General features: G+C 43.2%; 1 long non-coding RNA gene, 1 other non-coding gene and 5 pseudogenes across 2 annotated transcripts; 3 read left to right on the top strand and 4 right to left on the bottom strand.

Annotated features, from left to right (window-relative positions):
• Positions 1–264,136: 264,136 nt before the first annotated feature.
• LOC124774967 lies at positions 264,137–1,070,038 on the bottom strand. Its single transcript, XR_007015578.1, has 3 exons — positions 1,069,943–1,070,038; positions 528,765–528,788; positions 264,137–264,233 (listed from the first exon to the last, which is right to left on the bottom strand). It is a non-coding gene; the product is annotated as an uncharacterized LOC124774967 (long non-coding RNA).
• Positions 356,959–357,076, top strand: LOC124778885 (annotated as a pseudogene).
• Positions 454,985–455,102, top strand: LOC124778630 (annotated as a pseudogene).
• Positions 618,787–618,904, bottom strand: LOC124778551 (annotated as a pseudogene).
• LOC124778154 lies at positions 962,530–962,636 on the bottom strand. The gene has a single exon (XR_007015866.1). It is a non-coding gene; the product is annotated as a U6 spliceosomal RNA (small nuclear RNA).
• A 27,292-nt stretch (positions 1,070,039–1,097,330) lies between the features above and the next one.
• Positions 1,097,331–1,097,448, bottom strand: LOC124778892 (annotated as a pseudogene).
• Positions 1,097,449–1,150,997: 53,549 nt separating this feature from the next.
• On the top strand, positions 1,150,998–1,151,115 carry LOC124778307 (annotated as a pseudogene).
• The last annotated feature ends 2,318 nt before the right edge of the window (positions 1,151,116–1,153,433 follow it).

Here is a 1,153,433-nt window from a genome sequence, read left to right as displayed (position 1 = left end):
CATACAGGTGGTTCTCTTTTCTGCAAAGGTCTCTTTAATTTTCCTGTAGGCAATATGTATCTTATCCCTTGTGATACGTGCTTCTACATCCTTAAATGTTTTCCAGCCATCTCTGCTTAGCCATTTTGCACTTACTCTCGATCTCATTTTTGAGACGTTTGTGTTCCTTTTCACCTGCTTCATTTACTGCATTTTTATGTTTTCTCCTTTCATTAGTTACATTCAATATATCTTCTGTTCCCCTTTGATTTCTACTAGCCCTGGTCTTCCTATCTACCTGATCCTCTGCTGACTTCACTACTTCATCTCTCAAAGATGTCCGCACCCAGTAGCTGAGTGGTCAGCGCGACGGAATGTCAATCCTAAGGGCCCGGGCTCGATTCCCTGCTCTGTAGAAGATTTTCTCTGTTCAGGGACTGGGTTTTGTGTTGTCTTAATCATCATCATTTCATCCCCATCGACGTGCAGGTCGCCGAAGTGGCGTCAACTCGAAAGACTTGCACTCGGCGAACGGTCTACCCGACGGGAGGCCATAGCCACACGGCATTAAAAAATCAATCTCCCAAAGATAGCCATTTTTCTTCTACTATATTCCTTTCCCGTGTTCTTGTCAATCGTTCCCTAATACTCACCCTCTCTCTCTCTCTTTCTCTCTCTCTCTCTCTCTCTCTCTCTCTCTCTCTCTCTCTCTCTCTCTCTCTAAGGTTCGAATCCTGCCTCTGGCATGGATGTGTGTGATGTCCTTAGGTTAGTTAGGTTTAAGTAGTTCTAAGTCTAGGGGACTGATGACCTCAGGTGTTTAAGTCCCATAGTGCTCAGAGCCTTTAGAACCATCTCTCTCTTAGATTAGATTAGATTAGTTTTTCGTTCCATAGATTCGTGTTGAGGAGATCTTCGTGGCTGTGGAACATGTCAATTTTTTTTAAAGCTGAAATAACAACACTAATAGTATGAATATATACAATACATCATTTGTTTCTATTAAAAAATTTGTCATTGGAGTAGAAGGAGTTGGCCACTAGTAAGTCTTTCAGGCTCCTTTTAAACTGATCTTTATTTGTAGCTAAATTTTTTATGTTTGCTGGCAAATTATTGAAGATGAGTGTTCCTGAGTAGTGGACCCCTTTTTGAACTAAAGTAAGTGCTTTTAAGTCCTTGTGCAGATCATTTTTGTTCCTGGAATTTTATGTATAAACTGAGCTTTTTGTTGGAAAAAGAAGTATATTATTTAGGACAAATTTCATGAACGAGTAAATATACTTAGAGGCAGTAGTTAGTATACCCAGTTTTTTGAAAAGGTTTCTATAGGACGTCCGTGAATTTACTCCACAAATAATACGTATCACACACTTTTGGACTCAGAAAACTTTTGTGTGACTTGAAGAGTTACCCCAAAATATTATACCATATGACATTATGGAATGAAAGTAGGCAAGTATGCAAGCTTTTTCATTTTTATGTCGCCTATGTCTGCTAACTCTCGAATTGCAAATACAGATTTGTTAAGGCGTTTCTGCAGTTCTGTGGTATGCTCCTCCCAACTCAATTTATTATCAAGTTGTAATTCCAGGAATTTAAGACTGTCAACCTCTTCTATGTGCTCTTCTTCATACTTTATGCATATGCTGGATGGAAACCTCTTACAGGTTATGAACTGCATATAGTGAGTCTTTTCGAAGTTTAATGTCAGTGAGTTGGCTTTAAACCATTTATTAATATCCATGAAAATATCATTAGCAGATCTTTCTAGAACTACACTCGACATACGATTTATTGCAATACTTGTGTGATCTGCAAACAAAACTAACTCTACTTCTGGCAGTGTAACTGATGAGAGATCATTAATGTACACAAGAAAAAGCAATGGTCCTAAGATGGATCCTTGTGGGACACCACATGTGCTTCCCATTCTGGTGATGACTGATGACTCAATTCACTAGTCCCTTGCACTGACACCCTTTATTTCCTGTTAGCGAGGTATGACTTGAACCATTTTGCAGCACTGCCTGTGACACCATAGAATTCTAATTTGTTTAAAAGGATGTTGTGGTTCACACAATCGAATGCCTTTGGTTCTTTCAGTTTATCCAGGTCCCATTTCCTTAAATTCCTACCTGTTTGGAGTTTTTTCAGTTCTCAGCGTATACGGAATGTTCAAGAAGCCTTAATCTTGTCAGGTTAACAAATAAACAAATAAATCTTTGGGGTAGCATCTACTGAAAATTAAGCCAGCTAATAAATGTTTGGGGAACATGCCTGTAAGACAGAAAGGGCACGGATGGAAAAATAGAGTTATTGTTAGGACGGAGAAGGTCAGCTTTGAAGCACCGCGGAAATGAGCTGTAAATGTGAGGGGCAGGCATTAGTAATTTTACGGGGCGTGCTTGACGCGGGGACGGTTGTGTGCGGCGCGGTGCGGCCGCCTGTGATCCCGCGCGAAAAGGCAGCTTCGAGGAGAGCGTTCGGTGGTCGAGGCGCGGTCGTGTGTCGGCCGCCGTGGGGAGGCTCGTTAGGCCGGCATTCCTGCGGCCGCCTCCCACCTGGAGGCCGGAGTCTGGAGCCGCCCTCTAATTCCCGGCCACCTGTAGCTGGAGCTGGAGCCGCAGCCAGCGCCGCGGCCTGCTTAGTCACACCGGCAAACACACCACACGACGCCCACCACAAAAACACCGAGGTCAACACGGCAGCCGCGTCTCGGATACATATATTTACCTCCCTGCTCGTCTGAGCGCGTAACTAAATTAGATAAACCTTCCTAGCACCATGTAGAGTTCGCTTCCACACCAAAGTTTATAAACAAGAGTCGCCTTTGCGGCCGAGGTCGCTATGGCCGGCATTACACTATCAAACTGTCAAATAAAATTCGATAGTGTAATAAGGAGCGCTGACAAAATTAGGCCTCGGACAAATTGACTTTCATCAAATTTAGCGACTCGCCGACAGTCTAACAAATAAAGTCACTCAGTTATATGGATGTGTGGTGTCTGTTCTTTCGGGCATGTCCGAAAGAATAGACACCACCCATTCATATAACCGACTGAATTCTTCATTGTGTGACTATATTGCCCGTGGTTGCTTTACGATTCTTGAGGATATTTTTGTTCTGTCGTTGTAACTACGAAAATGCTCGATTTTTTTCACCAGACCCGTTTCGCTTCATTGAGGTAAAGCACCATCGGTGGTCTGTAACTAAGTTATTTACATTTTGATTTGCTTTTAGATCGAAAAACAGTCCGTTAAGATTATGTTGCTTTGTACTTACGGTGATTTTAGCTTGATTTATCGCTTACATCGGGAAATACCGTCTGCTAGCACATCGTTATTTTTCTGCCTTAGACACTGATAATTTTGGCCTAATTTTTAGTTGCTCTTCAGCACTATGCACTTCTTATCTTTTTCACAACACATTTTTATGCACACCACTGTATTCTGTTTATTTTTGCATTTCTAAGTATGTGTCGTGGTTTGTGTTTTGTAGTGGTGCCAACATAACCTTTCCACTATTTTGTCTTTGACCTTCAACTATTTTTCTTATTGTTAGATTATTGTATGTGTGTAATTCTATTTAATTATGTTTCTGTGTATTTATATAGTATGTAAGAGGAGAGAAGGAATACTGATAGAGGAATTTTTTTGTGTAGGGGAGTGAGCAACCCTGACGACTGGACGTAAGTGTATAGCATTGTGATGGAGTGTGAGTTAGAGGAGAAGGTGAGAAGCAAGAAGTGAAATGAAATTGTGATGGGGTGGGGGGAGGGGTGCAGGGGGTGTTGTGGCAGAGTGGGAGTGTGTGAACGATGATAAAGGCTCTTTTCTTTTTCATGAAATTTCGTCAGTTGTTTTATACAGAGTCTGGTTTACAATATTTATTTGGTCACTGAACAACTGTTTATTTTGTATTAATGTTTTCTGTATGTGGAAATTTTCTTGGAAAAGGTGATGTCTGTCTATACTGTTTTTTATAATATTCATATCACACCATAGACCAAGCAATACAGAAAAAGATATGAATATCACAAAACTCAGTGTAGACAGTCAGCTACTCCCTTTCCAAGAAAATTTCCACATACAAAAAGCATTAATACAAAATATAGAGTTGTTCAGTGACCAAATAAATATTGCAAAATATCTTTACGTTACAAGATAATCGTAGGGAAAATGTCCTGTGAATGCCGGCCGGAGTGGCCGAGCGGTTCTAGGAGCTTCAGTCTGGAACCGCGTGACCGCTACGGTCGCAGGTTAGAACTACTTAAACCTGATTAACCTAAGGACATAACACACATCCATACCCGAGGCAGGATTCGAACCTGCTACCGTAGCGGTCGCGCGGTTCCAGACTGAAGCGCCTAGAACCGCTCGGCCACCAGTAAGGTCTTATGGGACCAAACTGCTGAGGTCATCGGTCCCTAAGCTTACACTCTAATTAATCTTAATTAATCTAACTTACTCACACTAGGGACAACACACAGACTCATGCCCGAGGGAGGACTTGAACCTCCGACGGGGGGTGGAGGGGGGGGGGGGGGGAGTCGCGCGAACCGTGACAAGGCGCCCAAGACCGCTCGGCTACACCACGCAGCAAGAAAAACGAGATAGAGTGTCGCGACTGTTAGACTATGCCTCACCTTAGATTTGATCAAAGAAAGTGTTCGTGTTCTGTTTACTGGAAAGAGAAATGTAACCCATGGAGCGCTAGCGTCGCTGCAGCTGTTTGATGTTTATCAGCATGACTTCGAAATATACGAGGTGCGTCGCATCTGCAACGAAATTGATGGAAATGCACGAGATAGGCTGTATAACTTACGGAATAAGAAGTGAGAGCTATAAAAAAATTGCGGAGGCTATTAGCTCTGAAGTACTGCCAGAATGTACTCCCGAAGATGTAAAGGAGAAACTCAACAACTTTAGTAGAAATAAAAATATTTCTTAATGGCTGTTGTATGTACTAAGCAGTTGTTTGCCTTGGAGAGGAACTCCACCTTATGCAAGACACCTTTGTAGTTTTGTTTTTGTCTAGCCATGTTTCAACCTCTTTTGTGCTACCTTCAATGGGCTTATTTGTTTATTGTCCTGTTACTGCTGTTAACCTTTAAAAAACTTTTGGTACAAAGTATTTACATTTGTAAAATGAGCGATTATTGTTAAATAGTTTACACTGGTTTGCGTACAGTACAGAGTTGAGACATCTACTGCAAAGTTGAAGTAGTCTATGTTGTTTACTTACGGTATGTCCAATGATTATAGTTTTGCAGTATATTTGGAAATGAGGTGAACGCATGCATTTGTTTATATACGTCACGTGATGCTATTGGATGTTTATGCTGGTAGCTTTAGGTCTACTACGCAGTCTGCAGCTTGACATCTGCAAACAGCAAAACGTTATCTTATTTTCCTGTTTGTTATGCACTTCCGACACAGAATCACTAGGTACCATGTTATTTAGCGTTGTTATTTATAGTTTTTGACGTTGTGCTGTTTTCACTTTGTTTGTGTCGAGCTAGCACGCTTATTTCTTTCACTTTTGCCTGCAGCATTCGCAGGATTATTTATTTGCCTTCAGATGTTCCGCCTTCAGTGCTTTATAAATAGCTTTTCACGTTTCTGGTATTATTTTCGCCGATGTACACTGGGGTGTTCGAGTGCTAAAGTGTGAACTGGAGCTGCTTTTCCTGCTCCAAGAAATCACACTGTGACGGTAAGTAGGTCTTTTGCGGATATAAGATTTCTGAGCAGAGTGTTGTGATTCGTAATATGATGAACCACTTTCTTGAGCATATACTGAAGTGTACTCTCATCCATTCGCAAGTAATTTTCATACGACTTTACGTCCTCGGCTTGGAGCTCCCGTAATACATTCTGTTAGCATCTCGCCGTGAAACTCACGGCTTCACCCACGTACGTTTCCTTTTTCTATTCTTCTGCTTCTCTTCCAAATGTAAATACAATGCAGTTATACACGAAACTACAGAACACAGTAACTGGTCTTCGTCGGCCATTCGGAATGAACAATGACGTCAGAGATTTTTGTCAAAGAAAAAAAAATTGATGACAAGGTAATAGCCCTGTTTTACTACGTCAGATACCTTTGTCAAAGAAAATATAATGAATGTTTGATCATAACAGTGCAGTTATACACGCAACTACAGAACTCAGTAACTGGTCTTAGTCGGCCATTCGGAATGAACAATGACGTCAGAGATTTTTGTCATCATCATAATCATCATCATTTAAGACTGATTATGCCTTTCAGCGTTCAGTCTGGAGCATAGTCTCCCTTACAAAATTCCTCCATGATCCCCTATTCAGTGCTAACATTGGTGCCTCTTCTGATGTTAAGCCTATTACTTCAAAATCATTCTTAACCGAATCCAGGTACCTTCTCCTTGGTCTGCCCCGACTCCTCCTACCCTCTACTGCTGAACCCATGAGTCTCTTGGGTAACCTTGCTTCTCCCATGCGTGTAATATGACCCCACCATCTAAGCCTGTTCGCCCTGACTGCTATATCTATAGAGTTCATTCTCAGTTTTTCTTTGATTTCCTCATTGTGCACACCCTCCTGCCATTGTTCCCATCTACTAGTACCTGCAACCATCCTAGCTACTTTCAAATCCGTAACCTCAACCTTATTGATAAGGTAACCTGAATCCACCCAGCTTTCGCTCCCATACAACAAAGTTGGTCGAAAGATTGAACGGTCCACGGATAACTTAGTCTTGGTACTGACTTCTTTCTTGCAGAAGAGAGTAGATGCTGAGCGCTCACTGCATTAGCTTTGCTACACCTCGCTTCCAGTTCTTTCACTATGTTGCCGTCCTGTGAGAATATGCATCCTAAGTACTTGAAACCGTCCACCTGTTCTAACTTTGTTCCTCCTATTTAGCACTCAATCCGTTTATATCTCTTTCCCACTAACATTACTTTTGTTTTGGAGATGCTAATCTCCATCCCATAGTCCTTACATTTCTGATCTAGCTCTGAAATATTACTTTGCAAACTTACAATCGAATCTGCCATCACAACTAAGTCATCCGCATATGCGAGACTGCTTATTTTGTGTTCACCTATCTTAATCTCACCCAGCCAATCTATTGTTTTCAACATATGATCCATAAATAATATGAACAACAGTGGAGACAGGTTGCAGCCTTGTCTTACCCCTGAAACTACTCTGAACCATGGACTCAATTTACCGTCAACTCTCACTGCTGCCTGACTATCTATGTAAAGACCTTTAATTGCTTGCAAAAGTGTGCCTCCTATTCCATAATCACGTAGAACAGACAATAACTTCCTCCTAGGATTCCGGTCATATGCCTTTTCTAGATCTATAAAACATAGATACAATTCCCTGTTCCACTCGTAACACTTCTCCATTATTTGCCGTAAGCTAAAGATCTGGTCCTGACAACCTCTAAGAGGCCTAAACCCACACTGATTTTCATCCAATTTGTCCTAGACAAAAAATTGATGACAAGGTAATAGCCCTGTTTTACTACGTCAGATACCTTTGTCAAAGAAAATATAATGAATGTTTGATCATATTCCTTTGTCAAAGGTAATAAACAGTGTAATACCAGCCTAATGCACATCTGTGGTGCTCGACTCGGAGGTAAGCCGGTTCGAACCCTGTTGGTGGATGAAATTTTCACTGCCAGCACTGGGACAGGAAGGGGAGGAAGGATGGTGTTGGTGGTGATGGTAGTATGTGGTGGTGTGAAGTTCCTGGTCAATAGTTTTGGTACTAATGTCTTGGATTAAATACCAATCCTCTCCGCAGTGTCTCATGAAGTGAGAACATATGACATTGTAGATGGGATCCGTCCGTCGCATGGGGACGTTTAGCTACGTACCGGAGCTGAGTTTCACCCTCTCTCTTCTCTCATCTTATGTACAATTAGTTCAGAAATCCGGCATCACCCATGTATTTATTTACGAAGGCTTACCCAAAGAAACGGAATTATTTTTTAAAAGCTGTGTACTTTAAAATTGCTTACAAAACAGCCTAGTCTCCATCAAAATACTCTCCATTACAACTAATACATTTGTCCCACCGGTGCTTCCACTTTTCGCAACATTTTTCGTAGTCATTTTTGGAAAAGACAGTCAACTCCTTCCTCGTTTTTTTCTTAACTTCTTCAACGTTATCAAATCGGTATCCTTTCATGCTGCTTTTCATGCATGGAAATAAGAAAAAGTCGCTTGGAGCCAGGTCAGGCGAGTAAGGTGCGTGGGGTAGCGGAACCATGCCATTTTTAGCAAAAAACGGTCTAACAGAGATGGCTGTGCGTGCAGATGTGTTGTAGTGGTGGACGAACCAGGCTCCTGTCTGCATTTATAGACCAAGTACCTTCAAGGAAGACGTAGAATTTGAATAGGTCATCGGCGTCATGTAACCGATTCCATGATCCGTTAATCCAAAACGCTTGTGCCATCCCGAGGATTGTAACTGTCTCAGGCTGCTACGTATTCTGTTTTACAAGGTGGTCAATGTCCCTTTTCTTCAATGAGGTGTGGACACCTAACGCCTTCACGACCGTTAGCAATATCACGGTCATTCGTCTACTTTCGAAAGACACTAAACAAAACAGCAAACAGTATCTGATGGCTGTTGCCGTTTTATAATGCTCCCGTAAAGCCAGAAAAGCATAACAATTTTCCTTAGTCAGAGCCACATAAAACAGCAAATTTTTCCATTCTCGGCACAGTAATTATGCTGAATGATTTTCTTGCAGGTCTGGCGTTGTTATATACTCATCGTACCGCATTGCACTCCTCCCTACACCACCTATACGAAGTCTTTTCGATGGTAGAACTTTGGACTTCATGTCCTTAATAGCCCTTCGTCATCCTACACACCAAAAATTTCTATAAATAATTACGACGATCTGATAGAAATCCGTGAATTTCGTATTATCGTCTTGGAAAATACTATTGGCTCACATTTGTCCATATTAGTAGAGTTTCAGAATGAAATGAAATGGAATCAGAGACAAATATTCTAAGTAACGATGGGACATTTCATTTCATAAACGTTACTGACTGATTGATGTCCCTTTCAGTTTCAACCAGTAGCCTCAGACGATGAGGATTTTGGAGGGGCGTGGATGGAAGTAAGCTGTTTTTGCAGTGTAAAGTTTAGTAGCTAGTCATCATGAGAACCAAGATTCTGTCATTGCTCAGGAATTGTAAAACGTTACTTTGAAACGTCACCTAAAAGCGACACTCTCAGAAACGTTGGGGTAGCGTGTATTTTAAACAAAATTATAGAAAGATACATGGGATACGTATTGCCGATTACTATAATGTTCGTTAGAACCAGGACAACAATACAGTATACGGACGGTTTCCTCGGAAATGCACCACAACAAAGCCGCAGTGGCTATATAAGGAGACGCGCTGCACCCGAAATTCAGACCACTTCAGCAGCAAGAGAAGGCAACACGGGGCGACAGCCACTTTATACGGCGAGAACTTCACAGCAAGAGGGGGCAACACGGGGCAACGGCCACTTTACAGGGCGAGAGCTTCTCACGTAAGTATAGGTAAGTACGTCTCTCCGCAGGTGCGTCGGCGAATACTCGTCTGCGACTCTTCCCTTCTGTGGCTCTTCGCAATTGCGACACTACGCGCCTGCGAGTCTACGCGCCCGCACGACTGCACGCTGCCTGCGGCTGAATATATTACTCTTGCGCCTGCGACTCTACACGCCTGCGACTCTACACATCTGCACGACTACACGCTGGCTGTAGCTGCACATCTCACTCCTGCGCGTCTGGGACTGCGCTTCTGTGACTCCTACCTGTCTGGCGCTACATATCTGACTTTGTGTGTCTAGGATTACACATGTGGAAGTGCTTCGTGTCCGTAACCTCCACATCCGCGTCAACTCGGTTGGGACTGTACACTGCGCGACGCTTCGCATCGACGAGTCTACGCTTCGCATCGACGAGTCTACGCTGCACGTCCACGAGACTAAGCTATTCTGCGCATCCGCTACTCTACGCTACACGTCCAGAAGTCTACGAGTTTTCGATTTGTCTCGGTCGAGTTAAGCTCTGGCTTAGCCCGTCACTTGTCCGCCTAGGACGGGCCACGCATCTGTGACTACGCATCTGTGACTCCGTGTTACACATCGGCGACTCTACGCTACGCGTCGGCCACACTACGCAGCGGTGACTCTGCCCCTCCACCCACGCTACGCGGCTGCCACGCATCGCTGACTCTTGAGGACGGCGCCTCTGCACGACAGCTTGTCGTGGTCCCTCAGTTCCGACCAGGGTTTTCGGGAGGTTTCCCTTGGTTGTAAGGCGAATGCCGGAACTGTTTACCCCCTCCCATCGATATAGAGATAATTCAATGTAAAGAAGAAATTGAGAAATAAACGCAATAAACTCACTTTGTCTTTTCTTTAATGGATCTGACACGAATAAGTTGGGTAATAAATGACCACAGTTTACTGTGACTGAGACACGAAGCTACATCTGATCACTTTGGTACACGTAGAGAGAGATCAGTGGATGTCATACAGACGGATGTCACACGGACGAAAGCTAACATTTATAGTCGATGTACAAAATTCTAGTACAAAGACTGAAACAATTTTCTATGTCCTTGGCAAATACTGGCTGTTTTGTACACAGCACTGAGATACATACATCGTTGCCTGATGCCCCCTTAGCTTTTTAGTTTATTCAGCGAAACATTTTCATGCTATTCTACTGCTCAGATTTCATCGAATAGTTCAGTGTTATCTGAGGACAGGCTGTTTATTGCTGTACCTGAGAGTTTTCAGCCTTCAGAGCCAGTTAATGTTTCTTGTACTGTGATTCTTACAGAAATTAAACGAACATCTGTGTTTACATTGACATGTAGTACACCTGTGTATTCGGTAGAGCTTAATGATGTGACTAACAGCATTGAGCCTTTGCAAACAAATTTGGGGCGGTTAAAAAAACGGACTGTCCGATTAGCCACCTAAGTGGAATACCACCGCAACGCCTCTTTATTCGTTAAGTTTCGGCGAAGCCTGTTTTACAGGGTTACGCCAGCGAATTCTGCATAGACGGGGTCTCCTCTTACATTCACTTAACAGCAGAAAACACGTACTGCGGCGTGTGAGATGTATTCAGTGCCGCGCGGGATTAGCCGAGCGGTCTAAGGCGCTGCAGTCATGGACTGTGCGGCTGGTCCCGGCGAAGGTTCGAGTCCTCCCTCGGGCATGGGCGTGTGTGTTTGTCCTTAGGGTAATTTAGGTTAAGTAGTGTGTAAGCTTAGGGACTGATGATCTTAGCAGTTAAGTCCCATAAGGTTTCACATACATTTGAACATTTGAACATATATTCAGTACGACTGTGTCAAAATTTGTTCAATGTCGGTACCAATATTGAAATGTACAATGTTTTCAATTACAGAATCCCTTGCTTGTACAGTGCATAGTGAAAAACGTGTCAATGAGACAAGGATATTATCCTATCTCGAATCTAGATTTAGCGTCATATGAACGACCATTGCATTTATATGAAAGAAGCCTGAGTTCTGAAACGTAGGACTTTTAGAGCTGATTTGCGATTACCACCGCTGATAACTAACACACAAAATCTGAATTACGAAAACATGCAGCACCTCACTAATTTGGGGACTGATGACCTTCGCTGTTTAGTCCCCCTTAAACATCCCAACAACCACCACCACCACCTCACTAATTATAAAGAGATGGTGCCACAACGATCACTTATATTACGTCGATGTGGTTACGACGATTTCCGACACGAAGATAAATACGGCTGTGCGACATCTGATCGAGATTTATCCTCAAACAAGACACACTATGGCCATCAGCATACAACCGATCTCTAATTTCTGTTTGAAGTGAATTAATCAAGCTCAATTTTTTTTCAGTTCGTCTTCTTTATTGGTCGGTCCTCAGCCATTGATCTGTGTGCTCGAACCAACCTCCAATATTCCATTCGAATTTTACTGTGGAGAAATATCTACCTAACGGAGCTCTCTTAAAGGCGAGAAAACTTTACCTTTCTTGACGGGGGGCCCGGATTCGATTCCTGGCTGGGTTGGATGTTTTCTGCTTTCAGGGACTGGGTGTTTGAGTCGTCTTCATCATCCTCCTTTCATCCTTATCGGCGTGCAAGTCGCCGAAGTGGCGTCACCTCAAAAGACTTGTACCAGGCGATCAGGTCAATCCGCCGGAAGGCCCTCGCCACACGACATTTCATTTTCACTTACCTTCCGGATTTCGCCAGACATTAATGAAACAGTCGCAATTTCAAATACAACAAGATTAAAAACAAGTGACTTAGTCAAATTTTACACAGTGACTTGCACAGTTCGCAACAACTATACATCAAGCACCAATACGTGGGAGACCTCATCTTATAGTAGATCACTACAGTATTAATAATATTACACTTCCTTTATTTGGAAAAAAAGAAAAGTAGAAGAATTGGGAATGTGATCAAATCTAATTTCATGAGCAGGTCTATAGTACCAAAGGTTCGTATTTTTTTTTATATACCTAATAGATTTTTGCTAGGTTCGTGTACTGACAAAAACTAAAATAATATTGTCTCCCTAATAAAAACGGTGTATTCCTAGCAACTGATCTGGTACACTGTAATGCGTGAATGAACACTCGGTCTCTCACATTTTTTTAAAATTTCATATCTAGGAATGCTATGAGCATAATACGCTGATACTCCAGTATGCAAACGCAATTTCATTTATTTTACCAAGCATATTTCGCAGTGCATGGCAGGGATGTTAGCAACTTTGTCCTTTTCCAAAGCGAGGAATAAATACACAATGTGATCAAAAGTATCCGGACACCTGGCTGAAAATGACTTACAAGTTCGTGGCGCCCTCCATCGATAATGCTGGAATTCAATATGGGAAGCAAGAAAGTGCTTAAAACATCAATGTAGACGTGTGCTGTGATAGTGCCACGCAAAACAACAAGGGGTGCAAGCCCCCTCCATGAAAAACACTACCACACCTTAACACCACCGCCTCCGAATTTTACTGTTGGTGCAACACACGCTGGCAGATAACGTTCACCAGGCATTCGCCATACCCACAACCTGCCATCGGACCGCCACATTGTGTATCGTGATTCGTCACACCACACAACATTTTTACACTGTTCAATTGTCCAATGTTTACGCTCCTTACACCGAGCGAGGTGTCGTTTGGCATTTACCGGCGTGCTATGTGGCTTGGCTTATAAGCAGCTGTTCGACCATGAAATCCAAGTTATCTCACCTCGCACCTAACTGTCATAGTACTTGCAGTGGATCCTGATGCAATTTGAAATTCTTGTGTGATGGTCTGGATAGATGTCTGCCTATTACACATTACGACGCTTTTGTGCTGTACGTGTCTCTTCACGTTCCCACGTCACTATCACATCGGAAACAGTGGACCTAGGAATGATTAGGAGTGTGGAAATCCCGCGTACAGACGTATGACACAAGTGACATCCAATCACCTGACCACGTTCGAAGTCTGTGAGTTCCGCGGAGCGTCCCATTCTGCTCTCTCACCATGCCTAATGACTACTGATGTCGCTGATATGGAGTACCTGGCGGTAGATGGCAGTACAATGCACCTAATATGAGAAATGTATATTTGTGGGGGTGTCCGGATAGTTTTGATCACATAGTGTATCTACACGACTCGGCACCCGCAATAATCTGTCTTATTGTATCAGCATAACCTCTGTTTGAGATACGACACAGTCAGTAGTTAGTGTTGTTCGACTACAAGTTCGCAAAATTCATCTAACAGAATTCCGCGATAGCATCGTATTTTGACCTCCACAGATCCTGTTTAGTTTCCAGAATGAGATTTTCACTCTGCAGCGGAGTGTGCGCTGATATGAAACTTCCTGGCAGATTACAACTGTGTGGCGGACCGAGACTCGAACTCGGGACCTTTGTATTTCGCGGGCAAGTGCTCTACCAAATGAGCTACCCAAGCACAACTCATGCCCCGTCCTCACAGCTTTACTTCCGCCAGTACCTCGTCTCCTCCCAAACTTTACAGCAGCTCTTCTGCGAGCCTTGCAGGACTAACACTCCTGAAAGAAAGGATATTGCGGAGACATGGGTTAGCCACAGCCTGGGGGATGTTTCCAGAATGAGATTTTCACTTTGCAGCGGAGTGTGCGCTGATATGAAACTTCCTGGCAGATTAAGACTGTGTGGTGGATCGAGACTCGAACTCGGGACCTTTGCCTTTCGCGGGCAAGTGGTAGAGCACATGCCCGCGAAAGGCAAAGGTCCCGAGTTCGAGTCTCGGTCCGCCACACAGTTTTAATCTTCCAGGAAGTTTCATCCTGTTTAGTTTACAGGGCAATTCTGTTGCGTTTTCATTTGGTCTGTACTGACTTGATACGGCGCTAACAGCTTGTTTTCCGAAGTCTGTTGCCACGCCTACTTGATAAGGACTCGAGACAAAGGACCGGTTCAAATGGTTCAAATGGCTCTGAGCACTATGGGACTCAACTGCTGAGGTCATTAGTCCCCTAGAACTTAGAACTAGTTAAACCTAACTAACCTAAGGACATCACAAACATCCATGCCCGAGGCAGGATTCGAACCTGCGACCGTAGCGGTCTCGCGGTTCCAGACTGCAGCGCCTTTAACCGCACGGCCACTTCGGCCGGCAAAGGACCGGTACTCTTGAAGTGGTTGCACCAGTCTTTCGTATCCGGCTTCAATTAAGGATGCAACGCTTCTCCCAAAATCCTTCCATTAAATGTACGCATCCTAGTCGCCTTTACTACCACTGATTTCGCATATTCCTAATATTAAAAGGTACTTAAACAGCGAGTCCAGTTCCAAACGTTGACGGATCGTGTAACCGGATACTTTGTTAAGAGCACCATGCGAAAAAAAGTGACTTCAGTGCAGCAGAAAGAAATAGTCTAAAACGATCTCCATTCCCTTACAATCATCCTCTGACAATGCATTCTTCCCTGCTGGCTATAATTAAAATGCTTCTGCTCACAGAGGTCCAGTCTGGGTTATAATTGCCGCGTGACAGCGAAACGTGGTAAATATTGTAATGCGTTAATGCTGAACCGATTTATGCTGAAAAAAAGTTCTAATTTTGGCCACCAGGTGCAAATCTGACGCTTTCAATGCAAGAAAAAACAGGAATGTTTCTATATGTAACGCATTAGGAACGGGACACGAGCAGAAAGGTCAAACAAGCGAGAGACCCATAATACGAGGGATATCCACAAAGTACATTACGTTTTGGAATTAAAAATAAATAAAGTATTGGAAATTTTTTTTATTATATACAGATGAAAGCCACACTGAAATACTACTTTTCTACATAGTTGCCATTTAAATTAAGGCACTTATCGTAGCGATGGACGAGCTTGGAAATTCCTTCGTCGTAAAATTCGTTCGCCTGCGCCTTCAACCGCGTGGTTAATCAGTAACCCGGTAAAAATACGATTTTTGTGGATTTCCTGGAAGGAGGCACTACAATAAACTCTCAAAGGTATTGCCAAACTCTGCACAACCTCAGAAGAGCAATACAAAAGAAGCGCAGGGGAAAGTTGGTATCAAAGATCTTGCTGATTCGCGACAACGCCGGGGCCCACACGGCAAATGCCACTCGTGAAGCTCTCGAATCTTTTAAGTGGGAGTTGTTTCCTCATCCGCCGTACAGTCCCGACCTGGCACCGAGCGACTTCCACTTATTCCCAGCAATGAAGAAGTGGTTGGCTATGGAGCGTTTTGATGACGACGCACAGCTTCAAGAAGAGGTAACCACGTGGTTGAAGGCGCAGGCGGCCGAATTTTACGACGAAGGAATTTCCAAGCTCGTCCATCGCTGCGATAAGTGCCTTAATTTGAATGGCAACTATGTAGAAAAGTAGTATTTCAGTGTGGCTTTCATCTGTATATAATAAAAAAAAATTTCCAATACTTTATTTATTTTTAATTCCAAAACGTAATGTACTTTGTGGATAGCCCTCGTATTGAACGACGTGCAAAAGAGCTCCTGGCAGCAGTTCCGGTGGGATCTGGACAACGTGTTTCTGTATAATGGCTTTCAAATCAGACAAAGACCGAACGTGTCCCTGGTAAACGCTTTCTTTTAGATGTCCCTAGAGCCAGAAGCCACATGGATTAAGATCAGGTGGTCTTGCAGGCCATGCATCATCCTCCGGTGATAACACATTTGTGGAAGGTTGTATAAGCAGATCTTTCACTCAGCTAGCGACATGAGGTGTTGCCCAGTCCTGCATCGAGGCAACGGTTTCTACACCGTGCCAGTTGCTCTTCCCCAAAGCACGAATCACATGCTACATAAGATGGCCTCGATAACGTGCCGAAGCCGGCCGGAGTGGCCGAGCGGTTCTAGGCGCTACAGTCTGGAACCGCGAGGCCGCTACGGCCGCAAGTTCGAATCCTGCCTCGGGCATGGTTGTGTGTGATGTCCTTAGCTTTAAGTAGTTCTAAGTTCTAGAGGCATTTGAACCATTTGAACGTGCCGAAGTCACAGTTCATCTCAAAGGCCCTCTGGTTGTATTCTCTGCAGGGAAGGACTGAGCAGAATTAAGGTGCTTGTGAACCCACACCAATCAGTCACACACGGCGAGTGCATCAGCGATTCGTAGACAACACGCGGTTCAACAGTACCCAAAATTCAGCAGTTATGTGTACTCACTACACCCTGTATTGTAAAATGTGCCTCTTCTCTCCGAAAGCTATTGTCCGGCCACATGTCACTTCGATCCGTGCCAGAAACCGAAGAGCAAATTCAGAACATTGCTGCGGATCATTAGGTTTCAGTTGCTGCACGGTCTCGATTTGTACGGCTACTGTTGTCAAATAGACTGCAGAACTTTTCCTACGTTGACCATGGAACGGATATGTGTTGGACACTGCATTAGGACTAGCACTACCTGGGGCACGTGCTGCTTGGGCAATTATAGCAGCAGAAACCTCGCCAAAGACTTCCACCGGGATAGGCTGGCTTACTCTTCCAGGTACCACACCAAATTCACGAGTGTTTTCGAATTTTATTATCATCTTCTTTGAACCACTTAATGGCATCGGGGCTCTCGTCAGACCTGTCAGTTGGGGAACTCTCTCAATGCAGCACTGTAATTCCTGCCGTTCACATAAAACAGTTTTGCTAACAGTACACCATCTCTGTTCCCGGTAGTCGTACGCTTAACTCACGTTACGACTTGTCGTATGAAAGCGTGGATGTCACACCGTCATACAAACAAGTGTACATCACCATATTTACATCTGCTGGTAAAAACTGGAACTAACTTTTTCCGGCTTAAATGGGTTCCGCATTAATGCAATAGCGTATCTACCAAGTTTCGCTGCCATACGATAATTACAGCCCACATTGGACATCAGTGAGTAGCGGGTCTTTCATTAAATTACCAGGTATTTTTATACGATGCGTTCCGAGGGGCGTAAGACTTTGTTAAAGGTTAAAAACCATTGTTCAATCAGGGCTGTCGCGAAAAATTTGAAGTGTATTACTGTTTACAGCAGGTCTAATTGAGCTGTTACGCCAATGTTGAGTGATGCAGATAGGTAGATAGATGCACATGAAAGGTATTTCGGTGCAACCTGTAAGGTAATGAGATCGTGGGCTGTGCATGGGGTAAACACATAGGCAGCTCTAGGTATGGCGCCAGTCTGGCGGGGATAATTTCTGGCTGACGTGAGACCAGGGTGGCGCATTCCAGAGGCGTTTTTTCGAAACAGCCATTGCTGCGCGGTCAGGCAATGAATGTCTCCTCCTGGCTACCCATCTAGGAGGGGAAGATGCTCAGGCAGGCAGCGTAACTGTGGCACCGGACAATCGTGTGAAATCGCGAGTTCTAAAATTGTAATTGATTAGCAAAGTGAGCGAACTGGTTTAATAAATAAAAAGAAAAAATAAGACAGGACACATAAAGACTCCTAATGAAGGGAGATGTACATCTCAAGCTAAAAATAATTTGATCACTAAAAATAATGAAATACTATTGCATTGCGACAAGGGAAAGATGCCTCGCTTGCGGAGCGTATATAGTGATCGTGCATTGTCTCAGTAAGAAATGAGACAGACGCCAGCCTGTGATATGACTTCACTGTTAGCTGCATGTCGATGGACGACGAACGAATCCGAGGGACTGCACAATATGTACCGTGGAATAACAGTGGCTGTCAAAAGAGCGAGTAGGCTAACTGTGCAAGTATATATATTTAGCTATAGAAATATACACATTAAAACAAGTTTTGCATCACCTCGGTTCCGAGAGTTCCGGAACCTGTACAGAAAATTGGAATAGAAATCAACATAAACATCACTGCCACCCTTTTTATTGCTCTTGAAAACCACACATTGCGTTTTGTACCACCCTATAGTGAGCCCTTCAGAGATGGTGGTCCAGACTGCTGTACACATCGGTTCCTCTAATATACACTAGCACGTCCTCTTGCATTGATGCATGCCTTTATTCGTCGTGGCATACTATCCACAAGTTCATCAAGGAACTGTTGGTCCAGGTAGTCCCACTCCTCGACGATGGTTCAAATGGCTCTGAGCACTATGGAACTTAACATCTGAGGTCATCAGTCCCCTAGAACCTAGAACTACTTAAACCTAACTAACCTAAGGACATCACACACATCCATGCCCGAGGCAAGATTCGAACCTGCGGCCGTAGCGGTCTCGCGGTTCCAGACTGAAGCACCTAGAACCGCTCGGCCACCAGCGGCCGGCTCGGCGTGTTGTTGGGCCCATCTGTACCGCACTGCATGGTGTTGTGGTTGCAAAGATGGACCTCGCCATGGACGTCGAGAGTGCAACCTATTGCGCACAGTTTGAGTCGTAACACGACGACCTGTGGGTGCACGAAAAGCATTATTCAACATGGTGGCTTTGCTGTCAGGGTTCCTCCGAGCCATAATCCGTGGGTAGCGGCCATCCACTACAGTAGTTGCCCTTGGGCGGCCTGAGCGAGGCATGTCATCGACAGTTCCTGTATCTCTGTATCTCCTCCATGTCCGAACAACATCGCTTGGTTCATTCCGAGACACCTGGACACTTCCCTTGTTGAGGGCCCTTCCTGGCACAAAGTAACAATGCGGACACGATCGAACCGCCGTATTGACCGCATGGTTGAACTACAGACAACACGAGTCGTGTACCTCCTTCCTGGCGGAATGACTGGAACTGATCGGCTGTCGGACCCCCTCCGTCTAATAGGCGCTGCTGATGCATGGTTGTTTACATCTTTGGGCGGTTTTGTATCATCTCTGAACAGTCAGAGGGACTGTGTCTGTGATACAAATCCTCAGTCAACGTGTATCATCAGGAGTGTGTAGCATGTAAAAATGTGACTGTCTCACGATAATCGTAGCCAGAAATTTCCGTTGGTGTAATATACTCATAAAGCACTGAAAATGCATTTTGTTTTACTGTGCATCATTATACAATCGGTATAGTAACAAGTCTAGAGAAGTGCCGCTTCACTGTTTGGACTTTCGGTCTTGGATACGAAAGACACCCGAATATGCTTTCATTCTTCTCTAGGTCATAAGCCCTAGTGACGGCCCTTTTGTTCAGAAGTTAATTTGTTTTTATAAGGCTGTTATAATTGAAGTACAACTAATCTGAGCTGGAAAAAAATTAGTTCCACTTTTGGCCACTAGTTGCAAATCTGGCGCTGTACAACATATCGTCAACATCTCAGGTGCTCGTATTGAGCATATTGTGCAAGCGGCGGTTAATAATAAATTCAACATTATGCCTTCCTCACTTATTTGACCCTTTCTGCTCACTTTAATTTCCTAATCCATTACCTATGGAAACATTCTCCATGTCTATCTTGCATTCACAGCGCGAGATTTGCACTTGGAGACCGAAACTGGAACTATTTTCTCCAGTGTAAATCGGATCCGCATTAACGCGATACATCTATCAAATTTCGCTGCCATACGATAATTACAGCCCACATTGAATTTCTGTGAGTAGCTGCACTTTAATTATAGCTACTCGGTATTATATTTTAGCTTCACCAGATGAATTGCAACTGGGACATAACTATTTCGCACGCTGACAAGATCTGGATAGTTTTTCAGGGAAGGAAAGGAGCTCTGATTGTGGGGGCGAGTACCTGTTACAACCATCTAGGGAAGATAGTAACGCGACAAATCGATTTCAGTATACATTTTGGCTCAAGCACTTGAATTCGCTTGTAACGGGGAGCGCTAAGACGTAATATAACATGTATGCCATTGTTAACAGTGTTAAGGATAGAGTAATTGGTAACAGAAAAGGTTACGTTGCTTGCGGCGCTCCTGCTGATGCACAACTGAACTAAGCATCTTTTACTTCCGATGTACCCACACTGCATACTGTTAACAACAGCATACACTTTATAGCCATGTTGAAGAAAATCACAAATGAAGGCGGTTGATTTATAACATGAGCGGTTTAGAGCCTAAGCCTATCTTCGGGTGATTACATTCAGTTCTGCATTTGGACGTTCAGTGTTTGAATTCATTGTTATAAAAGGCAAGTAACGCGTTGTTGACAAATGAGATGTAAATGATATTGTTGGAAACGACAAAATGATAAGAGCTGAAAGTAAAGATGAACTAAAATGTACATACACCACAATGAATTTTCACTTTCCAGCAGAGTGTGTGCTTATATGAAACTTCCTGGCAGATGAAAACTGTGCACTGAGCTTGTCTCGAACCTTTTGCGAGTGAGTGCTATCCCATCTGAGCTCCCTCTGCCTACGTGCTCACATATACACTGAGGTGACAAAAGCCATGTAATACCGGCATAGCGTAGCAGCTGACATTGCATGCACTCAATAAGTCGTAGGAAGTCCCGTGCAAAAATATTGAGCCATGCTGCCTCTATAGCTGTCGGTAATTGCGGAAGTGTTGCCAGTGCAGGATTTTGTGCATGAACTGACCTCTCGATTACGTCCCATAAATGTTCGATGGAATTCATATCAGGCGATGTGTGTCGCCAAATGATTCGCTCGAATTTTCCAGAATGTTTTTTAAACCAATCGCTAAAACTTGTAGCAGTTCAGTTGGACCAGAGAACTCATCACATTCCATGCAAACATAGTGCACACCATTATGGAGCTGTCACCAACGTGTACAGTGTCTTGTTGTCAATTTGGATCCATGGTTCGTGGGGTCTGCGCCACACCAAACCGTACCATCAGCTCTTACCAACTGAAATCGGACTCATCTGACCAGGTGACTGTTTTCCAGTCGTCTAGGATCCAACCGATATTGTCGGAAGCCCAGGAGAGGGACTGCTGTCAGCAAACGCACTCACATTGTTCCTCTGCTGATAAGGGAACCTCGCCATCGCACCCCCCTCAGATTTAGTTTTAAGTTGGCACAGTGGATAGGCCTTGAAAAACTGAACACAGATCAATCGAGAAAACAAGAAGAAGTTGTGTGGAACTATGAAAAAAGTAAGCAAAACATACAAGCTGAGTAGTCCATGTGCAATATAGGCAACATCAAGGAGAATGTGAGCTCAGGAGCACCGTGGTCGTGTGGTTAGCGTGAGCCGCTGCGGAACTAGGCGTCTTTGGTTCAAGTCTTCCCTCGGGTGAGTATTTTACTTTCTTTATTTTCGCAAAGTTATGATCTGTCCGTTTGTTCTCTGACGTCTCTGTTCACTGTAATAAGTTTAGCGCCTGTGTTTTGCGACCGCACCGCAAAACCTTGCGATTGTTATTGAAGTCGCGAGCTATTTTTGCTGGATTCATATTGCCCACGGAATACATCTCACGTATTTAATGCACTCTCGTCCAAAGTAGTGAGCAGTCAACTGCCAGCCAGGGAGCCTCGTTAGCAGGAATACTCTCTCTTCCGTGCACTGTAGTCGACTGACGTAGTGTGTTTCGATGTTTGTTTAGGTGTGGCGTCCCCATACTACGGCGCAGTTACCTCGCATCGGACGGACGGACGGACGGACAGGTAATAATTGTCTGAAAATAAAAAAATTAACTTTCCAGTCGATGGATGACTTGAACCAAGGACCTCTCGTTCCGCAGCCGCTCACGCTAACCATGGGACCATGGCGCTCTAGAGCTCCCGCTGTCCTTGATGTTGCATGTCTTGCGCGTTGACTACGCATTTTGTATATTTTGCTTATTTTTTTCATAGTTCCACACAACTTCTTCCTGTTTTCTCGATTGATCTGGATTCAGTTTTTCAAGGCCTATCCACTGTGCCAACTTAAAACTAAATCTGAGGGGGGTGCGATGGGGAGGTTCCCTTGTGAGTATCCTATTATTGCCTTATTTCGCCTCAGTGTTCTACCAGATACGTTCGTCGTATGTCCCACATTGACGTCTGCGGTTATTCCACGTAGTGCTGCTCGTCTGTTAGCACTGACACGCAAACAACGCTGCTCTCGGTCGTTAAGTGAAGGCCGTCGGTCATTGCGTTGTCTGCACTGAAATTTGGTATTCTGAGCACTCTGTTGACAGTCTGGATCTGGGAACACTGAATTCGCTAACGATTTATGAAATGGAATGTCCCATGCGTCTGCCATTAACTACCGTTCCACCTTCAATGTCTGTTGATTTCTGTCGTGCAGCCATCACGTCGGAAACCTTTTCACATGAATCACCTAAGTGCAAATGACATCTCCGCCAATGTGCTGCCCTTTTATACCTTGCGTGCTTGATACTACTGCCATCTGTATATGTGCGCATCCCTATCCGATGACTTTTGTCACGTCAGTATATAAGTTAAGCAACTTCTCAGCTGCAACGTTAGTTCCAAAAGACAGTACGCGTATACAGCTTATACTGCGACGTTCGTCCCCTGGTGTACTTTTCCATGCGCTCCGATGTAAATGGTTATTCGAAGTCACTAATTGTGTGCCCTGACGAATGACATGGCACTGTTAGCGAATGAACATTCGCTTGTGTTCGCTTCGGTCATGAGGGGATTTAATAGAAAGAAAAATTCTTTCCTTCCCCTCTGATTCCCCAGAAACACCCTCGCAAGTGTACCACCGTCTGACTGGCACCTTCCGCATCCTAGGGCAGGGTTCTGCGCAGTTGATACACCGAAACACTGTCGTAGCGTGAAGACTACGGCGCCGCCTTCCGAAAACAAACCGCCTCGCGCGGCGCGTCGGCGCGGTTTCCAGTATTTACGGCCTTGTCGGTAGTTTTGTGCCTGCCTGCCGCCCGCTATTGTGTGGGAGGCGGGGGCGGTCGTGTGTCGGCGCAGCCGCTGCCGCTGGCGCCCCTACCTGCCGGAGGCGGCCGGGCCGCCGTGTTCTTCACGGCTCCCGCCTCCGAGGCGCAAAAAACCGCCTAAGTATACTCCAGAAAGAAACTAATTTCATCCTGTTAGCAGGCGCATTTCGGCGCTTATAAAGCGCGCCGCGGCCAGAAGTGCTGCGTCAGGCGAGTATGTTACGCTGGTTAGGTTAGTGACACAAGGCCGGAGCGGGGGCCGTCCGTCCCACCCACACGCCTGCAACACACACAACACATTATGGACGGCTGCTGCTCGTAAGCGGGATTTGATAACACCGCGATTCTGGGAACCACCACCCATTCCATGCAGGCCTGAACTGTGCGTTTGACTACATTTCTTAATATGACATTTTAATTTGAATCTTTCAAGTCAGCTGCTAATAGTCGCATTACATTCGTACAATAGGCCTATTTCAACGGTTTTGCCAAGTACCCCTGCGAATATTACAGTTGAGACATTTGTACATGGAATTACACTACTGGCCATTAAAATTGCTACACCATTAAGATGACGTGCTACAGACGCGAAATTTAACCGACAGGAAGAAGATGCTGTGATATGCAAATGATTAGCTTTTAAGAGCATTCACACAAGGTTGGCGCCGGTGGCGACACCTACAACGTGCTGACACGAGGAAAGTTTCCAACCGATTTCTCATACACAAACAGCAGTTGACCGACGTTGCCTGGTGAAACGTTGTTGTGATGCCTCGTGTAAGGAGGAGAAACGCGTACCATCACTTTTCCGACTTTGATAAAGGTCGGATTGTAGCCTATCGCGATTGCGGTTTATCGTATCGCGACATTACTGCTCGTGTTGGTCGAGATCCAATGACTGTTAGCAGAATATGGAATCGGAGGGTTCAGGAGGCTAATACGGAACGCCGAGCTGGATCCCAACGGCCTCGTATCACTAGCAGTCGAGATGACGGGCATCTTATCGGCATGGCTGTAACGGATCGTGCAGTCACGTCTCGATCCCTGAGTCAACAGATGGGGACGTTTGCAACACAACAACCATCTGCACGAACAGTTCGACGACGTTTGCAGCAGCACGGACTATCAGCTCGGAGACCATGGCTGCGGTTACCCTTGACGCTGCATCACAGACAGGAGTGCCTGCGATGGTGTACTCAACGACGAACCTGGGTGCACGAATGGCAAAACGTCATTTTTTCGGATGAATCCAGGTTCTGTTTACAGCATCATGATGGTCGCATCCGTGTTTGGCGACATCGCTGTGAACGCACATTGGAAGCGTGTATTCGTCAACGCCATACTGGAGTATCACCCGGAGCGATGGTATGGGGTGCCATTGGTTACACGTCTCGGTCACCTTTTGCTCCCATTGACGGCACTTTGAACAGTGGACGTTACATTTCAGATGTGTTATGACCCGTGGCTCTACCCTTTAGTCGATCCCTGCGAAACCCTACATATCAGCAGGATAATGCACGACCGCATGTTGCAGGTCCTGTACGGGCCTTTCTGGATACAGAATATATTCGACTGCTGCCCTGGCCAGCACATTCTCCATATTTTTCACCAATTGAAAACGTCTGGTCAATGGTGGCCGAGCAACTGGCTCGTCACAATACGCCAGTCACTACTCTTGATGAACTGTGGTATCGTGTTGAAGCTGCATGGGCAGTTGTACCTGTACACGCCATCCAAGCTCTGTTTGACTCAATGCCCAGTCGTATCAAGGCCGTTATTACGGCCAGAGGTGGTTGTTATCGGTACTGATTTCTCAGGATCTATGCACCCAAATTGGGTGAAAATGTTACCGCATGTCAATTCTAGTATAATGTATTTGTCCAATGAATACCCGTTTATCATCTGCATTTATTCTTGGTATAGCAATTTCAATGGCCAGTAGTGTAATGTGCACGCGTACTTACGTGTAGACGTACATATTGCATCACTGATTAATCCATTTGTCAATTGTCGATGTTTTTATGGCTAGTTGAATGATGCTGTATGTTTACAAATTGGTTATAGCTAGTTAGCGGTATTGTTTGTGCTGCGGATAATTTAGTTCAAATGGTTCAAATGGCTCTGAGCACTACGGGACTCAACTGCTTAGGTCATTAGTCCCCTAGAACTTAGAACTAGTTAAACCTAACTAACCTAAGGACATCACAAACATCCATGCCCGAGGCAGGATTCGAACCTGCGACCGTAGCGGTCTTGCGGTTCCAGACTGCAGCGCCTTTAACCGCACGGCCACTTCGGCCGGCGATAATTTAGTTGTCTGTGTATTCTTTGGTTGCTAATTTTATATCCGATGTCACGTTCCAGAACGTCAATAAAATTTTCTAGGTAGCTTTAATGTTTGAAACCGGTCTGTTCGTTTAATATGGCGGGCGCTTAATTTTTCGCACCTATATAAATTTTTAATTCTTCAGGCATGTTCTTGACGTGTCCTTTTGGTGTTATATGTAGAATTTGAAGCACAGTTTCGATTTTGTTGACTTCAGGATTTTGACGCACAAGGAGACTCGACTGATTGCTGTCACTATCTCTAGATCTCTAGTACTTTCTCTAAATCTGATGTTAAAATTTCGTCTTGTTTGTCCAATGCAACATCAAATTTAGTGAGCACACTAGAGGCACTGATAGTCAAAAGTCGAGTTTCTTTGTGCATTTAAAAATCCGAAACTCTAAAGTCAGCAAAATTGAAACTGCTCTTCAGATCTTCCGTATACTAAAAGGCTCACCACGAACATGCTCAAAGAAATGGAAATTTGTGTAAATATGAATAATTATCCGCAGGACATATTAAACGGACTGACCGACTTCAAACATAAATATTACCTAGACAATTTTTTGACATTGTGCAACATGAGAAACCATAAAAAAATAAACAACCAAAGATAACAAACTCAAGCAATACCGCTGACTATCTATAACCACTCTGTAAACATACTGCATCATTAAGAACTGTCAACTCCCCGTAAAAACAACAGCATTTGCCAAAAGGATTTATTAGTGATGCAGTATTTACGTTTCGCCTAGCTAGCCGTAAGGGTACATGTATGCTTAACTCCATATACAAACAGATTTGATGACTGGGTGTTGTGTGATGTCCTTAGGTTAATTAGGTTTAAGTAGTTCTAAGTTCTGGGGAACGATGACCATAGCTGTTAAGTCCCATAGTGCTCAGAACCATTTGAACCATTTGAACAAACAGATTGAAAATAAATGAAATTTACTAACTGCAATGTTCGCAGGTGTCTTGGCAGTACTGCCGAAATATTGGTTTAAAATGTAATATTACGAAACGTTTCTTGCCGCGGGCCCAACTACGTATATATGTGTATAAATATTTTTTTTTTTTAAAAAAAGCTTAAGTTTATCCACGTTGTATGGAAGTGGTTAAAGTCAGCGATTTTCCCATAAATTTATGAAATACTTTCTACTGCTTCAGTCACTTTTTTACCAATACTTATTAGCACCACACATTTTGGCAGGATGCTGTCGTCAACAGGTGTTTTACAGTTACGTGTCATTAATATGAAGTGTGATGAGAATTATTTGCTGGGTGTGCCAGTGAGGGTACGTGCTAAAATATAGTCATGCACGGAAAGATTAACTTCTTTCAGCACAAATCTTAAGTGAGGCGTAAGTTTAAATCTTTTCATTTAATGACTTTACTCATATTTTTACTGGAAACGCAGTTATCTGACATACAGAACACTGTAACAAACACATCATCATCACAACACTTTCGCATTGAGAAGTCCTCATTTCTAGGACTCTGAACTGCTGAGACAAACATATTTCAGTTGCTAAGATACTACAAACAATGAAAATCGTTTTATATAAGCGTATTTACATCATGGCACATATTAAATATTATGTTTAGTTGGTGTTTTTTGGTTATTCAATATGTTAGATAATTTTTTACTCTCTCCCTTTATACGTGGTGTTCCAAGAGAAATGATCAATACTCAGGGATATGAGAGAAACCATCATTCGGAGCAAAAATATCTACTAAACATGGACTCTAAACTGCATACCTTAAAAGCTATGAACACTTGTTCATCTTCGACAGTGTGAAAGAAGTCTCGTCTACTGCAAGCTCTTTGCTTTTCATTTTTTGGGAGCAGCTATTGTGACCGAAGAAAAAAATTGGCGGGCTAAATGTGGGCTCTAGTATGCACTTCTTGATAGCTATGAGCACTTGTTCACTAGAGGAGATATGTGTCGCAGTAGCGAAAATGAACAAGTGCTCATAGCTCTTAAGGTAACAAAGAGCTTGCAGCAGAAGAGATTTATTCTGCAGCATCGAAGATGAAGTAGTGCTCATAATTCTTAAAGCATGCCTTCTAGAGCCCTTGTTTACTAGACATTTTTGCTAGTAATAAATAAAATAGATGGTACTGCTTTTACTTCGTTTATCTGTCTTTCGATCTTGTTACTACTTTCTAGGTCATAGCCACATTTTGAAGCGATCATTTCAGCCGTCAGCCAAGCTGACAGAGTGGGATGCTTCATCACTAAACCTAAACTTCTCCCGAATAGGTAATGAAGGCTCAACGGTACCGACCGGCCGCCGTGTCATCCTCAAACACATGGGTCAGTTGATGGGGGTATGGAGGGGCGTGTAGTCAGCACACCGCTCTCCCTGCCGTATGTCAGTTCACGAGACCGGAGCCGCTACTTCTCAATCAAGTAGCTCCTCAGTTTGCCTCATTAGGGCTGAGTGCACACCGCGTGCCAACAGCGCTCGGCAGACCGGATGGTCACCCAACCAAGTGCTATTTCAACCCTACTGCGCTTAACTTCGGTGATCTGACGGCAACCGGTGTTTCCATTGCGGCAAGACAGTTGGCACGCTTCATCACTGCTCATCGACAAATAAATTAAAAAATTCAGTGAAGCTGTGGGACACCCGTTTCCAAAACATACAATTCTCAATTGATGTCGCGAGCTAACGCCGTTGTTAATAGGCAGCTTCAGATTCGCGGTGTACGGAACTCGTTAGCAAATTGCTCCTGACCGCCCGATGTGCAAAGTAGTCGACGACGACCGCTCGTTAGGATCGATCTGAGCAGCCCGCGGAGGGCTTCAGATCTGATACGTCACCCGGAGGTCGCAGGCAGTTAATCCCTCCATTACCCCCCTGGTCGAACGTAAATTCCGGACTGCGCCGGCGCGACCGAGTCGTGGCGGTGATGAATGTTTACACGGCCGGGTCTTTAATTGCGGGCCGGCGATAACGAAGCCCCCTGCACTATCTCGGCGACGCGCACGCCTCCGCCGGCCTCTTGTGTGGCCCGCGCTGCGCAGCTCGGCACGGCGCGTGTTGCCGCTGATGAAGACGTCGCCGTCGCAGTCGCCGTGCGGCTGACAAATCGCCGGCACGCTATGTCAAGGCCGCACCGCTGCTCTGTGTGGTCCGCGTCCCCCCCACCACCGGTGCGCGGCCCCCCCCCCCCCCACCAGCACCACCGCCGCGCCGCTAACGACTCCCGCCCCTCCGCTGCTCTCCCACCCCTCCGGCAGGTGTGGCGGCGAGGTGGCGCTACCTGCCGTTGCCTCGCGCCCTCCCGCCAGCTACACGCCGCCCGGCAAAGCCGATGACTAAACACCACAACAGAACGTGGAGAGGACGTCAGATATAGAAATTCTGTGTTAGTAGAGTGGGTTTTTCCAGTGATGATAATACAAACGTTTTTTGATAAGTATGTCCTGCAGCGAACAAATAAAACAGTGAAAATGGAAAACGTCCAAAGCACCAAATTTGATAATTATCAACAACAAAAAAGAGTATCTCTGTTTGTACGTAACTGGTTTGTATACAGAAAACTGATAAAGGATTCTGATAACAAACAATTTGGCTACGCTCACATGACGGGTCTCTGAAGCGTTTTCAACTCGGATTTGCATCCAGTAATCTGGTATACAACCGATCATATGGGCGCGCGTTGAGGCGAGTAAATGCGGCGTTAATGTAGAAAATGTCCAGACGCAGACGACCGCGCTTTCACGCGGTGATACCAAGTTAGATGGCGTCCTCGTGCTGTTCAGTTGATAGCACCTTACCGTCATGACTAGACGACTTTTCTGTGTTTCTTTAAAGTCAGTACCGCCATTAGACTGTCTTTTATTTGCAGTGTTGCATTTACACGATCATGATTTCGGCTTTAAAGTGCCATTATCAAGTGTTTTAATATTATACAGTGCATAAGATGGCATACTGTCGTATTTAAAATACACTACACTTGGGTCAAGATGGTATACTCAGTGATAAAACAAAGCAGTAGGCTTTTACCAGAAATATTGACCCTTAGACAATGTGTCTAATAGTGTATTTTAAATACGACAGTATGTCATCATAGGCACTGTATAACATTAAAACACTTGATAATGGCACTTTAAAGCCGAAATCATGATAGTGTAAATGTAACACTGTAAATAAAAAACAGTCTAATGGCGGTAGTGATTTTAAAGAAATGTATTATGACTTTGGCCCCACGTTATGAAAATAAATTATAAAATTTTCTGTGTATTTCAGTTATTTTTCTCTGTTGGACGTTGCGAAAAATGAGTGAGACTGAAAATCAGAATACTGACGTCGAGCTACTATTTTTGAAGTTTACTGCCGAAATTCCATTTTTTGCTTTTGATTTAATGTGAGGGAAATGACTCAAGGAAAAAAATGTAGGTAAGAAAAACTTAGTCGTGAACAAGTACTCTTCCGTTTATGTCGAACAGTTTGCATTTTGAAGTCTACCTTAATTGATAAAGTTGTTCGTAAATTTAACCCGAACGATATTCACTGATGAAGTGGGTCACCCCTTGAGGGTAGCATTTATACTTTTGAGATTTCCTTCTAAGATGTCTTCGTATTTAAACCCATCTCTCATCCCAACATTTGTAGTATAATCGCTACTACAGTGTGTTCGACACCATCCACACTGACGTTTTATGGGCGATGTGGTATTGTCTACTTACTACATGCCATGCCAAAAGCACACTCAACATACCAATGTGCTAAAGTTAGCCAATAGTTAATTTTTTTTTCATTAGTCAGCAACTTCCCGGCGCAGGGTTCAAATGATTCAAATGGCTCTAAGCACTATGGGACTTAACATATGAGGTCATTAGTCCCCTAGACTTAGAACTACTTAAACCTCACTTAACCTAAGGACATCACACACATAGATACCCGAGACAGGATTCGAACCTGCGGCCATAGCAGCAGCGCGGTTCCGGACTGAAGCGTCTAGAACCGTTCGGTCACAACGGCCACCCGGCGTAGGGTCTCATTAAATTTTCCGTCAGCCTAAATGCTTCATCATCTACGACCACGTAAGGAAGGGCCATGTCGTGGTTTTCGGTTAAAGGTCTTGGTTCCGGTAGATTCTGAGATTTTCCAGTGAGTTTTGCATGCAGAACGGAATCTCTAAAACTTCGTGAGTCGCTGTCTTTTCCATAAGCTCGAATGTCTACCCAGATAGAGAGATAGCAAAAATCACACAGCACCAACATAACAAAATATAAAAGTTTATACGTATGAGGAACTCGAATGTTTTGTATTTTGTTTATGACGTCTTTTATTAATGCAATGCGGAAACATTGCTTGCCGTTGACCAGTCTGGTGTGACACTTGAAGATAGCAAAACGAAAGCCGAAATCTTAATTTTCACGTTCAAGAAATCGTTCACACAGGAGAATCAATACAAACATACCATCGGATAGACTCCCGTATGGACCCTTACAGTACAGTGGTACGCTCATTATTATTACAGCACACCGGTACGTCGACGACACTCTACGCCCGTTTTGTTGCCCTAGGCATACATTTCAGCAAGATATTGGCCGCCCGCACACGGCGAGAGTTTCTACTGCTTGTTTTCGCGCTTGGCAGATCCCACCTTGGACAGCAAGGTCACCGGATCTCTCTCCAATTGAGAACGTATGGAGAATACTGGGCGGGTCCCTCCAACTGGCTCGGGATTTTGACTATCTAACACGTCAACTGGACAGGATTTGGCACCAGACCCCTCGGGGGGACATCCAACAACTCTATCAATCTAAGCCAAGGCGAATAACCGCTTATACAACGGTCATAGATGGACCAACGCGTTATTGACTTGCTCAGTTTGTGAAGCGCTTTTTCTTGAATACAACACCCAATTCTTGTGAAACTGTAATGATTTGTTTGTCTTTATCCCTACATCATATCCACTCATTTCCACCCCGTTTGGATAATTGCTTTGTGGTGCGTCGTTATTTTGTTGTTCGGCGCCATCTGTCGTGTTGCCAACAGATTTTACTCTAAGATTGTTAAAAGGCAACGTAACAACACCGGTGCACCGTTGGAAACATCAACGGCGTTTGTCTGGTGTGTTGAAGTTGGTTTGGCTCTAAGCACTATGGGACTTAATATCTCAGATCATCAGTCCCCTAGACTTAGATCTACTTAAACCTAACTAACCTAAGGACATCACACACATCCATGTCCGAGGCAGGATTCGAACCAGCGACCGTAGCAGCAGCGCGGTTCCGGACTGAAGCGCCTAGAACCTCTCGGCCACTGCGGCCGGGGAAGTTGGTTTGTTCTTTTCTTCTTAACGACTCGGTTAAGCAGTCTCCTAGCGGCGTTGCGATCCCAGCTGTATAAGGATTTTCTTTCTGGTAACTGCTTGTTCCCTGGACTGTTTGCCTACTAGAATAATGTAGAAAAACCAGCTAGGATCAGATCTTACGGAGAGAGGACGACAAGTGCCATAACCCGATTTCCCATAAACTTCGCGGAGAGGAAGAAGGCGTCAAAACAAGCGAACACGTGTCTCGACTTATCCGTAGATACTCGACAGTTTCTGAGAAAGTGTCTAGTGGTTCTAGGCGCGCAGTCCGGAACCGCGGGACTGCTACGGTCGCAGGTTCGAATCCTGCCTCGGGCATGGATGTGTGTGATGTCCTTAGGTTAGTTCGGTTTAAGTAGTTCTAAGTTCTAGGGGACTGATGACCACAGAAGTTAAGTCCCATAGTGCTCAGAACCATTTGAACCGTTTTTCTGAGAAAGTGACCTTAAAAGTGTTCGAGGTAGTGTACGTGTCTTCTAGCAAGTAAACACCTGAAACGATAGCGCAGTGATACAATGGCCAGCGGGGCAACCTCACATTTTTACATCCCGTGTTCGAAATCCGATTACCATTCTTATTTTTGTTTTTCATTCATCTGAGTATGCCCTTATTACATTTACATATACATGGATAAGATGGATAATTCTGTATTACTCGAATCTCGAACAGCGCGAGGAAAAAACGAACACCTTTATATTTTCGGGCGAGCTCTGTTTTCCCTTATTTTAATATGATGATCGGATTTCCCTATGTAGGTCGGCGTCAACAAAATATTTTAGAATTTTGAGGAGAAACTTTCTGATTGAAACGTCGTGGGAAGATTCCGCCGCAACGAAAAACGCCCTTGTTTTAATGATGTCCGTCCCAAATCCTATATCATTTCAGTGACGCTCTCCCTCCTATTTCGCGATAGTACAAAACGTGCTCCCGTTCTTTAAAGTTTATCGATATACTCCGTTAATCGTGTCTGGTAAGGATCCCACACCGCGCAGCATTACTCTAAAAGAGGACGGACAAGCGTAGTGTACGCAGTCTCTTTAGTAGATCTGATACATTTTGTAAGTGTCCTGCCAATAAAATGCAGTCTTTGGTTTGCCTTTCCCACATTTTCTATGTGTTCTTTCCAATTTAAGGTGTTAGTAATTGTGATTCCTAGGTATTTAGCTTAATTTACGGCCTTTAGATGTGACTGATTTATCGTGTAACCGAAGTTTAACGGACTCCTTTTAGCACTCTTGCGGATGACTTCACACTTTTCGTTATCTAGGTTCAGTTGCGAATTTTTGTAACACACAGATATCTTTTCCGAATCGTATTCCATTGTGTATTGAAATAACATTGTCTTTCGTCTTCCTTATTCGTCTGCTAATTGTGTGTCTTGTGAGTGAATAATAAACAAATAAATCAATGAGAAAATTATATGAAATTGTTTTTGGTCTAATTCCTGTCGCTTATTTTGATTCATAATCAATCTCAAATTCCAGTTTCCCGTAAAATGATACGTTATTCGCGGTTTTCTGAGAAATTATTGCCAACGCGAGAAATCTTCACTAGTATTCTTTCGCGAATGAGATTCATTCGATGGAATAGCACTGTGACAAACCTGACTTCGCGCTACGCTCGTGATGTTCGGAATCTGTATGTTTCGAATGTTTCTACTCTCAGTATGATTCAAGGAAATTCATCAAGAATAAACGTAAGAATAAAATATAAGCATTAATAGAAGTTCTGATATAAGAACGAAATATAAGAATACGAGAATTTAAAAAGGATTGTTACTCCTGAAAATATCATGCACACATACTATAATAATAAAAGTATGACATTTTTTCTGAAGTCTGGTTAAATAATTTGATAATTAATGTAACGCCCTTGCCGGCTGCTGTGGCCGAGCGGTTCTAGGTGCTTCAGTCCGGAACCGCGCTGCTGCTACGGCCGCAGATTCGAATCCTGCCTCGGGCATGGATGTGTGTGATGTCCTTAGGTTAGTTAGGTTTAAGTAGTTCTAAGTCTAGGGGACTGATGACCTCAGATGTTGAGTCCCATAGTGCTTAGAGACTTTTTTTTGTAACGCCCTTGTATTTCCTAACTTGATAACAACATGAGTGTAGTAACCTTCTACGGGCATGCGTTTATAATTGAAAAATAAAATAAATAAAACCAATAATCGATTTTAGAACACGGAGCACAAAAAGGAGTCGCCGTGACTATAGCCGCTGGGCGACAGTTTCGGCTGATAATATAGCGCGCTAAAAAGGCATCTGAAGCTCGGTAAAGTATCTACGGACAAGATGATACACGTGTTGGCTTATTCCGACTCCTCCCCGACTCAGCGAAGTTTCTGGGAAATCGGGTTATGACGCTGTCCGTGTTCTCATCGTTAGCTATACCTACGGAATACGCGGGGGGGGGGGGGGGGGGGGGGGCGTCCTAGAAGCAAGTTAATCCTGTAGACCGTACTACGTCAGTGCAAAAAGTTTCGAGATTGGATCAGTAGAAAGTAGACAAAGGTTAAGATAGTGGTCGTAATGCTTCACCTGGTCTACGTAGTCTCTCCCCACGTGCGTACAACGCACAAAACTTCTGTGGTCTGTTGTTCAACTCGAGCATAGTATTAGCTTGAATGCCGCTTATGTCGTCAAAGCGTTGACCCTTCATCTGAATTTCTGCACCTTGCCATTTTGTGCTAGGTTCCTATTGATGACACCAAGTCTTGTCATCCTTGATGAAAAGGGAATGTTATCCGCGGTCTGCATTTCAGTCAAGTCGCGGCAGGCGTTCGGGGATCAAAGTGAAAGGGTCAGACTTCGCACAGACTTTTCTCTTCTGGAGAATGTCGTGAACACTTGATGTAGGGATCTGTTCCACTTGCAATCTGTGGCAAAAAAACTCTGACACGCTGCAGTCGCACGTCCGCTGCTTAACACCGCCTGCTCACAACTGACTGGTCGAATACATACCTGTTGTTTAAGGTTGTTAGTTCAAGCTGTCACAGTAGTTAATGCGCTGACATCGCTTATCCGCCAGAACAAAGGCATTCTTGAAACTTTTTGGACGGCTGGTGTATTACTGTAGACTGACGTTATCAAAATCCTCTGCTTGATCAAGTAACTTTCTTATTATAACATCAGGTGTTTATTCTACATTTACTCCTTTAACAATTTTTTTATAAGATTAACAGCTGTGTAATTTTACAACCTATTTTACTCTTGTCATTTGTATTTGCGCCTTTGATTTTTTTTAATTGTCCAATTCCACGTTGACTTCATGTATCTATATATTTTTTAAAAGTGTTATTCCAGCAACTGAAATAGCTAGATTAATATTGATTAAATTTGTTACAAGAAGAGCTGTTGCAAGTCTTTTGTATATAAAGCAGTTGGACACAAGAATACAGTTATTACAAATTACAAACGCTTGTCAAGCAATTTCTACTTGTTGTTATAATAAATATCAAATGGTAGCTGTCTTCGTAATGTACGTTCAGTATTTCGCGTAGTGGTCAACTAAATTTAATAGATATCTTATCCCATATAAGACCACAAGCAATATGATGTCAACTGAAATTAGTTTTCGTTGAAGTACAGATCACATAATGGGAATGAAAAATGACAAAGTATGAAAAACATAGTGTGGTGATAATTTACAATTAAGAAGGAACTCAGGACAAACGAAGATAAAAGGCGGTAGGTAAATACATGATTAGGAAAATATGGCACCCTGTGTTTACAACAGTTACTTGAAAGGACGGGGAGAGCTGTCGCCGTGGTTGCGATAATAGACGTGCATGAGAAAAAAAGTGCATTCAAATCAGCATCCGATTATCCAGGGTTAGAGTCCTGTGGATTTCCTAAATCATCTCTGACGAACGACACCACCATTCCCGAAAGAGTCCACAGGCGATTTCCTTCTCTGAACCTCTCTAAGTGAACCAGCGCCACGTCTCAATGTCGATGAGACTTAAAATACAACCTCCCTTTTTTCCGAAACTGAATCATCCAGAGAAATGACCAGAACTTTCTGAGTAGTTTCCAGTGATCCTTTGGCCGACCAGGCTCAAGTACCAGATATAAAACGATTTCCCTAGTTGTTAACCGTTAGCTGCCCGACGTGAAAGCCTAGCCTTGAAATACGCCGGCGGGAGTGGCCGTGCGGTTCTGGGCGCTACAGTCTGGAGCCGAGCGACCGCTACGGTCGCGGGTTCGAATCCTGCCTCGGGCATGGATGTGTGTGATGTCCTTAGGTTAGTTAGGTTTAATTAGTTCTAAGTTCTAGGCGGCTGATGACCTCCGAAGTTAAGTCGCATAGTGCTCAGAGCCATTTGAACCATTTGAACCATGAAATATCCTGAAATCCATGAAGTTCCCATCTTCCTGTTCTCTAAATCAACCCTATGTGTTCGTAATAGACTTACCAGACCTTGGACGGGTGGGGCAAAACATCTATTCTGCACTTATCCACATAGATGGATAAGTTTGGAGAGGTTTGTTACAAGTGGTTGGAGCGAAGACAATGAGTACTAAACTTTCCCAGATAGCCAACGTCCAGACCACTTAACCGGCCATCAAGCGACACCTTACTATGGTTATATGGATGCTATTACTTCAAGGGACATCAATAATTTCCAGCGCATGACACGTCTGGTTTGTGCTATTAACTTAAAACCTGCAGTTGACCGTACAATAAATGAAATGCGTTGTAGCTACGCTGCACAGGCAGTGGCAAAAGCAGCAAACTTTCTACACTTTACAGAGACTCGAAATCCCATGACCAGATATTATGATTTGATACTTTCTATTGACGCACAAAGACTTTTTATTCAGGTTTGATGCAGTTCTCCAACTTCTCTTACATTATGCTAATCATTTGACTTCGAAATTGCCCCCTTCACTGCAAATTTCCACCAACAAGTAACTATTCTGGATGTCGTAGAAGGCGTTCCACAAACCTTTCACTTCTCCTGGCTATTATCTTCCATATTCTTCCCTCACCTATTCTTGTTAGGACATTTTCTTTTACTGTGTTATCTGTGACTTAATTTCAACAGTCTTCCACGAAATCTCTGGTTCTCAGCTGAAAAGTGGCGCTGTGTTGCCACAACGTTTCAGCTGGTTTCGACACCTATATCTACACCTACACCCATACTCCGCGAGCCACCTGACGGTGTGTGGCGGAGGGTACTTTGAGTGCCTCTGTCGGTTCTCCCTTCTATTCCAGTCTCGTATTGTTCGTGGAAAGATGGATTGTCGGAATGCCTCTGTGTGGGCTCTAATGTCTCTGATTTTATCCTCATGGTCTCTTCGCGAGATATATGTAGGAGGGAGCTATATGCTGCTTGACTCCTCGGGAAGGTATGTTCTCGAAACTTCAACAAAAGCCCGTACCGAGCTACTGAGCGTCTCTCCTGCAGAGTCTTCCACTGGAGTTTATCTATCATCTCCGTAATGCTTTCGCGATTACTTAATGATCCTGTAACGGAGTGCGCAGCTCTCCGTTGGATCTTCTCTATCTCTTCTATCAACCCTATCTGGTACGGATACCACAATGGTGAGCAATATTCAAGCAGTGGGCGAACAAATTACTGTAACCTACTTCCTTTGCTTTCGGATTGCATCTCCTTAGGATTCTTCCAATGAATATCAGTCTGGCATCTACTTTACCGACGATCAACTTTATATGATTCATTCCATTTTAAATCACTCCCAATACCTACTCCCAGATCATTTATGGAATTAACTGCTTCCGGTTGCTGACCTGATATAGTGTAGCTGTTCTATGTATTCGCAGCACATTACAATTGGCTACATTGAGATTCAATTGGCATTCCCTGCACCATGCGTCAATTCGTTGCAGATCGTCCTGCATTTCAGTACAATTTTTCATTGTTACAACCTCTCGATATTCTACAGCACCATCCGCAATAAGCCTCAGTGAACTTCCGATGTCATCCACAAGGTTATTTATGTATATCGTGAATAGCAACGGTCCTACGACACTCCCCTGCGGCACACCTGAAATCACTCTTACATCGGAAGACCTCTCTCCATTGAGAACGACATGCTGCGTTCTGTTATCTAGGTACTCTTCAATTCAATCACATAATTGGTCTGATAGTCCATATGCTCTTACTTTGTTCATTAAACGACTGTGGGGAACTGTATCGAACGCCTTGCGGAAGTCAAGAAACACGGCATCTACCTGGGAACCGTTATCTTCAGTGGAAGCGTCGAGTACACTTTTTTTCGTTCCTTTATGGCACATGGACCACAGACTCCTCTGTCGATGGTGGCGGTGGGGTCGGGGGACGGATGGATTGAAAGGAAGAGGGAGGGAGCTGGCCGTCTAGTCCAGGTGCTTCCCGTCTATTCCGCCTGCTGCATCAGAACGTTGCTAACGCCACGTCCCTTGCAGCGTTCAGTTGGAGACCTCGGTCCTGGTTGACAAGATACTTAGGTACTTGTATTTTCACTGCCTACGTGATGATTGTCTCCCAGAACCTGTTGGCGCCGCACAGCAGCATTTTCAGAAGAAGAAGAAGATTTTGTCCGTCGTTGACGCTGCTCTCGATTTCACAGAGGCGAACACTCCTCACATACTCTGAACAGTACTGTAATATAAACTATATCTGGAAAGTAACTAGCAGGTGTTAATATGGGGTGTGTCCACCATTCTCCTTTATGACATCTTGAACTCTGTTGGGGACATGTACAGTAAGATATCTGAATGTCTGTGGAGGAACGGAAGCCCACTCTTCCTCAAGAGCGAAACTAGAGAAGGTAGTGTTTGCCGCAAGGGTCTATAGCGAAATGGACGTTGTAGCTGATCCCAAAGTGCTCTAGTAGGTTCAGGACAGTTCATTTCAGGACTGTTATTGTCCACAATCCATTGACTCACAGATGCTGCATTATGAGAGAGTGCATTGTTGTGCTAATACAGGGTGTTTCAAAAATGACCGGTATATTTGAAACGGCAATAAAAACTAAACGAGCAGCGATAGAAATACACCGTTTGTTGCAATATGCTTATGACAACAGTACATTTTCAGGCGGACAAACTTTCGAAATTACAGTAGTTACAATTTTCAACAACAGATGGCGCTGCAAGTGATGTGAAAGATATAGAAGACAACGCAGTCTGTGGGTGCGCCCTTCTGTACGTCGTCTTTCTGCTGTAAGCGTGTGCTGTTCACAACGTGCAAGTGTGCTGTAGACAACATGGTTTATTCCTTAGAACAGAGGATTTTTCTGCTGTTGGAATTCCACCGCCTAGAACACAGTGTTGTTGCCACAAGACGAAGTTTTCAACGGAGGTTTAATGTAACCTTCTCTTCTTCTTCTTCGGTTATCAACCCACAGGTTGGTTGGCAGCAGCACGCCATTCCGTTCTTTTGTCAACTTTCTTCTTCATATCTGCATAGGTCTGGCACCCGATGTCATTTATTACTTGTTGAATGTAGCTTAATCTAGGTCGTCCTCGGCGAGTTCTTCCTTCAATGATTCCTTCTAATATTCTCTTAATGAAATTGTTATGCCGTAAAATGTGACCTATGAAGGTTATTCTTCTTTTCTGTATATTTCGCCAAAGAGATCTGTTTTCTTTCACTCTTCTGAGGACATCTTCGTTTGTAGCCTTGTCTCGCCAGCTGATTTTTTCCATTCTCCGGTAGCACCACATTTCGAATGCCTCTAATCTTCTCTTTTCTTCTTTTCCACTAGTCCAAGTTTCACATCCGTAAAGGGCTGTACTCCACACATAGGTTTTCATGACTCTCTTTCTTACGTCTAAACTAACATTTCTACTCGTCAGTAAGTTTCTTTTTCCATTGAATGCTATTTTGGCAAGTTGTATTCTGTTTTTAATGTCACTTTTGCTCCTTCCATCTGCTGTTATTTTGCTACCTAAGTAGTTAAATTCTGTAACCTGCCCTAGTTTCTCTCCCTTTATTGTTATTCGTATGGGTTCATTGTAGTTCAGGGCGCCACTCACCATCACTTTAGTCTTTTTCTTATTTATTTTCATTCCATACTGTTCTTTTAAGGTGTTTTCCATTTCATTGAGTGCGGCTTCTAAATCTTCTTTCCTTTCTGTAATTATGGCGATATCATCTGCATATCGCAACATATCTATTTTCATTCCGTTAATTTTTATTCCTACTTCAATATTCTCTCTTATTTTGTCTATTGCTTCTTGGATATATGCGTTGAAAATTACTGGAGATAGTGGGCATCCCTGTCTCACTCCTTTCCTTATTCTTGCTGTTTCTTCTTTGTTTTCCTTCTTAACTAAGGCTGTTTCATTTTGGTATATTTTAAAGATTATCCTTCTATCATTGTATTTCAGACCAGCCTTCTTCAGAATTCTAAACATTTCTGGCCATACAACATTGTCAAATGCCTTTTCGAGGTCTACGAAGGCTATAAATACTTGTTTGTTTTTGGAAATTTGTTTCTCAATTATTAGTCTTAAAGATAAGATTGCTTCCCTCGTCCCTACACCGCTTCTAAAACCGAATTGGTCTTCACTTAGAGTGCTATTCAATTGGTTTTCAACTCTTTTCAAAATTATTCTTATTAGAATTTTTGATGCGTGTGAAAGAAGACTGAGTGTTCGATGGTTTTCACAGTCCATAGTAGATGCTTTCTTAGGTATGGGGAATATGATGCATTTTTGATAGTCTTCAGGAACTTCACCTGTTTTGTATATTTTCTGTATGAGTTGCAGTAATGTAGCTTTCATTTTGTCTCCTGATTTCTTAATTAGTTCAGAAGGTATATCATCAACACCTGCCGCTTTCTTATCTGGTAGTTCTTTTAGTGCTTTTTCAAATTCATCTTTCAGAATTGTGTCCCCTAGTTCTTCTTTCTCTACTTCTTCGCTTAATTCTATCATATTATCTGTTAGAGGGTCTCCTTGATATAGCTCTTCAATGTATTCTTGCCATCTCTTCAGCGTGTCATATCCAAATAGTACCTTGCCCTCTTTGTTCTTTATAGTTCCTGAAGATTTTACTTTCCGTTTAGCAAAGTTTTGTTTTATTGTTCTGTAGGCCAAGTCAGTTTTTCCTTTAACCATGTTTTCCTCCACCTCTTTACAAATGCTGTTGAGGTAATTTTCTTTTGCTTTCCTAGATTCTCTGTTTATTTGGTTTCTAAGCTTTCTATATTTGTTTTCGCTTTGCTCGTCAGAGGCATTTTTGTATAGTCTTCTTTCTTCCATTAGACAAATTATTTCAGGTGTTATCCACTCTTTCCTGTTTACAGGTTTGGCTTTCCCAATAAATTCTTCTGCTGCTTTATGTATGCCTTCTTTGATTTGTTTCCACTCCTCGTTAGTACTCCCGGGAATAATGTTTGATGCCATCTCATCAGTTTTCCGTGCATAAGGGATCACTAGTTCTTCAGACTTTAGGTTATCTCTGTTCCATACTTTGTTCGTTTTTCTCTCTAATCGCTTGAGTTTGAGTAAGCATTTCATCATTACAAGGTAACCAAAGGACCGAAAAGCGATACAATAAAGGATCTGTTTGAAAAATTTCAACGGACTGGGAATGTGACGGATGAACGTGCTGGAAAGGTAGGGCGACCGCGTACGGCAACCACAGAGGGCAACGCGCAGCTAGTGCAGCAGGTGATCCAACAGCGGCCTCGGGTTTCCGTTCGCCATGTTGCAGCTGCGGTCCCAATGACGCCAACGTCCACGTATCGTCTCATGCGCCAGAGTTTACACCTCTATCCATACAAAATTCAAACGCGGCAACCCCTCAGCGCCGCTACCATTGCTGCACGAGAGACATTCGCTAACGATATAGTGCACAGGATTGATGACGGCGATATGCATGTGGGCAGCATTTGGTTTACTGACGAAGCTTATTTTTACCTGGACGGCTTCGTCAATAAACAGAACTGGCGCATGAGGGGAACCGAAAAGCCCCATGTTGCAGTCCCATCGTCCCTGCATCCTCAAAAAGTACTGGTCTGGGCCGCCATTTCTTCCAAAGGAATCATTGCCCATTTTTCAGATCCGAAACGATTACTGCATCACGCTATCTGGACATTCTTCGTGAATTTGTGGCGGTACAAACTGCCTTAGACGACACTGCGAACACCTCGTGGTTTATGCAAGATGGTGCCCGGCCACATCGTACGGCCGACGTCTTTAATTTCCTGAATGAATATTTCGATGATCGTGTGATTGCTTTGGGCTATCCGAAACATACAGGAGGCGGCGTGGATTGGCCTCCCTATTCGCCAGACATGAACCCCTGTGACTTCTTTCTGTGGGGACACTTGAAAGACCAGGTGTACCGCCAGAATCCAGAAACAATTGAACAGCTGAAGCAGTACATCTCATCTGCATGTGAAGCCATTCCGCCAGACACGTTGTCAAAGGTTTCGGGTAATTTCATTCAGAGACTACGCCATACTATTGCTACGCATGGTGGATATGTGGAAAATATCGTACTATAGAGTTTCCCAGACCGCAGCGCCATCTGTTGTTGACAATTGTAACTACCGTAATTTCGAAAGTTTGTCTGCCTGAAAATGTACTGTTGTCCCTAGCATATTGCAACAAACGGTGTATTTCCATCGCTGCTCGTTTAGTTTTTATTACCGTTTCAAATATACCGGTCATTTTTGAAACACCCTGTATAAACACTCAGCGTCCTCTAGTGTAGGCAGCACTCCTTAGCGTAACATCACCTCCTCCATGCTTCGCATCCGCAGCTCTTGGTCTCGCTGTCGCGTTCTCGCTTCCCGAGCACAGAGTCTTGGGTTCGATTCCCGGCGGGGTCAGGGATTTTCAAAAATAGTTCAAATGGCTCTAAGCACTATGGGACTTAACATCTGAGGTCATCAGTCCCCTAGACTTAGAACTACTTAAATCTAACTATCCTAAGGACATCACACACATCCATGCCCGAGACAGGATTCGAACCTGCGACCGTAGCAGCAGCGCGGTTCCGGACTGAAGCGCCTAGAGCCGCTCTGTCACAGCGGCCGGCTCAGTGATTTTCACCAGCCTCGAGATGACTGGGTGTTTGTGTTGTCCTCATCGTTTCATCATCATTCATGAATGTGGCGAGATTGGACTGAGCAAAGGTTGGGAATTTGTTCGGGCGCTGATAACCGCGCAGTTGAGCGCCCCACAATCCAAACATCATCATCATCATATCATCATCATCATCATCATCATCCATGCTTCGCTGTTTAGTGAACGCAGCATGCCGTATCGGTTCGCCATACTTCCGCCAAGCGGTCGGTAGAATGTTTGTGATCACAGTTCTTTGATGTTGTCTTTATCGTTACATACGACTAACAGACCATCTATGTCTTGACTTCAGCACAACTCGGCAACCTTGAAGATGTTCAAAGAAACAAAACCGGATGTAAAACAATTAGATACACAGAAAATTTTTATCTTAAGTAGCCATCAGTCACTTTGTTATTCTGGCACAGGTTGGGATACAAATAATAGAGACGGTGGTGCTTTATGTCGTTTCTAATCACATTTCAAGCAAATTCGTGGCACGATTATAGCCCTTTGTTGTGTGAAAGCGGTTGTTAGTGCAGCGAAAACTGTGATGTGTCACTCTGGTATCTTCCCCTAAACTCTGAACAGGATGCGACGCACGGAGGATGACACTCTCCTGAAGCTAGTCAGTCACTCTCGTCCCGTGTTTGAAACTGTTCTTCCGGTGTCCTTCTTACACCAGTCTGCATGCTGCTCATCAGCGTCTGTCCTCGCCTCGTTAGGACGAGTTTGCATTATGGGAGAGGCGGAAATCTCTGCTCGCGCGCCAGTCTCCGCATGATCGACAGCTCTCTGCTGGGCACACTGCGGGGACGCTACAGCCAGACACACTAAAACTCTGTGCTCACACTCCATGGCCGCATACGTAAAACAGCTATTACACTGACGAAAAAAAATCGCAAGAAGAAGGAGTTGTGCGACACAAACGAAAGTTCGTAGGCATGTTTCTATATCTGTAAGAAGATGTCTATTCCGATTTCACGCCAGCCGCATAAAAGTGGCGCTAGCAAACAGAGGCTGTAACGGTCGTGAGCGTTAGATCCCTTTGAGATTGGACGTGGTGAGTTGTTAATCAAGAAAACCTTTAAGGCGACAATGATGCCATTGTAGGCACGTCACTGTGTTTGAACGATGACTTGTAATAGGGCTACGAGAAGCTGGAAGTTTCTTCTGTCATACAGTAAATATTTCTGGCAGAGGTAGTCACGATGTAAGGGGCAATATTTGTGATTTACTTATTCTAGGGTTGAAGACAACTGTGTAAGTTGAAATGACATGTTTAATGTCGCAATATTAGCACAAAAATACACGCTAAAACAAAAAAATACACGCTAGGATTGAAGACAACTGTGCAAGTTGAAATGACATGTTTAATGTCGCAATATTAGCACAAAAATACACGCTTTTACACAGTTTTCAATGTGACAACAAAAAAAACAGTTGTCAGGGTAATGCTTCTCGTCAACATCAAAACGTGAAATAATCCTAAACACAAAAATATTAAATATTAACTCTCAGAAGGTTAAATTATCCTAAACATGACAATATTAAAATTTAACTAGAAGTTTCCTTACAAAATTGTTCATACACTTACGTTATGATGTTGGTCAGTACTACGAAAATAGTCCGATTCCGATTGAAAGTTCGGTACTATTTTTAGGATGACAATCAAATGTATTGTGGATGGTTATTCTGTGACAAATTGAGTATAAGATTACCCATGGTCGCACGAGTTGACGGTGGACGCAAGCTGGTGAACCAAGAAGTTTACGCCTCTGAACTCGGTATTTGCCTTAAGCTGCGATGAGCTGTCGTCTGCTAGGAAGGTCTCTTCCGCTGAAATTCCTATAAAACTAATTACACCTCTGCTGAATTTTCCATCAGAAACTTTCTCTATGTTATGCGAGAGAACATGTACTCATCCCTAGTCTCGCAAGAGCAATTAAGTAATTGGCCAGTTAGTTTCTCCACAGTTGGAGGTAAACGATGCTACAGCTAATTTCTAGCTGGATATCAGCCGCTGTGAAGGCAGTGTTCACACAAATTACTCCTCTGCGTCGCACAGAGCATTATGCGCTCCATTTTGCACTTAACGCCAGTTCAGAGAAGATTCCCCGAAAATTTCCGTCTTGTCTTACCCATAGCCGAACTGTCTCCCCACCTGGGTTCTTTCGTTCTTCATGTCACAGCTTTTTTCGACCAATAGGAGCGTTCCTCTCATTTTGTGGAAACTCACTCTACCAGTCGCAAGGTCCCTACCATTAAATTGCGTCGAAACTTTGGCTCTTCTCTCCTTCCTAGCGCGTTTCCGCCAATCGGACGTTTTGTGTCCATTCCAGGCGCCTAGATGAGTACTTTGACTCTCTCATGTGTGTACCACTCACTGGACACGTGATCGAAAATGCGTCACTGGTCTTGTTTCGTATCCATTTGGAATTCCGAAACACAGTTTTTAAAAACCTTTTTTTTTTTCCTGTCCTCCCTCAGATGGGCTGCTATACTCGCTCTCCCCATCTGAGTCACCTGGTCGGTCGTTGACTTTCCGCCTGGGACACCCCTTTAAGTGGTTTCTGTGGTACCCTCTGTAGCACGGCCTTGCCTCTGCCGTCGTACCTCTGAATTCCAAACTAAAACGCCTCTCGCTGCTGTTTTCACATTCTGCTCAAACATGCATTATAGGAACTGTGTGTCAGTTACCATCAATTGAGTGTCATCCCTTTTTGCATTACATACTGACAGGTAAATTTGTTCGTTACTTCCAAATTAATTTAGGTGTCATATTCACCTTCCCATTGCGATGTATAAAGCTCTCATGTAAGGTGCAAATCTGACCTTCATTTATTCTGCCACCTTGCAACGAGAATGTACGATTGCAAGCAGAGCAGGCTCCAGACAGCCACGTCGTGCTATAGACAGGGAAGGCAATCAAGTTCGGTGTATGGATCTGTAACATCATACTGCATATGCAGCAGCAATCTGAACAGCAGCTGGCAAAACAATGATACAACGGATTGATCAGTCACTTTAAGGATAGCTCTGAGCGAGACCCCTGTGGTGTGCATTCCACGGACCGCAAACCACCGACATTTGCGACTTCAGTGGTGTCAAGCGAGAGCTTATAGAGAGCAGGGTGGAGGTATGTTGTATTTTCTGATGAAAGCTAGTTCTACCTCGGTGCCAGTGAAAGTCGTGTGTTGGCTAGAAGGAAGCCAGTTGAGGGCCTGCAACCAACATGTCTGCATCCCAGACACACTGGACTGACACCTGGAGTTAGGATCTGGAATGCGATTGCATGTGACACTGGGAGCACTCTCGTGGTTATACCACGCACCCTGACTGCAAATTTGTCCATACATAAGCTTAGGGACCGATGACCTCAGCAGTTTGGTCCCATAAGACCTCACCACAAAATTCATTTTTTTTGTACGTACGTCTGATGATTCAACCTGTTGTGCTCCCACTGATGAACAGCATTCAAGGGGTTGTTTTCCGATAGGATAACGCCCGAATAGATGCCGATGTTGTAACCCAACATGCTCTAAAGGGTGTGTACTAGCTCCTTGCTCTGCTCGACCACCAAATCTGTCTCCAATCAAGCACATATGGGATATCATAGGATGACAACTCCAGCGTCATCCAGAAACAGCATTTACCGTCCGTCTACTGATTGTGACCGACAAAGTGCAAGAGACATGGAATTCCATCCCACAAACTGACATCCAGAACCTGCATGACACAATGCATGCACGTTTCCATATTTGCATTCAACAGTCTGGCGATTACACCGGTTATCGTTGTACCCAGCATTTTACATTTGCAATTCCTTATCTCGTGCTCACATTAACCCCTGATCTTGCAATGTTAATCACTCAAATGTGCTACCTAGACAAACGTATTCATGAAATTTCGTGATCTTACGCTAATTATTTTTTGGTGTTGCGATTTTTCGTTCCGTCAGTGTAGTTCATAAAAGCACTCCACAAGTGCCGAGAATTCTTCCGGGTTGTGTGGCCGTGGTCCATGGAACTCTTCTATCCCTGATGTTTTGTCCAAAGCTATGTTGGACATCTTCGGAGGTGCCCCTGGTGGTGCTGAGTCTCATCGGCAAGAGCGCCTCTGAAGATGTCCAACATAGCTACGGACAAAACGTCAGGGATAGAAGAGTTCCATGGACCACGGCCATACAACCCGGACGAATTCTGGGCAGCTGAAACATCTGGTCGTGAAAGCCTTCATTGTATGATTCTACAAGTGGCCCGTCGGGAGCATCCGACCGCCGTGTCATCCTCGGCTGAGGATGCGGATACGAGAGGGGTGTGGTCAGCATACCGCTCTCCCGGTCGTTATGATGGTTTTCTTTGACCGGAGCAGCTACTGTTCAGTCGAGTAGCTCCTCAATTGGTGCCACGAGGTTGAGTGCACTACGAAAAATAGCCACAGCGCATGGCGTCCCGGACGGTCACCCATCCAAGTGCCGGCCACGCCCAACAGCGCTTAACTTCCGTGTTCTAAAGGAAACCGGTGTATATCCACTGCGGCAAGGCCACTGCCTCAATGTAGTTCATACAAGCGTATAATATCTGATGACAGTACCTGGACATACCTGTATAATGCGGAAACGACCGCTAGATGTCACAAGAGATGGAAGTACCGGTATGAAAGGAATCAGGGAGTATTGTGTCGTCAGTAGAAAACCAGTAACTCTAGAAAGAATTGGCCAGGAGAGCTGAATAACTTCGAACGTAGACCAGTCAGTGTGCGTCAGATGAGTAACGAAACCATCAGGGACATTTCTACACATCTAAAGTGGCGCTAGTCGACTGTTGGTGATGTGATTATGAGCTGGAAACAATCGCAAGTTTAACTAAGACCAAGCGGCGTCATGTTCTAACGGACAGGGACCGTCGAGCACTGTGGAGGATGGCTGCAAAAATCGCTTGAAGTCAGTAGAAGAAATGACACGTCAGTTCCACAGTTCTACTAGAAGTCCAACTAGCACAGTGACTGAGGATTAGGAGTTAAAAGAATGGGATACACTGACAAGGCAGCTCCTCATAATCCACACATGCCTCTAGTCAATGCTAAACGACGCCTGAGGTGATGTAAAGAGCGAAGCCACTGGAGAGTGGGTGACTGGAAGCGAGTGGTTTGTTGTGGTGTATGCTACGACCTGTCCCTTCCGATGGAAGGGTTTGGGTTTGGCAAATACCTCGAGACAGTTAGCTGCTATCGTCTGTAGTGTGAATAGTGAAGTGTGGAAGATGGGGGTCTCCTTACTGCGCTTAAGAAAATGCTAAATGCAGCGGGATGTGTACACATTTTACAACATTGTATGCTGCGTACAGTGGAGGAAGAGTTTGGTGACGATGACTGTATCAGCATGACCAGGCACCTTGTTATAAAACAGTATCTGTAAGGCAATGCTCTGTAAACAATAATATTCCTGAAATGAGCTGGCCTGAACCCACTTGAACATCTACGAGATCACTTTGCTGCAGACAGCGTCGACCGTTATCTTCTCTGGTTTCGGCTCTTGAGGAAGAATGGCCTGCCATCTCTCCACCTACATCTTACTGAAAGAGTCCCCAGCAGAGCTCGGATCGTAATAAAGGACAAGGGTGGACACGCTCCGTATTAATATCCCCTAACAGGTGTCGGATACTTCTGAACAGATCGTGTATACATATTTAATCGACTAAACGTCTGTTTTTGATCACCAACTTTCGTAAGTACGGAAAGGATTTGCTTCTTTCAGCGTCTTACCTTTCTACTGTATTTTGACGGAACCTTTACGTTTGCTGTGTCTCATCACTTTGTTCGTTCATCAACCCACACTTCTTTTCTAATCTTATAATTCTCTCTATCATAAGTTTTAGTTCTTCGATTGACTCAGTCAATATTACTTGATGATCTGTATTTATCTTTTCTTCTCTTATTGTTATACCTCTTGCTAATTCTATGCCAGTTTCTCAGCATAATTGCTGAAAAGCTTTGGTGGCAATTGGCATTCTTGTCCAGCACCGGTTCCAATATGAGTCATTTCTTTCGCAGATATAACATAGACAGAAATTCGTGGGGTGCTGCACGAGGGCTCATTGGGATGAAGATAGGGTGGAAGGGGTGCTGTTGAAGAACATTGGAGTAGGTGTACGGGAGGCGAGGAGAGGGTATTGCAACATAAATAGTTTAATCAGTTCTTTATTGCAATTTCATTCCTCATGTTGGTCTGGCTGGCTGTTGCAATGCAGCTGTTCTTCAGCTTACAGGTGTTTAAACACAGAAGTGGTATTGCAAAATATTGAGGTTCAAATGGTTCAAATGGCTCTAAGCACTATGGGACCTAACATCTGAGGTCATCAGTCCCCGAGACTTACAACTACTTAAACCTAACTAACCTAAGGACATCACAGAGATCAATGCCCGAGTCAGGATTCGAACCTGCGACCGTAGCAGCAGCGCGTTCCGGACTGAAGCGCCTAGAACGGCTCGGCCGCAAGGGCTGGCCAAAATATTGAGAGGTGATAAAAGATGATCAGTAAATACTGAGTGATGCTCATTCTGCGGAACTGACTATGTATGGTGGGCAGCTTGGTGGTGATGAATTACTGAAGATGATGCTTATGTTGATGACCGTTCTTGCTTGATTACCAGTAGGTGAAGGATAGCGTAGGAAACTGACACTGAAGTTATAGAAACTGAGAAAAGTTTTTTTAGGTGTGGTTTGTAACAGTTGTGATGGTGAGAAGGATCTAGCCATGTTTGGCTGTGGAAGGGGGATTTGCAGTTAGGTGCAATGGATTTGGATGTGCTGCAGAAGCATGAGTGGCAAAATAGGAAACGAGAGTGGAAATGGTTTAGGGAATATAGGGCAGTCGCATTTAAGTGGAAAACTGAGTAGACTGCCAGCGTGATTTGAAGGGGCATACGGGAATTCCCAAATGATTGGATATTTTGAGGCCAGTGGTAATGAAGCGAATGACGTCTTCAGCGGTGGGAACAAGACGGAGGGAGTTGTTCAGGTAGTGTGTCAATATGAAACATGGGGAGGGTAAATTCAGTTTGGTGTGGGAAATGGAGGGGGAGTCGGCTTTGCTTTCGTAGTAGTTGGGATGGGAATGGCTGAAGGGGGGATAAATAGCCTAGTTACAAGACCGTTAGAGGATCTCGTTTCAGTAAATTGCATCTTTGATTTTAGTATCAAGAATCTCGTTACAGTGAAGCCCCGATGTTGTAGCTATAGCTTGGTAGAATTACTTCCTAATTTTACCTGAGTTTTGCTTTTTGCGGAAGTCGAAATGCCTTGGCATGGTACAGAACGAGAGGTGCCGTGGACAGAAACCTTGGTTGGGTTGCGGGGCGGAAGTGGCGGCATCTGTTGGCGGCAGCTGGCAGCCACCCCAGCTGTGCGACCGTTGTTACGCCCAGACAGACGCGTTCCGATGGTGCTGCACCCTGCGAGCTACTGGCGTCACCATCAGACGTACCTTTTCCTCCTGCTTCCGCCTTGTCCTGTCAGCCCTATGAGCTCACAAACTTTTCACTTCCCACTTTTTCCTGCTCTGTAAAGTAGGATAGGTGGCGATCCGTGGCTGGGCTCACGAGACAGTACAGTGCTGTTGGGCAGCCGAATTACACGATGTTTTAGGTGGATTCCATGTTAGTGCACTTGTCGCTTCGTCGAGGGGAACAGTCAACATGGCACGTGACAGTAATATTATATTCTAAGTCACATATCTTAACGTATATGATAGCGGGCAGATCTTTGAAGCACGGCCCATCTACATACGCTGATGAGCTAAGACATTAAGACCATTGCCCACCGCAGGATTTAACGTCCACTAATGACATTGCGGGCTCGTGACTCTGTAAAAAAAGTACACTGCTGTGTAAAATTTAAGGACGAAACGGCCAAGTAACATAGGTCGATGAAACTAGGACCGTACATAGAAAGAATTGCTACAACATAGTACAGAAAGTAATTGAAAGAAATACGCAATGAGACGAATAGAAATTTCACTTTTGTTCAAAAGCAACAATTACACTGCGCGTAGCCTCATACTACGAGAGGCGGGAACACGTAACTCACACTGGAGCATTGTCGAACATGATCGTTTTCGTGATCCAGATGTTACGAGGTAAAGAGGCATAATGTTGCATAGGTACACTGACCTCCATATCTTTTAACACTGTGCACTCACCGTTCAACGTTATTGTGACGTTCTACTCTTTCCGCAAGTATTTCTTTTCAGGGGTCCATTTCACCCTGACTTCATTGTTACGGGTGAGAATTTGCGACCACATCGAACAGCGCAGGTGGAGGAACTCTTAGAACGAGAAGATGTTCGGGGAATGGAATGGCCTGGCAGTTCCCCTGACTTAAATTCCATTAAGCACGTGTGGGATGCGTTGGGGAGGCATGAACATGCACCAACGATCATCCAAGAGTTGTCAACAGCGCTGATGGCCAGCAGAGGAGAACGTTGCAGATCATGCATTGTCGTCCCTGGTGAGCAAACATCCTCTTAAGAACCATGTCCAGGGGACCATAATCAACTTCTATGACTTCAACGTAATTATTATCTATGGATAAATCACTTCTGTTTGTATCATTGCGGCCGGCCGTTGTGGCCGAGCGGTTCTAGGCGCTTCAGTCTGGAACCGCGCTGCTGCTACGGTCGCAGGTTCGAATCCTGCCTCGGGCGTGGACGTGTGTGCTGTACTTAGGTTAGTTAGGTTTAAATAGTTCTAAGTCTAGGGGACTGATGACTTCAGCTTTAATTCCCATAGTGCTCAGAGCCATTTGAAACATTTATCACTGACAACAGATATTTGAAGGTGTAAGTTTATATCTCCCTAAGACACTGTAAATTACTGACTCAACCACCACTGCAATTTTCTTCGACAGAATTTAGCAGCAGAAATGAAAACCTGGTAGAAATTGTCGTTGGGAAGGATGAATTAGGTTTTCGGGGAAGTGTTGAACACATTAGGAAATATTTGCCCGAAGTACCTTAGAAGAGAGACTAAAGAATGGAAAACCCACGTTAGTAGCATTTGTAGATGTAAGGAAAGCCTTTAGTAATGTTGACCTGAATTCCCGCTTTGAAATACTGAAGGTTCAGGGGACAAAATACAGGGAGAGAAAGGTTACTTATAACTTGTATAGACACCAGAATGCAGTTGTAAGAGTCGAGGCGCATGAAATGGAAGCAGTCGTTGAGAAGGGAGTGAGAGACGTTTGTGGCTTAACCCAGATATTATTCAATCAGAAAATTAAGCAAGGAGTAAAAGAAACTAAAGAAATTTGTAAAGGGAATTATAGTTCACAGAGAAGAAATGAAATGATGACACTGTAATTCTGTCAGTGACAGCAAAGAAATCAGAAGTGCCGTTGAGCGGAATGGATAATGCCCTGTTAAGCAGTTATAACACGAACATCAACAAAAGTAAAACAAAGGTAATCGCAGGCGCGGCTCGTAATTAAAGGCTCTGAGGCGGAGCCGCCCCAAAATATATGTTAAAGTAAATTTCGCAAGAACATATTACAAAATTTAAATTATCAGGAAGAATTTCGCACATTTCCCACTCCGATTAAAATAACGACGGTCAACGTTTTTGGAACTGTTTGTATCGATAGATGTTTTCGGAACGGTTAGTAGTGTTTAGGCTGCGCCTTGGAACGTCCGTAAGCTGCATGTAGTAGCGGTTTGGGGGCGTGGCTTCTACATAGTACCGCTCTTTATGGGCGACCCGAAGGCTCAGGGCTTGCAGCCTAAGGGTGTCATACCAACCACCACACGTTTTTCACGTTCCACTATCTATGTAATAAAGGAATGCAGAGTGGCCGAAACTTCGCTATCCAATCTCTGTCTCTGCACATCTCTACTACGCTTCGATGCGTCATTAATCGACGTTTTGTATTATTGTTTTGATAATGTTTTACATTGTTGTTTTGTTTCTACCATTGGCTATTTTATCCACATTTAGAATAAGTTTGCAAATATCCCGCCAGAGTGCACTAGACTACCTTAACTACAGGCTCTCTAACCGTAACAGCAGTACTGCCATCTAGCGAGAGTTTCATAAGTGATTAGAGGACAAAGCGCGCGAAATTTGTCCCGTGACTTTACTTTCCTTGCTTGCTGATGCTGACTGGTTTTGTTGATATCGTGTGATATTAGCAAGTTTCTTTTTCGGAGTGTATTTTGCAAGATTTTAGTGAGTTTTACTTGCTTGTGAAACCAGCGCAATACGAATTCAGTGTGCAATTCAATAGGTAAAAACTTGGAACACGGCCATAGGATGCAAGTGAAAGAATTTTGTGCACCCAGACCCGATCTAACGATCAATCAAGAACAGAAACAGTGCAAATCTAGGCAAGGATACAACTGCAGTTTTAATAGAGCAATGTACGATGCAGCCGAGTGGTTGTATGGTTGTGAAGTGAAAAATGCATTTTTCTGTTTCACCTGTCTTCGTACAAATAGTACTGACAGTGCCTGGACTGAAACTGGTATCACTGACTTAAAGAATTTTCACGCAAAGGGGAAAAAACATAATTCCAGCGAAAAACATTTAACTTCGAGCTTTGGAGGTAAACTACAATAAACGCCTTAAATTTAGAACTGAAAACACCAAAAATATTAAGCAGCCGCAAAGTTAACATTCATCGCATTAAAGATCTCTCCGAAACGCGTCTTTTCATATGATTTGCTGCAAAGTGTCAGAAAATGTAATGATGACGTATAAAAGCACTAACCAAAGATTTTAACTCGAAATTAGCCTCTAATGATATTTAATAAATACCTGATTATAGAAGACACAGTACGTAAAATTATGGGTAGAGAGTGATCTGCCCACCCCCCTCCCCCAGAATTCTTAGTTGTTTATGTCAGACTAATCTGTAACGTAACCAGAGGTCTATATTGGCTCCGATTGATAAATGCCGCAGCCTTCCCCAGTATAGGAACCACGAGCCGCGCCTGGGTAATCGTATGCAGCAGTCGAATTAAATCAGGCAATGCTGAGGGATTATGATTAGGAACTGAGACGCTGGAAGCAGTTTTGCTTTTTGGGCAACAAAATAACTTACAATTGTCGAAGTAGAGAGGATATTGAGCCGTGTTGGTTTGGTACTCACCAGGAAAGTACTTGGGCTCGAACAAACACAAATACACCAAAATTGTGTGAGAAATAATGTAAAGGTCTCTTATTGCACTAGTGATACTCCCGCATCTGCAAAACTCTGCAGTCGTCCGTTAGAGGCCTATGCGTATGCCATGCCGCATTGCACACTGACCTGCCGGTGCGCCAGTCGGGACCAGTAGGGACGGTGCAGTGTGCCTCTGAAGTTGCGTTTTGTGACATTATTTGTGTATTGAAGCGTCAGATGACTCGGCGATTGGTAATCAGTCCTGCTAATGTATTGCGATTGGTTGAGATGAAGTTACGAAGAACCCTTCTTCGTGAAGATGGTATTGGTGTAGAAGACGAATCATTTGCATGTTTTCTGGTATCTATTATAGTGCAGAAATATGAGCATAAGTTAGAAACAGATACTGTTGTAACACTAACACATAATGATGATGATAGGGATGATAATGACGAACAACTCATTGCAAACGGTAGTGCTACGGCAAGTGCGGGAAGAGGCGATGGAAGCAGTGACAGTGAATACCAACCGTCTCCCAAGAAGAAGGTTAAAGTTGCAAGTATCATCACGGCGTTTGATGACAACACACTGCAGAACATGTACGATGATTATTACGTAAGAGGTTTCGACACATACGACAAGCTTCTGAAAAGATACCCTAAACTGAAGTCTAAAAGCAATATTAAAAACATACTGGATTAGGTGGCAAAGAAAAGAGAAGGAAATACAGTTTTCAAAGGAAATCGTACACTGCTGTTCAAGACCATCAAGGAGCGTGTAATGGCGAAATTCGATGAAGCGCGAGAATGCGGTTCCGTCGTTCATTATTGGCATTTACAACATTGGGCATTGGACGTAGCCAGAAATCTCGGGTGTACAAACTTTACAGCTTCAATAGGATTTATTACTAATTTGAAAAAGGAGTTTAGGATAACATCACGCCGTATCACTATGCTCCAAGCACGAAAAGATAAGGATGACGAAGAAGAACTGACTGAAAGAGCTCAAACGTTTGTTGCTGACGTCAATGAGCATATCACGAGAGAAAACATCGATATTAGTTCTGTATGGAACTGTGATCAGAGTCAGTTTAGCTATGAACTTTCTTGTGACAGAACACTATCCATGAAAGGGGAGAGAAACACTGTCGCGATGTCGCAATCAGTTAACTGTGCAGCACACACTTACACGATCGATGTTGCTATATCAATGGACGGACGATTGGCAGACAAACTCTATATTAGCTTCCAAGAATCCAGTGGAAAGTGTGGACTCCGCGTGTCAAGGGAAATAGAAACGCGGTGCCCTCCAAATGTCGTCGTCGTTGCAAGTGTGAGTGGGAAGATGACGAAACAACATCTGATGACGTTTTTTCTGTCAGTTTTGAATCCACATTTGTTGAAAAAGTCATTAGTACTTTGTGTCTCCTGGTCTGGACATAAGGATGAACGAGTACTACTGGAAGCATCTGGCGGAAAACATGTAGATTTAAAAATCATTCCGCCTAAAACTACAAAATATGCACAACCTCTGGATGTGTATTTCTTCAGGCAATATAAAATGTATGCCAAGAGAATAACAGACTTGATTAAACTACGTTCCAGTAATATACAGCCGAAACTGCACGACAGATTCTTTATCATGAATATGCATTCTGTCATTTACAATCAGTTATCTGCGGGAGTACACAGTCCAATGCTTCGTTACGCGTGGCAGAACGCTGGCTACGATATTGGTGAACCAGTGAACAACTTCAAAAGTGTCTTGCATTTCTTCACTGTGCGTTTTGCAGTCATTCGTATTGCTCGGAGCATTTTAGTGACATTCCGCATTTACATTTATAGTTAAGATTGCTGCATTGCGTATGGCGTCTACAATTACATCTACAGTGATATCTAGAGCATGACTGCAGAGTTTTGCAGAAAAACTGTAGAGAGGCCACAGCGGCGTAAATAAAGTTCAAACGGGTGTAAGCTGTAGTAGCTGTGAAATTGAAGGCAAGAACAACAAATCTCTACAATAGTCTTCTAATTTAACTGAAGCACTTCGGGCTGCTTAGAACTTAATATGAGAGTGTGATATTTGTCAAATTGCTTTAACTGGAAATAGGAGGTCATATTAAATGCTAATAAACACAATGTCATTAAATTGATAAATTGATTGAAATGATAATTGACTCACGGAAGTACTGAATTCGAAACGCTACAGACCTGAAACATTTCCATTAAAAACTGATCCAACATGAATTCAAGTCAATAAATTTAGACAACAAACTCAATTTTACCCTCCCGTCAACTTGAAACAATAGACTATAATTGCAACTCCATAACTGAACGCTGATATCTGTATACAGAAGCTGACACGTTAAATGAATTTTGTGATTACATTATTCTCTTCAAGAGCGGACCTGTTCAGTGTGAAACTCATTACCTTAAATAACATTGGACATTGTGGAAGGTTTATTACGAAATTGATAGAGATCAGCGAGTCAATTTCGATTATATTTGAACGACACATTATTCATTATTAAATAAGCACACTGATAAGTGACTGACGTGCACTTGGTGTTTACAGAGAGAAATTAGAATTCGGTAATACTGCCAGTAAAATTAGTACTTCCTACTTCTTATTGTTTTGTTGTGGAGGAGGAGGGAGAGACAGTCATCAGTCTTCCGACTAGGTTGTTGTGGCTCGCCGCGAATTTCTCTCCTCTTAATCTCAGAGTCCTGCCCCCATGAACCATGGACCTTGCCGTTGGTGGGGAGGCTTGCGTGCCTCAGCGATACAGGTAGCCGTACCGTAGGTGCAACCACAACGGAGGGGTATCTGCTGAGAGGCCAGACAAACGTGTGGTTCCTGAAGAGGGGCAGCAGCCTTTTCAGTAGTTGCAGGGGCAACAGTCTGGATGATTGACTGATCTGGCCTAGCAACACTAACCAAAACGGCCTTGCTGTGCTGGTACTGCGAACGGCTGAAAGCAAGGGAAAACTACGGCCGTAATTTTTCCCGCGGGCATGCAGCTTTACTGTATGATTAAATGATGATGGCGTCCTCTTGGGTAAAATATTCCGGAGGTAAAATAGTCCCCCATTCGGATCTCCGGGCGGGGACTACTCAAGAGGATGTCGTTATCAGGAGAAAGAAAACTGGCGTTCTACGGATCGGAGCGTGGAATGTCAGATCACTTAATCGGGCAGGTAGGTTATAAAATTTAAATAAAGGGAAATGGATAGGTTAAAGTTAGATATAGTGGGAATTAGTGAAGTTCGGTGGCAGGAGGAACTAGACTTCTGGTCAGGTGACTACAGGGTTATAAACACAAAATCAAATAGGGGTAATGCAGGAGTAGGTTTAATAATGAATAGGAAAATAGGAATGCGGGTAAGCTACTACAAACAGCATAGTGAACGCATTATTGTGGCCAAGATAGATACGAAGCCCACACCTACTACAGTAGTACAAGTTTATATGCCAACTAGCTCTGCAGAGGATGAAAAAATTGATGAAATGTATGATGAGATAAAAGAAAATATTCAGGTAGTGAAGGGAGGCGAAAATTTAATAGTCATGGGTTACTGGAATTCGAGACCAGGAAAAGGGAGAGAAGGAAACATAGTGGGCGAATATGGATTGGGGGAGAGAAATGAAAGAGGAAGCCGTCTGGTAGAATTTTGCATAGAGCATAACTTTATCATAGCTAACACTTGGTTCAAGAATCACAAACGAGGGTTGTATACATGGAAGAATCCTGGAGATACTAGAAGGTATCAGATAGATTATATAATGGTAAGACAGAGATTTAGAAACCAGGTTTTAAATTGTAAGACATTTCCAGGGGCAGATGTGGACTCTCACCACAATCTATTGGTTATGAACTGTAGATTAAAACTGAAGAAACTGCAAAAACGTGGCAATTTAAGGAGATGGGACCTGGATAAACTGAAAGAACCAGAGGTTGTACTGAGTTTCAGGGAGAGCATAAGGGAACAATTGACAGGAATGGGGGAAAGAAATACAATAGAAGAAGAATGGGTAGATTTGAGGAATGAAATAGTGAAGGCAGCATAGGATCAAGTAGGTAAAAAGACGAGGGCTAGTAGAAATCCTTGGGTAACAGAAGAGATACTGAATTTAATTGATGAAAGGGGAAATATAAAAACAAAGTAAGTGAAGCAGGCAAAAAGGAATACAAACGTCTCAAAAATGAGATCAACAGGAAGTGAAAAATGGCTAAGCAGGGATGGCTAGAGGACAAATGTAAGGATGTAGAGGCTTGTCTCACGAGGGGTAAGATAGATACTGCCTACAGGAAAATTAAAGAGACCTTTGGAGAAAAGAGAGCCACTTGTATGAATATCAAGAGCTCAGATGGAAACCCAGTTCTAAGCAAAGAAGGGAAAGCAGAAAGGTGGAAGGAGTATATAGAGGGTCTATACAAGGGCGGTGTACTTGAGGACAATATTATGGAAAAGGAAGAGGATGTAGATGAAGATGAAATGGGAGATACGATACTGCGTGAAGAGTTTGACAGAGCACTGAAAGACCTGAGTCGAAACAAGGCCCCCGGTAATAGACAACATTCCATTGGAACTACTGACGGCCTTGGGAGAGCCAGTCCTGACAAAACTCTACAATCTGGTGAGCAAGATGTATGAGACAGGCGAAATACCATCAGACTTCAAGCAGAATATAATAATTCCAATCCCAAAGAAAGCAGGTGTTGACAGATGTGAAAATTACCGAACAATCAGTTTGATAAGCCACAGCTGCAAAATACTAACACGAATTTTTTACAGACGAATGGAAAAACTAGTAGAAGCCGACCTCGGGGAAGATCAGTTTGGATTCCGTAGAAATACCGGAACGCGTGAGGCGATACTGACCTTACGACTTATCTTAGAAGAAAGAATAAGGAAAGGCAAACCTACGTTTATAGCACTTGTAGACTTAGAGAAAGCTTTTGACAATGTTGACTGGAATACTCTCTTTCATATTCTAAAGGTGGCTGGGGTAAAATACAGGGAGCGAAAGGCTATTTACAATTTGTACAGAAACCAGACGGCAGTTATAAGAGTCGAGGGACATGAAAGGTATGCAGTGGTTGGGAAGGGAGTAAGACAGGGCTGTAGCCTCTCCCCGATGTTATTTAATCTGTATATTGAGCAAGCAGTAAAGGAAACAAAAGAAAAATTCGGAGTAGGTATTAAAATCCATGGAGAAGAAATAAAAACTTTGAGGTTCGCCGATGACATTGTAATTCTGTCAGAGACAGCAAAGTTCTTGGAAGAGCAGTTGAAGGGAATGTACAGTGTCTTGAAAGGAGGATATAAGATGAACATCAACAAAAGCAAAACGAGGATAATGGAATGTAGTCGGATTAAGTCGGGTGATGCTGAGGGAATTAAATTAGGAAATGAGACACTTAAAGTAGTAAAGGAGTTTTGCTATTTGGGGAGCAAAATAACTGATGATGGTCGAAGTAGAGAGGATATAAAATGTAGACTGGCAATGGCAAGGAAATGATTACTGAAGAAGAGAAATTTGTTAACATCGAGTATAGATTTAAGTGTCAGGAAGTCATTTCTGAAAGTATTTGTATGGAGTGTAGCCATGTATGGAAGTGAAACATGGACGATAAATAGTTTGGACAAGAAGAGAATAGAAGCTTTCGAAATGTGGTGCTACAGAAGAATGCTGAAGATTAGATGGGTAGATCACATAACTAATGAGGAAGTATTAAATAGGATTGGGGAGAAGAGAAGTTTGTGGCACAACTTGACCAGAAGAAGGGATCGGTTGGTAGGACATGTTCCGAGGCATCAAGGGATCACCAATTTAGCATTGGAGGGCAGCGTGGAGGGTAAAAATCGTAGAGGGAGACCAAGAGATGAATACACTAAGCAGATTCAGAAGGATGTATGTTGCAGTAGGTATTGGGAGATGAAGAAGCTTGCACAGGATAGAGTAGCATGGAGAGCTGCATCAAACTAGTCTCAGGACTGTTGACCACAACAACAACAACAACAATCTCAGAGTAGTAAATGGATCCAACATATTCAATTATTTGTTTTATACCTACCAGTCTCCGTCAGTGCAATTTTTGACATCTATGGATTTTTCTAGTACAATGGACGTTATTCCGTTCTGTCATTCTGAACGTTCTTCTAGTCTGCGTCGAGAATTTCCTCATTTCTTATAAATCAACTGAATTTCCAGCATTTCAGACTCTTTGATTCTCCTTTCTGTACAGTCCATGATTCACTCCCATGGAACGTTGTGCTCAACTGATAACTTCTCAGATGTACACTATGTGATCAAAAGTATCCGGACACCCCCAAAAACATACTATTTTCATATTAGGTGCATTGTGCTGCCACCTACTGCCAGTTACTTCGTATCAGTGACCTCAGTAGTCATTACACATCGTGAGAGAGCAGAATGGGTCGCTCCGCGGAACACATGGACTTCGAACGTGGTCAGGCGATTGGGTGTCACTTGTGTCACACGTCTGTACGCGGGATTTCCACTTTCCTAAGCATCCCTAGGTCCAATGTTTCCTATAGTGAAGTGGAAACATGAAGGGACACGTACAGCACAAAAGCGTACAGGCCGACCTCGTCTGTTGACTGACAAAGACCGACAGTTAAAGAGGGTCGTAATGTGTAAGAGGCAGACATCTATACAGACCATCGCACAGGAATTACAAATTGCATCAGGATCCACTGCAAGTACTATGACAGATTGGTGGGAGGTGAGAAAACTTGGAATTCATGGTCGAGCGGCTGCTTATAAACCACACATCACGCCAGTAAAAGCCAAACGGCGCCTCTCTTGGTGTAATGAGCCTAAACATGGGACGATTGAACAGTGGAAAAACGTTGTGTAGAGTGAAGAATCACGGTACGCAATGTGGCAATCCGATGGCAGGGTGTGGGCATGGCGAATGCCCGGTGAACGTTATCTGCCAGCGTGTGTAGTGCCAACAGTAAAGTTCGGAGGCGGTGGTGGTATAGTGTGGTCGTATTTTTCGTGAAGGGGACTTGCACCCGTTGTTGTTTTGCATGGCACTATCACAGCACACGCCTACATTGATGTTTGCTTCCCACTGTTGAAGAGTAATTCGGGGATGCGATTGCACCTTTCAACATGATCGAGCACATGTTCACAATGCACGGCCTAGGGCGGAGTGGTTACACGACAATAACATCCCTGTAATGGTCTGGCCTGCACAGTCCTGACCTGAATCCTATCGAACACCGACCGACATCAATATCTCCCCTCCGTGCAGCACTGCGTGAAGAATGGGCTGCCATTCCCCAAGAAACCTTCCAGCACCTGACTGAACGTATGCCTGCGTGAGTGGAAGCCGTCCTATAGGCTAAGGGTGGGCCAAAATCATATTGAATTCCAGCATTACCGATGGAGGGCGCCAAGTCATTTTCAGCCAAGAGTCCCTTATACTTTTGATTACGCAGTGTATCTTCACCAAATTAAGGCATATATTTGAGAGAAGCAGAGTTAATTTGGTCAGGAATGCTCTGTTTGCCTTTGCTCGACTCCTTCCTACATCCCTCTTTCTTCGTCCGTGATGTGGTACTTTTTTCACAAGCTTCATCATTCCTTAACTTCGTCTACTTCATGGTCTCCAGTTTTGATGTAAAGCGTACCGCTAATGTCATTTCTGCCACTCTTCATTACTTTTATCTTTCTTTCGTTTACTCTTAGTTTACAGTATTTACTCATTAGGATAGGGGCCTCAGGCCCTCCTTAGTGCTAGCATTTGCCTCAAGTTCTTCCATGCCTGTTCTTCCTTCTCGGTCCTTGTAAGTATTCTATATTGTCCGCGTTTCCTTGTATTTTATGCCTACTCTTCTGACAATGTCAAACATTTTGCATCACTTTGCGTTATCTTAAGCTTTTTGATGATCGACTTACCCTCTGAAAGTGTCCTGATTTTTCTTAAGTTTTCTCCTCCAGTATCAAGAACAACGCAGGACTACCCCGCCTGTGCACTGAGTTTTCCTAAAGGCAAGGTGATCGTCAACTAACAAATCTTCAATTTCCATTTCCATCCTTCTCATCAGCAACTTGAATGCGTAATGTCTGAAGTTGATCGTGCGATAGTTCTCGTGTTTACCCGCCCATGTTACCCGTGGATGATATTCTTCCGATAATTCGAACCTTTGTCTCTGGTCTCCTATGCGCTACATCCTAACTTGAATAATCGTTTGGTAGCCACTTCTTCTAATCATTTTAGAAAGTTCGAAAGAATGATATCCATCCCTTCTTCGTCATTCAAAGCTCTGTCAGACTCTGACTCGTATAATACACCACGTTTTTTTCAAGCTTCTGACTGGTTTGGTGCGACCTGCCGCGAAGTCCTCTCCCGTGTCATCCTTTCCATCTCAGAGTAGCACTTGCAACCTACGCCCTGGATTATTTGTTGGATGTATTCCAATATCTGTGTTCCTCTACATCTTTCATCCTCTACAGCTCCCTCGACTACCATAGAAGTTATTCCCCGATGTCTTAATAAATGGCCTATCATCTTCTCCCTTCTTGCTGTCAGTGTTTCCCAAACATTCCTTTCCTCGCCGATTCTACTGGGAACCTCCTTATTGGCTTCCTTATAAGTTCACCTAATTTTCAACATTCTTCTGTAGCACCACATTCCAAACGCTTCGATTCTCTTCTGCCCCGGGTTTCCACCGCACGTGTTTCGCTACCATACAATACTGTTCTCCAAACGTACTTTCTCAGAAATTTCTTCGTTAAATTATGACCTATGTTTGATATTAGTAGATTTCTCGTGGCCAGGTGTGCCCTTTTTCCCAGTGCTAGTCTGCTTTTTATATCATATTTGCTCCGACTATCATTGGTTACTTTGCAATCTAGATCAGAATTCCTTAATTTCATCTACTTCGTGATCCCCAATTCTGTTGCTAAGTTTCACGCTGTTCTCATTTCTGCTACTTCAACATACATACATACATTAATCCTTGTTCCATAGATCATGAATACGACATTTCGTAATGATGTGAAACGTGTCACTTTAACATAAATTTGCTTTATACAAAATAATTAATATATTTTTTTTACAGTTACTACTTCGTATCTAAGAATTTATCTATTGAGTACGAGTAGAATGAGTTGTCTTTGTGAAATTCTTTCAATTTGCTTTCAAATGTTGGTTGGTTTTCATATGAACAAATATTTTTGTGGCAATATAATTCACCCCTTTGTGTGCAAAAGTGAGATTTAATGCAGAATAGTGAATATCATCCTTTCTTCTAATGATGTAGTTATGCACTTCGCTGTTATTTTTGAATTGGGATGGGTTATTAATGACAAATTTCATAACTGAATATATGTACTGCGAAGGTACCATGAATATCTCGAATTCTTTAAATAAATGTCTGCAAGGTGATCTTGGGTGAGCTCCAACTATCATTCTGATTACACGTTTTTGTGCAATGAATACTTTCTCTCTTAATGACGAATCGCCCCAAAATATGATGCCACATGAAAGCAGTGAATCAAAATAGGCATAGTAAGCTAATTTACTGATATGCTTATCACCAAAATTTGCAATAACCCTAATAGCATAAGTAACTGAACCTAACCGTTTCAGCAGATCATCGATGGGTTTCTTCCAGTTCAGTTTCTCAGCAATGCACACACCCAGAAATTTAGAGTATCCTCCCTTAGCAACAGATTTCTGTTCATAGACTATATTAATCAATGGTGTTATGCCATTTACTGTACAGAATTTTATAAACTGTGTTTTCTCAAAATTTAGTGAGAGTCCATTTGCAGAGGACCACTTAATAATTTTCTGAAAGACGTTATTTACAATTTCCTCAGCTGATTCTTGCTTCTTGGGTGTGATTACTATACTTGTATCATCATCAAAAAGAACTAGCTTTCTATCTTCATGAATATAGAGTGACAGGTCATTAATATAAATTAAGAACAATAAGGGACCCAAGACTGAACCATGTGGGACACCATTCTTGAAACCTCCCAGTTAGACAAACTTGCTGTTTTTTTTCAGACTATCTGTACAGTTACTTTCAACCTTCTGCGTTCTTCCAGTTAAGTAAGAACCAAACCATTTGTGCACAGTCCCACTCATACCACAATACTTAAGTCTATCTAAAAAAATTAATGATTCACATAATCAACAGCCTCTGAGAGATCAGATAATATCCCAGTGGGTGATGTTCCGTTATTCAATGCATTTAATATTTGATCACTGAAAGCACAGATAGCATTTTCTGTTGAAAAGTCTTTCTAAAAACCAAACTGACATTTTGTTAATACTTTATTTTTTCAAATAATGTGATGCTACTCTTGAATACACTACTTTTTCAAGAATTTTGGATAAAGCTGTCAGAAGTGAGATTGGGCAGCAGTTGTTAGCATCAGACCTATCCCCCTTTTTATGCAGTGGTTTAACAATAGTGTATTTCAGTCTGTCTGGAGAAATGCCCTGTTTCAGTGAGCTACTACACATGTGGCTGAGCATCCTACTTTTGTTGGGAACATGCTTTTAGTGCTCTGTTGGGAAAGCTATCAATTCCATGTTAGCTTTTACATTTGAGTGAATTTATTATTCTCCTAATTTCAGTAGAAGAGATGGGTTGAATTTCAATTTTATCAAATTGCAATAGGTACTGCCTCTTCCATATACTGCCTTGCATTTTCTAACGAATAACTGGATCCTATTGTCTCTACAACAGTTAAAAATGATTATTATAAATGTTTTCTACTTCTGACTTCTTGTTAACAAACTTTTCATTGTGTTTAATAGAAATACAGTCAGTTGCCCTGTTTCCCTTTTAACAATATTCCAAATTGTTTTAATTTTATTATCAGATATGCTAATCTCAGACATAATGCACGTACTTGTGGACTTTTTAATAACTTTTCTGGGTACAGTACAGTAGTTTTTATAATGTTTCACTGTTTCAGGATCATTGCTCCTCCTCACTATAAGATACATTTCCCTTTTCTGTTTACAAGATATTTTTATATATTTTATATTTTATTATATTTATATATTAGTAAGCCATGGCTTTTTACATGGTTGCTTACAATTATATTTCACAGTTTTCTTACGGAAAATATTTTCAAATATACTCACAAAGGTATCATGAAACAGGTTAAATTTTAAATTAGCATCATGTTCCCTGTACACGTCATCCCAATCTAACTGTTGCAAGCTTCCCCTAAAATTATGAATTGTTAAATCGTTAACTGAACACACTATTTTGGAGGACTGTTTTGCATTACAGTATGGAGTTCATCATATACTGTAACTAGCTGTGCAGCATGATCAGACAGTCTATTCTTAACTAACCATTCTTAACAGAAAAATTTATAACGCTCTATGCAAACATTATCTATCAGTGTGCTGCTTTGCTGTACCACCCTAGTACGAAGATCAATAAGTGATGTCAAATTGAAATAACCAAGTAATATTTCAAGGTCAAGCTTTCTATAGGACTCTTCTAGAAAATCTACATTGAAGTCCTCACAAACAATAATTTTCAAAAATAGTTGAAAATTTCCCAATGTGGACCTATACATGGCTACAATTATAAAAGTGCCTTTATTTAGTTTAAGTTCACATACACATGCTTCTATATGTTGCTCTAAGCAAAAATTTTTAGTTTCCAAATTTTTCACACTATGAAAGATTTTAACATATATGGCAACTCCTTCTCTCTCTGTAGTGTCTCTACTTACAAGTGCTGAAAGCTTATATTCACCTGTTGTTGTTGTTGTTGTGGTCTTCAGTCCTGAGACTGGTTTGATGCAGCTCTCCATGCTACTCTATCCTGTGCAAGCTTCTTCATCTCCCAGTACCTACTGCAACCTACATCCTTCTGAATCTGCTTAGTGTATTCATCTCTTGGTCTCCCTCTACGATTTTTACCCTCCACGCTGCCCTCCAATACTAAATTGGTGATCCCTTGATGCCTCAGAACATGTCCTACCAACCGATCCCTTCTTCTGGTCAAGTTGTGCCACAAACTTCTCTTCTCCCCAATCCTATTTAATACTTCCTCATTAGTTATGTGATCTACCCATCCAATCTTCAGCATTCTTTTGTAGCACCACATTTCGAAAGCTTCTATTCTCTTCTTGTCCAAACTATTTATCGTCCATGTTTCACTTCCATACATGGCTACACTCCATACAAATACTTTCAGAAATGACTTCCTGACACTTAAATCTATACTCGATGTTAACAAATTTCTCTTTTTCAGAAATGCTTTCCTTGCCATTGCCAGTCTACATTTTATATACTCTCTACTTCGACCATCATCAGTTATTTTTCTCCCCAAATAGCAAAACTACTTTAAGTGTCTCATTTCCTAATCTAATTCCCTCAGCATCACCCGACTTAATTCGAGTACATTCCATTATACACCTACATTGTTTGTGTGTGTTGTCCTTAGCGTAAGTTAGTTCAAGTACTGTGTAAGCTTAGGGGCCGACCGGGGTGGCCAAGCGGTTTAAGGCGCTACAGTCTGGAACCGCGAGACCGCTACGGTCGCAGGTTCGAATCCTGCCTCGGGCATGTATGTGTGTGATGTCCTTAGGTTAGTTAGGTTTAAGTAGTTCTAAGTTCTAGGGGACTGATGACCTTAGAAGTTAAGTCCCATAGTGCTCAGAGCCATTTGAACCATTTTTTAAGCATAGTACATCTATTCCATCCCGATTTTCTAAATCTTATAAATAGACAAGAAGCTCATCTAGTTTGTTTTTTAATCCCCTCATATTCTAATGTAATATATTAACATTAGTTTTCATTGTGCTTCTATGTGAATATTGTGACATACCAACATTATTTTTCACTGTACTGTTATGAGGATCTTGTAATATTTTCACATCTCTAGTACCTGCCTGTATGATCTTCTCATTAAGCTTAATTTCAATCAATGTAGGATGACTGGACACTGATCTTAGCCTAAAAAAGTACTCCCATCAGTTTTTGTGCCCCCCCCTTAAAGATTTTGCTACCACCCCGGTCAGTTTACCCTTCCCTTTCCTATTGAGATGCAGGCCATGTCTTGTGAAGTCCCACCTACCAATACCATCAACAGGAACCAAACCTATGCCTGACAAATTAGCCACCCGAAGCAGCTGGTTTAGCTCCATATTGACCTTCCTGACACAGCTGTTCAATTGAGGCCGATCATATTGCATGAAAGCAGGAACCAAGCCAACATTTGTATGGTTCGTTGCAGATGCTATTTTTACCAGTTCACACTCAATATTGTAGCCCTGATCCCTAACGATACTGTTTCCCGCTCCACCCACTAATACAACATGATCGTGCTATGTAAAACCCTTCTACAATGATCCTACATCCTCTATCACTGGGCTAAGATATGCACTGGCCTTAAAAATACTTGTGACTTGGTACCTGTCACATAGTTTTCCTGCAAGATCTGGCCCATACCTCTTCCATGGCTACTACCTAACAACAGAACGTTCCTCTTACTTTCTACTTTTCTTACAACAGTTGGTTTCCTGATGAAAGTCTGCTGAGTACTGACCACATTTACATCTACTTGAGCCTCTTCCTTAGTTGACTGAGGTAGCAAGGCAAATCTGTTGTTTGTACCGATGATGAAACTGTCTGATACTGTTCTCTTTCTGTGACCGCTGTTCCTTGCTACCACGTCCCACCTGTCTTCACCCTCCTCCCCCCTTAACCTCGTCAGTTCCTCCCTAGCACTATCCAGTTCAGTCTGAAGGGCTCTAATCTTCCCTTCCTGTTCCGCTATTTTCCTATCCCTTGAACATAATCTGCAATACCATGGAAGAGACCGATGTACTTCCCCGATTCCCATGCCTCTACATTCACCCCAATGTAACCATCTGCCAGAACAGCTGCACAGAAGCCCAAAACTGACTTTCCTACGGCAGCTCAAACACATTTCGCTCATGGTTGTTGACAATAATTTTACGAAATTTATCTAGGCAATAACAGTAATATTCTATTAACTATAGATCACAAGAGTCACTAAAGTTATATGGAACAGTAATATACGTATATACTTTTAATATAGTAACGTAATGCAGTTAAACTAACGTTAAAAGTCAAAACTTCTATACCCGAAAAATCAGGCCTAAGATCGTGTATGCGCGACACGTACTTTACGCGTTTTGAAAGGAAATAAAAGATAGAACTTAAAACCTTTAATTCCCAGCGTAGATACTGCACCACTAAATACATGTGTAATGAAAACAACCTAAATTCTTCACTTAATACTAAAAGAAATTTCTTAAATTTGTATGTAAACCAACGTCTAAAGTACGTGGAAACCGGCCCTTAGGTCATGCTTATTTTTTTTTATTTTTATTTTTTTTTTCGTGAAATACTTTGATTACCTACTACTCCCAATACATTTTCTGTACTCATTATATTGTCCATTCCATTCAACACATTCTGTAATTTTTCTTCACTTTCACTGAGGATAGCAGTGTCTTCACCGAATGTTATCATTGACATCCTTTGACCTTGAATTTGAATTCCACTGTTGAACATCTCTTTTATTTCCGTCACTGGTTCTTCGATGTACAGAGTGGAGCGAAACAGTAGGAGCGAAAGACTACACGGTTTTTAATCCGAGCACTTAGTTCTTGCTCTTCCAGTGCAATCGTTTCCTCTTGGTTCTCGTGCATGTTCTACACTACACATCTTTCCCTATAGCTTGTAACTCTGTTGTCGATATTACCTGTAACTGTCTTATCTAACTTCTTTGTTTGCTTTTACTTCATGTGACTTCTTTATAACCATGATCTTTGATGTAATACTTATGTACGCCTACGTCTACATCTACACGGATACTCTGCAAATCACAATTAAGTGCCTGGCAGAGGGTTCTTCGAACCACCTTCACAATAATTCTCTATTATTCCAATCTCAAACAGCGCGCGGAGAAAACGAGCACCTATATCTTTCCGCGCGAGCTCTGATTTCCCTTATTTTATCGCGATGATCGTTTCCCCCTATGCAGGTCGGCGTCAACCAATATTTTCACTTTCGGAGGAGAATTTTGGTGATTGAAATTTCTTGAGAAGATTCCGCCGCAACGAAAAACGTCTTTCTTTTAATGATGTCCACCTCAAATCATGTATTATGTTAATGAAACTCTTTCCCTATTTCGGAATAATACAAGACATGCATCTCTTCTTTGAACTTTCTCTATGTACTCCGTCAGTCCTATCTGGTAAGGATCCCTGACCGCGCAGCAGGACTCCAAAAGAGGACGGATAAGTGTGTGCTGGCAGTCTCTTTAGTAGATCTGTTACATTTTCTGTGTCCTGCCAATATAACGGTCTTCGGTTTGCCTTCCCCACAAAATAATCTATGTGTTCTTTCCAATCTGAGTTGTTTGTAAGTGTAATTCGTAGTGGCCGTGCGGTTAAGGGCGCTGCAGTCTGGAACCGCAGGACCGCTACGGTCGCAGGTTCGAATCCTGCCTCGGGCATGGATGTTTGTGATGTCCTTAGGTTAGTTAGGTTTAACTAGTTCTAAGTTCTAGGGGACTAATGACCTCAGCAGTTGAGTCCCATAGTGCTCAGAGCCATTTGAACCATTTTGTAATTCGTAGTTATTTAGTTGAATTTACGGCCTTTATATTTGACTGATTTATTGCGTTACCGAAGTTTAACGGATTCCTTTTAGCACTCATGGAGATGTTCTCACAATTTTTATTATTTAGGGACAGTTGCCAATTTTCGCACCATACAGATATCTTTTCTAAAGCGTTTTACAAGTTGTTTTGATTTTCTGGTGAGTTTACTAGACGACAAACAACTGCAGCTTCTGCAAACAACCAAAGACGTCTGTCCTACATACGAGTATATAGATAAAGAGCAAGAGAATGTGTGTAACAATATCTTGGGGAACGCAAGACATAACTTCTGATTTACTCGACGACTTTACGTCAATTACTACGGACTGTGATCTCTGTGACAGGAAATCACGAATCCTGTCACGTAAGTGAGACAATACTCCATAAGCAAGAAATTTCACTGCAAACCGCTTGTGTGATACAGTGTCGAAAGCCTTCTGGAAAGCTAGAGATACGGAATCAATTTGTTATCCCTTGCCAGTAGCACTCGACACTTCGTGTTTCAAAAGAACGATGCTTTCTAAATCCGCGTTGACTGTATTTCAATAGATCCTTCTCTTCGAGGTAATTCATAAAGTTCGAACTAAACATTTGTTCCAAAATCCTGCTGCATATCGACGTTAATGATGTGGGCCTGTAATGTAGTGGATTTCTTTAATGCTTTATGTGGTGTCACCGCCAGACACCACACTTGTTAGGTGGTAGCCTTTAAATCGGCCGCGGTCCGTTTGTATACGTCGGTCCCGCGTGTCGCCACTGTCAGTGATTGCAGACCGAGCGCCGCCACACGGCAGGTCTAGAGACACTTCCTAGCACTCACCCCAGTTGTACAGCCGACTTTGCTAGCGATGGTTCACTGACAAATTACGCTCTCATTTGCCGAGACGATAGTTAGCATAGCCTTCAGCTGCGTCATTTGCTACGACCTAGTAAGGCGTCATTATCATTTGCTATTTATCTTGTGATGCATGTTCCGTCAGACCGATGTTCACCAATTATGGATTAAAGTTAAGTATTCCAGAAGCTACGTACTTTTTTTACTAGACTCAACTCCTTTAACTGTTCCAGACCTCACGCCAGGTTGCGTGAGCTTAAACGCGTGCCTTTCGGCTTCCTCTCATAGTGACTTGGCTGTCTTGCCAAGTCACAACACTTTACTCATTATTTACGACGGTTTTTGCAATTTCAATTAATCTGTGGATGTAATTTCAAAAGTGATATTCTGTGAAAAAAATGGAAATATTAAAACTATATTCGTAATACTTGTGATGCATAGGGCATGTAAGTTTTTAATCATTTAAAACATGGAGGGAAGCCTATTTGTAACTTGAACATAAAAATATATATATATTGTTTCTCCAGTCAGTTGGTAGTTCATGGTTGGAGACACAACATCGTTGTTTCGGGTAATCTGCGAAAATCAGTTCATACTGTTAGCCACTGATGAATCGAGTATACGATTGGAGGCAGCCTCATTAGCGCCAGTGAAGGCCTGAAGGTGGTATACCGAAGCACCGGAACTGGTAGCCATATAATAAATAACATCGTAAGGACGGCTGTACGTGTTCCATTTTATAACATAAGTGAACGGCCGAGGTCCCTCAAATTTCCAGTCAGGGGGATGGTCATTCAAAAACATTTACCGGCCGGAGTGGGCGAGCGGTTAAAGGCGCTACAGTCTGGAACCGCACGACCGCTACGGTCGCAGGTTCGAATCCTGCCTCGGGCATGGATGTGTGTGATGTCCTTAGGTTAGTTAGGTTTAAGTAGTTCTAAGTTATAGGGGACTTATGACCACAGCAGTTGAGTCCCATAGTGCTCAGAGCCATTTGAACCATTTGAACCAAAAACATTTAGTAGACAATGTTCCGATAAGGAACCCACTTCTGAAAACGAACAATTTGGATACAAAATAAGTTTGGAGGCCAGATCACTTTCATATCTCTCGCTTCAGACAACACACGAAAGATGAGAAGAGGGCGCCGTCATCAGTACCTTTTGTAATTATGACATCACATACCATTTTAGTCAGAATACAACAACGGCTGCGAGGAACTGGTGCGTTGGCAGCTAGGAGGCTTGAATGTGGTGCTCCAAGGACGTGCCGCGTTCCCAACTCTGTGAAGAGGACGTCCTTCGTAACGTCTAAGGGAACCCGACGGTGAGGACTCCAAACACTGATCTTGCCACGAACTGTAGAGAGCACAGGTCGGAGCTCATTGTCTCCACTGTGTGCGTACCGAGAAGCGAGACGTTTCTATGTGGTTCGATCTTCGATTGTATTTTGTATCTGAACGGCACATTTCCAGACATAGGTTCCTCATTAAAAGCTGGCCGCTGTGACCGAGCGGTTCTAGGCGCTTCAGTCCGGAACCGTGCTGCTGCTGCGGTCGGAGGTTCGAATCCTGCCTCGGGCGTGAATATGTGTGATGTCCTTAGGTTAGTTAGGTTTAAGTAGTTCTAAGTCTAGGGGACTGATGACCTCAGATGTTAAGTCCCATAGTGCTCAGAGGCATTTGAACCATTTGAACCTCATTAAAACTTTATCTACCAAATACCTTTTACAACCCCACGATCACCTGTAATAAGAATTGTGAACCACGCTGTAAGTCATGAAAGGTAATGATTCCATGGAACTCTATTACGGTACATCCGAAATTAATTTTTCATCTGAAAATTTCTCTCTTTTAGGAATGCTTCCTTCTGTTTGCTAGGAACTCTTCAACCCATCCACAAAATTGTGTCCGATATTCCATTCGCTCGTATACTAATCAACCAAAGAATTATGACCAGTGCCCACCGCGCCGCTGCATGCTACCAGGCGGGCATGTCACGAGGTAAAAAGTACGTAAGCGGTGCATACACGGTCGGGGTATCACCCTAGCGAAGATATGAGCTGTAAATGGGGAAATCCACTGAAATAAGAGACTTTGACAAAGGGCAGATTATTATTATGCAGAGCCTGTGAATGAGTATCTCCAAAACCGCTGGTCGAATGTTCACGTGCTGCAATGAGCATCAACGGAAAGCGGTTGAAGAACAGTCAAACCACCACTAGGCACTAAGTGATTGGACGTCCACGACTCTTCACAGAACGTTGTGTTCAGAGGCTTGTCTGCTATGTAAAGTAGGATAGACGGTGGTCTGTGGCATCTCTGCCGAAAGAGCACAGTGCTCGCAAACGCACAGGTGTTTCAGAGCACACCGTTCATCGTTGAAAATGGAGCTCCGCAGCAGACCACCCCTACGTGTTCACGTGTCCATCCAACGACATAATCAATTACGATTGAAGTGGGCACGGGCGGGACCGTTGGGACTCGGCCGTCGATCAGTGGAAATGTGTCGGCTCTTCGGGAGAATCACGTTTTTGCTACACTAGGTCCATTCTCGTCTCCACAATTGCCGTCTTCGAGGTGAACGGCGGGCCGAAACACACAGCGCGCCTCGGTCGCAGGCTAGTGGGAACAGTATTGTGCTATGGGAGACATTTTCCTGTGCTTCCGTGGGACCTGTGGTAGTAACCGAAAACACTTTGACAGTTGCGACCACTTGCATCCCTTCATGCTTGATGTCTTACCTGACAGCGGAGTGTCTCTCGGAGACAAAACCGTGCTACAGTGTCAGCGGTGCTGCAGCTCGCGTTGGTGCTGTTGTAGGTTTCCGTCGTCTGTTGGAGGCCAGACTGTATCGTTTAGTTGACATGGTTGCGGTTCTTTGTATTCTTCTTGCGTTGACTAGCGCCACTTGGTTTCGCAAGCGTTGTCTGTCCACTAGCGGCAGCAGCGGCATTATCGATATGTAGCAACTGTGGCCCTACCTTTGGGGGACGTAGTTGTTCTTCCGGGTCTCGTGAGTGAGCAGTTCGGTTGGGGACTCCGGAGGAGCCAAGAGGGAAGTGCGGGAACACGCCGGGACCACTGGCGGCATGCATGCACTGCCGGATGGAAGGGCTGTTCAAATGGTTCAAATGGCTCCGAGCACTATGGTCATCAGTCCCCTAGAACTTAGAACTACTTAAACCTAACTAACCTAAGGACGTCACACAACACCCAGCCATCACGAGGCAGAGAAAATCCCTGACCCCGCCGGGAATCGAACCCGGGAACCCGGGCGTGGGAAGCGAGAACGCTACCGCACGACCACGAGATGCGGGCGGAAGGGCTGTGGTTGCGAGGGTACACGACCTAGTCGTCAACCGGATCCAACAAGCTTTGAGTTGAGGGGATTTTAATCCTAGCAGTGAAACCTCCACCAATGTGAATCTCGCGATTATCCGGTGACTTTTGTTCGTGTTTCTGCTCGCAGTGTCGCCGAGACGAAGAGCAGCGAGTGCAGTGCTTGGGGAAGGCGGATCTAACTAGCGTTCCTCGACTTCTTGTTACTAATTGCTGCATTCTATGTGTTACTATCTGTTAAGTTCATCCAGCGGTATATTTCCTGTTTGGTGGCCGCTAACGCCCCAGTGACCTGCCCTGGAGGTTAGGGTATGTAACGCAGTGTACGTTTCTTCGCCTTGCTGCTGCTGTCCGACAAGGCGTGTAGATTTGACAGTTTCCTTGATTTGTAGGTCGATTGGTGTTTCTTCTACTACGGTAATAGTGCTTCCTTTCTCCTTTCGGACGCTCTAAGCGCACCGTTCTGAGGACTTAGTGGTGTCTGCCGGTTCCGGCTTTGGCGTGGTGTTCCATCGTTGCATTGGTTATCGGGCGTTAGGTAGCTTCAGCAGATTATCATTAGTCATTCGTTAGACTGCCACTAGTCTGAGTTACCATCTTGTGAAGTGAATACAATTCTTGGCTGCCTTTCTCATCGCTCGCGAAAGTGTTTTTGGCCTGACCTACTCAGAGGTCGATTCCTGGAGCACCGTCGGTGACTAGCCCTTGTGTTTTGTTATTGTGTTATTGTTTTTTTATTGTATTACCAAGTTACCATCATTTGTCTCACCTGTTTGGTGGTCATTTGCTTGTCCTTTAGAATTAACCTTCTTATTATCTTTGCTGTTTTATTGTATGTTTCTAAATTTTTTAAAGTATAATTGCCGTTCTTGGCGTTACAGCAAGTTTAAACGGTTGTGCTACCAAGTTTACCATCATTTTGTCTCACCTGTTTTTGATCAGTTGCTTGTCTTTTAAATTATTTTTTGCTATTGCCTTGCTGTTGACAGTATGTTTGTTAAATTTTTTTAAAATAATTGCCTTTCTTGGCGTTAAAGGCCTTCAGCCGTGACTGTCGCTACTTGTCTTAAAATTCTAATGTGGCAATTGTATTTTAGCAGTTAACCTTTAAGACCTTGGTGATTTCTTTTCAGTATTTTAATAACTGTTGTTTTTAAGTTGCAACAAGTTAAACAATTCTTAACTTATTGCCATTAAGGCCTTCAGCCGTGAAACAGTTCTTAGTTTTGTGCCATTAAAGCCTGCAGCCGTGAGTGTCGTTACTTGTCTTAAAATTTTAATTTTGTAATTGTATTTCTGCACCGAGCTTTAAGACCTTGATCACTTGTCTTTTATATTTTAATAACTGTAATTGTAAGTTGCAGCAAGTTTAATCAATTCTTAAATTATTGACATTATTTTAATTTGTTGCTGATCTTAAATAAATTGTGTGTGATTAAAAGATTAGCCAGCCAATAGTAATTGATTACGGCTCCGTCCACAATCGTAACCGAATCCTGCCTCCCTTGACTACCAGGTCTCACAATGGTTTGAGGAGCATTATAATGAACTCACATTGATGTCTCGGCGACCAAATTCGCCTGATGTAAATCCTATGGAACCAATCCAGGTCTCTAACGGACGCCATCCCCTCGTACGCAAATCAGCGGCCCGTTATTCACGCGAATTACATGACCTACACGTGGACATCTAAGGCCACATTCCTCCACAAACCTACCAACAAACTGTCGGACCCCTGATACGCAGAATCAGTGATGTATTTCGTTCCAAAGACAGACAGACGAGCTATTAAGCAGGTGGTCATAATGTTTTGGCTCATCAGTGTATTTTATTTATCTGGAAACAAGACGATGTTCTTTTCGCGAGACACTGCACGAAAAGCTTAGAAAATCGGAATTTACGGTAGACTGCAGAACTTATTACGTAATCGAAGATGGAAGGGGGAGGGGCAAGGAAAGGAAAGGGAAGGAACTGGTGATATCACCTGCATCGTGACTTGGTGCAGAATCAGCGGCGAAGGTGAAAATGTATGTCGGGCCGGGCCTCGAACCCGGTGTCCCCTGCTTAGCAGACAGTTGCGGTAACCACTGCGCCAACGTTTATCTCAAACTCGTGGATCACCTCGACACGTTCCTCGGCGACCCACATACCTGCCTAGCGCCACTATCCGCAGTTCTCGTCCATGTTCCCCATGCTCGATAATTTTACGTCCTCGCTATGGATCGAACGAAATGCGCATTGCCTATAAAGGCGAATCTGTGATTTGAATGCGTGCTGTCGGCTCTCTCGGGCATTTCCGAAAGAACACACAACACGCATTCATATCGCAGGCTGCAGAACAATTCTACTGCCGCCAAGCACGAGGTGCATCCAGAAAGTAAGTTCAGATCCCGTCGAGAGATGGCATGTAGTCGGAGAGGAATGCGCATGCGCAGGTTAGAGAGGAGGTATGTGGGTATAATGCAGTACAGTTTCACTCTTGTGACGGCAATGGCTGCCGCACAGTGCTGGGTTAAAATGGCTGCTCTGATACTGTTGATACTGTCTCTCGCAAACTGCGAGGGTCGAGCGTCGTCCGATTATTGCCCGCTCAGAAGTAATCTGCAGCAGGAATCTATCACTAATTGTGCCACGTATATGGATACGGTAATTTGAGCGAGTATGGTCAGACGATGGTCAGGAAATCCGATGAAGGACGAACCAGTATTCACATAGAAGATGGTCGACCGTCCCTGGTGACACCAGAATTGATGGAATCTGTGCGGCAAGCAGTTTTGCAAAAGTGGCGCTTCACAATTTCAGAAGTCTCTCGTCGATTCCTTCAGATGCCTCGCTCGTCGTCGCACGAAGTTGTCGCTCAGTGGCTTGGTTTTCATGAGGTCTGTGCAAGATGGGTGCCAAGGCAAATGAGCACAAAACGAGACATCTGGCCGCAACACTGATATTCCTACAGTGTTACGCACGGAATGATGATGAGTCTCTCAGCCATTTGTCGCTGGGGATGAAACATTGATGTCACATGCCATACCAGAAACAAATCAATAATTCGTGCATTGGCGGCATAGCGGTTCACCTCCGAAGATCAGATTCAAGCAGACAGTCTATGAAAAAAAAAAAAAAAAAAAAAAAAAAAAAAAAAAAAAAAAAAGGCGAAAATGGTAAAATGGTCTGTCTTCCTTCTGCGGTCCACGTGGTGTTTTTCCTGTGCGGGTTTACCACTAGGGGGGACCGTAAATACTGATCGGTATTGTCACACATTGAAAAATATAAGGAGGGAGAACCAGAACTAGAGACTTGGAATGTTGAGAAGAGGCATTACGCTTATGCGTGACAATGCAAGACGTCTTACAACCATCGCCATACGAAATTTGTCGAATCAGTATAGATGGGGAATCTTTGACCATCCACCCTAGCAGCACATCTCATGAAATATTCTCTGGCTGGAAACCGTTTCCACAACGAGGGTGAGGTGCAGACTGAAGCGATTTCGTGTTTCGTGGCTCCGGGCGTTGGCGGCTGACTGCTATACGGTGTTTTCCGTAAGAGCGGGCTAAAATTTAACGGGACATAGAGGTGGGGAACCTGGAGTCGGAGACGCCTGCTTAAGGAGATAATATCACATTATTGTGTAATTTTTTACTAACGGCCAGCACCCTTAATGCAAGCGTGACATCGGTGAACAAGATTCTAACGCACCCTGACAAATATTCCTGGTGTGTTTCGAATCACATCACAAAACTGGCAACTAATTCCACTCCATATCCACTGGGGTCTCATTCACAAGTGACTTTAGATATCGCCTTAGGAAATAATCAAGGCGATTCAGGTCAGGTGATGTCGCAGGCCTCCTCTTCAAAATAGGGCGTACGGATGGTCCGCATGTTTGCCAGGTCCCTCGTCTCTTCTTTCCAGTGAACCAGTCTCCCGCATTCGCCGATCGAGAGAAATAAACACTCGTCGTGATGGATAATGCCTGTTAGGAAATCGTTCCCTGTACAGCCTTTCAGCGCCAAGAGCATTGCAATGTAATTACCCATAAACAAGGTGCACGTCAGTGAGTTCTGCGAAACTGTAGCGGAACTGCTCCAACGTATCGTACTGTACGTCTCTGAATGGCACGGAGTAATGAACGGGTCTGTCGTTGATTCATAGCACATTCTGTCATGGGGCAATGTAAATACTGTACAACAAAGCCACCTTATGGACAAGTGGACAAGGAAAATAAACAAAACCTGCGCCATGACTTCTTAGTAATCAGGTTCACACATGGTTCACATGACTCTGAGCACTATGGGACTTAACTTCTGAGGTCATCAGTCACCTAGTACTTAGAACTACTTAAACCTAACTAACCTAAGGACATCACACACATCCATGTCCAAGGCAGGATTCGAACCTGCGACCGTAGCGGTCACGCGGTTCCAGACTGTAGCGCCTAGAACCGCTCGGGCACACCACAGGTTCCCTACCTCAAACTTTTCATTGGTGCAATCTCTATGCCCCCTTACATTTTTACGCGCTCTTACGGAAACACTCTGTGTATGAGCATGCAACTGATGGTGCACCATTACGATAAATTCCTCAGAAATGGTGGTGACTATGTTGAGAAGCAGCCAGCGATTTTATGTAAATATTCCAATAAATATTTCTTAGTGATGTTTATGTTTTCTTTATCGGTCATCGGAACTTACTTTCTGGATGCACCTTCTACGTGTCGAATAACAACCACGAAGACAAGAGAAATTAGCGCTCGTACGGGGGCACAAAGCAGTTGTTTTTTCATCGTTCCATTTGCAAGTGAAACCGAAAACGGACTTACTAATTGTGCTGGAATGCACCCCCGCCATGCATTGTGTGGTGGCTTGCGGAGTATGTACAATACCGGCCATTAAAATTGCTACACCAAGAGGAAATGCAGATGATAAACGGGTATTCATTATACTAGAACTGACATGTGATTACATTTTCACGCAATTTGGGTGCACAGATCCTGAGAAATCAGAACCCAGAAGAACAACGGCCTTGATACGCCTGGGCATTGAGTCAAACAGAGCTTGGATGGCGTGTACAGGTACAGCTGCCCATGCAACTTCAACACTATACCACAGTTCATCAAGAGTAGTAACTGGCGTATTGTGACGAGCCAGTTGCTTGGCCACCATTGACCAGACTTTTTCAATTGGTGAGAGATCTGGAGAATGTGCTGGCCAGAGCAGCAGTCGAACGTTTTCTGTATACAGAAACGCCCGTACAGGACCTGCAAGATGCGGTCGTGCATTATCTTGCTGAAATGTAGGGTTTCGCAGGGATCGAATGAAGGGTACAGCCACGGGTCGTAACACATCTGAAATGTAACGTCCACTGTTCAAAGGGTCGTCAATGCGAACAAGAGGTTGCCGAGACGTGTAAACAATGGCACCCCATACCATCACACCGGGTGATACGCCAGTATGGCGATGACGAATATACGGTTCCAATGTACGTTCACCGCGATGTCGCCAAACACGGATGCGACCATCATGATGCTGTAAACAGAACCTGAATTCATTCGAAAAAATAACGTTTTGCCTTTCGTGCGCCCAGGTTCGTCGTTGAGTTCACCATCGCTGCTGCTCCTGTCTGTGATGCAGCGTCAAGGGTAACCACAGCCATGGTCTCCGAGCTGATAGTCCATGCTGCTGCAAACGTCGTCGAACTGTTCTTGCAGATGGTTGTAGTCTTGCAGACGTCCCCATCTGTGTAGCAATTTTAATGGCCAGTAGTGTATATGTAGATGTATATGTATACTAGGGGGCAGTGCGGAACAATATCGAACCCCTCCAAGAAGTCAAGGAACACAGCGTGAACCTGGGCACCGGTATCTACTACCTTTTGGGTCTTGTGGACGAACAGAGAGCGCGCCATTTCTTCAAGATCGCAGTTCGTGTAACACACGTTGATCCTGCAGAGGACACTCTGAAATTTGGTAGTTCTTGAGTTACGATAGTTTGTGGGTAATGGTTTCGTATTTGTGGTTTCTGAAATTTTTCCGGCATCAAGAATATTCCATGAAGATTCGGGATTGGAGCCGGATAATGTTGAATTCCTTCCACGATGTTTGGGGCTGGCAGCCATTCAGCCACCTCGAGTTAAATAGTTTGCTCTGCAGATTGCTAGTTCACATCGATAACTTTATACCAAAAGTTGGTGCGGAAAGGTCGGCACTACGTGAGCGACCTCTGTCGAGTTTCACGCACTCTTCGAAAATTGCTCCATCTGTGGTGTGCAGGCGCATGTGTAATGGTGATACTGCATGCGCGCTCTCTGTCAGAATGTGGGCTCGCGGAATTGAAATTCAGATGTCAAATAAACACATACAGACCTGTATTTACAGGTGTATAGCTGCCACCACCCATCACAAACTATGGGGCCGGCCGGAGTGGCCGAGCGGTTCTAGGCGCTACAGTCTGGAACCGCGCGACCACGACGGTCGCAAGTTCGAATCCTGTCTCGGGCATGGATGTGTGTGATGTCCTTGGGTTAGTTAGGTTTAAGTAGTTCTAAGTTATAGGGGACTGATGACTTCAGAAGTTAAGTCCCGTAGTGTTCAGAGCCATTTTTGAACAAACTAGGGGGGAGACCTTCGAAAGTTGATGCACCGGGCACTTGTTGTGTCTGATGGAGACAGCTTTGCAAATTAGGTGGAACACCAACAATCTGTGTTGAAAAATAATGGACTTTCTGCAAAACACATCTGCATAGCGTTAAGGAGGAAGAAACGTGATTACCCACAAAATCAACAGGAGAAGGACCGGTTCAGTCCCAGAGCGTTCCTCCCATATGGCGGCAATATTTTTTCGAAGTTACACTCAATCTCAAGGAAACATCAGGTCTCCTACAAAGAATTGTGCTCTTCTCGGTTCGGCAAAGGACGATCCGGGATGGCGGATGGCTGGGTTCTACAGAATGCCTTGCCAGTGTGTCAAAGCCTACATCGGTGAGACAACGCACACAGTGCGTGAAAGGTGCTCTGAACATGATCACCACACTCTCTTTTCACAGCCCAGTAAGTCGGCCACAGCCGAGCATCGTATCTCCACATGACATTCTAAGAATTACGCTGCACGAAAATCTTGCGTTCGATGACATATTTCTGGGAATCAGTTATTAAGGAGTCGGTGGAAATACGTTTGACGGAAGAGCTTATTAATCGTGTTAGCGGGTTTCATCTGAATAAGGTGTGGGAAGAACGCCAACTTTTGTAATAACAGTCTTTTTAATTATCATCCTGCTGACTGGATGAAGCCCGCCAGGAATTCCTCTCCCGTGCCAACATTTTCATATCAGAGCATCAGCGACAGCTTACGTCCTCAATTATCCGCTGGATGTATTCCGATCTCTGTCTTTCTCTACAGTGTTTTCCCTCTACAGTTTCCTCTGGTCCCCGGCCCAAGTGGCCGTGCGGTTAAAGGCGCTGCAGTCTGGAACCGCAGGACCGCTACGGTCGCAGGTTCGAATCCTGCCTCGGGCATGGATGTTTGTGATGTCCTTAGGTTAGTTAGGTTTAACTAGTTCTAAGTTCTAGGGGACTAATGACCTCAGCAGTTGAGTCCCATAGTGCTCAGAGCCATTTTTTCCTCTGGTACTATGGAAGTTACTCCCTGATGTTTGACCGAAGTCCTATCATACAGTCTCTTCTTCTTGTCGGTGTTTTCCATATGTTCCTTTCCTCCGAGAATCTGCGGAGAACCCTGACATTCTTTACCTTATCAGTCCAACTAATTTTCAACATTCTTCTGTAGCACCGCGTCTCAAAGCTTTAGATTCTCTTCAGTCCCTGTTTTCGCACAATCCATGTCTCACTACCTTACAATACTGTGCTCCAAGTGTACATTCTCAGAAATTTTTTCCTCAAATTAACACTTATGCTTGACGCTAGTAGACGTGTCTTGGCGAGACATGCCCTTTTTTGCCAGTGCTAGCCTCGTTTTTGTTCCGGCGTATCGACAAGCGCGGGCACGAAGACGCAGATCGCAGGAGCAAAGAAGGCGGTGAGACGACGTCAGTCAATAGTTCGCTGACTAGGACTGCACCACGACAGGAGCGGCCTCTAGCCGAAGAGAACATAAGCGCTGCTCCTGCCAGCCTCGACCGGTCAGTATTGGGACAGTATTCAAAATGGCTCTGAGCACTATGGGACTTAACATCTATGGTCATCAGTCCCCTAGAACTTAGAACTACTTAAACCTAACTAACCTAAGGACAGCACACAACACCCAGTCATCACGAGGCAGAGAAAATCCCTGACCCCGCCGGGAATCGAAACCGGGAACCCGGGCGTGGGAAGCGAGAACGCTACCGCACGACCACGAGATGCGGGCGGGACAGTATTCGCTCAGTACTAGGAGAGTACTACGACAGCAGTGACATGTGATCCGTATCAATTCGTACATGGGCCTTGTATACAGCAAATGACTTGGATTGTTTGCATGTCGCCCATCGCTTGCTACACCGTTGTAAATTTAAAGTTAAGAATTGTCAAATGGTTCATATGGCTCTGAGCACTATGGGACTTAACATCGGTGGTCATCAGTACCGTAGAACTTAGAACTACATAAACCTAACTAACCTAAGGACATCACACACATCCATGCCCGAGGAACGATTCGAACCTGCGATCGTAGCAGTCGCGCGGTTCCAGACTGAAGTGCCTAGAACCGCGCGGCCACACCGGCCGGCCTTAAATATTGTCAATCTTCTTATTTGTAATAAAAATATTAATGTGATTGTGCTTGAATTGTTGTATAGCATTCCGAGAACGCAGCATTCTTTATGCACCCTATACGAGACGAGCGGGCAAGAGCTCATAGTTTTTATGTTCTTTTTGCACTGTTCGTCATGGGTTATTTTGCTGACAAGGTAGAAGAATTCCATAGCTTCGTCTGCTTTGTGATCACCAATTCTGATGTTAAGTTTCTAGCTCTTATCACTTCTGCTGCTTCTCATTACTTTTGTCTTTCTTCGAATTACTCTCTGTCCATATTCCGAACCCATTATATTGTTCATTTCATTGAGCATATCTGTAATTTTTCTAACTACGGTGAATTTTATTAAACTGACATGTGAATTTTAACTTCGTGAGCCCGCCGACAGTGAGCGCTTGTGTACTATCACCGTAATGCATGGGCCTTCGCGCCATAAATGAGCAATATTCGAGTAGGGCGCGATACTCTGCAGAGGTCGCTCATCTAGGGCTGCCTATGCGCTTGCGTCTCCACGTCAGTTTTTTGCATAATGTTATCGAGACTTTTGGAGAAAAGAGAACCACTTGTATGAATATCAAGAGCTTAGATGGAAACCCAGTTCTAAGCAATGAAGGGAAAGCAGAAAGGTGGAAGGAGTATATAGAGAGTCTATACAAGGGCGACGTGCTTGAGGGCAATATTATGGAAATGGAAGAGGATGTAGATGAAGATGAAATGGGAGATATGACACTGCGTGAAGAATTTGACAGAGCACTGAAAGACCTGAGTCGAAACACGGCCCGGGAGTAGACAGCATTCCATTAGAGCTACTGATAGCCTTGGGAGAGCCAGTCCTGACAAAACTCTACCATCTGGTGAGCAAAATGTATGAGACAGGCGAAATACCCTCAGACTTCAAGAAGAATATAATACTTCCAATCCCAAAGAAAGTAGGTGTTGACAGATGTGAAAATTACCGAACTATCAGTTTAATAAGCCACAGCTGCAAAATACTAACGCGAATTCTTTGCAGACAAATGGAAAAACTGGTAGAAGCCGACCTCGGGGAAGATGAGTTTGGATTCCGTAGAAATATTGGAACACGTGAGGCAATATTGACCCTACGGCTTATCTTAGAAGAAAGATTAAGGAAAGGCAAACCTACGTTTCTAGTCTGTAGACTTAGAGAAAGCTTTTGACAGTGTTGACTGGAACACTCTGTTTCAAATTCTGAAGGTGGCAGGGGTAAAAATACAGGAAGCGAAAGGCTATTTACAATTTGTACAGAAAGCAGATGGCAGTTATAAGAGTCGAGGGACATGAAAGGGAAGCAGTGGTTGGGAAGGGAGTGAGACAGGGTTGTAGCCTCTCCCCGATGTTATTCAGTCTGTATATTGAGCAAGCAGTAAAGGTAACAAAGGAAAAATTCGGAGTAGGTATTAAAAACCATGGAGAAGAAATAAAAACTTTGAGGTTCGCCTTTGACATTGAAATTCTGTCAGAGACCGGAAAGGACTTGGAAGAGCAGTTGAACGGAATGGACAGTGTCTTGAAAGGAGGATATAAGATGAACATCAACAAAAGCAAAACGAGGATAATGGAATGTAGTAGAGTTAACTCGGGTGATGCTGAGGGAATTAGATTAGGAAATGAGACACTTAAAGTAGTAAAGGAGTTTTGCTATCTGGGTAGCAAAATAACTGATGATGGTCGAAGTAGAGAGGATATAAAATGTAGACTGGGAATGGCAAGGAAAGCGTTTCTGAAGAAGAGATATTTGTTAACGTCGAGTATAGATTTAAGTGTCTGGAAGTCGTTTCTAAAAGTATTTGTATGGAGTGTAGCCATGTATGGAAGTGAAACATGGAAGATAAATAGTTTGGACAAGAAGGGAATAGAAGCTTTGGAAATGTGGTGCTACAGAAGAACGCTGAAGATTAGATGGGTAGATCACATAAATATTGAGGAGGTATTGAACAGAATTGGGGAGAAGAGGAGTTTGTGGCACAACTTGACTAGAAGAAGGGATCGGTTGGTAGGATATGTTCTGAGGCATCAATGGATCACCAATTTAGTATTGTAGGGCAGCGTGGAGGGTAAAAATGGTAGAGGTAGACCAAGAGATGAACACACTAAGGAGATTCAGAAGAATGTAGGTTGCAGTAGGTATTAGGAGATGAAGCAGCTTGCACAGGATAGAGTAGCATGGAGAGATGCTGCAAACCAATCTCAGGACTGAAGACCACAACAACAACAACAACAACAACATGAACTGGCAATCTCCAGTGCTAAACACTCACCCCAAGATGGCTGGATGGTTGTAAGCCGAAACATCGAGGCAAGAAGTCATCACTATCTGGCTGGAATCCCAAGACTTCACGGAATAGTTTCGTATTTGTCGCGGTGTGAGTGCGCCGCTCGTATATAGCTGTTTGCGCCCAGCGCGTTAGTACAGTAATGGTATCGAGGGGAGGCTTTGGCAGACATTAACATTCCGCCCGGCTGAGGCGCGTACAAAGCGGTCCCGTCGCAGCCCGGCCCAGGCGGGGGGAGGTGTCACCGGCACGGAACGGCATTCCAGCTGGAATTCCAGCGCGAGGACGCTAGTACGACCCCCCCTTCCCTCCCCCCCTCTCTGTCCCTGATTAATTAGGGAGCGTGTCGGGCGTGGCGAGAGGAGCCAGCCAGAGTCAGAGCGCGCGAATGCCGCCGCCCGATAGGATCGCCCCGGGCGCCGGGTCCTGGGCGCCGACACCGCCTGTGTCTGCCGGGGGTGCTGGGGGAGGCGTCTGCCCGGCACCTCTGCGGTAGGCCGTCCGCTTCAGCTCTGTCCACCACGAGACACCTCGTCAGTCACAGCCGCAGAGGGTTTAACCCGAGGCATTCGTGGCATTAACACCAATGTCGTCAGAGCTCGAGTGCTGCGCGCATACAGAGACGCGACGGGGCTGTCAGCTCGCGGTTGCGGAACCTAGAGAGCTGATGCAGAAAGCAAGTACTGGAAATGGAAATGCCGTGTGGCTAGGGCCTCCCGTCGGGTAGACCGTTCGCCTGGTGCAAGTCTTTCGATTTGGCGCCACTTCGGCGACTTGCGTGTCGATGGGGATGGAATGATGATGATGAGGACAACACAACACCCAGTCCCTGAGCGGAGAAAATCTCCGACCCAGCCGGGAATCGAACCCGGGCCGTTAGGTATGACATTCCGTCGCGCTGACCACTCAGCTACCAGGGGCGGACAGCAAGTGTCTCTCGCGCAGTCTGAGTGTACGATGGTTGCGTATGCGCAGTTACGTCCTTCAGCTTTAGAACATATAAGTGCAGCCGTTTTATTTGATTACGTTAATGTCTGAAGTCGCTATTTCTCGACAGTCATGTTTAAAGCAATCGATCGGGCTGCCAGCTGTGAAATAAGAGACGTTTTCAAGTACTTGAATGCACTGCTAAATTCTGTAAATTGAAAGTGGAAGGGGGAGAAAGGAAAGGAAAGGGAAGCAGATAATGATACGAGGGTCACTCCAAAAGATATGCGCACTATCCACCATTTGATATGCAGCTCATGTATTGGCCGTGTTTGCAATTAAAACTTGTTGAATGTGAGGTCCGCCAGTTATGCAAAACACCGTTTTTCTCAGTACCAAAACATGTTTCGGCACCACTGTGCCATCATCAATGGGTTCTCCTTTTTCATATTTATTCTGCAATGTCAACATTTCGTTAAATGATTATAAAATTATGTGCATTTTTACTTCAAACAACAGATCATTTCTTTTTGTAAATACCTTTACATTTGGTGTGCATGAACTTTCTGGATCACTTTTGTGCTAATTACTACAGTTAGTTCGTCATCTGCACCCGAAAAATGTTGATGAGAATGTTTTTTGCTGGGAGTTAACCTATCTTCTAGAATGTAATTTAGTTTTTCGCCATGTTTTCGCGCCTATTTTCGTATTTACTTACGTTTTCGTGTGGCAAGCGCTTCCATTCTCCAGATCGCTCTGAGATGTTGTGATGCATACGTAACTATAACAAGTATTTTCCACAAATAATGTAGTAAAATATTTTTTCACTACACCAGAACACAGTGTGAAAGTGGTTTGTTATGTGTCCCAGCCCAGTCAGTGTTCATTTGTTCACCAGAGAGTTCGGCGCCAAATTTGGATTTTGTTAGAATTTTATCTTTGTGTGTGTGTGTGTGTGTGTGTGTGTGTGTGTGTGTGTGTGTGTGTTCAGATTTAGGTTATGACACGTTCGATACGCCTGCCTTTATTGGCGATGAAGTGGCGCAGGCGAATAGCGACATTCTGCATGACCCGCTGAAGTGTCGGAACAGCGATGCTGTCGACGACTTCCTGAATGGCTGTTTTCGGCTCAGCAATGGTTTTGGGGTTATTGATATACACTTTGTCTTTAATACAGCCCCACAAAAAGGGAATGGCGTGAGTTCAGATCCGGAGAATATGGCGGCCAATCGAGGCCCATGCCAGTGCCCTCTGGGTAGCCCAGAGCCAGAATGTCCCAAAGAGCTGCTCCAGGACATCACACACTCTCCTGCTTCGACGGGGGCCAAGCTCCCTCTTGAATGAACCACATCGTGTCGAAATCATTTTTGCTTTGTATGATGGGGATGAAATCATCTTCCAAAAGCTTCGGTAGTCACGGAATATGACACCGATTATTGCGTGAATGGACATTGCACGCCACACATTTGAGAGTGAAGAGACTTATCGATCGCGAAATGCGGATTCTGAGTCCCGCAAATGCGCCAATTTTGCTTATTGACGAACCCGTCCAAGTGGAAGTGGGCTTCGTCAGGAACCAAACCGTACAGCGCGTGCTAATTTCCACTATGCCCCGTGACCGGCCATGCAGTTTGAACGTCCTAACGCAAACCGTTCAGAAGTTATGATGATTTTATTTCATGTATTTCAGTAATTGTCACCCTTTATGGATGCGTGGTGTCAGTTTACATGCCGTGTATCACAGCTGCGGGTGCCTGTTCTTCCGGATATGATATTATTAGTTCCTTCCGTTTCGTTTCCTATCCACCCCCCTCACCTTCAATTTACATAGTATGTCACACACCTGTGGATTTCATTCATATAATCGAGAAATACTCGACCTTGTTAAATTTGTCCTCAGGTAAGTGAAACGGATAGAACGCGATGAGTGAAGGTATGGTGCGAAAGTGGGTTAGGAAGTTTAATGAAAGAAGGGAAAATATTCAGACGAGGAGCGCAGAGGACTCCCGGCTCTGCACCGACGAAGAAGTACGGGTAAGATTTCTGCTTTGTCAATGCATTTTCAAAACATTTTACGATCTTTATTATACGAAACTGTGACTGATCATTTGCACTACAAAAAATTGTCCGTGATGGTTGCCGAAAACACTAACTGACGTTCAAAAACAGAAAAAAAACGTGAGAGCAGCGTTGGAGTTTGTTGCGTTATGCGGAAGAAGGAACTGATTTTATGAAACCGACTGTTGAAGGTTATGAAACATGGATTTTTTTACCAGACACCTGAAACGAAACGACAGTCACTCGAATGGTTGCACATTGGTTCACAGAAACCGAAGAAAGCAAAGCCGTCTCTTTCTTCAAGGCAAATCATGCGCCTCGTGTTTTGAGACTGTCAAGGAATTTTGTTAGTGAACTGAATGGAACGAAGCGCCACAGTCAATGCCACAAGTCACTGTGAGACATTGAAGAAGTTACGGCGCGTGATATGGAACAAAAGATGTGGACTACTGACCTCTGGTACTTTGTTCCTACATGACAACGCGAGACTGTATACTGCTTGTCTAACGACGAGGCTGCTTGATCCATTCACTGGTAAGAATTCTCTCACCCTAGTTACAATCCTGAAACAGATCCATTCGACTTCAATTCCTTTTCTGATCTCAAGAAATGTGTTGCTGGCCAGCACTTTGCAAGTGATGATGAGGTCAATGGTAAACGTCCAAAATTGGTTCACGTCGCAAGCGTACGACTACTAGAATAAGTGCCAAAATGGTGAATGTATCGAAAAGTAGCTTTGTAGATTTTTCTGTATTAAAATACAAATGATACCAAATGGCTTATCTTTTTTAATACCCAAACGACACTTACTTTCTGGACCGGCTCTGTACACGAAATTTTGGGGATGTAACCGCTGTTTAGGTACTGACATAGGGGAATTAAACACAGATTATGGCGATTACTTGATCCAATGTCAAAAATACGATTCTTCTATCACGTAGCACAAGCGAAGAACATTCAGAAGGAAAAACTAGAAATCTGTATGTCAACGGCAATGCCCCACTGACTGACTAACTGACTGACTGGATCACTGACTCACCATCGTCCAGCCCAAATCGCTGAGGATAGAAATCTGAAATTTGGAGTAGGTGTGGATCTTATACTGTAGGTGTCGTTTAAGGAGGGATATTTCGACATTCGAGCCATAAGGGGGTGAAATAGGGCGATGAATTTTTTTTCTATTTTTTTTTGAAAAATGTAGCTATTTACGCAATTTTGAAGCTAGACCTACGAAAATTGGTATTTGGTTTTTCGATCAGAAGTAAAGAAATACATGTTCCTGCATTTTTGGGAAGTTAATCCTATGAGGGTAAAATAGAGGGTGAAGCTTTTCTTGAAAATGTATCATTATTAAAGAACTACTAAAGTATTTTTAAAATTACATCAATGAACATTAGTATTTGACTTCTCAGTTACAAAAATACATGTTTCAATGCTTTTGGAAACTGATCCCGTAAGGGGGTGACAGAGGATGATATTTTTACGAAAATATTTTATTATGGAAGCATTTTGAAGCCAAATTCATGAAAATTTAGATTTGGCTTCTCAATTAGAAATAAAAAATACGTGTTTCACCGTTTTTGGAAATTCAGCCCATAAGGGGTGAAACAGGTGGTTAAACTTTTTATGAAAATTTTCGTTGGGAAAGCTTTTTTAAGGCTAAATCTTTGAAAATTGGTGTCTGGCTTCTCTGTTAGAGATGAGAAAGTACGTGTTTCACTGTTTTTGGAAATTCAACCTCTAGGGGCGTGAAATAGGGTCAAACTGATTCACTGACTCTTCATCGCCCAGCTCAAACCACTAACAATAGAAACTTCAAGTTTGGAAAGTGTGTGGACCATATACTGTAGGTATCGTTTAAGAAGCCCAAACGCTAAGGATAGAAACTTGGAGTTTGGAAAGGGTGTGGACCTTCTACTGTAGACATCCTTTAAGATGGGACTGTCCGATATTCCACTCATAAAGGGGTGAAATAGGGGATGAAAGTATTTTCGAAAGTTGGTAGTTATTAAGGGAATTTTGAAGCTAGAAATACGAAAATTTGTATTTGGTTTCTAAGTCAGGCATTAATAAGTGTTTTTGGATTTTTGGAAATTCAGTCACTAAGGGAGTAAAATAGTGGGTGAAAGTTTTTTCGAAAATAAATAATTACCAAAGAACTAGTAGAGGATTTTTAAGGCTACATCTATGACAATTGGTTTTTGACATCTCGGTTGGGAATTAAAAAAAAAATACGTGTTTCGGTGTTTCTGGAAATTCTGCCCCTAAGAGAGTGCAATAGGGGATGTAACTTTTTACGAAAATATTTCACTACATTAAAAAAGATAGCAGCTAAATTTACAAAAATTGGTATTTCACGTCTCGCTTACATATAAACAAATATTTGTAAGGGGATGAAAGTTGCTATAGAAATATCTCCACAAAACGTAAAATACGTGATTAACAAAAATTTTGGACTCCAGCCACCACAATCCTTTTTTTGTCATAAGTACATTCGGAAAAGACGATGCTTATGTGGCCTTCCTTAGCATAAACCTACATGGCGTGAAAATCTTAGAAGGTGTTGCATTTGGTGAACAACATAAAAATTCGATTAAATAAAAAAAAAATCTCTGCAGGCCATACAGCCTACGCGAGCGAAGCGGCGGGCTCTAAATTAGTCAGGATATATTTGGAAAATTTAAGTAACCTTCAGTCTATTATTGTTCACAAGGTGATTGTTCTTTATTCTAGAATATTTGAGAGGGGAAATATTTCTCAAAATTAAACATGTTTCTGAAGCGCTTTCCTTCACATTTTTAGCTCAAGTGTACAGTATTTGATCGAAAGTATCCGGACAGAACTATGTGATGCGGAACTGACCTCTAGATGCCACGAGAGGCTAATCCACCATTATAAAAGGAGGCGGGAAATATTGTGTTTCCAGTAGGGAATCAGTAACAGCAGACAGAGTCGGTCGGGAGAGCTCAGCGACTTGAAATGTGGAGCAGTCTATAAATGACATAAAATAATTGTACGATTTTGCGATCATTATAATTATTTAATGTAATTGGTTCAAATGGTTCAAATGGCTCTGAGCACTATGCGACTTAACTTCTGAGGTCATCAGTCGCCTAGAACTTAGAACTAATTAAACCTAACTAACCTAAGGACATCACACACATCCATGCCCGAGGCAGGATTCGAACCTGCTACCGTAGCGGTCACACGGTTCCAGACTGAAGCGCCTTTAACCGCACGGCCACACCGGCCGGCCATTTAATGTAATTCTCATTTGAATTATCTCGTATTGAGAAATCAGAAGGAGCGATCTGTTTTACTTGGTAGAATCATTCTAATGCCAAGATAGCATAAATGTTTCTTTATTTAGAACTACGGGTTTCGATAGACTTTGCTTTCAGGTTTTCAAAAATTTTTGTTATAAACTACGTTCATTTTGAGTTGGAACCTCATGGCAAGTCGTCATGTTACTGAATAATATGTTTGTCATAAGTGTTTTATTTATGACAAACTTTGAAGGCTATTGAAAGGTCAATAGCTGGACAGTTTAATAAACAACAGTTGATTGGAGGTCCCAATGTGTTTAGAGGTCGCGCGGTTCCAGACGGTAGCGCCTAGAACCGCTTGGCCACTCCGGCCGGCCTATTTATTTTCGACTACCGGTTTCGACAAACCTTGCTGTCATCTTCAGGTCTTCAAAAATTTTTGTTGTAAAACGTGTTCATTTTGAGTTGCAATCTCACGCCAAGTTGTCATGTTAACGAATAATTCGATTACCAATCTTGGCCCATACAAAAATATACTCATCGGCATTCAATTTTTTCTTCCTTCGGATAGTCAAAGTAAATGGCATACTAGGAACAACTGTACCATAAGGCTGTTTAGCCAAAAGTCCTGTTGTCTCTGCTATACTCCATGTCTTCCATGTTAAAATATTTCCGTCTGGTAAGGCTTCAAGGCCACCATAATCTGCATGGTTCCCCCATACAACAGCCAGGGTTAGCCATGTACTACCTCCAAAAACTGCCTGTACATCACATGTAAAGCTCAAATGTAAATGGATGTGTGTGATGTCCTTAGGTTAGTTAGGTTTAAGTAGTTCTAAGTTCTAGGGGACTGATGACCTCAGATGTTAAGTCCCATAGTTCTCAGAGCCATTTGAACCATTTTTTGAAAATAAATAAATATTTATGCGATCTTGGTTTTACAACGTTTTTACCAAGTAATTCTCGTTCGTCTTAGTTTTTAAAATATTTTTTACAAAAATTTTCACCTTAGCGCCTTGTGCTTAAGCCATCATCAGAATTCGTCAGAGAACAAAGAAACAAATTAGTGGTTCTGTACACAGGGACAATTTTGTACATGTTGTTGTTGTTGTTGTTGTTGTTGTTGTTGTGGTCTTCAGTCCGACGAGGTCTACGATGCAACTCTTCACGCTAATCTGTCTTGATCAAGATTCTTCATCTGCGAATAACTACTGCAACTTACAAAATTTTATTCCATCCGACCCTGGGTCTCTCTCTCTGCAATTTTTACATCCCTCTTACTTCCATTCAGTTACCTAACTGATGAGTCCCAGTCGACGGATCCATTCTATTAGTCAAATTAATGTCGTGAATTTCTTTTCTCGCCATTTCAGTTCAGTACTTCTCATTAGTAATCCTACCACTCACCACATCCTCAGCATTCGTCTGTAGCACAACACTTGAAAAGCTTCTATTCTCTTCTTGTCTGAACTGTTTGTCGACCACCACGTTTATTGCACCACATACTTCGATTCCCAATTCTTTTCCGGTTTTCCCACAGTCCATGTTTCACTATTAAGCAATACATTGCCAGTAAGTTCTTCTTCAGATTAAGACCAGTGTTTGATACCATTAGATTTCTTCGGTCCTCTTTGTCTGTGCTTCGTTCACCATGTATTATTTTGCTTGTAACGTCGCATAAGGAATTAACTTGGTCTACTTTGTTGTCACCTATTTTGATGTTAAGTTTATCATTACCCTTCATTAGGATGTTCGTTCCTCCCTTTCGCTCCGATTAGCAAACCCTCAGCGGACATTACCATTGTTATCTTTTCACCCTGAATTTAAATCTTCCTTCTGAAGATTTATTTTATAGACTGAAGGGTAGGGACGAAAAACTACAACCCTGTCTTATTACACTTTCGAATCCGAGAACTTTATTATTGATCCTCGATTTTCAATTTTCCCTCTTGGTTCTTGTTCCTAGTGTATGTTACCTGACTTTCCCTATAACTTACAAATATTTTCTTTACAGTATCGAACATCCTGCACCATTTCCAAACATGAAACAGAGTGACAGTCCGCAAGAGCAGTTTAGAGTCACGTCCATCGCCGTAAATTCTTTTTAGCTTTTCTTGACTGACAACATTGTTCCCTGTCCCCTTGACCAAGGAGCGGGTTTGTGGTAGTTTTAAGGTAAGTTCAAATGGCTCTGAGCACTATGGGACTTAACTTCTGAGGTTATCAGTTCCCTAGAACTGAGAACTACTTAAACTCAGCTAACCTAAGGACATCACACACATCCATGCCCGAGGTAGGATTCGAACCTGCTACCGTAACGGTTGCGCGGTTCCAGACTGCAGCGCCTAGAACCGCTCGGCCACCCCGGCCGTCTTTAAGGTAAGTAAACGTAGAGTTTGCGCAAGTTCGAAATAAACCGCGCCGCCATGACGGAAAAGATTGTGAGACTTTCAAGTGGCTAAACGAAGATACGTCTCAAATGAACACCAACAGCCGGTGTTCCATGTAGATCGGAACCTCAAAGGAGATCAATATGAGCTCTATCAGAACTTATCACAACTGTATATCTGGGACAAAGTAGGCAGTAACATCTGTAAACATTTTGTGATGTGCAACTAGGAATTTCCGACTGCATACAAATTATTGTTTATCTTTTAATCTCAAGCGCATTGGTGTTAATAAATTACCATCTTTTCACAGAGCGTAAAAGTGTCACAGCAGTCCTAATTTTGCCGTGATCATCATGAAATACGTCTGTTCTTTAAAATATGTTCCAGATGGATATGGTAGAAAGACCTGCACGTGGGTTAAGTGATATTTATTACATGAGGAAAATGGATTAATCTTCGAAGCGCTCTGTGTATAGCAGAGCACTGACAGGGGTGACTAGATGCAGAGTTTTCTCTTGCTAATAGAACACTCTGGTTTAACGAGAAATACATAGCAGTTTCACGACTGCCACGTAAAAAAGGATTAGCGTGAAACAAATGGCACTTCCACTGGACAACGTTAGCCGTTTTTCTGACTGTATGCTCTGATTTTTGGGGTCCTACATGTCGTGGTGTCCCTGCTCAGGCTGTTGATTGTAGTAATGTTACAAGAAATCTTTAATGCGTTCTTCATTCATCATAGATTTTCATCCATTGCTCGATGGTTGGAAAAAAATTAATGTCCGTTCCTCCCAAATGGGGGCGCACTGCTTCAGCCACAGTCACGTTCCGCAGTGATACACACAACCCGTGCACTGATATCCAGACACCCTCACCAGTTCGTCATCTACGTCGCTTCTAAGTAAAGCACCCCAACGAAGAAATTACTCTCTTCCGTTAGATCATGTGACTACATACCCCTTTCACTTCAAATCTTGTACCTACTTCTCAGTAACATTTATTCATCATTCTCTCCCTTCTCGTTATTCGCTCTGCTTGACTAAAGTGTGTGTGTGTGTGTGTGTGTGTGTGTGTGTGTGTGTGTGTGTGTGTGTGAGAGAGAGAGAGAGAGAGAGAGAGAGAGAGAGAACTGTCAATACAGTTTATTTCACTGCAATTGCCGAAGTCGCTGAGGCCGTCGGTCACAAGGGTGGGCATAAAAAAACCTGTTGCATAAAGGTGTGGCATTAAACTGAGGACTTCGGCGTGGTTTCTGATTGTCAGGAACTGTTCCGCATGACCTATCCCTCACGGCCAAATACTGGAGGGGAAAATTAATCCCACTTGTGGGATTCGAAATGATTACTTCAAAGTCGAGACTCCATCGAGGGTAAGGGAATTAACAATCTCGACTACAGGGGGTACTGGTTTTGCTGTGGCTGTGATTCGGTCTTAAGTCGGAAGATACAGATGCCGTTAGGTACGATAGTATACTTGAACCATATCTTTTAGAATGCTTTAAAAGCATGCCGGTTTAAAATGAATTTGGATCCAACTAAGACTACTACCGTGTTTCACCAGTTACCTTGCACAGAATGATGGTAAATCCCGCAGAAGAGACAGTATATTAAGAAGTACTCTGTGTTGTAGGACTGGGACCGCTGGAGTACGAAACTTTAAACAGCGGATGTAAGTAAGGTTTCTTGATAAATGGAAGCAATATTTCTGTCAAAATAAATTGCGGCGTCTGGAACCTTCAAACTTAGCACAATCAATTCAGGCGAGCGTTTCTGTCTTAACAGATTGGACGTGGCCAAACTCTTACGAACGATCCCTCGGAGAACATTTAGCATTTCTACTTCCTCGCACGACGAATTTGGCTGGAACACCTTACATCTACGAGAGAATGCATTCACTCAAGAGAATAATGTTCATAAACTACTGAAGTTCATTCTCTACAGTTCGTCTTTCTTCGCAAATCGAACACCGGTGTCTCGAAGCAGTAAAGGAATTGAGCAAAATAATGAAACATTTATCTTTTATAGATTTAATTTCGTAATGAGATACGACATGATCTCTAAAGTTTGCAATACTCACAGCAAAAATTTCGAAAATGCAACGTGGTCCATGGACTGCTGTACTAAAGGTGCTGAGATAGTAAAGTGTACAAGCCTATTCACACTCTATTAGCCCACTAGCCACCGTTAGTTGTGAAGGAAATCGTACTTCTTGTAGCACTGTAATACACGTGAAAGCGTGGGGAAACAATTATTTTTTTTCATCTCCTGTTGTCCTACATTTTTTCACTCAGCTTCATTTATTAATGATTGATTTACATGCTACAAACACCTTCATCTTCAGGAACCATGCAAGCATGCACATTGCAGTTTCAATCTGAGGTCTGGTGATAGGGAGAGAGACAAAATCGTTTTCGTCTAGCAACTATAGTAACGGACTTGCGTCGACGGACCTTTAAAGCATAATTTTTGTTCCACTTCTGTTTATTATTCTTGGCACCTTTTCTCCTCTTCCAGAAACTCTTCGTTATCTCACCGAAGTTTATGCTTCATTCTTCAGCACATATGATGACGATTCTGAAATAAAATTTGTCTTAGTCACAACGTTTCTCGTGATCTCTATTTTTTGAAAGTCTTTCCAAGGAGCCAGTTACTTTTAATTTTGTTCTCAGAGAGAAAGATTTAGAACTGCTTAGACCATCCTAAGGTTTTTCATTCTGGTAATGTGATCAAGTGTCTCTTCCTGAAACTGACGAAGTTTCACTTGTTTTAGTGCAGTTTGTAGGACTGTTGTCATCCAGATTAGTTTTGTTCCCAGATTCTGCTGAAATGTTGTCCTATTAGTTCTCTATTTCCGTTTTTATATACATTTAATTATAGGCTGTATTAATACATAACGAAGGAGAATGGTAGATTAGTGACAGTGATTGATTATGTCTGATCAGTGCTGTAATAACTTTGTTTAATGATTATCATTCTCTCTGTGTCATAAGAGAATACGATAATAATAACATATAATATAATTTTCTTACCCGCCCTGATAGTCGGTCTCCTTAGCACGCCGTTTCTGGCATTCGCAGATGCACTTCGGCTCCGGACCGAATCCGCCCTGCGGAGTAGTACCGACAAGCACCGGTGTGCAGCCCAGTCTTGATGTGGTTTTTAGGCGGTTTCCCATGTCTGACCAAGTGGATACACTGCTGGTACCCACGCCCCGCCTCATTTACACGATTCGCAAACATGTCGAACACTTTTTCTCAGTTTAACGTGGATAACACTATACGCAGACAGATGCGGTAAACAAATTAGCTCCCAGGAGGAAAGGGGTGCGAGATGAAGAGCGTCGGGCCACCATCTGCCACTAACATTGCCAGTCGAATAATTAACCTGCCACTACTTGAAGATATGGGAAAAACCAGGCATAAGATATAATTTACTAGGTCATTCATACCATCTTTCAATGCTAGACCTGAAGATAGTCTTTATCCATAGTCGTTACAAAAAGAAACTGAGATCTAGATGAGGTTTCCTCATTTATGGATGCCTCCTCATATTGTGTCGGATCCCCCGTCGCCCGGCGTAGCGCAGCAGTACGACATGGCATGGACTCAAAAAGTAGTTAACAGACCGCTGCAGAAATATTGCGTCAGGCTGCCCCTATAGCCCTCCATAATTAAGAAAGTGTTGTCAGGGTAGGATTTTGGGCACGAACTGCCCCCTCGATTATGTCGCATAAAGGGTCGATAGGATTCATGCCGGGCGATCTGGCGTTCTTCAAACCAAACGCGAACCATGACATGATGCAATGTCAGCCATAAATATTCCATCGTCGTTTGGGAATATTAAGTCTACACTTTGTGATCAAAAGTATCCAGACACCCCCAAAAGCAAACGTTTTTCGTATTAGGTGCATTGTGTTGCCACCTACTGCCAGGTACTCCATATCAGCCACCTCAGTAGTCATTAGACATCGTGAGAGAGCAGAATGGCGCGCTCCGCGGAACTCACGGACTTCGAACGTGGTCAGGTGATTGGATGTCACTTGTGTCATACGTCTGTACGCGAGATTTCTACACTCCTAAAAATCCCTAGGTCCTCTGTTTCCGATGTGATAGTGAAGTGGAAACATGAAGGGACACGTACAGGACAAAAGCGTACAGGTCGACCTCGTCTGTTCACTTAAAGAGACCGCCAACAGTTGAAGAGGATTGTCACGTGTAATAGGCAGACATCTATCCAAACCGTCACACAGGAATTCAAATTGTGCCACAGGATCCACCGCAAGTACTATGACAGTTAGGCGGGAGGTGAGAAAACTTGGAATTCATGGTCAAGTGGCTGCTCATAAGCCACACACCACACCGGTATATGCCAAACGACGCCTCGTTTGGTGTAAGGAGCGTAAACAGTGGACGATTGAACAGTGGAGAAACGTTGTGTGGAGTGACAAATCACGGTACACAATGCGGCGATCCTATGGCAGGGTGTGGGCATGGCGAATGCCCGGTGAAAGTCATCTGCCGGCGTGTGTAGTGCCACCAGTAAAATTCGGAGGCGGTGGTGGTATGGGGTGCTCGTGTTTTTCATGAAGGGGGCTGGCTCCCCTTGTTGTTTTGCGTGGCTCTGTCACAGCACAGGCCTACATTGATCTTTTAAGCACCTCCATGCTTCCCACTGTTGAAGAGGAATTCGGGGATGGCGATTGCATCTTTCAACACGATCGTGTACCTGTTCATAATGCACGGCCTGTAATGGACTGTCCTGCACAGAGTCCTGACCTGAATGCTATAGAACACATTTTGGGTGTTTTGGAACGCCGACTTCGTGCCAGGCCTCACCGACCGACATTGATACTACTCCTCAGCGCAACACTCCGTGCCATTCCCGAAGAAACCTTCCAGCACATGATTGAGCGTATGCCTGGGAGACTGGAAGCTGTCATCCAGGCTAAGTGTGGGCCAACACCATATTGAATTCCAGAATTACCGATGGAGGGCGCCACGAACTTGTAAGTCATTTTCAGCCAGGTGTCCGGATACTTTAGATCACATAGTATATACTGCGCAAGCCACTAGACCGTTGGTGGCGTAGGGTACTTCCCATCTACATTACCAGTGTACTGCCTTCTTCCATTCGCTTATTGAAAGGGAGGAAAATGACTGTCTATATTCTTCTGTATGCAAACTAGTATCTCTTATCTTCTAACTCTTAACCCCCGCGCGACGTATACCACGGTGGCAGAATCACAGTCGCGCTGTTTTCTTCAAATACATGTTCTCTAGATTTATGCAACAGAATTTTGGGAGAATTACACAAGATTTCTTCCAGTCATATCCGGTATGTTCCCCGAATATTTCTGTTTCAATTTCGTATGCCATATACCGATCTATTACGATCCTAGCAGCGAATGTTTGAATTCGACATTTATTGTCATGTTTCTTGATAACGACACCATAGACCAATAGAACTGCCATTTAAAACGACAGCTTTAATGCTATTATCATGCTCTGCCAGGCACCGACGATGAATTCAGTTAATGTTGACATAACTGGTTGGACTAGTGTCCTTTACAGTTGCACTGACGTTTCTCAGAAACCTTCCAACAAATGTTCTATTAGCCTTCCCTAATACTAATCTTCAAGCGATAGTCCCATTTCATATCGTTTCAGTATTTCCCGTAAATACTTAAACGATGTGAGTGTTAAAGTTTTTCGCTATCGCGCCTGTATTACTACAGTGAAGAGCCAAAGAAACTGGTACATCTGCCTAATATCGTGTAGGGCCCCTGTGAGCACGCAGAAGTTCCGTACCTAAAGACTGGAAAGTTGCTCAAGTCACACCAATACCCAAAAAGGGAAATAGGAGTAATCCGCTGAATTACAGGCCCATATCCCTAACGTCGATTTGCAGTAGGGTTTTGGAACATAATCTGTATTCGAACATTATAAAGTACCTCGAAGAAAACGATTTACTGACACATAGCACGGATTCAGAAAACATCGTTCTTGTGGAATACAACTAGCTCTTTATACTCATGAAGTAATGAATACTATCGACAGGGGATGTAAAATTAACTCCATATTTTTAGATTTTCAGAAGGCTTTCGACACCGTTCCTCACAAGCGTCTTCTAACCAAACTGGGTGCCTATGGAATATCACCTCAGTTGTGCGACTATATTCGTGATTACCTGTCAGAAAGTCACAGTTCGTAGTAATAAACGGAAAGTCATTGAGTAAAACAGAAGTAATATCCGGCGTTCCCAAACGAAGTGTTATAGGCTCTCTGCTGTTCCTGGTCTGTATATTAACGACATTGGAGACAATCTGAGTAGCCGTCTTAGATTGTTTACAGATGATGCTGTCATTTACCGTCTTGTAAAGTCATCAGATGATGAAAACGACTTGCAAAATGATTTAAATAAGATATCTGTATGGTGTGAAAAGTGGCAATTGACCCTGAATAAAGGAAAATGTGAAGTTATTTACATGAGTACTAAAAGAAATCCGCTAAATTTCGATTACGCGATAAGTCACACAAATCTGAAGGCTGTAAATTCAACTAAATACTTACGGATTACAATTACAAATAACCTAAATAGGAACGATCACGTAGATATTATTGTGGGTAGGGGCAAACCAAAGACTGCGATTCATTGGCAGAACACTTAGAAGGTGCAACAGATCTACTAAAGAGACTGTTTACACTACACTTGTCCGCCCTGTTCTGGGGTATTGCTGTGCCTTGTGGGAACCGTATCAGGTGAAACTGACGGATGACATCGAAAAAGTTCAAAGACGGGCGGCTCGTTTTGTATTATCGCGAAATAGGGGAGATAGTGCCACAGACATGCTACGTAAATTGGAGTGGCAATCATTAAAACAAAGGCGTTTTCCGTTGCGACGGGATCTTCTCATGAAATTTCATTCACCAGTTTTCTCCTCCGATTGCGAAAACATTCTGTTGGCACCCACTTACATAGGGAGAAATGATCATCACGATAAAATAAGAGAAATCAGGGCTCGCACAGAAATATCTAAGTGCTCGTTTTTCCCATGCGCCGTTCGAGAGTGGAACGTTAGAGAGACAGCTTGCAGGTGGTTCATTGAACTCTCCGTCAGGCACTTAATTGTGAATAGCAGAATAATCACGTAGATGTAGAAGTGCTGTAACACAACGTAGCATGGACTCGACTAATGTCTCAAGTAGTGCTGAAGGGAACTGACTCCATGAATCCTGCAGGGCTGTCCGTAAATCCGTAAGAGTAAACGTTGCAGCTCTTCCCAGATATCCTCAATAATGTTCATGTCTGGGGAGTTTGGTGGCCAGCAGAAGTGTTTAAACTCAGAAGAGTGTTACTGGAACGACTCTGTAGCAGTTCTGAACGTGTAGGGTGTCGCATTGTCCTGTTAGAATTGCCCAAGTCCGTCGGAATGCACAGTGGACATGAACGGATATAGGTGATCAGACAGGATGCTTACGTACCTGTCATCTGTCAAGAGTCGTATCTAGAGGTCTGAGGTGTCCCATATCACTCCAACTGCACACGCCCCACACCATTACAGAGCCTCCAACAGCTCGAACAGTACCCTGCTGACGTGGAGGGTCCACGGATTCACAAAGTTGTTTCCATGCGCGTACACATCCATCCGTTCGATACAATTTGAAACGAGACTGGTCCGACCGGGCAACACGTTTCCAGTCATCAACAGTTCAATGTCGGTGTTGACCGTAAAGCTTTGTGTCGTGCGGTCATCAATGGTAAACATCTACATCTACATCTACATTTATACTCCGCAAGCCACCCAACGGTGTGAGTCGGAGGGCACTTTACGTGCCACTGTCATTACCTCCCTCTCCTGTTCCAGTCGCGTATGGTTCGCGGGAAGAACGACTGTCTGAAAGCCTCCGTGCGCGCTCTAATCTCTCTAATTTTACATTCGTGATCTCGTGATCTCCTCGGGAGGTATAAGTAGGGGGAAGCAATATATTCGATACCTCATCCAGAAACGCACCCTCTCGAAACCTGGCGAGCAAGCTACACCACGATGCAGAGCGCCTCTCTTGCAGAGTCTGCCACTTGAGTTTATTAAACATCTCCGTAACGCTATCACGATTACCAAATAACCCTGTGACGAAACGCACCGCTCTTCTTTGGATCTTCTCTATCTCCTCCGTCAAACCGATCTGGTACGGATCCCACACTGATGAGCAATACTCAAGTATAGGTCGAACGAGTGTTTTGTAAGCCACCTCCTTTGTTGATGGACTACATTTTCTAAGCACTCTCCCAATGAATTTTAACCTGGTACCCGCCTTACCAACAATTAATTTTATATAATCATTCCACTTCAAATCGTTCCGCACGCATACTCCCAGATATTTTACAGAAGTAACTGCTACCAGTGTTTGTTCCGCTATCATATAATCATACAATAAAGGATCCTTCTTTCTATGTATTCGCAATACATTACATTTGTCTATGTTAAGGGACAGTTGCCACTCCCTGCACCAAGTGCCTATCCGCTGCAGATCTTCCTGCATTTCGCTACAATTTTCTAATGCTGCAACTTCTCTGTATACTACAGCATCATCCGCGAAAAGCCGCGTGGAACTTCCGACACTATCTACTAGGTCATTTATATATATTGTGAAAAGCAATGGTCCCATAACACTCCCCTGTGGCACGCCAGAGGTTACTTTAACGTCTGTAGACGTCTCTCCATTGTGAACAACATGCTGTGTTCTGTCTGCTAAGAACTTTTCAATCCAGCCACACAGCTGGTCTGATATTCCGTAGGCTCTTACTTTGTTTATCAGGCGACAGTGCGGAACTGTATCGAACGCCTTCCGGAAGTCAAGAAAAATAGCATCTACCTGGGAGCCTGTATCTAATATTTTCTGGGTCTCATGAACAAATAAAGCGAGTTGGGTCTCACACGATCGCTGTTTCCGGAATCCATGTTGATTCCTACATAGTAGATTCTGGGTTTCCAAAAACGATATGATACTCGAGCAAAAAACATGTTCTAAAATTCTACAACAGATCGACGTCAGAGATATAGGTCTATAGTTGTGCGCATCTGCTCGACGACCCTTCTTGAAGACTGGGACTACCTGTGCTCTTTTCCAATCATTTGGAACCCTCCGTTCCTCTAGAGACTTACGGTACACGGCTGTTAGAATCGAATTGGTATCCCGTCAGGTCCAGTGGACTTTCCTCTATTGATTGATTCCAGTTGCTTTTCTATTCCTTGGACACTTATTTCGATGTCAGCCATTTTTTCGTTTGTGCGAGGATTTAGAGAAGGAACTGCAGTGCGGTCTTCCTCTGTAAAACAGCTTTGGAAAAAGGTGTTTAGTATTTCAGCTTTACGCGTGTCATCCTCTGTTTCAATGCCATCATCATCCCGTAGTGTCTGGATATGCTGTTTCGAGCCACTTACTGATTTAACGTAAGACCAGAACTTCCTAGGATTTTCTGTCAAGTCGGTACATAGAATTTTACTTTAGAATTCACTGAACGCTTCACGCATAGCCCTCCTTACGCTAACTTTGACATCGTTTAGCTTCTGTTTGTCTGAGAGGTTTTGGCTGCGTTTAAACTTGGAGTGGACCTTCGGCTCCGAAAGCCCATATCGATGATGTTTCGTTGAATGTTTCTGACACTGACACTTGTTAGTGGTCCAGTATTGAAATATGCAGCAATTTGCAGAAGGGTTGCACTTCTGTCACGTTGAACGATTCTCTTCAGTCGACATGGGTCCCGTTCTTGCAGCATCTTTTTCCGGCCGCAGATTTGTTATTTTACCGGATTCCTGATATTCTCGGTACACTCGTGAAATGGTCGTACAGGAAAATCCCCACTTCATCGCTACCTCGGAGATGCTATGTCCCACCGCTCGAGCGCCGACTATAACACCACGTTCAGACTCAGATAAATCTTGTTATCCTACCATTGCAGCAGCAGTAACCGATCTAACAACTGCGCCACATACTTGTTGTCTTGTATAGGCGTTGCCGATCGCAGCGCCGTATTCTGCCTGTTTACGTGTCTCTGTATTTGAATACGCGTGCCTGTACCAGTTTCTTTGGCGCTTCAATGTAATTCCCAATTACAGCTTTGCAAATGAACAGTACCGATAGCAGAGCCACTTTATCCAAATGGTGCAGAATTAAATTTATGTTAGCCGAAGTTTATTAAAAACCTGGCTAGGACACAGACTTCGTCGGATTACAGATTGGAGAAACCCGTGCTTAGATCACTGCTGTAGAAAGCAGTCCATTCGAGCGCGCACTCGCATTGTCCAGGAAACCTCGTGGCCGACTGGCTTTGGGAACCCTTCCGGAGGTCAGCAACTCCTCCGTGCCGGATCCTGTTGTTCGGCAGATGTCAACATTCCTATGACGCACGGACTGGTCACGATTCGCTAATCCCGCCCCCACTCCGCCAAGTAAACGCGCTCGACTTCACCCATTCAGCAGGCCTGTTAGGGATCTCTTATACGTCTGGACAATGCTCGCGACCATAAAAGCCTTTCAGACACTCGCTAGTGGCACAATGAAGTGTTCTGACAATGAACCGCAGTATGCTATTTGATTTCGATAGAAATAAATTTATGTGCCATTCAACCTCATATGTTCCTTATTTTCTTTCGTCTGGTATCATCTGCTCAGTGAAGCGAGAAAGCTGCGTTGAAATACCTGTCGCGTTCCATGTACGTCTGTGACTAGGCCAAACGATGCGAACATCGCTACCTTTTATTATTTACCCCATTGAGTGTGGGAAACGTCCCAAAAACCAATGCTGGAATGTCATATTGCGTGTCTACTGAATCGTGAATCTGAACTGATGCAGATCACACCAGATTCCTCTGAACAGTTGCTGTACGAAAGGCGAAATGATGGCCCTGATATCGTATTGTGAAGGAGTGGGATTCGAATTCCAGTTTCCACTCACCATCATTTCTGATTTCCGTGGTTCACTTCAATAATGCCAGTGCCAGTTTTTTCCCAAGTTATTTTCAAAGTGAGTTGTGTCCTGCTCTCCATTCTTCAGCTGCATCTTAATCCCATTTATCTTGAGCACGCCAAACAGGTTTTTCTCCAGAAGTAAAGTAAAAATATATCAAGCAAATGTTGTTTATCTACTAGGGCATTAACTAACACGATTGCCTTTTTTGTAACTTTGTTCGTTACCTAGATATGGACAGCAGTCGGTCTTTCTTGAATGGAACTCTTACATTTTTCATTCTGTAATCGAGATCTGTTCAAAAACGTATGACAGTATACCATTCACATACACATGACGTAATCAAAAACGTAACACAAAATTGAAACTTCCTGGCAGATTAAAACTGTGGGCCGGACCGAGATTCGAACTCGGATCCCGAGTTCGAGTCTCGGTCCAGGACACAGTTATAATCTACCAGGAAGTTTCATATCAGCGCACACTTCGCTGCAGAGTGAAAATCTCATTCTGGATCACAAAATTGACTTTGAGTCTCCTGTACTTCACTCTGCGCAGGCACCAGGGGTAAACGTAACTTACCCACTTCCTGGAGATGAAAATAAATAAATGCAAGCACAAGTAAAGCTTTAGTTGAAGAACTCTGCATAGAGTTAATCCGGACAAGGCCTCATCTTCGCGACAGCGAAGTTACTGTTCTCGCTTCTGTTGCAATGGATCAACATTTGAGTTCATGACAGCTTGAAAAGGACGCTGGAATTCCTAAAACCAGTGTACGTAGAATTGTAACACGCGACCACTTCCATACTTATCACGTACATCAAACAAGAATCGCGTGGGAATGATTTCTAGAATCGCGTACAATTCTGTCAGTGGGTACATCAGTAAATCCTCGTCAACTAGAACTTCTGCTCCTACTTCTTTTTTCTTCTCAAGCAAAGGACAGGTAAACACGAAAAACCCGCGCTGTTGGTCCAGCGAAAACCTACGGTGGCTTAGACAGGTGGAACACACAACGTCAGTAGAGAATTAATGTTTGATTTGGGGTGCTTGGTGCAACAATTATATTGGCCATTATTTCGTCAACGCTACTCAAATGGCAGGGCATATGCCAATTTTCTCACTCGAATTCATGTGCGCCTTCTGGATGCAGTCCCGCTAAGAACAAGAATACTTACGTGACATCAACAGGATGGATTGCACGTCGTGCCCTGACCGAAGGTACCCTACCAGTTGGATTCGTCGTGGAGGACCAATAGATTGGCCAGCTCGCTTTCCTGTCGGGGAATTTTCTCTGGGGATGCATAAGAGAGGTCTATCGCCAAATTTAACAGTTCCACAGAACATTCAGCGTCATAGACCGTCTGCTAGTAATTCAGTAGACAACATTGTAGGTAGTGACAGATTCTTTCATAAAAAGCGTGGATCACCCATATGAGCAGCTTTTAATGTTCTTCCTCTTTTTGTACACACAATGGATCGCAGTATTACAAAATTGCATTAAAGATACCAGTTTCTGTTTCTTATTAAGTTGAATGTTTTGTTTACGTGAATATGTGATACGTTTTTGAACAGGTATTCAGGAGAGGATGTGAAATACTGAATAAAAACTATCTGGTGCTACTTACGGAAGACGTATTGCTGTAAACATTTTCGAAACCAACAAAGTTTCATTATTTTGCTTCTGAAGGTGGTTAGGATAAGACATCCTATGTAATCTACAAGCCATTGTACAGCAAGTGATGGAGGGTATTACGTACAGTATTAACAAGTTTCTGTTTCCATCCGCAAATTCGTCAAGGAAAAACTGGCTGCTCGTATACTCCTGTATTTATCCTACACTTATCATCATTACGTCTCTGCGATATATACCATGGCGGAGGGCATTGGTTATCTAAATTCTTAATATATTTGAATTGTTTATCCCGAGATTCTGTTCTGTCGAACATGCCTAGGGTGAAGAGAAGAGCCTAATGAAAGTGAAAATGGATGGTGTTAGCGTTGTATGTTTCCCGTCCGTCATCGGATTTTGGAGTTTCAGTACGTTCGAGGGGGGGGGGGGGGGCACTTTTTTCACCTGCTCATTGCAAAGAAGCAACGTAGGAAAGGATTTGATGTGGTGGGCATCCGCAACTGAGTACCAAATTTGGCTTTCCATGTTGACTGTCCCAACCGCCATGCTTATATTATTGTTTATAAGTGAGAATAATGGCCTTCTGCAGTTTTCTCATTTTTCGGTAATTCCTACTTTGTCTTTACCTCTTGTCTCTACACTCGTTAGCACCTGAGGATGGAGCGGTCTGAAACCGATCGTGCAGTTAATCATTATTCTCAAGGCAAATAAATGTGGATTCTTAGTTTACGAGTGGAAGGAAGAAAAGTTCAGAAGTGGGCTTAAAATTCAAGGCGAAATGATAGCACCGATAATATGAGCTGATGACAAAGCTTCTCTGCGTGAAACTGAGTATTACAGCACCTGTAGAACAGAATGAAGAGTCTTTTGATCATGGAATGTGGATTGACAACCTCCCATTTTTATTGTTCTGATTCTAGGCCAAAAAATACGTACGTTTTACTCAAACGATTGCTTTCATTCGTGGTAGATGGCTCTGTAATCGACAAATATCGAGTGTGCATGCTTTTGCGATAAAAAACTGACTCATTTGACTCTACATTTCATTTACCATGTAAATACAAATCTTTTTACTCTAACTTATGATATTTATGTTCGAAATTTACTTATTTGTTGTAAATTTGGTTGCACAGCACAATATGGTTAGCCATTTCAATGTGTGGTTAGAAACTAGGCATAGTGTGACCTAAGAACAGCGACGTGGATGTACTAATTTTCTGTTCCAATTGGGATTCTTGATATTGGTGAGTCCTCTTGCCTCTCGCCATTGGGGTGCTTGATTCCGATGAGACTCCTTGCCTGTCACTATAGGGCGATTGACTTCAGTCAGTATCCCTGACAGGTGCGCCCCTTGCTGTCACTTCGTGGACATTTTACCTTTCCTTGCCTCTCACTATAGGGTGATTGACTTCAGTCAGTATCCCTGGCAGGTGCACCCCTTGCTGTCACTTCGTAGACATTTTACCTTAATACAGTGGTTGTGATTTGTTTATTCCGTGGGTAGCTGCGTAGCGGCCAGCGTGTGAGTTGCAGCGGTTGGGTGGAAATACCCACCGAAATAGTGTTTCTGATGGCGGGGTTCAGGGGCGGCCACCAATATCAAGCATTCCGATGGTTTGGGAATTCACTACAATCAACTTTGTAGGGAACAGGAAACTACATCACCATACAAGTAGCTTATTTGCCAGAAGTATCACTGTCTAGCCGTATCATTTATATTGAACAATCACATTAGCAACTGTCAAGTAACGTGTGAACATCAGTATCAAACGTTAGGACACAAAGGTTTACATGAAATGTAGACTCAAACGCGTTTGTTATTAATTACAAAAACAGACGCACTTGATATCTGTTGCCTACAACGTAATCTACCGCGAATGTGAAACAATGTTGTGAGTAAACTGTACGTATTTTATGGTGTAGAATCCGAATACGCAATAAAAGCGGGGGACTCCCATTTGAAAATACAAAGTTGGTCGCCGTGCGGGGTAGCCGCGCGGTTTAGGCGTCTTGTTGCGGTCCGCGCGGCTTCCCCCGTCGGAGGTTCGAGTCCTCCCTCAGACATGGGTGTGTTTGTGTGTGTGTGTGTGTCGTCCTTAGCGTAAGTTAGTGTAAGTTAGATTAAACAGTGTGTAAGCTTAGGGACCGATGACCTCAGCAGTTTGGTCCCGTAAGACCTTACCACAAATTTCCAATTTTCCAACAAAGTTGATCCCCTCCATGCAGGAAGGGTGGTTAGGAGGTGGCCAGTTGTACCACAGACAGATATCCCCTTTACTAGTAGTAACTTTTCACCTTGAACATGCGTCGTTTTCAATATATTTCGTTATCTGAAGTTAAAACAAGCTCCCTGTATAAAACAAATAATTGAGAAAATTGGATGTAAATACTGCTCTGAGATGAGGCAGGTCGCTTCAAACCAGTCACAAGAGTGGAAGAAAAATCAATAAACGTGCTTTCATTTAAACTTTCATTTAAAGGAAAAGCCTTAGCGAGCTGTGAAATAATTAAATGTGTAGAATTTTCACTGACAGCGACCAAAACTAAACGTGATTTGTTTCCACACACACACACACACACACACACACACACACACACACACACACGGGGGTACATAACATCACTGTATTTCATAGAAATACTTCTTGAATAGACTTACCTTTCACATCCTTCATGGAAACAGATGGACTGGTCTTTGTTGTCATATGAAGTTAATTTAATTGCAGACTCACCTGGAAAGAGCAGAAAAGTAATGCGATTTTGTAAAAATAATGCATCATCTAATAGCTGTCTATTACAAACAACATACAAAGAAGCCCTGCAATAGACAAGAAAGGAGTAAATGTTAAAATTAATGGAAGTAACAACGCACTGATCATGTTAGCCAGTAAAATAGTATCAAACCAACATATAGAACACTACCAGATTAAATAATAACTTATTCATCCCCCCTCCCCGACCCCAAGGACACTTCTATAAAAAAGTGTTCCCTTGCCTCAAAATTCGCATCCCCCCTCCCACTCTTCTTCCTGTGCCCCGGACATCTGCCACCACAAACGGTAAAACACGCACCTACACCGCAATCAAGCGAATGTCAAACTGCACACAGACACTACAACGCAAACAAAAGTCCACTGACAAACGCAGAGCGGCATTGGCAACACTATAAATAGTAAACACACTCAACCAATAAACGTTTTCATCGAAACAATAAGTGGAAATGAAGCGTTAGGTAAACATTGGTCTTCCTGGTGTACGCAGGACAACGAGGTCCAATTCCAGGGCGACATACACTCCTGGAAATTGAAATAAGAACACCGTGAATTCATTGTCCCAGGAAGGGGAAACTTTATTGACACATTCCTGGGGTCAGATACATCACATGATCACACTGACAGAACCACAGGCACAGAGACACAGGCAACAGAGCATGCACAATGTCGGCACTAGTACAGTGTATATCCACCTTTCGCAGCAATGCAGGCTGCTATTCTCCCATGGAGACGATCTTAGAGATGCTGGATGTAGTCCTGTGGAACGGCTTGCCATGCCATTTCCACCTGGCGCCTCAGTTGGACCAGCGTTCGTGCTGGACGTGCAGACCGCGTGAGACGACGCTTCATCCAGTCCCGAACATGCTCAATGGGGGACAGATCCGGAGATCTTGCTGGCCAGGGTAGTTGACTTACACCTTCTAGAGCGCGTTGGGTGGCACGGGATACATGCGGACGTGCATTGTCCTGTTGGAACAGCAAGTTCCCTTGCCGGTCTAGGAATGGTAGAACGGCGGGTTCGATGACGGTTTGGATGTACCGTGCACTATTCAGTGTCCCCTCGACGATCACCAGTGGTGTACGGCCAGTGTAGGAGATCGCTCCCCACACCATGATGCCGGGTGTTGGCCCTGTGTGCGTCGGTCGTATGCAGTCCTGATTGTGGCGCTCACCTGCACGGCGCCAAACACGCATACGACCATCATTGGCACCAAGGCAGAAGCGACTCTCATCGCTGAAGACGACACGTCTCCATTCGTCCCTCCATTCACGCATGTCGCGACACCACTGGAGGCGGGCTGCACGATGTTGGGGCGTGAGCGGAAGACGGCCTAACGGTGTGCGGGACCGTAGCCCAGCTTCATGGAGACGGTTGCGAATGGTCCTCGCCGATACCCCAGGAGCAACAGTGTCCCTAATTTGCTGGGAAGTGGCGGTGCGGTCCCCTACGGCACTGCGTATGATCCTAGGGTCTTGGCGTGCATCCGTGCGTCGCTGCGGTCCGGTCCCAGGTCGACGGGCACGTGCACCTTCCGCCGACCACTGGCGACAACATCGATGTACTGTGGAGACCTCACGCCCCACGTGTTGAGCAATTTGGCGGTACGTCCACCCGGCCTCCCGCATGCCCACTATACGCCCTCGCTCAAAGTCCGTCAACTGCACATACGGTTCACGTCCACGCTGTCGCGGCATGCTACCAGTGTTAAAGACTGCGATGGAGCTCCGTATGCCACGGCAAACTGGCTGACACTGACGGCGGCGGTGCACAAATGCTGCGCAGCTAGCGCCATTCGACGGCCAACACCGCGGTTCCTGGTGTGTCCGCTGTGCCGTGCGTGTGATCATTGCTTGTACAGCCCTCTCGCAGTGTACGGAGCAAGTATGGTGGGTCTGACACACCGGTGTCAATGTGTTCTCTTTTCCATTTCCAGGAGTGTACATGTGATAACAAGATCCCCAAAAATCGTACATAAATCCAACCAGTAATTTAATCTTAATAAATCTGCGCTGTAAAATACTGTTTCTTAACAATATGAGAGTAACTAAAAAGCTGTAATATATTACTGTATCTGTAAACATTATACAACACAGTTACTATATGCAAATAACAAACATGTGTTACAGGCAAATAAAATAAAACGAAATGCGTATGGCATAAAAGCAAACAGCCTTTTATTTGATTCTTCTTGTTGTTGCGGGGGTCCTACAGCTGTCCCCGCTTGTCGCATCTCTGTCACCAGACGCCTTGGTCTCGCCATTCTTCATCATCCTCTTCTATTCTTCTCCTCTCCATCGCTTTTTGGATACCATTTAGCCACAAATTTCGTTGTCTTCCTCTTCTTCTCTTTCTGTGACGTTACCATCGAAGTACTCACTTGGGCCGTCTGCCTTTTGATATGAGCAAACCACTCTGTGTTTCTTCTGTTATGTCCGTAACACCAAAATTGCGTAATTTCTCTTATTTCCTCATTTCTTGTTAGGTCAACAGGGGAAATTTTACAAGCTCCTCTCAAGTGATCCATTTCTAACACTCTTTTTATTTCTTTTTGTGATTCCCTAGAATTCACTACCATAACATGTAATTGCTTCGACGATGGATTTGTATAAATGCATTTTAACTTTTCAACTCATTTTTGACGACGAAAGTACAGGATTTAATTTTTAGACAGGCGCCCTTCCCTGCCTGATCCGTTATTAGATATCTCTGTCACATCTTTCAACAAGTGATAGGATACTACCCAGGCACTTAAATCTTTTACATATCTTAATTAGATGTCCACCAATGTTCAAGATACTTCCTTCTTCTCCGTAACATACACTCCTGGAAATTGAAATAAGAACACCGTGAATTCATTGTCCCAGGAAGGGGAAACTTTATTGACACATTCCTGGGGTCAGATACATCACATGATCACATTGACAGAACCACAGGCACATAGACACAGGCAACAGAGCATGCACAATGTCGGCACTAGTACAGTGTATATCCACCTTTCGCAGCAATGCAGGCTGCTATTCTCCCATGGAGACGATCGTAGAGATGCTGGATGTAGTCCTGTGGAACGGCTTGCCATGCCATTTCCACCTGGCGCCTCAGTTGGACCAGCGTTCGTGCTGGACGTGCAGACCGCGTGAGACGACGCTTCATCCAGTCCCAAACATGCTCAATGGGGGCAGATCCGGAGATCTTGCTGGCCAGGGTAGTTGACTTACACCTTCTAGAGCACGTTGGGTGGCACGGGATACATGCGGACGTGCGTTGTCCTGTTGGAGCAGCAAGTTCCCTTGCCGGTCTAGGAATGGTAGAACGATGGGTTCGATGACGGTTTGGATGTACCGTGCACTATTCAGTGTCCCCTCGACGATCACCAGTGGTGTACGGCCAGTGTAGGAGATCGCTCCCCACACCATTATGCCGGGTGTTGGCCCTGTGTGCCTCGGTCGTATGCAGTCCTGATTGTGGCTCTCACCTGCACTGCGCCAAACACGCATACGACCATCATTGGCACCAAGGCAGAAGCGACTCTCATCGCTGAAGACGACACGTCTCCATTCGTCCCTCCATTCACGCCTGTCGCGACACCACTGGAGGCGGGCTGCACGATGTTGGGGCGTGAGCGGAAGACGGCCTAACGGTGTGCGGGACCGTAGCCCAGCTTCATGGAGACGGTTGCGAATGGTCCTCGCCGATACCCCAGGAGCAACAGTGTCCCTAATTTGCTGGGAAGTGGCGGTGCGGTCCCCTACGGCACTGCGTAGGATCCTACGGTCTTGGCGTGCATCCGTGCGTCGCTGCGGTCCGGTCCCAGGTCGACGGGCACGTGCACCTTCCGCCGACCACTGGCGACAACATCGATGTACTGTGGAGACCTCACGCCCCACGTGTTGAGCAATTCGGCGGTACGTCCACCCGGCCTCCCGCATGCCCACTATACGCCCTCGCTCAAAGTCCGTCAACTGCACATACGGTTCACGTCCACGCTGTCGCGGCATGCTACCAGTGTTAAAGACTGCGATGGAGCTCCGTATGCCACGGCAAACTGGCTGACACTGACGACGGCGGTGCACAAATGCTGCGCAGCTAGCGCCATTCGACGGCCAACACCGCGGTTCCTGGTGTGTCCGCTGTGCCGTGCGTGTGATCATTGCTTGTACAGCCCTCTTGCAGTGTCCGGAGCAAGTATGGTGGGTCTGACACACCGGTGTCAATGTGTTCTTTTTTCCATTTCCAGGAGTGTAGATATTCCGTCTTCTTAAAATAAATTTTCAAATTCCACTTTTTATACTCATCCACCAACTTCGGAAGCAAGTAACATATATCTTCTTCATCATTTGCTGCAACGACCCGACCGTCAACATAGAAAAATTTGTACGTACACTGGACCCCTACACCAATCTCATTGGCCATGCAATTTCTACACAATAGATACAGTAACGTCTGTACATACATCTTAAATGGTGTGAGAGACAGGCAGCAACCTCGCTTCAGAGCTTTAGTTATTTTGAAGGCATCTGTAGAAATTTTCTTGTCCGCATTCTGCCGACATGTAGTCGTTTATGAGACTTCTTACACAAACTTTTGGCAATTCCTCTGACTTCAGCATGTAAAAAGATAGTAATAATGATGATAACATAGAAACAAAACTGACGATTAAAACAGCAGTTTCAAAATAAGACAGCTCAGTAATTTGCCAAAATAACTTGTCTTGTGAGTCACTTCAAAGCTGGTGACCCCTCACCTATAACGATTTCACTGGTACAGCAGTCCAAAGAGTCCGCTTTGCCCGCGTCGGCCTGGAGCCCATTGCTCCATCAGAGATGAGCTTCAGTGCAGCCCTCTGCTACGAGGGGGAGAATCGGATTGTTGCAAAAGTACTTCAAGCCTTCCCAGAACATCAGTTACTGTCAAATGAAATCACACACACTATCAGTTTCGTCTTATTGCTTTCAGAATGTTGGAAATTCAGACTGTCATCTGTTAAATAATAGCTATTCTCTTTTCTCTCCAAACAACTGTGTTTATTTTATTTTTTTGCTGTCGCTTTCGTAGAAACAGCGCTTCATCTTTCCGTATTTACCCCTTTAGCTTGTATTTATTGCAAATCTGTCGTTCAGCGCGAAGTCCCAAGCGACTGGAAAATGCACATGTTCCTTAAAAGAACGGATCTGCGAAGTTACGGATCAATATCCATAACGTCGGTTTGCTGCTGAATTCTTAAGCACATTCTAAGTTTGAATATAACAGATTTGTTTGAGAGAAAAAACCTTCGTTCCAGAAATAAACAGTGATTTACATAGCATCTCTCGGGCGAAACACAGCCTGTCTTTTTCTCGCACCATGTCCTCAAACCAAGGATAAATGGCTGCAGGCAGATTCTGTATGTTCGGGGAGCGTTCGTCACAGTTCCCTACTGCAGGCATACCGAAGGTCTACGTCGTGCGGAGCAGGTTCTCAGATATGTTAGTGACTCGAAGACATTTTAAGTAACAGAAACCAGACGGTTTGTAGTAGACGGCGGGCGTACATCAAACACACGTGAGTTCTCCAGGGAAATGTGCCAGGACTGCTGTAGTTCTCTACATACAAAAACGATCTGCCGAATGAAGTGGCGACAATTTGCAGATTTTGTAGAATACCTCGAAATCGAGAAAAATACTCTTCTTCCCCATACATATTTAAGTCATCTGTCAGTATATACGGGGTGTTCAAAAAGTCTCTGCGCAGTGCCGTATGATTGTTAGCCGCGCGTGCCGTATGCCGCAGTGAATATACCGAAATGAAACTCAGTGAAATACAAGTTATTAATGTTTCCTAACACAAGTTGTAACATTTCCTCTGTAACAGAAGCATTGAAAGTGGATATTGCAGTTTTCAACTCATCGATGGGTTTTGGACGGTTTTTATAGACAGTTGCTTTCCTGGACCCCAGAAGAAAAAGTCAGGTGGTGTTATGTCAGGCGATCGTGGTGGTTAAAGTCACTGTGAAATTATGCGATGACCAAAAACATCAGCAAGCAGTGACATTGAAACGCAAGCTGTATGCGCGGTTGCACCATCTTGTTGAAAATAACCGTTCAGTATTTCACTTAACACAAGTTATCCTATGAATGGGTACCGAATATCACTGCAGCATCGTTGTGCGTTTATTGTTTCATTGAAAAATATGGGACCCACAATCCGACGTCTAGAAATTGCAATCCAAACTCCTATTTTCACAGAATGAAGTGGTTCCTCATGAATACCCAATGGATTTGCAATACTCCACATACGAGAATTTTGCGAGTTCATGAAACCACGCCTCATCAGTGAAACAGGTTGCATTAAGAACATCCCTTCCATTTTGTTGAACGAAATTTTTGAATCATTGACAATAATGCAGTCTCTTGCCATGATCAGTATTTTACAGTTCTTGCACGACTGTCACTTTGTATGGGAAAAGCTCTAATTTTTTCCTTGCAGCTGTGTGGGCCGTTCCGACACTAACATCGATTTCCTGGGCGAGTCTTCTTACTGACATGTTCGACTCAGGGACATTTTATCGGAAATATCGAGTAGTTTATCGTCAGACAAAACGCTAGGGCGACCACTTCTATGTGCATCTGTCACTGAACACGTACTTCGAAATTTGTTAATCAAATCTCGCACAGTATCGCGATGTGGGAGTGTTGTCTGCGGGAAAACTGAATTAAATGGTTGACGAACTGAAACTGTGTATTTACCGCCAGCTTTGAACACTTGTTCGACTAAAAACACACGTTCTTCAATGGTTAGCATTTGAACAGTGACAAAAACGAAACAAACGAACTAAACTTAAATGTTCACGTCAACACGTAACGACACAAACCAACGATACTACTGACGCTGGCTGAGATAAAGGAAACAGTGGAATGTTGGGAGAGTCCACTTAAAGGGAAGTAACCCAGGCAGGCGCGGTTAACGATCATACGGCACTGCGGAGGGACTTTATGAACACCCCGTATTTACACCACCAACGTCAGACTGGATGCTGCAGCTGCCCTGTGGAAAATAACAATTTTCCTTGGCAACTAGGGAAGAAGAATGAGCATACTTGAAGAAATAGGCATTTATTTTCTCAATAACATCTGTAATTCTCTCTTTGTTGTTGTTGAGGTCTTCAGCCCTGAGACTGGTTTGATGCAGCTCTCCATGCTTCTCTATCCTGTGCAAGCTTCTTCATCTCCCAGTACCTACTGCAACCTACATCCTTCTGAATCTGCTTAGTGTATTCATCTCTTGGTCTCCCTCTACTATTTTTACTCTCTATGCTGCCCTCCAATACTAAATTGGTGATCCCTTGATGCCTCAGAACATGTCCTACCGACCGATCCCTTCTTCTGGTCAAGTTGTGCCACAAACTCCTCTTCTCCCCAATCCTATTCAATACTTCCTCATTAGTTATGTGATCTACCCATCTAATCTTCAGCATTCTTCTGTAGTACCACATTTCGAAAGCTTCTATTCTCTTCTTGTCCAAACTATTTATCGTCCATGTTTCACTTCCATACATGGCTACACTCCATACAAATACTTTCAGAAATGACTTCCTGACACTTAAATCTATACTCGATGTTAACAAATTTCTATTCTTCAGAAATGCTTTCCTTGCCATTGCCAGTCTACATTTTATATCCTCTCTACTTCGACCATCATCAGTTATTTTGCTCCCCAAATAGCAAAACTCCTTTACTACTGTAAGTTTCTCATTTCCTAATCTAATTCCCTCAGCATCACCCGACTTAATTCGACTACATTCCATTATCCTCGTTTTGCTTTTGTTGATGTTCATCTTACATCCTCAAGCACAGTCCATTCCATTCAACTGTTCTTCCAAGTCCTTTGCTGTCTCTGACAGAATTACAATGTCATCGGCGAACCTCAAAGTTTTTATTTCTTCTCCATGGATTTTAATACCTACTCTGAATTTTGCTTTTGTTTCCTTTAATGCTTGCTCAATATACAGATTGAATAACATCGGGGAGAGGCTACAACCCTGTCTTACTCCCTTCCCAACCACTGCTTCCCTTTCATGTCCCTCGACTGTTATAACTGCCATCTGGTTTCTGTACAAATTGTAAATAGCCTTTCGCTCCCTGTATTTTACCCCTGCCACCTTTAGAATTTGAAAGAGAGTATTCCAGTCAACATTGTCAAAAGCTTTCTCTAAGTCTACAAATGCTAGAAACGTAGATTTGCCTTTCGTTAATCTTTCTTCTAAGATAAGTCGTATGGTCAGTATTGCCTCACGTGTTCCAGTATTTCTACGGAATCCAAACTGATCTCTTTATTGTTTATGAATGTCATTCAAGAAAATGGTTCAAATGGCTCTGAGCACTATGAGACTAAACAGCTATGGTCATCAGTCCCCTAGAACTTAGAACTACTTAAACCTAACTAACCTAAGGACATCACACAACACCCAGTCATCACGAGGCAGAGAAAATCCCTGACCGCGCCGGGAATATGAATGTCATTCCACCTGTGAGAAAGTAGTACGTAATATTAATACTGTATAGAATGTACTATGTTATTTCTACTTTTATAGAATACAACTCCTGAATTGTAGTACCTAAATAAAATTATTATGTTGCAGAGGGCAACTGCAGCAACCAATTTGCTGTCAATGCTGTAACTGTGTACTGACTGGAGACTCAAATATGTATTAGACTAACGGAAGATGGGTTAAGGACCGAAATGCGTATCAGTTGAAATAAAAATACATAACCAAGTGCCTGGTTGCTGTATTTCTCAAAATTTAATTAGATTATAGCGTTTATTCTTCATAACAAAAGAAAACTACTTGGTGTCAATGTTCTCTTTATAACGAACTGTAACAGTTGATGGGAACGTTTATCTCTACAATGTATTCTGTTTCTGTGGTGCACAATGACTCCAGTTTGGTGAGCCATTAAATAGTTTTAGTAGTAATGTGGTTTTCAGGCACAAATCAAGATGCAGCTATCACAGAACTTGGTTGGGTGAGGAACTATTGTACAGGGCGGGTTTTTTCGCCGAAATCACATCTATTTATGCGGCAGACAGTTCACTCCATTTCCACTCGGATGCGGCGGCAGGGGCAAGGAGAGACGGGGTGGGAACTGTTGTTATTGATATCTCGCAGGATTTCTCGGCGCCGTGCCCTCGGCAGGGAGGCAGCAGTCGCCATGGCAACCGCCCAGACGTCGCGACGCCCGGCGCCGGCGTCCGGTGCGGCGCCGACTCCGCTTGGGGGCGACCGCGCACTGCCTTCCGAGGGCTGCGAAGTGTAGGGGATGTGGCCCGCCGTCAGTGACTTAGCAACGGCGGGAGTGTCGGCAAACATGGCAAGTGGTACTGCAGCAGTGCTAGCGCGGGCAAGTCTGGACTGGCGCAGCTGGCTACTCAATCATGTACACGTCTTTTCTATCTGCAGCCTGCACCCATTTAAAAAGGTTACTACATTTAAGCCTTAGCGACCTTCTAAGAATTTTAACTCTCAGACTTCCCTCCATACTTTTATGTATCTTTTATTGTACTTAGAGCTAAACTGTGCACACTCCCACTCTGATGTTAAAAGTTCTCCATTGAGGCAACTAGTTAATAGATTGTCTAGTGCCGCGCGGGATTAGCCGAGCGGTTTAAGGAGCTGCAGTGATGGACTGTGCGGCTGGTCCCGGCGGAGGTTCGAGTCCTCCCTCGGGCATGGGTGTGTGTGTTTGTCCTTAGGATAATTCAGGTTAAGTAGTGTGTAAGCTTAGGGAATGATGACCTTAGTAGTTAAGTCCCATAAGATTTCACACACATCTGAAAATTTTTAGGTTATCTAGTACCTCTTATACCTCTGTAAGTGCAGAGGGAAGATCTACAGATATGCGTCCTGGCCGAGAAACTGGCTGCGAAGATAAATCGATTTATCATAGCATCTTCATGTCAGTGCAGCGCATACGACCAACATCTTCAATTATTTGTCGGATACATTTCCGTACCTGTCTTTACCTATACGTTTAACCACGACGGCTCTGTATATATTAAAGTGGTAGATGCATCCTACGTTCTCAGTTATTTGCTGGGTGTATTTCAGTCTCTGTGTTCCTCTACAGTTTCTCCCTCTTCAGCTCCATCTAGTACCTGATCACTTCGTAGATGTCCTCTCATCCCGTCCCCTCTTCTCAATCGCTTTGATTGTCTTCTGTCCCGGTTTTCCCACTGTCCATGATTCACAACGATGTTCTGCTCGAAACGTACATTCTCAGAAATTTCTTCCTCAAATTAAGGTCTGTATTTAATACCAATAGACGCCTCTTCTTTTGCAGTTTTCATAGAGCTCGAAATTTACTTTCATACAATGCTGTGTTCCAAATATACATTCTCAGAGAGTTCTTCCTCAAATTAAAGCCAACTGGTATTATTTTCGTCACTCCTGAACGCTGATATTCTTTCACGCTAAATTTTTATATCTTTTCTGAATCTTTCTTTTATTTCCGTCATTGCTTCTTAGATGTATGGTTCAACTCTACGGGCAAAAGACAATCAGAGTATTTCCTTCTTGGTCTTCAATTATCATTGTTCTCATTTTGTTCTTGTAACTTACATCTGTTTTCGTGATTGTCTGGAACTTCTTGCACAAATTCCACATTGTGGAACGCTGTCATATGAACGTGCCTTGATTTTTGTTAAATGTTGGTTATCAAACACGTGATTGATTTACCTTTCGTAAAGCCAAACTGATCGTCATCTAACGTCCTCAAGTTTCTATTCCTTCCTTCTGACTATTATTCTAGTCAGAAACTCGGACATAGGAGCTATTAAGATGACTGTACGATAGTTCTCACACCTGTCTGCCCCTGCTATCTTCGGGATTGTGTGAATGACAGTTATCTGAAAGTATGAAAGTTTGTTTTATATCTTCCTCCATTATCAAAGTAATTATTCATTGATACCTTACTATGTTCCCAAGCAACCTATCCTTTCATTTACTCAAATTGCGCTAAAGCGCACTCATTTCTAGTTCGACTCATACACTCTGCATTAGTTAGTCGATCTGCACATCTAATCATCAGCATTGTTATCTAGCATCACATGTCAAAAGCATCTCTTCCCTCCTTGTCTGTACTGTTTGTTGTGCATGTTAAAAAAATTACCAGGGTGTGAGCATACAAGGTGTGGCGGCAGAGTAAGGAGGCAGTTTCCCGCCACAGAGCACGTGGCTGGCGGTTGCTATGGGACCGTGGCGAGCGCCTAGTGTGTACGCGGCCTTGGAAAAACCCGAGTGGACGCTTGGCAGGGGCGTGTATGGCCGTATTTGCGCGCTTGGAGAAATTTATATGCCAGAGAAAAATGGATGAAAACAGAACTAAGAGTGACACGGAGGTGCGAGTTGGCACAAATCGACAGAAAAATGTGTAAAGCTAAATTATGTAGACGCGCCACAGAAATATATAATAGTTTAAAAGTTAATGTGAATGTATGCTTTCCCGGCGTATGCAGCTGGCGAAGAGTTCTCGGGCTTCCAGCCGGGTGGCGGTGTCTTCAAACTGCGACGTTTCGACGAGTGACATACTCATCATCTTCTGGCGAAGTGCCGAGACTTTGCGGATGCCGGTCCCTTCACCCGGCTGGAAGCCCGAGAACTCTTCGCCAGTTTAAAAGTTATTGTTGTCTCAAAAATTGTAAATTTATGGAAGTTCAAAAGCTAATATCGCGGCAATGCTTTGGCCGATTAATATGAACAAAGTGCATCGAACAGTCATAGCTGATTTAACATAGTGTGTACTATTTTTGAATGAGACGTCAGAATATGGGATTAGACTGGGAGAAACTGTATTTTTGTTAACAAATTTAAAGAGACGAAACTAGCGGCAGCATTCTAAAGTTTAAAGAGGTAGATGAGATATTAAGTATGTATTTTTATTTGTTTATTTATATTTAGTATCAAAAATCCGGGAAAAGCAATATCGCGCCACAAGAACTATATTTGTGAAAAAACGATGGCAGATAGAAAAAAAAACTGGATTTTAAATTGTTATTGCCCGAGAAATTTCCATATTTTTCAATGTATCATATGTGTTTTTGTGTTTAGTTTTAGCATACTCGCAATTAATTTTGTGAAACATTGTTTCGAGTTAGGCAGTCGTTCCGAGGATGCATAGGGCGGCCATCTTTGAGGACAGGGGAGTTGAGTTTGAGCGACGCTGAGAGCCGGACGTGCTGCCAAGCTGGCGGTAGTAATGGGTTGGTAGCCACCTTCGAGGACAAGTATATATGCAGCGGCGTTCGAAAGCGATCAAGTGGAGCGCAATACAGTGGCTTAGGACAGCACACAAGAGTTTATTTGAAACTTCCTGGCAGATTAAAACTGTGTGCCGGACCGAGACTCGAACTCGGGACCTTTGCCTTTCGCGGGCAAGTGCTCTACCATCTGAGCTACCCAAGCACGACGTACGCCCCGTCCTCACAACTTTACTTCTGCCTATACTTCGTCTTCTACCTTCCAAACTTTACAGAAGCTCTCCTGCGAAAGGTAGGAGATGAGGTACTGGCAGAAGTAAAGCCGTGAGGACGGGGTGTGAGTTGTGCTTGGGTAGCTCAGATGGTAGAGCACTTGCCCACGAAAAGCAAAGGTCCCGAGTTCGACTCTCGGTCCGGCACGCAGTTTTAATCTGCCAGGAAGTTTCATATCAGCGCACACTCCGCTGTAGAATGAAAATCTAATTCAAGAGTGTATTTTGTGAATTGTGAGCGGACTGTCGAGTGTCGTGACCGCGACATATGAATTTTATAGTGAACTGTTGTAGTATCAGTTATTAACGGCCTCCCTTACGTAAAAGCCCCTCAGACTCCATTTTAAGTGTTTAGTGAATATATTGAAGAAAAATAAACAACTTGTTCAAATTAAAAATCAACTTGAGCGACGCAGTATTTTAAATTTCACCGCAATACCTGCCTGCGTTGTTTTGTTATATTTTATTTCACTTAAAAATTGAGTTTACGACAGGTGTGAGCTGGCACCTTATGACGAAAAAACGAGCCAAACATTGAGACCAGCCACATCTCTGGGCCACTCAATTAAGCTGAGTGTAACAAATATCTATATTTTCGTGCCATAACACGTGGGGGCTCGAGCCAAACTATTCAAACTGCAATGTGTGGCGCCCAGTACTGTCGTAAAGGGAATTCCATATTGATTTACACTTTATTTATGGCCGTCAAGGAAGGTGCGTCATTTGGCGCATCAGTACAACTGCAAGTATGTAGTGCTTTGGGCTATCCAAAGGAGGCAAGAAAAGCACTGAATCCCTGCACAGTACAACCTCTTTTCAAAGCTGCTGTTACTACGCGAGCGGACAACATGTAGTGTGATCATGAAAGATAGAACTGGACAAAGAGGTTTCTGTGGAAGAAGGGTGTAAACATCGCGGATATTCACAAGCGATTCGTGGCAGCGTGTGAGAAGAGAGTGCACCTTCACGAAAAACCATGTACGACTGACAGCGTAGATGAAAAAAAAAAAGACCGTACGTCAACAGAGAAACGAATCAGTTCTGGAAGGAAAGCGACTGTGGTAACACTAGTCAACATTTCGAGAGCGGGAAATTGCATTCAAGAGAAGAGGCGGCTACTTCACTTGACACAATGACTCTGCTCACCTCAAGTTTGAGTTAGGTGTCCACCAGGTTGATTCCCACATCCCTGAAGGCAGCATAAACACAACACCGTAATAACGTATGCCGTGATCTTCAACCAGGATCCAGAAAGTTTCATGTCCAATCTCGTGATTGGTGAAGAGACTTGGCTTTGCTACCTTGAGCAGGAAACCGAAGCCCCTGTCTACTGCATTTAGTATCTCATTTTCTGATCCACTTTCCCCAGCATCAACTGCCTTAATCTGACTACATCGCTGTTTTACTGTTCAAGACTTTCCGTTTCGTTCAGCTGGTCTGGAAGCCTTTGGCGTCTCTGACAGAATTTAAATGTCATTGGCAAAATTGAGTGTTTTCTTTCTTCTACATAAACTTTGATTTCTTTCCCAGATATCTCCGTAGTTTACTTTACTGTCTGTACATTGTTCAGCAACCGTTATGTTATATTCAGGATTTCTAAGTTCCTCTTTACAAAAGCACGGTGGAGCTAAAGATTTGAGCAATAACCAATTCCGGAAACGGATCTTTTCCATACATGAGTATGTGACCATCTCTGGCACCAATACAGGCCTGACAGCGAAGTGACGTGCTGTGAATGATGTCATCAGTCTCTTGTTGAGGCAATAACGACCATCCTTCCTGCAGAGCTGCTCAGATGTCTTGGAGAGTGGTTGCTGGATGCTGACGTGATGCAGCCCATCTCCCTACCTCATCCCAGACATCCTATGTCGGATTAAAATCGGGAGAGCATTATCGTCCATTAGTACGAAGTCCGGGCCCACATCACATCACAACAACCGCGGATGAGGTCCCAAGATCTCGCGGCACCTGAGAGCAGTTAAATCTTGCTGATTCACCCGTACAATTTCACGAAGAGGTGTTCGAGTAGTCAACATAGCCTCTACCCACACCATTAGGGATCCTCCTCGATTTCGGTCTCTTTCCACAATGTTTGTGTCCCGAAATCGTGTTCCTCGTGCCCTCCAGATGGGAATCCGTAGAGAATCAGACCAAATCGGGGCTCATCTGTGAAAAGAGCATTGGACCACCGTTCGACTGTGCAGGTGGTATGTTGGGAGATCCACTCTAGACGTTCCCTTTTGTGAAGACACATCAGAGATAACAGACAGCAGGTCTCCGACAGCAAAGGCCGCTCTACTGAAGCCTTCTGTACGCCGTTTGCCTCGATACAACACATCCAGCGGATGCTGCGACGCCAGACGCCAGTTGCACTGCAGCACTAAGGTGAAACCGTCGTGCATTTACAGTCAAGTAATGGTCCACTGCCGGCCGATGTGGCCGAGCCGTTCTGGGCGCTTCAGTCTGGAATCGCGCGACCGCTACGGTCGCAGGTTCGAATCCTGCCTCGTGCATGGATGTGTGTGATGTCCTTAGGTTAGTTAGGTTTAGGTAGTTCTAAGTTCTAGGGGACTGATGACCTCAGATGTTAAGTCCCACAGTGCTCAGAGCCATTTGATTTAATGGTCCACTCTTTCTGATGCCATACGTGGTCGGCCCTGGCCTGATCTGTGGGATACAGTATCGGTCTCTATAAACCGTCGCTTCATCCGAGAAACAACAGAACGATTCACATTGATCCATCGGCCCACATCAGTTTGCGACTGTCCTGCTTCCATTCTTCCTATGGCCCTCCACAGCAGATAGTCTGGAGCCGTCTTCTCTGTGCCGTACTGCACCGTCTGTGAATGCGTACACAGTGATTGTGGAGGTGGGGCTACCCTGCAAACATTACCCCGCTTGATATGTGCCCTGACGTCATTACTGGCGTGGTTGTCCATTGATGGAAGTGCCATCTTCAGTGGAGGACACGATGGTAATGACATCTGTTGACAGTTTGTATGAGTACATCGTGAATTAGACACAGGATGGGGATGTAGCAGTTTCTTGCTTTAATTTCAAAAATGGCTCTCAGCACTATGGCACTCAACTGCTGTGGTCATAAGTCCCCTAGAACTTAGAACTACTTAAACCTAACTAACCTAAGGACATCACACACATCCATCCCCGAGGCAGGATTCGAACCTGCGACCGTAGCGGTCGTGCGATTCCAGACTGTACCGCCTTTAACCGCTCGGCCACTCCGGCCGGCTCCTTTAATTTTACACTTGTGTATAAATGGCTCTGAGCACTATGGGACTTAACATCTGAGGTCATCAGTCCCCTAGAACTTGGAACTACTTAAACCTAACTAACCTAAGGACATCACACACATCCATGCCCGAGGCAGGATTCGAACCTGCGGCCGTAGCGGTCGCGCGGTTCCAGACTGAAGCCCTGATAACCGCTCGGCCACAGCGGCCGGCGAAATCGAGGAGGATCCCTAATGGTGTGGGCAGGGATTATGTTGACCACTCGAACACCTCTTCATGAAATCAGCAAGATTTAACTGCTCTGAGGTGCCGTGAGATCTTGTGACCTCATGCGCGGTTGTTGCGGCGTGATGTGGGCCCAGACGTCGTACTGATGGACGATAATAATCGAACTCATAGAGCATGTGGTTGATGCTTTTTGGCCTGCTCGCTCTCCCGATTTTAATCCGACATTGCATGTCTGGGATGAGGTAGGGAGATGGGCTGCATCACGTCAGCATCCACCAACCAGAACCCAAGACTTGTGAGCAGCTGTGCAGGAAGGATGGTCGTTAGTGCCTCAACAAGAGACTGCTGACATCATTCACAGCATGTCACCTCGCTGGCAGGCCTGTATTGGTGCCAGAGGTTGTCACTCCTCATACCGAGCACATTAACAAGTTGTCAGAATGTATGTGCAAATACGCTGAGTTGAAAAAAAATTTTTTTTTTGTCCACTGTTGTGCATGTTGCAGTAGATTACCTCCAGTACTCTTTACACTGTTTCTACTTTACTGTCACCTGTTTATGTTTTTTTTTGGCAAAATAAACGCAACCTTGCAAAATTCCCGTTTGTTGCTTTAATTTAGGACACTTTGTTTTGAACCTTTTCTTACTTTGCAGACGAAAGATGTAACCTCCCCCTCACTTACCGACCTTAATGACTGTGAAAAATTAAACCGCGTGTACCTAATGGGAATTTGGGAAAAGCAATCGTCACCGAAGTTAATCTGTCGGTATAGTGGGAGGAAAGGGTTACATCTAAATGAAAGGAAAAATGCAAATGAAACCGGTGGAAACTTATTTTGAAAAGGGGTAAAGTTAATAAAGAAAGTAAATGTGCGGCCGTTACGTTAACAATTAACTAGCGGTAATTAGATATTTGAGATTTGGGGGAAATTACGGTCGCCAGTCCTATGGACAATTACTATAGATACCTAAAAAATAAAGGTTATTACACATATAATTAGCACTAGAAGCGTGGCAACTGAAGGTTGACACGTGTAGTGTGAAAACTGAAAGTTTGTCAGAAGTAATAAATTTCGCTACACTCTGACTTAATATAGCAAAAGAATTAATAAAACCGGAAAATTGAAAGTTAATTTAGTGACTGAAATTAATAGTGAGCTTTATTTCTGAAACACATCGAAATTCAGTAAAATACGGTTAGTCTTGGGCTACCTCAACAATCATTTCAAAAGCTACTTGAATCTACGCAATTTAGAAATAAGAGATTTAACTTTGAACTTGAATTAAATGATTCTGAACAATTAACAATAGTAAAATTTAGTACGTACCAAGCCGAGCTTCAGTCACAGGTAAGCTAAAATATGGTAACAAAACTCGCACTCTTAATTTGTACTTGCGTAATTTAAATACTGTAGCCAGCTATGAATACCTTAACTGAACTTTGAAATTAAAGCAGTGGAATCGAATGATGCTGGCGTTTGAATTTCAACGACACTCGGGTTCATTCCGGAAAAGGAAGGGACCCTACTTGGCAATGCAATTGGGACAATGAGCAACAAAGGTTCATGCTACGTTGCTGTAATTTTGTGATTTGAACAGTTTTAAAAGCTGAGGTCTGCCATGCAGTTCTAAAACTTTACGTGCTTCCAGTCTTCCTTGTTGGTTGATTGAAGGTTTGAAGCCGTCGATCGAGGAGGTGGCGACAGTCACTCATTGTCGGCCGTCGCTGTTGCAGAAGCTGGATGTTGGCGCACCTCCTTCTCGACACGGTCACCAGGCGAAACGGGCTCTTGATGTGCACCAGCTAATGCTCCCCGTCCGCGACACCGTGTCAGAAACTATCATAGCAAGTCGAGCGCAATTACATGCTGCCAAACCCCGAAAGCGCGGCAACTCGCGGGAGCGTCACACAACACACCTGCTCCACTGCCTTCCTGCAGCCAGACTCCCCCTGCTCAGCACGCGCTCCACGCGCCAGAGTTAACACTACCAAAGATCCTAAACACTTTGGTTCTCCACACGACCTATCGATGTATTCGTTCGACAGCAGAGTTTTCCCTAGGCAAGACCCAGCGTAAAATACAAATAATATTTACAAAACAAACCAATTATACATCGACATAGATGCATAAATATATATACAAATAGTAAAACAATTACAATATATCGCCCGGGTTCCCGGGTTCGATTCCCGGCGGGGTCAGGGATTTTCTCTGCCTCGTGATGGCTGGGTGTTGTGTGCTGTCCTTAGGTTAGTTAGGTTTAATTAGTTCTAAGTTCTAGGGGACTGATGACCACAGATGTTAAGTCCCATAGTGCTCAGGGCCATTTGAACCATTTGAATTACAATATATAAAGGCACAGAAATGTCATTCAGGTAACAAAATAAGGAAAAAATTTATAGTACAATAGATGGAAATAGGAGGATATGCATTTCCGGCGTTACAAAGACAACATTGCTCCTGCCTCTCTGTATGACTACGCCGCTTTTCCGCATCTTTACTCGTGTGGTCACTGACAGAATTCTTGTCAGTGAACTTCTGCTTAGTTCCCTTTCACAAATGATTAACTTCTTGCTCGCAGGTTTTTTTCGAATTACTTGACATACACATTGTAAACGTTGTCATACAAATGCGTGTGGAACACAATAACATCAGCTTTATATGCCTTGTGGAACGTCACGACTGACTCTGACTGACGCGCTGTGATTTCGAACGGCGCGGCAGAGAACTCCCGGAATGAAATCTGCCACTCGTGTGACAATTGTTTCAAAACATGCACACGTGTGAAACATTCTGTTCAGTTCAGAGAGGCCATAAAGATTGGCGGGCACTTTAATATTCTCCGTTATAATAATGTACATTCTCTGAATTAAAAAGCTGATGTGAGATTTTCATTCCCCCTCCCCACGTAGTTAATATACGTCACCAGTAGACATAGGTCTCGCTTTCACTCCCTTTTTAGCGAGCTCAGTTCGCGTTCCAGGATAATTCTTTGTGGAGTACCGTCGTAACTCCACCAAGTAACGGAGCGTAGGACTACTGATATTTTTAAAAAGTTCGGGAATCCGATATATCGATTTTTTAAAAAGCCTCATGTCAGCCACCGATATATAGATGCATCGACGAAAGGAGCATCGACGCACTAGCCTATAAAAATATAGGCTGCACATTGTAAATACACTGCCGGTTTTAGAGCTGTATATTTAAGTACTGGTTTATTATTAAATATTCTGCACACTAACAAGCTAGCGGCCTTCTTATCTCCCGTAGAGCAAGAACTGAAAGGAAAATTATGCATGTTCAGGCTTGGCAATAACCACATTGCTAACAATGGTAACTGGATGTAAGTGGCACAATAAAAGTTGTCCGATGGGTCTGTCGTTCGGTTTCATCACACACCGGGTCGAGTTCCCTATTTTTTCAGTTCTGCAAGCTCGCCGGTTACGTCAGCATTTATCCTCCCACGTACCTGCCCACTGCAAACACCAAAATTGTTTTTTGACGCAACTGATGTGCTATTTCTTCACAAGGAAATCTTGTTATTCCATTCGCACCTGTGGATACAATCGGACTTCTTCTTTGTGCCACTTATACTTCCTTCACAAAGTGAAAGCGGAAGGTATTACAATTACGAACAATTTAAATTGGAAGGAACACACAGAAAATGTTGTGGGGAAGGCTAACCAAAGACGGCGTTTTATTGGCAGGACACTTAGAAAATGTAACAGACCTACTAAGGAGACTGCCTACACTACGCTTGTCCGTCCACCGTGCAACAGTATTCTAATACTGTTGCACGGTGTGAGATCCTTACCAGATATGACTGACTGAGTACATCGAAAAAGTTCAAAGAAAGGCAGCACGTTTTGTATTATCGCGAAATATGGGAGAGAGTGTCACAGAAATGATACAGAATTTGGGATGGACATCATTAAAAGAATGGCCGATTTCGTTGCGACGAAATCTTCTCACGAAATTCTAATCACCAAATTTCTCCTCCGAAAGCGAAAATATTTTGTTGACACCGACTTACATAGGCAGGAACGGTCACCCAGATAAAATAAGGGAAATCAGAGCTCGTACGGAAAGATATAGGTGTTTATTCTTCTCGCCCGCTATACGAGACTGGAATAATAGAGAATTGTGAAGGTGGTTCGACGAACCCTCTGCCAGGCACTTAAATGTGATTTGCTGAGTATCCATGTGGATGTACATGTAGAAAGACTGAAGGTGTTGAAAGCTCAAAAAGTAGTAACACTCCTTCACACAGTGAAAGTAATATTATGTTCTACGACAATTTAAAAAGAACAATTTCAAATATTTACCCGAAATTGCTAAGGAAATTTAATATAAAGTAATAAAATGGGCACTTGATACTGCCGTTTGATATATCGGAGGGGAAGGCATCGCCGACAAATTTCGACATTTTTTTGGAGAATATGTCGATATCTCATAAAGAATTCCACAATGGACTGTAGGATTGACTTTCAGGCTCGCTGTTTCCCGTTGAACGTCAACTGTGCAGACAATCGCGGAGAACAGACTCGGCATTCCGCGGCGCGCTACGTCACGGCTGGCTCCGCGGGCGCGCCTCGCGCAGGCGCAGACGGCCTGTCGTGCGCTCGTACACACAGACAGGTCCATCGCCCGGCCTACTCGCCAGTGCCGGCACGCACTCTCGCGCGCCTCGCCGCGCCTCGTGACGTCACAGCGAGTGGCGCTCCCAGCGGTGAGTCACGGCCCGCATCCGGCTGCGCCGCTATCTGCCGGCCGCGGTTCGTGACCCGGCGACGCCTTATCGGGAACTCGCGCTGCCTGTCCCCCTGTTCTCGAGCGTATTCAGACAAGTACTAGCCAGTGCTTAAAGTACGAAAGCCGGCCGCTGTGGCCGAGCGGTTCTACGCGGTTCAGTCCGGAACCGCGCTGCTGCTACGGTCGCAGGTTCGAATCCTGCCTCGGACATGGATGTCTGTGATGTCCATAGGTTAGTTAGGTTTAAGTAGTTCTAAGCCTAGGGGACTGATGACCTCAGATGTTAAGTCCCATAGTGCTTAGAGCCATTTGAACGATTTGAAGTACGAAGAATCGACTAGCCATAGCATACGAAGGGCATTCAATAAGTAATGCATAACATTTTTTTCTCTGCCAGTTTCGGTTGAAAGAAGGTGGAATTCTTGTGCGACATCGTGGGATATTTCCGCTCCACCTCCTATAGCTTCACGGAGTTCCGATAGCCTTCAAAATGGCATCTGTAAAGGAGCTGCACTCGAAGCAGAGGGCCGTCATTGAGTTTCTTGTGGCGGAAAACCAAACCACCTCAGATGTTCGTAGGAGTTTATAGCATATAGACGGAGACCTGGCAGTAAAGAAAGGCACGGGAGTCTTTAAGCGAGGCATCTGTCATAATTGCAACATGGCCGCGCAAACCTCATCGGTCTCCAGTGTTCCGGCCGGCTGCACACAGCTGTGACTCTTGCAATACTGGAACGTGAGGACACTCTCACTCGAGGTGCCCAACGGATCACAATCAAAAGCCTCGCTGCACAACCGGAAGGCTCTTTCCGTAGTACTGAAACACTCGTCAAACAGTTGGGGTATTCAAAGGCGTGTACCCTCTCGGTTTCCTCGCCGCCTAACAGGAGACCAAAAAGAGAAGCCAAGGACGACCTGTACGGAATCTTTTGCGCGTTACGGGAGTGATTGTGACAATTTTTTGTCGAATGTTGTGACGGGCGAACCGGTAGCAAAACGGCAACCCACAGAGTGTCACCACAACAACTTTCCTGCGAAGAAGTAGTTAAAGCTGCACCGTTAGTCGATAATGTCATGCCGACGATCTTCTAAGACTCTGAAGGGGCTATTATGTTTCGTGATCTCCCTCATGGTGCACCGATCAACGTGGAAGTGTATTGCAGCGGCCTTCTTCTGGATCTGCTCAGCCGAAACCTTGGTTATTCTCCAGCGGCAGTAGTATTATACATTATGACGCGGTTTCATATCCAGAAACCTTTAATGTCGACTGACTCTGGCCGCGTAAGCCAACCCAGTTATATTCAGAGTGTTCGTTGCAGCAAAAATGCAAACGAACTTTTCCTTCTCCTTGACATGGTCTCATATAAGTTTACGCATCCGAGAGAAGCTCACAAAATTTAATTGGACTTTTGTTCCTCATCCACCCTACAGTCCGGATCTTGCACCTTCCGACTTCCATTTGTTTGGCCCAATGAAGGATGTTGTTGATGCAATAAGACATTGGCTCCGACTTCGGCCAGTAGAGTGGTACAGTTGGGCATATATGCTCTCTCAGTATGGTGAAGTAAGGCCGTCGTATTAAACAGAGATTATGCTCAAAAATAGAGTTTTGTAGCCAGTAGAGAGAGTAATATGATGGTTTGGAATCCTAGATAAAACTAATATTATTTCAGAAAAAAAAGTGTTGCATTACATATTGAACATTCCTAGTACGTTATCTCCTACCAATGACCGAGCGAGGTGGCGCAGTGGTTAGCACACTGGACTCGTATTCGGGAGGACGACGGTTCAATCCCGTCTCCGGCCATCCTGATTTAGGTTTTCCGTGATTTCCCTAAATCGTTTCAGGCAAATGCCGGGATGGTTCCTTTGAAAGGGCACGGCCGATTTCCTTCCCAATCCTTCCCTAACCCGAGCTTGCGCTCCGTCTCTAATGACCTCGTTGTCGACGGGACGTTAAACACTAACCACCACCACCATCCTACCAATGCAAACAGCGTAACATCTATATCCTCTACAGTTACAAAACCACACTCCGCAAGCCTCCTTAATGTGCTTGGAATGCTCGGTGTGAGGTCGAACTACCTGTAGTGGCCGGCCGAAGTGGCCGTGCGGTTAAAGGCGCTGCAGTCTGGAACCGCAAGACCGCTACGGTCGCAGGTTCGAATCCTGCCTCGGGCATGGATGTTTGTGATGTCCTTAGGTTAGTTAGTTTCTAAGTTCTAGGGGACTAATGACCTCAGCAGTTAAGTCCCATAGTGCTCAGAGCCATTTGAACCATTTTTTTTTTACCTGTAGTGTCTTTTCGGGAGAAGCGGTGAGCAAAACTTGATGACCACTTTTCACCACGGGACTGTCGTCTGGGGGCGTTGCGGGCAGCGGAACGGCAAGGGAAGTACATAAGGGGAGCAGAGAGGTATAGCGAATTACTGGTCGTTTCAACGCCAATTAGATCTTACTAGCGAATGGCGCCGAGAGAATGAAGTGAAACTGAAGTCAGAGAAGACAACTGCGCTATGCTCGAGCAAGAAAAGGCCTCTATTACATGACGACTACTAAATTGGAACATCTTTTGCTTCTGCGCAGGCCAATCCCTGGGGTAAAAATAGATCAACATTTTTTCTTGCACGAAGATGTACAAGAACTTCGGACAACAAACTCCGGCGCTAGCAAAGAAAATCAACCCCCTTTTCCGGAGTAGTGAGCTAAAAGTACCAAACTTAGCTTACACAAAAATAAAGTACTATCAGAGATACTCATGGTAGTACTATTTGGGGCTTAACTAATGAAACTCATCCCAACGAAATACAAGCAGTCCGAAATGAACGTGTTAGATGGCCATCTGTGTAGCCTTTCGCGACCAGGTATTAACTTCACTTAAAACTTCCAGGCTGACAAGTCGATGCCAATATGTAAACCTGTCTCCTGTCGAGACATCCTCGGAAGAGGAGCGGCGAACTGCAATCAGAACTCGAGGGACCGCCGCTTATGTAAGCAGAATAGCTGGCACCACAGTCAACCCGGCTATGAGAAAATCTATGGTACTGCCAACATGCTCGATTGAAAGTAATCGATCGTCATTATGACGGTGCATAGTTTACATTTTATCCAATTTGATACCAACTTCTTTACTACTGAAATTATTGCAGTGTTTATAAACATGATCCTCTCTATACAAGCGCACAGGATAATGCGACGTGGGTGGGAGATCCTATAGAATTCACTATGGGCCTCAAAGGAATATATGGCTTATAGGCTAGGCTGGAACGCTTCTGGTTTTCAAAGTAGCTTCTTATCGAGTTAGCTAGACATGTAGCCCCACTGTTGGAATCCTATGTTTGGGGAACTGAGAGCTATAATAAAAATTCAGCTCATTTCATTGAGAAATTAAAAAAGGTGGTGGCCCTAGCTATATTCTTGTCAGTCTTGACGATGTGCCGTTATTTACGATGATTCAAGTGGACGAAGTTATTTCGTGTATAGCGGATATTTTTCGACCTGAGATAGTGGCGTTACTCAGAAATTGCCTCAACAAAACCTATTTCCAATACAACAACGATTTTTATGAACAGAATGACGCGGTTGGTTCTGGGCTGTCCTCTTAGTCCAGCTGTGGCCAATTTGTTTAGGAAGACTTTTGAATAACGGGCGCTGCAGACTGCCAGTAAAAGAGCAGCTAAGTGGTACCGCTATATTGATGATACTTACGTAGTATGGACACATGGCGCAGAAGAATTGAATGCTTTTTGGTACATCTTAACAGTATCGCCCAAAAAACCAAATTTGTCATGGAGATGGAGAGAAAGAGCAACTTAATTTTCTGGTTATGTCTGTCATCAAACGAGTGGACGGGACGTTGGCCTATATAGATGTATAGAAAAGCCACGTATACTGATCGTTCATAAATATCCTTACTACAATCCCTGAAAAAAAAGAGGTGTTATAAGAATGTTGGTGGATAGGGCCAACAAAATTTGTGAGACCTTTTGTTTATAAAAAGACCTATAACAACCTGTAATAACAAAGAGATAGATCGAGCTCTTCGCCATAGGGAGAGAATGGGTGTCAACGAGGAACAAAGGCCCCCCATCGGGAAGTTTTTGTTCGTATTACTACTAAGATTATAGGTCTAATGGCGGAAGTGCTGGGCAAGTATGCAGTTGAAATTATTTTCAGATCCACTAGGAAGATAACAGATACACACCATTCCTTGGAAACACTTGTGTATATAAAGTTCCTTGTAGTAGTGGTTGTGGATTAGTAAATATTGGTACCACGAAAAGGACCGCATTCGCAGTCGAGCAGCCGACCCGAGCCGACCGCTGCTCTTTGCATATGCCCCAGCTGCCCGAGGATAGCTCTTCGGAGTGGTCGCAAATGAGCAAGGGCGTAACTGCCGTTCGTGGACATCTACTGACGCTCTCAAGCGCTCAGCGGGTAACGGTCGACCACTCGTAACATCCGCAACTCTCGTTGTAAACTTCCCCGGCGGGACCCTCCCGTCCTTTGTTAGGGACTTCGAAGGCAGTACCAGGGGCCCGTTCAAGTCGGTCATTCCCGCGTGCTGCAAGACTTCTTTCCTCCTCCCGCGCTTCCTTCTAGCGCCGCGCATTGCACTCTGCGCAACAAAATACAGCAAAGACGACATTCAGAAAAAGGGAGCCCACACACTCAAGAGGCAACCGCATAGTGCTGTTGCCAACTCCGCCAACCTCAACTAGTAACACAACAACACAGGAAACAACACAAACAACCATGCGACTGCATCACACCCAAATACATGCAAAGCTACGTAGAACCCAAAACTATCCCTAGCTGGCTTGCCCCCAGTCATTGTACACAACTACAGAGACTTTAATCTCCCAAACAAAGAATTTACCAAGAAAACACAACCCCACAACGTATTATTCAAAACTCAATGGAGAGCATGCCGCATTGTACGTGGAGAACAAATATTATGCGAATCTATTGAACATTCTGAAAGAAAGAAAACTGGAACACTTCACGTACATAACCGTGCTGGAAGACACGTGATCAATGGGGCAGATGCTCGAACCCCGACCGAAGCAGTACTCAACGAACTCACTGCCCTAGGCCGGAAATGCCAACTATGATGTGGCCCATGCGGTCAGTTACAGGGGGCGCATTACCTGCAAGGAGGCTCTTTCTCTTTTTTTTTTTTTTTTTTTTTTTTTTGACCTCATTTCGTTCTATATTGTTCGTTGTGTATGTTCGGGGCGGACGTCCCATGACACCCGTTCAGGTTGTTCGTTGAGCTGTTCATTCAGTTTGTTTATTACAGACGGCAGTTAACCCTCTGACCGAACACGCTGAGCTACCGTGCCGGCTATAACTGAGTGCCGGACCGAGATTCGAACTCGGGACCTTTGCCTTTCGCGGGCAAGTGCTCTACCACCTTTTTTTTTTTTTTTAATCTCATTTTGTTCGCTTTTGTTCGTTGCATCTGCTCGGGGCGGACGTCGTAAGACATCCGTTGAAGTTCGTTGTTGATCGATTAACTCAGTTTTTTTTATTACAGAGGGCAGCTAACCCTCCGACCGAACACGCTGAGCTACCGTGCCGGCTGTCTCATTTTGTTCGCTTTCGTTCGTTGCATTTGCTCGGGGCCGACGCCGTAAGACATCCGTTTAAGTTCGTTGTTGATCGATTAACTCAGTTTTTTTATGACAGAGGGCAGTTAACCCTCTGACCGAACACGCTGAGCTACCGTGCCGGCAACCCCATTGGAATGGTAGTTGGGACCCCCAGCAAATCGGGGCTGACATAGCAACCTCACTGGTGTGTCACACAGAAAACTCCCCCAGCAACAGAAACACAAAAAGGTCAGACAGGACACCCCACACCACACCCACGTCGGCTACACCAAGCGACACGAACAACAACACGGCCCTAGCCCCCGAGACCAAGAATTGCAACCCACCACAAGCCACAGAAAATGCACCCACACACGGATAGTCGCAGCCACAGAGAAGTTAGAGGAGGTACAACAACCGGAACAAAGGGAACACGACTACACCACAACAAGAACACGGACAACAAGACACCAGTACGCAGATACACAACTCAGACACCAACCCAACGGTCCACTGTACACACCCAGTCAACACAGAGACCATACAAGCGCCCCCGACCAGCGGCCGCCAACGCTATGGATAACCTACATCAACACAACACCCTGAAGAATAATGGAGACATTATTCCTCGGACTCACGACCACCGAAATAGTCATGAAGATTATGGAGTGTGTCTCATAACTCTTCACGCAGTTCCTGTGGGGCTCGCTCATCTGCAAACTGCTATCACCCCACTGTTTACACCAATTCATAGATAACACACCACACCAGCCCCATACCAGCCCCATAACCCAAACGTTAACACAAACTCGCAGAGCCTGTTTTGGAATGCCAACGAGATCTTACCCAAGAGAACCGAAGTGGCTGCGTTCATGAAGCGTAAGGGAGTCCGAATCGCTCTTATGAACGAGATACTGCTTACGCCTCACAAACAGCTAAACATCCCAGGCTACTGTGTCTGTCGTACATCATACATAAGACATAGAACACACTGATATCGAGCTCCCTGCACTTCAGAGGTGTCGGCCGTCAAGGTCAAGTTCAGCGGAGCTAACACCTCACTTTTATCGCTAAACAACCCACCTGAGAACGCAGTAACAGGCGATATCAGCACAGCTCTCAACATAGCACGCGGTTAATCGCCGCTGGAGACTTGAACGCAAAACACTCCTACTGGAATTAATGAACACGTACATCGAACGGTAAGAAAATATATGAACTTTCACCATGCTGAAACTGCATTGTACTAGGGCCGGATGTCCCACGTACATGCCCGCGCAGGCCCGGTGGTGTTAGACGTAGCCCTCATCAAGGGCACCACATGCACAGTCAGCCTTACGGTTGAAAACGATCTGTACTCAGACATCATACCCGTAATACTTCACACGGAGCAAATACTGCAGGACACTGAACCAAGCAGCATACTGAACTACAAGCGTGCGAATTGGACTCTGTTCAAGGAAACGTTTGGTAGTCGTGTTCCTGACACTCACAAAATTAACAACAGGCAACAAACTGCTGAGACGGTGGATGTTCTTACTACTGCTGTCCAAGACGCCATTGAGTTAGTAGGCGTCACTGACTCAAGTGTAGTATCGACTATCCCTCTGGAAGCACCATTGCCAATATCTATGAGGAAGAGCTGGTATCTGTGGGTTGTGTCCTTAGAAGGTCTTTGCTTGCCGATATATATACGGGATTCGCTGGGCCGAGAGGGGGGCACGAAGTCTGCGGATTGGCGGTAGCATCGCAACAAGTGATGGTCACGAGGTCCGAGGGGCCGAAGCCACGAGTGCGCAAGGAGGGCCTGCGCAGAGCAAACATACCGGAGAACCTCACCGGGGTCAGCGTCGACTACAAGCAGCAGGCCGACATCCCGTCTGTTAGTTAGCAACATTCGTGTCGGACGACCGCTCGTGGTCTGGCTGCCCTCTTCTAACTGGCTTTCATCGGCACCACTCAGTAACCACTACTACGCACCGTGGATCCATGGAACTGCTTGCTGATGAAGGAGAGTAACATTCTGTAATTTTAGTGGTGATTTCTTTCATTGTCTACTTGCCCTTCTTATTATTTTCTGGCTTGTACCCGAACCTCAGACTTTTACTCGGTGGGCTCTTTGTTCGTAGATATAGGCAGTAGTACTATACTAAGACACCAGTTGTTTGACAGATTTGTCCCGCTATTATATGGCCTTTCTTTTCTGGTTTGTACCCGATCATTAATGTTCTAATTAATCAGCTCTTAGTCGTAAATACAGGCGGTACAATTGTACTAAGGCACAGGTTGCCGTTAAACAAAAGAGGGACCTCGTGGTTAGATTTAGCTGTTAACAGGTACAGTTCTCTGATTTTCACTGCATCTCTCAGTCATTAGTTATAGTCTGAACAACCTGTTGTACTAAGCTGTTCGTTTCTGTTTTTGAAAGACCGAATCGTTATTGGTTTATTTTTGCTGGATCTTGTGGTTCCTCCGAGTGAGTTCTCTTGTAATAAGTGTTCACAAGTAATATTTTAAGACTTTCCTTCAGAGCGGTCTTAATAACTGACAGTCAGTTCAACTTTGAAAATATTAACAGCCAACTGTCACCAGGACTTTAGTCAAAATAAAATTGTCGCAAGGGACGGGTTGGGATCCAGTCGCACCTTGGTTGCCTATTGTTTCCTGATCCGTTTAACCTTTAAGCACAGGTGCGCATCTTAACCCCGAACCTTTCGACATACAGCTTTCAAATTGAAAGTTAAGTCATCTGTTTTGAGTAATTGAATCACACTTATCATCAATGGTGCTTATATAGTTTTCATGTGTTGCAGAAGGGCATTTAATAAGACAGACTGTGTCCAAATGGTTTAAATGACTCTGAGCTCTAAGGGACCTAACATCTGAGGTCATCAGTCCACTAGAACTTAGAGCTACTTAAACCTAACTAACCTAAGGACATCACACACATCCATGCCCGAGGTAGGATTCGAACCTGCGACCGCAGCGGTCGCGCGGTTCCAGACTGAAGCGCCTAGAACCGCTCGGCCACCCAGGCCGGCAGATTATGCCCAGCAGGGTTGTAAACACCACTGTTTCACCCGATAACGGGCTGGCTGCAGGTACGGCCGTCTTGTAATCATTTTCATATTGTTTGCTGTTTTGCAATACAGCGCTTCAGATTTCTTTTGAAAAGATTAAAAGCTTATTAAACTCATGGTTTAAGGTTAAAAAAATTTTCTAATTTGTTCATTTTGTTAAAAAATATAAAGGTTAAATGCTTCGATTATCCGTAAAACACAGTTTATACATTGTTAAATAAACAGGTTGTGTGAAAAGAAAGTTATATAGGTGGGTCCTCCCTTCCATGTTTTCCTTAATCCAGTAAGTACCACGTATCACGTATTACTACCCCTACTGGTCACGTCAGGCCCTAACGAAATGTAATGGACCCGAACGTGGCAAGAATAATAGTTGGTACTAATCTATTGGACCATTAGAGGAGGGTGCACCGGAAACAGGTTCGGAATGTGGTAGATGCGGTGGTGCCAAACAATTCGTGTCGACGATGTACAAAAGGCGTCTTTGAAAGTTGACCAATTCAGAACAACTGTATTTCAGTTCCTGTGTTTGTAGTATGTAAGTGTTTGTAGAAGACCCACTGTAGTCGCTGTGTGACGATTAAGACGCCAGCTACCACGCAGAGTACATTTAGCAAATAAGCACGAACACGCCTCGACCCAGTATCAAACCCAAAACGCTGCCTACTGCACCAACTCCACAGACCTAATACAGCGTTCTAACAAAGGTAGTTACCGTACATGTGACTACTGTGTTGCCAGGCTGCCAATCTTTAACGTTCATTTACGGTCGGAAATATGCGCAGGATGAAATTTAGTGAGAGACATTGTTGCGTTGCTAGTATGTGGAAATCCGACATGTACTACGGGGCGTGATGGAAGGCAGTGACGTATCAGCGGCGTAGAACACCAGCCAAGGATAAGAGGGAGCAGAGAGAGAGAGAGAGAAATTGGCAACCAACACAATTACTGCGAAGTAGGTCAGTGTCGACATACACACCCACACACACACACACACACACACCGAGAGAGAAAGAGAGAGAGAGAGAGAGAGAGAAGGTGGCAATCAACACAATTACTGCGAAGCAGGTCAGTGTCAACAAGAGTGTCCCACTGCTGATTCTGTAAGATAAAGTTTGAACTAAAATAAAAAAAAAAAAAAAAAAAATAGCAAAGAAGGCCTCCGAGCAACTTCCAAACATGACAGCACTAAATACCAATTGACACAGTGGAACATTAGCGAACAACATTTAAATATTGCAAAAAAAATCTGCCTATTTTCATCCACTACGAAACTAGCAAAAGGAAAAGAAAAGTGTTGATAAAGAGATTGCTTCCAGAAGCCAACGAAGAAATCAGAGAAGACATTCAGGTACAAGGATTCAAACATCGCACTCCTGTTGATTTTATGAGGCAACTGGTAGAGCTTAATAGTAATGACATCAACATAATTAAACAGCTATACTGGAATCTGAAGGCAAAAAAAAAAAAAAAAAAAAAAAAAAAAAAAAAAAAAAAAAAAAAAAAAATAGAAGATCAAGTTTCAAATGAAGAGTGCTGAAGGATGTCTGATAGTAACACAATTTGTCTCTTTCTTCAAACTATACTCTGAAGCAATATTTTTAAATGCCAAGCTTAATAATAACTAACGATGAACGGTCAATGATTAAATAATATCCTCTGCAACGATAAAACTGTAATGCTTGCTGGCAAAATAGCAAATATAGTTCCTTCTCGACAGGATTAACTTGGCCTTTAAAGAGTTTGGACTTACCGTAAACTACCTAAATCGAAACCTATCACCATCAGCAAGAAGAGGGTAGACGAAGGGATCTTTGGAACATAGGTGTGGCATGATATTCAAAGCTTCGGTCAAGTACAACGAACAGCCGTTACTGTTACTCGTGGACTTCCAGTACAATAAGTATAATGTTGTATGGGCCCATAAGGAACATGAAATATGCTTTAATCTGACCAGTTTTCACCTTACGCCCTGTAATGATGGTCTACGATCGAAATCGGTATACATAATAATAAACAGCTGATGCTTAATAAAGCATTTTCTCAATTACTTGAGAGTGTAACCAAAACAAATATGGAGCAAGATGAAGAGGTAGAAACTAGAACTGGCGCTGCACGGCGAACATTTCGTAAACTGAAACATTTGTTCTCGAATATTTCCCGTTTTTAATGTCTGAAGTTGCTCCTTAAAATTTTGTATACATTTACATCTACATAGATATTCCGCAAGCTACCGTACGATGCGTCGTGGAAGGTACCCTGAACCACAACTTGTCATACTCGCAAACAGAGCGACGGAAAAACGACTATCTATATTCTTCGGTATCAGCCCTAATTTCTCGTATCGTAGCTTCGTAGTCCTTACGCGCAATGTATGTTGGTGGTAATAGGATCGTTCTGCAGTCAGCTTTAAATGACGGTTCCCTAGACTTTCTCAATTTGGCTATTGAGGTTCTGGACGGGTTAAATAAAATGTTGCGAACGCTAGGCGTTTTCTATGATTTAACGAAGGCTTTTGACTGTGTTGACCACAAAATATTACTGCAGAAGTTGGACCATTATGGAGTAAGGGGAGTAGCTTACAATTGGTTCGCCTCTTACTTTAGGAACAGAAAGCAGAGGGCAATTCTCCGCAATATTGAGAGTGGTAGTGATGTTCAGTCCCAATGGGGCACTGTTAAGTGGGGCGTTCCCCAAGGGTCGGTGCTGGGGACGCTGCTGTTTCTTATTTATATAAATGATACGCCTTCTAGTATTACAGGTTATTCAAAAATATGTCTGCTTGCTGATGACACCAGCTTGGTAGTGAAGGATCTTGTGTGTAATATTGAAACAGTATCAAATAATGTAGTTCATGAAATAAGTTCGTGGCTTGTGGAAAATAATTTGATGCTAAATCACAGTAAGACTCAGTTTTTACAGTTTTTAACTCACAATTAAACAAGAACCGATATTTTGATCAGACAGAATGGGCATATTTTAAGCGAGACGGAACAGTTCAAGTTCCTAGGCGTTCGGATAGATAGTAAGCTGTTGTGGAAAGCCCATGATCAGGATCTTGTTCAGAAACTAAATGATGCTTTATTTACCATTAGAACAGTATCCGAACATGAAAAGTGGTCTACTTCGCGTATTTTCATACACTGTTGTGGAAAGCCCATGTTCAGAATCTTGTTCAGAAACTAAATGCTGCTTTATTTACCATTAGAACAGTATCCGAACACGGAAAGTAGTCTACTTCGCATATTTTCATACGCTTATGTCGTATGGCACTATTTTTGGGGTAATTCTTCTGATTCAAAAAGGGTATTTTTGGCTCAAAAACGGGCTATCCGAGATATATGCGGTGTAAGTTCGAGAACCTCTTGTCGACCCCTATTCAATAGTCTGGGAATTCTGACATTGCCCTCACAGTATATATTTCCTTTAATGTCGTTTGTTGTTAACAATATTAGCTTATTCCCAAGAGTTAGCAGCTTTCACTCTGTTAATACTAGGCAGAAATCATGCATGTGGAATGCACTTCCTTGATTCTTGTGCAGAAAGGAGTGCAGTATTCTGCTCTATCCATTTTCAATAAGCTACCACAAAAAGTCAAAAATCTTAACAGTAGCCCAAATACTTCTATTCTCTCGAGGAGCTCCTGGAAGAGCTGACAAATTAAGCAAATTCCAGTGTTACATTGTTGATTTTCTTTATTTAAACTTACGACTTGTCGCCTGAACATATTTCATTTTATCTGTTTCTACTATCGTGTTATAATTTCATGTATTGACTCGTTCCATGACCATGGAGACTGCTCCTTAATTTGGTCCCACGGAACAATAAACAAATAAATAAATAAAAATAAATACTGTTTATCAAAAAGAACGTCGCCTTCCCTCCAGGGATTCCCATTTGAGCTCCCGAAGCATCTCCGTAACACTTACGTGTTGTTCGAATCTACAGGTAACAGCCCGTCTCTGAATTGCTTCAATGTCTTCCTTCAATCCGACCTGGTACGGATCCCAAACACTCGAACAGTACTCAAGAATAGGTCGCACCAGCGTCCTATATGCGGCCTCCTTTACGGGTGAACCACGATTTCCTAAAATTCTCCCAATAAACCGAAGTTGACCATTCGCCTTCCCTACCACAGTTCTCACATGCTCGTTCCATTTCGCAAGGCTTTGCAACGTTACGCTCAGATATTTAAAGGGCTAGAGTGCTTCAAGCAGGACACTAGTAATACGGCATCAGAACGTTACAGGTTTCTTTCTCCTACTCATCCGCATTAACTTCAATTGTTCTTCATTTAGACTAGCTGTCATTCATCACTAGAAATTTTGTCTAAGTCATATTGTGTCACTCAACTTCGTCACCTTACCGTACACCACAGTATTATCAGCAAACAACCGCAGATTGCTGCCTATCCTGTCCGCTAAATCATTTATGTATAAAGAGAACATCATCACTCGTATCACACGTACCTGTGGCACCTCTGATGAAACCCTAATGACTAATCTTTCGTCATTTTCACCTCAAGCAGCGGGAAGTATTAGGATTATTAAGCTGAAATTCATTACATTTTTACGATGTACCTAAGATATAGCAGTGCACCTCAAAGCACAATTTAACGTATTTACAACTGCGTTCCACAACGCTCAGAAACGCCTTCCCTTGCGTGCCATTAGTCAGCACATAATGAGCAAACTGTGTGAAAACAAACTTCTCGCTTTACAGAGCAAATTGTGTAAGCGGCTGTATAGCAAACAATGAAAATCAACAAGCGGGCAGGAAGCCATTAATTTTTGTCTGTCGCACGCTGATTCTGCTGACGATTTCACGTCATAAACCATCCAGTTTGTTTTGTTGTGGTGTGTTAACGAATAAATATGACCCGTGTTTATCTATTTCACCAATAACTGCCGACAGTAATTTGCACGCACATTCATGCAACGTATGCAGAACATTCTGAAAAAAAGAAGCCTTCGTGTATTTATTTTTACCCAGCTTTGCATTACTGGCAAAAGAAAATCTAAAGGGAAAACAACTGCAGCGTGTAACGAATTTTACTGGTCATTCGTTGAACGACAGCTACATGTCCATTTTTGTTACAATATCTGTTTATCAGCGTGGACGATACTGCAAGCATGTCAGTACGCTCCAGACATAAGAACTGTGGTTCTGGATTTTTTGTTGGCTTTCGCGAAGTGCCTAAACAGCCATCTCAGTACGATACGGATGCAAGGGGAAAACAACCGCCAGTCTCCGTCTAGAGAAAACCTCCGACGAAACCGGGAAGCTAACCCGGGACCTTTCCCTCAGCAATCTGCCACGCTGACCGAGGCTTAATGCTCTAGATCTTGTCCTCAAACTTCTAAAAACGTTAACTAGTGGTTAACCTCAAAAAATTTGAAAATTATGGTCTAAAATAGAGAGACATCTACGTCTAAATACTACGCTCAGAGAACCAGGTTACAGTGCATCTAATCTACATCTAAATTCCTCAAATCAGTCTGAAGTCCATGGTAAAGGGTAAGGCGCGTTGTCCCATTTGGTCATTTGCGTATGGAGCACAGGATTGCCCAAGTGCCTCTTTGCACGCTGTAATTAATCTGATCTCGTCTTCGCAGTAAGGGACTGTAGTATATTCGTAGATTCCTCACTTACTGCTAGATATTGAAACTTTTGAAGTGGATTTCCGCTTGACGCTTTACTTTGAACTTGAAGCGCCTGTCAGATCAACGTTTATCTACCCTTCCTAAAGCCGTTTATCCGTCTAGCAGAATATTTCGCCGGCCGGTGTGGCCGTGCGGTTAAAGGCGCTTCAGTCTGGAACCGCGTGACCGCTACGGTCGCAGGTTCGAATCCTGCCTCGGGCATGGATGTGTGTGATGTCCTTAGGTTAGTTAGGTTTAATTAGTTCTAAGTTCTAGGCGACTGATGACCTCCGACGTTAAGTCGCATAGTGCTCCGAGCCATTTGAACCAAGAATATTTCACAATTAGTGCTGGTCTCCGTGTTACTATTTTAGAGTATGTTCTATGTCCCATGTGTAGTTCTGTCTGCTTTCTTGTAAATAGGGATCACATTAGCTAAATTCTAGTCATCTGGAATTTTGCCATTTGACCAGCATCTATCAATATACTGTACTTGAAAAACCTGGATTTGGTGAGGGAGATGCGTACGTATTTAGTGAGTTCTGAATTAACTCCATTACTGCCTGTGGTTCTTCTAATTTTCGTTTTACACTTTCCAACTTCTAAATCCTTTATTTCTATTCTACGAACTGTTGTCTCTTCATCTTCTTTGCGCCTATCATTTTCTTCCACATGACAGGGTCTCCTGTTGTCTAAAATTTGTTGTAGTAGTTCAGCCACGGTGTCTTACTTATCACTTCTAATCTTGCATAATTTTTTAAGTATTTTTGTTCGTCGTCATTTTATAAATAAATTCGTGTCTGTCATGTACATCATTTTCCACTTCCGAAATGAATCGGTTTCACTATTAATTTTCCAACATAGTTCTTTACCTTCCTTTACATTCCTCTTTATTTACAGCTGACCTGTTCTGTAATCACTTCAAATATGCCCCTTTTTTAATCTTCGTCCATCTATCTACAGGATGATGCGAACTTTCAGGGATGATGGAGAAGGGTAAATGTATTGAGTTAAGAGTCCCTGGTTCAGAAACGACTGAATCGAAAGTCATAAGTGAAAATCGTTCTGATACATTTGACAATGGACACCTTCTGCTGCAAGTTCTTTGCTTTCCATATTTTGGGAGGAGGTAGTATGGACCAAAACAAGAAAAAAATGTTTAGTAAACATGGGCTATGGACTGCTTACCTTAAGGCCTATGAGCACTTGTTCATTAGAGGAAGAGGAAGCGGAGATTAGTGAGTAACGTCCCGTCGACAACGAGGTCATTAGAGACGGAGCACAAGCTCGGATGTAGAAGGAAAGCGGCCGTGCCCTTTAGAACTATTGCCTTAAGCGAATTAGGGAAATCACGGAAAACGTGAATCGGTATGGCTGGAGACGGTCTGGACCGTAGTCCTCCCGAATGTGAACCACTGCGCTACCTCGCTGGCTTTGTTCATTAGAAGAGATGAGCTCCACACTAGCAAACACGAACATGTGCTCATAGTTCTTAAGTTATGAACTTTTCAGCCCATGTTTACTAACCAATTTTTTCTTGTTTTGGTCCATAGTACCTACTCCCAAAATATGGAAAGCAAAGAGGCTGCAGTAGAAGACGTCCACTGTCAGAGGCATCAGAACAATTTTCGATTTTCACTTTCGATTCGTCGTTTTTTGACCCGGATCCCTTACCCCAGATTGATGCATTTAGCCTTCTCTATCATCCTTAAAATTTTGTAACATCATCAAGGAATCAACCTGCATATCATCGTTGTAGAAGTTCTCTTTTATTTTCTCTTTCACTTCAATGTCCTAGAGCACCAGCAGCTGCCTGTTCTATTACAGTTATACTATTTTTCCACTACTTCTCTAGATTTTGTCTTGCTCCTATTCTGTCACACAATTTATTAAGTCCCTGCTCGTAAAGATACCTGCTATCACTTTCCTATAGCAAATGTTGTCGCATTGCAAACCTTGTTCTTCGTCCATCTCGTTTTAATCCGTATCAGTGCCGTTAACATGCAATGGTCAGTATTGAATTCAGCACCCCATATACTTTCACAAATGTAAATAATACAGCAGTTTTCTGATTTGCCAAAAAAATAATCACTTCACAACTGCTTCTTTCTTTCAGCCCACGCTGTTCTGTGAATCATCTTATGTCGGAAAAATATATACATTATTCAGAAGCCGTTAAAACATGACAAGTCTCACAGTAAGCTGCCACTCCAATTTAAGACGTTCTTTCCGTATTGTGAATTGGGACATTTGCAGCTCTAGGATTCTTTTCTTCTGTAAGTGTGACTGGCTTTAGTTGTCACTAACTGATAACAATTTTGTGCATCTTGTGCACATTTAAAAGAAGTTGTTAAGTTTTTAGCCATTTTAAGATGCCGTAAAGATCTGGAAATATTTGAGTAGTTTTTTTCAGAGAGTCCTATACTATATCGTTTCTAGTGACTAGAAATTATACCTTTATGCCAACGTAAGTAAAAGAAAGGAGTGGTTGAGCATAAACAAAGATGCAGGTACCCGTGCAAACACCTGCACATCCACAGAAGATAATGTTATGCAGCTAGTGGAATAGCGATGTTGTGGTGTTCTACGAATTGCTTCCTCGAGGTGTATCCACTACTGCTGACATTTACTGTCAACAACAGAGATTTCTTGCAGACGCAGTCCAAGAACAATGACCAGGAAGACTATGTGAAGTGATGCTACTCCAGACCAACAAGAAACACTACACAGCAATTGTTTCGGAGAACATTCTGCAGTTATTCGTCTGATCTTGCGCCCTCTAATTTCTTCTATCAAAAATCCTCAAGAAACTTCCTTTGCGGATGAACATGCACTCCGAACATTGCTCCACGAATTGTTCACCTCAAAATCACGCGATTACTGCAGTCGCGGAATCGAAAAGCTACCCCAGCGTTAGCAGGTTGCTGTAAATAGTGAAGGAGAATTTATTATTGGTGACTAAAGTCTCCGTTATTTGTACCTGTTATGCTTATAAACTTGTGGACACCACTATGAACTTAAGCACCAACCCAATACATTACTTCAGTCCCTCTGCATACATTAAGATAATTACATTTATTCTCATAAACGTTTGGGTAGTTATATAATGTAGGTAGTATAAATATTAACTGTAAGGTGGCGTGGTCTCCTGATCTTCATTTATTACATATTCCATCCACACAATCGTATTCTGCACATCAAGACACTTCATGAGAACCCAAACTCAATAAGGTAGCGTCAGTTTTGTATGAATTCATGTAAGCGATATGCAAATCAAATAAATAAATCGCAAGTGTGCACCGAGGTTGAAAAAGTCGAGGCTGGCGTACACAACATGATGGGCACAGGAATTTTCGTTCTGAAGAGGAAACCAGCCCGCTGGGAAGACTGTCCCTTCAGAGGGCTGGGTCAACAACATACCTACTTCGGCTGAAGCAACCACCCAGAGAGAAGACAGCTTTTGCCGGAGTGAAGGGATTCCGGTTCATTGTGTGGTAGCGCCCAGAAGATGCATGTTTTCACGGACAGACTGCATAGTTACGGAGTTCTCATAGGTCGACAGTATAAGCCTATCAGGGATGCTACAGATTTCAGCATTGGTGGACTTAAACGAAACGTCATTCTCCTGTTTAAAAGAGCAACTCCAATTGGCGGAATATTTATGACGCAAAGAGTCAGAGGAGTGAGGGAACACAGTGAATGGTATACCCTTTCAACTTTTCCAGAAAAAGGGGCTGTTCCGTTGTCACTCTTGGTGTGGGAACACGTAACGAGAGCGAGTGCGCTCGTACGTGTACGCAAAGAGCGAGGAACAAAGTCTCTCCTCAGTACTTCACTGGGAGAGCACCTCTGTCGTTAGCAAATCGGAGTGAAACTGTATATTGAGTCGCTCGTGATTAAGCGTTGTTCACTGTGTTGGCCGCCACACTTATTGTGCGGTGTGAACATGGACAGAGTACTAGTTAAACGCCTGCGAGCGAATATTGAGTGGCATCTCGGTGGACTGGTTATCTGACTGGTGTACCACGCCAATAGTAGGGGCGGATAGGAGACCTTGACTTCATCAAGGCTTAGGGGGAGTTTGATTGGCGAACGTCAGTCTAGATAGAACGAGATAGTTGTGTTATTTGTCAGCAGCGAGTGACGCAGGCAGCAGTCATTGGAGCTCTTGGTATTGTGCGCTACAGTGTATGCGAGCCCCAGCTGTCATCCCTAACAGTACACTCCACTTCATTTCTCACGCGACAGCCTTGACTGTACCTAGAAAAGTTATTCAAGTTGTGTAGGTGCGGCTCTCAGCCATTCTACCGAGTAAATAACATTCTTAAAGAAAAGGGAGAAAAGAACCTTTCCATACTTTGTAAAATAATAGCATTCCTATCCATAAGAGGCAATCTACTGTTCCAAAAAGAACCCGGAAATTTATTATTTTTTTTTATAAGAAAAAGTTTTACTTGATTTCTCAGAATTTTTTTGTAATAAATAATATTTTTCGCTGGTTTAACGTTTTTCTTACACTACCTAGCAATACTCCCGTACCCAAGCATTCCACTGGTTCCGTTAGAATATACAGAATATTTTTGTGTCTTTTCCTTACAGCGGACGACTCCAGAAGATATTTGTTGCTGAATGTTTTTCAAGCAGTTCTTGTTGGTACATTAGGAGCGTCTGACTGACTTCTGTAGTAGTGTGAGGTGGAAATTGTTTCTTGCAGGAGCCAAAGCGTACTTGTTGGATCAATCCATTGCGCAACTTGACAAAATAAAACCCACACACTCACATAGTTTTCCTCGGATATAAGTCTTCCAAATTTACCGAACAGGGTTTCGTGAAAACAATGTTGCCGTTCTTACAAATATTATCATCTAAACTGATGAAGCATCTCGGTTACGCGTATAGGTTGTACTGACCTTTTACGATATTAACAGCGGGTCTCTGAATTTGTTACATGTCTGCTGTTCATTGGAATTTTCAACATTCAACTCCAACGGCAGAAAATATTCCAAGCTATAAGGTAATTGATATACGTAATTAAAGAAAGCGAACTGAATAAAGAAAGCGAATTAGAAGCACAATAAAAATACTTGTCTTCTAGTTCTGTTAAGATCGAACATCATTGTTCTTATGTAACCTGAGACTTTCGCAGTGAATATGCTGCATGTGATGTCATAGTCAGTCCATACCACTCAGGAACTATCGTTTCGTGTACAGAGGTTGGCACTGGAGGATCTGCTGTTGTCCCACAGCGACAGCGAACGGCGCCTCCCGACCGCCGGCCGTTCAGTGCAACGCCCGTTGAAACTAAGACGCCACGGATCACGTGGATAAAAGGCTACCCGAGTGTAGCTCTTGCCGAGTGCTTGCCCAACTGGTCGAGTAGCTCCAGTTACCAGCAGTCAGGGATCGCCACAGTGCAGTCGAACATAGTAGTACATCAGAACTGGCTTTAAGACTTTCGTTTATTTCTGTACTGTAAACAGTTAAAGTGTTTAACTTATCCCAGTTTTGTCAAGGACTTGCACACTTAGGTGACAGAAGTCATGGGACAGCGACGTGTACAAGTTACACACATAAAAAAAAAGTTTTGCATCACGTCGGTTCCGACAGTTCTGTAACCTGTACCAAAGTTGGAATAGAGATCAACATAAACATCATTTCCGCCCTTTTCATTGCTCATGAAAACCACATGTTGTACCACCATACAGCAAGACCTGCAGAGATGGTGGTCCAGATTACTGTACACACCAATACCTCTAATACCCAGTAGCACTTCGTCTTCCATTGTCAAGGACTTGCACACTTAGGTGACAGAAGTCATGGGACAGCGACGTGTACAAGGTACACACATAAAAAAAAAGTTTTGCATCACGTCGGTTCCGACAGTTCTGTAACCTGTACCAAAGTTGGAATAGAGATCAACATAAACATCATTTCCGCCCTTTTCATTGCTCATGAAAACCACATGTTGTACCACCATACAGCAAGACCTGCAGAGATGGTGGTCCAGATTACTGTACACACCAATACCTCTAATACCCAGTAGCACTTCGTCTTCCATTGTCAAGGACTTGCACACTTAGGTGACAGAAGTCATGGGACAGCGACGTGTACAAGGTACACACATAAAAAAAAAGTTTTGCATCACGTCGGTTCCGACAGTTCTGTAACCTGTACCAAAGTTGGAATAGAGATCAACATAAACATCATTTCCGCCCTTTTCATTGCTCATGAAAACCACATGTTGTACCACCATACAGCAAGACCTGCAGAGAGGGTGGTCCAAATTACTGTACACACCAATATCTCTAATACCCAGTAGCACTTCGTCTTCCATTGTATTCGTCGTGGCATACTACCCACAAGTCCATCAAGGCACTGTTGGTAAAGATTGTTCCACTCCTCAACGGCGATTCGGCGTAGATTTCTCAGAGTGGTTGATGGGTCACGTCGTCCATAAACAGCTCTTTCAATCTATCCCAGGCATGTTCGATAGGGTTCATGTCTGGAGAACATGCTGGCCACTCTAGTCGAGCGATGTCGTTATCCTGAAGGAAGTCATTCACGAGATGTGCACTGTGCACGATGTGGACGCGAATTGTCGTCCGTAAAGACGAATGTCTCGCCAATATGCTGCCGATATGGTTGCACTATCCTTCAAATGATGGCATTCACATATCGTACAACCGTTACTGTGCCTTCTTTAACGACCAGCGGCGTACGTCGGCCCCACATAACGCCACCCCTAAACAGCAGGGAACCTCCAACTTGCTGCACTCACTGGATAGTGTGTCTAAGGCGTTCAGCCTGACCGGGTTGCCTCCAAACATGTCTTTGACGATTATGTGGTTGAAGGCATATGCGACACTTACCGGTGAAGAGAACGTGATGCCAATCCTGAGCGGTCCATTCGGTATGTTGTTGGGCGCATCTGTACCGCGCTGCATTGTGTCGTGGTTTGCAAAGAAGGACCTCGCCGTGGACGTCATATGCGCATTATGCTGCCTATTGCGCACAATTTGAGTTGTAACACGCGTCCTGTTGCTGCACGAAAAGCATTATCCAATATGGTGGCGTTGCTGTCAGGGTTCCTCCGAGCCATAATCCGTAGGTAGCGGTCATCCACTACAGTAATAGCCCTTGGACGGCCTGAGCGAGGCATGTCATCGACAGTTCTTGTCTCTCTGTACCTCCTCCATGTCCGAACAACATCGCTTTGGTTCACTCCGAAACGCCTGGACACTTCCCTTCCTGAGAGCCCTTCCTGGCACAAAGTAAGAATACGGACGCGATCGAACCACGGTATTGACCGTCTAGGCTTGGTTGAACTACAGACAACACGAGCCGTGTACCTCCTTCCTGGTGGAGTGACTGGAACTGATTGGCTGTCGGACCCCCTCTGCCTAATAGACGCTGCTCATGCAAGGTTTTTTACATCTTTGGGCGGGTCTAGTGACTTCTATGAACAGTCAATGGGACTGTATCTGTGATAAAATATTCACAAATGGCTCTGAGCACTATGGGACTTAACATCTGAGGTCATCAGTCCCATAGAACTACTTAAACCTAGCTAACCTAAGGACATCACACACAACCATGCCCGAGGCAGGACTCGAACCTGCGACCGTAGTGGTCGCACGGTTCCAGACTGAAGCGCCTAGAACCGCTCGGCCACAATATCCACAGTCAATGTCTATCTTCATGAGTTAAGGGAACCGGGGTGATACCAACCTTTTTTTGATGTGTGTATAAAGTGGCAGTGAATTGGCAGAATTGTCATTTGTATTTAGGTCTTTCATGCGAAATGTTTCTGACGTGATTATGCCCGCACGACGGGAACTGACATACGCTGAACGCGGAATGGTAGTTGGAGCGAGATGTATGGGGCATTCCATTTCGGAAATCGTTAGGTAATTCAGTATTCTGAGATCCACAGTGTCAAGAATGTTCCGAAAATATCGAATTTCGGGCTTTACCTATCACCACAGACTAAGCAATGGTCCACTTAACGACCGAGACCAGCAGCGTTTGCGTGGAGTTGTCAGTGGTAGTAGAAAAGCAACCCTGCGTGAAGTAATCGAAGAAATCAATGCTGGGCGTACGACGAACGCATCCGTTAGAACAGTGCTGCGAAACTAGGCGTTAATGGGCAACGGCAGTAAACGACCGAGGCGAGTACCTTTGCTAATAGCACATCGCCTGCAGCACCTCTCCTGCTTTCTTGACGATGTCGGTTGGACCCTAGACGTCTGGATAACCGTTACCTGATCATATGGTTCCCGATTTCAGTTGGTAAGAGCTGATGGTAGGGTTCGAGTGTGGCGCAGACCCAACGATGCCATGGACCCAAGTCCTTGGCAATGTGCAAGCTGGTGGCGGCTGCATAATGGCGTGGGATGTTTACGTTGCATGGAACTGATCATTGGCTGGAAATGGTTATGTTCAGGTACTTGGAGACCATTTGCAGCCCTTCATGGACTTCATGTTCCGAAACAACGATGGAATTTTTATGGATGACGATGCGCCTTGTCATCGGGCCGCAATGGTTCTCGAATGATTTGAAGAAAGTTCTGGATAATTCGAGCGATTGATTTGGCCATTCAGATCGTCCGATGTGAATCCCATCGAACATTTATGGGACATAATCGAGAGGTCACTTTTTGCACATCATCCTGTAGCGGCATCACGTTGCAATTATGGAACGCTATAGAGGCAGCATGGGTCAATGTTTCTGCAAGGAACTTCCAGCGACTAGTTGAGTCCATGCCAAGTTGAGTTCCTGCACTACGCCGGGTAAAATGATGTCCGACATGATATTAAGAAGTGTCCTATGACTTCTATCACCTCCGTGAATATGGAGTTGAAAAGGACCTTCTGTTGCAAAGTTGAGTATCATACATTTCCCTCAGAGCTTGTGTTCTCTCGTTCTTTTGATGCCTCAGAACCCACGCCCCGTCTCGATGGGACAAGAGTACTTTTCGGTGACGAGATTTCACTTGGTCACTTCACCGATATCATGGTTGTCGGTTGTACTGCCGGTTCCGATCGTAGAAAGTCCACGATATGTCGGCGGACAACCTTTACGCCATCATGAGTCGGTGCTGACGGAATGAAGTGTCCGCAGGGGAGCTTAGTAATGCCTCTCAAGCCTTAATCAGATGGAAGCTAGGATCCCTGTTGTTTAAATTACCAATTACACGATTTTCAATTGTTTCATTGAAATTACAGCCCAAAAATTTATAGTTAATAGCTACGGCATTCGTTACTGGTAATTCATTTTATGTTCAATTTCAATACAATGTTCTGCTATTGCATACTTGTGGGCTTGCACAAATTGGGTGCGGTGGTCACGTCCTGTACATCCGTCTTAAATAGTGCGTATCGTTTGTCCAGTATAAGTTTTTCCGCATTCACAGCGAACTTGGTACACGCTGGCGTTTTTGAGTTCCATGTTGTCTTTCACTATCCCTAATAAAGCTCGCCGGCCGGTGTGGCCGAGCGGTTCTAGGCGCTTCAGTCCGGAACCGCGCGACCGCTACGGTCGCAGGTTCGAATCCTGCCTCGGACATGGGTGTGTGTGATGTCCTTAGGTTAGTTAGGTTTAAGTAGTTATAAGTTCTAGGGGACTGATGACCTCAGGTGTTAAGTCCCACAGTGCTCAGAGCCATTTGAACCTAATAAAGCTCATATTTTGGCTGGGAAGAGAAAAACTGGCGTTCTGTGGTGTTGTCGCAGTAGTCTGTCAATTTCTGACCATATATTGCCAGAAAAAGGTATGAAATCGGTCTTCTTATCCTCTTCTTGTTCCGTGTCTTCATGTTCCTTGTAATTCCCTGAGCTCTTGAGTCTCAGAGCCGGCGTTGTCTGTTGATTGCTGTACCCATTCTGTACCCATTCTCGTGGGAAACGGGTTCCAGGAGCCGCAATTATGTCGTCAGAGTTTTGTTAGTCTGTGTTCGCCTGCTTAGCTGAGTGGTTACGTGCTGGCCTCCCATGCAGCTGGCCCGGTTTCGATTCCCAGCCGGGTTGGAGATTTTCTCCTTCCGTGGACTGGGTGTTGTGTTGTCCCCATCATCATTTAATCCTCATCACCGGCACACAAGTAGCCCAGTTTGGCGTCGACTGAAATAAGATTTACACTTGGCGGCCGAAGTTCCCGGGATGGGGCCTTCCGTTCAACAATGTCCCATGCTCATTTCCATTTTTTTGGTAGTCTAGGACGGTGTAATGCATCGAATTATACAGACACTGTTAAATACAGACACTGCACTAATATATTTCATGACAAATCCAAGGCAATCTCACGAAGAAAATGAAAAAGTCTCTCTCTGTGGGGAAATCACATAATTGTGCGAGCAAGATGGGGAGCAGAGACTTGGAAGTATGGAGATTTGAGTCCGTCCTGGAAGCGTGCTTAGATAGCCGATGTGGTTAATCATACAGGATACTTTTCCGGCTCAATATTATGTAAAAATCAACACCTACTTCTTTCAGCCACTGTTAATAATGTATATGTTTTACAGATTTTTTTTGATGGTATTAGGTTATGCAGCACACATTCTGAACAAATTAGAAGAATTTTGAATATTTTTGAACCTGCATATAGTTGTTAAAAAATTACGAAGAAATTGATGCAATCTTTTTTCCAAAATACTTCCTCAAAGTGAGGTACCATTTCATCGAATGTTATACATTTGAAGGAGACCAAATTTTTACCAGATATGCATGATATGATGGTTTAGACATTAAACTTATTTAATTCCAAATGTTATATATGTTACAACGATAAAAATATCACATCTTACATTTTAATTTTTATAATTTTTTTCCTAATAAAAATGTTATTTTTTCTATAATTTAGTTGATTATGGGGTAAAGCTTAGGTCTACTACATAAGTATGGACTATTGCAAGTTACACAAAAAAATTAGAGCAATGCTTTATAAACTTTAGGAAATATTTGTACCTGAATTCTGAAATATACAACTTGTGGGAAATTGCGAATGAAGATATGAGTCCAATTAAACTGTGCCTCAGAACATTCCTGAAGCATAGTCTTCATCCTGCAGCATTTCTTCATCTTCAAGCTTTCTCTTAGCATTCCTCTTAGCACTTCTTGCTTCTTTGGTAACTTGAAGAGCGAATCTTTCAGCTTCATGCACTCGTTGTCTGTCACACACAAGTAGTTGATCTGCCATATTAGAGCCACATTTCATGCCTAAATTTCTCAGGATTTCCAATGTTCCTATCGCTCCATCATTGAAACATATCACTGCATCTAGTACACCAACTTTTAATGTATATAGTCCTACAAAAACATTCATGGGTTATCTATCCCATATGCAATGGTTGAAACTTTCATTTGTATTCTGCGTTCCCCATGAAGACATTTACTAAGCAAAACAGGGTCACTCAGGTCTCTAAAAATTGGTTTTATTTCATTCATAACGAGCTCAGGAAGAGAACGCTTTCTTTTGCTTTTTGATAACCACATCAAGAAGCTGCTCCTTTAGGGCAAAGTCCGTGAACAGGGTGGTCATGTGTGGACCACTTATGAAAGTAGGTGGCCCACACAGCTTTTCTCATTGCTGTAACAACATTCAGAGGTGCAGTTCGTCTAATGGCCAGCCCATAATAACTCTGAAGAAGGTCTGTTTTAGTTTCTGTCAGTCTACCTCGGCCAGACAGAGAGTTTCCATCAGATAGAAACTTTCCTTTCATTTCTCTTCGTAGCTTCTTCAATCTTGCACCCATCCTCTTTTACACATGTGCACTACATTCCAGTTTTATACTAAGATATCACCATAAACATTGAACATTAATTTTATTGAAAACTTTAGAGCTCGCATCGCCTAGGTACTTCGTATATCTAACGTTATAAACGAGCACTGACCTCTGAAATATTTTTAGAGCTCCATCATATTCCCTACCTCCACTGTAAGCATCATACACTCCTGGAAATGGAAAAAAGAACACATTGACACCGGTGTGTCAGACCCACGATACTTGCTCCGGACACTGCGAGAGGGCTGTACAAGCAATGATCACACGCACGGCACAGCGGACACACCAGGAACCGCGGTGTTGGCCGTCGAATGGCGCTAGCTGCGCAGCATTTGTGCACCGCCGCCGTCAGTGTCAGCCAGTTTGCCGTGGCATACGGAGCTCCATCGCAGTCTTTAACACTGGTAGCATGCCGCGACAGCGTGGACGTGAACCGTATGTGCAGTTGACGGACTTTGAGCGAGGGCGTATAGTGGGCATGCGGGAGGCCGGGTGGACGTACCGCCGAATTGCTCAACACGTGGGGCGTGAGGTCTCCACAGTACATCGATGTTGTCGCCAGTGGTCGGCGGAAGGTGCACGTGCCCGTCGACCTGGGACCGGACCGCAGCGACGCACGGATGCACGCCAAGACCGTAGGATTCTACGCAGTGCCGTTGGGGACCGCACCGCCACTTCCCAGCAAATTAGGGACACTGTTGCTCCTGGGCTATCGGCGAGGACCATTCGCAACCGTCTCCATGAAGCTGGGCTACGGTCCCGCACACCGTTAGGCCGTCTTCCGCTCACGCCCCAACATCGTGCAGCCCGCCTCCAGTGGTGTCGCGACAGGCGTGAATGGAGGGACGAATGGAGACGTGTCATCTTCAGCGATGAGAGTCGCTTCTGCCTTGGTGCCAATGATGGTCGTATGCGTGTTTGGCGCCGTGCAGGTGAGCGCCACAATCAGGACTGCATACGACCGAGGCACACAGGGCCAACACCCGGCATCATGGTGTGGGGAGCTATCTCCTACATTGGCCGTACACCACTGGTGATCGTCGAGGGGACACTGAATAGTGCACGGTACATCCAAACCGTCATCGAACCCATCGTTCTACCATTCCTAGACCGGCAAGGGAACTTGCTGTTCCAACAGGACAATGCACGTCCGCATGTATCCCGTGCCACCCAACGTGCTCTAGAAGGTGTAAGTCAACTACCCTGGCCAGCAAGATCTCCGGATCTGTCCCCCATTGAGCATGTTTGGGACTGGATGAAGCGTCGTCTCACGCGGTCTGCATGTCCAGCACGAACGCTGGTCCAACTGAGGCGCCAGGTGGAAATGGCATGGCAAGCCGTTCCACAGGACTACATCCAGCATCTCTACGATCGTCTCCATGGGAGAATAGCAGCCTGCATTGCTGCGAAAGGTGGATATACACTGTACTAGTGCCGACATTGTGCATGCTCTGTTGCCTGTGTCTATGTGCCTGTGGTTCTGTCAGTGTGATCATGTGATGTATCTGACCCCAGGAATGTGTCAATAAAGTTTCCCCTTCCTGGGACAATGAATTCACGGTGTTCTTATTTCAATTTCCAGGAGTGTAATTCTTAGAACACAGATGTTCAATATGTTCTTCAGTGTTACCATGGCAGGTGTGGCAGTATCCACATAAGCACTCAACATCAACAACTTTTCCGTTCTCCAGAGAAGTAGCACTTACAACACCATTCAAGGAACGATGTCCTGACGTTGCCATGTCCCGTCAAGTGCAACAGCAATGTCCCTGGTTCTACTAATATTTACAGGTTTTTTTTACTGCACGTTTCATAGATGCTTTAGACATAACCGTCAAGGCACCTAAAAGTGTTTTATGTACTTTCTGAACCTACTGGGAGGAGGAGGAAGGTCCATCAAACCGCAAAACGCTTGAGCAGCCTTTTTTCCATTTCCTATTGTACGCAATGCATACACTAACTTCAAATTCACATCATATGAATTATGCACAATGTTCAAAGTCATTTTCGAGGCAGATTTATTGCAGATCTGTACATAACAACTAATTTTGACGCTAAACGCTTCCTGCTACTTTGTTGTTGAGTTATTTCCAATCAGCCTACACCATCACATTGTTTACATTTCACCACTTCCTTCATCAAAGAAGATAAGATACCCACATCAACAACAACAAATCCACTGCAAACAGCGTCATTATTAACAAAAAATGCCATGTTGGAGTTTCTTCCCTGAAGAACTGATACACAGGTTACTTTCAACAGTGTGGCATGTTTTATTTGCGAACTGGTTACCACGGAATTTCCTTTTATTGAATTTCTTGACGTGCAGCATAGATCGTATTTATTGCACACTAAAGGATATATACTTCCACAAATATATGTAGCACTTGGCCAATAAACATTCAGTAACACGTGAACAAACAGCTTCAGCGAAACAAAAGTAAATACTAGCAAATATAGCCATTTACACACACTGGAAACCTGCACTGTTACCAACATATACAATGTATCATACGTATAATCGCTGGAAACAGAAATTTCACAGTTCTTTTCGAAATAATACTGGTTTCTATAACAGAAATAAAAGGTGGGTGTGGCGGCATACATGACCGTAACTTTAAAATTTGGTTTATGTAGGTCATTTTTCACTTGAAACCCTATAATCTATATATCTATGTAATCAGGAAAGACTATAGAGTTTAAAAAAGTCATGAAAAGTTCCTATTTTTCCATCATTTATAAGTAACCTGTATCCTTAAGGCAACCGCTCTCAACAAGCGGGAAATAGGAGTTCGATTCCCGGTCCGCCACGGATTTTCGTATGTTTACATGTACTGTATATCTCTTCGTAATTCAATACGGCTATCGACCGCCAGCGGTATCTTTTCGTTCGGATATGCATCCATGACTGAAGGAACGTTACATCGAACTGTGAAGACATTGTTAAATAGAGGCACTGCACTAATGTAGTCAGGGCATTGTCCCGGCGAGTGTCTCAGGACCTATCTGCAATCATTGTCATGAAGAGACAAAGTGAAAATATACATGCGATGTTAGTCAAAGTTCGCTGGATTTAGGCCTATACCAGTGTTCAAAGACATATCATTGCAAGTGGACGTACAACTATATTGCGACACACAGTCTTCATTCTCCAGTTAAGTGTTGTAAAACGTCTAGCGACGTTAACGTGACCACCACCTATGTTCGAAGTAAACGTGCAATAACCTTTCACGTATGCCAGGTGGCAGCACTAGCAGTGGAGGGTACCTAAAGCTTTTAGGGCGGACGCGGAAGACAGTGCAGTGGTTGTGATGCGGAGAGATTTATCTGAAGTTCAAAAGAGCATGATCACTGACACAGGTTGAAGCATTTACGAAACGGCTAAGTTTGTAAACTGTTTGCGTGCCGCCATTGTTAAAGAATATCGTGTATGTCAACATGGCGCTATCCAAAACCACGTGCCATAGATGATTGAGCGAACGGCGACTGCAATGATTTGTACGGGCGAATAGACGTGCAACTGTTGAACAGCTTACCGCCCAGATAAACCAAGGCGCTACCAACAGCGTCTCCTCAACGACGATTCAGCGAGCGCTGCTGTATATGGGATCAGCAACAGGCGCCTGGTTCATGCACCCACACTGGCTGTTGTTCATCAGCAACAAAACAGGAATTTGCACGCCAGTACCACAGCTGGATGCTCGATGTCCACTTAATGGTGTGAGGAGGCTTTTTCATATAAATCACGTTTTCATCTGCGTGAAACGTCTGAAGCGAACATCTTGCATCAACTGTCGGAAGGGCCCAGACCAGAGGATGGAGCGTCATTGCCTGGGGAATTTCTCCGTGGCATTCCCTGAGTGAACCCGTCATTTTGGAAGACAGTTTGGATCAAAACAAGTAGAACTGTCGTTTCTGACCATGTCCCCCAATAGTCACAGTTTGTTTTCCCTCGATACGATATGTACAAACAGAAGAACGCAACGTGTCACACAGCTCGCAGTGAATGTGGGCGGTGCGAAGAGCACCAGGTTTGCCATATCCCTGGAGACCAAATGCACCGGATTTAAACACAGTCGACAATCTGTGGGACCATATCGTCTGGCTGTTCGTACCGTGGATCCTCAACAGAGAGATCTAGCGAAGCTGGCCACGGCACTGGAGTCGGCATGGCTCCACATCCCTGTCGGTACCTTCCAGAACCGCACTGACTCTCTTCCTGCATGTCTTGCGCTGTAAAAATTGTTATTCAGGCTTTTGGCAGATGGTCACATTAATGTGAGTCTTGTAACTGCGACCGGAACGGTAGCGGGTAGCGGTGTTGCCGAGAACGAAAGCGTGGCGGGGCCAAACGGGAGCAGCCCGCGAACAAACAAAATGAATGGGGAAGGACGACCGAACAAGACCTAATGAACAACAACATGCAAATAGCAATGGGGTCACAAGCGAAACCTCACGAATCCACAACATCCGAAACCAAGTAAACAAGCTGTGCGTATGCGAGATATTGATAGACTAACGCGAATATCAGACTGCCTGCTGAGCCTTTTTTACCTTTTTTTCCTTTATTGTGATTTCATTCCCCTGCCCCATATGGGCAGGGGAGGGCTGTCAGTGGCACAATCCGCCACTCTTCAGCCGAGTGACATGACAACTAAGACAAGAATAAAATGTTACATATAAGGCGATAAAAAAGGGGGACATAAAAAAGAGTAATGGGAGATAATGGAGGTAAAAATACACTGACATGGAGACATTCATGGAGGGACAATTAAAAAAGTCGACATAAAGTAAAAAAAACACAGTTGGCGATTCTTAAAACACAGACACTGGAAGCACACGCACAGGTTAAAAGTCGGCCACAGTATTAAAAACACTCCAGAACAACACACTTAAAACCCAGTTGTAGCACACACAGTGAATAATAAAACTGCCAGGTGTGACCTGCCGAGGGAGAGGCCGGAGAGGATGGAAAAGGAGGGGAGAGCAAGGGGCAGCAGGGGAGGTGGTGGGATGAAGAGAGTAGAGGCGTCAGCTGGTATACAAAGAGGCAGGAGACTGGTGGGGCAGGAGCTGAAGAGGGAAGACAAGGTAGGAAGGAGTGCAGAGACACTGAAGACGAGCACAAGAGAGGGAGGGGGAGTAGGAGGGGGAAGCCGCTCAGGAGAAGGGAGGGGGAGGAGACGGAGCCCTGAGGAGGAGGCAGGAAGATGGGGTTAGAGTTGGTAGGAAGGATAGATGTCAGGTCGAAGCTCATCATCCGGGAGGGGTAGATGGTGGAAGTTACATTGGGAAAGGAATCAGAGGGTTGGGAGATGGAGAGAGGGTGGGACACAACGGTAAAGGCGCGGCAACGAGCTGGGGCTGGAGAGGAAGGGAGACACCAGGGGGTGAGGGGGATCCGTGCGGCGGGCAATATATAGTGTGCGGGTGTGTTCAGGGAAAAGGAGAAGGTAGGGGAAGGGGATGATGTCATAGACGATGTGCATGGGGGACGGAAGGCGGATGCGGAAGGCGAGGCGGAGTGGATGGGGTTCGAGGATTTGGAGGGATTTATAGAACCTGGGAGGGGCGGAAATCCAAGCCACGCAGGCGTAACAGAGGATGGCGCGGATCAAGGATTTGTAGGTGTGAAGGATGGTGGAAGGATGCAGACCCCATGTCCGGCTGGACAGGAGTTTCAGGAGGCGGATTCTGTTGTGAGCTTTGTGTTGGATGGTAAGGAGATGTGGAGTCCAGGTGAGGTGGCGGTCGAGTGTGAGGCCAAGGTATTTGAGGGTAGGAGTGTTGTGGATAGGACGGCCATAAATGGTGAGGTAGAAATCATGGAGGCGGAAGGAGCGGGTGGTGCGGCCTATGATGATCACCTGGGTCTTCTGCTGAGCGAGAGGGAGGCGCTTAAATACGTGATAGAATACGTTGCTATTGGCTGCTGGGACCACGTGCTCCACCGTGGCGCCCTCACATTATACCTCTAGTGGTTATCGAGGTCCATGCTGTCTGGCGCGGATTCGAAACCCGCGGCGCTCGGTACCAGAGTGAGTGTAACAAATCACTGTATGTTGATGCTAATCTATGTTTCCGTTATTTTGTACCGTAGCTGTTGCCTAACCCTATTCGTCCATGTGGCACATCTGCACAGTTGCTGGTTGCAAGCAACTCACAAAGCAGCGGCTACTTCGGTGGTAAGAGTTTCTCTCCCTGGCACATTTATATGCTGGAAACCAAGTGCTTTTAGTGAATACAACAGTTGTCATTTCGTGTATGAATTATTTTGTTTTATAAACTACTCCGAACCGCAGTTGCGAGATGCGGAGAGGTAGCAATATATTCGTAAATATTGCTTTGCGTATAAAATGATATCAAACTTTTAGGCTCATTTTAGCGTAATGTGTATGTAGTTTGGCTTCCCATTGTGCATGGTGTTTCAGGAGAAACAGTAAATATTTCCGAAGGTTAATGAACTGTTTAAAAACTTGTGTGGTATAAATCTTCTAAGGAATTTTAGGGTCCGAAGGTAGCTGCTAATCCTAAATTATTATGGAATCAGGGTATAACCGGTTTAGCGAGACTGAATCACATCTTCACTTTAAATTTTGTTGAATTGCTTTAAGGTATTAAACCAGTACGATGCCCCAATGGTCTATAAGGTACATCTCCTGGCACCAACGAATACAGTGGATGTTGAAAGATTTGAAATTTTTTTTACTATGTATAGATTAAGCTGCGGTTGCCCACAGAGAAATCTTAGATTTAAGAATGTGGTTGGATTACATTCCAACAGCTCTACCTCTATACCAACAAAAATTGGACACACGTTATGCAAACTATTTGTTCGAATTAATATGAACTAATTCGAATTAATATAGACTACTTCGAAAAAAAATTCCCTATAATATCCATTTTTGTTGGTACAGAGATAGAGCTGTTAGGATGTAACCCAAAAAAATACACAATATGTTAAGCAAAAGCAAATGATTGTTCAAAGCCGACTATCATAAATTCCACCTCTGACGTTAATGTACATTCAAATTCTCTTGAAACCTCCACACGTTGCTATTCCGCGGTCGTCTTTGCTTTAAGGGGACAGGACTGTTCATAACCCGAACGATCGCTCATCTTTTATGTTTACTTTGTCTATTTGGAACGTCGCCTGTGTACCATCGCTAGAGGCAGAAATCGAAACTGGTAAGATTATGCGACTCTGATGTGCAAATAACGTGAAGATTACTACCGATTCATCTTACGGGGAATGTTAGGTTTTAGATGATGAGCCAAATGTCACCTATTGATTGGAATATGCAGGGGCCTCGCCATCATGGAAGAACTCACTCATGCTTACTGAAGTGTTGGCAGAAGAGCCAACACCGTGTTGCTATAGGAGGCCGAAATGCACGCTTTTAAGCTCACGCAGATTGGCGTGAGGTCTGGTACAAGGTAAAGTAATTAACAGTAGCAAATAAAGTACGAAGATCTTGGAATACTTAACTTTAATCCATAATTGGAGAACATCGCTCTTGACGGTACATGTTTTATAATTTCAATATTAACTGGTAATGGCGCCTTGCTAGGTCGTAGCAAATGACGTAGCTGAAGGCTATGCTAACTATCCTCTCGGCAAATGAGAGCGTAATTGTCAGTGTAGCATCGCTAACAAAGTCGGCTGTACAGCTGGGGCGACTGTTAGGAAGTCTCTCTAGACCTGCCGTGTGGTGGCGCTCGGTCTGCAATCACTGACAGTGGCGACACACGGGTCCGACGTATACTAACGGACCGCGGCCGATTTAAAGGCTACCACCTAGCAAGTGTGGTGTCTGGCGGTGACACCACACTTACAGTCAGAGAAACGTCTTTCACTGATATCAGAAGCTCGTTTTCAAGAAAATTTAGAGAACAAGCCCCTGTAAGACAATGTAGTAACGTAACAAGCCCAGTCAACTGATGTCTGTAATACCACACCACAAATATCTTGAAAATATGTCTCCCCAAAGAAATACGGATTTTTGTCGGACCGCAGGCCTGGGTTACGAGCGTTAGTGATACCATATTTGCCGTTGAATATAGAAACTATCTATTTCACAGTTGCAACTGCGGTCTTTAGGACTAAGTGGTACTGCAAAAGCTAGAAGAATACAAATAAAAAGGCATAGAGTGTATACGCAGAGTTGAACGTACATACCATATAGATAATAGACATTACAAAAAATGGTGAACGTAAACACACCACTTATAAAGGCATTACTTGCATTTTGCTTGAGTGCGTGTCAGGTTTTAAAATTCTTCGAAATGTATAGATGTCGTCATCGAAAGTTAAGCCTTTTCACTGCAGAAATACAGTAAGATTAAGCGAATGCGAAGCTCTCTAGATCGTGAAAATGTAAATTAAGTGAACTGTTACCGATGTTAACGTCCTCCATATAAATCGCTATAAATCAGTGTTCTAAACACACTAAAATACATCCACGAGTTACTGTACGTGCACTTATCACAGGTAGCTCATTCCAACGATAACTATTGTAAGCGTCATATTACAACATCATTATACACCTCTTGACAACATATAGCTCTCTTATTGATGAAATCGTGGTAAGGTCCAAGAGGACAGGATAGGAAAATTTCTTTATAACAGAGTGGCGTAAAAATACGTTGCTATCTCTTCTAAAGGTCACATACTGCCTCGTTTTCTCATACAGAACATGGCAACTGTAATGTTCATATTAGTTTTTTTGCATATACATCGCAACTGATGAAACAACATAGATGGTTCGCCCATGAAACAGCCGACAAATTGAGAAAACACGTAACAAGACGTCACCTCGTAAACGCATGATTTTCCTCTCTACGAAGCTCAAATAGAGGAAATAATTATGTAAAAACTTATGTACGTGTAATAATACAAGTCGAAAGTGCTTCAAAGCTATAGAAAAAAATGTAACATTAATTATACAGTATTATGACGCGTTGCTAAAATATATTAGATAAGACAAGATACACTCTGAAGATAAAAGGAAATGCAGAGGATAAATGAATTTACAAAAATAAATTGCATGGGAGAGCTCGCGATTCTCCCTCGTTATCATGTATAAAAGTTGCAATACAATGGGAAACATCGGGGACACTTTTAAGACTTGTCACATAGCATTTATAAAGATCTGGTAAAATACAAGACAGAATCTGAAATTAAATAAAATGAAGATGAAAAAATAACAAATAAAAAGTGGTAGCGCATATGTTTCCTCCTTGTTACTAATCAAATCATCACCTAGAAGGCTATATGTTGTCAACAGATGTTAAATAATGCAGTGATATGAAGCTTACTATTGTTGGCACTGGAATGAGCCATTTCTGATAAGTGCACAGACAGTCTGACTTGCAGATGTATTTTCGCTCCAACATCTTCAGTTCACATGTGGACAGTGTCTTAGAACAAGGATTAATCGCGATTTATGTGAAGAATTTTAACATTGGTAACGCTTAACATAATTTACATCATTTCACGATGTGGAGAGCTTCGCACTTGTTGATGTTACTGTACTTCTGCAGTGAAAAGGCTTAGTTTCCTACGAGTTTAAAGCCTAATATGTGCTGAAGCAAAATGTAAGTGATGTGTTATTTTCAGCTTCTTTGTAATGTCTATTGTCTATATGGCATGTCTGTGTAACTCTGCAAGTACACTCTTTGCTTTATTATTTGTATTCTTCTAGATTTTGCTGTAGCACTTGATAATGGCCGAAAGACCGAAACTGCAGTTGTGAAATAAATAATTTCTACAGTAAAGGGCGAATGTGATGGCATTTTAAAATAATTCGACATGACGGTGAACACCGACCATGAGCAGGTAATCTGTTATTGATACCATCACGAGTGAAAGTGGATTCATAAGTAAACTGTGTTAATGAGATTAACTCGGCGATTTGCTAGTAGCCAACGACAAAATTCCGATCGTAAAACATTTTCCCCTTCTCGAATGTGTTGAAACAGCTGTCGATAACAAGGATAGAGACCATGCATATGTAATGCTCTCCATAATCTTATATGTGGAAACATTTACGTTTAGAAACTTCACTTGCTTGTTGAAGCATTATGTTCTACCAGTTGAACAACATCTACAACTTCATCCACACTCTTTCCATCGGCACTTTCAAGAGACATATGACTGTTGGGCGCTGCACCAGACACACAGTTTAGCGAAGACACTAGTGAACGCTCTTGAATCTGTTACTGTGGTGTTAGGAAATCGTCTGCGGTATTCCCCACAAGCAGCAGCAGCATTTCCATTACAATACCCGTGTACAAACAACATATTGGCATATTTTACAATACTAAGAGGCGTGCCATGCTTAAGGGGCTCCGGAACGCCCTATACTTGCAATGTTAAAATAGCGCTTATAAATTACATCTTACATCACAAAGTATTTGAGGTAGGAAGTTGAACTTTTTACAGATTATTTATTGGAATATGGGCTACAACTTAACCCAGGGATTTCACAAAATTTTAGTTCAGTTATTAAAGATGATTTTTTTTTCAATTGTAATGAAAATTCACATTTTTTTGCAATTTTTTATTTATATATTCAAAAATATACAGTTTTTTGGAAAAAGACTGTGTTAAATTATGCAGAAGGTACTGTGTAACATTTACTGAAAGTTTGAAACAAATATGTTTGGAAGATCCTTAGAAAACATGTAATTAGTATGAGAAAATAAAAGTTTTGGGAATCGAGCGACAAAGATTGGTAAAACTTTTTAGTGCATTCCAGGTCCATAGGATGGATTATCTTCATCCTCTGCAAACTCCTCCTCCAGCTTCCTCTTGTTCCTCCTCCTGTTTACTCTTGCTTGTATTTCTAGACTCTTTACAGCCCTGTCTGCAGCCCGAAGGCGTTCCTTGTCTAAAGCAAGCATCGCCCGTTGTTGTGTTCGTAGATTTTGCTACCATTTTCTTCAGTTGCAGTTACTGCAACACTGTTCCAAAAGGTGGTCATGTGTGAACACTTATCACATTTCAGTTGTATTTCACTGGCAAGTCCTACGTGCTTTATTATGGAGACTTCCAGACCAACTTCACTACAATGAATACATCTTACACAGTTTGAAAAAATTCCTTTGAGAACCGACATATCAAATATTTCATTCACATCCGATTCGCCCATAAAACATTCATAGTTTTCACTCATTGAACCAAGCTTCTTCTGTTAAGTATTTTCTTTCCCACTTTGACTGCTATGGGCAGGTGTACTTGAGAGGTTAGGTTCACTCACTTAGTTATCGTCTTTATTGTTTACAGTAATAACACATACCTTTGGCTTTCCAACATTTCTCCTTTTCTTAAAAGCCTTCAGAGGATTTATAATAACTTTACTTTTACTCATTATTATACTTCAACAAAACAGAGACTCAAGAAACAGAATTAATTACGAATATTTTCGAGATAACGACAGAGTAAATAAACATGAAACAATCGACAATCACACCAGTGATATATATTGAACCATCACAGGTTAGCCACAACTCATACTTTATCTCACATCACTAAAATGTACCTGATGAACACGGACGTTAATAATAACACCATTTGACAGGAGTTTAACAGCGCCACAGTGGGTCACGCCCATGTAGAACACATTTCAAAAAAAATTTAAAAATAGTTGTAGTCTTCGGAATTGAATAAATTATATATCTATTAAAAGGTAATAGTCTGTAGATTCAGAAAACGCAAAAAAGTAAAAATTGAACTTTTCATGATTTTTGAGCCTTTCCGGAGCCCCTTAAACGATACAGTAGCATTGGCCAAGAAATAGCAATGAACAAAACTGAAAAATTCAAACACGTTAACTCAAGTACTATTTCAAACGCCAGCTCATAAAATACAGAAAAAGATAAAAATAAAAATAAAAAACAAATAAATAAATAAAATAAAATAAAATAACTAGCAATCAATAAAGAAGCCCATAGAAGCTGTAGTACCAACACGCAAAATTAAAACCTCTCTCTACAACCAGCTATATATCTATATTCAATAAAAGAACTGAACGTGATAAACGGGATGTTTTCGAGATTGCAGAGAATCTTGCAATCGGTCCGCTATATGCAGTTCGCCGTAGGGTGGCGAGCGTGTAGCGCCGAAGCTTAAGGGAGGAAGGTGTGGACCGGTGGGGAAGACTGTGGTCGGGCAAATGAATGTGATGGTCTGCCACCGAGGGGCTGAGTTTACGGCAGGGATGCAGTGGTGTGGTGCCGAAATATACTTCACAACTTGTAGCAGACACCAGTGGAAGTCGAGCAATGATATGATGCTTTATTAAGCCGTCGTGTACGCCACAGGCTTACATGGAGAGACTCTCTGGGTGAACGAAGTTCCTCGTTAAAGCGGGTTAAGTTGGCTCTTGTAACTGCACTGGGCAGTGACCATTTTGTGGCTCGCTAAAGTGGATTACGATCCATGTTATGCGCCTTTAGCATGACATGAGTGAACATCTGCAAGTCTGCAACATTTTGTCCATGGCCTGTGCTTCGTTTGTGTGGTGTGCGTACTATAAGACCTTCGGTACACACACTATAGAAATGCCACTTGCACCCTTAGAGTAGCAGATTGACGGTGACCAACTTCAAACAAAATTTGATTAATTTTCACACACATTTATTAAAATAATAAAAAGGCATAGATATTTCGTAACTTGAGTCTGGATGCTGTTTACAATGGACAATCTGAAGTTCCTTTGGTCTTGGTACGTTAATCTTATTCTCACATATCTCTGATACTTGACATAATATCTCTACATTTGTCTTCATGGCTATGTACAGGAATATGACAATCTTATTAGGCGCAGACTGAAACTTGACTATAGACTAATGCAGACTAGCTAATCGGAGGTCTGTACACTCGTTATAATACCTCGCGCGTTCAGGTATCACTGCGCGAGTGTGATCCTCGAGGAGAAAAGGTTCTATGTTAGCAGCAATCTCATTGGCTGCGTTACATATTAATACGCGGATCGGCGGAAGCAGAATTGGACCGTCTCTACGACAGCGCCATCTCGTTGTGTGGAGACGGACGAGCGCTGCGCCTGCGCTGTTGTGCTTAGCGGGGCGCGCTCTAGTGGGAAAGTTGTGTACGCGCTGACTACGCGGAACTATGTACACAACAGTTTGCTTACTGCCTTTTGCTCTGCTCCTAACAGCACTGAGCTTTATTCGAATTTGGTTCGTCAATGTGGTGGTTGCTTTTCAAAAAACATATGTTTTGTTTTCGTATACGTGTTAAAGTTCCTTTTAAAGCTTTTATGTGCTTTCCATTTTATTGGGTTATCTTTAGAAGTCCGAGTTCCTCGGAACACTTTCTTGTTTAATTACGTTAAATTTTGCAATCATTGTCCCATTATCTTATCACAGCAATCATTCACTAACTGTTTATTATTGGATGGCTATTGTTATAGGGTACTGCGTTTTTCAAGTGACGTAACTCCTCAGTAATTTTGCGGTGTCATTAACTGACGCTGTGTGTGTTTTATTAAAAGTTGGGTTTTAAATTTGTCTTGTTTATGACATTTTATTAATTACAGTTATTGCCATTGTGTCGCACAACCCCGAACACGGGGTGAGTTGTAGACTTATGAAATAATTATGTTTGTTGTTACATGTATGCTCGTCTCTTGTTTTAAAAGTTTCCTGTACCATCCTGTAATAGGAGTGTTCATGATAGAGCAGGTGGTCGCTATTGGCATAATGGGGGCTTAGGGTCGTTTTGTGCCCGTTTGTAACAGCCATTGCAATTAACAATGTTTTCTGGTTACAGCTATTTATTTGACGTAAAAGATTGTAATATAGTACTGTGAATTTAAAGTTATAGCGCCGGCCGCTGTGGCCGAGCGTTTCTAGGCGCTTCAGTCCAGAACTGCGCTGCTGCTACGGTCACAGGTTCGAATCCTGCCTCGGGCATGGATGTGTGTGATGTCTTTAGTTTGGTTAGGTTTAAGTAGTTCTAAGTCTATGGGACTGATGACGTCAGATGTTAAGTCCCATAGTGCACAGAGCCATTTTTAAAATTATAGCCTCTAGGGTATGTCCTATGCGCTTCCGAGTTTCAACGTAATTTTGTCCTGTGTCTTGTGTTCATGGTTCTCATGTTCTGTTTTGTTAATGAAAAAGGACAGTTAAGTTTTATTCGAATTGCTACTTACTACATTACATTTGCTGTTCTTCCTGAAACAGCCTAGCCGCCCGGGCTGGCCGAGCGGTGCTAGGCGCTTCAGTCTGGAGCCGCGCGACTGCTACGGTCGCAGGTTCGAATCCTGCCTCGGGCATCGATGTGTGTGATGTCCTTAGGTTAGTTAGGTTTAAGTAGTTCTAAGTTCTAGGGGACTGATGACCTCAGATGTTGAGTCCCATAGTGCTCAGACCCATTTGAACCATTTTTTTTAACAGCGTATAGATGCGCGGGGTCCGTTCCTTAGAAAGGCAGGTGGTGGTGGGCCTATGGAGAGCGTAATATTGGCCCCCACAGATGCGCCGCCTATGTGTCAGAGCTGTGACTGATGACCCGGTCAGGTGAAGCGACGCAGCATGTCAGCCGCCTAATGTGATTACAGCTGTGCAGCAAACGGCAGGGCCCAGAGGCAATCGAGGCGGACTTTACCGCTGAGCAAAGGGCACTCTGCTGTCCGGTCACGTAGGTGTGGCGCGTTGGGCTAATGAGTGGCGTTATATAACGTCCCACGTAACTTTACTGACACAGGATGTTACGGTGTGAGCTGGCGAGGGTGGGAGAGCCCAATTAAAAGGCTTACTGCTGAACAAGAACACATTACACTGCAGTAAACAGGTCATTTCATATGTTATCTCAGAAACGTTTTTAGAGTGGTGTGTACTTGTGGTGCGCATTTTCGCAATCGTCACGCTACTTCCATACCGCCAAATTGAAGCGTTCTCACTGCTAGCAGGAAGGAGTTATGAGACGAACAGCTACACAGCGTTTCAAAACATTGGTGAAGTCACCACCAGCCATTTACATCGAAAGCTTCTTCTAGACTTTTCCATCCTTACCGAGTTCAGCTGCGCACTGAATTGACCAAACTCATGGGATACCCCTAATACTGTGTCGGATCTCCTTTGTCCTGGCGCAGTCCCCTGCAGAAATATTGGGCCATGCTTGCACGAACCAACCTATTAATTATGTCCCACAAATTTTTGATGAGATTCATGTCTGGCGATCTGAGTCGCCAAATATTCGCTCAAATCCTCCAGATTGTTCTTCAAACCAATGGCGAACAGTTGCGGTTCGGTGACATGACGCATCGTTGTTTGGTAACATAAACTCCATCGTCTCCAAGTGATCGAACGTCAGTCAATGATCGGTTCAGTTGGTGCAGAGGACGCAGTCCATTCCATATAAACACAGCCCACACCATTATGGAGCCACAGCCAGCATGCAAAGCTTCATGTTGACAACTTGGGTCAATGGCTTCCTACGGTCCGCGCCGCTCTAGAAACCCTACCATCAGTTCTTACCACCTGAATTAGGCACTCATCTGACCAGGCCACGGTTTTCCAGTCGACTCGGGTGTAACCGATCGCATCGCGAGTCCAGGAGAGCAGCTGCAGGCGATTTCGTGCTGTTAGCGAAGGCACTCGCGTCGGTCGTCTGCTGCCCATTAACGACAAATTTCGCCGCACTGTCCTAACGGATAATTTCGTCGTACGTCCCACATCGATTTCTGCGATTATTACATGCAGTGTTGCTTGTCTGTTAGCAACGGCTACGCAAACGCCGCTGCTCTCGGTCATTACGTGGAGGCCGTGGTGGAAGGTAATGCCTGAAATTTGGTAGTTTTTGTACACTCTTGGTATTGTCGATCTTGAAATATTGAAATCCCTAACGATTTAATGGAATGTTCCGTGCGCCTTGCTCGAACTGCCACTCCACGTTCAAAGTTTGTTGATTCATATCGTACTGCCATAACACGCCGGAAACCCTTTCATACGAGGGGCGTTTGGAAAGTCCGTGCAAAGACCGAGAGATGGCACCACCACCGCATATCGAGGTCATTTTTAGTTAGCAGCATCTCTGGAGAGAGAGAGAGTTTCAGCCATATTGGTCTATTTCTTTGTGTTTGGCATTCGTGTGAATCAACGAAGTCGAGTGATTGTCAAAAAATGGACGAAAAAGAATTTCGAGTGGTGACTAAACATTACTTTATGAAAGGCAAAACATTTCAGCAGACTAAAGAGAAGCTTGATAAACATTACGGTGACTCTGCATCTTCGATTAGAACAATTTATAAGTGGTTTCCAAATTTTCCGAGTGGCCATATGGGCACAAGTGATGCTGAACGTTCTGGACACCCTGTGGAGGTTACGACTCCTGAAATCATTGATAAAATCCATGATATGCCGATGGATGACAGAAGAGTTAAGCTGCGTGAGATTGCTAGTGCTGTGGGCATCTCGAATGAAAGGTTACATAATATTTTGCATAAACATTTGGACTTGAGAAAGCTATCCACAAGATGGGTTCCGCGATTGCTCACACTTGACCAAAAACGGAATCGTGTGAAGTGTTGAAAGGATAGTTTGCAGCTGTTCAGGAAGAATCCGCACGACTTGGAGCGTCGTTTCGTCTCTGTGGATGAAACGTGGATACATTACTATACTTCTGAGACCAAACAACAATCTAAACAAAGGGTTACCAAGAGAGAATCTGCACCAAAAAAGCCGAAGACCATTCCTTCGGTCGGAAAGGTTGTGGCGACTGTCTTTTGGGATTCGCAAGGCATAATCCTCATCGACTGTCCGGAAAAGGGCAAAACTAATACATGTGCATATTATTCATCGTTATTGGATCGTTTGAAAACCGAGCTGCAAGAAAAACGCCGGCGACTGGACCGCAGAAAAGTCCTTTTCCATGACGACAATGCACTAGCACACACCTCAGCGGTTGTGGTCGCCAAATTAATGGATATAGGATTCCAAATCGGTTCACATCCTCCTATTCTCCAGTCTTGGCTCCCTCGGACTACATTTGTCATCCAATTTGAAGAAATGGCTGGCAGGACAAAGATTTTATTCAAACAAGGAGGTGATTGCAGCAACTAATAGCTATTTTGCAGAATTGGATAATTCCTATTATTCGGAAGGGATCAACAAATTAGAACGGCGTTGGACGAAGTGTATAGGATAAGTCTAAAATGAGACTATGTCGAAAAATTAAAAAATAAGGTTTATCCCAAACACGTAAGTAGTTTTTATTTTTGCACGGACTTTTCAAACACCCCTCGTATGAATCCCCTGGGTACAAATTACATATCCGCAAGTAAACTGCCCATTTATATCTTGTGTACGTGCTACTAACGTCATCTATATATTTACATATCGCTATCTCATCACTTTTGTCACCTCACTGTATCTACATCTACCTAAATACTCCCAAGTCACCATAAAGCACTAGCCTCTATACTTCGGCAAGAGCCCCAATTCCGCTTATCTTCGCGAAATTCGCGGCGCTTAACGCGAGATGTCCGTTGGTTTTAGTAGAATCGTTCCTATATATTTCACAAATACTGGTTCCGAAAACATTCTCAACAGTCTCTCGCGATAATTTACGTCTTCTTTCCTTCAGGGGGTTCCCAATTCACTTCACGGAGCATTTCCATAATATTACTCTGTTGATAGACCTTCTAATAACAAATGCACTAGCATGGCTCTGAACTACTTCGAAGCCTTCCTTTAATCCGATCTAGAGCGAATCCTAAACACTCGAACAGTACTCAAGAAAGTGTGGCACAAGTGTTCCGTACGCGGTCACATTGATAGATGAGCTACACATCCCCAGAATCCTCCCAATAAAGCGAAGTCGACCATTCGCCTTCTCTAGAAACGACCTTACTTGCACGTTCCATTTTGTGTCGCTTTGCCACGTTACGTCTGTATATTTAAACGACGTAAATGTGTCAGGCAGCACACCACTGACATGTATTCCAACATTACAAGATTTGTTTTTCCTACTCATCTTCATAAACTCGTGCCGCAGTCGCGTGAACGACACACATGGCTGACAGCAACAATGCAGCAAAACATACGACTTTCACGTGATCGGCAGAGGAGCGTAATACACTCTTCTGGACAGTTTCGTTTATTGAAGTTAGTTTTACAATCAAACAGGTGCTTGAAAGGAGCAGTGAGTTCACGGGCAAATTCAGGTACTCATTTAAAATAAAATGCCGAGAAAATGTTTCATGCACCTTAAGATAGGCCACCCATCTTACATTAGCTGTGCTAAAGTGTAGGGTGTCCATAATTAAAGTCCTAGTTTAAAAACGCTGTAGAAAGAGACTAACTGCTCAGAATGACGTCAAATTTTAACAGCATATTCTTGACGCAGGGAGAAAAGCTATGGATGGAAACTAACCAATACATGGTGTTGCATGAGTCAGAATATGCACACCAACAGACGCGCGGCACACGGTTATTCCTCTGTTTGCGTCCGAGACACCCAGCTTGACAGTCTCCATCAAGGACTGTACGCTGCTGATAAAGCTTTTGTACAAGAACGGTTACCATGCGCCAGTAACCCTGCGGATGTTTCGGAGTAAGAGAGAAGGCATTGGGCCGATGTCTGCCAAGGGTCTGGAGAAAATGATTACAAAATTTGGAAATACAGGTTCTTTTAAAGCGCAGTTTGGCGGAGCGAGGAAAGCAGTTAAAGCGGTGTCTCACCGAGCGAGGGGGCGCAGTGGTTAGCACAGTGGACTCGCATTCGGGAGGACGACGGTTCAAACCCGCGTCCGGCCATCCAGATTTAGGGTTTCCATGATTTCCCTAAATCGTGTCTGGCAAATGCCGGAATAGTTCCTTTGGAAGGGCACGCCCAATTTCTTCCCTAATCCGATGGGACCGATGACCTCCCTGTTCGGTTCCAACCAACCAACCGCGACGTCTATCGAATATATGGCCACAGCATTCAAGTAGAGGAGCGGTGGTGTGGGACCATGCATGCAGCAGGGGGAATTGCCAGAACGTTGAACATGCCAGCGAGCACGGTGGATGAAGTACTATAAACATCCCGCATTGGTTCAAATGGCTCTGAGCACTATGAGACTTAACATCTGAAGTCAGCAGTCCCCTAGAACTTAAACCTAACTAACCTAAGGACATCACACACATCCATGCCCGAGGCAGGATTTGAACCTGCGACCGTAGCGGTCTCGCGATTCCAGACTGAAGCGCCTAGAACAGCTCGGCCACACTCCTGCATTGGTATCCATATAAAATTACCCATGTTCAGAAGTTGCTTCCTGCTGACCTGCCAGCAAGACAAACATTCGGTGTGGAATTCCTTGCTCGCATGAAAGTGAACAACGAATGACCATGGAACATGGTGTGGATATGTTAAACCCAGTTCCATCTCCTAGGACATGTCAATATGCAGAATTGAAGTATACGAGCAACCAAAAATTCGCACGCACATCAACCGGTACCTTTCAGCATAGGTGACTGTGTGATGCGGGTTGACGGCATCGTTGAAATTAGGGCCGTATTCCTTCGAGAAGATGAGTCCTGCGGGTTCTGTTACATGTATCGTCAAGGGTAAACGCTAAGAAAATCGTCAGCGTACCAACGTCATTCCAACCCTCCAACAAATGGTTCAAATGGCTCTGAGCACTATGGGACTTAGCATCTGAGGTCATCAGTCCCCTAGAACTGAGAATACTTAAACCTAACTAACCTAAGGACATCGCACACATCCATGTGCGACGCAGGATTCGAACCTGCGACTGTAGCGGTCGCGCGGTTCCAGGCTGAACCCCTAGAACGGCTCGGCCACAGCGGCCGGCCAACCCTCCAACAGCGTGGATGTGTGGCTAGGAACATTTTTATGCCACGACGGGGCACTCGTCGGCACATTACACAGCCAGTGAAGCGGCAGCTACAGAGATATTTCGGAAATGCTAGAATTATCATTATTCATTTCTCTATAGCCTGGCCGTCCAGATCGCCTGATCTTAATCCGTGCGACTTCTGGCTGGGGGTCATGTGAAACAGTTGTGTTCAGTGCTCCAATTATGAACTTATTTGAACTGAAAGTACCCATTGCGCAACGCATTCTGAACGTGATCCCCAAGACACTCCGATCTGTTGTGAAACGTGCTGTTTCTCGATTTCAACTTGTAGAAGAAAATGGTGGACATCTTACTGAACATATCTAGCGCCAGTCTCGCGACAATCAGAAACCAAAGTAATTTTGCTTATTATGCGGTTTTTGCCCCTGTTGTTGTTGTTGTAGTCTTCAGCCCTGAGACTGGTTTGATGCAGCTCTCCATGCTACTCTATCCTGTGCAAGCTTCTTCATCTCCCAGTACCTACTGCAGCCTACATCCTTCTGAATCTGCTTAGTGTATTCATCTCTTGGTCTCCCTCTTCGATTTTTACCCTCCACGCTGCCCTCAAATACTAAATTGGTGATCCCTCGACGTCTTAGAACATGCCATACCAACCGATCCTTTCTTCTAGTCAAGTTGCGTCACAAGCTCCTCTTCTCCCCAATTCTATTCAATACCTCCTCATTAGTTATGTGATCTACCCATCTAATCTTCAGCATTCTTCTGTAGCACCACATTTCGGAAGCTTCTATTCTCTTCTTGTCCAAACTATTTATCATCCACGTTTCACTTTGCTTTCCTTGATGTTCATTTTATACCCTCCTTTCAAGACACTGTCCATTCCGTTCAACTGCTCTTCCAAGTCCTTTGTTGTCTCTAACAAAATTACAATGTCGTCGGCGAACCTCAAAGTTTTTATTTCTTCTCCAAGGATTTTAACACCTACTCCGAACTTTTCTTTTGTTTCCTTTACTGCTTGCTCAATATACATATTGAATAACATCGGGGATAGGCTACAAACCTGTCTCACTTCCCTCCCAACCACTGCTTTCCTTTCATGCCCCCCGACTGTTATAACTGCCATCTGATTTCTATACAAATTGTAAATAGCCTTTCGCTCCCTGTATTTTACCCCTGCCACCTTCAGAATTTGAAAGAGGGCATTCCAATCAACATTGTCAAAAGCTTTCTCTAAGTCTACAAATGCTAGAAACGTAGGTTTGCCTTTCCTTAATCTTTCTTCTAAGATAAGTCGTAGGGTCAAGTATTGCCTCACGTGTTCCATTCGTCTGTAAAGAATTCGCGTTAGTATTTTGCAGCTGTGACTTATTAAACTGATAGTTCGGTAATTTTCACATCTGTCAACACCTGCTTTCTTTGGGATTGGAATTATTATATTCTTCTTGAAGTCTGAGGGTATTTCGCCTGTCTCATACATCTTGGTCACCAGTTGGTAGAGTTTAGGCAGGACTGGCTCTCCCAAGGCTGTCAGTAGTTCTAATGGAATGTTGTCTATTCCGGGAGCCTTGTTTCGACTCAGGTCTTTCAGTGCTCTGTCAAACTCTGCACGCAGTATCGTATCTCCCGTTTCATCTTCATCTACATCCTCTTCCATTTCCATAATATTGTCTTCAACTTTTGCCCCTAGGATAATTAAAAACTAATGTCTTTTGTTTTTTATGAGGTTTTTGGCCTCAGAACAATTAAAAACCGATTTTTCCCACCCCATGTTGTACGACGTTTCCGTGGGGGTGGGCTTTCCTAACTAATAGTGCCACGTCTCTTGACTGCCGAGCTTGTACAGCCATGTACATTAAACAGCACGGATGGTGTAATGTGCAAGTCAAACCATAACCGTCGTTAGCGATTCATCTGCCATTTGTAGCCGACCCCATTTACGTTAAGACGCTTACAGCGCCAGTTATTGGTAAAATTTTCGTAAAATGGTTTTCTGTTCCACGACGTTTTCCCCTGCGTCAATAATAGCTGCTCAAGTTTGGCGTAATTTTGACCAGTGTTTCTCTTTGTACGGCGTTTTGAAATTGGAACTTTAATGATGGACAAACCGTATTTCACACACATTAAGATGGACAACGCAACTTACATCATCCACCCCGGTTGCGGGCAATGTAATTGGGGTTAACTATCTTAAGGCGCATGTCATTTTTTCCGGGTCAATTATAGTTTGCACATCCTGTGTAAAGAATTTTAGTCGCCTGTGCATTAAAGAAAAAGTATTTGTATGTGAGATCTTAGAGGATATGATCACCAAACGGTTTAAAACATGCTCCTAACATTTGTACAAACATTACCAGCGTTGTCAGTTTATGGCGTGTTTTCCAAACCGCTAGCGGGTGTCCCAGCGAACAGCTTGACTGTGAGAACAGAGACGCTGTGTAACTCCCCGCCAATCGCAGCCTTCGCGAGAGAAAATGACAACGGCCCCTGAGTGGCTCCGGTCCCAGAGTCCTCTTCCTGCCGCCCCTTATAACTTGCAGACTCCCAACTTTCCCCTCTGCCCGCACTTTTATGCAAAAGTTCGGTCGACTGAGAGAGATCGCCTCATGTGCTGTAAAACACCAGGGAGGGGAAGAAAACGTCCGTCTCCGAGCGGAAGAAAGACGGAGAGAGAGAAAGAGTGAAAGATGGGGAGGAGAGGACGAGAGATATTTCCCGTGATACGGAACGCAGGTTTTAAAGGAGCACTGCGTGAAAGCAGGCTGTTTGGCGACCCACAACCGAATTTACTTTCGACTCGTGACTTCACTTTATCTGCCACTCTGCGACGGTAGAACCAACCCGTTTCTCCAGAGTGCACTTCCTCGAGGAGGCTTTCCTAGAAGTTAGTCGTTAAAGTGGGGCCTGTGCCTCATTGCCTAATCATTAGCTGAAAACCGAATTTTTGTAACTCGCTATTGTGACGGTCCCTAATGAAAGAGGACGGGTCTACAATTTTCTCAATTTCTGGGTTCACGATCATTCTCCTATTTTCCTATCGCTATACAGATAATATTCGTTCAAAGTTTCTAAAGTCGTCTGAAGGTAGTTGAAACCGAAGAACTACTCAAGTTAGATCGTACACTCCACGAGATTTGAGACTTGAGACATAACACTGACTTCCAGAAAAATATCCTCTGCACAGTGCCGAAGACGGCAATGGCACTTAAGTGCGAGAACTATTACACAATCAACTTAATAGCTCGTCCGTCTCAGTTGCTGACAAGAACAATATACAGAAGAACAGAGAAGAAAATTGCGGATCTTTTAGGTAACGATTAGTTTGTCTTTCGAAAAGTAAAAGCACCAGATAGGCGGTTCTGATACTGCGAGTGGTAACAAAACTTAATAAAGCTCTATAAATGTTCCCAGGATTTTCCAGTAAAATGGTGCAAGTCGTAAGAAATGCCCAGGGAAATTGGTGTACAGTCGGATTATTTACAAGAACCGAGGGAGTAAAAGGAGAATGCAAGATGAAGAACGAAGCCTTCCGATTTGAGAGGGTCTAGGAAGGAGATGAATTCTTTCGTCCCTAATGCACTCTTTAAATCAAAGGAGTAGTGACGGAAATAAATGAAGAGTTCCGGGGTGGAATTAAAATTCAATCAGAGTGAAGGCTATCAATGACGAGATTCGTTAATTGCATTGCCGTACTCAGTGAAAGCGGAGAAGAATTGCAAGACCTATTAAATGGAATGAATACTCTAATAAAGGCGCACTACAGACTGAATATAAAGACACGAAATTAATGAGAAGTAGCGGCATGAATTCCGCAAACAGGGAACTTGCGAGAGACACCTATCTCTGTTTTTCCATGAAAATCAGAGCGCCGTAGATAAGCGCCTAGGTTGGCGGTGTGTTTCTCGATTTCGAGAAGGCACTCGATGCAGTGTGCACTCTCGTTTAATGAGCTCGTTTCCGAGCTTAACGACAATCGGACCAGTTGTGGAACTATACTCAGGAACTGCATATTTTAGTCTTAACGGGACGAAATCTGCACATGTAAAAATCATTTCTGAAGTACCACAAGCGAGTGTTATGAACTAGTGGATAACTTTGGAAGCTCCATGAGGCTTTGGGGTGACGATGATGGCTTCAGGGTGATCGCAACACCAGAAAACCAAAGTGAAATGCTTGAGAACCTGCGTACTATCGAAGATTTTATCTTGCACTGGTCGTTAGTTCCAATGTAAATAAATGTAACGGGTTGCACGTAAGTGAAGAGATCTTTAACTGTTCGATTGCACTATAGATCAAATTTCACTGGAAACAGCGACAACAGTAAAATACCTGGCAATAACTGTCTGGAGCGACTTAAAGTGGATTGATAACATAAAAACAATAGTGAAATCGGATTGCAGATTCAGATTTATTGGAAGAAATTAAGAAAACGTAATCTGTCCACGAAAGAAGCAGCTTCCAAACAAAAACAAAAAAAAAACAAATTGTTCTGCCGTATCTTGAGTACTGTTCATCTGTCTGGGACCATTACCGTGGTGGATTAATTGAAGAGATACAACGAAGAGCAACATGTTTCGTCACGGTATCGAGTAGTTGGCGCCGACGCATTACGAAGATTCTAAGCAAACTACAGCGGCTACAAGAGAGAAACTGTGTATCATGGAGAGGTTTACTGAGAGCGTACGTTCCTCCCGCATATGTATCACGAAATGACCATGACCATAAAATCAGAGAAATAATGGCCGCTTGGTTTATTTCCACTCAGAATTCTGGAGTAGAGGGGAAAAGGATAACGGTACCAGATGTTCCCTGTACCAAACGGTGTGAGGTTGATTGCGGAGTACCTATCAACATTTGGAGCACAGAATTGAATGGAAGTGAATCGTTACTTTGGAGAAACGGGAAAAGAAGGAAATCTATGGGTATGATTTGTGGTGCTACAGAAGTATGTGGAACATTGTGTGCACTGATACGATAATAAAAGAGAAGATTCTCTGGAGAATGTGCAAGGAGAGAACATATTGCAAAAATTGACAAGAAGAAGGGACAGGGTGATAATGTCTTAAGACATTAAGGAATAACTTGCACAGTACTTGAAGGAGTTGTAGGAGCTCTCGCCCTGTCCCTGAAGGCTCAAGGAAAGTAAAAAAAGTGGTTCAAATGGCTCTGAGCACTATGGGACTTAAATATCTGAGGTCATCAGTCCCCTAGAACTTAGAACTACTTAAACCTAACTAACCTAAAGACATCACACACATCCATGCCCGTAGCGGTCGCGCTGCTCCGGACTGAAGTGCCTAGAACCGCTCGGCCACTCCGGCCAGCTCAAGGAAAGTCGTCTTCTGCCTTACGGCGGCATTCGGATGCGGTGTGGAGGGACATGTGCTCAGCAGACCCTTCTTCCGACCGCTTTGCTGACTTACCAGACCGTCGACTTCTCATTCATGTATTTCCTCAGTTGGCATCAGGAGGCTGAGTGCACCCCGTACCTGTCCTCCCACCAGGGAAAAATACTTTGCAGTGTCGGGAATAGAAGCTGGATCTTCTGCATGACAGCCATCTACGCTCACAACTGACTTTTTTCTTTTTTCTAGGCCAGAGGCTTGGTGGTCTAAAGCCTGGACCGCCTGTTTTTCCTTCAAGTTCATCACATTCTTGAATATACCTTATCCGATAAAAAAGGAGATTGCATTGAACTGTGCTGTGACACGTTTCTGCTCGCATTCCTTGTACTCTGTGGTGAGGGAGCTCTGATTACCTGTACTATGGGTTCTACGTATTCAAGACGCATCGTCTGTTGTACTGTCCTCTATTCTCTGCCCATTTTCATGCTGGGTCTCTACCTCAATTCGGTCAAGGTCTCGATCTGCCATTGCTAACCTTTACGAATCCCTTATTTTCTGTTATAAAAGCAATTCACGCGCCCTACTTCGCGTCAACATGCGCTCATACGATCTCACGCGTTTCATAAAGTTTTTGCACACACGACTTGACAATCAATTCACTTACTTCTTGGGTCAGAACCAACTTGTCAACGATGTATCCGCCACCTGTGCGCTTGCATTGAGGAGTAAACTTAATTCTAACAATATTGAAATTCATAACTTAATTATGCTATTGTCTCTGCTACAATGTCTCACTTTCTATTGAATACTTTCTTACTATCTATCGCTGCAGCTACTGTTTTCGACTATGTATAACTTTAAGAAAAAAAATTTTATTACGAAAATTTTTCAGCAGGATATTTTTTTGACCTAGTTAGGCATGTGGTCGACCTTCAATCATGGTATTTTACCATGATTGGCTGGGTCGCCATTTTCTAACATTCTGCGTGGTGTCTGTTTGTTCTATATCGTGTCTCCCTACCACTTTCGCGCAACGACGCTCTGAGCGTGTTTTTTAGGGAATTGACTAGTTTGAACCTGGGACCTGTTGCTGGTAAGGAGACGCCAGACCACACATGACGTGTAGAGTTCAGAAATTTAGTGGTAGGGGTTCAAGGCTTTCCTATTTTCAGTTAGCTGGTAAAATAACGTCGAAAAAGCAGTTAAGTTTACCATTGGAAATTTTATTCTACTCACAAAACATTGTTTATAAATTGCACTATTGATAAAAGGAAATGTTTTAATACAGGATGATAAAAACCAACTGCGTTCAACAAAAATGTGAACGAATATTCCCTGAATGGGTTTCCAAGTTCTACAATGGATCAAAGGATGACCTATACCATATCACATCTATAATCTAGGTTTAACTTAAGTTTCACAAGAGAGAAAACTATCAAAATGGTCTACAGTGATCCTCAATTATCTTTAATTACTTATCTAACATATCGTAAATTACAGTGGCTGATGTGGCTTCTCAATAACTATATAACAGAAAAATCATCGCGTTTCAGATTTTTACTTCAAGTGGCAAATGTGAACGCCATGAGCTTTAGTTGACGATCGACACTAGTATTACGCAAAAAGGGGGTGTAACAGATGAGACTTCTGCAGTTCTGAGTGAAGCTTTATGTGCTGTTATGTGGCATCGTGTGCGTTCATTACCTTGTCGGTGTTCGTCAGGGGGCGGCGGGTAGCACAGCTCCGCTCACCTCGCCATCTCGGAAGCAGCTCTCCCCTAACTTCTCCTTACTACAATTTACCGAAGTTGGTTTAAGAAAACTATCTGGTTGTGTTTTCATCACACCAATCAGGGTCTCAATTTTAACCTTAAGATCCGCCTACAAAAATTCTGTCTATCCAATGAGAAACATTATACTTTTCATGGTGGGGCAATGTTTTTAAAGTTTGCAACGTAACAGAGACGCTAAAACTTGCAGTTGGGGTGGCCCTTTTTGTGTTATCGTAAGATCTATACTGTTCTTCTGGAGGGCTCTAGCTTTTAACATGGGCTGGGGGGTGGTCCCAGCGGTTAGCTGGCGACGTGGGTGTCCGTCCCTTATCGTAGGGCCTTCCAGCTTAACACGGTTCTGCTCTCGGCTTCTGTTCTCGTTTCTCCCCTCGGAACTGCGTCTGTCTCATGGTGGGAAGGTATGACATGCATTTAGGCATTCTTGAGTTAGTCTGTGGTATTCCATTTGCTCACTCGTTACTCGTATTACTTTGGTTAATTTAATGTCACAATTTATTCGGAGCTATGTGACATACTACTGGACTTGCTTATCATGTCAGGGTTTTCATGGAAGGTGTTGGATTTGCCTGACACCTTACAAGAAGTATTTCTGTTAATGCCAAATTAAGACATTACAAAACAGTCGTCTTACCAGAAGCCTTGTAGGCCTCAGAAACGACTAATCACGCTAAGAACGAAAATCAAGGAAATGGAAAAGCAAGAGAAGAAAATTCTGAGAAAGATCTATGGGCCAATTCAGAGAGAGTGGAGCTGGATAAAAAGACCGATAAAAGAGGTGTACAAACAGACAGAGACAATTACGGACAACATCGGAAATACACTCCTGGAAATGGAAAAAAGAACACATTGACACCGGTGTGTCAGACCCACCATACTTGCTCCGGACACTGCGAGAGGGCTGTACAAGCAATGATCACACGCACGGCACAGTGGACACATCAGGAACCGCGGTGTTGGCCGTCGAATGGCGCTAGCTGCGCAGCATTTGTGCACCGCCGCCGTCAGTGTCAGCCAGTTTGCCGTGGCATACGGAGCTCCATCGCAGTCTTTAACACTGGTAGCATGCCGCGACAGCGTGGACGTGAACCGTATGTGCAGTTGACGGACTTTGAGCGAGGGCGTATAGTGGGCATGCGGGAGGCCGGGTGGACGTACCGCCGAATTGCTCAACACGTGGGGCGTGAGGTCTCCACAGTACATCGATGTTGTCGCCAGTGTTCGGCGGAAGGTGCACGTGCCCGTCGACCTGGGACCGGACCGCAGCGACGCACGGATGCACGCCAAGACCGTAGGATCCTACGCAGTGCCGTAGGGGACCGCACCGCCACTTCCCAGCAAATTAGGGACACTGTTGCTCCTGGGGTATCGGCGAGGACCATTCGCAACCGTCTCCATGAATCTGGGCTACGGTCCCGCACACCGTTAGGCCGTCTTCCGCTCACGCCCCAACATCGTGCAGCCCGCCTCCAGTGGTGTCGCGACAGGCGTGAATGGAGGGACGAATGGAGACGTGTCGTCTTCAGCGATGAGAGTCGCTTCTGCCTTGGTGCCAATGATGGTCGTATGCGTGTTTGGCGCCGTGCAGGTGAGCGCCACAATCAGGACTGCATACGACCGAGGCACACAGGGCCAACACCCGGCATCATGGTGTGGGGAGCGATCTCCTACACTGGCCGTACACCACTGGTGATCGTCGAGGGGACACTGAATAGTGCACGGTACATCCAAACCGTCATCGAACCCATCGTTCTACCATTCCTAGACCGGCAAGGGAACTTGCTGTTCCAACAGGACAATGCACGTCCGCATGTATCCCGTGCCACCCAACGTGCTCTAGAAGGTGTAAGTCAACTACCCTGGCCAGCAAGATCTCCGGATCTGTCCCCCATTGAGCATGTTTGGGACTGGATGAAGTGTCGTCTCACGCGGTCTGCACGTCCAGCACGAACGCTGGTCCAACTGAGGCGCCAGGTGGAAATGGCATGGCAAGCCGTTCCACAGGACTACAGCCAGCATCTCTACGATCGTCTCCATGGGAGAATAGCAGCCTGCATTGCTGCGAAAGGTGGATATACACTGTACTAGTGCCGACATTGTGCATGCTCTGTTGCCTGTGTCTATGTGCCTGTGGTTCTGTCAGTGTGATCATGTGACGTATCTGACCCCAGGAATGTGTCAATAAAGTTTCCCCTTCCTGGGACAATGAATTCACGGTGTTCTTATTTCAATTTCCAGGAGTGTAGAAGGGCTAAATTCTATGGGCACATTTATAGATGAACGAAAATAGGCTGATCAAAAAGATTTTTAACATTGTGATGAGTAATACGATGAAAACTAACTGGCAAAGGAAACCAAGGAAACTCTAGAAACTAAATATCTCCACAAAAGAAATAAAAAACAGAGAAAAGTACAGAGAAAAAATCAGGAAGCAGAAATTCTATGAAACATCGAAAGAGAAGAAACCAGGAAAGAAGTGGACAGAAGAGAGGAAGAAGAGACACAGTGAATATATGAGAGTTCTTGGGAAGAGAAAAGAAAGAGACAAAAAAAGTGCCATGAAAATTGATTGTGTTTTAACGCTCTCCTAAACGGGGAATTAACGATAATAATAATAATAATAATAAAAACTTTTTATTAATTAATTTATTTTTTTGTTAAGCCATTTCCGTCACACCAGACTACTCAGCTATGGAGGCTGACCTACGGAGCTGTAGGGCGTAAAAGCAGTAGGGCTGATTGAAGTAAATCCAACAAATAATTGAGGCCATTGGGTGTAAATGAGGCTCTGGGATGAAAAGGTTGTCACAGAAGAATTCATGGCTGGGACACGCCCGATAAAAAAGGAGCTGTTTCTGAGTTGCTCACCGATGTACTGTTGCAGTTCTTAAAAAGCGTCCAGACTACTTCTTCTTCTTCTTCTGAGGCTCTACAGTTCAATGTGAACCTTGGCCACTTCAACAATTCCCCGTCACTTACGACTCTTCAACGCTCGAGCTTCCCATCCTCTACACACTGTTTTGTGCAGGTGCTCCATGACTCCATCTATTCATTCTCGGTCGATACCTGAATTTCAAAATGATATCCTTTTAGTTGTTTCCATATCACTTACCCGTAAAACGTGTCATGCCCATCTCAGTCTGGCTGATTTCAAAAAAATTTGATCAAGTGAATATCCACAACTGAGGAACGTATTTATAGAATAAAAACCGATGTAGTTGCCAATAACTTCTTAATTTATTCCACGACCGCTTTCGAAGTGTAAAGCTCCGTCTTCAGGTGACACCAAATAAGTAATAGGAACATAAATGTGCGACGGTCAGGCTGGTCAGTCATGGGTGACCACACCCATGTTAAACAAATCCACAGGAGCGTAGGACCAGCAACCACAGCATCCACCTGCACAGTTCTAGACGGAAGTGACTATTCCTTGAGAGTACTTCTTGAGGACTTTCTCGCCAGTCGTATATTTTTTTTTCTGTTGGTTGATATTCAGTCCCATATTTCTAGTGGCCTGCTCAAGTGCTACGAATGTGTCCTCCAGCGCCCTCTGAGTTCTTCCAGCTATATCTACGTCATCGGTCATTTCCGTATCGTGTTGTCCAGGCGGGCGCTGTTACTGTTGGTCCTACGCTCCCACGCATTTGTTTGACGTGGGTGTGAACCCCGAAGACTGACTGGCCCCACCGCTACACATTTAGGTTCCCATTATACGTTTGGTGGCACCTGAAGATGAAGCTTTAAGCTTCGAAACTGGTCTCGGAATAAATTAAGCAACCATAGGCAACTGAAGTGGACTTTTATTCTACAAACTGTCCAGTGTTCACTATTATTCTAATAGGAGGAGCTTTCTATATATATTGTACAGCTCATGATTGTAGCTTTCCACCATCTTCCTCTATCACACATTGGGTCAATGACTCTTGGAAGTACTTTTCTCCCAGAGGTATCTAGTATCTAGTATCCTTTCATGTTTATGACAAAATTTCCGAGGCGTACGTAAGCCGAGTCTCGTAAGTGTGAATAAATCATTGCTCTAGTGATACGAGTTAAGACCGTTGAGGAAGATAGTTTTTTCAGTATTCGAAGGGATTTGGGGATTGCAGCCAGTCGTCTTCAGGTGCGCCATCGAAGACTGACGAAGACGTTCTCTGCTCCACCTTATGTAGCGCGTGCGTCAGATTCACTGTAACAAAAGGACCACACCGCCCGGCGGCAGCGCCTTTGATGGTGGAACTGTGAGGATCGGCTGTCTTCGGCGCTGCCGCTCGCCTGGAAAATTGGAGTATGGTCGCATCTTCATCTGGAGCAAATCTCGGAGATGACGGGATTTCACACATTAACCTGCTAGTGGCCGCTGTCATGGTTCATCACATTTTCCGCTGTGCGTATTTCAGCGGATTCTTTTGTTATGGAGTCTCAAAAAGATGTTGCTTTGCCCAAAATTGTTTTGTCATTGCAAACTTGGCTCTGAGCCCTAAGGGACTTAACTTCTGAGGTCATAAGTCCCATAGAACTTAGAACTACTTGAACCTAACTAACCTAAGGACATCACACATATCCATGCCCGAGGCAGGATTCGAACCTGCGGCAGTAGCGGTCGCGCGGTTCCAAACTGTAGCGCCTAGAACCGCTCGGCCATCCCAAGCGGCCATTACAAACTTGCTGGATTGCAGAAGGCGAGTGCAACGATTATGTTCCGTCAAACGTTCTTTCATTGTGAATGTCGTTTGTCCTATATAGGCCATACCATGCTTGCAAGGTATTTTGTAAATTCCCGCCTTCCGCAATAATAAATATCCTTCACCTATCCCCGAAGGTCTGAAATCTTAGATGGTGGGCGGAAAATCCCTTTCTCCTGAAAACTTCTAAGGATCCTTACTATTTTTAAGAAAAATTTCCAACGAAGGGAAGAAAAGCTAGAGACTTCGCTGGCGCTTTCTCCTCTTCATCCACTTCCCGGTTCTTTTAGCTGAGAATGCCCTGTTGATCTGCTGCGTAGAATATCCATTGTCTCTAAACACTGTTCTTAAATGCGCAAGCTCTTTAGGTAAACTATCAACATCCGACACTGTGTACGCGAGTTTTGAGCACACTTATGGTTTGTGACAGCTGATGGCAACTTGAAGAGTGAAAGCACAAATCAGTATGAATGGACTTACGATAAACAGAAAGTCCCAGAGTTTTTTCGGTATAAAGTAGGTTCCGTTGGCAGCTATTAATCTCCGTTTAATTTCGTAAGACCCGCCTCCGTGGTGGAGATCGCTGCCACACTCCTGTGCGGTGGCACTAGGTTAGGAGGTACCCCGGTTCGAATTCTGATGGAAGGCGATATTTTCGCTGCCATTATTTGGCCGGGAAGGGGAGGACACGTGGTGAGGTGAAGTTCCTGTTCACCACTCTTTGTGCCAATGTCCTGGGTTAAATTCTAAACCCCTCCGCTATGTCTCATGAAGCGAGGGCATCTGACTCTCTTGATGGTTATCCGCCCATCGGATGGGTATGTTGAGCTCGGCGGCCCCCGTGGTGCTACTCGCAAGTAGGCTATGTGCTAGCTCCATAACGACACCAGCCCAAAACTGCACTGTGCAAACAATCATCACAGTCATACACACAACACAGGTACACATTTGACCATTCATAACAGGTTGGAGGAAGGCACTGACAAACCACCTCCACTAGGAGCTTGTAGGATTACAGGATCTGCTTACCTATGCTCATATCCAGAATACAGCACTATTTATTTATTAATTTCTCCCTGGGTGTCAACTGAATAGGTGACTTTCGATCTCAGGTATTTACACTGCTCAAGTCTCGCAGAAGTAGAATCGCCCATTGCTGTTGAGGGTGGCATGTCCTCCTTAAGTAATTTCCCAGCAACCGTATATTTTGTTTTCTACTGAATGATATTCAGTCTGATATGCCTACTGACCTACTCAACTCCTACGAACGTCTCCTCCGTTACCTTCTGAGTTTTTGCAACTATATTTATGTCACATATTACCTACATATTGTCGGTGGAACAACGATCAATGCAATACTGGATAAGTACGTGTTTTAATCAATTTTCCCTACTAGCTACCAGTTTCGATAGCCAGTACAGTGCCGTACAGTGGGGACTATTTAGTTATGAAATTTCGTGCCTTATAGTTTTATGCTATTTTTAGATGTCTTTTACATTGCGACATTTTGAAAAGATTCAAAAAGGAAAAAATAAATTAAATAAACTCTGTTCATAAGGGACACTCTTACCACTGCTGGTAGCAATTTACGTCTATGTAATGCTCAACATTTACCTTTCCTTTTAGTATTTGACACACCTGCTTGCACAGGGGTAAGAGTCTATCTACACTTTTTATGGTTCGCCATATACTATACGTTTGCCGTCGTAGAGGGTAATATTCCCGCAAATTGCTCTTCCACTACTGTGCTAACTATGTAATCGAATTATTTAATCATAGGATGGCCTGAAGATGGTTCAATGTACCGAATCCGTTAACCAGTCGGCAAAGTAAATAAACTGTGACTACAGACTAAAACATACAATTTTGCAGTATATACAGGGTGGTCCATTGATAGTGACTGGGCCAAATATCTCACGAAATAAGCATCTAACGAAAAAACTACAAAGAACGAAACTCGTCTAGCTTGAAGGAGGAAACCAAATGGCGCTATGGTTGGCCCGCTAGATGGCACTGCCATAGGTCAAACGGATATCAACTGCGTTTTTTAAATAGGAACCCCCATTTTTATTACATATTCGTGTAGTACGTAAAGAAATATGAATGTTTTAATTGGACCACTTTTTTCGCTTTGTGGTAGATGGCAGCGCCATCTAGCGGGCCAATCATAGCGCCATCTGGTTTCCCCCTTCAAGCTAGACAAGTTTCGTTCTTTGTAGTTCTTTCGTTTGACGCTTACTTCATGAGTTATTTGGCCCGGTCACGATGAATGGACCACCCTGTATGTGTCGTCAGCAAATGTGAGCATTCAGCAGGTTTTCGTGCCTCACAATCTATTCCAAGTCAACAACAAAAATGAGACACTCCAGCGCATCTCCTCGCCTTCAACCATTTTGTATATCTAATGGACCAAAGACAATTCCTCCCGTTCTGACTTATTTTCTCACAAGTCTTAACAATTTTGCAGGAGTTTCTAGTGTAAGTAGGCTGTTTAGGTTTTTATGTTGGTAACGTCACGTAGCGCGCGCTGTATGAAAATCACTGACTGTCCTGTGTGCAGTCTGGGGCTGGTTTACATTTTTGGAATTTGCTATTGTTGTGTTGGGCAGTTGGGTGTTAACAGCGCGTAGCGTTGTGCAGTTGGAGCTGAGCCGCCAGCAGTGGTGGATGTTGGGAGAGAGATGGCAGAATTTTAAGAGCGGACGATCTGGACGTGTGTCCGCCAGAAAGAGTAAATTTGTAATACTGGATATCATGAACTGATATATATATATATTCTATATATATATATATATATATATATATATATATATATATATATATATTATTCTAATATATATATATATATTATGACTTTTGAACATTATTAAGGTAAATACATTGTTTGATAGAGAACGAACAAAACAGTGGGTCTGCATCTTTGATGGCCCACCAATACCATTATTTCTACAAGGACTGCGGTGGGTCTGCACCTCTGGTGGCCCACCAATACCGTAATCTCTAACAGGACTACAGTGGATCTGCTCTGTGATGACCTACCTACCAATATTCTTCAAAACTTCGGCTGACTCTGCTGTGGGTTTGCTCTGTTGTGGACCATTACCTGTCTGCATGTCTGCATTGTCTTTCCGTTGGAAGGACAACACTACTTCTTCAAGACTGCATGGAAATCCACTACTTCCGTGTGTATTTTCTTTTACTGCTCAAACAATGCAATTTTACTGTGATGAATGATCAGGACTGTCTTTATGGACTGTGAGAAAATTTTAGCTTTTAACCAACATTGTATCAATAAGTGTGTGCATTCGATTTCTTTGTTACTCTAATTATGAAAAATTTCTTCAAATCTTTATTGGCCACTGCCCAAAACAATTTGTAAAATTTTTTTGTGGGGAGCGTGGGGGCTATGTAAGTAGGCTGTTTAGGTTTTTATGTTGGTAACGCCACGTAGCGCTCTGTATGAAAATCACTGACTGTGCTGTGTGCACTCTGTGGCTGGTTTGCTTTGCTTGAATTTGCTGTTGTAGTGTTGGGCAGTTGGCTGTTAACAGCGCGTAGCGTTGCGCAGTTGGAGGTGAGCCGCCAGCAGTGGAGGATGTGGGGAGAGAGATGGCAGAATTTTAAGAGCGGACGATCTGGACGTGTGTCAGCACATTTGTAATACTGGATATCATGAACTGATATATATATATATATATATATATATATATATATATATATATATATATATATATATAATGACTTTTGAACATTATTAAGGTAAATGCATTGTTTGTTCTCTATCAAAATCTTTCATTTGCTGACTATGCCTATCAGTAGTTAGTGCCTTCAGTAGTTAGAATCTTTTATATAGCTGGCAGTATTGGCGCTCGCTGTATTGTAGTAGTTCGAGTAACGAAGATTTTTGTGACGTAAATGATTCATGAAAGATATAGGTTATTGTCAGTCAGGGTCATTCTTTTGTAGGGATTATTGAAAGTGAGATTGCGTTTCGCCAAAAATACTGTGTGTCAATTTAGTGTTGATCAGAATAAGTAAAGAGAGAAATGTCTGAGTACGTTCAGTTCTGCTCAGCTGTTTGAAAATCAAATAATGTAAGGGTTTATCAGCACAATTATTCACTAATTTTTCTAAGGGGACGTTTCACTAGTTCAAAGAACGGTACATGTGCTCACCATCTGTGCCATTATATGCTGATTTGCATTTGATGAAAATGGTGATGTGTGGCAATGTCGAGTTCAGTTGTCTTTTCTAAAATTTGCCTTAGGTTGAAGATCTGATTATAGATTTCCCTGGGAGAGATGCAAATTGGTACGAGCCAATCTCTCCCTTAGCGTATAGGCAAACGAAAAAAAAGTCGCCTTAGCCCGCAGATAGTCGCTGGGATCGGCATTCCACTTGGCATTCCGAGCCGCAGCAGCGGTGCGCGTGAGTCATATCGTCATAGGCGGGCGGTGACTGCGGTCTGTAGCGGCCGGGAGCGGCGGCCGACGCGTGGAATGCGGTTCCATCTCGCAGCCTGTTACTTTGCAACTGAGTACCATGGAGTTGCGTCTAGCTGCTTACAACGGTATCCTCCTGTGACTCACGGAGACACACGCCCTACAATAGGAGGGGCCGATGTTGGCCACTGCTACCTTGTCACAGCCGGTGTACCAGGTTGTTATAATTACAGTGAAACTACTACGGACGTCCAGTGTGGGCTGCTGTTTTCGTATGGCAGCGGAACCTTGCCTCATATTCTAATGCGTTAATGCGAAACGGATTTACGCAGGAAAAATTAGTTCCAATTCTGGTCGCCGGGTGCAAATCTGGCGCTATGCACTACTTGCATATAGAGAGCCTGTATACAGAGAGAGTGGCCATAGGTGAAGTTGGCCGTGATTGGTTGACTAGCTTTGGCAGAAAAATGGCGCCAAACGTCTCTCGCGCTTCCTATGTTCGCCGTGCTTTTGAATTGAATTGAAGTTCAGAGGACTTTTGAAAACAATTAAAAGGTATTTGAATTATTGAGAGACTTGTTATGCGTGCATGTTCGATTTAGTTGTATATCGTTTTTAGTACGTAATTAGCGTTTGCGATCTTAAATACGAGTTGAAATAATGAAGCATTTTGTGATGAAGTCGGTAGGCCTACATGTTTGAAGTAAACACGTTAGTAATTGTACAGTATTGATTTTGACATCTGTAATTCGTTCTGAAGACGTTCGTAAACGATGCCAGGTTGTGCTGCATTTGGTTGTTCCAATAGAGGCGAAGGTGGATTTTGCATGTTAGCATTTCCACGCAATGAAGAAAGACGAAAGCAGTGGGCAGTCGCAGTCAACAGGGCTGACATAAATCAAACAGGAGCCTTGTGGAAACCAACCAAATACTATTATCTATGCGAAGTAAGTAGTTTTTGCGTTTTACTACATATAAAAAACTTGCAATATACATAGTTAAATTTGAAACAGACCTGTAAATTGGCTGTGTGAAAATTATTACAACACATTATTCTTATAAACAAAGGCATTTAACGAATGATTTCGCCATATGGTCTTGTGCTTTTGATTCGGTGAGTGTGTACTCCACTACTGCACTACTGGCCATTCAAAAGTCCCGCCCGCGGTTTGACAGAAAAATGGCCGCCGTATCGTCCGGTTGGCCACTCTATACAGGCTCTCTACTTCTATAACGGCACGACATCCACGCCGTCATTTGACAAGCGATAACGTGAGGAAGACTTGTGTCATGACGTGCTAGAAGAGGGAACAGGAGTCAATACAGAAGAGATAGCGGATCCAGTATTCGAATCAGAATTTAAAAGAGCTCTGGTGGGCTTCAGATCGAATAATTTCTAAAATTAGTGGTGGAAGTGGCAACAAAACATCTACATCTGCGTGATTACTCTGCTATTCACAATAAAGTGCGTGGCAGAGGGTTCAATGAACCACCTTCAAGCTGTCTCTCTACCGTTCCACTCTCGAACGGCTCGCGGATCCCACACCTCACAGCAATACTCCAGAGTAGGGCGGACAAGCGTGGTGTAAGCAGTCTCTTTATTAGACCTGTTACAGCTTCTAAGTGATATGCCAATGAATCGCAGTCTTTGGTTTGCTCTACCCACAATATTATCTATGTGATTGTTCCAATTTAGGGTATTGGCTCTGAGCACTATGGGACTTAACATCTATGGTCATCAGTCCCCTAGAACTTAGAACTACTTAAACCTAACTAACATAAGGACATCACACAACACCCAGCCATCACGAGGCAGAGAAAATCCCTGACCCCGCCGGGAATCGAACCCGGGAACCCGGGCGTGGGAAGCAAGAACGCTACCGCACGACCACGAGATACGGGCTATTTGTAATTGTAATACCTAAGTATTTAGCTGAATTTACAGCCTTCAGATTTGTGTGACTTATCACGTAATCGGAATTTAGCTGATTTCTTTCAGTACTCATGTGAATAACTTCACACTTTTCCTTATTCAGGGTCAATTGCCACTTTTCGCACCATACAGATAAAGCTTTCTTATCTAAAACGACTATTCACGTTGGTGTGCAAAATGTACAAGTCCGGCGATATACCATCTGGCTTTCGAGAAAATATAATCCTCAGAACTCCGAAGATTGCAAGGGCCGACAAGTGCGAGAATTATCGCACGATCATCTTAACAGCAGTTTCATCCAAGTTGCTGACCAGAATAATACACAGAAAAATGGAAAAGGAAATTGAGGACCTGTTAGATGACAGGTAAAGGCACCAGAGAGGTAGTTCTGGCGTAGTTCATAATGGAAGCAAGACTGAAGAAAAATTAAAACCCTCTCATAGGATTTGACCACCAGCAAAAAGCATTCGACAATAATGTCAGATAGTGCAATGTGTTCGAAATTCTTAGAAATTATAGGGGTAACGTATAGGGAGTGACGATAATGTACAATATGTACGGTAGCCAAGAGGAAACAATAAGATTGGAAGACCAAGAATGAAGTGCTCGGATTAAAAAGGTTGTAAGACAGGGGTGTAGTCTTTCGTTCCTACCGTTCAATCTGTACATCGAAGAAGCAATGACGGAAACAAAACTACGGTTCAAGAGTGGGATTAAAATTCAAGGCAAACGGAGATCAATGGTACGATTCACGCTGGTGATATTCCTATACTGAGTGAAAGTGAAGAAGAATTACAGGATTTGATGAATGGCAAGAACAGCCTAATGAGTACAGAGTGTGGACTGACAGTAAATCGTAGAAATACGAAAGTAACGAGAAGTAGCAGAAATGAGAACACCGAGAAACTTAACATCATATTTGGAATTCTGCTAGCTAAGTAACAAGCAATCGATATTGGACGGGACAATGAGGACAAGAAGCAGACTTGCACTGACAAAACGGACATTCCTGGTCAAGAGAAGTGATAACAAACATAGGGTTTTATTAGTGTAAGAAATTTACGAAAAGTACTTCTGGAACACAGCATTGTATGTTACTGAAACATGGTGTATGGGAAATCTAGAACATAAGAGAATCGAAGCAATTGAGATGTGGCGTCACAGAAGAACCTTCAAAATTAGGTGGACTGATAAGGCAAGGAATTAGAAGGTTCTCTGGAGAATCTGCGACGAAAGGAATATATGGAAAACACTGAAAAGAAGAAGTGACAGGATAGTAGGACGTCTGTTAACACATCACGGAATTACTTCCATGGTATTAGAGGGAGCTGTAGTGGACGTAGGTTGTAACTGCTACTCTGAGATGGAAAGATTGGCACAGAAGGGGAATTTTTAGCAGGCTCTATCAAACCAGTCAGAAGATGATGACTTAAAAAAAAGTGACTGATCAGTATGGCCATCGAGAAAGGAGACCGTGCGCTGTTAGTGAATCTGTTTTCTGTGAACGGCAGCAATTACAGTGCTGCACCGGGAGAGCATCGCCGGCTGAAAGGTATGAGGAGAGCTCCGGAGTTATTAAATGGTTTAAAGACGATGATAATAAAATTTGAAAACAAGGGTGAGTTCGGTGAGGCGCCTGGAAGAGCAAAGAGTCCTTTCGCCGCGGATGTTATTGACGAGGTTGCTGTTGCTGTAACTGGCTATGCAGCACGTGCCCCGGGTAATGCTAGTGGCCGTGCAGTGTCACGAGAGCTGTCCACCAGATGCTCAACAGTACGGATAGTTTTATGACTTTACATAGACACCCGTATAAGATCGAGAGGGTGCAGAAATTGATACCTCACGATTCGCAGCAACGTTCTGAACTTGCTCTTCGGTTTCTGGCACGGATCGAAGTTGATGATATGGGGCCGGGCAATATTTTATGGAGTGGAAATTATGTAAGCGGTGGTTAATAACAGAATGAACACTAAGCCTTACTCACTTGATTGACCTTTTCTGCCTAATCCGTTACATATGGAAATATTTTAATTCGTCTTTCTTGCATTCACTGTGCGCCTGGTGGTCAAAATTACAACTAATTTTTCCAGCGTAAATACGTTTCAAATTGACTTACTAGCATGTCTACCAAGTTTAGCTTCCATACGATAATTACGGCCCACACTCTACATCTGTTAATTACTGAACTTTCGTTATGACCGCTCGGTACATAATGAACCCTGACTTCAGTGGCCACCTGGCACACGCCTACACAAGTATGCGATACGTAACTGTTTGCTGGCTGATCGTGTGCTTCCGCGTGCTCAATGGAGTTACTGTTTTCATGTTAGTCGTTCCGATTCCCGATGTCCATTACGCCCAATAATACCCTTTCACTTTTGAGATATTCCGAGAAATGCACTTTCAGCGTGGCCGGCGGGATCTAAATTGAGTGCTGGGCCCCAAGCCTTGTTTAAATTGCAGCCTCGGTGCCTGTCTGTTAGATATTTTGATAATTTTATTTCTACAGACCCCTTAATTATGCCGTCACACAAACTTTGCGTTTTTACCACAATATTGGTCTCATCGCATTTAATTTCATGATTACAATCGAGGCACTGATAAGCGACAGCTGATTTGCTCGGGGTTTCGCCAGGCTTGACGCTGATGTCCCTTGCATGTCTCATCCACTACTGTAATTGTCTTAGCTTCCCTTAATCTCAGCAACTTTCTGTAGAAGACTTGCAGCACGAGACCACATGCGGATATGGCAATTCCGAGATGTCAATACGAATAGGCAAGACAACAGAAAAGAGAAATTCTTAGTAAATAGTATAGTAGTGTTATTCATCCGTAGGTCACTCTCACAAGGATTCTATATGTATCTTGCCGTTATAATTCAAGAACAACAAAAATAATGTTATTCGTTTATGCCTGCGTTTATATACTTATAAATCTAATATGCAAGGGTGGGACAGGCAGTTGCCCGTGGCCTTATAGTAGGAAGCATCCTGGCATTTGTCTGAAGCAGGTTAGAGTCACTACGGATTGTCTGACGAAGATTGCAGCCTCCTCTCTCCCGAATACAAGAATAGTCGGTTTAAAAGGGTGTTACTGCATTCGGTTTCTCCCCACTGTACTATATTGTTTTTCGAAGAAGTTCTTCACACTGTACACACTACATACACAAAATGTTTCATAATGTAGCGCTACCCAGACAGCTGACTTTAGGACATTTATTTATTTATTTGAGTCATCAGTCTGCAGACTGAGATGCAACTGCAACCTACGTCCTCCATTATTTTCTGGATGTATTCCAAGCTTTGCCTTCCTCTACAGTTCTTACCCTCTACAACTCCTTCCAGAACCATGGAGGTTATTCCCTGATGTCTCAATAAATGTCCGTTCTTCTTGTCTATGTGTTCCATATATTTCTTTCCTTGTCGAGTTTGTGGAGAACCTCCTCACTTCTTACCTCAGCATTCCACCTAATTTTCAAAAATCTTCTATAGCACCACGTCTCAAACGCTTCTATTTTCTTCTGTTCTGGTTTATCCACAGTTCATGTTTCACTACCATATAATGCTATGCTCCAAGCCTACATTCTCAGAAATTTATTCTTCAATTTAAGGCCTATGTTTGATACTGGACTTGTCTTGGCCAGGAATGCACTTTTTGTCATAGCTCGCTTTTAAAGTCATCCTTGCTCCGTGGTTATTTTGCTGCCTAGGTAGCAGAATTTCTAACAGTGCCCTATTTACAGTGGACAGGAGAAGATCCTAAAGAAGATCCCAGCAGAGGGGCTGAAACTTCGATTGTTTGAAGAAATATGACGCTGCCTAACAGTACAAAAGTTTTTAAGTTCAGTATACCTCGGATTTCTTAACTTCGTCTTCATCGTGATCACCAATTCTGATGTTTAGTTTCTCGCTGTTCTCATTTCTATGACGACTAATTACTTTCGTCTGCCTTCGATTTACAGTCAATACATGTTCTGTACTCATTAAACCGTTCATTCTACTCAGTAGATTCCGAAATCTTCTTGACTTTCAATGAGCACAACAATGTTATAAGTGAATCTTACCATTGGAATCCTTTCATGCTGAATTTTGACCATTACCATAGCAACGATATTATATTTCACTTCGTATGCCGCAGCTTCCCATTGCTAATCAAAAATAAGAGTCAGCACCCATCTGTAATGAGTGAGATTTCGAGCTCGGAAAGAGGATAAAGTGTTAGTATTATCCATGGAATAGCTTAGGAGTAAGGTTCATCATAATAGAAAAAATAGGAAGGAATGTGTCCAACTACTGAGGAAAAAAGCGGAGGACGATACACATGTACAGATTATAATAAATTATTGTTGTTGTGGTATCCAGTCAGAAATCTTGTTTGATTTAAATCTCCGCGCTAGTGCACACTGCGAAAGCCTCTTAATCTCTCCATAACTACTGCCGACTGGTTTCTGATGTGATTATGGCCGCACGATGTGAATTAACCGCGGAATGGTAGTTGGAGTTAGGCGCATGGCACATTCCATTTCGGAAATCGTTAGGGGATTCAGTATTCCGAGATCCACAATGTCAAGAATGCCCGGAGAATAACAAATTTCAGGCATTACGTCTCACCACGGACAACGCAGTGGCCAGCGGCTTTCACTTAACGAGCGAGAGCAGCGGCATTTGCGTAGAGTTGTCAGTGATAACAGACAAGCAACACTGCGTGAAATTACCGCAGAAAACAACGAGGAATGTATCTGTTAGGACAGTCCGGCGACATCTGGAGCTAACAGGCTATGGCAGCAGACGACCAACGAGAATGCTTTTACTAACAGCCTCTCCTGGTCTAGTGGCCCCTTCGGTAAGACCCTAGACGTCTGGAAAACCGTGACCTGATCAGACGAGTCCCGATTTCATTTCGTGAGAGCTAACGGTAAAGTTCGAGTGTGGTGCACAACCTACGAAGCCTGGACCAAAGTTGTCAACAAGGCACTGTGCAAGCTGGTGGTGGCTCCTTAGTGGTTTGGTCTGTGTTTACATGGAATGAACTAGATCTGTTCCAACTGAACAGATCATTGAGTGGAAACGGTTATGTTCGGCTTCTTCGAGGCTATTTACAGCCATTAGTGGACTTCACGTCCCAGATAACGGTGGAATTGTTATGGATGACTGTGAAAAGTGGGACTTAAAGCAAGCAGGAAAGGTGTGGACGGGGCCTAATCAGTTACCGTTGGTTGAACAGTAAACACATAAACTTTATTTTAGGAAATAATTTTTTAAAAACTATCATTTAAAAAATATTGACTGTAACACAAGCTACACTGACGCTTATTAAAAAGGAATTCAAAATTATTTGTCAGCTGAAGGTCATAAGCAATACTTCAGAACAATTAGCGGCTAAAGACCTAAATACAAGTGAGGAAGACAACTACATCTTGAAAATACCAAAATAATTTTTAAAACAATCATTAAAAAAATTGACTGTAACACAAACTACACTGACAGCTGAAGGCCTTATTAAGAAATAATTAAAATTATTTGTCGGCTGCAAGCCACAAGCAATACTACAAACGATTAACGGCTGATGGCCTGAATTACAAATCAGGAAGACAATTACACGTTGAAAATATTAAATCCTAAAATTACTGACTGTGACATAAGCTACACTGAAGGCTGAAGGCCTTATTAAGAAAGAATTCAAAATTATGTGTCGGTTGAAGGCCACAAGCAATAGGAATAATTTAAACAAAATATTATTTTTAAACAATTGACACAATCAGACCAATTAAGAAAGGGGGTGAGCCACAGACAGTGCTCTAAGGATCGACCTGAGGAAAGTCCCTACAGCTGCGTAAGCGGTGAGACAGGCAGCCAAGAGTTATGCTCACCTGACAGGATGGCAACTCAAACTAGGGACAGTTTAAACGCCTGTCAATCCTCTTACCAAATCCACCTAACGTGTGGTAACCAGTACAACGATGGAATAATTCAAGCGAGGGCGAAGTGACAGACAGCACTGCGTCTTCAGAATCCAGTGTTTAAAACATCTTAAGGCAGAAGTAACCACTACAACCAAGGCAGTCAAAGGAAACCATAACCCACATTGCAATCAAGGAGGCTGTCGAACTACACGTCATGCTGGACAGCATCGGCAAGACGAGGAAAAGTACACTGCCGCAAAAATACGCTAACCACCAGGGCAGATAATTGGGGCGTTAGCGGCCACTAGGCAGTAAAATAACGCTGGTTGCACTTCACCAAATAATAATATAAAATTCAAAACTAATAACAGGCATTAGAAGACGGCTAATAGATCCTACCAACTCGACTCGCTCCACTTGCTGTTATTCATCTCACGGCGACCCTCGAGCAGCAACGCATGAACAGACGGCGTGATCACAAAATAGTGGAGGTCTCACCAATGGGTCAATGTTCACTCAACGTGCTGGGTCCGGTGGACAACGAGGTTGTGGCCCTCGCAACCACAGCCCATCGACCCGGCAGTGCCTGCGTGCTGCCGGCGGTCCCGGCATGTCTTCGCACTGCCGGACCTATCTGCTGCCCCGTCCGAACCGAACTACCGACACACCCGACCCGGAAAATCCTTCATGTCCTTCCAAAGATAGTATGGGTACTAGATATCGATAAACGCTGTTGCCACCACTCACGGACAGATTACGCAAGCAAACGTAGTGGAACCAGTAAACAAAAGAAGAAAACGAGACGCCACTATCCCTATTACATGATGCCAACCTACCAACGCGAGCCGCACACGGCTCAGACTGTACGTCATGTCACTGGGCCACGACAGTTTGCGATTGGTTCTAAGAACATTCTGGAAAATTCGAGTGACCCATTTGGCCACCCTTCGAACATTTTTACCACATAATCGATAAGTCAGTTCGTGCAAAAAGTCCTGCACCGGTCACACTTTTTCAGTTATGAACGGTTGTTGAGGCAGCATGGCTCAGCATTTCTGCAGGGGACTACTAACGACTTGTTGAATCCATGCCACGTCGAGATGCTGCACGACGCCAGATAAAATGAGGTCCGACACGATGTTAGGAGGCATCCCATGACTTTTGTTGCCTCATTGTAAGCGGGATAGGCGGTTAAATATCACATTTGGTCGGTAGTCTGTAGGAACGTCATCCGTGCAGCAACTCCCTAAGCAATGGATTCCAGTTACATACTACGACAGATTTTATGTATTGCTGATTAGTGTATGACATTATTACATGTACTCATTATTTTTGCGTGTGTATTTGTAGATCGCTTATCGATGTTAGTACACAGATTTGTAGGGACTCTGGCTTTGTTACTTTAACGAACAATAGATTTATGAGCAGAAAAACTGGCATCACTTTTGACATATTGATCGTGTTACCCAAGAGTACACCTGAGGCTGAGTATCCGAGACACATGCGGCAGTAGTCGATTTCAGCCAACAGTGTCTGCTGAAGTTCCGATTCCTCGCCTTTGTGCTGTCCTGGGTCAACTACTTTGAGTGAAGACACCATATCAGTACAACTTACCGATTTTACGATCTTTTCCGACTCGGCGGCCGGCCGCTGTGGCCGAGCAGTTCTAGCCGCTTCAGTCCGGAACCGCGCTGCTGCTAGGGTCGCAGTTTCGAATACTGCCTCGGGCATGGATGTGTGTGATGTCCTTAGGTTAGTAAGGTTTAAGTAGTTCTAAGTCTCGGGGACTGATGACCACAGATATTAAGTCCCATAGTGCTTAGACCCATTTCAACCGTTTGAACCGACTCGGCGACATACAACTGCGACCACACTCGGACTGCAGTTTAGCTCGAATGGTGCCAGTACCATGGTCACAGTTGTAACATTTGAGGGGGGGGGGAGGGAGGGGGAATACATGTTCTAAGGGTCTTGTTTACTCACACATTAAGTTTAAAGCAGCAGATTGTCTTAGCACTTTTGCCAAAAATAGCCTTTACCATTTTTCTGAAACGCATTGTAATACAAAATTTATACAATTAAAAATTTAATGTTGGAACCCATAATAACACACTAATATGATTTGTCCACTGCCTCTGAACTTTCGTCTCAACGCTTTAGTGCCGTAGGACTTTAAGAATGGTATATCATAAGGGGCTTCTATTAGCAATTCCCTGCAGCAGTTCTTCCGAAAAGAAGCGTGCATCGGTTCTTGGCAGCCTTAAATCCAGGGGCCGATTTTTCTTCAGTAGAAATTAGCGTGCGGATAGGCATTCGTTACCAAAATAATCCCTTCTTATGTAGGTTGAAGACCTACTTCGCAATATAGCCTTTCTCTGTCACAATTTCTTTAAATCTCTTTTTAAATTTCTCGGTTCCAACTTCCTCTACCGCAGCTGCCTCTCCTGCCATTTTAATAGTGTGAAAGCCAAAACGGTGCTTTAAGCGATCAGACCCACCTGAGCCAACCGATATAGTCCTCTTCTTTCGGTAAATCTGAATACGAGCTCTTGGCATTAACTTAAATTGCAGAAGAAGAAAGGAAAAGAAAATCGAGGAAGTATTAGATGACGATCAGTTTGCCTTTAGGAAAGGTAAAGGAACCAGAGAGGCCATTCTGACGTCGCGGCTGATAATGGAAGCAAGACTAAATAAAAAATCAAGGTTTTGTCAACCCGGATAAAGCTTTCGATAATGTCAAGTGATGCACGATGTGCGAAATTCTGAGAGAAATAAGGGTAAGGTATAGGGAAAGACGGGTGATACACAACATATACAAGAGCCAAGAGGTAACAATAAGAGTGGAAGACCAAGAACGAAGTGCTCGGATTAAAAGGTGTGTAGAACAAGGATGTAGTCTTTCGCCCCTACTATTCAATCTATACATCGAAGAAGTAATGGGGGGAAATCAAAGAAAGATTCAAGAGTGAAATAAAAATTCAAAGCGAAAGGATATCAATGATAAGATTACGTGATTACTGTGCTATCCTCAGTGAAAGTGAAGAAGAATTACAGGATCTGTTGAATGGAATGTACAGTCTAATGAGTACAGAATATGGATTGAGAGTAAAACAAAGAAAGACGAAAGTAATGAGAAGTAGCAGAAATGAGAACAGCGAGAAATTCAACATCGGAATTGATAGTCACGAAATAGATGACGGTGGGGAATTCTGCTAGCTAGGCAGCAAAATAACCAGTGACGGACGGAGCAAGATGTACATAAAAATCAGACTAGCACTGGCAAAAAGTGCATTCCCGGCCAAGAGAAGTCTGCTAGTATCAAACGTAGGCGTTAATATGAGAAAGAATTTCTGAGAATGTGCGTTTGGAGCACAGCATTATATGATAGTGAAGCATGGACTGTGGGAAACTGGAAAAGAAGAGAATCGAAGCATTTGCGATGTTGTGTTACAGAACAATGCTGAAGATTGTTTGGACTGATAAGATGCATGTAACGGCTCTAGGTGAGCCGCTACATGGCTTGACACAACAGGTTTATACTCTAAACACGCCGGAGTGCCCTTCCGACACTCAGGGAAGGTCAGTGTAATATTTATTATTCGGAATTATGATTAATATGAGTAATTATTTTAATAGTATTACTCTTAGTAATGTCTGCAAGTGTGAAAGTCGTCTGCTGATGTATGCGCGGGCAGTCTGCTGTGTGTTCTATCACTGTGTAGATACAGTTTAGCCAACCCTTGTATTGAGTAGAGTGCGATTGCACTGGACCAGAGGGACGTAAGCTCCCCGCGCGTTAGCAGGTCGCGTCAGGTTGACAAATAGCCGCTGTGCGGACTCTTTGAGCCCTTCAGGCCACCGTGTGTGGACCCCGGACGAGGAAAGACGATTAGGCATTCCCTGCTTAGACTCTGGCGAGTACGGACGCCCTGCGTGATTGCTCTTACAGTTAGCGAATGTTGAGGCATTCATGCTCACGTTGAACTTTCCAGCTTCCGTGCTAATGAAACACACTATGGTGTTTAGCAGCTAATTTCAAACCTGTCTTTGTTCACTGCACTTGGGGTAGCGAAGAAGCGCTCATCGCCAAGTAATGGTTAGTTTTACTTAAACTGGTATTTTACGGTGTGAATGTGAAGTATGTGTGTAAAGTGTATTTATTGTAAATTTTGTTTGTTGAATGTTAATTGTGGAGAGAACTGATAACACATGGTCATCCAACCTACTTGCTTTTATTGTTAGTGAGAAGCTTCAGCTCGACATAATCACTTCTCATGTTCGTGGTTAGCACACTGGACTCGCATTCGGGAGGACGACGGTTAAATCCCGCGTCCGGTCATCCTGTTTTAGATTTTCCGTGATTTCCCTAAATCGCTCCAGGCAAATGCCGGGTTGGTTCCTTTGAAAGGGCATGGCCGGCTTCCTTCCCCGTCCTTCCCTAATCCCATGAGACCGATGACCTCGCTGTCTAGTCTCTTCCCCCAAAAAACCCAACCCAACATCTCATGTTCGAGCTGAACCTTCTAGTTAAATTCACGCGAGTGATTTGATAATCTTCTTTCGTGTTAACAGGAAAACCTAGGAGATTTATCTTACGTGTATGAACGGGACTTGTTCCTGAACCGGCGACTGTCAGAACCATGTGCCCCCTCCCAAGTGCAGTTCAATCTGGTGTGGGAAGTGTCTTCTATTTTCTTATTGTATGAATGTGTAGTGTGAATGCTAGTGAGTATGTAATTCAATGAACCGGCCGTGGTGGCCGAGCTGTTCTAGGCGCTTCAATCTGGAACCGCTACGGTCGCAGGTTCGAATTCTGCCTCGAGCATGGATGAGTGTGATGTCCTTAGGTTAGTTAGGCTTAGGTAGTTCTAAGTTCTAGGGGACTGACGACCTCAGATGTTAAGTCCCATAGTGCTCAGAGTCATTGAACCACTTGTAATTCAATGATTTTGAGATTATAAGCAGACTTTTGTCTTCAAGTTAAGAAAAGCCATTGGAATATTATGTACCACGTGTTGGTTACATGACTGGCAGGTTGTATAAAATTGCTTTTTTTATTCTGTACTACTTATGGTGGGCCAGCATTCCATAGAATCACACTATTCAGTAAAGTGAGTGATTAATGGGTATTGTCATGTTTTCTAGGAAATAAATATTGTTGTTATATAAAATCCTTAACTTGGTTTCCTCAGCAACACCATATTTCCCTTATCATTTCAATTAAGTTATTCAAACTTTAATCTATTTTTCAGTAAAGTGCTAGTGCAACTAATTATGTTTATATGATCCATACATGGGTGTATTTTCATTCTTTATTAATACTCTGTAAGATGATATTACAGCCCAATTAAATAATTAATTCTCCTTTCAACTTAAAGTGCACCATCAAGTAGAAATTTTGTGTACTGACGTTTGCTCATGGAAACTGTCGTAGACGACTTTCACAAAAGGCACAGGTGCCATTTTCAAATTGAGGTTTTGCAGAAAGCAAGTATCATGCACTAGTATCAAACATAAACGTTAATCTGAGAAAGAAATTTCTGAGAATGTACGTTTGGAGCATAGCATTATATGGCAGCGAACCATTGACTGTGGGGAAGGAAAAGAAGAGAATCGAAGCATTTGAGACGTGGTGTTGCAGAACAATGTTACAAATTAGGGGACTGATAACGTAAGGAACGAGGTGGTTCTTCGGTGAACCGGCGAAGAAAGGAATATAGTGAAAACACTGACAAGATAAAGGGACAAGATGATATTACTCTTAGTACCTGTCTAGACATCACGGAATAACTTCCATGTACCAGAGGGAGCTTCAGAGAGTGAAAACTGTACAGGAAGACAGACTAGAATACGTCCAGCAAATAATTCAGGATGTAGGTTGTAAGTACAGCTCTGAGATGAAAAGGTTGGCACAAGAGAGGGATTCGTGGCAGATAAAAGAAAACATACTACTTTGCAGGCTGTATTGTGCTTTATTGAAGTCGTGCTGTTAGCTAATTTAGGCCGTGAGTCATTATCAAGTGCATTTGCTATGTGGTGTGTTACATACTGCGTTCATCACATTCTTTTGTCACATTCAAAATACCTGAAGTCGTACTCCATCGTAACATACTCTAATGCTGCAGCTCCAGAGGGAGACATAGTCACTCTAAACACATTAGCACGGTCGAATAATGAATAATGAGCAGTTTTTAGGATAGATTCCACATTGTCACTAACAAATCCCACAGTGGATTCAGCAAGTCTCAAAGCACTTTCAATGTCAACAATACGCACGTATTTCCCATAGCGATCCAAACTTTCGTCTTTGTTTTTAATGAATACGAGCTTCGTAAAGACTTCTTTCCCTCGACAGGCACACTTCCTTTCCTTTTACCCGATATTTTTAACACAGACGCTGTCAAGAGCATCTACACAGCTCTATTGGCTTGAACAGATGAGTCATGCAAACACGGCAGATGCTCCATGGGATGAACTAGCGCGTTACCGTATTTTACGGGCTATAAGACATGCCTTAATTTTTAAACGATTTTAAAAAGTAACATTTTTACCATTTTTATTATTACATTGCAAAACCAGACTAAAAAACATACGAGCGTTAATTGCAGTGGCAATTTCATGGTGTCCTCCAATCCATTTCAATACGTCATCTTCTAGTTTTGCCCATTTCGCATTCAGTCCTCTATTTGTATATCTTGTCTTCCTCATTTTTTTCAGTTCTTCTTTACTAGCGTGCCAACCGCGATTGGTTTTTTATGTTGGTGGAGAGCCAAAATGCCGCTCAGATGCTATGTTTCCGTGTTATTCTGCATATGCTATTACTTTCAATTTATAGCCAGCAGCATGTGATAATCTTTTATTTTATTCCATTACGAACGTACCTACTAACAAAAATATTGTACTGTTACCGATAACACAAATCGCTTGGAGTTCAAGTTAACTGACACCGTAGACTGCAAAAACGCATCGTAGACTAGATGGGTTTGAGATGACGGAGATGAGAGGGACAGTGTTAGCAAGGCTGTAAATATCCGCAGCTCGTGGTCTAGGGCTAGCGCTGCTGCCTCTGGATCACGGGGAGTCGGGTTCGATTCCCGCCTGCGTCGGTGATTTTCTCTGCCCGGGGACTGGGTGTTGTGTTGGCCTCATCATTTCATTATCATCATTTGTGAGAGCGGCTAGACTGGATTGTGAAAAGAAAAGGGATTGTGTACAAACTGGGACTTTGAACCTTCGTTGATGACCGCGCAGTTGAGGCCCCACAAACCAAAACATCATCATCAAACAAGGTTGTGAATGCTCGCAAATCATGTTCGTCGCATCGGTGCACTGCTACTACCAGTTGATTCCAATGTTGCTAGACAGAGATACACTGAATCGTCAAAGGAACTGGTATAGGAATGCGTATTCAAATACAAAGGTATTTAAACAGGTAGACTATGGCGCTACAGTAGGCAACGCCTGTATAAGACAATAAGTCTGGTACAGGTGTTAGATCAGATACTGATGCTAAAACGGTAGGTTATCGAGATTTAAGTGAGTTTGAAAGTGGTGTTACAGTTGGCGCAAGAGCGATAGGACACAGCATTTCCAACGTAGCGATGAAGTGGGGATTTTCCTGTAAGACCATTTCACGAGTGTACCGTGAATATCAGGAATCTGGTAAAACATCAAATCTCCGACATCATTACGGCCGGAAAAAGGTTTTTGCAAGAGCGGGACCAACGACTGAAGAGAATCGTTCAACGTGCAATCCTTCCGCTGCAGATTTCAGTGTTGGGGCATCAAAAAGTGTCAGCGTGCGAACCATTCAACGAAACATCATCGATATGAGCTTTCGGAGCGGAAGTTTCACTCGTGTACCCTTGATGACTGCATGACAAAAATCTTTACGCCTGGACTGAAGCCGTCAACACCGACATTGGACTGTTGATGACTGGAAAGGTGTTGCCTGGTCGGACGAATCTCGTTTCAAATTGTATCGAGCGGATGGATGTGTACGGGTATGGAGACAATCTCATCAATCCATGGATCCTGCATGTTAGCAGGGGTCAGTTCAAGCTGGTGCACACTCCGTAATGACGTGGGATGTGTGCGGTTGGAGTGGTATGGGACCCCTGATACGTCTAGATACGACTCTGACAGGTGACAGATACGTATCATGTCTGATCACCTGCATCGACTTATGTCCATTATGCATTCGGACGGACTTGGGCAATTCCAACAGGACATTGCAACACCCCACACGTCCAGAATTGCTACAGAGTGGCTCCAGGAACACTCTTCTGAGTTTAAACATTTGCGCTGGCCACCTAACTCCCCAGGCATGGGCATTATTGAGCATATCTGGGATGCCTTGCAAAGTGCTATTGAGATGGCATCTGCAACCCCTCCCCCCCTCCCCCATACTCTTACGGATTTATGGATAGCAATGCAGGATTCATGGTGTCAGTTCCGTCCAGCAATACTTCAGACATCAGTCTAGTCCACGCCGCCGGCCGGAGTGGCCTTGCGGTTCTAGGCGCTACAGACTGGAACCGCGAGACCGCTACGGTCGCAGGTTCGTATCCTGCCTCGGGCATGGATGTGTGTGATGTCCTTAGGTTAGTTAGGTTTAAGTAGTTCTAAGTTCTAGGGGACTGATGGGCTGAGTAGTTAAGTCTCACAGTGCTCAGAGCCATCAAGTCCACGCCACGTCGTGTTGCTGCACTTCTGCGTGGTCTCGGCGGCCCTACACGATATTAGGCAGGTATACCACTTTCTTTGGCTCTTCATTGTATGTTCCCCACAGCATCGAATATATGTCGATTTTTAAGACTGGCGGTAATTTTAAATCAAACACTGAACATTTTTTTATTAATTTCAAGTACAGGACGCACCTGAATTATGGAGGCAATTATTCGAAGGAAAGGTGCGTCTTATAGTGCGTAAAATACGGTCCTACTTCCGCGTCCTGTTAACACCTGGCAGCACTGGACTTCTAAATAAAATCGCATATATGCGAAGACGCGGATAACTAATCCGCTTGTAACGGGATCTACCTGTATCTCGTCGTTTAAATTAAAACCTTCCCGATGTAGCTTTTGTCTGCCTACCAAACACAGCGTCCTGTCTTTATGAGGACTTTTGGGGAATCAAAACGTCGTGACACTGCAGTTCGAGGTTCTGAAGCGAGATAAAGCTGTCACGCGGTTATTGCAGTTCATTAGCGAGCGCAGCACGGACTGCACCTAGCCGCGCGGTAACCAGCGCAGCGCCACTTTGGGGAAGGTGACACAACTCGTCGCGACTCTGCCACGCTCAGCTAGGCCGCTACGTAATCGGGTTTCCGCCCCTCTGACTCGCCTGCTCGCCCCCTAACCTCACCCCACTCGCGACGGCGGCGCCCAAGACCGACCGCCCCCGTTGTCGCTCTGTCGCTTGGCCGGCGCCTTAATTATTTTCGGCCCGCTCGGCGCCGGCTGTCGGCTCCCTTTGTCTCCCCGTTCTCTTTCCGCACATCCTCAGCCTTTGTGCTCCGCAGCCAACTTGGATGCACGCAGCCGCTATATTCTGCCACAGCGGAGGAGGGGGGGGGGGGGGGCTAAATTTATTTTCCTTCCATAAAGTGCCGAGGGCGTCTCTGCAGTCGGAAATTGGTCTGCACAACCGCCGTGTAAAGACCAGTAGAATGGGTGGAGGGTGCGGGTGGCGGAGCGGAGACAAATCAAAGCACTCCGGATAGAAGGAAAAGCCATCGACATTGGCGCCGACACAAGGGAAGTCTCCCATCACATGGAGTGCACTCCGAACCTTTTATCTTTTCCTTCACAAATTAAAGTATTTCCAGTGAGCGAGTATTGGCGGACATTCAGTTAAAGGACATGAGTGTACAGTGCACACAAAATAAATTGTCCTCTATCCGCACAGCAGGCGTAGCAGGTGAGCAGAGCTGTGGTGTTTTTGTTGAATTTGGTGGCGGTGGTGGCAGGGGGGGGGGGGAAGGGGGGAGAATGGGGGGCTCCGTTGTGGCCGCGCGGGATTAGCCGACCGGTCTAAGGCGCTGCAGTCATGGACTGTGCGGCTGGTCCCGGCGGAGGTTCGAGTCCTCCCTCGGGCATGGGTGTGTGTGTTTGTTCTCAGGGTAATTTAAGTTAAGTAGTGTGTAAGCTTAGGGACTGATGACCTTAGCAGTTAAGGCCCATAATATTTCTCACACACACACACACACACACACACACACACGCTCCGTTGTGAATAGCCACAGCGTCGCAAGGGAGGTGCACATCGACAACTGAAGAGCTCAAGCCTATATACACTCCTGGAAATTGAAATAAGAACACCGTGAATTCATTGTCCCAGGAAGGGGAAACTTTATTGACACATTCCTGGGTTCAGATACATCACATGATCACACTGACAGAACCACAGGCACATAGACACAGGCAACAGAGCATGCACAATGTCGGCACTAGTACAGTGTATATCCACCTTTCGCAGCAATGCAGGCTGCTGTTCTCCCATGGAGACGATCGTAGAGATGCTGGATGTAGTCCTGTGGAACGGCTTGCCATGCCATTTCCACCTGGCGCCTCAGTTGGACCAGCGTTCGTGCTGGACGTGCAGACCGCGTGAGACGACGCTTCATCCAGTCCCAAACATGCTCAATGGGGGACAGATCCGGAGATCTTGCTGGCCAGGGTAGTTGACTTACACCTTCTAGAGCACGTTGGGTGGCACGGGATACATGCGGACGTGCATTGTCCTGTTGGAACAGCAAGTTCCCTTGCCGGTCTAGGAATGGTAGAACGATGCGTTCGATGACGGTTTGGATGTACCGTGCACTATTCAGTGGCCCCTCGACGATCACCAGTGGTGTACGGCCAGTGTAGGAGATCGCTCCCCACACCATGATGCTGGGTGTTGGCCCTGTGTGCCTCGGTCGTATGCAGTCCTGATTGTGGCGCTCACCTGCACGGCGCCAAACACGCATACGACCATCATTGGCACCAAGGCAGAAGCGACTCTCATCGCTGAAGACGACACGTCTCCATTCGTCCCTCCATTCACGCCTGTCGCGACACCACTGGAGGCGGGCTGCACGATGTTGGGGCGTGAGCGGAAGACGGCCTAACGGTGTGCGGGACCGTAGCCCAGCTTCATGGAGACGGTTGCGAATGGTCCTCGCCGATACCCCAGAAGCAACAGTGTCCCTAATTTGCTGGGAAGTGGCGGTGCGGTCCCCTACGGCACTGCGTAGGATCCTACGGTCTTGGCGTGCATCCGTGCGTCGCTGCGGTCCGGTCCCAGGTCGACGGGCACGTGCACCTTCCGCCGACCACTGGCGACAACATCGATGTACTGTGGAGACCTCACGCCCCACGTGTTGAGCAATTCGGCGGTACGTCCACCCGGCCTCCCGCATGCCCACTATACGCCCTCGCTCAAAGTCCGTCAACTGCACATACGGTTCACGTCCACGCTGTCGCGGCATGCTACCAGTGTTAAAGACTGCGATGGAGCTCCGTATGCCACGGCAAACTGGCTGACACTGACGGCGGCGGTGCACAAATGCTGCGCAGCTAGCGCCATTCGACGGCCAACACCGCGGTTCCTGGTGTGTCCGCTGTGCCGTGCGTGTGATCATTGCTTGTACAGCCCTCTCGCAGTGTCCGGAGCAAGTATGGTGGGTCTGACACACCGGTGTCAATGTGTTCTTTTTTCCATTTCCAGGAGTGTATATATACTGTTTCTTGTGAGACGTTCCCGACTGGTTTGATGCGGCCCATCACGTATTCCCCTCCTGTGCCAACCTTGTTGTCTCAGAGTAGCATTTGCAGCCTACGTCCTCAATAATTTGCTGTATGTATCATAGTCTCTGTCTTCCTCTACATTTTTATCCTCTACATGTCCCTCTAGTACCATGGAAATTATTCCCTGACGTCTTAACGGAAGTCCTATCGTCCTATCCCTTCTTCTTGTCAGTGTTTTCCACATATTCCTATAGTCGTCGATTCTGTGGAGAACCTCCTCATTCCATTCCTTAACAGTCTACCTAATTTTCAGCATTATTCTGTAACACCGCACGTCAAATGCTTTGATCCCTCAAAAAAATGGTTCAAATGGCTCTGAGCACTATGGGACTTAACTTCTGAGGTGATCAGTCCCCTAGAACTTAGAACTACTTAAACCTAACTAACCTAAGGACATCACACACATCCATGCCCGAGGCAGGATTCGAACCTGCGACCGTAGCGGTCGCGCGGCTCCAGACTGTAGCGCCTAGAACCGCTCGGCCACACCGGCCGGCTTTGATCCCTCCTGATCTGTTTTCCCTATAGTCTGTGTTTCACTACCATACAACGTTGTGCTCCAAACATACATTCTCAGAAATTTCTTTCTCAAATTAAGGCCTATGTTTGATACCAGCAGACTTCTCTTGGCCAGGAATGCTCTTTTTGCGAGTGCTAGTCTGCATTTGGTGTCCTCCTTGCTCTGTCCATCAATGATTATTTTGCTGTCTAAGTAGTAGAATTCCTTAACTTCGTGTACTTCTTGGTATCCAGTTTTGATCTTGAGTTTCTTGCTATTCTCGTTCCTGATACATCTCATTCGCCTTGACTCTTCCCGGTTTACTGTCAGCCCATATTCTATACTCATAACGCTGTTGAACCCATCCAATAGATCCTTCAATCTTCGTAAGATTTGCTGGTCGAGGTAGAGAGGATATAAAATGCAGACTGGCTATTTCAAGGAAAGCGTTTCTGAGGAAAAGAAATCTGTTGTTGTTGTGGGCTTCAGTCCAGAGACTGGTTTCATGCAGCCCTCCATGTTACTCTATCATGTGCAAGCTTCTTCATTTCGAAGTACCTACTGCAACATAGATCCTTCTGAATCTGCTTATCGTATTCATCTCCTGATCTCCCTCTACGATTTTTACTGTCCACGCTGCCCTCCAATACTAAATTGGTGATTCCGTGATGCCTCAGAACATGTCCTATCAACCGATCCCTTCCTCTAGACAAGTTGTGCCACAAATTTCTCTTCTTCCCAATTCTATTCAGTACCTCCTCATTAGTTACGTGATCTACCAGTCTGATCTTAAGCATTCTTCTGTTGCACCACATTTCGAAAGCTTCTATTCTCTTGTTGTCTAAACTATTAATCGTCCATGTTTCACTTCCATACAGGGCTACACTTCATACGAATACTTTCATAAAAGACTCGTCCATGTTTCACTTCCATACAGGGCTACACTTCGTACGAATACTTTCATAAAAGACTTCCTGACACATAAGTCTACACTCGATGTTAACAGATTTCTCTTCTTCAGAAACGCTTTCCTTGCCATGGTCAGTCTACATTTTATATCCTCTCTACTTCGACCATCATCAGTTATTTTGCTCCCCAAATAGAACTCATCCACTACTTAAAGTGTCTCATTTGCTAATCTAATTCCCACAGCATCACCTGATTTAATGCGACTACATTCCATTATCCTCGTTTTTATTTTGTTGATGTTCATCTTATATCCTCCTTTCAAGACACTGTCCATTCCTTTCAACTGCTCTTTCCTCTGCTGTCTCCGACAGAATTACAATGTCATCGGCAAACCTCAAAGTTTTTATTTCTTCTCCATGGATTTTAATTCCTACTCCAAATTTTTCTTTTGTTTCCTTTATTGCTTGCTCAGTATACAGACTGAATAACATCGAGGATAGGCTACAACCCTTCCCAACCACTGATTCTCTTCAATGCCTCTCGACTCGTATAGCTGCCATCTGGTTTCTGTACAATTTGTAAATAGCCTTTCGCTCCCTGTATTTTACCCCTGCCGCCTTCAGAATTTGAAAGAGAGTATTCCACTCAACATTGTCAAAAGCTTTCTCTACAGCTACGTTCACACTTAGGGATATGTCGTGGAGATTCGCGCCCGGCACAAGTCGCGGAGAAAAGTTTCTCAGCACATGTATCTCGCAACTTGGTTCAAGGACAAGTGCCCGGCACAAGTAGCAAACGTGAGCTTCCTCTCTCGCGACGTGTAGCCAGTCAGTTTCACGGAACATGGCATCCGACGCAGAACTTCTGTTTCTTTGCGCTGGCGCTGTGAATGTAATAGTGAATACGGAGAATAAACGGAGAAAGGAACGTAGGTGGTGGGTGCGTAACTTTCTCAATAAACGGGGTAGTCATGGAGCTTACACTTCTCTGATACTTGGCAAACTTCAAGACAGACAGGGCTTCAAAAATTTTGTCCGTATGTCTGCGACGGACTTTGAAGTATTACTAACTATGAAGGCACAGTACTACTCACTGAAGGATACAAATTTTCGAGACGCTGTAACCCCTGCTGAACAACTTGCCGTTACATTATGCTTTTTAGCTACTGGAGATTCGTACAGGTCCTTAATGTACGTGCATTGGATTTCCAAATCCAAAATCAGTGAAACAATACCAAAAGTGTGTGAAGCTATTATAAAGGCACTTCAAAGAGAAATTGAGGTCAGAACTTATTTTTATTGATTATTTAGAACAAAATACCACTGGAGCTAACACACAGATGTAGACATTTAACTGTTTTCTTTTAAAATAAAAACGTTTTCTGTTTCCGTTTGCTGCCCCTCATGAACGTCTATTGGCATTAAGTTTATTTCCGTAATTTCACTCTGTTCAAATTCTTCTAGTTCTTCGAGTTTTGCTTCGAAAATTAAGTTCTGTATTTTCTTCTGCAGAATGGTAAGACGCTTTTTATTACGAAATTCACGTAGTTCACATTCAATATATTTTGAAAATGACGTCAAGTTATCTTTTTTTTTCGTGAGGTGGTGTTCAGTTGTCCTCTTTAAAACTTCAAGTGCAGCATCGGCAGACGAATTATTTTTAATCATTTTCGCTTTCTTCCGCGGTGGAATTTGGGATGGCTGCCAATGTGTACTACAAGTAAAACGAGTACTCGCAGTACTCATACTTTGTATTTCTTCCAGTTGTGAGTCATCGTCTTCTCTTACTTCTTCTGATGTACCCTAAAAAATGGAAAAAATGATCAGAATATTTGTTTACTTTTTTCAGGTACCTCAAACGGAAGCACAATGGAAGAAAATTGCACGAGAATTTGAGTTTCGCTGGAATTTCCCTCACTACATAGGGGCTTTAGATGGAAAACATGTTCGAACTGTTAACACTGCTCATGCTGGAAGCACTTATTACAACTATAAAGACACTTTCAGCATTGTGTTAATGGCATTAGTGGATGCCGATTACTAGTTTCTTTATGCAGATGTGGGAGTGCAAGAACGTATTTGGATGGAGGTGTATTTAACCGAACAACTTTTAACAAACCCCTTCAAGCAGGCGAGTTGCTCATACCAGAACCAGAACTTCTGTCTGGAAGAGAAGTGTCCACCCCCAACGTAATTGTTGCTGACGATGCCTTTGCACTACAAGAACACATGATGAAACCCTTTCCAGGTAATCATAACAAAGGCAGAAAAGAAAGGGTATATAATTACAGACTCTGTACAGCTCGAAGAGTCATCGAAAATGTCTTTATGATACTGTCGTCTGTTTTTCGTGTTCTACGAAAACCTATTCATCTTGATCCCCATAAAGCAACTGTTGTGGTTTTGTGTTGCATTTATCTTCACAAGTTCCTAAGAAGAAATCGAGAAGCTCCCCTAATTTATTCACCACCAGGCAGTTTCGATTCTGAAAACCTAGAAACAGGGACTGTAGAACCTGGGAGATGGAGAGACCATCCACCACTTACATCGCTATCAATAATGGGCAGAAATGTTGCCGAAGACGCAAAAATGAGTTTGCAGCATATTTTGTCACCGCTGAAGGACAAATGGAGCGGCAACATTTGTTTGCTTAGTCTCGAAGCTAGTTCAGTGATTGTTCATCGAAAATACTTTTTTTCAGGCACTACAGCAAAGAACACATTCACATTCATCAGTGTTACGTAAATAAAAGTTTGTGATAAAAAATCATGAGAAATAAATATGCTCTTACTTACGCCAAACGTGGATAAACTCTTTCTTGGTGTGTTTATGTCCTTCATGAATGGCAGTGTATTGTAGGCGTACCACTTAGATATGTAAACAGTTTCTCTGCCCGATCCTGATGGCTTTGTCGTTGATTTAGTATATTCCCGGAGGAACTGATATTTTTAATTATGGAGTTTACTGTCCACCTCTTTCTCAGAAACGCCGAATAAACAGGCTAACTGTTGAATTTCGTCCCGTTTGGTGTTGCGATTTTTATAATCGGGGATGATGGATCCCGCATGGAGCGCCTCTCACGAAATTCTTCAGTTAGTTTCATTGTGTTGTTCTTCGTCCACTCCCTCTTCGCAAACGGAAGCAAGATAGGACGAGATTACAGGTTATAACACTAACTGCTACGTAACGTACACAGCTGATCATGTGTACCCGAGATGAACACCACGCGTCTGCCTGTGAACTGCGCATGTGCAGTAGAAAATATATCTGTGATTTGTGCCGTGTTATCGCTCGGCGAACGGAGACAGGCACATGTGCCGGAACAGAGTATTTATCGGAATTCAATCGTCGAAATTGCAGGTAAAAGTCGCAGAAACTTGCTACTTGTGCCACACCTCATCAGGTACATGTGCCGGGAACGAATCTCCGCGACAAATCCCTCAATGAGATCGTAGTTTAAGTCTGCAAATGCTAGAAACTTAGGTTTGCCATTCTTTAATCTATCTTCTAATATTCACGTGTTCCATTATTTCTACGGAATCCAAACTGATCTCTCCCGAGGTCGGCCTCTACCAGTTTTTCCCATTCGTCTGTAAAGAATTCGTGTTAGTATTTTGCACCCATGACGTATTAAACTGATAGTTTGGTAATTTTCACACCAGTCAACACCTGCTTTCTTTGGGATTGGAATTATTATATTTTTCTTGAAGTCTGAAGGTATTTCGGCTGTCTGATACATGTTGTTCACCAGATGGAAGAGTTTTGTCATGACTGGCTCTCGCAATGTTATCGGTAGCTCTAACAAAATGTTGTCTATTCCCGGGGCCTTGTTTCGACTTAGTGCTTTGTCAGACTCTTCACGCAATGTCTACGTGCACTTTCATTTCTATAATATTGCTCTCAAGTACATCGGCCTTGTGTAAACACTCTATACACTCCTTCCACCTTTCTGCTTTCCCTTCTTTGGTTAGAACTGGTTTCCCATCTGAGTTGATATTCATACAGGTGGTTCTCTTTCTCCAAAGGTCTCTTTAATTTTCCTGTAGGCAGTATCTATCTTACCTCTAGTGATATATTCCTCTGCATCCTTAAATTTGTCCTCTAACCATCCCTGCATAGCCATTTTGCACTTCCTGTCGATTTTATTTTTGAGACGTGAGAAAAAATTGAGTATAGATTAAAGTGTCAGGAAGACTTTTCTGAATGTTTTTGTATGGAGTGTAGCTATATGTGGAAGTGGAACATGGACGATAAATAGTTTAAACAAGAAGAGAACAGAAGCTTTCGAAATGTGGTGCTACAGAAGAATGCTGAAGATTAGATGGGTAGAGGTACCGAACAGAATTAGGGAGAAGAGGAATTTGTGGCGCTACCTGACTAAAAGAAGGGATCGGTTGGTAGGACAAATCCTGAGGCATCAAGGGATCACCAAATTTAGGATTGGAGGGAAGCGTGGAGCGTAAAAATCGTAGAGATGAACACAATAAGCAGATTCAGAAGGATGTAGGTTGTAGTAGTTACTCAGAGAAGGAGAAGATTGCACAGGCTAGAGTAGCATGGAGAGCTGCGCCAAACCAGTCTCTGGACTGACGACCACAACAACAACTAGAACAACAAGATTTACTGAAGATAGCAATGTCAACAGCGAATCTTATTAATGATATCTTTTCACCTTGAATTTTAATCCTACTCTTGAACGCTTCTTTTATTTTCGTCGAGGCATCATCGATGTATAGATCAAACAGAAGGGGCGAAGGATTGCATTCCATTCTTACAACATTTTTAATACTATCACTTCGTTCTTTGTCTTCCAGTCTTATTGTTCCCTTTTGGTACTTGTACATGTTGAATATCTTGTTACCTATAGCTTATTCTTATTTTTCTCAGAATTTCGAACATCTTGTACCATGTTACGCTGTTGAACCATTTTTGTAGATCAATGAATGTTCTTCAACCTTACTTCCATTACTAAGCACAACGTGTGAACTGACTGTCTTGCCTTTACTTTTCCTAAAGCCAAGATGGTCGTTATCTAACAGATCCCCAGTTTTATTTTCAATTCTTCCGTACTTATTCTTGTCAGCAGCTTGGATGTATGAACTGTTAAGTTGATTGTGTGATACTTTTCAAACTGACCTGCTCTTGATATCTTTGGAATTGTGTGGATAATATTTTTTTTCCGAAAGTCAGATGGTTCGTCGCCAGTCTCGTAGATTTTAAACACCAACTTCAGTAGTCGTTCGGTTGGCACTTTCCCCAATTATTTAATAAATTCCGATGGAATGTTATCTATTTCTTCTTCCTTATTTTATCTCAAGTCTCCCAGAGCTCTCTTAAATTCTAATACCCTACGTCATTCCTATAGCTTCCTAATTCTTTTTCTAACATGTCTTCAGACAAGTCTTCGCTCTAATAGAGGCCTTCAGTGCACTCTTTCCACTTATCTGCTTTGCATTTAACAATAGAATTCCCATTGTTATCATACTTGCTCTTAATTCCACCGAATGTTGTTTTGACTTTTTTATATGGTGAATTACAGAGGCCAGGTAACTTCAACCACGCACAGGCGCCACTTGCAGGCACCAGTAGCACTAAATATGATGAGCAACTGCAGCGTTCACAAATCGAATGTCAGGATGTATGTAGAGTTTTCAGATAGACGTCAGGCATTTTACGTTTCTGATTCAAGCATATTTATTAGCAATCTCGAACCTAATATATACTCAGTTAGTGGATGCACGATTGTTTGTTTCTGTAGTTCTTTCTTTCGTCTCTGATTAACGTTTGGCAATCACTGTGCGATTTCCGCGAATTTAATCGTTCGCCCAGATGCTTACCTGACTTTAAACATATTCACCTCAACCTCATTACCTAACCTTTCCCATGATTTTGTTACTGTAATTCCGTTGTAATTTGTACTAATATTTAACGAATGTTACGAATCCATGTCCTTGTGCACTTGGGTTTCACCTGAAGTCCACAGAGTTTTATAGTGGCCGTTGTTTCATTCAGTACTTTGATGGAACTCCCTATTTTAACATGCTGTGCTTAGAGCACCAATGTTTTGCGCGTGTTAAAGCCACCGCTGTTTAATAAAGTAAAGTCATTAAGTTATCCGTTGCGCAACACCTGTAATTAAATTTCCTTTATTCTATGGGGAGCGAGCTGTCACCCAGTACAGCTCTTTGTGACATCCAAGGGGGTATGACGAGGCTCAGCAGTAATCCAACAATCTTTCGGAGCGACTCGTGTCACGAGTGAGATGGCGTTGGTAGATTGGTCCCAGGAGCAGTGAATACCAATGTGAACAATGTGTGTATCGGTACATGCGTCGATGGCGTCGCCAGAGTGACAGGTGGACAATGGAGGCCCGGCTGGTGGTGACGCAACAGCGCGAGGGTCGAGGACCCGCAGATTGGCGGCTCTCCACACGGGCCGGCGCGGAGTTGGTTCCCACCGAAGTCCGCAGTCCTCCGCGGGCGAACAATGGCCTCCAGGCAGTCGCAGGCGCCGACTTTCACATGACGGTTCGTAGGGGCGGCTCGTATTGTCTGGAATAAGAGCTCCGCGGCTAACGGAAGCGAGCGGTTGCTAGAGCGGAGAGGGCGGGCTTTGGGAAGCGAGCAACGCTCTCCTAGTCTCACGGTCTTGCCGACACTTATGGCAGCGCTGGAGAAGTCCTTACTCGGAGGGGAGGAAGGTGTGTCAAATAATGTGCACAGGTCTGGCGAAAACACGCTTTCTTTAGCGGAATTTCTTCGCTTGAAATTCTACAAGATACAGCTTGTTGAGGGACTTAACTGTTGGGTAATACAAGGTGAGCAGTAAGTCAGTTACCATTTGCAAGTGCACTAATTCACTGAATAACGTAGGTAGAGAGATAAAAATTGGTACACATGACAGAAATTACTTTTCTTTTTTAATTGAAACCAGAAACGAATGAAAAAGCGGCCAACAGATGGAGCTTGACAGCAATTCGTCAGTGACACCGCGTGAGAATTGTGTATACAATAAGCTGTACTGAGAGCAGTAATCAGACCATCTCTAGCCTGTCGGAAAAACACCTACTGGAAAGTAGGAATTTTATGCAGGATGGAGCTCCACCCAATATTGCTATCAGGGTTGCCAGGTTTGTTGTTGCCAGGTTTTTTCTGAACAAAATCGGGATTTTTGTTTAACAAAACCTAGTCAAAATACACATAGGCTAAAATATAAAACACAATATAACAAAGCACTGTGTTTTACCTTATTGATATTTTTGCACACTTTTCAACCTTCTTAGTAGGATCTTCCCTACTTCCCCGTCGAGAAAACAAAAAAACTGCGGACACGTAGATGACTTAATCATCTTCACCATTAATTTAGCTACTAATGTAGTCATTGGCAAAGGGTTACTCCCAGCCCGCCAAATGCTCCTCATCAGGCTGAAAATTCGTTCTGGAGCAGCTCTGAAATGAGGTATGGAAAACACGAGACAGACAACAGGTTTCTCAACGACGAAACAATTTCATGTACTTATCATCAGACTTCAACTTAAAAAAGTTCTCATCTTCTTCCTTGAGGAAGGTGTTTAACTCTAAACATTCTTCGAACTTCAAATCCTCGTCTACATAAAGACCATATCGATAAGTCGCTTTTATGAATTCTGATACTGAAAACTCTATCTTGAAGCTCAAATTGTTAGTTAAGACAGTCTGTACCACGCTGCAAGTAATTTTTTGAATGTTTCCACGTTTACTGACTTCAAGACGACCGAGGATGCCATACAGGAAGAAAACTGCACAACCCTGCTTACTTGTTCTTGGAGAAAATGACTAAGCAATGCCATTATCGAATTGTGGCTCGCTACTCGAAAGCAACAACTGTTGAGTCAGGTTTGCCAATTAAGCACTCTAACTCTAAAAGCAAATTTTAAATTTAAGTAACTTTTACTAGACGGTCCCTCAATGTTAAACCTATAATTTATTGTGCAGACATTTATATGTTGCGTAACATTGTCCATTTATGTTCAATTGCGATTTTTACCTATCTCGACAAAGTTCAATCAGGAGTCGGGTTTTCAACTGGAAATTCGGGACAATCCCGACTCAAACGGGTTATTTGGCAGCCCTAATTGCTACACATGCGCACATCGTTTGTGAGGATCGTGTGCCAAGCTGCCACATCTGTCACGCTTGGCCTCCCAGGTGTGGTTGTAGGTTATCTGAATTCGCAAGTCTATGGCGATCTTCCGACTTCGTAAGAGATGCTGAAAGACTATATCTGACGGCAGTTTCCCACCATACCTACTGATATGCTGTACAGTCCTGTTCACAACATTGTCCCTCGACTACAGGTATTCTCGATGAATGACGGCCGACACGTTGAGCATCATCTTTGCTAAGAATCAATTGTTAACGTAATTATTGCTTTTGTATCATATGACGCCCCGTTTTTTGGTTATTTTGTGTACTTTTCTTGGTTTCAGTTAAAGTAAATGTCATTTCAAGCATGCATATCAATCTACCTACATTATTCTGTGAAGTATTGAATTTTCAAACGTTAATAGAGTTTTGCGTCATCTTGCATGTGCTCTTCTGCTTCGATATTTTAATTAGGGCTGTTCAAAAAGGAATGACACAATTTATTACGATAATAATTTCTCACGATAGAATTTAGTCTTATGGTAGCCTGTGTCTTAAACGTGTAACACACACGCCGTAATAGTTTCATTGTTGACACTGCTGGCTATCGCCACTTGAGAGTTGGGCAACTGGAGACGTATTGAGCACAGCCTACCACAACAATGGAGGTGACGATCGATGAGGAATATGCGGCTTCGAAATTCTGCTTTCATCTCACCAAATATTTAGTGGAGGCTAATGCAATGTTATAGGAGGCCTATGGAGAGTCTGTTCTTCCCTGCAGCACAGCTCGAAGATGGTGTCAATTGTTTAAGGAGGGATGAGGCTGGGTTTCAACGGAAGGTGGTCCCGACACTCCAGTTACATTAACACCGCTGCTGTAATTGTGACAGAGGATTGACAAATAATCTTACAAATACTTTGTGAAATACTGAAAACTTGTTGCAGTTGGTGATCGAATGAGACGGTTGGTTCTGAGACTTCTGAATCCGGAATAGAAGAACATGAGCGTACATGTCTGCTCGTAGTTGAAGTTAGTGATAGAGGAAGATCCGTAGTTTCTTTGAAAAGTAATCTGAGAGCAAACAGCAAAACTCCGTTGGAAATCTCCTTTATGACCAACCCCAAAAAAAAGCAAAAATGTCATTACCCTCACAGGGTGATGACATTTTGCATCACTCTGCTGTCATAAAGACCTTTTTTCGTGAAGTCTGGTCACAGGTCGTATGTATACACATCTGCTCGTGCGACAGATTGTGTTGTGTGGTAGTGTTGGCTTTGATAACGCGCTGTTGTGCGACTTTTGACACCTGATAAACGTACTATACACATCGAGTGTATCCACAACCTCCGTCAATTGCTAACGGTACACTGTTTCATGTATTATCCGAGTGTCTATATATTCGGACAGTCTTTATGGCTGCTGCCAGCTTTAACATCCCTACAACTACAATTATATTCCGAAAACCAATTTCCAATGAGCGGCGGAGGACACTTTTGGTACCACAATCTCTCCACCCCTATTTTTGCCTGGTCCATTCACGCATGGTGCGTCGGATGAGAAACTTTCAATATGTCTGCTCTTTTCATCTTGGCGTCATTTTGCTATACATATTTCGAAGGAAGTAATATGTTGCATGAATCTTCTCAAATTTTCAGAATTTCAGCAGTAAAACTGTGGTTCACGTCTCTCTTGTAGCTGCGGCCGCAGTTTGTCGAGCATTTTCACAAAGCTTACTAAACTCTCGAGCTTATTAAACAATACCGTGAGATAAAACTACGCTTCCCGGCTGTTTCTTTAATACTTTGATGCAACTCGACAAGATTTCCTCTACTGTGCCAATCTCTTCATTTCAGAGTAATACTTGTACCCAGTATCAGCAACTGTTTGCTACATGTATCCCAATCTCTGTTCCCCTACGGTTTCTAACCTCTGCAGCTCCTTTGGTTATTCACTACGGTCTCTCAATTTCTACCTTCTTCTTGTTAGTGTTTTCTATATGTTTCTCTCGATTTTGGGGAGATCCTAATTTCTTATCAGTTCACGTCTGATTTTTGGTTTTGATAAACATTGTCCGCACCAGATGCGCCGTGCTGCGCTATGCATGAAAAGACCGGTGTGCTCTGATTATTTTACAATTGTAGTTGATTTTATAAATTCGGCGAGTGTTTGGTGTTGTATATTGTATTACTTTAGTGAATCTTTCGCCAATCTATGTACCTACGTAACTGATTATAAGTTAATTTATGTGTCACTGTAGATTTTGTTGTCTTGTCTGTTCAACGTGCGAGTAAGATGTTGTAGTGGCTGGTGAGCTAGTAATGTTGATTCAGAATTATTTCAGCGCCCTTTGTAAAGCTAGTTTTGGTGGGGTGTAGCAATGTTTCTTATGAATGACATGCAAATAAGGTTAACATGTCTACTGTATGTTCATTGGTACCCCTTGGTGAAGCAATGTTTCTTATGAATGACATGCAAATAAGGTTAAGTTGTCTATGTTCATTGGTACCCCTTTGACTGTGGAATGAATAATTATTTTTTTCAAATTTACATTATTTTATCAGAAGTTGGCTAATTGGGAAGAGAGGGCTCAAGTGCTTGACTAGTTTGTTTATACATACGCTATGTCATTGAAAGTTTTTTGAAATAAATCAAAGTTCTTAATTAAGATGCTCGCTTACACTATTCCCAAGCAAACTCCACCCCCAACCAGGTCCTGCAGGCAACGATTTATACTGTATCCACTGAAAGGTACTATAACAAATAGTGTAGATAAACATTAATTTATCTCTTTCGTTGTTTATGCCTAATAAATTACGCTTACTTACATTTGATCTCAACTGCCAGCCACTGCACCAGCAGTTCTTCCAGTATTTCCTAGGATATTTCTTGTTTTTTTTCAGTTATTATTGGTTTTTCCGTCTCGAGCTTACTGCAATTTAATTAAAGAGAATTTTTACAGCAGATGCGTTTTGCTTTCATTTATAAAGCATCTTCCGTGATTATTGGTGTTTCTCTACATATTCTCCAAACCATTGCTTCTTCCATACCTGCTAGGAGCGTCTGATGTATAAAGAGTTCGTTTCACGTATACACATGGCAATTTCTGCCAGTCTGTAGTATTTCTTGCTCTGCATTTTGGTTTCATAAGCTTTGCCTTGGTAAATCGAACTGTAGTTGTGTGTGCTTCTGCCGCGCGGGATTAGCCGAACGGTCTTAGGCGCTGCAGTCATGGACTGTGCGGCTGGTCCCGGCGGAGGTTCGAGTCCTCCCTCGGGCATGGGTGTGTGTGTGTGTGTGTGTGTGTGTTTGTCCTTAGGATAATTTAGGTTTAGTAGTGTGTAAGGTTAGGGACTGATGACCTTAGCAGTTAAGTCCCATAAGATTTCACACACATTTGAACTTTTTTTTGTGTGTTTCTCACTCATTCTGTGCAATGTGACAAACACACATAATTACAGTCTGATTTACAAAGGCACAGTATAAAAACTAAAATGCAGAGCAAGATATACTGCAGAGTGACAAAAACTGGCAAGCGTAAACGTGAAATGAAGTCTTTGGAGATCATCCGCTGCCAGCAAGGAAGGAAGAAGCAGTGATTTGAAGAATATGTGGAGAAACACCAATAACCACGGACGATGCTTTGCAAATATAAGCGAAACGCGCCTGGTGTACAAATTCACTTCAATTAAATTGCAGTAATCTCAAGACGAAAAACCAATAATAACTAATTTTAAAAGCTACTGCGGAAGATGGCCATGCAAACAAACATGTTGTTTATTGTTTTGTTTATCTATTAATGGCTATTGGATATTACCCATACGTCCAATCTGGGAATGATTTTTAACATTCAAGTGTGTAACAGCCTGTACATATTGAAACGCTAGATGTAACAACAGTTACAGTTTTGCCTGAAATTAAGCCAATGATTTAAAAAAAAACTAAAATAATGTTTGATTACACAAAGCATACTTATTCGTTTACTAAGAGCTCGTTGATAATGCATTGCCTGTATATATCACACGCTGCAATAGTATCGTGGTTTCTTAATATTTTCTGTTGCCGCTAAAGAAGAGGTGGTTAACGTCTTCCTCGCTGTAGCTTTCTCATGAGGAAAATGGGATCACGTTGCGATGGAAATGCTTTCGAAACCTCCTGTGATTGCACCGAAATCGTGTCACTGTCACAATAAGGTTTATGCTGTATTTGCCATTTTGGTACCAAGCACGTGATGGGAGATTATATACTTAGGATGCATAGTGTCTCCTTTGAATTACGGTATGTACGAGATCGTCGGGCGAAACTTTATCGCACTTCACTAAACTAGTGTACACAGCTTCCTTGCCCAAAGCATCTACTTTTGATTTCCCTTTATTCCGCAGTGCGGCTTCAGCCAGAACATAATGGTAGTCTCATTTGGGCGAGAAGCTCAGTTTCTTTTGTTTAGACCCATCTGTGTAAATCTGTCTTGAGGACAGCCATTTTGCTCAGCTGTCAGATGAAATTTTGTGATTCATTGTACCTTCGGATTATGGAATGTGCATCTTAAGGTTCACAGTCACTAAGATGTTACTGTAAGACGTACTGAAGTAATTAAAATTTGGGTGAGCAGCCTCGCTACAGTCTGTGCCGTCTCCTGGAAAACCTTCCAAAAAAATTACGGTAACCACAAGTGAACTGTGTAAACAAAGAACAAAACTATGCTTTTTAAGTTTGTAAATGTGCTATCAATGATGGAATATTATTTTGGAAATAGAACAACTCTTCACCTTTAGGTCTTTTTAACATAAAAATACTAAATATAGCAAAGGCGATGACTGTATCATGTCATGCAATTTCTATGTAATCGCTTGATAAAGACTTGGATGAATAAATTGATCACACTGGTGCCAGCTCCCAAACCTACTAAACGCTTTTGTACGAGGTTGCTCCTTAACTCACTATTTTGTTAATGGTACTAAGTTTTTTTCAAATTCCTTGTAATATCATTACATATCTCTCTTCCATGTGAATTTATATATCGCTATTCTTTGGTCTTAATGGCGCGTTGACAGCAATTACGTGAAATATAGTTAATAACATGATTTTCGGACTTCACCCACAAGATAACAGAAAGAAATACTTTAAATATATTTGCTATTTGGAAAAATATTTTTTGCAGAAAAGTATTCATTAAATATACACGACGAACGAAAAGATAATAAATAATAATAGGAGTCTCAGTCTTGCATATGAGTAAATCACTGACTGGTAAAAAATCTTGTTTTCACTGCCGTAAATTTTATTCAGATCCCAATTAACAGAATAAGAGGTCAGTGTTTAACAAAAAATTTACGTAACACTGACAATAATAGTGCAGCTAAGTAGGTGATTATATCATTTGTCTCTCGTTTCTTGGCTGACAGAGACCGCTCACAGTTAAAGAGGATCGTGATGTGTAACAGGTAGACAACTATTCGGACGATCACACAGGAATTACAAATTGTAAGTGGATCCACTGCAAGTGGGAGGTGAGAAAACTTGGATTTCATGGTCGATCGCCTGTTCATAAGCCACACATCACGTCAATAAATGCCAAACGACGCCTCGCTTGGTGTAAGGAGCGTAAACATTGGACGACGGACAGTGGAAAAACGTTGTATGGAGTGACGAATCACGGTACACAGTGTGGCGATCCGATGGCAGGGTCCACTGCCCTCACCGACCAACATCGGCACCTCTCATCAATGCACCATTCCGTGAAGAATTCCCCAAGAAACCTTCCAGCATTTGATTGAACGTATGCCTGCAAGAGTGGAAGCTGTCATCAAAGCTAAGGATGGGCCAACACCAATTGAATTCCAGCATTACCGATGGAGGGCGCCACGAACTTGTAAGTACACTACTGGCCATTAAAATTGCTACACCACGAAGATGACGTGCTACAGGCGCGAAATTTAACCGACAGGAAGAAGATGCTGTGATATGCAAATGATTAGCTTTTCAGAGCATTCACACAAGACTGGCGTCGGTGGCGACACCTACAACGTGCTGACATTAGGAAAGTTTCCAACCGATTTCTCATACACAAACAGCAGATGACCGGCGTTGCCTGGTGAAACGCTGCTGTGATGCCTCGTGCAAGGAGGAGAAATGCGTACCATCACGTTTTCGTCTTTGATAAATGTCGGATTGTAGCCAATCGCGATTGCGGTTTATCGTATCACGACATTGCTGCTCGCGTTGGTCGAGATCCAATGACTGTTAGCAGAATATGTAATCGGTGGGTTCAGGAGGGTAATACGGAACGCCGTGCTGGATCCCAACGGCCTCGTATCACTAGCAGTCGAGATGACAGGCATCTTATCCGCAAGGCTGTAACGGAACGTGCAGCCACGTCTCGATCCCTGAATCAACAGATGGGGACGTTTGCAAGACAACAACCATCTACACGAATAGTTCGACGACGTTTGCAGCAGAATGGACTATCAGCTCGGATATCATGGCTGCGGTTACCCTTGACGCTGCATCACAGACAGGAGCGCCTGCGATGGTGTACCCGACGTCGAACCTGGGTGCACGAATGGCAAAACGTCATTTTTTCGGATGAATCCAGGTTCTGTTTACAGCATCATGATGGTTGCATCCGTGTTTGGCGACATCGCGGTGAACGCACATTGGAAGCGTGTATTCGTCATCGCCGTACTGGCGTATCACCCGGCGTGATGGTATGGGGTGAAATTGGTTACACGTCTCGGTCACCTCTTCTTCGCATTGACGGCACTTTGAACAGTGGACGTTACATTTAGATGTGTTACGACCCGTGGCTCTACCCTTCATTCCATCCCTGCGAAACCCTACATTTCAGCAGGATAATGCACGACCGCTTGTTGCAGGTGCCGTACGGGCCTTTCCGGACACAGAAAATGGTCGACTGCTGCCCTGGCCAGCACATTCTCCAGATCTCTCACCAATTGAAAACTTCTGGTCAATGGTGGCCGAGCAAATGGCTCGTCACAATACGCCAGTCACTACTCTTGATGATCTGTGGTATCGTGTTGAAGCTGCATGGGCAGCTGTACCTGTACACGCCATCCAAGCTCTGTTTGACTCCATGCCCAGGCGTATCAAGCCGTTATTACGGCCAGAGGTGGTTGTTCTGGGTACTGATTTCTCAGGATCTGTGCACCCAAATTGCGTGTAAATGTAATCACATGTCAGTTCTAGTATAATATCTTTGTCCAATGAATATCCGTTTATCATCTGCATTTCTTCTTGGTGTAGCAATTTTAATGGCCAGTAATGTAATAATAGGGGCACTCGATATTGCCATTCGATATCGGTATATCGGAGTGAATGGTATCACTGACAAATTCCTACATTTTAATGGCCAATAGTGTAATTTTCAGCCTGGTGTCCGGATATTTTTGATCACATAGTGTAACTCTTGTGGCGGTGTGTCAGTTGTGATATAATTTCATTATCAGTTATCGATTAGTGTGTAAAGTCGTTTGCGACACCTAACAAGAATCCCTTTGATCCTTATGTAAATTTATATCAGTTCCTGTTTTTCTTTACATAAGACATATTTATAACAAGAGACCAACATTGATTATTGTGTGGTGATTTCATAGATACAACACAGTCCTTCTGAAATAATATTTTAGGATTTCTGTAGGAAATCCAAATTTCGATCTTGAAAGCTGTTTATCACCCCATACTTCGCTACAATGAAATAGGGCTGTATAACATCTAAAAACCGTATAGGCTAACAGGTTTCATGGGGAACCTCGTTATTTTGTTAATTTCAAAATTGTATAACGTATCAACAGAGGACGCTGTTATGCAATTTTAAAATTAAAATAAACGACAGTTTTGAAAGGTAATATATATATTCATCAGATGCTAGATCACGTTTTACGCAAACGCATCAGGTGAACTAATAATATCAAATACAAAAAATAATATTAAAGTCTCCTTAAGTTCTGAAATATTACTAACTAGTAAAATTTAAGACGAGTTTTGCAGTCTGTACGAAAATTTTTTTAAGATGACACACTTGAGGCCTACAATTAAATTGTCATTCTTTTTACATTTCGCAAAAATTTCATTTATTTTATTTTGTTAAGATGGCAGGCAGGTTTCATGGAAACAATAGTGGACTCAGTTCTGGTTGCTACCACATTAATACCCATTTCAGCAAATTTAATATGCAACAGAAAAACTCTTTAAGTGAATACTGCTATAAATTAAACTGGCGCTAGCCTTCAGGCAGCTTAATTCTGCTATAAATACTTCGTTTCGTGACCTCACAACTCCTAAAGTGGTGAGGAGAGGGATGTCTTTAAAAACATTTTAGGGAGACGACGGGAGTCACTTCACAGTGAATTTGTGTAACGGTATGTCGTGTGGACTAGTAGTACATTTAATATCTGTGAATGGTACCCAAATGTCGGTTGGCAACAGTGCTTAAACATGTCCGATGTGATGTGTTGCTCACATCGACACGGTGAAAATAGTGATCAAAGTTTACAAAAGTTTATTGACCAAGGAAAGAAACGTTGACTTCGACAATAATAACAAAATGACAATTACAGTATCTTACAAGGCTGAAGACTCGACAATATGGTGATCCCAGTGTCTGACAAAGTTACACTATTAGGATCTTCACAGACAAAAGCACTTCTATGGAAAAGATTCAAAGGACGATGAAGCAGTCCTGAATACTACTAGCATAGGAAGAGAAGAGTCTATCCTGGCTATAGTCTGATTGCTAAACAAGGACAGATGCTGAATACAGCGTGGCGTCGGTCCGTACGATGGACTTTGAGAGCTTCCTAAGGCGATGGAATGAGTCGCACCCGACCGGAGGCTAGGACAGACTATTGAAATCGGAAGAACTCACCTGTGCAGCTTCTTTTTCCCTTTATTGTGATTTGGACACCTTATACAAAGGCGGGCTGGCAGCGGATTACATCTACTCCGCTCTTCAGCCACAAGAATAAAATAATTGAAAAAAGGAGACAGAAAAGTAACAAATCGGAGGTTAAAAAACAGGAGATACAATAAATACAAAAACATGAAGCCGTTCACACTCGACGAAAACACACAAAAACACTGTCGGCACTGCACACAAACACTGACGAACGAGATGGTACAGGTGAACGAGGAGTGTGGCGGCGAAAAACACTAAATCACAATCACGACTGCACAGGTACTAAACTGATGGCGATGACCTCCGGCGCGCGAATGTCCACTTAGCGTATGCGAGTCCGGGAACCTGCCAAGAGGGGAGGAAGGTGGTGAAGGAGGGAGGGAGGAGAGCAGAGATGCCAATGGCAGGGGAGTTGGGGGGGGGGAGGAATGAAGGTAGAAGGGGGTGCGGAAGCCCGGGGGAGGAGGGGGGAGAAAGGGAGGATGGAGGGGAGGATGGAGGGAAGGGGGAGAGAAGGGAGAGAGGGTGCCCTAAGGAAAGGACACTGGAAGTGGGAGAGGAGGATCAAAGTTGATAGGAGGGGTAGATGGAGGGGAGGAGGGCATCATCAGGGAGGGGGAGCCGGCGGAAGCCACCTTGGGAGAGGGTAAGGAGAGTGGAGAGGTGGAGAGCAGGTGGGACGTGGAAATACAGGCACGGCTGTGGACGGGGGCGGGAGAGGATGGGAGAGACCAGCGGGTGAGGAGGATAGAGTTTACGGGAGGTGTAGAGGATCCGTATCCATTCGAGGAAAAGTAGGAGGTGGGGGAACGGAATAAGGTCGTACAGGATCCACGTGAGGGAGGGGAGACGGATGCGACAGGCGGGGCGAAGAGCATGGCGTTCTAGGATCTGAAGGGATTTGTAAAAGGTAGGGGAAGCGGAGATCCAGGCAGGGTGGACGTAGCATAGGATAGGACGAATGAGGGATTCATAGGTATGGAGGATGGTGAAGGGGTCCAGACCCCATGTATGGTCGGAAAGGAGCTTGAGGAGACAGAGTCGGGAGCTTGCCTTGGCTTGGATCGTCCGGAGGTGGGGGGTCCAGGAGAGGCGACGGTCGAGGGTGACGCCAAGGTACTTAAGGGTGGGGGTGAGGGCGATAGGACGGCCGTAGATGATGATATAGAAGGTGGAAGGAAGGGGTGGTTTTGCCTACAATGATCGCCTGGGTGTTGGAAGGTTTGACGTTAAGCAACCACTGGTTGCACCAAGCGTGAACCGGCCAAGATGGGATTGGAGAAGGTGTTGGGAGCGCTGCAGGGTGGGGGGGAGGGCAAGGAAGGCGGTGTCATCGGTGTACTGGAGAAGGTGGATGGACCTGTGCAGTTCTGGTGCCGAGCTTTATAGCGTCTGGCGCCGGACAACTATCGGCATTATCTTCGGGTCACGTGAGAGGTGGACGCGAATAGGCCCTTCGGAAGTGGCGGCCCCTGGTAGCGCCGCCTGGTATCCGTCCGTTACTGCGACTGGGCGAGTTTGCGACGCTGAGGTGTGCAGGGGCGATGTAGGCTGCACGTGTGCGCGAGGTGCCCGAAGGGTTGCCCATCGCATTTGCGAAGATCTCCGGTGTAGCACAACGTCAGTGAGCGTCTTTTGTTTATGAAATAAATGAAGGAATGTTGTCACTTATCAGTATTTACATAAAACATAAAAACAAAAAAAAGTGTAGCATTCGTAGGGGGAGGAGGAAATGAAATGAAGCTTCACAGGTTGAGAGGGTATGTGGTGTTATTTCAGTGATTACAAAATAGAATGAAATTTACAAAGAAACTGCCAGTACGAACCCACGTATCATTATAACGTTGCACCCACTCTAGACAGGTTGAATGCACTGATCGGTTGCGAAGGGTGTCACAAAGACGTTGAAGCAGTCTGTTCCTCTTCTCTGGATCACTGGTGCACAAGTGCTCTAACTGGTCATTGGTATCCTGGTTACTGTGACTGGGACGGAGTTGACGTTCAAGCTGGTCCCTCACATCCTATAGGCAACTGATCTGAGAATTCTGCAGGCCACAATAGTACCTTAATAGCACACAGACAGTTCATAGGGACCAGTGTGACTATAGACAAACATTTTTTTGGAAAATGTCACCACGATACTGTTGCATAAGACGTAAGGCATGAGGACGTAGTTTAACAACCCAATTACAGAAACCCTAACAAACGACCCGTTGTTGTAAAAGAAGTAGGAAAATTAGTCATCCTGACAGTGAAGGCAGCTAATGACGACAAATTTGACACTTGTGATAATTTGATCAACAGGAAGGTCATCTGAATAATAATATTTATTATGAAACAGAGACTGAATGAAAGAAGCTGGTAAGATACACAACAAAAACAAGAAAGAATTGCAAAATAATTAATAACGAAGGTTAAAGCCCAGATGGTAAATTGACCAAAGATAACATTTACCATAGAAAGGAGTTGTTGCCGTATCGAAAAGGAGTTCGATGTGACTACAATGTAGCTCGGAAATGGAAGTGTTAGATTCAGTAGCTATCTAGTCGCTCTCTAGTACTATTGCGATAGTAGCATGCGTGTAAGCGCTACTAAATTGTTTTAAGCTAATCTGAAGTTAGAAAGTTTTGCGATATAGACTGAAGTATTATTCAGAAGTCATACTGAAGCAAACTCATCTTTACCGTTAGCAAGATAACGGGATGCGGAGATTAGCGACTAAGTTAAATTGTGTGAGATTTGTGATGGGAATTACCCTTCGTGGTACTGAATAAGCACGAACATTCAAGGCATTGAAAAAGAAAGATCGCCGATAGAAAAACAATTGCTAGTCTCGAGTAGGTAACATAGAAACGTCAACACGAAGAACGTACAATTGCGCCGAGTTGTCAGAAGTTGTCGTCAACGACAGGATTACTGATGCAAACGGAAGCAATTCGCTTAGTGAGAAATCGGTGTGCGTGCTCAGTGTGGGGACAATTAATTACAAGGAACAATAAAATTGGATTCAAACTTTAATTATTCGTGTCGCCTACATAATTGAATAGACATTATCAGGTGAATTAGTGAAAATTAATTGACTATTAGAATATTATGAAGTGAAAAGTGAATTCATGATTATTTAACAGTGAACATTCATCGATTTGTCCCAAGTATGATGCATTCTGAACATTGCTTAAGTACATGTTATCTCTGGTATTACGTCGTGTAGGTATTGAATACGCGACGAAGCGACATCTTGACGACGGAATAACTATTTATCAGCGTAATATACACGCAATTCCATAATGTGCCCACGACTTGAGAGATGGATTGAAGATTCACGACTTTATATTATTAATATTGAACATCCATTATCTAACCAGGCATAATAAAAAGAAGAACTACAGTTAGCCAGTTCGCGCAAGCTGAGGAGTGGGTCGCGGACTCACAACAAAAGAAAACTGGTAGTCATAATTTCAGGTCAAGAGAGTCATCGCATCATCGAGTGGAGCAATTGCAGCGTTTAATCAGTGAAGAGGCAAGAGCGGCTTACACATTCCGACGCGGTGCTCTATCGAAATATTGACATTAATCACGAAAGACGGTATCTGAAATATGACCAAACCACGCGAGAAGTTTATGTTATTCTGGTAGTTACAGGGTGGCGTTGTCGTGAGCGACGGACACCGTTCCACGTCATACCGACTGGGACAACCATCACCTCCTCCGAGTCGTGTCAACTCTAAGGAGACCCCGACGCCACAGTAGGGCGTCCATGACGCAGCGTTGTGCCGTCGGAGTTCCCTCAGTCACTACCAGCCGTGATCTGAAGTCACACCCGATGGCTCACCACACTATGACGCCAGGAGCAACAACACAGCTGTACCTCTCCAAAATACTGGATGAATGGGACTACTCCGCAGGAAGCCAGCATACTCACCGACGATGGTCATCTGTGGTAGTCCGGAACCGCGACTCATCATGCGATCAGAATGCGACGTAATTTATCAGAAGTCCACGCTTACCAGTAACTCACATCAGCGTACGTATGGGACGATAGTTCCCTAGTCCGGCTGGTGCTTGTCTTTGGTCAGTGTGTCAGGATTACACATAATGTTGCAAAGAGTCCTTTAAAAGTCGTCTGGAGGTAGACGGAGATGTGAAGGGGTGACGATGTGCTTGGTGGGCAATACGAAAGACCTCCCTTGTGGTGTTCGGAAATGGACGACCGTAACATGACTCTCACGTTCTCCTGCAGTCCAACACTGGGTCATTTTCACAGCCAAATGCTCCATAAATCTGGATACTGCAAGACTCGACCAGCCGGCCAAATGGGGACCCACAAGCAGGCCTCTCTCAGTCTCTCTCAGATGCTGATAAATCTTTATCATACGAATAATATCCGTGTTCTTTCCAATGATCATTCAATGTGGGCTCGACTTTTATCGAATTCAGGCAAGTGGCTGGCGATAAATACAGGCCCGAGAGCACATCTGACTGAAGTCAGCACGTAGTTTTGAAAGATTCCAAGCTCTCGTGGTTTGTCCCCTTCTTTATCCGTGGGTGCGGAACGCAACTGCGAGCAGCTCCAACATCATCCCTGTGCTCCGACTGCCTGCACGAGACAAGTCAAGCACGTGGTAATGTATTCACAGCTCTGGCGCAAGAGTCTAATTAATTTGACACCTCCGAAATTATGCTGACACCTGGTCGCCATACACAGCCACAGCTTGCATGTGTGATCTGAATCTTGGGCTCTCATTCCCGATCGATATTGTTTGTAACAGTCGGGGGTATGAAGTTTGTAGGACTCTGTAACGTGAAAGTTGATCCACTCCTGTAAGCGAATCCACCCAATATCTCAGCTCTGGTGCAAGAGTCTAATTAATTTGACACCTCCGAAATTATGCTGCCACCTGGTCGCCATACACAGCCACAGCTTGCATGTGTGATCTGAATCAAGGGCTCTCATTCCCGGTCGATATTGTTCGTAACAGTCGGGGGTATGAAGTCTGTAGGACTCTGTAACGTGAAAGTTGATCCACTCCTGTAAGCGAATCCACCCAATATCTCATTACCCAAGTTACATTGTTCTTATACACTGAAACGCCAAAGAAACTGGGATATGAATGCATATTCAAACACAGAGCTATGCAAACAGGCAGTATACGGCGCTGCGGTCGGCAACGCCTATATGAGACAACAAGTGTCTGGTGCAGTTGTTAGATCGGTTACGGCTGCTACAATGGCAGTTTATCAAGATGTAAGTGAGTTTGCACGTGGTGTTGTAGTCGGCGCACGAACGAAGGGACACAGCGCCTCCGAGGTAGTGATGAAGTGGGGATTTTTCCGTACTACCATTTCACCAGTGTACTTCAATATCAGAAATCCCGTAAAACATCAAATTTCCGACATCGCTGCTGCCGGAAATAGATCCTTTAAGAATGGGGCTAACGACGACTGAAGAGAATTGTTCAACCTGACAGAAGGGCAGCCCATCCGCAAATTGCTGCAGATTTCAATGCTAGGCCATCAAAAAGTGTCAGCGTGCGAACCATTCAACGAAACATCGTCGATATGGGCTTTCCGAGCAGAAGGCCCACTCGTGTACCCTTGATGATTGCACGACACAAATCTTTTTGCCTCGCCTGGGCCCATCAGTACCGACATTGGGGAGCTGACAAAGGGAAACATGTTGCCAGGTTGGACGACGTGACGGTACGTCACATAAATATTGACATTTTTATCGGCTGTAAGCAGTGAGCAATATTGTGAAGTGTTAAGGTGAACTAAAAATTATTTGTAAACACTTAAAGTATTTTATGAACATAATTAGTATAAAAGATGCAGTTAATGTCCTTGAAAAAAACTGATATGCAGCGATAATTTAAAAGTAGTATCTTTATTTAAAACATGTCTATGAAAATAAAAATATATCGCTATGAGACGCGATTGTACGGCGGGGGAGGACGGACGTCCTTTATGGTACACACACTGTTTTGTTTCGCGATACGGAAGGCAGCCATTGAGCGGCTACACGTATTTTATCTAAGTTATTCTGTATTCTGCTAAAATAAACTAATTATTGTTATCACGAAATGAATTTCTTTGTAATAGTTGTCACCTCAAATGGTTGCGGCCGCTAATTATTTTTAATAAGCATTTTCTTCAGTAATTTGCGCTGTGGGAAGCTCTTCTTCCGATGCAGCGTCTGGTCGGCCATTACGCGCCGAAGTATTAATTTATTTTTCAAAGTGTTAACAGTAACTGTAAATGCGAGAGATTTCGTTGTGTAAGAACCTTTCTAAATTGCAACAGATAATTAATTTAACGTTAAAGTTCATTCTTTAAATTATACGGATTCCATGAGTTCAGTAAGTTTTATCTTGGCCGCTGCACGCCAATAATCGAAATTCTCTCGAGCCTTGCTTTGCAATCAATAAATAGAAATTAAGAAAATTACATTCAATTCAGTTAACGGCAACTATATTTTAGTCATCACGTTCAAAATCTAAAGTTGGTACATGAATGACAGCGGCCCTTCAAGAACCCGTTTCATATTTACTTTTGCACATAAGTGAATGTGATAAGAAAAGATAATATCCCCGAGAGAAAGAATCATGCTGATAAATTAAAAATAAAATATATACAACGAGTATCGTTTCAAATTGTATCCAGCGGATGGACATGTACGGGTACGGAGACAACCTCATGGATCCATGGACCCTTTATGTCAGCAGGGAACTTTTAAAGCTGGTGGAAGCTCTGTAACGGTGTTAGGCGTGTGCAGTTGGAGTGATATGGGACTTCTGATACGTCTAGATTCGACTCTGACAGGTGACATGTGCGTAAGCATCCTGTCTGATCACTTGCATCCATTCATGTCCACTGTGCATTACGACGGGCAATTCCAGCAGGACAGTGCGACACTTCACACTTCCAAAATTACTACAGAGTGGCTCCAGGAACACTCGTCTTAGTTTAAGCACTTCCGCTGGCCACCAAACTCTCCAGACATGAATGTTATTGAGCATATCTGGGATGACTTGCAATGTACTGTTCAAAAGACATCCTCGTACTCTTACGGATTTATGGACAGCCTTGCAGGATTCCTGGTATTAATTCCCTTTAGCAGTGCTCCAGTCATTACTCGAGTCCACGCCACATCGTGTTGGGGTACTTCTGCGTGCTCGCGGGGGCTCTACACGATATTAAGCAGGTGTACCAGTTTGTTTGGCTCTTTTTTAAGTGTGTATATTCCATTCAATATTTGTGTCTGGTAATGCTTTAGGAATTCTCGCAATAAATCAATTTGTGGTACCAAAATCTTTGCATTATATAGTGGTTGAATTTCACTTTTATTATCAAGGCCTTTACGAGATACGAGTGACCAGCTATTAAATTATCACAAACAGAATTATGTCGAAGACGCAACTCTTAAATTGATCACAAATATCGCCATATCATAATTTCCTCCACAAATTTTTTGCTGCTTGATAGGAACTGTGGTAGGTAAAGGGGGAATTGAGTGTATTAGCCTAATTAACACGGATCTCTTTAATGAATTTGGGTGACATGACCACCTGTCAACCTCGGCATCTCGCAGTGTTCGTGGTCAACGATAAATACCCATCTAATCCCTTTGGTCAAATCTTTGACACTGTATTAGATAAGATTTTAGCAAAGATCTTTGATAAAAGTTAAAACGAGAACCTAGCTTCGATCATAGTTCGCCATTGTATTAGTGTCGCTTCGATTGCTTTAGTGCATTTAAGCTGTGAAATGACGAAGTGTATTTGCTGCGTGGCTACCACCACGGTGATCACTGCAGAGTACGAAGTACACGAAATTCTTGAAAACACAAAACACGCTATGCGGCCACCGTAATAAGCAGTTTGAATCATAGAAATAAATAGCTTCAGCAATCAGTAGATGATGTTAGCTTGCATATAAACAGGAAGGAAAGACATGGTGATGTAAAAAGCCAAGAGTGTTCTAATTGTACATAAGTGAAACAAATGTATTCATTTGTAAAATATTTCATATCAGCGCACACTCCGCTGCAGAGTGAAAACTCATTCTGTATTCATTTGTAGTCTAAACAACCTAACTTTGCGTGTAATGGTACACTATGGGATTCGAATACTATATTGCAAGCTGGAATAGCTTTCGCCTGTTGCTAATGATCTTAACCCACCCACACCACGATCTTTAGCAAAAACAGCGTTCATGATTTAAATGATGAAACACTGCAATACTTACATATTTTTCCATTATTTGCACTATGCTTTGAGAGAATTTATTCTCATGACGAAGTACAAATATTTACATAGGTATTTTATGTTATGTTTCGTAAAATCAGGCAAACTAAATCTGTCCTACTGAAGTAAACTATAAAAATGCAACTGCAGGCAAGGGAGGCAGAGCAACATACATACAAACACTACATAAAATACCTGTCTAAATATTTCCTCTTGATAAAGAGAACAAATTCTGGAAAGACGTATTAAACAAAAAAAATTGTAACTAGTGCACCGTGAACGACAGAGTTGCAGGGTTCCAAAAAAACATCTGTTATGATGATTGAAACTAAGGAATGGCATTTTTTTTAAATGAGTATCGGGTACGCAAATATGAGAGGCAACTTTCAAGAAAGGAAAACTGAAATCTTTGTTCGCCCATTGTCACATAATTTTTTGTTGTTCTTTATGTCCTCACAGTGTAAATCACGAATTAGGATGTGCTCATTAATGAGTAATGGACGAAAAAATACAGAATTTTGTGTGGTACTCTACAGCGTTAAGAAGCTTACGTGCTGTAGAGTGGTTGCATGGTGTAACGTAGAGGCTAACAGCTATGTATGCAGGAGGTTGTAGTTTCGAATCTCGTTAGGTACAGTAACTATTTTCCATTTTAAATCTTTGTCGAAATGATTTTGATCATCATTTTTATTCAATTAATTAAATTAAATGTAAATTTTTAATTCAATTCTTCGTCACACAGTTTTCAGTTCAATGCCTTTCATTTTTCTTTCTATCATTCTTTCTCCACTTGAAATCTTTGTTCATACCTCTTTAATTAATTTGATATATTAATTTCGGGTTACTTTCTTTAGTTTAATCAGCCGGTTTTGTCATCCACATTATTGCATTCATTATATGTATTTCTCATTTTGCTTGAATTTCGTTTTACTTCTAAACCCGTCTTTCATGCAAATTTTCATCTGTGTTATTTTGTCCATAGAGCAATAGGTATTCCGGTTATGTTTTAAATGTCCGTGTGACGATTCGGTGCAAAAAAATTGCGCATCTGAAAGCAAAAATATAAGTTTCAAATGGTTCAAATGGCTCTAAGCACTATGGGACATAACATCTGTGGTCATCAGTCCCCTAGACTTAGAACTAAAACCTAACAAACCTAAGGACATCACACACATCCATTCCCTAGGCAGGTTTCGAACCTGCGACCGTAGCAGCAGCGCGTTTCCGGACTGAAGCGCCTACAACCGCTCGGCCACAGCGCCCGGCTACACGTTTCACACCACTGTACAATTACAAATAGAACATTTCATCTTTTGTTTTTTAAATTATAGATCGCAATTTTCAAATAATTGAATATAATAATAGATAAATATAATTAAATTCACATTCACAAAAATTCCGACTGACAATGGAATGACGTAAGGAAAAAAATAAACAAATGAAAAAGTTCGTACGGTGATTAAAATGAAGTGACAGAGGAATAGAAACAATAAATTACATTTAAACGTAGTAATTGAATAAAAATAGTGATCGAGGTAATTTCAATAAAGATACAAAAGAAAAGGAAAAAGCTTACTGCATCTTACGAGATTAGAATCCACAACCTTCTACAAGCGAAGTTGTTCGTTGCATTAATTCGGGGTGGACGTCCCAAGACACCGGTTGAAGTTCATCGTTGCTCCATTCACTCAGTTTTTTTTTAAATTTTTTATTATTATTATTTTTTATTGCAGAAGGCAGCTAACGCTCTGACCGAACACGTTGAGCTACAGTGTCGGCATTTCATAAGGCCACTCAGCCGGACTATGTAAATCAACTTTTTTAAAGCTATTTGAGTACCACACAAAAATCTGATTTTTTTTATTCGGCAGTTGCTCGCAAACGAGGGCCCACCAGTGTGTGATACATGGGATTGTCAGCTACGTCACCGTGTAGATAGTTTCAAAAAGTCGATCGCACCGCTGGGGACGTCTCCTTGTCAGGGACAGGTGACGTCACACAGCGCACTAGGGCGCGCAGCAGCCTTTGTGCAGAGGGAGTAACGACACGGAGGTGGCGCTCGCCCGCGTTCTCCAGACGGCCCCCGCCAGGTGCGTGGGCGAGCGTGCGGCGTGCGGCACGCGCCACGCGCCCTGCCTCCTTGTCTTGCGCGACACGAGCTCCGCCGGAAGCCGCCGCCGCCGCCTGGCGTCGCCCGTCTGCCGCCCAAACCCTGGCACGCGAGCTCCCACACATTCCTGCCTCACACTGCAACCGTCCACCGACAGTTCCTGGCAGCGTTGAGCGGTGGCTTGCAGTTCAAGAGTAAACCGCTGGTCCCCCTGTTAGTGGCTGCGTAAGTCTACATCTACATCTACATATACATCCATACTCCGCAAGCCACCTGACGGTGTGTGGCGGAGGGTACCTTGAGTACCTCTATCGGTTCTCCCTTCTATTCCAGTCTCGTATTGTTCGTGGAAAGAAGGATTGTCGGTATGCCTCTGTGTGGGCTCTAATCTCTCTGATTTTATCCTCATGGTCTCTTCGCGAGATATACGTAGGAAGGAGCAATATACTGCTTGACTCCTCGCTAAAGGCATGTTCTCGAAACTTCAACAAAAGCCCGTACCAAGCTACTGAGCGTCTCTCTTGCAGAGTCTTCCACTGGAGTTTATCATCTCCGTAACGCTTTCGCGATTACTAAATGATCCTGTAACGGACCGCGCTGCTCTCCGTTGGATCTTCTCTATCTCTTCTATCAAACCTATCTGGTATGGATCCCACACTGCTGAGCAGTATTCAAGCAGTGGGCGAACAAGTGTACTGGAACCTACTTCCTTTGCTTTCGGATTGCATTTCCTTAGGATTCTTCCAATGAATCTCAGTCTGGCATCTCCTTTACCGACGATCAACTTTATATGATCATTCCATTTTAAATTACTCCTAATGCGTACTCCCAGATAATTTATGGAACTAACTGCTTCCAGTTGCTGACCTGCTATATTGTAGCGAAATGTTAAGGGATCTTTCTTTCTATGTATTCGCAGCACATTACACTTGTCTACATTGAGATTCAATTGCCATTCCCTGCATCATGCGTCAATTCGCTGCAGATCCTCCTGCATTTCAGTTCAATTTTCCATTGTTACAACCTCTCGATATACCACAGCATCATTCGCAAAAAGCCTCAGTGAACTTCCGATGTCATCCACAAGGATATTTATGTATATTGTGAATAGCAACGGTCCTACGACACTCCCCTGTGGCACACCTGAAATCACTCTTACTTCGGAAGACTTCTCTCCATTGAGAATGAAATGTGCGTTCTGTTATCTAGGAACTCTTCAATCCCATCACACAATTGGTTTGATAGTCCATATGACCTTACTTCGTTCATTTCAAACGTCGAAAGAGAATGTCTCGTCTATCGTCTCGGAGCATCCGCTCCGTCTGGCGGCCAGAGGCTATGCACCCTCAACTCGTCGGCACACCGACTGTGCATTGGAGTGTAGAGTTTGTGACGTCATAGCGAGGAAAAACTAAGCTGGGGCCTCTTTACGAACTTGCAGAGCAATATCTAGCATGTCAGATACCCTGAACGTGCGTTTCAGCGTACGCCAATGAGAAGGAAGAACGTACTTCCGTCACATGCGCACCATCTCTCGTCAGTACTAGGTCGCTGCAAGCCATATTGGCTTTCGGATGAAGCCCATAGATATATGCATGCCGTTCCTAAGCATCAGAAAACTGAGGATCTCTCAAAAACCTCTCATTAGATGTATGATTTGTCAAAATAACATGACGGAAAACGCCAAATTGGTGGATAAAATATTATTCTAACTCGTGTATTATGAAAGCATAACATTTTAATGGAACATTGAGGACCATCAAAACCTCGTTGTTCTTGGTAAAATTTGTTATAATTAAGTGACAGTCAGTGAGATGTCTACGATTAAAGCTTCCAGGAGATGGTAAGATTTGAAGTATGGCAGTAAATCGGTCAATGGCGGTGTAGCGTAATGAGCAGAGACGCATAACTGTAAGGAACTACTCACCTACGATATTATTGCACTTGGCTGTTATCGGAAACGCGCAGTGACTTTATAGTAAACTAGTGCACTGATCAGCCAGAACATTATGACCATGGAGGTACTATTCACACGAGCATTTCTGAAAGTGCACAACTTGTCGGGTGTTCGAGGAGTGCTGTGGCGAGCGTCATCACGTGGCGAAACCAAGGTTGAACAACCTCCAGACATCGTGGGGTTGGGCGGCCAGCCCTGTTTTCAGATCATGGACATCGTAGGCTGGGCAGACCGGCAAAACAGGACAGGTGGCGAACTATGCCGGAAGTAAAATCAGACTTTAATCATGAGCAGAGCACAAGTGTGTCTGAACAGCCGACGACCTATGCATGCGCCAATGTTAACACCACATGGGCAACTATCACTGAAATAGTCACGTGACCATCGCTGATGGATGTTGGCGCATGGTCTGATGAATCCCGATACATTTTTCGTCATGCCGATGGGAGGGCGCGAATGAGTCGTATTCCAGGCGAACAACTCCTACACACCTTTACTGCGAGACGGACACAAGCTGGGGGTGGTTCCACTATGCTCTGGGGACCGTTAACGTGGGCATCCATGGGTCCATGGAAGCTCATGCAAGGCACCATTACGGTCAAGGTGTATGGTACTCGTAGACTACGTACATCCCTTCATGACGATCACGTTCCCCCACGGCAGTGGCATTCTTCAGCAAGATCATGCGCTCTGTCACAAGGCCAGGATTGTGACGGAATGGTTCGAGAAACAAAGTGGCGAGTTCCAGCTGATGTGCTGGACCCACAACTCGCCAGATCTGAATCCGATCAAACACATCTGGGATGTGATTGAACATGGCGTCAGGGCTCATCTCCCCCTCCCCGGAATTTACAGGTATTACGTGACTTGTGTGTGCAGATGTGATGCCAAGCCACCAGAGATCGGCCAAGGCCATATTGCTTCCATGACATGTCGCGTCACTGCTGTCATCCATGCATATGGTGAACATACCGATTGCTAGATAGGCGGTCATAATCTTCTCGCTGATCGGTGTACACTGGTGACAAAGGAAAACGCTTACCAATGTTAGTGCTTTCAACTCAGTTGTGCATACCCCTATCACTGCCGGTTATACGCTAATTCACAATAACGCCACCGAAAGGACCGAAACTCCCTCACTCCCAAGCGCAACACTATTGTGGTCGACTAATATCAGCTGATGTGTTGCTGGTTCGAATCTCACTGGATCCAAACATTTTTTACTAAGATTCACGTTATAGAACTGTTGACGGCGTAGAATCGTTCGGACGTCAGCTTCAGATGACGCTTTTCTAAATGTTCTCAATATTCTTTCTCGAAAAGAACGTCGCATTCCCCTACGGATTTCCATTCGAGTTCTCGAAGCATCTCTGTAACACTTGTGAATTGCGGATTGTTTGAAGCTCCCCGTAACAAATCTAGCAGCCCGCTTTTGAATTGCTATGATGTCTTCCTTCACTCCGACCTAGTACGTAACCCAAACACTCGAGCACTAATCAAGATTAGGTCGCATCACCGTTCTACATGCGACCTTTTTTACATCTTGGTCCCCCCTCCCCCCCTGTGCACTCTCCACTCTCCCCTTCCCCCAACCTACCCTATCGGCGGGAATTTCGAATGTTGGAGGGAATTTTTTTGTGCCAGGGCCATGCCGACGTCCCACCCCACCCTCCACCCGGGAATTGGCGTGAAATTAAAATTAGCGGTACCCTTTCCGAGATTCGAACACTGGTCCTCCCGGGCAGAAAGCCCAAGTGCACCCCCCCCCCCCCCAACACAATTAAACCAACATAGGCATTTGTCATTGACGGGAAATTAAAAACGTTGGTGCTCTTTCTGGGACTCTGATTCTATTGGATGGAAAGCCCAAGTGCACTCCCCCCCCCCCCCCCCCCCCTCAACCCATGGATACTGTCCAGATGCAGGAGAGGAAGGTTAGGTTAGTATACTTTATTTATTTTGGTCGGGTAACTGATGCAATGATCAGTCCTAGTTACGTAATTAATCAAAAAGGTTGGGCATAATTACACAAGCATATGCATACACAAGGACAGCATAAAATCGCGATGCAATTCAAAAACTGATGACGCCATACAACTGATGTTATCCTTTTGGGGAAAAATTCGCAATACCATTCGAAACTAGTGACAGACACACTCAGACTTTACCCTGCACCTTCAAGCTGGCAGGAAAAAGGCAGGGGTTTAAGGTACTATCTTTATACTTTTTGGTGGGAAATATGTTCAACTGTCGAGATGCTGGGGTTGGACAGAGAGGAGTTTGAAAAGGTGTATTATCTGTAAGCATACAGTATCTATTACTGTTTGACTTCGGAGTTCACTACAGATGCCAACTCAAAAATCATCCCGCAGCCCACGTAATTGTAGCCAATACAAGCTGTCACAACTAATGGAAAAAATGCATCACAGTTATAATTACACTTTGAAATTGTCGTAAAAAAAACAGTACTCGTAATGAACAGGTCATAATGCAGCACGTGTACTGGGGAAAACAGTCGTCCTAAAAGACTGCAAAGGGGGCAGTAGTTAAATGTGCATTCTCCACGATGTACAATCACAAACTGCTGAAAACCGAGGCCCTCTCACCTTTCCTCATGCCTCCCCTCCCCCCTAACTCCCTCCATCCACCTATGGGGAGGACACATGCTTCTTCAAACCGCCAGATGCTCTGCAGTGCGTCTCGCAGCCCCACAACTACCGCTCTATGGCCTCTGGCCGCACCAGGCATTCCGCAACCCACTGTGGTCGCAGTGCCTTCAGTACAAAGTCCAACGCTGGCATCCCTCAGAACGAAACTGTGATAAATGACTGCTATCCCGACCGAGGGAGAGCCGCGGTCTCCTAGTGAACTCGCCCACAGAAGCCCGCCATTCTGCGCTAGACTATTGAACATCAAAAAAATGGTTCAAATGGCTCTGAGCACTATGGGACTTAACAGCTATGGTCATCAGTCCCCTAGAACTTAGAACTACTTAAACCTGACTAACCTAAGCACAACACACAACACCCAGTCATCACGAGGCAGGGAAAATCCCTGACCCCGCCGGGAATCGAACCCGGGAACCCGGGCGTGGGAAGCGAGAACGCTACCGCACGACCACGAGATGCAGACTATTGAACATCAATACGACTCCTATAATAAAGCAACTATTAAGAAAGAAAAATATAATCGTGATGGTAATAAATGTCCTATTTCCACGAATATAGGCAAAGTCCATTTTCTTTTAGTTTTATGAGCAAGATTGGTATATTTTATATGTTCAACTGAAAGATACAATTTGCATCTCATTATTTTGTGACGTCCAACTAAGTGCACCGCCACCGATCACAAATGATCAGCAGTGACATGTCCACCATGTGTAAAATCAGGAAAAAACTTCAAATATTTTGCTGCGAAAATTACCAATCTCCACAGAATGTCATTGTTATCTTGAAACCATCATCAGAGTAAAGAAAAAACTCCGAAGAAAAAACATTTATACTAAATAATTTCTTTCAGGTTGGTTCAAATGGCTCTGAGCACTATGGGACTTAACATCTGTGGCCATCAGTCCCCTAGAACTTAGAACTACTTAAACCTAACTAACCTAAGGACATCACACACATCCATGCCAGAGGCAGGATTCGAACCTGCGACCGTAGTAGTCGCGCGGTTCCGGACTGAGAGCCGGAACCGCTAGACCACCGCGGCCGGCAATTTCTTTCAGCTTCTTGAACAAATTACATGACCTGAGAGCGTCTCTCACGTTCAGTGTCTATCTTTCATCCCACTGGCTCACATGTCGGAAAAAAACACATTCATTTTACGTTCGACAGCGAGAAGCTATAATTCAAGAGGATGTAGTTGTTTTGTACACTATGACAGGTCCCATTTTACCAATGCGATGCTGTGTCATACTAGCATTTACGAAACAAATCGCGAGAACTTGCTCGTCCTGTGTAGGTGGGAGATTGAAATTTCGTTAACCGATACCGCCACAAAGAAAGAAAAGAAACACCTGTCAAGAATCTTTCTGTGGTGCCCTAGCCATCTCTTCCACCGGCCAGGCGGAATGTCCATGATATCAATTTGATTGGATAATTAATTAAATTGATCATGAGAGTCAGTCTGCATGGCTATTAATCTTTTTTCAGTAGTCGGATTACAGTCAACGGGTAGGTCAAATGGGAATCGGTGGAGGGAAGACGATGTTCTTTTCGAAGAACACTATTGAGAACAGACATTTGAAATTGACTGCAGAGGGATTCTACAGCCCACACCGTACATTTCGCATAAGGACTGCACAATTAAAAACACGATCGTAGCGTCTATGTTACCATCCCCCTGCACAAAAAGCAGTCTTGAGTCTACAGACACACACACGAGTCGCTGATAGCATTAGGTGTCGGGTAGAAATGCTATCTGCGATTTGGAATCAAGTCTATCCATTCTACCCTGTACTTTGGTTGGATCCTGTAGAGACGTCTTTTAATGATTATAGCCACTGGTGAATCTTATTCGTGCCACTGTCATATCTCGAAACGAGTCGCCTTTTTCGAACATATCTGTTAAGGATCCCATACAGCAAAAAACTCCAGCACTATTTTTTAGACAGTCCCTCTGCATCTTGCTCGTGATGGAAGCCGCTTTCACAGACAGGTGTAAAGTTTCATCACCTGCACTGCAGGATGACAATATCCAACAGAGTATCAATCACAGATCACATATGGACTTTGGAGATCTCTATGTGTTCTGTTCAGTCGGGCAACTGCTTTGTTCACTTCTCTTTGGGAAACGGGAGGTACTAAGGCATCATCTTCTGGAGCGACTGGGATATCTTCATTAGGAGACTTCGTGACATTCGCTTCGGAACTGTTCCAGAGATTCGACAGGCAGTAAACGGCTCCATTCGCACCATCAATAGAACAGGTTCTGTTAACGGTACACTACGCCTTCCACATCGCTGGCAACGGATTCTACACAACGCCGGTGATTACTTTGAAAGACAGTAACAGGTGCAAACATGTAATTCTTTTGTATCGGTTGTGAATAAATAGTTGCCACTATTTAAGTTCCAACCCTCGTAACTTCACATCAGTCTCGTTGAAGTTCTGAGAACTTGCTCCGATTACAATAGTACAGTTACACACTTGTTTTTCAGGTATATAAAATTGCTAAATAAAATATCCATAGCACCAATAATGAGCACAGGAGCACAAAGAAGTACATAAGTAAAGACGATGCGTCAATGACAACACAGGAAGACGCAGTCTGTACTCCTTGTTGGTGCTATGGATATTTTATTTAGCAAGTTTTATATATTTAACGAACTAGTGTGGAAATGTATCATTGTAACTAGAACATGTTATCAGTATATCGATGAGACTGACGTGTAATTGTATTTCTGAGAGACCTGAGACAGCTACTTACAGTCGAAACTGGTCGTGAAATAAACTGTTTCACATCAAAATATCTAGTATTACAAATCACAACATTATACTCGCCCTATAACACGTGTAAACTTTAATAAGGGTCAGGTGCTCTGGAAGGTACTCCGGAATTAAAAGAAATGTCGACAATGCAGCAGAGTGTTTTGCACAGACTGGTTCATAGTAAGCTTTAACAACAGTAATCGTCCGTTAATGTAAGACTAGACGGCAACATTAACTGTGATTATTCAAATAACATATTAGTTTGCCTTTAAATTGTGCGTAATAACTTCAAGTGTATGCCTACTCATAGTGTGCATGAGTCAGTTTTATTGCGGCGTAAGAATAACACTAACGATATTTGTGGGAAAAACGACGTCACATGCCGTAATTAGGCACTGGTCGTAACATTATCATAGTGATAATCGGTTGGGCAACACGATACTGTTTGGTGAACTAACATTACGCCAGAACTATACCTAGTAAATAGTGTGTGAGTACCTGCCGAGTGACAGCCAGTTCGCTTACACATTGCTGTGCGATGTTCTCACGGGTAACCGGACTATTGGTGCAAACTTTCGTACCGAGGAGAAAAAAGAAAAAAGTCATATAGAAGAATATTACTCCCTATTGTAGCTCAAGTGGTTATAATGGATGAGGGAAATCGGGGAACGGGACAAAAAGGTTGTCTGTCAACCTCTGTGACGTCGTATTTGGTAGCTGTCAGGTGCGGCGTGATGGATGTTGAAGGAATGCCGCAGCCACGTTGTTTACGTCTGGGGAAGCGATATATCAAACTCCCATCCAGGCCGCGTAATGTGTCTCGGTGGCTCCAAATACACCCCGTCGGTTTAACTGCCATTACAATGAGATTAGGACGCGGTGCACACAATGCAGTTCTTACTGTTTCTATAGGGTTGTTTATGGAACAGAAGATTCGTGAGTCAAGATAGCGTTGGTATGTCATATATCGGGAACATTAGTAAGTCACCTAGGGCTCGAGAGTGCGATTGTTCATGAAAAAATCCAGCTACTTGTGGGCCTTGTAAACAAAAGTTGATTCGTAGTCGAAAACTACACGATTGCATTACTGTCGCCATAAAAAATGAATTGAGTCATTGCGTTTCTTGGTTCACCTAACGCAACTAAACGAAAGACTGTTTTTATTGTGAAATAAGCATTTCGCTTCTTTTTATTTGTAAGGGATCTTCAGTGGCCTGTAATACAGTATGTTTCAGTACACAAATTTGTGTTACATATAATTACCGATTTGTTACAACATTGCAGTTTTCTTTTGTTGTTAGCCGAGAAACAAGTTCCGTAGCACAAGCTTCATCATATTAAATTAATAGTTTCATAGCTCCAGCGTGCTGGGTATAAGTAGGCCAGCAACTCATTTTAGGGTGTGATGCAAAAGAGACAGCCAGAATTGCAACTAAAATGGATGTTTTTTAGTCGGTGACCAGTTTTGGGCTACGTCCATTCTCAAACCAACCAATGTTTTCCAAGTAAACCAACCGTCCAAAATAGCAGTAAACAAAGTGTGTACATATGTGTACAGTTACAACTTATGTACATTGAGACCATGAACATGTATATCCATATTTCGATTTTAATTGCAGCTCTGACTGCTTCTTTTTGAATCACACAATTAATATTTATCTCGACCGGTGATTTGCGATCTTCTTAGTGCATATATGCCGCCGCGAAACTGAACTAACGTGATTTGCGTAACCAGGATTAACGGCGTTTAACGAATATATTTCGACTTAACACTTAACTTTAAGTGATTACTGTGTTTTGATTTGATTTGTTTACTCTACTCAGTGTTGTCAACTGTCGCTTTGTGCCTTTTGTTCGTTATTTGTTTGTGTTGTGGTTTCTGCAGTTGTTTACTATTCTTTTGTTTGTCGTGTGTGTGTGTGTATTTTTTGTCTTCGTTTGTTACATATCTCTGTTAGTGTCTTAGTAGCTAACATGATGAGTTGTTACTTATATTTACTAGGCCGTTTATTACTTTCTTGTTCATTGCAAGAGCTCTTTGTATGTGATCACTTCCCTGTGATATATGGAGCTTTCTGTTGTGATTTCTCACCCTAACAATTTACATGTCCTGTTCCACATTAGATGGTTCATGTCCATTCTTTGTAGGTATTCAGCAGATGCAGAATGGCTGGTTTCTGATTTACAGCTTTTTACGTATTGTTTATATCTAGTTTTGAAATTTCTTTCTGTCATATCTAGAGACACTGATTTGCAGTCTTGACATTGTAACTGGTGTGCACCAGCTCCTTGATATCTGTCTGGATTTTATGTTGGTTAATTTCATCAACTGAGTTAAGCCCCTCCGTCTCGGTGAAGGGGATATTATGGTTAGTTCTGACGTGGTTTCCCTATTCGCGTGAGCATCCACCACAGACTACAGGGGTTCGCGGCCCCTCCCGCCTGGCATGGGTATGTGTGTGTGTTGTTCTTAGCATAAGTTAGTTTCAGTTTCGAGAGTGTGTAAGTCTATGGACCGATGACCTCAGTAGTTTGGTCCCATAGGAATTCACACACATTTTGTCCCTGCTCTTTGACGCCACCACCGCAGATTTATTTAAAAATATCCTGACGACATTGTATTTTTTACAAGCCGGAGAATATTTAATCCAGACGGATGGCGTGGTGGTGGAGAGCCCATTAGCTCCAGTTGTAGCCAACCTCTTTATTTAGTATTTTTAGGACATCGCCTTGAATACGGCTCCTGCTTATCCTAGTTGTCTTTAACGCTTCGTCGACGGTACCTTCGTCACATGGCCTCATGGACATGAAAAGTTTAAAGAGTCCCTGGAAATCAACATCCACGACCACATAAAGTCCACGATGGAAGTAGAGGAGGACGGTTCCGTGCCGTTCCTGGACGTCCTTATCCGCCGTAAGTCCAACGGGTGTCACGCTCGTAGTGTTTACGACAAGCGGATCGGTGTCTGCATGCCACCAGCTACCACCATCCAGCGCAAAGACAGTCAGTTCCGATGACCTTGGCACAACTAGTTCAAACCGTCTCAGAACTGAGCCATTTACGTAATGTTTTCAAGGAAAACGGTTACAATAGCAGACAAATTTCGCAAGCAGTTTCACTTTGGCCACGAACGCAGAAGGTGTCTGAAGAAGACACGAGGGAGATTGAGTTTCCACCGTTTTGTGGCACCATAACGGGGATGATTAGCCAGCTCCTGAATAAATATAAAATCGACACAGTCTTCAGGTCTCCATCAAAGATCCGGCAACTCATGAAGCCTCTGAAAGACGGTGTAGGCCTCAGAACACAAAATACCGTGTGGGTGTGGGCAGTTTCATGTCAGCCAGACTGTCCGCACTATTGAAGAGCGCCGCATAGAACATGCAAGATGTTTCCGCCCCCCGAAAAATCAACTGTTGCGGAGCATGCAATGGCTAACGGACGCCGAATTGCGTTCGACAATACTTCTGTTGTCAACTTCTGGGACAGTATAATAAATGAAGCAATAGAAATGAAAATATTGGACAATATCCTCAAAAAAGATAATGGATTGCAGCTGAGTACGGCCTGGCATCCTGTAATTGGGTAGATGAAGCGGGCGAGGCGGTCGCACAACCAAAACATTGTCATATATGGTGCGGGGCTGGGCACCTGCTACGTCACTAGCAGCGGCGCTGCTGTGTAAGCACGGCAGAGGCAGCCACACGACAGTCAACCACTTGACGATGGCAGAGGAGATCTCTGCCGAAAGTTAGCGTCTGAAACCAGAGAATATTTTATCAATCGACATCGCTACGAGAACAAGCATTTTCTGTCAGTGTTTGTAAATGTGATTGGATTTGGTTTCTGGTTCTGTATGTTATGTGTAGGCTGCGCCTTGTTTCTTGAATATATTTGCTGTTTTGTTTGTTTGTGTTTGTATGTTAAAACGTGCCACTTGTTTTTGTTAAAATAAAAACAGCATTTCATTTACTTGCATTAAGCGAAATGCATCCCAAGAATGTAGACCAATTAAGGAATGGCGGAAAAAAACAAAATTAAATAAAAAAATAAATAAAAAAGATGATTCTGCATTTCCTACACCGACGACTCGATGTCAATGTAAAGCACTTTGAGTGTGTCTCGTGGTAATAAAACTTACTTTGACTAACGCTCTCGTAGTCCAGTTAAACGAGTGTTCTGTGAAAATCTTTTACTAAAACGGTCGTAGTTCGCACAAGATTAGATGCTACAAGACATTCATACGCTTACAGGTTGAAACGCGTCAGATATTAGCGCGCCGGTAGGTTCCATGAATCTGTACAGATTGAGTGCACTACAAATGATAAAAACAAAAGAGATCGAAATAGCCACAGGAATAACTGGTATTATGTGGACTAGGAGGCATGTTTTCCCATTCTTCTTCCTTTATCAACATAGTAATCGTAGTTGAGATCCTCCCTGAACTATCTTTTAAAGTCCGTCTGGTAGTTTTATTTAGAAGCTACCGGTGTGTCTCTGGTTCTGTGTTTCGCGCACGCAGTTGCTGCGCAGGGAAGTTTGAGAGGCGTCGTTGGAGCTTACAAGGGGTGCCCACGACGTTGGGATCACAGATTTACTTCAAACTTTGTACACCTATAATAGGCCATTGAAGCAACATAATGTACAAATAGTAAGGTGCGCTACTCTGAGAATTCCAGGAAAATCGCAAGAGAAGTTTTATGCGTCTGTTATGTGGCTTATACGAGTACATCTGTACGTAGATACCAGACGTTCGAATTCATGGTGGTCAAATGGTTAGCGTTCCAGCTTTGTAAGACTAAAGTGAATGATGCGACGGTTCGACTCCCCCTCATGCATAATATTTCTAGTACGAGTGTAAATTCTGTGATATTTAAAAAGACACTGTTCGTTCTTGCTACATTAGCTACGCAGATAAACTACCAAATGGAGCCTGCCACTGTGTTTGCAGCTCGAAATGTCGATGCACAAAGTAGTTCCGGATATCTTACCAGACTGCATGTATAAGGGACGACAGGCATACAATCTCAGGAAAACTCTGTGCGTTTCTTCATTCGTAGATAGTTATAAATATGTTCGTTCTAATAATTAAATTTAATAAAAAACAGTAAGTAATTACATAACATGAAATTCACTAAAACTTCATGCAAATACATGTGGTTTTTTTAAAAGTATTACCTCTCAAATACCATATAAAGTAAGTAATATGACCAGTGATATATATAGATTAATAATACAGTTTGAGCGGGAGCCGAACCGTCGTCTCACACTCGTTCGTCTTACGAAACACGAACGCTAACCACTTCTTGGTTTTTTGCATTTTGTTCGTAATTGTTCATCGTATTTGTTTGTAGCAGACGTCAGGTGATATCTGGTGAAGTTCGTTGTTGATCCCTTCACTCAGTATTTTTTTCTTCCTATTACATTTCGTCCTATTGCATTTTGTTCGTAATTGTTCATCGTATTAGTTTGTAGCAGACGTCAGGTGATATCTGGTGAAGTTCGTTGTTGATCCCTTCACTCAGTATTTTTTTCTTCCTATTACAGAGGCCAGCCAGAGCTCTGACCGAACACGCTGAGCTATAGTGCCGGTGCCACTGGACCACCACGAAAGTCTGGCACCTACGCGCAGATAGATAAGCCACATAATAGACGCGTAAAACTTTTCTTGCGATTTTCTTGGAATTGGCAGACTGTACCTTAATGCTTGCACATTATTTTCTCTTTAAGATGCTACAGACGTGTTTTGCCTTTTTTTTTTTTTTTAAATGGCGAGTAGGGAGGTTATAACAAAACGTTCGCCACTAGAACCAGTGTAGAGGGAAAGCTACACTGAAGTGCCAAAGAAACTGGTATAGGCATGCATATTCAAATTGAGAGATATGTAAAAAGGCAAGAGACGGTGCTGCGGCCGGCAACGTCTATATAAGACAACAAGAATCTGGCGCAGGTGTTGCATCGGTCACTGCTGCTACAATGGTAGGTTATAAAGATTTAAGGTAGTATGAACGCGGTGTTATAGTCGGCGAACGAGTGATGGGACACAGCATCTCCGAGGTAGCGATGAACTGGGGATTTTCCCGTACAACCGTTTCACGAGTGTACCGTGAATATCAGGACTCCGGTAAAACATCAGATCTCCGACATCGCTGCAACCGGAGAAAGATCCTGCAAGAATGGGGCCAACGACGACTGAAGAGAATCGTTCAATGTGAAAGAAGTGTAACCCTCCCGCAAACTGCTGCAGATTTCAATGCTGGGACATCAACAAGTGTCATCGTGAGAACCATTCAACGAAACATCCTCGATATGGGCTTTTGTGGCCGACACAAAGCTTTACATCTCCCTGAAGCCGTCATCACCAACATTGGACTGTTGATAACTGGAAACACGTTCCTTGGTCGGACGAGTTTCGTTTCAAATTGTATCGAGCGGATGGACATGTGCAGATGTGGAGATAAACTCATGAAGCTATGGATCCTGCATGTCAGTAGGGGACTGTTCAAGCTGGTGGAGGCTCTGTAATAGTGAGGGACGTGTGCAATTGGAGTGATATGGGATCCCTGATACGTCTAGGTACGACTCTAACAGGTGACACGTACGTAAGCATGCTGTCTGATCACCTGCATCCATTCATGTCCATCGCGCATTCCGACGGACTTGGGCAATTCCAGCAGGACAATGCTACGCCCCACACGTCCAGAATTGCTGCAGAGTGGCTCCGGGAACACTCCTGTGAGTTTAAACACTTCCGCTGGCCACCAAACTTCCCAGAATTGAGCGTTATTGGGCATATCTGGGATGCCTTGTAGCGTGCTGTTCAGGAGAGATCTCCACCTCCTCGTACTCTTACGGATTTATAGACAGCCCTGCAGGATTCATGGTGTCATTTCCCTCCAGCACTACTTCAGACATTAGTCGAGTCCACGCCACGTTGTGTTGCAGCACTTCTGCGTGCTCGCGGGGGCCCTACACGATATTAGGCAGTTTCTTTGGCTCTTTATTGTATACCTATCTTTATAGGAATTCAATGCAGATGTTCAGACTATGAGCTGCAGGATTTGTTTCGTTTGGAGTGTTAGTGTTATGACTTGCCGTTAGGCGCCGGGGCTGGTACGGCGACGTACGGAGTGATCCCCTCTCTGCGCAAGAGAGGTGTTTTGATGCATGATGAAGCTCCACCTCATATTGCTCGCGAGGACACATGGTTACTCCGTAACACGTTTGGAAAAAATCGTACGATTGGCGGATGGTGCCAAATGTCGAGTCCACCAAGATCTTCAGATTTGAAACCGTGTGATTTGTGGCTCTGGGGTTACCTGAAGTACATTGTGTATTAACAGGACACCATCAGACCTTGGGGGTTGAAGATGTGCATAGCAAGGGAGGTAACCAACGTCGCATCTGAAATATATTAGTCAGGATTAGAGCAATCTCCTGGGCGGTTCCTGTCGTGGACACAGCTAGTCGTTACATTGAGCAACGATTATAGCCTGGAACGTAAACATGGTATGTAGTTAACAAATGTTACCTGCTGATGTGGAAATTAAAATGTGTTTCTTCCAATGGTATATTCGTTATTTCTCATCTTTACAAATATTTCCCTAAGTTCCATTTTCCTACGATCAGTCGCTTTTGATGTGGGCCCTCTCAAATACACTCCGTCCGAACAGGACTCGGAAGGTCCAACGGTGTCGACCGACGGCCGTGTCATCCTCAGCCATAAGGCTTTCACCAGGTACTGATATGGAGGAGCCTGTGTTCAGGACGCCGCTCTCCAAGCTGCTAATTCTCAATCAAGTAACTCCTTAATTGACGTGACAAGGGCTGAGTGCACCCACTCCCCCCCCCCCCCCACCCCCCACTTAACGCGGTGATCTGAAGGCGTTACCACTGAGGCGAGGCCGTTGGAGCCTCTCAGTTAACAAAAGCTTAATTATAACCATCATCTAGACTGTTGATTTAATTGTTCAGTTTTGTGATACTTTCTTTGTGTAATTAACCACGTGAGGTATGGGCCAGATGGGTTATTTACCGACTATGTATTTTCATAGAGGCTCCATTCTTTTAAAATACACTGACGGAAGAAAAGTCGCAACACCAAGAAGGAGTTGTGCGGCGTAGACTAAAGTTGATAGGCGTGTTTGTTCATCTTGTAATGAGCCTAGTGTTTTTAAAAACCGTTCGCACCTCGTGTGGAAAGTATCCATGCGTGACTGACAAATTTTTACTACTGTTACGAATTTTTATAGTCTACGGAATAGTCACACACACTATCAGCTCATTTTTATAAAATTTTGTTATTTTAACTAAACAGATGATAGTACCACATTCAAAACTAACACACAGAGATCATTGAAGGGTATACAAAAGGAAATGAACCACAACCAATCGCTTCTATTTAAGACAAAGAAATTCGGCTCGTACCATAGTGCTGTTCCTAATGGATAACCACAGACTGCTATAGTAACTTTATACAAAGGAAACGCGGTGCGATGTATCCACAATCTTACTAAATTGTCTATGAAATCTTTCAAAAAGGATGTGAAACAGGAAGAACTGCTCGTTGTGCTGATTAATTACGTTTGAATACCCGAAGTATTATTCAAAAGAGTAGCTGAGGGCCAGTTTTGTTACTACCACATGCTGCACATGGTCAACTAGATTTACAGAAATGTATAATTCCACAATAATTTTAATAATAAAAAAATTAAATCGAAACATTAGTTACAAGAGAAACTTCCGAACTGTGTTACTAACGCCATAGTATTGACTGATGGGTCAAACAATTTTACGAGCACGTGGTACTGGTACCACAAAGCACACACCACGTGGCTAGAACATAAAGAAAAATTAGTAATTTGAAAAATTTTATCGAGAGGAAAGATTACAGTCATACGCACATTCCCACTAAAGACGGATGATCTTACAGTTACGCCTCATCACCACGTGCTTCCATTTTCCTTTATTCGACTGGGGACAAAGCCACCACCGCAATACATTCTGAAACTAACACTGAAATTGCATTGCGTCGCGATTTAAAATAATATGAAAACATTTTCGATGTAGACCTGTAACAAAGGTGATTCATTTTTCAGTTAGGCTGAACTTAAGAATTCCATTGTCCATCGGAATCACCAGACACGTGCTTACCCGGAGATCTTACCACTTCAGAAACTGGCCGCAGACTGAGTAGTGTGGGCCCCTTCCGAGGGTGTCCCACAGATAGAATAGGAAGTGACCAGAGAGGCAGTTTCCTGTACCAACTTGACAAGGGACGGACAGGACCACACCAAGGAGACAAACCTCTTTGCCTTAGAAATCGTAGCTACCTACTCAGTCGTTGGTCCTATTGTTCTCTAGCTTCTCTGCTACCACCGAGCATACAACTACAAGTACACTCACTCATCCATCCTTTCACACCCGAAGGGAACGAGACGACAATATCTTAAGACATCATATACACTATGTAAACGAGGTGGCTGTGGGTTCCATATGAAACTGTATGATACGAATTACGTATAAAAATGTATTTGAAAGTGATGCATGACAAGTTATTCGTGTTTATCTGTCAATATAACATATTCCACTGCTCAGTCTCCTCCCAGATAAATTTAGAAATACCACAGTAAATTTAGAGGTGGAATGAAAGTATGACGTAAACAACAGTAGATCGAGGACACTTGCATGAAAGGAATCTAACAGAGACCTTTCAATCTGAAACATGGTGTCTATTCGAATTTCGGTCCAATTACGTAAGAGAGGCGCTAGTAGCACCACTGTGAGGATGCAAAAACGTTTGCTTTTAACACGCGGTGTAACGGTCGTGAGCGTTAGTTACCTTTGGGAATGGGTGTAGTGAGTTAACGTTAGACAAGAATGAGTTTAAGGCAACGAAGGCGCCATCATCACCACCTCACTGAGTTTGAACGAGCTCGTGTAACAGGGAGGGCTACGATACTGCAGACAGATCTGGCAGGAATTTAGTCTCTGTAACTCATTGTTGGAAGCTGTCACGAGAATGTACGGTTGCAAGAAGACCGGACTACGGACGGCCACGTGGCACTACCGAGAGGGAAGATCGCCGTGGTCGGCGTACGGCTCTAGCGCTCCGTAATACATCTGCAGGAGCAATCTGAGCAGCAGTTGGCACCACAGTAACACAACGAGCTTACTTCAAGGAAAGCTCCGAGCCTGACGCCCTATAGTGTCCATTCCACTGACCTCAAACCACCGCCATTTGCGATTTCAGTGGTATCAAGTTAGAGCCAAACTGATCGTTATCTAACAGATCCACAGATTTCTTTTCCATTCTTCTGTGTATTATTCTTGTAAGCAAGTTGGATGCATGAGCTGATTGTGCGATAATTCCCGCACTTCATATATCGTGTTAAATTCTATCCGATTGGCGTGTTAGATTGTCAAAATCCCGAGATATTTGGACGGCCCTGTAAGTAATGTTCCAAACATTCTCAATGGAGGAGAGATCTGGCGACCTTGCTGGCCAAGATAGGGTTTTGCAACCACGAATTCTGGCAGGAGAAACTCTCGCCGTGTGCGGGCGGGCTTTACCTTACTGAAATGTAAGCCCAGGATGGTTCGCGACGAAGGGCAACTAACCGAGGCATAGATTACCGTCGCAGCTGTGCTCTAAAGCTGCGGCGCATGACAATCGAAGGAGTCTTGCTAGGAAATGAAATGGCGGTCATGACTATCTCTCCTGGCTGTCGGGCTGTACAACGGAGCCGGCCAGTGTGGTCGAGCGGTTCTAGGCTCTTCAGTCTGGAACTGCGCGACCACTACGTTCGCAGGTTCGAATCCTGCCTCGGGCATGGACGTGTGTGATGTCCTTTGGTTAGTTAGGTTTAAGGAGTTCTACGTTCTAGGGGACTGATGACCATAGATGTTAAGTCCCATAGTGCTCAGAGCCATTTTTTGTACAACGGACGACAGTCAGGTTCTTATCCGACCATTGTCCGGGGTGTCTCCACACAACTTTTAGCTGGTCGTCGGGGCTCGATTCAAAGCAGGACTCGTGTATGAAGATGATTCAACTCCAGTCAGTATGTGCCCGATACTACTGGAAAGGGTTTGTTGGTATACAGAGGTCAATAGTAGTAATCGTGAGATGAGTTCCCTTTCTGTGAGCCATCTCTTAATGCTTCTTGTGGTCAATGAATAACGAGTTGCACATCGGATCGATAATAATGGTGAATCCGGTGCCCTGAGTGCCTTTCTGACGTTTGCTCTGCCCTTACGTTCTGTCGTCTCTCTAACAAGGGGAGGCCACGACGTTTGGAACGCGGATTTACTTCAAACTTCGTACACACCTAGTACTCTATTAGGACAACAAAATGTGTAAGCAGTAGCGCTTGCTTCTCAAGCGTTATTGAGAAAATCTCAAGATAATTTCGGTCGTCAGATATATACCTGTGCGTGGCCGTTTTTACCAGGAAGCGGCGGCAGCCGAGTGGGTAGCGTTCAAGCGCCGTAATCGCTGGATCGAGTACCGTTCCTCACTTTTTTTATATTTAACACAGTCATTTTCTTTACTATTCATATTACAATTGATATAATGGGAAAACACGTGTAATCGGAAGAACTTTTATTAAAGTTACAATGTTATTTGGCAGTAAACAAATTTTTACTATCACAAATAATATAATATTCTTAACTATCGACTAGGAAACGACCAAACGCATGAAGTGATACTGAAAATGTATGCTTATCCGTGATTTGAGAAATCCTTTATACCTGGAAGGAGCCCGAAACTACTTGTTACCTCCAAGTTTTGACCGGCACAGACGGCTTTCGAAAGATGTACAATTAATCGTCGCTTTCGACATTACGAGTACAATGGCAGGATGGTATTTTTCGTAAAAACATGGAAAACATAAAGTTAAACGGCACCGGCTGCATTGAATAAATGGTGTTTCCGCATACGCAAGGTCTTTTGAGATTTTCCATGGAAAAACAAACCTCGTTAACATTTTCAAAAACCTCTCTTTCAGCAGATAATTTTGAAGCAAATCATGCATAACTCAGCATTTCCTTAAATATCGGGGCTGATAATTGATCATGCAGTATCGAGTGTATTTTACTAGCGTCTTCACGAGAAGCAATTTCTCGTTCTTTTTTTGATTAAATGGGAACAATTTTGAAGACACGGACAAGCAAACATTTTCAGTATCACTTTATGCATTTGGCCGTTTACTAGTCAATAGTTATGAATATTAAATTATCTGTGATAATAAAAATTTGTAGACTGTCAAATAACATTGTAAATTTAATAAAAGTTCACCTGATTACACGTATTTTTCCCATTATATCAATTATAATATGAATAGTAAAGAAAATGACTGTGTTAGAAATAAAAAAAACTGACGAACTCGACTCGATCCAGCGATTACGGCTTGAACGCTACCCACTCGGCTGCCGCCGCTTCCTGGTAAAAACGGCCACGCACAGGTATATATTTGACGACCGAAATCATCTTGCAATTTTCTCAATAACGCTTGAGAAGTACGCGCTACTGGTTACACATTTTGTTGTCCTAATGGAGTACTAGGTGTGTACGAAGTTTGCAGTAAATCCGCGTTCCAAACGTAGTGGCCTCCCCTTGTACGTCGAGCAATTCCTTTTTAACGCTGTTTTCGGCCATGGTTCAGGTCATCATAGTTGAATAGCGGCATCGCTCCTATTCAAACGCCGATTGCTTCAACCGGCTTCTATGAGCCCAACTATTCTGAAATCTGCGCACATTGTTCACGCACCTGTCGGCGAGGGTTAGTCACTGTCCAACTGAGTATATGAAATGAAATTCGCAAAGACTTTATGTCCTGGTATCGATAAGTCCCTTTCTACTATCCTTGTCAGCTGCGCGGTGGAACTGCGCTGCAGAGTCACACATTCATCCATTGGCCACCAAAGTGTACAATTTTGCATTTGCCATCGATAGTTATAAAAATATCTGTTTGTCACATATTTTCGTAACTCCTTCCTGGTACATTGTTTTTTATTAATATCTTAAATTGTATCTTTATATTCGAAGTCAACGATGGGGTTATGTCTATTTGTGCTGAAACAGTGCAGTTTTTGTCTGTGTGTGTGTGTGTGTGTGTGTGCAATACCTGTGTTCCAGCAATGTCGCGCAATTGAATACCTCATCAAATTCTTATGCGTCGACCTTTCCTCGACGGACTGTGATTTTGTCACTGTGTCCCGCCATTGATTTAATTGTAAGGTATGACTCTTTACATAGGTGTTGTGATATGAATTTAAGTTCTTATGTAAGCTATATAAGAGTATAGAGTGATGGATTTCTATGCAATAAATGCCATAATAATTTCCGCTGTTCCTTTGTTACTTCTTAAGACGCGCAGGTCGCCGAAGTGGCGTCAAATCGAAAGACCTGCACCAAGCGAACGGTCTACCCGATGGGATACCCTAGCCATTTCCATTTCCATTTTACCCAATTCCTAGCACGGCGGCCCTAAAATAAACGCTAATCACTGTTTCTGCTACGCTCGAGTTCATGCCATAGTAGTTATTTGACCTCGTCGGTTTAGGAATTAAATAGAATCAGAATGCTGAAATATATACGTTACGGACAATGAAGCACACACGGGAAATGTCTTTCATGGCTGGTTGCTAACAACGTTGTTGACTTTCTAAGCGCAATAAAGTGAATTCAAATGAATTAACGAAATCTGAAGTACGAGGGGGTAGTTATTTAAAACAACGTTGTCCAGCAATTTCATATTCTTCCAAGTCTCCTTGGTTAATGTGTTACAAAGCTCTTCTTCAACGACATTACATGGAGCGGCTTCAAGAAACGAAAAGCCGGTGTAATTATAAGGAAAAGCCACCATAATATGCAAGGGCGTGCTGAAGAGTAATGCCTTGGAATTTCTTATGTGAAAACTCTTCGAAATAAAACAAACGTTATTAACAGTCTACATCTTTATTCTTCATGTCTATATATCTGCTTCTCAGCATAGTCACCCTCGCGACGAACACATTTCTCCCAACGAGAAACAGCTTTCTTGATATCGTCACTGTAGAATGTTTTCTGACGGAGCCATAACCTTACCTCTTGTTGCACCGCTTCATCACCATCAAAAAGAAGTCGTCGAAAGGGTTATTTAAGTTTCTGAAACGTACGAAAATCTGACGGGTGTCAAATCGGGACTGTGTGTAGGATGATCGATGACAATGAACTCAAGGCGTCGGATTGTTGAAGGTGGCGCAGCGCTTTTATGATGTCTGGCATTGTCATGCTGAAGAAGGAGGTGCCTCACCTGTGGACGAACTCTTCGAATTCGAAAATCGATTAAAGCACGCCGTTTCTCACGCACCGACATAATTACATAACATACCGCTAAGTTACGTGCTACAATTCGGAGCTCGCTAGAGCAGAGGACTGCAAAATGTGGACATGAAGAGTAAAGATGTAGAACGTTAATGAAGCTTGTTTTATTTAAAAAGCCTTAAGAGTTTTTACGTAAAAAATTCGGAGGCATTACTTTTCAGCACGCCCTCGTATGTATGAAGTTCAAATGGTTCAAATGGCTCTGAGCACTATGGGACTTAACAGCTGTGGTCATCAGTCCCCTAGAACTTAGAACTACTTAAACCTAACCAACCTAAGGACATCACACACACCCATGCCCGTGGCTGGACTCGAACCTGCGACCGTAGCGGTCGCGCGGTTCCACACTGTAGCGCCTAGAACCGCTACGCCAACCCGGGCGGCATGTATGAAGTAAGTTTTAAATTAGTGCTATACAACTATACTTTTAGTTTAAAATAAACTACGTTCTACAAAAACTTTGTACGAGTATACATTAGCTAGCTTAGCGCCCACTGCTTCACCCCCACAGGCTGTATGGTCTGCAGTGTTGTTCACAAACTGTAACACATTATAAACTTTTCACGCCGATTAAGGTCATAGAAGCATGCTGTTTTCCAATGTATTTCTAATGAGAAAAGCGATTCTGGTAGCTATAGTCCAAGGTTTTTGTTAATCATGCCTTTTGAGCTCTCGTGGTGATGCTTACATAAAAACTTGTATCCCCTAACACATATTTCCTTGCACCTAACCTACAAATGGAAACCAATTTTCATAGATTTAGCTTTACATTTTTTATTATAACGAAATATTCATCCCCCTATTTCAGTCCCTTAAGGGTTGAATTTCGAAAAACAGTGAAAGGCGTACTTTTTAATCTGTAACAAAGAAGCGAAATGTCAGTTTTAAAGAGTTTAGCTTTAAAAATGCCTTAACAACGAAATATTTTCATAAAATATTTCACCCTCTATTTGACCACCTTAGGGGGTCGAATAAAAAAGAGTGAAACACGCATTTTTTATTTGTAATCTAAAAGTCAACTACCCATTTTTGTAAATGTAGCTTTACAAATATTTTGATGGTTCTTTAATAATGATTTATTTAATAAAAACTTCCATCCACTATTTCACCTCTATAGGGGTTAAATTTCCAAAAATTATTTTGACCGAGAAACCAAATACCAATTTTTCTAGGTGTAGCTTCAAAATTGCTTTAGACATATTTTCAAGAAACATTTCATCCCCTATTTCACCCTGTTAGGGATAGAACATAGAAAAATCCGTTCTTGAACGACGCGGAACATTATAAGATAAACACCCTCCACAAATTTTAAGTTTCTACCCTTAGTGGTTTGGGCTAGGCGATGACGAATCAGTGAGTCAGTCGGTTACCACAATGCCATATAATATACAGCGATTATTCAGGGCGCTTGTAAAAATCTGTCGTTGTTTTAGGTACGCCTACGGATATATTGAGGCATAAGTTTTCCAGCTCAGAAATCAGCCTCTGGATTGAAAAATTATTGTAGCTGGAAGAAACACTGGAGTCGTCCAAAGGAAGAGACATAACTGTAAGAGAAGGAGCTCCGGCTAACAGTATATCAGCATTTCAGCCCCTCTGATAGGCCGATGCATAGTAGGGTAGCAGTGGTGTCACCCTCTGTAGGCCATGCGGGAGATACGCTTTATCCGTGTGTCGTCTTGGCAGGCAACGCCTGCGGGGCAGGCAATCCACATAACACTTCTGTACCGCTTGGAGCCTCTGTGCCCCGTCGGATACAGCAGATACACAAATAGCGGTATATGATTTTTAAAAATCTCTACATCCACAGAAACGCTTGACTCATCTACACCGACTCCTCAATGAATGAAGAACAGTGTGGCTTTGTTTACTGGGATTTAACGGCAATAAGAAAGTCAAGCTGCCTGCGGAATTAATGATGTGACTGCTGGACATTTGGCTGCACTTGGCAGAAACAGCGTGACAGCACGGTTGGGGGTACTCACCACGTTGACGAAGTCCTGGAAGGTGATGGCGCTAGTCTTGCGCTCCAGCGCCCTCTCCAGCAGGATGTCCCGCTTGTGCGCGTCCACCTCGGCGGCGAACTCCGGCTGGTTGAGCACCTCCACGAAGTCGTCCCACGGGATCTCGCCGAAGCCCTCGGGGTCGTACTGCCGAACAAACCAAATGCACGCAAATTACAGACAGCATACTCACGTGGTGATTTAACTGTAACACCAATCAGCTTAAGATTTAGCTGGTGCACGTCGGTACGTGCATCACTGAAGACGAGACCGATCCCAATTAGTCCCGAGAGCTTGGAATACCTGAGAATGTACTCCCTTTGCCCAAATTCTTTCGGCCTCCTGTTTGATCTGCGGTACTGAACCTGCGAGGTCAAGTGGAAAGAGAAGACGTCACCAAGTGGGGAGTGCAAACGTCAAACGCTCTAAGTGCCGTTTCTTTTCAAAATGCGTTTTCAGTGCTCTTGTGTTCTCGGTATTATGTTGCATAACCCTAGACGTTCACAAAGTGTCAAATCAGAAACTCTTCTTTGACAAGAACAGGATATAGGAAGGTGACCCTTTCAGTGGGTCAGACTTAAATGCAGGAGTCTGATATGGAAATGTTGTTAATTATGTAACATATCATTTATTTTATCCAAATAAGTACACAGGCGTACAATTATCTTTCAAAATTTTCACAAATAACGTGAAACTTCTATAAATCTTAAAAACACTTAAAACCACCCTATGTGGTTTCGTAAAGTAAATCTTTACAATCGAGAAAACAAAGGTAAAACAACAGAAATTTTAAATACCCTTATTTAGTTCCCGTGATAAGGCTCATAACTTTCAGTAATACATTAAACAAACGCAGCGTAGTAATTTGTGCGCCAAACAGAAGTTTCAAACATCAGTTAACTAGAAGGGCTAACGACACAGACTATATAACCAATACCAGTTTTCGTCATCAAATTCACAATAAAATTTAACACGTAATTAAAATTTAAAATGAACTGTCACGATAATCTAATTTCATTGCTTGACTATAGCGGGACAATATGAAATACTTATATTCCAAGCTGCAAGCATGATATAAGTCAAAAACCAAAAATTCAACTCATTCATACGTCAAACTATCCTCTCGACTGAGTGTGAAAAACAGTCACATGACATCATGAGAAACTTAAACTAGAAGAACTTGGTATTAACGAATATAATTATTTTCTTCGCCCTCCAGGACATGCCGCTTGTACAGTAGTGTTCTGGAGCTGCCCTGATGGAGAATCAACGCGGAAACTGCTTCACGGCCGATACCTTGCACGCCATCGCAGAACGCAAACCGAGCCCAATCCTTCTCAGTCGCTGTTTAAGACCAGTGTTGCATAAAACCCGATGTATAAACAGAGAAAGATCCAATTAATAATATGCCTATTAAGGATCCCCCGACCGCTGCGGAACCGACTTCTGGGCATGGAAACTTGCTAAGATGAGCACGACTTCAGTTAGGATTGAAATGTCGACAACGTCTTTCGTTAACTGGAAATCTAAAAAAATGGTTCAAATGGCTCTGAGCACTATGAGGTCATCAGTCTCCTAGAACTTAGAACTACCTAAACCTAACTAACCTAAGGACATCACACACATGCATGCCCGAGGCAGGATTCGAACCTGCGACCGTAGCGGTCACGCGGTTCCAGACTGTAGCGCCTAGAATCGCTCGGCCACAACGGCCGGCGGAAATATCAAGCCGTGACATATATTAACCCAACTACCTTAACACTTTGCTGTCCGCACGTCTCGCACAAATCTATTCGCTTGGCGCCGGCAGCGCTAATTCGGATTACTTGGCTTGTCGCCGGCCGCTTGTCACCTTTCCGTTGATGACAAGCTTCAAACACATTGACTTTTGCGCGCTTTAATTTTCCCGGAAATCCTCTATTTTGCCGTGTCGTTCCACAAACTCGAATTTTCTTTTCAAGTAACTTCTCTGCAAGTTCTACACTGTTATAATCATTATCCATGTAGATGCGATGCCACTTTCCATAAGAAGGTATCAATAGTTCCATCACTGTTTCTGCTTAAGGTTGTCCATCGCCGGAATATATCTTGAATGAGGAAATGTATCCCGTACTCGAATCACACAGCATCCGAATGAGGAGGCCATATTTCGTAATTTTTGACGGACTGTAAACTTTATAAAATTTAACTGTCCACGCCACGGTAACATTCCTTCATCAATTGAGATTTTTGACTTAGATTAAACGTTTGCTTAAACTTTTTGGAAAAATAATCAATTAGGAATTGCACTTTGGAAAGACGGTCGGCATTATCCGGTTTATTGTTGTTGTCGGAAAAATGTAAAAATGATAACATTTGTCTGAATCGTTTGCGGGACATTGTTTTGCTAAATATCGGTGTGTCTACCAACGGATTCATTGACCAATAATCATCGATCCTTGCCTTTTTTACAGTTCCCATAAGGATAACAAGCCCAAACCATTTTCTAAGTTCGGGTCCCGTAGCGTCGACAAATTTGGCATTTTTAAAAATTCAGTTTCCTTCTGTTGCAATTTTGATTGTAATTCTTGGTGGTTTCGTTGCTAATATATCCAAATAGATCGTTCCAAATATATAATTCTACGATATCCACGGCGCTCTGTGTATCTTTGGGAATATGTGTGGACCCGGAGATCCTTAAAATTTGTTATTGGTTCACAGTTAATTATTGTCTGTCTTCTTCGTCTGATTCATCCGAATCAGTTGGCAACAGTGGCGTTCGCCGAATTCTTCTTGGACGTATTTCACTATTTTCCGAAGTTCTGCTTCACTTTATTTTTTTGCTATCCAATGTCTTCTTCCCAATCGGCCAAGTCGTCCGGAACGTCAGACAAGACGTCGCGCATTCATCGTAAGTAATCGTATCGTCTCTTTCGTCTGCCATAATGAAAGTGCACAAGTACTTATAAAAACAAAAAACTTGTTGACGTGTGTAACTTATTGTTAGCTAAACAAAACACCAACAGAATGCAAAAGATACTAAAGTGCTGTCACCGGCCACTGCGCGGTACTATGCTCACAACACCAATGTGGTGTCGCCGGCCACCGAGCGATGCTATGCAGACGACACCACTGTGGTGTCGCCGGCCGTTGACCGCTATTTCGCGCACGACAACCCTCTGGTGTCGCCAGTCGGCAAAGTGTTAGCTAAGCCCGCGAACGTTAAGGAACAAAATTCATTTCCTCAGCAGACGCGCGTGGGCACCAGATAATTCCATCAAGTGGTCAAATCCCGCCACAATTTAAACGACACGTCCGCTCACCTGAAAAGGAAGTTCAGACATCAACTCGATCACAGCAGCTTGCGGTTTACCTCTGCCAGACAGCAACATTTCCACAGGCTGGCCTATCAGTCGAGTGTATTCTGCTGCCCTGGCGCTGTACAGATGTCACCTTTACAATTGCCACGGTGCTGAAAGTCCTCACCGTTCTCGACCAGCTTGCTCTCTCCTTCGCTCCGAGATCTCCAAGAAAGACCTCAACTCAGCGATTCGCCTACTTAAAAGCCCGCCGCTCGCGAACCTCCTCTGAGCCGAGCGCATACTCTTTGGACCCACGACAAGCTCACAGAAAAATCGAAGCGGGCGTATCAAAATCATAGAGAAAATGTTTCAATAATTATTAGATAACGCATGGTCTTTGTGCCAAGCAGTCAGTCTCTACATAGTTCCAAGGGCCGATCTCCGTTTCGCCTGGGATGGTTTGAAGGGAAACATAAATATTTCTTGAGTGTTCGCAACTTTTGCAGCTGCGACTGAGACAAAAACGAACTGAGGAAGGCCTATGCCCCGCAAGAATGACACAAGATTCTTGAGTCAGCTAAAGCTATCCACCCATTCCACGTAAATTCAATGCATACAACTGACTTCTTTGATTTTAAAAATATTGGTGTCAGCGCGGGCGTGTAAGATCTCCAACTGCAACACGATCATACTCATCCATATCAAATAACTGTTAGAAATTCTTATGCTGAAACAGAAGAATGGAAAAATATCAAAGACCATGGCTCATGTGTAACATGACTTGATCTGAAAGACCAGCCGTGTTTATCAGTTCCAAAACGGAAACACCTGTACGATGTTGCCATTTATTCATCAACAGCAATGGGTGTTCTGGAACAAAATGTGTTTCATTCGATCTGAAGAATGGAGTTGTATATTAAACAGATGTTTTGCTTGAAATTAATTTTGTTATTGCCTTATAAAAACTTTAAAAGATATGTTAAATGACTTTTGGTGGCTGCAGTTACTGGTTAAAATGTTAATGTTGTATTTCTGTATTTGTGTTATCAGAAATAAAACATGGTGCCTCAGTATTAATGGCATTTGAAACAAAGACTCTCTTATTGGCTCTTAGAACCAGCTAGTTGCCTCGATAGTACCCAGAATGTTCTTAATAAATTCCTTATTTCTTATTTGTCTCATTATTTCATACAGTAATGATGTAAGCACCACAATTCTCTCGAATCAGAAGCCCTCCTCAATTATTTGGATACAAATAAGTTAAGAACAAAAAGAGATACATTGTTTGTTGATTCTCAAATATTAGATCTGGCAGTTATTAAGTTTGATGCTGTGCTTGGCGACCACTCATAAAGAGCTGATAGGAAATTTTCCACACCCTTGGAGTATTTCACGAATAGAGCTTTCGCAGAGCTAGGTAGAGAATGGCGTGCAATACAATAGAATGGATGTTGAAGGATGGTTAGGGTCCAGAGATGTCGAGGCAGGATCAGATGTGCCCAAGGTGTTGAACTAGTAATCCTATCGCCAATTCAGCACTTTTTTTGGGCCACGAGATGGTATCCCTTAGGGAAATGGCAGCAAGGGACGGGAAAGGTCACCAGATGCGCTCTGTGTGTATGCCTGGGGCCTCATTCAACGTGTTGAAGAGGGTATGCCGGCGGCCATTGAGGGAACAGGGAGCAACCAGCTGCAGATTGTGGAGCCCGTTGGAATAAATGGTGCCAGTCGTCTGGGCTCCGATGTCATACTTGGGTCATTCCAGCAACAGGCGGAGAAAGTTGAGAAGACCAGCCTTGAGCGTGGAGTTTCAACGAAGCTCACAGTTTGCAGCGTTGTCCCCAGAACTGAGCGTGGCCCTTTGGTTCTGGGCCGAGTGGAAGAACTGAACCAGGATGCTAGGCTGTGAATTCGTGGACTTGCGCCATGGGATTGAGAACTGTAGGGTCCCACTAAATGGGTCAGGTGTGCACTGCACGTCAGAGGCTGCTACTCAGGTAGCTGACTGTGTGTGGAGTGCACACAAGGTTTTTTTTTTTTTTTTTTTGACATTAGGTGACTCTCCATCCAATCCAGATAACGACAGGTGTAGGAAACCCGGAGGTACCAGTGTAATCTCGAAAGAAATGCCTATAACAGGTGAGAGTATTAAAACCCTAATGGTAACTGACGAAGCATTAGCAACGAAGTGCCAAAGTTTGAAGCACTCCTGAAAAGCAATGAAGCTTACGTAACATTGGATACAGAAAGCTGGCAGAAACCCGAAATTGATGTCAGTGGGACTTTCGGGGAAAATCTGAGTGTATATCGAAAGGATAAGCAAATCGGAAACGTAGGTGGTGTATTTGTCGCAGTAGACAAGACACTCAAATCCACCGAGGTAGAAATTGAAACTGCACGTGAGACTGTTTGGGCAAGACCTAGTGTCAGGGGTGAATATAGTATGATAATTAGATTCTTCTATCACCCATCACACTCACTTCCTGATGTAACCGAAAACTACGTAGAAAACCTCAGTTCACTTGTACATAAGTTCCCCAGTCATTCGGTAATAACCGGTGGAGACTTCAGTCACCCAACAATTAACTCGGGTTGGCTGGCTCTGAGCACTATGCGACTTAACTTCTGAGGTTATCAGTCGCCTAGAACTTAGAACTAATTAAACCTAACCAACCTAAGGACATCACACACATCCATGCCCGAGGCAGGATTCGAACCTGCGACCGTAGCGGTCGCTCGGCTCCAGACTGTAGCGCCTAGAACCGCACGGCCACTCCGGACGGCAATTAACTCGGGAAATTTCAGTTTCGTTAGTGATGGCTTTGATACGACATCCTGTGAAACTTTACTAAATGCCTTCTCTGAAAACTACCTATAACTTATAGCTAGGAGCCCACCTCATCTTGAAAAGATATTGGATCTAATGTCAACAAATAGACCTGACCTCTCTGAGGATGTCCGCATCGATACTAGTATCAGTGACCACAACGTGATTGTTGCTACAGGGATTCCCAAAGTACAAAGGACAAGTAAAAGAAGCAGAAAGATATTTATGTTCAGCAAATGAGACAGGAACTGAGATTGAGGGTAACAAAGCAAAAGCTGAAATGCTTAACTCCGTTTTCAAATGTTCCTTTATAAAAGAAAACCGCGGAGAATTGCCCCAATTTAATCCTCGTGCCCCAGAAAAGGTGAACGAAATAACTATCAGTGTCAGTGGTGTTGATAAACAGGTGAAATCGTTAACGTTAAACAAAGCTCCAGGGCCCGATACTGAATTTGCTGCTGAGTTACCTCCTTCTCTAACTATAATCTATTGTAGATTCTACGAACAAAAAACCGTGCCCTGTTCTTGGAAAAAAGCAAAGGTCACACCCGTCTGCGAGAAGGATAGTAGGAATGATCCACAGAACTACCGTCCAGTATCCTCGACACTGATTTGTTGTAGATTCGTGCTCTCGAACTACACTACTGCCCATTAAAATTGCTACACTGTGAAGATGACGTGCTACAGACGCGAAATTTCACCGCCGGGAAGAAGATGCTGTGATATGCAAATGATTAGCTTTCCAGAGCATTCACACAAGTTTGGCGCCGGTGTCGACTTCTACAACGTGCTCACATGAGGAAAGTTTTCAACTGGTTTCTCATGCACAAACAGCAGTTGACCGACGTTGCCTGGTGAAACGTTGTTGTGATGCCTCGTGTAAGGAGGAGAAATGCATACCATCACGTTTTCGACTTTGATAAAGGTCGGATTGTAGCCTACAGCGATTGCGGTTTATCGTATCGCGACATTGCTGCTCGCGTTGGTCGAGATCCAATGACTGTTAGCAGAATATGGAATCGGTGGCTTCAGAAGGGTAATACGGAACCCCGTGCCGCATCCCAACGGCCTCCTATCACTAGCAGTCGAGATGACAGGCATCTTATCCGCATGGCTGTAACGGATCGTGCAGCCACGTCTCGATCCCTGAGTCAACAGATGGGGACGTTTGCAAGACAACAACCATCTGCACGAACAGTTCGACGACGTTTGCAGCAGCATGGACTATCACCTCGGACACCATGGCTGCGGTTACCCTTGACGCTGCATCACAGACAGGAGCGCCTGCGATGGTGTACTCAACGACGAACGTGGGTGCACGAATGGCAAAAGTCATTTTTTCGGATGAATCCAGGTTCTGTTTACAGCATCATGATGGTCGCATCCATGTTTGGCGACATCGCGGTGAACGCACGTTGGAAGCGTGTGTTCGTCATCGCCATACTGGCGTATCACCCGGCATGATGGTATGGGGTGCCATTGCTTACACGTCTCGGTCACCTCTTGTTCGCATTGACGGCACTTTGAACGGTGGGCGTTACATTTCAAATGTGTTACAGCCAGTGGCTCTACGCTTCATTCGATCCCTGGGAAACCCTACATTTCAGCAGGATGATGCACGACCGCATGTTGCAGGGCCTGTACGGGCCTTTCTGTATACAGAAATGTTCGACTGCTGCCCTGGCCAGCACATTCTCCAGATCTCTCACCAATTGAAAACGTCTGGTCAATGGTGGCCGAGCAACTGGCTCGTCACAATACGCCAGTCACTACTCTTGATGAACTGTGGTATCGTGTTGAAGCTGCATGGGCAGCTGTACCTGTACACACCATCCACGCTTTGTTTGACTCAATGCCCAGGCGTATCAAGGCCGTTATTACGGCCAGAGATGGTTGTTCTGGGTACTGATTTCTCAGGATCTATGCACCCAAATTGGGTGAAAATGTAATCACATGTCAGTTCTAGTATAATATATTTGTCCAATGAATACCCGTTTATCATCTGCATTTATTCTTGGTGTAGCGATTTTAATGGCCAGTAGTGTACTTGCAAGACGCCGCTATCCAGCTTTGATCTGTCAGTTGTGTGGATCTTGTCCTTTCATTGAAACAGACAGGTTCGAAAACTGACACGTCAGTTTGTGTTTTTACTTTGCATTAAGAACTTATCTTTGTTAACGACACCGCTGTCCATCTTTCAATTTTAAGTTGCCGTGGATGTCATTATCGTCTGGAACCTGTCCGGTTCGAACGGTGGGTCGTATTTTCGAGTTTTTTAATTCATATAACGATGCTGTCTTAGTACTTCACACTCTTATCATTATTGTATTGTGGAAATTGCATTAGTGATATAGCATTGTTCAAACTATTTCTGGCTGTATGATGTTCATCTTTTAATGTTTTTGTTTTACACTAACAACTTACGTTTGCACATCGAGCTATTTTTATTGTTCTACTGTAGAAATTGCAATTATGTTCACATGATAGTTACGAATACCGTTGGCTGTATGGTCTTTGCTGCACAAAGCCAAAATAAGCAGGTAAAATGTAGATCAAATAGGAGGCGTACCAGCAGCCCATCATCGGTCATTCCACTTGACAGTGGCCAAGGAGTACTTGGACGGAAACTCCTGCCGTTTTAACCACTTAACGCGGCTTGGAGCCTGATAATTTTTAATTCAACGTTGCCGCTGCGATACTCTGCGTCCTTTGAACTCCAATGCAAAACATTTAATTTGTGCTGTAATACACACACATCAAAAATTGTTTTGCATCTCCCTGGTTCCCAGAACTCCTGAAGACAGACGTAGATTGTGGACATTTTATCACCGACACAGTCCCTTTGACTGTTCAGAGATGTCACTAAACCCGTCCAAAGATGTAAACAACGACGCCTGAGCAGCGCCTATTAGATTGAGAGGGTCCGACAGCCGTTCAGTTCCAGTCATTCCACCAGGAAGGAGATGCACGGCTCGTGTGTCTTTAGTTCCATCGTGCCTAGACGGTCAATACCGCGGTTCGATCACGTCCGCATTGTTACTTTGTGCCAGGAAGGGCTCTCGACAAGGGAAGTGTCCAGGCGTCTCAGAGTGAACCAAAGCGATGTTGTTCGGACATGGAGGAGATGCAGAGAGAGAGGAACTGTCAATGACATGCCTCGCTCAGACCGCCCAAGGGCTACTACTGCAGAGGATGACCACTGCCTACGGATTATGGCCCGGAGGAACCTTGACAGCAACGCCACCATGTTGAATAATGCTTTCCGTGCAGCCACAGGACGTCGTGTTAAGACTCAAACTGTAGGCTGAATGATGCGCAACTTCACTCTCGACGTCCATGGCGAGGTCCATCTTTGCAGCGCGTTACAGATGCGCCCAATAACATCCCGAATGGACCACTCAGGATTGGCATCTTCTCCTCAGCGATGAGTGTCACATATGCCTTCTGCCAGACAATCGTCACAGACGTGTTTGGAGGCAACCCGGTCAAGCTGAACGCCTTAGACACACTGTCCAGCGAGTGCAGCAAGGTGGAGGTCCCGTGTTGTTTTGGGGTGGCATTATGTGGGGCCGACGTAAGACGTTGGTGGTCATGGAGGTCGTCCTAACGGCTGTACGAAACTTAAATGCCATCCTCCGACCATATCGGCAGCATATTGGCGAGGCATTCGTCTTCATGGACGAGAATTCGCGCTCCCATCGTGCACATGTTGTGAATGATTTCCTTCAGGATAACGACATCGCTCGACTAGAGTGGCCAGCATGTTCTCCAGACATGAACCCTATCGGATATGCCTGGGATAGACTGAAAAGAGCTGTTTATGGACGACGTGACTCGCCAACCATTCTGAGGGATCTTCGCCGAATCGCCGTTGAGGACGTGCCACTGGGTATTAGAGGTACTGGTGTGTAGAGCAACCTGAACCACCACCTCTGCAGGTCTCGCTGCGTGGTAGAACAACACGCAATGTGTGATTTTCATGAGCAATAAAAGGGGCCGAAATGATGTTTATGTTGATCTCTGTTCCAGTTTTCTGTACAGGTTCCGGAACTCTCGGAACCGAGGTGATGCAAAACTTTTTTTGATGTGTGTATTAGCAACAGAATAGCAACCCATGAGAAATGCGATGATCTTCAAAATTGCAACAACGTTTCGTTCATGATGTACGTCTCCGCTGTACAGGGAGCGTTTATTCACTCAACAATAACGAGTTTATTAAAGACGGTGCGCTTTCTCAGATTTGGAGACGGGATGAAGAGGGAAACCACCACTGTCCGCTTCGAAGAAATTTTGTTAGGGAAGCCAATGAAAACTTTAACATGGATGACTGAACTGGAAACTGTATCCTCATCATCCCGAACAAGAGTAGTAGTCGATTAAAATGTCAGAACCCACATTCAGTGTAGCACACCATAAATCGAATTTGTGGATTCATATTTTTTTCGTTTTTGAAAGCCCTCAGTCTTATGTTTTAATATGGCTCTCCAGAATTCCTCCCCTTTGTCATCTTGTTCATGTCAGGGTAGCACTTGCTCCCAGAGTCCTCATTTATTAGATATTCTGCAGTCTCTGTCTTCCCCTATATATTGTACGCTCTACAGTTCCCCTTAGTACCAGGTGATGTGTGCACATCGATCTAGCGATTACCGATCCGACCTGGCGTAAAGTTTGCCTATACAGCGTTCGCCTGAGGCGAGGCACGGAGAGAGAGAGTGAACTCGGAGCCGCTAGGAGGCGTGAGTCGCGCATGGACTGTGTTTGGAGGCACGCTGAGCGGCAGTATAAGCTGGCAACTAGTGATGGGCTAAACTGCGATTTTCCGATATCAGTGATTTCTGTGAATGCTACTTTTCAGTATCTGTTATTCTTAACTGTGATTTGTCGCAGTTAACAGTCGCAGTTAAGGAACCGAGGCCGTGTATCCCTCCGCCACTGCTATTTCTGCGATTTCTGCTACTTCCGCGATTTCTGTGATTTCTGCTACTTCTGCGACTTCTGCGATTTCTGCGATTTCTGCGACTTCTGCTACTTCTGTGACTCCTGCGATTTCTGCGACTTACCACCGTATGAAAAAGTTACATCTGTCCACACAGAAAATTGCATCTCAACAAACCTGTCATTGGTAAGTATGTTTTACGTTTGTTCTTCCGTTGGCTTTAATTTTGTATTGAAAAAACAACTGTGAAAATGTTAATAGTGTAATTAATATGTAAGTAGCCATACAGTAGCGTAATAGTTCGTGTTTGTAAAATGAATTCTAACATATTGTTATGTTCACAGGTACGCGAACTACATTTTAGTCACTCAGTAAAGTGATAACTCAAAATATCATTGTCAACAGATCTGGAGAAATTGCCACTGCGTCTTTAGGCCATTTTCGTCAGGCGAGAGGTTAGTTTCTAAGTGTTTCGATGGACTTAATTACTTCAGTGAGATCGTTCTTGCAAATGTGAAATATACCCCATTGAGTGGCTTTCATTAGAGCAAATTTTAGCAATCTACTCTGTCAATTATATTACTTGTAATTAGTGACAGCAAAAATTGTTTAATAATCCTTGTGATTTTGCAGACACAGTTCTGACTCTGATTACTGGTTGCTGTACGTATCTATCCACATCAAGGCTGTTGAGAGAGACTCGTGAAAATTCAAGACAGCTCTTAGAAGATTTTGCAGTTTAAAAGTGACATAATTGTGAAATAAGTGTGCAGATGAGTGATTAAACTGTGTTTTATTGAAGTTGTTGTGCGATTTTAAAGGAATAATAAATGTTAAATACAGTGAGTGAATAATGAAAATCTCATTTTCCACATGTTTAAGCCGTCCTATACCCGTAATTTTCCGCCACTTATTTACTGGTAAACACTAGTTGGAGAGTGACATGCCGCCCCCCCCCCTCCCCCCGTCTCCACAATCTTGGTGTGACACTGACCTGTAACATATCGCAAAGTCTACAATATGCATTTTGAGGCTGTTGATATGAAAGTGGGAAGTACAGATCTTCCATTTAAATCAGGAATAGCTTAAGTGCATTACTTGAAAGTAACACAGGAAGAGCTTACTTATGTAGGTGGTAGTAGTGTCGGCAAAAAGTTCTTGTGTGTGAAGTTGCCATGTGGAACACCAGGTGTAAAACTTTTATCCCGAGTCTTGAACTGTGTCGGAACAAAAGTGAGGCATTCATATGACCCAATAATACTGTTTTCATTTCACTACACATATACAGATGTCTGAGTTTCTCTGTGTTAACATTGCAAAGTCCTGTAGGCATGTGGAGTATTAAGCAACACTGTCATATTGGAAGCAGAATCAAACACATTTGTTACGTTACTCGATATTTTCGGGAGAAAAAGGCAATGTTGCTTCTTATTAATATAATACTTCCAGAGTCACAGCTGTGTTTGACCAACCATAACTGATGCTGAATGTGCATGTCGTCATATAATGTGAAGGGCTTATTTCAATAGTGGTACAAGTCCATTACCTCCACTTTTCTGTCTATAATGCTTCTGAAATTAATGATCCAAACAAACATAAATAAAGTTTCATCTCTAGCAAGAAGCCATATGCTTGAATATTTCTGCTATCTCAACTGCAGATTTTTCAGCGCTCATTTAACTTTACGACTCTGTATCTCAAAATGAACAAAAATGGACTTGTACCACTAATGAAATAAGTCCTTCATATGCACACACAGCACACCGATCTCGTGAGGCACAAGGCTCTCATAACGAAGTACGTACGTCGGTCAACAGATGGCACTAGGAAAAGAATGTTAACTACGCTTTTTAGTTGCTACTTGCGACTCTTAGTTGCGATTTGTCACAGAAATCGCAGTTTCTCGGTAGCGAATAGCGTAGTACGTACTTTGCTCTACAGATGGCACTGCTAACTGCGCTTTTTAGTTGCTACTTGCGACTCTTAGTTGCGACTTGTCACGGAAATCGCAGTTAGACTCGATATCGTATCGCAGAGATAGACGTAGTACGAACTTTCGCCAGCCGATAGCACTGTTAACTGCGCTTTTTAGTTGCTACTTGCGACTCTTAGTTGCGACTTGTCACGGAAATCGCAGTTGGACTCGATAGCGTACCGCAGAGATGGACGCAGTACGAACTTTGGCCAACAGATGGCACTGTTAACTGCGCTTTTTAGTTGCTACTTGCGACTCCTAGTCGCGACTTGTCACGGAAATCGCAGTTGGACTCGACTGCGAATCGCAGAAACGAGCGTAGTACAAACTTTGGCCAACAGATGCCACTGTTAACCGCGCTTTTTAGTTGCTACTTGCGACTCTTAGTTGCGACTTGTCACTGAAATCGCAGAAAGCAGTGCTAAATTCAACCAATAGATGGCTCACGTCTTTGAATGTGAAATACTACTTGTGACTGCTAACTGTGACTGAAATCGCAGTTAGATTCTGTAAAGTTGTTATTGTGATATCTGCGACTTCTCAGTCACTGTGATTTGTAACAGATACGCGATTTCCTGCCCACCACTACTGGCAACGCGTGGAACTGAGACTGTTGATACTTAGTTGGTGATTCTGACCTTCATTGGTTGACGGTACTTTGAATGGATAGCCTTGTTTCTGCTGACGACGGCATTGGAACCATTGATAGTTTTTTTCTTGGATGTGAAAAATTTCAGCCCATGAACTATGGTAACACCGTGATTTAATGTATTGCTGCCTCTTGTTGTCTCATTCGAAATTCTCGTCAGCCACTTCAATCTGTGCTATGGGTATTGCCAACTGCCTGAACGATTTCTTTAGTAGCGAAATGCCCGTTTTTTGATGGTTTATCAAGTGTGGTTAATATTTTTTTTAATTTTATGTACTGGACCAACTGGTAGCTTGAAGTTCTCCAGGCCATACTTTAAATTATCATTATTGTCTGGCCTGTATTCCCTGAAGCACATGTGAACGTGTTTATGAGGCTTGTTTAATTAACACCATCTGTTTGAGAAGCTTGTCTTGTTACTTTGTGTTCTCTCCCGTGTGTACAACGACCTGCCTGAGGAGACGGGCGAGCTGGATCTGTTCATTGTTGGAGAGTAAAAGCGCTCGTACCAAGAGCGGCAGTTCACGTGAAATGAAAGGAAAACTGTGTAATCCTGCTCTAAGTATACGTCTCTAATTATAACCATGATCTCTTGATGCATTTGTACTTGCGTGAGTGGTGGTTTAATTTTAAAACCACGAATTTGTTTAATGTTGTTTAATGATCCTGTGTTGAACTATTGCAGAAGTTAAAACTAAAGTCATTTACTTGTCAGCTTGAATTTGTTTTAGAGATGTATTTAATTATAAGAACGTTTTTATGAGAAACTTTGTCTCATTGGTAGATGCCGGCTTAGGTTAAGACCAAAGGTTATATTCTGGTCTAGTTATTTTTCTAGTTGAAGTACCAGGCTTATTGGATTCTGATTGCTTTGGTAGTGGTTGTTAAATATTACTGTTTGGTAAAATATATTTTAGCTTTTTTATTGTTTTAATAGCTTGCCTAAAAGTTTAATGCAAGTCTGGAAGAGCAATGATGATGTATGTATATTTTTTTGTATAAGTACCAAGCAATGAAACCTGCTCAGAGAGTTAAATTGTAATAAAGTCGATCATGTTTGAGACTTATGGCCTAGTCCTTTCATTAGCTGAACCTTTCCTGTGCTAGCGTAAAGTTGCGCTACACCAGGGAAGCTACTCCCTGATGTTTTAACACATGACTTATCATCTTGTCCCTTCTTCTTGTCATGTTTTCCATATGTTCCCGTTCTCGCCTAATTCCTTATGTTATACATCTGCCTAATTTACATAATACTTCTATAGTACCACATCTCGTATGCTTCGATTCTCATCTGTTCATACTTTCCCACAGGCCATGTTAAACTACCATACAATGTTGAGCTCCAAAGTTACATTCTCGGGCCGCACGGGATTAGCTGAGCGGTCTCAGGCGCTGCAGTCATGGACTGTGCGGCTGGTCCCGGCGGAGATTCGAGTCCTCCCTCGAGCATGGGTGTGTGTGTTTGTCCTTAGGATAATTTAGGTTAAGTAGTGTGTAATCTTAGGGACTGATGACCTTAGCAGTTAAGTCCCACAAGATTTCACACACATTTGAACTTTTTTTTTTTACATTCTCGGAAATTTCTTCCTCAGATTAGGGCCTATGTTTAATACTAGTAGACTTCCTTGGCTATGAATGCTCTCTTTGCCTGGTTAATCTGCATTATATTCCCTCTTTGCTTCATCATGCGTTATTTTCTGTCCAGCGCATTATAATTCCTTAATTTTCTCTACTTTGTGGTCCCATAGTTTTGATGTTCAGTTCATCGCTAATCTTATTTCGGCTACTTCTTATTACTTTCCACTTTCTTCGGCTAATTCTTAAACGTATTCTGTACTCGTTACCGTTCATTCCAGTCAACAAGTAATAATAAATATTCGTCACTTTCACTGAGGATAGCAATGTTATCAACCAATCTTGATATTAGTGTAATGTGAAGCATTTGATGGATACAGTAAATTATAGGTCCGAAAGGTCACTTGTGCTATCAGGTTTTATCTGTGCTATGTAAATATTGATAAATAAAACATATTTTCACACCTCAGGAGTTCTTTAGGGAACAACTGATAGAGGTCGCCCATTACTGACGTCAGACATCTTATTCATTGTTACCAACCTCCATTTGCTTGGCTTTCATAAGAATTAAAATGAATATTGGTCTACGTGAAGTGCCACAATATCAGCTCAATCTCAAGTGACGCTTGACGTATACGCAAAATGTACTTTGAGACATCTTTGTTCCCACCAATTTAAGGAAAATGATGTCACAAACAAAGTATAAAAATGTATTTAATAAGAGAAATAAGCTGCGTGTGGGCTGCTTCTATTTTCATTGACATTAGCGTTAACTTACGTCTTTCGATTGCATATTAAATTTGTTTGACCGCACATTAATGTGGTACCGACCATACTTGAGTTCACTATTATTCCCTCATACTTGTCAGCAATATTAGCTAAATAAAATAAGTGAAACTTTTACGAAATTTAAAACGACTAAGAATATGCAAACTGTCTCATCTTAAAGGAATGTTTGTGCTGGTTCCAAAACTGCTCATAGTTCTTCCAGGCGTGTGGTATTTCCGTTTAATACTGCATATTTAAGTAATATCAGTTGATCTGATGCACTTGAATAAAGTCGTATGTGTAAAGTATGACATTTTGACCTGCAGAATCTTCTAAGTAAATGTTATGTTTGGAGTCAGTTATTTAACTTAATATGAATTTTACACGACGGCATATTTGAAACAATCTTTGATTTAGCCAAATGAGTTGACTCCTCATGAAATTTCTTATCCCACTGTGATTTTTTGTTACTATCGATCATCAGTTTATGGAAGTAAAATATGTAATGATGAATTAAACTGGCTTCAAAATTCAAGATGTGTATTTCTTACAGAAATCCTAAAGTAGTATTCCACAATGATTCTACTGTATCAGTGGCGCAATTAACAATATTTCACTGTTGTCATAAATGTGTCTTAGATATAAAAAAATGAACTGAAATTAGATAAACTTTTGATTAGGGTCAAAGAGTTTCTTATTGTCTTAATAGAATTTGCTTCGATAATCGATTATGTAATTATATCAGAGAATCTGGCGTGCTGAACACTGCGCCGCTAGCAGTATCAGTATTTGCGATGATCTGTCCATACCTGTCTCTTAAGGAGCCAGGGAATGTGACGACATGGTCTTTTATCCTGTTATTAAGTTTCCTGCACGAGATAAGAATTGCAGGCAAAAGAGCAGTCGCATTTACTTATGAACATTTGTAAAATTTGTTCGTACTTTATCCCAAATTAACCCTATATTTGCTCCTACGGAATTAGATTGGATCACGTACTCTTTAGTATTCGGGTGCCGACGATTTGGCGAACAGCTTCGCGGGAGAAACGCCGTGAGAAGAAGCGATCGAGACACACTCTGGCGGAAGACTCTGAACTCCAACGATTTCGCCTTCGCAGCGGAGTCGTCATCTTCCGGCAGTTGGCGGAACTACGTCGTCTGAGACCGCGGCGCCCGCCGGTTTCCCCACGGCGGTAATGTGTTTAGCTGCGGAAGCTGTTGTTCTGCTCGTCACAATTCCCATTCATACTCGAAGCTACTTCGCGTTTAGCGTGCTCTCTCTCATCATTAGAGATCCATACATTTACTCCGGTTTTGTGCTATTCTTATTGCATCTAATTAGTCTCTAATGACCCTAATTCCTTTCTCACTACCTTGTTTCACCTAGTTTTTAGTACAGAAGCCATAGAATTGTTCGAGGGAGGAATAAACGTGCAGCAAAGACTAAATGGCATATTAAAGGGATTTCATCTTCATCTACGTAGATAATTTGCAAGCCACCGTACGGTGCGTGACCTTGGGTACCACTACCAGTCATTACCTTTCCTGTTCCACTCTCAATTACATCTACATCTACATCTACATTTATACCCCGCAAGCCACCCAACGGTGTGTGGCGGAGGGCACTTTACGTGCCACTGTCATTACCTCCCTTTTCTGTTCCAGTCGCGTATGGTTCGCGGGAAGAACGACTGTCTGAAAGCCTCCGTGAGCGCCCGAATCTCTAATTTTACATTCGTGATCTCCTCGGGAGGTATAAGTAGGGGGAAGCAATATATTCGATACCTCATCCAGAAACGCACCCTCTCGAAACCTGGGGAGCAAGCTACACCGCGATGCAGAGCGCCTCTCTTGCAGAGTCTGCCACTTGAGTTTGCTTAACATCTCCGTAACGCTATCACGGTTACCAAATAACCCTGTGACGAAACGCGCCGCTCTTCTTTGGATCTTCTCTATCTCCCCCGTCAACCCAATCTGGTACGGATCCCACACTGATGAGAAATACTCAAGTATAGGTCGAACGAGTGTTTTGTAAGCCACCTCCTTTTTTGATGGACTGTATTTTCTGAGGACTCTCCCAATGAATCCACTTCAAATCGTTCCGCACGCATACTCCCAGGTATTTTACAGAAGTAACTGCTACCAGTGTTTGTTGCGCTGTCATATAATCATACAATAAAGGATCTTTCTTTCTATGTATTCGCAATACATTACATTGGTTCATGTTAAGGGTCAGTTGCCACTCCCTGCACCAAGTGCCTATCCGCTGCAGATCTTCCTGCATTTCGCTACAATTTTCTAATGCTGCAACTTCTCTCTATACTACAGCATCATCCGCGAAAAGCCGCATGGAACTTCCGACACTATCTACTAGGTCATTTATATATATTGTGAAAAGCAGTGGTCCCATAGCACTCCCCTGTGGCACGCCAGAGGTTACTTTAACGTCTGTAGACGTCTCTCCATTGAGAACAACATTCTGTGTTCTGTTTGCTAAAAACTCTTCAATCCAGCCACACAGCTGGTCTGATATTCCGTAGGCTCTTTGTTTATCAGGCGACAGTGCGGAACTGTATCGAACGCCTTCCGGAAGTCAAGGAAAATAGCATCTACCTGGGAGCCTGTATCTAATATTTTCTGGGTCTCATGAACAAATAAAGCGAGTTGGGTCTCACACGATCGCTGTTTCCGGAATCCATGTTGATTCCTACAGAGTAGATTCTGGGTTTCCAAAAACGACATGATACTCGAGCAAAAAACATGTTCTAAAATTCTACAACAGATCGACGTCAGAGATATAGGTCTATAGTTTTGCGCATCTGTTCGACGACCCTTCTTGAAGACTGGGACTACCTGTGCTCTTTTCCAATCATTTGGAACCTTCCATTCCTCTAGAGACTTGCGGTACACGGCTGTTAGAAGGGGGGCAAGTTCTTTCGCGTACTCTGTGTAGAATCGAATTGGTATCCCGTCAGGTCCAGTGGACTTTCCTCTGTTGAGTGATTCCAGTTGCTTTTCTATTCCTTGGACACTTATTTAGATGTCAGCTATTTTTTCGTTTGTGCGAGGATTTAGAGAAGGAACTGCAGTGCGGTCTTCCTCTGTGAAACAGCTTTGGAAAAAGGTGTTTAGTATTTCAGCTTTATGCGTGTCATCCTCTGTTTCAACGCCATCATCATCCCGGAGTGTCTGGATATGCTGTTTCGAGCCACTTACTGGTTTAACGTAAGACCAGAACTTCCTAGGATTTTCTGTCAAGTCGGTACATAGAATTTTACTTTCGAATTCACTGAACGCTTCACGCATAGCCCCCCTTACGCTAACTTTGACATCGTTTAGCTTCTGTTTGTCTGAGAGGTTTTGTCTGCGTTTGAACTTGGAGTGAAGCTCACTTTGCTTTCGCAGTAGTTTCCTAACTTTGTTGTTGAAGCACGGTGGGTTTTTCCCGTCCCTCACAGTTTTACTCGGCACGTACCTGTCTAAAACGCATTTTACGGTTGCCTTGAACTTTTTCCATAAACACTCAACATTGTCAGTGTCGGAACAGAATTTTTCGTTTTGATCTGTTAGGTAGTCTGAAATCTGCCTTTTATTACTCTTGCTAAACAGATAAACCTTCCTCCCTTTTTTTATATTCCTATTAACTTCCATATTCAGGGATGCTGCAACGGCCTTATGATCACTGATTCCCTGTTCTGCACTTACAGAGTCGAAAAGTTCGGGTCTGCTTGTTATCAGTAGGTCTAAGATGTTATCTCCACGAGTCGGTTCTCCGTTTAATTGCTCAAGGTAATTTTCGGATAGTGCCCTCAGTATAATGTCACTCGATGCTCTGTCCCTACCACCCGACCTAAACATCTGAGTGTTCCAGTCTATATCTGGTAAATTGAAATCTCCACCTAATACTACAACATGCTGAGAAATTTTATGTGAAATGTATTCCAAATTTTCTCTCAGTTGTTCTGCCACTAATGCTGCTGAGTCGGCAGGTCGGTAAAAGGAGCCAACTATTAACCTAGCTCGGTTGTTGAGTGTAACCGCCACCCATAATAATTCACAGGAACTATCCACTTCTACTTCACTACAGGATAAACTACTACTAACAGCGACAAGCACGCCACCACCGGTTGCATGCAATCTATCCTTTCTAATTACCGTCTGTGCCTTTGTAAAAATTTCGGCAGAATTTATCTCTGGCTTCTGCCAGCTTTCTGTACCTATAACGATTTCAGCTTCGGTGCTTTCTATCAGCGCTTGAAGTTCTGGTACTTTACCAATGCAGCTTCGACAGTTTACAATTACAATACCGATTGTAATTGTAAGGGAAAGACGACTGTCGATTTGCCTCCATAAGACCCTAATTTTTCGCATCGTATCTTCGTGGTCCTTAAGCGCAGCGTTTGTCGAAGGCAGTAGAATCATTCTGCAGTCAGCTTCAAATGTCGGTTCTCTAAATTTTCTCAGCAGAATTTCTCGAAAAGAATGTCGGCTTCCCTTCAGGAAGTCCCAATTGAGTTCCCGAAGCATCTCTGTAGCACTTACGTGTTGTTCGAACCTACGGGTAACAAATCTAGAAGCCCACCTCTGAACTGCTTCGATGTCTTCCTTCAAACCGACCTGGTACGGATCCCAAACACTGGAGCAGTACTCAAGAATAGGTCGCACCCGCGTCCTATATGCGATCTCCTTTACATGTGAACCAAACTTTCCTAAAATTCTCCCAATAAACAGAAGTCGACCATTCTCCTTCCGTACCACGGTTCTCACATGCTCTTTCCATTTCATATCGCTTTGCAGCGTTACGCCCAGATATTTAAACGACTCGAGTGTGTCAAGTAGGACACTATTAATGCTGTATCGGAACATTGCAAGTGCGGTCTTCCTACTTATTAGCATTAACTTACATTGTTCCACATTCAGAGCTAGCTGCCATTCATCACACCAACTAGAAATTTTGTGTAAGACATTCTGTATCTTCCTGTACTCACTCAACTTCGACACCTTACCGTGCACCGCAGCTTCGTCAGCCAAGAACGGCAGATTGCTGCCCATCTTGTTGGCCAAATCATTTATGAACAAAGAGAACAACGGTCCTATTACACTTCCCTGCGCCACTCCTGACGATACCCTTCACTCTGATGAACACTAGCCATCGAGGACAACACAGTGAGTTCTATTACTTAAGAAGTCCTCGAGTCACTCACATATCTGTGAACCTATTCCATATGCTCGTAACTTCGTTAACAGCCTGCAATGGGGCACCGTGTCAAATGTTTTCCGGAAGTCTAGAAATTGGAATCTGTGTGTTGCCCTTCATCCATAGTTCGCAGTATGTCATTTCCAGTTATTGGCGTTTTGGTAAAGAAACCAATATGCAGAATGCGATAAAACAACAGTCTTGGTTGCAGAATTGGTTTTATTGCTTTATTTATTCATGAAGCCCGCTGGTCTGATGCAGCACATCTTCACATTGATCAGCATAATGTAGGTAAATGGGCGTTGGTTGCCACGATTAGAGCATCGGCAAAAGTAGGCTGCCTTCCTCATACATAGCAAAATAAATCGAAGGAAATAAGTGCTCTTGGCGGCCGGGGTGGCCAAGCGGTTCTAGGCGCTACAGTCTGGAACCGCGCAACCGCTACGGTGGCAGCCTCGGGCATGGATGTGTGTGATGTCCTTAGGTTAGTTAGGTTTAAGTAGTTCTAAGTTCTAGGGGACTGATTACCTTAGGAGTCCCATAGTGCTCAGAGCCATTTGAACCATTTTTGAAATAAGTGCTCAAGTCATGTGTTAAAAACTTGCGGTTCCGTTTAGCATAGACCAGTGGATACGAGTGGCTGGAGGCACCATTCTTCGTCTTACATCCAACGAATTTACCACGTGATGGACTGTGTGCAAGCCTGATCCCACTTTGAATATACTGGTGTATGCTACACGGACCTGCACGGTTTTAACATATGACGTGAACACATACTTCGATTTATTGTGCTATATATGAGGAGGGCAGTCTATTATTGACGATGGCCTAATCGTGGCGCCCGAAACCCATTTACCAACGCTATGCTGGATAATCTGAAGATGCAACGTCGTAGCCGAAACGTGCGTCATAAATAAATAAAGAAATAAAACCAGTTCTGCAACCAAGACTGTTGTTTCCACCACAAATAGCAGGCTGTTGCCAAAAGGAACAGAATTTACACAGTAGTGCGTGCATATTACAGCAGCGTCTGCTTTATGGCGTGATGATCGGGAAGAATAAGAAACCGTGTCAACAGTTATGAAACTAAGTTTGGTACCAGATAACTGATAGTAGTATATGGAAACTACTGATTTTTTTTGTATGCTGTAATAAACTACTGAGAGGGCTAGGCACTAATCAATTTTAGGCGTACAACATTGTGACAGATTTTTCCTGACGTTTACACTTATATACTTTTTCCTGTCTTTTTCATTAGTTAAAATGATATGTGTAACGCATAATATGTTGATTTGTACGTAGTCTATGTAACTGTTATACATGCTATACTTACATATTTTCTGTTGTATGAGTCTTGTGGCTGGAGAGAATAGCATGTGTGTAAAAGCAGTGGAACGGACAGTCGAAAGAAGTTGGAATGAACAGAGAGAAAGTGAGTTTTTTCTGGACATAGAATGAATGAAAATGAGAATTTGAACAAGGACCAAGATTGAAAAATGTGTATAGACGTGGCGTAAAGGAAATGTGATTCCAAGTGATTAAATATGATGAGATTCTGCAAGTGATTTATAAGCGTAGAGCTTAGAGCTCTAAATGACAGGAGACTGTGGGTTTTTACTGAATTACGGCGAGGATTTGTTGATTACTGAACAACACATTTGTGAAGTCGTACTACATCAATTACTTTATGTGTCTCTTTCACCTTGGCTGTATTTTGATCACAGACGTTTATAGTATACAGTCAGTAGATTTCGGCGATGTGTCATTTCATGTGTTTACCAATCAGCTCGTAATTTTACACAGTTTGGAGTGTCGAATAAACCCCATGAAAGCAATGTTCTATGCCACTCGTAAGAAAACCGCGTGATTTCAAAGCTGTGCCTCGCGCTTCTAACCTCCATCACAGAGCTGTCAAGCGAAGGTGCGAAATCTGGGTAAAAGAGGATGCGACGACTCCCCATAGAGTGACAAGTCCCCGGTAACGTTGGGCAGAATTGTGGTGAGGTTTGGTGCCAATATGACGTCATTAACCCACCATACGCGTCACATGAACTTCTCAGCTGCGGCCTTTTTTCGGCTCCTTGGTGTTAGAAGAGTCATCGAGTCCGATACTGACGTCGCAGTGCGTCACGCTTTTTACCATTACAGAAGATGGTTGTACGCAAGTTTGAATCAAGTTTCAAAAATAAACATCGCGAAGGTTGGGATTACAGTGTTTCGAAAAAGTGATCCTTTAATTCTGTTGCACCTAGCGTTCCGCAACTATACTGCCCCAGCAGCATGCGCGGTTGCCTACCGCTCAGTGATTTAGCAGCGCAGGTGCCGTTGTGTGTTAATGAAAACTGAACGTCTGGTGAGCGTGTTGAATGGACTGGTACTGCAACAGTGAACGGGGAGAGAAGTCCGCAGGTAGGTCATTTGGATACTTGGATCCGAAAGCCCCAGCCACTTAATGAATGAAAGAGAATCTGACGTAGTACCGACAGCACTGGTATGACCGTGTGAACAATACGAGGTTCGAATCCCCAGCATGTTCAAGCTATCATAGTACGTTACGCGTGACGCTATCATATGTATATATTTATAAAAATCAGTGTACGTATGTATGTCCCGCATCTCCTCCTAAATCAGTGGACCAATTTGAAACAAACTTTGTACGCATATCACTATAGGGAAAGAAGCACTGTCGGAGTAAGAACCTTCCATAGATGTGGGATTGAAAAGGGAGTGACGTAGAAGCATAGAGCAGGGATGCCTGCAGGAATTTCAACCAATCAGAGATGGTGCACACCTGCACTCACGCTGAACACCGTCTCTGCTTATCGTGGAGCAACTGTTAAGCTCGAGCTGATAATTATCAGGTGATGTTGGCCATGACTACAGTCAGTCTATTGGTAAAAGATTGTTTTTGTGTTTCAACATATGTAAACTTTGTTAGTCTGATGTGTAAAAAATATAATGTGATTACAAACTAGTAAATTTTATTCTGTATGAGAAACCCATTCGTAATTTGCATGTGTTAGGAAAAATAATTTTATATGTAGATTCTAGAAATATTGTTCGTTGCACAAGGCTGACGGGCTGTTTCAAGACAACAGAGTATTAAACGCAGATTTCCAAGGAGAAAACATACGGGCTTGGTGCAGAGATGTGGTAACATGACGGGCCTGGTACATTAGTCATGATGTCTGAGCTATTATCGTGATTTAGCTGGAATGCGGGTGTTTCACTAAATATAGCTTGGACCGCACAGCAAGATTATAATTACAAGAGCACAAATAATTTTTTTCAAAGTTGCAAATGTAAGCAAGTGTTGATATGGTATGTGGGCAACATCATTGCGAATCTGAGTTTTGGAAGCTGTACAGCAGCGGGGAACTGTAATATGAACTGCAAGTTTTGATCATTAAGGGCAATACAGTTCTGCTACTTCAAAACACTTTCTCCTAATAAATGTTGTTTCTGGGAAATAAACCTTGTCTTGTCATTTTGTTGCCATTAACGCAGAACGTTTCAGTGTACCTACGAAAACGGATGATATTTGATGTTTTAATTTAGACTATAGGACAGTGAACCCTAGGCTACCGTAGACTAAGTAAGCGTGGACGACGGTAATTTTCCTAGTAGCTGCGGCCAGTTGAGATCGTCGTAACTGCGTTACCTGTACATTGTGTTGCACACGTACTGGGCGTCAGGTCATCCCTCTATTTGCGTGTGCGACTAGTGTCTTACTAGATTCTGCCAGAAACCAGAAGCGGTGAACAGTTTATAAACTGAGTGGGGATACATAAAGTGCTGTGTAACCCGTGTATCCTACGGAAAATCTTTCTGTAACATAGTTGTTCTCCTGTTGCTTACTCATAAATAAAAAGTATTTACTGAAAAGTTGTAATCGTCAATGTTTAATGCAAGTTTTATTCGAAAATTGTCATTTTGCAATCGATTTGTATTAAAAATAAAAAAATAAAATACAGATTTGTCACATGGAGCTCGAAAACGCAGTTTCCTAAAAAAGAGGTAAAATTTAAAGAACACAAAACAAAAACATATCATACATCGCTTCAATACTTCGTCGAGCTGATATAAAATGTGTTTCTGATATTCATAAGCAATTTTCCTACTTATCATTAATAACAGGAAACTCATGCCTTCGATCATGAAGAAGAACGTCCTATTGATTACAAAATAACAACAATAATAAATTTTTTATGTTTGTATTTGTAAACTGTACTTGCTTCAGAGTAATTTCTTTTGTTACATAAAAGCGCAAAAGTTACAATATTGACTAATTATTATTTATAAAATGAAATTAATGTTTTTAAGGATATAAAATACACAACGGAATAATACTGAACGATATGCGGCTCTAATTATGTACAAACAAACAAACGAAAAACAAAGAGCAGTCACCGGCTCCCAGTTTCTCTCTCATACATTCATTAATGTCTCTTTTTCTACCAGTGCTACCAATAATACCGATAATCATACCATTTACTGCGTCATTTATGTAGTGTACCAAAACTACTGAAACGTAGTTTTGCTAGAGCGTAATGTGATACTGTGTGAAAAAGAGAGTGCTACAAAAGACAGGTACTGTTTTTCTTTCGAATTATCACTGTTTTGAACCCAATGAAATAGAACTTAAATATTAGTGCAGTTAATATACTCATAAGTGATTTAGTAGGAATGTGCTATTAACTTTTCGTGTCTGAGATCAAAAGACAATTCCATGATAAAAATATTTCACACATTTATGTTTGTTTAATGCTTAAGATGGAGCTGCTCAGTACATATTACACAAAGTTCACTCGTCTTACAAAGTGTTGGACTTGATCGTCATAACCAGTGGAATGCATTCAGTGAAAAAAACATAACTAGGCAAACCAGTTGTTTACTAGTCCGTTAACAGTTTCATGCAACGTAATTTTACATCACTAAATCTTTTTCATTTTTGTATTCTGTTAAACTTTGTCAGAACGTATCGAACAGTAAATGATCGTTGTTTTATGGGAAACTTCAAACCATCCATTATTCTTTTGACTTGGTGGGTATAGGTTTTATTGATGGTACAGTCTGAAGGCTGCTTCCAGTTCAGGGTATTTCCACATTATGTATCTTTGTTGTGTGAGTGCTTAAGAGGTACTATCAATGCTACACAACACACTTAAAAGTATACGCTTATGGCCGTTCATAAACTAAATTCTACTTTCACCGTCCTGACATGGTCTTAATTTTACCCGGTTTTTAGTTATTATTTGAGTTATAATGAAAATGATACCTAATTTTCAAATCTCTTTGATTTTACTAAATTCTGCAGAAGCTATAAGAATTTGGTAGTATTACAGTGAGTTGGAGTTAATTTTCGATTAAAGGTCTGACAGAAATTAATAGTGATAAGTAAATAATTAATAACAAGTTCTATTATTAATCACGTGATGTAATATGGCTGTAAGTATTTAACAGTAATTCATAATACCTTTGATGTAGCTAAATGGCATAGACAAATTTAGTACCGGATTTGAAGCTTCGTTCCTCCTGTTTAACAGTACAGCTGATTACACTTTCGAATCGTCGTTACTGGCCATTGTACCACCGGGACATTATTAATTATGTACACGCCGTTGCAGGCATCAAATTTGTGACTGTGCTTGTGAAACCACTGTAAGAGGAGCGAGAGAGTGATTAATTCCTTTTCAACAGGTTTCGTATTGTCTGTCTGTTTCCACAAGATTAATCACGGTAATATGTGTTGTGAAATGGCCTAGTTATTTGTTATCGTGATCAACTGCAATGACAAAAGCGTCATCTGGAAGTGCGTGGGAAATTATTTACAGTGTTCCATTATTACCAAATTTACTTCAGATTATTTTTGTGTTCGTTCACAATGTTTTTTTTCATTTTTTTTAATTGTTCCGTCGTGAATTCCACTGTGAGGTTTGAAAGACACAAGCCGGCCGTTGAATCACGTCGCCGACCATTACTCTTTCTATCTGATGATTTTAACATGCCTAAGACTAGTTTCTACAATCATACTGCAAAGTGCACGGTTTATTAAAGCACAATTTTCCTGAATATAACGCTTGGTCTGACGTATGTGTCCCACTGTAAGCCGTGTGTAGATAACGTTTAGTAAAGTCTAATTCACACGTCTGTCCCGTTGCAAACTGTTGCGTTTTTCAGAGTAACATTCGCTGGTTTTCGAAATTTCTCTGTATGCCAATGGGTATTACTCGCTAATATTCTAGTATATTCCCTGTATTTCAAGTTGGGTGTAGACTTCTAGAGTGAACTAGCAGCTCACTGTACGTATAAGCACGTCTTACAAGCTATATGAATCACATAAAGGATCTAAAAATACTTTGCATCAGAGGCCGCAACATAAAAATAGTCGTTGTTAAGAGAGACTATGTAAAATAAGACTACAGCTTATCAAAAGGCCATGGAAATATCATTTATTCTTTTGCTGTTTACTGATTACGTCAGTTAAACTTTTTGGCTGCGTGCCGGACCGAGACCCGAAGGCGAGACGTTTGCTCTTCGCGTGTAAGTACTCTATCGACAGAGCTACCCAAGCACGACTCAAGACCAGTCCTCACAGCTGCACTCCCACCAGTTCCTCATCTCCCACCACGCAAACTTCACAGAAGTTCTCCAGCGAAACTTGCGGGTCTAGTACTCTTGGAATAAAGTGGGATTGTTAATTATGGATCAGTAATTCAATTGCTAAAAACAAAACGGTTATAGAATCACTTTGTTGTCCGCCTATCTGTCATACTGTTAAAAAATCCTTTTTCACAGGAACAGATAGACACATCGAGTTCTGTTACATTCTGAGGTCTACGCTCCCTTGGCGGTGTAATCAATGGGTAACTCACGGCAATCAAAAGATACGGGCATTTATGTCGCATATTTTGATATTCGAAAACTCACTCATCAAAACATATAGGGCACTTCCTGTTGACATAAAATTATGAAATTTGGCAAGAAGCAAGGTTTCAAAATACAACTAATTGAAAAAAATCAGAAAAATATTAATATTTAATTTTTTTTGCTGACTTGCTATCCGCCTATCTGGCGGTGTGTAAGATCCATTTTCTTAGGAACGGGTAGACGTATCAGGCTACAATTTGTCACTTACTAGCTTCTATGATTCCTTGACCATGTAAAAATATTAAGTCACTACAATTAAAAGATACGGCCATTTACGTCATATGTTTTGAAAATCGTGAACTCACTCATTGAAATATAGGATACTTGTCGTTGACCTAGAACCATGAAATTTGACAAGAAGCAAAAATGTAACAGTACAAGTGTACTGTTTCTCCTGGGTGGACATGAATGTGAAATGTATAGATTACATGTTTTTACGGTAAGTATTGTATGAGTAACTTGCGAGTTTTACCAAGGAACAATATATTATGCTACAATGTATGCATAATCCATCGAATTCAGATTCTGTTTTTGAACTCTGACCTCTTTTGTCGTTACTATTCTTCTACTTGGCTTATGATCTGGACGCAAACCGTTAGGAGCGTTTAACGAAGGTTTATCTTGCTGTATCACCTAATGTAAGTTATTAACAAAACTGAAAATAGAGTTGTTTGTGACTTAAAATTTGTGTCCGTGTTGGAATCATTTGTAATCCTAAACCTTGCTTGTATAGAGTACACATGGGCCTTGACAGAAATTCTTCATTATTAGGCGCCATCTTAAAAATAATTACCAACTTTCTTTCAGCCCATAGTCGAGACGTCCCGCCGGTTAGAAAACTAAACCTTTCTTTCAGATTCTGCGAGCCTGGCGGCCACTGCAAATAATTTAATAAGATTCACTTTCAGATTTTCTCAAAGTTGCGAGATAAGATCCCAGGCAGGAAGGCCTGATCACAGGATTCTAGTTCTCGTATAAGATTTCGTTTGCAAAAGCCACGATTGTTATCTTATATTGGGAATCAAGACGAAACCACGACTTTGAGTTACGGAATTTACGAGTATTGTTGTACAGTGAACGGACTGGTGAAATATTCTCTGATGCTATCTATAAGCACATGACTTTTAACTGGACGTCGACTAGGCATATATTGAGGAATATCTGTGGTGTTTTGATAGTTAAACAAATGAATATTTACAATTTCGTAACCCTTGAGAACTGAGCTAGTTTACTGAGTACCTACACGCGTCGGGCTAAATTAAGCAACATATCACACTGTTAATGATATTCCTGCATTAGTTATTTCTCTTTTATGCCGAGCCATTGCATTTATGTGTGTTTCTTTTTTATGTAAGTCACGGCTCATATTCGTTCTGTTACATTACACTGATATTAAAGAAAAAGAGTTACACAAGTATTTTTATTTTATTACATTATACAAGGAAAGGAAAATAATCCGAAAATGGTTAATTTGTAGTTACATCACACGAAAAAGTATTTGTTTTGTCATTGATATACGACTTCAAACTTAAAATTAAACCATTCTCGGAAATCTTGGAGTTCCTGGGGCCAATATCTTGTCAGTCGTAATGCCGATAACAGGCAAAATCGTCGGATTCTCGACTCCAAGGATGGATGAACTGCCCACATACATAATTAAGTTTGTAGGAAACCCTGAGAGCGCGACTCATACTTGCACCTGCAGTTTTTTGTTTTGTTTTGTTTTTTGAGTCGTCACTCTTCTGACTCGTTTGATGCTGCCTGCCACGAATTCTTTTCGTATGACATCTTTGTAGCACTTCCAGTCCTCGCTAATTCTTTGGAGAACCTCATTTCTCATCAGTCAACGCAAGTTTCGATATCGTGTCACAGCACCACATCTGAAACGTTTCGATCCCCTTCTTTTCCGATATTCCCACAGCCCAAGATTCACTTCCGTACAATGCTTTGCTCCCTACTCACGTTCTCAGAAAACGGTTTCTCAAATAAAGCCCGATGACTGACACTGACCGGAAATGTCTTCTTTGTCTGTGCTAGTCTGCTTTTTATGCTCCTTCGTCTGTCAAGCACTACTTTCCTTCCAAGATATCAGAATTACTTCGCTGCGTCTGCTTCGTAGTCCCAGTTTTGATGTTAAGTTTACCTCCAATCTCATTTCTGCTACTCTCATTACTGTCGTTCTTTTCTTTCGGTTTACTTTCAGCCCATCGTGTGTGCTCGGTACACTGTCATTTCATTCAACACGTCCTGCATTTCTACCTCAATTTCACTGCGGAAAGTAATGTCATGGGCAAATTTTGTCAGTAATATCCTTTCACCCTGAAATTTTATCCCACTCAATTGTTTTTTTATTTCCGTCATTACTTCCTATGTAGGGATTGAACAACGGGGGCGAAAGACATCGTCCCTGCCTTGTACCCTTTCTAATCGGCACTCTTCGTTCTAGGTCGTCCATTCTTATTTTACCTTCTTGGTTCTTGTGCATATCGTACATCACTCATCTTTAGCTATAGCTTATATGTATTTTTGTTAGAATTCAAAGCGCCTTGAACAATTTTACACAGTAGCACACAGTTTCTACGCCAACATAGCCTATTAATTGTTAGTTCTCAACCACTGTCTTACTTCTAAGAGGAAAATTAAACAGAAAAACAATAACAAAATGTTATTCACACTTGGGAAATTAACTTATTGAATCCTTGTTCAACCATTTGTTGAGTATTACTTGTCAGCCTGAGATTACGATTAAGACGAAAGAGAGAGAGAGAGAGGGAGAGAGAGAGAGAGAGAGAGAGAGAGAGAGAGAGAGAGAGAAGGTAAAAAAAGGAGTTACACGACACTGGTTCAGTTTGCGGGTGCGAAAACGTTACGGAGATGCACATCAAACTCCGAGAGCAAACGTTTCAAAAACTCAGCCAACATATTACTTCTTCACACATACATGTCGCAAAATGTTAACATCGGGAAAATCAGAGAAATTAGAACACATACGACGGATTACGGTCAGTCATTCTTCCCAGGCCTCATTCGCGAGTGGAACTGAAAGGGGTAAATTACAGTGGTACTAGAAATACCCTCTGCCCCACACCGTTAGGTAGATGCAAATGTAGTAGTCTACACAGATGGTGTAATTATTTGTAAAGTCGTGGCATATTGCGTAGTGTGTGAAAGGAACTGCACTAACATTATGTTACTTCACACTAAAATGCTGCACGCATCGTACGCTCGCAACTGTAATTAATATACAGGGTATCCCTGGAGGAATGGTCAATATTCACTGATATGATAGAATCACTTCCTTGAAGCCAAAAGCTTCATATGGACAAACGCTCTATTCCGAATAATTTCCGAGATAGAACACATTTAATGTCACTTTTATAAGAATTTCTTGAAGAGGACGATAAGCAGTAAAACGAAAACTGTGGCCTCTAGCAAAACCGTGTTGCAGTACAAAATTAAATAAAATTAAATCTCCTGCAAAAGAATATCCGTGCATTTTTCCCTAGGAATAATAGTTTGCGCGAAGAGAGCGAGAAAATAACGGAAATCTCACTCCACGCACCTGCGCTGTAGCTTAGGTAGTTTTCTAGGCCAATTTGAGGCAGTTTCTGACTTGGTGGACCGCAAACGTCCTATATCAAAGTGTTCGTCTTGACTTTCTCTACACTGCGGTACGTCGTAAGCAATGACAGTCATCTGAGAAACACAGAAAATAAATAACAACGCACATTAAAGGTGTTCCACGCCAGAAATAATTCGGAATAGGGCATATATCATACGACGTTTTCTACTTCAAATTATCGTTCCTGTCATATTCCTGAATAACATCGGTTACTCCTGCTACACACGCTATTGATGAGGCGTGACATGATCACCTTCCACGACTGCAGCGATTTAATGTTATTCGTAGAAACTGAAAAAGTTTTTGATCTCGTATTTCTTTGTTTCATTAAGTTACTGGTTTCCGTCATTAACATTATCATCAGACAGATCTGTCTCGTTAAACATAGTAAAAGAAGAAAAATAGCATTTTCTACCTCTTTTACCAACTTTAAGGAGACAGGTCAATCTGATGATGATAGTAATGATAGATTTCGGTAACTGCATTAAATAAAGAAATTTGCGATGAAAGACTGTTGTATTTTCTACGGATCCTACAATTAACAAAAACAGACTTTCGTTCACGACACAGAAGCTACACGCAATTGACAGCGCCAGCATTAGGCTAAAGGTTTCAAAATTGTCTGTGCTGTGGTTTGTCGGTACAACATAACAGGGTAAACAGAACAAATAGATGGCTACCGCATAAAATTAAAGACAGTGTATGTAGGCATGATTTAAAATACGAAACAGATTTATATTTCAGCAAGATAACGCCCATCCGCACACGATGAGTGTTTCTACTACTTGTCTTTGTGCTTGCCAAACCCTACCGTGGCCAGCAAAGTCACCGGGTCTCCTCTTATTTGAGAACGTTTGGAGCATTCTCGACAGGGCCCGCCTACTAGCTTGGAATTCTGACGATCTTAAGCGCCAATTGGACATAGTTTGGCGCGATAGCCTAAAGGAGGACGTCCAAAAACTGTTATCTATCAAAGCCACGCCGAATAATTGCTTGCGTAAGTGCTACAAGTGGCTCAACGGGTTATTGACTTGCTCCATTTGTGAAGCTGTTTTTCTTGAATAAATCAGCCAATTTTCCTGAAACTGTAATCATTTGTATGTCTACACATGTGCATCACATCTTCTTTTTATTTTTTTACTGTGTATTGCATGAGCTCAAAACGCAAAATGAGATGCGGCAGTCGCGACTGCACTTATTTCATTTAATTATACGTTTGTAGACCACAACACGTTACAGATTTGCAGACGCTTTTCGACAAATGACCATGAAATAGACCGATACATATTATCTCTTCAGTGTTGTCGTAAAAACCATAAGCACAGCTTTGCGAAGAATATTTTGTGACCCCAAACCTGCCTGGTTGCGGGCAACACATGTAGTGCATCAATAGTGCAGGCTGCATACATGGTAGGCTTAGTCTGTTACTTGGCAGAAAAATTTCGACATACTCTCTTCGGAGTATGAAGTTCTCTCCTCCTCCCTCCCCCCCCCCTCTCTCTCTCTCTCTCTCTCTCTCACACACACACACACACACACACACAACACACGCACACGTACACACATACACACACACACACACGCACACACACACACACAAACACACACACACAATTTGCTTAATCTTGTGAATTTTATACTTATTTCTTCTGGAAGATATATCTGAAGAGAGATGGATTAATAAAGTAGAAATCACATTTAATCAGGACAGTAGACCTACCCACAAAATGGCTTCGACCAAGAGGAAACGGATTCAATGTACGTATTGTTGGAACATCCACCATATCCACCAAACCGGACTGCCTCTGGTTTCCACTTAGCGATAAAACATTTGCGGCTTTCCTCGTCATATCAGACTAGTTTTTACATACATACCAAAATAAATTTGATATACTTTACAAGTGCAGGAATCTACACCTGTAAAGCAGTTATAAATGCTTTTCATTGTCGAATGTATATTAGGCTTTGAGCGCAAGAGTATTTATATTCTCTTTGATTGCTACATTCGGTCCGTTATGATCATCTTCAGATCGGTCTGTAAAAATAAAATGATGCAACAATGTAATTTGTTTTTCTTTAAAGACTGGAAGGGCAGGAAAGTATGAAACATATATGTATTCTGAGGTTGCCGTTCTTGGATAATTTTTTATGCTTCTTGCACCATTTTATCAGTACATATCGATCTGAAGATGACAGTAATTGTCGAAGCTAGTAATAAAGTAAAATATTTTAAGAATTATGCTAATCAAAGACTGATGCAAATTTTACAATTTCATATACTGTATCTCTGTACTCTTCATTGCGACCTTGTCACATTTCATCAAAATAGTTTTTATTATTGTTTATAATCGCTTGCGTAGTCCACGGTTATAGATTCATAGGTTCAGTATTTCAAAATTATTTGGCTGGAATTTATTGGTTGTACCTCATTAATGAAACGAAACAGCGTCACATACCCCGTTGTTGTTTTTCCTTCATAAACAAACAAACGTCTCTTATTTTTGCTTTCATTTCAGCTGAACCAACCAGCATCACAAGGTGCCTACTAAAAGTTGCAAAAAACCTTCTGAGTCACGGCATGCGTTTTGTATTTGATCTTAGCTCTCACTTTTTTCTACCTGAAGAGCTGCTACTCGAAAACACCACTAACTCCGTCACAATTTGCTTGTACAAACTAAAAACTTTTCAATGGCATATTATTTATCTGAAAACGAGGTTGGAACACAAATAAATCACAACGCTATCACTTTTGGTATAGTATCAATAATTAGTCGATTGGAGTGGATTCTCAAGATCACTATGTGCGCAACATTGAAAAAAATTAAGAGCAACGTTATTTTCAGCCTTCAGTCTTCTGACTGGTTTTAATGCGGCCGGCCACGAATTCCTCTCCTGTGATAAGCTCTTCATCTCACAGTAGCACTTGCAACCTACCTCCTCAGTTATTTGCTGGATGTATTCCATTCTTTGTCTTTGTCTACAGTTTTCACCCTCTACAGTACCATGGAAGTTTTTTGTGATATCTTAACAGATGTCCTCCTTCTTGTCATTGTTTTCCATATATTCCTATCCTCGTCTATTCTGCGGAGGACCTCCTCATTCCGTACCTTATAAGTCCACCTAATTTTCAACATTCTTCTGTAGCACCATATCTATAATCCTTCTAATCTCTTTCCCCACAGTCCATGTTTCACTACCGTACAACGCTGTACTCCAAACGTACATTCTCTGAATTTTTTTCCTCAAATTAAGACCTATAGTACACTTCCCTTAGCCAGGAGGCCCCTTTTTGCCAATTGTTAAGATGACTGTGCGATAATTCTCGCACTTAGTGGGCTCTTGACATCTTCGGAGTTGCGTGGGTGATATTTTTCCGAAAAACCTCATACGTGCTGCCCACCAACGTGAATAGTCGTTTCGTTGGCACTCCTCCCAATGATTTTAGAAATTCGAATGGAATGTTATCCATCTCTTCTGCCTTACTCGATCTTAATTTTTCCAAAGCCCTTTTAAATTTCGATCCTAGTACTGGATCCCCTATCTCTTCTATATCGACTCATGTTTTTTCAACACGTCACGAGACCAATCTTCCCCCTGATAGAAGTCTTCAATGTACTCTTTCCTGATATCCGCTCCCTCCTCAGCATTTAACAGTGCAATTCCCATTGCATTCTTAACTTTACCACCCTTGTATTTAATTTCACCGAGAGATAACCTGACTGTTCAGTATGTTGAGCCAGTCGTTCCAGCTATCATTACTTTTTTATTAACGTCAAAATCATCATAAAAATATATTGCTTCATGTAATTTAGCTTACATTATGTACATAATGGCTGCTTATGGCTTAAAATTTCCACTCTACTGCATATTTATGAAGTAATTACTGTTTTAATCGGGCTTTGTTATTTGTTTTCAGATTAATTTTGTTTTCAGATTAATTTAAATTGTACCTTTTGACTCCATTGACTGCTTTCACCGGAGGTTGACACCTTATATTGTCCACAAAAGTACAGTCACTCCGATATTTCATGTATAAAAATAATGCAGTACTATGCAAATCTACATGTGTCGTGTGAAATGGATCGGTTTAAAGTAGTGCCACAGAATAAAGTGAGGTACCTTGATACATTTCTCAGACCTCCACTTCTAGCCAGCCCTATAGTAGAAATATAATATATTTTCTTATTCAGCTTTTAAACGATGGTATTCACTTTCCATGTCCTGTCGTCTTTTTCTCAAATTTCAAAAATTACTCCTCAAATTTAGGTTTTTACTAATGTGAAAACATATCCCAAGGTATCACAAGGTCACGTATCTAGGAACAAATATTTGGATGGAACGTAAAAGCACTGCAATCGAGAAAATCTTGTCAATACTGTATTTAATAGTCTATCTGTTATATTATTACTCCACCATGCACCAATAATCGGCAAATGAAATCATATTGACCAGAAGTGTTATCAGAAACCAGATGCAAGTTAAATGCATTTTGAAGCAGAGGCTACTGAAAACTAACAGAAATTTCCATTTTTAAGGTAAGCAAAATTGTTAGGACATTAAAGGAACTCAGTTCATTTGCATGTACCACAGGCTGACAAAAGACCTTATGTTTCATGTTACAAAAGGGTGCACGACCGGCAAAGAGGGGTGGTTCAAATGGTTCAAATGGCTCTGAGCACTATGGGCCTTAACATCTGAGGTCATCAGTCCCCTAGAACTTAGAACTACTTAAACCTAACTAACCTAAGGACATCACACACATCCATGCCTGAGGCAGGATTCGTACCTGCGCCTAGAACCGCTCGGCCACTCCGGCGGGAAAAGAGGGGGGGGGGGGGGGCGTAGGATTATGGCTTAACCATTTACATTTTAAATAAATAGTTCAAAAAGTATGTAGCATTTTACTGTACTTGACGAACTAACAGCATATACCAAATAGCTTCAATACCAGCGCCATTCGGAAAGCAAGGGAGAATCGGTCGCGAAATAGAAATCACAGTGAAAATCAAAAGTGTTTTATTTGCAACAGTTTTACCTTCCAGCTACTAAGACATCTGTCGTAACGTTGTACCAATTTTCCAATACCCTCGTCATAGTAGGCAGCCTCCTCTGCTTTCCGACAATTTTCTACGCTGGACTACAGCTCGTTGCCGGCGCCAAAATTTATCTTCATAATCAGTGGTTCAACTGAGAAGAAATGAAAATGAAAGGGAGCCGAGTCCGGGATGTACGTTGGGTTATCAAACACTTCGTACCGAAAACACTGCAGGAGGATTCTCATTGCCCCTGCAGGGTGCGGCCGAGATTTGTCATGATGAAGGAAATGCATGACAGTTATGTTATGTGGCTTGTATGACATCAGGCGAAATCCCTCACCATGCCCTCACACATAGTGGGAGACATTTTCTAGGCATCTTTATATGCTCACTGTATGCTCAGAACTAAAAATAGCGACGTAAACGCAATTGACAGACATACTAGGGGCACTGCCCAACACAACTGTGCAAAGTTTCATCTGGTTTTCACTGTGGTTTCCATTTCGCGACCGATCGCTCCTTACTTGCTGAAAAGCCCTCGTATGTGCACAGTACGCGACAGGATGACGCGAAACAAGAGGGCTGGGGAAGTATATGCGCTTTTTGCTGCTTCTGATCACGTTTAAATTTCGTCGAATAGTTTTGAATGGCCGCTAGTGGCCACAGCTTGTACACCACAGCAGTAATTGTGGTCGCACTACGCTCCAGAGGGGTGCAATCACGTTTAACGGGGATGCAATTACGCAAGGTACTTAGAGAAGGGTTGAGACTACAAGGGTGTCAGCAGTGTCAAACGTTTCCAACAACGTCTTGCTGTATGAGATTTTCACTTTGCTGCGGAGTGTGCGCTGATATGAAACTTCCTGGCAGATTAAAACTGCATGCCGGACCGAGACTCGAACTTGGGACCTTTGCCTTTCGCGGGCAAGTACTCTACCATCTGAGCTACCCAAGCACGCACACACTCCGCTGCAGAGTGAAAATCTCATTCTGGAAACATCCCCCAGGCTGTGGCTAAGCCATGTCTCCGCAATATCCTTTCTTTCAGGAGTGCTAGTTCTGCAAGGTTCGCAGGAGAGCTTCTGTAAAGTTTGGAAGATAGGAGACGGGGTACTGGCAGAAGTAAAGCTGTGAGGACGGGGCGTGAGTCGTGCTTGGGTAGCTGAGTTGGTAGAGCACTTGCCCACGAAAGGCAAAGGTCCCGAGTTCGAGTTTCGGTCCGGCACACAGTTTTAATCTGCCAGGAAGTTTCACGTCTTGCTGTTGCTCGTCGCACTGCGAACTGTCGTTTTTGATCGCGAAATGAGTGGGAAGCAACGCCTCTAGGAAAGGGGTGGTTTCACTGACGCCCTTTATGCCACTCACTGAGGCCATTTCGTGCCGATTCTGAGCAGCGGTGTGTCTGAAATGTTTACCTCGGCCACGAACAAACCCTTGTGATTTCAACGCTGGTTATCACGGTTCTCACCTCCATTGCACAAGCTCAGAATAAGGGCTGAAATGTGGGTAAGAAAGGGTGTGACGACCTCCCCATCGCTTGACACGTCCACGGTGGCACTAGGCAGAACTGAAATTTGGTGTCAATGTGATATCGTTAATCCACCTTACACGTCACAAGAACTTCTGAGCTGTGACCTTTCTTTCGCTTCTGTCGACACTGCGGGCTTTCAAATAACTACGCATCCTCCGACTCAACGTTGCAGTATTAAGAGTTTTGGCTGGTTTCGTTCTCTAGGGGCTGGGATACGTAGCTGCCGCATTACAAGCCAAATACTGCTGATTCAACAGTTTGCAATATGAATAGACACATGAATCGAATGGTCGAAGTTCCTATCACTCGGCAGTTGCCAATTTTGAACGTAACATTGACGTTTACAGATGAAAGATTGAAATTAAATAAAATCTGCAGGTACTATCTCAAAGACTTTAAATGATGAGTACGATAGTAGAAGTACTTTTGAGAATGCGGTATATTTCTGAAAAACACTTATTGGTGTCGATGGTCCAGCAATTAAATAAAATATAAGCTGAATAAGAGGGAAGCAATAGATTCGTACTTCTGTAAAGTTTGGAAGATAGGAGACGGGGTACTGGCAGAAGTAAAGCTGTGAGGACGGGGCGTGAGTCGTGCTTGGGTAGCTGAGTTGGTAGAGCACTTGCCCACGAAAGGCAAAGGTCCCGAGTTCGAGTTTCGGTCCGGCACACAGTTTTAATCTGCCAGGAAGTTTCACGTCTTGCTGTTGCTCGTCGCACTGCGAACTGTCGTTTTTGATCGCGAAATGAGTGGGAAGCAACGCCTCTAGGAAAGGGGTGGTTTTACTGACGCCCTTTATGCCACTCACTGAGGCCATTTCGTGCCGATTCTGAGCAGCGGTGTGTCTGAAATGTTTACCTCGGCCACGAACAAACCCTTGTGATTTCAACGCTGGTTATCACGGTTCTCACCTCCATTGCACAAGCTCAGAATAAGGGTTGAAATGTGGGTAAGAAAGGGTGTGACGACCTCCCCATCGCTTGACACGTCCACGGTGGCACTAGGCAGAACTGAAATTTGGTGTCAATGTGATATCGTTAATCCACCTTACACGTCACAAGAACTTCTGAGCTGTGACCTTTCTTTCGCTTCTGTCGACACTGCGGGCTTTCAAATAACTACGCATCCTCCGACTCAACGTTGCAGTATTAAGAGTTTTGGCTGGTTTCGTTCTCTAGGGGCTGGGATACGTAGCTGCCGCATTACAAGCCAAATACTGCTGATTCAACAGTTTGCAATATGAATAGACACATGAATCGAATGGTCGAAGTTCCTATCACTCGGCAGTTGCCAATTTTGAACGTAACATTGACGTTTACAGATGAAAGATTGAAATTAAATAAAATCTGCAGGTACTATCTCAAAGACTTTAAATGATGAGTACGATAGTAGAAGTACTTTTGAGAATGCGGTATATTTCTGAAAAACACTTATTGGTGTCGATGGTCCAGCAATTAAATAAAATATAAGCTGAATAAGAGGGAAGCAATAGATTCGTACTGCACGTAATTAGTTATGGACAACAACATAGCTCGCGAGATATTCACTTCTAAACGTACACTACGTCTTTACTGTAGAAACCTCGGAAATCTCACAAGTCCACAAGTCCGCACTCCCAAGTATTTCTATCTCTCGCGACCACGCGCAAACCGCTCCACACTCCAAGACTCTCCCGCGACCGTACGTCGCGTCTTCACGTCCGGCACCTCCTCCACTGCCCTGTACCGTACTCTCAGCACCCTCCACCCTAACCCCTTCCATCCAGTCTCCGCATTCACGAGCGCTGTGATTGGCTAGAGCGCTCGCGCCATGTCTTCATGCCAACGCACCCATATTCGAAATACTGGATTTACATTTAAATAACCTGAAATTAAATAAATATTCCTACGGCTGGACCATAAACACGCTCTAAAACACATTATTAGATACATAAACAAATTAAATAAACATATATCATAGGCCAATATCATAATGTCTCTGTGCTTTCTAAAACACGGTAAATATTTAACCAAATACTTCATGAATCGTATGTATCGGATATAAACAAAGACATAGATGAATAAATATATTTATAAGCATGCTGCTACCGTTTTTCGTGTAACTGTACTTATGGCCTGACGTGATAGATAGTAATCGGGCACTTTGACCTCCAATAACTTATGTACTATTCAAGTTTCATGCCTGTAATTCATACCAGTTTAGGTTTGCACTAATATCTTTCTAAAGACAGGGCGATCGACAAAATGAGGTGAAGCGTTTAGATTTTGGTAATTCGTTGCTGGGTGTTACTTGTATAATTTATCGCCAGATATTAAACTTTAAACTAATAAAGATATTGGAAATATGATTACACCTTCAGAATCGTCGTGCTGGTAATGGTAATGTACATGTTTCTTTTTGAGGATCATGATTCATCTGGCTACTATTAATTTCTATACCGACTGTGAAATGTCTGCCATTATGGTTTTACAAAGTCCGCCATCTTTGGCACTCCCGGCACAGACATCTCCTTCACCGACACAAAGCACCGTCCTTGTCACAGCGGAATTCCCAGCCACGCTGCTGGACCATTCGCTGGGGCTACCCCTCCTGTCCGGCTAACGTTCGGGACCACATGTTTGCTACCGTGCCCCGCCTTTGACGAGCGTCCTATGCGGCCGCCCCAACTCCGAACATATATTTCCAGGGCGACACAACTCGCCCCTTACCTCACAACACTTTACTCTCCGAAGCGTCGTCGTCGAGATTGAGAGTGACGTCACAGGACGCCACCCTTTTCCAGACACAGGCACAGAAGAATGTTGAATATTGAGTGGACTGTTAAAGTAAGGAATGAGGAGGTTCTGCGCAGAATCAGAGAGAAAAGGATTATATGGAAAACACTGACGAGAACAAGGGACAGGATTGTAGGTCGTCTGTTAAGACGTCATGGAATAACTTCTATAAAGTAGATGGAGCTGTACGGGGCAGAGGAAGAAAGAGATTGGAATTCATGCAGCAAATAATTGAGGACGTAGGTTGCAAGTGCTACTCTGAGATGAAGAGGTTGGCACAGTAGAGAAATTCGTGGAAGTCGCATCAAACCAGTCGCAAGACTGATGACAAAAGAAAAGAAAAGAAGAATTGCATCGCTACACTGAGAACATTTACTTCTAAGTTATGTTGACAGCTGTTATTGATCCGAATTATGGAGCATTTGCTGCATATTCTTTGCTGAAAACATTTCGGAAAATAGTATTTAGTAATTTGGCTTTAGTTTCGCTGTCGTCGGTAACATCGCCATTGTGCTATCGCGCAGTGAAAGTATAGATTGTGTCATGGAGCTGATATAGCATTATAGCTTTCCTGATCGTACAGAACTGAACGATTAATGCGCTCCCAGAGCTGTTTTTCTCCTCGTGGAACTAACCTGAAAATACCCCTCTCCTCGGGTCGTGGTTCGCCGTCGTGCTAAATGGAGGAGCAGACAGCGCTGCACGCTGCTAGGAGGAGCTCCGGTTCATATTTCCCCGTCGCCGTCTTTTGGAGCGCCGGGGTGTTGTGAACGGTCCAGAGCTGGCGATATATAACTGTCGACGCTCTCGCTGCGAGACTAGTGGTCGTAAAATGTGTGGCCGCCTCTGGTCGTGCTACCGCAGGCACCCACGCTATCGAATCTTGCGAGGAAGCAGAGCGCAACCGAACTGGCGAACTAGTCTTCCCACCAAAAATACAGCGACCTGTTGTATGGAAATCAGCTTGACCTTTAAAAAAGGCAACAGCGATGCGCTTGTCAATAGAATTATGCTTAAATCTTAAGAAGAATCAAGACAATTTGAAAATCGTTTTGGAATGGGCGGCTTTCACGAGTCTTAGAATTGCTCCAGGCCCGGTGTAAGTCACTTGTTTGACTTCTTTCCGCTAGAGCGAGGTATCGTTGCCAAATCGAGATAACACAGCCCTGTCTTACCGAGGGCAGAGCACTGATTTTCTTAGGCTGATAAGAACGTTGTAAGTAGGCTGTTTAGGTTTTTATATTGGTAATGTCACGTGTATGAAAATCGCTGACTGCGCTGTGTGCAGTCTGTGGCTGGTTGGACTCATTGTTGGAATATTTGCTTGTGTGATGTTGGGCAGTTGGATGTGAACAGCGCGCAGCGTTGTACAGTTGGAGGTGAGCTGCCAGCAGTGGTGGATGTGGGGAGAGAGATGCCAGAGTTCTGAGCGGACGATCTGGACGTGTGTCCGTCAAAAAAAGGAAATTTGTAAGATTGGATGTCATGTAATGACTTTTGAACGCTGTTGAGGTAAATACATTGTTTGTTCTCTATCAAAATCTTTCATTTGCTAACTACGTCTATTAGTATTTAGTACCTTCAGTAGTTAGAGTCTTTTATTTAGCTGGCAGCTGGCAGTATTGGCGCTCGCTGTATTTCAGTAGTTCGAGTAACGAAGATATTTGTGAGGTAAGTGATTCATGAAAGGTATAAGTTATTGTTAGTCAGGGTCATTCTTTTGTACGGATTATTGAAAGTCAGATTGCGTGGAGCTGTCAGTTTAGTGATGATCAGAATAAGTAAAGAGAAAACTGTCTGAGTACGTTGAGTTTTGCTCAGCTGTTTGAAAATAAAATAATGTGAGAGTTTTTCCAGCACTGTCATTCTTAATTTTGCAAAGGGGACGTTTCAACGCTAGGTGGTAGGATTTGGTTATATATCACCACAACCATTTTACAGATAATAAATAGACCAACATTGCCTGGATGACAATCTTTTATTACCGGCTACCGATTTCAATCTTCTCCGCAGCTTATCTTGAGGTCTGGCGCGGCAGAGTGCAGTTTTATCAACGGTTGGGTAAAACGGTAATTAACAGTTGTGATTCAGACAATGCGTCCACGCCCTTACCAGGCAGCGTTTGTCCTTGTGCTGAAAGTTTATGTTGTCGTATCTCCTAAATTATGTGTCGTACAATAATATAATTTTATAGGTAATTTAGCGGCACATGCCGATACTGTCTGCCAAATGTGTTGCGAATGGAGTTCGTAGCAACGAAGTAATAAATTTTAAGTCATGCCAACTGCGGCAGTTTTTCGAAATCTCACTGTTTATGACGTCATATGTTCTGAACTGTGCGTCGTACAATGATACAATACTGTAAGTACATTCAACGTCATATGTGCACGATGCGACAGTTTTTGAGGCATCGCATTGTTTATGACGTCGTATCTCCTGGACTATATGTCTCACAATGATACAATTTTGCACTTACATTCAGTGGTATATACGCGTACTGTCTGTGAGATGTGTTGCGAATAAAGTTAGCTGTAAAGAATCAGTAATTTATAGAGTCATGCCTAATGCGGTACTTTTACTGCTAGAACAGCGAAAAACTAATAAGCGATAAACATTTGTTCTTTCATCAATTTGTAGAGATTGTCAGCGAGAAAAATTTCATAAAGGTTTGAAATTCTGTGGAAAGTGTTTTGAAAGTCACTGAGTGCTCTCATTCACAAAAATGGTTCAAGTGGCTCTGAGCACTATGGGACTTAACATCTGAGGTCATCAGTCCCCTAGAACGTAGAACTACTTAAACCTAACTCACCTAAGGACATCACACACATCCATGCCCGACGCAGGATTCGAACCTGCGACCGTAGCGGTCGCGCGGTTCCAGACTGAAGCGCCTAGAACCGCTCGGCCACTCCGGCCGGCTCTTATTCACAAATAGTGAAACGACGTAATTGGAGATGGGGCAGAAGCTGTAATTATGGATGGATGCCATTCTGGCATTTGACTGAAGCGGTTTAATGAAATCACGGAAAATCTAAATCAGGATGGCCGGACGCGGATTTGAACCGTCGTCCTACCGAATACGAGCCCAGTTGGTAACTACTGCGCCATCTCACTCGGTTCCTGACGGCGAGGTAATGCTGCAACATGGATACCTGTTATCTGTGTAACAAGACCAGAATCGTGTTACAGTGGTTAGTGGGGTATGATTGTGAAGTCATGCTCGTGTCTTGGCCATCAAATTCGCCTAACCTGAACCGGATGGTACGTATCTGGAACGGTTCGGGCGCCAGTTCCGAGCGCACGAAATACCGATGCTAATGTAAGGAAATTGAATGACTTGTGGATAGATATCTGGAGCCACATGTTCCTGCCAAGGGACCGAGGACTGTCTAAATCAGGCCACGCTGTCGTGTTGCACACATACACTCTATTAAGAAGGTGGTCATGATGTTATGGCTGACTGGTGCACGTGGCCTTGTGTATATGTATGTATGTATCTACGTATGCACATATTTATGTACGCACGCACAATTACGATTTCAGGATTTGCGTTCAGGAATATCTTCGGGCCATGTAACTACTATAATAGATTACCACTTTCTTTTGTATCGACCTGACTGTTGGTAACATACGTAAAATTTGAAATATAGCCACTGCTTCCAATAAAATCATAAACTGAAGCTATATGGAAATGAAACAGAAACTGAGCGCATTCGATGTGGCGTTCACCTGTTGCCCTTCATACAGCTAAATGATATTCTTGTTCTTCCCACACGCGGCTAAGGACATTTGGTGTAACAGAGTGACTAGCGGCTGTGATTCTCTGTTTTAAATCATTAGAATCGCTGATACGTTCACTGCACTCGTGTTGCTTCCCATAACCCACATGTAAAAGTTTAATGGCGTTACGTCCGAGGACCGTCGTCGCCGTGACGCAAACCAACCCATCCTAGCCACCATTTTGACATTTTGTACCCAGAAATTTCCGAAAGTTGTCAGCGTGTTGTGGAGGAGCGCCGTCTTGTTCAGAGGTGACATCATCTGGAAATTGTAGCACTGCTTGCAACTGCTACAAATCAAGATAGTTGTTCGTCATCACAGTCTGCACAGCAAAGAAATACGGCCCTATAAGTTTATGATGCACCAGGTCACACCACACGTTCACCATAAGGTTATTCCGAGGAAAATGAGCACAGACATGGAATGAAGCCTCATCGCTAAACACAAAGTTCTTCATGAATCGTTCATTATAGTAGATCTTATTAAGCACATCTATTGACAAACTCGAATCGTTTGGGTCTATCAGTCGGTTTAATAGCGTGCAATAACTGCAATTTGTAACCCGAAAACCGAAGGCGTTTCTCTAAAACATTAACAACTGTAGTCTTTTTTAGGCCTCATTCACGAGCACACGCATACAACGATTTTTTGGGGTTCTTCGGTAGCTGTTCCATATAGTTTCTACACACTAGTCACTTAACGAAGGCCCACCAGAACAGTGCCTGTCCAACAAACTGCTTATGTCTATCAACTACTTATCCCACAGACTAACGATGCTTCTATGTGGTGGCTCTTCGTTGTACACGCGACGACATTCACTTTCAAAATTGATAACGGATTCTAATTTAGCAGGCCACAGAACACATTGAACTTTCGTCTGAACCGTCCACATCATGGACGTCGTGGCCTGATCCGCTGCTCCCACACGGTTCGTTGTGTTGCACCTGTGCGAGCACGTCAGTGAACATCATACTATTGAAACTCTTTGTGATTCTGTCCAATAGAGAGCAAGTTTCAACCTATCGTTTAGTTTCTGTTAGCCACAACAAACCTTCACAGTTGCACCATGATCTCACGGACGCACTGTATGTTTTCGTACCTGCTGGCGAAGCGAACACCTAAACATGTGACTTCATAAAAAATGCACCAAACTTATGCAAGAGTTGTCAGTAAGTCACCGCACACGTGATATAAAACTGTTCAACCAAAACAGGTTTGTTATTAAAAAACTTTATTAGTAAAACATTTAGTGAAAATTAGTTCTCACGCATAATACGTACACGACGATACACGATTTGTGCGTAAAAAGCAATGTCCTGACTGACTCACTGACTGCAGAGTGGCTCACCATCGCCAGCCAAACCGCTAAATCTTATACAGTAGGGAGATTTTTCGAAATTTCTAGCCTAAGGGGGTGAATAGGGGATGAAGGATATTTTGAAAAACGTCGCTATTAAGGCAGTTTTGAAGCTAGACCTACGAAAATTGGTATTTGGTTTCTCGATCAGAAATAAGGAAATACGTGTTTCGCATTATTGGAAATTTAACGCTATGGGAGTGCAATAGTTGCTACAGGATATTTGGAAAATATATCATTAGCTACATCTATGAACTTTGCTATTCGACTTCTCGTTTACAAATAAAAAAATGTGTTTCAGTGTTTTTGGAAAATGAACCCCTAAGGGGTCAAATAGGAAACGACACCTTTTTATTAAAATATTTTATTATGAAAACATTTTTAAAGTTGAATCTATGAAAATTTGAATGGAGCTTCTCAGAAATAAAAAATACGTGTTTTACTGTTTCTGGAAATTCAACCCCTAAGTGTGTGAAACTGGGATGAAATTTTTTATGGAAGTATTTCATAATGCAAGCTTTTTTGAAGATAAATCTTTGAAAAATTTGTATTTGGCTTCTTTGTTAGAAATAAAGCATACGCATATCATTGGTTGTGGAATTTCATCCCCTAATGGGGTGAAATAGGGGTGAAATTATTCTTAAAGCTAAATACTTGAAAATTTGTCTTTAGCTTCTCGGTTAGAGACGAATAAATACGTGATTTTGGAAATTCAACCCCTAACTGTGTAAAACTGGGTCAGAGTGATTCACTGACTCATCATCGCCCAGCCAAACTGCTAAGGATAGAAACTTGAAGTTTGGAGGAGGGTGTGGATCTTATACTATAGGCATTGTTTAAGAAGTGATTGTCGGAAGAAAAAGGGATGAAAGCGGTTTTGGAAATATGTCGCTATTAAGGGAATTCTGAAGCTAAAGCTACGAAAACTGGTATTTGGGTTTCTCAGTAATAAAATAAAAAATATGATTGTCAGCACTTTTGGAAATTCACCCACAGGGATGAAATACTGTGTGAAAAGTTTATTTTTTAATAAATAATTACTAGAGAACAACTAAAGGATTTTAAGGTCACATCTATGACAATTGGTATTTGACTTCTTGGTTATAAATTAAAAAATACGTATTTCAGTGATTCTGGAAGTTCGACACCTAAGGGAAGATAGAAGAAGGGGGGGGGGGGGGGGGGGACAGAGGATGAAAAGTTTTTAAGAAAATATTTCGTTATATTAAACATATTTTAAAGCTAAACTTCTCGGCTAGATATAAAAGTAACGTTTTTTAGGGGATGAAAATAGCTATACGTATCTCCACAAGAACGCAAAGGGCACGATTAACAAAAACTTTGGACTCCAGCTACTAGAATAGTTTTTTTGGTCACAAGTACATTCGGAAAACACCATGCTTATATGACCTTAATTAGCGTCAAAAGATTTGAAGGTATTAAAAAAATAATAATTCGATTAAACAAAACAAAACAGAAATATCTGCAGCCCATACAGTCTACGCTAGCGAAGCAGTGGGCGCTAAGTTAGTTTTTATATATAATTTGCTGACAGTGCCATATAATTCCGATTTCCTGTCCGTGAGAAACAACTCCTGTAACGAGTGACATCTTTACTTCCATCCTTGCCTCTTCCACATCTACATCTATACCCAGGGAGACACTTTATGGTATGTGGTGGAGGTTACTTTGTGCAGCACTATCCTTTCCCCTCCACCCCTGTTGCATTAGCTTTAATTTCTCTCATTTTACAGTTGTGGCTATCTCTCTAAAAGCCTGTGGACGGACGTAAGAAGTATAAATAAGTGATTCCATGTCCCAGTAGAGTGACAACAAATTTCATGAGTGGAAACGGTGTCAGCTGTCTTGTAACTGGTTTGATGCGGCGCACCACTAATTCCCCACATTTTCAACATCTCAGGCTACTATATGCTCCTAGCGTTTCCATTTATTTTTTTGGGTATACGAATATTCCAATCTCTGTTTCCCCTAAAGTACCGTGGAGACATTCACTGATGCCTTTTTCTTTCAATGTTTTCCACATCGTCGCCGATACTGCGGAGAACTTCATCGCTCATCAGAGCACCAAATTTTCGACTGCCTTTTATAGCACCACCTCTCAACGATTCGATTCCTTTACTTTCTATTTTCCGTTATTTGCTGACTTTGCTTCATACGCATATTCCCAAAAATTTCTTCTTCCTTCTCTTTTCCTTCTCCCAATGCTTCAAGGTTTACGTAATATGGCTATCCGACTACACACCTTTAAGACCATCTTTTACTCGGCGAGGCAACGTCTCTTTTTCCTTTCTAAAATTAGTGTCGACGTTTGACACTAGTAGACTTCTTTTGACCAGGGGTGCACTTTACCCTCTTTGCTTGTGCTAGTCTGTTTCTTATGTCCTCCTTACTTCATCCATCATGTGTTATTTTCATTATACAAGGTAGCAAAAACTACTTAGTTTCTCTTACTGCGTTTCGATGTTAAGTTTATCGGTAATTTAATTTCTGATACTTCTCATTACTTTATCTTTTTTCGGTTTTAAACTCAGTCTAAAGTGTTTGCTCGTTAGTCTCTTCCATTCCATTCAACAGTTACTCGAGTTTATCCTCTCTTACCCTCAAGATAGCATCGTCATCAGCGATTCTCATCGTTTACATCCTTCAGTCACAATTTAAGCTACCACATCCCTGTTTTACACCCTTTGTAATCCGAAAGCCTCGTTTTGGGTCTTCCATTCTTAATGTTCCTCGTGTTTCTTGTTCATATTTTATATTAGCCGCCTTTGCCTACAGTTTACGCTTATTTTCCTGAGAATATCGAACACCTTGCCTCATTCTACATTGTCGGGCGATTTCTCTATGTCGATAAATCGTAGGAAAGTTGGTGGCAGCCCTCCTATCTCACTTGTTGCAGGTGTTCATGTAAAGTGAAATTGTTCATGTGAAGTAAAATTGACTTCACGAAGTGCATGTGATGCGGTGAAATACGATCTGGTCTTTTTTACTAATGATAGGAGATGGCAAGTTCAAGCAAAGCAGAAGTAAAAAGAGAAAAGTTATACGTGAGAAACACAGTTGAATACTGAATCCGCGCATGAAGCTGTTAGCCACATACAATACAACACACAGGGGTGGTAAACCGCATCTTATAGGTCCGTTTAGAGCAAGGACAAATTTCTTTCGTCTCTTACCTACTAACATATGTGTGTTAAATGAAATTTTCACAGTTACGTGGTCTCGACAGCAGGAAATGTGGGAGTACCTGTATCAGTTTTGACTTACCTTATTTGCTGAAAATCGTTTATAAAACAAGAAATTCTAATAGGGAATGTATGTGCATCAAGTATGTTGTCTACTCTGGGGGCCTTGTTTCGACTCAGGTCTTTCAGTGCTCTGTCAAACTCTTCACGCAGTATCATATCTCCCATTTTTATCTTCATCTACATCCTCTTCCATTTCCATAATATTGTCCTCAAGTACATCGCCCTTGTATAGACTCTCTATATACTCCTTCCACCTTTCTGCTTTCCCTTCTTTGCTTAGAACCGGGTTTCCATTTGAGCTCTTGATATTCATGCAAGTGGTTCTCTTTTCTCCGAAGGTCTCTTTAATTTTCCTGTAGGGCAGTGTCTATCTTATCCCTCGTGAGATAAGCCTCTACATCCTTACATTTGTCCTCTAGCCATCGCTGCTTAGCCATTTCGCACTTCCTGTCGATCTCATTTTTGAGACGTTTGTATTCCTTTTTGCCTGCTTCATTTACCGCATTTTTATATTTTCTCCTTTCATCAATTAAATTCAATATTTCTTCTGTTACCCAAGGATTTCTACTAGCCCTTGTCTTTTTACCTACTCGATCCTCTGCTGCCTTCGCTACTTCATCCCTCAAAGCTACCCATTCTTCTTCTACTGTATTTCTTTCCCCCATTCCTGTCAATTGTTCCCTTATGCTCTCCCTGAAACTCTGTACAACCTCTGGTTCTTTCAGTTTATCCAGGCCCCATCACCTTAAATTCCCACCTTTTTGCAGTTTCTTCAGTTTTAATCTACAGGTCATAACCAATAGATTGTGGTCAGTGTCCACATCTGCTCCTGGAAATGTCTTACAATTTAAAACATGGTTCCTAAATCTCTGTCTTACCATTATATAATCTATCTGATACCTTTTAGTATCTCCAGGGTTCTTCCATGTATACAACCTTCTTTCATGATTCTTAAACCAAGTGGATCATTATCTCCTCAAATACCTCCTTGGTACTCCTGACGACTCAATACCAGCCGTGTCGTGTAAAATTTGCAGCGGATTCTTTTCTCACTATTTCAACCTCAGTGAGCGTAAACGTCTTGTTTTTTGCCCAATTACTTTTCACCTAGGTTAAAACGCTCTCAGTCGGATTTAAATGAGTATGGTACGGAGGAAGCTTGATGAAACTATGCCCTTTACCGTTAGCCAGTTCGTCGACCCGGGTAGTGCGAAATTTTGGCTTGTACTGCAGTGCAAATTGCATTAAATGTTGTCTCCATAGTCAGCGGTTCATGTGAGCAGAGATGAAACTCAGAGGAAGACAATTAGGGGCTATATTGTGGGTAATCATTTCCAATAGAGGACGGTGCAGGAGCATCTTCATTGCCCCTGCAGAATGCGGCAGAGAATTGTCTTGAAGAAGAAAACGCATGACAGTTATGTAATGTTGGCTGCATAGCTTCAGGCAAAATTTCTCACCAGGCCCTCGTACTTGGCGGGAGACACTATTGATCTAGATATCTTTATATGCTCCTTGTGTGTTCAGCACTAAAAAGAACGACGTAACGCGATCGATGGGCATACTAGAGACACTGCCCAACACACCTGTGCAAAACTTCATCGGATTTTCACTGTGGGTTCCATTTCGCGAGCGATCGTTCCTTATTTTCCGAATAACCTTCGTACATAGTAGGTTCAACTTTATCTCATGGAATATTTCTTTGTGCCCAGATTAAAATATCCTCTTTCCTACACTGCATTGTCGGAGCTTTATGCATCGCCACAGAGTGGTATGGAGTTTTGTCCACTACTACTGTCGAATTTCGAGGAATGTTTGCAGTAGAGCGTTATCTTCTCAGCCGATGAACGTGTTCTTGGACGGCAATTCTGGTATTCAGATGTACTGCACTTTTGTTCATGCAAAGCCAATACAAAACACTTGTTCACAATACTTGACGACTACAGAGCACTTCAACGCTAGAACCGCTGGCGCCGTGGACGGGAAATCCGGCTCGTCATTGGTTTTACCGGGACAACGGCGTCACATCCCCCCCCCCCCCCCCCGGTCAAAAGTCGCAGATAATTTCAAACGCACTATGGGGTAGTCCGTGCAGTTGCGATGAACGCTGTGTGCGGACAACTTCTGTCTCCACCCACGTTCTGACTTGTGTTCAGGAAGGAAACCACGTATCTTATAGGCTGGGAGAGGCCTCTCCTTTCGTTGCTTCTTTTGTAAAGACTTTAAAAAATGAATGGAATAAAAATAAAAAAGGATCAGGATAGTGCAGTAGGTAAAGCGATGAGTTAAAAAAATGGAAAAAAATAATGGCTTAGTAATCAGGGCATCTTCCTAGTACGTAGGATTCCCGGATTTGAAACCTCATCCGACACAAATTTTCAGCTTTCCCCATTGATTTAAATCAATGCCCACTCGCAGCCAATGTTTGTTATTTTTTTGTGTCTTAAATCATAGTGGCTGATGGGTCAAAATGGCCTCTTTATTTCGGACATATAAACAGGAATTTCTGGATAGAAGACACAGAAAAAAAGTAACACAGCAATTGTAGATCGTCAATAGAAGATGCGATTACAGTATCGTGAAACCGGTCGTGTATGATCCTTTGATAAGGAATATCAACATCTAACACGGTTACCGGAAGTTCTTTTAGAAGAATATAACAAAACTTGAAAAATTACTTAATTCCTTTAAGACGCGGAAAGTCACAATCTTCTTCCTGCGTAATGTTCCTCTTAAATCTGTTCTTCCACAGTCGCTAATTGGTGACACCAGAAGATCTTGCAGGTGATCCCAGGAGACGGGTGCAAACATTGATTGTGTAATAAAAAACTGTGTAATAAAAAATTGAAGCGGAACATAACGCGATCTAACAACCAAGGTTATTGTAACTTCGGTGACAACGAACGCGAAAACTTCCTGATTCATTTTCGGTTCTTGGATATAAAAAACGTCACAGAACCGAGAAAGGCGAGTTGGGTGGGTTTCGGCTTCGTACTTCCAGTTGCAGCACCGCTTATTTGTTCCCGCGCCGTATCTATCTTTTCCGCCCGAGCTCACCCCAAAAGTTCCGATCTCTTGACGCCTTTGTTACTCGTCTAATTGTCTCCCAAGGTGTTATCTTTCTCGTTCTTCTCTCCTCACTTCTGGAGTTAATTTCAAGTTAATACAGAGAAACAGCTCCTTAATGATCGTCAGAACCTTTTAAAAGCACTGTCTGGGAGTCTTCAAGGACGCGAAGGGTAGTTATCAAGTTTGAGACGTAACACCGAAAATATAGGAACGTAGTTAATGTTCTATTATTTTTGTTGGTACATGTTAGCAGTAATGGAACACTTTGAAATCACTACGCTACAGCAATGTAGCATGCCGATATATGTACCACAACAGAATGGCTCAGACGATCCACTTTTTATCAGTAGGTTGTGGCATCTTGTTTTGGCTCATTTGTCGGCATGCTACAGTTTCAGCGGCGCGGTGATTTCAATGTGTGCCACCAGTGCAGACATGTTGTTTTTGTTGTTGAGATCTTCACTCCGAAGACGGGTTTGATTCTAGATCGCCATGCTACTCTATCCTGTGCAAGTTTCTTCACGTCCGAGAACTACTTGCAACCAGCATCTTTCTGAATCCTCTTGCTGTGAATACTCACCTCCTGGTCTCCCTCTACGATTTTTACGATCGTCCTCCACCCCACAGACACACTTCCCTCCAGTACTTAACTCCTGATCCCATGATGTCTTAGAATGTCTCCTATCAACCGATCCGTTCTTCTACTCAGATTGTACCACAAATTTCTTTTATACCCCATTTTCTTCGGTACCGGTACCTTATTAGTTACATGTTCTGTCCACTTAATCTTCTGCATTATTCTGCAGACATGTCCTTGTTAACAAACGAAAAGTTAATTACGTTACTTATTTTTGTGCGGAGGAAAGGGTGCAAATTAAAACTTTACGACTACGCCACGTACGAAATGCTAGGTCGTCGTGGATGCATTGTTACTCTTAATCTACACTACTGGCCATTAAAATTGCTACACCAACAAGAAATGCAGATGATAAACGGGTATTCATTGGACAAATATATTATACTAGAACTGACATGTGATTACATTTTCACGCAATTTGGGTGCATAGATACTGAGAAATCCGTACGCAGAACAACCACTTCTAGCCGTAATAACGGCGTTGATACGCCTGGGCATTGAGTCAAACAGAGCTTGGATGGCGTGTACAGGTACAGCTGCCCATGCAGCTTCAACATGATCCCACAGTTCGTCAAGAGTAGTGACTGGCTTATTGTGACGAGCCAGTTGCTCGACATTTTCAATTGGTGAGAGATCTGGAGAGTGTGCTGGCCAGGGCAGCAGTAAAACATTTTCTGTATCCAGAATCACCCGTATAGGGTCTGCAACATGCGGTCGTGCATTATCCTGCTGAAATGTAGGGTTTCGCAGGAATCGAATTAAGGGTAGAGCCACGGGTCATAACACATCTGAAATGTAACGTCCACTGTTCAAAGTACCGTCAGTGCGAACAAGAGGTGACCGAGACGTGTTACCAGTGGCACCCCATACCATCACGCCGGGTGATACGCTAGTATGGTGATGATGAATACACGCTTCCAATGTGCGTCCACCGCGATGTCACGAAACGCGGATGCGGCCGTCACGATGCTGTAAACAGAACCTGGATTCATCCAAAAAAATGTCGTTTTGCCATTCGTGCACCCAGGTTTGTTGTTGAGTACACCATCGCAGGCGCTCCTGTCTGTGATGCAGCGTCAAGGGTAACCGTAGAAGTGGTCTCCGAGCTGATAGTCCATGCTGCTGCAAACGTCGTCGAACTGTTCGTGCAGATGGTTGTTGTCTTGCAAACGTCCCCACCTGTTGACTTAGGGATCGAGACGTGGCTGCACGATCCGTTACAGCCATGCGGCTAAGATGCCTGTCATATCGACTGCTAGTGATACGAGGCCGTTGGGATCCAGCACGGCGTTCCGTATTACCCTCCTGAACCCACGGATTCCATATTCTGCTAACAGTCATTGGATCTCGACCAACGCGAGCAGCAATGTCGCAATACGATAAACCGCAATCGCGATAGGATACAATCCGACCTTTATCAAAGTCGGAAACGTGATGGTACGCATTTCTCCTCCTTACACGAGGCATCACAACAACGTTTCACCAGGCAACGCCGGTCGACTGCTATTTGTGTATGAGAAGTCGGTTGGAAACTTTCCTGATGTCAGCACGTTGTAGGTGTCGCCAACGGCGCCAACCTTGTGTGAATGCTCTGGAAAGCTAATCATTTGCATATCAGAGCATCTTCTTCCTGTCGGTTAAATTTCGCGTCTGTAGCACGTCATCTTCGCGGTGTAGCAATTTTAATGGCCAGTAGTGTATAAAGTAGTTTGGCGCACAAAGCACATTACAGGGCGTTTGGAAATTCCCGTTACAGACTTCTAGGTCTCGTAGAGGGGAGTGAGTACATAATATTTTGAGAAGGGAAGTATGTCCGGAAACGTCATCCAACGACGCAACAGAGCGTCAAATATGTAGGCACCATCGTCTGTAAATGTGTGTATAAACATAGTGATTCCGTGATGATGTTACAGACATGGTGGAATACGTGTACCTGCCCGCATCTCGTGGTCGTGCGGTAGCGTCCTCGCTTCCCACGCCCGGGTTCCCGGGTTCGATTCCCGGCGGGGTCAGGGATTTTCTCTGCCTCGTGATGGCTGGGTGTTGTGTGCTGTCCTTAGGTTAGTTAGGTTTAAGTAGTTCTAAGTTCTAGGGGACTTATGACCACAGCAGTTGAGTCCCATAGTGCTCAGAGCCATTTGAACCATTTTTTGAATACGTGTACCGGTAGTATTGTAGCTAAAATGAAGGGTGTGTGAGCTGGTGCGCTGCTGGCGCTAGTCTCCATAGATTCTCATCATGAACGTCTGAGTCGATTTGCGATGCCTGCTCGGCTTCGTACCTTTGGCGGATGGCTATTTAACTGCGGCACGCGCGCCCTCTGGGTCTTCAGTTCGGGTATCAGCTGTCAGCGACAGTCAAATGTGGCGCGGTGCCTGTATGCACTGCGGCGAGTGGCAGAGTCGGTTCGACGAAGGAGCGTGGGCCGTGTCTTTAGCCGTTGGAATGCAGATCTGCTGCCGACGGTGATTGGAACAGATTTCCTTCGTGTGTTTTGCATGTGATTCAAAGCCAGTGAACCGGATTCGTCGAAGTGTTCATCGGTGGTTCTGTTCATGTTAACCGAATACCCCTGTGCAGTGAAGACTATCTTGGCTGTTTCAGTTACCTTTGATCTTGCTGCCTGATATGTTGACGTCGTTTAAGGGAGTGCTAGTGACGCACAACCAATAGACATGAAGCCGTGTTTAATGCATACCAAGTAGTGCGTAAGAAGAGTTCATAAGCAAAAATGTTCAAATGTGTGTGAAATCTTATGGGACTTAACTGCTAAGGTCATCAGTCCCTACGCTTACACACTACTTAACCTAAATTATCCTAAGGATACACACACCCATGCCCGAGGGAGGACTCGAACCTCCGCCGGGACCAGCGGCACAACGCCCCAGACAGCTCGGCTAATCTCGCGCGGCGTTCAGAAGCGGGCCGAAATATTTTCCCTAATTCGTTTTCTATTTTATCATTTTATTTGTTGTTTTAGAGGTTGTCTAATCAAATCTTAAGAGCCACTGTCACGTATGTTAAGTCTGCTTAAGGTTCATTTGTGCCGCGTAGAATTAAAGGTTTATTGGTAACTATATCGGTTAATATCCTTGTGTATCTGTTGCGTCAGAATGTTGTCTGCCGCTGATGTGTTTATGTTTCAGATAATTGGCGGTCGTCGACGTGAGCAAGCTCCGATTGGGGTATCACGGTGGGAGAGTGAAAATTAAGGACCTGGATCGGTGTCTAAGGTTACGTTGTTAACGTGCGGCACTTCCATCTTGCCGGTGGAGCGTTGTGGTTTTCCGCAAGCTTACTTGTAGATCAAAGTTGAGTATATTTTTATTTCACCTTCTGGTCACTGCATCTGCTGTACCTGTTAGAACCTTTCGGTTCTGAGCTTATTGGACTTAAGTGGATTAATGTTATTAGCTGGGTCCTGAGTCACATGAAAACCACTTTCTATGTTAGTCAAAGCATGTTTGAGATTTCATTAATTGTGGTTTTATGGCTATTGTTTTAATTAATGAAAGTTGGCTAAGCTAATTTTGAAAGATCTGTATTTGTTGGACTTAATGCATCCCCTTAGTTGTGTAAGTAGTATTAGACCTTTGATGAGAATTATATGAAAAACAGTTTCAATGTAAGTTATAAAGCTTATGAGGTTAATTATGGCAGTTATATTTGATTAATAATGAATATTGTTTTATTTAATGAAAGATGGTTAAGCAAATTTTGAAAGATCTGAATTTGTTGGACTTAATGCATTCTTTAGATGTTGGAATTAGTCAGAGTTTTGATGTGAGTCATGTGAAAAACTGTTCCATCTAAGTCATGAAGTTTGTGTGATTTAGTTCACTCAGTCATATTTGATTAATGATGCTTTAATGAACATTGTTTTAATTAATGAAATTTGGTTGAGACAATTTTGAAAAATATGTGTTGCTACTGTTAATGTGATAAGAGCAATATGGTTGTAATAAAGAAGTGTGTGGTAACTACAAACTGGTTATGTGTTTAATTTCGATGTGCCTCAAGTCTCCATATATCAGTATGGAACTTTCAAATGTGGTACCATAGATCAAAACAAGAAAAAATGTCTGGTAAACATGTGCCCTAAAATCCATGCTTGAGGTGCTATGAACGCTTGTCAGCTTCGCTAGTGTGAAACACACATCCTCTGTTGAACACGTGCTCATAGCTCTTGAGGTATACATTTTAGAGCCGATGTTAACTGGACTTTTTTTGTTTTGGTCCACATTACAGCATCTGAAAGTTGCATACTCTATAATCTTAGGAACAACAGAACCGGTACATGTATTCCTCTGTCAGAGCTATCAGAGCGGTTTCGCTTATACGTTTAGACTCGTTCGTTTTCGGTAGAGGTAGAACTCGCTGCACGAACCTCGAGTACAGATGGCCATTCAGACGGCCAGGTAGACTTCCTAGCAATCAGGCTCGTCCTTTTTTCCTTGCACAAATAAAAATAAAGGATGTAGCTGTAAATAAACAGTACAGTACGTGTAAACTTGTACGCATGTTAGTTGTAAATAAGCTGGAAAACAGTAAAGCAATACAAACGGATAGACAAATTTACTTCCATATATTCTTAAGTCCTACCTGAAATTGTTCAGTGGATTAGATTAGATTAGATTAGTTCTTCGTTCCATAGATCCGTGCTGAGGAGATCATCGTGGATGTGGAACATGTCAATTTTTTTTAAGCTGAAATAACAATACTAATAGTATGAATATATACAATACATCATTTGCTTCTACTAAAAAATTCGTCACTAGAGTAGAAGGAGTTGACCACTAGTAAGTCTTTCAGGCTCCTTTTAAACTGATCTTTATTTGTAACTAAATTTTTTATGTTTGGTGGCAAATTATTGAAGTTGAGTGTTCCTGAGTAGTGGACCCCTTTTTGAACTAAAGTAAGTGCTTTTAAGTCCTCGTGCACATCATTTTTGTTCCTGGTATTGTATGTATGAACTGAGCTATTTGTTGGAAAAAGAGATATAATATTTAGGACAAATTTCATTAAAGAGTAAATATACTGAGAGGCAGTAGTTAGTGTACCCAGTTCTTTGAAGAGGTCTCTACAGGACGTTCGTGAATTTACTCCACAAATAATACGCATTACACGCTCTTGGACTCTGAAAACTTTTGTTTGACTTGAAGAGTTACCCCAAAATATTATACCATATGTCATTATGGAATGAAAGTAGGCGAAGTATGCAAGCTTTTCCATTTTTATGTCGCCTATGTCTGCTAACATTCGAATTGCAAATACAGATTTGTTAAGGCGTTTCTGCAGTTCTGTGGTATGCTCCTCCCAACTGGATTTATTGTCAAGTTGTAATCCCAGGAATTTAAGACTGTCAACCTCTTCTATCTGCTCTTCTTCATACTTTATGCATATGCTGGGTGGAAAACTCTTACAGGTTCTGAATTGCATATAGTGAGTCTTTTTGAAGTTTAATGTCAGTGCGTTGGATTTAAACCATTTATTAATATCTATGAAAATATCACTAGTAGATCTTTCTAGAACTACACTCAACATACTATTTATTGCAATACTTGTGTCATCTGCAAGCAAAACGAACTCTGCTTCTGGCAGTATAACTGTTAAGAGATCATTAATGTACACAAAAAAAAACAATGGCCCTAAGATGGATCCTTGTGGGACACCACACGTAATTTCTTCCCATTCTGATGATGACTGATGACTTTTTCACTAGTCCCTTGCATTCTCTATGTTGTGTAACATTTCCTCACGCTCTTACGGAAACACCCAGTATACCCTTCAATGGTATCGCTGCCGCTTGCTGTCTGTGAGTGGTTACTAACGAGACGTCTAACACAGGCGATGGTCAGATTAATTAAACTGAACCATGTACGTGGAATGGCTGTCTCAGAGAGATATCGAAGATCGTCTTTTCATGGCTGACGCCGAAGAAAGGAATTACTGTTGCATGTTGCATGCGCCCTGTACCGAATATCGTCTCACGCTTGCGGTTAAGGCGTGATGTGCTGCCATGTGCTTCCCACACACTCCTCTATGACAGACCGCTCCCACATCGTCTCGACATCAGAATCATGCGCCGCATCTTGCCACAACACTCAGACTTCATGCACAGTACCTCTTGAAACGCGGGTTTCGGCCAGCCAGCTCATTTCACACTATTCCTATCTATCCGGTACTGTTCGTCAGCATAAAATTAGGCAAATAACGGCAAATAATCGTACAATCAATTATTCTCCCCAAACTACAGCAGTGCATGGAACGGAAAGAAACCTTAATACGCGATGATTTGTAAGTTCCTCTGGTTTTACGGAAGATGACTGTGCGAAAACTAAAGGACGTAACAGAAAAAAGAGACATGTCACTAGTTAGAACATCTATCCAAAGTTCGATTCGTAATACGCACCGTGCGTACTTGCAGAGCACAGCACGAGATGGCAACCGTGTCAGAACATATATAGAGAGCTTATACAGTGTGTCCCAAAAAATACCGAGAATTTTAAGGACATGTTCCTTACACCAAGCAAGAAAACAAGTCTACTAAATATGGGCTGTAAAATGCATATCTTAAGCGAACTGTCATTTTATTAAACAATGACTGCAAAATACTAACAAGAATTTTTTATAGAAGCATGGAAAACCCGGTAGAAGCCGATCTCAGGGGAGATCACTTGGGATTCGAGAGAAATGTAGAGAAGCGTGAGGCAACACTGACGCTATAGCTTATCTTAGAAGGCAGGCAGACTTAAAGAAAGCTGTTGACAGTGTTGACTGTCTTTGAAATTCCGACGATCCCAGGGGTAAAATCCAGGGAGCAAAAGGCTATTCACAATTTGTAGAGAAAGCAGGCGGCACTTACATGAAAGGGAAGCAGTGGTTGAGAAGGGAATGACACAGGGCTGTAGCCCATCTCCGATGTTATTCAGTTTGTGCGTTGAACAACCAGTAAAGAAATCCAAACAAAAATCTGGAGTAGGAATTGAAGTTCAAGGAGAAGAAATACAAACTTTGACATTCGTCGATGACGTAATTCTATCAGAGATAGCTAAGGTCTTGGAACAGCAGTTCAAAGGAGTGGTCAGCTTCTTGGAAGGAGGATGTAAGATGAACACCAACAAAACCAAAAAAAGAAAAGGCTAATGGAATATTGTCGAAATAAGTCAGGTGATGTCAAGGGAATTAGATTAGGAAACGAGACACGTAAAGTAGTAAATGAGTTTTTCTCTTTGGGCAACAAAATAACTGATGATGGCCGAAGAAGAGAGCGTATAAAATGTAAGCTGGCAATGGCAAGGAAAGGACTTCTGAAAAAGAGAAATTTGTTAACATTGAATATTGATAAAACTGATAGGAAGTCTTTTCCGAAGGTATTCGTATGGAGTGTAGCCATGTATGGAAATGGAACCTGGACGATAAACATTTTAGACGAGAAGAAAATAGAAGCTTTTGAAAGTGGTGCTACAGAAGATCGTTGAAGATTAGATGGTAGATCACGTAACTAATGAGAAAGTACTGAAGAGATGGAGAGGCAAGTAATTTGTGGCACCACTTGAGGAAAAGAAGGGATCGGGTGATAGGACACATTCTGAGACATTAAGGGGTCACTAATTGTCTGTTGGAGGGAAGTGTGTGTGTGTGTCGGGGGGGGGGGGAGGGGGTTGGGGGGAGGGGGAGGTAGAAATCGTAGAGGACGATTATAGATGAATAAAGTTAGTAGATTCAGAAAAATGGGTGTTGCAGTAGTTATTCGGAGATGAGGAGGCTCGCGCAGGATGGAGAAGCACGGAGAGCTGCATCAAACCCGTCTTTGAAGACCACAGCAACAAGAGCTGAGCACTTGTTCATCTTAGATACTATGTAATACACCTTTTCTACTTCAAGTTCTTTGCTTCCCATATTTTGGGAGGAGGTAGTATTGACAATGCCTCTCCAGCTCATTCACCTGCAGAGTTGCAGCTGTCAGTTGATTCCTTCAGCAGGGCGTACGAACGATTTGGTCTCTCCATCAATATTCCAAAGACAAAGGTGATGGCGCAGCCAACTCCTGGCTCCTCCGTTCCTGATTTCAGCATCTCCATCTATGATACACTCTTGGAACAAGTGGACCATTTCCTCTACCTGGGAAGCATACTGTCATCCAACTGCTCATCTGGAAAAGATGTGGAGAATAGATTACGTGCTGCACATGTAGCATTTGGTCGTCTTACAAAGCGTGTCTTCCTGAATAAAGACCTAACACTGTACACCAAACTGATGGTGTACAAAGCTGTAGTCATTTCCACCCTGCTATATGGTTGCGAAACCTGGACGTTATATCGCTGCGATCTGAAGAAACTAGAACGCTTCAACCAACAGAAGCTAAGATATATCATGAACCTGAAATGGGATGACTTCATATCCAACACGGCTGTTCTAGAGAAAGCAAAAATGCATAGCATGGAAGCTCTTATCATTGGGCATCAACTCAGATGGGTCGGACATGTCCAGCGGATGAAAAATGACAGACTTCCACGCCAAATGCTGTACAGCGAAGTGAGCACAGGTAAAAGGCCACGAAGTGCCCCTCTCAAACGTTATAAGGATCAGTACAAGAAAAATCTGAAAAACTTGAACATCGATCCGAGTAACTGGTCCACAATAGCAGAAGACCGAAGTCGCTGGCACTCAGTTACCTCAAATGCTCTTCAAAACTTTGAGCTGGAACGTCGAAGAATGGAGAATGACAAACGCCAGAGACGTAAACTCCTCCAGGCTCAGCCACGTCCTCCACCTTCCATCAGCTGTAATGTCTGTGGCCGCCTGTTCCACGCTAGGATTGGATTGCTAAGCCATCAACGACACTTCCACGCCTGAACCGTGACAAAGGAAATCTCAGGAGAGAAATGAAAACTCGGATACGAGTATCAGCCGACGACGACGACGAGTATTGAACAAACCAAGAAAAAAAGTCCTGTAAACATGAGATCTAAAATGCATTATATATATATACAGGGTGAGTCACCTAACGTTACCGCTGGATATATTTCGTAAAACACATCAAATACCGACGAATCGATTCCACAGACCGAACGTGAGGAGAGGGGCTAGTGTAATTGGTTAATACAAACCATAAAAAAATGCACGGAAGTATGTTTTTTAACACAAACCTACGTTTTTTTAAATGGAGCCGCGTTGGTTTTGTTAGCACATCTGAACATATAAACAAATACGTAATGAGTGCCGTTTGTTGCATTGTAAAATGTTAATTACATCCGGAGATATTGTAACCTAAAGTTGACGCTTGAGTACCACTCCTCCGCTGTTCGATCGTGTGTGTCGGAGAGCACCGAATTACGTAGGGATCCAAAGGGAACGGTGATGGACCTTAGGTACAGGAGAGACTCGAACAGCACATTACGTCCACATGCTAACACCTTTTTATTGGTCTTTTTCACTGACGCACATGTACGTTACCATGAGGGGTGAGGTACACGTTCGACGGGCATTTCATAGGACGTGGAGGACGCATAAATTGGCCAAGTTTAGTGGTGACGTATTTATTCAGTTAGAATATTTTTATCAACTTCTAGTTTTACAATTATGATCCGATTTTATTCTGTCGAATCACTCTCGTTACAATAACAGTTTGCTGTCCCAGTTATCGCTCTTTACACACTACTCAATTTAATTATCCCTCTTAATTGACGCCACTCTGTATGTTGGGGGTTACGTAATCAACTAAATTATTTTTCAAATCTGACAAAGTGGTACGTCAATATTGATAAATTTAAACGATTTTCAATTATCAGAAATTACATCAGCTGTACGTTTCTGACGAAGCACGGATAGATTAATACAGTAAAATAAAGTGTGTTTTAGATACGTGAGTTCCTTCCATGTTAATATAATTTAATATTATCTATTACGGATGTGAGATGACGGCTGTTAAGTTTTTACTCTAATAACTGGTAGCATTCAATCGTATTTATGTTTTACAGACAGGTCAACAACGCGTTTCTAGAGGCAGTGCTATAATCATCATGTTGTAGAACTTAGGTCAAGAATTTAAAACATGGAAAAAGCTAGCAATTACGACATTCATGTGATAAAATAGTCCAATGTGGTTTTTTTCTATTTTACCTTATAACACTGTTGGTGGATTTTTTAGTATTTTACTTCTATGAGCTAGCTTTGCAACCTCATGATGGGGCACTGCCTCTCGAAATGTGTTGTTGAGCTGTGCGTAGGACAGGAATACGTTTCAATGTACATGTATCTTTAGTCGGATTTTGGTAGAATAGTTAATATTAAACAAGCACACATTCGTAGGCACTGCACGATCATTCATTAATCTATTAGCTCCCGCTTATCAGGACATCATCAGATGGCACACTTCCGAGTGTGCTAGTTTGTGAACTTTCCACTCATTGATTTCCAATAACTACTAACTACACAAAATGGTGTCATACCCACGGATATAGGAGGGTGAAAACTCTTTTTGTTAAAAGCTATGCTAACGATTTTTCAGTTAGCAGGATTTATCCTGCGAATGATAATGTAAAACCTCAGTATAGATACAGCAAGGGTCAGTGAAGTGAAATGGACAGAAGATAAGAATTTCTGATCAGATTAATGTAGGGTAATATCAAGAGCGGGGAATAGGATTCAACACGAAAATAGGGCAGAGAGTAATCTACTGTGAACAATTCAATCATAGTTTTATTCTCATCAGATTAGACAACAAAACAATGCCGACGACGATAGTTCAGGTATACATTCCGGCGTCAGAAGCAGAAGACGAAGAGATAGAGAAAATGTATGAGGATGGTGAACGGATAAGTCAGTAGTAAAGGGAGACACAAACCATGGGAGATTAGAACGCGGTTGTAGGGGAAAGAATAGAAGAAAGATTTACAGGGGAACACGGGCTAGGCAGCAGGTTGAGAGAGAAGGAAGACATAGTAACAGCGATTACTTTGTTCAAGAATTACAAAAGGAGAAGGTAATGTGGAAAAGACCTGGAGACAAGGGAAGATTCCAATCGGGTTAGATCATGGCCAGAGATTCCGAAACCTGATACTAGTTTGAAAGGTATACCCAGGAGCAGATCTAGACCCAGATCATAATTTAGTAAAGATGAAGTAGACTGAAATTTTAGAGAATCGATACTGAAGTCCTGAAGAATGATGACATGCATTTGAAGTTCGCTAAGGATATGGATACGGCGATAAGGGATATCACAGTATGCAACACCATAGCTCTAATGCTCTACTGATTTATTTTGCGTTTTGTTATATTTAATGTTACATCGGTGAGCTTCTGTAAATGTTGTTTGATTGAATCAATAACACAAAATTGTATACGCCTTGCTTTGTAAAAAGTGTTGTGGTTTGTGGTTCTCCTCGGGAACGGAAGCATGCAGCGCGCGCAAATAGTGGTTGGCCTAGGTAGAAAAGATGTCACCAAGAGTCAGTCGGGGACGAGCTACCAAACAATCAACTGCTCATGTAAAAGTTGTATATTGTGCTGGTGCCGAGAGATGCTTTCCGTGCCGCTCTCCAATGCCTCGGATGGATGGATAAAGAGCTGGAACTATTCTGGAATTGATATCTATCATCGCCACCAAGAAATGACAGAGTCCAGCAATTCTACCTGCAAATCCACCTATCAACATGCAATCGCCACCACATTGCGCAATCACTGAAAAGGAACCAAGGAATAGTAGAAATGTATTGTGAAGGATCAGCTCATTGGATGTTTTAGTGTACGTAAATATAAGGTAACATATACTCGAACTTTTATACCTACCTTGATTTTTTTATCCCTGGTCACACAACCACTTAGGGTCCTTCACATGTCAAAAATGCGTACCGAGTGTCCATATTGTGAAAATAGGAAAGTCCAGTGTTTTACTAATTAATGCCGCTTGAACACAGTAAAAAGAAAGTTAAAGTTTATGTAGCAAAACTGAGTAATACAGTAAATGATGCTTGTTGAAAATAATTTTTCTATTAAAACTGCTTACCAGTATTTAGTTGCCAACTTCTAAAGTGAATGTTCTCAAAGCTGTGGCTTATAAAGTTTTGCTTGGTAAATGATCACATTATTGCCTGTTGTAAATCGCAAAAGGTGAGTCAGTATCTTTACAAATATGTCAATTTTGTGTCTGACTAGTAAAAGTTGAAAACTGCGATTGTGGAAAGTTATACTCAAGCTTGCTAAGCACTTGTTTCTCTTGTGCGCTGAAAGTGCATATTAACAGTGTAATAGGATCCGTAGTTTATCCTTTATGCTCTTGATAAATAACAATTAATAGAAAGACCAATATCTATGAAAACAGTAGCCGGTCGGGGTGGCCGAGCGGTTCTAGGCGCTACAGTCTGGAGCCGCGCGACCGCTACGGTCGCAGGTTCGAATCCTGCCTCGGGCATGGATGTGTGTGATATCCTTAGTTTAGTTAGGTTTAAGTAGTTCTAAGTTCTAGGGGACTGATGACCTTAGAAGTTAAGTCCCATAGTGCTCAGAGCCCTTTTTTTTATGAAGACAGTAACTTCTTTTATTCAAAAGACAGTGAGAAGTAATCCGTTAGTGAATTCCATTTAATTTTCATTCTAAATAAAAAGGTATTTAGATGAGAGAGAATTAATCTATGACCAGTTTATAATTTTGTAGTGAAATACATTTACAATTTTATGTCAGTTAAGAAAATGTTTGAAAAGTAATATTGAACTTATGCCCAATTTACGATCCTGCAGTGAATATTAATAGTAATATTATTGAGACCACTCAGATTGACTAAGTCCTCAAGGTAATAGTGTGTTTTGTTATCTGTTATATTTATGTAAATAGTTTGTTCTGCTCTAGCTGTTAGTTCTAACCTTAACGTTTACGTATGCAGGTGTCAGAGTTCATTGCACTCGCGTGTGGCAAAGTGTAGGTTGTGTTTGTCCGTTAAAGTTACTAATAACTGTTTTGTTGAACAAGAATGTTAATCATTCTCACACCTAATTAGGCTGGCGACCGTTTTCCTTATTCTTCGAACAGTGTAGATAGGTAAAATATTGTTTGTTACTGTTTAAATATTTACGTAATTCTGACTTTCACTTCCGATAAGCCACCTCCGTTAGGTACAGCACGGTCAACATAACAAAATTCCTCTTAGAGGGTAACACTGCTCTGTTGCTTTATACCATAATTGCTTTAACAAGATAGATTTATTTCACGAGCTGCCTCCAACTTTAAGGTTATGGTATAGCAGTAACGGACAGAAGTGTTATAAGTAGGGAGTTCAGTTGAAGAGGACTCAACTTCTATAAAATGGGCAATCAAGGATGTTGGACGGTCAGAAATAGGTACAAGGAAGGTAAATCCGAGGAAAGCTCGGGTAACAGAAGAAATACTTCAATTAATCGACGAAAGGAGGAAGTACAAAAATATTAAGAGAATACAGGGAGGGATACAGCATTATAAATCAGAAATTAAATAAATGGGAAGCGCAGGGCTGCCAAAGCAAAATAGCCGCAGGAAAAAAGTGAAGAAATCGAAAAATAAATGACAGTCAAAAGGATTGACTCAGCATGTAGAAAAGTCAAAACAGCCATCTGTGAAATTAGAAGCAAAGCCAGTAACAGTATTGGGAATTCGGCCGTTAAGTGCCGAAGAGAGCGGATGGGTGGAAACAGATTTTTCCGGCTCTCGAGGACCAATGGGTTGCCATTCCTCCATACCTTACGAAAGTGTCCCCAGCAAAGTTCAAGCCATCAAAAAGAGGCAAGGTGGACACATCCCTTATTAACTTCCGGAAAGATCTGATCAGATAGTGTATTCACGAAGAAAGGGATAGGACCCAGGACATAACCCTACGACGCCATCCATCAGTGTAATTTGTAAACATAGAGACTGAAGGAACTGTCAACGCTGGTCATATCTTTTCACAAACACTCTTAAACTTTTGCAATGGGTCTAATTTTATCGTGGAATGTAGTAGAGAACATGTTATCTACGTAGAACAGCTTCGTGTAACGCGATGTACGTAAACTTCTTTGGAGAACGTAGAGGGGCGCTGGGGAACGGGGCTGGGGCAGCCGCGCGCTGTGTCCAGCAGAGAGGCTATTCAGGTAGCCATTACAGGATAAATGGCCGGCCAGATTGCCTGCGCGCCGCATTGTACGCACACGAAGCAGCTCCCAGAACGCACCGCGCGCCACCCACGCGTACAGCACGTGTAGCCTGGTGGCTGGCGGCTCCTCTTCTAGAGGACGGCGATAGCACAACACAGCGGGGTAGGGCAGGGGCAGATAATGTGGGGCTGAGAAGCCGCCAGGGAAGGCCTCATCCCGGACAAATACGACCTGCATGTTCGCGTTATCTTCTCCAGAAATTTCTCATTTACTTCTACAGCGTAATTAAAAAAAAAAAAAAAAAAAACTCTCACCTTTTCTCGTGCGGAGAATATTCTGTTCATTGTTCATTCTCTAGCTGTAACATTGCGTTATACGTGATGAGGGCCACCATTACAAACTTCAGTCATAAAGGATTAAAAAGAGGCATGTTGAAAATAACTCTACCAAAGTTAGTCAGTAATTTGGTACCTGATTTGATCCTAGGTGAGCATCATTAAGCAGATGAGTAACATAGATCGAAGTGGAATTAATACTGTAACGAACTTCCATCATAAGTGACTTTTTTGTTCTCTTTTTTTAAAAAGTCTTGTTGAACATGCGAACAGCTGCTATTATTTGAGATCGTAGTTTACTGCGACAACGTCGTTATATAAGACATTCTCGGTTTACTTGTCGAGTGAAATTCACTTAAAGTCTCGGGCTTTCGACCACATCCATGTTTCTCTTCAGGGATAAGCGACTGTCATTACTGCTATTGTGGTGAGCATTTATAGCACGGAGAGGGCTTGCCACTGGTCGGGGTGCGTCAATCTCTCGTGCTAGCGAGCGGCCTAAAGCGCTGCAGTCATGGACTGGGCGGCTGGTCCCAGCGAAGGTTCGAGTCCTCCCTCGGGCATGGGTGTGTGTGTGTTTGTCCTTAGGATAATTTAGGTTAAGTAGTGTGTAAGCTTAGGGGCTGATGACCTTAGCAGTTAGGTCCCATAGGATTTCACACACATTTTTTTTTCTCGTGCTAACAGAGATTTTGTCTATGTGAAGAGTGGAAATCGAAAAGTAAGTACAAAATCTCACATTTTCGCAGGTGCCCAGCGACTGTATCCATTGCATATAGTAAAAGGTACAGCAATCAGTTGTAAAGAATGTTTATTGCACACCTAGATTTCGGTCACTGCGTGGCCACCTTCAGTGCAGTAAATGTAAATTAAAACGTTAAAACCACTTGTACATGCACGTAGTCCCAACTGGACTATTCATGTCAGAGGCTGTTTTAACTCACATTTACATCTACATCTACATCTGTCATTACCTCCCTTTCCTGTTCCAGTCGCGTATGGTTCGCGGGAAGAACGACTGCCGGAAAGCCTCCGTGCGCGCTCGAATCTCTCTAATTTTACATTCGTGATGTCCTCGGGAGGTATAAGTAGGGAGAAGCAATATATTCGATACCTCATCCAGAAACGCACCCTCTCGAAACCTGGACAGGAAGCTACACCACGATGCAGAGCGCCTCTCTTGCAGAGTCTGCCACTTGAGTTTGCTAAACATCTCCGTAACGCTGTCACGAGTACCAAATAACCCTGTGACGAAACGCGCCGCTCTTCTTTGGATCTTCTCTATCTCCTCTGTCAACCCAACCTGGTACGGATCCCACACTGATGAGCAATACTCAAGTATAGGTCGAACGAGTGTTTTGTAAGCCTTCTCCTTTGTTAAGTACTACATTTTCTACGCGTTCTCCCAATGAATCTCAACCTGGCACCCGCCTTACCAACAATTAATTTTATATGATCATTCCACTTCAAATCGTTCCGTACGCATACTCCCAGATATTTTACAGAAGTAACTGCTACCAGCGTTTGTTCAGCTATCATATAATCACACAATAAAGGATCCTTCTTTCGATGTATTCGCAATACATTACATTTGTCTATGCTAAGGGTCAGTTGCCACTCCCTGCACCAAGTGCACTGACGAAGCCACGCAATGACCGAAATCTAGATAAGCAATAAACATCATTTGTGACTGACTGCTGGACCCTTTACTACTTGAAATCTCACATTTGTCAGGCAAACAAAAAGAACTTTTCTTGTACATTACTTTTTTTTTATCCAAAACAATTTAGAAGATATTGCAATATCACAGAACTATGCTGCCCATCCTATCACTGCGAAACATACTGAGACACATTAGAAAATAAATAATTTATTCAAAACGTTCTATGGGCCGTGCCAGCAAATTGAATGTTTCTAAGCACCAATAAGAAACTTCTTTTTTTAAATTGGGATTAACACAGAGCTGCTACGTTTCATTTGTCATAATACTGATACAGAAATACAGTAGTAATATTTTCACTAGTACAACTGTAGTCAACAAAGTCCATTTCTCATTTGTTGTAAACTTTGTTACAAGAGAATTCAAGAAAAAGTCTCCCAGCATCGTATTTTGTTTCTTACACTACTCCATTCTTGCGATGAGATGTTGCAATGTTTCCTGTGAAATACCCCGTTCTATTGAGGATGAAATGACAAATTCATCACTAGGTCTTACTGTTTTGCAACTGATAAACACGACTGGTCTTTCAGAGGAAGTACAGCGTCGCATACATGAGCCGTGGTCTATCCTCTTGACATTTTACCATTCTTCTAATTCTGAGTAAGAATCTTCAATAGATATTTGAGATGGATGAGTATGAGACACTTTGCTCGTACTGCATTTGTGAAGTCAGTTGTATGCATTAGAGTTACGTGGAATGGGTACGTTGCTTTACCTGACTCGAGTATCTAGCGTAAATATTGCCGAGCAAATGCCTTGCTTACATTTCTTCGTTTCTGTATGATCATAAAAACTATGTCGCAGCTCAAAAAAGGTGTTCCCATTCACTAAAAACTTTTGTGTCATCTCTTTAAACCAGACTAAATGGAGGACTCCATGACGCATGGTACATGAAACTCCAGAGGGAAACACTGCTTGGTACAAAGACCATTCGCCATCTAGTACTGAATGTCCGAAACGATTTGTCCGTGATTTGACATTTGGATCAGGTCTAGAGTACTGAGAACACAACGGCACTGAAAACGCGTTTTGTGGAACAATGACACGTAGAACGTTGTGCATTTCCACTATCCACATGGCGCCTAAGCTCTGGAGCTGTTCATCGACTGCATTAATAGTATGCATCCGAACATCTGGTTCGCTGTCGAGGCAGAGACAGAAGGAAAGCTGCGTTCTTTAAACGTTTTGGTTGCACGAGAATAGGCAGGGCTGTTCGGGAAGTCTGTATACCACACACTGATTTATACGAGGGGCATTCAACAAGTAATACAATACTTTTTTTCTCCGAAAATTTCGGTTGAAGAAAGAGGAGTTTATTGTGGGACCTCGTGGAGTACATCCGCTTCAGCCCCCGAAGTTTCAAATTCCGATAGGTGCAGGTGCTACACTGTACGTAGCCTTGAGAATTGCGTCTTTATAAAAGACATCATATTTACGCCTGTGACTGTAACACTTTCTTTATTTCAGGATTACAATTTCGACCTTATGCCATCCGTGAAGACTATACCGGTAAGATTCTCTACTCTTTTAAAAATTTAAAGTTATTATGTTCACTTTTTTGACGCTTTGACAGTTGGTTCTACGTTGTTTAGCTATCAGATTAGTTATTTTCTTTGAATGCTTTGTTCTAATTGGTTCTCTAACATAATGAATATTATCATTTAAAATCCTTATTAGATAGTCGAATTGCAACGGAGATACACTCCCAGCTAACTGTAAATGTGCTAAGTATAACCTTTGACCTATCCACTTTTTTCGTTTAAAACTGGCTCTAATTTGTTCTTTGAGCCACACTTTTTTACATACCTTTTTAGCTCGTTTTGCTTCCGTGTAGGTAGCTTTAATTTTCACGTTGATGTATTTTGGAATAACTTCATTATTCTTGCACAGTTTGTTAAACTTTATACATTCTGTTCTCTTTAGCAGTTTTATCTTCGTTCGGTGGTAATTCAGCAACATCCTGTGTGCCTGGCTAGGCAAGCAGTTTATTAACTTTTTATAGCATTCAAAGAAAATAACTAATCTGATAGCTAAACAACGTAGAACCAACTGTCAAAGCGTCGAAAAAAGTGAATACAGTAACTTTAAATTTTTTAAAAGAGTCGAGAATCTTACTGGTATAGTCTTCACAGATGGCCTAAGGCCGAAATTGCAATCGTGAAATAAAGTGTTACAGTCACTGGCGTAAATATGATGTCTTTTATAAAGTTCTACATGACTGTGGATCGCAAGTATAAAAAGCTGATAGAACTGTGTCTGTAACGGAGTTGCGTTCGAAGCACAGAACTGTCATTGAGTTTCTTTTTGTGGAAACCAAGAGCAGTGTAGATATTCATAGACGCTTGGAGAATGTCTACGGCGACCTGGGAGTGAACAAAAGCAAGATGAGTCGTTGAGCGAGGCGTCTCTCATCATCCCAACAAAGTAGCGCAAACCCGTCCTATCTCCCGTGTGACAGCCGGTCGCACACAGCCTGCTATATTGGGACGTGCGGACACTCTGAATCGAGGTGATCGACGAATCACAGTGAAATATCTTTCAGCTCAACTGGATGTTTCTGTTGGTAGTGCTGACACCGTCGTCAACCGGTTGTGGTACTCGGAGGTCTGTGCCAGCCGCCCCAGAAGACAATAAAGAGCAACGAAGAACCATGTTTGCGGAATTACTTGCGAGTTATGAGGCTGATCGTAACAAGTTCTTGTCAAACATCATCACGGGCGATGAAACATGTGTTCATCATGTCGAACCGGAAAGTAAACGGTAGTCCATGGAGTGGCGCCACATCACCACTCCTGCGAAGAAAAAGTTCAAAACCTCATCCACAGCCAGAAAATTCATGGCGACAGTCGTCTGGGATTCTGAAAAGGTTATTCTGTTTGATGTCTCCGTCACGGTGCAAGAATAAACTGTGGAATGTATTATGCTGCCCTCAGGAAATTGAAGAAACTACAGTGTTCGTAGCCACAAAAATGCAAACAAACTTCTCCCTCCACATGACAACGCAAGGCCTCACACACGTCTGCACACCAGAGACCTCAGAAAACTTCATTATGCAGTTCCTTCTCATCCAGCCTACAGCCGAGATCTCGCACCATCCGATTTCAGTCTGTTTCGCCCAATGAAGCATGCACTCCCTGGGAAGCAGTAGTTGTTTGATGGGGAGGTTACTGATGCACAAAGACGGCCGGCCGCTGTGACCGAGCGGTTCTAGGCGCTTCAGTTTGGAACCGCGCTGCTGATACGGTCGCAGGTTCGACTCCTGCCTCGGGCACGGTTGTGTGTGATGTCCTTAGGTTAGTTATGTTTAATTAGTTCTCAGTCTAGGGGACTGATGACTTCAGATGTTAAGTCCCATAGCGCTTAGAGCCATTTGAACCCATTTTGACCCACAAAGACGTTGGCTCCTAAGTCGATCAATAGAGTGATACCATGTGGGCATACAGGCCCTCTCACTAAAATGCCCGTAAGGCCATCGCACTGAAAAGAGGTTTTGTTGAGAAATAGGATTTTGCAGCGGATTTTGTAAAAAGTGGGGAATAATATATTGCATTGTAACTCTGAACGAAACCAACCTATTTCAGGAACAAAGTGTGTTGCCCTTGTATCTCAGTTCACCACACCAAAAGAGGGCGCTTTTAAGTAGATTAATATACAGGGTGTCCCGTATGTCTTGACCACCCTAAATAACTGTTTGTCCAGATGCAAATTACAAAATGATTCAAGAAAATGTTCTTTAGCCGTCAGGGGGACATCAATCAGCATCATTGCCTTCGTTGTAGCTTTGTATTTTTCGAAGGTATTCATTTCCTCTCCTAAAGACCTATACAAAAATGTATCACAGTGTACCAGTCACTGAAACACAACGTTATCAATTACACAACACAACATTGACGTTGACGCTCCCAGTGTTTAGTGGAGGTACTCGGGGTAATGGAACACATCCACGTGCTGACGTTGACAGAGGACATATGTAAACATAAGTAGAATGCACACCCGTCATTCCGTCAACCATGGTCAGTTGAAGCGATGTGTGAGTGGAATGTACACTAACGAAGAGAAGGTAGGAATGCTAGTCATCTATGGGGAATGTAATTAGCAGAACAGTAATCGCAATACAGTTTTCTTATGTACGGGTACACTTAGTACAGTAGTTTAGTCCTTTTAAATACTGTTGTGTATAATAAGCATACAGTAAAGGCTGTTCTTCTTACAAACTGCATTGACATAACGTTTCTTTTATTGTTATTATCATTGTTGTTGTTGTTGTTGTTGTTGACGGCAGGCGAAATGCTACACAGGCAGCGGAACTGTGCAGAGAGCGATATCCTGACAAGAACCCACCTTCCCGAAGGATTCTTTCTTTATTTATTTTTATTATTTATTTATTTATTTATTGTACCGTGGGACCAAATTAAGGAGAAGTCTCCATGGTCATGGAACGAGTCAATACATGAAATTAAAACACGATATTAGAAACAGATAAAATGAAATATAAAAAAACATATTCAGGTGACAAGTCGTAAGTTTAAATGAAGAAAATCAACAATGTAACACTGGAATTTGCTTAATTTTTTAGCTCTTCTAGGAGCTCCTCGACAGAATAGAAGGAGTGATCCATGAGGAAACTCTTCAGTTTGGACTTAAAAGAATTTGGGCTACTGCTAAGATTTCTGAGTTCTTGTGGTAGCTTATTGAAAATGGATGCAGCAGAATACTGCACTCCTTTCTGCACAAGAGTCAAGGAAGTGCATTCTTATGCAGATTTGATTTCTGCCTAGTATTAACTGAGTGAAAGCTGCTAACTCTTGGGAATAGGCTAATATTGCTAACAACAAACGACATTAAAGAAAATATATACTGTGAGGGCAATGTCAGAATTCCCAGATTTTTGAATAGGGTTCGACAAGAGGTTCTGGAACTTACACCACATATAGCTCGAACAGCCCGTTTTTGAGCCAAAAATACCCTTTTTGAATCAGAAGAATTACCCCAAAAAATAATACCATACGACATAAGCGTATGAAAATATGCGAAGTAGACTACTTTTCGTGTTGAAGTGTCACTTATTTCAGATAGTGTTCTAATGGTAAATAAAGCAGCACTTAATTTCTGAACAAGATCATGGACATGGGCTTTCCACAACAGCTTACTATCTATCCGTACACCTAGGACCTTGAACTGTTCTGTCTCGCTTATAATATGCCTATTCTGTCTGGTCAAAATATCGGTTCTTGTTGAATTGTGAGTTAGAAACTGTAAAAACTGAGTCTTACTGTGATTTAGCATCAAATTATTTTCCACAAGCCACGAACTTATTTCATGAACTACATTATTTGTTACTGTTTCAATATTACACACAAGATCCTTCACTATCAAGCTGGTGTCATCAGCAAACAGAAATATTTTTGAATCACCTGTAATACTAAAAGGCATATCATTTATATAAATAAGAAACAGCAGTGGCCCCAGCACCGACCCTTGTGGAACGCCCCATTTAATAGTGCCCCATTGGGACTGAACATCACTACCACTCTCAATATTGCGGAGAATTACCCTCTGCTTTCTGTTCTTAAAGTAAGAGGCGAACCAATTGTAAGCTACTCCCCTTACTCCATAATGGTCCAACTTCTGCAGTAATATTTTGTGGTCAACACAGTCAAAAGCCTTCGTTAAATCAAAGAAAACACCTAGCGTTCGGAACCTTCTATTTAATCCGTCCAAAACCTCACAGAGAAAAGAGAATATAGCATTTTCAGTTGTTAAACCATTTCTAAAACCAAACTGAACATTTGACAGCAAATTATGTGAATTTAAATGCTCCAGTAACCTTGTATATACAACCTTCTCGATAACTTTAGCAAACGCCGATGGCATAGAAATAGGTCTATAATTGTCAACATTATTAATGACTCCCTTTTTATAAAGTGGCTTCACTACCGCGTACTTTAATCGGTCAGGAAACCGACCACTCCTAAAGGAAAAGTTACAGATATGGCTGAGAACTGGGCTAACATACATGGAACAATACTTCAGTATTCTGCTAGATACCCCGTCATATCCATGAGAGTTCTTGATCTTTAGTGATTTAATTATTAACTCAATTTCCCTCTTGTCAGTATCATGGAGGAGCATTTCAGGTAACAGTCTCGGAAAACTTTTTTCTAAGAGCGCTATATGATTCCCTGTTGGGACTATGTTTCTATTTAGTTCACCTGCTATATTCAGAAAGTGATTATTAAATACTGTACATATATGCGACTTATCAGTAACACGGACATTCCCACTATGCACTGATTCTATATCCTCGATCTGTCTCTGCAGACCAGCAACTTCCTTTACGACTGACCATATGGTTTTAATTTTATCCTGAGACTTAGCTATTCTATCTGCATACCACATACTTTTTGCCTTCCTAATAACATTTTTAAGCACCTTACAATACTGTTTGTAATGGGCTGCTGCATTTAGATTTTGACTGTTTCTAACGTTTTGATATAATTGCCACTTTGTTGTACAAGTTCCCTCTAGTCAGCCACCCAGGCTGCCTGTTTGTGCTAGTACCCTGTTTTAAACGTTCTAAAGAAAAGCAACTTTCAAAGAGCATGAGAAAAATCTTGAGAAAAGCATTATACTTATCGTCTACTGTATCAGCACTATGAACATCTTCCCGCTCTTGTTCCTTTATAAGGTTTACAAAGGTCTCTGCAGCAACTGGATCAGCTTTCCTGAAGAGCTGATGACTATATTTAACACGTGTTGCAGCACAAAAATCTTTTAAAGTTAAAATTTGTGCATCATGATCTGAAAGGCCATTCACCTTTTTGCTAACAGAATGCCCTTCTAGTAATGAGGAATGAACAAAAATGTTGTCTATGGTTGTTCTACTGTTCCCTTGCACTCTAGTTGGAAAGAATACGGTTTGCATAAGATTATATGAATTAAAGAGGTCTACCAGCATCCTCTTCCTTGCACAATCACTTATACAGCATTCTCGTCATGTTACGACGCTTCAGAAAACGGGAGGTTTCAACCCACGACAACGGAGTCGTCGTAGCACTCGCACAGACGAAGCTGCCGAAGTTACTGTTCTCGCTTCCGTTGCTATGAATCCACATGTGAGCACAGGACAGCTTGAACACGAGATTGGCATTCCTAAAACCAGTGTACATCGTATTCTTACACGTCACCGGTTCCATCCTTACCATGTACACCTACATGAAGAATTGCATGGGAATGATTTCCAGAATCGTGTACAGTTATGTCAGTGAGCACAGCACCAAATCCTCGCCAACCCGAACTACCTCTCCAATGTTCTATTTACCGATGAATGTTCCTTCTCAAACAAACGACAGGTAAATACAAGGAACATGCATTATTGGTATTAAGTTTTCCAAGGAAAGTCTTTCATTCCACCGTTTAATTAGGTGGTAAAGTTGGTGATAACGTGGGGGAAGGGGGGGAGGCAGACAGCAAGGGGGGGGGGGGAGGGGGGTTTGGAGGGCTGGGGTACTAGCTGATGCATAATTGCGCTCAGAGGTAATGGTCTAAGAAAGGTTTGGAGCCATTGGCTTACCGCAAACACATATTTAAATAAACAACTCTAAGCTATTACTTGATGTATATTTTACCACAAAAAAGCATTTTGCCGTTGTTGCAATGCCTGAAGTTTTTAGAACATTTCTTTATCACACATTACTATACCCGACGACACACAATTAAGTTCCATTTAATAATCTGATTTTTTTTTCACTTAAATTCGGAGTCATACTGCAGTTTGTTTCATAGTAAAATGTGAAATACGATATTGGTGCGTATAAAAATCCACTTTATAAACGTAGCAGAGGGAAAGTAATTCAGGACACTCTTGTCATACAATTCAGACTGCTGCCTCACAGCTTCAACTAATCTTTCGTCATGCATTACAGAATTTTAAAATTTAACAAAATAAATATCGAAAGGAAACAATTAGTAATAATTAACAAAAACAACGAGTAACAAAGACTTAGAACAACAAATGGTATCAACTACGAGAAGCACGACGAAAAGAAGAATGGAGATGAGCGCGTGGCTGTGTATCGGGAGGAAATAAGCGTCAGGTTCAGGTCACGTGATCAACGTATGATGACGTCAGCCGCCAAAACTTTCTTCCCAAGAAACCATGACGTGACGTGACGGCCAATGTGGATGCCGTCTATTAATATGCGTTGTGGAATGTTTTGACGGGACGTGACGGCCAATGTGAATTGACCTTTGTTTGGTCTCGGATAGCAGGTGGAGATGCGAAGGGGTTACGATGTGCTCGGTGCACAGTACTGCGGTCCTCCCTTTAGGTGGTCAGACGTAGCCGACCTGAACCCGTTCCAGTTCAGTGCAGCTTAGGCCCACTGTCACATATGAATGTCCCACAAATCTGGATACTGCACGATTCGGCCAGCTGAACAAATCGAGACTCGTTAAGACGTCCCTTTCAAAATCAGTTGCTGACAATGTAGTCCGAATCGTGTACCCGGCCTTTACGTGTCCGTCACTTCGACCACTCAACATCTGACGCTATTACGCTCCTAATATGCCATAGCTGTCTTGGACCAACACTAAATACGAATAAAATTATACCCTCTTGGGCCGGCTGCAGTGACCGAGAGGTTCTAGGCGCTACAGTCTGGAACCGCGCGACCGCTACGGTCGCAGGTTCGAATCCTGCCTCGGCCATGGATGTGTGTGATGTCCTTAGGGTAGTTAGGTTTAAGTAGTTCAAAGTTCTAAGGGACTGATGACCTCAGAAGTTAAGTCCCATAGTGCTCAGAGCCATTTGAACCATACGCTCTTGTTTTGACTGCCACAGAATTGCACGTACATTTACACGGATACTTTGCAGATCATGCGCCTGGAAGGGGGTTCCTCGAACCACCTTCACAATAATTCTCTAGTATTTCACTCTCGAACAGCGCGACGATAAAACGAACACTTATATATTTCTGTGACAGCTATGATTTCCCTTATTTTATTATGATGGTCGTTTCTCCTTATGTAGGTCGGTGTCAAAAAAATGTTTTCGCTATCGGAGGATAAAGTTGCTGACTGAAATTTCGTGAGAAGATTCCGCCGCAACGAAAACCGCCTTCGTTTTGATGATGTCCATCCCAAATCCTGTATCATGTCACTGATACTCTCTCCCCTATTCCACGATAATACGAAACGTGCTGCTCTTCTTTGAACTTTCTCGACGTGCTCCGTCAGTCCTATCTTGTAAGGATGCCAGACCTCGCGGTAGTACTCCAGAAGAGGACAGACAAGCGTAGTGTAGGCAGTCCCTTCAGTAGATCCGTTACATTTCCTGTTCTTCCGATAAAACGCAGTCTTTGGTTTGCCTTCCTCACAACATTTTCTACGTGTTCTTTCCAATTTAAGTTGTTCGTAACCGTAATTCCTAGGTATTTACTGGAATTTACGGGCTTTAGACTTGTTTGATTTATCGTGTAACCGAAGTTCAACGGATTCGTCTTAGCACTCATGTGGATGACCTAACACTTTCTATTATTTAGCGTCAGTTGCTGATTTTCGCACCATAGAGATATCTCATCTAATTCGTTTTGCAGTTTTTTGTGATCTTCTCATTTCTTTACTAGACAATAAACGACAGAATCATCTGTAAACAGCTAAGACGGTTGCTCAGATTGTCTCCTAAATCTTTTATATAGGTAAGGAACACAAGAAGGCCTATAACGCTACCTTGGTGTACGCCAGATATCACTTCTTTTTTTAACTGGTTGAATTTCCTTCAGTTGCTGCTAACTGTGACATCTCTGACAGGAAATCACTAATCCAGTCACATAACTGAGACGATATTCCATAAGTACGCAATTTCACTACAAGCCACTTGTGTGCCACGCTGTCAGAAGCCTTCTGGAAATCTAAAAATACGGAATAAATCTGAAATCCCTTGTCATTAGCACTTAACACTTCGTGTGAGTAAAGAGCCAGCTGTGTTTCAAAAGAACGATGTTTCCTAAATCCGTGTTGACTGTGTCTCAATAGACAATTCTCTTCGAGGTAATTCGTAATGTTCGAACACAATATATGTCCCAAAATCCTGGTACATATCGACATTAATGGGCCTGTAATTTGGTGCATTACTCATTTTGCTTTTCTTGAATATTGGTGTGACCTGTGCAACTTTCCAGTCATTGGGTACGGATCTTTCATCTAGCGAGATGCTGCATACGATTGTTAAGTATGGAGATACTCTGAAAGGAACCTAATGGTGTGCAGTCTGGACCAGAACACTTGCTTTTATTAAGTGATTTAAGTTGCTTCACTACTCAGGGTATATCTACACCTAAGTTACTCAAGTTGGCAGCTGTTCTTGATTCGACTTCTGGAATACTCAATTCGTCTTTGGTGAAAGAATTTCTGAAGGCTGTGTTTAGTAACTCTGCTTTAGCAACACTGTCGTCGATAGTAGTTGTATTTCCATTGGTGTCGTGCAAAGAAGACATTGATTGTGTCTTGCTGTTAGCATACTTCACAAACACCAGAATTTTCTGCCAGATTTCGAGATAAAGTGGAAATTATTATAAGCATCTTGAAGTGAAGTCAGCGCTAAATTTCGAGCCTCTGTAAGAGATCGCAGATCTTGGGGATTTTACTTTCGTTTAAATTTGGAATGCTTTTTTTTTCGTTGTTTCTGCAACAGTCTTATGACCCGTTTTGTGTTCCAATGGTGATCAGTTCAGTCATACCCCGCTTACATACCAGCTGATAGTGCGTACGAGTAGGACGTTAAATCCTCATCCGATCATGACTTATGGGTGCTTAACTTTGTTTGTCAGGGTGTGCAGTATATTTTTCATTCATCTCAAGGTCAAAGTATTAGGACAAAGTGAAATATTCTAGAACAGAAATGGAAACATTTTCACCTTCACATAAAGAAAGGAGTCTGTTGAATAGGAATTGCCAAGCTTGACTTTACGCGTGGTGGAGAGGGTTGGGAAAGACGAGGGACCGGGGCAAAATTAAGGAGAATTCCGTGTATCAATTAGTTCCTAGGCGCTCACCACACTTTACTAGCGGCAGTTAATTTAGAATGTAATGGATTTGCGTATACTGCAATTACAATTCTCACCTGTCATCTACTATGATGGACTGCAATATGCCATTGCATCGACGATATTAGAATCAGGCGCTATGTAACCGGAAAACAGAAGATGAAAATTATGTAAGCGGAAAATCCGACGGTGGGTAGAAAAAGTGCCAACGACGTCTGCTTAAAACAACATAATACGGCGATCTCATTGATAGAGAATCGCTAGTAAGTTTACAGGTGATGGGATGAGAAAGTATGACTACGAAGTATACGAAACGAAGGAATGCTGCTAGTTTGGATGGAAAATAACAACTGATGGATGAAGAAAGGAGGACACTGTCATAAGGAAAGAGGGTCAAACATCAGCGTTAATTTACGGAAAGTAGTTACTGAGAATGTACTTTTGGAGAGCAGAATTGTTTGTAAGGGAATCACGGACCGTGTAAAAACCTGAAAATAAGAGATTGGAAGCGTTTACGAAGTTGTACTAGAGTAGCATGTTGAAAATTAGGTGTACTGATAAGAAATGAGGAGGTTCTCCGCAGATTCTGAGAGGAGAGGAACAGTTGGAAATCACTGACATGGGGACAGGACTGGGTAAAAGAACATCGAGAAACTTCCATGGCACGTGAGTGTACTGTGGTGTCTAAAGACGGTAGGGGAAGACGAAGATTGAAATATACCTAATAAATAATTTAGGACGTTGCGTGAAGTGCTATTCTGAGATGAAGAGGTTGGCACATAGGGGAATTCTTGGAAAGCCTCATCAGAAGAGCGATGATCAAAAAGAAAAAAAAAATTCATTTGGAAAAATGCGTGATGAACACAGCACGGTTTCGGTCACAGACCATCTTCGCAGAGGAAAAAATATCTTTGCCTTTGAGCTGCGCGGGGTAGCCGTGTGGTCTTGGGCGCCTTGCCACGGTTCGCACGGCTGCCCCCATCGGAGGTTCGAGTCCACCCTCGGGTATGGGTGTGTGTGTTATCCTTACCGTAAGTTAGTTTAAGTAGTGTGTAAATCTAGGGACCGATGAGCTCAACAGTTTGGTCCCATACGAATTTACCACAAATTTCCAATTTTCTTTGCCTTTGTAAAAGATATTTTTCCACTATGAAGGACGTATATGACCGAAGTCGGTCGTGAATAAATAATTTACAAGACATCACTTAGTTCATCGTGTATTCTCTGTTAACGAGGTTTCTAGTACAGTGGTTTCCATATTACTTAGTTTAAACTAGAGTCGTACACGCAGTTTAGCATTTTCCCACTGACAAGTTTTTCAGTTCTGATTTCCAGCTACACGGCGCCCGTTTTTGATTTCGTCGACCTAAAAATAACGTTCTATGCTCTGTATTGCTATGGTAAATGAGCCAACTTTTTATCGCTGCTCTGCAAGCCGTTGATTTGTTTTCTAGTTCTTGATGGCAGTTATGATAATTAACTGTGGTTGTTACGGGTACAAATTCGTGTTGGCCTATTATTTCCCCTCCTACTCCTTTCCTTCAAGTATAGAAGAACCAAAATCAGAACAGTTTTGAAGGTTCTCACCTGTTTCTATGTTCTGCGCCTGCAGGGATGAAATAGTATTCCACTGGCTCAATAGGTTCTTGAGCCATGTCAAAAACACCACGCCTCGCTATCATCAGTAAAGATTTTATATATAATTATGTTAGTACAGTACGGTATAATGCAACTGAAAAATCGAACGTGTGAAGCGGTATTTGTAAAATAACAGCCACTGAAAATTCCGCGTTCACTAGAACTGATTAGAATACTAAAGTATACAGAATCTATTAAATCTATCTATCTGCAATTTCACTTCAGCAAATGTGAAAACTGGTTGGATCATTATAATAAGAGAGAGTGATAATTTGGTTTCTCAATCACAGTCTACGGTTGGTTGTGGCTTCTTGTCAATGCTGAGGTATGAATAATTCTCAAATAAATTTCTAGACTCTTTCAGTTGCGGCCATGTAGCTCCAAGATGTGTCACAATATATTACCTGTAATTCATGAATAGTGTGATGCAAATCAAGTACAACACAGGCAAGTAAACTACATTTTCATCTACACTTCACACTCACAACTAAGAAGTTCTTGGCAGAGGGTGCCTCCCATTGTACCAAGCATTAGGTCTCTTCACGTTACACTCGCCTATGGTCTGGAGTGTGGGAAAAGATTCCTTAAATGGCTCTTGGCATCAAACTTAATATTTATTCCACTTAGTACCTGGAAAGAAGCGCTGTGGGTTAAGGACCACCTACTTTTCAAACGGATGAGGGTGAAACGGAAGCGGTAAAAAACTATACTGATCCACTGAGAATGGCAGCACTTCATGATTTGCAGCAGACTTTAGACATAATTTCCAACCTTTACGAAACATTTTCTCTCTGGCAACAACAGAAAACGATGAACGGAAGAAAGTTTATCGCTGCTGCATTTTCCCTGTTCATCCAGCAAAACTGCTGCACCAAGCGTGACATTTTAATTTAGAACGTCTTTAGTACTAACTCTAGTAGAAACGCAATTTGCAGACAGTTTCCCCATATATCAATGAATGTACCTTCAAAATTATATCATTCTACAACACATAGTACCGGAGATATAACGCCATAAACACTAAGATACGTGAAAAACTGGGTTTTCTTAAAACGAAGTGCAAATTACCCAGGCTATACTCATCCAGTATTTGATAATGAGACGACTTAATGACTTCTAACGAACGTGGGTTGGTGCACAAGTGCCGGCCGATGTGGCTGAGTGGTTGTAGGTGCTTCAGTTCGGAACAGCGCTGCTGCTACGGTCGCAGGTTCGAATCCTGCCTCGGGCATGGATGTGTGTGATGCCCTTAGTTTAGTTAGGTTTCAGTAAATCTACGTCTAGGGGACCGATGACCTCAGATGTTAAGTCCCATAGTGTTTAGAGCCGTTTGAACCATTTTTTTGGTGCATAAGTTCTTGGAGTTTTTGATTTGCATGTTGGTATTGCGGTTGCTGTGGGTTTATTTATCGATTTTCATTATTTATTTATACTTCGCTGTTACTATACGAGTTTACATAGTGTCATTTTGTAATTTGGAGATAATGAGTTAGGCTGTGGGTGGTAGAAAATGGAGTACCAAGAGGAGAAAAAGGAACATTTCCGACATATTCTTCTTTTTCATTCTTGAGAGTTTTTTGTTCTGTCCTTGCAACTACAAAAATGCATGTCATTTTCAGCAGGCACGTTTCGCTTTACTGAGGTAAACATCATCAGTGGCCTGTAAATAAGTTATTTACATTTTGGTTTGCTTTAAGATCGAGAAACAGTTTTTTGAGAATATGTTGGTTTGTACTTACGGTGATTTCCACTTTATTTCTTACCTACATCCGGAAATGCCTTCTGCCAGCACATCGTTGTTGCTTTCCTTCTTCAGAAATTGGTAGCTGTAATCTAATTTTTAGTTTTTCTGCAGAACTACGCATTTTTTATGTTTTACTCTGCACATTCTTTCGCACACCACTATTTTCTGTTTGTTATTATACTTCTAAGTATGTACTGTGATTTGTGTTTTGTAGTGCTGCCAAGTTAACATTGCCACTAGTTTGCCTCTGCTTTTTGGGGGGGGGGGGGGGGGCGAGGGGGGTCCAGAGGGAGAAGCCATGATGGGTAGACATAAGTGAATAATAGTCTGATGGAGTGTGAGCTGGAGGAGGTGAGGAGCAAGAAGTAAAATGAAATTGGGAGGGGGGGGGGGGTTTCCGTGGGAGAGTGAGAGAGGCTGATGAATAGAAAAGGCTCTTTTCTTTCTCATGTAATTTCATCAGTTATTTTATATGTCTGGTTTACAATATTTATTTTTTTATTGAGCAACTGTTTATTTTGTGTTAATGCTGTGTTTGTATGGAAATTTTCTTTGAAAGGGAGGATATGTCTTTCATTAGTGATTCCTATGATGTTCATATCTTTTCAATATTGATTGGTTTGTGGTGTTCTTGTTTTAGATGATTTGCAAATACTGAATTGTTTGTACCGTATTTAAATGCAAATCATGGCTTCTCCCTCCCCCACCCAAAAAAATCAGAGACAAACTACTGGCGATTTTATGTTGACAACACTACAAAACACAAACCACAATACATACTTAGAAGTATAAAAACAAGACAGAAAACAGTGGTGTGCAAAAAAATGTGCTGGTTGAAACATAAAAAATCCATTATTCTGCAGAGCAACTAAAAATTAGATTACAACTATGAATGTCTGAAGAAGGAAAACATCAACGATGTGCTAACAGACGGCATTTCCCGATGTAGCCGAGAAATCAACCGAAAATCACCGTAAGTAAAAACCAACACATTGTTTACAGACTACTGATGCTTTATCTCAATAATGCGAAACACGTATGGTGAAAAAAAGGTGCATTTTTTGTAGCTGCAACGACAGAACGCAACTACCCTCAAGAACTGTCAAGCAACTATGGACAATATGGCACCACAAATGAGGAACATTCTTTTCAAGTTCAGTACAGGGGTGACAGTAGCGGAGACAGCCAGAAACATTTGCGCCATGTGTGAGGGTAATGCCTTGGACAGGGCACGGCAAGAAAATCGTTTCCTCGTTTAAAGGAGGATAGTTTTGACATTAGTGACTGTTCACGTTCAGGAAGACCTTCGGGGTTTGATGAACATCATTTAAACCCATTAACCGACAATGCTCCAAGTTATTACACTCGTGAACTGTCAAATGTGATGAACAGTGGTCATTCAACCATCGTGTGACATTTACATGCAATGGGGAACGTTCAAAAACCGGGTCTGTGGGTACCACATGCTCTGAGGCAAAATCACAAAAGTCAGAGGCTGGCCATACGTGTACTTCTGTTTGCTCGTCATCAAATGGCACGTGAACAACACTGACCATTTCTGTTCTATATGTGTACTGGTGACAAGAAATTGTGACTTTGTGCCAACATAAGGAAAAAGAAAGCTCAAACACAGGAGTAATTCGCTGTACAAAGACCTGCGAGCATCCACAAAAGACAATGTTATGTATCTGCTGGAACAGACGGTTTGGTGTCCTACGAATTGCTTCTCCGACGTGTAACCATCACTGCCGACGTTTATTGTCAATAACTGAGACGTTTTGCATACGCAGCCTAAGAACAACGAGCAGGAAGACTGCCTGAAGTGTTGCTACTAAATGACAGCGCGGGTCCTAATTGTGCTACACTGACAAAAGGCACTATACAACAGTTTGGCTGGAAATTATTCCTCACCCATCTTATCCAACTAATCTTGCATCCTCATATTTTCACCTTTTCCACTATCGAACAACCTGAAAGAAACTTCCTTTCCGGATGAAAATTCCTTCCGAACATGGTTCAACGATTTCTCAGCGGAATCGGAAAGTTACCCCAGCGTTGTCCGACTTTTGTAAATAGTGAAGGTGAATATATTATTGATGACTAAATATTCTATCATATTTATCTGTTGTGATTATTAAACTTATGGAAAAACGCTATGAGCTTATTCATTAACCCATAATATCAAACCTTTTCTTAACTTTTTCTCGGATACATGCAGCTGTCACGTATTAAACACGATAACTAATTTGTAAGTAGACGTGAAATATGGAATTGTTTTTTAGAGGGTGGTTCGAGTCTTTAAAGAATCGAGGATTTATTCGTTACGTACTGTCTGGAAAGCAGCACTTGCATCTTAAAGGGTTGGAAATGAAAAGCGGGTCACATTGAAGCATAGCTCGTAACGAAATTTGTCATAAGCATGATTTATGATTGGTATAAAAAATACTGTGGGATAAGATTCCTCACTGCCTGTGGGAAAGGGGCTGTGAATGAGAAGTTGTGACGACCTGTTGGTATTTAATTCCTGCATTTAGTTGATTTAGAGTGCTTTTAAAAGTATGAAGTGCAATTCGACTCTTATTTGTGCTGTTCACTTTGCCGACCAGGTCACGAGAATGACCACTGTGGGGAGCCAATAATTTGGACAACGTATTTCGATACCTAACATAAAGCCACACAGCTGAGTATCGCAGACAGATTCCCCACCTTCCTCCCCTCCCTCCCATGCCCCCCCCCCTTTCTGGAGTTCAAATGTTCAAATGTGTGTGAAATCTTATGGGACTTAAGTGCTAAGGTCATCAGTCCCTAAGCTTACACACCACTTAACCTAAATTATCCCAAGGACAAACACACACAAACCCATGCCCGAGGGAGGACTCGAACCTCCGCCGGGACCAGCCGCACAGCCCATGACTGTAGCGCCCTAGACCGCTCGGCTAATCCCGCGCGGCCCCTCTGGAGTCGTATTGTATGAAACATCATGTGTTCAACAACTCCTAAGCCCCAGGATCGACTTCAACAAGACTTGGTACGTGTATTACTTAGTACACGGAATGAGGTCCTGTGGAAGTAAACAGCTATCAACCTTCCATTGGGGTGGGGTGGTGGTGATAAAGAGGTGATGGACAGAGAAGGGAGAGAGGAAAAAGTCGGTAGGGAGAGGGAGGAATGAGGAATGGAAGGACAAGGACAGAGAGAGGGGGAGGAGGCGATGGGCAGAAAGAGGGTTAGATGGACCGTGGGAGTAAGGAGGCGGGTGGGGGGGGGGGGTGGAGCTGGACAGAGAGAGGAGAAGATGGAATGATAGAATGAAATAAGTAAATACCCGAACCACGTCGGATTTCCCAGCTGGTAGTCTTATATTCTTTACTGAAAGTGGGTTTCTGCTTTGAAATTTTTTGATTTTCCACTGAGGGATGTAGCTGTAACTGAGGCGATGTCGCAATATACACCCCTTTTGGAAAAAAAACTGTCAGCAGGTACAAGGAAGTTAGTATGAATTGCCACTGATACCAACGTCTGTTCGGAAACTCTCGTTTTCATATGATGCTACTTGGATGAAATCATACAGCAGAATTGTCACTGTGATAACAGCTTGCATTTATAATCAGAGGCCGAGAGAAAGCCTTCTTCTCATAATGAAGAGACGAGGGGTAGGAGGACGCACGCACCTCTCCCGGTTAATTCTTAAACGGTATTTCTTTTTTTGTTTTTTTTCGGTTTTTAAGTCCTCTCTGTGTCACTCCCTCGGTATGGCTCTGCCACCGTCATTCGCTCCATCCCGTCTTCCAGGATCGAGGATGAGTTCAGTTCGAGGCGTGGGTGATGCACACCAGGCAGTGGGGCTGAAACGCGTCAGGTTCAGCAAGGACGACGATGTCGCTAGCTGCAGCGTGTATGTCACAAACTGCCTGTGCGACAGGGGCCGCACGTCGGTAGCTATCTCTGTGTTACTTAATGGATTCATCGGTCAATGAAGCACAGACTGTTCATGCATTCTTAACACCTGCGGAGGCAATGGCGAACTCGTCCCACATGCAGGCCAGTATGTGGTGGTGGAGGGGGTGGTGGAGGGAGAAGCCATGATCTGCATTTAAATATGGGACAAATCAATCAATATTTGCAGATCATCTAAAACAAGAACACCATAAACTATGCAATACTGAAAAAGATATGAACATCATTGGAATCACTAAAGAAAGACATCTCCTCCCTTTAAGAAAATTTCCATACACACACACAGCATTAACACAAACAGTCGCTCAATGACCAAATAAATACTGTAAACCAGATATATAAAATAATTGATGAAATTACATGAGAAAGAAAAGAGCTTTTTCCACCCTTCACCCTGCAGAAGTAACTACCCCACGACATTGGTTTGGATTGCGCACACTTGATCACTTGATTTCCAATCCCTACAAATTTTTACGTCCAGGTATTAGCATGAGGTATTAGCATGTGTACCAACTGCGACTCACCTCGTAGACACTGAACCCTACTCTCTGGTCAGATTCGCACTGGTACAAGTGACAGTAATAGTTTATCTAATAATTTATTACTTCAAGATTGCGTAATATCTACAGTTTCGCATTACCGGTTTCGGAAATTTATTGACATCCTCGGATGTAGTTAATATAAATTGGCTAAGTGCGAGTAGGACTTGTGCACTGAGGGTCCCGTACAAACCTAATTATTACATCCTGGGAATAGAGAATCTCAACTATTTTCCTTGTTATCAATACCGATACTGGCAAAATATTGGTCCCGGGAATTCCAAGACCGTGTCAAAATTTCTACAGTAGTTCCACAGACTAATCCAAATATACAAAAAGAAGCGAGTTGGGAACTTCAGTTTATATGTATAGACAGAGAAAATTTACTGAAATGTTTTATTTACTTTCTAAAACATGATTACAAATTACATTTTATGTCTGTATGGAGTAATGTTCCGTCTGTTATGCTTTTGACGTTCAAATGGCAAAATTTATTTTTATGTGATATAATTACAATTTAACAAGTTTCATATTTTTTACTTTACTTGTACTCACCTAGCTTCTTGCCTAATTCCATGATTTTAGGTCAACGGGTGGTACCCTGTAGATTTTGATGGCAGAGTTTGCGAGTATCAAAATATATGACGTAAATGATCGAATCTTTCGACTGCATGACCTGGAAACCTAAATTTTCTTACACCACCAAGTCATCATAGATTTCAGTATGTGGCATAAATTTGAACATGATACACCAACCTCTTCCAGAGAAAAAGGGGTCTTAAGAGACCGATAGACAGAGAGACCGAAAAAAATGAAAAAAAAAGTTTTTTCACGTGATACACTCGTAATTAAAAATTAATGATTTTCGGATTTTTCCCCTTACTTTTACGTGATACCTTGCTTACTGCCAAATTTCATGGTTGTAGGTCAAGTGGAAGTGAGTTTTCGAGTATTAAAATACGTGATATAAATGGCCGTATCTTTTTATTGCTTTGACTTAGAAGCTTACAGTTTTTACACGAAGGGACCATAGACCTTAATACGTAATATAAATATGCACTTAATACGTCTACCCGTTCCTGAGAAGAAGGGTTCTTAACAGTCGGCCACAGAGACAGACAGAGCGATCCTACAAGGCAGTGGTCGTCAAACTGCGGTGCGAATAAAATGTTCATGCGGCCCGCGGGTTTCCGCTTTCCTGCTCACTGACAAACAGAAACTCGTCAAAAGGCAGTAATATTTTCATATGTTCTTAACTGTAATTGAGAATGGTGAATTGGGCCTGAGCTAAATAAGGTTTGTCGCTTACCTCAGGTTATAGGGATAAGTAGGATGGCCACTGTGGAGCTAGAGAATGTGAGCGGGACGATATTTTATTGTATGCCTTCTAGTATAGCTCACGGGTGTACGCGAATGGTACCGATAAGCTACTATGGTGTAAATTTTGACACAGAAGCAACAAGGATTCTTGAACGCGCATTATAGAGACCGTCAGTTTCAAATGCGGTACAAATCTGTAGCAAGCAATATGAAATTACACTACTGGCCATTAAAATTGCTACACCACGAAGATGACGTGCTACAGACGCGAAATTTAACCGACAGGAAGACGAAGCTGTGATGTGCAAATGATTAGCTTTTCAGACCACTCACACAAGGCTGGCGTCGGTGGCGACACCTACAACGTGCTGACATGAGGAAAGTTTCCAACCGATTTCTCATACACAAACAGCAGTTGACCGACGTTGCCTGGTGAAACGTTGTTGTGATGCCTCGTGTAAGGAGGAGAAATGCGTTCCATCACGTTTCCGACTTTGATAAAGGTCGGATTGTAGCCTATCGCGATTGCGGTTTATCGTATCGCGACATAACTGCTCGCGTTGGTCGAGATCCAATAACTGTTAGCAGAATATGGAATCGGTGGGTTCAGGAGGGTAATAGGGAACGCCGTGCTGGATCCCAACGGCCTTGTATCACTAGCACTCGAGATGACAGGCATCTTATCCGCATGGCTGTAACGGATCGTGCCGCCACGTCTCGATCCCTGAATCAACAGATGGGGACGTTTGCAAAGACAACAACCATCTGCACGAACAGTTCGACGACGTTTGCAGCAGCATGGACTATCAGCTCGGAGACCAGTGCTGCGGTTACCCTTGACGCTGCATCACAGACGGGAGCGCCTGCGATGGTGTACTCAACGACGAACCTGGGTGCACGAATGGCAAACCGTCATTTTTTCGGATGAGTCCAGGTTCTGTTTACAGAATCATGATGGTCGCATCCGTATTTGGCGACATCGCGGTGAACGCACATTGGAAGCGTGCATTCGCCATCGCCATACTGGCATATCAATCGGCGTGATGGTATGGGGTGCCATTGGTTACACGTCTCGGTCACCTCTTGTTCGCATTGACAGCACTTTGAACAGTGGACGTTACATTTCAGATGTGTTACGCCCCGTGCCTCTACCCTTCATTCGATCCCCGCGAGTCGGCCGGGGTGGCCGAGTGGTTCTAGGCGCTACAGTCTGGAACCGTGCGACCGCTACGGTCGCAGGTTCGAATCCTGCCTCAGGCATGGATGTGTGTGATGTCCTTAGGTTAGTTAGGTTTAAGTAGTTCGAAGTTCTAGGGGACACTTAAACCATTTTTTGATCCCCGCGAAACCCTACATTTCAGCAGGATAATGCACGACCGCATGTTGCAGGCTCTGTTCAAATGGCTCTGAGCACTATGGGACGTAACTGCTGAGGTCATCAGTCCCCTAGAACTTAGAACTACTTAAACCTAACTAACCTAAGGACATCACACACATCCATGCCCGAGGCAGGATTCGAACCTGCGACTGTAGCGGTCGCACCGTTCCAGACTCTAGCGCCTAGAACCACTCGGCCACACCGGCCGGCGCAGGTCCTGTACGGGCCTTTCTGGATTCAAATAATGTTCGACTGCTGCGCTGGCCAGCACATTCTCCAAATCTCTCACCAATTGAATACGTCTGGTCAATGGTGGCCGAGCAACTGGCTCGTCACAATACGCCAGTCACTACTCTTGATGAACAGTGGTATTGTGTTGAAGCTGCATGGGCACCTTACCTGTACACGCCATCCAAGCTCTGTTTGACTCAATGCCCAGGCGTATCAAGGCCTGGGTACTGGTTTCTCAGGATCTATGCCCCCAAATTGCGCGAAAATGTAATAAAAAATGTCTCTGAGCACTATGGGACTTAACTTCTTAGGTCATCACTCCCCTAGAACTTAGAACTACTTAAACCTAACTAACCTAAGGACATCACACACATCCATGGCCGAGGCAGAATGCTAACCTGCGACCGTAGCGAAAATGTAATCACGTGTCAGTTCTAGTGTAATATATTTGTCCAATGAATACCCGTTTATCATCTGCATTTCTTCTTGGTGTAGCAATCGTAATGGCCAGTAGTGTAAATGAAGACTATTGTAATAAATTTGGACAACATTGCCTATGTATTGCAGCATTCTGGTGCAATATTTCGATTACAATCAACGGTCGAGATCGCAATAATATTTGTTTATTTAGCGGTTTCGGCTTATGTAAAAGCCATCTTCAGAGATTTTGGCTCCCTATGGCCTGGTGCTGGCGGCTCGTCGTACTCCGAAACCTACCAACCGCGAGCACCAGGCCATAGGGAGCCAAAAATTCTGAAGATGGCTTTTACATAAGCCGAAACCGCTAAATAAACAAATATTATTGCGATCTCGACTGTTGATTGTAACCTAACTATTATGTCACAATGAACAGAAGAAAAATGGCATTCAAAACATTTAGTAAACACTTTTGGTCATGTGTCATGCTGGATAATGCCGTTGAATGTGAGGACAGTTACAGTTATTAATCATTTAATCAGCCACTCACAATGAAAACACAACAATACTTCGTTAGGCAATTACGGTGTCACAACTTTGTGGTCGCTGGCAGTGGCAACAATCTGAAACAGAGGACAATATTTGACACGAAGTGTTCGGAATGGGGCCGCAGTTTAATGCCGACTTTTAACGATCAGTACGTTGGGAACAGTGGCCAACTTATCGTGCCCTTACTGAAGCTGGTCTGATGGGGACTCATAACGTACTAATTTATGTAGAGTCCCAATTAATAACAGTATCGGTATACATACGCTCCGAGGTGCCACCCCACACTGTCGGTATTAGTTCTTGAGCAAAAACGTTTGTCGACCACTGCTACAAGGCTACCGTTTTTGCAGTCTGAGACACGTAGCCCTAAAAAAATCAAGCTATGCACTCTGACCACGTCAATAAATTATACATCATGTCGTCACATGGATTGTCTCTTTTACAATGTGACAGAATGACATATAATTTGTTGTCGTACAGTATAGAACTTCATGACGTTCGGAGATTTTTTTATTTTTTTATATCTCACGACGAAGTTGATTGTAGATTGAATCCATCTGAAGACGGTAATTAACTGCCAAAACTGGTAACGTGAAACTGTAGTTATTAGGCGCTCTTGGCTTAATAAATAAGGACGTTCACTTTCGTTTGGAAATACATCAGTTCTTAAAAAATGATAAATGCAACGGCTTTGCCGCATTGGATTCACCGGTTCCCGTCAGATCACCGAAGTTAAGCGCTGTCGGGCGTGGCCGGCACTTGGATGGGTGACCATCCGGGCCACCATGCGCTGTTGCGATTTTTCTGTGTTCACTCAGCCTCTTGATGCTAACTGAAGAGCTACTCGACCGAATAGTAGCGGCTCCGGTCAAAGAAAACCATCATAACATCTGGGAGAGCGGTGTGCTGACCACAGGCCCCTCCTATCCGCATCCTCAACTGAGGATGACACGGCAGCCTGATGGTCCCGGTGGGCCACATGTGGCCTGATGACGGAGTGCTGAAAAATGATAGTTACAGAGCAAACATACAAGTTTTGTTGTACATCTCTAAATTATGAGCATTCTGCTCCCTGTATTCTGCAAAATTACTAATGAGATTTTGCTTTGCCTACCACAGTGCTAAGTTAACTGCGTAATGTTTAAGTTATGCGCAACTGCAGCAATTTGCTGATGATTTTTGTGCGAAAACTTCATTCACTAATCTGTTCTGCAGGACGTATCATCTGTTAGACGCTATTAAAGCGGAAGTAGCAACGTTTCACTTGGTCAGTTTTCCAGTAAGCCGTTAATTTATTAGCTTTACATCACTAGGAATACGAATTAACTTCCCCAAGTTTATTTTGCGCAGGACGAATTTAATACTAGCTCCACTAATCTCTACAGCTGTGTTAGCCATTGAGCGGTTCCCCTACACACTGGGAACCAGACAGTTTGAGGTTCCCGTTTAATTTACCTGAACGAGGAAAGTCGGAATTAATAAGCCTTATTACGCCCTACCTGGTACGTCAGACTGCAGACGCAATCTCGCCGACTGCTCTTTCGGTTTCACAAGTTAAATTTGTTCTCGGCTTCCTGGGTCCCCATAGAGTTGTGTGTATTCCTGGCAGCTTTATGACGCAAATTGGCAACGGAGCACGGGAGCGCTACGAAAAATTTCTTTTGTTTAAGCTCGCCGTCCCCGCAGAGGTCCTTGACGACAACTGAATCTATTTCAATTTACTCTTGCTTTTCTGTGACTTAGTTTGTCTCTGTTTGCTTCTGAATTGCCATTTCTTAGATTTGGTCTGTTGCGCTCTGGAGAAAAAGGACTGCAAAGCATACACTTTCTAACGACATAGTATACCAAGAGTACAGGTCCGTGATGTGAAACTTTCATTGCAATTCGTGTAAAAATGATAGTAATAGAAGATTTGATTTCAAGAACATACATATTTAGTTATTTTCACCCTCAATATACTCCCCTCCGCTATCCCTACAACGCCCCATGTGAATTTTTCTTTGATGAAAGGAGAGCTGGAAGGCTTCTTCTGTGAGCTCCTTGACGACACCTATCATTTTTTCTTTTGCTCCTTCAACGGACTGAAATCTTGTTCCTTTTAATGCAGATTTGACCTTGGGGGCTATATGGACGTCACATGGTGCTATGTTAGGCGAATAAGGTGGTCCAACACTGGGATGCTGTACTTCACTAGAAACCTTTGAACAGACATTTTACAGCCAGTGCATTGTCTTGACACAGAACCAGTTACTTGTTCGTCCATAATTTGGGTCGTTTTTCTTCTCATTTTCTCACGGAGCTGAGCAGGAACCTCTAGGTATTAATGACTTCAAGATATTAATGTTGGCTAACAGTCTGACCTTCAGGAACCCAATGAACATACACAATTCCATGAGTATAGAAAAATCAGTCATCATCGCTTTGTATACTGATTTGCTCATTCGAGTTTTCTAGCTCTCAGTGAAGTTAGGCCCTTCCATTGCATGTATTGGCGGTTACTTTCTGGATCGTTAGTGAAGATTCGTCACTCTTTCCAAGAATTTAGGATCATTTACAATGGTATTTCCCACTTTTCTCTTCTTTATTTGATTATGTAAAATTTGGCTTATGCATTCTTTGTCGGTTCCTACAATTTCAGCTATCTGTCAAATACCCAACCGACTGTCAGATCGAATCAGACTTTTTCGATATTTTCATACGTTTCCGATGTTGAAGAGCGCCCTGGCCGTGAGTCGTTCATAACGTCTCCTCGGGGATCTAACTCGCGTACGTGACAAAACAGTGTTCACTATAAACCTCTTTCACTAACAGTTAGGTTTCAGTAGCGCTGTTACGAATTTCATGTGAGGCATCAAGAAAATTCATTGTCGATTATTACACTTACCATTTTTCCAGCAGAGTAAAATAACAGCTCTTACACAGACCACACCGATTTATCTACAGATGCCAGATGCCGCATTCGACTTCACAATTACGGTCGATCATCTTTGGCGCATGTGTACTTACTCTGTGACAGCATCAGCCCCGTTATAATACAGTCACACATTGTATATTTAATTAAATGCATCACTTCTGAAAGTTTACTCTGTGGTATAAGACCTGTGTCTGCCCTGAAAACGTCATTTTTGTTTTATTTTTCAAATATGCAACGGCTATACTCGTATTTTTTGCATGATCTAACCTGGCTGCAAATATAAATGTTATTATGAGACTCAGCGACATGCGGTATTTACTCTTAACACTGAATCCCCTTATCTTTCTGTTAAAAAGTGTGTTCATGATCCGTTTTCGATAGTATGTTTGAAGGGGTGGTTTCCAGAGCACGTCATATATGTTCCATGTTACCTGCATCATCGAAGCGAACCTCAGTTGAGTGCGTCGTTGCTTTCATGGTGTCGCTTTGTAGAGTGACGGCTAAAGTAAAGAAGAAAAGCACAATTTGTCATTTCGAGTTGTAGATATTGTTCAGTTTGAGTTTTCGGCACCAGGTGTTGATATTAGAAACTATTACCGATTACACAAGCTTGATTAATCGTGTTAGACATGTTGTCGAACCCTGACATCACTACTTTAATAGTTTCATTACTTTATTTGGAATCCCCACTCCTCTCTTTCACTCGCGACAAATGTTAATGTAATCAACACTTTGTACGCACTCGCGCATCATTGTTTGTGTTCCCTTCGCTGCTACCGACTGACTAACAACGAATTAGCATCCCTTTCCCAGGTTGCGTCAAGCTGCATCGCATGTTGTGATCATGTGGACAGCACGCGGGAGTCGACAGTAAGAAAAATGCGCCTTTAACGTGATCGTCAGATAATTGCATACTCGTCTTGACGATTCCTAGTCTTTGCAGTACTTTTGTAATCAAACAGTTACATCAAACGAGCACTGAGACCAAGGATGACTTATATTTTCATTTATATTTAAGGGGAGCCGGAACGATGACAATGACAAAATTAACGTTTTTTTTCATTATTATTTGGAGTTTTATGAATAAAACAAATCAAGTTTCACCCTTCTAAGTGAATTCTAAGTGCCCTTTTTATCGCTGCAAAGTTGACGCTCCGCTTAAATGGTTGTAGCGACTTCGTGTGTCACCTCTGACGGCTCCGCTCGCTGGCTGCAAGCAGGGTATCTTAGCGGAATTAGACAGTGTTTTGTTTTACAAGGTTGTATGGCTTTATCTCTGTGACAAGTGACTGTTCATATCGGTAAACATAAACGCTATACCGTGTGTGTTGACTCGTGGAGTTTGCTTTGTGCTGATTAGCTGTTCAATTTTGAGTATTTGACGAATTTTGCTCGTACCTGTTTTACGTATTTGGTTTGTTGATATCAATATGCCTCGTTTCAGCAATCGAGTGTTTAAGAGAAGGTACAATGAGTGGAAGAGGAAATCTTTTGTTGTTTCGAAGGGAGATGCTGCTCAGACTGCTTCAACGACTACTCCAAATGAATGCGATAGAACTTCTTCCAGCAAGAAACTTTGTGACAGCCAAGAAATATTTGAAAACTATGAAAGTGACAGTAATGATGTGAATGAAATAATTAACATTTTCTTGCTCTCTGATATTTTGAAACATAATGTATTTTGCTAAGTTTGCAAAGAAAGAGGACTTGAATTGAAAATAGCTTCAGACATTGGTTTGGCATGTAAAATGTTATTGAAGTGTAACAAATGTGCTGCAGGAGCTTCGTTTTCTAATTCTAACAGTATTCCTCGTAGCGGTAATAGTGGAAAGAAGGTGTATGATATAAATGTTAGGCTACTGTATGGCTTGCGTTGCCTTGGCAAGGGCAGTGCTGCAAGGATAATGTTATGTGGAATTATGAACTTGCTAAAACCACCAACCAAGTTTGGATTTTATAATGAGTTGGTGGGATCTTCTGCTGTATTGCTCAAGTAACAATGAAGAAAGCAGTAGAAGAAGCTGTGACAGGTAATGGGAATTTTAGAGATTTAACTATTGCTTTAGATGGATCAAGGCAACGTAGTGTTCATAAATCTCTAAATGGAGTTGTGACAGCTACCAGTGGAGACAGTTGCAAAGTAATTGATGTTGTTGTTCTCTCAAAACATTGTAGATGTAAGGGCAATACCAAGGACGAACAAAGTGAAAATTGTGAAGCAAATTTTCACAACACGAGTGGAGCGATGTAAGTAGAGAGAGTGAAAGAAATTTTTTCCAGATCACAGGAGTGGTATAATGTACGATACACTAACTATCTAGGAGATGGTGATTCTAAGGGATGTAAAGCTGTAGAGGAACTGAAACCTTATGGCAATGAAATTAACATTAAAAAACAAGAGAACATTGGACATGTGCAGAAGCGCATGGGAGCCGCTTGGGCAAACAAAAACAGACATTAGGATCCCAGAAGCTTATTGATGGTAAGACCATTGGAGGAAGAGGAAGACTGACAGATGAAGCAATTGATTGAATGCAGAGGTATTATGGGTGTGCAATTAGGCAAAATACAAGAAGCATTGACCATATGAGGAGAGCAGTATGGGCATTATTTTTTCATACTGCATCAACAAATGGATCACAACATGCACTGTGCCCCACAGGTGATGACCCATGGCGTAAGTACCAATCAGGAAAGGAATATGCCCATATAAACAGTTCGCCAAATGCTCTAATTGATGTAATTAAGTCCATATTCAGAGATTTATCACAGCGAAGTTTATTGGAAAAGTGTTTACATGGGAAAACACAAAATCCAAAAGAAAGTGTAAATAATTTAATTTGCAGTGGCAACATACAACGAAGGAAACATCAAATGTGATGTGCTGAAACGTTTAGGTTTCCGACCAGGATACAACACCATTTCCACAATGCGCCTAATTGATGAAGAAAGACCAAGAGGTGCAGGAAGAAGAGACAAAAGCCTACAATATGCAGCAAAAGGGAAGAAAAGACCAGTGAAAAGGAAACTTAACAGTGGAAAAAGAAGAAGATGCTGGTAATACATCATATGGGACAGGAATGTATTAAAAAACTTTAGAAGCCATTTCCCGTAACTTTAAAATTTTCATCTTTGAGGAACATTTTCTCAAAAACTGCAAACAGTATAACAATGAAATTCATACACAATATTTCCTTCATTTTTATAACAAATTGTATAAAATATTGTACAATTCAAGAGTTATAGAAGAAAAAGTGCAAAATTATAGAGAAAAAAAGCATCCGTAAGGTGTTTTACTTCCATCCTAGTGTAAAGCTCATTTTAAAGGATCTTCCTGTTATCGACACGCCTTAAGCGGGGAGAGTTGATCGAAAACACACTCTTGTTTAATAACGTGAAATTTGCAATCATTGGCCCATTACCTTATCACAGAAACGTTCACAAATTGTTGTCTATTGTACGGTTATTTCTAGAGAGTGTATTACCTATACAACTAAGTAACTGCTGAGTAATTTTGTGGCTCCGTTAAATGACGCCATGTATATTTTATTTGAAGGTGGATTTTAAAGTTCTCTTATTTATGAAAATATTTTATTAATTATAGTTATTGCCATTGTGTTATAATCTTGAGCTCGGGAGTGATGTGGCCCTGTGAAATCTTTATCTTTGTTGTTACATGTTCGTTTGACTCTTGTCTTAGAAGTTTCCTGTACCGACCTGTAATCAGAGTATTCATGACGCGGCAGGAGGCCGATGTTGGTATAATGAGATGCGTCTGGGTGTGCTCTGTTGTGTAAAACCTCGTCGTCAGTTTTGTAAACCCTCGTCGCCTGTTTTGATGCTACTGTTGTGGAGGCCGAATTGCCACTAGTACACAGCTAAGGCAATTTCTCCCTGCGCTATCACACAGCTATACCCCAGAGTCAGGTAACGGGATATGAGAACGAAGGCTCTACAACGCTCCAACAAATTAGTAACAAAGTCACAGAAATGAGCTAAAATGTTTACTTATCTTCGTGACTAGTTGAATAATGATGTCAGCAACACTGCTTGTAATACACACATCAAAAGAAGTTTTGCATCACCTCGGTCTCTATAGTTCCGGAAGCTGTACAGAAGACAAAATACCTGTAATTACTGGAGTCAGAGGGACACATTTTTTTAGGTTAGAGTCAGGTTACAGACACAGAGTATTGAAAGAGATTAAAACAGAACAGTGCCATAATGTCTGTAGCAGTATCCAGAGAAATAAAATTTGCGTGTTTCATCAGAACATTGGAGAATTGAAAAATAAGGTACATGAGCTTCTTGTATGCCTAGAAAATGGGGTAAATTCTTTTCCGTGTCTCTGAATACCATATAACTGCAGGGATGGAGAAGTTAAATTTAAGGGATTACAGATTAGCATCTTATTCATGTAGAGTCAACATGGAAAAAGGAGGAATTGCCACTTGTATAAAAACTGGACACAAAGTCAAAAATATGGAAACATATAGTTTTTGTGTAGATCAGATCCTTGAAGCAAGTGCTTGTGAGTTGCTACTGCAATATACTTCTATAATAATTGTAACAATCTGCAGATTCCCTCAAGGCAACTTTCAGCTACTCATGAAAAATCTAGAGGCATTACTGAGCTACGTGTCAGACAAAAAGAAGCAGTTAGTGGTTTGTGGTAATTTTAATGTAGATTTCTTAAAAGACAAGGATAGGAAAAATGAGCTAGAATCTTTGTTTGGTTGTTTCAATCTAGTATCTGTTGTAAATTTTCCAACTCGTGTGCAGCAGGATACACAGTTAATGGAAATAACACATATAGCACCTTACAGGCTTCAGGGAGGTTCATACAAGGCAGGGAGGCTTATTGATGCGAACAGCGTACATAGTTTTAAGAGCAGCCTAAAAGAGGTAGAATGGGATGAAGTTTACTCAGAAAATGATGCTGATGCCAAATTCAGTTTATTCCAGCGTAAATTTGTCTCAATATGAGACTGGCTTTCCTGAAACGTTATCCAAAAATTACAAAGTCAAGTAAGCCATGTATTACTAACGGAATTAAGATATCGTGTAAGAGGAAGAGGGAAATATATAGACAGGCCAGAATAAGTCAGGATCCGACGTCACTTGCTTACTACAAAAGATACTGTAATATTTTACGGAAAGTCATTAAGAAGTCGAGAAGTTTAGGTGTTCTGACGGAAGACGGGGCAGCCTGACAGTGCACATCATACCATAGCAATAAAGCTAAATGATGACCTTGTCACTCATTTGCGATAGTTCACAAGTTGCAAGTATTTTTAACGATCACTTTCTGAATGTAGCAGCAAAAATAGAGTTAAAGGGTTCAGGTGAAGAAGCAAAAAAAATGTTAAAAATGTCATTCCCAGGACTTTTAGGCCTTTAGAAATAGCAGCAACATCCCCCACTGAAATTAAGGAGTTATGCTGAAAAACAATAGCTCATGTGGTGTTGATGGAGTCTCTAACAGAATTTTGAAATGTTGTTCTAATTTAATAAGTGGAGTCCTTAGTGATATATGTAAGGCTTCGCTGGCACAGGGAATTTTTCCAGACAGATTGAAATACGCAATTGTCAGATCTCTTCATAAGAAAGGAGACAAGAGTGACTTAAATAATTATAGACAAATTTCATTGCTGATTTCATTTCCTAAAATATTCGAAGAAGTTATGTATTCAAGCGTAGTCTCACATTTAAGTGAAAATAATGTACTCAACATGTCACAGTTCGGATTCCGGAAGGGTTACTCGACTGAATGCTATCTACACATTTACCCATCAAACAGTTCAAGCCCTAAACAACAAATTATCGCCATTTGGTATTTTTTGTGATCTTTCCAAGGCATCTGACTGTGTGGATCATGTCACACAGCTGGTTTGAATCATACTTAACGAACAGAAAGCTAGGTACCTAGTTTGCACTTGTATGTGATGGACACACTTAACATTTATAATGTCGTCTCTCTTGGACGCCTGTGTGCTGCTCACGACAATTTTGTAAGGCCTGCGTGTTATAGGCAACTATTAATATCACCATTGTTTGCCTTGATGTTGTAACCTGTATGTATTCTAAGATCCGATGATGGCGGCTTTAGTTTCGCCGAAACCGGTAATCATGGACTAAAAAGAATTCCTGCGATCTTGGCTACCAGTTTATTGTTCTACATGCTTTAAAAGTTTTCACATAAAAAATCGAGGTATTACTTTCAGGACGACCTCACATATTAATATTAAAAATGGATTGAAAACAGTCTCGACCGAAATAAAACACTTATTCACATTGGTTACCCGTTTCCGTCAGAATGTGAGAATCTTCAGACCCTTTATACTGAAATATAACAAAGAATCGATTTAGAGGAATATCAGATAAAAACAGTAACTTATAAAATGCATGATACACAACGAATATTGCAAGAAGAAGCTATACCCATGATGGTAGGCGATGGCGGTAAAGGGAGAAAGTGTTCTAACTGCACGAACGTCGACTGCCAAGAAGAGCGTCGTAGTTATTGCTTATGCACCGGATGCTCCAGCAATTGCATATCGAATTACGTCTGAGATACCCAATTTGGCACTCAGGACATAAAACAGTTGCTACAATAACGTACATATAGAATAGTTACACGATAGCTAACAACGAATGAAGAAATAGGAACATTACATTACGCAAAAGAAGTGCTATAGACACTATTTCGTCAATATGTGATAAAAATATATATAAAGGAGATAAACAATCATAATAGGTGGGGATTAATCTAAAACTCGTAGATCGTTTGCCAGCAAAGATTATGGTTAAGCGACACCAATGGTTGTAAAGGGGACGGCGTTGTCGCATCGACATGCGCCATGCAGCAGAAGACGATTTCAGAGTTGCGACGGCGACTGGATGTTAAATATGTACTGTCATGCAGGCCGACATGTAGAAATGCATGCCGGGTATTGCAGACTGCTCCTAGATCGTAGGAGTGACCATCAAGACAACGAGTAAAGTTGGGTACGCAGTACCTAAAGCACGGAAAAATAAGTTACATCAAAGGAAACTACGGCACATAATCTTATTGACCCATCGAATAGTCAAAAAAAAAAAAAAGACGAGCATAAGAAATAGATGTTTGAAAGATACTGTGAACATCGGATCCGTCTATGTAGCCTCAAACGTAAAACAAAAGAATGAACAGTCAAAAGTTAAAAGACACTGTGAATAGAGTTGTTTAAGTCACAAAAAATCAATAAATTAACAATAAACATAAAGCTAAAATAGAGAAATAAAAACGAACAGGAGTGAAATAGCGTTCTTTAGATAACACAGAGCAAGATGATCATATTACAGCAAGGGAGGTATTACAGAGCAACTGCCAAAAACAAAACTGGGCCTATTAAAGTAGTTATGAACAAAAAACAAAAAGCGAAGGCAGCCCAGTGTTAAGAATAAAGTGAACATCAGTTTTGTCAGCCATGAAAACATTACATAGAATGGATAAAAGAGCAATAGGAAGAACGGGCGTAGTCTATAGCAAGTCTTCAAAAGAGCATAGAAATATTTTTCTCTGAGATCTAATCGCTCGTTGGGTATGGAAGACGCTTTATTTCCGCTGTGAGCATAAATTTCTATCTCTTCCAACGTGTCAAGTAACAATTCTTCAGGTGCACTGTGAAGAGCGCATAAGTTATTCGTTATGGATCCTTCCGAGTGACTGTGATGTATCAGGTGTTGGCCAAATACTGTTTTATTACCAGACGTACGTGAAGTGTGTTTCCTATGACTACTTAGATGGGCCTGAGAAGTATTGCGTGGTACTGACGTGACTCATATTACCGTACACCTGACACTATGTACCCCTATTTTATGGAGTTTCATGGAATATTCATGACTGTAAACAACGATGTTTACAATATCTTTTAAATATCGATTTCTTATGCATGAAATATCAATTTCTTAGCCACTATCTTTGCTGGCATACGATCTACGAATTTTCGATCAATCCCCACAGATAGCTATATGTGTTCTCACAACCGATTATGGTTGGTTATTTCTTTTATATGTATCTTTTCACACACTGACAAAATGCTGTCTTTAGCAGTTATTTTACATGCTATAATGTTCCTATTTCTTCATTTGTTGTTAGCTATCGGGTAGCTATTCTATACATATACCTTATATACCTTATTTTATGTCCTGTGTGGCAGTCTGGACATCACTGACGTGATTCGGTATGCAATGGGCGGAGCATCGCGTATTTAAGCAACAAAACGTTGTTCTCCTTAGCAGTTGACGTTCGTGCAGTCGTAACACTTTCTCCGTTCACCGCCTACCACCATGGGCATAATTTCTTCTTTTGATATTTGTTATGTACCATGTATTTTATATGTTACTGCTAGTATCAGGCATCCCTCTAAATCAATTCTTTGTTCACACTTTAGTATAGCCGGCCGCTGGTGGCCGAGCGGTTCTAGGCGCTTCAGTCTGGAACCGCGCGACCGATACGATCGCAGGTTCGAATCCTGCCTCAGGCATGGATGTGTGTGATGTCCTTAGGTTAGCTATGTTTAAGTAGTTCTAAGTTCTAGGGGACTGATGACCTCAAATGTTATGCCCCATAGTGCTGAGAGCCATTTGAACCATTTTTTTGAACCTTAGTATAAAGGGTCTGAAGATAGCCACATTGTGACCGAAACAGGGAACCATTCTAAATAAAAGTTTTATTATGGTTCAGACTATTTCTAATCCTTTTTAAAGTACTTTTAGCCAGACGGCTGTTTGTCCACGCGAAATGTTCTAAAAAATTACTACTCTCGTATATGATGAAACACAGCTGATAAAGATATAGTAGATATAGTAGGAATTAGTGAAGTTCGGTGGCAGGAGGAACAAGACTTTTGGTCAGGCGAATACAGGATTATAAATACAAAATCAAGACGGGGGAATGCAGTAATAGGTTTAATAATGAATAAAAAAATAGGAGTGCGGGTAAGCTACTACAAAAAGCATAGTGAACGCATTATTGTGGCCAAGATAGACACGAAGCCCACGCCTGCCACAGTAGTAAAAGTTTATATGCAAACTAGCACTGCAGATGACGAAGAAATTTAAGAAATGTATGATGAAATAAAAGAAATTATTCAGATAGTGAAGGGAGACGAAAATTTAATGGTCATGGGTGACTGGAATTCGGTAGTAGGAAAAGGAAGAGAAGGAAACGTAGTAGGTGAATATGGATTGGGGGGAAGAAATGAAAGAGGAACCCGTCTGGTAGAATTTTGCATAGAGCACAACTTAATGATAGCTAACACTTGGTTCAAGAATCATAAAAGAAGGTTGTATACATGGAAGAAGCCTGGAGATGCTGACAGGTTTCAGATGGATTATATAATGGTAAGACAGAGATTTAGGAACCAGGTTTTAAATTGTAAGACGTTTCCAGGGGCAGATGTGGACTCTGACCACAATCTATTGGTTATGAACTGCAGATTAAAACTGAAGAAACTGCAAAAAGGTGGTAATTTAAGGAGATGGGACCTGGATAAACTGAAAGAACCAGAGGTTGTACAGAGTTTCAGGGAGAGCATAAGGGAATAATTGACAGGAATGGGGGACAGAAATACAGTAGAAGAAGAATGGGTAGCTTTGAGGGATGAAGTAGTGAAGGCAGCAGAGGATAAAGTAGGTAAAAAGACGAGGGCTAGTAGAAATCCTTGGGTAACAGAAGAAATATTGAACTTAATTGATCAAAGGAAAAAAATATAAAAATGCAGTAAATGAAGCTAGATCAAAGGAGAAAATATAAAAATGCAGTAAATTAAGCAGGCAAAAAGGAATACAAACGTCTCAAAAATGAGATCGACAGGAAGTGCAAAATCGCTAAGCAGGGATGGCTAGAGGACAAATGTAAGGATGTAGAGGCTTGTCTCACCAGGGGTAAGATAGATACTGCCTACAGGAAAATTAAAGAGACCTTTGGAGAAAAGAGAACCACTTGTATGAATATCAAGAGCTCAGATGGAAACCCAGTTCTAAGCAAAGAAGGGAAAGCAGAAAGGTGGAAGGAGTATATAGAGGGTCTATACAAGGGCGATGTACTTGAGGACAATATTATGGAAATGGAAGAGGATGTAGATGAAGATGAAATGGGAGATACGATACTGCGTGAAGAGTTTGACAGAGCACTGAGAGACCTGAGTCGCAACAAGGCCCCGGGAGAAGACAACATTCCATTAGAACTACTGACAGCCTTGGGAGAGCCAGTCCTGACAAACCTCTACCATGTGGTGAGCAAGATATATGAGACAGGTGAAATACCCTCAGACTTCAGGATGAATATAATAATTCCAATCCCATAGAAAGCAGATGTTGACAGATGTTAAAATTACCGAACTATCAGTTTAATATTATTTACGGCTGCAAAATACTAACACGAATTCTTTACAGACGAATGGAAAAACTAGTAGAAGCCGACCTTGGGGAAGATCAGTTTGGATACCGTAGAAATATAGGAACACGTGAGGCAATATCGACCCTACGACTTATCTTAGAAGCTAGATTAAGGAAAGGCAAACCTACGTTTCTAGCATTTGTGGACTTAGAGAAAGCTTTTGACAATGTTGACTGGAATACTCTCTTTCAAATTCTGAAGGTGGTAGGGGTAAAATACAGGGCGCGAAAGGCTATTTACAACTTGTACAGAAACCAGATGGCAGTTATAAGAGTCGAGGGACATGAAAGGGAAGCAGTGATTGGGAAGGGAGTGAGACAGGGTTGTAGCCTCTGCCCGATGTTATTCAATCTGTATATTGAGCAAGCAGTGAAGGAAACAAAAGAAAAATCCGGAGTAGGTATTAAAATCCATGGAGAAGAAATAAAAACTTTGTGGTTTGCCGATGACATTGTAATTCCGTCAGAGACAGCAAAGGACTTGGAAGAGCAGTTGAACGGAATGGATAGTGTCTTGAAAGGAGGATATAAGATGAACATCAACAAAAGTAAAACGAGGATAATGGAATGTAGTCGAATTAAGTCGTGTGATGCTGAGGGAATTAGATTAGAAAATGAGACACTTAAAGTAGTAAAGGAGTTTTGCTATTTGGGGAGCAAAATAACTGATGATGGTCGAAGTAGAGAGAATATAAAATGTAGACTGGCAATGGCAAGGAAAGCGTTTCTGAAGAAGAGAAATTTGTTAACATCGAGTATAGATTTAAATGTCAGGAAGTCGTTTCTGAAAGTATTTGTATGGAGTGTAGCTATGTATGGAAGTGAAACATGGACGATGAATAGTTTGGACAAGAAGAGAATAGAAGCTTTTGAATGTGGTGCTACAGAAGAATGCTGAAGATTAGATGGGTAGATCACATAACTAATGAGGAGGTATTGAATAGGATTGGGGAGAAGAGAAATTTGTGGCACAACTTGGCTAGTAGAAGGGATCGGTTGGTAGGACATGTTCTGAGGCATCAAGGGATCACCAGTTTAGTATTGGAGGGCAGCGTGGAGGGTAAAAATCGTAGAGGGAGACCAAGAGATGAATACACTAAGCAGATTCAGAAGGATGTAGGTTGCAGTAGTTACTGGGAGATGAAGCAGCTTGCACAGGATAGAGTAGCATGGAGAGCTGCATCAAACCAGTCCCAGGATTGAAGACCACCACACAGCTGATGAAGGAGATTAATAAATTTAGGAGCAATATGAGTTTCAAATACGTTTTTACATCGATTAAGGAATAATCATACCAGTCATTTCGATATACGTTCGCTTCAAAGAAAGACATAACACAAGAACAGATTTTTCTCTTTAATCAGCCTGTACATCACGTACTACTTCCCTCTCTCAGCCTCCCCCTGCCCCCCCCCCCCCCCCCCCTAGCGCAATGGCAGACGAGAGAACCGAACTGATTGTTTTTGTTCGAGTTCCACGTAGCCCTACCCGACGCTTATATAGACGTACTTGAACTGTGCATAGACGAATGAGTTCCTGTGAGCACACGACACTGTGGTGCATTATGCTTACTATCTGAGTCCCCATCTTATTCTGTTACTCGCTCCTGTGAACGGGAACGCATTATGCAGGTCTTGGGGTCACTCTCGTCCATCTAGAACAGTTTTTACTGAAGGCGATGTTGGCCTGATATATTCGACGATGCTCTTTGGCTACACTGACTAAAGGATTCTTCTAAGAAATACCAAATTAAGATAACCTGAAGATGCCTAAATCAGGCTGAACGCATAGTTGAAAACTAAAAAACTAAAATTGCAACCAAGACTGTTTTTAACGAAATACTGTCAAGCACTGGTTTGCTGTATGCCACGTATGGATTGGAAGAATTTTTAAAGCTTTGTGTTATATTGTTATCTAAATTAAGCGCGAGCTCCCATTCAATGCCATTTGCCCCTGAGTTGCTGTTGTCTTTCTCTATTATTCGCTAGTCGCCTAGTTCGAAGAAAACGCCTCTACAAGGACCTAGGGACAGACATGGCGTAGGCGGAGCAGAATCACTCAGTCCCGCCGCAGTCGTACTGCCGCTCTTTATTTTTCCTTTTTCTGTGTGCCTTTTATTTCTGGGAGCGGTCGCGACTGTCAGCAGCGCTGGATCCACGCTCTGCACAACGCCTACGTCAGCACAGACGGGCTGGCGTGCGCCATTTCGAGGGCTGCCCCGCGAAGCAAAAGGCGAGCTGCATTCGTGAAACACGGCGAGGTCAGGTCGCCCGTCTGTTCAAGTCTTCGTGAGGCTTGTGTGGCAGCGGCGAGTCGGCTACCGTCTTGTGTCGGTGGACGAGGACGCCGCCTACAGACAGTCAAATGCAGCCAACCGACGATCGTTGAGTGATCTTACATAAGGGACTCAAATGTCTCCAATGATTTTCATCCCCTCGATGGGCTTCACAAACAACTTAGACTTTTGAAGGACACCATTTTCACTTTAGTCTGTTAAAACTACACTACTAGACATTAAAATTGCTACACCAACAAGAAATGCAGATGATAAACGGTTTTTCATTGGACAAATATATTATACCAGAACTGACATCTATTTACATTTTCATGCAATTTGGGTGCATAGATCCTGAGAAATCAGTACCCACAACAACCACCTCTGGCCGAAATAACGGCCTTGATACCCTTGGGCATTGAGTCAAACGGAGCTTGGATGGCGTGTACAGGTACAGCTCCCCATGCAGCTTCATCACGATACCACAGTTCATCAAGAGTAGTGACTGGCGTATTGTGACGAGCCAGTTGCTCGGCCACCATTAACCAGACGGTTTCAATTGGTGAGAGATCTGGAGAATGTGCTGACCAGGGCAGCAGTCGAACATTTTCTGTATCCAGAAAGGGCCATACAGGACCTACAACATGCGGTCGTGCGTTATCCTACTGAAATGTAGGGTTTCGCAGGGATCGAATGAAGCGTAGAGCCACGGGTCGTAACACATCTGAAATATAACGTCCACTGTTCAAAGTGCCATCAACGCGAACAAGAGGTGACCGAGACGTGTAACAAATGACACCCCATACCATCACGCCGGGTGATACGCCAGTATGGCGATAACGAATTCACGCTTCCAATGTGCATTCACCGCGATGTCGCCAAACACCGATGCGACCATCATGATGCTGTAAACAGAACCTGGATTCATCCGAAAAAATGACGTTTTGCCATTCGAGCACCCAGGTTGAGTACACCATCGCAGGTTCTCCTGTCTGTGAAGCAGCGTCAGGGGTAACCACAGCCATGGTCTCCGAGCTGATAGTCCATGCTGCTGCAAACGTCGTCGAACTGTTCGTGCAGATGGTTGTTGTCTTGCAAACGTCCCCATCTGTTGACTCAGGGATCAAGACGTGGCTGCACGATCCGTTACAGCCATGCAGATAAGATGCCTGTCATCTCGACTGCTAGTGATTCGAGGACGTTGGGATCCAGCACAGCGTTCCGTATTACCCTCCTGAACCCACCAATTCCATATTCTGCTAACAGTGATTGGATTTCGACCAACGCGAGCAGCAATGTCGCGATACGATAAACCGCAATCGCGACAGGCTATAATCCGACCTTTCCCTAAGTCGGAAACGTGATGGTACGTATTTCTCCTCCGTCGACGTGGCATCACAACAACGTTTCACCAGGCAACGCCGGTCGACTGCTGTTTGTGTATGAGAAACCGGTTGGAAACTTTTTTCATGTCAGCACGTTGTAGCCACCTGCGCCAACCTTGTGTGAATGCTCTGAAAAGCTAATCATTTGCAGACCACAGCATCTTCTTCCTGTCGGTTAAATTTCGCGTCTGTAGCACGTCATCTTCGTGGTGTAGCAATTTTAATGGCCAGTGGTGTATTTATTGCTGTAGCCTATTGACAGTTTCGACCTTTGACCATTTACAAGTGAAAATTGCGGGAATTTCATGCGCTAACACATATCAAAATTTAAAAATATCAGACTCTGTATTGCGCGACCGGTCGGGTTGTAGGGGAATGAGTATGTGATGTGAATGACGAAAAAAAGTACAATCTCTCTCATCAACTCGCCGAAAATCAAAGTTCTAAATTGTTCACAAGTTTTATATCAGCTCGGATTTCCCACGTGCTACTGCACGAAAAGATTTATCTACACGTTACGCAGCACAAACAGTTGAATGGGCGCCAGTAAATGTGGCTGGACTTACGTGTTCAGTTACGTTTCTTCTATGGGACGCCTATTCACAATCGTCGCAATGCACCCCATGTTCCACAAAAGTATTTAATGTAAATGCAGAGAGGATTTGCTATGCAAAAATCACGTATGCACTCACGTATTTTTTTAAAGTTTCACACGTTTGAGTTTATTTCTGACAAGAACACAGAAAAAAATCGAAAGTCACAGGTCACAATAAATTAATTTCAGAGCCTGATCGAATTACTTAATATCTTGGAGGCGGATGAATAAACCACGATTAATTTTGTGAGTTATCTTTACAAAACCATTAAATTTCCACAGTATATCAAACTATAAATTCCACAATGGCTACCCACTGAAACCTTATTAGTGCGGCTTGCATCACACACAACTCGTAAAGTAACAAGTTCGTCACACTCCGAAAAATATCTATGTCCGAAAGTACGATCTCTGAATAATTCACACATGCGAACTTTAGGCTATTTCACCGCTCCTCATATGAAACTTTATCGTAACACCGACTGACACAGTCTGAGCACCCCGAACGGCGACCGAACGTGGACTCCCCATTCCAAATTGCCGGTGTTCACCCAGGAAACCTCGGTCAAGCACCACTGAAGTCAGCCGGACGCGGTGGTCTAGCGGTTCTGGCGCTGCAGTCCGGAACCGCGGGACTGCTACGGTCGCAGGTTCGAATCCTGCCTCGGCATGTGTGTGTGTGATGTCCTTAGGTTAGTTAGGTTTAAGTAGTTCTAAGTTCTAGGGGACTTATGACCTAAGATGTTGAGTCCCATAGTGCTCAGAGCCATTTTTTAACCACTGAAGTCAGTTGAATTACTAAAAGGCAAAATTGCTAAAATACTTAATTTTAACCATTGATGCATACATGATACATCAAATCACATGGAAATTTTCGAAGAAATATTATGCTGTTGTCAGTTACCTTCATCTACCATAGTTTATTTTATAAACAATAATTTTTATGGTTTTCCTCCGTTTTCGGTATTTTAAGTGAAAATATCAACAAAAAATTTAAAATCTACATTAAGAAAATATTAAGTGATTTCCCATGTATCTAAAGTTTACAGTACTGCCGCTATTTGTAATGTTTCTCTTTTTGTTTGGTAAGATAAGCTGTTTTTAACTGCACGAAATCCACTTTTCGTACTATCATTTAAACAGGTGAAAAATTTCAGTATATCTACTATCACAGTCAGATACAGTTCTACTTGTATCCGTAGACACCTCGTGTGTTGAAATCGGATAACGCGTTGCCGAGACATTTACTTTTACCGTTCAGGAATTATTTATAACATTTAGCTCACAATGCGGATATCGAAGGCGCGTCTTTACATACTTCCGCTTCAGATGAGCCTACTGGATATGGTTCAATATTTTTTAATTATGAGGTAAGGTCTAATTTTGCACTGGACGCGAGAAGCGGCCACGAAAAATAAGCACCCTTTGTGTTGCCCAGCGGACCCGTTTTCTCGGTCACGCGGTCGCCTTAGAGGCCGGTGTAAGTCCTGAGAGCCGGCCGCTGTGGTCTAGCGGTTCTAGGCGCTCAGTCCGGAACCGCGCGACTGCTACAGTCGCAGGTTCGAATCCTGCCTCGGGCATGGATGTGTGTGATGTCCTTAGGTTAGTTAGGTTTAAGTAGTTCTAAGTTCTTGGTGACTGATGACCACAGATGTTAAGTCCCATAGTGCTCAGAGCCATTTGAACCATTTGAGCCAACAAGGACGAATTATAAGTCGACACAAACACAGAGAAGCCAGAAGCGCTCGTAAGACCAAATGCACGTCGTTCGCTACGACGACCGACCGAACGACCAACCAACGGTCGTCCCCACTCAAGTCAGGCACGGGAAATATCCCAGTATAAAACGTCGACTGACAACTTATTGTCATGAGGTCACTTCGACGGACGCAAACACATAGAGGTGAAAGTTGCACTACTCGAATACCACGGTCCATTCAACTAAAACTCTCTGAATCCGGTCCTTGACGTGGTCGTGCACTCTCGCGACCACATTCTTCCGTCGGGCAGTGCATGTGTGTCGCCAGCGGTCGGGCGAGTACTGGCTGCTCGGACCTCACTGCTGCTCCGTCCCAGCTCGCTCGACACACGACGACCCGGAAATACTAGAGACCACTGCAAAGAGGATACCACAGTACGCGTTATCGATAAGCGCTGCTGCTGCCACTCACGGACAGACACGGCGAGCAAATGTAGTGGCTCCAGTTTAACACACTAAGAAAAGAGACGCCACTATCGCAATTACAAGATGCCAAGCTATGAACGGCATGAACGCGAGCCGCACGCGGCTCAATCCACATACGGAACTAAATTCATTTACAGAATTATATCATGGTACCACACATAATTCAAGATATGTGACGTAATAACAACTGAGATGCGTGAAAAATTGCCGATGGTTGGTAAATTTTAAATTTATTACTTGTGTGCTACTAATTCTGTTCGGAATACATTTTGCAGACGATATCCACATATAAAGCTGAATGTACCTGCTAAATTATATCACTGTATGACACGTACACCAGGAGATATGACGTCATAAACTCTGAGATGCGTATGAAACTGCATCATGCATGACGTTTAAATTTCTTACTTCTACTGCTTACTACGAACTCTTTTCGCAACACATTTTCGAGACAGTATTCACATGTACCAGTGACTGTTCCTACACAAATATATCGTTATACTACACACAGTTGGAGAAATCTAACGTCATAAGTACTGAGATGCATGAATAACTTCCACATCATTCAAGAAGTTTAAACACATATATTCTTTACTATTAAGACACTGCTCAACTTGAGTCAAGCATATCACTGACACCTGGCAGCGTTTTTGACAGCTTTCAACTGCGAATCGCAAACGGGTGTGGGCAAAAACAATAGCCGTCTATAGAGTTGCGAAGAGGCGTTGCCACAGAGATGTTTACAAAAATATGTGGTAGACATGAAAAGCAGATGCGTCCAGCGTACAGAAACTATCCGGCATCATCTCACACCGAGTATACTGTAGGAATATAAAATAAGGTTTCGTTTCTTATAGAAAATTGGCAAAATGCGGGCTAGTGGATAAATGTAAGTCCCATACGGTTTTCAAGGGACCTTATATCATACTTCTTGCAAAATAGAAACAAGTTCAGATAACGATGATGGACGTGGATAGCGATTGTAGTGGTTAATCCACCCTAATCAGCCAATTGCTGTTGAACGGGAGGGCCGGGCCGCATAAGCAACATTCACAGTTTAGAACAACAACACTTTTATTAACTTTTCTTTGGTAAAATAAAATTTTATCTTTAAAATTCAAAATCCTTACAAGCACGGGCAACAGCCTTATTCAAACAACAACATTAATCTTTAAACAAGCATTAAGTGACTCGCAAGTTAATTAAATTCTGTACACAGTAGAGCTCCTAAAAGGAGACTACAATAAAGAGATAAACTTTAACCAATAATGGATATCACAAAATTTTTCAACACAAAACAAAATACCAGCAGATACGCCGCTTCGTGACACATTTTCAAAACAGGCGACGTCACATAGGCACGGGCAAATTCAAGTAGCAGAAGGGGGGGGGGGGAGGGGGCCACTGGACCCAGACCAGAGGCGGCTAGACCCAGAACCCGCAGCAAGCGGGCGAGCTGGACAGGGTGCCGCACACAGTACACTATAACAAACAAATCTTTTATGAAATCCTTTACAGATCCAAATCAGGGCCGCACGACTCGATTAGGGTAATGTGGTCGAGTACAGTTCCCACACTATAAGCCAGGTTCGGTTTTGAAAACGTGTCAAACACACCACAACCTCTGCGTCGTGCCCCGGCCTGCTCAACCACACTCCCCCTGATTGCCCAGCGCCGCGCGGCTCCCCGGTTGGCCGGCCGCGGTGGTCTCGTGGTTCTAGGCGCGCAGTCCGGAACCGCGCGACTGCTACGGTCGCAGGTTCGAATCCTGCCTCGGGCATGGATGTGTGTGATGTCCTTAGGTTAGTTAGGTTTAAGTAGTTCTAAGATCTAGGGGACTGAAGACCACAGCTGTTAAGTCCCATAGTGCTCAGAGCCAGAGAGCTCCCCGGTTGTCCCTCTCTAGAGCTATACGCCCGTCGCAGACAAAAGCCACGTCAAACGGCCGAGCCCAAAGATCACACCATGCCGACCCGATCGATCAATCGATACGAGCCGGCACGGCTCAACGATCACACACTTTTTTTCTCCAAGATAGAACATGAAGGCACAGATATATTGAGATCTGGTGACTGTGGTGTCACAAAACCAGTCCCGGGAGATGCGAGCTGGATGTACAGCTGCCCTGTCGTCCGGGACCATCAACATTGGGGGACAACTACTGTACCGTGGGATGCACTTAATCAGCCAAAATGGTCTCGTAATCGTTGGTAGTAATGAGACATTACGGAGCAACTAATGGGTTCATGGAATACCGCGATATGGCTGCCCAAATAATCATCGAACCCGCACCATGCTTCACTCTTGGGTCATAAACTCGGCCAGAAGTTGGAAACAGTGTGAAACAAGACTCATACGACCAAATGACTTTCTTCCACTGCTGCACAGTCCTGGTTTTATGGATTCGGCCTGGTAATGAGCAAATGCATTCTGGTGAGTTAGGAATTCCAGCACGCTTTGCAATTCCCAACTTATTTAGCTTCCTTCGTGTTCTTTTGTTGATGGCAAGGTTCGCAAGTGCAATGACTTTCGCAGCTGACGCCCTCAATTTCTGTCACAATCCTCTTCAATGACCGCCTGTCACGAGTATTGAACACATACTTTCGTGCACGTTCTGACTTAGCGGGAGATATTCTTCCGCCTTCCCTGTACGTGGCATAAACAATATTCGATCATTTCTCGGGAGATGGCACAAAACACAATAGCCTCTGGGGAGTCTCTACGACACGTGACGGCTGTAAATCTCATGCTGTTACGTTTTGGCGGTTCACTTTTCCACTTAACATAGCCACATCGCTGAATCTAAACGTCAAGCCAAATCATAATCTTCCATATCCAAATGCAAACTGAATTCACAAACTTCTACTCGCTCTTGTTTATCAGCATCATAAAGGACTTGTACGAGGGTAACCCCAAAAGTAAGGTCTCCTATTTTTGTATAAGTACATAGACCTGTTTCTTTCTACAATTATTTACATCAGTTTACAGCTTGAACATTTAGCTATTTTTCGACACAATCACCATTTCTGTCGATGCATTTTTGTAGACGCTGTGGCAGTTTTTGTATGCCCATGTCATACCAGCTCGCCGCCATGCTGTTCAGAAAGTTATGAACCACTTCTTTCACCTCGTCGTCGGAGCTGAATCGCTTTCCGGGAAAATGTTCTTTTAACCTAGGGAACAGGTGATAGTCCCTGGGCGCCAAGTCAGAACTATAAGGTGGGTGGGTGATTGTGTTCCACTGAAACTGTTGCAGGAGTGCAACGGTTTGCCAAGCGATGTGTGGGGGAGAGTTGTCATGGAGAATGTGTACGCCCTTGCTCAACATTGCCCGTTTGAGTTTTTTCAGAGTCTCACAGTGCCTGTCAGCGTTAATTGTGGTCCCAGCGATTCAGCTCCGACGACGAGGTGAAAGAAGAGGTTCATAACTTTCTGAACAGCATGGCGGCGAGCTGGTATGACATGGGCATAAAAAGACTGCCACAGCGTCTACAAAAATGCATCGACAGAAATAGTGGTTATGATGAAAAATAGAGAAATGTTCAAGCTGCAAACTGATGTGAACCATTGTAGAAATAAATAGGTCTATGTACTTATAAAAAAGTGGGAGACCTTACTATTGGGATTACCCTCGTAGCCACTGAATCCTGTGTGGCTAGAAACATAAACGTCGCCGCAAAACACGCAGACAACCACGTGGGGAATGGATAATAGTCGGCTCGCACGGCGAGCATACTTCAATGGACAATGTGCAGAACAGCTGTCTTGGAGAATCCCTCTGGTTTCCTTAAAGGGAGAGCAACTTGCCCCTTCATAAATGGAGAAAACCAGAAATCTCCCTCTGCCTATTGATTTCCCCAGGGGCGTTTCTTCTTCTTTCTCTGCATACGCAAAAAAATCTCTTTTTCACCATATATTTCAATCCCGTCATCGTTCTCTTCAGAGGCAACATGACTTGGTGCCCACATGATTTGAGAGAAAATCGTCGTGTAATACACAACAAAGTACGCCACAGTAGCGATGTCGTTCCCTAGAATATGTTATATCAGGGTTCATCTTACGTGTCGACCCTGTAGGTGGACTGCCTTTTCTTTGGTATGTGTTTACCATCTGAAACAGGAGAATTAGTGTTTCACATTTTTGAACTTGGTAAATAACATGCCAGCAGAATAGACCCATCACATTTCGGTCAAAACAGCACCACGAGTGAATCTGTATTTTTCATGTTGACCACACTGCACTACGAAGAAAATGAGGGAATGAAGCACTGCCATGAGAAACATACAGTACAAAATACGTAACCGTTAAACTGGAAATTAAACTTTCCGCAGCTTAAGTTGTACAACAGAAAAGTTTACTTTAACGAAAATGCCCGAAAGAGTACCAACCTAGTTTCAGAAAGTATTTTTACCCGGGAGAACAAAGATTTGTGTAGCACAAGCAAGCGTTCCGTGTTAACCACAAGCTGCAACATTCGAGGCCGGCCGCGGTGGTCTCGCGGTTCTAGGCGCGCAGTCCGGAACCACGCGACTGCTACGGTCGCAGGTTCGAATCCTGCCTCGGGTATGGATGTGTGTGATGTCCTTAGGTTAGTTAGGTTTAAGTAGTTCTAAGTTCTAGGGGACTGATGACCACAGCTGTTAAGTCCCATAGTGCTCAGAGCCATTTTGCAACATTCGACATGAACGAAAATTAAAGGGTAGCGTAACAAAGCAAACACACTATGGTAAAAACTTATTTTTTCGTCAGAAAGAATCCCTATATCGAAATAACCTTGAGTTACCCAAGTTCCATAACAGTTTCTATATGTAAAGGTTAATGTTATTTCAAACCGCTTGTTGTAACTTTCTCTCAACAATGCATGGCCTTAATGATATTTGCGAACTCAAAACACATCTTTCGACCTCCAAAAATATATAGAGAGTTACTTTTTATGTTATTCAGAAGTTATGTTTACGTTTATTCGTTTGGCAGTAATAATCAACTTTCTGACATTCATTTTTTTCCTCGAGGTCTGTGGTTAACTTTTCACAAAACGACCCTTTTTCTGAAACGCAGTTTGGGGCGCCGTCGCTCGTGACTGGAAGCAACTCTGTAACTCGCACACAGACCACCGCTCCAGCAGGACTTGGAGCTTAATGTTTTAACGAGTTGTCTGATGCGGCAGTCTAAATTTCCGGACATGAAGTTACCAGAATGACATTACAGTGATGATGTAGCATAATCGAATTTTCTCTCCTTCCACATTTAACCGTTTACCATATTACGGTAAGTAATAGTAATTTTTATTATAAGCACACTTTCTAAGGAATTACAAAGCTACTCTGTTTATAATGTGAGCGAAGATAAATATGGTAAACAACGGCTAGCAGTAAATTTTGTTTAGTCTCTGTATGGCTAGTAGTGTGGGTCTCTCTCTCTCTATTTATGTCTCTTTTGTTTGGTAACTGGATCTTTCTTACAACTAGATATGATTCTTTTAACACCAACCGCGGCAACACCTTAGACATATGAAGGGATCATTGGGATGATGATGTAAGTCAGTCTTGCTCATTTTGAGAAATTGAACGTACTGGGAATCATTGTGCGAGAAATTCAGGAAAGCCTAATAGCGGTATGTATAGGGATATTGACCCTAATAAACGACAACACGAATTCAGTATTGTCATAATAATATTATCACTGTAATTATTATAAATTTTATTATAAATTCTATGAATTCCACTTTGAACTGAAAATTTCACTTTGTATTAACAATACTTGAGCATAATTAAGTGTAGTAATATTAAAATTATCAAAGTAATTATTATAAATGCATGAATTTCCCTTTGAACTGACAATTTCACTTTGATTTAACAATAATTGAGCATAATTAAGTGTAGTAATATTATCATCATAATTGTGTATAAACTGTACGAATTTCAGTTTGAATCAAAACAAAAATGCAAACACCACCATTGTCCTCAAAAGTTGCTTTCAGAGAATGAAAAACATAAACACACACACACACACACACACACACACACACACACACACACACACACACACACACCACATGGTGAATATGAAGGATGGATTGTAACACGTTCAACAACTCCTTTTTCTTCAAACTACTCATTGGTCGTATTTCACCGCTACTGGTTCATTTTTTATACTGTTGAGTTGGATTGGAGTCCTTTCTTTCCTTTTTGTATTTACGACGTGAAAAATTCAATATTAGCATTCAAAGTCGTAATGTATTTCCGTAGGTTCAGATCGTCTGCACTGCAACCACTGAACTTGTAGCCGAGTTACTGGGCATCTGAATTCATTAGTTTTGCGCTCAACTACTGCGTTCTCCAAAGCTAACGTTGGTAAAAATTCTTCTTCTTTCATCTGTGCTGCTGTAGACGGCTGCTTTCTTCGTGACTAAGCAATGACTTTATACCAGTCTGACAGTGTGTAGATAGTTCTTCCTTTTACCTGGAACTCCCGGAGTGAAAATCAGCACCGTTTGCCAAATATGAGTGCCCACTTGTCATTAAACTATGGCCAAGAACATATATTTAACGTAGTAGATTTCTCACACGTTTCAAACAGGACGGTGCGATTTTAAAATTTGTGTTTTATCCAGTGCAGGCATTAATGCACATTGTTACGTGTTTTCTTGTACTAGCCACTTCTTTTAAGTGTTTCACTATATATGATGAAATTTCTTGTGATCCTCTCGGAGTTATAGTTTCGTCCCATACATACATGAGTCAGTTCTGACTGCTGAAAGCAGAGCAGTGATCCCCTTCAATTGACAAATAAAGTTCTGATCTCGTGACAGCCAGACTATAACAATATAAACAGCGTTTATAATATGCTACTGAACACTTTAACTTTGAAACGCTACGAACTTTTGCACCAACCTAATATCATGATTTCTTATATGTGTAGCATATGCAAATGAACAGAAAACATCAACGACTTATTCCGCCTACAAATAAGAGCATAATTCCTGAATCGTCTAAATAATCTTACTAAATATGGGACTACTGCACCACTAAATAAGAGTGTACAATATGACACATTTTCACGTAAAAAGGGAGGGAGATTTTATGTAAGAAAACTGTATTCAGTCCTTTACTCTGAGATATTTGTTAACGAGAAAGCTGGTATAAATATCCCTAGAACATACATCACACTCATGTTTAAATATGAAACCTAGATCGTTGTCTGTGAGTAAGTAGGAATGTCGCAGTAAAAGTATTTTAAATACTCACTTGAAAGAAATAAACACACAATAAGATTTAAATAAACGCCCGTAAAAAGTCACCACTTTTAGCGATGTAGTGTTTCTCACACAGTTACTCATTCGAATGATATTTAAAGCTGGTTAGTCAAAATAACAGTTCAAAATGGTTCATATGGCTCTGAGCACTATGGGACTTAATATCTGAGGTCATCAGTCCCCTAGAACGTAGAACTATTTAAACCTAACTAACCTAAGGACATAACACACATCCATACCCGAGGCAGGAGATTCGAACCAGAGACCGTAGCGGTCGCGCGGTTCCAGACTGAAGCGCCTAGAACTGCTCGGCCACACCGGCCGGCAAAATGACAGTAGAACAAAATTAATTAATATTTCTCTGAGAAGAAGAACTCCTTGCTAGTCACTGAATCAGGCAAGATATGAATGTAATTAATCTGTTTTTTGCGTTAATTGGTGTTCAGAAAATTCCTCTTTTTTATTGTGTCTTTTTTTGAGATATATTAACTACGTGTTCTATTTCTTCAGGTGTTCTGGTTCTTCGACGTTTTCCGATGCATAAAAGAAAAATTTTCCGAGTCGTTGAAAGGTTCTGGTGGCTTCAACACAGATTAATGTCAAGTGAAAATCTGTGGTTCCAGAGACCATTTTATGTCTCCAACAAGTATGATGTATGTACGCAGACTGAAGCGACGAATGAAAATTTGTGTCAAGGCAGGGCTACAAACATGTATCTCCTGCTCACTAAGCTGATGCACTAACCACTACACCACCTGGACATAGTGGGTTTGCACAACTGTGCGGACTACCCTAGCACGTCTCTCTCCTACATGCAATGTTGTTCAGGTTTAGGGGCAATACCAAAATGCTTTTGTACAAGTTTTCATTCATCACTTCAGTCTGCATATATCTGTCACAAATTAATCAACTGCAGATTCTTTATTTTTGCAAAGATAACTCTTTTATTTCGTTTTCTGTAATATACTGGGCTTTAGGGATATAGACCGCCAGGTAGCCGAGAGCGCTAATGCGATGCTTCCTGGACTCGGGTAGGCGCACCGGCCCCGGATCGAATCCACCCGGCGGATTAACGACGAGGGCCGGTTTCCGGCCAGCCTGCATGTAGTTTTTAGACTGTTTCCCACATCCCCCTAGGTCAGGGGCGGGCAAACGTTGCACGCGGCTCGTGAGCGCACAGCGCTGCACGTGAGCTGCTCGCGTGCAATCGTGGCGACAGCCGGCAGGTTGCGGCAGTGTAGTACAAGGCTAAGCCGCGGACGTTGATGCGAAGTGACCACTACGTAGTGAACGTTGTATTTCAATAACCGGAAAATGCAGAGAGAATCAAGGAAACGGAGACGTGGAGATTTGATACCTTTTAAAAAGTAATGGGAGAATCATTTTTTCTTTGTGCAAAAACGTGAAAATTCGAAATGTTTAATATGTGGCAGTATTCTCGCTGATCAGCGGAAGTTTAGTATTGAAGGCCATTATAATAAATTTCACAAGGACGAGTACAATTTATTGTCGGATTCTGAGCGGATGGGGAAATTGACCGAGCTTAAGAAGGGCGCCCTGACGATATTAGATGCATCTGTCCTAGTTGCCGTTGTCACGAGAGATCTGCGATTTTCTTTCGTCATGTCTCTCATCTAACTGATTTAACATTTTATGGAGCACTGTTTTCAATTTTTCAGGACGAGAACTATAATACCCCAGCGGTACGTGCAAGCTATAAAATTGCGCTTAATATAGTGAGAGCTGGAAAACCATTCGCTGAATTAATAAGTCTCGGTTTAAGAGCAAACATAAGTGATGAAAATTTACGAAACTGTTTGTGTTTGTCTGTATGTAGAAATTTTGTTCCAGATATTAAACGTATTGTAAACTCCACCTGTGATAATTAAATAAAACGTATCGTAGTTAATAGGTACTCTTTCAAACCATGATTTATTTCAAGCACTCCTGCTAATCTTATTCCGTCATTCAATAAAGCAGGCTAGAAAAACAAAACGCATTACAGAAGAAGGAGTGGACAGAAGGTATGGTGGGGAGGTGAGATAAGCGGGTGTCCAGCTTGCCCCTGTGTGCACGCAGAACACCTATTAACTGCACGCGTGCAAGTGCACCGCACACGTGCAGGATTCCTGCCCGCCCCTGCCCTAGGTCAATACCGGGCTGGTCCTCACTTTCCGCCTCAGTTACACGACTCGCAGACATCTGAAACACGTCCGCACTATTTCCTGAATTACACTTGACGCAGACAGTTGGGGTACACTGATTCCATCCCAAGGGGGAGGGGGGTGGGGAAGGAGGGTACGTTGTGGCTGCAGCAAGGGCCATCAAGGGCGTCCGGAAGAAGACTGAGTGTTAGGGATATAAGTGCAACTATTGTGACCGTTAGTATCTTATTATCTACCAACCTCAGTGGGTTAGCTGTTTTTCTATGTGTCTAACAGTCTTGCCTCAAACATGTCACATAATTCACTACCTGATGTTCTCTGCACGGTCGTAACTGCGCCAGTACGTGGACGAAACTTATCAATATAGAGTAACTATTTTGTGTCCATGCATCCACAGTTCATCAGCCGACCTGCTGCCCAGGGCAAAATAAACCTTAGTAGCTTGCTCTTGCCACATATACTTAGAACACAAACCAACCTAAAAACATACTATTCGCAATAGCTACTATTATTAGACCGAAAATGAAGTAAATACTAGTGTAAGTTATTCAGAGCATTGTCCTCAGTCACCCATAAAATATCTGCAGTTACACCTGTAATACCCCATAGATAACATTAACTCTCTATTTTTCTTTTCATGCACAACTTCATATACAGTTCCTGTTTAACTTTTGTGTGCCTTCACCCTAAGACTGCAAGTAATGAACAACTAATTTTCCAATTGTAATTACTAGTCTAACAGCGAAAAAATACAGAAATAAAAATTGGTCGTCAGCGATATTTATTTTTCAGTCTTTTTTCATTGCCTGTTAGAATCGTTAAACGAAAGACTGACATTTTTATGATTATATCAGTATTTTATTTTTTAAAAATGTCTGTTTGGTGGACAAAAAACACCAAAACGAGCTCAATTGCACGTTAAATAAGTGCGTCTTTGATTCATCAGCAAAACGTCTTCGGTCCGGGTTCGAATCCCGCCGCTGCTTAAATTTTGATTAATATCATCATTGGCGGCCGAATACTTCCGGCATAAGAAGTTACCCTCATTATGCCAACGGCCTTGTCAAAGAGGGCGGAGGAGCGAACAGAGGTTCAGGTCACTTTCTTGTCCTAGGGGTGGGAAACTGCCCCTGAAGGCGGAAGAATCAGCAAAGATCAACGGCATGAGGATGCAGAAGGCAATGGAAACCACTGCATTAAAGACATGTAACGTGTATCCACAGGACATGTGGCCTGTAATTGAAGAAGTGTCATGATGATCTCTCCTTTAGCAAAAGATTCTGGAATAGTCCCCCATTCGGATCTCCGGGAGGGGACTGCCAAGGGGGTGGTTACCATGAGAAAAAGAAACGAAATCAATTCTACTTGTCGGAACGTGGAATGGAAATTTGTCGTAAGGTCTTACAGGACCAAACTGCTAAGGTCATCGGTTCACATGCTTACGCACTACTTAATCTAACACCCAGCCATGGCCAAGGGAGGACTCGAACCTCCGACGGGGGAGCCGCGGGGGCCGTGATAAGACGCCCTCAGACGGCGCGGCTACCCCGCGCGGCTGGCGTGGAATGTCAGAAGCTTCAAAGTGTTAGGGAAACTAGAAAATCTGAAAAGGGAAATGCAAAGGCTCAATAAAGATATAGTAGTGGTCAGTGAAGTGAAGTGGAAAAAAGACAAGGAGTTCTGGTCAGATGAGTATCGGGTAATATCAACAGCAGCAGAAAATGGTATAACAGGAGTAGGATTCGTTATGAATTGGAAGGTAGGGCAGAGGGTGTGTTACTGTGAACAGTTCAGTGACCGGGTTGTTCTAATCAGAATCGACAGCAGACCAACACCGACAACGATAGTTCAGCAGGTATACACGCCGACGTCGCAAGCTGAAGATGAACAGATAGAGAAAGTGTATGAGGATATTGAAAGGGTAATGCAGTATGTAAAGGGGGACGAAAATCTAATAGTCATGGGCGACTGGAATGCAGTTGTAGGGGAAGGAGTAGAAGAAAAGGTTACAGGAGAATATGGGCTTGGGACAAGGAATGAAAGAGGAGAAAGACTAATTGAGTTCTGTAACAAGTTTCAGCTAGTAATAGCGAATACCCTGTTCAAGAATCACAAGAGGAGGAGGTATACTTGGAAAAGGCCGAGAGATACGGGAAGATTTCAATTAGATTACATCATGGTCAGACAGAGATTCCGAAATCAGATACTGGATTGTAAGGTGTACCCAGGAGCAGATATAGACTCAGATCACAATATAGTAGTGATGAAGAGTAGGCTGAAGTTCAAGACATTAGTCAAGAAGAATCAATACGCAAAGAAGTGGGATACGGAAGTACTAAGGAATGACGAGATACGTTTGAAGTTCTCTAACGCTATAGATACAGCAATAAGGAACAGCGCAGTAGGCAGTACAGTTGAAGAGGAATGGACATCTCTAAAAAGGGCCATCACAGAAGTTGGGAAGGAAAACATAGGTACAAAGAAGGTAGCTGCGAAGAAACCATGGGTAACAGAAGAAATACATCAGTTGATTGATGAAAGGAGGAAGTACAAACATGTTCCGGGAAAATCAGGAATACAGAAATACAAGTCGCTGAGGAATGAAATAAATAGGAAGTGCAGGGAAGCTAAGACGAAATGGCTGCAGGAAAAATGTGAAGACATCGAAAAAGATATGATTGTCGGAAGGACAGACTCAGCATACAGGAAAGTCAAAACAACCTTTGGTGACATTAAAAGCAACGGTGGTAACAATAAGAGTGCAACGGAAGTTCCACTGTTAAATGCAGAGGAGAGAGCAGATAGGTGGAAAGAATATATTGGAAGCCTATATGAGGGTGAAGATTTGTCTGATGTGATAGAAGAAGAAACAGGAGTCGATTTAGAAGAGATAGGGGATCCAGTATTAGAACCGGAATTTAAAAGAGCTTTGGAGGACTTACGGTCAAATAAGGCAGAAGGGATAGATAACATTCCATCAGAATTTCTAAAATCTTTGGGGGAAGTGGTAACGAAACGACTATTCACGTTGGTGTGTAGAATGTACGCGTATTAGTCTGGCGAAATACCATCTGACTTTCGAAAAAACATCATCCACACAATTCAGAAGACGGCAAGAGCTGACAAGTGCGGGAATTATCGCACAGTCAGCTTAATAGCTCATGCGTCCAAGTTGCTGACAAGAATAATGTACAGAAGAATGGAAAAGAAAATTTAGTATGCGACAGATGACGATCAATGGCTTTAGGAAAGGTAAAGGCACGAGAGAGGCAATTCTGACGTTGCGGTTAATAATGGAAGCAAGATTAACGAAACAAGACACATTCATAGGATTTGTCGATCAGGAAAAAGCGTTCGACAATGTAAAATTCTGCAAGATGTTCGAAATTTTGAGAAAAATAGGGATGAGCTACAGGGAGAGAGGGGGCATATACAATATGTACAACAGCCAAGAGGGAATAATAAGACGACCAAGAACGAAGTGCTCATATTAAAAAGAGTGTAAGACAAAGACGTAGTCTTTCGCCCCTACTGTTCAATCTGTATATCGAGGAGGCAATGATGGAAATAAAAGAAAGGTTCAGGTGTGGAATTAAAATTCAAGGTGAAAGGATATCAATGATACGATTCGCTGATGACATTGCTATCCTGAGTGGAAGTGAAGAAGAATTACATGATCTGCTAAATGGAATAAACAGTCCAATGAGTACAGAATATGGATTGAGAGTAAATCGAAGAAAGACGAAGGTAATGAGAAGTAGTAGAAATGAGAACAGCGAGAAACGTAATATCAGGATCGATGGTCACGAAGTAGATGAAGTTAAGGTATTCTGCTACCTAGGCAGTAAAATGACGAGTGACGCACGGAGCAAGGAGGACATGAAAAGCAGACTAGCAATGACAAAAAGGGCATTCCTTGCTAAGCGAATGTCAAATACCGGTCTTAATTTGAGGACGAAATTTCTGAGTACGTACGTCTGGAGTACAGCAGCGTATGATTGAAACATGGCCTGCGGGAAAACCGGAACAGAAGAGAATCGAAGCATTTGAGATGTGGTGTTACAGACGAATGTTGAAAATTAGGTGGACTGATAAGGAATGAGGAGGTTCTGTGCAAAATCGGAGAGGAAAGGAATATGTGGAAAACACTGATAAGGAGAAGGGACAGTATGATGGGACATCTGTTAAGACATGGGGGAATGACTTCCATGTTACTAGAGGAAGCTGTAGAAGGCAAAAACTGTAGAGGAACACAGAGATTGGAATACATCCACCAGATAACTGAGGACGTAGATTGCAAATGCTACTCTGAGATGAAGAGGTTAGCACAGGAGAGGAATTTGTGACAGGCTGTATCAAACCAGTCAGAAGACTGATGGGAAAAAAAAATCACGTAAGCAAATGCCTGGATCTAAAACGTGACACCAAGGTCTGGAAGATACAAGAGGGTATACTTGATATTCATGATGATGAGGTCTCATACTCCGAGGACCATAGGGGACGATGCGAGAGACCCGCACCGCCGTACTAGGCAAGGTCCTAGCAGAGGTGGTTTCCCATTGCCCTCTTCCGACCGTAATGGGGATGAATGATGATGATGAAGGCGACATAACAACACCCGGTCATCACGAGGGAGGAAAAATCCCTGACCCCGCCGGGAATCGAACCCCGAAGACTCGATGTGAGGACGTCATATTCAGCTCTTTTGGAATCCCCTAATGTTATTTTAGCAGGATAAAGGCAGGAAACAAGGTAAAGAAAATTACTTTATAGTGATGACTGAGGACAACGTGTGGAATAGTATTTACTTCATTTGCAGACTACTAGTCATATGTTTTTAGGTTGGCTAGTATGTGTTACTTATTTTTTTATTTACACGTCAAGTTCAGTAGGACCAAATTGAGGAGAAAATCTCCAAGGTCATGGAACGTGTCAGTACATGAAATTACAACATAAAAATAATAACAGATAAAAGTAAATGTTTATGAACCCGAAAAAAGTCAGTCCATAAGTTTAAGTAAACGCATTCAACAATACAACAAGAATCAGCCTAATTTTTCAAGGAACTCCTCGACAGAACAGAAGGAGTGACCCGTGAGGAAACTCTTCAGTCTCGATTTGAAAGCGCGTGGATTGCTGATAAGATTTTTGAATTCGAATGGTTGCTTATTGGAAATGGATGCAGCAGTATACTGCACACGTTTTTGCACAAGAGTTAAGGAAGGCCGATCCAAATGCAGGTTTGATTTCTGCCGAGTATTAACCGAGAAAGCTGCTTATTCTTGGGAATAAGCTAATATTGGTAACAAGCAACGACAATAAGGTATATATATATATTGAGAGGCCATTGTCAAAATAACGAGACTCGTGAACAGGGGTCGACAAGAGGTTCGTGAACTTACACCACTTATTGCCCGAACCGCCCGTTTCTGAGCCAAAAATATCCTTTTAGAATGGGAAGAGTTACCCCAAAATATAATACCATACGACATAATTGAATTAAAATAAGCAAAGTAGACTAATTTTCGTGTCGAACGATCACTCACTTCTGATACCGTTCAAATAGTAAAAATGGTAGACGAGAATATAGCATTTGTAGTTGTTAAACGTCTTCTAAAGGCGAACTGTACACTTGATAGCAAATCGTGTGATACAAAATGATCAATTATCCTTATATACACAGCCTTTTCAATAAATTTTGCAAACACTGACGGCATAGAAATAGGTCTAAAATTATCTACATTATCCCTTTCTCCCTTTTTAAAAAGCGGCTTTACTACTGAGTGGACTACTTTAATCGCTCGGGAAACTGACCATCCCTAAAGGAAAAATTACAAATATGGGTAAATACTGGGCTAACATGTGCAGCACAGTAGTTTAATATTCTGCTAGACACTCCATCATAACCATGAGAGTCCTTAGTCTTCAGTGATTTAATTATTGACTCAATCTCGCTCTTGTCTGTATCACAGAGGAGTGTTTCAGACACCAATCTCGGAAAGGCATTTGCCTAGAAAGTTATATGACTTCCTGTAGAAACTAAATTTTTATTTAATTCACCAGCAATGCTCAGAAAATGAATGTTAAATACTGTACATATATCTGATTTATTAGTAACAGAAATATTTTTACTGCGAACTGACTTTATATCGTCGACCTTGTGTTGCTGACCAGACACTTCCTTCACAACTGACCATATGGTTTTAATTTTATCCTGTGAATTATTTATTCTATTTGCATACCACATACTCTTTGCCTTACTGATAACATTTTTAAGCACCTTACAATACTGTTTTAATGGGCTACTGTAGGTTGATTGTGACTACTTCTAACATTTTGATACGATTCCCGCTTTGTTCTACAAGATATCCTTATCCCACTAGTCAGCCACCCGGGCTACCTATTACTGCTAGTACCCCGTTTAGAACGTTTTAATGGAAAGCAGCTCTCAAAGAACATGAGAAATGTGTTAAGGAAAGCATTGTATTTATCACCTATGTTATCGGCACATGTACGTCATTAAAGTCTATTTTTCTCCGAGCAGCAAGTCAGGTATTGACGTGTGGTTGCATGGAGGCAAATGGATAGTACACTGACAGGTGTAATCCATTTGGCGATGCAGTTGGCGGCTGCACAGAAAACATCAGATAGTAAATTAAGTGATAGGAAGAAGACTGTTAGACATAGGGAAAAAAACTACTTACACACGAAAGTTGGTAGATATTAAGGTTCCTATACCCCTGCATATAGACGAACCAAATATTACGATCACTGGCCGCCAAGAGATAGAATACTGTCTGATGGATGGTTCAAATGGTTCAAATGGCTCTGAGCACTATGGGACTCAACTGCTGAGGTCATTAGTCCCCTAGAACTTAGAACTAGTTAAACCTAACTAACCTAAGGACATCACAAACATCCATGCCCGAGGCAGGAGTCGAACCTGCGACCGTAGCGGTCTTGCGGTTCCAGACTGCAGCGCCTTTAACCGCACGGCCACTTCGGCCGGCACTGTCTGATGGAGCTGCGGCCACAAGACGCTTTAAGGAAACTATATAAATGGAGCAGAGACGAATGGAAAACATTCTAGCTATTATAGTGGACGCGAACAGGAAACTCCACTGAATAACCCTTTGACAAGGGGTTTATTGTTATGACTCAGCACCTCCGTGCAAGAATCACATAAATGGGAAAACTGGTCGGCTGTTCGTCAGCTGTTGTCGTGAGTTGATGGGCAGTGAAAACACGAGTAGGGAAGAATGAGTTGGGACGTCCATGCTACATCACAGAACATGGAGATTGGAGGCTTGCTCGCTTTGCAAAGCAGGACGGCCAGCGATCTGTGGCAGATATGACTGCAGGACACATCGCTGGCACAGGCAGCACACCGTTCACTGCACGTCACTCTACATTTCACTCCGCAGCAGATAACCCACAACTGTTACCACGTTGACGTGACGTCATCCTCTGTTACGACGGCACAGGGTCAATGAGTTTTGATCGTGTATTGCAGTATGTTTCTTTCATCTTAACTGCAGATATCTACAGCAGCCAAAAGTCACAATAAATAAAGAAATTTATAAGCGATGTGGATGGTTTTATAGAAAAAATATCCACAGTGGTGTGGACTCATGCAGGAAATTCACTTCCTTTATTAATAATATTTTTCGGTCACCAGTGTCTACAGTCTGTAACGGGTATAAGTGCAGGTACTTTTACATGTGGTGCCTTACTTTGTACACACACACACACACACACACACACACACACCAGTGTCGTAGTTCTTTTTTTCTCTGCGTCGAAGAGTCTTCCCCCACACACAACACAGAGTTTACTATTTGATGTTTTCTGCAAGGCTGTAACTGCACCACTAAGTGGACTACGACTATCGGTATAGACTAACTATTTTGTGTCCACACTTTAACACCTGGCCTGCTGCCCACCGGAAAGTAAACATTAACGGCTTGCTCTCGCCACAAATACTTTGCGGTACTTCCCAATCGAGAAATTTGGAAATTTGTGGTAAGTTCCTGTGGGAGAAAACTGCTGAAGTCATCGGTCCCTTGGCTTACACACTGCTTAATCTAACTTAAAGTAACTTACGCGAAGGACAACACACACACCCATGCCCGAGGTAGAACTCGAACCTGCGATGGGGGGAGGCACGCAAACCGTGGCAAGGCGTCTGAGACCGCACGGCTACCACCACCATTCTGTGGTAGCAGTGCACCTAGAATGCCTTCGTGAGGAACACCTCGCTCAGCGGCGAGACAGGGGAGCCGCGGCTCCAGGGATTGGCTGCCCCAGGGAGTTTCCGGTCACCGCGGCTGACGTGCCCAATATTAGAAGCGCGTCCGTTTGTTATTCTGTCCGCAGCGCCCGCTCCGAGCGGAACTTGTCCGCCGCGGGACGTTGGCAGCACTGAAATGTCAGCGACGGCGGCGCCAGCGGCGGTTGAAGCCGGAACTGTGTCGCGTCCGCTCGGCCGGCGTTCCAAACTTCTCCCGCATGCTGAGTCTCTGGCCGACGTTTGTCTGCGGTTTCCGTCATCGTACAGGAATCTATACGTACAGGGTCTTTTAAAATTCTAGCATTGAACGTGCAGTTCATTTACTTCACCCTTCTATAACCTTCTTTCCTTTTGGAATTCTCGTCATTCAGTATTCTAATTGCAGATGAACAAGCGTAGTGAATTCTTCCTGAAAAGTGTGTTTTTTAAAATATCAAATGAGAGACGGCTGACGTTTACAGTGGGAGACCAAAATGGATTTCGAAAGAAAAATCTTCTGTAAACTACATTCTCATTAACACTGAAATGACCGAAAAAGCAACAAAGTTAAATCTTCCAACACACTGTTCATTACTGACACCAAAAAAATCGATAGGGTTAATAGAGACGTCCGATATTTTATCAGTGTGAAACACAATGACACTTCTTTCAACCTGTAACTGCCAATGTTAATCTCAAGCAATACTGTCCTTCCAGTTTGTGAGTTAACGAGTATTTTGCTCTCATTTAAGTATGTGGCCGAAAGAGTCAGCCCTCAGGAATTGTGAAACGAACCCTGTCGTCCAGGACCGTGTGCTACAAAGAGCGCAGATTCGCCACGAGATGGGGACATTCACAGACGTCGATTGTGCTGAATGAGGCCTACACACTGTAGTGTGCGAATGAGAAGCCACGCCGTAGGGAAACCCCATAGAAACTGTTTGTGTCCAAGGAGGTGTAGCAGTGTTAAATATGGCGGACCTAAGATCGGCCATTAAGGGAAACATTTATGAAAACTATTTCATTCTATAGTAATTCAGGGATTTATGAAAACTATTTCATTCTATAGTAATTCAGGGAATGAAGCCACAGAAATTCTAATCTACCATCCTTCATAAATTTTCATGGTGATGCCAATAAAACTTGAATATTGATCATATCTATAATAGTTTAGGATTTACTGTTAAAGTGAAATCAACAAGTTTTGTAACAAAGACCTGAATGCTAAAATCTGAACGCTTTGGTCGGTCTTAACGATCAACATTTCATATAGAAGCGCATCATTAAAATGAGAAATGTTCTAAATATTAACTCTGTAACTTTATTTGCTTAAAAGATACAGTGAATTTAAATTATCAGTATTTTCAGTTAAGCATCAGATCAACATTTCCTCCAAACAAAACACTTTGAACGATGACAGCATGACACCTTATTGAATCATTAGGTATTGGAATATTTATTGTTAAGTTCAGTGTATAACAATTACTTTTGTTATTTATTTATTTATCAGAAAGTACATTGGTGCAAGGCATTCAAAAGTTAAGGAGGATATTGTATCGGTTTTATATAAAAGAATTTAACGTTTATTATGCAATGGATATTACTGTTACTTTATTTATATAGTGAAATGGGTCAAGCTTTGATTATTTAAATATTTCAAAATGTAAAAAATGTAGGATAAGCTGTAGTCAATCAGATGGACGGCTTCAGGAAAGGGAACCGCTCTAAGTTGAGCGAGGATATTCGGCGCGCGGGAAACGCGGCCGGATACGGGCAGAGGGACATTGCTGGTCTAGACACCAAAGGGACAGTTCGGATTGAGACGCGAAAGCTGACAGTTGGTCTTTAGGTAGCTAGGAAGTGAAACGACTTGGAAAACTTCGCGTTTTGTTGCATCGTGGGACTTGTCTCTGAGCGGTGAGCAGCCGCGCGCTTGGTGTGAACTCGAATTTTTCGAGTAGTTAACGAGGTGGAGTATTGGACTTGTAATTCGCTATGGCATTGTGAATGATCGAATTGTGTCAAATGGATATGTGCTCGAATGTAACAGCAATTCTAAATACGACCACTTTCGCTATTAGTTTGCTTTCTGAATAAATATTATTCTAACCAAATCGCAACTGTGCGGCCTACATCATTTATTATTATTATTGTTATTATTATATAGTATTCTGCCTAGTGGCAGGTCCATGTCTTCGTACGAAGAATTTCTGATTCCAATGTTCCCTGTCTTCAGCTTCTTCCTTCAGTCTGTGGTATCTCATTCCATCTTTCATGTCGTCCAGATGTTGAATTCTTCTTCTTCCTCGTCCTGCGTTTCCTCTGAGTTTCCCTTCAATGACATCATGTATGAGTTCCTCGTGTCTAAGTACATGTCCAATCCAGTTGGCCTTTCTCTGAAGAATTGTACGCAGAATACTTCTCTCCTACTTTTCGCAGTACATCGTGATTTTTTATGCGATCTGTCCACTTGATCTTTTCCATTCTCCTCCAGCACCACATTTCATAGCTCTCCAAGTATTTTTTCTCTTTCTTTCTCATGGTCCATGTCTCTGCTCCATACAGTGCAATGCTCCAAATGTAGCACTTTATCAGTTTTTTTCTCAATGCCAAACTCAAATTGCTGGTCAGCAGAGTCCTCTTCTTGTTGAAAGCAGCGTTGTCCGTGGCGATTCTTGCTCGGATTTCGTTGGTGCAGTGGGCATCCTTTGTGATAAAACTTCTCAGGTACTTGAACAGATTCGCATTTTCCAGTTCCCGGTTGTCAACAGTTATCTTCAAGTGTTTCTCACGTTTTGATATGCGCATCACTTGATTTTTCGATCTTGATTTCCATGCCGTATTTTCTTCCCGTTTCCACCAAATCGTTCATCATGTGTTGCAGCTGTCTCTGATTTTTGGCGAGCACTACCAGATCGTCTGCATACTTGATGGTGTTGATGAGCTGTCCTCCTACTTTGAAGTTTCCGCATCCTTTCAAGTATTTATGGGTAGTTAACTTGGTTCCCGATATTATTATTATTGATACTCTATGTTATATTAACTTTGTTTCATACAGTTTCGCAAACTTGCCGTCAGTCAGACAATTTAACCAAAGAGTAACAAGTTTCTAATTTAGAGCGTGTAACGCGACATGTGCGGTTCAACCCCTAGACGAGTTTGAGCCAAGACATTTCGAAGAAGAGGAATCGCTTGTGAGTCCGAACATCTTTCTGATTTTCGCTCGCTAGTTGTTATTGTACAAGCATCAAGTATCCTTATATATAAAAAGCTTAATCAGTTCACTTATATCAAACACATGCGCTGTTTCCATATATTATTTATTGAGACATTCGTCGATACAGAGGTTCCTCTGCAAGATGACAATACCCGTACAGTTGGAACTTATTACAATGAGTGTTGTACAAATAATCAACACTGTCTTTTCATGATCCTTTTCCGGGTAAGCCGATCTCGTATATTCTCTTCTTCCATACCAAATGTAAACTTTTTTCCATGAAGGCATCGATCGTTTTATCTCACAGTGGGGGAAACGTACCAACAGTTATGGTGATTACTTTTAAAATAACAAACTGTTTACTTAGTTTTCTTTCCATCTGTCACGTTTTCGTAAGCGTGCTCCTTATTTATTGGTGGTGTAGGAGTTGTGACAATTTTGACCCCGACTCGTGGATCAAAGCAATGCTGGTGGCCATTACGTAGATTTTTTTGAGTGTTGCTGCGCAGATATTAATCTCGGTGCTTAGGTTGCTGTATAAGGTCGTGCAAGAGGCATGTGACAATAACAAGTAAAATTGAGAGCATTACTTATGGTCTCTGATAAGTGTGTGACCTGCAATGAAACTTAAGCGACTTTCTAACATTTATGCCCTGTTGGGTTATTAACATTACATACTGTGCATTTGCGGTTGCGGTTTCTCTTAAACATCGTAATGCTTTCAGTGTTACAAAGTTGGGTAAGTTTGACGAATAATGTTATTTTCTTTACATTCAACTGTTCCGTGGCATAAGGTGTGATCATACATTGTTTGTTTTTCGTTATTACTCGATCTTTTAGCAACTTTTTATATACTTTTATGTTTCTATTCCATATTTTTATTTCGTTGATGTGACGATGCTTAATGTCATATGTGAAAGCATATACTGCTTGCACCAGATATTTCGTATATCAAATGTTCCATCTTTGTAGTGGCACTATTTACGTAATAGAGATTGTCCTACCCATTCCTGATAGTTCCCCTTATCACCTTGTCCGCTTGGGTGCGTACTTGATTTACTAATTAATGTCATTTTTTTGCTTTCGTATTTTATCTCTTTGTATGATTTCTGAACTTTAATTTGCTTGTTGTTGCCCCCAGTATATCGCTACCCCCCCCCCCCCCCCCCCCATTCATCTACCGTCATTCTTTCACCCCTTTCACCGGTGGCCCTAGAATGAACGACTTGATGCACACTACCCTTTTCAGTACACAGTAAGAGTTATTATACACAGTTTAGCGTATAGGCATTTTGTCTGTTCCTATTCATTAACAAATTAACAGTACTAACTTGTTATCAAGTTGTTCATCTATTTCTGTGGACGCTAGTAACGCCACTGCAGCCATACAGCCACGCTCTTTGGTGGCACATTTTGGTATCTAGAATTTGTAAAGGCGATTATCCATCAGTTGAGCATTGATCGTGAAGATGTCAGCATGTGATGCCACAGTTTGTATGAAGGTAATTTGTTTGGTGTGAGTACTTACTTTACTTGGAATATTTTTGCAATCCCTTCAGTATATTTTATGTTAATGAAATTTGTAAATTCTGCTCATGAGTTCGTATTTCGTTTGGCAGATACGCTGTAGATGAGCTGCGCCCCAAATACGCATTTCTAATTTTTTGAGCAACAAGTGACCAGTTGATTTTAAGCGATCCATTTAGCAGTGATTTAAATAGTGCTCCTAATTCATTTGTGTCTTAATAAAATCACTATTTTTTGTAAGAAATAATCTTGGTTTTATTTTTAAGTAATTTCAGTGTCTCCACTTTACAATATCTTCAACACAGAACTTCTGACGCTATGAGCCAGATCATTTATGTAGGGTGACTTTTCAACGCATCTGAAACGTTGCAGATAACTTGCAGACAATAGCTGCTCTTCTATGTGTTTTTGTTTCTAGAACGGTTTAGTTAGCAAATTAACGTCAAAGTTTTTCGCTTGTAGGAACGCTTGTATGTGGAGCCGGCTGTATGTTGGAATAAGCAGGCTCTCGGCAGAGTTGCGGGCTCATATTAACGATAGGCTGTGGTTTCGCATAATTTGCAAACAGTTCTGCCACCCAAACCAAAAGAGCAGTGAATGTTGGGCTCCATAAGGTTCCCTTTCTGTGCAGCTACCGTGGAATATAAAACTATAAAGAATGTAGCAACCAGTCGCGAAAACCTAATTTATTTGTCTTGTTGCAAATCGATTTCGACTGATATCAGTCATCGTCGGTGCTAAAACAAATACAAAAGACAGGGCATAAACAATAACTGCTTTAACAAACGAAGAAACTGACAATAAAACATTTGTTTTAGCACCGATGATGACTGATATCAGTCGATATCGATTTGCAACATGATAAATAAATTATGTTTCCGCGACTGGTTTCGACATTCCTTATAATTTCAAAAGAGCAGTGTTCGCAGAGCTACGACCGTTTCTCACTTGGTCCACCGGTGAAACATTTGCGGCGAATATGCTTAATTTTCACCATAGGCTCCTAACCTTTCTTGCACTACCGCCCAAATTTCGAAAAAAAATTTGACCACCTCCTTTTCGGAAAAAGCTGCACAGAACCCTGTTCTTGAACTCAATAATCTAACTCGAAACTTTCCAGCTTTTTCGGGTCACAGCACATGTATCTCGACGGGCTGTGGACGGTGTTTCTCTTGGTTGATGGGTATTATATGCACTGCTAGAAAAAAAAAGTGGAGCGCTCAGAAGATGAGGAGGAAACGGAATGTACTTCAGAGCTTCACGAACTGAGAGGGCATATGATGTTTCAGTGATTACAAAATCGTGTCAAATTTACGGAGAACTTGGCAGTATGAGTCCACTCATCAGTATGATATTGCATGCACTAATTCTGTTGGAAAGCGCGTGATGCAGCCTTTGCATCTCCCCCTGAGGCAAGCTGGCCCACACAGTTGTAGCTGGTCCTTTGTATCCTGGATACTAACAATGGGGTGGACTTGATTTCTGAGCTGGTTCTGCATATGTTCTATCGGGGATGGATCTAGGGACCCTGCAGGCAGCTGGAGTATCTCAGCTTCACGCAGACTGCTTATAGAGACAGGTAACACTTGTGGATGAGCATCGTCCTACTGAAAAATGGCACCACGACAACGTCGCTTGAGAGGTAGCAAATGAGGATGCAAGATGTCTGTGATGTACCATTGAGTATCCTCAAACACTGCCAGCTTTGACCTGAATCATATGATGGCTCCTCACACCATGATGCTTGGAGTAACAACACAGGCCTCTCTCAGACATAGAATGGGACCTCATCGACGACGGTCATCTGGGCTAGAGCAGGAGCGCGGTTCATCACTGAACACAGTGCGACGCCATTCATCAGGAGTCCTTGCTACCGGGTCACGGCACCATTAGAAACGCAGCCGTTTGTGTAGTGTTAATGGCGGCGTATGGGGCGTGGAGGGGGGGGGGGGAAATTCCCAAATTCCCTAGTGTGGATGCTGCTAGTCTCCAACCAGTGGTGTGGGATGACAGAGAATGTCGTAGGGAGTCCATTACGTGTTCCCGAATGGCAGGTTCCAGATGTGGAGTAGGTGCGCTTGGTGCACAACACGGCGATCTCCCCTTTGTGTTGGTCACATGTGGTCGACCGGAACCTTGACGATCAGTGTCTGCCCTCACGTTCCTATACAGTCCAACACAGGGCCACTGTCACATACGAATGCTCCACAAAATTTGGTTCTGAACTTTCTATGAGCCGGCCGAATTTTGACCTACAACAGATTCATTTAGAACTCTGTAAGGTGCTGATAACGCTATCCCACACGAGTACGCGGTATCTCAGTCTACTTCACGGAGATCTCTCAATATCCACCGCTGTTCACCCCCCTTATGTTCCTGGCCACAGTTGGCAACAAGACTAAACACGAACTGCACTAATGAACTTTGGTGGCCCTTCTACCTGACACAGAGAATACTAACACTAATCATTTACATACCCGCCGATGGTGTCTACGTGTACGAAGTTACACTATCCTACCATGTCTTCTGGAGCGCTCTACTTTTTTGTTGAGGCAGTTTATTTTATCCTGTACATTTATCTACGAATTGGAAAGCCATTTCAGCGCTTTTATTTTGATGTGGCTAAATTGGTGAGGTGTCAATGGTCTTGTCGCAGTGTTAACACTGGTTCCAGCCAGATCATCGAAGTTAACCACAGTCAGGCTTGGCTAGCCCTTGGATGGGTCACCGTCTGGGTCTGCCGAGTGGTGTTGGCAAGCGGGGTGCACTCAGCACTTTGAGGCCAATTGAGGAGCTACTTGATTGAGAAGTAGCGACACCGGTCACGAAAACTGACAATGGCCACAAGAGTGGTGCGCTGACTACATGCCCCTCTCTATCCACATCTGCTGATGTCTAAGGGCTGAGGATGACACGGCGGCCGGTCAGTACTGTTGGGCCTTCAAGGCCCATTCGAACGGTATTTGTTTTTAATTTGGTAGACTACACCATCACCTTAGTGGTCGCTTCCTAGGGAAAACTGGTAATAAGCTGCACACAGTTAGCAACAGACAATGAATAAATGAGTTGAAGTAGTTTCAGTAGTTAGAATAAGTCCGCAAATGGTTTTTTAAGCACTGGTTCCCTGCCTGTAGATCGTCACGGGAATAATGTGTGCGTTTGAGTTTTGCAGTGAACTACGTCATTCACGCCGTATTTATTTCACCTGGAGTTATTTTTGCCTTTAAGCCCTCATTTACATCTAACAGGCAAGCTTAGGGAGTTGACATCGCAATGTGCACAGTACATGAACTGTATCAAATAACAGCAATGAACATATGATAATGTCTTAATGTCAGTCATATTAACATTACGTGCAATATTTCGCTCGTCCATCTTCTATGGGAAGTGGGATAACGGCTGATCGGTATTTGAGGATTGACAGTAACTCCTTCAGCTGTGTGTTAACTTCCTTTATTCAGTGCAACTGGTGTCGATGATAGAATAGACCATAGGGAGGCCCAGCGTACATAAATGTGACGACAACATTAGTCATCCAAGAAATACAAAAAAACATTGTTATTATAAATGCTTCAAAATACTCTTTCCTTAATAAATAATATGACAGCTCAAATCAGTTAAGCACATTATGAATTAAACGAAGAAAATCATACACAAACCGTAATTTGTTCCATGTAGTAACCAAATTAATTGTATACCCTTAACGGCTACAAATAACAAAAATTCTGAGAACAAAATTAGCTGTAAATCTCAAAGGGCTACAAAATAGGTCTGTTGCTTAAAAAGAGTAGGTAGTCATTGAGTAAGTCAATCTTCAAGAGTATGTGCCAACAGTACTTGTGACTTCAAAGTGACTAAAAAACAGGACTGTTGCTCTCTGAAAGCAGAAAATCATATACATTTAGTACATCAGCCACCATGAACATGCACAAAGTATCTCACCCTCAATACACGCACCGTGGCAGTCATAAGTTAATCCAAAAATGCACTGATTGTCTACGGATTTCCATTATCTGCGTCTGATATAGGTACAGGTGGTAAAATGATTCTTGGAAACAAGCACGAAAATATAACCCCAACATCAACGTGGCATGTGAAACTCTTAAAGGCTGGCCTCCAGTCCATAGCAAACCATACACATTCTCTGTTCAACACTGCAATGAAGCTTGCAGTCACCAACAAACAGGATCACAAAACAAAGTACCTTTCTAAAAAAACCTTACAATATTATCGGTAAGACCTGACGAATACTGACATTTTCCTCACAAGAAATGCAGACAGTCAGTGCATTTTTGGATGAACTTCGTTGCGGTACTTCTATCGATGGTGAGATATTTTGTACATATTCGTGTTTAACTAACTAATGTACTCAATATATACGATATGCTACTCTCACCGGCCAATATTCCTGTTTTGTAGCCATTTTAACTTCACAGTTACTGTTAATACATATTCTAGAAGGTAGATTTAGTCAATAATTGGCTACTCTTATTAAGCAACTGGCATGTTTTGAAGCCGTTTGAAGTTTGCAGTTAATTTTATTACTGAACAGAACAAGTTACGATTTATGTACGATTTTCTTCGAGTCGTTCATAATGTCCTTAAGTGATTCGAGGTAACATGTTGCTTATTGGGCAAAAGTATTTGGCAACATTTATTGTAACTTTTTTTCGTGTTATTTGAATGACTAATGTTGTTGTCACATGGACGTACATGGGGCCTGCAGACGGTCTAATGTATCAATGCAACAGGCTGCATTCAATAAATAACGTTAATGTCATTAATGAAGTGGAAGGCTGGTATTATATTACAGAAATACTTGTTAACATCGTTGTCATCTGATCACAATATTTGTTTCTCTGTTTCTCTCAGTCAATGTGCCCTGAACCGAGAAAAACAATATTCTTGGTAATACGCCTTACACTGAATGTTTTTGATAGGAAGAAGCTGGTGCATGGCGGGAAGTTACAGCGATGACTACAGGTAAGGATTTAGTCTTCTACTGAATTCAGTGTGGTTTTGGCTCGGTCTCAGTTTACTGTATAGTTTAATCCAGATGGATTGGAGGAGATGGAGAAAGATGTACTGTTATGCGGCCCGTATCTGATTTTTTACTACAAGTAAATGATAAGCATTTTGAGAGGGGACGCACTGAGGACATCAGTTTCCATTACTTAAAATCTAACAAGGAATCCTTTGAGTGCGAAGTCGCAAAGGGCCAGTGCTGTTTGCGGCATTCGATGCCCCACAAATTGTCAACCACGCAACACAATATTGGCTGCGTAAGACAACAGGGGACTGGTCTAGAGGTATACAATGGTGAGCACAGCATGAGGCTAGGGAGCGTATTTGAACTGCTTAGCCGACGAGTAATTCATAACAGGCCTACAAAAATGGTTCAAATGGCTCTGAGCACTATGGGAATTAACATATGAGGTCATCAGTCCCCTAGAACTTAGAACTACTTAAACCTAACTAACCTAAGGACATCACACACATCCATGCCCGTGGCAGGATTCGAACCTGCGACCGTAGCGGTCGCGCGGTTCCAGACTGCAGCGCCTAGAACCGCTCGGCCACCTCGGTCGGCCACCAGTCCTACAGTCTACAAAGCAGAGCAACGGAAAGGATAAACAAAACAAACATTGCATTATATCTAGAACAACAGTTGCCAAAGTTGACGTTTCGTCAGAAAGGAGCCCAAGGAATTTCGCAGAGTGAGAAAGAAGTGGCAGATGAAATATTAGCGTTTCTGTAAGGTGAGTCAATGAAGGAATTTATTTTCAACTCAGTTGGGATTTGAAGATCTGGAAATCTGAGGTACCAAGAGAGTTGTATGAGGATCAGCTAACATAAATACCTTGACGCATTCTAATACAATAACGCCAACTGTTGATCTGGATGGTAAATTGGCTGAAAAGATTTTTACTGTGGTGCGAGACATTGGACGTGCTCTGTTCCCTACAATTCTTTCTCGTGTGCTTTAATCTTGCAAGAGAATATTTTCGTCACAGCATGCAAGGGTGGGATAATGAGTGTAAGAGAACTACAACTATGGTATGATCACTGCCTTTGGCCAATAGCTGGTCAAAATAACTTGCTTTTGCTTGATTCCTGATCTTCGTATAGAAATAGTTCTCCTTTTGAGCAAGCGATCCCTCCTGAGGAGTGTGTGACGTTTGCAAGTCAACCATAGGACGAATTCAGCCTCTAGATGCTTGTTTTCCGTGCCTATAAAACATATTATCGCACTATTACTGCTACGCCTTAAAGAATAGCCAGGTTCATGATAAGCTCCACGACGGACTGTTTAGCTATCGGTTACATAGCACCACCCCGTTCCACCAATATGATTCTTTTGGGTTGGGTTGTTTTTGGGGAAGGAGACCAGACAGCGAGGTCATCGGTCTCATCGGATTAGGCAAGGACGAGGAAGGAAGTCGGCCGTGCCCTTTGAAAGGAACCATCCCGGCATTTGCCTGGGGCGATTTAGGAAAATCACGGAAGACCTAAATCAGGATGGCCGGACGCGGGATTGAACCGTCGTCCTCCCGAATGCGAGTCCAGTGTCTTACCACTGCGCCACCTCGCTCGGTTCTATGATTCTGTGTGCAGTCATTAAGGGTGGGTACGTAGGTGAACGTCCTGCGTGGTTTGTAATTCCCTGCCGGCCGGTGTGGCCGCGCGGTTAAAGGCGCTTCAGTCTGGAACCGCGTGAACGCCACGGTCGCAGGTTCGAATCCTGCCTCGGGCATGGATGTGTATGATGTCCTTAGGTTAGTTAGATTTAATTAGTTCTAGGTTCTAGGCGACTGATGACCTCAGAAGTTAAGTCGCATAGTGCTCAGAGCCATTTGAACCATTGTAATTCCCTAGGAGTTCGCCTTCGATCTTGGTGGTGCGAACCTATGCGGTCACTGTGGCGCGCCATTTTTCATTCAGTGCTCATGGTCCAAGTTAATTGTTTGTTTTTAATATTTCTTGAACGTCGACGATGTCCATTGTGTGAAGTGTATGTAACACATACATCCCACAGAACTTTGTTGTCTGTACTTTACGGACACTCATTTTCTGTCGCCGTACTGATGCTCATGATGAGTCATTAGCAGCTAATATTTTTCCCGTCACAATTGTTCACACAACAAATTCAGATGAGCTTTACTAAAGATCGAAGTTTTGACCACGCACTCAAGGGTTTCCTTGTAAGTATTCCAGAAAATACAAGTTTAGAGCAGTCACTAATTGTGCCTCCAGCTTCCTGTAGAAAAAAAAATTTAACTTTGCGTTGAAACTGATATTTGTTTACTTGTGGAGACTGTGAATTCGTGCCCATTTTGTGAACCCCTGACACATGTGCGTTCTTGACCAACTGCATTTTTCACATTTTCTTTCATTTAGATAGTATATGAGTTAGCAGATTTAGATGGGATATGCTGTATAATACTCCCTTCTCAGACGCTCGAAGCAACTTTTTCGTCTGAAGATTTTTCTCCATTAAGAATGGGAGCAACTCGTGGTGTTGTGGTTGTCGTGCTGTCCCTCGATGACAGGGTCCTCGGTACGATTCTTGGCCGGATCGAGGATTTCCTCCGCTCGGGCCTGTATATATGTATTGTTCTCATCAACGTCGACGCTCCGGTCTCCGAAGTGGCGTCAAATAAAAAGTCTTGCACCAGGAACAGGCGGCCGAAATCCCCAGAACGAGATCCCCGGCCAAATATAGCATACGCACATTTCGTTTCCGTTAAAAATGACAGACATGCTGTATTCTGCTTGAACGGAACAGTTCAGTGACAACGCTGATGTGTTATTTCGTACACTCGCATTTCATTCATTAGTACCAGGTTCTCATTGAAATGAACAAAAAACAGCCCCAAGTATGGAATTGTTTTTGAGGCAGTGAAAAGACATACAAAAGATTTGTTTGGTGGTTATGCTTGATGATACTTTCAACTTCATTTTAGATTTTCAATACAAAACAGTCGATACTATGAAAGGGTACAGTACAGCCCGACATTGAAAATAGGTACAACATACTTCATTAATTTTGTCAGAACAACACATTTTTTTCTAATAATAACTCAATTTCAATTAATACAGCGAAGCCGGATACCAGTGTGGGAAAGAATGACAATTTATTTATTTAATTGATCACATGTGCACTCCCACAAAATAAATCCCTACATCCAGTTTGGTGAGATCTGTGAAATGAATGAATGTATGGTCGTCTGCTAACCGCAGATAGTGAATGTGAATATATGATCATCTTTGAGACGATCCTTTAGCCACCTTTGGTGGAACCAAAGAGATGAAACTTAGCGGATTTTTGCGCGCCTGAAATGTGGCTGACCAATACGGTAGCATGGTCTTCCCCCACCTCGACAGAGGTGCGAGATGACCTGAAGAACGGCCATTTTTCAGCACTCTGCCACTGGATCTTGTGCTGTTAAGACCTGTCTTAGTTGTGCTCCGTAAAGACAAAAGAGTGGAGACATGGTATGCATGTAGAATATTTAAGAGTAGTTTGAAATAATAATTTCTCTATTTCAGGAACTTTTGTGGGGAGAATTAAATGTCAGGCAGGTAATATTAATGGTATCGTAGTAATCTTCAGAAGTGACCAACGGTCACAATGGAACCACGTATAGCAATAAGTTGAAATACTTCCGTGTACTTAAGTTAAGCTGAATTACTAGCGTGTGTACAATAAGTTGAAATATTTAAGAAATAGCGTGTGTACCATAAGTTGAAATATTTAAGAAATGGCGTGTGCAGGACTTGAAATTAGAGACGAGTACTTCCACGTGGTGAGTACTGTGTGAGTCTCAATCTGTGTATGAGACAAAGGATAAAGAGAAGTACTCGTCCATGGTATCAATTGAGGACGCGCGTGTGTGATGAATATGTTCTTAATATTACTTTGCGTGATATGATTCCGTGTGACGCTAGATTCAAACTCTGAGAGAGAAGCAAGGTGAGTCGGCCGTCTATCCAGCAACGCCACTTGGCTTGCATTGCACAGGAAGACGTGCATATATCTCCAGAGTTCGTAGTAGGAAAGTAGAATTACAAAGTGGGGCAGTGTCGTGTGAAACTGGGATAAATACTAATTGAAGTGGGAAAGCTGAAAGTGATAGTGTTGTGACTATTTATTGTATTGTATTCCATGTTGTAGTGTGGTGTATGTCATGTAATTTGGGTATGTGTGGTTTGCATGGGAGAAGAGCAAGGTAGTTTCAAAAGATTAGTGGGTTATGCTTGTTCCTTCTGTACCGCTCGATCTGGAGGAAAGTTTCGTGATGATGATTGTGGGAGTCGAAGTGTGAGATATAATAAAAGATCCACCATCCTATCCAGAAAGTGTACTGTAGCGTTAAATAAGGTAGAGAATCACCAATGTAAAGCCATGCTCAATGGGCGGAATTTCTCATGTGTTATTGTTGTAGGTTATAGAATTTGTGTGTTTAGGTTATAGAACTTATCGGAATAAATAAGATAGTGAAAAGAAAAAGATTGGTGGACTTTTCCTTCGAATTATATGTTGTCATGATGTCCCGAATTTATAATGTGTGAGCCATTCATATTCAGTGCGGTGGCCACGTGTTGATACAAGCCGTTAAATAAAAGACAAAAAGAAAATGTGGTATTGCCAGTGCGTAGTGAACAGTCAAAGTTCTGTAAATTACTGATAGTCAGATGTGCGTTTCCGTTGCGTATTATTCATACAGGAGGATAATTTGTAGCTTAATTGAGAGTATGAGAGTTCATGTTACTCGATAAATAAGAATGAATCCACTCGCTTGGCAGACCACTCATCTTGCAGGCCTGACTGCTTGATGCCACAGTTTGAGCAAGGCATGTGGGTGCCTCTCAACTACATTAATTTATGGGAGCTTATATCTAACCACACTGAAGTAAACTTCGATATATGTTTTCTTTTTTCACTCTTTACGGTTTTACAAAGAATAGTCAGTATTAACAAATTTCATATATCATAGGTATAAGCTCCCAGGAAAAGTGTTTACTTTTCGGGGGTCAAGGGCAGCAGTTAATAGGTTGAATCGTTTTTATTTTATGCTGCACGCAGTTTCGAAAAATGGTATTGTAATGTAGTACCAGGTAAATGTAAACTGATGTCTCTGAATACAAATGTGAAGTTACATTTTGAAAATACTGAATGGATAATCCAATGTGAGGGACCATGTTATTTATTGACCAGTTGTGACCAAAATTTGACCAAAAACAGTATTTTCATTACTTATGATTAGTCTGCAGTTCCAGAAACGTCTGTCAACCCTTCCTGTAACTCGACTTGTTCCTGGAGAGCAATTTTCTCGTTCATCTTGGAGAGAAAAGCCGATGTGCCTGAGCTGAATGAGCGGCGTTCGGTAGCCTGCACACGTTTTTCGTAAGCTTAGTCGGCGAAAATATTTGCATGCATACTGCAGTATAAATCTTTCGAATACGGACTGTAGAAACTTTTGTTACGAATGGATTAAAAAACGACGTCCTCCCAACATTCTATGCACATATACCTTTCAAAAAATGTAATAAAAATTGAATTTTCGGCCATTTTGAATGAGAATCTGGCCGTAAGAGATTGCAACTGTATCGAATGCCTCCCAGAACTTTTATATGCATTAATGGTTCAGTTTGCATAAAAACTACATGATGTTAACACAAATCTGAAGTTAGATTTTCAAAATTCACAATGGCTAATACAATATGGCGGACCATAAATTATCTTAGTACCTATAAATTAACACAGCATCAACTTGGGTCAACATCTAGGCCTAAAGTAGTGTCGGTCTGTTCTAAGCTCGTCGTTCAGACGGAAATGACCTACGCATTTTTTGGGAGACAAGGAACACTTCGTTCCTCCAGCGATCTAAGGCATACTGTTACTAGAAGAGGAGCACGTTCTTTCACATATTCCATCTGGAATTGCGTGAGTATCCCACCGGGTCCAATCGCCTATCCTATTGGACCATTTCAGTTTATGTTCTATTAACCGGTCACACCATTTTGGCTTTCGTGCGACGGTTAGAAGCAGAAACCGTGATACGATTTTCTCAGTGAATCACAGTGTAAAAAATGATCGTATTCCGTTTCTCGATGGCATGTCTGACGTTTTCAGTTAATCTGAGTAATGCAGCTGCTACACTAATGGTGTCTGAGGAGTCTCATTGACATTTATCACTTATTTTGTAAGTTTTAAGGTAGTTCGTGAACTGTGCATGTAGAACTTACTCTGAATATTTAGACACTGACGGTAATGTGCTGACAGACCTGTAGACACACGGATTTAAAAATCAGAGGAAAAGAATATGAAATACAGTTGTCTTATAAGTACTAAATTTATGGTTTAAACTAGATAGCCACTTGCAAGCAGTGAAGGTACGCCAAACTTTTTGTTGCGCAGAACTGTAAATGGAGATCGTGTATCTGGCGAAGCAAATTTTCTTGGTTCGTGGTAGGATCGTATTTATCTCAGCGACGGGGCTTGTTTCACATGTTACGGCTAACGTACGAGTCCGTATTTCAAGCGTGGCGCTGTTACCGCATTCTTTTGCATCCCGCCTTGAATGCGGAGGTAATTTATCACACGCCGTGTTTCATACACACTTATATATATTTCACCGCCGTGTGCTGTAGACGTTTTAGACCTCTCGCAGGCTATTATAATACTCTTGGAAAGAGAACAAACAATGTTGGTATTCTCCTCTTCTTGTAGGTTACATCATGATCCCGATGATGTTTGCAGGTGCGTGTTTGTGGTAAGTACGAAGCAAATCGTATTCGGACTATCACAAACTGCTGGCTAATCAGCCTGACTGATTTCGGGCCGCAACTGTGAACACAACGCTAAATTATGTCAGTCAGAAATGAAGAAAACGTCGTGTATTCAGACTATCACAAACTGCTGGCTAATCAGCCTGACTGATTTCGGGCCGTAACTGTGAACACGACGCTAAATTATGTCAGTCAGAAATGAAGAAAACGTCGTGTAATCTTGTAACCACACAATTAGTTTCTTTGAAGCTACTCAACTTGGTCCACATTTGGAGACAACGAAGTTGTTGGAGGCAAACCTATAACTGGATGCCTTAGTCGAATAAGGTTGGAGAACAAATTTCACTGATTAAACAACAAGTTTACCTTCACCAGACGCTGTTTATTTACATCCACAACGCGTTACTTGTGGTACTGTGTCCTGTGGTCACAGGCTCCTTTCTCTGTTGTAGCAGATCACATGTAGACTGTCATGAGAGTTACCCCATGTCGTAACACAATAGCCACATATGTCATACTAACACATGGAAATACACCTGATGAGGGTTTAAGCCTTCGAAACGCGTCGTGGATATAAATAAATAGTGGCTAGTAACAGAAAACTTGTTCTTTACTTCGAGATCTATGAGAGTCACGGAAAAACCTAACATGAAGTGTTCGAGTTTCAAAAAGAAAACTTCAGACGAGCAGTCGTAAAGTTTTAATTATTAACTCGAAAACTGAAGTTACGGTCTTTTTTTTTCGCTTTGCAGCTACATGTCTGAAATCCCAGAACACATCGAAATCCCTCTCTGCAGTGCTGTACACTTGACTACAGTAACCGAAACAAAGTGGTGCAATTCATTTATGAAGTGGAATTTCGTACGGTAATACGCTTTGTGTAGGAATTTTTATCTCGAATATCGCTGACGCCAGTAGTCAAAATGGTTCAAATGGCTCTGAGCACTATGGGACTTAACTTCTGAGGTCATCAGTTCCCTAGAACTACTAAAACCCAACTAACCTAAGGACATCACAAACATCCATGCCCGAGGCAGGATTCGAACCTGCGACCGTAGCGGTCGCGCGGTTCCAGCTGTAGCGCCTAGAACCGCTCGGCCACCCCGGCCGGCGCCAATAGTCACTTGACGACCAAAACAAGGCGGCAGATAGGGAAGAGCGTCACCACAATTTACTAGTTAGTAACCCTGAAGAGGACCACTGCAAAGACGGTCGGACCGTCGGTGATAATAGTTTAATTTTATTCAAAATGGCTCGGGCCTTAGTAGCCAACGAATTTAACTCTTAGGCATGTTTTCTCAGATTCTGAAGCTGTAGTGAAACTACATGGTACGTGTGTTGACTTCGGGTGTCCGAGGCAGATTATGTTCGTACAACACTATATCTTTGAATCTTGCCGCTAAAGACATTGTAACGGAACTGAAATGATGGTGGGCTGACAGTAATTTGGAGCCCGCGCGTCGGAAACGGGCGCGCTGGTGTGAGACTGCCAGGGAGTGCACCCTGATGCCATCTATTGGCGAAACTGGGAATTAGCGCTGTCTCAGACAATGCGCTAAGCTCTCGGAGTCAAATGTATTCTTTTTCTTGGTAATTATAAGTTATTAGTGTATGATTTAATGTTATAAGGCGCTAGTAGTAAATTATTATGACTGGTATGAACTCCAGGGTAATAAATATAAATATTCTTAAATACTAAATGATTTCGGTGAAAAGGTGGTAGGGGAACGCCCCCACTCTTGGTGATACGAGCGTAGCTAGAGGTAGCTGGAGACACAGGGACTGAACAATGCAATGGCCTGGAGAGTGTTGACGTGACAGGACGTGCGTAACTGTGCTCACACAAAAGTGATTGTGCAACAGCGAAGAGGCGAATATCGTCGCCGTTTGTGGAGTAGAACGCGACGAATGGTTGTCGAAGCCGTCTCTATGCCACTGGGGCTGATTGTAAGAGTTCCTGCGCCCAGATTTTATGGCGGACGTGCAGTAGCTTATACGAGTGCTACAGCTCGTAGTTCCAGCCACCATTGAGGGCATGAGGCGTGAAGAGCTGCGTTAGCCACATGCATCTCACCACCAGCACCGACACGGCTACCCAAGGCAAGACTGCTTGCAATTGTTAAGTCGAACTTTGTATACATGTAAAAGGAGAATACCAGTTTTCTTTTGTGCAAGTGCAGAGGACAGAATATAGTAATGAGTAAAATTATGACGCATGTTGTTCATTGTAAAGTGTAGTAACCTGAAACATAGTGTAGTGAAATCAGACTGAGGCCACCATCGCCTCTTTCATTTACAATTCTTTTGGTTGTAGAATACTTTAGCGTTTAAGAATGTAGAAAAGAGCAATGGTCACACCAGAATGAGTCGCCTATTTATAGTTACTTAAATTTTTCTGAGTAACCTTTCAAGTAAGGTCACTTAACTAATTCTATAGCAATTGTCCAAAGAGTAATATCCCAAAATCATTAAATAAGTTGAAGGGTAGAAGTTTGTTAAATTAAGTTGCTTAAATTGTCTTGGTGGTAATTACCAAGCCAACTCACAGAAATTGAGAGAGTATTTGCTTTGTAGAATCACCTAGAATGATCAGAAATAGTAATATTCAGAATTAAGTTTAAAATTCAACTCAAGCCGTTTCACTTTGAAACGAGCCAAAAAATTTATTTATTCTTTTGCTCCTTCAGAGCTGGCGACCGTAGTTATAAGTATTTTCAGGAGGATTCGACGGTAAGTCTGCTGCTCTCGTCGTGCTGATAGGATTATCTACTGCTGCTAGCAGTGGTGATTGGATACATAAGCTCACTACCAAGTTAAGTGGGTCAGGTAGGCAGTGTTACCGTGTGAACTGTAGGGCACTGTAGGCCGTGGATCGAACCCGTTCAATCATCACAGCTCTTTGAGAAATAGTCCGGTTAGGAGTGTACTAATCCAATAGGTAAATACTGGCGAGTAACGGTCAAAAATGTATACGCAAGTGAATTTAGCAAGGTCCATGTAGCACCTAGTTAATGTGGTGTAATGGCGAGGGTAGGAGTGGAGTAAAAGTGAGCTGAGCTTGTGGCAGCTGTGCTGTCTTCAAAGATTAATAACGCCAGAATTCACTACTAACTCTTACCATTAGGGCTGAGCTATTTACGGTTAAAATACGTAGCAGTAAGCGCAAAGGCGTGACAGCTACAAGTCCGTATTGGCTTTATACACACGGAAGTAGGAAGCGGGTCATTCTGTCAGTGGAGGGGTTAAAACAACGGAGTCACTTGAGAACATACCCCATTTACTGATGGAAAGATTCGGCGGTTCGGTCCCATGTGGCGACCGTGACAGGACTTACCAAGTTTGTAGAATAATGGCTGCAATAAAAGTGTTTTATATAAACTTGTAGTTTCAAGAAAATTTTAAATTTTAAATTCTGTTGTAGACAAATATACCACAATTGGTAAGTTCAAGACGACAACCTGCAAAGCAGCAAAAGAAAGTCCAATAGTAGGGGTTAAACAAGTAATACTTGGTTTAATAAACATTTCTATTAGGCACGAAATACAGCAGCATAAGATGGAGTCGAATAGTAACAAGCAAGACGAAAACATTACAAGGTCAGACCCAGAATTAGGGACCATAGATACTGTTGTAGGGTTGGAAAATCCTATAGATGAATCCACACCCACACAACAGGAGGAACGGGAAGTGAAACCAAAGGTAGTGAAAAGTGAACCCAAGGTATCTGTGGATGCAAGTCACAAGGGAGAGGATATGGAATTAACAAGTTTGTTAAATAGTATGATGGCGCAAATTCGACAAGGGAATGCTAGTTTGAAAGCAGAAATGGCTAGTCATATATCCCAACTGGATGAAAACCTATCTGGTAAAATAAAAGCCAATTTAGATATTTTGAATACGCAAAGCCAACGTATCACAGAGGTAAACAAATCAGTAAATAGCATTAGGGCTGAAATAACAAATGTTCAGAGAAAAGTCACTGAAATAGAGAAAAGATTTGATACCGAAATTCAGAAAATAGAGAAATCAGTGGAACCTTTGGTTAGTGAAAAATTAGAACCGATAATTGAAAGTAAATTACAGGTGATAGTACCAGTTGTAAAGAAAGAGATTGTTAAAGAAACGGCAGCTGATATTGAAACACTGCGCAATACCATGTTGAGTTTTGATGCATGTGTGCAGGAGCAGGAAAATACACTGCGTAATGAGATAAATTTGTTAAGTCAGCAAGTTCAGAATCAGACGTTTCTTAACTGTAGTGGTATCCCATTGGTAATGCAAAAATCGGAAATACTGAGTAGGGAGGAAAAATACGATCCTCAAAAGAAACAAGGTGGATGGCATCCAATGGATTTTATAAAAAATTGTGAACGTGTCTTACCAACAGACATGCCGGATAAAGAAAAAATTAATTTAGTAATAGACGCTTTAGCAGGTCATGCTAAACGTTGGGGATTGAATTTGGATATCGACAATTTGAAGTTTACAGACTTCAAAGAAAAGTTCCTTGAGGAATTCTGGGGCACACAACAGAGGGATAGGTTGTGGAGAGAATTCGTTGTCGCCAGAATGCCAGAACATGGGCGTGGGCTCATGAAAGAATACTGTGAAGGATGGTTCAAGCGTTTGGAGTATCTTAAAGATCGTAGATCAGAATCGGAGATAGTGTGGGAGTTGTGGAAAAAGCTACCTGACGATTCAAAGCGTTATGTAGGAGGCACTCATCGAACATTCGATGAATTTTTAGAAAAAATCGAGAATGAAGATAGGTGGCGTGAAACTAGAGAGTTTCGAGGTTTCAGAAATCAGAATGGAATAGTAAAAGGTGGTAGGAATGAACCGCAAATTAACATGATGAGAGGAAGAGGTCGAGGAGGTAACTCTCAGCGAGGGAGAGGACACTATCAGGGAAACGGGATGCATTATCAAAATCAGGAAAACTAAATACCGCGCAGGTCAAGGGCCTAACGCGCGCGGAAAGAAAGAAATGGCCCAAATATAGGGAAGATCGGAGTAGTCAGTACTATAGTAGGATAGTACGTCGTTCGCCTGAAGAGCAGTTACATAAACGAAACTTTGCGAAGTATAATGCAGGGATACAAACAGAGGAGAGAGAGCAGGGAGGAATTATTAAAGGAAATGAAGTAGGAAAAGAATATCGGTCGGATGTGAAGGCTCACGTGAATGAAATAAGTACAATTCGAGGTCAGAGTGACGAATTGATGAAGGAAGAGTCAGAGAAGGCGTTGTTTGTCGGTAGGGATGGCAACTGTGCAGAGAGGCAGGGGCAAGGTAGGAGTGATGTGACTTATGGTAAAAGGTTCGTACGAATAGTTGACGAATCGCATCGAGAAGTAATTAAAGAGGAAAGGGTGGATAAGAAAAAGGGGCATAGTGCAGAGACGCATGCCGATTCAGAAATTACCTCGTATGCAGAATATGTACATCAGCTCAAAAGCCAGCCAGCACAATTAGAAAGATCTTCCACTGAAGTGATTAGTTTGGACCCGAATATGACAGTGTTAGAGAGCCATACCGATTATGATGTGTACCTAGTGACAGCGAGAGTACATGACTGTGATGAAGATTCTTTTAGAGAAATTAGAGAAAGTGTATCTAACCAAGAGAAAGAGTGTTGTGATCCCTGTAGTACTGAAGCAAATGAGTTGAGTGAGACTGGAATTCCATTAGTAGGGGAAAATAATGAAAGTAAGAGTGGCGAATGCACTATCCAACAAAGGGAAAGTAGAGAAATGGATTATAATTTGCGAGAATTATTTGAATCCGAAGAAGGTAATATTTCTAAGGAGGAGGAATTATCGTCAGAATCATCAGAAAGCATCCAGGGAGAAAAAGAAGTAGAGGAAGTTTCCGATTCCGCAACCGAGAGTTCAGGCATGACAGATTCGAATGAGAACGAGATGGCATTAAAGAGCCTAGACGAAGGACTATTGGAAAAAGTGGTGAAAGAATTTAGGATGAAAAGGAGAAAGAAACCTCCAGATGGAATGGTCAGTATAAAAACCGGAAAAATAATATGGCAAGACTTGGCGGTGGAAAAGGATTTATTATGGGAAGATAAAGAAAGTATGAAAGAGGACAATAGGATGCAAACAATCCTGCCCATTAATGTATGTGGGTACGATTTATATGTATTGTTGGATACGGGTGCTCAAATAAGTGCTATTTCGCACGCATTTTTTGAGATGACCAAAGTAACAGGTGTTAAAGTGATAGAGGCGACAGGGAAATGTAGTAAACCTGTTAAACATCAAGTGATGATGGAATTTAAGATAAAAAACAAGCTATTTTCGAATTAATTTTTAGTAGTTCCAGAGCTCAGTGCCGAGATAATTTTAGGCATTGACTGGTTAATAAAACAGAAAGTAATTATAGATTGTGACAAAGGGATAATTGTTTGTAAAGTTGATAGTGCGGTATTAGAAATACCATTTGAATCATCTAGAGTAATGGAAGAGAACCAGCTGAGATGGGTAGAATTTAGAGATGATCATGATTCAGGAATAGGTCAAAAATTCGATTGGTGTCTGGTGAGGCAGATAGTTGAAGATGGAAACAAGGAGACACTCCTTCGAAATGTAGTGGATAAAACGGAAGGACTATCTGATGCCCAAAGGGAGGATCTATGGCAAATTTTGAAAGAAAATCAGGAAGTATTTTCGGACAAACCGGGACGAGTGATAAATTATGAGTACTGCATGGAGGTAGAGGAGCATGAACCTTTCTTTAAACCACCATATAATGTACCCGTGTCTAAGAAAGAAGCAGTTCAAAAAGAAATAGATAAAATGGTTTTATGTGGGGTCATTGAACGGAGTTCTAGCCCATATAATAACCCACTGGTGATAGTAGGTAAGAAGGATGGAAGTGTACGAATAGTGATAGATGCTCGTACTCTGAATAAAGTAGTGAAGAGGGAGTTGGATCGTCCAGAGAACATAGATAATTTATTGCAGAAGTTTAATGGTGTAAAGTACATGACTAGTTTAGACCTAACTGCAGGATACTGGCAAATCCCATTAAGTGAGGAGTCTAGGAAGTACACGGCATTTTTATTCAATGGCAAATGCTACCATTTCACAGTGGTACCATTTGGCCTAAATACTTCCGTTTCAGTGTTCATTCGGGCTTTAGACAAAATTTTAGGGAGTGAACTTAGTTCGCTAATCACGGTTTATGTAGATGATCTGTTAATTGCTACAAGGACATGGGAAGAGCACATGGAGTTATGCGACAGGGTGTTCAAAGCTTTAATTAAAGGAGGAATGACCCTGAAGCTGAAAAAATGCGAGTTTGTGAAGAAAGAAATAAAGTTTTTAGGTCACATAGTAACACCAGAGGGAATTGGAAAGGATCCCGATAAAGTCAAAGCAATAAGAAATTGTCCGGCTCCCAAGAATAAAAAACAACTAAAGTCGTTTATAGGACTTTGTTCCTTTTATCGTAAGTATGTGGATGATCAGGTGTTCAATAGCCCACATCTGAACAACCTACTTAAGAAGAACAGTGTGTATATGTGGACTGAGGAATGTGAAACAGCATTCAACCGGCTAAAAGACAATTTGGCTAAAAACATAAAGTTATGGCACCCTGACCTGTGTGAACCATTCCACATGGCAACAGATAGTTCAGATTATGGATTGGGAGTATCCATATTTCAGGAGGTAATGATAGATGGGGAAAAAACTCATAGACAAATAGCATTTGCGAGTAGAACCATGTCTAAGTACGAAAGAAACTATACGGTTTCAGAGAAGGAGGCTTTAGCTATAGTATGGGGTTTTAGGAAATTTCAACTTTTCTTATGGGGCATAAGACTGTGGCCCATACAGACCACAAAGCTTTAATATTTTTGAAGGACTGCAGATTGTTACATAACAGGTTGACCAGATGGGCGCTGTTTCTACAACAATTTGATATAGAGATCGAGTATGTTAAAGGGAAAGAACATGCAGTACCGGATGCTTTGTCGAGATTGCCGGAAGGATGTGAGACACTAGAAAGTCTAAAGAATAGGGAAGATGTTTTTGAGGTGAATTACTTCAAAAAAGCGGAAGGGAGAGAAAAAATTAGGGAAATATGTCGGAATATGCGAAGATATCAAAGTGATGATGATGCACTCAAGTCGGTAAAGGTCAAGTTTGAAAATCCGGACGCAACTAACATAAGGGCTTCATATAAAATACACAAAGGTGTACTGTATCTTCAAAGATTAAATAATCCAGGGAAGTGGAGAGTATGTTGGCCGGAACAACACACTGAAGTGCTGATAGATTATGTTCACTTGGCATATGGCCATTGTGGTGCACGGAAGTGTACCGATAAGTTAGATGAATGCATTACCTTTAACAACATGGCACGAAGGGTAGCACAGAGGATAAGATCTTGTGATCTATGCCAAAAGGCGAAAGTAACAAATGCAACTAATCAAGGGCCCATGCAATCAATATAATGGAAATGTCGTGTGGCTAGGGCCTCCTGTCGGGTAGACCGTTCGCCTGGTGCAGGTCTTTCGATTTGACGCCACTTCGGCGACCTGCGCGTCGATGGGGATGAAATGATGATGATTAGGACAACACAACACCCAGTCCCTGAGTGGAGAAAATCTCCGACCCAGCCGGGAATCGAACCCGGGCCCTTAGGATTGACAGTCTGTCACGCTGACCATTCAGCTACCGGGGCGGACATGCAATCAATAAAACCTGATGAAGTATTAGAAATAGTAGCAGTAGATATCTTTGGACCATTACCGAAAACCATGGGGGGTTTTGTGTACATATTTGTAGCAGTTGAACTTTTCTCAAAGTATATAAAGCTATATCCCTTGAGAAAAGCTACTGCCAGAGCTGTGTATGATAAAATGGTGTGTGATTATTTTGTGAAAGTAGGGAAGCCAAAGAGAATACTATCAGATAATGGTGTTCAGTTTTGCTCAAAAATGTGGAAGGATGGGATAACTGAGAAACAGGTAGAAGTGGTACATATCTCAGCTTATCACCCATCAATCAATCCGGCAGAAAGATATATGCGTGAGATAGGTCGGTTATTTAGGACGTACTGCCATAGCAACCACAAGAAGTGGGGCATGTATGTGAGTGAATTCGAAGAAATCATGAATTCATTAACAAACGAGAGCACTGGATTTACTCCAGAAGAAATCCTGAAAAAGACGAGAAGTAAAAGTCTAGTAGAAGACCTACTAGAATTTCCAGATAGAGTTGAATTAGATTATGATAGTAAAAAGAACTTAGTAAAAGACAAGATGAGAAAACAAGCAGATGCGAGAATTCGTCGTCATGACGAAAAAGTAAGGAATCCTAAATTCAAAATAGGTGATCTCGTTCTTGTAAAAACACATGAAAAGTCAAGTGAAATTAATAACGAGATCAGCAAATTTAAATATATATATAATGGACCATTTAAAATAGTGTCCATACCCAATGTGAATGCTTATTATTTAGAGTACCCATTAACAGGCAAACGCCTGGGAGTAAGAAACATAGTGGATCTCAAAAGGTATGAACCACGAATTCTACCAGATTGAAAATAAATATATAAATAAATATTAAAGTAAACCAATATGTAAATAGTTTTGTTTCTTTTGTTCTATGTGAAAGGTAAATGTTCACTAAAATATGTTGCAGTATTCTAATGAAACTTCTAGTTTAAGTAGAGACTAAACAGACTGGGAAAGACTGAGCTTCTAAGAAAGCCTTAATAGATGTGTAAATAAGTGTTGTGGAAGAGGTAGAAAAGTGAGGAGGTAAAGTGAAAAGGACGGGCTATAAAGTAATAGGCGCATAACGTGTATTTTACTTGCCTGAGATAAAAGAAGTGTATTTAAAATTTTTGTAAAAAATATGTTTAAAGTGTACTGTGTTTGGATGTAAGAAAATTGTAAAGAATATATGTAAATCATTTATGTAATGTTTAGCAGGAAAGAGAGAAAGAATTGGTGTTTAATTTTAAATAAGTAATATAAGTACCGAGGTGTATCAGTAAGAAAGGGAAAACCCTTGGTAAAAAGCTTAACGAAAATTTCAGATTCATTATAGGAGAGACTTCTTATTGAATTATCACTGTTAGATACTTCAATAAGAAGTGGGGCATGTGTAATGGAACTGAAATGATGGTGGGCTGACAGTAATTTGGAGCCCGCGCGTCGGAAACGGGCGCGCTGGTGTGAGACTGCCAGGGAGTGCACCCTGATGCCATCTATTGGCGAAACTGGGAATTAGCGCTGTCTCAGACAATGCGCTAAGCTCTCGGAGTCAAATGTATTCTTTTTCTTGGTAATTATAAGTTATTAGTGTATGATTTAATGTTATAAGGCGCTAGTAGTAAATTATTATGACTGGTATGAACTCCAGGGTAATAAATATAAATATTCTTAAATACTAAATGATTTCGGTGAAAAGGTGGTAGGGGAACGCCCCCACTCTTGGTGATACGAGCGTAGCTAGAGGTAGCTGGAGACACAGGGACTGAACAATGCAATGGCCTGGAGAGTGTTGACGTGACAGGACGTGCGTAACTGTGCTCACGCAAAAGTGATTGTGCAACAGCGAAGAGGCGAATATCGTCGCCGTTTGTGGAGTAGAACGCGACGAATGGTTGTCGAAGCCGTCTCTATGCCACTGGGGCTGATTGTAAGAGTTCCTGCGCCCAGATTTTATGGCGGACGTGCAGTAGCTTATACGAGTGCTACAGCTCGTAGTTCCAGCCGCCATTGAGGGCATGAGGCGTGAAGAGCTGCGTTAGCCACATGCATCTCACCACCAGCACCGACACGTCTACCCAAGGCAAGACTGCTTGCAATTGTTAAGTCGAACTTTGTATACATGTAAAAGGAGAATACCAGTTTTCTTTTGTGCAAGTGCAGAGGACAGAATATAGTAATGAGTAAAATTACGACGCATGTTGTTCATTGTAAAGTGTAGTAACCTGAAACATAGTGTAGTGAAATCAGACTGAGGCCACCATCGCCTCTTTCATTTACAATTCTATTGGTTGTAGAATACTTTAGCGTTTAAGAATGTAGAAAAGAGCAATGGTCACACCAGAATGAGTCGCCTATTTATAGTTACTTAAATTTTTCTGAGTAACCTTTCACGTAAAGTCACTTAACTAATTCTATAGCAATTGTCCAAAGAGTAATATCCCAAAATCATTAAATAAGTTGAAGGGTAGAAGTTTGTTAAATTAAGTTGCTTAAATTGTCTTGGTGGTAATTACCAAGCCAACTCACAGAAATTGAGAGAGTATTTGCTTTGTAGAATCACCTAGAATGATCAGAAATAGTAATATTCAGAATTAAGTTTAAAATTCAACTCAAGCCGTTTCACTTTGAAACGAGCCAAAAAATTTATTTATTCTTTTGCTCCTTCAGAGCTGGCGACCGTAGTTATAAGTATTTTCAGGAGGATTCGACGGTAAGTCTGCTGCTCTCGTCGTGCTGATAGGATTATCTACTGCTGCTAGCAGTGGTGATTGGATACATAAGCTCACTACCAAGTTAAGTGGGTCAGGTAGGCAGTGTTACCGTGTGAACTGTAGGGCACTGTAGGCCGTGGATCGAACCCGTTCAATCATCACAGCTCTTTGAGAAATAGTCCGGTTAGGAGTGTACTAATCCAATAGGTAAATACTGGCGAGTAACGGTCAAAAATGTATACGCAAGTGAATTTAGCAAGGTCCATGTAGCACCTAGTTAATGTGGTGTAATGGCGAGGGTAGGAGTGGAGTAAAAGTGAGCTGAGCTTGTGGCAGCTGTGCTGTCTTCAAAGATTAATAACGCCAGAATTCACTACTAACTCTTACCATTAGGGCTGAGCTATTTACGGTTAAAATACGTAGCAGTAAGCGCAAAGGCGTGACAGCTACAAGTCCGTATTGGCTTTATACACACGGAAGTAGGAAGCGGGTCATTCTGTCAGTGGAGGGGTTAAAACAACGGAGTCACTTGAGAACATACCCCATTTACTGATGGAAAGATTCGGCGGTTCGGTCCCAACATGATTGTTTAGTTGTCCTGCAGCAGATAGCATAAGCACAGAAGAGTTCCAAAATTGCATCTGATATCGAGTGGTATATGTAACAGATATATGTCACTAAATTGTTCACTGGTGGAAAAATTTCGCCAATTGAAATCCGTCAATAATGGTGAAAAGGTTGTGCACAACACTAACGCCTCTTTCGAACACGATCAGCCCACATAAAGAACAGCGACTCCATCAACTCACCCGTGAAGTAATATTGATCATGGTTAGCACCACAGCGGACACTAATGTTGATGATAAACTAAACCACGATCGCTGCATTATTACACATTTATTGTGTCACGATCGTTTTCGTTCGTAGAACATGATCAGGTTGCCGAGATGATCGGAGAGACGCGACCGAGGAATTGTGTTGACAGCTGAATGTCGGCTGTAATGCCGTAGACAAGATGGTAAGCAGCTTTGGTTACCGTACTGTGTGTGCGACATGGGTTTTGCAGACGATTAAATAAGACGAGAAAGATGTCGGGACTCTAGAGCAATACGAGCTTAAATCCAAAAGAGAGATCATGAAGTGGCAGCATGTGAATTCTACAACAAAGAAGTAGTTTCAGACAGCTGTCTGCAGGCAAAGCGCTACGTACCGTGCTCTTCGACAGTGCGAGCTAACATCGCAAAGATGTTCGGGCTCACATGCTGTTCCCCTTCGTCAAAATGTCTTGGCTCAAACTTGTCTAGGAGTTGCACCACGCCGGCCGGTGTGACCGAGCGGTTCTAGGCGCTTCAGTCTGGAACAGCGAGACCGCTACGGTCGCAATTTCGAATCCTGCCTCGGGCATGAATGTGTGTGATGTCCTTAGGTTAGTTACGGTTAAGTAGTTCTAAGTTCTAGTGGACTGATGACCTCAGATGTTAAGTCCCATAGTGCTCAGAGCCATTTGAACCATTTTTTGGTTGAACCGCACGTGTCGCATTACACGCCCTAAATTAGACACTTGTGACCCTTTGGTTAAATTGTCTGGCTAATGGCAAGTTTGCGAAATACAAAGTTAATATACCACATGATAACAGTAACAATAATATCGGGAACAAAATTAACTACCCACAAATGATGTAGGCCACACAGTTGCGATTTGGTTAGAATAATGTTTATTCAGAAAGCAAACTAATAGTGGAAGTGGTCGTATTTAGAATTACTATTACACTCGAGCGCATATGCTTGTGACACAGTTCGATCATGCACAATCTCATCGTGGATTACAAGTTCGATACGCTAAATCGTTAGCTATGCGAAAAGTTGAGAGTTCACACCATGCGCGCTGCTGCTCACCGCTCAGAGACTACGTCTCACGATACCACACAACGCGAAATTTTCTAAGTCGTTTCTCTTCCTAGCTGGCTAAAGACCGACTGTCCTCTTTCGCTTCTCAATCAGAACTGCATCCTTTGGTGTCTCCAGGCGAACTGTCCGCTTTCGTGTCTCCATCCGAACTGTCCCTTTGGTGTCTCGACCAGAACTGCTCTCTGCCCATCTCCGACCGCGTTTCCCACGCCCACAACATCTTCGCTAAACTGACTAGCGCAGTTCCCATCCCTGAATCCGTCCATCTGATTGGCCACAGCTTATTCTACATTACTTTACATTTTAACAAATTTAAATAATCAAAGTCTGACCATTTTAACGTTCGAAATAAAGTAACAATAATATCCATTACATAATAAACGTTAAATCCTTTTACAATAAATCTATACAGTTTCCTTCTTAACTTTGATTGTCACGGCCAGTAGCCTTGCACCAATGTGTTTTCTGATAAATAAAGAACAAAAGTAACTATTATGCACTATACAACAACTATTCTATTACCTAATGATTCAATAAGATATCATGCTGTCATCGTTCAATGTGTTTTGTGTGGAGAAAATGATGTTGTAATGCTTAACTGAAAATACTGATAATTTAAATGTATTACATATCCTTTACAGAAATAAAGTTACAGATTTGATATTTATAAACGTTTGTCATTTTAATGTTGCGCTTCTATATGTAATGTCGATCGTTAAGATCGACCAAAACGTTCACATTTTAGCATTCACGACTTTGTTACGAAGCTTGTTAATTTCACTTTAACAGTAAATGCTAAACTATTATAGATATGATTAATATTCAAGTTTTATTGGGTTCACTATGAAAATTTATGGAGGATGGCATATTACAATTATTGTGGCTTGATTCCCTGCATTACTACAGAATTAAATAGTTTTCATAAATGTTTCCCTTTATGGTCGATCTTAGGTCCGCCATGTTTAACACTGCTACGTCTCCTCGGCCAAAAACCGATTCTACTTGGTTTCACTATGACGTAGGTTCTCATCTGCCTCACTCGCACACTACAGAGCTTAGGTCTCAATAACAATAGACGCCTGTGAATTTCCCCATCTAGTGGTGAATCTGCTCCCTTTGTGGCATCCGGTCCTGGACGACAGGGTTCGTTTCACAATTCCTGTAGGCTGACTCTTTCGGCCATGTATTTAAATGAGAGCGCAATGCTTGTCAACTCACAACAAACAGGGTGTGGATGTTTAGGATGTATTGGAACTTACCCACCTGTCAGTTCATAACGCAGTATGTTGACACCGATTATGCTGAGAAAAGGCACTGCAGTCTGGAACCGCAAGACCGCTACGGTCGCAGGTTCGAATCCTGCCTCGGGCATGGATGTTTGTGATGTCCTTAGGTTAGTTAGGTTTAACTAGTTCTAAGTTCTAGGGGACTAATGACCTCAGCAGTTGAGTCCCATAGTGCTCAGAGCTATTTGAACCATTTTGCTGAGAAAAATCTGAATTTCCAGTCAGACCAGAGAAATCTGCAGATTTACCTTTGGGGCTATAGAAGACGATGCCGTCACAGGTGTAAGACGGTGGTTAGGCTCAGATGGCTCATATTTTTACGAGCGCGCATGTCCGATCGAGCATCAAAATCACGAAAATTGCCACTTTCGACGGAAGACTTAAGTGCTCTGAATACGATGGGAACTTAGCGGTATTAGCGCACAGCCATAATTAACTCTTCCCTACACTGTTTAAGAGCAGGTCTGCGGTGTCTTGCTGAAAGTCTCTGAAATTTCAACAAATGAGGACCAGGTCAAAAATATTGATTTAGCAGGCACGCTGGATCGTCTATACTACAATAAAAGTTTATTGTGTCAAATAAAAATTCAAGTAATTACGCGTTCGTTTTGAGTCAACGGAGCAGGAGAGGTGGACAGCAAAGCAGACACGATTCATTCTGTTGTAAACCGAAACCACTTCAAATGTCGGTCTAACAGGTTAATCAACGAGCCGTTAATTATTCCCCAATAACATCAAATGTCCCTATGTCCCTATAGCTTCTATGCAGATCATTAATGCAGACAATACGTAGCTTAAGCTGCTACTCAACACTCCACTGCAACTCCGCCAAACTGAACCACCGGCCATTTCTATCACAGAACGGAGCTCCCACGACAGCTGACACTCCCCCCCCCCTCCCCCCACTGGCCACCATTGTCTTGCCCCCTAGCCTCCTATTCTTATACGGACACACCTCCCTGGCCTCTGACATTGCAGATAGACTTCAGAATGTGCCTTACGAGTAAGATATAAATAATTTAAGCCGGCTGTTGTGACCGAGCGGTTCTAGGCGCTTTAGTCTGGAACCGCGCGACCGCTACCGTCGCAGGTTCGAATCCTGCCTCGGGCATGGATGTGTGTGATGTCCCTAGGTTAGTTAAGTTTAAGTAGTTCTAAGTTCTAGGGGACTGATGACATCAGATGTTAAGTCCCATAGTGCTCAGAGCCAAATTATTTAAATGTTTCATGTTTCGTTGTTGTAATATATGGCATTGCATGTGTTCTAATGAAACAAGAAAATTAAGCCTAAGTGATTGATTCTACGATAATTGGTACCCTTATACATACTATTAATTACTGTTCTTAAATGTCATAATTTATTATGGAAAAGAAACGTACATAAATGAAAAGATACTAATAAGTGACAACTTGCCTGTTGGCTTCTGTCTAGGGGTTTTCAGCCGACGTTTGTTTGGTAATTTTTCTGTCGTTTCGCCATTACTAGTGGCTGGCTTTGTCAGATCTTCACCCTCCATTGCTGGTGGAGGATTGGAATCGAGCTCGCGACCGCAGACTGTATGCACCTGGCGTGCCAACGTGCAAGGGCTTTCCCTTTGTCATTACCGCTGGGGTTCTCCTCTTGCTACTTGTAACGGTCGTTCACTGCAGCACCGCAATCCAGGATCCGTTCACCCACAAGCTTTCTTGTTTATTTTGAAGTTATTGTTGTATTTGTTGATTTTTACAGTTTCCTTGAACAAGCGGGTGTGATAGCTCTTCTTTACAGCAAGAACATTGGTGTCGGCGAATTTATTATGTGGTCTGTCTCACAAAGCGCGTGCTTCGCATCGACCTATTTCTCCACTTGTCCCAGCCTGCAATGCTGCTTATGTGGTGTCACCGCCAGACACCACACTTGCTAGGTGGTAGCCTTTAAATCGGCAGGTCTAATCTAGAGAGACTCCCTAGCACTCGGCCGGCCGGGGTGGCCAAGCGGTTAAAGGCGCTACAGTCTGGAACCGCGAGACCGCTACGGTCGCAGGTTCGAATCCTGCCTCGGGCATGGATGTTTGTGATGTCCTTAGGTTAGTTAGGTTTAACTAGTTCTAAGTTCTAGGGGACTAATGACCTCAGCAGTTGAGTCCCACAGTGCTCAGAGCCATTTTGAACCTAGCACTCGCCCCAGTTGTACAGCCGACTTTGCTAGCGATGGTTCACTGACTACATACGCTCTCATTTGCCGAGACGACAGTTTAGTATAGCCTTCAGCTACGTCATTTGCTACGACCTAGCAAGGCGCCATATTCAGTTACTAACAGATAATATTGTGACTCACGTACCGTCAAGAGCGACGTTCATCATTAATGGGTTAAAGTTAAGTATCAAACTAGCTACGTCCGCTTTCTGAAATCTAATTCCATGTCATGTTGCAGACCTCACATCAGTATAGTTCTTCCCTCCTCACGCCAGCCTGCGTGAGCTAAAACGCGTGCATTTCGGCCTCCAGTTGTAACACGGTGTTGGCTCTTTCGCCAACACTACAGCTTATATTGCTGATCTTGATGTTGATTAATCGTCCAGTCATTCCAACAGAGACTTTTCACATGGACATGGTATAAGGTCCCGACCCTGCAAGTGGATGCCTTTTCTCCTTTTGACTAACCTCTTTCGCGTAAATCTCACCACGAGATACGTTGACGGAAAAAAAAAAACGCAAGACAAAGAAAGATGCGCCACTCGCGTAAGATTGGTGCTAGTAGCACGACTAGGAGGATGCAAATCAGGTTTGCTTTAAATAAACGCTGTAATAGTCGCGGGCGTTAGTTACCTTTGACATGGGACGTGATGAGCTGATATTAGTCAAGAATACGTTTAAGGTGACAAAGCCGCCTTTATAAACATCTCACTTAGTTTGAAAGAGGTCGTGGAACAGGGCTACGAGGAGCTGGATGTCCCTTCTGCGATAATGCGGAAAGACTTGGCAGGAATGTGGCCACTGACTGTACATTCGCAAGAAGACCAGCCTCTGGACGGCAACTGAGAGAGAAGATCACCTTGTTCGGCTTATGGCTCTGTCGCATCGTACTGCTTCTGCAGCAGCTATTTGAGCAGCAGTAGGCACCATAGTGGCACAACGAACTGTTACAAATTAAATGAATAACGTAGACGTAAATATCCTCGGACTAGTGAAGCAACTTAATTCACTTATTTTTATTAAGTCTTCTGGTCCAGACTGTATACCAATTAGGTTCCTTTCAGATTATGCTGATGCATTAGCTTCATACTTAACAATCATATACAACCGTTCGCTCGACGAAAGATCCGTACCCAAAGACTGGAAAGATGCACAGGTCACACCAGGTCACACAAGAAAGGTAGTAAAGAGCAATCCACTAAATTACAGGCCCATATCATTAACGTCGATATTCAGCAGGACTTTAGGACATATTTTGTGTTAAAAAAAATGATTCAAATGGCTCTGAGTACTATGGGACTTAACTTCTGAGATCATCAGTCCCCTAGAACTAAGAACTACTTAAACCTAACTAACCTAAGGACATCACACACATCGATGCCCGAGGCAGCATTCGATCCTTCGACCGTAGCGGTCGCGCGGTTTCAGACTGTAGCGCCTAGAACCGCTCGGCCACCACGGCCAGCCATATTTTGTGTTCGAACATTATGAATTACCTCGAAGAAAACGGTCTATTGACACACAGTTAACACTGGGTTAGAAAACATCTTTCTTGTGAAACACAACTAGATCTTTATTCCCTTGAAGTGTTGATTGCTATTGACAAGGGATTTCAGATCGATTCCGTATTTCTGGATTCCCGGAAGGCTTCTGACACTGCATCACACAAGCGGCTTGTAATGAAATTGCGTGCTTATGGAATATCGTCTCAGTTATGTGACTGGATTTGTGATTTCCTGTCAAAGAGGTCACAGTTCGTAGTAACTGACGGAAAGTCATCGAGTAAAACGGAAGTGTTTTCTAGCGTTGCCCAAGGTAATGTTATAGGCCCTTTGCTGTTCCTTACCGATATAAACGATTTGGGAGACAATGTGAGCAGCCGTCTTCGGTTGTTTGCAGATGACGCTGTAGTTTATCGAGTAATAAAGTCATCAGAAAATCAAAACAAATTGCAAAACGATTTTGAAAAGATATCTGAATGGTGCGAAGGTTGGCAGTTGACCCTAAATAACCAAAAGTGTGAGGTCATCCACATGATTGCTAAAAGAAATCCGCTAAGATTTGGTTACACGATAAATCAATCAACTAAATATCTGGGAATTACAATTACGAACAACTTAAATTTGAAGGGACACACAGAAAATGTTGTGGGGAAGGCTAACCAAAGACTGCGTTTTATTGGTAGGACACTTAGAAAATGAAACAAATCTACTAAGGAGACTGCCTCTTTTAGAATACTGCTGCTCGGTGTGGTATCCTTACCAGATAGGACTTGCGGAGTACATCGAAAAAGTCCAATGAAGGGCAGCGCGTTTTTTACTATCGCGAAATATGGGAGAGAGTGTCACTGAAATGATACAGGATTTGGGCTTGACATCATTAAAAGGCGTTTTTCTTTTCACGAAATTCCAATCACCGACTTTCTCCTCCGAATGCGAAAATATTTTGTTGACACCGACCTATATACGGGGCAATGATCACCACGACAAAATAAGGGAAATCAGAGCTCGTACGGAAAGACATGGGTGTTCGTTCTTTCTGCGTAATATACGAGATTGGAATAACAGAGAATTGTGAAGGCGGTTCGATGAACCCTCTGCCAGGCTTTTAAATGTGATTTGCAGAGTATCCATGTAGATGTAGTTACTTCAAGGGTAGCTCCGCGCCAGATTCCATGTAGCACGCATAGCACTGACACCCAGTCACCGCCATTTGCGACTTCAGTTGGTCAAGCGAGAGCTCTTTGGAGGGCAGAGTGGAAGTCTATTGTGTTTTCTGATGAAAGCTGGTTCTGCTTCGTCGGTGCCAATGATGATCGTGTGTTAGCTAGAAGGAGGCCAGTTGAGGACCTGCAACCAAACTCTGCGTGCAACACGTTGGTCCTACACTTGGAGTGCTGGTCTCGGGTGCGATTTCTTATGACAGCAGGAGCGCTCTCGTGAATGTCTCACGCAGTCAGAGTGCGAATTTATACGTCAGTCTGGTGATTCGAGCTGTTGTGCTGCCATTCATGAACAGCAATTCCGAGGGGTGTTTTCCAACAGGATAACGCTCGCGCACACTCCCCTGTTGTAACAGTTTGTCGACATGTTGTCATGGCTTGTTCGATCTCCAGATCTGTCTCCAATTGAGAACATATGGGACATCATCACACGAGAAGTACAGCGTCATCCACGAACAGCATTAACCCTCCATGTATTGACCGACCAAGTGCAACAGGCATGGAACTCCATACCACAAACTGACACCCAACACCTGTACAAGAAGGTGCATGCACGTTTGCATGATTGCATACATCATGTTGGCTGTTACACCGGTTGTGATGCGTCAGCGTTTCACATTTGCAATGACTTATCTCATGCTGACATTGACATATGATCTTGCAATGTTAATCACTTAAATACAGGGTGGTCAGAAAGTGTGTGAAATGCTTGTAGGGATGTTACAGGGCACGTTGTACTGAGACATAAATGTCAAGAAAGAAAGTCGATACGTTGCTCCGTTTCCGAATTATTTAGCATAGAATTTAGCCAATCGGGGCGTCGCGCGCTCGCATTCAAGCGGCCTGCCAGGGGCGGTGTTGCCCAACGAGTGCTCTGTCTCATTAGCTGAAACTTGAATTTACGCGCGCGACGATATGATTGGCTAACTTCAATGCTAAATAACGCGGAAACGACGGAACATATCGAATTTCTTTCTTAACATTTATGTCTCAGTACAACCTGCCCCGTAACATCCCTACAAGCATTTCACACATTTTTTGACCACCCTGTATATTACCTAGAAAAATGTATTCCCCAAATTTCGTTACCATACATTAATTATTTTTGGTGCTGGGATTTTTTTCCGTCAGTGTATTTCATGTGGAATGGCACCTTCTACGAACAATTGATAGGCATCGCCACGGGTGGTCAACTCAGTGCAGTGGTGGCCAACTTCTTCGAGGAACATTTCGAAGCATAGGCACTCTGCTCCTTGTAAACGTAAGGTGTGGTACCGATGCGTCGACGATACCTTCGTTGTGTGGAGCCATGGTGAGGAACAGCTCGGTGACTTCTAGAAAAGAACCAACAGCGAACCTTTTTTGATGTGCTGGACATGAGGGACGGTGAAAATCAGAGTTACAGCGTCTGTCGAGAACCGACACACAAAGACCGATAACTGAAGAAACTACAAAATCTCCACCCCAAACTAGAAAAGAGGCATACGCTCGTAACGCGAGGAAGACGAATATGTGAGCCGCAGCATCTCAGATGCGAGGTGCAACACCCGGAAAGCGTTCTCAGAACCAATTACACAAGACATATTACAGAACCAAACAATCGGCGATGTTACACATCGGTAAAAGAAACGCCGAGTACGGCCTCTCTGCCATGCATTCCGAAAGTGACGGACAGAACCTTCCGTATATTGCGTGAATCAAAGAGTGTCACATCGCCACGGGAGAGAAGGGACAAACCTGCAATGTCTGAAATATATAGTATACCACGTACATGTGGTAAAGTGTCTGTTGGACTGACTGGACGATCAATCGAGACCCGTATCACAGATGTGAAAATTAACGAACTATCAGTTTAATAAGTCACAGCTGCAAAATACTAAAGCGCATTCTTTACAGACGAACGGAAAAACTGGTAGAAGCCGACCTCGGGGAAGATCAGTTTGGATTCCGTAGAAATGTTGGAACACGTATTGACCCTACAACTTATCTTAGAAGAAAGATTAAGGAAAGGCAAACCTACTTTTATAGCATTTGTAGACTTAGAAAAAGCTTTTGACAATGTTGACTGGAATACCCTCTTTCAGATTCTGAGGGTGGCAGGGGTAAAATACAGGGAGCGAAAGGCTATTTACAATTTGTACAGAAACCAGATGGCAGTTATAAGAGTCGAGGGGTATGAAAGGGAAGCAGTGGTTGGGAAGGGAGTGAGACAGGGTTGTAGCCTATCCCCGATGTTATTCAATCTGTATATTGAGCAAGCAGTGAAGGAAACAAAAGAAAAGTTCGGAGTAGGTATTAAAATCCATGGAGAAGAAATAAAAACTTTGAGGTTCTCCGATGACATTGTAATTCTATCAGAGACAGCAAAGGACTTGGAAGAGCAGTTGAACGGAATGGATAGTGTCTTGAAAGGAGGATATAAGATGAACATCAACAAAAGCAAAACGAGGATAATGGAATGTAGTCGGGTGATGCTGAGGGAATTAGATTAGGAAATGAGACACTTAAAGTAGTAAAGGAGTTTTGTTACTTGGGGAGCAAAATAACTGATGACGGTCGAAGTAGAGAGGATATAAAATATAGTCTGGCAATGGCAAGGAAAGCGTTTCTGAAGAAGAAAAATTTGTTAACATCGAGTATAGATTTAAATGTCAGGAAATCGTTTCTGAAAGTATTTGTATGGAGTGTAGCCATGTATGGAAGTGAAACGTGGACGATAAATAGTTTTGAGAAGAAGAGAATAGAAGCTTTCGAAATGTGGTGCTAAGAAGAATGCTGAAGATTAGATGCGTACATCACATAACTAATGAGAAGGTATTGAATAGAATTGGGGAGAAGACGAGCTTGTGGCACAACTTGACTAGAAGAAGGGATCGGTTGGTAGGACATGTTCTGAGACATCGAGGGATCACCAATTTAGTATTGGAGGGCAGCGTGGAGGGTAAAAATCGTAGAGGGAGACCAAGAGATGAATACACTAAGCAGATTCAGAAGGATGTAGGCTGCAGTAGGTACTGGGAGATGAAGAAGCTTGCACAGGATAGAGTAGCATGGAGAGCTGCATCAAACCAGTCACAGGACTGAAGACCACAACAACAACATCACCGAACTTAAGTGCCATTGCAGGCTGGGACAGGTGGGGAAATCGGCCTTAGAGGAGGACATAACAAAATTGACCGACTCCGGTTCTTGCTATAGAGAAGAGCTATCACATCCAATTGTCCAGGGAAGCAATAGAAGACACAGACGTGACAATAGCTTCAACAATGAAGAAGAAAGTCTCAAGGCGAGAGGCTCTTATTTTCGTGCTGCAGCGAACGACAGTTGCAGGTAGCGAGGAGAGAACTGCAGCGGGAACGACCACGGAAAAGCCATTCGACGTAGGCGAGCAGGCACATACAATGATCAACCGGCACATTATGATCACCAACGTACTATCGATATAAACCTGTTCAGGCGATAGCAGCGTCACCTGGCGATGAATGACTGCTGGTCAGGCACACGCACGGTTCATGTATTATCAGTGACCGTGATGTCCGTGTCTAGGATGAGAAAGAGTGAAGATCTATCTGAGTTTGACCGAGGACAGATTGTGATGGCACGGAGGCTCGACACCAGCATTTCAGACACTTCACGACTTGCCGGGTGTTCGAGGAATACCGTGGTGAATGATTTCAACAAGTGGCGAAACCAGGGTGAAATCACGTCCAGTCGTCATAGGGATGGGCGGTCACCTCTCGTTGCAGATGTCGGACGTTGTAGGCTGGGCAGACTGGTAAAACAGGAGACGCGTCGAACTGTGGTGGCACTAACGTCAGACTTCAACGCGGGGCCGAGTATAAGTGCGTCTGAGCACATAGTGCACCGAACACTCCCAACGACGGGCCTCCACAGTCGACGGCCCATGCATGTGCCAATGTTAACACCACGACCTCGGCAGCTACGACTGACATGGGCTCATGACTAGGCAACGGACGTTGGCTCAGTGGCAGAGCGATGCATGGTCTGATAGATCCCAATACCTTCTTCATTTTGCCGAAGGGAGGGCGCGGATCCGCGTCCTTCCTGGGGCACAGCTTCTTGACAACTGCACTGCGGGACGCAGACAAGCTGGCCGGCGGGTCCATTACGCTCTGCGGAACATTCACGAGAGCGTCCGTGGGTCCAGCAGAGCTCGTGCAAGGCACCATGAAGCCCAAGGACTGGCTGCAGACCCCGTGCATCCCTTCATGACGTTTACGTTTCCGGACGGCAGTGGCCTTTTTCAGCAAGATAATGCGCCATGTAACAAGGCTAGGAGTGTGATGGAGTGGTTAGAGGCACACAGTGGCGATTTCTAGTTTATGTGCTGGCCCCCAGCTCGCCAGATCTGAGCCCGATCGAACACATCTGGGATGTGACTTAACTTGGCGTCAGAGCTCATCCGCCCCCTTCCCGGAACTTACCTGAAATAGGTGAAATGTGTGTACAGATGTGGTGCCAACTCCTTCCAACGACCTAACAAGGCCTCACTGCTTCCACGCCACGACTCGTCGCCGCTGTTATCCATGTCAAAGGTGGACATACCGGCTATTGCGTATGTGATAATAATGTTCTGACTGGTCAGTGTATAATCTGCGGTTACGAGCTCGTCTACAACCCACCATGAGCAGTGGAGGGTGAAGCTATGACAATGCCAGCCACTCGTGCTGGCGAAACGTCACAAAAATTATCAAACAATCGTGGGGCGAGGAACCCGCGACAGAAGCCAACAGCAATTTAGCAACTAGTGACCACGAAGGTCTTAACAATTTTATTCTAATAAAAATTCGATATTCTTCCGAAGGAAAATTGTCGGGATGTCCTGCAACATTTGATGTTATTTACATTTCCATCTGTTTAGATGGCCAAATGGTTCAAATGGCTCTCAGCACTATGGAACTTAACATCGGAGGTCATCATTCCCCTAGAACTTAGAACTACTTAAACATAACTAACCTAAGGACATCACACACATCCATGCCCGAGGCAGTATTCGAACCTGCGACTGGAGCGGTTGCGCGGTTCCAGACTGAAGGGCCTAGAACCGCTCGGCCACACCGGCCGGCCATCTGATTAGAAAGCGAAGTATGAAATAAATATTTGGCCCTTTACTTTTGAATTTGTGGCGACTTCGGATGTGCGTTTAGGCAGCAAGCGACACGACAGCTTAAATTGCTGCGAATGAAACGAGCAGCAATAAAATTCATATTTTTCCTTCACAAACATTTCGCTGTTTATTTCCTAGTATACGTAGAGGTAACGCAAAGACAAATACTCCACATGTTATAACCAATGGCACTTCGGGCAGGTACAGTTCTGCTGGTAACGACAGGTGTAACCCGGAACCTTGGACTCGGAACCCAGAACCCGGAACCTGGAACCTGATACCAGTTCAGGTTGCTTATCCTACCACTTTAGTAGAAGTAAAAATTTTATTTATAATATTCTGCGTAATTACTGACTGGACTTAAAAATTTAAAATGTTGTCGTAATCGTCTTATTAATCCCATGTTAAAATTTTGACATAGTAAGACAAATATTAAAGTTAGAAATTCTGTTTGTCTTGACGCAGCGTAACTGAGGCCGGGAAGATACACGGGCTTTATTCACTCAGTATTTGAGAGCTTCCAACAAACTTTTCACACAATTTCAGACTTTTAAGAAACTTTTTGTCTCTAACGTCCCACAAAAGGATGAAAGGAAAGAAGTTTATCGCTTACTACATTTTCGCCTATATCGCAGAAGAACTTCACTGTCAAACATGACGATTTAATTTATTGCTTTTCTATTAGTCATTCCATTCGCTGCACAGTTCGCACACAGAGTCTACATACGTCATTGAATATACCTGTTAAATTACAACATTGTACGACAAGTAGTTCAAGAGACACCACATCATAAACATTGAGATGCGAGAAAAACTTGTTTTTGTTTAAAATTAAGCGGAAATTATCTGTACTATATTCATTCAGCTTGTCATAATGATAGCACATATAGGCTTCTAACAAACTTTAAACATAATTACAAACATTTTCTAATGTTTTCACTCGCTTACACGCTTAACGTCAATTATTGAACACACTAACTCATTTGTAAAGTAATCAGGCAATTAAAGTTGTTTTATAGAAAAGTATTCGATTCTTTAAAGAATAGGGTGTTAGTTGTATTCTCCTAATTTGTCTATTTAATTGTATCACAATTAATCATCAATTTACCTACATAAATATGTGTCACCTGAATCCTCGGATCTTATACACTACTGGCCATTAAATTTGCTACACCACGAAGATGACGTGCTACAGACGTGAAATTTAACCGATTGGAAGAAGATGCTGTGATATGCAAATGATTAGATTTTCAGAGCACTCACACAAGGTTGGCGCCGGTGACGACACCTACAACGTGCTGACATGAGGTAAGTTTCCAGCCGATTTCTCATACACAAACAGCAGTTGATCGGCGTTGCCTGGTGAAACGTTGTTGTGATGCCTCGTGTAAGGAGGAGAAATGCGTACCATCACCAAACGTAAAAGTTTAGGAGAACTTGTCAGTTCTGAAACAAAACGACGAACACAAAAAGAACGGCGAAGAAACGAAACAGACGAAAAGCACGAAGCACGTTTAAGTTCCCAACGAACGAAATGAGCACCGTGTGAAGCAGAGAAACCGAAGAACAAGGAAATGAAGCAACTGAAGAATCAAGAATTTTTTGGGACAGAATCTTATAATAAAAGACTGTGAACTCAAGCCATCCATAGAAATGTCACCCTACAAGAAGCGTGGACGAGGACAAGTAAACAGTAGAACCTAAAAAAACGAACCATTCCACTACTACCGGACGAAAGAATATAACACAGACACCTGCCTTAATCGGAAAAATGGATAATATTTACCAATTTTGCAACGGAAAAAATTCAGGAGAGAAACAGCAGAATTCCTTTGGAGAAATTGAAAAATTCGATTACCATCACTGAAAGCACCACCGCAGGAATTTTTACGTTACATGGCCGGGGGCACTCCAGAATTAATACGCTTTATTCAAAATATAAAAGCGTACAACGCCTGCTTCCAAATGACTTCTTTCGGTGTCACTTCAATCAACACAAATCGAGATGAAATTGATTACGTTTTTTCCATCCAAGGACAAATCTGTCATAATATGGGATCATTATTACGACTACTCACCACGGACCAAAAATTTCTGCAAGTACACTCCTGGAAATGGAAAAAAGAACACATTGACACCGGTGTGTCAGACCCACCATACTTGCTCCGGACACTGCGAGAGGGCTGTGCAAGCAATGATCACACGCACGGCACAGCGGACACACCAGGAACCGCTGTGTTGGCCGTCGAATGGCGCTAGCTGCGCAGCATTTGTGCACCGCCGCCGTCAGTGTCAGCCAGTTTGCCGTGGCATACGGAGCTCCATCGCAGTCTTTAACACTGGTAGCATGCCGCGACAGCGTTGACGTGAACCGTATGTGCAGTTGACGGACTTTGAGCGAGGGCGTATAGTGGGCATGTGGGAGGCCGGGTGGACGTACCGCCGAATTGCTCAACACGTGGGGCGTGAGGTCTCCACAGTACATCGATGTTGTCGCTAGTGGTCGGCGGAAGGTGCACGTGCCCGTCGACCTGAGACCGGACAGCAGCGACGCACGGATGCACGGCAAGACCGCAGGATCCTACGCAGTGCCGTAGGGGACCGCACCGCCACTTCCCAGCAAATTTGGGACACTGTTGCTCCTGGGGTATCGGCGAGGACCATTCGCAACCGTCTCCATGAAGCTGGGCTACGGTCCAGCACACCGTTCGGCCGTCTTCCGCTCACGCCCCAACATCGTGCAGCCCGCCTCCATTGGTGTCGCGACAGGCGTGAATGGAGGGACGAATGGAGACGTGTCGTCTTCAGCGATGAGAGTCGCTTCTGCCTTGGTGCCAATGATGGTCGTATGCGTGTTTGGCGCCGTGCAGGTGAGCGCCACAATCAGGACTGCATACGACCGATGCACACAGGGCCAACACCCGGCATCATGGTGTGGGGAGCGATCTCCTACACTGGCCGTACACCACTGGTGATCGTCGAGGGGACACTGAATAGTGCACGGTACATCCAAACCGTCATCGAACCCATCGTTCTACCATTCCTAGACCGGCAAGAGCACTTGCTGTTCCAACAGGACAATGCACGTCCACATGTATCCCGTGCCACCCAACGTGCTCTAGAAGGTGTAAGCCAACTACCCTGGCCAGCAAGATCTCCGGATCTGTCCCCCATTGAGCATGTTTAGGACTGGATGAAGCGTCGTCTCACGCGGTCTGCACGTCCAGCACGAACGCTGGTCCAACTGAGGCGCCAGGTGGAAATGGCATGGCAAGCCGTTCCACAGGACTACATCCAGCATCTCTACGATCGTCTCCATGGGAGAATAGCAGCCTGCTTTGCTGCGAAAGGTGGATATACACTGTACTAGTGCCGACATTGTGCATGCTCTGTTGCCTGTGTCTATGTGCCTGTGGTTCTGTCAGTGTGATCATGTGATGTATCTGACCCCAGGAATGTGTCAATAAAGTTTCCCCTTCCTGGGACAATGAATTCACGGTGTTCTTATTTCAATTTCCAGGAGTGTATATTTGATCGGATATGAAGAAAGAGAAACTGATCAATGATGCAGAAATATCAGTGGATTGAGACGGGAAGTAGGCCAAGGTGTACAGAGGATCTTGCACAAATACAATCGGCAATTACAAAATTTAATATATTGCGACATCAATCCCAAAGACATCTGTTTCTCTCACCGTCAGCTATAGTACTTTACTCTCGAGTAGGTAATTCGAAAAATTTGTACGAATGTACCTTGGATACAAAATGAAAAATACTGTTTATAAACAAATATTGTAAATAATTAGAATATGTTTTCAATAAATTTTTTACCTCTTATATTTTAAAGTATATCCTTTTATTCCAACTGCCACACCATTTCATATCAACTCACTAAGACAAGCCGGGTGCCCGAGCTAGTTGGTTAATATGCGAAAGAAAGGGTACAGCGGAAATCTTTCTATATTTAAGTCTGTTATTTTTCTCCCTGTGTCTGCTGCAGTTTCCATGAAAATAAACGGGTGGCATCAGTTTCGGAATGACTGTCGTATAACCTGTCGGGGAACGCCAGGAAAGAGTCTGCAGTGCTCCACGCAATGGATTTGTCTCCAGTGACGCATGTCTGGAAGGTACTGCTCTCTATTGGCTTTGAGGGCAAGCGAATTCGCCGACTCGTTGGCTTCGAAGCCGTAGCAAGGCCTTAATCCCCTTTCTCGGTTACATGCCACCGAGTCGGACCTTCCATTCATGTCGCTGGCTTTCTCGTCCGAGGGAGCTTGAACCGTGTTGGCCGAGACGTTCCTCCGCACCCGAGGAGGATAACTCGCCTTTCTGTCGTTATTACTTCTACTGCTTTTTCACTCTCCAGCTCTCAGCTGCTAGTGGTAAAGAACTCCGCTGCCTAGCTGTAGGGCTTTAAGCAGAATTTCAAAGAGTAAGAATTCTCTCTAGTTATTATTCACCTTCGAAAGATATGATGGTGCTTAGATGGTATTGTTAGACTTGAGGCACGTTATTGTAAGTGGATGGCGACCTGATGTGAGCAGGCTTTCCCCTCTGGGTTTCTTCTTTCGAAGAAAAGGAACACTCCTGGACGGGTGAGATACCTGTGAAATTCTATGGAGATATTGCAAAAGAATTCGCACTGAACGTCTAGAAACAGTTTGTTGTACGTTACTGGAGAACGAATAGTACCATCCGAAAGGAAAAAAGAAGTGTAAGTCATTACAGATGTTAAGATGGATCATCAGAGAGCTACACCTAACTGAGCAGTTCGGGAGATGTAATGATAAGCACCAAAATGGGAGTACTGAAGTTTTCAGTTGATCTACAAATATAAATACTTTTATTCTAACATCTGTTTTGTTCTGGATGCCTTTAAAACATCTATATGCTTCCATACGCCCATAAAAAGACGAGAAACAGACTACAATATATGAAATAATCAAAAATAAACATATTACTGTAGTGGAGATATTATTATGTTGCTCTAAACACAAAATATGATAGATAATCGTATGAATACATTAACTCAGAGTAACTAGAAGACTTAACTGTATAGCTCGATGCTTGAAGGTACTTTCTCATCATAGATACGTCCATTGTCCAGACGTTGGTTTTAGTGACAATAAAATCTACGACAAACAAGAGGTATGTAGTCTAAGAGGGACGGAACGTCAGAAATTTTCTTCTTTTCGATGAGTCTGACTGCGTCGTATTTTAATCGAAGAGCAAGAACTGGGTTTAGCCTCCGATGTTCCCTGAAATTTACTTTGCAACAGATGTCATGACATAGTGTCTCTCAAATAAAAAAAGATGATGGATATTGATCCTTTAGGTTGGCAGCCAGAGGCATTCTGAGCGTCAGAGTCACTAATCTCCCAGAATGTTATGAATGTTTGCCTGACACTGCTTTAAGGTTTTCTCAAAACATTTAAGAACACTGCGGCAGTTAGGCCTTACAACCTTTTTATCTACATTTTTCCCAGAACGAAATACACATCCTTAGCCTGTATTTCACATCTTCTGCTTAAACACCCGTCGTGGAGAGCTTCTCAACCTCTTCCGAGGAGATCTCTTTGCCTATTCCTCTGCTGCTTCATGAAAGGCCAACTCCTAGTCCTTCGCAGGTTACCTGAATAGTAACAAAGATTATTACTATTATTATGTAATGTGTGTGAAATCTTATGGGACTTAACTGCTAAGGTCATCAGTCCCTAAGCGTACACACTACTTAATCTAAATTATCCTAAAGACAAACACACACACCCATGCCCGAGGGAGGACTCGAATCTCTGCCGGGACCAGCCGCACAGTCCATGACAGCAGCGCCTTAGACCGCTCGGCTTATATTATTATTGTTATAATAATTATTATTATTGTACTACTACTACTACTACTACTAATAATAATAATTATTATTATTATTGTACTAATTATTATTATTATTATTATTATTATTGTACTAATACAAATGAAGAAATGTGCGTATATGAAGCCTTCAACAGCAGCTGTTGAATAATAGTCTCATATTTCATGCATTTCGGGAACATAATGGTATGCACAAGCACTTACCATTATGTTCGTGAAACACATTAAGTACAACGTATTTGGAAAATTACATACCTCTGAGTCATCTGAGTCATTGTGAATGTGTTCAGAATCCTGGTCGGAGATATCTGGATTACTAAGAACATCGCCGTTTTCGTAACTCGACAAATGTGGTAATCGGTAAACGAACACGGGTCCCTCCAAGCAGCAGCCATTTTACCTCTCGCTTTCCTTACACGTGGCAGTGGCATCCACTGACAAACGCCAGTTTACCACGAAAGCATCACCCTGACATTTGTTGACTGAAATTACAAGTTTTTGTTGGTGTGTTATATTCTGCTAGTCATATGTAGCGCCTATTGCCCTATAACTCAAAATAAATGGCAGTGGCGCTTGCCGTTGTGTTCCCTCGATCCTCTCAATTACGGGTCTACGAGCTAGCCGCAATGGCTTCGCAAGGATAGCGCTGATTATTGAGGGCAGGACGTTTAGTCTGGCGTTGTGTAGTATGAAACATACAAACTGTCCTCGTGAGGCAGTCTATTTGTCATATCCTTATAAGGATCCGGACAATTATTCCTGAGATTAGTTTTCACATACAGACAGAAAAACAGCGCAGAGGACTTTAATTCTAGTTCACTATATATAAAAATTAATTCAGGGCAGAATGCACTCCCATATATGGGAAAGAAGTTCAATGTTACAATAAAGTAGACCAGTGAGTGTTCCAAGATTTGAAGGTAAGTATTCACATCCAACATTGAGGTACTTCCCATCTTAACTCCAGGACCAGGAAACGACCATGTTCAACATCGCTCTTCTGAATGAATAACGCGTTCCCGTATTTCTGTATATTTCTTTTGAGTCATCTGTTTCCTGATTGGTTTGATGCAGCCTGCCATGCAGTCCTCTCCTGTGCCTATCTCTTCATGTCAGAGTAGCACTTGCAACCTACTTCCTCAATTATTTGCTGGATGTATTCCAATCTTCGTCTTCCTCTACTGTTTTTACCCTCCACTGCTTCCTCTAATACCATGGAAGTTATTCCCTGATGTCTTTACATATGTCCTATAATCCTATACCTTCTTCTTGTCAGTGTTTTCCACATATTCCTTTCCTCTCTGATTCTGCGCAGCACCTTCCCTTAACACTCCACCTAATTTTCAACGTTTGTCTGTAGCATCACATCTCTAATTCTTAGATTCTGTTCTGTTTTTTTTTTTTCCCCAGTCCATGTTTCACTACCATACAATGCTGTACTCCAGACGTACATCCTCAGAAATTTCTTCCTCAAATTAAGGCCTATGTTTCATGCTAGTAGACCTCTCTTGGCCAGGAATGCCCTTTCCGCCAGTACTAGCCTGGTTTTGATGGCCTCCTTGCTCCGTCCGTCATTGGTATATTGTTTCCTAGGTAGTAGAATTCCTTAACTTCATCTACTTCGTGACCATCAATCCTCATGTTAAGTTTCTCGCTGTTCTCATTTCTGCTAGTTCTCATTACTTTCGTCTTTCTTCGGTTTACTCTCAGTCTGTATTCTGTACTCATTTGACTCTTAATTTCATTCAGCAGATCGTGTAATTCTTCTTCACTTCCACTCAGGACAGCAATCATTGATATCCTTTCGCCTTGAATTGTAATCCCGTTCCTCAATCTTTCTTTTATTCCCATGATTACCTCTTCGTTATACAGATTGAATAGTAGGGGGGGAAAGACTACATTCCTGTCTTACAGCCTTTTTAATCCGAGGACTTCGTTCTTGGTCGCCCACTCTTATTATTCCCTCTTGGCTGTTTTACATATTGTAAATTACCCGTCTCTCCCTATAGCTTACCCCTACTTTTCTCAGAATTTCGAAGAACTTGCACCATCTTACATTGTCGAACGCTTTTCCAGGTCGACAAATCCTATGAACGTGCTTGACTTTTCTTTAGTCTTGCTTCCATTATCAACCGCAACGTCAAAATTGCCTCTCTAGAGCGTTTACACTTCCTAAATCCAAACAGACCGTCAGCTAACAAATCCTCAATTTGCTTTTCCACTGTTTTGCACATTATTCTTGTCAGCAACTTGGATGCATGAGCTGTTAAGTTGATTGTGGGATAATTCTCGCACTTGTCAGCTCCTGGTCTTCTAAATTATGTGGATGATATTTTTCCGAAAGTCAGATGGTATGTCGGCAGACTCACACATTCTACACACCAATATGAACAGACGTGTTGGTGCCAATAACCCCCCCCCCTCTCCCCCAATGATTTTAAATACTGTACTGCCGGCCGCGGTGGTCTAGCGGTTCTGGCGCTGCGGTCCGGAACCGCGGGACTACTACGGTCGCAGGTTCGAATCCTGCCTCGGGCATGGGTGTGTGTGATGTCCTTAGGTTAGTTAGGTTTAAGTAGTTCTAAGTTCTAGGGGACTTATGACCTAAGATGTTGAGTCCCATAGTGTTCAGAGCCATTTGAACCATTTGAACCAAATACTGTAATGGAATATTATCTATCCTTTCTGCCTTATTTGATGTTAAGTCCTCCAAAGCTCTCTTAAATCCTAATACTGGACCCCCGTTCTCTTCTAAATTGAGTCCTGTTTCTTCTTCTATCATACCAGATATATCTTCTCCACCATAGAGGCCTTCAATGTACGCCGGCCGAAGTGGCCGTGCGGTTAAAGGCGCTGCAGTCTGGAACCGCAAGACCGCTACGGTCGCAGGTTCGAATCCTGCCTCGGGCATGGATGTTTGTGATGTCCTTAGGTTAGTTAGGTTTAACTAGTTCTAAGTTCTAGGGGACTAATGACCTCAGCAGTTGAGTCCCATAGTGCTCAGAGCCATTTTTGAACCTTCAATGTACTCTTTCCACCTATCCGCTGTCTCCATTGCATTTAACAGTGGAACTCCCGTTGCAGTTTTAATATTACCACCCTTTTTCTTTCATTTCACCGAAAGATGTTTTGACTTACCCGTATGCTGAGTTAGTCCTTCCGACAATCGTTTCATTTTCGATTTCCTCAGATTTTTCATGCTGCCAATTCGTCTTAGCTTATCTGCACTCCCCCTGTATTTCATTCCTCAGCATCTTGTATTTCTGTATTCCTGAATTTCCTTTAACACTTTTGTACTTCTTTCATTCATCGATCAATTGAAGTATTTTTTCTGTTACCCATGATTCCTTCGTAATAACCTTCTTTGTACCTATGTTTTTCATACCAAATTTTTAGAGATGTTCATTCCTCTTTAACTGTACATCCTACGGATCTACCCCTTGTAGCTGTATCTATAGCCTCAGAGAACTTCAAGCCTCTCCCCTCCTTTCTCAGCACTTCCGTACCACGTTTCTTTGCGTATAGATTCTTCCTCACTAATCACATAAATTTCAGCCTACGCTTCATCCCTAACACATTGTGACCTGAGTCTATATCTGCTCCTGGGTGCGCCTTACAATCCAGTATATGATTTCTGAATCTCTGTCTGGCCACGAAGTAATCTAACTGAAATATTGCCGTATCATCCGGCCTTTTCCAAGTATACCTCCTCGTCTTGTGGTTCTTGAACAGAGTGTTCGCTATTACCAGTTGAAATTTATTACAGAACTCATTTAGTCTCTCTCCGCTCTCATTCCATGTCGCATGCTTATATTCTCCTGTAACCTCCTCTTCTACGCCTTCCCATATACCTGCGTTCCAGTCCCCTATCACTGTTAAGTTTTCATATTCATTTACGTACTGTACTACCCTTTCAATATCCTCATATCCTTTCTCTATCTCTTCATGTTCAGCTTGTACGTCGGCATGAATACATGACCTATCATTGTCCGTGTTGGTCTGCTGTCTATTCTGATAACAAAAATCCTATGATTGAATGTCCACAGTAATACACTCTCTGCCCTGCCTTCCTATTCATAACGAATCTTACTCCGGTTATATCATTTTCTATTGCTTTTCATATTACCCTATATTCGTGCGAACAGAAATTTCTTCGGCCGGGCACTGTGGCCGAGAGGTTCTAGGCGCTTCAGTCAGGAACCGCGCTGCTGCTACGGTCGCAGGTTATCTTAGTTAGGTTTAAGTAGTTCTAAGTCTAGAGGACTGAAGACTTCAGTTGTTAAGTCGCACAGTGCTTAGAGTCATTTGAACCATTTGAAATTTCTTCCTCAAATTGAAGCCTATGTTTGATACTAGCAGACTTCTCTTGGCCAGGAAAACCCTTTCTGCCAGTGTTAGTTTGCTTTTGTCGTCCTCCTTGCTCTGTCAGTCATGGGTTATTTTCCTGCTTTGATATCAGAATTCTCTAACTTCATCGACTTCGTGACCATCAATCCTGATGATAAATTCCTCACTTTTCTCGTTTCTACTATTTCTCATTACTTTCTTCTTTCTGTGACGGTAGCAGTGAAGGGATCGATGACGGGATGTGTCAGGGTGGGTGCAAAGTATTGACAAAATTAATGTTTGGGATAGAATGTCAAGATGCAAAGGAGAGGCTAGTATTATAAGTAAGAAATTAAACAAATACAACAACGACGTCAAAATTCGACAAAATGTCTAACACGATTGGCAAGATTGCGATATTTGTGCTAGTTTTACCTACTAACAGTTGGCGACGAAAGCAAAGCATAGTTACCAATAATAATTTACAACTTAAAATGAGTACTTGTAGGTTTCTTTTTTAATGTAATCCTCTTCCCACAAAACGTCACTATGAAATGAGCGACCCACGCAAGCACTTCTTGCCACCATTGTGGCGAAACAGGCGCTGTGTCATTTGTGAGATACAGAGACGAGCGAGTGTGCTGGGACTTACCCCAGTTCACTGCTAGTAGCGGCACGTCATCATAACGTGCCTTTGCGTAGCGTACAAAGTAATGCGTCAAAAGGCGGTTATTACGCAGTGCTACAACCTCGGATTCCTTCACAGCCGTGGTTCATGAGGACACATCTGGACCGATCCACGATTTCTACCATCATAAGACTCCGCTTCAATCATCCGTCTTTCCCACAGCATCTACATCGGATCAACGTTTACAGTTCACCAGCATGTGAGTGTGATCCTGAGTCGGAAGCTGATGTCAACCACATCTTATTTATGTGCCCCAAATTTGACCGTGAACGGTTGGTCTTTTTGAAGATATTGCTGAGTATGGGCTACCATCTTCCTCAATCAGCTTCTTCTCTTTTGTGTACTAAAGACGTTCGTCTATATAAAGTGATCGTTAACTTCATCAAGAGTACTGGTCACAATCTGTAGGTTTTAATGGTGTACGTCAATTATAAATATGTCTTGCTGATGAAGATATTTCAGAATTGGTGTGAATTGTAAGCCAAGACACTTTTAATTATTTTTCAATTCAATTCAATTTCTAAAACATTAAGTACAAAACTGTAACAGTTAAGCTTTTTATTCTTGTAAATATGCATTTCTGTATTTGTTTATTCAATTATGTGTACATTGTCACTGTGTTGCCGATGGCTAAATTGAGTACACACTCAAAGGCCAAATAAAAAAAAAGTAATGTGCGATAGTCTAAAAATGAAATTAAAAACGGAAAAAACTTTTCTTAACTTTGTCAGTATATGCTTCAGTGTATTAATGATAAACTTGTTAAATCTCAGCATGATAGGATGAACACGTTTCGCTAAATACATTGTTTTTAGAAAAAAATAAGTGGCGCTAAATAAGGCAGCTAAAAATATAAAAATTATTCCGCATTTGCAAATGTAAGTCACAATCAAAAGTGACCAGCCTCAACTTGATCGCAGCAATATTTTGAGCAAAATTGCGTTTTGACGAAAAATTGAAGGCGTTAAATATTAGACTAAATTCGTGTGTAGCCTCAGGCTGATATAAAAACTACTTCAAACACTTTTCAAGTAATTTACCAAAAACTAAATTCGGAACAGAAATATTCTTAAAAGATTAAGTATCATTTGTTCTTATAAAGGAAAGTTATAATTATAGAACTTCAATACGTTCATTAGATAATATTGCTGTATCAAGTTTCAAGACGTTAGTGTGAATAACAATCAATACAAGAACTCTTAAAGAAGTAGTTCAGAGGTCGTGTTCTACTGTTGGTTCCATTACAAGAATTCTAGGCAGCTATGTTTAAGTGCAACCGAGCTGAAACATTTTCAGTAACTGATGCCAACTTAGTTTCATTCATATAAAATTTATGAAAATTATAAATTTATGCCCAACAGAGTTATTAAATGATACGTGTCCGACAAAGCAGACATTGAGATGCTGCTGGCTGTGCCTAGAGCGGTTGGCAGCAGATGTCCCATTCAGCCGTCCGCTGCCCTCCTATATAAATAGGACCAGAGAGGCAGAGGGGAGACAATTCGCACTGAGCTATCACTCAGTCTTCGTCAGTCAAAAAATGGTTCAAATGGCTCTGAGCACTATGGGACTGCAGAGGTCATCAGTCCCCTAGAACTTAGAACTACTTAAACCTAACTAACCTAAGGACATCACACGCATCCATGCCCGAGGCACGATTCGAACCTGCGACCGTAGCGGTCGGGCGGCTCCAGACTGAAGCGTCTAGAACCGCTCGGCCACCTCTGCCGGCCCTTCGTCAGCCAAACGCCGTCATACGTACTGCCTCGGATCACTTCAGAGCTACGCATCTTCAAACGTGTTCGGTAAAAGTAGCAAGTGAGCTTGCGAGGACTGTACACCATCCTGGATCACTTAGATTTCACGGAAGTAACAGTTTGTGTACCGCCATAATGTTGACAAAACCGCTTGGCAAGTGGTTAGATTATTTTTCACTTTTGTGGCGAGCAATTAACAGTAATGATTAAAAGTTGGGACGACAGAACTTACTGTATAGGTCGCCTCTGAACTGCTAATAGTGCTGTTTATGACAGGGACATTATTATTATTATTATTATTATCAGAATCAACTGGTTCAAATGGCTCTGAGCACTATGGGACTTAACATCTGAGGTCATCAGTCACCTAGAACTTAGAACTACTTAAACCTAACTAACCTAAGGACAACACACCCATCCATGCCCGAGGCAGGATTCGAACCTGGGACCGTAGCGGTCTGGCGGTTCCAAGACTGAAGCGCCTAGAACCGCTCGGCCACACCGGCCGGCTATTATCAGGAATATCGTTAGCTCCATCGCTTTCTGGCTGTCCGCAAAAATATTTTTCAGGCTCTTGAAAATACGGCGACGAATATTCATGTAATTATAATCCACCCACCGCCCCACACCACGCAGCAGTAAAACAGAGCACATTACTCGTATGCTCCCGAAACCATCTCTTCAAGTTTAGAAGACTGATCACGACACACTTTTTAACACAAATTATGAGATTCAGTGCTCCAGATTAAATTCTGCATGACGCCGATTTTCTTGATGATATTTACGTTCTTTGTCAGATTAGGTCATACATAAACAGAGCCATCGCGAAAGCAGTACAAAAAAAATTAATAGGTATAAAAATTACTAGACAGTTCTTATACCTACACAGTAATCATTCAAAAGTGATGCATATTGCAGAACAGCAGTCGTAATACAGCGTAAAAATGAAAAAGCAATATGAGTCGATTACATTGACCTGAAAGTCGTAGTTTCTTTTATTTCGGGTGGTGTGTTTTTGTCACGCCTAACACACCGTTGCACAGCTACGTGAACCGTGTGGCGAGCGGTTTCCTTCACTCCCCTTCGATATTCGCCAGCGCAATATGATCTTATCCCCTCCCGGGCCGGGACAGTTTGCGTACTGGTGGCGAGCCATTTATCACGTTTATCACGGAGTAATCAATTAGAGGGACCGCCGCGACCGGAATAAGCGATGCGGCTGTGCTCGGGGAGCCGATGGATTTACGCGGAGGCCAGAATATCTCCAGCGAGGTGAGGCGGGACGTGACGCTGGAAGCGTTAAACACATTCCCCGCTCGCCGCAGCCCGCTAATGCAGCGCCGTCGTGAATGGAAAGCGGGACAGCGCTTCAAATGCTCGCGTTTCTCTCACCAGAGGCACGATTCCTGTTTTCTGCATGTGAGATTTTATTTACAAAACGTGGCTGGCGCTTCTCGAGATGGCGCGAGATGATGAGATTAACTGGAAATATGGTATGATGAAAGACTTGAGATGCCGATGTTGAATCTCAGCTGCGATTCTTTTGTTCTCCCGACAGTCGGCATTACGCCGAGCTGGGGTTTCAGTATTCGAATTGACAGCAGAAACAGACAACAGGTGGAAGCCAAAGACCGAGGAAAAACGAACAGATCTAGTGAAATGTTGCATATGTTATCGCAGAAGAATAACAAGTGAGTAACCGTTACAGCTCACAAGTTAAGAACAGAAATCAGCGAGAAGTAGTCTTGCTACAGGTCAAGACAAAACAACAGTTAAAGAGAAAACAAATTACAGACATTATGTGACTGGTCTAACCTCTGAATTAAGAGAGAGTGCGCCGAGAGGTACGGTGCACTGTTGGTATTCACTGAGGTGACAAAAGTCATGGAATCTCGACGTGGCATGGTCTCAACAAATTGTTGGAAATCCCCTGCATAAATATTAAGCCATGATGCTTCTACAGCCATACGAATTGCGATGGCGTTCCCGGTGCAGGAATCTGTCGATACATATAATTGATCCTGGGCGGCGAACGGCCATTGCCATACTCCAACTTATGAAGGGAATTTATACTGAGAGAGGTCTGAGTGTGCTGCAGTGAGGGAATCTAAATTTTTCCGATTGTATTACGGAACTAAGGATACAGTATAAGTTACTATTCTTTATACCATGTGTGTTAATTTGTGAATCGTCATATTGATTTCTGAAGTGTTTTGAGCTAGTGAATGTTTCGTGTATTCCGATTACTAAATGTACTTAGTATTCATGTATATTTGATGATTATTTAGTTTCGGAATTTTGCTACCATTCTTGCAACGCTCTCAGCTCTACTTTATTGCCTTTGATAAGGGTATTTCTGTCCGTGTTTTAATTGAATACCATAGGACCACTTCGCATTTCTTTGAGATGTCCTTTCATGAATAAACATTAATCAACATAATTTTCTGTCGTCTACATCAATTCCAGACTTTACAAAAGAAGGCTTTTTATTAAATTATTTATTTACCTTTTGATTTATGTGTATTTTATTAACTCGAAATTCTAGCCAGTCCACAGACTATTTGAGTGCAGGATCACAGCTGCAGGAGATTATTTAGAGGGAATTAGCTGTGGGGCACGGAAGCTGATGTGCGCGGCTCAACCCTATGACCTACATCAAGCTATCCTTTTTAAACAGAGACGTGCATAGCCCAAGTACCTAAAGAACGACTTAATCAAATAAAGAGGCAGCTGGTTTGCTCGCATGGAATGCTATTTAGGAAGAGCAACTACTGAGCAGTGACCATTAGGCACTGTCGCACCCATAGGCCAAGACTCACTTTCATGCAATGCTCTGTTCCAGACGTACAATCTCAGAATTGTTTCCCTCAAATTAACCCCCCGATACTATTTTTCTGCCGTGTATGCCTTTTTGTACCTATTGTAGGACGTCGTGGTCTCCTGACCTTCGTTCCTTACATATTCCGCCCTCACAATCATATTCCGCACATCAAGACGCTTCATTCGAACCCAAACTCGATAAGATAAAGTCAATGTTGTATGAATACAAGTAAACGATATGCAAATAACAAGTGTGCACTGGGGTTGAAATACTCGAGGCTGGCGTAAACACATACATTCCAAACACGACGGTGGAGATGGAGATGCCGTGTGGCTAGGGCCTGCCGTCGGGTAGACCGTTCGCCTGGTACAAGTCTTTCTAGTTGACGCCACTTCGGCGGCTTGCGTGTCGATGGGGATGAAATGATGATGAAAGACACACAACACCCAGTCATCACGAGGCAGAGAAAAACCCTGGCCCCGCAGGGAATCGAACCTGGGACCCCGTGTGCAGGAAGCGGGAACACTACCACAAGACCACGAGCTGCGGACAACACGACGGTCACAGGAGCTTTTAGTTTGAGAGAGGCAGACCACACACTGGGTGGCCGGTCCCTTCAGAGGACGAGTCAACCTCGGCCACCAGTGGAGCAGACAGCATGTACCTAAGTGAAAGGGGGAACGACCCCGTGTTTGGCTTAAAAGCAAATTCCGCTACATTGTGTGGGAGCGTCCAACCTACGCATTCTTCACACATAGCACACAGTTTCAGAGATTTTCACAGGGAGACAGCAAACGCCAAACGCCGATAATACAGATTTCCGGAGTGGTCGCCGTAAACGAAACGTCATTCACCCATTTTAGAAGAGCAATGCTGATTGGCAGACAATATTTCTGACACCTTGAGCTGAAGGAGTAATGGAAGAGACCGAAAGATATATCCCCTTCACGTCTGGCATGGAGAGGCGCTGTTCCGTAGTCGCTCTTGGAACGAGGAACAAGTCTCTCCTCAGTACTTCACTGGGAGAGCACCCCTGTCGAGAGCAAATCGAAGTGCGACTCTCTATTGAGTCCTTGTGATTAAGTGTTGATCACTGTGTTGGCCGACACGCTTATTGTGAGGTGTGAACAGACAGAAACGCCTGCGAGCGAATTTTGAGTGGCATTGTGGTGGACCGGTTATCTGACCAGTGTACCACACCAATAGTTAGACTAGGGGCGAATAGGGTTCCTTGACTTCATCAAGGCGCAGGGAGAGTTTGACTGGTGAAGGTCAATCCAGATAGAACGAGAGTTATCTTATTTGTCAGCAGCGAGCGGCGCAGGCAGCAGTCTTCGCAGCTTACGGTATTGTGCGCTACACCTATTGCGAGCCCCATATTTCCTCCACAACAGTACACTTCACTGCATTTCACACGCAACAGCCTCGACCGGAGCTAGCAACATTCTAACGGATAGTTATTCAAGTTGAGTAGGCGCGGCTCTCAGCCATTCTGCCAAGTTAATAACAATCTTAAACTTAGTATAGAAATTTCATTAGCGAATCCTATCCATGAGAGGTAACTACACATTCCGAGAAGAACCAGGATATAACTTATTCAATTCATAACTAAAAGTGCCAGTGTGATTTTTCAGAATTTTTGCAAAATAAATAATAATTTTCGTTAGTTTCATATTTTTCTTACACTAACTAGCACTACTCCAGTACCCAAGTATCCCACTAGTTACGTAAGAAATTTTGTGAATTTTTGTGTCATCTTACAGCGGACGACTCCAGAAGATATTTATCGCTGAAAGTTTTTCAGGCATTTCTCTTTAGAACGTTAGGAGCGTCTGTCTGACTTCTGTAGTAGTGTGGGGGTGGAAATTGCATCTTGCAGGAGCCACAGGGAAAAGGGTACATCTCAGATTAATCCGTTGCGCAGAATAACAGAATCTCAGATCAACCCCACACTCACACTATGCTAGTTTGCTTTTTATATCCTTCTTGCTTCTTCCGTCAAGTGTTGTTTAGCTTCCAAGTCCCCGAAATTGTGATGGTAAGATTCTTAATAATCTCATTTTTGCTACTTTAGTCTTTCTTGGATCTATTCTTAATCGATATTCTGAGCTCAGTAGACTGTTCATTCAGTAGGTCCTGTAATTCCTGGGCAGCAACGCCAGCAGCGAATTTCATCATTGATATCCTTCCACTCCTGAACCTTCGATGTACAAATTGAACGTAGGGGAATAAAACTACATCCCTGTCGCTCACCTTTTTTAATCCAAGCACTGCGTTCTTGGTCTACTAGTCTTATTTCTCCCTCTTGGTTCTTGTTCATTCCGTATATTTCCCACCTTTTCCTATAGCTTAAACCTATTTTTCTAAGCATTTTGAACAATTTGCATTATTTTATATTATCGAACACTTTTTATGGTTCGGCAGTTCATATGAACGTGTCTTTGTTTTTCGTAAGTCTTGCTTCCAGTATCGTGCGGAACGTAAAAGTCGCTCTAGCACCTTTATCTTCCCTAAAGTCAAACCGATAGTGAACTACAAGGTTCTTAATTTTATTTCCAATTCATCTCTATTTTCTTTTCTTTCAGTGTCTTGTATGCATAAGGTGTTCAAGCAGATTCTGCATTAATTCTCGGAGTTACCCATCCTTGGCATATTCTGAATTGTCTGGTTAATCTATTTTCCTAAAAAAAGTAGCTACAGTCATTCTGGACAGCCCTGTATACAGAATATTTGTGATCAAATGCTTACAAATTGGTTCAAATGGCTCTGAGCACTATGGGACTCAACATCTGTGGTCATCAGTCCCCTAGAACTTAGAACTACTTGAACCTAACTAACCTAAGGACATCACACACATCCATGCCCGAGGCAGGATTCGAACCTGCAACCGCAGCAGTCGCGCGGTTCCGGACTGAGCGCCAAGAACCGCGAGACCACCGCGGTCGGCAAAATGCTTACACAACTTCAAATATTGAATCATTGTACCTTTCATTGTGGCCATGAACCATTTAATTAAATAACTAGCTGACATAAACGGCATTGCCTGGGTATTCATTTTGCCACTTTGCTATGAACGGAAACAGAGAATGAACTGTCCTTATGATGAAGTATCGAAAAAATTCATTTCCGTCTATTCACGGAAACACCTTTGAAAATATGAAACAGTCGGAAAAGATAGATGCACAATGTGCAAATGTGTAAATACAGTATCCAAATTAAGAAACATGATCAGTGTCTGTGTTATGAGCACAGCTGTTTCGTGTCTACAACGTGAGTTTATAAGCGCTTTCAGATGTCAGGGATTTTCTCAAGTTGACTCGATTATAGCACTGTTTTAGTAGTAAAGAATACGTAAGACTTCATACATGATGCGGCAATTTCTCTCGTATCTCACTGTTATGTGTTGTACAGTGATATGTTTGTCTAGTGACATTCGTCAGCAGTTGTGAATACGGTCAACGAAATATGTTGCGAATAGATTTAGTAGCAATAAAAGCGATAAATTAAAACGTATGCATAATGTTGTATTTTTTCACACATCTCAGTGTTTATGACTCCATACCTCCTGATCTATATGCCATACAGTGATATAATTTTGTAGGTAAATTCAGCGGCAAATGTGAATACTGTCTGCCAAATTTGTTACGAATAAAGTTGGTGAAAAAGAAGTAATAGATTTAAACGTCGTACAAAATGCGACAATTTTTAAGTATCTCAGTGTTTATGAGTCATAACTCCTAAACCATGTTTGGTACCGTTTCTACTTTTGTTGGTGCATTTAGCGGCACATGTGGATACTACCTGAGAAATTCGTTGCGAATACAGTTAGTGGCACAGAAGTAATACATTGAAACGTCTTGCGTTTTTTCACACACCCGATCTCATATCTCTTGAACTATGTCCACCTACTCAGCCGGATGGTAACGTGCTTGCTCACCATGTAGCGGTCTCTGTTTCGTTTCCCGGCTGGGTGTTGTGGACTGGGTGTTCTGTTCTCCTCATCGTCACCATCTAATCATCACCGACGAACTAGTCGCCCAGGATGGCGTCACGTGAAATACGACTTGCACCCGGCGGGCGAACTTCCCTGGACCGGACCTCCCGGTCAACAACGACAACCGATCATTTCATTTGATTTCCTGAACTATGATAGACAGGTAGTTCTCACCCCAGAGCCGTTGTTGCCTCACAGTAAGGGATATGTATACGAGGTTTGGTTGAATTCGGTGCTACACACACACACACACACACACACACACACACACACACACACACACACACAATTATTCATTTTTATAATGTGTGTCAGTTAACTAATGGAGGTCAAATAAGAGAAAAGTCTGAAGGACATACAAACAAAAAAAAAACGTCAGAATTTGTGTGAGAGAGGCTTAAACACAGGTAAATTCGAGATGGTACGTCCGAAAATAAATAAAAATTATTCCGTTCCCTTATGACAGGGCGCTACAGGAACCAATTTCGAATTATTTTATAATAAAAACAGTCTCGGTTGTGAAATTGTTTAATAACAATGACGCTTTTCCCCTTTTGGCAACGGCCTTGCCGCAGTGGATACACCGGTTCCCGTGAGATCACCGAAGTTAAGCGCTGTCGGGCGTGGCCGGCACTTGGATGGGTGACCATCCAGGCCACCATGCGCTGTTGCCGTTTTTCGGGGTACACCTAGCCTCGTGATGCCAATTGAGGGGCTACTCGACCGAATAGTAGCGGCTTCGGTCAACAATACCATCATAAGGACTGGGAGAGCGGTGTGCTGACCCCACGCCCCTCCTATCCGCATCCACCACTGAGGATGACACGGCGGTAGGATGGTCCCCGTAGGCCACTCGTGGCCTGAAGGCGGAGTGCTTTTCCCCTTTGGGGCATCCTCAGATTGTGTAAAAGCAGCTGGGTTATATATCCAGCTACTTTTATACAATCTGCACAATCTGATGCTGCCCCATAGGGTGAAACGCGTCATTGATATTAAATAATTAGGCAGCGAGAACTCTTTTTAATCTGAAATGAAACGTATGTAAATACGTTTACGTCTGCAGAAGACCAGAAGAACAGCAAGAGGAACAGAAAGCCAAGTGGAACAAACATGCACGAATTATTTTATCTGTCCGACAGGTGACGGGTAAGCGAAAACGCGGCACAGAGGCCGAGCGGAACAGAAAGGTCATCGGCCACGGGCCGCCTTTGTGAAACATGTCCGTTGTTACCGGGATGGGGAGAGAGAGCCACTTTCGCGGGCGGCAGACCTGAAGCGGCGTTCTCTGCTGGACCGAACCGCACACTAGCCGCTACAAAGGGCAGCACAGAGGACTTCCACAGATATTCAGAGACGTAAAATTCGCGTCGAAACGATAATTCTTCTCCCCATGACGTAGAACAGTGAGATATCTTAATTGGCGCAATACTTCGCCGTTAAAACAACAGCTGCAGCAAAATACACTACTGGCCATTAAAATTGCTACACCAACAAGATATGCAGATGATAAACGGGTATTCATTAGACAAATATATTATACTAGAATTGACATGTGATTACATTTTCACGCAATTTGGGTTGATAGATCCTGAGAAATCGGTACCCAGAACAACCACCTCTGGCCGTAACAACGGCCTTGATACGCCTGGGCATTGAGTCAAACAGGGCTTGGATGGCGTGTACAGGTACAGCTGCCCATGCAGCTTCAACACGATACCACAGTTCATCAAGACTAATGACTGGCGTATTGTGACGAACCAGTTGCTCGGCCACCATTGACCATACGTTTTCAATTGGTGAGAGATCTGGAGATGGTGCTGGCCAGGACAGCAGTAGAACATTTTCTGTATCCACAAAGGCCCCCACAGGACCTACAACATGCGGTCGTGCATTATCCTGCTGAAATGTAGGGTTTCGCAGGGATCGAATTAAGGGTAGATCCACGGGTCATAAAGCATCTGAAATGTAACGTCCACTGTTCAAAGTGCCGTCAATGCGAACAAGAGGTGACCGACACATGTAACCAATGACACACCATACCACCATGCCGGGTGATATGACAGTATGGCGATGACGAATATACGCTTCCAATGTGCGTTCACCGCGATGTCGCCAAACACGGATACGACCATCATGATGCTGTAAACAGAACCTAGATTCATCCGCAAAAATGACGTTTTGCCATTCGTGCACCCAGGTTGAGTACACCATCGCAGGCGCTCCTGTCTTGTGAAGCAGCGTCAGGGGTAACCACAGCCATGGTCTCCGAGCTGATAGTCCATGCCGCTGCAAACGTCGTCGAACTGTTCGTGCAGATGGTTGTTGTCATGCAAACGTCCCCATCTGTTGACTCAGGGATCGAGACGTGGCTGCACGATCCGTTACAGCCATGCGGAAAAGATGCCTGTCATCTCGGCTGCAAGTGATACGAGGCCGTTGGGATCCAGCACGGCGTTCCGTATTGCCATCCTGAAGCCACCGATTCCATATTCTGCTAACAGTCATTGGATCTCGACCAACGCGAACAGTAATGTCACGATGCGATAAACCGCGATCGCGATAGGCTACAATCTGACCTTTATCAAAGTCGGAAACCTGACGGTGCGCATTTCTCCCCCTTACACGTTCACCAGGAAACTTTCGTCATGTCAGCACGTTGTAGGTGTCACTACCGGCACCAAGCTTGTGTGAATGCTCTGAAAAGCTAATCATTTGCATATCACAGCAGCTTCTTCCTGTCGGTTAAATTTCACGTCTGTAGCACGTCATTTTGGTGGTGTAGCAATTTTAATGGCCAGTGGTGTAGTTTGAAGAAATAGTTCTCGGATAAGACCTCGAATATCCTTGTGAAATACTCATAATTTTGTATGTCAATACCTACGCAACTGACTAACACCTTCAGGTGTGAGGAACCACTTCTGAGCCACGTGGAGTGGCCGCGCGGTCTTGAGCGCCATGTCACGGATTTCTCGGCCCCTCCCGCCGGAAGTTCGAGTCTTTCCTCGGGCATGTGTGTGTGTGTGTGTGTGTGTATGTGTGTGTGTGTGTGTGTGTGTGTGTGTGTGTGTGTGTGTGTGTGTGCGTGCGTGTGTGTGTGTGTTGTTCTTAGCGTAAGTTAGTTTAAGTTACTTTAAGTAGTGTGTAAGTCTAGGGACCGATGACCTCAGCAGTTTGGTCCCTTAGCAATTCATACACATACAAATACCATTTCTGAGCTGTGACGTCACTTTTTCGTGTATTTATTGCCTTTCGAGAAGTGCCCATACAGCCATCTCATGATGAAAGTGCCATTTATGACAATACGAACCTAAGGACAGCATAACAGCCAGTCCTCGAGCGGAGAAAATCTCGGTTTGGAAACTGAACCCGCGCCCCTTAGCTTAGTAATTGGCCGCGCTGGTCTGTCCACCTCGACAGCTGAGTGACACCGGCACGGTAGCTCAGCGTGTTCGATGAGGAGGCGGACTGCTCTGAAGCCAAACACATATATCGTCTGCACGAGAGGTGTACAAAATGGAAGAATGCTGATTACATCTACTTGTGCAATGCGTGTTACTTCTGTCTTGTACAACTGTCAAGGGTAAAGTAAAATCATGATTCGCGCAAGAAGACAACAGATACGTTAGCGACCGGACGGAAAATCCATAATTTTGTGGAAAAAATAAAAAAAATAATATTAATAATAAAACACCCGGGCACGAGAGAAATCTGAACATGAATCTCCCGCTTTGTAGTCCAACACTGTGACCACATAACCATGACGCCGTGGCTCTTCCAATTCACTTGATGTTGCGCATCTTAGGCTTCGACCGTTCGCTATTTCTGTTTCGCTTCTCTTTTCGCAGTTCGGTACAACTTCTCCCCGTTGTCATTTTTGATCTGTGTTCAGTTTTTTACTGGCTATCCACTGGACCATATTACCACTAAATCTGACGGCGGTGGAATGGGGGAGGTTCTTTGTTTGTAGAGCTGCGGATTTCCATCGATTTCTTACTCTGTTCCAGTTCGAATACGTCGACGACAGAATATTGGTACTCTTGTAGCTCATATTATGTCCCGTGTTCTGACAATGCTCGGCCGCTTCAGAATCCTCTGGTTGGTCCAAGCGTGCGACAAGTTTGTTCAGTGTATGACTTGTGTAGCTATAAGAAATCTTATACATTCCGAGCCTTCCCTCTGACAATTAGGAAATCTTATTTCGGCAGCGTGTTCTTCATACTTGTGTCGGTCAGTGAGTCGTTCAGTTATACCGATGAAATACTATGTGGATTTCAGCACGATATCCGACGTTTGCCCGAGAACCATTTCTGCAACTAGTCCGTCGGGACAGTCTCAAGCAACACAAACTAGTTTGATCTTGATAAACCCGATGCACGTAGCGAATGTGCTTGAAATGTGAAAATATTTCAAAAATAAAAATTTTACTGCAAAAGTAATAGACCAACTCATAGAACGTAGATATTTAATTCAGTTTAATTATATGCATGTTTCTTGGATCATACTAGCGATCTCTGGCAATGGCACGGATAGTCAGATTTACGTTCAGACATTCTTCTATAGTGCAGAAGGAGTTGTTTAGCAGATGAGGTTGCAGTTTGAGTTATATGTTAATCTTACTATATTTATTTCCTTACGTTGCTGGATCAGTGGTCAGAGATTTTTATGGTTGAGTATTTCACTCCTTTCTGTCGCACACTAAGGTTGAGTGAGGATAGTGTAAGGCATTTCTCCTTCTACACTCATGCTCATAAATTAAGGATAATTGCAGAATGTGGTGCCACACAACGTTGCACTACACAATGCGGGCGCTAATAGCATAGGCACATAGGGAACGCACACGACACAGATCTGTAAGTCCACGGTCTTGGTGATAAGTTGAGAAAACCGTCCCGAAACGAATGTGATACCAAACGCCACTGTTTCTGCGCATGTACCCCAACATCAATATGGGATATGATCACCATGCACACGTACACAGGCCGCACAACGGGTCAGCATACTCTGGATCAGGTGGTCGAGCAGCTGCTGGGGTATAGCCTCCCATTCTTGCACCAGTGCCTGTCAGAGCTCCTGAAGTGTCTGAGGGGTTTGAAGACGTGCAGTGATACGTCGACCGAGAGCATCCCAGACGTGCTCGATGGAGTTTAGGTCTGGAGAACAGGCAGGCCACTCCATTCGCCTGACATCTTCTGTTTCAAGTTACACCTTTACGATGGCAGCTCGGTGGGGCCGCGCGTTATCATCCATCAGGAGGAAGGTGAGACCCACTGCACCCCTGAAAAGGCGGACATACTAGTGCAAAATGACGTCCCGATACACTTGACCTGTTACAGTTCCTCTGTCAAAGACATGCAGGAGTGTACGTGCACAAATAATAACCCCCCCCCCCCCCCATATACACCATCAAGCCACGACCTCCATACAGGTCCCTTTCAAGGACATTAAGGAGTTGGTATTTGGTTCCTGGTTCACGCCAGATGAAAACCCGGCGAGAATCACTGTTCAGACTACACCTGGAACTGCCTGTGAACATAACCTGGGACCACTGTTCCAATGACCATGTACTGTGTTGTTGACACCAGGCTTTACGGGCTCTCCTGTGACCAGGGATCAGTGGAATGCACCTTGCAGGTCTCCGGGCGAATAAACCATGTCTGTTCAGTCTTCTGTAGACTGTGTGTCTGGAGACAACTGTTCCAATGGCTGCGGCAAGGTCCCAAGCAAGGCTACCTGCGGTACTCCGTGGCCGTCTGCGGGCACTGATGGTGAGATATCGGTCTTCTTTTGGTGTTGTACATTGTAAACGTCCTATACTGTAGCACCTGGACACGTTTCCTGTCTGCTGGAATCGTTGCCATAATCTTGGGATCACACTTTGTGGCACACGGAGGGCCCGTGCAACGACCTGGTGTGTTTGAACAGCCGCCAGTCGCCCTAGTACTCTACTCCTCATAACGTCATCAGTGTGTGTTCTTTGAGCCATTTTCAACACACAGTCACAATTAGCACGTCTGAAAACGTCTGCGCACTTATTCGCTGCACCGTACTCTGACATGCACAAACACACCTCTGCGTATGTGGACTATTGCCAGCGCCACCGTGCGACGACCGCAGGTCAAATGCACCGCATGGTCATACCCCGAGGTGATTTAAACCCACAAACCATCCACAAGCGCGTTGTTTCACCATGTATCAGCATTATCCTTAATTTATGAGCATGAGTGTAGTTTTATCTTTATGAATTTACTGCGCTTTGAGAACTGTGATTGATTCTTGATAATGAACTTGAAGTTGTAAATATAAATATACTGTGACGTTTCTGTAACTGTGCCCACCTGTTTAAAGGATTATGTACAAGAGGTTCTACACTGGACGCCACACTAAAATCACTATTACACGGTATTGTGCAATACATACTTTCTTCCTATACGGCTAGTTTCTCCAGGATATGATGCTACAAGACGTTTATGAATGAACATAGGAAACAAAAGTAAAGGTTTTAATACTTCTTTATCCGAAACCCAGAAGTTACAGAGTCTTATCAATATAAACATCTAAATACTTACAACAATCTGGTCCTTTCTTCTTCTTCTTCTTTCGTTTTGGCCATCTTAGGACCACGTTAATTCGCTTCAGCTTCGCTTCTTATGATCTTTCTTCTTTCCCAGTATCCTTTAATTCTCATACTTTGCAACCTTCTCCGTTCTTCGGTCCAAGATGATTCTATTCTGGGATCTCGTTCTGTTCTAGAAAGCTTTAAAGGCCTGAATTTTTTATTTAAAAATCTCCCTATTGTATACCTCTGGTTCTCGTATTTTCATTTCTTCCAGATCTCTGTATCTCTTGGACCCATCGTACTTTGGTTTTCTTGTTCCTCAGAAACTGTGCAATTCACCGTGTTAACCTTTCCTGGTCCATTCTGAGGATATGTCCGAAGACCATGCACCTTCTTTTTCTGAAGACGTCAGAAATTTTTTCTATCTTGGTATACAGTTCCTAGTTAGCTCGGTTTCTAAGCTGACCATCTTCTGTTCTTCGAGGTCCTAATGTTCTCCTGAGAATCTTTCGTTCTATCAGTTCTAGCCTCTTGATCACTCTGGTTATTGCTAAGTTGAGAGTTTCTGCTGCATATAGAGATTGAGGGCGGATCACTGTTTGGTAGTGTTTAAATTTTGCATTTAACGAAATATTCTTCTTAATGTAGGTGTTGATAGTTAGTTTATATGCTAAGTTCATTTTGTTTATTCGTGCTCCCATTGCTTCTTTTTCGGTCAGTCCAATGACTATCCTTTCTTCAAAGTATCTGAATCCCTCCACCTTCTGAATTTTCCCTCCTTCTATTGCCATCCATCTAGGAGCTGTCGAGATGTTTGTCATATATTGTGTCTTCTCGATAGAAATCTGTAGGCCTGCTTTAGGTGCCTGTCTCTGCAGTTCTGTGGTTTGGTTAACTGTCTCTTCTAGTGATTCGGACACTGTCATCTGCGAATGCTAGACAACCCACACGTACTCCTTTATTCTTACACCCCAGGCGTATTCCACCCAGTCCTTTCATTCCTTGTCGCCACACTCTGATCACCTTATCGAGGACACAGTTAAAGAGCAAAGGGGAGAGTCTGTCTCCCTATGTCACCCCGGTTTTACTATTAAAGGCCTCCGACAGCTTACCTCCGAACTTGATCTTGGATGTTGTGTTGCTTAGGGTCTCTTTAACCAGTTCACTGGATTTTCTATCCAAACTCATCTCCCCTAAAATTTGGAACAGTGTGTGTCTGCCTAAGAATCTATGAGTCTATGAATATAAGCACGAACTTTTTGCTCCACTGTTTTTGATAAGTGATTGTCAGTTTTAGATTCAGGATCTGTTCTGCGCATGGTCTCCCCTTTCTGAAGCCACCTTGATACTGTTCAATCTGTGGGTTTAGTTGTTCTTCCACTCTTTTTAGCATTGCTTTTGAGAATACCTTATAGGTCACAGGTATTAAAGAAATTCCCATGTGGTTCCTAGGTTCCGTCTTATCGATTTTCCTGTGTATAGGAAGTATTAGTGCCTATGTCCAATCTTCTGGAAGCAGCTCTTCTTTCCAGATTTTTACTATAATTTGTATTAGTTCTATGATCACATTCTCGTTCGCATACTTTAAAGAGTTCTGCAATGATCCCAGCTTCCCCGGGTGCTTTGTTATTTTTCAAGGCTCCTATAACGTTCTTAACACTTCTATAGTTGGTGGTCCCGAGTCTGGATTTGGTTCTTTCTCATTGTAATTGAATGTCTCGGATGGCACTTCACAATTCAGGAGGTCTTCAAAGTATTCCGCCAAGATCTGACTGTTTTACATGTCTCCATTCACTGTCTTTCCTTCTTTATTCTTAAAGCTGAGGTTTGGAGAATCATATTTACTTAAGTTGGTCTTGAATGTCCTATAGAAGTCTCGCATGTTGTTCTTCCGGAAGTCGTCTTCTATTTGAGCTAAACGTTCTTTCAAATATTTCCTCTTGAGATTTCTGATAGTTTTAGCAGTGGTTTTCTTTACTTCTTGGAAATTCTTTAGATTTTCTGGTGTTTTATCAGAGCACCAATCAACCCACACTTTTCGACGCTTTTCGATTGCTTTATCTCCTACCTTCCACCATGCACGTTTCTTCCTCTTCTCCAGGCGAACTGTTTGCCCTGCGCTGTCAATCAGTGCATCATTCAACTGTTCCCAACCTTGATAGTTCTTCTAATTTAAGCTCGCCTTAAAATCTTTGCTAGTTCTAAATTTCTCTGTATCGTACTTCACAATACGGTTATTGTTTTTAGTCTGATGGGCTCTTGGTAGAATTTTTATTTTTATTTTGGATAGAAAGTGATGTGAGTCTAAGTTTGCGCCCCTGAGGACTTTGAAATTTTGGTTTCCTTCTCTGCATGTCTTGATATCGCTAAATGATCAAGCTGAAACTCTCCTAGATACCCATGTTTTCTGTTTTCTTGGAAGGCGTTTAAACGTCGTTGATTTCATTATCAGGTCAAAGGTCTTATAAATTTCCACTAGTCGTTTGCCATTCTGATTAGTCCTGTTGTGGGCTGGATAGTTCTCAGTTACGTTACTGAACTTCCTCTCTTTCCCTAGCTGAGCATTGAAGTCTGCAAGTATTATGATAACATTCTTAGGTGGAATCTTGGATAGTGTTTCCTCCAGGTCTTCCCAAAATTCTACTACTTTCTCTGGGTCGGTTATATTAGTCTCATTTGTGGGAGCATGTACATTGACCATTGTATAAATCCTATTTGCTCACCTAAAGGTAAGTTTGGAAAACCTACGGTTTCTGGAGCTGAAGTCAGTGATGGCTCCCAGAATTTGTTTATTGAGTATAAAGCCTATGCTCAGTTGAGGTACATTCTTCATTACTCTCTTGCCAGGTTTTCCCGTAATTGATTTACCCTCATGCATAACTTCGAATAGTAAAGTCAAGCTTTGTGCAGTACAGTATATTGTTTTGTACAAGTCCATTTGCAAGGAATCAAGTACTAACTTTTAAGATTTTTTCCTTGCTGTAGGCGTTGCAGTTTCTCCATTATGCGTGCTAACACTTATATCGTCAGCAAAGAGATTTTAGCTTCTCGGATATATGATGGAACATCATTTACATATGACAAGGACAAGTGTGGATCCAGTGTCAATCCTTGTGTTATACCTGTAGTGATTATTCCCCACTTTACAGATGTTATTTCATTGTGTATATTCCCTTGTTCCCTTAACGGGACATTCTGTATTTTTAATCAGGTATGATGAGATACAGCTACCGGTAAAATCTCCGCACTATAATATTTGAGCTTCTCTAAGAGAACACACTGTACTCAAATGCTTTTAGCAAGTCACAAAAATTACTAGTTGACATTATTTCCTCATTGATAAGACGCGATCAAAAAGTTTGCGTCTGATGTTGTTGCTGCAGCGTACATGCAACGCAGCGCATTTCCGATGCGGGTATATGAGCATCGACATGTATGCAAGGTATTAGTGTGGCATTCGTGTCTTTCCGGCGTGCGTGCAGTAAATTCGGGATCGTGAACTGTGGCAACGTTATTACCAAAGGCGTCCAAACAGGACCAGCGTTTCGTTATTCCTCCCTTGGGTGGCCGACCGGGGTGGCCGAGAGGCTCTAGACGCTACAGTCTGGAACCGCGTGACCACTACGGTCGCAGTTCGAATCCTACATAGGGGCATGGATGTGTGCGATGTCCTTAGGTTAGTTAGGTTTAAGTAGTTCTAAGTTCTAGGGAACTGCTGACCTAAGAAGTTACGTCCCATAGTGCTCAGAGCCATTTGATCGATTTTTTCTCTTGGGTGTCGAAGAGCAAACATCGTTAGACTTCCATCGGAGACTGGATAATGTGTTCGGGGCAGTATGTCTATCCAAAACCACAGTTGTGGAATGGTGTGCCAAGTTCAGTGGTGCTTGAGATTCGACACAAAGCGCCAGTCAATCTTGGAGGCCAGCCTCATCCATTACGCCCACTTCGGTAGGAGACACTCGAGCACCCGCCTTATAGACTCGATCCCTCCCTATATGGTTATGATTTTTTCGGTCCTTTCAGAAAGGCCTTCAAGGGTGGACGCTTCCTGTCGGACGAGATGTGTAGTAGGCAGTTCCGGACTTCTTCACGGAACGGGACACAGCGTTTTACCAAACGAGTATCTTCCACCTGGCGCGTCGGTAGGACGATTGCCTCATTGCTCGCATTCACACCAGCAGACGAGGTTCTGGGCGTCCATGCAGCACAGACACCCGCGAGGATCGTCGTATTGTAAGGGTAGCGGAAGTAGGTGGTACAGCTACCGCAGCACAGATAAGAGGGCTTGTGAACCCAGACGTGTCAACACGAACTATTGCGAACCGGTTAGTGGCAGTGGGAATACTGGCACGCACACGCCACAACATCGACGTGCACGGCTCAACTGATGCCCTCAGAGGATAACTTGGAAGATGGAACGGGACCCCGTAGTCTTCAGCGATGAAAGCAGATCTTCTCTGCACACCAGTCATGGTCGTTTTTCGAACGACGTAGATCTGATTAGCGCTGACTCGCAGAGTGCATTCCTCCAAGATATACCGGCCGCAACCAAGTCCTTACGGTCTGGGCTGCAATAAGCTACAGCTCTCGTTCACCATTGGGATTTCTGGAGGGGACGTTAACACGCTCTCGGTAAGTCCAGAATGTTGTTAGAACCGTTCTTTTGTCGTTCTTGCACCAGGAGGGTGATGTGTTGCTCTAGTAGGATAATGCTCGCCGACACACAGGCCGTGAAACTCAACGTGCTCTGCAAGACGTTCAGCAAGTTCCCTGGCATCTCCAAACTTGTCTCCAATCGAGCACGCGATGGATTTGAGTCGTGCGGCTCGTCAACCGACAACTCTTACAGAACAACGTGAACAGGTCGAGCAGTCGTGGCAAAACATATTCCAGGACAGTATTCGTCATTTGTACGATCAACTCGATGCAAGAATCAGTGTCTTAATTGCCGACCGTGGGGGCTAAGCCACATACTACTATGGGTGTTTCAGCATGGATTAGTGCTTCGTAGCCGGCCAGAGTGGCCGTGCGGTTCTAGGCGCTACAGTGCTACGGTCGCAGGTTCGAATCCTGCCTCGGGCATGGATGTGTGTGATATCCTTAGGTTAGTTAGGTTTAGGTAGTTCTGAGTTCTAGGTGACTGATGACCTCAGAAGTTAAGTCCCACAGTGCTCAGAGCCATTTGAACCAAGTACCTCGTACCTCAGATATGATTGTGCTGTTGATCTGTAGATGTAAACATTTCATGTACTCCACATACAATGTTGCATCAATACATATTGAGTGAATTGGAAACCTCTAAAAGGGTGTAATAATTCTTTTTCCGGCAGTGTATGTAGCACAGCTTCGTAAAGAAGTGAATTATGGACAGAGAGAAAATTAGAAAAAAAAATTGTGAAAGAATCTGAAATGTGTTGTTACACGAATGTGCTGAAAATTAATTCGACTAATAAGAAGTAAGAAAGTTTTCTGCAGGATAGGCGAGGAAAGGAATATCTATGGCAAACATGTAAAAGAAAGTATAAAGTCATACGGTATGTGTTAAGACACCAGGGAAGGAACCGTGCCAAGCACAAACTGTAGGGACAGCGGGGCATTGGAATATATTCTACAAATATGAAGAGACGGCACGCCGCATATAACCATTCAACAGAAAATGATGATCCCCATTCTTCTTTCCCGAAAATAAGGCCTTGCACTGTATCCCCGCAGTTTATCATCATTGTATTTTTATAAATATTTTGTGGAAAACGAACTGGTCATTTGGCCTATGGTGTGTGTGTGTGTGTGTGTGTGTGTGTGTGTGTGTGTGTGTGTGTGTGTGTAACATACGCCTCTCACTTCTATCTTGAAAGTCCGTTTCCTTTCTCTGGCTCGTCTTAAGTGACAAATGGCTTGTCCCAATGGGAGCTGCCATGTGCGCTAACACGGCTCTGCCTTAAAGTCCTAAAGAAAAACACTTACCCAGCTTACTCTATCTCTGTTTTATACGAACAGAAGCCCGTATATTGTGACCAAAGTGATCACAATATGATTTGAGGTAGGTCATAACTAGATATTCGATGTCAAACCTACAATTACGGATAAAGGGATGCATGCTTAAGCTTAGGGCCCGTGTACCATCATGTGTCATTTCCTGTTGTTACCTCACTGACATAAATACCTATGAAACAGGTAGGTCTTTGGCAATCACAATTTCACTTAATTTCAATACAGATTGAGTAAGATATCAGATATCAATAATAGAGCAATAAAACAGATAGGCCTTGATTAACAAGAGTTTCAGCTAATCCAAATTATGAAATAACTCTTAGTTTAATTAAAAAGGGGACACGCAGGCCTTCCACATTCGAAAGATTAATCATGTGATAATACATATGCAATTTAATAAATAATATCCAAACTTGGCTTTTGGCTTCATATGTTTCCACTTTAAAACACTCAAGGAGAAGTGAATTCTAGTTTCAATCAATTCATTCTCGTCGACGAGAACTACCCCAAAATAACAATTTACATCACATCTAATAGATAACGAACCTCTGGTCACCAATCACCACAGGACAACAACGCATAATTACCAGTGCACAATGCACGACTTTAACAGTAGACAATTACGTGCTCTACTACCTGTACGCCAAATCATCTCGCGCAGAAGAGCTTAAACAGCTTAGCACGCCTTAAGATAGATGCATTCTGAAGTAAGCTTGCTTAACAGCGCTAAATCTGAATAGACGCCACTTATGCTAGGTGCGTACTCAGTACACTATCCTAAGGGAGCGTGGTGCACTCACATCTAACTTACAATTGGGGGGCAGTGAAGGGGCAGCCCTATTGGGCTCAAGAAAATTTCTTACACTCGTGCTTTAAATTAAATTAAACACAACACTGGCAAACAGTATCAAAAGGCCACGCCAATTGCTCTTTATCAAAATACAAATCATCAGTTCTTTGCTCACGCTGAATGTGGCAAACACGCTTCCTTGCATAATTCACAGCGATACATATGGCTCGTAATTCTTTCACTGGCACTACCGCTATTAGCGCAACCCTCCGCTTTTATCGTCGTGGGGCTGGAAAAACAAGTCTGAACAAGGATATCAAATACAATCTTCCACGACCAACTCACATGCATAAAATCACTAATGACGTTCCGCCATAGGCGTGTAAAACGTTACTGTAGCACACTTATAGCAATGAACACACACACACAGAGAGAGAGAGAGAGAGAGAGAGAGAGAGTGAGAGAGAGAGAGGGAGAATGAACGACCTACGGCTTGCTATTGGTCTTAAGCCAGCGCAGAGTAACAACAATACCATGCGACAACTCAGGAACAACTGACGTGGGAGGAACTCTGTGCTATGACGTGGCATCAGACACAGACAACACTGACCTTGTTGCGTGCCTGTTGATGGTGCACAACATCCAGCACACAAAGTCCGTTGTTAATCTGCATCGTCTCCTGACCAGGTGCTTCCACAAAATTGGTCTTGATCGCTGCACATGCAATAGCATCTCTTTTCACTTTAAGATGATTTCTCTAACTAATATTGAATACTCGCCAAAGCAGCAAGGCCAAGGAGCTTGCAGTAACATCAGCGATGCAACAAAGTACAAACTGCATGCCACTCACAGTTTTGCCGACCGGAGTGTGTTTGCGGAAAACTACCACGAACTGTGACAACACTGCACTAAAAAGTTAATAGCAGACTTGAGGTGCACCACCATATCAATTATATCAACATAAATGTGTGGTCTCCATGGATCCATACATCAATGACACGCATAATGTTTTAACATGCTCCGATGAAAAGGACAGTTCAACAAATCGTGCGGAATCCACAGTACAAAAGCTGCAGAGCAACCATTACTACCTGCCTGTCCAGGCTACGCACGAAGACGGCGCTCGAATTCAGCCACGGATTCAAATACGGCCAGCAACCACTCGCCGGACTCCGTGCCCAAACACTTGCTCTAGTGCTCTCCGGGTGGACCTCTCACAGCGTCCTCCTCTCTCCGTTACCACTCTCCAACTCGCCACTCCAAACACGCCCCGACCCCGTCAACAAGCTCGAGCAAAGATCTTAGTGGCCTCAAACCAGAGGGACATCACACGACGTATTGAGCAAATAGCGCCGGGAATTGGAAAGGCGACGCCAGATACACAGCCACGGCCAACGATGTAACTTTTGTTGATACTCCTTTTGGAAGCAATTGTTATTCTGGAAGGTTTATAGTTAAAGAAGTATCATACACAGTTGGTTAAGATTCAGGAGCTGGAGGCTGTACATATCTGGAAGATGAAGGTGGGAAGGCCAAAACAGTGCACCCACATGTATTTTTAATTAAACAGGTTCCTTGGGACCATGCGTGCCAAAGCTACTTCGTCAAGGAAGTAGTCAGTAGACAGCTTACAAATTGTTGATTTGAAAATTTACAAAAAAGGTATTAAAGAATTATCTTTCATTTTGATGAAATGTGTGCGTCAACTGATATACTGCTGTTGTGAAGAACAACTATTTCTTATTTTGAAATTGATTCCAAACAACTTTATTTGACGATATTCATTTGTTACGATCGATTTCTAATGGTGGCTTCATCATCAGGCACATTTCGTGACAATCAAATTTCTGCACGCCTGCAAGGTATTTATATATGTAATTATGGACCACTTTCACGTACATCTTCACTTTAAATGTCAAAGTCAACTAAAAGGCCAAATTGAAGACTGATTATCATGGATAGTTATGTACAACATAACCTGGACATACACACAGTGAGGTGATTTCATGAAGATGTTACAAATTCTCGGCAGTGATGGAGAAGGGTAAATGTATAAATCTGAAGTAAGGTACCTTGGTCCAGAAACGACTAAATCGAAAGTTATAAGCGAAACTCTTTCTGATACCTCTGACAGTGGAATACAACTACCGATACTGTTGTTGCTAGGATATTAAGGTAGGTAATTTTCAGAGGTGATGGTGTGGACCAAAACAGGAAAAAATGTCTAGTAAAAATGTTACGTAAAAGGCATACCGTACGAGCTATGAGTGCTTGTTCATCTTCGATACTCTGAAACACATCTTTCCTATTGCAACCCTTTTTAGGTATCATATTTTTGATCGAAGTAGTGTGGACCAAAACAAGAAAAGAAATATACAGTAAATGTGAGCTCTAAAACACATACCGTAAGAGCTGCGGGTCCTTGTTCTGTAAGATAGATGTGTTTCAGAGCAGTGTAGATGAACAAGTGCTCACAGCTCTTAAGGTGTGCATTTTAAAGCCCACGTTTACTGGAATTTTTTTCTTGTTTTGGTCCATACTACAACCTCTGAAAGTTGGCTGCCCTAAAGTCTTAGCAACAGCGATACCGGTATGTGTGTTCCACAGTCACAGGCATTAGAAGGATTTTCGCTTGTAACTTCCAATTCGGTCGTTTCTGGACGAGAGTCCTTGCCTCAAATTAATACGTTACTTTTCTCAATCACCCATGAAAGTTTGTAACATGATAACGGAATCACCGTGAATATGTGCAGAGCCAACTCCAGATGTGTATCACTTCCATCATAATCAGTGCTCGCCTTAGCAATATGGTTGATGTTGCCAGTTGAGGCGAAGCTGTATGTGTTAGTCTTCCATAATAATGCAGATAAATGCTTTGCAGGTGTGCAGGTTATGGTATGTGCCTGATGGTGAAGTCATTACAGGTTTGAAATCGTTGGTAATAAATAAAAATCACGAAATACAGTTGTCTGGAATTTGTTTCCTAATAAACAGTAGAAGTAGTTATTCCAAGCAACGATTAAAGAACTAATAAAACTCAAAAACTAGAAAGTATGTGAATAAATAACACATTGCAGAAAAAAGTTCTCAACTTCTGCTAGAGGAATATAATAAGTGCGTCACAAGGAAATCTTTGAACTTGGATGTGAATACTTGGGGTTTATCACTCAACTTTTTTAGGTTCCTCTGGAAGCCTATTGAAAACGAAACCAGCTAACAGTTCAATCGTTTATATACAGCGCTTAAGGGAGTGTTATCTCTGAATGAATGTTGCAGTTTCTTCTGAACGGTCAATATTGGAAACAACAAATCGCATGATGGGAGTACGTGTGGGGATGGCAGAATTAGAATTGTGAGAGAACTGAAAAATGCGGAATTCGCGATCTGACACCGCAGATTAGAACAACCACTCGTTTCTGCGTTAAGAATGTTCTTGATAAGAACACAAAATAGCTCCAAAATACAACGTCCGAGACAACAAAGTGAAAAGATGCAAAGTAAACATGAGTTCGTGTTTATGTCAGAGACAGTGGGGGACCATTGTTATAGTGAAGTAAATCATCAAAACGTATGAATATTTCCTCAATACAGAATGGAATTAAAGACACTAGCCGCCAGTGGGCACAGATTTACATTAATGGGCAAAGTTGAAAATTTGTGCCTGACTGGAATTCGAACCCGTGACTCTTGCTTACTAGGCAGACGCACTGACCACTACACCATTCGGGAACAGTAGTCAACAGAACTGCACAGACTATGCTAGGACACCTCCCATCAGAACCCGTTACTCACCTTTCCCACACGCTAATGATGTAGTGCCCCCTGACCATTATCTTCATTGCTCGCAGTATTTCGCCGGTGTGCATGTGCACTGAAGGGATCATCGGCCGCAGTCGTCTGAATTAGTTACCCAGTGACATAAATCAATGCCTATGGGCAGCTAAAGTCTGTAATTCCTTTGTGTCTTGTTTCATAGAGGCTGCGCGATCAAAATGGTGTCTATTCTTCGGACAGGTCCGAAAGAACAAATACCAAATAGACATGGTGTCCCAAAAAAAACACCGACAACCTTTAGGGACAGGTTCCTCATACAGAAATAAGTAAAAAATATCTAGTAAACACAGCCTGTGAAATGCATACCTTATCAGGTACTAGCACTTGTTCATCTTCGACACTATGAAACAGATGTCTTCTGCTGCAAGCCCTTTGCTTCTCACAATTTGGGAGGAGGATATACTGGCCAAAACAAGAAAAACATCTAGTAAACAAAGGGTCGAAAGTGCATACTTTAAGAGCTATAAGCACTTATTCATCGTCGCTTGTGTGCCCTTGTCTCCTACTTGTAATGGTTTTTTATTTACGTGACCATTACGCCTCTCCAACCCCAGTTCTCGATACCAGTAATATCGTACTACTTTTCTGCGAAGTAACAGACGTATTTTTGTGACAATATTCACATTTGGTTTTATTAATGTATAGGTACTCCGATGTATCGATATATTACAGTGATATAATTCTTGTGTGTATTCATAATCTTTGACTTACTTGTAACCGTTTTGGCGTGAATGCGCACAGAGCAGTCTTTGTTTCACTTTGCAAAAGTTAAGTTGTTATTTCGCTTTGTAAAAGAACAGTCAAGTCTTGTGTTTGGTTAAAGTGGAAATTAAATATATGAAGACTGATACAAAACTGTTTTCTTGATGATGTGACAATTAAGAAGAAGTATATGTGAATTTACAAGAAGTTTAATAAAAATGTGGATCGTGAACACCAAGTCAAAAATGATTTCTATCATACCATTGTTCTGATCTGGGATTGTTTGATCATTAAGAGTTTCCTGAAAAACGCTTTTGTTAGGTCTTCAAATATTGCTAAAATACAGATCTGGACCTTCTTGCAGTCAAATTGGAATCACCCTAGAATCAACAAGATGAGCCATAACAACTTCGACGAAATCTATGTGAGAATCCATTCAAGATAAGCGCCAACATAAATGAATTTCTTACAGTGACTTCATTATTTCCATTCTGACGATACCATCCACAGCTAATAACTGTGTTGTTGCCCGATAAAGCGAACATAAGCTGCCTGAGCAACATTATTAATTTGATTTCTATCCTACTTTGCAAGTGGTCGTATTGTGAGATACTGAACAAGTGCTCATAGGTCTTACGTTACGCATTTTAGAGCCCATGTTCAATAGATGTTTTTTTCTTATTTTGGTCCATACTACTAGCAGTAGAAGAGATGTGACCCATAGAATCGAAGATGAAAAAGTGCACATATCTCTTGAACTTACACACCTTAGAAGCCTTGTTTACTAGGAATTTTTTCTTATTTCGGTGTTCTTTCAGTTTCTAAGGGGGCTAACGCCCTTCCCCCCCCCCCCCCCCCCAACTCCCTCTAATAAACTTCGTGCAGTCAAGCAGACTCCCACTACTTTCGTTCTTCCCTCTGCCTCTTACGACTAGAATCTACCAACATTTGCCATCTTCATATCGGCCATACTAGGTTGACTCATTGTTTTCTGCTCCGCAATGAATCTCCCCACTCTCCACTTGGTATTTGGACAGACCTTCTCACGGTTTGCTGGACTGCCCTCTTTTCTTTTTTACGTTTCGCACCTTACATCCACCCACCTTCCTCGTCCCTGGCTTGGTTACGTCTTTCTTTATATTCGAGAAAGTGGTTTGTTCAAATGGTTCAAATGGGACTTATCATCTGAAGTCATCATTCCCCTAGACTTAGAACTACTTAAACCTTACTATCCTAAGGACATCACACACATCCATGCCCGAGGCAGGATTCGAATCTGCAACCGTAGCAGCCGCACGGCTCCGGACTGAAGCGCCTAGAACCGCTCGAACACAGCGGCCGGCAAAGTGGTTTGTCCTCCCAGGTATAAGTACCTGTATTTCTCTCAGGAATTGGAGTTCCTCGCTTAGCGTTGACGCTGGTTATGGACGTCTTGGCCTTTTCACCATACCGGGTAGGTTTCCACCCCCTTTTCCCTAAGTTTCCTCTGGTCTTTTGTGCCGTTTTGTTTCCTCTTTTCTTGTGTTTCTTCCCCTTATGTTGCTCCCGTTATGTCGTGGCGTGGCATAGTCTGGGAATCAGGAATGTTGGGTGGCGGTGCTGATACCGCAAAGCTAGTAGCGTCTCTGGGGCATCTCTAGCCGTCACCCCCCCCCCCTCCCCCACCCCCTCCTCTTCTTTACTCTTCATGCTGCCCCGGATGATGTTCCTTTTTCCTTTCTTTCGCCCGTACTTGACTGTACTGTACGGTTTGTGTTTTTTCTTCCTGGTTTCTGCCACCTTTCGTCATGGGACCAACGTCCTCGATGTTTGCTCCCCTCCCAAATCAAAAAACCAACCAGTTCTTAAATATCAGCTACAGATCCGCCAATAAAAGTCTCGTTTATTAGTAAATGGCGAAGATAACGAAAGAAACCTTTTACAGGTATGTGAACTAAGTTTTAATAACTAAGACTTCCACTCGAGTGCACTTGCGCAGTAGGTACTCAGGCGTGAAGCCCGCCCGCGGTGCAGTCGCAGCGGGCGGCGTGCCGAGTCGCTGCAGCCGTTAACGCCAGCGGCCGCGCACAATAGCACGATGCTGCGCCAACTTTAATTATTTTCCGCCTCCGGGGGGCGGCAGCCGCGGGGCGGTACGGTGTGGCGGGGGCGGCGGAGCGCGGCGCCGGGGGCTAATGCGCTAATTCATTGGCGGGGCGCGCGCTTCTTGCGGCGCGGGCCAACTTAGCGCCAACTCAATCTGCGGTGCAACACGGGCGCGCCTCAAAGGGGGCGGCCAATCTGCCGCCGGCGTCCCCCACTCCCTCCACTCCACTCTCCTCTCTCCCCCCTTCGCCACTCTGTATACCTGCTGAGAGCGCCGCCCGCGAAAGCAGTCACATTTATAAGCCGCCGGAGCGCCTCGCGCCGACAAAAAGGTCCCGCAGCTATTTGCGTTCTTCTCCTCCCAGCTGGAATCTGGTTCTCTGCGTTCATCAAAGGATACGGTCCCGCGACTTCGTTCCGGTTGCCATCAGCAAGTAAAACGGTTGCTTATCCCGGAACCATACTTCTCAGTCTTCCCTCTTATCATCTGGAGTTCGTTCCTTTTTTCTTTCCTTCCTTCTCGTACGAGCACGATTCAACTGTTCGATAAATGCTTCTCGGTTTTCTTGCCGCATCAGCTTTGTTTGTGTGTTCTGGGTTTCAACGAGGCTCTACTCTGTCGCTGTCATCACGAGCTAACCCTCCTCTACTATCGTGGTTTCAGATCACACATATACTACTAATGGTTCAAATGGCTCTGAGCACTATGGGACTTAACATCTATGCTCATCAGTCCCCTGCAACTTAGAACTACTTAAACCTAACTAACCTAAGGACATCACACAACACCCAGTCATCACAAGGCAGAGAAAATCCCAGACCCCGTCGGGAATCGAACCCGGGAACCCGGGCGCGGGAAGCGAGAACGCTACCGCACGACCACGAGCTGCGTACATATGCTACTGCTGGGTCGGATCAGACCTAGGCGTATATTGAGCCATGTGTTAACCCTTTCGTGAGCCGTGGGAAACATGCTTCCCACTACAATGAACTCGCTCATAGTCCCGTGGGATTCACAGTTCCCACCTCTGTACGGTGCTACCACCTAGTGAACAGTATAGGGTACTACTTCCAATCGGAAGTTCCCTCCGTTTTTGCTGTTCCTTCGCGCAGAGGCATTGTATGGCTGAGTGTTGCTCTGTATAAGAGCCTTTCAGTGCTGTTTGCGTGACTTTTTGTGATTTTTTTCCTCAAAGCTATAGCATTTACCCAAATTTATGAAGGAAAACGTAAAATTGGAACGAGGAGAATTCCAGTTTGAAATTAAAGAAACCATTTCTGTAGTAAAATGGATGGATAACCGTCCGGTCACTTTCCTGTCCTCAATTCATGACCCATGAGAAACAGCCACAGTGACAAGGAAAAACAAGGATGGTACTAGTACAGAGATTTCTTGTCCTGAAGAAATACAACAAAATAATGGGTGGTGTCGATAAGTTTGATCAATTACGAGAAAGGTATGCTACTGGCAGACGTTCTGTAAAATGGTGGCACAGAATACTTTATTTCCTGGTGGACGTTGCTGCAGTGAACAGTTTTATCCTGTGGAAAATAAGTAAAAGAGAAAGTGGACAGCATGATCAGCCCACATACCGGAACCATCTAACCAGACAATTGATCACTGGCTTCTCATCCCAAAAAAGGCGTGGACAAAAACCTGTCCTTCTGGCAAAAAGGGGTAAAGTACCTGACGATTTTCGTCATGTGGCTGTAGGGGAGGATCAACCCATTTTAGGAGAAACCTACTGGACGTGCCGTCATTGTAATACCAAAGCTGCGGAAAAGAGCACTCGCTGTGTTTGTACATATTGTCAAATACCACCTTGCATAAACCCATGTTTCAGAATATTTCATGGCAAGCAATTATGAACAATCATTGTAACAAGAGAAGTAAATTTATCAAATAAATATGGCATATATTGAAAAAGTTGTTATTGTCGTATAACTCCAAGGAGCGGCAGTGGGAAGAATACTTCCCACCTTGTTGTGTGACCTCACTTCCACAGTTGGAGCAAATTTGATATTCTGTATGATAAATATACCTATCCGTTAACTAGTATCTGCTCTCCATTCATTAAAAAAAACCTGCTCAATGATTTTGCCCACGTAAGAGTTAAACAAAAGAGCCTATATAGCATGTGGAAAATGGATACCAATGCAAACTAATTAGAGAGGAACGTAATCAAATATAAGTGTTATTTACGTATAAGTGGTGACCTCAGCCTGGTAAATTCAGTCGTCACAGCTTCAGATAGTCTGGTAAATTCAGCCCTAACCGTTGCAGAGCCGACCGCAGTGGCCGAGCGGTTCTAGGTGCTTCAGTCTGAAACTGCGTGAGTGCTACGGTTGCAGGTTCGAATCCTGCCTCGGGCATGGATGTGTGTGATGTCCTTAACTTAGGTTTAAGTAGTTCTAAGTTCTAGGGGACTGATGACCTCAGCTGTTAAGTCCCATAGTGCTCAGGGCCATTTGAACCATTTGAACAGTTGCAAACTGAAAATACCCATACATCGACATGCTACTAAACAAAATACACGATTCTAACGTCACATAATAAACCATAGAATTCAACAAACATAACAAAAAAAAACTTACCAGAAAAGACAAGAAAATAATTATAAACATTCTTCATCGTAGATCGAGGAACAGTCGGGGCAATTTTATGTTCCCCCCACATCTATTTCCCACAGGAAGTACAATACAAATTTATTTTCTTGTAGATGATGCAGAAGTCGTATCGTCTCCGTTTTTTGGTCGTACTGGCGGCCGAAGGAGTAGCAGTTCTTGTCAGCTTTTTATCCAGTTGTTCTCCTATATTCGCTCTCAAATACCTCTTCTCCATCCACGGAGAAGGAAACGCAGCGGCTAAGTTTTTGAAAAACGTCGAACGGATTGTATTGGGATATGGCTCCATGTTCATGTTCCGTGTGTAAAGAACCAGACTGGTTACCCGAGCGATATCGAAGATACCATGAAAGGAGTGCATCGGCCAGAGATTACTTTTTCTCTTCGTGGATGAAGAATGGCACAATTTGTCTAACACGTCGGCCCCTCCTTTAGTCATGTTGTAAAATCGAATTATTTCTGCTAATTTCGGGACTCTGTCTACCAACCCATCGAAATGCGTTGATGATACCAGGACGACGTTTTTATTTTTCCTGGGAGTGTATACTACGAGCGTTATAAGCAAATCTTGAGGTCGAGACAGGGGCGTTGGCTAATAACAATGAAGGCATCTGGAGCTTGCTTTTTCGCAGAGTACCGACGTACGTTAGTCTTTTTTTTCAGCCTGATCTGTCGATGAAACCAATTATCAGCGGTGATATTCGGGCCACTGCCACTAAATGGTTCGGTAATTTTCACAACATATTGCGTTGGTAAGGACAAATCATCCTTTTTTGGTTTCTTTACCCACGTACGGTATTCCGCCACAGAAATGAAATCATTTCGCTTCAATAAGCGATATTATTTTTAGGCCGTACCTATTCGATTTGGACGAGAGAAAGGACAGTGTCCACGGAACCCTAGTAGAGTCTCATCGACGGTAACGAATTGCTTGAGAGCAAAACATCGGGAGCAGTTGGAGTTGAAGAGATCCCAAGTCTCCCGAAAGGCAGCATACTTGTCCTTTTGTTTACGTTCTTCTCTTGTGTTTTTTTTCGTCAAAGCGGCAATGTTACAGAAGGACTGGAATCGTGAGAGAGACATAGCGGAGCGAAAAATCGGAGGCCCGTACATTTTCGAAAACATTTCACCTGTATTCAACGTCAATTTTTAAAGCGCCGCTTATAAACACGAGGCCGATTAACGCTCTAAGTTCAACGTCATTCGTGTGGCCAGTAAACGAATATTCTTTATTGTAATTGCAGCGTACGCGATCTATCTCTTCACATGTGTGCATGACAACTGTATGTATCATTTCATCAGTGATGAAAAGTGAAATCAACTCCAGGATATCAGTTTTTCCAACACCCTCTCCTCTTGGTCCAGGGTTCCCTTTGAGGATCCTTAGAGGCGGACCTCTGGCGAACATAGAACGAATAGGTTTGTTCGTTCAAATACTTTCTCCATCTTTTCCGAACTCAAACTGACGGTCGGCTGCATTACATTCGTGTTCGTCGACTGCTTTCGATATCACCATCCACATCAAAGTCATCTGAAACCTGTTCGTTGGGCAGGTTTTTCATCTTCATTTTCAGATGCGACTTCATTGTCTTTTCAGACGCAACATTGTCAAAGTCGTCATCTTCAAGGCATTGCTTTCGGAAGTCTCCCAAGATCTCTTCAGGGGTGGAAAAAATTGTGCTGAATGCCATTTTTCTGAAATCATAAATGAACGACTTTACAGTAGATATTACAGAAACGAACAAAAATCCAGTAAGGACGTAACAACTGTCGAACGCAAATACATTATAGATCATACGCAACACAGTGGGGTGACATCCGGCCTGATATGTTTGTACTGCTACTGGCTTAGATACGACCATAGAGGGGATAAGTGAAGAAGTGTACGTTCGTTATTGATGTGATTGGGTCAACAGCTTCCCCACGACTGACGAGGAGGTGCCCTTGGACGGCAGCTTGGAGTGCTCTCAAGGTTAGCCGTGGTGAGAAATATAACTTTGAACTGGGTGGCGTACGACCAACCGTGGTAGAGGAGGGTTAACTATCCTACACAGTGGTCAAAATAAAATACTGTTAGGCAAAATATTTTATACACCTTACGACAGGCAACCCAACTCGCATCATCCAGACATGGGGCAGATGATGTAAGTCGGGGTTGCCATCCTTACGGAGCATGAAATATTTTCCCGTACAGTGTTTTATTTTGACCACAGACCGTGTGGTAACTTCGTGTGCAGTTACGAATTATGTCACAGGGACGCTAAGAAATCACGGAACATTCATACACTGCTGAAAAAAATTGCTGAATCGGCAAGTACTGTGTTCAGTGGCATCAGTGTATAACACGTCCATACTGAGGGGCTGTAGTCTTCGTGATCCATTTGTCACGATCATCGGTGATAAATGAAGCTCAGGAGCAGTTTTGACTCTTCGAGGAATAATTGTGCTGAATTTTGAGATGAACAGTGTTACGGTATTCATTCTAGGGTACGACCATGCCCTACCAACTGGTACGTACTTCTGCTGCACATGTTGACCACAATGTATTCGTGGTGTATCGATGCTTTCAATGGTGGTCTGTAATACATTCCCATAGGTTTTGGAGGTCCGCCTTCTGCGATCAGTTGTGGAAGACCGAACATCATCCAGACTGAGTGAGGTGCCGCAAAGTTTAGCTAGCTGAACTCACATTCAGGAGAATGGCGGTTCAAACCCGCGATCTGATTTAGGTTTTCTGTGATTTTCCTAAAGAACTTCAGGAAAATGCTGGGACAGTTCCTTTGAAAGGGCGCGGTCGACTTCCCTACCCATCCTTCCCTAATCCGACGGGATCGTTGGCCCCACTGTTTGGTTCCCCCCACCTCAGCCAACCAACCAACCAACATCATCCAGTCACGAAATCCGGGCACACGTTGCAGCTACTGTGTCATCAGGGACCCTTGGGAAGCGTCTCTGCGTCAAGCTACCACTGACACCACAACACTGTGAAGCACAGCTACTCCAGTATCGTGATAGAGTCGATTTGAGGGTGGAACGGTGCTCTGTTGTCTTCACTGATGAGAGCAGGTACTGCCTTTATACGAGTGGTGGACGTACACGTGTATGGCGTACTTCTAGTGAGCAGCCGGGTCCAGAGTGAATTCCCCACTACACACAGATCCCATCGCAGGTCTCGTGGTGTGTTGCAGAGTAAAGTATCCAGTGCCCGATATACTGCACACGCTGTCATCGACGTGCTGCTGCCATATCTTCGACATGAATGCGTTGTTCTTTTCCCGACATGAATGCGTCGTTCTTTTCCAGGAGGAGAATGAACGTCCACATACGGCTGGTGGTGTAGAACAACTGCCCTGCCTAGCTAGATGACCATACCTGTCGCCAATTAAACACGAATGGGATGCGGTGAAGCAGAAACTTACTCGATCTCCAGGGCCTGCAATAGCCATCGACGAACAAAAGGCGCAAGAAGCTTGGGACATTCTATCGTAGGCACCTTTAAGATCTATTTGTAAAAAAAAAAAAAAGTCTTCTCTTGGCGCACTGAATTTTATTCTCCCAGTCGGATTTCGCTTTTTTTTTCACTTCATCATCAGTGGGTTCTAAAGTGATGCAGTTATAATAAACTTTTGTTTTGACATCTATTATTCGAAGGTTATAATATAGTTCACTTCTCGCTGCAGCAAGAGAAGGCGTTCTTTACTTACAAATAAATAAATAAATAAATAAATCTGTGCTTTCTGCGGAGGATGGCCAAGCAAAAAAGCTTTATGATCTTTTGCATGCGAGAATACACGCCTGCGTTGAAGATGGAGGGGGGGTTCACTGTGTATTGACGTGACTGTTCGGGAGCCCTTTACTGTGACATGTGTGATTTATTTGGTGTGAATCTGTTATCATATACTTCTACAAAGATGAGCTATCTATCACCTCACTTGTCAATAAAACGACCTCGTCCTTGAAGGTGTTGCACTTTTTTCGACAGTGTATGTTACCATAAATTGTATCGACATCTGTGATGAACTTCCAAGAGGCTACTCCAGGCGGGTGTAAAATGAATGTGCGCAACGGAAAATACTGAACGCGAAAATCAAGATTTGGCCCTGTCTGGCTATCCCTTGAATCAGATCTTAGGATCTCTTACTTGTGATATTATTTGCTCCTTCTTGCTCTTTAACAGACAAATTACAGCCTAAACATAAATGAATGATTAAGGGACCTAGTAACTACTAAACGATAAATGTTGTTGCTGCTTATACATTTATTATAGATTACAACTCCTTTGTATTACAAATGTTTATATTTCCTAATACTACTAATCAATTGTCTAAATCTACCCCTTTTTATGGCTATGCGATTTAATATAAATAACATGAGATGACAGACATCATTTAGGTACCAAATACTAGAAGACACTACTTTCAAGGATGATTTACAATGATGGGCAACCTCAGGGGAAATAAAACTTACGTGATCACAGCTGTTTAGCCTTATAGCCCTAATAAGCCGAAGCAGTTGCCAATATCTCGAACATGTCTGAGACGATGAAAGAACTCCAGCCACAAAATAAAATCTTTCAGACACTAGAGTGGCAGAAGGCGGTCCTCTTCACTAGTATACTCTAATACTGTCTTCTCCTAACTGTGGTCTACAGACACGAAACATGAACTCCCAGCCACAAGGACGGAATTCAGATAACGTCTCTACATGAGTATAGACAGAAGTAGTGCTCTCAAACGCTGCGTACTCAACGACGACTCCATACCCAGAGGCGAAGTCCTGAATCGCAACAGTACAGTGCCTAACCGTTCTAACTATAAAATCTCCTGAGATCAAAGACAGCAAGTCCGTCTATACCAACAAAAGCTGATACTGAGCAACCGTCAAACAAGGGCGTTCTAAACGGAAGACCTATTTCTCTCACTGCTGGCTTCCCAGCAAAGCTCGACTCACCTCCCTCGTAACTGCAGAAGGCGAATCATATTTTCGAATATTCTACAGATTCTTCTGAACGCCGACCAACCATATTTTAGTCTTTTGTCGTCCAGCGCAGGAAGTTTTCGAGGAAATACCTATCCTCTTTAATTATGAATACATACAATGTACGCTTCTCAGCGTAAAAATCCTGAGAAATAGCCCAGCCTGCGTATTAACGCTTCCTCGTTCCTCTCTGCTGCATCCAGGATTTTCAGAGTTTCCAAAGTATTGTTCGGTTATCCTTCCGGCCCCGCTACAATACAGGCCAGTCGCCGCTGTATTGTCCACAGCTCGTGGTCGTGCGGTAGCGTTCTCGCTTCCCACGCCCGGGTTCCCGGGTTTGATTCCCGGCGGGGTCAGGGATTTTCTCTGCCTCGTGATGACTGGGTGTTGTGTGATGTCCGTAGGTTAGTTAGGTTTAAGTAGTTCTACGTTCTAGGGGACTGATGACCATAAATGTTTAGTCCCATAGTGCTCAGAGCCATTTGAACCATTTTTGAACCGCCGCTGTATTGTGCTTCAGCGCTCAGGTGCCCCGACCGTTCGTCTTGGCTACTTCCTGTGTCAAGCAGGACCAACACACCTGTGCGGGCTTTTCTACCCAGGACTTGATTTACGCCTGCAGTTTCATTTCCACTTCCGTTCCAACCTCTACTAGTGCAGACAACCAATGAGTGCTTGTAAGGTGCGAAATTATAGCCACCTTACAAAATAACACGAGAAGTGATCCTGTTTGCATTAGATCGTAGATAAATTACCTTATGTCTCCGTAACCTTACAGGGTGGAGCACCGTTTCCTTGCATCACTAAAGGCATTTCTGCCCTTCTGTTTAGAGCTGTTGTAAATTATGATCTCAAAGTTTTCTTGGGTGACCACATACCAGTCGAAGTTAGAAGCATTAAGCGCTGAATGGAGGCACCATTATCCTCTGCTGCGTACCTTGATAGTGGAAACATCCCTATACTTGTCAGCTATAGCTGTCAATAACACAGCGAATACCTTAGACAACAGGAAAACGTAGATGTTCTGTGGTAAGCTCCGTTAAGGATTTTTTAAATTTTTTTGAGTGGGAGTGGGGGGGTGGAGTGGGGTGGGGGGTGGACTGGACCAAATATATTGAAAGTAAAACAAATCGGTCTTGTGTGGAATCATACCATATAGTACACACAGTATAAAACGTACAATACAGTAAATGAATAATTAATTGATTGAAAGTATGGCTTGGTAAAAAAGGTATGCTTGGTAAAAGTTAAAATCTAAAGACGCTGTCATTCCACAGGATACTTTCAGAATGTAATGCTTATTACTTCCTATGTAGTGGTATTTTAGTTATACGTTTTGGGGCTCATTATATGACGTCATTACAAAGTTGTCTAGGGATGCTATCAGCATCGTTTTAAATGATTGGTCTTTTGAGGGTAATTGTGTGTGTGGTTATTGTAAAACTGTAATCATGTGGCTTACCTCCTGATTGCGTATTCACTTTAATACTGGGGTTTTCGTACTGTTCAGTAAAAACTGGTTATTTGTGACATGTTGTTACGCACATCTCTCCAGCCCAGCACCACTATTCCCTCTACCCTCACAAATACGGTAAGTAGCCAACTCTATAACTTATCTTTAACTGGAATGTAATGAAAATGTGTGAATAAATTTTTATAAAAATTAAACGAATTTTGAACTAAATCTGTGTATAAATAAAGAATCACAATCATACTACTCATAAATGTATTTCTCCACATATATCGAAATTTCGATAAATCGATATTTTACCTACGATGAATCGTGAGAAAAATGGAAATGTCGTGTGGCTAGGGCGTCCCGTCGGGTAGACCGTTCGCCTGGTGCAGGTCTTTCGATTTGACGCCACTTCGGCGACCTGCGCGTCGATGGGGATGAAATGATGATGATTAGGACAACACAACACCCAGTCCCCGAGCGGAGAAAATCTCCGACCCAGCCGGGAATCGAACCCGGGCCCTTGGGATTGACAGTCTGTCACGCTGACCACTCAGTTACCGGGGCGGACGAATCGTGAGAAACTACATCACTCAATTTATCAATAAACTGACTTATCGATACATCAGAAAATACAGATACTCTGCATGTCAACCAGGTTAAAATCGCGAAACATAATAAAACTTTTGAAGAAACATCTGATGTCGCACAAATATTGAGATGTAATCATAACAATAGTACATAAAAAAGGTACTGCGAAATGTTGCTATGGAGCTTTATTTAATTGACGAACCTGCAATTCAAGGATCTGAAGCACCATCCACTTGGAGGTGAGTCTAGTAACTTACCGAAACAGAATATGCCTGCAAAAGCCTATGTTTATGTCAGTGACAGATCACCTTTTTTTTTTTAACTCTGAAGTCTTAAGTTTCAAAACCGATATTTTTCATTTGCAAACTTCTTTACTTGTAAGCGTCCACATACTAGAATCTGACCAAACACAATGCAAATTTTCCCTTTAGGAGGAAACATGAATTTCTCAGCAAAACTGATGAACGTAGTCTAGCGAGAGCACAAAGCACCCACAAAAGACATGCTTCACTGGCTGTTGCAGAAATTACGCATATTCTCGTGTAAATTGAGCAAGTCGCACGTAGGACTATATATTTAAATTAAAATGTTATAATAATAAAATGTTGTTTGATTTTACAGCATAGATGTAATTGACACGAACGTTATCGTAAAACAAGCTATAGTGTCAAGAAAGTATTTTTTTATAGAGAGTTGCTAGAAAAAATTATAATAGAGTGGGGTACGCATGCCTGGCGGGCATGGGTGATAACACATCGATGTTCCTAAAAGCGGATCGATGAACAAACAAATGCTGCTCTCACATAACACGGGGAGAGTTTACGTGTTGCATGTGGGGTAAAATTGTGCACTGCGTAATCCTCTAATCTCTCAAGAGAAAAGGTTCAAAAGAATCTGCTTGTGAACCACAATATCGACGGAAAGGACAGAAGAGCAAGAAGTCAGAAATAGTATCAAATATTATCCGGGACTCCATTTAACAAAGGTCTCGAACATGGTTTGGGGAATGAGAGAGAAAGAAACACAAAGAGGAAAACTGTGATTCTGGTTAAAAAAAAAAAAGACAACAAATCTACAGAATTTGTATCGTTCAGCAATAATAAGAAACGTAATAATCCACTAACAGAATACTGGATTTACTAACTAAAGTACGGGGAGCAGGGCATCAATCATACTCTTGTTCTTTTATGTTCGATGTACATCAATTGTGACCTCTGTTATAAAACAGCATTTTCTCTAATTGGAATCTTTTCGTCTGATTTCGTATTTTTTATTGTTTTGTCCATAAGTCACAGAATTGTTCATTAAATCAAATTTTATACTAACAGTAACTGTCATATGCTAAGACACACGTACATAATACTACTGTATACTCAAAATTAAATAAAAAACAAAAAATGAATAGCATGTATATCTTTTTAATTTTAATAATAATGTACACATTTAACCCACTAGAAACGCGCTCTTGCCTCACGGTGCACCTTTTTATTTATTTATTTTTTTTTTCAAAGAGCGCGTTGCAGACTAAATTTGGTGTACCCTTTTCGAATTATATAACAGCCAAAAGTCAAACGAAATGTCAGTTAAAAAGTTGCTGTAATTCATCAGATTCCCTTCAGTATAACGCTAATTAAACCTCAAGTGCGCAAAATTGCTCCATGAGTGTTCATGTTTCAGAAATATGCTTTCCGGATTTTAATAAAAAATGTATCTTCTTTTTTTTTATTTCCATTGTGGACGCGATGTTCACCCAGTCGTGATGAGCGTGGGTACCTAACGTAAAACGCGTTTTTAATTCTGCTGTATTTTTATTCAACTCATTTTTAGATTAAGGCAGCAGGAACAGTCAACTTACTGAGACGTACAGCTTGTACGAGACAGATGAGGATCTTTGTGCCGAATACGTCTGATATGCAAATGAATGATTTTCAGATCATGGTAATGCGTTGTTTCCGTAAACTAAATGAAATTTGATAAACGTTCCGACACTTTGAACCACTGATTTACATGAATCGTAAATATGTAACAAGAAAAGGGTAACACTGCATCAGTAGCTTTTACGTTGGCAAGGATCTTATCAACACTGTGTTGAATCTGCACTGTATCTTTATTCCAAACTGATTTCTGATTCACTCTTCAGCAGGAGTGTGTAGAGATGCGGGGCAGAGTAACCGCGGCACGTACAAAACACATGCGTATTCTTACATTGTATTTAACTCACTCACACTCGCAAACTATCCAATGTCCATAGATGGAACTGGCATCAATGTGTTGTGGAAGAGTTATACTGTGTTTTCATTTTAGTTTTATTTGTGATAACAGATTTTTCAGGTAATATATCTGACGTTAATGGAAACGGATTTTGCTGTGATATTTCCGAATTCTCGACAAGGGGGAAACTTTTTTGGTAACTAAGATAAGTGACATACTGTACAAGCGAAATCTGATAAACGGTACTTTCATTTATTCCAAATTGAAACTTCGTAAGAAATCTCTGACAGGAGATACTTTTGATTAAATGTGCTAATGCTACACTGACGCTTGGAGCCTCATCCGTTTGGTTTCATTAGGAGGAACAGATCGATATGTTTATAATTAATCTACTATTACGTTTTATGATCAGAAACCACTATATCCTCTGTCTTTATCAACAGCTTAGGCCAAAGATACACTGAGGAGACAAAAGTCGTGGGGTTGGCGATATAAAAATAGACAGTGCACATGTACAGATGGCGGTAGTATCGTGTACACAAGGTATAAAAGGGCAGTGCCTCGACGGAGCTGTCATTTGTACTCAGGTTATTCATGTGAAAAGGTTTTTGAACGTGATCATCGAAGCACCATGGAAATTAAAAGACTCTGAACGCGAAATGAATGGCAGCTAGCTCTAAATGCGGATAAATGTACGTTAATGCGGATGGGTAGTAAGAACAAACCTGTAATGTTCGGATACAGTATTACCAGTGTCCTGCTTGAAATAGTAAAGTTTAAATATCTGGGTGTAACGTTGCAAAGCTGTATGAAATGAAACGTGTATGTGAGAAATGTGATAGGAGTGGGGCGGGGGAGGGGGGGGGCGAATGTTCGTCTTCGGTTTGTTGGGAGAATTTTGGGAAAGTGTTGACATTTAAAGAAGAACGCATATCGGACGCTGGCGCGACTTATTCTTCAATATTGCTCGAGTGTTTGGGATACGTACCTAGTCGGATGAAGGAGGACATCGAAGCAATTCAGAAGTGGGCTGCTAGATTTGTTTCCGGTAGGTTCGATCATCAAGGAGGTGTTACGGAGACGCTTCGGGAACTCAAATGGGAATTCCAGAAGGGAAGGGGACGTTCTGTTCGAGGAACACTATTGAGAAACTTTAGAGAATCGGCATTTGGAGCTGACTGCCGAACGATTCTACTGTCGCCAACACATATTGCGCTTAAGAACCGAGAAGATGAAGATACGTGAAATTAGGGCTCGTACGGAGCCATACAGACAGTCGTTTTCTCGTGGCTCTATTTGCGAGTGGAACAGGGGAGGGAATGACTACTAGTGGTACTCGTAACTTTCCGTCACGCACTGGACGGTGCCTTGCAGAGTATCTATATGGATGTACACTACTGGCCATTAAAATTGCTACACCAAGAAGATGACGTGCTACAGACGACAAATTCAACCGACAGGAAGAAGACGCTGTCACAGTTTGACGACGTTTGCAGCAACATGGACTATCAGCTCGGAGACCATGGCTGCGGTTACCCTTGACCCTGCATCACAGACAGGAGCGCCTGCGATGGTGTACTCAACGACTAACCTGGGTGCACGAACGGCAAAACGTCATTTTTTCGGATGAATCCAGGTTTCTGTTTACAGCATCATGATGGTCCCATCCGTGTTTGGCTAAATCGCGGTGAACGCACATTGGAAGCGTGTATTCGTCGTTGCCATACTGGCGTATCACCCGGCGTGATGGTATGGGGTGCCATTGGTTACACGTCTCGGTCACCTCTTGTTCGCATTGACGGCACTTTGAACAGTGGACGTTACATTTCAGATGTGTTACGACCCGTGGCTCTACCCTTCATTCGATCCCTGCGAAAACCTACATTTCAGGAGGATAATGCACGACCACATGTTGCAGGTCCTGTACGGGCCTTTCTGGGTACAGAAAATGTTCGACTGCTGCCCTGGCCAGCACATTCTCCAGATCTCTCACCAATTGAAAACGTATGGTCAATGGTGGCCGAGCAACTGGCTCGTCACAATACGCCAGTCACTACTCTTGATGAACTGTGGTATCGTGTTGAAGCTGCATGGGCAGCTGTACCTGTACACGCCATCCAAGCTCTGTTTCACTCAATGCCCAGGCGTACCAAGGCCGTTATTACGGCCAGAGGTGGTTGTTCTGGATACTGATTTCTCAGGATCTATGCACCCAAATTGCGTGAAAATGTAATCAGATGGCAGTTCTAGTATAATATATTTGTCCAGTGAACACCCGTTTATCATCTGCATTTGTTCTTGGTGTAGCAATTTTAATGGCCAATAGTGTAGATGTAAATTGTAGTTGGAGCTAGGCGCATGGGATATTCCATTTCGGAAATGTTTTGGAAATTCAATATTCCGAGATGACTGTATGAAGAGTGTGATGACAGTACCTTTTACCACGGGCAACGCTGTAGCCGACAGCGTTCACTTAACGACAGAGAGCAGCGGCGTTTGCGTAGATTTGTTAGTTCTCACTGAAAAGTGACACCGTGTGAAATAACTGTAGAAATTAATGTGGGACGTACGATGAACATATCCGTTAAGGCAGAGAGGCGAAATTTAGAGTTAGTGAGCTATGGCAGCTGACGACCGACGTGAGTGCCTTTGCTAATAGTACGACACCGCCAGCTGCGCCTCTCCTGCGCTTGTGACCATCGGTTGGACCCTAGACGACTGGTACTCCGTATCCTGGGCAGATGAGTCCCTATTTCAGTTGGTAAGAGCTGATGACAGGGTTCGAGTGAGGCGCAGACGCCACGAAGCCATGGACCCAAGTTGTCAACAAGGCACTATCCAAGCTGGTGCTGGCTCCGAAAGGTGTGAGCTGTTTTTACATGGGACGGACTGGGCCCTACGGTCCTACTGAACCGATGATTGGCTGGAAATGGTTGTCTTCGGCTACTTGGACACCATTTGCAGGCTTTCAAGTACTTCATGTTCCCCCAACGACGACGGAATTTTTATGGATGACAGTTCCCGATTTCACCGGGCCCAGTTGCTCGGGATTGGTATGAAGATTATTCCGGATAATTTGAGCGAATAATGTGGCCACCTACATTACCCGACATAAATCCCACCGAAAATTTATGAGACATAATCGACAGCCTTGGGAGAGCCAGTCCTGACAAAACTCTACCATCTGGTGACCAAGATGTATGAGACAGGCGAAATACCCCCAGACTTCAAGAAGAATATACTAATTCCAATCGCAAAGCAAGCAAGTGTTGACAGATGTGAAAATTACCGAACTATCAGTTTAATAAGTCACAGCTGCAAAATACTAACGCGAATTCCTTACAGACGAATGGAAAAACTGATAGAAACCGACCTCGGGGAAGATCAGTTTGGATTCCGTAGAAATGTTGGAACACGTGAGGCAATACTGACCCTACGACTTATCTTAGAAGAAAGATTAAGGAAAGACAAACATACGTCCCTAGCATTTGTAGACTTAGATAAAGCTTTTGACAATGTTGACTGGAATACTCTCTTTCAAATTCTGAAGGTGGCAGAGGTAAAATACAGGGAGCGAAAGGCTATTTACAATTTGTACAGAAACCAGATGACAGTTATAAGAGTCGAGGGGTATGAAAGGGAAGTAGTGGTTGGGAAGGGAGTGAGACAGCGTTGTAGCCTATCCCCGATGTTATTCAATCTGTATATTGAGCAAGCAGTAAAGGAAACAAAAGAAAAATTTGGAGTAGCAATTAAAATCTATGGAGAAGAAATAAAAACTTTGAGGTTCGCCGATGACATTGTAATTCTGTCAGAGACAGCAAAGGACTTGGAAGAGCAGCTGAGCGGAATGGACAGTGTCTTGAAAGGAGGGTATAAGATGAACATCAACAAAAGCAAAACGAGGATAATGGAATGTAGTCGAATTAAGTCGTGTGATGCTGAGGGAATTAGATTAGGAAATGAGACACTTAAGTATTAAAGGAGTATTGCTATTTGGGGAGCAAAATAACTGATGATGGTCGAAGTAGAGAGGATATAAAATGTAGTCTGGAAATGGCAAGGAAAGCGTTTCTGAAGAAGGAAAATTTGTTAACATCGAGTATAGATTTAAGTGTCAGGAAGTCGTTTCTGAAAGTATTTGTATGTAGTGTGGCCATGTATGGAAGTGAAACGTGGACGATAAATAGTTTAGACAAAAGAGAATAGAAGCTTTCGAAATATGGTGCTACAGAAGAATGCTGAAGATTAGATGGGTAGATCACATAACTAATGAGGAGGTATTGAATAGAATTGGGGAGAAGAGGAGGTTGTGGCACAACTTGACTAGAAGAAGGGAATGTTTGGTAGGACATGTTCTGAGACATCGAGGGATCACCAATTTAGCATTGGAGGGCAGCGTGGAGGGTAAAAATCGTAGAGGGAGACCAAGAGATTAATACACTAAGCAGATTCAGAAGGATGTAGGCTGCAGTAGGTACTGGGAGATGAAGAAGCTTGCACAGGATAGAGTAGCATGGAGAGCTGCATCAGACCAGTCTCAGGACTGAAGACCACAACAACAATCGACAGGGCTGTTCGTGCAAAAGATCCTGCATCGGCAACACTTTTGCAACTATTGACGGCTCAGTATTTCTCCTGAGGGACTTCCAACGACTTGTTGATCGATATCAAGTCGAGCTGTTGTACTACACCGAGAAAAAGGAGCCCCGACACGATATTAGGACACCTCAACGTACGTCCGTACAGCTCAGGTTGTATGGAATGGTTGATAACGATGTACGATTGTACACATCTGTTGAGGCTTTCGTGGTCGTTGGCGTACTGCCTGTCGGCTTTGGTTTCGAGATCTTCAGGCAACGTTTGTTCCGTGATTTTTTCTGATGTTTCGCCAGCACGAATGTCTGCCATTTCCTTTCCATACGTGGTGACGGACTGTAGCCGAGACCCGGCCGGAAATTATATGTTCCCGTCGCGCGAACACCTAAGGACCTTTCCCGTTCGTTACCGTTGTGGTTCTCCCCATGTTATCTATATTTGTCGTTCGCTGCCGGACTGGAATCCAGGACCCGCTGGCCTCGAGGCGTTCTTCTTTTCAGTTGAAAATATAGTCATGTTTGTGTATTTCTACGGCTTCCCTGAACAACCGGATGCAGTAGTTCTTCTCCACCGTGAGAACTATCCCATTTTATTACATGTGTCAGCCTCATATGAGGCGTACTCCGACATGGTCGATTTTTTCCACACGTTTCAATCTGCAATAACATTCAATGATCTTGGTGCTGAGAGATCATTCGGTCATTCAGAGATAGGTCTTTCCATGGTAATAATTCAAGAGCTCACTCGAAGTGTAAATGGTTGAGTATACATACTTGACCTCTTAGAAACAAATAATCCTCACCATATAAGGAGCATCACGACAGACGCAAGGATTAGTGAGCACAAGGTCGTTGTAGCTAAACTGAATACCGTAACATCCAACGTACAAAAAATAAAAGCGAAATACACCTGTTTAAAAAAGCAGATAAAAATTCGCTTGACACATTCCTAAGAGACTCTCCACTCCTTCCAGTTTGGCTATGTAAGCGTAAACCAGATGTTGTTAAATTCAGAGAAATGGTATCGACGGCAATTGAGAGTTATATACCAAATAAAATAGTTCTGATCCCTCATGGTAGACAAAACAAGTCAAAACATTATTGCATAAGCAACGAAAAAGGCATGCCAAATTTAAAAGAACGCAAAATTCTCAAGATAGGCGAAGTTTTACAGAGGCTCTACATTTAGAACGAATTTCAATGCAAGATGGCTTTAATAGTTGCCACAACGAAACTCTGTCTTGAAATCTGGCAGAAAACCCAAAGAGATTCTGGTCGTATGTAAAGTTCACCAGCGGCAAGACGCAATCAATTCATTCATTCCGTGACAACAATGGCGATATTTCTGACGACAATGCCACTAAAGCAGAGTTGCTAAACACGGTTTTCCGAAACACCTTCAAAAAAGAAGACGAAGAAAATACTCCAGAATTCGAAGCAAGAACAACTGCCAACTTGGGTAGCTTAGAAGTTGATATCCTTCGTGTAGTGAAGCAGCTTAAAACACTTAAGAACGGCAAGGCTTCCGGTCCAGGTTGTATAGCAGTCTTCTTTCTTTCAGAGTATCCTGATATAATAACCGAGCGTGGTGGTGCAGTGGTTGGCACACTGGACTCGCATTCGGAAGTACGACGGTTCAAACGCGCGTCAGGCCATCCCGATTTCGGTTTTACGTAGTTTCCTTAAATCGCTCCAGAAAAATTCCAGCATAGTTCCTGTTGTGTACATAGTTCCGCGTAGTCAGCGCGTACACAACTTTCCCACTAGAGCGCGCCCCACTAAGCACAACAGCGCAGGCGCAGCGCTCGTCCGTCTCCGCACTACGAGATGGCGCTGTCTTAGAGACGGACCATATTCTGCTTCCGCCGATCCGCGTATTAATATGTAACGCAGCCAATGAAATTGCTGCTAACGTAGAACCTTTTCTCCTCGCGGATCACACTCGTGCAGTGATACTTGAACGCGCCAGGTATTATAACGACTGTACAGATCTCCGATTAGTCAGTCTGCATTAGTCTGTAGTCAAGTTTCAGTCTGCGCCTAATAAGATTATCATATTCCTGTACATAGCCATGAAGATAAATGAATAGACACTTTGTCAAGTATCAGAGATATGTGAGAATAAGATTAACGTACCAAGACCAAAGGAATTTCAGATTGTCCATTGTAAACAGCATCCAGAATCAAGTTATGTAATATCTATGCCTTTTTATTATTTTAATAAATGTGTGTGAAAATTAATCAAGTTCTGTTTAAAGTTGGCCACCGTCAATCTGCTACTCTAAGCGTGTAAGTGGCATTTCTATCGTCTGACCTAACGGCAGAAGATAAACACGCAACGATAAGGCCACGAGACATATTGCTGACACTCGCTTACTTCATTAGAGCGACAAGTCAAATAATCTAATGGTGTGTGTACCTAGGTCTTACAGTACGCACACCACAGTTCCTTTGAAAAGGCACGGCAGGTTTCCTTCCCCATCCTTGGCACAATCCGAGCTTGTGCTCCGTGTGTAACGACCTCGGTGTCGACGAACCGTTAAACCCATTCTTCCTTCCTTCTGGTACAATAGTTCCATACTTAGTTATCATATACAAGCACACCCTCTTATAAGGATCCGTACCTAATGGCGAAAAGTTGCACAGGTCACATCAATACCCAATAGAGTAATCAGCTGACTTAAAGACCCATACCACAAACAACGATTTGCAGTAGAATTTTTAAACATATACTGTGCTCGAACATTATGAATCACATCGAAGAAAACTATTTATTGACAAACAGCCGGCATGGATTCAGAAATTATCGTTCTCGTGAAACACAACTAGCGCTTTATTTTCAGGAAGTAATGAGTGCTATCGACAGGGGACATCAAAGTAATTCCATATTTTTACATTTCCATAAGAATTTTGACACCGTTCCTCACAAGCGACTTCTAATTAAACTGCGTTCTTACGGAGTATCGTGTCATTTGTGTGGCTGGATTCATGATTTGCTCCCAGAATGGTCACAGTTCGTAATACGAGGGTTGTCCAGAAAGTAAGATCCGATCGGCCGCGAAATGGAAACCACAGTGGAAACCAGAAACCTTTTATTCGCAACAGTTAGGTACACTTTCCACCTACTTCTCTACATAGTCGCCGCTCCAACTTCGAGTTTTGTCGTAGTGTTGTATCAACTTGCCAATATCCTCGTCATAGAAAGCAGCTGCCTGTGCTTTCGGCCAGTTATCTTCACTGGTCTGCAGCTCGTTGTCTGTGGAAAAATTTTGTCTTCATTGCCAGTGGTTCTTGTGAACAGAGATGAGACTCAGGGGGAGCCAATTACGGATTGTATTGTAAACGGTGCAGGAGCGACTACATTGCCCCTGCAGTATGCGGCCGAGAATTGGCATGAAGAAGAAACTGCTCAACAGTTGTGTTATGTGGGCTGCATGACACAGGCGAAATCTCTAACCAGGCCCTCATACTTGGCGGGAGGCGCTATTCCCTACGAAACTTTACGTGCTCACTGATCACGACACGATCGACGTGCATACTAGAGACACTGCCCAACCAATATGTGCAAAGTTTTACCGGATTTTCCCAGTGGTTTCCATTTCGCATCCGATCGAAACTTTCTTTCTGGACAACCCTCGTAATTGAACGGTAGCCATCGAGTAAAACAGAAGTAACATTTGGAGTTCCCTAAGTGAGTGTTATAGGCCCTCTGTTGCTCTTGATCTACGTAAACGGTAGAGGAGAGAGTCTGAGCAGTCCTCTCAGATTGTTTGCAGATGAATCTGTCTTTTACCGTGATGTAAAGTCATCAGATGATCAAAATATTTTAGGTAGCTGTATGGGCTAGAAGTGACAATTGACGCTAAATAATGAAAAATGTGATGTCATCGACACGAACACTTAAAAGAATCCTCTAGTTTCGGTTACACTAAAAATTGCACAAATCTAATTGCACTAACCACAACTAAATACTTAGGGATTACAATTACGAATAACTTAAACTGCAACCGTAACATAGATAACGTTGTGCGGAAGCACTTATTGGCAGAACACTTAGAATATGTAACAGGTCTGTGAAAGAAACCGCTTGCACTAAGCTTGTCTACACTCTTCTGGAGCATTGCTGCGCCCTGTTGGATCCGCATCAGAGTTCAAAGAAGGCAGCTCGTTTTGTATTATCACGAAATAGGGGAGAGAGTGCCACTGATATGATACACTAATTGGGGTGGCAGTTATTAAAACACAGGCGTTTTCCACTACGGGAGGACCTTCTCATAAAGTTTCAATCACCGACTATCACCTCAGCGTGTGAATATATTTTGTTGGCGCCCACCTAAATACGGGGGAATGATCATCACTAGAAAATAAGAGACATCAAAGCCCGCATGGAAATATATAAGTATTCGTTTTTCCCGTGTGACATTCGAGAGTGGAACGATGGATAAATACCTTAAAGGTGTGTCGATGAATCCTCTGTCAGGCACTCACTTGTGAATTGCAGAGTAATCATGTATATGTAGATGGTGACATTGCGAGAGAGTCCATTTAGTCCTTTTTCCGAAGTGAGGCGGACTTGGTGAGTTTGTGAATAGTCCTTAGGCCGTGTCTGCGCAATATACGGCTGATTTCGTCTGTCACCCTGGAGATGAGTCCCAGAAAGGACGTACTGCACATTTCTTCTTGACAATTCGTCTTGGCGCCGATTGTGGTGGCCGCGCGGTTCTAGGCGCTGCCGTCCGGAACCGCGGGACAGCTACGGTCGCAGGTTCGAATCCTGCCTCGGGCATGGATGCGTGTGATGTCCTTAGGTTAGTTAGGTTTAAGTAGTTCTAAGTTCTAGGGGACTGATGACCTAAGATGTTAAGTCCCATAGTGCTCAGAGCCATTTGAACCAAGCCATTCATTTCTGGCTCGAATAATTTTTTGAAAGTGTGTGTGTGTGTGTGTGTGTGTGTGTGTGTCACTTTTCGGTACACGCTATGGTACACGTTGTCACCATTCCTCGTAGGCAGCATATCTAGAAATGATAGCTTTTGATCACTTTCTACCTCCATAGTAGATTTAATGTTGCTATGGAGACTGTTCAGATTTCTTAGGATGTAACTGACTTGATCACTATAGCTCCACACAACGACGGTGTTGTCAACGCATCAGTACCACATCAAGATTTGCAACGTGCCAAGTCCAGCACATGTCTTTCGTAACACTCCATGAAGAAACTGGCCTCCATCGGACTAAGTGGATTACCTATGGCGATGCCTTCTAGCTGTTTGTAGAAATCACCACCCATATAAAGTACTTCGTCGTCGGTACATACATGAAACAGCTGGTGTTGCCTTGTGGAAAAATGGAATCAGCATGTTCCAGAGAGCCACTAAGTGGTACTTTGACAAAGAAAGAAAGTACAGGCTGACCAGGAAGTCGTTTGGTCCAAATTTCAGTTTCTTCAGCTTATAAGTGAAATTTACCGAGTCCTTTGTGCATGTGTTGGTCTTTCCCGCGTGCAGCTGAAGTAGAGAAGTGTTTGACTAGCTTTTACGTTGAGCCAGGAATGCTTGTGATCGGTGTTAACGTTGGACCATGTTTATAGCGTTTTGTAAGACCTACAGTCGGGATGGAAGGGCTTCTGTCTTACGCAGGTCCCTCTGTGCATCTGCTCAGAGAGAAACACTGATTCATAAGTTCGCATACCAAGTCATACCAAGTGATCTGCTGCATCAGATCAACGTTCGGTTTTCAGAATGTTGTCGAATGTACTACGTCGTGTTTATTCTGCACATGATCTTTGAGCTTCAGTACGATGGTCACATTTCCTTTGTCGGCAGCCAGAACCAGTATGATCTCGTAAGCATTAATGATTTTCATTCCAAATACGTGTAAATCTCCGAAAGGTGAGTTACATCTAATATCAATGTCTACCTGCGCAGAGTTGTTTCATCTCCGCTGCAAGTAAACGTACCAAAAGAGAGCCAAACAGCAGTCTGTGATCCTAGTTTTGATTTACATTTTGAACGTTTTCGTGTCTATTTTTATTGAATTATTAAATATTTACGAGGATCAATGTCGTTCACGAGGTGCTAAACCGAATGCCGCGGTTATTGAAAATACATGAAAGATAGGAACTTGAACCCAGATATTCTGCTTAGCACCGTCTGTTACGTTAACGACTTCTATTCCTCTGACCTTCCCTTATAGCGTTTCTTTTCGCTCCCTGTGGTTGCCTTCACAGCCCAGCTTTTCCACTACTGGATTATTCACATTAGATGAAGATGAAATTATTGCAGTTTAACATGAAACTGCACTGAGGTGACAAAGTCACGGGACAGCGATATGCATGTATACAGATCGCAGTACAACCGCATGCACAATGCATCAAAGGGCAGTGCCTTGAGGAAGCTGTCATTTTTACTCGGGTGATTCATGTGAAAAGATTTCCGAAATGATATCGCCGCATGAAAGGAATTAACAGACATTGCACGCGGAATGGTAGCTGCAGCAGGCATTAGCTATCACCACGGACAAGCAGTGGCCGATGGCCTTCACTTAACGGTAGAAAGCAGCGACGTTTGCATAGGGTGGTCAGTGCTAACAGATAAGCAAAACTGCAAAAAAATAACCGCAGAAATCAATGTGGGACGTACGACGAACGTATTCGTTAGGAAAGTGCGGAGAAATTTGGCGTTACAGGACATGGCAGCAGACGACTGGCGCAAGTGCTTTTGCTAACAGCACGACGTAGCCTGCAGCTCCTCTCCTGAACTCGTGACCATATCGGTTGGACGCAAGACGACCGCAGTTGTTCGCGAGTGGTTTGAAGAACATTCTGGATAATTCACCTGCATGCATGTCCGAAGGAACTTCGAACCGTAATTCAGAATAACAGAGGCACTGAAATACCGTAGTTGTGTACTCAGTCTCACGAATGTGTAGGCCGGAGTCACATCGCCCTTGCCTAGCGGAAATTTTTGTTGGTTTGTTCCCTGGCGGCTGTGTTCCCTGCTCGCGCCATGATGTCTGTCGAGTCTCCCGAGAACATTCCTCGTCGGAGTATCGTTCGTTTCAGTTTTGACAAGAGTACGCATCACGTGCAATCAGGTTCTCTAGAAATCTACGACTGATCGTTTGATATTATTTGAGCTACATCCGATCAGGTAGATACTGATCGTTTTGATTCTGATTAGTATGCATTTTTTGTGAAGTTTCAAGATCCCTTGCAAGCAGACAGGCTTCTCTCTCTGATTGTTTCTTAGCTGATGTTTACACATCGTGTTGAGTCCAGTCCTTCTTGCAAATCGGCGATCATGTATTTTCTGATTGGAGTTTGCAATTTTGCACCCGAAGTGGACGATTCATTTCTTAAGGTGGCGTTGCTTCCTTTTGGAATCGTTCGGCATATCTGGCAGGAAGGCTGGTCTGCTCAACATCGCTTGCAATGTTGCAGTGGTATCCGAACTACAGGAATGTGTGTTCAAAAGAATGTTTCTTCACATCTGAAAGGTTGTGGTTATCGGATTCATGTTACATATGCAGCAAGAGAAGTAAACTGCTTCCTTTGTAACGAACGTGGCCGTCTCAGATTCAGTTGCGTGTTACGGCTTTAAAGTCGTCCTCTGAAAAACGTCGTCCCTTGACATTAGCTGGATTAGTGTCTCCGCAATCTGCTGTTAGTACTTCTCCAGCCTTAGGGGACGCTGTGGAGACATTCTTCCCCCCCCCCCTCCCCTCCCCCATCCTCTCCGTTAGTGGCACGTTCACACCCCTGTGCCGTTAGGGCCCCGGCGCCGGTAACACAACTTGCCGGTGGACTCAGGATAGAGAAGATTTTGAAGTCACCACTCTCCAGTTTCGCCACTCCGAGAAGGTGCTTCTTCCAGTGGTGATGCTCTGAACACTGACGATAATTACCTTCCTTGTTTCGCCAGGGATGACAAGGCTGATTTTGCTGACGTTGTAATGAATGTTGAATCTGCGTCGTCTCCTCCACCCTTAGGAACGTCTGTTCCGATGGGTTCCAATGATTTAACGAGACGTGGTCTGTAGTCCTGCCTTTGCAGTGTTCTAATGAAAGGCTATCCTTTCCCCAGTCTGATACGGTGGAGCAACAGGTTACTGCATATTCTCTTCCGGATAGCCAGATGATGCAGCCAGCTGCAGATGCTGCATTGCCTGTCTCTTCATCGGTCCTGGTTATGTTTCTCGCATTCCTGTGAGTGGAGTGGGCTGATACGTGGGACTTAGGGAAAGCAGGAGGAGGTGTGAACTGGGCCTAATCAGTTACCGTTGGTTGCACAGTAAATACATAGACTTTATTTAAGGAAATTGTTTATTAAAAACAATAATTTAAAAAAAAATGGCTGTAACACAAGTTACACTGACGGCTGAAGGCCTTATTAAGAAAGAATTCAAAATTATTTGTCGGCTGAAGGCCACGAGCAATACTTCAGAACAATTAACGGCTGAAGGCCTGAATCACAAATGAGGAAGACAATTACACGTTAAAGATACCAAACTAATTTCTTAAAAAATGGTTCAAATGGCTCTGAGCACTATGGGACTCAACTGATGTGGTCATCAGTCCCCTAGAACTTAGAACTACTTAAACCTAACTAACCTAAGGACATCACAAACATCCATGCCCGAGGCAGGATTCGAACCTGCGACCGTAGCAGTCGCACGGTCCCGGACTGCGCGCCTAGAACCGCGAGACCACCGCGGCCGGCAATTTCTTAAACAATCATTAAAAAACAAACTGTAACATAAGCTACAATGACGGCTGAAGGCCTTATTAAGAAAGAATTCAAATTATTTGTCGGCTGAAGGCCAAAAGCAATAGAAATAATTTAAACAAAATATTATTTTTAAACAACTGACACCATCAAACCAAATAAAGAAGGGAGTGACCCACAGACAGAGCTCCAAGGATTGGCCTGAGAAACTCCCTACAGCTGCGTAAGTGGTGAGACAGGCAGCTAAAAGTTATGCTCACCTAACAGGATGGCAACTCAAACTAGGGACAGTTTAAACGCCGATCAATCATGTAACCAACTCCACCTAACGTGTGGTAACCAGTATAACGATGGAATAATTCAAGCAAGGGCGAAGTGACAGACAGCACTGCGTCTTCAGAATCCGGTGTTTAAAACATCGAAAGGCAGAAGGAACCACTACAACCAAGGTAGACGAAAGAAACCACAATGCACACAGTAATCAAGGAGGCTGTGGAACTACAAGTCATGCCGGACAGCATCGGCAAGACGAGGAAAAGTACACTGCCGCAAAAATATTATAAAAAATGCTTAAAATGGCTCTGAGCACTATGGGACTTAACTTCTGAGGTCATCAGTCCCCTAGAACTTAGAACTACTTAAACCTAACTAACCTAAATACATCACACACATCCATGCCCGAAGCAGGATTCGAACCTGCGACCGTAATGGTCGCGCGGTTCCAGACTGCAGCGCCTAAAACCGCTCGGCCACCCCGGCTGACAAAAAAAAAAAAAAAAAAAAAAAAAAAAATTCTTAACTCCAGGGCAGGTAACTGGGGTGTTAGCGGCCACTCGGCAGTAAAATACCGCTGGTTGCACTTCACCAATAATAACACAAAGTTCAAAAAGTAATAACAGGCAGTGGAAGACAGTTAATAGATTCTGCCAACTCGACACACTCCACTTGTTGCTTTTTGTCTCACGGCGACCCTGAGAGCAGCAACGCACGAACAAACGGCGTGATCACAAAGTAGTGGGGGTTTCACTACTGGATTAATGTTCACTCAACTCGACGTCCTGGGTCCGGTGGACAACGAGGTTGTGGTCCTCGCAACTACAGCCCATTCGATCCGTCATACACACACCCGACCCGGAAAAAACACTTCACGTCCTTCCAGAGATAGTACGGGTATTAGATATCGATAAACGCTGCTGCCGCCACTCACAGACAGACAACACTAGCAACCGTAGTGGCGCCAGTAAACAGAAGAAGAAAATGATGCCAGCCTACCAACAGCACCAATGCGAGCCACACACGGGTCATGGGCGTGTCTCTCTCACTGCTTTACGAGCCCCCTATGCTTCCGCATCAAGAATTTATGTTGAAACGGAGTGGTGTGAAACCACTTTTTCAACTTGAGCATGCAGCGTCGCGACGAAAAAAAAAGGCATGGAATCCACACTTTCCAGTGTAGAGGGTTCAAATCCTGTAACTTCGTCTACGTCGTGTGCCGGCGCTGTGGAGAGCAGGACGTGATGCGTTTTTCTAGTTCTACTTTCATACCTTACATGCGTTAACTAATGATGACTTATATGTTCCTTATCCTAGATGTTAACAAGCTAAACCCATCATTACAACTTGCTGCGTTACGACAGTTAATTTATGATTCCGAAGCTGATGTGTGTTTGCAAGAAGTGTTATTTGATGTGTTTTGTCTCTCTGGGCTTTCTATGCTCCTTCTTGTCACGCCATAAAGTTCTACTGGCATGGCCATGCTTTATAGTGACGGCATCCCATTGCAGACTTTGAAACGCTGGACGATGGTCGGGGTATAGGGTATCGTCTTTATGATCTCGCCTTATTTTTTCTTTATGCTCCATCTGGATGCTCGCGTTTTTATAAGGAAAATGTCCTTTATTTACCTCGTTAACATCCGCGAAATATTTTGATCGGGGGAGGGGGAAGGGGGGGAAGGGGGGAAGGGGGGGGGGGAGATTTCAACTGCGTCATGTGTCCTGTGTATCAGACTTCCAACTATAGCTATTGTCGTGAACTTAATGATGTGGTGGCATCTTTGGGTTAACAGGATGCATGGATCTGCAGGTGTCTCACTTTAGTGCATTTTTTGTATGTTACATCTACCTCTAGCAGTCGACTGGATCGTTTGTATTTGACTCCTTTCACATGTAGCCAACTCTTGTCAGCTGATATTGAGCCGTGTATCGGCTCTCAACATATATCGCGGTGTTAAGATTGTTCTGAGTCCTTCCATTCCATCGTTAATTGATTCTTTCATATTTATCGTTATGCTGCGTACGATTTTGTTGAGATTCCCCTCTGTCGCCGTGTCTGGTCTTATTGATCTTCGAGTCGTTGCTTCCTGTTAGCCTTGTGTAAGGGAATAAGATCTTTGGGTGGATGGCCGGTTGGTTGCCTAGCGGTGACGAGTCGGTCGGTCGGTTTTAAAATCGGGAATTAGAGAATGTCGTACGCGGAGACCACGGCGTGGCGTGGCAGTGGAGAGTTGGCTGTTGTTCCGAGAAGCCGCGTGGTCTATCCTGGCGGTGCGAGACGTGTGGGGCGAATTTACGGGACAAGGCTGTAAGCTCTTGCTGTGAACACCCGGGGGGGGCCACGGCTGTGGTTCCGAGTCACTACTTGATGGGAGCGGCAACGGTTGTCTTTAAATTTTCCGTCTGAGGAGTGGTATTTCGCCGCCATGGGTGCAGAGAAGACGAGGGCTCCGGTGACAGAGCGCGTGGCTGCGTGAGTGTGCATAGTTGGGTACGGTGGCGACGTGGACACGGTCGGGTGTGAGGAACCTTTGCATCGGAGTTCATCTGCTGTTTCTCCTATAAACTGCAAGTTAAGATGGTTAAAGGTTTAGATGTTAATTGAAGAATTTTGGTTTGTGCAACCAGCGTCTTTTCTGCCTTGTGGCCTCCTGCGTCCGGGTTTCCTGTCCCTGTCGCCGGTGTATTTATAGACAGCGATTTTTTCCGGTTCTTGTTAGTGCTGCCAAGTAGGAAGTGTATTTTTGGGCAGGGTTTATTGTTTTAGATTACATTTTTTGTGCCTTGTGGCCTCCTGCGTTCGGGTTTCCTGTCCCTGTCACCGGTGTAATTGTAGACAGTGATCTTTTGACTTCTTATTAGTACTGCCTGGGAGGAAGTGTATTTTTGGGCAGGGATTATGGTTCCTGATTTGATTCCTCCTCCTCCCCTGGCTTCGCGTCAGGTCAATGTGATTGCTGAATGTGAGGCGTTGTGGGTCTGATAGTCCGCTTCTAGCCTGAGCATCCTTCGGGAGACAATTGTGGTCGCCCTTACACGCGGTCGGTTAATTATTTCTATCCCAGGACATTTTGGTGGCAGGACATGGTATTAAAGTTGTTAGTTACTGTAAAATGTTAAATGATTGTATTTTACTGATTGTTTTTGGCCACTGTTTAAAAATGTTAAGTTTGCCTTTCATTGGTGTTTCTTTTTTTTAAAAAAATTACGTGCCTTTAAAGGCATTCTTTGAAAATGCTAGTTCTGCCTCCCTGTTAGCGAGCCCTTGTAATTTAATATCTTGTTGTGGCAAAATTTAAAAGAAGTGGCTCCGTACATGTTCGGTAGCGAAATTGTATGCAATTAGTGTTTTCGGTTCATTACTTGGAAAGTTTTAATTTTGTTATTAAATGCTTTATGAAAGTCTGTTTTAAGTAAAATGGCCTGGCTATTAACGGCAAAGTAAAGTTTTAATTTCATTACTTGGAAAATTTTGATTTGTTATCAAATGTTTTATCAAAGCCGGTTTTAAGTAAAGTGGCTTGGCCGTTAACTGTAAAGTAAATTGTTTTGAAAAGGCACTCATGCCTGCTAGCTTTTTGGATCTGTTCCTGGTCAAGTGGTAAAGAAATGACTTTTAATGGTTGAAGTAATCAATAAAGAAATCGTAAATTGCAACTCGACAGTAACCAACTAATTTTGGCCCCGTTTCCCAACTGGGGGTTTTCCTTGATATAATCCCTGCCAGCTTCATTGACCCCAGTGCTGTATCAATGACTCTTAACCACGTCCTGCAGCGGGTACATCTCTCTCACCCTGTTTGGAAGCTAAATGTTTCACATCTGTCGGACTCCTCTCAGGATGGTATCATTACTACCGTGTGGGGGCGGGCAGTCCGTTCCCATGTTCGTTAGCCCTCAGTTATGGAATGGTGGGTTGCCATTGCCACATCTCGCCTTCGCAATGCTCTCATGCGTTTTAGCTTTGGTAAAGAGGCTGAAATGAGGAGAACTCGGGAATTTTATTATGTTATCCGTGATCTTTATGATATTACTCGGGACGTTCTTTTAACAATTACGGACGTTCACCGTGTGAAGGCGAAACACCTGCAACTCAAAAGATTACAATTAGATGGTCTTCCGAACCACGTTCGATTCTCCAGGGTCTGTTGGAGTCTGTGTATCGTCTAATTCGTCTTCGAAAGCGATCGCAAAGGAAGTGTCTCACTGCCATTCGTTCTATAGATGGTCATGAGTGATCATTTCAGCCCGATAGAATGCTTGAACTTTCTCGATACTTTTTCGATCTTTGCATTCGTGTGGTATTAGACGGTATACCGTCCGCTGATTTTACTTCCCTTTATGAGAGTGTTGTTATGCCAGTTCTCCATGAGGAATTTTTGGTAACTTTTCACTGGTAAGGTATCTGACGTTGTAGCTCCATCGACTTCGCGCAAATCGTCGTATTTGGGAGGACTTCTCGATGGATTTTATGTTCGGTTTTGGCGTCTGACAGGAGATACGTAACGTCTATGGTGAATGAAGTGATGCACGGGGTACACACGCCGGTCTCCTTTAAGGATGGAAAAATTGTTTTAATTCCCAAAAGGAAGGGACGTCTGTCTTTGGATCAGATCCGACCAATAACTCTACTGAATTTTGATTATAAAATCGTAGCGATGGCGATGAATAGCCGCTTGTCCGTTTTGCTTGGTGACATTGTCGCGCGTTCTGACAGTTGTCGCCCGGGTCTTACGCTCCCGAGGTCCCATTCTATATCTACATCTACATTTATACCCCGCAAGCCACCCAACAGTGTGTGGCGGGGAGCACTCTGTGTGCCACTGTCATTACCTCCCTTTCCTGTTCCAGTCGTGTATGGTCCGCGGGAAGAACGACTGCCGGAAAGCCTCCGTGTGCGCTCGAATCTCTCTAATTTCACATTCGTGATCTCCTCGGGAGGTATAAGTAGGGGGAAGCAATATATTCGATACATCATCCAGAAACACACCCTCTCGAAACCTGGACAGCAAGCTACACCGCGATGCAGAGCGCCTCTCTTGCAGAGTCTGCCGCTTGAGTTTGCTAAACATCTTCGTAACGCTCTCACGCTTACCAAATAACCCTGTTACGAAACGCGCCACTCTTCTTTGGATCTTCCCTATCTCCTCCGTCAACCCGACCTGGTATGGATCCCACGCTGATGAGCAATACTCAAGTGTAGGTCGGACGAGTGTTTTGTAAGCCACCTCCTTTGTTGATGGACTACATTTTCTAAGGACTCTCCCAATGAATATCAACCTGGCACTCGCCTTACCAACAATTAATTTTATTTGATCATTCCACTTCAAACCGTTCCGCACGCACACTCCTAGATATTTTACAGAAGTAACTGCTACCAGTGTTTGTTTCGCTATCATATAATCATACAATAAAGGATCCTTCTTTCTATGTATTCGCAATACATTACATTTCTCTATGTTAAGGGTCAGTTGCAACTCCCTGCACCAAGTGCCTATTCGCTGCAGATTTTCCTGCATTTTGCTGCAATTTTCTAATGCTGCAACTTCTCTGTATATTACAGCATCATCCGCGAAAAGCCACATGGAACTTCCGACACTATCTACTAGGTCATTTATATATATTGCTGAATGTCGTGATCTTATCTCGATTGCTTCCATTGTGCTTGTGTCGGGAGCTCTACTTTTTATTGATTGTAATCATGCGTTTGACCGACTTAGTCATGATTTTCTCTTGCGGTTGTTGTCGGCTGAAGATTTAAATGGTATTACTGGTATTCAGCCGTCTACTGACGTGAATGTTCGTCTTACTCTCCCTAAAGAAGAGTGTCGAGGTTCCTGCAGGGGAGCCCACTTTCTGTGTCGTTATTCGTGTTATTTCTGGACCCTTAAAGCTGTCCATACCTGCCTGATTGCGAGGCTGGTCGGTATTGGGAAGAAGGTTCATCGTACGCGTCTATATCGATGACTTTATGGTACTTTTCCGCACCCATGATGACACAGCAGTGTCCAAAGATATTTTGGATGCATTTTGTCGTCTCATAGGAGCACAGATAAACGACCGGACGTGTCGGTTACCCAATTTACGGGGATATGACGCGGCTCAGATCGCCCGCATTCGATCATTGGGCGTTATAATTGATATTTATCCGATGAAGATGTCTGCGTTAAGTTGGAAGTGCGTCGTTGATAGGGTTCAAGGAGCGATCCTTGGACACGAGCGTCGCTCCGTCTCGTTACTTCACAAGATTCGGTCCTTGAAAACTTCCGACTTCAAGTGGCTCATGTATTGATTGATGCCCAAATTGTTCTCCTACCTGAGACGATGTCCCGAACGCTACAAGAACTATCGGGCAAATTTATCTGGCGAAACTTTATTTTTCGAGTGCGCTCCAAGGTCATGGCGAGACCCCGGCTGATGGGAGGTTTAGGCATCCCTGATGTTCGGGCCAAGGCTTCCGCTTTATTTCTTGGACACACTATTTTAACGTGTCTTCGCGTATACCCCAGTCACCTACATCTCGCCTTTTTGCACGTCTCTCAACTACGAGCTTAACCCCTCCAGAAGATATTGGTAGGATACATAATAAATTAAGGCATATTCGTGATTTTTTTCTTGATGTGAGTTATTTGGGGGTTGATATTTTTTCCCAGTCACAGCTGTCAAAATTCTGATATGTCGCTGGACGTTTCCAAATTGCGTTTCCTCTGGGGAGTTCCTATTGCCAGAGACAGTCTGGAAGGTTGTTTGGTCAAATGCCAACCGACGTGTTATTCCGATGGAAATGGCGTCCTCATAATACCAAGTCGTTCATGATCTTCCCCCCCAGTAACGTTCGACTATTTTTGCATTGGCCTTAGTGAGACAGTGCCACAGTGGATACACCGGTTACCGCGAGATCACCGAAGTTAACCGCTGTCGGCACTTGGATGGGTGACCATCCAGGCCGCCATGCGATGTGGCCATTTTTCGGGGTGCACTCAGCCTAGTGATGCCAATTGAGGAGCTACTCGACCGAATAGTAGCGGCTTCGGTCAAGAATACCATCATAACGACAGGGAGAGCGGTGTGCTGACCCCACGCCCCTCCTATCCGCATCCTCCACTGAGGATGACGCGGCGGTCGGATTGTCCCGGCAGGCCACTAGTGGCCTGAAGACGGAGTGCTTAGTGAGACAGGCCGATGCAGTAGCTGCCATGAAACGGGTACATTATGTCACCGGTTGGTCGCCTGCGGACAAAGACATTGGAGTTGACTCCGCCGACAATTGGCCTTTCTTGCCAGGACGACGGAAGAAGCAATCTAGAGTGTGATTCTCCAGCGTCCCTATTCAACCTTCGGTCCCAGAATGAAGAACAGTATCTTTATGTGGCTTGTTGGGCATTATGTTCATTACGTGGTGGGGAATGGGTACGATCGAAAACCTTGTGCCTTTTACGGTATGGTTACTGCCCACTGGACATGGCAAAGGATGCCACGCTATCGTGAGCTTTTTGCGAATATGCTATACCTGGTACTTAATCGTCAAGGAGTTGGGTGAAGAGTGGAGTTCCTTTTCTGTTCGTATGTTTCATTCTTGTTAAGTTGCTTTGGTGAACTTGAAAAAAAAAAAAAAAGTAAGAAAAGAAGAGGTGTTGGTATTGGTATTTTCGTCATGATCCATTTCATTTTTGTGGTCTTGTTTGCTTGTTTTTTGTTTAATTAATAAAGAAAGACACAAAAATTGTTGCAGGCCACGACTGGAATGATTAAAATTTTGTATTTTTGGGAACCCACGGCCTCCAGATGCTTAATAAATGTAAACATGGACAGTAGTAGGCTGTAATGCGATGCTTATTTAGTCTTGCGATTATGTAATTTCGACTAAGCGTCATTACTAAGTACATTTATAACATCTATATTTCATGTCGTTTTCAAATCACTCTTAAACACAAATAAAAAGTAGCGATATTCCGTCATTTTACGAATACAGATGTTACAAATATGCTTGACAATGACTCTTAGTCGAAATTAGGTAATCGCACGATTAAATAAATATCGCAATACAGCCTGCTGTGGACCGTGTCTACTTTTTGTAGTATTAAGACCTAATTTGTTTCTTTCCCTTTAAAGTAGCAAGTTGTAAGGAGTCAACAAAAATAAATAAATAAGGATGAAAAATAACAAGGGGCCAAGTGTGGGAGCATAATTAAAGAAGCTGACGTTGCTGAGTCTCAGTCACTGGGACGCGGGTTCGATTTTCGGTTCGATGGGGTATTTTATGACATTGTAATTCTGTCAGAGACAGCAAAGGACTTGGAAGAGCAGTTGAATGGAATGGACAGTGTCTTGAAAGGAGGATATAAGATGAACATCAACAAAAGCAAAACAAGGATAATGAAATGTAGTCTAATTAAGTCGGGTGATGCTGAGGGAATTAGATTAGGAAATGAGACACTTAAAGTAGTAAAGGAGTTTTGCTATTTGGGGAGCAAAATAACTGATGATGGTCGAATTAGAGAGGATATAAAATGTAGGCTGGCTATGGCAAGGAAAGCGTTTCTGAAGAAGAGAAATTTGTTAACATCCAGTATTGATTTAAGTGTCAGGAAGTCATTTCTGAAAGTATTCGTATGGAGTGTAGCCATGTATGGAAGTGAAACATGGACGATAAATAGTTTGGACAAGAAGAGAATAGAAGCTTTCGAAATGTGGTGCTACAGAAGAATGCTGAAGATTAGATGGGTAGATCACATAACTAATGAGGAAGTATTGAATAGGATTGGGGAGAAGAGAAGTTTGTGGCACAACTTGACCAGAAGAAGGGATCGGTTGGTAGGACATGTTCTGAGGCATCAAGGGATCACCAATTTAGTATTGGAGGGCAGCGTGGAGGGTAAAAATCGTAGAGGGAGACCAAGAGATGAATACACTAAGCAGATTCAGAAGGATGTAGGTTGCAGTAGGTACTGGGAGATGAAAAAGCTTGCACAGGATAGAGTAGCATGGAGAGCTGCATCAAACCAGTCTCAGGACTGAAGACCACAACAACAACAACAACGGGGTATTTTCTCCGGTCGCGACTGGGTGTTTGAGTGTTGTTTACATCATCATCAATGCGCAAGAGCTTTGCACCAGGTGGACCAACAATGCCATACGCACACTTTATTTTTCCGTCCACCCTCGTATGTGGAGTCGACCATTTGGATGCAGTTGAACAACCGACTCTATGGAATAGCATACCAATTTTTTTTTTTTTTTTTTTTTTTTTTTTTTTTTTTTTTTTTTTACAGGACTGAGAACAAAATACGGCAGAGTACCGCGGGTCCAGAGGCTCAGGGGGAATAACGATTTGCGAGAACCAGCTCCGGTCGATGGGCGCACGTTATGCGGTGTCGAGTGCAGAGCCGTGTCGGAGAGCGAACGCTGAGCTGTAAAGAATGAACCGCGCCTCGAGTGGATGAAATAATGGCGCCGAGGCGGGGCCGCGATTTACGGGAACAGACGCCGGTAGGAGGAGCGCCCTCAGAGCTTTGATCCGTTTAATTGAGAGAGAGCCAGCGTCTTGGTTAAGCGCCCAGCTGGCCTCCCCCCCCCCTGCCCGCCACTCCCCCTCCCTCCCCCCCCTGCACAGCTTACAGCCGTCCTGCCATGATCCTCACCACCTTCGCCTTACTCGCCACTGCGTCTCAAGGGCTCGCTAGTGCAGATTTACTCTTACATTGCCGAGACGCCCACTTCGCGGAACACCGCCTTTTGTCATCCGAGTACGTCTTCCACTGCTCATCATTTCACTGAAAGGTGAGTGGCCGAAGTTCAGTAATGTTACTACGTTTCTCGTGGCGCTCACATTTATTTTTATTTCTCAGAAGAAGTGTTGGAAGAATAAATATGTGTGCTATTATTAATATGGAGATAGTAGAAGGTATCATATAGATTATATAATGGTAAGACAGAGATTCAGGAACCAGGTTTTAAATTGTAAGACGTTTCCAGGGGCAGATGTGGACTCTGACCACAATATATTGGTTATGAACTATAGATTAAAACTGAAGAAACTGCAAAAAGGTAGGACTTTAAGGAGATGGGACCTGGATAAACTGACTAAACCAGAGGTTGTACAGAGTTTCAGGGAGAGCATAAGAGAACAATTGACAGGAATGGGGGAAAGAAATACAGTAGAAGAAGAATGGGTAGCTCTGAGGGATGAATTAGTGAAGGCAGCAGACGATCAAGTAGGTAAAAAGACGAGAGCTAGTAGAAATCCTTGGGTACCAGAACAAATATTGAATTTAATTGATGGAAGCAGAAAATATAAAAACGCAGAAAACGAAGCAGGCAAAAAGGAATACAAACGTCTCAAAAATGAGATCGACAGGAAGTGCATAATGGCTAAGTAGGGATGGCTAGAGGACAAATGTAAGGATGTAGAGGTTTATCTCACTAGGGGTAAGATAGAAACTGCCTACAGGAAAATTAAAGACACCTTTGGAGAAAAAAGAGCCACTTGTATAAATATCAAGAGCTCTGATGGAAACCCAGTTCTAAGCAAAGAAGGGAAAGCTGGAAGGTGGAAGGTGGAAGCAGTATATAGAGGGTCCATACAAGGGCGATGTACTTGAGGACAATATTATGGAAATGGAAGAGGATGTAGATGAAGATGAAATGGGAGGTACGATACTGCGTGAAGAGTTTGACAGAGATCTGAGAGACCTGAGTCGAAACAAGGCCCCGGGAATAAACAACATTGCATTGGAACTACCGACGGCCTTGGGAGAGCCAGTCCTGACAAAACTCTACCATGTGGTGAGCAAGATGTATGAGAGAGGAGAAATACCCTCAGACTTCTAGAAGAATATAATAATTCTAATCCGAAAGAAAGCAGGTGTTCACAGATGTGAAAACTACCGAACAATCAGTTTAATAAGTCACAGCTGCAAAATACTAACGCGAATTCTTTACAGACGAATGGAAAAACTGGTAGAAGCCGACCTCGGGGAAGATTAGTTTGGATTCCGTAGAAATATTGGAACACGTGAGGCAATACTGACCCTGCGGCTTATCTTAGAAGCTATATTAGGGAAAGGCAAACCTTCGTTTCTAGCATTTGTAGACTTAGAAAGCATTTGACAATGTTGACTGGAATACTCTCTTTCAAATTCTGAAGGTGGCAGGGGTAAAATACAGGGAGCGAAAGGCGATGTACAATTTCTACAGAAACTAGATGGCAGTTACATGAGCCGACGGTCATGAAAGGGAAGCAGTGGTTGGGAAGGGAATGAGCGAAAGGCTATTTACAATTTGTACAGAAACATGGAGGTTTTACGAAGTCCTTGACGCGTCGATGCAGATGACGCACTTCGTTGTCAGGAATTGTAGGAACTGGATGTGTTTTGAGGGTCTCCCTAAAAACTGTTGCCGTCTCTAATACATGTGAATAGTAGTGAAAGTGTAATACGAATTTGTAAATAAACCTACTACTGGAAAATGACATCATGGCCAACACTTTTCATTATAGACAAACGTCAAACCTCTTACCAGTACCTATTTTTATGAACTTGCACAAGAAGCAGGAGCAGCAGCCTGGGAGACATCGCCCAAAACTTCAAAAACACCAAAATGCTATGTACAGATTAATTCAGCGACACCTTCTTCACTTTGTCCAAATTTAAATTCTTTAGGGTGGAAGACGAGTACTGGAATCTGGTCATACCTAAAAGGTAATAGGACAGGTGGGTGAAGCGACGTTAGAAGCTCCAGCTGCCATCACCCTTCACAGCCTAAGGGAGTGCTACATACATTGGTCAACAGGACCCTTGTAATATCGGACGACGAAAGCCTACTAAGGGAGCCCAGCTACCTTAAGGACGTATTCGCGAGGAGACAAGTCCGACATGCTTTCATACAGAAGTCAAATGCCCAGTAAATAGACACGAGGAGGAAAATAGGACAATGGCGTTTCTACTGTACACCGACCAAATAGCCAACAAAATCGGCAGAATCTTGGCTCAACTTAACATTATAAGCCTTTTCCGTCCATTTCCGAAACCGCGTGCAATATTAGCTATGCTATTCCATGAAAATGCGGTAAGACATGTCAGACAGACTCTGCGGATAGCCAAAGAAAGGTTCCAAGAGCACTGGAGACGCACAGAATTTAAGAAGTGAACCAAATCCGCGGTTGCAGAACAGTACATGGATACAGGCGCTCAATGAAATATGAACGAACCGAGTCGCTAAGTCCGACAGCGTCGTTTTGGAACTGTGCTCTAAAGGAGGCTATTGAAATACGACTGGGAGAGCACGGGATCGAGAGGATTTACTCTCAGTAAAGCGTGGGACTCAGTGCTCTGACAACTGAAGTCACAACTTCAAATGAGAGCGACTTGCACGCCCAACGTGGCCCACGGAAGCACAGAGGGACAGGAGATAGCGCCCAGATTTAGGCGATGTTGTTCGGTCACAGTTTCACCTAAAGCGGCGTGCGACCGAATAGTGAGGGAAGGTATTTTCACTCAGCTGTAGCAACTACAAGAAAATGCGTGATTACTTTCACCAGACGTGTTTCGCTTTATTGAGGTAAAACACCATCAGTGGTCTATAATTAAAGGTATTTACAGTTTGATTAGTTTTTAAGATCGAAAAACAGTTCGTTAACAATATGTTTCTTTTTTCTTACGGCGATTTCCACTTGGTTTGTCGCCCAGATAGAGAAGTGCCGTCTGCTAGCACATCTTTTTTGGTGTTTTTCTTCATTAGACACTGATACTTGAGGTCAAATCTCACCCCACTGTTTTCTGCTTATTGTTATACTTTTAGACACACGGCAAGTTGTGTAGCAGTTTTTTTTTTTTTTTCAACATTGGCTCATGCTGCACACGACACACATGTTTCTCCTTTGAGCTGTCAAAGTTTTGCTCATCCCTCCTGTCACCCTCCTCCTCCCCTCCTCCCCTCCCCCCCCCCCCCCCCCGCTCCTCCCGTATTCTCCTTACATGGCAGCCAGTGAACTTCTTCTATTCGTCAGATGATCAGATGGAGAAACCATTAAGTGACAAGCATTTCCAGAATGACTAGGAGATTTTCGATGTGGAACCTATAAAGAGCAGCCAAAACGAAGACGCCTACACGTTGCGTTGAAGGGTAAATATATAAAGACAGAGTAACACTAATGGATGACTTTTTCGAATTGATAAATAAAATATTATAACCTCTCTTAATTATCAGTAACATGCTGCACAAAACAACAGGAGAATCAGACACATTGAAACACGTCGACTGTCTCCACCGACTTATTTCATATATGCGGAAGATTGAGACATGGCGGTGGTATGGCTGTCAACTGTCCACGCTCATTGTACTCCTCATCAATGACTGAATAAATTAACATAACTAAAAAAGAACTGAGGAAGTATATTGCTAACTAGCTGAGAGGAAATTTTCTTAGAATAACAGTGGTGAAAACCGCAACGAGATCAGAGTAACGGTTCAAGCGATATTTACCTTTTCAAATGGCTTCAAATGGCTCTGAGCACTATGGGACTTAACATCTATGGTCATTAGTCCCCTAGAACTCAGAACTACTTAAACCTAACTAACCCAAGGACATCACACAACACCCAGTCATCACGAGGCAGAGAAAATCCCTGACCCCGCCGTGAATCGAATCCGGGAACCCGGGAGTCTGAAGCGAGAACGCTACCGCACGACCACGAGCTGCGGACTTACCTTTTCATTCAGTTGACATAACTTAATTCACGAGTGCAGGAAGCTAGAGGACTCCTCGAAGGGAGCAGAATGGGGCGGTGCGGGCTGAGAAATGCAATTCATCAGTGCGCTGGGGCAGACAACGCTTCTGGAAGTTTCCGACGCGGGCGGATGGATAGGAAGCGGTCCTAAACTAAAAATACTGGGTCGTCTTCAGCAGTTTCCGAACGGTTGGACAAGTATAGAGTGGTATGAAAATTCAAAGACAAAGTAAGGCCTGATAATGTGACGGATTGTAATACAATACAATGACGGGAAAATAAATCGCAGCAGAAAGAAGGAGTTGTGCGACATAAACGAAAGTTAGTAGGCAACTTTCTACAGTTGAAAGATGATGTCTATTAAAATATCGCACCAGTCGCATGAGAGTGGCGCTAGTAGCGCCACTAAGAGGAAGCACATTACGTTTGCGTTAAAGAAACGCTTAACGGTTGTGAGCGTTAGTTACCTTTGAGATTGGATGTGGTGAGTTGACGTTAGTCAAGAATGCATTTAAGGTGACAAAAAGCCATATCAACACCTCACTGAGTTTGAATGAAATCATTTAACAGAGCAACGGTGCTCAAGAGAATGTGCGGTCACAACGCATCATACCGCATCTGCAGCAACAATTTGAGCAGCAGTTGGCACCACAGTGACACAACGAAATGTTGCAAATCTGTTACTTCAAGGACTGCTGTAAGGTAGCCTGCATTCCAAAGACCCCAAACCACCATTTGCGACTTCAGTGGTGTCATGCGAGAGCTTATTGGATATCAGGATGGAGATCTGTTGTGTTTTCTGATGAAAGTCGGTTCTGCCACGTTGCCAGTGGTGCTGGTTAGAAGGAGGGCATTTGAGGGTCTGCAACCAACCTGACACACTGGACCAACACCTGGAGTTATGCTCTGGGGTACGATTTCATATGACACCAGGAGCACTCTCGTGTTCATCCCATGCAGAGCAAATTTGCTCTTCAATCTGATGATTCGAACTACTGCGCTACCATTCATGAACAGCATTCCACGGGGTGTTTTCCAGCAAGATAAAGCTGGCCCACATACTGCTGTTGTAACCCAACATGCTGTACATTGTGTCGACATGTTCCCTTGGCCGGCTACATAGCCAGATCTCTCTCCTATCGAGCATAACGGACACCATCGGACGAGAGCTCTAGCGTCACCCACAATCAGCATTAACCGTCTCTGTACTGACCGACCAAGTGCAACAGGCGTGGAACTCCATCCCACAAACTGGCGTCCGCCACCTGTATAAGACATTGCATTCACGTTTGCATGCTTGCATTCAATATTCTGACGGTTACGCCTGTTATTATTGTACCAGCATTTAACATTTGCAATGGGTTATTTCGCGCTTACATTAATCTGTCATCTTGCATCGCTTACATATGTTACGTAGACAAACGTATTCCCGAAATTTTATTATTCTACATTAATTATTTTTTGTGTTACATTGCTTCTTCCGTCAGTGTGCTTACGAGAGAGGTAAAATTCTGGCAGATATCACTCTGCAAAGATCTTACTGGAAGATGTTGTAATATCAAAAACATTCACAATTATTAAAGCTGGTAACGTGACGTCATTTTCGCCGTGGACGGAAGGACGTACCACTGTTCAGCAGAGCGTAACTGGGTTCTGAAACGAGCAGACGTATCTCGAGACAGCTCCGTACTTATGGCAAAACAAGCTTTGTGTCTCCACACACTAAAAAAAAAAAATCGAGAAATTGTAATTGATGATCAGAATCTGGAAGAGTTTCAGCACTTTAATTATTTAGGGAGTTATATTAAACAAAGATAAGGATGCAGGTATTAAATTACAGTTGTATCAGGTGTATACGACGCTATCAGCAGAACATTAAGAAATATACGAAGAGACACAAAAATGAAATTTTGTGAGGTGATAGCTGTACCTGTTCTACTGCCTGGCTACGAAACCTTGGTTATGAAGAGGCGGCTGAAGTTTTTACGAGCAGTCAAAGACTACAGTAAATCGGACAGGATTCATATTGAAACACTAGACAAGAATTGAATACTTTTGCAGTAAATGTCAAAATGGAAGAAAGAAGAAAACAAAGAAAAATGGGAAAAATATCCGCAACGAACTGAAGAAAAAAGGATTCCAGAGATAGCCTTACAATAAAAATCCGAAGGAAATAGGGACTTGGGACGGCCGGTTAGAAGATGGAACTGAGGCCAGAACGGGTTAATAGGCCTAATCTGCGAAAGGCAAAAGAAGAAGAAGAAGATCTAGCTAGGGAATGGGTGATTATTTTATCGTGCCAGTGGGAGTTCTTTTTGTCTTCTGCAACTGCACAGTAAACTAGGTGACAGGACTGCTTGTAGCTAGCTCGCATGGGCGCACAGTATTCGGCAGCAGAATCACAATTGATTTTGATGGTGAGTGATCGCTTTCAGAGATACTGATTCTAACTGCTGGGCAGTTTAAAGCGGTGGACCTTACTGGGACTCGAATCCGAGACTTCTGCCTTTCGCGTGCAAGTGTTCCACCCGTTGTGCTACCCAAGTGCGATTCACACACACACCTTTTACAGCTTCACTACCACCAGCACTTGTCCTGCCTTCCAAACTTGACTGTTCCCCATACACTCCGCGAGACTAGCACTACTGGGAAAAAGAATATTGCGGAGAAACTATTCACGAGGCTGCGGCTACGCAGTATTCTTTCTTTCCAGAGTGTTACCCAAGTAAGGTACACGGGAGAACTTCTCTGAAGTTTTGGATATTGTTACATTTCTGACACTTGGAGCTATAAAGTTTGTGCAAGTGAAATTTTCAGATGCCAGCTGCATACGGACATTGCATTAAATTCAGTGGTGACATGTGAAAATTTGTACCGGACTGCACTCGAACCCGAAAAATGATTCTTTGTTCCATGTATCACACGTCAGTTGGGCTAAGTTACAGTAACTGATACGTGACGTCATAAAATAGATTGAGGTAGGAATGGCAGATGCTATTTTCCGATTACAGCAATTGTGAGATGCTATTTTCCGATTACAGCAATTGTGAGAGACTTCGCCAACTTGATAAACTTTTGTTCTCATTAGCTTCTGTATTAAAAGATGGAGGGATTACCCTGTGACTGGCGAACTAAAACTCATATTTTCATTTATTATTACTAAACTGACATGAGGGAACTACTTAATACTGTTCTCTCATTACATAATCAAAACATCATTTTATTATTGTGCCAAATGTGCCATTATCTGACCCAGGTTTCCGGGTTAGCAATACTTCCAGCTATCTTGTGTGCAGAAACTCTCAGCGTTTATCTGGCGGAACGCATGGAGTGCAAGGAGAAAAAACAGTCTCTTGAGCGAGCAGAGGGCACTGTACAGTTACATGAATGTGTGATGTCCGTTCTTTCAGACATGTCCGATAGAACAGGGACCACGCGGAATCCGCATATAATCTAAATTGAAGGTGAAGGGGGGGGGGGGGGGGGGGGGCGAAAGAAAGGAAAGGGAAGGAACTGATGATATCAGTTGCCTGCATCGGGATTTCATGCGGAATCAGCGACGACGAGTGGAAATGTGTGCCCCGTCGGGAGTCGAGCCTGGGATCTTCTGCTTGCTACACAATTCCGTTAACCACTGCACCACCCGTATACAGTGTTCCTCACAAATGCGTGAACTATCTTTGCATACTTCTCGGCCGACTCACGTTGTCACCTAGCGCCACCATTACCAGCAGTTCCCATGCATGTCGTGCGTTCATGCTAATTTCAAATTCCCATCGGAGGTCGAACGTAAATGTGCATCTGCACTGATGGTTGTGGATTTATCGCCCGTCGAGAGGTATCAGTTATGTCCGAAAGAATACACAACACACATTCATATAACAGATACTCCACGATGACATTGCTATCCTTAGTGAAATTGAAGAAAAATTGCAGGATCTGCTGAATGGAATGAACAGCCCAATGAGTACAGAATATGGACTGAAAGTAAATCGAAGAAAGACGAAAGTAGTGAGAAGTAGCAAATATGAGAACAGCGAAAAACTTAACATCTAAGTTGGTAAGTTGGTATAAATTGGTATAAAGTTAAAGAATTCTGCTACCTAGGCAGCAAAATAACCCGTGATGTACAGAGCAAGATGGATGTAACAAGCAGCCTAGCACAGGCAGGAAGGGCATTCCTCGTCAATAGAAGTTCGATGGTATGAAACACAGCCCTTAATTTAAGGAATAAATTTCTGAGAATGTACGTTTGGAGGGCAGCATTATATGGTAGAGAAACATGGACTGTGGGAAAACCGGAACGGAAGAGAATCGGAAGCTTAGAGATGTGGTGCTACAGAAAAATGTTGAAAATTAGTTGGACTATTCAGGTAAGGAATGAGGAGGTTCTCTACAGAATCGACGAGGAAAGGAAAATGTGGAAAATCCTGACGAGCAGAAGCGGCAGTGTGACAGATCAGGCGTTAAGACAGCAGGGAAGAGAGTGCATGGTAACGGAGGGAGCTGTACAGAGTAAAAACTGTGTAGGAAGATAGAGACAGGCAGACATCCAGCAAATAATTGAGGACATAGGTTGCAATTGCTACTCTGAGATGGAAAGGGTGGCATAGGAGGGGAATTCGTAGCGGTCCGCATCGAATCAGTCAGAAGAATGATAAAACACAGCCCATTCAGGAGTATTAATCACATGAATGCTTGGTGTCGGTTCTTTCGGACACGTCCGAACGTAAATTTGCATATGCACTGATGGTTGTGGCTTCATAGCTCATCGAGGCGTATCAGTTACGTCTCGAAAGAACAGACAGCACGCATTCATTTAATTGATATGCCTCGATGGTCTATGAATGAATGACCATTTGTTTAGGTTAGACCTCCAGTGGGAATCTAACATTAGCGAGCACGGAGTACGTGGACAAGGACTGCGGATAAGTGGTGGCGCTAGGTCGGAGTGTGAGTCAGCCGAGGAACGTGTCGAGATAGTCCGCGCTTTTGCGAGTAGTACAGTTGTCTGGCGGTGCAGTCGTTAAGGCAACTGCACAGTAAGCCAGAGATCCAGTGTTCGAGTCCCACCCCAACACATATTTTCACTCATCGCCACTGACTTCGTATAAAGTCTCGATGGATCTGATGTCATCAGTTCCTCCAATTTTCTTTTATTTCTCCCCCATTTAGCTTCAATTTACATAATAGGCACGGTGCTGGTGGAAGATGGAAGCGTGGCTGCAGGTCAGGAGTTAATCTTCTCTGTTGTCGCCGTAAGTACCGCAGTGATTGTGTGCTGGCTCGCCTGAGCAGTTTTGAGCCGTTGAAACCTTTAAACTGTGTCAGTGCTTCTGCTAAGTCGCACACACTGAGGGCATTGGACAAACGTTGTTTATATGGTTAGCTCTGCTAGCGACCTTGCTCTTCTGAACAAGTACTGTAATCTGCTTCTTACTGAATTGGCATTTTCCGGCCGGTATCTGTGAACAGTGCATCTCCAGACTGTGTTTGAAAGGAGCACATTAAGCTGGCTGTCAGTGGTGTGTTATGCTGCTGTATACCATACAGACTCCTTCTGCTGGCGTGTGATAAAGTGGGCAGTCGATTACCTAGACGTTTCTGTAGATTCTGATTAATGGTTCTTTGTGAGTGGATGTGGTTAATAGAAGTAGCACATGTTAAGTAGCATATGTTTGTTAACAGAATGAGAAAAGGTGGTTGTCTTCTTTTAATGCTGAATAGTTTCAAGTTTAGTCTTGAGTATCCCTATGTGCTGAGAAGGACTGATGTTCAAACACCATGACTTATGGGAGAAAGCAACGGCTGCCGGTCATTGAATACACAATTCTAGTTCACATAAATTCAGATTTTGCTGTTGTTGCTTTCACCGACTTGTTTTTCCTGGATGAAGTTTCTTGATAATTACATTAAATTGGAATTAATTTGATTTTAGGGAAAATAGCTGACTGTCATTTCAATGGATTAGGTTTTCATGTCTTTTAAATATCTCATTTTTAAACTCACTACGAATAGGAAGTGCATTGTTTGGACTTGTTTGTGGTCGTTTTATTACGGTATACTAAAGCCATTTAAATGTTGTTGGATCTGTGTTTTATTAACGACTCGGCAATGAACTAATTACGAACTCAGTTATTTGAGCGGCTTGTTTATTGAAATAAATCTGTATTTTCTGCTCAAATGGTCAATAAATGTATAACTCTTGTACTTCCAACCCGAGCTCTGTCAATCGATTCCACCCTTAATACAAAGGGCCATACTGTACGTAACATTATCAACTTTCATATAATACTCGAGTAATAAGGAAGAGCCGAATCGCTTCGTGTGCCATCGGCTTCACATCAAATGAACGACTAGCGAAGTGGTTAGCGCAAAACACTTCAGCCGTCAGTGTAGGGACCGACCATTTTGGTTGGATGGATTGCAATGTGCGCTTAACAACGCGACTCTACGAGGAATGCAGAGTACAACTGAGTTTAGGAAAGCAAAATTCAGTTTGTGAAATGTTAGCAATACTTGCTCATCACTTTCAAAAACGGAGAGAAACGTGTTCTGACCTATAAGAATGACTAGTAACTATGTGTTTGATTTCTGCAGGTGCACCTGATACTACACCATATTATGGTGCAGCTTCAAATTCTTTTCTGTAGAAGTGTAAACAAAATACAATTAGTGTCATCAGCCTTAGCCTACTTCTTGATGGTTCCATTACAGCCTCATAGGATAAGCAAGTGACTCAAGATAACCTGCTACATCTGTGCTGGAGCGATGACATCAGTTGAAAACGCCAAATTGGTGTTAATTTTGGAAAATCTGTTATATTTAATTAATTTATTTATTTTTATTTTCACGTGGCAAGACAAAACTATGCTTCTTACACGTCTAGCTACACCAGCACAAACAGAGGCAGTTACACGCAATCTGTGGTAACACAGGGAAGGTGACTGCAATGGGATTCGCACTCATCAGTCACTCTATTACTTTTATTTGCGCAGGACGTGGTATGACAATTATCGTAATATACGAGAGGAGGTACTAGCAGAAGCGAAGTTGTGAAGGCGGCTCATTAGTTGTCGTTGTGTAGCGCAATCGGTAGAGCACATGTCCGCGAATGGCAAAGGTCTCAGGATTGGGACACACAGTTTTAATAAGCCAGAAAATTAGAAACCAGCGCACAGTTCGCTGCAATGTGAAATTTTATTCTATATTGTTCTAGTTTTAATTTGTTTTCTGGTCTTCTCAAGATGTTTCGCAAATGACAGAAGGAATTCAAGTACTAATCTAATGTTCACTTATGATAACGTGCATGGAATGTATCAACGTCCCAATTTCTGCACCGAAAATTGCAATTTTTTTTATTGAATTATGTTGTTTAACAATTTAGTTCAGTTGCTTTTCTTTAATGAAACTGTTAAGGAACGGTATTTCCGGTGCAGAAACGAAATGGTTAAGTTATGTGATTTGGCGAGCAACGCTCCAACGACCCCTTTAAACGTACCGCATCGTGATATTTATATGGATATTACTGCCATTAATTAAGTTAATAAAAAGTTGTGTATGACTAGGTGATGGCATCACAGCTGTCGTATACACGTAGTATTGACCACAATCGGTCATTTTGAAGGATTATGTGGTAGTACCTATTTTCTGTAAAGGGGTAGCGACTTGGAGATCGTCATTCCGGTTACTACACGTACATGTTATTGACCAATGAATTTATTATCCACTATTTAAATCAAGTGTTGAAACCGTTCTTAAATCTAGAACGTGCATACCGAATATCGGTTGTTATATGCCGGTCAATAGTTTTTAAGTGTGTTGACTGTAGCGATGTTCGCCGAGTCACACTTTAGCTTTAAGCATATTTCCGCTGTCATTCACTAAGTTCAATGACCGTGGTCACCAGACCCGAATTATGATGCCAGTGGTCCAAACACAGTATTTACAGTATGTGTGTGGATCACCTCCATGGAGGCAAATTGAGTACCCCATTGCCGTCACATTTCCCCTACTTTAGTGTTTTCTGCAACTCATAACCAAAAAGTAGCCAAGAAGCTCAATCAGGCACGTGTATTAGTTTTTGACTTGATTCCAGACCATTTCAGGTCAAATATACTAATCTTGAATAATGACCATCTATTTTGTAACAAATGAATACTTTATAAATGCTAAGACAGTCGATCTAATTACGTTCTGCACAGGTTAACATATACGCCCTTTTTCTCAGCTATACCTTTTATTTCACTTTACTAGTAAATTCAAGGTCAGGAGTTAAGTTCACGTCTTGTCCAGACAAGTAACTATCATACAGTTTATGCGCAGGCGCAATGTATTATTTCCGCCTAGGAGGGCCTCATGACGCTACGGTCAGTTCCAGTATAGCACTCGTGGCTGCCGCATCGCGGTCGCGAAGTGGGGCCGAGGCAGTTCCAGATAAGTTTTATAGACTGACGATAATTTATGGATTTGTAGTTTTAGATTGACATTGTCCAATATGGAAAGACGGTAGTTACTGTTACTCTGGGAATGTTGGGTTATCCCGACTGAAACCTAGGTAAATTCTAGGCAAACAGTGCAACTGAGGTTGTTAATTATTAAAATTATAATTAAAATTTGTAAAATCTGTGTAATATATGCAAAAAACATTTATCTGTGTTCTTATATTTCATTTCTGTGGGAACAGTTATCGATTATGTGGGTTCTGTACAAAAGAAATAATCATTTTGCATTTTTATGTTCGTATAATATTGTGTGTGTCAATTTTGCAAATCACGTCTGTGGTCGGCGAGTGTGGAAACCGACGCAGGCAATGATAATTAAAAATATAACAAAGATATATATTAGCATATTAAATTGCTTATAAATAGTGGAGGTTTAGGCATTACTGTCTCTGACTTCTCATAGCCGTGAATGCTGTAAGAGCCTGTGATACTCTTTCGAACGCTTAGTTCTCTTTCATTTGTTTTTTGACCGAGAAAGACGCCATTGGGCACTGATGTATAAAACATGCGTGTACTTTGAATTTTAAGTTAATTCTGAATATAGTAATTGTTAGAAATACGTGAAATAATTTGCAGCTAGCTTGTCCAGAATTTCATCCCACATTTTTAGCCCTTTTTCAGCGGATTTAGCATTTTTTTTGTGACTCAGTGCTGCGCCACGATCGCGGGAGTCGCTGCCGCGGCAAATTCAAACTATAATTGAATGGAAGCAGTTTTCCCGCAACTAAACGGACAGGTAATTGTAAATTAAAAATACTTCTTTCAGTTTCCCGGAAACCACAGAGGAGAACTACAGATTTTATTATGTCATTTTCAGATGGGCATGGGCAGCTGCTGGTGCAATATTAGTGACGTAAATAATTTACGTAAATCAGAGAGTTAAAACTTTACTTGTTTGAGATCAAAGACTGCTGTGTTGAAATCTGGTCTGGATAATAACATTAAAATCATTTTCATTTTTAGTTTCATGCTCTCGTGTCAGCCGGGGCATTCAATAGTGTTCAAACATTAAAAAAAAAAGTCCACTGCAGCTTTTATGTTTGGCAAACATTGCATACTGCAACTTCCACGCGTGTAATAAGTTATTTCCAGTGCATTTCAGACTCTAAAGTAGAGAAAGACATGTTTAATTTCGTAATCAGTTACAGTAATGATACAGTGTTTCATTTCTAACAAGCCAGATCAGAGTTATGAGAACATAGTTTTGCAAATTAAAGATAAATTAAAGATCATGCGTTCACAGCAGGAAATCTTTTAGCGTTGTGCGTATCCCCACACAATAGATCAGAGTGCACAAAGTTAAAATTTCAACTACAAAAACCAGTAGTGAGAACTGCATTTTATCTTTTGTGTTTGCAACGATAATCAACATTTGGTTTACTTAAGGTGCTATGCAATATGAACTATATCATACCCAAAGACCATAAAAGTTCAATCCATGATTTTATTACCACCAAGCAAATAAATGAAATTCTTTTACATTCAATCAAACTATAAAATCAAAGTGCCCGGGATGTATAACAGTGCACATGGCCATCCCATGACTTTTGTCACCTCAGTGCATATTTCAGTAGACCTGAAACAATGATTCAATGACTCTTGAAACTATAGGATATTTTTATGAAATATTTTTGTTACGGTTGTCTGTAAATAAATAGAGGTCCTATTTATTAAATTGTATGTTCGTACTTAATTTTATATGTTGTGATTAATTTAGACAAGTTACATACTATCATAATTATCTTACATGACTTTTGCCCTAAAAAAAGACAGATTTTGTTGTCGTTACTAAGCAAATTAAATTCTTGCATGCATAGAATTGTAGTAGCAAAACCAAATGACATATGAAGAAATAATCATCGAAACAGTCTTAAATAAATCATTAACGTTTATCACACTTTAAAAAATTAGGTAATGTACGCCTGAAAAATTTTCATTTATGGAAAATACGAAACATTTTTTGACGTAATTGGGTACACACTGTTGAACCTGCAATGAAAATAATTTTACCAATTTATTGTCATAGGCTAAAGGAAAGTTACTGATTTCTTCTTATTTGCCATATTTCTGGCAGAGAGCACTTTACTTTTAACTGTGAAGTTCATTTCAGTCAATGAACACACAAATTGTTTACTAGCTCTACCAGTTTCGACTGACTATTCACTATCAACAGGACGCGTAATATTGATGTTACGAGCCTCATGACGCATCCACAGGTCAAGAAATATTTACTGGCTCGGCTGTTGATAGTAGGACCTGATGATGCACCTATTGGCCGAGAAGTATTTTTGGACTAGCGATAGTAAGAGCCCCACGACACAACTTTTAACGAAGAAGCTTTTATGGGCAGTTGATAGCAGTAGCCTTATGACACAGTCACCAGCGAAGAAGTGTTTACGAGCTGTTGATAGTGGGAGCTTTATGAAGCAGCCATTGACCAAATAGTGTTTATAAGCTACTGATAGTAACTAATCAGTCGTAACCGGTATACATATTAAAGGCTTCATGAGAGCCTTCACTGCAATAATCTTTATAGAAGCGCCCTGAATTAGTCCTCCCCCCCATGAACTATGGACCTTGCCGTTGGTGGGGAGGCTTGCGTGCCTCAGCGATACAGATAGCCGTACCGTAGGTGCAACCACAACGGAAGGGTGTCTGTTGAGAGGCCAGACAAACGTGTGGTTCCTGAAGAGGGGCAGCAGCCTTTTCAGTAGTTGCAAGGGCAACAGTCTGGATGATTGACTGATCTGGCCTTGTAACAATAACCAAAACGGCCTTGATGTGCTGGTACTGCGAACGGCTGAAAGCAAGGGGAAACTACAGCCGTAATTTTTCCCGAGGGCATGCAGCATTACTGTATGATTAAATGATGATGGCGTCCTCTTGGATAAAATATTCCGGAGGTAAAATAGTTCCCCATTCGGATCTCCGGGCGGGGACTACTCAAGAGGATGTCGTTATCAGGAGAAAGAAAACTGGCGTTCTACGGATCGGAGCGTGGAATGTCATATCCCTTAATCGGGCAGGTAGGTTAGAAAATTTAAAAAGGGAAATGGATAGGTTAAAATTAGATATAGTGGGAATTAGTGAAGTTCGGTGGCAGGAGGAACAAGACTTCTGGTCAGGTGACTATAGGGTTATAATCACAAAATCAAATAGGGGTAATGCAGGAGTAGGTTTAATAATGAATAGGAAAATAGGAATGCGGGTAAGCTGCTACAAACAGCGTAGTGAACGCATTATTGTGGCCAAGATAGATACGAAGCCCACACCTACTACAGTAGTACAAGTTTATATGCCAACTAGCTCTGCAGATGACGAAGAAATTGAAGAAATGTATGATGAAATAAAAGAAATTATTCAGATAGTGAAGGGAGATGAAAATTTAATAGTCATGGGTGACTGGAATTCGAGTGTAGGAAAAGGGAGAGAAGAAAACGTAGTAGGTGAATATGCATTGCGGCTAAGAAATGAAAGAGGAAGCCGCCTGGTAGAATTTTGCACAGAGCACAACATAATCATAGCTAACACTTGGTTTAAGAACCATGAAAGAAGGTTGTATACATGGAAGAACCCTGGAGATACTAAAAGGTATCAGATAGATTATATAATGGTAAGACAGAGATTTAGGAACCAGGTTATAAATTGTAAGACATTTCCAGGGGCAGATGTGGACTCTGACCACAATCTGTTGGTTATGACCTGTAGATTAAAACTGAAGAAACTGCAAAAGGGTGGGAATTTAAGGAGATGGGACCTGGATAAACTGAAAGAATCAGAGGTTGTACAGAGTTTCAGGGAGAGCATAAGGGAACAATTGACAGGAATGGGGGAAAGAAATACAGTAGAAGAAGAATGGGTAGCTTTGAGGGATGAAGTAGTGAAGGCAGCAGAGGATCAAGTAGGTAAAAAGACGAGAGCTAGTAGAGATCCTTGGGTAACAGAAGAAATATTGAATTTAATTGATGAAAGGAGAAAATAAAAATGCTGTAAATGAAGCAGGCAAAAAGGAATACAAACGTCTCAAAAATGAGATCGACAGGAAGTGAAAAATTGCTAAGCAGGGATTGCTAGCGGAGAAATGTAAGGATGTAGAGGCTTATCTCACTAGGGGTAAGATAGATACTGCCTACAGGAAAATTAAAGAGACATTTGGAGAAAAGAGAACCACTTGTATGAATATCAAGAGCTCAGATGGAAACCCAGTTCTAACCAAAGAAGGGAAAGCAGGAAGGTGGAAGGTGGAAGCAGTATATAGAGGGTCTATACAAGGGCGATGTACTTGAGGACAATATTATGGAAATGGAAGAGGATGTAGATGAAGATGAAATGGGAGCTACGATACTGCGTGAAGAGTTTGACAGAGCTCTGAAAGACATGAGTCGAAACAAGGCCCCGGGAGTAGACAACATTCCACAGGAACTACTGACGGCCTTGGGAGAGCCAGTCCTGACAAAACTCTACCATCTGGTGAGCAAGATGTATGAAACAGGCGAAATACCCTCAGACTTCAAGAAGAATATAATAATTCCAATCCCAAAGAAAGTAGGTGTTGACAGATGTGAAAATTACCGAACAATCAGTTTAATAAGCCACAGCTGCAAAATACTAACACGAATTCTTTACAGATGAATGGAAAAACTAGTAGAAGCCGACCTCGGGGAAGATCAGTTTGGATTCCGTAGAAACACTGGAACACGTGAGGCAATACTGACCTTACGACTTATCTTAGAAGAAAGATTAAGGAAAGGCAAACCTACGTTTCTAGCATTTGTAGACTTAGAGAAAGCTTTTGACAATGTTGACTGGCATACTCTCTTTCAAATTCTGAAGGTGGCAGGGGTAAAATACAGGGAGCGGCAGGCTATTTACAATTTGTACAGAAACCAGATGGCAGTTATAAGTGTCGAGGGACATGAAAGGGAAGCTGTGGTTGGGAAGGGAGTAAGACAGGGTTGTAGCCTCTCCCCGATGTTATTCAATCTGTATATTGAGCAAGCAGTAAAGGAAACAAAAGAAAAATTCGGAGTAGGTATTAAAATGGAGAAGAAATAAAAACTTTGAGGTTCGCCGATGACATTGTGATTCTGTCAGAGACAGCAAAGGACTTGGAAGAGCAGTTGAATGGAATGGACAGTGTCTTGAAAGGAGGATATAAGATGAACATCAACAAAAGCAAAACGAGGATAATGGAATGTAGTCGAATTAAGTCGGGTGATGCTGAGGGAATTAGATTAGGAAATGAGACACTTAAAGTAGTAAAGGAGTTTTGCTATTTGGGGAGCAAAATAACTGATGATGGTCGAAGTAGAGAGGACATAAAATGTAGACTGGCAATGGCAAGGAAAGCGTATCTGAAGAAGAGAAATTTGTTAACATCGAGTATAGATTTAAGTGTCAGGAAGTCATTTCTGAAAGTATTTGTATGGAGTGTAGCCATGTATGGAAGTGAAACATGGACGATAAATAGTTTGGACAAGAAGAGAATAGAAGCTTTCGAAATGTGGTGCTACAGAAGAATGCTGAAGATTAGATGGGTAGACCACATAACTAATGAGGAAGTACTGAATAGGATTGGGGAGAAGAGAAGTTTGTGGCACAACTTGACCAGAAGAAGGGATCGGTTGGTAGGACATGTTCTGAGGCGTCAAGGGATCACCAATTTAGTATTGGAGGGCAGCGTGGAGGGTAAAAATCGTAGAGGGAGACCAAGAGATGAATACACTAAGCAGATTCAGAAGGATGAAGGTTGCAGTAGGTACTGTGAGATGAAGAGGCTTGCACAAGATAGAGTAGCATGGAGAGCTGCATCAAACCAGTCTCAGGACTGAAGACCACAACAACAACAACCTGAATTAGTGTATGTATCTATAAGAATAATTCTGAATTTCTGAAAGCTCTTGATCACAGCAATGTGTTTGTAACTGGTTACTATGACTAATTTTCTTTGTGACACACAACTGAAATACTTCTCAAATTTGGTGTACAGCAGTCTCTCATGCTTATGTTGTAATTAAATTTCGTGTCCTTGGAAGGAGCTGAAAGTGTATCACAAGTGCTTTCCAAAACTGTGTAGCACAGCACATTTCCGGAGCAGTTTCATGTCATATCAGAAAATGATTTTTTGTCATCTATCAGCAAAATAATATTGAAAATTTTGCGTACATCGGACATTTATAGCACTAATTTTTTGCTTTCAGGAGAAGGGAATTATATCAGTCAACGCGCAGAGAAGAGACTGAACGTGAATTCTTTTTTAAATGTTGTGTAAAACGGCACTTTTTTTCTTTTGAAACCTGTGTATGTGGGCAAATTCAATGACGTGTGACACACTTGGTCCGGACAGGACCTGAAATTAGCACGTTGCGAAATGAGAGTGTATGTATGCGTTTGTCTGTGTGTTTGTGTTTTCCTTTGTCAGCGTGCTCGGTTTAGGGAGGGGATGACCACTGCTTTTTGTCGGCGTGTTTAGCATGAAAGGGTGGGAAATTCTGCAAACATTCAAATGAAATACCAGCGTGAAAGCAGCGCTTCCGGTTCTCTCTCTCTCTCTCTCTCTCTCTCCGTCTCTCTCTCTCTCTCTCTCTCTCTCTCTCTCTCTCTCTCTCTCTGTGCGTGTGTGGCCTCGCTGAGTGAAACATGCTTGTAGCTACGCACCTCGCGGCCGCCGCAGAATCCGCACTCACCTTGTCGAACAGCTGTCTCCATTTCTGGAACAGAAAACGCAGAAAGATTTGCGTGAGTCCTTTGGCCGACCACAATCCAAATACTGCTCAGCACAACAGAAATTCAATCAGCGGAGCCGCAGGATCGTGCAATTGTTTTGCAGTTTCGCGAGCAAGTTGTTTTTGTTTCTCTCTTGAAGCAGTCGCAACGCAATTTGCAATTACTACAGCTTTGGCAGCACGAGAGAGGCACGGGGCAAACATACAGTGTGCGTAGAAACGATAAGTTACATATTCGTGGCGCCTGCACAAAATGCATTCATCTTAAATAAAGAGGGTACTCTGATTAGTCTAAAAAAACTCATATTATGAAACTTAAAACAAACAAAAAATTTCCCGCTGATACCAGAATTAGACGCACAAAAAGAGAAAGGCTAATGTAGTATACTACAGAGTGCAGCTGCGTAACGAGAAAATGTGTAAATGCACAGATAATCCAAACACTAATCTCAATTAGAGATGTAACAATAATCCCCTGAGTACAGTATGCGCAGTTTGCGCTTCGTTTTACGAAAAGCTAGTCTTCAATGCATCTCAATGTTTATGACGTCATAATTCGTGAACACAAGCCTTTCGCGGCCGAACTCCATTTCGATAAAATTCTTATGTATGAGTGCGTCATGATACACAACAACCGAAGTTTCTTGTATTACTGCAAGCAGCCACTATCATGGTGACTCCTTGATGGTTTGTAACGGTAACTTTATATAGAGGAGAGACTGTCACGTTGGCGAAGTTATCGGATAACTAATTTACGAACTGCAACACAGTCGCAGCAAAAATTCACAGAGGTTCAGGAAGGTATTTTTATATTTAGTCCAGTTACAGACAACAATATTTTACAGCAGGTAATTAATTTCGGTCAGTGATGAACATCTTCAGGTATGAATACAAGCAGTTTTCCAATCATATTTTAGTACAAGATAATAAATTAACTTTTACAGATAGTTTATTTTTAGACGTGTGATGAGGTGGGGCTTTACAGCTGTCAAATAATTGTGAAACTTTACTGTAGGTGACCACCAGCCGTTAATTTTTCTACCTACATCTTAATTGTTCGCTTCAAATGCTATAATTACAAGCTCGTTACGCTTTTCTTCGGCTTGATAACGGCCAGCTGATCGAAGCCGATGGCATTGAGCACAAAAATACGTAGCTGATGATCATCTACAATGAAGTTTCACAGTAGTGTGTTTATCTCTTCGAACATATTAATGAATTGCTCTTTTTATTGTATCCAGTGGCATAAATTTTTATTTTAACACAATCACAATTATTTAAGCAATTTTAAAAGTTAATGAAAAAGTGTCTTCTTGCTCCAGTGCAGGGTCAAGACGATTTTGACAACCGGACAAAATGATAATACAGATAAAAGTTCAACATTTTTTATTCTTTCAAAGTATAAGTCAGTACATTGATTGATCAGACATTGATTTGTATTTACCCGTATTTGATGAAAGGATTATTCTGTTGAAAATTAACGGAACTGTAGATCAGTGTTTTTTTATAAACGAAAGTGACACGGAAATTTTCATCTTCCGAAATTTGAGCAATGTTCATCCCACGTGTGTAGCATTAACGTACTATCCAGTCTTCTCGTGGGGAGTCAACGTAGGCTTCATCCTATGCATAACTCTCGACAATACCTTCTCTGGAGGTTTTTCTTTGTTGTTTTAAATTTTTCTGTTCCACATCTTGGGCTCCTTATCAACCAGCATAGGCTTTTATAGGTGAGCGTATTAAAACACTTGTACTTTATGTAATGTAACTTATCCGTTTATTCACGCATTGCCCATATTTAGGCATTGACTTAAATTCGAAAACACTTCGACAATGTTTCGGCCTGGGAGCGGCATTCGTTGAAGTTCTTGGTTCTTCGTTATGCTCTAACTGATAGTCGTTAGGTGATTCGTAACGAGTTTCACTGGGTTGGTCGTTGGGGTCTGCAGTCGGAGCAGGACGATTTTCAGTTTCGGTGTGATCCATAAGAACAACACGATCTGTGGTTTTTGCCACTACAGTATTACGCTCATTGAAACCAATGGGATCATAAGGTCTGATCTCCCTTTATTTGAAACCGTTAACTACATTACTGACGGCAAATGCACTGAAATCAGTAGTGCTCAATATATGATGAGTTCAACGTGTCCCAGTCCGCACTGTTAAAAAGTCTTTGATTTTTGTGGAGTAATTAACACAAATGAGACACAAATAAATAGTGGTTGAGGATTGCATATTGTATGTTTATTGATTTATAACTACGAATAACGACATATCTTACCAGTTTTTGCAACAGAGTTCATGCTGAGTATCTTGAAAATTAAAACGCGTCAAGCAATATATACGACATTTGCGTAACGCGGACTATGCTGACGGTAATGCACTGTCCAGTTTTCTGGTGGAATGTCAACGTAAAGCTCGTCGTATGCATCATGCTGTACTGTACTTTCTCTGCAGGTTTTTATAAGTCGTTTTAAATTTTCATGCCCACATTGTGTGCTTCTTTATGGACCAACATCTGGTTTTATAGTTAAACGTACTAACACACTTGCCCTTTACGTAATGAACTTATGCTTTTATTCACGCAAGACTCCGACAGCGTTTAGGCATGGAAGCAGCATTTGTTGGAGGCCTTGGTTCTTCATTATGAACTACCTGGTGATCATCAGGAGATTCATTTTGAGTTTCATTGGGTTGATCTTCGGGCCAGCAGCCTGAGCAGCAGAATTTTCAGTTTCGGCACGATCCATAACAATAATACCATCTGAGGTTTTCGCCACAGCACTATTATGCTCGTCGAACACAAAGGCATCTGAAATAAGCAGTGCTCAATAGAGGAGGAATTCGCTATATCACAACAGGGATATTAATATTTCTTACATTTCTAACCACGCACTTCATTATTTTTCATTAATGACTGGTCAAATCTAGTATCATATAAATATTGTGAAACAGTTATCGACTAGTGTAACGTGTGCACTGACAATGTCAGGGACTGGGCAGTAACGTTTTCGGTATCGGTGAGTGGTGGCGTGCAGAGAAGGAACTAAAGATATGGTGGAACTGAGAGAGGGGATGGACCCCAAGAGTTAGTGAACCAGACATAACGGTGACGAAAGCAGCAAGTACTTGCATTTACGAGTTGCACTGCAAGATACAAGGGATATTGTTTATTGCCTACTAACTATGAGGCTCCGAGAGGCGTAGAAAAAGAGGACTGAAGAGAAACAGCAATCATTTGGCCACCGCAAATATCAAAAACATTAGCATCAGGAAGCGGGCTGTCGTATTTTGAAAAGATGGAACTGTGTTGCGGTCGAGCTACTACTTCGTGTCTGCTGCAGTAAGAACGGCACGATCAGACCACTACAGTCTTTCAGCAGTTTGAAAGGCTTACCAGTGTTTTGTATAATATGCACAATATACGTTTTATACGAAATGTAGGCAGGGGTAACCGTTTTCAGAACTATTGTCTGTAACACAATCGAAGCCCTTTCCGTTCTGTATTTCGAGTAGCTGAAAAAGTGAGAATATACAGTGTTTAAGAGTGTAACAGTAGTTTCAATGACGACCATTACTGTATTTAGTGAACAATCTATTTTAAGTTCGACGCTTGCGTGTGTATGTGGTCACCTTAGAAACGGTCATGTCCGTTGCTGAATAGTCGGACAAATTACGGCATGCTAGAACCTATAGCGCTTGAGAATGGCGTGTGAGGCCGAAATTGGCCAGTAGTGAGAAAATAAATAGAATAATTACGTGTAAGCAACTGCCGATTTGGAAGCATTATTTTCTCCTTCAACAAACATACTCGTACAGGTGAGGTACCCGACACGAAAAACATGATCGAACTCTAAAGTCGGTGCTGAGTTTGAAACTTTAAGTTGTCTTTTCATAATCAAACAAATTAATCCAAATTTGAATAGTAACAACTATCGAAGTTTTGAAGTTAATATTTAGAAGACCTTTTGGAAAATAATTTCTTTCTTGTAGTTAGCGTTAATCCTGTCTAACACAGGCTCTACTGTACTCAATATCTGGCGAATTATTTTTATTTAGTTTTGTGGCAGGATTCCCTTCTTGTGTCCGCAGTCGTCAGTTGGAGGAAAGTAATGAGCTCCACATTCTGTACATTGTTTAAACTCTGTTTTGTGTATCACCATATTTTAGCTGCTTGAGTGTCTTGTTTTCTGAGACAGTAATTGGACATCATCCCAGATTTTGCCTAACGAGCATGAAAAACTGCCTAAACCTACAATGAGGCAGCTGCACCACCCACAGTCATTATGTTAATCTGCCGTGCGGATTCGATCTGGCTTCGGCCCACCTCCATTCCTCGAAAGCTAGTGCGCAGCCCATTATGTTATACGAGCACGGACCTCCCTGTCTCACTAGGTAGTGTGCAGCACATTACGTCATACGAGCAGCTACCTCCCTGTCTCAATAGGTAGCGCACAACATGTTATGTTATACGAGGAAGTACTTCCCTGTCTTGTTAGCTACTGCAGAACACAATACGTTATGTGAGCAGGTACTTCCCTGCCCTTCTAGCTAGTATACAATGAATTACATTATAAGAGCAGGTACCTCCCTGTCTCGCTAGCTGGTGTACACCACATTACATGGTATAAGCAGGCGGCTCCCTATCGCGCTAGCTAGTGCACAGTACAGTCCGTTGTACGAGCAGGTACGTCCCTCTCATGCTAGATGCTGTGTAGCATGTTATACAAACAGCTACCATACAGCGCGTTATGGCATACGAGCATTTACCTCCCTGTCTCATTAGCTAGTGCTCAGCGTGTTACATTATACGAGCAGGCACTTCCCTATCCTGCTAACTAGTGCACAGCTTGTTACGTTATACGCTAGCTGGTGCGCAGCATGTTACGTTATACGAGCAGGTATCCCCTGTCTCACTAGGTAATGTGCAGCACGTTATTTTATACTAGCAGGTACCTCCCTGTCCCATAGCTAGTGAAAGGAGCTTTATGTTATATGAGCAGGTACCTCCCTGTCTGGCTAGCTAGTGTGCAGCACATTAAATTATACGATCAGGTACCTCCCTCACTAGCTAGTGCACGACGCCTTACATTATACGAGCAGGTACCTCCCTACTTTGCTAGCTAGGGTGCAGAGCATTACATTGTATGAACAGGTACCCACGGCAAAGAATATAATTTGGCAAATTTCTGTAATTTAATGTTATCCATTACGGATGTGACCTAACGGATGTTAAGTTCTTACAGTAATAACTGGTAGCATTCAACCATATTTCTTACCTACACACAGCTCAACGACGCGTTTCGCGGGACAGTGTTCTCATCGTCAGGGTTGCAAACCCTATCTCATGAAGTAATAACACCAGAATACCTACCAACAATAATAATTGCGGCGTACAGCAAATAAAATAGGATAACAGCACAGTGGACTGTAGGTCCTCGTCTTACATTAAAATCGTCGATGCCAGTCAATGGCCGTTCCATCTCGCACGCCACATTACATCAGGCACCTGGGCTCTATAAGTGTCCAACTGACGCTTCTGCAGACATCCGGAGGCCTTGTGATCCGACATGCCAGCGGTGTTGCCGCCTAACTGCAGCTGTTGGCTCAAGCATAACGAGACACCATTTCCTCATTTTCGAAGCCTACGATCGTCACCCTCCACCTACTCCATTAAAGGGGTATTACAAATTTACAATGATGTATCTGCCCTACAATAATTCTACGCTACTGGCCATTAAAATTACTACACCACGAAGATGACGTGCTAAGGACGAGAAATTTAACCGACAGGAAGAAGATGCTGTGATATGCAAACGATTAGCTTTTCAGAGCATTTACACAAGGTTGGCGCCCATGGCGAAACCTACAACGGGCTGACATGAGGAAAGTTTCCAACCGATTTCTCATACACAAACAGCAGTTGACCGGCGTTGCCTGATGAAACGTTGTTGTGATGCCTCGTGTAAAGAGGAGAAATGCGTACCATCACGTTTCCGACTTTGATAGAGGTCGGATTGTAGCCTATCGCGATTGCGGTTTATCGCATCGCGACATTGCTGCTCGCGTTGGTTGAGATCCAATGATTGTTAGCAGAATATGGAATCGGTGGGTTCAGGAGCGTAATACGGAACGCCGTGCTGGATCCCAACTGCATCGTATCACTAGCAGTCGAGATGACAGGCATCTTATCCGCATGGCTTTAAGGGACCGTGCAGTCATGTCTCGATGCCTGAGTCAAAAGACGGGGACGTTTGCAAGACAACAACCATTTGCACGAACAGTTCGACGGAGTATGCAGCACCATGGATTACCAGCTCGGAGACCATGACTGCGGTTACCCTTGACGCTGCATCACAAACAGGAGCGCCTACGATGGTGTACTCAACGACGAATCTGGGTGCACGAATGGCAAAACGTCATTTTTTCGGATGAATCAGGTTCTGTTTACAGCATCACGATGGTCGCATCCGTGTTTGGTGACATTGCGGTGAACGCACATTGGAAGCGTGTATTCGTCATCGCCGTACTGGCGTATCACCCGGCGTGATGGTATGGTATGGTATTCCATTGGTTACACGTCTCGGTCACCTCTTGTTCGCACTGACGGCACTTTGAACAGTGGACGTTACATTTCAGATGTGTTACGACCCGTGGCTCTACCCTTCATTCGATCCCTGCGAAACCCTATATTTCAGCAGGATAATGCACGACCGTATGTTGCAGGTCCTGTACGGGCCTTTCTGGATACAGAAAATGTTCGACTGCTACCCTGGCCAGCACATTCTCCAGATCTCTCACCAATTGAAAACGACTGGTCAATGGTGGCCGAGCAACTGGCTCGTCACAATACGCCAGTCACTACTCTTGATGAACTGTGGTATCGTGTTGAAGCTGCATTGGCAGCTGTACCGGTACACGCCACCCAAGCTCTGTTTCACTCAATGCCCAGGCGTATCAAGGCCGTTATTACGGTTAGAGGTGGTTGTTTTGGGTACTGATTTCTCAGGATCTATGCACCCAAATTGCGCGAAAATGTAATCACATGTCAGTTTTAGTATAATATGTTTGTCCAATGAATACCCGTTAATCATCTGCATTTCTTCGTGGTGTAGCAATTTAATGGCCAGTAGTGTACAAAGCCTCTAAGAAATGTGATTTAGTTGTCTTTCACTTACGCGTTCTGAATATTGCTGTGTTTTTTCACGAATGGCAGTCTCCGAAACTTCTAGCAAGCTGAGTATACTGCCGTTCGTTTCTAAGTGGAGCCCACATCAGGTCAGTAGGCCGTGGCCTGTTGTTGCGTGCAGAGAGAGATGGAAATGCCACTGACACGATGTTGACGATTTGAATGTGAGATGAGGTCCCATACTCCAATGTGCTTTTATTCTGTTTTATCTTACGAACACTGCAGTCATCATAGGTGGTAGACTTCTCTAGTTAAGCTTTACTACCTGATGAGGGGAGCATATCTCGAAAAGCACTGTTGAGCTTCGTCTAGGACATAAATACTTTTCAGCGTTACCAATTAAGTGCAAACATTCCAGTAATTTCTTTTTTATTTTAGATTAATTAATCTTTGTGCGTATACTGATTGTATCAGTGGCTTACCTATTGTATTCCAACACTGCAATAGCGTTTCGTTGGTTATATAAAAAGTATTTAATTATGATCCTAACTAACCAGTCTGATTTCAACTTTATAATTACGATTTCCGTGAGTCTTCACTCAGACATTGTAATTGATGGTCATTCTGTTGCTTAGTTACATGCTTTCCCACATGGTTTTGTTCAAAATTGCGGCATTGTTAGGCACACGTAACCAAGTTAATGAAATAGATCAAAGTAGAAAGGTTACAAAGTTTAGTGTAAACACACTAATTTGTAGTTATTAACGTTACTGCAAGAACAATATTCTATATTTCAGTAGAAAGGTCACCGTGAAAACCGTTGGTATTCGGAAAACGGAGTTGGCGGAAATGGAGCGTATCAGGAGAAACCGACCGTCCAAATTGACGTCCCGTATATATATCCGTTGACGTTTAAATGAAATGCCCCGTCGGCCTGACAGACGGGACAATCATCGTGTCAACACCGCTCTCGTGCAGCGGCGCGAATTAGCGGCCGTGATGTCACGAGTAACGGCCGCCCATTCTCCCGCTTTAATGGCGAGAAATCGACTGCCTGGAGCTGTCCACCGCAACATTATTACGTGAACCCGCCTGTGCGAGCACGGGAGCCGCAAAATAAAAAGACTCCTGGTTTCAGCTAGAGTACACGGAGATCTCGCAGTCAAGGAGAGAGGCGCTTTTTCTCTTTCAATATTTTTAAAACTGAGATTCGCTCTCACTGGGCATCGTAGCCGCCGCTTCTGTCTCGTAGTATGAAAACGTAAGGAAAATTTTAAAAAGCAAAGCTCGAATTTCCCGGGAATCTGTTTATTCAGGTTTTACTGGAAATGCCGATATTCCTCTTTCGTTTTGGGATACGTAACTGGAGGATCTACTTTTTTTTCTTTTTAAATTTTCTCTCGCAGAAAGCTGGATAACACCGTCATCTCGCTCTTTTCAGTGAGAGTGTTTTTACGCAACGTTTTTACTTCTGTTATCTAGTGTACTTCTTATTAATTTTTTCATGGCTGGGGTTCAGAATCACGTAAAACCTTCTCAGAGATATCAAGAGCAACATTGACTGTAGGAATTGTTTATTTTCGGTATTGAAATTTCACACTTAAGGCCATTATCAAAAGAATGTGTTTTAGAATATTTCAAATTTCACAAATCTTTGGACATGTGCAGATGTTACAGTCGTGTCTGAGCCTTTTAGCAGTGTTACCATTTCCAACATAAATCTCAACAAACGACTGGCCTTGTACACTGTTTACACGTGAACTCGGGACCTTTGCCTTCCGCGGGCTGTACCATCTGAACTACCCAATCACGACTCACGACCCTTCCTCACAGCTTCAATTCTGGCAGCACTTCGTCTCGGTCCAGCACACAGTTTTAAACTGCCAGGAAGTTTCATATCAGCGCACACTCCGCTGCAGAGTGAAAATTTCGTTTTGGAAACATCCCCCAGGCTATGGCTAAGCCAGGTCTCCTTTCTTCCAGGAGTGAAGGTTCTGCAAGGTTCGAAGAAGAGCTTCAGTGAAGTTTGAAAGGTAGGAGAGGAGGTACTAGCAGAAATGAAGCTTTGAGGACGGATCGGGAGTCGTGCTTGGGTAGCTCAGATGTCAGAGCACTTGCCCGCGAAAGGCAAAGGTCCTGAGCTCGAGTCTCGATCCGGCACACAGTTTTAATCTGCCAGGAAGTTTCATATCAGCGCACACTCCACTGCAGAGTGAAAATTTCGTTCTGGAATCAATGATTCTCCTGCAGAAATTCGAGAAATTGTTTCTTGCAAATTATCCTCACTGATATCTGCTTCCACTTCTGATGTATCTCTCAATCTAGGAAACCAAAAAGAGCCTCAATCTGTTTCCAGCCTGCCACTCTCCTTTGGTTCACCACGAGATCCTGATATATTTTCTTTTATGCAACCCTCACTCCTAACCTAACCGATTTTCGTATGCAACAACACAGAAGTTAATCTGTCAACACTACTGTGCCGATCACATTAAATAAAATTATATATTTCTTGTATTATGGGCCCACAGATCTATGAATTTTTTTAAAGACGTATATTGCAGTTTCTGCATTTGTATCATTTTCAAGCATCTACAAAGAATAACACAAGTAACGAGAAAAACGTTGTATGAGATCAAGAAAATGTACAACCAATTTTTGCAGTTTATCATTCATATAGTTTCAAGATTCTATTATGTCATAGAAATACGTTAAAATGTTGTCATAGGACTGAGCTATTTTTGATGATAATATGGTCATTCGTTGCTGTTAATAACATTAGTATATTTGTTATTGATGTCCAATAAAAGGTAAACAACCATAAATAATATTAGTTTATGTGCACTCACGACACATTTTGTAGATGATAAGATTGAATTAAAGTCATACGTTGTAGAAAGCAGCCAAAAACATGCTGCAGAAAATATTTGAAATTGTGTAAAGCTGTTACGGCCAAATATAAGTTGAAGTTTAAAATCAATGTCAGAATAGCAAAAAATACTTCAAACATGAAGCCAGCTGCCATGCTTTTGAACCTTGCACATGTCCCATGTTTTGCACATTCTTTGCACTGCATTCTGCTACACAAATAAAATACAAAAGTCAACAGAGAAAAATGTTGATGGGGTAAAAAGAAGAGTTACGTTTCTCAGTAAGAATTCGTTTGCCTTAAGAAAACTTATTACAAGGAAATTAAAAGAAAGACCAGTTATCAAAGAACTCATAGTTCAGTTTTGAAGGAGTTCTATGATATCATAGTATGAAAGCTTTCACGACCGGATGACATATCTTCTGGTAAACCTTCCGGGATGTAAGGTCGTGGTCCATGAAACTCTTCAGCTCCTAACGTTTCGTCCAGAGCTGCGCTGGACATCTTCAGAGGGGTGTTTCTCCTCCGGTGAGTCTTGCCGACTGACGGGTCGGACGTCTGAGAGCGACTTACGTATCGTAGAAAGTGGGCGTGACCAGAGTTACACGTGATATGCAGAGATAATCTTTGTCAGAGATAAAACTTAACTATCGATCGTAATCTCGTCACGGATAAAACTGTCTAGCAATTCTGTAGTGCTACTGTCCAAATATCACTAAGTTTCATGGTCTCTTCTTTCCGATTAAAATTATCCCTATGTTTATATATTTCAATTGCTTCTCTACAAAGCCGTGGGTAATAGTTCGTCGTCGTAGATAAAATTTTTGTTTCGTATAACTTCACTTGATGATTTCCTGGCTGAAAAGCGTGTTCTGCTACAGCCGATTTATCTGTTTTTCCTAATCGGCAAAGACTTCTGTGTTCTTTTAACCGTGTATTTACGCTTCTTTTTGTTGTTCCAACATAAACTTTACCACGTGTACACGGAATTTTATATACGCCACTGGCTGATAGAGGAGCGCGTTTATCTTTTACAGACCGAAGAACATGACAAATTTTCTTCGTTGGTCTAAAAACAGGTCTAATATCATGTTTACTTAAAATCCTTCCAATGTGATCCGTTACTTTCTTTATAAAAGGGAGAGAGACTGTATTCTTCCATCGTTTTTCGGACTTGTCCTTAAGCTTTTTGTTGTTTGGGTGCAGAATTCTGCTTACTTCTTTCTTTGAGTAGCCATTTTTCTCAAAAGCGTGCTTCAGATGTTTTAATTCGTCGTCTAGATACTCCGGCGTGCAAATCCGTCTGGCTGTGTCAACGAGACTTGTAATTACACCTCTCTTTTGTTTTGGATGGTGGTTAGAGTTTTTATGTAAGTATCTGTCTGTGCGTTACTTTTCTAAAAATCTGTTGTTTCAATCTTCCATCCGTCTGTCTCATAACTAAAACATCCAAAAATGGTATTTTGTTATCATTTTCTCTCTCCATGGTAAACTGGATTCTTGGATTTATATTATTAAGGTAATCAAAAAATTCGCCTAAGACTTCTCTACCATGTGGCCAGACCACAAATGTCTCGTCTACATACCGATACCAGCGAGATGGTTTCTTATTTGCTTTTTCCAAAGCTGACTGTTAGAATTTCTCCATGTAGAAATTAGCTACTGCAGCTCCAAGGAAATCTCGACCCAGGACCTGCAGTGATATATTTCTACGTTAATTGTAAATGACAACAGTAGATAATTTCAGGATTTAGAAACTCAATTTCAGTATTATTTCAGTTTCTGTATTACAATTTGTTTTCAGTAAAATTACGAAAAAGTAAGAAGAACGAGTTACTCATGTCATTTCCCAAACCTTTATTTGGAGTTTTGTTGTAATGTTTTTAATTGTTACTGAAGAAAAAATGTAGGATTTTTCCGAAAAACAGTGACTGGTAACAGTAAACTTGATTCTTTTAATGTCAATAAGTCACAATAAAGCGTAACCTAAATATTTGCATTTAAAGGTTTCCTGAAAGCTTTAAACTATCAGTCACATAACTGAAAAATATTAGTTCTCTTTCTATATTCATTCAGAACTGTTTAAAATACGGTAAAAGACAGGTACAGTGACCTTGAATTGAAAAGGAAAGGTGAGTTTCTTCCATTTATCTTAGTAAATGAAAGGTGGGTGGTCAGTCATGAGAAACTACTTCATTCCAGTGAGTGAGTGGTTCTGATTCGATCTCTGAAGGAACTGTTTCGGCCATTTCTAGTCAGGAATCAATTGTACCCACGAAAAGAACAGCTCCCAGAAAATAGCACTTTGTCCATGGTCAGTGGTCGCAGCGCATCACTGACAGTCAGTGTGAGATGTAGAGGGTTGTGGCTTAGGCCGAGGCTGTCAGATTGGGCTGGGCTTCGAGATGGGTGAACAATGGTAGTGAATTGCTGGAGTGACATGGAAGAAGATCTCGTGGATCCAAGGGCTTCAAGAAGCTAGTGTGACGTATGGTACCAGATTTGACGACGATCAGAAAGGGTGGAGCTGCCATATTGACAACAATATGGTGATGAGGTTACATTTTTTCCAGGTCAGATCCACAACCTTGCCATGGAGATAAGGGAACAGCTTCAGCAGATTCTATGGAGAGAGAAGCTGCATTGGTAAAGTATCGGAACTTCAAGCGCTGATAGAAAGCACCGAAACTGAAATCGTTATAGGTACAGAAAGCTGGCTGAAGCCAGAGATAAATTCTACCGAAATTTTTACAAAGGCACAGACAGTGTTTAGAAAGGATAGATTGCATGCAACCGGAGGTGGCGTGTTTGTCGCTGTTAGTAGTAGTTTATCCTGTAGTGAAGTAGATGTGGATAGTTCCTGTGAATTATTATGGGTGGAGGTTACACTCAACAACCGAGCTAGGTTAATAATTGGCTCCTTTTACCGACCTCCAGACTCAGCAGCATTAGTGGCAGAACAACTGAGAGAAAATTTGGAATATATTTTACATAAATTTTCCCAGCATGTTATAGTCTTAGGTGGAGATTTCAATTTACCAGATATAGACTGGGACACTCAGACGTTTAGGACGGGTGGTAGGGACAGAGCATCGAGTGACATTATACTGAGTGCACTATCCGAAAATTACCTCGAGCAATTAAACAGAGAACTGACTCGTGGAGATAATATCTTGGACCTACTGATAACAAGCAGACCCGAACTTTCCGACTCTGTAAGTGGAGAACAGGGAATCAGTGATCATAAGGCCGTTGCAGTATCCCTGAATATGGAAGTTAATAGGAATATAAAAAAAGGGAGGAAGGTTTATCTGTTTATCAAGAGTAATAAAAGGCAGATTTCAGACTACCTAACAGATCAAAACGAAAAATTCTGTTCCGACACTGACAATGTTGAGTGTTTATGGAAAAAGTTCAAGGCAACCGTAAAATGCGTTTTAGACAGGTACGTGCCGAGTAAAACTGTGCTTCAACAACAAAGTTAGGAAACTACTGCGAAAGCAAAGTGAGCTTCACTCCAAGTTCAAACGCAGCCAAAACCTCTCAGAAAAAAAGAAGCTAAACGATGTTAAAGTTAGCGTAAGGAGGGCTATGCGTGAAGCGTTCAGTGAATTCGAAAGTAAAATTCTATGTACCGACTTGACAGAAAATCCTAGGAAGTTCTGGTCTTACGTTAAATCAGTAAGTGGCTCGAAACAGCATATCCAGACACTCCGGGATGATGATGGCATTGAAACTGAGGATGACACGCGTAAAGCTGAAATACTAAACACCTTTTTCCGAAGCTGTTTCACAGAGGAAGACCGCACTGCAGTTCCTTCTCTAAATCCTCGCACAAACGAAAGAATGGCTGACATCGAAATAAGTGTCCAAGGAATAGAAAAGCAACTGGAATCACTCAACAGAGGAAAGTCCACTGGACCTGACGGGATACCAATTCGACTCTACACAGAGTACGCGAAAGAACTTGCCCCCCTTCTAACAGCCGTGTACCGCAAGTCTCTAGAGGAACGGAAGGTTCCAAATGATTGGAAAAGAGCACAAGTAGTGCCAGTCTTCAAGAAGGGTCGTCGAGCAGATGTGCAAAACTATAGACCTATATCTCTGACGTCGATCTGTTGTAGAATATTAGAACAAATTTTTTGCTCGCATATCATGTCGTTTTTGGAAATCCAGAATCTACTCTGTAGGAACCAACATGGATTCCGGAAACAGCGATCGTGTGAGACCCAACTCGCTTTATTTGTTCATGAGACCCAGAAAATATTAGATACAGGCTCCCAGGTAGATGCTATTTTCCTTGACTTCCGGAAGGCGTTCGATACAGTTCCGCACTGTCGCCTGATAAACAAAGTAAGAACCTACGGAATATCAGACCAGCTGTGTGGCTGGAGTGAGGAGTTTTTAGCAAACAGAACACAGCATTTTGTTATCAATGGGGAGACGTCTACAGACGTTAAAGTAACCTCTGGCGTGCCACAGGGGAGTTAGGGGACCATTGCTTTTCACATTATATATAAATGACCTAGTAGATAGTGTCTGAAGTTCCATGCGGCTTTTTGCGGATGATGCTGTAGTATACAGAGAAGTTGCAGCATTAGAAAATTGTAGCGAAATGCAGGAAGATCTACAGCGGATAGGCATTTGGTGCAGGGAGTGGCAACTGACCCTTAACATAGACAAATGTAATGTATTGCGAATATATAGAAAGACGGATCCTTCATTATATGATTATATGATAGCGGAACAAACACTGGTAGCAGTTACTTCTGCAAAATATCTGGGAGTATACGTACGGAACGATTTGAAGTGGAATGATCATATAAAATTAATTGTTGGTAAGGCGGGTACCAGGTTGAGATTCATTGGGAGAGTCCTTAGAAAATGTAGCCCATCAACAAAGGAGGTGGCTTACAAAACACTCGTTCGACCTATACTTGAGTATTGCTCATCAGTGTGGGATCCCTACCAGATCGGATTGACAGAGGAGATAGAGAAGATCCAAAGAAGAGCTGCGCGTTTCGTCACAGGGTTATTTGGTAACCGTGATAGCGTTACGGAGATGTTTAGCAAACTCAAGCGGCAGACTCTGCAAGAGAGGCGCTCTGCATCGCGGTGTAGCTTGCTGTCCAGGTTTCGAGAGGGTGCGTTTCTGGATGAGGTATCGAATATATTGCTTCCCCCTATTTATACCTCCCGAGGAGATCTCGAATGTAAAATTAGAGAGATTCGAGCGCGCATGGAGGCTTTCCGACACCGTTGGGTGGCTTGCGGAGAATGAATGTAGATGTAGATGCAGATGTAGATGTAGAATGCTTTTACAGTTAACGGTGGCATCCTGGTGGCATGGTGACTAAGATGAGTGCAGCGTTTTGTGCGTGAACGGGCAGTAAGTGCGAGCACTTGTAAATAACTTCCTGCATGGAAGTTTGAGAGTGCCGAGTAACACCTTGTCTGTGTGTATAGCACAGGGGCGCGTGACAGTGTTGGTTGTGTGAATGAGCAGGCCTGAATGGTCAGTAATTCTGTGGGTTTGATTAAACAAATTCTGTAAAGGTTTATTTTATTTGTTTTTCAGTATAACAACGAATAAGATATTTTCAGTGGTGTTCAGAACTGATTCAGTACTAATTTCTTGAATGTAAACTAGCTATTCACTCATGGTCTTTCATGAATTAATTGTCAATGTATGTAAACGGATAACTATTAATTTGGACATAAGCATGGGTAGGTTGCTAGTGTGTATTAGTAGTTGGTGTCCTTGTTGTTGGTGTTGGTAGTTACAGTAGAACAATGTGAAGTTAAAGCGTAAATATTTGGTCGGAAATAAATTGTAATTCGGCTTCGCAATTTTTCAGTTATCTTATATAATGATGGTAGTGTGTCCAATGTTGAGAGCTGTTGTATTATTACCTAGTCTCCCTTTGCAGGGCCATATCTAAAATTATCTAATTTTGTATTGTTCTATTTTTGTTAAGGATACTTTGGGTTTGAATGTTCTGGTGCTAGTTCAGTTTTCCAACAGAGAATTATATTGGTATTTCTGAAAGTGATTTCGGTTTTGTTACTTAAAATATTTTTGATGGATTATTAGCCCGCCTCTGCACAACGCTACCCTGAATTCCACTCCACGTATACCACACCCTACAACTCCTTGTGTTACACTTATTTTTTTTATTCGCATGTTAATTTCAACCATTTGTGCTCCACATCTTCGACCCGAATCTTACTTGATATTGAACGCTCAAATACTCTTTGATTTATATGGTTCAAATGGCTCTGTGCACTATGGTACTCAACTTCTGAGGTCATTAGTCCCCTAGAACTTAGAAATAGTTAAACCTAACTAACCTAAGGACATCACACACATCCATGCCCGAGGCAGGATTCGAACCTGCGACCGTAGCGGTCACGCGGTTCCAGACTGAAGCGCCTAGAACCGCACGGCCACACCTGCCGGCTTTGATTTATATCCTATTACTGTTGCTCATTAAAAATATTTCTTTACATGTCTTCCAGTACTTGTAATCAGTGATGTTACAACAGCCTTACGGACAGTGATTCACTTATCTGCGTTAACTTATTCGAAAAGTTCGGGTCTAAGACGCTGTCTGAGAAGCTGTCCTCACGAATCGGTTCTCTAACTGACCCCCCCATGAACCATGGACCTTGCCGTTGGTGGGGAGGCTTGCGTGCCTCAGCGATACAGATGGCCGCACTGTAGGTGCAACCACAACGGAGGGGTATCTGTTGAGAGGCCAGACAAACGTGTGGTTCCTGAAGAGGGGCAGCAGCCTTTTCAGTAGTTGCAAGGGCAACAGTCTGGATGATTGACTGATCTGGCCTTGTAACACTAACCAAAACGGCCTTGCTGTGCAGGTACTGCGAACGGCTGAAAGCAAGGGGAAACTACAGCCGTAATTTTTCCCCAGGGCATGCAGCTTTACTGTATAGTTAAATGATGATGGCGTCCTCTTGGGTAAAATATTCCGGAGGTAAAATAGTCCCCCATTCGGATCTCCGGGCGGGGACTACTCAAGAGGACATCGTTATCAGGACAAAGAAAACTGGCGTTCTACGGATCGGAGCATGGAATGTCAGATCCCTTAATAGGGGAGGTAGGTTAGAAAATTTAAAAAGGGAAATGGATAGATTAAAGTTACATATAGTGAGAATTAGTGAAGTTCGGTGGCAGGAGGAACAAGACTTTTGGTCAGGTGAATACAGGGTTATAAATACAAAATCAAATATGGGTAATGCAGGAGTAGGTTTAATAATGAGTAAAAAAATAGGAGTGCGGGTAAGCTACTACCAACAGCATAGTGAACGCATTATTGTGGCCAAGATAGACACGAAGCCCACACCTGCTACAATAGTACAAGTTTATATGCCAACTAGCTCTGCAGATGATGAAGAAATTGATGAAATGTATGATGAGATAAAAGATATTATTCATGTAGTGAAGGGAGACGAAAATTTAATAATCATGGATGACTGGAATTCGAGAGTAGGAAAAGGGAGAGAAGGAAACATAGTAGGTGAATATGGATTGGTGGACAGAAATGAAAAAGGAAGCCGTCTGGTAGAATTTTGCACAGAGCGTAACTTAATCATAGCTTCTTGGTTCAAGAATCATAAAAGAAGGATGTACACATGGAAAAAACCTGGAGAGGTAAGACAGAGATTTAGGAACCAGGTATTAAATTGTAAGACGTTTTAAGGGGCAGATGTGGACTCTGACCACAATCTATTGGTTATGAGCTGTAGATTAAAACTGAAGAAACTGCAAAAAGGTGGGAATTTAAGGAGATGGGATGTGAACAAACTGATTAAACCAGAGGTTGTAGAGAGTTTCAGGGAGAGCATAAGGGAACAATTGACAGGAATGAGGGAAAGAAATACACTAGAAGAAGAATGGGTAGCTCTGAGGGATGAAGTAGTGAAGGCAGCAGAGGATCAAGTAGGTAAAAAGACGAGAGCTAGTAGAAATCCTTGGGTAACAGAAGAAATATTGATGTAATTGATGAAAGGAGAAAATATAAAAATGCAGTAAGTGAAGCAGGCAAAAACGAATACAAACGTCTCGAAAAGGAGATCGACAGGAAGTGCAAATTGCAAAGCAGGGATGGCTAGAGGACAAATGTAAGGACGTAGAAGCTTATCTCGCTAGGGGTATGGTAGATACTGCCTACAGGAAAATTAAAGAGACCTTTGGAGAAAAGAGAACCACTTGTATGAATATCGAGAGCTCAGATGGAAACCCAGTTCTAAGCAAAGAAGGGAAAGCTGAAAGGTGGAAGGGGTATATAGAGGGTCTATACAAGGGCGACGTCCTTGAGGACAATATTCTGGAAATGGAAGAGAATGTTGATGAAGATGAAATGGGAGATACGATACTGCGTGAAGAGTTCGACAGAGCACTGAAAGACCTGAGTCGAAACAAGGCCCCGGAGTAGACAACATTCCATTAGAACTACTGACAGCCTCGGGAGAGCCAGTCCTGACAAAGCTCTACCATCTGGTGAGCAAGATGTATGAGACAGGCGAAATACCCTCAGATTTCAAGAAGAATATAATAATTCCAATCCCAAAGAAAGCAGGTGTTGACAGAGGTGAAAATTATCGAACAATCAGTTTAATAAGCCACAGCTGCAAAATACTAACGCGAATTCTTTACAGACGAATGGAAAAACTAGTAGAAGCCAACCTTGGGGAAGATCAGTTTGGATTCCGTAGAAATATTGGAACACGTGAGGCAATACTGACCATACGACTTATCTTAGAAGAAAGATTAAGGAAAGGCAAACTTACGTTTCTAGCACTTGTAGACTTAGAGAAAGCTTTTGACAATGTTGACTGGAATACTCCCTTTCAAATTTTAAAGGTGGCGGGGGTAAAATACAGGGAGCGAAAGGCTATTTACAATTTGTGCAGAAAGCAGATGGCAGTTATAAGAGTCGAGGGACATTAAAGGGAAGCAGCGGTTGGGAAGGGAGTGAGACAGGGTTGTAGCCTATTCCCGATGTTATTCAATCTGTATATTGAGCAAGCAGTAAAGGAAACAAAAGAAAAATTCGGAGTAGGTATTAAAATCCACGGAGAAGAAATAAAAACTTTGAGGTTCGCCGATGACACTGTAATTCTGTCAGAGACAGCAAAGGACTTGGAAGAGCAGTTGAATGGAATGGACATTGTGTTGAAAGGAGGATATAAGATGAACATCAACAGAAGCAAAACGAGGATAGTGGAATGTAGTCGAATTAAGTCGGGTGATGCTGAGGGAATTAGATTAGGAAATGAGACACTTAAAGTAGTAAATGAGTTTTGCTATTTGGGGAGCAAAATAACTGATGATGGTCGAAGTAGAGAGGATATAAAATGTAGACTGGCAATGGCAAGAAAAGCGTTTCTGAAGAAGAGGAATTTATTAACATTGAGTATAGACTTAAGTGTCAGGAAGTAGTTTCTGAAAGTATTTGTATGGAGTGTAGCCATGTATGGAAGTGAAACATGGACGATAAATAGTTTGGACAAGAAGAGAATAGAAGCTTTCGAAATGTGGTGCTACAGAAGAATGCTGAAGATTAGATGGGTAGATCACCTAACTAATGAGGAGGTATTGAATAGAATTGGAGAGAAGAGGAGTTTGTGGCACAGCTTGACTAGAAGAAGGATCGGTTGGTAGGACATGTTCTAAGACATCGAGGGATCACCAATATAGTACTGGAGGGCAGCGTGGAGCGTAAAAATCGTAGAGGGAGACCAAGAGATGAATACGCTAAGCAGATTCAGAAGGATGTAGGTTGCAGTAAGTACTGGAAGATGAAGAAGCTTGCACAGGATAGAGTAGCATGGAGAGCTGCATCAAACCAGTCTCAGGACTGGAGACCACAACAACAACGACAACAACTGACCGCTAGAGGTATTTTTCGGAAAAAAAACGTTCTGAACAAAATACATGATTCTCGGGCTCAAGCATCAGTAATCGTATGACTCTCCCTTTCTCCAGCTGGAAAATTGAAGTTTTCACCTTTTACAAAAGTATGACCGGGAAATTTACAAGCTAATGTTTTTCCAGTACTGTCTGATGCGGTCTGCCACTATTGATGAGACAGGTGGTCTATAAAAGCATACAGTTACCATATTTGATCTACCTTCGTGCTTATCTTTACTCAGATTAGTTCACATTAGCAATCTGATGTACAATTAACAGATCCTATCGCGTTATTTACGGTAATAAATACGGCGCCAGGAATGCTGTCTAGGCTAGCCTTGTGATATTATGCACTCTGAAGTTGCCAGATTCACTGCCGACAATCTTTATAACGACTGACCAAAGCGAGGTGTGAGATGGCAGACAGGAATGTCGGGATGATGAAGTTTGTTTGCTCAAGAGTGCCTTCACCCAACAATTTATTTTTCTTGCACCTAGAAGGGTAACTAGATAGACTGCACACAGTCAAGACTTGTGTTATGTTAGTAAAGTAACGAAGTTGTGAAAGTTTTTACTTAATAGTATGTATACTGAATTTATCCTCTTAAATACATTAAAATAAGTTTATTTTTACATTACAGATGTATTTAATTTCCTTTCCTGTTTAAGAGGATGAGATAAATTAGCAACCTTTCGATGCAAAGTCGACAGTCTTCGCTACAGAGAGACCTGTGTCTTTAACTATTGTTCTAAGGATTATCGCAAGAAAATGTTAGTCGCACTTATTTTATCGTTTTCAGACCAGCTGGAGGTAATGTGATAGCAATGTTCGTACACAAGAGCACAGCTTATATTGTAGCAATCAATTATTTAGTGGATAGCTGCAACACAATATTCAGAGAAGACTACGACAGATAATTTGATTGGTAAACGCGAGAACTTTTCCGAGTTTGTCTGTGGATGACGTAGATTTAGATTCTAGACTATGAGCTGGTCGATTATTCACATCGTTCTTAACAGCAGCTTCACTTTATATACGTATGTCTTCATTGACCCCAACAGAAATAATTTTCAGTTTTAAATTGCAATAAACCTAAAGTCGTAATTGTAATTAAGCATTTATTATTACTTCTACTTTCATTCACTAAACTGAGAAATTTAAATATAATATTCTTGGAAAGCACATAATAAAGTAACATTAATGTGTTAGTATAATCTGCTGAAAGGGGGGAAAACCAGACATTCTGAATTTTCTTTCAAAAAAAAAAAAAAAGTGCCTTCTTAATTCATTTATGGAGAGCAAACAGTGAAGAGGTAATTTTCTTAATTAGGACTGAGAGGGTTGTTTTGATTAAAGGACAAACATTTTCACCATTTCTTTCTACTCATAAAAGATATGAAACGAAACACGGTATTAATCTGGTGAAGGTAAAGAAACTACATTTAGTCTTTACAAAGCTACGAGAGAAGTACATGTGTTGTTGCGGTAAGAAATAGTAATGGCTTCTGAACTGTGAGATGAAGCGACTTAAATAAAATGAAGTTTGACGAACGTCGCAGATAAAATCTTAAATTAGAAACAATTTGAGAAAACTATGTTGAAGGGCGAAGTTATTGAATCCCCAACTGAAACAAACATGGTGGACAATATTTAAAGAACCGTAGGTGCGAGTTTATGTGATTGGTTACTATTCAAGAAAGCACTAACCGTAATTAGCATTTTATTTATTTTTAACTCTGGATTTCGTAAAATCGATTGCAAACACAGGTGACGTAGTTCATCCTATTTATTTTTATTATTATTGTATTATTATTATATAAACAGCAAGCCTCGAGATAATAATCTTTCTAGTTGCTTCACTGATACGTGAAGAATGCGTGTGTGTGCGTGTGTGTGTGTGTGTGTGTGTGTGTGTGTGTGTGTGTGTGTATGTGTGCGGATGGGTGGGTGTGTGTGAATGTGAATGCAAAGCTGTAACTACTGGGTTACCTCTGCCAACTGGGTGATTTCGCAATCCCTGCATTCTGAAGAGAACTGAATTTCTTCGACAATATCCAGATTTAACTGCTGTTCTTTGGCAACTTAAACAAAAATTCTTGTCAAGCTGTAGATAACTGATTTCACGAATTGGTGTTGAACTTCGTTCCACACAGCCATAACGCGGATTTTCAGGCTCCCAATTGTTTCGAGTACGAGCAGAAACTGTGATCGTTCTGTCAGTGAATTTGAGAGCAGAAGAGTAGATGGCAGTTTCATTATGGGTTTTAGCCAGCAGTTCGTAAACAGTGTTCAGCGAACAGAAGCGACCACAAACACGACGTTTATGTGGGCAGCTTACATTTGAGCGAGCAGTAACTCTCCGATTGTGCTCATTACGGCAGGTCGCAGCTTTAGAAGAGGACCGGGAATACAAACGTATCGCATGCTGCGTGGTTTTGCGGAAACAAAGGATTTTTGGTTGCTGAATTAATGAGTTCTTGCGTGGAACCTCAAGCGCCGGGCGCTGAAAGGTTATATCCTTCATACATGTATTCTGTTAGAATACTAATTATTACTTTATTACATTTTAAGTGTGTGTTATTGTCTTTTAGTATACATAAAGTAGCGTCAGGTGAGACAAATGTGGCTGTTGTGGGTTGATTTTTCACTGGGATGACTGTAACAGGGAAGCCAATAAAGTATCAGATGAGGCTGTGGAACAGGGAAGAAAGATTTGTGCCCCTAAGGGAGAATTAAGAATGACGTATTTTGAATTACATAAGTTTAGGAGGGAAAGACTTAAAATGCCAGTTAGTAATTAGTTTGACTTGTTACCTCAAACAGAATAGCCTCAAAGAGGTTTTGACCAAAGTAGAGTGCACACACTCATAGGAACAACTTTAAGGCAAGGTCGGTAGAAAAATTGCTTGGTAGCAGTGACAGGAGGTGAGTAGGCCAAATGCTACAGTGAAACCTAGGTGTTGAATATCAGGCCACACGCATAGTGCCAAGATCAGCCAGGCGACAGAGAACTAGGAGCTTTGTGAGAAGATTTTGATGTAGATTCTGTGAAAACGGGAGGAGCATGAAATATCCGGGATAGAATCTCTTTTTTATGTCATTTTCCGAAGGACGAAAGTGAGAACCAAGTCTGCATTGTCATGGGGTCAGTCAATACATGGAATTATAACAAAAGATTAATAATAGATAAAATGAAACATATACGAATCCTACACATACGACAAGCCAAAAGTGTAAGTACACATAACCAAGAACGTAACAAAGGAATTAGCTTACTTTTTTTATTTTTCCTGAAGTTCTTCGAAAGGACAGGAGTGGGCGATGAGGAATCTTCTCAGCTGAGACTTCAGAGTGTATGAATTACTGCTAAAATTTCTGAGTTCTTGTGGCGTGGATGCAGCAGAATACTGCACGCCTTTCTGCACATGGATCAAGGAGGTGCATTCCTAACGGAGATTAGATTTCTGTCTAGTATCCGTGGGAATAAGCTGATATTGTTAACAACAAACGTCATTAAAGAAGGTATGTCTTGAAAGGGCAATGTCAGAATTCCCAGACCGCTAAACATGGGTCGCCAATAGGTTCGTGAACTTACACCAAATATTGCTCGAACCGCCCATTTCTAAGTCAAAAATACCCTTTCTGAATCACAAGACTTACCCCAGAAAATAATACCATGCATCATAAGCGAATGAAAATAAGCAAAGTAGACTACTTTTCGTGCTGGACTGTCACTTATTTCAGATACTGTTCTGATGATAAATAAAGGAGAATTTAGTTTTTGAACAAGATCCTGAACAAGGGCTTTCCATGACAGCCTACTATCTGAACGATAAGAAATTTGAACTGTTCAGTCTCACCATCCGTACGTCCATTCCGTGTAATCAAAATGTAAGGTTTTGTTGAATTGTGTGTTCGATACTATAAAAACTATTTTGCATTAACTTGTCTTCTACAAGCTATGAAGTTATGTCTTGAACTGCATTATTTGATACTGTGTCAAAATTGCATGCAACGCCCTTCACTATGATGCTGGTGTCATCAGCAAACAGATATTTTAGAATCACCTGCAATACTAGAAGGCATATCATTTACATCAATAAGAAACTGTAGCGACCCCAGCACCGACCTCTAGCGAAAAGAAATTAGATAAGTAAGCGATGAATAACGATGGGAATTAAAATCTCATGTAAGAGGAAGAGGGAAATTTATATAAGGGCAAGACTAAGTCAAGATTCAGCGTTACTTGCATCCTACAAAACGCACTGCAATATTTTAAAGAAAGTAAAGAGGATGTGCATCTTGACGGCAATTAATAATGGGAATAATAATATTAAAACTATATGTGATATTGTCAAAGGGGACACAGGACAGCCAGTCAGCGCGTAAGATACCACAACACTGAAACTAAATGACAATTTTATAACTGATAGTGCACAAGTTGTGCGTACTTTCAACCTTAACTTTCTAAATGTAGCAGCCAAAACACGATGGAATAGTGCAGTTGACGAACCAATATAATATTAAAAAATTCATTCCACGAAACTTTAGGCAACTAGAAGCAGAACCAATGTCCACCACTGAAATTAATATAACTATAAATTTCTAAAAAACAAAAGCTCATATGGTGCTGATGCAATGTCAAACAGAATTCTGGATAGTTGACTCCAACTTCATAACTGTTGTCCTTAGTAACATAACTGCAATGCATCGCTGGGAGAGGGATTTTTTTCGGAAAGATAAAAACATACAATTGTTAAAATTGTTAAACATATTATTAAGAAAGGTGACATGAAAGACTTAAATAATTATACTCACTAACATCTTTCTCCAAAATATTCGAAAAAGTAATGTATACAAGAGTAGTTTCTCATTTAAAGAAAAAATTACATAGCACGTCACAGTTTGGAGCCTGAAGGTTGCTCACATGAGAATGCAGTTTATACATTCACTCGGTAAATATTACAAGCCTTTAATATTAAAATATGGCTAGTTTGGCACTTGCGATCTTTCCAAACCATTCGATTATGTAGATCATGTTACACTTTTAGAAAAACATCGATGGCTCTAAACATAACTGATTTCAATCCTATTTAAAAAAACACAATGAAAAACGTTGCGCTGAATAATTCAAACAATGTAGGAAGGATAGAAAGTTTTAGTGACTGGGGAGAAATGACGAAGGGGAGTCAAACAAGGTCCAGTTTCGAGTCAACTCCTATTCCTTATATATGTGAATGGCCTTCCACTTAACATTCAGCAGCAGAACTGGTACTTTTTGGAGACAATGTTTCTGATCTAATTAATGCCATTAGAGAGAAAGCAATAGAAGAGATTGTTAACGGTGTTTTTCAAACGATTGTTAACTGATTCTCTTAAAATGGACTCTTCCCAATTAAAAAAAAAAAAAACGAACACAAATCAGTAGACAGGATACTATGCAGCCAAATTTTTGGCTGTACATAAAGATGAAAACTTGAGCTGGAAGAAGCATATTTCTGAGGTTCTCAAACAATTAAGTCCACCTACTCTTGCTCTTCGTATTCTTGGAAACGAACGAAAAAAATTCCTGACATATTGTGCGTATTTTCACTCAATAATATCTTAGGGAATAATTTTCTGAGATAAAGCATCACTTAGAAAGACAATATTGATGGAAAGCAAGCAGTCATCTTGTAGTTACCTCTTAAAGGAGACAGGCATTTTACCGACGCTATCGCAGTACATACATTCGCTAATGAAATTCGTCACAAATAAGCTATCACAAACCGAGAAGAACACTGTAGGAAAGAATGATCCAGATACCCGTTATTAAAACTATCAGGTCCTCAGTTCAACATGCAACAACACCACGTTCAAACTCACTTAAATCTTGATAACCTGCCATTGTAGCAGCAGTAAACGACCTAACAACTGCGTCAGACGCTTGTTGTCTTATATAGGCGTTGCCGACCGCAACGCCATATTCTGCCTGTTTACATATCTGTGTATTTGAATACGCGGGGTATACCAGTTTCTTTGGCGCTTGAGTGTGGTGCACCGTATTTGAACAGCAGCGTTGCGAAAATACGCAACAAATTCTGTTTGTAAGCCGTTCGGCAATCTGCGAGCATAATGGACGACAGTGACGTAGATGTGATTACAAGCCGGCTGCAGCGGCTCAGCGGTTCTAGGCTCTTCATTCCGGAACGGCGCGACTTACACGGTCGCAGGTTCGAATCTTGCCTCGGGCATGGATGTGTGTCATGTCCTTAGGTTAGTTAGGTTTAAGTAGTTCTAAGTTCTAGGGGACTGAAGACCTCAGCAGTTAAGTCCCATAGTGCTCAGAGCCCTTTGAACCATTTGTAATTATAATTTCTTTGCTATGTGAGCAAGAAGGCTATAAATTTACGCATGGGAACGTTGTTGCCCTTGAAAAAAAAAACAGCGATGTGGGAATCTTTTCGTGATCAGATTTAGCAACACAGGTGGAAACAAATACACTACTGGCCATTAAAATTGCTACACCACGAAGATGACGTGCTACAGGCGCGAAATTGAACCGACAGTAAGAAGATGCTGTGATACGCAAATGATTAGCTTTTCAGAGCATTCACACAAGGTTGGGAACACCTACAACGTGCTGACATGAGGAGAGTTTCCAACCGATTTCTCATACACAAACAGCAGTTGACCGGCGTTTCCTGGTGAAACGTTGTTGTGATGCCTCGTGTAAGGAGGAGAAATGCGTACCATCACGTTTCCGACTTTGATAAAGGTCGGATTGTAGCCTATCGCGATTGCGGTTTATCGTATCGCGATACTGCTGCTCGCGTTAGTCTAGATTCAATGACTGTTAGAACAATATGGAATCGGTGGGTTCAGGAGCGTAATACGCAACCCCGTGCTCGATCCCAACGGCCTCGTATCACTAGCAGTCGAGATGACAGGCATCTTATCCGCTTGGCTGTAACGGATCGTGCAGCTACGTCTCGATCCCTGAGTTAACAGATGGGGACGTTTGCAAGACAACAACCATCTACATGAACAGTTCGACGACTTTGCAGGAGCATGGCCTATCAGCTCGGAGAACATGGCTGCGGTTACACTTGACGCTGCATCACAGACACGAGCGCTTGCGATGGTGTACTCAACGTCGAACTTGGGTGCACGAATGGAAAAACGTCATTTTTTCGGTTGAATCCAGGTTCTGTTTACAGCATCATGATGGTCGCATCCATGTTTGGCGACATCGCGGTGAACGCACACTGGAAGCGTGTATTCGTCATCGCCATACTGGCGTATCACCCGGCGTGATGGTATGGGGTGCCATTGGTTATACGTCTCGGTCACCTCTTGTAGCATTGACGGCACTTTGAACAGTGGACGTTACATTTCAGATGTGTTACGACCCGTGACTCTACCCTTACATTCGATCCCTGCGAAACCCTACATTTCAGCAGGATAGTGCACGACCGCATGTTGCAGGTTCTGTACGGGCATTTCTGGATACAGACTGCTGCCCTGGCCAGCACATTCTCTAGATCTCTCACCAATTGAAAACGTCTGGATGGTGGCCGAGAAACTGGCTCGTCACAATACGCCAATCACTACTCTTGATGAACTGTGGTATCGTGTTGAAGCTGCGTGGGCAGCTGTACCTGTACACGCCATCCAAGCTCTGTTTGATTCAATGCCCAGTCGTATCAAGGCCGTTATTACGACCAGATATGGTTGTTCTGGGTACTGATTTCTCAGGATCTATGCAACCAAATTGCGTGAAAATGTAATCACATATCAGTTCTAGTATAATATATTTGTCCAATGAATACCCGTTTAACATCGGCATTTCTTCTTGGTGTAACAATTTTAACGACTAGTAGTGTACTTTTAATCTACCATGCCCAAAAGAATTTCCTCGCTCGAGAGTTCGACTGCAATTGTTGGAGACGCTTTCCTGTTAAAAAGCTACATGATGAGACCTTATCCTGATTCACAGTTAGATGACCAACGGAAAAAAGTATACTGCTACAGACATAACAGAGCTCGAAGAGTTTCAGAAAACTCTTTTGGAACATTGTACCATAAATTTACGATTTATTATCGTGAGATTTGTCTCAGGGCGCAACAATGTGGGAACGTGATTCTTGCTTGTGTCTTGCACTATTTTCATATATACGATATAGTGTTGTTTGATACTTAAGAGATACGATTACGAGACATTCCTGTTATAGGAGGCAATTTGATAAATAATACTATACAGATACTGGATCGATTCATAGATTATTTTAATTCCCCGGAATGTATTTTAGTCCGACAAAACGAATTGGTAAACAGGGGATGGCGTCGAAGAGCAAACAAGTAGTAAAGAATGTAGTCATAAAAAATAAAGACCGAAAAATCCGGTACAAAAAGAAAATTAAACGTAATTCGCAGGAATTCGTATGTTATGTTTACTCCCATTTCCCTGGCAATTTCTTTCCAAATGTTGCTGCTTCTGGTACTATTTATATGATGTTCATTTTAAAGGTCATGTAACTGTGCATATCGTCTTATAATACCAATTAGCTTTCCGCGTATTTTGCCATTTTTATGAACAAACTTTCGTTTCGTACGTTAAAAGAGCTACGATTTGAATGGCGTGACACTTGCTATACCGCACTAGCGAGACTGGAACTACGCGATGGCGCACGGTGGGTCATACACTGAGCAGACAAAATGTAATGTCGGAGCGATCTGCACAAATACAGACGACGGTAGTATCGCGTACACAGAACATTAAACGGGAGTGCTTTGGCAGAGCTGCCGTTGTACTCAGATGACTCGTGTGGAAAGTTTCCCGACGTGACAATGGCAGCACGAGGGGAATTAACAGACTGTTAATGCCGAAAGGTAGTTGAAGGTAGACACATGAGCCGTTCCAATTAGCAAACCGTTCAATATTCCGAGATCCAGTGTTGAGAGACGGACAACAGCAGTGGCCGACAGCTTTCACTTAACGACCGAAAGCAACGGCATTTGCGAAGAGTCAGTGCTCACAGACAAGCAACTCTAAGAGAAATAATCGTAGTAATCGATGTGGGACGCATGAAGAACGTATCGGTTAGGACAGTGCGGTGAAATTTGGCGTTATTGGGTTATGGTAGTAGAAGACGGACGCGAGATCCTTTGCTAAAACTATGACATTTCCTACAGCGCCTATCCTGGGCTCATGACCATGTCGTTTGGACCCTAGACGACTGGAAAACCGTGGCCTTGTCAGATGAGTCGCGATTTCAACTGGTAAGAGGTGTTCGAAGAGTTCGAGTGTGGCACAGATCCCACGAAGCCATGGGCCCAAGTTGTCAACAAGACACTGTGCAAGTTGTTAGTATTTCCATAATGGTGCTGGCTGTGGTTACATGGAATGGACTGGGTACTCTGATCCAGTTGAACCGATAATTGCTTGGAAATGGTTATGTTCGGCTGCCTGGAGACCATTTGCAGCTATTCGCCTTCTTCATGTTCCCAATAAACGGTGACATGACGCCGGGCCACAATTGTAATTGTTTGGTTTGATGAACATTCTGGACAATTCTGGCAAATGGTTCGATGACCCAGATCACCTGACACGAATCCCTTTGAACACTTATAAGACATAATGGAGAGGTCAGTTCATGTACAAAATCCTGTATCGGCAACACTTCCGCAATTATGGACGGCCGCATGGCTCAATATGTGTGCAGGCGACTTCCAGCGACTTGAGTCCATGCCACGTCGAGTTGCTGCACTACGCCAGGCTAAAGGAGGTTGTTGTGACTGACAATTCGCAATTTTTCACAAACACAGCTTTTACTGAGGTAAGTTCACAAGGTTGATGATTGAACAACAAACGGCAAGGTAACAATAACGATGCCAGTAAAAGTCGCCTAATTGAGGCAAACAAAAGTTCACTTCTAATTTTCCACAATGTTTCGTGGTAACACACACACTAGTAAGAGTCCAATTCAGAGACGATCACGTAATCTTCAGCAGTCGAAGTACAAGAGGTCGGCAACCGTAGTGAACTGAACTTTGGGGCTGATTCTAGCCCCTAAATAGCTGTCTCCAGCCAATAATGTTTTGGCATAGTGATACTTCCTGCAGGCCATGGCTCGAGCTCCCCTTGCAGGAAGTAGTGCTCGGAATATCTGTTTCCATTATCTTATATGTAAATAGGCCGGTGTTTACCATGGTGCTTTTGGTACGCCTTGGATATAGACAACGCCGTCCTCTGTGGTGTAATATGGGTTGCCGGCCCTCAGGGGCTACCTTGGCTTCGGCATAACAGAGATACGACAAGATATTAGTAATTATGCCATGACTTTCGTTACTCTAGCGTAGTTGGTCAACTTCGCCTCGTATTGCTGGACCAAGCAGTCCCGCTGCCTTGTAGTGCGTTCTGTCTCATACGATTTCATATAAACGTATTTGGTGACGTCGTGCTCCGCCACTCTGCTGCAGCGCATATACACTCAGTGCGGTCTTACCTTTACCAGTGCACTTCAAGGCAATAGCGTGGACGTAAAGTTTTAGCGTGTTAATCTGCCAGAAAGGTTTTTTATTCTTCCAGAGCGCAGTTCTGCTTCGAGATGAAATACTCTTTTTGGAACGTTGCCACTGCGCGTTTGCTGTATTGATTTACAGAGGACGGAGTGTTTTTGCTGATCGGCGTTTACTCAAATAACGCTTGATTTCGGCCAATGCCGCCTAGTGGCAGGCACAAACAGAGCAGGTGATTTAGTTGGCTAGCGGGTTGTTTTAGACCGCCGCGGCGCCCTGTTCGCAGCTGCGCCCGCTGCCTTGTAATCATACGGGCACAGCGCCCGTCCTGTAATCACACCGGAACAGACGCAAACAGCCGCCGCACGCCGTGTTTTCCAGGCGCCTCACCTGGAACAAGCCCTCTGCTGGAGTACATTCGGTCGCGCCGTGCGTCCGTGCAATGTTGTGGCACTCACTACTTGTTGACACAGTCTCAACATCAGCTTTCTTTGCCCTTGCCGAGCACACAACGTCGAGTGGCCTTATTGCGACAACCTATTAAATGTGACGCTGGTAGCGCGAAGCCATACATTCACGCTTACTTACGTAACTCCGCAAGCAACTGTACATTGTGTGGTGTAATGACGCAGTCCATTTAGAACGTTAACACACTTTCGAACGGACAGAAATTCTAATGGTTCAGATGGCTCTGAGCACTATGGGACTTAAAATCTGAGGTCATCAGTCCCCTAGAACTTAGAACCACTTAAACCCAACAAACCTAAGGACATCACACACATACATGCGCGAGGCAGGATTCGAACCTGCGACCGTAGCAGTCGCGCGGTTCCGGACTGAAGTGCCTAGAACCGCTCGGCCACCGCGGCCGGCGACAGAAATTCAGGACGTTAATACATAATACAATTTTCTTTCTCTGATTTGTCAGTCCTTTAAATAATTCGGTCTCCAGTTCCTTAATAGAAACGCCAATGTTCTATAAACATGACTAGTAGTACCTTGCGCTAGTGATGTGGGAAACTACACTGATGGAAAAAATAGCAACACCAGAAAATAATTGATGTACACTTATAAAATTTCGGGAATACCCTTTTCTAGGTAACATATTTGGGCAGTTAGCGTTGCAAGATCACAGGTTAGTGTAAGCACGAGATAAGGCATTGGAAATGTGAAATACTGGTACATTAATAACCGGTGCAACTGACAAAATGTTGAATGCAAGCATGGAAATGTAGATGCATTGTGTTGTACAGGTGCCGGGTGTCAGTTTGTGGGATGAAGTCAGTGCCCGGAACAGTTGGCGGGTCAATAAGGGGACCGTTAATGCTGTGTGTGGATGATGCTCGAATTGGCGCCCAATGCTATCCCATATGTACTCGATTGGGGAGAGATCTCGTGATCGAAAAGGCCAGTTGTCGACAATTTATAGCCGGCTGCAGTGGACGAGCGGTTCTAGGCGCTTCAGTCTGGAACCGCGTTACCGCTACGGTTGCAGGTTCGAATCATGCCTCGCGCATGGATGTGTGTGATATCTTTAGGTTAGTTAGGTTTAGGTAATTCTAAGTTCTAGAGGACTGATGACCTCAGATGTTAAATCTCATAGTGCTCAGAGCCCTTTGAACCATTTTTGACAATCTGTAGACCATGTTCGGCTAAAAGACAGGTATGTGGCCGAGTGTTATCCTGTTGGGAGACACCCCGTGGAATACTGTTCACGAATGGCAGCACAACAGGTCGAATCACCAGACTGACGTACAAATTTGCCGTCAGGGTGCGTAGCATAAACACGAGAGTGTTCCTACCGTCATACAAAATCGCATTCCGGTCCATAACTCCAGTTGTAGGTCTAGTGTGTCTACCAAGCAGACAAGTTGGTTGCGGGCCCTCAGCTGTTCTCTTCGTAACCAACACACCGCCATCATTAACACTGACGCAGAACCAATTATCATCAGAAAACATAACAGACCTCCACGCTGTCCTCCAGTGAGCTCCCGCTTGACACCATTGAAATCGAAAATGGCGTCTGTGAGTGGCCATTACACATTGCCGTCGAGCAAAGGTCAATTAATGTGGATGGTACGCGTAGTTATTACAGAGAGAAACAGTGGAATGCACGCTACAGAAGCTGTCCTTGAAGTAACAGATTTGTAACAGTTGATTGTGTCACTGTGGTGCCAACTGCTGCTGAAGTTGCTGCTGCGGTTCTAGTACGATGGGCCGGAGCCATGTGCCGAACACGAAGATCTCCCCTGTCGGCAGTGCAACGTGGCCGTCCTGTCTTCTTGAGACCGTACATTCTCGTGACCACCGCTGCCAACAGGCATGTACTGTGGCTACATTCCTGCCAGATCTTTCTGTAATATCGCAGAAGGAACATCCAGCTTCTGGTATCTCTGTTTCACGACCTCGTTCAAACTCAGTGAGGTGCTGATAATGACGTCATTGTCGCCTTCCGAACATTCTTGACCAACATCAAGTCACCATGTCGAGTGTCCGCCCCCGGTAGCTGATAAAAAAAAAAAAAGTGATCAGCGCGACAGACTGTCAATCCTAAGGGCCCGGGTTCGATTTCCGGCTGGGTCGGAGATTTTCTCTGCTCAAGGACTGAGTGTTGTGTTGTCCTAATCATTATCATTTCATCCCCACCGACGCGCAAGTCGCCGAAGTGGCGTCAGATCGAAAGACTTGCACCAGGCGAGCAGTCTACCCGACGGGAGGCCCTCGTCATACGACTTTTCATTTACCATGTCGAGTCTCAAAGGATATTAACGCTCACGATCGTTGCAGCACGTATTTCGAGCAAATATGATTTACTTCCTCAAAGTGGTGTTACTAGTGCCACTTTTATGCCATTCTTACTTTCCGCTGTGCTTGGTTATAAGTTTCTTATTATTTTCATGATACATTTCAAAGGCCTCAATAATAGACAATCAGTAGAGTGTGTAATAAAAAATAAAATATATATGCAAACAATTTTGTTAGCTTTTCAAAGAACTCCACTGCTTAAGCCAAAGACCTTTTTTACTGTTAAAAGCGTCGAGCATTTGCAGTCTGGACCTGGCAGAGAGAAAGGCAAGTGTGGTCAAAACGCTGCCGGCCGGTGAGGCCGAGCGGTTCTAGGCGCTTCAGTCTGGATCCACGCGACCGCTACGATCGCAGGTTCGAATCCTGTCTCGGGCATGGATGTGCGTGGTGTCCATAAGTTAGTTAGTTTTAAGTAATTATAAGTTCTAGGGGACTCATGACCTCAGATGTTAAGTCCCATAGTGCTCAGAGCCATTTAAACCACTTCAAAACGCAGCTGTTTGCGATTGGGGTGCATGGAGGAAAACATGTGGCCTGGGACGAGGTATATGTTGCGGCAATCTGTTCAGCTGACGGAAAGAAAAATTTATCGTCCTGCATTACCAAACTTTAAATCGCCACTGAGACCCAGAGAAGGAGGGAAAAATATACGAATTCTCCACTGAACTCATGACGACTAATTCAACAGTGAGTCCATTAAGGTATGTCTATTTGCGACGAACAAAGGAATTTGTGAAGTGCAGCTTCTCAATGATTTTTTTCGAGCTTTGACTCTTATAAATTGAAACTGCATTTTTTATAATTTTTTCCAAGGCATCATACAAAAGCTCTGAAATAGTTTTTTCTGGAATAACAACACAGTCCAGCCACATTAATGTGACTACCGCTTATGTTCGACGTCGACGTGCAGTAACCACTCATAGACAGCCTGTGGTAGCGCTAGCAATGGAGGGTCTATAAAACGTGTCGGCTGATGCGGAAAGACAGCTGAGTCGTTATCGTAATGTGGAAACCGAGCGAATTATCTAACCTCCAGAAGGGCGTGATCACTGCGTTTCGGGTCAAACGTGCACGAATTTCCGAAACGGCTAAGTTTGTAGCCCGTGGTTAAAATATACCGTACATGGCGAACTGGCAATATCCAAAACTGGCGGCGAACGAACTGTGGTTTCCACCCGAATCATAGATGACAGTGGTAAATGGTGGCTACGGAGTTGTGTACGGGCAGATGGACATGCAGCTGTTTAGCAACTGACCATCCACATGAAGCAAGGGGCTACCAACAGTGTCTCCTCAACGATAACCAACCGCGTAATCTTCGAGGAAGGTCAGTGGTGCAGTGGTGTTTATTTGTGATCTTTCGTTAGGCTTTTGGGAACCAAGCTAGAGCAAAATTTGTAGTAACGAAGCTTCTACACCACAGTTTCATGAACCAAACCCCCTGACATTTGGGGAAAATGTAGCGAAATTTCCGTAATCGTGAAAAGACGGTTTTCACGGGTTTGGTCGTTAATTCTCATTACCAGTTCGTCAGTCACAAGGCTAGGTTTACTATTTCGGTCTTCATCGTGAACACTGGGATGGCCATTTTAAAATTCAATGCAGCATTGCCTCTCTCGGCTTTCACTCATTATTCGTTTTCCGTACAAGTCACAAAGGTCGCGATAAATTTCAGTTGGTTTGCAGCTGTTGCCAGTAAAAACCTAATCATAGAACGCACTTCACAAGTGGTGGGATTTTCTATTGCAGTGCACATTTTAACACATCACGGAAACCAAAGTAGCAGAGATACAGACTACGCACTACCATCGCCGTGTGTAGGCACGTTATGGTATCAAGATGGCGGCTGTAGCCCCGCCTATCGCCGCGATAGACCAAAACGTCTGTTACTTTCTGGACAGCCTTCGTATAAAATTAATATGTAGTTGCTATGCATCTATTAAAGACGAGACCCCATCAAAATCTTAGCCTCACAAAGGCAATTACAGCAGAAGAAGCAACCCAAGTGTAATGACAATACCTTAAACCAATTTAAACTCCTAAATCTTCTGTATCGTCCTGCAGTTCATGAAATGACCTAGAAGTTAAACAGTTGCCGATGTCAGAAACCTTTCCCCCTGGTTGCCGTCTGTCAAGAATTCCACGAATAGAGCTAATTAAGAACTGAATATAGGAAAAGTCCCTCTTCTTGTGTCTGTTAATGCTCATTAGGGTCCAGGATAAATTAGTGATAAAATGAGACTTCCTTGTACTCCGATGCGTAGTGAAAATTTCATTCTAGTGATAAGATGTCGTAATTAATTTAGTTTGTGCATTTTATACATGTCAATTAACAGCTACCTAAAGAAATATTTATCATATTGTTAATATTTTCAGCCATTTCTCCTAAGCTGATGCTTAAATTATGCTTTCTCATACAGGTAAGAAAAATTTCGTCTTTTGAAACTAAACGTTTTATTTGTGCCTTCCAATCATGGCTCTGGCTCTGAGCTCTATGGGACTTAACATCTATGGTCATCAGTCCCCTAGAACTTAGAACTCCTTAAACCTAACTAACCTAAGGACATCACACAACACCCAGTCATCACGCTTCCAATCATGTTTCGCCTATTCATGCAAGGCATCTTCAGTAGTCTATAATATTCGAGACACTTATTTAATTTACACATTTTGATAAGAGATCTGTAGCGATTCTTGCCAGCTGATTTAATTGTCTATTTACAGACTGATTGTGGTTTTTCTACACTTACATTCATTTTTATGTGCTGTCCACGTATCCACGTGCCCTTCTGTATGTGCTAGATGCATATGGTTCAGTTTCATCATTAAAGATAGCCATCTTAGCTGTGTTATAATACATTTATTGTGTTGCGACCGGTTTCGTTTCTTTGAACGTTTGCTTCTTGCCGAATTGTGCGAAACTCATGCCACAAATGGTCTGGTTGTCATATGTAATGTTAAAGAACAAATCCCAAAATAATGCTCATAAACATTTGGCCGACCTCTTAGACAAAGTATGGAGAGCAGACATGGCATGTTGCATACGGTCATATATCGTAAATAGTTAGGTAATTGAATTAACAGCCAAAAATCACTAAATATTTCTTTTCAAAGTGTGTATAATTAAATAATTTTATTGTATATTAAAGACCACTGAAAATGCATAGCATGAATGGGCGAAACAGGTTCGGTACACACAAATATAACATTCAGTTTCAAAAGAGGTAATTTTTTTCTCTATATATGATAAAGCATGAGTAACATATTTATCAGTTAATTCTAAAAATTATAGTTTTGGGGTTTAAGTTATACAGAATGATTCACGAAGATATGCAAATATTTTAATAAATAAAAAGGTTCATATAAAAAAGAAAAAGGTTGATATAAATATAGGTCCGCAACAGAGTTACGGCTAATAAAAGATTCTGCCTGAAATTTAGCAACTTAGCTAATTTGAAGCCATCGTAAAACTGTACGAGGCTAAAGTAAAGCACGATTTCCATTTATTTTGTTGTTATTGGTCTGGTGAATCTAACAATACATCACCCAGACGTGTATCTGCAGTAGTTTTATAGAACATCCAGAGAAGCAAAGACATAATTTCGTAAAATTTTTAATTTATTAACTACCTGAGCCAATTTATTTTTTTAAATTTCAGACAGTTACACAAAGTTTTCAATAGAAGTTGTAGAGAATTTAATTTTGAAAAAATGATGGTAATAACGTTAGCTAAAACTGTATGAATGTGTAGATAATCTGCTCACACGTGAATTCATGTTAAACCGGAAAAACAGAGCTCGGTGTTAAGGAAGTTGTACAGTATACATATAATTTCGTAATACATTAACAAAACATGCTCAAAGATGTCTCCACCGAGTTCAATGCATTTAGCTGCACGTGTAGGAAAAGATTTTTCTGCTCGTTTCAGTTTCACAGGGTTGTTCTTAATTTCGTCTATTGCATTCATAATACGAGCAAGTAATGCCGTTCTTTCACTGAACGATACAGAAAAGTAACTCGTTTCAAAGTTAGGAAACGACTGAAATAACTCACTGGCGGTAGCCAGCAATGATATAAACGTTTCTACATTCTTAATGGAAAGTAAACAAATTTATATGTATAATTGTCTTTGCTTCTCTGGATGTTCTGGAAAACGACTGGAGATACACGTCTGGGACATGTGTTATTAGATTCACCAGACCAATAACAACAAAATAAATGGGAATCGTGCTTTACTTTAGCCTCGCAGTTTCTCGATGGCTTCAAATTAGCGAAGTTACTAAATTTCAGGCAAAATCTTTTATTAGCCGTGACTCTCTAAGTAGTTAAATTTCAGCAAAATCTTTTATTAGCCGTAACTCCGTATCTAACCATTTGCAGACCTATGTTTATATGAACTTTTTTTTTAGTTTTACTCGTAGAATAGCATATCAAAATATTTGCAAATTTTCGTGAATACTCTGTATATGAGTTAGCAATTATTTTCCTCTTAATATTTGAAAACAGACTTTAAATGCCAATTGATACAAACTGTTCCGTTCATTAACGCTATCTGTTTTCCTAGGACAGGAATAAGTCATGCTGATAGTTAATATCCAACAACGTTAAGTTTAATGGTGCAATAGGTTATTGTGTATTGTAGATAATAACAGGAATAAAAAAGGCTGTATGTTTCTCTAATTTGAACCTAATTAGCGTACAACATTACTCATTTGTAATATTCATTTTATTTAATACTTACATACTGCCGTTTATGAAACGTGAAAAATTCAGAAGCAGTGGTCTGCAAGACGTCAAGATAAGAGGACGTGTAGACCAGTGGAACCATGGTAAGTGATTGAAATGGCAGATAGGAGCACGTAGGCTCAACGGCTACGTCTTTTGTGCGACGGGACAGGTCAGTGTTATGCAACGCACAGTCGGTGCGGAAACATGTAACCTCGTCGACATCAAAGGGTGGAAGATCGGCATGTGAGTGCGTTCGAAAGGGGTGGAGAGTGGCCAGTCACCGGGAGGCGGGGGTGTCGTTTCGCGACACTGCGGGTCGAACAGGGCACACTGCTTCGGCAGTGAGGCGTATGTGGAACCAGTGGAGAGGAGAGGGCCGTACACAGCGCCAACGGAGTACTGGACGACACAATGTGACCACAGCGCGAGGTGACTGCCATCTTGTCCGATTGACCGTAACGGACAGAGCAGCTTCCTCCACAGTGTTGGTGCGACGTTGAAGCACTGCAACGGGTATGGACAGGTATGCGTCGACGGTTCGATGCTGTCTTCTGTGGGGTGGACGGGTGACACGCATGCCATTGCGTCAGCTTCCACTGAACACAGTCCACAACAGACTGCAATGAGCACGTGAACGCCGACACTGGAGTGCTGAGTAGCAACATGTTGTGTTTCCGGACGGCTTCCCCTTCAGTATGGCCAACAGTGATGGCCACATACACTTTCGACGCCACCATGGTGAACGCATTCGGGCAGACTGTACTGCTGAACGGCCCAGTGGACAAACACCAAGTGTGATGGATTGAGACGCTACTGCCTACAATAAGCGATCTCGTCTCCTACGTATTGAGGGCGATCATGGAGGTTTCACATCCGGAGGCGCTGCCCGTCCTGCAGACCGTTCAACATGCCATATTTCAGTAGGACAACGACCGGCCACATGTGGCGAGAAACGTGCAAGCCTTCTCCGAAAACCGAACGGTATCACTGCTTCTCTGGCCCGCCCGTTCGTCTGACAGTCGCCCAACGAACATGTCTAGGATACGGTCTGTTGGCAACTGCAGTTGACGCTTTGTGGACGCGCCTTCAAACCGCGTCGCAGAGAATTCCCCACCAACATATTTAGGCTCTCTTTGATACCGTACCAAGACGTCTAGCGGCTCTGATTGCAGCATGAGGTGGCGCTTTCCGTACTGAATTTCCAAAGTCACAGTGCATGTAGAGGTTTGCACTATTAATCATTTGTTTAGTGTCACGTCCCTAACTGGTGGAATAAATTTCTTTGTGGTCACATCTTCCGGTCTTGGTGTTACACTTTTTCCAAGCAGTAGTTCATTTAATGTCACGTAGGTTGTAGCTGCACGTGTAATTTCGAAGTCAGTAAGTAATCAATCAAACCACCTACACCGAGTGCGAAAACGATCGTGCCTTCACCGTATGCAATAATCAATAACATCAGCAGCAGAGATGTGTCGTCATAATCTTTACGAGAGTGTGATTTAAACGGCAAGTGTAGGAGTCGACAGGTATTATTCCTGTACAGTCATGTAAACTTCTAAAGGCTGGCCGTTGTGGTCGAGCGGTTCTAGACGCTTCAGTCTGGAACTGCGCGACCGCTACGATCGCAGGTTCGACTCGTGCCTCGGGCATGGATGTGTGTGATGTCCTTAGGTTAGTTAGGTTTAAGTAGTTCTAAGTTCTAGGGGACTGATGACCTTAGATGTTAAGTCCCATAGTGCTCAGAGCCATTTGAACAATTTTGAAACTTCTATAAATGCTCCGCTGGAAATCAATGGGCTGCTGCTCCCTTGAATACTCGAAATTTACGAAAGGGAAATAGGGTTTCAAATCCAGAAATACAAAAAACTGTCACCCTTTAGAGAACTGACTTTTTAAATAATGTACTTCATCAGTAAGAGTGTATAACTAACAATATTAGTCGAAAACAAACTCTTTTTTATGGTGGTGTTGCTCTGTATTTCTGAAAATAGACAATACATTTACTTTCAGATCGAAATGAATAATTCAATTAGTAAAACTATTGTAAACCTGAGGGTTTGTTTGAACAGTGCAGTGTTTACCGCAAGGGACTCCTGAATGTGGCACGAAAAATTTGGAAATTTGTGGTAAGTTCCTGTAGGACCAAACTGCCGAGGTCATCGCTCCCTAGGCTTATACAATGCTTAATCTAACTTAAACCAACTTACGCTAAGGACAACACACACACACACACCCATGCTCGAGGGACGACTCGAACCTCCGACAGGGGGAGCCGCGTGAACCGTAGCAAGGCGCCTTTGACCGCGCGGATACCTCCCGCAGCGATGTGGTATGCTATTGGCTTCCCTGTCCTTTGGAACAGGTGGCGCAGTGGTTAGCACACTGGACTCGCATTTGGCCATCCTGATTTAGGTGTGCCATGAATTCCCTAAATCGCTTCATACAAATGCCGGGAGGGTTACTTTGAAAGGGTACGGCCGATTTCCTTCCCCATCCTCCCTTAAATTGATGGGACTGATGACGTCGCTGTTTGGTCCCCTCCTCCAAATCCACCATCGGAATGTCCTTTGAACTGACTTACAATCAAGTTACCGTGGGACCTACACTTTGTAACACTACAATACAATTCTGATATTTTTTTCTCCAATATTTTGTGAAAATATTATATAATTTTATACTAGTAAAAGCAGTGAGTTCTCTGTGATTTCGAACTTTCACCTGCAGGTAATTAATTTGTTTTTTATATTTAATATAGATTATGTAAAACTAATTTTAAAGTACATTTATAATTTAATGTAACTTATCGATACAGCAGAATAGTGCCAGCAGGTGAACGTTAAGGAAATTTAGATGTTATTATAAACTTGTGAGTGAGTAAAGCGTAATGGTAGCAACAACGCCTCTGGGCGTTGCCTTGTTACGTCAGAGTACACGCGTTCGGAGCTCCTGAGCCAGCCACGATACAAAGTGGATGTGTGTATGTCGTGTAAAACGAGAATTTTCCCTTTTACGAGGCACTGTGGAGCGACGCACGTGAGTAGAGGAATTAAGCTCCGAGTAACATGAAGACCCTGCGTCATAAACGTTTGCAACTAAGCAGCGTGTTCTCGTACTTACTAGAGCTAATGGAGCGTTGTCGCAGATGCCGACACGCCACCGTGTTAACAGCATTTACAACCTGTAAGATCAGCTTAGAACCTTTTGAAGGTATAACTAGTGAATTTCAGTGAAATTTATTGAAAGTTAAATAATAATGCTAGTTGTGTGAAATTCTAACTTCACGATCTCGTCATTATCCTCAGATATTGCTACGTAGACTGGAGTCCTGTCCCATTTTTGTTTTGACAAAATGGAGTACCATTAATCAGTCAATGGAAGACTACATTTAAAAAATCCTATCAGTTTTATTTTGTCGGAATCCATAGATATTATAAAAATGTGTGTGTGTGTGTGTGTGTGTGTGTGTGTGTGTGTGTGTGTGTATTTGTGTGTGTGCGCGTGTTTGTGTATGCCGCGCGGGATTAGGCGAGCGGTCTAGGGCGCTGCAGTCATGGACTATGCGGCTGGTCCCGGCGGAGGTTCGAGTCCTCCCTCGGGCATGGGTGCGCGTGTTTGTCCTAAGGATAATTTAGGTTAAGTAGTGTGTAAGCTTAGGGACTGATGACCTTAGCAATTAAGTTTCATAAGATTTCGCACACAGTTGAACTTTTTTTTTTGTTTGTGTATGTATGTGTATGTGTGTTCCACATCTCCTCCTAAGCAGCTTGACCGATTTGAACCAAATTTGGTACACATATACCTTAATGTCATGCGACAATCGCCATAGGGGTAAGATCCAGATGCCTATCAAAGTGGTGGGGGTGAAAAAGAAGGTTACTCCTCGACGCGTGAGTTCTCAGACTTCATTATTGCAGTATTTGAAAATGAGAGCACTTAGCGACTTTCAACAAACTTACATACAGTTTCAAAAGAATATTCTCGCTGACATCCCATACAGAATGATGAAAGGAAAAAATATTTATCGCTTAGTACTTCTCCTCCGTTCATGCAGTAAGAGAACCGCTTGAGGAATGACATTATAGTTTATTACAGCAGATTCCCGCTAATCCGAACCCCGGTAATCCGAACGTTCGGTTAATCCGAACATGAGAAATGTTAGTCTAAGTATGGAAAACTGTGCGGTAAACTGTTGTACATACACACTATTTTAATTTACACAGTACAGTAAACATTTATTAGAAACATTGGCAAGAAAACATTACGTTTAAACAATATATAGCAATGAAAGAAAATCTGTCAAACTTACTAAAATACAGCAGACATTTATCCCTGCTTTTTAGATGAAAAAACTCAGACATTGTTTATTGGCGTAATGAAGTCAGTCTGTTATACGACGGATAGTAGCACCATTGTCTCATAAACATCAAATAAGCAGGTGTATCAGTGGGCTGTTGCCCCAAATAACGTAGCGCGAGGTCAAAGGCTCCTGCTGCGTCACAGTGTGGCACCAACTCCCCTCTGTCGCTTTCAGGCTCCTTGTCAGTCCACTTCTTCCTGGTCTTGAGTCACAGCAGCAACTAAATCAGCGTCAGTAAGGTTCTCCACACATGCCCCATCCGCTACCATCCACTCATCTAGGTCTCCTTCACTAGCTTCTTCACATCCAGGGATTGTCTATATCATTTGCAGTAGATTTTCCTCTTTATTTTCAACTAGGTTGTCCGAAAATTCGAGAATGTCCACAGTTTTCTCCACGATTTTCTCAGAGTCATCATCATCATCATCAGCCAATTCAATCAATAAATGATGTGGCCTCTTCGAGTCGTCGATTCAGGTAGGCTTTCAGTAGTCTTCTCCAAGTGGGACGGTCTTGGGCAGTTCTCTGCCAGGTGTTACCAGCGATCTTCTTGATGTCTTTGTCCCATCTGTCTGGTGGTCTTCCTCTAGGCCTCCGGTGATCTCTCGGACTGTACTCCAGTACTAGCTTCGTCCATTTCTCAGAGTATTTTATGAAATATTCTGCCATGCCTCAGCGGCCCAATAAGTAACATCCTACACACTGGTCTTCTTTATTTTGTCCAATAAAGGAAAGCTATTATCTTGCATTAGCATTCTTAAAAATTGTTTTCTGTAAATCAGTTTTAATGTTTGCAGTACGCGCTCGTCCATCGACTGTAGAAGTGGTGCACTATTCGGCGCCAAAAACTTCGCCACAATTTCTCCACCACGTAATTCCTCAGTGCTGGGGTGAGATGGCGCGTTATCAATCAAAAGGATTCCACGGGGAGACAAATGATTTTCCATAGAAAACCGTCGAACAGAGGGAACAAACTGGCCGTCAAACCATTCTTTGAACGGCTTACCATCCATCCATGCTTTTTTCTGGTTGCGATAATATACAAGCAGGGACTTAAGGTTGCAGTTTTTAAATGCCCTGGGCCTAGCAGTTTTGCCGATAAGCATTAAAGGCAGCTTGTGATTACCAGCAGCGTTGCTGCACGTTAATAAAGTCACACGATCTTTGCACATTTTAAAACCAGGAGCATGGTCTCCTGCTTTTGATGCCAGGCTTTTTTTGGCAATGCTCTAAAATTAAGGCGTCTCGTCAGCCTTCTCCTGAACCAGTGAACCACTCAGAGGAGTTCCCCTTCCTCTTTTCCTGCGTAAACCAAAGGAGAATCTCGTGATGACTGGGTGTTGTGTGGTGTCCTTAGGTTAGTTAAGTTTAAGTACTCGTAGTTCTAAGTTCTAGGGGACTGATGACCATAGATGTTAAGTCCCATAGTGCTCAGAGCCATTTGAACCATTTCAACCAAAGGAGAAGAGCTTCATCAACTTTATCGTACTGGGACTGTTTCAAAGTTTGCCGAATTTCGAGTGTTTTCCCCGAAGACGTTGCACGAGACTGTTCTAGCTTCACTCGGTTCTTCTTCCAATCACACATGGTTGCTTTGCCAACACCCAGCTCCGTTGCCAGTTTAGACACATTCTCACGATTGTCTATCCGCTTCGAAGCATTCAGTTTTTCTTCGAGAGTTAAATTTCTATGTTTCCGTTTACTCATGACGAAAATACGTACACCACTACAACTGAACGAATACAATACAACAGTTACGCGTGCCAGCGATCGATAGTTAATATAACCAAGCGCTTTGCGAGCCAACTAGCAGTGCACTGACCTGTCTCAACAATGCACAACAACAAGCGCAGAGAGTGAGAGTGAGCCATTGTTCTCACACTTGTTCCCATTTGTTACCATGGTGAACCAACTTATCTGCTTGCTATACTTCATTCTAGAAACTCGTCACCGTAATTCCAGCTAATCCGAACAAATCGGAAATCCGAACAATCCCAGTTAGTTCGGATTAACGGGACTCTACTATATTTCTTTACTAGTAACAGTATTCGCGACATCTTTTACGGACAGTATGCGCATGTAGCACTGAATCTAAATGCAAAATTCTATCATTTTAGAAAACGTAGTTCAGGAGACATGACATCGTAATGAGATGCGTGAGAAACTGATACATCATGTTTCATGTTTAAATTCATTACTTTCTTCTAACTAATTCTATTTGCAATAAATTTCCTTGACAGTGTCCACATATGCCGCTGAATATATACCTACAATATTGTAACTCTGTACGACACATAACTGAGGAGATAATTCAGGGAGATGCGCGAAAAGCTATTGCATCGTGCATGATGTTTAAATTTATTACTTCGTTTCTGCAAACTTCATTAGCAACACATTTTGCAGACAGCATACACATACGCCGCAGAGTGCTCTAACAAAATTGTATCAGTTTCCGACACATAGCTCAGAAGGTATGACGTCTCTAAACATCAAGCTCAAGGCCACAAGTTCAGGGGTACTTGGGCAACGTCGAATTTCTCCGCTAGTATGGTCCAAATTATTCACTAATGACGCCTGAGTACGCTAGACCAAGTGTTCAGCATAACTGTCAGTGCTATTACAAATAATCAATACAGCTTAAATGAAAGTAAATAATAACGTAAACGTAAAATAAATAAATTGAAATCCATGCTTTTTGAACTTTGCATTTTTTGTCATGTTTGGTGAAAACATTTTATATTTGCGTTGAAGATTTGTATTTCAGCAATGAAGTTGCAATGAATAATAATTAGTATTATTAATTCATTGAAATACTTCCAGAATATGTAAACTAGTAGAATTCTATGATTTCTAAGTTGACTCTTACACAGAAGATTGCAGCAACCAACCACCTTTTACAATGCTGTTTATTTATTTAAACAGCGCCGTAACCGGTTTCGAACCGATAAGTTCATCTTCAGACGGCTAGTATTTTGTTCCCCCACACCCGGACGGAACTTCCTTGGGGTGGTGATGCTCTCCGACCGAAAAAAGACGTTAGAGAACGTCTATTTAATTACAATTGTGCCTCACGACGATTTTAAATGATGTATACAAATAATTTTTATTAAATGGAATATGCTACAGTTACTTACAATGAAGAATCCTCGCCATTACGTTCCAGTGCAGGATGCTTATCATCTTGCAACGTCCAATATGGTACAATGTACATTCTATATATATATATATATATATATATATATATATATATATATATATATATATATATACATGCACATAATGTAACGCACCACTTAAACACTTAGAAGTTTCATCACATCGAGGTATGCATACAAAGATGGTGATATTACAACCATAACAATGGCATAGGCCGCCACTCTCAGAGATATTTCGTTATGTACATGTATGTGACAGTAGAAATTTACAAATTACTAATGTTACATTACTTACTATTTACATTGAAAGAGAACTGATTAAAGTTAGGATAAACATATAAAGCAGTCAGTTGCAAAGTGTTACTTCAGTGATATTATGTAAATATTATGGTATACATAGGAAAAAAAGTAAATGATAAGAAATGTGCACATATAAATATTACAAAAGTGGACTTTTTTATTTTTAATTTTTACTTTAAATTTGCAAGCAGGTGAATGAAATTTTGAAGAAATGCTGCCTTGGCTAACTCGGTTTGTTCATTGAGGAGCTTTTGTGGTGATCTGCTTTTATGCATATATTTCAATCTCCTCAAGCAAATTCATAAGGCTACCTTTCTCAGTATGGTGCAATACTTGTACATGGTCATCAGTGTCCTTTCTTCCATGACTATTGGCAGTTGTGTGCATGGCAAATGTGGATTTTGAAATGTTGTTTAAACGTATGGCATCTATATGCTCTTTGAATTGTGTCTCAATCCTTCTTCCAGTTTGTCCTATATAGTAAGAGGGACAACTTTGACAGCTGAGTTTGTATATGTCAGATTTTTTTGTATGGGGGCTGTTATTTTTTATATTGTGAACTGCTAACTGCTGGAGTTTGTTGTTTGTGTGAAAGCTTATTTTAAAGTTTGTGTTTTTAAACAGGTTTCTTATTTTATAGTCTATGCTTCCTAAGAAATACCAGTTTCATGAAAGTACTATTAACTCAACTAATATAAGTTTTACAAATTATGAACTTGCTCTCATAAACAAAGGTCTAAAGCATAACACAGAGCCCAGACTTAACGACAATAACTTGAAAAGCCTTATTGCAACTACTAAACTTGCATGTGATGCTGCTAAATTAAATTCCAGGGAAATCATTGGCCTAGCCTTCAAAGCCAAAAAATAATAAGAAGACGCCTCAATAACAACAGTTAGACACAGTGATGTAAATGTTCTAAACTGATTCAGTTCCAAACTTTCTAAGAACAAAGTTTTAATGCTCAAAGCCGAAAAACGTAACTGCTCAGTGATAATGTATGAAAAAGACTATGTTGACAAAACCATGCAGTTCTTCAATAGTAACAACATAACTGAATTAGATTTTGATCCTACCTCTAAATTTCAGGGCAAAATTTAGAAAACACTTAAGAATTTTAACTTCCTCTTAATAATTGCTCTGCTTAATACCTAATGTACTGTTGAAAACAAATTCTCCATTAAGAACACATATGAAATCATTGACAAAATTAAAGATGTTTACATTCCATGACAGCCAGATTTGAATCACATTACATAGTAAACCTTTATACTAACATCGTCATAGAGGACACCATACACATAATCAGAAACAATCTACTCAAACATAAGAAATTTAGTGTGGCAGAGATCTGTGAGTTCATTGAGCTACTCACTTTGGTTCTGTAATACATTTACTTCAGTCTTAATAACAAAGTATACAGACAGAAAGATGGGTTGGCAATGGGTAGGAGCCTAGCTGGGATGTTAGCAGATATTTACGTAAATCACTTAAAGCAGACATTTTCTGAAGCTAACAGCCATGTCAACAGCAAAATCAACTACTACAAAAGATACGTTGATGATACAATTATACTTTTTGATGGCACCAATGAGGAAACAGACATATTAGCAACAAACCTGAGTAGTACGCACAATAACATTAAATTCACCTTTGAACATGAGACCAACAACAGTATCAGTTTCCTAGATGTAAAAAATCACCAACAAAAACCAGGAACATCATTTTGAGATTTATAAAAAACCAACATCCTCTGATGTATGTATCAGCAGCTCATCTTGTCATCCAAACCAACATATGATGGCATATTTTAGATCCACACTCAACCACGTACACAAAATTCCTCTTGAACCAGTTAAAAAAGAACATCAGTATTATTAAAACCATAGCCTGAAACAATGGATACAGCCCTCTCATGATAGAAAAACTATCACAAAAAGTCCAAAAACCATCAGACAACTAAACTGAGCACCAGACAACCATGCAACTTACACAAGACACAGCAGAAAAGAGCAGGAAATATGTTGCACTAAATTTCTTAGGAAGCATATCCTATAAAACAAGCAACTTATTTAAAAACACAAACACTAAAAAAAGCTTTCACACAAACAACAAACTCCAGCAGTTAGCAGTTCACAATTTAAAAAATAGCAGTCCCCATACAGAAAAATCTGGCATGTACAAACTCAGCTGTCAAAGTTGTCGCTCTTACTATATGGGACAAACTGGAAGAAGAATTGAGACACAGTTCAAAGAGCGTATAGATGCCACACGTTTGAACAATATTTCAAAATCCACATTTGCCACGCACACAACTACCAATAGCCATGGAATAAAGAACACTGAAGACCGTGTACAAGTATTGCACCATGCTGAGAAAGGTAGCCTTATGAATTTTCCTGAGGAGATTAAAATATATGCATAAAAGCAGATCACCACAAAAGCTCCTCAGTGAACAAACCGAGTTAGCCGATGCAGCATTTCTACAATATTTCATTCACCTGCTTGCAAATTTAAAGTAAAAATTAAAAATAAAAAAGTCTAGTTTTGTAATATTTATATATGCACATTTCTTATCATTTACTTTTTTTTCCAATGTTTACCATAATATTTACGTAATATCACTGCAGTAACACTATGCAACTGACTGCTTTATATGTTTATCCTAACTTTAATCAGTTCTTTTTCAATGTGAATAGTAAGTAACGTAAAATTAGTAATTTGTAAATTTCTACTGACACATACACGTACATAACGAAATACTCTGAGAGTGGAGGTCTTTGTCATTGTTATGGTTGTAATATCGCCATCTTTGTATGCATACCTCGATGTGATGAAACTTCTAAGTGTTTTAGTGGTGCGTTACATCATGTGCATGTATATATACTATATATACACAAAAAATGTGCATTATACAATTTTGGATGTTGCAAGATGATAAGCATCCTGCACTGGAACGTAATGGTGCGGATTCTTTATTCTAAGTAACCGAAATATCTTCCATTTAATAATAATAATCATGTGTATACATAATTTAAAATAGTCGTGAGGCACAATTATAATTAAAATGACGTTCTCTACCGTCTTGTGTTGGTCGGAGGGCATCACCATCCCAAGGAAGTTTCGTCAGGTAGGGAAACAAAACACAAAATGTAACGTAACATGTGAACTACCCGTCTGAAGATGAACGTATCGGATCGAAACCGGTAACTGCGCTGTTTAAATTAATAAATAGCATTGTTAAAAGTGGTTGGTTGCTGTAACCTTCTGTGTAAGAGTCACTTTACATTTTGCACACAGGCACGGGCTCAATATGTCAGCTTTTCACAAAATAACATCTGTAATTTAAATTTGAGCAGTAAATGATATTTGCCCGTTTAGGTAAACTTTACTAAGAGGAAATGCATTTTTGCTATGATAGATTTCATTTCTGTAATGGGGATTTGCACTTTTTTCGACACTGTTACATTTCTTTTGGTTACTGGTTTAAAACAACAGCTAATATTTTTCTTTGTTACTTCGTATTATGTTTTGTGTTCGTTTCGTACGAGAACAGTTTTATCAGCACAGGTTTCCTCAGACAAGATACATTATAATTACTGTTCTGAAAAGCAACTTATTAGCCGCGCGGTCTGAGGCATCTTGACACGGCCTCCCTCGTGCATGGATGTGTGTGTTGTCTTTAGTTTAAGTTAGATTAAACAGTATATAAGCCTAGGGACCAATGTCCTCAGCAGTTTGGCCCCATAGGAACTTACTACAAATTAAAATAAAACCAACTTGTTAATGAACAGAGTTTGTCCACCTAGACTGGCAACCATAATCTCACTTCTTTTTCGCGGTACCTTTTCGTTGCCTTTTTTTCGTGGAATTTGATTTACTGTACGACGATAGTTCAAAATTTACGAAAGAAGACAGTGGAGTACGTTATTTGTAAAAATAAGTTGTTGTACCCTTTCCCTGACTATACTCTTACTACTTCGGAAACGATTGTCTTAATTATTTGATGCGATAAAGCTCATGCGGTCACGTAATTTTTGCATAACCGATTAGAGATGGCGAAGGTTAGTAGTTTAATGTCGAACCTTTGATCATTTCTGCATTTTTCGTATCAACAAGTCGCTGCCAGAGATAAAGGGAGCGGTAAGCGACAGAAAGTGTAATAGAATCGACCTAGAGTCGAAACACGGACTTTTGAATTGGAGCTACCAGTCACTTCAAAATATTAAAAAAGTCATTCACAATTCTCATCTCTGTGATGAAAACAACGGAAAGAATTTGTTCTTTATACTGTATTTCATTGTTATATCGCTCAAACATCAGCTTATGGTGTTGGTGAGTTCAGGTTAATGAATAAATTAATCCTTAAGTGAAATCGAGTAATGCTATTTACTAATCTACTGTTTCGTTGTGATAATGGTGGTGGCAGTTAATCATTTTTATGCTTTCAGAGTGAACAGAAGCAGAAAAGTACAGTGACTACATACTAAAAAATAAGTAAGAGTGATATTACCAGATGTTATTTCCCTCGTCGTTGCCCATGTTTTTTATGACGAATGGAGCTATTTTAATCAACATGCGAAGTCAAGTAGCGTAATAAAAAAGCCGGAATACTGATGGGGATTTGTTGAATACACGCGGAAGGTAATCCTGATGTTTTAAAATCAAACGTCACTATGTTTTATACCTCAATGAGGCGGATGAGCTACTCAGATTTTTAGTTGGATAAGGAACTCGCTGTTAGTAGATTTTCTGGTGCTAAAAATGATAACTAAGGTAAAATTATGAATGAAACAACATTTTGTGTCTTTTTTCCTATGCAAGCTTCTAACAACTGATAACCCCTTTTTTGTGATAGGTGACATATTAGTCTCTATTTTGTTCCACAAATATCTGAAGATCTTCATGTTAAGTTGTAAACAACCATAAGTATGCTGCCCTGCAATAATCGGAACTTATGCTGTTACATCTGTATTGGTCATCGTAGAATTCATTGTCTCTATAGTTGTGTTTTTGATGCTATTTTGTACGTACATAGCAGTAAACGTCTCTACAACCGCTTTTCCATGCGCATTACATAATGTATTTCTGTTGTCTTGGCCTATAAATGAACAAATTTAAAAATTTTCTAAGGATGGTGTATCCACCCGATCACTAGATATGTATCTTAAATCACATTGTAACATTTCCTTAGGTTACGCCCACTATCACATACGTCAGTTGCTCCCTATTACAAAGTATTTGTTAATAAGTTTTAATTATTAGAAGTCTTCATTTTATTCAAGAAGATGTTCCAAGATTTCATAAGCTCGTATTTTGTTTACTGCAGTACGATTGTCTTCCGCCAGTGAACTAAAGCCTCCTGTCATCCATATTATGCTGATAAACTGTACAAAAAGTTCAACTTTAATCAATTTAAATTAACTTTAGATACTTTGGTTGCTGTGTTAATTGAAAGGAAGTAACACAGATACGATCCCTATATTTTCTACTGATAATTATGCACCTTAATTAAGCTCGAAGAATCGTAAATGCTTATTTGCTGTCTCGTGTTACAACTCAAGCCGTTTGTCAAGATATTAATAATACATCATGATAATGTGGTTGCAGTTACATCAGCAAACGTAAACGCTTATTTGCTCTCCCAAGCTGCTGCCCAGGCAGTCAGACCCAATATTAATAATACGTCATGATAATGTGGTTCCGATCAGGTCAACAAGTGCTTTATTGGCCGAGCAAAGTGACCTCTGAAGAAAGTACAATCTAACAAACAATTTCGTAACTCAGGACACGAAGGAATATAAAAATTAATTTCCTTTTTTTATCTTAGTATTAACCAACTAGGACCTGACAAAAGCCTGAGCTTTGTTGTTTCCTATTTTCTTTCAGTACCCCCTCACCTTCTTCCAGTGCTATTTGTCATTACTCCTGATCATGTTGTTCCAATTTTGTTACTTCTTCTACCTTAAAAGTCTCTAAATTTAGTATTTTAACCTTAAAACATTTCTTTTTTATTTCTGTTTCTTTGATGTTGTTACGTTCTGTCTATATCTTTCCTTATTTCAATAATTCATGTTTTTGTTACTTTCTTTTTCCAGAAATACAGGAATATTTGTTTCGCTAATCTTTTCTTCTTCGTTCTGTAGAGGTGCCCAAAGACGGTTAACCTTTTAACCTTCGCTTTGCCGTTAATTCTGATATTTTCTGTATTTTAGTCGATTTTCCCTTTTATTCTCATTTTGCACTCTGGCTCCGCGACCAAGGCGGGGATTTCTATCGTCGAGGAACTGAAGGTGTGAATGAAAATTCCGGCCATTGTTTATATAGACTTAGTTCAAATGGCTCTAAGCAGTATGAGACTTAACATCTGAGGTCATCAGTCCCCTAGACTTAGAACTACATAAACCTAACTAACCTAAGAACATTACACACATCCATTCCCGAGACAGGATTCAAAACTGTGACCGTAGCAGCAGCGCGGACTGAGTATAGACTTAGTGATGGTGTTAAAAATTGTCGGGTTTCTGTATCACTGTGAAGTGTAGTACAGCGTTCAGTGAAAGTTTGTTGGCCTGTAATAATAACGTGTAACTTACATTAGAATTTCTCTCGCAGTTACCTTTGATAGCGCTTTCGGATTTAGTGATTTTTTCTTTATTTTTTTACATTTTAAGTACACAGTAAAGAAGCCAGTCAATTAGAAAATACAGCAGCAATGTTTACTCTGTACCTTTGAGAGGTGAAATAAACACAGAGTACCGACAAGTGTTCTCGATACCAATTTCCTCAATAAGCTCAGAATGGTCCTAAATCCTTCCCATTATTGTAAAAGTTGGTATCTGCCGCAAAAAAGAGAGCTTTATCGCGTTTTGTTGCGCTCTGCTGTTGATACTTCCCAATATCACACCTAATTTTGTTTTTCAGTAAATGCTGCAGAAACGGTGCTGTTGTGTGGTGTAATATTTCACAGCAGAATTGCCGGAAAGAATTCTAAAACTCATAACCACGAACGCCGACGAACCATACCTCTCCTAAGCCGTAAAAGAAGATGGGGGTGGAGGCATTCACTGCAGAGATCTCATGTACTGATGTCGGTACGTTCGAGTCGAAACGGCATTTGAGGCAAGAAGCGTATTTTTGCAGCTTTAGCCTAGATGTGGGTCCCTCAGTTCGTGTCCATACGGCTGCCGGGCATTTCAAAACGGCAAGCGTTTCTTACGGCGGCGATAGGACAGACCGTCACAGATAAGCCGACTACCGCCGCTGTAAGCTTCAGCTTGTGGTGGGCGTTCCGTGTAAAAAAGCTGACCCTTGCCGGCTATTTGTAGCACACAGCCATAACAGCAAAGGCACATGGTGCTTCGTAGATAACGCTCTGCAACTTCAGAGGCCGCTATATTCACTTCCTTCGTGTGACCCGCTGGAAACGATGTAGCTTCCATAGCTCCAGCGCCTCATGCTTTCCGCCCAGCTACACATTAGCTGATCAAAAATATCCGAACTGCTATTAATAGCCATTAACGGGAGGTAGGATGTCAAAAGGGCCGACTTGGAGCAGGAAAGGCCCACAGAACATTTTAATTTTCACTGTCTGCACTTTTACAAAGAAATTCATAAAACCGGGAAGGAGATTCAGGGTTTACACTGATAGCAGTAGACGTACAAAAACATAATAAAATAATTTTTTTACAAGTGAAATTTCATAATTTTTTTCACTTATTACTGGCTGCATTTATTGCTGTAGATACACTTTTCTTTATAAGTAAGAGAGATTCTTCGATGAATTTTTCACAACATAGGAACCATACTTAAGGGCGTATGAAACTCTAGAATTTATTTAATTTATAAAAAAAACATTGAATGAGCTGCTACGTTTTAAACTTCGTGTTTTCAACAAACTCAAGTATTGTAGTTAATTATCTCAATTTTTACAACAGTTTTTAACAGATTTGGAAAATTCTAGAGTTTTTCATTAAGGAGTTGTGTTTAATAAACATACCAAAATTGAAAGCAATACGATATTTATTTTGGATGTTACATGTATGTAAGTACAGAAATTTGTGTTTTGCGGAAAATGGCCGTTAAGATATCTTCTTGTATTTGGCATTCTTTTAGAACTGTCCAGCACCATAAGCAGGGTTTTTTTTCATTTTATGAATCAGTTTTCTTAGTTTCCACTTCCCTATGATGCACTCTTCTTGATTTTATCACCTCCAAGAATGATTTATCTGGTTTCAGTACACGATCTCTGTCTATCACATACAAAGCTTTGGTGCAGTTCATTCCGGACCTAATTCATATTTTCTCTAAAACATATTTTCTGCTTTGCACTCCATCTTTAAAACATGAAAATGCATCATAAACACCAATAGCTAGTGCAGTTCTTCCCACAAAAATGGTTTTCCGCAATCTTTCCCATACACATTGGTTAAAACTTTCATTTGGGTTTTGGGAGCCAGCACGAATACATTTCTTCAATAAGTTTTCATTTGTAAGGTCCCTGAATATAGGTTTGATGGCTTCCATTACAGCAGTTGGTATATAATTCCTGTGATGATATTCTTCACCACCATCTCCGAGGGGTTGTAGTCTTGAGCCGATGGTGCAACATTTGTTGTAGCACCCTTTACTGTGCATCTGTCGCCCTGGTGACATTGTTTACGGTTGAAGCAACGAGTTCTAGGCATATCGTGCGATATTATGCCAGAGCGAACACTGAACAACACAGCCAAAGAAAATCGTTTTGAAATTCACAACACCACACGGCAAGCCTTGCAAAACAAAGAACAAACAAAATCAACGATCAAGACAATGCACGTCGATAGCACCAGAGAAAGTATCGACATCAATAGTCGTTTGTTTTACGTATGACGATCTGTGGCGCAAATATAAACGTTCGAATTCTACAGAGCGAAACACACGTATCACAGAAGAATGCTGTGCAAAGGGGTGTGGCGCTGCATCTTGGCATACTTAAGACCAAATAACGTGCCTTATAATCTCTCAAATACATATGTCTTACATTCATTCAGGAAGATATGCGCTACAAAACAGGCATATTTTTGAAAAATCGAATGTTTTAAAATTTCTGACGTCCTACCCCCCCCCCCCCCCCCCCCACCCCCACCTTAATATGGGGCTCTGTCGATCCATTGTGGATACTGGACAACAGCCGGTCAAGTATTTACCAAAGAAAAATTACCAAACAGCCGTATGTTTTCAGAAGTTACTTTACTTATACGACCAATTTTGGCATTAATGAGATGTCGCAACTGGTAATCTAAACAAAACAAAAAAAAAAGCTCCTGATAACACACGGATGTTTGGTGATTTTTCTTTGGTAAATTAATAGGGGTTGTCCGCCATCCGCCTTTATGACTGCTTGAACTTCCGTGGAGATCCTTTCAATGACCTGTCTGAATGTCTGTGGAAGAAAATCAGCCCATTTTTTTGTTTAGATTACCAGTTTCGACATCTCATTAATGCCAAAATTGGTCGTATAAGTAAAGTAACTTCTGAAAACATACGGCTGTTTGGTAATTATTCTTTGGTAAATACTTGACCGGCTGCTGTCCAGTATCCACGATGGATCGACAGAGACCCATATTAAGGGGGGCGGGGGGGGGGGGGGTAGGACGTCAGAAATGTTTGGACGCTGGACATTGGAGCGAAGTCGACCTTCTCTAACTCTTCCAAAAGTTATTCCATTGCAGCTGTGAGGAGCTGTTCGGACACGGTACGCTATTCTTTTTTAACTCTTTACGCACGCTCATTGTCCTAGCTGGAATACTACGATTTCTGCAGTGACGAATTTAGAGTAATTTGTAACGGTGGTGAGAAAAGCATGGAGTAACAGTTTGCGAAGAGGTGCATTAGTCATACAATTTTTGCAGCACTTACCATCTCAGTACATGATGATAAAAATAAAAAGTACACTTGTTGCCTTGGTAATAATTCAGACGTATTTCCCAAAATCGGTTCGTAACTTGAAGATACTGAAGAACTATTAAATTTGACTAAAGAAATAGATAATAATGCAATAATGGGCGATTTTAATGCATTAGTAGCACGTAAGACTGTAGGAAATTTTGACTTTGGGGGACCAAATGATTTATGCAATAAAAATTATACGATTATTACAAACAAATTATTTGAAGTTGCTCTTAGAAAAAGATAGACATGGGAGGCACCAGACCAAAGGCAATTTCATTTAGATTATATACCAACACCAGACCAAAGACAATTTTATTTACATTATATATTAATGAAGCAAAGGTATAGGAATCAGGCAAAATCATGTCACAGCTATCCAGGTCCAGTGACTACATACTAATGTTCGCCAAATGCAAGAACAGATTCAAAAGAACGAGAGATCAGTCAAAAAGTAATGGAGGAGAAGGACTGAAAGAAGAAGCAATAATGACGGCTTTTTAAGAAAGAATCAATAAAATAGTTATTCTAAGGGATGAGTCACTGCAGTGGAATAACATCAAGATGGGAACAACTGAGGTACAAAAAAAAAAAAAAAAAAAGTTTTAGCGGGGAAAGAAACTGGGATGATAGAGGAAATACTGAATCTTATTCAGGAAAGGAATAAGTTTAGGAAACAAAACAATATAAATGAGTACAAAAAACTATAAATCACATCGCAAACAAGTGCAGAATAGAAAAAGGGAAATGGACCAACAGCATTATTGAATTGATAGAAGAATATTCGAAAAATGGAAAACAAGACGAAGTTTATAAGAAAATCAGAGCCTTTCAGTACAAACCCAGAACGAAAGCTGTAGTAGTTAAAAAATAAAGAGGGAATAATACTAATAAACAATGATCAGATATGTGTTTCTTGGAAAGTATACATAGGAGAACTGTATGATGATAATGACTTCAATAATGAAAGCAATCTAATTGAAGACATTAAGTGTGTGAAAGAGAAATGCGAGGTCCTCCAATCATGAGACATTAATTTAAACTTGCCACTCAGAGTCTCAAAGAAGGATAACCAAACTGGTGTTGATCACATTCCTGCAAAGTTGCTGAAAAATTTAAGTAATAGCATGAAAGGTCAATTATTCAGAGAAATAAGTGGCTGCTACGAAGGAGAAAACATGCCAGAAGGCTTCACACAATGCTGAACCAGTACCGTACCTAAATAGGAAAATGAGTTGTCTGCGCCAACTATAGAAGACTGTCAATATTATCACATGCACCAAAATACTCATTAATACAGTTAAATTCAGGATAAAAGGAAAAGTACACAAGTATATTGGAGAAAACCAGTTTGGATTTAGAGAAGCAATTTTGGCATAGTGAGTAGGTGGAGAGAAGGATGGATGTGAAAAGAAGAACATATCTTACCATCGTTGACTTGGAACAAGATTTTGACAATGTGAACCAGGAGCTACTCTTTCGAACAATGAAAAAAATAGGACTTGACTGGAAGAACAGTAAAATGATTAACCAACTGTATCAGAACCAAAGCACAGAAATAAACATCAATGAGGCACAGCAAGTGGCCATGATTAGAAAAGGAGGACGCTATTTAGATGATGAAGGACGTTACAAAGGGAACAAAAGCCAACGATGAAATGACACATTGTATTAGATATGTTGATGACATTGTAATAGTCGGAGACTCCGAAAAAGAAATGAACAGAATGTTGCAAATCTTATCAGATACTTTTAAACAATGGAAATCAAAAGTGAACAAACGGCAACAAAAATAATGGTAGCACAGGAAAATATTGGAGAAACTGAACCTATATAAAAACTGATGACGTCTGAATTGATCAGGGGAAACAGGTTTGCTATATCGGTAGTATAATTGAGAACAATAGATGCTTAATGGAAGTGAACAGCAGAATTGCATTGGCAAAACAAGAATTTATGACTAAGAAAAAACAGTTTAACTAGCATACATATGAATTTAAATGCCAGAAAATTATTTGTAAAATAATTTATGTAGCGTCGACTGCTCCATGAAAGTGAAAGATGTAAATGCATGAGGAGGTATCTTCGTACAGGTATGAGGAAAGAGGTACCACTAAGACTACACAACGTGGTACCTTAGCCTACTCTTATGTATGGTACTGGAAACTGAACAGGATCCTAACATAATGAGACGAACCAAGAACTGAAGCAGCTGAGATGAGGTTCCTGAGGTCGCTTCTTTGACTAATGCTACGCGACAGAGTTCAGTGTGAAGGTATAAGACAACAATTAGCCTTAAAAACAATAATGACAGAAGAGATTAGACGCTGTATGATACCGACCACATCCAAAGCTGAGCGCCTGCCATGGAAAACATTAGATTTCAACCAAACGGGATAGAGGACAGACAATGAAGACATAGAGACAACAGTTCTGTTAAATTTCTTTGGTTTCGGAACGGGACAACCCCCACTCTTTGAAATGGAAGATCTTTTAGCTAGCCAAAGATATTGATAATCTATTTTCACCTTGACGGATACTCTACAGATTGTGCAGGCCGTCGGAGCCATCACAGCTTCAGAGCTACAAAATATTTCTACTGTCTCCACGAGAACTACTACACTGGTTCCAAAATGGAGTTTAGTACTATTTTTAAAACCACGATTGATTCCTTTTATCAGTCGTTTGCAACTGCTCACCAATATGAAAACGGATTGTTATATTTAACATTTTAAGAGATATTCGAAATAAAAAGTTCACGAAATCTCTCTGAATGGGTATTGGAAGGAAAAAGATGTGAACAATGTGCTGTGAACTGTTTTCATATTTCGCAGATTGAGGTAAAAAAGTAAACACCATTCATAGATTAAGTCTTGGTCTTGTTCCGACTGCTGCCCACAAAGCAGTACGATCTGTGATCATAGGACATAGGCAGCGTGTCGCCAATCTCTCCAGCCGTTATTGTCAGTAGGTGGATCCTGATGATGCGGCAACTTTATTCAAGTAACTCCTCATCTGGTCACAAGAGACTGAACTGCCCCCATTCTACGTCTCCCTACCACAGGAAAACCCGAAGAGGTACCGGGAATCGCAGAAGAATCATTCCACACCGAAGGAAGCAATGCTAACCATTCGGCTATAGAGGTGGTCAGGTCATTGAGAAATAGAACCAAAATCCTTTGGAAAGTTTCAGTCTCAGCTATTTATTGTAGATAATACACTGCGGTACAAAATTTCACCGAATTTACAGCAGAAATAGCAACCCATTTTCCCGAGGATTCTTACTCCTTTGTTTCGTCAGAGAAACGTCAACAGTGAAGAGATTTGAGTAACACCTACAGTTTCTTGTTGCCATATTAAAATTAGCCTCTTTTGCTAAAATATAAAGATTCTAAAAATTAACCTCACTGACGGTCTAATGCAGTCGAATTACGACGGAACCCTGGTACAGTGTATTTTCAAACTACTAACTAAAGGCAAGACAGGTCAATAGTTTATGTAGCAGCTCATTTTCGGTGTAGAAATAAACGTACATTTCTTTTACTTAAGCTGTTGTAAGACTCATAGCAATTTTCGCTTCACCAACTACCGATTGCTCTTAAACAATTGAAATATTTCATTCAAAAATCGGTACTTACTTTACATCGAGTAGATAAGGAAGTTTCACTTATTAATATTGAGGCAATTAAATTATTCCATTAAAAATCATTAGTTGCTTGTATATTGCAGTATATAAGGAAGTTTCCTTTATTAAGCATATGGCAAAATATACTACTCTCTGCTTGCTATCGCCGGCCGCGGTGGTCTAGCGGTTCTAGGCGCTCAGTCAGGAACCGCGCGACTGCTACGGTCGCAGGTTCGAATCCTGCCTCGGGCATGGATGTGTGTGATGTCCTTAGGTTAGTTAGGTTTAAGTAGTTCTAAGTTCTAGGGGACTGATGACCACAGATGTTAAGTCCCATAGTGCTCAGAGCCATTTGAACCATTTTTCTGCTTGCTATCGTTTGCCAAAACCTCGTTTCGATACCGTAAACGGCTCATGAGGGACAAAGAATGTTATGAATACTCCATTGACGCTCAGGCATCCGTATTCAAGTAAAGAGATTGTAAACTGGCAGAATATGGCGCTGCGATCGGCAACGCCTATATAAGACAACAAGTGTCTGGCTCAGTTGTTAGATCGGTTACTGCTGCAGTTTATAAAGATTTAAGTGAGCTTAGACGTGGTGATGAAAAGTCACCGCACGACCTATGGGACACAGCATTAACGAGGTAGTGATGAAGTGGGTTCAAATGGTTCAAATGGCTCTGAGCACTATGGGACTTAACATCTGTGGTCATCAGTCCCCTAGAACTTAGAATTACTTAAACCGAACTAACCTAAGGACATCACACACATCCATGCCAGAGGCAGGATTCGAACCTGCGACCGTAGCGGTCACGCGGTTCCAGACTGAAGCGCCTTTATCCGCACGGCCACACCAGCCGGCCGATGAAGTGGGGATTTTCGTATACGACCATTATTCGATTATGCCGTGAATATGAGGAATCCGGTAAAACATATAATCTCCGACATCGCTGCAGACGGAAAACGATCCTGCAAGAACGGGACCAACGACGGCTGAAGAGAATCGTTCAACGTGACAGAAGAGCAACCATTTCGCAAATTGCTGCAGATTTCAGTGCTGGGCCATCAGCAAAGTGTGAGCCTGTGAACCATTCAACGAAACATCATCGATATGGACTTTCGGAGCCGTACGCCCATTCGTGTACCCTTGATCACTGCACGACACAAAGCTTTACGCCTCGCATGGACCCTTCAACACCAACATTGGACTGTTGATGGCTGGAAGCATGTTACCTGGTCGGACGAGTCTCGTTTCGAATTGTATAGAGCGAATGGACGTGAACGGGTAAGGAGACAACCTCACGAATCCATGGACCCTGCATGTCAGCAGACATGTAGGCACAGGACTGTTCAAGCTGGTGGAGGCTCTGTAATGGTGTGGGGCGTGTGCAGTTGGAGTGATGTGGGACACCTGATACGTCTAGACACGACTGTGAAGGAAGACACGTGTGTAAGCATCCTATCTGATCACCTGTATCCATTTAAGTCCACTGTGCATTCCGAAGGACTTGGGTAATTCCAGCAGGACAATACGACACCCTACACTTCCAGAACTGCTACAGAGTGGCTCCAGGAACACTCTTCTGGTTTTAGCTAGCTACCAACCTCTCCAGACACGAACATTTCTGAGCATATGTGGGATGCCTTGCGACGTGCTGTTCAGAAGAGATCTCCACCCCTTCGTGCTCTTAGGGATTTATGGACAGACCTACAGGATTCATGATGTCAACTCCCTCTAGCACCGCTTCAGACAATAGTTGAATCCATGCCACGTCATGTTGCGGGACTTCTGCATGCTCACGGGGGTCCTACACGGTGTTAGATAGGTGTACCAGTCTCTGTGGTTCTTCAGCATATATCTTTGTTGCCATAAAGTGCCGATTTGTACTACTAGCTTGTCGGTAGCTTTCGGATCTTTCGGAGCCGAGCGTACCTCTTCGCTGAGGAAGCGTTGTCTTGGTGTATAACGGCAATAGTGCTCCCGCGCTAGTGATCACGCGCTCTCTTGGTGTGTGCAGTGGAAACGGTGTTGGGTTCCCTGTCGGAGCCGTCGCTCGCATCCACCTCTAGGGTAAGAGGTGGAAGAATGTGGTAGAAAGTAGAATTAATAGGTGAAAGTCTTAGGTCGGCCTATAAACGAAAAGTATTCCAGTAGTTCGATTACTTCGCGGGAGCTCACGCCGGATTAATTAAGGGATAAATAGTTAGTACAAAGTCGTGTTCGAGAATCAGTAACTGTCGCTGATAAACATATTGTTAGTAAAATGTAAATGAAAAGTCTTCCGAGATCAGTTTAATTAACGTGGAAATTCAAAGTGACAATGGTTACTTTAGTGTGAACGTGACACAAACATACCTGTTAAACGAGAGTGTATGACCTTAACCATTGTTAGTAGAATGTGTTACGTATTAAAGGGACAAAAAACAAATAATTTGACTTGTAATGTTATTATTTCAAAGTGACATTTTACTTTCTTTAACTGAATAACTTTAATATTTCAAGCGTGTAAGAGACACTTATTCGTATTAGGCACGCGCTTAGGTTTATTTCGTAATGTACTGTTATGTAAATCTCCCACACTTGAGTCCTGGAGTCTGATAGCTGCACAAATTAGTCTAAATAAAACTGAGAAAGAGACTAAGAGCTTTACATATGGCGATGCATGAAAGGAAGACTGCTCTTCGGTGAACAACAGTGATTTGAAATACAGTTAACTGTGAGCAATACGGCTACGAGTCTAGGAGTGGGGGGAGTAAGGGTGCGTTATCGCCATGTGTGAAGGGGAAATCTGCCCCATCTTGAATTGCAAAGCTTCGAGATTTGAAGAGGAATTCTACGTCATCTTGGATTGCGGTGGTTCTAGACCACCTTGTTGAAGAGAAGGGAGCGGCGCACTTTGCAGCATCACACCACAGCACAGAAACCAACAGTCGCAGAAATGGACGTAAGTGTTGCAATAATGCCAACTGCACATAATTTGAAATTGCTGCTGTAATTGAAACTTTTCAGTTATTTGGCACGTGACGAATTTTTCGCGGAGAAAATTAGGTAGGCTGGAGTTCTATACTTCTGACTTTCAAGTGTAGAAATGTTGTCAGAAAAGGAGAAAACACCAGCTGACAGTATTATAGAAAATCAGCTCAATAAAGAGGGAGTGTGGAATAGTGCAGGGACCAAAGATTCCGGTTTTGAGGGCGTGAGTAACAGAACTAATGGCGGAGTAAACTGAGATTTTACTCGCATCACAGATAAGAAAACTTGAATAATTAGCGACGACCGCACTTAGAAGTAAAACCGAACACCAGTTACCTACATACAGCAGCCAGACGGATATGATGGAGCTACTCAACATGGTAATGGAAAATAAGAGCAAAACGCAAATGAATGAAGGTAAATTTAAGAGAGAACCCAGCAGAAATCTAGGAAAGAATTCAAGGAAACTGAGGAAAAATTGAAAGAAAGCCAAGAAGAAACCGCAAAGGAAGCCGCAGAGGAAGTCGCAAAGGAATTAAAAAAGGAGATAAAAGAATTAAAGGAAAGCCAAGAAAAAACCGCGAAGGAAATCAAAGAATTTAAAAGAAGTGAAGAAAAATTAATTACAGATTTTAGAAAGAAGTAAGAAAAGTAATTGAGAAGCACAAAAGGAGGATGATAATGTAATGGCGAAGATATTAGAAGAGAGACAAAAAGAGAAATACACAGACATATGCGAAGACACACTAGATATGCCTATCCTTACAGACTGTTCGTTAACTGTGGAGTCCCAATTAGAGGCAAATTTAGACACCGCCTTGTTTATTCAAATATCCAGTTCTGACCTGCACATGTCAAGCAGAATGTCAGCTGATATTAGATGACGAAACGCCTAGAACATGCACTAACGCTGACAGGAGGAGCGATCGAACGTAATGCAACATATTTTTTTCTCAGCAAGTTCCGGTTGAAAAAAATGTGGAATCTGTTGTGGGACATAGTGAAATATTTCCGCTTCAGCACCTATAGTTTCATGAAGTTTCTATCGGAGGCGGCACTGTACGTAACCTTCAAAATTGGATCTGCATCAGAGCTGCGTTCCCGCTTGTCGCGGGAAATCTGAGCATCACAGATATTCATAGGCGTTCGCAGAATGTTTACGGAGACCTGGCAGTGAACAAAAGCATGGTGAGTCTGTCATCACCAAGGCGAACCTGTCCGATCTCACGCGTGTGGTCCGGCCGCACACAGCTGTGAATCGTGCAATGTTGGAAATTGAAGAATCGACTTCAGCGTGTTCGTCGCCACAAGAATGCAAACGAACTGTACTGTATATACCGTCTAAGGTGGATCATCAATGAATGGAACGTGCCAATCTAACGTAAACTGATGGGCTAATGTACATTTTACTGGATATTGTGCTTCTCAAGACTTAAGAATCATTTGTCGGCGCTACATATACGGTCATGGCCATGTGAAAAAGGTGCCTCTTTATTGTGAACGTTTCGCTTCTGACAACCTTTGCATAGCGTGCTACATTATATTTAACAATATGACAACTTGGCATGAGGTTCAACTCAACACGTTTCGCAACAATAATTTTTGAAGACCAGAAGATTACACCGAAGTATCAAAACAGCTTGTCGAAAATTAAGAAGTATTTATGCGATCTTCGATATAGAAAGTTCTGGACTGTTATTCCTCACCCTTTCTGTAGCCCGGATCTCGCACCTTCCGACTTCCATGTATTTGGCCCAACGAAAGATGCACTTCGTGGGAAGCTGCAAGTGGATGATCGGGAGATTATTGATGCAGCAAGACTTTGCGACTTTGACCAGTAGTGACGCTGGTATACTGATCTTCCTAGTAAGGTGGCTTAAGGCAATTGCCCTGAACGTGGATTATATTTAAAAAAAAAAGGTTTTGTACCCAAAAGAGTGGAGAAAAATGTGGTGTATTGGGATCCTGAATAAAACCAACCTGCTTCATTGTACTCGATCGGATGCTAAAATTTTTGGTAAGGATTAAAATATGTTGTCAGTGATGAAGAGTGTAGTTGGAAACAGAAGGACCAAGCAGATAATATGATTACAAATGATGATAATACCTTGCTGGATGCACAGTCTCAACACAGATGCAGATGAATTGTCAGTAGATAAGGAATGTGCTTTGAATCAATTCAAACAGATTGCACGAAGATTATCATCACAGAAAAGACAGAGCAACTGTTGTGGAACGAAAACAAGAAAAGAGGAAGTCAGAGTTTGTGATATCGGTAGAAACTTGAAGATATGTTGTCTGGGAAGAAAGAAGAGGAAAGTTTGTTGTATGGTGACGTTGAGAAAATGTCCTTGTACAAATGCCGGCCTAGAAGCACGAAAGATGAGAGTTTAAATTTTATTTCCAACCATCCATCCCGCCAGAATTATGACGAAATGTACACAGAAATTTTGCGAAATAAATAAAAAGAAGTCAGTACTTTGAAGTACATGGTGGTGTACCTGGCGCAATAACTGGAGAAAGAGAGCAGGCGCGACAAAGATTCGCTCAGAGCAGAACAGAGAAGAAGCAGCGGAAGTCAAGAGCAAACTCTAGCAAAGGGAACAAGAGAAGGCTCAATTACCATCACAAGATTACTACGACTTGCTGGCTTACAGAGAGAAACACAGAAAAAAGCGGAATGCGACAGGAATGATCGGTCCAGGTCAAACCAGTCTGCGCGAACTGGCACGAAGCTGCAGGAGCAGAAATGAAGTGATAAATAGTCGTCTGATCACTTACAAGTACGTTAATATTGCGCGGTGGAAGAGGTGAAGAGAAAGAAGATATGTCTAGCTATGCGTTGTGCGTGCTGTACGGCCGTACCTCGCTTCCTACCTTCCAAGCTTCACAGAAGCTCTCCTGCAAACCTTGCAAGACTAGCACTCATGGAAGAATGGATATTGCGAAGACATGTGTTAGCCACAACCGGGGGGATGTTTCTGGAATGAAATTTTTGCTCTGCATTGGGGTGTGCGGTGATATTGTAAGTAGGCTGTTTAGGTTTTTATATTGGCAACGCCACCACCACGTAGCGCTCTGTATGAAAATCACTGGCTGTGCTGCGTGCAGTCTGTGGCTGGTTTGCATTGTTGTTGGCTATTGTAGCGTTGGGCAGTTGGCTGTTAACAGCGCGTAGCGTTGCGCAGTTGGAGGTGAGCCGCCAGCAGTGGTGGATGTGGGGAAGTGAGATGGCGGATTTTTGAGAGCGGATGATCTGGACGTGTGTCCATCAGAAACAGTACATTTGTAAGAATGGATCTCATGAACTGATATATATATATATATATATATATATATATATATATATATATATAATGACTTTTGAACACTATTAAGGTAAATACATTGTTTGTTCTCTATCAAAATCTTTCATTTGCTAACTATGCCTATCAGTAGTTAGTCCCTTCAGTAGTTTGAATCTTTTATTTAGTTGGCAGTAGTGGCGCTCGCTGTATTGCAGTAGTTCGAGTAACGAAAATTTTTGTGAGGTAAGTGATTTGTGAAAGGTATAGTTTAATGTTAGTCAGGGCCATTCTTTTGTAGGGATTATTGAAAGTCAGATTGCGTTGCGCTAAAAAACATTGTGTGTCAGTTTAGGGTTGATCAGAATAAGTAAAGAGAGTAATGTCTGAGTACGTTCAGTTTTGCTCAGCTGTTTGAAAATCAAATAATGTAAGAACACAGTAATTCATTAATTTTTCTAAGGGGACGTTTCAATATGAAACTTTCTGACGGACTTTCCGGCGAAAGGCAACGGTTCAAAGTTCGAGTCTCAACATGGCACATAATTTTAATCTGCCAGAAAGTTTCTCATCAGCGTACTCTCCGCTGTGGAGAAAAAATTTCATTCTGGCACCTGTCAAATATTTATGCACAGTGATACATTTTGGACAATTTCATATAGTGTCTGTAAAAAACTGTATCTCTGCTTGTCAAGCAGCAATGTAGACAGTGGTTACAATTAACAGTGAAGTTTTCTATCCTTTGGCATTTGTAATTACAACACTTACAAAAGGTGTAGTGTCATGTGGAGCACGAGTTTAGATTTATCGAGCGTACAGACACTGAGCCACGCTAATTGTTTCTATGTTCGTTGCATTCTGACATCATGGAATGGGATTCCAGGCATGTAAATACCACATTACCTCGCATCGTCCACATCTTACAATGTGGGGAATACATTTATGGCGTGGTAACCCTCACCCACGCTGCTTCAATTTGCGGAGGAGGCTTCACAGTTGCTATGTTTACATCTCGTCCGAGCCGCCAGAGGCCACTGACGTTTGTTCGCTCAGCCGCTGCCTATACACTGCCGACATCCCGCCCGCCCACACAGCCGCCAATTAGCGACTGCTCCCTGCGCTGCCAGCACCAAAACAACGGTGCCGTTACGCGAGAAACGTAGAGTTTCAGCCGCGCTGCCGGCTGCTCTGCGAGAATCAACGCTTGCCGCGGCTGTCTGGCGCCATCAATCAGCTGCTACGTCAACCTGTCATTGAGCGTGTGCGTTGCTGAAAGTGATGTGTAGCATAGTAAAACGCCAATACGCTTGTGTTCATGAGCACCTTGTTTCAGGATAATGTCCTCCAATTCGTATTAATAGCATTCTCTACGCTTTTCGACTGCAAATATAGCGTTTTCTGCCTGTTTTATGTTATTAAACAAAAATAAACTTTTACCTATATCTTTATGTTATGCTCACTAGTATTCTTGAACCACTATTTCTACTGTACATATTGATGGCATGTTGTTTACTCTTGAGATACTTTTTTCATATTTTTGTCTCTTGGTCTATAGATGTAGCCAGTATTTTACTACGTAGAAAATATTCTTGAGCTTTATTTTGTTTCTTCTATTAATGCAATCAGAGTAAATTAGCTTCATTACCACACGAATAATAATATTTTCTTGACATTTGTATAGTGAGCTGCAGTAATCTGTATATCCTTTGTTCATAGACTGATCAATATTTGAACTCAAGAGGCCATTGGGATACCTTAATTTTTAATGTTAGGGGCAAGTATATTATTAGAGTGTATTATACAGTCACGAGAAGTATTTTCAGTGATGTGATGATATGCTAATGATACCTTTATTTCTGTGCAGCCCGTGCAATTAGATTGTGTAGATTTATATGAATGTGCATTACAACACTATGATTAGGATGTGCTGTATGCTGTAAAGGAAGTGTGGTATTGTTATTCTACTTAATCTAGTTATATGTTAAATTTAATTTCTATCTATGTTCGTTGCCTATTTATCACAAACACAAAGAAAAATGTAGAAATTTTCATTTTCATTATAAGGACGAGTGAGTGTGAAATGTATGTGGTGTGTCTGTTGTATTACAGTAATAACTGAGAAGGTGCCATTGGTGCGTTGTTCATCGGTTATTTTTTTGTGAGGATCTTGTTGCTGGGTTAAAATTTCTGTGGGATTTCTATTTTTTATTTGGGTTTTCAAAAAATTGCTTTCACTCATTTTTCAAAAAAATTCAACGGGAAGGATGAATGGAATACTGCTGTTTTTGATGTCATAACGTATAAATATTGTACTCCTTGCTTATCTCAATGCCGAGTGGTCGTACGCAGCCCTGTGGAGGAAAAATTGTAGGATGAAAATGGTAGGAAAGCTGAAAGTGTTACATCGGATTCCAGAAGAAAAGTGTTTCAGTAATTCAGTTCTTTTGGTGAACGGCGTGTTGGATTAATTAAGAGATTTATAGCTGATACAGTCCCATGTTTGAGAATTAATAATTGTCGTGGAGAAACATTTTGATAGTAGAACATAAAATAAATGGCTTCTGTGATCAATGATTATCTGTTTAATTAATGTGGAAATGCAAAGTAGCAATGCTTATTTTAGTGAGAATGTGAAGCAAACGTAACTGTCAAGCAGAATGGATGAACTCAGACATTATTATGGAAGTGTGTTTCGTACTACAGAGGCAATAAAACAAATTAATTTGAGTTTTATTGTTATTACGTCAAAGCGACATTTTCCATTATTTAGCTGTATAACAATAATATTTGAAACGTGCAAGAGACACGTTTTCGCATTATGTTTACTTCGTAACGAAGGGTGTTCCCTACGTAAAACTCCCATACTTGAGTCCAATAGCCCGAAATCCGCACAAATTAGTCTAAAATAAAACTGAGAAGAGACTTCAGTAAGGACAGAGGAGCTTTACGGTCTCCTAGTCTTCTCCCAAGCATAAAGAATAATTCGGTGTGTTATTTACATTTTTATGTGAAACAATATGTTACATAATATGCACCAAACGGAAACGCATAGACATCTATTTTTCACTGCAAGCTGTGCATTATGAAGCTGTCGAATGAGGCTATGAAATACAACAAAAATTTTTCCCCTAATAGTTTTGTTTAAAATTGTTCGACAAATGTGGCAGAGCAGCTGTTAGGTGCATGGCTTCATGCTTTGCCCCACAGGTTCACAAGCATTCTCTGTGAGGCCACACCTTCCAGGCTGTGACAAATGTCAACAAGATACCTCACTCAGCAGTGCAGGTAGCATTCAGCAACTCCGTCAGGGAAATATACTGAGGATATGACAGAAAAGCGCAAAGCTTCTTCCAGGTAAGCAGGCTAGCAGTCGAGAGAGCCTGCTTAAGAGTCATAGCGCGAGTCAGTAAGTAAGCTCATAGCGACACTGCGTGAAACGACTGAAACAACGACTTTACTGGCCGTAGGCAGAAACTATTGAAACAATCAGCGTTTTTTCATTTTTATTTATTTAATTATTTATTTTTTGAATTATCAGGCTTCTGATTGGTTTGACGCGGCCCGCCATGAATTCCTCTCCTGTGTCAATCTCTTCATTACAGAGCACTTGCAACCTACGTCCTTAATTATTCACTGGATGTATTCCAATCTCTGTCTTCCTCTACAGTTTTTTTCTTCTACACTCCCTCTAGTACCATGGATGTCATTCCCTGGTGTCTTAACAGATGTCCTATCATCCTGTCCCTTCTTCTTATCTGTGATTTCCACATATTCCTTTCCTCTCCGATTCTGTGCAGAACCTCCTCATTCGTCACCTCATCAGTCCACCTAATTTTCAACATTCGCCTGTAGTGCCACATCTCAAATGCTTCGATACTCTTCTGTTCCGGTTTTCCGGCAGTTCATGTATCACGACCATACAATGCTGTGCTGTAAACGTACATTCTCAGAAATTTCTTCCTTAAATTAAGGCCTATGTTTAATACCAGCAGACTTCTCTTGGCCAGAAATGCCCTTTTTACCATTGCTAGCCTGCTTTTGATTTCTTCTTTGCTCCGTCCGCCATTGGTTATTTCGTTGCCTAAGTAGGTGAACTCTTTAACTTAATCTACTTCGGGACCATCAATCGTGAAGTTTCTCGCTGTTCTCATGTCTGCTACTTCTCTTTACTGTCGTCTTTCATTCCATTCAGCATATTATGTAATTCTTCTTGACTTCCACTCAGGATAGTTTTGTCATCAGCGAGTCGTATCATTGATAACCTTTCACCTCGAATTTTAATACCACTCCCGATCCTTTATTTTATTTCCATCATTGCTTCTTCAATGTACAGACTGAATAGTAGGGGCGAAAGACTATATCCCTATCTTAACAGGTTCAATCTCGCGTCCGGCCATCCTGAATTAGGTTTTCCGTGATTTCCCTAAATCGCTCCAGGCAAATGCCGGGATGGTTCCTTTGAAAGGGCACGGCCGACTACCTTCCCTAGCCCGATGAGACCGATGACCTCGCTGTTTGGTCTCTTCCCCCAAACAACCCAACTCCTATCTTAACACCCCTTTTAATCCGAGCACTTCGTTCTGCGTCGTCCGCTCTTATTATTCCCTCTTGGCTCTTGTACATGTTCTGTATTACCCGTCTCTCTCCCTATACTTTATCCCTATTTACTCACAGTTTCGCACATCTTGCACCATTTTACATTGTCGAACGCCATTTCCAGGTCGACAGATCCAATGAATGTGTCTTGATTTTTCTTCAGTCTTGCTTCCAATATCAACCGCAGCGTCATTATTGCTTCTCTGTTGCCTTTACCTTACCTAAAGACAAATTGATCATAACCCAAAATATCTTCAATTTTCATTTCCATTCTTCTGTATGTTATCCTTGTAAGCAACATGAATGCATAAGCCGTTAAGCTGATTGTGTGATACTTCTGCATTTGTCAGCTCTTGCAGTCTTCGGAATAGTGTGGATGATATTTTTCCGAAAGTCGGATTGTGTATTGCCAGACTCATACATTATACACACCAACGTGGATAGTCGTCACATCCCACAATGACTTTAGAAACTCTGATGAAATTTTATGTATCCCTTCTGCCCTAATTGACCTTAAGTCATCCAAAGTTCTCTTAAATTCTGATTCTAATACTGGACCCCCCTATTTCTAATAAATCGACTCCTGTTTCTTCTTCTGTCACATCAGACAAATCTTCCCCCTCATGAGGCATTCAATGTTCTCTTTCCACCTATCCGATATCTCCTCTGCATTTAGCAGTGGAATCCCACTGCACTCTTAACGTTTCCACACTTCCTTTTTGTTTCGCCGAAGGTTGATTGGACTTTTCTATATGTTGACTCAGTCCTTTCGACAATCATTTTTTTCCGATTGCTTCACACTTTTCATGCAGCCATTTCGTTTTAGCTTCATTGCACTTACTATTTATTTCATCCCTCATTGACTTGTGTTTCTGTACTGCTCAATTTCCCTGATCATGTTTGTACTTCCTACTTTCGTCGATCAACTAAAGAATATCTTCTGTTACCTATGACTCCACCCCATGAACCATGGACCTTGCCGTTGGTGGGGAGGCTTGCGTGCCTCAGCGATACAGATGGCCGTACCGTAGGTGCTACCACAACGGAGGGGTATCTGTTGAGAGGCCAGACAAACGTGTGGTTCCTGAAGAGGGGCAGCAGCCTTTTCAGTAGTTGCAGGGGCAACAGTCTGGATGATTGACTGATCTGGCCTTGCAACACTAACCAAAATGGCCTTGCTGTGCTGGTTCTGCGAACGGCTGAAAGCAAGGGGAAACTACAGCTGTAATTTTTCCCGGGGGCATGCAGCTTTACTGTATCATTAAATGATGATGGCGTCCTCTTGGGTAAAATACTCCGGATTAAAATGGTCCCCCTTTCGGATCTCCGGGCGGGGATTACTCAAGAGGACATCGTTATCAGGAGAAAGAAAACTGCCGTTCTGCGAATCGGAGCGTGGAATGTCAGAGCCCTTAATCGGGCAGGTAGGTTAAAAAATTTAAAAAGGGAAATGGATAGGTTGAAGTTAGATATAGTGGGAATTAATGAAGTTCGGGGGCAGGAGGAACAAGTATTTTGGTCAGGTGAATACAGGGTTATAAATACAAAATCAAATAGGAGTAATGCAGGAGTAGGTTTAATAATGAATAAATAAATAGGAGTGCGGGTAAGCTACTACCAAAAGCATAGTGAACGCATTATTGTGGCCAAGATAGACACGAAGCCCACACCTACTACAGCAGTACAAGTTTATATGCCAACTAGCTCTGCAGATGATGAAGGAATTGATGAAACGTATGATGAGATAAAATAAATAATTCAGGTAGTGAAGGGAGACGAAAATTTAATAGTCATGGGTGACTCGAATTCGAGAGTGGGAAAAGGGAGAGAAGGAAACATAGTGGGTGAATATGGAATGGGGGAGAGAAATGAAAGAGGAAACCGTCTGGTAGAATTTTGCACAGAGCGTAACTTAATCATAGCTAACACTTGGTTCAAGAATCATAAAAGAAGGTTGTACACATGGAAAACACCTGGAAATACTAGAAGGTATCAGATAGATTATATAATGGTAAGACAGAGATTTAGGAACCAGGTTTTAAATTGTAAGACATTTCCAGGGGCAGATGTGGACTCTGACCACAATCTATTGGTTATGAGCTGTAGATTAAAACTGAAGAAACTGCAAAAAGGAGGGAATTTAAGGAGATGGGACCTGGATAAACTGACTAAACCAGAGGTTGTACAGAGTTTCAGGGAGAGCATAAGGGAACAACTGACAGGAACGGGGGAAAGAAATACAGTAGAAGAAGAGTGGGTAGCTCTGAGGGATGAAATAGTGAAGGCAGCAGAGGATCAAGTAGGTAAAAAGACGAGGGCTAGTAGAAATCCTTGGGTAACAGAAGAAATACTGAATTTAATTGATGAAAGGAGAAAATATAGAAACGCAGTAAATGAAGCAGGCAAAAGGGAATACTAACGTCTCAAAAATGAGATCGACAGGAAGTGCAAAATGGCTAAGCAGGCATGGCTAGAGGACAAATGTAAGGATGTAGAGGCTTATCTCACTATGGGTAAGATAGATACTGGCTACAGGAAAATTGAAGAGACTTTTGGAGAAAAGAGAATCACTTGTATGAATATCAAGATCTCAGATGGAAACCCAGTTCTAAGCAAAGAAGGGAAAGCGGAAAGATGGAAGGGGGGCGATTTACTTGAGGAAAACGTTATGGAAATGGAAGAGAATGTAGATGAAGATGAAATGGGAGATACGATACTGCGTGACGAGTTTGACAGAGCACTGAAAGACCTGAGTCGAAACAAGGCCCCGGGAGTAGACAACATTCCATTGGAACAACTGACGGCCTTGGGAGAGCCAGTCCTGACAAAACTCTACCATATGATGAGCAAGATGTATGAGACAGGCGAAATACCCTCAGACTTCAAGAGGAATATAATAATTCCTATCCCAAAGAAAGCAGGTGTTGACAGATGTGAAAATCACCGAACTATCAGTTTAATAAGTCACGGTTGCAAAATACTAACGCGAATTCTTTACAGACGAATGGAAAACTTGGTAGAAGCCGGCCTCAGCGAAGATCAGTTTGGATTCCGCAGAAATGTTGGAACACGTGAGGCAATACTGACCCTACGACTTGTCTTAGAAAATAGATTAAGGAAAGGCAAACCTACATTTCTGGAATTTGTGGACTTAGAGAAAGCTTTTGACAATGTTGACTGGAATACTCTCTTTCAAATTCTAAAGGTGGCAGGGGTAAAATACAGGGAGCGAAAGGCTATTTACAATTTGTACAGAAAGCAGATGGCAGTTATAAGAGTCGAGGGACATGAAAGGGAAGCAGTGGTTGGGAAGGGAGTGAGACAGGGTTGTAGTCTCTCCCCGATGTTATTCAATCTGAAAATTGAGCAAGCAGGGAAGGAAACAAAAGAAAAATTCGGAGTAGGTATTAAAATCCATGGAGAAGAAGTAAAAACTTTGAGGTTCGCCGATGACATTGTAATTCTGTCAGGGACAGCAAAGGACTTGGAAGAGCAGTTGAACGGAATGGACAGTGTCTTGAAAGGAGGATATAAGATGAACATCAACAAAAGCAAAACGAGGATAATGGAATGTAGTCGAATTAAGTCGGGTGATGCTGAGGGAATTAGATTAGGAAATGAAACACTTAAAGTAGTAAAGGAGTTTTGCTATTTGGGGAGCAAAATAACTGATGATGTTCGAAGGAGGGAGGATATAAAATGTAGACTGTCAATGGCAAGGAAAGCGTTTCTGAAGAAGAGAAATTTGTTAACATTGAGTATAGATTTAAGTGTCAGGAAGTCTTTTCTGAAAGTATTTGTATGGAGTATAGTCATGTATGGAAGTGAAACATGGGCGATAATTAGTTTGGACAAGAAGAGAATAGAAACTTTCGAAATGTGGTGCTACAGAAGAATGCTGAAGATTAGATGGGTAGATCACATAACTAATGAGGAGGTATTGAATAAAATTGGGGAGAAGAGGAGTTTGTGGCACAACTTGACAAGAAGAAGGGACCGGTTGGTAGGACATGCTCTGAGGTATCAAGGGATCACAAATTTAGCATTGGAGGGCAGCGTGGAGGGTAAAAATCGTAGAGGGAGACCAAGAGATGAATACACTAAGCAGATTCAGAAGGATGTAGGTTGCAGTAAGTACTGGGAGATGAAGAAGCTTGCACAGGATAGTGTAGCATGGAGAGCCGAATCAAACCAGTCTCAGGACTGAAGACAGCAACAACAAACCTATGAGTTCTTTGCAGTTACCTTCCGGATGCTGATGACCGCGCAGTTGAGCGCCCCACAATCCAGTCATCATCATCGCAGTTACCTTCTTTATACCTATGTTTTTCTTTCCTGCTTCTGTGAGTCCCCTCTTTGAAGATGTCCATCCCTCTTCAACTGCACTACGTACTGGATTATTCTTTATTGTTGTATCTACCGCTTTAGAGAACTTCAAGCGAATCTCGTCATTCCTTTGTGCTTACGTATCCCACTTCTTTGCGTATTGATTCTTCCTGTCTAATCTCTTGAACCTCAGCCTAATCCTCATCACTGCTACATCTTAACCTGAGTCTATATCTGTTCCTGGGCTCGCTTTACAATCCAGTATCTGATTTCGGAATCTTTATCTGACCATGATGTAATCCAACTGAAATCTTGCCATATCACCCGGCCTTGAACAGAGTATTCGCTATTACTAACTGAATGTTTTTGCAGTTAGTCTTTCTCCTCTTTCATTCCTTGTCCTAAGCCCATATTTCCCTGTAACCTTTTCTTCTACTCCTTCCCCTACAATTGAATTCCAGTCCCCCATGACTATTAGATTTTCATCGCCGTTTACGTACTGTATTATCCTTTCAATATCCTCGTATGTTTTCTCTATCTCTTCAACTTGAGCTTGCGTCGTCGGCATATATACCTGAACTATCGTTGTCGGTGTTGGTTTGCCGTCGATTCTGATAAGAACAACCCTATCACTGAACTGTTCACAGTAACACACTTTCTGCTCTACCATCCTGTTCATAACGAATCCTACTCCAGTTATACCATTTTCTGCTGCTATTGACATTACCCTGACTCATCTGCTGTGAGTTAATGACCATTGGGCTCTCATTTAAATATATGGCCAAAGAGTCAGCCTACAGGTATTGTGAAACAAACCCTGTCGTCCAGGAACGTGAGCCTAAAAAGGATGCAGAATCACCACGACATGGGGAAACTCACAGGCGTCTATTGTCTATTGAGGCCTAAGCGCTGTAGTGTGTGAGTGAGACAGATGGGAACATACATCATAGGGAAATCGCACTTCTAAAATTAGATATGGTGGAAAAAAGTTCAAAAATGGTTGAAATGGCTCTGAGCACTATGGGACTTAATGTCTGAGGTCATCAGTCCCCTAGAACTTAGAACTACTTAAACCTAACTAACCTAAGGACATCACACACATCCTCGTCCGAGGCAGGATTCGAACCTGCGACCGTAGTAGTCGCGCGTTTCCAGACTGAAGCGCCTAGAATCGCTCGGCCACAGCGGCCAGCAGTGGTTATTTGTGGCCAAGGAGACGTAGCAATTTTAAATATGGCGGATCTAAGATTGGCCATGAAAGGAAACCTTTATGAAAACTGTTTAATTCTGTAGTAATGCAGGGAATCAAGCTACAGTAATTTTAATGTGCCATCCTTCATAAATTTTCGTGGTGTTCCCAATAAAACTTGAATATTGATCAGATCTATAATGGTTGGGGATTTACTGTTAAAGCAAAATTCACAAGTTTTGTAACAAAGACCTGAATGCTAAAATCTGAACGTTTTAGTCGATCTTAACGATCGACATTTCAGATAGAAGCGCATCATTAAAATGACAAATGAAGTGTTGGCGGAAGTGCCAACACCGTGTTGCTAAAGGAGGCCGAAATGCACGCTATTAAGCTCACGCAGATTGGCGTGAGGTCTGGAGCAAGGTAAAGGAATTAATAGTAGCAAATAAAGTACGTAGTTGATGTAATACTTAACTTTAATCCATAATTGGAGAACATCGCTCTTGATGGTACATGCATCACACGTTAAATATCTATTGATAATGGCGCCTTGCTAGGTCGTAGCAAATGACGTAGCTGAAGGCTATGCTAACTATCGTCTCGCCACATGAGAGCGTATTTGTCAGTGTAGCGTCACTAGCAAAGTCGGCTGTACAACTGGGCCGAGTGCTAGTAAGTCTCTCTAGACCTGCCGTGTGGCGGCGCTCGGTCTGCAATCACTGACAGTGGCGACACGCGGGTCCGACGTATACTAATGGACCGCGGCCGATTTAAAGGCTACCACCTAGCAAGTGTGGTGTCTGGCGGTGACACCACAACAAACGTTGTAAATAACCACTCCGTAACTTTATTTGTTTAAAAGATATAGTAAATTTAAATTATTAGTATTTATAGTTAAGCATCAGATCATCATTTTCTCCACACAAAACACATTGAACGATGACAGCATGAAACCTTATTGAATTATTAGGTAATAGAATATTTGTTGTAAAGTTTAGTGCATAATAGTTACTTTTGTTCTTTACTTATTTATCAGAAAAGACATTGGTGTAAGGCTACTGGCCATGGCATTCAAAGCTAAGAAGGAAATTGTATTGGTTTTATGTAAAAGAATTTAACGTTTATTATGTAATAGATATTATTGTTACTTTATTTAGAACGTGAAATTAGTCAAGCTTTTATTATTTAAACGTGTTAAACTGTAAAATAATGTAGAATAGGCTGTAGCCAATCAGATGGACGACTTCAGGAAAGGGAACTGCCCTAGTCAGTTGAGCGAGGATATTCGGCGTGCGGGAAACGCGGCCGGGGACGGCCAGCGGAGTGCTGGTCTAGACACCTAAGGGAACAGGTCAGATTGAGACGCGAAAGCGGACAGTCGGACTTCTGGTAGCTAGGAAGCGAAACGACCTAGAAACTTTCGCTTTGTGTGGTATCGCGAGACTTAGTCTCTGAGCGGTCAGCAGCCGCGCGCCTGGCGTGAATAACTTATCGCATAGTTGACGAGGTGGAGTATTGGACTAGTAATCCGCGATAAGATTGTGAATGATCGAACTGTGTCAAACGGATATGCGCTCGAGTGTAACAGTAACTCTAAATACGACCACTTTCACTATTAGTTTTCTTTCTGAATAAACATTATTCCAACCAAATCGAAACTTTGTGGCCTACATCACTTATGGGTCGTAAATTACTTCCAGATATTATTATAACTGTTATTATATGTTATATTAACTTTGTCTTTCGCAAACTTGCCATTAGCCAGACAATTTAACCAAAGGGTCACAAGTGTCTAATTTAGGGCGTGTAATGCGACGCCTGCGGTTCAACCCCTAGACGAGTTTGAGCCAAGACATTTCGACGAAGAGAAACCACATGCGAGCCCGAACATCTTTGGGATGTTTGCTCGCACTGCCCAGAATTCCTTGTCTTGTTTCCATTTCACTTTACTGACCCCTACTGTATCTAGATTGAGCCTTTGCATTTCTCTTTTCAAATTTTCTAGCTACTCTAGCATGTTCAAACTTCTGTCATTCCATGCCCCGAGTGGCAAAATATTATCATAATTGTAGTGTCGGTAGCTGGACCGACACCGTGGAGTTGATTGCTGAAAAAGAAAGCTAGACTAACGCTGTGGCCGATAGTGCACGCACGGCATAAAGCAGACGGGCGTGAAGTCTGGAACATGAGAACTTATAAATGAATTAGAAGAAAAGTATGTAGATGCTTAGTACTTATCTTTTAATGGTTCTTTGGAATACATCTCTCTTGAATACTCGTAAGCTATAGGCACTGATACAACTGGCGCCTTGCTAGTTCGTTGCCATTAACTTAGCTGATGGCTATTCTGTCTCTCGGCTAATGAGAGAGAAAGGCTTAGTACAACTGGGCGATAGCTAGGTCCTCGTACAACTGGGCGGTAGCTAGATTCTCGTACAACTGGGGTCGAGTCCACTCTCGTATCACGAGACCTGCCTTGGTGGTGGCGCTAGGTCTGCGATCACAGTGGCGACACGCGGGTCCGACATGTACTACATGGACCGCGGCCGATTTAAACTACCACCTAGCAAGTGTGGTGTCTGGCGGTGACACCACACTTTCATTAGTTATTTAATCTTTTTCTCACGCTCACCTCCCACTTGGCAGTCCCCTCCCAGAGATCCGAATGGGGGATTACTCCGGAATCTTTTTCCTATGGAGAGATCATCATGACACTTCCTCAATTACAGGCCACGTGTCCTGTGGATACGCGTTACGTGTCTCTAATGTCTCTAATGCAGTGGTTGCCTTCTGCATTCTCATGCCATTGATCATTGCTGTCTTCCGCCTTTAGGGGCAGTTTCGCACCCCAAGGACAGGCTCCTCCGCCCTCTTTGACAAGGCCGTTGGCAGAATGAGTTTTTACGCCGGATGTCTTCGGCCGCCAACGCTGATTATTAATCAAAATTTAAGCGGTGTCGGGATAAGAGCCCGGACCGAAGACGTTTTGATTACTAATCAAACATCCTACTCCTTTTTTAAAATTTTGTTTGGTAATGTTCGTTGCGTTTGGTGTGGGCGGACTTCATAGGACATCTGTTCAAGTTGATCGTTGATTCCTTTACTCAGTTGTTTTATTACAGAGAGCTAGCGCCTCTCTGACCGAACACGCTGAGCTACCGTGCAGGCGATAAATGAACTTTACGAGGATTCGAACCGTAGCTCCTCGGTGGATGTTAGTTTCATGTTCCAGCAGTCTACTCACTGAGCTACGACGGCTAGAACACTCCTAGACCACTGATGCAATTCAATTTTATATCTCATAAAACATCATTCTGCTACAAGCCCTCAATATTACATCCTGGAGTAAATATACTTTATAGACCTACTCTTGCATCAGTGTAGCAAAAGGTTTCTGCTGCTTACACTCGGCAAAAGTACCTGTTTGACCTTTTACAAGTTAGTGATCAGTCCCGATATAAGAATTTCTGAATGCTCTTGTATCTTTTAGTTGACATATTCTTTTGTTCCCCACACATTTAGCTACTCGGGACACTTTTTGAAAAAGAAGGGATAAATATTGGAAACTGGCCAAGTGGCAGTAGAACTCGCGCACTCAGGCTTCCGTTCAAACTCAATTACGTACATACGAAGGTCACCCATCGCTGGAATCGAGAGTCTCGACAAATTTTGCTTGTTATCGATATCGATACTGACGAGATATCGATCCCAGGAATTTCAGGTTATGCATATGAAGAGAGAAAACTTAATAACATATTTTTTATTTACTTACTAAAACATGACTACAACTTACGTTTCATCTTTGCATGCATTAATATTTTCCTGTTATGTGTTTGACGGATGGTGAATATAATGTAAGTCTAGTGGCAAATATACATTTTTTGTGATATAATTAGAGTTTAACAATTTTCTGATTTTATTCTGTTATTTGAAATATAAAACCTTGCTTTTTGTCAAATTTAGTAGCTCAAGGTCAATGGGAAGTACCCTTTAGGTTTTGATAAATAAGTTTCCGATCATCAAAATATATGACGTGAATGACCATATCTTTTAATTACATGGCCTTAGAAACCTAAATTTTTTTACACCATCAAGGGACCGTAGACCTTAGTATGTGACTTAAGTTTCAACTTGATGTGTCTACCTGTTACTGAGGAAAAGAGGTATTAACAGACGGATAGACAGACAGACAGTCCGATAACAGTTTTAGTGTGATACAAGTACAAAGTAACACTTTTCGGATTTTTTCCTTTATCCATATACTGAAACCTTGCTGCTTACCTGTTATATGAAGGGCTTATTTCAATAGTGGTACAAGTCCATTACCTCCCCTTTTCTGCAGATAATGCCTCTGCAATTAATGATCCAAACAAACAGAAAGAAAGGTTCATCTCTAGCAAGAAGCCATATATTTGATATTTATGGTACCTCAACTGCAGATTTTTCAGCGCTCATTTAACTTTAGGACTCTGTATCTCACAATGAACAAAAATGGACTTGCACCACTACTGAAATAAGCCCTTCATATGGAAGTCAATGTTTGGCATTAAACATAAGATAAGAAAAACAAATACAGGGAGTAGAAGTTAGGTTTCTTAGAGTAGTTAAGGAATGTAAAAGAATAGATAAAATACGAATATATTCGAGAAGAGTTGAAAATTTGAGTGCGAAAGAAAAACTGGATGAAAACAAATAGAAATGGAATAAACGTCTAGAAGGAATGAATCCAGAGAGACCATCAACTCAGATAAAGAACTTTAAACCGAAAAAGAAGTATATCCCTGCAAACCGAAAATGGGGAACCCTAACAAGCGACAACTGGCCTAAAGCAGAAAGAGCAGAAGAAAAGAAGAAGAAATTGTTACTCTTATAAGTTATGGTAAAATGATGTACTAAAAGTTACCAAAGAAAGTTCTTATTATCGTATAAAACCATTTAATATTTGTTAATTGTTGTATTTACACGTGGGGATGAGAGCACATTACATTTGGGAGAGGGAAGTCCTAGAAGCCAACCCTGGGTCAATACCTGCAAACCGGTTTGGTTATGAGAACTCTGTTCAGCTCTACTTTATTCTACGTATCAATTTGAAGCTGCAAATCCTACCTATACGCGTACCACCATTCAATTTCCGTTTCCCTTTTCAACTGAAAGAACTATATCCTGAGAGAATACAATCGCAAGGTTTTGTGAAGTTCTAGGACGACTTCCACTAAATTCCACCAGATTTCTGAAGAGCATCACATGGTAACACGCCCTTCCCCCCCCCCTGCCCCCTCCTACCTCGACCCCCTACCTGCACCCCGCACACCACCCCTCCCCACAATATCCACCAAAACTTTCGTCGACGATTATTATTTCTACTATAATATCAGCCGCCGTCAGCTGCTGACGAATATTTGTTTAATCACTTGTATAGATGGCATGTGGCTGCTTTTAATCCGTCCACCGTGTATTTTGCGCTGCTGGGTGCGTTCATGTGTAACTGCATTAATATCGCCAGCAGCTAACTGTGGCATTAGCAAGCCCCATTACTTCGGAAAGATTTAACATTTGTCGTTTGATATTGGTGGACGAATACAACTCCCATCGGAAAACACGAATTGAGGAAATAAAGCGTGTAAATTTTTTTAGCATACAGTAGCCTTTTCGAAAACCGCAGAATAATTATAGAGGATTTAGCTGATTCGCAAGCGCTCTGTCAGTATAGTAGCAAAGAGTTACAGTTCTGTATATAAAGTTTATCTTGGATAATCGTCAGTTTGCATCAGGAGACAGTGGGGCGGTAGAAGGTGTAGTGTTATGTATATAGTATTGAAGATATAATGATGTTTTGTGTGTAACTTGGCGACAGAATCAAAGATTGATTGAATCATAGTAAAAAGTGACTAAATACCTGACATTCTTTGGATATGGAGCAGCATATTAATTTAGTTGAGATTGATAGGAAGCAACATTATCATTTCCGCGCGTTTTCATGACAGCGATGCAGTCATACCCGGATCGACACTAAGGGACCAAAAGATTTACTGAGTGTAAAAGAAATCAACACTAGACAATTGAAAAAGATTGTTTCAGAAATGATAGGAAAACGATAATGTTTCTCCTGCCTCAATGCTGCGTTCGATCCATCTGCGTGATCGTAATTCAGGAGATAAAATGATACAAAATAATTAACATTCAAGTAGCTAGGAGATGGAGATACTTAAGGATAATTTGTCTAAATAAGCACAGTTCATACATAACTCACGTTTTTTAATGCTACATACCTTTTTGTATTACAGTTACAATAGCTGGCGCTTATTAATAAAAGGTTTGCACGTCACAGGCAATACTTGAGATTAATGTCCTCTTGATGGTGTCTGCTCGTAATTAATTACATAAAACTATATGTTTTCTGACTGAGAAGACAATTAGTGCATTTACAGACTATTTTGCACAAATTATCAAATACAGATTGCGGAACGCAGCAAGTCCGCGTCCACCTTTCATGTAATAGAAACAGTAAAAGGTGAAGCGCTCAAGGCTTCATTTGTCCTGAAAAAGCAGAATTCTTTTTATATCATTAATCGATACGTGTACATAGAGCTTTACAGCCGCCGCGCAGGAGCGGCAAAGATAAAGAAAGAATAATAAATTCTGTTGCTGCTATGCGACGGTTCATTTCTTTTACATTACAATTGTCTGATAACTTCAAGTCATCATGCGTTTACTATTGAGCGTATAATAATGTTTGTGAGGCGAAAATTACCAATGTTACAAAGGAATACTAAACTGTCCAGGTGACTTTTCTTTATTTCCAAATGACCGGTTTCGAGCCAGAACACTTATAACAATTAAAAGTTATCTGTCCAACAAGAAGCTGAAAGTTCGCTGTCATAACTTCCAGTTCCGTTTTCGATAGGTTATTCTGTAACTGTAACAAGTGACCTGTGTGATGGTAGCTTCGTTGTAAGTAGCGATAGCGGACTCTCCCTGATGACGAATACGCATACTTTTGATATAGAAAAAATGTTGGTGAGCAGTTCTTTCATGCATTCTTCCTGGCGGGATGACAAAGGATCATTATTACAATACTCCAATTTTTTGCTGTTTCTGGAGCCATGTGGCTCTGCTGCTAAAGCAACGACTTTCCAGCGTTTAAAATTAGAGGAAAGCACTCGTAATTTTTATAAGGTACCCAAAATATGTTAGTGGCATAATACACAACACTTAGTAAATTTAAGAACACACAGAGATTTTAAACTCGGTGTTACACATACAATCACAAACCAATAAATTCCTTTATATTTTTTCATGTGTGGTTCATAATAAATGAGATTTTTGGAATATTATTTAATATTTATTATTTAATTTACCTCAAACAACTTATTCGTAAGAATTAGGATACGACAGATGTCTCCTGCACGTATTGGAATTACAAGAATATGACAGATGAGGTACATGGCAAAATGTCGAGAACAAAGTGAAACATTAACTTCTCCAGGCGTATCGACTCTTCAAATAACTATGGAGAAGCAATGGTTTTAGATATGTTGGCAACAGGTTTGTTTCCAAAATAAAATTTTCACTCTGGAGTGGAGTATGCGCTGATATGACACTTCCTGGGAGATTAAAACTATGTGCCGGACCGAGACCCAAACTCGGGACCTTTGCCTTTCGTGCAAAACGTTTTGCTGTTTTGCAGACGTGAAGTTGTAGATTATGTAACAGAATAGCTACCAAAATAAATATCCAATAGTATCACGTAAGATATGTAAACTAATGCATATATCTACTCATTTGTCTGTGAGCTATAAACAGAACTTTGACATAATGTTATAAACAACACACAGTGGATCGGGTCGTTCATAAATATCTCAACTGTGAACTATGAACAAATCATGTAGAATATTTTACAGCAATTATTCATTCACAATTGAAAATATTATGTACCAAAAGTTCGCTAAATGTTAATATGTAACAACAATTTTACAGTTAGAAAATAAGAAAAAAACCCATGAAGCTAGCACAAAAGTGCTGAAACATGTCAGGGTGAAACAAAACAGAAAAAAGGTGTTTTGCATGAGGCGGAATTCCTCTTCCCACACTTTAATTCATTTGAACATGTCATATGAATGCTTGTATTTCGAGACAGTGAATAACATTTTGAAAGAATGTACCGGCAGTGTGGCGGGTATAGGCAGCTATCTTAAGTAAATGCGGCCGAGTCATTACAAGTACTTTGAATAAATTGCACAAAATGTTGCAGGGAATCCAACACTTGTTCTCGGGTGGTAGGTGCAGATGTGAATGGCTTATGATAAGCATGGGGCACACTATAGCAATCTTTCCCTGTGATGGTCAGACGCGGTGGGCAGGGACTTTGATGGATATAGTACGCCTACCCGAATGTTTCCATGTCATGCCACCGTCTTACCGAATGAGCCACAAATCAGTATACTGAACGATTCGACCAACCGACGAAATGGAGACCCACAATGTGGCGTCATTCACATTCTGTTACCGAGGGAGGTAGCGCAGTGGTTAGCACGCTCGACATGCATTCGGGAGGACTAGGTATCACGTCCGTGTCCGGCCTTCCAGATTACACTTTTTTCTGTAATTTTCCTCAAATCGCTTAAGGAAAATGCCGGGATGGTTCCATTGAAAGGGTAAGTCTGATTTTCTTCTCCTTCTTCTTTAGGATCATCAGTCTTCTGACTGGTTAGATACGGCCCGCCACGAATTTACCTCCTGTGCCAACCTCTACATCTCAAGAGTAACGCTGGCAACCTACGACCTCAATTATTTGCTGGATGTATTCCAATCTCTCTCTTCCTTTACAATTTTTGCCCTCTGCTGTTCTCTCTAGTACCATGGAAGTCATTCCCTCAAGTCTTAACAGATGTCCTAACATCCTGTCCCTTCTCCTTATCAGTGTTTTCCACATATTCCTTTTGTCTCCCATTCTGCGCAGAACCTCCTCATTCCTTATCTTATCAGTCCACCTAACTTTACACATTCGCCTGTAGTACCATATCTCAAATGCTTCGATTCTCTTCTGTTCTGGTTTTTCCACAGTCCATGTTTCACTACCATACAATGCTGTACTCCAGACATGCGTACTCAGAAATTTATTCCTCGAATTAAGGGCTATATTTGATGGTAGTAGACCTCTCTTGGGCAGGAATGCCATTTTTGCCAGTGCTAGTCTGTTTTTGGGGTCCTTCTTCCTCTTTCCGCCATTGGTTATTTTACTCCCTAGGTAGTTGAATCCCTTAACTTCATCTACTTCATGACCATTGTAAGATGTCGTGGACTCCCGACCTTCATTGCTTACATATTTCGCCCTCACAATCATATTCTGCACATCAAGACGCTTCATTCGAACCCAAACTCGATAAGATAAAGTCAATGTTGTATGAATTTATGTAAACGATATGCAATCAACAAGTAAGCGCACCATGGTTGAAATACTCAAGGCTGGCGTACACACATACATTCCAGACACAACGGTCACAGAAGCTTTTAGTTCGGGAGAGAAACCGCACAACGGAACGCCGGTCCCTTCAGCCTATGTCGGCCAGTGACCGCCCGTGTAGTGGACAGTGTGGGCCCGAGTGAAAGGGAGGAACAACCCTGTGTTCGGCTTAAAAGCAAATTCCGCTACATTGTGTGGGAGCGGCCAGCCTATCCATTCTTTACACATAGCACACATGTTTCAGAGATTTTCACAGGGAGGCAGCAAACGCCAAACGCCAATGCTACAGGTTTCCGGATTGGTCGCCTTAAACGAAACGTCATTCTCCCGTTTTAGAAGAGCAATGCTGATTGGCAGACGATATTTCTGACGCCTTGAGCTGAAGGAATAATGGAAGAGACCGAAAGATATACCCCTTCACGCCTGGCATGGAGAGGCGCCGTTCCGTTGTCTCTCTTGGAGCGAGGAACAAGTCTCTCCTCAGTACTTCACTGGGGAGCACCTCTGTCGAGAGCGAATCGAAGTGGTACTCTATATTGAGTCCTTGCGATTAAGCGTTGTTCACTGTGTTGGCCGACACACTTGTGCGGTGTGAACGGACAGAGCGGTGGACTGGTTATCTGACCGGTGTACCACGCCAATAGTTAGACTAGGGGCGAATAGAAATCCTTGACTTCATCAAGGCGTAGGGAGAGTTTGATTGGCGAAGGTCAATCCAGATAGAACAAGAGTTATCTTATTTGTCAGCAGCGAGCGGCGCAGACAGCAGTCATCGCAGCTTACGGGATTGTGCGCTACAGCTATTGCGAGCCCCATATTTCCTCCACAACAGTACACTTCACTGCATTTCACATGCGACAGCCTCGACCGTACCTAGCAACATTGTAAAGAATAATTATTCAAGTTGAGTAGGCGCGCCTCTCAGCCATTCTGCCAAGTCAACAACCATCTTAAACTTTGTATAGAAATTTCATTAGCGAATCCTATCCTTGAGAGGTAACTTCACATTCCGAAAAGAACCAGGATATAACTTGTTCAATTCATAACTAAAAGTGCCATTGTGATTTCTCAGAATTTTTGCAAAATAAATAATAACTTTCGTTAGTTTCATGTTTTTCTTACACTAACTGGCACTACTCCAGTACCCAAGTATCCCACTAGTTACGTAAGAAATTTTGTCAATTTTTGTGTCATTTCCTTACAGCGGATGACTCCAGAAGATATTTATTGCTGAAAGTTTTTCAGGCATTTCTCTTTAGAACGTTAGGAGCGTCTGTCTGACTTCTGTAGTAGTGTGGGGGTGGAAATTGCATCTTGCAGGAGCCACAGGGTAAGGGTGCATCTCAGATTAATCTGTTGCGCAGAATAACAGAATAACAGATCAACCCCACACCTCAGACCATCAATCCTGATATTAAGATGCTTGCTGTTCTCATTTCTGCTACTTCTCATTACTTTCGTCTTCATTCGATTTCTTCTCAGACCATATTCTGCACTCATTAGATTGTTCATTCCTTTCAGCATATCATGTAATTGTTCTTCACTGCCACTGTGGACAGCAATGTTATCAGCGAATCGTATCGTTGATATCCATTCACTTTGAATTTTATTTCCATTCCTCTACCTTTCTTTTTTTGCATCATTGCTTCTTTGACGTACAGATTGAACAGTACAGGCGGAAGATTACACCCTTTTTAATCCGATCACTTCGTTCTTGGTAGTCCACTCTTATTATTCCCTCTTGACTCTTTTATGTATTGTATATTACCAGTCTCTCCCTATAGCTTACTCCTATTTTCCTCAGAATTTCGAAGATGTTGCACCATTTTACATTGTCGAACGCTTTTTCCAGGTCGCCAAATCCTATGAACGTCCGTTGATTTTACTTTAGTCTTTCTTCCATTATCAACCGCAGATCAGAATTGTGTCTCTCGTGCCTTTACCTTCTCTAAAGCTAAACTAATCGTCATCTGGCACATCCTCAATTTTATATTCCATTCTTCTGCACACTGTTCTTGCCAGCCACTTGGATGGATGAGCTGTTAAGCTGATTGTACGATAGTTCTCGCACTTTCAGCTCTTGCAGTCTACGGGATTATATGGATGATATTTTTGCAGAAGTCAGATGGTATGTCGCCAGAGTCATACATTCTACACACAAACGTGAATAGTCGTTTTGTTGCCAGAATTTTAGAAATTCTGAGGGAATGTTTCCTATCCGTTCTGCCTTATTTGATCATAACTCCTCCAAAGCTCTTTCAAATTCTGATTCAAATACTGGTTCCCCTATCTCTTCTAAATCGATTCCTGTTTCCTCTTCTATCACATAAGACAAATCTTCCCCTCATAGACGCATTCAGTGTATTTCTACCACCTATCCGCTATCTCCTCTACATTTAGCAGTGGAATTCCAGCTGCACTCTTAATGTTACCACCCTTGCTTTTAACGTCACCTCTGTTGTCGTTGTTGTGGTCTTCAGTCCAGAGACTGGTTTGATGCAGCTCTCCATGCTACTTTATCATGTGCAAGCTTCTTCATTTCCCAGTATCTACTGCAACCTACATCCTTCTGAATCTGCTAAGTGTAATCATCTCTTAGTCTCCCTCTACGATTTTTACCCTCCACTCTGCCCTCCAAAACAAAATTGGTGATCCCACGATGCCTCAGAACATATCTTACCAACCGATCCCTTCTTCTAGTCAAGTTGTGCCACAAATTTCTCTTCTCCTCAGTTCTACTCAATACTTCCTCATTAGTTATGTGATTGACCCATCTAATCTTCAGCATTCTTCTGTAGCATCACATTTCGAATTCTTCTATTCTCTTTTTGTCTAAACTATTTATTGTCCATGTTTCACTTCCATACATGGCTACCCTCCATACAAATACTTTCAGAAAAGACTTCCTGACACTTAAATCTATACTCGATGTTAACAAATTTCTCTTCTTCAGAAAAGATTTCCTTGCTATTGCCAACCTACATTTTATATCCTCTCTACTTCGAACATCAACAGTTATTTTGCTCCACAAACAGCAATACCCACTTACTACTTTAAGTGTCTCATTTCCTAATCTAATTCCCTCAGCATCACCCGACTTAATTCGACTAAATTCAATCATCCTCGTTTTGCTTTTGTTGATGTTCATCTTATATCCTCCTTTCAAGACACTATCCATTCCGTTCAACTGCTGTTCCAAGTTCTTTGCTGTCTCTGACAAAATTAGAATGTCATCGGCGAACCTCAAAGTTTTTATTTCTTCTCCATGGATTTTCATACCTACTCCGAATTTTTGTTTTGTTTCCTTTACTGCTTGCTCAATATACATATTGAATAACATCGGCGATAGGGTACAACACTGTCTCACTCCCTTCTGAGCCACTGCTTCGCTTTGACGCCCCTCGGCTCTTGTAACTACCATCTGGTTTCTGTAGAAATTGTAAACAGCCTTGGGCTCCCTGTATTTTACCCATGCCACCATCAGAATTTGAAAGAGAGTATTCCAGTCAACATTGGCAAAAGTTTTCTCTAAGTCTACAAATGCTAGAAACGTAGGCTTGCCTTTCCTTAATCTTTCCTCTAAGATAAGTCGTAGAGTCAGTATTGCCTCACGTGTTCCAATATTTCTACGGAATCCAAACTGATCTTCCTTAAGGTCGGCTTCTACCAGATTTTACATTCGTCTGTAAAGAATTCGTGTTAGTATTTTCCAGCCGTGACTTATTAAACTGATAGTTCGGTAATTTTCACATCTGTCAACACCTGCTTTCTTTGGGATTGGAATTATTATACAGTGCCACCTCTATCCTTCGGTAATCCAAGCTTGTGCTTCGTCTGTATGACCTCATTGTTGACAGAACGTTAAATACTAGTATCTTCCTTCTCCTCCTCCAATTCTGTTAAATGCTGATGACGCTATGTGATATAAATATGCAGCATCTCTGTGTTCTTCACAGCGATCATTCAATACCTCACTGAGTTCGTGTCCCCTATGTAACCTACCGGGCTTTGTAATAACGCTAAACTATACTAATGCGCTCTGGTGGCCGTTCTGCAAGTCCCAGGGAATTGCAGTTCTAATCACTTACATGCCTGCCGATGATATGACTGTGTACGAAGACACACTGACATCCAACCGTGTCTTCTGGGTGCTTCATTTCTTTCGCCAGGCAGTCTATAAGCAGAACTAGAGGGCGGAGACTGCGCGACTTGAGGCACAGCCGATGAACTGGAGGGCCATCCATCAGCCGGTCTGCCAAGGCGCTCCGAGTTGCAGCGCCAACAACTTAAGCTGTGTCGCAGTTCGGCTTACGAACAGCTCAACGTCAGCTCGGCTACGGACAAGCTGGGGAAGCGTCGCCTTTCCTGGCGAACGGGCGGCGCACCGCTGCCTCCTCCGGCCGTCGCAACCACTGTGCCGAAGGCATCCAGGGGAGGGTAAGGGGACTGTCAAATAACATTTTAATAAAAGCGTTTATATTTACGTATTTCCACGTTTTGCGATAATTTTCAGAAGATAAAGTACTATGAAAACAGTCTAGAAATCACAAAAAATTCTATAAAATTACGTACAAGCTATGTTAAATACGATAATATTCAGTTTCTGACCATATAAAAAGCACTCCGTCATCAGGCCACAAGTGGCCCATGGGGACCATCCGACCGCCATGTCATCCTGAGATGAGGATGCGGATAGGTGGGGCGTGTGGTCAGCACACCGCTCTCCCGGTTGTTACAATGGTTTTCTTTGACCGGAGCCACTAGGTCGAGTAGCTCCTCAATTGGCATCACGAGGCTGAGTGCAGCCCGAAAAATGGCAACAGCACATGGCGGCCCAGATGGTCACCCATCCAAATGCCAGCCACGCCCGACAACGCTTAACTTCGGTGATCTGACGGGAACCCGTGTATCCACTGCGGCAAGGCCGTTGCCGCTGACCATATAAACTTGTGAATATTTCATTTCTTTTCGCTTTTTTTCCTTCTTTCTTTCCTTTGCTGTTCTTTTCTTTGCTGTTCTCTACTTTGCTGTTCTTTTCTTTTCCTTTCCTTTCTTTTCATTTTCTTTTCAGTAGTGTCAGTAATTTTCAGGTTATTAAAATATGGGAATTGTTTTAATTCTTGTCCATTTTTATTTCAAATTTGGTGTCAATTGCATCAGTTAAAGGTTGGTTCCCCAGTATGTGTTAAAACGTCCAAGTGATACCATTAGCCGGCCGCGGTGGTCTCGCGGTTCTAGGCGCGCAGTCCGGAACCGCGCGACTGCTACGGTCGCAGGTTCGAATACTGCCTCGGACATGGATGTGTGTGATGTCCTTAGGTTAGTTAGGTTTAAGTAGTTCTAAGTTCTAGGGGACTGATGACCACAGCTGTTAAGTCCCATGGTGCTCAGAGCCATTTGAACCATTTGATGCCATTAAGTCATTTCCTTTTGCAAAATACACGTGCATGGCAACTCTGTGCCTGGCAAAGGGTTCATCGAACTACCTTCCCACTAATTCTCTGTTATTCCATTCTCTAACAGTGGGTTGGGTTGGGTTGTTTGGGGAATGAGATCAGACAGCGAGGTCATCGGTATCATCGGATTAGGGAAGGACGGCGAAGGAGGTCGGTCGTACCCTTTGAAAGGAACCATCCCGCCATTTGCCTGGAGCGATTTAGGGAAATCACGGAAAACCTAAATCAGGATGGCCGGACGCGGGATTGAACCGTCGTCCTCCCCAATGCGAGTTCAGTGTCTAACCACTGCGCCACCTCGCTCGGTCTCTAACAGTGCAAGGAGAAAACGAACACCTACATATTTCGTGCGAGTTCTGATTTCCCTTACGTTATTATGATAAGCGTTCCTACCTATGTAAGTCGACATCAATAAAATATTTCCGCTTTCGGAGCAGAAAGTTGGTGATTGCAATTTCGTGAGAAGATTCCGCCGCAACGAAAAACGCTTTTTTTCTCTCTTTTTTACTCTCTTTTTTAAGATATCCACCCGAAACAGTGTATCATATGCGCCACAATCGCTCCACTATTTCTCTATAATACAAAACGAACTCCCCTGCTTTGGACTTTTTCGATGTACTACATTAACTTAAGCAACCACCATCCCCATTAAAAGCTAAGAAAGAAATTGCAAAATCTGTCTGTCTTCCATTCCGTGGCGAAGTGTCATATAAGCTTTCAAATCTTTTCATACCACCCAACATAAAAATATCCTTCCACACTGTCAATAAACTACAAAATAAAATTCTTCACAATAATAATTCCATTAGAGATTGGCATAAAAATTCTGGTATACATGAAGTCACATTCTTCTGTTCTTGCTTCTGTATAGGTTAAACAGGGGGAAATTTAGCAACCCAGTACAAAGACCATACCGATGCACTTCACAGTAAACTTAAATAAATCCAGCTCCGCGTCACATATTGCTAATCATGAACACTCTGTAGCTGATATCAGTAACACTCCTTCTGTGCTATACATAGCTGAGAAGGGAAGACAGATGGACGCCCTTGAACAGTTAGAGATTTACAAACTAAAATCTTCTCAAAAAATCCTCAATGAACAAACTAAATCAACGCAGAACTTTTTCTTCCAGAGTTACCAAGACATCCTGGCTACAAAAATAAAAAAATGACAATAATAACACATTACCATCTTCCTGCATAAATTTTGTTCTCCTTGTAATGTAACAACTATGGTATTTTGTAACTTATGAAAAATTCTTAATTGCACGTTTGTGGACCTTTTGTATTACTTTTTACCCTGGTTACATTTATATTACCAATATAAAAACACTCCCGCAGCTAGTAAAATTTCCTTAAACATAATACAATGAAGAGTCAAAGATACTGGTACACTTGCCTAATATCGTGTAGGACCCTTTCGAGCACGGAGAAGTTTCACAGCACGACATGGCAAAGACTCGACAGACCTCTGAAGTAGTGCTTCAGGGAACTGACTCCATGAATCCTGCAGGGCTGTCCATAAATCCGTAAGAGTATGAAGGGGTGGAGATCTCTTCTGAACAGTACGTTGCAAGGAACACCAGATATGCTCAATTATGTTCATGTTTAGGGAGTTTAGTCGTCAGCGGAGTTATTTAAACACGAAAGAGTGTTCCTGAAGCCACTCTGTAGCAGTTCTGGACGTATGGGGTATCGCATTGTCCTGCTGGAATTTCCCAGGTCTGTCGGAATGCACAATGGGCGTGAATGGATGTAGGTGATCTGACAGGATGCTTACGTAAGTGTCTTCTGTCAGAGTCGTATCTAGACGTATCAGGGGTCCCACATCACTCCATCTACACACGCCCCATACCACACCATCCATGGATTCATGAGGTTGTCTCCATACCCGTACACGCACATCTGTTCGATTCAATTTGAAGCGAGACGCGTCCGACTAGGCAACATGTTTCCAGTCATCAACAGTTCAATATCGTGTTGACGGGCCCAGCCGATGCGTAAAGCTTTGTGTCGTGCAGTCATCTAGAATACAAGAATGGTCCTTCGACTCAAAAAGCCCATATCGATGGCGTTTCGTTGAATGGTTCGCACCTTGACACTTGTTGGTGGCCCTGCACTGAAATCTACAGCAATTTGCGGTTGGGTTGCACTTCTGTCACGTTGAATGATTCTCTTCAGTCACCGTTGGTCCCGTTCTTGCAGGATCGTTTTCCTGCCGCAGCAATGTCGCAGGTTTGATGTTTCACCGGATTCCTGATATTCACAGTGCACACGTAAAGTGGTCGTACGGCAAAATCCCCAATTCATCGCTACCTCGGAGGTTTTGGGTCCCATCACTCGTGCGCCTGCTATAACACCAAGTCCAAACCCACTTAAATCTTGATAACCTCCTATTGTAGCAGCAGTAACCGATCTATCAACTGAGCCATACACTTGTTGTCTTATATAGGCGTATTTTGCCTGTTTACATATTTCTGTATTTGAATACGCATGCCTATACCAGTTTCTTTGGCGCTTCGGTGCATCTATACTATATCTATACTGCGCCATACACTTGTTGTCTTATATAGGCGTATTTTGCCTGTTTACATATTTCTGTATTTGAATACACATGCCTATACCAGTTTCTTTGGCGCTTCGGTGTATCTATGCTATTAATATTTGTACTGTAATACAACGTATCTCATGCTAAAAACCATGATGTAGTAAAGTGTAATATGTGTCATATCCACATTCTTTGTAAAAACATCCAATGTTTACTTTCTGTGAATCAGTGTAACACCAAGTGCCGCTAATGGTTCACATGGCTCTGAGCACTATGGGACTTAACATCTGAGTTCGTCAGTCCCCTAGAATTTAGAACTGTTTATACCTAACTAACCTAAGGACATCACACACATCCATGCCCGAGGCAAGATTCGAACCTGCGACCGTAGCGGTCGCTCGGCTCCAGACTGAAGCGCCTAGAACCGCTTGGCCACAGCGGCCGGCTGCCTCTAAATACTGTGTACTTACGTATATAGCTTGATAAAGTATATTATGACATGGATACCACAAGGCAGTGAGTGTACGTACATAAAACATAGCAAAATTCTATTTACTAAACGTTTCAACAGCGCTTACTAAATTTCCTTCATTTCCTCCAGCAGCATCATCGCGGCATCTAGCTACAGTTGGACCACGGCATGCGTGATGTTCTTGTAACACCTCCATGTGGTGGCGCGCCTACAGTTGCTCGAAAACATATTTACGGTAGAAAAAATCGTATCAAAAAACTAAAACAAAAACTGGTTGCCTATTTATTACCAGGTAAATCGCCCGTTTCTCGTTTATTTTTGGTGGATTTTGCTCATGAAGTAATTGCTCGAAATCTTAAAATTATTTCGAGCAATTAGCGACTACAGTAATTTTCAGAGAATGCGTCTAGCACAGTTTAGGGATATGTTTTATGCATACGTCCGGGTTTAAACATGTATTTTCGCCAAAATATCGAGGTAAATTGAAGTCACCACCATCTGTAATTCTATGTGTCGGGTACGTATTTGAAATTAGACTAAAGTTTTCGTTGAATCTTTCAGCAATTGTGTCATCTGAGTTTGGAGTGGTAGTGGATTCAGTTATTATTTTATTCCGGTTGCCAAGAACGACCTTTAACGATACTAACCCATAGGAACTCCCTACTTCACTTACGCTACACAATAAACTACTACTAATGGCATTCTTCTTCTTGTTTTGTGTTCTTTCGCCTTCTGACGGTGCACATATTGCGGTTATTGTCAAGTAACTTCTGTTGCGCTTTAATCTTGAAGGTATTATTTGTCCACTAATCAAAATACATGAGTGTTTTGGATGCTGAATATATTGGTGAAGAGTGGAGAATGTAAACCGTAGTGTTCAGAAGCCAATTTATGAAGCACTGGAAACAAGAATTAAAGGCTGTAATATAAGGAGAGGAGGAGGAGGGGATCAGTGTTTAACGTCCCACCGACAACGAGGTCATCAGAGACGGAGCGCAAGCTCGGGTTAGGGAAGGATGGGGAAGGAAATCGGCCTTGCCCTTTCAAAGGAACCATCCCGGCATTTGCCTGAAGTGATATAGGGAAATCACGGAAAACCTAAATCAGGATGGCCGGACGCGGGATTGAACCGTCGTCCTTCCTAATGCGAGTCCAGTGTTGTAATATAAGGAGATTGAGCCGTTCGTGGCTCATGTTCCCGCCATCATGGATTTTACACCCTGTTTTTAACGTACTTCCACCTCACTACGTTAATTTAAATTACTACTGTCACTGAATTGCTGCTTTGCCTGATCGTGACCGGCGCTAGCAGAGCGTATCGATGTATCCCCTCCCGTAGTAACTTTGCTCGACTTGTAACGCCGGAAATGCTTATCCTCCTACTTCCATCTATTGTACTATAAATTTGTTCTCCTTATTTTTGTTACCTGAATATATGATATTTCTGTGTCTTTACATATTGTAATTGTTTTACTATTTGTATATATATATTTATGCATTTATGTCGATGTATAATTGGTTTGTTTCGTAAATATTATTTGTATTTTTACGCTGGGTCTTGCCTAGGGAAAACTGCTATCGAACGATTACATCGATAGGTCGGGTGGAGAACGAAAGTGTTTAGGATCTTTGGTAGTGTTAACTCTGTCGCGTGGAGCGCGGGCAGAGGGGGGTCTGGCTGGGGTGGTGCGGTGGAGCAGGTGTGTTGTGTGAAGCTCCCGCGAGTTGCCGCGCTTTCGGGGTTTGGCAGCATGTAATTTCGGTCGACTTGCGATGATAGTTTCTGACATGGTGTCGCGGACGGGAAGCATTAGCTGGCGCACATCAAGAGCCCGTTTCGTCTGGTGACCGTGTCGAGAAGAAGGCGCGCCAACATCCAGCTTCTGCAACAGCGACGGCCGACAATGAGTGACTGTCGCCACCCTCCTCGATCGACGACTTCAAACCTTCAATCAACCAACAAGGAAGACTAACAGCACGTAAAGTTTCAGAACTGTATGGCAGACCTCAGCTTTTCAAACTGTTCCATTTGCCTCGCAAAATTACAGCAACTTAGCATGAACTTTTGTTACTCATTGTCCCAATTGCATTACCAAGCAGGGTCCCTTCCTTTTCCGAAATGAACCCGAGTGTCGTTGAAATTCAGACGCCAGCATTAAAGTACAATCATTCCATTTCACTGCTTTAATTTCAAAGTTCAGTTTAAGTATTCATAGCTGGCTACAATATTTAGATTACGCAAGCACAAATTAAGAGTGCGAGTTTTGTTACCGTATTTTAGCTTACCTGTGACTACAGCTCAGCTTGGTACGTACTAAATTTTACTATTGCTAATTGTTCAGAATCATTTAATTCAAGTTCAAAGCTAAATCTCTTATTTCTAAACTGCGTAGATTCAAGTAGCTTTTGAAATGATTGTTGAGGTAGTCCAAGACTAACCGTATTTTACTGAATTTCGATGTGCTTAAGAAAGAAAGCTTCTTATTAATTTCAGACACTAAATTAACTTTCAGTTTTCTGATTTTATTAAATCTTTTACTAAATTAAGTCAGAGTGCAGCGAAGGTTATTACTCCTGACAAACTTTCAGTTTTCACACTACACGTGTCAACCTTCAGTTGCCACGCTTCTAGTGCTAATTATATGTGTAATTACCTTTCTTTTTCAGTTACTATAGTAATTGTCCTTAGGACTGGCGACCGTAATTTCCCCCAAATCTCAAATATCTAATTACTGCTAGTTAACTGTTAACGTAACGGCCGCACATTTACTTTCTTCATTATCTTTACCCCTTTTCAAAATTAATTTCCACCAGTTTCATTTGCATTTTTCCTTTCATTTAGATGTAACCCTTTCCTCCCTCTTTACCGACAGATTAACTTCGGTGACGATTGCTTTTCCCAAATTTCCATTAGGTACACACAGTTTAATTTTTCACTGTCATTAAGGTCGATAAGTGAGGGGGAGGTTACAGACTGCTATTACTTCCTGGTCGTGGTCTGTGGTAAGAAGGTGCGGGTTGCAAGTTCGGGCTGGCAGTCAGTTGGGACGTGACTGGAGCGCAGTCCAGACCTGCCAGTGAAGGAGTTGCAATGTGGCACTAGTGCAGCCGGGTTGGAGCTGTGAGGTCTGCGTCGACACGGCTCTCCCGACCACTGCCGCCACGCATCACTTGAGCCGGGCCACGGTCTTGCTGGATCGTCGGCCGGTCTTCTTACCGAACGACGCGTTTTGGCTCGCGAACCCTTAGTGAGTCGGCTGTGTGTGTGTGAGTTTAGACTCCCGATTTGTCTTCGTGTGTGCTTACTTACTGTTCGGTATCGTTCAGGTCTTTGTGCAAGTGTTTGTCAAGTTGTGTGTGTAGTGGGCGTGATTTCCTTTGACAAGTTATTTTAAATGTTGTCGGCATACTGGCTCTGAGAGGTCGGTCGTCTCATCGGGCGATGTGTAACTGGTTCTCTGAGCGCTTCTGGGCCCCTTCTTGTGGAACTTGGGCCGGTCCTTTCCTGGTGCAGGGATGTTACTTCGCCAATTGGCGTGTTTCCTCTGCTTGGTTGGGTCCGAGCCAGTATTTCCGCCGTCGTGTGTCTGGAAGTGAGTGGGAGACGCACCAGTAGTACAGTCGCGACGGAGCAGCAGTCGCGGACGGACCAGCGGGCAGTCGGTCGGTTGTTGCGGACCAGGGAAGTTATCTCCGCGCCGTGCAGTCGGCTGGGTCCGCTGGCGGTCCCTGGGCAGTGTTGGAGCGTGTCCGATTGCTACGAGCTTCGTGGATCACCCACCCAGGACGTCAAGTTGAGTAGTGGTTTCAACTATCCAAGCCACATCCACTCATGTTGTGTGGTTCGTTTCGGTGGTTTGCTGTTGGTGAAGTTTTCCTGTGAGCAACACTGAGTGTTTCTATTGCTCGAATTTAGCCGCTATGCGGTGGAATTAACTGTATTGGTTGACTACAATTCAAGTGCACCAGCGGAATTTTCTGCCTTGTGGCCGTTAGTGTTCTGGTTACCTGCCCTGGCCACTAAAGTAATTTCAGGCAGTGTCCTTTCCTCACCTGTTGTCGCTGTCCAACATGGTGTTAAGTTTTGACAGCTTAATACATATTTGATTGTGGATAGTCACGTTCATAACATGTTGTGTTTGAGTTCTCGTGTACCGATTGGTGACAAGCAAGTCGTTTTGTCAGTCGGTCCGTGTCTGTCCCTTGGCTGGGTTACCGACGGATCAAATGTAGCTGGGCTCACTACCTGTCTCACCCAAGTGAACGAGAGTAGACCGACCCCTTGAGGCTTCTGAGTGCCATTGTCTTTATTGTCTGTTTATAATCTATTAGAGCCAAAGGTAAAAAAAAATCTTGGTTTCTCTGTGTTTTATGTAAGTAAGTTTGAATTCCGGCAAGTGGATATTTGCTGAAAGGTTATTGCCATTGTGTTGTCTTTTCTTTTAGTCTGGTTTCTGCTACTTAAAACTTAAGGCTTATGGTTATATATATATATTTTTTAAGTTCTGGATAATTAATTGTGGGCTTACTTCCGTAGTTGCGGGGCTTCCCCACATCTTTTACGTTTAACGCAATGTTCCCTAATATGGACCAAGTCACTTATATTACATAACAATTATTCCATTAGTTATTGAAATCCACAATCATAATTTAAACAAAATCGTTCAAAAATTCACATAACTGAAATATGTATACAAAGTCACAGAATTTCCATGATAGATACAACATTCTATACAGGGTGTTACAAAAAGGTACGGCCAAACTTTCAGGAAACATTCCTTACACACAAAGAAAGAAAATATGTTATGTGGACATGTGTCCGGAAACGCATACTTTCCATGTTAGAGCTCATTTTATTACTTCTCTTCATATCACATTAATCATGGAATGGAAACACACAGCAACAGAACGTACCAGCGTGACTTCAAACACTTTGTTACAGGAAATGTTCAAAATGTCCTCCGTTAGCGAGGATACATGCATCCACCCTCCGTCGCATGGAATACCTGATTCACTGATGCAGCCCTGGAGAATAGCGTATTGTATCACAGCCGTCCACGATACGAGCACGAAGAATCTCTACATTTGGTAGCGGGGTTGCGTGGACAAGAGCTTTCAAATGCCCCCATAAATGAAAGTCAAGAGGGTTGAGTTCAGGAGAGCGTGGAGGCCATGGAATTGGTCCGCCTCTACCAATCGATCGGTCACCGAATCTGTTGTTGAGAAGCGTACGAACACTTCGACTGAAATGTGCAGGGGCTCCATTGTGCGTGAACCAGATGTTGTGTCGTATTTGTAAAGGCACATGTTCTAGCAGCACAGGTAGAGTATCCCGTATGAAATCATGATAACGTGCTCCATTGAGCGTAGGTGGAAGACCATGGGGCCCAATCAAGACATCACCAACAACGCCTGCCCAAACATTCACAGAAAATCTGTGTTGATGACGTGATTGCACAATTGCGTGCGGATTCTCGTCAGCCCACACATGTTGATTGTGAAAATTTACAATTTGAACACGTTGGAATGAAGCCTCATCCGTAAAGAGAACATTTGCACTGAAATGAGGATTAACACGTTGTTGGATGAACCATTCGCAGAAGTGTACCCGTGGAGGCCAATCAGCTGCCGATAGTGCCTGAACACGCTGTACATGGTACGGAAGCAACAGGTTCTCCCGTAGTACTCGCCATACAGTGACGTGGTCAACGTTACCTTGTACAGCAGCAACTTCTCTGACGCTGACATTAGGGTTATCGTCAACTGCACGAAGAATTGCCTCGTCCATTGCAGGTGTCCTCGTCGTCCTAGGTCTTCCCCAGTGGCGAGTCATAGGCTGGAATGATCCGTGCTCCCTAAGACGCCGATCAATTGCTTCGAACGTCTTCCTGTCACGACATCTTCGTTCTGGAAATCTGTCTCGATACAAACGTACCGCGCCACGGCTATTGCCCCGTGCTAATCCATGCATCAAATGGGCATCTGCCAACTCCGCATTTGCAAACATTGCACTGACTGCAAAACCACGTTCGTGATGTACACAAAGCTGCTGATACTACGTACTGATGTGCTTGATACTAGTACTGTAGAGCAATGAGTCGCATGTGAACACAAACACCGAAGTCAACATTACCTTCCTTCAATTGGGCCAACCGGCGGTGAATCAAGGAAGTACAGTACATACTGACGAAACTAAAATGAGCTCTAAAATGGAAATTAAGCGTTTCCGGACACTTGTCCACATAACATCTTTTCATTATTTGTGTGTGAGGAACGTTTCCTGAAAGTTTGACCTTACCTTTTTGTAACACCCTATATAAGCAATACTGCAAATTGACATAGAAATTTCGATATTGATACAAAATAGGACGAAAATATATGTTAATGCTCTCTGATATTATTACGATCCAGCCCTTTAAGTTTTGTGTGTTATGACCACCACCTAATGGTAGGTTGATTGGCTGATATGGGGGAGAGGACCAAACAGCGAGGTCATCGGACCCGTCGCTTTCGGGAAGAATTGGGGAGGAAGTCGGCCCCGCAGTTTCAAGGGAATTGTTTTGATGGAAGAAGAGCCAACACCGTGTTACTAGTGGAGGCCGAAATGCACGCGTTTTAGCTCACGCAGGCTGGCTTGAGGAGGGAAGGACTATACTGACGTGAGGTCTGGAACATGACGAGGAATCAGAATTCACAAAGCAGACGTAACTAGTTTGATACTTAACTTTAATCCATTAATGATGAGCGTCGCTCTTGACGGTACATGATTCACAATATTATCTGTTCAGAACACATTCGTAGTAACTGAATATGGCGCCTTGCTAGGTCGTAGCAAATGACGTAGCTGAAGGCTATGCCAAACCGTCGTCTCTGCAAATGAGGGCGTATGTAGTCAGTGAACCATCGCTAGCAAAGTCGGGTGCACAACTGGGGCGAGTGCTACGGAGTCTCTCTAGACTAGACCTGCCGTGTGGCGGCGCTCGGTCTGCAATCACTGATAGTGGCGACACGCGAGTCCGACGTATACTAACGGACCGCGGCCGATTTAAGGGCTACCACCTAGCAAGTGTGGTATCTGGCGGTGACACCACAGGAATCATCCCGCCATTTTTCTGAAACCACACCACACTTGCTAGGTGGTAGCCTTTAAATCGGCCGCGGTCCGTTAGTATACGTCGGACCCGCGTGTCGCCACTATCACTGATTGCAGACCGAGCACCGCCACACGGTAGGTCTAGAGAGACTCCCTAGCACTCGCCCCAGTTGTACAGCCAACTTTGCTAGCGATGGTTCACTGACAAAATAATACGTTCTCATTTGCCGAGACGATAGTTAGTATAGCCTTCAGCTACGTCATTTGCTGCGACCTAGCAAGGCGCCATTATCAGTTGCTATTGAAATTGTAAATAATGTACAGACAAAAGCTACGTTCAACATTAATAGATTAAAGTTAAGCATTCCACCATCTGCGTCCGTTTTTCTAAGTTCTAATTTCCTTGTCCTGTTCCAGACCTCACGCCAGCCTGCATGAGCTTAAACGCGTGCCTTTCGGCTTCCTCTAAATTTCGTGGATTGGTCTCCTGCCAATCCACAACATTTTGGTAATGAGGCCAAACCGCGTTCGTACCTATACTGCCCTGATTTACTTGTGTAATGGCTTCGCCACCATCTCCAGATGTACTGTCCGAATTTTATCGCTTACAGAATCAGCAGACGCAAGCCTTACTGGATGCCCTTGGACAGCTCGTCCAGGGTCAACGTGCAATGCACACCGAAGCGGCAGCCGCCGCTCCACTGCTAATGCACCGACAACACGCTGTTGCACCAACTTTCCGACCTTTTAATGCTGACTGGAAAGCTGGACGGAGTGGTCACGCCAATTTGGATTCCATCTCGCCGCCTACAGAATTCGAGATAACGAGCGGCAGCCTTTTTTGATAGCATCCGTCGACGTCCAAACGTACTGTGTGATAGTCAAATTATTTCCCCGACGCGACGTAGCAACTCTGTCCTACGACGAAATTTTGTCTGCATTAGACGCATATTTCAAAGAATCAGTCAATGTAGTTGCAGAAAGGTATACCTTCTTTTGTACAAAACGTACAGCAGGTCAGACTAATTGGGAGTGGGTTGCAACCTTACAAGGCCTTACTAGGGATTGTGCTTTTGAGTGTCAATGTGGACTCCCTTATTCAGATACTATGGTACGTGATGCAATTGCACAGAACGTTTCTGATGTTTGTATAAGGGAACAGATTTTGAAACTAGTCAGTCCCTCCCTTCAACAAGTGATGGACATATTGGATCGGCAGGACACACTTGACTTTGCTCAGGAATCACTTGAAACTTCACCAGCCATGTGTCACGTTGACCGACCCGCCGGGCGAGCTGCAGGGAGCAGTAAACAGCCCTTGCGCCCAGCCGCCCAACGGCCGCCAGGCTCTCAGCCACGTGTGCCGCGCAGGAAAGCAAATGCAGTGCTAAAATCATGCCCACGGTGTGCTACTAGACATTCGCGTGAGAATTGCCCATCACGACAGGCTATTTGCTTTTTCTGTAATAAAAAAGGACATGTTCAGAGCATTCGCCAGAAAACGCTCAAATCGGACACTCACAGTCATTCCAGGCCCTTTGCTTCGCGCCGAATTCGAACTTAGGATACTCAGGTTCGTGAACCTTCGCTCATGGAAATTCATGTAGTTCATTCCACTCCGCCCAGTGCCACTCTCTCTAACAGTGACTGTGTTCGTCCCACAAAAAGTGTGCATTGCCATCGCCGGAAATCCCGTCAAGTCGCAAGTGATTATGTACCAGTGTCAGTTCAAGTTGCACGAGACAGTCGCTCTTGTCATAAGCACGACAATAAACTTTTTGTAGATTTGGACATTAACGGCAAAGTGATACCGTTCCAGCTCGATACCTGAGCTGCAGTTTCACTGATCAATCACGACACATACAAACAGCTGCGCACACCTCCGTTGCGTGCCGCAAATGTTAAGTTAAGTAGTTATTCAGGACAAGCGATCCCTGTGTTAGGACAGTGCAGCCTTATTGCAACATACAAGGGACAAACAAAACTTGTCATTGCGCGTCCTTCATTCTTCTTCTGCAGTGAATTTGTTTGGTTTCGATTTATTTCAGTTGTTTCACTTGTCTATAGTCAATCAGGTCCTATCAGTGAACCAGACTGTGCCTTCAGACAGTGTTTCTCGTCTGTGTGAAGAATTTGCAGACATTTTTGCACCGGGCCTTGGTTGCGCTAAGAACTATACAGCACATTTGGAACTGCAAGTAAACGCGCAACCGAAATTTTTCAGAGCGCGCAATGTTCCCCACGCATTGCGTGATGAGGTCGCAAAAACATTACACGATTTGGAATCACAAGGTGTAATTGAACGTGTGCAGGCTTCTCTCTGGGCATCACCCTTAGTAATTTTGCCAAAACCTTCCGGAAAATTGAGACTTTGTGTGGACTTCAAGGCAACAGTGAATCCACAACTAGTGATTGCAACTTTTCCTTTACCCCGTCCGGAAGATCTCTTTGACAAACTGTGCCCGGGTAAATATTTTTCGAAGTTGGACCTAGCAAAATGGTTCAAATGGTTCAAATGGCTCTGAGCACTATGGGACTCAACTGCTGAGGTCATTAGTCCCCTAGAACTTAGATCTAGTTAAACCTAACTAACCTAAGGACATCACAAACATCCATGCCCGAGGCAGGATTCGAATCTGCGACCGTAACGGTCTTGCGGTTCCAGACTGCAGCGCCTTTAACCGCACGGCCACTTCGGCCGGCTGGACCTAGCAGATGCGTACTTGCAAATACCGGTGGACGAAGACTCCCAGCGCGTTTTGGTGGTTAACACACATCTTGGTTTGTATCGATTCAAACGACTGCCATTTGGGTGTGCATCCGCCCCTGCATTGTTTCAGCAATATCTACAAACTGTTTGTGCGTCGGTCCCCACTGCAGCAAACTATCTGGACGATATTGTGATCTCCGGAAAGACGGAAGAAGAACATTTAGCCAATCTCAGAACATTATTTCAGGTCTTGCGACCAAATGGTCTTCGCTTGCGGAACGACAAATGTGTGTTTTTTGCTCGTGACTTACCCTACCTGGGACATGTAATCAATGCCCAAGGCATACATCCCAGTTCCGAGCACCTCCGTGCCATACAAGACTTGCCTTCGCCGCAGACTTCGAAGCAGCTACAGAGAGTGCTGGGAAAAATTAATTATTATCATCGCTATGTTCCCCATGCCTCTTCCATTTCAGCTCCGCTTCATCACTTACGCCGTAAAGGTGTTCCGTTCGTTTGGACGACGGAATGAGAACGCGCCTTTCGCCAGTTGAAATCGTCGTTGCTTTCCAGTACTTGCCTTACGCCATTCGATCCCCAGAAACCCCTTTTGTTGATGGTAGATGCATCGGATTTCGGGATCGGTGCTGTGCTTGCGCACACAGATGGATCGCACGATCGCCCTATTGCCTTTGCGTCCAAATTGCTCTCGTCTGCGCAAAGAAATTATTCACAGATCGAGAAAGAAGCATTGGCTCTCGTATTTGGTGTTACTAAGTTTCATGATTTCTTGTATGGTCGTTACTTTACCATCATCACAGACCACAAACCTTTGACATCGCTTTTTCATCCGAACAAGCCTGTACCTCCACGTACAGCGCAGAAATTCATTCGCTGGTCTATTTTCCTCTCGCAGTACCGCTACGATATCTTGTATCGGTACACTGCTAAGCACGGAAACGCCGATGCGTTGTCCCGTTTGCCTGTTGCTGAGGATAGAGCATTCGATTCCTCCGAACTTGCTTGCATGTTCATTGATGCGAAAACCGATGACGTGGTCGAATCGTTTCCGATTGATTTTCGTCGTGTAGCTACAGCTACAGCTGCTGACCCTGTCCTTGCTACCGTTCCGCGTTTTGTTGCTACGCAATGGCCCTTGTCAAAGTCACAAGGAGAGACTTTTTGTACGACGTGGTGTTTTGCTGTTGCGTTCTGATAATGATCAGTCCAGGGTCGTGGTCCCACGTTCGTTACAGTCCTCTGTCTTACAGCTTCTCCACCAAGGACATTGGGGTATAGTGCGAACGAAACAACTTGCTCGTCAGCACTGTACTTGGTTCGGAATCGATGCTGCGATTACGAATATGTGCTCTTCTTGCATGGCGTGTGCCGAACAACAATCCGCACCACCGCGGAAATTCTTTGGATGGCCAAAAGCCACTTCCCCTTGGCAACGCTTACACATCGATTTTGCTGGTCCATTCTGGAATGCTCGATGGTTGGTTCTGGTTGATTCATTCAGTAATTTTTCTTTTGTTGTCCGGATGTCTTCCACGACGTCTTCTGCCACCATCCAAGCGTTGTCTGCTATCTTTTGCATTGAAGGTCTTCCACAGACTATTGTTTCCGACAATGGCCCACAATTCATGTCCGCAGACTTTGTCATTCTGCAAGGCCAATGGTATTCAACATCTGACGTCCGCGCCGTTTTCGCCACAGTCAAACGGTGCCGCTGAACGATTGGTCAGGACTTTCAAGTCACAGATGTTGAAGTTGAAAGAGTCGCATTCTCGGGAGGACGCGTTATTGCTCTTTTTGTCCTCGTATCGCTCTCAGCTCCGAGATGGTCGCTCGCCGGCTGCGTTGCTTCACGGTCGCCCTCATCGCACCTTGATGTCTTTGCTACATCCGCCGCATCCGGTTCCTGTGCAGCGGCAGACACCTGCTTTTGCTCCAGGCGACGTTGTCTACTATCGCCACTATCGAAGTTCACGGCGTTGGCTCGAAGGGTGCATTCTTCGCTGCCTCGGCCGCGCTATGTATCTGGTTTTGGTGGCCTCTGGTGAGGTGCCCCGGCATCTCAACCAGCTGCGCCTCTGTCGTCGCACGGGTTCTGCCGCTCCCCGTCTGCTTTCAGCGACGGTGCCGTCCGGTCAGCGCCCTGGGGATCCATCTACTGGCTCGCCTCAGCCCCAGGTGTTACCGACGCTGCCTTCCATTTTGCCCCATGGCGACGCGCCGCCGCCGCCGCCTTTTCTCCCGCGGGCGACGCCCGCAGTGGACGCTTCGCTGCAGCTGCCGGGCGCCTCCCTGGGTCACGCGCGGCCGATCGCTTCCCGTGACCGGTTGTCCTCCGACATGGGACTCTTGCCTGCTCCGGACCATATGTCGCTCCTGTCACTCTACGGGCGCATACACCGCATGTTGGCGTGCGCCCTGGAGTAGGTTTTCAGGCGTTTCCTAGCTCCCCGCGGTCCGAATGTCAGAGTGCGGGTGGCACAGCCTCGCCTGTTGTTAGGCTCCCCACCTCGTCGCATACGTCAACATGGGGTCCTCCCCACGGCGGGCGGAAGCCTTATAACACAACCGTAAGCCGATTTGCGGGGAAGGAATGTGGTGTCACCGCCAGACACCACACTTCCTAGGTGGTAGCCTTTAAATCGTCCGCGGTCCGTTAGTATACGTCGGACCCGCGTGTCGCCACTATCAGTGATTGCAGACTGAGCGCCGCCAACTGCAGGTCTAGAGAGACTTCCTAGCACTCGCCCCAGTTGTAAAATGGTTCAAATGGCTCTGAGCACTATGGGACTTAACATCTATGGTCATCAGTCCCCTAGAACTTAGAACTACTTAAACCTAACTAACCTAAGAACAGCACACAACACCCAGCCATCACGAGGCAGAGAAAATCCCTGACCCCGCCGGGAATCGAACCCGGGAACCCGGGCGTGGGAAGCGAGAACGCTACCGCACGACCACGAGATGCGGGCCCCCAGTTGTACAACCGACTTTGCTAGCGACGGTTCACTGACAAAATACGTTCTCATTTGCCGAGACGATAGTTAGCATAGCCTTCAGCTACGTCATTTGCTACGACCTAGCAAGGCGCCATTATCAGTTGCTATTGAAATTGTAAATAATGTACAGACAAGAGCTACGTTCAACATCAATGGATTAAAGTTAAGTATTCCACCATCTGCGTCCGTTTTTCTAAGTTCTAATTTCCTTGTCCTCTTCCAGACCTCACGCCAGCCTGCGTGAGCTTAAACGCGTGCCTTTCGGCTTCCTCTAAATTTCGTGGGTTGGTCTCCCGCCAATCCACAACCAAAATCACGGAAAACCTAAATCAGGTTGGCCGGAAGCGAATTTGAACTGTAGTCCTCCCGAATGCGCAAATGGTAGGACCTCAGCGAGCTGTTATTTACATTTCTTCCTGGAAGAATTCACATCTCCCTTTGCGTAACACTCATTTACACCGTATGTGTTTAGCGAGGCTTATTTCCTAGGGCGTATGACCTTACTGGAAAGGTCCTGTAAGTGCAATCGCGGTTAAAGAATAACTTTCAGTTGTAGTGTAATCCAATGAGACATTTGTGTTCTGTGTTCGTTGACAACACCTACGAAGTTACCGGCGAAGCGTTCCGTGCCTGCGGCTTCTTGCCGCGTGTTTCTGGCTTGCATGCGGCCGTGTCGACAGCTCTAGAGCATTTCCTAGCGCGGCTTGCTATTTGTTTGCAGTCGACTGTCTGTGCTCAAGTTGAGTACCTTACGTTATTTGACTTACACTGCAAATGAAAGTTTTCTGTGGGTCAAGAGGCCTTTATCTGATTAACTGACTTCGCAGAAGGAATTTTCCCTTCCATGTTATTGTTCTGTTTATTACATACTGCAACCTTGTTTTAGATTTTATTGTAAATTATTTGGTGCAACTCCTTTGGATGAGCCGTAAATTTGGATTGTTATGTCTTGTTAGATAGTTAATATTTATCTTTTGGCGGTCTGCCTAATGTTTTGGTTTTGCGCTGGTTTGCAGAAGTTTATGCCGAGCTCAGTATTAATTGTTTGCTGGTTTATTTAACTTTTTTGATTTAAATATGTTAAAGGGCCAGTATTGATAAAGTCTAATTTTCTTGCAACTTGTTCAAGGCGGTTAAAAGAGTAACTATTCTGTTCAACATTTAGAACACTTTTCAAATATGTAAATTTGGGGGAAGTGGGGAAAGGTGTGGTTGGCGTGCAAGTGGTAACTCGCTCTTTTTAACGGGTAAGGAGCCTGGGCTGAGCAGTGCTGTGGTTAACACCTCGCTAGCAGTAGCGGATCATTGTGGCTCATATTCCTGGAGTTTTGAGGCCAGAAGAGCTTTATGGGCCTCGCATGTTGCATCTGGTGATACCATTGCTATAGCATGGTTTTTGGCCCTATATAAATATTATTCCGAAGTCAAGAAGATATGTAACAAGCCGAAGCCAACATTATTGGTACGACTGCATCGCCGCCAGGTTAATAGCCACTGCAAATTACACCACCAGTACCATCAGCCTTCCACTAAATTGTTTATACTTGTCACTCTGTAAATGGAACAGGCATTTGTGAAATTTTGTTGATTTTATAATAATAATGGTGATGTTGCTAAAAACTCTATCTTAACACCCGCGCCTGCCGCTGTGACCGAGCGGTTCTAGGCGCTTCAGTCTGGAACCGCACTGCTGTCCTTAGGTTAGTTAGGTTTAATTAGTTCTAAGTTCTAGGGGACTGATGACCTCAGAAGTTAAGTACCACAGTACTTAGAGCCATTTGAACCATAAAGAGTCAAATAAAATAGGCCTGCAGCACGACTCAGTGAAAACAAACACGAACATCTGTCCGAACAGCTTGCGGAGTGGCAATTCGGTGCACAGAGCTGAAAAATTAGCTGCACATAACGTAAGCGGACCAGACCTTTGCCTTCTGTCCAGTCCTGGCGAAGACCAGTGAACGACGACTCGGAAACAGACGTCGTTCCGATCCGCACCTTGTCAGTTGCTCCACGCCTTGACGCTGGCCCCAGCTGCACATTGGGAGAAGACTACGTGTAAACTATATGAAGATGGTATCTGTTCTTTCGGACACGTCCGAAAGAACAGATACCATCTTCATAGAGTTAAGGCTAACCGGCCATTGATCTTCTTCTTCTGTGCTGGATGCACACACATTGCCCGAACTCTTATGGGACACGGTAAGATTGTAGGCCGCGAGTAATGAGTGTTATGTGGAGGGGCACTACCAATGTAGTGTGTGCACATTATGTTGGGAATGTGGGTCTCACGGGGAGCGTGCAAGGGATAAATCCCTGCAGTCGCACTATCCTCTGTGCCCTCGGTGACTCAGATGGATAGAGCGTCTGCCATGTAAGCAGGAGATCCCGTGTTCGAGTCCCAGTCGGAGCACACATTTTCAACTGTTCCCGTTGATGTATATCAACGCCTGTCGACAACTTAGGGTCTCGATTTAATTATCATTTCATACATATAAACTGTCTGCATTGCGCTGTTCAAAGATCTCTCTCGAAGCCGCTCTAGTGGCCGCCGTACAAGATTAACCGGGCCAGAGATAACCGCACAAGGGAGTAACAGGCGCCATCTGGTGTGACGCCAGCTGCAAACTGTCGATGGCGGGAAGGTGAAACGAGCCGCCACGGCCCACTGTGTCCTCATGTTTCATCTCTCACGCGACAGTATCGCCAGTAATATTTCCGTAGTACAATGCTTGCCCATGCAGGCAACGTGTCTCTAGCTGCCTGCGTGACGCTGAGGTACTCCAGTGGCCAACGAGATCCCAACATCTGTCCACGACAGAACACATGCGACACCAACTCGGAGGTCTACGCCTTTACTGTGCCAGGAGCCAGGGTGTCAGCGGCCAGTTCCAACAGCTGAGGGCCAGCTGGCCTCATGAGAGGACATTCCTCGTCAGCAAACCAGTACAGAGGGAGCACAACGTCCAACTGGTAAGTGGCTCCTAGTGCCAAGCTCCTTGTAAATGTATTTGAATTTTGTAATCACTGAAACAATATCACTTACCCCCTGAGCTCTTGAAGTGCTTTTCGTTTCTCACTTCTGAGAATATAACCTGTCAACCAGCTTTCTATCACGCAGTAAATTTATTACTAAGCAAATGTGGTTATTCAGAAAAATGACAAATTCATTTATGTTCAGAAAAAAATAGAACGACTACAGATAGCACGTTGATATTCACAGGCCATCTCCTGCTGAAATGATTAGTATATGAACCATGTCGGCCCGCGGGTTCAGTTCAACATCGAAATCAAGGTGATACACCACTTACCAGTAAAATGTGCCTGCGGCTATAAACCGAAGGTAATGGATCAGTGTTGCTTGAGCAGACGTGTAGGATGCCTCGCGGACGCAAGCGCGAACTGTACCATGAAATCAGTGAGTTTGAAGGGGGACGCATTATTGTCGTTAGAGAATGTGATGCATCCAACCGGGAAATTGCTGCTCGTGTGCGACGAAGTGTTTCAGCAGTGCAACGGGTGTGTGTAGGATGGTTCACGGAAAGCCGCAGAACACGACGAGATGGGTCAGGTCGCACCACCCAGGCCACCTTGCGGGAAGGCCGACGACTCATTCAGATAGCATTGCATCACAGATCTGCATCCTCCCCGGCTCTGGCGTAACAGTGGAGCAGTGTACCACATCGTACACTATCAGGGATGACAGTCCACCGCCGTTTATTACGGCATGGGTTACGCGCGCGTCGTCCACTTCTCCGCCTACCTTTGGCCAATGTGCAGAAGCATACTAGACGCCAATGGTGTATGGAACGACGTCACTGGGTACAGGAATGGCATCAGACAGTGTTTTTGGACGAATACAGGTTCTGTTTGTTTGAAAATGATGGCCGCATTTTTGGTTCGCCGCAGCCAGGGGAGCTGCATCATAGAGGCTTTCACACAAGACATACAGTGCCAACTCGTGGCCTTATGGTGTAGGGTGCTATTGGGTACAAACGCAAATCACAGTTGGTGCGTGTCCAGAGAACTGTGACCACTGTCGTTTACGTGAATGACATCCAGCGACACGTAACCATACCCGTTGTGCACAACACTCCAGACGCCATTTTTTAGCAAGGCAATGCAAAATCACATGTTGCTCCACGTACACGTGCCTTGTTAGTGTCACAGGACGTCAGCCTTTTGCCGTGCGCCGGCAGATCGCGAGATTTGTCTCCAACTGAATATGTGTGAGATAGTGTGAAATGACGGGTGCAGCGTTGTGAACCAGTGCCAACCACCACAGATGAACTTTGGAACCAGGTGAAGGCAGCATGGATGGCTGTACGACAGATCGACATTCGCGCCTGATACGCGTCGATGACATCATGCGTGTAACAAGTTATCAGGGCCGAAGGCGGACACATGCTAAACCGAGGTGACTGAAATGCTACTCATGTCCGAAGAAAGCTGAGGAACACATTAAAGTGCGTGTCCTGTGAATATGAACAAGGTGTCCTGCATTTTCTGAAATATCATTTTCGAAGTAGCTCCCATAGCGTGTCATGCAATCCTTCCAATGCTTCAGAAATGGCATGGATACTTCGCGAGGACACTTCTTCTTTTTGTAATGCAGCCATCCCTGCCCCATGGATTTCATCTTTTCATCGCTTCTGCAATGCTTTGCATCCTAGCGCTTCTTTGATCCGTCCGAATACATGAAAGTCACTTGGGGCAACGTCTGGTGAGTAATATGGATGTTCGTGACATTCAGCTCTCGTATCCTGTATTGTTTCTACTGTCGAACGGGCAGTTTGGGGACAAGCATTGTCATTTGCACCAAAAATCACCTACAGTGTTCTCGTCTTTTAATCCTGATTAAAGGGCGCGAATATGACTTGAGCAATGATTCCTGGCTTTCGGACTCGTATCAGATAGTTTTATAATGATATCTTTGCTGTTTGGATTACTTTGTCATGCAATTCGCGAAACACTGTTCGCGTTGTTATTTCTACAGTCCTGGAAAACTATGAGCCGGCCGCTGTGACTGAGCGGTTCTAAGCACTTCAGTCCGGAACCGCGCTGCTGCTACGGTCGCAGGTTCGAATCCTGCCTTTGGCATGGATGTGCGTGATGTCCTAATGTTAGTTAGGTTCAAGTAGTTCTAAGTCTAGGGGAATGAACACCTCAGACGTTAAGTCCCATAGTGCTTAGAGCCACTTGAACCGTTTGAAAACTATTAATTTAATAAATTTCATACTATTTCATACTATGGGAGGTACGGAACTGTTTCTACGGGGACGGCTACAGTGGTGCACTAGGAGAGACAATGAACTCGCATTCGGGAGGGTTACGCTCCAAACAGCGATTTGGCAATCTAGATTTTCGTTTCCTGTAGTTTCACTAAATTTATTAAGACGAATTTCGGAACTACTGTCTTGTCAATGACAAGGCAGCTTTTCTCGACTTTCCATATCCTGTTTGGGCTTGTGCTTCTTTAATAACCTCGTGAGCAGCGGAACCTTACTTCCTAAACTCGCTTTCTTCGAAGAACTGGTGGTCGATTCGCATCGTTGAACTTCGATTTTCGCTCCTGCTTTGTTGTGATAGAAAAAATAAAAATAATAGGAAAATAAAATAGCCTGGCGGGGATAGGAACAGATGTGTATGTTCTGGTTAAAATTAGCACATTTTTCGATGTAAATTCGCTGTAACGTACGAACGAAATTTGTGATTCATGATCTTTTGTGACATGAAAACTGTAACCAACCACCTTTCGTAGCCCGTTAATTACAGTAACACATGTATCATGATCTCAGGAACAACATCTGCGCCTCCGAACATGGTTATGAAGCCTCTTGGCATATTGAAACTCTGTGTCAGACCGGACTAAGACCCAGACCTTGTCTTTCACAGGTAAGTTTTCTTCCCAAATTAGCTATCCACGCATGATTCACGACACGCCCTAACACTTTCATTTCTACCAGTATTTCTTTCGCGATTTTCAAACTTATTCAGAATTCCGTTCTTGAGGATTACTGTCAGACTGCTGCTCCCCCCCCCCCCCCCCGTTCCGGTTATTTGCTGTAAAGAGGAAAACTCTGTACCGCGTTCTGTTACGATGTTATGCTCAGATTTTCGGCAGCGTCTTTTACCACGCTTGGTGCTGAAAATATCAGGAAGTTATTCTGGCTTGAGATTCTCGTCTTTCGCTTGTAGCAGGAGATATAAGACACTATAAACTTATTATACGCAATACTTCTGGACTATGAAGAGGTGGTTTTGGCAGGTCTGTCTCAGGCTGTTTGCTTTATGGGGTGGCCTACATCGATTTCACGACCATTCGATCGCTTTCGAAACAAATGAAAGAATCAGCAGACAGTACCTCATAGTCCTCTTCAACGCCTTTTCGACCAATAAAGATTTAATTTGCCTACTTTCGAAACACACGGAAAGAAACAGCAGACATTATCTGATGGTCATCTTCATTTTATGGTACTCCCGTAGAGCCACAAATCCATAACGATCTACCTCTGGCAAGTTACATAAAACGTCAAATTCTCCGCACACGAAGTCTGTCGAATGATTTCCTTACAGCTCTGACATTTTTATATACTCATCGCACAGCGTTGTATTCGATACTAAGATGTTGGACTTCATGATCTGTCTTATTACCATATCACCACGTCACAACATTACACATCGAAATGTCTATGTTTCCAGCGTTTTGATAGAAATATGTGAACATAATGACTGTGTGCTCGTCATGTAAACTTCTATTAACTCATATATGTCCACATTAGTACAGTTCAAGGATGAAACGAAATGGAATCCTAGACGAACATTCTGACTAACGATGGGACTTTTCATTTCATGGATATTAGTAATCGGTGACGCTGCTCTCGGTTTCAATCAGAAGACTCAGACAATAACAATTTTAGAAGGACGTGGATAAAAGTACGCTATTTTTGGCATGAAAAGCCTAGTAGCTGTTGCAAAATCATAACGAGAATCGAGACTGGAAAATACCTCCCTGTCATGCTTAGGGGTTGCAAAAACTAAAACGTCAGCTAAAAGCGCATTTCTCAGATATGTTACGATAGGTGCGTATTAACAAAAATTACTAAGATGCTTGCAATACGTGTTGCTGATTACTATAATGTTAGCGAGGACTAGAACAACAATACCGTACACGGCCGGTTTCCTCGGAAATGCAGCTCAACAGAGCCGCGGTTGTTATATAAGGAGACGCGCTGCCCCCGAAATCCAGACGACTTCAGCAACAGGAGAGGGCAACACGGAGCGACAGCAGCTTTGCACGGCGAGAACTTCTCACGTAAGTATAGGTAAGTACGTCTCTCCACAGGTGCGTCGGCGAATACTCGTCTGCGACTCTTCCCTTCTGTGGCCCTCCACGTCTGCGACTCTACACGCCTGCGACTCTACACGCCTGCGACTCTACACGCCTGCGACTCTACACGCCTGCACGACTACACGCCTGCACGACTACACGCCTGCACGACTACACGCTGGCAGTGGCTACACAACTGTGGCTCTTACGTGTCTATGACTGTGTGCCTAGGATTACTCATCTGGAAGTGCTACGTGTCCGTACTGTTCACACCAATCAGTCTACTCTGCTGGGACTGTACACTTGGCGAACCCGGGTCTACGCCGCGCATCCGCGGGTCTACGCGACGAGTGGGCGCACGGCGTCGACGAGTGGCTGCCACGCATCTGCGACTCTACGCATACGCGACTGCTTCGCATCTGCGACTCTACGCATCCGTGACTCTGCGTCGCATCGGCGCCTCATCGCTACGCGTCGGACACACTACGTAGGAGCGACTCTACCCACTCCACCCAGTCTACGCGTCTGCCACGCACCGCTGACCCTGAGGACGTCGCCTCTGCATGACAGCTCATCGTGGTCCCTCAGTTCCGACCAGGGTTTTCGGGAGGTTTTCCTTGGTTGTAAGGCGAATGCCGGAACTGCTTACCCCCTCCCAATGATATAGAGATAATTCAATGTAAAGAAGAAATTGAGAAATAAACGAAATAAGCTTACTTTGCCTTGTCTTCAATTAATTTTGACACGAATAAACTGTATAATGAATAACGGTAGTGAAGTACTGCGCCTGAGGCAGGAAGTTTCATATGACTGCTGTAGTATGCCGAGAGAGAAAAATCAGTGGACGTCTTGCAGACAGAAAGAAAACATTTGTGGCTCATGTACAAAGTTCTGGCAAATCAGATTCGTTCACTGGCTGATTTGTGCGAAGCATTGAGAGCGACGTATTCTTTCCTGGAATGTAAAAATCTACGATTTTCTCACGCAAGTTTCGATAAATTTGGAGCTAGTTTGTGAGTTCCACCTCAGATAACTAATACAAAAGCTAAAACATGAAAACAAGGAGAACTTTCACTGCTCATAACACTATGTTGTCACAGCTATCAGCTAAAGATAAGATGAAAACAAGCAGAACTTTCACTGTTCATAACATAATGTTGCCACAGCTATCAGCTACAGTAAGTGCAAATGGTTACAACGAATTTCGACCTCGAAGATAGGTAGAGCCATACAGAGCTCTCGCCCGATCAACATTTCTTTTAAATACAGAGATTATCCTCAAATACGACGCAATGATGCCATCAGCGTAGAACTATTCTTTTATTTTTGTTTAAAGTGAATTAATTACTCTAAAAGTTGTATAGTTTATCGCTCTGGTCGATTTAATACGTTCATCAAGGTCTTCAGCCACTGTTCAATATCCTTGACCATACGGCCAATACAGCACATTCCCGGCAAGGAATCAATTCTGATTCGAGTTTTACTGTGGAGAATTGCAGCAGCGATTCACTTACGCGCTACACCACTGTCAGCGAACAATCTTGTGTGTGCTCAAAAAATTGCTCTGAGCACTATGGAACTTAACATCTGAGGTCATCAGTCCCCTAGAACTTAGAACTACTTAAACCTAACTAACCTAAGGACATCACACACATCCATGCCCAAGGCAGGATTCGAACCTCCGACCGTAGCGGTCGCGCGGTTCTAGATTGAAGCGCCTAGAACCGCTCGACCACACCGCCCGCCCCTTGTGTGTGCTGTGGATACCATCTTTCAAATGGGAGTGGTTGACATACTGTAATTGCATTCGGGAGGACGATGGCTAAAATCTCTTGCCCCTCATCGAGATTTATGTTCCCCATGGTTTCTCTAAGTAGTTCAACAAATGCTGCGCTGCTTCCTTTCAGACGTACTCGTCTGATTTCCGTCAGCAAGCCGACCTTGTTCTCATATCTAATGACCTCATCGTCTCCGGAATGTTAAGTTTACTCTTTCTTCCCTATTATCAATATCATTAAAGTAATCGTCAGTGGACCACGAAAGAACACACTTTGTAATGTAATACGAGGTGTCTTCGCAGTATTCTGAGTAAGTGTGAGTGCAGGTACTCTCAAACGTCCAGGTGGGCTAGTGAGGACTGAAGACCAGAAGCAGACTAGGCAGCTGTTGCCTTCAGCTGCTGCTGAAGACACTTGGCACCGGCCGGGGTGGCCGAGCGGTTCTAGGCGCTATAGTCTGGAACCGCGTGACCGCTACGGTCGCAGGTTAGAATCCTGCCTCGGGCGTGGATGTGTGTGATGTCCTTAGGTTAGCTAGGTTTAAGTAGTTCTACGTTCTAGGGGACTGATGACCTCAGATGTTAAGTCCCATAGTGCTCAGAGCCATTTGAACCATTTTTTAGCACACTTGGCGGCTGCCAGGAACCAGAGGGGGCCAGCGTTTTCATTGCGAAACCTCCCGCTTGCTGCCTCTCTTACAGGGTGGCCAAGACAAAACGCGTGGAAAATGTTACTCATCTTAAGGTAGACAACCCAACTTGCATTCTACACAAGTGGGGTACATGATCTACACTTGGTTATCTATCTTAATGTGCATGAGATATGTTGCTCATCCTATATCACACGATAAGATGTTCAGACGAATCATTTGAATATGCTGAGTATACCTAGTGTCTGATGAGATACGTTTTGCTATTCTCGTGTTCGGAATACCATAATACAACATTGCAAACTGACTGCAGTAAGTATTTACCATCGCCTCCAAATGGCACACTGCTCGTTTTGGAGCGCTGTAGACGGTGTGGAACTCGTGCAAGGTAGTCCTGTGACTCTCCACTGATGACAATGAGGTCCCGGGTATGTGGCAAACGCTTGGTTAGAAGCAGTGCAGTAAGGTGGGGCGACGTGAAGACTATGATGGTGGCAGAAAGCAATTGTCGCGTTCGTACGTGCCCGTGACTACGTCATGAATGAAGTTGCTCGTTGGGGCATCAACGTGGAGTGTCCAATTTGTCTACAATGACCTGCATTCCACTAGCAGCCATGTAACGTAGCATAAGAACAGTATTAGCTGAAAGACGAATCAGTCACGGTTTGGGAATGAGTGTCTCGCCTTGTCAGTGAGAGAAATCCGACAAAAATTGCTGCTGTAGGTCCATCTTAATCAGTTGCTGAGTGAAAAATACGAAGAAATCAGCATGAATTGGATATTCACAGCGACACACAAAGTTGTAGGTCTTCAACGCACCAACCAAGAGAACGAAGGAAAAGTAATTGATTGGATTATCCAGTGTGAAAAAAAGTCTGGAATTATTTAGAAAGACAAATGAAACGTAGCAATCAACAGTCCTGCAGTCTGTTAGTTCTGCGTAATCGAATCATCAAAGACTGACTTCAGCTGCATACGGAATATCTGAAGATAGTACTGGACTCTGTTCCTCACCAAGTAGAGAGCGCTATCAAGGCTATGAGCGCTGTTAGGAGGTATCAACGTGATGTCTCCTGTTTTTCTTTCTGGTCTGCTTTTGTTCTAGTAATACGTGACGACAAATGGGAATAAATGTGATCCAGTTAACCTTCAAAAGTTCTACTGTTTAAAGAGCTGTCATAGTCGGTTTCCAGGATATTTGCCACAGTGCGCGGTGGCTAACGCATTCTATGAACGAGAAGGCGTTGTGCAACTTGCAAATTCTCCACCCTCACTGTCTGCCTGCTTAGCTGAGTGGTTACGTGCTTGTCTCCCGTGCAGTGGGCCCGGGTTCGATTCCCGGCCGGGTTGAGGATTTTCTCCGATCGTGGACTTGGTGTTGTGTTGTCCTCATCATCATGTCATCCTCATCCACGGCACGCAAGTCACCCAATGTGGCGTCCACTGAAATAAGACTTCCACTCGGCGGCCAAACTTCCCCGGATGGGACCTCCCGGCCAACAATGCCATACGCTCATTCCATTTTTTTTTCCCCACGCTCACGGACTGCTTGTCTGGTGACGTATCGCCACATCGCGTTGCCCGGGTCCCCGACGCGCTAAATGTCTTCCACGTGCTAGAGTACAAGTAATGCCCAGCGTTTCTCCTCGACATCTTCGGGTTGAGCTTCAGATCCTGCACTTACCCACATCAGCACTCGTTGATTACTAGTAGATAACGCCATAGGTTTCATTGGTTGCATAAAGTGCTTTTTTTAAATCTAAATAGAGGTAGTCGAGGTACTTGACAAGAACACCTTTAACTACAAAAAATAAAGAAATCTGTACGTATTATTAAAATTAATATTTGTATGTGTGTATGTTTGTTTGTATGTTCCACATCGCCTGCTAAACCACAGGACCGATTTCAGCTAGAATTGTTACACTCATCACCTACTACTTGGAAAAAAACCGCTGTGGTAGTAAGGTTCACCTATCATCAAGGATATATGGGGGTGAAAAGAAGTTTAGCCGACGCTCGATTACCCCGTATCTGAGAACAAGAGCACTAAGTGACTTCCAACAAACTTAAAACATAATTACAAACCTCTGCGAAACTTTTTCTCGGTGACAACCCCGACAAAATGATGAAAGGAAAAGATGTTTATCGCTTACTAAATTTTCTGTTTTTGCAGCAAAGTTGCAGCATCAAGCATGACATTTTAATTTATTACTTCTTTACTAGTCATTGTATTTGCGACACATTTCGCAGATAGTAATCGCATACGCCACTGAACGTACCTGAAAACTGTATCATTGTGTCACACATAGGTCAGGGGGTATGACATTATAAACATTGATACGTAAAGAAAACGGTCACATCGTGCATGACATTTGAATTTATTGCTTCTTTGGTGCTGAATCTATTCGCAGCACTTTTCGCAGACAATATGCTCACATTCCGTTGAATGTACGCCACGAATTTCAGCAGATATGTCATAAACACAAAAATGCGTGAAAAAGTGGAGCATCATGCATGACGTTGTAATTTATTAAGTTTTTGCTACTATCGCTATACGCAACGCTTTTCCTAGGCAGTATTCAAATATCACAATTAATAAAATATTCCGGGATATTAAAAATTTTAAAGTGAAATCCCTTCGACCACTTTTATGGTGAAATCGCTTCGACCACGTATAACAGCCCGGAATATTTTATAAATTGTGACAATTCCGGCCGTGAAAGTTTACATTTTACAGTGTTCAAATATACCAGTGAACGTACCTGCAAAATTATATCACTGTACGACTCGTTGTTCAGGAGATATGACGTCATAAAGATTAAGCTGCGCGAAAATGGAACTACAGGGCGGTGGTACGCGCGTACCCGGGAAAATCCAAGGGTAAAATCGCCCTTCTAAACCTTGGATCGATTTCTACCAAACTTAGTACATACGTTACTTACTATCCGGAAAGAAAAACTATGGGTTTTTCCCGCGCGCCGTTCGAGAGTGTAACGGTAGAGAGACAGCTTGAAGGTGGTTCATTGAATCCTCTGACAGGCACTTTATTGTGAACAGCAGAGTAATCACGTAGTCGTAGACATAGACGTGGGGGTAGAAATCGCCATCCTGCTACTGGTGTGGGGATCATAACACAGAGAGAGAACAGGATGTAAATCAAACACGTTTCAGGCGTCTAGTTTCTAAACTTATTTTATTTGGCTGCCAGTTCCGACCATTTACTACGCCATCTTCAGGCTCTTGACCGATGTGTAGGGAGATTCCACCTCGGTTCTGGTCAAAACAGGGCCCAGCATTACTGGTATAGGGATCGCTATAGCAAGCAGAAATTACTTTGGAAACTAGACGGCTGAAAGGTGTCCGATTAGACATCCTGTATCGAACAGCTGAATCCTGCAACCATCTCTGAGAAGATGGACATACAGAGATGGAGAAAGAATATGGGCATATAGGGAGCAGGAGCAGATGGAAACAGATAGGATGGAGGAGGGGGTGGGCAGAGAGAGGGGAGAAGAAAAAGGACCGAGAGAGGGGAGAGTTTGAGGTAGACCGAGAGAAGGCAGAGGAGGTGATTGACTTTAAAGGGGTGAGCAGGTGAGCTTACGTGGAAAAGCAGATGGACGTATTGGGGGAAATGAGGTGACGGACAGAAAGCGGAAGGAGCAGATGGACAGATGGGGAGGAGCAGATGAACAGAGAGAGGGGGAAGGAGAAAGACAGAGAGAAGGGCAGGAGGAGATGGAAAGAGAGTGGGGGTGGGGGGGGGGCAAGAGATGGACAGAGTGGGAAGGAGGAGATGTGATAACAGAAGATAGGAGATTTGAATAAATGCATACCGGGCAACGCTGATTACCCAGCTAGTATGAAACTAACAATTTATGCATTCGAATTTTATGTAGCGTACTTCGGGAAATATACTGATGAATCGAAACCTGACCAATGCCCACCGCGAGACTGAATACAATATTTTGGCGTTGCGATCACTTGACTCGGAGAGGGAAGCATGTAAATGGAGCAGAAAGGAATGGGGAATCACTGTAACGACGACAGGGGTCACAAAAGGGGAAATACACTGACATAAACTATTTTAACGAAGGGTAGACTATTATGGCCCTGTGCCTGGAGACGATCACCCATGAAATGGTGAAGAGGATCGGCTTTTCGTGTGTTACTGCTGTCGTGATCATCTATGAAAAGTAGTTGAAGGACGGTGAAATCATGAGTAGGCGACAAGATGTTGGAAGTCCACGCCCCACTGTAGAATCTCGAGTTCGGATGCTTAAGCTCTGTAGGAAATGACAGGTGATAATGTGTAGCAAATTTGACGACAGATTGCAACGCTGCAGCAGGTACAAATGTTTCGAACCACGCTGCTCAGAGCACATCGATATACAAGGGCTCGCAAAAATATAGAAACAGCGCGAGAGATGCATTCTTCAACATAAACGCAAATTCAAGGCAGTTTCTGCTGTTATCTTTGACCACAAACGGCACCTGTGCAATGTTATGTGTAGTTGTGAGCGCACTATGTCGGATACTGAATTCGAATGTGGGCTAATTGTTGGTGTTCCTGTGGCGGATGCTTCTGTAACCAAGATAATCGAAGTGATCGGTGTTTCAAGAGGCAGTGTATCGAAGATTTATATTCGGTACAAAGAAAGCGGGAAAATACAGTCCGCTAAGTCACAAGGCGGACGAATATTTCTGCTGAGTGGTCGTGACAGAAGACGGTTACGACGAAAAATTAAAGGGCAAAAGTCACGACAGGAATGTCGCACTCCCGAAATCTGTCAGAACCAAAACAACACGGAGGGAGCTCCAGAAACAGGGAATTGCGGCGCGAGCTGGTATTCCAAAATCATTCATCAGTGATGCAAACGACACTAACAGGGAAAAGTACTGCCGAAGCCATAAAACCTGCACTGCGGAGCAGTGGAAGAAAGTCATCGGTCGTATGAGTCCCATGTCACGCTGTTTCCAACTTTGTGGTCGAGTTTATGCTTCAAGAATGAAAAGTGGTCAGGATTCGGTGATGATTTGGACAGCCATGTCGTGGTATTCCTTGGGCCCCATCGATACTCTGCTAGGACGCATTGCTGCCAAGGATAATGTGATCATTTTGGCAAATCAAGTTCATCTCGCGTTACAATGTTTGCTCCACAATCGTGAAGCTCGGTTACAGGACGACGAGATCCCTGTTCGCTCTGCCCGCTTCGTCCAGGACTGGTTTTATGAGCTCCAGAACGAATTTTCGCGTCTCTCCTGTCCACCACAGTCACCAAATCTCAATATTATTGAATCTCTGTGGTCTACTTTGGAGAGAAGGGCGCGTGAGGAGGAGTAGGAGGAGGGGGAGGAGATTAGCGTTTAACGTCCCGTCGGGAACGAGGTCACTAGAGACGGAGAACAAGCTCGGATTAGGGAAGGATGAGGAAGGCAATCGGCCTTGCCCTTTCAAAGGAACCATCCCGGCATTTGCCTGGTAAGTGACGAAACAGCCCCAGTGGATAGCTAGACGCTATGAATAAAGACCTAAGACACGTTCACTGTACTCCGTTGCCTTTAGGAGTTAGTTACTTTCCAATGTAGAAGTATTAAATATGCAGGCCCATTTCTTTCCCTTGAGCTAAATTTATGAACCTTTGTGTGATGTGTGACTACTTTCTATTCAGTCCACGAGTCAGATCGCGTTTTAAAATTGTTTCTTTGGGGCATTGGAATCATAGATTCCGCTTATCTTGAAATTACCACGGCTTGTTTACAGCTACTTTTGGGAGCACGCTTTACTTGCTAAACACACACATGTTTTTCAGTGTCTTCCACGACGGTGAGGGTACCTTCCTGCTGAATAATTGTCCACGTCATGAGGACAGAATCGTGCTGAGCAGGTCTGATTCACGAGCATGTTAGTGAACTCACGTCGATATCAGAGATTCGCCTGATCGAAATCCGATGGAACTGAGAGTCTTGTACATAAGTAGATATCCACCGTTACATACCTCCGGGAAACCTGCCAAGGACTTGTCGAATCCAAACCACACAGAACTGCCGCTGCATTGCGTTACAAGGGTGGAGAAACACGCGTTTAAGTGGGTGGTCGTAATGTTTTGGCCCACCGGTGTGTATGCTCCCATGAAGTGGGTGCCGGAACATCCTTATAACAAGTATACATCAGAAACAACACCCTAATTTAAACTTAAATTACAGGTACAAAACCTACTTCAAAAACAACCGCACAATACATGGTAAGAGTCGGTACAACAGTTATGTACAGGTAGCAAGTGAACTAAACATTACCGCGAATAAGAAGGAAATAAACCTCAGAACATATATTTAACAATGAAATTCGCCAACAGCTGTTAAATACTTGACCAGCCGCTGGCTCATGTGCAATACTTGACGAGCCGCTGGCTCATGTCTACAGTGAATCAACAGAGGCTCAAAACATATATGTGGTGTGTTGTGCTTCCTACGTTTCCAGATTTGTATCCTCGTTATTACCGGTTTGCTAGGATTTTGTTCTAAGTGCACATTCTATGTTGGGTGTAGGTAACACCTACGCTGCATTTCTCATAAGGATGCGTCCACATCCACTGTACGTAATTCCTTCTTAATCGTGGAATCGTGAGTAGGAAAATCGTTGAAACGTAGCTTCAGTAGCAAGCTGCCACTTGGCTGACCACCAGAGAAAATTTCACCATATAGTTAAACGTCTCGATATGAGAACGTTGATGGAGCATCCATTCCGACATCCGCAGCATACATAAACGAGAGAATATACAAGCTACAGTGAGACAGAATTTGTGCTGGGCCCAATGGAACTTTTTCGACGTCCATAAAATGTGCTTAAGTGTGCTGCATAATATGTTACACAACCCAACAGTTAAGGGATAACTTTTTCGAAACCCCTTAATTCCTACCCATTGCGACGCTAAAATTTGAAATTTTTCTCAGAGGTGCGTACAACCTTCCTCTGTAACGGTGCAAAAACATGGCACCGTGTGACGGCGCCGCAGGGGGTAGCCGCGCGGTCTCGGGTGCCTTGCCACGGTTCGCGCTGATTCCCACGTCAGAGGCTCCAGTCCTCCCTTCGGCATGGGTGTGTATTTTGTCCTCAGCGTAAGTTAGATGAACTAGTGTGTAAACCTAGGGACCGATGCCCTCAGCAGTTTGGCACCATAGGAACTTACCACAACCACCTGTGGCATCACCCTCGGGCTCGATGACGCTTCAAACCGCAAGGTGTCGACACAGCTCGTAAGTTCATGTGACGCGTCAGGTGGCTTAATGATGTCACATTGGCACCGAATTTCACCACATTTGTCCCCCGAGCAACCGTGGATATTTCAAATGACTCCAAGGTCGTCACACCCCCTTTTATCCACATTAAACCCCTTCTTTTGACACTTTTGTGATGGAGGTCAGAACCATGACAACCGGCGTTCAAACCACACTTTATTCTTGTCAGTGGCCGAGGAAAAATTTCCAGACACACAGATGCTCAGAACTAACACGAAAAGGCCGCATGCGGTAGCTTAAAGGCATCGATGAAACCATCCCTTTCACTGGGGCGTTGATTCCCACAGATTTCGCGGCTGAAATCTACAGTTCGTAGTGCTTTGAGCAATAGGAAGGCGTTCTCCAAAACCTTTGGCACTGTTGGCATCCTCAGGCATTTCATCCCTTCTCTAAGAATATTGTGGGTTGCGTCCCCACTGTACGCGATCGCATTCGTTTGGAGCGCAGCGCGACCGCTATTTGCGCTAGCGTGTGCAGCTTGGAATCACCTTTCAAAACCATTTGACGAAATCTGAAAGTGATAAAACGCAGCTAAGGGTGCTTATGCTTCTTCAGATCTCCTATTATGTGTCAGCCTGTGGCGCGATCATTGCGCAATGCGACATTGATAGATGCGTGAATAAAACGGCAGAGGGTCTCTCTAGAATCTGCCAGTTCTGCAAAACCCTCTGTGGCATCCTCCCACGTTTGTTAAGAATTTTAGAAATACACCTATACAGACAGAACCCGTGTCGACTTCCTAGGCGCCTGCAGACCGGCAACCCCTTTGACACTCCCCGATTCCAGATGGCCTGCTATCGGCAACAAGAGCAGCATTGTAATGGTGAGAGAGCAGTAGCATAGCCAGCCTGCCTGCAGACGCGTGCTACTCTCGTCATTGAGCACTGGGCACTGTGGTGAAATTTGGTGTCAGTGTGACATCATTAATTCACCTCATGTCGACACCTTGCTGTTTGAAGCGTCATCGATCCCGAGGGTGACGTCATAGGGCACCAAAAGTTTGTGCCGTTACAGAGGAATGTACGTGGTATGCACCTTTGAGCCAAATTTCAAACTTAAACGTCGCAATGGTTGGGGAAGGGGGTTGTTTCGATCAAGTGATACATTAATTCTGTTGCGCAGTTCCTATACAGATGTTGACGGTTTCTACAGTAGTTTCAATTTAATATAAAAAATAAAAACTGTTTGTTTTGTGTTTTCTGTGTAACATAAGCAAAGCAGAGATCGGGCAAAAAGATGGCAGCTGTTGTTTGCGAGGTACGCGAATTTCACGTTACAGGATTAAATTTTCACTGGGTCGACGGCCGCATCTATCGCGAGAGGTAGTGAGAGCCGCCTGCGGTGGCTATAATAAGAGAAAAAAAAGAATCAATTTATAAAATTTTAAAGTTAATGTTCATGCTGTGTTCATTTCTGACTTACACGCGATTGCTTTAATATATAGGTTGAGTTCTTAAAGTTTTATTACGTGGCAGTCACTTGTATATTGCTATAGGCAATTAATTTAAGTGGCGAAGATAAATGGTTTGTCGTCGTATACTACATTTTATTTAGAACGCTGTCCCTGAAAAGGTAGAGGAGGATGTTGCATCTTGAGGACAGAGTACACATGATGTTTCTTTCTCGCCACTTCAATTTAGTGATTGATTTTAGAATCAGCTGAAGGAATGCGCACTACCAAACACCCAAAATTAGATTTCGGCGTTTTCACTGTTTTGTGCAGCATTTGTAAATATTCTACACATTTAATTGCTTTGCGGTACATTAAAGTTATTTGGAAGATAACGTTAATTTGTCAGCTATTAAATTTTGTGGTGAGTAAAATTCGGTATTTTTTTTTGAAGGTGTAGCTTGTTGAGCCATACTTACTCAGTCGTGCATCACGTTGTACCTGGAAAGGGAAGGTGGCCTTCTGCCACGGAACATGTGGTATTTGCAAGTTAACTACGTTTCTTACACAACCTAACAATTTTATATCTCTTGAAACGGAAATCTGCGTTAGCTCATAGTAACTTGTATTTCGAAATGTAACTTTTAACTGGTTTCTGATTTCATTTAATGATTACTGGTGTATAGTAGAGTAATAATGTAACAGATAGACTATTAAATACAATACTGAAAAGATATTCTCAATTGAGACTTTTTATAATTTCAGTAGAATACATGGTGTAAGGTACATGACCATGTTGTGCTTTGGAACATTTTTTTCACATTTGGAAAAAAGCTTGTTTTTTTAGTAATTCTTGCAATCCACGAAATAACTGCTATCACTTAAAACTGAAATAAGAGAATTGATTAAACTTTTATTACAGGGCTGGTTGCAGGCGAAACTGCCCTGCTTCAAAATCACCGCTATTCCTGAATCTAACTTAAAAAAGGAAATACGACATAAAGTCAATGCAGTACATTGATTTATGGTCTGGTAATATTACGACAGAGTGAATTTAGGATGGATTGTTTTGATATTTTTGAAACGGAAGGACCTTAAATTTATACGGAGACTATGCGGAAAGTAAGGTCCGATGGGGTGGGAAATGAAAAACACAATGAAAATCAGAGGAAGCTTTGCACGGATTTGTTGGGTAGTGTCTCTGCTACACCCGTCTATAGCCTTACGTCGCTCGTTTCAGTTCTGAGTGCATAATATGCACTTAAATATGCCTACAAAATAGTGTTTCCCGCCAAGTATGAAGGCGTGATGAGAGATTACGCCTGATGTCATGCAGTCCACTTAAAAATACCGTTATGCGTTTCCTTTTGCAGGAAAATTCTCGGCCGCTTTCTGCATTGGCAATGAAGTTACTCCTGTAGCGTATTTGATGGGAAGTGTTTGATCATCCAAAATACAGACCGTTATTGGTTCCCTCCGAGTTTCACCTGTACCCACATGAATCGCTGGTGTATTGTTTCTCCTGGGTGGACAAGAATGTGAAATGTATAGATTACATGTTTTTACGATAAGTATTGTATGAGTAACTTGTGAGTCTTACCAAGGAACAATATATTATGCTACAATGTATGCCTATTCCATCGAATTCCGATTTGTTGTTTCCTGTGTTTGAAATCTGACCTCTTTTGTCGTTACTATTCTTCTTCTTGGCTTATGATCTGGGCGCGAACCATAAGGAGCGTTTAATGAAGGTTTATCTTGCTGTAACAGCCAAAGTAAGTTACTAACAAAACTCAAAATAGAGTTGTTCGTGACTTAAAAATTATTTCCCTGTTGGAATCATTTGTAATCCTAAACCTTGCTTGTCTAGAGTAGACATGGGTCTTAACAGAAATTCTTCATTGTTAGGGGCCATCTTAAAAATAATTAAGAACTTTCTTTTAGCTCATTGTGGAGACGTGCCGCCCGTTAGAAAAAAATGGTTCAAATGGCTCTGAGCACTATGGGACTCAACTGCTGAGGTCATTAGTCCCCTAGAACTTAGAACTAGTTAAACCTAACTAACCTAAGGACATCACAAACATCCATGCCCGAGGCAGGATTCGAACCTGCGACCGTAGCAGTCTTGCGGTTCCAGACTGCAGCGCCTTTAACCGCACGGCCACTTCGGCCGGCCCGCCCGTTAGAAAACTAAACCTTTCTTTCAGATTCTACGAACTTGGCGGTCGCTGCAAATAATTTAAAAAGATTCACTTTCAGATTTTCTCATAGTTGCGAGATAACATCCCAGACAGGAAGGCGTGGTCACAGGACCCTAGTTCTGGTATGAGATTTTATTTTCAAAAGCTACGCTTGTTATGTTGTGAATCAAGACGAAACCACGATTTTGAGTTGCGGAATTTATTGTTGTACAGTGAACCGACTGGTGAAATATTCTCTGGTGCTATAAGCAAACGACTTTTAACTTGACGTCGACTAAGCATATATTGAGGAATATTGTGGTGTTTTAATAGTTGAATAAATTAGTATTTACAATTCCGTAATTCCTGAGTGCTTATAGGCGCCGGGCTAAATTAAACAACATATTACACTGTTAATAATATTCCTTCGTTAGTTATTTCTCTTTTATGCTGAGCCATTGCATTAATGTGTTTCGTTTCTTATATAAATCACGGCTCATATTCATTCTATTACATTACACTGATAATAAAGGAAAGAGTCACAAATATTTTTATTTTATTACATTACACTGGTTATGAAGACAACATGCTGGCACAGACAAAATGGTTCAAATGGCTCTGAGCACTATGGGACTTAACATCTGAGGTCATCAGTCCCCTAGAACTTAGAACTACTTAAACCTAACTAACCTAAGAACATCACACACATCCATGCCCGATGAAGGATTCGAACCTGCGACCGTAGCAGTCGCTCGGTTCCTTGACTGCAGTGCCTAGAACCGCGTGGCCACCGCGGTCGGCTCTGGCACAGACAACGAGCTGTAACCCAGTGCAGAGAGTTCGCAGGCGATGCCTTCTATTACGAGGGTTCTGGAAAGGTGATACAACGCTACGACAAGTGTCTAAGTCGGAGAGGTGATTATAGAGAGTAATAGCTGGAAAGTCTAGCTAACTGTCACAATCAAAAATTTTTGATTTTCACAGTGATTTCCATTTCCCCATCGATCGGACCTTACTGTCCGAATAGCCCTCGTATATCAGTGAAAAGTACTGTGATGTCACCGCCAGACACCACACTTGCTAGGTGGAAGTTTTAAATCGGCCGCGGTCCATTAGTACATGTCGGACCCGCGTGTCGCCACTGTGTGATCGCAGACCGAGCGCCACCACAAGGCAGGTCTCGAGAGACGGACTAGCACTCGCCCCAGTTGTACGGACGACTTTGCTAGCGACTACACTGACGAAGCCTCGCTCCTTTGCCGAGCAGATAGTTAGACTAGCCTTCAGCTAAGTCCATGGCTACGACCTAGCAAGGCGCCATTAGCCTTACATAGCAATTGATACTTATCATATAAAGCCTGTCTCATCAAGAACGATGTATACAACAAGGATGGATTAAAGTTAAGTATTCCAAAAGCTACGTACTTTTCTTTATAGCATTCATTACGTATCCTGTTTCAGACCTCACGCCATCCTTCGCGTGTTTATAGCATGCATTGCTGTCCCCTCAAATCACACTGTGTCGGCACTTCTGTCGACACATCAAGTACAATATTTAATTATGTGGAAAATGGTCACAGTGCGAACGAATCTAAATTGAATTTATTTGAAAATAATTAATCTGTTTTTCTAAAGTAATACAAACTGCTGTGCAGCAGGAGTATAACTTCTCTGGTTGTCTAAGCAACAACTGCATTACAAGCAATTATACACAAAATTTAGGTAAACAACGCTTCCATAATACAGCGCTTCCGTTCCCTCTGATAAACCAAGAACCTGCAAAACAATAAACCGCTGATAAATGTAAAGAGTTAGTGTGCGCGCGTAGCTATATACTATCCTATTGAGAAAGTAATTTAAAGATGAATTTTCTCAACGCCACATCTTATAAGTTACACACGCACACACACACACTTTAAAACACATCCCGCGTTATGTGGTGGGGAATGGATGGAGGCATTTAGCACGTCCAAGCGCCTGCACAAACTCCCGGCAGCTGTACCAGAAAGTCGGACGCTGAGTTTCGCGAAGGCAGAAAGCCGCTTAGCAGCTGAACAATGCTCGTCACTCGGGAGAGAGGGCGAGGTCCGTCGGATGTCTCGAGACGAAAAACTCTACTGGCAGAAGGAAAATAAGCTGGGAGGTAGCTTTGAGGCGCAGACTCTTACTCTGGTTTCCCTGTGCCGCAGAAGATACAGCCTTCTAGCACAACTGCAGGTGTTCTTCGCTAAGAAAAGGTCGTTTGTGTACAGGCCTCATCCAGCTATTCGACGTGAGGCATCCATTGAATTTAACTTTACTCTGTAGTTCCCTAGCGTAGCCCGTAATACGGATCTATCTAGCTAGAAAGTGTAAGGAACTATGGTAACGTACACAAAAATGGTTAAATTCGTAACATTTACGTCCTATGGCACTTGTTTTTCTTGGGTCCTCGGTCGTCAAACATCGATGTATAGAAGTGATACTTCGAAGGTACTGACTGTTAACCTAAATAAGATGCTGTATTCGCTAGAATGGCCAATTTCAAGCAACCAGTCAGTTCCAAGTGAAAATGTTTGTATGTACGTGAGCTGGAAACAAATGCCGAAGCACGCTCCAAATTTATTACCCGCTTGACTGCATTAGACTGGGTTTTCACCTTCATCTCCGAATTATTTTTTATTTTTGACATCACATACGATCTGCCAATAGTTATACATGTGATGGTATGTAGACGTACAATTGAAAAATTACCATTTGGTTGAAACCGCCCTACAAAGATGAATAAATCTTCTCGTTAAAGTATGATTCCTTTTAATCGTATGACACTGTTCACAGGGACAACGAAATGTGGTAGATTCAGTTGCCTCACTAGAAATTTTACTTTTCCTTGCGCGCAATGCAACTCTAGCTTCAGTAACTGTGAATGTTGTCTTAGACGTATCTCTCAACTGTAGGTGGCCACGATGATGAGAGAGTAGGGAGAGGGGGAAACGCGTTTTTGGTCATAGAGGGAGAATGTAATGTAGCAGAGCGACTACATGGCATTGGCAATAAAACGAACTAAACAGCCCTCGTCCAAGTTCGATTTAGTAGATATATAAGCGATGTCGTAGGATAGCAGTAGGTGATGCTTGCAATACCGACAAAATAATAATCAACTTTTAATTTCCAAACGATCTCTATGAGAGTTGTAATTGTCTCTTTTTATAGTAGATAAAAAATGATACACGCCAGCACTAGTTTCATTAATCTAAAAATTAAATAAATAAATATAAATCAAACTGCGTAACGCAAGAGTTTTGAAGTCCATGTGGATACGATTTTAGAAATAGTTTACTTTATTTTGATCGTAACCATCATGTGGTTTAACTAAACTAACTAACTCCGTTCGAATAAGCGCCGGAAGGCCCAACGATACCGACCGATCCTCAGCCCACAGGCGTCACTGGATGCTGATATGGAGGGACATTTGGTCAGCACACCGCTCTCCCGGCCCTATGTCAGTTTACGAGACCGGAGCCGCTACTTCTCAATCAAGTATCTCCTCAGTTTGCGTCACAAGGGCTGAGTGCGCCCCGCTTGCCAACACCGCCCGGCAAACCGGATGGTCACCCATCCAAGTGCTAGCCCAGCCCGACAGCCCTTAACTTCGGTTATCTGACGGGAATCGGTGTTACCACTGCGGCAAGGCCTTCGGCACCATGTGGTTTACTTAAATTTGAAATAAATGAAGACAGACTGTGTCGTACAAACAGCGCCATTCTTGAATTTACGTTTTATTACCGTACGATTTATTCTTACCGCTTGTACGTGACCGACGAGCTACGAACTAGCGGGCACCAGTTCATTCTACCCACCTATATAGGAACTGAGACGATAGGTAAGAAAGGGTCGATGAATTTCTTACTAATAACATCCAGTACTCTATAATGGATGGCAGGCGTTCGACAGGAACGAAAATACAACATCGAGTGTGCCTCAAGGAAGCGGAACTGGACGGCTAAATTTTCAATATGCACACAAAGGTTTTGTCAGACAGTATCAGAAGCATTCCCAGGCGGTGTTGTCTGCAATGAAGTATCGTCAGGTGATTTTAAAGATATGTAGAACGACTTGGATAATATTTCTAGTCAAATTAATGAAAACTCTCTTCAAGGATGGAAAGGAAGCTCCGCCATTCTGGCCACAGATGGACAAATGGGGCGCAACCGACCGCCGTGTCGTCCAATGGTCAATGGTGTCACCACTTGAGTGCGGTTTGGTGGCATGGGTGGTTAGTATACCGCTGTCACGGCCGTTGTCGGGTGGGGTCGCAGACCTCTAATCGGTATTACACGGTGAAGTAGCTCCTCAATTGACTTTACGAAGCTGAGTCGAACCCTCTCCACTTTTGTCACGAAGGACATTTCCCAGGCAGTACCGTCAATCGAATGTGGCTTCTCTGCGTGGCACTGACCACTTGTCTACGGAGGCAAATTCCTTAAATATGGACAAAAGCAAAATAAGGTGCACACACTAGAGAAAGAACACGACAGTACCCAATTAGAAGATTAGTGGTAAACTACCTCTGCATGTCTTGTTATTCAAACACTTGCGCTAATATTTCTGTAACAACATTAGTGTTATTATTGTGAGTTATAAGATATGAAATCCTACTTACCCTTTTTCTCATAATTGCTGTCTTTTTCAAACATTTGCAGACGCTTCAAATCAAAACCACCGTCTTTCCGAGCGCGTCTGAATCATACGGTACAGTAATACTAAGGCATGTTACTGCATATTACTTCGCCACTGTGTAGGCGATAAATCCGGTTCGTCGCTATCGGACACAGTCTGGCCAGATTTAAATGAAATATTACAGAAGAATCCCCTCGACAATGTTCATTAACCTCAATGAAATCTATTTAGTAATAAATTTGGATACCGCAAAAAGGAAAAGGGCAATGAACAGTTTCAGTGCTCATATAACTGAAATCAAAATACTTTACCGATAGTAATTTCATCGATAAAGCACAGTCTCATTGTAGTTAAACCAGTAAAGAACAGAAAACCAATCACTTAGACATATGTATCAGTACATACACACTCCACTGGAACGCTATGGTACTGGAAATCATGTAACGAAACTTAATCATGAGAGCGCCAATAATTTCGACTTCGAGGTTTAAATGATTTCAGATTAAGTAACGAGAAAACAATTAAGTCACGCTGCCACAGCGTGATACGGTATTTTAAATAATGTAAACGAGTTAATTGATCGAATGAATGGTGCTGGTTTGTTCTGAATACAAAAGCTTAAATTAAATTAGAAACAAAAAAAGAAAATCAAATTTTATCAGCTGAACACACAGGAACAGAATAATGTTTCCGGAAAAATAAAACACTCGATCCACGCAGTTAAACAGAAATTTTAGTATATTATCTCATTTACGTTACAAACTACTGGAGTGGTGTAGACTTGTACAAACCAATAAACAGTGATCAGCCAGGACATTATGACCACCTACCTAATAGCCCGTATGTCCACCTGTACACGGATGACAGCTGTGACGCGTTGTGACAGGGAAGCAACGAGGCCTTGACGGGTCGCTCGAGGGAGCTGACACCACATCTGCACGAACAGGTCACCTAATTCCCTTAAATTCCCGGAATGGGCGTGATGAACTCTGACACCACGTTCAATCACATTCCAGATTTTTTCGATCGGATTCAGATCAGGTAAGCCGGGTGGCCGGCACATCCATTGCAAATCACCATTGTGTTCCTCTAACCACTGTATCAAACCCTTGATCTTGTGACACGGCGTATTATCTTGCTGAAAAATGCCACTGCCGTCGGAAAACATGGTCGTCATGAAGGGGTGTACGTCGTCTGCGACCACTGTACGATACTCCTTGGCCGTCATGGTGCCTTGAACGAGCTCCACTGGACCCATGAATGTTCTCCAGAGCAAACAGGAGCCGCCGCCTGCTTGTCTCCATCCCGCAATGCAGGTGTCAAGGACCTGTTCCCCTGGAAGACGAAGGATTCGCGCCCTTCCAACGGTATGAAGAAGAAGGTATCGGTATTCATCAGACCGTGCAACGCTCTGCCACTGCGCCAACATCCAGTGCCAACGGTCACTCGCCCATTTCAGTCGTAGTTGCCGACGTCATGGTATTAACATTGGTTCATGCATAGATGGTTCAAATGGCTCTGAGCACTATGGGACTCAACTTCCGAGGTCATTAGTCCCCTAGAACTTAGAACCAGTTAAACCTAACTAACCTAAGGACATCACACACATCCATGCCCGAGGCAGGATTCGAACCTGCGACCGTAGCGGTCTCGCGGTTCCTGACTGCAGCGCCTAGAACCGCACGGCCACTTAGGCGGGCTTCATGCATACATCGTCGGCTGCGAGGACCCATCGTTAAGACTGTATGGTTAACTGTGTTTTCGGACAGCCTTGCACTCCGCCCAGCACTGAAGTTTGATCTCAGATCCGCCACAGTTTGCCGCCTGTCCTGTTTTACCAGTCAGTCCAGCCTACGACGTCCGACATCTGTAATGAGGAGTGGTCCCCCAACACTTCGTTCTCTCTCCATTCCACATCTGCTCCATTTTCTCTTCCTGAGGACCCCACCCCTTTTTCCTTCGAAACTTACAGACCCCATTTCCAGATAATTACCTCTCCTTGTCCCCCACCTGCCCTACTAAACCACCACTTCTTATCAGTTCTGTCCTCATCATCACCGCTCTCTTGTCTCCCTCCATACCCACCTTTCTTTTCATTAACAATTTACCACCCCAGAGGAAGCCCTTTTCCAGTTTCAGTGAAAATGTACAGTGCTCCGTTATTAATGGTTAATGTCTCTTCTGTCGTGTTCAGTGTTTTTCATGTGTTTTTTCACGTGTGTAGCGTTGTTCAAGCGTTTTTCGCATGTTTTTAACTGTGCTGTCCATCAACATTTTTATCAGCGTTTTTAAACTATTCGTGAAGACAGCATTATTTATGACGTTCTCCCATTAACAACACAAAACCTTTTAAAATAGTTTCCAATTCAATAAACTTTACCAACAGCAGTTTACTTTAATTTAATTTACTTCGAACGCAACCAGTTTCGGCAGTTCATTTTACCATCTTCAGGTACAATACGCTTTTTTCTAATTAACGAGCTTATCGTATAGCGCCATAAAATTGGATATCGTGAACCCCAGTCGTTGTGCAACTGATTCATAAGAAAGAGTTTTTTCGTGTTTAGCATCCAAGTTAGGGAAAAATGTCTATTGGCTGAAGAGCGAGTTGATTGTACCGCTGCCGGCCTACGCTCCTACCCAGCACCTCCCACATGGGGAGAGGTGAAAAGGGGATGGAATAACAGTAAAAGAAACAAAAACACTCGACAGTCAGTGTACGCTCCGGGCTCAATGCCGGTCGCTTCTGTAGCCCAAGGGACGGAGACGTCTTGCTTTCGCCATTAGCGTCGGCCGTTCGACACTTGCTGGACTTACGTAGGCTGCTCCCGACTTGTAAGTTTCAATGGACCTGCATCTTGACGGTCGAGAAACTCACAGCCTCGTCCGACCCTCTCGCTGATCACCATCTACGGCGTCATGCAACTCATCATGGCGTGCACCTTCAATAAGTGACTTTTCAATTAACAGTCAAGTAATGTGGACACTCGTCCACAGAAACTGTTGGTAGTCAATAAAAAATAGTTGTTCTTACTACTTGCCCTTTCAGTCGTCGCCTAGGTAACCCTGCGCCACGGACAGAAAAGCTTACTGTTTTATTTCACCTAACCCGACTGATATCTGCAGGTCTGGAGGCGGTACAAAAATCTTTGACCCGTTTAGATACTTCTCTTTAGCATGAAAGGGTTGCTTCGAACTACTGTTAACCATTCTACGTCTCACGCTGTTCTCAAATGGAGATAGGGGGAAATGACTGCCCTAATGTCTCTGATCTTAGATTTGTGTTTGTTCGGGAGGTGCTGGATAATAGCGGAACACTAATCCTGGTTTCTCACCACAAGAAATTTTCTCTAAATTTACTATTAGCTTACGGTCTCTCGTTCGATACACTATGGACACAGCGACATTGTTGCTCAGTCCACATGAAATACCGGTTCCCTAAATGTACCCAATAGGGTTTCGCGAGAATAACGACGCCAAGATTCCCGTTTTGATTTCCCAAGGATCTCGGTTGCAGTTTCGCATGGGCTACGCCAACCTGTTAAATCCTACCGGCATCACTGAATTCAGTACCTCTTGTCAGGTCTAGTGGACAAGACCTCCAAGCACTTTAGAAATGCTAGGAAACTGGTTGTAGTAGCGTCTGGGATGCGGTTTCAGTCACAAATGTTCAGCCGTTTTCTAGCACATCCCGAACAAATCCGTGTCTCCCATTTCAGGGCGGGCGGGATGGATAGGGTGAGGCGGATTCACACAATTGGTGGGATGGATATATGTCGAGGCATAGTTTGAGATCCTTGAGATGCTGAAGGTTGAAATTTCTTTGGGAGAGAAAGTGGAGTGTGCGAAGGTGGAGGGTCGGTGGGGCGTGTACGGATCTATGCGGCAGCACACCAGGACTGGAAATGAGAGTGGACACAGTATGATTGATGGTGTCGAATTTGCGAATTCAATAGGTTATTCGGAGGTGTTCAGTGTTGAGTAGGAAGAGGTGGGAATTTGACGAGTTGGTAAAGGATCCTTGGGGGGGGGGGAGGGGGGGGGGGTTGGTAAGCGGATGTGGAAAGCGAGGTGGAAAGTGTGTCATCCGAGGATCTGGAGGAACTTATAGAACTCGGGTGGGGCGAATGTCCAAGCAACATTTGTATAGCAAAGGATGGGGCGGAGCAGGGATCTGTAAGTATGAAGGACAGTGGAGGGGAGTAGTACCAACGTTCGGACAGTTAGTAGTTTTAGCTTACTGTGGCCTTTCTGTTGAAAGGCTGGCACGTCAGGTTCCCTTGTTGGCCGCCGAGTATAAGAGTAGCGGACTTAATACCCTCAGCGGACGAATGCTGGCGCAGTGTTACGTGGGTACGTGGTCTTGAAGAACCGAAATGGTGCCTGCGGCTGCGGCGCTGTTGACTATGACATGCGCGGCCAGATATTGGCGCAGATCGCGCCCCCTGACGTTGTGGCAGCTGTATGAGTCTTGGAGGACAACAGCCCGACGAGTTGTGTTGACGTTCGATGTTTATATGCGATCTGTAGCCTCACTAACAGCAGCGGCCGGGCCTCACCCTCGGTACACTTCTGTCAGTATGGCGGACGAGTTGCAGGGGCTCACTTCGGCTACTTAATATCAACAAATTATAGGCAGTCTGTTCGATTGTGCACATCTTTCCACACCTGTGAAATGAAAATATAATGCAGAGTAAAATTCAATACAGTGTTGGTCGACCAAATCAATTGTAATATGTTGGTTTCTCCTTATTTTGCTGTCCACAGGGTGGAGGACACTTGCTTCTCAACTCTGTTCAACTTTTCGGCGGCGTCCTTTCCTAGGGTCATCCAGTTTGTGAGGAGATATCCTGCGACAGGCATTGAATTTTTATCTGGTCTCACGCCTGCTCAGTTGCTTTCATGTCAGTATCTCGGCTACAGGGCAGTCCATACTGTTGATTCCTGCTTCCTGGAGGAAGATGTTCACGAGACGGGTGCAGTGAGCTCGTGAAGTATCGTTTTTAAAGGCGAAATGTTGATTGTAGACTGGAGGATCCTGTCTCACTTCAGCACCTCGAAAACAGTGCGACGCATCCAACGTGATACTGGCCAAAACATCAGCTGCCCACCTCCCTGAAGCACCTATAGTAGGACTGAATGCCTGAGACGTGAACTGGTAACATCAGCATAATTATCAATCTAACGAACCAGACGTCAATTTAAGAGACTTCCATTCTTTCCGTTGTCCCCCTCTCCCAACGAATCTCCTCCCCCCCCCCCCCCCCCAGCCTAACCTCAATTTGTACTGTCCATGATGGAAGTCTGAATACCAGCTTGACCATGTGGAGATGGTTACGTACTATTTGAGTCGATAGAGCCCCCCCCCCCCGTGGCAAAACAAACCATAGTGCACAATGTTCCTCTTCGAGGAACCTACGAGCCATAATTTATGAGTAGGAGGTACCGGTTGGTGATGTTGACTGTGGGCAACCATTACGAGGCAGACTTACAATAGAACTTGGTGATCGATTAAAACTGCGTGAGTGGCTGCGACGCGAAACCTTCACAGAAGCGCTACTACTTACGTTGTGGGAATATCAGTCCTGGAGGGAAGGGTGCAGTGGATAAATGTCTTAACCACAATTTAGGGGAGTTTCCAAAAAGTTTGCTTCATTTTTAAACACTCCCTTAGACCGTGCCTAAGTCATACCATCTCTGTACCCCTTGCTAGATTCCAAATGATAAGGAAACTCCAAGACGACAACGTAATCGAGGATGGATAGATTGACCTGCGTAAAGGATTTGTAAAGAAATCGCATGAAATCAGTGGAAGGAATCACTTGTGAGTTCCAAAGTACTACCACCAGACCAGCTAGCACAATGACTGGGCGCAAGGGATTTGAAAATAATGTGGTGCAATGGTCGAGTAGATCCTCGAAAGTCAAACGTTTGTAGAGTCAATGCTAATCGACGCTTGAGATGCTGTAAAAACCGCCGTCACTGGATGGTGGATGACTGGAAACGAGTGATTTGGGGTGATGAATCAAGATGTATCCAGTGGCAATCCGATGGAAGCGTTTGCGTTTGACAAATGACTTGAGTACAGCGCCTGCCACCGTGCGTAGTGCCAACAGGTGGTGTGGGGTGGTGGGTGGAAAAAATTGTATTGTTGTATATTTGTATGTTGCCGTTCTCAACACAGGCTCTCTAACTACAATATTGGCAACCAGAAAGTGATTAGCAAAAACGTGATGCCTGCTATTAAAGTTCACTGTGCCCACTCTGATGGAGAATAAAAGTTATTGATTATTGAAGTTCATTACTCTGAGGATTTAGGATGATGTCTGGGATTCGTAGAAAATACAGTTTACTATAACAATTTTCACGTTATTCTGAAAACAATAAAGCGTAATATTACAGACAAATGGTTACCCATATCAGCTATTGTACTATCAGAGCTGTTCAGAGTCTATTGCGCGGATCCTAGTATCCCTAGGTAACGAAACTTTTCAAACATCGTTATCGATGTAAATGTTCAAAGTGAATGCTCGCCAAAATTTGATGTTCATACTCATCAAACGCCACGCTAGTAATGGTAGAAAGTCTGTCCTACGGCGACAGGTGAAAATACGACACACGCAGGCTGAGACTAAATCACTGGAGTCGATCCGTAATGAACACTTTACCCAGAAGCGAACCCATTGTTACGTGCATACCGAGTTACACAATACGGCATCAAAGGCTGTTCCTGGCAACTGCAAAAATGCGATGTGGCTTCCGACACGGAGTGCGCACTGATACGAATCTAGGAGAGAACTGGGGCCTTACTCCAGCTCGCACGCTCTTATTTGTATAGTCGCGGTGCGGACCGCCGAAGGCACAGCCGACAACATTTGCCTTACTGACTAGCCGCAGGGCCTAGCAGCACACCACTTCAATTTACTAAATAATTAATTGCTTCATTCGCCGAAGGCCAATGAAGCTCTCGATTAAATTGTGCAATCAGCACACAGGTAAGTATCTACAATAATGTTCTAATGTGGTTAAGTTAAATAATTTTGGCGGGAGAATCATTTTAGTTGTACTGCATGTAACAGATGAGCTCTGAACTTGCCCTTTGGAGAGACGCTACAGCTATAGTTTTATAGCTACCATTTTGAAACTCCTCACATCTTTGTTATTATATCGTATCTCCATTCTACCAAAATCTAAACATCCCATCTTTATCTAATCACTTACTTATTCTATCTTGCTTCCAAACTTTTAGCACACAAAAACAGAAAATCATTAATTTCAATCAAAATTTTACTTTGTGAGATCCAGCATGCTGTTTCCGTTAAATTACAATGAAAAAGGAATCTGAATATAAATTTTGAAGTTTATACCTCTTTCCTGTTGCGCCGATGATTTTTACGTAAAATGTCCAAATTTAGAAAACTGTTAAAGTTACTAAAGGGAAACTTAATACATTATTACTTTAGCATCACTCCTGACATACTATTAACTTTTCAGATTATTTACTTTTAAGGTATTGCGCAACATTCGTGGCGTCATAGCTAGTTACAGCGGACTAGGCTGGCACACAATTGAAAGCATATGAATTTTATATGGCGTGAGCAGGCTGCTTCCCTACAGTGGGTTATGATGTGGAGGTATTTTTCGTGGTTAGGTTGTGGTAACCTTACTGTGCATAAGAAAATTTTAACTGTGGATGGATATGAGCACACTTTACAGCATTGTGTAGTGTGTAGAGTAGAGGAACATCTCAGAGACAAAGACTGTATGTTTCAGCTTGTCAACAGACCCCGCGATAAAGCAGCATCTGAGAAGCAATCGGTTGTGGACAGTGACAATCCTGATACAAAATAGCATGCCCAGAATCCCAACCTCAAGCTAATGAGACACCTCTGGGACGAGTTAGAACGTCAACTTCACTCAAGACGCCAGCGTTCAACATCACTACATTCACTGGTTTCGGGACTTGAGAAATAATGGACCACCGTTCCGTCACAGATATCCAAATACCTCATTGAAAGTGCCTGCATCAAAGCCGTCGTAAGGCGGAGGGTGTACACGGTCCATACTAATGACAACTGATATGTGTCACGTTACTTTTGATCAGGTAGTGTAGCTGGAAACGGCAGTGCTTGGAGAAGTTTACAGGAAACATTTATCTAGTACTGTATGTTAACGGTTGATGACGATGGAGAAGAAGAAAAAAGTGTGAGCTCGATGTGAAATACCAGAAAACTGACACGTCAGTATACAACAGTATATTTAAACAGGAAAATATGTCATCAGGTTACCTCCCATTCTGAAGGCTGTTGCACGCAGTGCGTGTTACTTTGACTTGTAAATAGCAGATTTCAGCTATCACTCGTCCTTTTGAAATTATATTGGCAGATCTAGATTTCAGCTAGAAACTAGCCATTCTCATTGCTAAGAATACAACAGGTACATAGTTAGATGATGTCATAAAAAATTGTAATTAACGGCTTAACTCATATGGTTTGTATATTACATACCACTATCATTTTTGATCAATGCATGTAATGCCTGTTGGTCGGGCTTCATCGACAGTTCATTGAACACTTATGTTTGCGGAAGGCGGGCTGTGTGGGAAACACATCGGTTGCTTACATGGCGCCATCTATGTGAACTACGTATAAACCTCGAGGGAAGTAAACCACTTCAAATTTAACTACATAAAATGGAACATAAGTAAAATTCTTATTGTCGTCCGACTTATTTCATATTTATCATCAAGTAATAAAGTTTCCATAGTCACTCCTTGTGAGTCCGTTATTATTATTAAAACATTTAAATCACGTCAGCTGGGTAAAACTTTTTTAATTTTTAAAAACATTCTTTAAATTTATTAAACATTAGAAGACACGTGCTGTATACATCTACTAGTTGATTGGCTAAAATATATTTATTTTTATATTATATCTCCCTTTATTAAAACATAAGTATATTGTTCGTCATATTTACTAAATGGTTCATAGATGGCGCCAAACATCAGTCAGATACATGGTTATTACAGTTTGGCTATTCTGCTATAGATATAGAGGGTGCTAACCTCTTTCTCCCTTGCATTTACTAGGAAAGGGGAAAGAGGTTAGCACGTTAGCACCCTCTATATCTATAGCGGAATAGCCAGATTGTAATAACCACGCATCTGACTGATGTTTGGCGTCATCTATGAACGGAGATACTAAAGATTGACTAAACAGGTTCAGATATATGGAAGTTGTAATATTTATGCAGAGTGGGAGAGGTTTTCACAGGATAGACCACATTGAACAGCTGCATGAACCTTTCTTTCGAATGAAGACAATAAAACAATAGCGAGACATATTCCAGGCATTTATTGGGATCCTTAAATCAGGATGGGATTTCAAACCATACGCACTGGAACACGAGTCCAATGTTCTGGCGATGGCGACTTTTCCGCTCTCTAATACTGCAACCTGGTCTATTGCAGAAAAAAACATTTGGCACAGTTTTACGCCGAGAAGCAAGAAATGTATGAGGCAGGAGCTGGTGGGGAAACCGAGGCGAATATTGCCGTCTGGAAGCGCCTGCTAAAATGCAAACTCGATATTCCTACGCCAGCTCCGTTACCAGTACTGTCTTGGCTGTTGGAAAATTTCCTGTGATAAATATCACGGAGGACGTAATAGTATGCAGACACAGTGGCTCGCTGAACAATATTGTGCGCCACCCTCGGCGCTGTGAATATTCCGTACTGCTTTCAAATTACGCTGCCGCCGTACATGCAATCTTTTTAAATGCTGACAATAAATTAAACGCTAATTGCCTCTCTCTCTCTCTCTCTCTCTCTCTCTCTCTCTCTCTCTCTCTCTCTCTCTCGATTAATAAGAGTTCAACTCACAAATTAACCTCCGATTGGCTATTAACATTAAACAAACCTCTGTAAGTTCATGGCCCTTGCATGGTTGGCAAAGGAGATTTTGAAGGTCATGTTATGTCAGTCAGATCTCTGATGCAGTCGTTAGTGTGTGAGCAACAAGGAATTGAACGGAAGGTGTTCTACCGTTTCCCGCCAGTTACATGGTGCATTCTGTCACTCGCTTCCTGAAAGCAATCAGAAAGGAATCAGTGCCGTCGAGATTCATCGTAGGCTGTGTCTTGTTCATGAGGCTGGGTTTGTGAGTGATGGCGTTGTGAGGGAGCGGTGCAGAAAATTCAAGGTCGGTAGCACAGATGTTGATGATTCAGGTGGTCAAGGAGGACATTCAGATGTGACTGATTAAATTGTGCAACTTGTTGACAAAACTGTGTGTCTGAGAGGCGCTTCAAAACTGTCGTATCTTTCTGAAGATGTGCCTCAGGTTTGAAGGAAAATACAACACTGTCTCAGAGATTGTCAATGTCAATAAAATGCACCAACAGCCTTGTAACTTAAGATGTTATTTTATTTCATTTTGAAGGCTACCAGTTTCAGCATTTCATTATGCCATCTCTCCAAATAAACAAAAATGTCGTATAGAGCCATAAATCTCTGGATGTCGTGAATGTAATACCAAGTCTTCGAATGAGGCACAAATGTACAGATTGAATTCACGATATCCAGAGGTGTACGGCCCTATATGATATTTCAGTTAATTTGGAGAGATGCATAGTGAAATTCTGAAACTAGTAGCTTTCAAATAAAATAAAATAGGATCTTAAGTTACACGGCTGAAGTCTCCCAAGACTTACCCCCCCCCCTCTTCCCCCCCCCCCCCCCAGTACCAGATCAATGATTTCTTGGTGTCTTAAGATGTTTCTTTTTTTATAGGATTCTACAATCCCTACTTTTAGTCACGGCATATTAATTAATTAATTATTTAATTCGTTTATAGTGTGCCTTGAAACTTCATTACTTCTAATTCTCGTTGTAAGTACATTACTGGCCATTACAATTGCTTCACCATGAAGATGACGTGCTACAGACCGAAATTTAACCGACAGGAAGAAGATGCTGTGATATGCAAATGATTAGCTTTTCAGAGATTCACACAAGCTTCGCGCCGGTGGCGACACCTACAACCTGATGACATGAGGAAACTTTCCAACCGATTTCTCATACACAAACAGCAGTTAACCAGCGTTGCCTGGTGAAGCGTTGTTGCGATGCCTCGTGTAAGGAGGAGAAATGCGTACCATCACGATTCCGACTTTGATAAATGTCGGATTGTAGCCTATCGCGTATGCGGTTTATCGTATCGTGACATTGCAGCTCGCGTTGATCGAGATCCAATGACTGTTAGCAGAATATGGAATCGGTGGGTTCAGGAAGGCAATACGGAACGCCGTGCTGGATCACAACGACCTCGTATCACTAGGAGTCGAGGTGACAGGCATCTTATCCGCTTGGCTGTAACGGATCGTGCAGCCACGTATCGATCCCTGAATCAACAGATGGGGACGTTTGCAAGACAACAACCATCTGCACGAACAGTTCGACGACGTTTGCAGCAGCATGGGCTATGAGCTCGGAGACCATGGCTGCGGTTACCCCTGACGCTGCGCCGGCCGCGGTGGTCTCGCGGTTCTAGGCGCGCAGTCCGGAACCGTATGACTGCTACGGTCGCAGGTTCGAATCCTGCCTCGGGCATGGATGTGTGTGATGTCCTTAGGTTAGTTAGGTTTAAGTAGTTCTGAGTTCTAGGGGACTGATGACCACAGCTGTTAAGTCCCATAGTGCTCAGAGCCATTTGAACCAACCCCTGACGCTGCATCACAGACAGGAGCGCCTGTGATGGTGTACCCAACGACGAACCCTGGGTGAACGAATGGCAAAACGTCATTTTTTCGGATGAATCCAGGTTCTGTTTACAGCATCATGATGGTCGCATCCGTGTTTGGCGACATCGCGGTGAACGTACACTCGAAGCGTGTATTCCTCATCGCCATCCTGGCGTTATCACCCGGCTTGATGGTATGGGGTGCCATTGGTTACACGTCTCGGTCACCTCTTGTTCGCAATGACGGCACTTTGAATAGTGGACGTTACATTTCAGATGTGTTACGACCCGTGGCTATACCCTTCATTCGATCCGTGCGAAACCCTATATTTCAGCAGGATAATGCACGACCACACGTTGAAGGTCCTGTACAGGCCATTCTGGATACAGAAAATGTTCGACTGCTGCCCTGGCCAGCACATTCTCCAGATTTCTCACCAACTGAAAACGTCTGGTCAATGGTGGCCGAGCAACTGGCTCGTCACAATATACCAATCACTACTCTTGATGAACTGTGGTATCGTGTTGGAGCTGCATGGGCAGCTGTACCTGTACACGCCATCCAAGCTCTGTTTGACTCAATGCTCAGGCGTATCAAGGCCGTTATTACGGCCAGAGGTGGTTATTCCAGGTACTGATTTCTCAGGGTCTATGCACCAAAATTGCGTGAAAATGTAATCACATGTCAGTTCTACTATAATATAACTGTCCAATGAATACTCGTTTATCATCTGCATTACTTCTTGGGGTAGCAATTTTAATGGCCAGTAGTGTAGTATTGTCATTACGTCACATTGTCAGATCACTTTCACTAAAACTATCTTCAGTCATTTACCTCCCACGCACCTCTTTGTGCCTACGGGTTCCGTCGCTAGCTATCTACAGAATCAATATTTCCCACAGTTCGACACAAAATACGTCTCGTGCTAAGTCTTTTTCTACACAAGACAAGTTGTGAAGTGTACATGTTGTACAGAAGGAACTTACAACAGGAGATATTTTGCACTGAGCACCCGGAAAAATTGATCTGAAGATAGCCGATGCCAAAATCGGTGATAAATGGAAAATGCGCATGCGATCAATGACTGAAATTAATTCTAGTAAAAGTGCCACCATGATCGCTATCTCACAATGCGACAATATATCTGTTTCTGGAAACATGGTCAGAGTGCTGCAGTTTTGACCGATTTTGTACTGCTGTGTTTAAGAGCAGTGTTTCAACATAAAATTATTTGGCGATTCTAGAATGAAATTCAGTGCAAGACAGTCAGCCACACGAAGCATGGAAAAACCAAATATGATGCCAATGAACATATAAGAATTCCAGAGACCCAACTACTCTGGATCGGTTGTAACCTATATTTCTCCAGGCGAATGCCGAGGTCGTGCCTAGAATAATTCACGATGCGATTCTTTATCAGTCCTTGTTATTGTAGTTTTTGTTGTTAGGGTCTTCCGTCCAATGATTGGTTTGATACAGCTCTCGAAACCATTTTAGCGTGTTACGATCTCTTCATGTCGGAAAAACTGCTACAACCTACATCCATCTGAACCTTCTTACTGTATTTATACCTAGGTGTTCCTCTACAGTTATTAGCTCCTCACACTTCTCTCCCTCTAAAAGTGTATTCCTTTACGCCTCAGGATATGTCCTACCAACCGATCCCTTCTCTCAACCAGTTTGTGTTATAATGTCTTTCTTCGCGAGTACTGATTAACTAATTTCTCATCAGTTATTCGATTTACTCATTATTCTTCAGCAATCTTCTGTAGCATCACAGTTCAAAAGCTTCTATTCTGTTCTTGTCCGAACTGTTTACTGTCCATGGTTTATTTCCGTGGTAGAGTACAACTCCACAGACACCTACAGAACGGACTCCCTAATACTTAAAAAAATTTTTTATGTCAACAACCTTCTTTTTATCAGAAACGCTTTTCTTTGCATATTCTCTCTACCTCGTCCACCATCAGTTATTTTGCAGCCCAAGTCTTAAAACTCATCTACTACTTTATTATCTCATTTTATAATTCCCTGGCGATCCCCTGATTTAAGTCGACTACTTTCCATTATCCTTAGTTTACTTTTGTTTATGTTCATCATACAATCTCTTTTCAAGACACTTTCCATTCTGCTCAACCGCTCTTCCAAGTTGTTTGCCGTCTCTGACATAACTGGAGTGTCATCGGCCAATCTCAGAGTTTTTATTACTTCTAAGGTAAGCTCTTTGAATAACTCTAATCCACCATTCGCTTTTAACGACCCAGGGAAATCATGTCTGAAGAGTAGACAGAGGTTCAGGGCACCCTCTAGTTCTTGGGTGAGAAACTGCCCCAAAAAGGTGGAAGAATCTATTATGATCAACGGCATCACGATACAGAAAGCAATGGAAGCCAGTGAGTTAGAGACACATAATGTTTATCCAGAGGACATGTGGCCAGAAATAAAAAAAAAAGGTCAGGATGATCTCTGCGTTGGCGGAAGACTCCGGACTAGTCCCCCGTTCGGATCTCCGGTAGTGTACTGCCAAGGGAAAGGTGACCATGAGAAAAAGACTAAATAACGTTCTGCGAGTTGGAGAGTTGGAGTGTGGAATGTCAGAAGTCTGAACTTGGTATTGAAGGCAGAAAATGAGAAAAGGGAAATATTAATATTGAATATACATGTAGTGGGCCTCAGTGAAGTGAAATAGAAAAAAGACAAGAACTTCTGGTCAGACGAATACAGAGGATTATTAACAGCAGCAGAAAACGATACAACGGGAGTAGGACTCGTTTTGAATAGGAAGATAGGACAGAGAGTGAGTTACTGCGAACAGTTCTCATCACAGTCGAGAGCAAACTAATGCCGACAACGATATGCCAGGTATACATGTCGATGTCGCAAGCCGAAGGAGATGATATGCAGAAAGTATAAGAGGATACTGAGCGGAATAATACAGTACGTAAAGGGAGATGAAAATCTAATAATCATGAGGGAATGGAATGCTGTTGTAGGGGAAGGAGTAGAAGAAAGGGTTACGGGAGAATATATGCTTGGTAGTAGAAATGAGAGAGAGAAAGCCTAATTGGTACTAGCAAATATTCACAAGAGGATTAAGGGTGCCTGTAAAGCTCGGGAAACACTGCAAGATTTCAGCCAGATTACCTCATGGTCAAGAAGAGATTCCGGCATGATATATTGAATTTTAGGACGTACCAAGGAGCAGATATATGCTCAGACCACAACTTAATAATAATGAAGAATAGGCTGAACTATAACAGACTATTTAGGAAGAATCAATACACAAAGAAGTGGGATACGGAAGTACTAAGGATTGGAGAGATACGGTTGAAGTTCAGTGAGGCTATAGACATTGCCATAACGAACTGCTCAGTATGCAGTTCAATTGAAGAAGAATGGAAATCTCTAAAAAGGGCTATCACAGAAGCTGAAGAGAAAAGCGTAGGAAGCTAACTGGGAAGAAATACTTCATACGCTTGACGAAAAAAGGAAGAGCAAAAGATTCAAGGAAACTCAGGAATGCAGAAGTAAGTCACTTAAGAATTAAATAAATAGGAAATGCAGAGAGAAGGTAAGGCGAAATGGCTGCATGAAACGTATAGAAATGGAAAACGAAATGCTTGTCGAACGGACTGACTCAGCTTACAGAAAGTCAAAAGAACCTTCGGTGAAATTAAAAGCAAGGGTGGTAACATTAAGAGTGCAATGGAAACTCCAGTGGTAAACGCAGAGGAGAGAGCGATTAGTGGAAAGAGTACACTGGAGGCCTCTGTCAGGGGGAAGACTTCTCTGACGATGTGATAGGCATAGAAACAGGAGCTGATAGGGAAGAGATAGGGGATGTAGTATTAAAATCAGTATTGAGAAGAACTCTGGAAGACATAAAATCAAATTATGCACAGCGATGTATAACTCTTCAGTTTCTCAAGTCATTTTGGTAACTGACAACAAAATGGCTGTTCGTATTGGTATGTATAATGCACGAGTCTGGCGATATACCATCAGAGTTTCCGAAAACATCACCCATACAGTTCCGACGACTGTAAGAGCCGACAAGTGTGACAATTATCGCACAATCAGCTTAACAGCACATGCATCCAAGTTTCTGCCAAGGATAATATACAGAGGAATAGAAAAGAAAGATGAGGATGATGACGTTCAGTTTGGCTTTAGCAAAGATAAAGGCACCAGAGAGATCTCATGCTGCGGCTGATAGTGGAAACAAGACTGCAGAAAAATCGAGACACGTTCATTTGTCGACCTGGAAAAGCGTTCGACAGTGTAAAGTGGTGCAAGAGTACGAAAGTCTGAGAAAAAAATGGGGGTGACGCATAGGGAAAGACTGGTAATAACGACATCTACAAGAAACAAGAGGGAACAGTAAGTGTGGACGACCAAGAGCGAAGTGCAAGGATTAGAAAGGGTGTGAGACGGGGGTGTAATTCCGCCCCTGTTGTTCAATCTATACATCGAAGAAGCAACGACGGAAATAAAAGAAAGTTCAAGAGTAGGACCAAAATTCAAGGCGAATGGCTATCAATGTTAAGATTCGCTGATGACATAGCTATATTTAGTAACTGAATGGGATGAACAGTCTAATGAGTAAAGAATATGGTTTGAGAATAAATCGAAGGAAGAGAAGTAACAGAAATGTGAAAAGCGGGAACGTTAACATCAGGATCATAAAGTAGATGAAGTTAAGGAATTCTGCTGCCTAGGTAGCAAACTAACACATGACGGACGGAGCAGAGGGAACGTAAAAATCAGACTAGCACTGGAGAAAAGGGCACTCCTCTCCAAGACAAGTCTGCTAGTAACAAACATAGGCTTTAGTTTGAGGACGAAATATTCGAGAATGGATGTTTGGAGCACGGCGTTGTATGGCAGTGAGACAAGGACTTTGGTAAAACTGGAACAGAAGAGAATAGAAGCATCTGAGATGTGGTGCTATGGAAGAATGTTGAAAATTACGTGGACTGATAAGATTCCCTGCAGAATTGGGAAGGAAAGTATTTTTGGAAAATCCTAGCAAAAAGAAGGGGCAGTATGATAGGACATCTGTTAAGACATAAGGAAATAACTTCTATGATACCAGAGAGGGCTGTTAAGATAAGAGCTGTGGGGGAGACAGAGATTGGGATTCATCCAGCAAATAATTGAAGATGTACGTTTCAGAGTGCTACAGGAGAGGAATTCGAGGCGCGAAAAGAAGGAAAAGAAAGTAAGGAAAATCATGGAACCTGAATACGAGTTCAGTGACTTACTATTACCGTCAGATGACGAGAGGCGAGGGGAGGGAACACTTGATGCACCCAGGAGCACTGTCGACCATGATCATGTTGGTGGTCCAAATGTTACAGTTCAGGGAAGTGTAATGCTGCTTGGGCCTTCTGACCTCCAAATCTTTCATCATGGTAGACTCACCGGTTAATATTATCGTGAAACTATATTCTTTCTCCATGTGTGTGTTCTGAGTGGTACATCCGGCCCTCAGTTCATTTTTATGGATGAAAATGCGCGACAGAATCGAACTGTGCAAATGGAAGAACGCTAGGAGTGAGGGGGATATTAGACGAATGGATTGGCCTGCCCGTTAACCCGACTCAAATCCCGTCGAGCACAAGTGGGAAAGTGTGGGAAGACTTAGTGCAGCATGTCCATGCGCACCAATGATCATCCAGCATTTATCAACTGCACTGGTGGAAGAATCGAAACCCCGACCACCCCTTACCACCCATGTGGCCAGAATGGAAGCACGCTGCAGAGAATGCATTGTCGTCTGTGATGACCACACACCCTATTAAGAACCATGACCTGTTTTTTTTTTTAATTTCATAAATCGTTGCGACTTCCAATTGGTGGCTTTGAATGAGAGTGTCATTTGTGTTTGTCTCACTCCGTATTTGTTTCATCTATTTCATGTACTATACTGCAGCAGTTCTTTCCATGTGTGGTCCAAATTTCACCGAGCTATTTTACTTGGCATTTATAAAATGGTTCAAATGGCTCTGAGCACTATGAGACTTGACATCTGAGGTCATCAGTCCCCTAGAACGTAGAACTACTTAAAGCTAACTAACCTAAGGACATCACACGGATCAATTCCTGAGGCAGGATTCGAACTTGCGACTGTAGCGGTCGCGCGTTTACAGACTGAAGCGCCAAGAACCGCTCGGCCACATCGGCCGGCTCGTATTTACACATCAGGCGAAAGTAACTTTTTTCCTTATATTTTGTACACCAGTGTAGAAGGAAAAACGACCTACACTAGTAACTATTAGTTTATTCCATTACGTTCTCAGTGGTGGAAGTTTATTTAACTTCATCCCATAGCTATGTAGCTCGTGGGCAACAGGAAGAAATTTATAATTCATCAGTGCCTTTTCACGTTAGTATTAATTAGATTTCATCACAGAAGTTTGATTTTTACTCCGTTAATGGTTGGTGCTTGTTCAGAGCGGTATGGTCTTGATTCAACATGTAAATTGGTTGCGAGCATTAAATAACAACATATCACAGACACAATTGTCTTACTAGAGCATGTATTACTGCCACCAACTGTAATATCATATATAAGCACTAGAACTTTAATCTGATCTAATTTTTGTTAGAGGTTTGACAACTTGTTACGCTCAATATACGAGTAATGCTGCATGTTGTATGTGCACTGCTGTATTAAATTATTGAATAATATTCCTGTGTAAATGGGTTTTTCTAAAGATGAGGCTGGTAGTCTCAAGTCGATTATGTAATAAAGAAATTAGAAACAATCCTTACATCCAGAGGCTGAATTACTTATATATGCAAAATTTAGTCTATCCATTAGTTAGCCTCAGTTATGTCAAGAAATTAATAGGCAATACGATTAAGTTGAAAGTCAAATTTCGTCGTTTCTGCTGCTGTTACTCTATAGAAGAATTATTTCTGAATGTAGAATAACATTATTTTGTGTGTGTGTGTGTGTGTGTGTTTGTATGAATGATCACTATCTAAAACAACAATAACACCAGTTACAAAAAAGTACAATACACTCCTGGAAATGGAAAAAAGAACACATTGACACCGGTGTGTCAGACCCACCATACTTGCTCCGGACACTGCGAGAGGGCTGTACAAGCAATGATCACAAGCACGGCACAGCGGACACACCAGGAACCGCGGTGTTGGCCGTCGAATGGCGCTAGCTGCGCAGCATTTGTGCACCGCCGCCGTCAGTGTCAGCCAGTTTGCCGTGGCATACGGAGCTCCATCGCAGTCTTTAACACTGGTAGCATGCCGCGACAGCGTGGACGTGAACCGTATGTGCAGTTACCGGACTTTGAGCGAGGGCGTATAGTGGGCATGCGGGAGGCCGGGTGGACGTACCGCCGAATTGCTCAACACGTGGGGCGTGAGGTCTCCACAGTACATCGATGTTGTCGCCAGTGGTCGGCGGAAGGTGCACGTGCCCGTCGACCTGGGACCGGACCGCAGCGACGCACGGATGCACGCCAAGACCGTAGGATCCTACGCAGTGCCGTAGGGGACCGCACCGCCACTTCCCAGCAAATTAGGGACACTGTTGCTCCTGGGGTATCGGCGAGGACCATTCGCAACCGTCTCCATGAAGCTGGGCTACGGTCTCGCACACCGTTAGGCCGTCTTCCGCTCACGCCCCAACATCGTGCAGCCCGCCTCCAGTGGTGTCGCGACAGGCGTGAATGGAGGGACGAATGGAGACGTGTCGTCTTCAGCGATAAGAGTCGCTTCTGCCTTGGTGCCAATGATGGTCGTATGCGTGTTTGGCGCCGTGCAGGTGAACGCCACAATCAGGACTGCATACGACCGAGGCACACAGGGCCAACACCCGGCATCACGGTGTGGGGAGCGATCTCCTACACTGGCCGTACACCTCTGGTGATCGTCGAGGGGACACTGAATAGTGCACGGTACATCCAAACCGTCATCGAACCCATCGTTCTACCATTCCTAGACCGGCAAGGGAACTTGCTGTTCCAACAGGACAATGCACGTCCGCATGTATCCCGTGCCACCCAACGTGCTCTAGAAGGTGTAAGTCAACTACCCTGGCCAGCAAGATCTCCGGATCTGTCTCCCATTGAGCATGTTTGGGACTGGATGAAGCGTCGTCTCACGCGGTCTGCACGTCCAGCACGAACGCTGGTCCAACTGAGGCGCCAGGTGGAAATGGCATGGCAAGCCGTTCCACAGGACTACATCCAGCATCTCTACGATCGTCTCCATGGGAGAATAGCAGCCTGCATTGCTGCGAAAGGTGGATATACACTGTACTAGTGCCGACATTGTGCATGCTCTGTTGCCTGTGTCTATGTGCCTGTGGTTCTGTCAGTGTGATCATGTGATGTATCTGACCCCAGGAATGTGTCAATAAAGTTTCCCCTTCCTGGGACAATGAATTCACGGTGTTCTTATTTCAATTTCCAGGAGTGTAGTTTCAGATTAACGTAAAACACAAGCGTGTAAATGGTCAGGTTGTTGACATATTTTTCACTGAGCAAGTGCAGCATAATTGAAACTAACTCGCTCTGCATCTTAGTGCAATGGTGGCCAATGGACCATAGAAATAACTATGGTACAAGGAAGGTGTCGATGCTGTCATAAGCGGATACATTGTCAGTTCAAGATGCAAGTTGGAAATGTCCCATTCGTAACCAACCGCACCGAAATTCGCCGCGTCTGATTAATGATAGGCATCGATAACTTAAATCAGAATGAGTGGACGCGAATTCAGTACGAGCGTAGTGACTTAAAGGTTGCGTCTTTTCGACGAAATCAAAATAGTTTGATAATGTACTATTCCTTGGATAGTGATACGATTTGAAACAGAGTAGAAGGTTCCGAGACGCAGAAGAAGATAAGTAAAATTGGAAGCGATCTCGAAAAGGCAGCCGTCTGCCATTCTATTGTGGCGAGACCAATGAAACCAAAAATCACGCTTGTCGAATAAAGGTTCCAATCCCGTACATCACGTTAACCATTCTGCCACCAGCTTCACAAAGTTTCAGTTAAGGTGCTGTAGAAGTAAACGAACTAATTCTTTAAACTTGCGTGTTACAAATCAGGAAGAGGGTGCCAGAGGTGGTGTGCAGACAGAAACCAAGCTCTCAGACCCTAACAGAGATGGTTTATTGGCTGGAGTCAGACATCTGATCCCCGGTCAGTAAATTGGTGGAATTTGCTGTGATACCTGTCCTGTGTGCATAGAGCGTTGCGCGAAATTGCCCAGTAACGAGGCCTCTGCGGTAGTTAATGGCTTCCTAATAGTGCGCGTGGGTAGCATAGCAGCGGCATCACAGGGCACATATCAGAGACGAACCGGCGCAATATCATATCCACGACGACCAATAAGATGGACTTGCAGGAATCGTAATAATGGCAAGTATAGAGTGGACGAGGTAATACAATATACTTTCCTGATGGCCATACTGGGAAAACTGTTTATATAGTGGTAGAGTTCTTTTGATATCCAAATCCAGAAAGTATAAGACCAGATTAAATAATGTGTGGTATTTACAATCAATAAAAGTAACTACAGACAATATTACTGCTTTTTTTCGCAAAAAATAACTTTTTCCAACGGGCCGCTGTGGCCGAGAGGTTCTAGGCGTTTCAGTCTGGAACCGCGCGACCGCTACTGTCGCAGGTTCGAATCCTGCCTCGGGCATGGATGTGTGTTATGTCCTAAGGTTAGTTAGGTTTAAGTAGTTGTACGTTCTATGGGACTGATGACCTCCGCTGTTAAGTCCCATATTGCTGAGAGCCATTTCAACCATTTTTGAACTTTTTTCCACAATATTTAATTTGATGGTGTTACCCTTTAGAACATTTAGAAGTGCGATACATCTTTTAAATCAGATGCTGGCTTGTTAGGTGTGCCCAGGAGCTGATATAGACTAAGAAAACTGTTAAGTTATGGTGAAGAGTAGACTGAAACTGAGGAGCATCATCCTGAAGAATCAGCGTGGGAAGAAGTGGGATAATAAGAACTGAGGAACGAAGGGAAGCGTTTAAAGTTCTCAAAGGTCGTATCTACTGCGATACTGAATGCCAATGTAGGCAGTTAACTCGAAGGGGAACGGTGTCGTATCTAAAAACGACACAGAGTCGGACGGACAGAGGTAGGTTAGTGAAAGAAAGAAGTACAGAAATGTTCAGTGAAAGACAATAATAGAACAGTACAACACACTTAGGACCGTTATCCAGTTACGCTTCCTACCGAGTCCAGCATGCAGCTGAGTTGTTCCACGCCACTGAGAAGCAGATCATCACCTGGTAAGGACATACGCTTAAGCAGTCCCCTCGTAGTCCGTCTACCAGTAATCCGTTTGTCTCCGAGTAACAGTAAGTCATTCTGGAAAAAGAGCCTGAGAGTTTTCATTTTTATAATGGTCAAAGTGGATTTAGTATCAGAGTATGGATCCAAAAGCATGATGTTTGAACTCCTGTCTAAGGCATTCGCGTCTAATAATCCGATATCTAGTAAAAAATTTTGGTATTCGAACCAACCTTCGGGTTGACAGCTTCACCTTTATTATTTAAAAAAAAATTTCAGTAGTGGAAATTTTTTTCAGACTGTATTTTGTAAAGGCTAACAGAAATTAATTTGCTGTAGTTCTAAACAGAACGTTTTATGCAACTAAGACATTACGATGTATGCTATTCACATTCCTGTAGCTACACATAATCCCTTTATTTATTCCAATAATTAATTTGCAAATTCCACATTCAAGCGTAGAATCAACTTCAACTCACCAATGTGGGGCCTCATACATACTGAGTCTATTACTATGTAATTGGGGGCCAAGGTGGGGCCTTACCTAACGAATCTACCACTATTGCCCAAGCAGATTTGTGAAGTGTTGTGACGGATATATCAAATAAGCGACTACCGACAATCCACCAATGATTAGCCCTCATTCGAAGCCCGTACAGCTCGGTACGACGATAAATGAAGACAGCCCAACAATATCCACAGATGAGTTGGCAGCTGAGACACTTCCACACGTGGGGTAGTACTACAGGAAGACAGATGACGATATTATGTTACGTAAAGGTCAGAAAATAACGGATGAACTGTTAATACTAGGCTGTTAACACTATTTTGTCCAACCCCTTAGTTGTCGTCTAATTCCTTGAGTATTCTAATTTTCTTGATGTACTATCAGTAATTCAGATTAAAGACAATGTGAGATACTAACCAAGAAGTTGATTATTTTTATTAACAAAGATACTTTGTAAGATGTCGTGGTCTCCTGACCTTCATTGCTTACATATTCCGCCCTCACAATCATATTCTACACATCGAGACCCTTCATTCTAACCCAAACTCGATAAGATGAAGTCAATGTTGTATGAATTCATGTAAACGATATGCAAATAACTAGTAAATCGCAAATGCGCTCTGAGATTGAAATACACGACGGTTGCAGGGGCTTTTAGTTAGGAGACGCAAACCGCATGCCAGGGGGCCGGTCCCTTCAGAGGACGACTCAGCCTATTTATGTCGGCCGGTGACCGCCCATAGAACAGACACCGTTTGCCCGAGTGAAAGGAGGAATGACCCCGTATTTGGCTCACAAGCAAATTCGGCTACAGAGTGTGGGAGCGCCCAGCCTATGCATTCTTTACAAATATAGCACGCAGTTTCAGAGATTTTCACAGGGAGACAGCAAACGCCAAACGCCGATGCTACAGATTTCCGGACTGGTCGCCTTAAACGAAACGTCATTCTCCCATTTTAGAAGAGCAATGCTGATTGGCAGATGATATTCCTGACGCCTTGAGCTGAAGGAGTAGTAGAAGAGACCGAAAGATATACCCCTTCACATCTGGTGTGGGGAGGCGCCGTTCCGTTGTCGCTCTTGGAGCGAGGAATAAGTCTCTCCTCAGTCCTTCACTGGGAGAGCACCTCTGTCGAGAGTGAATCAGAGTGCTACTCTATATTGAGTCCTTGTGATTAAGCGTTGTTCACTGTGTTGGCCGCCACACTTATTGTGTGGTGTGAATGGACAGAGTTATAGTTAAACGCCTGCAAGCGAATTTTGAGTGGCATCGCGGTTGACTGGTTATCTGACCGGTGTACCACGCCAATAGTTAGACTATGGGCGAATAGGAGTCCTTGACTTCATCAAGGTGTAGGGAGAGTTTGATTGGCGAAGGTCAATCCAGATAGAACGAGAGTTATCTTATTTGTCAGCAGCGAGCGGCGCAGACAGCAGTCATCGCAGCTTACGGTATTGTGCGCTACAGCTATTGCGAGCCCCATATTTCCTCCACAACAGTACACTTCACTGCATTTCACACGCGACTGCCTCTACCGTACCTAGCAACATTCTAACGGATAATTATAAAAGTTGAATAGGCGCGGCTTTCAGCCATTCTGCCAAGTCAACAACCATCTTAAACTTTGTATAGAAATTTCATTAGCGAATCCTATCCTTGAGAGGTAACTTCACATTCCGAAAAGAACCCAGAAATAACGTGTTCAGTTCATAACTAAAAGTGCCATTGTGGTTTCTCAGAATATTTGCAAAATAAATAATAATTTTCGTTAGTTTCATGTTTTTCTTACACTAACTAGCACTACTCCAGTACCCAAGTATCCCACTAGTCACGTAAGAAATTTTGTGATTTTTTTGTCATTTCCTTACAGCGGACGACTCCAGAAGATATTTATTGCTGAAAGTTTTTCAGGCATTTCTCTGTAGAACGTTAGGAGCGTCTGTCTGACTTTAGTGTGGGGGTGGAAATTGCATCTTGCAGGAGCCACAGGGTAAAGGGTACATCTCAGATTAATCCGTTGCGCAGAATGACAGAATAGCACTCTCACACGCTCACAATTTTAGGAAAAAAATGTAGTAATGTAACTTTCCTATTTTTCGAGAAAAGGTCATCGGTGATATTTTGAAATATTCTTTCGCCAGTGAGGCCCTGACTCAATAACGCTATGGGTAGCATAGTGTGATGTAAGGAGGCTGTTGTACTCCCAACCTCGACGTGTTCGTGTGGGGAGTTCGAAGTCCATCCATTATTATGCATTGATACATGTAGGTACACTAACACATTTAGTGGATTGAAGATACGTTTCAGTAGCACAGTTGGCATTAAATACGACATAATATGCATAGTACACAAAAAAAATAAAATTTCGAGTGACTAGGGCCTCCCGTCGGGTAGACCGATCGCCAGGTGCAAGTCTTTCGACTTGACGCCACTTCGGCGACTTGCGCGTCGACGGGGGTGAAATGATGATGATTAGAACAACACAACACCAAGTCCCTGCGCGGAGAAAATCCCGACCCACCCGGGAAACGAACCCAGGCCCTTAGGATTGACATTCAGTCGCGCTGGCCACTCTGCTACCGGGGGCGGACATAGTATATAGAAAACAAATTCAACAGCATAATAAAAAAATCACAAACGAGGACGTGGAGAATGCAAATCAACATTACCACAACACAACAAACAAATACAACATAATAGCGATCTTTTCTATTTCGTACTGAGCTCTCAAGTTGCATTCAGTGACACTCACAGATTGCCAAAACACACAAAAGACGCAATAAGAGATCTTCAGATGCCTAATAAGTCATCTCACTAGGCCGAACAGTAACCCAACTGGTAGCCGTGAGTGATAGTATGCCGCCTCCAGGACTCGAGAAGATGCACCGGCTCCGGATGGAATTCTTTCGGGGGAGTAACGTGCACTCTCATTCGGGAGGAGGACGGTTTAAAACCCACGTCCAGCCATTCAGATGTAGGTTTTCTGTGATGTCCTTAAATGTCTCCAGGCAAATGCCAGTACGGTTCCTTTGAAAGGGCACGGCGGAATTCCTTCCCCATCCTTGACAAAATTCCCACCCTTTGCTCCGTGTGTAACGACGTCGATATCGGCGGGACGTTAAACCCAACCAGAATGTCAAATCAAACACCTTTCAGCCGTCTAATTTCGAAACTTATTTTATTGGGCTACCAGTTTCGGCGATATCTTACGCCATCTTCAGGGCCCCTTACCGACGAGTAGGAATATTCCAACCTCGGTTCCGGTCAAAATAGGGACCAGCATTCAAAGACTAGTATCTGCAGAGTTCTGCTTGATACAACGATCATTTCAGACACCATCAGGGGAGATGATGTCTGAATTGATCACTGTATCAAGCAGAAATCTACAAATACCAGTCTCTGAATGCTGGCATTTCACAGGAACCGAGGTTGGAATCTTCCCACACGTCCGGCAGCAGGCCTGAAGATGGCGTAATATATCGACGAAACTGGTGGCTCAATAATATAACAGTTTGAAAATTGATGACTGAAAGGTATTTGATTTGATTTTCGTTACTGAACAGCCGAGTCCCACAACCATCTCTGAAAAGATGTTACTATTAAAATCAGTCTTGATCACAAATTTATTTATTCTGGTAACCGGTTTCGACCACGCCTGGTTGGTTAGGAAGGAGTTGAAGTTTGTGATATCTGAAGATGGGTGTAATCCCGAAACGCGTAACATGTTCTATTAAAAGAGTCAATTTAACATCTCATGACTTTATTGCGACTTACAGCATTGGTTGCCAATTATTAATATAAAAATGATCGCAGGCCTCAGACGGGATTTTGTGTCCTGTATATCAACATTGCAGGAGTCATAGCTGTGGGCGACTAACCGACACGCCGGAGATCGGACAGGTTTCCGCGACCTTGTTAATAATGATGACAGATGCCTCGCCCAACGATTCACCATGGTTTTAAGAGTGAAATTTTCACTCTACAGCGGAGTGTACGCTGGTATGAAACTCCCTGGCAGATTAAAACTTTGTGTTGGACCGAGACGCGAACTCGGGACCTTTGCCTTTCGGGGAAAGTGTTCTAGCGACTGAGCTACCTAAGCATGACTCACGCGCCGTCCTCACAGTTTTAATTCCGCCAGTCCCGAGTTAGAGTCTCGGCCCGGCACACAGTTTTAATCTGCCAGGAAGTTTTACCATGGTTTTGTTCATTGCCTGGTCTCCGTAGACATTCTACAAGCTCCTTTGAATATCTGTGATGCTCTGGTTTTCCACCAAAGGAATCTCAACGACAGTCTCTGCTTGGAACGCGACTTCAATACAGACGCCATTTTGAAGACTACTTATAGCTGTGCCACCGATCGGTCGTTCGTGAAACCATAGGGGCTGAAGCGGAAATGTTACACGATGTTCCACAAAAAATTCCGCATTTTTCAATGTTGCATTACTTAGTGAACGTCCGTCGTACGTACAGAAGCGGTGAAACTTTGAGACTTTAAAGACAGGAGTGGCTGTGTGGGAAATCTGTTTCGATAGCTGAAAAGGGGGCGCCGAAAACGCGTCAATCACAGGCTAGGAAAGCTCACCGTGAGATAGAGACTTGACGTTGGCTGCTAACCTCAGCAGACGATAATTTCAGACTCTGCTACTGACCGGAAAAGCGAGGCCACGAGACAAAACGGCTACCAGTAAGACATAAAGTAACCTGATGCGTTCTTGACGCTGGGAAAAACCCGGCCGGTTGGGTCGGAGTCCCGTGATGGGCTCAACACCGCCAAGTTGGGAACTGGGCGGCTCAAAAATTAGTTCATGGCTGCAAAATTCGTAAATGCTAAACCCATTTAGCTGGAGATGGGGCGAGTATACCATGTTAATGAGAAAACTGAGACGAGAATACGCGTTTAAACTGCCTCTGCGTACTCCCACTGTAACTTTTGTTACACAAGATGCAATGGTTATAAACAGCTATGAAGTTAAAAGTTAACTCCTAAACACCCTCAGCTATTTCAACGAACCACGCAACCACAGAAAACGCTTGTGGGGCTCTACCAAAACGTACTTCCAGATTGTTTGATTCATCTTTATCTCTGAACCGCTATCCCGAAAACCGGTAGCCAGTTGCAGGTTCTCTATTTAACGGCTTCTGGGGGCAACGAATATTAATTTTTCGGAATTTCGCGTAATTATTGACCCAATTTAAAAATATAAAATGCTGTCATTATCTTACATTAAGAGCTTCAATTTAACACAATAAGACAAGTGTAACAGTTAGGAACCGTGTGGTTCTATTGCGGCAACGTAACTCACGACGCGCAAATAATCGGACATCATTCACCCACTATATGAGAATGAGGTCACTTAGCGACATCCAGAAAACTTCACATATTATCCCAAACATTTATAAAACTATTTCTCGCTGATAGTTCCACAAAATGATAAAAGGAAAAAAAAGTTTATCTTTTTTATGTACGTTATGGATTGAACTCACACGAAGTCAAGATAGCATATGAAATCTTTATTTGGATCCATTTATAGTTTCAGCCAACAATCTAGCCATCTTCAGATCACAAAACATTCTTGATTCGTATTGGTGCCATACGACTTCACACACCGAAGAAAGCTTTCTTAAAATAACAATATCCGTACACGAGATAGCTAAAAACAGTTTTTCATCGTTCGTGGCTGGCATAAGTGAACGAATTGTCATGGCGTTAAAACTTAGTAACCACCACGATCAGGATTTACACCATCTCCAATGCAGGCATTTGCAAAGAATAACGAGGTCCGTCTAACATCATAGCGCCATCGTTCGTGCTACTCCAGACGAATGGTCAACGAGACAGCTTGAAACATCTGTTTACTTTAAAATGAGTTAATGTCTTATGTATTACGTTAAGCGTGAAAACGAGAAAAAGATTAGAAAATATTTAAAATTATTCTTAATTTACTGGAACTCGCTAACTGCCTTCATTATAGATCGCTGGATTAATAAAGATTGCGTAATTGCACTGCAGTTCAAGCAAAAGCACGTTTTTCACGCATCTCCATATTTATGACATCATATCTCCAGAACTAGGTGACGAACAACGAAGAAGCACTGCAGGCACATTCAGAGATATACACTACTGGCCATTACAACTGCTACACCACGAAGATGACGTGCTACAGACGCGAAATTTAACAAACAGGAAGAAGATGCTGTGATATGCGAACGATTAGCTTTTCAGAGTATTCACACAAGGTTGGCGCCGGTAGCGACACCTACAACGTGCTGACATGAGGAAAGTTTCCAATTGATTTCTCATACACAAACAGCAGTTGACCGGCGTTGCCCGGTGAAACGTTGTTGTGATGCCTCGGGTAAGGAGGAGAAATGCGTACCACCAGGTTTCCGACTTTGATAAGGTCGGATTGTAGCCTATCGCGATTGCGGTTTATCGTATCGCGACATTGCTACTCGCGTTGGTCGAGATCCAATGACTGTTAGCAGAATATGGAATCGGTGGGTCCAGGAGGGTAATACGGAACGCCGTGCTGGATCCCAACGGCCTCGTATCTCTAGCAGTCGAGAAGACAGGCATCTTATCCGCATGGCTGTAACGGATCGTGCAGCCACGTCTCGATCCCTGAGTCAACAGATGGGGACGTTAGCAAGACAACAACCATCTGCACGAACAGTTCGACGACGTTTGCAGCAGCATGGACTATCAATTCGGAGACCATGGCTGTGGTTACCCTTGACGCTGCATCACAGACAGGAGCGCCTGCGATCGTGTATGGGGTGCTATTGGTTACACGTCTCGGTCACCTCTTGTTCGCATTGACGGCACTTTGAACAGTGGACGTTACATTTCAGATGTGTTACGACCCGTGGCTCTAACCTTCATTCGACCCGTGCGTAGCCCTATATTTCAGCAGGATAATGCACTACCGCATGTTGCAGGTCCTGTACGGGCCTTTCTGGATACACAAAATATTCGACTGCTGCCCTGGCCAGCACATTCTCCAGATTGGAAAAGTCTGGTCAATGGTGGCCGAGCAACTGGCTCGTCACAATACACCAGTCACTACTCTTGATGAACTGCGGTATCGTGTTGAAGCTGCTGTACACGCCATCCTAAATCTGACTCAATGCCCAGGCGTAACAAGGCCGTTATTACGGCCAGAGGTGGTTGTTCTAGGTACTGATTTCTCAGGGTCTATGCACCCAAATTGCGTGAAAATGTAATCACATGTCAGTTCTAGTATAATATATTTGTCCAATTTATACCCGTTTATCATCTGCGTCTCTTGTTAGTGTAGCAATTTTAGTAGCCAATAGTGTAATAAGGGACTACTAAATTAAAACGTCATGACTCATGTTGAAGCTTTACTGCATGCCATTTGATGGCGCTGTCAGCAGAGCATTAGTAGTAGAGAAGTAAGCAGTGCTCATTTACTTCCAGCATGGACTAGTAGTTACTGGACGTCACTTGAGGAACAATCCCATCATGAGCGTTCCAAGCGTACTACAGCTGCCTTAATCGACTTTGGGTGATGCGACTATGAAGTGGAAACACGTAGGAGGAACCACAGGTAAACCAAGACCATGGAGACCTCATGTACTGATAACAGGGCAGTCGAGCACTGCGGATGGCCGGCCGCTGTAGCCGAGCGGTACTAGGCGCTTCAGTCCGCAACCACGCGGTTGCTACGGTCGCAGGTTCGAATCCTGCCTCGGGCATGGATGTGTGTGATGTCCTTAGGTTAGTTAGGTTTAAGTAGTTCTAAGTCTAGGGGACTGATGATCTCAGATGTTAAATCCCAGAGTGCTTAGAGCCATTTCCATTTCCACTGCGGAGGGTGGTTTCAAAAGAATGTGGGAACGCAGAGGAAGGAGTTCCAAATTACTACCAGAAGTTCATCTGGCACAGTGACTGTGCATATGAAGTTAATAGGAATTGGGTATAATCTTGGAGTAACTCCTCATAAACTACTCATTACTGGAGTCAGTGGCAAGTGACGCTGAGGTGGCATAAAGAGCAACGCCGTTGGACCGTGGATGGCTAGAAGTGAGTGGTCCGGAGTGATGAATCACACTATATTCCGTGGCAACATGAAGGATTTGGGTTTGGCGAATGCATGGAGAACTTTACCTGCCAACAGTGAAGTGCGGAGGAGATTGTGTTACAATACGGGGTTGTTTTTCGTGGTTAGCACTGTCCTAACGGATATGTTCGTCATACGTCACACATCAATTTCTGAGTTATTTCAGGCGGTGTTGCTTGTCTGTTAGCACTGATAACGAAAATAACGCTGCTGTCGGTTGTTAAGTGAACGCCGTTGGTCACTGAGTTGGCCGTAATGAGAGGTAATGCCTAAAATTTGGTATTCTCGACACACTCTCGACACTGTGGATCTCAGAATATTGAATTCCCTAACGATTTCCGAAATGGAATGTCCCATACGTCTAGTTCCATCTACAGTTCCTTGTTCAAAGTCTTTTAATTCCCGTCGTGCAGCCATAATCGCGTAACCTTTTCAGATGAGTCACCTGGATTATGGCTGCTCCGCCAGTGAAATGCCCTTTTATATCTTGTGTAAAGTGTTGCTAACCTATGCTGCCATCTGATTTTACCACCGCTGTTGCCTTAAACTGTTTGACTCTATGACGAAACTTTTTCAGTTGCCGCGTGCAAGCAACTACACTACTGACCATTAAAATTGCTACACCAAGAAGAAATGCAGATGTAAACGGGTATTCATTGGACAAATATATATTTACTAGAACTAACATGTGATTACATTTTCACGCAATGTGCATATAGATACTGAGAAATCAGTACCCAGAACAACCACCTCTGGCCGTAATAATGGCCTTGATACGCCTGGGCATTGAGTGAAACAGAGCTTGGATGGCGTGTACAAGTACAGCTGCCCATGCAGCTTCAACACTATACCACAGTTCATCAAGAGTAGTGACTGGCGTATTGTGACAAGCCAGTTGCTCGGCCACTATTGACCAGACGTTTTCAATTGGTGAGAGATCTGGAGAATGTGCTGGCCAGGGCAGCAGTCGAACATTTTCTGTATCCAGAAAGGCCCGTACAGGATGCGCAACATGCGGTCGTGCATTATCCTGCTGAAATGTAGGGTTTCGCAGGGATCGAATGAAGGTTAGAGCCACGGGTCGTAACACATATGAAATGTAACGTCCACTGTTGAAAGTGTCGTCAATGCGAACAAGAGGTGACCGAGACGTGTATCCAATGGCACCCCATACCATCACGCCGGGTGATACGCCAGTATGGCGATGACGAATACACGCTTCCAATGTGCGTTCACCGCGATGTCGCCAAACACGGATGTGACCATCATGATGCTGTAAACAGAATCTGGATTCATTCGAAAAAATGACGTTTTGCCATTCGTGCACCCAGGTTCGTCGTTGAGTACACCATAGCAGGCGCTCCTGTCTGCGATGCAGCGTCAAGGGTTACCGCAGACATAGTCACCGAGCGATAGTCCATGCTGCTGCAAACTTCTTGCAGATGGTTGTTGTCTTGCAAACGTCCCCATCTGTTGACTCAGGGATCGAGACGTGGTTCCACGATCCATTACAGCCATGCGGATAAGATGCCTCTCATCTCGACTGCTTGTGATAGGAGGCCGTTGGGATCTAGCACGGCGTTCCGTATTACGCCCCTGAACCCACCGATTCCATATTCTGCTAACAGTCATTGGATCTCGACCAACGAGAGCAGCAATGTGGCGATACGATAAACCGCAATCGCGATAGGCTACAATCCGACCTTTATCAAAGTCGGAAACGTGACGGTACGCATTTCTCCTCCTTACATGAGGCATCACAACAACGTTTCACCAGGCAACGTCGGTCAACTGCTGTTTGTGTATGAGAAATCGGTTGGAAACTTTCCTCATGTCAGCACGTTGTAGGTGTCGCCACCGCCGCCAATCTTGTGTGAATGCTCTGAAAAGCTAATCATTTGCATATCACAGCATCTTCTTCCTTTTGGTTAAATTTCGAGTCTGTAGCACGTCCTCTTCGTGGTGTAGAAATTTTAATGGCCAGTAGTGTACTTCGGTGGCGGGCGTTTGTCTTCCAACGAAATACGTGTCTTTGATGCCAAGTGCATTGGTGAAGGCAACAGATATCCTTCCAACCTGAGATTTGGGTCTTCCTGTAGCAGAGCTGTGGGCAGAATAGCGTGCAATAACGGAGAGCGTGTCCCGCTCTGGTTGTGTGGCGAGCTGCGCTGTCGGCCGGAACTCTCGAGCCGTTGTGTGTATCGGTGGTGAATGCGGCTCCTGACAGGCGGCTATGGGCACGGGGCGCCATATATCGCCGGGCTTTGGCGCCCACAGAAACACCGGAGGTCGTGCGTCATCCTCACTCCTCTCATAACTGTACACAGCCTGCCGTTCATCAATCTCTTCCGGGTATCAACCCACCACGGCCGCTTGTCATGTGCGTCTGAATAATTATACGGCCATTGTCCATACTGAGAAGATTTAATATTGGCACCATTAGAGACTAGCTCAGTTGGAAGATGTGGGAAGGATTCGACCGTGAACGATAAACCCGGCATACATCTGAAGTGTGGGGCTCTGTAGAAACTTTGTTCAAGGTGAGCCGAGTAGTTTTTAATAATCATGAACTCACCAGTACCTACAGGGTAATCATGAAGTCTATGAAATATTTTAAAATATCGGTGTAGGTACATGGCTTATCATGATATAAGAAAGGATACAGCAAGTAAAAGTCAGTCTCATATCTCCTTTTTCTCTTTTTTCTTTTTTTTTACGTGGTGTCGGCAACTCACTTTCGGAAAACAGCCGACAGGTGCGCCACCGTTCTTAGTTGCTCAAAATGGTGGCGAACCAGGCAGAGAAAGCCCATTGTCAGTTGGTAAAGAGCGTGCAAGGAGCTTTCCGTGGCAAGTTTCACAAGAGAACATCAAAGGCGAACATTTTAGGTTAGGATTTACCGTGGCTGTTATTGACATTAAATGAAACAACACGTTTACTGTTACCAGTCACAGTTTTATTTATCTCCACGACGCGTTTCAAAGGTTTAAACCTCCATCATCAGGTGGATTTACATTAGTTCGTATGACATTTGGATGTGTGTTGTGTTATGATTTTTTGGAGGAACTCGTGGCACTGTCTAGTGGAGAAACAAGACACTATTTCAGAACATCGTCTTGGGTTTCTTCTGACAAAAAATTAAACTTATATCTAACGGTAAACATAAAATAAGTAAAATAGAGTACCTCCAGTGGTCACAGGTTCTTTTCGCTGAAGTAACACATCACATGTATGCTGTCATATTTGTAAACAAATATGGCGTCTGGAAGAAGAAACCCAAAACCACGTTCTGAAATAGTGTCTTGTTTCTCCACTAGACAGTGCCAGAAGTTCCTCAAAAAACAAAAAAAGTAACGCAACACACACACAAATGTTATACTAACTAATGTTAATCAACCTGATGATGGAGGTTTGAACCTTTGAAACGCGTCGTGCAGATAAATAAAACGGTGACTGGTAACAGTAAACTTGTTGTTTCATTTAAAGAGAACACCAATTTACAACAGCATAATGAAGTAATACAAGAAGTTGTTACAGGATTATTGTTTGCGCCGGCAAATGGGCGTGTCAGAATACACAGTGGACCGTGTGAGGGACGTGATGTCCCGCAAAGGCTACCCATTATGCGAATGCCAAATTCAGCACCACTCAGCCACCAGTGCGAAAAATCCTTCGTAAGTGATTAACAGTGAAGGAGTTCCTGCAAGCCATAATCCATGACGACTACTTGCGAAGTTTGAAGTTCTGTATTGATATGTAGAACCATCTTGAAAATAAAGACTTCACAATCAAGTTAATCTTCAGTGACGAAGCTATTTCTATTCTTTTGGCAAACGTCAGCCGGCAAAACACAAGCAACACTAAGAATCCGCACGCAACTGTCGAATACTTCCAGGATTTGGAGGAAGTTAACGTTTTCTGTTCCGTGACAAACAAGGAACCTCTTTCTTTGAGAGGAGAACTGTCACTGGCTTCACCTATTTAGAAATGCTGAAATGCTGACTCATGCCACAACTTGAAACAATAATACAATGGCGTGTGACGAGGCCCTCCCGTCGGGTAGACCGCTCGCCTGGTGCAAGTCTTTCGATTTGACGCCACTTCGGCGACTTGCGCGTCGATGGGGATGAAATGATGATGATTAGGACAACACAACACCCAGTCCCTGAGCGGAGAAAATCTCCGAACCAGCCGGGAATCGAACCCGGGCCCTTAGGATTTACAGTCTGTCGCGCTGACCACTTTTTTTAATTTTTTTGCGACTGAGACCGCTTTTTTATGGCAGACGCTCTATCCCTCTTTTTTTTAAGTTTAATGCTCTACCATCATTTTTTTTGAAAGCAGCACGTTAGAGCGCTTTTTTTATGAGTGAGGGGTTTTTATTTATTTATTTTATATGAAGGAAGGTAGGAGAAACAGAGACCTTTATTATTCACAAAATAAACACAGTACTTCCTGATACATGATAACTGTTCTGGAAGGAACCTCGCTGCCGTCCTACCATGCAGCATGAAATAACAACAAAATCAAAGTGGGGCCACCTCCGGCACCCTAAAGAAAAATATTTTGGATATGAAAACAAAATTTGAAGTACATCCATTTGATAACTGTTCAAGCGTGAGTTTTTCGTAGGTCGCATACTCGCATAGTGTTCTTAGTCGATCACTTTACTTGGTCGGTTTCACAACGAAAGCACCGCCGCTCATCTTTGCGCACCTGGCACACCCCAAGTATATGGCGGGTCCGCAAAAACCGTTACTAGGAAATTGGCATACCAATCCTTGTACTTTTGTAGCCGTAATAGTTTTGTGTGTCCATCTTGCAAGTATTGCCAGTAATCCAGGACGTTCAGTAAGTTCGTACGTGTGTCTCTATAGATGTAATGGACCGTCATACCTGTGATCCACGCCACTGCGTTCGTCTTATGACGCGGAAAATACGTTTCCTCTGGAAAAAATACTATGTCAGAACAGACTGCTGTATAGATAGTGCGCCGCATGAACGCTATTATGTTTCTTGCGAGAGTCCAGACAGCCAATGCCTCGCCGCAGACCAGCCGATGGTCGTCCGTATCCACCACGCCGCATTGCTGACACAAGGGCGAATCCGCCAAATGTATTGCGTACTTTTGATCATTTGTAGGGTATTTTCGGTTGACGACAATTTACCATGTTGATCTGGCCGATGTAGGTAGGTGGGGGTGGTGGACCGTGCGCCACATCACGTGCCAATTAACAGCTGGATGTTTGCGTTCCACCCTATTCCGGGCGATCTGTCGAAGAAGCAGATGGTACACGTCCTTCGATGTCGACTGTCGGGTCGTCGGTAAACGCTCTCGAACGTAACTGTGTTCCACGATGAACGTGCGCACATACGTTAAAGGGGGCGATATATGGCCGACACTGACTGGAGGAAGATGCGATGTTGGTACGAGTTCTTCGATGATCGTCCCCGTAAGCGAGTGATTCCTGTTGCGCCACCGTTTGAGCATAGTATTAATATACATGGCACGCGCCTTCACGTGCACGTTCACTAAACCAACGCCCCCCTCTCGCGCTGGGAGGGTAAGCGTGTTGTACTGTACCCTAAAGAGTTGTCCCAGGCACACATAGTACCCAAAAGCCGCCTGAATCCTCATAGCCATCGTGCGCGTCAAGGGAAGAAGGTGCGTCAGGTGGCACATCATGGGCGCGAGATAAAGGTTGACGAGTAACACTCGCTGCAGCATATCCATCGACCGTAGGGCGCTTAGTCGTACTGCCGTGCGGACTCTGAGTAACAGTCTTCGGTAGTTGTCCGCAGCCGTTCTCGCTGTCTCTTTATGAAAGGTGATACCCAAACAGCGGAGGGTTCCCACTGCAGGTAAGGGTCCTTCCGTTCCTGGTTCTAGTCCACGCCCCACATGCATGAATTGTGATTTTCGGTAGTTGACCACACTTCCAGTTGCCATCCCATACGTCTGTAGCCAATCCAGTGCTGTTTGAGTCTCCCTCTCATTTCGTACGAGGAACACAATATCATCCGCGTATGCTCTGCGTTTGAATGATAAATGCCATAGGGAGATCCCGGTAAGACGGCGGCGAAGGCCTGCGAGGCACGGTTCTAGGGCGATCGCATAAAGCAGGACCGAGGAGGGGCAGCCCTGTCTCATTGATCTTAAGATCTTAAAATACTCAGTTCTCCCTCCGTTGGCCACCATCGCTGATCTGGCGCCGTGCAACAGCCGCATCACAGCATTGGTCAATAATGGCGAGACACCCATCCTGTTCATCACCGCCGCGAGGTACACATGATCCACGCGATCAAAAGCATGATCAAAATCTACTGCAACCATCGCCCCCCGGAGGCGGCATGCAGCCGCGAGGGCGACGACGTCACGATAGTCTCCCAAGGCTGTGTGGATATTACTGATGACGCCAAGACACGTCTGATCGGCATGTATTCGATTCTCCAGCGACTTTTTGATACGACTTCCCAAGATGCGCATGAAGAGCTTGTAGTCACTATTAAGGAGGGTCAAGGGACGATAATCACAAGGCCCTTCCTTTAATAGTATAGCTGTGCCAACGCCTCTCTCGTCACACGGGGAACAGTAAATGTCGTAACCGTAAAAGTCCGAGGGTGGAAGTACCCGAACTTCTTGTAATAGTGCTATGTCTAAATCCGCAGCCTTTATCATGTCACTGAGCATCTTGATTTTTACCGGCGTCCCAATGCTATTGATGTTAACAGACCCTATCCGATAAGCTTGTTGCATGGCGGTCAACGTAGATAGGGTACCGTAAGGTCGCTAATTTTGCCGTACATAGGCTGCTGTCGGACTAACGTCCCCCGCCGTCCCCTCATATGGTTCTTCCGGCATCATCTGTTCCCCACGGGGGTGGCTCTGACCAGTTCCCTAGTGTCCCATCGTTGTCGTGCGGTGCAGGCGCCGTAGCTTCCTCAGTGGCCTGTTGCCGTCTATCGAGCTCCTTCGCTGTGTTTGGAGCATCGTCAGCGGTAGGTCGTGCCGCCGTCCCGCTGGCCACCATTACATCCACGCTAGGCAGTTCTTCTGTATCCATGGTCGTCTGCTCTGTACCCGTAAACTTCTCAGAATTATCTGCTAGATCAGAGTGGTCGTTCTCCACCGTGAGGCGGCGCTTCTTCCGGTGTTTTGGTGATCGCTGTTTACGTTGCCGGGCCTCGGAATCAAAGGTCAGCATGGTCTCCAGTTGTTCGTGGGGGACGTCGAAATCGTGAGCCGTCGTATTATCGACGTCTCCAAGTGCCTTACCTGAAGGGGCCGCAAGCGGAACCGAAGTGAGGGCGTCCTGTGACTGCTGCAGGCAGTCCAGCGCAACGTCGTCTCTCTGTGGCTCGCCACGTCCCTCCTTCCTACATCCAGAGCACGTCCTTGGTTGTCCGTCGTAAATGACAATCGCCCTACAACCGGCGATGTACAAGTATGACGGGACGTGTTTTCGGAGTTCGATCCGTATTTGTCTGACGCCATTGAGGACAGGATACGTCTTGAAACTCGCCCATTTTTCAGCCACGTGGGATAGGACCGTTCCGTAAGGACGCAGGGCGTCTGTCACCAATTCTTCTGGCACTTCGAATGGAAGCTCAAAGACGCGGATCGTTCGGAGGCCCATGCTGGCGTGTTCAACTGTTACCACTCCAACATTCCCGTCTGAATGACAGAAACGAAGTCCTTGTCGGTGTCGAAGTAGGAGTTCGTCACATGCCGCTTCATTTATGAGACTGACGTAGACCACGCTGCTGACTATGGATAAGTGTATTCCAACTAGAACGTCAGGTTCGATTTTCACATCGACCCGTAAATAACGTTCGATCTCGTAAGCCTTCGGTCGAGCACATTCGTTAACAAAATTAAATTTCGGTGTCAATTTGCGGAACGACAAGGCCATGATTCGTTCTATGTATACCGCAACACACCGCTACACACTTAACGTAAACCGAGCGAGGTGGCGCAGTGGTTAGCACACTGGACTCGCATTCGGGGGACGACGGTTCAATCCCGTCTCCGGCCATCCTGATTTAGGTTTTCCGTGATTTCCCTAAATCGTTTCAGGCGAATGCCGAGATGGTTCCTTTGAAAGGGCACGGCCGATTTCCTTCCCAATCCTTCCCTAACCCGAGCTTGCGCTCCGTCTCTAATGACCTCGTTGTCGACGGGACGTTAAACACTAACCACCACCACCACCACCACCACCACCACCTCTCGCGCAGACGTGCGGCAGGGACGTAAACACCGTCCGAACCGCTACGCCGCCGAAGGCTGACTGCCACTCAGCTACCCGGGGCGGGCACAACTTGAAACTAACTAACAGCAGGGATTTCGTCCTCCAGCAAGGTTGCACCCCTCCGTATTACCACATTTGTGTATCAGATTTTGTGAACGAGATATTGTGAAAGTTGTGTATTGAATCGGCAGTTTCACTTATAGACTGTAGAAAAATTTCCGCTACCAGCCACAATAAAAGGTTATTTATTTGTCACACGACCAGTTTCGGGCTTGCGCTCATCCTCAGGTGTTTATACATTCATGTACGTGTTTATATCTGTACTTACATAGAGATGAAGCATCATTATTATAGTTACGATGTGGTTGCAGTTTATCCACTTAGTTGCACACTTATTATCATTTTCGCGTCCATATTTCAGTTTTATATAGTTTAGCTCCATATTTCACTATTACGACGTGCACTCGTGAAATACACTGTATTTACATACAAACCTGTGGGCTATGATCAAAGAACTTAGACGTAGCAGATGTAAAGATGTTGCTCATACAGAAACATGTAGGTTATGGTCAAAGGTCTTTTAGCCACAGGAAGCGCAAGGATGTTACACATATAGAAACTAAAAAAGCTGTTATAGACTGTGAAGTTTTTTGATACATATTATGAAACTTTTTATCCACATTTTTGTCGGAGAACTTATATCTAGAAAGTATAATGATGTTATATATATGAAATTACTAAAAGCTATTACAAATTAAAAAATGACAGCTAGAACTGTTTTGAGCCACACTGTTGTCAGAGAACTTAGATCTAGGAAGTTCAATGATGTTACACACATGAAATTTTGAAAACTATTACAAATTACACAATTACAGTCACAGCTTGTGTTTGCAATATGATTTTTGCAAACTAAGATAATGACACTTGAACTGTTGTATGACTGCTACCTCGAATTTCCGTAGAATATTACTTTGTTATTAAATCAGAGGATAATTAGCTTTTGTTTTTGAATATTTCATGAAATATGTAAGCCGGCCGCGGTGGCCGTGCGGTTCTAGGCGCTGCAGTCCGGAACCGCGGGGGCTGCTACAGTCGCAGGTTCGAATCCTGCCTCGGGCATGGTTGTGTGTGATGTCCTTAGGTTAGTTAGGTTTAAGTAGTTCTAGGTTCTAGGGGACTGATGACTTAAGATGTTAAGTCCCATAGTGCTCAGAGCCATTTTTTTGAAATATGTAAAGATAACATTTGTTTGTAAACTCCACTTGTTCGTTGAGAATAAGGTCTGGTGAGTTAGAGCTGTGGATATAAATTTCTAGCTCTTCGAACAGATTCATTTGATTTCCTTTGTTCACAGTGTTTAGTATTTGTAGGTTGTCTGTAATTGCCAGTTACAATTATCCCACTTGTATCTGTTTAGTCATAAGCAAATAATTTTTTGTATTTATGCAGTGATCTCCAGCAATATAAACATGTACATGAATGTATAAACACCTGAGAATGGGCGCAAGCCCGAAACCAGTCGTGTGTCAAATAAATAACCTTTTATTGTGACTGGAAGTGGAAATTTTTCTATACCCTATAAAGGAATAGTCACAGAGTTCAACAGCATCCACTATGGATAAAATTCAGTTTCACTTATCCTCATTATATTTCGCTTTTATTTGATTGCGGCAGTTATCTTTGCATTACTTTGCTCGTTTATGCCTCACTTCGATTGATCTATATAGCTCTTTGAACAACCTCTTTGCATGCTTCGCAAATTTGGGGAGTCAATTGGTCTTTAACCAACGGACGATCATGTTCGACAATATTCATGGGAACATTACGTGTGCCCCCCCCCCCCCTCGCCCCAAATCTCCACATGAGGGTACGTCCAGTATTGTCAAACATGATCGTCATGGTCGTCGTGGTATTATGGTGTGCGGAAGTATAATGTTGCATGGGCGTACTAACCTCCAAATCTTTGAACACGGTACACTCACTGGTCAGTATTATTATGAAACATTACTCCTTCCCCATGTGAGTATTTTCAAGGGTGCATTCGACCCTGAGTTCATTTTTATGGGTGGCACTGCGCGTCAGTATGGAAATGCACAGGTGCGAGCTCTTGGAAAGAGAGCATTTTCGGCGAATGAACTAGCCCGTCCTCCCCGGACATAAAGCCCATGAAGCAGGTGTGGAATGAGTTGGGGAAACGGATAGCAGCAGATGCACGTGCGCCAAAGACCATCCAACGGTTGGCAACCGCGCTGGAGAAATGGAACACTCTACTACAAGAATGCCTTGCGAGCTTTGTTGAAGAGCGGGAGTACGTTGCAGAACATTTATTGCCGTCCGCGGTGAGCGCACACCCTATTAAGAAATATCACTTGCGTTTTATGATGTCTTGGGAGCCATCAAGAATGACAGTGACTTCAGTTTAATGATTTTCTTTCAATAGAAGTATACATACTACATAAGCTCAGTGGTACCACCTGGGGAACCCCTGCTGACTGTCAGCGTTTAACTGGCATCAGTCTTGTGTACTCTGCTGCCGAGTACTGTGCATCTGTCCAGCATCAAATCAACCCCACTCCACTGGTTACCTGTACTGAGTCACATCCCTCCACCTCACATAGGGCAAAAACAAGCTCTGCTGAGGGAGGCCAAGAAAATATTTGCATCACCCTCTCTACCACTGCACCAGAATTTCTATCATCCGCCACAGCAACGATTGCGATCAAGAAGACCAGCAAGTGTTACTGCAGGATAACTCATCGCCGATGGTTTTGATCTAAATGAAGCTGGAAGCATGAATGGTCAACAAAAACGTTGGGAACAAGAGCCCATACCTTTATCCCACAAAAAAGCCAAAAGGATTTGACCTACCAAGGAACCTTTGGTGCCGCCTCAACAGGTTAAGGACTGGACATGGTTGTTGTGGGTACTTCAGGTACAAATGGGGCTGGATCAGTTCACCAACGTGTGAATGTAATCAAGAAGAGCAGACAACTGAACATTTAGTCCAACGCTGTCCACTTCATTCATACCCTGGAATTCCTGATGACTTGTTCACTCTCACATCCAGCTTAATTAACTCGTTGAAAAACACGGACTTTAAGGTTTAATCTTGTCTAATATCATACGTATATTGTACAAAATCATATGCCTTATATAGACTGTATATTGTATAAAATCACCATACGCTTAAATAAATAAATAGAAGTATAAGCTCTCATTGTATATTTCTGTCGGTTCCCTTCTGTACTATACTGTAGCAGTCGCTTCTGTGTGACGAGGCGCCTGAGAAAAATAATTATGCTGACAACACTGGGAACGATTTGGCAACGCTGTGTTGTTCTGCTTGTGTAGACCCGTGTGTTCACCCATTCCAGACGCTCAGTCCGAGTTTCAGCTCCGTACGCCATCACGTAATTTCTGAAGTTTTGTTTTTTTGTGTTTTACGAAAATGGAACAACGTTATGCAATCTCGTTTTGTGTTAATCTCGGGGAATCCGTGGGTGTGACCTCTGAAAAATTGAAGCAGGCCTACGGGCAACACTCCTTGTTGTTGTTGTGGTCTTCAGTCCTGAGACTGGTTTGATGCAGCTCTCCATGCTACTCTATCCTGTGCAAGCTTTTTCATCTCCCAGTACCTACTGCAACCTACATCCTTCTGAATCTGCTTAGTGTATTCATCTCTTGGTCTCCCTCTACGATTTTTACCCTCCACGCTGCCCTCCAATACAAAATTGGTGATCCCTTGATGCCTCAGAACATGTCCTACCAACCGATCCCTTCTTCTGGTCAAGTTGTGCCACAAACTTGTCTTCTCCCCAATCCTATTCAATACTTCCTCATTAGTTATGTGATCTACCTATCTAATCTTCAGCATTCTTCTGTAGCACCACATTTCGAAAGCTTCTATTCTCTTCTTGTCCAAACTATTTATCGTCCATGTTTCACTTCCATACATGGCTACACTCCATACGAATACTTTCAGAAATGACTTCCTGACACTTAAATCAATACTGGATGTTAACAAATTTCTCTTCTTTAGAAACGCTTTCCTTGCTATTGCCAGCCTACATTTTATATCCTCTCTACTTCGACCATCATCAGTTACTTTGCTCCCCAAATAGCAAAACTCCTTTACTACTTTAAGTGTCTCATTTCCTAATCTAATTCCCTCAGCATCACCCGACTTAATTAGACTACATTCCATTATCCTTGTTTTGCTTTTGTTGATGTTCATCTTATATCCTCCTTTCAAGACACTGTCCATTCCATTCAATTGCTCTTCCAAGTCCTTTGCTGTCTCTGACAGAATTACAATGTCATCGGCGAACCTCAAAGTTTTTATTTCTTCTCCATGAATTTTAATACCTACTCCTAATATTTCTTTTGTTTCCTTTACTGCTTGCTCAATATACAGATTGAACAACATCGGGGAGAGGCTACAACCCTGTCTTACTCCCTTCCCAACTACTGCTTCCCTTTCATGTCCCTCGACTCTCATAACTGCCATCTGGTTTCTGTACAAATTGTAAATAGCCTTTCGCTCCCTGTATTTTACCCCTGCCACCTTTAGAATTTGAAAGAGAGTATTCCAGTCAACATTGTCAAAAGCTTTCTCTAAGTCTACAAATGCTAGAAACGTAGGTTTGCCTTTCCTTAATCTTTCTTCTAAGATAAGTCGTAAGGTCAGTATTGCCTCACGTGTTCCAGTGTTTCTACGGAATCCTAACTGATCTTCCCCGAGGTTGGCTTCTACTAGTTTTTCCATTCGTCTGTAATGAATTCGTGTTAGTATTTTGCAGCTGTGAGTTATTAAGCTGATAGTTCGGTAATTTTCACATCTGTCAACACCTGCTTTCTTTGGGATTGGAATTATTATATTCTTCTTGAAGTCTGAGGGTATTTCGCCTGTTTCATACATCTTGCTCACCAGATGGTAGAGTTTTGTCAGGACTGGCTCTCCCACGGCCGTCAGTAGTTCCAATGGAATATTGTCTACTCCGGGGGCCTTGTTTCGACTCAGGTCTTTCAGTGCTCTGTCAAACTCTTCACGCAGTATCATATCTCCCATTTCATCTTCATCTACATCCTCTTCCATTTCCATAATATTATCCTCAAGTACATCGCCCTTGTATAGACCCTCTATATACTCCTTCCACATTTCTGCTTTCCCTTCTTTGCTTAGAACTGGGTTTCCATCTGAGCTCTTGATATTCATACAACACTCCTTATCAAAAAATAATTTTTGGAAAGCCGAGAATACGTGGAAGATGAACCTCACTCAGCGACATCTTCAACTTCAAAAACCGACGAAAACGTCGAACGTGTACGTGCTCTTGTGTGTTGACACCAACGTTTAGCAACAAGGCTGATGAGTGATCCGTTAAACAGTTTCATCGTACAGCAAATTTTGACAGACCATTTACACCTGCGAAAGGTTTAAGTCAACCTCACGACTGAGGAGAACGACTATCGAAATGTGCGTTGATCTTCTTGAAAAGATTTCCAGTGACCACGAATGGTTCGGTAGTATGATCACAGATGGTGAAGCCTGGATTTTTGAGTACGATCCTGAGCCAAAGAGCCAAAGTGAGAAGTGGCGTGCTGAGAGATCTCCTCGACCGAAAAAAGCTCGAATAAGCAAGTAAAAGAAGAAATTTGATTTGCTCGTTTGATAGTAGGGGTATCGTGTATAAGGAATTTGTTCCTCCAAGACAATCTGTCATCCAAGTGTTTTACAAAGATGTCCTCGAAAGTCTCAGGAAAATAGTTAACCGAGTGAGACCGGACATTGCCGCATCATGAGAACGCCCTATGTCATACGACGACTTCCATTACAGATTTTTTTTACCTCAAAAGGCATTCCTGTTATTCCACACCCCCTTGTTCACCTGATATTAGTCCTTTCTTTTCCAGAAAGCGAAAAATCTCTTAAAAAGACGTCGTTTCGGGACTTGAGACATTCAAAGAATTATGTTCAAGGCGCTGCAGCTTGGAACCTCACAGCGCTGCTACCACGACAGGGAACAACGATTACGCCAGTTTCTAGCTGCCTAAGGAAACTACCCTACTGGCCATTAAAATTACTACACCACGAAGATGACGTGCTACAGACGCGAAATTTAACCAACAGGAAGAACATGCTGTGATATGCAAGTGATTAGCTTTTCAGAGTATTCACACAAGGTTAGCGCCGGTGGCGACACCTACAACGTGCTGACATGAGGAAGGTTTCCAACCGATTTCTCATACACAAACAGCAGTCGACCGGCGTTGCCTGGTGAAACGTTGTTGTGATGCCTCGTGTAAGGAGGAGAAATGCGTACCATCACGTTTCCGACTTTGATAAATATCGGATTGTAGCCTATTGCGATTGCAGTTTATCGTATCGCGGCATTGCTGCTCGTGTTGGTCGAGATCCAATGACTGTTAGCAGAATATGGAATCGGTGGGCGCAGGAGGGTAATATGGAACGCCGAGCTGGATCCCAACGGCCTCGTATCACTAGCAGTCGAGATGACAGGCATCTTATCTGCATGGCTGTAACGGATCGTGCAGCCACGTCTCGAACCCTGAGTCAACAGATGGGAACGTTTGCAAGACAACAACCATCTGCACGAACATTTCGACGACGTGTGCAGCAGTATGGACTATCAGCTCAAAGACCATGGCTGCGGTTACCCTTGACGCAGCATCACAGACAGGAGCGCCTGCGATGGTGTACTGGACGACGAACCGGGATGCACGAATAGCAAAACGTCATTGTTTCGGATGAATCCAGATTCTGTTTACAGCATCATGATGGTCGCGTCCTTGTTTGGCGACATCGCGATGAGCGCACATTGGAAGCGCGTATTCGTTATAGCCATACTGGCGTATCACCCGGCGTGATGGTACGGGGTGCCATTAGTTACACGTTTCGGTCACCTCTTGTTCGCACTGACGGCACTTTGAACAGTGGACTTTACATTTCAGATGTGTTACGACCCATGGCTCTTCCCTTCATTCCATCCCTGCGAAACCCTACATATCAGCAGGATAATGCACGACCGAATGTTGCAGGTCCTGTGCGGTCCTTTCTGCCCTGGCCAGCACATTCTCCACATCTCTCACCAATTCAAAACGTCTGGTCAATAGTGGCCGAGCAACTGGCTCGTCACAATACGCCAGTCACTTCTCTTGATGAACTGTGGTATCGTGTTGAAGCTGCATGGGAAGCTGTACCTGTACACTCCATCCAAGCTCTGTTTGACCCAATGCCCAGGCGTATCAAGGCCGTTATTACGGCCAGAGGTGGCTGTTCTAGGTACTGATTTCTCAGGATCTATGCACCCAAATTGCGTGAAAACGTAATCACATGTCAGTTCTATTATAATATATTTGTCCAATGAATACCCGTTTATCATCCGCATTTGTTCTTGGTGTAGCAGTTTTAATGGCCAGTAGTGTACCTTGAAGAGGACAATATTGTTTGACAAATTAATAAACACTTTGGTAGATAAAAACTCAGTCCCATTACTTTTTTCACACGCCTGGTATGGTCAAAGTTTCATCGAGATTCATCACTTAGCAGTGACGTGTCATGCGAAAGGTACTTTCGTTCGTGCGTTTCGTACATCGGTTTAATTACCTCGCTGATAATCGGGAAACACTTTTTGGGCCGTAAACTGCTCGCAGCGACACCTGTAAAGGTCATCAGAGTCACAGTGGGACCAAAGAGAGAGAGAGAGAGAGAGAGAGAGAGACAAAGCCGCCAGAGGTTGCGCTGGACAGAAACGGTGAGTCCTGGCGGTAAACAAGAGGCCAGGGGTCCCTCTTTGTGCTGTGCCGCGCTGGTCTGGGCTGCAACTTCCAAGACCGGCCAAGTTCTGATCTCCGCGTCTTTTGTGTCGCAGCGTCGCTGTGACGTCAGCAGGCGCTGCTTGGCCGGCGACACCGCCGCGCCGCCATTAGCGAGAATTAATGCTCTCCGTCGAACGATCTGCAAATAATCGCATTAGCCAAAAAGTTGGCACCACTTCGTCCCAGTCAAAGATCTCTCTAATTATGTTTGCCCGCCGCCCGGAAAGGCAATTTGTAAACATCTCCTGAGTCTTTGGCCGCGTCCTGTTGGATTCTGAATTCCCGCCTAATTTCTTTGGCAACTGGAATTGGGAACTGTTGCTGGAGAAGGAAGGAAATACGTAAGGAATGTTTTATGAAGAGAAACGGAGAAAGTTTAGGTTTTGGTAACGTTAACTGAGTTTTCTGTCAGTGCTTGTCAGAACATGATGACAGTAATAAATAGGAAATACTTTGTACTGATCTGCAAAATTGTATTTATGTGGTCATGAACCGGCTTTCAGTTTATTAGGATATCCAGGTGGCACCTGAAGTAGCAAACTTAAATAACTTGCGACTTACATAGATTTTATTTATGCAGAACATACAAAAAATGGTTCAAATGGCTCTGAGCTTGATGGGACTTAACATCTGAGGTCATCAGTCCCCTAGAACTTAGAACTACTTAAACCTAACTAACTTAAGGACATCACACACATCCACGCCCGAGGCAGTATTCGAACCTGCGACCCTAGCGGTCACGCGATTCCAGATTGTAGCGCCTAGAACCGCTCGGCCACCCCGGCCGGAGCAGAAGATACAGAAACGATGACAAGTAGAGTCATTTAATAGGAAAGTATAACATTTTTATGTCACGCTGAAACAGTAAAATCTAACTAAGGCACGGAATTAAAGTTTTTAGGGTTCTGTACCTCAGTACGTGAAAACGGAACCCTCATAGGATCATTTTACTGTTCGTCTTTCTGTCTGTCCGTGTGGTGAGACTTCTTTTTCTCAGGAATGGATAAAGGCGTGAAGTTGAAATTTATGTCGTCTACTAAGGTTTACGGTACCTTGGCGTTATAAAAAGTTTAAACTTCTATGTCAATGAAGCCAAAAATACGACCATTTATGTCACAAATTTTGCTAGTCGTAAACTCACTCATCAAAACCTGTAGGTGAATTATCTGTACCACATGATATCATTCTCTCATTGATCCACCCGTCCTTAATAGCGCTGCCCCTGCCGTACTTGAACCCCCAGCGTTTCGATCTTATAACTGAACAATCCGTGAAACGCGCTTGTCTATTATCTTACGACTACTTAAGTTGCAACTGCGAAACTAGTGATTCAGAGACGTATAATGAACTTAATTTATGGAAATACTAGGAAATTCTACGTTATTTCTGTACATTTATTGTGGAGAACCTTTCTTCCGTAGTTCTGATCACTACAAGTTGGTAAAAGTTAGAAATCTTCACGTGGCTTGCCATTACTGCCAATGTTTGCTATCTAACAGTACCGCAATTGTGTTATAAAAGGTTTAATTTTTATCAGATCCATTGTTACAACTAAGAACCACATTTGAACATGAACCTCACTGTTGTAGGCTTTCACGAAATATTTTTTTTTTTGTGTGCAATTTCTACCATAATAGACGATACATAAAAAGAGAGGAGCTTTTATTCAGTTCGGTTTTTTCATTTGAGAGTCTACGGGTTAGCTTCCTGTGTAGTTCTGATGATGAGTATGGTGATGCTGTATATTTTACAGAAGTAAGATGGCTCGGTCGAGGTCAGATGTTCAAATGATTTTACATCATAATTAATGAAATCTAATCCATCATTATATCAAAAGCAAAGTCTGTGCGAAAACTTGACGATGCTAACTGGGTGGCAGATATAGCAATTTTGGTAGATTTGACTGCTGATTTAGGTAACTTAAAACAGAATTTTTCAATGTAGAATCTTCTTATCAGTACAATGTTTCAAACAATAAACACCCTCCAAATGAAACTGATATTGTGGCAAGCAGAACTCAACCAAAGATTTTTTTTCATTTCAACACGTTAGCCGAACATAATCTTGATGACGTGATGAAATACGCAGCTGTACTTTTCGATTTGACGCAAGAATCTGAAAATCGATCTCAGAGTTTTCGAAAAAAGGATCAAATTTTTTTTATTTATGCGACACCTTCAACAAACAATACAGATACGTCGCCGAAAGATATTCAGGTGGAATGCATGAATTTTCAGTCTGACATACAACTAAAAGAAAAACTTCACCATATATGTTTGTTGGACATTTAAAAGTTATAACGGCCTAGTAATGCACAGTAATGTGTTATACGTGTCATATAAGTTCGGAAGCACGTACATTTCTGGACGGTTATTTTCAAAAGTAAATCACACGAAGAGTAAAAATTGAACTAAAATGTCAGATGAACACCCTGAGGATAGCCTGAGTGTTGTAACCACTTCGATCGAACCTGATATTGATACTTTAATTTCTCAAATTCAGAGTCAAATGTCACTTTAATGCTATCATTATACACTGAAGCACCAAAGAAACTGGTATAGGCATGCGTATTCAAATACAGAGATATTAAAACAGGCAGAATACGGCGTTGCGGTTGGAAACGCCCATATAAGACAACAAGTGTCTGGCGCAGTTGTTAGTCCGGTTATTGCTGCTACAACGACAGGTTATCAAAGTTTATGTGAATTAGAATGTGGTGTTAGAGTCGGCGCACGAGCGATGGGACACAGTATCTCTGAGGTAGGGATAAAGTGGCGATTTTCCCGTACGACCATTTCACGTGTGTACTGTGAATATCTGGAATCCGGTACAACATTAAATCTCCGAGATCGCTGCGACTGAAAAAGGATCTTCCAAGGATGAGACCAAAGACGACTAAAGATATTCGTTCATCGTGACAGAAGAGCAACCCTTCCGCAGATTGCACCAGATTTCAAAGGTGGGCCATCACCAAGTGTCAGCGTGCGAATCATTCAACGAAACATCATAGATATGGTTTTTCCGAGCCGAAGGTCGACTCATGTATCCTTGATGACGCATGACACCAAGTTTGACGTCTCGCCTGACCTATCAACACCGACATTGGACTGTTGATGACTGTGAACATGTTGCCTGGTCGAACGAGTCTCGCTTCAAATTGTATCAGGCGGATAGACGTGTAAGGGTATGGAGGCAACGCCAAGAATCCATGGCTCCTGCATGTCAGCAGGAGACTGTTCAAGCTGGTGGAGGCCCTGTAACGGTGTGGAGCGAGTGCAGGTGGACCGACTGGGACCCCTGACACTTCTAGATACGACTCTGACAAGCGACACCTGCGTTAACATCCTGTCTGATCACATGCACCCATTCATGTCGATTGTGCATTCCAGCAGGACAATGCGACAGTCCACCAGTCCAGAATTGCTACAAATGCTTCCACGAACATTCTTTTGAGTTTGAACACTTCCTCTGGCCATCAAACTCCCCAGACATGAATATTATTGAAGATATCTGAGATGCCTTGCAACGTACTGTTCAGAATAGATCTCCACCTGATCGTACTCTTACGGATTTATGGACAGCCCTGCAGCATTCATGGTGTCAGATCCTTCCAGGACTACTTCAGATATTAGTCGAAGCCACGCCACGTCGTGTTGCGGCACTTCTGCGTGCTCACGGGGGCACTACAAGGTATTAGACAGATGTACCTGGCCGGCCGATGTGGCCGTGCGGTTAAAGGCGCTTCAGTCTGGAACCGCGTGACCGCTACGGTCGCAGGTTCGCATCCTGCCTCGGACATGGATGTGTGTGATGACCTTAGGTTAGTTAGGTTTAATTAGTTCTAAGTTCTAGGCGACTGATGACCTCAGAAGTTAAGTCGCATAGTGCTCAGAGCCATTTGAACCATTTTGCACAGGTGTACCTGCCTAAAATATGTAATATCAAATTAATTTAACCTCGCTTGTTTCAGAATGAATAACTATAAATTAATAATTAGAAGAAAGGTCAGAGGTGGCCGTAATTTTGGTGTTTTTTTTGTCATCAGTCTACTGACTGGTTTGATGCGGCGCGCCACGAATTCCTTTCCTGTGCTAACCTCTTCATCTGAGAGTAGCACTTGCAACCTACGTCCTCAATTATTTGCTTCACGTATTCCAATCTCTGTCTGCCTCTACAGTTTTTGCCCTCTACAGCTCCCTCTAGTACCATGGAAGTCATTCCCTCATGTCTTAGCAGATGTCCTATCATCCTGTTCCTTCTCCTTATCAGTGTTTTCCACATATTCCTTTCCTCTCCGATTCTGCGTAGAACCTCCTCATTCCTTACCTTATCAGTCCACCTAATTTTCAACATTCGTCTATAGCACCACATCTCAAATGCTTCGATTCTCTTCTGTTCCGGTTTTCCCACAGACCATGTTTCACTACCATACAATGCTGTACTGCAGACGCACATCCTCAGAAATTTCTTCCTCAAATTAAGGCCGGTATTTGATATTAGTAGACTTCTCTTGGCCAGAAATGCCTTTTTGCCACAGCGAGTCTGCATTTGATGTCCTCTTTGCTCCGTCCGTCATTGGGTATTTTACTGCCTAGGTAGCAGAATTCCTTAACTTCAATGACTTCGTGACCTTCAATCCTGATGTTAAGTTTCTCGCTGTTCTCATTTCTACTACTTCTCATTACCTTCGTCTTTCTCCGGTTTACTCTCAAACCATACTGTGTACTCATTAGACTGTTCATTCCGTTCAGCAGATCATTTAATTCTTCTTCACTTTCACTCAGGATAGCAATGTCATCAGCGAATCGTATCATTGATATCCTTTAACCTTGTATTTTAATTCCACTCCTGAACCCTTCTTTTATTTCCATCATTGCTTCCTCGATGTACAGATGGAAGAGTAGGGGCGGAAGGCTACAGCCTTGTCTTACACCCTTCTTAATACGAGCACTTCGTTCTTGATCGTCCACTCTTATTACTCCCTCTTGGTTGTTGTACATATTGTATATGATCCGTCTCTCCCTATGACTTACCCCTACTTTTTTCAGAATCTCGAACAGCTTAAACCATTTTATATTGTCGAACGCTTTTTCCAGGTCGACAAATCCTATGAAGGTGTCTTGATTTTTCTTTAGCCTTGCTTCCATTATTAGCCGCAATGTCAGAATTGCCTCTCTCGTCCCTTTACTTTTCCTAAAGCCAAACTGATCGTCACCTAGCGAATTCTCAATTTTCTTTTCCATTCTTCTGTATATTATTCTTGTCAGCTTCGATGCATGAGCTGCTAAGCTGATTGTGCGATAATTCTCGCACTTGTCAGCTCTTGCCGTCTTCGGAATTGTGTGGATGATGCTTTTCCGAAAGTCAGATAGTATGTCGCCAGACTCATATATTCTACACACCAAAGTGAATAGTCGTTTTCTTGCCACTTCCCCCAATGATTTTAGAAATTCTGATGGAATGTTATCTATCCCTTCTGTCTTATTTGACCGTAAGTCCTCCAAAGCTCTTTTAAATTCCGATTCTAATACTGGATCCCCTATCTTTTCTAAATCGACTCCTGCTTCTTCTTCTATCACATCCGCCAAATCTTCACCCTCATAGAGGCATTCAATGTATTCTTTCCACCTATCTGCTCTCACCTCTGCATTTAACAGTGGGATTCCCGTTGCACTCTTAATGTTACCACCGTTGCTTTTAATGTGAGCAAAGGTTGTTTTGACTTTCCTGTATGCCGAGTCTGTCCTTCCGACAATCATATCTTTTTCGATGTCTTCACATTTTTCCTGCAGCCATTTCGTCTTAGCTTCCCTGCACTTCCTACTTATTTCATTCCTGAGCGACTTGTATTTCTGTATTCCTGATTTTCCCGGAACATGTTTGTACTTCCTTCTTTCATCAATCAACAGAAGTATTTCTTCTGTTACCCATGGTTTCTTCGCAGCAACCTTCTTTGTACCTATGTTTTCCTTCCCAACTTCTGTGAAGGCCCTTTTTAGAGATGTTCATTCCACTTCAACTGTACTGCCTACTGCGCTATTCCTTACTGCTGTATCTATAGCGTTAGAGAACTTCAAACGTATCTCGTCATTCCTTAGTACTTCCGTATCCCACTTCTTTGCGTATTGATTCTTCCTGACTAATGTCTTGAACTTCAGCCTACTCTTCATAACTACTATATTGTGATCTGAGTCTGTATCTGCTCCTGGGTACGCCTCACAATCCAGTATCTGATTTTGGAATCTCTGTCTGACCATGATGTAATCTAATTGAAGTCTTCACGTATCTTCCGGCCTTTTCCAAGTATACCTCCTCCTCTTGTGATTCTTGAACAGGGTATTCGCTGTTACTAGCTGAAACTTGTTACAGAATTCAATTAGTCTTTCTCCTGTTTCATTCCTTGTCCCAAGCCCGTATTCTCCCTTAACCTTTTCTTCTACTCCTTCCCCTACAACTGCATTCCAGTCGCCCATGACTATTAGATTTTCGTCCCCCTTTACATACTGCATTACCCTTTCAATATCCTCATACACTTTCTCTATCTGTTCATGTTCAGCTTGCGACGTCGGCATGTATACCTGAACTATCGTTGTCGGTGTTGGTCTGCTCTCGATTCTGATTACAACAACCTGGTCACTGAACTGTTCACAGTTAGACACCCTCTGCCCTACCTTCCTATTCATAACGAATCCTACACCTGTTGTACCATTTTCTGCCGCTGTTGATATTACCCGATACTCATATGACCAGAAATCCTTGTCTTCCTTCCACTTCACTTCACTGACCCCTACTATATCTAGATTGAGCCTTTGTATTTCCCTTTTCAGATTTTCTAGTTTCCCTACCACGTTCCAGCTTCTGACATTCCACGCCCCGACTCGTAGAACGTTATCCTTTCGTTGATTATTCAATCTTTTTCTCATGGTTACCTCCCCCTTGGCAGTCCCCTCCCGGAGATCCGAATGGGGAACTATTCCGTAATCTTTTGCCAATGGAGAGATCATCATGACACTTCTTCAATTACAGGCCACATGTCCTGTGGATACACGTTACGTGTCTTTAATGCAATGGTTTCCATTGCCTTCTGCATCATCATGTCGTTGATCATTGCTGATTCTTCCGCCTTTAGGAGCAATTTCCCATCCCTAGGACAAGAGAGTGCCCTGAACCTCTATCCGCTCCTCCGCCCCCTTTGACAAGGCCGTTGGCAGAATGAGGCTGACTTCTTATGCCGGAAGTCTTCGGCCGCCAATGCTGATTATTTATCAAAATTTAGGCAGTGGCGGGGATCGAACCCGGGACCAAAGACGTTTTTGATTATGAATCAAAGACGCTACCCCTAGACCACGGGTGATTTATTAACAGCAAAATCGATTTTCGATCATATAATGATCATCTTCAGTGCCGGAAGTTAAAATTTTTTACGTAGCGATCAGTGAATAAGAAACAACAGACCACAAATACGCTTGGGTATAAACCAACTATTGGTAAGAACATACCTTAAGCGTACAAATTAAAGCTCGTAGGCACTGGTGTCTAATTATTAGCAGTAACAGAAGCTGTTACTGTCTGTTTCTTAGTCTTAAGCTTCTCCAATGCAAAGACAAACTGCAACCCTTGGCACCAAGTCGCGAATGTAAAATCAGGTGCAAGAACTACGCAAAAGTTTATGCTGGTCAATCAGGCAGAGGTGTGGCGCACAAGTTATCTGACCATTAGAGAAGTTTCCTCAAGAACCATGGCAGTTATTCCTTGAAGTCTTAACGGTATTATTATCCCATCCCTTCTTCTTGCCTGTGCTTTAGTTATGGTCCTCTGTCCGACGATTCTGCGGAGAACTTCATCTACATCAACATATAAATCTACATTGACATTCGGCAAATCACTCTTAAGTGCCTGGCCGGCTAACTATTATTCCACTCGAGAACAGCGCGCCGGAAAAACGAACACTTATAGCTTTCCACGTGAGCTCTGATTTCCATTAATTTATTATGATAGACGTTTCTCCCTATGTAGGTCGGCATCAACAAAATATTTTTGCATTCGGAGGAGAAAGCTGGCGATAATTTGGTGAGAAGATTACACCGCAACGAAAAACGCCTTTATTTTAATGATTTACACCCTAAATTCTCTGTCATGTCCGCGCCACTATCTCCCCTATTTCTAGATAATACAAAATGTGCTGCGCTTCTTTGAACCTTCTCGATGTACTCCGTTAATCCTACCTCGTAAGGATTCACACCTTGCAGCAGTATTCCAAAAGAGGACGGACAAGTGTAGTGTAAGCAGTCTCTTTAATAGACCTGTTACATCTTGTGTTATGCCAATAAAACGCAGTCTTTGGTTCGTCGACAAAATTTTCTGTGTGTTCTTCCCAATTCACGTTGTTCGTAAGTGTAATTCCTAGGTAATTAGTTGAATTTACGGCCTTTAGGTTTGATTGATTTATCGTGTAACCGAAGTTTAAAGGATTCCTTTTAGCACTCATGTGTATTACCTCACAGTTTTCATTGTTCAGGACTAACCTCCAATTTTCTCACTATACAGATATCCTTCCTAAATCGTTTTGCACTTTGTTTTCATCTTCTGATGACTTTACTACACTATAAACGATAGCATAATCCGCAAACAACCTAAGTCTGCAGCTTAGATTGTCTCTCAAATCGTTTATAATGATAGGGAATAGCAGAGGGCATATAACACGAACGACAGAGATCATTTCTCTTTTACTCGACCATTTCCCGTCAGTTACTACGAGGTACAGTGCCCAAACCCCTCTGGAAGTCTAGGAATACGGTATCGTTTTGAAATCCCTTGTCAATAGCACTCAGCACTTAATGTGAGTAAAGAGCTAGCTGTGTTTAACAAGAACGATGTTCTCTAAATCCGTGCTGACTGTGTGTCAATAGACCATCCTTTTCGAGGTAATTCATAATGATCGAACGTAATACATGTTCCAAAATCCTGCTGCATGTTGACGTTAACGACAGGGGCCTGTAATTTAATGGATTACTACTATTGCCTTTCCTGAATACTCGTGTCACCTGTGCGACTTCCCAGTATCTGGGTACGGAACTATCGTGGAGCAAGCGTTTGTATGTGTTTGTTCAGTATGGAGCAATTGCATCAGTATACTCTGTAAGGAACCTAGTTGGTATACAATGTGGTTTGGAAGATTTGCTTTTATTAAGTGGTTTAAGTTGCTTCACTACTTCGAGGATGTTTTCTTCTAAGTAACTGTACTTGATTTGAATTCTGAAATATTTACTTCGTCTGCTTTGGTGAAGGAATTTAGTGTTTAGTAACCCTGCGTTAGCAGCACTAACATTTGTAGTATGTCTATCGATGTCGCACAGAGAAGGCATTGATTGTGTCTTTCCGCTAGCATTGTATTGTATTGTACGGAACTGGGGATTTAGAAACGACGGAGAGGCTTCCTCCTCACCCTACGCCGTAGCCCGCAGTGGTACACAACCCCACAACAGGCTACAGCAGTCCACTCACCCCGCCGCAGCCCCACACAAAACCCAGGGTGATTTTGGGTTTCGGCCCCCAGTGGACAAACCCCCCCCCGCCCCCCCCCCAACCCTCCCCCCCCCCCACCCCCCGCCACGGGAACATCTATAACGAATGTAACCCCAATGTTTGCGTGGTAGAGTAAATATGGTGTACACGTACGTGGAGACAGTGTTTGCGCAGCAATCGCCGACATAGTGTAACTGAGGCGGATTAAGGGGAACCAGAGGCAGATGGAAAACCGCCTTAAAAACCATCCACAGATTGGCCGGCACACCGGACCTCGACACCAATCTGCCGAGCGCATTCGTGTCAGGGACCGGCACGTCTTCCCGCCTGGAAAGCAGTGTATCATACCGAACGGTTAACCGGGCGGGCTTCCGCTAGCATACTTTACATACGACCTGAATCTCTTTGTAATTTTGGCCATGTTTCGAGATAAAGTTTCGTTTGTGGAAACTATTTCAAGCACCTCGCATTGAAGTATTTTCTTAAAAATTTTCATCCCCTACTGCACTCCCTTAGGGGTTCAATTTCCAGAAGCACTGAAAAACATACTTATTTATTTCTGAATGAGAAGTCAATATCAATTGTCATAAATGTAGTTGTTTAGTAATTATTTATGTTCAAGAAAACTTTGACCCATTGTTTTACCATCTTAGTGGTTGAATTTCCAAAAATGGTGAAATACGAATTTTTAATTTTCTGACTGAGAAACCAAATTTCAGTTTTCTTAGGTTTAACTTCAAAGTTGCTTCAATAGGTACATTTTTCAATAAAAAAGCCCTTCATCCCCTATTTCTCCCCATTAGGGTTGGAATTTCAACAACCCCTTCTTAAACGGCGCCTACAGTATAATATCCCCAACCTCTCCAAATATCAAGTTTCTGTCCTTAGCGGTTTGGGCTGGGCGATGGTGAGTCAGTCAGTCAGTCAGTCAGTCAGTTAGGACATTGCCTTTTATACATAGATATGTGGTCTCTACATTTGTTTAAATGGATGCACATTAATAATTGGTTCCTTGCTTATGAAATATTAATTGAGTTGGGGATGATGCCATCTGTTTTTGGCATTTTTATAGTGGTCCGTCATTTTCTTTTGTTTTTAAAAGGGTTCTTAAAATTTTTTCAACTTTTTGAAATTTTCTTAAAATTGTTTTTGTTTGAAAATCTACAGTTTTCTAAAGTGGCCCTTTTAAATAAATTTACAGGCTTGGTTTAAAATAACAGACTCTTTCAGAAATAACTGAACCAGTGTACTGAACTGTAAAACATGTATTTTTTTGCTAATTCATTTAAGAGGTATACTGTTTGATGGTATTAACTGTAAAGTGTACTTATTACTGGCCTGCACAGGCTGGGTGTTGTGTGAAATAGAGACTGATAACTTTTTTTTTTTTTGCTTCTGTGGACTCAGAAGCAATGACACACAGATCCCCATGTCCGGTTATCACATTTCTCCGTTGCCTCGTATATGCTACTTTATGACATGATGCACTGTTGTGCTAACACAAAAATCATCTCTCAGAAATGCTCCTCAAATGTGCGCAGTATACTGTAGTGTGAAATGTGTTGGTATCCTTCCACATTCACCATTTTCATGCCCACGAGAAACCTCCGCATACCGTAACACTATACACTCTGTAATTCACCGCTGGCACTACGCATTATGGTAGGTTACGTTCTCAAGGAATTCGCCAAATGAAAACTTTTCCAATAGATTCCCACAGGTTATAGCGTGATTCATCACTCCAAATCATTCGTTTGCCGTCAATCACTAACCAATGGGATCAGTCAAGTGTTGCGCAGAACTGACTACAGAAATGGGTGGCTTTTGAGGACCTGTTCGACCATTCTACCCCATTCTTTGTCATTGTGCGAAGTGACATGCTGGTAATACATTGGAACTCAAGAGTGACTTTTTCCGATGATTTCATGCTATATGTTTTATAAGACACTCCCCAATGCTTGATGGTACCTCTCCTTGAGTACATCTACATCTACAAGGATACTCTGCAAATCACATTGAAGCACGTTCACAATTCTGTATTATTCCAATCTCGTATAGCGCGCGGAAAGAAACGAACACTTACACCTTTCCGTGCGAGATCAGATTTTTTTTTATTATTTATTATTTTTCTTATTTTATTATGGTGATCGTTTCTCCCTATGTTGGTCGGTGTAAACAAAATATTTTCGCATTCGGAGGAGAAATTTGGTATTTGAAATTTAGTAAGAAGATTCCGCCTTTGATGTCCACCTCAGATCCTGTACCTTTTTGTGACACTCTCTCCCCTATTCGAGCTGCCCTCCTTTGAACATTTTCGATGTACTCCGTCAATCCTATCTGGTAATGATCCCACACCGCGCACCGCGTAGTGTAGGTAGTCTCTTTAGTACATCTGTCACATTTTCTAAGTGGCCTGCCAATATAAGCAGTCTTTGGTTAGCCTTCGCCACAAAATTTCCTATGTGTACATTCCAATTTAAGTTGTTCGTAATTGTAACTCCTAGGTATTTAGTTGAATTTAAGGCCATTAGATCTAATTGACTGATCGTGTAACAGAAGTACATGACGTCTGTCTGGCGTTAGTTCGTCTGTGCTTGTTCCTCCGCGTTTCCACTTCACAATCCCGTCATCAACAGGGACTTGGCAGCTTTTTTTTCATGAGTCATCACTCTTCTGACTGGTTGGTTCGGCCCTCGAGTTCCTCTCGTGTGCCAACATTTTCATCTCAAAATAGCACTTGCAACTTAAGTCTTCAATTATTTGCTGGATGTATTCCAATCTATGTCTTCTTCTGTATTTAATACCCTCGACAGCACCCTCTAGTACCATGGAAGTTTCTTCCCTATGTCTTAACAGATGTCCTATCATCTTGTCCCTTCTTCTTGTCAGCGTTTTCCATATATTTCTTTCCTCGTCGATTCTACGGAGAACCTCCTCATTACTTACTTTATCAGTCCACCTAAGTTTCAACATTTTTTGTAGGACCACATCTCAGATATTTCTATTCTCTTCTGTTGCGGTTTTCCCACTGTCCATGTTTCATTACCATACAATGTTGTGCTCCAAACGAATGTTCTCAGAAATTTATTCCTCATATTAAGGCGTACGTTCGATAGTAGTAGACTTCTCTTGGCCAGGAATGCCCTTTTTGCCAGGGCTAGTCTGTTTTGATGTCTTACTTCCAACTTATCAGAGTTGATTAACTTTATCTACTTCGTAACCATCAGTCCTGATGTTAAGTTGCTCGTTCTTCTCATTTCTGATACTTCTGAATACTTTCGTCTTTCTTCGATTTATTCTCATTCCATATTCTGTACCCATCTGACTGTTCATTCCACTCAGTAGATCATTTAATTCTTCTTCACTTTCACTCAAGATAGCAATGTCGTCAGCGAATCATATCATTGAAGGTGGAAACCTTGAATTTAATTCCACTCTAGAATCTTCCTTTTATTTCTATCGTTGCTTTTTTGATGTACAGACTGAACAGTAGGGCCGAAAGACTACATCCTTGTCTTACACGCTTTTAAACCCGAGCACTTCGTTGTTGGTCGTCCACTCTTGTTATTCCCTCTTGGCTTTTGTACATATTGTATATTACTCATTTTTCCTTATACCTTATCCCTATTTTGCTCGGAAATTCGAAAAACTTGCGCCGTTTGATATTGTCGAACTGTTTTTCCAGTTCGACAAATCCTATGATCGTGTCTTGATTTTACTTCAGTCTTGCTTCCATTATCAATCGCAACGTCAGAACAGCCTCTCTGGTTCCTTTACCATTCCTAAAGCCAAACTGATTGTCATCTAACAAATCCTAAATTATCTTTTCCATTCTTCTACGTATTATTCTTGTCATCAACTCCTAGGCGGGTCTTGATAACCTGATTGTGCGATAATTCTCTCAATTTTCAACTCTTTCGGCGGCTTTAAAAGGGTTGAAATGCCCCTGATGGATTTGTTTCTCAGGTGACACCCACTCACTGAGCTGTGCTAACCAACATTGTCTGCTGTTACTGCGTCTCTATTCATTTTATACTTGCAGCAGCTCCTCTCGTGACGTCTAGTGGTAAATCCCGAATTGCTTGGGGTGCCGCGTGCTTTTGACGACATAGTGTGCTTGGCCTGTTGAATTGTTATATGCGGAGTCATAAGCCTTCCCCGACTAAGCGAAGCTTGTATGCGAATGATACTGAAGCGCCATTCAAGGGCTCAGTTACCTTAAATTAACGGACTAAAAACTTAAGAATAGTAACCCACTGTGCGCCAAGGTCCTTTCCTCTGCTGTTCGCTTGTTACAGTCCAGCTTCCAACTGCGTGGAAATACCGGCTCTCTCTCTCTCTCTGTCTCTCTCTCTCTCTCTCACCCAAAGTCTGCCCACGCCAGTAAACTGGAAAAGAAGATAACTCAAACTTCCTTCCGGTAACCGGTGACCCGAGAAATCGTCTGATGTGATGGTGTTGAAGTTTCGGTACAGAACCTGTTCGGTAAATTAATGGGCCTGCGCTTCGGCTGCGCACGGGGGGAAGTAACGAGTACTCAAAGTGATTTCCGTAATGTAATCTTGGCAGACTTGGATAACGGATACTTTATAACTTTACCTAATTAGCAGCCACAGCCGCCAACTCGGGGCAAGACTTCTCTTTAAGGTAACAGAGCCCTTGGGGCAAAGAGGTGAACTGGTTGCCAAGATATAAACGTCACGGAGACGGCTGCGTCAGGATTCAGGCAGCTGAACTTCGTCGACGACCTAATACTGCCAGTTAGCAGCCCGATGTTGGGAGGTGGAAGGCGCTTTCTGTTGGCAATAAATCAGCTACGTCTTACAGGAGACCAATAAAGAATCAGTGTAAAAAATTAGTCTAATTGTTGATCTTCGACGATGCATTTCGGAGTTTAAATCTCAATTATCATATACATGAGGTGGACGTAGGGATAAGGATATACAAATAAGGACGAACAGACACTGGTTTGGTCCTAAATCCAATGAACGGCGACTGACATTACTTTTATAGTGACTAATGTAGCTCTACTTGGCGGTCTCTTCAGATATGTCCTCAGACGTTCGCTGAGACACTGTGCTAGTGCTGCCCGCTCAATGGAGTCATGTGTCTGCCTATATTCACGTTTGGACGATGGTCGTCCACTTGGAAACAACAGTACTGGCCATTAAAATTGCTACACCACGAAGGTGACGTGCTACAGACACGAAATTTAACCCACAGGAAGAAGATGCTGTGATATGCAAATGATTAGCTTTTCAGATCATTCACACAAGGATGGCGCCGGTGGCGACACCTACAACGTGCTGACATGAGGAAAGTTCACAACCGATTTCTCATACACAAACAGCAGTTGACCGGTGTTTCCTAGTGAAACGTTGTTGTGATGCCTCGTGTAAGGAGGAGAAATGCGTACCATCACGTTTCCGACTTTGGTAAAGGTCGGACTGTAGCCTATCTCCATTGCGATTATCGTATCGCGACATTGCTGCTCGCGTTGGTCGAGATCAAATAACTGTTAGCAGAATATGGTTCAAATGGTTCAAATGGCTCTGAGCACTGTGGGACTTAACATCTGTGGTCATCAGTCCCCTAGAACGTAGAACTAATTAAACCTAACTAACCTAAGGACAGCACACACATCCATGCGCGAGGCAGGATTCGAACCTGCGACCGTAGCGGTCGCGGGGTTCAGGACTAGGCGCCTAGAACCGCTCGGCCACCGTTGCCGGCAGCAGAATATGGAATCGGTGGGTTCAGGAGGGTAATACGGAACGCCGTGCTGGATCCCAACGGCCTCGTATCACCAGCGGTCGAGATGACAGGCATCTTATCCGCATGGCTTTAACGTATCGTGCAGCCACGTCTCGATCCCTGAGTCAAAAGATGGGGACGTTTGCAAGACAACAACCATCTGCACGAACAGTTCGACGACGTTTGCAGCAGGAGCTCGGAGACCGTGGCTGCGGTTACCCTTGACGCTGCATCACAGGCATGAGCGCTTGCGATGGTGTACTCAACGACGAACCTGGGTGCACTAATATCAAAACGTCATTTTTTCGGATGAATTCAGGTTCTGTTTACAGCAACATGATGGTCGCATCCGTGTTTGGCGACATCGCGGTGAACGCACATTGGAAGTGTGTATTCCTCATAGCCATACTGGCGTATCACACGGCGTGATGGATGGGGTGCCATTGGTTACACGTCTCTGCCACCTCTTGTTCCCACTGACGGCACTTTGAACAGTGGACGTTACATTTCAGATGTGTTACGATCCGTGGCTCTACCTTTCATTCAATCCCTGCGAAATCCTACATTTCAGCAGGATAATGCACGACCGAATGTTGTAGGTCCTGTACGGGCCTTTCTGGATGCAGAAAATGTTCGACTGCTGCCCTGGCCAGCACATTCTCCAGATCTTTCACCAACTGAAAACGTTTGGTCAATGGTGGCCGAGCAACTGGCTCGTCACAATACACCAATCACTACTCTTGATGAACTGTGGTATCTTGTTGAACCTGTATGGGCAACTGCACCTGTACACCCCATCCAAGCTCTGTTTGACACAATGCCCAGGGGTATCAAGGCCGTTATAACGGCCAGAGGTGGTTGTTCTGGGTACTGATTTCTCAGGATCTATGCACCCAAATTGCGTGAAAATCTAATGACATGTCAGTTCTAGTATAATATATTTGTCCAACGAATACCCGTTTACCATCTGCATTTCTTCATGGTGTAACAATTTTAATGGCCAATAGTGTAGCATTTTCAGTTGTTGAACCACTTCTAATGCCGATCTGTACATTTGACAGCAAATTATGTGATATAATCTGATCAATTATACTTGCTTACACAGCCTTTTCAGAAAACGCTGATGGCCCAGAAATAGGTCTAAAATTGTGTACATTATCCTTTTTCCCTTTTTTTAAGCGGTTTTACTACTGAGTACTTTAATGATTCAGGAAACTGGTTTTTCTTAAAGGAAAAAATACAAATACGGCTAACATGTGCAGCACAGTACTTTAATATTCTGTTAGACACTCCATTATATCCATGAGAGTCCCTAGTCTTCAGCGATTGAATTACTGACTCAATCTCCCCCTCCTCAGTATCACAGAGAACTATTTCAGACATCAGTCACACTTTTACTAACAGAATGTCCATCTAGTAATGGAGAATGAATAAAAATATTGTCTACGGCTGTGCTACTATTCCCGTGCACCGTGGCTGAAAAAAAAAAAAAAAACGGTCTCCATCAGATCATATGAGTTTAGGAGATCTTGCAACATCCTTTTTCTCGCACAATCACATACAAAATTAATATTGAAGTCACCACATACAATGAATTTTTGGTACTTCCTATGAAGTGAACGAAGAACCCCTGCCCACGTGGGATTATATTTCTGAACCTCTCACAATGGAAAGCTGAGTTCCATTTGAATTTAAACAAACATGGAAAAGCGAAAATTTACTATACGTCCACATGGATAGAAAAACAATAAGTCTTGCAAGAATCGTAAGTTAATCACGCTCGTAAAGCGCGATTTAAGCCAACGGCTTGTACCGACTTCACCCAAATATGTGAAGCAGCATGATGGAATTGCATACCAGCGTCCCACGTCTTTGCAGTAATAAATGTTAGCCCCCAGCAGATAGAAACTAAACAGAATATAGTCCCAGGGCGGCGTTACGGCCAGGCCGTGCTTTCCACTGACTGAAAAGCCCTGGCTAGACTTGAACTGCCTCTCGGAAGGCAAAGTCCTTGACCTGCGCAAGATATATCCCTCATTCCTAGCTCAGAGATATTGCGGCGGCCAGCAAGAGTATTCCAGCGTGCCGGAAGTATGACTCTTCGTAAAACAGCAGAATGGAAAGCTGCGCTCGTTCTGCGCTTATGAAACAAGTCGTCCGAATGGACGACGTGTTCCAGACTAAAACGCCACGACGTAAGAATGTGGGAACACAGCAGCAGGAAATCATTGTCGAGCACGAGAGAGGCTCTCCAGAGATTCACGTGTTCTGCGACATTTCCCGAGAAAGTCTTTACGGCCTGTTCCCTCGTGTGGAAAAGATTGTTACTGAAACCGAGCGCCTGAATATCTCGGCGATCTTGTGAGGCGGCGGGTAAATAATCAAAGGGTCAATATTTTTGTTCTGTTGTTATGAAAAGATCAACTGTTTCTTCGTGCTCTACACCTGCCTTTCCCCTTTACATTAGCCTGAAATCTATTTTTACGGTCAGCAGAAAGTGATGGAGAACATACCTGCCATAATTTGCAATCTGCTGCTCACTGAAAGAAAATGTTCCTACTTTGTTATTACTTAGTGGGATCAGGAACTACGACTATAAATAAAGGTTCTGATTTCTAACTAATTGATATAGTCAGTAAATGTTCACAGGCATGAAATATAAGTCTTAGTATTCTATCTGATGTACGTATCGGGAACAGCAAGCACTATGAACATTTCAGAGAAGACCTCTACGGGAAGTTATATGTAAAATGGTCTCTCGCCCTAACTTCTAATCACCAAAAATTTGACTGCTCGTCTTAAAAGTACAAAATAATTTAGCCACTTTCCACGCGGTGTTGTCAACAGTTCGGGCAGCACACAAACAGTTACTTCTGTGAAATTTAAGTCATCTGGGACCGTGTACAGTACTCGCGAGTTTACTTCTACCAAAAACACCTGCAAGTCTGCTCAGCCCTGACGTCATCCGGGGCACACTGCACGCAGTCGTTTGACTGACGCAAACAGATTGATACCTCGGTACGAAGTGTCTCTCCTTACTGCCTCTCTGGCCATTATTTATACACGTGCGCACCGGACCCCCAAAAGGAACATCTGCTGTCAAACGCCCTAGGCACATGTAGCATTATCTAAATGGGCCCGTTTCTCAGACACGTATTAATTAATACTCTGTCGTTTAACAAATTACAGTCTTATAATTTTTTATATGAATAGTTTTAAGTATGCTTTAATTACTGAAAAATTGTTAGCTCGGTAGCATTTAAACTTTACCGGCTAGAATTTTTAGAACGGAACCTATAGTACAACATAACCTCTGAACTGCCTCTTTAACATTCCTTGTAATCGTTGTTACTTACAATACTGTGTTGAAACTGGATACAGCTGTATTACTGTATGAATGTAATCGATTGCTGTAATTAGAACATTCTATTACAAATACAAATGATTCTTCATCTACCATAAATTAGGACGTTTTCTTTTCAAATTTGGTTTTTAGTAATTACTTGAAAACTGAGAGAGGTAGCTTATTGGTGAAACACAGTTAATGTTTTTACATGAAACTAAGGCTAGATAAAATTGTCGCCATGCAAGTGTAATATTTAATGTCTTCAATTATTCCCATAATCGCCGATATTGACCAAAATATTTCTCTGATCAAGTTGAGACTTGTACCTTTTGATTGTGTCATACGTTTACATATTCTAAACAATTTTTATCTTTGTAGCCGTACTATTCAGCGCCACTTACTTTTTTCTTAAGATGGTATATTTTGCCTGACATTCATCTGATCGTTCTAATATCTTACAATGTTAACATACTGAAGAATACATTGACGAAGTTTGGAGAAGTTATTATAATTTTGATTTGGTTTTTAGATTATGATGCAGTATTTTGTATGTTAAGTACAGGGGCGTTATCATGATCTGGCGCTGATAGTAGTGAACTGGGCAAGTCCCGGCATACTCGCTTGCCTCTGTTCCTCTTACGGTGATACAGAACTTGTTTCGCCTTAATCTGGCCTTTTCCATAACTACGAAGACATTGAAAATTTTACTTTTGAACAGGAGAGTCACCAACGTACCTGCATGTCACGGCATTTGTTGACAGTGAACGCCCTGAACGATAGATCAGCCTTCAGGGTGTTAGGTCACAAATTAAAAACTGTTCAAAGAGATTTCGGGACTGCAGCCGGTCGTCGTAAACTTCATTCCATGATATTTCGGCTGGACAACACTCAGCTATGTTCAGGTGAGCCGAACGAGGGCTGACGAAAACGTTCTCCGCTCCGTCCTATACAGTGCGCTGATGGTACTGCCGCGCATGCGTTGAAGTCGCGGAGACGGAAGGGCCACTCCGCCCAGCGACAGCCACTCGCTGGTGTAACTGCAAGACTCAGCTGCTGTCGGTATTGTCGCTGACAGCGGCTATCGAAGTCTTCTGGCGTCTTCGCCTCGAGCAAATTTCGGAGATGACGGGCTTGCGCCCGTTATTCAGTTGGTAACCACTGTCACGGTTCATCAGATTTTTCGCAATGCGTATTTCAACGGATTCTTTGATAATGGAGTCACAAAAGGTTGTTGCTGAGGCCAAAATCGAAGTTTTGTCGTACTCCATTGAATGTCCGTTGGAAATACAATGTTCCGCAACTGTAGACTTAGGTGGGTTGCAGTAGGCGAGTGCAACGTTGGTGTTCCGTACAACGCTCTTCCACTGTACACGTGGTCTTCCATATATAGGCCATACCACATTGACACGGTATTTTATTATTTCCCACCTTACACAGTAACCAATCATCCTTCACCAATCCCAGCAGATCCGAAATCTTAGAAAGTGGACGAAAAACCACTTTCACATGAAAATTATTAAGAATCCTCGCTATTTTGGTTGGCGCGTTCTCCTCTTCATCCACTTCCCGATCCCTGGCTTTGGTTGAGAATGCCTTGTTAATTTGCCGGGTCGGGTATCCATTGTCTCTGAACACCGTCCATAAATGTGGAAGTTCCTTAGGCAAATTCTCTGCATCCACCACTGTATGCGTCCTGTACACAAGGATTTTAAGGACACTCATGGTTTGAGATCGGTGATGGCAACTTGAACAATGCAAGTACAAATAAGTGTGAGTGGGCTTACAATAAACAGAATGTCCCACCGAGCCGTCACTCTTCCGTTTAACCAAAACATCCAGGAATGGAAGGCAACCATCTTTCTCCAGTTCGATAGTAAATCGAATATTCTCATGGATGGAGTTAAGATGGTGAAAAAACTCCATTAACTTTTCTTCTCCGTGGGGCCACACTATGAAAGTATCATCGACGTATCTCCAAAAAACATTTGGTTTACAAACCGCTGATTCAAGTGCTCTTTCCTCAAAATCCTCCATAAAGAGGTTAGCCACCAGAGGAGACAGAGGGCTGCCCATGGCGACACCGTCAGACTGTTCAAAATATTCCTGTTTAAACATAAAATAGGTTGAGGAAAAAGCATGTCGAAACAAAGCAGTGATGTCCGATTCAAACTGTTGACCAATTAGCGTCAAGGAATCCAAAAGAGGTACTTTTGTGAAAAGGGAAACTATACTCAAACTCACTAGAAGATCCGAGCTACTTAAGTGGAGAGCTCCCAGTCTGTTGATAAAATCAGCAGAGTTCCGTAAATGGTGTGAACATTTGCCAAAGAAACATACACGGACCAGATTGTACAAGCCTCTTCAACGCATCCTGAATCCCATAAAAAATCCTTTTTTCGCTCAGTCATCTATAGAGCTGTTTCCACACCACTGTCCGCGAAAAGTCTTGCAACTGAGATATATCTGTTAAAAACCATTGCAGTTAATAACGAATATAACTGACTATAGTAGATAAAATCTTCAGAAATAAGACCAAAGCCAGAATTACTACTCTCAGCACTCCTTTTAAGAATGAAGTTGACGAAAAGAAAAAATACTTTTCCATTCCGTATATAGGGCCAGTATCTTACAGGATTCAGCGATTACTCAGGAACAAATGTAACTTTTTCTTAAGAGACATCGTAATCGCCGTTGACTATACAAAATATTTATTGTTACTATTCCAATTTCGGCCTTATTGCCATTTTCAAGTAACACTGCAAAGTTACCTAAACACAAAAATACAAAAGTGAAGCACAGGGAGTATATACATAATTAAGCAAACATTTCATTAAGAAAGTAGCTCAATTATAAAAATTGGAGATAAATGTACATTACTTACATTCTGTCAGAATATAAAACTATCTGACATGAGTACATGTCGTCGTCAAAATGCAGCCTTTTGACTGTGAGAGTCCCACAAGATCTGATGAGTACGACACTTAATTTACATCGTAATATGTTGTTAAATATACACTGAACTGTCGATGTTACCATCGTTCTAATAATCTATCACACATACAAGTTCAGGTGCACTGACAACATGTGGAGCTAAGATAATTGCAATAGTAACAATAAATATTTTATACAGTCAACGGCGACTATGGTGTCTATTAAGAAATATTATATGACTGTGAATCCAAACCATGAGAAGTTAAACAATTATAACTACAACGTAGCCTTTTCTACTAACAACAGCTTGCATTGCAACCTTATACATAATTTAAAATCAGAACGGTCTCCCCTCCAGAACTCAGGAATCTATAAAATTAGTTGTGACTCATGTAAAGCCTATTATATAGGCCAAAAAGGTCGTGCTTTCTCTGTTAGATACGAGGAGCATCTTTTAGGGAAAAATAATTCTAACATTCATAGCTTTGCCGACCACCTGTTGATCACAGGCCACACAGCTATGGAAATTCATGACGTCGGAATTTTGCGCTGTGAAAGAAAAGGTTTCAGACTAAACATTTTGGAAGAGTTACAGATCTTCAAACATCTTTCTCTGAATGATGGCCTCATATTAAATGAAGAACTGCAGTCGCTTAATAAATTTTTTTTCAATTGCTTAAAGCCGTTGCTTAAAGATGTGTGATAGCTAATGTTGGTTATCCGCTTCCCTGTTAGGCCCTTAAATACTGTTTTCCTTTCCCTTGCTTTTGTGATTTACATCCTGTTAATTTGTCAATGAGTATTATATTAATTTCGTATAGATGTTGTTAAACCTTTGTAAGTTTTGCTACCAGATGGCGCGAGGTGTATGATGTTCACGTCATCAATTGCTACAGCCCGCTCACGCAGTCTCTGTTACTCACTCGTGTGCTACACCACTGTAGTGCCCTTGGTGGCATATTTATATATTGTTTTAAAATTTTGACTATACCTGTTATGTATTCAGCTGGAAAATGTTTTAATTGTGTTTTTAATGTTTTGACTAGAGCGATGTCGCTCAAATTTCCGTATAACCACATGTGAGTATTTTTATGCAATTTAATTTGTAAAAATTTAGCGTTCGTTTTAATGCCTACCTGCTGTTAATGTACCTTCCTGGGATACTGTTAGGTAAGGTAACAGTTTCTTTTGAAGAAGGCGCCCCTAGTTGGCATTGAAAACTAGTTAAAGAAATTTAAATTCTATTTGCTACCGGTTGGCTGGAAATTAGTGACATTGTTTCTATATATTTTGGTACATTTTTTACATTTGTCATGAATGTTATTTTCTCAACTGAAATTTAGAGACGAGTGCCATTCGCTGTTTTTTCTTCCCAGAAGCTTTTTTGGGTATCTGCTTATATCGGATTTTCTACAAGTATTTCCAAAATCGTCTACAAAAGCCTGACAGTTCATTTTAATACCATTTGATTTTCTTCCCAGAATTATTGTTTTTATCTTAAAATTCCATATCTTTACACTTTGTCTGAAATGCATTAAAGCAGTAAAGGTGATCGATAATCCGTCTCCTCTTCTAACAGTTTCAAATAGTTGAGATGCTTCGCTCATACATTTAACTCTGGATGTCGTATTTGTAAGAGATTCACAAAGTACGTTTGCTAATTTTGCATTGACACCAGATCAGCTGACGGTTTTCTGTGTACCTACTCTGTCTACAGTATCAAGTGCTTTGTTGAAGCCAATAAATGATACTAATATAGACCGCAACGTGAAAGTTTTCTGGGGATGGTATTACCTCATTTTGTAAATAACTATCATTGATCAAACGTTTCAGCCATGGCAACGGAGGCTGTCTTCTGGGTCTAAAGTAATACTTCCGCCGCGACCTTGGCTGAAAGTTGGTTTGATCAATGACAGTTATTTACAAAAAATGGCTCATATGGCGCTGAGCTCTATGGCACTTAACATCTGAGGTCATCAGTGCCCTAGAACTTAGAACTACTTAAACCTAACTAACCTAAGGACATCACACACATCCATGCCCGAGGCAGGATTCGAACCTGCGACGGTAGCAGTTGTGCGGTTCCGAAATGAAGCGCCTAGAACCGCTCAGCCACCGCGGACGGCAGTTATTTACAAAATGAAGCGATACCAAGCCCAGAAAACTTTCATGTTAACTGACTCTGGCCGCCTTCACTGTTATACACTGACGGAAAAAAATCGGAACACCAAAAAATAGTTAACACAGAGTAATGAAATTTCGGTAAAAGAATTATCTAGGTAAGATATTTAAGTGATTACCATCGCAAAATCACAGGTTAGCCTGATCAAGTGATAATCCATTGCAAATGTGAAATGTTGGTACAGTTTTAACCGTTGTGACCGCCAGAATACTGAATTTAAGCGTGCAGGCGTACATACTATTGTGTTGTACAGGTGCCGGATGCCAGTTTGTGGGATGGAGTTCCATGGCTGTTGCACCTGGTCGGTCAATACAGACGATTGATGCTGCTTGTGGATTATGCTGGAATTTTTGACCGATGATGTCGCATAAGTACTCGATTGGAGACGGATCTGGCGATCAAGCAGGCCAAGGCAACATGTCGACACTCTGTAGAGCATGTTCGGTTACACCACCGTCACGTGGGCGAGCGTTATCCTGTTGGAAAACACCCATCAGAATGCTGTTAATGAAAGGCAGCACTATAAGTCGACTCACCAGACTGAGGTACATATTTACAGTCAGCGTGCAGGGGATAAGTACGACAGTGCTCCTGCTCTCATATGAAATCGCACACCAGACCATAGCTCTATGTGTAGCTCTAGTGTGTCTAGGTCGCAGACAGGTTGGTTGTAGAAGCCCATGTGGCCTCCCTCTAACCAATAAACGGCCATCACTGGCAACAATGCAGAACCAGCTTTCAGCAGAAAATACAACAGACATCCACTCCGCCCTCCAATGAGCTCTAGTTTGACACAACTGAAGTCGCAAATGGTGGTGGTTTGGGGTCAGTGGAATGCACGCTACAGGGCGTCTGGCTCGGAACTATGCTTGATGTAACCTATTTGTAGCAGTTTTTTGTGTCACTGTGGTGCCAACTGCTGCTCAGATTGCTGCTGAAGACGCAGAACGATGCGCCAGACCCATACGCCGAACACTATGGTCTTCCGTCTCGGTGGTGCCACGTGACCGTTCAGAGCTCGGTATTCTAGCGACCGCGTCTCCTCGTGACCACTGCTGCCGTCATTCATATATAGTGGCTACATTTCTGAAAAGCCTTTCTGCATCATTGCAGAAGGAACATCCAGATTCTGGTAGCCATATTACACGACCTCGTTCTAGCTCAGTAAGGTGTTGATAATGGCTTCTTCGTCACCTTAAAGGCACTGACTAACATCAGCTCAGCACTTCCAATCTCAAAGGTAACTAACACTCACGATCGTTACAGCGTGTATTTAAAGTCAATCTGGTTTGCTTCTTCATAGTGCCGCTGCTAGCGCCATTCTTAAGCGACTGATGCGAAATTTGAATAAAAATCATCTTTCAGCTGTAGAAAAACGCCTACCAACTTTCGTTTAGATCGCACAACTCCTTCTTGGTGTTGTGATTTTTTTCCGTCGGTGTATTACAGATCCTCTGGTTAACATTTTGTGGCGTATTATTGCTTTTAAGGTAAAAATTTGTTCTGTGCGCTATCTTATTCTCCCATTAGTTTATCTAAACCTTTCTTATGCAGCGTTTTTAATAATATTTCGCATGCCTCGTCTAACAACCCTACCACAACAAAGGTCAAAATTTTAATAACGATTGTGGTGTTGCTCACGCTGCTAAATACTGCATTTTCGGGCAACAACATAGTTATTATGTGGCAGGTGTCATTAGGGCACAGTTATTAAAGTCATTTCATGTAATAATGAAAAATATAGGCACTCATCTTTTTGTGTTTCCCACGCTGGTCTCGTATTATCATGGCTCAATCGTTGAAAATCTAGGTGATTATGATTCCAAGCTCGGATGCAAAGAGGCCTAGTTCTGCTATATTCAAAAGTTATGTAGATGCGCTTCACAAACCATCCTTGAAGATTACACTTTTGCTGGACAATGGTGATGTAAAAAAAAAGCAATCAGCACTCCGAATTTAAGTTACACTTCCTTTTAATTGAAATATCACGTAAACACAAAACATCACTTCACAATACAAAACATACTTGAAAACATCTTCCTCACAGTCACCGTTAAAGTTCACATTTTATAAGCGGACTACAACACGCGTCTTTCCAACATGACGTCCAAGACTTGCCTTTTTCAAGGTCCGACTCTCTAACAACTTGACAACTAACTATCGCTTACGCACCCAAAAATCAGGTTTACAAGTACGCCAAAGATCATAGTGACAAAAGAAAGAATACACATAAGAGTAATATCATTGCAATATAAACATATCGATGTATCAAAAGTGAAATCAAATCTGAATGTTGTCTCAGAAATATGTTAAGTAGTTAACAGAAATACAGTAGAATATTACTGGTATCGAGAGGTTCAGGTGAGGTACCATAATGGTTACTTAATTCAAGTACCATTACACTCTGGAAAAACTGACAGTCTTCTGTAATTGTTGCCTTTTGTTTGTCTCCCTTTCCAAGTATCAGACGGATTGAAGCTATTTTCCGTTCTTCTTTTTATTATCATTTTTTAAAAGTTTTCTTCATTTAGGGAAGCCATAATAACACTGGTATTGACTACAAGCTGTATAAAGGCAAAATCAGACCAATTTGTTGCTTCAAGAATTGGTCATCAATGCGGAAATCTAGACGGCTGCAGTCATTATTTTGTATGAGCTAGACTGCCATTACACTGGAGACTCTATACTGCAGCAGGGACCTTGGAAATGGCTAGGCGCAGCTGAATATAATAAGGGCCGATCTCAGCTTACTTGGCTGGTGGACGAAATCAAACAGCAGAGAGTCGTCCCCGTAGGCCGCAGTAAAACCTGGCTAATGGCAGATATCAGACACAAAACAAAATAAGTCCTTCTGCTGTGACGAGCTGTCTTCTGGTGGCGTATAATTGGACGGCAAAACAAAGCCACTACTAGTGGGCGGCAGAAACAGATCGCAGGCGGGTGAATCGTTTGTCTTCGCCGGTTCTGTATTTCCTAATTAGTAACAGAAGACTCACAAAGAAACTGACGTCCGCGATTTTTGGCCGTCTTTAGTAGGGCTCTCACTACGCCGCTACCAGAAAACGTTACTGTTATTCCAAAAGTTTTTTTTTTTTAAGTTATGAAACAACATTTTGATGAGGGAAAGGAAGTGAGGTTTTAGCGTCATGTCAAGGACGAGCTTTTAAGAAATGGAGCACGTGTTGGAAGAGGATAAAGATAGCGAAGAATACCAGCTACACCATTTTTAGCCTAATTTTTTATTAGCTTATAATGTTCCTTATAGAGTCTTATAGGGGTCCTTTTAGTCTTGGATAGTATCATAGAGGGCATCAGTATCAATTTAAATACTATTTTCAACAGGATTTTCCTTCGTAACGTGATTCGTATATGGCAAACAGTCTGAAAGCACGTGTTTGTCTCGCATCTGCTTAACTTGTCATCTCGCTTCTTTTTTTTTATACGTAGTAAAGCTTAAGTGCTTGAAAATGAAAAGCAAATGTATTTATACGGATAGAAAAGATCCGGAAAGTAATTCCAATCATGTATAAAAAATGCTTCGATTCGTAAGCCATCGAAATAATTTCGTCAAAATGAGTGAGTTTCGACACCGCCGATGAAAAGGCCGACTGTAGGGTGCTGGCATTGCCGATTAACCGTTTACTTAGTTTCAATAATAAACAACACAAGTTGATACTTTAAAAACTTGTTTCTTTAGAGAAAAATTTTTCAAATTGGCGAAAGCTATAGCACATGAAATATTCGTGCAATTACGTTATATCTCCTTGTAACTTCTAAGTCGAAGCTTTTTCCACTGTAGTTCAAATGACTCTGAGCACTATGGGACTTAACTTCTGAAGTCATCAGTCTCCTAGAACTTAGAACTACTTAAACCAGCTAACCTAAGGACATCACACACATCCATGCCCGAGGCAGGATTCGAACCTGCGACCGTAACGGTCGCACGGTTCCAGACTGTAGGACCTAGAACCGCTCGGCCACTCCAGCCGGCCGAACAATCTACACAGTACAGACTATCGATTGAGAGTAAACCTAATGAAGACGAACGTAATGAGGAGTAGCAGAAATTAGATTAGCGATAAACTTAACATCAAAATTGTGTCTCACAAACTGGATAAGTAAAATAAAACATGACGGACGAAGGACGAAATAAAACGCATGTAAGAACAAAGAAACAGGGTATTCCAGGCAGAGAGGTGTCTGCTGCTAGTATCTAATATGGGAGTATGAGGAAGAAATTTTTGTGACCGTATGTTTGCAACATGGCATGGTGTAGTAGTAAATCGTGAGCTGTGAGAAAACCGGAAGCGTTTGAGATGCGGTTTTATAGAAGGATGCTGAAGTGTGGCTGGACAGGTAAGATAAGAAACGTCACAGAATCGTTGTAGAAAGGGAGAAATGGAAAACATTGATAAGAAGCACAAGATTATAGAACTTGCGTTAAGGCATCAAGGAATAACCTCCATGATAGTAGAGGGAGCTGTGGAGGCTCAAACTGTAGACAAAGAATGAAATACAGCAAAAGAATAACTGAGGACGAAGGGTGGAAGTGCCATTCTGAGATGAAGAGGGAGGCACAAGGGGGTAATTCGTGGTGGGCCGCATCAAGCCGATCAGATGACGCATCACTAAAAAGAAGGGGCATAAAGGAAAGCTAAAATGGAAGTTTCAAAATGTCCATGTTGTATAACTCATGGATAGTACGGCCCATACATTAATAATAACTTTAAGATTTATAATAATAAGTCGCGCGGAGTGGCCGCGCGGTTTGAGGCACCATGTCACGGATTGCGCGGGCCCTCCCGCCGGAGGTTCTAGTCGTCCCTCGGGCAAGGGCGTGTGTGTGTTGTCCTTAGCGTAAGTTAGTTTAAGTTAGATTAAGTAGTGTGTAAGTCTAGGGACCGAAGACCTCAGCAGTTTGGTCCCTTAGGAATTCACGCACATTTTTTTTAATAATAATAATAAATGCGTAATTAGGCAGTTAGCTCATTACGTTCTTATCGAAAGTAAGTAGAGACATCTAACAAAAGGAGAAGAAATTGACTGGCAAGAGGAACAGAGAGCAATAATAGGGTAAAATGATCACATGAAATGCAAGAAATAAAATGGAAGTAGACGGTGGTAAGAAAAGCATATACTCCCGTAGTGTACAGTGTGACAGGGGCTCTGGTTCTCTGTTGGACAGAAAGAAAACAGCTGACATACGCTCAGATGCAAAATACGCCGATAACGAAAGACAAAGCTTTAACCTCACTTTGATTGCAGAGTTTTGGATAAGACACGGGTTGCAGAGACAAATGTATGGGTGAAATGAAGAAGGAGATGGAATAGGATTTAGTGTTATACAAAGGTGCAGGCAAGATACTGAACGTATCCGATCAATCCAGTTATGGAATGGTGACTGGTATTTGAGATATGAGAAGAGGTATTGAGGACACCTTTGACTGACAAATCAAGTAAGTAAACACAACTCGTGAAAATCACGCTGTCCATCAGGCCGCATGATTAGTGAAGGAGATTGCTCAGACAAGAGAATGCTGCACATGTTTCTTACGCAAGCGCCCATAGTTAGCTCGAGCGGTCAGGAGTTTTCGCTATTTGTGACGAGCCGAGCAACATCACAGTAGTTAAGCTTTGGGAAGACTAAAGTCTGAACTAATTTGTGTTTAATTTGATGTGCAAATACTTTTACAAATTTTGAGTTCCTTTTAGACAGGAGAGTGATCTCTAGAATGCTGCGACAGATTGTCCTATAGGTCCTTGGTTAATATTACTGATTTTAACTGGTGCTAATAATGCTAAAAATAAATAAATTATTGTCACTATTGTAATGATGAATGTTGGTCTATTACATAATATTTCTAAAGATATTTATTTCTTGATAATTGATCGAATTACTAATGTTTATTGCTCCGGTATTTTTGAAGAAGTCTATGAATGACTCCATCCAAGATTATGCAAAAGTATTATATTGTTCTTGAAAAGGTAACTGGATACCACTTAGAAATATCGGAAGAACTGTTTCACGAAAATGTACGCTGATCACTTTTCGGTGTGGTATAAGGAAGATTTTGTTTCTCTAGGAGTTAACTTAAGATCCAGGTTGGGGCCCATCGTAATAATGAACAATGATTCTGATATGGCAGCAACGATCTCACGACAAACCCGGATGTCATCAGTGTACACTGGTGTGAAGAAAGTCATGGGATACTGCCTAACACCTTGTTGAATCTCCATTTGCCCGACGTCGTGCAGCAACTCGACGTGGCTAGGACACAAGTCGTTGGCAGTGCAGTGCAGAAATATTGACCCAAGCTGCCTGTATAGCAGCCCATAACTGCGGAAGTGTTGCCGGTGCAGGATTTTGTGCACCAACTGACCTCTCGAGTATGTCTAATAAATGCTCGATGGGGTCACGTCGGGCTGTCTGGGTGGTCAAATCGTTCTCTCAAAATGTCCAGAACGTTCTTCAAACCAATCACGAACAACGTACTTTGGCATCAATAAGATTTTCATCGCTGTTTGGGAACATAAATTCCGTGAAAGGCTGCAATTGTTCTTCAAGTAGCCCAGCATAACCGTTTGCAGTCAATGATCGGTTCAGTTCGACCAGAGGACCCAGTCCATTTCATGTAAGCGCAGACCACACCATCATGGAGGTACCACCAGCTTGCACAGTGCCTTCTTGACGACTTGGGTCCATCGCTTCGTGAGATCTGCACTGCACTCGAACCCTACCATCGCTCTTACCGACTGAAACAGGGACTCATCTGACGCGGCCGCGGTTTTCCAGTCGTCTAGAGTCCAGACGATATGGTCACGAGGAGAGTCGCTGAAGGCGATGTCCCACTGTTAGTAAAGTAACTCGCGTCGATCGTCTGATGCCATAGCCCATTAACGCCTAACGGATACGTTCGGCCTATGTCCCATACTGATTTCTGTGGTTATTTCACGCAGTATTGCTTATTTATTAGCATTGAAAAACTCAACACAAACGCGGCTGCTCTCTGTCGTTAACAAAAGACAGTCGGCCACTGAGTTATCCGAAAAGGAATGTCCCAATGCTTCTAGCTCCACTAAAATTCCACGTTCAAAGTCTGTTAACTCCCGTCGATCGCCCGTAATAAAGTCGGAAACTTTTTCACGTGAGCGACTTCGGTGCAAATGACAGCTCCGCCAACGCAATGCCCTTTTATACCTTGTGTAAGCGATACTGCCTCCACCGAGCGAGGTGGCGCAGTGGCTAGCACACTGAACTCGCATTCGGGAGGGCGACGGTTCAATCCCGCGTTCGGCCATCCTGATTTAGGTTTTCCGTGATTTCCCTAAATCGCTCCAGGCAAATGCCGGGATGGTTACTTTGAAACGGCACGGCCGACTTCCTTCCCTGTCTTTCCCTAATCCGATGTGACCGTTGACCTCGCTGTCTGGTCTCCTCCCCCAAACAACCTAACCGATACTGCCACCATGAGTATTTTGTGGATGTTGTTATCCCCCCCCCTAGGGGGGGGGGGGAGGGTCGAGAACACTTTAGCCTGTCACTCTTCCTACAATCCGCTTTGTGCTCAGAGTGAAACAATATCTGTTTCCTGAGAGTACTACAGCCGCGAGCTGAAATCGCTCTCGTCGTTTTTAGGGTACGGCAGAGTAGGCACTATTTAGCCTGTAGAATGGTGAGTGTGGCAATTTGACTCTGGCTGCCGCGGTGGCAGCAGCAGGAGGCAGTCGCAGAAATCCGTGCCGCGGCGCTCCGCTCAGCGCCGCCCGGCGGACGTGCGCAGAATGCCCTCGAGCTTCCGAATAATTAACGAGCCGCCGCGCCGCTGCCCCCACCCCTCAGCGTTTCCCCCCACCACTGCGCCGCCACCCGGCGCTCGTAAACAACTGACACGCGCCACGCAGCATCCGAATACACGCGCCGACCCCTCCCTCTCCCAGCCCAGCTCCACACGGGGCGCCGTTACCCCCACCACGCGCGCCCGCACGATTCACGCTAGAGTGGCAGCCACTCTGTAGTCCGCCCCCACACACGTCACACACCCACACACACGTCTGCAAAGCGATGGAGCACGGTTGGGTTCCTCCGCCAGTACGTAGCTGTCGGTGCAGGAACAATGCTGAGTTAGGCAGACGCCTAATCGCTTCTGTTTGTTATCTCCCACGGCAGGATGGGCTACACGCTACAGTTTCACAAAGCGACAGGTGCAAAATCCAGTTCCAAAGAGCACGACCGTGGGAGATTCCGGATGATTCGTACCAAACGGGAACCCCAATTGGTTTACAAACTGACTATTGTAAATGAGTGGCGATCGACAGTTTGAGAGCGTTATAGATCCGTCAACCCGTGTCACATTTCGGCTGTGGAAGGAAATCATAACTGTTTTATTTGCAACATTTAGCTTCATCTTCCAGCTGTTACTCTACATAGTCGCTGCTCTGTCTTAGACTTTTGTCGTAGCGTGGTACCAGCTTTCCAATACTCTCGTCATAGAACGCAACCGCTTGCGCTTTCCACCTATACTCTCCACTCGTCTGCAGCTCGCTGAATGTGGGAACTATGTGACATGGGCGAATGCACTCTGGAATAGACATAATCAGGACCGCCTTTTCGACAGTACAGTCTGCGACCACCTCGCAGCTGACCACATGTCTTTCTCTTTCTATTGTTCGATTTTACTGTTCTCAACTTTCGTGCGGTTTTGCAGTCAAATAATTTGAGGCCCCCATACATTTCATTTCCTTTTCCGAGTTCCCTCGCTGACCACACTTTCTCGGTTTTATTTGTAAGTGAAATACCATCGGTAGTTACTCTTTTTATTTACAGTTCCATTACACTACACGGACTTATAACACAATTTCCTCCCTTGTTTCACTAAACTTGTACAGCTGGAGTTGGGAATATAATTTTTCCGAAATCAGTTGTGTTTATAATAAAACAAAGTCACAACACACGCGATATGTTCAGTCTCGCCGTGAAGCTCAGTTGCAGATGTTCTGTAAACAAAACCTATGCTTAACTGTATTGCATTTTTTCCGGCAGTGTATTTCACACAATTATAAATTGTCAGTCAAGTACGTTCCAGTTGTGACGTTAGTCTGATTATTAATAAACACCAATTTCCATTAGTTTGAAGCTTCACCCAACCCTACCCCCTCCATGAAGCTAACAAGAGGTATCCATTACATAGCTGAGATTCTGGGCTCCATTCATGATATTTTCGTATTATATCCCGCATGGCCGCGCGGGATTAGCCGAGCGGTCTCAAGCGCTGCAGTCATGGACTGTGCGGCTGGTCCCGGTGGAGGTTTGAGTCCTCCCTGAGGCATGGGTGTGTGTGTTTGTCCTTAGGTTAATTTAGGTTAAGTAGTGTGTAAGCTTAGGGACTGATGACCTTAGCAGTTAAGTCCCATAAGATTTCACACACATTTAGACTTTTTTTTTCATATCCCGCATGCAACCAAAATGTAAAGATCTCAGACGCTGACATATGAAATATACACCTAAAATATGTATTTTTTAATACTGTACGATACAAATTAGATGTCGGTAAAATGAAAAAGTTTGCGTTTGGATCGTTCAACGTCTGCAGATGCAGAAAACCTTAATTCGTATTACCTCTGTTTATAGATTAGGATTTAGGCTTCCTATTGTGACGGGTGGCACGAAACTTGAGAAAAATTGGTGCAAGAACTGCCAGCGCATATACACTTATAATGGTATAAAATTTGCACAAGGTACACAGGAAAAGAAACGTTGTTAGTGAAGGCCGAAACGGTATACTGTAACACTTCCGTCTCCATACTGCATCAAGTTTAAATTTGCTTGCCGCCTTGCTAAATTCTCATTGCTCTTATTCGGCGCCACAGCCGAGCGAAAGCAATACAACTCTCGTGTAGTAGGTTGGTTGAGGTGTGTAAGTACGTTGATCATCGTATTCCAACGGGAATAAGGTAAGAATGACATGAATTCGATGACACCTCCTTTCCCGTCCACGGTTGACTATTAGCCCCATCTGAAACTGATAAAGATAACTAACGGCTAGAATGAAAAGAATTACCGCCGCATGGCCGTAGCACGTCTGCATGTTTACGAGGGGGTTACTCAACCTTCAGCCATCATGTAGAGAGTGGCGCACATAAAACCGGCCCCTGCGCTGAATGAAGAAAATCATCATCACTTTCTTACATTTTTATTGTAAAGTTTCATTATTAACTATGTAATTAACAGTTTAAGTAACAGATTTACTTTTATTGGTTTAATAAGCATATTTTAGAAGGGAATTTAAAGTCTGTGTTCAAAATGTTCTCCGCCAAAATCCAAGCAAAGTTGTGCACGTTGAAGCATGTTAAGGAGAACACTTTTCAGTACTCTTTTAGGAATGTTCGAAATTTCTTCACATAAGTTGTTTTTGTGATGTGTCAAGTGTTCTGGGATTGTTGCGGTAGACTCTAGCCTTTAGAAATTCCAAAAGGTAAGAGTCACACGGTGGGAGAGCGGAGTGGCAATAAGCCCTTGGTAATGGTCCTCTCTTCTGTAAAATCATTATGTATACGAATTAAGGACAAATTCGACGTATGTGATGTTGCCCCATCTTGCTGGAGATACGCACAACATTTTTCGTTTGCAGTTAGCAGAGCCGAAAATTCATTGCAGAGCTGCAAGTAAACATGTGTGTTGACATTTCGTCGAAGAACAATAGTCCAATAATTCTGTTACCAGCTACAGCACACCATACACCAATTTTTAAATTGTTAAACGGCTTTTGCAGAATGTCATTGGGATTCTCTGTAGCCCATTGTCTTGTGTTTTGTGGGTTAACGTAACCCGACAGATGAAGCAAAACTTCACCCGTCGAAAAATGGAGGAACAGATCAAGATGTCCCCCAGCGACATTCTCCAGCAACCAATTATAGTAATGTGTACAATTAACCCTTGTCCGCTTCTCTTATTTGGTGAGCAACACTCACACGGTAAGGTTTAATATTTAAGCCTTGAAGGATGCGTTGACATGACCTGCAAGATATTCCACATTGCTGTGATAATCGTCGTGTTGACTTGTAGGGACTTCTTTCAATGTGTGCCGTCACGTGTACGTACAGTCGGTGTCTTATTTCTCATTGAATTAACAACACTGCCTGTCGAACGCCACTTTCTCACTAGATCCTGAATCGTTGATTTTGCAGGAATATTACTTTCAGGAAACTTTTCATGAAAAGTGTGATGAAAAACTTTAATGGATTCAGACTGCACATATTCTTCAACAATGAACACACGATCTTCAATGGAGTAAGGCATGACAATGAAGTACACGGTTTATAACGACTACTTTTCGTATGACATATTGACACGCTACTGCTGTTGGAAGGTGGCAAAGAAATTGACACGCTAGTAATGCTACTCACGCACGTTCGCAGTCCGGTTCGGGCCGGTTCTATGTGCGCCACTCTGTATAAGGGGCGATCAAAAAGAAACGAGCCGGAGTCATAATTGCAGAAACCAGAACCTGTATGTTAGGAGTACTGACCCTGGCTGTTGAGACACTTGGCCCACTGTCACACGAGCCTGTGAATGGTTGTCTCATAAAATTCCCGGGGCTACAATGTTAACCAGTTCAACACGTACAGCTGGACGTCGTTGTCCGAGATGAATCCTCTCCCAGGGCCTTTTTAAGGGGACCAAAAATGGCGTAATCACACGGACAGAGGTCCGAACTGTATGGAGGGTGGCCGAGAGCCTCCTATTTGAATTTCTGCAGGAGTGCCGTATGAGGCTTTGCATTGTTGTAGAGCAGAGTGACCCTACGGGTGAGATTGCCTGGTCGTTTTGATTTGATCGCTTGCCGAAGGAAGGTCAAGGTTTGCGAGTAACGCTGGACATTCATTGTTGTTCCGTGCTGCAGGATGTGAATCACAAGGGGGCAATTTTGGTCAAAGAAGAACGTCAGTATAAACTTTCCTGCACTCGTGAGGCTGGCCTTGACTTTTTTTGGTGGTGCTGACTCTGGGTGTTTTCACTGGAGACTCTGTCGTTTTGATTCTGGTTCGAAGTGATGACACCATAACTCATCTCCAACCACCACTCGTGGCAGGAACGCGTTCCCTTCCCGAGCATAGCGCTGCAGATGAGCGTAACTGCCATTCGACATGCTTCCTGGTGTGGTTGAAGACTGTGGGTCACCCATTGGGCACACGATTTGCGCATGTGCAGTCGGTCCTTGGTGATGGTGTGAACTCTTCCGACTCCCAGTCCGACCACGGCGGCTAGGTAATGAGTGTGTCCACCAGCTGGACGATGTCATCGGCAATGCAGTGTGGTGCTCCAGACCGTGCGTCATCGGCTCACGACACCCGTCCTTCCCTGAAGCGCTTGTGCCACGTCTTGACCCTTGCAAAGGTCATGCAGTATTCGCCGTACACTTGTGACATTCGTCGATGAATGTCCGTTCCTCCTACTCCTTCCTCTGTCAGAAAACGAACAACACCTGTTTTCTCTTCTGTTGACGCCTCCATGTCACTGTTTGCAATGCGACTGGCAGCGTTGGACGATTGATGCATGCTGCTGCTAGCTCTGTACAGTCACGTGACGTGCACGCGTTCCGTCTAGCGACCAGCTGTGAACTTCCACGCTCTGGTAGGAACCACACCTCGTTACGCTCACCGCGATATCACCCTCCTGTCACCGGTATACGCATTCCAGGCTCGAGCTCGTTTCTTTTTGAATGTCCCTTATATATTACGTTCACTAGTTAATATACTACCGTCTGCGGGCACCAAACTGTTTTCCTCAATACACCTATGAATATACACTCCTGGAAATGGAAAAAAGAACACATTGACACCGGTGTGTCAGACCCACCATACTTGCTCCGGACACTGCGAGAGGGCTGTACAAGCAATGATCACACGCACGGCACAGCGGACACACCAGGAACCGCGGTGTTGGCCGTCGAATGGCGCTAGCTGCGCAGCATTTGTGCACCGCCGCCGTCAGTGTCAGCCAGTTTGCCGTGGCATACGGAGCTCCATCGCAGTCTTTAACACTGGTAGCATGCCGCGACAGCGTGGACGTGAACCGTATGTGCAGTTGACGGACTTTGAGCGAGGGCGTATAGTGGGCATGCGGGAGGCCGGGTGGACGTACCGCCGAATTGCTCAACACGTGGGGCGTGAGGTCTTCACAGTACATCGATGTTGTCGCCAGTGGTCGGCGGAAGGTGCACGTGCCCGTCGACCTGGGACCGGACCGCAGCGACGCACGGATGCACGCCAAGACCGTAGGATCCTACGCAGTGCCGTAGGGGACCGCACCGCCACTTCCCAGCAAATTAGGACACTGTTGCTCCTGGGGTATCGGCGAGGACCATTCGCAACCGTCTCCATGAAGCTGGGCTACGGTCCCGCACACCGTTAGGCCGTCTTCCGCTCACGCCCCAACATCGTGCAGCCCGCCTCCAGTGGTGTCGCGACAGGCGTGAATGGAGGGACGAATGGAGACGTGTCGTCTTCAGCGATGAGAGTCGCTTCTGCCTTGGTGCCAATGATGGTCGTATGCGTGTTTGGCGCCGTGCAGGTGAGCGCCACAATCAGGACTGCATACGACTGAGACACACAGGGCCAACACCCGGCATCATGGTGTGGGGAGCGATCTCCTACACTGGCCGTACACCACCGGTGATCGTCGAGGGGACACTGAATAGTGCACGGTACCTCCAAACCGTCATCGAACCCATCGTTCTACCATTCCTAGACAGGCAAGGGAACTTGCTGTTCCAACAGGACAATGCACGTCCGCATGTATCCCGTGCCACCCAACGTGCTCTAGAAGGTGTAAGTCAACTACCCTGGCCAGCAAGATCTCCGGATCTGTCCCCCATTGAGCATGTTTGGGACTGGATGAAGCGTCGTCTCACGCGGTCTGCACGTCCAGCACGAACGCTGGTCCAACTGAGGCGCCAGGTGGAAATGGTATGGCAAGCCGTTCCACAGGACTACATCCGGCATCTCTACGATCGTCTCCATGGGAGAATAGCAGCCTGCATTGCTGCGAAAGGTGGATATACACTGTACTAGTGCCGACATTGTGCATGCTCTGTTGCCTGTGTCTATGTGCCTGTGGTTCTGTCAGTGTGATCATGTGATGTATCTGACCCCAGGAATGTGTCAATAAAGTTTCCCCTTCCTGGGACAATGAATTCACGGTGTTCTTATTTCAATTTCCAGGAGTGTATTATTTTATCGCCGATGTCGAATTCCTTGTCCTAATTTGATATTCTCATTACTTCATGCTTATGAAGTGTGGTTAGGGGAAATTAAAATTCTCACCTTCCTTGCACAGAGCAATCTCGGCTAGCGACTTTTCCCTATGCAGAGTGCTCTTATGGGATATTGCCTAACCTTGCAAACCGGTGGTACTGCGTTACGCTCCCTGGTAATGCCGTCAACTAGCGCTTACGCCCAATAGCAACGAGAAACCACGGAGATTGAGCCCAGTAGCTTCAGCACGGAGCTTAGCACCTATGTGGATCTAACACACACACTGCGGTAGCAATATAAAAAAATACTCCGCATCACTCTCCCTTTGGTGGTGAGGGGTGGCGGAGGGAGGATGTTGTAACCGGAAGTGGAGGTGGCAGTTATTGCTGAAACAACCGGTTTTCGATTGTATCTTAACCTCATTGTTAAAACCACACAAAATGACCGGTTTCTGAAATACCCAGTTTTGGGTTCTTTATTTCTGTTATTTCGTGAAACAAATGTAGAAATTGAACAACGATTGAAAACTTTTGACTCTCTCGGTTTCAAGATATACGGAATCAAAATATTAATTTAAGTAACTATGTGCTGCTTTTGCCTAAAAGTGATAAGCCGGTGAATGTTACAAAAAAATCACAAGTAGTCTTCCAGTGATTTTGTTTGAAACTATGCTCAAAAATCATGTTGTAATCGGGTCATACTAATATTTGGACATTACGGATAGTCAGTCGTAAAGTGTGAAAATTGAGATTGAAGAACTCTGTTTTCCAAGTTAATTTGCCCATTTCAGAGGAGTACAGGAAGATAAAGGCATATTCTGTAATCACAGGCAGCAAAGCTATGAAAGAAGTGTTGTTAAGTTTTTAATTTATTACTGTTACCATAATTTCCATCCTCTTTTATTGTTTCGTAGAAATGGTTGACAAATTTTTAATCTCTAATAACAAATGAAGCTTTGTATTTCATTGCTACATTATTTCATTGCTACATCACTTCGTAAAAATATTTCCAGACTAGGGTCGGTACCACCCTGTAGTATAACGGATGTCTGGCGACGACAGCGAGAAAGTACCGTATCGACCAGGTGGGGAAAAGTCTTGCACTCAACACGTACATGCATACCTTAAGCCATGACACACGGCAAAAGGGACAGTAAACTGTCAGTAACGCTGTGCCAGTTCTTATGTGACGTGTTTTCTGCTCGTTTCTCTTATTAAAATAGCACTGACCGCTTTTCAAATTTTCTGTAATATTTCAAATCAACGGAAATTTTACGAATAAAAATTACTCCTTAAAAAAAGATACATTTAAAAACGAAAATCTTCAGTACTGCTACTGTGGCTAATTGGTACTTCGGGTTTTTCTTCGTTTATTAGGTAAAAAATGATATAGCCGACACCAAACAAATACAGGAAGACACCAGTTATTCAGAACTATAACAACGGTATTGATGAAAATACAATGAAATGAAAACTCTTAGCTGTTTACAGGCGTTGACATACGTCAACGAGGACAGATGAAAATGTGTGCCCCGACCGGGACTCGAACCCGGGATCTCCTGCTTACATGGCAGACGCTCTATCCATCTTTTTTTTTTTTTTTTTTTTTTTTTTTTTATATAAAATCTCATTTTGTTCGTTGCTTCTGCTCATGGTGGACGTCGCAAGACACCCGTTTCAGTTTGTCGTTGATCAATTATCTCAGTTTTTTTATTACAGAGGGCACCTAACCCTCTGACCGAACACGCTGAGTTAACCGTGCCGGCGGTCCATCTGAGCCACCGAGGACACAGAGGATAGCGCGACTGCAGAGATTTATCTCTGGCACGCCTCCCACGAAACCCACATTCTCAACGTATTGTCCCGCACTGCATTCTTAGTGCCCCCGCGCATTATACTCATTACTCGCGGCGCGTTGCCGATTCCCGTAAGAGTTCGGGAACATGTCCGAAAAAAGATACCATCTTAGTATATATACAGTTCAGGCTCACCGGCCACTTGACCATCTTCTTCTTCTGTGCGAATGCACAAACAGTGCCCGAAAGAACAGATACCATCTTAGTATATAACGGTATTGATTTTAACTGGTTGATTTTTCCCATCCCTAACCGGGAGTCGCGTGCTCACAACTCCACTGCAGACTAGCCTTCCCTCTAGCTAGCTCGGTTGCACGGGACAGCCTGATCGGTAGGCGGAGCCAGACCGCAAGCAATTCCAGTGGCTTACAACAGCTATACACGAACTGTGTTCAACGTCAGCAGTTGTGTGGAACAAATAGTGCGTAGTGTGATGTCACTGAGAAAACAAGGATGCAGCGCGAGTTCGGCGGCTAAACGAGCAGTTCCAGTTTCATAGAGCTCAGTCGTTCAATCACAGAACACCTGCCGATGATCATCGTCCACGCCGACGACGTTTCCGACAGGAAATCAGCAGTCCAAATACAAGTCATCGCCATGGAGCAAAGCGTGCGCCGAGAGAGAGATAGCCGCGTTCCGCAATTTTGACTTAGTCCCTGTGCAACGACTAGATGAGAGTCGAATGTTTGTGTTAATTGAAACAATCAATGTTTTGGACATGGACATCCGTAGGAGTTTCAGCAGGTTGTAATATCATAATTTTGTCCATAGCTGTAGTTCAGCATCTGCTGTGAATACTCATCTAACAAAGTTGAAAATCAGTCATTATCCACACGAAACTTTCATTAGCTTCACTTTACTGGAGTCATCAGTTTACTCTGTCATCTTCAGAAATTACAAGTTGGCTCAAATCACAGACAAGTCGACGTCAAATGAGGATCGGACGACAGCGTCCTCGAAACAGCCGGCACAAAATACATATATAAATGGAGTGCGATAAAAGGAGTGTGTTGAAACAAATGTACAAAGACTGAACAACAGAAAAAAGGAACAGGTTTAATGAAAGAAATATAAAACAGTTTAGCGTTGGAGCTACTACATACCTTCGTTAAAGAAGCGGAAAATATAATAATAAATCTGTAAAATCGTCGTGTCTGTTTTTGAACACACTAATCTCCAAAACTACTAAACGAATTTTCATGGGCTTTTCAACGATAACCTGAGAATAGTTGGGGCACCGTTTAGTTAGTCATCAAAATCGGATCACGAAAAAAAATTCGTGTTTTAAAATTTTACTAAAATTTTCTCGTCTGTCTGTCTCAACATGCTAATCTACAAAACTACTAGACAGAGTTTTGTGGGGTTTTCACTGGTAACTTCAGCGTAGCTGGGGGCACCGTATGATATATATATCATCATTATATATATATATATATATATATATATATATATATATATATATATATATTTCATCAAAATCGGATCAGGAACAGAAAAAGATATTTATAGATATGTATGTAGGTACTATGTTGGACATCTCCTCCGAAATCATTGGACTGATTTCAATCATATTTGGTACACACACCACATAGTGTCTGGAAAGAATTGCTGCTGGGTAAAAATCGCCTTTCTGTTAAAGAGATAAGGGTGGGGTCGAAAAGGAAGTGTAGGCCACAACTCGCGAATTACTAGATTTTGTTCATCGGGTATTTGAGAACTACAGCAGTTAATGACTTGCAGCAAACTTTATATATGATTTCAAACATTTAGCATACAGTATCCGCGTATGCCACTGAATGTACCTACAAAATTATATCATTATGCGACACAGAGTGAGGGGGAGGGGGAGACGGACAGACACAGGAACGAGGAAGAGATGAAGAAGACCAAGAGGAGATGGACAGAGAGGCGGTAGGAGGAGGTGGACAAAATGAAGAAAGAGTAGCAGATGGACAGAGAGGGGCGCGTGTGGAGATGGACAGGTGGAGAGAGAGAGAGAGAGAGAGAGAGAGAGAGAGAGAGAGAGAGAGAAGGTAGAGAAAGAAGTGGACAGAGACGGAGGGGCAGAGGAGACTGTATACACATACCTGGGCAATGCCGTGTACTCAGCTAGTACGTAATATACGCAATGAGTACCAGGCATCAGATTATTAAATTGCTAATCATACAAATTATACGCGACAGAGGTCACCCATTACATTTATGGCTAGAAGAGAATTAATCACGCGTAAATAAAAAGTAGTAGCGCTAATGTACAAAGAACTTTTGTAAAAAATATGTACACAGGGAGTCCTAGTATCCACTGAACCATATAAAATCTTGTAAAATGTTTAAATGGCTCTGAGCACTATGGGACTTAAAATCTGAGGTCATAAGTCCCCTAGAACCTAGAGCTACTTAAACCTTAGCTAACCTAAGAACATCACACACATCCATGCCCGAGGCAGGATTCGAACCTACGACCGTAGCGGCGCGCCGTTCCCGACCGAAGCGCCTGTAACCGCTCGGCCACAGCGGTCGGCTAACGTAAGTACATAAACCGATAATTAAACCTTGAATCAAAACAAACAAGAATAAAAATATCATTACACGTAACGGAGTTAACAAGGCTAATACACTACATTTCATCAGGTGACGGTGACGCTAAGAGCAGATGGAAGAGCGGCGATTCGTTGAACTTTCAGGATCTTGGAGACGAGGTCACCAGCCGTATGCGAGTTTGCAGAAAAAGCAAGTAAGTTACGAGGGCTGTCCAGAAAGTAAGTTACGATCGGTCGCGAAATGGAAACGACTATGAAAATCCGATAACGCTTTGCAATGATGTGTTGGGCAGTGTCTCTAGTATGACTCTAGGTAGAATTATGTCGCTCTTTTCATTTCTGAGCTCTCAGTGAGCGCTTAAAAATGTTATAGAAAATAGTGTCTCCCGCCAAGTACGAGTGCCTGGTGAGAATTTTCCCCTGAAGCTATGCAACCAACATTACATAACTGTCGTGCGGTTTCTTCTTCAAGACAATTCTCAGCCTCGTTCTGCAGGGGCAATGAAGATGTTCCTGCATCGTTTCAATTGGAAATGTTTGGTTACCCACAATACAGCCCGTACTTGTCTCCCACTGAGTTTCATCTCTGTTGAAACGAACCGCTGGCTATGAAGACAACATTTCGGCACAGACAACGAGCTTTAGGCCAGCGTAGAGAATTGGCGGAAAGCACTGGCGGCTGCCTTTTATGACGAGGATATTGGAAAGTTGGTACAACGCTACGACGAATGTCTGAGTCAGAACGGCGACTACGTAGAGAAGTAGCTGAAAGGTGTAGCTAACTGTTACAAATGAAACATTTCTGATTTTCATTGTGATTTTCATTTCGCGATCAATCGTAACTTACTTTCTGGACAGCCCTCGTAGCTGTACTCGGACGCAGGGAGTGGGGATAGCCGACACGAAAGCACGCGAGGGGCGCCAGCGCGTATTTACAAGTTGAATTCGTGTGTAGAACACGTCCCTGTAGCTCACATAAATGCAGACTAATGCTTAGTACATGAAAGCTAGTACAGCTTGGTAAGTATTTTAACAAGTTAGTGTGCGGCAGCTGCACACCAAACTAAGTTGTAGTCCGTGTAATATTTATGATTATTCGTGCTTGACACTGTTTCTTCAGAGTAGCTTCCTTGCTCGCACATACATATGAGCGGCACTTTTAAGGCTGTTGTCAGTGTACGGAACTCACAATAGTTACACATAATGAAGATAAATGACATTACAACAGATACGCATCTTTGACCGTCAACAAGATACAAGATTTCCAATCTGCCCCTCGGCTCGGCCCTTTTAGGATCCGTATCCCCTAGGATGAAAGCGTTACGCAGGCTCTATCTGGGGAAATTTTATGATAATTAACCCACAAGAGTTGCATTTTAGAGTAGTTTTAGAATCAAAGTTTATAACGGAGCATTTAACGTTTGCTATTTACTTCGACAAAATTTTACTATGCAATTTAATGCTTTAATGATTAGATGAGGATAAAAAAATGAAAGGAACTGGAATCTTCAAGGTATGAACAACCATATTTTTCAAAATAGCAGTAAAACGTGGGGGTTTCATGTCAGTACAAAAATCGTGTTTTAGTATTAAAAATAACATACCTTATCTATAAGTAAATACGTTTGTTAGCAAAATTCACGGTAAAAAGGTATGTCTCAATCAAACAAATTTTACTTTTATTTATTTCCAATGAAATATTTTCAGAAAGAATCAGCCTTAAAACCAGACTATCAATCAATCCAATTTGTTTGGGCCGACACTTCACATTAATGCGTCTGCGTGCTTTGTCTATGTAAATTAGTTGCTTTAAAAGGTCACTGAATGAGGCTAAAGCGTTGAGCCTGTCTTGCAATGTGGAGATTCTAAATCTGTTTCTGATCGTCTTTGGTTTTGAATATAACCTTTCCCCACTGATGTTTGTGATCATAAGTGACAGAAACCTAGATGGTAGGAAAACAACGTTAGACGTTTCGTGGGTTCTCGTTTGAATGAAATGAGGTAGGAATGAAACCGACTTTCAGCGAAATCTGACTCATTTCAAACTACCGAAATTCCGTTCGACATTTTTTAAACATTTCAACGATATTTCCAAATGGAGGGCCACGACTTTAACCGTGTGCCACTGGTAATTTTACAGAAGGAAGTGCTGTTCACTGAAAAATTCATCCAAATAAGCCCACGTAAAATAATCACGTCTACGACTTTTAAGATTATGAGCTCATCAGCGTCACAGTCTTGAAATCATTTTTTTTAAATTTTTGTGGTGCGGACACCTTTGTGCTCCTACACTGTAGCCTATACTAAATACACTCCTGGAAATGGAAAAAAGAACACATTGACACCGGTGTGTCAGACCCACCATACTTGTGAGCGCCACAATCAGGACTGCATACGACCGAGGCACACAGGGCCAACACCCGGCATCATGGTGTGAGGAGCGATCTCCTACACTGGCCGTACACCACTGGTGATCGTCGAGGGGACACTGAATAGTGCACGGTACATCCAAACCGTCATCGAACCCATCATTCTACCATTCCTAGACCGGCAAGGGAACTTGCTGTTCCAACAGGACAATGCACGTCCGCATGTATCCCGTGCCACCCAACGTGCTCTAGAAGGTGTAAGTCAACTACCCTGGCCAGCAAGATCTCCGGATCTGTCCCCCATTGAGCATGTTTGGGACTGGATGAAGCGTCGTCTCACGCGGTCTGCACGTCCAGCACGAACGCTGGTCCAACTGAGGCGCCAGGTGGAAATGGCATGGCAAGCCGTTCCACAGGACTACATCCAGCATCTGTACGATCGTCTCCATGGGAGAATAGCAGCCTGCATTGCTGCGAAAGGTGGATATACACTGTACTAGTGCCGATATTGTGCATGCTCTGTTGCCTGTGTCTATGTGCCTGTGGTTCTGTCAGTGTGATCATGTGATGTATCTGACCCCAGGTATGTGTCAATAAAGTTTCCCCTTCCTGGGACAATGAATTCACGGTGTTCTTATTTCAATTTCCAGGAGTGTAGTCTATCCGTAGTTAAGACCCTGCCTCTTAGGTGAGACCAAATGTATAGTCAAATCACTATATCACTCTCCTCGGCGCTTAGGTTTTCCATGATTTCCCTATCGCTTCAGGCAAATGCAGGGATGGTTCCTTTGAAAGGGCACGGCCGACTTCCTTCCCCATCCTTCCCTAATTCAATGAGACCGATGACCTAACTGTTAGGTCTCTTCCACAAAATCAACCCCACCCAACCCAATCCTCGGCGCTATACCTCAAGCTTTATTTAACCGTGATTTCCATTACGTATTCATGTTCTGTGAAGTAGGCAGACTTTGCTGCCATTTCATTGTAACTAAAGTATTCAGTCGGTGTGCCCTGTTTGTACAGGGCTTCAGAAAAAAAAAAATGGAAACATCGCGAGAAACGCAAGTTTGAACCTAAATTCACATGAGAGGCAAGCCTGTAGATTGCGCTGTTGTATTTGACGACGAATCTCACCTGTGTAAGGTTCAATACGTCAGAAGTGTCAGTCAAGGTCAGAACAGCGTTCTGTGTAGTTACGAGCATTGTGTCCGGAGCGAACAGAACTCGATCGAGCGCAAATTGTTGGTTCTTGTATGGTGAGTGGTCCCACAAAAATGGTAGCCAAAGTGTTTTGTGTTTCAAAAGGCACCGTATTGAAGATTTATAACGCATACTGGCAAAGCGGAAAAACATTTGCCGCTAAATCACTACGCATGCGAAAGCATGTGTTAAGTGATTGTGACATACGGTCACTGAAGAGGACTGAGACGAAACATAAGGGGACGACAGCTGCAAAAGCCACTTCAGAACTGAAAGTGGCATTCGCGAACCCTGTTAGCATTTAAACAGCACGAAGGGAGCTTCATAAGCAGTTAATTGCAGGGTGATCTGGAAATCCAAACCCACTCGTCAGTGATGCAAATGCCCGTTCGAGGAAAATGTGGTGCCAAAGACATAACACTAGAATATATACCAATGAAAGAAAGTAATTTGCTCGTACGAGTCTTGTTTCTTACTGTTGCCAAATTCTAGGAGAGTTTATGTCCCAAGAGGAATTTGGCGGGTGTCCAGTTCATGATTTGGAAAGCCATATCGTGGTATTCCAAGGGTTACATTGCAATTACTGCCAATGATCGTGTGACGATTTTGGCTGATCAGTTCCATCCTACAGAACAATGTTTGTTCCCCAGTGGTGATGCTGTGTTCCAGAAGACATGACCCCTGTTCACGCAGCTCGCTTTGTTCAGCGCTAGGTTTGTGAGCACGACGATGGATCTTCGCATCTCACTTGTTCACCTCTGTCAGCAGATCTCAGTACTATTTTTCCCTTGTAGTTCGCTCCAGAGAGAAGGGTGCGTGTTCAGTACCGACCTTCATCTTTGTTACGCAAACTTGTCACTATTTTGCAGCAAGAATGATATAAGACTCCCTTGGAAACCTTGCACGATCTGTGTTTGTCCATGCCGAGGCGACTGGAAACTGTTTTCAATGCCAACGGGTTTCCTGCACTGTATTTGGCATGGTATTTTATATTGTTTTTGGTGTTTCCATATTTTTATAACAACCGCCGTATTTGTATCATTCCGGTCTAAGTATGTCATTTATCCGAGAAGTGCTGTTAGGAGAGTTCCTGTGTTGTAATTCTAAGTGTAGCGTTAATCACGTGAATTGTGATCAAGCAGAAAGTCAAGACTTCATTTCACCCTGCCAGCAGGAAATTACTTCTGATTCTTTGGTTTCATTTGGGACAGGATAGTGGAAGGCAGGTTCCCAGTTTTAGCATAACATAGCTGTGCACAGCAGAGAGATTTGTGTCTACTTTGCCAAACTGCAGACTGCCAGTTTGCATTGAGACTAGACTAAATCATCATCATTGCTCTACCGTACGAACCATCCCAATGGACAATGTTCCGAGCATTAACACCTGTTATAGACACCCAAGATTTAGCCTTGTTGCTTCTGCATTCGTGACCATCTGAAGCCAAACATTCTTCATTGTTGGATTTCAGGTCCGCCTATTATGCAAAACAACTTTTTTTATAGGAACACAGTCAAGTTTCAACACCTCTTTGCCATCGTCAGTCGGTACATTTATTAAGCTCTATAAAATGCAAACATGTGTTAAGTAATAATTGTTGAAACAAAATTATGCAAAAAATACTTTCTGTTTTTTGTCTGATTTCCACATTGTCGGGTTATGGTGAACCAGCCCCCTTTACATTACCACGTATTGGCAGCTTCCCATCTGCTACGAAACGGCGCCGGCCGGAGTGGCCGAGCGGTTCTAGGCGCTACAGTCTGGCACCGCGCGACCGCTACGGTCGCAGGTTCGAATCCTGCCTCGGGCATGGATGTGTGTGATGTCCTTAGGTTAGTTAGGTTTAAGTAGTTCTAAGTTCTAGGGAACTGATGACCTCAGAAGTTAAGTCCCATAGTGCTCAGAGCCATTAGAACCATTTTTATGAATCGGCGTTGCTGTGAGGTTGATTGGTGAGCTAACGTTTCACTTCATCTATAAATGCAATTTTTTGTGCGAAAATATTTCTAGATTATACTTTGTGACTATTTACAGTTAGCTTTGAGTTACTCGTTCTCATCTACATTCTTGTCTGTTGTATTCTCACCTGCATTATTATTTGTTGTTGGAACGCACACACAAATACAGTACGTGTTTTGTGGAATGTCACTCGCAAGTTACACTTTTACGCTTTCCAGAACAGACTGTTTATATCGCTGCTGTGTATCCAGCCCCTATTGATGTTAACTTGTTCTCATTTCAGTTCGGCGTCAAATTTAACCTTTTTAACTTTCTCTCTTCCTCATCGTGTGCGCATGTGTGTGTGTGTGTGTGTGTGTGTGTGTGTGTGTGTGTGTGTATGTGTGTGTGTGTTTCTTTACCTGTTTGTGTCGTTTTTGTATGGTTCCTTTAATGTATCAATTAGTGTGCCATTGAATTGTGTAATGTAGTTGTTTATGAGCTTTTCCTTCTGCTAAAGTTCCCGTATGTGGAAATTTTTTTTGTTTTAAAATTTACAGTATAGGCTGTGGCTGGATTTTAGTTCTTTTACAGCTGTTTCTATTTTAACTGGTTGATGGTTGTGGGTTATTAAATGGTCAACAAATGTACCACGGGAGCTGTTACTTTTTAGACCTCTAAGGTGTCCTGAATATTTTGTTTTAAAAGTCTTCCATATTTGACATGTTTGACCTGTATAACAGGGTGTCCCAGGACAAACGTTCAGTATTGAGAGATACGATGGGAGCGATCTTTAAAAAAAAAAAAATGGTTGTGCCTGTCTTATGAGCTATGAGCGCTTGTACGTCTTCGCTACTGTGAAACACATCACTTCTACTGGAAAAAAAAAAAAAAAAAGCTTGCTATGGCTCTTAAGATATGCAGTTTGGAGCTCATGTTTACTGGACTTCTTGCTTTGAATGATCGTTTCTGTCATATCCCTGAATATTGGCCATTTCTCCTGAGACACCCTGTGTACAAACAGCCGTTCACGTAACAAATGGAAATCTGGAAACTTGGTTCTCAAGCACGGACACCGCAAGAGTTTCGAAACGAAAGGATGAATAAGAAACATGAACCGACGTGGTTGTGAATGACTGCGCTTGAATCAGTTTGTTCTCCTGACATAAGATTGACGACCTAAAAGAAATATTCATTAATGCCAATGATAAGATCTGAGTCGTAAGGTGGCGTCGAATTCCCCTTAAAACTTGTTCATTGCTCGACGTTTCGATCGCTCTATTATGATCTTCTTCACGATTACACTGGTGTACCTGGCTGACTGAACACTGTCGAAAAACAGTGTAGCTTTCACTTTCAAAAGGTTATGTTTCCCGCTCTGTTTCGGAGAAGTGGAGTGATGGGATAGAAGTCGTCAGGCTGCTATTGACGGGTCGTCGTCATTGGGTAAATACCTAAAATGGCTCTGAGCACTATGGGACTTAACATCTGAGGTCATCAGTCCCCTAGAACTTAGAACTACTTAAACCTAACTAACCTAAGGACATCAAACACATCCATGCCTGAGTCAGGATTCGAACCTGCGACCGTAGCGGTCGCGCGGTTCCAGACTGTAGGGCCTAGAACCGGTCGGCCACAGTAAATACGTAAAGCAGATACCGAAAGAGTGTGGGAATCCAAAATACTATAATTTTTGTGTGTCCTCGGATGTTCACTGGTTTTTCTTCGCCCGCTCTTACCGATGACAACGGCTACGAAAATCTACAGGCTTATGTTTATTGATGTTATTTAACAACAAAAGTGGTTGTCAACGACGGCGCTCGTTCGGTTAGTTGTCCCGACAATGTATGCTCTTGTGGACGGAGAGCACAGGCTGCCTTCACGTTGCAAAAAAATCCTAGATTATAGAGCGATACAAAATGTCGGGTCAACGGTGAATCAGGTGACCAGTCGGAACGACTCACCCCAGTAAAACGCTTACTGGAATAATATACAGAACGATTAAAGAAGTGATTTATAAGTAAGGTTTCCGTCCGAATTGAAAATAACACAAATCATAGACATAAAAACAGCAGGAGATATTGAGAGAACTACGAATATTTTGCACATAGAGTCTAAAGGAATGAAGTCAGGCACACTTGAAAAACCAGAAAGATATGAACGGAACAGTCCGAATTTAAATAGAATAACTTTCCTGCTCTTTTTAAAAATGATTCACAATCTAGTAAAGCAGTTAGCTTATGACATATCAGTAATAAATAAAATAATACGATAATGTATGAGACTTTTCTCAATACAACATCTTTGTATTTAGATGTAACATTATGGTCTCTGAGAGACAGGGTACATGAACACATAATAAACATCGGAAATGCAGACCGGTGTAGCCGAGCGGTTCTAGGCGCTTCAGTCTGGAACCGCGCGACCGCTACGGTCGCAGGTTCGAATCCTGTCTCGGGCATGGATGTGTGTGATGTCCTTAGGATAGTTAAGTTTAAGTAGTTCTAAGTTCTAGGGGACTGATGACCTCAGATGTTAAGTCCCATAGTGCTCAGAGCCATTTTAGCCAAACATCGGAATGTGCGTGTCAAATTCGTATGTATAAACAACCAAATACGCGTAACGAATTTTGAATGTATCAGGAGAATCGTAACATAGCCAAATAACATTTGTTATATTGATCTGATTCAAAAACAAATGTCCACCGGAAACTGATTACTGCAAATTAATGAAATTTCGTGAAGACATTTGTCTAGGTAGCTTATTTAAGTTATCAGTATTGCAAGGTCATAGGTTAAAGTAATCGCCAGATAATGCACAGGAAATGAGAAAGGGTGGTACATTAGTGACCGGTGTAACCGCCAGAATGTTGCATGGAAGCATGCAAACGCTCATGCATTGTACTTTACAGCTGCCGGATGTGAGTCTGTGGGATGGGGTTCCATGATGGTTGCGCTTGGTCGGACAATGCAGGGACGGTTAATCCTATTATTCTATTGGAGAACATCCCCTGGAATGCTGTACGTGAATGGCAGCATAACAAGTCGAATCACCAGACTGACGTCCAGTTTTGTAGTTGGATATTCATGAGAGTGCTCCTGCTCTCACACGAATTCGCGTCCCAGACCATAACTCCAGGTGTAGATAGAGTGTCTCGCACGCAGACATGTTGCCTGCAGGTCCTCAACTGGCCTTCTAACCAACGCACGACCATCACTGGCACCGAGACAGGACCAGATTTCATCAGAAACCACAACAGACCTCCACACTACCCTCGCTTGACACCACTGAAGCCGCATATGGTGGTGATTTGGGGTAAGTGGAATTCACGCTAAGGCGAGTCTGATTCGTAGCTCTCCTTGAAGTAACCGATCTGTAACTTTCCGTTATCGTGGTGCCAACTGCTGCTCAGATTGCCGCTGCAGATGCAGTTACGATGCGCCAGAGCCAGACGCCGAACACTACGGTCTTCCCTCAAGCGGCCGTCCGGAGGCGGATCTTCTTGTGGCCGTACACTCTTGTGCCCACCGCTGCCAGCAATGACGTGCGGCGGCTACATTTCTGCCAAGTCTTTCTGCAGTATCGCAGAAAGAACATCCAGCTTCTAGTAGCCCTATTACATAGCATCGTTCAAAGTCAGTGAGGTGCTGGTAATGGCGTCTTTGTCACCTTAAAGGAATTGTTGACTAATATCAGCATACCAAGTTCAATCTCAAAGATAACTCTCACCCGCAATTGCAGTATGATTTTAAGGCAAACCTGATCTGCATCCTCATAGCGGTACTACTAGTGTCATTCTCATGCGACTGGCGCTTAAATTTGAAGAGACATCATCTTTCAGGTGTAGAAATACGCCTACCAACTTTTGTTTATGTCACACAAGTAATTTCACAAGTAATTTCACCTCCGTTCGGAGAGTTCAGGCACCTGTACAGAAAATTGGAATAGAGATCAACATAAACATCATTTCCGCCCTTTTTATTGGTTATGAAATCTACACATTGCATGTTGTACCACCATATAACGAGGCCTTGAGGTGGTGGCCCAGACTGCTGTACACACCAGTACCTCTAATACCCAGTAGCACCTCCTCTTGCATTGATGCATTCCTGTACTCGTTGTGACTTACTGTCCACATGTTCACTAAGGCACTGTTGGTCCACAGTGTCCCACTCCTCAACGGCGATTCAGCGTAGATCCGTCAGAGTGGTTGGTGGGACATGTCATTCATAAACAGCCCTTTTCACTCTATCCCAGGCATGTGTGATAGGGTACATATCTGGAGCATGCTGGCCACTCTGGTCGAGCGATGTCGTTATCCTGAAGGACGCCATTCACAAGATGTGCACGATGGGAACGCGAATTTTCGTCCATAACGACGAATGCCTCGCCAATATTCTGCCGATATGGTTGCACTATCGGTCGGAGGATGGCATTCACGTATCGCACAGCCGTTACGGCGCCTTCCACAACCACCAGCGGCGTATGTCGGTCCCACATAATGCCATCCCAAAACAGCAGGGAACCTCCACCTTGCTGGACATTCGGGAGGACGACGGTTCAATCCCGCGTCCGGCCATCCTGATTTAGGTTTTCCGTGATTTCCCTAAATCGCTACAGGCAAATGCCGGGATGGTTCCTTTCAAAGGGCACGGCCGACTTCCTTCCCCGTCCTTCCCTAATCCGATGAGACCGATGACCTCGCTGTCTGGTCTCCTTCCCCACACCAACCAACCAACCAACCAACCAACCTTGCTGGACTGTGTGTCTAAGACGTTCAGCGCGGGGTTAGCCGAGCGGTCTAACGCGCTGCAGTCGTGGATTGTGCGGCTGGTCCCGGCGGAGGTTCGAGTCCTCCCTCACGCATGGGTTTGTGTGTGTTTGTCCTTAGGATAATAGGCTAAGTAGTGTGTAAGCTTAGGGACTGATGACCTTAGCAGTTACGTCCCATAAGAATTCACACACATTTGAACATTTTAAGACGTTCAGCCTGACCGGGTTACCTAAAAACACGTCGCCGACGATTGTCTGGTTGAAGGCATATGCGACACTCATCGGTGAAGAGAACGGTCCATTCGGCATTGTTGGGCCCATCTGTACCGCGCTGCATGGTGTCGTGGTTGCAAAGATGGCCCGCGCCATGGACGTCGGGAGTGAAGTTGCGCCTATTGCGCACAATTTGAGTAGTATCACGGCGTCCTGTGGTTGCGCAAAACGTCTTATTCAACATGGTGGTGTTACTTTCAGGGTTCCTCCGAGCGATAATCCACAGGTAGCGGTCACCCACTGCAGTAGTAGTCCTTTGGTGGCCTGAGCGAGGCATGTCATCGACAGTTCCTCTCTTTCTGTACCTCCTCCATGACCGAACAACATCGCTTTGGTTCACTCCGAGACGCCTGGACACTTCCCTTGTTGAGAGCCCTTCCTGGCACAAAGTAACAATGCGGACACGATCGAACCGCGGTATTGACTTCCTAGGCATGGTTGAACTACAGACAGCACGAGCCGTGTACCTCCTTCCTGGTGGAATGACTGGAACTGATCGGCTGTCGGACCCCCTCCGTGTAATAGGCGCTGCTCGTGCATGGTTGTTTACATCTTTGGGCGGGTTTAGTGACATTTCTGAACAGTCAAAAGGACTGTGTCTGCGATACAATATACACAGTCAACGTCTATCTTCAGAAGATCTGGGAACCAGAGTGATGCAAGCGAAACATTACAAATGCATGCACGTCGTAACAGATTTGTTGTACTGCTGTAATCTGTGCACACGAAGTGTTTGAAGGTGTTGCAGTTCAAATTTTGTTAGTAGAAATGTACATTATAATGTAGGTAACTGTTTGAGAACGAACGAAATTGTTTGAAACTAACTACTAACAAAAATATTATTTGCAACACTAACGGAAACCTTAACTAACAAATCACAAATATATATTGAGTTGCAGATTCTGATGCCAACACAATTTTGGAACAATGCGAATTAAAGAAGTGTTGTCTGAACATCACCTTCTTGGCAGAAAACTAAATGATTGCAGAACAAATATTCTTGCTTTCTATTTAGCATTTCAGAGAGAAATAAACAGAAATCAGCAAGTGTTGTGTCGAGAGGAGCTGAGATATTTAGCACAGGGAAGGACGCGGTTTTTCTGCATGCATTTGTGCTGGTGGTAAGTACACGAAATTTGTGAAGAAGATCCTGTAACAGTGTAGCTGGACAACTGGATTGCAGGGAAAGGTGACGTGAGCAATGAGACCTCTGGGAAATAGAAAACAGAATTTTGGTTCCGTAAACGAACGTAAAACGTGGTGGACAGCCAAAGTATCAATCTGAGAGGAACAAAAAGAAGTAGGAGATAAATTTTTACTAAAAACCCATGGTAGAATATGGAACATTAGAAGTGCACATGATTTGTGCCGCCCAAATACAGTTAATTTGTGTCTGGAAGACGTAAAATTAACATTAGGTTCCCTAATAGAGTGCTGCCAATAGACGTACCCACCCAGAAGTCTTAAAAACCGAATTCTCAAGTATAAAAAATCGTATCTCCCGAAATATGTATCGTAAAATGACATAGATCCGCAGCTCTATGCAGTGTTATATGTGGATACCATGTGCAATACGTCTTGCGAATAGAGTTGGTAGTAAGGAAATAATGATTTAAAATCTCATGAGTGATGCTCAGGTTTTCCTACACGAACAGCGAAAATGTTGTTAGCGATAAACGTTTTTTGTTTCATTGTTTTGGGGGAGGTGTCGGCGACAAAAGTTTAGAACACGTTCCAAGCTATGTGTATATTTTCTTGGAAGCCGCTGAGTGCTCACATTCTCAAATACTGGATGAATATAGTCTGGGTAAATTGTGCGCTGTGAGTTACGCTGCCTCATTGTGTTTACACATTTTTAACTTAATATTTGACGTACTCTGTTCAACATTTAACGTTAGACGTAACGTAAGATCACTCTTAATGAGTAGGTCATGCCAGTATTTTAGAAATTCAAATTTTTGTAATAATTTCGTGAAGTATCGAAATCGAAGTCTGCTGCTCCTGGAAGCCGTTAGAGAGGTAACCTTCAAGTAGAATTGTTCACAATGCCCCGTTTTTAGTAGTACAGATAGGACCACTAATTTGCACAGCATACATAAATGTCCTGGTGCCCAGCGTGGGAAGTTCCTTGAGGCTTTCCGCGGATGATACTATTGTAAAGATATAAGTTGCAACGCTATAAAATTGCAGTGGAACGCATGAAGACCCGCAGAGGGTCGACCCTTGAGGCAGGAATTGTCAGCTGACCTTTAGATGTGGAGTACTATGCACAAATAAGCAGCAATATTAACATGATTGCATGACAATCACAGGAACCAGGCACGACAATTGAATATACGGAACTTTTTAAGTGATTTGAAGTGGAACGACCACATAAAAATAAACGCTGCTAACAGATGTCAGAGACTGATTAGAAGAATCCTCAAGAAGTGTAGTGCACTCACAACAGATACTGCTTACAAACCCCTTGTTCGACCACTAGCTGAATTTTGCCCGTCTTTCTGGGCACTGTCCCTTACAGGATTGATAGGGGAATTAGAGAATATCCCAAGAACAGTACCACATTATGTTACAGTTCATTTAGTCAGCGCGAAGCGTGACGGAGACGCTCATCCAACTCCTGTGCAGACGGTGCAAGAGAGGCGTAATGAATCGCGGTTTGGTTTATGGTTAAAATTCAGAGACCGTGTGTTAATGGACTCAGACCACAATCTATTGGTTATGAACTGTAGGTTAAAACTGAAGAAACTGCAAGAAGAGGGAATTTAAGGAGATGGGACCTGGATAAGCTGACAGAACCAGAGTTTGCAGAGAGTTTCAGGGAGAGCATTAGGGAACAATTGACAGGAATTGGGGGAAGAAATGGGTCTCTTTGAGGAATGAAAAAGTGAAGGCAGCAGACGATCATGTAAGTAAAAAGACGAGGGCTTGTAGCAATCCTTGGGTAACAGAAAATATACTGAATTTAATTGATGAAAGGAGCAAATATAAAAATGCAGTAAATGAAGCAGGAAAAACGGAATACAAACGTCTGAAAAATGAGATCGACAGGAAGGGCAAAATGGCTAAGCAGGCAAAATGTAAGGATGGACAAATGTAAGGATGTAGACGCTTATCTCACTAGGAGTAAGATAGATACTGCTTACAGGAAAATTAAAGAGACCTTTGGAGAAAAGAGAACCATTTGTATGAATAGCAAGAGCTCAGAGGGAAACCCAGTTCTAAGCAAAGAAGGGAAAGCAGAAAGGTGGAAACAGTATATAGAGGGTCTATACAAGGGCGATGTATTTGAGGACAATATTATGGAAATGGAAGAGGATGTAGATGAAGATGAAATGGGAGATACGATACTGCGTGAAGAGTTTGACACAGCACTGAAAGACCTGAGTCGAAACAAGGCCCCGGGAGTAGACAACATTCCATTAGAACTACTGACAGCCTTGGGAGAGCCAGTCCTGACAAAACTCTACCATCTGGTGAGCAAGATATATGAGACAGGCGAAATACCCTCAGACTTCAAGAAGAATATAATAATTCCAATCCCAAAGAAAGCAGGTGTTGACAGATGTGACAATTACTGAACTATCAGCTTAATAAGTCATGGCTGCAAAATACTAACGCGAATTCTTTACAGACGAATGGAAAAAATGGTAGAAGCCGACCTTGGGCAAGATCAGTTTGGATTCCGTAGAAATATGGGAACAAGTGAGGCAATACTGATCCTAAGACTTATTTTAGAAGCTAGATTAAGAAAAGGCAGACCTACGTTTCTAGCGTTTGTAGATTTAGAGAAAGCTTTTTACAATGTCGACTGGAATACCCTCTTTCAAATTCTGAAGGTGGATGGGGAAAAATACAGGGAGCGAAAGGATATTTACAATTTGTACAGAAACTAGATGGCAGTTATAAGAGTCGAAGGGCATGAGACAGGGTTATAGCCCATCCCCGATGTTATTCAATCTGTATATTCACAAACAGTAAAGGAAACAAAAGAAAAATTCGGAGTAGGAATTAAAATCCATGGAGAAGGAATAAAAACTTTGAGATTCACTGATGACATTGTAATTCTGTCAGAGACAGCAAAGGACCTAGAAGAGCAGTTGAACGGAATGTCGGGTGATGCTGAGGGAATTAGATTAAGAAATGAGACACTTAAAGTGGTAAAGGAGTTTTGCTATTTGGGGAGCAAAATAACTGATGATGGTCGAAGTAGAGAGGATATAAAATGTAGACTGGCAATGGGAAGGAAAGCGGTTCTGAAGAAGAGAAATTTGTTAACATCGAGTATATATTTAAATGTCAGGAAGTCGTTTCTGAAAGTATTTTTAAAGAGTGTAGCCATGTATGGAAGTGAAACATGGACGATAAACAATTTGGACGTGAAGAGAATAGAAGCTTTCGAAATGTGGTTCTACAGAAGAATGCCGAAGATTAGTGGGTAGATCGCATAACTAATGAGGAGGTATTGAACAGAATTGGGGAGAAGAGAAATTTGTGGCACAACTTGATTAGAAGAAGGGATCGGCTGGTAGGAAATGTTCTGAGGCATAAAGAGATCACCAATTTAATACTGAAGGGCAGCGTGGAGGGTAAAAATCGTAAGGGGAGACCAAGAGATGAATACACTAAGCAGATTGAAGGATGTAGGTTGCAGTAGGTACTGGGAGATGAAGCAGCTTGCAGAGGATAGAGTAGCATGGAGAGCTACAACAAACGAGTCTCCGGACTGAAGACCACAAGAACAACATGTTCGTAGAACGATCAGCCAATATATTGGTTCCTCCTTGCGAAAATACCATGTAGGTAAAATTAGAGTGTCTCAAGCTCACACGGAATTTTAGCAACAATCGTGCTTCCTACAGGGCGTTGGCGACTGGAGTAGGAGAGGAGGTAAGTGACAACGGAACACAAAATACTCTCAGTATTTCAGCTACGCAATATATGGTAGCTCGCAGAGATGTGAATGTAAATGTAGAAGATTTGGCACAGTGTATAGCTGTTGTGGTAGATAACCACTGGAATAGGCAAAATAGATTATAGAGTATGTTGCATGTGATATCTACAACAAATTAAAAAGGAAAAAACCATCCCAGACAGCTTCATCAGACCACTTAAAAGAGAAACGGTCGTAGATTTAATTTCTTCTTATTCCTATGTTCGTATTTTTAAAACATTAAGCGAGGTCCTGACAACATCTCATTTCGGTGACTGATGTTGCCGTACATGCCGTTTCGTATGGGTGGTGAAGATTTAGTTGAATCGAAACACCACGTCAGAGGAGGCGTTGCCTTTGTGGAGCCCCACGAAACAAAACGGCCGGTATTAATTAGGCAAGGGAGGCCTCAGCAGTTCAGCTTGAAGCAATCCGATCGAACTGTGTCTCGATATAGGTCAGACAAACAAGGCACCATCGTGCCCCGCCCTCAGACTTGCTGTTCACCATCCCTGCACAACAAGCAGCAAACACCTGTTGTGTCAACCGCTTAGTGGTTACAAATCGAACGGAAAGTAATGGCACACAAAAATAGCTCAATGCAGTCACAGGACATGTGTCGTAACTAACAAGTTCCACTGCGTATCGCAAGAGATAATTTTTCCAAGCTGTATTCTCCAAGACTCCGTACGGTGTTTGGCGCAGGGTATTTCTGGCACCAGCATTCCCGTTCTCTTCCCGATTGTCGGTAAGCCAGTAGGTACTAATTTCCCCGAATATTCCGTCGTAGTCAGTTTGATAAAGTAAATGGGAGGAAGTAATATGTTGCATGGCTCTGTAGTAATCCCGTGTAAGATTCATTAAAAATATTATTGTGTGATATGCAGCTGTACTACTTTATTTTTATTCAAGACTATCGATTTCCTGACCATCTTCGGGTCCGAAAAAGGTGTTCAGCAACGCACTGCACAACTGCAATAGTGAAACTGAAAATAGTAACCGAAGAAAACTTCACAAACCAAGATGGCTAAAAAAAGGTTTTATTAGATGAGCGGTTCAGATAGAGCTATGCTGTCATCATCACAGCGTATCATTTTGAATTTTTACGTCATGATAGTGGAGTGTTCATATGCAACGTGAAGCGACTTGTAAGACTGATGTAAAAATTCAGAAGCATAAGATCCTATGATGAGAGGATAGCTCACTCAATCGAAACCGGCCATCATAAAATGCTTTTTTAGCGATCTTGACTTGTGTTTTCTTTAGTCAGTATACATTTCATATCGCCCTCAGACTGATCATGTCAGGAATATGTTCCATTATTACGAGGGTCATTCAATAAGTAGCGCCCCATTTTTTTTAAAAAATCCGTTAATATACATAGACAAACGTTCTTGTTGGGGCTTCATGTCTGATATTTATTCTGTGCGCCGGTGAAATTTCGAACCGTTCTGGCAGATGGCAGAGCAGTAGTACGGCGTCAAAATGGCGTCTACATACGACACACGTTCTTGCTGTTATTGAATTCTTGTGTGTAGAAGAAGAAACCGTGGTGAACATCCATTAACGTTTGTGTGCAGTGTACGGCGATGCTGCAGTTGACAGTAAAATCGGGCGATGGCTACAGAAATTTGCAGCCTCAGGAAAAGCGGAAACAAAGCTCCATGATCAGCCACGCTCGGGACGTCCTGTAACAGCCACTGCTTCAGACGTGCTGAATCGCGCGGATCCCATTATTCGTGCCGACCGGTGTGTCACAACTCAACAGTTGGTTCTACAATTGTCGGTCACGGATCGTTGCGGGGGACGAAAGCTGGGTGCACCACTCTTCGCCGGAAACAAAAAGGCAGTCTATATAGTGGCATCATCCTCATTCACCACAAAAGAAAAATTTCAAGACAAACGCCTCTGCCGGAAAAGTCATGGTGACAGTCTTCTGGGATTGTGATGGCGTCATTTTCGTGGATGTGATGCCAAGAGGGTCAACCGTCAGTTCAGAGACATACGTGAAGACTCTGAATAAACTCAAAAACCGTTTCCGACGTAGTCGACCGGACAAGAATCCAGAAGTAATTTTGCCCCAACACGATAATGGACGCCCACACACAAGTCTGAGAACCCTGGACCACATCCCCAAATTGGGTTGAACATAATTGCCTCATCCACCCTACAATCCAGACCTAGCACCCTTGGACCTCCATCTCTTTAGACCGCTTAAAGATTCTCTACGGGGAACACACTTTGAAGATGACGAGAGTGTCAGTCATGCAGTGAAAACATGACTATCCCTACAGGACAAGAGCTTTTACCAGCAGGGAATCATGCTCTTCCCCAACGTTGATGTACGGCCATAGAACGTGACTGAGACTACGTGGAAAAATAGGACGTAGACAAGACGTGTTTATGTATAGTGTCACCATATTCTGACTCTCAATAATAAGTATGTACTGAGAGAAAAAATGTATGGCATTACTTACTGAATGTGTGTAACGGTGGTGCCTGACAAACATCTAACAGGACTCTGTCCACCCCATTCTTTCACTCAGATTTAAACTCGACGTCCTTTAACAAAAATAAAGTAGTACAGCTGTGTATCGTACAAAGCTGTCTAGCAGAAAATATTTAAGGTTTGACAATGTTATAATTCCGTCAGCAACAGCAAAAGACTTTGAAGATTACTTGAGCGCAATGGATACTTTCTTGAAAAGACATTGCATGATGAAAATGAATAAAAGTAAAACAAGAGTGATGAGGTAGGATTAAATCAGGCGACACTGGCAGAAGAAAAGATTAGAAAATGATATACAAAATTCTGTGGATGTGTTTCGCTCTTTGAGGCGGTAAAATAACTGATCACGGCTGAAGTTCAGAAGATATAAAATGCAGACTGCTAATAAGGAGAATAGCGTTCCTGGAAAACAAAAATTTGCTAACTTATAATATGAGTTTAGTGTTGTATATTTCTTTCGACTGTAAAAAAGTAGAAGCTTCTGAAATGTGATGATACAGAAGAAAGCTGGAGATTATACGGAAAGTATTAATAACTAAAGAAGAGGCACTGCAGCAAATTGTGAAGAATGAAAATATATGGCAGAGTTTAACTAAATGATCGGTTGACAGTGTAGTGAAGCAGCATACTCACGCCTTATGAAATTCGAATCAGTCTTTCCATTGTGTGCCAGCCTACTCCGCTGTAACTAGCTCTGACGTCATAAATGTTGTGCAATACTTTAAAAATCAAGTAAATAAACTGAAACGTTTCTAGCATGTCAGGAGTAATACTAAATCAATATGTGTTGAATATCAGTTCAATAACTTTAACTATTTTCGAAATTTGGACATTTTTCTGCAAAAATCATTGGCGCAACAGAAAAGAGCTAGAAACTTAAAAATTTATATTTAGATTCCTTTTGCAAAATAATTTAGTAGAAGCAGTATTCTGGATCTCACAAATTAAAATTTTAGTTGAAATTCATGATTTTTCTGGTTTTTGTCTTAGAAATTAAGGAAGCAATATAGATTAAGTAGGCGAATAAATAAAGCTAGGATGTTTAAATTTAAGTAGAAGGGAGATCCGCTATAATCATAAAAATGTGAGAAGTTTCAACAGAATAACTATAAAACTATAGCTATAGCGTATCTCCAAAGAGCAAGTTTAGAGCTCGTCTACTGCATGTAGTGTAATTAAATTAATTCTCTCCCCAAAATATTTGACTTAGCCACGTCAGACTTTTATTATGATTACTTACTTGTGTGCTGAATTCATATTTAAATTGAGAGCTCCATCGGCCATCAGCAAAGGAAGCAATGATTTATTCGATAACTTAAAGCGGTGCATTACTAGCCCAGTGGCTAGTCGGGAGAGCAGATTTGATCAGGCGTTCCCTTAGCTGTCCGCACCGCGGCTTTATATGTAAGAACGCTGCGCGAGAGAAAGGAAGGCCCCAGTTCTCTCCAGATGCTGATTAGCGCACCACCTGTGCCGGGAGTCGCGTCGCGTCCGTATCGTTGATATAAACAGCCTCGGATGCAGCAATAAGTTACTCAGGATACGCGTAACCATGAAATCGTTTTCAAGTGAAGTGTTCATTTTGGGATGACGTTAATGATCTATCTTTAGTCTGTGTATGTCGCATCTTCACCTGCCGCTACAGGACAGACATTCTACCATTATTAGCGTGGCGTTTGATGAACATTATCATCAAATTATGGCGAGCATTCACTTAAACATTTAATTTGAACAGTTATAGTGGCATCAGCGCATTAGACTCTGAACTGATCTGGTAGTTGGATTGTGTGGATTCTTTTTGGTCTGTGACTTTCAGAATATAGTGAACATTTTAGAGAGAATGGTGTTTGATTATGAATCCCAGACAATCTCTTAATTCCTCAGAGCTATAAACTGTAGCTATAAATGTATTTCTCAGATGAAGTGGGCACTAGGAATTTTAATTACAGGCTTCACGTTTTGCTAATCACTTTCTGGTTGCCTGGTTGCCAATATTGTAGTTAGAGAGCCAGTGTTGAGAACAGCAAACAGCATAAATACAAAACATCTATTCTATTATTCCACCCCCCCCCCCCCCACAATACGACACATTCCGAGGCATCGAGGTATCGTCAGTTTCGTACTGCAGAGAAGTGCGAGGGGTAAAAATTGTAGAGGGAGACCAAGGCTAGAATAGTATGCAGGTTCAAATGGTTGTTGGTTGATGTAGTTGCGCAAAGAGTTGGAGCAGCTAGCACAGGACAAACTAACGTGAAAGCTGCATCAAACGATAACACCAAGGAGAAAGTATGCTGGATGTTAACAGGAACACGTTTTCTTTCCTGAAAACAGATTGGTTTTATTCAGGATTTCAGTACATGACATTATTCCCCACTCGTTTGACTTCAAAATCCTGTTCTTCAGGATAATCTCCGTTCAATGCGACAGGCTTACGCCATCTTACTGGAAGGGCGTGTATGCCCGCATGGTGCTATTCTATTGGTCGACGTCGGAGCCAACGTCTTCACGCATCAATAAACTCACTTTTATCCGCATACTGCTTCTTCCTTCATTTCGGTCCGTAGATCACCTCGAATAAGAGTGTGCACCCGTTCGAACACTGCAGGAGTCACAGCTGTGTGCGGCCGGCCGGGAGCAAGGGATCGCACAGGTTTGCGCCACCTTGTTGCTTCGCCCAACGACTCACCGTGCTTTTGTTCACTGCCAGGTCTCCAAAGACATTCTGCAAGCGCCTGCGAATATCTGTAATGGTCTGGTTTCCCGCCAAAAGAAACGCAAGTCTGTTATAGATGCCATTTTGGAGGCTAAGTGTAGCGCCGACACCTATCGCAACATCACGAAACTACGAGGGCTGAAGCGGGAAATCGAAGTTGCCTGAGAAATAGAATGTGTTGCATTACTTACCGAACGCCCCTAGTATATCTGTTTCATGATTGGGAAAAATCTCTTGAGAAGGCTGGAGTATCGTTCTCAAGACTTATAAAGATGCAGATTAAGACTGGAATGTAATATTGCAGATGAGGAAGCAAATGAGACGGCATTGGAAGAAATGTTGAACAAGGATTTTGTTTAGAAACTGTCAGAGCACTGGAAAAAACAAGAGATATAATACTAGCAAACGGAAGGATAAGAATAAATATGTGCGCAGATGATCAAGTAGTATTGGTTAAATCACAGAAAGAATTGAAATTTATGATGGAAAAGATTGTAAATCGGGGAAAAAATTATGGATAAACGATAAGTGTAGGAAGAAACAAAGTGATGGGAAGCAGCTAACGTGAAGTGATTCTTGAAGTTTACCCGGCATACTAAATGTTAGATGAGGTTTCAGGATTGCAGCCGGATCACGTTGACTTCTTGCCACTATGTTTCGGCTGGCAATCGTCCAGCCATTGGCACGTGAGTGTCCTACACGGGAGACTGCAATTTACCGGGGTCGGCTTTATAGCAAAAATTATCATTGGAAGAAAAACACTTGGAACAAGTATAATCCTTTAGTTACAGCTTAGTTGTGACAGAAAATTGTATTGTAATTCAAACGTCGTTGATTCGAAACTTGCTACCAGTTTCGGCGCGAAAAGGAATCATCTTCAGGCCCCAGACGTAAACTGCCATCGACATACGGACCACAATGACAAACACCAACGTGTCTCTCATGTGGTTCGTGTGCTGATGGCAGATTATGCTTTGTACCTGAAGATGACACTTCTTCGCGTTGAAACTGGTAGCACAGTTAGATTACAATACAGCGTTGGTTTCAGTTTTCATTCCTCAAGTATTTCAGGTCCGACAGCTGTCCCACTGTCCTCGATGACTTACCAGAGACTGAAAACTGCATTTGGCTGGACGGAATTAGTGGTATCTCTATGGATAAAGGGCACTACGAAAAGATGAAATTTTTTAGATTGGATAAAGAATTCCGGCACAATTAAGAAAGAGATTCGCTAGGAGTTTTGTCTCGAGTGTAGTATTGTATTGTTGCAAATCAAGGACATTCCAAAACGAAAAAGGGCAAATATTTGGATTTTGGACTAAATGGTACGCTTAACAACTTAAGAGGAAAATAAGTAGTGCAAATGGTAAGAATGAAGAAAATTGTGCTGCGGTGGCCATGACACCACTGAAGACAGCTTGCTGCCGAGCGATGCCACTGTCCGATATACACTGAAGAGCCAAAGAAACTGGTATTCCTGCCTAATATCGTGTAGGGGCACCGCGAGCACGCAGAAGTGCCACAACAAGACATGGACTCTACTAATGTCTGAAGTAGTTCTGGGGGGAACTGACACCATGAATCCGTCAGGTCTGCCCATAAATCCGAAAGAGTGCGAGGGGATGGATATCTCTTCTGAACAGCACGTTGCAAGGCATCCCAGATATGCTCAATCATGTTAGTGTCTGGCGAGTTTGGTGGCCATCAAAGGTGTTTAAACTCAGAAGAGTGTTCCTGGAGCCACTATGTAGCAATTCTGGCGTGCGGGGTGTCGCACTGTCCTGCTGGAATTACCCAATTTGAAACGAGACTCGTCCGACCAGGCAACACGTTCCCAGTCATGAACAGTCCAACGCCGGCATTGACGGGCCAAGACGAGGCATAAAGCTTTGTGTCGTGCTGTCATCAAGGGTACACGAGTGGGCCTTCGACTCCAAAAGCCCATATAGATGATGTTTCATTGAATGGTTCACACGCTGACACTTGTTGATGGCCAAGCACTGAGATCTGCAGAACTTTGCGGAAGGGTTGCACTTCTGTCACATTGAAGGAGTCTCTTCATTCGTCGTTGGTCGTGTCCTTGAACGATCTCATTCCGGATACAGCGATGTCGGAGACGATGTTTTGCCGGATTCCTGATACTCACGGTACACACGTGAAATGGTCGTACGGGAAAATCCCCACTTCATATCTAAGAGATGCTGTGTCCCATCGCTCGTGCTCCGACTATAACACCACGTTCAAACACATTTAAATCTTGATAACCTGCTATTGTAGCAGCAGTAACCGATTTAACAACTGCGTCAGACACTTGTTGTCTTTTATAGGCGTTGCCAACCGAAGGGCCGTATTCTGCCTGTTTACATATATACGAGTATGGATTTGAATACGCATGCCTGTACCTGTTTCCTTGGCGCTTCAGTGTAGAGGGTGCTCTGGTCATCGTGGTGGCCGCGGGATTTGGCAACCAGCAGGCCGGCGTGGCAAGTTGGCTATGGCTGCTTTGGTTCAGGACGGAGGGGGGGGAGGGGGTTCTGGTTGACGTATTGGCCCTGAGGACTTCCATGTGTCGGCGACGCGGCCAGTAATGCTGCTGGGATTCACCCACGATAGTTACATGTACTTTGGATCGGATGTTGTTCAAGGCCATCTAATTGATTGAGTCCTTTCTGCTGTGTCACCACAGTCACTAGTTGCAGTAAAGCGACTCTTAGTTTTTAATATTTTAGTGGCAGAACGTTGTTCATGTAATTCCTGATATTTTTTATTCTTTAATTTCTGATTTTTAAATATAGTACGTGTCATTACTACACACATAAAAAAGATTTGCATCACCTCAGTTCCGAGATTTCCGGAACCTGTACAGAAAATTGGAATAGAGTTCAAAATAAACATCATTTCCACCCTTTTTATTGCTCATGGAAACCGCACATGGCATGTTGTTCCGCCATACAGCGAGACCTTCAGAGGTGGTGGTCCACATAGCTGTACACACCGGTACCTCTAATACCCAGCAGCACGTCCTATTGCATTGATGCATGCCTCTATTCCTGGTGGTTTACTATCCATAAGTTAATCAACGTACTGTTGATCCTCAACGGTGATTCAGAGTAGTTCCATCAGAGTGGTTGGTGGGTCACGTCGTCCATGCAACCTCCACCTCGCTGCACTCGCTGGACAGTGTGTCTAAGGGTCACAACTGTCTGATTGAAGGCATAAGCGACACTCATCGGCGAAGAGAACGTGATGCCAATCCTGCGCGATACATTCGGCATGTCGTTGGGCCCATGTGTACCGCGTTGCATGGTGTCGTGGTTGCAAAGATGGACCTCGCCATGGACGTCGGGAGTGAAGTTGTGTATCATGCAGGCTATCGCGCACAGTTTGAGTCGTAACACGACGTCGTGTGGCTGCACGAAAAGCATTATTCAACATGGCGGCGTTGCTGTCAGGGTTCCTCCCAGCGATAATCCGTAGGCAGTGGTCATCCACTGCAGTAGTAGCCCTTGGGCGGCCAGAGCGAGGCATGTCATCGACATTCGTTGTCTCTCAGTATCTTCTCCAAGTCCGAACGACATCGCTTTGGTTCACTCTCAGACGCCTAGACACTTCCCTTGTTGAGAGCCCTTCCTGGCACAAAGTAACAATGCGGACGCGATCGAAACGCGGTATTGACTGTCTAGGCCTGGTTGAACTACAGACAACACGAGCCGTGTACATCCTTGCTGGTGGAATGACTGGAACTGGTCGGCTGTCGGACCTTCTCCGTCTAAAAAATGGTTCAAATGGCTCAGAGCTCTATGGGACTTAACATCTGTGGTCATCGGTCCCCTAGAACTTAGAACTACTTAAACCTAACTAAGGACATCACACACATCCACGCCCGAGGCAGGATTCGAACCTGTGACCGTAGCAGCCGCGCGGTTCCGGACTGAGCGCCTAGAACCGCTAGACCACCGCGGCCGGCTCCTTCTCCGTCTAATGGGCGCTGCTCATGCATGGTTGTTTACATCTTTGAGCGGGTTTAGAGACATTTCTGAACAGTCAAAGCCGGCCGAAGTGGCCGTGCGGTTCTAGGCGCTGCAGCCTGGAACCTCGAGACCGCTACGGTCGCAGGTTCGAATCCTGCCTCGGGCATGGATGTGTGTGATGTCCTTAGGTTAGTTAGGTTTAACTAGTTCTAAGTTCTAGGGGACTAATGACCTCAGACGTTGAGTCCCATAGTGCTCAGAGCCATTTGAACCATTTTTTTAACAGTCAAAGGGACTGTGACTGTGGTACAATATCCAAAGGCAGCGTCTATCTTCGGGAATTGTGGGAACCGGGGTGATGCAAAACTTTTTTTGTATGAGTATTTTTAGGTGGCATTTGTGATTCATTCTAATTAAATATTTTGATTTTTTTATTCTGGACAAACAAGGTTAACCAGCAAATACCTCGGGTGCTTCGGATAAGGTGTTTTTTCAGTAACTTTCGAAATATGTGAAATGAATATTTTTTTCTATAGGTAAACGTCAGATACGTTACTCTTTCTGTGAAGTTATGGCCACTGTTTAGGCAGTTATTTTCCAGAGTGTTACAGAAACGAACTATAATTTTCTAAGTAGAGAACTAGCTTTTACTATCGTGTAGCTGACGTATTTAAAACAACTCTGTACAAAACATTTCAAATCAAATTTATATTAGTTTTAGTTGCGAAGCAAGAAACATTCAAAATTTTAGGACTGGATGGAAAATGCTGTACATAAGTTTCTGTGTTCAGGTGGATGTTCTTGTGACAGAACGTTCAAGTAAGCGAGCTATTCAAACGAGTGCTCATATTCCTGAATGCGCTACTCAGTATTCCATCTAAACGAGCAGTCGATAAGGTCTATAGTTACTGGAGTCATGGCCCAATGAGCTTTCTTGATGTACGGTTTGAAGTCATGTTGCTTAGATTTTATTCTTACGCTGCCATATACAAGGCAGGCCAGAATGCACAAACAAACGAAGCTTGGTCTGCCATGGATAATGGCCGGTCGTTGTGGCCGAGCGGTTCTAGGCGCTTCAGTCTGGAACCGCGCGACCGCTACTGTCGCAGGTTCGAATCCTGCCTCGGGCATGGATGTCCGTGATGTCCTTAGGTTAGTTAGGTTTAACTAGTTCTAAGTTCTAGGGGACTGATGACCTCAGATGTTAAGTCCCATTGTACTCAGAGCCATTTTGAACCATGGATAATGATGTGAAATAAGGCATCCACACCCAATGAATACGTTCGCATTTTGCTAACACCTAACATCCGAACACTTGTTCTTGTTATACATTGTCAGTTTCGTAGTAAGTTACATTATCTGCTCTACTACATTTTTATGCTTGTTTTGTTTTATGAGATTTACATCTGTCAGTACACAGTCGGTCTTGTTTTGCTTATGTTGATCCAGTGTTTATGCAACTACTTGTTTTTCGGCAGTGAGAAACTATTGTCTTTGAACATCAGCATATGTCGAAAGGTTCGTTGTAGTCATAACATTTTAATACAATCGTTTGCAAACTCGTTAGCTGTAGCTTTCTGACCCGTGCCCATGCCCGGGATTGATAGTATATGAGAATTTACCTTAAACGGCGAGAACGTGTTTACCTTTCATGCTCACAGGGATAGCCGACCCAGTGCCGACTTCAGCGAATCGCCGGATCTCGCCGAAGCACTCATGTCCTATAGTGATTTGTGGATCTATCACCGGTTATGGGAAAGGCATGGCGCATTGCCACACGAGTCTACGTTGTGGGGGACTGAGCAAGTTCGTCTTTGCGCTTTTCTACTTCTGGTGCATTCCTGCAACTCAGGCCTGATTGTTAACTTAGAGGAAGGCCTTGAGAGGAGAGTCAGCTAAGGTCATTAAGTGTGGCGCACAACATTGGAGGCTAAGACTCCATTATTCCAGAATGGTCACAGAAGAATGGAATGAATGGAATGGAAACGGGATGGGAAGAAGCAGGAAGGAAATAATGTCTTCCAACCGCACAGGGCATTGTGGTAATGCAATGACGAGAAAAACTGAAAATCTTTGCCGGACTGGGACTCGAACCCGGATGCCCCGCTTCTCTGGAACAGTTACCTTAACTGCCTCGGCCATCTGGACACGCTTTCAGCCAACCAAAAATTCCCAGTTTGCCATTCGCAACACACTGCAACGAGCCCCGCCTATCAATCGCCTACTCGCAGATTTCTGATTCCTGTAGGAGGTTGGACGTTGGTTGTGCATCTGTAATTAAACATGTCCAACAGAAGAGACACCATTCTTATCCAGAACAGTAATTATTCTGTGAGACCTTTACATAAAACGTCCTTCGATCTCAGCCGAAAATTGACACTGAACATTTACCTTTTCCGCTAGTAATGCTCTACTTTAGTGTTTATCTTCCTCTGTGGCGGCTGTTAGCTGTTGAGATTAGAGTTTAGTGTTTTAATTTACCACCTGAGGTGGGGGACATTTTATAACATTTCCCTTGTTCTTTTCTGTAACCTTACTGGTTGTGGATTTTTTTTATCGATGTACTTATTTTTAACTGTGTTCGTCTCTCTGTTATAGTTTTGCATCATTTGTTATCCTGACTAACTACTATTACTGTTCCAATCTACCAATGGGGTTACTATGGGTGCCACGAAATTTTGCTGAAGATTTAAAGCTACTTAAATACTTCAGTTCATAATTTCAGGCCTTAATTATTAATTAAATATTTTTCGTTAATTAAATGTTGAGTTTTTTATGATATTCTACGTCCTAAAATTAAATTTCTGCAATCTTTAAGCCAACAGGTAAAATGTATTCATTAGCTCAATCACATATGTGCAGGCCTTTATTGCTTACGAAATGTAGTTCCTTTCCTGTGTGTGGAGACTTGCTTTCTCATAAATTTTGTGTTGCAAAATTTTATTCCTGGAGAACGCTAATCTAGTGAAATTGTTTGTGAAAATTGTGCTTTCCATGGCCTGCTATCTTACCTCATACTTTTATTTTCCTGCCCCCTATCACTGACAAGTTATGGAAGATATGCGTCTCAGCGATGGCTTCAACTGTCGAATTGCACTTCCCTTAGCATGCGGTGGCCGTTCACATCGGAACCCCCACCGGTACTGTTTTCCCCTACCCTGTCGTGACGTCTGTGCCGGTCACCACAAGTTCTACTGCACGCACGCTACCTGTTCTCTTTCCAGGCGATCTCCGCCTTGGCGTAAACTTGTGACTCCCAGCCCCGTCACGACCCTGCGCTCTTGCCTTCGGCAGTGCGTGCTGAGTCGCGTGCGTGTCACCTCTTCCCTCTCCCCTCACCACCGACCTTTCCGCCCCTCTCCTGCCACGAACCCCTCCTCCCCCCCACCACCTTTTACGGCACCTACCGCGGCGGCCGTATCTTATCGCCCGACGCCGCTGTCGACCCTGCGTCTCACGGGTGGTGGCACGCTATCGCGGACGCCAGACGTGAATTCCTCCACGCCTGCGTGGCGTGCGCTCGTACGTCAGCCTTATCTTTACTGCAAAGTGAGCGTCGAGAGCAGAATAACACGGTCCGGGACGTGGGTTCACCCGGGGCCGCACCAGACGAATAGCCCGCGAGCATATTCCGGCCGCTCGAGAAAATATGGTCGGCGATAGCATTCTTCTCGTCCGGTCATTCGTGCCGGGGAAATTCCATCCCGGAAAGAAATTTATGCGTCGTTCCAGCGCCGTTGCATCTCGGGTCCGACCATAAGGTTGGGGAACGAAATGTAGAAGAAATTAAGCAGCCTGTAAATAGCATGTGATTATTCTCGACCCATCAGTTTAAGGCTTGGTTTCCAAAATACTGGCAGGATTTATCTATGGAAGGATTGAATGACTCGTGTAAGCCGATTTGAGGAAAGGTTTATTTCGTCTCCGGAGAAATGTAGGAAGAGGAGGAGGAAGAATGAGGGCTGCTGAGTGGATGATTCAGGCCTTAAGACAAGAAGACTGCTTACCAGAAATGGTTACGCTCTAAAAGGCAGTCCCGGCGGAGGTTCGAGTCCTCCCTTGGGCATGGGTGTGTGTGTTTGTCCTTAGGATAATTTAGGTTAAGTAGTGTGTAAGCACAGTGACTGATGACCTTAGCAGGTAAGTCCCATAAGATTTCACACACATCTGAACATTCTAAAAGGCAGGAAGATAGAGATAACTAACACAATTAAGAGAGAATTAAAAAGGTTGTTTATCCGATCTGGAGTGTGGGAGCCGTCTGACTGAATACAACAGGGAATCAAAAGCTTAGCGATTCATATGTCAAATGAGAGATCCTTGTAAGAACAGAGGATGAGCTAGAATGATTGCCATTTCTGACTGGAAGATAGACTCTAAATATCTTCCGGCAGAGAATAGGGAATATTTCGAGAAGCGTAGAATTAAGAGGAGATTCATCCTGTGGAAGAGTTGGCTGAAAATGAAGTTTGTCAGACCCTTCAAAAATCGGAAAATGGAAAGGCAGCCGAGCTTGGAGGTACAGTGATGGTAGTGGAATAATTGAATTACGGATTACCTAAAGTAATATCAGCACTAGTAATTATTTCTAACAAATAGCTCATTGAGATAAAGCACCACAGGAATGGAAGCTGTCACATATTACCGCAATATATAATGAGGAGAGCAGGAGAGTTCCGACAAATTACAGGGGAATAAGTGTAATGGCTTCGGCAAGTTGGTTGTTCAGTAGTGTAGCAAAGAACATACTGGAAAAGATTGTGCAGTTTGTTGTATTGGAGGAAGAGTAGTCATTACTGTGGGAAAAACTGTGTTGAAAAAATCTTTTGTGTACGCCTGATATGTCAGAGAAGATCGCAAAAAGCATCTCCATGTCGTGCTTGTTGATTTCGAAAAGGCCTATGAATCTATGCCAAGGAGGTTACCATGGAGAGCATTAGAAAAGGTTGGAGTGGAGAGTGCATTAATCGAGTTGGTGAAATGGATGCACTACCAAAAATGGTTCAAATGGCTCTGAGCACTATGGGACAACATCTGAGGTCCTCAGTATTTTATAACTTAGAACTACTTAAAGTTAACTAACCTAAGGATCTTACACATCCATGGCCGAGGACGGATTCGAATCTGCGACCGTAGCGGTCGCGCGATTCCAGACTGAAGCGCCTAGAACCGCTCGGCCACAGCGGCCGGCCGATGCACCACCAATGCGAGGCATTGTGAAGATTGGCTGTAAGACATCGGAAAGTTTTAGAAAACCACAAGGATGAAGACAAGGATTCTCTATGCCATCAGCCGTATTTGAGTTGTATTTAGTTATTCTTGCTTACTGGAATAGACAGTGCAGAAATTTGGGTGTGACAGTACAGCATCGAATTTTACAGTAATTACTGTTTGCCGACTATCAAGTACTTATAGCTCAGGATGAGGACGATGCTGTGTACCAAATGAGAAAGTGATATATAAGATACGTATAAACAATGAGGACTAATAGTCAATATGGATAGAACAGAATATCATATTGTTGGAAGTGGATAAGGCGAGAATTTGAATTTTGAGTTTGGCGGGATAAGAAATGTGGAAGTGTTCGAGTATCTGGGTTCACTAATCCAAAAGACTGGACAGAGTCATGTGAAAGTATCCCACAGGGTAAGTCGAGCGAGGGTAGCTATTGGATCTTAAATTGTATCTTTTGGAGTTGGTACATATCCAGACGAACAAAAAAGTAGTGCTGCCTGCTGTGGCTGAGGGCATTTTGACACATGTTAGATATTGAACGAGACACCGATGGGGAAAATTGAGGCTGTCGAAATGGACAGGTTACGGAGAAGCGTGAGAGCGACCCCCTTGGATCGAGTGACAAAAGAATATATGAGAAAGGATATGGGTGCGTTAGGACCAGTTACTGATAGGATTGATGTCGAGCACTGAGATGGTGCGGACATGTCCGGCGAATGGAGGAACAACAGTGACCCCAGTGTGGGCTCCACTGGTCTCGTCCAAGCAGGAGGAACCGAGGGAGGCCGAGGGCAGTGTGGAGGAGAACTACAGGTAGGGAGAGGTCTGACTGAAGAACACTGGTAGGATAGAAGTTTGTGGCATATAAGAACGGGCTACTGCTGATAATGGAAAAGCCAAGTAAAGAAAACTAAGTAAGAAATGTAGGAACATGTGGCTTGGCTTTGAGCACTATGGGACTTAACATCTGAGGTCATCAGTCCCCTAGAACTTAGAACTACTTAAGCCTAACTAACCTAAGGACATCACACACATCCATGCCCGAGGCAGGATTCGAACGTACGACCGTAGCAGTCACGTGGTTCCGGGCTGAAGGGCCTAGAACCGCTCGGTCACCGCGGCCGGCTGTGGGGCAATAATGACCCTGCATTTTAGAAGACAGCCCAAACTTGCATTTATGGTATCCTTATATTTACAGAGGGGCAGCAGCCTTTTCAGTAGTTGCAGGGGCAACAGTCTGGATGATTGACTGATATGGCCTTGTAACACTAACCAAAACGGCCTTGCTGTTGTGGTACTGCGAACGGCTGAAAGCGAGGGAAAACTACAGCCGTAATTTTTCCCAAGGGTATGCAGCTTTACTGCATGGTTAAATGATGATGACGTCCTCTTGGGTAAAATATTCCGGAGGTAAAATAGTCCCCCATTCGGATCTCCGGGCAGGGACTACTCAAGAGAACGTCGTTATCAGAAGAAAGAAAACTGGCATTCTACGGATCGGAGCGTGGAATGTCAGATCCCTTAATCGGGCAGGTACGTTAGAAAATTTAAAAAGGGAAATGGATAGGTTAAAGTTAGATATAGTGGGAATTAGTGAAGTTCGGTGGCAGGAGGAACAAGACTTCTGGTCAGGTGAATACAGGGTTATAAATACAAAATCAAATAGGGGTAACGCAGGAGTAGGTTCAATAATGAATAAAAAAATAGTGGAAGGAAGACAAGGAATTCTGGTCAGATGAGTATCGGATAATATCAACAGCAGCAGAAAATGGTATAACAGGTGTAGGATTCGTTGTGAATAGGAAGGTAGGGCAGAGGGTGTGTTACTGCGAACAGTTCAGTGACCGGGTTGTTCTAATTAGAATCGACAGCAGACCAACACCTACAACGATAGTTCAGGTATACATGCCGACGACGCAAGCTGAACATGAACAGATAGAGAAAGTGTATGAGGATATTAAAAGGGTAATGCAGTATGTAAAGGGGGACGAAAATCTAATAGTCATGGGCGACTGGAATGCAGTTGTAGGGGAAGGAGTAGAAGAAAAGGTTACAGGAGAATATGGGCTTGGGACAAGGAATGAATGAGGAGAAAGACTAATTGAGTTCTGTAACAGGTTTCAGCTAGTAATAGCGAATACCCTGTTCAAGAATCACAAGAGGAGGAGGTATACTTGGAAAAGGCCGGGAGATACGGGAAGATTTCAATTAGATTACATCATGGTCAGACAGAGATTCCGAAATCAGATACTGGATTGTAAGGCGTACCCAGGAGCAGATATAGACTCTGATCACAATATAGTAGTGATGAAGAGTAGGCTGAAGTTCAAGACATTAGTCAGGAAGAATCAATACGCAAAGAAGTTGGATACGGAAGTACTAAGGAATGACGAGATACGTTTGAAGTTCTCTAACGCTATAGATACAGCAATAAGGAATAGCGCAGTAGGCAGTACAGTTGAAGAGGAATGGACATCTCTAAAAAGGGCCATCACAGAAGTTGGGAAGGAAAACATAGGTACAAAGAAGGTAGCTGCGAAGAAACCATGGGTAACAGAAGAAATACTTCAGTTGATTGATGAAAGGAGGAAGTACAAACATGTTCCGGGAAAATCAGGAATACAGAAATACAAGTCGCTGAGGAATGAAATAAATAGGAAGAGCCTGGAAGCTAAGACGAAATGGCTGCAGGAAAAATGTGAAGACATCGAAAAAGATATGATTGTCGGAAGGACAGACTCAGCATACAGGAAAGTCAAAACAACCTTTGGTGACATTAAAAGCAACGGTGGTAACATTAAGAGTGCAACGGGAATTCCACTGTTAAACGCAGAGGAGAGAGCAGATAGGTGGAAAGAATACATTGAAAGCCTCTATGAGGGTGAAGATTTGTCTGATGTGATAGAAGAAGAAACAGGAGTCGATTTAGAAGAGATAGGGGATCCAGTATTAGAATCGGAATTTGAAAGAGCTTTGGAGGACTTACGGTCAAATAAGGCAGAAGGGATAGATAACATTCCATCAGAATTTCTAAAATCATTGGGGGAAGTGGCAACAAAACGACTATTCACTTTGGTGTGTAGAATATATGAGTCTGGCGATATACCATCTGACTTTCGGAAAAGCATCATCCACACAATTCCGAAAACGGCCAGAGCTGACAAGTGCGAGAATTATCGCACAATCAGCTTAACAGCTCATGCATTGAAGCTGCTTACAAGAATAATATACAGAAGAATGGTAAAGAAAATTGAGAATGCGCTAGGTGACGATCAGTTTGGCTTTAGGAAAAGTAAAGGGACGAGAGAGGCAATTCTGACGTTACGGCTAATAATGGAAGCAAGGCTAAAGAAAAATCAAGACACTTACATAGGATTTGTCGACCTGGAAAAAGCGTTCGACAATATAAAATGGTGCAAGCTGTTAGAGATTCTGAAAAAAGTAGGTGTAAGCTATAGAGAGAGACGGGTCATATACAATATGTACAACAACCAAGAGGGAATAATAAGAGTGGACGATCAAGAACGAAGTGCTCGTATTAAGAAGGGTGTAAGACAAGGCTGTAGGCTTTCGCCCCCTACTCATCAATCTGTACATCGAGGAAGCAATGATGGAAATAAATGAAAGGTTCAGGAGTGGAATTAAAATACAAGGAGAAAGGATTTCAATGATACGATTCGTTGATGACATTGCTATCCTGAGTGAAAGTGGAGAAGAATTAAATGATCTGCTGAACGGAATGAACAGTCTAATGAGTACGCAGTATGGTTTGAGAGTAAATCGGAGAAAGACGAAGGTAATGAGAAGTAGTAGAAATGAGAACAGCGAGAAACTTAACATCAGGATTGATGGTCACGAAGTCAATGAAGTTAAGGAATTCTGCTACCTAGGCAGTAAAATAACCAATGACGGACGGAGCAAGGAGGACATCAAAAGCAGACTCGCTATGGCAAAAAAGGCATTTCTGGCCAAGAGAAATCTACTAATATCAAATACCGCCCTTAATTTGAGGAAGAAATTTCTGAGAATGTACGTCTGGAGTACAGCATTGTATGGTAGTGAAACATGGACTATGGGAAAAACGTAACAGAAGAGAATCGAAGCATTTGAGATGTGGTGCTATAGACGAATGTTGAAAATTAGCTGGACTGACAAGGTAAGGAATGAGGAGGTTCTACGCAGAATCGGAGAGGAAAGGAATATGTGGAAAACACTGATAAGGAGAAGGGATAGGATGATAAGACATCTGCTAAGACATGAGGGAATGACTTCCATGGTACTAGAGGGAGCTGTAGAGGGCAAAAACTGCAGAGGAAAACAGAGATTGGAATACGTCAAGCAAATAATTGAGGACGTAGGTTGCAAGTGCTACTCGGAGATGAAGAGGTTAGCACAGGAAAGGAATTCGTGGCGGGCCGCATCAAACCAGTCAGAAGACTGATCACAAAAAAAAAAAAAAAAAAAAAAAAAAAAAGAAAAGAAAAGAAAAAATAGGAGTGCGGGTAAGCTACAACAAACAGCATAGTGAACGTATTATAGTGGCCAAGATAGACACGAAGCCAATGGCTGCTACAGTAGTACAAGTTTATATGCCAACTTGCTCTGCAGATGACGGAGAAATTGAAGAAATTTACGATGAGATAAAAGAAATTATTCAGGTAGTGAAGGGAGACGAAAATTTAATAGTCATGGGTGACTGGAATTCGACAGTAGGAAAAGGGAGAGAAGGAAACATAGTAGGATTGGGGCTAAGAAATGGAAGAGGAAGCCGTCTGTTAGAATTTTGCACAGAACATAATCATAGCTAACACTTGGTTCAAGAATCATAAAAGAAGGTTGTATACATGGAAGAATCCTGGAGATACTAAAAGGTATCAGATAGATTATATAATGGTAAGACAGAGATTTAGGAACCAGGTTTTAAATTGTAGGACATTTCCAGGGGCAGATGTGGACTCTGACCACAATCTATTGGTTATGAACTGTAGATTAAAACTGAAGAAATTACAAAAAGGTGGGAATTTAAGGAGGTGGGACCTGGATGAACTGACTAAACCAGAGGTTTCAGGGACAGCATAAGGGAACAATTGACAGGAATGGGGGAAAGAAATACAGTAGAAGAAGAGTGGGTAGCTCTGAGGGATGAAGTAGTGAAGGCAGCAGAGGATCAAGTAGGTAAAAAGACGAGGGCTAGTAGAAATCCTTGGGTAACAGAAGAAATATTGAATTTAATTGATGAAAGGAGAAAATATAAAAATGCAGTAAATGAAGCAGGCAAAAAGGAATACAAACGTCTCAAAAATGAGATCGACAGGAAGTGCAAAATGGCTAAGCAGCCATGGCTAGAGGACAAATGTAAGGATGTAGAAGCTTATCTCACTAGGGGTAAGGTAGATACTGCCTACAGGAAAACTAAAGAGACCTTTGGAGAAAAGAGAGCCACTTGTATGAATATCAAGAGCTCAGATGGAAACCCAGTTCTAAGCACAGAGGGGAAAGCAGAAAGGTGGAAGGAGTATATAGAGGGTCCATACAAGGGCGGTGTACTTGAGGACAATATTATGGAAATGGAAGAGGATGTAGATGAAATGGGAGATACGATACTGCGTGAAGAGTTTGATAGAGCACCGAAAGACCTGAGTCGAAAGAAGGCCCCGGGGGAAGACAACATTCCATTGGAACTACTGATGGCCTTGGGAGAGCCAGTCCTGACAAAACTCTACCATCTGGTGAGCAAGATGTACGAGACAGGCGAAATACCCTCAGACTTCAAGAAGAACATAATAATTCCAATCCCAAAGAAAGCAGGTGTTGACAGGTGTGAAAATTACCGAACTATCAGTTTAATAAATCACAGCTGCAAAATACTAACGCGAATTATTTACAAACGAATGGAAAAACTGGTAGAAGCCGACCTCGGGGAAGATCAGTTTGGATTCCGTAGAAATGTTGGAACACGTGAGGCAATACTGACCTTACGACTTATCTTAGAAGAAAGATTAAGGAAAGGCAAACCTACGTTTCTAGCATTTGTAGACTTACAGAAAGCTTTTGACAATGTTGACTGGAATACTCTCTTTCAAATTCTAAAGGTGGCAGGGGTATAATACAGGGAGCGAAAGGCTATTTATAATTTGTACAGAAACCAGATGGCAGTTATAAGAGTCGAGGGACATGAAAGGGAAGCAGCGGTTGGGAAGGGAGTGAGACAGGGTTGTAGCCTGTCCCCGATGTTATTCAATCTGTATATTGAGCAAGCAGTAAAGGACACAAAAGAAAAATTTGGAGTAGGTATTGAAATCCAGGGAGAAGAAATAAAAACTTTGAGGTTCGCCGATGACATTGTAATTCTGTCAGAGACAGCAAAGGACCTGGAAGAGCAGTTGAACGGAATCGACAGTGTCTTGAAAGGAGGGTATAAGATGAACATCAACAAAAAGCAAAACGAGGATAGTGGAATGTAGTCGAATGAAGTCGGGTGATGCTGAGGGAATTAGATTAGGAAATGAGACACTTAAAGTAGTAAAGGAGTTTTGCTATTTGGGGAGACAAGTAACTGATGATGGTCGAAGTAGAGAGGATATAAAATGTAGACTGGCAATGGGAAGGAAAGCGTTTCTGAAGAAGAGAAATTTGTTAACATCGAGTATAAATTTAAATGTCAGGAAGTCATTCCTGAAAGTATTTGTACAGAGTGTAGCCATGTATGGAAGTGAAACATGGACAATAAATAGTTTGGACAAGAAGAGAATAGAAGCTTTCGAAATGTGGTGCCACAGAAGAATGTTGAAGATTAGGTGGGTAGATCACGTAACTAATGAGGAGGTATTGAATAGGATTGGGGAGAAGAGAAGTTTGTGGCACAACTTGACTAGAAGAAGGTATCGGTTGGTAGGACATGTCCTGAGGCATTAAGGGATCACAAATTTAGCCTTGGAGGGCAGTGTGGAAGGTAAAAATCGTAGAGGGAGACCAAGAGATGAATACACTAAGCAGATTCAGAAGGATGTAGGTTGCAGTAGGTACTGGGAGATGAAGGAGCTTGCACAGCCGTTCGAAGTGGCCTTGCGTTTCTAGGCTACGGTCGCAGGTTCGAATCCTGCCTCGGGCATGGATGTGTGTGATGTCCTTAGGTTAGTTAGGTTTAAGTAGTTCTAAGTTCTAAGGGACTGATGACCTCAGAAATTAAGTCCCATAGTGCTCAGAGCCAAGCTTGCACAGGATAGATTAGCATGGAGAGCTGCATCAAACCAGTCTTAGGACTGAAGACCACAACATCAACAACACATTTACAGAAAGCTTTTAACAATATTGGCTGGAATACAATGTCTGAAATTCAAAAGTTATAAGGGATAAATAGAGGGAGCGAAAAGTCATTAATAGCCTATGTTGATATCAAACTGCAATCATGAATCGAATGTCTTGGCAGGTAAGCAGTAATTGAGTAGCAAGTGAAACAGATTTGACGTATCCACTGTGTTATTCAGTCACGAGTGTTTTGTAAGAAACCATTGCAGACTAATTGCACACTTCGAGTATCGAAATCTACCATCTGCTTCACCTACGACTGACGCTATGTGACCCTCTCATTTAACATCCCTGCAAATCGTTGCACACAGCTATTTGTGGGAGTCGACATTCCAAGACTCATTGACATTGTAGTCATAGAATATTGAATTTTTGGTTTTTTGAAGTGCACATTTTTTAATGGAATGAACAATCTAATGGATACAGAGTATGGATTGAGAGTAAATCGAAAAAAGACGAAAGTAATGAGGAGTAGTGTAAATGGCAGCAGTGAGAAACGTAACATCAAAATTGATGGTAACGAAGTAGAAGAAGTTAAGAAAATCTGCCACTGGGGCAGCAACATAACCAAAGACGGACGGAGCAAGGAGGACACAAAAGCAAACTAACACTGGCAAGAAGGGCATTCCTGGCCAATGTTCGTATCAAACACAGCACAGTATGGTAGTGAAACATGGGCAGTGGGGAAAACAGAACAGAAGAGAATCGAAGCGTTTGAGATGTGGTGCGTCGGCCGGCGCGGCCGAGCGGTTCTAGGCGCTTCAGTCTGGAACCGCGCGACCGCTACGGTCGCAGGTTCGCATCCTGCCTCGGGCATGGATGTATGTGATGCCCTTAGGTTAATTAGGTTTAAGTAGTTCTAAGTTCAAGGGGACTGTAGACCTCAGATGTTAAGTCCCATAGTGCTCAGAGCGATTTGAACCATTTGAGATGTGGTGCTACAGACGAATGTTGGAGATTAGGTGGACTGATAAGTTAAGTAATGATGAGGTTCTGCGCTGAATCGGCGTGAAAAGGAATATACAGAAAACACTGACAAGAAGATGGGACAGGACGATAGGACATCTGTTAAGATATCAGGGAATGATTCTAGAGGGAGCTGTAGAGTGTAAAAGCTATAGAGGAAGACACAAATTGGAATACATCAAGCAAGTAATTGAGGACGTAGGTTGCAAGTGCTACTCTGAGATAGAGATGATAATGGTACTTGGTACTGAATCCAGAAGTCGTTTGATAAGGTAAACATTCGATTGTAGACTGAAGCATGTATTTGATTTTTTTGATTGTGTTGTTCGCTGTTCTAACCGACAGTACGGATATACACTAATGAACCAAAATATTATCACCATCTGCTTAAGAACTTGTTTGTCCGTTTATCGAACGAAATATATCACTGTTTCTTCGTATTAGGGATCCGAAAGTTTGTTGGTAGGTTTGTGGAGGTGTGTGGCATTAGATATCTACGCACAGGCTGCTGATTTGCCTAAGCGGTGATGGCGTCAGATAACGATCCAGATGGGTTCCATGGGATTTACATCAGGCGAAAGTGGTCACCTAGACATCAACGTGAGTTCACTATTATTTTCCTCAAGCAACTGTAGCACGGTTCCGGCTACGAGATACGGACAGTTACACTACTGAAAACTGACATCGCCTCTTGAAAGACATCAAGCATCAAAGGATGCAGGTGCTTCGGAGCTGTGAGCGTGACTTCGATCACTACCACAAATCCCATGCAAGCGAAGGAGATTGTCTCCCATAGCATAGTACTGCTCCCACCAGCCTACCCTAGTGGCGCGCTGCGCGTTTCGAGCCGCCTTTCGCTTCGATGACGGCCTAATGTAGCAATAGTCACTCGAAGAGCCGACACGTTTTCATTTACCGTCGTTCAAATCACGATGGTCCCGTGCCCACTGCAATCGTAATAGACGATGTCATCCGGTCAACATGTGAACACGTAGAGGTGGTCTGCTGCGGAGCTCCATGCTCGGCATACGATGAACGGTTTGCCCCGAAGCACTTGTGTGTGCATCAGCATTGATGTGTCTCAGATCACCATCTATCCTACTTCACAGAGCAGACAAGTCTTCGTACTCCACGTTCTGTAAAGAGCAGTGGGCGTCCAACCATTTCGCGCCTAGTGGTAGTTTCACTGTCCTTTTACCGCTTTCCCTGGATGCTCACGACAGCAGCACTTGAACGTTCGACTAGCTACGCCGTTTTCGGGATACCTGTTCACAGGCTCTAGTAATAATACTCTGCCTCTTGTCAAAGTCGCTTATCTCAATGGATTATTCAGTTTACAGCCCATGTCTTCGCTAGGGTTCGCATAAGACCTTTTGTGAAGTTTGAAAGGTAGGAGACGAGACACTGTTGGAATTGAAGCTGTGAGGACCGGTCCTGAGTCGTGCTTTGGTATCTAAGTTGGTAGAGCATTTGCCCGCGAAAGGCGAAGGTCCCGAGTTTGAGCCTCGGTCCGGCATCTGGGGCGGCGGGTAAAGGTTAATGATTTGTTTGTTCGCCGTTATTCTCAAGCGAACCTGGCAATTAATTTAGTGGTCAGCCAGAAAACGAAGGGAAACATACTGACCTTAGTTTCCAGTCACACGGCCACATTCTGGTCCAGCCCACTGGAAGAAAAGTTTCTATTCTCGTATTTCTTTGCATGATTATGACTATGATCTTAAATAAAAGTACAAAGTTCCAATCAAAATCGTATTGCGTAAAATTTCCCGCATGCAACAATTGGAAATTCACTATTTTCAATTGAAAGCAGGTCTTTCTATTCTGACAGCACATTTAGCAGTTCAGAGGCGACCTCTACGGTACGTTCCTACCAGATTGTCTTTCGACCTGACTAAAATTACTCAATGAAAGTTCGCAAAAAATGTTCAGAATTAATGCTTGCCATAAAAGTGGAAATAAAATCACCACTTGCCACGTGGAATTGATAAAAAAAATGGTTCAAATGGCTCTGAGCACTATGGGACTTAACATCAATGGTCATCAGTCCCCTAGAACTTAGAACTACTTAAATCTAACTAACCTAAGGACAGCACACAACACCCAGTCATCACGAGGCAGAGAAAATCCCTGACCTCGCCGGAAATCGAACCCGGGAACCCGGGCGTGGGAAGCGAGAACGCTACCGCACGACCACGAGGTGTGGACTGGAATTGATAATTCACACGAACGACACAATAACAGTTACTCTGGCGAATTTTAAGGGATCCAGGACGGTGTACAGTCCTCATGTGTTCGCTATCCGTTTCTACCGCAAAATACATGGTTTGACACAGTTCGGCTCTGACGTCATCCGAGGCTGAGCGCGATCCGACGTTTGACAGACGTGGATCTTACAGTAACTGAATGCGAAGTGAACCTTTTCTACTGCCTCTCGGGCTGTATTTACATAGGTGCCGGAGCGGACGGCCGAGGGAACATCTGTTGTCTACGGCTATCTGCATACTGCAGCAGCCTCCGAACGACCGCTTTCTTGGGCACATAAACTTTAGTAATATAGTTACAAATTACTTCAGAAACCTCTTAATTTTTGATTTCAGTTAAGTTGTTTGAAATTACCGAAAGAGTTTCAACGCGCTAGAATGAAAACTTTGCCTTCTAAAATTTTTATAGTGGAACTAACGGTAGATCGTTATCTTTGAACCATATCTTTACTAGAACTTTTGTCGGCAGTTATTAATACTACAACTCTCAAATTTGGTATAGCTCTATCACTTGGTATGTTTTATCATCCACTATAACCAAAATTCCCTATCATTAAAATTACAGGTACTTAATCTACAACAATTGGGCACATTTTAGTTACAAAATTGGTTTTTACTTAATTACTCAATAAATATAAGAGGTAGCTTACTGTGGTCTTTCAGTTATTATTTTTGGGGTGAACTGAAGCATAAAACAAATTTTCATGTTTCTAAGTCCATTATTTAGCGTCTCTGATTTTTCCTAAAAGTGTGGATTCCGGTGTTAATTTTTGTTATATGGTTTTGGAAACCTGCACCACTCAAGCTACACCTTCTGACCAAATTCTGGCTTTCTAGCTTCATTATTTAGCGCCACTTATTTTTCTCTTAAAACGGCATTTTTATGTAAACTATTAAGTCTAGAACGTAAAGCTTTTACCAGTCAACTTCCATACTTATTTTCACAATGAAAGCATAGTAAAAATAGGCTGTGTTCTTTCTCTCTCTCTTTCTCTTTGTTAAGTTTCCGAGATGCATTAATAGCACCAAGTACTTTGAATCAACGACTGGACAATAACTCCTCCTTCCTGTATTGTTATACTAGCTGGTGGTGCTGGAATCTGAATTTCGTTGCAAGTGAGTTGTGTGAATGGAGCCCAGGCTGGTGTTACCTGCCTGGGAAAGAAATGGAAAACTGGCTGGGAGCCACTTTGCGATGCGAGCGGTGGAGGTAGCGAAGAGTCGAGTCGGAGATCCAGACGGACACCCCGCAGGTGCCTGAGAAAGCATCGTCCTGGTCTATTGTGAACGGAGGTAGGGAGGCGATTCTTCAGCGCCAAGCCACCGTGATGCAACAGGGGACGCCGAATTGACTTGTAGAAAGCAGGATAGATAAAATCGCTGGGCGAAAATTCCCTGAGGGACCTGAAAACGGCCGGGTAGCCTTGGGCCAAGAGCATTGACCTTTATAAGAAGGGCCTTGGTGACAGGCTTAAAAGTTGAACACACGGAAGGGAGCCTTTGGTGGGTATATATGGACGCCGTTAAAGACTAAATTGTTTATGCCGATACGAATACATGCGAATCTGTGTGATTTCAGCGAAAATTGTGGCAAATTAACGTGTTAGCTTCTTTCAGCAATATGTTGAAAATTCATATCCTGCCATTACTAGAGATAACTAGAAAAAACGGATCCAGTTACCTCAAGTTTCTAAATAGTTTGTGTAGATATTTAACTGAACGAAGTAACGTGCAAGTAACAGCAAACAATCAATCTGACGCATTTCTGATAATTATTCTGGAAGTATCTCGAACTTGTATAACTTGTTTTATCGATATAAACTGGATCATAGATTAATTTACTTGATCAGTCACCTACCAGAATTTTGCACGAAGGACAGTAAAATCTTCTCAGTTTAAAGTACGCATGATGCTCATAGCGTCAGTTCAAATTCTAATCTCAGTTAGTGTTATCCGAAACATCGTGCATGTGTTAACGTCAGGGGTCAATCAATAAATAAAACAGGGATTTCTTGTGTCAAAGGTAAGGAGAGTTGACACTTCATTATTTCATTAATTATAACAGACCTTGCCCGAAGGAGAAATATAACTACTAGAATACAAGTAAGTGGTAAAACCGGTCGTTATTAGTATCCCCAATATCTGTCTCTCACTCCAGTATAAAGGTAATATAAATTTACATTTTTGCTATAAACCAATAACCTCCAACTCCATTTTCTTTCATGACTACACATACGCTGTAGCAACGCTCTCGAACGGATCGCCCTTTATACATTCGTATGTCAGTAGTTTTTGAAGTTCGTTAGTAGCTTAATGAAAAACATCGCGTATCAGCCGTACAGCCCACTGGAAGCATTCAGAAGCTGTTAAAGAAAAGGGTTGAGATTTGACGAGTAAATGGCTTCAGATGCACAGGCTACAAGGCAACATCTAAACCATATTATGACTTGCTTCAGGACACGGAAATGTTACGTTACTGAACTGTTACGTCTGCCTGTGCGATGGGGTAGGGTGTGATTCCGATTTGCAAATATCTTAATTTGTTTTTGGTGAGGGGAGGGGCGGGAGTTTGGGGCAGCTATCTCATGCTGCCTTTTGCTGGGTACGTCGGGGAGTGCATAAATGTTTCCGTGTTTAGTTCGACACTGTTATAAAGTATATGTACTTTCGAAGTTGACAATCAGGTGTCTTTGACAGTAATCGGCTCACATTACGGTTGTTAATTCTCGCATCCGCCGATAAACAGCGTTGCGGAAACAGCCCAGTGAACTCCATAAACAGAAACTGAGGCGTCGGAAATTTGTATTTGAGTACGCATTAACGCGGTAGGCAGCGTTAACGCGGAAGTATGGCGGCCATTTGGCAAGCCGCAATACTGGTTTTGGTTCAGTACCTCTGCTTCTGGCGTGACTGGTGGCCAGTGTTTGCACAAATGACGTCATTCTCATTGTTAGCAACGTCCGATGACGTCAAAGAGCGCATTGTTTTACTGTGTGTGTATTATGGGCTGGGGTAATGGGGATATGCTTTGTTGTTACCGGCCGCATATATGCTATAAACACAGAAAGAATATCTCTTTCACAGTGTGGTAAAGAACAGCATCTTTGACCGACACAGGATCAAAACTTTCTATCGGTTTCGATCAATCACTGTTGTACGAAAAAAAAAGTCCATCTTCTTTGAAATAAGAAAAAAAAATCTGTTAGAGGAGAGTTAAGTATTAATTTCATACATCAAATCGAAGTTTTGAGGAAACCTGCAGCTGTATTACGTATTATTTAAATAATAAATACTGGACCATTTATGTTTCCTCAAGTGTACCTAAATGCGTTTCAGAAATTTATTCCCATTTTCAAGTGCAACTGTTTAGACTGACATATATCTGTGTTTCTGTGGTGTGCTAATTGTAGCCAATTTTTGTTTTGTTTTGTTTTACTACATCTGGGAAATACGAATATTGTGTACGTATCTACTTACATGTACAGTGCCTTTTTTACTGCGCAAAAATTACACATAAGCAAACCATCAGCCGAATTATTTGGTTACTAGAAATCAAACTATAGTATTCATTATTGCTTCTTTGGATACGGAGTTCCCTTTTTCGTGGGTTACATTACTTACGTCAAGTTTTCACTTATAAGTTCTGTCAATAACACACTTACTTAAATTATAAATTATGCTTTAAATTCTGATAACAGTGCCACTAAACCTGAGCTATTAAAGTCGGTATTCAGAAATTACTTCACCAAAGAAGACTAAGTAAATATTGCAGAATTAGAATCATGGACAGTTGCCAACACAAGTAACTTAGACGTAGATCTCGGTGTAGCGAAGCAATTCTAATGACTTAATAAAGGAAAGTCTTCCGGTCCAGATAGTATACCAATTAGGTTCCCCCCAGAGTACAGAGATTACAGCCCCATACTTAGCGATTACATACAATTGCTCGGTCGACGAAAGATCCGCACAGAAAGTGGAAATTTGCGCAGGTCAACCAACTTAAGAAAGGAAACAGGAGTAATGCAGTGAATTACAGACCAATGTCACTGACGTCGATTCGCTGTAGGATTTTGAAACGTATTCTGTGAACGAACATTACGATTTACCTCGAAGAAAATGGTCTATTGTCACAAAGTCAACGTGGAATGAGAAAATATCGTTCTTGTGAAACTCAACTAGCTTCTTATTCCCACGACGTATAGATTACTATCGACAGGGGGTCTGAAATTGATTTAGTGTTTCAGGATTTTCAGCAGACTTTGATACCAGAATGAGATTTTCACTCTGCAGCGGAGTGTGCGCTGATATGAAACTTCCTGGCAGATTAAAACTGTGTGCCCGACCAAGACTCGAACTCGGCGTGAGTCGTGCTTCGGTAGCTCAGTTGGTAGAGCACTTGCCCGCGAAAGGCAAAGGTCCCGAGTTCGAGTCTCGGTCGGGCACACAGTTTTAATCTGCCAGGAAGTTTTAGACTTTGATACCGTTTCTCTAAAAGAGCTTTCCAACAGATTATCGTCTCAGATGTGCGAGTGGATTCTTCACTTCCATCAGACAGCAACGTAGTATTTCACGGAAAATCAGAAGTGATATCTGGGGTTCCCCAAGAAAGTTTTATAGGCCTTCTACTGTTCCTAATCTATATAAAGGCTTTAGGAGACAATATGAGCAGCCGTCTTTGATTGTTTTGCAGCTGATATCATTTTACGTCTAGTAAAGTCATCAGAAACGAATTGCAAAATGACTTAGACACTATATCTCTATGATGCGCAAAGAGGCAATTGTCTCTGAATAAGGAAAAGTGTGAAGTCACCCACATGAGTATGAAAAGAAATCCGTTGAATTTCGGTTACACGGTAAATTATATAAGTTTAAACACCGTTAATTCCACTGCATACCTAGGAATTACAAACAACTTAAACTGGAATGATCACATAGATAATGTTATGAGGAAGGCAAACCAAAGACTGCGTCTTATTGACAGAATATTTTGAAGATGCAACAGTTCTAGTAAAGAGACTGTTTACAATACGCTTATCCGTCTTCTGTTAGAGTATTTCTGTGTGGTGTTGGATCCTTACCAGATAGGATTGTCGGAGGACAACAAAGAAGCCCAAAGACGGGCAGTTCGCTCTGTATTATCACGAAATAGGGTAGCGAGTGTAACGAATATGCTAAGCGAGTTGGGGGTGGCAACCATTAAAACAAAGGGGTTTTTCTGGACATGGATGGAAAAGATATTCGTTGTATAGCAAGGCTGTACTGGAATCACACTGCTGAAGTCAGAACTGGCGGCCAATTGACAGAAGCACAAAAATCTGTGAGGAGTTACACAATGCTGTATACTCTCACCATTCCAACTTTAACCTGTACTCAGAACATATATTCCAGGAGGCGCTTGAAGATCGTGAGACAGGTATAAAAGTAAATGGGGTGTGGATTATCAACATAAAACACGCAGATGACACAGTCTTAATTGCAGATAACATGAACGATCGGCGAGATTTTCTGACTACAGTGGGAGAACATAGCAGGAATATGGGTCTCAATATCAACACCAAAAAGACCAAATTTATGATGGTCACTCGCAATTCAGATGACCATCAAAATGCAGAATTAATGCATAATAATCAACCCATAGAAAGGGTGAATAGATTTAACTACTTGGGGACGCGGCTGTGCGAAAATTGGTCATCGGACATGGAAATCAGATGCGGAATAGAGAAGGCCCGCAGTGCATTCATGAAATTTAACAAAGTGATCACTAATACTGACTTTAATCTTAACCTCGGCGTTAAATTTATGAAGAGCTATGTGTGGTCAGTGCTTTTGTATGGCGTGGAAAGTTGGACGTTGAAAGTGAACACCTTGAACGAGTTGGAAGCATTCAAGATGTGGTTATATCGAAGAATACTTAAAATTCCATGGACAGCAAGGAAAACCCAATAGAATAGTAAAAAGATACCGCGAACTACTAACCGCAAACAAACGTAAGAAAAGAGCTTACTTAGGCCATGTGAAACGAAATGAAAAGTATCACCTTGATAAACTGATAATCGGGAGGAAGTTTGAAGGCAAGAGAGGAATTGGCAGGAGAAAAGTGTCATGGCTCCGTAACATCAGACAGTGGACAGGAATAAGAGACTCCGGCGACTTGATTCATGCTGGAAGAGGTAGAGAAGGCGGGCAAATGTGATCGCAAACATCCATTAGTGGATATGCAGCAGCAGAAGAAGACGTTTTTCGTTGTGGCGACACCTTTTCACGAGACTTCGATCACCAACTTTCCCCTCTGAATGAGAAAAAATTCGCCCCCAGCCTTAATAGGGTGAAATGATCATTGTGGTAAATTAACAGAAATCGCAGCTCGTACAAGAAGATTTGAGTGTTCATTGTTTCCACTCTGAGAGTAGAATGGTAGAGACAAAACATCACGAAAGTGGTTCGAAGGACCGTCTCTCAGGCACCTGGGTGTGAATTAGAGACTGGTCATGTAGATGTATATGAAATCCTATTTTGCACTATTTTATTGCAAATATTGGGTGGAATGTATGAAGTGATTAACATATTTATGGATTTACTATAATTATTATACACTAAAAAAGAAAAAAGAACGCTGCATCACGAAGCAGTCATCCGAATGGGTCGGAAATTAGCAGATGTGACACATGTGATGCACATGTACAGACAAACACATGATTATCGTTTCAGAAAAACTGAATCATTTTTTATTAAGAGAAGAGTTTCTCAGACTGAGCAAGTCAACGAAGCGGTGGTCCACCTCTGGTCCTTATACAAGTAGTTATTCGGCTTGTCATTGATCAGTGTTATTGCATGTTCTCCTGAGGGATATCGAACCAAATCATGTCCAACCGACGCGTCAGATCGTCAAAATCCCCAGCTGGTTTGCGGGCCCTGCCAGTAATGCCCAAAACTTTCGCAACTGGGGAGAGATCCGGTGACCTTACTGGCCAAGGTAGGGTTTGTCAATCACGAAGACAAACAGTATAAGGTCTTGTCGTGTGCAGGCAAGCATTATCTTGCTGAAATGTAAGCCCAGAACGGCGTGCCATCTAGGGCAACAAAACGGGATATAGAACGTCATTAGCATACCGCTGTACCATGAGAGCGCCGCGTGTGACAACCAAAGGCTTCCTGCTATGAAATGAAATGACACACCAGACCATAACTCTTCCTTGTGCGACAGTACGGCAGCCGAAAAGCAGTTTGGTACCCCACCTCTAAACGGGGCTTCTCCAGACACGTCTGGACCATTGATTGGTGTATAACAGTCGCCGGTGATAAGTTCCGCTTCGAACTGAACCCCGATGACCACAAAAACGTGTCTGGAGACGCTCCGAATAGCCGTGGGATACCAAACTGACTGTCGCCCACCATAAGGCTCGATAATCACGAATGTTGGTCTGGGATGCTATTTATTTTGATAGCAGGTCCCCTCTGGGTTTCACCTGCGCCACCCTTACAGCAAAGCGGTACGTCGGAGATATTCTAGGCCCCGTTTTTTTGCCCTACATGGCAAGCTATTCTGGGCTTACATTTCAGCAAGATAACGCCCACTTGCACACGGCGAGAGTTTCTTCGTGCTTGCCAAACCCAACTTGGGCCAACGACATCGCCAGATCTCTCCCTATCTGAAAACGTCTGGAGCATTATGGGCAGGGTGCTCCAACCAACTCGTGATTTTGGTAATCTAACCCGTCAGTTGGACAAAATTTGGGACACTATCCCTCAGGAGCACATCCAAAAATTCTATGTCACTGCCAAGCCGAATAACTGCTTGCGTAAGGGGCTGAGCCAGACCAACTCATTGTTGATTTGCGAACGTTTTTGAAGTTGTTTGTCTTCAATAAATAATGCAATTTTTGTGAAACAGTAATTCAATTGAGCCGCCTTTACATATCACGTCTGCCGATTTCCATCACTTTCAGATAATTACTTATTGGTGCGTCTTTTTCTTCTTAGAGTGTACCTAGGAAGCGATGGAGTAGCCTAAAATCTTCTGTTTTTGTGAGTATCCAGTGTATTTTATGTGTCACTATGGCTGATTTTTTCCCTGAATACGTCAATGGCTACATAAATCCTCTATGGCGATAGTGCAGTTTCAGCAGGGGAAAAATTAAGTTGCAATGACAGCAGAAGGTTTACTGCCGCGTTTCACCTCATTGAGCCATTTTCAGACTCTCTAAAGAGGGAAAACACATCAAAACAAAAAAATGGTTCAAATGGCTCTGAGCACTATGGGACTTAACAGCTACGGTCATCAGTCCCCTAGAACTTAGAACTACTTAAACCTAACTAACCTAAGGACATCACACAACACCCAGCCATCACGAGGCAGAGAAAATCCCCGACCCCGCCGGGAATCGAACCCGGGAACCCGGGCGTGGGAAGCGAGAACGCTACCGCACGACCACGAGATGCGGGCGACACATCAAAACAGATCAGAATGGTCCTATGTAGCACGAGGAGGTGCTAAAAACTTTTTAAAATATTATAAAAGCACAGAGTGAAAGGGGACTTACGTTTAGAAATTGCGGGTACCGCTTTAGTCATAAACAGACAAAATTTTTGGTGTGCACCTAGAACATAAAATACAGACATTTGGAAAATATGCCCTGGACTAGCAATGAAGAGCCAAATTGTTAGTGGAATCGTGAAAAAGACGACTGTTTTTACCTTCGGCGAATATATGTAGCTATGATGAGATATGACCACACATCAAATCTTGACACAAATTTTGGAATACAAATTGTAATTACCGTGAACACCACATATGATCTCAAGTGCGACGTGAGACTGGCAGCTCCGCTAGGCGCCGTTTACGTGTTTAAAAGTACATTACGTAAGAATAAAGTAAAACATATAGTGGAAGTTAAAGTATACGCTAGTGAAAACTAAATTTAAAATAGTTGATGGAAGTAAAACAGATGCATTAAGTTGGTGTATAAGTTCATAGCTTTCTTGTTTTGCATATTATTATTCCTGTTGCTATGGGTTTATTTATTGATTGTCATTTCTTATATCTGGATCTCCGTAGCCACATGAGTTTACATATAGTCATTTTTTTATCTGGACTTAATGAGTGGAGCTGTGGACGGCAGAAAATGGAGTGCCAAGTGGAGGAATCGGAAAGTTTCCGACCTATTCTTTTGTTTGAGTTCAGTAGAGGAGCGACAGCAGCAGAGGCGACCACAAACATTTGAACTGTGTGTGGGGATAACGCCAATGTCAGAGCAAGGCAAGGAAATGGATTTCCCATTTTAAGGAGGAACGTTTGACATTGGTGACTCTCCACGTTCAGGAAGACATCCAGCGTTTGATGAAGATGGTTTAAACGCGTTAATCCACAATGATACATGGCAGTGTACTCTGGAACTGGAAGATGTGACAAACTATGATCAGTCAACTATCGTACGACATTTACATGCCATGGGAAAGGTTCAAAAATCTGGTGTATTGGTACTGCACGCTTTAAGACAAAATCACAAAAATCAGTGGTTGGCCAATATGCGTATCTCTGCTTCCTCGTCATCAGTTGGATCTTGAACATCACCGACCATTCCTAGCCCGTATCGTTACTGGTGACGATAAATGGGATATTTATGCGAACATAAGGAAAAGAAAGGAATGGTTGAGCCCAAACAAAGCTGGGAAAAGGAAGGAATGGTTGAGCCCAAACAAAGCTGCAACTCCTCGAACATAGACTTGCGTGCATCCGCAAAAGATAGTGTTATGCATGTGGTGAAATGTCGCAGCTCGTGGTCTAGTGGCTACCGTTGATGCATCTGGATCACGGGGTCCCGGGTTCGATTGCCGGTCAGGTTTGGAATTTTCCTTGCCAGAGGAGTGGGTGTTCGTGTTGTTCTCATCATTTTCATCATAACCATCATCGTTCGTGACAGCTCCAAGCTCGGACTGTGTAAAAATTGGGATTTTGTATGGGCTCTGATGACCGCGCAGTTGAGCGCCCCACATACCAAACATCATCACATGGTGGAACAGCGACGGTGTGGTATACAACGAATGGCTTCCCCGAAGTGTAATCATCACTGGTGATATTTATTGTCAACAACTGAGACCTACTGCAGACGCAGTCCACGAACAACGACCACGCAGAGTGCGTGAAGTGACGCTACTCCACGATAACGCTCGGCCCCCATTGTACTAGCCAGACGAATAACGTCATTCCACACCCATCTTATTCAAAAAACGTTGAAACGTGTGTGAAATCTCATGCGACTTAACTGCTAAGCTCCTCAGTCCCTAAGCTTACACACTACTTAACCTAAATTATCCTAAGAACAAACACACACACCCATGCCCGAGGAAGGACTCGAACCCCAACCGGGACCAGCCGCACAGTCCATGATTGTAGCGCATCAGACCGCTCGGCTAAACTCGCGCGGCCCCATCTTATTCACCTGATCTTGCGCCCTCAGATTTCCACATTTTCCGTTGTCTATCGAACAACTTTCAACGAACTTTCCTTCCAAGATGAAAATGCGCTCCGAACATGGTTCGACGACTAGTTCACCTTAAAGCCACGAGATTTCTGAAGTGACGGAATCGAACAGATACGCCAGTGTTGGCAGACTGTTGTAAATATTGAAGAACAGTGTATTATTGATGGCTAAAGACTCTGTTATGTGTATCTGTGGTGTTCATGAAACTTATGGAATAACGCTACGAACTTATGCACCAACCTAATATGGCTCTGAGCACTATGCGACTTAACTTCTGAGGTCATCAGTCGCCTAGAACTTAGAACCACTTAAACCTAACTAACCTAAGGACATCACACACATCCATGCCCGAGGCAGGATTCGAACCTGCAACCGTAGCGGCCGCCCGGATCCAGACTGTAGCGCCTAGAACCGCACGGCCACTCCGGCCGGCTCACCAACCTAATAAAAACAATTAAATACCTCCTAGCGGAACTCCCATCCGTTGCGTCTGCGACGCCCTGGCTCACACAGAGGGCTACAATTCGTTGTCCAACATTTGTGTCATGATTAGATGTACGGCCCTTTCTTAGCATAGATGCAAATTTCTTTCTTTTGCATTCAATGTGCAAACCAAAAGTTTTGGCTACTTATAACTAATGTGTCCTCCGCGGTATCTAAAAGTAAGTACCTTTCCACTCTGGTGCTTCTGTAGTTTTTTAAAAAAAGCTTTTACCACCTTCTCGTAATATGTAGGCCCATACCTCTAATGTGTTTTTACGTGTTTTTCCCCTGTAGAAAGATGTCTCAAAAGATGAAACGCGTCAATAAAGCTTCTGCTGTCATTGCAACCTAGACTGTTTTTCCCTGTTGTCAAATGGTACACAAAGCGTTAGTACATTGGCTCCATAACATCAGAAAGGTCACAGTTCGTAGTAACCGATGGAAAGTCATCGAGTAAAACAGAAACGATTTCTTGCATTCCCCAAGGTACTGTTATAGGCTCTTTGCTGTTCTATATATATACAAACGTTTCAGGAGACAATCTCAGCAGCCGTATTATCCTGATTACAGATGATGCTGTCGTTCATCGACTAGTAAAGTCATCAGAAGAGCAAACCATTTTGCAAAAAATGGTTCAAATGGTTCTGAGCACTATGGGACTTAACATCTGAGGTCATCAGTCCCCTAGAACTTAGAACTACTTAAACCTAACCAACCTAAGGACATCATACACATCCATGCCCGAGGCAGGATTCGAACCTGCGACTGTAGCGGTCGCGCGGCTCCAGACTGTAGCGCCTAGAACCGCTCGGCCACCCTGGCCGGCTAAAGCAATTTGCAAAACGATTTAGAAAAGATATCTGTACGGTGCAAAAATTGGCAACTGATCATAAATAACGAATGTGTCAGGTCATCCACATGAATGCTAAAAGAAATCTGATAAATGAGTCAACTCTAAAGGCCATAAATTCAACTAAATACCTAGGAATGACAATTACGAACAACTTAAATTGGAAAGATCACAAAGAAAATGTTGCGGTGAAGGCAAACCAAAGGCTGCCTTTTACTGATAGGACACTTAGAAAGAAAATGTACCAGATCTACTAGAGAACTGCCTACACCGCGTTTGTCCGTCCTCTTTTAGAATACTGGTGCCCGTTGTGGAATCCTTGCCATATAGGGTTGACGTAGTACATCGAGAAAGTTCAAAGAAGGGCAGCACGTTTTTTATTATCGTGAAATAGGGGAGAGAGTGTCACTGAAATGATACAGAATTTGTGGTGGATATTGTAGTGTTGGCAGAAGAGCCAACACTGTGTTTCTAGAGGAGGCCGAAATGCACGCGTTTAATTACACGCTGACTGGCGTGAGGTCTGGAACAGGACAATATCTTGAGAACTGCAAATAAAGTACGTAGCTGATGTAATACTTAACTTTAATCCACAATTGTAGAACATCTTTCTTGATGATACATGCTTCACATAATAAATATCAATTGAATACGGCGCCTTGCTAGGTCGTAGCAAATGACGTAGCTGAAAGCTATGCTAACTATCGTCTCGGCAAATGAGAGCGAATCGGTCAGTGTAGCTTCGCTAGCAAAGTCGGCTGTACAACAGGGCGAGTGCCAGGACGTCTCTCTAGACCTGCCGTGTGGTGGCGCTCGGTCTGCTATCACTGACATTGGCGACACGCGGGTCCGACGTATACTAATGGACCGCGGCCGATTTAAAGGCTACCAACTAGCAAGTGTGGTGTCTGGCGGTGACACCACAGATATAATTAAAACAATGGCCTTTTTTCGTTGCGAAGGAATCTTCTCACGAAATTTTAATCATCAGCTTTCTCTTCCGAACGTGAAAATATTTTGTTGACGCCGATCTACATAGGGAGAAACGATCATCATAAAATAAGCGAAATCAGAGCTCGCACTGAAAGATATACGCGTTCGTTTTTTCAGCGAGCTGTTCGAGATTGGAATAATAGAGAATTATTGTGAAGGTGGTTAAAAAAATGGCTCTGAGCACTATGGGACTTAATTTCTGAGGTCATCAGTCCCCTAGAACTTAAAGCTACTTAAACCTAACTAACCTAAGGACATCACACACATCCGTGCCCGAGGCAGGATTGGAACCTGCGACCGTAGCGGTCGCGCGGTTCCAGACTGTAGCGCCTAGAACCGCTCGTTCACTCTGGCCGGCGAAGGTGGTTCGATGAACCCTCTGCCAGGCACTTAAATGTGCAGAGTATCCATATAGATATAGATGCAGATGTAGATTTAGGGGGGCAACTTACATAATGGGTTTAGAACGTCTAAATAGCCACCATCTGTTTTCCTGTGAATGGATTACTGGCTGCAGTTCGGTGAAATTTTCCCATTATACCGAAAAGGGAGAGCTCAGTATTCTTAACGGGTTGCAAGATCGCAATCATAGTCGTCAATAGAGCGCAAATCCCAAAAAATTTCTATCAGCGTAGCGTGTGCCGATGCATTAAACTACTGGTCACTGGCCACTGTACGTGTGGCTGACTGACAGGGATGTACGCCGCCATTAGAGTGCAGTCTACCGTGCTGGCATCGCCATTAACTTTGTTCGCAGAACTGGCGTGTGCACCGATGCAGCGGCGCCGTAAACAAACCCCTGCTTTTGTAGAGAATGCGTCTCCGTGAACTGCTCTTCAAGCATCAGAGGCCAAGTGCGAAATAACTACGGTATTAGCTGCGAATAACGGCGTTAGTGTGTAGGTCGAGAGTTTTACACACTCACTGCAAACTGGCACTTCGGACGGTAGGAGCGGATATATGGAATACCATCTTATGATGTGTAGCGGAGGGTAACTGTATACCACTATCATTTTCTCCGATATCTATTCCGTTCACGTATTGTGTGCCGGAACAACAACTGTCGATTATCTTCCGCATGAGCCACAGTTTCTCTCATTTTTTTGTCGTTTCCTTTTCGCTAGACAAATATGGGGGGAAGTGCTAAGTTGTCCAAGCCTTTTCCGAACGTATGCTCTCGTAATTTCACTGCTAACCTCCTCCGTGACACACAACGTCTTCTATTGCGGAATACCACTGAAGTTTCTTGGGCACTCCGTAACGCTCTCACACTTATTTAATGATCCCGTGAGGAACGTGCCGCTCTTCGTTGAATCATCTTTATCCCTCATATTAATCCTGTGAGGAGACCTGTTAAGCTATTGAGGAATTGTTCGGAGAAATTTCCACTACTTGTTCCTATGTTTTTGGGCCACGATTAGTGAATTCAGGCGAAATTTCGGTACTGCTAGTCAAGTACTCCTAAGTCTGGAGGGAACCCCTCAGATTTGTGAGTTGGTTTTTGTTACTAACGTAACTTACTCCACAATATTAAATTCTTATAGGTGCGTTCACGCAATAACCAGTGTTCGGATGCGACGATAAATTAGTGAACTAACACAAATTAAAACAGGGCCCGCACCATGCGCTAATTCAGAAGCTAATTTGATTTTGTTTTATTTTGTCTGTCGCACAACAGATAAACGTCATTATTTTGTACTTAACAACCTGAGAAATGAATGTTCCTAGAACCATTCTGTATTTACTTTAACCACGCCAGAGTCTCTCTCTCAGTGATCATCAATAGCGGATCTCTCGTCCGTTAATTTAAACTTTTGATGATGGCAAATTAACATGGCGGGAAAAATTAGAACGCTACTGAATTATTAATATTGGCAAATTTTAGTTTTCAGAATCATCCAAAACATTTTTATTACTGGCATTATAATTTAACATTCCCTGCCTTCATCTCACACGACTCTAGGCACTCTTCCCCAAATGTGATTCATTATGATATACACTCCTGGAAATTGAAATAAGAACACCGTGAATTCATTGTCCCAGGAAGGGGAAACTTTATTGACACATTCCTGGGGTCAGATACATCACATGATCACACTGACAGAACCACAGGCACATAGACACAGGCAACAGAGCATGCACAATGTCGGCACTAGTACAGTGTATATCCACCTTTCGCAGCAATGCAGGCTGCTATTCTCCCATGGAGACGATCGTAGAGATGCTGGATGTAGTCCTGTGGAACGGCTTGCCATGCCATTTCCACCTGGCGCCTCAGTTGGACCAGCGTTCGTGCTGGACGTGCAGACCGCGTGAGACGATGCTTCATCCAGTCCCAAACATGCTCAATGGGGGACAGATCCGGAGTTCTTGCTGGCCAGGGTAGTTGACTTACACCTTCTAGAGCACGTTGGGTGGCACGGGATACATGCGGACGTGCATTGTCCTGTTGGAACAGCAAGTTCCCTTGCCGGTCTAGGAATGGTAGAACGATGGGTTCGATGACGGTTTGGATGTACCGTGCACTATTCAGTGTCCCCTCGACGATCACCAGTGGTGTACGGCCAGTGTAGGAGATCGCTCCCCACACCATGATGCCGGGTGTTGGCCCTGTGTGCCTCGGTCGTATGCAGTCCTGATTGTGGCGCTCACCTGCACGGCGCCAAACACGCATACGACCATCATTGGCACCAAGGCAGAAGCGACTCTCATCGCTGAAGACGACACGTCTCCATTCGTCCCTCCATTCACGCCTGTCGCAACACCACTGGAGGCGGGCTGCACGATGTTGGGGCGTGAGCGGAAGACGGCCTAACGGTGTGCGGGACCGTAGCCAAGCTTCATGGAGACGGTTGCGAATGGTCCTCGCCGATACCCCAGGAGCAACAGTGTCCCTAATTTGCTGGGAAGTGGCGGTGCGGTCCCCTACGGCACTGCGTAGGATCCTACGGTCTTGGCGTGCATCCGTGCGTCGCTGCGGTCCGGTCCCAGGTCGACGGGCACGTGCACCTTCCGCCGACCACTGGCGACAACATCGTGTACTGTGGGGACCTCACGCCCCACGTGTTGAGCAATTCGGCGGTACGTCCACCCGGCCTCCCGCATGCCCACTATACGCCCTCGCTCAAAGTCCGTCAACTGCACATACGGTTCACGTCCACGCTGTCGCGGCATGCTACCAGTGCTAAAGACTGCGATGGAGCTCCGTATGCCACGGCAAACTGGCTGACACAGACGGCGGCGGTGCACAAATGCTGCGCAGCTAGCGCCATTCGACGGCCAACACCGCGGTTCCTGGTGTGTCCGCTGTGCCGTGCGTGTGATCATTGCTTGTACAGCCCTCTCGCAGTGTCCGGAGCAAATATGGTGGGTCTGACACACCGGTGTCAATGTGTTCTTTTTTCCATTTCCAGGAGTGTATTTCGATGTGAAGCATCTGCTAAGTATCAAAGACATGTACCTAACGTTATTATACTGATTTATTCAGTCCTAACATTAACTATCGTCTTTGACGCCCTCCTTTTTTTTTCCTCGGACATTAATTACACTCACTTTTGACAGTAAAATTAAGGTAATGCCAATAGCAACTGATCAACTGACTGAGTGCCCTCCTCCCGGCATGTGGGAGATGGTAAAAAAACTACGCGAAACAATTCTGTTACTTAAACATTCTGCGCACGTAACTTCCTGGCATTGTAATTACATACTTGAGATCGATAAAGCGCATCCGACAACTGACCATGAGGTCTTTTATCGGACTGGTGGTCGACGGCATATATACTCTACGCGGACCGACCCCAAGTACATATTCAAATCTGCACACGCAATTTTTTTCGATTGTGAGGAGTTCATTAACTAATTCTAATACACGTCACTGCCCACAAAGAACAATATCACGTTTCACGGTTATAGTAGTGTGCAATTCCAGCCATGAATGGCATGGAGAAGATTATCGAAGTACATATTCACCGGGTAGTAATTTCAGCTTAATTTCGACACTTGCGTTACCTCAGCTTATCATGTAATGCGGTACAATGCTGTAAAGGCGGTAGATACCTCACAGAGACATAGGCGCTAATATTACTCACCATACACGTGCTTGGCCATTGAACAAAGCATCACAAACAAAACGAAAAAATTCTTGGATTAATGTATTGAATTTATAGCAACATAAAGTGAACACACGCACTTAAATATTTCAACTATGTCTAAAACGCATTGCCCTGAAACTAATCCTATCAAACTGAAATGTCCCCTCATCAATTAACACAAAATACACTGAAGAGCCAAAGAAACTGGCACACCAGCCTAATTTCGGGTAGGGCCCTCGCTAGCACGCAGAAGTGCTGCAACTCGAAGTGTCATGGACCCGACTAAGGTCTGAAGTAGTGCTGGATGGAACTGACACCATGAATCCTGCAAGGCTGTTCATAAATCCGTAAGAGTGCGACGGTGTGGAGACCTGAACAGGGTGCTGCGAGGCATCCCAGATATGCTCAGTAATGTTCATTTCTCGGGAGTTTGGTGGCCATAAAATGTAATTAAACTCAGAAGAGTGTTCCTGGAGCCACTCTGTGTCAATTCTGGACGTGTAGGATGTCGCATTATCCTGCTGGAATTGCCCAAGTCCATCGGAATATATAATGGACATGAATGAATGCAGGTGATCAGACAGGATGTTAACGTACGTGTCACCTGTCAGAGTCGTATACAGACGTATCAGAGGTCCCATATCGCACCAACTGCACACGCTCCACACCATCACAGAACCTCCAACAGCTTGAACTGTCCCATGGATTCATACTCGTACACGTCCATCCGCTCGATACAATTTGAAACGAGACTCGTCCGACCAGGCAACATGTTTCCAATGCCTTCGGCTCCGAAAGCGCATGTCAATGATTTTCGTTGAATGGTTCGCACGCTGATACTTGTTGATGGCCCAGCATTGAGATCTGCAGAGCTTTGCTGAAGTGTTGCACTTCTGCCATGTTGAACGATTCTCTTCAATAGTCATTGGTCTCGTTCTCGCAGGATCTTTTTCCGGCCGCAGCGATGTCGGGGATTCCTGAGATTCACGGTACACTCATGAAATGCTCCGAATGGTAAAATCCCCATTTCATCGCTACCTCGCAGTTGCTGTATCCCACCGCTCGTGCGCCGACTACAACACCACGTTAAAACTGAATTAAATCTTGATAACCTGCCACTCTAGCAGCAGTAACCGATCTAACAACTGCTACAGACACTTTTTGTCTTATAAAGACGTTGCCGATCCTGGAACCTTATTCTGCATGTTTACATATCTCTGTATTTGAATAGGCTTGCCTATACCCGTTTCTTTAGCGCTTCAGTATATTTTCTAGAAAAATAAACGTGTTGGTCAGTATTCCAACTTAAATATTCCACATGCTCGCAATGTTGGAAACGGCTTCTCATTTCATGGCACTACCTTCTTGTCCTACCACTAATGTCTCCTCTCCAGCAGTCTCCCATCCACAATGGCGCTAACCGCCTGTTTCTTCCACTTGCGGACAGTGGAGGGGAGGTCCGCCTAACCACGTTGGCCAACTGCGGCTTGTGAAACCTCGGCACTCACGTCTTTGGTTTCTTTTACTAAGCTGCAGAGCATCGACCTAGCAAATCTCAGACTTCACCTGCAGTATTTTTGCCAGACCCCATCTTAGTAGTAGAAAGCTCACACACAAAGAAGCAAACATGCAAACATTTAAACAAAATCATATTACTGAATGAGGACACAGCAGGGAAAATGCTAGAAAGTGCACACATACATGAGAACAAAAAATGAAACTCAAGTGTCCAGCTCGTGTCTCAATGCCTATGGTAGTGAAAAGTGTACTGTAGATGTCGTTATAATTATGAGTCGGTACCAAGTGAACATTACATTACCTGAAATAGTTGAAATGGAAATGGAACATGCAGCACCCTTTCAATCCTACTTGGTAATGGTCTCACACAGTACTCAAGAATAGGTCGAACAAGTGTTTTGAAAGACACATCTTTCGTGGATGAAACTCTGCCTGCCATTTTCTAAATTTTGTTTTATTTAATCATTCAACTTCAGGTCGATCCAGACGGTTACTCGTAGGTATTATACGAGTGTTAACTGTTTGCAGTGATTCTTGACCAACAGTGGAAATGGAATGTGCTTATTTATGACCGCCTCTTCCAACTCTTATTTGACGAAGACAACAGACACACACACACACACACACACACACACACACACACACACACAGAGCCGTGCGGGGCAGCCAACCGGTCTGAGGCGTCTTGTCACTGTCAGTGCGTCTTTCCCCGCCGGAGGTTCGAGTCCTCCTTCGGGCGTGATCGAGAGTTAGCCACGCTAACCACAAGAACACGAACTACTGACTCCAGCAGCGGAATCGAAGAGCAATGTTCGGTCACGTCATTTCTTGTTATGCTGAGATAGTGTGGATGTGACCGACCAATTGATATGATTTTCAGTCGCCATGTTGTGCTCAATGATTTCTTAGTCACTCTTGCCCTCAATACCTTTTGTTACTTACCAGACCTATCATCATTCCATAACTGAAATCAATAACATACAACGTCTTGGCTGTATTAACTGATGCGTCATCCCAGTCTGAACTCAGTTGCGGAATGTAACCACATTCCCAGTTGCCACTTCCGGAATTCGGGGAGGTACGGCAGCCATGAACATAATCCGCCGAGCAGTTTAACGGTAATGTAGTTTTCAAGCGGTTTCCCAGATACGCCTAGGTGAATACCAGGCCGGTATCCATGCCCCCCTTAGTTCCACGGCTCGCAAGGAAAGACATCCGACCATCCTCTACTACTACATTACCAACCCCGTGATGATACAGGATAAGGTCAGGAACAAGATGAAGGAGTCAAATATTTTCGCTCCTCTTCTAATAATTTCCGGGTATGCAGCCGGATCCCGTCGACATTCTGCCACGATATTTCCGCCCAGAGACGTCCGGCCATCATCAGGTGAGTACACAACTACTGAAGAGCCGCGACTGCACCTGGGCTCTTCAGTAGTTGTGTACTCACCTGATGATGGCCGGACGTCTCTGGGCCGAAATATCGTGGCAGAATGTCGACGGGATCCGGCTGCATACCCGGAAATTATTAGAAGAAGAAATACGCCGGGAAAATTTCAGAAGTCACATTTTCGCTCCTGTTCGTTTTCGCTTTACGCTGTGCATACGTAAAAACTGCAAAATGTTCTACATTCTCGCACTGCCAGTTGATACATATTGTAGGGGATGCTGCAAGGTAGAGGATTCTGTTTTTGCCTTGTTTCAGTCAGTGAAAATATGAAGAAAAGAAATGTTGTTCACAACACCGTTTCTTGTAGTGTTTTAGGATTTTTGAGCTGTAAGATTTCAGTTTTCCTACTGGCGCTGGCGTCTCGCAAAGCGCGTTAGGCGCCGACGCCATTCTGCCGCACACCGCCGTCGGGTTGGTTGCCAGCTCAGCACCTGCAGCTGCACGTCGTTCCGGCTCCGACATTTGCAGTGCGACCTTCAGACGACTTCGCGTACACTGAACCAAAACACAGAGCGCGTTTAAATCATCAAGAGAGAGCGCTCCTGCCGCCTACAGCCATTCAAGTGGAAGTGTACCTCCGCCGTGCGGGCAGTTAGGACCGCGTCCGCACCAATCTCGGCAATTGCGTCGCAGCCAACGAAGAGAAGTGTGTTCGGGTCCAGCGCCTCCTTGACCGCAAGCTGCCTTCGCCGCCAAGGGACATCGGAAACGCGGTCGCGGTTCTGTTGGTTTCCTGTCACACTCATTTGGCAAGACTGTAGAAACTGTGAACTCGTACAGATCGTAACTTACGTGTTAGTCTTTTTCAATGTGTTCCGCTCAGGGAGAGCGGGAACTTAAACATTTGGTAGTCAGACTAGTGGGAAACGAACTCTAATTGCAGAAGCTTCCACTGTCTTGTTTCCTCCACCAGCACTTGTATTCCAAGTGCTTGCGTTTCGATGTGAACTTATATTCCTGTTAGGAACTAGTTACAAGGTTTGTTGCTTCCAAGGGCCGGATACTTCTCCTACATGTAAAAAGAGTTAAATGAGCTGCCCCTCCGTGTCCCACCTCTGCTTTCACTGGAATGAGAAACTCAGGTGCTAGTTCTGTGTAGATAGACGAAGCCTTAAGATTAATATTGGCAGGTCGCGGTGGCCGAGCGGTTCTAGGCGCTTCAGTCCGGAACTACGTGGATGCTACGTTCGCAGGTTCGAATCCTGCCTCGGGCAAGGATGTGTGTGATGTCCTTAGGCTACTTAGGTTTAAAGTAGTTGTAAGTTTAGGGGACTGATGACCTCAGCTGTTAAGTCCCATAGTGCTTACAGCCACTTGAACGATTAATATTGGCTTTCAGTTGTTTTCCTACTTAATTCACAAAATAGTTAATACATTTTTACAAACCAGGAGTTAGTTACAACATATAGGCTACCGTAATAATTACTTTCTAAACTGCGTATAACTGCAACTTACTCTACTGAAAGCAATCTCCTCCACTCACATCCTAAGATTCAGAACCCGATCCCTTACCCTCCCAAATCCCCCAACCAAAGATCTACCTATACAAAATCCATTCTACTATTACACGATCTTTTTTCCCAAAACTGTCTGATAAAATATAAAAAAATCTGAATATAAACACCTATTAGATCAGAATAATTAATCGACGCCGAGTAATGTAATGCGTGAGATTACTCGTGAATGTCAACAGTCGGCTGTCATAACTTACATTTTTATTCGGATTTGCATGCTTCATATAAGTAAGTGGACGTTGAAAGTAGACTGAGATGAAGTGACAATGCGTACGTATGCTGCAGAGTCATGTGGGCAAACAATGGAACCTACCTCAGAGCAAAATGGTTCAAATGGCTCTGAGCACTATGGGACTCAACTGCTGAGGTCATTAGTCCCCTAGAACTTAGAACTAGTTAAACATAACTAACCTAAGGACATCACAAACATCCATGCCCGAGGCAGGATTCGAACCTGCGACCGTAGCGGTCTTGCGATTCCAGACTGCAGCGCCTTTAACCGCACGGCCACTTCGGCCGGCCCACCTCAGAGCAGTTCTGAGAAGGACGCAGTGGGAGGTATCAAGCAGTCCACTGGCTTCTCTCTCTTATAGTACCGCACATGGGTGCTAGACACACAGCAGGCAATTCAGATACAATCTCCTGTAGTGTAAGGCCGTTTTACGGCCCTGAAGTGCAAAGAGGAGGAGCTCCGATTTTAGCAAGGTTCAGGAACGCACTAATGAGCACAAAACGTAGAAAGCTACGTTTCTTTGGAAAACGTTACACACTATAAAGAATGGAGTGAGAACTCACACTTTGGTGCGCCTTAGGAAGTGTGAGACACCACCGAACGTAGACTTCATGAAAACTAAACGTTTAAGCAATATAAGAACTGCCGGGATTGGCTAATGTAAATAAATTGGACATGAGAGAGAGACTGTGCTGAAACCCACTTTACTGGCCACAGATGGAAAGAGAGTGAGAAGCACGTTCTAAGGAACATTTTTACAGGTCAGATCAGTGGCCCAGCCAATCCGAACAGAGTAAATTGCGCAAAATTTAGAAATAAGAAACTTTCTTTTAGTAAGCATTTGGTACAGAATTACTTATTCGCCGACAGACTTCTCCTCCACCAGTCTGAGACGCCGTCAGGGCAGATAACATGACGGACTTAGAAATATTTAGGGCTGATTTTACTTAACTGCTGGCGATGGTCATTAGTCTGCCGCCAATGACTGATTCTGCAGTCGTTTCAGCCTCCACCTACAGTTTGCTACGATGAGACTGAGTCCTGACTGGAAGATGATGCATAGGGATCATTTTTATAGAATTTCCCAACTTCAAGCTTTACTTCGAAGATTTACATTCAGATTCAAATGATATATTCCCTTTCACCTCTGGTTACAGATGCAACGCATTTCCTTCTTTAGTACTATCGGTCTTTTATACTAACATCATAACATAGTATAAATTCACGCCTGCAATTGTTTCATTTATGCAATTATTAGAATCGACCCCAGACATTTTCATCAGATGTGATAAAGTCTTACTTTAATATTTTTATAAATGAATGTACTGGAATAAACCAAATTAATTGTAATTCTTGTCCCAATTAGCAGCCATTGAATTTTTAATTTATTATTTTTGAGGGTGTCTAATTCATTTATATCAGACCACAGGACCAGTTTACAAAACACCACTTTAGAAAACGACCAGCTCTTTAACACTACATTTCACCCGAAAACCTACAAATCCCATGATACCTCTGTCAGCAGTCTATATAAGATCATTTCCTTCATCTGTGTAAATATTTTCAACAATCAGCAGATCAGCCTTTCATCTTTTAACCGGCGCAAAGCGTTTATAGTCTATCTCCTCGCTCCTACCTTAATCACACTAATAGTAAGTAATCATCAGAACAAAAAATCATAATGGGTGGATGTAGTGTGAGGCGTTCCACAGGGACTAATTTTGGGTGCACTACTTTTATCTGATTATCATTTTGCGACGACATTCATTTTAACACAATACAAAGTTTTAAATATGTTTTCAATTTTTAAATTCAGTTCGGTTAAGAGGGGCGGATTGTAACCACTGACAAGCCTGTTTGGGGCAAGGGGGATCAAGTAACAACAAAGGAGATGAAAGCTTAAAGCAAAGGAATATAATGACAATATTTCATGTGTAGAAGCATAGGTTTCCGTTGCTGTTGACACAAAACGATTTTGAATGTATATTAATGATTTGCACATTCTAACACTTACTCGACTTTAAAATATGAGACATTTTGAAAATTTAATTATTTTTCTTCAAAAGAAAAGTGTGTTGAAGATTCCACCGATTGTGTGTAAGGTGTAGCAACGATTTCACAATTAATTTCTTCAGTGTTGGTGAGCAATTTTATTGCTTTTGACAGTTTGTTGTCATTTTTGTGTGGTTTTATCGTCAGTTGCAATTGTGGTTAGTTATTTAGTACGTTCAATAGTGTAAATTTCCTATTTTCCGTATTCATCAACTGGTTTGGTAGGAAGTGTACGATACAAAACATGAAGCTATTCTGTTTATACATTACGCTTTTCTGGGAGTTCCTAGCCACTTTTCTTTTAAAAAAAAGGTAGCTGTATTTTTCACTAATGTAAAAAAGAGAATCGTACATAAATTGTCCTGTAATACTTTGTATCATACTTTTCAGGGCCCTTATTAACTATAGAAAAACCAATGTGGTATATCTGTTGGCTGCAGCTATTATTTATAGCACTACAAAGACTCCCTTTTGCAAAAAATTAATACAAATCAATATAGACGATACTATCAGATATCATATCTGTAGTTTAACTTACTGTCACTGGGAGCGTTCGTATCTAAGTGTGTAACAAAAATTAACGGGAGTGCCGCAAGCGGTAATGTTAGACTGTGGTACAGTAATACAGTTAAAAAATCAGTAATTTCGACTTTTAGGAGCGTAGAAGACCTAAGGATGAAGTGCGTTTCGCGTCTGTCTTTTTCCGCACTCCACTTTTCCAGTAATTTTTGCGCTCGAACCTGTTACGGCCACTCAGAGCGGCGAAGTGTTTTGTGCAGCTCTCCAAAGGAACGGACCTGTCGGAGAAGACTAATGGGCGGGTCGTCTGCAGGAGAAGGCCAGACTGCGCCAGGTGGGGCATCAATTAGCGCCAAGTACCGGCAGGTGCAGCGCCCATAACGCGGCATCTGGCCCAGTTTTCCAGAGCGCCGCAGAAATAAAGAGGAACAGACGAACCAAACTCGGCAGGGGCTGATTGCCGACGGACGTCTCTAGACAACACCTATCCTACATTCTATGCAACAAAATCTGAAGCTACACTACTGGCCATTAAAATTGCTACACCACGAAGATGACGTGCTACAGACGCGAAATTTAACCGACAGGAAGAAGATGCTGTGATATGCAAATGATTAGCTTTTCAGAGCATTCACACAACGCCGGTGCCGACACCTACAACGTGCTCACATGAGGAAAGTTTCCAACCGATTTCTCATACACAAACAGCAGTTGACCGGCTTTGCCTGGTGAAACGTTGTTTTGATGCCTCGTGTAAGGAGGAGAAATGCGTACCATCACGTTTCCGACTTTGATAAAGGTCGGATTGTAGCCTATCGCGATTGCGGTTTATCGTATCGCAACATTGCTGCTCGCGTTGATCGAGATCCAATGACTGTTAGGAGAATATGGAATCGGTGGGTTAAGGAGGGTAATACGGAACGCCGTGCTGGATCCCAACGGCCTCGTATCACTAACAGTCGAGATGTGAGGCATCTTATCCGCATGGCTGTAACGAATCGTGCAGCCACGTCTCGATTCCTGAGTCAACAGATGGGGACGTTTGCAAGACAACAACCATCTGCACGAACAGTTCGACGACGTTTGCAGCAGCATGGACTATCAGCTCGGAGACCATGGCTGCGGTTACCCTTGACGCTGCATCACAGACAGGAGCGCCTGCGATGGTGTACTCAACGACGAATCTGAGTGTACGAATAGCAAGACGTAATTTTTTCGGATGAATCCAGGTTCTGTTTACAGCATCTTGATGGTCGCATCCGTGTTTGGCGACATCGTGGTGAACGCACATTGGAAGCGTGTATTCGTCATCGCTGTACTGGCGTATCACCCGGCGTGATGATATGGGGTGCCTTTGGTTACACGTCTCGGTCACTTCTTGTACGCATTGACGGCACTTTTAACAGTGGACGTTACATTTCAAATGTGTTATGACCCGTGGCTCTACCTTTCATTCGATGCCTGCAAAACTCTACATTTCAGCAGGATAATGCACGACCGCATGTTGCAGGTCCTGTACGGGCCTCCCTGGATACAGAAAATGTTCGACTGCTGCCCTGACCAGCATATTCTCCAGGTCTCTCACCAACTGAAAACGTCTGGTCAATGGTGACCGAGCAACTGGCTCGTCACAGTACAACAGTCACTACGCTTGATGAACTGTGGTATCGTGTTGAAGCTGCATGGGCAGCTGTACCTGTACGCGCCATCCAAGCTCTGATTGACTCAATGCTCAGGCGTATCACGGCCGTTATTACGGCCAGACGTGGTTGTTCCTGGTACTGATTTCTCAGGATCTATGCACCCCAATTGCGTGAAAATGTAATCACATATCAGTTTTAGTATGATATATTTGTCCAATGAACAACCGTTTATTATCTGCATTTCTTCTTGGTGTAGTAATTTTAATGGGCAGTAGTGTATTTCCTTTATTTTCAGTTTAGATGTAAGCATCGGAAGAGATTAGTTACGCAACACGTATACAATCTACCAGCTCGCACCTGCCTTACAGCACACTAGTAGTATGCAATGATCGAAAGAAAAAGATCATATTGGAGGGATGTGATATCAGAGGTCCCACAAGGATTAGTTTTGTGTCCGTTACGTTTCTTATCTCCCCTTTCTTACATGCTGATGATCTACAGTTCAGTAAAGTGCAAGTTCAGTAAACCTGTGCACAGCCATCCAGCCTGTAAATGCTGACTTACCTTATCACAGAAGAACGTCGGTTTGAAGCTTAACCCATCCAAAATAGAAGCAATCTTAGTTGCTTGCAAATGACTTACTAACTTGGTTCAGAGAACGTCTTCTACCCTTAATACTATAAGGCACAGAAATAACTTTCTCTTCTTCTGGAAAGAACTTTCAGATATAACATCGTGGCAGATTAAAACTGTGTGCTGAATCGAGACTCGATCTCGGGATCTTTGTCTTCCGTGGGCAAGTGTTCTACCAGTGCAGCGCTTACCAGCGAAAGGCAAAGGTTCTGAGTTCGAGTCTCGGACCAGTACACAGTTTTAATCTGCCACAAAGTTTCATATCAGCGCGCACTCCTCTGCAGTGTGAAACATTCACTCTGGAAACTCGGAGGTAATTTTGAAACATAACTTAGACTGGACTGAACGCATTATTGCAGTCTATAAGAACAAGTCAGCAGCATTTCATTCACTATAAAAATATTTAAAAAGATGTATTACCTCTCCAGCTTAAACAGAAATCTTGGAATCACTCCCCCTACTTGATTATTTTGCTCCTTTTTTCAAAAGACTTTCGCGTGAGAGATTACGCCAGCTGGAAATGATGATGACTGATTGTGTGCGAAACGTTTGTAACGTTCGCTATTTAGACCATATCACAAGGAAAGAAATGTGCGGGAAACGATGACAAGCAGAGAGGAGAGGAAAATAGACAACAAGAAACAACTTTCAAGGTACTTCAGGGAGCGGTAGAGGGGAGACAGAGACTGGAATACAGCCTACAAATAATTAAGGACGTAGGGTTCAAGTGCTGCTCTGAAATGAAGAAACTGACTTAGGAAAGCTTGGTGGGCCGCATCACATCTCTTACAATCCAGTCAGTCAAAAGACTGACGTCAAAAAAATGAAAAAGAAATTGAAAACTGGCAGTTGCAGGCGGGATGCAATCATTAGTAAAAAATGTAGGATCACTTTCAAAGAAAATCATTGAGTCCTCATCTACCTTGTCGTGAGGTCACTTACTTTACACGAGAAGTACTTTGGCGGCTATGGTATCGGGAGCGCTGGTTGCCTATTCTTTCTCAAGATTCGCAAGACGAGCGTATTCTTTCTTTGAAAGATTCCCATTTAAGTTCGCGGAACGTTTCTGTAAACCTACCTTGCTCAGAGAGTTTCGGAAAGTTTTCTAGCTGTATATAGCACAATTAATACATCACTTGATACTCGTAACTACCGAGATAGTTGCAAATATCGTACAATGTGGAATGATAGTTACACACTTCTCCCAGGAGTGGCCGATGTTACGTCGTTAGAGTGCGTCCACGGAAGTCTGAGTAACCAGGTCTAACGACAGCCGAGATAAGGGGAGCATAGTAAACCGAGCTGAGTGTCTGCGGACCGTGTGGATAGCATTCGGCTAACACCGGGTCTAGCTAAGTGCCACTTAGGGCGCTGAAGTTCGCCACTTGACGTTAATGCTCCCACGATAGCGATATGCTCCAGTAGCAGTTCAACGGCCTCAGACAGGTAGGCGGATTCTGCGTCGCCCTGAGTATACCGACCGCAACTGTCAGTTCGTTGCTGGGTGCTGGCGCATTGTATGTACCTAACACTGGTACGCCTGTCATAAGTTCACAACGTCTTTTACTGAAGTTTACCCACCGAATGCGAAAAAAAAAACGCTTTCACACGTTTCACATCACTGATCACTGCTGCCCGCACATGTTGGGTAACTCATCGATTGTGCAATCTTATACCATGTAGCTTTCAGCGCACAGGTTCACCGTCACGTACACTGTATGATAAAAAGTATTGAAACACCTGGCTGAAAATGACTTACAAGTTCGTGGCGCCTTGATGTAGCGTCCACTCTCGCTGGTATACGTTCAGTCAGGTACTGAAAGGTTTCATGGGGAGTGGCAGCCCATTCTTCACGGAGTGCTGCACTGAGGAGAGGTATCGATGTCGGTCGGTGAGATCTGACGCGAAGTCGGCGTTCCAGAACATCCCAATTCTATAGGATTCAGGTCAGGACTCTGTGCAGTCCAGTCCAGTACATGGATGTTATTGTCGTGTAATGACTCCGCCACAGGCCGTGCATTATGAAGAGGTGCTTTATCGTGTTGAAAGATGCAGTCGCCATCCCCGAATTGCTCTTCAACAGTGGGAAGCAAGAAGGTGCTTACAATAACAGTTAGGCCTGTGCTGTGATAGTGCCACGCAAAACACCAAGGGGTTCAAGCCCCCTCCATGGAAAACACGACCACACCATAACAGCAACGCCTCCGAATTTTACTGTTGGCACTACACACGCTGAAAGACGACGTTCACCGGGCATTCACCATACCCATTCCCTGCCATTGGATCGCCACATTGTGTACCATGATTCGTCACTCCACACAACGTTTTTCCACTGTTCAATCGTCCAATGTTTTCGCTCCTTACAGCAAGCGAGGTGTCGTTTGGCATTTACCGGCGTGGCATGTGGCTTATGAGCAGCCGCTCAACCGTGATATCCAAGTTTTCTCGCATCCCGCCTAACTGTCATAGTACTTGCAGTCGATCCTGATGCAGTTTGGAACTCCTGTGTGAGGATCTGGATAGATGACTGCCTATTACACATTACGACCCTGTTCAACTGTCGGCGGTCTCTGTCAGTCAACAGACGAGGTCGGCCTTTTTTTTATTTATTTATTTATTTATTTATTTATTGTTCCGTGGGACCACATTTAGGAGAAGTCTCCATGGTCATGGAACGAGTCAATACATGAAATTATAACACGATTGTAGAAACACATAAAATGAAACAAGTCGTTAGTTTAAATAAAGAAAATCAAGAATGTAACACTGGAATTTGCTTAATTTTTTATCTCTTCCAGGAGCTCCTCGACAGAATAGAAGGAGTGAGCCATGAGGAAACTCTTCAGTTTAGACTTAAAAGTGTTTGGGCTACTGCTAAGATTTTTGAGTTCTTGTGGTAGCTTATTGAAAATGGATGCAGCAGAATACTGCACTCCTTTCTGCACAAGAGTCAAGGAAGTGCATTCCACAAGCAGATTTGATTTCTGCCTAGTATTAACTGAGTGAAAGCTGCTAACTCTTGGGAATAAGCTAATATTGCTAACAACAAACGACATTAAAGAAAATACATACTGTGAGGGCAATGTCAAAATTCCCAGACTATTGAATAGGGGTCGACAAGAGGTTTTCGAACTTACACCATACATAGCTCGAACAGCCCGTTTTTGAGCCAAAAATACCCTTTTTGAATCAGAAGAATTACCCCAAAAAATAATACCATATGACATAAGCGTATGAAAATATGCGAAGTATACTACTTTTCGTGTTGAAATGTCACTTACTTCAGATACTGTTCTAATGGTAAATAAAGCGGCATTTAGTTTCTGAACAAGATCCTGAACATGGGCTTTCCACAACAGCTTACTATCTATCCGTACGCCTAGGAACTTGAACTGTTCCGTCTCGCTTATAACATGCCCATTCTGTCTGATTAAAATGTCAGTTCTTGTTGAATTGTGGGTTAGAAACTGTAAAAACTGAGTCTTACTGTGATTTAGCATCAAATTATTTTCCACAAGCCACGAACTTACTTCATGAACTACATTATTTGATAATGTTTCAATATTACACACAAGATCCTTCACTACCAAGGTGGTGTCATCAGCAAACAGAAATATTTTTGAATCACCTGTAATACTAGAAGGCATATCATTTACATAAATAAGGAACAGTAGTGGCCCCAGCACCGACCCTTGGGGAACGCCCCATTTAACAGTGCCCCATTGGGACTGAACATCATTACCACTCTCAATATTGCGGAGGATTACCTTCTGCTTTCTGTTCTTAAAGTAGGAGGCGAACCAATTGTAAGCTACTCCCCTTACTCCATAATGTTCCAACTTCTGCAGTAATATTTTGTGGTCAACACAGTCAAAAGCCTTCGTTAAATCAAAGAAAACACCTAACGTTCTCAACCTTTTATTTAATCCGTCCAAAACCTCACAGAGAAAAGAGAATATAGCATTTTCAGTTGTTAAGCCATTTCTAAAACCAAACTGTACATTTGACAGCAAATTATATGAATTTAAATGCTGCAGTAACCTTGTATATACAAGCCTCTCGATAACTTTAGCAAACACTGATGGCATAGAAATAGGTCTATAATTGTCAACATTATCCCTGTCTCCCTTTTTATAAAGTGGCTTCACTACCGAGTACTTTAATCGGTCAGGAAACCGACCACTGCTAAAGGAAAAGTTACAGATATGGCTAAGTACTGAGCTAATATACGTGGAACAATACTTCAGTATTCTGCTAGATACCCCGTCATATCCATGAGAGTTCTTGGTCTTTAGTGATTTAATTATTAACTCAATCTCCCTCTTGTCAGTATCATGGAGGAGCATTTCAGGTAACAGTCTCGGAACACTTTTTTCTAAGAGCGCTATATGATTCCCTGTTGGGACTAGGTTTCTATTTAGTTCACCTGCTATATTCAGAAAGTGATTATTAAGTACTGTACATATATGCGACTTATCAGCAACACGGACATCCCCACTACGCACTGATTCTATATCCTCGACCTGTCTCTGCAGACCAGCCACTTCCTTTACGACTGACCATATGGTTTTAATTTTATACTGAGACTTAGCTATTCTATCTGCATACCACATACTTTTTGCCTTCCTAATAACTTTTTTAAGCACCTTACAATACTGTTTGTAATGGGCTGCTGCATTTAGATTTTGACTGTTTCTAACGTTTTGATATAATTGCCACTTTTATGCTGTACGTGTCCCTTCACGTTTCCACTTCACTGTCACATCGGAAACAGTGGACCTAGGGATGTTTTGGAGTGTGGAAATTTCGCTTACAGACGTATGACACAAGTGACACCCACTCACCTGACCACGTTCGAAGTCCGCAAGTTCCGCAGAGCGCCCCATTCTGCTCTCTCACGATGTCTAATGACTACTGAGGTGGCTGATATGGAGTACCTGGCAGTAGGTGGCAGCACAATGCACCTAATACAAAAAACGTATGTTTCTGGGGGTGTCTGAGGCGCTGCAGTCATGGACTGTGCGGATGGTCCCGGCGGAGGTTCGAGTCCTCCCTCGGGCATGGGTGTGTGTGTTTGTCCTTAGGATAATTGAGGTTAAGTAGTGTGTAATCTTAGGGACTGATGACCTTAGCAGTTAAGTCCCATAAGATTTCACACACATTTGAACATTTTAATCACGTAGTGAATGCTACATGCAGGGCGTCTACAATGGAAGTTCCAGCTTCAAAACGCTGTGGAAAGAGAAACACTGCTCAGAATGACATCAAATTTGAACGGTATATTATTGACGCAAGGAGAAATGTTATGGTACAAAAAAGAAAAGAAATTCACGAAAATTTGACCAACGGATGCCGCCGCTGTGAGCGTCAGTATGTGCACGCCAACACACGCACTTCACACCGCTATTCCTTAGTTTGCTTACGAAACGCCCAACATGACGGTGTCTGTGAGCCAGTAGCACTACAGAAGTTCCGGACTCTCAAGGGTGTGAGAAAAGGAATTGGTCCGATGTCTGATAAGTGTCTGGAGAAAGTAATTACAAAATTCTAAAAGACAGGTTCATTTGAAGTGCAGCGTGGCAGAGGGAGGTGAGAAGCTGATCTGTCGCCTGTCGAAGATGTGGCCACCGTACTGCACGAGGAGTCGATCTGTCGTGTGCAAACATGCAGTGCACGAGGAATTGTCCTAACGTTGGACATGCCTGCCAGCTCGTTGCATAAATTCCTATGAAATTCCTGCATTGCTACCCATACAAAATCATCCATGTTTCGGAGTTGCTTCCTGCTGACCTGCCAACAAGACAAATATTCGCTCTGGAGTTTCTTGCTCGCTTGGATGATGCAATGAATGACCATAGAACTTTCTGTGGACAGGCGAAGCCTATTTCCATCTCCAAGGCTATGACAATACGAAGAATTTCAGAAAATTGACTACCGAAAATCCACACGCACGTCAACCGGTACTACTTTATTCTACACTATTGACCATTGAAATTGCTACACCACGAAGATGACGTGCTGCAAGCGTATTGTCATATCGCTGGCTTAGTTGTGGAGTTTCTTTGAGGGCAGCCGCGTCTGTAGAGAGTCGAGCGCGGGACACGGTACTATTATGTTGTGTAGTGTGTAGCTCTGCATGTGAGAGGTTTTTTCTAGTATTCAGGTTGAACTGTTGCTACAAGTGCTTTTACAGTAAAGTGATTAAATATGGAAGTAATTCAGAGGAAAGTGCGTCAAGAAGTAATGAAAAAATGAGCAGTGCCGTCGATAACGTATTTGTGCATCCTCTCGTTGCGTGTCGCACAGTATCAATCATCCGCGCCGTGTTCGGTTGTGAGTAGGCTGTTTATGTTTTCTTATTGGCAATGTTACGTAGCGCTCTGTATGAAAATCACTTGCTGTGCTAGTAGGCTGTTTATGTTTTCTTATTGGCAACGTTACGTAGCGCTCTGTATGAAAATCACTGGCTGTGCTGTGTGCAGTCTGTGGCTAGTTTGCATTGTTGTCTGCCATTGTAGTGTTGGGCAGCTGGATGCGAACAGCGCGTAGCGTTGCGCAGTTGGAGGTGAGTCGCCAGCAGTGGTGGATGTGGGGAGAGAGATGGCGGAGTTTTGAAATTTGTAAGACTGCATGTCATGAACTGCTACATATATTATGACTATTAAGGTAAATACATTGTTTGTTCTCTATTAAAATCTTTCATTTGCTAACTATGCCTATCAGTAGTTAGTGCCTTCCGTAGTTAGAATCTTTTATTTAGCTGGCAGTAGTGGCGCTCGCTGTATTGCAGTAGTTCGAGTAACAAAGATTTTTGTGAGGTAAGTGATTTGTGAAAGGTATAGGTTAATGTTAGTCAGGGCCATTCTTTTGTAGGGATTATTGAAAGTCAGATTGCGTTGCGCTAAAAAATATTGTGTGTCAGTTTAAGCACAGTCTTGTATAATTTTTCTAAGGGGACGTTTCACGGTCTCCCAGAATGAACTAATGTGAAACAGTAAAAATTAATTACTATAAAAGAGTGCAGTCAAGTGCCACTGTCTTGTAGCGAGCGTGAGGACGTGCGTTCGGTCATCGCGTTTCCGCATTATCAACAATCAGCCGTGCCGCGACGGTTACGCGCACGCTCGTACAAGTGTGAACTGAGAACTGAAAAATTAACTCTACGAACAGTGTTATATCATTATTAGTGTCAAGGAGGACTGTTACCAGAGATCTGGATGTGTGACGAGCGTAAGAACTTTCGTTCGATCATTCGGCTTCCGCATCATCAACAATCACCCGCGCCGTTTCGGCTACGCGTACGTTCGCGTGAATGGTATTGTAAACAGATAAACATCAAGAATGGGATAAACATTGGCGATTTAGAGTGTAAACAGTGCAACCTGTGGTTTCCATATCGCCTCAGATTATAGATGTTCATACCAGACGTAGGACAGTGTTGTGTTTTAACGTTGAGTGGCTCCCCTAAACCCGCTTGCATATTTCTATAGATAATTTCAGGCAAGCCAGCAGCAGTGTGGAGCAGAACAGTACGACCGCCGCGGGATTACCAGGTGCATGGTGTGGACAGGGCGCACGGTCAAGAAAAGCAATGGTCACGAAACGAGAAGTCAGTTTAAAGGACCCCACCCATTAGTACTCCCGGGCGTGTTACAGTGCTACAGACGCCAGATATAACCGACAGGAAGAAGATGCTGTGATATGCAAATGATTAGCTTTTCAGAGCATTCACACAAGGTTGGCGCCGGTGGCGACACCTACAACGTGCTGACATGAGGAAAGTTGACAACCGATTTCTCATACACAAACAGCAGTTGACCGGCGTTGCCTGGTGAAACGTTGTTGGATGCCTCGTGTAAGGAACAGAAATGCGTACCATCACGTTTCCGACTTTGATAAAGGTCGGATTGTAACCTATCGTGATTGCGGTTTATCGTATCGCGACATTGCTGCTCGTTTTGTCGAGATAAATGACTGTTAGCAGAATATGGAATCGGTGGGTTCAGGAGGGTAATACGGAACGCCGGGCTGGATCCCAAGGGCCTCGTATCACTAGCAGTCGACATGACAGGCACCTTGTCCGCATGGCTGTAACGGATCGTGCAGCCACGTCGCGATCCCCGAGTCAACAGATAGAGACGTTTGCAAGGCAATAACCATCTGCGCGAACAGTTCGACGACGTTTGCAGCAGCATGGACTATCAGCTCGGAGACCATGGCTGCAGTTACTCTTGACGCTGCATCACAGACAGGAGCGCCTGCGATGGTGTACTCAACTACGAAGCTGGGTGCACGAATGGCAAAACGTAATTTTTTCGGATGAATCCAGGTTCTGTTTACAGCATCATGGTGGTAGCATCCGTGTTTGGCGACATCGCGGTGAACGCACATTGGAAGCGTGTATTCGTCATCGCCATGCTGACATATCACCCGGCGTGATGGTATGGGGTGCCATTGGTTACACGTCTCCGTCAGCTCCTGTTCTCATTGACGGCACTTTGAACAGTGGACGTTACATTTCAGATGTTTTACGACCCGTGGCTCTATCCTTTATTCGATCCCTGCGAAGCCTTACATTTCAGCAGCATAATGCATAACCGCATATTGCAAGTCCCGTACGGGCCTTTCTGGATACATAAAATGTTCGACTGCTGCCCTGGCCAGAACATTCTCCACATCTCTCACCAACTGAAAACATCTGGTCAGTGGTGGCCGAGCAAGTGGTTCGTCACAATACGCCAGTCACTACTCTTGATGAACTGTGGTATCGTGTTGAAGCTGCATATGCAGCTGTACCTGTACACGCCATCCAAGCTCTGTTTGACTGAATGCCTAGGCGTATCATGGCCGTTAATACGGCCAGAGGTGGTTGTTATGGGTACTAATTTCTGAGGATCTATGCACCCAAACTGCGTGAGTGTGTAATCACATGTTAGTTCTAGTATAATATATTTGTCCAATGAATACCTGTCTATCATCTGCATCTATTCTTGGTGTAGCAATTTTAATGGCCAGTAGTGTAAAAAGGTGGCTGCGTGGTGCGGCGTTGACGGCATCGTTTGTCGTAGGACCGTATTTTTTCGAGGAGTTGAGTCCTGCGGGTCCTGTTACCTGTAGCGTCACTGGTGAACTCTGTGAGAGTCTTTTGTGCACCAACGTCATTCCAACCGTTTAACGGCGCGAATGCGTGCGTAGGATCATGCAAGATAGCGCTCCTCTGCACACTGCACAGCCAGTGAAGCGGCTGCTCGAGGGGAACCTCGGAAATGTTAGAATTAACAGCCGTCATTTCCCTACAGCCTGGCCATCAACATCACTCGATGTTAATCCGTGTGACATATGGCTGCCGGGTTATCTGAAAGATGTTGCGTCAGTGCTCCAGTTACGAACGTAGCTGAATTGAAGGAACGCGTTGCGCAACGCATTCTGAACGCAACCCCCGACAAATTCCGATGTTTTGTGGAACAGAGCCTTTCTCGGCTTCAAGTTGTGGCAGAAAACGGTGGACAGTATGTTGAACATGTCTTGCTCCAGTATCACGACAGTTAGAAACCGGTGCCATACTGCTTTTAATGACGATTTTAGCATCAGGACAGTTAAAAACCGATTTCTCCCATGTGGTGTTGTAAGACTCGACGTAGTGGATGCGCTTTCCTAACAAACAGTGCCACAGCTGTTGACTGCCGAACTTGTACACAGTCATGAATATTGAACTGTGAGGATAGTACAGTGTGCATCTCAAACCACATCTGTTGTATAGAGATTGATCTGTCGCTTTTAGTCGACCTCCTTTACGTTAAGACACAGCAATTTCGTGTATATTATATACGAGGGTTGTCCAGAAAGTAAGTTCCGATCGGTCGCGAAATGGAAACCACAGTGAAAACCAGAAACGTTTTATTTGCAACAATTAGGTACACCATCCACTTACTTCTCTACATAGTCGCCGCTCCAACTTCGAGTTTCGTCGTAGTGTTGTATCAACTTTCCAATATCCTCGTGATAGAAAGCAGTCGCTTGTGCTTTGGCCAGTTATCTGCACTGATCTGCAGCTCGTTGTCCGTGGAAAAATTGTCTTCATAGCCAGCGGTTCTTGTGAGCAGAGATGAGACTCAGGGGAAGCAAATTACGGACTGTATTGTGGGTGATCAAACACTTCTCATCGGAAACACTGCAGCAGCGTCTTCATTGCCCCTGCAGTGTGCGGCCGAGAATTGGCATGAAGAAGGAACTGCTCGACAGTTGAGCCATGTGGGCTGCATGGCACAGGCGAAATCTCTCACCAGGCCCTCATACTTGGCGGGAGAGGCTATTCCCTACGCATCTTCAAATGTTCACTGTTCACTAAAAACGGAAAAGAGCGACGCGACACGATCAACGTGATACTAGAGACACTGCTCAACACATCTGTGCATAGCTTTACCGGATTTTCCCAGTGGTTTCCATTTCGTGACCGATCGGTACTTACTTTCTAGACAATTGTGTGTGTGTGTGTGTTTGTGCATATATATATACACACACACACACACACACACACACACACACACATATATATATATATATATATATATATATTCCATGACGTCTCCTACTGCGATACTATGCTGTTCAAATGTGGCGTAGTTTTGGGCAGTTATTCTCCTTCTACAGGTGGTACTTTAGTTATGGACATACTGTATGTTTCCACATGTTACATTTTTCCCGTATAGCCTTAAGTCGTTCATTTCTTCGTGAAAGTTTTGCTATTTTTCCGTTGAATCCGACTGATAGACTTCTATTTGTTTTGAGGCATACTGCTAACAGTGATTTTCATTTCGAGGAAAAGGGCTGTGTTGACAACAGTCTGATTCTCCGCTGTTTTATGTCATTTCCCCCAGTGAGAGCGTCTGATGTTTCGGTGGAATCCACCCGTGTGGAGTGAACTGTGAAATTATCGGCTCGTTGCAGTGCTCATTCTGGCGATCTGATTAACTCTTTGAACAACAAAAATAAAAGACGGATCACGCTTCATAGTTTGATAGTATTCCAAATCAAACACAGAAAGGAAATACCAATAGGTCGTATTGTAACATTTTAACATGCTATCCTATCACCACCCGCAACCCAAGTCCAGGAGCAACACCTTACTCTCCCCCCCCCCCCCCCCAAAAAAAAAAGGACACACCACGAAGGAATTATCCGAATGTAACTGGTATTGGTAGATGTGATGAACATGTACAGAAAAACAAATGATTAAAATTTCAGGAAAACTGAATGATTTATTCAAGAGAAAGAGCATTGAAAGTGGAACAACCTCTAGTCCTTATGCAATCATTTATTATGCTTGGCATGATTGATAGAGTTGTACGATGTCCTCCTGACTTTTTTTTTGAGTCATCAATCATGTGACTGTTTTGATGCGACCCGCCACGAATTCCTCTCCTGTGCCAACCTCTTCCTAAGGGACATCGTGCCGGCCGCGGTGGTCTCGCGGTTCTAGGCGCGCAGTCCGGAACCGTGCGACTGCTACGGTCGCAGGTTCGAATCCTGCCTCGGGCATGGATGTGTGTGATGTCCTTAGGTTAGTTAGGTTTAAGTAGTTCTAAGTTCTAGGGGACTGATGACCACAGCTGTTAAGTCCCATAGTGCTCAGAGCCATTTGAACCATTTGAAGGGACATCGTAACGAATTATACGCAGTTGGCGCGTTGGATCGTCAAATACACAGATGGGTGGAAGGCCCTGAACACAATGCTTCAAATGTTCTCAATTGCGGAAAGATCCGGCTACCTTGCCGGTGAAGTAATGGTTTCGCAAGCCTGAAGACAGGCAATAGAAACTCTCGCCGCGTTTGGACAGGTATTACATTACTGAAATATAAGACAGGATGGCTTTCCATGAAGGGCAACAAAACGGGGTGTAGATTACCGTCCACATAGCGCTGTGCTGTGATGCCGAGGATGACAACCAAAGGGGTCCTGCTACGGAAGGAAATGGCATACCATACAATCACACCTTCTTGTCAGGCCGAATGACGGGCACAGTTAGGCTGCCCGCTGTCCGAGGCGTCTCATTGACTGGAGATGAGTTGCCTTCAGTGATGATTACTACTTCGAACGTAGCTCCGATGACCAACGAACATGTGTCTGCAGACGCCACGGAGAGCGATGAGAAACCAACCTGCCTGTCACCCACTTTAAGGCCTGACAACCAGGAGTGTTGAGCCGGGACACCATTTCATTTCACAGCATTTCTCTTTGGTTGTCATCCGTGGCACCTTTACAGCACAGCGGTAAATCGACGACATTCTACGCCGTGTTTTGTTACACCTGGGTTTACATTTCAGGAAGATATCGCCCGCCCGCACATAGCGAGAGTTTGTAGTGCTTGTCTTCGTGCTTGCCAAACCTCTAACTAGGTCAGCAACATCGCCAGATCTCTCCCCAAATGAGAACGTTCGGAGCATTATTGGGAGAGCCCTCTAATCACCCCGGAACTCTAACGATCTAAATCGCAAAGTGGACAAAAACTGCCACGATATCCAGAGAACATGGAACAAATCAATCAGTGCCAGGCTGAATAACTGTGTCGGTAAGGTCCAGAGGTGGATCAACGCGTTGTTGACTTGTTCAATTTGTGAAGCCCTTTCTGTTGAATAAATCATCCAGTTTTTCTTGAACAGTAGTTGTTTGTTTGTCTGTACATGTAAATCAGATCCAAGTGTTCCTGAGCCACGCTTTTCACCTCTACCCTCATACTTGGGTTGCTAGGGGTGTCTTCCTGTCACGGTAATTCTTTTCCACACAGCAAGCGATACGTGGGGGCGAGTACATAAGCAGACATGCACTTTCCTTGGATTCGCAGCCCCTAGGGGTGAAACGTGATCGCGACTGTTCTCAAGAAGCCTAGCGACGCCGGAAACTGTGGATCTGATACTATACATGTCATGGCACTTACCCCCACACCTATACCTCCTCAGTATATCTATACAGATAAAAAAATGGTTCAAATGGCTCTGAGCACTATGGGACTTAACATCTGAGGTCATCAGTCCCCTAGAACTTAGAACTACTTAAATCTAACTAACCTAAGGACATCACACACATCCATGCCCGAGGCAGGATTCGAACCTGTGACCGTAGCGGTCGGCTACAGATAAAATCTCGCACCCATGGATGCCCTCTGGTAATTATCGACGGCGCCACGATGGCTGTGGACTTTTGTGTCAGTTGACAGACGTATGAGAGAGACAGGGTCTTTGCCTGCTACTGAGCATGATAAAGGCTGGATACGCACTGTTCGTACAACTGAGTTTGACGAAGATGTGTTGTGTCATAGAGCGAGACCCAACGACAAGTACCAGGCGAATCGCCCAAGAACTTGGCGTGGACCTGCGTCAGATCTGGAATGTCATTCATGAAATTGGTCTACATCCTTCCCAGCGACAAAAGGTGCAACCTGTGTGTCCGGACGGCTTCCCTCGGCATCCGGAATTTGTTGACTGGTCCCTACAACGAGTAACACGAAAGCATCTTTTTCCTGGACGTGTGTTGTTTACGGACATTGCTTACTTTACCCGCGAAAGCTTTTCCAATTCACACAACAGCCATGTTTGGGCGCTACAGAATCCTCATGCAACGTACGTCCCTAGTCGTTCCTTCGTGGTACGACCTATTGGTATTTGCTTTCTATATTTGATTTGGAATAGTATCAAACTACCTACACTGCTTCATGCTTGATACCTTCCCCGTTGGTGACGACATCTTCCAGCAGGATAACGTTCCGTGCCTCAACGATAGAATCGTATTACAGTGTCGTGAGGAGCATAACAGCAAACTAAAATTGACTTTTTGCCACCAGATTCGAGTCATACGAATGCGAGGGATCTGGGGAGCTATCGGACGCCAGCTTTGCACTCTAAGTTCCCCCTTGATACATGGAAATTTGCGTGAGCTGTGCATAGACGTCCCCGGAAGCCTACCAAGAATTTTTAGAATCCAGTTCCACGCATTATCACTCCTGCGTTGCTTTCCAAAGTGAAACAACACGCTATTGAGCAAGTAGCGTTCTAGCAGTAATGGACACCGGAAGATCCTGAAGAAGATCCCAGCAGAGGGGTCGAAACGTCGATTATTGCAAATATGACGCGGCTTAACATCTCAGAAGATTGCAACTTTAGTAGTCATACTGTCTTGGAACATTAATGTATGTACTGGTCATAACAATGCAGCCCGACTGTAACTGCCACAGGAAACTGGCTTCATGTGAATAAGAACGACTGATCTTACTCTCTATTACGAATAACGGTGTAACAACGATGACTTAAGCATCGACAGGCAGGCTAGTTTGCCGCTTATCACTCCAGGTATTTGGAAATTTTGAAAAACACAAAAAACTTTTTTCCCCAAAAATTTCGCGTTCGGAATAAAGAGTTTCGCCTGGGGACGGCGCTTTGAACGCTGTGTTAAGCCACTTAATTAAGCTGCGACAGTCTGGCGCTTACCTGTAATAGAGTGAGTGTCACCCGTTATTTTGCGCTGAAGCCCGTAAGAACTTTTAATTACGCCCTTCTTTATTCGCAACACAGGCAACATCGGACAGAAACTGGCGTGAGCACCTGCAGAGCGTAACTAGACCCCGTCAAATATTGTGACATCATCGTTGATGCCACTCTTGACGGCTATTTAACATTGCACTGCTTGAACTACGGGTGTGATTTGTAAACTCAGTTACACGAAAAAATGTTTTCTCGAATCGGTTTTATCTTATGTCTACTTGAGCGGCATTGCCAGACGTGGAATCGCACTTTCTTTTTTTTTTTTTTACACCGTGTGACCGTTCTTTTCTTTCACTTAGGAAAACACAAAGCTAACCACAGTTCAGTAGCACAGTGCTACGACCAGCTTCCTTTACGCAGCTTACTATACGCAGTCGCCAATCTCCACCGTCTAAATATTTTTATTTGGAAAATCTATTTTACACCCTTGCAAAAAGAGCCTGCAGGTCAATCGAACAGATAATCTAGAAATGGTCTAAAAGCAAGATCTATAATCTTCAGTTTAAGTCTACATCTACGTACAAACACCGGAAGCTACTGTCCGGTGCATGGCGGAGGGTACCCTGTAACACTATTGGTCATTCCCTTTCCTGTTGCACTTGCAGGCAGAGCGTGGGAAAAACCACTATCGACGTTCGAGTCTTAAGTTCTCTAATCTTACCTTCATATTCCGTAATGTACGATGGTGGCAGTAGAATCTTTCTGCAGTCAGCCTCAAATGCCGGTTCTCTATATTTTCTCAATAGTACTCATCGAAAAGAACATCATCTTCCCTACAAGAATTCCCATTTGAGTTTCCGAAGCATATCCGTAACAAACGCGTGTTGTTCGAGGTTACCGGTAACAAATCCAGCAATCCCCTCTGGAATGCTTCGATGTCTTCCTTTAATCCGACCTGGTGCGGATCCCAAGCACTCGAACACCACTCAATAATGGTGTAGTATATGCGGCGGGCTCTTTTGCAGATGAACCGCACTTTTCCAAAATTCTCCCAATAAACCGAAGTCGAGCATTCGCCTTTCCTGCTACAATACGTACATGCTCATTCTATTTCGTATTTCTTTGCAATGTTACTCCTAGATATTTAATCGACGTAGCTGTGTCAAGCAACATACTACTAATGCTGTACTCGAACATTATGGGTTTATTTTTCCTGCTCATCTCCATTAACTTACAGTTTTCTACGTACAGAACTACCTGCCACACCAATTACAAACTTTGTCTCAGTTATCCTGTAGCGTTCTACATTCACTCAACGACGGCACCTTCCCATACACCACAAAATCGTCAGCAAACAGCAGCTGTCTGCCTCTTAACCCGTCCGCCAGAGCATTTATGCGTATGGAAACTAACAGCGATCCCACCACATTTCCCTTGTCTCTGATTAACAGTTGCCGTCAAGGACAAAATAATGGGTTCTCTTAAGGGGGACGTTGATAAAATTGACCAAAAATGTCAATTTTCGCCGGCCCGAGTGACCCTGCGGTTCTAGGCGCTACATTCTGAAACCGCGTGACCGCTACGGTCGCAGGTTCGAATCCTGCCTCGGGCATGGATGTGTGTGATGTCCTTAGGTTAGTTGGGTTTAAGTAGTTCTAAGTTCTAGGGGGCTGATGACGTCAGATGTTAAGTCCCATAGTGCTCAGAGCCATTTGAACCATTTGTCAATTTTCGATTTACTTTTATTTCTTAGTACAACCCATGGACAATAAGTTCCCAAAGTTTCAGAGTTGAAATCCCATCCGAAGTGCCTGAAAATTAATTAGAAGTGTGACGCGGCCTCCCTACCACGCCCACTTTTTGAAGCAGCACTTCAATACTAGCTCAGTGAATAACGATTCTGTGTATTACTTTCAACCAAACGTATGCGGGATACATCTAGAAGGCCGAGATACACACTCCTTGGTTTTATATATCATCTTTGACTCTGTTCCATATCTTATAAACAATAACAAACTAGCTGCATCGTTTATGATGAAGCAGTTCTTTTTTTGCCTTGTGATACTGACGGAGATTTAAGAAAGTGTTCGATACTTTCTTCATTCAATTATTGTATTTAATGATGGGAACGTTGGGAGGAGGAAGGTATTAGAAAGAATTGGCTTCAAGGTAGGAAATTTTACTCAAGACATCCTGAGAAAAATAGATTTACAGTGCGTCTCTGCAGCTGAAAAGTCACTTGAAGACCTGTTACAAAATGGTTCAAAGGGCTCTGAGCGCTATCGGACTTAACATCTGAGGCATCAGTCCCCTAGACATAGAACTACTTAAACCTAACTAACCTAAGGACATCACATACATCCATGCCCGAGGCAGGATTCGAACCTGCGACCGTAGCGGTCGCGCGGTTCCGGACTGAAGCGCCTAGAACCGCTCGGCCATAACGGCCGGCTAAGACCTGGTAAAGGAAAGAAAACAGAAAACAAGAAACCGGAAGAGAACCCTTGAAGGGAAAGACGACCCAGAGTGCAAATGTGGTGCTTTCTGAAGAGTGACATCAGGAAAAATGTTAGGTTGAACTTTAAAATGCGTTTCCTGAAAAGCTTTTTTTTTTAAAAAAAAGTTTATATACCTTTTCCTCAGATTCTATGAATGCTAGAATTAAGAAGTTTTGTACACATATTTCTGTAAACCTAATAAACGTTGTCTCAAGACAAAATTTTGAAATTATGATTGCAAGCTGAGATGTGGGGCAAAGTGCTTGTCGTAACTGCCGTCCGCTTCACGTCTGCTGTGCAGCGAGCTACCTTAATTTAAGTATTAACTGTATTTTTCTTACTTGTCACTTCTTCTTCCGTGTGTTTTTGCTTTTAGGAAGCTTTCTCGAGTGCTAGTAATAGTGTTCCATAGATTTCGTGTTTGTTTTGAATACAGTCAGAGAGAGTCCCTTTAGTCACCCACAGTGCCAGTAGTGCTAGTGTTTGTTTTCAATACAGTCCAGAGACAGGTAGTGCTATTTTCATTGTTTTCTACAAGAAGTAGCTAGCAACCACAGTTTAGTCAACAATCAGCCGCCTTTAGTGAATTAGCAGTCTAGTTAAAAGTTGATTAACTCTCTACAGTAAATTGATTTCTTAGGATGGATAGGATGTGTGACTGCTGTGTACGGACGCAGGAGGAGCTGGCCACTGTTCGTGAACAGCTGAGCGTGTTAATGGCCGCGGTCAGCCGTCTTCAGGCTGCTGCCTCGGAGTGTAGCGGCAGTGGGGAGTCTGGTGCGTCGCATGGTACACCCCAGGTGTTACATGCTTCACCCACTGTCCCTGCTGCCGAGACATCTTCGCGGGTACCGGGCGTGGTTGGGCCGCCCAAGGGGAGTGGCGGGTTCAGCGGCGTTCGCGCCGCACGAGGCGGAGTGTAAATGTGGAGGCTGACCGTGTGGCATCGCCCGCTCTGCCTGTGAGTGGACATGTGGCCGCTCCTTCAGCAAGGTCCGAGCAGGCACACGGGGGGAGGGGTTTATTAGTTATTGGGAGCTCCAACGTTAGGCGGGTGATGGAGCCCCTTAGGGAAATAGCGGAAAGGTCGGGGAAGAAGGCCAGTGTTCACTCTGTCTGCTTGGCGGGGTGTCTCATCCGAGATGTGGAGGAGGCCCTGCCGGCGGCGATAGAGAGCACTGGGTCCACCCGACTGCAAATTGTTGCTCATTTCGGCACCAATGACTCCTGTCGTCTGGGTTCAGAGGTCATCCTCAGTTCGTACAGGCGGTTGGCGGAATTGGTGAAGGTGGAAAGCCTCGCTCGCGGGGTGGAATCAGAGCTAACTATTTGTAGTATCGTTCCCAGAACCGATCGCGGTCCTTTGGTTTGGAGCCGAGTGGAAGGCTTAAACCAGAGGCTCAGACGATTCTGCGGAGATTTGGGGTGCAAATTTCTCGACCTGCGCTATCGGGTGGAGAAATGTAGGGTCCCCCTGAATAGGTCAGGCGTGCACTACACGCCGGAAGCGGCTACAAGGGTAGCGGAGTACGTGTGGAGTGCACATGGGGGTTTTTTAGGTTAGAGAATTCCCTCCCTAGGCCCGACGAGACTCCTCCTGAGACACGGCAAGGTAGGAATAGGCAAAATGCAACAGGGAATAACAATATTAATGTGCTAATAGTAAACTGCAGGAGCGTCTATAGAAAGGTCCCAGAACTGCTCTCATTAATAAACGGTCACAACGCCCATATAGTACTATGGACAGAAAGTTGGCTGAAACCAGACGTAAACAGTAATGAAATCCTAAACTCAGATTGGATTGTATACCGCAGAGACAGGCTGGACAGTGAAGGGGGAGGCGTGTTTATAGCGATAAGAAGTGCAATAGTATCGAAGGAAATTGACGGAGATCCGAAATGTGAAATAATTTGGGCGAAGGTCACTGTTAAAGCAGGCTCAGACAGGGTAATTGGATGTCTCTATAGGCCCCCTGGCTCAGCAGCTGTTGTGGCTGAACACCTGAAGGATAATTAGGAAAATATTTCGAGTAGATTTCCCCACCATGTTATAGTTCTGGGTGGAGATTTTAATTTGCTGTTTATAGACTGGGAGACTCAAACGTTCATAACGGGTGGCAGGGACAAAGAATCCAGTGAAATTTTTTTAAGTGCTTTATCTGAAAACTTCCTTGAGCAGTTAAACAGAGAACCGACTCGTGGCCATAACATATTAGGCTTTCTGGTGACAAACAGCCCCGAACTATTTGAAACAGTTAACGCAGAACAGGGAATCAGCGATCACAAATCGGTTACTGCATCGATGATTTCAGCCGTAAATAGAAATATTAAAAAAGGTAGGAAGATTTTTCTGTTTAGCAAAAGTGACAAAAAGCAGATTACAGAATACCTGACGGCTCAACACAAAAGTTTTGTCTCAAGTACAGATAGTGTTGAGGATCAGTGGACAAAGTTCAAAACCATCGTACAATATGCGTTAGATGAGTATGTGCCAAGCAAGATCGTGAGAGATGGAAAAGAGCCACCGTGGTACAACAACCGAGTTAGAAAACTGCTGCGGAAGCAAAGGCAACTTCACAGCAAACATAAACATAGCCAAAGCCTTGCAGACAAACAAAAATTCCGCGAAGCGAAATGTAGTGTGAGGAGGGCTATGCGAGAGGCGTTCAATGAATTTGAAAGTAAAGTTCTATGTACTGACTTGGCAGAAAATCCTAAGAAATTTTGGTCTTATGTCAAAGCAGTAGGTGGATCAAAACAAAATGTCCAGACACTCTGTGACCAAAATAGTACTGGAACAGAGGATGACAGACTAAAGGCCGAAATACTAAATGTCTTTTTGCAAAGCTGTTTCACAGAGGAAGACTGCACTGTAGTTCCTTCTCTAGATTGTCGCACAGATGACAAAATGGTAGATATCGAAATAGACGACAGAGGGATAGAGAAACAATTAAAATCGCTCAAAAGAGGAAAGGCCGCTGGACCTGATGGGATACCAGTTCGATTTTACACAGAGTACGCTAAGGAACTTCCCCCCTTCTTGCAGCGGTGTACCGTAGGTCTCTAGAAGAGCGTAGCGTTCCAAAGGATTGGAAAAGGGCACAGGTCATCCCAGTTTTCAACAAGGGACGTCGAACAGATGTGCAGAACTATAGACCTATATCTCTAACGTCGATCAGTTGTAGAATTTTGGAACACGAATTGTGTTCGAGTATAATTACTTTTCTGGAGACTAAAAATCTACTCTGTAGGAATCAGCATGGGTTTCGAAAAAGACGGTCGTGTGAAACCCGGCTCGCGCTATTCGTCCACGAGACTCAGAGGGCCATAGACACGGGTTCACAGGTAGATGCCGTGTTTCTTGACTTCCGCAAGGCGTTCGATACAGTTCCCCACAGTCGTTTGATGAACAAAGTAAGAACATATGGACTATCAGACCAATTGTGAGATTGGATTGAAGAGTTCCTAGATAACAGAACGCAGCATGTCATTCTCAATGGAGAGAAGTCTTCCGAAGTAAGAGTGATTTCAGGTGTGCCGCAGGGAAGTGTCATAGGACCGTTGCTATTCACAATATACATAAATGACCTTGTGGATGACATCGGAAGTTCACTGAGGCTTTTTGCAGATAATGCTGTGGTGTATCGAGAGGTTGTAACAATGGAAAACTGTACTGAAATGCAGGAGGATCTGCAGCGAATTGACGCATGGTGCAGGGAATGGCAATTCAATCTCATCGTAGAAAAGTGTAATGTGCTGCGAATACATAGAAAGATAGATCCCTTATCATTTAACTACAAAATAGCAGGTCAGCAACTGGAAGTAGTTAATTCCATAAATTATCTGGAAGTATGCATTAGGAGTGATTTAAAATGGAATGATCATATAAAGTTGATCGTCGGTAAAGCAGATGCCAGACTGAGATTCATTAGAAGAATCCTAAGGAAATGAAATCCGAAAACAAAGGAAGTAGGTTACAGTACGCTTGTTCGCCCACTGCTTGAATACTGCTCAGCAGTGTGGGATCCGTACCAGATAGGGTTGATAGAAGAGATAGAGAGGATCCAACGGAGAGCAGCGCGCTTCGTTACAGGGTCATTTAGTAATCGCGAAACCGTTACGGATATGATAGATAAACTCCAGTGGAAGATTCTGCAGGAGACACGCTCAGTAGCTCGGTACGGGCTTTTGTTAAACTTTCGAGAACATACCTTCACCGAAGAGTCAAGCAGTATATTGCTCCCTCCTACGTATATCTCGCGAAGAGACCATGAGGATAAAATCAGAGAGATTAGAGCCCATACAGAATCATACCGACAATCCTTCTTTCCACGAACAATACGAGACTGGGATAGAAGGGAGAACCGATAGTGGTACTCAGGTACCCTCCACCACACACCGTCAGGTGGCTTGCGGAGTATTGATGTAGATGTAGATGTAGAATTTTGCACGAATTTAAAGTTGTACTTGTGGAATTATATTAAAAAATTATGAAAATTCTCCTATTTGACCTATTCCAAAAACTTCATGAGAGAAGCTTACAACATATAGAGATGAAACAGAGAAATTTTTGTAGAAATATCTTGAATACTTCCTGAGACAAAGGAACATACATTATTTTTGAATAATAAAATTATAAACAGCCGACCAGTTGTAATGGATAAAGAATTCTTTACCTAGGTTTCAACAAATTTAAATTTGTCTTCTTCAGAAGGTGGCAATTTTACATTAGTAAGGACTAATGTACCATCGCCGTTTTTACAAATGTCGGCATAGATCCATTTGTTAAAATTAAAATATAGCCCTAGAAATAGGGTTTGTCACGTAAATATAAATTAGTACATGGATTTTGCAGAGTTCACAACCGATTTTTTAAAATAAATTTCAAATTTCATTCAAAAATAGTTAAATATATATATATATATATATATATATATATATATATATATATATATAATATCAAAGGATTTTATATGTAAATGTGTTACTTTCATATAAAGCGTGGTACAAAATTTCATTGTCATATCTCCAAAACTGGATTTGGTGAATTTTTTTAATAGTATGTGTTTTCCATGAACGTCCCCCCTTAAACAGGTCTTCGAGGCACTTACATATCTGGGAACCTATTCCGCACGGTTGTACCTTCGTTAACAGCCTGCAGAGCGGCACCATGCCAAATCCATTACGGAAATCTAGGAATATGGAAACCGACTGTTGTCTTTCATCTGTGGTTCGCAGGATATCGTGAGAGAAAAGGGCAAGCTGAGTTTCGCACAAGCGATGCTTTCTGAAACGGTGCTGATTGGTGGACAGATGCTTTTCCCTCTCATGGAAATTTATTATTTTCGAACTGATTCTCCAGCAAACCGATATTAAAAATATTGGCCTGTAACGTTGCGGGTCCTTTCTTTTATCCTTCTCGTATACAGGAGTCACCTGCACTTTATTTTACAGTCGCTTGGGACTCTGCGCTGGGCGAAATATTCGCGATAAATGCAAGCAAAAAGACCAGCGTTGTAGAGTACTCATTCTAAAGCTGAATTTGGATTCCACAGGACCTGTCGACTTATCTTCTTGCAACTCTTTTAGTTGTTTCTCTACGCCAGGGATGCTTATTACTGTGAAATTAGAATTATATTAATACCTTCAGCTGCTGACGGGCGTTGATGTATATCAACGGGGCAGGTGAAAATGTGTGCCCCGACCGGGACTCGAACCCGGGTCATCAATGGTATCTGTTCTTTCGGACATGTCCGAAAGAACAGACACCATATCCATATAAGTAAATAGTTCTGGCGTGTTGGGGTGGGACACTTCGAATGTAGTGTGTGGACATACAAGGTGAGAACGTGGGTCTCACGGGAGGCGTACGCGAGATAGTCCCTGTAGTCGCACTATCCTCTGTGCCTTCGGTGGTTCAGATGGACATAGCCTCTGCCATGTAAGCAGCTAAGACCAGAAATACTTTATTTTTCTCAATTTTTCAATTTTTTAAACTAGTCTGTGTATGCAAGTAACATTCTTATGTGAATATCATGAAACTTCAATTTATGGTATGTTCCGAGGTTCTAAAATGTATAAATATGTGTATAAACATGACACATAGTTGTAAGGAATATTACTCTTCCACCAATCTGTTATTGTAGACTTCAATCCGAACTCTGGTTTGATGCTTACAAATATAACCCGTTCAATATGCCCTGAGGAAGGCTGCAGAAAGATGGCCGAAATGTCTGTTATTTTAGTGTTGCAGCATTTTTCATATTTTTTAAGAGAACGCAGTAGTACGTTTGGAAGTTTGTTAGTGAGACATAATAATTAAAATCGCATTTTTGAAACTAGTCGAGGAAATTATTTCAAAGATCGAAACAGTCACTAATAACTATAAGTAAACTTGTTAGAAAACAAATTGATCCTTTCCATATACGATTTTTAGTGATGGTAAGGAACTGACTGTGACTTCACGATAGCGAGAAGTAACAAGCAATTCAATGGCTCAGCCGTTACTGATATCATGCAAGGGGGCGAATCTTTCGCGGAAGGAAACATGAAATCCATCCGAAAGACATAATTATCTTGTCCAACATCTCGTCATGCGGAAAACTGGGAAAAGGCAGGAATTAGTCAATTATAAGAGCTGAAGCGAGACTTAGAGTGGGGCATCGATATGAGATAGGACAACTCAATTGGAATAGCAACTGTCCCCGAAAGCAGAGCATAAAGCATTATACAGTTTTATCTCGTCATGAACGGAACTGCACCGATACTGTTGTTTTTGGAGGCTTATTTATTTTCGCTGCAATACCTACAGGGCGATTGCGGGTGGTTTATCTGCTCCAGCGTCCGTGTAAATACTACCCTTGTTTCCAGACCTTTCCACATGGAGACCGCTGGTCCGCGGTTCCCAAGTAAACAGCAGCTGAACGCTATATTTACAAATGCGGGGGAGCGGGCGCCCCTGCAGTAACTGTCCGATTTACATTTAGAAACGGCGTCGCTGCTTTGTATGCAACTGTCCTCACTGGACGCGGCTGCGTTTTGCCTGTAAATCAGGAGTAAACTTCGAGACCAGGTCTAGATAGCGAGATACGCCGCACCCTGTTAATTTATCTTTCTTAAGCGAAGCAAAGCAAATGGTTCTGTTACACTCGAACGGGCTGTATTTAAATTTAGTTTTTGCCTCCAGTTGAAGGCGTCAGCGCACATAAATGCACACGCTCTTGAGAAATTGATTCTATGACTTACAGCAACACGCAACGACCGTATAAGACAGTTAATGTCTGCGTCACAGCAAAATAACAAAGTTAATGAGAAATGAGAGTCCGGAATTAGTGCAAATGATTGTAAAACTGTAATTCAGACACAGTCACTTATTTTTAAGTCAATGAAAGAAGTAAATTCAAAATCTGTAAGTATCGTAATGTAAGAAATAGTAATGAAAGCATTAATCATTAATCACGGAGTAAATTATTTTCTTAGGGATCTGACTACATCATTAACGTAGCTCGCGTACGTGTCTAGAATCGATTCTACTTACTGTTGATTTCTTCGGTAGTATATATGTATGCCATCTTGTTCTTCTTTCAAGGGTTAGGTGTTTGCCCGTTAAGACCTCGTGTTCACTTCCTCTCCTATCTGTGGTTAGTTATTATCTGATATCTCCATCTTTTTCTATATCAACCACTTGATGTTTTCTCAATTAAAAATAATCCATTATTATTTTACGAATTCTGTATTCGTTCACCTTTGTGACGTGATCTTTCGATTTATTTCTGTACTCATTTATCGGTTCATTTATGCTTTAAAGTCTTAGACCTTGTCTGCTTGTTGTATTGCTTTATTAGATAGTCTATACCGAGGCGCCCTCATTATAAACTTCACTCCCGCAGTTTTTATTCTTTGTTCAGTACAGCTGTTGCTGTCCAGATCTGAGTTTTAACGTAAGGGTATACCATGGGTTTGCAGAACTTTACTAGGGTTTCTTTCATCTTTTTATTCAGTTTGGGAGTACATCGTCCCATTAACATTATTAAATCTTTCAATATAGACCATATATTAAACTCGGTAGTGCCACAAGAGTGAAAGCGTATTTTTGTGCATCAAAAGTTTCATTTGTTGTTTTTTGTCTATGAAAAGTACAAGCCTATAATTTTATGGGAGGGGGGAGTGGTCGAATCTTTATGTATCAGCAGCTATGTATTTAAATTGTCAAATTCTGTCAACAGCGTGACGGGAGATAATTTTTTTTAAATGTATTGTGGTTTCTTCCAGTATCATTCGTGTTTGGAGCCTGAGAAGCAAGGAAGGAATGAACGAAGGTTAGGGTTTTACGTCCCGTCAGCAACGAGGTCATTAGAGACTGCTGAGAAGAATCATGCCTCATATGTCTCTGTGTGTATTGTTATTAGTCCTAATTGCATTAACATACTCCCTGTGAGAGTTATATATAAGCAGATCAGAATATTCGTGAAATTCACCCCCGAAAACCACTTCATCGTATTTTACTACAGGTTTTCCCAGTTCATGGAATTTATAAGACGATTTTTGCGAGTTTTTAGGTGTAGACGTAGATTTGAAACGTCTGTTTTTTTTATTAGGAGTAGCGTTCACTAAGTAATGCAAACGTTTTTCTTAGGCCAATTTCGGTTGAGAAATGCGGTATTTGTTTTGGGACCTCGTGGAATATTCTCGCTTCACCCTCATAGTTTCATGAAGTTCCGATGGGTGGCGTCGCTATACGTAACCTTCAAAATGGCATCTGAAACAGAGGTTACCGCTTGACCGATGATGTACTAGTTCGACAACCACCGTACAGACTCTCACCGCCGAAGATGGAGGCGTTGCGCCAGATAGTTAATAAGATGTTGGAGGAAGGAGTGATCAGGAAGTCGATCTCTTCTTACGCTTCTCCGATGTTTTTGATGCCTAAGGCAGAGGTTGGGTATCGCCCATAGTGGACTATAGACGATTAAACAATAAGGTTGTTTTGGAGTCGGTGTCGTTGCCGCGCGACCGCTACGGTCGCAGGTTCGAATCCTGCCTCGGGCATGGATGTGTGTGATGTCCTTAGATTAATTAGGTTTAAGTAGTTCTAAGTTCTAGGGGACTGATGACCTAAGAAGTTAAGTCCCATAGTGCTCAGAGCCATTTGACAGGGCACATTCTGAGGCATCGAGGTATCGTCAGTTTCGTGAGAGGGGTAAAAATTGTAGAGGGAGACCAAGGCTTGAATATAGTATGCAGGTTCAAATGGTTGTTGGTTTATGTAGTTGCACAGAGTTGGAGCAGCTTGCAGCTTTCCTGAAAACATTGGTTTTATACAGAATTTCGATACATGATATTATTCTCCACTCGTTTGGCTACAAAACCCTATTTTTCAGGATAATCTCCGTTCAATGCGACAGTCTTATGCTTCCTTACTGGGAGGGCTTGTATGCCCGCATGGCATTATTCTATAGGTCGACGTCGGAACCAACGTCTTTATGCACCAATAACCTCACCTTTATCCCAAAGTGCTTGGAGCCATTTTTTGGTGCCGTTGCCTGACTTGCACCATTGTTTTACATGGTTTGCGGGGGCAAATGTTTTTACCATCCTGGACCACAACCAGGCTTACTACCAGATTCCGTTATCCGAAGAGACTTAACCAGTCACGGCGTTTAGCACGGACTGGAATCTTCGTGAGTTTAATCGGGTGCCATTCGGGTTGTCCACGGGCGCGGCAGTTCTGTCTCGGCTGCTACATAACATCTTGGGGGATGTCAAATACAAATTTGTTTATAATTCCCTTGACGATGTGGTAGTGTATAGTCCCAAGTTTGAGGAGCACCTTCAGCATTTGGAGCAAGTCTTAATCCGCTTGCGGGAAGCTGGGCTCACGGTCAAGCCTTCTAAGATAAGTTTGGCACGCAAGACGCAAGGAAATTGTTTTTAGGTCATTTGGTCCCGGCAGGGGGCGTGAGGATTGCCCAGGGGAGAATGAGGGATCTACATAAGTTTCCGCCTCCTAAGATGAGAGTTGCCCGATTTATAGCGATGGCTAATCTCTTCCGCAAATTTGTGCCCCATTTTGTGCAACTACCTGCTCCACTAAACCAACTTCGGAAGAAGAACGTGAATTCTCAGTGGGGCGAATAAGAGCAGTCTGCATTTGTTGTTATTAAGGAAGCCTTAGCCAATCCACCCGCGTTGGCTGTACCAGATTTTGGTACGCGTTTTATTGTTCAGATGGACGCGTCTAATTCTGGGGCGGCAGCAGTGCTGCTACAGGAGGATGAACGTGAACGCCGTCCGATAGCATACACATCCAGGACACTCTCGCCTGCGTAGTTAAGATGTTCTGTGTACGAATGGGAAACGTTGGCAGTACTCTGCGCGTTAGAAAGGTTTCTTTTCTACCTAGAACACAGACATTTCGACTTGGAGACCGACAACCAGGCGTTAAGCTGGGCACTGGCCCGCCCCATGAAAACTGGACGTATCGCCGGGTGGGGAGTCCGCATATTTACCTTCGGATTCAGCGTTAAGCGTATAAAGGGAAGAGAAAACTCTACAGCGGACGCGCTGAGTGGGATGTTTGAGGAGGGACAGGAAGAAGACCAGGATACTAATGGCGTAGGGAATGTAAGTTTGGTTATGGATGTTCTAACTGAAGTTCCGGAGTTGTTTGGCAGTTTGAGAGAAAAGCGAGGCATCCTACCTTGAGTCTCATAAAACGGAAGCTCCTAGAAGGGAGGCAGATGCTGGGCTATAGCATAGAAAAAGGCATCGCATGCTGCAAGATGCCACGTGCGGGAGGGAGAAAGAGGTGTGAATTTTATTTAGATTCTACACTCCTGGAAATGGAAAAAAGAACACATTGACACCGGTGTGTCAGACCCACCATACTTGCTCCGGACACTGCGAGAGGGCTGTACAAGCAATGATCACACGCACGGCACAGCGGACACACCAGGAACCGCGGTGTTGGCCGTCGAATGGCGCTAGCTGCGCAGCATTTGTGCACCGCCGCCGTCAGTGTCAGCCAATTTGCCGTGGCATACGGAGCTCCATCGCAGTCTTTAACACTGGTAGCATGCCGCGACAGCGTGGACGTGAACCGCATGTGCAGTTGACGGACTTTGAGCGAGGGCGTATAGTGGGCATGCGGGAGGCCGGGTGGACGTACCGCCGAATTGCTCAACACGTGGGGCGTGAGGTCTCCACAGTACATCGATGTTGTCGCCAGTGGTCGGCGGAAGGTGCACGTGCCCGTCGACCTGGGACCGGACTGCAGCGACGCACGGATGCACGCCAAGACCGTAGGATCCTACGCAGTGCCGTAGGGGACCGCACCGCCACTTCCCAGCAAATTAGGGACACCGTTGCTCCTGGGGTATCGGCGAGGACCATTCGCAACCGTCTCCATGAAGCTGGGCTACGGTCCCGCACACCGTTAGGCCGTCTTCCGCTCACGCCCCAACATCGTGCAGCCCGCCTCCAGTGGTGTCGCGACAGGCGTGAATGGAGGGACGAATGGAGACGTGTCGTCTTCAGCGATGAGAGTCGCTTCTGCCTTGGTGCCAATGATGGTCGTATGCGTGTTTGGCGCCGTGCAGGTGAGCGCCACAATCAGGACTGCGTACGACCGAGGCACACAGGGCCAACACCCGGCATCATGGTGTGGGGAGCGATCTCCTACACTGGCCGTACACCACTGGTGATCGTCGAGGGGACACTGAATAGTGCACGGTACATCCAAACCGTCATCGAACTCATCGTTCTACCATTCCTAGACCGGCAAGGGAACTTGCTGTTCCAACAGGACAATGCACGTCCGCATGTATCCCGTGCCACCCAACGTGCTCTAGAAGGTGTAAGTCAACTACCCTGGCCAGCAAGATCTCCGGTTCTGTCCCCCATTGAGCATGTTTGGGACTGGATGAAGCGTCGTCTCACGCGGTCTGCACGTCCAGCACGAACGCTGGTCCAACTGAGGCGGCAGGTGGAAATGGCATGGCAAGCCGTTCCACAGGACTACATCCAGCATCTCTACGATCGTCTCCATGGGAGAATAGCAGCCTGCATTGCTGCGAAAGGTGGATATACACTGTACTAGTGCCGACATTGTGCATGCTCTGTTGCCTGTGTCTATGTGCCTGTGGTTCTGTCAGTGTGATCATGTGATGTATCTGACCCCAGGAATGTGTCAATAAAGTTTCCCCTTCCTGGGACAATGAATTCACGGTGTTCTTATTTCAATTTCCAGGAGTGTATAAATGAAATGCAAGGAGTGCTGTTCAACAAATAAGTGGTTTATTCAGTGAAACTGCATTAAACGGCACATGCAATAATTACTGAAATTTTGTCAAATTCATTTAACAATCACTCACAAATTATTCAAATAATGATAAACAAAAATAAAAAATTTGGTTCGCCAGATACTGTAGAAAGTATCAAATAAAAAAACAAGAAATAGAATTAATTGGCACCAAGAGCTCACAAGTGAATTATATATACCGTGCCTTGCGTCTGTATGAGCATCTAACACATTGCAAAGAAATTGAAGAAAGCGTTTTCTGTGTTACCATGTTCACAGCGTGGTCGGCGTGGCAGTGGAGTCGGCTGATTGCGTGCGGCTGCATCAAGACTCTGCCGGCGTCGTAGTTGATACCGTCTAACATGTCCTACGCTGAATATAGTGACCGAAACCTGCTACTGGAATTTATCATTACTGGACGACGGTAAGTGTCCATCTGCAAGTGCAAACCTACATGAAACTGCATTAAACAAAGTTCAAAACTGTTCTAACAGTACTACCGTCATCGGACATGTAGTCAATCAAAATGATCCTGAGTTAAGCTCTTCATAACGCGCACAGTGAGTGAAGCTCGCCTACTTGTATCTAACAAACTTTGCTCTATATGCTGTTCGCGACAAATGCAAAGTGCATTGTCTCATGACAAGCGATAAGAGAATCGTAGCGACTTATCGGAAGCAGTCAAGAGTGAACTCCTGCCTCCTCAGAAGCAAAATTCAGAATGCCCAAACTAGGGCACTCCTCGCACCTTCTAACAACCCTACCACAACAAAGGTCAAAATTTAATAATGATTGTGGTGTTGCTCACGCTGCTAAATACTGCATTTTCGGGCAACAACAAAGTTATTATGTGGCAGGTGTCATTAGAGCACGGTTAATAAAGTCATTTCATGTAATAATGAATAAACTAGGCGCTCATCTTTTCGTGTTTCCAACGCTGGTCTCGTAAAATCATGGCTCAATCGTCGAAAATGTAGGTGGTGATGATTCCAAGCTCGGATGCAAAGAGGCCTAGGTTTTATTGTGCTATGTTCAAAAGTTTTGTAGATGCGCTTCACAAACCATTCTTGAAGATTAAACCTTTCAAAGTTTGCACAATAGTGATGTAAAAAAAAAAAAAATCTGCACTCCAAATTTAAGTTACACTTTTTTTTATTGCTTTTGTTGCGATAGCACGTAACACAAAAAACATCCCTTCACAATACAAAACATACTGGAAAACATCTTCCTCACTGTTAAAGTTCACATTTTATAATCTGACTACAATATGCCTCTTTCCAACATGACGTCCAAGACTTGACTCTCTCAAGGTCCGACTCTCTAACAAACTCACTTACGCGCCCAAAAATCAGAGTTACAAGTACGTCAAAGATCATAGTGACAAAAGAAAGAATACACATAAGAATAATATCATTGCAATATAAACATATCGATGTATCACAAATGAAATCAAATCTGAATGTTGTCTCAGAAATATGTTAAGTAGTTAACAGAAAAACAGTAGAATATCGCTGGTATCGAGAGGTTGAGTTGAGGTGCCGTAATGGTTACGTAAGTCAAGTACCATTACAACCTGGAGAGAGGGAGCCGCTCCCCTCCAGCGTCTTGTCTTCGCCCTTCCGCAAATTACGTAGCTCGTACTATTTTTCAAAGCGAACATTAGAGGCCCATTTCAAAATTTCCTCCTTCCTTGCCGTCGCATTCCGCGAGGGAAAGAGAGCCGTACCCTGTGTGAGACAGAGTACACAAATAAACCAAGACTTCTCGCTTTGAGTATTGCCGCTACGTTCCCAGGTGTTCTGCTCGCGGGAAACGGCCAAAACTCCCCAGGCCACTTGAGATTCTTGGATACCCAAGTCGTGGTGTTGTTATTCTACTCACCGCTCTGTCCGCGTTACCTAGAATCGTGACAAAACTGTTTTTCGCTCCAAGTTTGTAGTTTCCGCTGCCTCGGACACACGTGCGAATGTCCACGGCTTCCCTTGGCAGCGTGTTGATGTATGCAGCGTCTTCGCCTGCCGCTAATCCTCTGGGGGCCTGCCCTCTGTGTAGCGTGCCGACGTAGGCGCGCAACCGCCGCTCGCCCGTGGGCGCACTACCTGTGTTCACCTGGCCGCCGGGCTTCCCAGCTAGGAACGTATCAGAACAATTCCTTTCATGCGCAAAGTGTACCAAGTTTGCAAAGAGAAGAATCATAGCCCTTTACCGATGCTTAATGACGCAATAATTCACCCCCATCACACTTCATATATTGCAATAAACTAATTACTGATTTTAAAAGCAATTATCTCCTTTAATTATAAACATGAAAAGCTTTGACGCTTTTCAATGCTACCAAACTAAGAGCGACAGAAGGGTTAAGATTTGTCTGCCGAGTGAACTAGTCCCGGCGATTTTCCATTATTTCCATAATTCTGTGGTGGGGGGCCACTTGGAAGTCGCCAAGACCATTGCTAAGATTCAGGAGCATCTAATCTGGGCGACATTGTGTAAGGCTGCCCCTCTCTCTCTCTGATGCTTAGTTGTTCTGTGAACTCCCCACTCGCCAGTTTGTGGTCCAACAATGATTTACTGCCCGAGGAGGTGACCAGCGAGCTCATTCAGCAGAGCTGGAAACATGCCAGGAAAAATATCGAGCTTACACACCGGAAACTAGCACAGCGCTACATTTAAGATCCAGCCAGAGGGGACAGTTTTCATCCGTAATTTTGCGACAGGGGCGCAAGGTCTCGAGCAAGTTACCACCACGTTTCGTGGGACCCTGCCAAGTGTTACGGGTCGTGAACCTAGTCAGTTTGCTGGTTCGGAATAGTCGGACGGGGAAAAACCTCACGGGTCCACATCTCTCAGGTCAAGGGAGGGAGCTAGCTCTCTTGTCTTGGACGAATGGCGGATGGTTTCCGGTTTTCTGAGGGGAAGGATGAGCCGTGTAGCTCGATCAGCGATAGTCCCGCCGACGGTATGGGTCATCTTTCAAAAAAATGGTTCAAATGGCTCTGAGCACTATGGGACTTAACATCTATGGTCATCAGTCCCCTAGAACTTAGAACTACTTAAACCTAACTAACCTAAGGACAGCACACAACACCCAGCCATGACGAGGCAGAGAAAATCCCTGACCCCGCCGGGAATCGAACCCGGGAACCCGGGCGTGGGAAGCGAGAACGCTACCGCACGACCACGAGATGCGGGCGGGTCATCTTTCCGGTGGTGTGCGCAGAGCGCGCGGTGGCACCACCTACCGGGCTGATCGGGCAGCGAGGGGATAAGCTCTAGGAAGTAGCGAGTATTTTGTTTTGGGACACCTAGCAGTAACGTCGTTTGGGAAGTCTGGCGGACAGTACAGGCGCCGTGCGAGGCAGCAGAAAGAGCACATCTAAAAAGGGCTGTTATCCAGGTGACTGCGCCGTGGCAAATATCGCAGACATGGAAACAGTCACGTTACTGGGAAGTCGTTGTTGTATTTCGCTTCCTGCATGTCTCCTGGCACCGGGATCTGCGGCGGCTAACAAGCAAGAGGGTAAGGGCCTTGCTTGTGCTGTAAATTGTGGTCGGAATCGACTACTGGCTTCAGTGCTGTTGACTTCATTTTCTTGGCCGGCCGTTGCTACTCCTACTGAGTCTGTCCTCGAATGTGTTAATTTAAACTTGCTTAGTACGCAAGGTTCTAGTGAGAGCTGTATGTGGTGTGGTGATTAACATTTACTGGGGCCTGCAGTGCTGATACATTCTGTTTGTAGGTTGCTCCTGTCAGTGCTAACCGCCACTGAAAACAGTTTGGTTGGTCCTTGTCTAAGTGCCGCCGCGTTATTGTAGTTACATCACACGACGGAGCTAAGCTGGCCAATTGCTATAAATATATACCAATCACTGCAATAACGAAAGACTACATTTCCTTGTTAAAATTAAGTAACTTGTTCTTCAGGTTGATCATATTTTTTGAGTAAATAATTTTTAACTCATTTCACTAAACGTGTAATAGGCCATAAGTGCCGTCGTTTATGAACGTTTACATTTTGAACTAACTTGCTCTCACCTAAATGGTAATTTTTAAAATGTGTTGATGGTTTTATTTGTTATTTGTCTTGTTTAAATGTGCCAAATAAATGTTCAGTGCAACTGTCGATGGTGATTGCCTGATGTGTCACTTGGTCCAGTCCTACCACCCCATAGCCTACTGCGCTGAGCTTGTGTCATTGTGTAAAAGTTGAATTCCATGCTGTGCTGAAACATCAATTTGTATGACGTCAACCGGGAGGAATCATGGGGGAGAAATAGAAGAAGGACGATGTGTTACGAATGTATCCCAGGAGTTTGGTAGCCCTCATAGCACTGTTTCATGTGCATGGCTAGCGTTCCGAACCACAGGCACTGCTGCCAAAAGCACAGGAGGTGGTCGACCACGTTGAATTACAGCAGCGGATGATAGCTGCATTGTGCAAGTGGCAAGAGAGAACCCACGTCAAACAGCGAATGCATTCGCAAACCCATTTAACAATCACGAAATCTTACGCACCATAGTGGCATGGCGGCTTCATGGAGATGGTCTCTCTGCCCAACGTCCGATACGTTGTGTTCTGTTGACATCCTCACATCGGTGTCACCGTTTGCGACGGTGACAGGGGCATAAGTAACAGGGCTAAGGAGTGGGGTGGAGTGCTCTTCTCGGATGAGACCAGATTCAGACTGAATAGTGACTCTGGTCGTACCCTCATATGACCAACGATAGGAATACGTAATGCACTCAGGAACATTGTCGAATTTGGTGGTTTCGGTGGTTCGGGTGTTATGGTATGGGGAGTTATAACGTTGCATGGGTGTTATGACCTCAAAATCCTTGACAACTGTACACTCACTAGTGAACGTTATTTGGACACTGTTCTCCTTCGTTACGTGTGTCTTTTCAGGGGTGCATCCGACACTGACTTCATTTTAAAGGATGAAAATGAGCGACCGCATTGAGCAGCACAGGTGGGTTCAAAATGGTTCAAATGGCTCTGAGCACTATAGGACTTAACATCCGTGGTCATCAGTCCCCTAGAACTGAGAACTACTTAAACCTAACTAACCTAAGGACATCACACACATCCATGCCCGAGACAGGATTCGAACCTGCGACCGTAGTAGTCGCGCGGTTCCGGACTGAGCGCCTGAACCGCTAGACCACCGCGGCCGAGCACAGGTGGGGGAGAGCTTGGAACGAGAAGGTGTTTGGCGCATGGACCGGCTTGCCCGTTTCACCGAGCAAGTGTGGGATGCGTTGGGGAGACATGTTGTAACACCTCCGTAAGCACCAACGACCATCCAGCACTTGTCAACCGCGCTAGTGAAGGGAAGGAAACCCCTAACACAAGAGCTCCTTACCAAACTTAGCAGCCAGCACACGAGAAATGCAGAGCTTACATTACTATTCGCGGTAATCACACACCCTATTAATAACTGTGTCCTACCTTCTGTAATATCCAGGGGACCATCATAAATCACGGTCACTCCAAAGTAGTTGTTGTCTTTGAATGAAAGTGTCATTTCTGTTCTTTACCTTCCGTAAATAACGGATGATGGTCGAAGTAGAGAGGATATGAAACGTGGACCGGCAATGACAAGGAAAGCGTTTCTGAAGAAGAGAAATTTGTTAACATCGAGTGTAGATTTAAGCGTCAGGCAGTCGTTTCTGAAAATATTTGTATGGAGCGTAGCCATGTATGGAAGTGAAACGTGGACAATAAATAGTTTGACAAGAAGAGAATAGAAGCTTTCGAAATGTGGTGCTACAGAAGAATGCTGAAGATTGGATGGGTAGATCACATAACTAATCAGGAGGTATTGGACAGAATTGGGGAGAAAAGAAATTTGTGGCACAACTTGACTAGAAGATGGGATCGGTTGGTAGGACATATTCTGAGACACCAAGGGATCACCAATTTGGTTTTGGAGGGCAGCGTGGAGGGTAAAAATCGTAGAGGGAGACCAATAGATGAATACATTAAACAGATTCAGAAGGATGTAGTTTGCAGTAGGTACTGGAAGATGAAGAAGCTTGCACAGGATACAGTACCATGGAGAGCTGCATCAAACCAGTCTCTGGACTGAAGATCACAACAACCTTCCGTAAAATACTGTAGTAGTTCTTTTTACGTATGGTCGAAGTTTCTTCGCGCTATGTTAATGTTTCATCGAGTTATGTTAATTTGCAATAATACATCATTTGAAAGTTTCTGTCGTCGTTAAGTCTTGGACGCCAGTGTAGCTCAGTCCCTTCTATAGCGAAAAACTTTTCCGTTGTTATGTTTCGTATGGACGAAAGCAACTCTAAGGAATCTACTTATTTACAATAAGACTGAGAAGAATCGAGATATCAAATAAGATTACTAAGTCTTTCACGGACAGGAGATGATGAATGATAAAGTCTTTAGCAACATAGAAGAAGAAATGATCTTCTGAATGGATACTAAAAAAGCGGGAAATATTGTACTTAAATGTACGTATTGGTGTTGAATGTGTTTCATTATCTTCCTGCGCGTTTACGGATAGTAATGGCCAGACTTAGTCAAGTAAATAACTTTTTTTTCTTTTCTTACTGTTGGGTTGTAGCTCTTTTGGATACTAACAGCACGATTACAGATAGTAATAGCCAGACTTAGTCAAGTAAATAGCTTTTTTCTTTTCCTGATTGTTGGGTTGTAATTTTTTTGGGCTGTAATTTTCCTGGATACTAACAGCACTGGCCATTGTGAAGTAATGATTTGATAACGTTGGCAACAATTAATACTCCTAAACCCGACCTTGAATGTGTTTTAACTATTTTTGATGAAGTGCACTCTTCTTCTCGTTTCATACACGCATACGTTATGCACGCATTAAATGTGTGCTCATCACCTACATGTATTAATTTACTTTAACAATAACTATGTTCGACACTGGATCCGAAATAAAGACGGCAATTGTAACCCTGTGTAGTTTCATTCGACTACTGAGTGCACACTACGCTTTCAGAATAAACATTACAAAAGGAAAGAAGACAGGACAAATGTACAGGTCACTCTAAGGCAATAGTATATCTAGCACTTTTGAATTCGTTCGTTGTTTGCTCTCATGCGTAATTGACGGACTCGAAAAGCTAAGCAGTACTTTTAGAAAAGGCAGTACTAGCGTCTAATATTCGTTTACAAACGCATCACACTTTCGGATAGTCTGACTTCCACCCTCCTTTTGCTCGCCTTCGACACTAGTGAACTCACGTGTCCGTCCTATTTGATGTGTCTTCGGTGTGTTCACCCAAAATTTTAACTCCGAAATAGGTTCCAGTAATTACAACTCATCTTCTGATACGGTTTCAACAGACTATCCTGTCACCTTTAGGTCTTAAAATCTTTTGTTGTAACACATATTCATTTTACGCTGACCTCGTGCACAAGATGTCAAACGGAAAAAAAATCAAATTTCAGAGGGTTTGCCATCTTAAAGTATTTAAAAACGTAAAGCACACTGTGCAACATGCTATGTCCATATACATATTGCTCACAGTTGCTTGTTGCATCATGCTAAACGGTACACAACAGCAAAACTGTTTACATATGCTAGACATATTCTAAACAATTGTGCTATTGTGTACCGTATTTGTATGATGCAATACGCAACTGTGAGAATATGTATATGGACATAGCCTGTGTTTTACGTTTTCAAATACTTTAAGATGACAAACCTTTTGTAATTTGATATTTTTATCCGTTTGACATCTTGTGGATGAGGTCAGCGTAAAATGAACGTGTTTTAGAGCAAAAGATTTTAAGACCTGAAGGTGACAGGATAGTCTGTTGAAACCGGTAGTCTCGAATGAAACGAATATTTCGTGCGATCTTGGTCGTTGAATGGTTTTTAACTCTGTATAGTCATGTTTCGATCATGTCAAGCGATTTAGAGACTACTTGAACGGCGGTCGTGGCTCACTGTATCCAGAAAAGCGAACTCCCGTTAGCTGTTATAATCGCTGAGCGGACGTGCCGTCTTCCTCTATGGAATGTGGGTGCGAGTAGAGGGGATGTGAAAGGGGATGGGTGGGGGGGGGGCGGTAAGGGGGGGGGGAGGGAGAGAGAGAGAGAGAGAGAGAGAGAGAGAGAGAGAGGACAGACAGCGAGTGTCTGCAAGAGCCCCGTCACTCCGTGACCAGCATCTGTCCACGGCAGAGGCGGTTTTGTGGAGCGCGCAGTTCCGCAAAGCGATGACTGGGCACTCGACGCCCGGCCGTAGAGGCAGACGCGCCTCGTCAGCCTGGCCCGAGAGCTCTACACTCTACACTCCTCTACACTCTGCGCAGCGTTAGGGCAGAAAGCCAAGCTGGCGCGACGCGTCGCAACGAACACAAACACTCTCCGCCGGGGAGGAAGCTGAACGTAGAGAGACGTAAACTGCCTGAACAAAAGTATCCAAGTATTCAGATACCCCTATGCACACTGAGGTGTCAAAAGTCATGGGAATGCGATATCCACAAATACAGATGGCGGCAGTATCGCGCATGTGGTGTCACCGCCAGACACCACACTTGCTAGGTGGTAGCTTTAAATCGGCCGCGGTCCATTAGTACATGTCGGACCCGCGTGTCGCCACTGTCACTGATCGCAGACCGAGCGCCACCACACGGCAAGTCTCGAGAGACTTACTAGCACTCGCCCCAGTTGCACGGACGACTTAGCTAGCGATGCAACACTGACGAAGCCTCGTTTATTTGCAGAGAAGATAGTTAGAATAGCCTTCAGCTAAGTCAATGGCTACGACCTAGCAAGGCGCCATAGCAATTGATAGTTATCGTGTGAAGCATGTCTCATCAAGAACGATGTATACAAATGATGGATTAAAGTTAAGTATTCCAGAAGCTACGTACTTTTCTTTATAGCATTCATTACGTATCCTGTTTCAGACCTCACGCCATCCTGCGTGAACTTATAGCGTGCATTTCGGCCTTCTCTAGCAATATAACAGCGCACACAACGTATAAAACTTCAGAGCATTGGCGGAGTTGTCATTTGTACTCAGCTGGTTAATGTGAAAGGGTTTTCGAAGTGACTATGGCGCACGACAGGAATTAACAGATTTTGAATGCGGAATGGTAACTGAAAATAGACAAATGGAACATTTCGTTTCGGAAACCTTTAGGGAATTCAATATTCCGATATCCACAAAGTAAAGAGTGTGCCGAGAACACCAAAATCCAGGCATTACCTCTCACTATAGACAACGCAGTGGCCGACGGCCTTCGCTTAACGAGCGAGTGCAGCAGCGTTTCCGTGGGGTTGTCAGAACTAACAGGCAAGAAACACTGTGTGAAATATCATCAGATATTAATGTGAAACGCACTCAAAAAAAAAAAATAAAATAAAATAAAATAAAAAAATAAAAAAAATTAAAAAATTAAAAAGGACACCGGTTCCGGACTGAAGCGCCTAGATCAGCTCGGCCGCAGGGGCCGGCTGGGACGTGGGACGTGGGACGTGCGACGAACGAATTAATTAGGACAGTGCGGCGAAATCTGCCGTTAATGGGCTGTGGCAGAAGACGACCGATGCGAGTGCCTTTGCTAACAGCACGAAAACGCCTGCAGCGCCTCCACTAGGCTCACGACCATGGTGGTAGGACCCTAAATGACTGGAAAACAGCGTCCTGGTCAGAAGAATCCCTATTTCAGTTAGAAAGAGCTGATGTTACGGGTCGAGTATGGTGCAGAACCCACAAAGCTAAGGACCTATGTTGTCAACAAGGCTAAGTGCAAGTTGGTGGTGTCTCCATTATGGTATGGGCTACGTTTAAACGGAATGGACTGGGGTAACATTGTTCCTCCTTTACCTCTCACTATGGCAAACACATTTTCAGTCTTCGTGTGAAAGGAAATTTAAAATTAAACCCTTCACTTACTTGTGATCATAAGGCCATCAGAGTATGTTTGCAGAAACTGTTTCCTCTTACTAGTCAACAAACATTTTGCGGTACCGATTAAAGTATATGTAAATAAAATAAGCAACTCTTATGCATCCTCTCAGTCATCAAAAAATAATGTAAAACTGCAGAAAATTATGCAAATGTGATCAAATCATTTCTGTAAGATATGAAATGTAAATATACAACTCTCGGGCAAATAAAATTGTTTATTCCACAGAAATATTTCCTTTATGACAAAATTCTCCACCTACGATTCAGAAAATGTCTCTTACATCCGTTACTTTACGTACGAGAGCCAAATCAGAGGGCGCCGGCCGGTGTCGCCGAGCGATTCTAGGCGCTTCAGTCTGGAACCGAGCGACCGCTACGGTCGCAGATTCGAATCCTGCCTCGGGCATGGATGTGTGTGATGTCTTTAGGTTGGTTAGGTTTAAGTAGTTCTAAGTTCTAGGGGACTGATGACCACAGCAGTTAAGTCCCATAGTGCTCAGAGCCATTTGAACCATTTTGAACCAAATCAGAGGCATTCCATGCCCACATTTCATACAAGGTATTAGATGCAAGTAGACGATAAAAATAATGATACCGTTAGGCACCGCTAGATGTCATAGCTGTGCGGTGTCTCGTACGGAACTAAAACATTCTTGCGACAGTTTCCGCTATTACCTTTATACCATATTTGACTTTACCAAATAACATTTTTGTTCTATTTACCACTCTCCCGACGGGTTCTCATGCCGTCCCTCTTTCACATTAATTAGTCAAAATTACTCCAGCTCCTTCAGCCTATTCCCTCACCTACTCAATTTCTATCTCGTAATCGGTAATCAAATTTCAGTTTTCGAATGGTTTTCTAACTAAAAGTTGGTGACATAACTCAAAACTTGCAGTACGCGTTGATCACAAACTCTTTTGCGGTCCATCCAATCGTTTCCTTCTGCTGATATAAAGTATGTCAGCTATAGTCCGATGAAAATTACTTGACAGTTGCCGTCTGTCACTTACCGTTACGTGTTGACACACTGGCTGCCGGCTACCGCTCAGTCATAGGTGACACTCTGTCGACCAGTAAAAAGCGTTCGACAGTGTAAAATGGTGCATGATGTTCGAAATTCTGAATAAAGTAGGGGTAAGCTATAGGGAGAGACTGATCATATAAACATGTACAACAGCTAACAGGGAATAATTAGAGTGGAGGACCGAGAACGAAGTGCCTGCATTAAAAATGGTGTAAGACAAGGATGTAGTCAAATGGTTCAAATGGCTCTGAGCACTATGAGACTTAACTTCTGAGGTCATCAGTCGCCTAGAACTTAGAACTAATTAAACCTAACTAACCTAAGGACATCACACACATCCATGCCCGAGGCAGGATTCGAACCAGCTACCGTAGCGGTCGCCCGGCACCAGACTGCAGCCCCTAGAACCGCACGGCCACTCCGGCCGGCAGGATGTAGTCTTTCGCCCTTATTGTTCAACATGTGACACGAGGAAGCAATGATGGAAATAAAAGAAAAGATCAGGAATTAAAATTCAAGGTGAAAGGATGTCAATTATACGATTCACAGATGACAATGCTATTTGAGTGAAAGTGAAGATGAATTACATGATCTGCTGAACGGAATGAACAGTCTAATGAGTGCAGAGTATGGACTGAGAGTAAATAGAAGAAAGACGAAGGTAATGAGAAGTAGTAGAAATGAGAACAGCGAAAAACTTATCAGGATTGGCGGTCTCGAAGCAGATAAAGTTAAGGAATTCTTCTACCTAGGCAGTAAAATAACCAATGACGAACGGAGCAAGGAGGACATCAAAAGCAGACTAGCTATGGCATAAAAAGGCATTCCTGGCCCACAGAACTCTGTTTGTTGTTGTGGTCTTCAGTCCTGAGACTGGTTTGATGCAGCTCTCCATGCTACTCTATCCTGTGCAAGCTTCTTCATCTCCCAGTACTTACTGCAACCTACATCTTTCTGAATCTGCTTAGTGTATTCATCTCTTGGTCTCCCTCTACGATTTTTACCCTCCACGCTGCCCTCCAATACTAAAGTTGTGATCCCTTGATGCCTCAAAACATGTCCTACCAACCGATCCCTTCTTCTAGTCAAGTTGTGCCACAAACTTCTCTTCTCCCCAATCCTATTCAATACGTCCTCATTAGTTACGTGATCTACCCACCTTATCTTCAGCTTTCTTCTGTAGCACCACATTTCGAAAGCTTCTATTCTCTTCTTGTCCAAACTAGTTATCGTCCATGTTTCACTTCCATACATGGCTACACTCCATACAAATACTTTCAGAAACGACTTCCTGACACTTAAATCTATACTCGATGTTAACAAATTTCTCTTCTTCAGAAACGCTTTCCTTGCCATTGCCAGTCTACATTTTATATCCTCTCTACTTCGACCATCATCAGTTATTTTGCTCCCTAAATAGCAAAACTCCTTTACTACTTTAAGTGTCTCATTTCCTAATCTAATTCCCTCAGGATCACCCGATTTAATTTGACAACATTCCATTATCCTCGTTTTGCTTTTGTTGATGTTCATCTTATATCCTCCTTTCAAGACACTGTCCATTCCGTTCAACTGCTCTTCCAAGTCCTTTGCTGTCTCTGACAGAATTACAATGTCATCGGCGAACCTCAAAGTTTTTACTTCTTCTCCATGAATTTTAATACCTACTCCGAATTTTTCTTGTTTCCTTTACTGCTTGCTCAATATACAGATTGAATAACATCGGGGAGAGGCTACAACCCTGTCTCACTCCTTTCCCAACCACTGCTTCCCTTTCATGCCCTCGACTCCTATAACTGCCATCTGGTTTCTGTACAAATTGTAAATATTCTTTCGCTCCCTGTATTTTACCCCTGCCACCTTCAGAATTTGAAAGAGAGTATTCCAGTTAACATTGTCAAAAGCTTTGTCTAAGTCTACAAATGCTAGAAACGTAGGTTTGCCTTTTCTTAATCTTTCTTCTAAGGTAAGTCGTAAGGTTAGTATTGCCTCACGTGTTCCAACATTTCTACGGAATCCAAACTGATCTTCCCCGAGGTCCGCTTCTACCAGTTTTTCCATTCGTCTGTAAAGAATTCGCGTTAGTATTTTGCAGCTGTGACTTATTAAACTGATAGTTCGGTAATTTTCACATCTGTCAACACCTGCTTTCTTTGGGATTGGAATTATTATATTCCTCTTGAAGTCTGAGGGTATTTTGCCTGTCTCATACATCTTGCTCACCAGATGGTAGAGTTTTGTCGTGACTGGCTCTCCCAAGGCCATCAGTAGTTCTAATGGAATGTTGTCTACTCCCGGGGCCTTGTTTCGACTCAGGTCTTTCAGTGCTCTGTCAAACTCTTCACGCAGTATCGTATCTCCCATTTCATCTTCATCTACATCCTCTTTCATTTCCATAATATTGTCCTCAAGTACATCGCCCTTGTATAGACGCTCTATATACTCCTTCCACCTTTCTGCTTTCCCTTCTTTGCTTACTTCTGGGTTTCCATCTGAACTCTTGATGTTCATACAAGTGGCTCTCTTTTCTCCAAAGGTCTCTTTAATTTTCCTGTAGGCAGTATCTATCTTAACCCTAGTGAGACAAGCCTCTACATACTTACATTTGTCCTCTAGCCATGCCTGCTTAGCCATTTTGCACTTCCTGTCGATCTCATTTTTGAGACGTTTGTATTCCTTTTTGCCTGCTTCATTTACTCTACTGATATCAAATATCGGCCTTAATTTGAGGAAGAAATTTCTGAGAAGGTAGTGAAACATGGACTGTGGAAAAAACGGAACAGAAGAGAATCAAAGCATTTGAGATGTAGTACTACAGTCGAATGTTGAAAATTAGGTGGACTGATAAGGTAAGGAAAGAGGAAGTTCTGCGCAGTATCGGAGAGGAAAGGAACATGTGGAGCCGGCCAGAGTGGCCGATCGGTTCTGGGCGCTACAGTCTGGAACTGCGCGACCGTTACGGTTGCAGGTTCGAATCCCGCCTCGGGAATGGATGTGTGTGAAGTCCTTAGGTTAGTTAGGTTTAAGTAGTTCTAAGTTCTAGGGGACTGATGACCTCAGCAGTTAAGTCCCATAGTGCTCAGAGCCATTTGAACCATTTTTTTTTGAACATGTGGAAAATACTAATAAGGAGATGGGACAGGATGATAGGACATCTGTTAAGACATAAGGGAATGACTTCCATGGTACTAGAGGGAGCTGTAAAGGGCAAAAACAGTAGAGGAAGACAGAGATTGGAATACACCCAGAAGTGCTAGTCTGAGATGAAGAGGTTAGTTAGCACAGGAGAGGAAGTCGTGAAGGGCCGCATCAAACCAATCAGAAGACTGATGAAGGGATAAAAAAAAGAAAACCGATCTCTGTGATTATGATAACTGTGTATGTGCCGCTGAATTGCGTCTTGTGCGGAAATATTCAGTTGTGTTTGGTTGGTGTTGTGTATGAAACGTGTGCATTTCACTAGAATTGTTCTGTGTGTGTTGTTATTGGTGTAGTTATCATGTCTTATGAAACAAAAAATAAGTATGACAGACCCATGATTCTGGAGCCAAACACTGAAGAAAGAATTCCGGACAACAATTTAAAGTGAATTGTCCTATTGTTGTAGCAGTTTGGAAACGGCGAAACGTTCGGGACGTGGCGTTGAGCGCTCTGATTGGAGGAATCCAGCTCCAACACGTTAAGTGGCAACCGGCGATTAATTTTAATCAGACTATAGTTCTATAAGTCCATTGTTAATACACATCATTTTCTTTTCAGTGTGTTTGTTGTCTACATTTCAAGTTAACAAGCCTTAGTGAACTTATAATCGCTAAGTACATTTGAAAAAAAATGGTTATTACAATGCGTAGAATTGGAATTCACATACACGTCCATAAATCAGTACTGAAGTTTTTTGTGGTTTTTCTTGAACCAATCATGGTAAATTATGCAACGATTATGTTTGCGGTAGCATACCGTACGTCATTTCCCATTCTAGCTAAAAAAAAAAAAAAAAAAAAAAAAAAAAAAAAAAGGTTCAAATGGCTCTGAGCAGTATGGGACTTAACATCTGTGGTCATCAGTCCCCTAGAACTTAAACCTAAGGACATCACACACATCCATACGCGAGGCAGGATTCGAACCTGCGACCGTAGCAGTCGCGCGGTTCCGGACTGAGTGCCTAGAACCGCTAGACCACCGCGGCCGGCCATTGTAGTTCAACCCTAGCTTGTATTCCTCCTCCTCGATCTCTCCTTAGATTGTTCGCTTACATGAATCACAACAGAATAGAAAACTTCATACAGAGAACAAATGAAATATCAAATGCTATTTGGTGGAGAAATGAGGACTTCAAACATTACAAAATCCGAAAAAAGGAAGACGGCGGTGACAATGAAGATGAATGCGATACGAAGTGCACATTACGGGAATACTGCCACCGGAACTTGGTAGGCCTTCGTTTTGGCGCACGCGATGCGCCGCTAACAGGGCTGCCAACACAGCAGCAGTGTGACCGCGTGGGCGCCATCTATCACCCTTTCAGGGCAGCGTCCAATCAGGGCGGGCATGTGACGTCGGCATGACGTATAGCTTCCGGCCCGTACCATTCTACCAGCATTCACCCCTATTCCAGGAAGAGGCCCGAAATCGACAAAAGGGCTGAACAATTTATTGAGCATCCCGCTGTCCGTCATCCCAGTATGCATATTAATGCAGCGGGAGCTAAATTTTCCACATCGCTAAAGTGCGGCAGAATATGCATTGCGGATGGGAAGTGCCTCTGTGTGTGAGATATGCAGGATATAGCTGTGGGTAGAAGAATCAGCAATTTTTCGACTGCGACCGTTGGAGCGGCTCAAAATGCAACTTCTGGAATGTGAGGTATGGCTCTACTCCTACCACTAACGCTTTCCATTTTCTACGGGCGAACATTTTGAGGAAAGGAAGATAGTCAATTGCTCCATACGTGAATTCTCTCTGACTCTCTTGTCAAGGATAGTTCCCCAGATGGATGTGAGAGGAAGTAATACGACGTTTTATTCGTCTCGAAAGATAAACTTCCCGAGTGGTTAAAATGGCTCTGAGCACTATGGGACTTAACTTCTGAGGTCATCAGTCCCCTAGAACTTAGAACTACTTAAACCTAACTAACTTAAGGACATCACACACACCCATGCCTGAGGCAGGATTCGAACCTGACTGTAGCGCCTGACTGTAGCGCCTGACTGTAGCGCCTAGAACCGCTCGGCCACCCCGGCCTTCCCGAACGTTTTATTCACCAAATGTACTTGGCGTCCAAAGCATAAATGAGGTCAGGAGTAGAACCCCTACCTCAAAAGTAGTTGCTGGTATGACATGATTCTCCCACATGCAGCAACTATACGAAATCGTCATAAGCAAGCAAGATTAGGCAAAACTGTGGCTCGGAGGTTCGAGTCCTCCCTCGGGCATGGGTGTGTGTGTCGTCCTTAGCGTAAGTTAGCTTAAGTTAGATCAAGTAGTGTAAGCTTAGGGACCGATGACCTCAGTAGTTTGGTCCCGTAAGACCTTACCTCAAATTTCCAAATTTTCGAACACTGTGGCACAAATGATGGCAATACAATTAGCAACTATTTACAACAGTTTATACATAGAATCTTTACAGATATGAAACTGTAGAATATTGACCTTGCGTGGAAATGTTTGCTCGCGCTGGTCTCGCCTTGGCCTGAATCCAGTGAACGATAACTGCGAAAACTTGTAGACCGTCTAGTTTGGCCCTCCTGGTGCTGTCTTGAGGTAAAATTTGCACATACTTCCCACTAGTGACTGCTGAATCGAGCTGCGAATCCTTTTATACCCATGTTTAGCGGAGGAAGTTTATTCGGGAACTATTTGTATGACGTCAGGTGGATATATGCCTTGCCTTGTACACCCTGTGTTTCAGCCTATCTTTCACTCAGTTACACCTTCCTATGCTGCTCGGCGCTTTCTATGTTTAGCTGTCTTCCGTATCTTACACAGGACACAGTACCAACATTAAACCTTTCCATGACGCATAACGCCTCTCTCGTAGCTTTTGTCACTGGAGTTTGATGAGTTCGCTATAAAGCACTCGATCTGATTCGTTCTCATGTTTGGTCCTGTGTGCTAACGCTTCCGGGGTGACGAGACATACTCAGGAATAAGTCGAAGGAGTTTTTATAGGCTATGTTTTATAGTGGGATAGTTACAGTTTATTAGAATAATTCCAATGAGTCTCAGTCTAGTATGATTTTCTCAAACACTTAGTTTAGCTGAAACTTGTAGAGCTTCAATAATAAAATCCAGTCAAGTTGTCCTCGATCGAGTGTTCATCAGAAACAAGGTGTAATATATTGATTATTTCTTGCTACTGTAGTGTTATCTTGAAGCTGTGAGAAAGGAGGACAGGCGTTCCAAGGCGCGGAAGCAGAGACGGTGCTGAGGGCAGACGAAACTAGGAGAGATATTGTTACATGAAGTAAACAGTGAAAATGCAGACTCCCCCAGACGCGGTCCCAGGGCGTTAGTTACTTTTCAAGGAATTAACATGTAACTTTAAATGTCGTCTAGACGCTGTAGTAGGTTGTCACCGTAGAACTTTGCAACCAACAGGCAGGTACTAGCGTATCAAGCCAGCTTGATACCAGCCCTGAGAACAGCAACGTCAGGGTTATATAGAGAGCGAAAACGCCAAAAACTGTTGGCCCAGCAGTCCCTACTCCGGGGAGCCCGAGGGGCGGGGCTAAATGACGTATAAGAATAATGTTGCAAGATTTATTTGGCAGAGCAGTTACGTTTAGCTTTCAGATGAACAATGTCGATACCAAATACGGACTTAGTTAGTGCACTGCAATAACATCCCCGCCTTAGGAGCAGTAGAGGGGACGTAACTAAACCGTGATTGGCAGGCACCTGCAAGAGACCTGCGGGATTGGCTGGATGGCTTTACGTGGGAAAAACAGTGGCCCCACGCGACTCTTTAAAACCCCTAGATTCCGCATTTTGGCAGAGTTTTCAGTCAGACGACCTGGGCGTCGATTCCGCGTCCGTCGACTCCAGCCTCGGTCCAGCTCCGCGTGTCTCCTCTCTCTCTCTTTGTGTGCCACAGTGAATAGTGTCACATTCATTATGTTTTGCTTTGCAACTAATTTGTTGCCTTAAGATGCTGTTAGTGATTGCTACTGTGGCTAGCATTCACTACTGGGACTTCTGCACTGGCTTCTGTTGTGACAGTGTTATTCATGCTTTTTCTAACCCTAGAACTAGCATCCATTGTATTAGTTAGTCCAAAAATGGTTCAAATGGCTCTGAGCACTATGGAACTTAACATCTATGGTCATCAGTCCCCTAGAACTTAGAACTACTTAAACCTAACTAACCTAAGGACAGCACACAACACCCAGTCATCACGAGGCAGAGAAAATCCCTGACCCCGCCGGGAATCGAACCCGGGAACCCGGGCGTAGGAAGCGAGAACGCTATTAGTTAGTCCCGTCTGCAATAAACAACTATTTCAAAACCCTGTTTGTCCTAGAGTCTCCACAACGAGTTCCCTACCGAGTCTCACCACCTGCATTTCTAAATGCCTTCACTGTTAATTGTCCTTCTGCCTTCTGCTCTGTACCGCTCCGGAGCGCAGACTGACCAGCAACTCCTTTTTCCCTCTCCCACCTATGTCAGGACACGACATAGGACATCGTCAGGAGTGCCCCAGATAAATGCGATAGGACCGCTTTATCTATATACATGGTGAACATTAATGAAACCGACAAACTGCAGAGACGGATTCCTCACTGGAAATGGAAGGAAAAAGATCGTACGAACATGTGTCCGGAAATGGACGATGCGCGTGCAACGACAACAAATCGTACCGGAACACAGTAGAGACCTGCATTGAATCCACGTTAGAACAGATGTAGCCTTCAGGGGATTGCAAGTAACTGGAATAGTAGCGGTTGTCATGCAGGACACACTTAATCGTACTTTGGATTACATCATGTTGGCGGGCCGCTTGCCTGGAGCTTGTACTCGGGTTCGTCGGAATACCCTGTAGAACCCGGTCCTTCAATTCTGGTGTACGCATAGTCTGCCATCTCCCTTTACGTTCGCCTGTCTGAAAGGACCCAGGATCAACAAACTACCAAAAAGGGCTTGAAATGTTGTGTGATGTGATCAGTGTCTATCAGGGTAGTTATTTTGGTAAAGCCGTGCCGCCTCTCGTCCATTTGCATCTGCTTTGTCGTACACAAACACCATGCCGGCTTGGTCCCGACGTGTTCTGCTGCTTACAGTAAACTGCGTCAATCATATAGCCTGCAACACAAAAGGAACACACAGCACATGGTCAGGGGAACTGTCATTCGTCACCGCCATGTACCGTGGCAACGATGCATTTCTGGATACATGTTTACAGGACCGTTGTTCCTCCATTTCCAGTCAGGAATCCGTTCCCGCAGTTTGTTTTATTAATATTCACCCTGGATATAAAAGACAACGTCCTCACAGACTGCAGCACTCAGTGACGCGTCATTATCCAGCACAAACCATTAAAGACAGAAACTTGGAATTTGCAGTGGGTATTGATCTTACACTGTAGGCGTCGTTTGAGAAGCCATTTTTGGAAATTCCACCACGAAGGGGGAAAAATAGAGGATGAAATGGAATATTTCACTAAAAAAGCCTTTTAAACCTAATCTATCAAAAATTGAATTTGGCATCTCGGTTAGAAATAAAAAAGTGTACATCTTTCACTGTTTTTCGAAGTTCAATCCCTATAGGAGAGAAATAGAGGATGAATGTTGTTATGGAAATGTTCTATTATGAAAGAATTTTTGAAGCTAAATCTATGAAACTTTGTATTTGTTTCCTCTGTTAAAAATAAAAAAAATACGCATTTCAATGTTTTTGCGAATTCAACCGATAAGGAGGTGAAATAGGTGGTGAAATGTCTGATGAAAACGCGTCATTCTGAAAACAGTTTTGAAGCTAAAGCTAGGAAAATTAGTATTTGGTTCCTCGGTCAAAAATAATGAAATAAATGTTACAATGTTTCTGGGAATTCAACCCTTAATGGGGTGAAATAGGGTCAGACTGATTCACTGATTCATCACTGCCCAGCATACATCGATAAGGACAGAAACTGAAAATTTGGAGAGGGTGTTGATCTTACATTGTAGGAATCGTTTAAGAAGGGTCTGTTCGAAATACCACTCTAAGGAGGTGAAATAGGGGATAAAAGGCATTCTGAAAGTATGTTGCTATTGGGGCAATTTTGAAGGTAGAACTACGAAGATAGAAATTAAAAGAATACGTGCTTCGGCATTTTTGGAAATTCAACCATTAATGAATTTTTTTGAAAATAACTCATCATTAAAGAACTACTAAAGCATTTTTAAAACTGCATCTATGAAAACTGGTATTTGATTTCTCAGTCAGAAATAAAAGAGAACATGTGTTTCAATGTTTTTCGAAATTTAGTAACCTAAGGGAGTTAAATAGGGGATGAAACGTTTAATGAAATTATTTCATTATGAAAGCATTTTCAAAGCTATATAACCACCTTAGACACATTCATGGGTAGCATTTCACGCCACAATCTTCGAACATTTTTTAGTCCACTATGTATACACCGCCTAACATAAAGGTAAAGCACCGAGGAGACATGCTCGTACGTACACATCATCGTCGGGTATGTAAATGGTAGAATGGTCACCAGAGTGCATTAGTGTTGTTCGTGTTTATTGTTATTACCAGGCCTGGTGAGCGTGAAGAGCTCGAGATGTTGAGTGTCAGTATGAAGGAGACTGAGATGCTGCGTACTGGCGTGAGGTAGCGATATCAGCAGCGGACGTAGTTTGAAAAGGTCTCCATTTAACTAGCTGATCGAATCGCGAAATATCCAGATTTGTGCGTCAGTCGGATGTGACAGAGGCCCTGTTTGACTGGATGGAAACGTGAGTGCGATCGTACTCGGCATCGTGGTTTCGGTCGAAAACATCCGACTGTTCGTATCGTGCACCGAGCACATTTGCGCCTGCCATCCGAGGACAAGTTATAGACTCTGAAAAGTTCCATGTCACCCCAAATCATTAGCTGGAGTCTAGCAATAGCCAGACCAGGGAATTACCGCCTCAAAAAATGGTTCAAATGGCTCTGAGCACTATGGGACTCAACTGCTGAGGTCATTAGCCCCTAGAACTTAGAACTAGTTAAACATAACTAACCTAAGGACATCACAAACATCCATGCCCGAGGCAGGATTCGAACCTGCGACCGTAGCGGTCTTGCGGTTCCAGACTGCAGCGCCTTTAACCGCACGGCCACTTCGGCCGGCAATTACCGCCGCATGCGTAGGCTAACACATCAATACGAACGGCTGCGTCTGGAGGGATACCGTGACTCGGAAACACGGACTGCTGATGAATGGCAGTGCACTGGGTTCAGCAATGAATCGCGGTTCTGCGCTACCCCGTTTGGTTTGCTTTATGGCGCAAAAAACAACTGGGGTAATACACGCCCAAGTCAAAACAATAAATACGAACACAGAGAGGAGTAAAGTGACTATACGTCAGTCCCAATGGACAGAATAGTAGACAGCTAAAAACAGGCACGTGGAAAAAGGGCTAAAAAAACACCAGACAGAAATTGAGGTCCAAAATTAAAACTTAAATGGTCTTCGCCATTTGGCTTCGGCGGATGAAAAGTAAAAGGCGGTCGACAACCCGCGCGTCTTTCGACAAAACAGCTGATAAATCAGACGGCATTCCAGCAGATACTATCGCGAAGTTCCATGCGAAGGTCGTGAAACTGGAGGCCATAGACCGAGGCTGGAATAGTGTCCTTAGGAAGCGAATGAAGGCCAAGGTTAACGTGGGCCGCTTCACGAAGCCAAGGCGGTGAAGGGTACACAACCACTGGGAAAGTTGTAGGTAGTGTGAAGTTAAGCCGGCGTAGCAAGTGGTGAAAGCGGACTCCAGGAGATACAGAGAAGAGGGACGAGCCCCATGCTGACGATCAAAGGAATCATCAAAGAATCTGGTGCAGAAGGGGTGGCCACACATGGCAGACAGACGGCATGCATACCTGCTGAGGAGAAAGTCACGGCGTTAGCGCTGGGCTAGTGTAAAAGACTCCCATGACCAAACAGAAGCCACGATGGTGGATAGCGTTGAGATGGATAGCGTTGAGACGGTGTAAGAGGGATGGGCGTGCATACGCATAAACAAAGCACCCATAAGAAACTTCCTGGAAGATTAAAACTGTGTGCCAGACCGAGACTCGAACTCCGGACCTGTGCCTTTCGCGGGCAAGTGCTCTATCAACTCAGCTACCCAAGCACGACTCACGTCCCGTCCTCACAGCTTTACTTCCGCCAGTACCTCGTCTCCTACCTTCCAAACTTTACAGAAGCTCTCCTGCGAACCATGCAGGACTACCACTCCTGAAAGAAAGGATATTGCGGAGACATGGCTTAGCCACAGCCTAGGGGATGTTTCCAGAATGAGATTTTCACTCTGCAGCGGAGTGTGCGCTGATATGAAACTTCCTGGCAGATTAAAACTGTGTGCCGGACCGAGACTAGAACTCGGGACCTTTGTCCCCCGCGGGCAAGTGCTCTACCCACTGAGCTACCCAAGAACGACTCACGCCCCATATTCACAGCTACACAGGTACTGGCGGAAGCAAAACTGTGAGGACGGGGCGTGAGTCGTGCTTGGGTAGCTCAGTTGGCTGAGCACTTGCCCGCGAAAGGCAAAGGTCCCGAGTTCGAGTCTCTGTCCAGCGCACAGTTTTAATCTGCCAGGAAGTTTCATATCAGCGCACACTCCGCTGCAGAGTGAAAGTCTCATTCTGAAAGCACCCATAGTCGAATTTCGAACTGACTACGGTCCGGTACAAACGAAGGAGGGTGGTTCGATCGGCAACCCAGGAAGTACTATTGAGGATGCGTAGGACACTGAAGGACCGCGTACAGCGTGTGGTAGGTAAGATACATGGGAGGACCAAGCGAGTTTCCTATCGAGCAAGAGCCCCAGGAATTTTGTAGTTTCAACGAATGGAAGGGCAAAAGGCCCAAGATGTAGAGATGGTGGGAGAAACCATTTGCGCTGCCAGAAATTCATACAGACGGTTTTGTCAGGGAAAAGCGAAAGCCATTATCGATGCTTCAGGAGTAAAGACGATCAAGGCAGCGCTGAAGACGCCGCTCAGCTCAGTGAAACAGGTCCGTGGAGAACTGCAATAGACGGCAAAGTCGTCAACAAAAAGAGAGCCGGAGATGCCCTGTGGGAGACCGGACATTATGGGGTTGATGGCAATAGCAAAGATGACGACGCTCAGCACGGAACGCTGAGGCACACCATTTTCGTGGATAAAGGTGTTCGACAAGGCAGAACGCAAACGCATCTTGAAAACTCGGTCTTGTAAAAATTCCCGAAAGAAACAGAGCAGGCGCCCACGGAAGCCCTAAGTGTAAAGAGTAAGGAAGATACCAGTTCTCCAGCAGGTGTCGTAGGCCTTCTCCTAATCCAAAAACACGACCACAGTCTGGGATTTCCGCTGAAAATCATTCATGGCATGAGTGGAAAAAGTAGCGAGATGGTCAACTGCAGAGCGCCGCGCTCGAAATCCACACTGTGCATTCGTTAGTAAATGGCGTGACTCGAGCCACCACACCACCTGGGCATAATTCATACGTTCCATTACCTTTCTAACGCAGCTGGTAAGAGAGATGGGGTAGTAGCTAGAAGGAAGGTTTTTGTCCTTACCACTCTTAGGTATGGGTATGACGGTGGCTTCACGCCAGCGTCCATGAAATGTGCCCACTGCCCAGATGCGGTTGTACGTGTTGAGGAGAAAGTGCTTGCCCGCAAGAAAAAGGTGCTGCAACATCTGAATGTGAAGGGTATCTGGCCCTGAAGCCGAGGATCGGGAAGAACTGAGATCATGATCTAGCTCCCTCGTAGTAAAAATGGTATTGTTACACTTACGACTCGGAGAAGGGTATCGCCCGAGCAGCCTCCGCTTGTTTCCGATGGAGGAAGGCAGGGTGATAGTGGGAAGAGCTGGAAACTTCCACAAAATGGCGGCCCAAGGTGTTGGAGATAGCATTAGGGTCTACGATGACATTGTCAGCGACTGTCAGGCCGGTATTGGATCTTGGTTCCAGAGAATCGTCGGAGGTGGGCCATCACGACAGACGAAGGTGTGGAACCGTTAAAAGAACTAGTGAACGAAATCCATCTAGCTCTTTTGCTATTCCGAAGAACTCGACGACACTTTGCACGGATCTGTTCACAATGAATGCAGTTTGCCAGCGCAGGGTTGCGGTTTAAAGCGCGGAGAACACGACTGCGTGTGCGAATTGCGTCGCGGCATGCCTCAGTCCACCAAGGGACTGGGACACGACGTGGTAGAGAGGAGGTGTGGGAGATAGAACGTTCGGCAACAGTAAGGATAACGTTTGTGAGATATTAGTCCTGGACATCACAACTGGGGGAATCTTGTTCTTCGAAGATCGCTAGGGAGGAGTAAAGCTGCCAGTCAGCCTTAGGAAACTGCAATTTAGGCGTGCACGTGGATGGGATAGGAGTCGGAAAACGGATAGCACACGGGAAATGGTCGCTCGTGTAGGTGTCAGAAAGAATGGATCACTCAAGACGATGGGCAAGCTGGGCAGTGCAGCAGGATATGTCGAATTGGAATTAGGTGTGCGATGAGTCGGAAAGGAAAGTGGGTGCTCCAGTGCTAAGGAAGTAAAGGTTAAGTTGGTTAAGAAGAAAAGATGGCACCTCTCTAACAGGTCCTGGGAGAACCCCAAAGGGGATAATTTCCATTAAAGTCACCGAGTAGCAAAAATGGGGGAAGTAGCTGCCCAATAAGTTGAAGGAAGTCTGCCCTGGTGACAGCGAATGATGGAGGGACATATATATTACAGAGGAAAAATGTCTGGTGGGGAAGGAAAAGGCGAACTTCAACAGCTTGAAGATTGGTAGTCAGGGAGATGGGTTGACTATCAATGTCATCCCACATGAGCAGCATGACACCCCCATGAGAGGGAATGCCGACCTCAGGGGGAAGGTCAAAAGGAATCGGTAAGAAATGTGAAAACTGAAAGCAGTCGTGAGGGCGCAATTTCGTTTCCTGAAGGCAGAGCACAATTGGACACTGCGACGCCAAAAGCAGCTGTAAATCCTCTTTGTGGACCGAAGGCCGCGAACGTTCCATTGGAGGAGAGTCATGATGAGGAAGAGACATAGGGGTGTCTCCTCGGCGGCTGCCGAGTGACAGCTGGGGAACAGGAGCTACTACAGCTCACAAAAGCAGGCGGATCCTGTTCCGTGGGGTCCGCAGAAGCATCAGTTTGCTTATGCAGTCGGCCTGTGGAGTCCAACGCCGAAAAAAGGGTTGCTGGTGCACACTGGTGACATGGAGGCTGGCCGGGCTAAGATATCATGTGCCAGCACCATCGAAGAGGATTTTTGAGGTGGCGAAGGAGAAGATTGTTTGCCTTTGGTGGACTTCTTTGAGCCTTTCCGGTTAGATGAAGTCTCGGTTGGGGATGTAGGAAGTCTTCACGGGAGTACTCATTCTGTCCTTTCCGGCCTACCGGTTGTGTAGCTTGTAGTTTCGCCCCTTGAGGGGGGAATCTGACAGCTTTTTGCACAGCTGGAGGGGAGGATGGCGATGGTACCTTGACACTGGGCGATTTCACAACCTCAGAGCTGGAGGTCGCACGTCTGTGTGGCCATGTCCTTCATGGAGCGAAGGCAGGTATCAGACAGGAGAATGCAGGGTTAGCGACTAGGCAGGAACTTGCGAGCAACTGGATAAGGCACATTTTCCATTACCTGAATCTCTTGAAGAGCCCCTCATCAAAATACACTGGATACTCCCGAGAGGAGGTGGCATGTCCGTCATTGCATTGGTACAGCAGGGAGAAGGAGGTGAACAATCGCCTTTGTACGCATCCCTACCACAGGTGACACGTTTGGCTGGGTGTTGACGTTCTAGTGTGGTTAAATGATGACACTGGTAGCAGTGCATCGGGTTCAGAATGTATGGCCGGACTTTGATAAATTCATAGCCTGCTTTTATCTTGGACAGAAGCGCCATTCTATCAAAGGTGAGAAAGAGAGTGCGGGTGGCCACTAAAGAGAAATCTACCTTTTTCATTACATGATGAACGGCATTGACACCCTGATCAGGAAGATAATATTGTATTTCGGTCTCAGTTAGACCGTCGAGCAGCCTGGTGTAAATTACACCATGGGAAGAATTCAGAGTTGCATGGGCCTCAACACAAACAGGGCTATTGTGGAGAAGCGAGGCAGCAAGCAGTTGCTGTGCTTGAGAATCAGAAGTGGTCTCCAAAAGCAAAGTACCATTCCATAAACGAAAGCAGGATTTCACAGGTCCAGCACGAGCATCTACACCTTTCTGAATGATAAACGGATTTACCATGGCAAAGGACTGACCATCTTCAGTACGTGAGACCACGAGGAACGGTGGTGCATCAGGAAGGGTCTTTGAATCATTACCCTCATTACGTTTACGTTTTGTAGACGTTGTGTGAGTAGATGATTGACTCATCGCGAGAAAATCCCTCATGATTGCCAGCATCTCTGATGGGGCCCTCCTTCCAGCTGGGGGCCCCCTTGTGATTGTTTACACCTCAGGTCACACCTCCTGAACACCTGATGGAGGGACCAATCGGCAGTTTGAGAAGGTAACAGCTCAGGCAATCACCCCTTCCTGGCATGGCCTAAACCAGGGGATACTTGCGAACCCTACCTGTACACCCAGGGCTTGGAATTACGCATTACCTAGTCACCTGTTATGCGTTAGACGTGTGGGCTGGCATTCAGGAGTACATAGGGAGGAAGAAGAAAAAAGTGGAGACTCAAACGCCGAAGCAGAGGAACGAGAGGAGAAGGGAAACAAAGCCGGCCGAAGTGGCCCAGCTGTTCTAGGCGCTACAGTCTGGAATCGCGCGACCGCTATGGTCGCAGGTTCGAATCCTGCCTCGGGCATGTATGTGTGTGATGTCCTTAGGTTAGTTAGGTTTAAGTAGTTCTAAGTTCTAGGGGACTGTTGACCACAGCAGTTAAGTCCCATAGTGCTTAGAGCCATTTTTGAAGGGACATAAGGAAAGGAAAAGGGAGCAAAAAACAAAGGTTAGACTGTTCGCACATCAACGACAGAATGCAGAACATTCGCAATAATACCCCAGACATGTTCCCCACGGGAGGGGAGAAACAATAGCAAGAGGATAGACGTGCAGCACGGAAGGGAAAAAAATGCTGCAAAGGCTGGGGCCCCGTGGTAGCCAAGCACAAACCCCCCAAACAATGGCGAGCCCCCTGGAGGTCGCACTACCCCGGATGACCGTTTTCGGCGAGTATTGTGCCAATGTCGGGAGGGGTCCCAAATTTACAATTGTTTAGAGAGGGACAGCGATGTTATTCCTGGCCTCATCGTGTGATGCATCGTCGTATTTGTCTTCGGATCACAGCCAGTACGGATTGACGGAGCTCTTATTTGCAAAACGGTATGTCCTCATGTATTACTTCACATGCAGCTGTATAGTAGTGCCATGTTTCTACAGGACAGTGCTCCTCCACACATAGCGCAGACATCTATGAATTGTCTGCATGATGTTACAGTACTCAAGTGTTCAGCAATATCCCCAGATCTGTCCCCAGAGAAAATGTGCAGAACCTCTTCAGACATCAACTCTGTCCCAGGATGTCACAGACCAGTTACTGCGGTTGTGGGTTATTTTTCATCAAGAGAGGATGCAATGGCCTTCTGACACTCTTTCCAATGCATCACTCTATACATCCAAGCCAGAGGGTTCAAATGGTTCAAATGGCTCTAAGCACTATGGGACTTAACATCTGAGGTCATCAGTCGCCTAGTCTTAGAACTACTTAAACCTAACTAACCTAAGGACATCACACACATCCATGCCCAAGGCAGGATTCGAACCTGCGACCGTAGCAGCAGCATGGTTCCGGACTGAAGCGCCTAGAAGCGCTCGGCCACAGCGACCGGCCAAGCCAGAGAGAATGCAACGTCATACTGATAGGTTTTGCTCATATTGCTAAGTTCTTTGTAAATGTGAGTTGGTTTTGCAGTCACCGAAGTAACATTACGTACCTTTCAACGCTTGAAGTCTCATGTAGTTTTCCCCTTCCCTGGCTGCTTCACTTTTTTTGTCAGGCAGAGTGTATTCAGCAGAGGTCTTCCAGAAAAAGCAATGCAAATTACAGATTTCAAGCATTCGTTATTGGACACCCGAGTCGCCAAAGGGATGGGAAGAAACCTCAAACCATTTTTTAAAAATATTTATCACCACCCACATGACTTGTTTAACGGAGCAAATTATTACGAGTTGACATCTTGCATTGAAAGCGTAGCTTGCCGTGAAGTCGGGAGGGGAGCAAATTTTGGTTTGCAGGGTGACATCTGACGCTAGCTATTGGGCCTTGTGAACCGTGTACTTGCCTAACGCTGAGTGCAATACGTAACAAATACTTTCCATGAATCTGAAGAAGTATTGTTAAATAGTAATCGATCTTTTTCATACTTAGAGTACCAAATTCTATGGATAATATAATCATACTTTTAAAACTTCAAATTAATAACTTCAGTATTTTTGGAGGCACACATTTTCACTTACAATACATAATAAGCGTGGTGGCATTGTAAAACTTGAATTAGAGACTAATATATTGATCTATAGAACCAATTGAAACTACAAGCAAGAGCGTAATTTCTGGAAGTTTCTTTAGTTTCTTTCCCACAGATTTCTGACGTAATTACAAGTACTTTGGAAAATTATTATTCCATCGTGTTTTGGTTGTGTGAGTGTTTTGAAAAGGCTGAGAGAGCGAATGGAGGACATATGTAAAGTATGCGTGAGTACGTTGTTGTGCAACAGGGGAATTTGGACGTATGTCCAAGTGAGCTTGATTTTCTAAAAAGACAGCCAGAACTAGGGTAGAGTATCAAATTCACTGGTAATTTATATTTTGGGCAGCAATCGTATTTCGTTTCCATTAAATTTTATTTACTTTCGGATTTACGAGATTTATAGTCTAATTACTCGCGGTAATCTGATTGGTTGACGTTAGAAATAGCACGGGTACAGAACTGCTCGAGCTGACCTGATTGGCTGTTTAACATACTAGCCAATAAGAATTCAGCATTTCCCGCGAGTTTGAGTAGGGTTTTGTGCCTCAGATCTATGAGTTAATAGTCGCTTGGGAGCAGTCATGGCAAACACCCATGTTTAACCGCGCTGATCAAATTTGTACCAAAATGAGGAAATTCGCGCATTTGATCGGTTCTCGTGTCATTGACGAAAAGCGACTACAGTATTATTTTCTGAAAATGTGAGCTTTGTCAGTGTTTATTGTAGGAGATATTCGCATGTGAACATTTCATTTCGTACGTAAACTCCGCGTAGAGTGTTCCATGCAGGTTGCGAGACATTTGGCGAGCACTTCTTTACAAGAGGCCTAGTGAACGACAGCATGTGTTAACTCGCAAGTATTCGCGGATCAATGACTGTTTAGGTCGTTCAAAATGTTTGGTCGGACTAAATATCTTCTGGCTGCTTTCGGTTGTGAACTTGTAACAGAGACAGTCAGTAACGTTGCATAATTGACGTCGGGATGTATTGAATACGGACATGACAGCCATTTTCCGTGTTTTAAAGACAATAGACTAACTTAAAGGAAATTTTAGACTTTTTTTTTCAAACGAATCATGCAAGAATTCTGAACTGTCGGTAGTTTAACTAACTTTCAGCTACTTCCCTTGGACTAGAATTATTTGGTCGTTGGGTGGTAGATATTTAGTTGAATTTTTGTCAACGCTGGTTTTGTTGGATATGCCAGTATCTAACACGCCAGAGTGAAGGACCAGACAACCTGAAACTTATCCTGGTAGATGGACATCGTTTAAAGGTTAGTGAGAGACCAACCTGCCCCGCCGTACTTGCTTACATTGAGATTTTTTTTAACGGAAAACCTCTGTCTCAATTTGGCCACATAGTATCACTGTTTACAGCCCGTCTAGTGCATGCAAAAGCGAACCTACATTCTCAGTGCGGCTGGGAGCAGTTGCGGATGATACATTGTTCTGCCAGCTTCATTGTAAGCACACCGAGACGAGATAATCCAATCTGATTTATCATCATGTACACAACGTTACCGAAGTAATTCGCTGTTTTCGTTTCATCAGCGGCTGGATGCATTAGCGGTGAGAATTAGCTACTAATATTTTCGCAATGCAATTACACTTTCCGTAGGAAAACAACATATTAGACCCTATTTGATTCATTCGTTTGTTCGTACTGTGCTATCCAAGCTAATGATCGGGCGGACAACTTTATCTCCCAAATATAGTTTGAACAAGCAATCTGAAAACTCGTTTACGGCAGTAGGACACATGTGAACTCTCGAAAGGGGGGAGAGTTACCGGATTTAAGACAGAAAGGGAGACTGCAAGTCATTAGATTTCATCCACACAAGTGAATAGGAACTGATGAAAGAAAGAAAACGTAGTGGTGCAAGTTCATTCAGATGATAAATATATGGAACGCAGAAATAAGTTAGTTTAGCCTGTGCAAGTCTCTCATAACTTCTGCAACCTCTTCTATTTGAACCTTCTTCCTGGTTGTGTGATTTACAGCTGGCCGGTGTAGCCGAGCGGTTCTAGGCGCTTCAGTGTGAAACCGCGAGACCACTACGGGGACTGATGACCTCAGCAGTTAAGTCTCATAGTGCTCAGAGCCATTTGAACCTTTTTTGTGTGATTTACTAAATCAGTTATCAGCATTCTTCTGTTGAAAGCGGCCACTGACGAAGCATCCAGCTGTCCTTAAGCTTATCATTCCGCTAGTCCATCTCTTTAAGGTCTTAGACCGACGATTTACGTTTAAAAAAAAAAAAAAAGTTCAAATGCCGGCCGGAGTGGCCGTGCTGTTCTAGGCTCTACAGTCTGGAGCCGAGCGACCGCTCCGGTCGCAGGTTCGAATCCTGCCCCGGGCATGGATGTGTGTGATGTCCTTAGGTTAGTTACGTTTAATTAGTTCTAAGTTCTAGGCGACTGATGACCTCAGAAGTTAAGTCGCATAGTGCTCAGAGCCATTTGAGCCAATGTTCAAATGTGTGTGAAATCTTATGGGACTTAACTGCTAACGACATCAGTCCCTAAGCTTACACACTACTTAACCTAAATTATCCTAAGGACGAACACACACACCCACGCCCGAGGCAGAATTCGAACCTGCGATTGTAGCGGTCGCGTAGCTCCTGACTGTAGCGCCTAGAACCGCTCGGCCACTCCAGCCGGCTTGGGGAGGGGATCAAATAGTGAGTCATCGGTACCATCGGATTAGGGAGGGATGGGGAAGGAGGTCGACCGTGACCTTTCAAAGGAACAATCTCGGCATTTGCCTGAAGCGGTTTAGGGAAATCACGAAAAAGCTAAATTAGGATGGCCGGATTCAGGTGTGAACCGTCGTCCTCCAGAATGCGAGTCCAGTGTGCTATCCACGGCGCCACCTCGCTCGGTAGACGTTGTACAGAGGCGTGGAAACACGAAAGCGCAATCATTACTACGCCCAAGCCCGCATCTCGTGGTCATGCGGTAGCGTTCTCGCTTCCCACGCCCGGGTTCCCGGGTTCGATTCCCGGCGGGGTCGGGGATTTTCTCTGCCTCGTGATGGCTGGGTGTTGTGTGCTGTCCTTAGGTTAGTTAGGTTTAAGTAGTTCTAAGTTCTAGGGGACTGATGACCATAGATGTTAAGTCCCATAGTGCTCAGAACCATTTGAACTACGCCCAACGGGCGAATAGCGATCAAGTACCCTTTTCTCGAAAGTAGAACACAGAGGCTCAATGATACCGAGATGGTGTGACTGTGGTGTCTAGGAGAGACGCGACAATTCATTCTGGTGCTCACAAAAGCGAGCTGTGTGAAAGTGGACCCTGTCAGTTTGGAACAACGCACATCACTACTGGTGAACAAATATTGCACCATGTGATAGATCTGATCATCCGAAATGATCACATAATCTTTTGCAGTAATGTTACCTTGCAGACTAACTGTAGGGCCCTTGGAGTACCGCGATATGGCTGCCCATATAATCACCGAATCCCTGCGATGTTTCACTCTTGGGACGTAAACTCAGCCAGAATTTGGAAACAGCGTGAAATGAGTCTCATCCTACCAATTGACTTTCTTCCATTGATCCATAGTACAGGTTTCATGGCTTCGTCAACTTTCCCTTGGGATCCCAGATCGCCCTGCAGTTCCTTGCTTACGGAGCTCCCTGCGTGTTGTTTTCGTGCTGACAGCGTTCGTTAGTGCGACATTATGTTCTGCAGGGACCATTGCAGTTGTCCTCTTATTTTTCATCACAATCCTATTCAGTGACCGTCTGTCACTGTGACTCAGCAAACATTTCGTCCCGTTCTGACTTAGCGAATGACGTTCTTCCGCCTTGTCTGCATACGATATAAAATTTCGATACTGACGCTCTTGAAACACCAAACACTTCAGCTGCCTTGGTTATGCAACACATACAGTTTGTCCATATTCGAATTCACTTAGCTCCAACACAACATGCACACACATCTTCATAGAGCACTGTCTCGACCACTACTGATACTTGCAACGTATTGAGAATCGTGATCAAACACAACAGCGCAACCTGCAGGCCTGGCTACTGCATTTATGTTCAAGCATGCATTCATAAAATGAAGGCTTTCACGACCGGATGGTACCGTTGTTGATAATTCTTTCGGGTTATAAGGCCGTGGTCCGTGGAATTCTTCAATTCCTAACGTTTCGTCGACAGTCGGCAGTACTCAGCTGGACCAGCCATACCTCTGAAGATGTCCAACGTAGTATCGGACGAAACGTTAGGAATTGAAGAATTCCATGGACCACGGCTTTATAACCCGAAAGAATTATCAACAACACAAGCATGCATTTCGGGCGTTGTGTCTGTATTTTTGTCCAATCACTGTAGCTACTGTGCCAATTCACGACTTTTCAAGAATTTTGTACATTAAAACTGTGGGTTATTGCCTCCGTAAGGCGATGTAAATTTAATTCCGGTTTGATTGCTATTAAAATATCTGTCTCTCATAAGCCTCACCACACCAAGGTCTACGCTGTCGCTCTACCTTAAATTGCTCTGGACAGATACTCCAAGATATCTGAAAGCTCTACCTGATTACAGTGACCAATGATTGAAAATATCATATCATGTCAGAAGGTGTTGAATTGACCAGTGTATTCCAGATAACAATAACATATATCGTACCTACACCTAAGTGAAAAAAATTTAAACTTCATCTGACACATAAACATTTGCTGTCTTAGCCAAAGACAGTTCAAAAAATTTCTGCGTCGTTTTTCCCAGACTCTGCACACCAGCTTAAAAATTGAAGATTAATGTTTAACGCCCCGTCAATGACGAAGTCATCACTGACAGAGCACAAGCTAGGATTGGGGGAAGATGGCGAACGAAATCGGCCTTACTCCCTCAAATAAACAAGCCCAGCGTTCACTTTAAGCTATTTAGGGTTTTCGTAAAAAAATTAACCTGGGTCTGAGCACTCTGCCAACTAACTCGGTGTGGTTGTCCAGGTAAGATTTGTGAAGGTGATATGAAAATTTCGATTTCCGCTGATTGAACTGTTTAGTCAAACGTTTTTCTTTTTATGTCGGATGATGTTTTAAATCTTTGAGACGTGCGTAGCAACGAATTTTAAAACTGAAAACGTCCACAAAATCGAAATTTGAATTTTTGTGAGTCGAGGTAAATTATGGCGAAAATATTATCCAGGCTGTCATCAATCCAGTCCCACATGTGGTTAAATATCGCGTTGAAACATGTTTTCTTTAGCAGGTATCAGTGCGAAATTTTTATCTTGAAACAAGACTCGTCAGAAATTGATGTGTAATCTCGTTTCGGTTCGTTTTCACAGCTCCTATTACTATTGAAGGCGCGAGAGCGTATTAATTTGGCCGACTTGCATCCAATCTAATCGCTATCGGCTATAACGAAGTGGAGACGGCGCTATGGTAGTTCCATTTCGCACCTCGCAGAACGGATAATTGCCGAGTCGTACCTTAAGCGTTTAATTTCCACCCAGTGTTCGTACCGTGTCGGCTGGGGGGGGGGGGGGGGGGGGGGGGGGGGGGGGAGACACTACCTCTTTCATGAGAGGGTCGCGCTTTTGATGCGCTTTATTACATTCCTCTTTGAATGAGAGCTTTCGTAACCGGATCGAGGGGGGTGGGAGGGAGTGGGGGTAGCTTGTAGAAGGACCGGGGAAGGGGGACAGGAGGAAGCACCTGGCAACTCGTAAATTAACACACAGCGTGGCTCGCGACACCAGAAGGCAGGTCGGCAGCCCTACGTCGCACTTAACTGATTGCCTGCGTATCTTCTGCACTTTGCCCTCTCCACCCCCCCCTCCCCACCCCCCCCCCCCACTCACACTACTGCCTCCCTAGCCTTTGCGGCCGCCGCCACACCCTCAGCTTCCAGTAATTAGATTTCTGGAATGAAGTTGGTCTCCTATACGAGCGATTTGTCGACAAATATTGCCGGGCTGTGTAAATACATCTCTCGTTCAATAGGAACAACCACTTGCTTTTATAACAGACATCAAACTGGAATCCATACTCCTGTGAGCTGTTAGTTACATTAATGTTTAAGTCAATACATAAAGTATACTTTTCTCTGACGATAAATTAACTTTCCTAATTTGTTTACACTTCCTTTGAAACATTCTATAGGCAGTTATGTACCACTTGTTCAGACAGCACACTTTCTCTGACGATATATGTTCATCCAACACGAAGTAAATCTGTCGTCAGCGCTGGATGATTCTTATACGCTACAGAGCTCCAATAAGCATAGTCCATACAGAGAAACTCGTCCAGCGTTGCATGAAGAGCTAACGATGAATGTCATTTAACCCTTTGTGCGTCACATTTAGAAAAAAATTGGAGAAAAAATTTTTGTGATGAATATTTACTGAATATGTTGCACATATGCCATATCCATTGCAAAAGTTCTTTTTAAGCTATTGGTTAATAAATAAAATAATGATTCCAAATGGCATCATTAGAAATTACATAATAATTACTCAAAAAAATGCATACATAACTGTATTGTAAACTTACCGTATTTCTTTCCCTTGCCCTTGAGGAACTAAGTAAAGTTGGTTCCATAACCAAGAATTTCAGTATACACAGAATAAAACTAAACACAACAGTTATTGTTCAATCACAAATGCAGTACCACAACTCACGACACTTCTCTGTTCTGCACTTCAAACAAACGGCGAGTCAGGAAAGCAAATACCACTGTGATCTGTTGGCCAAACTTGGAACTACGTGAAGCGATGCCAGACGGTATCATTGAAGCATTGGGAAGCTCAAAAAAGCCAGGAATACTTAATGGCGCTATTTGGAATCGCAGACGGAGAAAGGGTTAAGCTAGTAAAACATCTTTTTGGACTCATCAGACTTCCGACTTGTTTGTTTCGACCCACCACAAATTCCCCTTTTGTGGCGAGCTATTCATTTCACAGTAGCACTTACACTCTAATTCCTCAATTATTTGCTGAATATACTCCAGTCTCCGTTTTCCCCAATAATTTTTATCTTTTACCGCCCTTACTAGTACCATGGAAGTGATTCATACACACGTACACACACGCACGCACGGGCACACACACATTCGCACACACGAGTTTGAAAGTGTCATTCTCCTTCCCCCCGTCCCTTTCCAAACAGCACAAAAAATTGTATATATAGAGTCGTGCACACAGAAACACACAGGAAGATACTGAATCAAAGATGATGTCACAGGCGCAAAAACAGAACGAACGACGACGACTGCGTACCGCACGATCAAAAGAAAGTATACGAGCTTAATATCGGTGTACAAAAACACGCAAACGACAAAATATTTTATACCAGTGCAGTGTGCTAAAAATCGAACATCTGTATGCCGCAGAACGCAATGAAGTAATGTAGGGACGAAAAAACCTGACTGATAAAAAATTAAGTAGTAATTTTAAACAAGAGAACTGTACATGATCTCGTTAAACCAGTTTGGAAACAAAACCACAAATGAACGCTGAAGATGCTTTAAATAAAACTAAATGCGACTGCTTCAAATAAGACTTCACACAGTCGCTAAATACTCGGCGGCTGCCATATTACTTGTGCGGAATCCGAACCTCGATTCATTCAGCGAGTTTTTCAAGCATAAAACATTGCCGGAGTTGATAGTCACGTTAACTCAAAAAAATTAATATTTCCTCCTGCTTGCATGCGTTGTGTACATACAAAATGCTGATGATAAGACAAGTGAACAGCCATTGGTCGCGCAATTCACGTCTGAATGGAAAGGTGACAAACTAATAACGTACAAGGTATTTTTGTGATGCTATTCGAATATACAAAAATGATGAGGAATGGAAAATGTATAAATTTGCGACAGGAAACATTGAACTGAGAAGTGTAAGAAGAAAGATATAAGGGAAGAATTTTTCAGATTTCTTGTGAATATGATGATCATCACCATTTTCAGGGATTGGGTGTGACGCATGTTCTGACATCATCGATCAGCCTCTTGTGTCTTCAAAGACTTCCTTTTCCATGAATTACGTAATTTCACGGTTTGTACTGGTGATTGCTATTCTGATATATTTTCCTCGTGGTCCTTCCAATTATGTCACTAGTAATCTATTCGGTCGTTTACTGGATCAACTTCTAATTAATTTTCATATCTCTTCCTTTAATTTTTACTTATTTTTCTTTTTTTTTTTTTTTAGTCATCATTCTTCTCACTGGTTTGATGCAGCCCATCACGAATTCCTCTCCTGTGCTAAACTTTTCATTTCAGAGTAGCTCTGCAACATACACCCTCAGTTATTTACTGGTTGTATTCCAGTCTCTGTCTTCCTCTACAGTTTTTGCCCTCTAAGCTCCCACCAGTAACGTGGAAGTCATTCCCTCATGTCGTAACAGATGTTCTACCATTCTGTCCCCTCTTCTTGTCAGTGCTTTTCAGATTTTACTTTCCTCACTGATTCTGCAGAAAACATCCTGATTCCTTACCGTATCAGTCCACCCAATTTTCAACATTCTCCTGTAGCACCATATCTCAAATGCTTCAGTCTCTTCTGGTTTTCCCACAGTCAATGTTTTTCTACCATACAATGCTTTTTTTATTATATTCGATTTTTGTACATCTTTTCACGGCTCTTAGGAATCTGCTTTCAGACGCTTCATTCCTACATCTCTCTCGTTTGGAAACTCTCACTCCCGTACAGAAGGTCTGGAAACACCCATAGTTGCATGAAAGTTAATCTTTATTTCCTTTCCTCAGCCTTTTTAAAACTTCTTTCAACAGATACACAAACACATTGAAATTTTACATGTTTTTATGTAAATGTAAACTTACAAATCGTTCTTTTTTTTTTAAATTTTTATGTACTATATTCCAGCTGCTGATGACGTAACAGTCTTATCAAATTCTGGAAGGGACATGAACTATATGTGCAACCTTGTATGTGATGCCTTGGACAACCACAAACGAAAATAAATTATAACTAGATTTAGGGCAACCATTATGATAGAAAATAAAATACCAATGTAAGTAAATGAATATTCCTACATGGGAATCACAATAACATATGAAAACATATTACAAGAATAATGCAATAAGTAAACAAGCCTTCAGACATAAGATTAATTTATTAACAATGACCTTAGGTGGTAACGAGAAAGATGTTCATCAAGACATTTACGTGGAGCATTTCAAGTTATGGTTATGAAGGATATGGGGGAATCAAGAAAATAAAAAAAAGCAAGAGATGCCGATATGAAGAAGAGCCACAAAAACAGGCCAGACTGAAAGAAATTCTAATGAAAAAATGCTAAAAGAAACTAAAAACAAAAGTACATTGATTAACATGACACGGAGAAGAAAAACTACATTAAATCGTCAGTACAAAATCTGCCCCTCATAAAATCATTCTGTTCCTCTGAAAGAAGTACTTCATTTATTATTTACATGCTTTCCAGTTCTACTTGGAAAAGTCGAGCTGAGGATGACAAAAATCCATGCAAACACATTTTTGTGATAATTTTTTTCATCTGTACAAAGTACCCATTCAAATGCAGTTCACAAGAATTGTACACAATAGTTTCCCCCAGCAAGTATGCAGACAAGACACCTCCACACACCACAGTTCGGTTGTTACCATTGCAGCAATCTCAGTGTCGTTCTGCCAGTACCACGCGTCGTTTTGCGAGAAATCACACCAGAAGATCCTCTTCCGTCTCGAAGCTCTAAGTAAAAGAAACCCAGTAGTTTATTGGCCAGAGTTCCTTACTTGAAACTGATATATTTTCCCTTCTCGTGGTGCCTGAAAGTTCATATCAACATCACTGAAATACCATGTACAGGACAAAAAGAGTAAGGTGTGGCATTCAGTGAACGGCTATTACGTGTTGTAGTTTTGGATACAGAAAGAAGGCAAAGTGTGTCTCCAAGTTCCGACAAGAAACGTTCTCCTTAAAATCCAAACGTGTTAATATCGATTGGTTCTGCAAGACTAGTAACTGATGGATATCTGGAGACTAGAATCTGTTTGTCTCGTAGCCTAGCGTACTTAAGGTTTCGTTGTGATGATACACGACTGTTTTTGCTAAGAGTGTACAAAAGGGTGCTTCTTACTTTTGCGTGTCTTTATACACTAAGCACTCTAAATGTACGAGGTGCGACAATAAAGTAATGAGACTGATGTGAAAAAAATGTTGCTTACCGTTTTAATCAAGTTCAGCGTTGTCTCCTTCATAGTAGATCCCTTCTGATTGCACACACTTTTTCCAGCGCTTCTGCCATTGATGGTAACATTTCTGGAACTCATCTTCTGTAATATCCTCCAAGACCCTCGTCACTGCTTTTTGGATATCTTGTGTTGTTTGAAAATGGTGTCCCTTGACCGCCGTTTTGACTCTTGGAAATAGAAAAATGTCGCACAGAGCGATATCTGGTGAATAAGGTGGCTGAAATTTGTTTTGAGGTTAAAAATTGCTGTAGTGACAGAGCAGTATGGGATGGTGCATTATCGTCATTTTGACAAATCTTTCTCATACCAAGATCTTCAGTTATTATTAGTCGAACCGCTTCTCGGTTGATGTTAAGTTTTTCTGCAATTATTTTCACGGGTAATCTTCGATCAGATTGTACGAGTACACGCATCCTGGCAAAGTTGACATCCGTCTGTGAGGTTTATTGTCGTCCAATCAGTCTTCATCTTCAACATTCGTTCTGCCTTCACTAAACATTTTATGCCAACGAAAAACTTGAGCTCTTGACATAACCTCCTCTCCAAAAGCCTTCTGAAGCTTACCGTTAGTAGTCGTCACGTTTTCACCCAATTTAACGCAAAGAGAAATGGCATACTGTTGCGCAATATTATGCGGTTCAATTTCCGTGACGAGAGACACAAACATGTGTTAACTTATTACAGCACAACTCACAACTGAGCAGTTGCATCGATGTGCCGCTTGGACTAGAAGCAGCCTATAGACCAAGGTCAAAGATATTGTGCCTACGCAAGCCTGCAGGGTTGCCACATCTTGCAAAGAAAATCAGTCTCATTACTTTATTGCCGCACCTCATACTTGTGTGATATTGTGTAAACAAAAATCTATGCAACTTGAAACAGCTGAAAACACTGCGATACCGCGTCGAAGTATGCCCCCCCCCCCCCCTCACCCTTCCGGTCTGGCTTGTAACCTTCACGGAGCAATTCTACGAATACGAAAGGCGTTCAGTAAGTAACGTAATACATTTCCTTGTGAAAACAGGTTGATATTATTCAGGATTCCAGTAAGTAATATTATTCCCCACTCTTTTGGCCACCCAATTTTTCAACATAATCTCCACTCAGTACGACGGCCGTACGCCGTCTTTTTGGGAGGGGCTGCGTACCCAAATGGCTACACTCGATGTCGGAGCCAACATGTTGCTGCTCAATAACGACCCCATCATCCACGTACTACTTCCTGCGGAGGGAATCCATCATTGGACAAACCAGATAGAAGTCGGTAGTTGCGAGATTCGGGCTGTAAGGTGTATGAGGAAGAACAGTCTAGTTAAGTTTTGTAAGGTCCTCTCGGGTGTACTACCAACAGAGTCGTCCAGTTGTACAGCGAGGTGTTCGATTGTGATCCTTCGATCACCTCGAATGAGTGTCCGCACGTTTCAACAATGCAGGACTCAAGGACGGCCGGCACGTGGGAGATCGATCTGGTTTGAGGGACCTCGTTGCGATAATGACAGATGTCTCGCCCAACGGGTCATTGTTCACTGCTAGATAGACATTCTGTAAGCGCCTATGAATATCTGCGATGCTCTTGTTCCCCACCATAAGCAACCCTGTGACATCTTTCTGCTTGGAACGTACGTCCGTTACAGAAACCACTTTGAAGGCTACTGTAGCGCTACCACCTATCAAAACTTCACTACAGGGGATGGAGCGGGAATATTCCTCTATGTCAAACAACAAAATACGCAGAATGAGACTTTCACTCTGCAGCGGAGTGTGCGCTGATATGAAACTTTCCTGGCAGATTAAAACTGTGTGCCGGACCGAGACTCGAACTCGAAACCTTTGCCTTCTGCGGGCAAGTGCTCTACCATCTGAGATACTCAAGTACGATACGACTCACGCCCCGTCCTCACCCCCCACCCCCTCCCCCCCCCCCCCCCCCAGGCTGTGGCTAAGCCACGTATCCGCAATATCCTTTCTTTCAGGAGTGCTAGTTCTGCAAGGTTCGCAGGAGAGCTTCTGTAAAGTTTGGAGGGTAGGAGACGAGGTACTGGCGGGGCGTGCTTGGGTAGCTCAGATGGTAGAGCACTTACCCGCGAAAGGCAAAGGTTTTGAGTTCGAGTCTTGGGCCATCACACAGTTTTAATCTGCCAGGAAAGTTTCAAAAAAATCCGCATTTTTTCAAACTAAATTGGCAGAGTGAAAAAAAATTGCATTACTTATTATAGTCCCCTCGCGTCCTCTCGTGTGTCAGGCTGAAAAACAAAGACGACAACATGAATACGTCAGGCCTCTTTATCAGTCAGCTCTGTGGCTGCAGAATGGTTGACTTGTTTCTAAGCCGCACACATTCTTAATGGTATTGTCCTTTCTATAGTTAGTAACTCCTCCCTAGCTGAAATTTCCTTGCCTATGTAAACTCGGTGTTGGACTGGTCCATAAACCCATAACCACGGCTTTCGTGGGCATTGCGTTTACTGACTAAAACGTAAAGGCACAACATGTTTCAATTCTGTTAGGACACTCCTTCTTCTTTCCAAACCTCACAGGAGTTCTGCATATCTTGTGGAATTAGCACTCCAATAAAAAGGTCTATCATGGAGAAATGGTACAGCTACAGCCGAAAACCTCATCTTACACAAAGTTCGGAGTAAGTTTTACAGGTGGTCCGCTTGACTGTTGGCTGGCGTGGAAACGGGACAGCTGGCTCGCATGCTGAAGATTTCGTGTGGTGTGATAATCAAGCGGCACGCTGCAGGCTGTACAGGAATCAAATACTTGGAATGGGGAGGGGTACTTAATTTTAAAGGCAGAAAATTTTAAATATTTTTATTGAGAGCTTCCATTACTTTCGCTTGGGGTCGAGATGCTGTGCAGACAGCTCACAGTCCACCCATGGCGCCCACGGCTTCAGTGCTGATGACCTGTTGCTATTCACACAGTTAGGATTGCTGATTGGGAGGACGCCTTAGATGGACTTCGTTTAGAATGCCTGGAGAGGATCATATGGTGCCCCAGACACGGGCGAAAGAGGCAGGAGTGAGGTCGCTCCCCTCTTCCCCGCCCGCATCTGACATGTTAATACGTTCGTCATCCACTCTCCCACGCCATCCTCAGGGCTTTGGTCGTACAGGCCATTTATGCAAGGAGACGGTTACTCCGCTAGGTGCTTCAATGCATATCCCTTTACTGTGAATAAACCGCACTGGATTCTTTTTCAGATCAGTAATTTTGTTATTTGAATAAACCAACCGATCTGGATGCCCCCATCCAACCCACTTCCACAGTTCTGGACAGGATTCTGCAATGTTTCTAACATGATTATAAAGATAATCCTTATCATTTATTGCGTTAATGGGGCTTGGAGGAGGCGTTGTGTGGAAAAGAAAAAAGAGAAAGGGAAAAAATTATTCGATAAAAAATGGTTCAAATGGCTCTGAGCACTATGGGACTCAACTGCTGAGGTCATTAGTCCCCTAGAACTTAGAACTAGTTAAACCTAACTAACCTAAGGACATCACAAACATCCATGCCCGAGGCAGGATTCGAACCTGCGACCGTAGCGGTCTTGCGGTTCCAGACTGCAGCGCCTTTAACCACACGGCCACTTCGGCCGGCTATTCGATAAAACGTTTGATTCTCTCTCATCGGAGAGCCTTATTCTTCAGTCTCATGATGAACTGCCTATCACTGCGTTAATGGTCATAGGTAGTGTGATATTTTGAAATTTACTAACCTACTGCGCGCAATTTGAATAGTCTGCAATGAAAAATAAGGGATCCTATGAGTTTGCACTTGGTGTTAAGTCACATATTGCTACATACAAAATATAGCTAAGATATTGAATTATTCGACAAAATTGGGAGGGGATCTAAATATGACAACAATGCACAACACATGGTATACCATCTTTTATTTCCTATCTCTATACAGGGAGTGAAAGACTGTAATTATTCACCTCAAATACCTTTTCTCATCAAAAATATTGATAAACTGTTTTCTTTTGCAAACTGAATTGTTTTCAAATTTCTCGGATTGTTGAGATATAGTAATAAAATCCTTTGGTATGTTTAGTCCTATTCATTCATTACTTTTACAATGGAGTATAGAAATCTGCCAAAACTGGAAAGGAAGTGTTAAAATTTTTTCCTTTCCCGATGCGTGTCATCAGTTATAAGTCCTGAGTTAAAAACTACAATTGTCTTTTTGCCTTGTTTCAATCTGTTTCTTTCGCCAAAACAGCAGATTTGACGAATATTCACCTCACTAAGATTCAAATGCAGTACAGAGTGGGTTAGCCGAGCGGTCTACGGCGCTGCAGTCGTGGACTTTGCGGCTGGTCCCGCCGGAGGTTCGAGTCTTCCCTCGGGCATTGGTGTGTGTGTTTGTCCTTAAGATAATTTAGGTTAAGTAGTGTGTCAGCTTAGGGACTGATGACCTTAGCAGTTAAGTCCCTTAAGATTTGACACACATTTTTGAACAGTACAGCGCATTATCAAACTGACAACTAAGGGCAAGATAGCTCAGTACTTTATGAAAAACCCCTTTTGTTATAAAAACAAATATTTAATTGCTTCACTTATGTTGATGCAAAATCTGCAGCAATTATCATTTCACTAGCTATCGATGATCTTTAAAAATTAACTATTCCATTGAAAAAAAAACAAATCTGTAATTACTTGCCTGTTCCAGTAGATAAGAAATTTCGCATATTAACTGTACGGTATGGTATGCTGTAATTTGCCAGAATCTTGTTTTGATATCTCATACCATTTATGAGATACAAAGGAAGTCAGCAACGTTTCATTCTCATTTTACTGTTTGTTATGTGCGAACGAAAATGACTGATACAGACAGTCCATTTTCTCAAGTTAAGACATACAGATCTCTTCCCAAGTTTAAAGAATAATCGAATATGTTATCAACATTTCGTACACATCAATGTGCACGAAACACAAACTTTTCATTGCAAACTATTCGAATTTATTGAAGTGGGGTTACTCAGTTTCGAAAAATCAGAATAACTATGGCAGTTAACAAAATAACAGGCAATTCATCACAAGCTGGTGAATGAATAAACGAAGGGAGACTGGAGTTCAGCATGCCATTGACACTGCTGGAGTCATTAGAGATGGAGCACAAGCTCGGCTAAGAGAAGGATGGCGAGGGAAATTGGCCATAGCTTCTCAAAACGTACCAGTCTGGCATTTGCCTGGAGCTTTTTAGTGAAATCATGGAAACCCAAACGTTTATGACGAGTTTAACGAGTGTGCGAGATCCGTGTGATAAACACTGTACGACCTCATTGAGTCTGACGACCGAGGTTACGATATGTGAGAGAATTTTCTTTTACAAAATAGTTTCTTTAAGAAAAGACTGCAAAGCAGTCGGCTTGTGCGTGACGTTCTGTTTTCTGTTGCAGGTTAACCAGCATTCTCTATGTGACTCCATCTTCCAAGCTATTATGTCAGACGCCATGAGGGCTCGTAATTTCCCAGAACAGGTACCATTCACGCAACCCTTCAAGGGAAGTAGCTCAGACGCTATTAAGAAAAACAAGTGAAACGCTGAGCAGGGAAGTACGCTAGCAGTCGACAGTCTGCTTGGATGTTGTCGCACGAGCTAACAAGATCGCAGCGGCTCGATGTGTGAGAAGGGATGAAGGTATTGTTTCCAAACGCAAGCTGTGAGGCCGAGTCGTGAGACCTGCCTGGATAGTTCAGTCGCTAAGTGAATTGTCCGCGCAAGGTCAGTTTCTTGTTTCTAGTCTCAGTTTGGTATACAGTTTTAATCCGTCGTCAAGTTTTAAAACAGTACCCATTCCGCTGCTGCAAAGTGGAATCGTTTATAAATGCTGTTTGCAAAACTTGGTGACGTGGGAAACGCTCATCAGTCTGTAGTACGGAAAAATGTCCACATTGATATCCATCGTTCCTCAGAAAACCCGTCCCTACTGGCTTGGAAAAAATACATATACAGGTCTAACAGCTTCAGTTAGACGCAACTCCACAATGCAAGTCGTCCAATAAATAATTTTTCGCTGCTTCTGCAATCAGTTACAGCCATCCTCTTTCATGATTACTTTCGGTACTAATCTTAATCGTGAATCTGACTGCTTTATACAAATTGGTGGTTTAGATTCTGAGTGCTGCTATAACGGTTGCATGGCGATGTAAGTGCTGTTCTGTCACCTTAAGACACATGTAACGATAGTATGTAGAGGTAGTAAATGTTTTAGTCCTGTCTAAAGGCCGCTTACAACACCCACAAATTCTACTCTTGCAATTAAATTTAGTACTTCAGATGTTATTCTAGCTTCGGTAATTGAAGCACTTAAACACATCTACCTCCTTAACAACCGCTAGTGACCTCAGATGCCGCGTAATGGATAAAGCTCGGTCAAATATGAAGTTATAGTATAGTCTTGGTTACAGCTTTCGTCAAACTACTTACCGCGAGTGATAATAATACTGAAAAACACGGTCGCCAGCCAAAATGACGAATAAATTGACGTTATTCAACGAATTCACCAAATTTGGTCTTTACTATATTTTGGTTCTTATTAAAGCTTTTTCTCTCTTGATAATTTCTATCACTAAAGGAACAGGCTAATACATGTAGATAGCTGATTAATGACTGCTTCCAGAATTGGTCACACGCACACACTTAGAAAGTTTTGGTCCATGAAAATAACACCTAAAAGACAAGAATGCCAACTTTCGTTTCTGAAGGTAAGATCAGCAACACTGCCTCTGAAAACACGTATTATACACAATAAATGTTTTTATGATACTTTTGTTAGTATCGAAATGATTGCAAAAGGTTTTATACTTGGTATTTCTCAGTTTTATTGAAATAGTTACTGTACGTAATTTCTTGGACAGAAGGTCCCAATAACCAAGTTCACACACTAGGTAGAATTGTTATTTACTTTACTTATTGTCAAGGTAATCTGCAATTCTCCACATTTACTTTAATTGTTGCACTTGAGTGATAATTTAAATTTACTTTGAAAGAAAACACTCAGTTGCACAATAATGTTTCACACCACTGGATTCTCGATTTCATTCTCTTTAGTATAGGAAAGGATCCCTACTTAGAACACTTTAGGTTAAATGAGCAGTTTTGCGTAAGAAAAACGACTTAAATGATTATTGAACAAAACACGCAAAAACTTGTCAACACAGCTCGTATACAGAACTATGGACGGTTAATTTCAGTAGTTTCGTTGTGAGCACAGTTGCTGGGGATTTAGGTGCTTTGAAAGCACGGACTCTTTTGCAGTGACGGAGATTATTACTTGTCTTCGTGGCGCCGAATTATGAGACTTATACCATCGCAAATATGAGTTTGGCTTTCCTGGGGATCTGCGTCAGTCTACGGAATGGGTGCCTTAGACCATTTCACATCCAGAAACCAACACACGTTGCAGACGTAATTTTATATCTCCTCTAAAGCGCGGCAAACTTGTACCTTAGCACTTCCCCTTCACTCACATTTATTAAGCAGCTAAACTTTAGCTTTGCTTAAACAGTACTGCGGAGCACAGCGAGCATCAGGTTTCGTCACCTGACTCAACAGTGTCTTACGCCTGTCTGACCCGCTCCACTTCTCCCCTCTCCTACCCGCTTCCGTTAGCAGCAAAAAATCTCACCTTTTCCGACCTTCCAGAACGTCGGTAAATCCCTCCTGGTTTTCACCTAAATTTAACTTTAGCCGTGAGCCGATGTTGACTTCAATTTACAAACAATTATACGTAGTTAAATAAAAGATATTTATTGTTACTTATATGTCATTATAAACATTTGTTAATTACATATAAACATTAAACTCCACACAGTCAAAGAATATTGTCTTCTGCAGCTCCTCTTATACACTTTATACTGTACAAATCTCATTCTTTGCTTCATTAGTGCAAAGTCTCTCGACTCTAAAATGGTCGACAGCACCAGCTGCTCCAGAAATACTAGGTCATAATCAGCGCCTATTCATAATATAAATTATAGTCCCCTTAACCTTGGAACTACTTTAAGGATTTCAATTTTTTTTCACTGGTAGGTAGACTGATTGATGAGGAAGTTTTTTGGATACCATTTATTACCACTAACAGATGATGAGTGTGTGTAATATAAGAATTGTTATGTGTTCTACAATTTAACTGGAGTAGGTAGTGATGGGGGGCAGCGGTCTTGCCGCAGTGGATACACCGGTTCCTGTGACATCACCGAAGTTAAGCGCTGTCGGGCGTGGTCGGCACTTGGGTGGGTGACCATCCAGGACGCCATGCGCTGTTGCCATTTTTCGGGGTGCACTCAGCCTCGTGACGCCAATTGAAGAGCTACTCGACCGAGTAGTAGCGGCTTCGGTCAAAGAAAACCATCACAACGACCGGGAGAGCGGTGTGCTGACCCCACGCCCCTCCAATCCGCATCCTTCTTGAGGATGACACGGCGGTCGGATGGTCCCGATGGGCCACTTGTGGCCTGTAGACGGAGTGGTTTTTTATGTAGTGATGGGAGCTACGAGCTGGTCATCTACATAGGATGCAGTATCCGGGGGGAAAAAGAAACAGTAAACAGCTGGCGTAACTCAAGGCAGCAGTGAAGCTTGATCACAGACTCTGTCGGGCCTGGTGGTCTAGTTTAGAATGCATACAAAATAAACAGAAGAACAAAAAAAATTAAAAAAATGATAAGAAGCAAAAAAGTAAAAAAAAAAATTCTAGAATTCAAAGAGGTGCAGGTTATCGAATCCCGATCGGTCAACAGATTTTTCAGTCTGTCTTTTAACCTTGAATACACCTTGAATGATGTGGAGGGTCTCCAGAAATGGCACGTGTTTCGGATTCCACGTTAATGGCGGCCGCGGTGGCCGAGCGGTTCTAGGCGCTTCAGTCGGGAACTGCGCGACTGCTACAGTCGCAGGTTCGAATCCTGCCTCGGGCATGGATGTGTGTGATGTCCTTAGGTTGGTTAGGTTTAAGTAGTTCTAAGTTCTAGGGGACTGATGACCTTAGATGTTAAGTCCCACAGTGCTCGGAGACATTTGAACCATTTTTGAATCCACGTTAATGGGCAAGTCCCCTTTCACCGGGTGGATAACTAGGGTAGGAGAGAGACATGCAGGTAGCCGAAGTGGCGTTTATGTCTGCAGCTATGAACTATGCTCCACAATCCACCTTACTATGTGTGGCGGAGGGTACTTCGTGTACCTTGTAGCTCTTGTAAGGAATTTGATACGGCTTTTACTACTAGACTGATTCATGCGGAAAGTCTGTCCACACAATTTATTACCACCACACTAGAAGTGTCGTCCGGCCGTAAATAATGCCACCATTATAAAGTAGGGGAAGCGTACTAGTTCATATAAACTCTAAGACAAAAAAGAATGGCGAACTAAAAAAAGAGTTATCCAAATTGGTCACAGATTGATATTGAGATATTTATGCAGTAATGGAAAGAAAATGCAAAATTCTAAACATTGGTGCCAGATGGATGAATGTGTGACGCTGCAGGGCATTTCCACCTTACAGCTGGAAGGATAGTAAACAAAGAGCATAAATTCTTTGGAAATTTCATTCCTTGTACTCGGATTAATCTGCGAAACGATCGACGTTTGAATAGGAGTCATGCCACTGTTCAGCGATATTGGTAGCAATGGGTGATCAATGGCTGAACATAGTGACATGAAGGGACCGGTCGACCCACAGGGATGGCGGGACGTGAGGATCGCGCAGTCTTCAGAGGGGCACTCAGAGCTCCAGATTTATCATTAACAGCGATCCAATGTGCAAGTGGTACTTCAGTGATCACACGTCCCATTAATAGGTGGGTCACAAGAAGGGGGCTATGCTCAAGACATTCCTTTCGTCGACTACCGTTGTCCCTTGTACACCAACAAGCACTTTCGCAGTGGTGAGGGTCACATTCGGCTGGAATCTCATTTGCTAGAGTAGAACTGTCTTCAGTGATGCGCACCGCTTTGAAGTGAGGTCCGATGAACAGCGAAGACGTGTCTGAAGACGCTTCGGGCAGCATTGTCATACTAACCTGATGGCTCTGAGCACTATGGGACTTAACTTCTGAGGTCATCAGTCCCCTAGAACTTAGAACTACTTAAACCTAACTAACCTAAGGATGTCACACACATCCATGCCCGAGGCAGGATTCGAACTAGAGATGGGTCGAACTCGTTCATTCCCGTGAACTACTTCACTCATTTCACTCTTTGCCGTGAAGCGTTCAAATGAAGTAGTTCATTCATGAAGTACGGAAGCATAGCGAAGTTGCCCAGTTCGCCGCTCAGCCGCGGCTACGCTCGCTTCGCCTCGCTCTTACAATAAAGCTTCGTAATACTTCATAATTTTACCAACAGATGGCCGAACTATGCAGTAACGTGCACGCAACGTTTCACGCTCTTACTGCGTTTGACAGTGAGTTAAATAGAGCATGGTCGAAGGGGACAATGGAAAGATAAACAGAGAAGCCTGACACATATAAAGAAGGTATTATATTTAATCTTGCTCGACATTTCCTCATGCAGCGCCCAAAAAAGTCTTTATCTGCCAAATGAAACATTATTTGTTGTATTAATGGACTGAAAACTAGGGCTACAAACGTAATGCAGTCCAATTTTATGTACCTTTAAAAATTTAATCCAAAATAGAATGAGTTTGTTTACCACTGCCACAAAGTCTATATACCTACATTAAGTAATTATTCAGAAGTTTTCCTGTAGATTTTATTTTTGTTGAGAATAATAACCCTCTAGCTTCAAAACGTAAACTGTCACCTGTAATCATTGGCACCATATCAGGTAAAATCCCTCTTTCAGTGTTATTAACAAACCTTTTATTTTCATGTTGGCTGTGCATGCTCACACAGCCAGCCTCTTCGTTTGTACCTTTAATATTCATTTGTCTGCAAGCGCTGCCAACGGTAGGCTACCCGTGGACGCGAAGTTTAACTGCACAAACAGTCACGGGTAATGATGTCAGCACTGCAGGAGGCAACTGACGCTGCTTTCGCCTCGCCCCTAGCTTCCCCAACCCCTCGTAAACCTATCGTTCGCCTCAAACACCGCGCGATTCGTCGACAGGCAGTAGAGGTATTTTTTCTACGGACCTTGAGTAGAGGGAGGACTGAAGTGAAGGGAGGATGAGTGACGTAGCACCGATGTAGTTGGAGAGGGAGAGGGGAAGAGAGTGAGTGAACTAGAAAAAGTGTGGAGTGTGCTACCTGTGAAGGGTTTGAAGTACCAGTTCATTGAAATTGAGTGGTTAGTTCACACTTCACTGGAGTGAAGCGTTCATTTGAACGACTCATTCACGAGCTCCCCATCACTAATTCGAACCTGCGACCGTAGCGGCCGCACGGTTCCAGACTGTAGCGCCTAGAACCGCTCGGCCACCCCGGCCGGCTACTAACCTGACTGTCGGGCGCTATACGGCCTGACAACCAGGATTGACGATCAAAGATGTCATTTCATTTAATAGCAGTCATCGAGGTGAACGGCAAGCCATGGATGTAGGCTGGTGGGAGCAGTATTATGCTATGGAGGACATTCTCCTGTGCTTGACTGGGACCTGTGGTAGTTATCCGCGGCACCTTTACAGGACAGTGGTACGTCGACAGTATTCTATGCTTCGTTTGTTGCCTTTCATAGCAAGCCATCCTGGGTTTACATTTCAGCAAGATAATACCGGCCCGCACACGGCAAGAATTTTTGTTGCTTGTCAAGCACTACCTTGGCCAGTACGTCAACCGCATCTCTTCTCTCTTGAGGACCTTTGGAGCATTACGGGCAGAGCCCTCCAATCAGCTCTGGATTTTGAGAACGTATCACAACAGATGGACAAAATTTAGCACTATATCCCTGAGGTAGACATCCAGCAACTCCATTAATCAATGCCTAGCCGGTCAACTGACTGCATAAAGGCCAGAGGTATATCAAAGCGTTACTGACTGGCTCGATTTGTGAAGGTCTTTCTCTTGAATAAATCATCCAATTTTTCTGAAACTGACATTTATTTAGCTGTACATGTACATAACATCTGCAGATTTCCCTGCCATTCGGATAGTTGCTTCGTAGTGCATAGCTCATTTCTTGTTTTTGTCTTAGAGTGTATACCAAAGCACAATTATTCAGAGTAACGTAATCCGATTATTTAGTTTTAAGGAGTTACCTGCTGGAGTTTTAGGATAGATTATTCTTGTTATTCTATCTATAGCAAATTTATTCGGGACCGAAGAATTATTGCGTGAGTGCATGCTTTAATATTTGTGCGATTACACTTTGTATTACACAACCTACACTACTGGACTTTAAAATTGCTACACCAAGAAGAAATGCAGATGATAAACGGGTATTCATTGGACAAATATATTATACTAGAGCTGACATGTGATTACATTTTCATGCAATTTGGGCGCATAGATCCTGAGAAATCAGTACCCAGAACAACCACCTCTGGCCTTAATAACGGCCTTGATTCGCCTGGGCATTGAGTCAAACAGAGCTTGGATGGCGTGTACAGGTAAAGTTGCCCTTGCAGCTTCAACACGATACCATAGTTTATCAAGAGTAGTGACTGGCGTATTGAGACGAACCAGTTGCTCGACCACCATTGACCAGACGTTTTCAATTAATGAGAGATCTGGAGAATGTGCTGGCCAGGGCAGCAGTCGAACATTTTCTGTATCCAGAAAGGCCCGTACAGGACCTGCAACATGCGGTCGTGCATTATCCTGCTGAGATGTAGGGTTTCACAGGGATCGAATGAAGGGTAGAGCCACGGGTCGTAACACATCTGAAATGTAACGTCCACTGTTCAAAGTGCCGTCAATGCGAACAAGAGGTGACCGAGACGTGTAACCAATGGCACCCCATTCCATCACGCCGGGTGATACGCCAGTATGGCGATGACGAATACACGCTTCCAATGTGCGTTCACCTCATGTCGCCAAACACGAATGCGGCCATCATGGTGCTGTAAACAGAACCTGGATTCATCCGAAAAAATGACGTTTTGCCATTCGTGCACCCAGGTTCGTCGTTGAGTACACCATCGCAGGCGCTCCTGTCTGTGATGCAGCGTCAAGGGTAACCGCAGCCATGGTCTCCGAGCTGATAGTCCATGCTGCTGCAAACGTCGTCGAACTGTTCGTGCAGATGGTTGTTCCATATTCTGCTAACAGTCACTGGATCTCGACCAACGCGAGCAGCAATGTCGCGATACGATAAACCGCAATCGCAGTAGGCTACAATCCCACCTTTATCAAAGTCGGAAACGTGATGGTACGCATTTCTCTTCCTTACACGAGGCATCACAACAACGTTTCACCAGGCAACGCCGGTCAACTGCTGTTTGTGTATGAGAAATCGGTTGGAAACTTTTCTCGTGTCAGCACGTTGTAGGTTTCGCCATCGGCGCCAACCTTGTGTGAATGCTCTGAAAAGCTAATCATTTGCATATCACAGCATCTTCATCCTGTTGTTTAAATTTCGCGTCTGTATCACGTCATCTTCATGGTGTAGCAATTTTAATGGCCAGTAGTGTGCATTAGATAAAGAGTCTGCAGCTATACGTCACTGGAAGTAATAAGTAAGTACACATATGAAATGAGGGGACTGTAGCTGCAATGGCTTTTATGTAGTAACAGCAGCACGAACACATTTAGCGTAAGTGGCAATTTGTTTTGTAGTTTCCCACGTTATTGCTGCTAACACGGTTCATGTCTAGTTTTATGGAACCTAATATTCTCGCAACGGTACAAATGTGAAACTTTCGGTACAGACATCTTCGTTTGTGTTGCATAAACAAGTGGGAGCAACAGGTGGGAGCTTTCGTGCTGCCACTCCACGGTGCATTACGACAGCAGTCATAGCCGTGGGACTACCTCACGAGAAACGAAGGTCGAGTTCACTCATTACTAATGACACTCATAATTAATTTCTTAACATGACATGCGAACTGATGGCGTGGATATGCTTAAATAAGTAACAATAAAATTACTTTTCTGTACGGTGCGCGACAGTATTACTACAGTCAGACATTTATTTTTATTTTTATTTTCTTCTCACATCAAAGATAGTTGCTGCAATGGGGGTTTGACGTTTCTTTCTGTGTATTGACTTTTTGTTGAAATATTTCTACGTGCGTAAAGATATAAATTATTGGAATATTGTAATCGGTAACAATGGGGGCTGGAGGTAAGTGGAGAGACTATTGTCGTGCATGAGCGAGCTTTAGATTTTATTTTCGATATACAGCGCAGGTTGTTTGCGATGCATATCGCGGACTTTGAGGTTAAAGTATGACTATATTAAACTGCTTTCTGTCGTGGACTACCAGTTCACAAGGTAATTTGAAAATGTCATGTTTGTTGACTGTATTGTTTTCGGTATGTAGCGCGAATTTTGAAGTTCGTAGGCATATAGAGCAAAGAGATTCTCATTATAAAATTATATATCAGAAAATAATACTGTGAAAATTACAAAATCCGGTCATGTGACAAGTTTACCAAATGAACTATTTTCGATACAAAGAGCTGATTGCGAAGTTAAAATACATGTATGCTTCTTTCATGGGCTAATATTTCACGAAGTAATTGAAAAGCTACCCTGTTCGGACAGTGGAGGAACGACTTTCGTAAACGGACTGGTTCTTTTTTACACTAATCATGTGCTGTGAACTAAAGTGGCGTGCATAAAAATGGTTCAAATGGCTCTGAGCACTATTGGACTTAACATCTGAGGCCAGCAGTCCCCTAGAACTTAGAACTACTTAAACGTCACTAACCTAAGGACATCACTCACACCCATGCCCGAGGCAGGATTCGAACCTGCGACCGTAGCGGTTGCGCAGTTCCAGACTGATGCGCCTAGAACCGCTCGGCCACAGAGGCCAGCTGGCGTGCACAAATTAAGGACGGAAGTAATTCTCGCATGATATGTCACTGCAAAGTAACACAGATCAGTGTAACTTGAACCATACGTACGAACGTGGTTTAATAAGTAGTGCAACACTTTTTCTTCTTGACAACTTTTGGTCGAAAAAAAAAATGTGAAATTCATTGTGGGACATCGTGCAATATTCCTGGTTCAGCCCGTACAGTTTCATGAAGTTCATGTCGGTGGGAGCGCTGTACATACGCCTCAAAGTGACGTCTGCAACGGAGGTGCGTCTAAGCAGAGAGCTGAGTTCCCTTTGGCGGAAATCCAGAAAACGCAGATACTCATAGAATGCCTACGTAGATCTGTCAGTGAACTGAAGTGTGATGAGTCTTTGGGTGAGGGACCTATCACCGTCGCAACAAGGTCGCGCAAACCTGTTCGATCTCCCGCATGCTGGTCGGCCTCACACAGCTGTAACTTCTGCAATGATGGAACGTGCGGACACTCTCCCACGGATCATAACCAGACACCTCGCTGCACAACTGGATGTCTGTGTTGGTAGTGCTGACACACACGTCCTCCAGTTGGGGTACTCAAAGGTGTGTGCCCGCAGCCTAACAGAAGACTATAAACAGCAACGAAGGTCTATCGGTGCGGAACTGCTTGCGCATTACTAGGGAGATCGTGAACATTTTAGACGAATATCGTCACAGGTGGTTAAACATGGGTTCATGACTTTGAACTGGAAAAAATCGGCAATGCATGTGTAAGGTAGCAAGATTTTACCACCATACATTTAATATTCGGCATATTCTTTTCGATTTATATTTATATTAGATCACTGACTACGACGCGCAGTCGGATTATTAATCATTTCGTTCTAGCTAGCTTCATGTATCAAGAATTTTTGTTGTTCTGCATCTGTGGGAGCTAATTAAAGCCGAGAACTGACAGAAAGGGCGATGTGGATCACGCGTTCCTTAGAAGCCGCCATCGGCTAAACGGGAGCTGTGAAGACACTTGTCGCGTTCTGTAGCGGTGGATTTTGCGACCCTGAGAGAGAGGAGAGCGAGCAGGCGGAGGTTTACAATGCTGGAGGCTACAGAACCCCTGTAGCATGTACAGTTGGGCGGGATGTTGCACTCTGGCGGAACAGAAAAATATTCGAAGTAGCGTATGTGGAGGAAGAGAGTAAGTGGCGGAAAATGGCGAAAAGGCATGCTTTTAGTGAAAGGAAATGTGTGGGGCCACAAACAGTGACCGCAAGCTGATCTCTGAGAAGTCTTCTCAAAGGAAATGCTGGGACACACTACCCATTGAAAAATGGAGACACATATTTGATTGGAGTGCTAAAGAGCTTGAAAGAGTACGACCTTCAGGTGATTAGCTAACAGATTCATGATCCACGTAGTGTGAGGAAAAGTTTTGGTATGGCCGCTGGGATTTGTCGCCTTAGTGCAAATGTAGATGCCATGCGTCCAGGAGGAAGCGGGGTATGGCGTGGAGGGGTACTTCCCTCTGGGAACTATCGAAGATAGTTCCCTCTGGGGATCAACCTAGAGACGTCGCTGCCAAAGCAGTGAATCTGGTGGTTAGATTTTGAGAAGTGTTGCTTGCGGCACAAGCAGCATGTGAAGCCGTTTCTCTGTGAACAGGTTAATCTGTTTGCTCGAGTGAGCTTTCTGTGGAGTACCAAACACACTGAAGTGATTCGTTACCTGGCTTGTGATAAAACAGAAATTTTGACTCGAGTTCTATCTTTTACTGAGGTAATTTCAGCTCTAGCACTTTGCGGACGGCATATTGCGTCCACTATGTAGGCAGAGAATTGCAGGTAAGCCACGTACATCACCTGCACAGTCGTCAACGCCCGAACTGTTTCGAAGGATAGGGAAACACAGTAGAATTCTTCAGTCCTTTTCTCTTGCCGAATGAGTTTTTTCTGAAAGTATCAATCATAGTGTAGGTCTTCTGTTTCTCACCACTAGTCACTACAAGCGAACTCTGTGCCTCTAATAGAGAGGGGGAGGGGGGGGGGGGAGGCACGTTACGGTATCAAGTTGTGATTTGTTCTAGGAGCATCCCGATAAGAATTATTGGTTTTATGTGCTAAACTGAAGTAAAACCGCAACACAATACTTCGTTTTACGGAAATCCCCAGGTGTAGGTAGTCAATGGCAGGGTCATGTTACTCGTTTTTAGGCATGAGAATTCGATTGCGGAGGCATCAGGTAACCACATGTAGACACTGTAACACCCCAGTTGTGGAAACCCGTAATGAACGCCCTTTTGTTGCAAAAAGAAATAGAAAAATCAATCGTCCTGACAGTGATGACAGCTACTGACAACAAAATTTACGCTCTTGACAGTTTGATTAGTTAGAATGTTATGTAAATACTAACGCTTATCATAAAGAAAGGACTGATTGAAAGAATACTATATACTACGAAACAGAAACTTTAAAGAAAGAATTCAAAAAAGTATTATTTACGAAGGTTAAAGCCCAGACCATAAATTGACCAAAGATAACATTTATCCTAGAAGAGAGGTGTAGCCGCATCGATCTGTAAGTTCGCTTCGACTACAATGTAACTCGGCAGTGAAGATGTTAACATCACTTCTCTCTTGTACTCTTGTAATAGCAGCACGCATGTTAAGCGCTACTAGTTTGTTTCAAAACCGATCTGAAGTTTATAAGTCTTACGGTTGGAAGTATTAGTCAGAAGTCGGACTGAAGTAAAATCATCTTTACTGTTTAGACAGATAACGGGATGGTTGATATATGTGACAGAAAAATAACTCGTGTGTTTGCTGATTTGTGATGGGACTTAGCCTTCGTGATACTTAATAGTCACGAACATCAAAGGACACAGAAAGAGACTGATCGCCGACATAAACTCAATTATTAGACTTGAGTAGTAAACAGATAAACGCAATCACAAAAAACTTACAATTGCGCCGTGTTGTCAGAAGCTATCATCAAAGTCAGAATTGCTGATGCTAACAGACGCATTTCCCTGAATGAGAAATCGGTGTGTGTGCTCAGTGTAGAAACAAATGATTACGAAGATCAATAAGCTTTAATTCAACTTTAATTCTTCGTGTCGCATGTGTCATTTAATGGACATTTAAAGTGTATTTCTGGGCTTAACTGATTCTTCGGACAACATAAAAGTGAAAAGTGAATTAGTGACAATTTAACTGTAAACAGCAATGAGTTTACACCGAAATACGACGCATTCTGAACATTGCTCAAGGGTATGTTATCTCTTGGAAATACGTCGTGCAGTTGTTGAATACGTGACGTAGCACCGCCTTGACGACGGAATAATAATTAACAACTCAAAATCCTCGCAAAAATCATGATGTGACATCGGATTGGGTGATGGATTGATGATTCAAGACATTACATTTTCAACGTTTGCATAGCCATTCCCAAACTGGGCATAAAAACTGCAGGCAGCAAGTTCGCGTAAACTGAAAAGTACATCGCGAACACCCAAAGGACTTTTGGTTATTATTTCAGATCAAGGGAGTCATCGCGTTATCGAGTGGTGCAGTCGCTATATTTACAAGTGGACGAGATCGATAGACATGGAACACCATTGCTTTAATTACAAGCAAGGGCTGCGCACACACTCCGGCGTGCTGCTTCATCGAGACGCTGATATCAGTTCTGAGAGACAGTATCTGAAAAATAACCAAACCGCGCGAGGAGTTTGTTTTTATAATAGTTACAAATTGGCGTTGTCGTGATTGACGGACGCCGTTCCACGTCATCTTGACTGGGACAACCATCACCATCGAGCCGAGACAAAACGAGGCGTCAGAACACGCTATATGTTACCTGCACCAAAGGTGTTTATGTTCATACACGGAGAGGCGCCAAACCACCTCTCCTCCCAAGAAAAAGTTCAAGCCGCGCCTTCAGCCGGTAAAGTAATGGCGACGGTTCTCTGGGACTTTGAAGAGGTTATTCTGCTTGACGTCCTCTTCCTCGTAGTGCCACGACCGACACTGAAGTGTACTGTGCTGCGCCCAGGTAATTGAAGAAACGACTTCAGCTTTGTTCGTAGCCACAAAAAATGCAAATGAACTTTTCAGTCTTCATGATACTGCAAGGCCTCACACACTTCTCTGCACCCGAGATGAGCTCACAAAACTTCATTGGACTGTACTTCCTCACCCACCCCACAGCCCGGATCTCGCACCTCCGGACTTCCTTCCGATTGGTCCATCGGGAGATGCACTCCGCGGGAAGCAGTACGTGGAAGATGTGGACGTAATTGAGGCAGCAAGGCGTTGACTCCGAAGCGGACCAGTAGAGTGGAACCATTCGGGCAAGTTGAAGCTGAAGGTGTTACCACCATCCATATATACGATTCATCAGTGGCGAACATAACAGGTTTACGCAGACTGTAACTGTGATGTCGTCTCACCAACCATCAAGTGTCAGAGCGTCAACGAAGGCCTGAAGATGGTGCACTGAAGCGCCGATACTGGTAGCTACACAATACATAAGATCGTAAGGACGGCTTTAGGCGTTTCATTTTCTTACCAAACTTGTGCATTCATTAGAAACGTTTATCGACTCACAGGAGGGGAAAATTTCAATGGAGCAGATGTTACAACATGTTTAAAATTTCCACGAAAATCGGCAGCTCAGGATTATAGCTGCAAATCTTTCAGCTATCAGTTGTGGCGTGTTTCTACTGGGTATTTAATATTTTTATTTCTGTAATAAACGTAGACGTATGCATTCTACAGAGCACTGTTGCATCAGTTGTCTGTCTAGTGGTCAGCCGATGTAGCATGAAGGAACATTTGATGGAAGTAAAACCACTGTGTATAAGAATAAGGGTCGTTCAAAAAGAATCAAGCCACAGTCATAATTACAGAAACCAGTACCTGTACGTTAGAAGTATTGATCCTGGCTGTTGAGACACGTGTCCCACTGTGACACAAGGCGGTGAATGGTTGTCTCATAAAATTCCCGGGGCTGCGATGTTAACCAGTTCCGCACGTACAGCTGGACGTCGTCGTCCGAGGCGAATCGATTGCCCCTCAGAGCCTTTTTAAGGGGACCGAAAATGGCGTAAAAAATGGTTCAAATGGCTCTGAGCACTATGGGACTTAACAGCTATGGTCATCAGTCCCGTAGAATTACTGAAACCTAACTAACCTAAGGACATCACACAACACCCAGTCATCACGAGGCAGAGAAAATTCCTGACCCCGCCGGGAATCGAACCCGGGAACCCGATCGCGGGAAGCGAGAACGCTACCGCATGACCACGAGCTGCGGACAAAATGGCATAATCACAGGGAGAGAGGTCCGGATTATATGGAGAGTGGTCGAGAACCTCCTATTTGAATTTCTGCAGGAGTGCCGCGACTGTGTAGGCCGTTTGAGGATTTGCATTATCGTGGAGCAGAATGACCCCACAGGTGGGATTGCCTGGTCGTTTTCATTTGATCGCTTGGCGAAAGGTGGTCAATGTTTGCGAGTAAGGCTGGGCATTCACTGTAGTCTCGTACTGCAGGAAGTGAATCAGAAGGGGGCCATCTTGGTCAAAGAAGAACGTCAGCATAACCTTTCCTCTGCTTGTGTGGACGGCGACATCCAGCTGTACTTGCGGAACTGATTAAGATCGCAAGCCCCGGGAATTTTATGAGACAGCCATCACCACCTTGTGTCACAGTGGGACAAGTGTCTCAACAGCCAGGGTCAATACTTCTAACATACAGGTACTGGTTTCTGTAATTATACCTCCGGCTCGCTTCTTTTCGAACCCTCCTTATAATAATTAGATTATGGACTGTATTGTAATAAAGTTCTGGAAACCGCAGTTCAAGAGCAAGCTCATGTTAGTAGTGGATAAGGGAGAGAGCTCATGGCTAAAGCTTGGGGTTGGCATGAGAATGGCACAGAGCTTTCTTTTTCTTTTTGGTTTAGAGTAATTTTAATTGAATGCTCATCTTGAAAGATTTGGGACGAATCTTTCGAAAGAGGGGAGGCTTTCTGGGCACCGAAAAAGTTTGTTGGACAAATCGTAAATTATTGAAGTTCTATCGCGAACTTGGTCAGGCAAGGGAGACCGGCTGGATGATGCGTTAATCAAGTAAGCCACTGGGCAATACTGTTAACATTACTTCAAAACACTCAGGCTGGACGGGGTTTGCCACACAGGTCACGTCGCGAAGTGCAAAGAATAGATATCGCCGCAACAGTGTGACCAAGAATGAAGTAACATTTTGTAACCAGGAAAGCCGACAGGACGAGTAATATGACAAACCCTATCGTCTCCCCCCCCCCCCCCCCTTTCCCAGTAGGACTACTTCAGAAGGCTCCGTTCAGATGCTGTCATTCATCTCCAATCTCCATCTTGAACCGGAGAGAACGATGGGCTTTTGAGCTTCAGGGAAACCATGACTAGCCTTTGGTGATGAAGATCTGCTGACTGCCTGTCCGTCTATGATCTATGATGCAGCTGGGAGAAGCGCAGCCTCGCAGCCTCCTGGCCATCTAGACGAAATCCGCCACCGTCCTGGTCTATCCCTGGGGGTGACTGGTGTATTGCTGCTCGGCATCGAACATCTAGTATCGGCTATAATGTTCAAGTACACGACGTGGGGTTCACGGGTACGGGATGGGATGCATAGCTGGCAAAACTCCGCAGGTTCTGGGAGGACCGCACTCTTTCTTTGCCCACTAGCAGCTTACGCGGCGTCGCACAAGCAGGTACCTGTGACCCAAGATGAAGGACATCGTAGGCCCCATTGGGGCGTCTGTGCATTCTGCAACCAGCTGAGCTTGTTGAGCTGCAGCCAGCTGCCCCCGAGGATGTCCGTAGCGCTGTACAGGGCTACTAGAAATACACAGTTGTCAGTGCTATCACTGTTGTACTACATGCCCTGGCGTAAATCTTACGGCAAGTTGAAAAAGAGAGAAGTTAGAGAGAGGGTGATATACACTCCTGGAAATTGAAATAAGAACACCGTGAATTCATTGTCCCAGGAAGGGGAAACTTTATTGACACATTCCTGGGGTCAGATACATCACATGATCACACTGACAGAACCACAGGCACATAGACACAGGCAACAGAGCATGCACAATGTCGGCACTAGTACAGTGTATATCCACCTTTCGCAGCAATGCAGGCTGCTATTCTCCCATGGAGACGATCGTAGAGATGCTGGATGTAGTCCTGTGGAACGGCTTGCCATGCCATTTCCACCTGGCGCCTCAGTTGGACCAGCGTTCGTGCTGGACGTGCAGACCGCGTGAGACGACGCTTCATCCAGTCCCAAACATGCTCAATGGGGGACAGATCCGGAGATCTTGCTGGCCAGGGTAGTTGACTTACACCTTCTAGAGCACGTTGGGTGGCACGGGATACATGCGGACGTGCATTGTCCTGTTGGAACAGCAAGTTCCCTTGCCGGTCTAGGAATGGTAGAACGATGGGTTCGATGACGGTTTGGATGTACCGTGCACTATTCAGTGTCCCCTCGACGATCACCAGTGGTGTACGGCCAGTGTAGGAGATCGCTCCCCACACCATGATGCCGGGTGTTGGCCCTGTGTGCCTCGGTCGTATGCAGTCCTGATTGTGGCGCTCACCTGCACGGCGCCAAACACGCATACGACCATCATTGGCACCAAGGCAGAAGCGACTCTCATCGCTGAAGACGACACGTCTCCATTCGTCCCTCCATTCACGCCTGTCGCGACACCACTGGAGGCGGACTGCACGATGTTGGGGCGTGAGCGGAAGACGGCCTAACGGTGTGCGGGACCGTAGCCCAGCTTCATGGAGACGGTTGCGAATGGTCCTCGCCGATACCCCAGGAGCAACAGTGTCCCTAATTTGCTGGGAAGTGGCGGTGCGGTCCCCTACGGCACTGCGTAGGATCCTACGGTCTTGGCGTGCATCCGTGCGTCGCTGAGGTCCGGTCCCAGGTCGACGGGCACGTGCACCTTCCGCGGACCACTGGCGACAACATCGATGTACTGTGGAGACCTCACGCCCCACGTGTTGAGCAATTCGGCGGTACGTCCACCCGGCCTCCCGCATGCCCACTATACGCCCTCGCTCAAAGTCCGTCAACTGCACATACGGTTCACGTCCACGCTGTCGCGGCATGCTACCAGTGTTAAAGAGTGCGATGGAGCTCCGTATGCCACGGCAAACTGGCTGACACTGACGGCGGCGGTGCACAAATGCTGCGCAGCTAGCGCCATTCGACGGCCAACACCGCGGTTCCTGGTGTGTCCGCTGTGCCGTGCGTGTGATCATTGCTTGTACAGCCCTCTCACAGTGTCCGGAGCAAGTATGGTGGGTCTGACACACCGGTGTCAATGTGTTCTTTTTTCCATTTCCAGGAGTGTATATACGTATGATAAACCTCTTCCCTCAGAAACATTTCTCTCTTCCGTACCTTCTCTGTGTTACCACAGACGACGTGTCACTGATCTCATTTGTTCTAAGACTGCAATACACGAGAGGTCCCTATTAGCTTCCACCGCCCTGAGTGGAATGCATAAAGCAATAAACTGCTGGCCAAGATCGCAGGAGTTCTTTTTATTCCATGATTACCGGTTTCGGTGAAACTAAAGCCGCCATCAGCGGATCTTAGGACACGTACAGGTTACAACATCAAGGCAAACAATGGCGATATTAATAGTTGCCTATAACACGCAGGCGTTACAAAATTGTCGTAAGTAGCACATAGGCGTCCAAGAGAGTGACATTATAAACGTTGACATGGCTTAAAGCCATAATATCAGCACTTGATAATGGCGTAAGGCCGAAATTGCAATAGTGTAATAACAACTTAAAACAGTCACTGGCGTGAAGATGATGTCCTTCAAAAAATTTTTATGACTGTGAATCCCAGCTACAACAAGTTGATACGCGTAAGGCTTTTTTTTACAGCCAATGAGCTCTGCATCAGCGAGAGGCAACACGAGGGAAAGACAGTAGTACGTACCCTGTAACGACCAGACCGACACTAGCACTTGATACAGTACAAGTACGTGCTCCTTCCAGTGTTGCGTCCATGTGCCACGTGTAAGTGTAGGATGACGTCAGCGCCGGCTATGAGTAAAGTGTTGGGCTGATTTATTTCAACTGTGAAGGTAGTTTACTAGCAGACACCACGAAGTGCAACCTACCTTTCTTCCTGTGAGATAGACGGTAATGGTTCCTATGTAAATCAGTATCATTCATACGATTTTGGTGGAAGACTTGAGCATTCCAGAAAGACTGAAAGCGTACACTGAACGCTTGATTTAATTACGACTCTGCTGGTGCTCTGTGCCGTTGGGAACCACGGAATAATGGGTGAGCAGCTCATTTAGCACATCAGAGGAGCATCGCAAGATGTCTCGAGAAATGTCTAATAATGGAAGCGTTAATGGAATGGCGCTCTCGACTGGGCCGATAAAAGGCGCGTTAGTTAGTGGCCCACGTACCAGCAAGCGGGGACGAAGTGGCAGACAGTCTCCCCGCGCCTGAGACGGGACAGGGCAGTACAGGACAAGACAAGACAAGACGACGTTTCATTAGCAGCTCAGCGTCTTCAGCCGCGCGTAATGAGAGTTTGCCATTTAATGAGGACCGTCAGGCGCGAGAGGCGTAAGGAAGTGGTGGCGGTGGCGGTGGTGGGGGTGGGCAGTTGGGGGAAGTAGGGGGAACAGGGGAAGCGAGGGCGGCGATGGTCTTTCTGCTGCGTGGAATTGGAAAACTTGTCCTCCAGCTGTAAGGAGACGCCACCGAGCTGCAACACGGCCATCAGCGACCCAGGCTGCACTGACTATTTTTTAAGTTTATTGTCTTTCAGAAATTGTGTATACAGTCAGCTAATCACAGGAAATGCCATATTACAACGGACTTAGACAATTCAGGGGGTACACATTGTTTAAGTCGTACCCTGCTCCGACGTAACATAGGATTAACGAAGGACTGACTTGACATAAGGTAAGATTTACATTCAGAGTATACGATAACAAGTAAACAAGACGAAAACAGAGCACAGGATACACACTGGTAGCCTACTATCAAAATCCTACTATTAACACAATAAAAAATTATAAATCACTGTTGGTACACATTTGATAGAATACCAATTCAGTGCACATTAATGACTATATACCTAAGTTAAAAATGGTTCAAATGGCTCTGAGCACTATGGGACTTAACTACTAAGGTCATCAGTCCCCTAGAACTTAGAACTACTTAAACCTAACCAACCTAAGGACATCATACGCATCCATGCCCGAGGCAGGATTCGAACTTGCGCCCGTAGCGGTCGCGCGGCTCCAGACTGTAGCGCCTAGAACCGCTCGGCCACCCCGGCCGACTATACCTAAGTTAACAATAAAGTGTTCTTCTTACGTCCTGTGTTAAATGTTTTAAAAGTAGCGGATAGAGGATTGGATATTTGTGCACGGCTGTAAGTACCACGAAGGCAGAACAGGAGAACAGTTTACAAGCACTTGAATTGTGTGCTACAGCCACATGTATAGTTACACCAGAATTCACACACGTATGCATAGGTGATATATAGCGAAATATATTTAAAAACTGAGTGTTCCATATTATGCAGAGTAGCATGTAGGGATATAGACATTCAATTGAGCTTTAGTCTTCCCCTGGCATTCTAAGTACAAGGAGCATTAGACTACCAGCGCAGAGAGCTGTAAATTGAAGTTGTGTGTGTGTGTGTGTGTGTGTGTGTGTGTGTGTGTGTGTGTGTGTGTGTGTGTATTCCTAAGGGACCAAACTGCTGAAGTCAGCAGGGACTTACGCTAGGGACAACTAACACACCCATGCCCGAGGGAGGACTCGCAATTCGTGACACGGCGCCTCAAACCGCGTGGCCACTCCGGTAACTTGAAGTTCCCATTGTTGACGAACTCGTACAGTAGCTTATACGTTGTAATATCTCTGGATGCTAACAAGGTTTCGAGACTGCTTGGGAACTGATGACCAAGGTCCCAAAGGGTACTAGCAAGGACGTTTATATGGTGCATGTTCTGTAGACTTTTATAAATATGTGATTCGATTCTTCTTCGTCTCCGCAAACACATAGAGGGATGGCGCTTATTGAGCCGATAGAGGTATTCGTTGAACTTCCGATGATTAAATTTCGGTCATGCTATAACTGACATGAAGCTCCTTGATGTTTTTGCCTTATTACACCGTGGTACTCTTGGAATCGTGGGATGAATTGCTGCACTAACTTGACGGCTCCACTCATTCTGAATGCTACGCCAACCGATACTAGACCCATAAATCAAAATCACCACTTGTGGAGGCATTTTCAAATGGTTCAAATGGCTTTGAGCACTATGCGACTTAACATCTGTGGTCATCAGTCGCCTAGAACTTAGAACTACTTAAACCTAACTAACCTAAGGACATCACACACATCCATGCCCGAGGCAGGATTCGAACCTGCGACCGTAGCGGTCGTTCGGCTCCAGACTGTAGCGCCTAGAACCGCACAGCCACTCCGGCCGGCCAAGGCATTTTCAATGCCGAGCAAGTACCAGAAAGTGTCATTCGAAGAGTGTGACAGATACCCTGCTGTGAGGAATAGTACGAAAATATCAGTCACTTTATAAGTCGATTAACAAAAGTGTTATATTAGTCGTCCTCGCCTCCAGACATCTATATGCTTTCATTTGCTGGTAATTTTAGGAAGCGGACTACGGCGTGTTCAACTGATAACAGTTAACGGCGGATTACAGATTATACGATTTATTACTGAAATTATTCCTCGTTTCAAACCAGTTCAACATACTCGGTTTTAGCAAATTCCAGCTTGTAAAAATACAACATTAATCGTTTCACACTGAAAATTTTACACTTAAGAAGGCGGTGTAATTCTTAGAAGAAATTCATTACTTCCAAACAGGCACGTCTCCTACAAGTGCATTTAGTGAGTGCGGCTGTAGCTTAGCAATGCTGACTCACTGTTGCTACCGCGCCACTACAAGGGCGAGCACGATCCAACAGTCACATTTCAAAAAGCATTGTCAATTACTTTTAACTGCTGGACGTGGCTAAACCAGTGGTAGCTGCGTCAATAAAACGCTCACTTTACAGCGAGGCTAAGCTATAAACTTAGAAAAATGTCACATATTTCGACGTGGAAAGATGTAGGGTACTCACAACGTATTGGAAGTAGGTATTAATATGGACACAGTGAAATATCAAGATACAACGTCACCAACACAAGTCGTCGTAACGTAATGAAAATGGACGCGAGCTCCGTGGTTCTGACACTGACATTATCAGTTGGTAAAGAGGAAGGGAGCTGCTACTTACCTTACCAAATAGCTACTGCTGTATCAGAGCTACGAAGAAACGATATGGAGGTACCATTCGTATCGAACTAGGCGCATGTTGGTATTGTTGGGAACGAGAAAGCTGACGAATTGCCCTACCAAAAAACGCTACAAAGAATGGAAAGAAGAGCGTTGCATTCCAAGAAGTGATCTAATTGCTGTACTTAGATACGTAGGCTGTTCAATAAAGAATGATCATAATTCCTTTTTGACAACATACCTTAACTCATCCTCATAATTTTGATGGGTCTTTTCAAAGTAGTCTCCCATGAATGCGATTTACTTGTCCCAGCGTTTTTGCCAGTCTTCAAACACGCGCTGGAAACAATTTTTTGAGAGGTCCTTCAAAATCGCCCCAGCATCCTTCACCACTGCTTCTGATGATTGATAATGCCTCCCACGAAGGCGTTTCTTTGTGTTAGGGAACAGAAAAGAGACACATGGGGCTAAATCAGGACTGTAGGGAGGGTGAGGGATGCACTTCACGTTTATTTCTTCAAGATATTCAGCAACAACATTGGCAACATGTAGCCGCGCATTATTGTGGTGCAGCATCCAGCCTGATTCATGGAAGTGTCTTTTACGCCTGGTATGGACTTGCAATGTTTTCAGGACATCCCTATAGTATTGTCCAGTTACCGATGTGTGTGCGGGTATAAAACTTGCTGATAAACCATTCCATGAATATCAATGAATGAGATGACCATAACTTTCCCAGCAGACGCAACCACTTTTGCTTTTTGGGGGATTGGTGATGAAGGAGATTTCCACACTGAGCTTTGCTTTTTGCTCTCAGGATCAAAATGATGTAGCCAAGTTTCACCAGCAGTGATTACATTTAAAAGAAACATCGGATCTTCCTCTAACACTAACTTTAACTGCATGCAGACCTGCACGCGAATGTCCTTTTGTTCGGAAATCAGCCGTCATGGGACCAATCGTGTCATATGTAATTTTCCTGCCACCAACCTGTGGGTGGCACCCAATGAAATGTTCAGTGTTTCGGAAAGTGACCTTAAGGTAGTTCGTCGATCCTCTCTCACAACGGCAGCAGCAGTGTTGATGTTTTCTTCCGTAGGAGCAGTAACTGGAGCAGCGGGTCCACCTTCCTTTGAAACTGATTGCGTCCCCTCTTTGAACATTTTAAACCCCATTTCTAGCTGTGCTGTAGGGAAGAACAGACTCTCCACAGGACTCCTGTAACACTGTATAGGCCTCAGCTGACGATTTTTTAAGATGGAAGCAGAATTTCAAAGCCGCATGTTGTTCCTCGCTTGTTACCTCCAGTGCAGCGGTAGGCGATACTGAACATGTCTGACCCTGCCTGCCTCTCACAGGCGGGAACCTGGAGTCCCAACAACGAAACTACTATGGCGTGTTTGTTGCACATTAACCTAACAGAATATCATAAGATTAAATTTCAGCACGAGAAATTAAGACCGTAAACAAATTATGACTATTCTTTATTGAACAGCCCTCGTATATGGCCAAAAGTGAACGGGAGAAGGCGCGGGATATCGAAGATCTGCATAAGGGTAACTGATACAAACAAATCCGCCTACATTTTCCATAGGTCCAATGATACGGTGAAAGGTGGGACAGGAAATGTTACTCTACTAGTATACAGAACAAGAGGCAGTTCATATAGACTTCTGCAGGCGGAAATGCAACTGATACTCCTACCGTTAACAGGTCTATGGAATTCACGTCATACCATCACCACACTGCGACAGTCGGGATATGCAGGACGTGAAACACATATACTTTGGCTGCTCTACATACAGAAGAGAATCACACTGGAGACTTCTGGAGATCGTCCATTTGAATCAAGAAACCTTAACGGTACGAGAGTGGGAGGCAGCACCCGTGGCCTAGGGGTGTTAATCGAAACATCCTCGGTCCCGCGTTCCACCACCATCACCGCTTAGACTTTGAACAAAAACCAGCAGCAGTGGCGGCCGAAGGCTTCCGCCAAGAAATGTTACCCTCATTCTGACAACCTTGTCAAAGATGGCAGAGGAGTGGACAGAAGTTCAGCGCACCCTCTTGTCCTTGTGGTGGGAAACTGCCGCTAAAGGCGGATGAATCAGTAAGGGTCAACGGCATGGGGATGCAGAAGGCAGTGGAACATAATGTGCACCCACAGGACACGTGGCCTGTAACTGAAATAGTGTGAAATTGATCTCTCCTTTGGCAAAAGATTCAGCAATAGCCCTCCATTCGGATCTCCAGGAGAGGATTGCCGAGGGGGAGGTGACCCTGAGAAAAAGATTGAATGACCAACGAAACGATAACTTTCTACCAGCCGGGGCGTGGAAAGTCAGAAGCTTGAACGTAGTATGGAAGCTATAAAATCTGGAAAAGGAAATGTAAAGGCTCAATCTAGATATAGCTGGAATCAGACGTAAAATGGAAGGACGACAAGGAATTCTGGTCGGCAGCAGGAAATAATACAAATGGAGTAGGATTTGTTATGAATAGGAAGTTAGGGCAGAGAGTAAGATACTGTGAACAGTTCATGGATAGGGTTGTTCTCATCAGAATTGACAGCAAACCAACACCGACAAGATAATTTAGGCATACATGCGGACGTCGCAAGAAGAGGATGAAGAGATAGAGAAAGTATGTGAGGATGCTGAATGGTTAATTCAGTACGCAAATCTAATAGTCCCGGAGGACTGAGATGCGGTTGTAGGGGAAGGAGTACAAGAAAGGCTTCTGGGAGAATATGGGCTTGGTACTGGAAGAGAGAAAGGAGAAGGACATATATAAAAGTTAAAAGTACATTCGGTGAAATTAATAGCAAGGGTGGTAACATTAAGAGTGCAATGGGAATTCCACTGTTAAATGCAGAGAAGAGAGCCGATAGTTGGAAGTAAAACACTGAAGGCCTCTATGAGGGAAAGGCTTGTCTGGTGACGTGGTAGGAGAAGAAACAGGAGTCGATATAGAAGAGATAGAGGACCAGGTATAAGAGTAATAATTTAAAAGAGCTTTGGAAGACTTTCGATCGAATAAGACACGAGGGACAGAGGATCAGAATTTCTAAAATCATTGGCGGAAGTGGCAACAAAGCTACTATACCCGTAGGTATGAGTCTGGCGATATACCATTTCACTTTCGGAAAAATATCATCCACACAACTCCGAAGGCCGCAAGAGACGACAAGTGTGAGAATTATTGAACAATGAGCTTAACAGCTCATGCATCCTAGTTGCTTACAAGAATAATATAGAGAAGATTGGAAAAGAAGATTTTGTTTTGTTTTTGTTTTTGTTTTTATGGCGCAAAAACAAGTAGGGTCATAGGCGCCCATGTCATAATCGTAAAACACGAAGACAAAAAAGGAGTTAAAAACGACTACATGTTAAGCACAATCGACGGAAAGAAAGCTAAGAACATGGTCTTGGAGAAAGGTCCATAAAATACGCCATGAAGAAACTGAGGTACTGAATTAAAGATTAAACGTTCATCGCCATATTGATACGACGGATAAAAACTAAAATGCGGTCGACAGCCCGAGCGTCATTCACTAAAACGGCTGATAACATAAACGAGAACGTAAGTGGTTAAAAAAATTACATTCCGTCAGGAAATGGCGAACCGTCAAAGATTGAGGTGTGCGTGTGTTATATGACGATTAGTTTGTTTTTAAGAAAGATAAAGGCCCCAGAAAGGCAATTCTGAAGGTAAAGGCACCAGAGAGGCAGTTCTGACGTTGTGGCTCATAATGAAACCAAGACTAAAGAAAAATCAAGTCGCGTTCATAGGATCTGTCGACTTGGAAAAAGCGTTCGACAATGTAAAACGAGGCAAGATGTTTGAAATTCTCGAAAAAATAGGGTTAAGCTATAAGGAATGACAGGCAATATACAATATGTGCAACAACCAAGAGAGAATAATAAGAGTAGGATATGAAGAGCGAAGGGTATAAGACAGGGATGTAGTCTTTCGCCGTTCGCCCCTACTGGGCAGTCTATACATCGAAGAAGCAATGATGGAAATAATAAACGAGGTTCAAGAGTCGGATTAAAATTCAAGGTGACAGGATACCAATGATACAATTCGCTAACAACATCGCTACCCTCAGTGAAAGTGAGTAAGAATTTCAGGAGCTGCTGAGTGGAATGAACAGTGTAATGCATTCAGAATAAGGACTAAGAGTAAATCGAAGAAATACGAAAGTAATAGGGAGAAGCAGAAATGAGATCAGCGAGGAACTTACTGTATCAGGAGTGGGGATCACGAGTAGACGACATTAAAGGATTCTACTACCTATGCAGCAATATAACACATGGCGGTCGGAGCAAGGAGGACATCGAAAGTAAACTTGCACTGGCAAAAAAGGCAGTCCTGGCCAAGGGGAGTCTACTAGTATCAAACATTAGCCTTCATTTGAGGAGAAAATTTCTGAGAATGTACGTTTGGAGCACAGCGTTGAATCGCTGTGAAATATGGACTGTGAGAAAACCAGAAAAGATTAGAATCTAAGCATTTGAGATGTCGTGTTACAGGAGAATGTTGAAAATTAAGTAGACCGATAAGGAAGGAAGTTCTCTGCAGAATCGGCAAGGAAAGATATATATGGAAAACACTAAAAAAGAAGGGACAGGATGATAGGACTTGTGTTAAGACATCAAGGAATAAATTGTATGGAATTTGAGGGAGCTGTAGAAGGTAAAAATTATAGAGGAAAACGTAGACTGGATTACACACAGCAAATAATTGAGAACGTAGGTGGCGAGCGTTACTCTGGGATGAAGGGATTGGCACAGCATAGGAATTCGTGGAGGGGAGCAGCAAACCAGTCAGAATGGTGATGAATCACAGGAACGAAAAAGGAAGTATGGCTTAATAATGACCCCTTGATTTCTTGAACATGCAACTCTCAACATTATACTCCTACTCGCCCCGTCTCTAGTGTGTATACTGCGCTGTGGGTGCTTCCTATGTGGAGGATCTGTAGCCGTCGAGGTGGCATACTGACGCAAAGAAGGCGTCCCAAAGAAGCTGGTGAATTTTATTCGTCAGCGGCCGTGAATAGCTGGTCGGCACACAATTGTCCCACGCCAGACCCATGTCCTTTGCTCATCGCCCGGTGTGCCAGCCTGACGCACATAGGTCGAGGTCGCCACTTGGTGGGACTGATGCCTGACCAGGAACAATCTCTTAGCAACTTGTAGTCCAGCAGCTTGCTGATGACGTTGCTAAACGAAATTAAGCTCTTCGGCTCCACATTGGTTCCAAGTCCGCCGAGGAGACTGTCACGGCGTTGGCTATAATCGTAAGTCTTCGAACCAATCATAGTACAAATTCCAGAGCTGCTAAGTGATGAGAGGCGAGTATTTGGAGTTGCTCTGACCATCTGTTTTACGACAGCAGCCTGCATTCAGCCACTTAGGTTACTGGAAGGGCATCTGTGTGCCACAGGGTGTGGGGAGTAAGATCACGCTACACCATACTGTGGCACTGCAACGTGCAGTGACAGAGAACAGATTTTCGTACGCAGCTCATCTGTGCACACCTCGACGCGTTGTGAAGTCTGGTCTGTGGTTGTTGTCGCAACAACGTAATCGAAATTTTTATGACCATCAGTATAAGTACGAGTTGCCTAAACAATAATAAATTTTTATGATTTAATAAACCTTGTCATTACGTAATAATATGAACTACAGAGAGAATTATAAAACTAAATCTGCTTCAGTAAAGAAAGAAATACGAAAAATTAAAAGGGCAATTTGGGACCGATATTTGAGTGAAATAGAACATGATATTCATGGAAGACAAAACATAGCGTACGATATTATGAAGCACTTGAACGAAGAAAAACGAGAAACTTCACAATTAAATCTAACAACCGAGAATGGATGGTTAGGATACTCCAAATGTCTGTAGTCTGATAGTGAAGATGAACCAGGAATAAACACCAATACCACTAACTCTGTAAATCTAATGACAATGGAAGAGCTAGAAAATGTGATTAAAGGAACAAAAAGCAAGAAGTCGACCGGTACTGATAATATAAACATGGGGATGATGAAATACGCATCTCATCAACCAAAGCGTAAACCCCTAATTTTTTTGAATGTTTGCTCTCTCAGTGGACATGTACCAGACGAATGGACTGAAACTTTGTTACGCCGTGTTTACAACAGAGGCGATAAATCGCAATAAGTGTGCTAAATTCTTGCTACAAACTGTATGCTAAAGCTATAAACATGGGTGAAAGCGCGTATGTTAGAGGTACAACATGGTTGTAGGAAGGGCTGGTCATGTTCTGATTGTCTTTTCACTTTGACTCATATAACTGAGAAAAGAACGGAATTTAGATTGCCAGCTTACTATGTTTCTATGGACCATGAAAAAACGTTTCAGAAGGTAGAGAGTAAAATGCTATGGCAGTAATGAAAGGAATCGGGAGATCCAGCACATCTGATTACGGCAGTTCAATCATTATACAAAAATAATGAAATAAAAATGCGTTCTGTGAGGAATGGGACGGATTCTGTCAACATCAATTAAGGATCACTGACGATATCATTCGTGAATGACTAATTTTATTAAATGACTCATTGAGAAGTGATAATTTTAATTTTATGATGATAATGTTTGCTGATGAACAGATTATTAAAGAAGAATCTGAAGAAAAGGTTCAAATTTCAGTACATGAATTAAGTCGAATTACCGTTGAATACAGAACGAGAATACCGGAAGAGAGAAGTGATAGCATTTTAAGAATTGGAATCCATAAGGGCCAAATTCTTTTACATGGACAAATAATTGAACAAGTAAGAGAGTTAAGGTGTTTAGGGTGCAGTTTTAAATTTACCAGATCGGATGATGGAGAGCTAAAATCGGCCTCACTCAGACATTACTGCAGAACTACACAATGTACACAAAAAAATAACCTACGGAAAGAAGTATGCAGAGTAATAGTGTTACCTTTGCTGCTGCGTAGTAGCGAATGTTGGACACTAACATCTACATGTACATCATACTCCGCAAGCCACCTAGTGGTGTGTGACGGAGGGTACTTTTTGTACCACTAACTGAGCCCTCCAAACCTGTTCCATTCGCGAGCAGCGCGTGGGAAGAATGATTATCGGTAAGCCCCTGTGTTGGCACTAATTTCTCGAATTTTCTCCTCGTGGTCACTACGCGAGACGTATGTAAGGGGAAGTAGTACGTTGTCCGACTCTTCCCGGGAAGTGCTCTCTCGAAATTTCAATAGTAAATCCCTCGGTGATGCACAACGCCTCTTGTAACGTCTGCCAATGGAGTTCGTTGAGTACCTCCGTAACGCTCTCGTACTAACTAAACGACCCAGTGACGAAACGTGCCCCTCTTCGTTGGATCTTTTCTATCTCTTCTATCAGTCCTATCTGGTAGATACTCCAGATATATGATCACTACTCAAGAATGGGTGGCCTTATAAGCCACTTCCTTCGCGGACGAGTTACATTTCCTTTCCTGATCAGTTACGACGAATCGAATCACCAGAGACGAAGTTCCTCCGCTTTGTGGCGGGATATTAATTGTTGGACCATAAAAGAAATGCCTAGACAAGAACTAAATGTGAAACTGTTACGAATATAATTGAAAAATGCCGACTGGAGAGACCATGAAACTTCCTGGCACATTAAAACTGAGCGCCGGACCGAGACTCGAACTCGGGAGCTTTGCTTTTAGCGGGAAAGTACTCTACCACCATTTTTAAAATTCTTTATTGATCTCGTTTTGTTCTATATTCTTCGTTGTTTTTGTTCGGGGTGGACGTCGCATGATCCCAGTTCAGCTTTAAATTCGATCATTTTAGGTTAGGCTTTACCGTAACTGTTATTGACATTAAATGAAACAACAAGTTTACTGTTACCAGTCACTGTTTATTTATCTCCATGATGCGTTTCAAAGGTTTAAACCTCCATCAGCAGGTGGATTTACATTTGTTAATGTAACATATTAATGTAACATATGAACAAACCTTTGAAACGCGTCGCGGGGATAAATAAACAGTGACTGGTAGCAATAAATTTGTTGTTTCATTTAATGAACACCAGTTTAGGTTCTTCGTTGACCCGTTCACTCAGTTTTTTCATTACAGAGGGTAGTTAACCCTCTGACCGAAAACGCTGAGCTACCGTGCCGGCGAACCATCTGAGCTACCCAAGCGCGACTAATCACCCGTCCTCACAGCTTTACTTCCGCCAGTACCTCGTCTCCTAACTTCCAAACTTCCAGACGAACTCCAACTCCTGCGAGGAGAGTTTCTGTGAAGTGTGGAAGGTAGGAGACGAGGTCCTGGCGGAAGCCAAGCTATGCGGACAGGTAGTGTGTCGTGCTTGGGTAGTTCAGACGGTAGAGCACTTGCCTGCGAAAGGCAAAGCTTCCGAGTTCGGGTCTCGGCCCGGCACACAGTTTTAATCTGCCAGAAAATTTCATATCTACGCACACTCAGATGCAGAGTGAATATTTCATTCTGGAGAGACCATGCCCAACGTACGTCCAACGACAGAATAACTAAAGCGGCAATGCAATATAACTCAGTTGGAAAGATGAACGTTGGTCGTCCGTTAGAGAGACGAAGAGTTCTCAGGCGGAACTGGTCAAAAGAGCTAATCCTTGGTAAACCTCAGCAGCTGTGTGGTGTTTCGCTTACACAGGCGACAGCTCCACACCTGGTAGCGGACTAGGTGGGACGGTTGGACCTTTGTCGCCTGCCAGTGTTCGCCCGTTCAGCCTTCCTCCTCGAAGTTCTCTCGCTCAGAGCAGCTCCCTCGTCCGCTGCCCTCGCTGTACAAAGGATGTCACCCAAAATTAATTACCACCCAGCTGCCACCGGATCTTAGGCCACGCGCGTCATTTAAAATTAATCACGCTTTGAAGCGCCGTCCGTATCGGCAGACGGCCTTAGTAGGGCCGTCGTAAATAACAGCGGGCGTAAAACGCAGCTCGCTTCCGGGACGGGAAAGTTTAAATTCCGGCGCTCAGGTCTGCCTAAATGTTACGGGGGAGGAGTTTCCTCCACAGCAACTGCTGTCCTGCCAGGGAACTTCCATTATAAAAGGAGCCGCGCTAAACGCAAATTCCTAAACAGCAAACCGCAGCTCGAACGCCAACTCTCAGTGCGGTAAGAGGTATTTCATTTTACGAGTGGCGTTCAGTAAGTAATGCAGCACATTTTTTCCTGGGAGCAGGTTGGTTTTATTCAGGATTCCAATATACCACGTTATTCCTCGTACTTTTAGCTATGAAACACTACTTTTCAACATACACCAAGACTACGAATGTCATGGGGTAGGGGTACGCACGAGTTCATACAACGGCAGTATCACGTCACAATGTATAAAACGGCAGTGCATTGACAGACTTGTCATGTGTGCTCAATTGATTCGTGTGGAAAGGTTTACTACGTGATTACGGCCGCACGACGTGCATTAACACTTTCAACGCAGAATGGTATTTGGGGCTAGACGCATGGGATATTCCATTTCAACAAATCGTTAGAGAATTAATTATTCCAAGAACCACAGTGTCAAGAGTATGCCGCGAATACCAAATTTCAGGCGTTACTGTCTGGCGCAGTTGTTAGATCGGTTACTGCCGCTACAATGACAAGTTATCAAGATTTAAGTGAGTTTGAACGTGGTGTTACAGTGGGAGCACGAGCGATGGGACACAGCATCTTTGAAGCAGCGATGAATTGGGGTTTTCCCCTACGACCATTTCATGAGAGCACCGTGAATATCAAGAATCCAGTAAAACATCAAATCTCCGACATCGCTGTGGGCGAAAAAAGATCCTGCAAGGACGGGACCAAAGACGACTGAAGAGAATCGGTCAACGTGACTGAAGTACAACCCTTCCGCAAATTTCTACGGATGCTGAACCATCAACAAGGGTCAGCGTACTAACAGTTCAACGTATCATCTTCGATATGGGCTTTCGAGCCGAAGGCCCACTCGTGTACCCATGAAGACTGCACGACACAAAGCTTTACTTCTCACCAGGGCCCGTCAACACCGACATTGGACTGTTGATGAATGGAAACGTGTTGCCTGGTCGTATGAGTCTCGTTTCAAATTATATCGAGTGGATGGACGTACAGGTATGGAGACAACTTCAAGAATCCATGGACCCTGCATGTCAGCAGGGGACTATTCAAGCAGGTGAAGGCTCTGTAATGGTGAGGAGTGTGTGCATTTGGAGTGATATAGGACACCTGATACGTCAGGATACGATTCTCACAGGTGAAACGTACGTAAGCACGCTGTCTGATCACCTGCTTCTATTCATGTCCATTGTGCATTCCGTCGGACTGGGCATTTCCAGCATGACAATGTGACCCCCACACGACCATAATTTGCAGAGGGTGACTGCAGGAACGCTCTTCCGAGTCTAAATACTTCCGCTGGCCCCCAAACTCCCCAGACATGAACATTATTGAGCATGTCTGGGATGCCTTGCAACACGCTTTTCAGAAGAAATCTCCATCCCCTAGTACTCTTACGGACTTATGGATTCATAGTGTAAGTTCCCTCCAGCACTGCTTCAGATATTAGTCGAGTGCATGCCACGTCGTGTTGCGGCACTTCTGCGTGCTCGTGGGGGCCCTACACGATATTAGGCAGGTGTACCAGTTTCTTTCGCTCTTCGATATTTTGTTGTAAGGAATGTGCTACAGAACCAAGCACTCTAGTGAATAAGGTAACAACCACAATAGACATGAAATGTTTTTATGCCTAATGTTCATTCTGATCACCTTTTTGATTAAACTTTCCACTGCTGATCGAATTCTTTTGCAAATTCGAAGAGGGTAATGGGGAAGGTTAATAAAAGAGAGTGGAGATTACATTTAGATATTTAGTTGAAAAATTATTTGGTTAGCAAAATGTTGGCCATAGTTGCGTAAACTGTATCCCCTTTAGTGGCTTAAACCAGTCTCCTACTAAAAATGACTAAAGCTACTGATGCGATTCAGAGAAAGAAAATGGTTTGGAAGAAAGTGAGTAAACAGTGAACGGTTCCAAAAGCAACACTTTTGATGCTGTCCAGCACGAAGTACGGTACGGCACAGGAAGCAGCAAAAACAATATAAGAAGACAATTTTGAGTAAAGATCGTGAAGAAGAGCTATTTTAGTATTGTCTTGCTTCGGAAGCTTCTTTCTTTGAGCTTAATCGTTATGACTTATAAAGAATAGCCGGAGAGAAATAACATTGAGCAACCTTTCAAAGACGAAAAAATTGTTAGACGGTTTCTTAAATGCCACATAACCCAACTGTCGGAAACAAATCCGGCAGCAAGGTTCCTGGGTTCAGCCAAGGAAATGCAGGGAAATTCTGTAACCATCTGGAAGATGATTTGTTGTACCTACTTTGAAATTATATTATTTTTTCTCTAATTTAATATCTTTGTTCAAATTAGTCTGAAGCTATTTTGCTTATTTTTGGGAGGTTCCAGTTACGACAAGTGTCGGGTTTTTTTAAATAACATTTTCCGTAATAACTTTTAATGATGAAACTAAAATTTAAATAATGCATATATTTATGTTTTTAATTATAATGTATTAGTATTGTCTGCTTTTTAAAAAATCTGATAATATTGGGGTCCGGTTATGAGTAATTTCCTCATTCTTTATCTAGTGAAGTACTAACACGCGAATGAAAACTCCTCTCTGTAATCAGCAGCATCTCTGTAACCGATAAAAATTGGACAGCTGTTATAGGGACTGTTTCATTCGAAGTAGTCTATACAATCACATCCTAAAATATTTGCTATTCCTCCAGGGAAAACCTTGTATAGGTCCATATTTAAAAAAAAATGTAGATGGTGTCGTAAATTAGATCCCATAAACATTAAAAATTAAATGTGTACGGCAGTGAATTCCCCGCACAGTTCGCTATAACTCAGCGATAACCGCAACTCGATATATCCACGTTTGGCAGTGTTGGTTCAGTGTTGGCCGCCTCGCCATGCGTAGTGCTGCAGAGTTCATTTCTGAAGAAGGAAGAAAATAGAAAAAAGGGAAATGGCCTCAAGGCAGATGACTTGGAAATAGATTGGGAAGAATTAGTCCCGCAGAAGGTTTCTGACAGAACATTTTCCTTCATTGCGCAAGATAGCAGATTCAGTAACGTACAGTCGCCTACTACGCCCGAAGCGGAAGGAGTTGTTATCCCCGGAGAGGCACAAGCCGCTCCGAGTAACCCTTGGTTTGTGCTGTAAGCGATCCGCTGCGCCGCGAGCGCAGCTTTCCAAAGCTACCGCCGACCTACGAGATGGGCCCTTATGCGATCTTAACGTTCCGCCTTGCGAGCGGTATTTGACTTGCATTCTGCTGCGGAAGATGATAACCACTCACCGTAGCCGAGCTGAAACCCCGTTCGTCTGCTACCAAAGCGATTTGTAGGGATAAGATAATATAACGTACTCATCTGCTAAGCATCCATAAAAGCCTGAGCCACGACCAGCCATATACTCAGCATGGCACTGGATGTCGTACCAATATTGGCGACTTTGCGGGCTACAACTTGATCGAAACATCGCACTCATTGAAGCGTAAGCATGAGTGCGTACGTATTTTATTTCATCACCTCGCATACATTGCTTATAACGCTGAAACGTTTGGGTATCCAGTCGAATATAAACCTGAGTGAAGGGTGCAGTACGTCTTTGAACTGAGTTATGGTAAGACCCTGTATAAGAGTGTTGCCAAGCACAATGACGACTGCCCACCACGACGCTGGATGCCACCGGGTGGCGTTGCAGGCACGTGACGCGTTAACAAAATTATGTAGCGGAGCAGGAAGGAACGGGGGATCACCCTGGCGAAGTTGTGGGCTGCAAATGGGGAAATCCGTTGAGATAACCGACATTTAGAAAGGGCAGATTATTATTACGCGGAGTCCGCGAGCGCGTATCTCGAAAACGGCGAAGCTGATTGAATGTTCACGTCCTACTGTCGCGAGCACCAAGGGAAAGAGGTAGAAGGACAGTAACTACTACCAGACGCTAAATGGCTGGACTCTTCACAGAACGCAGGACGGCTTGACTGCTCTGTAAAAAAGGATAGATGGTGATCTGTGGCATCTCTGCCGAAAGAGCACAATGCTGGTGCACGCGCAAGTATTTCAGGGCACACTGTTCATCGTACACTGTTGAACATGTAACTCCTCCGCTGACCACTTCTACGTGTTCACATATTGACCCAACGACATCGTCAATTACGACTGCAGTGTGCACGGGACCATCGGAACTCGATGTCGATCAGTGGAAACGTGTCGGCTCTTCGGGTGAAATGACATTTTTGCTACACTAGGTCGATGCTCGTCTCCACTAATGTCGTCATCGAGGTGAAAGGCGTCACGAAGCTTGCAGCGCGCCACGTGGGAGCAATATTACGCTATGGGAGACACTCTCCTGCGGTTGCATAGTAATCAAAGACATGTGACAGCTGCGAACAACGGCATCCCTTCATGCTTGATTCCTCACGCGACGGCGACGTCATCTTTCAGCAGTGTAATTGTCGATGTCTCGGAGCCGGAACCGTGCTACATTCATTTGAGGAGCATTATAGTGAACTCACACTGATGTCTCGGCGACCAAAGTCGCCCATTGTAAATCCTATGGAACCCAACTGGGTCACCGCGTACGCAAACCAGCAGCCCGTCATCTGCGCGAGTTACATTTATGCATAGACATCTAATGCCACACACCTCCACAAACCTACCAACAAATTGTCGGATACCTCAGTTCTGGCGTTGCAGTCCGGAACCGCGGGACTGCTACGGTCGCAGGTTCGAATCCTGCCTCGGGCATGGGTGTGTGTGATGTCCTTAGGTTAGTTAGGTTTAAGTAGTTCTAAGTTCTAGGGGACTTATGACCTAAGATGTTGAGTCCCATAGTGCTCAGAGCCATTTGAACCATTTTTTGAAAATATCTCTTGTTGATTAATAAACAAATTTACTCTCATACTACTCAAGCGAGTTCAATGCTCGTGATCTTCTCTAAATATAAAATTACTGGCCGTTATGTTTAGCTATTTTACACACAGTCACAATGAGAATTACAACTTAGGTGTGGAGCAAGTTATACACTCCTGGAAATGGAAAAAAGAACACATTGACACCAGTGTGTCAGACCCACCATACTTGCTCCGGACACTGCGAGAGGGCTGTACAAGCAATGATCACACGCACGGCACAGCGGACACACCAGGGACCGCGGTGTTGGCCGTCGAATGGCGCTAGCTGCGCAGCATTTGTGCACCGCCGCCGTCAGTGTCAGCCAGTTTGCCGTGGCATACGGAGCTCCATCGCAGTCTTTAACACTGGTAGCATGCCGCGACAGCGTGGACGTGAACCGTATGTGCAGTTGACGGACTTTGAGCGAGGGCGTATAGTGGGCGTGAGGTCTCCACAGTACATCGATGTTGTCGCCAGTGGTCGGCGGAAGGTGCACGTGCCCGTCGACCTGGGACCGGACCGCAACGACGCACGGATGCACGCCAAGACCGTAGGATCCTACGCAGTGCCGTAGGGGACCGCACCGCCACTTCCCAGCAAATTAGGGACACTGTTGCTCCTGGGGTATCGGCGAGGACCATTCGCAACCGTCTCCATGAAGCTGGGCTAAGGTCCCGCACACCGTTAGGCCGTCTTCCGCTCACGCCCCAACATCGTGCAGCCCGCCTCCAGTAGTGTCGAGACAGGCGTGAATGGAGGGACGAATGGAGACGTGTCGTCTTCAGCGATGAGAGTCGCTTCTGCCTTGGTGCCAATGATGGTCGTATGCGTGTTTGGCGCCGTGCAGGTGAGCGCCACAATCAGGACTGCATACGACCGAGGCACACAGGGCCAACACCCGGCATCATGGTGTGGGGAGCGATCTCCTACACTGGCCGTACACCACTGGTGATCGTCGAGGGGACACTGAATAGTGCACGGTACATCCAACCGTCATCGAACCCATCGTTCTACCATTCCTAGACCGGCAAGGGAACTTGCTGTTCCAACAGGACAATGCACGTCCGCATGTATCCCGTGCCACCCAACGTGCTCTAGAAGGTGTAAGTCAACTACCCTGGCCAGCAAGATCTCCGGATCTGTCCCCCAATTGAGCATGTTTGGGACTGGATGAAGCGTCGTCTCACGCGGTCTGCACGTCCAGCACGAACGCTGGTCCAACTGAGGCGCCAGGTGGAAATGGCATGGCAAGCCGTTCCACAGGACTACATCCAGCATCTCTACGATCGTCTCCATGGGAGAATAGCAGCCTGCATTGCTGCGAAAGGTGGATATACACTGTACTAGTGCCGACATTGTGCATGCTCTGTTGCCTGTGTCTATATGCCTGTGGTTCTGTCAGTGTGATCATGTGATGTATCTGACCCCAGGAATGTGTCAATAAAGTTTCCCCTTCCTGGGACAATGAATTCACGGTGTTCTTATTTCAATTTCCAGGAGTGTATTTGTTAGTTGAGTGTCACTTAACCATGCGCAAAGTTGTAGGATGCTCATGAGATTTCGAAACCTAAATCAAGACTGACAAGGAAATCCTTGAGCGCGAGATCGCGAAAGGCCAGTGATGTTTACAGCATTCAACGCCCTACATATTCTCTGCCATGAAACCACAATATTGGCTGCTAATGGCAACATGGGCGGGACTGGAGATGTCCAATGGTGAGCACAGCATGAGGCTACGGAGTGTAGTTGACCGGCTTAGTCGATTAGTAACTCACAACAGTGCTAGTAGTGTTGATACAAAGCAGAGTAATGGTGGCGATAAACAAAGCAAACGCTATACAGGGTGCCCAGAAAGTAAGTATCCATTTTGCGGGAAACGTACGTGTGGATTATTTCTGTTACACGTACCACGCAGAGACATCACAATGTTAACAATTGCCGAGATAATCACAATTCTGGAGGTTAAGAGGCTGAGAAAGTATCAGAAGAATGCCCCTACAAGACTCGCTACTCGGAAGCTCGTCAACAAATTCCGGCGTAGAGGATCTGTAGCAGATGAGAGACGCGCTGGGCGACCACCAGTCAGCCTGTACAGAGTGAGGGAAGCTAAAGTCCAATGGTAACTACCCGCCGGTTGAGTCGTGAACTATCCATGTCCAAATGCGCACTGTGAAAAGTGCTTCACTACTCCCTTAAAAAGAAGGCATGTCATATCCAGGTGCTTCACCAGCCAGAGGATGAGGACCATGCGGCACGAGCAGCCGTGTTGGAGGCTGTAGCCGAGCAGGACGTGATCAATCATGTTATGTTCAGCGACGAGGCGACATTTCAAGTCTGCGGCATCGTCTACAAACACAATTGCCGGATCTGGGCAGAGGAGCAAGCCCGTGAATGCACTGAGTGGCAAAGGGCCTCTCCAAAAGTCAGTGTGTGGCTTGGTCTCATGAAAGATAAGGTCTATGGGCCGTTTATGTTTGCTGAAAACACAAGTACCGGAGCACCCTACCTGGACATGCTGCAGTTGTTCTTGGAGCCACAGTTGCAACAGGATGGTATCCTTGCCTCTGTCATGTATCAAGATGGGGCATCACCCCACTATGCAAACACTGTCCCGGACTACCTGAACGAGACCTTTCCTTACATGTGGATAGGAAGAGCTGCAGGTCGCACGTGCGCTGCTCGCTCCCCCGACCTCACTCCCCTGGACTTTTTTGCGTGGGGTTTCATCAAGAGCCGAGTTTATGCTACCAGAGTGTCACATCTGAATGAACTGAAACGGCGAATACGACATGCATGCTTGCTAATAACTCATCAAATATTACAGCGCATGTTCCACGTAAAATGGTTCAAATGCCTATGAGCACTATGGGACTTAATTTCTGAGATCATCAGTCCCCTACAACTTAGAACTACTTAAACCTAACTAACCTAAGGACATCACACACATCCATGCCCGAGGCAGAATTCGAACCTGCGACCGTAGCGGTCTCGCGGTTCCAGACTGTAGCACCTAGAACCGCGCGGCCACACCGGCCGGCTTGTTCCAAGTAAGGCGATGGGAACAGTGTGCTGCAAATGAAGGTTGACATGACATGTGGAGTAATCGGGTCTACTGCCGGATGTTTGTGTCGCTCTGGCACAATATTTCGGCCACGTAACTCGTTGCCTTCTTCAGGTGCTACCTGAGACTGCTTGACCAGTATTTATGCCCAGAGGGCGCTGGGTGTTCTCTTTGCCGTCCGTGCCCGCCTGGCGCTGCTTGTAAGGTGTTGTCTCTTCCCCGGTGTTCTCTCGGAGTCCGCGCCCTACTTGGGTGCCATCTGTGGCAGGTCTCTGAGGCCTGTCCTGTGTCGGGCGTTCCGTTCGCGGTCCACGCCCACCAGGTGCTGCTCCAGCGGTTACCAGCTCAGCTCGGCGTGGAGCTTATCAGGGCTCAACGAAATGAACCGACAAACTCCTCAAGAAGTAGTAACACTGCAGGGGTAGCGCCAGGCGGGTGCGGACCGCGAATGCAACTCCCGACGCAGGACGAGCCTCTGACAGCCGCCACGACCGCAGATGATGGACGAGCCGAGCACGGACGACCGTCGGTGCACCAGGGAAGTGCCAACACCGCAGGATCAGCGCCAGGCTGGCACGGACCGTGAATGGAGCGCCCAACAAAGGACAGGCCTCAGAGAGCTGCCACCGTTGGAGACCAAGTAGGGCGCGGACGTCCGAGGGAGCACCGGGGAAGAAACAACACCTTACAAGCAGCGCCAGGCGGGCGCGGACCGCGAACAGAGCCCCCGACGCGAGACGGGCCTCAGTCAGCTGCCACAACTGCAGATGGTGGACTAGGCGGGCGCGGACGTCCATCGGAGCACCAGGGAAGTGCCATCACCTCGGGAGCAGCGCCAAGCGAGCTTGGACCACAAACGGAACGCCACATGCGGGTCCGGCCCCAGAAAACCGCCACGACCACAGATGGTGGACGAGCCGGGCGCGGACGTCCGTGGGAGCACCAGGGAGGGGTAAAAACCTCAGGAGCAGCATCTGGTGGGAGCGGACCGCGAACGGAACGCCCGACACAGGACAGGCCTCAGAGAGCTGCCACAGATGGCGCCCAAGTCGGGCACGGACGTCCGAGGGAACCCCAGGGAAGAGACAACACCTTACAAGCAGTGCCAGTCGGGCGCGGACGGCAAAGAGAACACCCAGCGCACTCTGGGCATAAATACTGGACAAGATCCTCCTGCAACTCACTGAGTCTGCAGACCATGCAAGGAACTCCCGAGAAGACGAGTCGCGGCCTGTCCCCCCTTTGTACGTCGAGTGCAAAGGCGGGTGGACAGCGCTGTTCGACACCATCACGAATTGCGCTCGGAACGAGGTGGTCTACGAGTCTGTGGATACAGACTCGCTGATCTGCGTTCGAGCTGCAAACGTGGCCGACCACAGGGAGATCAAGGTCGCAGTGGCCGACCACATCGTCGACGCGCCGCCGGCGCGTGAGAAGGTACCTTCCGTAGGAAGGATGAAGACGACCAAGGCACTCCTCAGGGGGTTACCTTGGTGCTGTGACGAGGCAGCGGTCCGGGAAGGGCTGCTGCGGGCCGGGTTTGGTAATGCAGCCGCAAGGTTGCACAACCGGACCAACAGGAAGAGGGCGCCGCTCTATGCCGTGAACGTGCAAACGGTCGACGGCGGGAGCGACATCTTCGACTTGCGGAAGTTGCTGGGCTTCCCGGTGACGACAGAGGCTCTCCCGACCGCCATGGACCCCCTGCCTCAGTGCTTCAGGTGCCAGGGCGAGGGCCATGTTGCGAAGTACTGCCGCAACGCGGCGCGGTGCGTCAAGTGCTCAGGGGAGCACGACAGCCGCGCCTGCGACCGCGGCAGCAACGCTCTGCCGACTTGTGTCCGGTGTGGCGGCCCGCACGTCGCCAGTTGGCGCGGTTGTGCGGCTTTCTCTAGCCGCAACCGTGCCGGGGGCGGCGAAGCGGCCGCGCCGACGCAGCGGCAGAAGCGAAGACGACGTCGGAAACGGCGTAGGGCGCAGAACAGCCCGGCGCAGCTGAGGGACGGCGCAGTAGCAGATCCACCTGCCAGGGCCAGGGACGACCGCTCGGAAACGGGCAGCCAGGACGCAGCTCGCTCTCCCGTGAAGAAGTGTGACCTCGAACTCGGCACCGCCGTGAAGGAGGCCACAGCAGCCCTCAAAGCCGTCATGGCGGCAGAGAGGGCTGCCTTCGCAGCCGCCGTGGCTGCAGAGAAGGAAGAGGCCTTGAGGCAACTGCGAGCAGTCTTCGCCCAAGGCCTCAGCGCAGTCGTACCTGCGAACACTCCTGCGACCTCGCAGAAGGACGTTCGCGCGCCTATCCCAGCGGTTGCCCCAGCAGCACCGCAGGTGAAAGGTGCAAAGAAGAAAACCGCCGCCCCAGCGGAACCGGTGGCGACGCCGACCGCTGCGGGAGCGGCCCCTCCAAGGGACCGAGAAGACAGAAAGGCAGCCTTCATCGCGAAGCGCGAGTGAACGGCATGCATTTCTCCGACGCTGAAGCGGCGCAGCTCACTGAACAAGCGGAGCAGCTCCAAGCTGCAATGCAGAAGTCCTGCGCCGTGCAGTAGAGGAGGACGCTGAACGGCAGACGATCGCCGCCGTTCTGCACCAGCCTGATGAAGCTGCACCAAGTCACTGACGACAAGGCGCAGCAGAGGGCCTAACAGCAACGCATGCGTTGCCGCGCCGGACTCTTATGTTACAGGGAGGAAGCCACTGCGGCCGGCCCAGGAGACTACAAGCGAGCCCAGCCGCTGCACCCGGCCTGATCCAGCTAACGACCACGCAGCACATAGGTAACGTTGCACGATACCTCACGCTAACCTTCCCTCACCTTGCATGCTCTGTCGCAGCTAGCAAGCCGCTACTGCTCTTACTACCCGTCCTACTGTCGCAGAGGTTTTTTTCCCTTGGCGCTGGCCTTGGCACTTTTTTTCCTCTGCCCTTACAACCGCTACCCTTCAATCGTTTTCGACCACTTCTATCTCCTGATGGACCATGTTAATGAGTAATCTTACCCAGACGCATGGATGACATCACAGCCTGCATCCTGTGACGCCTGATTCAAAAACATGTTTACGGAGGTGACAGTAGAACTTTTGGTTTGGTCACCACGTTGGTGTGGGCGTGGAGGGGTCCCATCCTTTTGTTAAAAAAAAAAAAATCCAACACGGCAGTCTCAGGTAGCACCTAAAGAAGGCAACGAGTTACGTGGGCGAAATATTGTGGCAGAGCGACACAAACATCCGGCAGTAGACCCGATTACTCCACATGTCAAGATCTCGCCGGGAAAGCCTGAAGAGTTACATCGAAGGTTGACATGTTGAACAGTATTAGCTACTCTGTCTAAATATAATGTTTATTTCGTTGTAGCGCATCTGAAAAATGAAAATGGACACTTACTTTATGGGCACCCTGTATTATATCTAGAACGCCAGTTGCCGATGTTGACATCTCCTCAGAAAGATTGATTGGTTGGTTGGTTTGTGGGGGTTGAAGGGACCAGACTACAGAGGCCATGAGTCATAAGGGAACCTGGGGGAATTTCGACGGGTGGGAAAGAAGTAGAAGATGAAATATTAGCGTTTGTGCAAGTTGAGTCAGTAGAATGTGCGGCGTCGTGTACGCTCGACTGTGCAGACAATGTACGTGAGAAGTACAATGATAATGATACGTGCTTAAGAAGTATAACCGTGTAGTGCATAAGGAGAACTACGGATATTCAAGGAAGGACAAGGTGCACTTGTTACAAAAACTGGTAATTTGCGCGTTTCCAGGATTTACAGGTTGCTCATGATAGTGAGCTACTGCCTTATGCATATCGATTGCGTGCGATATATATTACATTTCAAGAGAAGCAGTGGATGGCAGCATAACTTCAAACAGTGCTACAGAACTGGAAGTCGCAAGATAACGAAATTTCAAACAAAGCATCAAATGACGATGCACAGCAGACTACGGAATCTGCAAAAAAAATTGTAGATGAGATAAACAAACTTATCCCATCGTTCCGTAAGGAATCTGTTTTCAACTCCTTTCAATCGGGTTTTGAAGAGGAAATTCATGTGAAAGGAACCCTGGAAATTAGAGGTACCTAAAGAGCTATCTCAAGATCAACTGACATCAATGCTTGATCTTATTCGTATACAATTACGCCGACTGTTGATCTAGATGGTAAATTGGCTGGAAAGTTATTTATTATGCTGCGAGAAGTTGGAGGTGCTCTGCCTCCTACAATTCTGTCTCGCGTGCGTGATCTTGCAATGGGAGAACCGATAGAGGTACTCAAAGTACCCTCCGCCACACACCGTCGGGTGGCTTGCGGACTATGGATGTAGATGTAGATGTAGATCGGGAGCAGGGAGTATTTACGTCATAACAAGCAGGAAGTGGGAAAATGGGCGTAAGAGAACTACAGCTATGGTGCGAGCACAGCTTTTGGCCAATAGCGAGTGAAATAACTTGTTTTTGCTTGATTCCTGATCTGCGTGTAAGAAGTCATACTCCTTTAGAACAAACTATCCCTCCTGACAAGTATGTGACATTGCATACCTTACCACCTGGAGTCACTGGAGAAATTCAGCCTCTGGATGTTTGTTTTTTTGTGCCTATAAAAGATTTTACCGCACTTACTCAGCTACGCCTTGAAGTATAGCTAATTTCACGATCAGGTGGTCCACGGCAGACTGGTTCGCATTGGGTTGCATGCCAACACAAACAATCAATTCTCATCGCTCCGTTACACGAATATATTTCCATAGACATTCTTGACGAGTGTATACCTGACTGAACGTCCTGCACGGTTTGTAAGTCCCGAGGAGTTAATCTTCTTGGTGCGAACCTTTCTGATCACTGTGGCTTGCTATTTTTCATTTTTGTTTATGGTACAAGTTATTGGTTTGTTTTGAATATTTCTTGAGTGCTGACCATGGCCATTTTGTGAACTGTAATACATACATCCCACAGAAGATCGCTCTGCAGCTCCCGGACACGCATTTTCTCATGCCCTCCAGATGCACGTGGTGAGTCATTAGCAGTTAATATTTTTCCTGTCATAATTATTAACCCAAAACTTTCAAATGTTCCTTGCTAAAGATTGAATTTGCGACCTTACACTCAAAATGTATCTTGTGCGTATAACAAATTTTTATTTTCTCTACTGAATGAACAGAATTCACTTAAAATTTGACAGAGAGCGAAGTTCCCTAAAACCTCAACTGAATTTACAGGAACTGTCTCTTACACTGCGGGAGGTAACAAATTATAAGCAAGACTGAGTGGAGAAAATGCATCAGGATTTTGTCATCTCGATAGCTCACGAATCGAAATTTTCCTAGGCCTCAAAAGTTACTTTGAGGGACAAGTACATTGCGATCAGCTCAGAATATGGATGGCACTACCGCAACTGCGACACTTACATTTTCCAAAAATCTGCTCCCCTGCCGATCCGTGCAAGCCGGCGACTGGAAGACGAATTCTCCCCAAGTTTTGGTTCACAACTATCAACTGCCCATATGTCAAAAAACTCCTCATGGAGGGAGCGACTCAGTGGTGTTGCCACTGAGACGAACGGGAATATTGGTTTGCTTCCCGTAAAAGTAGGTGATCACAGCAGACACTTCCCTCACAGAGTGAGCAAAACGCACATTAAGAAAAATGAGCAATTTTTTTTCGGGCAACTGTCGACAGCATGGATATACTTGGAGGAATGCATGATACACAATGTGCTATTTGTTCACTGTCGGTTTCGCTCATGCACCATCTTCACAGTGCCAAAATATCTATTGTAACAACTTCACAAATTAAATAGCTTGTATGTCATGTGAAGTTTTCACAATAGATATTTTTTTCCACTGTGAAGATGGTCCAAGATCGAAACCGGTACTGGATAAATGTATTGCAAAACAGCCTTTCTCCAAGTAAGAAACAAGTGCTTGGTACTGGCATGAAGCAGTGTGCCCCGTAATGGTCAATCCCTTCGCGCCAAGCATGGTGGCGAGAGTGGATACTCCATAATGTTCGAGCACAAGTAGCCAACTGTCACACGCTGGTCGGGTGGCGTCATAGCCACCTGTACTTTTATGTCTGTACAGAAAAGGCAAAATAAAAAGCTCAGTTATTCGATGGGGGCAACAGTGACGGATTGGCGGTCCTCGCCCCCCAGTGAAAGCAGGTCAGTCCTCACTCCGTCAAAAGCACAGAAAGACCCGCGACTCCAGTTCTGCGAAAACTGCTCGTTTCCCCGTGGCCGCTCCTATTGACTGACTGACCATCTTCTGTCGACAAGTAGAAACTTGAGACCGCTTCGGGAGCTCACTTTGTCAGCCTGAATATATGCTAAACTTTCCTCCCAAGCAAATATGCCCAACAGTCTCAATATAATAACTATGAAGTACTGAAGGAAAATGAAACAATAACGCATAGCCACATGAGACAGTCATGTCGCAGCATATGCTCAAAATGGTTGTACTGTTCAGTAACGAATTCTCGAGCTCGGTTCATCATGTATGAGGCTAGCTTGTGGAGCGCGATGACACTGATGTTAACGAACAGTTGTGAACAGAGACCGTAGATTATAAGGAACGAGAGGCACACACCAATCAGTCGCAAACCCATTATGTGTTTTTTTTTGTGTGTGTGAACTCCTATGGGACTTAACTGCTAAGATCATCAGTCCCCAAGCTTACATACTACTTAACCTAAATTATCCTAAGGACAAACACACACATCCATGCACGAACGTCCGCCGGGACCAGGCGCACAGTTCATGACTGCAGCGCCTCCGACCGCTCGGCTATGCCCGCGCGGCGTAAACCCATTAGTTTTTATTACTCATGCATCTCTAGATTTCGACTATAAATGGCCATCTTCAGTGAATTTGAGTTACAATCCAACAGACTCGCAGCAGTACATGTCACCATACGATTTTACTAGTGTATAGGCCTCAGTTTCCTTCTACCTATATACCATTAAGAAAGTCTGGTCACGTGTACTGCGGCGAGTGTGATGGGTTGTAACTCAAATGCACTGAAGATGGCTGTTTATAGCCGAAATCTAGGGATGCATGAGTAATAAAAACTAATGGGATTGCAACTGATTGCTGTGTGCCTCTTCTTCCTGACGCTGATGTTTATATTTAGTTCTGTCGGTGCGTGCTTTCTGCTTTACAGACACTTACTTTAAGGAAGCCCCACATAAAGTCAGGAGATGTTAAACCAGGAGAAGGTGGGGGCCACAATCGTTTGGAGATAACTGGATCGCAAAATAATTCTTAGGAAATCGATTGTATCATTACGTGTGTGAGAAGTGGCACCATTTTGCTGCAGCCGGCAATAACGTCATCTGCTGTAAGAAGCAAAATAAACATTGTAAAGATGTTCACTATAGTTGCAAAGAAATTAATGTCCACTATTAGATAATGCTGCAGCTGCAAAGAAATTAATGCCCACTATTCTACTATGTGATACGACACACCACATTACAATTTTCTGTCAGTGCAAGGTAATTTCATGAAAGACATGTGGGTTTTGGGCTGAGAGGATGAATACCAGAAGAAGTAAACCTCTTTCTATGTGAATACACACATCTGCCGAGAATTCCGATCGCACTGCAATGCGTCACAGATACTCTGCCTCCTCCTGTGCTACCTCTCACGCGATAGTAGCAAGTGCAATTTTTCAACAGTGAAATCCTCACCCGTGCATGCAGTGGGTCTCTACTAAGTGTCTGCGTGATAGTGAAGGACTCGCATGGCCAGGAACATACCCAGATCTGCCCCCAACACAACATGTGTGGGTCCAACTAGGACATCATCTCCGCTGCAATGCCATTATCCATGATATTGTCAACCACAGGTTACAAAGAAATGTGGGCCAGTTTGCTTCAGGAGAGGATCCAGTGTCAATACGACATCCTTCCCCACTGAATCAGTGATTACATCATGGAAATGGGAGGCGGGGGTTGCGGATGTGGGGAGTGGATGGAGATGAAACGTCGTACTGATAAGTTCTTTTTAAATTTGATTCGATTCTGTAATCACGGAAATAACATCGCATACCCTCTCATTCTGCGAAATTTCATTTCGTCTCGTTCGCCTCGCTCCCGACCACCTCCGCCCTTACGGGTGTTCGCTTTCCTTTTCAGGTCGGTGTTTTTATTTCACATAACACATTAGCGTTGCAACGTGAACCCCACCTTCCTATTTTTTGCACTCGAGGTCTGTTATTCTGTTAGTTCAGCATGTCCGTCGAATCTCTGTGTGTCTGAACCGTGTTAAAGTCTCAATGGTGTATCAACAAGAATTTTATCAGCTTCGCTTACTGGTTTGGTTCTTCTCTCCCAGTTCTTCTAGAGCCGTGACGGCTCCAGATAATTTTATCTTTGCCTTCCCGTTACCTTCTTTCGCAGGCGCCCCGATAGGCGGCGCGAATATGACTTGCCGTTTTCGTAGATGGTCGCTGGCTCACAGAGGCTTGAAATAGGCTGGCAGTGGGCTGTGAGGTGAGAAGAAGCAGGAGGGGCGCAACGCAAGGATATGACGCGTGGATTTTCTTTCAGCCGTTAGCTTCGTTTCTGCCGAGATGGATTTGCCACTCCTTTGGGTAGTGGCAATCACATTGCTGAAATGAAATGTCGTGTGTCGAGGGCCTCCCGGCGATTAGACCCGATCACCTGGTGCAAGTTTTTGAGGTGAACCGACTTCGGCGACTTGCGCGTCGATGAGGATAAAATGATGATGAGGAAGACGACACAAACACTCAGTCCCTGAAAGGAGAAATCTCCAACCCAATCGGGAATCGAACTCCGGGCTCCCGGCATGACAAGGCTGTCCACTCAGCTACGGTGGCGGACAGTCATATTGCTGTATCGACGGTGTCTTCCTACGGCCTTCAGTGGATCTGTACTTTTCCGTTTATCCATGCTGTGCAGACCTGGACGCTTACAGTTTTTTGTCGGTATTGTACGCGCTTTGATGTCTCGGCCCCTGCTGTTGGTACCTTATGAACCACTGGAACATTTTAATTGACGGTGCTTACTCTTGCCCGCAACCGTGTTGTACCTTTGCATCTAGCCGGCCGGTGTGGCCGTGCGGTTCTAGGCGCTTCAGTCTGGAACCGCGTGACCGCTACGGTCGCAGGTTCGAATCCTGCCTCGGGCAAGGATGTGTGTGATGTCCTTAGGTTAGTTAGGTTTAAGTAGTTCTAAGTTCTAGGGGACTGATGACCACAGATGTTAAGTCCCATAGTGCTCAACGCCATTTGGACCTTTGCATCTGTTTAATTATTGGAAATTTTGGGTGTTATGACTGTCCCTGTGCTGGCGATAATGTGACGAGACATTTACTTGCTGTGGATTACCTAGGCCATAAGCCGTGCAGCACTTGAAAATCCCTTGTTTTACTAATGAAACTCATCTTTCGCCTCGTGTGTATGGCAATTTGGTAAATTGGAAATTTGTAGTAAGTTCTATGGAACCAAACTGCTGAGATCATCGGTCCCTAGACTTACAAACTACGTAATCTAACTGAAACTAACTTACGCTAAAGACAACACACACACACATGCCCAAGGAAGGACTCGAACCTCCGACGGAGGGATCCGCGCGGACTGTGGCAAGGCGCCTGAGACCGCACGGCTACCCCGCGCAGCGGCAATTATGTGTTGAAGCATTAGTGTTTAATGAAGTTCTTTATCATTTTCATTAACTGGGTCACGAGACGTGTGGCATAATTCCTATTCACAGAGTCTGAGATTTTTTTTTTAAGTTTGTAAGCGCCCCGTAGCCTTGTGAAGTGCGAGCCCGACATTTCGGTGGCTGCCTGTAGCAAGAGCCTGTTGCTGTTGTGCCACTACACGTGCCTACCAGCTATGTATCAGGTGTGTCCGCTATTGCTGTAGTGGAACTATTCACCTTGGCGGCTTGTCTCCTTTACGTTAAGTTTCATCTTCTTAAGGTTCTAATGTTCCTGCTTTAATATTCCGCCTAAAGCCTGCCTATACGTGGGCGATGTTGTAATTAAACTTAAGGGTTGTTCTTTTGCCTGTGGAAATATTTGGGTTTATACTTGATTTGTTGAGGAAATTTTTAAAGTAATTTCCATTCTGATTGCCATCTCCTTAGATTTCAATTTTAAATTCTAACTCACTATTTTTTGCTTGAGCTTCATTTGTCACTGTATCCGTTCTTTGGATGTAAGAAAATTAGTCAGATCTGCAGTATGTATGTATGTATGTTCTGTATTAACAGTTCTTAACTTAATAGCTGTAACTGTTTAAGAATATTGTGCAAGAGCTATCCATTACTTACATACTGTTTAAGAGTAGTTTTTTATGTTTTATTTTTTTTATTGTTTGCTGGCACTAATTCCTTGGGGTAACAAGAACTGAAAGTTTCCATATATCAATCGATGGTTAAAATTTAAAGAGAGTTACTTTAATTTAACAACTTCTTACGTTCAGAGATATTTGGTGATTACTGCATTTTATTTGATGTTATGATATTCACTGTAACTAAATGTGATCATTCAAAGGACAAATGATGCGAGAATTGTAGACCTACCCTTCCTATCCCACCCTGTATCTAAAGGTTTCACTACGATATTTTTAAACATCCGTTCACTTTCATATACGAGAATGTTTGTCGCATACATTGCGATTCTCAGTTGCCGTGTCGATTAACACAATTTCCTCGTGTGCCTCTGCCCGTAAACGTACACACGTATGACCAGACCGTTGCGCGCCCGTCTGCGGCAGGTCAGACAACTTCATTATACATTCCTGACATTATCAGTCCGGGGCGGTCTGCAACGTATAATAATTGAAGAAAACTTCATAAGCCAAAATCACTAAAAAAAGCATTTCATTGGATGTTAATGGCAAGTGCACATGCAATGTGAACCGACTTGCAACATTGATGGACAGTATGCTGTAATAATTTTAAAGCATAAGATCCGAAGATAGCATAGCTCTGTCAAAACCAGTCATGAAATAAGTTTTTTTTGTAACTCTTCAGGCTTTCCCGTCGATCTAATGACATCTTGGGTTGTCGGGTGTTCTGCCGGATATCAGCGTCGTACTTGCACGATATTTCAGTCACGTAGCTCGAGACCTTCATCAGGTGCGACCTGAGACTGCTCCTCGAAATATCGTGCAAGTACGACGCTGATATCCGGCAGAACACCCGACAACCCAAGATGTCAAGTTTTTTTTTAGTTTTTTTTAGTAATCTTGGTCTGTGAAGGTTTTTTCACTTATCACTTCTTCTTTGTTACAAAGGAAAGGAAGACACTAGCTGCCACTGTGCAGTTAAATACATCAGTGGAGAAAGTTGAAAACTTGTACCGGACTGGGAGTCGAACCCGATTTTTCCGTTTTGCGCGAACGGTCTCCTCGACTGCCTCGGCCAACCGGACATACTACCTGACCGAGTCATATTTTCAGCTTATCCACACACTACTGAGGTAGTGCCCCCGCCCCTGTCAGGGATCGTGCCTGGAGGGCTGAGGCGTTCAAAGTGACCGATCGCGAGAGATGGAAAAATCCGGGTTCGAGTCTCGGTCCGGCACATGTTTTCAACTTTCCCCAATGGCGTATTTCACTGGCCAGTGATAGCTAATGTCTGCCCTTCCTTTGTATCACGTTCATATACGGTGTTTCCGTAAGACAGGGCAAAAATTTAACAGGAGGTAGAGAATGGTCGCCGGCCGGAGTGGTCGAGCGGCTCTAGGCGCTAGAGTCTGGAACCGCGCGACCGCTACGGTAGCAGGTTTGAATCCTACCTCGGGCATGGATGTGTGTGATGTCCTTAGGTTAGTTTGGTTTAAGTAGTTCTAAGTCTAGAGGACTGATGACCTCAGATGTTAAGTCCCATAGTGCTCAGAGCAATTTGACCATTTTAGAAGATGGTCAACTGAACAATTTGAGGTAGGGAACACAGGACCGGAGAAGCCAGCTTAAGGCGATAATAGGAATAAAATCACAATACTGTGTACTTTTTTATTTATATTAGTTACAGTTATCTGAAGGTACAAACGCTTACACAATGAACGTACCATTTGAACTGTATCTTACAAAATGTGCCGAAACTGACGGCCATCAACCTCAATGCAAAGCGACGGAAAAGGTTCTGATCCACCCTGACAAATATCTGTGGTATGTTTCGAATCACATCACAGGCAGCTACAATTCTGGCAGCTAATTCCACCTCTGTAGCCACTGGGGTCTCCTGCAAATGGTTCAAATGGCTCTGAACACTAAGGGGCTTAACTTCTGAGGTCATCAGTCCCCTACAACTTGACCTACTTAAGCCTAACTAAACTAAGGACATAACACACATCCATGCCCGAGGCAGGATTCGAACCTGCCACCGTAGCGGTCGCGCGGTTCCAGACTGTAGTGCCTAGAACCGCTCTGCCACCACGGCCGGCGGAGTCTCCTACACAAGTGACTTTAGATATCCCCATAGGAAATAATCGAGGGGATTCAGGTCTCTGACCTGTTCGGGATCTTACACGACTATTAACGCCGACAAAAAGGTTAAAGAGAGTAACGACGGCTGCATCAGCAATCCCCAGTTAAAGGATATGGATAGGTAACGTTAATGGCCGCTTACTTCTCATAGAACGGATGATGCAACTACCGGTGTAGCAATGTCACAGTGTGTGATACCTGCTCCTGTCTTGCGCTAAAATCAAATTTCCACGAGAAAGTATTCAGGTTCGGAATTAGGAATGTTTCAGGTTTTCAGTTCAAGAACACTATGTTGTTGTTGTTGTGGTCTTCAGTACTGAGACTGGTTTGATGCAGCTGTCCATGCTACTCTATCCTGTGCAAGCTTCTTCATCTCCCAGTACCTACTGCAACCTACATCTTTTTGAATCTGCTTAGTGTATTCATCTCTTGGTCTCCCTCTACGATTTTTACCCTCCACACTGCCCTCCAATGCTAAATTTGTGATCCCTTGATGCCTCAGAACATGTCCTACCAACCGATCCCTTCTACTAGTCAAGTTGTGCCACAAACTCCTCTTCTCCCCAATTCTATTCAATACCTCCTCATTAGCTATGTGATCTACCCATCTAATCTTCAGCATTCTTCTGTAGCACCACATTTCGAAAGCTTCTATTCTCTTCTTGTCTAAACTATTTATCGTCCATGTTTCACTTCCATACATGGCTACACTCCATACAAATACTTTCAGAAACGACTACCTTACACTTAAATCTATACTCGATGTTAACAAATTTCTCTTCCTCAGAAACGCTTTCCTTGCCATTGCCAGTCAACATTTTATATCCTCTCTACTTCGACCATCATCAGTTATTTTGCTCTCCAAATAGAAAAACTCCTTTACCACTTTAAGTGTCTCATTTCCTAATCGAATTCCCTCAGCATCACCCGACTTAATTAGACTACATTCCAATATCCTCTTTTTGCATTTGTTGATGTTCATCTTACATCCTCCTTTCAAGACACTGTCCATTCCGTTCACATGCTCTTCCTAGTCCTTTGGTGTCTCTGACAGAATTACAATGTCATCGGCGAACCTCAACGTTTTTATTTCTTCTCCATGGATTTTAATACCTACTCCAAATTTTACTACTTGCTCAATATACAGATTGAATAACATCGGGGATAGTCTACAACCTTGTCTCACTCCCTTCCCAACCAATGCTTCCCTTTCATGTCCCTCGACTCTTGTAACTGCCATCTGGTTTCTGTACAAATTGTAAATTGCCTTACGCTCCCTGTATTTGACCCCTGCCACCTTCTTAATTTGAAAGAGAGTATTGCAGAGAACTTTGTCAAAAGCTTTCTCTAAGTCTACAAATGCTAGAAACGTAGGTTTGCCTTTCGTTAATCTATTTTCTAAGGTAAGTCGTAGGATCAGTATTGCCTCACGTGTTCCAACATTTCTACGGAATCTAAACTGATCTTCCCCAAGGTCGGCTTCTACCAGTTTTTCCATTCGTCTGTAAATAATTCGCGTTATTATTTTGCAGCCGAGACTTATTAAAGAGATAGTTCGGAAATTTTCACATCTGTCAACACCTGCTTTCTTTGGGATTGGAATTATTATATTCTTCTTGAAGCCTGAGGGTATTTCGCCTGCCCCCTACATCTTGCTCACCAGATGGTAGAGTTTTGTCAGGACTGGCTCTCCCAAGGCTGTTAGTAGTTGTAATGCAATGTAGTCTACTCCCGGGGCCTTATTTCGGCTTAGGTCTTTCAGTGCTAAGTACACTATATAGTGCCGGCCGAAGTGGCCGTGCGGTTAAAGGCGCTGCAGTCTGGAACCGCAAGACCGCTACGGTCGCAGGTTCGAATCCTGTCTCGGGCATGGATGTTTGTGATGTCCATAGGTTAGTTAGGTTTAGCTAGTTTTAAGTTCTAGGGGACTAATGACCTCAGCAGTTGAGTCCCATAGTGCTCAGAGCCATTTGAACCATTTGAACACTATATAGTTTTGACAATTAATAAAGAATATAAGAACAATATATTCTTTATTAATTGACAAAACTACCCTAAAGCATTACACTACTTCTCGCTGTTACTATTTCCGGTCCTAGTAAGTCTCTGGTGTTACTGCTCTTCCCCCATTACAAGAAGCTGTGTTGCAACAAGGTGATGACAGCGTTATGGATGGACCCTTCCCCAACAGCCTCTAGGCCACTAGCCGATTTCTCTCCTGCTTCTGGCTGGAGTCTCCCACCCTGGTTCAAATGGCTCTGAGCACTATGCGACTTAACATCAGAGGTCATCAGTCCCCTAGACTTAGAACTAATTAAACCTAACTAACCTAATGACATCATACACATCCATGCCCGAGGCAGGATTCGAACCTGCGACCGTAGCGGTCGCTCGGTTCCAGACTGTAGCGTCTAGTACTGCATGGCCACTCCGGCCGGCCCCACTCTGGTATCTGACGTTTCGTCGATGATGCTGGCTGATGGCGGCAGGATGGACCGTGTTGCCGGAGACCGAGGTGAGTGTTTGCGGTCCTCTCAGGCCTCCGCCTCAGCCCCAGGTCTCTCACCTTCTAAGGCCCCGCTGTCACTGTCAACTGTTAACCTGCGCCTTCGCAGCTGTTCCGTTATTAGCAGTGACGAAGTGACGATACCACTGATTAGTTTTTACGGCTTCTGTTTCTGTAATATATTTAGCTATGAACTGACTACAATCACCCGGTATGTCTGTGGGTTCTTTGATTGCTCTAGAATATAGCGGAGTGCAACCAAAACATATGAAATATTAGTGCACTTTATAGCAAGGATGATAGAAAGTTTTACTTAAATTTATACGATCCATTGCCACACCAACCTGACGAATATTTACACTGCATTTGAGTTTTAAAGCATCACTTCATGCCCACGTTAACTACACTCTTTTCTTGAAGTACAAAGTTCTCCAAGTTCAGAATTAGACGATGTTGGCTGCTTGATCTGAGGTCGCGATCTGGGGCCGAGCACTACTCTCCTCGACTATATATATATCGACCTCCGAGCGATGGTACTGCGGTGTTGCGGGAGAGGGCGTGGCTTCCCCAGCTCCTCCGATTCGTCGTTTTGGAAAGCTGCGAGACATCGTTAACTTCTGCGGTATCGATGCTAAGTGCCAACTGTGTTAAGGCACCGCGATCTTTGAACGATACCACGTATTTCAGCGCCACTTGGCCACAAAAATATATGGCTTAAATTAGTCTCTGCAGTTCTCCTCATCGGTATTATTAAATCTAACTTTGTAAATACTCCTTAGCTATTTTATAAACATGCTACTTGCAACTCCCTCGTTACGTGTCCACCAATGACAGGCTCTTTGCTTGTATTCGGGGCCACCAGCTTCCTCCCGCCCTCGTTCATTACGCCACAGCTACTAAGGCGTCGATATTTGGTCTCTTAACACCTCACTTCTAGAGACAGGAAAATTTAGTGAAAACGATAATGCAAAAAATAACGAGAAATTGGCAGTTTTAAAAGAAATGACGCGAAGTTGGCGATTTTCACGTGATATAGCGAAATTTGTAATTTTTACATACAAGAATGTTGTACGTCTGAGGACGGCAGTTTACTAATACTCGCGACTGATTTGAATGTTAAAGCTGCATTTGAAGTTTGAACCTCCTCAAGGGTAAAGTTCGTATACAATATTAAACTGACAGTTGATTCCTCATGTGTCGAGCTTTGCTGTCACGAAGAAAACAGCATCGACAGTGGCAAAAATAACACGGAATATGGTAAAAATGTACAGAATCTGACAAAAAACAATATCAGTTTTGCAAAAAAAAAAAAAAAAAAACAACGCTCCGAAACTGACGAAAAAGCACAAATTTGGCGAAGTAAACAACAGGTAATTTGGCAAAGCAAACAACACGGAATTTAGAAAAACACACAACACCAAATTTGGCAAAGTAAACTACACAGAATTTGTCAAAGTAAATAACACGATATATCGTAAAAATAACAGCGAATTTGGCACAAAATAATATCAGTTTTGCAAAAAAAACTGATTTGGCAAAAAAGACAAATTTGGCAAAAAATTGCGCTTACTTTGGCTATGCATATACTGAATTTGACTAAAAATACACCGAAACCGACAAATAAATGTTGGGTTGGGTTGTTTTGGGAGTGGAGACCAGACAGCGAGGTCATCGGTCTCATCGGATTAGGGGAGGATGGGGAAAGGAAGTCGGCCGTGCCCTTTTAAAGGAACCATCCCGGCATGTGCCTGGAGTGATTTAGGGAAATGACAAATAAATGTATCGAATTTGGAAAAATATTAAGTCAAATATGGTAAAAGTGTGGGAATGAATTTGGTAAATGTATTCACTAACTTGCGAAAATAACACTGGATTTGGCAAAATAAAAAGCACCAAATTTTGGAAAGTAACCAACACCAAATATGGCACAAAGTAACACCAAATTCGGCAAAAAAATTATACCGTATTTTCCAAAAAATAACATCGAATTCGGGAAAAATGAAACACTGAATTCGGCAAAAAGTAACACTGTTCCTACAAAAAATAACATCTGATTTGCCAAAAATTACATTGAATTTGGTAAAAAATACACAGAATTTCACAAATAATGTACTGATGTTTGACAAGAAACAACACTAAATCTGGTAGGAAAGTAGCAACATAATTTGGCGAAAGTATTAAAAAATTTGAAAAAATAACAGTTGACTTGGAATCGTAAACAACAACAAATTGTGTAAAGTAAACAAACCAAATGTGGCAACGTGAGCAACACTGAATTTTTCAAAAAAAGTGAGAAAAACCATATGTGACAAAAAATAACATCGATAAAGCAACAACAACATCAAAGTTGGCAAAAAGTACCTAGAATTTAGCAAATGAGTGACACTGAATGTGGTAAAAATGTAATAACAAATTTAAAAAAAAGAATTTTTGTCAAAGGGACAAACGGAATGTGGCAATATATAATACCGAATGTGGCCATAAAATAAAAAGATTTTTTTTTCTGTACTTACTACACAACACTAAAATTAAAGAATCAAAAAATTATTCTCACTGTGAAACGTATCCGTTACAGTGTGACGACAGTATTGAGCACGTACAACCATCTTTCAGTAATCGTGAGAAATTGGCTAAAAGTTGTGGCTCGGCTAACTTTTCTGTGGGAGTGTTTCCCGGGGCCTCGGCAGTCCGCCAGCGTCGCCTGCAGTGAAAACGCGCGCAGCATTGCCCGTGTACGGCAGGTGGTCTGCCACTGTCAAAGCAGGCGCGACCGGGGCGCGCATTTGATTACACAGACGGCTCGGACCGGTCGGCCAGTGAGGCGGTTGGCCGGCTGTTTGCTGACGGCGCGGGTCAGCAATCACAGAGGCGCGGCGTGCGTCCGCGATCGATGGGGGCGCCTACACGCACGCCGACACGCCCCCCGTGGGGCCCCATCCACGGGCCGACGTCAGCACTAGCCGAGTGCTGCTGGCTGCGCTCCAGTAAACAGGAGGAGCAGTCGTTAATCGCCCCAGGTCAGTCAGGCCTTACATGTCACCCTCAACGCGAAGTCGCCAGATGCAGTAAACTGAAGGTGGAAGGGGCAGAAAGGAAAGCAAAGGAAAGGAAAGGAAAGGAAAGGAAAGGGAAGGAACTACTAACGTCAACTGGATCCGGACTTCATGCGGAATCAGCAGTGACTAGAGAAAACGTGTGCCGGGTTGGGAATCGAATCCGCGATCTCCTGCTCACTACGCAGCTGTGTTAACCACTGCGCCATCCGGAAACAGTATTTATTGCAATTGCGCGGACCATTTCCACCAGTCGTCTATGGGTAGCGTCTTTGATTAGTAATCAAATCGTCCTCTTTCCCGGCTTCTAAGAGGGTCACTCCAAAATAAATGCACACTATTTTTGTAAAAATACAGTTTTCATTCTTGTTGTGTACATAGTTCCGCGTAGTCAGCGCGTACACAACTTTCCCACTAGAGCGCGCTCCACTAAGCACAACAGCGCAGGCGCAGCGCTCGTCCGTCTCCACACTACGAGATGGCGCTGCCATAGAGACGGACCAAATTCTGCTTCCGCCGATCCGCGTATTAATATGTAACGCAGCCAATGAGATTGCTGCTGACGTAGCACCTTCTCACCTCGCGGATCACACTCGCGCTGTGATACATGAGCGCGTGAGGTATTATAACGAGTATGTAGACCTCCGATTAGTCAGTCTGCATTTGTCTGCACCAGTCTGTAACAGTCTTCATTAGTCTGTACCAGTCTCTACGGGTCCTACATTTGTCTGTACCAGTCTATAGTCAAGTTTCAGTCTGCGCCTAATAAGATTACCATATTCCTGTACATAGCCATGAAGATAAATGTATAGACACTTTTGTCAAGTATCAGAGATATATGTGAGAATAAAATTAACGTAACAATACCAAAGCAACTTCAGATTGTCAATTGTAAATAGCATCCAGAACCAGGTTAAGTAATTTTTATGCTTGTTATTATTTTAATAAATGTGTGTGAAAATTAATCAAGTTCTGTTTAAAGATGGCCACCGTCAATCTGCTACTCTAAGCGTGCAAGTGGCATTTCTATCGTCTGACCTAACGGCAGAAGATAAACACGCCACAATAATACCACGAGACATATTGCTCACACTCGCCTACTTCGTTAGAGCGACAAGTCAAATAACCTGATGGTGTGTGTACAGAAGGTCTTACAGTACGGTCCGCAGCTCGTGGTGGTGCGGTAGCGTTCCCACGCCCGGGTTCCCGGGTTCGATTCCCGACGGGGTGAGGGATTTTCTCTGCCTCGTGATGACTGGGTGTTGTGTGATGTCCTTAGGTTAGTTAGGTTTAAGGAGTTCAAAGTTCTAGGGGACTGATGACCATAGATGTTAAGTCCCATAGTGCTCAGAGCCATTTGAACCATCTTACATTCGTGATCTCCTCGGGAGGTATAAGTAGGGGGAAGCAATATATTCGATACCTCATCCAGAAACGCACCCTCTCGAAACATGGCGAGCAAGCTACACCGCGATGCAGAGCGCCTCTCTTGCAGAGTCTGACACTTGAGTTTGTTAAACATCTCCGTAACGCTATCACGGTTACCAAATAACCCTGTGACGAAACGTGCCGCTCTTCTTTGGATCTTCTCTATCTCCTCCGTCAACCCGATCTGGTACGGATCCCACACTCATGAGCAATACCCAAGTATAGGTCGAACGAGTGTTTGTAAGCCACCTCCTTTGTTGATGGACTACATTTTCTAAGGACTCTCCCAATGAATCTCAACCTGGTACCCGCCTTACCAACAATTAATTTTATATGATCATTCCACTTCAAATCGTTCCGCACGCATACTCCCAGATATTTTACAGAAGTAACTGCTACCAGTGTTTGTTCCGCTATCATATAATCATACAATAAAGGATCCTTCTTTCTATGTATTCGCAATACATTACATTTGTCTATGTTAAGGGTCACTTGCCACTCCCTGCACCAAGTGCCTATCCGCTGCAGATCTTCCTGCATTTCGCTACAATTTTCCAATGCTGCAACTTCTCTGTATACTACAGCATCATCCGCGAAAAGCCGCATGGGACTTCCGACAGTATCTACTAGGTCATTTATATATATTGTGAAAAGCAATGGTCCCATAACACTCCCCTGTGGCACGCCAAAGGTTACTTCAACGTCTGTAGACGTCTCTCCATTGATAACAACATGCTGTGTTCTGTTTGCTAAAAACTCTTCAATCCAGCCACACAGCTGGTCTGATATTCCGTAGGCTCTTACTTTGTTTATCAGGCAACAGTGCGGAACTGTATCGAACGCCTTCCGGAAGTCAAGAAAAATAATATCTACCTGGGAAAGCTCTCGATTTGAATACGGTACCATTGTGTACAACGCTGTATCACATCCACTACAAGAAAAGTCAGCGAGAGAGGTGAATCTGACATATCTTTACCAATTACCATGGCAGGAGTGGGCGCTAGGAACAGTACCACCCTCTAGGAGAAAACTATGCATACTGTAACTGTGGCTGCAAGGTACAGCGCGTATTAGACCGCAGTCTCTGTAACAAAGCATCATTGAGTAAATGGCCTCTAGCATGGAAACCATGCATTTCCGGATATAGGTTAATTAGACCCTTTTTGCCACGTATCCTCTCATCGATAAATCTCTAGAGTTTGTACACTGTGGATAAAATCACCCTGTAGATATTCACATGTCAAAAAACAAGGTGGTGCTGAAGGCCTGCTGTTAGAGCTACAGTCTCTTCTGCCACATCTAAATACGCTGACGGATGGGTGTGTGGCAGCAGACAAGACCTGCACTCTTTCCGCAGCTCTCGCCTGTCGCGCTGTTTACTTCCTGCAGCTCCGCACTCCTGATCGACTTTGCTGGACGGTCCTGCCATAGAGACCAAAAGACTATAGTGAAAGACAGAGATTGCAGTACATCCAACAAATAATCAGGGACATTAGCGGTAACAACTATTCTAACAAGGGAACCTCCCCATCGCACCCCCCTCAGATTTAGTTATAAGTTGGCACAGTGGATAGGCCTTGATAAACTGAAAACAGATCAATTGAGAAAAGAGGAAGACGTTGTGTGGAACTGTGAAAAAATAAGCAAAATATACAAACTGAGTAGTCAATGGGCCACATAAGCAACATAATGGACTACGCGAAACTAGGAGCGCCGTGGTCCCGTGGTAGCGTGCGCAGCTGCAGAACGAGAGTTCCTTGGTTCAATTCTTCCCTCGACTGAAAATTTTACTTTCTTTAGTTTTGCATAGTTATTATCTGTCCGTTCGTTCATTGACGTTTCTGTTCACTGTAATAAGTTTAGTGTCTGTGTTTTGCGACCGCATCGCAAAACCGTGCTATTAGTAGACGAAAGGACGTGCCTCTCCAATGGGAACAGAAAACATTTGTCGCAAGGTCATAGGTCAACCGATTCTTCCACAGGAAAACACATCTGATATATTCTATACGACACTGGTGACGGCATGTGCGTCACATGACAGGAATATGTTGTCGACCCACCTAACTTGTACACTTGGCGAATGGGTAAAAAGATTCTTCTACCTTGCCCGATTTAGGTTTTCTTGTGGATGTGATAATCACTCCCAGAAAAGTGATGAAAACATAAGAGTTTGTCACATAAACAGAAAATAAAAAACTAAACTTTTTCACTCGATGGATGATTTGAACCTAGGACCTTCCGTTCCGCAGCTTCTCACGTTACCACGAGTCCACGGCGCTCCTGCGTTCTTTTCGTCCTTAATGTTGCCTATCTTCCCTTGAGCTACTCAGTTTGTATATTTTGCTTGTTTTTTTCACAGTTCCACACAACTTCTTCCTGTTTTCTCAATTGATCTGTGTTCAGTTTTTCAAGGCCTATCCACTGTGCCAACTTATAACTAAACCTGAGGGGGCTGCGATGGGGAGGTTCCCTTGTAAGCTGAAGAGTCCGACACGGGTGATAGTCATGGCGAGCCGTATCAGAGAGACTGATGAAAAAACGTTGACGATATACAGAGGGCCGGGCAAATAAAAGTGGCCCGTATTAGTGGATATGATTACATGCTAATGTGTGCATATCACTAGGTGCACGCCCGCCCCGTGAACCTTGGAGCACATTTACACTATCTTCACGCCTGACAGAGTTGTTAGCAGAAGTCAGTCTGGCCGCGGCTCTGGCTGGTCGCCTTGGTAACCTGGGCTGTCTGCGTGCTGCTACTTTGTGTGGGGAGCCTGCAATATTAGTAATTTTCGCCTCACTAACATTAATATACGCTCAATAGTAAACGCCTAATGGCCTAAAGTTATCGAACAATTTGAAACGTCCCCTTAGAAAAATTATACATGACTGTGCTTAAACTGACACACAATATTTTTTAGCGCAACGCAATCTGACTTTCAATAATCCCTACAAAAGAATGGCCCTGACTAACATTAACCTATACCTTTCACAAATCACTTACCTCACAAAAATCTTCGTTACTCGAACTACTGCAATACAGCGAGCGCCACTACTGCCAGCTAAATAAAAGATTCAAACTACGGAAGGCACTAACTACTGATAGGCATAGTTAGCAAATGAAAGATTTTAATAGAGAACAAACAATGTATTTACCTTAATAGTGTTGAAAAATCATAATATACATAGCAGTTCATGACATCCAGTCTTACAAATTTCGAAACTCCACCACTGCTGGCGGCTCACCTCCAACTGCCGAACGCTATGCGCTGTTAACATCCAGCTGCCCAACACTACAATGGCAGACAACAATGCAAACTAGCCACAGACTGCACACAGCACATACAGAGCGCTACGTGGCGTTACCAATATAAAAACTTAAACAGCCTACTTACAAATTGTAACGTAAAGAAATGAACCATCGCATAGCAGCGACAGAATCTATTGTTCTTTATCTTTGCCGTTCTTACGCGGTGCCTGTAAATCTCTATGTACATGTATCGATTAACGATATAAAAAAAGAATTCTGTTGTTTAAAGACAAATGAGGCATTGGGCGCCTCACCTTTTACTGTTTGTATTCCATGAAAGGCGGACGCGGACTTGCTGCGTTCCGCATCGGTATTTTATATTTTATGTGAAAATATTCAGTAAATATGCTAACTGTTATTTTTCCCATCAAAAAATATGTAATTTCTTGTAATTCATTACGACAGACAGCATCAAGAGGACATTTTGACTGTTATGTATAAAGTATTTAACCACAATGGTCATCTATTGTAATTTAGTATGAAAAGGTACGTAGCATTAAAAAACGAGTGTTAAAGATAAGTGTGCTTGTTTTAGTAAATTAACCTTGATGATTTCCACCTCCTCATTTACTTGAATGTTAATTATTTTGTGTTAGTTCATCACCAGAAATTACGATCACGCTGATGGGCTGAACGCAGCATGAGGCAGAAGGAACATTATCGTTTTCCTATTACTTCTGAATCAGCTCTTTTTATAAAAAAATATGTAGTGTTGCATTTCTTTTAAAGTCTATGTATCTTCTGGTCCCTTAGTGTTGTTCCGGGTATGACTACATCACGACTATAAAAATGCACAGAAATGATAATGTTTCTTCCGAACGATCTCAAATAAATCAATCTGCTGCTCTTGTTCAAAATAATCCAACCACGTATTTAATGCTCAACGTATATTATTGTAATAGTGTAATCAATCCCTGATTCTGTTGCGAAGTGGCCCACCAAAATATTCACTTTTTCGATATTTTTCAAAGAAATATAAAAATAACAATTCTTTTTCTTTTCGCCCCCCCCCCCCCCCCCCCCCCAAGAGCAACGCTACAAGCCCTCAAGTCTAAGGTGTTTCGCAACAGCCCTCACGGTTTCCAGAATGAGATTTTCACTCTGCAGTGGAGTGTGCGCTGATATGAAACTTCCTGGCAGATTAAAACTATGTGCCGGATCGAGATTCGAACTCGGGACCTTTGCCTTTCGCGGGAAAGTGCTCTACCAACTGAGCTGGAAACATCCCCCATGTCTCCGCAATATCCTTTCTTTCAGGAGTGCTAGTTCTGCAAGGTTCGCAGGAGAGCTTCTGTAAAGTTTGGGAGGTAGGAGACGAGGTACTGGCAGAAGTAAAGCTGTGAGGCGGGGCGTGAGTCGTTCTTGGGTAGCTCAGTTGGTAGAGCACTTGGCCGCGAAAGGCAATGGTCCCGAGTTCGATTCTCGGTCCGGCACACAGTTTTAATCTGCCAGGAAGTATCAGTCCTCACGGTGTTCAAGAACTGCAGCGGAAAATTTCGGATGATACCAAAGCAAATTCCAACAGTGCAGTTCGTATTCGCCTTCAGTCACTTGCTAACTGGAGCCCAAAAATAGCAAGAACTGTATGGTGGTCACTTTCAACATATGCTATACTCATTTTAGTAATGTATTTCCTTTTCTCTGTTTTTTAAAATTTTTATTTTATTTTATTTTTTATTCCGGAACTCTGTTCTCCAGATCACTTTTATTTGCCCATTGCCCAAACCAGAGTAAATGATCCACCCAGTAAAGTAGGAAGCTAAGTGTTGCTCTTCGTCTATGATTATATTAACTGTAGAAAGTATCTACACCAGAAGATTGAAGTAAGACCTTCAGGGAATAGACGATTGATGAAAGGACTTTCGGTTGACTCCGAACGGGAATAAATCTGTCGCATTGCGTATAAACAGGAGAAGTTCGTTACTTTCGGTTACACTACTGGCACTGAGTAACTGTAAAGTAACAGCTACAATATACCTGCAAATAAAGTCCGGAGCGACCTAAAGCGGAATGACCACAGGAAACCGTTTACAAGAAAAGCGACTTCCAGGCTGAGTTCCACTGGAAGAATTTTAATTAGATGTGATTCACTAACGAAAGACGTTGCTTTGAAACCAGCCATTCGACCATTTCTCGGGTAATGTTGATCAGTCTGGACTCCTTTTTGGAATGAATTAATAGAAGAAATAGCGGAGAACCAATGAAGAGCGATGCGATTCGTGACAGCTCGTTGAGCTTCCCTGTCTCCTCACAGAGGAATATCATCGAGTGTTTGAACGCAGAGTGATCGCAGGAATTTTAGACTGCACTTCTTAGATAACCTATACATTCGCCTAATATGAACCATGGCAAAAACTTGAGAAGACCTCATCCACTTACTCTGTCGTTGTCGGAATTTTGAAACAACTCGCAACGACCCAGATAACGCTAGACTACCTCATAAATCAAACAACCGCACTCGACGAAAAACAGCACTAAAAAAGGCAGTTGAACCAGAATAATAAGTCGAATACCCATATACCCATTCGAGCAAAGAGCAGCTCGTAGTTCCACAGCCTCAAACGCTTTCCATTGGCTCATGACCAAACCTACTTTCAAAAACGTTTATGGAAAGGTCATTTTTTGTCAGTGCCTATCGACAGAAATTGTATAATATGAATACTTAATTTTACCGAATTAATATGACATATTATGTCTGTCTCCTTCGTCATGCTAGCAGAGGACAGAACAGAAACTGAAAGAAAATGTATTTACATAAAAAAATATAAATGAACATCTGTAAAACACGACTGACAGATCTAAAAGTTATTTACGTTAGAAGTATTTGTACTGCAAAAGATGCATGGTAGATACATGTTTCTTCACTTCCCGTCAAAAATATAATGGAAGCGTGCTTAGTCACAAATATAGTCTATTGAGGAGAAAACCAGAGGCAGGTACTTCGACCAAGAACCGCAGTATTCCATAGTTTATAAGAACGATCGTTACGGAAAAACTTCGAAGCGCACCATGGTCCAGTAACAAAAGCAGTAACATGGAGAAAAAAAGAACTGAACGTGTTACTAACGACAAACTAAATATCATTTGTTTCCTCTTTTTCGTTTTAAAACATGATTGCATCAAATGTCTCCTGCCTGGGTACTCATAAACAGTCAGTTTTCTTACAGTTTCTACCCCTTTGTCTATTCAGACTTTTGTGTAGCTCAGTAAATGAATCAGAAACACGATACAGAGGGGCGCACTCTAAACAGACATGCAGATGCAGGAACAAAGAGAACTGAAAGAAGAATACACGTAAAAATACCCGAGCACATCACATGGCAGTGTGCGAAGTTGTGTGTGTGTGTGTGTGTGTCTGTGTGTGTGTGTGTGTGTGTGAGAGAGAGAGAGAGAGAGAGAGAGAGAGGTAAGTGAATGGGTGGCCGCCATGTATACGAACACCGAAGCATAGTACCTTCGAACCAAGAACAAAATGTATCGGAAACACATAACTGAAATCACGACAGTAGCAGAACAGCACGAGAGGACGCTACCTATTGGAACCACTTAGCCCAACAGACTGATAAAACATCGAATGCTGCCTTGTATTAATCTGTAAACTATACTGCAGACAACAGAGAAATAACAGAATGGCTAACTCGACCCGACAGAGATACATATTGAACGTAAGTACGCTGTGACGTTTAAAAAAAACTGATTGTGTGAGTTGGAGGTGGCGCAGGATTGGGGAGGGGGGGGGGGTGGGGGGGTGGGGGTAAGTAGTTACAACAAATCTCATAAATTGTTAAAATACAGCGAGGGGCAGCAAACAAACGTGAACGTGAGCCCCACTATATTTCTCTTTTTAATTTCTGTCTCTGCTGCAGTGACCTTTTTCTTAATCGTACAGAAAATGATCAGCTCTGCTCCTCGAATGCACGCGTGCTTTCGTTGACTTATTAAATAATACTGAATTGTTACTGAACTAGTTAGAAATTGCTTCACCGGAAAGATGTAAACCTAAGAAATAAATAGTCACATAGGACATTCTGACGGTATTACTACTTCTTATCTCTGATTCGCATTTGCGGAATACTGGTCTCCCACATGTATGTTCCTAAATATGATAATGGCTGGCAATTAATGAGGAATATTAATTGACTTTCATAACTTTAACTGGCTGGTCAAGCAGTCATATTGTACGGGCAACAGTATAATGTACCACTCAAAAGGGTGGATATTCTAATATTATTTTATGGGGAAAAGGCAACGTCGTTTATTTAACTTAAAGCGTACAAATATTTCTCGGCGAATAAGTTATTAGTTAGTGTCACATATTTCCAGAAACATAGACAGAGAGAGAAAGAGAGAGACGAAAATTATATAAATGCTATTCTTTAAGTACGACAGCACTTCTGGATGTATTTTAAGTCTGATAAACTGCCTCCAATTTACAGTTATTAACACTTTGCCGTCCGGCGACACCAGAGCGGTGTCGTGAACTTAGTATCGCGCAGTGGCCGGCGACAGCAGTTTAGTGTCATTTGCATTCTGTTGGTGTTTCGTTTAGGTAACAATAAGTTTCATCATGGCAGACGAAAGAGACGACACGATTATTTACGGTGAACGCGCGGACGTCTTGTCTGACGTTTCGGACGACTTGGCCGAGTGGGAAGAAGGCATTGAATATCAAAAATATGGAAGTGAAGCAGAATCGTCGGAAGATAGTGAAATACGCTCGAGAATAATTCGGCGAACGCTACGGTTGCCAATTGATTCGGATGAATGGGAAGAGGACGACAGTGCACAGTGGTCAGCCTTTGACTTACCGAGGACCAATAATAAATTTGAAGGATCTCCCGGTCCAAACATATTTCCCGAAGATACACAGAGCGTCGAGGATATCGTAGAATTGTATATTGGGAACGATCTATTTGAATATACAGGGTGATTCAAAAAGAATACCACAACTTTAAAAATGTGTATTTAATGAAAGAAACATAATATAACCTTCTGTTATACATCATTACAAAGAGTATTTAAAAACGTTTTTTTTTTTCACTCAAAAACAAGTTCAGAGATGTTCAATATGGCCCCCTCCAGAGCAATATCAACCCGATACTCCAACTCGTTCCACACTCTCTGGAGATGTTAGAGAATTGGCTGTTCCCTCAGCTCGAACAAGAAGCACAACAATTCATATTTCAGCAGGATGGAGCGCCACCACATTGGCACTTATCTGTCCATAACTACCTGAACGTCAACTACCCGAGGCGATGGATCGGCCGCCAGGCAGCCCGTGACAGAGCACTTCATCACTGGCCTCCAAGAAGCCCTGATCTTACCCCCTGCGATTTTTTCTTATGGGGGTATGTTAAGGATATGGTGGTTCGGCCACCTCTCCCAGCCACCATTGATGATTTGAAACGAGAAATAACAGCAGCTATCCAAACTGTTACGCCTGACATGCTACAGAGAGTGTGGAACGAGTTGGAGTATCGGGTTGATATTGCTCGTGTGTCTGGAGGGGGCCATATTGAACATTTCTGAACTTGTTTTTGAGTGAAAAAAAACCTTTTTAAATACTCTTTGTAATGATGTATAACAGAAAGTTATATTATGTTTCTTTCATTAAATACACATTTTTAAAGTTGTGGTATTCTTTTTGAATCACCCTGTATTAGCAATGAAAGCAACAAGTTCAAAATGTTCAAATGTGTGTGAAATCTTATGGGACTTAACTGCTAAGGTCATCAGTCCCTACCGAGCGAGGTGGCGCAGTGGTTAGCACACTGGACTCGCATTCGGGAGGACGACGGTTCAATCCCGCGTCCGGCCATCCTGATTTGGTTTTCAGTGATTTCCCTAGATCACTTCAGGCAAATGCCGGGATGGTTCCTTCGAAAGGGCACGGCCGATTTCCTTCCCCATCCTTCCCTAATCCGAGCTTGTGCTCCGTCTCTAATGACCTCGTTGTCGACGGGACGTTAAACACTAATCTCCTCCTCCTCCTCATCAGTCCCTAAGCTTATACACTATTTAACCTAAATCATCCTAAGGACAAACACACACACACACATGCTCGAGGGAGGACTCGAACCTCCGCCGGGACCAGCCGCACAGTCCATGACTGCAGCGCCTAAGACCGCTCGGCTAATCCCGCACGGCTAAAGCAACAAGTACTAAAGCCGAAGTTGCAATAGAAGAAACTGGATAAAAAAATGCCATATTTGTCGACGTTACGGAACGCGGTGTGTATGATGTCCTTAGGTTAGTTAGGTTTAAGTAGTTCTAAGGCTAGGGGACTGCTGACCTCAGATGTTAAGTCCCATAGTGCTTAGAACCATTTCAACCATTTTGACCCAACACACACACACACACACACACACACACAGGGAGAGAGAGAGAGAGAGAGAGAGAGAGAGAGAAGTGGAAAAGCCATTCAATCGTCCCTCCTGCTCCACCTCACACACTCTAACATCCACAACAGGCTATATGTACGTATAGAAGAAAATGATGAGGTGAATGTGGAAAGAACATGAAAATGAGTAAATTTGTCTCAGTGCAGTGCAGAACTCTAAAGATCTAACGACTTTTTGTAGAAGTACACTTCTACATTAAAACAAACAAATGTGGGCAGTAAAAGTATTATAAGCATGGAAACTCTTCGCTAAAACGATTTGTGCCTAAAACAATTGTTCCAAAGATCTGTGAAGGTGCTTTAAACTAAAATGAAACGCATATGCACCAGTCGCAAGAAATGGAATAACCGCCATGTTACTTGCAAGTCTACTAGTATCAAAAATTGGCATTATACTGAAGAAGAATACTTTGAGAGGTTATGTCTGGACCACAGCACTGTTTGGACAGTGGGATAAACGGAAAAGAAGAAAATGGAAACGTTTAGGATGTGGTATCACACAAGCATGTCCAACTTTAAGTGGACAGACAATGTAAAAAGTGAGATTTTGTACATAGTCGGTGAGCGAGGAATACCTGGGAAATATTGACTAAGAGAATAGGCAGGATAAAAGGACATGTTTTAAGACGTAAGAGAATAACTTTCAAGGGACTAGGAGAGCCGTAGCGGGCAAAAATTGGAGGGGAAAACATGGATTGCAATATTACTGCGCATTAACTGAAGAAGTTGAATGTATGTGAGAGATGAAATCAAAAGGCTGTCGTGGCAGAGAAAGTTTTGCCAGGGTATATCCAAACATTCGGAAGACTAATTACTATGAAATAATCAAAATTGAAAGAAGTACTTTCCTACATCTACATCTACATGGTTAGCCGCGCGGGATTAGCCGAGCGGTCTAGGGCGCTGCAAAAAAATGGTTCAAATGGCTCTGAGCACTATGCGACTTAACTTCTGAGGTCATCAGTCGCCTAGAACTTAGAACTAATTAAACCTAACTAACCTAAGGACATCACACACATCCATGCCCGAGGCAGGATTCGAATCTGCGACCGTAGCGGTCGCTCGGCTCCAGACTGTAGCGCCTAGAACCGCACGGCCACACCGGCCGGCTATGAGGGGCTTTATTATGTTTAATTTTTTTTATTTTTTGCTGGCACTAATTCCTCCAGTTGGTCCCGGTGGAGGTTTGAGTCCTCCCTCGGGCATGTGTGTGTGTGTGTGTGTTTGTCCTTAGGATGATTTAGGTTAAGTAGTGTGTAAGCTTAGGGACTGATGTCCTTAGCAGTTAAGTCCCATGAGATTTCACACACATTTGAACATTTCTTTCTACATGGTTACTCTGCAATTCACACTTAAGTGCCTGGCAGACGGTTCATCGAACCATTTTAATACTACTTCTCTCCCATTCCACTTTCGAATGGCGCGTGGGAAAAAGGAAAACCTAAATATTTCCGTTGGCGCTCTGATTTCTCTTATTTTATTATGATGATCATTTCTCCCTACGTAGGTGGGTGTGAACAAAATATTTTCGCATTCGGAAAATAAAGTTGGTGATTGAAATTTCATAAATAGATCTCGCCGCAAAGAATATCGGCTCTGTTTCAGTGACTGCCACCCCAACTCGCGTATCATATCAGTGACACTCTGACCCCTATGGAACACGAAAGGAGCTGCCCTTCCTTGCACTCTTTCGATGACCATCAACCAGTGAGGTAACGTAAATGTCGTTTATAAAAGCGCACTTTAAGGGTTGCCGAAAGGGAGCGGAGTGGGCGCAGGACCAGAGGAGCCCTGAGCTGCGCCGTAAATGCCGTGTCTGACAGGGCAGTCGCCGGCTTCCGCCCTCGGATGCCGCGACAATTCGGTGATTGGTCGTAAACTGTTTCCTGTCTGGGAGCTGCGGTACACCGCACTGTTGTCCCCCTTTTAACGATGTCGCCGAGCGTGGGAGCCATTGTCCGTAAACAATAACAGCTCCCCCGTACCTTGCACCACTTCCAGTTTCCTCCCTTCGGAGTAATGGTTCGGTACGGTTTGTAATCAACGACGTAACATCAGTCTTACACGGGAATTAATGTGTCATTAAAATTTATTGCTTAAGAGGGTCGCTTGTAGGGGTACTTCTGTACAATTTGCGTCCGATTCAGTACATACTCATCATATACCATCTGTTCGTATTTTAGTAGTCGCTCAAAGTTCCCATAAGTGAAGATGGAGATGACATACATAATTTCCCAGTTGATATGTGCTTTTCGATCGGACTCCATTTCCGCCGATTGTGTATGTGTCAGTGCTCTTTTACCACAAACTCTTCCCCGAATGGATGTATGATAACTGTGTCGCTTCCCACGCCCGGGTTCCCGGGTTCGATTCCCGGCGGGGTCAGGGATTTTCTCTGCCTCGTGATGACTGGGTGTTGTGTGGTGTCCTTAGGTTAGTTAGGTTTAAGTAGTTCTAAGTTCTAGGGGACTGATGACCATGGATGTTAAGTCCCATAGTGCTCAGAGCCATTTGAACCATTTTTGATAACTGTGCCCGGCCAAATTTGCACCCCTACAAAAACCTGTGAAGCCGCGCGGGATTAGCCGAGCGGTCAAAGGCGCTGCAGTCATGGACTGTGCGGCTGGCCCCGGCGGAGGTTCGAGTCCTCCCTCGGACATGGGTGTGTGTGTACGTCCTTAGGGCAATTTAGGTAAGGTAGGGTGTAAGCTTAGGGACTGATGACCTTAGCAGTTAAGTCCCATAAGATTTCACACACATTTCAACATTTGAACAAATCTGTGAAATTTGCGCCCATTAATCCTGGATAATACCTGCTCACTGCGTCACGGCCAGCCTGTACTCAGGGAGAGCCTCGCCCGCCGGAAATGAACCACATGCCCGCAGTGAGTGCTGTGCTCCCCTGTCTGAATGGTGCTGACACGCGATTAGTGTGTGTTTGTGTGTGTGCGCGCGTGTGTGTGTTTGGAATCTACAGGCACTCAACGGCGGATTCTCAGTACTCTTACAAATATCAAAACAAACGAATCTAGCCGGCCGGAATGGCCGAGCGGTTCTAGGCGCTACAGTCTGGAACCGCGAGACCCCTACGGTCGCAGGTTCGAATCCTGCCTCGGGCATGTATGTGTGTGATGTCCTTCGGTTGGTTAGGTTTAAGTAGTTCTAAGTTCTAGGGGACTGTTGACCGCAGAAATTGAGTCCCATAGTGCTCAGAGCCATTTGAACCAAACGAATCTAGATAAAAAGGCACTTTGAGGAGTAAACCTACAAACTCGTGTCGACACACATAATCACTCCATCTCACACGCCGTAAGACAACGGAGGAAAGGTGAAAGGTGCTAAACCTGGAATTCAAACACAAAGAAAACGACAGAGGAGCTACAGTAACAGCGCAGAGAAATTTGACTGGCTGGTCACTTGCAAAAATCATGGGTGAGCCAGTCACCCTTTTAATAGAATGAGATTTTCACTCTGCAGCGGAGTGTGCGCTGATATGAAACTTCCTGGCAGATTAAAACTGTGTGCCGGACCGAGACTCGAACTCGGGACAAATATTAAAACAAACGAATCAAGCCGGCCGCTGATATGAAGGTCCCGAATTCGAGTCGCGGTCCGGCACACAGTTTTAATCTGCCAGGAAGTTTCATACCAGCGCACACTTCGCTGCAGAGTGAAAATCTCATTCTGGAAACATCCCCCAGGCTGTGGCTAAGCCATGTCTCCGCAATATCCTTACTTTCAGGAGTGCTAGTTCTGCAAGGTTCGCAGGAGAGCTTCTGTAAAGTTTGGAGGGTAGGAGACGAGGTACTGGCAGAAGTAAAGCTGTGAGGACGGGGCGTGAGTCGTGCTTCGGTAGCTCAGTTAGTAGAGCACTTGCCCGTGAAAGGCCAAGGTCCCGAGTTCGAGTCTCGGTCCGGCACACAGTTTTAATCTGCCAGGAAGTTTCGCCCTTTTAATACATTAAGAACATCTCTCTAAAATTTTTGGAAGCAAGTTGGACGTACTACGAAACCTTAAAACTCTAAACACATCCATATTTGTTTGTGAATATAAACCGCATTTGCTTCTGAATTGTATTTTATTTCTCCCAGACGCGTTTCGCCTGGAAGAAATAAAATGCGGTGGAGCAAGAGAACGTGATTTTTATTCATAAAACAAATATTTCTGGGTTTGCCTAGGAGGATGGCCACGCAAGAAAAGTCGTCTAAGCACATCCGTTTGAATGTCACTTAAAATAGAGGGCACACTTGTCGACAAATCTTCCGCTCACTTCTGGTCTCAAAATGATACTATTAAAACGTGGAGCCACAAGCGCCACAAATTGGCGTGTCCTCTCGCAGGAGCAAGAAGCCAATGCTGATAGGCCGTGGCCTAAGCGAAGACAAGTAAAGAGGGCTTCATCCCGCCTGCGTGGCTGGAAGGAGGTACGCGTGACCGCGTTGTCGGCAAATATGTGGAACACTTCACGAATTTTGGAGTCATCTTTGCGCAGGGTCTGTGCTAACCTTCTCTGTATCGTTCCAATTTTAGTATACGTACCGTCGAAGCGAGTACTGTGACGTCGATGCCACTAAGCAAATAACCAGCAAGGTAATCAAATGATTGTGCTCCGGCAAGAATAACTAGAGCGTCACCACGTGTCGATACAACGATCTAAGGTATGCACTCTTACATGAGCGTACTGCACAGATTCCAGGCGTTTTAAGACCACCTTCTCCCTCTTATTATTTTTTATAGTTACTATGCTCTTTTATAACAAATCTTACTTAATATACTATTCTATAAACCTAATAAGTCTTCCACGTGGCAATAAAGACAACTATACGCAGAAATAATCAGAAATATTGCTTCTATTTAACTCTCGCACCTCTGCAAAGATGAGTGAGACACATGTTAGTGTCGATGGGCTTGAGAAGCGGCTGAAATCTAACACTGAACAAAGCTCCAGTCACAAGCTGCTCGTCCAGGCCGTGAACTTCCACCGCCATGTCAACCGCCCGCCTTGCGGTGCCATGCAGATGCCGTGTGGAGGGCCCTATTGTCAATACACCCCTCTCCCAGCCGTTTTGTAGACGTTCGAGACCGCGGAACCGCCATAATTCGGTCAAGTAGCTCCTCAATGGGCATCACAAGGCTGAGTACACCCCGTACCAGTCCTCATTGCCAGTAGCGGGAATCGAAGCCGCGTCCTCCACGTGACAACCATTTACGCTGACCGCATAGCTACGGAGATGGAAAATAAAGTTTCAGTGCCCGACTGAATACGTATTAGATTTTATACCAAATTAGCGTCTGAGTTAGTCCCTTTTTCTAATCATAATCTACCGTATATAACTTGAATAAAAAACCGCGCACAGTAGTTGGAAGAAATCTCCGATCACACCCATATACAAAAAGGGTAGCAGAAGTGATCCACAAAACCACACTCCGATATACTTGCATCCACTTGTTGTAGAATCTTAAATAACATCACCCGCCTGTAATGTATATCGAACAGAATGACCTCCTCATTGCCAACCACCACTCATTACGAAAACATCGACCAAAATCGCATTTTTGTAACATAACTTCCAGAAAGTCATGAATCAAGGCATTCGGGCTGTTTCGAGGTAAAGTCAAGCGCCGGCACGCCGGTCGGAAACGATAGATTAGATAGGGCTGTGAAGAAGAAGTCAGCCAATTGCAAGCGGATCGACCCCTCTCTAGGGCGACGGCAGCGTCCTCGACACGAAGAGGACATTAGCGCCGCGACGCCTGGCCGCGGCCCAGTTGAAGACTAGCACTTGTACGACTTCCACAGCAGAATCGAGAACAGGCACTTGTGTAGCGTCAACTTAGGAACTGGATTACTTCTCTAGTATTACGATTTGTATATACTGAATGGATTTCTTGTTCGTCTGTAGCCCTTTGCTCGCGAAACGTCTGCACCTCACAGAGTTAAGTATTGTAATCATTTCCTTTTGTAATAAAATTTACTAATACGTTTTGCTTGAATTGTTGTCTAGCGATCCGAAAAAGCAGGTTTCCTAGGCACCCCATATTTGACGAGTAGGCAGCATACAACACAGGTAGATGCATTATTTCCTGACTTCCGAAAAGCATTTGACTCAATACTAAACCTGCGCGTATTATCACAAGTACATATATACTTACATGGATATAGTTCTGGCAACACCGGCCATGACCTCAGTCTTCTGTGCGGATGCACACATATTCCCCGAACTCTTACGGGATTTAGTAAGAATGTCTTCCACGAGTAATGAGTGTGTTGGGGTGGGACACTACGAATGTAGTGTGTGGACATACAAGGTGCTGCTGCTACGGTCGCAGGTTCGAATTCTGCCTCGGGCATGGATGTGTGTGATGTCCTTAGGTTAGTTAGGTTTAAGTAGTTCTAAGTCTAGGGGACTGATGACCTGAGATGTTAAGTCCCATAGTGCTCAGAGCCATTTGAACCATTTTATTGCCGGCACGGTAGCTCAGCGTGTTCGGTCAGAGAGCCGGTTGGCCTCTGTAATAAAAAAAAAACTGAGTGGAAGAATAAAAAAAAAAAGAAAAAAAGAACTGGACCGGATGTCATGTGACGTCCGCAACGACTAAACACAACGATTAACAACGAACAAAATGAAGAAAAAAAAAAAAGATGGACAGAGCGTCTGCAATGTAAGCAGGAGATCCCGGCTTCGATTCCCGGTCGGGGCACACATTTTCACCTGTCCCCGTTGATATATATCAACGCCTGTCAGCAGCTGCAGGTATTAAATTAATTCTAATTATCACAAGTACGCTCGTGTGGGTTATCAAGCGAAAGTCGTGATTGAATTGAGGATTTTTTTTTTTTTTAAATAGGGAACGAGCAGCGTGTCATCTGGGATAGAGTGTCATTGCCATGTGTGGAAGTAACTTCGAGTCTGCCCTAGAGAAGTATTTTGGAATCCTTGCTGTGTATGTTGCGTATTAATGACCTTGAAAACAATATTAATAGTAGCCTCAGGTGTTTCGCAGGTGATGGAGCTATGTACATAGAAGTACTATAAAATCAGCAACTTCCTTTAATTGTTGAGAAATGTAAAATTGTACGCTTCGCTCAACGAAAAAGCCTATAAGCCTATGACTACAGTATCAATGAGTCATTACTGGAACCTGTCAACTGATACTAATATCTGCGAGTAAGGGTTTGTATTGGTATGTAGTACAGTTCACACATAGGCTCAATCGTAGGTAATGCAACTGTTAGACGTCGGTTCGTTGGTAGAATACCGGGAGCAAACCATCAGTCTATAGCGGAGATCACTTACAAATCACTCGTGTGACCCATCGTAGAATATTGCTCACATATTCGGAACCCGTACCAAAGAGGACTAACAAGAGATTCGAACATATTCAAAGAAGACCAGCATTACTGGGCACAGGTTTGTTTGACCCATGGGAGAGTGTCACGGACATGCTGAAGAGGTTGAACCGGCAAAGCCTTGAAGACAGACAGAAACAATCCCAAAAATGTCTTATTAATATAAAGAACCAGCTATAAGTGATGAATAAAACAATAAACCACAATCATCTACGTGTAGGTCCCGAAGTGGAGTGCGCGCATGGGCATTCAAACAATCATTCTTCAAATGGTTCAAATGGCTCTCAGCACTATGGAACTTAACATCGGAGGTCATCACTCCCCTAGAACTTAGAACTACTTGAACCTAACTAACCTAAGGACATCACACACATCCATGCCCGAGGCAGGATTCGAAGCTGCGACCGTAGCGGTCGCGCCGTTCCAAACTGAAACGCCTAGAACCGCTCGGCCACACCGGCCGGCGTTCCTGGACAGTTCGTGTTGTTCGCCCTATGTATGATTTGCCGCAATCACACGGAATCTTGTAAACACCTGATTTACGCACGCCCAGGGAGTCTTTAACGGATCCCACCAGTGATGATATTTTGGAAGGAGGGCGAAAGATGACTCTCACTTGATACTTTCTCAATATTCTGCCTATCTGTGAAGAAATATTCCCATTAAATGGTAGACAAGCAGTCGACCTGAAGGCCTCTTCCTTGTTCCGTCGTTTGTAGGTTTGCATCACTCTGTTCACTTGCCTAGTTGAAAAGCCATTCTTCAGAACTACTTTTTGCAGGTGTTCCAGTTCCGCTCGGCGTCAGAGATGGTATGGGCACGGTGGATCAAAGTCTTGAGAACGCCCATTGTTTGTGGTGGATGGTGGCAACTAGTAGCCTGTAGATAAAGGTCAGTATGAGTGGGTTTTCTGTACACAGAGCGAGCAAGTGTGCTATCACTCTTACGTCGCCCCAAGACGTCTAAAAATGGCAAGCAACCATCTTTCTCTATCTCCATGGTAAACTTTATGTTTTCATGTATGGAGTTCATGTGACGTAAAAATTCTTGGAGACGGTCCAGATCATGAGGCCACACTATAAATGTGTCGTTAACGTATCGCCAAAATACTGTCGGTTTAAAAGTGGCAGAGTCGAGGGCTCTCTCCTCAAACTCTTCCATAAAGGGATTGGCCACCAGGGGAGACAAAGGACTCCCCATGGCGACACCGTCAGATTGTTCGTAAAATTCGTTGTTGAATATAAAATATGTAGAGGAGAGAATGTGCTCAAACGCTGTAATGTCTGACAACGAGACTCTCATCAATCGAGATAGCGGTTATCAGCTAAACTCTGCTTGGAATCCTGTTATAGAGAAAATTCGTAGTCGACGTAGTTATCTGCATAAAGATGAAAATCGACCTGATATCGATACGTCAAGCTTTCACCGTGGAGGGCGGGAGGCGCAGCGCACGGAGCCGTTATGAACGCGCACGCTGAGCAGCGCATGCGCAATGTCACCTCAGTATGGCTTTAAACAGCAGAGCTCAGCGCTTACTCGCCAGTACTACTACAGTGGCACACACCTGAAGATGGCCAGAAGACTCTGCGCCGAAATGTCGTGGCAGGACGTTACTGAAATCCAGCAGTTCTCCCGTGTTTTTATGGAACAATAAACGTAGTGTTAATTGCTTAGATACACCTCATTTGTGATACCTTTAAATTTGTTTAGAAATCGAATACTGTTCATTAGTTATTTCTGCTTCGAACCGTACATCAATTTTAGTTACTAGAACCGTATAGGTGATCTGCTGATGAATGAAGAATTAAAAGATTTCAATAGTGGTACTACACCACTACAGGATATGGATTGGCAGAAAATCGAAGAAGGCGAAACTAATGAGAAAAAATGGTTCAAATGGCTCTGAGCACTATGCGACTTAACTTCTGATGGCATCAGTCGCCTAGAACTTAGAACTAATTGAACCTAACTAACTTAAGCACATCACAACATCCATGCCCGAGACAGGATTCGAACCTGCGACCGTAGCGATCGCTCGGCTCCAGACTATAGCGCCTAGAACCGCACGGCCACTCCGGCCGGCTAATGAGAAATAGTAGAAATGAGAATAGCGAGTACCTTGGAATCATAATTGATAATCACGAAATAGATGAAGTTAAGGAATTCTGCTACTTAGGCAGCAAAATAACGTATGATGGGTGGACCAAGGAGGACATAAAAAGTCAACTAGCAGTGGCAAAAAGGACAAAAAAATGGTTCAAATGGCTCTGAGCACTATGGGACTTAACATCTGAGGTCATCAGTCCCCTAGAACTTAGAACTACTTAAACCTAACTAACCTAAGGACATCAAACACATCCATGCCCGAGGCAGGATTCGAACCTGCGACCGTAGCGGCCGCGCGGTTCCAGATTGAAGCGCCTAGAACCGCTCGGCCACTATGGCCGGCGCAAAAAGGACATTCCTGGCGAAAAGGAATACATGGGAAACACTGACACAGAGAAGGTACAGGATGACAGGACATCTGTTAAGACGTCACTGAATAACTTCTGTGGTACTAGGTGGAGTTGTAGAGGGTAAAAACTATAGAGGAAGACAGAAATTGGGTTACGGCTGGCAAATAATTGAAATTGGCGGGGTGTTCTCCCGCCGAAATATCGGCGGTCGCTGAAAGTGTTACCTGGCTGAATTCCCGGAAGTTATTTGAGAATTGAGGATATCAGTTGCAAGTGGTACTCTAAGATGAATACGTTGGCACAGGAGAGGAATTCGAGGTGGGCCCCATCAAACCAGTCAAAAGACTGATGACAGTAAGAAAAGTACACCAGAACCACAGGCCCTGCTGTAAACACAAGGTACCGCCACTGATTCTCTGTTTACTTCAGCGTAGTACCCCAGGACGCCACGGGCCTCGTCCCGCGTTGCTGCTACTGTGTCCGACAGCTGTGTCAACTCCACTGACCCACCTGTCGCCAAGCTGATAGCGAGCTCTTGATGTTTACCGAGGCCGCATTGCTGTTTGGCTGCGTGTGTTTGCTGAGGACGGAACACTGTCGTGTACAGGACGACACGACAGGTAGAATATTTTAATGGACATGGTATTCGTCGTCGACTGTAGAAGTTATTTATTTCAGAATTGCAATTTCTGACTTTGGGCCATTTTCAAGTGGTACTGTGAACTGACATCATTTCACTATATACAGAGCTTTGCACTCGTTTGATGTTACTGTATTTCTACAATTCGAACGCTTATTTTTGAAGCTATCATGTGTACATGTTGGAGGATGTTAAAGTCTACATGCAATGAAGCAAAAGCTTTTGCAGTACAACTTGTAAACGGTCCAAAGGCTGACATTGAAGTTGTAATATAAATAACCTATATAGTCAAAGGCGAATAAGATGTCCTTTAACAAATAAAATATTTAGAAACTTACACAAAGAGATGTAATCTGAAATTAGCATAGACCAACGTACTGTTGTAATTCTTCAAGCTTTCCCGGCGAGGCGTTGTCATGTTGATTAATCGGGTTTCTGCTGGTTAATCGTGCCAGGAAAGACGCGAATAACCGGCAGAAACCCGGTTAATCAAGATGACAACGTACTGTTAACCAAGGGTGGCCTCCAGTTACATAGACACATTCGCAAGACGACATCCAGAAATAGTACTCACCTATAACTACGCAAGTTTATTCATGGAGGTCTATGCAACTAAATGAAAGGTAGAGTGTTTTTTGGCATGTGTGTTCCGCTTCTTTTATTTCTGAAGCATCTTCAGGGGGCTGTAGTACATGTTTCTTTTTATACATATAATAAACATATTACATAGTAGTTACAATATGTTACTATGTGACTTTTGTCATGTTTTCTCTTGTTTCTCAGATTAGAAACAACTTTTTAGCAAAAATATCGTGTTGTTAAACAGTCGTTTGGTGTTACGATTTCCATTGTTCTTAGTACGTATTACTCCCTCCATATGTGTGGACCTGCAGATGGTTTCATTTGGTCCTCATGCTCCAGTTGGCCGATTCCCGGCTTTCCCTGCCCGCTCCCCCCCCCCCCCCCCCCCCCTGTATTGTGGACTAACAACAATAGATTCGTAACACCCAACGATAATTTAATATCACAATATTTGTACTACAAAAGTTGTTTCTAATCTGAAAAACAAGAGAAGAACATGACAAAATGTAACATAGTAACAGATTGCAACTACTAACTACTACTGAGCCATGGCGTGATTAAGTTAGTTGTGCTGTTCTGTCTGGTAGTATCGACTATCCCACTGTATCTACGAGGAACAGTCGGTATCTGTGGGTTGTGTCCTTAGAAGCTCTTTGCTTGCCGATAATTATACGGGTTCGCTGGCCCAAGGGGGAGGAACCAAGTTTCGGGATTGGCAGTCACGAGGTCCGAGCGGCCGAAGCCACGAGCTACGCAAGAAGGGCCTGCGCAGAGGAAGGATACCGGAGTACTCCACCGGGGTCAGCGTCGACTACAAGCAGCAGGCCGACATCCCGTCTGTTAATTGGCAACATTCGTGTTGGACGACCGCTCGTAGTCTGGCTGTCCTCTTCTACCTAGCTGTTATCGGCACCACGCAGTAACCGCCGCGACGCACCGTGGATCCATGGAGCTGCTTGCTGACAAAGGGGAGTAAGATTCTGTAATCCTCGTGGTGATTGGTGTCATTGTCTACCAGACCTCCTACTTATTTTCTGGATTGTACCCGACCCTCAGACTTTTACTCACAAGGGAACATCCCCATCGCACCCCCTTCAGATTAAGTTGTAAGTTGGCACAGTGGACAGGCCTTGATAAACTGAACACAGATCAACTGAGAAAACAGGAAGAAGTTGTGTGGAACTGTGAAAAAATAAGCAAAATATACAAACTGAGTAGTCCATGGGCTACATATGCAACTCATGGACAATGAGAGCACAGGAGCCTCGTGGTCCCGTGGTAGCGTGAGCAGCTGCAGAACGATAGGTCCTTGGTTCAGGTCTTCCCTCGAGTGAAAATTTTACCTTCTTTATTTTTGCATAGTTATTATCTGTCCGTTCGTTCATTGACATCTCTGTTCACTGTAATATGTTTAGTGTCTGCGTTTTGCGACCGCATCGCAAAACCGTTCGATTAGTAGACGAAAGGACGTGCCTCTCCAATGGGAACCGAAAACATTTGATCGCAAGGTCATAGGTCAACCGATTCCTCCACAGGAAAACACGCCTGATATATTCTATACGACACTGGTGACGGCATATGCGTCACATGACAGGAATATGTTGTCGACCCACCTAACTTGTACACTTAGCGAATGGGTAAAAAGATTCTTCTACCTTGCCCGATTTAGGTTTTCTTGTGGATGCGATAATCACTCCCAAAAAAGTGATGAAAACATAAGAGTTTGTCACATAAACTGAAAATAAAAAATTAAACTATTCACTCGATGGAAGATTTGAACTTAGGACCCTTCATTCCGCAGCTGCTCACTTTACCAGGAGGCCACGGCGCTCCTGCGTTCCCAGTGGCCTTGATGTTGCCTATCTTCCCTTGAACTACTCAGTTTGTATATTATGCTTATTTATTCACAATTCCACATAACTTCTTCCTGTTTTCTCAATTGATCTGTGTTCAGTTTTTCAAGGCCTATCCTCTGTGCCAACTTATAACTAAATCTGAGGGGGGTGCGATGGGGAGGTTCCCTTGTCAGTCGGCTCTTTGGTCGTAAATATAGGCCGTAGTATCGAACGAGACATTAGTTGTTTGAAAATTTGTTCTGATACTGCCGGCCGCTGTGTCCGCGTGGTTCTAGGCGCTTCAGTCCAGAACCGTGCTGCTGCTTCGGTCGCAGGTTCGAATCCTGCCTCGGGCGTGGATCTGTGTGATGTCCTTAGGTTAGTTAGGTTTAAGTAATTCTAAGTCTAGGGGACTGATGACCTCAGATGTTAAGTACCATAGTGCTTAGAGCCATTTGAACCATCTGTTCTGATATTATAATGCCCTTCCTTTCTAGTTTATACCCAATTATTAATGTTTTAATGAATCAGCTCCTGGTCGGAAACACATTCGGAACAGCTGTACCAAGGCACAGCTTGCCGTTAAACAAACAGGGGTCTTGTGGTTAGATTTAGATGTTAACTGGTTCAATTTCTTGATTGTAATTGCATTTGAGAAATCTGAAGTACCTGTTGTATTGAGCTGTGCGTTCCTGTCTTTGAAAGACAGCGTTATTATTGGTGTATTTTCACTGGATCCTGTGGCTCCTGGCGGCCTGGGTGGCCGAGCGGTTCTAGGCGCTTCAGTCCGGAACCGCGCGACTGCTACGGTCGCAGGTTCGAATCCTGCCTCGGGCATGGATGTGTGTGATGTCCTTAGGTTAGTTAGGTTTAAGTAGTTCTTAGTTCTAGGGGATTGATGACCTCCGGTGCTCAGAGCCATTTGAACCATTTTTTGTCGCTCCGCCAAGTGAGTTCTCTTGTAACAAGTGCTCATACGTAATGTTTTAAAGCGTTCCTTCAGAGCAGCCTTCTTAACTGAAAAGCCGCTGTCACCGCGGCTTTAGTCGAAATAAGGTTGTTAAAAGGGACGGGTTCGGATCCAGTCTCACCTTGCCTGCTGATTGAAATGAAAAGATTGCTCGCTTTGAAGAAGGCCTTATCATTGTCATAGTTGTTTCCTAATCTGTTTAACCTTTAAGCATCGGTGGGTACCTTAACCCCGAACTTTCGACATATAGGGTCTAAATAAGAAAAAAATTTACATCACCTGTGTGAGTAATGGAAGCGCTCTTGTCATCAGTATTACTTACATGTTTTCATGTGTTGCAGAAGGGCATTTAATAAGACAGACTGCGTCCAGCGCGGTAGTAAACACCACTGTTTCACCCGATAACGGGCGGACTGCAGGTCCAGGCCCTTATAATTATTGTCATATTGTTCTTGATATGATTTGTCTTGTAAAAGCCTATAAATTTCACAAATTTGTTGATTTTTATTTTTTTTATTTGTAGTGAGGTCTTATGGGACCGAACTGCTGAGGTTATCGGTCCCTAAGCCTACACACTACTTAATCTAACTTAAACTAACTTACGCTATGGACAAGACACACACCCATGCCCGAGGGAGGACTCGAACATCCGACGGGGAAAGACTCACGGACCGTGACAAGGCACCTAAGACCGCGCGGCTACCCCGCACGGCTGTGAATTTGTAAAGAAAACAAATGTATGATTATATATTGTTACATAAACAGGTTGTGTGAAAGGAAATTTACATTGGTGGGTCCTCCCTTCCACTTTTTCCTTAACAACAGTAGACACCACGTCTCAACTACGTAATACATTTATTTATTATATATACAAAAAGAAACATGTATTACAAGCCACTGAAGACGCTTCACAAATAAAAGAAGCGAAACGCTTATACCAAAAAGAAACCGCCTTTCACTTAGCTTCATAGAGAGAACACACCTCCATGAATTCTGAACAAAAAAACAAAAACAAAAAAATGACGATACTGAAGTTTATCTGAGAACACTTCGGACAGAGAAACTGAACCGTGAGAAGTGGCGTTCTTCATCTAAAAGTGGGGGGGGGGGGGGGAGGGGGGAGGGCGATTTCGGTGAATCTTACCGCATGGCTGGCGCTGCTGCTTTCCCGTAGCATCGCGAGATACTCGTGATCAGCAAACGACCAAAACGGCGATCGGATCTGACCATCATTTCTCGACTCTACCCAAAGCGGCTATCGTTAAATTCTATCGTAGCATGGCGAAGTGGACGTATGTACAAGAGGAGATCATGAGCGACACAGCAGCAAGTAGACCTACCCGCTTGATTTTTGCAGAATGTGGGCCGGAGCGGCAATGTTCAGTGGTTTTGTTAGCTGGTCGGCGCCTCACACTAGTGTGCTAAGACGGAAGCAAGTAGTTCTGATGCTGACTTGCCGGGTGGTCAAACGGCTAGCTGTACTCACCGCTTCCTTTTTGTGCCAGGGGTTTCCGAACCTGGGGCCGCCTCGGCCGTTGGGACGACGGGCGTTTCCGTTTTCGTGCGCACTTCAAGATCAAGAAGTGCCTCCGTTTAAAACTGAAATTTTTTAACAGCCGCCACCACACTGAAAACTTATTAACTCCTCTCAAATTGACGATAGGCGAAATCTGTTTACAGATTTCGGTTCCTCTGTATGTATGGTTTTACTATTACAAGGTTTCTTTCGTTTCTGTAATTATTTAGGTACCTTACTCGGCGGTTAAGTCTTTAGATACTTCAATATAAAACTGATGTGCTGCTTTGGATAGAGCAACTGTTTGTTCACTACGAAAATTTCGCAAGTCAGTCATATGATTTCATACCCTTTAATTACATCTCGAATCATACTTTGTTTCCTGCCTTGTGCAGCCGCTCACGCGCCCGTCATTGCACGTGGCATTATCGGCAGGGTTCGTAGCACGATGTGTTGTAACACTGTATGACCAAAAGTATCAGTAAACCCCTATGTACTGTGGGTTTAGCCCCCAGATATCACGAGAGGCAAACCAGCTAGTATAAAAGAAGGTGGGGAGCATTGTGTTGTCGGTAGAGAAGCGTAATAGCAAAACGGATCGGTCATCAGACCTCAGTGACTCTGAACGTGGACCAGTCATTGTATGTCACCTGAGTAATGCTTCGGTTACATTTCAACCATTCTGTGTGTCCCTGCATCGACTGCTGGTGATGTGACTGTGAAGTGGGAACCCGAAAGAACAACACAGCTAAAGAAAGACCAGACAGACCTCGTGTATTAACTGACAGGTTTGCGATGATTGTAGTGGTTGTAACGAACCATAAGAAATCGCTGGATGGATTCAGTTGTGAGTTCCAAAGTGCTTCCAACAATCCAACTAGTCCGATGATATGAGATGCCATTGGACGCTGGATGACAGATAACGAAGAATTTAGAGTGATGGATCACGTTATATCCTGTGGCATTTCAGTGGAAGTGTTTGAGTTTGCGAATACGTAGAGAACGGCACCTGTCAACATAATTGCTGCCGAATCTTTGAACATAGGCTTAGTGCGAATATAATTAACTGAGAAGCTTATGTATACGAATCGCCATGGTTTTAAAAAGCTGGTGCGAAACTCAGCTTGCCCTTTTTTCACATACGCTTTACGCCTCGCGTGGGCCCTTCAATACAGACACTGGGCTGTTGATGACTGGAAACATGTTGCCTGATCGGACGAGTCTCGTTTCAAATTGTATCGAGCGGATGTACGTGTACGGGTATGGCGAAGACCTCATGAATCCATGAACCCTGCATGTAAGCAGGGGACTGTTCAAGCTTGTGGAGGCTCTTTAATGGTGTGGGGCGTATACAGTTGGAGTGATAGGGGACCCCAGAAACGTCTAGATTCGACTGTGACGGGTGACACGTATGTAAGCGTCCTGTCTGATCACCTGCGTCCATTCATCTCCAGTGCGCATCCCGACGGACTTGGGCAGTTCCAGCAGGACAATGCGACACCCCACATATCCAGAATTGCACCAGAGTGGCTCCAGGACCACTCTTCTGAGTTTAAACACTTCCGCTGGGCACAAAACTCCTCAGACATGAACGTTATTGCGCGTGTCTGGGATGCCTTCCAACGTCCTCTTCAGAAGAGATCTCCACCCCCTCATACTCTTACGGATTTATGGACGGCCCTGCAGGATTCATGGTGTCAGTTCCCTCCAGAAGTACTCCAGACATTAGTCGAGTCCATGCCACATCTTGTTGTGGCACTTCTGTGTGCTCTTGGGGACCCTACACGATCTTAGGCAAGGTGTACCCGTTTCTTTGGCTCTTCAGTGTACGTACACAGTAGTAATACTTATTTAGCATCCAGTAAATTTACTAAGACAAGTAGTGTAATCTTCCCTCTCAAAGTATGTACAATTCCACCAGTGACGATGAATATAATACTGAGAACAGATATTTTCGTACATGTACAGAATAGTAATATTTACTCCAGTAACGTCACTAAGAGAAGCAGTGTAAAGACAAGTTATGTGAAATGAGTGGTATATCACGTAGTTTAAAAAGGAGGTTATACTACGTGTCTTAGTGAAGTTACTGGTTCTGACTGAGTATTAATATTCTGTGAATATACGAAAATACCAGTTACGGCAGTTGTAGATGTGTGCACTGATGGAAACATTTACAACGAAGGCTATCCTTTGAGAATGGACAATGTACACTACTGGCCATTAAAATTGCTACACCAAGAACAAAAGCAGATGATAAACGGGTATTCTTTGGACAAATATATTATACTAGAACTGACATGTGATTACATTTTCACGCAATTTGGATGCATAGATCCTGAGAAATCATTACCCAGAACAACCACCTCTGGCCGTAATAAGGGTCTTGATACGCCTGGGCCTTGAGTCAAACAGAGCTTGGATGGCGTGTACAGGTACAGGTGCCCATGCAGCTTCAACACGATACCACAGTTCATCAAGAGTAGTGACTGGAGTATTGTGACGAGCCAGTTGCTCGGTCACCATTGACCAGACGCTTTCATTTGGTGAGAGATCTGGAGAATGGAGAATGTGCTGACCAGGGCAGCAGTCGAACATTTTCTGCATCCAGAAAGGCCCGTACAAGACCTTCAACATGAGGTCGAGCATTATCCTGCTGAAATGTAGGGTTTCGCAGGGATCGAATGAAGGGTAAAGGCACGGGTCGTAACACATCTGAAATTTAACGTCCACTGTTCAAAGTGCCGTCAATGCGAACAAGAGGTGGCTGAGACGTGTAACCAGTGGCACTCCATACCATCACCCCGGGTGATACGCCAGTATGGCGATGACGAATACACTTTTCCAATGTCGCCAAACACGGATGCGACCATCATGATGCTGTAAACAGAACCTGGATTCATCCGGAAAATGACGTTTAGCCATTCGTGCACTCGGGTTCGTCGTTGAGTACACCATCGCAGGCGCTCCTGTCTGTGATGCAGCGTCAGGGGTAGCCGCAGCCATGGTCTCCGAGCTGATAGCCCATGCTGCTGCAAACGTCGGCGAACTGTTCGTGCAGAAGGTTGTTGTCTTGCAAACGTCCCCATCTGCTGACTCAGGGATCGAGATGTGGCTGCACGATCCGTCACAGCCATGCGTATAAGATGCCTGACATCTCGACTGCTAGTGATACGAGGCCGTTGGGATCCAGCACGGCGTTCCGTATTACCCTCCTGAACCCACCGATTCCATATTCCGCTAACAGTCATTGGATCTAGACTAACGCGAGCAGCAGTGTCGCGATACGATAAACCGCAATCGCGATAGGCTACAATCCGACCTTTATCAAAGTCGGAAACGTGATGGTACGCATTTCTCCTCCTTGCACGAGGCATCACAACAACGTTTCACCAGGCAACGCCGGTCAACTGCTGTTCGTGTATGTGAAATCTGTTGGGAACTTTCCTCATGTCAGCACGTGTAGCTGTCGCCACCGGCGCCAACCTTGTGTGAATGCTCTGAAAAGCTGATCATTTGCATATCAGATCATCATCTTCCGGTAGGTTAAATTTCGCGTCTGTAGCACATCATCTTCGTGGTGTAGCAATTTTAATGGCCAGTAGTGTAGTGGGAAACTAGCCCCCAGAATAAAAAAAAAAAAATATTTCAACGCACCTGTGACAGAAAATGAAGAAAAAATACAATTTACATACCTTAAATGCTACGATTTAATTCGAAAGTTGTCCTGATATGCCTTTTTTGACGGAGGGGAGGGGTGTTATTTATCAAAAATTTTCACTGGATAGGGCATCCCCGCAAGCTCAGCCTAGGTATATAGATTGTAAATTCGGCCGTGCAGTCGGTGTTCTGCGACTTCACGTGTCCGTGTGAAAGGTCGTTCTGCTGGCGCGTGCCCGCCAGCGCCACTGTCGAGTCCTGCCGGGCCTTTGCCGGCTCGTTTTCCGCCAGTGCGCGCTCGACTGGAAGCGCGCCGGGGACCCACCTGCCAATCGCAGCCGGCCGTGGCCCGTGTCGGCCAATCAACAGCGGCGGTCGTCGACCCGCGGTCGCTGGCCCGCTGGCTGCGCGGCTTATCGCGGAACTGTCTGCAGCCCAGCCGCCGCTCCGGCTAACAGCTCCTATTGTGCAGACTGACACCGTGTGTGTGTGTGTGTGTGTGTGTGTGTGTGTGTGCTGCCCGCATACGCCGGCCACAGGCTCCTGCCGTCTGCAGATATCATCTGCGCCTCCACCTACGCCCTTCACCTGTCAGGCTTCTGCTACTCACTTGCGTCGGAGAATTTTAGTATAATCCGAGCTACATATCTACATCCATATTGCACAAGCCTTGTTACCTTATGTGGTGGAAGGTACTTTCGGAACCACGTCTTCCCACCGTTGCTTCCTTCCTCCACAAGCAAATGAAGCAGAGAACAAAGACTGTCGATAAACCTCCAGAATACACCGGCAGAGGTTCTTTTCGTCACTCTGGGAATATACAGACGTGGCCAGCTTATTAGAGTAAAACATACATTTCCGGTTTGATGCAAAGTAATCGCACTTCAAGAGTAATATTTGGTTCTGTTTTGTGTTAATACACTACTGGCCATTAAAATTGCTACACGAAGCAAAAATGCAGATGATAAGCGGGTGTTCATTGGACAATTATATTATACTAGAATTGACATGTGATTACATTTTCATACAATTTGGGTGCATAGATCCTGAGAAATGAATGCCTAGAACAACCTCCTTTGTCCGTAATAACGGTCTTGATAGGCCTGGGCATTGAGTCAAACAGAGCTTGGATGGCGTTTACAGGCGTTTACAGGTACAGCTGCCCACGCAGCTTCAATACGATACCACAGTTCATCAAGAGTAGTGACTGGCGTATTGTGACGAGCCAGTTGCTCGGCCACCATTCATCAGACGTTTTCAATTGGTGAGAGATCTGGATAATGTGCTGGCCAGGGCAGCAGTCGAACATTTTCTGTTTCCAGAAAGGCCCGTACAGGACCTGCAACATGCGGCCGTGCATTATCCTGCTGAAGTGTAGGGTTTCGCAGGGATCGAATGAAGGGTAGAGCTACGGGTCGTAACATACCTGAAATGTAACGTCCACTGTTCAAAGTGCCGTCAATGCGAACAAGAGGTGACCGAGACGTGTAACCAACGACACCCCACACAATCACTCCGGGTGATACGCCAGTATGGCGATGACGAATACACGCTTCCAATGTGCGTTCACCGAGATGTCGCCAAACACGGATGCGACCATCATGATGCTGTAAACAGAACCTGGATTCATCCGAAAATTGACGTTTTCCCATTCGTGCACCCAGGTTCGTCGTCGTTCAGTACACCACCGCAGACGTTCCTATCTGTGATGCAGCGTCAACGCCGGCACGGTAGCTCAGCGTCTTTGGTCAGAGGATTAGCTGCCCTCTGTAATAAAAAAAACTGAGTTAATTGATCAACGATGAACTGAAACGGGGTGTCTTGCGACGTCCGCCCTGAGCAGAGTCAACGAACAAAATGAATTAAAAAAAAAGGGGTAGCGTCTTTGATTCATAATCAAACACGTCTTCGGTCCCGGGTTCGATCCCCGCCGCTGCCTAAATTTTGATAAATAATCAGCATTGGCGGCCGAAGACTTGCGGCATAAGAAGTCAGCCTCATTCTGCCAACGGCCTTGTCAAAGAGGGCGGAGGAGCGGATAGAGGTTCAGGGCACTCCCTTGTCCTAGGGGTGGGAAATTGCCCCTTAAGGCGGTAGAATCAGCAATGATAAACGACATGAGGATGCAGAAGGCAATGGAAACCACTGCATTAAAGACACGTAACGTGTACCCACAGGACATGTGGCCTGTAATTGAAGCAGTGTCATGATGATCTCTCCATTGGCAAAAGATTCCGGAATAGTCCCCCATTCGGATCTCCGGGAGCGGACTGCCAAGGGGGAGGTTACCATGAGAAAAAGATTGAATAATCAACGAAAGGGTAACGTTCTACGAGTCGGGGCGTGGAATGTCAGAAGCTTGAACGTGGTAGGGAAACTAGAAAATCTGAAAAGGAAAATGCAAACGCTCAATCTAGATATAGTAGGGGTCAATGAAGTGAAGTGGAAGGAAGACAAGGAATTCTGGTCAGATGAGTATCGGGTAATATCAACAGCAGCAGAAAATGGTATAACAGGTGTAGGATTCGTTATGAATAGGAAGGTAGGGCAGAGGGTGTATTACTGTGAACAGTTCAGTGACCGGGTTGTTCTAATCAGAATCAACAGCAGACCAACACCGACAACGATAGTTCAGGTATACATGCCGACGTCGCAAGCTGAAGATGAACAGATAGAGAAAGTGTATGAGGATATTGAAAGGGTAATGCACTATGTAAAGGGGGACGAAAATCTAATAGTTATGCGCGACTGGAATGCAGTTGTAGGGGAAGGCGTAGAAGAAAAGGTTACAGGAGAATATGGGCTTGGGACAAGGAATGAAAGAGGAGAAAGACTAATTGAGTTCTGTAACAAGTTTCAGCTAGTAATAGCGAATACCCTGTTCAAGAATCACAAGAGGAGGAGGTATACTTGGAAAAGGCCGGGAGATACGGGAAGATTTCAATCAGATTACATCATGGTCAGACAGAGATTCCGAAATAGATACTGGATTGTAAGGCGTACCCAGGAGCAGATATAGACTCAGATCACAATATAGTAGTGATGAAGAGTAGGCTAAAGTTCAAGACATTAGTCAGGAAGAATCAATACGCAAAGAAGTGGGATACGGAAGTACTAAGGAATGACGAGATACGTTTGAAGTTCTCTAACGCTATAGATACAGCAATAAGGAATAGCGCAGTAGGCAATACAGTTGAAGAGGAATGGACATCTATAAAAAGGGCCATCACAGAAGTTGGGAAGGAAAACATAGGTACAAAGCTGCGAAGAAACCATGGGTAACAGAAGAAATACTTCAGCTGATTGATGAAAGAGAAAGTACAAACATGTTCCGGGAAAATCAGGAATACAGAAATACAAGTCGCTGAGGAATGAAATAAATAGGAAGTGTAGGGAAGCTAAGACGAAATGGCTGTAGGAAAAATGTGAAGACATCGAAAGAGATATGATTGTCGGAAGGACAGACTCAGCATACAGGAAAGTCAAAACAGCCTTTGGTGACATTAAAAGCAACGGTGGTAACATTAAGAATGCAACGGGAATTCCACTGTTAAATGCAGAGGAGAGAGCAGATAGGTGGAAAGAATACATTGAAAGCCTCTAAGTGGGTGAAGATTTGTCTGATGTGATAGAAGAAGAAACAGGAGTCGATTTAGAAGAGATAGGGGATCCAGTATTAGAATCGGAATTTAAAAGAGCTTTGGAGGACTTACGGTCAAATAAGGCAGAAGGGATGGATAGCATTCCATCTGAATTTCTAAAATCATTGGGGGAAGTGGCAACAAAACGACTATTCACGTTGGTGTGTAGAATATATGAGTCTGGCGATATACCATCTGACTTTCGGAAAAGCATCATCCACACAATTCCGAAGATGGCAAGAGCTGACAAGTGCGAGAACTATCGCACAATCAGCTTAACAGCTCATGCATCGAAGCTACTTACAAGAATAATATACAGAAGAACGAAAAAGAAAATTGAGAATGCGCTAGGTGACGATCAGTTTGGCTTTAGGAAAAGTAAAGGGACGAGAGAGGCAATTCTGACGTTACGGCTAATAATGGAAGCAAGGCTGAAGAAAAATCAAGACACTTTTATAGGATTTGTCGACCTGGAAAAAGCGTTCGACAATATAAAATGGTGCAAGCTGTTCGAGATTCTGAAAAAAGTAGGGGTAAGCTATAGGGAGAGACGGGTCATATACAATATGTACAACAACCAAGAGGGAATAATAAGAGTGGACGATCAAGAACGAAGTGCTCGTATTAAGAAGGATGTAAGACAAGGCTGTAGCCTTTCGCCCCTACTCTTCAATCTGTACATCGAGGAAGCAATGATGGAAATAAAAGAAAGGTTCAGGAGTGGAATTAAAATACAAGGTGAAAGGATATCAATGATACGATTCGCTGATGACATTGCTATCCTGAGTGAAAGTGAAGAAGAATTAAATGATCTGCTGAACGGAATGAACAGTCTAATGAGTACACAGTATGGTTTGAGAGTAAATCGGAGAAAGACGAAGGAACGAGAAGTAGTAGAAATGAGAACAGCGAGGATCTTAACATCAGGATTGATGGTCACGAAGTCAATGAAGTTAAGGAATTCTGCTACCTAGGCAGTAAAATAACCAATGACGGACGGAGCAAGGAGGACATCAAAAGCAGACTCGCTATGGCAAAAAAGGCATTTCTGGCCAAGAGAAGTCTGCTAATATCAAATACCGGCCTTAATTTGAGGAAGAAATTTCTGAGGATGTACGTCTGGAGTACAGCATTGTATGGTAGTGAAACATGGACTGTGAGAAAACCGGAACAGAAGAGAATCGAAGCATTTGAGATGCGGTGCTATAGATGAATGTTGAAAATTAGGTGGACTGATAAGGTAAGGAATGAGGAGGTTCTACGCAGAATCGGAGAGGAAAGGAATATGTGGAAAACACTGATAAGGAGAAGGGACAGGATGATAGGACATCTGCTAAGACATGAGGGAATGACATCCATGGTACTAGAGGGAGCTGTAGAGGGCAAAAACTGTAGAGGAAGACAGAGATTGGAATACGTCAAGCAAATAACAGAGGACGTAGGTTGCAAGTGCTACTCTGAGATGAAGAGGTTAGCACAGGAAAGGAATTCGTGGCGGGCCGCATCAAACCAGTCAGTAGACTGATGACAAAAAAAAAAAAAAAAGGATCCATCACGGCGTTCCGTATTACCCTCCTGAACCCACCGATTCCATATTCTGCTAACAGTCATTGAATCTCGACCAACGCGAGCAGCAATGTCGCGATACGATAAACCGCAACCGCGATAGGCTACCATCCGACCTTTGTCAAAGTCGAAAACGTGATGGTACGCATTTCTGCTCCTTACACGGGGCATCACAACAACGTTTACCAGGCAACACCGGTCAACTGCTGTTTGTGTATGAGAAATCGGTTGGAAAGTTTCCTCGTGTCAGCACGTTGTAGGTGTCGCCACCGGCGCCAACCTTGTGTGAATGCTCTGAAAAGCTAATCATTTGCATATCACAGCATCTTCTTGCTGTTGGTTAAATTTCGCGTCTGCAGCACGTCATGCGCCGTGGTGTAGCACTTTTAATAGCCAGTAGTATATTACTCAAAGGGATGTATACATCTTCTACGGAGCACATTTTGGTCGCATCCTAGTTATTCGTTATAATAGTATGTTATTGTTAATCACGTAAAGGTTGGTGTTGCTGGTAATCAGAAGCTCATACTCTCACTTATTATTGGAACTGGGTCTCCTTTAAGTAAATTAGACATTACAGACAGCCTTTGTTCGACGAGTTCAGAATCTTGAGGACAGTTCTGCGGAATGAAATACATACACCAAAGAAAGTTTAGCATCACCTCGCTTCCGAGAGTTCCGAAACCTGTACAGAAAACTGGAATAAAAATCAACATAAACAACATTTCCGTCCTTTTTATTGCTCATGAAAATCATCATAAAGCGACACCTTCATAGGTGGTGGTCCACATTGCTGTACACACCAGTACCTGTAATACCCAGTAGCACGTCCTTATGCCTGTATTCGTAGTGGCATACTGTCCACAAGTTCACCAAGGCACTGGTGGTCCAGATTGACCCATTCCTCAACGGTGGTTCGGCGTAATCCCTCAGAGTGGTTGGAGGGTCACGTAGTCCATAAACAGCCCTTTACAATCCATCCCAGGCATGTTCGATAGGGTACATGTCTGGAGAACAGGCTGGCCACTCTAGTCGATCGATGTCGTTATCCTGAACGAAGTCACTCACAAGATGTGCACGATGGCGGTGCGAATTGTCGTCCATGAAGAGGAATGCCTCGCCAATATGCTGCCGATCTGGTTGCACAATCGGTTGGAGGATGGCATTCACGTATCGTACAGCCATTACGGCGTCTTCCGTTACCACCAGCGGCGTACGTCGACCCCTCATAATACCACCTCAAAACAGCAGGGAACCTCCACCTTTCTGCACTCTCAGCACAGTGTGTCTAAGGCGTTCAGCCTGACCGGGTTGCTTCCGAACACGTCTCCGACGATTGTTTGGTTGAAGGCATATGTGACACCCATCGGTGAAGAGAACGTGACGCCTACCCTGAGCGGTCCATTCGGCATGTTGTTGGGACCGTCTGTACCGCGCTGCATGGTGTCGTGCTTGCAAAGATGGATCTCGCCAAGGACATCGGTAGTGCAGTTGCGTATCATGCAGCCTATTGCGCACAATTTGAGTTGTACCACGACGTCCTGTGGCTGCACAAAAAGCATTATTCAACATGGTGGCGTTGCTGTCAGCGTTCCTCCGATCCATAATCCGTAGGGAGCGGTCATCCACTGCAGCATTAGCCCTTGGGCGGCCTGAGCGAGGTAAGTCATCGACAGTTCCTCTCTCTCTGTATCTTCTCCATGTCCGAACTTCTTTGGTCGCTTTGGTTCACTCCGAGACGCCTGGACACTTCCCTTGTTGAGAGCCCTTCCCGGCACAAAGTAACAATGCGCACGCTATCTAACCGCAGTATTGATCGTCTAGGTATGGTTGAACTGCAGACAACACGAGGCGTTTACCTAGTTCCTTGTGGAATGACTGGAACTAATCAGCTGTCGGACCGCGTCCATCTAATAGGCGCTGCCCATGCATGGTAGTTTACACCTTCGGACGGGTTTAGTGACATCTCTGATCTGTCAAAAGGACTATGTCTGTGATACAATATCCACAATCAACGTCTATCCTCAGGAGTTCTGGGAACCAGGATGACACGAAACTTTTTTGATGTGTTTATTTTGAGGTTATGGAGAACAAAGCAGACCTTTCTCTAAAAAAAGAGAGGCTTTGCCCGAGAGCTACTAGCTGAAAAGCGTTATGCTCAGCAACAGTTAGCTTCAAAAGTGAAAATGTGAAGAAACAAAATGCCAGCACTACATGCGGAACTAGGGGCGAAAGAAGAAACTATTCTTGAGAGACATACGAAAATCGATTAATTCATCAGTAAAAAATCGCAGGGTTACTTGCTCAGACTTAAGTAAGGGAATACAAGGGTATCGTTCATCAGTATCGTCCAGGTCTGGGAATTGTTTTGGGTGGAATGAAAGAAAGATGTCCTACTAGAAAAGCGAAGATCACCACTGCTATAGTTGTGAAGCGGTTGTAGTGGGCCACGACTCCCAAAAATTGGTTAACAGATGACTAGAAAAAGGTAACTATTGCATGGAAACTTTAATACAAATATTTTTACTATAAGGTTGAACTTGCACTTTTTATTTACAAATTCATCTACCAAATGAAGGTGTTCCAGCTCAAGTATTATCTTCGGTATTTGCATAGTTAATTTATTGAATTCAATTCAAGATTTATTTATTCTTCAACTCCTTAAATTTTATTTTAGGTTTGTTTCAACAACGAGTCATTATTTTCTGTTGAGGAGGAGACAAGCCAATACATAAAGAGAAGAGAAGGAGCACCATACCAGCCCTACCGTGCTAATTAGATAGTAAATCATCCAACTACCATGATGGTCCGGAGTACTGTAGAAGTAGCTGTGAGACTTGAATCCGACTAATGACTCAAATACGAGAATGAATCGCTGAGAATGAATTTATATTTATGAAAAATGGAGCTCCATATCATAAACCAAACGAAGTAATGAATTTTTTTGAAACTGCTTGACTAGTTTAGAAATAGTCCAGATAAGAATCCCATTGAAAATCTCTCGACTGTAATCAAGAACAAAAAATCACAAAAAGAAACACATTCACCAAATTAATTTGCTTGTAAAGCTTATGCAAGCGTGGATGTGTGATGGTGTAATAAAGAATCAGTGTCAACGTTATTTGAAGGTATGCCCAGGTAACAAGATGCTACTCCAGGCGAGTGTAAATTACATGTGCGCAACGGGAAATGTTGAACGCTAAAATGATGATTTGGTCCTTTCTGACTACCCCTGAAGCAGATCTTAGGATCTCTTAATGCTCTTTAACACATATAAATTACAACCTCAACATAAATGAATGATTAAGGGAACTAATACTACTAAATGATAAACGTTGCTTCTTATTATACATTTATTGTAGATAAAAAAATTTACATTACAATTGTACATATTTCTTGATTACAAATTGCTGATCAACTGCGCAACTCTGCCCCTTTTTATGGTCAAGCGATCCAACATAAATAACGCGAAATGACTGACATCATCTACGTACCAACCACTAGAAGACACTGCCTTCAAAGATTATCTACGGTGGTGTGGAACCTCAGTGGAAATGAGCTAGAGTGATCACAGCTGTTTAGCTTTATAGGTCTAATAAGACGAAGTAATAAGCAATATCAACATATGTACTGCGCCTGGTGCATCGGAGTCATGGTTCTCATACACGTTTGCGACGATGGAAGAGCTCCAGCCACAAAATGAAACTCTTTCAAACACTACGTCGGCAGAAGGCGGTCCTCTGACAATACACTCTAATACTTTCTTCTCCTCTCTGTGTTCTACAGACGAGAAACGCGAACTCCCATCCACAAGGACGGAGTTCAAATAACGTCTCCACGTGAGTATAGGCAGAAGTGCTCTCAATCATTGAACGCTGCATACTCAACGACGACTTCCAACCCAGAGACGAAGTCCAGAATCGTTTAAGTTCGCAACAGTACAGTGCCTACCCGTTCTAACTATAAAATCTCCTGAGAACAAAGACAGCAAGTCCGTCTGTACCAACAAAAGCTGATACTGAGAGACCGTCCAACATGGCCGCTCAAAACGGAAGACCCTTCCTCTCCACCGCTGGCTTCCCAGCAAGACTCCGCTCCCCTCCCTCGTAACTGCAGAAGGCGAATGATATTCTCGAAACCCCGGAATATTCTCCCTCTCTACAGATTAACCACCCGTATTATAGTCTTTTGTCGTCGAGCGCGGGAAGTTTGCAAGGGAATACCTATAGTCGTACAATGGTGTGCTTCTGAGTAAAAATCTTTGGAAAACCCAGCCTGCGTGATTTCCGAGGTGACGCTTCCTTGTCCCCTCAGCTTCATCCAAGATTTCCCGGTTATCTTTCCGGTCCAACTACAAGCCGGCCGGCCATGACTCTATTGTGCTCCAGTGCTCAGGTGCCCCAACGTCTGTCTTGCTACTTCCTGTGTTTAAGCAGGACCGACACACATGTGCGGGCCTTCCACCTGGGGCTTGAGTTCCGCCTGCCGTTTCATCTCCACTGGCGTTCCAACCTGGCTAGCTGGTGTGGCCGAGCGGTTCTAGTCTGGAACCGCACGACCGCTATGGTCGCAGGTTCGAATCCTGCCTCGGGCATGGACGTGTGTGATGTCCTTAGGTTAATTAGGTTTAAGTAGTTCTAAGTTCTAGGGGACTGAAGACCTCAGCAGTTAAGTCCCATAGTGCTCAGAGCCATTTGAACCATTCGTTCCAACCTCTGCTAGTATAGGCAATCATTCATTACCCCATTATGATAACAAAGACACTCCGTCACCTTTCATGCAAAAGCGTTAACAGTTATTTACACAGCGTTCGTGACAATGTCAATCTCTTCAGATATTCATATATACGATGTACAACCTATCAAATAATACCTAATTGTGGTTGTAGATCACGGCAAAGTATGTAGATGAGTGCTTGTAAGGTGCGAAACTATAGCCATCTTACAAGGTGAAACAGCCGTAAGAATGCAAAGTACTGAAGGCGAAAACATGATTAATGTTACCAACTAATGTGTGCAAAACCAAATTAAACTGATTGAAATGAATATTTTAGTGTTTAATAATTTGGTCACATTTGTATGCTGTAGCAAAAAAGTGTGGACAAACATTCAGGAAACATCCGTTACATGTAGAGGAAGAAAATATGTTATATTGACATAGGTCCAGTGATGATTTATTTCCATATTATTATTTCCAGTTTCTACAACCAGCACATTAATCATCTAACTTAAAACGAGGCCTCCTCTGTGAACAGCACTTTTACACTAAAGGGAGAATTGACACGTCGATGAATGAGCCATCCGCAGAAGTGCATCCATGCAGGAAAATGAGCTGCTGGTCGTGCCAACATGCGCTATGCATGGTGCAGATACGGCAGATTCTCATGTACACTCTCCAGTCATTTGGTCCACATTACCTGTTGCAGATAATTGTCTTACGATGACAATTGGGTTGTCGACAACTCACGAAGAACTTCCTCCTGCGCTTGAGATGCCTTCGTCCTTCTAGGCTTCCCCAGTTGCAAATAGTAGGCTTAAACATCCCATGCTCCCTAAGACGGCGATTTGTTGCTTGCTCCTCTAGGGACACTGTCGTTGTGGAAATCTCTCCCGGTACAAATGGTGACCCCCACGGCCATTAGGGCCGCTAATCCGTGCAGCAAATGGGCATCCGATAACTCTGCATTTGAGTGCACTTCCATCGTACAGTACCGGAAACCAAGTCTCTGGTGAACGTAAATACCTGATGCTACATGGGTGATGCAAGTAGAGGAATGAAGTTAATCGCATGTCATCATAAGCAATGAAGTGACTCACATGTCAACATCACCTTCGGTGAACTGGACAACAAATACTGGCAGTGAACTTACTGTACTCTCTAACCAAACGTAAGTAAGCATGAAGAGAAGCAGAAACTTAGTAAATTGGAAATAAAGAATTTGCGGACCCATGTCTATATAACACACTTTATTCCTCTATGTGTGAGGGATGTTTCCTGAAAGTTTCGGCGTATCTTTTTCTTATACCCTGTACGTCCCGCTGACATCACAGTACGATATCTTGCCACAACGTATTCGTTGAGACGAGAGAACATTAATAAAATATAACAAATTACAGGTTACAAGCTAAATCTTGGAGATTTGACATTTGACGAATAGCAATGGGATTGGTACAGGGAAAATACAGGACATCGCATACATTGCCTCCTTCCAGACATTAGACAGAGATTGCAAATGTATCATATCGTCCGCAGAAGAGTTGTGGCTTATTTCATGAACCCCAGTATCTGCATAGACTAGGAAAGAGACCGTCAGCATTATGTGGGTGTGGTAATTCGGGATCCGAGTATGTAGTGTTCAAGTGGCCACTCCAATGGGAGGCTAGGTGACAGGAACCCCTTCGGGGAAAAGTTCCGTTCTTAATGACGAATGCCGAGGCAGTCAAGGGTAAACACATATATACCTAGGATTGAACTGAACGTTCAGAGTAGGTATTCGAAATACACGTACAACGTGCATTAGCAGATGTGTGAGAAGGAATATACGAATGATAAGAACGTGTAGAAGAACGGCGTTTGTGGCGATGCTGAGGATATGACAACCTCACAGATATTGTAAAAATACTGAGTAATCAGTGACGTGATGAGCTGTGTCGATTAATAGTAGCATATGTAATTCTAATTTAGTTTAATGTAAATAAAATTGGTTATTATTAATAGTAGAGTACTGTCATTTACAAATAACTGTGAAGACAAGATGTATTTTCCGAGTGGCTCAATAACTGGGCGATAAATTATAATTACAAATTTGAATGTTTCAGATTAGATGTATAGGTGTACTGTATGTCGAAAATGAGTAGGTGGTTGAAGTGTAGGCTGTTCTCTCACTCAGCGCACGTAAAACTCGACGATGTACCGAGGTAGCTGCAAACAGAATGTCATCTAGAGAAATTGAAGAAGAAACAGCGTAACACATTTACTTCTTTTGTTTTGATTCATCTATTACCTTCTTTACTATTCTATCGAATTATGTTTTCTTTATATATAAACTTATTAAATTATATTGCATAAATTAGTACCTTATTCTTGGAGTAAAGGAGTTAGGAAAAATGTATATGATTATGTAGAGCATTTGCAGTACGCAGAATGTACTGTATGATCCATAGGAGGGCAGCTACAATGGCGCCAAAAATAAATAAATATTAAAACTCCGTACGACCTCTCATTTTTCTCTGATTTTCTCTTTTTAGTCGTCTGCGACAATAATGTAACTAAGGGCGTACCCCAATGGTACCATAATTTTTCACAATACACTCGCATATAAACCATATAGTGAATAACGTAGGAAGCCCCTCAAGACTTTGCACGGATGATACTGTTGCATACAGAGAAGTCACAACTCTAGAAAATTGCAGCGAAGTGAAGGAACACCTAGGAAAAATTTGGTGCAGAGACTGGCAGTTGATCCCCAACATAAGCTAATGTAGCGCATTTGTCTTGATCACCAAAGTGAGCCCCATCACCACATCTGTTGAAATCAATACAAACTAGCTTGTCACTCGCTACTCCGTTCCGGTCGTGTTACGGAATGGCGTCGTAAGTCACTAGATAGCCTATATTCATTTTAGCAAATAGTTCTCAGTGATTTTCCTAGATCGCCTAAGCCAAAGTTTCTGCCGCATTCTTTCTCCATTCTTCCCCAATCCATACGTATGCTCCGTCTCTAATAAAGTCGTCGACTGATGTTCTTTCCATCCCGTTGCAACTAGTAGTGCACTGGAATAAACGTAGCACAAATTTAATCCCTTATTAACAGTTCACTTATGTTGCTGATGGCAGCGCCACTATAATCAGCTGATGATAACGTTACAGTGCCTGAAAAAAGAACCAGCCGCAGAGCAAGCAAATTAAACCTTCAATGAAATTTATAGTTCTTGAATGCGCAATAAGTAACATTGAACATGACGTAAACAAACGACGTAGACTTTAATTTGAAGGAGAAAAGATATATCACTTCTAATCTAAAAGTCGGGGCTTCTATAAGTTGTGTGCCAAAAACACATATTTCTCGGAACAAATGTCGTATGTCAGTTGAAGTGGTGTGAAAACACAAAGATACTTCCAAACAGAATGTCAGTAGTTTGTTATGTGCTTAGGATCTCACATCAATGTAGCCAGTTGCTTTTACTCACATACTATACGCAGGAACACTCAGTCCTTAGATACGGAATTTTTTTCTGGGGAACAAATGCACTAAAAATGAACACAGTTTTCAAAAAACAGGAAAGGACCATAACAATAATAACAAAAAATAATAATCGGCCTCACTGCAAAGATCTTTTCAATACTTGTAGGGACCTTTAGTTACACCATCTGAGGGCATTTACCAGTTACACACATTAAAAGAAACGTTTGATAGTAGTAACACAAATAGCTTTGTCCATAGTCATGAAACAAAATCTAGACTAAACTTATAACTCTTTAAAGTTGCATGTGGAGATTAAAAAGAAATACGAAAGTAAACGTTTAGGAATGAGTTAATAAGTACCTGTTAATCAATACATTCTATCCCGTGAGGTATTACTAAGTTGGATAGCGCAGGATTGCCGTTTGGTAAAATATGTAACACAAATAAATAATAATAAAATACCTTTCTTACTTCGCACCAAACTTTCTATTATGAGGGAGAAAAATGTTCTAGTGTGTGTGAGTTCCTAAGGGACCAAACTGCTGAGGTCATCGGTCACTAGATTTACACACTAGTTAAACTAATGTACGCTAACTGAAGCTAAAAACAACACACACACCCATGCCCAAGGGAGGACTCTAGCCTCCGGCGGGAGGCGCCGCGCAATCCGTGACATAGCGCCTCAAACCACGCGGCCACTCCGCGGAGCTATAAGTGAGGTGTAGACACCCTATGCACAAAGGAAACGTGTGCGAAGCTCACTCAACTAGAAACGTTAGAAATCTGAAAACGGATGTGTGCACTCCCAAATTTCCTATTTAATGGGCAGGCTCAATCCAATCATTCACCCCTTTTAGACAATGTGGAAACGTCTACCTCTCAAACCTGGGTGCCTCATTCATAGATACAGGGCTATTACAAATGATTGAAGCGATTTCATAAATTCACTGTAGCTCCATTCATTGACATATGGTTACAACACACTACAGATACGTAGAAAAACTCATAATAAAGTTTTGTTCGGCTGAAGCCGCACTTCAGGTTTCTGCCGCCAGAGCGCTCGAGAGCGCAGTGAGACAAAATGGCGACAGGAGCCGAGAAAGCGTATGTCGTGCTTGAAATGCACTCACATCAGTCAGTCGTAACAGTGCAACGACACTTCAGGACGAAGTTCAACAAAGATCCACCAACTGCTAACTCCATTCGGCGATGGTATGCGCAGTTTAAAGCTTCTGGATGCCTCTGTAAGGGGAAATCAACGGGTCGGCCTGCAGTGAGCGAAGAAACGGTTGAACGCGTGCGGGCAAGTTTCACGCGTAGCCCGCGGAAGTCGACGAATAAAACAAGCAGGGAGCTAAACGTACCACAGCCGACGGTTTGGAAAATCTTACGGAAAAGGCTAAAGCAGAAGCCTTACCGTTTACAATTGCTACAAGCCCTGACACCCGATGACAAAGTCAAACTCTTTGAATTTTCGGCGCGGTTGCAACAGCTCATGGAAGAGGATGCATTCAGTGCGAAACTTGTTTTCAGTGATGAAGCAACATTTTTTCTTAATGGTGAAGTGAACAGACACAATGTGCGAATCTGGGCGGTAGAGAATCCTTACGCATTCGTGCAGCAAATTCGCAATTCACCAAAAGTTAACGTGTTTTGTGCAATCTCACGGTTTAAAGTTTACGGCCGCTTTTTCTTCTGCGAAAAAAACGTTACAGGACACGTGTATCTGGACATGCTGGAAATTTGGCTCATACCACAACTGGAGACCGACAGCGCCAACTTCATCTTTCAACAGGATGGTGCTCCACCGCACTTCCATCATGATGTTCGGCATTTCTTAAACAGGAGATTGGAAAACCGATGGATTGGTCGTGGTGGAGATCATGATCAGCAATTCATGTCGTGGCCTCCACGCTCTCCCGACTTAACCCCATGCGATTTCTTTCTGTGGGGTTATGTGAAAGATTCAGCGTTTAAACCTCCTCTACCAAGAAACGTGCCAGAACTGCGAGCTCGCATCAACGATGCTTTCGAACTCATTGGTGGGGACATGCTGCGCCGAGTGTGGGAGGAACTTGATTATCGGCTTGATGTCTGCCGAATCACTAAAGGGGCACATATCGAACATTTGTGAATGCCTAAAAAACTTTTTGAGTTTTTGTATGTGTGTGCAAAGCATTGTGAAAATATCTCAAATAATAAAGTTATTGTAGAGCTGTGAAATCGCTTCAATCATTTGTAATAACCCTGTACATAATTACACAAATTACTGTACACACAGCTCTATTCCAGTATATGTTGTTCATAATTATTATGAATGAGGTCCTAATGAATGTTGTAGAAAACAAATGTAGCCTTGTCAAAACTGTCAAAGAATCGATAGATTAAGAAGTTGAAGTATTTATCTTTGCTCGATTGCCATCTTTGGGATCAGTTGTGTACCAGAAAATGGGCTTATAATCCAATACCTAGTTCGCCCAACAATACTGAAGTTTGTGAAACAAGGCTAAATAAGGATTCCGTCTAATTACTACAAAATTCACAGTTTCAGCAAGAACATACAGTTGGATCAATCAAAATAATATTAATAATTTATCCCTTTTCTGAGCTCAACACGTCCCTCGTTATGGAGTTATACTATCTCAGTTTTTCAGGCAAGTAAATGGGAAGCTGTGGAAACAAAATGTAAACCAAACATTGTCGTCATAGTTTTACTGTCGGTTGATAGTATGTGTACAGTGTGTGTAGTATGTGCCGATATTTGTGTAGAGAAATCATTAAACAGATTTTTACATCATACATTAACTTGTACGTAAGAATAAATAAACAGTACAGTATTGCATAATAGGAATAAACCGATGTTGTGCTGTTTATAACAGACTGGCCTTGTATTCGGAGGATGAACGTTCTCTACATCTACATCTACATTTATACTCCGCAAGCCACCCAACGGTGTGTGGCGGAGGGCACTTTACGAGCCACGGTCATTACCTCCCTGTAACCCTGTGACGAAACGCGCCGCTCTTCTTTGGATCTTCTCTATCTCCTCCGTCAACCCGATCTGGTATGGATCCCACACTGATGAGCAATACTCAAGTATAGGTCGAACGAGTGTTTTGTAAGCCACCTCCTTTGTTGGTCGACTACATTTTCTAAGGACTCTCCCAATGAATCTCAACCTGGCACCCACCTTACCAACAATTAATTTTATATGATCATTCCACTTCAAATCGTTCCACACGCATACTCCCAGATATTTTACAGAAGTAACTGCTACCAGTGTTTGTTCCGCTATCATATAATCATACAATAAAGGATCCTTCTTTTATGTATTCGCAATACATTACATTTGTACTCCCAGATATTTTACAGAAGTAACTGCTACCAGTGTTTGTTCCGCTATCATATAATCATACAATAAAGGATCCTTCTTTCTATGTATTCGCAATACATTACATTTGTCTATGTTAAGGGTCAGTTGTCACTCCCTGCATCAAATGCCTATCCACTGCAGATCTTCCTGCATTTCGCTACAATTTTCTAATGCTGCAACTTCTCTGTATACTGCAGCATCATCCGCGAAAAGCCGCATGGAACTTCCGACACTATCTACTAGGTCATTTATATATATTGTGAAAAGCAGTGGTCCCATAACACTCCCCTGTGGCACGCTAGAGGTTACTTTAACGTCTGTAGACGTCTCCCCATTGATAGAAACATGCTGTGTTTTGTTTGTTAAAAACTCTTCAATCCAGCCACACAGCTGGTCTGATATTCCGTAGGCTCTTACTTTGTTTATCAGGCGACAGTGCGGAACTGTATCGAACGCCTTCCGGAAGTCAAGGAAAATAGCATCTACCTGGGAGCCTGTATCTAATATTTTCTGGGTCTCATGAACAAATAAAGCGAGTTGGGTCTCACACGATCGCTATTTCCGGAATCCATGCTGATTCCTACAGAGTAGATTTTGGGTTTCCAAAAACGACATGATACGCGAGCAAAAAACATGTTCTAAAATTCTACAACAGATCTACGTCAGAGATATAGGTCTATAGTTTTGCGCATCTGCTCGACGACCCTTCTTGAAAACTGGAACTACCTGTGCTCTTTTCCAATCATTTGGAACCTTCCGTTCCTCTAGAGACTTGCGGTACACGGCTGTTAGAAGGGGGGCAAGTTCTTTCGCGTACTCTGTGTAGAATCGAATTGGTATCCCGTCAGGTCCAGTGGACGTTCCTCTGTTGAGTGATTCCAGTTGCTTTTCTATTCCTTGGACATTTATTTCGATGTCAGCCTTTTTTCGTTTGTACGAGGATTTAGAGAAGGAACTGCAGCGCGGTCTTCCTCTGTGAAACAGCTTCTGATTTAGATATTCTACATCTACATAGACACTCTGCAAGCCAAGGTATGGTGCGTGGCGGAGGGTGCCCCATACAATTATTTGTCATTTCCTTTCCTGTTACACCCGCAAATAGAGCGATGGAGAAACGACCTGTCGATATGCTTCCGTATGAGCCCTCATTTGTCCAATCTTATCTTCGTGGTCCCTATGCGCAGTGGCTGCAAAATAGTTTGGCTCTCAGTTTTAAATGCCGGTTCTCTACATTTTGTCAACAGTTTTTGTCGAAAAGAACGTCGCCTTCACTCTGACGATTTCCATTTGAGTTCCGAAGCATCTCCGCAACTCTTTCGTGTTATTCGAACCTTCAGGTAACAAGTCTAGCAGCCCGCCTCCGAATTTGCTTCGAAGTCTTCTTTAAATCCGACATGGTACGGATCCCAAATACTCGAGCAGTACTCAAGTACAGGTAGCACCAGCGTCCTATATGCTGTCTCTTTTACAGGTGAACCACTCTTTCCTAATATTCTCCCAATAAACCTTGGTTTTCTTAAGTTACTACAAGCCCACGCGCGATTATCTGATCTGTACTTAGAAGACCTGTAAGTATATAAATCCCTGTGCATACACTGTAGGAAGAAAAAGATGCAACACCCTCAAGAACTATGTACAGTGGCACCAGGGTATAATATGTACATACTGATGGATTGTAGTATTAGTGCTTCATTTATCTCGGTCATCGGCAATCATATGGCACTCCCTCTGTTTCGCGTCTGCAGGCAGTAACTGTGGTGAGTTTCAAGGTGAGCAGTGTTTGCAACATTCATTCTAGGGTGCAACCAGGCTCTAGAAAAGAGTACATAGTCCTGTTGTACAGCTTCAGCGATTTGAACGGGGTCGAATTGTGGGCTAGTGGGAAGCTCGATGGACGTATCTTCGGATTACTTCAAATGTCGGGTAGATGTGTCGATAGTGTTCCGCTGTTTTCAACAGTGGACTGTGGACCAAGTAAATAATTACTATTAAAAACAGTCTTGATCACCAAGTTCTGGAAGTCCGTGTTAGTGCAGGCGCACGTCAAATTCTACGTATAGTGCGAGCACCGGTGGCCGACCGAATATCATCCAGTGTTGAAATCCGTTGCACCTACTGTTACATTAGGGACCATTGCGAACTACCTGCTTTTAGAAGGATTACAATCACCTGTGCATCTGGCCAAGCTGCCTCTGACATCACGACACCGCCAAGCATAGTTACCCCAGTATCGCGAAAGTGTTGACTGAAGACTCGAATGGCGCACTGATGTCTTCAGTGATGCGAATAGGTTCCTTCTATGTGCCAGTGATGGTCACACACGTGCATTAAGTAGAATTAGTGAGCGGCCTTTTCCAAAGAGCATTCGTTTTCAGCAAGACAATGCACATCCACATAAGGCTGCGACGCAACATGCTCTTCATGGTGCGCTATAACTGCCCTAGGCAGCAAGAGCACCAGATCTCTCGCCAACTGAACTTGAATGAGACGTGGTGACGTGGGAACTTAACTCGTACTCGAGGGCCCGCAAGATTGCCGAATTGCAACAAAAGCTGCAAGATGCTAGTTACAGCCAATCGCAGTATGCCACCCGGCATCTTTATGATCGTTTGCATGCGAGATTACCCTCCTGAGTTGCCGCCAGAGGAAGTTACACTGTGTACTGATGCGACTGTTTGGGAATCCTTTACTGTGACATGTGTGTTTCATTTGGTGTGAATGTTTTATCATACGGTACACTCCAGCAATGATGAACTGCCCGTCACGTCACTTGTTAATAAAATTACCTTGTGTTGCATTATGTTTTCTGTTGTTAAACTGTAATACTATGACATGTCTGATGGCAGCAACCACGTAAAAGCGATCCACTACTTCTACTACTACGACGACGACGAGATGACGACGAAGGCAACGTGTATTATTTTCTTTAGTTGACGCTATTCTTATTGTACGTATTGACACTACTTTACAGAAGTGTAAATATCACATTGTAGCTACGTGTCACAGCGTTTCTCTATAGAAATCGCGTACCTGGTGGTGAATATGTCCTGTCTCTTTGCGAACTTGGCCGTCGATTTCCAGCGCACAGCTTGAGGATTGTTATTTTTCGTTTTTTGTTTCGTTTGGTGAGCACCCCATTACCAGTCTGTCCGCCGTAGACTTTAATTTGAAGGAGAAAAGATATATCACTTCTAATCTAAAAGTCGGGGCTTCTATAAGTTGTGTGCCAAAAACACATATTTCTCGGAACAAATGTCGTATGTCAGTTGAAGTGGTGTGAAAACACAAAGATACTTCCAAACAGAATGTCAGTAGTTTGTTATGTGCTTAGGATCTCACATCAATGTAGCCAGTTGCTTTTACTCACATACTATACGCAGGAACACTCAGTCCTTAGATACGGAATTTTTTTCTGGGGAACAAATGCACTAAAAATGAACACAGTTTTCAAAAAACAGGAAAGGACCATAACAATAATAACAAAAAATAATAATCGGCCTCACTGCAAAGATCTTTTCAATACTTGTAGGGACCTTTAGTTACACCATCTGAGGGCATTTACCAGTTACACACATTAAAAGAAACGTTTGATAGTAGTAACACAAATAGCTTTGTCCATAGTCATGAAACAAAATCTAGACTAAACTTATAACTCTTTAAAGTTGCATGTGGAGATTAAAAAGAAATACGAAAGTAAACGTTTAGGAATGAGTTAATAAGTACCTGTTAATCAATACATTCTATCCCGTGAGGTATTACTAAGTTGGATAGCGCAGGATTGCCGTTTGGTAAAATATGTAACACAAATAAATAATAATAAAATACCTTTCTTACTTCGCACCAAACTTTCTATTATGAGGGAGAAAAATGTTCTAGTGTGTGTGAGTTCCTAAGGGACCAAACTGCTGAGGTCATCGGTCACTAGATTTACACACTAGTTAAACTAATGTACGCTAACTGAAGCTAAAAACAACACACACACCCATGCCCAAGGGAGGACTCTAGCCTCCGGCGGGAGGCGCCGCGCAATCCGTGACATAGCGCCTCAAACCACGCGGCCACTCCGCGGAGCTATAAGTGAGGTGTAGACACCCTATGCACAAAGGAAACGTGTGCGAAGCTCACTCAACTAGAAACGTTAGAAATCTGAAAACGGATGTGTGCACTCCCAAATTTCCTATTTAATGGGCAGGCTCAATCCAATCATTCACCCCTTTTAGACAATGTGGAAACGTCTACCTCTCAAACCTGGGTGCCTCATTCATAGATACAGGGCTATTACAAATGATTGAAGCGATTTCATAAATTCACTGTAGCTCCATTCATTGACATATGGTTACAACACACTACAGATACGTAGAAAAACTCATAATAAAGTTTTGTTCGGCTGAAGCCGCACTTCAGGTTTCTGCCGCCAGAGCGCTCGAGAGCGCAGTGAGACAAAATGGCGACAGGAGCCGAGAAAGCGTATGTCGTGCTTGAAATGCACTCACATCAGTCAGTCGTAACAGTGCAACGACACTTCAGGACGAAGTTCAACAAAGATCCACCAACTGCTAACTCCATTCGGCGATGGTATGCGCAGTTTAAAGCTTCTGGATGCCTCTGTAAGGGGAAATCAACGGGTCGGCCTGCAGTGAGCGAAGAAACGGTTGAACGCGTGCGGGCAAGTTTCACGCGTAGCCCGCGGAAGTCGACGAATAAAACAAGCAGGGAGCTAAACGTACCACAGCCGACGGTTTGGAAAATCTTACGGAAAAGGCTAAAGCAGAAGCCTTACCGTTTACAATTGCTACAAGCCCTGACACCCGATGACAAAGTCAAACTCTTTGAATTTTCGGCGCGGTTGCAACAGCTCATGGAAGAGGATGCATTCAGTGCGAAACTTGTTTTCAGTGATGAAGCAACATTTTTTCTTAATGGTGAAGTGAACAGACACAATGTGCGAATCTGGGCGGTAGAGAATCCTTACGCATTCGTGCAGCAAATTCGCAATTCACCAAAAGTTAACGTGTTTTGTGCAATCTCACGGTTTAAAGTTTACGGCCGCTTTTTCTTCTGCGAAAAAAACGTTACAGGACACGTGTATCTGGACATGCTGGAAATTTGGCTCATACCACAACTGGAGACCGACAGCGCCAACTTCATCTTTCAACAGGATGGTGCTCCACCGCACTTCCATCATGATGTTCGGCATTTCTTAAACAGGAGATTGGAAAACCGATGGATTGGTCGTGGTGGAGATCATGATCAGCAATTCATGTCGTGGCCTCCACGCTCTCCCGACTTAACCCCATGCGATTTCTTTCTGTGGGGTTATGTGAAAGATTCAGCGTTTAAACCTCCTCTACCAAGAAACGTGCCAGAACTGCGAGCTCGCATCAACGATGCTTTCGAACTCATTGGTGGGGACATGCTGCGCCGAGTGTGGGAGGAACTTGATTATCGGCTTGATGTCTGCCGAATCACTAAAGGGGCACATATCGAACATTTGTGAATGCCTAAAAAACTTTTTGAGTTTTTGTATGTGTGTGCAAAGCATTGTGAAAATATCTCAAATAATAAAGTTATTGTAGAGCTGTGAAATCGCTTCAATCATTTGTAATAACCCTGTACATAATTACACAAATTACTGTACACACAGCTCTATTCCAGTATATGTTGTTCATAATTATTATGAATGAGGTCCTAATGAATGTTGTAGAAAACAAATGTAGCCTTGTCAAAACTGTCAAAGAATCGATAGATTAAGAAGTTGAAGTATTTATCTTTGCTCGATTGCCATCTTTGGGATCAGTTGTGTACCAGAAAATGGGCTTATAATCCAATACCTAGTTCGCCCAACAATACTGAAGTTTGTGAAACAAGGCTAAATAAGGATTCCGTCTAATTACTACAAAATTCACAGTTTCAGCAAGAACATACAGTTGGATCAATCAAAATAATATTAATAATTTATCCCTTTTCTGAGCTCAACACGTCCCTCGTTATGGAGTTATACTATCTCAGTTTTTCAGGCAAGTAAATGGGAAGCTGTGGAAACAAAATGTAAACCAAACATTGTCGTCATAGTTTTACTGTCGGTTGATAGTATGTGTACAGTGTGTGTAGTATGTGCCGATATTTGTGTAGAGAAATCATTAAACAGATTTTTACATCATACATTAACTTGTACGTAAGAATAAATAAACAGTACAGTATTGCATAATAGGAATAAACCGATGTTGTGCTGTTTATAACAGACTGGCCTTGTATTCGGAGGATGAACGTTCTCTACATCTACATCTACATTTATACTCCGCAAGCCACCCAACGGTGTGTGGCGGAGGGCACTTTACGAGCCACGGTCATTACCTCCCTGTAACCCTGTGACGAAACGCGCCGCTCTTCTTTGGATCTTCTCTATCTCCTCCGTCAACCCGATCTGGTATGGATCCCACACTGATGAGCAATACTCAAGTATAGGTCGAACGAGTGTTTTGTAAGCCACCTCCTTTGTTGGTCGACTACATTTTCTAAGGACTCTCCCAATGAATCTCAACCTGGCACCCACCTTACCAACAATTAATTTTATATGATCATTCCACTTCAAATCGTTCCACACGCATACTCCCAGATATTTTACAGAAGTAACTGCTACCAGTGTTTGTTCCGCTATCATATAATCATACAATAAAGGATCCTTCTTTTATGTATTCGCAATACATTACATTTGTACTCCCAGATATTTTACAGAAGTAACTGCTACCAGTGTTTGTTCCGCTATCATATAATCATACAATAAAGGATCCTTCTTTCTATGTATTCGCAATACATTACATTTGTCTATGTTAAGGGTCAGTTGTCACTCCCTGCATCAAATGCCTATCCACTGCAGATCTTCCTGCATTTCGCTACAATTTTCTAATGCTGCAACTTCTCTGTATACTGCAGCATCATCCGCGAAAAGCCGCATGGAACTTCCGACACTATCTACTAGGTCATTTATATATATTGTGAAAAGCAGTGGTCCCATAACACTCCCCTGTGGCACGCTAGAGGTTACTTTAACGTCTGTAGACGTCTCCCCATTGATAGAAACATGCTGTGTTTTGTTTGTTAAAAACTCTTCAATCCAGCCACACAGCTGGTCTGATATTCCGTAGGCTCTTACTTTGTTTATCAGGCGACAGTGCGGAACTGTATCGAACGCCTTCCGGAAGTCAAGGAAAATAGCATCTACCTGGGAGCCTGTATCTAATATTTTCTGGGTCTCATGAACAAATAAAGCGAGTTGGGTCTCACACGATCGCTATTTCCGGAATCCATGCTGATTCCTACAGAGTAGATTTTGGGTTTCCAAAAACGACATGATACGCGAGCAAAAAACATGTTCTAAAATTCTACAACAGATCTACGTCAGAGATATAGGTCTATAGTTTTGCGCATCTGCTCGACGACCCTTCTTGAAAACTGGAACTACCTGTGCTCTTTTCCAATCATTTGGAACCTTCCGTTCCTCTAGAGACTTGCGGTACACGGCTGTTAGAAGGGGGGCAAGTTCTTTCGCGTACTCTGTGTAGAATCGAATTGGTATCCCGTCAGGTCCAGTGGACGTTCCTCTGTTGAGTGATTCCAGTTGCTTTTCTATTCCTTGGACATTTATTTCGATGTCAGCCTTTTTTCGTTTGTACGAGGATTTAGAGAAGGAACTGCAGCGCGGTCTTCCTCTGTGAAACAGCTTCTGATTTAGATATTCTACATCTACATAGACACTCTGCAAGCCAAGGTATGGTGCGTGGCGGAGGGTGCCCCATACAATTATTTGTCATTTCCTTTCCTGTTACACCCGCAAATAGAGCGATGGAGAAACGACCTGTCGATATGCTTCCGTATGAGCCCTCATTTGTCCAATCTTATCTTCGTGGTCCCTATGCGCAGTGGCTGCAAAATAGTTTGGCTCTCAGTTTTAAATGCCGGTTCTCTACATTTTGTCAACAGTTTTTGTCGAAAAGAACGTCGCCTTCACTCTGACGATTTCCATTTGAGTTCCGAAGCATCTCCGCAACTCTTTCGTGTTATTCGAACCTTCAGGTAACAAGTCTAGCAGCCCGCCTCCGAATTTGCTTCGAAGTCTTCTTTAAATCCGACATGGTACGGATCCCAAATACTCGAGCAGTACTCAAGTACAGGTAGCACCAGCGTCCTATATGCTGTCTCTTTTACAGGTGAACCACTCTTTCCTAATATTCTCCCAATAAACCTTGGTTTTCTTAAGTTACTACAAGCCCACGCGCGATTATCTGATCTGTACTTAGAAGACCTGTAAGTATATAAATCCCTGTGCATACACTGTAGGAAGAAAAAGATGCAACACCCTCAAGAACTATGTACAGTGGCACCAGGGTATAATATGTACATACTGATGGATTGTAGTATTAGTGCTTCATTTATCTCGGTCATCGGCAATCATATGGCACTCCCTCTGTTTCGCGTCTGCAGGCAGTAACTGTGGTGAGTTTCAAGGTGAGCAGTGTTTGCAACATTCATTCTAGGGTGCAACCAGGCTCTAGAAAAGAGTACATAGTCCTGTTGTACAGCTTCAGCGATTTGAACGGGGTCGAATTGTGGGCTAGTGGGAAGCTCGATGGACGTATCTTCGGATTACTTCAAATGTCGGGTAGATGTGTCGATAGTGTTCCGCTGTTTTCAACAGTGGACTGTGGACCAAGTAAATAATTACTATTAAAAACAGTCTTGATCACCAAGTTCTGGAAGTCCGTGTTAGTGCAGGCGCACGTCAAATTCTACGTATAGTGCGAGCACCGGTGGCCGACCGAATATCATCCAGTGTTGAAATCCGTTGCACCTACTGTTACATTAGGGACCATTGCGAACTACCTGCTTTTAGAAGGATTACAATCACCTGTGCATCTGGCCAAGCTGCCTCTGACATCACGACACCGCCAAGCATAGTTACCCCAGTATCGCGAAAGTGTTGACTGAAGACTCGAATGGCGCACTGATGTCTTCAGTGATGCGAATAGGTTCCTTCTATGTGCCAGTGATGGTCACACACGTGCATTAAGTAGAATTAGTGAGCGGCCTTTTCCAAAGAGCATTCGTTTTCAGCAAGACAATGCACATCCACATAAGGCTGCGACGCAACATGCTCTTCATGGTGCGCTATAACTGCCCTAGGCAGCAAGAGCACCAGATCTCTCGCCAACTGAACTTGAATGAGACGTGGTGACGTGGGAACTTAACTCGTACTCGAGGGCCCGCAAGATTGCCGAATTGCAACAAAAGCTGCAAGATGCTAGTTACAGCCAATCGCAGTATGCCACCCGGCATCTTTATGATCGTTTGCATGCGAGATTACCCTCCTGAGTTGCCGCCAGAGGAAGTTACACTGTGTACTGATGCGACTGTTTGGGAATCCTTTACTGTGACATGTGTGTTTCATTTGGTGTGAATGTTTTATCATACGGTACACTCCAGCAATGATGAACTGCCCGTCACGTCACTTGTTAATAAAATTACCTTGTGTTGCATTATGTTTTCTGTTGTTAAACTGTAATACTATGACATGTCTGATGGCAGCAACCACGTAAAAGCGATCCACTACTTCTACTACTACGACGACGACGAGATGACGACGAAGGCAACGTGTATTATTTTCTTTAGTTGACGCTATTCTTATTGTACGTATTGACACTACTTTACAGAAGTGTAAATATCACATTGTAGCTACGTGTCACAGCGTTTCTCTATAGAAATCGCGTACCTGGTGGTGAATATGTCCTGTCTCTTTGCGAACTTGGCCGTCGATTTCCAGCGCACAGCTTGAGGATTGTTATTTTTCGTTTTTTGTTTCGTTTGGTGAGCACCCCATTACCAGTCTGTCCGCCGTTACGCCCTCTCTGCTAACTGTTATTGTTAAACTCTTTATTTCTGTTTGAATCGCGTCGCGTCGCAGACACCGTATTACCTCTGGCTGGGTCGCAGCGTGGCGCCAAAAAAACTACTTGGGCCACGCTATTTGCATACAGATGACCGTGACTTCACGCTGTTCCAAACTCTCAACCAACAAGTCTATATATTTATCAGCGAGCTCGCTCGTTGTTGCTAGAATATATAGATTATTCGATACGAGTCTTTGCGTCAGTGAATAACTTTATCTGACCTTACTTCCCCTCATTTCATACGACTGAATTACGTCCTAGTGCAGCGCAAATTAAGTGTTGTAACAGTATTTTTTGAAGGTATATTGGAGTACCAGAGAAAGTAATTCGTAACTTACAAATTGATATCATGTACTGCATTTCTGTATAAGGGTATAGCCAACAGGTAGTAGCATTGTTGGAAGCTGACTGTTACCTAATATTCCAGCTTAAGGCAGCAATATTTGGTATTTACTTAAAGTCATTTTCCCGTAAGGACCATTTAATTTCGCATCTGACGAAATAATATGACGACAACAGTTAACCTTTGCAATACAAAGCGCAATGGAACACAGTCTATCAAGCATCACCAGAAATCGTTAATTGTAAGAATGGCTGTCGCCACCAGAAAATGTTTTGTAGGATATGCAGCTACGACCTTTTAGTGTGAATGGAGTTCATTATAGGTATATCCCGTGCCATGTAAAGATGGATGCTGTTTGTATAATTTGCAATATACATGGACATTTACGAAACATGCCAATGGCGTAGAAGGAGGACAAAAGATTAGGGTTTAAAGTCCAGTGGACATCGAGGTCATTAGAAACAGAGCACAAGCTAGGAAAGTTTCAAGGTTGCGGAAGAAAATCGGAAGTACCCTTTTTAAAGGAACCATCCCAGCACCTAACCAACCTAGGGAAATCACAGAAGACCTAAATCCGGATGGCCGGCCGCGAATTTGGACCCGAAAGTGAGACCAGTGTATGCATGTTTGCAGGTGGGGATATTCAATCAAATGGTTCAAATGGCTCTGAGCACTATGGGGCTTAACCTACGAGGTCATCACTCCCCTAGAACTTGTTGTTGTTGTTATGGTCTTCAGTCCTGAGACTGGTTTGATGCAGCTCTCCATGCTACCCTATCCTGTGCAAGTTTCTTCATCTCCCACTACCTACTGCAACCTACATCCTTCTGATCTGCTTAGTGTATTCATGTCTTGGTCTCCCTCTACGATATTTACCCTCCACGCTGCCCTCCAATGCTAAATTTGTGATCCCTTGATGCCTCAGAACATGTCCTACCAACCGGTCCCTTCTTCTAGTCAAGTTGTGCCACAAACTCCTCTTCTCCCCAGTTCTATTCAATACCTCCTCATTAGTTATGTGATCTACCCATCTAATTTTCAGCATTATTCTGTAGCACCACATTTCGAAAGCTTCTATTCTCTTCCTGTCCAAACTATTTATTGTCCATGTTTCACTTCCATACATGGCTACACTCCATACAAATACTTTCAGAAACGACTTCCTGACACTTAAATCTATACACGATGTTAACAAATTTCTCTTCTTCAGAAACGCTTTCCTTGCCATTGCCAGTCTACATTTTATATCCTCTCTACTTCGACCATAATCAGTTATTTTGCTCCCCAAATAGCAAAACTCCTTTACTACTTTATGTGTCTCATTTCCTAATCTAATTCCCTCAGCATCACCCGACTTAATTCGACTACATTCCATTATCCTCGTTTTGCTTTTGTTGATATTCATCTTATATCCTCCTTTCAAGACAGTATCCATTCCGTTCAACTGCTCTTCCAAGTCCTTTTCTGTCTCTGACAGAATTACGATGTCGTCGGCGAACCTCAGAGATTTTATTTCTTCTTCATGGATTTTAATACCTACTCCGAATTTTTCTTTTTTTTCCTTTACTGCTTGCTCAATATACAGATTGAATAACATTGGGAAGAGGCTACAACCCTGTCTCACTCCCTTCCCAACCACTGCTTCCCTTTCATACCCCTCGACTCTTATAACTGCCATCTGCTTTCTGTACAAATTGTAAATAGCCTTTCGCTCCCTGTATTTTACCCCTGCCACCTTTAGAATTTGGAAGAGAGTATTCCAGTCAACATTTTCAAAAGCTTTCTCTAAGTCTACAAATGCTAGAAATGTAGGTTTGACTTTCCTTAATCTTTCTTCTAAGATAAGTTTTAAGGTCAGTATTGCCTCACGTGTTCCAATATTTCTACGGAATCCAAACTTATCTTCTCCGAGGTCGGCTTCTACCAGTTTTTCAAATGGTTCAAATGGCTCTGAGCACTATGGGACTCAACTGCTGAGGTCATTAGTCCCCTAGAACTTAGAACTAGTTAAACCTAACTAACCTAAGGACATCACAAACATCCATGCCCGAGGCAGGATTCGAACCTGCGACCGTAGCGGTCTTGCGGTTCCAGACTGCAGCGCCTTTAACCGCACGGCCACTTCGGCCGGCCCAGTTTTTCCATTCGTCTGTAAAGAATTCGCGTTAGTATTTTGCAGCTGTGACTTATTAAACTGATAGTTCGGTAATTTTCACATTTGTCAACACCTGCTTTCTTTGGGATTGGAATTATTATATTCTTCTTGAAGACTGAGGGTACTTCGCCTGCCTCATACATCTTGCTTACCAGATGGTAGAGTTTTGTCAGGACTGGCTCTAGAACTTAGAACTGCTTAAACCTAACTAACCTAAAGACATCGCACACATCCATGCCTGAGGCAGGATTCGAACCTGCGACCGTAGCGGTGGCGCGGTTCCATACTGTAGCGCCTAGAACCGCTCGGCCACGTCGGCCGACGTATTCAATCACCAAATAATTGTTAACATATATGGTGAAAGCTTCAGTTCTAATTTATTTTGCACAGTTCGCTTTTTACTAGTTTGGGTCAGAAACCATTATCAAGCTTAGCCTAAGATGAATAAATCAAACCATTAGAGATTACACAGTTTATAGGGAAAAATGAGGTTAAATAGTATTTCTCTTATTGAAATAAACGGCAGGAAAGTTATATTGTAAGCCGAGCGGTCTAAGGCGCTGCAGTCATGGACTTTGCGGCTGGTCCCGGCGGAGGTTCGAGTCCTCCCTCGGGCATGAGTATGTGTCTGTTTGTTCTTAGGATAATTTAGGTTAAGTAGTGTGTAAGCTTAGGGACTGATGATCTTAGCAGTTAAGTCCCATAAGATTTCACACACACAGTTATATCGTAATTTGAACAAAGTAATTTTTCCTTTTAAGCCCACCATAGTACGTAAAAAATTTCTCACGATAATAACTATGTACGGTAACTTTCGTCAAGAAGCAAGTGCACATCGACAACCAGTAACACGCAGACTGATGTAACTACGCCAAACAGGCAAGGATACAGTCAAAGACAATGCCATGGTAGAGATAAAACTATAGTACGTGCTAGCAACTGCAGTATCAATTTATTAAGAGGTACATTATAATATTTGGTTCCAAGTAAACGCTGTACACTAGTGACCTAGGTCGTGCAATTCCGTATATACAAAGGTAATACATCAAGAAATGCCGCACTGGTGACCTTTTTAATCTGAAATACATCGTAAATGCCGAAAATAAATCAGCTTAAACTGTAGAAAACCATTTAATGACATCAATACACGAACTAAAGCCACATTGGTTTTACAATAGAACCTATGCTACTCAGTCAGATGAGGGCCATATGTGTGTCACATATACGGTCCTAAAAATACCAAATTTTACACATCTTTTGAGACAGCTTCCATAATCCGTATCTATGTTATGTTTAAGAAATAAATAATATAATGTTATTGACAGGGATTCATCACAATGTTACATATCACATTTAAAGATTTCTTACCAGGAAATATTCTATTTCCAAAAAGGAAGTTAACCAACCCACATTAGAAAACGCATTGTATACACAAGAAAGTTAAAACGCAGTTTTGCTCAAAGAACGTGAAACAAGGTTAACATGAGGAAAATATATATACTCAAAACATGTTCAATAGAGGGAGCCAATAAAAGAGAGCACAGATCCCCGAACATCTCCATAATTACAGAAAAACTGTGCAAAATAAATAATAGCTGAAGGTTTTAGCATGGGTTTCGACGATTCTAGTGTGCTGACCACTGCGCCGCCTCACTGGGTTGCAGATACAGTGATTTCCCTGAATACAACTAGGGGGCTATTTGATAACAGACGATCTATAGAGAGTGATGATTACGCTACTGCTGTTAACACCAATTTTCTTGTTCGATGACTTAGCTTTAACTGCTGAAAATCACATAATGTAAAGGATACCAGCAGCGCTGCGAAATGTGTAACACTTGTACAGACTTGAACAACTAAACAGGGAAACGGGGAATGGCACTGCCTGCTGCAAGCCGATCGCTTACTGAAGCCGTGATGAAAGAAAAACTAAAGTAACCCCAGAGAAAAACAGTTATACGGACACAAAATCTGTCAGGAATTCACTCTGTGCAAGAAAATACCTCTTACAAGACAAAAAAGTGCACTCTGAGAGTCATTAACCAACGCCATAAGAATCCATCAGACTAACTAACTTCAAGATGAACACAAAAATGGGTCACTTGAAATAAATGTTCAAATAACGATTTCCATGAATCGACCTGACTGCTGCCGGTTGAGAGTATTTTTTTATATATAACATAGGCCTGGATGCCGGGAGAAGCAGTGGATACCCTGGTCCAGATGGGCACAGGACACAAACCTATTCACAAAAACTAAGTTCTCGTTTCAATGAGAATACAAAACAAAAGTGAAAGAATTTACTGTATGAGACCGAGGAAATTGGGATAGTAATAATAAGCTTGTCCCAAGAGAGCCCAGCGGATTGTAAAATGGTGTGTTCCCTAAGCGAAAAGCAAGCAGCAATTTCAACAGCAATAGCCGCAACTAGAACGCAGTCAAGGAGCCGCCAAAAGCAGGACACCCATAGAAATACTACCTTTGTTTTCAAAACCACCAACCGACAGACAAGAAAATTTGACATTTAACTTCCGTGAATCGAACTTGACTTCTGGATGGAGCTCGATACAGTGTCGTACTGCTGCCTAATGAACAAAATACGAGCGCATAGAATATCAGATCAACCATGACTGACCTGAAGAGTTTCTAGCAAACAGAACACAATTCGTGATTTTCAACAGAGAGAAGTCTTCGACGTAAAAATAAAGGGGAGTGTTACAGGACCCTTACTTTTCACATTATGCGTAAAAGACGTAGCAGTTCCTTGAGGCTTTTCGCGGATGACGCTGTTGTATACACAGACGTCACGACGCTAGAAAATAGTACCGCAATGTAGGAAGACCTGAGGGGATCGACGCTTGTTGCGGCAATTGATCCTCTACATAAAGAAATGTAACGTATTACGAAAACATAGACAGAACGATCATTTATTGTCTGATCAGATGATAGCACAACAGTCGCTGGAAGCAGTTGATTCCATAAAGAACTAGAAGTATACGTAGAGTGCTATGTGAAGTGGAGCAACGATATAAAATTAATTGCAAGTAAGGCAAGTGCCAGACTGAGATTCAATTTAAGTATCCTTGGGATAGACTCTCAACAAAGGAAATAGCTTACAAAATACTCATTCGATCAATAGTTGAATACTGCTCATCGGCAGGGAATCCGTACCAAACAGGACTGATAAAGGAAATACGGAAGATACAAAGAAGAGCAAGACGTATCGTGACACCTTCATTTAGTAAGCAAGAAAGCATCACGGAGATGCTCTGTCAACTACAAGTGGCAGACGCTGCAAGAGAGGCGTTCTGCATCACAATATAGTCTGCTGTTGATATTCAAAGAGTTTACGTTCCTGGAACAGTTTGCCTTGCGCCGGATAGTATTTTCTGCAACCTTCCTATGGCATTTGACTGTGCGAATCTCAGTATTCTCCGAGATAAATCAAAATTTTGTGGGATTGATGATATAGCCAACCAATAGATAATGTCATATCTACCCGAAGTAATGTCTAAAGTTGTACTTAGTCATTGAACCAATATAATTGGGAGACGTAATTCCAACTGGGGAGAAGTCACATATGAGGTTCTCCAAGGCTGAATCTTAGGTCCACGATCACTGTATGTAAACGATCTTCCATGTAATATACAACAAGCAGAATTAGTTTTTTTCGCAGATGACAGTAATCATTCCCAGTAAACACAGAAACAGAAGAATTGGTAAACAATGTTCTTAAAAGTGTCACCGAGTGGTTTCCTGCAATCGTCTCACACTTAATTTTGAACAGGTACAACATATTCAGGGGTACTACACTAGTGATAAGTGCAGCACTTGGTGATGGAATTGTAAATAGGGTGGAAACTTAGGTGTCCATATGGATGAGAATTTAAACTGGAGAAAGAACATTTTGGAACTCCTAAAACAACTTAATTCAGCTACATTTGCACTTAGAATATTCGTAAATATTTGGACGAGAAAAATCAGCAAGCTGACATATTTTGATTCAATAATGTCACGTGGAATAAGGTGCTAGGGAATTCATCTTTAAGAAAGAAAGTCTTTGTTGCTCAAAAAAGTGCTGCAAGGATAATATGTGGTGATCACCCACGACCATCTCTTAGGCATCTGTTTAATGAGTTGGACTTTCTGACTACTGCTTCACAGTGTATTTATTCCGTCATGGAGTTTGTTATAAATAGAACTCCACATTTCAAAAGGAACAATGATGTATGTAAGTCTGATAAGTGCACGTAGAGGTTATTCTTAGCACAGAAATGGGTGCATCAAGCTGCAACAAAAATCCAGGGACATAAAATGTCTGGAAAAGAGCAAAGTAAAATTTGAAAAAATCTGAAAATGTTTCTTGTTGACTACTACTGTTCTGTACAAGAATTTCCATGATTGTAATGTGTAAAAGGTGGTGTGTAGGCATTACTAAGTCACATCGGTATATAAAATAAAATAAAATTATATTAAAAATATTATAAATGTTCAGCAAATACCCATATTTACAAATTAATTTGCGATATGAATGTAAAATGATTCGTTCCAAAGCATTGTGCAGAATGATATTCATTGAAATGAAAGTAATTAACAAAGTAGCTTCATCCTTTGAGGACCATGAAGATAAGACTAGAATATTGGAGAGATCTGAACCCACACGGAGGCTTACCAGGAATTTTTCTTTCGCGTACCATACGTAGCTGGGGGGGGGGGGGGGGGAAGACGAGTTGGTGGGATAGTGACAGAGACAGGAAAATGGTACACGAAAGTACACCCGTCACTCACCATAAGGTGGCTTGCGGAGTATACATGTAGATGAAGAACTTTCGTGGCAAAGCGTCTGATTGGCCGAATGTATCCAAACAGCCCGGTGGGAAACACGTCGCTCTCCTGGTCATCTGCCAGTCCAAAGAGCTACCCAAGATATTTCGATATTCCCACTACCCCTGTTTCTGTTCATTCAACGATGTTAGCTTCATGGTGTAGTATCGATAGAGGTAATATACACATGCGTGCCTCTTTGGAATTGACAGAGTAGTGCCACCGTGATGCGTTAACGAAACGAGATGTAAAAGCTGACCTGTTTCAACGTCCAGTGACAATTAATATGAGACAACCAAGAGGTCAGTTTGAAGATTTAAATTATATCTCAGAATATATGTATATGACAAAAGCAAACAGAAACCAATCCATCATGGTGTATACAGGGTAGTCCAAATCCTTATAATCGATGGTGGAGTATACTACACTTACTACTTTTTGATAATGAACTTGTGATCAGATGTGAACATTTATTTTCTTTAGTGAAAGAAACAGCTTAAGCCTTGTAATCCTACCGCATTTGGTTCCATTCCCTAAATGAGCACCGAGTATGCACTTTGAGCCGTAACGTAGGAAGATAACTGAACTATATTTGTTAGTTACAAAATAATTGCATTCAAGCTTTTCTCCCTCCGACAAGTCCTGTCTTCTTGACATACATTCCATTTGATTCTCTTAGTTCGGTGTAATTTGATACGCATACTGCATTGCAGAACACGCCTGTTTCCACAATGTAGTTCATTCAATATTCGTAATTTTATGCATATTTCGGATGTTGAATTTACCGTGGGAAAAACAGGCAGACTGATTACAAAATTCTTGCTGAACACAGTTTTTACTCCTTGGTTAATGCACAGTTATTGATGTAACAGCATTAATTACAGACACTAAGCATGTGTTTTGAGTGAATACCTTTTGGCAAAAGATGTCTTGTACCTACCGTGCAGGCATTAGGCATAGGAACTCAAATTTAGAAGCTGTTTTGAGAAAAAGGTAAGCCGCAGCAACTGAGTTCAGACTATACCAAACTGAAAGAAATGTGAAAAGGCTTCGCTAGCAATCGATATTAATAAATCGTAGACTAGAATTCAACGCAGAAAGGTCAAGGAACAAATGGATCAGGTCGGCGAGTCTTGATACCTCGATTTTGTTCCAGATACTTCGAGAAAACAGCAACCAACAGAGACTTATATAGAATTTTCAGAATTAATTGAGATCTCTAAATTTCCTGGAAGACTGAAAGTATGTGCCAGACTGGGACTCAAACCCAACGACACACGACGTGTCCTCACAAATTTACAGCCGGCAGTAACTTGACTTCCTGGGTTCGAATCCCGGTCTGTCATACAGTTTTAAACTGCCAGGAAGATTCATAACAGTGAACACTCCGCTGCAGAGTGAAAATACTTTCTGGTAACTGAGGTATTTCATGTTGAAGCCAAGTTTCGTGCTCCAGGTAGATGGCATAAGCTATTTATGGCTTGAAAACGTACATCTGTATCGAAATTCAGTAGTCACTACAAACATACAACGTAGTTTGTGCTGCTTGTATTTCTCTTCTATGAGAACAAGTGTAAAATCTTTTGAGAACGGTGGAAAAAAATTTCAGAGTGTTTAAATACTTTCGAGCACAGCTAAAACCACGGCAAGTGTACGTAATTTTTACGTAAATACTTTTGAATTTCGTGCAAAAACGTTTTCGGTGTTCAGATGCTACTGAACACAGTCGCGAATACTGCATGTTACACCCTTTTGCAATGTTTTGGTAGAATATGATGCCAAAATTCAGAGCACTCAGACACTTCTGAGAGTTCTGTTAAGTACTTTGAAATACTGCAATTTACCTCCTTTACGTAATGTTTTGGATAAATATGGCAAAAATATTTAAGAGTTTTTGGATACTTTTGTGTTCGGTCGAGGTAGTAGCATTGTGATTGGAAGTTTCCTTTTAACCATCTGCAACTGATTGGCGCGGAGGGGAGGGGAAGTGTTACAAAGCACAACCAGCGTAATTCCACCATGTCGGACTTTTTTATTTTATTTTACTTATTTCTTTCTTGAAACTCCATTCTGATTGGCTGCCTCATTTTAATACCACCGTGTGATTGGCTGCACAAGAGTGCGGAGTGGGGGGGGGGGGATATGGTGCATGGTGCAGCATATCTTGATGACGTAATAGATAAAGATTATGATGTCGCTGATAAGACTATACATGCATGTGGGCAACCTGCACCAACACTTGCAATATTCAAGATCAAAGGGACGCTATCTTGGATTGTGATGTCAATGGTATCACATATCTCAATACTTTACTTAAGAGCAACATTTACTGGAATGCTCATGCTATACTAATGCAACTAATACCAAATGAAACATTGCGTGCACCACACACAGGATTGTAAATAGAAATCACTGGCATCGCTTTTACGCTGAGTGGCCACATGCCATGGGTAAGTAGTGGGACGCAGGTTGGTTGCTGCAGCCTATACTGTGCGTTTACGTCCATACATTTTTGGTAGGAATGGCTTTCTAACGCCCCACATTCAAATCGGTGGCGTTATGACTCATAGCAGATCGTCGATACCACCTACGGTTCTACAACAGGGACATAGTGTCTGTTAGTTAAACATTTGTGGTTGTTCTGTGCTGTTTCAAATACATCCTATAGTGTGTTTAAAATTAGTTGCGACTATGGACGTTTCTCCGACCGGCTGGGGACATGATGCCGTTGCCCATGTAACACCAATCGCGACCCGGCTTTCCCTACCACGCCACCAGTGGTTCGGCTGGTAAAGCGCCTCTGTTGCCACACCATGGGTAAACAGTACCATGTAGTATCACACATTAGATGCATCAACGTTCGTCAGCTCTCGTTCCTTGTAAATTCGTGTTTTCTGGCATTGAAGTGTTGTCTAGTCGTCAGATGTGGTGAACATTGGCGTTGCATTAATAATAACAGTGCAGTAAGGGGTAAAACGCCCCATCACTCTGTTGTGATATACGAAGATCTAACAGTACAATTGAGGAAAGCAGATATTTTACTCCACGTAGAAATAAATGTTCCATGAGATAAAGTTTAACCTAGCCTGTATAAGGCGAAGTTAAAGGAACTTGTAGTGCAGTAGCAGCCGACACATCACGTTACCAAGTCGACGAAAGGGGATACTTTAATCAGGCGGTCGCGCGGTTCCAGACTGTAGAGCCTAGAACCGCTCGGCCACTCCGGCCGGCTAAATCCGACAGAATAGATGGGTCTAGGTGAAAAGTAATGTGACAAAAAACAACAAGAAGTTTATGATTACTGGGGTTGGAACGCTGCAAAAGAAGCCACAGCGAATATTATATGACAGGAATGGTCTTGAGTTGTCAGCTATACCAAGAAGGCAGCTGAGGAAACAGTGATTCATGAATGACTGTGACTAGTTTTGAGGACTACTTAACTTCTCTTGTTGCCATATTAAAATCTCTATATTTTGACAAAACACAGCAGACTTTAGAAATATTCAGTCCAGTAACAGTCAAATGATGCTCAAACTGCGATAGAGTCCTGAAATAGTACATTATTAAAGTAACAACTGAGTGCAAGTCAGGTCAATAGTTTATGAAACAGCCCATGCTCAGTATGAAAATAAACTTGTAACATCTTCACATATATTGATACAAAACTCACAGCCGCTCTCGTTTCAGCAGCTGTCGATGGCCCTTAGTAATTACATGATTTCCGAAAGGCATTCGATACAGTTTCGTACAGCTGCCTAATGAAAAATATACGACCGTACAAAATAACAGACAAACTGCGTAACTGGATTCAAGAGTTTCTAGCAAACAGAACACTCTGAACGGAGAGAAGTCTTCAGACGTAAAAGTATTTTCGCGTGTGCCCAAGGAGAGCGTTATATGACCATTACTTTTCATAATATATAGGGTGTTCCGAAATTATTCGTTCAAATTAATGCACGACGTAGAGTACATCAAAACAAATATATTCCGATAAGGAACATATGGCCTATAAAAGTGAACTTGTAAAGTTAGGGAACATTTTGTTAGCGGTGCTGACTTAAGCTGTTGTGTCGATATCGCTGACTGGGAGTGTGTGCTGAGATTCAAACCTGCTCTGTATACTAGTTGGGTGAACCTCTGAATGTTAAACAAATGATGTAATTCCAGCAAGATGTGGCGCCAGCCCATTTACGCACTGCTGTGAGGAATCATCTGAGAGCCACCTTCGGGAATCAATGGATTTTTTTTTTCACTTGCCGCCCTGATTTTACGACTCACACCCTAATTGCCTAAGGTGGGTCTTTATTGGCCACTTAGGCGCTGCTATCGGTATATGGACACTGATATGGCTGAACGTCCACACCAGTTCCCACATCCGATCGCACCGTTGCCCGTGTCCCGCCACGTGGTGGGGGGTCATTGTTGATCGTGTTTTGTTTTTGTCTCTTTTATTTTATTTTATTTTATTTGGTTATCTTTGTTTGTTATTTATCTTTCTCTTCTTTTCTTTATGGCAGCTTTCCCAAACCGTTTAACGAAAATTTACATGAAGTTTAAATTTTGAAAAAGAAATGGTTGGGCCGAAGCGACGCTGTGGCCTGGCCATCCAGGTCTCCTGACCTCACGTGTCTGGATTTTGTCCTCTGGGGGCATTTGAAGTAATGCCTGCATGAGATCTTTGCGGAAACAGAGAAAGACGTCATCGGTAGAATTTCCGTCGCTGCTGGCACCGTACATGCCAGGAATCTTCGAACGAACACAACTGTGGTGTCACCGCCAGACACCACACTTGCTAGGTGGTAGCTTTAAATCGGCCGCGGTCCATTAGTACATATCGGACCCGCGTGTCGCCACTGTGTGATCGCAGACCGAGCGCCACCACAAGGCAGGTCTCGAGATACGGACTAGCATTCGCCCCAGTTGTACGGACGACTTTGCTAGCGACTACATGGACGAAGCATTGATCATTAGCCGAGCCAACAGTTAGAATAGCCTTCAGCTAAGTCAATGGCTACGACCTAGCAAGGCACCATTAGTAACATTGCATGTATCTAAAGAGTCTCACTTGTATCGCCACAATCTCCAGATGTACCAAAAGGATGGATTAAAGTTAAGTATTCCAGAAGCTACGTACTTTTCTTTATAGCATTCATTACGTATCCTGTTTCAGACCTCACGCCATCCTGCTTTAGCTTAGCGTGTGCCTTTCGGCTTCCTCTCATTGTGTCTAGGCTGTCTTGTCTAGACACAACAACAACAATCAATGGTCCGACAATTTACTGCATACATACACCAATGGTTGCGCATTCGAGCCGCTCCTGTTAACGCCACTTCTGTAATTAACACGCTAAACCACCTTTTGTGTGAGTCGTAGTACCAGAAAATGCCGTCAGGAACCTTATGTACCTTAAGGTTCAAATGGTTCAAATGGCTTTGAGCACTATGGGACTTAACATCTGAGGTCATGAGTCCCCTAGACGTAGAACTACTTAAACCCAACTAATCTAAGGACATCACACACATCCATGCCAGAGGCAGGATTCGAACCTGCGACCGTAGCAGCCTTGCGGCTCCGGACTGCAGCGCCAGAACTGCACGGCCACCGCGGCCGGCGCAAATGGTTCAAATGGCTCTGAGCACTATGGGACTTAACATCAGAGGTCATCAGTCCCCTAGACTTACAACTACGTAAACCTAACTAACCTAAGGACATCACACACATCCATGCCCGAGGTAGGATTCGAACCTGAACCGCTCAGCCATCGCGGGCGGCGTACCTTAAGGAAATATATATGTTTTCCTGTACTAATATGAACGATTATTTTCAGAACACCCTGTGCATAAATGACCTAGTAGATAAAGCTGGAAGTTCCATGAGGCTTTTCGCGGATAACGCCATTGTATACAGGGACGTCGCGACACTATAACATTGTAACGAAATGCATGAAGGTCTGCAGAGGATCGAACCTGGTGCAGGGAGTGGCAATTGACTCTCATCATAAACAAATGTAGCTTACTGTGAAAACATAGGAAGAGAAAAACCTTCGTTGTATGGTTACATAATTGCAGAATAATCACTGGGAGCAGTTACTGCCACAAAATATCTAGGAGAATGCCTACGGAGCGAACTGAAATGGGACGACCCAGTAAAATTACTCGTGAGTTATGCAGATGCCAGAATGAGATGCATAGGAACTGTCCTCAAGAAATATTCTCCACAAACAAAGGAAACAGCTTACAAAACACTCGTTTGGCCAATGCATTATTATTGCCCACCAGTGTGGAGTTGCAGCCACATGTAGTAAGCGCTGCTTCATGCAGTGAAAAATGGCAAAACAGAGGCACGCCGGCGACCGAGGCGTTGCGAATTAGGCAGGCACAGATAGCCTTGCTGAAAGCAGGAGTCTACCAGTGAGGCCAGCACGCTAAATTACACGCAATATACTGCGGGAATAATAACAAAAAACTACCACCGAGGGTAAAAAGTGTCCTCCTGCTGGATATAAATGGTGGAGCGCAGGCAGCTACTGAGAGAAGCCATTAGGAAGCAGTTCGGATCTGAGGACAGACGTGGTTTGTGTCCGAATGCTCAATCTTCGTAGGTGACGATTCCGGAAGTCTGTTCCAGCTTGCAGGAGTCACCCGTTCGCCGCCAGATGTGGACTTTGGCTCTGGAGGACGGCCCGAGTTCAGTCGGCTCCGTGGCTGACTAACTACAGCGAGAACTTCCAGCAGGACTGGCCGTAGCGCGGTCGTGGTCGCAGGCGCCGCCGGGGACTGACGTCTGGACTTCACGGCAACCCGGACCCACGGCGCGTGGTCCGTCCATGACGGGACCTCACGGACATCGCGACTGACGACTTCCCAGCCGCCGGTGCGGCAGGCGTCGGCAGCTGACCTCACGGCAACGCGGCGAGCGGCGACGAGTTCATGTCAACCAACAGGGCATCCTGGCTTCAGCGGAGCACTGGTGGCCTGAGGCTCCCGAGTGCGGTCAGCGGCGCGAGTTGCGCTCATTGTCGGAGAATCTACACAGCAGCAGCCAGGCGGAGGGATCCGCAGGGCTGGGCAGCGACGACGAGGGAGAAATTGTAAAGAAAGTTCAACAAATAACTCTAAAATTCCACGCCGTATCAGTCTTTGGCGCAGCCACTGTGTCTGCTGCTAACAAATGTTTCAGACTCGTAACAAGTGGTGTCAGAAGTGGGATAGTGATTTTCAGCGATACTTGGGTTGGACTTGCTGATTAAACATCACGCCAGAATTGACCTTTCGCAACATACGCTGGAATTCGATGGGAACCTGTTCTCAATGGGTACATCCGTTGCAAATGTTTCAGAGTCGCAAGGTGCACCGATAGCTAAGGTGATACCAACTAAACTGCGTACAAGTGCATTAAAGGTGATTTCGTGTGACAAAGTACGAACAGGTACAGGGAACTTGATCGGGGTACCGGTGGATGTCGATGTGCCACAGCAGGGGTTATTCTTGATAGAGCCACTTCCGAGTAATGAGGTTTTAGACGAAAAGCATTGCTTTATACGTAGTAGTGTATCTCGGGTAACGGACATAAACGGGACGTTTATGGTTCCCGCGAGCTTACATAACATCTACATCTACATCTACATGTACATCCATACTCCGCAAGCCACCTGACGGTGTGTGGCGGAGGGTACCCAGAGTACCTCTATCGGTTCTCCCTTCTATTCCAGTCTCGTATTGTTCGTGGAAAGAAAGATTGTCGGTATGCTTCTGCGTGGGCTCTAATCTCTCTGATTTTATCCTCATGGTCTCTTCGCGAGATATACATAGGAGGGAGCAATATACTGCTCGACTCTTCGGTGAAGGTATGTTCTCGAAACTTTAACAAAAACCCGTGCTGAGCTACTGAGCGTCTCTCCTGCAGAGTCTTCCACTGGAGTTTATCTATCATCTCCGTAACGCTTTCGCGATTACTAAATGATCCTGTAACGAAGCGCGCTGCTCTCCGTTGGATCTTCTCTATCTCTTCTATCAACCCTATCTGGTACGGATCCCATACTGCTGAGCAGTATTCAAACAGTGGGCGAACAAGCGTACTGTAACCTACTTTCTTTGTTTTCGGATTGCATTTCCTTAGGATCGAGCGGGATGATGTCGATCTGCCGAAGGGATTAGTAATAGCCACAGTAGAGTTAATGGATGAAGAGGACATCGATAGTTCGAGGCTAGACCATGATGTAAAGCAAACCGTCAGCATGTCTGCACTTCGTGACAAGGTAAATCATTCGAGAGGAAATGATAGTTCGGGTATGGAAGCATTATTACTAAAGTATAAAGCATTGTTTGAAGCACAGGGTACGTTACCTGCTACACCGATAACACAGCATCGCATTCCGAGAGGGAATCACGCTCCGGTGTATCGTAAGCCATACAGACTACCGAAACAATTACAACAAGTAGTAGAGCAAATAATAGAGCAACAACTGGAACATGGGATAATCCAGCACAGTAATAGTCCTTGGTCTAGTAGCGTGATCCTAGTTCCGAAGAAGACGCCGGACGGGTCGAAAAAATTTTGCGTTTGTTGCTATTACAAACATTTGAATGAAAGGACAGTGCAGACGTATATCCGTTTCCGAATATCACAGAAACGTTAGACAACCTAGCCCAGTGTAAATTTTTCTCCACTGTGGATTTGCGAAGCGGTTATCACCAGATTGAAATATGTCCGGAGGACAGGCCGAAAACAGCATTTACGACGCATTGTGGTCACTTCGAGTACAAAAGAATGCCTTTTGGACTAAAAAACGCTCCAGCAGCATTTCAGAGGTTGTTGGATGGAGTCCTTCGCGGGTTGAAACCGAAAAAATGCATGGTGTATCTGGATGACATAATAGTTTTTTGAAGAGATATAGAGCAGCATGTGGAACGGTTAGAGGAGGTGTTTAAAAGATTGGATGCAGTCTGGCTAACATTAAGTTTGGACAAATGCCATTTTGCGCAATGCATGTTATCAGTCAGGACGGGGTACGGACAGATCCTCGTCTCACTTCAGCAGTACGAGATATTCCGGTTCCGCAAACGGTTAAACAACTGCAATCGTATATTGGTCTTGCGAGCTATTATCGAAAATAGCAAAATAGCGGGGCCACTTACTAAGTTGCTAAGAAAAGGTGTTACCTTCCAGTGAACGTCAGAGTGCGAGAAAGCATTTCGAGAGTTGAAACGCATACTGACATCATACCCAGTTTTGAAGTTTCCAGACTTTTCGAGGGGGTTTGTACTACAATGTGACTCGTCTAATCACGCTCTTGGGGTTGTACTTGGGCAAGAAATTGATGGCAAAGAACATTCAATTGCGTTCGCGTCTCGTCAATTTAACAAGGCGGAACAAATGGCTCTGAGCATTATGGGACTTAACATCTATGGTCATCAGTCCCCTAGAACTTAGAACTACTTAAACCTAACTAAGCTAAGGACAGCACACAACACCCAGCCATCACGAGGCAGAGAAAATCCCTCACCCCGCCTGGAATCGAACCCGGGAACCCGGGCGTGGGGAGCGAGAACGCTACCGCACGACCACGAGATGCGGGCAAGGCGGAACAAAATGACTTTACGACGGAGAAGGAATCGTTAGCGATAATATATGGGATTTCGTACTTTCGGTGTTATCTGTACGCTAGAAGGTTTAAGGTTGTGACGGATCATTCAGCTCTGAAATGGTTATTAGGTCTGAAAGACACAGCGAGTAGGCTAGTGAAATGGGCGCTGAAATTCAGTGAGTTCGATTATGAGGTAATACCCAAGCGAGGTGTGAAACATGCCAAAGCTGACGCATCGAGCAGGACAGTGGCGGTATTACAAGGAACAGGGGTGACTGAAGATGAGTGGAAAAGGGCACAAGCCGTGGATAGTGACTGCCAACTGTTCCTAGTACAGGACGGGTTACTTAGCAGGTCGACGAAATGCAGCCCGCGTGTCGTCGTTCCAGCAGCGTTAAGATCTGAAGTTTTGCAACAGGCGCATGACCATTTTCTTTCAGGACATGGCGGGAGAAGAGCTACGGATAGGCGGATAGCGGAGAATTTGGTAGAGGACCCGACGTCAAGACGTGGACGAGTACGTCAGGAACTGTGTGCCATGCGCACAGTGTGTGGACATGAGCCATCAAAAGATTCAGCTACAAAGATTACCAGTGGCAGACAGACCTTACCAACAAATCGGAATTGATGTATTAGACCCATTTAACAGGAGTGCAACAGGGAATAAGTATGTGTTAATAATGATTGACCACTTTTCTAGGTATTTAGCCATGGTCGCATTACCAGATCAGAAAGCAAGTACGGTGGCACAAGCTTTAGTTAATAATTGGTTACTCAGGTATGGGATACCTCAGTCCTTAATCTCGGATCAAGGTACTAATTTCACGTCTGATCTGATGAAGCTACTGTGGATGTTATTTGAAGGTAAAGAAACTTGTTCGACGATTGGATAAGCTTCGACACTTGAGAGCGAGATTACTGAGCTCTTTAAGTTTCTTACTAAGGTTCTGTGACCAGGGCATAATTCCGAAGTTTGCCAGATCAGTACCTTTTATAAAAACGACGTCTATGAATAAGATTTTAACAAAAGCTGGCTCTGCTATTGTTAAGGAGAGGATCCACTTTACTCGCCGAAAATTAGACCTGGTTTCTGAAGAACTTTATCACCTGCACCTGAAGATGTCTGTGGAGATACCCTATGACTCTTGGATTGAGGGTACAACTTCGGCCAAATCAGACTGGATTCGTGAGGTGGCCACATCCCGACAGACTGCAAAATTTAGTCGACTGAAGACAACATCACAGCGAGAAACTGTTATTCGACGCCCTGTTGTTAATATGACAGGTAGAGATTTGGACGATGCTACGATTATGGTTTTGAATAAGGGACTGAATTTTGCACCCACGCCACAGGTTCTGCCATTGCCTTCGTTTATCAGCGCCATTGAAGAAGCTGTTCGACCACTTCCCTCTGATTCAGCAGAGGAAGTAAGACGTGAAACATGCCGTGCAATTATAAAGGCTCGCCCACAAAGGAGCAATATATCTGTGGCAAAGAGGGCTGCTCTACGCAAGCTTCGCCTGGATACTCAGACGGTGGTACTCCCAGCAGATAAAGGTAATGCTACTGTTTTATTGTCTCGGGACGAATACCATGATAAAATGTACAATTTATTGAGTGATAGCATGTACCGGAAGATCAGCAGGGATCCCACTAATCGAGTGGCGAAGAAAACCGTTTCGCTTCTGAATGATTCTCCCTTTCCACCAGAAGTTGTTCGGAGATTGAAACCAAGTGGTCCGGTGCCTCCTAGACTTTATGGACCACCAAAGGTCCACAAGAAAGATATTCCTCTACGCCCCATAGTGAGTAACATAGACTCTCCGACCTATGACGTTGGCAAAAATCTGGCATCATTATTGTGGCCTCTTGTGGGAAAATGTACTCACCACATAAGAAACTCGGCTGACTTCATTAGTAAACTGAAATCATTGAAAATGAACCCGTCTGATATATTAGTTAGTTTTGATGTGGTGGCTTTATTTACAAAGGTTCCCCTTCCAGAATCTCTACAACTTATTGAAAGAAGCTTTGACAAAGAGATTTCAGCTTTATTTACACATGTCCTGACCTCCACATATTTCTTATTCAACAACGAATTTTTTGAACAGAGGGACGGAGTCGCCATGGGTAGTCCCTTATCCGCTCTGGTGGCCAATTTATTTATGGAGGACTTCGAGGAGAAGGCGCTTGAATCTGCTGACTTGAAACCCACGGTATTCTGGAGGTATGTTGACGACACCTTTGTAGTTTGGCCCCATGGTGAAGACAACTTGCAAGACTTCTTAAGACATCTGAACTCCCTCCACGATCAAATAAAGTTCACAATGGAAATTGAAAAGGAGGGATGCCTTCCATTCTTGGATGTTTTGGTTCGGCGCAGAGAGGATGGCACTTTGGGACATAAAGTGTATAGGAAGCCGACGCACACCGATCTGTATTTACGTGCAAATAGCTGCCACCATCCTGCCCAGAAAATGAGCGTTCGCCGAACTTTGACTCACAGAGCGCATATTATTTCTGTGGTGTCACCGCCAGACACCACACTTGCTAGGTGGTAACTTTAAATCGGCCGCGGTCCATTAGTACATGTCGGACCCGCGTGTCGCCACTGTGTGATCGCAGACCGAGCGCCACCACAAGGCAGGTCTCGAGATACGGACTAGCACTCGCCCCAGTTGTACGGACGACGTAGCTAGCGACTACACTGACGAAGCCCCGCTCCTTTGCCGAGCCGATAGTTAGAATAGCCTTCAGCTAAGTCAATGGCTACGACCTAGCAAGGCGCCATTAGTAACATTGCATGTATCTAAAGAGTCTCACTTGTATCGCCACAATCTCCAGATGTACCAAATGAATGGATTAAAGTTAAGTATCCCAGAAGCTACGTACTTTTCTTTATAGCATTCATTACGTATCCTGTTTCAGACCTCACGCCATCCAGCTTTAGCTTTGCGCGTGCCTTTCGGCTTCCTCTCATTGTGTCTAGGCTGTCTTGTCTAGACACAACAATTTCTGACGAAAGCAGTCTGCAAGATGAACTTTCCCACTTACAAACAGTGTTTGAAGACAATGGGTACTCTCCACAACAAATACAGAGGGCACTGAAAATGAAACCGAAAGAGGCCACAAAGAAAACAGAAGAAGATGAAGAAACCTTTAAATCGATGGCCTTCCTGCCATATGTGGGCAGCCTCTCATCAAAAATAGGACGCATTCTCGGCAGACACAAAGTAAAAGTGATTTTTCGTCCTCCACCCAAGACAGCTGCACTCGTGGGCTCCGCCAAAGATGATTTGCTGCTCCGGAAATCTGGCGTTTACAGAATCCCATGTGAATGTGGCCTTCCTTTCATCGGACAAACAACTCGTACTGTCCAAGAAAGATGTACAGAACACCGGAGGTACACACGACTTTTACAACCTAATAAGTCGGCAGTGGCAGAGCACTGTATTGATAATGGTCACAGTATGTTGTATGACAACGTCGAAATTTTGGCAACTACATCATTCTTTTGGGACTCGATAGTGAAGGAGGCAATTGAAATTCTCTTGACGACGAATTTAATTAATAGAGATAGTGGTTTCAATCTTGATAAATCATGGAATCCGGCACTTGCTGTAATAAACTCGCAAAGACGTCGTCACAGTGCAGTTCACAATGATATATCGATATGCCAACACAGATCAACTGCGGAGTCATAGATACAACTCGCACATTATGCATGTCTCTGCCGCCGACCAACGTCTCTGGCGCGTTTGCATCTGTGGCCGCATGCGCAGTCGCGCGGTACAACAATATAAAGGGACGAAGCGAGCACTGGAGCGGCGGTCTTGCGGCTCACTCTGAAGATGGCTGAACGTTATACAGCCGAAATATTAGAAGAAGAAGGAGATTTCTTGCGGCTGCACACCCGAAACTTAATGGAACAAACTACGGACTAGCCCATTCCATCCGCGAGTAAACGGACGAACGGAGAGAGTGCATCGTACGATCGCTAAGATGTTGAGTCACTATGTAAATAGTCAACACACCGACTGTGATGTGTACTTGCAATTCGTAACCAGTGCATATAATAGTAAGGTACATACGTCGACAGGATTGTCGCCGTACGAAGTGGTGTATGGGCGGAAGATGCTATTACCTTTTGACATGCTTCGTCCAAGGCTGGGAGCGGAGGGCGAACATGTAAGGCAATTTCGGAAAACCATTAAGGAAGCATGGCAGAGTGTTAGACGAGCTAACACGAAAGCGTTGGAACAACAAGAACGGATGGGAGGTACAACGAGGAAGTTGCCACAGTACAGAGTAGGCCAATGGGTGCTACTAGCAAATCCGTATGTTCCAAAAGGGAGAACCGAGAAGTTCACAAACAAGTTCCAGGGACCGTACGAGGTAGTGGAAATGACATCACCTGTCAATCTAAAACTACAATTGCCTACCAAGACAACGGTGGTTAGTAGAGTTAAGCCGTTACAGGGGGTAGTATATCCGTGTATATGTACTTCTCCTTCTGGCAGAAAGCGAAAAGAAGCGCCAGAAGCAGACAGTAAACCGGGTATTAAGTATACGTTGCGTTCGAGTGATGTGTAGTTAGCAGTAATTATCATGTATGTATTATTTTTGTGCACGGACTAGGGTTATTTTATTGGTATTAAGGGGTAGTGATGGGAGTTTTTCCTTCTCTCTCCATTCTGTAGGTGACGCAGGATGGGGTACAAGTGGATAGTATGGGGCGTAGTCCTCTGGCAGCTGACACAAGCTGGCCAGGTACAGGATATGCCGTTGGGAAGTGGGGTGTTGTTTGGGAAACAACCGGATGTGGTCCTCACGAGTCCTGCAGGTAAGGAACGAGATGCGGCAGCTACAGGAGGAGGTGGTATCGACTGTGAAAACGGTTGCATCTAAGAACGGAATATTACGGGATGTGCAAGAAGAGTACGGGGCTTTGGATAGGTCATGTAAGGAAATAAGAGAATAACTGCGCCAAGTCATGAGCAAGATCCCAGGGAGGAGAAAGAGAGTAAAGAGGGGTTAGTTGAATGCAGGTGGGAAGCTGCTGAAAACAATTTTTGGAACAGACGATATTGAGGGTTTGAACAATTCTTTAACAGTTATTCGCGACAGGGAGGAAAGCGTAGGGACGTTAGTGAAAATACACACAACAGAGATACGGGGATTAGGTACAGAGTTGTTGAATGTGACACGTGTGGTGCGTGGGATGGCTGCAGGGTTACGAGCATATAGAACAAACACAGAAATTATTGAATACGGATCTGGAACAGGTACAAGCGCGGTTAGATATAGTGGAAAGGAAGCTGTAAATGGCTAAATTGCTGATGGAACTGGTTAACAGCATTGGTAATGCACGAGTGAGGATGGATGAATTGCAAGAGGCAGTACATCACGCATTGCACTGGCAGATGAGTGTGACGTTGATGTCACCAGAAAAATAACAATGGTATCAGTATCAGATAGGCCCAAAATCCAAATAAGAGCAGCGCATTTCGTTACAGCTTCATTTAGTAAGCGCGAAAGCTTCACAGAAATGCTCAACCAACCCCAGCGACAGACGCTGCGAAAGAGGCGTTGTGTATCACGGTATGGTCTACTGTTAAGTTCCGAGAGCGCACATTCGTAAAAGGGTCTACCCATACAATACATTGCTTCCTCCTACGTATATCTCATGAAAAGAGTATGAATACAAAATCAGAGAGATTCGAGCCCAGACGGAGGTTTACCAAGAATCGTTCATACCGTGAGCCACACGTGATTGGAACAGGAAAAAGGGTGAAGTGAGACTGGTACACAAAGTAACCTCCGTCTCACACCGTGAAGTGGCTTGCAGAGTATAGATGCAGATGAAGATGTAGATGCAGATGTAGAGACCTTGAGAACGCCAAGACGAACACGTAGTTAAGTGTGTAGCGTTACCGTTGCGTCTGATCACTGTGTCTTCAGTAAGACCCACTCCAAGGAGGCGATGCGCCGCCTCCGTGCGGATTCCTCAGAGCTGGTAAGCCCCTGGTAAGCGGCGCCTGCCAGATGACTGTCTTTAGCCGCGTCTGCAGCCTCTCGGCGGCTGTAGCCTGAGACAAGGAGAGCTCCTAAGAGGATCAGGAAGCTGCTTCCGCGCAAAGTGGATTACGCCGAGCACAAAGCCTGACGCCGAGACGGCCCTTAGTCCCTCTTGCATAAACACCCTTCGCCTAACGCCGCATAGCTGCACAGCCTGTCAGCTGACTCCTCTTCTTCCCCAGTACTGTTTGTTGCTGAGTAGCAATAACTGATAGTTGACCGACTGTAGCGTTCCACGTCTTACTGTGCACCTCGAAGGCGGCGTGTAACTCTCGCTTCCTTCCTTTCTTTCCCCATGTGCGGGTTGTGAACGGAAAACAACAAAGTCGATGGGCCTCCGTTGTTGTTTGAGTCATCAGTTTTCTGATTGGTTTGTTGCTGCCCTCCATGATTCCTCTGCTGTGCCAATCTTTTCATCTCAGAATAGCACTTGCAACTTACGTCCTCAATTATTCGCTGCATGTACTCAAATCTCTGCCTTCCTCTGCAGTTTTCACCATTTGCAGCTCCCTCGACTACCACGGAAGTTATTCCGAGATGTCTTAACAGATGTCCTGTCATCCTGTCCTTTGTGCTTGTCAGTGTTTGCTATATATTCATTTCCTCCTCGATTCTTCAAAGAAGCTCCTCATTCCTTACCTAATCAGTTGATCTAATTTTCAACATTCGTCTGTGGCACCACATCTCAAATGCTTTAATTCAATTCCGTCCGGAATTTCCCGAAGTCCATATTTCATTACCCTCTTCCATAATGTTCCCCCGTTTTGTATTTATGTTACCCCATATTTTCTTCTTTTTGTTAACTGTCTTCCTGTTATGAATTTACCATCTGTCGGCTGAAGAGCAGTGCCCATGTTTGATATTAGTAGCCTTTTCTCAGGTCTGGTCCCTTCAACCCCCACAAACCAACCAACCTTTTCTCAGCCAGGAATGAACATTTCTCATGTCCTCCTTGATCCGTCCATGAGGGCTTATTTTGCTGCCTTGGTAGCAGAATTCCTCAACTTCGTCTACTTTGTGATCATAAATTCTGATAAGTTTCTCGCTGTTCTCATTTTCGCTACTTATCATTAGTTTCGTCGTCTATTGAGTCTCAAACCACGTTCTGAACTCATTAGACTGTTCATTAGATTCAGCAGATCCTGAAATTACATTTCACTTTCACTAAGGATAGTAATCTGATCAGCGAATTGTGTAATTGATATCCTTTCACCTTGAATTTTAATCCCACTCTTGAATCTTTTTCAATGTATAGATTGGACAGTAGGGACGAAAGACTACATCCATGTCTGACACCGTTTTTTATCAGAGCACTCCGTTCTTTGTATTTCAGTCTTATTATTCCCTCTTGGTTCTATATATTGTATATTAGCTGTCCTACACTATAGATTACCCCTAATTTCCTCATAATATCAAATATCTTGCACTATTTTACATTACCTGGTTCCTGGGCTTATCACAATTCCATATGATTCAGCCAGTGAATCAATCTGGTACCTATCCGCATTATAACAAGTGTGTTTCTCAGTTCAACTCAAATCAGATGCTCAGCTGTTGACATGCACTATCCGCCAGTTTGACTCATTAAACTATTAATGTTACTGACCAAATGGAGCCACAATTTTCAGAGCGTCAACTCACGTCCATGCACCGACTGCTAAATGACGTATATTCTCATAACAGTACACCTACTAAAGATCCGTTTGTGCCAGAGTAAAAACTGAAGCTCGGGAAAAATGACTCTGAAGAAAGTCCCATCTGGGACGGGCTGGCAGCAGCATAGGCACTGCTCTTCAGCCGACAGATGGTAAATTCATAACAGGAAGACAGTTAACAAAAAGAAGAAAATATGGGGTAACATAAATACAAAACGGGGGAACATTATGGAAGAGGGCATGCAAAAGGGGGTGACTGTAAAAATGGTGATAAAAAAATCTATAAAAGTAAATTAAACAAACAACCACACACGGTAGCGATTAAAAGAACACAAGACGAAGTAATACCGGAGGATAAAGTCAAGCACACGATGAAAACCACAGCACTTGACGTCACTGTAGATTGGCACCTAGGACAACACTGACGTAGAACACTGATATGAAGAACAAACTGGGAGGATCTGCCAGGGAGAAGGGAAGAGGGGAGGAAGGGGCGGTGCTAGAGCGGGCGGGGAGAGAAAGGGAGACGGGGTGTGGGTGCGTCGAAGGGGCCGCGGAGGGAACTATTTTTTCCTGCACAGTTTTTTTTTTATTTACGGCAATTTTAATCAGTCTGAAGAACAAGCTGAGTAGCGAGATAGCCTACTTTGAACGTGGGGTTATTAATGGGGCAAGACGCATCGCTATTAGGAGATCGGACGAAACTCAGTAAAGGTCAGCATTGTCTATAGTGCGTTTAAGATAAGTTGCGACTTTTGACAGTTCACTACGGAGCGTGTGGAAGAGAGCGTAGTTGCCAGTGTGTGCTGGCCACGCACGTCAGCAGGTACCGTAGTATAATGGCATGCCCACTAGGTGCCGAACCCGGCAGGCTCGCTAGGCTGCATGACCAGCAAGCAGCCCAAGTTGGACGATCTTCGATTGCTTGTAAACTCTCATTCTCGCCCATCTTATGGTTTAAACCGTCAGTTTCATGATGAACCGACTATCATTTCGTTGATGGTCTCAGTTATTGTGGTACAGTACTGGCCATTAAAATATCTACACCACGAAGATGACGTGCAACAGACGCGAAATTTAACCGACAGGTAGAAGATGCCGTGATATGCAAATGATTAGCTTTTCAGAGCATTCACACAAGGCTGGCACCGGTGGCGACACCTACAACGTGCTGACATGAGGGAAAAAAATGTTTAAATGTGTATGAAATCTTATGGGACTTAACTACGATGGTCATCAGTCCCTAAGCTTACACACTACTTAACCTAAACTATCCTAGGGACAAACACGCACAACCATGCCCGAGGGAGGACTCGAACCTCCGCCGGGACCAGCCGCACAGTCCATGACTGCAGCGCCGTAGACCGCTCGGTTAACTCCGGGCGGCGACATGAGGAAAGTTTCCAACCGATTTCTCATACACAAACAGCAGTTGACCAGCGTTGCCTGGTGAAACGTTTTTGTGACGCCTCGTGTAAGGAGGAAAAATGCGTACCACCACGTTTCCGACTTTGATAAAGATCGGATTGTAGCACATCGCCATTGCGGTATATCGTGTGGCGACGTTGCTGCTCGCGTTGGTCGAGATCCAATGACTGTTAGCCGAATATGGAATCGGTGGGTTCAGGAGGGTAATACGGAACGCCGTGCTGGATCCCAAAAGCCTCGTATCACTGTCAGTCGAGATGACAGGCATCTTATCCGCATGGCTGTAACGGTTCGTGCAGCCACGTCTCGATCCCTGAGACAACAGTTGGGGACGTTCGCAAGACAACAACCATCTGCACGAACAGTCCGACGACGTTTGCAGCAGCATAGACTATCAGCTGGGAGACCATGGCTGCGATGGTGTACTCAACGACGAACCTGGGTGCGCGAATGGCAAAACGTCATTGTTTCGGATGAATCCAGGTTCAGTTTACAGCGTCATGATGGTCGCATCCGTGTTTGGCGACATCGCGGTGAACGCACGTTGGAAGCTTGTATTCGTCATCGCCATACTGGCGAATCACCCGGCGTAATGGTATAGGGTGCCATTGGTTACACGTCTCGGTCACCTCTTGTTCGCATTGACGGCAATTTGAACAGTGGACGTTACATTTCAGATGTGTCACGCACGACCCGTGGCTCTACCATTCATTCTATCCCTGCGAAACCCTACATTCCAGCAGGATGATGCACTACCGCATATTGCAGGTCCTGTACGGGCCTTTATGGATACAGAAAATGTTCGACTGCTGCCCTGGACAGCACATTCTCCAGATCTCTCACCAACTGAAAACGTGTGGTCAATGGTGGCCGAGCAACTGGCTCGTCACAATACGCCAGTCACTACTCTTGATGAACCGTGGTATCGTGTTGAAGCTGCATGGGCAGCTGTACCTGTACACGCCATCCAAGCCCTGTTTGACTCAATGCCCAGACGTGGCTCAAAAAAATGGTTCAAATGGCTCTAAGCACTATGGGACTTAACATCTATGGTCATCAGTCCCCTAGAACTTAGAACTACTTAAACCTAACTAACCTAAGGAAAGCACACAACACCCAGCCATCACGAGGCAGAGAAAATCCCTGACCCGGGAATCGAACCCGGGAACCCGGGCGTGGGAAGCGAGAACGCTACCGCACGACCACGAGATGCGGGCGCCCAGGCGTATGGAGGCCGTTATTAGGCCAGAGGTGGTTGTTCTGGGTACTGATTTCTCAGGATCTATGCACCCAAATTGCGTGAATAGGTAATCACATGTCAGTTCTAGTATAATATATTTGTCCAATGAATACCCGTTGATCATCTTAATTTCTTCTTGGTGTGGCAATTTTAATGGCCAGTAGTGTATTTCGATAGCAGTTAAACTACAGGAAGGAATTCTTAGCTTCCAGTGAAAAACAAGTATAGCTATATAATTTGTGTTTGGTGCGTGGTAGGTTACATGTAGCTGTGTCTAAATGTATTAAATGTAGATAATGTATTGAATTATTCTTTAAACTGTCTGTTCTCAGTCTCGAGAAAATGGAATGTATGTAAAGCGCCCTCACAAACTCATACGTCGGTGCAAAAACTAGAGTGTAATATTCGTAAATTTCTCGTATCTCATAAAAGATATGAGATATCTTGGGCTTGCCGTATGATTAATATGAGGAACTTCCATATCTATCGCGATATTCAAGCGACTACAGATTTTTTCAATGAAATAATGTAACGATTAAGGGCCATCGATAGCTGATGAATCGAGAACAGCTGTGTGTCTTGTAACGATATAAGTGAAGAAATTACAAATTTGTTTTTAGACTGAGCATGGGCTGTTTCATAAACTATTGACCTGACTTGCACTCAGCTGTTAAGTTAGTAATATTCTATTTCAGGATTCTGTCGCAATTTCAGCTGCATTAGAATGTTAATGGGATGAATATTTCTAAACTCTGCTGTGTTTTGACAAAAGAAACAGATTTTAATAAGGCAACGAGATAAGTATTCCTCAAAACTACTCACAGTCCTTCATGAAGCAGTGCCTCCTCAGCTACCTTCTTGGTATGGCTGACAACTCAAGACCAGTCTGTCACGTAACATTCGCAGTGGCTTCATTTGTTCGTATTTCAGCCTTAATACGAATAAACTTCTTGATCTTTTTTGCCACATTACTTTTCACCTAGACCGATAATTAAGCATGATATGGACGAATTCTGAATAAACTATTCTCTTTGCCGTTAGTCATTTCGTCGACCTGGTAGCGTGAAGTTTTGGCTTCTACAGCACTACTAGTTCCATTAACTGCTCTTTGTCGCCACGAGCGGATAGGACGCAAGGCCAGAAGCCTGTAGCGAAATACAGGAAGACCCTGACAGAATCCAAGTTTAGTACACGGACTAGCAGTTGACTCTGAACGTGAACAAAAATGGTTCAAATGGCTCTGAGCACTATGGGACTTAACTTCTAAGGTCATCAGTCCCCTATAACTTAGAACTACTTATACCTAACTAACCTAAGGACATCACACACATCCATGCCCGAGGCAGGATTCGAACCTGCGACCGTAGCGGTCGCGCGGTTCCGGACTGCTGCGCCTAGAACCGCTCCGGCCGGCCGAACGAGAACAAATGCGACCTATTGTGCATAAATAGACGAATAGATTCACTGCTGTTCGGTTAGTCTATTGATGAAACGGAATCAGAAGTAAGTATCCGGAGTGACTAAAAGTGGAATGATGACATATAATTAGATAACAGGCTGGGTTCAACACAAGATTTTTAATGACGTGTAATCCAATCGTGAAAGGTGTAGTTTAAAAATACATTTGTTCCACTGGTTCTTGCTCATCAGTCTGGGCACTTTACCAAGTGTAGTAACAGAATAGATAAAAAAGATCCAGAGGAGCGTTTTGGTTGCGGGATCGTTTACTAAGGCGAGAGCGCTACGGAGATGCTAAAGGAACTCCAGTGGCAGGCACTACAAGAGAGGCGTTGTGTACCTCGTGGAGCTTTAATATCGAATTCTCGAGATAGTACATTGCACGAATAGTTGGGCAACATACTGCTTCCTCCCATTTATGTTCAAAATGGTTCAGATGGCTCTGAGCACTATGGGACTTAACTTCTAAGGTCATCAGTCCCCTAGAACTTAGAACTACTTAAACCTAACTAACCTAAGGACACCACACACATCCATGCCCGAGGCAGGATTCAAACCTGCGACCGTAGCGGTCGCGCGGTTCCAGACTGTAGCGCCTAGAACCGCTCGGCCACCCCGGCCGGCCCCATTTACGTCTTGGGAAATGATGACAAAGAGTAAATCAGAAAAATTCGAGCCCACATAGAGCTTTAAAGCTTCACCGATAATCAGTCTTCCCATGTGGCATTCGTAACTGGAACTGAAAAAGCTTTGGGAAGAGGAGAAGGTAGTTGTACCAGAAGTACCCTCCGCCAGACATCATAAGGTAGTTTTTAGAGTGTAGATCTAGATGTAGGGGGACCAGAGGATGATTGGACAGAGTTCCATACGTTTTCATTGAAAAACTAAGGCTTACATGTTTTGTAACTGATGGCGTCACTATAATGAACAACCCGAAAGTAATTTTGTTTTTGGATGGAATAGGCCTTGAGAAAAACAGTTCTTTTGTCTTTTTGCACAGACTTGTTACGCTTAACTTACTGCATTATCAGAGGATCTTTTATTTTCTCTCTTTTGAATAACAAAATCGCTCTTTATTCTCTGCACTTAAAATTGGAGTCTTTAAGAAAGTATTCACAGACTATGAAAAACAGACCTTTCATATATAGCTTGTTACGATACGCTGTGGTTTTTGAAGTTTTCTACACTTTCCATTACAGTTGTTTTTGTTTCACAGTTTATCTGCAGCCATACAGAACGTAATGTAGCAACACCGAAAATTTATGATTGTGACTCTTATGGTTAGTACTACCATTGTCTACGTGGGGATAGATTTTGTGTGTGTGTGTGTGTGTGTGTGTGTGTGTGTGTGTGTGTGTGTGTGTGTGTCCGGTACATTTCTGCATACTTCAAAGAATCCCATTTTAATGAAGTTAGGAATATATTGTGGATGCACCAGCCAAGAATAGCTTGATATACGTAGTAGATATTTTGTACTCCCGCAACAGAGATATGTGCATGACTTAGCCAATGTAGGAGTGAAATGATTGAAGTGCGAGTGATGCTATGGCAAGAGGAACTGTTTGTCGTCATTTGGCTAGGCATTTCTTTGTATCCGTCTAAAAGCCTTACATTATAAAATGTCGCCATTTGGTATTTTTTGTGATCTGTCGATGACGTTTTGTTGTGTAGGTCAATTTACTCCCTTAGAAAAACGTAAGTTTCAAACAACTTGTTTGAATCATATTTAGCAGACAGAAAGTAGCGCATGATTCGTTTTTGGGTCTACTCCTATTCCTTTCATATGTAGATGATCTTCCACTTAACATTTTTCAAAAGAAATGGAACTTTTGCAAACAATACTAGTGTTATGATTAATTCCATGAGAAAAAAAACAGTAAAGGAATCTATTAATGATGTTTTTCAAAGAATTATGAAGTTTTTGCCCGAAAATAGACTTTCCCTCATTTTGGGAAAACATGTTATATCATGTCTTGTACAGCACATCCAATCATACCAACAGCTGTGTAGCAAATGAACGGGAGTCACTAACCAGGAGAGAAGGCTCCAAATGTTATGTGTACATATTAATTAAATCTTGAACTGGAAGCAAATGTTGCTGACCTGCTGAAGAAATTAAGTTCCACTACATTTCCTCTTGGATACAAACAAATCAACCTGTTAACATATTTTGCGTATTCCCAATTAATAACGTCTTATAGAATAACGTTCTGGGGTAGTTCGTCATTTAGAAAGAAAGTATTGATTGTATGAAACTGAATATTATAACACGTGGTGTTCATCCGCAGTGGACTTGACGTACCTCTTCAAGCTATTTTAAATGAACCTTGGCCCTATACCATGTCCCCTCCCCCCCCCCCCCCCTCTAAAGAAAAGAACACCGACAAGTTTGAGGGACGGATTCCTTACCTCAAAACAAGACAAGACTAATAAATATTGCCTCTAAAATGCTTATCTTAAGAGCTATGAGCACTTATTCAGTAGAAGAGATGTGTTTCACACTAGCGAAGTTGAACAAGTGGCCATAGATCTTAAGGTATGCATTGTAGACCCCACATGTTAAGTACGCATTTTTTCTTGTTTTGATGTAAGGTTCCAGTCCCTATAGCTTGTTAGTGTACTTTTGGAACTTCCTGTCGCCTCATATATTTCCGAATGAAGTCAAATGTGAGAAATGCAACTGGCCAGGGATGAAACTGTCTGGGGCTGACAGCAATGGGCAGGAATGAACAAATGCTATAAGTAAACACTACTTTTAACATTAAGTTGTGTTTTTTCTACCGAAATGAAAACTAGAGGTACTATTAGTGATTCCAGACTTGATTTAACTCCTCTAAACCTTGTACCTTAATAGGTCAGTAACGGAAACGGTGCCACAATTTCTGCCTTAATGCCGTTACGCGGGTTGCCCGCACTAACCTTGATCTAGACAACGCTTGCTTTGCGCATCACGGCAGAAACGGTGGCGCCGTTGTCATCCTTTAAAGTCTATTTGTTTCAGAAGGTGGGAGTGTTAGAAGAGTGAAAACAAGTCTGCCGTCAGTAAATGTACCTCTAGTTGTCATTTCCGCAGAAGGAATATACATGCGGTATTAAAAAAAGAAATTCATGGATTGTGCATGCCTACCCCTTGTGTAAGCCTCTGACGTAAGTGCACACATGGATAACTGCATTTTCCATCTTTTGCTTAACAATCCATCACAATTTTAGGAGAACAGCCATGTCTGTACCTACTACTTTAGAAGGAAAACTTACCTTCATTGTACACTGTTAAATCGAATTTAAAATCAGTACTGCTAGACGTCTCTTTCTATGCCATATAGGATTTTTTATTTCAGAACTGGTAGCCTATAAGTTTCAAAAGTAGTTACATGGGTAGGACTGAAAAAGAAAGTGTTCATTAATATTGAGTTCAAACCACATTTCGAGAAAAAATCGTTCAAATGACCTATGGAATATGTGAGCAACTAACTAATACCTAGGCCATCCATCGGACCACAGGGAACGTCCAATCCCGGAGAACGGCTAAGGCAGGTCGGAACAACTACATGTGCCAAAGATTCCTTAGGAGAGTAGAGAGTCAGTGGTCGTGAGTAAATGAGCAATATCTCCATTACTACCGCCAGTAACGATGCTATACTGACATTTTTCTCCCCGTCATGTTGCCGAACCGTTTGGGCCATCGCATTTCTGTTAAAGGTGTGAGGACGGCTTGAAGTGATTGACCACGGGTGGCAACCTCTCAATCTGAAAAGCCTCTGAGGGAGAGCGACAACCCCTCTCTCCCACCACGCCCTTCCGGTCGTGGCGGAATGAGAGATATCGGATGCGACGTTTTTTGCCGACAATGGACGAGACAGCTTTAATCGCAGCCGCTCACACACTCAACCTCCATCCCCCCCCCCCTCAACCCCCACCCCCCCTTCCCCCATGGTCCCTTGTCCTGCGAGGATTGATCGAGACGGCCTTCCTTTGCGACGTCACTCTGCAGGCAATTAGTCGCGTGTCTCACGTCTGGACGCCTCGGGATTAAAAAATTAAAAAAAAAGCAGCGCAATGAGTGGGAGGGAAGAGTCTATACTCCACAACATCGCCACTGAGGAGTAGCAACGAATGGTGATTAGTCAGGGAGATCCTTATCCACTACAAAACACAAAAAATTTGCATCCAGCTGTGCACAGCAGAGAGATTTGCTAGTTCCAAATCGCGACACTGTAACTGAAGGACGTAGGCGTAAATGTGGCAGCGTATAGACACATTGTTGCTTCTAAAAGTACGTAATGAAGAACATTTAATGATGGGAAATTGCGGAAAGTACCTAATAAAATGAAAATTATTTGATTTGGAAATATCTAATGAAAGGAACTTTCAACATTGACAGTATTAAATGAAACTAAACTTGTCGCGAAAATTCTCACTGCTAGTGGTATACATTACATGTCGAGAATATGTTCAAGTTTAATTTATTTCACTGCACGCAACAACGAAATCTCCTTCCAGGTTCTGTGAATAGGCCCTGATAATGTCTTACCTGCAACGGACGCTCGATTCACTTCTGTATCACCGTAACTGCCACTGACAATGCTGTTGCAACAAAATGAGCTGACAGAGAAAAACACTAAGCTGCGTGCTATAATTTACCGCTTGCAAGGAAAGACAACGCCCTATCCATAAGTCGTTCTGTACATTTGCTCACAATGCTCTTAGTATTCACTGCATTCAAAATGTATATCATTTAAGAAAAGGGAGAGGATAGTTATAAACGCAAAACGAAATGAAATATGAAATTATTTAACTGTCTAAAAATTGCAAATCTAATATTTAAACTCCTTACTCATTTCTTTTGACCCTTTCACAGAGACCAAGTATAAAATTCCTACGAAACTGATCTTTAAATTATTAAATCAAGATCTTATTTTAACTAACAGAAGTGGATGAAACTTATTGACACCTTAGACATATGGCTGATAAATCGTCTCCTTTACCTGACACTCAAAAAGACTGAACAATGAAAATTAACAAACTAAAATAATAGCAAAGCAATGGGACAATACCTTTATATTGCTGAGTTGGTTCTGTGTCGAAATCTAATTCTAAAGATATTTCCTCCAATGACATTCAGTTGTTAGTTATTCTCCACTTCTCAAAATTGCTCATCTTAAAACGGGAACAGTTTTCTCTGACCCAGAGCTTCTCAGTTTAGCCAATCGATCACGGTCACATCTCGCCCAAGACTCGACTACGTCACGCTCTCGCTGCTTAGTGCTGTTCTGCCCACTGCGAGCTGTTTTGTTCAACAATGCTTTTCTTAATACACAAAGACAATGAATCCTTTAGGCTCTGATCTGGGGGGTGGGGGGTGGAGGGAGGGGGCAGCAAACCTGAGTATCTGCTCCGAGCGCAAATTTCAGAGGGCACCAGATTCATATTCTTGAAGAAAAAAAAAACCTTGATTCACAAAGCGTCTACCGTACAGTACACATTGGTATATCGATTGTTTGAAACACATCCCTCTTCGTTTATGAACACATTCTATGTTTATTTCTGAACGGACCATAGGTTGATTTTTGATTGTCTGCATAGTGTGCATGATGTTTCTGCGAGAGAAATCGCCGCCACATCTAGAAATAAAAAATTTTCCCGCGGACAAAAGGGACGGTGCTATACGAACTGAGCCGAACAAACCCAAACAGGTGAATGCCAATCCCTGTTTGTTTATGTGGTTCATTGGGTGTGCCAATGACCAGCGTTATCACAATTATTAGCGAAATCCATAGATTCAGACTGCGAGAGTGCAAATAAACGACTAACAGGGATAAGAGTTAAGAAAACTACATATTATCTTCTCAGCGTATCCAAGACAGTTAAATGTTGACAGAAAATTTTTGCCGGATCGCTACACTCCTAAGGGCCAGTTAACAGCCACCTAATTCTGTGTCAGGTGATAGGTGATGGGCTTGCATGACGATGGCAACATTTCCACCTTAGTGCGTCGACACATGGATACATTTACCGTGACGGTTAACTCAGAACAGTGGATCGTCTGAAAGGACGACGTGGCGCCACTCCTACGCCCATTGTGGTCTGTGGGCTACATCGCCAAAAGCAGTTACTACAGTGGTCACCGTTCTGTTACCCTGTGGTTGCATGTGGATAACACACGTCCCAGCTCAAAGTGTGTGACGTGGGTATATAGTCCTGTACAGCCCATTGGAAGGTATGTCCATCCTCTCAGGCGTTAAAGCAGTGGGGCCGTTGAGATCATGCAAAGCATTCTGATTCCCCAGGGCCCCGTGATTCCAGTCCACAGAGCCTTTACCATTAAAAGCAACAAACTGCAGTCCACTTCTACTGCTATCAAGTTCCAAAGCTTGCTGACAGTAGTTTCTTCTCACACAAGACACAAAACGACTCTCTCACAAATAACCAACATTCAAGTGCTGTTTCAGAATGAGAAAACCGCTGCACAATCTTGCCTTTTACACAGAACGTTGATGGCCTTACTACTATATACTTTGTGCAGTTTCTCCGAAATCCTAAGTATTCGCATATGCAAGAATGTAGCACTCTTAATTCTATTTTAAGGTTTCTTGCACGCCGCTTTAATGCCATTGGAATTTTAATGACCAGGAGCATAGACGCATATAAATGAAAATTCTCTCCATACCACACTATTGAAAGAAACGAGAAGTAACAGTAATGTATGGTGAAATAAAATTTTTGTCGAACTCATTGTGAGGCTTTTTAACGACATTGTTACCGTTTGTAACTTATTATTCTTCATTTATTTTACACTATATTTATCGAGTGCAAAGATGAAACAGTCATTAAGTATCCGACATGTCTGAATGACATGTCTACGGAATATTACAACACAATTATTGAACTATATCAAATAAAATCGTCATAACTTCTGAACGGTTTGCGTTACGACTTTCAAACTGCTCGATTGGCGACGGTGCATGATTGGAATTAGTATGCGCATCCATGGTTTGATTTAGCGACGAAACCCATTTTCATTTGGATGGGTTCGTCAGTAAGCAAAACTGGCGCATTTGGAGGACTGAGAATCCACATTTCGTGATCGACAAGTCTCTTCACCCTCAACGGGTGACTGTATGGTGTGCAATATCCATCACGGAATAATCGGGGCCATATTCCGTGACAGCACTGTGACTATCGAACGGTAAGTGAAGGTTTTGGAAGACGACTTCATCCCCATTATCCAAAGTGACCCTGATTTCGACAATACGTGGTTCACGCAAGACGAAGCTCGACCCCATCGAAGCAGAAGAGTAATGTCCTGGAGGAGCACTTTGGGGACCGCATTCTGGATCTGGGGTTCCCAGAAGCGACTGGCATGGGCCTGGACTGGCCAACGTATTCTCCAGTTCTGAACACATGCGACTCCTTTTTCTCGGGCTGTATCAAAGACAAGGTGTACAGCAATAACAACAAAACAATTCAGGAGGTCATCGACTGCATCGATGTTCCGACACTTCAGCAGGTCATTCGGAACTTCGTTATTCGTCTGCGCCACATCATCGCCAATGATGGCAGGCGTATCGAACATGTCATAACCTAAATACGAATATCTGTAGTGACGTTTACATCTTGAATAAATTGTATGCATGCGGTAGTTTGTAACTAATTTACGTTTTTCTTCATACAGTTTAATTATTGTCATCCTGTATGTGACTTTATACACCAGTCGTCTTATTATAACAACCAAATGCTAATTAAAAATAGGTTAAACTTTATTTGACACTAAAATTGTGAAGCCATAGTCACAGTACAGAATTTTTTTCTTTAAAAAGGAGGGTTACGTTTCATTTTCAAATTAAAACATGAGTTGGAGAGTATATAATGGGAAACATGACCATACATCTGAAAAAATTACGAGAAATAGTGAGACCAGGCAACCGAGGCAACGTCAGAAAAGGGTCTCTACCACCTTTACCTTCCCTAAAGTAAAACTCATCATCGTCTAACACCATCTAAATTTTCTTTCCCATTCTTCTGAATATTATTCTTGTCAGGAACTTGGATGCATGTGCTGTTAAGCTGATTGTGTGATAATTCTCGCACTTGTCGGCTCTTGCAATCTTGGGATTCGTGCGGATGGTGTTTTTCCGAAAGTCTGCTCAAATAGTGTCATTCTCATACATTTTATATACCAACGTGAATAATCGTTTTGTTGGCACTACCCACAATGACTTTAGAAATTCCGATGGAATGTTTTCTACCCCTTCTGCCTTATTTGATTTTAAGTCGTCCAAAGCTCTTCTAAATTCTGATTCGAATACTGGAATCTCTCTCTCTTTCCTATGGACTACCGTTCCCTCTTCTCGTTCTACCTCTTCGTCAGGGAAGTTCTCCCCATAACAAAGGCCCTCAATGTACTCTCTCCAACTGTCCCCTGTCTCCTCCGTATTTAACTGTGGAATTCCCATTGTACTCTTTGAGTATGCTGAGTCAGTCCTTCCGGCAATCATTTCTTTCGCGATTATTTCACATCTCTGATGTAACCATTTCGCCTTAACTTCCCTGCACTTCATATTTATTTCATTTCTAAGTATTTTTCTATTCCTTAATTTCCTTGAACATGTTTGTACGTCCTTCTTTCGTCGATGCTGAAGTATTTCTTCTGTTACTCATGATTTCTTCACAGTTATGTTCCTTGTAAGTTTTTCCCTCCAACATCTGTGATTGAACTTTTTAAAGATGATTACTCCTCTTCAACTGAACTGCCTATTGAGCTAGTTCATTATCACAGTATCTATAGCCTCATAGTACTTTAAGCGTATCTCTTCAGTCCATAGTACCTCCATATCGCGCTTCTTTACGCACTGATTCCCCCTGATTTGTCTCTTAAGATTCAGCTTGCTCTTCATCATAACCAAATTGTGATCTGTGTCTATATCTTCGCCACGGTTAAGTCTTAAAATCTAATACCTGATTTGAAAATCTTTGTCTGGCCATGATGTAATTTAACTGAAATCTTCCTGTATCTCCCGGCGATTTCCAAGTACACTTCCTCCTGTTGTGATTTTTAGGCAAAATATTCGTTATCACTAGCTAATATTTCTTGTACAACGAAATTAGTCTTTGTCCCGTCTCGTTCCTACTACCAAGCCCATATTCTCTCGTAACCATTTCTTCTATTCCTTCCCCTGCAGCTGCATTCCAGCCTCCTACGACTTTAGATTTTCATCTTCCTTTACGTTCTGATTTGCCTGTTCAACATCCTCATATACTCTACATTCTCTACTTGCGACGTTGGCATGAATACCTGAACTATTGTTGTCGATGTTGGTTTGCTGTCGATTCTGATCAGAAAAACCCTGTCACTGAACACATTACAGTCCCTAATACCGTGCTAGACACCAGTTGGCATTCAAAACAGCTTCCAATCGCCTCGTAATAGATAAACGCATGTTCTGTACGGTTTCCAAAGGAATCTCACGCCATTCTTCTTGCAAAATAGTGGCATGTGTTCGTAACTGTGATGGAATTGGTTAGAAATCACGTACCCTTATCTCCAAAGTAGACTACAAACGCTCAATAACATTGAGATCTGATGACTATGATGGCCAGGGCCCTGTCGTCTTGGAAGACACCCCCATCGCGACTGGAGAACAACCATTGTAGCGTGGGGTTAACCTAATAAGCTAAGATGGTAACATAATCCTTGTAAAGAATGCGACTTGCAGCGTAGCTATGGAACCTATGAAATACCGCGATACGGCTGCCCAAACCATTACCGAACCCACGCCATGTACTCTTTTGCGACCTAAATAGGGAAGATGAGACAGGGTGAAACAAGACTCATCCGACCAAATGACTTTCCCCGTTGCACGATAATCAAGGTTTTATGGGTCCAAAAAAAGTGTTTCAAAAAAATGGCTCTGAGCACTATGGGACTTAACATCTGAGGTCATCAGTCCCCTAGAACTTAGAACTACTTAAACCTAACTAACCTAAGGACATCACACACTTCCATGCCCGAGGCAGGATTCGAACCTGCGACCGTAGCGGTCACGCGGTTCCAAACTGACGCGCTCAGAAAGAAAAAAAAAGTGTTTCAAATGGCTCTAAGCACTATGGGACTGAACTTCTGAGGTCATCAGTCCCCTAGAACTTAGAACTACTTAAACCTAACTAACCTAAGGACATCACACACATCCATGCCCGAGGCAGGATTCGAGCCTGCACAGCAGCGGTCGCGCGGTTCCTGTCTGTAGCGCTTAGAACCGCTCGGCCATCCCGGCCGGCTTTATGGGTTCGACACCAAGTTTCTCCTCTTACGAGTATTTGCATCTCTGTTGAGTAGTTTTGTGATTCCAGCTCGCCGTGCAATTCCAAGCTTGTAGAGATTGCTTCGTGTTGTTTTGGTGCTGAGACGGTTCTTGAGTGCGATATTCAGTTCTGCAGCGACTTTTGCAGCTGTCGTCCGCTTATTTTCCACCACAGTCCTCTTCGATCACCGTCTGTCACGTTCACGTAACATACATACACTTTGGTCGGCGTTGTGACTTAGCGGGAGATGTTCTTCTTCTGATATCCCCGAACGCGATGTCAATCTTCGATACTGACTATCTTGAAATACAATACACTTCGGTTACCTTGGGTTCGGAAGCGCCCATCATATGAGCACTAACAATTACCTCACATTCGAATTCACTTAACTCCGACATGATGCACTCACAACTAAGCAGAATACTGTTCTACTAACACCTGAAACGTGTTGAGGAAGCTGCGCAGGTGCTGTTCGTGGTCAAATACAGCAGCGCATCGTGCAGACTTGGTTACCAACTGCATTTCTGTTTAAACAAGCATTTGGGCGTGTTGTTTTCATATTTTTGTGCAACTCCTGCATATGAGGGGAAAAGAAGTTAATTCATCCCTCCTTGAAGACCTGGTGTTCAGATCTTCGAAATCCATGTTTCAACGATGCTACATTTTCCTTTAAGTGTGCGTCAAACAAGTTTTAAGGCATTTAGATTACCTTTTCTCGCAAGTTACTGGAGGCCGTGAATAGTAGCACAAGTTGAGCCGTGTGCGGCTCGCGTTGATGCCGTTCATATCTTGGCGTCTCGTTTTCTTATTGTGTTCACTGGCGCCACTACGTTTGCTCGCCTTGTCTGTCCGTGAGTGGCAGCAGCAGCACTTATCGATAGCGCGTACTGTGGTACCATCTTTGGAGCAGCCTCTAGTATTTCCGTGTCGTCGTGTGTTGAGGGAGTTGAGTTGGGACGGAGCAGCAGTGAGGTCCGGACAGCCAGCCCGACCGCTGACGAAACACATGCACTGTCCGACGGAAGGATGTGGTCGCGAGAGTGCACGACCAGGTCAAGGACCGGATTCAGAGAGGTTTAGTTGAATGGACCGTGATATTCGAGCAGTGCAACTTTCACCTGTGCCCCCCCCCCTCCTCCCCTCCCATCGAAGTGGCCTCATGGCAATAAGTTGTCAGTCGATGACGTATACTGGATCTTTCCCGTGCCTGACTTGAGTGGGGACGACGGCTGGTTGGTCGTTCGGTCGGTCGTTTCTGGCTTTTCTGTGTTGGCGCCGACTTAGAATTCGTCTGTGTTGTTTCACAGTGACTGGTTTTAGTATTGTGAGTTGTTGGAGGAATTGAGATCCATGAGTATCTTGTGGTTCTGAATGAGAAGTTATTTTAATGCTGTCTGCATACTGGATTTGGTCAGGAGTTGCGAACGGACACCAGTTCGGCTTCTAACGGAGCAGCGAGGAGGTCCGCAGCGCTAAGGCAGGCCAGGACTGCTGGCAGCGTGCGGATTGGTTAGTCGGTCGGTCGGCGCTTAAACTACCCATAGTGTGAGCTGCCATCCTGTTACGTGAGTACAACTCTTGGATTCCTGCCTCACCGCTTACATAGCTGTAGTCACCTTCCTCAGGTCGATCCAGGGAACACGGTCTATGGATCACTGCATCTTATTTGGACGAGTTGTCATAATTGTTTAAAATTATCTTTCAACATTGCCTTACCTACTTGTAATTCAGGCCTTAAGCCATTGACTGTGTGCAACATTATTTGTGGCCTTCAGCCGGCCAATAATTAGCAATTTTTTCTTAATAAGGCCTTCAGCTGTTACTCTAGCTTGTTACCATTTTGACTGTTAAGAAGAAAATATCTTAGTATTTGTTAATGTGTAACTGGCTTCCTCACTTGTAATTCAGACCTTCAGCCATAGTGTATTCAGAAATTGCTGCTGGACTTCAGCCGTTAATTGTTTGTAACATTGCTTGTGGCTTTCAGGGGACAAATAGTTTCAGTCCTGTCTTGATAAGGCCTTCAGCCGTCACTACATCTTGTTACAGTTATTAAGATTGTTAAAAGGGTTTTTGGTATTTTTAACGCGAGATTGTCTACCTTATCGTTAATTCAGGCCTTCAGCCATTGTGTATTTTTGAAATTGCTTCTGCCCTTCAGCCGACATATAATTTTGAACCTTCTTAATCAGGCCTTCAATCGTTGATTGTGTGTAACATTGCTTGTGGCCTTGAGCTGACAATAACTTACTATTCTTCTAATAAGGCTTTCAGCCGAAAGTGTAGTAACATCATTTAAAAATGATTGTTGAGAGTTCTGTTTTTTAGAGATAAAGTGTATGTGTTTTCCACGCAACCAACGGTAACTGATTAGGCCCTGTCCACACCTTTCCTGCAATCCCCTAAGTCCCACGTCTCACAAGTACTTCTTGTCCCTTGTCAGTGAAAACTGATATGTGCTCCCCCCCCCCCCCCCCCACTCCCAGCTAAACTGTTTTAAACTGTGCAGGTGTCTTATGAGCAGCCTCAGCTGTAGACGCACTACAATTTACCAGTACGCTGCCAAAAATCCAGGCGTCACCCTTAATGGAACTAAAATTGCTACTTGTTGTTACAGAACCCTAAACAGTTACGGATAAACGCTTCTTTTATCCCACTGCGGGCTTGATGGCTTTTGTCCTCCCGTTGCTGGGATGTGACGTACTTACTAGGTTTTCGCACGTGCACATTTCGCAACTGTCGTAAATTGCAGCACTCTAATTTATCGGAGAAGAAGTGAGCTTAATGGTGCTGTCGCGGAAACGATTTATGGTCCTTTTAAGCGTAAAGTGAGTTTATGACCAGCCACTTTCCGTAACATTGCCGTTACAATTTTTAATCGCGAAAATTAATGGAGCATTAAAATGAGGCAATGTGGTAATTGCTCAGTAATTCGGCGCAGCTGGACGAATTTCAGCAGTGCAAGAGTTGGGAGATCGTTTACTATCAAGTATTCCACAGCAACTGCAGCTATTCCGGACCAGTTGGACTTCAACTCGACAGAGACTATCAACAAATGGGTGACAGGTCTGTAATAGCAGTAGTAAAGTACAGAGCAGATGGAAAGAGAGTATCTATACTGTAACACTTCATTTGTTGTCGCGTTTGCATACGAAGTAACTGTATTAGAAACGTGTTGTAAATAATTGATTCCATGGAGACACATTTCTAAATCTGGTTTATCATGTAATAATAGCTGAATTTTTTTTAAAAAAAAATCTGTGAGATTGATCTATGGTGTGGTTTAGCTATCACTGCTTGCAGTACATTAAGCACACCACTACGTCAGCGCCTGCCGGTGTGGCCGTGCAGTTCTAGGCGCTAGAGTCTGGAAACGCGTGACCACTACGGTCGCAGGTTCGAATCCTGCCTCTGGCATGGATGTGTGTGATGTCCTTAGGTTAGTTAGGTTTAAGTAGTTCTAAGTTCTAGGGGACTAATGACCACAGATGTTAAGTCCCATAGTGCTCAGAGCCATTTGAACCATTTTGAATTACGTCACCTGTCTGATTATTTTTCAGAAGGACATTGAAAGTAAGGATCCATTTATCACTGTTTGAAACATTTATTGATTGTTACGACAGCTGTTTCGGAAGATTTTCGTTTTCAAGTACGTCTACGTTATTCTGACGTATATATAACATTTGGTATAACTGTACTTGGCGACTGTTGTTATATTTCATGTGAAATTCTAAAATATTGGTTTCAGGTAAATTTTGTGCTGTTTTATACAGTAAGGCGTAATGTTTTGACATAGGATTGAAAAATATTTCCTGTAATTTATTTCACAGTTCATACCATAGATATGACATGTTGTCCTGTGGTTAACCGCAGAACCTATAAAGCTGTATGTTTTGTGTTTCTGGTCGCCCGATTTTAATTCTGTTACACAGAGTTCTGTTTCATTGTACTGAAGGCATCTGAATTGTTCATATCTCGTTGTTAGCCCTGCTTTGGAGTACTGTATTAAGCTGCAAATTAAGTTACAATTGCAGATGGAGTGTAATGTTTGACTAGAAGAAGCAGGGTTATATAGATTACGGTAGACATGTAGAGAGGAAAGGAATTGAATAGGATAGGATAGCGTCGAGAGCTGCAAAAGACCAGTCGTTACACTGAAGAGGAAAAAAAAAAGTTAACCCTTTGAAATCTCATCTTCACCTTAAATACAATTTCTCTTACTGTTTACTGCTATTTATATTGTTTTTCTTCTTTCAGCTCGCTTACAAAGGCATAAAATTATTAAGTTACATCCAAATCTACAAGTCCACTGTACAATGTCTTCATGGAGTCTACTCGTTGCGATATTGTCGATCCTCTGTCCTAGTGTTCTCTTGATCCGTAGGCGGGATGTACAGTGTAAATGCATACGTTGTACGAGGTTCCTTGAATACAGAAACTCAAAGTTCACGCAACTGGGTTTTTTGGGTACAACGTCGCCTTTCTTCCAAGCATAACTCATTTACGTCCCCTGAACACCTGTGCTATACTTATATATGGCTAGCAGTGTTCTTCTTCTTTTGCCTTTTTCTCACATTTGCAAAGGGTCGGCACGGTTGTTCACGTTTTTGGCTGTTTTAAAAAAGTTTACTGGCTTTCAGGACGTTATCATACAGCCATCTCAATTGTGGACTGTCAGTTATGACGGTGCGAACGCGAAGACAACATCCAGTCCCCGAGCGGAGAAAATCTCAGACGCTGCCGGAAATTGAATAATTTAGTGGCCTGATGTACTGTATGGGCAGGTGAGGGTAAGAAATACTTATCAAGGTTCCGGTAGATCACGTCTGACAGGAGAGGATGGCCTTATTGTGCACCAAGCACATCGTAACACCTTATCTGCGCCTGCCTTCTGAGAACTCTCATCCCGCACCAGTAGTCGGAGCCTAGTAGTGGACGATTTACGAATTACAGTCCAAAGCGTAGGCTGCCGTTAGCAACACATCATAAACGGATGCTTTTGGAATGGTGTAATCACCTAGAAGCAAGGACTGCTGATGAATGTTCAGGGACCAGTTGTGCTTCTTTCCTACCCCAGGTGACCATTGTTGGAGAGGACGCCGGTAACCTTGAGAGACATATCATTCTTCAAACGTCTCGCAGAGGCACAGTGGTGTTAGTCCTGGCGCCAGGGTGTGAGAGAGTCATCAGCTAAGACTTCAGATTACGGCTGTTGGTCAGAGAATCTGATGGCGCAACGGTAAGTCACGGGCATCCTGTGTCCTCATCTGTTACCTCTCATTGTGCCATGCTTCAATGGACAACGCTCGTCCACGCAATGCACCTATCTCTATGAATTGTATGCGTGATGCTGAGATACAACCGTGAGCAGCAAGATGCTCCAGATCTATCTCTGGTAGAGCATCTGTTGGACCATCTCGGCACTTCGGATGTCAATTCTGTTCCAGTGACAGTATCCAAGATATCAAGGAACAGTTGCAATAGGTGTGGGAAATCTTGCCTCAAGAGAGAATACAAGGGTTTTATGACTCCATTCCCAACAGAATCAGCGCATGCTTCCAGACCGGAGAGTGTGCAGCTTGATAGTAAACTCAATCGTGTTGGTAGTTTCTGAAATACCACCAGATAACCTCTCAACTCGTGAAGTTTAATTTCGTTCCTCATCCCCTTCTGTTTGTCAGAGAGTTTACATGCTGTCTGACTGTAGACTTTCCTGGTGTGTACCATTGATGAAAAGCTCACAGGTTTGCACCAGAGTTTCGAAGACTGTCATAACCGCAACGTTTCGAAGACTCTCAGACTCATCGTCTTCTGCCACAGTGATGTGTATGACGATCTTCGAAACACTGCAATATTTTAACACAGTCACCCGGTGGTAAACCTGAGAGCTTTTCATCAGCAGTTTATATGCTGCTTATTTTATTCTTTGAATCAAAGTTCAATCCCTGACCGGTCGATCTGAAGTTCGGTGGATTTTTTATATTGCGCCCTTTCTTTGTGATAAAACATAAGGCTCAATTCCATTAATACTTCTGGAAATTTCAGATGAGTCGGCTTTCAGGGGAAGCTGGAGACTGATAAGAACTGGTTTGTTCAATAGGCTATGAGAAAGTCCATATCATATGGCATAAAGGTATCCCATCGAAGAACGAGCTACCAAAACGTACACGTTTTCATTAGACAATAAACAATGGGCGCCTTTCACTACATATTAATAACACAGATGAAGCTCATTTATCACGTATTAGTTGGAACGTGCAAAACAATGAATGTCGCCCTAATTTAATAAAACCATTTCATGATTATCAACAGTGTTTCCAATTACAGGATGCAGCAGAGAAATGACACTAAAGTTTTGAAATATTTTTCGTGCGAAATGAGCCCACAGCCTACATTACGGCCGGCCGCTGTGACCGAGCGGTTCTAGGCGCTTCAGTCAGGAACCGCGCAGTTGCTACGGTCGCAAGTTCGATTCCTGCCTCAGGCATGGATGTGTGTGATGTCCTTAGGTTAGTTAGGTTTAAGTAGTTCTAAGTCTAGGGGACAGATGACCTCAGATGTTAAGTCCCATAGTGCTCAGAGCCATTTGAACCTACATTACGCCGTCTGGTGGGCAGGCGCTGGTATGGTGACAGCGGATTGACAGGAGTGGGAACTATATCAAGAGTAACGCAATGGGATATGTCTTGTTTACTGCATGTCGCTACTGTAAACTGCCCCCTTGGCCCGAGTCTGGCACGAACATCGTGCCCGTGTCTTTACTCTTTACTCACTCGGCTCGCTGATAAGAACTGTTGGAATACGTACGAGTCGAACACAAATTTCATCTGCATCTACACTGATAAACCAGAACATGAGACTTTGGGGGGCGCTGATGACAGAAAGCATGGGTCACATTTCAGTGGTGTCGGTGGAGTCTATCAGCAGGACGGGTTTCACTAGACATGGCCTGCACCTCAACAGGTATGGGAAGGGGAGGTTGGCAAAGCTTATAGGTGACAGCATAGGTGGGGTTGGTGGGGTCACTCATGGGAAAATTCCTGCAGTAGTGGGTGTTAGAGCTGCACCTTTTTTAGATTGGTCAGCTGATAGGTATTCCTGCTTAAGGGAAGACTCTCTAACAAGGGAATCACTTTTGACAAAGCTTAGGTATCCGAGTAATGAGGGAATTAGTATATTTCATCAAAACATACACGGTATTAGAGATAAAGTTAGTGAACTGCTTATAGATGTTGACTCTAAAATTATTGGTATATTTGAACACTTCTTAAATAAGGAGATAATTCAGAGGCTTCCTTTACCAGGATACAGGTTGGCTGGCAGCTTTTCGAGGAGCTCTTTGCGGTGTGGGGGAGTAGCCATGTGTGTGAAAAACGGTATCCCATTTGAGTCGATTGATGTTTCAAGGTACTGCACTGAAAAGGTGTTTGAATGTTGTGCAGGTGTGGTTAAATTTAGTGGAGCTAAACTTCTTACTGTTGTTATTTATAGATCCCCAGACTCCGATTTCACAACATTTTTGCTAAAGCTAGAGGAGGTTCTTGGTTCACTTTATAGGTAATACAAAAAGTTAGTTATATGTGATGACTTCCATATTAATTGTGTAAGTGATTGTGCAAGGAAGAGGATGCTGGTAGACCTCTTTAATTCATATAATCTTATGCAAACCGTGTTCTTTCCAACGAGAGTGCAAGGGAACAGTAGAACAACCATAGACAACATTTTTTTTCATTCCTCATCACTAGAAGGGCATTCTGTTAGCAAAAAGGTGAATGGCCTTTCAGATCATGATGCACAAATTTTAACTTTAAAAGATTTTTGTGCTGCAACACATGTTAAATATAGTCATCAGCTCTTCAGGAAAGCTGATCCAGGTGCTGTAGAGACCTTTGTAAACCTTATAAAGGAACAAGAGTGGCAAGATGATTATAGCGCTGATACAGTAGACGATAAATATAATGCTTTTCTCAAGACTTTTCTCATGCTCTTTGAAAGTTGCTTTCCGTTAGAACGTTTAAAACAGGGTACCAGCACAAACATGCAGCCTGGGTGGCTGACTAGAGGGATAAGAATATCTTGTAGAACAAAGCGGCAATTATATCAAAACGTTAGAAACAGTCAAAATCTAAATGCAGCAGCCCATTACAAACAGTATTGTAAGGTGCTTAAAGTGTTATTAGGAAGGCAAAAAGTATGTGGGTGCAGATAGAATAGCTAAGTCTCAGGATAAAATTAAAACCATATGGTCAGTCCTAAAGGAAGTTGCTGGTCTGCAGAGACAGGTCGAGGATATAGAATCAGTGCGTAGTGAGAATGTCCGTGTTACTGATAAGTCGCATATATGTACAGTATTTAATAATCACTTTCTGAATATAGCAGGTGAACTAAATAGAAACCTAGTCCCAACAGGGAATCATATAACGCTCTTAGAAAAAAGTGTTCCGAGACTGTTACCTGAAATGCTCCTCCATGATACTGACAAGAGGGAGACTGAGTTAATAATTAAATCACTAAAGACCAAGAACTCTCATGGATATGTCGGGGTATCTAGCAGAATACTGAAGTATTGTTCTATGTATGTTAGCCCAGTTCTCAGCCATATCTGTAACTTTTCCTTTAGGAGTGGTCGGTTTCCTGACCGATTAAAGTACTCGGTAGTGAAGCCACTTTATAAAAAGGGAGACATTGATAATGTTGACAATTTTAGACCTATTTCTATGCCATCGGTGTTTGCTAAAGTTATCGAGAAGGTTGTATATACAAGGTTACTGGAGCATTTAAATTCACGTAATTTGCTGTCAAATGTTCAGTTTGGTTTTAGAAATGGTTTAACAACTGAAAATGCTATATTCTCTTTTCTCTGTGAGGTTTTGGAAGGATTAAATAAAAGGTTGCTAACGCTAGGTGTTTTCTTTGATTTAACGAAGGCTTTTGACTGTGTTGACCACAAAATATTACTACAGAAGTTGGACCATTATGGAGTAAGGGGAGTAGCTTACAATTGGCTCGCCTCTTACTTTAATAACAGAAAGCAGAGGGTAATTCTCCGCAATAATGAGAGTGGTAGTGATGTTCAGTCCCAATGGGGCACTGTTAAGTGGGGCGTTCCCCAAGGGTCGGTGCTGGGGCCACTGCTGTTTCTTATTTATATAAATGATATGCCTTCTAGTATTACAGCTGATTCAAAAATATTTCTGTTTGCTGATGACACCAGCTTGATAGTGAAGGATCTTGTGTGTAATATTGAAACAGTAACAAATAATGTAGTTCATGAAATAATTTCGTGGCTTGTGGGAAATAATTTGATGCTAAATCACAGTAAGACTCAGTTTTTACAGTTTCTAACTCACAATTCAACAAGAACCGATATTTTGATCAGACAGAATAGGCATATTATAAGCGAGACGGAACAGTTCAAGTTCCTAGGCGTTCGGATAGATAGTAAGCTGTTGTGGAAAGCCCATGTCCAGGATCTTGTTCAGAAGCTAAATGCTGCTTTATTTACCATTAGAACAGTATCTGAAATAAGTGACACTTCAACACGAAAAGTAGTCTACTTCGCATATTTTCATACGTTTATGTCGTATGGTATTATTTTTTTGGGTAATTCTTCTGATTCAAAAGGGGTATTTTTGGCTCAAAAACGGGCTGTTCGAGCTATACGTGGTGTAAGTTCGAGAACCTCTTGTCGACCCTTATTCAAAAATCTGGGAATTCTGACATTGCCCTCACAGTATATATTTTCTTTAATGTCGTTTGTTGTTAGCAATATTACCCTATTCCCAAGAGTTAGCAGCTTTCACTCAGTTAATACTAGGCAGAAATGAAATCTGCATGTAGAATGCACTTCCTTGACTCTTGTGCAGAAAGGAGTGCAGTATTCTGCTGCATCCATTTTCAATAAGCTACAAGAACTCAAAAATCTTAGCAGTAGCCCAGACTCTTTTAAGTCCAAACTGAAGAGTTTCCTCATGGCTCACTCCTTCTATTCTGTCGAGGAGCTCCTGGAAGAGCTAAAAAATTAAGCAAATTCCAGTGTTACATTGTTGATTTTCTTCATTTAAACTTACGACTTGTCACCTGAATATGTTTTTTTTATATTTCATATCGTGTTATAATTTCATGTATTGACTCGTTCCATGACCATGGAGACTTTTCCTTAATTTGGTCCCACGAAACAATAAATAAATAAATAAATAAAAATAAAACATTATGGCCGCCTACTTAATAGCCGGTATGTCCACCTTTGGCAAAGATAACGGTGGCGACGCGTCGTGGCATGGAAGCAATGAGGCCTTGGTAGGACGCTGAAGGGAGTTGGCATCATATCTGCACATACAAGTTCCCTAATTTCCGTAAATTCCGGGGAGTGGAGCGATGAGCTCTTACGCCACGTTCAATCACGTTCCAGATGTGTTCAGTTGGGCTCAGATCTGCGAGTTGGGGAGCGAGCACATCAGGTGGAACTCTCCACTGTGTTCCTCGAACCACTCCGTCACTCTCCTGGCCTTGTGATATGGTGCATTATCTTCATGGAAAACGCCTCTGCAGTCGGGAAACACGATTGCCATGAAGGGGTGTGCGTGGTCTGCAAACAGTGTACGATACTCCTTGGCCGTCACGATGCCTTGCACGAGCTCCACTGTACGCAAGAACGCCCACATTAAAGTTTCCCAGAGCGTAATGGAACCGTCTCCAGCATATCTCCGTCCCGCAGTACAGGTGAAAAGGAGCTTCGACGGTTTATCGCCCTCCCATCGGCATGATGAAGAAGGTATCGAGATTCATGCAACGTTCTGCCACCCTAACCACCGACTTCCACTGTCGATGGTAACGTGCCCATTTCATTCGTAGTTGCCGATGTGGTGTTAACATGGGCACATGCGTGGATCGTCGGATGCAGAAGTCCATTTTTAGGAGTGTGCTGAGGCACACTTGTACTCTGCCCAGCGTTAATGTCTGACGTTAGTTCCGCCACAGATCGCCACCTGCCCCATTTTACCAGCCCTCCCCGCCTACGACGTCCAATATATGTAATGAGGGCTGGCCGCTGAACTCCACGACCTCTGGACGTGGTTTCACCTTGGTTTTGCCACCTGTTGAAGACACTCACCACGGCGCTCCTCGAACAGTCAACTCGTGCAGTTCCCGAAATGCCCGTGACGAGCGTCCGGGACGCACAATGCGCCCTCTGTCAAAATCAGATAGATCGCTCACCTTCCCCATTGTACCTACACCCGGACAGCACACTCACTGATACTGCATGTACCTTGCATGGGTCTTGACTACCAGTCATTCCTCGCCAGGTGAAGCTACTATCGATAGTTGGTCGGTGGTCGTAAAGTTATGGCTGATCATCTACATCTACATGACTACACCGCAGTTCACACTTAAGTGCATGGCAGAGGGTTCATCGAACCACTTGCGTGCAGTAAGACACATGCGTGTAACGAAATATTTTAGAGGACTTCGAATCAGAATTTCGAGTGTCGTGGAATAATCGTTATTGAGGAATGGGAACAAGTGTACTTGGGAATGCACTGATCCGAAAATCAAGTAATATTCTTGCCATACCTGTTGTTAAAATTTATGTAATTGCTTTAAAATATCACTAAATAATGCAAGAAAATAATCTTAGAGGGGAAAAGGAACACGTGACGGATACGGTGTGCAGCGCAGCTACATGCAGCATCGTTACTGGAGATTCCGCTGAGTCGATGCGGTTGAAGCCGCCGCCACGTCGTTACGGGTCCACACCTTTGAGAGACAATTATTTAGGAGCGCTGGGCCACGCCCGGGGCAGCGAATGACCCACACAGGGGGTTAGGGCCTCTTTAACGGCTTCATTAGGGGCCATAACGTGCGGGAGATGGTCTCTGGGGGGCCAGTGGCTCGCCGCGAGCTATTTATAACCGGCCAGGTGCGCGCGTCATGAACGTCTGGCCGGCTCCACAGATAAGGAATCGGCGCCTACCTAGGGAGCCTTACCGGCAAAGGCTTCCTGTGAAACGCGTGCTGAATTCCGCTGCTCAAAACAGTAAGCAGAATATCTGTTTCAGTGCCTGATATCTACGTTAGTATACGGCCAAGAAAGGTCATCCTGACTGAGCTGCAGGTTCCTATCTAATTGCCTGCAGGGGCAAAGAAAATTTTCGGTGTTTCATTTAATTGCTGCGCCAAATTAAAAATTTGGAATGCTTTCGTAACCCGCTCACTAAGAGGTATAACATTACGCTAAAGATTTAAGGTATAAGTCTAGAATTGGAAAGTGCTCTATGTGTCAAGAGGCAGCGTAACTCACTGAGTGCATAACAGCCAGAATGTAATTTCGTAGTTTCGGCGTATCCATCTATGTGAAGTAGGACGGGAGGACCACAGACGATAGGAGTATTACAATTTTCAACACTACTGTCAGCTGCAATTTCATTATCAATTTATTGGCAACCCGTTTCGACGACACACTTCGTCGTAATCAGGCCACAAAAGTAAAATAAATTTTCATCTTAGGATTATACAGCCAACAGGTTGCACATAACTGGTGGGTACATTGACCTAGGTTTCGACACCTACTATAGGTGTCTTCATCAGAATGAAATGTTGCTAAATAGTAAGATTACATTGCTAAAAATAACATCAGACATCTGATGTTGTTTCCCGCTGGGCACACGTGGCAAAAGGTAGAACGCTTTATTTTCCTTTTGACTTGAGTATAGCCGTTTCAGATTCTGACCATTGCTTTTTAGGAATGTAATTTTACGGTTTACCAGAATTTCACTCTGATGAAGATACCCCTAGTAGGTCTCGAAACCTAGGTCAGCGTACCTACGAGTTACGTGCTGTAAAACCCTATGCTGAAAATAGTATATGGCTGCTGAGTAACAGCCATGTTTAAAACTGTAAGTAATATAAAAGCATTGACATTAACGACAGCATAGATTGTGTTTAAACAATAGATTAACTATGTATTACATATTTTAATTCTATGTACGATTTTGCTTTTGGTGTCATACTATCGTTGATACAGATATTTTTATATTAGTTTTAGGACCTGATGATATGAAGTGTATCGTCGAAACCGGTTGCCATATTATGAGTGTACGTGGGTGTAACCATCATGTTGTACTCTGTGTCAGAACTCATAAGCACCCAGTCGTCAGCAGTAAAACTTAATCACGGTACAAACAATGTAATGTGAAAGTAGAAACGAGTACCTATATACAATGAAGCCCCGTTACAGAACCAATCATGTACATACTTGCAGCGCTAAAACATTGGAAACCAATATATATATATTAAATATATATATATTATATATATGTGTATATTATATATGTTATATATGCTATATATTATATATTACTATATATATATTATATGTTATATTATTATAAATATATATTAAAATACATTATTAATGACATCATGCAAACTAATATCTACTAATCGTGGTCATGATCGTGCACACGACATAATTACAAACATTATCTAGCGGTATGAAGTACATATATCTGTGCAAGTGGTTTTTGTTGCAACCAGCAATAAAAATGAAAATACTGGTTACGACACAGACAAGTTGTACAATGTATGTATCTCATACCGCTAAATTATGGTTGTAATTACGCGCACGATAATGACCAAGATTAGTGGATAGGCCTATTTACATGTGTGATGGAATAAACCACATATTTTTAATTATGTGGTTTACTGTTATATATATTGGTTTCCATTGATTTAGCCTTGCAAGGACGTTTGGTTCTGTAATCGGTCTTAATTGTATATAGGTATTCTTCTCTATTTTCTCATTACATGTTCGTGCAGTGATTCAGTTTGAGTTTTACTGTAGGTGATGATGTGCATGGCAGTGCTGACATAGAGTACAGCATGCTGATTACTATATATAATTACAATATTTTACAATACATTAATTGAGGTTGTATATGGATCATTTGTAAACAACAGAATAACAGTGTGTTTCATATTTTATTTCTATATACCATTTTGCTTTTGATATCATGCTGTTATTGAAGTAACTGGTTTATATTAATTTTTGGGCCCTGTGATGACGAAGTATATCACCGAAACTGGTTTCCAATAAACTGATAACGAAATTACAGCTGAGATCAGTGTTAAAAACTGTAACATAACTTCAGCGGCTCCCATGGCCAATGCCATTTTGAATAAAATACTTTTTGGTACAAAACCGCGTCATTATAAAATACTGAAGCAACTAAATTACATATGTTTCCACCGACTTTGCAGCGTTCGTCTTCATCGCGGTTCAATTAACTGCCTTGAAGAGGATCGCTGCCACATCTGTCGAAACGCCGGCAATTTAGGTGCTTTATTGTTTATAGTGATCGGCCTAATACCCAAAATTATTTTATTCAAATACCCCGACTAGGTTCGTCTATCATTTGGAATGAGGGTACTTATCGACTTCGTACCGACTGTACATGTACATTCAAACGACTTCGATTTTTTTTCTCGTTGACCAACGACTAATTAAAGGAAAGAATTTTATTCATTACAACATCTTCGCTATTCTTGAAGCAAAAATCCTGCATCAAGCATGACGTTTTAATTTACTACGCCTTTACTGTTAACTATATTCACAACACGTTTTACAAACACGACCCACATATGCCACTGAAAGGCCCAAAGTCTTGAGTTGTTCAGTGTCCAGTGTGTGGCCTTCAACCGAGCTTTTAAGAGAAATATTTGTAAGATAAGGTCTTCAGCCGTCTTAAATTAACATTTTGAAAATTATGTGATTAAAACTAAGTTTTTTAAAAAAAATTGCTCTATATGAAATTCTTGTTATCCAGGCCCTAAGTCCTGCGTTGTTCAATGTCTTGTGTGTGGCCTTCAGCCAAGTATTTACGTGAAATACTTTTTTTAAGTAAGGATTTCAGCCACGTGTATTCTTTAAAGCAATTTTTATAACTTGTGTTCAGGTCTTCAGCCGGTCTTGTTTTTGGTGTGGTTTTGGGCCTTCAGCCCAGGAAGTATCGCAAGTTTTCTTAACTAGGCCTTCAGCTGTATTGTTTTAATTTTATCCTTTTAAGGCAATGTGTAATTAAGTGGTTCTTAGGAAGATAAAAGTTTGTGTGTTTTGTGCAACTAACCACAACCATAACCTGATCCGCTCTGTCCTGCAAAACCAGATTCAACTGGTAGCAAAGCGTGGTTACGATCTAAGGACCTCTAGGTTATGGGCCCAGCACGCTTCCACATTTTTTTTTTTTAATTACCGCACGTGCACGCCGCCAGCGGTCCCACAGTTTATGTGACGTAGCATGTGAAAGTTGCTGGATTTGGACGGGTTACTCCTGTAACTGAAATATCAGATCTGAAGATGGTTCTGAATGAACCGAAACCGGTCATATGAATAATAAAAAAAATTGCAATCAAGACGGATTTTAAGTAACATTATAAAATCACTGATTGCTGTTATCCCATAAGACATTATGTCTGTTTTTGCAAAGCTCCATTTGTGTCTATCCTTTAATAGGGCATGCTCATATCCGGAAGGCTCAGGGTGGCGCAATCGAGGGAAGCAAGCAGGCATCCATCCCACGGAGATCCACTCACGCTTCCTACAACTGACTGAACGAGTTTGAAAGCGGTCAAATTGTGGCCATCCGAATGGTTGTGTGGTCCTTTCGGAAACTGCCATACAAGTTGGATGTGCAGCATCACTTATCCAACGATGTCGGTATCGGAAGTCACGTGACATTCTCACACCAGTAGACGAGAATCTGGACGTCCACGCAGCACAGATGCTCGCCAGGGTTGTCGTATTATAAGGGCACTGGTAGTCACTCGCTACCCAGCATAGATAAGAGGGCATTGAACCCAGACGTGTCAACACGAAATGTTGTGAACTTGTAACTAGCAGTGGCACCACGGGCATGCACATCTCTAGCCTGTCATCCACTCACACGCCACAACATTGACGTGCACTGATCGAATGGTGCCGTCAAAGGACCATTTGGAAGACTGAATGGCGCGCTTTGGTCTTCTGCGATGAAAGCAGGTGCTGTCTGCATGCAAGTAATAGCCATTTCCTCGTACGGCGTGGACCTGGTGTCCGCTCTCTCGTAGAGTAAGTTCGTCCAAGACATACTGGCCCTACTCTACGTTTATGGTCTGGGGTGCGATAAGCTACAACTTTTCTTTGCATTGGTGTTTCTGGAGGGGATGCTAACAGGGCTCGGTTACATGCATAATGTTGTCAGACCCATTATTTTGCCGTTCTTGCAACAAGAAGATAATTTATCGTTTCAACAGTCTTGCAATCTGTAAGACGTGCAGCAACTTCCCTGGCCAGGACGATCTCTGGACTTGTCTCCACTTGAGCACGTGTGGAGTATAATGGGACAAGAAGTGAATCTTGCAACTCGTCAAGCAACAACTCTTACAGAACTACGTGAACAGGTCGATCAGACGTGGCATAACGTATCGCAGGACAGTATTCGCTATCTATACGATCGACTGCATGCCCGAGTCAGCACCTGCATTGCCACCTGTCGAGACTACACTAAGTACTAATATGGGTGTTTCGGCATATGTCGGTACCCGGTACCTCAAACCACTTGAGCAGTTGAAGGGCTTATTTTAGTAGTGGTACAAGTCCAGTTTTGTTCATTGTGAAACACAGAGTCCTAAAGCTGAATGAGCGCTGAAAAATCTGCAGTTGAGATACCAGAAATATTCAAGCATATGGCTTCTTGCTAGAGTTGAACCTTTCTTTCTGTTTGTTTGGATCATTAATTTCAGAAGCATTATGGGCAGAAAAGTGGAGGTAATGTACTTGTACCACTATTAAAATAAGCCCTTCAGTTAATCTGTAAAGGAAATCGTTTCATGTACTCCATACGCACTGTTGCAGTAACAAATTTTGAGTTATTTTTTTTCTGTAAATGTTTTGGAGATTCATGTGGATGGAGATTGCACAGGTCAGATTCCTCTTTTATTGAACATGTGCTGAAGTAAGCTGATAGACACAGTATCACTGACTTGCTACATATAATCAACAAAGGGAGAAATCTTAACTTATTCGGAGCACTTCTGGTAAATAAGCACTTAGCTCAACGCCCGCACCTGTCCCTAAATGACAGTTTTAGCTGAGTGCACCTCTCTTAAACTTGACATGTCGCATTCAATCAGCAACACACTCCGAGACCTCAATCGCAAATTGTCATTAAACTTTACTTTGATTTTTCTTGCTTCCTTTAGTACTACACTCACACAACTTCATAATTTAATATTGTGTGTTTCCGGTAGGTACCGTGTTTGATGCTTTCCGTCTTGCAAACTGTCATGTAACATCGTCGCTTGATTTGACATTTTTAACCTAATTTCGAGTTTTATTCCCTGTGTGTTGATAGTATACTTGGTTTTAACGTCTGGTTTCGAACTCACTATTATTATTAGAAGATGTTGGTTAACTGTTTCCTGGCAATGGACGAATAAGCCGAAACTGATGCAGATAAACGAATATCGGTAAAACAAAACAGCAACAGATCAAAACGAAAATTTCTGTTCCGACACTGACAATGTTGAGTGTTTATGGAAAAAGTTCAAGGCAATCGTAAAATGCGTTTTAGACAGGTACGTGCCGAGTAAAACTGTGAGGGACGGGAAAAACCCACCGTGGTACAACAACAAAGTTAGGAAACTACTGCGAAAGCAAAGAGAGCTCCACTCCAAGTTTAAACGCAGCCAAAACCTCTCAGACAAACTGAAGCTAAACGATGTCAAAGTTAGCGTAAGGAGGGCTATGCGTGAAGCGTTCATTGAATTCGAAAGTAAAATTCTATGTACCGACTTGACAGAAAATCCTAGGAAGTTCTGGTCTTACGTTAAATCAGTAAGTGGCTCGAAACAGCATATCCAGACACTACGGGATGATGATGGCATTGAAACAGAGGATGACACGCGTAAAGCTGAAATACTAAACACCTTTTTCCAAAGCTGTTTCACAGAGGAAGACCGCACTGCAGTTCCTTCTCTAAATCCTCGCACAAACGAAAAAAATGGCTGACATCGAAATAAGTGTCCAAGGAATAGAAAAGCAACTGGAATCACTCAATAGAGGAAAGTCCACTGGACCTGACGGGATACCAATTCGATTCTACACAGAGTACGCGAAAGAACTTGCCCCCCTTCTAACAGCCGTGTACCGCAAGTCTCTAGAGGAACGGAGGGTTCCAAATGATTGGAAAAGAGCACAGATAGTCCCAGTCTTCAAGAAGGGTCGTCGAGCAGATGCGCAAAACTATAGACCTATATCTCTTACGTCGATCTCTTGTAGAATTTTAGAACATGTTTTTTGCTCGCGTATCATGTCATTTCTGGAAACCCAGAATCTACTATGTAGGAATCAACATGGATTCCGGAAACAGCGATCGTGTGAGACCCAACTCGCCTTATTTGTTCATATGAGACCCAGAAAATATTAGATACAGGCTCCCAGGTAGATGCTATTTTTCTTGACTTCCGGAAGGCGTTCGATACAGTTCCGCACTGTCGCCTGATAAACAAAGTAAGAGCCTACGGAATATCAGACCAGCTGTGTGGCTGGATTGAAGAGTTTTTAGCAAACAGAACACAGCATGTTGTTATCAATGGAGAGACGTCTACAGATGTTAAAGTAACCTCTGGCGTGCCACAGGGGAGCGTTATGGGACCATTGCTTTTCACAATATATATAAATGACCTAGTAGATAGTGTCGGAAGTTCCATGCGGCTTTTCGCGGATGATGCTGTAGTATACAGAGAAGTTGCTGCATTAGAAAATTGTAGCGAAATACAGGAAGATCTGCAGCGGATAGGCACTTGGTGCAGGGAGTGGCAACTGACCCTTAACATAGACAAATGTAATGTATTGCGAATACATAGAAAGAGGGATCCTTTATTGTATGATTATATGATAGCGGAACAAACACTGGTAGCAGTTACTTCTGTAAAATATCTGGGAGTATGCGTGCGGAACGATTTGAAGTGGAATGATCATATAAAACTAATTGTTGGTAAGGCGGGTACCAGGTTGAGATTCATTGGGAGAGTGCTTAGAAAATGTAGTCCATCAACAAAGGAGGTGGCTTACAAAACACTCGTTCGACCTATACTTGAGTATTGCTCATCAGTGTGGGATCCGTACCAGATCGGTCTGACGGAAGAGATAGAGAAGATCCAAAGAAGAGCGGCGCGTTTCGTCACAGGGTTATTTGGTAACCGTGATAGCGTTACGGAGATGTTTAATAAACTCAAGTGGCAGACTCTGCAAGAGAGGCGCTCTGCATCGCGGTGTAGCTTGCTCGCCAGGTTTCGACAGGGTGCGTTTCTGGATGAGGTATCGAATATATTGCTTCCCCCTACTTATACTTCCCGAGGAGATCACGAATGTAAAATTAGAGAGATTAGAGCGCGCACGGAGGCTTTCAGACAGTCGTTCTTCCCGCGAACCATACGCGACTGGAACAGGAAAGGGAGGTAATGACAGTGGCACGTAAAGTGCCCTCCGCCACACACCGTTGGGTGGCTTGCGGAGTATCGATGTAGATGTAGATGTAGATGTACCGTCCATTCGGAATGTGGGTGCAGTCAAACGACTGCGCATTGATAATGGCAAGGCACTAGCCGAAATCTAGATTTTCCTGAAAAAAAAAAGACGATTGATTGCTGTGCTATACCATTTGAGAATTGGTTGTTTTTCATAGTTAAGTACAGGGTACGTAAAATAATAATATGCTTCCGACATCGTCAGTATGGGGGAGTTCTGTAGTATTTTGAATACTGAAAAAATTTTCAGCCACCAAGATCACAAAAATCATTTATCCATATAGATTACGGCTTTTGATAGTTCACTGTTGCCATATTTGGATCTATTTTTGCATCATTATTCAATCTTCTTCTTCAGTCCAATAACTGGTGCTACACAATGTATTCCATGTTGTTATCGTGAACTATACTAGAAGTCACCATGTCAGTTGTAAGACAACAGCTATGAACACACATGTTACAGCGCCGATTACAATTGCTCACTCACATTCATGAGAAATCTTAACTTACTAGAAGCACTTGAGATAAAACAACATTTAACTCAACACACGTACTTGTTTCTAAATCATCATCAACTGAGCACATCCCTCTTAAGCTTCATATGACCCATGTCAGTACATGTAACTGGCCCAATAACATGAGTGTACATAGCTGTTATTTCAAAACTGTCATGCGAACTTCTAGTACAACTCACGATATCAACATGGACATACACGGTGCTTATAATTCAAGTTAAACTTTAAAAACGCTGTAGAAAGAACACCACTGATCAGAATGACGTCAAATTGCAACGGAATATTATCGGAGAAGGCGGAAAACGTATGGCATAAGAAGAAAAACAGCGTAAAAGTTGATCAATAGATGGCGAGGTATGTGTCAGAATACGAAAATGAAAACACCTGTCACGCATTGAAGACGGTGAAAACACACTGGGTACACGGCGTTTCCTCCTTTCGCGTCTGCGACGTTCGCCATGACGGTCTCAATGCAGTATCGCGCTCTGCTTGTAAAGCTGTAATAGAAGAATGGTGATTGTGAACACGCCGCTCAGCAGGAGTTCCGGACACCGAAGGGTTTGAAAAAAAGCATCGGTCCGATGACAGCCGTGGCTCTGGAGAAAATGATTCGGAAATTCGAAAAGATGGGTTCTTTTGGTGTGCAACCTGGTAGAGGGAGGAAACGAACTGATTCGACGTCAGCGGAAGCAGTGGCCACAGCAGTGCAGGAGGAGACGAGTGGTGGTGTGCAAACGTGTAGTGCATGGACAATTGCCCGAACACTGGACATACCCGTGCGCACGATGGGTAAAATCCTACCAAACATCCTTCTTTGCCGGCCACGGTGGCCGAGCGGTTCTAGGCGCTTCAGTCCGGAACCGCGCGACTGCTACGGTCGCAGGTTCGAATCCTGCCTCGGGCATGGATGTGTGTGATGTCCTTAGGTTAGTTAGGTTTAAGTAGTTCTAGGGGACTGATGACCTCAGATGTTAAGTCCCATAGTGCTCAGAGCCATTTGGACCATCTTTCTTTGCTATCCATTCAAAATTACCCATGTGCAAGAGTTGCTTCCTGTTGACCAGACAGCAAGAAAGATCTTTCCTCTAGAATTTCTTGCTAGCACTGAAATGGACACTGGCTGATCTTGGAAGATTTTGTGAACAGACGAAGCTCACTTCCATCTGATAGGATATGTCAATACACCGAATTGTTGAATATGGGAAACGGAAAGTCCACACGCAGATCAACCAGTACCACTTCATCCTGAAAAGGTCACTGTGTGGTGCGGGTTTACGACATCGTTTATCATGGGGCCATATTTTTTTGAAGAGACAGGTGTTTTTGGTGCTGTTACCTGTACCGTCGCTGGTAAGCACTACGAGTCTCTTTTGCGCAACCACGTCATTTCAGCTCTCCAACAGCGTGAATGTGTGGATGAGATCATTTTTATGCAATATGGCCCACCTCCGCACATTGCAAATCCAGTTAAGCAGCTGCTGAAGGGCCATTTCGACAACGCTAGAATTATCAGCCGTCATTTCCTTACAGCCTGGCCGTCCCGATCACCTGATCTTAATCCGTGTCACATCTGGCTGTGGGGATATCTGAAATTTATTGTATTAACTGCATTTAAGGCACGCATTGCGCAACGCGTTCTGAACGTGAACCCGGAAACAAGTCGCTCAGTTGTGGAACATGCTGTTTCTAGATATCAACCTGTTGCAGAAAACGGTGGACAGCATACCGAACGTGTTTTGCTCCATTCACGCGGAAATTAATAATCCGATTTGATTTTGACTGATGCTTTTTATGCCGTTTATGGCCTCAGGACAATTAAAAACCGATTTTTCCCATACAATGTGATATGACCTCGCCGTGGTGGATGGGCTTACGTAACTAAAGTATCACACCTGTACACCGATGCACAATAAGTATTCAGTGTTCCGATTGTTTAAGGTCGAACGTGCACCTTAAGCACTGTTGTATGATTAATTTGTTATTTGTCGTGGACCACTATAAAATTTTAAGGTTTAACTTTAATTACAATCACCCTGTATATTGTATAGCACAACTTTTTGTAATGAAGGACAAAATTGTGTAATGATGTAAACATAGATCTGAAGACGGCAACAGAGAATGCCGAAACCGGTAATCTATATGAATAAATAATTTCAGCGATATTGACAGTTGAAAATTTATTCAGGTATTACAGGTAAAATAAAACTAATCCAGAAAATAATTCACGCATCTTTCAGATAGCCAACTCAACTTATAACTTCCACACCAACGGGACTTATGTAAGTTGGGTTTCCTATCTTACAGTCATGAAATGTTTTCTCGGCCAATTTTATTTTGCTCACCATGTATTTGGAGACATATTCAGCATATGTAACAGTCATATCAGTGAATTATACTGGCTGAATTAAAATGATTGGCCGAAGAGAATGACAGCACCTCTTACGGTTCTCAGAGTGTTCGTCTGGAAAGCGTAATAAGAGACACATGTCAGCTCTATATCCAAATGTACACCACAAACCTGTAACGGCAAGTCATTCATGACAACTAACACAACCTATCAGACATCATTAGACATTTCACAAATTGCTACAGATAATCATCAGGCACGAAACATAACGTGTTAGGGCAAAATTCAAAGGCAACTGATCTTCAAACCCAGTATCATAGTGAATGAACAAACGGACAGTGAACGTAACAGACTGCTTTAGGTGTTCTCTCAATACAACAGCCTTAGAAGAAGAAAATGAACACGTAAATAAATTAATGCTCTCTTTTCAATAACTTTCGCACTCCCCTCAACATTACCTCACTCTAACCCCCCCCCCCCCCCCACCCGTATCTCACCCTCACTTCCACTACACCCCTCCTCATATCATACCAACTGTCACTTCTCCATCTGTGTGAGTTTGACCTGAACAGTGACACGCTATTTCAGCTACACATCCATAACAGCAAACGGACGTGCAGAAATGTAGTATTGGTCTCTGAATTAGAAATAATAGCTGGTTTGCAGAATTCCACAAAAACTGAAGAATTTCCGTTTTGCCAGTGGTTCCTCTAAGAAAACACAAACAATGAAAATGCTGTAAAATGCCTTTTTTTCTGCCGGCCGAAGTGGCCGTGCGGTTAAAGGCGCTGCAGTCTGGAACCGCAAGACCGCTACGGTCGCAGGTTCGAATCCTGCCTCGGGCATGGATGTTTGTGATGTCCTTAGGTTAGTTAGGTTTAACTAGTTCTAAGTTCTAGGGGACTAATGACCTCAGCAGTTGAGTCCCATAGTGCTCAGAGCCATTTGAACCATTTTGCTTTTTTTCTGAAAGTACTTCTACCTTTGTTACTTTGAGGTGCCCTTAATTGTCGCTACGTTAAGAAAATATTAATTATAAATAAGAGATTATTGTTACTGAAGAAAGAGTTAACCAACGCCACATCAACACAGTGTTAATATTTTCTCTTTCTTTATCTTTTACTTTTTACTATCCATTATTTCCTTGTAATAGATTAAAATATCAATTACATCAGGGAGCTGTTTCCTTCCGGTGTACTTCATATTGTGCACGATCTTTCTCCAGTTGTCTGAAGTCTGTCTCCTTACCTTTCGTAGTTCCGTGTTGTTTTTCTTCTATTTTTTCTCTTGACAGTTCAAACAGCTATTAGAAATATTGTACATACATCAAAAAACGTTTTGCATCGCCCCAGTTCCCAGAACTCCTGAAGATAGTCGTTGACTGCCGACATTGTATCACAGACACAGTCCCTTTGACTGTTCAGAGATGTCACTAAACCAGCCCAAAGATGTAAAAAATCATGCATGAGCAGCGCCTATTAGACGGAGGGGGTCCGACAGCGGATCACTTCCAGTCATTCCACCAGGAAGAAGGTACACGGCTCGTGTTGTCCGTAGTTCAACCATGCCTGGACGGTCAATACCGCGGTTCGATCGCGTCCGCATTGTTGCTTTGTGCCAGGAAGGGCTCTCAACAAGGGAAGTGTCCAGAGGTCTCGGAGTGAACCAAAGCGATGTTGTTCGGACATGGAGGAGATACAGAGAGAGAGGAACTGTCGATGGCATGCCTCGCTGAGGCCGCCCAAGGGCTACCATTGCAGTGGATGACCGCTACCTACGGATTATGGCTCGCAGGAACCCTAACAGCAACGCCAACATGTTGAATAATGCCTTTCGTGCAGCCGCAGGACGTCGTGTTACGACTTAAACTGTGCGCAATAGGCTGCATGATGCGCAACTTCACTCCCGACTTCCATGACGGGGTCCATCTTTGCAACCACGACATCATGCAGCGCGGTACAGATGGGGCCAACAACATGCCGAATGGACCGCTCACCTTCTCTACAGCGATGAGTGTCGCATATGCCTTCAACCAGACAATCTTAGGAGACATGTTTGGAGGCAACCGAGTCAGTCCGAACGCCTTAGACACACTGTCCAGGTTCCCTGATGTTTTGGGGTGGCATTATGTGGAGCCGACGTACGCCTCTGGTGGTCATGAAAGGCGCCGTAACGGCTGTACGGTATGTGAATGCCATCCTCCGACCTATAGTGCAACTATATCGGCAGCTTATTGGAAAGGCATTCTTCTTCCTGGACGACAATTCGAGCCCCCATTGTGCACATCTTGTGAATGACTTCCTTCAGGATAACGACAGCGCTCGACTTGAGTAGCCAGCATGTTCTCCAAATCAACGCTATCTAACATGCCTGGTATAGATAGAAAAGGGCTGTTTATGGACGACGTGACCCACCAGCCACTCTGAGGGATCTACGCCGAATCGCCGTTGAGGAGTGGGACAATCTGGATGAACAGTGCCTTGATCAACTTGTGGATAGTATGCCACAAAGAATACAAGCATGCATCAATGCAAGAGGACGTGCTACTGGATGTTAGAGGTAACGGTGTGTACAGCAGTCTGTACAACCACTTCTGAACGTCTCGCTGTATGGTGGTACAACATGCAATGCGTGATTTTCATGAGCAATAAAAGGACGGAAAGGATGTTTATGTTGATCTCTATTCAAATTTTCAAACTCTTGGAACCGTGGTGAAGCAAAACATTTTTGATGTGTGTATTTTTGACAACGTGATTACTTTCGAAATAAAAACAGAAAACATTTAGTATCACGTATCTGCTATCATAACCGAAAGGAAGGATCGAAAAATTATAAAGCAGATACATTTTTTTCATTAATGGAACTAAAAGTTGATGGATGTCAGGGAAAGACGTCCTTTAAATTTACAGATGGTGTAGAACACAGTTCCTTAGTGGTTATTCTAAGAAATCATACCAATTCTAAAATAAGGAGGAAATTGGTACGCTTTTGTAGGCCTCTGCGGCAGTACAGATTTGAATGATATCCTTTTGGGGTTCATCCTGACTCATTCCGTAAAGTAAACAAGTGTATAAATAGTTCATAGCCCAAAGGAGAAACGGCGCGAGTCAGTCGAAACACCCTTATTCTTTTACAGATCCATTTCAGTTCTTCACAGAATGACGTGGCCATTCGGATTTCACTCAGAAAGAACGGAATTGATTGTAGAGATCCAATGAGTTCTCTGCAGTTTAAATATATCACTGTTCACCATGTGTATGATACTCAGCACTCGGCGTGCTGAAGATTAAAACCATGGTTTAGTGGGAGTTCTGTATAAAGAATTCAAATTTATTTGTACTATACGACTGGGCAGGTTCTACCTTAGAGGACTTATACCCACTGATACCAAGGATCTTAAGTGTTGTGACAATGTGACAAAAATGTCTCCAGCACGAATAAAACTGGTCTGCGAGTAGACGTTTATGTGATACTTGGAGGCATTGTATCTGAGAGCATACAAGGTCTGTTCTAAGGAAGGAATATAAACATTTATCGCCGATGGCGAAGTCGTTAGAGCAAAGCATAATCTCAGTTTGGGGACTGAAACTAACCACTTGTGACGTAGCAACAAACATTAATATTTTAGGGAATATCTTACAGCCCTGATGGAACTAACCAATGGACGTTCTATACTTTGCTCTAGCATGTGTCTTCCAAAATCTGCTGTTAGTTCACCCATTTTTGACGTCTTTCGTCATTGTAAAAGACATTACATTTACGTCAATGACTGTAACACTTTCTTTATTTCAATTTATTGCAATTTCGGCCTTAGACCATTATGAAGTGCAGATGTTTGTGGCTTTAAGCCATGTCAACTTAAAATGAGCTGACACATTTGTATGTCGTTGTCATTACTATTAAATACATTCGTGACGCTGTTACATATTGTGTGCACACATATCCATATGTCGTAAAATAACATAGTCTGTAGACACTCATGTTCGTTAGCCGATCACTAGTCACTTATGCGCTTATAATAGGTGTGAGTAGTATCTGTTCTGCCAGACATGTCCGATAGACAGATACCACTCATGATGAAACATGAAATAGAGGAATCAGATGGAAAGAGAAATGTGGGATGGGGAAGTAGTGACTTTTAGCCACACGGGGCGCGATGGAAATGTAAGGGCGATGGAAATGTAAGGACCACGGCACTCCTAAGCTCACGCTGTCCTTGATGTTGCCTATCTTGCACATGGACAACTCAGTTTGTATATTTTGCTTATTTTTTTCATAGTTCCACACAACTTCTTCCTGTTTTCTCGATTGATCTGTGTTCAGTTTTTCAAGGCCTATCCACTGTACCAACTTATAACTAAATCTGAGGGGGGTGCGATGGAGAGATTCCCTTGTCAGACACCACTGATGAGAACTTCTCTCAGTACTATAGCAAAAGGTGCCAAGTCTCCTGACAGAACGCGCTGAACTATCTTCACCGCTACGACTAGACCACGAGATGTGGACGTGGGAACGTTGAGTCATGATGTAGCTCGTTCGTCTTCCGTCGGTGTTTATAGAAAAGACACGAACAAACTGCCAGCGAAACTCGGCATTTGCAGCGGGCGAGCAGTGCTGCCGCCTGGTGGCTCGTGCAGGTACTCACGTCGTTGAGCAGCTCCCGGCGCAGCTCCGACTCGTCGAGGTCCGAATCGGCACCGTCGTGAGGGAGGACGCTGCCACGCTCAGAGCCAGGGGCGGAAGGCAGGCTGTCCGGGGGCGGCAGACGGATGTCTGGCGGCGCGGGGGGCGGCGGCGGCAGCAGCGCCAGTGGGGGCGGCAGCGTCAGCGCCAGTGAGTCCTCCCCGGCGGTGGAGGCGGCGCCATCTGGTGGCTGCGGCGGGGGCGGTGGGGGCGGCTGCGCGGGGCCGCGGCCGCGCAGCGACAGGGACCCCCACGACAGCCGCATCACCACCGTGCCTGCACCCAACAACACAAGCACGCCATCACCACCGTGCCTGCACCCAACAACACAAGCACACCACTTCGCCTGCGAACAACACAACCACATCATCACCACAGCACCAGCACCCAACAACACAAACACACCATCAGAATCACAGCTGCACCCAACAAACAATCACATCATCACTACTGCACTGCACACAACACAATCACGCCATCACCACCACACCTAGACCTAACAGCACAACATCACCACCACACCTGCTCCCAACAGCACAACACCACCATCACCACCACACCTGCCCACAACAACACAACGACACCTACGCCACTGCACCTGCACCCAACAACATAATCACATCATCAACACTGCGCCTGCATCCTACAACACAACCACACCATCACCACTGCAGCTGAACCCCCAACACAGCCACGCCATCGACAATGCACTTGTACCAAGGGAGAAAACTGCACCATCATCACAAAAACTCACAGAGGGGAACAGCCTGTGGCGTCAGTCTGATATCGAAATTTGTGACTCATTCATTCACACATTATGCATCATGATGTGGGGAACACAACGAAAGCGGGCATAATTGTGAAACAAAATCATTGCTCCTCACTTACTAAATGGTACTAAAATTTCAATTCCTGAATAATACGTTCCAATTCCACTCATAAGTGTGACAAAAATAATAATTCACAAAAGCTTGCATAAGCCACACCATTTCTCGTTCTCTATTTCGTCATATTATTTATTCCTGCTGCGTTTTCATCAAGTTTTATGCGTTCCCAGTGCAGGGAATGTCTGTGTAGTACATCAAGAAGACTGTGGAATAATATTACTGGCACTAACGTTTGATTACTAGTGGTTTCAAAGGAGTAACTTTTACGAGAGTTGTGTGTAGATGTACTATTGCAATCTGCAACACGCCTCGTTCCAGTAAAGTGTTTAAAAAGGTTAGAAACTGTCGTTTTTCTCGATGTCATACAGAATCTTGAAAATTAGTGCAGTAATACAGTGCCACATATCGTGGTGCAAATACTGTACAAGGAAGCTGAGCACGATGGCACCAACTATTCACACAAGCACAGTTTACCTCGGGCTGTATTAAAAACAATATAACCAATATTTAGATGTGTACAGCAGATCTAGAACTTCACAGAAGCGTGTGCAAGGAAAACCTCAAAATCCTTACGAAAGTTACAGCTCTCTGACACGCAAACGATGTCTCAAGACAACGTTAGTTTCCACAACTGCTGTTGAAATAGCAGCATGTGATGCTTGTTTTGTTTTTAAGTGACTTAATCTTGTCAAACTACAAACTCTATAGGGGCTATATTTTGACCCATAAGCTTTCCCATATTGAAGGAAATCTATAACGGTACAATTATGGCACCTGATATTACTACTACTCAATTTGAAAATCATGTTAGCCAAAGAAGACAACAGAGGAAAAGACTGCTTGAGAACAGAGAGGAATATGCATATGGTTTGCACTAATTCACCCATATACGTTAAGGCCTACTACAAACACTATCATAGGTTTGATTCAGGTTTTCTGTAACTTACATTGTGCGACCTTTATGCACTTATTTCTCACAAACCACTGACGTTACTTATGTTTGGTATGCTACTAGTCAACTCCATAGTGAAACCTTCTGTGGAAGCAATTTTCATTTAATACAATGCTAAGGCATTAACGCAAAACAAAAGTCCTGAAATATGGTGCATTTTGTTTCACAGTTATTTGGAAAGCTGGAAAAATCGAACAAAAAATATATTACAGATTTTTCAGATATTTGTAATAATTGTATATCAGTTTTGTACAAAAATGCTGTAATTTTATTCTGATTTCGCAAAAAGAAAATTTGTACTCACTTTGATTAACAAAATTCAGTGTCATAAAATCAAAAACTTATAATGTCAATAATCGGGAAAATTTACGTATGTCTGCTTATAATATTTCTTAACAAATATGCCAAATTTAGTTACAGTGTCTTGAAAACACTGGAATTTATAGGGCTTTTTCAAAGTATTCCAATTTCACATTCGTCCCCCCCCCCCCCCCCCCCCCCTTGAACCATCATGAAGGTGAGCAATCAGAACCAGTTGCAGGATGCCTATGTAAAGGATTCCTGGGCTACATAAATTCGATTCTCATATTCCATGCATGAGGGCTATTCGGAAAGTAAGGTTCGACAGGTCGCGAAATGGAAACAACTTTGAAGATCAAAAATCATTTATTTGCAACCGTTAGCTACCTACATGTTCCAGCTACTTCTCTACGCAGTCGTGCTCCAGTTTGGACATCTGTCGTAGCGTTGTACCAACTTTCCAAGAACCTCGCCGTAGAAGACAGCCGCCTGTGCTTTCCGCCAATTCTCTGTAGTGGTCTGAATCTCGTTATCTGTTTGAAAAAGTTGTCTTAATAGCCAGCGGTCCATGTGAGCAGGGATGAAATCAGAGAGAGCTATGTCCAGGCTGTATGGTTGGCGATCAAAGAGACCAAAAACTTCCCATCGAAAACGCTGCAGAAGCGTTTCCGTCGCCCCTGCAGTGTGCTGCTGAGAACTGTCTTGAAGAAAACAATGCATCGCAGTTACATTATGTGGGCTGCATGAAATCAGGTGAAATCGCACTCCAGCAACCAATACTTGTCGGGAATCAGGTGAAATCGCACTCCAGCAACCAATACTTGTCGGGAGACATTGCTTTATGGGCATATTTACGTGCTGACTTGCGCTCAGAACAGAAATGAGTGATGTTACATTAATATGAACTGTGTATAAACATTGAGGCAATGTAACTTGCAGCTTGCAGATTACCCAGACTATAATTCTACCAGTATCCGAGAATCAGAGCACTTAGCTAATTCCAAAAAAACTTTACACATAATTTCAAATCTTTTCGTAACTTTTAGCCCTCTTCCAAAACAAAGAAAGGAAAAGCATTATCACTTATTACATTTTGATATCTCTTGTTAATTTCGTTGTTTGCAATGGTGAAACACACTTTATAAGACAACATTTCTGAACAATTTTCGAAAGGTTAAGTATTATAAGTGGAGTAGTCTTTCAGAGACATCCAAAACCTGTATGACTGTGAACGAAGAAAAATTGGAGATACTTGTATAAGTGTTGCAGAAGTAAAGTATATCTTGGTGCAAAAATATCGTGTAACCTGATTTACGTGGCTGTCTCCTGTCCGGATACCGTTCCTGATACAGACGTAGTGCAGGTTGCACCAAACGAATTGATACTGGCAGCTGAATCACCTTATATTTAAGCGATTGACTCATTTCTGAGGTAATGAGAAGTTTGAAGCTGTTGTATACGTGGGAACTCGATTGTTTAAGGAATCAGAGGTTGAGTTACTAATAGTTACTGAAACAGTATAGTTTAACGAGAGATCCCATACAAAATGCAAAATATACAAAAAAGATAAGTTCAATGCAAATATGACTTTACATGCACAACGAATTTATAAGCTGGATCACTCGATGTGATATATAATGATTCAAAGAAATACCACAAAAAAGCAGCGAACTCTTCGATACAGGACTTATACTTTCATTCAAATGTACTTTATGGAACGTTGCAATAAGCAGCAGAGAATAGGCTATCACGCTATGAAAAACCATCCATAAGGAAGAAAAATTGGGTGTAGTGAAGCAGGGGATACAGCCTGTCGGTTTTGACCAATGACGTCAGAATTGGCTAGAGAGCATTTATTACACAGATGAAACGGCTGACAAGACTGTTCAGAAACAAAGTAATTCAAGAGACGAAATCTATATTTTACATATATCAAGGCAAGTAGTATTATCACGTTAAGGATATCGCGTGTTTGTAAAGTATTATCTCTGTACAAAATAAAGGGGGAAAAATGGATGGAAATATTGGTAGCATACGAAGGAATACCTCACGTCACATATATGTTGGTTGTATCTCGAACCTCATTCGAATTGTATTGGTTAACTGCAGTACGGGATACAAGTTTAGCGTAAGTCGATTTTTTTAGTTGTCGTTAGCATTAATATCCTGTTGTTCAGTTGAACTATTAGAACGGGATACAAATTTTACATGTGTTGTTTCTTTCGCCCCCGCTACCACTAACAGTCTGTTCTTACGTAGATAGTAGTACTGCCGATGGCAGAACGAGCTACGTACATAATATTTGTATCCCATACTTCCGTTGACCTATATATATGTACACTGTTAACGAAAACGCGGAAATGGACGTAAGTTACATTTGCAACCTGTACCTCAGTTGAACTACGGGAAGAGGCAATAAGAAGACACATATACAATTTGTATCCCGTACTTCACTATGGGGTAAAATTTTTTCGCCTTCAATGCTAATACTATCGACTGGAAGTTATAGTTTTGATCACAGCAGTGACAATACTATCCCATTCTCTAGTTGAGCTATATAGCTATACACAACATTTGTATCCTGCTCTCCAGTTGACATACGTAGGTAAATCTCATCAATGTTACATATGTCGTTCTTTTCGAATACGTAGTGTCAGTGTAAAGGTCAACTGAAGGACGGGATACAAATTTTAGTTGTGTCGGGCGTTTCGCCTTTAATATTGCTAGTAGAGATTTCAAAAAATCGTACTGATACTAGTGCTGGGAAACGAAAGAAGAACGACAGCTGAGTACTTTCTATTACGTACTGGAGTACACGAAAACATACATAATGGTGTAATACAACAATGAAATACGTCAAAATAGACAAATGCAGTAAAAGAAAAAAAAATGGAAAACTGATCTTACCACACGGGAACTTCTTAAAAGAACCGAAGCTCGCCTAGAAAGACATCAACAAAAATCACATACCCACATACACAACAAACAAAACATTACGAAAACACTCACTCACACACACACACACACACACACACACACGCGCGCGCGCACACACACACACACACACACACACACACACACACAAACACGCACAGACACACACATTCACCCCCACCACCCCAACCCCTATCCTCATGTGAAATTAGCTAACATATTTCGGACGGTACATTTGCCCAACACGTTCAACAAAACATTTAAACGGTCGATATGTTAGGGGAATACTGCGCCTCCATGAATATTCGTCTAAGTGACTTTGAAGTGTGGAAATCCGTCGTTTCCTCTTCCATACAAGACATTTCACAGCTGACCAATACCCCTGTGCTAGTTGTTCAAGCCGCTGTGGATAACGATCTGGACTCAATATTGTGATTAACTACGACTCAATATTGTGATTAACTACGAGATGCTGATATCCCCTTTCCCCTAAATCCCTATATGAAGAAAAACCATCTGAAATTACAAAGGAACCCTCTGCAACGTGATCTTCAATTAAGCTGACTAAAACTTCCTTACTTCGGTTGGGTACTACTTTAAACACTACATCGTCACACTCTTGACCTGAAACTACGGCCCCCCTAACCCATAATCCCACCGGAGGTTCGCCCCTGTTGTACCTCCTTTTGCCAAATTGCGACTCGTCAATTTCGACCATAGCACTCGACCCCCCTAACGGCTCCCTATATTTCATGTATTCCTCACAAACTTCCCTACAAAAAGAGTACCAATTCACAACTACGCTTACTCACACGACATTCATTGACACACAGCCACACAGGATATCTGAAACACCCACAGTACGTGATTTTCATAATGTCTCTCAAGGCGAGCTTAGATTTTTCGAACCACGTCCCTCGTCTAATGGACCGCCACAACCGATCTTTTCTGCAGCGCCATACGAATAAGTCGTGAGTACGGCGAAGAGATACACTTGTGAGGCGCATATGTTCGCCGCACTCACGACATCGAACATACTCGGGAACGAGACCACACATTTGTAAAAAACAAATCGTGGCCAGCATGTCTATAACCATAGCCTCTCTCAAATCATCCAGGTTCATCGGAACAGATAAATCCATACCTACAAACGAAAATGAGATACTAAAAATTGTCCAAAAATAAGAAACTAATAATCCAGATTACGTCAATATCATTAAGAATGAAATTAAGTGCCGAATGAATTTCAAACAACCAATTATTTAAATAAATGCACACGCAGAATATTTTGAGCGATCTCTTTTTTAAAATCACATTCAATTATTTTAATGTACAATGATAGCTCTTATCCGGAACACAGAACTGTTTTACTATCTATGGCTGAAGGTGAAGACATTAATCTCTGTGAGTAATGTATTACGGCATTGGTCAAAGCCGGCGGGTTGCCTCCCTGCTTGACTAGACCAGAAAAACTGCCTTTTATAATGAGGACATCGCCTCAACAATAGCTGCAGAAGATGCACTGCTTCCGGACAAGATACAGTATTCCAAAATAAAAAAAAAAACGCTACTGCTGGTTACTACATAGTACGTGATGTCGAGGAGATACGAGGAAGGCCTGGGGGTTTACTGGTACTTCATTATTACGGAACATTACAACATACAGAATCATGAAAAGCACAGCGCAAACGAGACGGCAGAAACAGCATAGAGTTACTACACAAGAACCGTGCTCAGGGCTGGCTTAACAAAAAAGACAAAGAAAAATATGTAACAAGTAGAAAGCGTGTTAAGTCCAAATGTGCTCTGAGCCAGAATCAAAAAGCGTACTCTCACAATGTAGATACTGCAAATTCAAGCGTTAATGTGTAAATAATTTAAACTATTATTTACAAAGTAAGTTTATGTTCCGTTTTTTAATATGAGATACTTTATGTGAGAAATAAAACTTGGAAGAAAAGAAAAATAACTTGGTCACAGTTAAAAAAGTTACAGTATGACTAGTTTCGATCTCCCTGGATTATCTTCAGATCTAAAATCAAAATAAAACTATATGTGTACAGTCTTTTATTCTGCAAATATTTAAAAGTAATGTACGTAACTGCTGAATCTACCAATGTAACTGTATCAGTGGTATGTTACTGTAATCCATGTTTTAAGTAGGTAAGTCGAGGAGGGAGGGGAAAGGAGGGAAAAGGGGAGGACAGGGAAGGGTGAAAAACTGGTTTGAGTTGGATTGGGAGTGAGGGCTAAAGAAGGCAGGGGAGGGTGAGTCGGAGGCGTATCATAGGCATAACGTATTTGCGTTCAACAAAACAGTTTGGTAAATTGTATAGCATGATTGTCTTACGCTACATTTATAAAAAGTAAAATTAAATAAAAATTATCGTTAAGACATGAAGACAGCGGCTCAACGTCTGTGTGTACTATGAAAGGAATAAGACAGCAAAAACGTAAAAATGGAATTAAGTGAAGTAACTAAAACCGAATTAAATCTCTTAAAACATTAAAAATATAAAACGATTAAGTATAAACCTATTAAAGATATAAAAAGAAGATATTATAAGAGTGGAACTACCTGAAACAAGTATAATTATATGGATCACAATGTGACGATTACAGTCAATTGCATTTGGCTCTACTTGTTGGCGTTGTACGACGCGTATGTCTTACGTCGTGTACGGAAGCCGGTCTGCACGCCTGTTTGTTGATAGCCATATATTACTTAGGATGAATTGGGGGGAGGGGGCCGGGGTCTACTGCACAAAAGAGCGTTGGGTCGAGGAACATGATTGGCAGACGCCTTTAAACTTTTTAAGAAAGTGCACTCTTAATAATATCGTTCTGCTTATTTGACGGATTGCCACGTAAAACCAATTTGTTCCAACATTGTCACGAGGTGTCCCTTAGGTTCATTGTGTAGCACTTCCAGATGCGTATCATTCTTTCCAGCAGAGTGGTTCGATGTTAGACGATATTCACCATATGTCTTTTTATTACTGTTTACTGAGGGGTGCTCTGTGCAACGCGTTCCAAACGTTGTGCGCGTTTCACCTGCATAAGCTTTTGGACAGTATCTAGTCTTCATTTTACATAGAGATGCTGCCGTGAATTTCGAGGTAGTTTTATTCGAGTAGTGCTTCAATATGAAGTGAAAAATGTTAGTCTTAAAACCTATACGCTGATTGGCACTACGAAACTGTCTAACTGCCGGCCACTGTGGCCGAATTTACCCGACGGGAGGCCCTAGTTACACGACATTTACATTATGCAGGCACGGTAGCTCAGCGTGATCGGTCAGAGGGCTGCGTGCTCTCTGTAATAAAAAAAAATACATCGAACAAAATGAAAAAAAGTGGTTCTAGGCGCTTCAGTCCGGAATCACGCTGCTGCTACGGTCGCAGGTTCGAATCCTGCCTCGGACACCAATGTGTGTGATGTGCTAGGTTAGTTAGGTTGAAGTAGTTCTAAGTCTAGGGGACTGATGACCCAGACGTTAAGTCCCATAGTGTTTAGAGCCATTTGAACCATTTGAACTGTCTAACTGTTATAAGACGTAAGTCTCTTATACCTCATGGGCTTGTAAGCGACTTACTTGTTTTCCTCTTCACCTGTTAACGTATTACTTCACATTTTATGTTGTTTTTGCCTTTTATTTTCCTGTAGCAACATCGATACTGTTGAAACCGGATGCCCGTCACTTATTGCAACTTATTTTATAACAACCTTTCATTTGCTCCTCGGTTGTTCGCTTAGTAGCAGTTTCCGTAATCTACTAATCATAGATCTAAAATAGACATTGAGTCTATCAGGATGACAAGACTTTGAATCAGTAGTAATTTCTGCACAGGTAGGTTTTCTATACAAGCCGAAACGGTGTTTTCCCGCCTTTCTTTTAATCATAATATCGAGATAATTTATGGCTCCTTTATTTTCGTGCTCAGCTGCAAATCTAATCTTTCGGTGAATGGCAGTCTTTCCCCCACTACCTAGTTAACGTCTATTTGATCCCCTTTAATGAAAAAAAATGGCATTATTCACGTAGTAATAACAGTGGAGAATTTTTCTGGCCATTGCAGAGCTGTTCGTGAAAAACTGGTGATCCAGATGATTAAGGAATATCTCAATAATAATGCTGGCAAAGGGATGTCCCATGGCTAGCCCTTCGGTCTGGTGATATACCTTACTGTTAAAAATAAAATTGCTAGAGACTAAGTTCTAGAAGTATGGCTGTGCGCATTTGTATTTCTGCCTTCAGCTTCTTACGTGTAGCATCGTGGGCTGTAGTTGTAGTAATTTCACAAAATAATAACTTACTTTGAGTTACTCAAGTGGTGTTTTCTTATCCGTTAACCGGTTCACACGCTTAATTTCATTATTCATTGTGTTATGACCTTTATTTTTCAGCATATCTAGCAGGGAAGATGCAACACTTCGATCCAGCAGATATGGCAGCGATGCGATAGTGAAGTGATTTAATTACTAATTTACAATGGTAGTTCTTATTCATTACATGAGCACAACCCGCAATCATTCAGTCGAGAGTCCAAGTTCATTCTTCCTTTTTTTTTTCAAATCAGTCATACAGCATAGAGCTACTACCAAACCACTATATGTAAATTACATTTCCTAAAATTCATTCAGTCCACATCCTCTGTTGCGCCTCTCCTAACACCAATCTGGGCCACAGACTTCACTCCGGTAACTAAATTCTAAAATATTTGAGTTGGCGGAGGTACAGGCCCAATTTAAAAGCAGAACCTTAGAATTCCCTTTGACTGCTGGGAGGATGACTGTGTCAGAATCTTCTTGGAGGCAGTTAAGCACGTCCCTCACTTTCTTGGAGATGTTCGGCTGTTGCATTGCGTTGCCAGTGTTACAGAAAAACAAAACTGCACGAAATAACAGAAAAAAAACCAATTTAGGGCCTACAACGAACGTATCCGTACGACAAAAATTGACATTAAAGAGCTATCTGCAGACGAACGACGCGAGTGTCTTTGCTAACAGTACGCCTTTGCCTGCAGCTCCTTTCCTGGGATCGTGACCGTTTCGGTTGAACCCTAGATGGCTGGAAATCCATAGCCTGGTCAGTTGTGTTCCGATTAAAGTTGGTAAGAGCTGATGGTAGGGTTCGAGTGTGACGAAAACCCCATAAACCCATGGACCAAAGTTTTCAACTAGGCGCTGTGCAAGTTGATGGTGGCCCCACAATGGTGTGGGCTGTGTTTACGTGGAATCGTCTGGGTCCTCTGGTCCAACTGAACCAGTCACTGACTGCAAATGATTATGTTCGGCTACCTGGAGACCATTTCCAGCTTTTCATGGAAGACAATGCACTATGTCATTGGGCCACAGTTATTCGCGATTGGTCTGAAGAGCGTTATGGACAATTCGAACGACTGGTTTGGCCACTCAGATCGTCCGACATTAATTCTGTCGAACATTTATGGCACACAATCTAGAGGTCAGTTCGTACACAAAATCCTACACCGGTAATACTTTCGCAATTTTGGACGGTTATAGAGGCAGCATGGCTCAATATTTCTGCAGGGGATCTCTAACGACTCTTTGGGTCCAAGCCATGTCGAGTTGCTGCACTGCGCCTGGCAAAAGAAGGTCCGACAAGGTGTTAGGAGGTATCCCATTACTTCTGTCGCCTCAATGTAGTATAGTCACTTAATAGCGGCTTGCCTGCAGGAGCCGATAACCGTGATTTGTTAGCTTGAAACAAGCAAATTGCATCTACCAACTCCAACGAGTCATGGGAGAGTGCTGCCGACGCCAACTCCACGAAGAATTCTCTTGAGGTCTAGTCACCGTCTACGTCCAGTGTACCAGGTCCTTCCCCTGACTAGGCTCACGCTGGCTCTTCTGGTGACCTGGTAGGTGGGTGGAGTTCTGATGTTAGGAACGATCTTCGATGAAGATAGTATACTTCAATTCTCTTGGCGCCTTACCAAGGGAGGCCAGAAGGTACTCCTTCCTGTTCCAAAACTTGCCACGGTTCTTAATTTCATTTTCCCTTAAATGTACTTGATGTGTGACTTTAGATTTTCTCGGTGTAGGAAGATTTTGAACATTTCACAGGTATTCATCTGGGTATTGTCGTCCAGAAGGTGCTATATTTCGGCAAGCCGACTTCGTGTCATCTTCAGGTGCTGGCCGGTGTGGCCGTGCGGTTAAAGGCGCTTCAGTCTGGAACCGCGTGACCGCTACGGTCGCAGGTTCGAATCCTGCCTCGGGCATGGATGTGTGTGATGTCCTTAGGTTAGTTAGGCTTAAGTAGTTCTAAGTTCTAGGGGACTTATGACCACAGATGTTGAGTCCCATAGTGCTCAGAGCCATTTGAACCATTTTTTTCCATCTTCAGGTGTTACTGATGACTGGTTGTTTCCCGCCTGCCGCCGCCCTTTACAGTGAGGTGACAAATATTATGGGATAATTCCGAATACTTTGTCGGACCACCTTTTGCTCAGCATAATGCTGCATCTCGACGGGGTATGGACTCAACAAGGTCGTTGGCAGTTCCCTACAGAAATAATGAACAATGCTGCCTTTATGGCTGTCCGTAACTGCGAAAGTGTTTCGAGTGCAGGATTTAGTGCATGAAGTGACTTCTCCATTGTGTCACATAAATCATTCATGATTATCCAGGAAGTTCTTCGAACCAACCGCGGAAAATTATGGCCCAGTGACATGGCGCATTGTCATCCATAAAAATCTCGCCGTTTTTTGGGAACATCAAGTCCATGAATGGTTACAAATGGTTTCCAAGTATCCGAACATTACATTTTCCAGTCATTAATCAGAAGTCCCAATTCATTCCATGTAAAAGCAGCCACACCACTGTGGAGCCAACACCAGCTTGTTGACAGCTTGGGTCCATAGCTTCATGAGGTCTGCGCCACACTCAAATCCTACCATTAGCTTTTATCAACTGTATTCGAGACTAATCTGACCAGGCCGTGGTTTCCCGTCGGCTAAGGTCCATCTGATATGCCCACGAGCTCAGGAGAGGTGCTCAGGCGATGTCGTGCTGTCAGGAAAGGCACTCACTACTTTCATTGGGGCAGCGACAACAGCAACAGTTACGAAATTGTCTCGAATGAAAAACAGTCCACAGTTGCACTAAATTATGTTTATATTAAACCTTGACCACAGTTTCTGCTATAATAATATAGCCTTTTTAACATTTTAATGTTCGTATAATAAGTTGCCGTCTCTTTAATCTAAGAATAGATTATCAATGCAGCTGGCCGCTATCTCTGTGTAATGTCTTGTCTGTATAGACGTGTATCTGTTGTCTTTAAGATCCCTTCACTTTCACACATAAGTCTATACAGCAAAGTAAGGCCCTCACAGTTCTTGGCTGATCCGTGATAAGAAAGGCGAAAAATTAGACTAATGGAGGATTATTAGTATTATCTCTATTTACATTCGTTCTCTCTCTTTCTCTCCTTTATCTATGTACAATTTTTAATATAATATTTCATTACGTGAAATCAGCCAAATAGAATCTTTGGTGGAGTCCTTCGTCTTGGTAATCAGCGGCTGGCTTGCTGTAAGAGATCTTTACATTTATTATTACTGGACAATTTGTTCCTTTTACGAAAGATTGCGAATTCCAGATGTGTACGAAGCCTTTTTGGACGATTTAACACAGACTCAGTGATTGCAGGCTCTCTTCGACACAACTGAAACTTCCCCACTAATTACGGGGCCAACGTGATCAACAAACGATTCAGAAAAAAACTCATTCGTTCATTCACTCCAGAATCAAAATGTCACAAACCTTATTTATGGAGGAAATCGTGTATTAAATCCATCTCCATTACATGTCCAGATCTCCGGTGATTCCACGCCTTAATTATTTTCCTTTTACAATCTCTTTCTCTTCAAAAAACATCGCTAGCGGCACAAATGTTAATTGGCTCGCTTTAGCGAGAAGAAAATCAGAATATGTATCTCTCAGAAACACGTCAATCCCTCAACAGATACTCCAAAAGCTGTCCTAGTTACCACTCTAACAACCATGGAGAATGCATCTATGCATCTCTGTTATTTCAAAGAATAAGTGCACTAGAAAATACTTTGGCGTCGACGAGCTGTCGCCGCATATATTACGAGAAAACCAGATCAGATAACTTTTTCAAAGTGAATGAATGTGGATGGTTTGAATGAAAATGATTAATTGGTGCGTGGTAGAGGGTATTTGCTGTTGGGACATTAGACCTTCTTCACACGTCCTAAAAACGATCAAAATAACATCTAGACCAGTGATACAATCTACGCACAAACTTCAAAATTAGGTAAGTGATAACGTATTACTGGCATACACAATAATAAAATGTCTTAGCCCAGCGGCTGCGTCAAGACCAATCAAATAACTTCAACAGACATAAGCCTGTTTCGAACATAAGCAAAATTACATGTGGCACCGTATGTCCTCCGCCACGACCACTGTTGTACTGGAAGCACGGTTGTCAAATGTGCTCCACCCCGCGCCCCATAGGTGGCGTTCACCACAGTGAGTTACATCGCACCGTTTATCAGGCAACTAGTGAATATGTACGACAATAAATTAATAACAAGCCTACATTTGCAAAGGACGGACCATAAACTATTAATACGAATGTCCAACAGATGAAATACTGTTGCATACGATCGTTAGAGTGGTAGAACATTAACAATGTCATATAACAAAGTTTGTCGTATCACTATTTGATGCATGATTCAGAAATGAGACTCTCATATGCAAATATAACTACAGCTTACATTATACGCTCTGATAGCTTATAGGGCTAATGATCGAATGCAGCAATATTTCATCTATGGGACATTCGTATTAATCGTATATGGTCCGTCATTTGCACATGTAGGTTCAAAAATGGCTCTGAGCACTATGGGATTTAACATCTGTGGTCATCAGTCCCCTAGAACTTAGAACTACTTAAACCTAACTAACCTAAGGACATCACACACATCCATGCCCGAGACAGGACTCGAACCTGCGACCGTAGCGGTCACGCGGTTCCAGACTGAAGTGCCTAGAACCGCACGGCCACATCGGCCGGCGCACATGTAGGCTTGTTATTAATTTATTGTCGTACATATTCACTAGTTGCCCGATAAACGGTGCGATGTAACTCACTGTGGTGAACGCCACCTATGGTGAGCGGGGTGCAGCACATTTGACAACCGTGCGGCCAGTATAACAGTGGTCGTCGCGGAGGACATACGGTGCCATATGTAATTTTACTTATGTTCGAAACAGGCTTATGTCTGTTAAAGTTATTTTATTGGTCTTGACGCAGCCGCTGGGCTAAGACATTTTTCATTTATTTGTGTGTATGTCAGTAATATGTTATGACTTACCTAATTTTGAAGTTTGTGCGTAGATTGTATCACTGGTCTAGATGTTATTTTGATCATTTTTTAGGACGTCTGAAGAAGGCTGCGTTATTATAGCAGAAACTATGGTCAAGGTTTAAAATAAACATAATTTAGTGCAACTGTGGACTGTTTTTCATTCGAGGCAAAGGCACTGACGTCGGTTGTCTGCTGCCATAGCCCATTAACGCCGAATTTCGCCGCACTGTCCTACATTGATTTTTGCGGCTATTCACGCAGTGTTGCTTGTCTGTTAGCCCTGAAAATTTTACGTAAATGCCACTGCTCTCCGTCGTTGAATGAAAACTGTCTGTCACTGCGATGTCCGTAGTGACAGTTACTGCCTGAAATTTGGTATTCCCGGCACACGCTTGGCACTGCTGAATTCCGCAACGATTGCCGCGTTCTAAGTCTGATAATTCCCGTTGTGTGGCCACACGTCGAACCATTTCACAGGCGTAACCTGAGTACTAGTGACAGATCTGCCAATACACAGTGTCTTTTTCCCATGTTTATGCGATACTACCTACCGCAATACCCACATGTGCGTGTCGTCAGCTCAGGACTTCTGTCACATCATTGTATATTCCACTTGCCCCCACCCCCACCCCTTGCCGGTTGACTAGGCGCATGGCAACGGGACTGAGGACATCGGATCATGAGCCGGCTGGCTAGAGGCTACCGACTGGGAGATGGAGAGGTTGGTGTGGGGGAGAGAGTACAAAGGGCGGTGCCCAACGGATGACAGTGATCAGAAACACCTGAAGGTGGCAAAAAGTCGACTTGCTGAAACATTGCCCGTTATAAACGACACCACACGACTGAGTACCCAAGAAATATTCAAAATCTTCCTACTCCAGGAAAACCTAAAATCACACACCTTAGAGACGGTTTTGTAAAGTGAGTATGTGTAACCTGGAAGTGGACTTCTGCAAAACGTGATTTAATTTGTGTTGTGCTGGCAGAAGAGCCAACACCGTGTTACTAGTGGAGGCCGAAATGCACGCGTTTCAGCTCACGCAGTTCTGGCGTGAGGAGGGAAGGACCATACTGACGTGAGGTCTGGAACATGACAAGGAATTAGAATTCAGAAAGCGGACGTAATTAGTTTGATACTTAACTTCAATCCATTAATGATGAACGTCGCTCTTGACGGTACATGATTCACAATTTTATCTGTTCAGAATACATTCTTGAAGATGAACATGGCGCCTTGCTAGGTCTTAGCAAATGACGTAGGTGAAGGCTATGCTAAACTGTCGTCTCTGCAAATGAGAGCGTATGGAGGCAGTGAACCATCGCTAGCAAAGTCAGATGTACAACTGGGGCGAGTGCTAGGCAGTCTCTCTAGACTAGACCTGCCGTGTGGCGGCGCTCGGTCTGCAATCACTGATAGTGGCGACACGCGGGTCCGACGTATACTAACGGACCGCGGCCGATTTAAAGGCTACCACCTAGCAGGTGTGGTGTCTGGCGGTGACACCACAATTTGTGTGTGAATGTTCACAACAGATCAGATTGAAGATGACAATGGCTGTTTCGAAACTAACTGTAAGTAATCAAAAAATGTAGTAGCAAAATACTTTCGCGCTTCAAAATTACATTTATAGACGAAATGATATGTTAAGTCGCCAACCAAAGTAACAGTAAAATCATTTAACCGCTGTTGATACACTTTCCGGGATGTGAGGTCGTGGTCCAAGAACTTTTCTGCTCCTTACGTTTCGTCCAGGACTGCGCTGGACTTCCTCAGAGGCGCTGCTCCGCTGAGTCTTGCCGACTGACTGGTCGGGTTTTTCTTTCCTTTATTGTAATTTTCATCACCTGATACAGGCGGGCTGTCAGCAGCATAGTACGCTGCTCTTCAGCCTTAAGTGGAACAATAACAAGACATATGGGTCATACAGACACTACAGTAAAAACGGCGGGCAAAAAAAGGAGATTTAAAAAACAATAAACATGAAGCCGTTCACGCTGGACTCGAAAAAACAGGAAACACTTGGTGACATGGCGCACAGAACACGGATGACGGCGACGGCACGCGTGAACAGTTGATGCGTGACGGTGACAGAACACTAAACACAAATCGAGGCACACACACGACACACAGATGGCGATAATCTCCGGCGCGCGAATGTTCACTGAGCGTGTACGAGTCCGGGGACCTGCCAAGAGAGGAGGTGGAGGAAGAGGAAGGGGAAGGGGAATGGGAGAGGGGAGAGCAGAGATGCCATGGGCAAAGGAGAGGGGGAGGGAGGAAGGGGGAGGGGAAGCCCGGGGGAGAGGGGAGGAGGGAGGGGGGAAAGGAAAGAGAAGGGAAGGGAAGGGAGGGAGGGAGGGTGCCTAAAGGAAAGGACACAGGAGGCGGGGTCTGGTCGGGTGTCTGATAGCGACTTATATATTGTGAGAAAGGGGGGCGTGGTTCAGGTGACACGTGATGAGCAGTGATAATCCATAGCAAAGATAAGGTTGACTATCGATTACCACCTTGTCAAAGATAAAAATTGTTAGCAATTTTGTAGAGCCACTGTCCATATATCGCTAAGTTTCATAGCCTCCTCTTTCCTATTAAAATTATCGTGATGTTTATAAATTTCTATAGCTTCTCTATATATCCGTGGATAGTAATTTAACGTTGTAGATAAAACGTCGGTATCCGAAAACTTCACGATAATTTTAATAGGAAAGAGGAGGCTATGAAACTTAGCGATATATGGACAGAGGCTCTACAAAATTGCTAACAATTTTTATCTTTGACAAGGTGGTAATCGATAGTCAACCTTATCTTTGCTATGGATTATCACTGCTCATCACGTGTCACCTGAACCACGCCCCCCTTTCTCACAATATATAAGTCGCTCTCAGACACCCGACCAGTCAGTCGGTAAGACTCAGCGGAGCAGCGCCTCTGAGGAAGTCCAGCGCAGTCCTGGGGGAAACGTACGGAGCAGAAAAGTTCTTGGACCACGACCTCACATCCCGGAAAGTATATCAACAGCCATGTCACCCTGTCGCGAAAGCCTTCATTCTACATTTAACTGCTGATGAGAAGCTACCAATAAACAACCATGTGAAGAAGATCTCACGACCGAAAAATGCAGAAAAATTCTTCCAATCCATCTTTGGCATACAACAAACCAGTGCTTAACAGTAGTGGTTAAAAAAAGTCTTGGTTGCGATTAAAGTTTTTATTTTTCAACTACTCGTTTCACCTTATTTAGACATCTTCAGGTTGATCTTAATTTGGTATTTCTTAGAACGATCCTTTAGACAATGTAGCCAAAGGGCATCATCGAATACATCAGGTCAACATCGCCTTCGTTAAAAGTATAAACTTTCTAGACGGACGTGAGTGACTCTAAGACCTGCATAACGCGTTCCCATTCACAGGAGCGAGTAATAGAATAAGATGGGGCTCAAGTAGTAGTACTATTCTAAGAAATACCAAATTAAGATCAACCTGAAGATGCCTATATAAGATGAAACGCGTAGTTGAAAAATAAAAAACCTTAAATGGCAGCCAAGACTGTTTTTAACCAATAATGTAGAAAAAACACTAACAACACCAGACAAAAAATGTTTTAGGCCTAATTTCATTGGAATAATTATTACTTAAAAGAGGTCTACATTTTACAGAACTGAATACAAATATCCACTGACAATAGCACAGAGGTGCTGAAACTCGAATGGGCGTATGTAGATAACAAACGGGGCTACATGGTTCTGGTCCCCAACGCAGGAAAGAAAGGAAACATACACAGTCCAGTCACATTAATGTGACAACCGCCTACGGTCTAAACCAATGTGCAACGACCACATACTGGTAGGTATGAAAGCGTGCCGGGGATGCAGAAAACGGTGTAGTCATTTCTCGTAATGCGGAAATGAAGCGATTTATCTGACGTCGAAAAGGGCTTGATCATTGGCTTTTGGGCCAAGAGCAGCAGCATTTCCGGAATGGCTATGTTTGTAAACTGTTCACGTAATGCTACGGCGAACTGGCACTATCCAAAACCGACGCAGAGGCAACTCTCGTACACCAAAGGTCATGGATGGCACGTGTGAACGACGGCTGCGGAGATACGTACGGCGAACAGCCGTGTAACTGTTGAGAAACTGACCGTCCAAACTAACCAAGGAGTTGTCAACAGCGTCTCCCCAACGACCGCGTGGCAAACGTTGCTGTGTATGGCACCTGCAGCAGGCGCCTAGGTCATGCACCCAAGCTGGCTCCTGTTCATCGACGTCGAAGGCTGGAATTTGCACGCCAGTATCGCAACTGGACTTCCGCTGAGAGGCGACAAGTGGTGTTTTCAGATGAATCACGTTCTAAGCTCCATCCAGTGGCCACTGTCCTATACTGCGTGAAACATCTGAAAGCGAACGCCCTGCAACAACTGCAGGAAGTGTCCTTGTGGGTGCAGGGGCCATATTGTCTGGAGAATTCATTCTTGGATTCCCCAGGTGATCTCGTCATTCTGGAAGGTACAAAGGATCAACAGAAGTATGCATGTATTTTTGGGGACCATGTTTACGTTCACACGCAGTTTCTTTTTCCTAGGCAGGACGGCATCTACCAGCATGACAATGCAATCTGCCACACGGCTCGCAGTGTACGTGCCTGGTTCGAAGAGCACCAGGATTAGTTCGCCGTACTCATCTGCCCACGGAACTTCCCGTACTTAAACCCAATCGAGGTACAAAGGATCAACAAAGCATGCATGTATCCTTGGGGACCATGGCCACGTCTACACGCAGTTTAATTTTCCTCGGCACGACGGCATCTACCAGCAGGACAATGCAACGTTCCACACGGCTCGCAGTATACGTGCCTGGTTCAAAGAGCATCAAGATGAGTTCGTCGTACTCCCCTGAGCACGAAACTTCCCGTACTTAAACCCAATCGAGAATTTGTGAGAGCGCCTAGATCGGGATGTAAACGCCGTTGTCCTCAGTCAAGAAACCTAGCGCAGCTGGCCATCGCAGTGAAGTTGGCATAGCTCCGCATATCCCTGTGGGTAGCCGGCCGAAGTGGCCGTGCGGTTAAAGGCGCTGCAGTCTGGAACCGCAAGATCGCTACGGTCACAGGTTCGAATCCTGCCTCGGGCATGGATGTTTGTGATGTCCTTAGGTTAGTTAAGTTTAACTAGTTCTAAGTTCTAGGGGACTAATGACCTCAGCAGTTGAGTCCCATAGTGCTCAGAGCCATTTGAACCATTTGAACCCTGTGGGTACCTTCCAGAACCTCACTGACTGTTTTCCTGCATATCTCGCAGCGTTCCGCACTGCAGGCCTTTAACACGTGGTCACATTCATATAACTGGTCAGAGTAGTAATTTTTGTCTGCAAACAAGACAGACATTGGAGGCGTCTGTAAGTAGGGGACGGAGGCTCAATTGAGACATCTTTTGGCTACAATACCGTGTTGGATCTATTAATTAAATTCGTGTGTAGGCAGCCCAAAAGACACTTTTGCTAAAAGCATGCATCTATGCCCTCTAACCCGAGGAGTGGCGTTAGTTTGTGTACCCCTAGGACAGAATTGACACGTATGGATACTTAAGCAGAGAAAAATAATTTTCGAGGAAAACATTGAATATTACCAAAACTCGCACTAACGTCCTTTTCAAAGAATAAATTATTCAAAAAATAAATTCCTTGTGAAGAAATGCCATTTGAAGGGAAATTAATTACGTTTGAATGTATGAAATACAATATAAATGCAAATGTGTGAACAAAAAACGAATCCTTCAAGGAAAATAGATTCTGTTCATTATTATAGCTGCCTGTAGTTATTCAGATGAAGTTATATCAATGTTTTAAATCAGTCACAAATGTAAGGGTTGGCACTTGTATACTTGAGAAGTTGGCTTCAGTTTCCGCGCAATTTTTCTTTGATCGTATTCAACTGAATCATCGTCGTCCGGCCATCTCCAGTTTTGCCTTCTTTGACCACGGTGGACACGCAAACGTCGTAGCCTTCGGTTTCGACTCTCTTCCCATGGTACTGGCGGAGATAGCACTTCTCCAAAACAGAGTCATCTGCATGGATTTGAGGGTCATCAGGAGGCCCCCGATATTGTGAGGGTTTGTTGCTAGTCTAGTTCGACGTTACCTTTTGGAGCCGGCCGAAGTGGCCGTGTGGTTAAAGGCGCTGCAGTCTGGAACCGCAAGACCGCTACGGTCGCAGGTTCGAATCCTGCCTCGGGCATGGATGTTTGTGATGTCCTTAGGTTAGTTAGGTTTAACTAGTTCTAAGTTTTAGGGGACTAATGACCTCAGCAGTTGAGTCCCATAGTGCTCAGAGCCAGCCACCTTTTGGAATATGTTTGAGGTTTTTTTTTGCATTCATGGGAACTGTCGAATGACAACCTTCACCTTTGTCTAGACAGGAGGGTGACTGTGAAAGCTCTTCGCCACGGGGAGATCCTTCAGCCTCTGAAGTGTCACTAAGGAAGGCCAAGCTGTTATCATTCCCAGCATAGCTATGATCTGAAACGTCGACATCAGACTCCGTAGAAGAAAATTCAAATCGATGTCCCCTGAGAAACCTTCTTCCAGCCTTGGTTGCATTTCTATCGTGACCTGGCTCTGGCGAAAAGACGAATTTTTCCTTGGGTGACGTGTATTGACTAATTTTTACAGACATTGTTTCTTTTATAATGAGCAGTAATGGCATAGGTGTGAGGAGAGTTGTTATGCCAACCAACCCATTACCTAAATACGGAAAATACCCCTAAGGAGATACAAAAAAAGGAAATATGTACCATACAGTCCGAAAAATCAACAACAGTTAACCACTCTTTCGATCCACAGGTTTACCAGAGCAAAAACAAAAAAAAAAACAAGAAAAAAAATTATGATGGAAAAATTTACTCAACAGTGAGAAAAATCATTAAACAGGGGTCCTTCCCTCGTGAATTTACGTTGGATTTTGCACTAATACATACACTCGCACTAGTAGGATAGCAGCACTACAATTCGACGGTGACAAAAGACAGATACTATGTTATAATTAGTATCTCATGTCAACTAACCTCTGTCTGTCTTACATTACAATTAGTGAACACACAGGGCATTCTTTCTGTATCTTTACATCAGTAATAGCCATATCAGTGTACATAAAACGCCATCTAAAGTGCAATGTTAGCAGCTACGCGCGCAGTAAATTAAGTTACTACTTGATACAACACCTGTGGGCCCTCATATTATTCTGTGTAGTGTGCCGCACTGAGACTTCTTAGTTTCATACTCGATAAACGCCTGTAGTGAAGCAACCAATCCAGTACTATGTACACTATGTTCCAATTGTTGATACTTTTCTATTGTAATCTGATATTATAATGAAGTACAAAAGTTAATTAGATTACAGCAACATATTTTTGTCTTTTGGAAAACTGTGTCTCAGTTAAGTAACAACACGAAGTGACCTACGTTCAAAGGCATTTTTAATTTTCTATTTCGGAAACAACTGTTTTCTACTTCGAAAATATACAGGGTGCCAGTTAATGAACTATATGAAATAAAATCATCATAACTTCTGAACTGTTTGCGTTAGGCCCACTGACCGAGGGGCATGATGGGGAGTAGTATGTGAATATGGTTCGGTTTAGCGACGAAGTCCACTTTTATTTCGATGGGTTCGCCAGTAAGCAAAATCGGAGCATTTGGGGGACGAAGAATCCGCATTTCGCGATCGAGAAGTCTTTTCTCCTTCAGCGGGTAGCCGTGTGGGGTGCAATTTCCAGTCACGGAATAATCTGTGTGATACTCTTTGATGGCATGATGACTACCGAACGGTACGTGAAGGTTTTGGAACATGATTACTTCCCCAATTCCGAAAGTGACCCTGATTTCGACAAGATATGGAGAAAGACTAATTGAGTTCTGTAACAGATTTCAGCTAGTAATAGCGAATACCCTGTTCAAGAATCCCAAGAGAAGGAGGTACACTTGGAAAAGGCCGGGAGATACGGGAAGATTTCAGTTAGATTACATCATGGTCAGACAGAGATTCCGAAATCAGATACTGGATTGTAAGGCATACCCAGGAGCAGATATAGACTCAGATCACAATATAGTAGTGATGAAGAGTAGGCTGAAGTTCAAGACATTAGTCAGGAAGAATCAATACGCAAAGAAGTGGGATACGGAGGTACTAAGGAATGACGAGATACGTTTGAAGTTCTCCAACGCTATAGATACAGCAATAAGGAATAGCGCAGTAGGCAGTACAGTTGAAGAGGAATGGACATCTCTAAAAAGGGCCATCACAGAAGTTGGGAAGGAAAACATGGGCACAAAGAAGGTAGCTGCGAAGAAACCATGGGTAACAGAAGAAATACTTCAGTTGATTGATGAAAGGAGGAAGTACAAACATGTTCCGGGAAAATCAGGAATACAGAAATACAAGTCGCTGAGGAATGAAATAAACAGGAAGTGCAGGGAAGCTAAGACGAAATGGCTGCAGGAAAAATGTGAAGACATCGAAAAAGGTATGATTGTCGGAAGGACAGACTCAGCATACAGGAAAGTCAAAACAACTTTTGGTGGCATTAAAAGCAACGGTGGTAACATTAAGAGTGCAACGGGAATTCCACTGTCAAATGCAGAGGAGAGAGCAGATAGGTGGAAAGAACACATTGAAAGCCTCTATGAGGGTGAAGATTTGTCTGATGTGATAGAAGAAGAAACAGGAGTCGATTTAGAAGAGATAGGGGATCCAGTATTAGAATCGGAATTTAAAAGAGCTTTGGAGGACTTACGGTTAAATAAGGCAGAAGGGATAGATAACATTCCATCAGAATTTCTAAAATCATTGGGGGAAGTGGCAACAAAACGACTATTCACGTTGGTGTGTAGAATATGTGAGTCTGGCGATATACCATCTGACTTTCGGAAAAGCATCATCCACACAATTCCGAAGACGGCAAGAGCTGACAAGTGTGAGAATTATCGCACAATCAACTTAACAGCTCATGCATCGAAGCTGCTTACAAGAATAATATACAGAAGAATGGAAAAGAAAATTGAGAATGCGCTAGGTGACAATCAGTTTGGCTTTAGGAAAAGTAAAAGGGACGAGAGAGGCAATTCTGACGTTACGGCTAATAATGGAAGGAAGGCTAAAGAAAAATCAAGACACTTTCATAGGATTTGTCGACCTGGAAAAACCGTACGACAATATAAAATGGTGCAAGCTGTTCGAGATTCTGAAAAAAGCAGGGGTACGCTATAGGGAGAGACGGGTCATATACAATATGTACAACAACCAAGAGGGAATAATAAGAGTGGACAATCAAGTACGAAGTGCTCGTATTAAGAAGGGTGTAAGACAAGGCTGCAGCCTTTCGCCCCTACTCTTCAATCTGTACATCGAGGAAGCAATGATGGAAATAAAAGAAAGGTTCAGGAGTGGAATAAAAATACAAGGTGAAAGGATATCAATGATACGATTCGCTGATGACATTGCTATCCTGAGTGAAAGTGAAGAAGAATTAAATGATCTGCTGAACGGAATGAACAGTCTAATGAGTACACAGTATGGTTTGAGAGTAAATCGGAGAAAGACGAAGGTAATGAGAAGTAGTAGAAATGAGAACAGCGAGAAACTTAACATCACGATTGAAGTTAAGGAATTCAGCTACCTAGACAGTAAAATAACCAATGACGGACGGAGCAAGGAGGACATCAAAAGCAGACTCGCTATGGCAAAAAAGGCATTTCTGGCCAAGAGAAGTCTACTAATATCAAATACCGGCCTTAATTTGAGGAAGAAATTTCTGAGGATGTACGTCTGGAGTACGGCATTGTAGTGAAACATGGACTGTGGGAAAACCGGAGCAGAAGAGAATCAAAGCATTTGAGATGTGGTGCTATAGACGAATGTTGAAAATTAGGTGGACTGATAAGGTAAGGAATGAGGAGGTTCTACGCAGAATCGGAGAGGAAAGGAATATGTGGAAAACACTGATAAGGAGAAGGGACAGGATGATAGGACATCTGCTAAGACATGAGGGAATGACTTCCATGGTACTAGAGGGAGCTGTAGAGGGCAAAAACTGTAGAGGAAGACAGAGATTGGAATACGTCAAGCAAATAATTGAGGACGTAGGTTGCAAGTGCTACTCTGAGATGAAGAGGTTAGCACAGGAAAGGAATTCGTGGCGGGCCGCATCAAACCAGTCAGTAGACTGATGAAAAAAAAAAAAAAAAAAAAAAAAAATAATTGGTCATGCAAGACAGAGCTCGGCCCCATCGAAGCAGGAGAGTGTTTGATGTCTTGGAAGAGCAGTTTGGAGACCGCATTCTGTCTCTGGGGCACCCAGAGGCCACTGGCCGAGTCCTCGATTGGCCGTCACATTCTCCGCATTTGAACACTTGCGATTCCTTTTTGTGGGGCTATTTTAAAGACAAGGTGTACAGCAATAACACCAAAACCGTTGCTGAGCCGAAAACAGCCATTCAGGAGTTTATCGACAGCATCGATGTTCAGAAGCGTCAGCGGGTCATGCAGAATTTCGCCATTCGTCAGCGCCACATCATCGCTAATGATGGAAGACATATCGAAAATGTCATAACCCAAATCCCAATATCTGTAGTGACGTTTACATGTTGAATAAAGTGAGTGCACAACCGTAGCTTCTGACTAATTTACGCTTTTCCATAGAGTTGAATAATTGTCACTCAGTATTACCACCTTCTATTTTTAGGCAATTGTAATATAATTCATGTGCAACTAAAGACGCTAGTCAACTGCACTAATTTTGGAAATTTTATTATATCACAGAAAATTGTCTTTGAAGATTGTTTTCGTAATAAACTTTGCCAGTCAATTTGTAAAATGAGTTGATGTTTTTAAAGATCTATAACATTATACATTTTAATTATAAATGTAATTAACTACCCAACTAACTGTGAATTCAAACAATTCTTCGATTGTTATAATTTTACATATAGCATTCGGCAGAGGCTGTCGGTAGTTGTTGTTCTTGTGATCGGACTTCAGTGTGGAGAGTTGTGAGCCAGTCTGTGGAATAATAATGTTTTGAATTTCTGTAAAGAGGAAATAGTGATCAATTAAGCTCAACAGTTATAATGGATAAAAATTATGTACATAATTTGACTGATTGCATGGAAAAGTCTGGACATACAAAAACGTTCAAGATTTACAAATCTACAGCAAACACTTTCTCATTACCCCATTGTCGACTTAATAATTAAAAGATAAGTGCAAGCTCAAATAATTCAAATGGCTCTAAGCACTATGGGACGTAACATCTGAGGTCATCAGTCCCCTAGACTTAGAACTACTTAAACCTAACTAACCTAAGGACATCACACACATCCATGCCTGAGGCAGGATTCGAACCTGCGAACGTAGCAGCAGGGCGGTTCCGGACTGAAGTGCCTAGAACCTCACGGCCACAGCAGCCGGCTAAGTGCAAGCCACGTGACGTTCTGCTAGATGTTCTTTAAAACTAGTTTTAAGTTTCACAAATCACTTGAAGCAAAATACATATTATTGATTTTAAGTGCATTCACAGCACCGTTTGCAGCAGTTCATTTACGATAGACGTTGTGACCCCTTATCTTGGCATCGTAGCTTTCGGCTTATTCCTGTGCAAGGCCTCCATAAAATCATCAACAAGGAATAATCCTATATTCTAGACACTGAATTTCTAGTCGATCCTTCACAAAGTTTCTAGAAACTCCTCACTGTTCGAGGTCTGCCGCTGAATGAGACAGCATGCACGAAGATAAAAACAAGAGACTGCAAAATGTATTCTAAATCGCCAAATATCTTCGGACGTGGACTGTAGTTGGTGACAGTACTCGACGGATTTTCGGCGTTTCGTGCACCTCTTTCCATACGATGGTTCCATGTGACAAAGAAAGGCACTCTCCGGCCACGGTGACAGGACGTCCCTTGATACTGCGCAGTCACAATAGCTGCCAGCAAGTGAAAGCGAGCGAAAACAAGCGCAGTAATTTGGCATTGTCGTAGTCAGGCATTGCAAGTTTGTACAGCGCACTGTGTTACAATTCCAGCTTTGCGTTGCGAAGTTCAGAATGTTTCCAGATAACAATAGGCTGCCACAGTTTACGGTTCTTGTTCCATCAGAATCCCGCAGACTCTACTCCCTCTGTTTCTGCATCCGTCCCTTTCTCTCTGTGACAGTAAATACGTTCACAGGTGCTGCAGTCAGTACGTGACAGACGAAACTTACATGCTAAAAACAACAGAACTGGATGGTTCTATTATTCCCCTTCGTACCACTGACCTTTTTTGGCGTCCTTGAACACATAAGGAAAAGAACAGCCGTTTTTTGGTTCAGTCAATATTTAAAGGATTTCTTGATTTACTGATGTCGTCACGTGTTGTTACTCTTCGTAACTGTTATTGTGGCCAGTGCTTGTCATTATCCTTCGAAAGTTCGACAGTTGTTTAAAAGGAGAAATTCACTCTGCAGTCTCTACGCAGGTTAATGAACAGCGTTATCTCACAAGAATAATACACTGGTCTGCAAAAATTAAGGACGAAAGGAGCTTTCTCATTATGCGTCGCTGCCAAGTAACATAGCTCGATGAAACTGGGAACTGCTTCAGTACAGTAAAAAAAATAAACTGAAAGAAATATACAATGAGACGAAAAGAAATGAAACTTTTAATAATAAAAAAAAGCACTCCGTATTCAGGCCACGAGTGGCCTACCGGGACAATCCGACCGCCGTGTCATCCTCAAGGGAGAATGCGGATAGGAGGGGCGTGAGGTCAGCACACCGCTCTCCCGGCCGTTATGATGGTATTCTTGATCGAGGCTGCTGCTGTTCGGTCCAGTAGCTCCTCAATTGGCATCACGAGGCTGAGTGCACCCCAAAAAATGGCAACAGCGCATGGCGGCCTGGATGGTCACCCATCCAAGTGCTGACCACGCCCGACAGCGCTTAACTTCGGTCATCTCACGGGAACCGGTGTAATCACTGCGGCAAGGCCGTTGCCGATGAAACTTTTAATCAAAGACAAAAATAACACCTAAGTCACTGAGATTCATGTTTTTTTTTATCGTTGTGTTTGGTCTTTGCGGACGTCGCAAGACATCCTGTTGAAGTTCGGTGGTTGATCGTTCCACTCAGTTTTTTTTATTACAGAGGCCAACCGGCTCTCTGACCGAACACGCTGAGCTACCGTGCCGGCTGTCCATCTGAGCCACCGAGGACACAGATGAATAGCGCGACTGCAGGGACTTACCCCTTGCTCGCTTCCCGACAGACCCAGATTCCCAGCTGTCCTCAATCTACATACGTAATGTTACTAATAGATATTTGCCCATCCACTCATTACTCGCGCACACTAAGCTTACGATTCCCGTAAGAGTCCGGGCAACCTGTGCGCACTCACACAGCCGAAGGTCAATGGCCGGGTAGCCTTTAATATCTTCATATATATTAAACTATAGGAGAACTTGGAGCAGAAGTCAGAACCCATAACTATAACGAGGCCACAGCCAGAAAGCAAATGCTGGTCACTGAACTGCGTGATCGGTTCCCGTGTCATCGGATTATGAGCGCGGAAATCAGGCCACTAGCTACGTCTTATTTCAAATAGGTACCCCACTTATACAATTATGGTCGGTGGTGACTTCAGTCTACTCTCGATACAATGGAAAAATTATACGTTTCAAGCCGACGGAAGGCATAAAACGTCATCCGAAATTGTACTGAATGCTATCTCAGAAAATTATTTTGAACAATTAGTTCATGAGCCCACTCGAAGCGTAAATGGTTGCGAGAGCATACTTGACCTCTTAGCAACAAATAATCGTGGACAAATAGGGAGTATCTTGACGAATACAGGGATTAGCGACCACAAGGCAGTTGTTGCTAGGCTGAATAACGCAACACCTACAACCGTCGAAAAGAAACGCAAAGTATATCTATTTTTTAAAAAATTAAAAATGCTCTTAACGCCTTTTTAAGAGACAGTCTTCCTTCCTTCCGATCTGATCATGTAAGCGTAGAAAAGATGTGGAATGATTTCAAAAACATAGTATCGACGGCAACTGAGAGATATATACCACGTAAATTAGTAAGTGATGGTACTGATGCTCCATGGTACACAAAACGGGTCAGATTTCTGTTGCAGGAGCCACGAAAGAAGCATTCTAAATTCAAAAGTATTCAATCTCCCATAGATTGGCAAAGTTTTGCAGAAGTTCGAAATATAGCGCTTACTTCAGCGCGAGATGCTTTTAATAATTTCCACAACGAAACTCTGTCTCGGAACCTGGCAGAAAACCCAAAAAGATTCTGGTCGTACATAAAGCACCCCATTGGCAAGACGCAATCAATACCTTCACTTAGCGATGGCAACGGTGAAGTCACAGATGACAGAGCCACTAATGCAGAGTTATTAAACACGGTTTTCCGAAAGTCTTTCACCAAAGAAGACGAAGTAAATATTCCTGAATTCCAGTCAAGAACAACTGCCAAGATGAGAAACATAGAAGTAGATACCCTCAACGTCGCAAAGCAGCTTAAATCACCTAATAAAGGCAGGGCCTCCGGTCCAGATTGCATACCAGTCACGTTCCTTTCAGAGAACGCTGATATAATAGCCCCGTATTTAGCAAATATATACAACCGCTCGCTCACAGAAAGATCCATACATAAAGACTCGAAAATTGCTCAAGTTACACCAATACCCAAAAAGGGAAGTAGGAGTAATCCGCTGAATTACGTCGATTTGCAATAGGGTTTTGTATCATATACTGTGTTCGAACATTATGAAGTACGTCGAAGAAAACGATTTATTGACACACAGTCAGCACGTATTCAGAAAATATCGTTCTTGCGAAACCCAACTTGCTCTTTGTACTCATGAAGTAATGAATGTTATCGACAGGGGATGTCAAATTGATTCTACATTTTTAGATTTCCAGAATGCTTTCGACACCGTTCCTCACAAGCGTCTTCTAACCAAACTGCGTGCCTACGGAGTAGCGCCTCAGTTGTGTGACAGGATTCGTGATTTCCTGTCAGAAAGGTCACAGTTCGTAGTAATAGGCGGAAAGTCATCGAGTTAAACACAAGTAATATCCGGCGTTCCCCAAGGAAGTGTTATAGGCCCTCTATTGTTCCTGATCTATATTAACGACATAGGAGACAATCTGAGCAGCAGTCTTAGATTCCTTGCAGATGATGCTGTCATTTACCGTCTTGTAAAGTCATCAGATGACCAAACCGAATTCCAAAATGACTTAAATAAGATTTCTGTATGGTGCGAAAAGTGGCAATTCACCTTGCATTAAGAAAAAGAAAATTGTGAAGTTATTGACATGAGTAATAAAAGAAATTCGCTAAATTTCGATTACGCGATAACTCACACAAATCTGAAGGCTTGAAATTCAACTAAGTACTTAGGGATTACTGTTACAAATAACCTAAACTGGAATAATCACAGAGATAATGTTGTGCATGGAGCAAACCAAAGACTGCGATTCATTGGCAGAACACTTAGAAGGTGCAACAGGTCTACTAAAGAGACTGCTTACACCACGCTTGTCCGCCCTATTCTGGAGTATTGCTGTGCGGTGTGGGATCCGCATCAAGTGAAACTGACGGATGACATGAAAAAGTTGAAAAAGGGCAGCTCGTATTGTATTGTCGCGAAATAGGGGAGACATTGCCAGAGACATGACACGTGAATTGCAGTGGTAATCATTATAACAAAGACGTTTTTCGGTGCGGCGGGATCTTCTCATGAAATTCCAATCACCAGTTTTCTCCTCCGATTGCGAAGACATTTGTTGGCATTCAGCTACGTAGGGAGAAATGATCATCGTGGTAAAATGACAGAAATCAGGACTCGGCACAGAAAAATTTAAGTGCTCGTTTCTCCCGCGCGCCATTCGAGAGTGGAATGGTACAGAGACAGCTTGAAGATGGTATATTGAATCCTCTACGAGGCGCTTTATTGTGAATAGTAATCACGTAGATGTAGATACATCTACGTGATTACTATTCGAGAGTGGAATGGTAGAGAGACAGCTTGAAGATGGTGCATTGAATCCTCTATGAGGCACTTTATTGTGAACAGTAATCAATGCACCATCTTCAAGCTGTCTCTCTACCATTCCGCTCTCGAATGGCGCGCGGGAGAAACGAGCACTTAAATTTTTCTGTGCGATCCCTGATTTCTCTGATTTTACCACGATGATCATTTCTCACTATGAAGGTGAGTGCCAACAGGTGTAGACATCGGCTGCAGCCGGCCGCCGCTCCTACCCGATTAGCAACCCGAAGCCCTGCGTGTCAATGCCCTGGGTCCAGCCTTCGAGAAGTGAAATTCCGCTCTATTGACTTCCGCCTCGTCGACGATTACTCCAAATCCCAGTCACTGGCCTGTTCCAGATGGTTCACAGTGGCCCACAAACCCAGCCCTTCCTCGAATTCAGCACCGGGAACCAGCATTTAAACGTTGGCCCAACCGAGTACATCATGTTTTGGACACGACAGGGTCACGCCCGGCGCCTGCCGTGGCTCAGCCGGCAATCCTCACTATGAACTCTGCCGCCGCCAACGGACCGCGAAGGAGGGACCTCTGCCTGTCTGCCCAGCCCGGGCAGGCAACAACGCGTCAACTGCCCCGCGCTACTCCTCACTGCCGGTCCAGACTTCTATTTCGGGCAAAACCCTCGCTCTGCCACTGGATCGACGCGATCTCACGCATTAGAGAAGACCTGGTGGCCTCCCGTGACCGCAGCGCGGCCGTATACTGCCATATCACCTTGCTTGACATACCGGAGACGCCATACGTCAACGTCTGTATCTACGATGGCAGAGTATTACGAGGAAATTCCGGACCGCGCCAGAGAATGGAGTGCAATTAGAAGAATATCCGACCTGTTAGAATTATTAAACAACTAATGAAGAGTTGCTGTACCTTCACCAGGACCCGCCTCTGGTGCTGTGCACATCCGCCATCTTTGCCAGGGAAGCCAGCTCACACGCAGGCAGCCTACCTCTCCCACCTTTACAATAGGTCTGAGATCGCCATGGACAGCAACGCGTATTCTGCAACGCACTAACATGCTGGTTACAAGGTTGTTGTTGTTGTGGTCTTCAGTCCTGAGACTGGTTTGATGCAGCTTTCCATGCTACTCTATCCTGTGCAAGCTTCTTCATCTCCCAGCACCCACTGCAACCTACATCCTTCTGAATCTGCTTAGTGTATTGATCTCTTGGTCTCCCTCTACGATTTTTACCCTCCACGCTGCCCTCCAATGCTAAATTTGTGATCCCTTGATGCCTCAAAACATGTCCTACCAACCGATCCCTTCTTCTAGTCAAGTTGTGGCACAAACTTCTCATCTCCCCAATCCTGTTCAATACCTCCTCATTAGTTACGTGATCTACCCACCTTATCTTCAGCATTCTTCTGTAGCACCACATTTCGAAAGCTTCTATTCTCTTCTTGTCCAAACTGGTTATCGTCCATGTTTCACTTCCATACATGGCTACACTCCATACAAATACTTTCAGAAACGACTTCCTGACACTTAACTCTATACTCGATGTTAACAAATTTCTCTTCTTCAGAAACGATATCCTTGCCATTGCCAGTCTACGTTTTATATCCTCTCTACTTCGACCATCATCAGTTATTTTGCTCCCTAAATAGCAAAACTCCTTTACTACTTTAAGTGTCTCATTTCCTAATCTAATCCCCTCAGCATCACCCGATTTAATTTGACTACATTCCATTATCCTCGTTTTGCTTTTGTTGATGTTCATCTTATATCCTTCTTTCAAGATACTGTCCATTCCGTTAAACTGCTCTTCCAAGTCCTTTGCTGTCTCTGACAGAATTACAATGTCATCGGCGAACCTCAAAGTTTTTACTTCTTCTCCATGAATTTTAATACCTACTGCGAATTTTTCTTTTGTTTCCTTTACTGCTTGCTCAATATACAGACTGAATAACATCGGGGAGAGGCTACAACCCTGTCTCACCCTTTCCCAACCACTGCTTCCCTTTCATGCCCCTCGACTCTTATAACTGCCATCTCGTTTCTGTACAAATTGTAAATAGCCTTTCGCTCCCTGTATTTTACCCCTGCCACCTTCAGAATTTGAAAGAGAGTATTCCAGTTAACGTTGTCAAAAGCTTTCTCTAAGTCTACAAATGCTAGAAACGTAGGTTTGCCTTTTCTTAATCTTTCTTCTAAGATAAGTCGTAATGTTAGTATTGCCTCACGTGTTCCAACATTTCTACGGAATCCCAACTGATCTTCCCCGAGGTCCGCTTCTACCAATTTTTCCATTCGTCTGTAAAGAATTCGCGTTAGTATTTTGCAGCTGTGACTTATTAAACTGATAGTTCGGTAATTTTCACATCTGTCAACACCTGCTTTCTTTGGGATTGGAATTATTATATTCTTCTTGAAGTCTGTGGGTATTTCGCCTGTCTCATACATCTTGCTCACCAGATGGTAGAGTTTTGCCAGGACTGGCTCTCCCAAGGCTATCAGTAGTTCTAATGGAATGTTGTCTACTCCCCGGGCCTTGTTTCGACTCAGGTCTTTCAATGCTCTGTCAAACTCTTCACGCAATATCTTATCTCCCATTTCATCTTCATCTACATCCTCTTCCATTTCCATAATATTGTCCTCAAGTACATCGCCCTTATATAAACCCTCTATATACTCCTTCCACCTTTCTGCCTTCCCTTCTTTGCTTAGAACTGGGTTGCCATCTGAGCTCTTGATATTCATACAAGGTAGGGCATTCCATTTCTCCAGGAGCGTGATTGGCAAATGCTGGATGGCCATTGGTGCATGTGGACGTACCCGCACTACGTCTCCACACGTGGTCGATGTGGTCCAAGTCGGAGGAACGGGCAGGCTATTCCATTCGCCTAATTTCCCCTCTTTCCAAGAGCTCCTGCACCTGCTCGTTCGATGCTGGAACGCATTGTCATTCACAAAAATGAAAAATTTGGAAATTTGTGGTAAGGTCTTATTGGACCAAACTTCTGACGTCATCGGTCCCTAAGCCTACATACTTCTTAATCTAACTTAAAGTAACTTACGGTATTAACAACACACACACCCATGCCCGATGGAGTACTCGAACCTCCGATGTGGGCAGCCGCAAGGACAGTGCCAAGACGCCCTAGACCGTGCGACTCACAAAAATGAAGTCAGGGTCAAATGCACCCCTGAAAAGACGCACGTCAGAAAGGAGTCCAGTGTCTCAGTAATGTTGACCAGTGAGTGGACCGTGTTTTAAAATTTGGAGGTCAGTACGCCTATACTACATTATGTTGCCTCACACTATAACACTTCGGCCATCAAAATGATCATTTTCGACAATTCTGGATGTGCCATCATGTGACGAGAGGTTGGAACACATAATGTACTCCAGAACGTTGTGGAACGTGATAGTTTTAGTGATCCAGGTTGCATGGACGTACAGACCTCTAAATCCTTGAACATGGTACAATCACTGGCAAATGTCATTTTGACACATTAGCATCGCTCGTGTGAAACTTAGCTTGCCCTTTTCTCACATGATATACTGAGTACTATGGATAAAGGGCAAAAGGCAGATTCCATATTTCTAGATCTCCGGAAAGCACGTGACGCGGTGCCCCATTGCAGGTTGTTAACGAAAATAGGAGCTTAGGGAATGAGTTCACAGATACGTGAGTGGCTCGAAGACTTTGTAATGTGGCATAATAAATGTTCAGATTTGCACCTTACTTGAGACCTTTACAAATCGCAATGAGAAGGTGGAGATGGCACCGAACGTAAATCGGCAGTTTTGAGAACATTTGCCTATCAATACGTAATACAAAAAGAGATGACAGTCAATCGACGGTAATTAACACACCATTCCTATACAATGCATGTCTTTGAGTGGAAGGTAGAACAGAGAACGCGAATCAAGTAGCTTTTAGTTTTGAAAAGTCAGCTCCACAACGGTGTAGCGAAACTTCCAATTAAACTTTCATAATATTGTGCTTATGATTAATGTTCTTTCAGAGATTAATATTCAGAGTTAATATTTAACATTGTTGTGTATAAACTTATTTCACTTTTTGATGTTGGCAAGATGCGTTATCCATTGAGCTGTTTTTATGCTGGCGAGTTTAAAACTGTGCGAAAAGCTGTAATGTGGTGAGAAATATTGCGACAATAAACTTGTCATTTCACCTCACACAGTTGTTCTCAATGCTAGAATAAACAAAAACAACCCCCCCTCCCCCCAATACCTTACTACTTCTTAAGTTCAAATGGTTCAAATGGCTCTGAGCACTATGGGACTTAACATCTGAGGTCATCAGTCTCCTAGAACGTAGAACTACTTAAACCTAACTAACCTAAGGACATCACACACATCCATGCCCGAGGCAGGATTCCAACTTACGACCGTAGCGGTCGCGCGGTTCCAGACTGTAGCGCCTAGAAACGCTCGGCCACTCCGGCCGGCTTCTTAAGTAACAGAACCCAGTATGTTGTCCTCGACGTCGAGTGTTCATCAGAGACAAGGGTATCGTCTGAAGCGCCACAGGGAAGTGTGATAGGACCGCTGTTGTTCTCTACAGGGTGTTACAAAACGGTTCGGCCAAACTTTCAGGAAACATTCCTCACACACAAAGAAAGAAAATATGTTATGTGGACATGTGTCCGGAAACGCTTACTTTCCATGTTAGACCTCATTTTATTACTTCTCTTCAAATCACATTAATCATGGAATGGAAACACACAGCAACAGAACGTACCAGCGTGACTTCAAACTCTTTGTTACAGGAAATGTTCAAAATTTCCTCCGTTAGCGAGGATACATGCATCCACCCTCCGTCGCATGGAATCCCTGATGTACTGATGCAGCCCTGGAGAATGGGGTTTTGTATCACAGCCGTCCACAATACGAGCACGAAGAATCTCTACATTTGGTACCGGGGTTGCGTAGACAAGAGCTTTCAAATGCGCCCATAAACGAAAGTCAAGAGGGTTGAGGTCAGGAGAGCGTGGAGGCCATGGAATTGGTCCGCCTCTACCAATCCATCGGTCACCGAATCTGTTGTTGATGCTACGTACTGATGTGCTTGATGCTAGTACTGTGGAGCAATGAGTCGCATGTCAACACAAGCAGCGAAGTCAACATTACCTTCCTTCAACTGGGCCAACTGGTGGTGAATCGAGGAAGCACAGTACATACTGACGAAACTAAAATGAGCTCTAACATGGAAATTAAGCGTTTCCGGACACATGTCCACATAACATATTTTCTTTATTTGTGTGTGAGGAATGTTTCCTGAAAGTTTGGCCGTACCTTTTTGTAACAACCTGTATATACATAAATGTTTTGGCTGACAGGGTGGGAAACAATCTGCGGTTGGTTGCTGATGATGCCGAGTTGTACGGTAAGGTTTCGAAGCTGAGTGACTGTAGGAAGATAAAAAACGACTGAGACAAAATTCCCAATTGGTGTGATGAATGACAGCTAGCTCAAAACGCGGAAAAATGTAAGTTAATACGGACGGGTTGGAAGATCAAACTTGTAACGTTCGGATACAGTATTACTTTTGTCCTGTTTGACACATTGAAGCCGTTTAAATATTTGGGGCATAACGTTGCAAAGCGATATAAGGTGGAACGAGCATATGAGAACTGTGGGCAGGTAAGGCGAATGGTCGATTTCGGTTCATTCGGAGAATTTCAGGAAAGAATGGTTCACGTGTAAAGGAGACCGCATATCGGACGCTGGTACGACATATTCTTGAGTACTGCTCGAGTGTTTGGGATCCGTATGAGGTCGGATGGAAAGAAGACATCGAAGCAATTCAGAGGCGGCCTACTAGATATGTTATTGATAGGTCGTTACGGAAATGTTTCGGGAGCTCAAATGGGAATCCCTATAGGGAAGGTGACCTTCTTTCCGAGCAATACCATTGAGAGAGTTTGAGGAACCGGCATTTGAAACTGGCTGCCGATGATTCTACTGCCACTAATACACACTGCGCTTAATGACCACTAAGATAGGATACGAGAAATTAGGGCTCATACGGAGACATACAGGCAGCCGTTTTTCCCTCGCTCTATTTGCGAGTGTAAAAGGAAGGGAAATGACAAGTAGTGGTACAGGGTACCCTCCGCCAAGCATCGTACGTGGCTCGCATAGTATCTGTGTAGATGTAGACATTGGACAGCTAACCTACGTGCGCTTTTCAGGGGTGTATTAGCCCATGACTTCGTTTTTAGGGATGACAATGCACAATCGCACCGAACAGTGGCGGTAGAGGAGATCTTGGAAAGACAGGGTATTCCGCAAGTAGGCTAGCCTACCCGTGGCGCGACTTAGATCCTATAGAGAACGCGTGAAACGATTTGCGGCGACGGATTTCAGCACGTCGATAAGCACCAGTTCCCATCCAGCAGTTTCAACCACGCTGGTGGAGGACTGCAGCTTCTTACGAATCTCGTGGCCACTGTGGGAGCACGTTGCGTAGGACGCATTGTGGTGGTCACACTCCGTATTATGAGAACCACAACCTTCCTTTTGTAGTGTCCAGGGGAGCATCATAAATCGCGGTGAATTCAATGTAATAATTGTCTTTGATTAAAAGTATCATTTCTGTACGTCTCAATGCGCATTTCTTCCGTGACCTTCTGTACTACACTGCTGGAGTTCATTCTACGTATGGCCCAAGTTTCATCAAGCTATGTTTCTCAGCAGTGCCACTTCATGCGAAAGTTACTGTCGTTGTTAAGATTTGCCCAACAGTGTAGATGTGAATAAGTAAATTTCACATTTACGAAGCTGTTTTACTCACGGTAACATCACTACCTGAGACACATCGAGGTGGTCCTGCACCTGTGCCAAAGCTGTCGACGCTGCAGTCTCTCGCCATCCACAGAGAAAAACTATTTTACATTTTTTTCTAAACACATTTTGCAAATATTATAGGTACCTTTAGTAAAAACGAAAACGATGATGAAACGAATCAACTAATTACATCCACGCCTACAACTACATCCATGCTCCGCAAGCCACCTGACGGTGTGTGGCGGAGGGTACCTTGAGTACCTCTATCGGTTCTCCTTTCTATTCCAGTCTGGTATTGTTCGTGGAAAGAAAGATTGTCGGTATGCCTCTGTGTGGGCTCTAATCTCTCTGATTTTATCCTCATGGTCTCTCCGCGAGATATACGTAGGAGAGAGCAATACACTGCAACAATGTACATGCAGTAGGGCTGCATACCCCACCGCGTTTCGCCGTGTAGGAGCATGGTAACATCACGTCCATTTGGGCACGATTGACAGGTAAGGGTAAAACAAGTATTCATTTCGATTTCATGTAACAACTGCATGACCTAAACGTTTGTTATCGAAGAAGCTTCAGAATGTCGGTGGTTTAGCATGTGTCAGAGGCGCATTCGCGTTAGAATAACAACAAAATACCTAAATATAGGTAATGGCGGCTTTTAGGGGTCTTACGACATTGTTTGAGCAAGCCAACAGGTGACCAGTGGCAGAGCATACCTTTGCTTAAACGACGTTTCGCCTAAGATGAACGGACTATAGCTGTTTATACCATGAAGCATGGACCTTGCCGTTGGTGGGGTGGCTTGCGTGCCTCAGTGGTTAAGTGGTTAAGTGCGACCACAACGGAGGGGTATCTGTTGAGAGGCCAGACAAACGTGTGATTCCTGAAGAGAGGCAGCAGCCTTTTCAGTAGTTGCAGGGGCAGCTGTCTGGATAATTGGCAGATCTGGCCTTACTGTGCTGGTACTGCGAACGGTGGAATGCAGGGGGAACCTACAGCCGTAATTTATCCCGAGGGCCTGCAGCTCTACCGTATAGTTAAGTCATGATGGCATCTTCTTGTGTAAAATGTTTCGTAGGTAAAATCTGCGGGCAGAGACTACTCAGGAGGGTGTCGACGTCAGGAGAAACAAAACTGTCAGTCTACGAGTTGGAGCGTGGAATGTTAGATCTCATAATTGGGCAGATAGGTTAGAAAATTTAAGGAAGAGAAATGGATGAGTTGAAACTAGATGTAGCAAGAATTAGTGAATTTCGGTGGCAGGAGGAACAAGTCTTTTGGTCCAGTGAACGCAGCATTAAAAATATAAAATTGAATATGGGTAGTGCAGAACTGGATTTAAGAACGGATAAGAAAATAGGAATGCGCGTAAGATACAATGAATAACACGGTGAACGCTTTATCATAGCGATAGACACTAAGCCCACAGCCATCACAGTAGTACAAGTTTATATGCCAACTAGTTCCGGAGATGCCGCAGAGTTTGAAAAAATTTGTGATGAGATAAAAGAAATTATTCAGATAGTTAAGAGAGACGAAAATTTAATTTTGATGGGGGACTGAATTGGATAGTTGGAAAAGGAAGAGAAAGAAAAATAGTAGTTAAATGTGGAATGGGGCAAGCGAATGAAAGAGGAAGCCGCCCGGTAGAATTCTGCAGGGAGCGTAATTTAATCATCGCTAAAACTTGGTTTGAGTATCATGAAAGAAGTTTGTAAACGTGGAAGACACCTCGAGACTCCGAAAGATTTCAGATAGATGGTGATTCAGCCGATCCTACCGCTGTCAGTTTACGCGACCCGTAATGTTATATCTGGCCTTCAAAAACCACGTCCGAGATTTTCATATTTTCTCGCCTGCTACGCGAAAACTTTTAGTTCTACAGAAAAAACGAACGGGACCTTTTTTGTAGGAAATTTAATGTCGTTAAATTTCACACCGGAATATGTTTTCGCTAAAGGTCGTAGTTTTCGAGCTATTCAAGAAAAAGTAAAAATTCGACCTTCAAACACTCAGCCCTCGCCAGAAGGGATTTCTAGTATATTGTTCGTGGCACTGTACAAAAGCTTGCGATCACACAATATATTCCCGATATTCGATTTTTGGTCCCTAGGCCACCAGCATAACAGCTATTTCGTTAAAATTACTAATTTAAATGTGCCCGTGAAGGTAATGAAAGAAAAATATGACCGTTGTAAACGTTACGCTGACAATTCTATCCAGTCTTACAAGAACAGTAGTTTCGTAGTCGGAAGACCTGAAGAATATATTGTACGCTTCTTTTAGTTTTTTTATGTATTTAATACTGGAAAACGGTGGCTTCCCAGTACAAAACTTAAGTACATTAAATTTCCCAGAAAAAGGGCTTATTCGTTTTTTCTCTACGACTAATAGTTTGTGCGTAACGTGCCATAGCATATGAAAATCTCGTGCGTGGTTTTTAAAGGCCAGATGTAACATTGCGTTATGTATAAAAATATAGTGGTATGAGGAGATGAATGACCCTATGTAATGGCAAGACAAAGATTTCTGAACCAGATTTTAATTTGTAAGTCGTTTCCAGTGGCTTGTGCACGTTCAGTGTTCCATCTATTGAAAACGGGCCTACGACCTGATGCTTCACTTTGACTTACCACATGTTTACACTCCATGGACGCTGACATTCCACCTGACGAAGGCAACGGGGATTGTCAACAGCCGGCCGTAGTGGCCGTGTGGTTCTAGGCGCTGCAGTCCGGAACTGCGGGACTGCTACGGTCGCAGGTTCGAATCCTGCCTCGGGTATGGATGTGTGTGATGTCCTTAGGTTAGTTAGGTTTAAGTAGTTCTAAGTTCAAGGGACTGATGACCTCAGATGTTAAGTCCCATAGTGCTCAGAGCCAATTATCAACAGACCAGTAGTGCATGTTTTGGGGGTTTATCTGATCATGATTGATAAATGTGGCTTCGTCACTATCCTGCCTTAATGCTCATGTACAGGAGCTAACACAGTTCTCATAATCGTTTCCATGCAGTCCTTGATGGAGGGAGATATAGTCATGGACTCTGCGTCGATGGAAAATGCGTAGCATGCTTGCCAACTCATGCCATTTCCCCGTGTGATTGTGCGGGAGCTAACGTACGTATCAATAGCGGTAAGATCATTAATTTTCCCCTCTTCTCTCGTCACTTGTTTCCTTCTTTTACGTTGTCTGGGTGTAACACTACCACTTTCACGCAATTCTTTGAAGGGGTTGATAACTATTGCCGAGATGGTTGACGAAAATGTGGATATCTTGCCGCATACACCGTACATAAACGAACAGCATTCTTCCTACAATCTCCCTATACACCATGAGCATGTCTGTTTTTTCTGCTTTGGTAAATCCCACGTCAACTCACAATCTACTGCTTGGATTGTCACACACTAAGTGACTTAACAAGTTGCACTCAAGAAACATACAATGACACTGTAAGCAAACATAGCAACATCGTACTTAGCATCTACTCAGGTTGAATGACGCAAACAAGTGTCGGTGTGGAAACTTTTCAAAATATGGTAGTTCGTAAACGAATCGCACTAGAATCCTGCAACAATCACCTCTAACATTCTAATTTACCCTACTTTTAGTTTCTTAGTATAGATAGGCATTGTTCCATTTAAAAAGTGTACGTCTACATAGAAGTACGCTTCTAAGTATTATTACAATCTGTTTGTTGGCCAGCAGTGGAGCCCTGATTACCAGTCCATTCTTAGACGACCCCACATCAGCAGCATTTTCCATTTCTGCACTACTTCTCGAAATCGTTTATTCCACGCAACCACAAGCACACGTAACATAGTGTGTTCGTCATAGACAGCAAACATTCGTTCATGAATTTCACTTCCTGACATTCCTTCTGTAGTCAAAGACAGCACTACACCTCGTTCATTGTTCCTCTTTCCCGATCTCCATGGTGAATTCGCACGCACGCACGTCTGACTGACTTCACGTCGAGAGCATCTAACAGATAAATGGCACGGCCATGAACGTTCGCACTGTGCCTTCCTGTTTTTCAATAGAGGGCACTTCTGTATACACACCTATCTGCGTTACCAACGCCAGTGTCATGCTCATTATTGAGCCTTTCTCGTTCCCATTTGACTAACCCTTATACCGGGTGTAAATTTTAAGTTCACAAACCAGAATAACTAGAAAAATAAGGTTCACACGAAAAATGTATAGAATCCAAAGTTCATTATTTTGGGGGGGGGGGGGGGAGGGGGGGGACCTGCTTGTGCTAAAATTAGCCCGCCACCCCAGACCCGTGTAAGTGGGGCGGGAGGTAATTTTAAAATTTCAAGTGGGGAACCCCCTTTTTTATTGCAGAATCAGATTCTACATAAAAACTACGTACATTCTGTCTTAAACATCTGTTTTGATTCTTGGTAGTTGGCGCTGTAGTTCAACAAAATCCATGTTCTCATTTTTGCGAGGAAACTGGTTACGTATAAATAAAAAAACTTATTTACTTAATAAATTTTGATTCTCTAAAACTAAAACTCTCCCTCTCTCCCCATAGGGTGGGATTTGAGAAAGAGTAATTAGAGTTTTACAGATGTTGACCCAAAATTTATCCGAATCTGCGGAAAAAATTAATATTTGGGTCAACATTTGTAAAACTCTGATTCCTCTCTATCAAACCCCATCTTATGGCAAGAGAGGGAGAGTTATAGTTTCAGCGAATCAAAATTTACGAAGTAAATAAGTATTTTTTTATTTATACGTAACCAATTTTCTACGCAAAAATGAGAACATGGATTTTCTTGAATTGCAACGAGACAACTACCAAGAATCAAAACAAATGTTTAAGACAAAATGTACGTAGTTTTTTATGTAGAATCTGATTCCGCAATAAAAAATGGTGGTTCCCATTGGAAATTTTAAAATTGCCTCCCGCCCCACCCCCAGGGCCTCGGGTGGCGGGCTAATTTTAGCACCAGCGGGTCCCTCTCGAAAATAATAAACTTTGGATTCTACACATTTTTTCGTGAGAAGCTTATTTTTCGAGCTATTCCGGTTTGTCAACTTAAAATTTACACCCCTTATTACGACGTTATGCACGTAACACGATGTTGTAGGAACGCCATTGTGGCTCCACAGATTTATGCACATATAAAGACGGCCGCTTTAGCCGGGAGCGTCATTCATAATTAACACACAATGTGTAAGTCACTCACAGGCGACCCGACACTAGCTAACTAACTCTGTCTGCTGGGGCGGTGAACCTCTGCAGAAGCGATCGGCAGATATCTCTTAGTGGCACGAGGGAACTGTGACGAATGTCGGCCAATCAGATCGCTGACCGTGAACATTTCACTTGGGATGCCTCGTGGAGTTTCAGCGTAAAGGACTCGTCTTCCAGGTAGCGCATCGAGCGGACGTAATTCAAACACGTGTGTCGCGCTTTCGAGATGGGCGCATTCCACCGACGACTTTGAGCCCGCTAATGAGATTACATCAAGCGCCGAGCATTCGGGTTGTATAAATGCTGTTGAAATTCACGTGCGCTGTGAAGTTATGTCGAATTGTGTCAATGCATTTAGCAATCTAACTTTGCGTGGACAACGTGTCTTTGTCCTCGCCTTTTATTTCACGAGAATACGTAGTTACCGGTCCCCGTTTTCTGGTTAACCATCCGTAAATTCAAGAGACTTTCAGTTTCCCTCACTTGAAAAAAAAGGTTTCAGAAGTTTGTGACTTTATTTTGAACATTCTTGTTCTATTATGTTCGGAGACCATTTTAATACGATTTATTCATGAGTAAGCTCCTTTCATGTTAATTTCTTAAATCTGTTGTCATTTACGGCATAAATTCCTCTTCTAAATTTACTGTGGCGTTTCTGACTAACTGGGAGGAGACTGAGTAGTGGAACGTGTTACTTCAACACACAAACAAGAACGATCTGTCACACTACTACACTTTAAAACACAGTTTATATGTAATTCATGTCACACAGTCTCATACGGAACCTACATCCGCTTTCTTTTATATACTGTATATGATAAGATACTGTCATCCCCCTTCCGTTCTGTGTGAGAGGATGAATGAGCAAATGTATTTCTAGTTGCATGCTTGAGGGTAGCAGACAAGCCTGTCTGCTAGAGAACAGTAGGACCAACGTCGGAACAGGTAGCTACGCTTTCTAAAAGCAAAGAGGTTTCTATCCTTAGCATGGTCCTGGCCGTCCGTTGTCGTGTTGGTATAGGAAGCTGCCCCTCTGGCCACTTCCGTTTGTATTTGTGAGCCACCCTCAGAAAGGGACCAGGTCAGTCTGTCCGTGGCGAGCGTCTGAAGTGGTAAGATCTCCGGCTAAGCGCGTGTCTGCTAAGTCCGTAGCACAATAGATTTCTTAAGTTCAGCCTAACTGAAAATTTTATCACCTTTATTTCAGGTTTAGCTCTAAAATATCTAATGTTATCTTAAATTGCAGCGCAGTGTAATTCCCGTGTGAAGTTCATACTATATTCCGGTAGTTGCTTTGTCACTATTTTGTGAGTAAAGTGGAACCACGTGTTGATCAGTAACTCTAACTAAGTTCATCAATCTTAAATGCGAATGTGCGTGAGATTATAACGTCTCGTCTTGACAATAATTTTCAATATAGGAACTTTTCTTTATGTTCAACCCACGTGGGGTGTACTTTGTGAAACCAGTACCACGTGCTTATACAATTGTTTGACCCATCAGGTTAATAGTAAGACGATAGTAACCAGTTCGAGGTTTTTCTTTTGTAAATTGCTTTTCGATCTAATTTATTTTAATTATCAAAATTATTGTGGAGTTACACTCTTTGTTTAAACCAAGTTGATCACGTAAAGCATGTGGTGTAATCATCAAAGTAGCCCTCAGCTATTCTTTTCGGGAAGATTTCACAAAGAGTTAATATGAATTTAGTATACCAGTGTGTGGTAATTACATGACGGACAGGATTGTGCTATGAACGTAACTTCTTTGGGTGAAAATTGAATCGGTTGGTAGTGGTTAATTTTCTGTTGCACATGTTTCAACGTTCTTTGTGTGTTGTTTTATGAATGCAGTGTTGAATGCAGTCTCCCAATCTTGGCTCCATATTTGATGTGTTCCGTAAGATTACAATCTCACATTTTCACAATCCTAAATAAGGCACCAGTTTAGTTAGGAATCAAGTTTAATATGCTGAAATTTCAATCATCAATGTTAAAATAAATTTCCAAATATAAACTGATTTATTTCTTTTTATTTAAATTCTCTTTTATATATATATATATATATATATATATATATATATATATATATATATATATATATATATATATATATATCCGGTTGTCGTATGACTATTAAAAGATTATAATTAATGTTAGTCTGGTTGGGAATTTGGTAAGCTAGACTGGATACCTGGTGAAACAGCTGCTCAATAATGGAAGGTTAACGTCCCCCAGACAGCTCACAGCTTTAACCCGCTTTTATTGTCCATCAGTACCGCTTTCATAGCAAATTAAATGCAACAACGTTACATTGTGATTTCTCAAACATTATAGCGCGTTTATCATACAGGGTGCAGAAAAATTGTGTCACGATATTTTAACCCTTGATAGCTGATGCCAGTAGGAACCAAAGTTACTAATGTTATGTAGGTCGACAACGCACCATTTTTAAACTACGGAAACTTAGCGCCACCCACTCCGATTGTGTTAAAGGAATATGAGCAAGGAGTAAGAATGTATCACTCGTGATGATGTGTTGTAGTGCTTGCGTACTTTTCCTTGACAGGTATTCATTTGACGTCCATTAAGTTGTGGTTAGCATTGTTGTAATTATTCTTTAAATGTCTATGTATTTTCAAGTGTGAAACGCCCGCTAAACCGGCTTGCCAGAACAGGTAATTAGGACTGTGGATGGGGCCAAATAAGGTTGGGTTTGTTAATGCCAATAGGCATTGTTCCATTTAAAAAAAGTGTGTACTCGCAGAAAAAGCACTCTTTGTAAGTATAGTTACAATCTGTTGACCAGCTAACAATATGAAATCAACTCTGCGAAAACCGCATAGCAACAGGAGTATCCATTTCCGAAATATATGTTTTGCAACTTTCAGGTGATTCGCCATGCATAAAGCATATCTGGGGGACGCGGGAAACAGCGCAGTTGTCGTAATGCGGAAAAGCAGAGACTTTTTTCACGTCCGAAAAGGCATTATCACTGGATTTCGGGCCACGAGTGAAAGCTTCTTAGGGGCGGCTAAGTTTGTAAACTGTGCACACGCTGCCGTGGTTAAAATGTGCCGTGCATGGCAAAATGGAGCTGTCCCAAACGTCGCCGAGGAAACTGTGGTGCACCAGAGGATGTAGATGACAGGAGTGAATGTGGACGACGGCTGCAGAGATCTGTACAGCCGAACAAAGGTGCAACTGTTGAGTAATTGACCGCCCAGATGAACCAAGGGGATACCAACACTGACTCTTCAACGACCGTTCAGTGGATGTTGCTGCGTATGGGCCCCGCGGTAGGCTGACTGTTCTTCTTAGGTGCCGAACGCTGGAATTTGCACGCCAGCACCATACCTGGACGTCCACTGCGTGATGCTCCATCGACGTGAAACGTCTGAAAGCGAAGAACCTGCATCAGTCGTTAGACGGGTCTAGGCCAGAGGAGGGGCCGTTGTGGTCCGGGGAATGTTTTAGTAATTTCGTCGTTCTGAAAGGCACAATGAATCAGTACAAGCAAGCATACTTATAGACCTTGTCCACACGTACAGGATGTTTTTTTCTCTTCCTCTGCACGATGGCATCTGCTAGCAGGACAATGCACACAGCTCTTAGTGAAAGTACGTGGTTCGAAAAGCAGCAGTTTACCGTACTCCGCGGATTTATACCCAATGGAGAACCTGTGGGACCACCTGAGACAGGCTGTTCGCGCAGTGGAGCCTCAACCGACAAGCCTAGCCCAGTGAAGCCCACGGCACTTGAGTTGACGTGGCTTCACATGAATATCATTACCTTCCAGATCCTCACTCACTGTCTTTCTGCACGTGTCGCAGCGGTCTGCCCTACAAAAGGTGGCTATTTAGACTTCTGGCATGCTTTGGACAGTGCAATAAGCTTCAAAGACGCGCCCCATTCACATACACTACAAACCGTTCACACGTTACGCTCTGTAGATGAGCAGCACTCGCAGTTATTTTTCTCAAGGGCTTCACAGCACTTCAGGTAAGGCCATGTAAGTGCAGTACTTTGAGACGCACTGTGGCAGAGAGGGCTTCGTCAGAATTTAATCCCTGCAACAGACGAGCTCCAAGTTTTACATGTTGTTGGACAGTGTACGCAACAAATAATGGCCGTGCGGGGTAGCCGAGCGGTCTTGGGCGTCTTGTCACGGTTCGCGAGGTTCCCCGACCGCCCCCCCCCCCCCCCCCCACCCTCAGTTCTGTTCTCCTTATCGTAAGTTAGTTTAAGTCAGATTAAGTAGGCTGTAAGCGTAGGGATAACCTCAGAAGTTTGGTCCCATAAGATTTTACCAGAAATTTCCAATTTTCAACAAGTAATAAACACATTTGTGCTGCACAGATTGAGCCTACAAGAACCAATTTATTACACTTTGATGCTGTATAGTAGAATCAGTGACCTAATACTAACCTCAGCTGTGTTATTTCAGAGTAATTTATCCCTCCCCCCCTCCACCCCTCATCGTTTTCTGGGTTTAGTTTTGCAACAGTTTTTTCATCTCCCAAACTTTACTTCAAGTTATTAAAGCGCCATTATCTGGGGCACATTTCATGCCGGAAACATGTTCGCAATTGTACAGGAACTCACTGGTTTCAAAAGTTCAGTTTCAAAAGCAGTGGCAGGCCATCAGTATACAGTACACTGATGAGTCGAAACAAGGTACTATCATATGGGTCAGGTGAATCAAGGTTTTTTTTTAAAGAGAGCTACAGCGATGGCTGCAGCGTGGGACTAGCTCTCCTTACGGTGCAGCAGCCCTCTCTGCTGGGGTCTAATTAACAGAGAAGAAAAGGGGAGGTACGTCTCTTAAGCGTTGGTAGGCATTCTAGCTAGGAGAAAGTACTTTGATTCAAAATCTGGTCCCCCTGGGTTCCAGGGTGAAGGTTGTGTAACTGAGACTGACGTTTGTGTAACACCTGCTCTGTTCGCCACCATCGCCGACCATAATTGTGTAAATGGTGTGAAGCTGCTCACATTCTGACCGAAATCGGTAACCATTGTAAATAAATGTTTTATTGCGATCGAGGCTGTTTTTAATCCATAACCGCCAGACGGGGTGGCCGGGCGGTTCTAGGCACTACAGTGTGGAACCGCGCGACCGCCACGGTAGCAGGTTCGAATCCTGCCTCGGGCATGGATGTGTGTGCTGTCCTTAGGTTGGTTAGGTTTAAGTTGTTCTAAGTTCTAGGGAACTGATGACCTCAGATTTTAAGTTCCATAGTGCTCATAGCCATTTGAACCAGTTGTATAGGCTATGATCACTTGCTAGTTACTTCAAAGATTGAAATATAGGCAAGATCGAGGAAACAAACAAACGTAAAGAAAATTCAGAGCTAGAACTTGAAATATAAAGTCCATGTTCTACAGGAAGAAATCATAAGGAACTTATATCAACAAAGGTACTTACATCAATAAAGACTTATACAGAAATTACAAATGGTTGAAGCTAAAGACAATATTGAAGAAGAATGGGAAAGAATAAAATTAGCAATACTGAAAATACCTAAAGGGGTACTAGGGAAAAGTAAAGTATTAATCAGGAAAAGGGGTCTGAAAATAGGGAATACAAAAATAGCTAACAATATTAAAGAAAAACAAAATGCTCATAACGTCTGTTTACAAACACGAACAATGAAGCTTGGGATATATAAAAACAGAAAAGAAATACAGAATTTAATAGAAACATACCATAGTAAATCCTGGGAAAGAATCATAGCTAATGTTAAAGATGACATTCACAGCAGACAGAATACGACGGGCGTTTGAAAAGTCCGTGCAAAGTCCGCAAGATGGAACCACCGGCGCGTATCGAGCTCATGTTTAGTTAGTAGCATCTTTGGAAAGAACGCACACCAAGTTTCAGCCATATTGGTCTATTTCTTTGTGTTTGTCATTCGTGTGAATCAAGGGAGTCGAGTGATTGTCAAAAAATGGACGAAAAAAATTTCTTGTGGTGATTAAACATTACTTTATGAAAATCAAAACGCCTCAGGAGACTGAAGAGAATCTTGATAAACATTATGGTGACTCTGCACCTTCGATTCGAACAGTTTATAAGTGGTTTCAAAATTTTTGGAGTGGCCATATGGGCACAAGTGATGCTGAACGTTCTGTATGCCCTGTGGAGGTTACGACTCCAGAAATCATTGATAAAATCCATGATATGGTGATAGATGACAGAAGAGTTAAGGTGCGTGAGATTGCTAGTGTTGTGGGCATCTCGAATGAATGGGTACATAATATTTTGCATAAACATTTGGACATGAGAAAACTACCCGCAAGATGGGTTCCGCGATTGCTCACGCTCGTGTGAAGTGTTGCAAGGATGGTTTGCAGCTGTTCAGGAAGAATCCGCAGTACTTTAAGCGTTGTTTCGTCACTGTGGATGACACATGGATACATTACTCTAGTCCTGAGACCAAAGAACATTCTAAACAATGGGTCACGAAGGGAGAATCTGCACCAAAAAAGGCGAAGACCATTCCTTCGGCCAGAAAGGTTATGGGGACTGTCTTTTGGGATTCGCAAGGGATAATCCTCATCGACTATCTGGAAAAGGGTAAAACTATTACAGGTGCATATTATTCATCGTTACTGTACCGTTTGAAACAGAGCCGCAAGAAAAACCCCGGCAGTTGGACTGCAAAAAAGTCCTTTTCCAGCACGACAATGCACCAGCACACACCTCAGCAGTTGTGGTTCCAAAATTAATGGAAATAGGATTCCAATTTGTTTCACATCCCCCTGATCCTCCAGACTTGGCTCCCTCGGACTACCATTTGTCCTCAATTTGAAGAAATGGCTGGCGGGACAAAGATTTTATTAAACGAGGGAGTGATTGCAGCAACTAGCAGCTGTTTTGCAGACTTGGACAATTCCTATTATTCGGAAGGGATCAACAAATTAGAACAGCGTTGGACGAAGTGTATAAGTCTAAAAGGAGACTGTGTCGTAAAATAAAAAAGGTTTACTCCAAGCACGTAAGTAGTTTCTATTTTTGCAGGGACTTTTCAAATGCCCCTCATATAGCGTTTAAACTTATGAAGTATGTAAATAAAACAGAGAAAGATACTGCAAATACTAATATAATACCAGTAACAAAAAATCGATGGAAGCATCATCTCAGAAATTTATATTATGACGAAGACAGTGAAGAAAGTTATTCTATAAAACTGACAATAAGTGTGCAGATCAATTAGACATAACAGAATTAAAAACATCCCTAACGATAACAAAAAATAGAAAAGCTATTTGCCTAGATGGCATTATGCTGAATTAATCAAATATGTGGAATTGTTTCAGAATTTTGCTTCCTCCATTTTCAAATATGTGTTGGCACAACTGTTCTGTACCTGGAGAATGAACCACGGCTAAAGTTATTTCTGTATTTAAGAAAGGTAATAGGAAAGACTCAGAAAATTGTAGACGAATAATTTTACTAAATGCAAATTTATAGGAAAATACTTAATGAAAAATTACAAACGATCGTTGATGCAGTAATCTCACACTCACAGGAACAATCAGGGTTCAGAAAGAGACGTTCGTGTTATGATAACTTGTTTACAACAATTGAAAAAATTATTTAAAAACGTGGGGAATTTGGCTTAGAAACGCATTTAGCGTTTATTGACTATGAGAAAGCGTTCGATAACCTGGCCATCGGCCTTGCCGCAGTGGTAACACCGGTTCCCATCAGATCACCGAAATTAAGCGACGTCAGGCTTGGCTGGCACTTGAATGGGTCACCGTCTGCGTCTGCCGAGTCCGTTGCAAAGCGGGTTCACTCAGCCCTTGTGAGGCCAGTTGAGGATATACTTGACTGAGAAGTAGCGGCACCGGTCATGAAACCTGACAACTGCTGGGAGAGCGCTGTGCAGACCACATGTCCGTCCCTATCTCCATCCGGTGACGCCTAAGGGCTGCAGATGACAGACCGGCTGGTCGGTACCGTTGTGTCTTCAAGGCCTGTTTGGGGCAGTGGTTTTCTTTTCTTTTTGATAAGGTAAAGAGATTCATTTCATGGAAAAAACTGGAAATAAAAGGTTTCCCTAATCACAATATTAATGCCATAAAGAGCCTATGTGCAAATACAAAAATTGTTAGAAGCTCAGGTTCGAAAATGTCTGGTGAAACTGTGATAAGTCAAAGTATTCGACAATTGATCTATTGACGACGTAGTTATGATGTGAAAAGATGGAATCCAGTTAGGAGTTGAAATAGGACGTAGTATTCCATTAAATACTCTCTTAGAAGCTGATGATAGATAACCATTCAGGAGACTGAAGATAATTTACAGAGAGAAATACACAGATTGAGCCAAAGGGCGATATTTCATAACCTAACTCTACATATAAATAAGACAAAGATAATGTGGTACTGGTGGTCTAGGGGTAGCGTCTTTGATTCATAATCAAAACGTCTTCGGTCCCGGGTTCGATCCCCGCCACTGCCTAAATTCTGATAAATAATCAGCATTGGCGGCCGAAGACTTCCGGCATAAGAAGTCGCCTCATTCTGCCAACGGCCTTGTCAAAGAGGGCGGAGGAGCGGATAGAGGTTCAGGGCACTCTCTTATCCCAGGGGTGGGAAATTGCCCCTAAAGGCGGAAGAATCAGCAATGATCAACGACATGAGGGTGCAGAAGGCAATGGAAACCACTGCATTAAAGACACGTAACGTGTATCCACAGGACATGTAATTGAAGAAGTCTCATGATGATCTCTCCATTGGCAAAAGATTCCGGAATAGTAGTGGTGGTGGTTAGTGTTTAACGTCCCGTCGACAACGAGGTCATTAGAGACGGAGCGCAAGGTCGGGTTACGGAAGGATCGGGAAGGAAATCGGCCGTGCCCTTTCAAAGGAACCATCCCGGCATTTGCCTGAAAATGCCGGGAAATCACGGAAAACCTAAATCAGGATGGTTGGAGACGGGATTGAACCGTCGTCCTCCCGAATGTGAGTCCATTGTGCTAACCACTGCGCCACCTCGCTCGGTTGATTCCGAAATAGTCCCCCATTCGGATCTCCGGGAGTGGACTGAGAAGGGGGAGGTTACCAACAGAAAAAGATTGAATAATCAACGAAAGGATAACGTTCTACGAGTCGGGGCGTGGAAAGTCAGAAGCTTGAACGTGGTAGGGTAAATAGAAAATCTGAAAAGGGAAATGCAAAGGCTCAATCTAGATATAGTAGGGGTCAGTGAAGTGAAGTGGAAGGAAGACAAGGATTTCTGTCAGATGAGTATCGGGTAATATCAACAGTAGCAGAAAATGGTATAACAGGTGTAGGATTCGTTATGAATAGGAAGGTAGGGCAGAGGGTGTGTTACTGTGAACAGTTCAGTGACCGGGTTGTTCTAATCAGAATCGACAGCAGACCAACACCGACAACGATAGTTCAGGTATACATGCCGACGTCGCAAGCTGAAGATGAACAGATAGAGAAAGTGTATGAGGATATTGAAAGGGTAATGCACTATGTAAAGGGGGACGAAAATCTAATAGTCATGGGCAACTGGAATGCAGTTCTAGGGGAAGGAGTAGAAGAAAAGGTTACAGGAGAATATGGGCTTGGGACAAGGAATGAAAGAGGAGAAAGACTAATTGAGTTCTGTAACAAGTTTCAGCTAGTAATAGCGAATACTCTGTTCAAGAATCACAAGAGGAGGAGGTATACTTGGAAAAGGCCGGGAGATACGCGAAGATTTCAATTAGATTACAACATGGTCAGACAGAGATTCCGAAATCAGATACTGGATTGTAAGGCGTACCCAGGAGCAGGTATAGACTCAGATCACAATTTAGTAGTGATGAAGAGTAGGCTGAAGTTCAAGACATTAGTCAGGAAGAATCAATACGCAAAGAAGTGGGATACGGAAGTACTAAGGAATGACGAGATACATTTGAAGTTCTCTAACGCTATAGATACAGCAATAAGGAATAGTGCAGTTGGCAGTACAGTTGAAGAGGAATGGACATCTCTAAAATGGGCCATCGCAGAAGTTGGGAAGGAAAACAAAGGTACAAAGAAGGTAGCTGCGAAGAAACCATGGGTAACAGAAGAAATACTTCAGTTGATTGATGAAAGGAGGAAGTACAAACATGTTCCGGGAAAATCAGGAATACAGAAATACAAGTCGCTGAGGAATGAAATAAACAGGAAGTGCAGGGAAGCTAAGACGAAATGGCTGCAGGAAAAATGTGAAGACATCGAAAAAGATATGATTGTCGGAAGGACAGACTCAGCATACAGGAAAGTCAAAACAACCTTTGGTGACATTAAAAGCAACGGTGGTAACATTAAGAGTGCAACGGGAATTCCACAGCTAAATGCAGAGGAGAGAGCAGATAGGTGGAAAGAATACATTGAAAGCCTCTATGAGGGTGAAGATTTGTCTGATGTGATAGAAGAAGAAACAGGAGTCGATTTAGAAGAGATAGGGGATCCAGTATTAGAATCGGAATTTAAAAGAGCTTTGGAGGACTTACGGTCAAATAAGGCAGAAGGGATAGACAACATACCATCAGAATTTCTAAAATCATTGGGGGAAGTGGCAACAAAACGACTATTCACGTTGGTGTGTAGAATATATGAGTCTAGCGACATACCATCTGACTTTCGGAAAAGCATCATCCACACAATTCCGAGGCCGGCAAGAGCTGACAAGTGCGAGAATTATCGCACAATCAGCTTAACAGCTCATGCATCGAAGCTGCTTACAAGAATAATATACAGAAGAATGGAAAAGAAAATTGAGAATGCGCTAGGTGACGATCAGTTTGGCTTTAGGAAAAGTAAAGGGACGAGAGAGGCAATTCTGACGTTACGGCTAATAATGGAAGGAAGGCTAAAGAAAAATCAAGACACTTTCACTTTCATAGGATTTTTCGACCTGGAAAAAGCGTTCGACAATATAAAATGGTGCAAGTTGTTCGAGATTCTGAAAACAGTAGGGGTAAGCTATAGGGAGAGACGGGTCATATACAACATGTACAACAACCAAGAGGGAATAATAAGAGTGGACTATCAAGAACGAAGTGCTCGTGTAAGGGTGTAAGACAAGGCTGTAGCCTTTCGCCCCTACTCTTCAATCTGTACATCGTGGAAGCAATGATGGAAATAAAAGAAAGGTTCAGGAGTGGAATTAAAATACAAGGTGAAAGGATGTCAATGATACGATTCGCTGATGACATTGCTATCCTGAGTGAAAGTGAAGAAGAATTAAATGATCTGCTGAACGGAATGAGCAGTCTAATGAGTACACAGTATGGTTTGAGAGTAAATCGGAGAAAGACGAAGGTAATGAGAAGTAGTAGAAATGAGAACAGCGAGAGACTTAACATCAGGATTGATGGTCACGAAGTCAATGAAGTTAAGGAATTCTGCTACCTAGGCAGTACAGTAACCAATGACGGACGGAGCAGGGAGGACATCAAACGCAGACTCGCTATGGCAAAAAAGGCATTTCTGGCCAAGAGAAGTCTACTAATATCAAATACCGGCCTTAATTTGAGGAAGAAATTTCTGAGGATGTACGTCTGGAGTACAGCATTGTATGCCAGTGAAACATGGACTGTGGGAAAACCGGAACAGAAGAGAATCGAAGCATTTGAGATGTGGTGCTATATACGAATGTTGAAAATTAGGTGGACTGATAAGGTAAGGAATGAGGAGGTTCTACGCAGAATCGGAGGGGAAAGGAATATGTGGAAAACACTGATAAGGAGAAGGGACAGGATGATAGGACATCTGCTAAGACATGAGGGAATGACTTCCATGGTACTAGAGGGAGCTGTAAAGGGCAAAAACTGTAGAGGAAGACAGAGATTGGAATACGTCAAGCAAATAATTGAGGACGTAGGTTGCAAGTACTACTCTGAGATGAAGAGGTTAGCACAGGAAAGGAATTCGTGGCGGGCCGCATCAAACCAGTCAGTAGACTGATGACCAAAAAAAAAAAAAGTCTCAGAATGGTTCAGATGGCTCTGAGCACTATGGGACTTAACATCTGAGGTCATCAGTCCCCTACAACTTAGAACTACTCCAACCTAACTAACCTAAGGATAGCACACACATCCATGTCCAAGGCAGGATTCGAACCTGCGACCGTAACAGCAGCGTGGTTCCGGACTGAAGCGCCTAGAACCACTCGGCCACAACGGCCGGCCAGATAATGTCTTTCAAAGGAAAGAATCCAGTCAGATCGAAAATAATAACAAATGAGAAAAATTTAGAATAAGCATCCCACTTCAATTTTTTTATGATGCGATATTAGTTTTAACAATGACAAAGACATTGAGATGAAGGTTAATAAATATCAAGCAATCTGCGAAACAACTGGAAGAAATCTGGGATGAAAATCAAGATAAGAAACACAAATGAATTGCTATAAAATTATAATTTATAGAAATACTCTTGTATGTGGTTCAAAATCATGGACAGTAACAAGAAAGGAAAAAATCACGTATGTAGGCAGTAGAAATGAGGGTCATGAGATATGCAATGGGCTGTAATAAAATGTGTAAAATAAGGAATGAAAAAATAAGATCAGGTTTTGAAATCTGTCCAGTTAATGAAAAGATAGCAGAGAATGGAATGAAGTGGAGGAATTATGTTGATAGAAGAACAGAAAATAACTGCCAAAACAAAAAATCATTTATCAGCTGACTGTAAAGAAAGAACTGGGTAGACCTTGTAAGAGATGGGGAGATGGATGGTAAGGACCCCAACAGATGACAACGAAACCTACTCTTTGGTAGGAGATGACGATGATGATGATGATGATGATAAGTCGAATCATTATGACCACTGCCCACCGATCGATTCAAAGCCGCGTTGGTCTCGCGGTCGCGATGACATCGAAAAGTTCGATGAAGAGCGGCTCGTTTTGAACAATCGCGAAATAGGGGAGATAGTGCCACAGACATGATACGTGAATTGGAGTGGCTATCATTAAAACAAAGGCGTTTTTCGTTGCGACGGGATCTTCTTATGAAATTTCAATCATTAGTTTTCTCCTCCGATTACGAAAACGTTCTGTTGGCACCCACCTACATAGGGAGAAATGATCATCTCGATAAAATAAGAGAAATGAGGGCTCGCACAGAAAAATTAAAGTGCTTGTTTTTTCTGGGCGCCGTTCGAGAGTGGAACGGTAGAGAGACAGCTTGAAGGTGGTTGATTGAATCCTCTGCCAGGCACTTTACTGTGAACAGCAGAGTAATTACGTAGACGTAGATGTAGACGCTGCACTGGCCGGGGTGGCCGAGCCGTTCTAGGCGCTACAGTCTGCAACCGCGCGACCGCTACGGTCGCTGGTTCGAATCCTGCCTCGGGCATGGATGTGTGTAATGTCCTTAGGTGAGTTAGGTTTAAGTAGTTCTAAGTTCTAGGAGACTGATGACGTCAGAAGTTAAGTCCCATAGTGCCAGAGCCATTTGAACCATTTTTTGTAGACGCGGCGCGGTGAGGAATGCATATAAGCAGAATAGACAGGAAACGGGAATCATTGTTGCGACGAAATGGGACACAAGTGGGGGCGTCAACTGACACAAGTGATTTGACAAAGGGCCCAGTCTCACATCCCTTGGCATGTGAATGAACTTCTTGGGAACGACGAAACTGGTCGGGTGTTAGCGTGCTGCTGTCGTGAGTGTCTAAGGAAAGTGACTCAAAGACAGTGAAATCACTAGTGGGCGACCAAGTGTTGAACGTCCATGTCTAACCACAGAGATCTGTGACTTGTCCCTTCGGCGCAGCAGTGTAGACGGCGACCTGTGGCATATGTGGCGACACAGTACAGTGCTGGTGAAGGCAGAAATGTTTCGGAGCACAGTGTTCAGCACACTCTATTGAACAATGTGCTTCGCAGCAGACGACCCTTAAGTTATATCATATCGATCCAATGACATCGTAAGTCTCGATTGCAGTGGACACTAGATCCTCGAGACTGGACCGTCGAGAAATCGAAACCTGTCGTATGGTCGGAAGGAGATCCAGGTATATAGCTGCTCGAAACGTGCACTGCGCCGCAGACACAGGCCGACGGAGCAGTATTTTGGTTGGAGAAAATACATCAAGTTTTCCAAGGGGCCTGTGATAGTAATTCAAGGCACCATGACTGCTGTGGAATGCGAGTACATTATTGTAGACCATCTTTATCCCTTCATGCTTGATGTCTTCTCCGATATCATTAGCACTTTCCAGCAGGATAACTATCTGTGCCACAAGGCGAGATGGTGGTGTAATGGTTTGGGGACCATCATGGTGAACGCACGTTCATGACTTGGCCACGTAATTGGCCTGGTCTGAACTCGATGGAACGCATCTGCGACGCTATCGGACACCATTTCCGCGCCCACATACCACCGGCACGTAATTTAATACGTTTTGTACTCACTGTAGTGATCCACTCAGTCCAATTACCAGGAACCAAAAACCTCCATCCTGCAACTCTCATGCTACGCAACTGAGGCCGCGAAATCCGTTATCCACGCAGAAACACGTGGAGGTGGCGCATCGTGGAGGTCTTTTGCTCTCCTTGTTTATGTAAAGGGCAGCTGCATTACTCTTATTAAACTACTGTTCATGAAACGACATACAGAAAATTGTAAAAGAAAAAAATTATATAAGAATAAAAAGAAGATAGGATGGAGTGAGTGGCAGATACCTTCATCTACATCGATACTCTGAAAATCACATTAAAGTGCCTGGAAGAGGTTTCATCGAACCACCTTTCCAATTCTCTATTATTCCAATCTCGTATAGCGCGCGGAAAGAAGAATACCTATATCTTTCCGTACGAGCTCTGCTTTCCCTTATTTAATCGTGGTGATCGTTCCTCCCTATGTAGGTCGGTGTCAATAAAATGTTTTCGCATTCGGAGGAGAAAGTTGGTGATTGGAATTTCGTGAGAAGATTCCGTCGCAACGAGAAATGCCTTTCTTTTAATGATGTCCAGCCCAAATCCTGTATCGTTTCTGTGACACTCTCTCCCATATTTCGCGATACTACAAAACGTGCTGCCCTTCTTTGAACTTTATTTCAATGTACTCCGTCAGTCCTATGTGGTAAGAATCCCACACCACGCAGCAGTACTCTAAAAGAGGACGGACAAGCACAGTGTAGGCAGTCTCCTCAGTACGTCTGTTACATTTTCTAAGTGTCCTGCCAATAAAACGCAGTCTTCGGTTAGTCTTCCCCACAACATTTTCTTTGTGTTCTTTCCAAAATTTAAGTTGTTCGCAATTGTAATACCTACGTATTTAGTTGAATTTACGGTTTTTAGATTAGATTGATTTATCGTGCAACCGAAGTTTGACGAATTCCTTTTAGCACTCATGTGAATGTCTTCACACTTTTCGTTATTTAGGGTCAACTGCCACTTTTCGCACCATTCAGATATCTTTTCTAAATCGTTTTACAGTTTGTTTTGATCTTCTGATGACTTTATTAGTCGATAAACGACAGCGTCATCTGCAAACAACCGAAGACGGCTGCTCTGATTGTCTCCCAAATCGTTTATATAAATAAGGAACAGCAAAGGGCCTATCACACTACCTTGGGGAACGCCAGAAATCACTTTTGTCTTACTCGATGACTTTCCGTCAATTACTACGAACTGTGACCTCTCTGACAGGAAACTACAAATCCAGTTACGTAACTGAGACGATATTCCATAAGCACGCAATTTCACTACGAGCCGCTTGTGTGGTCGTATCAAAAGCCTTCCGGAAATCCAGAAATACGGAATTGATCTGAAATCCCTTGTCAATAGCACTCAACACTTCATGTGAATAAAGATCTAGTTGTGTTTCATAGGAACGATGTTTTCTAATCCTATGTTGACTGTGTGTCAATAGACAGTTTTCTTCGAGGTAATTCATAATGTTCGAAAACAATATATGTTCCAAAATGCTGCTGCACATCGACCGACGTTAACGATATTGGCCTGTAATTAAGTGGATAACTCCTACTACCTTCCTTGAATATTGGTGTGACAATGCGACTTGCCAGTCTTTGGGTACGGATCTTTAGTCGAGCGAACGGCTCTAATATGATTGTTAGGTATGGAGCTAATGCATCAGCACACTCCGAAAGAAACCTAATTGGTATACACTCTGGACCAGAAGACTTGCTTTTACTAAGTGATTTAAATTCCTTCACTACTCCGAGGATATTTATTTCTACGTTACTCATGTTGGCAGCTGTTCTCGGTTTGAATTCTGGAATATTTACTTCGTCTTCTTTTCGGAAGGCTGTGTTTAGTAACTCTACTTTGGCAGCGCTGTCTTCGATATGCTATGGCGCAGAGAAGGCATTGATTGTTTGTTGCCGCTAACATACTTCACATACGATCAGGATCTCTTTGGATTTTCTGTCATGTTTCGAGACAAAGTTTCGTTGTGGAAACTGTTATAAGCATCTCGCATTGAACTCCGCGCTAAATTTCGAGCTTCTGTAAAATATCGCCAATCTTGGGGATTTTGCGTCTGTTTAAATTTGACAGGTTGTTTCGATGTTTCTGCAACAGTGTTCTAATCTGTTTTTGTACCAAGGATGATCAGCTCCGTCGTTTGTTAATTTATTTGGTATAAATCTCTCAGTTGCTGCCGATACTATTTCTTTGAATCCAAGCGATATCTGGTCTACACATATACTATTAATTTCACCTTCGCTGCCCAGGGAAGAGGTCTCGGAATATGTTCACGAGCCCTTCATTCCCGTGCAGCGCCTCCCAGGGTTACTTACTAAGGTGCATTAATATGCTAGTCTACTTAATTCTCCGTCTGTGCTTTACAGGTTTACCGTAGCGACTGTTAGAACAACCGGCCACACTAGGTTATACACCGTCCAGTCGTATTAACACCAGTCAAAAGCCTGAGTAAACGCTTTTTCCAGCCTGGACCGCTGCGAGAAGTGCAGGAAGCTAGGCAGTGACGTTTTCGAAGCTACTGGCATTGATATGGAGCCATGTCGATTCCAGTGCCGTGGTCAGGTGCGTTAAGTTCGTCGGTTGAGTATTAAAGGCGCGAACAGACCTATTGAGATGATCTGACACATATCGATTTGGTTGAAATCCGGGGAGTTTGCCCAGGGAGTATGATAAACTCATGCTGGTGCTCTTTGAAACATGCACGTGCACCACGAGCTATCTGACATGTTGCATTGTCCTGCTAATAGGTGCCCATCATGCCAAGAAAAAAAAACTTCATGTAGGGGTGAATATGGTCCCCAGGGATGAATAAACACTCGTATTGATGCACTGTGCCTTCCTGAATGACTACATAGCAACACAGGGAACGTTTTCTGGTTTGGACCCTTCCGGCGATTGTTGCAGCGTGTGTGCCTGCTGACGGACGTCTGTGCGATAGAGCAGAAACCATGACTCATCTGAAAAGACCTCATCTGTCGCCACTCAGCGGAAGGTCATTTGTGGTACTGGCGTGCACACTCAAACCTTCGTCGCCGATGAACAGCAGCCAGCATGGACCACGCACCTGCAGCTGAGGTCCACATGCAGCAATGTTCCCTGAACGGTCGTTGAGCAGACGCTGTTGGCAGCCCGCTGGTTCATCTGGGCGGTCGGTTTCGTCAACAGTCCATACCTGTTGTTCACCCCTGCCATCTTTGGCCTGCAGTGCACCACAGTTGCCTCAGCGCTGGCTTTGTATAGCGCCATTTTGCCATACATCGATATACTTTAGCTACAGCGATACGCGAACAGTTTACAAAGTCGTTTCAGAAATGCTTCCACCCTTGGCCCGAAAGCCTTTCATCTTGCTATTTTGCACGACGGATGAATCGCTCCGTTTCCGCATTACGAAAACGACTGTACCAGAAAGAGAATTTCACTCTGCATCGGAGTGTGCACTGAAACGTCCTGGCATATTAAAACTGTGTGCCGGACCGAGACTCGAGCTCGGGACCTTTGCCTTTCGCGGGCACGTGCTCTACCATCTGAGCTACCCAAGCATGACTAAAGGCCCGTCCTCACAGCTTCAGTTCTGCCAGTACCTCGTCTCCTACCTTCCAAACTTCACAGAAGCTCTTCTGCGAACCTTGCAGAACTAGCACTCCTGGAAGAAAGAATATTACGGAGATATGGCTTAGCCACAGCCTGGAGAACGTTTCCAGAATGAGATTTTCACTCTGCAGCGGAGTGTGCGCTAATATGAAACTTCCTGGCAGATTAAAACTGTGTGCCGGACCTCTCAGAACTAAATCTGTGAGGACAGGTCGTGTGTCATGCTTGGGTAGCTCAGATGGTAGAGCACTTGCCCGCGAAAGGCGAAGGTCCCGAGTTCGAGCCTCGGTCCGGCACACAGTTTTAATCTGCCAGGAAGTTTCAACGACTGCATTGTTTTCGTCGTCCCCCGACGCGATTTATACACGCTGCATTGCTATGGCTGCCACATGCCTTCTGTAAGTGGTTATTGCACGTTGACATCGATCATAGGCGGTAGTCACATTAATGTGGCTGGATCCTGTTCATTCTACATGATGTTTGTTACTGTTCATATATTTTGTGTTTGCTATGCGCTCTGCGTTTCCGTTTGTTTTGTGGTGTGGGTACTCTTATTCTAACTTATGATATGTGCTGAAAATATCTATGTCGTTATAGTAATAGGTTTAACTGGTAACCATAACACAACCCCATCAAGTTCCACTCCTTTAGAAATGTAGGTGCAACCAACGACTGTGGTATGACTTTCAAATGATAAGAGCACAGCAATCAGTCGTCCTTTTCTTTCAGGTTTTATTAGGAAAAAAAAAATCTAGATTTCGGCTAATGTCTAGTAATTATCAATGCACTATTCCATGTTATCAATGCATGTCCGCTGTTGTTCGGCCTTCTGTCACCGTTTAAAGACTTGAACAAACAGTGACAGAAGCCCAAAAATCAGGGGACTGCTGCACTAGAACATTCATTGACACTATGAAATAGTGCAGTGATAATGGTTAGGCTCTAGGCGAAATCTATATTTGCCTAATAAAACCTGAAAGAAAAGGACGACTGGTTCTTGTGCTCTATCATTTGAAAGATAACACAGCACATTTGTCTCTGGTTTGATTTGTGTTATATGTTCCGGTGTTTGGGTGGCTATATGTTCTTTTACAGGTATTACGTGCTTTTTGTCGGTTTCGGAAGAGTCCGTTGCACTGGAGTCCTCATCGGGACAAACCCTGTCATTAGTTTGTCTGTGGTCCGCAGTTAGTGGTCGCGTCCTCGCATACCGAGCACGGAGTCCCGGGTTCGATTCCCGGCGGGGTCAAGGATTTTCACTTGCCTCGAGATGACTGGGTGTTGTCCTCATCATTTCATCATCGTTCACGAATGTGGCGAGTTTGGACTGAGCAAAGGTTGGGAATTTGTACGGGCACTGATAATCACGCAATTGAGCGCCCCACAAACCATCATGATATTTGTCTGTGTGGTTCGTTAATTCATTTTGTTGCCCCATTTGAGTGACTCTCTGAGTCTGTGCTGAAGTGTTTCCGGTGTCATTCCTGTAATGTGTCGCCGCGTGTGTGAGTACCGTTCACAGCATACCACAATATGTTCCAGGGGAGCCGTATTCACCGGATTGGTGGTTGCCATCCGCAGAAAGTGAGAAGAGCTGTAGGTGCTCTGGGTCTGGGTTCAGTCATAGAATGAACCATGTCATTGCTAGGAGTGGCATGATTCGTCTGTTGCCGTTCCCTGATGTTCGGAAAAAAGGTGTAAACATTCGAGTTGCGTGGTCATTGCGCATACACCTGGCGGCACTTGTTTCCGGAAACCCACGAAGGACCTGTCGATTGTAGGTCACATAGAATCACTGCCGAATTGCTATTGAGCAGACGGCCGTAATTTTGTGGCTCATCAGCGTAACTACGAAAGCAGCAATACGGTCGCGGAATCCGACGCCAGACGAGAGTACATGACAGTGCAAACGCCGGCGGAGGATCGTCCCTAGAACAACACGCCGTGGCGAGTGCACTGAGAAATTAGCACGTGCTCTGCAGGCCCGCGGGAACGGAATTCTGGATTCCAGGGCTCGGGCGGCTGTTTTTTAATTGCGCGCTTTATTTGGGCGCGGCGGCAGCTGGCGGCCGTATACACCAGCGGGCGGCCAATTTTCCCGGCTGTGCGCGCCTCATGCGTAATGCACGCGCGGCCATTCTGCGCCACGCCGCTGCGGTCGCCCCCGGGGGGCGGCTTGGAGGCGGCGCTGGGGGCGGAGTGGGCGGCAGTGCCGGCGCAACACATCTGGCTCTCGAGCAATTACATCGCCGGCGGTCGCTGCACCGAATCCCAATGTCCTAGGCGAGGACCTGCGCAGGCTCACGGAGAATGCTATTGCACCCCTTTGTATCTACACGGTACATGGCACCTTAAAAATTACGGGAACTTTTTAAAGCTATTTATTCGTCTACTTCAGTGTTATCGGCTTCGAAACAGTCCGCAATATGTAGCTGACATTTTTATTACAATGCTCCATCAAGACTGCAATTTTAATTTCATCAATGCCGGCCGGAGTGGCCGAGCGGTTAAAGGCGCTACAGTCTGGAACCGCACGACCGCTACGGTCGCAGGTTCGAATCCTACCTCGGGCATGGATGTGTGTGATGTCCTTAGGTTAGTTAGGTTTAAGTAGTTCTAAGTTCTAGGGGACTTATGACCACAGCAGTTGAGTACCATAGTGCTCAGAGCCATTTGAACCATTTTTTTCATCAATAACACTGCATCGTTATCGCGACTTTCTCCAGCAATGTTTTCTTCAAATACGTTGCATGTAGTCGAATACACACCAGTAAACCCCCAAACAAAAATTCAAGATAAGTTCTTTGCTATCGTGTCCGACGACTAATGGGAACACCATTAAAAGATCTGTCTGTCTAGGTTGATAGTGAACCAATCGAACAGTGAAGTTGTGAATTTCAAAGTTAACGACACTGTCAAGTTAACGACATTATCAGTTGACGCTTCGTTTACCAATCTAAATTAAGTTGTCTTACCTGGAAAGCAAATTTGCGACTTCGTTTCATTAAGCGAAAATTAACTTTTAAAGAGTACTTTAATTTGTCTTGTGTTTCGTCTAACAGAAAAAGAAGGTTATGTTTCGGAATTTGTATGCTGAATTGAAACAGTAATCGTCAGGACTTTTTCAAAAGATGAAGAATTTGACAGAAATAAAGAAACCACATGGCACTGTTCTCAACCCAGGAGATTTTGCTAGAACTAAAGAATACGGAAAAAGTAAATAGCCATTTAGATTGTACGCCTTTAAAAGTCTTTATGTAGAAGGCAAAGCTCATTTTGGTGTTTCCTTGAAAAAATTATGGCCGATTAAGCACGTTTACTTTAGTAGATGAGGAGTCTTTGTTTAGTCAAGGATATGTTTTTCGAAAGCTGCCAGTAACTTCTGGGGTAACAACAACTTGTAGATTCAAAGAGATAATCAGTTTTAAATATGATATCGACAAAGCAGATTGTGACCTCAGTGTTAGATTAAGAAAACTTTTGGGTTCAGGAGCCCAATGATTAGGTGTATCGATCTTTAAACTCTTGTATTAGGAAAAAAAAAAACAAGTTCATCACTTTAATTTTACAACGACTTAATTAGAGATAAAACACTGTTTACTTCGGAAACCGAATTAAAAAATCAAAGTTCATGGAATATCCTTAGTCTTGTACTCAATAAAACTTGTGTTGAACTAGATAAACTTTGTTTCTTATTCTCCTAGAACCAAAACAGATTTTGACGTGCCCCTGTTCATCCAAAGACCCAATAAACACAAACAATTACAAGGTTATCACTGCCGTTTCCATTCATCCCTCTCTGCGGGATGATTAGAAATGGCAATTTTTTCTTTCAGTTTTGAACGTGGCTGACGTAAATAAATTTTCGGTGCATGAAACTTACAGCCAACAGGTTACATAAGTTTAATGTAAAAAGCTTTGCCAGGTTTCGATACTACTAAGGAAGTCACGTAACAAGACGTTAAAACTGTAAATACGCAAATGAGCTAAGGATCTGAAATCAAACAGCAGAAAACATGAAATAAAATCCTGTCTTCTCTTTTTTACAAGCTGTAGCTGTTGTAACAGTTTCTACAATTCCCATAGAGGAATTTATTTCTGATTTCCTGCTATTTGACTTGAGTTCCTTAGCTCATCATGTATATTTACAATTTTAATGTCATGTAATTTATGTCTTTCTGAAGAAGATCCCCTTAGTGGTATGGAAAACTAGTTAACGTTTTTACATTAAACTTATGCTACCGGTTGAGTGTAAACCTTATGTATAGAAGTTTTTCTCTTTGTTTCCTTATAAAATCAGTAAGTTCAAAGTTAGGTTCTGCTTCAGGGTAGTCCACACTGTAACCACGTGATCTGGACCCAGTATCACAATTAGATAACACAGACCGTGGGAAGCAGCTTGACGGTCATCAATGAAGTGCAGTGGTTCTCTCCCGTTACGCCAACTGCCTGCCGCCAGCAGGATAGCGTAGGGTGTGTGAGCTGTGTCACGGTACACATACCCACAGTTAGTCAAGACTGGCCGGATCTGGAGTCACCGCTGACAGAGGCAGTTGTGTCACGAGCCATCGCCGGGCCGACGTTGCGCTCTGTCAGCACTGTGGGGCGACAACACACAGGGGGCCCCTGGATAGTTCAGGCATTCTACCGCTTCCTATATTGAACCAGGGCGGAGAGTCGTAATTAAGCAACTCAGAATTTAAGGCTGTTTGATTGGCGCAGTACGGCGTACTCCTGCACCTCAACTCGTCACCAGTTTTTACAGACGTAACGGCAGCACAACGTCTGACAAATTCAGATACTGTTACTTGATGTCCGTTCTGGAGCTAACTGCTGCAGTTTGTGCGTGGTGGTGAGTTTGATGCAGAATTGATCTTTCTTCAGATGAAGCACAGCAGTATTTACTGGGCACTAGAACTCGCAGACAGACGATAGTGCTCTGGAAAACCTCATCAGTTACTTCAACAACCTCTTCATCGCGTGAAAACAGGTTTGTGGTCTGCAGTCAGCGTGGAGTTCGGTGACAGCTACCCAGGATCTGGCAGTAGTAGCTCGCGGGTAGTGAGTGAGAATGCTGAGGCGGTGGAATGCTGTGGACGGCTGCTGTGGATGTGATGCCCACTAAACAGCAAGACTTTGCACCTGCGATGAAGTACACCACACACAGCCGAAGGTACCTGGTTGGAACATCCAGACGCCCCAACTTGAGCCCTGGTCCCTCCGAGAATGGTTGGAGCGTCAGATGACGGCACTCAAATGGCAGCCTCACTGTGGTGGATCGTAAAATATGCAGGGCCAGACCACAAGCTTCGCCTAGTTGATGACTCTGCTCTATGAGGCTGTAAAAGTTGGATCGCACACATCAGTGACTTAGTGATCATGCTGCTTTACGCCACAGTACGTAGCAATCCCGTGCACTGCTGTCGGTAGAACACCGCACTGCAGAACACTTCGCCATTATCAAAAGTAGTGACCAGCTGCAGAATTACGCTAGTAGCTGGCCTGCAGACTCATTGGCCAATTGCGTAGGCCTGCCAGGAACTGACATGACGACAAATGCAACTGGTATTATTGGACCGATCCTGTCCCACCAAATCATAACTTCCGATAGGTATGTGTGTAAACTGCTAAGGTCATCGGTCCCTAGACTTACACAGTACTGAAACTAACTTACACTAACTTATGCTAAAAACAACACACACATCCATGCCCGAGGGAGGACCGGCACCTACGGCGGGAGGAGCCGCGCAATCCGTGACATGCCACCCTAGGTATATGAACAAAATACTACAATATTTCTTTTCAGACAACCAATGATTATCGAGAAGACTACAGCTATTTAATGCAGTAAAATTCGAAATAATACATTGGCAATGGATTTATAACAGCGTTAGGCTGTGTTTTTTATGTTAGGGACTATCATTTTCATCGCAGAAAGCACTTTAGTCAAACGTGAATCATCCTGTACCCTTGGTATTCAAATATGGTAATACAGATACCTGCCATGTTGCTACATGTAGCCAGTTTACGAAATAAGGGACACTGTGCGTGTTATTGACAATACACTCTAAGACAAAAAGAAAACAAAATAGAAAAAGCGGTGCATCACAAAGGAATTATCCGGATGGGACAGAAATCGGTACATGTAATGTACATGCACAGACAAACAAATGATTTCAGTTTTAAAAAAATGGCTGATATATTCATGAGAAAGAATTTCATAAATTGAGCAACTCAATGAGGCATTGATCCATCTATGGCCCTTATGCAAGCAATTATTCGGCTTGTCATTGATTGACAGAGTTGTTGGGTGTCCTCCTGAGAGACATCGTCCCAAATTCCGTGAAACTGGTACGTTAGATCATCAAAATCCCGAAATTGTCGGAGGGGCCTGCCCATAATGCTCCAAAAGTTCTCAGTTTGAGAAGAGATCCGGCCACCTTTCTGGCCAAGGTATGGTTTAACAAGCCCTAAGACAAGCAGTAGAAACTTGCTTTGTGCGGCAGGCATTTTATTGCTGAAATGTGAGCTCTGCATGGCTTGCCATGAAGGTCAACAGGGCAACAAAACGGTGCGTAGAATACAGTCGACGTACCGCTGTGCTGTAAGAGTGCCGCAGACGACAGCAAAGGGCTCCTCTGCTATGAAGTAATATGGCACCCCACTCCCTCACTCTTGTTCGTCGTGCCGTGTGGTGGGCGACAGTCAGATTGATATCCAACTGCTGTCTGGGACATCTCCTGATGCGTCTTCACTGATCGTCGTCGCTCAGTTTGAGGCAGACTCATCTCTGAAGATAATTCTACTCTAGGCAATGAGATTCCAGACCGAATGTGCTCGACACCGCTGCATATGTGCTTGTTGGTGTTCAGAGGTCATTGGTAGCTGGTAGAAGGGACGCGGTGAGCTCAACGCCCATTCTGTGAGTCGTCTATTAATGGTCCTTGTGGTCATCGAGGCACCAGCTGCACGTTGGATTGATAATAATGATGAATCGGGGGCTTTTAGTGCCTTTGTGACGCTTGCTGGGTCCTAAAGTTCTGTCGTCTCTATAAGTCGACCGCTTCCTCCTCTTTGCTGTGTTCGGCCATGGGCCATCCAGTCCTGCCAGCATTGTCGAACAGTAAAATTGCTCCTATTCGGATGTCGACCGCTTCGCTGATTACTCATCCGGCTTCTTTGAGGCCAAATACGCGTCCTCTCTCAAACGCTGGCATCTACTTGTATTGTTCACGACCCTCTCTGTAAGGCTCAGTTACTGTCCAGCTCAGTACACGGAATGAAATTCGCAAAGGCTTCTTTCGCTGGTATCGACGTATACCCTGTTTACTACCCTGCGCTGCAGCGTCAAACGTTCAAGTTCATCCATCGGCCGCCAAAGTTTACAATTTTGCGTTTTCCGTCGATATCTGCATGAACATCAGTTTGTGGTGCGTTGTTTCTTTGTCTTAGAGTTTATATACATGCAGTAATTTGATATTTGTTTGAGAAAAAGGTCATAATGCATACTGTATAACTTTACATATCAAAACATGAACACTTTATAAGAAACAATAAATGACTCTCTGAAATGAGTTTTTGGTGAGACGTTGTTTACTTAACGAGTAACCAAAGATTATTGTAGAGTCGAACACTAGACAGGAGAGAGTGGCACTGCTAGCTGTCGAACTGTGGGGCTAATCGGGACCAGAAACTCCGATGAACACAACGCTTTAATCTTTGAAGAGTCAAAGATGACATGAAATGAACCTACAGTTACGAATCAAGTGTGGGGTTAAATAACAAGGCGAGGAGAAAAGACACTACATAAAACAATGGCAGTGCCTCCGTTCGGACGAAATTGGCACCATTAGTCCACTTGTTGGTAAGGAAACACATTAGTTTGTGCAAGTCCACGCCACCTATGTAGGTTAAAATGTGAATGAGAAAATACAATAAAATTTCTATTTATTTGTGCGGAATGTGTGTTTTAATTTTCGTGAATCACTGTACCGTTACTGTATCTTTATCCGATAATATTTGACTCTTTTCATACTAATTTCATTTGAACTTCTGTAATAAGAACGAAACAGCATCTTTCATTCAGTTAAGTAACTTGTTCACTTTGTTTGAGTATCGTACCACAATGTGGCAGCTTGACTTAACTGTTTACTCATTGCGTATGTGAAGTCATTTAGACCGCGAAATCTAAATCAATGGCTTTTTCATGACTGACTTTAGTTACATGATTTCGAGTGACAAAGCATCCGAAGGTAGTATGTACATGCTCATATACGTGTGTAAGTCATTGTTTTCTGTTCGTTACAGATGACGAAACTACTGTTCAAACATATGGTAGGTACGATAGGCAATTACATCTCTATCATTAAACCTTTCAAGTCCAGGTACACTAGACACTCCGCTACTACCTCTCACAATGGCGACAGTGAACCACCCATTTCCATGTGAGAATGTATCGTTTTTGTCAAGGCTGAAATTAAGAGAACATCCATGAAATACACAAGGTCCATCGACGATAGCGAGGGCTGCAACACTCTTCACAGGAATGCGATTCTTCTTGTCCCCAGATGTTGTAGTCAGTTCGATGTTCTCTATATTTTTGTACACTGTTGTGCGACGACGACGTCGATATCTGCTGTAAGGCATGTTGCTAAATACAGTGTGTACTGAAACTGTTCACTGGTATTTTCTTTTTCTATCATATCCAAATTTATTGCTGAATTGATTTCATTGAGGTTAGTGAGCAGTCTGAAAGGGAGTCTTTTATAGTATTTCCTTTAACGTTGGCCAAACTCTGTCCGATAATGGTTAAAGGGATTAAAAACTTACACAGTGGCGAAGTTAATGTAGTTCCGTACCATACGATACAGACGCACTCTGAGAACAGCGGTTTAAATTTGTTTCCTGTGCGGAAATTTAAAGGAAACAGTAATTACTGCAGAAGACCTAATTAGGGTTTCATACTGCATAACTCACAATCTTGTTAACAATATTACCGCAAGTGTTTAAATAACGGAACAGGCAATGGAAATTTTTCACTAGTCTTCTAATTGGACACTTTCGTGTTCTTTCTCCTCCTTACGGGAACTTTATATTGTGTTTCTCCAATACTAAAGAGAGTCATTACTACGTGTAGTGGAAATACTACGTACATCATTCTGAATATCTTTACAGTCATTCGAGTACATTATCTTATAGGTTTCTGGTACCATATAGCAAACCGTTTACGTAGGTATTGAATATCTACCTGTCCAATTACTCTTCGTTACGGTACGTCCGATGTTATTTTCGTTTCTGGTGAACGCCTCGCTGCCATTACAACGTACCGGGTGCCAGTAGTAAAAATTAATCGTTCCTTTTTCGACTGACCATCTCAGTTCCTATGCAAGTGGGCGGAATGCACTGACGAATAACAGTTTATAACTCTTCCGTCATCTACACACTACGAAAGTTCTAAGCATGAAAAATACAATGTAAATCAAACAATGATTCTGTTTGTTCAGTGCAGTATGCCTTTACTTCTTTCGTATTTAAATATAAGTAAACTATGTGATACTGTTTCTAACACCATTCATTCGATAGTTGGGCATTTTATTTTTGTGTTTGACATAATTGCATTGACAAAAATGTATTTGCCGAAAAGCGTAAATACCAGAAATTTGCAGTATCATACCACTTCCAAAACATGACGTTGAGCACCCTCTACTCTGGATGCATGCACTGATTCAGTCGGGCAGGTTCTAATGAAGTAGTTGTACCTCTTTCACTAAGTTGCAGATAAACGCATTTATGTTCTTAGATTTGTACAGCCACCGGTCTGCATTTATGAACTTAGTTACCCTTTATTAATACTACGAGTTGTTACTGGCTTGGGGGTTCAAAATAGTCTCGCTTGTATGGTTATGCAGTCAGTGAAGCTCTCTCTCACTGTTAAAGAGCAAAAGCTGCATTCCGCCTAGATAATCCGGCGCAACATTATTTCCTCTCCATTCTCAACTACCGCGGCTTAAAAGTGTCGCCTCTTCTGGCTTTTAATCAACACCTATTTTTTATGTTATAGAGTACATCTAATTTGGCCTGTGTGTATGACACTGTGGCTCGTGTTGTTGCCACCAAAATAGTTGTGAGGGCCTCCTTGTTACTGGAAGGAGTGCACCGCCATAAAATCTTTAGTGTTTTATTAGCGTTCCTTTATTTGTGATTTTTAATAATTGTAAAGATACTATGGTCGTTTCTCTTGGAAATTATTAAATGTTTTCCTTTTTCTTCTGGCCCTCCACTCCGAATTGGGTGCAATATATAAAAATTCTAGTGGAAGTGTTCTCTGAGAAGGTAGAACTAAACCTGGTGACGTATTAAGCTGATCTAAATTCTTGTGATAAATTTCTCTCATTCATTAATATATTTGAAGCATATTATTGCGTGGTGGCCCTCTTCGCCGACTCTTGTAATTAAATCAAAGATTTGCTCATTGATTAACTATCTGCAATTAATTCAAGTCTGTGCTCCATTTGTAAAGGATTTTGGTGCAGCACCTTACTGTCAGTTTCACTGAATTCTTTGAACCACCTACCCAACATTTTCCCATATTATTAGTTGAAGACAGTCTTGGTCGCGTACGTGTTTTGCACGTCTTGGAGTCACTGACGTCCATCTAGAAAGTATTTATTGAGGTCGACGAAGGCCATGTTGGCCTGTTGTACTCGACGATGCCCTTTAGCTACATTCTCTAAAGGATCGTCCTAAATTAAGATCAGCCTGAAGATGCCTAAATAAGGTGAAACGCGTAGTTGATGAATAAAAAAACTAAAATTGCAACCAAGACTGTTTTCACCTAATACTATTAAACCCTGGTTTGCTGATTCATGCCACAACGCATTGGAAGAATTTTGCCACAGTGTAAATTTTCGGTATATTTACCGTAATGTTAAACTTTTTTGAGGTCACAATCCTTAAATAAGTTCCACTTATAATAAATTTATATTAGTTTAATTTGTACATGTTGTCACCAGTGTTTCAGTGCTGTGATTTTAAAATTAAAGTCTTAAATACATTTTGTATCCTCAGTTATCCTTACTGCTACCAGTCCAGCAGCCTGTCTGTTCTGCAATCACCTCCCAGTCGTAAAAGAGTATCTTTTCTTTTTTCTTATTCTGCACTTTTCCCTTTAGAAATTCTTTTTCTGCTACTGCGCTAGCAGAATATTTGTTACTGTCCTTGCTGAGTTTCGCTTCTTCCAAAATCTTACCTTGGAGAAGTTGTCACGAGATATAAACGCACTCACTTGCACCTATGGACCGGAAAAATCGGACTTTTCATGATGCGTCCCATTCCTAATTGCGTACTCCTATCTCCCAAACATACACACGTGTGCTTGGAACTGATTGGTTCGTTGAAAAAAGCATCTTATTCAAATAACAGACACTCTCTGTGGAAGTATGACTTCTTTCTATTGATGTCTGACGATTTCGTTCGAAACAGAAAGAAAACAAGTGGCACACAACATTAATGTTAAGAATTTAAACTTTGTTGTGTGTGTTACAAAAGATCGTTATAGTCTGTACCGTAAAAAAGCCTGTATCGTGGGATACAGTAGGGAACTATTTAGCACATATAAAGACTGGTTACCTGCTATGGAGCAAATACATGAAGGGCTTATTTCAATAGTGGTACAAGTCCATTACCTCCACTTTTCCGTCTATAATGTTTCTGAAATTGCCCGCAGCTCGTGGTCGTGCGGTAGCGTTCTCGCTTCCCACGCCCGGGTTCCCGGGTTCGATTCCCGGCGGGGTCAGGGATTTTCTCTGCTTCGTGGTGGCTGGGTGTTGTGTGCTGTCCCTAGGTTAGTTAGGTTTAAGTAGTTCTAAGTTCTAGGGGAATGATGACCATAGATGATAACTCCCATAGTGCTCAGAGCCAGCCAGCTTCTGAAATTAATGGTCCAAACAAACAGAAAGAAAGGTTCATCTATAGCAAGAAGCCATTGTTGTTGTTGTTGTGGTCTTCAGTCCTGAGACTGGTTTGATGCAGCTCTCCAAGCTACTCTATCCTGAGCAAGCTTTTTCATCTCCCAGTACCTACTGCAACCTACATCCTTCTGAATCTGCTTAGTGTATTCATCTCTTGGTCTCCCTCTACGATTTTTACCCTCCACGCTGCCCTCCAATACTAAATTGGTGATCCCTTGATGCCTCAGAACATGGCCTACCAACCGATCCCTTCTTCTGGTCAAGTTGTGCCACAAACTTCTCTTCTCCCCAATCCTATTCAATACTTCCTCATTAGTTACGTGATCTACCCATCTAATCTTCAGCATTCTTCTGTAGCACCACATTTCGAAAGCTTCTATTCTCTTCTTGTCCAAACTATTTATCGTCCATGTTTCACTTCCATACATGGCTACACTCCATACAAATACTTTGAGAAATGACTTCCTGACACTTAAATCTACACTCGATGTTAACAAATTTCTCTTTTTCAGAAACGCTTTCCTTGCCATTGCCAGTCTACATTTTATATCTGTGGTGTCACCGCCAGACACCACACGTGCTAGGTGGTAGCTTAAATCGGCCGCGGTCCATTTAGTACATGTCGGACCCGCGTGTCGCCACTGTGTGATCGCAGACCGAGCGCCACCACAAGGCAGGTCTCGAGATACGGGATAGCACTCGACCCAGTTGTACGACGACTTTGCTAGCGACTACACTGACGAAGCCTTTCTCTCATTTGCCGAGAGACAGTAGAATAGCCTTCAGCTAAGTCCATGGCTACGACCTAGCAAGGCGCCATTAACCGTATCTGAAGATAGTCTTATTTGTATTATCAAGAGCGATGTACCACAAGGATGGAATAAAGTTAAGTATTCGAGGAGCTGCATACTTTTCTTATTAGCACTCACTACTTATCCTGTTCCAGAATTCACGCCCGTCTGCGTTAGATAGCGTGCATTTATGCCTCCTCTATCTACAAGGTGTTGGCACATTTACCAACACATCAATATCCTCTCTACTTTGACCATCATCAGTTATTTTGCTCCCCAAATAGCAAAACTCCTTTACTACTTTAAGTGTCTCATTTCCTAATCTAATTCCCTCAGCATCACCCGACTTAATTAGATTACATTCCATTATCCTTGGTTTGCTTTTGTTGATGTTCATCTTATATCCTCCTTTCAAGACACTGTCCATTCCATTCAACTGCTCTTCCAAGTCCTTTGCTGTCTCTGACATATGCTTGAATATTTCTGGTATCTCAACTGCAGATTTTTCAGCGCTCATTTAACTTTAGGACTCTGTATCCCAAAACGAACAAAAATGGACTTGTACCACTATTGAAATAAGCCCTTCGTATGAAGTCTGTACACAAACGTTCTTTTCTTTCAGAATGACATCTGCTGTTGCACTAGATCGCTGTATCACCTGCGGCACAGGGAAACTTGGGTAAGGGTCTGCAGCGTCAAGGCTACCTTCCAGCTTATTTTCTCTCTGTCAGTAGGGTTTCTCGTCTCGAGACATCTGACGGTCTCACGCGATCGCCGAGTGGCGAGCATTGTTCCGCTGCTAAGCGGCTTTCTGTCTCCACGAAACTCATCGTCCGACTTTTTGGTCAAGCCGTCGGGAGTTTCTGCAGGCGCTTCGACGTGCTAAACGCTTCCATCACTTCCTCACCACATAATGGCGGATGTGTTTTAAGGTGTCTGACTTATAAGACCTAGCGCTGAGAATTCATTACAAATGAAAATGCATCTTTAAATTTCTTCGTCAACTATGTATAGCTACGTAAGCACATTACTTCTTTATGTTAATCAGTGATTTATTGGTCGAAGTTTCTTGCTTTATCAGCGGCACTAGAAGCACTATATTGTGGAAGAGTTCTTGACATAAATTTTGTATGTAATTATTTGTAACGTAGTTGTTGATTTCTGCGTTGCTTAGACAAACAGAATCGTATTACCGCTGCGCAGCAACTTCAGTCACTCTCACGATGAAATTAATTGTTTTAAAATAATTTTAAACTGCTTTTTAAGATTAGTTCTGTGTTCACCTTATAGATAATTACATCTCGAATGTTTCATTAGTAAGTAATATCAACATAATCTGTCATAAACTGGAACGTATACTGTGTTCGAACATTATGAATTACCTCGGAAAAAAACGATCTATGAGTATTTATACATACCAAGGAATTAGAAAATACTTTCCTTGTGAAACAATACTAGCTGTTTATCCACACGAAGTAATCAGTGCTATAGACAGGGGAGCTCAGATTGATTCCCTATTTCTAGATATCTAATCAAATTGCGTGCTTATGGAGTATCGTCGCAGTTGTGCGAATGAAGTCGTGATCTCCTGTCATATGGGTCACAGTTCGTGGTAAGTGACGGAAAGTCATCCAGTAATATTGAAGTAATATCTGGCGTTCCAAAATGAAGTGCTACAGGACCTTCAGTGTTGCTAAACCATACAACGACTTAGAAGTGAATACGAGCAGGTTTCCTACATTGTTTGCAGATGATGCTGTATTGTACCGTTGAGGAAAGTCGGCAGAAGGTCAAAACTAATCGAAAAATTATTTAGACTAGATATCTGTGTGGTGCAAAAAGTAGCAACTGACTCTAAATAACAAAAAGTGCGGGATCGTCCACATGTGTACTAAAAGGAATCCGTTAAATTTCGGTTACATAATAAATCTCACATATCTAAAGGCTGTCAGTTCTACTACTATATAGGGATAACAATTACGACCAAATTAAAATGGAGCGCACACATAGAAAATGTTGTACCGAAAGAGAGACGAAGAAGGCTTTTTATTGGTAAAACACTTAGAATAAGCAACAGATCTATTAAAGAGACTGTCTATTCTACACTTGTCCGTCCTCTTTGGAGTAACGTTGCATGGTATGGATTCCTTGCCAAATGCGAATGACAGAGCCCATCGGAGTAGTTCAAAGAAGAGCAGCTTGCTTTACATTATCGCGAAATTTGAAAGAGAATGTCAAGGATACGACATACGCTTAGGGTGGCAGTCATTAAAACACACGCGTTTTTCGTATCAGCGAGATCTGTTTCCGAAATTTCAGTCAACAAGTTTCTTCTCCGTATGCGAAATATTTTGTTGACTTCCACCTGTACTGGGAGAAATGATGATGATCGTAATAAAATAAGAGAAATCAAAACTCACGCGGAGATACCCAGGTGTTCGTTTTTCCCGCGCTCTGTTCTGGAATGGAATGTAGAGAAACAGCCTGAAGGTGGTTCGATGAACTTCTTGCTACGCAGTTAAGCGTGAACTGCAGAACAGTCATGTAGATGAAGGTGCAGATGCAGGTGAAATTAAGTGGGTTGTACTTTTACAACAGCAGATATCAATGACTTTACGTCGTATTTGCTTTTTCTTTTTCCTACATTCAGAAATAGCGATGATATTTAAGTATCTTTCCAGCATACAAATTGCAACAAAATTTTAAGGGATAACATCTCCAATAAATTGCTGTACACCAAGACATTTATTTTATATTTGTTTTGTAATAAAAATACCTTCTCTTGCTGCACTGTGTTTTATTTTCCCCTTTTTCACTTCAAGGCGTCATCAGTGGGATGGTTCTTCCTGTTTTTAGTTGGCATCGGTGTTTCGGTCTCATCTGTTAACATGTAGGTCGCCGTACCACTCTATTTACGAAACAAAAGCTTTTTTTGTATTTAGAACATTTTTCTTCCCCCTTTTCCTTTTGTTTACACTAGTTCTTTTGATATATTACCAGTCTTCTGTCACCAGTGTCGCCATAGCACTAATGTAGTCATAACTACTTCAAGTTGATTGTGTATCTCATCCTATTTGGTTTCTTTTATCTTAAACACTAAGTATATCGTAATATCTCAGTGAACGCCACTCAACAAAACTTTAAGTTGTTGTCCTAAATGAACACAGCGCGAACATTAAGTTTAAAATTTTAGAAATTCATTCCTTGTTTTCTTTATTATAGTTACCGCAGAGGCTTTTGCATAGCCTCGAACTTCTCGCGGTAGACACGCGTAGACCCGGTGAAGATATAATCCGGTGACATGATATACCCGTGACTCGCGAACAACAGACGTCAGCTCTCTCTCGATGTATGCGTCACTCATATAAAACTCAAAACAACACTTTGAATTTTTATATTAAATTGATACTACTGTAAAAATCATTAATAACGCATATGAAACATCCCATGCGGCGTAATTTACCTTATATGTGGACGCAGAAAAATTTCAAACAGGCCCAGCCGGAATTTTGTGTCACTACCGTGTGTATACTTCTGTCATGCATCTATGGTGTCGATATCAGACTGAATACTCCAAGTAACCCGTGTCTATGCTGCGGATGTGAGATTGAAAGCTCCGTCGTTGTCCTCATTTCGAAACGTATAATTATCTGGTGAAACTTTCGCGGATGATCACCAACCGAGTATTACTGAAGCTTCATTTCAACGATTTTTCTACTCGGAATAGTCAAACGACGCCACTATAAGGTGACGAATAGGAAAGAAATTCAGACTAAGCAATTGCGTATAGTGCTTGTGGACACATCGTTATGAGACATACAGTGTAATGTCTTAAATAAGCACAACAAAAGAGAGTGCATGTGGTGCAAAATCATAATAAAACACAAACAGCAGGGAAACAAACCTCGAAACACGGGAAATACAGGAAACCGCTTGCATATTTTGAGGTTTATTTCCTTTTTATTCGTGGTTATTCTTAGTTTATGTGCTACGAGTACATAACTGTTGTGCTCACCCTTGCAATGTATTTTAAGTCTATTTCAATTCAAGTTTTGCCTACCTTTAACTTGAGTTTAAATCAGGATTATTTTTCTGATATATACTTGTTATAGGAATGTGCCCACATCCACTTCATATGAACGTACAGACTGGCGAACCGAAAGTTAATGACCATATATTTAATACTGTGTTGGCCCACTATTGGCTCCCAACACTGCCGCGATTCTGCATGGCATGGATTCCGTAAGTCCTTCGTAGCTTTTCATAGGTGTGTAGTAACAAAAAAGCGCATGTCACGCAATTTAGATTTAGATCAGTTGAATTTGGTGATTAAGGCACGAATGTTCTCGTAGTTTCTGTATCATGCTCCCCAGACCACAGCAGCTCGATTCTGACATTATAACACGGACAGTTACACTGCTGGAGAACAGATCATCGTGGGGAACACATCAGTGATCAGGAGATGGAGGTCTTCTGCAGTAAAGTTCGGCGTAGTGTGCAGCTCCCACTGTGCCTTCGACTATTACCGCTACCGCGGAAGCCCAGGCGACTGTTCCCCGTATCCTAACGCTGAACACTCCGGCCGGCGTCCTTAGCGCAGAGCACGTTTCACCTGGATGACAGAGCATCCGTACACAACGATCGACCTGGTGTGGCAGGCAACGTGATTCTTCCGACCAGGCGACACGTTTCCTCTGATGCACGGCCATATCTCGATGATCCCGTGCCCACTGCAATCGTAACGAACGATGTGAACACTTGGTATTCGTCTGCTGCGATGCCCTACGTTCAACAACATGAGACGAACGGTATGCTCCGAAACACTTGTATTCTGTCGTTAGATCTGCCATATTTCGCCGCCCATGAGACTTTACAGAGAGGACAAGACTCCGACTTCCAACTTCTGTGACGAGGGGTAGATGTCCAACATGTTGTACCACGTTCGTGGTTTCACGGTCCTTCCGCTTTCCATAGATGCCCACGACATTAGTACACGAAATGCCGAGCACATGTGGCATTTCCGAGATTCTTGCTGGTAGGTGCCGGGCCAGTCACAGTCCGCCCTTTGACAGAGTCCTTTATATCAGTGGATTTCCCCATTTGTGGCCCGTATCGTCGCTGTATTCACATTCCTCTCTGTTCCGCTTACATACTCTCCATACCGCGTCACGTGCCCACAACGCCACATGAATGTTTTCAGCCTCGCAGCGGGTAGTGGTCATGTTCTGTCAGTGTATTTCCGTAAGGAGGCCGTATCAAATTCGTCTGTATCAATCATTATTACTTCATTTCTTTATTTGTTCCAATTATAAATGCCCTTGTCAGTTACCTACAGCACAAGTCGAGAATAAGGAAGGTAAGTTGCAACAAATACACTTTATGAAATATAGCCACCTACAGGTATGAAGAAATACTCTGTATGCATGTGGTTGATGGGTTAGTTGTTTAATTAGTTACATGTTCCATAGATCATTTGGACGATTCTTTTATCGATGCCGAACGAGTCAGTACACAAGATATGAATATGTGTTTAGTGTTAACATTAACAAACACATTATTTTTTAGTCCTATACCTGTAACTATACTTAACTTCTTTATGTAACTGGTTACCAGTTTTTAAATACAAATTCATCAGGGGAATAGACGGAGTTGACCAGGAGAAATTATTTTAAGTGAGATTTAAAACTTACTTTGCTACGTGCTAAACATTTAATGGTATATGGCAAATGATAAATTTTTTATTGAATAATAAACTCCTTTCTAAGCCACTGACAACTTTCATAATGTATGTTAAACGTCTTTTTTTCCTCTAGTGTTGTAAGTATGGGTATCAATGCTCCTCTCAAAGTTTTACGGTTAATGATGAGTTTTAGAAATGAATATAATCATTGTGACGGCGCCTACAAAATGCCTGGAGTTAGGCGTTTTGACTGCTTTAAGGTCAGTTGGTGAACACGACATATTATTCTTAATGCTGTCTGCCTCGATAGCTGAGTGGTCAACGCGGCCGAATGGTGCGTAAAGGGCACGGGTTCGATTCCCGGCTGGGTCAGGGATTTTCCTCCGCTGAGGGACTGGGTGTTGTGTTGTGTTCATCATCTTATCATCCCCATCGACACGCAAGTCGCCGAAGTGGCGTCAAATCAAAATACTTGCATAATTCTTAATGCTCGCTTTTGTGCAATCAGTACTCCCTAACTGACGAGTTACCCCAGAAAATTATTCAATAAGACATTATTGAGTGGAAATATGTCGGGAGGTTAATTTGTTTGTTTCTAAGATTAGTACTTACACGAACAGAAAAAGTATTTGAACTTAATTGATTGAGAAGCTATGCCGTCATCTACGTAAACCTACCGAGAACAGATCTGGTTAGGTATAGTACCTGGATGAAGAGAGCTTTTCAAACTGCAGAATTTTCTATTCGCAGGTTAACTGAATCAAAGCACAGGAGACATCATTTTGATACCTCGTAACACCAGCTATGGACTTGATAATGGTCTCAATTCGTCCGCCGAAGAAGAGAGTGCACCAGTATGCTATATCTAGGTAAATTCACTAACTGATGTTTATATGATGATGATGATGTTTGGTATGTGGGGCGCTCAACTGCGCGGTTATCAGCGCCCGTACAAATTCCCAAACTTTGCTCAGTCCAATCTCACCACTTTCATGAATTATGATGAAACTGATGACGACAGCACAAACATCCAGTTATCTCGAGGCAGGTGAAAATCCCTGACCCCGCCGGGAATCGAACCCGGGACACGATGCTCAGGAAGCGAAAACTCGACCGCGAGACCACTCGACCGCGAGACCACCATGATTAGATCCCGCAGAGCTACTAAATTGAAGGGGTACTGTTTGCCACGTTTCCTTCGCTGCTTCAAATGTCCAGACTTTTTCCACACTTAATGCCCCCCAGTCAGCTACCTCTCATTCCTTGTACTGTTCTGCGCATTCTAGAGGTGCAGCGTTGGGTGTCGCTGTGAGCAAACGGCCTTTCGCGAGAGACCTGACTCGAACTATCCAATCTGTGCTGATTTGTCTGTATTGTTCACTCGGAAACTGGTTGGGATGGTCCTCCCTTCACTGTCACTGACAAGGCGAGACCCTCGTTTACAATCCCTGTCCGCTAGTGCTGCTCTTACGCTGCGTTACACGGCTGTGGATGGTACATCAGTCCTTGTAGAGAAGTTGGACACTCTGCCTTGACACTCCAACAATTCGAGCAATTTCGTTTACTTTGTGGCCATTGGGACGTAACACGATACCTGCTTTCTCCCACTCTGTTACCGTCTTCAAGTCGACCCAGCTTTCTAGGCTGCTTCCACACTACCGACTGCCACATACCCCGCACCTGTAATAGCTTACGTCATCAGTGGAGGGTCACCTGACCGTGTGGTACCTGTTCAACACCGTCTCCAGCGCTCCAGAGCAAGCGGTGTGCTGTTTTAAGGAGGTGACAGATATTTTATCCAGTGGGCTTACAAAGTTGTAATACGGTGTTCGCAATACAAAAATAATAAAAGGTGCCTCATCAGACACTGGGAACAGTGACAAAAGAGCATAAACAGGTGATTCGTGCTGACTGAGCTTACATCATCTGCCCCAAGTGCGTAAGATGAAAATTGAGTACCCTAAGTTAATGTGCGTGAAAGATTTTCGGGATCAGTTTCATTTTGGCCACCCTTTATGAAACAGAGGCCAACGGCCTTTCCGCAGTGGTAACACCGGTTCCTGTCAGATTACCGAAGTTCAGCGCTGTCGGGTTGGGCTAGCACTTGGATGGGTGACCATCCGGTATGCCGAGCGCTGTTGGCAAGCGGGGTGCACTCAGCTCTTCTGAGGCAAACTGAGGAGCTACTTCATTGAGCCGCGCGGGATTAGCCGAGTGGACTATGGGCGCTGCAGTCACGGACTGTGCGGCTGGTCCCGGCGGAGGTTCGAGCCTCCCTCGGGCATGGGTGTGTGTGTTTGTCCTTAGGATAATTTAGGTTAAGTAGTGTGTAAGCTTAGGGACTGATGACCTTAGCAGATAAGTCCTATAAGATTTCACACATATCTAAACATTTTTTTACTTCATTGAGAAGTAGCGTCTCCGGTCTCGGAAACTGACATACGGCAGGGAGAGCGGTGTGCTGACCACATGCCCCTCCATATCCACATCCAGTGATGCCTGCGGGCTGAGGATGACACGGCGACCGGTCGGTACCTTTGGGCCTTGTTGGCCTGTGAGGGTGGAGTTTAGTTTTTTGTGAAACAGAGGCAACAAGCGGGGGATTTCGCAGCGAGAAAGGCTGGACGGATGTACACTGATCAGCCAGAACTTTAAGACCACAGACTCGCCCAGGCGATGGCAGCGTCACCTGGCACGGAATGAGTGCTAATCAGACACACGCAAGGTGCGTGTATTATCAGTGAGTGTGCTGTACGTGTGTAGAATGGGAAAGGAGCGCTTTGTCTCAGTTTGCCCAAGGGCAGATCGTCATGGTCCAGGGGCCCATCAAGAGCATTTCGGAAACTGCACGACTTGCCGGGTGTTCGAGGAGAGATGTGGTGAGTGTCTTCAACAAGTGGTGAAACCAAGTCAAACCAGGTCCAGGCGTCGAGGGGCTTGGGCGGCCAACCCCTCACTACAGATGTCGGATTTCGTAGGCCCGGCAGAATGGTAAAACAGGGCAGGCGGCGCCCTGTGGTGGAATTAAGATCAGCCTTTAACGCTGGGCAGAATACAAGTATGTCTGAACATATAGCGCACCGAACACTCATAACGACGAGTCTCGGCAGCCGGCTATCCACGCATGTGCCAATTTTAACGATACAATATCAGCAACTACGACTGAAATGGGTACGTGACTATCGGCACTGGACGTTGGCGCAGTGGCAGAGCGTTGTATGATCTCATGAATCCCGATACCTTCTTCATCATGCCCATGGGAGATCGCGAATCCGTCGTCTTCCAGGGGAAACACTTCCTTGGTTCCTGTAGCGGCGGACGGAGACAAGCTGGCGGCGGCTCCATTATGCTCTGGGGCACATTCACGTGGGCGTCTATGGATCCAGGGAAGCTCCTGCAAGGCACAGTGATGGCTAAAGAGTATGGTATACTTTTTTCAGACCACATACATCCCTTCATAACGATCGTTTTTCCCGACGGCAGTGGCATTTTCAACAAGATAGTTTTGGCCCCCCAATTCCTCAGATCTTAAACCGATCAAAACATCTGGGATGTGATTGAACATGGCGGAATTTACGGGAATTAGGTGACTTGTGTGTGCAGATGTGGTGCTAACTCCCTCCAGCGGCCTACAAAGGCCTCGTTTCTTCCACGTCACGATGCATCACCGATGTGCCAAAGGTGAACATACCGGCTATTAGGTAGTTGGTCATAATATTGTAGGTTATTATTGTATATGGTCTGTGTCTGGTCTCCAGTGTGCGCTAGCTCTCCCAGACTCAAAGCACCCACACTTACTCAGATTGATGGGAGACCACAATGAATTACATTACACAGTCTGTTCTTTCTCGACCCACTGACTGTACGTTATTAATCCTCTAGGGGGTCTGCATTGTTACATATCGGCCTTAACAGAGTTACACCATTACGGACTCCGTGTACCCCATCTGTATGTGTTTGCAGAGCAAGTATCTGTAGTGAAGATGTTTGGCCCCAGCTCACCAGCTCTCATCGTTGATTCGCGAGGTGATTTTCTTTCCCCTGTCCCAGTAGCGGGCGCTTAGCGCTCTCGGCTACCCGAGAGGTTCCGCAATAGAGCCTCCAGTCTTGTGAATATGCAAAAGTGGTATATCAGATAGCATCCACAGCACTCCCAAATTGTTCGCTGAGACTGGTGCAGTATACAAATTGCTCCAGAGGCAATCGTCAAAATTCACGAAAATGACAGGAACGATCATTCGGAGCAAAAAAACTTTAGTAAACATGGACACCAAAACGCATACCGTAAGCTGTGAGCACTTGTTGATCTCCGCTACTACGAAATTCATCTTGTCGGTTGAACAAGTGTTCATAGCTCTTAAGGTATGCATTTTACAGCCTACGTTTGCTAGACTTTTTTTCTTTCTTTGGTCCATAGTACCTCCTCCCAAAATATGGAGACGAAAGAGGCTGCAGTAGAAGA

This window comes from Schistocerca piceifrons, chromosome 2, assembly GCF_021461385.2.
Source record: "Schistocerca piceifrons isolate TAMUIC-IGC-003096 chromosome 2, iqSchPice1.1, whole genome shotgun sequence".
NCBI lineage: Eukaryota > Metazoa > Arthropoda > Insecta > Orthoptera > Acrididae > Schistocerca > Schistocerca piceifrons.
Note: the sequence above shows the minus strand (reverse complement) of the source record. Positions and strands in the feature narration are given on the sequence as shown.